The 1,050,677-nt window shown below is 46.1% G+C and overlaps 1 protein-coding gene and 1 long non-coding RNA gene across 2 annotated transcripts; both read right to left on the reverse strand.

Annotated features, from left to right (window-relative positions):
* Positions 1 to 324,011: 324,011 nt before the first annotated feature.
* LOC138503903 (mucin-5AC-like) lies at positions 324,012 to 812,827 on the reverse strand. The gene is made up of 61 exons (XM_069623989.1): positions 812,605 to 812,827; positions 810,632 to 810,949; positions 808,563 to 808,946; positions 803,128 to 803,355; positions 801,156 to 801,473; positions 799,087 to 799,470; positions 793,652 to 793,879; positions 791,679 to 791,996; positions 789,610 to 789,993; positions 784,175 to 784,402; positions 782,202 to 782,519; positions 780,133 to 780,516; positions 774,701 to 774,928; positions 772,728 to 773,045; positions 770,659 to 771,042; positions 765,224 to 765,451; positions 763,251 to 763,568; positions 761,182 to 761,565; positions 755,747 to 755,974; positions 753,774 to 754,091; positions 751,705 to 752,088; positions 746,270 to 746,497; positions 744,297 to 744,614; positions 742,228 to 742,611; positions 736,793 to 737,020; positions 734,820 to 735,137; positions 732,751 to 733,134; positions 727,316 to 727,543; positions 725,343 to 725,660; positions 723,274 to 723,657; positions 717,838 to 718,065; positions 715,865 to 716,182; positions 713,796 to 714,179; positions 708,361 to 708,588; positions 706,400 to 706,717; positions 704,331 to 704,714; positions 698,894 to 699,121; positions 696,933 to 697,250; positions 694,864 to 695,247; positions 689,428 to 689,655; positions 687,467 to 687,784; positions 685,398 to 685,781; positions 679,962 to 680,189; positions 678,001 to 678,318; positions 675,932 to 676,315; positions 670,496 to 670,723; positions 668,535 to 668,852; positions 666,466 to 666,849; positions 563,574 to 563,771; positions 524,398 to 524,528; positions 513,021 to 513,195; positions 483,737 to 483,768; positions 481,613 to 481,790; positions 469,806 to 469,910; positions 464,989 to 465,029; positions 443,027 to 443,155; positions 442,833 to 442,928; positions 442,600 to 442,731; positions 433,857 to 433,908; positions 368,572 to 368,680; positions 324,012 to 324,981 (listed from the first exon to the last, which is right to left on the reverse strand). Exons 1-61 carry the CDS (start codon positions 812,747 to 812,749, stop codon positions 324,813 to 324,815), a joined length of 16,344 nt encoding a protein of 5,447 aa, XP_069480090.1. The 5' UTR covers positions 812,750 to 812,827; the 3' UTR covers positions 324,012 to 324,812.
* Positions 812,828 to 922,714: 109,887 nt separating this feature from the next.
* LOC138503904 (uncharacterized) lies at positions 922,715 to 993,728 on the reverse strand. The gene is made up of 3 exons (XR_011279728.1): positions 993,575 to 993,728; positions 991,533 to 991,661; positions 922,715 to 922,853 (listed from the first exon to the last, which is right to left on the reverse strand). It is a non-coding gene; the product is annotated as an uncharacterized lncRNA (long non-coding RNA).
* Positions 993,729 to 1,050,677: the final 56,949 nt, after the last annotated feature.

Raw genomic sequence — 1,050,677 nt, forward strand, 5'->3', positions numbered from 1 at the left:
GGAATGACTGTTGTGCGATGTACACGGTCCATTTTACACAATAAAATGCATTTCTCCCATTTTAAGCAATGTACAGTTTCACTCCTCCTCTATGGGCCCCCACCCTCCTTGACCACATGATGTCAGCAGAGGGATCTGTGTTTATATCAACTTACCCCTTCAAGGGCTAATGGCCAAGCTAATGCATTTTTAATGGGACCTGTGACCTTGAGGTCACCAGTGTTGCAAAGCAGACCTGCCTTATCTGATCTTTCACCGCAATTGTGATATCAAAAGTATTTAAGATTGTATTTTTAGGGAAAGGCACTGAAGTTTGAAGCACTGATGTTTGAAGACAACCAGGCCTAAATCCCCAGGGCAACAAAGGGGCTCTGGAGTCCAGTTTCATATCTTGAAGAAATGGGCTGCAGCACAAGGCCTTTCAAGCTCACATACAATTACTTTAAACGACACATTTTCACAATGTTTGCACATTATTTCAGAATGGTATATCAGAACACCATTCCCAAGCTTAAAAGTTTGGCGAACATTTTGCTGAGTATATTTTTAGTCTGGATGAGGGAAAACAAAATGGCATGCATTTGTTTATTTTACAGTAAAAATGCTTTGTTTCACTGCAGCTGCTGAACACAATTCTGACATCCCATTGAGGGTTCCATGCACTGCTGTTTCATGGAAATATCTGTGCTGCTTTCCATGAATTTGTCAAACATTTCCATGTGACTTTCCTTTATGAAAAGTATTGCGCACATTTCAGCATTTTGAATTTTATTTAAGCCTCCTTTCTTTCCTTTTTAATTGTGTTTCATATGCCTTATGTTGGACATCATTTCTGCGCTGGCCTTTTATTTCTGGGCTTACTGGCATCAAGGGGCTATTTCACCCCACAAAGGGCAAATGGGTGTTTGCGCTTTTAACGTCAGCAGGATTAGCGTTTGTCCCATTGGCAGCTGCACAAGTGGCATCATGAAGAAACATGCCATCTACAGGCATTTTATCATTCTGCAACATACACAGAAGGGCGAGGAATAGGAGCAAAACCTGTTTGAGTATTCTCTATGTGGGTGATCTATATTGTACCGTAACTAAAAAAACATACATGAAACCAGTAGGGGCTGGTGAACCTTTATGGGTCTTCCACTTGATGTTACTTGTGTAGCTGCCAACAAGATACACAGTAGTCACACAGTAGTCATACTGGGTTTAGTAATTGGAACAGGAACATGGAGGGATCATTGTAGTGTAGCCTTGTGAGCTCGGGAGAGCAGTACACATTGCATTCCTCTCCATAGGACAACATTATATGATATATGTCATTTATAATGTGCCTGTACACACGTTTTTCTAGGTGTGACAAGACAAGGAAGGGTAGACTGAGGGGGGGAAAAAGAAAAGATCTTACAAGGCCTTGTGTCATTTAGATAATGCAAGTGCCATGGGGGTGGAAGAGGAGAAGTGCCAGGAGGGGACACGGGTGAGGGGGTGAGAAGTGCAGTGACAAGACATGGTAACTGCTGCTAGACACGGTAAATGCTACCAGGGTGGTGGCTCAAGTAAGTGCACAGAGGCAGAGGACTGTAGGGTTGTGGATACAGTGCCTAAGTGGGTTGGAGGCCCGGAGGCAGTGCAAGGGGGCTACTGGTGGTGCAGGAGCCTGGTGGCCTTGAGGTTCAATCAGTGGCCAGGTAACCAGTTAGCACAGCAGACAGGAGCATCAGCAGGGGAGAGAGAAAAAGCAGAAGCGAAAAGGAAGGTGTTAAGTTGCTTCCGGAACCTTCAATGGTCCTGCTCAAGTTTGAGAGAATCTGGGAGGATGTTCCAGAGGGAAGCCCCAGCCGAGGACAAAGATCTACCCCCCACTCTCTGCCTGGAGAAGCGGCTGACCCTCAGAGAGTTGGAGGTGGATGAGCGCAGGGCTCGAGAAGGAAGATACCTTGGAAGAGACAGTTAGATGTAGTGTGGTCTCCAGCCCCAGAAAGTCTTGTGGCAATACAGATGGTCTTAAACTTGATCCTTGCAGCCATCGGGAGCCAGCAGAGAGATTTCAGGACTGGAGAGATACCATCCGTGGGCTTGAGGCCAAGGACAAGTCTCTCAGTCCTTTTCTGGATAACTTGCAAAGGGAGAACAGTAGAGGCAGGCAGATTTAGAAAAAGGCTGTTGCAGTGGTTCTCCCTGGAGAGAACCAGTGCTCTGGAGATGGTGAGCTTCTAGGGGAAAGTGATAAAAGGAAGAATACCTCTCAGGCGGTGCAGCTGGTAGTGTGACTTCTTAGAGATGTCAGAGACGTGAGGAGAGGAGAGGGTGGAGTCGAATATGACACCAAGGTTCTTTGCCTCACAGGAAGGTGAGGGTGGAGGGCCCAGGGTGGGCGGCCAGAGTGCAAGAGGGAAAGTGGGAGCAGGGGTCCGAATGAGAAGGATCTCAGTCTTACTGGCATTAAGACAGAGATCGTTGGAGGCACACCATTCCTGAATCGCGGATAAACAGTTAGGAATGAGCAAGAGATCAGAGGAGTTTGAGGGGAGCCTGAAGGAGAACTGAGTGTCTTCCACATAACACTGAAAGTTAGAACAGAAAGTAAAGATGTGGTGGGCCAGAGGGTCCAAGTAATGGTTGAAGAGCCAGGGTGAGAGGTTATAACTCTGGTGACACCACATATAGAGAGAAAGGCGGGAGAGAGAAAGGACCCAAGATGGACCTGCAAGGGTCGTTTGGAGAGAAAGGAGGTCGTTGTGGGACAACCCGGGAATCACGGGCAAGGTCCAGTGATTCCCGGGTTGTCCCACAACGAATGATCGGGATGGTGTTGTTGACCACAATGGTTTGCTATTACCACTGAGTGGTAGCGTGATTCATTACAATTGAGATTTTTAACCTTAGTCAAACAGTACATTGTAAGGTCTTTTGTTTCATGAAGATGAAAAATATAGTACTTGGGGCAGAGGGAATCATAGTTATACAGCCATGTGGTCTTGGGCACACACTATATTCCGAGCCCTTGTGTTCCCTGGAGATAAAGCAATCATCACATGGCAGTCTCATTATCCCAGGCAAGAGTGTATTTGTACAGTGAAGCATGAGGATCTTGAGCAAACACTTCAGAGCCCTTGTGCCCCTTTTTGTTCCATGTGGCGAAAAGTAATTATATTTGAGTGATGGAAAATACAGAGCAGCCATCTGCCCTCGGGGAAACAGTGTATTCTACGGTCTTGTGTTTCATATGGAAAAAAAACAGCAAGCTCAGAAAGACATAATAAAGGCATTTAAAAACAAAATAATGGTGAAGCAATAGGGACAGCAACACCTGGAAGCAAGACACTAAACACGCACAGAACATGAGTAAAGCACACGGGAAAGAGAAGAAACAAGTTAGTACCAGGGAACCAAAAACAACATAAAAAAAGGCAAGAAAATAAGAGGTAGAAAAGGTATATCCTGGTTTTGCTTACTGCCTTCCCCATATCTGTTTTGATGTTATGCTATCGTGCTTTGACACCTGCGGTATTAAGCCCATAATTAATAAATACATAAATAAGAGTATCCAAAGCACTGCCAAACCTGAAAGAATTACTGCCATCAGCGGAAATGTCAAACAGCAGGACCATTCTTGAAAGTGTGGTTAGGCAGAGTAAGCAATTACTTTGAAAAAACTGATGTTGTGCGCTTGTGAAGGAAAAATAACTACTTACTGCACTATACTGACATGGAAGTGCATGCACCTATTATTATTATTATTATTATTATTATTATTATTATTATTATTATTATTATTATTATTATTATTGTATTTATTGACAAGGACCTAGCTTTGAGAAGCAACAGAGCGCTTTACAGAGGTAGACAACAATATAGATACATACCAGAGGGCTTTACAGAGGTATACAACGGTACAGATGCATAACGGAGTGCTTTTCAGAGGTAACAGAGGGGGTGTGGGGATACAGGGGGGCACAGAGGAGTGGTACAGCTGTACCGGGTGGTGGGGATGAGAGGGGCAGGAGGCGTCTCGCGAATCAGGTGGTGCAAGGGGTGTTGTGATCAACTTGGTGATGAGGCAGAGTGATTCCTTGAAAAGGTGGGTCTTGAATTCTTTTATGAATTGTGGGAGCGTGGGGACAAGTCTGATACTGACGGGGAGGAGTTTCCTTGGTCTTAGGGCGTAGGCAGAGAAGGGTTATTTTCTGATCCTTTCCTTTATCCACCGGCGGAATTCAAGTCTGCCTGTGTCCTGGCTTCTGGTGGTGTGCTGTCCGCCTGAGATGCTGAGTTTCTCTGCAAGATAGCTGGGTGACTTGAGGGTGACTGTTTTATAGATGATGCAGCAAGACTTGAAGGTGATTTGTGCGTGCAGTGGGAGTCAGTGAAGGTCGATGAGGGCCCGGGTGTCAAAAATGCACTATTTGGGGAGGAATCGGACTATGAAACACTCACCAAGGCACTAACAGACTTTTTAAAATCCCAAATAAATCTCTATTATGAACAATTCCAAATCACCAATACAAGACAAGGGGAGGAGAATATGGTTACCCCTTGCACTTAGCTGTACTGCATTAGATTGGTTAAATCAGTTTGTGTTAATGTGATCTTTATCGGATAAGGTGTTTCAGCACATGGTCGCTCAGTTACTTCTGAAAGCATTGTGCAAATGGAAGAACATGTTTATGGCCTACGGGTGTTTGGTGTATTGAGGAGCATTAAAGAGCTTAGTTGGGTGTATTACATTTTAGCCTAGTCACTGCTAATTTGATATGATGTCATTTGATTACGTTTATTTTCAATTTTGCCACCTAACTCTACTATGCGATTTCAAGCAAACAATTCTGGAACTTGTAGGATGGAGAGAGACCAGGACACGTGTGTCGGAGGCCAGATAGCACTAGCAGGAAGCAGGATCATGCATTTAATCGATATAGTTGTTATTTGTATTGTATTTTATTTGTGTGAAGGTTAGAAATATACCTCAGTCACACAAAAACAATACAGATTAAAATATAACCATCAGTTGGACAAGTCATTATTAGCAGTACATTATTAACAAAATGAAAAGATCAAAATGGTATCACCTAACATGGATTAATAGATCAAACCACATGCATCACAAGCAGTTCAAATACAATATTTACATTGAGTCACAAACATACCCTCATCATATATAGAAACCAGCTTTAATAGGATCTGTCCTCTAGTTTAAACCTGAGAGGTGCCAAAACCAGAGCAACTTTATTACCTGCTAAAATGCACCTCCAAAAACATCAGTACCAAGTGATGCAAGACTTGATACAAATTTACCAGAGTATTTGCCTCTTAACTCATAAAGAGGGGCGGCATTGTACACATAGCTGGAAAACAAGAGTCCCAGCAGGAGCAATCCGAGCAGTCAACCCACAATTTCATAAATGGGTAATAGATTCAATCAAAAATTAAAAAATTGGCTTCTCCAGTTGGTGTTCAGGAATTGAATTAACTATTGGGGTAACGTCCCCAAACATCTCTCCTCATTGACCATCTCTCTATAAGACTTATAAAGAAAACTGGTTCTCGCATGCTGTGAAGTCATCATGAAATAAAACACAGACAATAGATTTAGGGCTTGATTCACATTATAAAGGAATTCCATGAATCAGGCCCTTAGCACTTTAAGTCAATGTTTTATTTCTCTTCAATGTCAGGATGGAGTAAGGCCTAACTTGCCCTATGTTAAGGTGGGATTAAGGTGGGATTTACCTACCTAAAGAAAACTAAGGATAGTCTGTGTCAGTTAGTTTAACGTAAAAATCTGCCTGCGTCCAAAAAATATGCTTGCTCTCACAACTAACCATATATAATGTTTAGGGATTTCAGCATCAAAAGAAATAGTGGTCAAAACCAAGTTCTGAACTTCTTCGAGCTCGTTGGTTAAGTTCAGCTTCCCTTCCTCAAGTTCAGAACAATTCCAAAAAAGGACTCGGCTTCCCTTCCCCAAGAGTTCAACACAGTTCTAGGATCAAAACAATTCACCAAGCTCAGACATCCCCTCCCCAAGAGGTCAGCTCACAGTTCACAAGATTGTGTGGGTTTCCTTCCCCAAGAAGTCAGCTCTTCCATGTTTCAAAACAACATTCAGTTTATGTCACTTGACTTTCAAACTAATTACAACTCAACCCCTTAATCATTCTCAATAGTTCACAAAGATTCCCTTTTCTCTCTCTGTATTTCTTATACACAAGTACCCGTGTCAGAAAGCAAGTTACTTCACATTTGCTTTCCTTGGTTCTTTTCACATAGGGGTCACTCGGTCTAGGTGCAGTTGTCAGACCACACGGTCCACCCATTACAGGTCACGCAACCGATAACCCTTGGCACATTTGTTATACTTTTGTATTATTCTTCAGATATACCAATCATTCCTTGGTGTTCACCTTTTTACATCACCTTGCTTTCACTTTGCTCATAAATTTTTATCCCTTGCTTTGATGTTGTGCTGTATTCACATAAGTTCATCACATCTCTCAGTTAGTTCGGTATCCAACAATGCTTGCAGCATTCACAAAGAGTACTTATGATGCATTGCATCTTTCTCCGTCCGGCATTCACTAATGCTTGTAACACTCTCAGGAATACTTAGAACCTTTTTCAGCTTTATCCGGTATTCCGTAATGTTCATAGCAGTACATATGCCATTTGCAGCTTGTTCTGCATTCAACAACATTGGATTCCCTGTTCTATAGCAATTGTGATGATTCTTCGTTCATTTGCTATGCCACTATGCCTCTCTCCAGCCCTGGAGCATCCCGGCATGAGTGTTCCCTTATCTCACACTCACCGTTCTGTTATTGCTCCTCCTGGCCTCTCAAGTCAGCGTCTCTGTTTCTATCAGCTCCGCCTGTTCCTCACGTGAACTTCTGCAAGCAGCGCTCGCCATCCTTGGTTTCAGCTGTGTGGATCCCCGCTCTTCCCTAGCAGAGGCTACTAATTGCCTGCGGCGGTTGAGAGCTTTCAGTGTCTCACAGCTCCCACTGTGGACACTGGTGAAAGGGGACAGCAGGCTTCTTGACCCTTGCACGGCCTGCGTTGGCCCTGGCATCCTTTCTGCACTCCTGCTGAACCCAGCTTTGCTCCACCAGGTCCCCTTCAGCATGCTCTACCGCTGCACGCTGCATTCCTTCCTAGATGGCTCACCCAAGCATGTTTCTCTCCTGGGTGGTTCTCTCCCGGATGGTTCTCGCCCGGATGGTTTTACATTTTAAACATCTGGGACCTGTTAATTGGTTTCACGTGTAAGTCTGTCACTTTAGTTGCCTCACCATAATTAAGCCAATTAGCAGGACATGCCTGACTTTAACAAAAGTACTCCCCCACAGCACTCTTCCTCGTCTCAGAACAAAAGTGGTGTGAATGAATGGAAGTGTGCATTACTCCCTGTTGCTTCTTCCTCGTCCCAGTCTTAAATGGAAATCGCTGTGGGACAGTTTAGGTGGCAGAAAGGGCCAGATACTTATAATAGCCTATAAAGGCATAGGAACTATAGGGTTCCTTTTTACAGAGGAAAGGGGAATACCTTGCCTCACACAAAGACATCTTCTCCCCACTCCTCAAGTTACCTCCACCCAGGTGATTCTCCCTCACTTCTCCACCCTCAGGGTTGGGATCCAAGAGTGATTGCCTTTCCATGGGCCTGACAGGAGGACCATAGGGGAGTAGAAGTGAGGATGCCCTCAGATTCCTCACAATGAGAAGCCACCCATGTTCCACAACTTCCTTTTAACTAAAGGCTGATTGCTGGCTTAGACTGTGGAATAGCCCCCCACATTGTTCAGTAGGTATTACCACCAAAGAGTAAATTTATTTATAAGCTTTCATTGATTTCTTGATGGATTCATGCAGAAGATCCAGGTACAGGGATGATCTCTGAGGTTCTATGAATGTCATATCTGTAACAATTGCCATTTTACAAAAGCAAATCAAGGTAAAAGTCCCAAATCGGCCGGGAGAGTAATAACACTTCTTCATACTAGGCCTTCTAATTCATTTAAAATATATCATTCCCTGCAATATATGATCTCCAATCCATAAACTGTAGTAGATACCACCTTTTCCTTCTTGTATTTAATGGTCTGCATCAAGGAGAAGAGACCACATTATATGTTCATCTTCTGCAACTGTGCTGTGAAGAGAATAACTTTAGAGATCAGGTTGATATATTCCAATTGGTTGGTTGGAGATTTGTAGATAGAAAATACTAAGTAAATTAATTGATGTGCCACATGCACATTGTTTTTACAAATGTTCTAGCAGAAAGTTTAGATTTCCCAGAAATAACAGCAAGATCATTACCTGATGCATACTGCTGAAACTTTTCAATAGCTCATTGTAAACCGACATGAATGACATCTAATGGCACTCTACCATCAGGATAGGTCAGCCAATTCAACCTTAGCAGGCCTAACACAGAATAAAAGATTGAACTCTCGCAAGTATATCTTCGAGGTCTAAAAGATCCAAAACCTCAAAAGAGGTTAAATAGAGAGGGAGCAAGAACACATACATGCCTGAGCCCCTCTTATAGGTTTGAAATGTTGCCAAGAGGCTACCTCTACCATCTACATATCGGTGTAAGAGTTATGAAGTTATCACAAAGAAGGACACAGACAACCGATTCAAAATTTGAAACAGCATGTTTTATTAACTTAAATGTCAGGATGGAAAAATGCCTAACTTGCCCCATGCTAAGGAGGGATTTCCCAACCTATATAAAGTCTGAGTCAAGGGGTTCAATTTAGGAATCTGTCTTTGTCCAATCCCTATACTTGCCCTCACAACTATAGCTGTACAAAGTGTAAGGATGTCAGCAACCAAAAAGATAACATTCTTTAACACAAAGTTCTAAGCTTCTTCCAGCTCGCAGCTTCCTTTCTGCTTCCTTCCCCAAGTATAACACAGTTCCACACAAAGAAAGTCTCAAAATTCCCTTTCTTGGATTTATGATGCAATAGTCTTTTGCAGGTCTTGCAGCTTCTGTGCCCATGTCAGGACTCGGGATTCCTTTCCCCCAAGTTCCAAGTAACACAGTTCAAATAACCTTGAAATTAAAGGCTTCTGGTTAGGTGTCAGGGATCCCTTCCCCAAGTTCCAAGTAACACAGTATAAACAAAACAACCTTGAGTGAAAGGCTTCTGTTTAGGACTCAGGGCTCCATTCTCCAAGTTCCAAATCATATAGTTCAAATAAAAGAAAAACCAAAATAGCCTTGTCTCCACAGTTCAGCTATTGTTGTTTTCAAATATTTGTTCAGATGAATGGTAGTTTTCACATAGTTTGGAAATGGCACTGTAAATCAGGCTTCAGTATCCTTTGGTTGGTTGCCTGTTCTTTTAAAGTCATATCAGATTTAAACATACTGTGGTCTGTTTAGAATTATATTCATTTCTGCACTTCAATATATGATGGTTTGCCTGGATTTAAACTTTCCTTTCCCTTTTTGATTTCCAACAGTTTTAATTCTGTTTAGTAGCAAGGTTTGACTTCAGTTCGATATTCAATAATTAGCTCTTTTGCTTATTGCTAATCTTTCCTTGATCTGCAGTCTAATAGTTGATGGTTTCACTTTAACTGAAGATTTCAATTCTCAGAGACCTTCAATAAAGTGTTTCTTGCCATACGTGACCCCTGCAATACAAAATAGTTCCCCTTTATTTGATAATTGACAAATGAAATTATCAGTGTTGTTCGTTTCACTTTAACTGAAGAGTTGAATGCTCGGAGACATTCGAAAACATGTTTCTTGCCACACACGACCACTCAGTATTTCCCCTTTGTTTGATAATTAACAAATGAAATGATCAGAGACTTTCGGAAACGTGCTAACCCGATGCACGTGACCACTCCAATACAAATTATTCCAGAAATGCTTAGTACTCGCACACGCGCACTTGGTTTCTCAATCATCAGAAACTCACTGCTCGCTTTAGGAGTTTGTGCTGCAGTGCGGCTCAGCAAGCCTTCTTCCTTTAGTGTTGGGGCTCCAGTTCCTGCCCCTCACAGACTCATGGGTTGGTCCTCCACCACAGGAGAAAACACATGTTGAGTAGAAAGGAAAGTGACAGCCTTCTTGCATGGCTACCTTCACGCATTCCAGTCAATTCCAATGAGCCACAGCTCCAAAGCCACGCCGTAGGGTTCTTGGCCGCAAGCACCAGCCTACTGGTCTTTCTCCTGTCTCCCCCCCCCCCACTGTGCAGGGGTCCTTCTATACACCTGCAGCCCCTTAACAGGCTGAAAGTGTGGATGATTATTTAGTCGTGCCTGACCACAATTAAATGGACATGCCTGACCTTCCCTGCTCTTAGCAGGCATCTTTCTCGTCCCAGTAATAGAGTGGTGAAAGAGCATAGTCTTCATTGCTCTTAGTTGCCCCTTCTTTGTCCCAGTACTGTCAAGAGTCAATTGTAGGGGAACGAGAGGGGGTGGCTTGTAACAGCCCATGAAGGTTGGAGAAGGGTTGGGTTGATTGTCATTAGAGGAAGGGGGATATCATGTCTCACCCAAGGGCACCCCACTCGCAGTCCCCAAGGACCCTCCACCCAAGTGATCCTCCCTTGCTTCTCCACCTCCAGGATCGGGATCCAATAATGTTGGCCTTTCCCAGGCCCCCTGTGCAGAGGATCCAAGGGGTCTAGGAGTGAGAATCCCCTCAGGTATATCACAGAGTGCAGTGCAATTAGGATACTTAAAAGGACAGCAGGATGACCACATTTTTTGAACCTGTTCCACAGGTTTGATGTCAAATGCCGCTGACAGGTCAATGCAGGCAGCATAAACTAGGGAGCCATCCTTCATCATGGCCTAATCTTGAAATAATCTTAAAACTAGACAATTTAATGTGGGTTCTAAATTTGGACGAAGACCTGTTTAGAACTTCTTTAATCTTTGATGTTTGTTGGACAAGTCTCTAATTTACCTAGTAACAAGTTGGCAAAGATTTGATTACCTATGTCCAGTAATGCAATTGGACAGTAGTTTTTAGGATTCACCCTGACGCCTTTCTTAAACATTGGAAAATATAAGATACGCACCAGGACAGAGGTAAGGAGTTTAAATGAAGACTCTACCTAAATAGAATAACCAAAATACTGGCCCAAAGTTTCAGGGAATCTTTTAAGGCATAGTTTGAGAGTCTGTCAGATCACAAGTTCTAGATGATTGTGATTTGATGATAAGGTTCTCAAGCAGCAAGCAAGCAATCAAAAGCAGCGGACCTCAAAACTGAGAGTGGTGTAGAAAGCTCCCAATAGTGTATTATACACTTTGATTCAGGTATCCTATTAATTTTACATGATTTCTGTTTCACAGGCTCCATGTTTATAAGTTCCCAGAAATTGGTCAATTGATTCAGTGCTAATATCTTTAACATCCCTTCACTATCATTTTCACAGACTTTATAGCTTTTGAATCAATTTTCATAGATTTGTTTGATCTTTTTGTGGATGACTTCTTAGCCTCTTGGGGACTGCCAAGTCTCCTCAGGGTACCCATCAGTTGTTGCTTTTTTTCTTGAATCACAAAATCGAATGCATGATGAGTTTTTAAAGTTCCCTGTGCAACCTGCTTTGGGAAGTGAATGTAGTATGTCCCAAAACAAATCTAGAGAAATTAGCTGGAGAAAAGAAGTGAGTCTAATGATCTAAACATAAGAATTCATAAAATATGGATACATTTTTCTTGAAGTTGCTAATAACAAATGGCTCCCAACTAATCCAGTTCCTACTTGTGCTCACAATCAAATGTGTTGGACCCTTTCGTTTTCTTTAAGTAGGGCACATGTTAATATGTCAAAAGTGGCATGCAATAAATCATGATTATTCAGGGATGATTTGTTGACACCCAATTTTGAGAAACACAGGAACAATAGTAGATATACTAAGTCCACGACTCCAAGTTGGATTACTGGGTATATCGTCCTTAATATTCCCATTGAGTTTAAATAATGCCCAGGTGTACAGTAAATCAGCCCATACCACTCCCCACACGTAAGGCTTCCATTTTGTGGATAGGGGATGTATTGGGGTTCCCTCATGAAGATCTGGACAGAAGTGGTTAAAAACGCTCCCAATCAAAACATGACTAAATTCAACATCACCCAACCAGGAGTGCAATGCTTCACCAGTGGACAAGAGGAAATCGTTCCTCCTAATTTGAGCTGAATTACAATAAATATGAATGAATAATAAATGCTTTAAAATAGAGAACACCACCCCCCCAATATCATTGCTAATTGCTGTGAGTAGACCACAGAGGGTATACACCGGGATCCCCTTTGGGCCTGTTATAAGAAAACGGTATAACAATCAAGGAGTGGTGGCTCATCTTGGCACACCTCTTACCGCAGAGGTAGGTCAAAGTCCATAAATCTGGGGGAGAATAGATTATCATTAACTAATTGGAATGACCGTGTGAGTTTCAGGAGAAGAGATTTAAGTTGTGTATATACATATTTTTGTTATTGTTTCTCATAAAACATACACCAATAACATATCAAATGGACCCCCTCAGGAGGTACCAGCATATTTCAAGACATTGTTTTAGTAATCCTCAGACAGTTCTTCCACCGGCCTTGACATCAGGTATTGCAAATATGGACCCCACATATCAGGGGGTGGTGGGGTCGTTGGGGACGGGCCTTCTGCGGCCTAGTATTGTTTTACACTATATCCATGTCATGACAGTGTGCCAACCAATTTGCCACCAAAGTTCTCAATCCTTTTTACCACGCCATTGCTACCCTCCTACGAGCTAAAACCAAAAGTATCCCTGTTAACCTGTACACTGGTTTCGAGATATCCTTAGTGAGTCCCAGCAAAGCCAATATCTGGTCCATCCTCACTGATTCTTTAACTCTGAGAGGCACTATCAAATATTCCCCCCCAAAATTCTAGCATCTGAGGGCAGAATGAATGAAGGAAATCTGCAAGAGACGCTTTGCATTGTGAACATTCAAGTGTTGTCTCTAGGTAGTACTTTTGCACTCTGGCTGGGGTGTGATACAGTTTCTGAATAAAGTTGATGTGAATCAGTTTATATCTGGAATTCAGAGACACTTTCCTGGTTTGACAGATATAAGCTGGCCCCAGATACCAGAAACCAACCTTCCCTCTGAGCTACAATATCATCATGCAATAATGGCGAATGTAGGCGGTTGTGCTGGGAGAGATGTAAAATGCATCTTGAATACATTCCTCAGCCTATAGCACAGAAATATTTCCAGAGCAGTGGTGCCCATCTCTCTTTAAAGGCCTCTAAAGTCAGAAAGGATCCCTCAAAAAAGAAGTCCCAAAATGTTGCCCGCCAAAGCTTAACCACAGGGTCTATGAGAGTGTAAGAGGAAGGATGAGAAGGGGTAGAGGGATGGCGTCGGTGGACTGTAGAGAGAGTTGAGGTATGGTGGGTGGGGCAGCGGGAGTGGAAGTAGGATAGGTGGGGGGTAGAGTATATGGGGGTAGAGAGAGCAGCGGTTGGGTGGCTGGGCGGTAGTAGAGCGGATGAGGATAGTTTGGCTTGGTGGGGGTTGCTTTGGACTGTGGGGGTAGTGAGAGTGGGGGTACAGCAAGTGGGGAAAGGGTAAGTGGGTTGCTAGGGTGAGTAGGGCTGTAGAGAGTGGTGGTAGAGAGTCTGGTGGTAAGGTTGTGTTGATGGGTGGGGGAAAGCATGGGGTTATGGTGGATGGAGGTAGGGCAAATGGGGTATGGTAGGTGGGTGTGTGTAGAGAGTGTGGGTAGGGTTGGTGGTTGAAGAGTGGGGGTATGGTGGGTTGGGGTAGAGCGTGAGGATAGACAGGGGGTAGGGTGGGTGGGTAGAGAGAGTATGGGTGGGTTAGGGTAGAGAGAGTAGAGATTGGGTGGGTGAGGGTACAGAGGGAGGGAGTTGGCTGGGTGATGGTACTTGGTTGGGGGAAATACATGCAGAACAAAGCAGCCACTGAAGGACTCATCAAAAGTAGCCCAAACAAAACCCAACCAGCACACGTAATTGGTTTCGGGTGAATGCAGGTAGAGTGAGTAGGAGTGGGTTTGGTGGGGGTAGAGAGAGTGGATGTGGTGTGGAACAGGTGGATGTATGTGGGAAGGCAGCCTCAGGAGGACAAAACAACAGATCGTCTGTCAAAATAGCCCGAATATAGCCCAATTGTCCATGAACTAGCCCAGATTAGAACCAAAAGAAAATCAAAGCGCAGCTGGGAAATGGAAAGCTCTGCACCCAACTTGCTTCTTCAGAGCTGCTGATTGGAGCAAATATTTTATGTCAAGTCGGAGGCAAGCATTACACTTCAACTTCTTGTTCATTCCTGTCTCCAGCAGTTTCAACAAATTCCGTATCTTTCATGTTTAAACAAAAATGTTTTTTTTAAACTACAAGTCCATTCAAATCTAGTCCTTTCTGTAGCCCCTCTGATCCTTGTCCCATGCTCATAGTCCTTCCTGTTCCCTCCTTCCTCCTCTTCTATTCCTGCTCTTCAAGCAGATAAGTACGTTGACACTCTAGCTGCGATACATACAAAGATGCAAAGGCTTAACAGCATATAATTGTAATTAGCGCGCGGTGCATGTGTATATATTCGTAATGAGCGCTGAAGCATTATCAGAAAGCGCACATAAAGCCAAATAGTAAGGCAGAATCCATTCTTAAATACTTTTCACACAGCCAGAGGCAACGCAGCCGTGTGCCGTACAATCGGCATGCCCGGGGTCTACTCAGCCTATGTGCTCACAGAGCGAAGGCCCCCTCCATCGAGGAGGCAGAGCCAGGAGAGCCAATGGGCAAGCAGCATAGTCACAAGCCCTTCAACGCTCATTAGCCGAGCAAGGGACCGGGGCGGAGCCTTTTTTGCACTCTGCGCAAAATGAATAATCAGAGGAAAAACGCTCCCACACGCTGATACGCTCTATCAAACTCCCCGCTAAGTGGTAATCAGCTAACAAAGCACCAGAATAAGAGTCAGACACTCACAGGCAGGGAGAGGCCGCAAATAAAAGAAAAAAAAGCCATGGCCAAGCTGTACACGAGCACAGTAGGACCTCCTCCTCAAGGACATATCGCACTGCGAGATTACAGCCCAACAGCACAGAGCAATAGGTGCAGGCTACATTTAATCCCCACAGCGCAGAGTGGATGTGCCACATACACCTAGAACAAGGTAATTAATGCACAAGTACCCCAGGAACATGGCGGAATTCGAGTGGAGCGAGGAGGAACAGGCGGAAGACCTGGCCTACAGCTTCAGGGAGGTACTGGGGCAACTCGCTGGTGTAGGCAGACACACAGGGGGTCATACTCCTGAAAGACAGGCTGGCGACAATCAAAACATTTCTAAGCCTGACCAGAGGGCCCTCAGGGGTGTAACGAGACCCGAAAGAGGAAGGCCTCTTCTGACCCCCAGGGTCAACTGGAAGGGGTAGACTCAGAGGGCCCAGAGGCTGCCGACCCCATTCAAGAAACTCAAAGATGCATTCATTCGCAGGTCGGGAGTGCCAAGCCTCGCAACCCCTGCCCTACGAGAAGACAGTATGGGTAATGACGGACGAGACTCCGAGGGAGAGCAGCCAAAATAACGACGCACCTCACAGCCAGAAGGAGACGCAGAGGGAGACGATGATCCTCAGCCCCCTGCAAGGAAAAGACTGGGGAAGGAGAAGAACAATGAGGACACAGACGAAATATCAGTCATTTTTCGAATCCGAATACATTAAGTCCTCAGACTGGCAGCCGTCACCACGTGTGACCAAATATATGACCCAGAGACTGTGTAAGGCACTCGAGAAGGAAGCAAGGCAGCGTATGAGAGCAGAATGCCCCAAACCGGAATTACCCAGGAAGGTAGCAGAGGCGCCAGAGCTGGACCCCAAGATGCTAGCCTTTGTTTCGAAACCATCCAGGGACCCCAGGAAAGGTATAGACACGTCCTGGAGAAGTTGCCAGGAGAAAGTTCTCAACTTGGCAGGGCCACTGGCCAAAATCATGGACCTGGCTGAACGGTCTCGAGAAACAGGAGAAGAGGTAGACCCAGATATACTGGAGAACTGGGCCCAGAGGGCCGTTTGTCTAATATGCAACTCCAACTGCGCTATTTCCTCGGAGAGGTCTACTATTACAAAACGATCCAAAGCTAGGAGACCTAGCCCCATACAAGGCAGCGAAAGCTGCCCAAGGGCTCTTATTTGGCGAGACATTCGTCAAGGAAATGGGAACATTTGTAGGGACGTATACCTCACTAGAGAAAGCCCAAGCATCCATACAGAAAATATTCCCAGGCAGGGTTTTCGCCGGGACCGGACGCTACCTCAAACAAACAGAGCCCGCTACTGGGACAATAGACAACAAGATACCATCTTCCCCGTAAAAGGGCAATTCCCAAGAGGACATTGAGGCAGAGGACATGGAAGAGGACAGAACTTCCCCACAGGTGAGACAGACTGCATACCCACGAGTAGGGGGGTGTACGCAACATTTTTGGCTGAACTGGCAGGCGCTTTCCAACAATGCCTGGGTACTACAGACAGTCAAAGGACTGCAACTGAAATTTACGCAAGCTCCACGCCAAGTGTGAATTCACCCTCCGATACACATGGCCCAAACAGAGAGAATAAGCCTACACACCAAACTTCAGCGCCTAGCGCAGAAGGGAGCTATCGAGCTGTGCACGCCACCCCGTGCTTCATCAGCAAAATGTTCCTAGTTCACAAGAAAGAGAAAGTCAGGCAGCAGATAGCAGCAGCGATTAGCGAGAAAGGGATACGCATGATTATCTACTTAGACGAAATCCTGCTCATGGCAGACAACAGAGAGACGCCGCTTTATCAGACGGTGATGAACCTCCTCTCATCACTAGGCTTCCTAGTGAACATAGAAAAGTTGGACACAACCCCAACGAGGCGAATAGACTTCCTTGATATACACCAAGAAAGCCACTTTAGAATTACTAGCCAGGAAAGTGAGAGATAGCAAAAGGGAAATAAGGAACTGCCTAGATAAGAGAACGGTATCTCGGAGGACCATAGCGAGGATCGTAGGTCTACTAGCGGCATCTATGCAAGTGATATTTCTGGGGCCCCTGCATTATCGGGCCCTACAAAGGCTAAAGATAAAACACCTAGAGCAAGGGTTGAGATATCAGCAGACAGTACCCCTAGATGAAGAATCCAGAACATAGCTAGTATGGTGGCTACAGAATATGGATGCCTGGAATGGGAAAGCCATATTCGGGGACCGACCAGACATAATAATAATAGAGTCGTATGCCAGCAGAGCACGTTGGGGAGCCCGTTGCGGAGAACTGGAAACAGGAGGCAGATGGAGCAGGGAGGAACTTTGCCTTCATATAAACTGTTTAGAGCTGCTGGCAGGATCCTTCGCGATCAAGGTTTTCACGAAGGACAGAGTGAACTCATGCATCCTGCTGAAGATGGACAGCATCTCAGCAATCCGATACATCAACCACCTAGGTGGAACGAAATCCAAACTCCTAGCAGAGCTAGCCAAGGACTTCTGGCACTATAGCCTACAATCAGGAACCTCAGTAACACCAGAGTATCTCCCAGGATCCCTCAATGTAGTGGTAGACTGGAACTCCAGACATTTATCAGCAACTGGAAAGTAGATGTAGGAGTATTCCAGCAGATAGAGAGGCTATGGGGCCCCTTCCATACAGACCTATTTGTATCCAGGCTCAACGCACAGAAGACCAGATACTTCAGTTGGAGACTAGATCTGACTGCGAAAGGAGCAGATGCCTTCCTGCAAGACTGGAGGGGAGACTTACACTATGAGTTCCCCCCGTTCATAATGATGAGCAGAGCACTAGCGAAGGCTCACAGGGAGGCAGCGGGCCTGATCGTTGTGGCTACTATATGGAATTTACAAGTGTGGTTCCCGAAAATGATGGAGCTAATGGTAGACCATCTGAGAATACTACCAGCAGGAGAGCACTTGCTTGCGGACCCAGTGGGGTCATTTCATCCTCTGAGAGTGAGAGGGACTCTCCCACTGATGGCGTGCAAGATAGCAGGAGACGCTGGGCACTGCCAGGCATTTTGATGCAAGCTGCGCGACTCATCACGGAATCATGGGCCCTGTCCACCAGATGGAGCTACGATGCAGCTTGGAGTAGGTGGTCATTCCGTTTCTGCGCCTATAGTGGCAGTCCTGAACTTCCTAGCAGAACTGCTGCAGGGCTGGAAGGCATTTCGGACGATAGGAGTATATAGATCTGCCATATCAGCACTGCATCTGCCCGTCGACGGAATCCCCGTAGGAGAAAACTCTGCAGTAGTTAGACTCATTAAGGGCGTCCGCTTCAGGAAACCCCCTGAGCCGAGATACTTACACCTATGGACATAACACTAGTATTAAAACTACTCGCCAAGTGGCCAGGAAACAAGTATCTGTCCTTAAAACAGCTGTCACAGAGCTTGTGATGCTGCTATGTCTAGTATCATGCACGAGGGTAGCAGGCGTTAAAACATTAGACGTCCACAGAAAGACGTATGAACCCGAAGTGGTTACTTTCACATTAGCCAGGAGGACCTAGACATGTTCCACCTCAATATCTTATCCCTACCTTCACAAACATCCCAAATGGTGCATGGCAGCGTGCATAAGAGAATGCGAGAATAGGACAGCAGAAATGCAAGCAGCAGCTACCAAGCAATTACCAATAGCGTGTAGGAAACCACACAAAGCAGTCGTGCTGACTACCATTGCTAGATGGGTGCGCGAAGTGATGCAAATAGCAGGAATAGATATGCCCAAGTTTGGAGCACATTCATTAAGAGGAGCAATGGCCTCTAAAGCGTTAGCGCAGAGTGCGACGCTGCAAGACATTGTGCAAGCGGCCAATTGGGACAGCGATAATACCTTTAGAATGTTTTATTTCAAGCCTATCCAATCAATGGCAGCAACAGTAATGAGAAGCTTTGAACAAGCATAATGCTCACCTCGGTTCGTGACATAGAATGAAGATTACCCCTCCAAAAATCGCAGGTAGCCTTGATTCTATTAAAGACAAGGAGGCAAGCATTACTTTCCTGCCTGGGATACACCAGAGGGAAGGGGAAATGTTATCAAGTGTAATACATTTTACTCCCAATGTCAAATAGGGTAATTTATCTCCCTCCCTAATGCATTCTTTGTATCTTGATAGGAGATGACCAGAAGAACAATTGAGCCAGCATAGCAAGGGTACAGTTGGAGGAGAGCGACAGAGCTCACCAGTAAAGATCGGAGATAAAGGCAGAGCAGACCAGGAGGGAAGGTCGAGTCTCCGTAGTTCCACGAGTTGAAAGTTCAGTTACAGACCAGGGTGCAGTTCAGAGCACTGAAAGAAGAGGAGGAAGGAGGGAACTGGAAGGATTATGAGCAAGTGACAGGGCTTAGAGGGACTACAGAAAGGACTAGATTTGATGGGTTTAAACATGAAGGATGTTGAATTTGTTGAAATGGCTGGAGACAGGAATAAACAAGAAGTTGAAGCATAATGCTCGCCTCCTTGTCTTTAGTAGAATCAAGACTCCATGTGCTATTTGCAGGGGTAATCTTTACTGTTAGGGAACTTCTCATTAGGTAGATTAGCAGAGGAGTTTAGAAAAATGAATTTGAGCAATTTGGCACTTTCATACCATGGTATTGCCATTTTCTGTGCCAGCTAGATATTCTTACTTCACAGGAAGTATTAAGTCTCTATCTCTCTCTATCCAGTAACAATGGTTTTGGCAATTTTGTGGAAGTGCCTGCTGTAAGTGCCTGTTAAGCCTGCGGTCCGCTGTGCCTTGCTATCGGAGCCTCGTGGGGGCCGTGTCATTTTTGCCCACCTCAATTGGATTTTGTTTTGTCACGCCCCTTTTGATCACGAAGGCAGCTACTTAACATCCGGGACCCGCACCCTATTGCATTATTGATATTGGAGTTTTATTTGTAAACATAGTACAACATTAGAAATACTCCGCAATCTACCTGACAGACACACTGATACTCTTAAACAGACACGCCGTTAGCTGCTTGTGGAGTAAATAATGTCACGGAGACGCGCAAGCGTTGAGTATGTTTACTCTGGCTACAGGACCAGCTACCAGAAGCTCTAAATTACAAGGGGCGCGTTTGTATGATGATATCTTATCCGCGCCCCTTGTATTTACTCCAGTAAAAAACACTATGCATATGGCATTAAATATGCCTCTTCCACCTTCTCCCCCAGAGCCTAGTGATTTACTCTTACTGGACGCAGACAGAATGGCACATTCCTCAATGGTTTCGATCAGTTGACCTGCACACACCCAAAATGAGGAAGCCTCGAGTTCTTGTTCTTTTTGTTACACAACCTAATAAAAATCTCTTCTCAGTACCTGACTCATCCTTTTTGGACACACCCCCTGATTCTTTTTCAGCTGATCCTACACTTTTGGCATTATCCCAACATCACTAAGATCCCCCTAGTCAGATAGACGAGCCTCATCCTCTTCAGAGTACTGATTTGCCGGGAACCTTGCTATTAGTATTACAGGAACTGAAAGATCATTCTAAGTGCTTTATGGAAATGATAATTTTAATGGAGCGCTTGATAGCCTCATCGAGAACTGGGAATTCCACATTGGAATCTCTTCCTGTGCAATTGGCTGCTCAGTTGAGAGGTCCTAATGTGATGATAGAGAAGGGATTAGGCTCAAAATTTGTGGACTCTCTACCTGGTGTTAATATTCACATGCTTCAGAAATGTTGGTACCCCAACCACAAATCATGAATGTACAGGGTAAAAATAAAACTCCACAAAAAAACAAGAATAAGAGAAAAAAATTGAACTCTTCTCTACTTGCCTTCTGGAATAAAGCAGCCAAAAATACTTGGTCAACCTTTATTAGAGAGGACAAGGCGAAGGACCACCTTGCGGAAGTGGTAAAGGTCCCAGGAGAGTCGCTTAGTAGTGACACCGGAGGATATATAACACCTGAAAATACCTTCTCAGACGAGATGACCCATAAAAATGAATTAAAAGAAAAAACTCCTGGTCCTACAGTAAAGCCAGACTCCCGTCTGGCTTTTCCGGACTTGTTCCATCCAAGGAAAACTTGCCTATATCTTTAGGAGAGAAGGAGCTATGGCCTCTTCGACAAACCCAAAATAGCAAATCAACCAACGCCTCTAATGTTTTTCCCCGCCTCAGTATCTGTGTATCAATTGAAAGCCTCGGTGCTGGCCTCATCAACGGGGGCACCTTTTCTACTAAGTAGGACCTTACCACTTGTAAACCGCCTCCAAATTTGGATCCCGTATTAGATTCTTCCGTTGCCCCCCCCAGAGATAGTGGATCTTACTTCATATAAGGACCACGCACATATTTATCCGGCAGGAATAGCCGTCTTGGAGAAACGACTAAGCAATGACACTCAGTTGGAACTGCTTTTGCACTCAACAGTGGAGAAAGTTCTTAAGGCGGGTAGAGTAACAACAGAGATGAGCCAAGCTCTTGACCAGCACACCAAGATGCTGTGCTGAAGCGCGAAGGCGACGCCATCTAACAACAAAAAAACAGAGATGACGGGAGGAGCGCATCTTGTTATTTCTTCTCCTTCATCAAATTTGCCTGCACAAGAGCAAATAGTTTCGGACCCAAAGACCCATAATCCCTTTGTACCGCGAACAACTGACAATTTGGCAGAAGTAAGACACAGCTCTCCAAAAAGTTATTTGGAGACAGAATTAAGACATATTCAATGGAGAAAACCCTGTCATCTAGATTCCCCAAGCATTTTATTGTATCCCTTGTTTGATTGTGGTAATCAACCCTCTATGAATAGAGTAAGAGCTTCACAACTATTTAATGACATTGCCTCATTGGGAAACCTCACTTCAGCTGACATCAAGAGGATTGATTCTATTCACCCAATGTGTTATGATCATGTGAGGGTTGTATTTCACTCAAGACTGGTCTTTCAGAAAGTACTAGCTGAACTGGATATTAGGGGCTTTGATATTCTGATTTTTGGGGATGGATTACCACGACAAAACGAAAATAAACAAAGTGAACCCCCCCTCCTGCAGTCTTCCTTACCACAACCACAAAAAATTGAGTCAGAGAATCCTTTAGATCAGGAAACGAGCTGGTGATGGTTGGCCTTAACATGCCTGGATTCTATATCCCAATTACAATCGCTAAAATAACAATTTTAACCCAGATAATAGATTATCTATAGTATGCTGGAATTCACGCAGCCAGTCACATTTATCATGGTCACCTCAATTATGTCATAAATTGAGAAGTAGAAGCATATTTTGCATCCAAGAGACTTGGATGACGACCCCTACCCAGCTTGATGGCTTTAGATGTTGTAATTTGCTTGCCACGAAAAGTCTTAGAGGCCGACCATCTGGAGGCCTACTAACAGCTATCAAGCTGGGAGGAGGTTTGCATTTTATTGAATCCTTTTTATTTCCACCACTTGTGCTAGGGACTCTAATTGAATTAGATGGAAACAGTCACATCACTCACCTCTTGATATTGAACGTGTATTGGTCCCCGGGATCCAATTTGTATGAATTAACCACAAAAATTGATTCATTAATGTAGAATTGTTTGTCTAAGTTTTTAGGCCTACAGATATTGATTATGGGCGATCTTAATACTAAAATGAAGCTTGTAACAGAATATGTGGATGCTGCTCCTCCATTCTTGCCAAATGTGAACATGGACTTTATTGGGGGAGGCACTGCAGAATTATCTGTGGCTGTACATAAGAAAAGTGACTCTATGGTATGGAATACATTGTTTAACTCTTGGGGCTTATGATCTTTACACACTATTTTGGGGGCTCATATGAATTATAATACTTGGTCTTTAGGGAATAGGTCATCTGCCATTGACTATGTATTTATTTTGGATTATATTTTTAATTTAGTGGAATCTTTTGTTATAACCCCGATGGCATTGACTGATCATAAAATGTTGGAAGTTGATATTTTGATCACAAGATTAGTACCAACATCTCAGTTTACGTCTTCGGCGTTAAGCTTGAATCAGGCTAGAAATCGGATTATATGGCACCCTGGGAATATCCAGGCATGTAATAACCTGTTTCTGCATGATCATAGTACTTCCACCTAAGAAGAAAAGCAAGCAAGATTCACACCCGCTCAATTTAGTCTATGCGTAAAGACCCTCATAGACCACTCCGCTAGACAAGTTGCTAATAAGCAGATAAAGAAATCCCATATCCATCAATATGATATTATGGTGCGCACCGCCAAAACTCTATTGTATCGATCGTTAAGAAAAATGAGATTGTTGCCAATTTCAGAAAAATACAAAAAAGAGGGTGCAAAATATCTGAAACAACTGTATAAAAATTGGCTAAGAAGGCATACATTTTCAATGTACCAAGCTGACAATGAAAATATGTTGTCACTGAGGAATAATTCTTCATGTGAGTTTTGGCGCCTAATCAATGGCAGCGGCCCCTCCAATATAGATTCTATTCTGAATCCAATCACAGAACAAGTGTGGGCCGGGCATTTCAGCTCCTTCTATGCACCCAGAGCTCCTCCATTCCAAATAACAAATACCCTGTTATCCACTCAGTGGAATTGTAATTTCTCAATTTTACAAATTCGGGAAAAGATTAATCTGGCTAGTTCGTCCAGGGCCTCGGGCCCGAACGGCTTGTCAAATATTGCCCTGAAAAGTGATCCAGACACCTGGGCAAGAGCGCTGTCTCTCCTCTTTGAAAATATAGGTTTAACAAAGTGCATTCCTAACTCCTGGAATATGTCTTTTATCATTCCAATCTATAAAAAGGGCGATAGAACATTGTCATTAAATTATCGTCCAATCGCCCTATTAGATGCAGAGTTAAAAATGTTAGCTAGTTTTATCCTACAACAAATTGAAGAGTGGTCCGCAGCAAATGAGATAATCTCAAATCTGCAATTTGGTTTCAGGTGAGGAGTGGGGACAGTAGCATGAGGACTTATAATTTCTCTCCTCCAAGAAATGGGATGGAAACAAAGAGCTACACCAATATACCTCGCAAGTATGGACCTATCTTTAGCGTTCGACTTGGTCGACCGAGCGATATTATGGAGGAAAATAAATTCTTTAGGCATCCCCCAGGATATCCTCTTGATGCTGATCTATTTACATTAAGGATCAAAAATCCAATTACGTCTAAATAATGAAGGGCTTCTTTCCTTTCCAATTGTAAGCTTTAATGGATTAAGGCAAGGTTGCATCTTTGCTCCAGCCCTATACAATCTATATATGTCTGATATTAGCCCATGCTTACAGAAGGCGTCCTTTATCCAACCTATTTTAGAGGGGAAGAAATTGAATTGGTACTCTTATGCGAATGACTTCTTGTTGTTTGACAAGACTCCATTGGGCCTGCAGCATTTGTTGTCCACCTTTACAGACTTCATGGCCATAAATGGTTTGATAGTAAATGGGCAGAAATCTCATGTCATGCGTTTTTCCCGAAGGAAGAAGCAATCATCGGAACAATGGTTTTTAGACAAGACAAAACTGGCGATTAAGCATTCGATGATTTATCTTTGCTTCCTTGTGATAGACAAACCAAACAATGCCCAGACTCGAAATCACTATTTTATAAAAGCTAAACTAAGCGTTATCCAAATGTGAATAGTTGATCGCAAGTATGGTGCATTATCTTGCTTACCGTTACTGAGGTTTTATAAACAAAAAGCCATCCCGAAAATTTGTTACGGTTTTGAACTACAGTTTATAGCTGGTACTTGGGAATTGAACAAACTGGAAGCCGGCATACTGAGAAATATGTTGTCGTGTCTACCAAAATGCATCCCTTTAGCCGCATTGAAATACGAATTAGGTCTCCAAACGCTACAAAGCATTATTGAATGGAAATCCCTCTCCTTGTATCGAAATCTCATAAGAGAAGACATCAAAACCTTGTATTCTGATTTGGGCTATCATTTGAAACAAGACGCTACAAAGTCCATCTTTCTCAGTAAGCTAACTAATTTATGTAAACAGTTATTGATAAATGCGGGAGCAAGTGTTTCACCTTGTTACACAATACAAAAAAAATTAAACAAATCCTTCAGAACGTAGATTGGGCTAATACAATGCAAGAAGTCCAGATTATATTCCCATATGGTTTCTCATTATAAAAGCTTAGGCTCTCCGGAACCATATTTACTGGTTTTCAAAATAGAAGCTGGATAAACGCATTCATGAGGTTTCATTTTAATGTTTTATTGACGGGAGAAATCATGACAGTACGAGGACATTTTTTGGTAACTTCCATTGTATGTAGATTTGTAAGAAGGCAGGAGTGTGAGAAACATCGAGGCATCTCCTGATTGATTGTTCGTTTCTAATTTCGACTCAAGCACTTTATTTTGGTTGTTTTATCCTGGATTTAAATAGCGTGGACCTTGATCTATTATGGAAACGTATGCTCTATGATAAGAAGACATCTATGCATTTAGCGGTTGTTAGATTTTTAAAAATTGAATGTGGTCTAGTATAGCTTCTAATTTTTTATAGGCTATTCCCATTTTATTCTAAATGTTTTAGTTTTGACTGTTATTTTTGTTTTTAGAATATATAATTTCATTTCTTTGCTTGTTTCTTGGGAAATGTGTATGCAAAAGGTTTCTAGTGTCAAATTTTGTTGATTTAGCTGGGAAATATGTATGTAAATATTTTATCTGCTTTTGAAAGTTGTAAATCTGATATCTGTAAAATTTTGTAAAGGTTTTTTTCTCTTTCTGTTAAATAAACCCATAAACAAATAAATAAATAATTGTGTGCATTAACGAAATGTTCAGGTCCCTCTTCAAGGTGGAGACCCTCTGCTTCTCCCCCTGCCCCCATCTTTTTTAGATGGTTTACCCCAAGGCTTGACTCCACCTAAATTAACAGTTTGGGGAGGGGTCAAATGTTTTTTCTGAGACTACATTTGGAATAAACAAGGAGATGCAATGTTCAACAAAATTATGAGGTTGGCCTCCAATTTGTAGACCCTTGTTAAGTTCTTAGATGTTTGTGGATATTTCAGTTCGGGCGATGTGGGATGATATATATGGTATATGGCTGGTATGCTTTGACACACCAAGACCGGTAAAACAACAGTACATTGGGGAGGGAGAAAAAGGAAAGGGAGAGGGCGCAACTGCTATCTATTAAAGCTGGACTGATAAATGCCTGATCAATGGTAGCCCATGCAGTCGAAGTGGGGGAGCTAATATTAGAATATGACCTGGAACTCCTACTGGTGACGGAGACCTGGCTATCAGAGGGGGCCCACACTGTATTCCATAAAGTTGTTCCAGAGAACTATCTTATCCAACACATTGATCGGATGCATAAAAGAGGGGGCGCCATTGCTATTATATATAAGTCGACACCCTCCCCCTCCCACATGGAGGAGTTGGATTGGGGGGTTGGGTGCACAGATAGGAGAAGTCACTATTTCACTATCCCACTCAGGCTCTTGGGCTGTATATGGCACACAAACCTGGGTAGTGAAGCTCAGGTGGGGACTAAAGTTAAGGCAGTCTTCTATGCACTTCAGATGTTGAAGAATGTGCTTCCCTTTATTCCGACGGAAGACCATGCAGTAGTGATGGGAGCCATGCCCAACACCCACCTCGACTATTGCAACAGTTTGCTGACAGGAGTCCCAGCTAAACAGATTGCCAGACTGCAGAGAGCCCAAAATGCTGCAGTCAGACTAATTGGATTCTTGGTAAAAGGAATCATGTCCCTGCCTTACGAAGGTCCCTACACTGGCTCAAGGCAGAGAACAGAATAAAATTCAAAATAGCGTGTCTGATGTACAAGTGTCTGAATGGATTTACCACTGAATATTTGGTGGATAAGATCACCCGATATTGTCCACGTAGACATCTTCGCTCAAAAGACCAACTCCTGATCTGTGTACCGAAGTCCAATTTGGTCTTCAGGGGAGACAGAAGATGCAGAGTGTTTGGCCCGAAATTATGGAACCAACTTCCATTAGAAATCAGGTCTTGTAATTCTTTAATATTGTTCAGAAAGAGCCTGAAAACCTTTCTATTTAAGTAGTTGTTTGCTCACAGAATATATACTGAATTTACACTCTTAAATCGTATCTATTAGTTTACATCTGTGCCCATATATAGTTTACTCTGTTTGGTGCGCTTTAGAAATACTCAAAATCAAACATTTTGTCAATTTCATGGCACTTCTTATTTATGTTTCTGCTTGGAGAACACTTTAACAGATCAACAGTTGTTTTTGTGGATTTTATGTACATAAGGTAGGCTGGCACACAACAAGCAGTAGACTGACTAAATGAAATGCCTTTCTTTACAAAAGAGTATTTAAATCATTTGTGAAGCTGCATAAAAAGGTAACTGTTTATTTTCCTGCATTCATATTGGTTACCTGATCAGCAAATAAAAACCTATATATTCACCAGGCAGCCTCCATGCTCATGTCGGGGTCACCTGACGGGATACTGGTGCGGCGGACTCATGGGTGGGGGTTACCCCACCCGCTCCGGGTCACCGGTGATCCACACGTGGCCAGGGGCACCCGGCGCACCGCGGCCCCGGCTCTGGGGGCATCCAGGCCGGGGACGCATCGTTAGCCATGGTCACATAGCTGGGGGATCACCCAGGGATGGCGTTGCCCAGCAGGGCACCGTCCTCGTGCTGGGCCCCGTCCTTGGGCCCAGCACATACAGCGCAGCACCAGCATGGTGTTCAAAGGAACGACACTGGAGCCTGATGGTGGCAAGACTGACGAGCCGGAAGCGGCCCGTTCCTTTTATTATCTTGGTCACGTGGCTACTGCCACGTGGCCCATTACAACATCCTGGGAGCTACCATGCTCCCAGGAGGGGTACCATGCAACACCACTCCATTTTGTATAACAACAAAACAAAAACCCTACGCCACCACACGCTACTACTACTGTAACCACTCTACTAGTTTTTCACACCCTTTATTAACCTGGGTGAGTGGTTCTACCATCACACAACATTAAAGAAAGCTACGGGCACCACATTATATATACCACCAACAGGGTCATTACAATACAATCCGTCGCCCTCGGCTCGCATCTTCCTGGGGATGTCACCATCGAGGTCCTTCCTCCGCGAAGATGCTGGAGGCCAGGTTGAGCCCTCCCCCGTGTTTGCTTCCGACAGCCTCACCAGAGTCATACAAAGAGACCGGCAAAGCCGCACCTGGGACGGCCCAGGGGCCACATCGGCCAAGTCCATAGTCTAGGGGCTCCTGTGATGGCATCATGGCCCCCCAGTGGCAGACCCCTTATTGCACCTCCTTCGTGGGGCAGATAACAGGAACCAGTGGCAGGGTGCCCACGCAGCTGGGTGGGGAGGAGCACACCAACTCTGGCAAAATTTGCCATCCCTCCCCCCTTTTCCCCAGGGGCTGGGTACCTGTAGTCCTCCTGTGAGCCAGAGTATTTGTATTTCTATTTGTTTTATTTATAAAGCGCAGCCAGGCCCGGGGGCATATGGGCTCGTAATTTAGATCTGGTTACAGTTACATTTTAGTGCAGTAAACAAAGGTTACGTTACGGTTACAGATAGGTACATACTTAGTATTACAGATACATACATACATAGGGCCTCATTACACAGTAGGCGGTAAGGGTTAACGGTCACCGGTAATGGTACCGGTGACCGTTAACCCTTACCGCCTTACTACGAGGTCCCTTAGCGGGTTGGTACTTTAACGCCTGCTTTTAGCTAAGGGGCCTTGGTGCTAATTACAGCACCGCTAATTTGCGGTACCGTAATTAGCACCTTCCCCATTCCCATTATGCCCTATGGGGCAAAAATGGGAATGGGGAAGGGCAATGGTGGAAGGGGGAATTACCGCCCCGCCAACCTTCAAATAGGGCGGTAATTCCCCTTTCCACCAAGGCGGTGCCGGTATTTTACCGGCATGGACCAAAGTGCTAATAGCATCTTGGTCCACCGCCTATCGTGTAATGAGGCCCATAGTCTAAAATGAATACATTATTTACAATATGTACCGTCGGCAGTCAGTCGTTCTAGGATCTGGAAAGTTTAGGCTGTCATAGTGTCCATGTTTGTGAAGCCAGCGCTTCGTGTTGCGTTTGAATAGGTTAAATGAGGGTTCTGACCTAAGGAGCGAGGGCAGTGTGTTCCATAGTTTCGAAGCTTGTACGGGGAAGCTGGCTCCACCCGAGTTATGGAGTTTGAATCTCGGTATGGACATAGTGTTTGCTTGAGCTGCTCTAAGTGGTCTTGATGATGTATGAGGTGTAAGTTGGTTGGTGAGGTAGGCTGGTGCAAGGTTGGCCCTGGCTTTGTGTGTGAGGGCCAAAGTTTTGAGGCATATTCTATGCTCTACTGGGAGCCAGTGTAGATTGCGTCTAGTCTCAGAAATATGTGACTTTTTAGGGATGTTGAGGGCTGCCCTGATGGCATTATTTTGAATTCCTTGAAGTTTGTTGATATTTTTGTGGTTAGTGCCTAAGTAAAGGGCATTACAATAGTCTATTTTGGATAAGACTAATGCTCTAGCAAGAGTAATGCAATTGGGTGTGGAGATGAACGGCCTACATGCAGTGATCAATTTGCAGGTGTAAGCGGCTGATGATGCTACTGCATTAGTTTGTTTGGAGAAGGATAAGGTGGCATCAATGTAGATACCAAGGGTTTTAGTGTTGTTTGAGACGGGAATGAGATTACCATCTATAGTGAAAGATTTGAAAGCAGAGTTTAGATTTTTTTAGTTTGGAGTGAGTGCCAAGGATGATTAGCTCAGTTTTTTCGTCGTTGAGACAAAGTCCATGATGTGCCATCCATGCTTGTATTACTTAGTATATTTCATTGAGGGTTTTGCTGTCTGTTTCATAGTCACCCGAGATAGGAATGAGTATCTGGGTGTCGTCCGCATAATTGGTATACGTGACACCCAGATAGTCAAGGATATCGAAGAGGGGCTTTGTGAATACATTATAAAGCGTCGGGGACACACAAGAGCCTTGCGGGACTCCACAAGGTACTGGTGAGGGTTCAGCTGAATCAGTGGGAGAGAAGACCCTATGGTTCTGTTCACCAAGAAGGAACTGATCCAGGCAGTGGCTGCGTCTGAAAAGTGTGCTGCAGTTTTCAAGTGGTGACAGAGTGTTTGGTGGTTGACCAAGTCAAAAGCTGCTGACAGGTCAAGCAGTAAGAGGAGTGCAAGTTTACCATTGTCTTTTAGGATTTGGATCTGGGTAGTGAGATCTATTAATGCGGTTTCCGTGCCGTGTCTGGGTCGGAAGCCGGATTGCCTTAGTCCCAGGAGATTGTTCGATTCTAGATAGGCCTGTATTTGCAGATAGGCTGCTCTATCCAGTATATTTAATAGGAAAGGTACAGTTGTTATCGGCCTGTAGTTAGACGGACTGGCTGGGTCAAGAGTAGGTTTTTTGAGTAGAGGAATGACCCACGCGTCTTTTAGGTTATCAGGCACTACTCCGGATTTGAAAGAGGCATTGATAAGGTTGGTAATAAATGGTGCCAGATCGTGTGCTGCTGTTTTGATGATCGGGGCAGGGCAGGCATCACCTTGGCAGTTTGATGGTTTAAGTTTCCTAATGATGTTTTCTACTTCCCAAATTGAGAGGGGTGTGAAACTGAATGGCTTACAAGTTGACTTAAAGGTAGTTGATTTGTTAGGAAGTTGTTTGTAGTCCAGGTCAGCTAGTAGCAGGGATTTTTTCGCATTGATTTTGGATTGTAGGCGAGCTATTTTATCTAATAGGGCCTTCTGAATGTTACTGCACCATAGTGCGTCAGTAACACATTTGTCAATAGGGACAATAGGGGATTCTAATTCTTTTAGAATCTTGAAAAGTTCTTTTGTGTTGGATTCCGCTTGCGTAATCCTTTTGTTGTAGGTGTCTTTTTTAGCAAGAAGGATGGCTTCTTTGTAACTAGTGGATGCTAGGGTTAGCTCATTCTTATTGGTTAATGTAGGGCACTTTTTCCAGTGTGCCTCTGCAGTTCTCTTAATTTTGCGTAGTTCTCTTAGCTGCGGCGTGAACCATGTATTAAAGTGGCGCTGTGATTAAGATTTCTGCAATTTTAGGAGGGCGATGGTGTTCAGTGCTTTGAGAATTGCCTGATTGTAAATATCCACTAAGACTGTAGGGTCAGAGTCTGAGTCAATATTGTTCAGAAGGGGGCGTAATAACGGTAGGAGTTTGTCAGGTGTAATGTCTTTCTTATTTCTCGTGCTGGGAGCTGGGGCGATGATAGGAGCCGGGTGGTGTGTGTTGGCTTTGATGGAAAAGGTTATTTTATGATGATCCGACCAGATACAAGGATCATTGGATAAGAGATCAATAGAGCAATTGAGATGAGTGAGCCAGTCCAGTGTTCTACCTTTGATATGTGTAGGCTCATGAATAATGTGGGTGTGACCCAAGTCGGATGAAGTGTTGGCTAGATCATGGGCGTTAGTATTCTTAGGGTCGTTAAAACCAAGATTAAAATCCCCGAGTAGGATAGTTTGTGAATTAGGTTTAGTGTCAGTGGTTATGAGTGATACAATATCCTCTATAAAAGAAGAAATGGGACCTGGTGGTCGGTAGATAAGGTGCATTGTTGACGTATGGTTGGGTGATAGAGGTAGTTTGATGGACAGGGATTCAGCAGAGGGGATTTGAACATCCTGAATGACTCTACTGTCAAAGGTATTTCTGAATATGAGGGCGAGTCCACCTCCCTTCGTCTGATTGGTGTTTCTGTCGCATCTAATAATAGCATAATCGTTAGGTATAGCAAGGGCCAGAGATGGGCCAGAGGCAGCATTAAGCCAGGTTTCCGTGACTGCAAGGAGATTGAGCTTTTCATGAGTTATGAAGTCAGCGATGTCCAGAGCATGGACAGGGAGAGACCTAACATTCACCAAGGCTGCTTTGATGAGTGTGTCTTTTGCGGGTTTTTTGTGGTAGTATGGGTTGGTCATGCAAAAGGATAGGGGCTAGCTTGCTGTCTGAATCAGTGGCTAGATTGGCTAAGTTGTAGTCCATACGCAAATGTTTGTTGCTACTGTAGGTGTACGGTTGGTTTTTTTTAGTCCACAATCGGGCTCTTAATCTAGAATTTCTGGTTAAAATGCTAGGGTGGTGAGAGAATGGAGAGGTGGGTGGGGTGGTTCTGGAATTTAATCTAAGGTTTCTATTAGTAGCAGTACAAGGTTGGTTTGGTGTTGGTCTGGTAGCAAAGTGGCGTATCCAGAGTGCTGGATCATCCAGCCAAGGGTTTGCAGATGCCATGGTACTAGACCACGAAGTGAGGGTAATAGTAACCTTGCATGTGCTGGTATATGTGTCTTGGTTGGTATGTAGGTCGGGTTGACTGGTCCAGCGTCTAGCATAGATGTACAGTAGGTGGAGGAGAGTAGTTAGGCACCAATACATGGTGTAGGTAGCGTTGCTAGTAGGCAGGAGTTGAAAACTTCAAGTATGCAGTACTCTTGGAGCATGCTAAGAAACAGTACCGTGTTAACAGTAGTGGTCGCTGACGTTTGTCAAGGCTGCTTTAGTGATAGGGCTACAGCTTTAATTCCAGTTAGTCAATTGGCTAAGTGATAGAAGAGTCGTACCTCGGTTCAGGATGGAGACAATTAGCCAAGAATTTTACCTAGGGCAGCACCTAGTTGTAAGATGGGCAAGATGGGAATAATGAATGCCAAAGGCGGCGCATGTGCTCTAAGTGTAAGCCGATTTGGCTAAGTACAAAGGCTAGCATCAGGTGAAGGCAGTTGGCTAATATAGCTTCATCATATCATCACATAGTATAAGTCAGGCAAATTGGCAGGAAGCAAAGGCTAGCATCAGGGGAAAGCAATTGGCTAATATAGCTTCATCATATCATCACATAGTATAAGTCAGGCAAATTGGCAGGAGGCAATGGCAAGCCTAGAGGGGTTATATGCAGTGGGTGGTGGGTAGCAACTGATAAAAAACCCACAGAAGTAATTGCGTGCTAGGTTGGACACTAGGGGACAGGTTGCCTCCAAAACAGTCCTAGCAGACTCAATCAATTTGAGGATAGATAGCTTAAATCATGCAGTTACAGACAAATTAAGGCAGGTTATACAAGATGAATGCAGGCAGATGTATCTTAATTGTGGCGAGGCATCGGCCGCGTAATACGGAGAAAGACATGCGGTCAGTGATAAGTAATCTGACACCGGTCTACATAATATGCTGAACTCAGAGGCGGGTTGCAGGCCCTGGAACAAACATTAGAGGGGCACGTTTATACATAACACAGGCGTTGTTGCCGCGCGCGGCAGGAGGTTAAGGCAAGTTAAACTTAGGCTCGTAACTGCATTACTTTCGGATTGTACAGGTAATGATATCAGATGTAGAAAACAGTACAGCGTCGAGCTCTGGGTGAAACGTGGAGAGTGAATGAAATAAAAGGTGTTCAGCCAGCAGGTGCTCAGCTGTGTGTCCGGTGGTCACGGAGATGCAGACGTGTACGAGAATTGAATGATGGCACTGGCCTCGGTGTGCAGTAAGATAAGGGTGACTTTGTGCCCCTTTGTTTGCTTTCCCTCCTCTTCTTGGCCCAGGTGGAGTTGGGCCCGCCTTTGTGCTTTGCAGCTTGCGGGTGGGGGATGGGCAGGCAGCTCACCTCTTCATTTCGGCCACAGCCGCTTCATGTGCTCTTGGGAGGGGCACACATCTCCTCTCCATCGTGGGTCGCAACCCGCGTTGCTCATATTGCCTGGCCCACCGGGCAGGGGAGGGGCGGGCAGCTCGCCTCACTTCCTTCTTTTTTTTTTCTCTGCTGCGGTCCGGAACACCTCTCCTTCACCGCGGGCCCAGACGGTGATGGGCCCGCCTCCGGTTGGGGGCCGCCTCAGCTGTTGGGCATCCCCTGCACCACTTCTGTGCCGGCGCCACTCCTCTGTCGGGGCCGCCTCAGCTGTTCGGCAGCCCCTCATTTCAATCTTCCCCCTTCTGCGGCGGACGCCACCAGCATGTGTTACAGCCAGGTCGCGGGGGGAGGGGCAGCTCACCTCGCCATTGCGGCGGACACCGCGGGCACTCTCGCTCGTCACGGTGCAGGTGGGGGGGCGGCTTCCTTCCTCCTGTGGCCACCGCGGCACTTCTCTTTGAGCGGGGGCTGCTGACGCAGCTCTCACTCCTCCTCTCCCTCGTCGCGCCAGAGTCTGCGTCCATGGCGGGAAAAGGGGCGCAGCCACCCACACGGCTGATGCCGCGGACTTCTTCCGTCCCCCTCAGGGGACAGGCAGGCAGCTCGCCCACCATGTGTTCTTCGCGGGCCCAGCTGGAGTTGGGCCCTGCCTACCAACTTCGCTTCTTCTTGCGGACCCAGTTGGTGTTGGGCCCACCACGACATTTCTTCAATGCGGGCCCAGATGTAGATGGGCCCGCCACACCACGATGTCTTCAGGGCACGCGGGGCCCGTTCCTCATCGCCATTGTTAGAGGGGCTGCTCCGGACCACCGGGCAGCCCCCATGCTCATGTCAGGGTCACCCGACAGGACACTGGTGCGGTGATCACGCCGCAGACTCATGGGTGGTGGTCACCCCACCCGCTCTGGTCACCGGAGATCCACACGTGGCCAGGGGCATCCGGCGCACCCCGACCCCGGCTCTGGGGGCACCCAGGCCGGGGATGCATCGTTAGCCATGGTCACATGGCTGGGGGATCACCCAAGGACGTTGTTGGGCCCAGTACATACAGCGCAGCACCAGCATGGTGCTCAAAGGAACGACACTGGAGCCTGATGGTGGCAAGACTGATGAGCCGGAAGCGGCCCGTTCCTTTTATTATCTTGGTCACGTGGCTACTGCCACGTGGCCCATTACAACATCCTGGGAGCTACCATGCTCCCAGGAGGGGTACCATGCAACAGTGCCCCAGCCTCCTCTCCTCCTTCTTAGTTTTTCAGACGGCGCCTGGGGAGCTTCATTCTATCCCTCCCTGCTCACTCATATTTCCCTACACTACCCACTGCTCCTCTTTCCCTCCCTCTCCTTAACCTTTAGAGACCCTAATTCTCTCTCTGTCCCTCTTCCAAATGCAAAATACCAAAACCAATATGTGTTGATGTGACATCATGTAACACGCCCCTATATATCAGGTCTGTCTCCCAACCAACAATATCAGGGTACACTCATGTTGAATTAGTGAAAAATGCATACCAGCTCTGCTTTTAACAATGGTGACTCTACAGAGATCGCCTCAGTCACTCTCCAGTATGTGACCTCCATTGAAGTCTCAAATGCACAAGCCGTTTACCTATGGTGGCCAGTTGACTCCTTGTCACTCTGAAACCACATTCAGTACTGTCTGGGCTTTCCTTTCAAAAATCAGTTAGTCTCGGGTTCTTAGGCTTCACCAACATTAACAAAGACTACAACTCCCAGAATGCAACTGAGTTGATTAAAACACCATAATTGAGTTGCAGATGAAAAACGTAGTTTCAGGTGCCGCCTAAGCAGCCCATTTCACAAATCTAACAGTTGCAACAGAAAAAGGATTGTAAAAATAAAATATGTAGGTTCATTTTTCTGCGTTAAAAGAAAATCTCAAACTCTCCTACCTTCCCATCCACAAATGCACATGAATCTGCAGTTATCGAAAATGGGTTATACTAAGTCCAGTAGAATGGGAACTCTATTTTGAAAACCATGTACATTTATGTCGTAAATCTCAAGTGAACCTCAGTGCATGCTAAATGACTGTATATATAAATGAACCATACTTAATCAGTATACCAACTCGACATTGCCGAAGGTAATGTACTCTATTTCTTATGTCGTGTTTCAGAAGAGCGTCGTTCTCCGCTGTAAAGGATCTTTAGACCATGGAGAAAACTCTTCCTCTCATGTTTTTGACAGCACTGCAGTGCTGTGGTCTTGAAGAAAGTGGTCATTTTATGATACCACTGAAACGGGTAGGCCTAGATTGACCTTTATCTTGAAGCAATCGACCATCTGATTGGTCTATATGTTATTTAACTGCTGAAGAGTGTGCCTTTTAGAGAATATGTTAGTAGTGACTGTAATAGAATAGGAGTAGGGCAAGTCCCTCACCCGAGATAAGCGGCCCGCCAGCGCAACATAGGCAGAGTAACTACAACTGGGAACAGTTAGATTTGTTGGAGGGCAAGTTATGTTAGTGTTACATTACTGGTAACTTTGAAAAGTAAGCTAAAAGTACTTACCTGATGTTTTCTTGTGTGATAAAGTACTAGGGTGTGTCAGGTACGAAACCCTAACAGTCCAAAAAGTGGTTTGTGGCCCTATAAAATTTTACTCCAGACCAAATCCTGCCATTTTCAGTCTGAACAGCATCTCGTCTGCAAAGCACTCAAACAAACGATGCAAAGTTGGGAGCTACGATTGATTCGATTGTCCCCAGCCATGTCCTGGTTTCTACTGCTCTTTCGATGGTTTGGGGTAGGTTGGCACCATTGCAGGTTACGACTCCGTCGTTTATGGAGCATAAATGAGTGCATGGCACGGGCCAAGGTCATGTAAGGCAGCCCTTCTCGTTTTTGAGGTGCAAGGTTGCAACTTTTTAGACTGGGCCATTGTGCAGCTTTCCATTTCTATTTAGGGCCTAGATGCCAGAATGTCAACACTGACATTGGAGAGCTGTGGCAAAAGAGGGAGGCTTGTGTCTATTGACAGAGAGGAAGGACACAGCCTCATTGCAGGACACGTCACCTACTGGCAGCAGGAGCACACCGCAGGTTACTAATCCTGCAAATATTAAGGTGGGTGTGACGGGCACAGTCCCAGGAGAAACTGTAGTCACTCCAGGGGTCAAAGAACAAGGAGTAGCTCCCTAGAGATGGGCGCTGTCCCAAGATAAACTGAGAAGTATGTGCTAACAGACCTGCTTAAGAAAGAAAAATAAAGAGATGGAGGAATCCCAAGTATTTCTGCATCATAAGACGGCACAGACAAGCAGCATGAGTCCCTATTACTGAGATGAATACTCTGACGGCCCTCATGTAAGTGGCATCAGAATGAGCCAAGCCATCCAGAGAGTTATGAGTACCGAGGGAGGCCCGATGCGGGTGAACAGGGACATTATGGAAGACCTTGTGGCCTTCTCTCAGGGCATGGCAGAGTTAAGGAGAGAGGTGTGCAGGGAAAAAGGGAGAAGAAAGAAAACCTGCAGGTTACGTAGCGGCCAGAACCCCCGGGTTCGCCACACAGGAACCAGTGGCAAGAGAAAGGCAAGGTCATGGGCCAAATGTGGCCGTGATAGCTCAGCCGAATCCTCTGAGGTGAGCTGCATAAGCAGCGAGGATTCCAAGGACGGGAGCATGCAAGAGTCAGAAGACTCAATGTCGGGGGATACAGAAAGACCCAGAATCAAAAAGAGCAAGCCTATGGGCGAGGAGCCTCAGAAAGATAAATTTGACCTAGATGCTCCAATTCATCCGAGGTCTTCTGAATGGGAACCCCCAGACAATATTACAGCATACCTGAAGGAAAGACTGAGGGCACCACTGAACAAAGAGGCGAGAAACAAGATGAGGGCTGAATGTCCCATACCGAACTTGCCAGAAGGGGTGGATGAGACCTCACAGATTGATGACCGCATGGTGACCTTCATGGGAAGGTACGGTAAAGGGTGGTCAGTCATAATTTCGAAAAAATAATGTCGAATGACAAAAATGTCGAAAAAAAATGTCGAATTCCGTTTTTTTAATTATATATTTATTTTGGGGTCCGGGAGTAAAAAAAATGGGTAAAACAAAAAAAAACAAAAAAAGGGGGGGTTTCGAAAAAAATACGTATTGAAAAAAATGTCAACATTTTTTTTTTGACATTTTTTTCTCGAAAAAATGACTTTCGCCATTATTGTTTTCGAAATTATCACTATAAACCACGGTAAAGAAATGAAGAAAGTCATTGACCGCTGCTGGAGAATGTGCCGGGATAAGTTGCTCGATGTTGTAGGGCCAATCACGAAGATATAGCAGCTGGTGGAGGAAGCCAAACCGAGAAAGGAGCCTATCAACCCAGTAGTCATCGCAGGCTGGATTCAGAGGGCAATATGCCTTTTGGGTAATGCGAAAAGTTCCATCGCAATCGAAAGAAAGCGCTCGATCCTCATGAAGATCGACTCCAAGTTAGGAGAATTAGCCCCACCTAAAGCAGCAGCATCTGCCAAGGGAAAATTGTTTGGTGATACTTTCAAAGACATGGGGAAGTCTGCAAGCACATACGGCACATTGGATAAAGCGCAGGCTTCCCTAAAGAAGATCTTCAGAAGGAAACTTTTCGACAGGGCTGGCAGAGGCAAAGGCCGCTCAGCCAGCCTTTACTCCCACTACAGGTCTGCTGGCGATAGATCCTACTGGAGAAAACAAGACAATGGAAGAGCCAACCCTTTCTTCCCATCCAGGGGAAGGGGTAGAGGCAGGCACTGGAGAGGCAACGCCAAGCATCAGCAACAAAACCCCACAGGTAAGAGATCAATATTCACTTAAGTGCACACAAAACCCACTCATCCCGCCGGTAGGGGGAGAATATCAGGGCATATAGAAAAGGGGAGAGAGATATCCTCAGACTCCTGGGTTTTACAGACAGTAGGTTTCCTCTTAGACCTTTGGCATGTACCGGTGCAGGAATACCTGCCGAGGACGATCAAGCTCAACAAGGATGACAAATTATTGCTCGATGGCGAGATAGAGAGGTTACAGTTAAATAAAGCCATCAGACCGGTTGCCAGAGAACAAATAGGATTTGTAAGCAGAATTTTCTAATTGAAGGGCAAATACAAGGTCAGGCTGATGATCAACCTCAGATCACTGAATACATTTCTTGTATATGGACACTTCAAGATGGAGGGCATCCATCTACTGTGGGACATACTCCAGAATGGAGACTGGCTGGCTCAGATAGACCTCAGAGACGCATACCTGACGGTCCCCATACATCAGAATCAATGTCAATTCCTTCAATTCCTTTGGAGGGGTTGGTGATGGGCGTTTTTATGCATCCTGTTCGGCCTAGCTTCAGCGCTGTGGTGCTTAATGAAGCTGATGAAGCTTGTAGTAGGACACCTTAGGCAGCAAGGTGTCAGACTGATCATATACCTGGACGATATATGCATTATGTGCCAGGACAAGGAGTTGCTTTCAGAGCAGGTGAGGGGTACAACAGACCTGTTACAGCAACTGGGGTTTCTAGTGAATTGGGAGAAATCAGAGATGATCCCAGGCCAGTCTATGGAATTTCTAGGATTTATGGTAGACACTGTTCTGGGCACCCTCGGTTTACATCTAGAGAAAGTGAACTCCATCAGGAGAGAGAGATAAAGACCATGTTGTCGAAGGAGGACATATCGATAAGAGGTCTGGCCAGATTAGTAGGCTGTCTGTCATCTTCGATCCAGGCCATTTTCCCAGGCACCCTTCATTATCTGGTGTTACAACATCTAAAGATAAAACACATCAGGCAAGGCCTATCATACAACCAGAGAGTCCCCATTTCTCAAGAAGAGAGGCCGGAGCTAGAGTGGTGGTATCACCACATTGAAGCCTGGAATGGCAGGGCGATATTTGGCTTCTCCCTGGACCTGATTATAGAATTGGATGACAGTCGCTGTGGTGGTGGGCCCGATGCATGAATTGGACAAACGGGGGAGATAGTCAGAGGAAGAACTTGCCCTCCATATCAACTGCCTAGAACTGTTGGCAGGATCTTTCGCAATACAATGGTGGACACAAGAAAGTTTGAGGTGCTCCATCCTTCTCAAAATGGACAATATGTCCGTGGTCAGGTACATCAACCGGCTGGGCGGAACAAGATTCAAGATGCTGGAAGAATTGGCGAAAGATTTATGGCATTTATGCAGAGAGGAGTCAATGTAACAGCAGAACGTCTGCCAGGTGCACAGAACAAGATAGAGGACTGAAATTCGAAACACCTGAGGGACTCCAGCGATTGGCAACTGGAGCAATTAGTCCTTCGGGAGATCATGAGAAGGAGGCGCCCCTGTTAGACAGATTTATTTGCCTCGAGGCTGAACAGGAAATAGTCTTGACTCTACAGTTGGAGGCCAGATCCGGAAGCATCAGCGACAGATGCCTTTCTCTAGGTTTGGGGACCAACAACAGAATATGACTTTCTACCATTCGCCATGATACAGCGAACGCTGGCACAAGTCAGAAGACAGGGAGCGACACCTGATTGGAGAAGTCAAGCTTGGTTTCCAGATCTGTAGGAGATGTCGTACAAGTCACCAGTGTTGTTACCACAGAGGGAAGACATTCTGCTGGGCCCGACAGGGGACAAGCATCCTCTATTTCACGCAGGGAGTCTGATACTGGTAGTGTGGGTGATTTCGGGAGAGCCTGGTCCAATCTGGGGCTATCAGGAGAGGCTCGGGAATTCCTCAGTGAATCCTGGGTCCTTGAAACCAAGAAGGCTTACAGAGGTGCATGGCACAAGTGGTGTAATTAAGGATGTGCACCCCGTTCAAACAGGTATAGTTAATGTTTTGAACTTTCTAGTGAATCAAGCGGCTCAGAATAAGGCTTACAAAACGATTAATACTTATAGGTCAGCGATCTCAGCTGGACACAAATATGTTGAGGGTTGCGCGATAGGAGAACATCATCTGATATGTAGATTAATGAAAGGGATTAAGAGTTTGAGACCTCCAACTCCTAAATATCCCCGTCTTTGGGAGATGGGTATAGTTCTACGAATGTTTGAGTCATGGGCAGATAACGAAGAACTATCCAGAAAGACTTTTTGGGCGAAATTAACCACATTGCTATGTTTGATTTCCTGCAAGAGGGTCTCGAATTTCAAAGCTTTGAAAGTGGACAGGAAATCTTTCTCTCATATGGGGGTAACATTCTATATAGAAAAGAGGACTAAGACAGGAATCAAAACTGAGTATTCAGCATTTCCAGACAGACTGAAGTTATGTCCGATCTGATGCCTTAAGGTTTATGAAAGTGTGACAGCTCAGCATAGGCCAGCAGGTGAATCTCAATTATTGATAGCAGTAAAAAAAGACTTTCAGGGCAGTATCATCAGCTACATTAGCGAGATGGGTGAAATGGTGCATGAGCCAGGCAGGCATTGATGTGGGTCATTTCGGGGCACATTCCACTAAAGGGGCTATGGCATCCACAGCATTCAGAATGGGAGCTTGCTTAGAGGACATTCTGAAGGCAGCAAACTGGTCTAGTGAGTCGACTTTCAAAAATGTTTACTTTAGACCAGTGGATCAGGTAGCAAGGTTGGTGGTAAGTAAGATTTAAACGAGCATAATCCGAGCCTGTGGGTCTTGACATAGAATACAGATTTTCAATACATTCATAATATACAAGTCATGATTCTATTAAACACACAGAGGCGAAGGATTATCCCACCCTTGTAACAGCGAAGATAGTTTGATATGAATGATAATTAAATGTTGATTATTTTAAAAAAATGTATGTCAATTAGATATGTGAGTAAAGATTTTTGCATTGCCCACCCATTATAGGACAGTTGGTTTAGTGATACTGTTTATCTTTTGACAGGCTCAGATTCAAAAATCTTGGGGTTCCTAAGGAATGATGGAATGGCCTTGGGGAGTTCAAGCATTTTACCAGTTGTTGATCAGCATCAGAAAGAGGAAGAAGGAAGAAGGACAAGATAACAGGGTGTTTATACTGGATTGGAGGAATGTGATTGGACTGTTTTGACCACGTGAAGTGTTTAACCAATGAGACACACACTTCAAATTTGCTTGAGAAGTAAAGATTTGAGTTGAGCATAATCCTTTGGCTCTGTGTCTTTAATAGAATCATGACTTTCTATTACAAATGTATTGAAAATCTGTATTTTCCATACTAATGTGAAGGAAAATCATGATTCTATTAAAGGTACGGAGGCAAAGGATTATGCTCAACTAACTCTTTACTTCTCGAGCAGCAATACAACAAAACCAAGATTTTAAGTGAAAAACAAGAAAAAACAGCAACTTCCAAGAAAACAGCCTTTCAAAGTTTGAACTGGAATGCTCTTGAACTCTGTCACGTGATCTTTCCTCTGCCAATCCCGGTTCTGTCCACTCTTTAACCTCTCTTGCTTTCCTTGCTTCCTCCATTCTTTTGCTGCTTTAACATTCTGCATCCCAATCACTAAACGCCCAAGTTCGGTCTCTTGCATGACGCTACCCTTCATGATCCAGCCATCTTCCTCTCTGCTCGTGCAGAGGAGAAAAACAGTAATTTGACACCTTCAGGAATGTGTCTGTTGCTACTGTTTCCAGGTCCAGCCTCCATCTGTAAAAGCACAGAAGCTGTCTGTTCAGCCTTGATGTGAAGAGATCTGGCCAGCAAGGGCCTTGGCGTCTTATTAGTTTGTGAAGACTGCTGTGTCCAACTGCCACTTGCTGGAGTCTCTGAAATACCTCGAATTCCAGTCTGCCATTTGATTGGCCAGACCCAGGAGGTATTCCACTGTCACACTTATATTATGTTCTTCTTGAGGCAGAAATGCCAGAACTCCTTCGCTAGATTTGCTAACATTCTGGATCTTGTCCCACCAGCCAGTTGTAGCACCTAACCGCAGAGACATTGTCCATTTTGAGGAGGATGCAGCATTTTGCTGCTCTCTGCATACAGCAGCTCACATCAAAGGAAACTGCTCACAACTCCAGGCAGTTGATCTGTAAATTGAGCTCCTTCTTCGACCATCTTCCTCCAGTGGTCATCTCTCTGCATCGATCTCCCCAGCCTCTGTGACTTGCATCCTGCTCGATCACAAGGCCTGGGGGATCTGAAGATCGGTCTCCTATTCCATGAATTCATGTGTAAGAACCACAAAGTCAATTCTGTCTTTGCTTCCTGAGTGAGAGGAACTTACAGATCATATGAGAGGATACTCTTGAGATGCTGGATCGTGAGACTCTGCAGAGCTCGATAAAGTAGTGCTCCTGGTTAAATCGCCTTAATCAACAAAGCAAGCCGACCGACCAGCCTTGCTAATTCCCTCCACAAATCAAATCCCTTGCCTAGACTGTCCTGATTTCCTTCTTGATTGCATTCACCTTCTCTAGAGGGAGACTGAGAGTCGCTTGTGATGCATCTATGATGAAGCCCAGGAATTCCAGTGACTGGGAAGGAATAATCTACAATTGCTTCCAGATGACCAGGAATCCCAGCTCTTCTAGGAGTGTGGTCATTTCATTCACATCGCTGTGCAGCGCATGCCTGTCTTGGGACACTATGCAGATGTTGTCCAGATAAACTATGAGCTTAATCCCCTGATCGCGTAGTTTGCTCACCACTAGCCACTATCTTCAGTAGCTTGGTGAAACACCATGGTGCAGACACAAGGCCAAACAACAGCTAAGTGTACTCCCTTTGTTGTCCCTGCAAGAGGAACTGCTGAAAACAATGATCTGCTTCGAAGATTAGGACTGTCCGGTAAGCATCCCAGAAATTGATCCGAGCCAGCCAGTCTCCCTTCTGCAGGATAACTGCAGCAGGTGACTCCTATCCATATTATAGTGGTGATACTCTAGGAATGCGAGAGATGCCAGGACGTTGATGACTGGTCTCATTTGAGCATCATCTTCACTAGGAACATGTTGCTCATGAAGTTCTCTTGGTCGGTTGTAGTTCAGCGATTACTTCACCCAGTAAACGCCAGTTGTCCTGAGAAAATAAAATTGGATTCGGGGCCTGTGTTTGAACGGGGTCTTGATAAATCTCTAAAGGAATCTCTTGTACCGGTTGTAACACTCAGGCATCTCCGGTGGCAATCGCTGCACTTGCGATCATGCAGAGCCTTGTTGCTGTTGCTCTCACCCGAGGTGCCATTTTGCAGTCTGCCTCCATTTCTCCAGCCTCTGTCTCTGCCCCTTCCTGAGTAGGAAAGAAATGGTTGGGCTTACGCTGCTCTTGATCCCTCCAGTCGGCTCTGTTGGTGGCAGACTGTTAGGGAGAATTCTCCATAATGGCTAATTTCCCTTACCTACTGAGTCCCTCAGCAGCTTTGCTGGATTTCTAGGATTTCTTTTTTTCACCTGGTAAGAGTGTGAGCCTTTTTTTCCCACTCTTATATGTGTTTTGCTGTGTGTTCATAGACTGTGGAGCTTCACCTACTCCATAGGCATCATCCTTTTACTGTGTGTTACACAGCACATTCAGTGCAGTGACACAGGGTTGTCTTTTAGACTTCCCAACACAGACTCCATTTTCTGGGACGGACTGCTGTCTCCCAGAACATGTAAAGTTGCCTTTGACGTTATTAGTCTTTTTAAAATCCACAGACCCAGTACAACCTATCTTACACAGAGTACTGGAAAGGGTTAATACTTATCCCTTTTTGTCTGTTTCTCTTGGAGCATTGTTTCGCTCCCTTCATCAAGACTTGGCTGGTGGCAGTGGTAACTACCCTATTTTTCTCTCATCCAGTGTAATGATATGACTGTCAAAATACCTGTTAGTGTGCAGAGTGAAGTGCCTGGGAGAGTCCTGTTGGGTAATGACCTGAAAACTCTTGGAGTTGTGTCCAGCACCCCCGGGCCGCCCAGTAAAAGGAGACAGGAGCTCACTAGGCCTGCAAGGTAGAGGACCTTAAGAGGCTCTCCCAAGGAGTTGATAGAGGAAACTATCACTCCCACTTCACCGGAGTTACTTACTGCTATTTCTGGAAAGGAAAAGGCAAAGGGGAAACCCAAGCCCTCAGGGAAAAAGTCAGACAGTACCCCTGTGCTACCAACAAGGACATCCCCATGATTGGCCAAAGTCACACATGTGACTCCTCCACCTGCTGAGGCAGAGTGTGAGGTACAACTATATGTGGTTGAGCCAGTTTCTGAAGAGTCAGATCTGTAGGAAGGCACTGTTTTGGTTGGAGTTCTTGACCCTGTTGACCATCCTGAGCTGCAGCCTTTACTGGCAGAAGGTGGACCCAACACGGCAGACTTCAGCAGGCAGAGGACAAAGATAGTTTCCTAATCTCGAAGGTCTTCGACAACAGGCTGCTAACCAACTTGATGGGCAAGAAGTTGGAAAGCATAGGTTAAGCTGGGAAGATGGCCTCTTCTAGAGTGAACCCACTGAGTCTATCCCTCGGGACTGCAAAATAATTGTAGTTCCCCTTGCTAACAGACTCGAGTTTCCACAGTTAGCCCATGAGATACCTTTGGCAGGTCATTTTAGTTTCAAAAAGACCAAGGAAAGGCTCTCCTCATACGTCTACTGACCTAAGATGGGTTCAGAAGTTGACAAATTCTGTAGGAGCTGTCACAGTTGCCAAACCTCTGGCAAGAGTGGAGCCAAGAATATGGCACCCCTGGTGCCTCTCCCAGTGGTGGGAGTTCCTTTTGAGAGTGTGGGCATTGACATTGTTGGTACCCTTGACCCTCCCACATGGTCAAGGAACAGGTTTATCCTGGTTGTAGTAGACCATGCTACAAGATACTCAGAAGCCATACCTGTGAGGACTGTTACGGCTCAGGCTGTGGCTAAGGCTCTACTTGGTATTTTTACCAGGGTAGGTTTTCCTAAGGAAGTGATATCCGACATGGGATCCAATGTTATGTCCCACTACATGTAAGCCATGTGGAAAAACTGTGGTGTCACTTACAAGTTCTCTACAGCCTACCATCCACAGACAAATGGACTGGTGGAGAGGTTTAATCATATTATGAAGAGCATGATAGGTGCTTTAGAGGAACCCCTTAAAAGAAAGTGGGACCTTCTACTGCCATGCCTTCTCTTTGCTTATAGAGAAGTCCCTCAGGCGGAGTTGGTTACAGTCCCTTTGAGCATCTCTATGGCCATCCATCAGAGGTCCATTGGCCCTGATTAAGGAGGGGTTAGAGAGTTCTCCTTCCCCCAAGCCAGTCAGAGTGACTGACTATGTGATAGGTCTCCAGAGCAAGTACTCGTAAGTACCGGTTGGCCGCTTGCTCTGGACCTTTCTGTCTGCATTTGCTGCTCAATGAGGACTACACAAGCTACAACGTTCGTGATTTACAGCTTTTTCCCCAGCGTTTTTGAGTGACACTTTACAAAAAAGAAACGCCCACTGTGGGGATTGGTTGTTGGGTTTTTCCCAAGCTGCTTGGCTATATCAGCCTGTTTGCACGCGCATAGCGCGCGCGCACACGAGCAAGTACTCGTAAGCACCGCTAGGCCGCTTGCTCTGGACCTTTCTGTCAGCATTTGCTGCTCATTGAGGACTACACAAGCTACAACGTTCATGATTTACAGGTGATTGAACTTTGCAGCTGGAATTTATCAACGCTGCTGCTGCTTTCATTCAATCCTGACGACTGTTTTCTGTTTTCCCTAGCGTTTTCCCCATCGTTTTTGAGTGACACTTTACAAAAAAGAAACGCCCACTGTGGGGATTGGTTGTTGGGTTTTTCCAAATCTGCTTGGCTATATCAGCCTGTTTGCACGCGCACAGCGTGCGCGCACACAAGCAAGTACTCGTAAGTACCGCTTGGCCGCTTGCTCTGGACCTTTCTGTCTGCTTTTGCTGCTCATTGAGGACTACACAAGCTACAACGTTCGTGATTTACAGGTGATTGAACTTTGCAGCTGGATTTTATTAACGCTGCTGCTGCTTTCATTCAATCCTGAGGACTGTTTTCTGTTTTCCCCAGCGTTTTTGAGTGACACTTTACAAAAAAGAAACGTCCACTCTGGGGATTGGTTGTTGGGTTTTTCCCAAGCTGCTTGGCTATATCAGCCTGTTTGCACGCGCACAGCGCGCGCGCACACGAGAAAGTACCCATAAGTACCGCTTGGCCGCTTAGCCGCGCAGCCACGGTGCCGCGGTTAAGCTTACTTCTGTTTGCATCTGGAACATTGTAAGCTGACATCCACCATACCTTTCTGTTAAAGAAGACAGGTTGAGAACACATTTATTTATCCTGATTGCCTGTTTTTAGTTGCCCATTTAAATCGTTTGCCTTGCTCTTTACACAAAGTACACAGAAGTACTTTGCTGTGTTTTATATAGTTTTTTTTTGTTTTTTGCACTTATTCTGTTGGGCTATTCTTAGCAATGACTGCATTTACTTCATATAAGCTAACTACTAACATGCCCCCGAGAGGCCCGTTGTCGCTAGAAACCCAACTTGATCCTTTTGCACTCCCACTTTTACTTGATTCTGCTCTACTACCCCAAACATTTTTTACTGCCAATTCTATGACTCCACGATCTGCAAATCAGCAGACCAGATTCCCATTTGATCCACCAAAGCATAGACCTGGTACCTCACCTCAGCCTTCTGCTTCTATTTCATCATGTGAAGTACATACTCCATCTCCCTTAACTATCGGGAAACTGAATATATCTCAATGTACTCCCGTGAGAACTGTGAATACTCAACCAATATCTGATATGACGATGATGGAATCTACAAAAAACTGCCAAATTTTGCATAATTCAAAGTTGTCCATCTCACCAATTGCATTTCCATAATTGCTATCTGACTCTGCTGTACTATCAATCCACGCTAGTACACATAGGTCTGATCCCTCCTCTCGAGGGGCTGATCACACACCCAGTGTTATGTCGGCAACTTATGATTCGCCTTATGCAAATGACGTGCCCATGCTAAAATCCTTTGCAATGCCGACTCCTCGGGCGAGTCACCCCTATCCAACTGATACTGCGATGCAATCTATTTTAATGATTCCACCAGCACATTCAGCATTCAACACCGCAGTATTTAGCTTGTGCAAGCTCTTTGAATCATTGGATTCTAAAGTCACCCGTCAGGCCCTACAATTTGAAGACTTAATGAAATGGCTGTCCTCACAACAGCTATCAAAAATTTCTCAAAATCAAGATTGTCTTCAAGAATCTGTCATCATGATTTCTAACCACTTGGCCGACGATGCCCCAAATGGATCAAGTGTACAAATACCATCTCAAAATCCTCAGGTGGTCACTCCTGTTGTCTTGGCTGCTTGCCCTCTTCCGCCAATTCCGGGTATAACAGGACCGGTGATGTCTGACGTGGAGAAATCCACCGCCACCACCCCCATTTTGCCAACTCCAATTTTGACTAAAGAGGCTCCCTCTGGACCTAGAGAGATGCCAAATTTACAATCGAGTGCAAATGATGGGCAAAGCCACCTTCAACTGTTGAAAGCCAGAAACCCAAAGCTTACTAAGAACAAAAAAAAAAAATAAATCTGCTATTCCGATAAAAAAAAAAAAAAAACATGATTGGTACCAAGAATTCAAAAAGCATCCTCATTTCCTTTTTTAAAACCCTTGGTAAACCTGCAGTCTTACCAATATCAATTCAATCAAGCAGCACTGCCTCTGGTGAAATAGAGCAACTCAAAACAGCGGGAGTGACTGACCAGCCATTACTTGCCAGTTCCAACCCTAGTGCAAGCATAAGGTCTCCTGTGATTCTATCTCCTTTATCACAACTCGTCCGCGCTTTCAGTAAGACGCAAAAAATGTCCACCCAACATCCAAATTCAACCACCAGTGCCTTTGCTTGTAACAACTTGACGTCAGGCTTTGATAAACAAATTACAGCTACACCTGGGTCCAAGCAATTGCAAGTGCCATTAAAATCGACGAAGACTCCGTTGACTCAACCTAAATCAGTATCTTTCGCGCCTCTACCTCAATTGCCTTACCAAACAGACCCTTGTGTGCCTCAGACCATAACTGATGAATTTAGGAAAAGAGTGGACGATTATTTAGCCACTAATCTTGCCAAATCTTTTGCTCAAATTGTGGGTCAGTCTCATTGTTCGCCTAATGTTGCACAAGGTGCCCGTAATCTGCCTGACTCTACTTCACCTAACAAATTCCCTAATCCCAGGGATAAGCAGTTGCAAAAGAACGCTTGGCCACAAGATTGCCCTAATACTTCTCCTGCTCGGAAATGGTCTTCCGGTAAATTTGAAACTCGGCTCCCCTCACGACATTTACATCCACAACGTTCAAAGTTTCACATGTTGATTTTAAAATGCAGAGAGGGAGAGCACCCCGTGTATGACCTGAATCGGCAGAGTGTTCTGAATATATTTGGTGAATTAGAAGAGCTGTCAAACATCTCCACGTCTGACATAGATCAGATCGAATTTCTAGCTGATTCACCACTTTCGATGGTCAGACTCTGGATTCGATCTGGCGTGGTTTGGCACTCAATATGGCGCAATAAAATGCACCTATTTGACATGGACTTCTTGCTAGCTGAAGACCCGGAACATACCACACCAAAATCTAAATTACATACTACATGGCCTAAGATCTATCAAGGATCGCGTCAAGAAACCAGAGAGAATTATGTGTCTGAGTGCGCACAACAATAACTAAAATGCACTATTCAAGCTAAATAAGTATTGTTTCCTGGAATTCCAGAGGTCACAGCCATTTGTCGACTTCATTTAGAGACATGTGTGATTCTTACCACATCATAGCGTTGCAAGAGACGTGGTTAACTAAATCTCCACTCTGGGAAAACTATGAATTGTCCCTAATCCCGGCAATTCCGACAGGTGGTAGACCATCCTCAGGATTATTGGTTGCTGTAAATATTAAAGCTGGCTTCAATATTTTGCTATGGGCTTCTGTAGGACCACACATACAGCTAGTCAAGATTACTCATGGTGCATTAGTTTTAGCCGTGATTAATATTTATAGAAATGTGGTTAGCATGCCCGATGAAACCTTTTTTTCTGGTCTTAGAGACATTCTACAGCTTATCACATTGGACAACTCAATAACATATACCATTCTCCTGGGCGATCTAAATTTAGATTGCTGGAAGCTTGGCTCTCATAACCAAGCAGCGCAAAAGTGGATGGCATTGATGAGTGAGCGAAATTACCATATGGTAAATGGTTCTGTGGAGGGAGACGTGCCAGCGCACTATACATGGCATCGCGGCTCACTCATGAGCATAATTGATTACATCTTTGTGGATGTCAAACTATTCCAAAGAATTGAATCATTATCGATCAAAGATCACTCCGACAGTGATCATAGTCTGCTGTTCCTTTATATCAATCTAGCTATGACTTCAAAGACAAGCAATGCCTATTATAGTGGACGCATGGACGTCAATAACTCGCGCTCACGCCTTAGATGGAATGCAAACAAACTGAATGAGTTTGACCATTTGATTACTGCCAACCTTAATGCATTTGGTAGAAATGAGTATAGATATTTGCTAGGCTCCTTTGTCCAAACAGTCACAATTCCACACAATAAAATCATTAGACATCCGCATGCCTTTGATTCTACTATCAGAAAAAGAAGAGCAGAATACAGGTTGACCAAAAAACAAATTCTAATGTCTACATCGGCACTTAAATGGGTGGAATTGAAATCAGCCAAATGTAAATATAAGAACTGGCTGCGTGCCCGAAAATCATTTCTATTCCAGCAAGATAGCGAAGCCATGGCACTAGCAATGCGCAACAAAATTTCTTCTGGCATTTGGTACTTGTTAAATAATCATACTTGTCATCAGCAGGCAGATGCACAACTCAATGGAGCCTCGGAGCAAGCTTGGGTCAATCATTTCACAAGTCTTTATGCTGACCAAAAGTTTGCTGAATGTGTCTATGAACCAGTATCCACCTCATCCTGGCACATGGAAGTCTTGCATGAAACAATCTATAACATCATACAAAAGATCAGCTCATTGAGGGCAGAAGGTCCAGATGGGTTATCGAATCAAATGTTCAAAACACATCTGCAGATATGGGCTCATATATTGTCAACAATTTTTAAAGATATATTACACACACGTTCCATCCCGTTGTCTTGGAGGTGTTCTATAATAATTCCCATCTTTAAAAAGGGTGATCGATCTGTCCCGGCAAATTATCGACCTATAGCGTTGCTAGACGCCCCAGGCAAGATCTTTACTAGGCTTGTTCTTCGTGAATTCAATATCTGGACAAAGACCTGTCATCTTCGTGACACCAACCAAACGGGGTTTGTAGCTGGTATGGGAACAAACATTAATTTGCTGACCCTGAATGCTATAAAAGCTCAATGTCAGGAGACCAAACAACAGGTCTTTTTTGCTTTCATTGACCTTAATGCTGCTTTCGATTCGGTCAGCCGCCTCCTCCTGTTGAATAAACTAAGAAGAGACAACTGCCCGATCGCATTGCAAGATATTATCTATTCATTACATTATGCAACATCGGTTAGAATTCGAATCACCCTAGATGAACTATTGTCAAGGAAAATTCCTACATTTAGGGGTTTAAAGCAGGGGTGCTCGCTGACCGCTGCTGTCTTCAACTACTATATACATGATGTTAAAGAATCACTGTCAAAGGTAATTTCGGACTCACCCAAGTTGAGTAACCATCAAATTCAATCTCTCATGTATGCCGACGACTTGGTCCTAATTTCTAGGACTCAAGTCGGACTACAGCGCTTACTTGAAGTGTTTCAGGAGTATGTTAAACTGAACGAACTTTCGATCAATTCTATGAAAACCCAGATTGTACAATACTCCCCTAGACGCGCAAGAACATCGTCGTTCGTCTGGACCATTGGCTCTACCCCTATTGGGATAGTACATGATTATACCTACTTGGGCATGACCTTTGATGGGAATCTGAAAGCTCATGGTCAGCTGGAGCGGGTGGAGAACAAGTTAACATCGGCCACGTCCCAAGCACGCATTATTGTGCATAAATATGGTAAATTCTCTATTCTACCGGCTTGGCATTTTTGGACAAAATAAATCGTCCCAATATTACTTTATGGTCTTGAATCCTTGTCAACTGAATCCCCATTCAAATTTCAGCAATGGGAAGCTAAATTCTGGCATTCAGTGCTCCATCTGCCACAATGTACACCAATATCCTGGGTGAGATACGAGTTGGGGTTGCTTTCCCTTCAAGCGCATTACAGCTGGCGCCTGTGTTCATTATTCAGGAAATGTTTGCTATCCACAACTGACAATGTGCTGTTAAAAATTCTTTCAAACTATATCTTTTCAGCTAAACATGTGTTTGTGAATACCTGGTTGGACAAAGTCTATCATATTCTTGCAAAGGCAGACATAACAATTGATTTATTATTATCCAACCCTGATAAAGCAAAACTAAAGATTCAGCAGACTGATTGGATTAACACCTGTGAACTTTGTCTAACCTATAGTGATGGTGATATGACCCGCTTCCCTCCAAAAAAAGTGGGCGTGTTGCCTCCCTATTTAATACGATGTCCATCTCCCAAGTATCGTAATGGCATATTACGCCTTCGCTTTAACCTGTGGATAACGGGTGAATTAAAAGGAAGGCGCGGGCTTGCGCCGGCGGATAAAAATTCTTGTCGATTTTGCAGAATTGACTCAGTCCCCGAGACTCTTGTTCATCTAATCACAGAATGCCCAATGTTAAGACCTAAACGAGAACTCATATTCACCAGACATTGAGAATATGTGGGGAATTTATCCTATTCTGAATGCTGGGGGGTCCTACTGGGATGTAACAATATGGCAATTCAACTTGCTGCTATTAATTTTCTTGTTAGCTTGAACCTAGATGACAACAATTGACAATGTGTACATTACTCATGTAAGCAATGCCTCCATAGTATTAATAGTTTAATAGTTTGTTTGTTTGTTTGCTGTTGCTGTTGATTGGATGCTGCTTGTACATTTATTTATTCTATTTTATTTCATGTGTATAAATTCTATCTAAATTCTGATATTAATGTAACTATGAAGACATGTAATTTTTAAGTATCATTTTATGTATCCTGTATATGAAAAGTAATATGAATTTTTTTGTATCATTTTGAAAGGTTGATTAATTTCAGCCAAATCAAAAAAAAAAGATAGGTCTCCAGAGGGGAATGTCACACATGATGGCAGAAGCTAGTGATAACTTAAAAGCAGGTCAGGCTCTTGTCAAACATTGGCATGACCAGAAGGCCAGCATGGTTGAGTTTACTCAAGACCAGCTTGTATTAGCTATGGTGCCAACAAGGCAGAGGGCCTTGTAGGACAAATGAATAGGACCCTTCAAGGTTGTGGGCAAACTTGAAGAGATGAATTATTTGATGGACTTAGGCAGACCTAAGGAGGCTCCCAGAGTCTTTCACACCAACTGTTTGAAGGCAGATGTCTCGAGACCAAAAGTGGGAGCTTTGCTTCTAGCTTTAGCTCAAGAAGAGGAGGAGAGTGAACCTCTACCTGACCTCCTGAAAGGCCAACCTTTGGATGAGAAAATAGAAGGAGTCAAAATCCCTTCTCAACTGACATCTGAACAACAGGAGGAGTGCAAAGTTCTGTTAAATCAGTTTGTCTCCCTGTTTTCACTTTCAGCAGGCTTGACCCCTTGAGGCCAGCATGATATTCTCACTGGTAATTGTTTACCTGTGAAAAGTAGAGGTTACAGAATGTCAGAACATGTGAGATCCCACATCAAAGGGGAGGTCAACAAGATGCTTGATTTGGGGTTATAGAGCCCTCTACAAGTCCATGGTCTAGTCCAGTTGTTCTAGTACCAAAGGCAGGGTCCAAGGAGTTGAGATTCTGTGTGGACTATAGAGCTCTAAATGCAGTCACTAAGACTGATGACCATCCTTTTCCAAGGACAGGTGAACTGGTGGACAGACTTGGTTCAGCCAAGTATCTCAGTACATTTGACCTGACATCAGGCTATTGGCAAATAGCCCTGACAGACCATGCCAAGGAAAAAACTGCATTCTCAACCCCAGCGGGCCTCTACCAGTTCAAGCTTATGCCTTTTGGATTAAAGAATGCACCTGCTACATTCCAGAGGATGGTCAATCAGGTTCTGAATGGGATGGATTACTTCTGCATTGCATACTTGGATGACATTGCAGTGTTCAGCCCTATATGGAAAGAACATGTTGATCACTTGGGATATGTTTTGCAGGCTCTTGAGCAGGCCCATCTGACCATAAAGGCAAGCAAATGTCAAATTGGTCAGAGCATAGTGGTCTACTTTGGTCATGAGGTAGGAGGAGGTGTAATAAGGCCATTGCCTAGCAAAGTACAAGCTGTACAAAACAGGGCCACCCCTACTACTCAAACCCAAGTGAGAGCTTTCCTAGGTCTCACTGGGTACTACAGGAATTTCATAGAGAACCATGGGACCATAGCTTCTCCCTTGAATGTGATCTCTTCTCTAAAATTCCCTAAAAAGGTTAGATGGAATGAGGAGTGCACTCAAGCCTTTGAAAACCTGAAGAAAACCCTTTGTGAAGCTCCAGTCCTAAGAGCTCCTGATTATCACCAACCCTTTATTGTGCAGACAGATGCCTCCAATACAGGTATAGGTGCAGTCCTTAGTCAACTGGATAAGATGGTAGGGAGCACTCCATTTGCTTCATCAGTAGGAAACTGAAGGAACCAGAAACAAGGTGGGCAACCATAGAGCGTGAATGTTTTGCCATTGTGTGGTCGTTGAAGAAGTTTAGACCATACTTGTATGGATCTACTTTTGTGATTCAAACTGACCACCAACCCTTGAGATGGTTAATGCAAATGGAAGGGGAACCCCAAAACTTCTGAGATGCTCAATCTGCCTGCAAGGGTTTGATTTCACCATTGAGCACAGAGCAGGATGTCACCACCAAAATGCTGATGGTCTCTCTAGGATGTTTTTAACTGACTAGAGGTAGAGATTCATCCAGGAGTGGATTAAATCCTCCTGTCCCTTAATCTGGGGGGGATGAGGGGGCAGTGTTAGGAAGAACTCTCCAGAATGGCTAATTTCCCTTACGTACTGAGTCCCTCAGCAGCTTTGCTGGATTTCTAGGATTTATTATTTTTCACCTGGTAAGAGTGTGAACCTTTTTTCCCACTCGTACATGTGTTTTGCTGTGTGTGTTTAACATTTTCTGGGACATAGGCATCATCTTTTTATTGTGTGTTACTCAGCTCCTTCAGTGCAGTGACACAGGGTTGTCTTTTAGACTTCCCAACTCAGACTACATTTTCTGGGACTGACTACTGTCTCCCAGAACATGTAAAGTCGCCATTGACTTTATTAGTCTTTTTAAAATCCACAGACCCAGTACAAACTATCTTACAAAGAGTACTGGAAAGGGTTAATACTTATCCCTTTTTGTCTGATTCTCTTGGAGCATTGTTTCGCTCCCTTTTCATAAAGACTTGGCTGGTGGCAGTGGTAACTACCCTATTAGTTCTACCGCGGTTATTTTAAATAACCTTGGTATTGTTTTAGGCTATCTTAGTAGCCTCGAACTTAAACCCCCTAGACCATATATGTTTTTATACGGTTCCGGCTGGGTTTGTTTCTTTTTGAAAATGTCTTTCTCGTGTTTTACTCTGCGCACCAAACCAGGTTTGGTCCCTTTGTTGACCGTCCGTTTGCTGGCTTCTACGCAGAAGCTCTCCTTAGGCGCCTGAAAGTCTGGGTAGGCAGGATGTGAGGGAGGGGTTTTAGGACCCCTTCCATGGGCTCCCTTGGTAACCCAAGTCACACTCCTGTTTGATTGGCTAGGTGACTGTCCCGCCAGGACAGCCACCCAGCTGTGTGATTGACAGCCGGGCTGTGTGAATGGGGGAAAACTGCATAAAAAGCAGGTCTCTGGGTCTGAAAAGGCAGAGTCACCACTGGAACGAAAGAACAGACGAGGAGCTGACAGAAGAGGACCCCTACAACGACTGAACTACCCGGTGAAGCCCTGCTGCAGGTGCAAATCTTCAAACTCCAATGACAGAGAAGATCCACCAGGAACCTGCTTCCCATGAGCTGGTGGGACCAACCAGTTCGCCCAAACGGCAAGCCAGGAATCCCTCTTCTGGTTGAATTTGCTGTACAGAGCTACCGTGAGCCGGATAGCCAAGAAGGTCGGACCCTGCTTGGGTTTTAAGGAGCGCACCTTTTATTTGTTGCTTTGCTCTGCTGCTGGTTTCTTCCCTGGGCAGGGCAGGACCCTCCAGTCTTCCTACTTTAGGTCAGTCCGACAGTAACCGTGAGCCTGCAGGACCTGCCAGGAACGTCTGCCTCAGCTACAGCTTATACTCCATTTAAATGTACTGTGCAAATCCGGTTGTTCGTTTCGTCCAGCCGCGGTGATGGTGTGTGAAACCTTTTGCCAATCCGAGGGCTTGTCCTTCTCTACTCTTTAAACTAACTTTTCTACCGATCAACTTCGTCCGGAACTGTTGGCAAAGACTTAATAGTGAACTAGCCTGAACTGTGTGATCTTGAGCAAAAGACTTTTGTCCTACTGACTTTGGCCCTAAGCCTTTTTGATTTGAATCCATCACTGTAGTTCCTCTTTCTAGATTGCCCTGCTTACTTACCTGTTGGTGCTGCTCAATTTTAGTCTAACCTTGTCTTTCCCTCCCTTTTTAATTACTGGAGTGCCATTTTGCTCGCACTTCATTTTGAGCTTAACTTGTCCAGAATCTATTGGGAGTGGTGTGGTGTATTAAGAGTGTGATTTTTGAACTGCTTTACTTTAGTAAAATGTTTTACAACTGATGTGTAAATAAATGTATATTCTTTTACTCAGAACCTTGAGTCAGTGTTTGTTTGAATCATAGTAATTGCTGTCATTTGTGTAACTATTGATACTGCTCACTTGCTCTTGAAATAAATCTGGCTGCTCAGCCATCGCTACCAATCTACTGTGTAGTACAGGCTTGTCCCAAAGGTGAATGTGCACTGCCACTTTTAGTCTTAATTGTGTGTGGTGTTCCCAAAGGGTACAGCATTTAATTCTGCCTAACACAGACCTCTGGATTAAAGAGCAGCTGGCCGAGCAGCCCCTTCCTCTGCCAGCCATTTAAAAAATGTTATTGTCCTTAAGACTCTTTTAAGAGATGCATGCAATGTGCATTCCCCAGAAAATATATAGTCCGCTGAGTCCATCCTGCTTGGATTTTTGCACACCTTTCTTCTGCCATCTGCATGATTTTTTGTCAATGGCCCCACAACGTCCAGCATCCTATCTTGACATAACTTCCATGATCTGTCTGTCCCCTTGATGTCTCTACCATACCGCCCCATGAAACTTAACTTGTGGGCATCGATCTCGAGTGTCTCCACCAGTCTATCTTGTACTAGGAGTTAGGGGCATTCTGCTCCTGGCCTCTTTATCTAGAGGAGTGTACAGGCGCTTCTTTAAGTAGGTTGGCACTTGGTTTGGAGGCTCCCATCCCTCTGACCTGGGATGGATCAGCGCCTCTGGGTCAAAGTCATCTCATACTTCAGCTTGTTCATCCTTGCGCCGCCTCCTGCTATTCTGTGTTGCTTTCAGCATTGTGTTTGCACTTGTGGAGGACTCTTCCCGCTCGTCTCCACTACGCTCTGAAGACCTCATAAGGCCTCATCGAATTGCTCCTCCGAACTCGAGGAGGCTTGATGCCCACTTTTGCGGCTCGAGTGTAGCTTTCGTCCCACCTCATTCCATGACCTCGCTCTTTTTGCAAGCTCGGTGAGGTGAGCCCAGAGTTTATCAGCATTGCTCACCCTACATGCTTTCTTTCTTCTCCCCTATTCCACTGGAAGTGGACGCTTCTGGCTGCCCTGGAGCGTCTCCTCTTAGATCTCTCATGCCTTGGAAGAAAGCAAAACAATCCTCTACAATACTCCAGTTTTCTTATGACCAACCCTAAGTCTGTGAATACTGCTTTCTAGACCATGTGTCCCATGCAAGAATCGACTCTACCTTGTAGCTCCTGTTGCTTCTCCGACTTCCCGCTGGATTCACTCGCCTGTCTCCTACTCATGAATGTTGGTTGGGTGGAAGGTGTGTGTTCCTGCTGGTGCAGGTTGGTCGCAGATAGATTCCCTGGGGTCTGTCCGGAGTAGCCACAGGCTGACCTGGGTCCTGCACCCATCAATACTGCATTCTGAGTGGGTCGGGTGGGTTTGCTTTTGATTGGCAGGTCATTTGTAAATGGCATTCTGCCCAATCTGTCACTGCTTCTGCCACCTGGCTCAAGCGCAACTTTGTGCTATTTAAGTCTCCTGGTCGATGGTTGAGCTGCCTCACCCGGGGGTCGAGCTCAGAGGCGCCTGATGGCGTGGCTATTGGCGCGTGTATGCCAGCTCGGGTACCTGTCTGGCTGATTTTTGCAGTACCACGCAGCCCGAGGTGTGACTTCTCTGGGTTGGCTGTCGCTCCCTCTGTGGCCAGGGACGCTGGGGAAGTGTGCTGCGCTGATGCCGGAACTCAGTGAGTACCGTGCAAGTCTCTGCTGCCCACTGATGGAGCGGACAATGCTCCCCTTAATGTTTCGGTCCGCCTGAGTGGCGACCGCGCTTGTATTTACCTGATAGGAACTGTAGAATGGAAACATGTTCTTCTTCTGCCTAGCGTGCATACTTGCCGCCCTGCTAATACGCTTTAGCGTTTCTCTGCTGCGCTGTCACTAAATAATATTTATTAAGGTATGAAAGGCACTAATCTGTTACCCAAGCAGCAAACAAATTCGAGGATAGGAGGAGAGCAAAGGAGGTTAAAGGGTGGCTAGAACCAGAATTGGCAGAGGAAGGATCACGTGACAGAGTTCAAGAGCATTCAAGTTTTCTTGGAAGTTGTAGTTTTTTTATTGTTTTTCACTTTAAGTGGTGGTTTTGATGTATTGTTGCTCGAGAAGTAAAGAGATGAGATTAGCATAATCCGAGCCTCTGGGCTTGACATAGAATCTACCCATGGCCTGCCTACATAAAAATAGGTAGCCAGCTAGGCATATGGGCAAAAGTAGAAGCCTTGAAAATTCTTAAAAATTCCACTAGACCTGCAGGACGAGTTCCTTAGTTTACATACTAGAAATGTTGCCATGATGACAGGTGACAACATATTTACCAGTGCGTCTGTTAAATGGCACATGCCATCAAAAGCACACTTCATTTTGTGCATTGCTGCCACCCAAAGAAACCTTTATTTGCTGTGTACTGTTTGCAGTAAATGTCAAATAAAAGTTTGTAACATCCCCAGACCCACCAGCAAGGTCGAGTCACATGAAATTGGTACTCGGCCTTCATAAAATGTCCTCGCCAATGCGATTTGTTTACCAGAGTTTGATAGCCCTGGAGTGCCCTTCTACAGAAGGCATTCTTAATAATTGGGCTTGTGATAATGCCTGTTTATTTCTTCTGATGCTCATCCTCACTGCTCTTACTTAGAGTTCTTACAGGTTGGCAAGTAGTATGTGAAGGCTGTAAGGTGACTCAGCAACATACTCCCTATCAGGCCTCAGAATTTGCATTTGTCACTAGCTAGTTATTACGGACTTTTGGAGAGTAGCAGATTATGTGGTGAACGGGGAGGTTGAGTGATTTGTTATGCCTGGCAAGTAGCTTGCAACTTGAAATTTGTATTGGTTCATCCCATGGAGCCATACTGCTGAGCCCAAGCATACAATGCGAAATATCAAACTCACACAGAGAAATCATCCAAAACAGAGTGTCCACATGACACTGGAAAACAAGTATGTGTTTGTGTGCGTTAACCCTGGCCCCTCGGCAAATGACACCAGATGTGTAAGTATATTTTCAATCACAACATAGACTGTGCATAGTGAACTGGACAGCACACTCTTGGAAATGTAGGGCTACAGGATGATCATTTTTTGGAAGATCATGGTAAACTTGATTTGCATTTCACATCAAGTGGAAAGTGGGCTCTTAAGCCACCCATACTCATACCATTGCATTATGCCCCCAACCTTATTTTGACCAGTCAGTCCTCAATCACCAACCTAAGTGGTGTAAAGATTTGCATTGTCACACAAAGGAGCCACATCACGGACTGGAAGGAGCACTGTTAACGTCAGGCCAGGCGCATCCCCACCATTTCATTTAATTATGCGATTGGAGCTTTTTTAATTTGACTGGTCACTTGTTTTACAGCTGTATCGCCAAAGGGGTGCACGCCACCACTTTACAGCCACCCAGATCTTTGAGTTCTTTCGAGATGTTCATCGGGAGAATTCCCACACCACCTTCGACTGATGGTCCAGTTACTCATAATATACAGGGATGCCGACGTTGATCAGTCCAGGGCATATGGTTCTGAGACCCGCCCCCTGCAGACCTTTGCCATAGCTTTATTTATCTTTACACACTTTTTCTCTATTGCTTTACGGGATAGGTTCAAACCTTTAATCCTATAACTATGTTGGTCGGTTTACCCATTTTTTCGGTGCAGGCTACGCCTGCCGGCTTACATCACAACTTACATCAGGGGAAACTACACATCAGAGTAAAATATTCTCTTAGTATATTTCAAGACATATGGCAAACATATTGTATAGACATATGTGTAGTGCATGCTAAGAGAACATTAATAAACCCGTGAACCTGTTAGGGGGATAAAGTGGCCAGTGGCTACTTTGGGTGGGCTTGAAGGACCTGCTGCATGCCGGATGCCATGCCCTGACAATATGGACATCGCCATAGGCCATGGGCATTTGCTGATGGACCCGCTATGAGGGTTGACTAGCCACTGTGCCTGGCCACAGGCCAGGACCTGTGCCTACTTTTGGTTAGCTTGGCAGAGCATAGGACATGTCCAAAGACAACAGGCTATGGCAGTCATCAGTCTGCTCTATATGCCAGGAATTTCATTGATGATCTCTTAAGTGATGTCATCTGTGTTCTTATGGGCTGCACAATGGGGGCTCAGTTAAGGTGGCATAGCTTCCAACACTTGGAGGTTTTGATAGATCAATGTACCTGTCCCACTGTCTCCAGAGTAGTTGGTGTCACCAGGTGCCTCAATTTATAACACTGCAGCCACCAAGTCTAACCACCATGCTACTGTCCACATACCTCGTAGTCACTGATAATTCACTAACTCAAGTGACCCTGAGAATGGCTAATAAAAAGGTGCATCTGAATACCACCACTTCAAAAGCATCGCTGCACACACTTCCAGTAAGCTATGCAATTTCCCCTGTATCGTAGCTAAAATGTTCCCAATTTTCTGAACTGCTTTTTCGCTCCCAGCTCAGCCACTGTCTTTTTTCACCAGGAAGCCACTGGGAAGCAACTCTCAGTACCAAGCCTTGGCTATGAAAGTCACCTCTGCCATCCTTATAGCTACACAGGACATCCATTTTTCCTTGCTCTCATGCCAATAGTATAACATCCACCAATGTATCCTGTTTTAGCTTATGCGTTGATCCTAGATAATTCAAATCATACCGTTGCATAAAATGGATGCCAGCCTCTTGTTTAGCCTTTCTGGATTTTGAAATGAAGTCAACATTTACCTACCTGTCCCACATTTCGAAAGGTCTGGTGAGAATGGTGTAATTGTGTGTTCTGTCTCTGGCGCCAATCTCTGAAACCTTTTACACTAAAAACGAGATCCGCATTCTTGCATCCTGTACCAAATCTCACAGTGACATTGATGTTCTTGAGACAGTGTAAAATCAATACGTTTAACATTTGCACTACATTGTCACAAATGACAAGAAACACCAAGCTGTCAAGATGGCTCAAGGATGTTTATTGTGGAGTTGTGAGACCTAGGGCTGCGCCTCTCTCTCAACCTGGGGTGGGTTCGGAATCACGACCCAGACGTCCTGATCCCCAATTTCGTATCTACAGCCAGGTAACGCGTACTGGGTATATATTACTTCTCTAAGGATAGTCTCCCTAAATGCTGGCTCTATTACCTCCCTCAAGGACTTTCTACCTGTCCCTACTCTAACCAGGTGTTAATATTCTATAGGGAGCTGGGATAGAGCCTTGCACTTACTCAGTAGGGCAAAAGTCGGTTCTTTCATACCCACACTCAATTTACCCTCTCGGCTCTACTTACTCCTTACAGCCAGGATACGTGCACACTTGCAAAAAGGAAAGGACCAGAAAACGAGCCGTCTCTGCCTACGCCCCAAGACTATGCAACCTCCTCCCTGCCAGCATCAGACTTGCCCCTAAGCTCCTACAGAAAAGAACTCAAGACCCATCTCTTCAAGGAGTCTCTCCTTCTCAAAACCTAGGCCATCTCGTCGCCCCCCGCCACCTGACTTGCTAGATGTTGTCTACCCCTCTCCTGCCCCCTGTACAGCTCTACCCCTCCTGTGTGTCCATCTTTATCCTACGCCCTGTGGTACATCTGTTCTGTTAGTACCTCTGAAAAGCACTCCGTTATGCATCCGTACTGTTGTAAACCTCTGAAAAGCACTCCGTTGCTACTCAAAGCTAGTTCTGCGCTCAATAAATACCATGATAATAATAACACTCTCCTTATTGTCTCCTCCCCACCCCTCTTTTTCTCTCTCCTATGTGACGCACTCCTACTTCTCCTCGCCTCCACCCTTTGATTTTACCGCTAGTTCCCTTACTCCCCTCCTGCGCCATCCCTCCTCTACTGCTTCTTCTATCCTCCACACTACTACTCCACCCACTCTATTACTACTACTCCCTAGCTACTATTACACCTGCTACACTACTACTCCTCTCACTCCACTCACTTTCTACAACACCACTCTCCCTCCCTCATCCACTCACTAATCAGACACTCCATGCACTATTTTAAGAAAACTTAGTTCACTGCACAGACACACTAACACTGCTGTGGCCTTCCACTCACTAAACCAATACTTCACCTTCTGAAACTATAACCTCCACACTCTGCTGCTCCTCCCCTCCTCCTGCTGGTCTCCTCCACTTGCTGACCTCACCCAGGTAACCCACACTTCCTGCTTCCTGTCCCCTGCTGAAATCTCCCTCCTTCTGTTGGGACTGAGCATCTCTCCCTGACCAATCTTATTCCGTCTTTCCCCAGCTGGACGTGTATGTGTGACAGAAAATCCATTATAAGGGGCTAAGCCCTGCCCACTCTCACTGTGCAGGACTGCCACAGATTATCAATGACGGCCCGGGAGCCCAAGGGTTCCAGTTCATATTAGGGGGCTTGTCTTTGGCGTCCCTGTGGTAAGCCCATGGAGGTTTGGGGTCAGTGCCCCTTTTGATTAGTCTCTGCTGGTCAAAGGGGCTGGGGCATCAACTGCTACAGTCGAGCTGCTGGCTGGAGGGTTACAGTTTCTGCCAGGTGATTTGGTCTCCAAAAAACCAACGCAGTGATGGGGCTTTGACAGGTTGCTTGATTTCACAGGCTCTTGCTGGATAGATGCTCTGATGCAAGAAGAAACAGATTGGTATGCATTATCATCATATAGAGGCATTGATTTGACATAACAGTGAACTGCACTGGATCATGCAGGCACTAAGGGAAAGGGGACGGGGTGCCCCCCCCCCCAACTTGACAAGGCCACAGAGCTGGCCTTGTTACCATGTAGGCGCTATTCAGTACCTGCACGATGGACCAACTTGTCGGGACCAAAACACTTTTGGCCTCATTTGACGTTTGATGGAATTAGATGTGGTATCTTTGCCAAACTCGTTTTACCATTGCTGTCTCTCGTTTCAGTGGTACATTCGCCATATTACGAGTGGCGGAGAGGCAGTATTATTCAGCATTGTGGATTTTCCTTTGATGCTGCTGTGGGATGTAAGATTTACAGCCGTGGGAATTATGCCAATAGTCAATCCTCAATTTGTCTGGGGGAAAAACCTCAACCAAGTATAGTAGGTTGTGAAGTGACTTCAATTCAGCAATCCCACTAACTCAGTGCCTCGTCTGGGACGCCCAAGGGAAGTCCTTATTTATATATTTTTATGACAAGTTATACTCTGGATGATAAACCCTTATATACCGCCCCTCTCTTTGAATCCCCGTGACCTCACTGAGCCAAGAAGTAGGTTTGTTTTGTAATTTAAAAGGTTTATTGGAAAAATTAAACAATATATATATCATACTTTTATAATAAATTAATATTTGATAGCACCCTTATGAATATAATGTTGATCAACAATAGATAATCTGACACTAGCACACTTCTTTACAATCAATGAGGAGTTAGTATAGGAAGGATAAGGTAGCAGAAAATACTTTTATGGTTTCAAGGAAAAGCAATGAGGGAAAAATGCAGCACAGAAATAAACTTGATATGATTTCAACAAAAGATAATATGATCACTTTTTCTTTGACAATTCCCTCCCCCCCCATGCAGGATAAGGAGATGGAAGGGGAGCACACAATTCTCAGGAATACACAATGCAATACAAATTTCCAGTTCCACCCAGCGAGCTTAGAGGAAAACAGGTATGATTTTAAAGCAGGCAAGATCCTTTTAAATGTGGTGGCAGTGAAGTGAAAAATATGCTGAAAATGCTTTTAATTGCCTCTAGAGGTTAGGGTGAGTGAGAGATACTTTAAATCAGTTCAGGTCAGCCCTACCAATGATTCAGGGATGGTTATCAGGTTGAAAACGGGATTCAGTAATGGAAGCAAAAGACAGATTTACACGTGGTTGAAATGAAGCAAACTGTCAATTCGCGGCACTTTTTTCCGAGTGCGTCCATCGTCCATCGCGATTACGAAGGAACTATAAAGAGTAGCAAGTCGGTTTTAGGCTTAGAATCTTAGCTTTAAGATGAAAGTTAAACCACGTTCCTAGCACACGTGGTTCAAAAGATACGGACGATTCAATGGAGGTAGATTCTCAAAATAAAAGTAAAGCTCAGAATGACAGATGACCATTTTGCAGAATGGACACACGATTTCTTATGATGCAGTTCTAAATAGGTTAAAATAGTTTGAATTAGATTATTTTAAACTAAGAGATTGGTTTGCACAGTTCTGGCTGAGTACTCACACTATGAATTTGAAATGGGCCGTCAGGGTCTGGTCAGCAGGTTTGGACTGGACTCCGGCGGTATCTGGTACTGGTTCTCTGGTTCTGGATCTCTGGTTCTGGTCTGGTCTGGTCTGTGGTTCTGCTGGTCTGGATCAAGTGGATTCTGGATACAGCACTGCTTTCTGGGTCTGCTACCGGTTCTGGCAAAAGTTCTTGGCAAAGAATCCAACAGCTCGCCTGGCTGTAGAATAGTTTGGTTGGATTACTGGATTCTGAAGGCCTGCTGAGAAGAGTTCTCCGCTTGTGGGTTAGGCCTTTGCTTTAAGTTCTGTAGTCTGTCTGGAGTCTAAGTTCTAGATGCTCCTTCTAGACGTTGTATGGTCCGCAAAATGCTCCGCAAGAAAATGGAAAATGAATGTCTTGCCTGTCCAAGCAGTCTCTTTTTATGTGTTCTGCAAGTGGGTGTGCGCGTGGGCATAACTAAGCCTGCCCCTCACAACTTATCATGGGCCAAGTCCTCCTCTCTCCCTTGATTGGGGGAAGGAATGGAGTGTCATCAGGCATTGATTTTATGGCATACAGAAAGAACACTCCCCTTTGCATTTACTTAGAAAATGAATTTTTCATAACTAACAAGTTTCCCAGATACACACGTCGTTGAAATTACATACACATTTCACAGATTAATTTAAGATACACTCTCGCCCAACTCTGATCTTTCTAAGAGCTTGGATTAAGAAATGACAACATTTTGTGCTTTTTAGTGACTTTCGCCATATTGGTTTTTACTCAAAATTTACACAGACCTGCACCCCTTCCCTGAGCATATTACTGGAAATTACTATGTCTATATCCTAAACACAGTGTCTGCAATATTAATAAATAGCAGGGTTCGGTCCCAGAACACCGCACAAAGTGGAGTTTGGTCTCAGATCGTGAGGGCATTTTCCATATTAAGGACCCCCAAATTGTACATTCCTGTGAGCTTAATACAAGATTTTATGAGCAATTTAACTTAAACATATATTTGCTGCAATATGAATCCACAATCCAGTCTGGCCCGCCCCCGGAAGCTTGGTAAGTCAGAGATCACAGGCCTCTCTTTCTTGGCAGGGCAGCTGTTGCCAGCTACACCCTAATCTGCATTTCTATTCAATTGAAAGGGTCTATTGTGTTGGGTCCTGCAAGCTGCAGGGGAAACTCCTCCCTCTCAATCAACAGGGCCATGTGATATCCTGGGCTGTTGTGTGTGTCTCTGAGGTGTTAATGGTTCTCAGGAAAAGCAAGTCTTTTGAACTTTTAATTACATAAGACCCCCTTCTGTTCACTGCACAGTTCTGCAAGACAGCTCTCCTGTCAGGATTTATAGAGTGCCAGCGCCGGTCAGTGTCCAATGCCGGTACTGCACCTATTTTTGACAGCTGTCTTGAATTAATACATTTCAAAAAGAAAGGATTTTACTTGATAGTATATGATCCTTGCTTAACATTGTTTTGATGGGAATCCTTACAGTAGAGTGGTGATGTGGAACACCCCACAAGAAGGTTGAATCTTTAGAGTGGTCTTGTGAGCCATGATTTTAGCACATTTTTGACATCAAGAAAATGAATTCCCAACAGCTCTGGGTTGCTTTTGGCAATCAACATTGCCATTCCCAATGGTTTCAGGCCACTGTGTGTGTAGCCCAATTGCGGTTTTAGGCAGTGCCCTCCTGTGCTCACAAACATAGGTGGCAGCCTATTCTTTATGTTTTCCCTGTGCACTTTCTGGGGAGTTCTGGCCATCATGATGTTTTCAATGCCAGTGATGCACAGTTTTGTGGTAGGGCTCGGATGCATGGGTAAAAACATCCCACAAGGTAATGCTTCCAATGGTCCTCCAAACATGAAATACGGCATGTGAAATTGGTAGGTAACACCTTCCTATTATTTTCTATCATTACTACCATTTTAATGAAGCCATATTTCTTTGTTGGTCAATTGATCTCCCCAAATCATAACTGCTACTAGGATGGAGGACAGCTCAAGGAAAATTAGTGTTAGTAGCCAACTCACCTCCCTTCCAATTCTCTGAAAAAACCTTTGTTACCCAAGGATGGCAGCAATTCTATCTGACGCATCAATAAAGTGATCCAGTTGCCCACTCTGCATTCTAACATCTCTCTGCAGTGATATGCTGTTGAAATTTGGAAAGAATGGGCCCCATACTCTTAGGTTGTCGTTTACTACCTTCAGCAGTCTAGTGAAGTGATGCTTAAGTTTTAGTCCCAAAGTAGACATGGTAAACCTTTTTCAAAACAACCTGCCAAGTGGCGCTACTCTGGTGGCATAGTGAGTGGATCTCTGAGGGACTGCAATTGTTTTAGCGTTACCTCTTTGCTCTCATCGTAAACTCATACTGCCACCCTAAAAGCTGTTACCAGGGCCACCAGTATGCAGTATGTCTGTGGCACTGGGTTCATCTCTATTCCTAGAAAGGAAAGACAAGTGGTAGGTCCTTCAAGGTAATCATGTGCTACTGGTACAGCAAAATTCCCATTCGTTATTCTGAAAGTGTCTAATAGCTTGGTGCATGCATATCCCATGCTTGTCATACAATAATGTAATATAATACCACTTTGAGTCCACTTTCATGCTTGCAGAGCAATTCCACAAAGTGATATAGTGCTCAAGCACGTCTCAGGAAATTGGGCTACCCATCAGCATAGAGCAGACACAGTAGTAATCTCTGTTACTAGTACAACCCTGCAATGTGTAACTGTCTGGATAAACTGGCAACAGCCTTATGGTGACCTGATCTCTGCCTTTACCGGCAAGGGTGATACCTCTTTCTCCCTTAACATGAACACTTTGTCAAAAGAGGTGTAAGTCAAAGTGCATTCCTCCTTGTCTAGATAGTGATGTACAGAGTACCTTATGTGAATGGCATGTTATGTATCTTTCTGTATTTCCTAGTCTAATTTTTTGGCAATTAGCTCTAAAAGCTGAGATATTCAGATTTTGTAATGGTACTGCCTTTAATCATGTTCCTATAAAACAATGGAGAATTCCCTTGCTGAATTTAAATTCTTTCGCTATGAGGTTCCCTGGAGCTCTTTCTAAGGAATGACGAAACCTTGCTTGAGCATGTTCTGAAAAAAGTATTCTGAAAGCCCTGTTTGGATAGTGTTCGGATGTGCCAGTCAGTTCCCACATCTTTATGGGTTTCAGGTAGGGAAGGCGCGTACCGTCCTGCCTACTGCTTTGTATCCCAGCTGTGTATAACGTGTAACCATGTGGTGGTGCATTTTTTACTTATGGAGGAACCCTGAAGACAACACTCTGCTGTCAATTAAAATTACCTCTTTCAACCCAACCTTCTTCTCCGTCTGCAATTGTCTGCAGCTGAATTTAGCATGGTTCGCTGCAGTGCCTGCGCAGGTGGGCATATCAACAGGTTAACACACGGTACATCTACCCCAATCGAATCTCCAGCAGAACTGTTTCTTCCCTGCTCCATCTGATCTACTTGCCCCACCACTCGACGTGATGGCGATAAGGGAATTTTACGCCAGCCTGCCCCGTGACTTTAGAGTGTAATTGTTTTGCATCTTTGCCCAGCTGGTGCATGGGTTCTTGTCTGTGTGTTGCCTAAACTGTTAGTCATAGAATTAGCATGTGCCCTCTATGTGACTGTCATGCATGTTCTGAATTGAGGCTTGGCACAGGGTGATGCCCTCCATTATATAAAGGACCTTTTTTTCTGTTTTGTTTACACAATCCCTAAACCCATATGCACATGTTTTATTGTGCATGACACGCATCACGTGAAAGATGTTTTTAAGGGTTTTCCCATGTACTCATCAACTCTGTGTACCTCTTTGCCTCACCCTCGTTGCATGCAAGATAAACATTTGAAAATACTTCAAAGCCCCCACTTTATCTATTAAAATCCTACACACAGATTGGTTCATTGACATGGGCCCTCATTATGAGGTAGTGCGCGGACGGTGCAGAGTGTTGCAGAAGAGTGTTCTGTTTAAGGTGACTGTTGGTGTGCTCCTTGACACTCATAGTGGATACCTTGTTACTTGCAGCGTTTAGCAACAAACTCAACCTTACTGGAAAAAGACTTTCTTTCCTTCAAAACAACGTGAAGTCCCCTTTAATCACAGGAGGTGGAGCTTCTGATTCAAAAACTCTGCTCTCACGCGTACCACTTGCGTGGAGTGTTGCAGCAGAATGTTCTGTGTTCCGTTTTCAGTGGCGAGGTGGTGTGCGAAACAGGACTCTGCCGCCGTGAACCCCTATGTTGCAGGCCCATCAAGACCCGCATTCAATGACAAGGGGCAAGTACCTCAACGAAAACGCATGAAAAGTTATGTCACCTGACTGTTCTCGTTTTTGTCTCATCAACTATATTGTATACATTGGTGACTTTCTTTGTGATAGTCTTATGCACACTTGGAGAGCGGAACAATTCACTACACAGACAAACGAACTGCCAATGTATCAAAGTCTTGCCACAACATTCTATGTCAAGATGGAGGCGAGCATTATGCTTCACCTTCATTTATTTCCTCTCTCCAGCAGTTTCAACAAATTAACACTATTTCAACTTTCTATTTGAAATCAAACTTTTGGTACCAGCACCGTTCATACCGTCCCACCGAATTACGAGTTATGCGCACGGGTGCCTGACAGCCCGCCAGGTCAGGTGACATAAGTTTTCATGCGTTTTCGTTGAGGTACTCACCCCTTGTCATTGAATGCGGGTCTTGATGGGCCTGCAACATGGGGTTTCAAGGCGGTAAAGTCTGGTTTCGACAGACCACCTCACCACTGAACACGGAACACAGAACACTGCTGCAACACTCCACGCAAGTGCTACGCTTGAGGGCAGAGTTTTTTAATCAGAAGCTCCTCATGGGGCACAATGGGGGTGGGGAGCATTGATGCACCAGCAACGTTAATAACGGTGCTGGCGCAATTAAGAGTTATGCTCGCGGGTGCTGCACAGCCCTATGGGGCAGAATGTGGATCGGGAGCCCGGCAATACCACCACCCGCGAATGGGCAATTACTGGCCCATTCAACTCGTAATGGGCCGGTTATTGCCCAATCGTGGGTGGCGGTGCCGGTAGCGAGAATGGCAGGCTACTCCTATGCTCGTAATGAGGCCCATTGAGTGCAGGGTGACTGTGGGCTGTAACTCAACATGTGTTATAAACAGCAAGTTTACTAATCCCCTCTCTCGCCTGGCAGCTCACCAAAGAGAAACTGACAGCCTATCACTAACCAATAACTCGTCCTATTGGCTGCCTACAGTCTTGAAATGAGTAATGCAATTACAGTGCTCTATCAGTAAAATTGCAATAAATAAACATTGACACGTCTACAACCCTGCCTGTTGGATCCTATCAAATTACAGTGACTGCTCATGCAATCAAATCAAGAAGAAAGGAGAAGGTGACAGAAAGGATGGAGCAAAGTTGGAGAAGAAGGAACATCAGAGGTGTGAAGAAGGTAAAGAGGAAGCAAAGCAGACCAAGTCAGAAAGAGAAAAGCAGGAAGAGGTGAAACATTAGAGAAAAGGGACATGGAAGGAGGAGAGCAGCCAAGAAAAGGTAGAGAAAGGAGGAAGCAAAAATGAGTGGAGAGAGGGAGTGAAAGAGAAGAGGCAAACCAAGATCAGGAAGACAGATGAAGACATCAGGGAAGAAGTTAACTCGAAAAAGACAGCAAAAACTCTAAAATTCTTTGCAGCCTGGTCTAAAAGGACGTTTCTGATATATTCCTCACTTTCTTCAAACCAAGAATTGGCTGAATTAAATTTTGCTGCTGTTTTTAATGCAGAAATGATACATGGTGGGTTTGGGTTAGGTATTTATTTAGAAAGGCGTGCTGGTGGGGTAGGTGAGTGGGTGTGCAGGGCCTCTCACCACTTTTTGCAGTTACAGTTAAAAGAGCAAAAATTGTCAAGAGAATTGCCAAAATCTTATTGGGCAAAAAAGTAGAGGAATCTTCATAGATCCATTACTGTAAGTGCTGGAGGAGAAGCCATAATAATGCCCAGAGATAAAAACCAAAGAGCCAGACACAAGCCAGTCTAATTGATGAGTTTGCTTAGTCCAACCAGAAGGGGAAAGCTGATAGCATCCTGGGGTTCAACTAGCTGTATATTGCACAACATCTGACCACGCCAGAAGACCTAAAAGCATTAGGTAGCGGTAACTGGTAGGAGAGTAGAGGAGGATCAGCACATGACCCTGACAACCTTGGCCGAAACCAAGAGGGACACAGAGCCTAAAACAAAGTGCTTGGAACACTGGAGACTGAGCGACTTTTTTGCTCATCAAGGAAATTATCCTGAATTAAGGGTGAGTGGGAAGAAATGAATGAGGTCCACGGTTATGAGAAGATTCTGTAAGGAGACTCGAAATGCGGATTGTACTGTCACTAGCCCCATTCCATGAACTCAGTAAAAGCCAATCGCTACTTTGTGTTTCCAAAATAAAATGATAGTTAACGTTTAATGTCTCAAGTCATCTCTTGATTCCTTGGCTATGAAGTATGGTGTCAGAGTAAGATCAAAGGACTTGAGACAGTATGGTATAAGCCAGCATATGCAAACTGTAGTAGAGCACTAGATCATTGGGCAAAAAAGTCCCCTCATTGATATTTCTTGCCAAGGCTGAAAGGGATGGATCCTGACCTCTTCCATCCCAGGCCAGTGATGTCCTCAGCTGCTGCAGGGTGGGAGGATGCCTGCTCCTCCCGGAAGCAGCTGCACATCTTTGACCTCATCTTACCTTGCTGCTACTTTCTGTGAAGTTTTTTTCAGACTGCTCTTCCCTTCTCTGCTTCTCTCCTCAACAGCCTCCCGGACTCTGCTTTGCTGTACCTCATGCCATGCTTCCTCCTGCTGTAGCCAACATTCTCACCACGCACCACCATCAGAGAGACACAGGGGCCAGGGATAAACCTTTCAGTACACATGAAAAGCCCACTGTGAGTCATTCATGCCCACAGTACACATGGGAGCCACCGCTTAGATAATCACAGCACACAGAACAAACAGAGCACATGCCAGCGATTGACCCTACTGAACACACAAGAAGACAATTGCAGACTAATATATCCACAATACTCAGAGGGGATAGCTATTAAACTACCATGTCCCACTTTTAAACAGTAGGCATATACCCCCTGTTCACACCCATGAGGCATGCAGAGCACGGTGTCAACCAACAGAGAAATCATCAAAACGTCTTCACAAGGTCTTCTTTTAGCTACTTGATTTACATGCAGTATTCGTGTTCTTCACTGCAGTGCTGTAAGAAACAATCAGGTTTGGCTTGTTTATAGGTATTAGATAGACATTTGCCAGGCACCGCTATCATGTGCCAAGGTATGTGCACAATTTTCAAGCTGCTACGATTAATGGCCAGTTAGTACCATTATGGCAAATAGATTGCCTACATCGACACAAAAGCCAAAACTGCTGGCATTGCCAATGCTTGTTTAGTTTGTCTCACAGACAAGAACTTTGCAAATAGTTGTGGCCCCGCTCTACTGCTCGGGACCCTAAAAAAGTGATGAGCGGCAAGGGGTGGGTAGGACAGCAGGCAGAGCTGCTGCACCAATACATGTTGCCCACATAACAAAAAGGGAGCAGTGCAAAACATCTTGCAGAGTGGGGGCAGATTACCAGGTGTACCTGAAGCTGTGACCAAAGAGTGAGTGCACGGTCCATGCCGGTGCAACATAAATCATGAGCAATTAACATTTTATTGTAAACTGCTGTTCAATGCACAGGTTGAGCACACAAATAGTCCACCTTAATGCAATGCACCACTTCACCGAAAATGATACTGGCCACAGAGACGTTTTTATGGGAGGGCAAAAGGGGCCCTTGCCCAGGGCCCCCACCTTGGAGGGGGCCCCACAAGGCTAGCTGATCTGAAGAAGTAAGATTCCATTGTTCACCAGTCTTAAATAGTACACGTCAGGATATTTTATGGGGTGCTCTAAAACCATTGCTTTCTGTTTGGGCAAGTGCATTCTGCCTTGATCAATTCATCATGTATTGCTTTCTGTGTTCACTGTTGTGTACATAGTTTGTGTGTTCCTTATGGCCCAACTCTGTAGCATTATTTCCTTCCTGGGGGAATTATGTTGATCATGTGCAATAGACAATGGTGAAATGCATATTGATAAATTGAGTACCACAATGGTTCAGAAGTTAGCTCAGTGTATGTAGCACCTATTGCAGAGATATGTGTTCATATGCATAATTAGAATATCACATTCCAGCAAGGCTGGCTGAGCCTTTCCTATGTCTGAAGTTTATAAACCTGCCTGCATATGTACTTGGTTTTTCAGAACAACATCTGCTATTATCAGCAATGTACCTGTACCAGATAGGGGTTGCTATAAAAACTAACATATCATCCATATGGTGAAGGTCTAGAAATTGGTTTGTTCAGATTGGGTGTTGTAATTCTAGGCAATTGCCTCCAACGATGGCATAAACTATTAGTCCAAGAGGTGAATAAGTATCCAAATTCAAGACTATGGACCAACAGCGTTCATGTTTGTATCCTGGATTTGCCAGCAGACGATACAATGATCCTGGTCAAATCATCTAATATATCTTACATTACTGTGCTGTCTTCTGTGAGGTTTGCCTTCTTGCATGCTGCTGGTATCGTTTAGCCCATTACTTGATCTTTCTTCTTTTTTAGGCCATTTGGGTGGAAGGGTTGGTAGACAGAAGACAGCGGACCATATGTTGCAGGCCTCAGGCAAGCCTATTTTAAGGTCTGCTTGTTTGACACAAAAAACGGTTTGCTTTTTGGTAAAAGTCAAAGGTTTTTATGCACGTTTATAAATGAAAATGTCACCAGCCATTGTTTTGGAAGTATTTAAAGCTTTAAAATACAAAAGACAAATCCAGGTTAAGGGGCTGATTCATGGAAGAAATGTGCGCCGGATATCTCAGCGCAAGCTGGTGCAAGCGTGAAAAAGCAAGCGCACGTGTGCGATTCAAGGAAGGGCCTGCGCAAGTTTTCCACAGGATGTGCGACAAATCCGTGCATGGTGCACACGGGCGCACACGTCATTGCAACATCCCGAACACTGTGCGCGACGCGCAGAGGAAAACACACAACATCGCCGCACACACCAAAAAGGGGGAGGGACACGGGGCGTAACACGCAGAATGGGGAACAACGCGTGAAAGAGAAGGCGTAACTGGGGAAGTACTGCAGGGAAATACACGGAATGCCCACACGCACGCGACCAACACGTATTCATGGAATCGAATATGGGAAACCCGTGCCTGCCAAAAGACGCGCATAGGCGTCAGCACGTCTGCCACACGAAGGCAGGCGGAAGCGTCCCCGCGCACAGTACAAAAGTGCGCGCAAACAACAAACACGTATATCCAGCTACGATGAATGCCCCATTTGTCGCAGCACTGATCGTGGGACACCGCAGGAGGAGGAGAATAGCCAGGGCCCGCATTTTTTTTCCCCGGACTAGCCTTTTTGGGATGCCTGACGACCAGGTCTATGGCAGGTATAGGTTTCCACCCCGTATCATCCTAGACCTGGTCAGGGAGTGGAAAGATGACCCACCCTGTGCTCAAAATCATTGAGCCCCTTGGAGAAGGAGCTCAATGTCCTGCATTTTTTGGCCACTGGGTAATTTCAGCGGACAACTGTCATAGTGGGGGGAGGTCTCACAGGCCACGCAGTCACGCTGCCTACACCAGGTGTTGGTAATTATCACTGCACGCCCCTCAGTCCGCAGGCACATATACATGCCCAGATCACCCGCAGAAAGGCAGGCCGTGGTCCAGGACTTTTACAGGGTGGCACACTTTCCCAAAGTGCTCGGTGCCATAGATTCCACCCATGTGGCCCTACGTCCACCTAGGGCCACTGAGCACATCTATCAAAACCGCAAACACTGGCATTCCATCAATGTGCAGGTCGTATGCGATGCAAAGAGAATCATCACCTTTGTCTATGCAAACTACCCTGGCTCTACCCATGACAGTTTCATATACAGAATGTCCGCCCTGAGCCAGGCTCTGGAAGCTGGGCAGCATGGCGACACATGGCTCCTAGGTGAGTACAAATGCCTGTGCACATGCATGCATGTCACACACAGCCAAATACACAAACCACAATAATCACAACCATTATCACCTCCCCAGGGGACAGTGCCTACCCTCTGAGCAACCACATGATGATACCAATCTGGAATCCCACCACACCATGCCAGGTAAGATACAACGCTGCCCATATTGCAACCAGGGGCATAGTGGAGCGCACATTCGGAGTGCTCAAGTCACGCTTCCGCTCCCTTGACCCCTCTGGCGGCCAACTAATATATGCACCCCCAGTAGTGTGCAGGATCATTGTGGCAGCATGTGTTCTGCACAATGTTGCAACACGGCAGGACGTACCGGTGGACATGGTGGTGCCCCCACATCCCCAACCACAGGCACAGGTGCTGCCCATGGGAGGGGAAAGGGCACGTGGCGAGGCAGCACATACCAGGTGACAATCGATGATGACAAAGAGACAGTCAACTGTCACAACCTTACCACCCTAGGAATGTTGCCACAGAAGTGCCACATTGTGTGCATCCATAGCTACTGAAACATAACCAATCCTGTGTGACCAAAAGGAACACATGCAAGGTGTGTATCACCCCCCCTCCCGCAAAACAGGCCATCACAATCCCTGGTATGTCACCCAAACCCTCCCAACCCACATCACCCTTGCCTGCCACACCATGACATGGCATGCAATAGCAAAAGGCCAACACATGACCAATAAGATACGAAGTGACATGTCATAAGTGAAAACTGGTACGAGACAATGATGCCTGACATGGAATCAGATGAAATGACTGGCCAACAACCTTCCACACATACAAAGTCAGACACAAATGCTTTCCACCAGTCGTAGCATGAACACAACACTGAATCCCTGTTCACATGCACATTGGGCATGGCAAAATCCCTACTCCCAAACCCGTGTGCTGTGTGTGTCTCCTGTAACACACTGCGCAGCACACAGCACATTGATCAGCCATTGTGTTGCAGATACACCTTGAGCATCACATGAAAATGACAAATGAAATCAATAACCAAATGACGCATGTACAAGATACCCAAATGGTAATAGATCATGTGCTGCAGGGACACAGCGGGCCCGAGAATGCAATCTGTGTGCATCTGTGGCCATGGAAGGGTGGTTGTACGTGTGGTGGATCATTGCGCAACTGTGTGTGTCATTAGGGACATGCACTCATTATATGCATGTGAAATAAAGTGACCCTCAGTGTCCTGTACACATCACATGTGAACATTGGCCATGTGAACACCCCAGCATGTCAAACCACACCAATCCCCTGACACCTGAAAAGTAAAGACAACACAGGAACAGGCATTGTCCAGCACAACACATCATGCACATAGTACCCCACAATTACAATGTCAGAGTGCCCAAAACACTCTAGCCCAAGCCAACTGTCCAACAACAAAAGGCCCTCCCTCACATCACGTGACCTTCTAAACAACTGTGCCTGGGGTATGTACCCTTCTTCCTTCAAGTCTACCTGGCTACAGGATCACCCTACCCCTTGGTCTCCATGTTCCAGCTTGCGTGTAAATAGGGTCCAGCCCCCTCAGAGGCAACCTTGAATGGTAAAGAAAATACCAAATCGCAGAGAACTCCAAGGAGCCAAACCCACAAACCAGGGAAAAAGCCTGTAGGCACCAAAAAACCCAGGAAGAGTATCCAGTAGATGATTTGAAGTAGCAGGAAATGTCAAAGCACATGTACAAGCACAATGATAGAACAACCAAGGTAGCACAGTTGAACAATGGTCCTACAGGATGGGTACCATTTACGGTACATAACATACAATGAGGATGCAACAACTGATGGGTAGTGTCACAGCTCTGGTGTCCAGGCGCAGGAGTGGCACGAACCAACCACCCCCTCCGTGGTCTGGGCGCCTGCAAGGTCAAACTTACTGAGGCCTCTGAGACCCCGGCGGGGAAGGAGGGTCAGGGATATGTTGTTTGGACCGGCATTGGTATGCAGGATAACCGGAAAGAGGGGCAGGAGAGGGGAGTTGGATTGGCAAGGGAAATTAGTAAAAGTAGTAAAAACTACTATTCACAATAACACATACTCAATCTGAGAAAACATGTTCATCATGCACATTGTACCAAATGGGTCAAATGCAAGCCAAAGAGAGACTTATCTCTGGGGTGAGTGCTAGCCTCCTGCCTGCGCACTCTCAGGTCTGATAACAGGAGCAGTTCAATGCTGCAAAGAGAGCGTTAGTTACTAATCTGAATGTGTGTTAACAGCACACACTGTCACTCGCAGTAGCGGTCATCACCACGACTGGCGATTTCTTCCGCGTTGGAGTTTGAGAGGACGTAGAGGAGGATTACTTTAGTCCTTTTTCTGTGTTTTCGCTCCGCAGCTCCGAACGCGGGACGCGACGCTGCCGGGAGTATTTAAATCCCCGCCTCCCGGCAGGTCGTTGCGTTGCAACCCTCCTCTGTTGTTTACTTTTCGACTCTGGGTCCTTCGCTCTTCCTCTGCACCTCGCTTTGGAATTTTTCAGGGGATTTCCCTTTGGATACTTTACTCCGGGGTTCCGGCCTTTCAGAACACCATACTTGTTTCCTTTTCTTCTTCGCCGCCGTCCCTGGACGGCACTAGCTGTGCTTTTTCTCCGACGGGCTCTCGTGCTCTTTCTCTCTCTCTCTCTCTCTCTCTCTCTCTCTCTCTCTCTCTCTCTCTCTCTCTCTCTCTCTCTCTCACTATTTCTCCTGTTCCCTCACCTTGTCAGCGTGAGGGTTCCTTCCGTGCTCCTCCGCAGTGCCTTTCAGGAACATTATCGACCTCCACTGCAGCCTCCTCAGCCGCTGCCTTCTCCGCCTACGCTTCAGGCCTACAGCTATTGTTGGACTTGGACATTATTGCCCCCGTCAGTTGTTGGAGATCCTTCGCTTCCTTCTTTTCATCTGGGAACAACTGGCCTTCACCGACAAGTCTTGGCACCTCTTATCAGGGTTTTTTCCCCTTTGCGGGTTTTTCCCTGCATTTTCTGGATTGGTCCCAGAAGAAGGAGAGAGACTACCTGGCACATCGAGGACTGCAAGGAACCATTGACTCGGAAAGCTCAGGTGAGGAGAACGTGGGTACAGGGGAAACTCAGCCAAGAGTACTTGTCAAGTCACACACACACACAACACCATCCATGCCCCAAAGTAAGTGACTCCTCCACAAAGAAACACTCCTATCTGCTGCTTTGTACCCATACGTTAGCTTGGCCCCCTCATGGTTCATACACTGTCAATGCAGTAAGGCAGGCGCAGGTGGGCACGCAGGAAATGGAAAACCAATGCGTCAAGAATCACACATGATGCAATGGTCCCTGGGTGAGCTGCTACACGCGTATTGCGAGGTGCAACTTCAGTACAAGTTGTGTTCTGGCAGCTGCGTATTTCAATAGGTAGTGCAGGTGGCAATTTGCACATGCAAATGATATGCACTGGACACGAGTCTGTGCCTCGCAGGGTGTCTCTGTGCGCTTTATCAGTATCTGGCTAGGAACGCTACTGCCCTAATAGCTCTGCTTCAATGGAGCAGGGGGTACTCGAGGATATGTTCGATGGCCCCTGCGTGTGCCCCTGACAACTTGTAAAGCCACTTTGCATTTGGCCCTCAACGCATGTCAGCTGTACTGTGCGCTTCTCCAACAATGCCTGGAAAAGCTCCCCAGCACTGTTGCTACTTAGCATGCATGTGCAAGTGGCCTGGTGGAAGGTTGGCTGTGGTGTGGGCCCTTGTGCTGCTCACCTTGCCTGGAGCTCCTGGAAACACGTCTGCTTCTGTCGGACGTCTGAGCACAAGCCCTGTGCTTCTGCTTGCGCACACATGCACACGTCTGCACCACCGAACGTGGCCAGTCATCGTGTGTGTCATCATGCTGGTTGTCACTGGGCCCGGTTACAGACCTACATCCAAAATCCTGCCACCATCAATGTGACTTTGACAGGCCAAGGGTGCAGGCGTACTGTCTACAGCATGAAGAGCATCAAGCACATATACAGGCAAGAAAATAACATACATCACAATCCACATCAATTAATAGAGACATCAATCACATACTCACCCAAATTGATTGCAGACATGGGGTGGATAAAACGCTACAAATCCCCACTAGGGGTGTTAACACAAGTAGTACAGCAGCAGACAGGCCACAGTTATGATGAAAGTCCAAAGCCCTTGTGTAAATGTTTGTTACACCAAACCATCCTAGCAAGGCCATGTATAAGGGGAGCAGGAGTGGCCTATGTGAGTCAGGACCCCAAGCTGCAAACACATACACGAGACAAGCTTGAAGGGCCCAGCTGTTACAGACAGTGGATGCTTTCAAAAGCCACAAAGCACCACACCGTCACATGAATGCACAATAGACAAACTATATTAAAATATGTTAACTAATTAAACTAACAATGAACAACCTACAAAACCTAATTAAAATAACTATCAAATAGTCAATATTAACTAACTAAACTGAAATCAAAAATGCCCACATATGACCCGGGGGGCACCCAGGAGGGGGGAGTTACAGGGTGCATCTCAACACCCACATGCGATGATGTTGAGACAGAAAAATAACATCCATGGGCTCAACGCCTGCACAGCCTGACCTATGTGGGAGATATATTATCGTCCGAGTCTGGCTCATCCTGAAAAGGAGGACATGGCACAGGAGCCTGACCACGTCTAGCCGCAGCTTGCCTCTTGTCGGCAGCAAGTCTGCCGGATGGGTGAGCCTGGTTCTGTGAGGCAAATACACGTAGGTCTGCATGCAGAACCTCCCGTGATACGCATGCTTCCTCTTGCAAGGTAACACGTGTAACACAGAGTTCTTCCTGCAAGGCCTGGCTGGACAACTGATGCACCTCCCGGCAAGCACGTAGCTCAGTCGAGATGGTACGCTCAAGCTGCGCAAACCTCTCTTTTGCCCGCTCTCTCTGGGTCATCATGAGCACACCCAGAGTGGATCTAAGGGAAGCATACTCAACCTCCATGGCTTCCATGTGTGCCTCTGCATGAGCAGCAATTGCTCGACGCAAAGACACCACTTCAGCCTGGCGTGCCCTGTCTGAGGCCGCCATGCCCAGCCTGAGCGAGCGGGCCGTGGACCGTGCTGCCTGCTGCTGAAGAAGCACCTGCCTAGCAGCGGGGAGCATGGATTGGGCCACACGTTTCATGCTCACAGCGATGTTATCAAGTGCTTCCCCCTGGCGTTCTGAATCGGCAGTCATGTCTTGCTCCCACTCAGTATACCTCGGTGGCGCGCGGCCACCGCGTTGGTGGGCTTGACACCTGCGGGACCCAAGGACCGGCCGTCCTCTTAGGGTTGGCACCGCCCGCGGCTGTACGACTACATGCCCCCGTCGACGTGATGGCCCAGGCACATCAGCGACTGGTGTGGAGGGTGACCCTGTGTCCCGATCCACCACAGGCTGAGGTCCCACCACTGTCTGGCCACTCAGTGCAGGTGTCGCGGACAGAGGAGTGTCCAAATCAGAATCACTCACCCCTGACATATGGACCTGATGCACATCCAACTCGACATGGACGTCATAGTGGTCATCTGGGCTGGACTCATTGCCAGCCAAAGACAAGATGGTCTGTAGCACATGTGGGTTCTCGTGGTCTACCACCCCACAACCCCCACTTGTGCCGGGTTGCTGTTGTGATAACAACCCTGTGCCTGGTAGGACAACATCATCCTCTGGCTCCATTGCGTCATCATCTGAAAAGTGGAGAGAAAAAAACATTAGTACACATGTTAGAAGCACATAACACACACATACATACACATCACACAGACAGCCAATACATGAAGCAGACATGTCACACACAAAAGAGAACCTGCCATGCATGCCAGGTCAATTTGACATTGCATCAGTGAGTAGGCATGTTGAAGGGTGTTATATGGCCCAGAAGTAGGTCGATGCAGTGCAGAACATGTGTACGTTACTCACTATCTACATGTACAAGTACTTCATGATGTGTATCAAAAAACGTGAAGGCAGTGCAAGGGCAAGTTCAGGCATCACGTGCAATGTGCATGCAAAGGGTTGCATGGCTACAAGCAGACACCTCCGCCCCCCTTAGTGAAAATGCAGGGATGCCTTGCATGGTAGCAAAAGGGTGACCAGAGACCTGTGTATTGGCAGACAGTGTTGACTAGCATCAATTGCATCATCTGAGTCAAGTGACAACACAGCAGATGATGATGGGACAGTAAGCAGGACACATGATGAACCCTCAGTAGTACACCCATGTGTGCAGAAGCCACTACACCAGTTGGACACAGTCAGTGGGCCTGAAACAGGGGGATGACTGTGCCCCACTGTATTGCTCTCCCAAAGTGCACGGACAGTCATAAATCACCAGTACAATTACAGAGCAAATACTTTGAATGCAGGAAGACGCAATAACTTGCAACCACACACTCTTAGAAAATAATGAGCACTTATACGGCTATTTATTCAAAGCTTAGAAGCAACCAGTGATAACATAGAAATAAATCACAGAAGAAACAGAGAATTCAAAAGAAAATACATCACCGTGAGCGTAACTGGATTCCTCATCTCGCCAGAAGCGGCTGGAAGACCCCGATAACAGCCAGGCCGAGAGCACAACAGCCCACAGATATGTCAGACAGAAGCATCCCCCCTCCGGCTGAAGTCTCCCTGACCGCTCAGGGGTTCCGCAAATATGTACCCTTCAAAAAGGGGTGGCGATTTCTCGAACCTTCTGGCAACGCATTGATGAGCAGCCGTTGGTTGCCAGCTGGGTCAACCGACAGTACCCTCAAGGAGCAAAGTGCCTCCCTCCTCTAAAAACAAGCACCACGGAAAACAGTCCCATAGCTCATAACAACACATAACAAAGTTAGCTTTCCCAGCAGAAATGTCCTTGACTGCATACCAGGTTTGGAAAGGATGTTTTCTTCAGCATCGTGAATCTAGCTCTCAGCAAAATGAGTGCAGCTTTTCACTGCGGCATGAAGTAAATATCCATCATGGCTCCGAGCACTCCCAGAATGCACTGCGCATCAGCGCCATGTTTTAGATCAAGCATAACACCCACACAGACTGTGACACCCTAAACATTGTTGTGATTCAGGACTGAGCCAGAGAGAGGCATGGGATGGCTGAAGAAATGCCATGAAATGTAGCTCATCCAGGACAGGTACTACAATGATCATCCAGTCAAGGACACATAGGGGCATGCATGGAATGCACATGGATCATGTATGGGCACTCATGTCCCTGCAGAGCAGCTGCCATCTGCACAGTCCAAGTGAGACACCCTGCATGAAGGGCAGAGGATGTACCCCACTGCATGTGTCTGGCAGGTTGCCTGGTGGAAGTTAGCATGTACACAAGAGGCTTGAACAGGCCATTGCAGTATGCCAAAATGATGCACACCATTGCAATGTTTAAATTGGGGTGCAGGGGGTGGAGGGGCAAGGGGGCATGCCTACGTGGAGTACCCGCATGCAGGCAAAGGACACATGCACGTCAGTCATGCAATGACATAATCCCAGTGCGGAGAGGAAAGACACCCCTGGCTACATGCAGGAGGGCCAGTGAACTGGAACATGGACCGGAGGGGCATCTGGGTGACTAGCATGTGAGTAGGGTGCAAATGTCGTGATGAGACAGTCCCCGTCTGCTCTACATGTCTACCATCCTGCACAGCATGCACGCATCAGTGAAGCATTGCATGACTAGCACATGAGAACCATGTACACATAGCATGTAGTGGCAGTCAATCACAACACATCACACAGGCAAATCACACATGGGCTGGACATACATGCAACAACACTCACTAGACGGGGCATCAAAGTCCTGCATCTCTCCCACTCCTTCGACCGATTCTGCCGGTATGAACTCTGCAACAAGTGACTCGTGCGGAGTGAGGTCATCCTCCTCAGGTGGTGGCCCACTGCCAGTCACCAGAGTCGTGCTGTAATTGGAAGCACGCTTGGCCTTAGCGCTGCGTTTGAGGTCATCCCAACGCTTCTTGCACTCGGCAGCTGTGCGCACCTCATGGACGAATGCACTCACATTATCCGTAACATGCTTCCAGTGGGTATTCTGATGGGCAGCCGTAGTTTGACAATTCGGCCCCACTAGCATGTCACGGCTGTGTTCCCGCACGTAGTCCACAAGGGAGTCCAGTTCCTCCACACAGAAAGGCTTCTTCCTTGATGTGCAGGAGGCCAGGGCTGTGTCTGTGGTCCCAGCCTGTGTTGCAGGTGCAACCTTCCTCCTCTTGGGTGGTGGTGCGGACCCTGGCTGGTGAATGCCGCCCTGATCAGTATGGCCAGTGGCACCGGTGGATTGAACCATGGGAGTGGCAGGTAGAAGGACGACCGAAGGCCTGACTTGCGTCAGTGGCTGCTGGGTGCCCTGGAATGGACCCTGCTCAGCAACATTCGCTGTGCCAGGGGCATTGACCGCGACTGTCCTGATTGGTAGACTCACAACCGGGGTGTTGTTGGCTGCATCTGCCCCTGCACTTGCCAACACACTGCTGGTCTGGGCAGCAGATGCCATTACTGCCCCAGGGACACCTGCCTCGGTCAGGGCAGCCCTGCGTGCACCTATGGTGTTCCTCCTGACGTGCTGGAAATCAGCAATGGACTCTTCTAGTGCCAACGCAACCTGCGCTGGCAGACCCTGAGCCTGGGTGGTGGTGTCCACAGCTGCACCTGAAGCTACCACTACCCTTGGGCCCATGGCAGTCGATGAAACGGACTGCCGGGGGACATGGGTGCCAGTGCCAGATGCATGAACTGCATCTCCCGGTGCCGCACGGGGTGGTGGCATGACTGCACTAACACGTGGCACAAAATCGTCCCGAGCTGCCGCACCCCTGCTCTTCCCCCTCTGCAGCCACCCTAGACACCCTGGAGTCCCCATACTCCCTGGTCACCCCAGCCACGTCCCTGACCACGCCTGCCATGAGGAGTACGCCCAGCTGAGGCGGCCCTCACCTTTCGTGGCCTCCCAACCATGGCACAGATGGAGTAGTGTCGGCACAGATGGAGTAGTGCCAATGGGAGGTGTACACGGCAATTGTCCTGGGCAATTGGGATGAGGGTGGTGGGATACAAGATTTTAAAAGCACCCCTGCACCTGCACAGCTGTATGTGACCCCGGTGATGAAGTGACAGTTCACGCAATGCTCAGGCACCCCAAAACTGCAGTAAAACCATGCACGCAACCCCCGGTAGCCCACGTGTGTGTAATTAACCACCTGCAGTACGCGGTGGCACCCAGGGACACGAAAAAAACATACGCGTGGGACACGCAGGCTACTATGACCTCGAAAATGGGTACGCGATCCACTGGGGCACCCGTAGTGGAAAAATAGCATGCGCGCCTCACTGTCAGACTAGCGTGATATGAAAAACACACATAGCCAATACCCCCGCCAAAAGAAGAGATACGTCCTTGATCCGCTGTGAAGTTGTGATGGTGCGCGAAACAACACGAAGTAGCAACACACACCTCGGTCTCCATGAAAGACACGTACAGCGAACTGCTGGCCTCGCTCACCTTTAACCCGTGCTAAGGGAAACTCCTGCGCTCATCACGTCACTTACGCGCTTAGGCCCTTTCCTCGGATTACACTCATTAACACGCAGACGTGCTGTTTTTTCACGTGCTGAATCACTATGCACCCGTCACGAGGGAAATGCCAGTGCGTGTATTGTCACAGACGCGCTTACGTGCTAAGGGCCTTTCCTCGAATTACATGCTAACGTGCAGTTTTTTCATGTGCCAAATCACTCCGTATCAAGCTGGCCACGCGACAACACACGGAAGACCACACTCCTGCCCATAAGGCCATTTTCCTGCCCCACGGAGCCCCGAGCACGCTCCCACCGGCCATCTGCTGCTGCCCGCCTGCTGCCCACGTGCCCTGCTATTTGGTGCCTGCACGTCAGCCATCTGAAGGGGTCCAGTTGCTGAGTCCACCCATGCTGGAACCGAAGACTCCCGACTGGTATACCATCGCTCCACAGCCCAGCCCCAGGACCAAGTTGCCCACCCACACCTGCCTCGGGGGTCACCATGTTGGGGCAAACACCATCTAAGACCACTGGCGACCCTCAGCCAGAGAGGCAGAGGGCTAACAGCTTCAGCGATAAGGAAGTTGGTATCCTGGTGGAGCAAGTTCTGGGGCATTATGATGCCTTCTTCACACCATCGCACGCCGACAAGGAAGGACGGGAGAGGATCTGGGAGGACATAGTGGTTGCCATCTACGCGGAGTGGGTGGCAACCCGCGACATCAAACACGTCCGGAAGCGCTGGGAGGACTTCAGGTTCAGGACCCTCAGCAAGGCCCAGCGCCTCTTGAAGGCAGAGGATGCAGAGGGGTGCCGGGTCAGCCTGACCAACATCCAGATGAGGGTCCTGGAATGCATTAGCCCAGCGCTCCACATCCAGATCCTTTGGAGGCAGACCCGTCTGGAGTCGAGAAGTAAGTGGCCATGCATTGCTGTGTGAAACAGGGCATGTTGCAGTGTGCTGGTAGTCAGCTACTTGCCTGTATGTGTGACATAGGCCATGTATGGATGTGTGTGTGCAGGGACATCATGGTGCTGCATGTGAGACCAGTCATGCGTGAACCACATGGATGGTGCATGTGTTCCAATGCAACATTGGGAGCAGCATGCGGAATGCACACATGAATGCATGCCTGTCTCTGTTCTCGGACATGGATGGGGTGTGAGAGATGGGTGCTGCTGTCATGGACATGTATGGTGTTATGTCAATAGAGGCCCTTGTACATGGATGCTAATGTTGATTGCATGCACCGTGCCTGTTTATGCATGTGTGTTGCCTGCATTGACCCATGTGTTGTGGAGGGACAGGATGGAAGTGACGTTTGACAGTGCCACTCATGTGCTATTGTTTCCTGTCTAGGGGACTATTGTGAAGTACCCTGATGCTTGTGTTCTATGTCTCCCTCTACACAGCATCGAGTGAAGAAGAGGGCGGAGATGGCGCTGTGGAGCAAAGCGGCTGGGATGCCTCCACCGGCCGGCGACGCAAGGCCCAGCCACCCTCCCAGGAATTACCATCATCCGGGAGCGAGGGGACTGGTGACGCGTCTGCTACTACGGCTGCAGTGGAAGGGCCGGGTGAGCCCCCACAGGGGCTTACGATGGCAGAGGACGGTGCAGAGCCATCCAGGTTGGTGGTCTACACAGAGGAGGAGGAGGCCGCTACTGATCCGCACATGGGGCCTGGTGGGGGTGGTACCACTGGTACAAGTGGTGCAGTCCAGGGCCAGGAGGCAGCACAGGTCGCCGCGGAGGGGCCTGTGCATGTCACTGTCCCTGACCCTGTGACTGCACCACCATGCACCAGCAGGGATGCCCCGTCCCAGGCCCGTCCGCAGGTAGGGGGGAGGCCCATGTCATCTGGCACTCCACTACCTGCAGACGAGGAGACCCATGATCGTATGGGGTCCGTCCTGATTGGTGTCGCGTTGCGCACGTGTGTCATTCGTGATGACGTGCGTGCTTCCTTGGGTCACCCCGCACGCCATTACGAAGAGCTGCGTGCCAACGTGGCACAGTTGGGAGGGGCCATGGTCGGAGGGTTCCTACATGTGTCGGGCACTCTGGCGGCCTTCTCCTCCTCTGTGGAGACTATGCGCCGGTCGTTCTCCCTGCCGTCTTCCGGCTCAGATTCCACCAGGGCCCCCTGTGGACATGGCACGACCAAAGCAGCCAGCTTGGTGGAGATCACATCCCTGCCACAGTCGGGAGTCGGAGGTCCAGCAGGGGTGGACACCCCACGAACTGGAGACCAGCAGATGGAGGATGTGCCGGCATCATCGGGCAGGGCACATGGACTGCAGCAGCAGGCTCAAGGTGGGAGCAATGATGGCTTGGGGCCATCAACATCAGTGGGGCATGCATCGGCCAGAGGGCAGGAGGACCCTGGAATGGGAGTGTCTTCTGTGTGGCAGCGGTTGGGCCAGCAGATAGATGCAGAGCGGCTGCGGGTGCAAGAGGCACGGCTCACCATGGTCAGGGCAGAGTTCTCCATGCGCAGGGCATTGAGGCGGGCTGAGTGCCTTGAGGCAACTCGCAGGGAGTTGGAACAGGCCATGACTGCATCCCTGCGAGACCTCAGGCCAGGGCAGAGGCCCGCCTCCGGGACAGCGACATGGAGTTTGATGATGCCCTCGCCTGGGACATCACAGAGTGAGCCGTAGGACTTGCCCGCCGCCATTGTATATAGTTGGTTAGTGTTAGGTTTCCTTTCTGTTTTTATTTCTTTTGGGGGGCGCTTGGACAATGCCCCACCTTTTTGTATATAGTTGTTCATTAGGTAGGGTTTTTTGTAGGTTTCATTTCAATGGTTGGGCTCATGGACCCTGGATTTGTACTTTGTAAATAGTTCTACACTGGATTTCACTTCTTATTTTTTTATTTTTCCATTGTCTTGTTTTTTCACTTTGGATTTTTTTTGCCGGACTGACACTTTGGACACATGTGCTTTTGGATTGATTTGGATTCTGCTTTCACACATTTTTATTTTATATTTTGGACATACAGCTTTTTATTCATTATTTCCATTCTTGTGTGTTTCATTTCATTCCCTTGCTTTTGTGTTTAATACATTTTTATTTCCTACTTCAATGTGTGGTATTCTCTCTTTGGTTTCATGCATGTCACAATGTGTGTTTTCTCAGTCACATGCACCCATTGTGTGGGTGTGTCGGAAATGTGTTGATGTGCATACTTGCCTTTTGGGATGTATCATGTGATGGGGATTTCATTGTGGGGTGGATGTAATAACTGGTTGTGTGTTTGGACTGGGGTGGCATGGGGTGTGATTTGGGTGGCCATAAGGCCCATGATTGTGGATTGTCATGACGTGTTGGGGGGACATGAGTCGGGGCCTGCTTGCAGGTGCCAGTCACTGCTGGGTGGGTGGGGGAGCAGGGACATGAGTCAGGGCCTGCTGGCAGGTGCCTGTCACTGCTGGGTGGGTGGGGGTACAGGGACATGAGTCTGGGCCTGCTGGCAGGTGCCTGTCACTGCTGGGTGGGTGGGGGTGCAGGGACTTGAGTCAGGGCTTGCTGGCAGGTGCCTGTCACTGCTAAGAGTGGGTGCAGGGACATGAGTCAGGGCCTGCTGGCAGGTGCCTGTAACTGCTGGGTGGATTGGGTGCAGGGACATGAGTCGGGGCCTGCTGGCAGGTGTCTGTCACTGCTTATGGGCGAGTGGGTGGAGGGACATGAGTCAGGGCCTGCTGGCAGGTGCCTGTCACTGCTGGGTGGGTGGTTGGTTGGGGGGTTGGGACATGAGTTGGGGCCTGCTGGCAGGTGCCTGTCACTGCTGGGTGGGTGGGGGTGCAGGGGCATGAGTCTGGGCCTGCTGGCAGGTGCCTGTCACTGCTGGGTGGGTGGGGGTGCAGGGACATGAGTCGGGGCTTGCTGGCAGGTGCCTGTCACTGCTGGGTGGGTGAGTGAGTGGGTGGGGGACATGAGTCGGGGCCTGCTGGCAGGTGCCTGTCACTGCTGGGTGGGTGGGAGTGCAGGGGGTCATGTGTTGGTGCTCACTTGTGCATGGTGACATGTGGGCTGGCTGGGGGGCGTGGCCATGGTGGATGGGCTGCCTGCGGGGCATGGCCAGGGGTGCAGGGTAGTCCCCTGTGTTGAGGGCTGCCTGCAGGGCCTGGGAAGGGGGGAGAGGGAACACCTGGGAGGACACACTGCCAATACGCATTGGGGCACCCCAGGAATACACGTACCCCTCCCGCAGCAGCGAAAATGCGTCTAAAATGTCCCGCGCACCCCTCAGAATACACGTACCCCGCACGTCCAAGGCCTATTGCGTGTGATTCTTCCCTCACACCCCTCAGAATACACGTACCCCGCTCAGCCAGTGAAATCGCGTGCAAAACGTCCCACACACCCCTCAGAATACCCTGCTCGCACAAGGCCTTTTGCATGTGAAACTTCCAGCGCACCCCTTAGAATACACATACCCCGCTGGCACAAGGCCTATTGCGTGTGATACTTCACGCGCACCCGCGAAATACACATACAACGCTCGCACAAGGCCTATCGCGTGTAAAAATTCCCGCGCACCCCTCACAATACACATACCCCACTCGCCCAAGGCTTATTGCGTGTGATACTTCACGCGCACCCCGAAATACACATACCCCGCTCGCACAAGGCCTATCGCGTGTAAAACATCCCGCACACCCCTCAGAATACACGTACCCTGCTTGCACAAGGCCTATTGCGTGTGAAACTTCCCGCGCACCCCTCAAAATACACGTACTCCGCTCGCCCAAGGCATATTGCGTGTGATACCTCACGCGCCCCCGAAATACACATACCCCGCTCGCACAAGGCCTATCGCGTGTAAAACGTCCCGTGCACCCCTCAGAATACCCGTACCCCGCTCGGCCAAGGCCTATCGCTTGTGATTCTCCCTGCGCACCCCTCAGAATACACATACCCCACTCGCCCAGCGAAATAGCGTGTAAAACGTCACACGCACCCCTCAGAATACACGTACCCGGCTTGCACAAGGCCTATCGCATGTGAAACTTCACACGCACCCCCCAGAATACACGTACCCTGCTCGCCCAAGGCCTATCGCGTGTGATTCTCCCAGCGTACCCCTCAGAATACACATACCCCACTTGCACAGCAAAATTGCGTGTAAAACGTCCCACGCACCCCTCAGTATACACGTACCCCACTCGCACAAGGCCTATCGCGTGTGATTCTCCCCGTGCACCCCTCAGAATACACGTTCCCCGCTCGCCCAGCGAAATGGCATGTAAAACGTCCCGCACACCCCTCAGAATACACGTACCCCACTCGCACAAGGCCTATCGCATGTGATACTTCACACGCACCCCCGAAATACACGTACCCCGCTCGCACAAGGCCTATCACATGTAAAACATCCCGCGCACCCCTCAGAATACACGTTCCCTGCTCGCACAAAGCCTATCGCTTGTGAAAATTCCCACGCACCCTCCAAATGCACTGTACTGGCCCTGTGGAATGGTGCAGGGTTAGCACGGCTCTTTGCGCTGCATTGGGGATTTCAATGCCTTATCCTTGCGCAAGGGGCGTTCTTGGGGGCGTAACTGGCGCTGTGGGATGTTCTCTGCGCCAGCGCTCAAAATGGCTTTGATATTCCATGAATACGCGGTGCGCCAGAATGCTGTTTGGCCACATGGATGGTGCACGCTGGCACACACTACCTCTCTGCGCTGCACGCGTGCGCTGTCTCTGCGCTGAAATCTATGAATTACCCTGTAAATGTGTTAAATCACATTGATTTGTATGCTAGTTCTCATATACTTCCTTGATGATGGAGAGTGAAGCTAGAATCATTCCCATTTTGCATAACACCCTTCTATAATATTTTGATTAAAAATGGCCATGTTTGGTAATGTGATTTGTGTACATTCCAAGTCTGTTTTTTAGTTCATGGTAAGAACTCGAAAAGAAAGTGTTCAAATGCAGAAATTGCTGAGTTGGCACAAATCCCATCTTCACCCCTTAACCCATCTGTGATCCTGTGCATCTCATTTAATCTTGTATTTTGCCGAACCTCTCAATATTGCCAGTCCCCAAACCTTTCAAAATTGTCGGCCCTTCCGAGTGATTTCCTTCTCATGGTATGATCTTCATAAAAGCCTTATTCATGGTTTCACTGTGTAAATAGTGAGCATATTCATATCGCACACCACAGGCATTTGTTCCTTTGATATCTAATGGCAACACTATTTGAAAACCATATCCCACTTCTAATCTCAGTCTGTCTGGATAAAGACACCTTCCTGGTAGCTTTCAATCTGCCTCCACTATCCATGCTACGGTATGTGTAGCGTTCTCCTTCCTTCCAATTGGTGGTCTCTATCCATGCATGAGCACGTTTGCATTCTGTGAGGCAGCTAATGTGAGTTCTCTGTTTATTACATCTACATTCATGGATGTTATTGATAAAAATGTATCCTGTATGTACTAGAACAGTAACCCCTTTGTAGGCTGCTAATGTTGGTCTTCAAATGCTACTTGTTTATCATTCTGATTAGAGCAAGAATGAAGAGGGCAAGGGGACTTAATGGGAGTAAACATGCTTATTACACTGTGAGACAGCATATCAACCTACAGGTTGTGGGCGCGATGGGTAGGGTGTTGGGGGCGCAACCAGTATTCTTGATCCCTTCATTCCTTTGGTTTGGTGGAGGGGGGCCCCGACTATGTCTGTGCCCAAGATGACCCTGACTGGCCATTTGTGTATGTACGGATCCAGTGCACAAAGAGCACACGTTAATGCACCGCGCTTCTTCTCCAAACGCCTTTGCGAAATAAAAGTTACAACTACCTGTAAGAGTATCTCTCTCTTTTCATGTTTGACTTATTGGAGGCAAAAGACGAGTCACTCATTTATTGTCATGATCTCTGCTTCCAAAAGGGCAGGGTTTTCCCAACTCCCTTGGAAGCAGATCCATAACCCAGGTTCTGAGTGCCAACCAGTCCCAATTGGGACCTTTTGGACCCAGTCCTGGCGCCAGTGGCACCAGGCTCATAAATATGCCCAGTCCCAGCGCTGGAAGCGCCGGGCTCATAATGCTTGGGTGGACTTACCTGCAGCAGACCATGCTGCTTACTTGCCTGCCAGTTGAGCCTCTGATCCTCTTCTGTTTGGAACTACTTTTCCTGTTGGGTGGGGCAGGAGCCACTCCCTAGATTCAGAACACTGGAACTCTTCTGGAAAGCAGGAACTCTTTTCTTACCTAGGCGTGGCTGTGGAAGGAGACACCTAAGCACTACAGGAGGCTATTTAAACCACACCCGATGGATGAATCTTGCTTTGCGTTATTCTGCATCCTCTGCAGCAGAACGCTCATCGTGTCTTCTGCATCTGATCCTGGGCCTAAGGAAAAAGGCTTACCATCCTGAATCCAGTCTTCAGCAACACCTATAAAGACAAGAAAGAACAGGTTAGCATTACGGTCTTCAGTGACAGCTCTTCACTTACCTGGTCCATCGGCTGTCACCAACGCCTCGCGCTGCATTCCGGCATCTGAAAGACAAAGGCTTACCTACTCTTCGTGCGCTCCGGAGGTCTTCACACTGCATTCCGGCATCTGAAAGACAAAAGCTTACCAACTCTTTGCACGCTCCGGAGGCCTTCGGCGCTGCATCCCGCATCTGAAAGACAAAACAAGGTGCGTTTAAAGACATTGGGGAACTTTAATACTCACGTGCCATTACTCCTTTCCACATCTAACCCAGTGGGTATTCCGGCACCTTGCAGTCGCTCCGAACTTGTACCTGCAAAATAAAAAGACAGTTAGAGCGCATCGTGAATCAGGCAACAAGCGCTTACTTACGTGCTTCCAGGCGCTTCTATTCATCACACGGGCTCCATCTTCAACTCACTTCAGCCCGTCATCCGCCATCGCCGGAACCCTGCAAAACAAGAAACATCATTACTAAAGATTTTAAAGACATTAGAATTACTCGAAACTTACCGTTCGTGCAGTAAACGACGGACAGCAGTCCTCTGAAGTCAAGAGGCCTGCTCCCCTTATCCAGTGAAGAAACTGGTTACAGCACCCTGCCCCGAGGCAGATGGAGAGCACGGCGTTCACTTACCTAAGGTGAGAGCGTTAACCTTTGGGGTTCTACAGGAGAAGAGAAAGGGAAGAAGAGAGAGACATTCAATAACCCAGTTCCTTAATCCCATATTTTCTATCTGCAGACATCTTACCCTTCGAGTCAGACATATAGTGCACAGAGGTCCAGCCCAAAGAGCCAGCCGTGTGTTACACATCACCTTTGAAGATACGGTATACGCCCAGTCAAGACCGGCGCCTCTATGGGAATCAGGTGAGCGTTACAGAACGCAAAGCTTACCACAAAACTCCCGTCCAGGCGCTATGGAAACCTCGGATACCGACCAGCTAGCCCAGTTACTTGGGGAACTAAGGGCAGAAGTGCATGCAGCCCGTCAGGAAACGAACGCACTAAGAAGGGAACTGATTATTTCCAAGGAGCGAACAGATGATCTCGCTAGATAATTGCTACAGTCACAAGCCGGACAGACCCCGTTACCCGCATCTGGGGGAAATCTTCCTTCTACATCCTCTATGAATCCAGTGCAGATCAACCTACCTGGGAATGTACCTCTGGCTCCGCCCGAACGATTTTCTGGTGACCCAAAGAGGTTTGCAGTATTTATCAATAAGTGCCGGTTGCATTTCTTATGCCGGCCAGCAGCCTTTCCAACTGATCAAGCTAAAGTAGCTTTCGTGCTTTCGTACCTTAGTGGCAATGCGGCAGACTGGTCGATCCCTCTAGTAAATCAAGATGATCCGGTCCTCCATGATTTTCAAGCTTTTCAGCTCAGTATGGAAAAACTGTTCGCAAGACATTCACAGGGGCAGGCCTTGGACAATGAGCTTCTTTCGTTGCGACAAGGTAATCAAGACCTTTTGGCTTATATTGCGTCTTTCAACAGACTGATAGTGGAAACTCAATGGCCTGAGGACAAAAGGATTACGCTGTTTTATAGAGGTCTACGTGGAGAGCTCAAAGATGTGTTAGCCCAAGTAGTGAATCCCCCACAAGATTGTTCGGACTATATAGACTTAGTCGTTCAAATAGATCACAGACTGCAGAACAGGAAGGCCGATCGTTCCAAGTTTGATGCTCGAGTATTTTCCAAACCGCCAACTCCTTCCAAAGGAGTAGACTCCGGGGAACCCATGCAAATAGGGGGTCTGAAAGGTCCTCTAACACAAAAGGAGCGGGAAAGGAGAAAACAGTTGCAATTATGCCTCTATTGCGGAAACTCAGGGCACTTTCTTCGAGACTGTCCGGTGAAACCTGCCAAGAAGGCAGTAGGAGCTGCAGTTACCAAAGTTACAAACTCTGAGCAGGGAAACGACCTCGCCCGACAAGAATAGAGGTCCTCTTGCCGAGCGTGAAAACCAGTTCCGTGACCTCGCATTTCGTGATACCTATGGTCCTCATTAGCCCTGATAATCCGGATCGATTACATGCAATTGAAGCTTACGTCGACAGCGGTGCCATCGGCAATTATGTGGATCATGAAATGGTTTTGAGGATGAATCTAACTCTTTGTCCCAAGGCTGTAAAGGACGTCATTACTACGGTGGATGGTACGGAGATAGCCTCCGGGCCAGTAACGCATACCACTCAAGAGGTGACGCTAGTAAGTCAAGATGGACACCATGAGAAGATCGTGTTCGATGTGATCAAGGCCCCTCAGTTTCAGATTATTCTAGGAATACCTTGGTTAGAGAAACACAATCCTCTGATCGATTGGCGAGCAAGAACGGTCCAGTTTCCAGAATGTGTCGCTACTTGTCACCCTCCACCTGGTGTTGCACTGGCAGCAATTTCTTCAGAGACTCCCCAGTTACCTCCCGAATACCTAGAATACCAAGATGTTTTCCGGAAGGATCAGGCTAACTCTCTACCTCCTCATAGGTCTTATGACTGCCAGATAGACCTGATACCTGGATCTACTCCTCCTTGTAGTAGAATTTATGCCCTCACCGAGCCTGAGAACGTTCACCTTCGACAATACCTGGATCAATACCTGGCAAATGGGTTTATTCGTCCTTCCAAGTCCCCTGCTTCTTCAGCTTTGTTCTTCGTTCCAAAAAAGGAAGGAGACCTTAGAACTTGTATAGATTATCGCTCCCTGAACCATATCACCGTTAAGAATAGATATCCGTTACCTTTCATCCCTGAACTCCTGGACCAAGTCAGAAAAGCATGCATATATACAAAGCTGCATCTTAGAGGAGCTTACCACTTGGTACGAGTAAAAGAGGGCGATGAATGGAAGACGGCCTTCCGCACCAAGTATGGGCTATTTGAATATCAGGTCATGCCCTTCGGACTTTGCAATGCCCCGGCCGCCTTTCAATATTTTATGAACGATGTCCTCAGAGAGCTCATAGATGTGTGTGTTGTTGTTTACATTGATGACATCCTCGTTTATTCTTCATCGGAATCTGAACATCGGAAACACGTGAAAATGGTCCTCGAAAGATTGCGTCAACACAAACTTTTCGCTAAGTTGGAAAAATGTGTTTTCAACGTGACTGAAGTTGAATTCTTGGGATTCATATTATCACCTGGCGGAGTGCGTATGAATTCAAAGAAGGTCGATGCAGTTCTCAAATGGCCATCACCATCCTCCGTAAAAGGTGTGCAAAGCATGTTAGGCTTCACTAACTTTTACCGCAGGTTTATCCCCGAATTCTCTCGAATAGTCCAGCCCATCACTGCCTTGTTAAAGAAAAACAAACGTTTTGAATGGTCTACCGAGGCGGAACAAGCTTTCCAGGATTTGAAGACTAAATTTATCTCTGCACCAATCTTAAAACACCCTCGCCCCGAACTCCCCTACATCGTGGAAACTGATGCTTCAAGCCTTGCCATGGGGGCAGTTCTATCACAAAAGGACCCGGTAACCAATCAGTTGCATCCCGTGGCATTTTGGTCCCGCAAATTCTCGCCTCCTGAAATCAATTACACGATTACTGACAAGGAACTTCTGGCTATCAAGTCTGCCTTTAAGGCTTGGCGGCATTATCTGCTGGGGGCCCGACACACCGTTACTGTGATTACGGATCACCGAAACCTGCAATATTTGAAAACCGCAAAAGCCCAATCCTCTAGACAACTCCGTTGGGCATTATTCTTTGCCGAGTTTGACTTCATAATTACCTATCGACCTGGTACAAAGAACGGTAAAGCTGATGCCCTTTCTCGGATGGGAGTGGAAGAACACTTGATCAACCCTAAACCTGTACCAATCATTCCCGAACAAAGAATTCTGGGTGTAATCGCCACAGAATCCATAGAGGAAGTTAAGGATAAAGCCAGGCAACTTGTAACTCCAGCAGACATACAGAATTGGCATCTGCAGGGAAAGGACTTTGCAGTAAAGGACAACTTATTGTATTTCCAAGAACGATTATACCTACCCAGCACAGATTTACAGAAAAAAGTAATCTCTTGTTATCACGATTCTTTAATGGAAGGACATCCCGGTATGGCCAAGACCTCAGAAAAGATCAAGCGCTACTTCTGGTGGCCGTCTTGGAAAAAAGATATCAGAGACTTTATAATGTCCTGTGGAGTATGCACCCAAAACAAGAGTCAAAAGGAAAGACCAGCAGGCCTCTTACGCCCTATTGACATCCCACCTCGCCCTTGGCATACGCTTTCTATGGACTTCATCACCGATTTACCTCCATGCTCCGGATACAATACGATTCTAGTAATCGTGCACTTATTCTCCAAGATGGCGCATTTCATTCCGCTCAAAGGCTTGCCAACAGCAGCAACTCTGGCCCGAGAATTTCTCGAAAACATCGTCCGACTGCACGGTTTTCCTTCGGTTCTAATTTCGGATCGAGGTAGTCAATTTATTTCTCATTTTTGGCGAAGTTGCTGTCGGTCGGCTCAAATTGATGTGAGACTATCGACCAGTCACCACCCTCAGACCGACGGACAAACCGAGAGGACCAATCAAACTCTGGAACAGTATTTACGCTGCATGCTGCAACAAACTGAAAAAACTTGGAAAGACATCCTTTGGATAGCCGAATATGCCTACAATAACTCTGTCCATTTGGGAACTGGGAAAATCCCATTTTTTCTTTTGTACGGCAGTCACCCTCGAACCTCGGAGTTGGATCCCCTCCAAGATCTTGAAACACCAGCAGTAGACTACCTGCATTCTACAATCACCCAAGCCTTTAAGGAAGCTGTTTCTCACCTTCAAAGGGCTAAAGAACAATACAAGAAAGGAGCAGATCAACATCGGAAGGAAGCCCCTCAATATCAAGTAGGGGATCAAGTCTGGTTATCCACCAAATATCTACCTCTAAAAGGGCCACGCACATTCAACCCAAGATACCTTGGTCCCTATTCCATCACTACCATAGTAAACCCAGTAGCGGTCAAGTCGGACTTGCCCCCGCACATGAAGATACATCCGGTCTTCCACGTCTCTCTATTAAAACCCGTGCAACCTCAAACCCGACTAACTAAATCTCCAAAACCTATCCTAGTTGATGGAGAACTCGAGTTTGAAGTCAAAAGCATTCTGGACTCCAAGATCTCCAAATCTAAACTATTTTACCTAATTGACTGGAAAGGCTACGGCCCCCAAGAGAGATCCTGGGAACCTGCTGAATATGTCCACGCTCCTCGCCTAATCAAAAGATTTCACCGAACATTTCCTGACAAGCCAAAACCCCCGGAGAAGCCCGGTTTGGGAGGGGCCTTGAGGGGGGGTACTGTCAGGATCTCTGCTTCCAAAAGGGCAGGGTTTTCCCAACTCCCTTGGAAGCAGATCCATAACCCAGGTTCTGAGTGCCAACCAGTCCCAATTGGGACCTTTTGGACCCAGTCCTGGCGCCAGTGGCACCAGGCTCATAAATATGCCCAGTCCCAGCGCTGGAAGCGCCGGGCTCATAATGCTTGGGTGGACTTACCTGCAGCAGACCATGCTGCTTACTTGCCTGCCAGTTGAGCCTCTGATCCTCTTCTGTTTGGAACTACTTTTCCTGTTGGGTGGGGCAGGAGCCACTCCCTAGATTCAGAACACTGGAACTCTTCTGGAAAGCAGGAACTCTTTTCTTACCTAGGCGTGGCTGTGGAAGGAGACACCTAAGCACTACAGGAGGCTATTTAAACCACACCCGATGGATAATTCTTGCTTTGCATTATTCTGCATCCTCTGCAGCAGAACGCTCATGGTGTCTTCTGCATCTGATCCTGGGCCTAAGGAAAAAGGCTTACCATCCTGAATCCAGTCTTCAGCAACACCTATAAAGACAAGAAAGAACAGGTTAGCATTACGGTCTTCAGTGACAGCTCTTCACTTACCTGGTCCATCGGCTGTCACCAACGCCTCGCGCTGCATTCCGGCATCTGAAAGACAAAGGCTTACCTACTCTTCGTGCGCTCCGGAGGTCTTCACACTGCATTCCGGCATCTGAAAGACAAAAGCTTACCAACTCTTCGCACGCTCCGGAGGCCTTCGGCGCTGCATCCCGCATCTGAAAGACAAAACAAGGTGCGTTTAAAGACATTGGGGAACTTTAATACTCACGTGCCATTACTCCTTTCCACATCTAACCCAGTGGGTATTCCGGCACCCTGCAGCCGCTCCGAACTTGTACCTGCAAAATAAAAAGACAGTTAGAGCGCATCATGAAGCAGGCAACAAGCGCTTACTTACGTGCTTCCAGGCGCTTCTATTCATCACACGGGCTCCATTTTCAACTCACTTCAGCCCGTCATCCGCCATCGCCGGAACCCTGCAAAACAAGAAACATCATTACTAAAGACTTTAAAGACATTAGAATTACTCGAAACTTACCGTTCGTGCAGTAAACGACGGACAGCAGTCCTCTGAAGTCAAGAGGCCTGCTCCCCTTATCCAGTGAAGAAACTGGTTACAGCACCCTGCCCCGAGGCAGATGGAGAGCACAGCGTTCACTTACCTAAGGTGAGAGCGTTAACCTTTGGGGTTCTACAGGAGAAGAGAAAGGGAAGAAGAGAGAGACATTCAATAACCCAGTTCCTTAATCCCATATTTTCTATCTGCAGACATCTTACCCTTCGAGTCAGACATACAGTGCACAGAGGTCCACCCCAAAGAGCCAGCCGTGTGTTACACATCACCTTTGAAGATACGGTATACGCCCAGTCATGACCGGCGCCTCTACGGGAATCAGGTGAGCGTTACATTTATGGTCAACCAGTAGAATATTAAAAAAGCTCTTCAGGGCACGGGGATAGACTTGAAAGGTTTCACTCCATGAAGCAATTTGAACAGAAAGAACAAGAGCAAGAGCAGACAGTGCATTCCTCCTCGGCTCCTAGTGATGCCCGTCAATATCATTCTGGAACCAGGCCCCGGCCATGATAGAGCGCACAGTGGAAGCTATTTCAGCGAAAATGAATCCCATCGCTGAACCCCAATGCCTCCCCCACAGCATAAGAAACTAACCGAAGACACCATCAGTAATGATACCCGAAAATATGGTGGAAGAATGCTTATCTAGGCAGACTATGGCTGAGATAATTATGTGTCGATGTAAAAACCTGGATTTCACTGATAACAGAATGTTCTCAAAATCAAACACAAAGGTTTGCTAACTCAAGACCCACATAACATTTGGCTTGCAGTGCTCCCTCTGATTACTGAGGTCCTTACAAAGGAGTGGAATGAACCCGATGAACAAGTCTTACCCAGGCTTCTAAGAAAGCTGTAGCCATCACAGGGGTTTGCGGAGAACTGCCCACCAGCCTTAAAAACAGGCTCTGGTGATCATGCACTTTTGGGTGCACCGATTTTTTCTTCAGAAGACTATCTTCCATCTGATGCAGTAGACATTGGGCCTCATTAGGACCCTGGCGGTAAGTGAAAAACGATGGCGGTAAATGGTTACCGCCATCGTTTTCCGCCAGGTCCGATCATGACTCCTGACCGTAAACTACGATGCCAATAGCGGCATCGTAGTTAACGCTGCCGCTAACTGCGCTAAGGGTGCGCGCACGCGACCGGCCACACCGTACTTAGCGCCATGGCGGAAAGGTACGCAAATGCCGACCCAAGCGGACATGCACCTAACGCCATCACCGAGGCCGCTAAGTACCTTACCGCCATGGTGCAAATAACGCCATCGCGAACCAACCGTAAAGGGCCAATTCAAGTGAATGCAGCTGCCACAGGTGCACAGAAACAGCACAGGTGAAGGCAATACAGACTCAGGGGAGTACAAAAAGAGCACACCCCACCCCTACCCACACCCAGTCACACTCCACAATGATGGCAATATGACTAGCAATGTTGGGGCTGGAGGACCTGATAGCAATGCATGTGCTACTACAACAGCAACAACAACAACAACAGGCAGCACAGAGGAGACGCAGGAGGAGAAGGAGGGCAAGGCAGGCCCAGCAAGCCCCACCAGCACAGCCAGTGCCACCACGCAGGCAGCCCCCAATCCCACGCATCAGAGCCAATCCAAACAACCTCACTGCTGAGCAGATCCACACCCTGTACCGTTTGGACCGGGACACCATCACCGCCATCGTAGACATGACACACGACGACATCGTCAGCATGATAGAAAGTCCAACCGCCATCCCCCCCCTACTGAAGGTAGTGGCTGTACTCCACTTCCTTGCCACAGGCACCTACCAGCACACAGTGGGGCACCTGCATGGCATTTCACAACCATTATTCTCACGAACACTCATCCAAGTGCTCGATGCCCTCCTCAAGCACACAGACGACCACATCTCATTACCACGGACTGCCCAGGAGATTGCAAACACCAAAGTGGGTTTCCATGCACTAGCCAGCATACCCGGTTGCATTGGTGCCATCGACTGCACCCATGTGGAATTGGTGGTTCCACGTGCCATGGAGGTACCGTACCGCAACCGGAAACAGTTCCACTCTATCAACGTGCAAATGGTCTGTGACTCCAACAAGATCATCACACATTGTTGTGCCCGATTCCCCGGATCAACCCATGATTCAATGGTCCTGAGGAACTCCACAATACCACGCTACATGGAGCGACATGCAGGCCCATGATCCTGGCTACTCGGTGAGTGCAATGTCATGGAAGTGGGCATGGGAATGACGTACCAGTGCATACTCCACCTGGCAGAAAGGGGGGGGGGAGATGCATACTCCACCTGGCAGAAAGGGGGGGGGAGATGCATACTCCACCTGGCAGAAAGGGGGGGGGGGAAGATGCATACTCCACCTGGCTGTGAGTAACACAGAGAACGGATACAGAGGAAGGGCACCCACAATGCACAAAACCCCTCTGCATACATAGGGTGATGGCATGCAAAACAGGCCATGGCAGCAATGAGCATATACTGGTTGCATAGTGTGAATCAATTAGTGCATGTAGAAGTGAGCCAAGGTAACAGTTCCATGCCAGCCATGGTGGAACATCATGTTCCTGATCAGACAACATGACTGACACATACATTCTCGCCTACATACAGGTGATGCAGCCTATCCCCTGAAGAGGTGGCTCCTCACGCCAGTCCGGAACCCGCAGAACCAGCACGAGGAGGACTTCAACCGTGCACATACACGTACTCATGTGGTCATAGAGCAGACATTTGGCCTCCTGAAGGCACGGTTCCGAAGCCTCAGCAGGTCTGGTGGGGCACTCCTGTATGGCCATGAGAAGGTGGCAAAGATCGTCATGGCATGTGTCATGCTGCACAATATGTGCGTCAGACGGAATGTGCCCCTGCCCCCTGACGCAGAACTGCAACCACCTGACGATGAGGATGAGGAGGGTGCAGATGGGGCGCCACCACATGGAGGAGGCGATGCACAGGAGGGGCGTGCCATGCGCCAAAGTATCATCGACCACTGCTTCTAGCACACACGGCTGGTGTTAATGGCATGGAGACTGCACTTGGGGCACTGTGTGTCTCTGGGACATGCACGCTGTGGACTGTACACCAATAAAGCACACATACGCAATGAAAATGTCCACACATTTCTTTTTTTGAAACAAAAAAGTGTATTGGAACTATGAACTGTCGTGTCACACCCCCTCCCACCTCCCCCCTGCACACCCCAACACACCCCCTCCCACCTCCCACCTCCCCCCTGCACACCCCAACACACCCCCCCCCACCTCCCACCTCCCCCCTGCACACCCCAACACACCCCCTCCCACCTCCCACCTCCCCCCTGCACACCCCAACACACCCCCTCCCACCTCCCACCTCCCCCCTGCACACCCCAACACACCCCATGTAGCTGTCAACAGATGCCTGTGGCCGTGTCCACAGGCCGTCACAAGCCCCCTCTCCCGGCACCCGGGGCACCCCTGGCTGTGGAGCGCAGGTTGCGTCCAGAACGGCGCACGGGGCTGCTCTGCGCAGAACTGGCAGTGGAGGATGTCCCTGGCTGCCCATGTGCATGCAGCTCCTGTCGTGTGTGGGTGAGGTCAGTGACCGCACGACGCAAGCCCGCAAGTTCGGCACAGATGTCCCTGGACATGGCCTGCATGGCATCCCTCAGGGTGGCAGTGCTCCGCGCCACTTCCGCCCTTAGTGTCTCCGTGGCCTGTTCAATGCTGAACCTAGCCCCCGCACATTCCGCGGCATGCTCATCCAGCATTGCGGACAGTTGATGCTGCCGCTGAGTGATGTCCTCGAGGGACGGCTGGCCGTGCTGGCCCATGGCCAGTGCAGGTGGAGTGATGGAGGGGCTGGTCCCCTCCTGTGGAGTGTGGACAGGGCATGGGGTGGAAGGCCACTCCTCTGCCTCAGTGTGCCCCTGTGTGTCGCCCTCATGGGGGCTGGCGTCTGAGAAACAGGGGGAATGTAGTTGGTCAGTGGGGCTTCTGACCTCCTGCTCCATGTCCGAGTCAGAACATGCAGCTGTTGCAGCTGTCTCCCCGATGTTGCTGCTGGCCGCTGACCCCCTGCCTTCTGTGGCAGGCAATGTCGGTGGAGGTGGAGCAGCTGCTGCTGGCCTGCTGACAACAGGGGTGCTTGCCGGTGGGACCTCCGGTATGCCTGCAGTGGGACCTGATTGTCGTGGGGTCTGCCTCACTGCAGCTGAGGTTGAGGGTGCAGGGAGGTTGTCGTTGGACTTCGCTCTCTTCCGCGCAGGGGTGTCCTGGTCCTCTGGGTGTGATTCTGTGCCTGTGGTGGAGCAAAGGTGGGAGGGCGTTATTGATGGGTCTACGGACTTCTGAATGACAATGGTTGACATTATTTTGGCCAGTGGATGAGGCAGATTTCAGGCAGTGCCATGCAGGTTGTCTCCTTTTGGTGTGGTATGTGGATGCAGGTATGCGGGTGCCAGCAGTGTATGCAGGGTGGTGCTCGCATGTGGCTATGGGCAGTATTGATTTGTGTTGCATTTACACTCTAGGGCAACCTTGTGCTACACATGATTGGACTGCTGTGACTATGGCATGTCTTGTATGAGGCACCTACCTTCATCACCTGATGTCGGGGCTCCCCTTTCCATCCCTCCAACGCCTTCGATGGATTCCATGCCGATGGTGGTAGCACAGATCTCCTCCCACGGTTGGAGTTTCAGGGGGGATTCCGACCCTCCACCGGTTCCCTGGGCAAGGTTGCGGTTTGCCGAGATGACGGCTCTGACCCGTATGCGCAGGTCATCCCAGCGCTTCCGGCACTGCTGTGGGGTGCGGGGTACGGTCCCCACCGCGCTGACGCGCTCAGCCACCAGGGCCCAGATGGCCTTCTTCTTCCCGATTGCTGTCCTGGTCATTTCAGGGGAGAATACAACACCTGCGTTGTCCTGCAGGGTCTCCGCTAGCATGCAGAGTTCCTCCCGGCTGAATCGCTCCTGGCGCTGGCGGTCACATGCCTTTTTCACAGATTTTGGCATTTTCGGGTACTTGGATGGGTGGGTGTTTGGTTGGGACAGGTGTCAGGGTTGGGTCTGGTGTTGTTTGGTAGGATGGCGATGGATTGTGTTTTTAAAGATGGCCGACGGGCTGCTTCCCGTTCCGGCGCGATGACGCTATTTCCGGTTTGGCCTTTTACGGCCGCCGCTAATTACGGTGGCCGTAAATTACGGTGGTCGTAAATTACGGTGGTCGTAAATTACGGTGGTCGTAAATTACGGTGGCCGCTACTTACGCTGGCGGAAGGGCACCTTGCTCGCTTAGCGATGGCGGTAGGGGCCTTTTCCGCCATGGCGTTAATTGCATTACCGCCATGGCGTAATGCTCGTGCGCGATGGGTCGTGATGTGGCGCTCTTTACGCCATCGTCCCACGGCGTAAACGCTCATTACGCCATGGCGGTAATGACGGGCGATTACCGCCAGGGTCGTAATGAGGCCCATTGTGTTTGAGACATCCCTAAAGAGAAGCTACGCCTCCAGCTACTTTTCGACCAGGGCATCTGATTATGGCACATATATATTGTAGTCAGCAGAAGATCAGTCGCACTATTGAGAAAAAATCATCATGATTGAAAAACAAGTCCAGCTTTTACCCAACACTGCATGTGTCTCACACAGGCAAACAATCACAGTCCAAAATGACCCCCATAGGTGATCTCTACCAGCCTTTCACATTCATAGCACACACAAAGGATAGCTATCAACCACTCACATTCATATTACACCACAGTGACAGCTATCAATCACTGGCTATCAGGATTCACTTCTACATTACACACTGAACATCTATCAATAATTTGCAACAGTAGTAAAGTTAGGAGACAGGTGTCAGCCATGAACAGCACACGGTACACACAGTACAACACACATATTAGGCGATTATGACCAAAAAATGATCTTTAGTTTCATGAAGCAAAGTGATCAATTTTCTAGTCAAGCAAGCATGAAGAAAATATTAAATATAATATTTAAGTTCAAGTTAAATACTGACGTTAATGAAAATAATATTTGGAAAAAAGGGAAAAGGGGCTGTCATAAATTGTACTTAAGAATTGCGACTAATTGATAATTCTATATTCTTCTACTTTTCTTTTTTAAAAAGTATTATTATTATATTAAGTTAAATAAGCCTTGTTGTTATATAGTTCAATAAGCCTTAAAGGGGAAGTATGCTCAAAAATGGATCGCCCCAATCTTTCGGGCATATATTTTTAAGCATACTGTAATCCATCATAACATTTTTTTCCTATGCATCTTACCTTAGTTTTCCTCACTTTTACACATGCGAAAACAACGGGTTGAGCACGGCCATCTTGTGCTAATCTTATCCATTGAGTCATTACCCGAAGTTCAAGTACGCTCGCGGCAAAAACACAGATCGCCCGCCCCTGAAGCTGACATCACTAGTCCAAACGATATTATCCACCTATTTTCGTGATGTTCATGGCCAGCATAGCCAAACGTGCCTAGACATCACCCACGCCATAACGTTACTTAACGCACAACCAGGAAGATACACACACATCCTCTCACAGTGCGTAACGTTTCTTTCGTGTCCCAAATAGGATAGGAAAACATTATTTTCTAATAAAACTTCAATAGTCTGAAATGTAACAAATGCTTTTATTTATCATAGATCGCTCACAAGAGAATATTAAGTCCACCGAATGAAAAATATTTTTTTGGCATACAAGTCATAGCTAGCAAACATCGCATGCTTCGAATGTTGTTTATAACTTCCTCATGATATGCCGATTTCGATCAACGATCGATTAATCCCAGTACTCCAATTCTTGTGTGTCCTTATGTTACAGCAGCAAAACTTTCTCTTTCAGGAGAATATATGGATTCTTTGCACTTTCAAAGGCAACTTTTGCTTCAGCACGTTGTTACATCGTGAATACTGACAGGTTTCTCCTTATTGCTTGTACCACCAAAGTGCAGATTGGTCCCTGTCGGTCATCCCACGTAACGGTTATACAATAAGCACCATTTATGGTTATCTACCAATGTTGATTGAAAAATCCATCCAACGGTAGCTGGAAACTATGGCATAAGCAGAACATTACAATATATCCGTGTAAATAACAGAATAAAAATATATTTTAATAGCCATCCTGTAGTCGAATATAACAAGTTCATGTACAATTCAGAACCGGATGAAACCTAATCATAAACACAAACCACGCATAATGAACACACACATGACAACATGAAAGTTAGCGCTGTGAAGTAGGTATAGCTCCCAATGGGATGGAGATCTGGATGCAGAAAATAAGGACAAAGATAGTAAAGTTTTATGTTGAACCACACAGATCGCATTATAACGGAGCTGGTAAGATTAGTGATCGAAAACCAAGTGCCCACGGAAAATGTTCATCTCCTCCCCCTCCCCCTGATCCCTCACTTTATGTTGCTCAGGGATGCAACAGTGACAGCACACCATGATATTCCATGGGACAAAGCAGTTTTGATATCCATAACCATCATACAGGTTGTGGTTTCAGGTAGATGAATCATCGGCGCAATGTGCTCAAGCCAACAACCCATAACTAGGCCAGTGATCAATACAGCCAAAAAAGAAAAAAACTCTATTCACTCCTCTTTAAACTATACACAAATAGCTATCAATACCAGACAGATAAACAAACTGTGAGTTATGCACTCAGTTTTTTATAGTGCATTGTATAAATATAAATCAACATAACATAACATACTGTGTCCATTATTTTGGTCAAATCACATATTTGCACGTCGCTGAATTAGATATTATGCATGCAGCACACTGCCATTTTTAATCCCAAAAATATAATGTAAAGTTGAATTTACATAATTTTGGGATATTCCATTGTCTCATTGTCATGCTGAGTAACCACTCCGAAGGACAGATCGCCAAAATGGAAACTAACATTACGTATGTCCACTTGCAATATAGTAAATGTTATCATTTTTGCGGGTATTCCACACCTTGTGTCCTTCAAACAGTTTCTAACTTTTGCTCTAGGCCAAATAACAATAGCAGCCTGTTTTCAGTGATGGAAGACGGGTGGGTTTCGATTTTGTGAAAGAATGGCACCAAGATAAACTGACAAAACGCTGCTGCGTGCAAGTGGTTCAGAAAACCAAGGACATTTACAAACTATGTTTCGCGACAGGAATGTAAGAACAATTATGAAGGATAGGTGTTGCTGCTGCCTCTGTGGATATATCATCTCTGAAGGAAAATGTAATAGAAACTCCACCTCTGCTTAGTCCAGCACTGTTTCATGGCACAAAGCGCAGAATGTGTTGGTCAGTGTGACTGTATTTATTCCACCCTTCACCCTGGCAACATCCCACAAGCATTCCTGGTGCATTCCATAGTGATGTAGTAGTAGGTGTACCATATTATCGTACTTTTCACAAAGTAATTAATGAGAGACCTGACCTTCACTCCAATGAGGGATGAGCCTGGCTGACCCACGTGGGAATCTACTACAGCTGAGAAACTGTCCAATTGTTGCCTTGTATCCCCTATGGAGCAGGATAATGTATTCTGTCTTTCCAACTAACAGTGCGTGTACAGACCCTATATGTGATGTCATTATTGATGCTGTGGTCTCTCAAAAGACACCAATATTCATTCTGTAGTCCGAATGTTCTAGAGCAGCAGAGAGCTTTCCTGATATTTTTTGTATTCTGTACAATGAAACCTTGTTATCCTTGCAAGCTATTTCTTGGCTTCTTTCCCTAGAGGGTTGTATACATTCTGGTGTGAGCGTAATAGGGGACAGCCTTCAATTGCACAGCGCTTACTATAACTCATGCATGTCCATCCGTTATGCGAAAACAGTTACCACACACTATACTTTTTTAAATTTAATTTGTTTTAGTTGTATAGTACAACTTTTAAAATTTCAAATCATACACTTTTAAAATAAGATTCAGAATTTCTTAACATTTCATTACAATTTTTAAACATAGTTACAAGTTTAAATCCACGTTCTCTATCATAGGAATACATAGGATCATGAACTCATCATATGTGCTATGATCAAACCTCATAGTTAGCCACAATAATTAAAAGGTTCATTACATAGTAAAGACTTGATGTTCTATTACAAAAAGTTAAAGAGGCCACATAGATCAATCAATCTGTCTACAACTCACAACCCTAATTCAAACACATTAGTGTTCATATAGCTTTGACTTATGGTCTTTCCGCAATGATAACATTTATAGTTGCAATATTAAGGGAAATTTGGATTCCATTAAAAATCAACTTCCACATTTCATCTTGATTTAATAGTCTGTGTTGTTTAAAAAAGGTATTAAACACTGTTTTTTTTTAACTGTGACATTCTACAAATAAGTGCTTCAACGTTTGTCTTTTGTCTTGGTTCTTACAAAAGCGACAACTAGTAATGAGCTGTTTGTTTTTAGAGTATTTGTCTAATTGTACTCTTGTTGGCCATAGGTTAAATCTAATTTGCATTAAAGTTCTTGCATATTTCACATCCAGGAATTTGATTAAGTAAATTGGTACCATATTCATGGGTTTTATCACAAAATTACCAGTTTTAAAAATCACATAATTATTGCATTGCTCCCATGTATTCATCCAATTCGATCTTCATAGTTTCATTTTTACGTTATCTGGGAAGTTAACCAAAAGCTGTTTATCTATGTCGGCTTTTTTAAGTATCTCCATACAGTATGATACCCAACTCTTTAAGTGGCTTTTTTTCTCTTCTTCACAAGCTTTTTGTAATATAGGTATTAGAGATTGGCGGTTTCCATTAGATGTTATACATTTTCTTCATAGGTTCAGTATATGCCAAGCCACTATTGTTGCCAAGGATATTAGTTCTAGTTCGAATTTCACTACTGTAATTGGTATTTTCTTTGGAAGTTGGAGAACTTTTTTCACAAAAATGCCTTCTGGAGCATTCCAATTGGGATGACTCTCTGGGAATTTTGCTTGAGCCCCATTGGTGATAGCTCTGACCACTTTTTGTTTATAGAATTGTATCAAAACAGCTTGGGTGAACTTCCCAAATTTTGCCTGTATTATCTTCCTCTGGGAGGGTAATGTTCAAATTTTTGTTATTAAATTCTCCTTAAATGCTTGTGCAGTGTTAATATTCTGGCCTAAATTCTTAAATTCTTTCACTGCTGCAACTTCTTTGTTTTTTAGCGTCCATCGAAATGTATTGTTAGGTTGGTTATTCTTGTGGTGAAAAATCATAATATTAGATTTCTCTCTATTGATTAGAAGTCTGTTTGATTCCACAAATGCGTTTAAGGATTCTATCGTGAGTTTGAACTATTATAACCAGTTTGTCTGCATATCATAGCCATCCGACTGATTTATGTCCAATTTTTGGAGGGAAGGAGCGCACAGCGTTCATATAAATATTTATATTGTTAATAAAAAATGAAATAAAATTGACGCAAATATACAGCCTTGTATATTGCTTAGTCTGGACTGATTTGGAGAGCAAACCTTCCTGATTTAGGTATACTTCTAGGGTGGTGTACGAGTTAAATTGATGTATCCAAAATAAAATGTTATATGGACAACCATCTTCCCTCAGTTTCTTCCATAATTTAGTTCTTGAGACTGTTTCAAATGCCTGTTTAAAATCAATAAAAGCTAAAAACACAGATTGTTTAGTAGATTGTTGTTTTAAAATTGATATTAAAAGGAGAAAATGGAAGTGTCCACTCCTTTTACAAAGCCTGCTTAAGGCTTATCTAACATATTAGCCATGTTAAACCAGAGCTTAAAATCTCTCAATACTATCGTAGCGGATATTTTCCCTGGGACGTCTAAGAGCGCGATTGGTCCGTAATTAACTGGATTGTCTCTATTACCCTTTTTAAATATAGGGATTATTATTGATTTTTTCCATTAGACCGGGATCTTCTTACTCTTTATTACTCTATTGAATATTATTTCTCGAATTTCCCCCATTGGATTGGGTTTACCTTTATACCTGCGTTTGATAGGTCATCTGGCCCCAGGGCTCCTGACAAACTCAGTTCTTGTATGATCCTTTGAATATCAAGTTGATCAAAGGTGAGTTTATTTGATTTTAATACTAACCAATCCGGTCTTTTCAATTGTTCAGAGGCTTTCCAAAATAAGTTTTCAAAATGATTGATCTAGTGTTGTTCATTTACTATATTTAGTAATATCGTTCTTGATGCATTCTGATGAGTAACATTTATCAAACTCCATGTCCTTGCACTTGATTTGTTTGGTATTGCTTTCAGCATTTCTTCTCCATCTTTTTGTCTTTTGTTCATGAGATTGGACTTAATCACATTTTTATAATGGGTATATAAAGTGGCACTAGCTTTAGGGTGTTCATTTATTGATAAATGCTTGAGTTGGTTTTTTTCTCGTCTGAATTGGGTTTTTAGTGTATGAATCTCTGCATGGTATGTATACTTATGTTTGAATAAGGGTCGTCTAAATATTGATTCACTTTCTAATATGACCTTGAGTGTATTTGAATAGTCATGTTTTATCTCTAGGGAATATTCCTCATTATTTTGTTCCAACAATAATTTGAGGTACTCAATTTTCTTTTTCATCCACTTTTTCCAGCAGGATTAATGGCTATATTGTCTTTGTAGTGTTTTTGACACAGATTTATTTTAGTTTCCATATCTATTTTAAAGATGTTATGGTCGCTTTTTTAAGTTTTAATTATTGTAAATTCTGAGATGGTATGATGTGCACAAACAGATATAAAGGCGTAGTCTGTTACTGAATTTGATATACCTCTTTCCCAAGTTGGATTTGAGGGAATATCTTCTGATACCATTTCATTGAGCATAATGAGATTTCTCGCTTTCATTAATTTACACATTTTTTTAGCTCTCTCTAAGATTTTTAGTTTAGTGCTGAGTACACATTGTATTACGATCCCCCACTATTATTGTTATGTATCTTGGATCCAGTGCGGCTATTAGATTTAACATTTAACTAACCCAATCAATACATTTGTCAGCTCTAATTGTCAAAGCATTCCAGTAAATATTTAATAATGCAGATCTTTCACTCTCTCCTCTGTTGAAAAGGATAGGAATCAATTTTGTTAGCGGAATGGCCAGGTGCGGTGAAGCCCAGAGTTCTAAATAATAGCCTGATCCCATCTCCACAGCTGTTAAGAGTCCGACAGATAGTCAGCCTTTTGCTTTCTTTTTTTTTTATAACACATTTTATTGCATTTTGTGCGATAATACAAAAACATACAAAACGTAACCCTATAACTTTGCATACAAAAGGCAGAGTAGTACAATCTGATATGATCTGGTTATAAGCAGATGTGGAGACAGAGTTGAGAATTAGTCTCAGGTGCCATTGGCTGTTTGGGGTGTAGATTTGCGCATGTGTTTCCTCGATTGTATACGCGGCAGTTGTACCGCGTTTGATCTGTACAGCATACTCATCGTGCCCTTGCATGCTAAACATTGAAAACAGAAAAAAACGTCATCCTCAACTCCCCCCACCCCATAGTGCACCCCCAACTGAAGCATCTGTCGACCCAATATAAACATTCAACCAATTAAATCTTTAACTTTTGATTTGTTGCCTTGATCGGGGGGCGGCTGTTTGGTCGGCCGCCAGCCTAGATATGCCTTATGTTTCGGTTTCCATTATGGAGCGTGAGCTCTGTTGCGTTACTTGTGCAATGTTTCAGGCATCTTTACTGGCTGTTGTAGCTCCTTATGCGTTTTCTTGGTGCTGATTCTCAATTTGTTGTTGCTGTTGCAAATCCATGTCGGGTGGGTGCTCAGGATGTGGTCTATTGCGTTCTCCTCTCCCCCCCCTCCAGGGCCCCAGTCTCCATCTATGTGCCTCTCGGCCCAACTCCAAGCTTCCTAGGGATCTGTGAAATGCACCGATGTCCCCTTATGGTAAATCTTGAGCTGAGCCGGAAAGATTAGTCCGTATTTGACATCCAGTGAGTGGAGTCGCCTCTTGAGCGGATCGAATGACTGGCGTGCCTTTCGCACCTCCTTGGTATAGTCAGGGAAGAAGGTGATTTTTGATTCATTATACGTGATTGTCCCTTTCGATCTCGCCAGCTGCAGCACTGTATCCCTATCTCTAGAGTTAAGAAATCTTGCGATAACTGTGTGCGGCGGTGCTCCCGGGGTGACCCTTCCAGTTGGAATGCGATGAGCCCGTTCGATGGAGAAAAATTTCGAGAAGGATTGTGCGTCATATGTGTCCACAAGCCATTCCTCGAGGAATAGTTCCATACAATCCCATTCCGCCTTCTCAGGAAGGCCAAGTATGCAAAAATTGTTTCGCCTGGATCTGCCTTTGCTATCGTCCACTCTAGCCTCCAGGAGCTTGATGCGTGCCATCATGCCGGACACATTGCGGTTTATCCCTCGTAGGCTGTCTTCGGTTTCCGAAATTCGTGCCTCCGCCTCCCCAGAGCTTGAGGTCAGTTTTTGCAGGTCATGTCTTAGTAGGGACACGTCCGCGCCGATATTGTCCATCTTTTTTCCATTGAAGTTCTGGAGCTGGCAATGGCACTCATTATATCTCTGAGGGAGATATCCTCTTCCATGCAGTCTGACTCAGATATTTGCGACTTCTCTGGGGAGCGAGTCACTGGCGTGGTAGCGTATTGTTCAATTCTGCTCTGCGTAGAGGTCTTCCTGGGTTTATCCTTCCCCATTGCTGGGTATCTAGTCCGGCACCGGCCGGGGTTCGTCCCGGGAGGGGCGAGAGGGGACAGCGGCGGGGCAAGAGGCTGGCAGCACTGCTGGGCCAGGAGTGTTGTCGCCGAGACCAGGCGTTGCGTGGGCCGGACATGCAGGGAACTGCGCCACTTGTGATGTTGTTGGCCCAAGGGCACTTCGTGATCAGTGCGCCCACCAGTCGCTGGGACCCACCCGGGCCCGCTGTGTCATGGTTCCTTTCACTGGGTGGGGCAGGGTCAGGGCAAGGATGTTAGTCCGCGCTCCGGGGACAGGCCCGTGGGTTCTTCCAGTCCCACGCCCTTGCTCACTTCATAGATCTAGGGGGAACACCAGGGCTTCAGCAGGGCCGCTCCAACGAGCAAAGGGGGGGTCGACAGTGTCTTGAAACTCGAGCCCCGGCCCGTTGCCGCCCCCCTCTCCTTACCGTTGTTCTCCGGAACGGAGCCGCAGGTGTCAGCGATGCGGAGCGTCGTGCCGTTGCAGGCAGTGTATCAGGTAGCTACCCGATGAGCAGGCCTCGACGCGTCCCAGCGTGTGAAGGATGCCGCCAGGGGTGGGTAGGCGGCGCACAAATGTGTCCCCTCTGTCACAGAAGTCGGATCAGCGCCGTATCACCCCTCGCAGAGCAGAGCAGCCGGGACACAGTTGGTCATGCAATGTCGCCTCAGGGGCGGGAGCGCTGGTACCACAACACGTGCGCCCGTTGGCACAGGGGCCTGTCCCTCGTGTTCACAGGCACCAGGAGGATCGGTGTCTCACTGCCACAGGCGGTCCGCAGAGTCCGGGGCAGACTTGTTCACACTGTCCTCACTGTAGCTCGCCCTCCGCTGCCGCGTCTCGATCCCTCCGTCCACTGCTTACATCAGTCTCATGGCGGCCACAAAACTACAATTCTACAGGATCTTACAGCATCTCTGCTCCAGTTTTCGTCGGAGGACGATGCAGCATATAGTCACACTGCTGTAGGAGGAATTTTAGAGTGAAATGGTTGGAAATATTAAGAAAGATGAGGCAGTATTTTTAAATGATCATCCGTAATGGAGTTGGCTTTTTAAAATGATATATTTGTGTTTTCTGTTTAGATACACTGTCTTATAAAAATCATTCCTTGTGAAATACATGACATCAAACACCAGTTATCTTTTGGGTGTCCTGACGAAAGCCTTAGTTGGATGACTAGACGTCCATGCGACAACAAGCTTACGTATATCATCTTGCGGTTTGACGTATATAAGGCTGGAAACAGAGTCACTTCTGTTGACACTTTCCCCATGGGGGCTTTGTACGAAATTATAAACAAATGCCTGCTATTGGGAGTCACTTTGCTTTACTAACACCACCTAAATGAGCAATGGGCGTGATTTAACTTTGACAATTGCTATTATTTGAATGTTTTTGTATGCAGTGTTCAACTGATTGTCGTTGTATGTTGTGATATATTGTCTTTTTAAATAACTGGACTCTTTGGTGGTCCTTGCTTTTTAGCATACATCAAAATAATAAAGCTAAAAATATATTTTTGCAAAAATCTGCCTTTGCGCATATCTTGGGATATTTGTTGCTACACAAGATTTCAACCTAAAGGTGCCTCATCTCCACCTGCACTGCCTCCCTGTCAACCCCTGCACTGGGGGACTGTCTCAGTATCCTACAGCCCCCCCTTGACGTATAATACCCAGTTGCACTGTCCTAGCTATGAAATAATTTCCCGACCTAATATATAAAATGAATAATTTTAATAAAGATCTGATGGTGAGACTAATTTCATATTTTATGTTTGTCAAACAGGTACATCATCCATTATTGTCTGTGTCACGAGTACCAGACACCGGCGGATGGGTTTTTCAACCGCCAGTTGCTTCTCCGCGTGAACAACGTTACCACCCTGACCATTTTATGGGACGATCGCCAAGTACAAGTATGCCCTTACGCGGTACTAACGGCTAGATGCAACATACAGACCGTTGTGGTGGCCTAGTGCCTCGTTGTTGGAACAGCCATGCAATTATCAGTGCGACCGCTGAATATTCAAATCGCTGAATATTCTCAAAACATTTGATGTCAAATAAATGTACTTTGCCAAATGTACAATCTTGCCGTTTGCTTTTAAACCACAGTTTCATATTCCGAATTGTGGCGCTGTATTGTGAGATGATCTGAGACCCTGTGTACAGCAAAGGAACATTGTGTGCCTCAAAACGAACTTTTTGGAACGTGAGCAAATAAAAATGCAAATCGCTGAATATTCTCAAAACATTTGATGTCAAATAAATGTACTTTACCAAATTTACAATCTTGCGGTTTAATTTAAAAGTACAGTTTCATACTCCCAATTGTGGCGCGCTGTGTTGTGTGAGCTCATCTGTGTTGATTTCCTGGTTCTGTGTGGAGTCGCGTAGAAGACGCCTGGGCGCGTTTGCCTATGCAGCTCAGTCACGTCACGGATAGAGGCGGGGAATATGAATGTTTTGATCAAGTCTGTTTCAGGGGCGGGGGATTTGATTTAGTGCCGCAAAAGCAGGTGAGCCAGGGCGATGGGGGGAAATGATAGGATTATCAGAAAATGGCGGCTGATTTCGAGTGCGTTAATGGACGAAAAGTCGGGTAAGGTCCATAGGAAAGTTTTCTACGATCTACCGATTTATGCTTAAAAACACATGGCCGAACCATAGGAACAATAAAAAAAAAGTCCCGGAACTATCCTTTAATTTCAAATGTTATTGTGAGCAGATTTTGAAGATTGCTACAAATCATTTACATCTAGAAGTCAACCTTTCAACAAGTTCTGATTTTGGAGGGCAAGGCTCGTTTGCAATGTTTAGTGGCATTGTATGTGTCCTGGGAACAAAATCAGGATCCATTCCATGAGTATGCATAGCCAACACAGTCAATGTCAGATCTTTCACAAATTCAAAATCCATTTACTGATATATTGACTTGGCCACCCATTGTCTGCCTCATTTTGTAAAGGCCATGAGGTAACGAAGCATCCCGAATGTTCCTACAGTTTTCACATGTTCCTTCCTGACGTTCTCGTTGTGCGCAAGTACAGCTAGTCTTGCTCTGGCCTCCATATCGTCTATGCCTAAATGCAACCTTTTGGGCCTGTACTTTAGGCACATATTATGGAACACCTCAAAATCTCCAGAATGACAGAATTCAGGTCTCTTGAAAGCATTTTATCGTACACGATCTTCTCAAGTGCTTTGCCTGGAGCGGAAAATGGCACCAACCACTTCTTCTTGCGTTCCTGCTCCTTCGATTAAGATCTGCGTACGCATTCGTGGAAATGTTGGTTTTCTGTTGATGAGTGTACATTGGAACAATGGTGCATCAATGAACGCCATTTTTCAACTCGAAATTTTAAAGATCCATCACAAGTTTTGGCGCTCCACCAAAGATGGTTGTTGATAGACTGACACCACTTTAAAATATTTTCCAAACCCTTTTTTTTACCAGCATCTGTAATTTTTTTATTGATTTATTTGGCAACGTGCCATACATCAAATTGATACTGAATGTGTGGAAGCTGCTCTCGCATGGCCTTAACTATTGAAATGTGCATGTCAGTGGCTATCAGGTCTATTTGCATTCCCCTGGATTCCAGATGTTCGATGGATTTAATGAAACCATGTTTCTCCATGGTCACAGACGATGTACATTCAGACACCTGCACAATAACCGTACCCACAATTTGTTTACTTTCCATGTCTTGAAAGTGGTATGTAAGTACTTAGCGGAAAATCCTGGACTGTCACACTGTCCGTCGCCAGCTAGCCTGAAACGTTTGCCAGAGGATGTACTGCCCATTGACATCTGTTCGCCTTTCCAGGCATGACTAATAGCGGGGAATAAGAATTCCCTTTGATATTTGTAGTACTGAGTTTTTGCAAGGACTCAAGTCCCACAAATTGACAGAAACTGGAAATCTTACTGAAAGTCGATCTGCTGAAGAGTAAAGCTGCTGAACAAAGTAGATTTCCAGCAGGCACTTTGCCGAGCATCGGTTGAACAGACCATGAAAATGTATTATGGAGTTGGACACAGCTTGTCTGGATTTTCAGGTTGGTACCTTGTAATACATGAGACACGTTCACCAATGGCTCCTCGCATATCTTCCCTCGTAATGTATGATCACATTTCAGCATTTGTGCAATTTCTAGCAGGCAGCTGTCGAATACAATCTATTTTTGCTCCTTTAAAAGCCAATCACGAGAGTCTGTGTTTTTGTGACTCAATGGTGGTGGACAATTCCCCCAAACTAGACAAAGTGAAGTCGAAATCTTGAGCACATTCATCAGTCAATTGCGTTGAAGCTTCAGCCGCTGTTGAGTTCAGGCTGTTATGTTTCCACATGAATGGGAGAAACGGGTAACATTTAATGTTTGTTGGGTGGAACATTTTTAGAGGATGTAGATTGTGTCAAAGGCCATGCAAGCAGTTGCAATGCATCTTCATTCTCTTCAGTTTCATCTGGTAGAGGTTGCAAAAAGTTCAATCGTCCATGGTAACTTTGTATGGTTAGCAGGTGGGTAAGATTTCATTAATTTTCCGGTCATTAGACATAAGTAAGCATCATGAGTCTGAATACTGACTGGACCAGGCTGCGCCTCAAATACTAGTTGCTAAATTATGAAAACCATTTGGCAAGCAACATCTTTGGTTCAGTTGTTGTCTGAGTCTTTATACTCCTCTTCCTTCTGGGCCTTTAACAGATTTATAGAAAACACATGCTCAATGTATAGCGCACATACAGAAGGTACAATTTTCCAACTAAAAACATAATTATATGATTAAAACATCTGCTTAAAAACTTCTGTGAAACAAACTGGTTTACTCTTTAACGTTATTTTATTAATTTGCAACATCAAGCTGAAAAAAACAAGCAAATTTAATTTCCACTCAAACAAACATATGTACATATCTACAAACAGAACCAACTTGAGGAATTGAAATCATTACACCATTATAAAAATGTATTCCTAATGCAAGGTGATGCCCAATTGTATTTCATATTAGGTAATATATACCTGTGGTGCATGTGCCTCTTGTAACTCTACATCTTGAGTACATTCCTTGAATAGAATAATCATTTTTTAAAATGGACAATCGTACTGAAAATTACTATCAGTCAATGCACAGAGCACTTCCCACAAAGTACTATAAAATGAGTGTGAACCATATAATATAGGGTTTGTTGTTGCAACCCAAATAGAACATTTGAATGAACATACCCCCGAAAACAGTGCACGTGATGTGGTCATAATATGCATTTCAGATTTCACCTGAGAACCATTTGAGATGACACATGGACTTAATCTGAGATCACCCTGTAAAACATAGTGATTATATTGTTGCCTTCAAAAGTAGTTTGATTTGTAATGTTTCCTTTGTGATGTATTCTGCATTAGGGAGGAAGTGTAACATTAGAACCAAAATCAGAAAAGTTTGAAACAGTGCAAAGTTACATGCATTTCAGTCGTAAAGTATATCCTTTGTAAGATTTATTTTCATTCTAGCAAGTGAACTGTAAGTATGCATACCTCATACTCTGGACCTGTTGCAAAAGGAGGAAGTTCCAGCATCCCCTATAACACAGTAGTTTCAATACAGATGAAAAAAGCAAAATGAAACTGAAAAAACGAGGTGCAGACGTTGGTGCATACAGAGAGATACCCATACATGCCACTTTGTGTGAATAACCAATACTATACATAATAATGTTCAATATGTTGAAATTCCAAGCATAAGATATGCATGTAGTTCAATCACATAAAAAGGACTAGTACAATATAATTACTTGATAGGCGAGTGAGGTTGATGTTGACTCCGGAAAATTAATTGATGCAGAATCTTGCTCCTTCATTTTCAGCACATTGTCAGAAAATAGTACGATGCAAAAGGTAAATTAGTATTAGAAATGTTGCCACATCCAACACTCTAAAATATCACTTTGTACAAGTCGGTAGGGCTAACCATTGGGATACTCGAAGTGTCAGTGGTTTCGTCACTGCTGAGGGTCTGTGCTTCCATCAATGTGCTATACGTAAAGAAGGATATGTCAACCAACACATTTCGAAAACATTATGCAACTTTTAAATGTCACTGTTGAAATTTTTACTAAGGGACACATTTCACTGATTTTTTTGGAGGCTCCCAAAAGCGGGGTTAGATGAAATATACTAAGGTGAAACATTTGAAAATTCTGGTGAATCTGGTAACTATGGAAACTTGAGTAATACAAAATTGATGTAAATCAACACCGAAAGCTAAAAACCTTTCAAGAAGTTACCTTTTCAATACACTACTTTACATAAATCGAGAGATCATAGAGAATATTTATTTATGCAGTACACAATTCTACATACTAACAACCAAAACACATTCATCATCCACTATTCACCTGAACCACTGTGTGCCAAAATTGAGTTGGAATTGCGTTTGGAAGCAATTTACGAAAAATTCAGTGTCAATGTTTTTTTGTGTCCTTTGATTGTTCATACATATGTTATGTTATGTTGTGTTATGTTATGGGTGCTTATAAAGTGCCGTCAGCCCACAGGCATCAGGGCGCTGATAACAAACAACATGTACTGGTCACATTTGGAACTCCCAGTACGTCTCACCAGGTTTTTTATTTTCCTGAACATTAAAGTTACTTGAAGAGGCACGTCTTCAAGCGCTTCCTAAACGTTTGATCGTTCTTTTCAAGCCGCAAGTTAAGTGGTAGTTTGTTCCACTGTTGCGCTGCACAAACAGTAAAGGATCTGCCCATACCAGCCTTGAGCTTGTATCTTGTCACGTTTATCAATCCTTTATCCGCTGAGCGTAATTGTTTCAAGAGACTATGTCTTGTGAATTGTTTCTTGAAGTAAAGTGGGACATCTCCGAAGATGCACCTATGAATGATAGTCATTGACTTAAAATTCACTCTATCTTCAACTCTTAGCCAATGCAGTGATTTCCTTGCTTCTGTTATGTTCTCCCTGGATTTTAATTGCTTCACTAAACGTACCGCGTCATTTTCCCTGACTTTACCTCTTGCAATGTCTTTTTTTGTTGCTCCCAGCAACAATGCATTCCCATAATCAAGTCTGGACAGTAGGATTGCTCTGAAAATAGTTGCAGAGTTCTCCTCATTCAAATACGCTCTGATGACTCTCATGAGGCGTAGGTAGTATGAATTATTTTTATGTAAATAATGAACCTGTGCTTCTGAGCTCACCTGGGCATCTACCATCATCCCTAGTGTCTCGACCTTGCACGAGACTTGGATTTTGGCCTCTTTGATCGAGAATAATTTGTCCTCTCCTAGTTTGGCTCTGGCTGAGCTGGTTCCAATGTTCAGAAGCAGAAGCTCTGTCTTTGTATTGTTTAAGCACATCCAGTTTTGCTGCATCCAATGGTCTAGTATGTGGTATACTTCAGCTATTCTTCTCTTGTGTGATCTCCCTCTAGTTCTAATACGAGTTGTGTATTGTCGGCATAATTTGTGAAAAAGACGCCAACGTCCTCCAACAGATTGCAGAGTCTTCTCATATATATATTGAACAGCAACGGAGATAGGCTAGCACCCTGGGGTACACCAAAAAATAATTGAGATGGCCTCTGAAAACATTTTCCCCCCAGTGCACTCTGGCTTGATGCTCCAAAAGTAAGGATATGAGCCAGTTCAAGGGAAATGGGGGAACACTCAGCTGTTCTTTTTAGTGCTTTCACTAGGAGCTGGTGATCTACCAGCTCGAAAGCTGCGCTGAAGTTCAGCAACATCAACATCCCAGTTTTGCCTCTGTCGACTAACTCGAGCATATGGCTTTGCAGGTCTAACATGGCTGTCGGTAAAGTGTAGGCTGCTGAGGTGGAATCAATTGGCCCTCACATCGTCCAAGACAGCCTGGGCTCTACTTTCATTCTCGTCCACCGGAAAACCGTAATTTGTAATCCATCTTCTTATTAAATCAATATCCTTCAGGAATGTATGCAGGTCTGTGCCCTGAGTTTTGGCATGGCTCCCAGAAGGGCAACCAATGACGATACATGAAGGCATTCTTGAAAAGACTGTAAGATCTATATAAAAATAAAATATTACACATACTTAGGAATGTGAATGAAGCAATTATTACACAGCTTTGTCTGTAAAGTTTCTTTTAAATAAAGAAAGAAAACCTGTGTAACCTAGTCGAATGAACACTGCGATAACTTTCTTACTGAATTGATTGTTATACCGCAAAATCGTAATGTATTACTCGTCCATTGAATGAACTTCCAAGCATCAAAAGAAAACATGCTTGCAAACATGGACCACAAAACATTCCATTCTATTACAATGCTCAGTGATGCAATGTGCTAGTTACCAAGATAGAAATACCTCAAACATTCGATAATGGTGAAGTCTTTGAGATAAATGAACATTACAATACTGGGTACCTTAGGTAGAAATTGATAGAAACTTTCAGAGCAGCGATCAATGAACCTAGGAAGTAAATCAGTCACCTACCCTTGCTTGGACGAACAAATGAGACAATTCAGCAAGTAGGGGAACAAGTAGCTGTGGAACAGGTATCCGGGGGAACAGGTAGCTCGATGACGATATACCTTGTAGATCTCAGAGATGTTCTCCTGGTAAATGTCAACGTGTTTATAAAGTCTTGGAAAAATGGGTGTGTATGTGAATGTGTGACGTGTTCGTTGACCCCGCTCAGCCTCGATGCCAATGTTTCACATCTGCCAGACCCACCCACGTCTGCTCGTACAGTATTTAGGACAATATGGCCAAGGTTGAAACACAAATGCAAAATTCTTGTCTGGGTCGTTTTTTTTAATGAAAGTGGCGTACGTTTTTGGGCCCTGCGTGCCAATTTGATGAGTTATTTCAATATGCGGCTAGTAGTAGTGAACACTGTTGCTGAATATATAATTTTTTACATGCACAATTTGCATCACCTTTTCATTAAAATGCTCACCTTTGGGTAATATACATACGGTGTCCGAAATGGAATGAATAGCGATTTTGAACTGTATGGTGGCCGAAAAAATCCTATTGCCCAGCACGACCCTCTCTATAGGTGCCAACTGTCATTGATAGTAGGGAGGAGGATGGATGGGGACGAGGTGAGCGCAAAACACCCGGAACACTGCTCAACGGACAAAAAAATATGTTGATTGCAGGGACGGGGTCTTCAAGAGGGGAATCTAGAGAAACTGGGTCTGGTCTGGCCATGTGGACAATGGATATCAGGGACCTGGAAGGAAGCTGCCAGCAAGCGCAAGAGAGCTCACCTGACAAGATGTAGGCCCCCAACACATGGAACTTAGAGCCCACAATGGTGGGCAGTCAGTGAGCTAAGGAGGGCCAGTTCCTTACGATGCACACCGGTTGATTTGTGACAAAAACAGTTATCTTGTTTGGTTTATTATTGATATGTTTAATTGAAGCCACAGACTTTTATTGCCAACACAAAATCAAAGAGTCTGCATAATTTTGTATGATGCATAATGTATATTTTCAATGCTACACAGAGGCCAGCTATTCAACTGCTTTTGGCACCTTGTGTGTCCCCACCCACCCTGATGCCTTTCGTGAGCATGGTCTTAGGTGCAAACTGCCATTGAAACTTGGGAGGGAAGGGGATGGATGGACTTGAAGAGGGGAGTCTGGAGACACTGGGTCTGGGGTGGCCATGTGAACAATTGTCCCTGTGCGAAATAACCCTTTGAGGTGCACATGGTGTTTGTCAACTTGAGTGTTCCCACCCACCAGGTCCCCTTGGGAGTGCACGGTCATAGGTGTGAACTGCCATTGAAACTGGAGGGGGGATGAATGGGCATGAGGTGAGCACAAAAGTCCCAGAACACTGCTGAAGGGATACAAACTTATGTTGATTGCTGAAGCGGGGTCTTGGAGAGGGGAGTCTGCAGGCACCGGGTTTGTGTGAGGTTATGTGAACAATGGTCCCTGTGCAGAAGATCCCTTTGAAGTGTACATGGTGTTTGGCAACTTGAGAGTTGCCACCCACCCAGTACCGGAGGGGAACTTAGAGGGGGGATGGATGGGGGCGAGGTGAGCACAAAAGGGCATCAATCATTCTTTCACGACCCTCATAGCCGATTGAGCGTGTTCTTGACTCACTGAAAAATCCAAACAGCTATTTGTGTGTGCTCATTTGTATTTCATTTAAATTGGTGATGTTCATAGCACAAATAACTACAAATTGTGTACTTAAAGTTTCAGCACAGTTTGTGAAAATCCCCTGTACTGCCCGCTGTCGCTGGGGAATTTGGTGCGAGTGTTTCGAAAAATACAGGTGGGTACTAGCCGTTGAATGCGTAATCCAAGCCTCTCATGAAGCCACCATGTAAACAAATGGTAGGCCACCAGCCTGTACCACCTGTGAAAGAGAAAAATGCATATTTTATTTGAATGAACCCGATGAGTGTACCTCCTTACTTAAAATGCATCCTAAATTCTATGGCATAGTTGCCCTTAGAAAAGTAACTTTCTGGAAAAATGAACTTGGGCTTTGAAGTCTCCACAAATTACAAAACTGAACACACATTCAAGCCAGAACGGTTTGGGCCATAGAGAAATATTGTTTTTTTGTTGAAAGTGAAAGACACGGAAATGATGAACACTCTGATTTCCAAAAGTGAGAGAAAATATTCAATTTACAGACTAAATGCATTTGTCAGTGATCAATCAAAGTTACGACAATGTAGGAGAAAAACATGAAATGGTAGTCGTCTCAGTGGTCAAAATGACATCACATTGAGAATATACTTACTTGTTACTTGGATTGCGAGGGCAAACTGTTGCATGAAGTTCGTGCATAAGCACCATCATAATCCTCAACACAACACGGACACTGCCCTGAAGTCATGCAGCTCAGTAACACATAGCGGTGGTGTGTCTTCTTCGGCTATGTAGGCCAAGCATCCAGAGTTTTCTTTGCAGCAGCAGTTCTCCACCTCTATTGGCATGACCTTGCAACGATTGCAGGTATACCAGGTTGAAAGTTCTTCCATGCGACTAGGCTCAGGCTCAGGCTTCAGTGATTCATCTTCCCAACTATCATCCGAATCGCCATTGTTTCCGCATCTTTCTCTTTCCGTTAGTTCCTCCTCGAAATACTCAGGCTTTTACTGGTATGGCTGTATTGTTGCCATTATATGAGAAATATTTAAATAAAACTCAAGTAACCAAGTAACAAGTGAAATCAGTTCTAATAGTGTAAATACCAGTTTGTAGGGGCTTCGCACTAGGAAGATAGCTGAACAGCACGGAAACGAGTCACGGGCGAGTGAAACTAAATACAGTGAAACGATTGACAAAGCAACTCGATTGTTGTCTGATCAGAAAGGGTATGTTTATACTTGTTGAGGAAAGAGGCATCCTGGCATTTCCATGGAGACATGTCAATAGCCTGCTCACAGAGAACGTTGACACGAGATGTGCATTGGCGTTATGAAAAAAGCCGTACCCGTCTAATGATGTCAGCTTCATGGGGCAGGCAATCTGTATTCTTGCTGCTAGCGAACTTGAACTTAGGGTAATGCCTCAACGGATAAGATTAGCACAAGATGGCTGTGCCCAACCCGTTGTGTAAAAGTGAGGAAAACTAAGGTAAGATGCATAGTAAAAATGTTTATGATCGCTTACAGTATGCTTCAAAATACATGCTTGAACGATCGGGACAATAACATTTTTGAGCGAACTTCCCCTTTAAGAAAAACAACCAAAACTGCGCTATAGGAGCTTTTCTCCCACATTGTGGAATAGGCTATTTTTAAAAAGAAATACTGTTGCAAGCAGCTGAAAAAAAGACAATAAATAAAAACATAAATGGAAAATCTTTTTCTCTAATATAAAGGTTATTATGGGTGGCTCATATTTCTTAAGGTAATTATAAATTGATAAAAAAATATCATAATAGATTCTTTATATTGATATATATTTACATTGCGGCTTAATCAGTTGCCGGTATGGGCCATCACAGGACCAATTCTGCAACTCCTAGCTGAGGAAAGGTTTTGCAGAATGTGCAAGAACAAACAAAGTCTGGGGACTGGGAAGCATGTTTTGACGTCTTTCTCCACGATGGGTCATATTTATGTACCAAATGTAGGTGCCCTTGTACACAACTTGGACACCATTAAGGAAAGGGAATTCTGGTTGCGGTGCCTAAACACAAACTCTAGGTCTTCCCATATTGCCCTCTACAGAGTATGGATGGTAGTAAAAGTAAAATTACAGGTTGAATACGTATAAAGGACTATCACTACACCTGTTGTTATTGTTTTAATACATTTTATTTATGTAGTGAATGAAAATGATCAATATTTGTATTTACCAATTTCCGTGATTTTATATGGATTGTATTTTTTGTTTTGTGTATGTTATGACATCTAAATGAATTTATTTATATGCGTGTAATGTTTTAATTAACTGTAACACGTTCAAATAAAAAATATATATACATATATATTTATTCTGGCAATGGAAGAAAACCTCATCTGTACCTTCTGAGAACATCAATGCCCTGCTCATTCCATTCACCACACTTAACAGATACCACCAACACCCAGAAACCACTGAAACTTTGACTCGACAAACATAGGCCCTTCACATCTTATTATACACAGCAGCTCTTTGCCAGCAAGTGCGCCAACCACAAAGAAGAAGAATCCTGGACACAATCCCACCAACAAGAAGACCGTCCCGGGAGGATAGCTCAGCAGCAACGTGCTCGCCTTGGAAGCAAGACGACAGGAAGCAACACAGGTTCGATCCCCAGGTCCGCCCTTAGAAAACCTCTGGGTATTTAAGCGCGTTATAAATACACAGCTAAGACAAAAAAAAAACAATTACGCAACTAAACAACAAACAATTACTGTAACAGCGCCTCGATACCCACAGGCTTTGGGAGTGCTTTCAAAATGCTAAATAAAATAAAAAATAAAAAAGACGGCCTCACCTTGGGAACCCTCCACACCCAGGACCCTCACCACCACAGCCAAAGCAAACTACTGCATAAAAAATATCTTGGAAGCAACCAACAAAACCAGAGCAATCTCAACCCCCTGCCCTACAGTAACACAATCCACAGACAAATGCAATGCCACCAACAACTTCTTCAAGGACAAGAAAAGGCAACACATTGCTCGAAACACATAACAGACGTCTCAGCCTGAAAATATGAGGATGGCCGATTTTCAAGAGAATTACTCCAGAACACCTGAACTACTCTCATACAGCCCTCAAACTCACCAAACACCCACATCCCTCCATTGTGAAAGTCGTCACAGGCGAAGCACTCGCACCACTCCTCAAAGTCATCAGAACAAAGCACCTTGCCAGATGCACTGAACATACCCCTCCCCCTTCTAAAGAATCGTACACTCAACCCTGGCCAGCTATCACCCAATACACATTTACCTTTCTTCGTCAGAGCAATTGAGTATACCATCACCACCGAGATTCAGAAAAGAATCACTCTGCACAATCTCCTACAATAATACCAGTCCAGATTATGGTCACGATGCAGCCCATAAGCCCTACCATGGAAGTTATTGACAACAATCTACATATACTGGACAGATGAGACTTCTGCTTACTCATCCAACGTAATCACTCTGTGCCTTTAATACCATTGACAATGAAGCCCACCTCAACATCGTAGCCACTTTCACAGGCTACGGCTGAACAGTCCTGCAGTGGTTTGCATCCTATCTCTCCAATGCATACCATCTCATTCAGATGATCCCCCACAGATCACAGTGCTGCCCATAACCTCTTCATGAAACTCTGGGGGATCTCCTCACCAACATCAAGATGGCCTCCTACCCATCCAAGAAACCTCTGCTACCCCTGAGCCCTACCTTTTTACCTGCTATCTGTGTCCACAGCTCAATTGCTTCCAAGCTTGGTTTACACTTTATGAAATCCCATACTTTGGGATCTTCGTAAATGTAGATCTATTAAAAAAACAGTCTTCTTAATCAAGGCACGATCATTCGCACCCCCCTTGGGAAGCCATCAGACATTCTTACCAACATATGCACGCGCAAGTTAACCGCTGTTTTTAGCCAAACTACACCCCATGGAATCTCTGTTATTTATCACAGTCCTGAATACACACAGGGGCAACAATTGTCTAAGCCTCGCAGTACACACAGAGGATTCTTATCAGCCATTAACACCTGCTGTACACCGAGGAATAGCTCGTAGCCATTCATACTTACAATAAACACAGCTTTTATTCATCTCAACAAGCAAAGCCGAGTTATCAGCCATGCATCACTCACCTTAAACAGGGCACAGCTATCAACAACTTGCATCCAACTCACAACCCAAAAGGAACGACATGCTTGTTTACCCATTCACCCGCTGCTCTGCATAAGCTTCACTTTTCCACTGTGCCTCTTGCATTCCTTGCTTTTCTGCTCTGCCTGCACATGATTTTTAATTTGTTCCAGAGCATCAATTACTTTCTCTTGTTATTCCTTGAGTGTAATTTGTAGTGATTCATATTTTCTGTTTTCCTCTTACTCTAGGCCCTGATATGGAAGCCAAGACACAGAAGCATCTACCTTCAAAAAAAAATATCGTCTTCCTCTTCCTCGTTCAGGTTTTGGTTGGATTCTGTATCTCCAGCTATGTCCGTCTGTATGACGATTCCAGTTTCGTTCTGTGCCCCACTTCAGAAAGTACTGTTTGTGACAAAGCTAAAACCAAGCTGGTTATCCTCCTGTGGACATTTCCCTTCAGGAGAAAGATTCCCCTGGACCAGTGTCAGGAGTCCTATGGAATATCAGGCTGCTACTTGACAGCAAACCGGAATTTGTATGATCAAGCAGATGCAGTCATTTTCCATCACAGAGACGTCTGCAGAGATCACAAACAGCTTCCCCGGATTGCAAGGCCCCCAAATCAGCACTGGGTCTGGTTCAGTCTGGAGTCCCCAAGCCATAACCCCAACCTGCACCTCATGGACAACCTTATGAACTTCACAATGAGCTACAGACGCGACTCTGATATTTTTACCCCGTACGGCTGGATAGAGATGCTGAAAGAACCACAGAACCTCAGCATCCCAGTGAAGTCTAAGCTGGTCTCTTGGGTGGTCAGTGACTGGAATCCTTGGTCGAAGCGAGTGAAGTATTATCAAGAGCTGAAGAAGCACATACAGGTGGATGTCTTCGGTCGAGATCACATACCTCTGGATCGCAAAAAAACACTCTCCACCATCTCACACTACAAGTTCTACTTGGCCTTTGAGAACTCTCAGCACCTGGACTACATCACAGAGAAGCTTTGGAGAAATGCCTTGCTCTCCACTACAGTGCCCGTCGTTATGGGCACCACTCGCGAGAACTACGAACGTTTCCTGCCTGCTGAAGCCTTTATCCATGTGGAAGATTTTCCCAATGCACATGAGCTTGCAGCTTACTTAAAACATTTGAACTCTGATGATGAGAAGTACCAGAAGTATTTTGATTGGCGGAGGCGATTTCATATTGTAGGAAATGAAAGCTGGTCCAATCACTACTGCAAAGCCTGTCAGTACCTGAGGCAGAACCCAACCTACAGGACCATTCCCAGTGTAGCCAAATGGTTCAAGTGAGGGGAAAAGTGGTACAAATTGGCTGAGATACTGGAGCAGTTAGAAAACAAAGCCACACTCCTGGAGCATTGGAACCTTTAGACTGATCCATAAAAACATGCACAAGGAAACTCCAGTGACATCCCTCTACTTTCTCATCAGAGCCTATTGCTTCATCTGCTTTGTAGAGGAGATCCGGACTCTAAAAGGAGCAGAATCTGAATATATCTGCATCATCCTTTTAGGTATTCCAGAATAGGCACAAGTCCCGGTCAGAATGCCAAAGTGAAATATGGGAGGACTTTTTATGTATGCGAAGTGGAAGATTTGCTTGGTTAACCACAAAAATAGGTATCATCTTTATAAGTTATCCACAGAAAAAAGTATTGAAGCGGATGGAATATAATATGTGCCTGAAACATAGCATGTAATTTGCACAAGGAATCTTAAGGGGAAGACCATTCAAAAATTTTCACAATTCCCCTTTAAACTACCTTATCTGGTAAGGCCTGTGACTGGAGTGCTTGCAATCGTAGAAAATTCAAAACGACCTTTAAAGTGTCTGCTGAAAACAGCACCCCTCTTGTCAAGCACACTGGGCATAGGTAGCTCCTCCCACCTTCCCCAACAATCAGGTAGTAAATTCTCTCAATCCACATCAGTAGCAGAAAGGTACATAACCCTAGTTGTCCCTCTGCTCAGCCCGGACAGCACCTGATATTGTGTCTGGGTCACATCCAAGCCAACATCAGGGCAGTTGTGGGAGGGATTGGTCCCTGCCTGGACAAACATTGAAAGGGTTTTTCACCTCCCAGTACTTTGGGCAAGACAGCCACCAGTCATGTGGAGATCAAGCTAATGGGGTCAGGCTTTTCAGTGGGTGTTTCCCTTACACGCAGGCTTTCATGAATCTATTTTCAACTGATATGGCCTAATAACACCCACCAATCAACCGCTTGTGTTTAATTGAACTGCTCAATCTCATAGGCAAAAGATCAAACTGTGGGTCAGCAGAAGAGATGCCACTGCGCAGTGTTGTTCAAATGAGTTCTTATTATTCATTATGGTTCTAGAGAAAGCAATGACTGATGTTATGTTGGTTGTTTGTAACTTGTTCCCTATGAACTAAATCACTCTAAGTGTGGGCCCAGCAGAAAACTCTTAGAATAGAGGAGGAGCTTGAAACCAGAATCAAAATTAGAGGGAGAACCGATGTTTCAAGTTTGAGTAACAATATGGCAAAACAATTATCTATATGAAGTCTAGCTGCATAAAAGAAACCTGTTATAGGAGTCCAGTGAATACAAAGAGCATTCACAATTCGCAGTAGTGGTTTGGTCGAGGGTTGCTACATTTATCGATGCATACTCTGCACAACTACAAACTCATCATTGTTGCAGCAGTTATTATATGGCCACCTGTCTTCATGACACTCATGACCCCATGACCACGTTGGGTCCCCATGCATTATAACTGCAAAATTACCTCCAAGTAATCATGGTGTCAAAAAGAGAGGCCGCTAAGACGTGGAACCAGGATAGCTCAAAATGAACTCATATGAAGGTCCAGGGTTATGTAACCTTTGCTTCTCCAGATGTTTTGGGCTACAAATCACATCAGCCATAACAAGCGTAGTCAGTGGTAAGAGATCATGGGAGTCCCAGTAAAAAAATATCTGAAGATCTGCAGGTTGCAGACACCTTGCAATAAGATTGATCTGAAGGGCAAACTCCAGATATAGTTCCATGACCAGACAATAACGGGAGGTCGGGATTGGGCGGGAAACCCCAAATAATAGGAAATCATGCAACAACCAAATTTAGGTCGACCAAATTTACCACTCTCAAATTTATGTTGATGAAATAACATAGAACCAACAGAAAGGAACAGATTCCCTGAACTCTGGGAGTGGAAATTTGTCTGCAGCACTGCAGTGTTAACCGCCACCACCCATCCAACAATGGCACTAGACAGAAGAGGTTTAATTGTTCTGGACCAACCACGGTTCCCCTAGTCACAGCATCCCTAACAAACTGCAAGTTACCCTAAGTTGCTGGAAAAGGGCCAGTGAAGCACTAATGTCCTCCCCTTTAGAGAGTGGGCTGTCCCTGGGATAGTGAGTTGTGTTGTATGATGCATTAATGCCCCCAAACTAAGTGAACGTTTCCTCAATTTCAGCTAAAGAACAGCCATCTATGGTGCCACACTATTATTAAAAATACATATCCATGCATTTATACACACTTCACAAACAGAGGAATTGGGAACTATTTACAATGAAGCAAGGTGCCCTTAAGGAACTTTCCAATTGACAAGTTATTACATGGTTTACCTCCATAGTAATGGGGAAGGTTGCTCTTTTCGATATAAAATCGCTGCAAAATTCATGCTAATCCATCTATACATTTATGATAATCTGATCCCATTAGAGAAGCTTATGTTCATGAAAGAAAGGATACGGCTTATTACGGCCCCACTCTAACGTGGGGCACCATGAATATGTGGAAGAAAACCATGGTATTTTTTATATTAAGTTTACAGCGCTATTCGACTGGGTAGACTGTGAACTCCTGTGGCCTTTACCAACCAAGGAGAGGATTTGCACCCAGATTCTCTACTTAATTAAGACATTACACTCAGATATTTGGGCTCATTTGCCATGGGTCTGAGTGCACAAGTCTTCAAGTAAATTAATGTAGGCCAACAATGCCGTGTGAGGGTGAGGCGTGCACGAACCTGTACTGTTTAACCTTCTCCTGGCTGATTTGTTGGTCATATTCAATTGGGTGCCCAGCCTCCCATCAGCTCTTAATTATCGGGAATCAGGGTCTAACATTATGGAGAAAATATATTTTTGGGATTTGGCCCCCATTCATGCGCAGCAGAGGGTAAAGGTGCAGTACAATGGCAGCAAATACAGACAAAATCCGTATTTAGGTGTTTGGTCAGAAAAGATTTAAGTCTCTCTAGTTCCAGGAGAGTAATCAACTAACAAATGCAAACATTTGGTGATCCAGATAATTTATTTGTGGTGTTGTTAACTCATTTACAGTAGTCTTAACCTTAAGGATCTGTACAACTCATATGTGGTTGCAGCAAGTGAACACTGTTATTTTAGAAAAATATATGTTTATTAATTGATTTGAGAAAAACCATAGCTTCACAATAAAATAGAATTAAATACAAAAATGTTCCTATTATGGGACGACCAATGTACAACTAAAGGTATCTCTGTCTACAAAAAACACAAAGCTATCTTAAATATGCACCCTTGAACACCTTCATCAACATAAACTCACTGCTTGATGCCACAATTAATGAAGTGGTTGTGAAAATCGTAGGATCTCTAGAAAGGCTCTTTGGCATCTAAAGTTCCTAATTCTGTTATTTTAACATTCAATTTAATTCTGATTGTTCTGTCATCAAATGATTCCATTTGCTACAAATCAGAATTTAAGCAGTAGATTCTTTGTATTTATATTGAGACAAGTTTAACAATACTTGTTTTCTAATGTTCATTAGTACCCGGCATGGCATGGGGGGTGGTGGGTGTCAGCCTCCCAGCCAATGAGGAGGCTCAGGATGGGGGGATTACCAGACAATAATATTGCCGCCCGGAGCCTCCTCTGTGTTGGATGCCGCCATCTTCATGTTAAGTGCTCCCCTCCCTGCTTCCCCTTACCTTCTTTTCGATCCTTTTTGGGAGCAGATGCGCTAGGAACACTTCTGTTTCCAGGATGTCTGCTCCCATTATGTGGCACGCCACCCTGGAAAGGGAGAAGGGACTACACATAGTCCATTATCTCCTTTCCATGGTGGGCATTTTTTTGAAAAATCTTGTTTTTTCTTTTTACTATTTTCAATGGCCGCCATGAAAAGGGAGAACGGAGAGTTTGTCGAATGAAATAAAAATGCTTTTATTACCCCTGGTCTTACCCCGGGTACTAATGGCAATAAGCCCCTTGCAGGTCGAGGCATTACCGCTTCAGGTAATGCCCCGGGGCTTGCCTTAAGGCTCTCGCTTCACTCTGGTTTGTAACTATGGGCCCCCGGGGCATTACCTGAAGCAGTGATGCCTCCTCTGCTCAGGGCTTATTGCTTAAGTAGGCCACCTTTAGACAACTAAATAACATCATTGATTGGGGAACACTTACACTATTGATACTACATACAAATATTGTATGGGGGGTCTATCCTTTCTCAAATGCACTACCAATGTGGTTCTTCCTGGTTCTGAGATCCTGTTACCTATAGAAATGTCACAAAGCACGTTGACTAGCCAATGGCTAGTTCAGTTTAAACAAACGCATGAACTTGATTGAAAAGTCTCTGTCTGCTGAGTAGCAAAAAGATACGTGCCTCTTGGATTACTCTGACTTATTGTGTAACCCATCTAACACTTCCCATCGTATGCGAAATATCAGAAGCTCTGTGGCACGAAGAAGGTCACCTGGGGACACTAAAAAAAAGCAGATATTTACTTCGCTAATGTGTGGAATCTAGTTAAGACAACCACCTACATCAGCTTAAAGGCCTATGCACAGGTGGTGGTCTACTTTCGAATGCTACATGTTGTGTCTGTTTTGTGCACACGCTCAACGATTATTCACTACAATTCACCAAAGTCAGGCCGTATGTGTGATTACCACACTAGGAAGAACCTTTTGTGTCTTTGAAGATGGTTGTATACATTATTTCTGTGTATATATTATGCGCCTCCTCAATTTTACATAATCTGAGCAGACATATTCTTGGAACCTCAACGAAAGCTGTGCACTGTGGCGCCAGAAGTGGTGCAGCAATATTCCTTATGGTGGCCTCTTAATTGAATAAGGTTTTCTCACTTAAGTGAGAAGTGGTGCTACATTCCTATGTAGATAGCAGATGATGTCTGTGGTGGTATTTGATTAGTCAGACATGTAATGTGAAAGGAGAATGTTTGATACCTTTGAGGGTGAGTTGCTTTTTATGAAAGCTCTTGTATTTAACTCATTGCTGCAAAAAAGTTTAGCATAAGCACATTTAATGTATAAATGAATTGTAAAGCTGATACCTGGGAATAAGCGTACAAACTCTTTGAGGGTAATTTCATTGAATTTAGCACAGAAGTGGCGCACGTGGCTGGCACACAGAGGGAGCGTGCGCCAGTCTGCGCCAGCCGCGTGCACCAAAACCCATTTTGACGCACCGCGTATTCATGGATACTAACATCCATAACCAGCCGTGGCGCAGAGTGGCGCAGTGACCCTGCAGTAGCGCCAGTTATGCCCCCAACCCGGCCCCATGCACCAAAAACATTGCACAAATCCCGTACATGGCGCAAAGGCCAGTCGACCAGCATACAGCCCCCCAACCACGGAAACGCACTAAAAACGCCACACACCCCTCACGCGCCAGCGAAATCGCATGTAAAACGCCCTGTGCACCCCTCGGATTACGCGTACCCCGCTCGCGCCAGTGAAATCACATGAAAAACTCCCTGCACACCCCTCGGAATACGCGTACCGTACCCGTAGGCAGCCCATCACCCCTGGGCATGCCCTGCAGGCAGCCCATCAACCCTGGGCATGCCCCACAGGCAGCCCTTCAACCCTGGGCATGCCCCACAGGCAGGCCACATGTCACCATGCACCCCCCATTCACGGGCACCTGCCAGCAGGCCCTGACTCATATCCCCCACCCACCCATTGATGGGCACCTGCCAGCAGGCCCCGACTCATGTCCCCGTTGATAGCACCTGCCAACAGGCCCCAACTCATGTCCCCCCACCCACCCCCCATTGACAGGCACCTGCCAGCAGGCCCTGACTCATGTCCCCCACCCCCCCATTGATGGGCACCTGCCAGCAGGCCCCAACTCATGTCCCCGTTGATAGACACCTGCCAGCAGGCCCCGACTGATGCCCTCCCACCCGCTCCCCATTGACAGGCACCTGCCAGCAGGCCGCGACTCACGCCCCCCCACCCACCCCCCATTGACGGGCACCTGCCAGCAGGCCCCGACTCATGTACCCCCACCCATCCCCCATTGACAGACACCTGCCAGCAGGCCACGACTCATGCCCCCCCACCAACCCCCCATTGATGGGCACCTGCCAGCAGACCCCGACTCATGTCCCCCCACCCACCCCCCATTGACAGGCACCTGCCACCAGGCCCGACTCATAAACCCCCACCCCCCATTGACGGGCACCTGCCAGCAGGCCCCGACTAATGTCCCCCCACACCCCCCATTGACGGGCTCCTGCCAGCAGGCCCCGACTCATGTCCCCCCACACACCCCCCATTGACGGGCACCTGCCAGCAGGCCCCGACACATGGCCCACCAAACACCATGTCATAACAAAACAGACCCATGGCCCTAATGCCAGCCCAAATCCCCCCACCCCCCAGTACAAGTACTGCACCCACTCCCAAATTATCCATGCCATGAGAGTCTCAAAAGAACCAGCACGGCCATAAATACATGTACAACAGAGCCACACAGTGGCAACACATGACTGAGGCAATGCTCATAGAGACATGCACAAAACCAATAATGAAGATATATTAAATGTATTAAAAAACATGAAAAATTACATAATGAAAAACACATGCAAATGAAGAAATAATGAAAGCAATACCAAAAATAAAGTAAAATCCAATGAAAAACAAAAATCCACCACATAAAAACTGAAAAGTGGTCCATCGCCCAAGTCCATATAAAGTAAATAAAAAACAAAAGCACAAAAAACCATTGCTCCATGGGATGATGAAATAACAAAAGTATGTACAAGTCAGGCACTATATACACTGAAAGTCAGAAGGGTCCATGATCCCAAAACAAAAGGAAACCTACCAAAAATCCTATAAAATATACAACTATATACAAAATGTGGAGCAAAGTCTGTGAACTCCAAATAAAAATATAAACCAAATGAAACCTAAGCCTAAATAACTATATACGAAGGTGGCGGACTAGTCCAACGGCTCACTTTTTGATGTTCTGGACCAGGGCATCATCGGACTCCACGTCGATGTTCCGGAGGCGTGCCTCTTCCCTGGCCTCGAGGTCTCGCAGGGATGCAGCCATAGCCTCCTCCAACACCCTGCGAGTTGCCTCGAGGCACTCAGCCCACCTCAGTTCCCTGTGCACGGAGTTCTCCACCCTGACCATTGTGAGCCATGCCCTCTCTGCCCGCAGCCGCTCTGCACCTATTTCCTGGCCCAACCGCTGTCACACGGAAGACACTGCCAATCCTGGGTCCTCCTGCTCACCGGCCGATGCCTGCCTCGATGATGTTGATGGCCCAGAGGCCACATGACTCCTACGCCGAGCCTGCCACCGCCTTTCTGCTGCCTGCCGCCACCACCACGACTGCCTCTGAGTAGATGGCAAACCCGGGGCCATCGTGCAGGTGCCTTGCTTGAATGTGCCTGCACATCGTCCGTTGCCAGGGGTCCAGTTGCTGGGGTGCCCACCTGTGCTGGAGCTCCAACTCCCGACTGTGACAGGGATGGGATCTCCACCAACCTAGCTGCGTTGGTTGGGGCAGGTCCAAAGGGGGCCCTGGTGGCATCTGGGCTGGAAGACAGCACGGAGAACAACTGGCATATAGTGTGCACAGAGCAGGAGAGGACCGCAATACAGAGTGACACATGGAAGAAACCCCCGACCCCACTCAACTGCGCCATGTTGGCACATGTCTCTTCGCGATGACGTGCGTGATCCCCCAGGAAGCACGCACGTCATCACGAATTTCACGTGTGTGCAAAGCGACACCAATGAGGACAGACTCGATCCTGTCACAGGTCCCCACATCCGCAGGTAGAGGAGTGCCAGATGACGTGGACCTCCCCCCTACCTGTGGACGGTCCTGGCACGGGGCATCCCTGCTGGTGCATGGTGATGCAGTCACAGTGTCAGGGACAGTGACATGCACAGGCCCCTCTGCAGCGACCTGTACTGCCTCCTGCCCCTGGACTGCACCACTTGCACCAGTGGTACCACCCCCAGTAGGCCCCACGTGCAGCTTGGATGCGGCCTCCTCCTCCTCCATACACACCATCAACCTGAATGGCTCTGCACCATCTTCCGCTGTTGCAAGCACTTGTGTGGGCTCACCCGCCCCTTCCACTGCAGCTGTATTGGCGGACGCGGCACCAGTCCCCTTGCTCCGGGATGATGGAATTTCCTGGGAGGGTGACTGGGCCTTGTGTCGCCAGCCATTGGAGGCATCGCTGCCGCTTTCCTCCACAGCGCCGTCCCCGCCCTATTCTTCACTCACTGCTCGGTAAAGAGAGACATAAAACACAAGCATCAGGATACTGTACAATAGTCCGCTAGACACAAAGCAATAGCACATGAGTAGCACTGTCAAACGTCACTTCCATCATGTCCCTCCACAACACATGGGTCAGTGCAGACAACACACATGCAGAAACAGGCATGGCACATGCAAGAAACATTTGCATCCATGTCCAAGGCACTGTAGAAACATCCACTGGTGGGTTGAAACTCACATGCATCATGGGATATGCTGATCACATGCACACACATTATCGGAGGGTCTTGCATCTGGCCCCGTATACCCTCAGACACAGTGGATACAAGGATGACTAGGCTGCATCAGTGAATCAACACATCGTCACGGACATGTGTCATGCATCCATGGCGTTTACCAGTCACTCACACACTACTCAGACACACGGACATGTACACCATGCATGTCCATGACTGCAGCACCCATCTCTCACACCCCAAACATGTCCAAGTTCAGAGACAGGCATGCATACATGTGTGCATTCCACATGCTGCTCCGCATGATGCATTGTAACACATACACCATCCATGTGCTTCACACCTGACTGGACTCACATGCAGCACCATCATGTCCCTGCACACACACACATCCATACATGACCCATGTCACACATACAGCCAAGTAGCTAACTACCACCACACTACAAGATGCACTGTTTTACACGGCAATGAATGGGCACTTACCGCTCGACTCCAGACTGGCCTGCATCCTGCGGATCTGGTGGTGAAGCACTGGGCGAATGCGCTCCAGGACCCTCATCTGCTGGGTGGTAAGCTGGCCCCGGTGCCCCACTGCATCCGCTGCGTCTAAGAGGCGCCGGGACTTCTTGAGGTTTCTGGACGTGTAGTACTCCCAACGCTTCTGGACGTGTTTGATGTTGCGGTGTGCCACCCCCTCCACGTTGATGGCACCCACTATGTCCATCCAGATCCTACTCCGTCCTTCCTTGTCCGCACGTGATGGTGAGAAGAGGGCATCATAATGACCCAAGACTTGCTCCACCAGGATGCCAACTTCATTGGCAGTGAAGCTGGCGGCCTTCTGCCTCTCTGCTGGGGGTTTGCCACTGGTGCCGGATGGTGTTGGTTCGGACATGGCAACCCCCGAGGCAGGTGTGGGTGGGCAACGGAGTCCTGAGGCTGGGCTGTGGAGCGATGGAACACCAGTCGGGAGTCTTCTGTTCCAGCAGGGGTGGTCACAGCAACTGGACCCCTGCAGATGGCTGATGTGCAGGCACTAAATGGGGGGTGGGTGGGGGTGCCATGAGTCGTGGGGGCAGGTAAATGGCCTTCTGGGCAGGAGCGTGGTCTTCCATGTGTTGTCGCGTGGCCAGCTTGGTGCAGACTGAATAGGCACATGTAAACACAGCACGTCAGCGAGTAATTTGAGGAAAGTGCCTTAGCGTATAAGCACGTATGTGATGTAACACGCAAGGGCATTTTCCTTGGCACGGGTGTATAGTGATTCAGCACGTGAAAAAACAGCACGTCCGCATGTCAATGCGTGTAATTCGAGGAAAGGGCCTAAGCACGTAAGTGACGTGACATGCGCAGGCGTTACCCTCAGCAAGGGTTAAAGGTGAGCGGGGCCAGCAGTTCGCTGTATATGCTTTTTGTGGAGTCTGATGCGTGTGTTGCTACTTCTGGTTGTTTCGCGCACCATCACTACTTCACAGCGGATCAAGGATGTATCTCTTCTTTTGGCAGGGGTATTGGCTACGTGTGTTTTTCATTACCACGCTAGTCAGAAGGTGAGTCGCACATGCTTTTTTTCCCACTGCGGGTCCCCCTGTGTATCGCGTACCCGTTTTCAAGGTCATAGTACCCTGCCTGTCCCACGTGTACGTGTTCTTCATGTCCCTGAGTGCCAGTGCGTACTTCGGGAGGTTAATTCCACACACATGGGCTACCGGGGGTTGAGTGCACGGTTTTACTGCAGTTTTGGGGTGCCTGAGCGTTGCGTTACCCGTCACTTTATCACCGGGGTCACATACAGCCTTTCAGGCGCACAGGGGTTCTGTTAACATCTAGTACCCAACTCCCGTCACCCCAATTGCCCAGGACAATGGTCGTGTACATCTCCCAATGGCACCACTACATCTGTGCCATGGTTGGGAGGCCACGAAAGGTGAGGGGCGCCTCAGCTGAGAGTCCTCCATGTGACGGGCGTGGTCAGGGACATGGCCGGGGTGACCAGGGAGTAGGGGGACTCCGGGGTGTCCAGTGTGGCTGCAGAGGGGGAAGAGGCAGGGGTGCGCCACTTCAGCAGGATGTTCTGCCACGTGTTGGTGCAGTTATTCCACCACCCCCTGTGGTTCTGGGAGATGCAGCTCTTGCATTTGGAACTGGCCCCCATGTGACCCGGCAGTCCGTTTCATCGACTGCCACCGGCCCAAGGTTAGTGGTAGCTGCAGGTGCAGCTGTGGCCACCACCACCCAGGCTCAGGGTCTGCCAGCGCATGCTGCATTGGCACCTGAAGAGTCCGAGGATGATTTCCAGGTGTTCAGGAGGCACGTGGTAATTCCACGCAGGGCTGCTCTGACTGAGGCACATGTCCCTGGGGCAGTGTTGTCATCTGCTGCCCCGAGCAGCCAGGTGTTGGCAACTGCATTGGCAGATGCAGCCGACACCACTCCGGCTGTGAGTCTGCCAGACAAGACAGTCTCGGTCAATGACCTTGGCACAGCGGCTGTAGCTGCTCAGGGTCCAGTCAAGAGCACCCAGCAGCCACTGACACAAGTCAGGGCTTCCATTCTAGTTCCACCTGCCACTCCCTTGGTTCGATCCACCAGCGCCACTGCCCCTACTGATCAGGGCGGCATTTGCCAGTCAGGGTCCGGATCACTGCCTAAGAGGAGGAAGGTTGCACCTGCACAAGAGGCTGGGACCCCAGGCATGGCTCCGGCCTCTGGCACGTCGAGGAAGAAGCCTTTCTGCAAGCAGGAACTGGACTTCCTTGTGGGCTACGTGTCGGAACACAACCGTGGTATGCTAGTGGGCCCAAATTGTCACACTACGCCTGCCCAGCGTTCGGACCACTGGAAGCATGTTGCGGAGCGTGTTAGTTCATTCGGACACGAGTTGTGCACAGCTCAAGAGTGCAAAAACCGTTAGGATGACCTCCTACGCTGTGCTAAGCTAAAGCGTGCCTCCAATTATGCCATGACTCGGGCGACTGGCAGTGGCCCATCATCTCAGGAGGAAGAACTCACTCCACACGAGGTGATCGCTGCAGAGTTCATCCTGGCAGAATTTGTCGAAGGAGTGGGAGAAATGCTGGATTTTTACGCCCCATCCAGTGAATGTTTTTGCGTGTTTGTCCAGGCCACATGTGGTTTGCTTGTGCAGCATGTTGTGCTTGACTGCCAATACATGCTATGTGTACATGGTTCTCATGTGCGAGTTATACAATGCTTCACTAATGCGTGCCTGCTGTGCAGCATGCTGGACATGTAGTGCAGACAAGGACTGTCCTCATCACCACACTTGCACCCTACCGACATGCTAGTCACCCGGCTGCTCCTCCGGTCCATGTTCCAATACACTGGCCCGTCTGCATGTAGCCTGGGGTATCTTTCCACTCAGCACTTGGACTATGTCATTGCATGAATGACATGCATGTGTGTTCTGCCTGCATGTGGGTACTCCAGGTAGGCATGCTCCTTTTCCCCTCCACCCCCCTGTACCACTATTACACCATTGCATTGGTGGGTAACATGTTGGACTACTGCAATGGCCTGTTCAATGTTCCTGTGTACATGCACACTTCCCCCTGCCAACCTGCCAGACACATACTGTGAGGTACATCCTTTGTCCTTGATGCAGGGTGTCTCACTTGGACTGTGCAGATGGTAGATGTTCCACAGGGACATGAGTGTCCATTCATGCTCCATGTGCATTCCATGCATGCCCCTATGTGTCCTTTGCAGGATGATCATAGTAGTACGTGTTCAGGATGACATAAATTTGATGGCTTTTGATCATCCATTCTATGCCCACTCTGGCTCAGTCCTGCATCTCGCACATGTTTAGGGTGTCATGGTATGTGTGGGGCACAGGCCTCCCCCGGTTTCAGGCCCCCTGACTCTGTCCCACTGGTGTAGTGACTTCTGCACAAATGGGTGTACTACAAAGGGTTCATCATGTGTCCTGCTTACTGTCCCATTCTCATTTGCAACCCATTGCATGCACATAGCACATGATGCCTGACCTTGCCCTAACACTGCCTTAATGTTTATTGATTGACATCATAATGTACTTGTTGATGTAGATTGTCGGTTACGTACACATGTTCTTCACTGCACCAACCCACTTCTGAGCCATGTTACACCGTTCTACATGCTCACTGCTGCAATGTCAAAGTGACCTGGCATGTATGGTCAGATTGTCATCCCTTCACTGTCATGAAAGGCACGGACACAGGTGCATCCTGTGGCACATGTACTCAGTATAGGAACACTCTAGTGGTTGTTTATCAAAGTTGATTGGTCAGTCTGCGGCCTATACTAACTGGTATAGGCTGCAAATTGAGTATAGCCTGCCAATCGGGTTGTAATGACTGTGGAGCTCCCTGCATGTGTGTATGTGTACAATTTCACATACAGCAAAGCAAGCAGCCTTGTAGCTGCTTGCTTTGCTGTATAGGATGCTGTTCATAATCACCTTACGGGTGTATATGGACACCAGTGTTTTTGAACACTTTCACATGTACATATGCAAGCAGCTTCAACATTGTGTAGTGCAACATTGCGGCTACTCAATTATGTGTGTGTGATAGTATTCATTTACACATGTGTCCTCTGCAGCTTTTTTGTTGAATGACTCATATGTAGTTGATTAACATTAATGCTGCTGAGATTTCAGTATTGTGCCTGTTATGTTCAACTGGCACAATCCTGAAGGTGCGCTGTCATGCAGTATGTGTACGGCCAGGCCCACTAAGCTATTCTGGTGGGGCCTGGCCGTGATGATTTGACACACTGAATAATTGTTTAGGGCACAATCAATGCACAATGTGTTCAATCAGGCACTGAGGGGTGTCCTGGAGGCTTCATGGCTTCATGGCCGGCAGCTCGGACCATACTGGGCATTATGGTCCATCATGCCTGGCTGCAGGCCCTCGCTTTGCTCGGGACATTCACTATGTTTACATGGCTCATGACACCCGGTACAGGCCGAGCTGCAGATGGGTGTAGCTATATTGGTGATGAAGATTTAGTGATGCATGTGTACATGCATATTACGTGTGTCCGGTTGTGTTTGGATTCCCTAGTAGCTGTGGCCATTTGGGAGTTCAGACATGCTTATGGAATGTGCCATCTCTTTGTTGCCATCTGTCATTTCTGCCTGTGGCATGTGCCTGACAGAGGTGGTGTGTGAGATGGAGGTGATTTACTACATTCAGTACATGTGTAGGCTTTGTTAATTACACACATCCATTTCTGCATTTGGGAAGTGTTTGCATATCAATGCCACTGGATGCATGCCGGAATTGAATTTGTGTGTGACATGTCTGCTTCATGTGTTGGCTGTCGATGTGATGTCTATGTGTGTGTGGGTTATGTGCTCTGACATGTGTACTCATGTTTGTTTTTTCCACATTACAGATGATGACGCAATGGAGCCAGAGGATGGTGATGTCAGTCATGACACAGGGTTGCTATCACATCAGCAACCCGGCACAAGTCAGGGTCGTGGGGTGGTATGCCACGAGAACCCAATTGTGATCCAGACCATTGTGTCAAGGGCTGGCGATCAGTCTAGCTCGGATGATCACTCTGACAACGATGTTGAGTCGGATGCGCGTCATGTCCATTCGTCGACGGTGAGTGATTCTGATGTGGACAATCTTCAGTCCGCGACACCTGCACTGAGGGTTCAGACGGTGCTGGAACCTCTGCCTGTGGTAGATCGGGACGCACGGTCACACTCCACACCAGTTGCTCATGTGCCATGGGGCATCACGTCAATGGAGGGATGTATTCCTGCAGCCCGGGCGGTGCCAATCCAGCGAGGACCACGGCTCCTTGGGCCCCGCGGGGGACGAGTCTAGCAATGCAGTGGCCGTGCGCCACCGGGGTATACTGAGTGGGAGCAACCCATGTATGCCAATTCTGAACAACAGTGGGCAGCTATGATTAAGATCGCACAGAGCATGGAACGCATGGCCCAATCCATGCTCCCCCTGATAGGCAGGTGGATTGCCAGCAGCGGGCAGCACAGTCCACGGCCCGATCGCTCAGGCTGGGCATGGCGGCCTCAGACAGGGCGCGCCAGGCTGAAATGGTGTCTCTGCATCAAGCACTTGCTGCTCATGCAGAGGCACACAGGGAGGCCCTGAGGGATGACCATCAATCCCTCAGATCTACTCTGGGTGTGCTCAACATGTCCCAGAGGAAGCGGTCAGAGGAGAGGTTGGAGCAGCTTGAGAATACCATCTCGGCTGAGCTACATGCATGCCAGGAGGTGCTCCGGATGCCATGCAAGGCCATGCAGGAAGAACTCTGTGTTACACATGCTACCTTGCAAGAGGAAGCACGCATATCACGTGAGGTGCTGCATGCTGACCTACTTGTCATCGCCGCACAGGACCAGGCTTACCAGTCCCGCAGACTTGCTGCCGATGAGGGACAAGCTACGCATAGGCGTGGTCAGAGTACTGTGCCACGTCCACCTTCTGCTTTCCATCCAGAGGGTGACTCGGGCGACAACTTATCTCCCACACAGGTTGGGCCATGCAGGCGTTGAGCCCATTGAGTAATTTTATTTATCTCAACATCATCGCATGTGGGTGGTGAGGTGCACCCTGTACCTCCCCCCTGGGTCGTATGTGGCCATTTCTCTTTTTTTAGTTTAATTTGTTAATATAGTTTAAAATTGCTTGTCTATTGGGCATTCATGTGACGATGTGGTGCTTTGTGGCTTTTTAAGGCATCCACTGTCTGTTCTAGCTGGGCCCATTCAAGCTTGTCTCGTGTATGTGTTTGTGGCTTGGGGTCCTGACACATATGCCATTCCTGCTTCCCCTCTCCATGGGCTTGCAAGGATGGTTCGGTGTGACAACCATTTACACAAGGGCATTGGACTTTCATCATATCTGCGGCCTGTCTGCTGCTGTACTACTTGTGTTTACACCCCTAGTGGGGATTATGGATGTTTTCTCCACGGCATGTCTGCAATCAATTTTGGTCAGTACATTTTTTTTTAAATGTCCATTTATTGATGTTGATTGTGATGTATGTTCATTTCTTGCCTGTATACATGTTTGATGCACTTCATGCTGTAGACGGTAGCCTGCACCCTTTCGCTGTCAAAGTCACACTGATGGTGGGAGGGGGCCGGGTGTTGACAATGTCAAGTTGGTATGTGTTGAGTTCAGCCCCTAGGGATTGTGTCAAACGAGGATGCATTAGCAAGCGGCACAACTCACGTCCTGTCCTCATCTGAGATGTCCACCTATACTACTACTATGCTCTGTTCCGTTTGGACAGCACGTTGTATCTGTCTTCCCTCTTGGAATTTGATGCTGCCTGATGACGCAGTTTTCCTACTGTACTACAGCTCTTTTACTTATTTTTCACACTCTGGTGCCTTTGGTCCGTGTTTTTCTTCCTGCTACTGTCCTTTTTGCAGATCTGTCTGCCCGTCTCTCGGGCAGTTATTTCCACATACTCTTACACTGCCTCGGTTTGCCTCTGTACACTTCTGTTCAACAGCATCTCTGTCGCTCCTCCTGTCTTTCATCTATTACATCCATTCCTTCATGGTGACTTTTGGCTTTTAACAATGCTATTCAACTGCTGTGGCTCTTAACTTGCTGCTACCTGTTTCCAGCTATCTCACATTGACTGTGCCTTTCCAGACTTGTGCTGTCTCTGCCTTTCTTTGTTCACCCTATCAAGGATTGATTGGGTTTGAGCTCAACCATCCAGTTGTGCCAGCCTCCTTGGTTATTTTCTACTCAAGTTCCAGCTCTACCTGTCAGGGTACAGACCCTGGGGTTGTGTGGGAGGAGGTCAGATATAGGTCTCAGACATGGCCCAGTAACAAGCAGCATTAAGACACACACACAGAAAAGATTCCAGCCTTATGAAAGGCTTTTATGCCCTTTCTGCAGGAAAAGGAGACTCCAGACTACCTTTCCTAGCAGACACCGGGTCAATAACTACTAAAACCCTGGCTTTGTTGGGTGGGGCACACACGAAGCACGGGGCTTGTGCTTAGACATCCGACAGAAGCAGACGTGTTTCCAGGTGCTCCGAGCAAGGTGAGCAGCATGAGGAGCCACGTCCAAGCCAACCTTCCTCCAGGCCCCTCGCACATGCAAGCTAAGTAGCGCCAGCACTGGGGAGCTTAGCCAGGTGTTGGGGAAGACATGCACAGTACAGCAAAGCCACACTGAGGAGAAAATGGCAAGAAGCTTTCCAAGTTGTCAGGGGCACACGCAGGGGGCGTTGCCCATATCCTCGAGTCCCCCCTCCTCCAGAGAAGGTAACTTATTAGCGCAGTAGCGTTCCTAGCCACAAAATTATACAGCGCATCGGAGGGCACCCAGTGACGCACAAACTCGAGTGCAGTGCATATCATTGGCATGCAATTAGCCACGTGAGCTGCCTATAGAAAGCCACAGCTAGCAGACCGCAACTTGTACTGAAGTCGCCCCTTGCCACACGGGGCTAGCAGCACATCCAAGGACGTGTGTGATTCTTAACACATGGTCTTCCGTTTAACGCGGGCCACGTGCGGCTACCTTACCGCATTAACAGTGTATAAACCATCACGGGGCAGGCAAAACTATACGAACGAAGCAGCAGACAAGAGTGCTTGTTTGGGAGGAGTCACTAAGTTCGAGTCATAAATGGTGTTATGTGTGTGGGTAAAACACACACAGAATAGTAACTCATGCTCTCTTTGCAGCATTGAACTGCTCCTGTGACCGGACCTGAGAGTGCGCAGGCAGGAGGCCAGCACTCACCCCAGAGATAAGTCTCTCTTTTGCTTGCATTTGAGCCATTTTTTACAATGTGCATGAAGTACATGGTTTCTCTGATTGAGTATGTGTAATTGTCAGTAGTTGTGTTTTGTATTTCCCCTACTTTCCCTTGACCATCCACCTCCCCTCTCCTGACCCTCTTTCCGGTTATCCTAAATACCGATGCCTATCCAACCAACGGATCCCTAACCCTCTTTCCCCACCGGGGTCTCGAGGCCTGTGTAAGTTTTACCTCGCAGGCGCCCAGACTGCGGAGGGGGTGGTTGGTTCGTGCCACTCCTGCGCCTGGAGACCTGAGCTGTGACACTACCCATCAGTTGTTGCATCCTCATTGATTATTGTGTACTGAAATTGCTACCCATCCTGTTGAACCATTGTTCAACTGTGCTACCTTGGTAGTTATTCTATCATTCTGCTTGGACATGTGCTTGGCCATATTCAGCGACTTCTACTGGAGACTCTTCCAGGGTTTTTTGGTGGCTACAGGCTTTTTCCCTGGTTTGGGGGTTCGGCTCCTTGGAGTTCTCTGCGATTTGCTATTTTTACCAGTCAAGGTGGCCTCTGAGGGGGCTGGTCCCTATTTACATGAAAGGAAGAACATGGAAACCAAGGGGTAGGGGGAGCCTGAAGCCAGTTGGACTAGAAGGAAGAAGCCAATGGACCCCAGACACAGTTCTTCTGAAGGTCATGGTGATGAGTAAATGAGGGAGGGCCTTTTGTTGTCGGACAATACGCTTGGGCTACAGTGTTTGGGCACTCCCTGACATTCTCATTGTGGGGTACTATGTACATGATGTGTTCTGCTGGTCAATGGCTGTTCCTGTGTTGGGTTTACTTTTCAGGTGTCAGGGGATGTTGTGGTTTCACATACTGGGGTGTACACATGGCCAATGTTCACATGTGATGTGTACAGGACACTGAGGGTCACTTGATTTTACATGCATGTATTGAGTTCATGTCCCTACTGACACACACACTTACACAATGCTCCGCCACACATACAAACTCCCTTCCATGCCCACACGTGCACACAGATTGCTTTCTCTGACAAGCTGTGTCCCTGCAGCGCATGATCACTTACCATTTGGGGATCGTGTACATGCGTCACTGGGTTATTTTTGTTGCTTGTCCTTTTTATATGATGCTCAAGGTGTATCCCCAACACAATGGCTGCTCGCTGTGCTGTGTGCTGAGCGGTGTGTTGCAGGAGACACACACAGCACACGGGTTTGGGATTTGCGGCTTTGGATTGGCCAATGTGCATGCCAACAGGCATTCTGTCTTTTGTTGATGGTACCGCTGGTGGCATGCATTTGTGTATGACTTTGTATGTATTGCGGAGGTTGGTGTTCAGTCATTTCATCTGATTCCATGTCAGGTGTGATTGTCCCAGGCCTCTTTCCATTTATCATGTGTCACTTCGTATCTAATTGGCCATGTGTTGTGCTTTTGGTTTGCTCTTTTGCTGTTGCATGCCATGTCATGGTGTGGCCGACAAGGGTGATGTGGGTTGGGAGGGTTTGGGTGACATACCACTGATTGTCATGGCCTGTTTTGCACGGGGGTGGTGTGATATACACCTTGCATGTGTTCCTTTTTGGTCACACAGGATTGGTTATGTTTAAGTAGCTAGGGATGCACACAATGTAGCACTTCCATGGCAACATTCTCAGGGTGGTAAGGTTGTGACAGTTGACTGTCTCTTTGTCATCATCGATTGTCACCTGGTATGTGCCAGGCCTGTGTGCACTCCGCAGGGGTGGGAGTTTAGGTGAAAAATGTGGCCACAAGCTGGGTCCGGGCTGCCTCGCCACATGCCCATTTCCCCTCCCATGAGCAGCACCTGTGCCTGTGGTTGGGAATGTGGGGGCACCACCATGTCCACCGGTACGCCCCACCGTGTTGCAACATTGTCCAGGACACATGCTGCCACAATGATCCTGCACACTACTGGGGGTGCATATAGTAGCTGCCCGCCAGAGCGGTCAAGGGAGCGGAAGCGTGACTTGAGCACTCTGAACGTGCCTTCCACTATGCCCCTGGTTGCAATATGGGCAGCGCTGTACCTTACTTGGGGTGGTGTGGTGGGGTTCCATATTGGCGTCAACATGTGGTTGCTCAGAGGTTATGGCACGTGAGGATGGTTGTCATTAGTTGGGTGTGTGCATTTGTCTGTGTGTGACATGCATGCATGTGCACAGATATTTGTACTTACCAATGAGCCATGTGTCGCCATGCTTTCCAGCATCCAGGTCCCGGCTCAGGGCAGACATTCTGTATATGAAACTTTCATGGGTAGACCCAGGATAGTTTGCATAGACAGAGGTGATGATTCCATGGGCATCGCATACAACCTGTACATTGATGGAATGCCAGTGCTTGCGGTTTCGATAGATGTGCTCAGTGGCCCTAGGTGGACGTAGGGCCACCTGGGTGCAATCTATGGCACCAAGCACTTTCGGGAAGTGTGCCACCCTGTAAAAGTCCTGGACCATGGCCTGCCTTTCTGCAGGTGTTCTGGGCATGTATATGTGCCTGCGGGCTGAGGGGCGCGCAGTCATGATTGCCAACACCTGGTGTAAGCAGCGTGACTGCGTGGCCTGTGAGGCACTCTCAACTATGTCAGTTGTCCGCTGAAATGACCCAGTGGCCAAAAAATGCAGGACATTGAGCACCTTTTCCAAGGGACTCAGTGCTTGGGAGCACAAGGTGAGTGATGTGAGGTCATCCTCCCACGCAGTGAGCGGGTCTAGGATGATACGTGGTGGAAACCTATACCTGCCATAGACCTCGTCATCACGCATCCCAAAAAGGCTGGTCCTGGGCAAAACAACGCGGGCCTGGCTATTCTCCTCCTCCTGCGGTGTCCCACGATCAGTGCTGCGAGAAATGGGACATTCACCGTAGCTGTATATACGTGTTTGTTGTTTGCGCACACTTTTATACTGCGTGGGGACGCTTCCGCCTGCCTTCGTGTGGCGGACGTGTTTACGCCTGTGCGTGTCTTTTGGCATGCGCGGTTGTCCAGTATTCGATTCCATGAATACGTGTTGTTTGCGCGCATGTGGGCGTTTCCATGTATTTCCCAGCAGTACTTTCCCAGTTACCCCATCATTTTCACGCGTTGTTCCCCATTCCGCGTGTTCCGCCTCCTTTTTGGTGTGTGCGCTACATGTTTTGCGCTTTCACTGTGTGCGTCATGCAAGGCGTTCGGGGTGTAGCAATGACATGTGCGCCCGTCTGTGCCACCCACGGATTTGGCGCACATCCCGGGGAAAACACGCGCAGGGCTTTCCATGAATCGCACGCGTGCGCCTGCGCTTGCTTTTTCACATTTGCGCCAGCTTGCACCACAAATTTCGGCGTACATTTGTTCCATGAATCGGCCCCTTTTTCTCTTTTCTTTAAGGAATGCATGCCTTTTTAAAAACATTAAACACATCTTTTTAATGATGATGTGTATGTCTTGATTGCTATATTTTTAATTCTTTGCCCTGCAAATGATTCTAAATGAAAAAGTGGTTACAACTAGATTCAGCTTTGGCATATGGTGGTGTACTGTATAGTCATTTACCCGGAGGGCAAGCAAGCACCCTTCTACTTGTTAACTTCAAATTCTAACTTGCCAAAAAACACCACCACAAATGTTATGTTATGTTGATTTACACTACAGAGAATTTCTGAAGAAAGGGCAGGCTTACAAACATTAATTTGGGATGAAACCTCTTTTTCTGATTCATTTATAGGATGCATATATCTAAAGAGAACTGCCTGTAGCCCCAACACACGTTTCGCACCACTTATGGAGCTTTCTCTGAGCTTTTGGCCGCTCCCCGGACAGGATTACAAGCCGAACCAGTGCACCTCTTTTCATTCATATTGATCTATAACCGGCAAAAGCCTCTTTCTAACACTTGTCCTGACCCCATCTATGGACACAAGATAAGTTGTGTGAACAGGAGGCCCGGCCTCGAACACAAGAAAATAAAACTAGTCTTGGAACCTATGCTAGTGATACGGTGCTATAACCCCTCCAATTGTAAAACGAGATTATAAAGGAGAGGAAAAAGAGACACCAATGCTATCTGCAATTTGCACTGTCAAATGGCAGTGGAGATGCAAGCATTTGTAAGTCTAAAATGGTGGAGAGCTTGTTTTCTTTTGTCTATGCATGCTTAAATGCTTTTTGTGCAGGGGACAACCTCATCAATATCCCTGCATTCACTATGAAATGCATAGGAGCACGTAGACATCCACATGCTAGCGCCGCTTGCCAATTATATTGGCCCACTGCTTCAGGTAAGTTGTTGAAAAGCAGAACACTGATGCACAGAACTTGACAAGTTTGTTGGGTTTGTATGCTTTGAGAAGGCTCGGAAAATGTGCTACTAGTTCCCTCAAAAACATGCTTGGATTGTAGGGTATTTAAACATTTAGAAGCCATGGAAGCATTGAATTGCAATATGGCTCCATTACATCTGCTAGCTGTATTTTCCCACATCTCACTGACGATCTGGAGAATACAGTGCTGCACCTAAAGTTAGTAGTTTCTGTTAAAGATCTGATGATTCCGGAAGCTTATTATTCACTCTGCATGTCCTTTTATTCATGGAATGTGATTTGCACTCAGATGGAGTTGTGATTTGTCCCAGTTGGAGATCCTGTCCCTGTTGCACTGGGACTCTTGCACAATGGGAATCACTAAATGGATCCTTCAGCTCGCTATGCTGTCCGCCGGACAGCATAGCGAGCTGAAGGATCCATTTATCGACTCTCATTGTGGTAGAGTCCCAGTGCAACAGGAGCTGCAAAATGGATTAATTTCGGAAGCTCCGCGTTGGACCCCGGGAAGAGCTGCTTGAAAAGTTGAAGAGATAAAAATTAAGGCACCTTATGAGTAGTTTACCTAAATATAGCCGATGTGTTGTTGCATCAGCTCCTGTGGCCCTCAATCTTAACAGCCATAATAGTAATTTGGTGCAAGTATTATTTTCCCTTTTCTTACCCTTAAGAGCACAAAACTTTGTGTTGCCGATATTGCTAAACATGTTATACCTCCCAGGTGCACTGCAGTTACACAAGTGTGTGTGACCAAAAACCTTGGGGTCATCTTTCGACTCCTCTCTCTCCTTCACTCCCTCACATCTTGGACCTTACCAAAAAAGCCCATTTACAGATTTACCTCCTTAGAGGCATTTTACTTTCCTCACCTTTACCCAGATGCTCAATGCCACCAGAGCTCTGTTCCTCTCTAGGCTGAACTACTGCAACTGCCTCTTCTTCAATCCCCCCCTTTCCTCCATGCCCCCTTCAGCTAATCCAGAATTGGGCTGCAAGGCTTACCATTGGCCCCAAGCCCAGAGACCCCTCCAGCCCTAAAACCACTCCATTTGCCCCTGTGGCCGCAAGGATCAAATTTAAGACCCTCTGCATCACCCACAAGAATTTCTAGGGCCTGGGATCATGCTATCTTGAACTCTACCTCCCTAAATACATCCCTGCCAGAAACCTCCACTCCTGTAACTCCATATTTCTGCTTGTCCAACGATTCTCCAAGCAGAGAGTGGGGGGCAGGTCTCTCTCCTTGGCTGGTGCCTCTCTTTGGAACAGCCTCCCTGCCCCTCTCAGACTTGAGCCGGAGTTCTAGAAACCTCTAACAACTCTGCTTTTCTCTACCTCATTCCCTCTCCCCTCCCCTGCTAATCACTGCACTGCCTCTGAGACTGGCGTCCTTCATGAATCTCATGGGCTAAAAGCCTGCTTAGGCCAAGGGCACAGTGCTGTGCGACACAGGACTGCAGAAGATGCTGGCCGTTACATAGCCTGTGCGCTAAGTCCATACTTCGGATCCTTTAAAAGCTGAAGATGGGAAACTCTGTGGCAAAGCCTGCATAGACCAAGGGCGCAGTGTTGATCAATGCAGGTGTTTGACGACTAAGGGGTTGTTGCGCCGAGTGGGAGCATGATGCACAGTCATCAGCCAGCAGCAACCATGAGGTAAGAAAGTTGCGGGCAGGGGGAGCAGCCACTACTGCTCTCTACCAAACTGGTCAGCCTTACGCATACTTCTGCCTAACTTCCTGGTTTATCGTGCTTTGTCTCTGCGCATCCTTAGGCTACCCCTCTTGCGGTTAGCCATACTATGTGTTTTGGGAGTCTCTGCTGTGTCCTGAGTCTGCTTGACCTCCACACTGTCGACATTGTGCTTTCTAGGTCTTTTTCTACCCCTCTAGGTTCCTACTCTGCTACTGGTACTGCTGGTCACTATGTTACTGCTGTGTCCACTACGCTCTCTCCCACTTTCTAGGTTCCCACCTACTGCTGGTTCCACTGTGCCACTTGGTTAACCCCTCCCCCTTGTTCTTGGGCCTTGCTGTGTCCGCATGTTCCCCCTGTGCTGTGTGCCTGCCTGTGCCTCTCCTGTTGTGTTCCCTATTGTGTTAGTCCCCCTTTCTGTGCATCCTGCGCTGCGCAGCACTGTGCTGTGCTCCTCTCGCTTTCTCCCCTCTCTCTCACCTCCTGCTCTTTCCGCGTCGCACCCTCTATGGTGCTCTCAATCTCTCCCACCTTCTCTAACTGCCACTCTATCTCCTATCCTATCCCTCTCAAAAGTTCAAGAGGGATGTCCTGGTCTCCAACTCAGGCTTTCCTATTGCTGATACCCACATCACCGCTTCCTCCACACAGACTCTCACGGACATCCTTGTGGCATCAATGTCTATCTAAATGGTACTGTCATGGTCCAGGGCTTTCAGCCCAACCTTCTTCTTCTCGATAGGCATCTCCCATGTCTCATCAACCTTTTCCCTTCTATTGCTCCCACCTTCTCTCTGGTGCCTCGGCCACCTCCATTTGCCTCCTATGCCTTCTCTCTGGCCTCTGTTCCATCTAACCCCTCTCTGGCTTCTCTGCCACCTCCATCCTCTACCTCCTCTCTGGCCCCTACGCCACCTGCGCCCACTGCCTCTGCCCACTCTCGGGCCCCTCTGCCACTTCCACTGGGTGCTCCTCACACCTGTACCCCACCCAGGAAGTCTTTCAAATGTGGCAACCTGCTCCAAGTTGCTACTCTCAACTCTCGCTCCGCTGTCAAACACTTTTCTAATATCTGTCATTTCCTTGAAGACCTTGACCTGGATGTCCGCGCCCTCACTGAGACATGGTTCACGGCCAGCTCTGTCACACAAGTTTTGATACTCTACTACCTGAGGACTACAATATCCTCTCTGAGCCTAGAACCAATCGGCCTGGAGGCAAAGTGGCCCTGCTCTTTCCTGAGTGGTCCCCTACTTCAGTCCTATTCCTCCTTTGAATGTCTGGTCTGTAGGATCTATATGTCTCCTGGCTTCTCTCTGACTGTGGCCACCATCTACAGGCCACCTGGCCAGGTTGCGCTCTTCCTCTCAGAATGGGCTGACCTCTTCTCTCCTTGCCTCTACCTCTCAATTTCTCCTGGCCGGAGACCTCAACAGCCACCTGCCTCTAACCCCTCCTTTGGGCTTTTCTGTACCCTTTACGACTCTCCCTCCCTTTCCATTCTACCCTCTTGTTCCGACACACTCTGCTGGACACACCCTGAATGTTCTCATCTCCTCAGGCACCCCCATCTCCAAACCTCACACTACTCCTCTATCTTGGACTGACCACTTTCTGTTCTCCTCCCACCTGAAATTCCTTGTCCCCCAGCACTGCCACCTTCCTTCGCGGTCATTCGGCCCATAAAGCGAGTGTTCATGGGGGCCTTTGCTTCAATTTTCTATGCTCCTACTCATTTAGCTGACTCCCATTCTGACACAACCCTCTCCAACCTGCATCTTTCGATCTCCAATGCCTTGGACACCCTTGCCCCTGTCATGAGGATCCATCTGAAGCCTACCTCCAAGTGCAACTCTTGGTATGACTGACCTCGCCGCCCTAAAACGCAAATAGAGGGTAACTGAGAGGATGGGAGGGCTTTGGGTGCATCCTCTGACAAACTGGCCTGCCGTCTGCTCCAAAGATAATACAGACTCTCTGTGTTCTCCAAGAAGAGGATCCATATTCAAGCTTGCATCTCTGTGGCCTTTAACAACTCGGCCAAACTCTTTAAAATCTGCAAGGAGCTGACCAATCCTACTGCAGTCTCCACCTCTCCTTTTCCCTCCCTGTCCCTCTGTATTGCTCTGGCGTCTCATTTTACCACTAAAACCCAGAACTTCCAGTCCTTGCTTTCCTCTTCTTCTCTCTTCATCTACCTCTCTCAGGTCCCCTTTGGCTGCCTCTCCCTCCCTCCGATTACACCTGATGGCATTTCTAGACAAATCCAATCGATGGAAGTTTCATCCAAAAAGGTGCTCCCCTGCTCTTCCAAAACTATTAAGGACACCATTGACATCCTCGCTCCAGCCTTGGCTGATTTCTGCAATTACTCTTTCGCCACTGTATCTTTCCCTTCTCTCCTCAAGCACTCCCTTGTGCACCCTCTCCTAAAAAAGCCTTCTGCTGACCCTAGCTGTCCGGCAAACTATCGCCAGATTTCTATCACTCCTTTCCTGGGCAAACTCCTGGAAAAGGTAGCCATCTTCCAGCTTACACGCCAAACTGTATCTGTTGGTTGTCTCCATAAGTCTGGCTTCAGAGCAACCAGAGGCACGGAAACTGCTCTCCTGAACACCTGTGATGATCTGCTCTCTAATTATGACTCCAGCTCTCCTCCTTGACCTTTCCTCTGCTGTTGATACTGTCCAACTTGGGTCCTTTCTCCCCATCACCTTTATCTCCACATGTGGTGTCCCCCAGGGCTCTATCCTCACCCTGGTTCTTCAATGGCTGTCTGGCCCCTCTGGCCCACCTGATTTCCACCTTCACTACCAACTTTCAGTGTTATGCGGATGACACTCATCTCTCTTTCAACCATCCCCACGTCCTTTCCTTCCTCATTCATTCCAGACTGTCTATCACCGATTCAGAAATGGTGTGCCTCCAACAATCTCTGCCTCAATGCCAGTAAGACCGAACCTTCTCCATGTGACCCCTTGCTACCGATTTCCCTCTCTGACTCTGACCACCCTCCTTGGGCCCTCTACCCTTGCCGTCATGTGAGGCAAAAAACCTTGGTGTAAACTATGACTCCACTCTCTCCTTCTCAACTCACATCAAGGACCTTACCAAGAAGGCCCACTTCCAGCTGCACCTTCTCAGAGGTATTCTACCTTTTCTCACCTTCCCCCAGAAGCTCACTGTCTCCAGAGCTCTGGTTCTCTCCAGGCTGGACTACTGCAACAGCCTCTTTATCAATCTGCTTAACTCTACACTTCGCCCCATGCAACTAATTCAGAACAGGACTCTGAGACTTATCCTTGGCCTCAAGCTCAGAGACAAAATCCCTCCAGCCCTGAAATCTCTCCACGGGCACCCGGTGCCTGCAAGGATCAAGTGCAAGATCATCTGCATCATCCACAAGGCATTCTGTGGTTGGGTTCTGCACTATATCTAACTCTCTCTGCCTAAATAGCTTTCTTCTAGAGCCCTTAGTTCAACTAGCTCTAACTCTCTGAGGGTCAGACGCTTCTCCAAGTAGAGAGTGGTAGATCTCTCTCCTCTGCAGGTGTACAGCCTCCCTGCCCCTTTCAGTCTTGAGCCGGATCACCTGAAGTACAAGAAGTTGCTCAGGACCTTCCTTTTCTACTCTGCCTTCTGTCAGCTGCTTCCTTGCTAACCTACCTGTCTGCTCCCTGACTAGTTCTTGGTACCCTCAGAGCCTCACTGGGTACCAGGCTCCTCCGTGACCAGTCTTTCTTGCACTGCCTCCTGGCCTACCTCGCACTTAGGGGCTGTAACTGCACCTCCTACAGTTACCATGCCTCCATGCACTTCCCAGAGTCGTGCTGCCCTGGCTTCACTTTCCCCCTTCCCTTTCTCGTGCACTTCCCCCTCTCCCTTTCCCTGTGCACTTCTCGTTGTTGCGCTTGCACGATCACATTGACACAAGGCCTAGTACGATTTTTTGTCTTGTCTTCCCTCTGTCTCCCCCACCTGTCTTGTGGCTGCTTGAAACACTTGTGTGCAGACGTGTGATAAATACCACATCCTATCATACCAGGCTCTCTACCCAGTTGACACCAGCACCCCTTACCGCCCCCCTTAGCACTGCCCTGGTGGCTGTACATCCCAGTCCTGGGACTACTCAGCCCTTGCAACCCTTTGCCACTTCCATCCTGGGCTCCCACCGGCACTTACCCCTTTCCTTCTCCCCCTCCATTCCCCCGCCCTGCCTCCCTATCCCCCTCACTTTGCTTTGTGGCATCTTGAAGCACCATTAGTTGTATAGGCGCCTAGCAAATGCTCAATAAATTAATAAAAATAAATAAAGTCAAAACCCAAATCTTGTGCTACAGAAATCAATTATACAGGAAAGGCAGATGATTCATCTTAATGTATTCTGAATCCTTCCACACATATGAATTATAGGCAGCAGGCGCACCTTTAAGCTTCCCAAGTACTAACTTGGATTAACTAACAACATTGTGTTACTTACAAATGCCTTGTGTATTTACAATTTGCTTTGTAGGTGCCAAGGAATTATATTGTCAGGTCATTGTCTGGCCTTGTCCGGAGCCCCCTCTCCATGTCGCTGGTTCATCCACCCAAGATGCAAACTGTCCATGACCCGTCTCAGAGGGTTCTTGAAAATCTGTTTCTGCCATTTCACCGCTGAGCCCCAATAAGCTCTTCTCTTCTAATAGGATGTGAGAAACCAATGGGTGTCTCACTTGCTAGTCCCCAGGGCTCTCGCTCTCTCAGGTGGCCAGGGCACAGCCAACACCTTTGGATTCAGACCCTGGGGGTGGACCAGTGCGGGAGGATCACCTGTGTGGGGGATCTCCAGGTAGTGGGGGTGAGGCAACCGATGGTGAGACACAATATCACCACCATTCCCGTGCTCATATCCCATCCTATTTTTTAGGTTTCTCCAACATCCCAACTCCTCCCCCCACTCCCTTTCCACATAGGCACTGGGCTGAGGAAGAGGGCGACTGAGCTTAAAGAGGCTAACCCTTACATATCTCATTGGACATGTTCCGTTGATCTGGTCAGGCATTTCTTATGTTAAGAATTCTTGTAGAACGCACGTTCACCCTAAGGTATCATGGCGCTAGGATAGGTTGGACCAACACATTGTTCTAAAAGAGGAGAGTTTTTAAGAGGCAGCAAAATTGCAACTCGTTCTCCATGCTCCACAGAGCCATAGACAGATCATTCCAAAGAGTTACTGCTGCCACAGAGAATGCCCTGCCTCCAAACCTTGTTCGTCGAAATGTAGGAATTACCGAAGGTAAGCTGTTCCCTCTGAGGACAGCCATTGTTTTGTCTGCTGCAAACTAGCTGATTTTACTGTTCTTTTTACCTGACTGCTTTGTATTTCTAACTTGCATCAGAAGATACGTGTTTTACCTGAATTTTATTTATGCCATGTGTGAATGAAGAGACTTGAATGCCTGCTGCTCACTGTGTGACACTTTCGTTTTCGTTTTATTTTATTCCGGCATTCTGAAGGTAGGCTGACTGGGCTTGGACTACTCAGCAGTCCTCTTTCTTCGCCCATGAGCCCAGCCTCCCTGCCTCATTTCCATTCTGATCTGTGCACTTATGTGCAGGATCGTTCGCCCGCGCAGTGGGCGCGCCAAAGGCGCGCTTAAGGCAAGCCCGTTTGTGCCTGTCCGTGCCGGGAAGGGCCGGAAGGAAGGCCTTGCAAGGGGTTTTGTGCTTTCCTTAGCGCCTGCTGATACAGTCTGGCCAGCAGGCTGGAACCACTCGACGGCGAATTATGATCATACCCCTGCTATTGATGCTCCTCAGGGGAAGCCCACATTAGTTGCCCCCTCCTACTAAATACTAGATCCCTCCCAGCTCATACTGGTGAGATCTGGGATCTGCTTACTAGCAGGAAACCGGACCTGCTGTGCCTTACAGAAACATGGCTTACGCCGTGCTCAGCACCGGCCTTAGTGCAAGCAATTCCCCCTAACCATCTCATTATTCACCATGACCGCCCGCCACTTAAACGGGGGGCAGGGGTTGCCGTTATTTTCAATGAGAAATACACTGTGGTTAAATTACCATGTCCCCACACACTCAGTATGGAAGCACTCTTTATCCGTTGTTCTATCCCTCCTTCCAGGACTTTTCATTTCCTGCTCCTTTATCGCCCCCCGGGTCCATTAGGATCCTTTGTCAAAGGGCTGGCTGATCTCATAGCAAATTTGAACATGTGTTTTTCCAATCTTGTAATCCTGGGTGATTTCAACCTGCATTCTAATATGTCTAGTTCGGCTGAAATTACATCTCTCTCTGACAGTCTGTTAGATGTGCAACTGCATCAACTAGTCCATGCTCCTACCCACGTACGTGGTAATACCTTGGACTTAGTGTTTGCGAATGACTCGCTGTTATGTCCTGGTCCTATCGAGCCAGTGACATGGTCAGATCATTATCTAGTCTCATGTTCTTTTTTTCCTACCGGCTCCTCCTGTAAAGCTCGCCCTCCTAAGATGCCTTTGCGCTCCTGGCGCTCAGTTGACCTAAAGGCTCTTACTGATCAGATTGTCTCTAACTGTGCCCCCTTGAAGCAACTATCTTTATCCTCACTGTCCCACTCTTTAACCACCGTGGCCGACCTTTTCGCCCCACTGAAACTGATTCAAGGCCGTAGACTCCCCTCCCAACCCTGGTTTACTGACCAGCTCAAAACGGCTCGCCTCCAACTTAGACAACCTGAACGGAAATGACGTTCTGGTTATAACCCAGAGCTCAGAGATATATATAAACGCAATCTGTCCACATACCTGGCGAGCATTAAACTGGCAAAATCCTCCTTCTTTGCCCAGAAAATTGAACACGCTCTGTGCAAACCAAAAACTCTCTTTTCCATTGTGCATTTGTTATCCTCTTCGGAGACCCTGACCTCTATGGTTAAGCCCTCTCAGGAACTGTGCAATGACCTGGCCTCCTTTTTTACCACCAAAATTGATGCTATACGAGCAAACATTGCTAAATCTCTTGCGATATTGCCTCCTGAAACCCCCAGCTTTGTGCCCTCTACTGATACCTTGGCTAGTTGGTCCTCTTTCCCTCCATTCACCGAGGCAGAGGTCTTGACAGCCATTTTGAAAATTAAATCATCATCTCCCGAGGACTCCATCCCAGCCTCTATTATGAAGGTTATTGCTCCTGATATTCTGACTGAGATCACATTGGCAATAAACAACTCGTGTCAGTCGGGATTTGTTTCCCACAGAACTGAAATCTGCTAGGGTTATTGCCCGCCTTAAAAAGCCTTCTCTTGACCCCACTATCCCAGCTAATTTCCGCCCTATTTCTCTGCTTCCGTTTCTGTCCAAACTGCTGGAATCACTGGTCACACCACCACGCCACTTCTGTCCTCTTTTTTGGAATCTTCCAAAATATTTAATCATGTCCAGGTGGGTTTTAGGCCTGGGAGAGGTACGGAAAGTGTCCTGGTCTCGGTGCAGGACGACATGTCCAGACTTGTCGATGCTGGCGGAGTTGGGACCCTGATCCTGTTAGATCTCTCCGCCGCATTCGACACGGTAGACCACTCCATTCTTCTGTCTCGCCTCTCACAGATTGGGATATCCGGTACTGTTCTTGGCTGGTTTACTTTGTTTCTATCGGATCGCACTCAGGCCATCGCTATGCCACCGTTTCTCTCCCCTTCTTGCTTTCTCACTTGTGGTGTCCCTCAGGGATCCTCTCTATTGCCAATTCTGTTTAACATCTACATCTGGGCCCTGATTTGTCTCATCCGCTCCTATGGGTTAAACTGCTACTCATATGCAGATGATAGCCAAATCCTGATCCGTCTGGACCAGGATCAATCAGAGACCTCTGTATGCCTCCACGACTGCCTTAGGGCAGTCGGGATCTGGATGGACCAGAATTGGCTAAAGTTAAATGGTGATAAAACGGAGGTACTGTTGGTAGGCTGCCCCCCCAACCCCTCCCTGTGGACCCCTGCTTTCTGGCCCGCTGCCTTGGGCCTGCTACCCAACCCAGTTAGCAAAGTCAAGAATTTAGGAGTTATCCTCTCCGCTTCTTTGTCAATGTCTAACCAGGTTGCGGCCGTGTGCCAGTCCAATCACCACCAGATCAGAATCCTTAAGAGGGTCATGCCCTTGATACCGGTAGCCCTCCGCCCCCCTGTGGTAGCCGCGTTAGTCCTCACACGACTGGACTATTGCAATTGGCTCTATTTGTCTCAACCTATCGGCCTTATACATCACCTTAAGCGTATACAGAACCTGGCTGCTAGGCTGGCTACTGGCTCCCCTTATGGTGCCCACATTACACCAGTGCTTCGCCAACTGCATTGGCTCCCGGTGAACCAACGAATTCAGTTTAAATCACTGTGTAATGTTCACCGGGCTATTCACGGTCAGGGTGCTGAATTTTTGCAGCTTAAATTCATCCGATATTGTCCGGACCAGGACCTCTGCTCTGCTACTTATAACCTGCTTACTGTCCCTAGGTTTAACCGGGCAAGGCTCGGTGGTAGAGCCTTCTCTGTTACCGTGACCATACTTTGGAACAGCCTCCCTGAACCTCTTAGGGCCACTGTTAACCATCTTGGATTCAGAAGAGCGTTGAAAACCAACCTGTTCTAAGCCTGACCACTCCACTGGTCTTCTCCGACTGGGTAGCTTCCTTCCAGCGCCATGATGCCTTTGGGCGAACGCACTATTTACAAATGTTAATAACATAACATAACCACAAGATTGGCCATCCAAGATCGCAGCCAACATCCAGGAATGTAAGCTTGAAATGCGGCTTGCAAGTATTCAGTCCCTTGAAGATAGAAAACCTGATGGACAAGGCAGAGGGCTTTCAAATTAATCATTTTGGCCACTGGCAGCCAATGAAGGGAACAAAGGGCTGGGCCGATATAGGGGGAGCCCGTGGCCACTCTAGCAGCCACATTTTACAGCCTCTGCAGCCTCTGGATCAGACCCTTTGGCTGGGCTGGATTGTTAGGCGGAAACCTGTGCAGTTCCCTCTGGGACCACTGCAAAAAATTTAGGACTACAGGTGTTTGGCAGTAAACCCACTTGGTAGCAGTCTGTACCACACAGATTCACTTGGTAGCTGTGGCTGAGCAGTCAAACTTCCCTCAAGAAGAGTTAGGCAGTATGTGGAGTATACACAATAGGGCAATTTACACAGTAGAACAAGCAAACACGGAACAAGGCTTCGGTGTAAAGATATATAGTTATTTATTTATAAAAACACATCTATGAAAACACACTGGCACTAATACGGTAAACACTTCAAGCACAATTACTATAAGAAAAATCAATCCCCCTAACAATAGTTCGACAAGTCTAGGTTCAACGGCACCACTTATTTGCAGACAGAGGTGAATGCTTTAACCTAGATGGCACTCTAGTATACGTTAGGACGGGAGAGAAAAGGCAGGGTATGAAATCAACTCGGTACCAACACTTTTATGAACAAATGCAAGGCAAGTAAGGCAGGGTCTACTGTAGATCGCAAAGTTCAGAGGCCAGGCCCACTCGGAGAGAGGCAAGGGGATGTGTCCAAAAAAGTATCACAGTGGAAATGCAGTTCGAGTCTTTGTCGCAAATTGTTATAGAAAGATTGGACCAGTTCAGAACAGGGAGATGAGAAAGCTTGGAGGCTTCCCAATGGAGAGGCGAGGATTCAGACACCTCAGACTAATCGACACAAGGGAAGCCAGGCGGACACAGTACCTTGTTTGTTGAGAGACAGCTCCGGCGGGGGCAGTTGTTCCTGGTGGTGGATGCACGTCGGGTCTTTGCCAAGAGAAGAGATGATCTCGTCGTCGAAGGAAAGTTGAAGATCGTTGTACCACCAGGGAAGAGACCAGCCGCGGAGTGCTCCGTCACAAGGCACCACCTTTTGGTCGCGGTACAGGGGTAGTGTCTATACGGTTGCCAGGGTGCTCTGCACGGGCAATTCGACCACTACGTCATGGAACGAAGAAAAAGCAAAGGGGACTGGTTGTTCCCACCAGTCAGGGGAAGAGACTCTCCGGCGGGGAGATCTCCTCTGTCGTCAGGAAGTGGTGAGTCGGTTCAGCAGGGCTCCACCGGAAGTGTCTTCGTTGCAGGTCGGCTCAGCTTTACCCTCGTCGGATTCTTAGGTCCTGTGGCGACTTCTGAGGATCCAGCCCCAAAAGCCCTGCTTTTATGCAGAAAACCCCCATTCATTCAGCCTAGCTATCACTCAAAACACGCTAAGTGGTGAGCGGAGTGGCTCACCACTTGGGCCAATCACACCAGAGGGCGACTTGAGTTGGCAAGGCAACTCAGTCCAGGGCGCCTAAACCCCCTCCCACACCCCCTGTGGTACCCAGACAGAATGGCACTACTTTGGAGAGGCCCGCCAAAAGTGGAACAAAGGGCTCAACCTTTGGTTTAGGAGTCACAGAGACGGACACAGACGCCATTTTTAAAAACCGAGCTCTGGCAGAAAATAACAACCAATAGATTTATTTAAGATAAATAAACCTGTGGTATGTTAGAGATTAACGAGAAAAAGTATTAACCTCCAACAATGGGAAGAATCCCATAGGGTTATATTCGGGGTCGAATATAACAAGTAGTTTCCACTGCCACCAGCCAAAACTCGACGAGGGGGGATGGGACAGTGCCCCCTCGAATAACAGACCCAGGAGTAATCGAATTACCCCTACTAGTACGTCCACAATAGGATGGTGTGTACTAGTTCTGTTAGTAAATTTAGGTCTAGTAAAGCCAATGGTGACTTTGCATGCCCGGGGAGACAGTAGTCAGTCCCCGGGTATGGAGTCTATGATGGAGGTCCGCTAGGACGCCCCAGTGTTACGGCACGGAGGGTGCATTGTAACACACATAGAAAAACATATGAGACCCTATGGAGTAAAAGACCCCATAGCCCATAGACCACATTGACATTCCAAGGAATTACACACATACATGTCCAAGAGTGGGAGAAAACAAGTCTCAATCTTGGCAGGACGGAAACAAACAAACTCCAGAAATCCAGCAAAGCTGCTGGGGGACTCACTAGGTTAGGAAATTCAGCCTAAACAGAGAATTCTCCCTAACATGGATAGAGAGCATTTCAGTAGTAAATGAGGCTAGTAATCAGTGACGCCCCTATCTGAGGGGAGAGATTTGCCGGCAGAAAAGGGAGTATCCTCTGGTGTATCCTCAGGGAGTAGAAGCCCATTTTACAGACAGCACTCCCCTAGGTGGCCATTGACAGGGAGGAGGATAGATAAACCCCCAAGTTCTTAACTGAGGACACTGGAGTAGAATGGACCCCAAGAACAGATGGCCAGCATGACCCCAGGGAGTGACCTTAGAAGAACCCACCACCAGCACCTCCAATTCTTTCAGTATAGTACCCAGTTTACAGGATGTGTTTACTGCCATTGTAAGCCAGATGATTATTCAGGAAGAAACTTTTGCGGTTCCATGTGATAATTTCACTGCAAAAATAATACCATACAAAAATATCGCCATATTTTTGCGGCAAAATTCACAATGGACCCTGCGGGGGACACCCCCGCAACCCCTGCATCACTTTTTAATGTGCGGGGGACACCCCCACAACCCCTGCTCCCACATAATATTCCCAATTAAAATATCGCCTATGGCGAACCAAACTGCCATATTTACGGCGATATTTTTGTTGGGGATATTATTACCTGATACCACTTTTGCAGGACTATCACTGGGATCGAGTCTGACGGGACAGCAGATTTCAACAAGCTAATCTCCTTTGCAGCCCCAACCGTGGAGAATTCCGGGAAACATAACCAGGAGTGTTGGAGCTGCCTACTAGAGGTGCCGCAATCAGCTGCACTGCCATTTAAGGCTTTAAACTGTATGTGATCCTGAATGTCCATGACTTTGGTCATAGAGAAGTTAGCCAGCGAGACACACAAGGTTTGAGAAGGTGTTTCTTTGGGCACTATTTGAGCTGTGGATGAAAATGACTTTACTACAGCAAACAGCTCTTTAGATTTATTGAGAGTTGACATGACCCTATCTATCAACATGAACTACTGTTTCGCTGATTGAATAGAGGTGCGGTAGTAATTAATTAGCTTCTGAAAGATGTTTTTTTTCCAATAGGCCCTAGGAATGCCACCACTTACGTTCTGCCTGCCTGACCTTCAGGCGAGTAGCTTTCAATTCCACTGAGAACCATGGTGCGGAGGGATGCTTGTGGGACCGAAGAAGCTTGAGTGGAGCGGCTGACTCAGCAGTTTGATGTAAAATCTGAGCTAGTGACTAGAGATTAGGATTCGGTACTGCTAGATAGTCATTGGTTGATCCTAGCAATTAGTGCGTTATGGTCAGCTGCCGGCCAGTTACAACAATAAGTGACTGTTAGAGAAAGTTTGGGAGCAGAGCTGTTAGTCTGCAAAGTCAAAAAACAAGGTAATGATCCGACCAGATAACTGGGTTGATCACTTGATTAAAAACATCAGTTTCAGAAGAGAAAATGAGGTGCAGAACGCCTCCATGAAGATGAGTGGGCTCAGTTACCAGCCGAGTCAGTCCTAGATCTGCCATACGACTTGTAGAACTGAGCGTGACAAGGATCCTGGGTATGATTACATCTATTATTAAAGTCACCTAGGAATAATATGTTCGAAAAGTCTGATTAGAGGCCTGTAATAAGAAATGGGCTGAGAGGGTGATACATTATCAAAAAATGCATAGTGTACGAGGGTGACATTTTAAAATGCACCAAGAGAGCTTCCATTTTGATGGTGTGGTTGAAGGGATGTGCACAAGTGTTAGCTGCGATTTAAAAAATAATTTCGACTCCCTACCCCAGTGTGGGTGGCCTCCCTATCTAGATGGATAATATTGTACCCCAAAGGGAGAGCGGCGATGAGAGTGGAAACCAATGCCTCCGACAGCCAAGTCTCTGTAAGATAAAGTAGGTCGGGAGACTGATCCTCTAACAGATCGTAAATAGCGGCACAGTGTGCATTAAGGGAGCGCATATTCAGCAGCAGAAGATGCAGCGTGTTGTGCAGAGAAAAGGGACACAGGCCCTTTAAGAAAAGGAGAGGGACAGAGGGAAAGGGGGCAGGGCAAGGGGAAGGGAAAGCGGGAAAGTGAAGGGGTCGGCAGTTACTGTTTAATAAAGGAGTTGTAAAGATGCACACCCGTGTCGCTGCGTAATTTGTAGGCCGGAGGCCTCACAACAAGTGGCGACGAAGACAGACGGACCACGCACACGAAGAAGACTGCCAGGCAGAGAGAACACGAGGCAAGGAGGAGCCAACGCGCCTGAAGAAGGCATCCGGAGTAGCGGAAGGACCCGACGCCGAGGACTGAACGCGAGGTGTGGAGGAGCCTACGCACACGAAGAGAGCAGCCTGAGTTGCACAGGAGCCGAGGAGGAGCCCTGCAGCCCGTGGAGGAAAGGAAAGGAGACGCGCACCGCCGAAAGCGAGGAAGAGCCCAGCGGGTCGCTGAGCAGCGCCCTGGAGTTCGAGAGGTGCCTGGCGCACACGCAGGTACCGAACAGACCCCACAGGCCTAGGGGAGGGAGCAAAAGGCACAACAACGTATAACGAGCCACTTGAAAGCGAGGAACATTATGCTTATGCGAATGCTTGATGAGCCACTTGAAAGCGAGGAACTGCATGCACGTGTGAGTGCTTTAACGAGCCACTTGAAAGTGAGGAACGTCACGCACCACTTGAAAGCGAGGAACTATATGCACGTGCGAGTACTTTAACGAGCCACTTGAAAGCGAGGAACGTCACGCACGTGCGAGCGCTAGCAAGAGAAAGGCGCGACAGCGCGGAACGGCCCACCTGAGAGTGAGGGAAGTGAAACACACGCGAGCACCAGCAATAAGCCACTTGAAACCGAGGAGTCACTGGCACACGCCGGCGCCAGCCACACACCAAGGGACACCCGATTTCAGTGATCATGTCACAACCAGGGAGTGGTGGAAGCGCAGCAGTAGACACTACGGCACCTGCCACGCCTGGTGTGACTCCCACCAATCCAGTCTCCTTCCTACGCCGCCCAAACCCCTTTTCGCTAGAACCGCAAGAAAACCAAGGGCAAAGGTGGCAAGAATGGATGGACGAGTTTGAGGAATTCATGAGGGCAGTAGGAAACCAAGATGCCCCGAACAAACTAGACATGTTCACAAACTTAGTTGGGAAAGACATAAAAAGTGTCCTCAAGACCATCCCTGCAGCAGAAAGGAATACATACCAAAGACTCATTGAAGCCATCAACGGTCGATTGATAATAGTCCCGAACAGAGACTACGAGCGCTACATCTTTAATCAGTGCACCCAGCTACCCCAAGAAACAATCGGCCAATTCATATTGCGCCTACAAAGGAAAATAGCGTACTGTGATTTCGCCAACTTCAACGACGACGAGGCCATCCGTCTGAGAGTGATTTAGGGATGCCTGTCATCGATATTCCGCAAACATCTTCTGAAAAAACCACTCCCTCTGAAAGAAATAGCTGAACTCGCAGTATTTTACCAGTGTCTGTTACTGACTCTCAGGTAGCAAAGTGGCTGGGAAATATGGGTCCGGGGGACGCTAACTTTACGATGGTCTTCCTTGTTATCCTGTCCTTAGCCCGGACGGGCACAGATGGGCTTGGCTTTGGCGCGACTTCGGCACAGAGAGTTCATTGCTGCTCGCCTGACCGATGTGCTGTCGGCGGTCAATCCGGTAAGAAACACATATGGTATTACCTTAGCCAATCCATTGAAAGTCATGAAGACACTAAGGACAGACTCACTCTGCCTTTGTGGGTGAAATGAGAAAGAAAAGAAAAGGTCGGCACTCTACTGGGCTGAGCCTCGGAATGCCTTGAGGCCAGACTCCCTCCGCCACAGGGGGTCTGGCAAATACAAGGAAATACAAATTAGAATTAAATAAAAGAAATGAATACATTAAAATAATGAAATCTAAATTACAGTGGGCCTCATCACGAGTTTGGCGGTAACCCTTAAATCCGGCGGTCGCGCTATTACTGCCGGATTTAAGGGTCCGCCAAATCAGGGCTTCGGCGGATTTCTCCCCAGCTCTAAGCTGGGGAGAAATCCACCAAAAATGTGCGCCATTACCACCGGCGGGAAATCCACCTGCGGTAAGAGCGCGAAAATTCCCCATTGAGCCCAATGGGGAAAGGGGAATGGGCTCAGTGGGGAATAGGGAATTCCATTACCGCCAAACCTGTGATCTGGCACTAATAGCGCCGGGGGTTTGGCTGTAGGGCTAATACCGCCGGCGTTACCGCCCAACTCGTGATGAGGCCCAATGAGTGGAGGTGAGAGGCGCTCAGTCACATGCCAAAGCCTGGGTAGCAGCCAAGAGCCTAAAAGGAAATCAAAGCGTGCGACTAGTAAAAACAATTTCTAAAAGTCAGATATACAAACAAAAGATGCAGGGGCTCGATGTTGTACCATTAGTATCCAGCAAGGAACCAGCACTGGGGAGACTAAGCTCCCCAATGGCCAATCCGCTGAGATTTGACCTTAATCATATTCATCTGATACCCATTAGCTCCTCCCACACGGATGAAAAGTGGAACATAGAGACACACTCTGAGCAAGGCGAGACACGAGAAGGAGCTGCACAACACATCCCACTCAGCAATATTGATCCTTTATGTTATAACATTGGGCCTCATTACACGGAAGGCGGTAAGGGTTAACTGTCACCGGTAATGGTACCGGTGACCGTTAACCCTTACCGCCTTACTACGAGGTCCCTTTGCGGGTCCCGACATTAACGGCTGGTGTAGACCAGCCGTTAAAGTAGGGACCCGCAAAGGGACCAGGGTGCTAATTACGGTACCGCGATTTGCAGTACCGTAATTAGCACCTTCCCCATTCCCATTATGCCCTATGGGGCAAAAATGGGAATGGGGAAGGGCAATGGAGGAAGGGGAAATTACCGCCCCGCCAAGCTTGGAATAGGGCAGTAATTCCCCTTTCCTCCAAGGCGGTGCCGGTAATTTACCGGCATAGACCAAGGTGCCAATAGCACCTTGGTCCACCGGCTACCGTGTAATGAGGCCCATTCCCTTTTCTGTGCATACACATTCCCCTTTCCATACTTTTTATATAAGAGATAGGGCAGGCATTAGGTTTTGTTAGTATAGGCCATTTTGATTTGAGATAGACTGACTAAGACTGTATTTTTATATTATTTGATGGTAGAGCCCACTCTGATCATAGATATAGGGCAACGTAGGAGTTTCTCCAAACCCCAAGAATCAAATATAGGTTTTGAAACTTGTAACTTTTGTGTCAGTGTCAGGCTTGTGATACCATGTCTCCCATACATAGAACATCCGTACAAGTCTTGCGGCCACTGAACCATATACCTTGGAGCCTCCGCCGTCGGCTGACTTTCGGCCCGCTACAAAATAACTGCTACCTGCTGCATTGGTGTCTTTCTCTCCTTCTCCCTCTACGAGTACTCGTTATGTATCACTTCACTTTCATTTTAATTGCCAAAGTGCTGTATCTGCAAATGGCTGGCACAAATGTCTTACAAAGCCTTTCTACCATTGATTCTGCACCACTTGAAATGTGATTCCTACTATGCCCCTAACTTATAATTGGCCATTCGGCTGTATTGCCGTTCTTTGCCAAAAAGTGGAATCTAGACGTGTTTTCAAACCTGTTCATTGAGCATCTCTGCTGCAATGCTCCGTACCACAAAGTCAGGCTTTGCCAGACTGTATACTTTCACCTATTTTGTCATTATGATGTCTGCATGCCTGATGTAGCCCCCTGTAATATGAGGTGAGGCTTTGTCAGACTATATACTTGCACCTATTTTGTCATTATGATGTCTGCATGCCTGATGTAGCCCCCTGTAATATGAGGTGAGGCTTTGTCAGACTATATACTTGCACCTATTTTGTCATTATGATTTCTGCATGCCTGATGTAGCCCCCTGTAATATGAGGTGAGGCTTTGTCAGACTATATACTTGCACCTTATCTGTCCTTCTGACGTCTGCATGTCTAATGTAGAGCCCTGTGGGACAGGAGATTGTTATCAAGCGAGGGCAGGTGGGCGTCACCTAATTTACACACATTATTTATGGGTGGACCATAAAAAAATCAAGCAGTTAGAAAGTGCACAGGTGCTAAAGTGCCAATATTCATCACAAAAACAATCTTACACAATTGTTTAATATCAAGCCACACACATTCACACAAATCCAAACATACTCAACATCAAAATTCACATCAAAGGCTAAAAAGCAGTAACAACAAACAACAACAATGTGCAAATACAGCAATGTGCAAATATAACCCACATTAGGTTATGCATTTTGTGGAAAGCCAATACCAAGGGCTAAAAAGCAGTAACAACAAACTACAATAACGTGCAAATACAGCAATATGCAAATATAACCCACATGAGTTGTTGCATTTTGTGGAAAACCAATGCAATCCACATGTTGGGATCCAACCATGCGGTCCATTAATTAATCCCTCATGTTACGAGCCAGGAAATATGGTCAACAAGAGGAGGACTTCGATTCCGACTCAATAAGGAGAATAAGGACTCAAAGTCAAAATGCCAAAATATTACAAATGCTTTCCCATGCTAGTTTCGTCATTCCAATTACTGAATCCTAATATCCTAAAGTCTTCGTCAGGACCCGACAATATGATGACATTGGCCTATATACATCAACAGAAAAAACAAACATGTGTCACTGAAACCTATATATGGATTCCGACCTCAATCATCAAGAGTGTGAACTCACAGTGGGCTCAAGCACAAGTACAATATGGTCACCTCTGTGAATAAATCATGCAGGACGTGATCTAAATTCGATTGCTTCAATCAAGTTAATCAAACCACCAGGGCCAAAAATACAGCCTGGAAGACATAATAGATGTGCATAGTCTCAATGTAAAATTATCTATTAGCATGCACAAACCAACATTACTGTTGGGCAACACGCCAGCACCAGACATACCCTAAAATACTTGGGTCAATATAACTAGATGGTTGGGCTCCTTAAAAATGGACAGCCTCATGTTTTCAATGAAACTCCACAGTCTGTGAAATGGAAGTGGTCAACGGATGTACCCCCTGTAATATGAGGTGATGCTTTGCTAGACTGTATGCTTGCACCTATGTTGTCCTTTTGATGTCTGCATGCCTGAGGTAGCCCCTGTAACATGAGGTGATGCTTTGCCAGACGGTATACTTGCACCTATTCTGTTCCTATGGTGTCTGCATGCCTGATGTAGCCACCTGTAACTTGAGGTGAAGCTTTGCCAGACTATATATTTGCAACTATTTGGTCCGTATGGTGTAAGCATGCCTGATTTAGCCCCCTGTAACATATGCATGTCACAGTTTGCTTCCACCAACCTCAACTATGCTGTAATCCTAATGCGTTTTCTTGTACCTATGAAGTGTAACAAGCACTTACTGTAACTAGCGGCTAGATCCCTCAGGGCTTTGTGCACTGAAATAAATGCAAATAAATAAAGAAATGTAAAAAAATAAAATGGATCTATGACACTACATGGCATTTTACCAAATATACCCACGGGTCACATGGAGCCCTAACTCACCTTGCCAATTTGCCCTGGACCAGACTTGGTGTCTGCTGAGGAACTTGGTTAGTCGTGCCCTATACTTTGTGGATCGTTGGCATTTTGTCTCCCACCTACCTATTGACCCATTACTTCACTGTGAGGTGGTACCTATGGACCAGAGTTCCAGCCACTGCTAATAGCTGTCCCCGCTTGGAACATAGTACACATGCCCAGGAAGAAGTGCCAGCCTGCTCCAGGGCACCAAGCTTTTAACTCAAGTGAAAATGAGTGCTCCATAATGGTAATGCATGGTGCTTCATTGTAATGATTGGTAAAACCAGATGACCAGACATCCCTGGAAGTCCCTTTGAAGGCTCCTTTCAAATATTTTCCAGTTGGGTCTATGAAGAGGTCAAGATTCATTTGTGTACGAGGGACCTCAATTGATGTGCTGTCAGATCAGGTGCGGGGAACAGCTCTGGGAGTTCCACAAGCACACTTGGGATACTGCTCTTGAATGTTGCCTACAATAGCCGACCTATAGTGGCCTGCACTACATAGCCACATGTTCCATGAGTCCCAGCCTACTTTGAATGTGTATGCTCTAATGTGTCTCTGTCGATGCTCCTGGAGTCACCCATTCCACTTTGGGTTCGACACCTAGCCTTGGGCTTGTGGTAAAAGGGCAGATTCAGTGCTGCCAAGGAGAGCACACGTACTGGTTGCGTGACCGATCGGGAAGGGGCATTCGCGGGGCATCATTGACAGCTGCACAGTGCAACCTATGTGCTGTGTGCACACGTTCAGCTAAAGAAGCCCATGGGAAAGAGTAGGAATGGGGGCACCAAATGGGGCATGGGGCAAGTAGGGGATAGGGATCCGGGACAAGGGTAAGGGGTAGAAGTGGCAGTGTTGTACAATATGAACCAGAGAACAGATATTTTGGAGCATAGGCCTCAAGTAAATCATTTATCTCTTCACAGCCTCAGGCCATGTGTCTTGGGCAGACATTACTTTTTCGAGCGCTCAGCTACAGCAGTGTGCTGGAAAAATGTTGCAAGCTGGCCATTCCCAGGAGACCGTAGTAGCTGGCAAATTGGACTAGCCAATACTTTCAAGGTCAGCGAGCCAGGCACCTGGGCACTCGCTGGTAATTGTAGGGATTCAACAAATAAATGCAGACAAATAAAAGCAAAATGACGGTGGGACGAGCAGTTTCAAATCGGGCCTGGAAAGAGGGTTGTGGGGCAAGGGGGTGAGCCAGGAAGGGAACAATCATTAGGAGAGTTTCAGTTTTGCTAGGGTGCAACAGTGTTTTGTGTCCTTGCTGATGTCTGCGGGGCACCTCATTGGTTGGATGCCATGTGAATGTCTCCCCTTTGCCAAGCTCAGATTGTCTTGTGTGTCTCATGAGAACTGAACAATGGAAAGATAATAAAGTTCCAGCGGTAAGCACAATTGTGTTATGTTAATGAACGTCATTGTGGGGCTGTGGGTTCCATGTAATAATGTCCCCACAAAAATATTGCCATGCAAAAATATCGCCGAAAAATGGCAGTTTTTTGTGGGGACATTATTGCATGGAACATGTCATTGTTCTTTTTTTTTTTTTGGCTGCCCCTTGCCCCATATATATGGTCACCCATATAATATCGCCACAACCTTTTCCCAGCGATAATTTGTACGGCAACCATGTATATGGGGATAATATTACCTGATACCGGGCTATGTGGGAAGGTTTGTGACATCACAAGGGGTTGTGTTGGACAACGGGCATCAGGATGGCCTGCTCCAATCATGAGTAGTTACTGTATGCTTAGCTGTAGGGGACTGTTGTAGTTCCACAAATACGTTTTGTAGGATGATCTTATGACTGCTACAATTTGTGTTTATCCCAATTAAGTGAGGAATGTATACAAAGTTTACCTGCAGTAGGCGGCTTCTACAGCTTCTTCACTCAGTTTCATTCCACCATACTGTTTGAACTGTACTCTCCCAGCTGAGTCTGGGCCTATAATAAACTGCATTACTTCCTGCTTGGTGTACACTCTTTTTGGATTACTTTGGTGTTGCATTCATTACTTGCCTTGGAGGACCCCGATACGTTTGGAGGCCCCAGCGAGATCCTCCGTTCCCTCACCCAGACCAGTACAGAACAGTCTCACGTGCACAACCGAGGAGGCCCTGCATATGCTGAGTTCACGAAGGTCTGCCTGGTCATGAGCACCACCCGCGCTTAGGTGGAGGGGTGAGCCATTGGGAAGGCCTGGTGCCTGGAGGACTCAAGGATTTCTAGGGCATGTGAGTGTACCCTCGCATGAGCGTGCAATACTGTGGTTGCATCCCCATGGTGTGGGGAGCAATCTTTTATGGTGTTTAGGATGCATCCTACAGGGGGGAGGATGGTTGGCTGTAGTAGAATTACATGTTAGTTCTGCTCCTCCGATAGGGAGCGAGGTTGTGGCGGACGGGGCTGCGGAAGAGCAGAAGAGGTCGTAGAAGGTGGCAGACCCCATTAGATGAGAGTTGCCCATAGTGCAGGCGATTGTACAGTTGTGTCATTTTTGGGATGGGGTTTTTATGATTTGTTGATTTGCTGAAGGATAGTGCGCGATAGGATAGTATTTGTTGGGTATGTCTGTTGTTTTGATTTTTGGTGTTCTGTTGGTTTAGTAGTGATTGTAGTATTTAGTGGATCATGTGGAGTCGGCCAAGTTTGAAGAGTCGACCCCAGAGATAGCATGTACATATTTGCACTTGGCATAGTAGGAGTAGACACAGGCCCGGTGGAGGGGCATAGCCAGGCATTTGCACACCAACCTAGAGTATTTAGGAAACAGGTGGGCCTGTGGAGAGGGTCATTGTTGTACTAACACAGGTAGAGTGGGCGGGCCCGAGGAGAAGGCCGGTGAGCGTGACAGGTGTGAGTGGGTGGGCCTTTGGAGAGGGCCAGTGAATGTGGATAGGGTGTGAGCTGAAGGAATGGTAAGTATGGATGTGTGAGGAGAAGTTGGGGGCGTGAAAGAGGAGAGTGTGAAGTGGGGAGTTGGGGAAGGGGTGAAGGGCATAAGAGTAATTTGGACCATGGGAAAGGTTTAAAGTAAACAGAGGGGAGGGAACTCCAGATGATGGTATAGTAGGAGTGTATATGGGGTGGGAATCGCTTTTAAGACGGACAGGCCCCTGAACCATGTATATAATACGTTTCCCCAGTATCGTGATAAAATATTAAAATACCACTTTCAGTGGGTTCGGAACACTGCGGGACAGCATTTCAAAGAATGACCAGGGGAAGGAACGTTCGATAGCGGAATAATAGATATCTTCTCGTACTTGTTAGCAACATTTAAAGGATCAAGGATCAATAGTAGGCACAATATTCTAGGACTCTGGGAGCTTTATGAGGAGAAAAAGGAGGAGCCTGTGAAGGGGGATAGGCAAGACAGTGAAGCAACAAAACCACCTAGTGCCACAGGTGTATACCAAACCACAGTGGGTGTCTCCAAGCAGGGGGAATCAGAAAAGGGGAAAAAGAAGCATGAGGAGGGCGGTGCGAAGGAACAGAAGGAAAAGGGTGACCAAAAGTACTTGCCCAGCATAGAAAAGAAAATGTGACGACAGTTGGACGCTATGTTCAAGCAGGTCGAGAGGGTGATAGAAAAGGAGGTGCGGTGCAGGGGAAAACTGGGGGTAGATGTGGGTGGACATGAGGGAAGGTAAAGTCCAAATTGGACAAATAGAAGTCTGACGAGGGGTGGAAGTGCCGGGCATGTTTCACGAGGACTGTCTCAGATGGGGAGGAGGAGGAGAAGGTAGGAACGAGCACGGGGGACTGCTGTCACCGGGCTGCAAATAAGGAGAAGGGGGGCTGCTGCCACTGGGCTGCAGATAAGGAGAAGGAGAGGGGATAAAAAGAAAAGAAAAAGGGGCATAAGGGGGAAACTAGGCGAAACTGTTAGACAAGCCTCTGTAAGAGTAAAATGTAGATTGTAATGGCAAAGGTAGCGAGAAGTGGACTGGACCTAGGGCCCTGAACAACCCAAATGCCCCTGTTGCAGAAGGGAAGGGTAGACGCGCACTAGTGCTGTGGCAGACGATGAAGAGGACAATTATGATTTAAAGCTTTCCCTCCCTTACGGCTGAAGTGAGCAAGTGGAAAGTCGAAATGCAGACAGCAGGGGTCGCCCTGGTGGTCGGGGATATGAAGAGCTTGTTTGCAGTGATAATAGGGGAGCGAGGGGACAAAATATGAGAACAAGCGGGATACAACAGGGTAAAGCTGAGAACCAATATACACGATGGCGCAACCGTTAATAACTGCCGTGCCCATGTATGGAAGGTGCTAAGTGTGCACCTTGATACCTCAGATCTGGGGGACATATTGGCCCACAAGATGAAGCCAGACGAGGACCCAGCAGAATGTATACGACAGACACAGGAGCTTTTGATGCTAGAGACATGAAAATCCTGGGATGAATATATCCCCATTTTCTTTCCATATACTGGTACAGACCTACCCCCAGACATGCAGACCTCCTGAGATAAAATAGTGGGCCTAGAAGCAAAAGGGTGACCAGAGATACGATCGACTATCGTACACTATTGCAAATGGAAGCAAGAAAGGGAGAGGGAGTCCACAGATAACACCACAAAGGCAGAGAACACGCTAGTACAAAAGAAGCTAGTAAAGCTCTCCATGGATGAGGTAGTGCTCCCCCCAGGCTGCGTAGAAGTGGCTCTCACCCAACAGCGTTGGTTTCCAGTAGGAGGTGTGCCAAGCGCAAGGAGAGTACATACAGCCACAGTCACTCCCCCGTGGGGGGCCCAGCCACCTGGGTTTTACCCATAAGGGGCGATTTACCAGCCAGTGGGATACTACCAACAATGGAGGGGCTACTCGCAGAGGGGCCAAGGGTTTGGGTACTGAGGGGCTGGGTTCAGGTTTTTAGGGCCACGCTTCCTCTGTGACCAGCAAGGCCACCTCACACAAATGTGTCCCTTTAAGCAACAACTCTATTACAATCACGGGAGACCACAGCCAGGGGGCCAACGTGCAGAACAGCAGGCTCCACTACAGCAGGCCCCACCACAGTGCAGGCATTGCCCTTCAATCCACAGCCCCCGCTCCAGCAAGTGCAGACATTTGCCCAAGCAGGGCCGGTAGGGATTTCAGGGGTGCCCAAAAATGCATTGCACACACCTGCGCAAACACACCCACAAGGGGACTGAACATGGTACCCCTTTACACAGAAGTAACAATTCTGGGGGGAACCCGTTCCTGTTCTCTTAGATTTTGGAGTCTCCCAACAGGAATGCCCATAGTAAGTGTGTGTGTTTCCAGTCCTTGCAGCAACTGAAGACCCCGAAGAAGAACCCAAGGTAGCAGTGAAGACAGGACAGAAATATTTCTCCTTCTTGATAGATATGGGGGCCACCAAATCTTGCATAACCGAGGGTGGGATCCCACTGTCAAATAAAGTTATGGACACACAGGGCTTTTCTGAGGTTAGTGTCACAGTTCCAGATACACAGTATTTACCCTTAACAATAGGCACACAACACCTTGTAGCTTGTATCTTCTACTCAAAACATACTCCCATACACATATTTGGAAGGGACTTGTAAAGCAAGCTAAACGCAACCATTTCATTATCAGAAAAAGGTATGATGTGCTCAACTCCTGGCATGTACCCAGCAAGGGTAGCGGCCCTTATACAGGCCTAGTATGCACACAGCACATTACAAGGGCAACCCATACACCCCAAGGTGTTCCTATATGGGGTCCAAGTACTATTGGGATGGGTGCCACGGATAAAAGGAAAGACATTCCGACTATCCATAGAATTTCTGTTCAGGCCCTTGTAGCACAAGGAAATTGCCCCAGGTATGTGAATATTGTTGTAATTGGAGGAGGTCATAACACGAGAACATATGGTGGCACGCTGTGAGACAGTGAGGACCAAACTGAATGGCGTACAATACTCTGAATTGACCCCAAGATGGGGAAGATGAGGAGGAGGAGGGAGAAGTAGTGCTCCAACTCCACATCTCATGCCCAGTATGAGTGATAGAAAGGTTAGTGCTGCAACTGACACAGGTAGTGAAGAAACAGGCCAGCTACACTCGGGAAGATTTGAAGAAGGTTCCAGAAAGCTTTTTGGACCAAGGGGCCACATGATGTGGGGGTGCTCCAAAATTAAAAGAGTGGGCATTGCTGCCCCGGGTAAAACAATACGCTCTTTCCCACTAGACAGATGAGGGGATCTATGACCCACTCCTCACGTTATGGCAGCAGAGTATAGTGCAAACATATACATCCACATGCCATATACCGGATTAAAAAAGCAAAAGGAGGGGCCTGGAGATTTATGCAGGATCTCTGCCCCTGAAACAATATTGTGTAACATTCCAGTGAGTGCAAAATATGAGATAGTGATCGATCCCAAACATGATTTCTTTTCCATCCTATTACGTTACGACTCCAGATGTTCACATATCGCAAGTCCGATTTGAACACACAAGGTTACCACAGGGGTGCTGCGAGTCCCCCAGTATGTTCAACAGGGTGATCCAGATGGATCTAAACAATTTGCAAGTATCCAGCACAGTGATACAGTATGTGGATGACCTCCTGGTGTGCAGTGCACCAGAGGAAGAGTGAAGGATAGATTCCATCCTCCTGTTGACCCAACTAGCAGACAAAGGGTACAAGGTAGACAAGGAGAAGCTACAGCATTGTCAAACAGAGGTGGTGTATACAGGGTAGATAAATCTACAGAGGGACAAAGGATAACACCAGAAAGAGTGCAAGCAAAACACACGGCCCTGCCACCCCGCACGGTAAAAGAGGTGCAGAAGTTCTTGGGATTGTGTAATTACTGCAGGGCACGGGTGCTTGATTATTCTACCTTCACAAAACTCCATCTTTAAGCACTCAAAGAAGCCCAAAAAGTTAAGGGTCACATTAATTTGGCCTCAGAGATTAACAAAAAGGTCCTTGAACTCACAGAGGCACACAGTGTTGGCAACCCCCAACTTCAGAGAAAAGTTCTTCTTGTTTACTTGTTTTCACATTTTGCTGGCATGTTGATGACGGCTGTCCTCATCCAGATATAAACTCTGGGCACAAGCCTCTGGCATACTACAGCGGTCTGTTAGACCCAGTGATGCAGGGTCACTTCCCCTTTGACAAGCACTTGCGGCTGCAGTGTTTGCCATAGAACAATGGGGTGTCCCGTAATTTTATATGTAGAGAACTTGCTTTTTTCGATACTGCAGAAATCCAAATCCACATTAACCATTGAGAGGGCCTCGGGATATGAGGTGATGCTAACAAACCCAGCAATTGATGTTGTTAGATGTGATGTAGTGAAGTCCACAGCATTCATAGCACAACCAGCTGCGCCAGAGGAATATGTTCATGACTGTGCCTCGGACATGTAGAGAATCAAGGCGGACCCCCAGGTGAAGGAGGACGTGGTATAGTTGGGGGGTGTAAGGAACTCATGGTGGCAACAGTAAATACAGACACAAGTGATCACAGTTCAAGGGTGTTTATTAAACTGTATATGCAGGTTGGAAAAACGCCTAATCTAAATTTAAATCTAAGATGGGAGCAAGCTACGACCATCAAATAATAATAATAAGGCAGCCCTAGTGGCATCTTGTCAAATAAAAGGGCATATACTAAAAAGACTAATGCCAATCCTTACAACTAAATGCAAAAAGAGTGTACGGTAAGATTCACTAGAGAGAAAGAAGTGTTCACAAATGATAAGTCAGGATTTGGTAGCCGGGGGGCTCCCTTCCCCATGCTTTGAGCGCGGGACAAGGCGGGACTCTTGAGCACAGCACACTCTCTAGCTTTCCCAGCATGAGATAACAGTTACGTTTTCAGCTATCAGGACCTTTGGTGGTAAAGTCTCTTTTCGACAAAAAGTCTCTTGCCTCCGAGGACCTGATGTGTTCAAAATAACAAACAAAATGTTCCTTTCCAAATGTACGTTGGGCAATGACTTTTCACCACTGGGTCCTCCTCTTCTGGGCCCAGACCCATCACGAATATCAGCCTCCCTCGATCGAGTTCACTTTTGCTTTTTGTCAAAAGAATTTCACCTGTGGCATTCACAAGTCTTAGGGCCAAATTACGAGGTTGGAGGTAGCCATGGCGCTGTTAGCGCCATGGCTGCCTCCAAACTCGTTCCGACTCCGCCCTGGTGAATGGAGCAATTACCGGTCCATTCCAAGGTTGGCGGGACCGGTAATTCCCCATTCCCCAGGGCCATTCCCCATTCCCATTGGGAATGGGGAAGGTGCTAATAACGGTACAGCAAATTGCGGTACCGTTATTAGCTCTAGAGTTCCTTTGCGGGTCCCGTCCTTAATGCCTGAAAAAAACAGGCGTTAAGGAAGGACCCGCAAAGGGAACTCGTAGTAGGGCGGTAAGGGATTACTGGCACCGGTGCCCTTACCGGTGCCGGTAATCCCTTACCGCCCACCTCGTAATGAGGCCCTTAATGTCTTTTTAAACAGATCACTGTGGACATCCCTCTATTGGGTTCACTCTTGTCAGCACACTTTTCATTGGGAAGTCCCAATCTTCGCCCCGTTCTATCATCATGTTCACTCTTGCCAATCACGCAGTTCTTTCTCTTTTCTCACTATGTGGGCTTCATCTCCCTTAGCTTTCCAATTACGTGCAGGTCAAAGACTTACTTTCGACTGTACAGGGGGTTTTGCTAGACCCCTATATGACCACTTTGAACTTTTCCTTGCGGCTCTCCTAAAGCCTTCTGGTATTGGTAGTTTCAACAAACGTGGTATCAAATAGAGTCTCTCGAATGAGCACCCATGTGCTACCGGACACCTCTGCAGCTGGCTTTTCCTTAATGTGAACAGTTCTGTGAACTTCCCTTAATTTACCATTTGCGACTCTCGTTCAACACAGTTTGGTTTCTTATCGGTTCTTCCCTCAACTCACCGGCTGTGATAAACCACTTGGCTTTTCTTGTCTCTGTAGTCAAGGATGGTACCACGGTAGCAGGCGTCTCTCCCTGTCCTCATTATCAGTGTAAAAGGGCTTTGTGTACCGTTGATATCTGCTGCGAAGCCTACTGGTTATTGTTCGCAGTCTTACGATTCCTTTCACAGAGGCTTTGTGGGTCTGGGTTGGAAAGGGCAAGGTCACTTCTCACCTTGTCGCCCCTTCAGTTCTCGCTGGCTTTCTCCTCCTCTTGAATTGGCATACTGAGATAGCTGTCTCGTCGTACGGTTCCCCTTGCTCGTTGTGTGCTCTCATGCTCAACCTTTGAGTGCCTGTGGGGAAGGGAAAGGGCCGTCACATGTGTGTGGTTCTGGTCAATTGCCTGACTCTTCCTGACCCTTGTGTTGGGACATGTCAGGTAAACGGCTCTAGTGTTAGTCTGTTGTCTTTCGTGGTGTAAGAAAGTTTTGTGTCGGAAAAGGGCGGTAAAGTGTCTGAGTATCCTATGTGGTAGGCTGGGGAAAAGATGTTATAAGATGGAGGATACCGTGTATCACCCATCGGTGTCCCGCTTATAATCCCTGAAGACACCTCATCTAGGTGATCCTCCCTCACTGGTTCACCCCCAGGAACTGGATCCAATAGCGATGGCTGTGTCCTGGCCACCTGGATGACAGATCCCTGGGGACTAGTCAGGGAGACACCTTCAGGTTTCTCACAGGGCGACATGCTCTTTGTTGATGGGTCATTGGTGATAGATTCCAGCACAGGATGCAGACAGCTCATTATTCAGAAAAGGTGGCAGAATTATTGGCCCTAATAAGAGCATTAGACATGTCAGAAGGGCATGTGGCCAATATTTTCTCAGACTCAGTCTATGTCACCTCCACGGTACACAGGTTTGGCCAGATGGGAAAGGAGGGGGGTTCAAGAGGAGTGATTGTTCCCCGTTCCAGCATGCATGGTTGTTAATTGAGGTCTTGACACACCCAGTAGAGGTAGCAATAATAAGGTGCGCGGCCCACACAGGCGGCCTGAACTTTATTTCCCAAGGAAATGATATGGCCGACAGACAGGCAAAAGAAGTGGCAGAAGGCACAACTAAGTTATATCCAGTTACAAAAGAGAAAGTATCCATGATGGCGCTGGGATCCAACCACCCGAGAGCTCTGACACTACTGACCCCTTCATTGCACTGCACATTGTCCAAATAATTGAACTGCAGGGAGGGGTACCCCAGGAGGAAAATGACTTAATGTGGCATTAGAACAAACACAATGTCCGGCTGACGTGTCAAAGGAACATGCAGGCCTCAGAGCTAAATGAGAATTGGTTTGTGCCCAAACAGTATGAATTAGTGGCTGAATTCTCAGGCAATTGAATGACCTGCCAGAGGTTCTTGACAGGGCACACGTTGAAAACTGTTAGGGCAACACTACCGTGACCGCAGGAGCCCCTCCGACACTCGCATATTGACTATGTCGATATGCAACACAGGTGTTCCTCTTATAGGTACATGCTTGTAGCTTTTCCTTTTTCCCTTTGGCTTCAGGCCCTGCGCCCATAATGAGGCAAGATCAGCAGCTACAATTTTGGCAAGGGAGGTGTTCCCAAGGTGGGGAATTTGTGATGAATTGAAGTCAGACAATGGGCAACCACTTCAAGGAGGTTACTGCCCTCATGGGGATAAACCACTGCCTATGTTCAGTGTACCACCCATAAACCAACGGTTTAGTAGAATGTTTAAGTGACCTGCTTAAAGAATGTGTGGCTAAGCGAACAGTGACACTTGGCAAAAACTGGCTGCATTGCTTACCGCTTGTTTTTTTTGCATAGGCAACTCATCTGGCATGGTTCACCACGAAAAGTTTACTGGCAGGAGAATGCATGCATCTCTCACTCCTGCATGTACAATTGTGAATGCTAATGGCTCGGCCTAGATCCTCAGTGAATAATTCCATACTTAGTTGACAGAACTTACAACAGCTATTGAATATATATCTCACCCAAACTCAAGCTGGCCAGCCAGCGAAGCTACACTGCCAGACACTGTAGAGAGAGGGAATTTTCCACCAGCAGCACTGCCTCTCTAGCCAGGAGATAAAATCTTTGTTAAGAATTTCACTAGGAACTGGAAAGAATCTCACCTTATGGGCCTACCTATTATGGTCTACTGCACTCCCAAAGCTGTTAAGGTGTTAAACAGGAGGCCTGGATCCATCTTTCAAATGTCCACAGAGACAACAGTGCCAGCTCCCTTGGAGAAGAGGAGAGGAGCAAAACTTAATGGGGAGTACTGCACTGCTTTCATTGACTTTTATTTCTGCCGTTAGGTTTTACAGGATGCCTGTGGAGGAGGGTGATGATTTGCCTCACAGTAATATTGGTAATAATAGAAAGCAAATGAACAATGTGCTATGGTTTGTTATGGCTTTTTTTCTGGGTTCTTCTGTCTATTTCTTTTCTCTGGTTTATTTTACATAAAGAGTCAGACAGCACTATCAAAAATAATGAAAAACATTTGAGAAAAAAAAGCGTATTTAATGCAGAGATGTTTCACAATGGCGTTGGCGGCAGGTAAGACACCGCATCTGGTAATGTGTGGTACGAGGATATGCATGTGGGGCGAGATAGGGCTAATGACACTTGTTATGTGTGCTCTATCATCCCACACATCACAGGGACGTCCACACGTTTTCTGCCCCAGGAAGTGACAGTGGGAGAGGAAGGGTGCATAATGCAATTGTCATTGTGTAAAATGTGAGGTCTTTTTCAGGTGCAGACAGTGTCCGTTCACTGGATAGATGAATGGGAGAATGTGTATGCAGATACTTATATACAGCTAGGGAGAATGTCCAAAAGGGAGCCTACCCAGCACATAATACTAGAATACATACGAGAAGGTGGATGGAAAGGAGAGCAGTTATTCACCACTCACAACAGAGTACACTGCAGAAATGTGTAAGGGCATGATGCTTCATGCTGGCACACAAGGGCATTGATGATGATACAGGGATCTGTGTTGCATGATGGGAAATGGGAGGGGGAATGTTACAGTGTTGAGCAGGGCAGTGTGCAACAAATATGTACATGCTTTGACCTTGATAGGTGAGAGACATCAACTACTGATCCACATAAAGCCTCTTACAAAATGCTCCTTATGTTCAGGTCCATGGGGGTCAACATACCTGGGGGATGAACGCCAGCTGCACCAAGATGATAAGCATTCCAGCACTGCAGACTGGGACAACGGCAGTGATGGATCATTGGTGGGTGAGTGGGACCCATGTGTATGCCTGGCTGCCTCCTGTTTGGGCGGATTGTGCTCCCTTGACATGTTGCATAGCCCTGCCCTGGTAGTGCCCCGAGCAGACATGATGCCCTTCAACGAACACCTGGCGATAATAAAATGAAGGATGATGGGGAAAGAAGAGGCACAAGAAAGGTGGTTGCACACATTGAACAGGAGGAGGCGCAGCAGTAATTACTGATCAAGCGCATTGTCACAAATTCAATTATTTGCAAACACTTCTGTCTTTTTTGTGTCCCTCTTGCTCCCTGGGGTCCAAGCGGCCACTAATGCCAAGTGGCTCAAAGTGAGGTACTACAATTGGCGAACTTGACTGAGAAGGGACTTAATGCAGTGAGGGAAGAGCTTTGTGCAGTAAGACTGATGGCACTTCAAAATCATACGTATGGAATATGGTAACAACAATGGATGGTGGCATTTTTGCCACAAAATAGACAGCAGGTGCTGCACCATAATCCCAGCAAACAATACAGCCAATGGGACGTTGATCAAAGCAATAGAGGAAATTTGCACACTCCCTGAGACAATGACGAGAGAAACGCATGCAGTATCATTGGACAGTGTGTCAGACTCTTTGTTTGCATGGGTCTCCACGTGGTTGGCGAAACATTTTTAAAGTGCCTGTCCCAGTGCTCGTTCTGGTGCTCATCACCTTCTGTGCAGGCCAGCTTATATTGTGACACTGTAAAGAAAAAAAGGCAGGAAGAGCTGTATAATGTCCATGAATGTTGGTAGGGAAGAGGCTAAAGCACCGGGTAAACAATTGGGTGCCACAGAATATGTAGCAAAGGAGTGTAATACACAAGTAGTATTTACAGTGCTGCCTGCAAACGTGGATGTGTATGATGCTTTTTGGTTGGAATGCTCTGCTAATGGGCAGGAGTGTATGATAATAGACTCGTCACTGGGGTAATATGAGGAAGAAGGTGGGTGAACAGGGTCCCAAGGTTGTGCATCCCCAAAATGGTAAGTAAGGCAATAGTGGGCAAAATAGTGTTGATCAATATATTGATCGAAGGGGGAATGCAGTGAAGGTGCATATTTAGTGCTGCCAATGGGGGTGCACATACCAGTTGCGTGACTGATAGGGAAGGGGCATTTCTAGGTAGGGACATCATTGACAGCTGCACAGTGTTACTTATGTGCTGTGTGCGCAGGTGCAGCAAGAGAAGCTTGTGGGTAAAAGCAGGGTTGGAGGCTCCGAAAGGGGTATGGGGCAAAGGGGCAAGTGGGGGATTATGGATTTGGGGAAGGGGTCAGGGGTAGAAGTGGCAGTTTATTACAATATGAACCACAGAACATCAATTTTGGATCATAGGACACAGGTAAGTAAACCATGTGTCTCTTCACAGCCACGGGCCATGTGCTTGGGCAGACATTCATTTTTTGAGCACTCAGCTACAGAAGTGTGCAGGAGACATTTTGCAAGCTGGCTGTTCCCAGAAGACCGTAGTAGCTGGGAAATGGAACCAGCCGATACTTTCGAAGTCAGTGAGCCAGGCACCAAGGCGATTGCTGGGAAATGTAGGTATTCAACAAATAAATGCAGGTAAATAAAAGTACAATGACAGTGGGGTAAGCAGTTTCATATTGCCCCTTAACAGATAAGCTTGGGAAGTGGGTTGTGGGGTGATGGGGTGACCCCGGCACCATCAGCGCGATCAAGTCCCAAATGGAAAAAAAGGGATGCCCAGGTCACAGAGGTCGAGACCAGAGTTGGGACGGTTGAGGATGACATTGCAGCAATGAGGGTGGATATATCTTCACTTACTAGACAGGTGCAGTCCATCAGCAGGAAAAATGAGGACCGTGAGTCCCACTCTAGATGTAATAACCGACGCATCATAGGCGCTCCAGAGAACAATCTAGATGGCACTATGGAAGACTTCGTCAAGCACACTTTATTAACCCTGCCGAATGGTCCTAAACTTTTGCCGCAATTCGCCATTGAGCCAGCCCTCTGCTCTCTAGCTCCCAAACCCAAATGCAATAATTGCCAGAGTCCTCAATTATCGGGACAGAGAGGCTTTGTTAAGGGCGGCTAGGGCTAATAGAGAGCTAATGCTGGGCTCTAGCAGGATCCACCTTTAGCAGTCCAGAATGAGCGCAAATCTTTCCTGTCTGTAAAGAAGAGGCTTCACAACCTGCGGGTCAAACATGCTATTATGCACCCAGCCAAGCTCAGAGTCAAACATGCCGGGGAAGGTATACTTCTTCACAATACCGGAAGAGGCCGTGAGATTCCTAGAAGACCACTTCCCCAGGTGACTCTCATGCGTCAGGATTACTCAATTGCCCCATGCAACCGGTTTTAGGAGAGTTTGTTCTAGACTCCATTGTGTTTATACTGCTTGCACAATATACTTGTTAATACACTCTGCAACTAATTAGTTCTAAAACGATGTAATGCGCTATTCACCTGCATTAAATGTAACATTCTGTTGTGATGCAGGCTGGGCTGTTGCCAGCGCGCAGCCCCCCATGCAAAGCTGCAATGACTGTTGGGATGTTGGGTTTCAGGGGCTGGGGGGTATTCATCTCTCTGATTGGGAGAGGGATGGGGTGGAGGATGAAAGGGGGAGCTGAGGGGTGTAAAACAAAATGCGCTTGACATGGGGGTTAAGTTTGTGGAACGGCAGTATCCCTTTAAAGCTACATGTACGAGGTGCCTCTATGCGGCACTTAGCGTGCCTGATAATAGCCCGGCTCCCAGAATAGATGGAGGATAAAACTCTGGGCTTTATGAGCTGGAATGTGCAGGGATTGGGCAACCCAATGAAAATGCGCTGGCTCCAACTGTATGTCGAGCAACGTGGTCTCTCTTTCTGCTGGAGATGAACGCTCTGGCTAGGGGGTGTGACATGTTCGCAAAGTCCTGGGGCATGCACCGCTATTACACGACCTACTCCTCTCAAAGCTGTGGTGTCATGACTAATATTCATAAGGCTGTTCCATTTGTGCACAAGTCATAGCATATAGAACCGATGGGCCGGTATGTTTTAATACATGTGGCCAGGAATAAGTCATGCTAAATGTATACAGGCCAAATAACAATGAGCCAGAATTCTACTCCCAAGTCTCAGACTTGCTGATACTTTACCCCTGGTGCCCGTATTCTGGGGAGCGGGGATTCTAACATGATTATGGACACCACTCTAGCTAGATCTGGGTGTAGGGCCCAGCAGCTGTCCATGGCTGTTCCTCCGATAATTGAATGCCGGACCAGGCTCGGTATGGTGGGTTCCTGGAGACTGCTGCACACTTGGGCCCGGGCATACTGCTTTTATTCCACGGTGCACAACTCGCACTCACGTATAGACATGTGGTTGATATCCGATATTCTCACCCGCAACATCAGGGGGGCTGACATCCTGCTCAGGACCTTTTCAGACCACTCACCTGTCAAATTTACACTCACGTGGGGGGCAGCTGCTGGGGAGAGACGCCGGTGGAGGATCAAGCCACAGGCTCTGAGAGACCCGGTATTCACGGTGGAGTTGGAGAAATGAATTGAGGAATATTTTTAGATTAATACTGGCTCAGTTGATACGCACACTACCTTATGGGTTGCCTTTAAGGCATATTTTTATTTTATTTATTTTATTTGTTTATTTGTATCGCGCCGGGCACCCGCAGGCATAAGTGCGCCACATGAAGACATATCAGACAACTAGTAGACTAACATGGAGACGGGACAATATAAAGACAGTGACGCAGTTCTGGGAGTTATTTAAAGAGGAGGGTTTTCAGCTTTTTCCTGAAGCACAAAAGGTTGGTTTATAGTCTTAGCTGGACAGGCAGACTATTCCATTTGACAGCTGCGGATATGGGAAAGGCCTTGCCCTTTCCGTTGGATCTTTTGTGTGAGGCTCCTGTGATTTAGTGGCCTGGAACATATCTGGACATGCCAGCGATTCTATCAGATGACATACTGCCATCTTTATTTTTAATTGTATTTTTATAACTTGCTTAATAACTGAGAACCATGATTCGAGCCTCTGTTGCTCTGCGTGGTTTTGTTTCCAAGATCAGCATGTTGCCCCTGTGCTATCCTCCATTCTTACAGCAGCAGAAATAATCTTATGCAGTGAGCAGTCGCACAGGTAGTGCCCGAATATGCTAATTGCAGTCTCTTATGTCCAATTACTCTCATTTTATGGCATTTATAGTCCCACACACCAGGTACGGCCTTGAATGCCCAGGTACTCCCGCTGGATGCCAAGTGCAGCCTCAAATTCCCAAATGATCATATCATCAGTTTTTCATATAGAACTTCATGTCGGAATCTTACTACTTCTATAATAGCTGTTATTATTTCCATTTTAATAATATTCATTTTATTGTCTCGGGAGTATAGCTTAGGGGCAACGTGCTCGCCTTTGAAGCAAGACGACACGTAGCAACACAGGTTCGAGCCGTTATAAATAACCTATCATATCATATCATATCATACTGACCTCAGATGGATAAAGGGCTGAGTTAGCTCTATGGGAATCAAACTTTCAAAGTGAGGCTTGGCACATTTCAGAGTGGAGCGCTTAGCTCTTGAGCTATAAGCCTGGGCCATCATCGTATGCCAGGTAAAGCCCATATATCAAGATACATTCATAATTCGCAGGTTGCATCTTCATATGGCCAGGTGTGTTAGCATCATGTGACAAGTGAAGCCTCAAGAGCCCAATTAATGCCATCTGCTGCCCTGTAAATGACCTATAAATCGAGTATAGTTCTCATATGCAAAACAAGATCTCACTGTTCAAAGTACTGCCATCTTAACCCAGATATGGCCTCAGATAATCATAATGGCCATCCTATGGAAAGTACAGTTGTCTAGTCTTGAGTGTAGCCATGGTGGTACACCATGTGCAGCTTCAAATGCCCAAGTAAACCACCAGCCATCACTGCAACGACATGCTAGCTAGTGCCACTACACGCAAAGGGTCCCTCTCCGCACCAGGTGCAACGTTGTACCGCTGTTTTTGAAGCATTCTGCAAATCGACCATACAGGAGCAACCAAAAGACTGAGCTGTCGTCTTGCTAAACAGTATATTGTGGCCTCCACTGCCCATGTGAAAGATAGGTGGTCCAACTCAATATCCATGCATTAAGTCTCACTTGAAAATTACTTTTTAATTGCCCGCCTTTCTTCTCCATCTCATGTTTGTCGGAAAGTACTGCTTCCACTTGAACGCCTAAATCGTAAAGCTAAAACAGGCACAATTAAGAGATGTAATTCCTTTGCCTTGTGTTATGACATGGGCCGAGGGAAGGCTCTGCTTTCAAGAGGGATGTTGATGTGATTCAGTAGCAACCCAAAAATAAAGTATTACAGTCCAAAATAAAGGGAATGTGAATCTATGTACTTTAATTAAACCCAACATCTGCAAGAATAACTACAAAGAAAACACTCCCAGATGATTGCACCGCGATAGCTGGCAACACACGCAAAACGGTGCTGCACCCTCGGATGGAGAGACTTGGGGCCTCTTTACAAGTGAGGCGGAACGGGTTAACGGGACCCTCTAAAGGAGGCGGGCCCGTTAAACCCGTTCCACCTCATTACAAGCTCCACTCGCGGGACCCGGTAATTAACGTCCGGTCAAACCAGGCGTGCTTACTGGGTCCCGCGAGGGGAAGAGGGAGCAAACAACGGGCTGCTCGTAATCAGCCCGTTGTTTGCTCCCTCCCCCAGTGGGGGCTGAATGGGAATGGGGAAGGTCTGGGCCCGGGTTCCTGGAGGGAGGACTTTCTGGGTCCTCCAAACTCGGAATGGCCCGGTAATTCCCCATTCTGGGAACCCGGACCTGGACCCGATTTTGGCGGCAGCCATGCCGCCAATAGCAGCATGGCTACCGCCAAAATCGTAATGAGGACCTTGTTGGCTAACGCCAAAATCGTAATGAGGACCTTGTTGTTGGGACACTGCACCCCATACACGCTGATGTGTATAACGTGGGGCAAGGGCTTCGGCACACATAACTGCGATGCAGCCCGCAGGGCAGGAACTACGTCCATATCGGATTGCCCGAAACTCAGAGGGCTGGAACTGCGGGTCTGAGCTGCGCTACAAGAGGACGTTGTCTCCCCTCCGGGACATCAAACCGCGGCGTGGATACAATGTAGCAGGGCCACTGCTGCATTAAGAAACTGACACAAAATCTGCCTCGGCAGCTCACCCTAGGCGAAGTTTTGTTCCCCATGGAACATTGAAGTCAGATGGTGGCAGGACAGGAGCACCGGGACACAGGGTGCGTTATCTAAGCCTACTAAGGAAGCCAACAGGAACAAATAGATCGACTCATTTAAGTATACAACGGGCGGGTGCTAAGTCCGACTGGAGGTGCAGCCGAAAACCATTAGGATCACAACAAGAGGGCAGCAAAAAGGAGCTGAACCCCCGGGCTCTGCATACTATCTGTGGGCGCGGGAGCTGTGGGATATTGACTGCGGACGCCCGTACTGGGAAGTGGAACACCGCATGGGTGCCGCCACCCCGCTCCAATTAGAGAAAGTGCTGGGAGCCTGCCCTCAAGGTGACTACCCACAGCTGCAGGACCCCACAGTCACTGGTGACAGGAAAACGTGGTGTCCAAGCGGTGCACAAGCCCCATAAGGGAAAGGGACGTGCATAAACAATGTGACCCTCTGAGCTGAGGTGCCAGGTCACTGCACATTGTCACACTGGGGTGCACCCAGCAATGGATTTTTGCAGCTCGGCCTTCCAGGGTGGAAGACTCAGACACTGCGCCTGCGGGTGGGATGCTTTCTCCCAACATCAGCCTCGCATTGCCTGCAACCTTGTAAGGTGGTACCTCAGGAGGATGTGAGGTGGAATCTATAAACGTTGTTGAACAGACGACCCTAGTAGACATAAGCTGGCATAAACTATTGGCACAGTGGCAGTACGAAGTATTGCAGCATCAGTTCGAGACCACGCTCTACATGAGTAGGAAAACACAAAACACTTCAAAATCTCCCCGTACGGCTCCAATGTCAAGTAAATTGTCTATGCACAAATCCTCATAAAACATTCTTAACTATATAACAGATTTGGAGTATCGCAGGCTAGACCCGCGCTACCTGGAACTGAAGCATATGACGACACCGACATGACGTCCAAACAGGTCAAGACAAAAGGGAAGCAACCCACACTGGAAGAATTCGCAAGGACATCACAGCCAATGGAGGGAGCCAGAAGCAAGGAAAAGACCCCACAAATGGACACTACCCCAGCACGCAATGATCAACAGATCCTGGAGGCGATTGTAGACCTGAAATTAACGTGGGAAACTAAACTGGAGTCAGCCATGGTCGAACTCAAGGCAGCACTGGAACTCAAAGTTGGCGCAGTCCAGGAGGATGTGAATCTACTTAGACAAGACGTAAGAGCAATAGCAGAATGCACAGGCAAACTGGAGAAAGAAGTGAACCGAACACAGCTGCATGTGCGTCTCATGCATTGGAGATTCACATACTGAAGCAACACGTGAGCAACCTGGAAAATAGAGTGGAGGAAGCTGAAGGGTGCGCTCGGAGAAACAATATACGCATCGTGGGGCTTCCGGAAGGTGAAGAGGGACCTAGCCCAACAGACTACATTGAGATGATGTTGCTGCAAGAAATAGGGGGAGGGGTGCTCACCCAGGGGTTTGCAGTGGAGATGGCCCACAGAGCCCTGACAAGGAAGCCACCGCTGGGGGCCCCTCCAAGACCAATTATAGCCAAAATCCTGAACTACCGAGACAGGGAGAAAAGGCGGCACGATACAAAGGGCGTCCGTGGCCATTACGGCGTATCTAGACTACACACTGCTGGTGCAGGGACAGCGATTGAACTATGGAACAGTGAAGAAAAGATTGCGGAGGTGGGCTACAAATACATGTTGATGTACCCGGCGAAACTGAAAGTGTTTCACAAGAACAGAGCCCTGTTCTTTGAGACCCCTGAGGATGTGACAGAGTGGTTGGATGCCCAGAACTGCCCAATGGAAACAGACAACCAGAAGGAGGATGGAACAGATAAGAGAGACAGCGATCACAGTATCTGAGGTGCTGTATAAATTGTGACACTGGTACTTGATTATAAGATAGGGCAATGCTGGCTGGAATAGATAAGCTATGTGTCAAATAAGTAGATGTGACTAGCATGGCGCAATAGTGTAAAATTGCGGGAGGCGCGATGGACTCGCTCTTATACCCCTATAGATTAGTTAGGTTGCCGGTAGTGCGGCAACCTCCTGTTGTGTTCCTAGTATCTGCACTGCTGAGAACGGACTAGTTATGGGATAGCCTGAGATACAGGGATGGACCTGGGCAACAGTTGGGAACGGGAAGGGAGGGCGGTGGGTAGGGAGTTGGAGGGTGTGCAGTGATTTTAGTTAGGGAACGAGCCCATGTCCACGCGCCGCGGTGCAAGATGCAGAAGACAAAGGAGGGCAGTGGGATAAATAGATAAATAGCTACCTGAAGAGAAATAAGATCATGATGTACCCGAGAAGGCAGAAAATGGACATTGCTCTATTACAGGAAACCCATCTCACCAAAGAGAAACTAGAGGTGATAAAAAAGAAATGGAAGGGAACCACTGCGGGAGCAACATATTCGGCATATGCCAGAGGGGTAATTACCTGGGTAGCATCACATGTCCCCTTTCAGCTATTACAATCTGCGGTGGAGCCGGATGGGAGGCTAGTACAGATACGGGGCCTGAAAGAAAACAGAGAAGTATGTATCATTAATACGAACCAAGACACTGTGACCTACTTTAAGACCTTATATAGTAAAATAAGCCCATTCCTGGGGGTGTGGTCATATGGGGAGGCGATTTCAACTGCACTGAGAAATTAGATAAACCCACCCGGGCAGCCAAAACCTTAAAGACCATTGTTGAGAGACTTTAAACTAGAAGACATGTGGAGACTACAACACCCATATGATAGACATTACTCGCATTATTCAGCCCCACACAATTTGTACACATGGCTGGACTATCCGTTTGCCTCCCCGGAGATAATAGGAGAAGTAGTGCGGACGGAATATAGAGCAAGAGTCCTTTGAGACCACTCACCGCTAATCTTAACATGGCAGTACCAATCCCCCAGAGCTAGAATTCCAACATGGTGGCTGCGAGCCGAAGCACTAAAAGATACAGTGTTTAGAGAGGACCTGAGGGTAGATATAGTAGAATATTTTGAAAATAATACTGGGAGTGGAAAATCGGCCGGCACCTTATGGGAGGCGTTTAAAGTGATGGTAAGGGGATCAGCGATAGCAAAATCCAAAGGGCTGCACGAGGCATTCTGTAAGGGCTGCAGGAGACAGAGATGGAACTCGAGGTGGTCATGCGAAGAGGAGATAACACTTTGGAAGGGGCTGACACCATAAACAAACTACGGCAGGTATGTGAAGAGCACTGAGAGAGGCTATGTAACTTAAACTACAGGAAATTTGTGGAGAGACGACATGCTGGCGGGGACAAACCAGGAAGGTTGCTAGCATGGTTATATAAAAGCGAGACAACAAGACTGACGATTAGAGCAATACATGGGGAGAAAGGACAGATACTAGATATCCAAGAGGGAGTGAATGAAGGGTTCCTTGAGTTTTTACAAACAATTGTATGGAGATACGGAGGGGGGCGATTTAGATGAGATAGTGGAAACACTAGGGGACATTGGCCTGCCCAAATTAAACGCTGAAGAGAGAGAGAACTTAGACACCCCAGTCACACTGGAAGAACTAGAAGCAGGGATTGAGGCACTACCCACCTGCAAAGCCCCGGGGGTGGACGGACTCCCTAATGAGTTTATAAAACATATAAGACGGAAGTGCTGCCCCCGTTGTTGGCTATGCTAAATGAAGCCCTTGGAATAGGAATGTTGCCAGAATCCCTACGGGGGGCAATAATCGTCCCGTTCCTCAAACCAAATAAGCCAGGCATGGATCGCGGATCGTATAGACCGCTGTCTATGATGAACCAGGATAGCAAGATTCTCACAGCTGTGTTGGCGGGGAGATTGAGACAGATTATAATCAAACTTATTCATCCCGATCAGACTGGATATGTCCCACATAGAAGCATATCCGATAACCTTAGGAGACTTCACCGGGTCATGGAACAGACAGAAGGAGTGGGGCAAGAAGTTGCAATTGTTTCCTTAGATGCAGTGAATGCCTTTGACTCTGTTAAATGGCCGTGGCTAATAGCAGCCTTACAGGAATATGGAATATGGCCTGAGTATCTCAAATGGGTTAAACTACTGTACAATTCACCATTGGCCAGAGTTAAGACGGGAGCAGTAATCTCAGAGAGATGGCAACTTAGTATAGGTACCAGACAAGGGTGCCCCTGGTCCCCAATGCTATATATTCTTGCACTAGAACCCCTAGCTATATACCTAAGACAACAGTACGGAGAGGTGGGGATTTTCACTAAAGGAGGGCCACATCTAATATCAGTGTATGCAGATGATTTGTTGCTATATTTGAGATACCCGTAGGAAAACCTGCAATACATCCTAGAAGTAATTGAGCGATTTGCGTCGTTCTCGGGCATTGCAGTCAACCCTAAAAAGTCATGCATATTCCCCCTAGGGAGATATAAAGGGATTCCGCGAGAGCACCTACCCATTCTACAAATACCGTGAGAGACCGATCCCTTCAGATACCTGGGAATAGACATCTACCATGCTGTTGAGAATGAACACAAATATAATACAGAAAAGGCAGTAGCAAACATTGAGAACAGCATGAGATTCTGGGCTAAGCTCCCATTGTCTATGGTAGGGAGGGCGGCTTTGTTGAAAATGGTGGTATTGCCTAGGCTGATACACTTTTTCGGAAACATACCATATTTGATACCTAAGCAGTTCTTTGTCAAACTCCAGAGCATATGCAGAGGTTTCATCTGGCACAACACTCGGAGTATGGCCGGTCCGATAGCACAGCGAGTTGAGCGCATCGCTTTGACATCTATGCAGAGCCTGCTGACACAGGTTCGAATCCCGGCAGGGCCAAACTCAGCCTTTCATCCTTCCAAGATCGATAAATGAGCAACACACACTGTGGGTAATAATAAGCAGCGCTCAGGTACCTGAGGGTTTGTAGCACTATATAAATGCTAAATTATTAGTATTATTATTACTAAAATAGCCCTGTGGAAACTACAGAATACATATGATAAAGGTGGCATAAAACTTCCTAATTTTGAGATCTACCACTGGGCCAGCCAACTATAATATGTGGCCAGATGGCCATCTGAAGACTCAACAGCTGAGTCCAGACTGCTGAGGTCAGACTGTGCTCCATTTTTTCTGAAATAATGGATATGGCTGCCCAAAACTGAACTAAAGGGGTGCCCGAGAATGCTGGAACTGGGATGGCAAATGTGGCGGAAGGCTTGCCAGGCCATGGAAAGCCTGACCCTATGCTCCCCTCAGGCGCCGCTAGTAGCACTGACCAATGGGGATGTACAACTGAGGCAGATGATAGGCAGATATTGGGAACCGGTGGGTATTGCAACACTGGGAGATATATGGAAAGATGGGAACATACTGGAATTTAATGCACTGGTAGAAGATACAGGCCTACGGCTTGGGCAATATATCACATATACTAGACTGGTGCGACGGGTGAGAAAAACACGGTCTGAGATAGTGCTAGAAGACCAACCAAACACAGTTATAGATACAATATATGACATTGCAGAGGGAGGGCATGAGGTCTCCTGGATCTATGAACTGCTGATGACTAAGGTGGGTCAGGAAGTGTTCCAGCTAAAATGGGATTGGGAAGAGGAAGTGGGAGAAAGCATGAATGATGGGCAGTGGGAGAGGGCTCAAAGGTACCATAAAAAGGTGTCCAGAAATGCAAGGTACAACAAATCCAGCTATTTGTAACTCACAGAGGGTATATGACCCCCCAGAGGATAGCCCGAGAATGCAGGAATACAAACATGTCCCAAGTGTGGAGAAGTAAATGCCGGCATAAAACATATGTTCTGGGCGTGCCCAGAAATTGGGGAATTCTGGAAAGAAGTGGCCCACCACCTGGCAGGGAAAGGCATTACGTTAGTGGTGGAGTCGGTGTCGGCATGCTGTCATGGTGCTTGCCCCCAGACATCGGGAGCAGACCAGCCTGCCCAGGTACTGGCACCTATGGGGACCTTTAAGGCCCCAAAGGATTGCCTAAGGGCTTCCTGGACTCAGTCCTGGCACTGTTGGTGCCAGGCTCATACTACCCTCTCAAGCAAGGCAGTTTGCAGGGGAAGAGGAATCACGTGCAGCCCAGTCTGAGGTATGCTTTAGGGACTACTTTACCTGGGACTACATTGATAGGGTGTGGTTGGAGGGACTACTTCACCTTGAGACTACTTCTTGAGGCTATATAAACCACGCCCTCAGAACAGAACACGCTTTGTGTTATTCTGCACTCCTGCAGCGTAACGCTCACCTTGTCTGCTAGCTTCAGCCCGGTCTTCAGCCACGCCCGTCCAGGTCTTCACAAACTGCTGCCTGTAAGGAAGGAAAGGAAGAAAGAGGAGAAAACAGAACAAGGCTCTTACCTGACGCTCCATCTCGATCGCTCATGAGGTTCCGCACCGAACAGAAAAGGAAAAAAACAGGTTAGCGGCGCAGAGCAAAGGACCACGTTAAAGACATTGCATCATTGCGCAGCGCTAATACTCACCAGAGACTGCTCACTCTTGTGATCCATCAAAGCACCATCACGCGATCGCCGCTCCCGAGCTGCCGCACCTGCCAAACACAAAAGAAAGCACCAGGTTAGCTGCGCAGAGGGAAAAGGTCTCATTAAAGACATTTCAATCTTACGTAGCGCTAATACTCGCCTGAAGGCTGCACTCTCTTGCGGCCCCTCGAGACACCATCACGCGATTACCACTCCGGAAGGCACCACATCTGTAGAATAGAAAAGGAACTGCAGGTTAGTTGCTCAGAAGAACAATATTGTATGTTAAGACATTATCGCATTGAGCTAGTGTGGAAATTCACCTTGGAATTCTGCTCACCATTTTCAGAGAGGAGTCACTCTTCCTTAGATGCACCAAAGGGGAACCTGCAAAGAAAAAGGTACAGGAGTGAACTTTTGGCAACTTGAACTCTAAAGCAATCTATACCAAGGAGTATTGGCATAAAGACTTATGCCCTGAGTCATAGTTGTCTGGAACTCTTCAGTAATCTGCAGGATCAGTGTAGTAACTAGATCCTTCAACTGTTACGCACCCCTGCATACAGTCGCAGGATGGAGAGTCCGCCATTTATAACACTAAGGTGAGGCATAGTAGAGGGGTGCATAAGGAGATCACGGGAGGTGGAAGTCGATCCTCCTCCTTAACGCTAGTTAACATCTCATTTTAACATTTATGCAAATCTTCGTTCGTGACACGAGGGCAAAACAGAGAAGGCACATGGAGCCATTCATTACTCCGCTACGTGTGAAGTTGGTGGAGACAGTTACCGTCCAGCTTCGTTCGGTGTCTCTGTGGAGACCAGGTGAGCGTAACAGAACGAGAAGCCTTCACACAAACCTCTACCTGGGAGCCATGGAAACCTCAGAGACTGACCAATTAGCCCAGCTTTTGGGGGAACTCAGAGCAGAGGTCCATTCAGCTCGACAAGAAGGCAACACTCTAAGAAGAGAACTGATTGCGGCAAAAGAGCGTACCGATGACCTAGCCAGACAATTACTCCAATTCCAAGCTGGCCACATGCCGTTACCTGGAATGGGGACATCCGTCCCAACTCAGTCAAGTAACCCAGTACAGGTGGTCCTTCTGGGAGCTATACCTTAGGCTCCACCAGAACGCTTTGCGGGAGACCCTAAACGGTTCACGTTTTTTACGAACCCGTGCCGCCTACACTTCCTATGTAGGCCTGGAGCCTTTCCGAATGATCAATCAAAGGTGGCCTTTGTACTTTCATACCTCAGTGGCAGTGCTGCAGACTAGTCCATACCACCAGTTAATAAAGACAATCCCCTTCTCCGAGATTTCCAGGGGTTTCAGCAGAATATGAAGAAGCTGTTCGCCCGACATTCCCAAGGCCAAGCTTTAGATAACAAACTGCTTTCTCTTCGCCAAGGGAACCAGGATCTGTTGACATACATTGCAACATTCAATAGATTAGTGGTGGAAACCAGTTGGCCTGAAGACAAAAGAACTACGTTATTTCATCGTGGGTTGAGAGGCGAATTAAAATACGTCTTAGCTCAAGTGGTCAACACACCCCGAGACTGTGCAGAATAGTTTGACTTGGTGGTACAGCTGGTCCACAGACTACAGAACCAGAAGGCAGACCGAGCTAGATTGGAGAATCTGGTGTTTGTGCAACCGAGAGACAACACCTCCAAAACCACAGACACGTCCGTACCCATACAAATTGGAGGAGTACGGGGGCCACTATCTAAAACCGAGAGGGACAAGAGAAGGCAACAACAATTGTGTTTATATTGTGGAACAGCCAGCCATTTTCTTCGAGACTGTCCAGTGAAACCACCCAAGAAGACAGTCGGGGTCACTGATAAGGTCAGTGCCGAACCAGAGCCGGAAAACTACTCCACCTGACAAGAGTAGAGGTCCACTTGTCGAGCGAGAAGAAGGACTCCCAGATCTTGCACCTAGCCTTACCAATGATCCTCATTAGTCACCAGCAACCATCTTGTATGCATGCGGTCAGAGCTTACAATGACAGCAGACCCATAGGTAACTATATGGATCAAGAATTGGCTTCAAGGATGAGTCTTCCTCTTTGCAAAAAGGCAACAACTGATTTGGTCACCACTGTCAACAGAACAGAGATCTCTTCTGGTCCTGTAACACACTCGATGACAGAGATGACACTGTTGTGCAAAGACAGGCATCGTGAAACCATTGTGTTTGACTTAATCAAGGCTCCACAATTCCAAATAATTCTTGGAATGCCGTGGTTAGAAACGCACAATCCTTGCATAGACTGGCGTGATAAGAGGTTGACCTTCTCAAAATGTGCTCATACTTGCTATCCAGAAGAATCCCCGACCAAGAAAATTGCAACAGTCATGAGTCCGACAAATGTTCTACCCCAGGAATACCAGGATTTTCAGGATGTTTTCCAGAGGGACCAAGCCAATACTTTACCGCACCATACATAGTCCATATGATTGCCAGATCGACCTTATACCTGACATTCAGATTCCATGCAGTAGAATTTACACCCTCACGGAACCCGAGAATCTTCATCTAAAACAATACTTAGATCAATACCTGGCTAACGGCTTCATTTGCCCGTCCAAGTCCCCGGCGGCCTCGCCCTTATTCTTCGGCCCTAAAAAGGAAAGAGATCTAAGAACTTGTATCGACTACCGCGCATTAAACCAAGTAACTGTAAAAAACGGTATTCCCTGCCTCTAATCCCGGAACTGCTGGACCAAGTAAAGGATGCTCGAATTTACACTAAGTTGGATCTCGTCGGGGCGTACCATCTTGTACGAGTCAAAAAGGAGGACGAATGGAAAACCGCCTTCTGCACTAAGTATGTGCTATTCGAATATCAGGTGATGCCCTTTGGGCTTTGTAACGCTACAGCAGCGTTTCAATATTTTATGAACGATGTCCTTCGAGACCTAATTGATGTCTGTGTCTTCGTATTTATTGACGATATCCTGGTGTACTCATCTTCCGAGCAGGACCATGTGAAACATGTCCTCGCTGTACTTGAAAAACTTTGGCAACATAAGCTGTATGCCAAATTAGAAAAATATTTCTTCCACTTTACTGAGGTCGAGTTTCTTGGGTTTGTCCTTACTCCATGTGGTGTACGTATGGATTTGCGGAAGGTAGACGCCATCCTCAAGTGGCCCTCTCCAACTTCAATCAAAGGAGTTCTGTTACACTCACCTGGTATCCACAGGGACGCCACCCAGCCGGGTTACTCGCTGGTATGCTTCTCAGCTTTGCCCTGATGTGGTCTGCGGGGAAGGGTCTGCCTGAAAATACAGGAGGACTGTGTTCGAGACTGACCGGCTGGGGTAAGTATCCTCCCTCTACCCCCATATGATTTCAGTCCCTCTGGCGCCCTCTCCTCAACTTGTGGTAGAATTAGGCGTGCTCTCCGTCCTGCCTTCTTTGCAGGGGCGCGTTGTCTTTCATGGGCAAGTTACTTCAGTGACGCCGGCCCGTTTGATATTGTTCAGGTAGGTCTTATTGCTGTTCTTTAGTTTTGTTGCTATCCTGCATGCCTTTCTTTGTTTAAAATGTCTCTTTTTTCTCCCTTAGGTATGCAGAGCTTCAGCGCGGCGAACTGGCTTGGTTGAGCCCCATTGGTAAATGATGGCGCATTAAGAGCACTATGATGCGGTAAGTAAGCGCTATGCGCAGCGCTGCAAAGTCTTGTCTTTGCTCCCCTGTGTTTTCCTTCCTTGTAGGTCGCGGTGTTCTTCAGCGCGAGTGGAGTGTCCGGAGTGGTGCTAGCCGAGAGGCGACCAGCCAGGGAAGCCTTTTGAGCAGTTCGTAATTTGTAAATGTCTCTACTGCTTTCTTTAATGTTGCCTCTATCTTCCTCTTTCAGGTCGTTCTGTCCGAGAGGCGTGCAGATTCGAGGAAGCTGTTCTTAGTAGCTGCAAGTGTTTAAAGATGAAGACTGCAGGTAAGATGCTGCTGCTAAAGATGTTCCTTTTGTCTCCTTGCAGGTTCTGCTTCTCTGAGGTTCGAGGGAATAGCTGGACATGGTGAGCGTCACGTTGCAAGCTGCCAAGTAATGCGAAGAGTGCTTTCTTACTTGGGTGTGGTTTAAATAGCCCCAGCAAAATAGCCCAGGTAAAGTAGTCCCTAGGCTGCCACACCCAAAACACTAGACCGCATAGCTTGGTTCTGAGGAACCAAGCTATGTGGATGCCTCCATGTTGGCTGACAATACAATAAAGTAGTTCCCAAGCACATTGTTTTTCATGGTGTATGAGCCTGGCGCCATAGGCGCCAGGTCTGGCCCCATGAGGGCTTTTGAAGAGAATGCCAGGCTCTACAGGCCCGAGTCCTGACTCCACCTGGCCAATGGGTTTGCCAGAGGGGGTTTTGGCGAGGGTCGTGACAGCACACCCCCCGCCCCCAAGGCCCCTCCCATGGTGTTCCTTCTTTCTGGCCCAGGTTTGGTTGGGAAGTTCCGGTGGAATTTCCTGATTAGACGTGGTGCGTGGATATTCTCACTGGGTTCCCAGGATCTATCTTGTGGTCCAAATCCTTTCCAATCGACAAGATAATATAGCTTGGTCCTAGAGTATTTAGAGTCCAAGATATCTTTGACTTCGAATTCTGGTTCTCCGTCAACAAGTATGGGCTTAGGTGGTGTCCCAATCCGTGTGCCGGGTTGTATTGGTTTCAGGGGGGAAACATGTAATACCGGGTGGATGTGTAGATTAGGTGATAAATCCAGTTTGACGGTTGCTGGGTTGATAATTGCCTTAATGGTATAGGGTCCTAAGAATCTGGAATGAAAGGTCCGGGTTCCTTGATGGGTACGAATTTAGCGGCTAACCAAACTTTGTCTCCTACTTGATAATCAGGTGCCTTTTTCCGGTGTTGGTCGGCGAATCTCTTTTGTTTTTCTTTGGCATGAATAAGGTGTTCCTTTGCCCTTTTGAAAGCCTGAGTAATGGTTGTGTGGAGAGTCTTTACCGCTGGAATTTCCAAGCTGGCTGGAAGGTCTAGTTCAGAGGTACGTGGATGTCTGCCATAAAGGGTATAGAAGGACATTTGTCCCGTGCTTGAATGCAAAGAATTGTTACATGCATGTTCGGTTATCCAGAGTAGGTCTTTCCAATTCCTTTGTTTAAGGTGCAGCATGCACTGTAATTGTTGCTCGAGTGTCTGATTGGTTCTCTCGGTTTAGCCATCCGTTTGGGGATGGTGACTGGTAGATAGCCGAATGTCGATCTGTGCCATTGCACAACATTTTTTCCAGAAGTTTGAAACAAACTGGCTGCCTCGATCAGAGACCAGAACCGAAGAGAAGCCATGTAGCTTAACCACACCCTCCAGGAACACTTTTGCTAAAGTGGCTGCGTCTGGGAGGCCTTTGCGAGGAGTAAAATGGGCCATCTTCGAGAACAAGTCCACAACTACAAGGATGGTGTTGAAACCTTGGCTTGGAGGTAGTTCAGTGATGAAGTCAAGGGAAAGAGTGTGCCATGGGACTGGAGGAATGTCCAATGGTTGTAGGAGACCAAATGGTTTTTGTTTCTGTGATTTATTTTGTGTGCAGACACCGCAGGACTGAATTTACTGAATGATGTCCTTATGCCAGGTAGGCCACCAAAAGTTCTCTTTCACCTTAGCTAGGGTTTTGGCGATCCCAGGATGCCCTTCGATCAATGAATCGTGATAGTTTGAAATAATATGCTGTTGCAATTCCTTCTTGGGTACATATAGGCGATGCCTAAAAAAGGGTAGATGGTCCTTGATGGTATATTGTTCTCCTTGAGTTTGCCATGCGAGGTAGGCATCAGGATTCATTGTCCGTTGGATTTCTTTTCATAGTTCTGCTTGTGTTAAGGCTGTCATGATACCCAAGAGTTTGTATTCATGTATAATAGGTACTGGGTCTGGAGTTGTATATACTATTTCATCTATGCCCATGTGAGATAAGGCATCCGCCTTTACGTTTCTGACTCCTGGTCGAAATGTGATTACATAATCATATTCAGCGAAGAAAAGGGCCCTACGTAATTGGCGCGAGGACTGGGCCTTGGCTGTTTTGAGATATTGCAGGTTTACGTGGTCTGTGATGACTGTAATGGTGTGTCTGGCCCCCAGAAGGTAGTGCCTCCAGGCTTTAAAGGCGGATTTGATAGCCAGGAGTTCCTTGTCCGTAATGGCATAATTAATCTCTGGAGGTGAGAACTTTTTCTACCAGAAGGCCACAGGATGTAGCTGGCCGGTTTCCGGGTCTCTCTGTGAAAGGACAGCCCCCATTGCGAGACTGGACGCATCAGTTTCAACGACATAAGGGAGATCTGGGCGAGGATGTTGCAGGATTGGAGTGAAGGTAAACCTTCGTTTAAATTCCTGAAAGGCTTCTTCTGCTTCTTCGGTCCAAGCAAACTTTGTATTGTTTTTTCATAATAGTACTGTAATTGGGTGCTCAACCTGAGAGAAGTCTGGGATGAACCGGTGGTAGAAGTTTGCAAAGCCCAGCGTGCTTTGTACCCCTTTCAGAGACGTCGGTGAAGGCCATTTCAGAATGGCATCTACCTTGTGCACGTCCATTCTGATGCCTCCTAGAGTAAGGATAAAACCAAGAAATTCTGCTTCGGTGACGTGAAAAAAGCATTTTTCAAGCTTTGCAAGCAAGCAATATTGACGGGGCTTGGTGAGGACTGAACAAACGTGTCTGACACGATCTTGTTCTGAGGCTGAGTATACTAAAATGTCGTCTATGTAGACTAAGGCGCACACATCAATTAACTCCCTTAAGACGTCATTCATGAAATACTGGAATGCCGCAGGAGCGTTCCAAATTCCGAACAGCATGACTTGATATTCAAACAAGCCGTACTTAGTACGGAAGACGGTTTTCCATTCATCTCCTTTTCAGACTCGGACTAGGTGGTACGCTCCTCGAAGGTCCAATTTGGTATAAATCTGGGCATCTTTAACTTGGTCTAGCATCTCAGGGATAATTGGCAAGGGGTAGCGGTTCTTCATGGTGATCTGGTTCAATGCACGGTAGTCAATACAGATTCTCAAGTCTCCTTCCCTTTTTGGTACGAAGACCAAAGGACTGGCTGCGGGGGACTTCGAAGGATGGATAAATCCGTTTGCAAGGTACTGGTCTAAATAGGATTTCAAATGAAGGTTTTCTGGTTCTGTGAGAGCGTAGATCCTGCCGCAAGGGATTTGTGCACCAGGAACCAGGTCGATCTGACAGTCATATGCCCTGTGCGGCAGCAATGTATTGGCTTGGTCCTTTCGGAAAACATCCACGAAATCATGGTATTCACTTGGCAAGGTATTAGTTGCTCCCAGGGTTGATACTGTCGCTCCGGGAGTCATGGGGATACAGACGTCGGGTTCCTCCTCTTGGTAATTGCAGGCATGGGAGCAGTCACTGGGGAAGGTTCATTTTTCGTGCCCGCCAATCTGTCAAAGGGTTGTGAGCAACCAACCATGGCATGCCTAGTATTAGCCTGAACTGAGGTGCCTTGATGAGATCGAATGAAATAGACTCCCGATGTCCGTCCTGGCACAGCAAGGTTACCCTGGCTGTGCACTAGGTTTCTGTTCCAGAAGCGATTTATGACCCATCCACGGTGGTTACCTTGTCCATAGTTGGCTTAGAACACAAAGGAAGCCCCTTCTCTGCTGCCAGTTCTTGATCAATATAATGTCCAACTGCTCCGCTATCGATGTATGCTTCAACGGCATGCATTCTTGACGACTGTTGGTGGTTAATTAAGATCACTGGTATTGCAAAGTGTGAGGTCATCAACTCTTTCTTCTCACTCGACAAACTGACCTCTACGTTTGTCGTGCTTGGTAGTTTTCCGATTCCTTAGCTTCATCCTTCTCTGTGGCCCCGACTGTTCTTCTTGGTGGTTTTACTGGACAGTCCTTCAGGAAATATCCTGGTTTCCCACAATACAAACAAAGCTGTTGTTGTCTTCTTTTGTCCCGCTCTTGTTTTGTTAATGGAGGCCGTATCCCTCCAATCTGCATCGGTTCTACAGCATTTTCAGGTACACGGGGTGTGTTTTCCCTTGGTCGAACATACACGGTCCGAGGGTCCGACTTAGACCGGTCTGCCTTTCGGTCCTGCAACCGGTGGTATAGCTGCATGACCAGATTTATAAATTCTGCACAGTCTCTGGGTGGATCAACCACCTGGGCTAAGACGTCCTTTAATTCGCCTCATAAGCCTCGATGGAAAACGTGGTTCTTTTGTTTTCTGGCCACCTAGCTTCGGCAACCAGTCTGTTGAAGGTAGCATTGTACGTTAACAAGTCCTGATTCCCCTGTCGGAGGGACAAGAGTTCATTGTCTACTGCTTGTTCCTGGGTATGGCGAGCAAAACGTTTTTACATTTCTCTCTGGAACCCCCCAAAGTCATGTAATAGAGGATCGTCATGGGTTACCAACGGCACCGACTAATCTGCTGCACTACCCCTCAGGTATAATATGACAAAAGCTACCCGAGCTTGGTCGTTTGGAAATGCTCCAGGCCTACAAAGAAAATGAAGGCGGCACTAATTGATGAATGCCGCAAACTTCCGTGGGTCGCCTGAGAACCTTTCTGGTGGTGCCAGGGGCACTGTTCCAGGTAACGTGATCTGTACCTGAGTGGGTGGTATGGCAGGGTTTTGCATTGTTGGATTGCTTCCAGGTAGAGGCGTCTGTCCTGCCTGTGATTGCAAGTATTGCCTTCTAATCTCTTCAGTGCGTTCTTTGGTCACTATTAGGTCTCTCCGGAGGGCATTAGTCTCTTGTTGGGCAGAATGAACCTCAGCAAGAAGCTCTCCTAGTAATTGGGCCAATTGGTCCATTTCTGATGTCTCCATGGCGCCCAGGTGGATTTGTTATGGTAGGCTTTGCGTTCTGTTATGCTCACCTGGTATCCACAGGGACGCCACCCAGCCGGGTTACTCGCTGGTATGCTTCTCAGCTTTGCCCTGATGTGGTCTGCGGGGAAGGTTCTGCCTGAAAATACAGGAGGACTGTGTTCAAGACTGACCGACTGGGGTAAGTAGCCTCCCTCTACCCCCGTATGATTTCAGTCCCTCTGGCGCCCTCTCCTCACCTTGTGGTAGAATTAGGCGTGCTCTCCGTCCTGCCTTGTTTGCAGGGGCGCATTGTCTTTTACGGGCGAGTGTGGTCCAGTTACTTCACTGACACCGGCCCGTTTGATACTGTTCAGGTAGGTCTTATTGCTGTTCTTTAGTTTTGTTGCTATCCTGCATGCCTTTCTTTGTTTAAAATGTCTCTTTTTCTTCCTTAGGTATGCAGAGCTTCAGCGCGACGAACTGGCTTGGTTGAGCCCCACTGGTAAATGATGGCGCATTAAGAGCACTATGATGCAGTAAGTGAGCGCTATGCGCAGCGCTGCGAAGTCTTGCCTTTGCTCTCCTGTGTTTTCCTTCCTTGTAGGTCGCGGTGTTCTTCAGCGCGAGTGGAGTGTCCGAAGTGGTGCCAGCCGAGAGGCGACCAGCCAGGTAAGCCTTTTGAGCAGTTCGTAATTTGTAAATGTCTCTACTGCTTTCTTTAATGTTGCCTCTATCTTCCTCTTTCAGGTTGTTCTGTCCGGGAGGCGTGCAGATTCGAGGAAGCTGTTCTCAGTAGCTGCTAGTGTTTAAAGATTAAGACTGCAGGTAAGATGCTGCTGCTAAAGATGTTCCTTTTGTCTCCTTGCAGGTTCTGCTTCTCTGAGGTTCGAGGGAATATCTGGACACGGTGAGCGTCACGTTACAAGCTGCAAAGTAACGCGAAGCGTGTTATCTTGCTCGGGTGTGATTTAAATAGCCCCAACAAAATAGCCCAGGTAAAGTAGTCGCTAGGCTGCCACACCCAAAACACTAGACCGCATAGCTTGGTTCTTAGGAATTAAGCTATGTGGATGTCTCCATGTTGGCTGACAATACAATAAAGAAGTTCCCAAGCACATTGTTTTTCATGGTGTATGAGCCTGGCGCCATAGGCCCATGAGGGCTTTTGAAGTGAATGCCAGGCTCTAGAGGCCCGAGTCCTGACTCCACCTGGCCATTGGGTTTGCCAGAGGGGGTTTTGGGCGAGGGTCGTGACAGTTCAGAGCATGGTTGGATTTGCAAACTTCTATCGCAGATTCATCCCAGGTTTTTCACATTTGGTGCATCCCATCACACCCTTATTACGAAAGAACAAACTCTTTCAGTGATCTGATGAAGCGGAAAAGGCCTTCCAAGACCTAAAAAGAAAATTCACGTCAGCCCCAGTCCTAAAACATCCTCGCCCAGATCTCCCGTACGTGGTAGAAACTGATGCTTCCAGTTTGGCAATGGGGGCGGTCCTTTCTCAGAACTTCACCCAGTAGCCTTTTGGTCACGAAAATTCACAGCACCTGAATTGAATTATGCCGTAACCGACAAGGAGCTTCTAGCCAGCAAGGCATCAATCAAAGCTTGGCAACATTATCTCCAAGGATCCAGACACACCATTACTGTGATTACAGATCATCAAAACTTACAATACCTAAAGACGGCCAAGACCCAGTCTTCTCGTCAGCTCCGATGGACGTTATTTTTCACAGAATATGATTTTTTTGTGATTACTCGCCGACCTGCTTGCAGAAACGGCAAGGCAGATGCTTTGTCCCGCATAGGGATGGAAGATGCATACTCGAGTCCGGACCCAGTGCCCATAATCCCAGGGGGAAGAAATCTGGGAATCACTACTTTGCTGACCCTGCACGACATCCACAAGGAAATTTCGCATCTCCTCGACTCCAAGGCCTTACAGGATTGTTCGACTAAAAGCAGATATCAGTCGGTATGGAAATAACGGTGGCGTTAAACCCGCCGCCACTGTTGTTTCCATACCGGGTGTTGCGGAGTCCTGTAGGCATAGGTGTCATTCCCGCCAGGTCTGACCTGGCGGGTTTAACACCGCCCACCTGCAGCCGGACGTGGAAACACCGGCTCCATCACGTGATGGTGCCGGTATTTCCATGGTCCCCATTCCCATTGAGTTCTATGGGACTCATTGGGAATGGGAATTTACTGAATTCCGCCTCCGGAATTCCCGGGTCACTGGGGTTGTAATGCCCTGGTAATTACAGGAATCACAGAGGCGGAATGGTAGTACGAGTCCAGTGGTAAACGATCCGGAAAAACCGGCAGATTACCACCGGACTCGTAATGAGGCCCAATATATGTAATACATCCATGAACCTCTGAACTCGACCCACCTCAACATTTAGAAATGCCAGCCGTAAGCAGTATGCACACTACCATTACAAAAGCCTCCAAGAAGGCAACAGAACATTTAAAGCAAGCCAAGGAAAGTTACAAGAAATCTGCAGATCAACATAGGAGTGAAGCTCCAAAATACCAGATTGGGGATGAGGTTTGGCTAGCCTCAAGGCACATACCACTTAAAGGAACCCACACATTTAATCCCAGTTATTTGAGACCATACACCATTAAAGCCATCATTAATCCAGTGGTTGTAAAATTGGAGTCACCTCCGAACGTGCGAGTCCACCCCATATTTCACGTTTCTCTTTTGAAACCAGTACAACCTGGAACTCGGATAACAAAACCACCAAAACCAATCTTGGTAGATGGTGAACCCGAATTCGAGGTTAAAGAAAGTCTGGACTCAAAGTTTGTCAAATCAAAACTTTTCTATCTAGTTGACTGGAAAGACTATAGACCACAAGAAAGGTCGTGGGAGCCAAGTGACTACGTTCATGCACCACGTCTAGTAAACCGGTTCCACCAAAACCACCCAACCAAGCCTGGACCAGCGATACAAACCACCTTGGGAGGGGCATTGGGGGAGTGCTGTCACTGTGCTTGCCCCCAGACATCGGGAGCAGACCAGCCTGCCCCAGGTACTGGCACCTATGGGGACCTTTAAGGCCCCAAAGGATTGGCTAAGGGCTTCTTGGACTCAGTACTGGTGCCGTTGGCGCTAGGCTCATGCTGCCCAATCAAGTAAGGCAGTTTGCAGGGGAAGAGGAATCACGTGCAGCCCAGTCTGAGGCATGCTGGAGGGACTACTTTACCTGGGACTACTTTCATAGGGTGTGGTTGGAGCGACTACTTCACCTTGGGACTACTTCTTGAGGCTATATAAACCACGCCCTCAGAACAGAAAACGATTCACGTTATTCTGCACTCCTGCAGCGTAACGCTCACTGTGTCTGCTAGCTTCAGCCCAGTCTTCAGCCATGCCCGTCCAGGTCTTCACGAAACGCTGCCTGTAAGGAAGGAAAGGAAGCAAGAGGAGAAAACAGAACAAGGCTCTTACCTGACGCTCCATCTCGATCGCTCATGAGCCTCCGCATCTGCCAAACAGAAAAGGAAAACACCAGGTTAGCTGAGCAGAGCAAAGGACCATGTTAAAGACATTGCATCATTGCACAGTACTAATACTCACCAAAGGCTGCTCACTCTTGTGATCCATCGAAGCACCATCACATGATCGCCGCTCCGAGGCTGCTGCACCTACCAAACAGAAAAGAAAGCATCAGGTTAGCTGCACAAAGGGAAAAGGCCTCATTAAAGACATTTCAATCTTACGCAGAACTAATACTCGTCTGAAGGCTGCACTCTCTTGCGGTCCCTCAAGACATCATCACATGATCGCCACTCCGGAAGGCACCGCACCTGCAGAATAGAAAAGGAACCGCAGGTTAGTTGCTCAGAAGAACAATATTGTATGTTAAGACATTATCGCATCACGCTTGTGTGGAAACTCACCATGGAATTCTGCTCACCATTTTCGGAGAGGAGTCACTCTTCATTAGATGCACCAAAGGGGAACCTGCAAAGAAAAAGGCACAGGAGTGAACATTTGGCAACTTGAACTCTAAAGCAATCTATACCAAGCAGTATTGGCATAAAGATTTACCCACTGAGTCATAGTTGTCTGGAACTCTTCGGTAGTCTGCAGGATCAGTGAAGTGACTAGATCCTTCAACTGCTACGCACCCCTGCATACAGTCGCAGGATGGAGAGTCCATCATTCATAACACTAAGGTGAGAGATAGTAGAGGGGTGCATAAGGAGATCACGGGAGGTGGAAGTCGATCCTCCTGCTTACGGCTAGTTAACATCTCATTTCAACATTTTAGGCAAATCTTCTTTCATGACGGGAGGGCAAAACAGAGAGGGCACATGGAGCCATTCATCACTCCGCTACGTGTGACGCTGGTGGAGACAGTTACCGTACAGCTTCGTTCGGCGCCCCTGTGGAGACCAGGTAAGCATAACACATCCATGATGGGGGGCTTCCCTAGACCACACAAGCTAAAGCATGTGAGTAAACTCAAAGACCTGGCTTACATACTGGCTAAGCGCAGAATTGCCATCGGCTGGAAAGCATGTAATAGACCCAAGAAAGAGGTCTGGTGGAATGATCTTAAAAAGTGGGCAGAAACCGACACGGCAGTATGGACCGAGGCAGTTAATAGAGGAGGAGAGGAAGAGGCAGATACATTGACGGCCTGGAGGCACTTAGTGGCCACATTGTCGGGGTCTACCCAGGAAAGTCCCCGTGGAAATGATACCTCCCGAGACACGGAAGAGGGTACATCTCTAGAGGATATGGCAGACGGCAAAATGGAATAGGCTCATGTTGTTGTGGTGGGAGGGTAAAGGGGTCTTTGGAGGCTATGGTTTAAACATGACACGAGCTACGTAAAATGTATAACATATACCGCTAAGTTTGCTTTTATGTGATTGATTGATTGTTGTAAAAAGTTAATACAAATGGTTCCAAAAAAACTACATAGAAAACACTATAGAAAACCCACCCTGGTGTAAAAAACACAGAGAATGCAATAGATGGAAAAATGCAGCACTATGGGTAATAGGTAAATGTGTGCAGCCATGCTGTAATTGTTTACAGTGCCTGTCAAACTGTGAGGAATCAACTTCCTGGGTACCAGTGGTCCAGGGCTGAATATCGGTTTCTAAACCATTAATCAGTCAGACACCTCTAAAACACCAGAAGGGATCCGAACAGATTGGAATAACAAGCAAATTCTAAACAACCTTGCCCACTTTTGGTAACATGGACTGAATGGCAGGCTTATCTCAGAAAGCTTGTGGATCGTTGGTTAGTTGTAAAAAACAACGAAAAATACAATTAATACCAATTGTTAAAATAAGTGTGCAGTCAAGGTTGTATTAAAAATATCTAGTTTATTAATCACAACAGACAGTTTATGTCATGATCTCTGCTTCCAAAAGGTCAGGGTTTTCCCAACTCCCTTGGAAGCAGATCCATAACCCAGGTTCCGAGTGCCAACCAGTCCCAATTGGGACCTTTTGGACCCAGTCCTGGCGCCAGTGGCACCAGGCTCATAAATATGCCCAGTCCCAGCGCTGGAAGCGCCGGGCTCATAATGCTTGGGTGGACTTACCTGCAGCAGACCATGCTGCTTACTTGCCTGCCAGTTGAGCCCCTGATCCTCTTCTGTTTGGAACTACTTTTCCTGTTGGGTGGGGCTGGAGCCACTCCCTAGATTCAGAACACTGGAACTCTTCTGGAAGGCAGGAACTCTTTTTTTTACCAGGAACTCTTTTCTTACTTAGGCGTGGCTGTGGAAGGAGACACCTAAGCACTACAGGAGGCTATTTAAACCACACCCGGTGGATGAATCTTGCTTTGCGTTATTCTGCACCCTCTGCAGCAGAACGCTCATCGTGTCTTCTGCATCCGGTCCTGGGCCTAAGGAAAAAGGCTTACCATCCTGAATCCAGTCTTCAGCAACACCTATAAAGACAAGAAAGAACAGGTTAGCATTCCGGCATCTGAAAGGCAAAGGCTTACCATCCTGAATCCAGTCTTCAGCAACACCTATAAAGACAAGAAAGAACAGGTTAGCATTCCGGCATCTGAAAGACAAAAGTTTACCAACTCTTCGCACGCTCCGGAGGCCTTCGGCGCTGCATCCCGCATCTGAAAGACAAAACAAGGTGCGTTTAAAGACATTGGGGAACTTTAATACTCACGTGCCATTACTCCTTTCCACATCTAATCCAGTGGGTATTCCGGCACCCTGCAGCCGCTCCGAACTCGTACCTGCAAAATAAAAAGACAGTTAGAGCGCATAGTGAAGCAGGCAACAAGCGCTTACTTACGTGCTTCCAGGCGCTTCTATTCATCACACGAGCTCCATCTTCAACTCACTTCAGCCCGTCATCCGCCATCGCCGGAACCCTGCAAAACAAGAGACATCATTACTAAAGACTTTAAAGACATTTGAATGACTCGAAACTTACCGTTCGTGCAGTAAACGACGGACAGCAGTCCTCTGAAGTCAAGAGGCCTGCGCTACCTATCCAGTGAAGAAACTGGTTACAGCACCCTGCCCTGAGGCAGATGGAGAGCTCGGCATTCACTTACCTAAGACATCTTACTCTACACGTCAGGCATACAGTGCACAGAGGTCCAGCCCAAAGAGCCAACCGGGTGCTACACATCACCTTTGAAGATACGGTAGTCGCCCAGTCAAGACCGGGGCCTCTGCGAGAATCAGGTGAGCAGAGTAGTCAGTATGGTAAATAACCACAACAGTTTGCTAAGGTTTCTTGGCTTTAGCACAAAAGGAACAATGGGCCTCATTACGGGTCTGGTGGTAACGCTGCCAGTGCTACCAGCGGGCTGCCGCCAGACCCGTAGAAAATTATCAGCACCTGACTTCCCAGTGCCACCGGGCTATTACAAGTCAGACGACTGGGAACTTCTGGACAGCTAGGCAAGGGGTCTGGTCTCTGCACTCTCCTGGATAGGATTCTGGACAGCCAGCTGGATCTCAGGACTCTCTGGACAGCTAGGCAAGGGTCTGGTCTCTGCACTCTCTTGGATGGGATCAGCTAGGCAAGGTTCTGGTCTCTGAACTCTCTTGGATGGGATCAGCTGCCTCCTCTCCATCCACTTTCTCCTGTCTCCTCGGATTCTAGCACAGTCCCCATTTATATAGCCCAAATGACACAATTTATTTTACAATCCGGAGGAAGTATCCTATAATTACTCCTAACCTGGGATAGGACAGCCCACCTTTCTTCTCCCTTCCCCCTGGCATCATTGCTTCAAGGGGAGGGAGCACCATCTGTCTATTTGGCATTCATGACAGTTCTTTGTTCTCTTGGTCAACTTTTTAGCAAAACTGAGTAATGTATCATAACTCCCAACTTATACTACACACCACCATTAGAGATAGATAGGCATTTTCAGTGGGGCTTGGAGGATTAGACAAGCCGATCGCCATCTCTGTGCGAGGTAGCATGGCCCCTTGGCACCTTTTTGTCCTTTTCATGAAATGCATAATAGTTATCACTCTGCAAATGATTAATCATGTTCACAATGTACATCTTCATCTTTCCACCAATTGTCATATTTGTCCCATTTCAAAATCAGCCAGAACCGAATCTTGACTGGCCATATCAGTTCGCAAAGTGCTAGAAACATGCACGTAGTCTCTCAAAACCCACTTGGAAATCACATGGAAAAATATCATAAAACAAAATTATTTATTTTTTTGAGTGCTGGGGAAAATGGCTAAAATGCATAAATCCTTTAATGTAAATTTGGCGGATCTGTCACACATGGGAGTGCGCGCCGCAACCCCCACAGCCAAATGTCTCCCCCTGGCTCAGCTTGCAACAAAGGACTTTTACTTCACCCTTTGAAGTTTGGCACTTTGTCCTTTGGAGTGGGTGCAAAAGGAACTTGCACTTCTTGGTCAAGCACTAGCCACACTTGCTTTCTTTGTCTTTTAGGCCAGTGCTGCCTTCTAGTCTAGCAGAGGAGAGGATCATCATGCCCTCCGCCACATCACATGTCATTGTGGAATGGTTCACTTATTAATGCCACTTCCAGTGGGAGGCCAGGCTTTCAGTTGAGCCCAAAACTGGTTTTACTGGTATTCTCAGTCTCAAGGTGATTGAAGTCTTGTGGGGGAGAACATACAGTACATGTGTAACCAACCCCCCACCCACACTGACATTTCTGTGCAAGCAAAAGCTACTGTCTCACATTGGCTTTCAAACGTCATTTTACCTTATGTTCTTTCACACGTGGGCAGCTGGATTTCATTTAATGTTTGAAATGCAGCTCTGTAGGCCACATGATTTTCTTATAGTTTGACCTTTTGAATGGGTTTTCAATTGTCTGTTGATCCATGGACACAGAGACGTAAGCCCCCTGCACAGGGCTCTTTGATTTGACACGGGATGAAAAAGAAAAAAACAAGCTGTTTCTTTTTCCATTTGCAGTGTTTTGAGCGCTGCAGTTCACATGAAAGGGAAAACAAAAGCTGTGTCGGGTTGCAATGTAGACATCCTTGCCCCTCATGTGAATTAACAATAAGACAAGGCTGTTTTGGATGTAGCGCATACTTTCTGTTCTTCAGATGCAAGAAAAGCAAACACGGAGGCGTTCTGAATGCGGGTCATGACTTCTTATTATTCAGATGAAAGAAAAGTAAATGCAGAGCCGTACTTGGTGAAAGGTTCAACTTTTGATCATTCAAAATGGAATAATGCAATTTCAAAGCCATTCTTTGGGTTGCAGGGTTCAAATGCTTGCCACACATGTGCCAGGGATGCACAGCACAGTCCTTTTTCGTGGCAATGTTTAAATGCAGTTTTTAGGTGAAGGGGTTTCTGTTAGGGCCTTTAAATGCACCCCACAGATCCCCCCCTGCTCTTCCATGACTTTTTGTTGGGGAAGTGTAGGGCAGAGTGGGGTTTCCTTCGGCGGAATTCTCCATCCTCAGGGAGGGGCACTCAAGTATTTGGGTTGGAGGGTATGGTGCAGCACCCTCTTTCCTTCCTTCCTTCCCTTCCAGGTCCCCGGGGCATTCCTCTCCAGGCTGGAATGTAAGGATGTTCATTCTCTAATAGAAGATAGAAAAAAACAAGTTTTAGTATTTTTACTGACATTATTCCCAGAAGATTTACAACGATGGAACAACGACAACAACAACGTGCAATTTTCCTGACATCTTTTTCATTTTTACAATAACACCAAGTAAATTACTCCCTGTTATATAGATATACCTATGCATCTAAATACTTATGTCTGCTTTTTCCTCCTTTCTTTTCTTTCTTCAGATGGTTCCTCTGCTCTATTTTCATTTGGCTCATCAATTAGCCCCAAAGCATGTCTGGTGTGACAGCTTTTCAACTGATGTGGACCCATTTTTCTTCTGTCTGTTCTCCGTTGGGGATGCAGATCTTTTAGGCGACAGGTGAAATTTTGTCTGTAATTTCAAAGTAGCCGCACCAGGAGGGGAGGAATTTTCGCTCCTTGGTCTGGTTCCTCTGAAAATTGTACAAGTAAAACCTGTCTCCTACTTTATATTCTTTTCTAGTAGTCTTTAAATTGTAGTGGGTTTTCATCCCCTCTGTCGATTTCTCCAGATTGCACTGAGCGTACGCAAAAGCATGGTGAAGGTCTTTTCTCAGATTCTCAATATATTCGTGTTGTGGACGCATTAATCAGTGTCTGCTCTTGTGTTCTATAGAGCAGATGCAGTGTTTTGAGCGCTGCGATTCACATGAAAAGGAAAACAAAAGCCTTGTCGGGTTGCAATGTAGACATTCTTACCCCTCATGTGAATTAACAATAAGACAAGGCTGGATGCAGGTCATGACTTCTTATTATTCAGATGAAAGAAAAGTCAATGCAGAGCCGTTCTGAATGCAGGTCATGACTTCTTATTATTCAGATGAAATAAAAGTAAATGCAGAGCAGTTCTTGCCGAAAGGATCAACTTTTTTTTCAGAGCCATTTTATGGGTTGCAGTGTTCAAATTCTTGCCACAAATGTGCCAGGGAAGCAGAGCGCAGTCATTTTTTTGTGGCAATGTTTCAATGCAGTTTGTAGGTGAAGGGGTTTCTGTTAGGGCCTGTAAATGCACCCCACAGATACGGTGTGGTGACCACTGGGTAGGGTCGACGCATGACGCTTGAGTAGAAGGTTGGTGATGGCTCAAAGCTGTGATCCTGATGTTCTGATGTGGGGTAAGAGGAGACTGCAGTTCGAGGTTGAGTTGTTCGGTAGCAATTGTTTTGAGATGATGATCAACACTCCATCGTTTTGAGTCGGTTCCGGCGATGAGCTGTTGATTCGAGCTGAGCAGATCACTGGCTCTGCATCAAGCTGGTATGAAGGTGCAAGGAATGTGGTTTGAAGGTTCAGTGCAGTGCCAAGAGCTGCACCAGCAGGTTACTCTGGTTTGTGATAAGGCAAACACGGTTTGATGTGGCAAAACAGGGAGCTGATCTGGTGTCATGATGCCTACCCCCAGGGACCCAGACCAAGTCCAGCAACCCCGGAAGCAGGCATCAAGTTATAGTAGGCAAACCCAACAACCCCTGCTAGGGGCTATTTGGGTGCAGTCCTGGCGCCTATGGCGCCAGGCTCATATGGAAAGTCAGTCCTGGTGCCATAGGCGCCAGGCTCATAGATTAAAACTTACCTGATGCAGACCATGCTGCAAACTCACCTGATGCAGACCATGCTGCAAGAGCTCCAAGCCAAAGCAGGCTTGGAAGGGACTACTTTACCTAAGGGACTATTTTTTACTCGGGTGGGGCTGGGGAGGAATACTTACCTGGGACTACTTTGGAGGCTATTTAAGCCACTCCCGAAGAGCAGCACACGCTTCGCGTTATTCTGCATCCAGCAGCATGATGCTCACCGTGCCTGCAAGTCTGTATCCAGTCTTCTGCCATGCCCGCCTCGAGTCCGGAGCTCCTAGAAAAAGGGGAGAGAAGGAGAAAAGGTTAGAACAAGAGCAATACCTTTGATCCTTACCTGAATTCCCGATCCATCGCGCCTTCGAGCTGGAAGAAAGAAGTCATTTTATGCGCGTCGCCTCGCCTGCAGCAGCGCCGCGCTGAACTCACCGGCCTTCGCAGTATCTTCACATTCCATCGCATACTTCTGCATGCTCCTGCCGCACTCCGGCACCTCAGGGGAAGACAAGAACAGCAAGGTGAGCCAAGGGAATACACAGAGGCAATATTAGTTACCCCCTCATTTTGCCACCAGGGGTACTATTCCTATTCACGGGTCGGCGCAGCTTCCACTGCATTCTCGTCGAACCCCGGCCCCTAAGGGGAAACAAAAGGACAGTAAGGTGAAACAAAGGGACAAACAAGGGGAAACCTCCTCACCACAATAGACTTATCTGATTTTACCGCCGGAGGCATTAATCCCCGAGACTTCATACTTTCTCTCAGCGCCTGAATAAGGGAGAAAGCAACAGGTTACATATTGACATTATTTTATCGAACTGTGTTGGATAATACAAATCCTTACCTAAATATTACCGGTTGCCACAAGGAACTCTTCGCTAGGGTCAAGCTGCAACCTGCAAGGAATCGGACAAGAGTGAAAGTCAGACATTTGAACTCTTACGAACTACATACTTACGGCGTCTTGCCGGGAATCTCACAGTCAATATTGTTCTGGAACTCACCAATTCCTTCGAGCCAGTGAAGCAACTGGTTATCTACGCGCCCCTACGCTCAATTCAGGATGTAGAGCTCTTCTTTACAAACCATCAGGTGAGACTATAAGAGGGACACCAAAGGTGATCAGTGGGGAGAACAGCGGGAGTGAGGGGGGGTTAACGCTCAACTCCACGGGTGGTTAATTCCCTTTCTCCATTTGCAGAAGAAAATTCCTACGGGCCAAGCAAACGAAGCTGGGTGGGCCAGTCCAGTCCGTCATCTCGGCACTACGCATCACATTGGAGCGCAGCTGTCCAGTTCAGATCGACGCCCCTGTGGGAGCCAGGTGAGCGTAACAGAACGCGAAGCCTACCCACAAATTCCCACCCGGGCGTTATGGATACCTCAGAAACTGACCAATTGGCCCAATTATTAGGGGAACTGAGGGCTGAAGTGCATTCCGCCCGTCAAGAAACCAATGCCCTTAGGAGAGGACTGATTTTGTCAAAGGAGCGAACTGATGACCTTGCTAGGCAACTACTGCAAAGCCAGGCTGGACATGCTCCCCTACCAGGTCCCGGGGTGAATCCAGCTCCTGTGTTATCGAGTAACCCTGTGCAAATAAACCTACCAGGAAATATTCCATTAGCTCCGCCCGAACGCTTTGCCGGAGATCCCAAAAGGTTTGCCGTGTTTATGAACCAATGCCGCTTGCACTTTTTATGCAGACCTGGAGCCTTCCCAAACGATCAAGCCAAGGTAGCCTTCGTATTGTCATATCTCAGCGGCAGTGCAGCTGATTGGTCAATTCCACTAGTTACTCAGGATGACCCAATTCTTCGGGATTTTCAGGGCTTTCAAATGAGCATGGAAAGACTATTTGCCCGGCATTCCCAAGGACAGGCCCTGGATGACGAACTTTTGTCCCTACGACAAGGTAACCAGGACCTTCTATCCTACATTGCGACCGTTAATAGGTTGATAGTGGAAACTGGATGGCCTGAGGTAAAACGAATCACGTTATTTCATCGAGGGCTTTGAGGAGAACTCAAGGATGTCTTGGCTCAAGTCGTGAACCCACCTCAAGACTGCACTGAATATATAGACTTAGTGGTCCAGTTAGATCACAGACTTCAGAACAGAAAGGCTGATCGAGCCAAGTTTGAGAATCGGGTGTTGGTCAAGACCAACGCTAACCCCAAAGGAGCAGGTGCTTCAGAACCCATGCAAATCGGAGGGGTTAAAGGACCCTTAACCCAGAAGGAAAGAGAAAGGAGACGGCAAATGCAATTGTGTCTATATTGTGGAACTGCTGGGCATTTTCTATGGGATTGCCCTGTAAAACCACCCAAGAAGGTGGTAGGCGCTGCTGATAAAAGCCATATGGAGTCAGACTCGGGAAACGACCACGCCCGACAAGCGTAGAAGTCCGTTTGCCGAGCTTGAAGAAGGATACTCAGTCCTCGCTTTTCATCATACCAATGGTCCTCGTAGATCCAAGCTAGCCATCGCGTATGCACGCAGTAAGGGCATACATTCATAGCGGGGCCATAGGAAACTACGTGGACTACGAATTGGCTTCCAGGATGAATCTACCTCTCTGCCGAAAAACCACCTCAGATGTCATCACCACAGTCGATGGAAATGAAATTGCCTCTGGGCCTGTAACTCATTCCACCGCAGAGATGACACTATTGGGTCAGGATGGGCATCGAGAGACTATTGTGTTTGATCTAATCAAAGCCCCACAGTTCCAAATAATACTGGGGATACCTTGGTTGGAAACACATAATCCTTGTATTGATTGGCGAGAGAAGAGAATAACCTTCCCGGATTGTGCAGAAACCTGTTACCCAAAGAAAATTCTGAACGCAGGCCTGGCCCCAGTAACCACAGCAGTTGTGCAACTACCTCCAGAATACCAAGAATTCCAGGATGTCTTCCAAAAAGAACAGGCAAACACCTTACCACCTCACAGATCGTACGATTGCAAAATCGATCTCATACCCGGTGCGCAACCCCCTTGTAGCAGGATCTACACCCTTACCGAACCTGAGAACCTTCACCTATGACAATACTTAGACCAGTACCTTGCTAATGGCTTCATTCGCCCATCCAAGTCCCCTGCATCTTCAGCTTTGTTCTTCGTGCCCAAAAAGGAAGGTGACCTCAGAATGTGCATAGACTACCGCGCATTGAACCAGATAACTGTTAAGAACCGATACCCATTGCCTCTGATCCCTGAACTACTAGACCAAGTGAAGGACGCTTGCATATACACTAAGCTAGATCTCTGGGGGGCATACCATCTGGTATGTGTAAAAGAGGGCGATGAATGGAAGACTGCTTTTCGCACTAAGTATGGGTTATTTGAATATCAGGTGATGCCTTTCGGGTTATGCAATGCACCAGCAGCCTTCCAATACTTCATGAAAGATGTCCTTCGTGAACTCATTGACGTTTGTGTTGTTGTATATATCGATGATATTCTAGTATACTCCTCATCAGAATCTGACCATGTGAAGCATGTCTGAGCAGTCCTTGAGAAATTGCGCCAGCACAAACTATATGCAAAACTGGAAAAATGCGTTTTTCATGCACAGAAGTTGAATTCCTTGGGTTTATCCTGACCCCAAGAGGAGTCCGAATGGACTCACGAAAGGTGGACGCAATTCTTAAGTGGCCATCACCAAGTTCAGTTAAAGGAGTACAAAGCATGCTTGGCTTTGCCAATTTCTACCGCAGATTTATCCCGGATTTTTCACATGTTGTACATCCCATCACAGCACTCTTGCGAAAAAATAAACGCTTTATGTGGACTGAAGAAGCTGAAAATGCCTTCCAAGAGCTGAAAGCGAAATTCACGTCTGCACCTGTATTAAAGCACCCGTGCCCTGAACTTCCATACATAGTGGAAAATGATGCATCCAGTCTAGTCATGGGAGCTGTCCTGTCTGAAAAGGACCCTGAAACTGGCCAGCTTCACCCAGTAGCATTTTGGTCCAGAAAATTCTCGGCACCCGAGTTAAGCTATGCAGTTACCGACAAGGAATTATTAGCCATTAAATCCGCCTTCAAGGCTTGGCGGCACTATCTTCTCAGTGCCAGGCATACCATTACTGTGATCACCGATCACCAGAACTTACAGTATTTAAAGACAGCCAAGGCCCAATCGTCACGCCAACTCCGATGGGCATTGTTTTTTGCCGAGTTCGATTTTGTGATAACCTATCGACCAGGTTGTAAGAATGGTAAAGCAGACGCCTTATCCCGAATAGGGATGGCAGAGGCAGAAGGGAACCCAGAACCAGTACCTATAATTTCTGAACAAAGGATTCTTGGCATAACAACTCTACAGACACTAGAGGACATTCAGGTAAAGATCCAACAACTCCTTGATCCTACAGCCCTGCAGGACTGGGTAAAGAAAGGCCCGGAATACTCTGTCACCAATGACCTGCCTTATTACCAAGGGCGGCTATTTCTGCCACTTAAGGAACTACAAGAGCTAGTAATTTCCCGTTATCATGATGCCCTAATGGAGGGGCACCCAGGTATTGCAAAAACTAAAGCTAAGATTAAGAGACAATTCTGGTGGCCCACCTGGCGAAAGGATATTAAATCATGTGTGATGTCTTGTGGCATTTGCGCCCAAATCAAAAGTCAAAAGAAAAAAACAGCTGGATTCTTACAACCTTTAGACATTCCGCCTACACCATGGCATACCTTATCGTTAGACTTTATTACTGATCTACCCCCATGCAATGGATTTAACACCATTCTAGGTATTATGGATCTTTTTTCTAAGATGGCCCACTTTAATCCTTTAAAGGGATTACCTTCAGCTTCAATCCTGGCCAAAGAGTTCCTCGAAAACATTGTTCGCATACACAGATTTCCGTCCGTATTGGTCTCTGACCGGGGCAGTCAATTCATTTCACATTTTTGGAAAAAATGTTGTCAATTGGCGCAAATCGATGTGAGGTTATCGACCAGTCACCACCCCCGAACCAATGGTCAAACGGAGAGAACCAACCAGACTCTCGAACAATACCTGCGTTGTATGTTACATCAGACTTAGAGTAATTGGAAAGACATTCTTTGGATGGCCGAATATGCATACAATAATTCAGTAAATTCTGGAACTGTACAAAGCCCCTTTTATACCTTATATGGGCACCATCCTCGAACCTCAGACCTTGACTCACCCCAACACTTAGAAATGCCCGCAGTGGACCATCTGCACGCTACGATTAAACAAGCCTTTAAGGAAGCAACTGAACATTTAAAAAAGGCAAAAGAAAAATACAAGAAAGATGCTGATCGGCATAGAAGTGATACCCCACAATACCAGATAGGGGACCAAGTATGGTTAGCCACAAAACATATACCTCTAAAGGGAACATGGACCTTTAACCCCAGATATTTGGGACCTTACTCTATTAAGGCCATTATCAACCCAGTGGCTGTCAAGTTGGACTTACCTGCCAATATGCGAATTCACCCCGTCTTTCATGTGTCACTTTTGAAGCCAGTGCACCCAGGGACAAGACTAACCAAGCCACCAGACCCCATCCTTGTAGACGGGGAACCCGAATTTGAAGTTAAGAACATCCTGGACTCCAAGCTGATAAAGTCAAAACTTTTTATTTAATCGACTGGAAAGGTTACGGACCACAGGAAAGATCATGGGAACCTAGTGACCACGTTCATGCACCCCGATTGGTGCAAAAATTCCACCGAAATTTCCCAGACAAACCGAAACCACAGGGAAGAACGACTTTAGGAGGGGCCTTGGGGGGGAGCGGTGTCATGATGCCTACCCCCGGGGACCCAGACCAAGTCCAGCAACCCCGGAAGCAGGCATCAAGTTATACTAAGCAAACCTAACAACCCCTACTAGGGGCTATTTGGGTGCAGTCCTGGCGCCTATGGCGCCAGGCTCATATGGAGAGTCAGTCCTGGCGCCACAGGCACCAGGCTCATAGATTAAAACTTACCTGATGCAGACCATGCTCCAAACTCACCTGATGCAGACCATGCTGCAAGAGCTCCAAGCCAAAGGAGGCTTGGAAGGGACTACTTTACCTAAGGGACTATTTTTTACTTGGGTGGGGCATGGGAGGAATACTTACCTGGGACTACTTTGGAGGCTATTTAAACCACGCCCGAAGAGCAGCACACGCTTCGCGTTATTCTGCATCCAGCAGCGTAACGCTCACCGTGCCTGCAAGTCTGCATCCAGTCTTCTGCCACGCCTATCTCGAGTCCGGAGCTCCTAGAAATAGGGGAGAGAAGGAGAAAAGGTTAGAACAAGAGCAATACCTTTGATCCTTACCTGAATTCCTGATCCATCGCGCCTTCGATCTGGAAGAAAGAAGTAATTTTATGCGCGTCGCCTCGCCTGCAGCAGCGCCGTGCTGAACTCACCGGCATTCGCAGCATCTTCACATTCCACCGCATCCTTCTGCATGCTCCCGCCGCACTCCGGCACCTAAGGGGAAGACAAGAACAGCAAGGTAAGCCAAGGAAATACACAGAGGCAATATTAGTTACCCCCATAGACTTACCTGATTTTACCATCGGGGGTACTATTCCTCTTCACGGGTCGGCGCAGCTTCCACTGCATTCTCGCCGCACCCCGGCCCCTAAGGGGAAACAAAAGGACAGCAAGGTGAAACAAAGGGACAAACAAGGGGAAACCTCCTCACCACAATAGACTTACCTGATTTTACTGCTAGAGGCATTATTCCCCGAGACTTCATACTTTCTCTCAGCGCCTGAATAAGGGAGAAAGCAACAGGTTACATATTGACATTATTTTATCAAACTGTGTTCAATAATACAAATCCTTACCTGAATATTACCGGTTGCCACGAGGAACTCTTCGCTAGGGTCAAGCTGCAACCTGCAAGGAATCGGACAAGAGTGAAAGTCAGACATTTGAACTCTTATGAACTACATACTTACGGCGTCTTGCTGGGAATCTCAGAGTCAATATTGTTCTGGAACTTACCAATTCCTTCGAGCCAGTGAAGCAACTGGTTATCTACGCGCCCCTGCGCTCAATGCAGGATGGAGAGCTCATCTTTCCAAACCATCAGGTGAGACTATAAGAGGGGACACCAAAGGTGATCAGTGGGGAGAACACCGATAGTGGCGGGGTTAACGCTCAACTCCACGGGTGGTTAATTCCCTTTCTCCATTTGCAGAAGAACATTCCTACGGGCCAAGCAAACGAAGCTGGGTGGGCCAGTCCAGTCCGTCATCTTGGCACTACGCATCACATTGGTAGAGACCGCAGCTGTCCCGTTCAGATCAACGCCCCTGTGGGAGCCAGGTGAGTGTAACATCTAGACCTCTATTTGCTGTGAGACCCACTACAGGTGCTCTAGAACAGGATGAGTCCATTCAGGTCTGCTCTGCGAGCCTTAGGGGGGTTGGTGTAGATTGGCAGGTCCTGGTCCAAGAGTCAGCCCAATGGGCCCTAGGTGTGCGTAGGCAGCAGAAAATGCCTCTGCCTTCTACTGCTCCCTTTCCACCTCAGTTGCTGAGGGCTTTGAAATATCATCTCTCCAAAATGAGGTCCAAATAAATTCTTCCTCAGGTGTTTGTCCAAGAGGAGGAGTCAGAGACCCTTTCTTTTAAATGCAACAGCCCGCAGGTTTGGGACTGAAGCAAGCCTACTGTAGTTGTCCAGTCTCTGTCCTTGGAACAAGTGCACTTTGTCTTCTGACATCACAACCAAAGTGGCTTGTGTTAAAGGAAGGAGACGGGACAGGTAGGAAGTGAGGTAAATAGAGAAAACAAGATGGTGGAATATTCCTCCATCTGGTCTGAGATCCCCCTGTCTACGCAAACTCCACCCCCTTCCCTTGTCAATAGCATAGCAAAAAGGTTTGTATTGGTATGCAGAATCCTGGAGAGAATATAGTCCTTTAGTGGTGGGTGTGCCCTTTGATTCCTTTTTCCCAGGCAAGTTCCTGCTGGGAAGCGGACTCTGTGGCTCACTGGAGAGTGTAACTTGCCCTGACAAATGATGAAAGGGAGAGGCATAACCAACCAGTTCCCTGCCCTTTCACTCACTTGGAAGGGACCGGTTGTCTGATCAGAACACACAAAACCCTTCCACAGCTGAGCATGGAATCGCCTGCATCATTTTATTAACTAATTTATATATTTTTTAAAACAGAGCTTCTACACCCTTGCCGGATGTCATTTCCTCAAATTGATAGAAAGGGACAAGAAAAATCTGTGGAGAAGAAAACAGGATGCTTACACAGGTGCTCCCGCTAATCTTAGAAGGTTTTAATTCGTTGGTCAGTCCTTTTCAGTTTGTTAGACACTCATTATACAACATTTCGGTAATGGAACAGGCTTGTGAAAACATATTGCCTAGATCATCTGTAATACATGATTATTCTTAAAAAGATCCTGCATCTATTTTGGTTACAGGGACAGGAATGTTTTCAATGATTGGGACTGTCCAGGCCCTACTGCATTCCCAGCGTGATAACCCTGTGGACAATGGACACATTAATGAACACAGCTGATTACAAAAAGAGGGTATGCCTCCATTATGAAGTGGAAACATCTAAGGAAGATTGTGTGAAGATCCCATGAGAGACTATAGGGGAATTATTAAAGGAGATCTAGACATGAAATTACAGATTGAGCGGATTTCTACTAAAACAAGATATTTCATAGATGCCCAATTCCCAAGAATTCCATCCCTGTATGTAGTCCCAAAAATTCACAAAGACCTCAAGAAACCCCCAGAATGAGCAGCGATTTCTGGTAATTCATTATCTTCCTCCATGGGTGCAATATATGGACTACTGCTTATAATCAATTGTAGCTAATTCCGCTTCTTTCATTAAGGTCACCAGAGATGTTACTGTGAAAAAGAAAGAATTGTAAGATCTTTCCACTAAATACAAAAATATCAAAATGTGCTGTACACAGTTTGTACACGAGTATTCAACAAGACAAAGCAATACCAATCATATGACAAGTACTCCTTATTCGCACACGGGGGATGCGCTCTGCCAATCTGGTTGCTGAAAACTGAGGGGACAAAACAGAGTACACAGCCCACATTTATCCAGCCTCCCGAGGCCCTTTCCCAGGGAGCATTACGACAGTGCTGTAGAACCAAACTAACCCAAGTCTCAACAAACCACATCTTATATGCATGTTTGCAACAGTTAAAACACTCCCAGATACTTCATGATATGATATGATATGATATGGCATTTAAAACGCGCCTATACACAAGTTTTTCAAGGTACGACGAGGCAAGGGGCGGGGAAACAGAGGGAAGACAGACAGCGATCCTACTAGGCCAGGTGTAATTCAGATCGCGCAAGTGCATGTGTAGTGGGAAAGAGCGGGGGAGGGGTAGGGGACAGTGCAGTACATGTGATAACAGAATAAATAGCAATAAGTAAAATAAAGCCAGCAGGTGGCAAGTGCAAGGGTAAGTGCAGACATCAGGTGTCAAGTGCTGGTAGTGGGGCTGTAGGGATACAGAAAACAGTCCCCAAGTGTGGGGGTTACCAGGAAGGTAGTGCAGGTGTGCGACTGGCGGGGGAGGGGACCTGGGCCCGAGATCAGAGGGTGGCCAGGTAACCGGTGCAGTTTCAGTTTCAGACAGGAAGCCACAGAGGAGAGGGGGGGAAAAAGCAGAAGCAAAGAGAAAGGTTTTGAGGTGCTTCCGGAACTGGAGATGATTTTCCTCAAGTTTCAGGGAGGCAGGGAGGCTGTTCCAGAGGTAGGCCCCAACTGAAGAAAGAGATCTACCACCAACTCGTTGCTTGGAGAAGCGACTGACCCTGAGGGAGGCGGATGAGCGAAGAGCTCGAGAAGGAAAATATTTAGGAAGAGAGAGTTGAAGGTATTGAGGCCCCAAGCCCCCGAAGGCCTTGTGGACAATGCAGAGGGTTTTGAACTTAATCCTCACAGTCACTGGGAGCCAATTCTGAGATTTCAGTTCTGCAGAGATAAGATCCCTCCTACCCATGGTCAATACAATCCTTCCCCCACATGTGATTGGACAAAACCTCCTCAAAGAAATCCCATATTTCCCATATTCCTACACTCTTATTGGTAGACATTTATTTTTAACTACCATCTTCAGCTCATTTGTGGTGCACACCTCTCCTTAGGATTCATTTGTAGTAGGTCATGACATCAGCACATTGTTCAACATTTGTATGCAAACATAATTCATTACTAGCCATAATTGGCTTAAGCCCTTTTAACGTTAACTCTTTATTGCACATGGTTCACATAAATATTCGAAGAGATATGAAGAAGACTGGGTAAACCTGTTCTCTTTGAATTAGCGATAAACATATCATTCCGCAGGAACATTCTAATCTAAATACCTGCCACTTAATTGCACTCAGCATACTTGAAAATAAAATTGAAACCCCCGGGTTTCAATTACTTTAGTCTTGGGCATTGACTCACACACTTGTTTTACTGCTGGCCAAAAACAAATAGTGAAACTCCTCTGTCAAGCTTCCCTGCATTCAGGGGATTACATCTGCCATCTTTGATACTTATCACAACATAAATCCCATGGCCGTCTCCTTCAGCTGAGCTGACCGCAAAGGTTGAAGTTACTTTTTGACCCAACCTCTGGCGTCTGAAATCCTGCAGAATCAGTTTCTCAAAAGTCAAAGTTCGCTTAGCAAACAACCCTGACTGTCGTGTTCTAAATCATTTGTAAAGAGCCCACTACATGTAGATTTAAAAATTCCCAATGTATTTATATCAGTGTGCCTGCATGTTTAATAACTGTCACAGTGGGCTCCTAGAAATAGGGGAGAGAAGGAGAAAAGGTTAGAACAAGCGCAATACCTTTGATCCTTACCTGAATTCCCGATCCATCGCGCCTTCGATCTGGAAGAAAGAAGTTATTTTATGCGCGTCGCCTCGCCTGCAGCAGCGCCGTGCTGAACTCCCCGGCATTCGCAGCATCTTCACATTCCACCGCATCCTTCTGCATGCTCCCGCCGCACTCCAGAACCTAAGGGGAAGACAAGAACAGCAAGGTAAGCCAAGGGAATACACAGAGGCAATATTAGTTACCCCCATAGACTTACCTGATTTTGCCACCGGGGGTACTATTCCTCTTCACGGGTCGGCGCAGGGACAAGGGACCAGTCCTCTTCCTTGCATGCGCACTAAAACCCCTTCCCATCTCTCAGTTTCCACGTACTTCAGAGCACCCCATGTGTGAACTGTGTTTGTTTCATTTGGGGGTTTTAACAGTTTATATTTCTGCGCTCATCTGAGCTAATAAGTGTCAGTCCAAAACGAAGAATAACACTAAAAAGTAACATATACCATCCACAATTAACTACACTGGATATATACGAAATTGCAATATTCGTGCTCAGTTCACGGCACCCCCAGTGATCAATAAGGCGCATGCAACATAAACACCTCTTGCTCGTGGGGATATTCCCTTACCACCCCATCATTCCGCCCTATATCTAATACTTTAACAAATCATAATCATCTTCTTGGGAAATAACCCTACAACCATCTTTTACACAGGTCCCAATGTGGGCATACTCCTCTGCCGAACAAACCCAAATCATCCCCCCACCATATCCGCAATTTACCCACGGCTCCACACAATCATCCAACCAGCCAATTGGTGGAGGACACAAGACAACTTCAGTCTGAGTACCTATATGGGATGAAGTGGTAGTGGTCCTATCCCTAGACAGGGTCACAGAAATCATGGCAGTTGCCTTTGGTACCTGGGCAGACCAACATCATAAGAGCAATTGACAGGAATAGAAAAGAATACGAAAAAATAAAAATATAGGCAACAGCATCTTCACAGCGAGGCTCATCCAAGATGGTATCCAAGAAAAAGACTCAATCCACGAATCGTTGGTAACTACTGCCTATTTTTCTATGATCATTTTAGGCTTATGCAAGGCAGCGATAGTCTGGGTCAGTGTACCATTCTCAGTATCGGTGGGAGGCACAAATGTGCAGCAGGTACTCCCAATGTTTGCACACACTTCATCCTCCATTGCTGTTAGGAGGTCAGGTATGTACCAGATCTGCAAAGTCTTCCCGAATGGCACTGAACGCTGACTTGGATGTGTTGATGAATAGCAAAGGTTCATCACCTGGAGCCATTTGGCATTTGCCGCTGCTTGGATGCCAGGTGCCAGAATGGATGCAAAGAAACTCTCAGTGTAGCTGAACAGTCGAAATTGATTGGGAATGTCCATTAAAGTTTTAGATGATGCTGCTGAGAGTTAATTGGACCGTCTTATACTTTGCAATTGTTCTTGATTGTCACTAAACAAAGACATTGGCTTGTCCATAGAAGTTCATGAAGGGGGTGGAAGGGGTACATGAACAAAGGGAGCACAGATGCAGCTTTGGGCACTGGATGGGGAAGGGCCAGGTGGTCGTCAGGTATGATGATGGAAGCCCGCGGGTGAAAGGGCGCCAGTGTTTGCTACCACTTGGGTGCCCCTTGAGTCTGCTGATTGGAAGCCCTGCCCCCAACAGGACTTACACTGTGGGCTGAAACCCGTGAGGGTGGAAGCCCATGGGTGAAAGGGCACGGGTGTTTGCTCCCGCTTGGGTGTTTGTGCCCTGCCGGGGTAAATTGGAGTCCCAACTGGGGCAAGAGGACAGTGCAGCAGAGTGATCTTCATGAGGTGAGATCTATAGCCAGGAATTGACTCCCATGGCCTCTACTGGATTAGTGAGTATGATGGCTGACCTCTCTCGGGGTGCTGCCATGGATATAGCCGGAGACATGCAAGGAGAGGATCTCCCTTCCCCTTTTCCCCCTCTTCCTCTCCAAGTCTACCCTCCTGTCGAACCAACAAGGCCCCCCGGTTTCATCGGTGCATCAGAAACCAATTAAGGGAAGAAGAACGAGGGTGGGCTGTCAAACAAAGCACCGGGGGAAACGCAGGGAAGCTGAGTTCCCACCAAACTGCCAAAAGACACTGTTTGGGACTTGGAGGGGGTTCATCGGGAGCCTATATCTGAGTTGCTTAGCACCTACAGGCCCCAGTCAGGGCCCCTACCATGGGTCTACTCATGGACTTTATTTGAACCCACACCTTGCTCCTTGTCAGGCCAGCTCATTTCTAGACAAACTTGTGCCCGCTGTTAACTTGTTAACACCTTGGGGGAAGGGGGTCTTGACTGTGTGGATACTGCTGACCTTCTCAACACCTTGGGCAATGGCTGTGAAAGGATTTCCATGGGCATTGCAAAAAAGTTGTGTTCCGTCAGTTTCACCAACTCTGGTGCTGGCCCTCCCCTTACTCACTTCCTGGCCCAAACCCTGGCATCACTGGCACCACTGACTTGCAGACAACACTGGTTCTTCCTGAAGCCCATCCTCCTTTTTCTCTCACAGCCTCGGCTTTGGATCCAAGAGCCTTGGGCTCAGATGGATCGAGCGAAGGAAAGCAGTTCAGTCTTCCATCTAGTACCTGGAGCGAACCTACTCCAGATGTTCCCTTGTTTGTTTGTTTGTTTGTTCGTTTATTTAATTTCTTATGCGCACCAGACCCAGAGGTAACAGGGCACAGCAAAGGTTGTGCAAAGCTTACAAGGTTACATAGTAGCAAACGATAAAGATTGACACATGAAAATAAAACATATGCAGGTCTCAGAATATACAGGTAGTGGGTTTCAAACAAAAAAGGTTATTTACAACATAATGTGCAATATTGTACAATAGTTTACAATATAGGTAGGTGATGTGTGCTCATGTGCAATAGTTTCAGTTTAGTCTAGCCTCCAATCAGATTTAGGTGGGTGATAAGGTTTGTTCTGAACAGTGGGAAGGGTTGGTCAGCTCTCAACTTGTGTGGCAATGAGTTCCAAAGTTTAGCAGCCTTCACAGATAAGCTATTGCCGCCAATCTTGGAAGATTTGAATCTTGGGACCAGCAGGCAGTTTGTATTGGTAGCTCTAGTAGCCCTATCAGAGGTTCTTCTTAACAGTGTGTCGATTAGATAACTAGGGGCATCATTGTATAATGCTTTGTGTGTCAGGGAGTCGATTTTTAGTTGTATTTTGTTATGAGTGTATAGCCATTTATATTGGTGTCTAATTGCTGTCATGTGCACTCTTTTGTTAATGCCTAGTAGCGCTAAGAGTGTTGTTTTATAGTATTTGTAATTTTTGGATGCTAGCTTTGTTAGCACTACTGTATAGGGCATTACAGTAGTCTAATCTGGAGAGGATTAATACTCGAGCCAGTATAATGCAACTATCGTTGTAGAGGAAAGGCTTACCTGCTCTGAAATGCTTGCACGTATAGGCATGTAGTGGAACCCCGGAAAGTGGGAGGATAATCTGTGTATCATCTGCGTAATTCGTATAGGTGATACCCAGAAGGTCCAAATCATCGAACAATGGCTTGGTGAATATGTTGTAAAGAGTTGGAGATACACATGAGCCCTGAGGGACCCCGCATACGATAGGAGTAGGATCGGTCACAGCCGAAGTGGAGAAAACTCTGATAGTTCTGTCACTCAAAAATGATTCTATCCATTTGACGGCATCTGTGGAGAAGTGGGCTGCTGAGTCAAGATGCCTGCAGAGGATCTTATGGTCCACCAAATTGAAAGCAGCTGAGAGATCAAGTAGCAGCAGTAGTGCTGTCTTCCCTTTGTCTCTCAGCTCATCGATCTGTGTTTTCAAGTCTATCAATGCAGTTTCCGTCCCATGTAAAGGACGGAACCCTGATTGTCTCACCCCTAGGAGTTTGTGTAGCTCAAGATAGTTTTGGATCTGCGAGTAAGCAACTTTGTCCAAAATTTTAAGTAAAAATTGTACCGTTGTGATGGGACGGTAATTTGTTGCGATAAGTGGGTCTAATGTTTGCTTTTTCAGAAGTGGGACAACCCAGGATTGTTTGAGGTTGACTGGGACAGTGCCAGAAGCAAATGAGGCGTTGATCAACTTGGATATGAAAGGAGAGAGGTCTCTAGTGGCATCTCCTTTGCAATTGGAACGTTTAAGTGATAGGATGGTCTTTTCAACTTCTCGGATGGAAGTTTTAGTGAAACGGAACCTGTTGTTTTGGTCAATGGTTTTTTAGTTTAGCGTCTTTCTTATTTTTTATTTCGAGTTGTAGGGTATTTATTTTATTAGTTAGGGCTTGTTGGATCTCTGAAGTCTTGTTGTCTTGTTTTTGATACAGATGTCTGGTGTGGATATGAGGACCAACTCCTTCCTGGGGAGGGTGGCTAACGCTTCAATCCTCTGTCACTGTAGGTCTTTGCCTGGGTACCACACACATGAAGGACATAGTAGTCCCACGGTGTTCCTCACTGGAGTCCCAAAACTATCCCCGTATATAAGAGAACCAAGGGACCCCCTTTTGAAGAAATGTCTTAATTGGATGCAGGCTGTAGGGGATTGTGGGTTTTTGTCTAGAGGCTCTATGTTGGAGTGCACCAGACTGTCTAAATTCCCTGGCAAAACGGATATTGTTAAACTGTTTTTATGGGATGATCACATGGCAAGGGACGCAGTGGAAAAATGTAAACACCACAGGCATTTCCGGAGAAGTGGAATTATTGTCAGCTCTTCCCCCAATTCTGCCATTGTGTCTCCCTTGGGTGACGCCACTAGTAACAGACCCCTTTCAGGGGTGAATCTTACTCCCCCCGAGGCATTATGGGAGTTAAAAGAGGAATTGGGGATGGTGGTTTCTGATTTCTGGCTAAAGATCTGTCCGGTGGCACTCAAGGAGGGTGCCGCCTCTTTCATGGTTTTGTTTTTCTTTCTTTGTTGTGTTTGTTGTAATTATTATTATTGTTATTAGGATGTACTTTTATGGCCTCGTCGGCCGAATGAAGTTGTTTTGATGATGATGAGTTCTGGCGCATGAAGGGTAGAGAAGCTGCACACACCTTGCTAGGCTAGAGGGAGCTTCCATTAGGCATTTGGTTCACAGGTCCAGAAGTTGTCCAAAAGGGCAGCTGTACCTCTAGCCAGATCAAGGATACAAAGCGTGCAAATGCAGTTCCCAATGGGCACTGTGCCATCAGGTTTTTCAGACTCTTTGAGCCACGTCAGATGCTTCAAGTAATTTCTCCACACTGTCCCACATTCTTGATTTATTTTTATTTTGTATTTTTATTGTTTTGGTTTATTTAAACCTTTACAAAAAGTATTTCATATACTCATGAAAATTATGAAATTCACAATTATTTACAGAAGTGACTTAAAACAAAAAACGAATCACAAATCAGATTAAACTCTTTGAAAAGGAACAATATAAAAAACTCAGCTTATAGTACATTTAAAATGTAACATTTACACACAAGAATAAACAAATGTCATTAGAAACCTCTTCAAGTTGTGTCACAGACATTTATTAAGAAAGCACGCAGTCTAATTTTTAATACAGTTGAGTTACCATGTAGAATGTGTAACCATAATTGCTCTCTATACACTCGATTGACAGTATACAAAATTCGAAAAATAAAGTACTCTTTTGGGAAGCCGATTTGGACAGACAATCACTACATGCAATAACGTCTCTTCCTCACCAGTTCGATGACAAAAACAACAACATTTCCAACTAGCCAAACTTGGACATCTAATATTTACAATCTCCTGTGTTCTCATGACATTAAATCGAAAACGCATAATGCCGTTTCTGACAGATCTATTAGGGTATTTCCTTATATAGGATTCAGGTTCCTGATACCATTTCCAAAAAGAAACTGTTTGTACATAAAATTTGGTATTCAGAATCCCTGCATTATTTTCACACCAATCATAGGCTCTAATTATCTTCTTAACATTGTTTGGGTTCTGGATCAAAGTTTGTATAGATAATCTCAAAGTTTGCATAGCTTATTCAGCATCCCTTCTAAATTCTACAATGAAGACCTCATGACAGTTATCGTCTAGAATTGAATACAAAACATCCCTTTTAGATGTAATGAATTGGATTGAATTGATATTTTATTTATATCGCTCTCGTACACAAGTGTTTCAGAGCGCAACAAGGCAAGGAAGGAGAACAGGGGAGAACAAAACCAACGATCTTACTAGGCCCACCTAATGACTAGCCATGTCTATGCCGCACCACCAAAACCTAACCTTTCTAGAACTCTTTAAGCAAGCTCTGTCACAAAGTAACACCAAACGTGTTGCTGTATAGGGCCTGCCAGTGTTATATCTAAGCATTCTTTTGAGTGTTTAATTACTTTATTGCCTCTGAAATGAGCTCCTGGTGTAGTAAAATTCTCTTAATGTGTGTCTTCAGCCAGATTTTATAAGCAACATATATGTCAATGCCTCTGTGACTTGCACTGAAGTCCTGCTTTAAACAGGCAATCACAAAGCCAGCAGATTTGGCTTGCGTATAGGTATTAACAGACATTTGCCAGGCAATGCCATCATATGTCCAGTTACTGGCACCATTTTCCAGCTGTTCCCATTTTATGGCCAGTTGATCAAAAGCACAAGCTGTTGGCTTTGCCAATGCATGTTGGCTTTCATTTGTCTCCCTAACTGAATGTGTAAATGCCCAGATGTGGCTGTATTGCTTGCTACGGACAACAAATCAAGCTGCACCTCACTGAGCTGGTCTAACAAGGCCCTACCTGAAAATGATAAGGCTATGTTAACAAGTATTGACCAGTTTCAGATCTTCTTATGCATACTTACCAGTGGGGCTCCGATCTAAATAGAATTCATCTTTTTTTGGAGGCCAAGTCTACTCGGCCAGAATGTTTCATGATTCAAACTGTTAAGTACTGACTTGATAACCTCATTCTGTTTGAGTAACTTTACAGAGTTTGCATGCACACAGAATATGCCTTGCATGTTGTGGGATTTGTTTGGAAAGTATGATGTAAATCCTGGGTGCTGGGTGTTTAAACATGAACACCCATAAAATAACAAAAAAGAACAGCGTTTTCTCCACTTTTTATGAGCTGCAGGATTTTGTATGATTTTACAGGCAAAGTTGGAGAGCAGATCAAACTTACCAAGGTCCCCCTGCCAAATCCGATTGGTATTCCACCAGCATGTATTGTACGTTGGTGGAAAACTAATTGATTCCTATGGGATCTGCCTGACTTTTATACCTGGTGAAAGCGGGCAGAGACCAAAGGAATCCTTTGTGGTTGGCTTCCACAGTCGTTAATTGCGAAAGTGAGGAGCTAAACCAGAAGGCCGCAAACCTTTCATCCAGCACTGCCTGCCTCCTGATGCAGCCCTTACTGCCCTAACACTCCCTTGACTCTCAACTCAATTAAAATGTGCAGCAAAAATTCAACAAAAAATAACGTGTGCTTAAAATGTAATTGAGGAGGTTGTGGAATGGGTGGGTGAAGGGAGGATTGTATAAATGTGTATGTTATTGGAGGATATGTTGTGCTCGAAATATTGTTAAGATCAACAAGACCAGCTGTATTGATTGGACATGGTATGTTCTGTTCTTGAAATTAAAAGAAGTTTGAAAAAAATATCGTTTGTCGGAAACAAAATCTCCTATTCCTCGCTTCAGTATTCTGGGTGTTGGGGTCTATCGTTCACAACAATTTGGAGGGAGCACACGCATCTCCCCCGGGACCTGCTGGGAGTAGCCACAGTGCTCAGGAAGGTGTTGTTGGGCAGACACCATCTGAGATGGTACAAAGACTGGGGGACTCACTGCTTAGCCCTCTCAGAAGAGGAGGAGGAGGCATCACCCTCAATTTTCCAAAGCCAGGCCAGGAAAGGCATGCTGGGTGCTGGTTTGAATAGGTGGGAGGGGAGGTAAACGGGAACAGTGGTTGGGGCAGCTGAAGGAAGGTAACTGGACGGTGAAAGGTGAAGGAGGGTCAGATACAACAAAAGGGGGAGCAGATGGGATGGGAAGATAGGTAGATTGTTGTTGCAACACTATTTTCCTTGCTTGTCTTTTGCTATGTACAGTTTTTTATAGAGGGGTGCAAATGTATTTTGCAGATCTGGGGAGACATTCTTTGCTTGATCAGGGATCTGGGAAAGTGTCGGGTACTCCTAGACCCACACCCAATGGAATGTGGGCCCCCCTCCCTTATCACAACCCTGGCCCACCCAGATGAAAATTCTGAAGACAGAGATCTACCCCCAGCTTGTTACTTTGAAAAACGACTGATCCTGCAGGAGTTAGAAGTAGAGGAGCAAAGAGCTCGAGAGGGGAGGTATTTACGGAGGGATAGTTGAAGGTATTTTGGACCCATGCCCCAGAAAGCCTTGTGGACAATGCAGATCGGTTAAAATGTAATCCTTGCATCCACTGGGAGCCAATGAAGGGATTTCAGAGCTGGAGAGATACGATGCCAGGACTTGAGGCCAAGGACAAGTCACACAGTCCTGTTCTGGATTAGTTGTAAAGGGCGGAGTGTGGAAGCAGGTAGATTTAGAAAGAGGCTGTTACAGTAGTCCAACCTTGAGAGAACCAAAGCATGGGAGACAGTGAACTTCTGGGGGAAGGAGAGGAAAGGCAGAGTACCTCTGAGGAGGTGCAGTAGGAAGTTTGATTTTTTAGAGACATCAGAGATGTGGGCGGTGAAGGAAAGTGTGGAGTCAAAGATGACCCTGAGGTTCTTAGCCTCACAGGTAGGGCTAGAAGGAAGGCCAAGGGAGGCCGGCCAGAGAGTGAGGGGAAAGGATGGAGAAGGTGTACCGATGAGGAGGATCTCAGTCTTGTTGGCATTTAGACAAAGATCATTAGCGGCATACCAATCTTGAATGGCGGCTAGAGAGAAGGAGAGGAGGTGGGCGAGGGAAGCCTGAAAATTAGTTGAGTGTTGTCAGCATAGCACTGGAAATTTGAGCAGAAAATGGCAATGCAGTGGGCGAGAGTTGCCAGGTATTGGTTGAAAAGCAAGGGTAAGAGGTTAGAACCCTAGGGAACACCACAGGTAGAGAGGGTGATAGATGATAGGAAGGGCCCAAGTTGGACCTGGGAGGGTCGATCGGAGAGGAAAGAGGTCAGCCAGGCTAGACCCTGATGGTGATACCCAGGTTATCATAGAGATGGCTGAGCAGGGTTGTATGGTTGACCGTGTCGAAGGTAGAAGAGAGATCGAGTAGGATGAGGACAGAGGGAATGTTAGGGTCAAGGTTGGAGAGAAGGTCTTCACAGATGTTCAGGAGAGTAGTTTCTGTGCTCTGAAACCGGATTGATGGTCACAGAGAGAGCCAACAGAATCAGAATGAAGGTTAAGCTGAGAGATGGCTATCTTTTCCAGGAGTTTACCCAAAAAGGGAGTAATGGAAATTGGGCGATAGTTAGCTGGACAGGATGGATCGGCTGTGGGTTTCTTGAGGAGAGGATGCACAAGGGAGAGCTTTAGAGGGGAGGGGAAGGATCCACAGGCAAAGGAGAGGTTGCAAATATCTGCAAGGGCTTGAGCGAGGGTGTCAATGTGGTCCTTGATAGTTTCAGAGGAACAGGGATGAACCTGTTTTGATGAGGCTTTCATAGATCGGACTTGTTTAGCAACCTCATCAGGGGAAAAAAGAGGCAAGGATGAGAAAGAGGGTGGGGTAGCTGAAAGAGGGTCAGCAAGCAGAGACAGAGAGTGGAGAGGACGGGCAGGGGAGGGTGAATAGGATGTCCTGGGTTTTAGACATAAAGTGAGAGGCAAAAGCATTGCAAGGATCCTGGGAGGCAAGAGGAGGGGTAGAGACTGCAGCAGGGTTGGCCAGCTCCTTGCAGATTTTATAGAGTTCTGCTGAGTTGTTAGATGCCGCAGAGACACAGACTTGAATGTGGGCTCTCTTCAAGGAGCAGACAGAGAGTCGGTATTGCCTTTGGAGCAGGCGACAGGCCAGTTTGTCAGAGGATGAACAAGAAGCCATCCATTTCCGCTCTGCTGCCCTACACATACGTTTAAGTGTAGCTAGATCGGAGTCATACAAAGAATTGCACTTGGCTTTGGACTTCAAGCGGAACCTCATGACAGGGGCAAGAACATCAAGAGTAGCAGAAATAGAGGAGTAGAGCAGGGACAGGGCTGTGTCAGGGTGTGAGTCAGCCAGGGGTGGGGGGAGAGAGAAGGTGGCAGCAAACGCCTCAACTGACACATGCTTCATGGGCTGGATGTCCGAGAATGTAGGAGGAAATCTTGGGGTAGGCTTGGCTTGGGAAGAGTGGGAGAGATAAGAGGAGAGGAGGCAGTGATCGTTCCAGGAGAGAGGAGTGGACAGAGGAATAGAGACAGAAGGCCAGAGGAGCTCAAGATATCAAGTGTGTGACCTGCCAAGTGAGTCAGGCCAGAGGGCAGGATAGAGAGGGAGAGGGAATCGCAGAGGTCACGAAAGAGCACAGATGAGGAACAGGGAGAATCGAGATGGATGTTGAGGTCACCCAGGAGGAGGAGTTGAGTGGTTGAGGCCAGGAGGGAGGAGGAGAGGTCTGCCCACTTAGAGAGAAAAGAGGTGATTTGAACAGGGGTCGATAGAGAGTAGCAACAGTAAGAGAGTGGCTAGGAGAGACAGAGAGCCTACAGATACGGCAGCATTGGATAGAGGAGTAAGTCTAAGTGGGGATGATAGAGGCAGGAATCCACCCAGGAATGTTCAGGGCTATACCCCCTCTGGGCAGGATGGATCTGGGTGTGGAGAGGATCTTGTAACCATCAGGGAGGAGAGTGTCAAAGCTTGTGACAGAGCTGGCCGTGAACCATGTCTTCGTAAGACTGAGGACATCAAGGTCAAGTTCTTCCAAGAGGTGGCAGATGTCAGAGGATGCACCTGCGCAAGAGATACTCTTTTCCTTTGCATACAGCTTTTAAGGGACTGCAATCCTAATTCATAATGGATTAACTCCATGGGAACCCATTTAGGAATATAGAATAGCACACCCCTCCAAACAATACCCTCCACAACTTTTAGATAGTCTATTAGATCAAGTAGGAACAATTCCAAGCCATATAACAGGTTTGACATAACCTTCATACAGTAAAACTCTCTACAAGGTATCAAAGAGTATTTCCCATATTTCCATTCAATTAAACGCAGCTGCCTAGATCCTGCTTTAGCCTTTACCTTTAGACAGTTTTTAAAGAACATTTTGGAACTGGTACTCAAGATGGAATAACCCAAATAGTGAAGTACGTTCTGACTTTTTATCATTTTGCCTTCACATACCCACCCATATTTATAATGACTCTTAATCCCCTTACCAAGATGAAGGATGATGGTTTTCGAAGGATTGATGTTTAGTTTAAGTTCAGCATTAAAGGTTCCAAAAGCTTTTATCAAACACTGCAGCACAATTCTTGTAGAGTCCAACAGGAGAAAGTCATCCACGTAAGCTATCCATTTCAGACTCGTAGAGCCTAATTTGGGAGTTACCAGACCACTATGTTCTAGCGCTTTACCAGCTTCCGAAACATATAAATTAAACATTGTAGGCGCTAGCATGCACCCCTGTCTAAGTCTATTTTGCGTAACTATGTCCTTAGACATTAAACTCTCAGAGTTAAGCCTCACCCTCATCTTGGTATTGGAATACAAGTAAATAATTAGATCTAATAAGTCACTTGAAATTCTCAATACTAACAGCCTTTGCCACAGAATTGCAAGATCCACCATTTTGAATGCCATTGACAGATCCATGGAGGCAACATATACAGGTATGGCGTCCTTGGACCAGGCTTTCCTTTGTAGACATATTAAAAGAAGCCCACCACAGTCCGCACCCACATTTTCTATTTGCCTCCAATCCAGAATATTATTCTCTTTGATCCACACCTGCATGTGTTCTAAGACGATAGATGCAAAGATTCTAGAGTCAGCATCAGCCAAGGCTATGGGCCTATAGTTCATTGGGCATATGAAACTTCCTTTTTTGAAAATGGGAAGCAAATATGATAATTTCCTGGAGGGAGGCAGTGTCCTCGCCTAATGACATCAGTGAAAAGGTGGTTCAATATTCTCGACCAAAGAGGAACATTCTGTTTCAAAATAGCATTAGATAAATTGTTGGGACCTGGTGTTTTAGAGGTTTTGGAGTTAAAAATATGTCTTGAAATGTTTTCTACAGTAAAATCTAGAAACCATTCGTACGTAGTGTGCAATGATGAACAATTACCTATTTCCGATGCTTTGTATAGATTTTCAAAATATTCTACCCAATCCTTCTCCTTAATCAGGTTTATAGCCAATTGTACTTGAGTTACTTTGCTGCTATTCACCAAGAACCAAAAATGATGGGAGTTGGGACCTTTCAGTGAGGCTAACATATTTTAACTGTGACTTTGGTGCATAGTACACCAATGGTGTATCAACCAATTTATGTGTTACTGTCTTAAATGTTTAATCTTAGAGTAGAATAGCATTGTATCATCTCCCTGTCTTCGTAATATCCTTATGTCTTTACGCAACTGTGCTTTACGTTCCCGAACCAGCGAGTCAGGTGCATGTTTGTATTTCCGTTGATTCAATACTCTCAAAGTATGCACGTTTTTCAATTTGTTTATATTATGTCTCAAGTAACCTGGAAAATGTTCAAAAGTCTAAATAACTATTCTTTTTTTCATGCTAGTAGATTCATAGTCATGTAACATTAATCCTGTAAACATTTGAGTGTTTTGAGGAGTCCACTTAACTCTATTGCCTCTAACATTTATTTCTGTCCCCTCACAATAATCAGCCCAAGAATCCTTTCCAATTTGCAATTTTAGGCTCAAGATAAGCTAAGATGATCAGTACATAAAAATGAGCGCAGCTCAAATTCCTCCATACTCACAACCAATTGCTGAGAAATGAAAATGTAATCGATCACTGATGAAGACCCTCTCACCTGCAAAGTGGGTAAATTGTTAGCAATAAGCTCAAGGCCCCGGCTACTTACCAGAGTCAACCATAGCGCACCTCAAAGTAATCTATTCCCACTTTTGGAGATAGATTTACCAAAAGAGGCCAACGACTCATCAATACTAGTGGGTTCCTGATTGCAGTTAGCATTAACATCACCCGCTAATATGATTATCCCTCCTTGCTTAACATAGAGCCATTCATCAATTGCCCCATTCAAAGTCTCCAAGGTAGTTACCAGCTAACTATCTGAATAGACAAGTGGATTCCAATAAACATTTATTATCATCAGGTCCAATAGCCCCACAGGAAGATCAACACAATAGGTAGCAATCAAGAAATAATTTAGAATTGGCCACTCTAAAACCTTATGAATTATAGTTCCCTGTCTGTCTGCTATTATTAGTCCCCCCCTTCGGACGCCCCCTTAAACCACTGGACCAGGTCTCTTACAATAGTATAAGGTCAAACTGCGCTAGTTATTTTAGTAGCTTTTCGTTCATTACCAAATGCTAATTACCCCTGGAATTCCACGATATTAGTCATAGATTACCTGGCAAGCTAAAGAGGTTGACTTAACATTTTTAGTTAAGCAATGGATTCCTGAAGGGACAAAGCCAACCATCTCCAATCTTGGACTTCAGTTGTTTTAGACACCTGTCCCTCCAAAGCGCCTATCATAACCTCTTGGCCAGACCACTCCACTACAGCAGAGTACTGATTCCCCCGAACATTTTTATTGATGAAACAAAGGAGGTGAATGTGGGTGAATGTGGGTGATGTTAAAGCCTCGTTTCTGTAAAGATCCCACCTCCTTTAATAGCAGAGCATGAACCAGAGGGGTGGGCATGATTAATCTAGCATAATTATATTTATATTGATGAATAAAGTCAATCAATTTTATATCAGCAGATGACATTAAGCTTAATTCTGGTGTCAGAAAACAATGCAAGTATATAAGATATATTAAGAGAATAAGGCCTGCCCTCCTCAAATAAATAATTCATAGTAAGGCTGGGCTCATCTGGAAAAAGTGGAGTTCTTAAACAATTCCCTTTCTCAAAGGAACTATTTTTCACTTGTAGCTTATTGTTAACTCCAATAACTTCCCCAGATCTCTTCAAAGTTGACTCATTAAGATGATTAGTTTTTTTTTTTTTTGGCTAACACCTGGACCACAATATCTCATCTAGGGATCTTACTTGAGTCATGAGGTTGCCGGGGGTAGGCTTCCTGTTGAGTCCTACCTCCGTATTCAGTTATACTTTTTTGCCTTAGCATGCTGGCAATTAACTGTCTTCCAGAGTCTTCATCTATGCCCTTCAGTGACTGACGAGATCTCTCCGATATGGGGCTGACATTATCTTTTGAAGTATTGGACACTGCTATATTGGGTAGATGACAATCCCCTCTTCCCATTGATGTCAGGAAATCCTTGACTGGAGGGTAATTCGACTCAATCACACTAGGTTGAGATTCACATCTTTACCCCAATGAAAAAAGAAAAAGATTTGATTTACCATTAAGCGGATCATAAACACCAGAATGATCTGTGAGAGGAACACTGGGTAATTCTTTTCCAAGTGCCTATTGCCCAAGGGGAATTTCATCTGTGTCCTACCTCGAAGAGTTAGGCCCACCAGATGTTGGAGTTACCGTTCTCGAGGGGGCTGCATGATTTTTAAATGTCAAATATATAATTTACCCCATACTCAATAGATTTTAAACACAGATCTATCCTACCTGCATCCCTTTTATTCTTCAAAGCTTAGATAGTCTATTAGACCACTCTAGATATTCGCATTGTATAGCTCTGTTGGTTCGGGGTCTCTTAGACTGAGGTGTCCTTGGCTTTGGAACCTGTTGTTCACTGACACCTAGTTGCTCTGAATCTGAAATCACATGAACGTCCTCCTCCACTAGACTTTAATTTATTAAATTACGTAGCCCCTTATCCCTTAGGAACTTCCATGAAGATTTATTTATAATTGACTAAGCCAGAGCCAATTTTCATTTATTTTTTTTAGAGATTTTTACATTGAATTTATTAGAGTCAGAAGAGTTGGCAGGAGGAGGATCAAGATTGATTACCACTCCCATTTCATATAAGACATTATTCTCCCTGTTATCTGCAATATCCTCTACTACTTTTTCCACAGAAAGTGAAATACTTGGTTCTGTCTCCTTTATCCTATGACCTACAGCATTTTGAAAAATCCTATATAACTTATCTGGAAGAACACACTGCCATCAAAACTTCATTCAAGACTACAGTGTGTTTTCTCAATTTAGCCAAGATTTGATCATTCAGTATGCCAAACATGTTCGCCGAGTCAGCTGCGCCCTTCAATGGCAATGTGTTTTTCTCATTTCCACATAACGGTGAGCCATCCAATTGCCCATCGAGTGCGTCATGGTGTACGGATAGACCTAGCAGAGAAATTTCACCTGAAAGGAGATTGGAGGCGTATCCAAAAAGGAGCAATTTAATCTCTGTTCGCTCAATGGTTTCACACATTCATTCCCCAGTACAGTATTGTATGCATTACCGTCAGCCACTGTATCGTATCTTCACCAAAGAGTGATTGTGAAGATTTGTGTCCATCAACTGTGTGTATGTTAATTGGTATAATAGGATTCTTACATTCGCTTGAGCACAATTGAGCACATGTCCTGATCAGTTTCGGAGACAGCGGAAGCGGCATAGCTGCTGCTCAAAATATACTGACCCTATGCGTAATAGATGGAGAGGCAGCCACTGCCATAACTTCCTTTTTCAGAAATTATGTTTTTTTCTTCAGATTTGTAAACTACAACCAATACACACCCCAATAGCCCAGGTGAGATACAGCAATTTGAAATCTGATCTAATATACAATATCTATACGTTTGCAAAAGATTCCACAAATACAATGTTAGTATAATTAACGTTGAAGCAATAACTGCCCACCACGTGCCACGGCCCCATGGCGTGCAGGTGTGCGCTGCCAGTTGGGTAAATAGTGGGGAGGTCTAAAAGGGGGAGTGGCTTCATAACACAGTAACTTTCTTGTGCATCTATGAATAAAGGAGTAGAAGAGATGCACAGTAAATATAAATACTGTGAAATAGTAAGACTAGTGTCCAGTATTATTAATTAGTGCGTGTACATAAAGTATCATTTAGTTGGAAAAGTAGCGTTCTTCTGATGTCTCACAAGAGCAGCTTCTGGCAGCGTCTTCAGGCACAGCAGGAACTCTGTTGCACTCCGTGATTAATTCATGTCACCCCTTCTTCTGAGAACCTTCTTCTGAGGACCCCCTAGTTTTTCCACATCTGCAGCTTTTTACTCCTTGCTCTCATCAATTTTTAGAAAACAATAGTCCCTTCCAAAGTCGATTGGGCTCTTTGAACACATTGTGCGTTTCTCTGCTCTTTACCCTTGATAACTGAACACGTCTTCATTGATTGGTACAACTGATGCCGTAATTGACTGCCCTTTAAACTGTCCTTAGACACTGCACAGGGCTAAGTACACTAGACATAGCGCATCTGCTACCTCTACCTCACTCAGGATAAACACCCTAGGGATACCAGAAGCATGGGTGATGAGAGAGCAGATGTAGCAATATCCTACGGATCTCTCTCTCCCCACTTCCCTCATATGGCTATACTATATGTTATCTGCTGCGAAAACATGTGCATTTGTTGTGGGATCTAGTTCATCATCCCCATTATCCCAAAAATCACTAGTAACATTTTTTTTTCTCTTGAAATTATCTCTTTGAATTCCACAAAACTAGACACATGTAAACTTTCTGCATTTAGACTCGTTGCCATGTTCAGACATGATGACACAAAGACCACAAAAACCATGAAAACATGAATTTTTCACACAATTTACAAATGCAGACATTTCTTTTTCTACACAAAATCTTCAAGTTTTGGGTCTTTATTCACATCCCCATTTCCACTGGGCTAAACGGTGCGTCCTTAGGGTATACTTAACTTTGTGCCTGCTCCGGCTCCTGTGCCAGTGGAGGGCAGCCGAAATCCCTTTGAGTATCGCTGAGATGTATCCAATTCTTGTTACCCTCCATCTTCACAGCAGTCAGAGTTGCATAGATCATGCAGTGGACCATGGAAACACTGTTTGTTCCAACGATACATAAAGGTCCAAATATAGATGTGGTCCGCCGGGAGCAGCTGTGTCTTGCATTGATCATCGGTGGTCTTGCCGCTTTCTACCGTTGTCTGTTGGTGAGGTGACACAACCTCTGAAGATATAATATTAACACTTTTTGTTAAAACCTGAAGTTACTCCCTAAACTCCTCTTCTAGGACTGATGCGGTCTTGTGTGCATCTGATGCAGTGTGTGCAGGTGAGAGATGTGTGTGAAGCCTACGCCTGGCACAATTTAGTGAGGGCTTAAATAGTGGTCCTTCCCTGGCTGGTTTCTGAAATAAAACAATACCAGCAGAAGGCTATAGGGCCAGGAAATATTTTGTTCATTACATAACATGGCTAAACACGCATTAAGGACCCCATTGAGCCTCTCTCTAATCCGTTGGCCTGAAGATGGTAAACTGAGCATAACCTGTGCTGTACTCCCAAAAGTGAAGTGATTTCTGAGAAAAAGGAATTAATAAAGGGGGTTGTATTGTAGATTGTAGGACCTCACAAATTCCCCATCTTGGAAATGCCTCTCACACCAGTAATCTTGCTGCTGATTTAGCATCAGGATGCACGCATGGACCTACCTGAAGCCACTGGGAGATTGGGCAAGCAACAATAATCAAATATCTGACATCACTGCACCTCATGACCATGTCCACAAAGAAAATGTTAAACTCCTTGAGTGGATCAGAGTGCCTAGACAGGACCCCACTAACAGTCCTCATGGTATTTCCGTGATTGAATTCCTTGCACAACACACAGTTCCCTATGAATCTACAACCTGTTATTGTAGGTTAGTGATAAGCCAGTCCTCCTCGAACTGGGCTGCGATTTTTCACTGAGAAGTATGCAAAGGATAGTGTAGTTGCTTTAGAGCCAAGAGAAGAAGCTCTAAAGACATTATTACTTTTCCCGTCTCCACAGAAAATCGATGGGTGAAAGAACCCATCCTCTCTTTTTCCAGAGCTCCTGTTCTTCTCTTGGGGCTTTCTCTTGCATTTTTATGATCTGTATCACCGGGACTGCGGTGTATAGGACTGTTAACTATACCTGCTGGGACTTGTTTCCATTTTCTGTGAGTATGTAAAGGTAAATATGACGTTTCCTTCGCCGCCTTGTCTACGGCATCATTCCAGAGAGCTATTAGATTACTGCGGTTAGTATGTGCAGTGCATTTAACTAAAACTATTTCTGTTAGCAAAGTTAATGTTTTAATTAATCAGAATAGCAGCAAAGCAAGCTGGACAGGGCACCGATCAGTCCTCCTAAACACTCTTCTCTCCCACCTTGATAACACAGAGTGTACAGTGGAGGTGACATACGCGGAGTCAGAATAAATAGTCACTGCCTCACCTTTACTCATTTCCAGCATCTTTACAAGTGCCACTAGTTCTGAAGCTTGTGCAGATTATGGAGAAGGCAACTGTCTCTTCAGTCTGACCCGGTATTCCCCATCCACAAGGCCCATGACAACTACAGCTGTATGGCTCACACACCTCTCCTGGTTGATGATTGAAGACCCATCTATAAAAATCACCCCATCCTCCTCCAGGGCATGCTCTTTCACATTCACCTGCTCTTCCTCGTCTCCCTCATAAATGGCACAATCATGAAGAGTACACCCCGGCTGCACTAGATTGGCTACAAATGTTGCAGGATTTACTAGATGACACCGCACTGGATGAATCGATGCATTTGACAAAATAACCTCAAACCCTGAAACTCTCAGTCGTTATTGTGGACTGTGAGACACCTGAGGGTATTCTCACTCCTACTCCACCTGGATCCTCTTCTCATGTGGCCAGGGAAAGGCCATAGCTCTTGGATCCCGACCCTGTGGTGGAGAAGCGAGGGAGGACAACCTGGGTGGAGTGTCCATGGGATTGGGAGTGGGGTACCCATAGGCAAGACATGGTATCCCACTTTCCTTATTGACGACCAACCTAACCTTCCCAACCTTTATGGGCTTCTGCAAGATCTCATCCCACATTTGACAACTGACAGTACTGGGATGAGTAATGAACACTAACACTTACTTTCACCAATTTGGTACTGGGATGATGAAGATGCCTTCAGAGTGTTTTGAATGTCAGGCATGTCCCTTTAAATATGGTCAGGCAGGCCCAATCGGAAATCCACACCTGCAACCTGTCAAGTGTTGCAGGTGTATGAAGAGAGATCCAGAGATCAGCAAAGGGAGCAACAGGGAGGCCTGTGTGGGTGAGACCAGAGGACCCTTTCCGCAAGGAGACTGTCATGGCGGGATCTCAGGAGGAGCCAAGACACCAGCCTACATCCCAGAGAACCTGTGAAGGCCAAAGTGAGTTGGGCTATTGGGCTACCACAAGTGTGGGAGCCTCCGTGGCAGAGATTAAGCAGCTGGGGCTATGAGCAAGCAGGAGAGAGAGAGAACACTGTAAAAAAGCAGAGGGGAGGACACTGTATGCATTCACATAGAAGTAGTGAAGTTGCCGGCACATGCAGGAGTCCAACCGGCGTGTGAGCATGGCTCGCAGAGTTCAGAGCACATGCCTGAGAAGCAGCGAGGAAGCATTGGCAGCCGACAGAGCATAACACTGAAGACCGCTGAGTGTCGGGGAAAGCCACTCAAAGCTGGGGTGCTCCAGGCAGGCTGCACATAAATAACAAAACACTGTGTGAATGAAAGCTTCAAACCAAAATGCATATTGAATAATGAAATGAATGGAAATTTGAAATTAAGCATAACAAATGCATACTGAATAGCGAACTGAATGAAAACTTGAAATTAAGCATATAGCAGATGACAGCCAAAGGAAAAGTGTCCATGTGAAAGCAACTTACGGAAAAGAGGGCAAGTGTGAAAGAGTGCCATATAAAGGTGGGGCATGAACAACACCACCACAAAGTGACCTTTTATGCATGGATGCAGCGCAGCCAGGCCGAAGACTGGCAAGAGGTGTGTGACATGTTAAGTGTTAGGAAGAATATACCATTTATGTGTAATTTTCAGTCCATTTGTGAGCTCCCAAAGTGTTGCTGTTTAATGACAAACCTAACTTGACTTTTGCCAGTGGAGCACAGCCTTCTGCTGCACTCAGCTGAATTTGCGCTCACTTTGTTATGGGGAAACTGACATGCGCTTAAAGACAAGCAGTGCTGTGAGACTTTGTGTCCCTTATTCCTTTCCACTGTTGCAATTTATTTGCAACATTTTACCAGTGCACAAAGTACCTTACATTAGAGTGTGGGGGTCTTCCTTTCGTTTCCAAAGGCCCTAGACTCCCTCAAAGGATTTTTTGGTAGAAGTACAGATGTGCCTTGGACATGGATGGTGGCAGCTTATCTTTTTGCATATTTTTAACCCTTTCTTGCCATGCAAACCACGTTTACGTAGTTGGCACATGAAGGTGGCTTGGCGCCAAAATGGCCATGCCACAAGGTTCTTTGCCCTGTCCTTAGGCCATCTTGTCCCTTTGCCATCCTCAATTGGGCATGCATTCTCCTGCGAAACTCCAAGCTTTCGCAGGATTCTGCATGACCTGTGTGTTTTTCCCCTCCCGGATGTGGGCTGGACTGTCTAGTTCCAATACACATCCTGGGTTCCCGAGATTATGGTGAGCTGGGAATGACTGGGACCACCGTGGTCCGTGATTGGTCCATGTCTGGCATGCCAGTTAGTGAGCAGATCTCCCATTGGGCCTTCTTCATTTTGGCGAGAAGGAGATTCTGGATAAGAGAGGACTGCAAACACACATGCCAGGTCGATCTCTTGAGTTCTCCCTGAACCTAGGATAGGATCCAAGTGTCCTGAAACTAAGAATCAGAGTGGAGGAACCGCTGGTGACCCGCTGGAAGGTTTGGCACCCTGAGCCAGCTGTGGTCCCGCAGGATCCCTCTGCCTCTGTTTGAACTTAGAAGGTCTGCAAAGGTGTTTTTACCCATTTGAATAGTGGGAATAACTATTCACGGCACCTCCACCTTAACCTGAAAGCAAGCGTTCTCAGAAGTGTTCCTGGGCCAATCAGGGAACGGACCAGCTTTCACAGGACCTTTACTCTGGAACCACTGCTTTCTCTAGTTGACACTTGAGATTTTGGAGATCATAAGCACAGGATATATGGCACTCTACTGCTGAGTTTAGTATACCTAGGTGCCCTAAGTCTGAAATTAGGAGAGTACACCTGAACTCAAGTGCACACGGTCACTGTGTCATCCAGCCTTGGAGACGCACTTCGTGGGTGTGCTGCTGCTGTGACCCCTTTTGCCCTGAGACATGCTGCAGTGAAATCGAGTCGATCCCTTCACCAGGAGAGGAGAAATCCTCACTCTCCCAACACAGGCTCATCCCTGGAACTCAGCTGCTGAAAGCCACAAAGCTGCACAATTGCAGCATTTGAACCCACAACCGAAGTGGACTTGACTGCCGAAGTTTGGTCTGGAGTGTGCCTTGAGTCGGTTAGTTGTTGCAACCCTTACCGGTGGCCCCAGGCGCATCCATCCATTTTTACGCACAAGTGTCCCCTCAGGGCCACTCATGCTTTCTTCAGGTAGCCTGTGCTACTGTCCGACTCCCAATCCTTGGAACCTGTTCTGCCCTGTTGGGGAGAACCTCCTCTAATAGTGGGAACTTATTCTTTACTGCCTCACCCACCTTCCTGAGTCGCTACAGCCCCTGCAAGAGACCCCATTTTTGCTCTACCGCACGATCGTGTGCACCTGCATCTGAAAGTACTTTTGAACATAAGGCTCCACTCTTCATAGGGTTTGATAAGTGAAGGACTGCCTAAAGTATATTCACACTGTATGCCCCTTTTCTTTTAAGGTTGTGGACCCTAACTGTGTGACATTCATTTAGGCCATTGAAACTCTATATATGTTTTATAGTAGTGTGGTTTTGGGTTAAGTATTACTGTTGATCTTTGCTTTTGTTTGATTTAAAAGGCCTTTGAGTACATGTATATGTATTTTTGATATACACTTGACTCAAAGTCATTTGTAGTGTCCTTTGCTGTGTGTGCTCATTGTGGGCTTTCGATCACCATCATCCCGCCTGAGACCTAGTCTTGACCGCCGCCAATGCTGGCTTGTCCAGACAGTTACCCTGTTCCAAGAAACTAGACTGGCCTTCTGAACCTCTTCCCACCAGATCAGAGTTCAAAAATATATCTTAACATTATGGCAAAGATGAAAGGCTAACCAGGAGAAGCCAGAAAGGTGTAAAACATCACATAAAGCCAAGAGGCAGACAAGGCGATACTAAATGAATGTGAATCTGTACACAGGGGTAAGTACAGAAGGCCATGTGTGGGCTGAAGAGCAAAGGAATCCTGGTTGCGTGACCTGTAATGGGTGGGCCGTGTGGTCTGACAACTGTGCCTAGACCAGTGAGCCCTGAATTGTAAAAACCAAAGACATTGTGAAGCAAACTAAGAAGAAGCACTGTAAGTGAACTGGTGATGCAATCCACGAGGGGGGTCAGGAAGACCTCGAGTTGTGTTAAACTTTTTGAAAAGACTGAAACAAGTGCAAGTGGCTGAGTTACAGTCTTGGGGAAGGGAACCCTGAGACTTGAGGAATTGCAGGTGTTGTCTTGAGTACAAAGCCTCAAGACCCTTTTCTCTTATGCTGTCTTGCTTGGAACTATGGGAAGGGAAACTCGAGTATTTTGTGGAACTGCATTGCTTTACTGAACTTGGGGGAGGAGGGCTGAAAAGGAAGTTCAAATCTGGACGAAGATCATAACTTGATGTTGATCCCTATTTCTTTGATTACTGACATCCCTAAACATTGTTTCACTGTAGTTGTGAGGGCAAGGATAGGTTTTGGACACAGACAACATTCTAAGTTAAACTCTTGAACTCAGACTTTCCTTGATTTTATTCAGGTAGGGAATTCCCACCTTATCACAGGGCAAGATAGGCCTTCTACCATGCTGACATATACTTTAATACATCGGTTTGTTTTTAACTTTGAATCTGTTGTCTGTGTCATGCTTCGTGATGCCTTCACAGGACTAAGACTTCTCTAAAATTGCAAAAACGGAATGCTCCATGAATAATGTTACCGGGTGACCCATAGTAATGGTTTAAGACTTTTGAATCGCAAAAGCCACTGCTGCTATACCTTACTCACAAGGGAACTGTCCTGCATCACTCGGTCTAGGAGTCAGCTGTAGTATGCTAAAGGTCTGTGACCTAACAATGTCTGCTGTGTCAGGACTGCTGTCATCACCTGCACATTTGAATGTGAAAATAAATAAAAAGGCTTCTTGTCGTTCAGGATCGACAAGACCAGAGCATTGCTGATCGCAGCCTTGAGTTCCTGAAAGCAAGTCATAATTTCTTCAGACCATTCTATTGACGTGTCATGTTCTGTGCTTCCTTGAGTCCCTGCAGTAAGGGCCTCACGCAACTAGAGTAATCAGTGATCCATGATCCACAATAGTTACAGAGCCCCAAAAACTGCTGCATCTGTTTCACTGTGACTGGCTGAGAAGTATTCTAAACTGCGTTGGCTCTCTTCGGCATTACCTTTCTTCCTGCAGGTGATATTACTTGGCCCAAATATACTAGCTCCATCTGGTAGTACTGCAATTTTTCTTTGGCCACTTCTTCGCGAGCATGCTGAGGAGCGTTATTGAGTCTCCTTGACTCTGCTCATCTAACGTACTGAATTACAGTACTGGACACATGTACATTCCCCAAATCAATCTGTACCACCCTGCTAAAGACACTCCGAGATTTGCAGCACCCCTGGGGCAACCTTGTGTCCTGTAATCTCTGACCATGATACGTAAACAAAATGAGGTACTGAGAATCTTGGTGTAGGAGAACAGAGAAAAATGCATTTTTTAAATTGATCATAGTGAAGTGGCCAACCCAGTAGGGATGTTACAGGGAAAGGTGTCAGGATTCAGTACCACCGGAAATTCTGCCTCAACAAGGTGGTGCAAATCATAGACCATCCTCCAACTGGACCCCTTTGTTTTCTTCACAGGATAGATGGCAGTGTTACATGGGGACACAGAAGTTTGTATTATGCCCTGCTTCAACAACGCCATAATGGTCTCATAAATCCCTTCGTCCACCTCCCTAGACTTGGGTTACTGCTTAACATGTGGTAATATTGCACCAGGTTTCAATTTTATTTGGACTGCTCAAACACTCTTTAGCAGCCCACATCAGGAGGATTGCTGGTCCATAAATGGTCCGGCACCTTCCCCAAATCCTCCTTTCAATATGGCAGAGTGGTAGCAGAGTGAAGCAGTCCTGCAGTCACACCACAGTCTGTCTACAGTGCCTTTCATTTTGTGGGAGGAGAACCTTTTTGACCCAGAGACTTCCGAGGAGCGGAATGCGGAGTGGTAGCAGAGTGAAACAGTCCTGCAGTCATACCACAGTCTGCCTACGATGCCTTTCATTTTGTGGGAAGAGAACCTTTTCGACCCAGAGACTTCCGCGGAGCGGAACACGGAGTGGTAGCAGAGTGAAGCAGTCCTGCAGTCACACCACAGTCTGTCTACAGTGCCTTTCATTTTGTGGGAGGAGAACCCTTTTGACCCAGAGACTTCCGCAGAGCGAAACGCGGAGTGGTAGCAGAGTGAAGCAGTCCTGCAGTCATACCAGAGTCTGTCTACAGTGCCTTTCATTTTGTGGGAGGAGAACCTTTTTGACCCAGAGACTTCCGTGGAGTAGAACGCGTAGTGGTAGCAGAGTGAAGCACTCCTGCAGTCACACCACAGTCTGTCTACAGTGCCTTTCATTTTGTGGGAGGAGAACATTTTTGACCCAGAGACTTCCGCGGAGCGGAATGCGGAGTGGTAGCAGAGTGAAGCAGTCTGCAGTCACATCACAGTCTGTCTACAGTGCCTTTCATTTTGTGGGAGGAGAACCTTTTTGACGGAGAGACTTCCGCGGAGTAGAGCGCAGAGTGGTAGCAGAGTGAAGCAGTCCTGCAGTCACACCACAGTCTGTCTACAGTGCCTTTCATTTTGTGGGAGGAGAATCTTTTTGACCCAGAGACTTCCGCGGAGCGGCACGCGGATGGTAGCAGAGAGAAGCAGTCCTGCAGTCACACCACAGTCTGTCTACAGTGCCTTTCATTTTGTGGGAGGAGAACCTTTTTGACCCAGAGACTTCTGCAGAGCGGAATGCGGAGTGGTAGCAAAGTGAAGCAGTCCTGCAGTCACACCAGAGTCTGTCTACAGTGCCTTTCATTTTGTGGGAGGAGAACCTTTTTGACCCAGAGACTTCCGCGGAGCGGAATGCGGAGTGGTAGCAGAGTGAAGCAGTCCTGCAGTCACATCACAGTCTGTCTACAGTGCCTTTCATTTTGTGGGAGGAGAACCTTTTTGACGCAGAGACTTCCGTGGAGCAGAGCGCGGAGTGGTAGGAGAGTGAAACAGTCCTGCAGTCACACCACAGTCTGTCTACAGTGCCTTTCATTTTGTGGGAGGAGAACCTTTTTGACCCAGAGACTTCCGCGGAGCGGCACGCAGAGTGGTAGCAGAGAGAAGCAGTCCTGCAGTCATACCAGAGTCTGTCTACAGTGCCTTTCATTTTGTGGGAGGAGAACCTTTTTGACGGAGAGACTTCCGCGGAGCAGAGCGCGGAGTGGTAGCAGAGTGAAGCAGTCCTGCAGTCACACCACAGTCTGTCTACAGTGCCTTTCATTTTTTGGGAGGAGAATCTTTTTGACCCAGAGACTTCCGCGGAGCGGCACGCGGATGGTAGCAGAGAGAAGCAGTCCTGCAGTCACACCACAGTCTGCCTACAGTGCCTTTCATTTTGTGGGAGGAGAACCTTTTTGACCCAGAGACTTCCGCAGAGCGGAACGCAGAGTGGTAGCAGAGTTAAGCAGTCCTGCAATCACACCACAGTCTGTCTACAGTGCCTTTCATTTTGTGGGAGGAGAACCTTTTTGACCCAGAGACTTCCACGGAGTGGAACACGGAGTGATAGCAGAGTGAAGCAGTCCTGCAGTCACACCACAGTCTGTCTACAGTGCCTTTCATTTTGTGGGAGGAGAACCTTTTTGACCCAGAGACTTCCACAGAGCGGAATGCGGAGTGGTACCAGAGTGAAGCAGTCCTGCAGTCACACCAGAGTCTGTCTACAGTGCCTTTCATTTTGTGGTAGGAGAACCTTTTTGACCCAGAGACTTCTGCGGAGCGGAATGTGGAGTGGTAGCAGAGTGAAGCAGTCCTGTAGTCACATCACAGTCTGTCTACAGTGCCTTTCATTTTGTGGGAGGAGAACCTTTTTGACGCAGAGACTTCCGTGGAGCAGAGCGCGGAGTGGTAAGAGAGTGAAGCAGTCCTGCAGTCACATCACAGTCTGTCTACAGTGCCTTTCATTTTGTGGGAGGAGAACCTTTTTGACCCAGAGACTTCCGCGGAGCGGCACGCGGAGTGGTAGCAGAGAGAAGCAGTCCTGCAGTCCTCGGCAGCCGAGGTCAGCGAGGGTGCAAGGATCTGGCTAATTGAATACCTTGCACTGCCACGTCCACTCCCTTACTCTTCCACCTATCTCCGGGGGAAACATGCTACACGTAGTTCCCATCCCAGTAGAGGACACGGTACACCGGTGCCTCAGACGGACATAATGGAGACAAGCCCCTTAGCTGGTGGTACAACTGACACAGCTGAGACATTTGAACAAAGGCCCAAAATTAAAATCGGAGAACAAATCTAAAGACTTACTGGCTCCTGAAAGTGCCATTGCCCCGCAACTACTGCCTCCAACGCGGCCAGCCGCGAGTTTAGCCGCTGTGAGCGGAGCCCAACCATTCCGGGACTCAGAGCCTGAGCCTTCTCGCCCGGCCGACCACGATTCCCCCGCCCCCTTACCGTCTAGGCAAGTGCCCCACACACGAATCGGTCAGAGGACCGCTTGCTCAGGACCTGGGCATGGGGGGAGAGGGCTGGTCAGGAAGATTTTGCAGCGTCGACACCGGCGCCTGACTCGTGCAAGCCTGTTGCCAAGGAAGACGGCTGTCTCCTGCTGCCCCACCCATCTGCCGCGAGCAGTTTGCAAGTCGCAGTGAGCCTCACGTCTCTGCCTACACTCAACCGCCTAGACAGCAAGAGATGCAGAGCCACCCGGAAGAGTTGCAGGCAGCGGAACTCGTCATTTCGAGCCCAACAGTAACTGTGCATGCGTGTCAGGTACACGCGCAAAACGAGACACATGAATCATACGAAACACTTGAAACTATTCCGAGTGACACGAACATGTCTTTTACTACGGACAAACACCAACAGTCGGTGCCTCAGAAATCCAGAACACAAACACAGGCGGCATCAGATCAGTTCCCTCGGGAGCCAATGACGGGGCTAACAAATCCATCCACAACGCCTAAAATTGATCTTGTCTCGGAGCCTATGCAGGAGTGCATTTCAGAAGCTATGAAAACAAATAAGCCCATACAGCTCCCTAAAACAAAAAGAATCCCATACAAAAAAAGAGGAAGGGGCAGAATGCAAGTGCCCTCCACCCATGGAAATAAGGAAAACATAATCATCCAAAAAAATAATGGCAGTAAGGCAAAAGAGGACGCAGAAAAGGCCCACACTTCTGAAAACAAAACCAACAAAAAAAATGACGCCGGCAAAAACACCCTCCCGACTCATCTGCTTTCCAGTGCATTCCTGAACTTTTTCAGGACGCAAGGCAAACATAAGCTGTCTACTGACTTTGAACCCTCAGACGCTGAAATCTTAGAGGCTCTAGAAGATACCCTGCCACAGCCTAAACTCAGAAAAACAACAGCTTCAAGGGCCAAATACAGTGTCATCCAAGACGAGGAAACCTCGTCCCAACCAAAAAACAGACCGGCCAACAACATCATCTCAGGGTCTAATAGCCAGTCTAAGACCACCCTGACAGATAACATAAGACAAATGCCTGTCTCAGAGGTGCCGAAACAAGTACACGCGATATCGGAGGTATTTGACCTACTTCTTCAAAAAGAATATCCCCAGGGAAGAGAGTCGAGTGTGCAACCCTGGGCTAAAATCCGTCTTCCTAATCTAGGCCCATCACACACTTCTTCAGAACCTGCATGCGATCCAATGCCGTCTATATATGCAAAGACCGTCCGTGGAACTCTTCGCCTAGGTCTCTTAGGCCAGATGAAGATGGTCCCTTTCCAGATAGGAACCGCTATCTACTCCAACCCCACAGTATGCAGAGCGTGCGGCCACGCCATTAAAGAGCAGAAGGTTGAGTGAAATTCCATCTGACCCGCAAAAAGACTCACCAAATAACAGACGTGATATGACAACAGTCATGTCTGCAATAACGATAGCAATGGCTCCCTTCTGTAAACTCTACGAGAGCATCAGTGACACGGCTAAAGACAATACCTCAACGCGAGCACTAATTCAATCCAAGTTAACCTTTCTGGAAGGATTCATAACAGCTATAGATCGGAAATATGATATACTGCAAAGAAAATCGGATCTAAATGAAGCAGACGTCGAAGCAAAGACAAACAGACAAAAAGAGCATTCAGTTCCAGCATTTGTCCAGAAATCTACACAGACCCCTCAAACCACTTGCATGAGGGAATCACATCAATTTTCAATAAACAGTTCATAACTCCTGCAAGAACAAATCAAACTCAAGAAAAAACCAAGCCAATAGCACTGCAGACAAACTGTACTTCAAATGGCCTAGGCCCAGAGAAAAAAGCTTTAAAAATATCTGAGAAAGACCGGATAGAGAGCGAGATGCAAACTCGGATTCCCGCTGTGCCGGACCGCATTATTTTGACCAACAAACCAGGTACATCGGCGCAAGACATGCAAATAACAACTAATACAAGGTTGTCCTCCGTTGATCTAACACACTCCCCTAGATCTACGACAGACTCCTTAGAGACAAGTTCTATAATGAACTTAACCCAACACCTCGAACCGGAACTACTTGTGACGAACGTGTTGACCCACATAGAGACAAATGGAAACCTTAAAAACGGACAGAGGGGATTATGCGACGTGCAGACGATATCCAGCCTACCTCATCCCGATCACGAGCACGATCTTGAGCTGCCGAAACAAAAAACGGGCAATGAGTATAAGAAACAAATAAATGTTCTACCTCAAAATCCAGAACTAAATCCTCCGCCGTTGCAACAAGACTCATCAGGCACTGAACCGCAAAGTTTCACCTCGCCCAAGCGTCCACAAAAATCACAAAGACCTCCAGAAAAAACAGGCTCTTATGAGTTCAGCGAAAAAAAGAACCAGATATTCAAAATAGAGCAGACATCGTCAAAAGAGAAATACATGGTTTTAAACCGAAAAACGGTGTTGAGACTACTGGCACATACAACCGCCTTAAAAAACTTGAAGACTGAAGACTTCATACTCATTGAGCCCTATCATAGAGAGAACAAGGCAAAAGCCTATCTACATATTAAGGCAGCAGCAATACAAGACCTCACATACAAGGCAGGTCGAGAGCTTAAATTAGCTGGATTTCTACTATCAGAAATAAAAACTTCAGATACCCAGATAAAAAAAACGAAAGTGGAGGCAACAAAAACAAACAGAAGGAAATATTACTCCAAAACAGAAGACTACCACAAACTACGGAGAACAGAGCAGGAGATACATTTTGATGAGATTCCTGGAAAAAACCTGCCCAAGAATCCATCAGACGTGGCACCTTCAAATTACACCAAAGAGCGTAAAGAATATACCAGATCGAGACCGAACTACTACAGAGATGACACGCCTCGAAGGTATCAGACGACACAGAGCTACAGAGAAAACTCCCCCTAACAAATTAGAACTGACAGCTATAAAGAAGGCCGATGGGAACCCTCTGCCAGAATAACACAGGAGCCACCTACCAACGAAATCGAGGAAATGGCCAAGGGAGGTCCTTGGAAATGGCTAAAGGCTGCACTACTTCCAAGCCGCAACAAATAGCCATCAATAAGCACATAAAACAAATTCTACTTCCAAAAGACTCTGACTCTAGCCTCATGGAACACCAGAGGCCATGGCCACTTAACTGATCCCGAAAGCCAGGACTTAAGCACATTTGATATCCTCTGCCTGCAAGAGACGTGGCTGCTTGAGAAGCCGGCAATGGACGGCTTCGAAATGGTGATCTCTCCTGCAGTGAATGGTCTCTTAGGTTGACCATCAGCAGGTCTACTTATTGCAGTCCGGTTGGGTCTGGATTTGGAGATTGTCGAGAAGATAGCAGGATCGTATGGGATACTTGCGGTCCTCATCCACTGGAAACACTTCTCTAACTCCTCAAAAGCCTGGATGTCGACCAACATGGCCATCGTGACGATCTATTGGAATCCCCAAAATACAACTACTACAGACTTTTGCCAATCTGTGGCAGACATAATCAACTCCATCATAATCGATAGGAACACCACATCCATAATCATCTGCGGAGCCATGAACGCAAACTGCATAGACCCAAAAGATCAATCCGCTTCTGCCGCCATTGGGTCGCTCGTAGAAGAGGGAGGTCGAGCGTGGATGAATCTAATGACTTTGAGGGATTTCCATAATGCCACATGGATGAAAGATCAACAAACACAAATACCCACATGGGAAAGAGGAAATTCTAAAGCTACTCTGGACTATATATTTGTATCTAACGCCATGCTCCCAGAAATTCAACATTTCCAGGTGGTAAAAACAGACGCAAGTGACCACAACATGCTCTCCATGGCTTGGTCCTCGAACTCTTAGCAAACCATATGCTTTCCTGCCCAGGTTGAGGCGAACAACCAACAGACGAGGCTACGGCTAACTGCTGCCAATATCAGGAACTTAACGCGGCGATACATTGCAAAAGAAGCAACTACAGCAAACATCATGATCATAGAAAGACCGAACTACGTCCCCCTCTTGATCGAATACAAGACGAAGCAAAAAAAGGGAAATAACTCCATAACCACTACCAACCACTTCTACAACAAAACAGTAGCAGAGAAAAAAGGTGCACTAAGAAAACTAAAGCGCCAAGCAAAAACAAAGAACACCGAAGTGGCTTGGAAAACATGGACCAAAGAAACAAGAAACTATAAAATATGGCTACGGGTGTTTAAAGCAAATCTTTACCAAAACGATGCTGAAGAAATGTTAAGAACCCTGACGACCAAAAGATCTGGTGACTTCTGGGCCCTAAAAAACAGATCAAGTGGAAACTCAGTGACTCAAATGGTCAACTCGGTCCCCAAAACAGCATGGGTCAGGTTCTTTACTGACCTCTTCACAGCACCATATAGGGGTGAGAGTCCACCTGTCGAATCCAACCAGACACCTTGGATCGATCTCTCTGCAATGGGCCCTGATGGCCTCACCAACATCGATTTAAAGATCCACATAGACGAATGGACAGAGTTCATCAGTTTCCTCTTCAGTCATTGTCGGGAAGCCAGACTTATCCCTGCCTCATGGACAAAAGCAACTGTTGTCCCAATTTTCAAGAGGGGAAACAGGGAGGACCCGGCAAACTATCGCCCAATAGCCCTTCTGGATATTATAGGTAAACTTTTCGCCACACTTCTGCTACAGCACTTCCAAAAATGGGCAAAAACAGCCCCATGTGTGGACCATTTCCAGATGGGATTTAAAAAAAAACAGGAGCACCACAGTTAATATTCTGCTCCTAAACATAATTAAGCTAAAAATAAAACAAGGTGCTCCAACAGTCTATTCAGCCTTCATCGACCTGTCACAGGCGTTCGACAAAGCTGACAGAAACCTCCTGTGGTGTAAATTACAAGCTTGGAACTGTCCAGTGGAAGTCTTAGATCCGAAAAGGTCGCTACATACTCAAACATCTGTACGGGTTCGGCTAAATCAACAAGGCTTACTCTCAAAAGAAATACCAGTGGAACGAGGAGTTAAGCAGGGCTGTCCTTTGGCACTTGTCCTGTTTGTGGCTTTCTTAGGAGATTATAAAAAGTCAGAAGCCACCGTAAGTTCTTTCCCTCTGAAAATAGGAAACGTTGCGGTTTCACGGACACTCTATGCAGATGATATGATTTTACTTGATCAGACGCCGATAGGCCTCAAATGGCAGTTGGACAATCTTGGTGCGTACATGTCATCCAACAACCTGACCATAAACAACAATAAGACTAAGATCATGATCTTTACCAAACATCAACAAACTCGTAAAAAACGGCCGCAACTTGGCTCCTAAACAAAGTAAAAATCGAAGTTGTTCAGAACTTAAAATATCTTGGAGTCATCATTGACGGCTCAGTGAAAAAAAACCAAATGCAACAACACTTGTGGATCAAAACAAAAAACCTGGCATCGCAAATGAGGTTGATCGATAGAAAATACAGCAAATTTTCCCTTCTTCCTGTGATTAACTTCTATAAGGGCAAAGTAGTGCCGGCATTGACGTATGGACTGGAAGGAACAATCACCATGCCGGCCGAAATCTGGCTGAATTTGGAAGGCTATCTTAGGAGAGCAAAACTTGGCCTGCCAAATTCGGTAGCGATCTCAGCCCTAAGAAGAGAAATGGGACTATTGTCACTGGGAGCGTCGGTCAATCTGTCCTCAATGATGCTCTATAGGAAAAGCTTAATACAGGATTGTCTGCTTATCTACAAACTCTTTGACGATGAGGTGAAAGCGAACAGTTGCCAAGCACTAAAAAACTGGGCCAAATGTCAAAAAACCAAATTGGATTAACTGTCATGCACTCCAGAGGATTTTATAAATCCACAAAGAGTGACATACAAACTTAAAAACCAAGACTGGATCAACACATGAGAAAAAGCAGTTGTGAACAAACTCCTGAGGCATCTTCCGCCGACATTCAACAAACTGAAATGCCCCTTTGCCTACTGCATCAAGTTCCCAGATAAGAAACTTCAAAAAAATCTTTCTAGGAGCATGGCTAAACCTACTGCATACCAGGGAGATCCTAGCAATAAGATCACAATCTAACTACATGATATGCAGATTGTGTAAAAATCCAGGCAAACAGGAAAACTTCTTGAAGCAGCTTTTGCTAAGATTAATCTTCATGAAACCGCAACAATAAAATAAGGAGCAGCTTCACCACCGCCCCTCTACGAGGAAACCTACAGGAAAAACTCAAATAGCACTGACCTTCCATGACCATCCATGCGAGCTGGCATCACGACTCTTTTGTTCTCTTCTTCATCTTCTTGTAAAAGTCAAAAACTTTTCTTTTGACTATACACAAGTAATAAAATATATATATATATATATATATATATATATATATATATATATATATATATATATATATATATATATATATATATATATATATATATATATATATGGGGCTGTATTTTTAACTATGAGCATGGGCTGTGGTGCTTCCCTTTGCTCTATTGCTATCTGGCAAGGCACCCCAATTTCAAAGACCATCTCTCCTGTGTTTTTAGTGTCTTCGAACAATTGCTTGTACGACACGTACCTTAGTGATAAGGTCAGATCGATTCACAGAAACTGTGCGCCACTCTCCGTGTTCCTCATCTGTGCCTGAGAGAACCACCCTGTTCTTTTTTATCACTACAGCCTCTAAGAGAATCATAACAATGGTGCCTGGTGTTAATACCTGTGGCATATCAGGCCGAAATAAAAATTCAATCGGTACCCGCCAAGTCTTATTTCTGATCCCCGGGAACCAACTCAACAAAACCATCACCACATAAAGAAACAATTCCCAATGTACGGGAATCCCTCTAATGGCGCTGTTGCTACAATAGGCCTGAAAACATGCTGCTTCCCTTTTGGGATACAAACCTGAAGGCGAGCATACAAAACCTTCCTCTGTGAAAGCAATCGACATAAGTAGCTTATTTAGGCAGTCCCTTCCCAAAAGATTTGCAGGGGTGTCCGTACAATACAACAAAGGGGCCATTTTCAGTATCTACCGTATTATGAGGATCTTCAGTATAAGGAACTGACAGGACAGCCCGAGAGAATCCCAGTGTGTCCATCAATTTGCCTGACAAGGTCAACTTACCTTCCTTAATGCAAGATTTGCGGCCCCTGCGTCAACCATAAATGTGAATGTTCTGATACCTACCTGCACACTTATCCAGAGTTCCTTTTCCAGACTGCTGGTAACAGAAAGGACTGGACACATCTGAGACCCTTGTGGGCTGTCCTACTCCTGGTACTTATTAGCACAGCGGAGCACAAAAAAAGGACTCCCTCCCTCCCTGTCTGAGGCCCATGGGCATGTTGCGCTTGAAGAATTACAAATAAATAAGCAAATAAAAATGCTTGCTCCAGTGTAGTGTGTAACTGTTCCTTCAGGTAAAGGACTCTTCTCCCATGTCTGCACCAATGCTTGTGCTGCCATAGTCGGTGGGATCCGAAAGGTCTATGCAGTCCCAGTCACTGGGTTCTGCTCAGCTCATGCCTGCTGAGATTGCACAGAGCCCAGGGCACTTGGCAGGGTCGGGGACTGCATCTGATGAGCTCCCATGTTTAAATACTGTGGCCTGTCACAGCAATCATGTGACACGTGTCCCAACCTTCAACACGAACAACACTGAATTCCATAGAATCCTCCATAATCATTTCCCATTGGTCCAGTAAACGAAGGACCTATCCCTCTGAACCCACCTAATGACCCCCTTTTCCTGCAGAAATCCTACCCTTCCCCTCGGGAAACCCTCTCATTTGCCTTGGACTGGGAGCATACCCGTCCATCCACCCCTGCGTTATGCCCGATTCACCCTGTCATCCCAATTGCCCCTGCTGCTCTTCCATAGAGTTAGTAATTACTGTCCCTTCGAAAGGTCCCCCAACCCCTCATTTTCCTATGTCTATAACCCCATCCCAACCCCCTCCACACCCGTTTTTCTCCCTTACCCCACCTCATATATGTTTTTTTTAAAGTCAGTGTTTTTCAGTATTTTGGATTGGTTAAAAATATTTTTGATAATACATTTTGTCAAAAACATCACTAGATACCCATTCCAAACAAATCTTCCCCAATTTCTTCTGAACAAGCTTAGCCTTTGCTTTGTGTTCCTTGTCTATACTCTCCTTTTCTTTTTCTTGTCTCCTTGTACAATAGTGCACAATGTATGTTTGAATTTCCGGCCAACTCTTGGCCTCCATTCCTACCACTTTATCTAAATTGTGCTTCATTTCCTTGGAAATTCCATCTTTAGCATGTTGTAAACAATTGCTGCATTCTTGTCCAATGCTTCTCCCCTCTATGCCCTCCAAATCTCCTGAATTAACTGGATGTGTTCGGCAGGATCATCTTCAAATGCCATTGTTTAGGCTAGAATCGAAATTATATCAGGTGTATCGGATACATAATCTGCAAGGCCCCCTTACCTGTGCCCTGCAATTATTAAAGGTTGTGGTCATTTTGTATCCAACTGAACTCCCGGATACCTCAATCTCCTCCAAAGCTTGTCTGACCTCGCCCCCATTAGAGCTGTGAATAAGATCTTCATGTCCACTATGGCCAACATGACACCGGCAGTACCTTTCTCTAATGTAGAAATCCACTTCCCTGCCCCTTCAGTGAGGGAAGGGAGTGTCTTCATCAAGTTATTCTGGTCCATGTGTGAGCACAATACAAGATATGCCTTTCCCAGACCTTTCTTGAGCAATGGAAACTGTTTTACACCCGTTTTTACTGGGGCTTCCCCCATCTCTCCTTTACTACCTGCTACAGCCATGAGAGTATCCTGGCACATCCTATGACTCAATGGTGTCCTTTCTATCACTGCTACTGGAGCACGGGATCGGGCGACTACAACCGCCTTCAGGAGTCCGAGAGGGCAGGAGCCCTTCTCCCCCTGCTCCAAAGCATCCACCTTCCCCCACCCATGCGTGGACTCATCGGCAGCCTACAGGACCAGAGCCTGCACCCCTAGGTCAGTGGACCTACACCCCCACCGCATGGTGAGCACAACGCAAGCACCTCACCCACCCCCAGCTGCCTCCCACACTCGCCGTACCCGACGATCAGCTGTTCTCCGAGCCGTGCCTGGTCCCAAAATGGCCGGCGCAATGCGGCCTCAGATCGAGGCTCAAAGCAGTTGCTGAGCAACCTACTTACCCAGGACACATCCGCCGGCAGGCGGAAGGAAGCCGGCCAGTCGCAGAAGGCCAGAAGTAAAAGGCTGTGTTTGCCTTTGTCGACTCCATTCACCCGCCTTCAGGAGTCCGAGAGGGCAGGAGCCCTTCTCCCCCTGCTCCAAAGCATCCACCTTCCCCCACCCATGCGTGGACTCATCGGCAGCCTACAGGACCAGAGCCTGCACCCCTAGGTCAGTGGACCTATACCCCCACCGCATGGTGAGCACAACGCAAGCGCCTCACCCACCCCAGCTGCCTCCCACACTCGCCGTACCCGACGATCAGCTGTTCTCCGAGCCGTGCCTGGTCCCAAAATGGCCGGCGCAATGCGGCCTCAGATCGAGGCTCAAAGCAGTTGCTGAGCAACCTACTTACCCAGGACACATCCGCCGGCAGGCGGAAGGAAGCCGGCCAGTCGCAGAAGGCCAGTAGTAAAAGGCCTTGTTTGCCTTTGTTCGCCGCTTGGGCGCCGGGTCGCCATAGCACTCTAAAACACCGGAGGAACAGGAGCCTCGCCTCCACTGCAGGAGCAGTGTGAAGTCGCAGAGTGAATCAGGAGCTTCCCGCACATATTAAGGTAGGCCCCCTGGGCTTGCTAGTTCATATTTAAGTCTGCGCATTGTGGCCTCACTGCATTACATCTTTATCCTAATGTACCTACCATGTGTCGCATAACTGCTTCTCAGCTGATGCATCACTCTGAACTTAGATGCTACCCTGCTGCACCAAATGTTGGCCTACGATCGCTAATGATCTACATTTGATCTATGTGGTGCCCTATGGTCGCTAAAAAGACTATATCTGATTTATGTCGCACCTTATCCTAGGTTGTTCTGTCTTGTTTATGATTCGCCATGCCTTAGCAGTTCACTGTGGTACACTCAACTTGGCTGATCTCTACATTGTCTTGCCTATCTGCATTAACTACCTAACTTTGCACACCCCTCAGCCTGGTGTATATTGCTCTTCGCTTTAACTATTATGCCTGATATTTGAATCTAGCTGCACTGTATTTTACACTGCATTCACTGATATGCCTGATATTCAAATCTAGCTGCGCTGTATTGTGCACTGCATTCCCTGATATGCCTGACATTTGAATCTAGCTACGTTATATCCTGCATATTTGATTCTAGGGGCACTCAGACTGCTGTATACTGTGAAATGCCACCTAGTCTATCTACATCCTGCCACCTTAAAACTTATCAATGTCTGTTAGCCTCAGTTAGCCCGCCTATACCTAGCTATCTTGAAATACACTGAAATATCTCAATTTTGTACCTAGCCAGTCAGACGCTCCTAGCTTAACGGCACTAAGCATCCCTACATGTACCTGAATTCCAAACCGCACCTGGCTTGTTTGTCGTGTCCAGGCCGCTCACTTTTAACCAGTTAGCATGTACTCCCTAAATCTAGTGAAACAAACTATTGCTGCCAACCGTAGGATAGCTAAGCTACCCCGCCTCATCACCTCCTCCATCATATTAGTAGCATTATCACTTAGCCTAGCTACTAAAGTTAGCATACTGTCCCACAGCACCAGGCCACTCCCTACCCACCTCCCATACCACACCATGCCGATATCACAACAAATCATAGGACCTATAATGAACCAATATCAGGAAGATACTATCTTACAAATGCCTTGTAGTACCACAGACAGAAACCTTAAACTTCGCGCACGCCTACCTAAATTGCACGAATTACCAGCCAAGAAAATTGAACAACTTAATCTCCACAAAAAAAAACACCTACTGTCGAAGCCATTTATAGAATATACTAATAAAGATAGCAATCTCAAAAAACTCACACAAAACTGCTCCAAATCTATCACCACTGCGAGTTTCAGTACCACGAACCCCATACCTGAAAGTCACAAACATCAGCTCAAAGGTGCGCTCATTAACGCTAGGTCACTAGTAGCACATGCAACAGAGATTTCAGACATAATTCTCGCAGACAACCTCGATTTCCTGGCTATCTCAGAATCGTGGCTTCATGATGCAGCAGGCCCTGCCCTATCATTAGCAGTTCCAGACAATTATACCATCTTACGAGCAGACAGACACACCTCTCGAGGTGGGGGCCTAGCTTTCATAGCCAAGCTTAGTCTGGACATGAGAATTACCACAACCCCTATTTCGGAATCTTGCGAATGCCTTGGGGTCAAAATTGCCACCGCTAACTCCCAAACACTGAACCTCATCCTTATCTATAGACCTCCAGGTCCTACTGGAACCTTCGCTGAGGATCTATCTACAACCATATCCAACAACCTAAAAAGCACCTCCCAAACAATAGTGCTAGGCGATTTCAACCTAGGCTATAATGATGCTAAGGATATCCAGTCCACAGCTACAGCTTTGATCCTTGAAGAACTGGGTTTCTCCCAGAAAGTTTACCTTCCCACTCATGACAAAGGCCGCATCCTAGACTGGATAGTGGAACATAACTGTGGAGTAACCATCACAGAGACTGTACCCCAGATCTGGACTGACCACCATCTATTACTATTCACAGTAGCTACGAACTCGGCCACGACTCAGTCCCCACTTGCCCCTCCCATGCCTACGAGGAACAAAAAACTTATGACGGCGGAAAAATTGCTGCCCATCATACTACCACATCTGAACTCGCTCCCAGCGGACACGGATCCAAATGTGCTAGTCAAACAATTTAATGAAACTATCAACACAGCCCTTGACCACATAGCTCCGCTCAAGCTACGCAATAGTAAACCGATGAAACATCTCAACTCATGGTTCACTCCTCACCTAAAAAAGCTCAGGCTAAACAAAAGAAATCTTGAAACTACCTGGAGACTCTCTCCCTCAGCCGAAAACAAACTCAACCTAGCTAAGGCATCTTCCCAATATAAGAAAGACATCTTACTAGCCAAACAGGAAACGTACAACACCAGAATATCACAATCTAAATCTAGTGTCAGAGAATTGTTCAGCACCCTTAAAGAACTGGAAACTCCTATTGCCCCCCAAGAATACTGCACCAAGGATAAAAATTGGTGCTCCAGCATACAGTCGGCCCTCACCAACAAAGTAGCCAATCTACAAACTAAAATTGCCCTCAAAAAAGCTTCTCTTACACCTCATATCCCACAGACTATAGTTCCACCGTTAAAACCTAAACCTAAACAAGAATTACGTTTCTGCTTCGCTAAGGTATCGACCATTGAGGTAGAAAAAGTTATCTTGGGACTTAAACCATCCAACTGTAAAGGTGATCAATGCCCTGCCCAACTAATCAAGGATGCTGCGAGAGAATTATCGCCATTCATAACCAAACTCATCAACTCATCCTTTACCACAGGCACTGTACCGAATAACCTAAAGGAGTCCTGGGTACTGCCACTCCTAAAGAAGCAAACCCTTGACCCGGCCATTCCTACCAACTTCAGGCCTATCACGACCGTGCCCTTTCTTCTAAAAATCTTAGACAAAGTGGCATACATGCAAATACAAAACTTCCTTGAATCTAACCTTTTACTTGGAACACGACAATCCGGATTCCGCCCACAGCATGGGACTGAGACAGCCCTAATCGATCTCAAGGCCCAAATAGATCAATGTAGAGACAACGGCCAAGCAGCCCTTCTCCTACTGCTAGACCTCTCAGCGGCCTTTGATTTAGTCGACCATACAGTATTATGTAGCCACCTAGACTCCGCAGCCCACTTCTCCAAAGAGGCCATAATATGGATCAAGTCTTTCCTGAGTAACAGAACTATGAGAGTCTTTTCTCCCTCAGCCTCAGCAGACCCGATCCCCATAACATGTGGGGTACCTCAGGGATCCTGTGTGTCACCCACCCTCTACAATGTATTCACAAAGCCACTCTTTGACGAAATGGATCATCTGGGTATTGCCTACACTAATTACGCAGACGATACCCAGATCCTCCTCCCGCTTTCAGGTGACTATGTCAGGGATCTGGCCTTAGTGAATAAAGTCTACAGCATCATTCAGGCATGGATGGCCACACACGGCCTATGCCTGAACGATGACAAAACTGAACTCATTATCCTAGGCACCCCGACATACATAACCAAACTCAGCCCGGATTATGCCAATTTCATCATCGATGGGAACAACATAAAAGTAGCTAAGGAAGTGAAGACCCTAGGCTTTTACCTAGATGCCACCTTGAACTTTGCTAAACAAGTTAATTCCCTAGCCTCAGCTACCGCATACACATGCAAACTCATCAGAGCGAGCAAACAATTCCTTTCTACAGACAGCTGCATCACGCTTGCCAGAGCCCTCATACTTTCCAATTTGGATTATTGCAATGGACTATACATTGGGGCAAATAAACAGACTATTCATAAAATCCAGGTCCTCCAGAATAATGCCCTGAGAGCAGCTCTCAAGATTAGCAGAAAGGAGCATATATCCTCGGTAAGAAGACAACATAAATGGCTATCCACACAGGATAAAATTCAACTCAAAATTGCCTCCCTCACCCACAAGTGCCTCTACAACAAAGCACCACCATACCTTAAGGATAGGCTACACCCTAGAACCTCGACCAGACCCACAAGAACAGCAAATGCTAACTGCCTACAAGTCCCGCGATTTAAACTTGCGACTATAGGAGGACAGAGCTTCCCAGTCAAGGCAGCACAGCTGTGGAACTCACTACCCCTTGGCATCAGAGAACCCCAGCCCTTTGCGAAATTCAGGCAGAACTTGATCAATTGGCTGAGAGTAAATGACGCCTAACTAACTTCCCTGCCCTGACTGTATCCATTGGTAAACTAACTGAAGCTCCACCGGCACCCCTATTCCAGACTATCTAATTCAACTTCCTTCTGCACTGGAATGTCACTGGAATGATACCTGTATATTACTGCTGTATATATTATTGTATACTATATATTGTATGTATATTACTAATGTATATACTATTGTATACTCCCGATAGTATATCCACACCTGTAAAACTGTGTTGGCTCTGGACCTAGTTCCGGCCGTGTATATATATGCCTACTATATAATGTACATTGTATGATACCCTTACACTGTTATTACTTATTATGTACTTGTAACTAAGCTGAGCATATTCTTGTCCTGTGCGCCCTGATGCCCCAGGGTATGGCGCGCCCTATAAATAATAAACTAAACTAAACTAAACTAAACTTGCTCTTTCCACTTGATATCTGATTCCCATCCCTCTTTATCTCCTACTCTGGTTACCACATCCCCTGAGCCTTCTACAGCACGGAAGCATACTCAGCACTACCATAGGCTGCCATCTCGCATCCTCCCTCCTCAGCCCCTCTTCGTGTGACAGCGTCCCTATTCTCCATATCCACCTCAACTGCTCTTATTAAAAATTTGTCCAACCTAACAAGAACCTGCCCATGTCTCCACTTTCCTTCTTCTACATCCCTTACCTGTCTTCTCCCTTCCTACCGATCTTCATCTCTTTGCCACTGAAGCAGCACTGCTTCTTCCTCCGCTAGCCTTAATGCTTCCTTCATTTTACCTTTCTTGTGTCTCTACCACTCTTCACAGCCTATCCTCTTTCCTAGCAGGAACATGTCTAACCTCCTCTTTCGCTCTCATTTTCAATCCTTCATCGACTCTTCTGACGGCCGGCCTCACTCTTTCTCGCTACTCCACCCTTCATCTGTCTGCTAACCTAGAAGTCAGGGGAGTTATCCATTGTTGGAGTTACCTTTCCACTTTCCTCAAAATCCCAGTTCTTAGAAATCATAAGTGATCAAGGCATCACCAGTGTCTGTCCAGCAACCACCGGAGTGGCTGCTATAGAAAATGGAGGTTCGAACTCAGGGTCTGTGTACCCCTCTGTGGGTGATAAAGAATAGCACTCATATGGGGGTGGTGCAGAAAGAACTCCTGCACAGTCCTTTTTCGGCCCTCCCTCCACGATTTCAACATTATGGCCCATACCACCTTTTACATACATCCTCCATAATTCCAAGATATTTAACTGCTTCTCTAACTCTGATCCCTTGTGCTTTCAACTCAAAAAGGTATGCAGGTTCTCCAATATCCCTGTATCATAGGTTCGTTCCCTTGGCAGGCCACAAATTGATCATTTTGCCTTTACTTTTTTTTCCACAACCATTACCTATGGTACTTTAGAATGTTCACGTTATAGCCGGGCAACACCTGGCACAAAATGCCCAAAGAATCCCCTTTTTACCCCTACCTAATTTCTTATCCGTTCCCCACAATCAATCACGGTACTCGTCTATACCACAATTACCTCACTCAGCTACTTGCTTCAATTCTACTTCTCACGCTTGCACAAAAGACAGCATTTTATCAAAAACAGTCACTGGCCATATTCCGAGATATCCCCACCACTCGAGCATAGGAGGGGCGTAATCCTTTCCACTACAGTACTGCAGCTCTCGCTCTCTTGGCTGTTAGGAAAGATTTCATTTTTATATGTACTTTCCCTTCAGTTGTACACCCTCAAACTATTTGCTTCTTTTTAAACACCATAGACTGACTTTGCCAGAGAAGCACAGCCTTCAGCTGCACTCCTCTGGGCTTTCAGTCACTTTTAATGGGGAAACAGAAATGCCCAAAGACAGACAGAACTGGCAGACTTTGTTTCCCTTAGTCTTTTTCCAATGTTGCAACTTTTCTGCAACACGTAACAAGTGCACAATGTACCTTACAGTACAGTGAACTTGGGTCTCCTAGTCATTTCTAAAGACCATAGGTACTCTCGTAGGACTTTTTAGGAGATGTGCAGATGTGTCATGGACAGGGCTGGTGGCAGCTTACCTTTTCCTGTAAACGCGATTACTGCATTTGGCACAAATAGGTGGCCTGGCTCCAAAATGGCCATGCAACGATGTTCTTTGTCCTGTCCTTTGGCAATCTTGCCCCTTTGCCTTCCCCAGGTCGAGCTGACCTGGGTCAGTCCTTATTTGGTCATGCAGTTTCCCGCAAAACGCCAAGCTTTTGCGGGCTTCTGCATGCCTTGTGTATGGGCCTCCAGGATATGGGCTGGGGTGTCTGTCCCCAATACACATCCTGGGTGCAGGATATTCTGAAGTGCTGTGAATGCCTGGGACCACCATGGTCCATGATTGGTTCACGTGGAGTGTGTGTTTGTTAGCAGATCTCCCATTGGGTCCTCTTTGTTTTGGCATGAAGGGACTCTGGATAAGAGGAGGCCAAAAACACCCATACCATGTCGATCTCTGGAGTTCTCACTGAACGAAAGATAGGATCCAACTATCCTGAAACTAAGAAGCCGAGTCGAGGAACTGCTGGAAGGTTTGGCACCCTGAGCCTGCTGTCGTCCCGTGGGACCCCTCTGCATCTGGTCATCCTAAAAGGTCTGCAAAGATGCTTTGACCCATTAGAATAGTGGGACCAACTATTCTCAGCACCTTCAACAAGACCTGCAAGTAAGCCTTCTCGGAAGTGTCCCTGGGCCACCTACTGGACTGACCAGCTTACGCAGGACCTTTGCTCTGTCTCCACCACCGTTTTGAGGAGGCCCTCGAAACTTGGGATACTGCTAGCTCTGTGTCCCCAACACCCTCACACCGGATTTCAAACACTTGGCATTCCCAGGTCTGAAGTGAGACGAGTGTGCCAGGACCGGAGTAAACACGGTTACCGTGTTGCCCAGCCATGGCAACAATATTTGCAGGTACACTGCATTTGTGACCCTCTTGCCCCTGAAGCCTGCTGCAGTGATACTGGCCTGATCCGTCCATTAGGAGTGGAGAAATCGCCACTGTCCTGTTTGGGAATCATTGCTGGAACTGAAAGCCACAGAGACGTCCTTTTTGTCGCATTTGAACCTACAACCGCAGTGGACTCAACTGGCGAAGTTTGGTCTGGAGAGTGCCTGCGGCCAGTGAGCAAACCTAACCGGTGGCCCCTAGCACCTCCATCCATTTTTATGCATGAGTGGCCCTTGGGGGTCCCTCTCCTTTCTACTGCTAGTGGGAACTAGAAAACTATTCCCGAACCTTGGAACTGTCTCTGCCTTCAAGTGGAGGTCCTCCCGGAACAGTGGGAATGTATTCTTCATTGCCTCACCCACCTTCCGGGGCTGCTAGAGACCCCTGAAGAGACCCCGTTTTGCTCATTGGAACAACCGTGCCCGCTTGTATTGCATGCTTGGACTGCCTCTTAGTTAGGTGCGTGTTTGATGTTGAAGGGGACTAAACACTACCTGCACTGCCTGTTTCCTTCCCTTCTAGGTTGTGGACATATTTCGTGCTGTTAACCCTTTAGACCCCAATGCTCTTGTATATATCTTATATTGATAGTGTTGTGTTGGTTTAGTAGTATTGCTGTGATTATTTTACTATGTGTTGAGTTACAAAGGCCTTGAAATAAATGTGTTTATAGTTTTGATATATACACCTGTCTGGGAGTAATTTGTAAGTGTCCTTGCTCTGTGTGCTCATTGATGTTCTTCAGTCACCCTCACCACTCCTGAACCTAGTCTTGACCACCTGCCATAGCTACCTTGATTGGTCTGGCTTGTCGAGAGGTTACCCTGTTCCAAGAAACTAGGCTGGCCTTCTGAACCTCTGCCCACCAGGTCAGAGTTCAGAAATCCATCTTAACAAATTGGTGTACAGCGGTGGGACAGGACTGAAGGTATCCAGTGTTGCACGCTAGTGAAGGCATTTTGAGTTATTCCTACCCAGGACACATAGTGAAGTGTGTAGCATAACTGAAAAGGCCATAGACATATCTAACAGCATGGAAACAAGTACCTTGTTAACTTTAAATTCTTCTAAGTCTGAAACATTAAGAAAGATTTGTGCTGAGAGGAGTTTACCTGCTCACGGCACACAAATGGAAATGATTCAAAGAATCATGGAATGGCAAGAGTCACAACTTTGTGCCATTGCTCCTGTGGAAAGTACAGAAGGTGGTGAGGCTGCTCTCACTGGAAGAACTAACAAGTCTGTCGCTGCACTTATCCATGGGACCCATGAGGATTTAGATGATGTGATGGCCAATGTTTCCTCTGCCAGTGCTGATGCTGAGGCCATGCTTGAATTCAAGAAGCAAGAGCTGCTGTTTAGACAGAAGGAGATTGAATTTAACATGGCCAAGCTGAAGATAGAGCAGGAAGAAAAACAGAAAGATAGGGATCACCAGTTGAAAATGGCCAAACTTCAAGTTTCCAATGGATCTAAAGGTCCTGGGCATGGGTCAGGTCTTCCTCTCATCCAAGGTTTCCTAAAGATCTGCTCAGTGTGTATGATGAAAAGAATGACATTAAGGACTGGTTGAATACTTTTGATTATGCATGTGAAGTTCAACAGGTTGGCAATGCTGATAAAATTGCATGGTTACTTAGCAGACTGCCCCATTCTGGCTGCTGTGCCATTATGGAAATGTCAAAAGCTTAGAGTCCAGATTTTGCAATGTTGAAGCAAACTCTCATCTTAAAGTTTGGAAAGACTCCTGCACAATACTTGAAGATATTCAGAGAGTACAAAAAGAAATAAGGAGGTACTTGGGTGTCTTATGTAACTGAGTCCTTAAAAAACCTGACTGGCTGGGTTGAACTTTGAGGGTATGATATGTCTTTTCATGCTTGAACATATTTGTGCATCTTGTTCCCCTGAGCTTAAGCAGCATTTGGCAGATTCAAAGGAGATAGATCCCAAGAAGCTTGCCATAGCAGTAGATTTGTGGGTGTCACATAGAGTGTCCCATAAGGACAAAACTCATCTTGTTAAGCAGGAGGAGGGGAAAAAGCCAAAAGATAAGGAGGGTGGGGGATATGATAAAACGCAAAAAGAAAAATAAGGTTAAGTCACAAGAGAACTCACAGGGTAGTGGATGTTATCCTCCAAAACAGAACTCTGGGTACAGTAAGCCTCCCTATGTCAACAGACCCAGTGGATCTTATGTGGCTTGTGGAGCAAATGACTATGTGAAGGGGGATCCCAGATGTAAGGTCAAAACCTTGGGTGTCCACTCCACTAACCTGGCCTTCTCCTCCTATGAGGAAGAAGGGATTACAGGAGCATCCTTCTCCTCAGATTCCTTCCCCAGTGGGGTAGATTCTGAGGTAGTTTTAGTTTCTCTGGGTTCCAGGGAGCCTAATGTCTCAGAGGCTTATGCTAGGATTCCAGATAACACCAAGCACTACTTTAAAGACAGTGTGCTGATCAATGGAGTAGATACTCCAGCTCTTAGGGATAGTGGGTGTAGTCGAACTGTAGTGGATTCTACCTTGGTAGACCCAGAGGATGTTGCCAGAGCTCCTCTGATGCCCACTAAGTTGGCTCATGGACCACCTCTCCAATTCCCAGCAATACGTGTAAATCTTACTATAAACGGTACAGTGGTCAGGATTCCATTGAGCATTCAGATAGATGTCCCAGGGAAGGTTTTTCTGGGAAATGATCTCAGAGCTTTTGGGCTTGTGGGAGAAGCAGCCGAAAGACCCTGCACAAGGTCTGAAACAAGGGCAACACTGGCCAAGGCCGCTGCAGCACCCAAGCCAAAGGGGAACCCCAAGGCTAAAGAAGTCAGAAAAGACAAAAGAGGGAAAGAGAATATTCCCCTTAACTCACCTACCACTGAGGTGGAGGTAGTTGGTCAAGCACCAGAACCTGATGAGGTAGAGGTTTTGCCTGAAGTATTTGATCCAAATGACCATCCTGAACTAAAAGATGTATTAGTAGAAGGTGGTCCTGACAGAGAAGAATTCAGTAAAGGCCAACGTGAGTGCCCATCTCTAGAAGGCCTAAGGAGACAGGCCTGCTCCCAGCTTGAGGGTGAACCTCCTGGGAAGCACAGGATTTATTGGGAGGGTGGGCTCCTGTACAGTGAGCCTACAGAGTTTATGGAAGGAGACCATAGGAGGTTGGTGGTTCCCATGCTGTAAGACCCTTCCTCCTGCAGATGGTGCATGAAGTGCCCCTTGCTAGTCATCTTGGCATCAAGAGAACCAAGCAAAGGTTATCCGTGCTTTTTGACTGGCCCAAGATGGGGTTGCAAGTAGAATGTCACTGCAGGAGTTGTGCCACCTGCCAGTTATCTGGTAAGAGTGGCTCAACAATCCAAGCTCCATTGGTACCCCTCCAAGTTGTGGGGGTACCATTTGAGAGGGTAGGGATTGACATTGTTGGTCCCCTTGACCCCCAAACTTCCTCAAGCAATAGGTATATCCTGGTGCTGGACGACCATGCCACTAGATATCCTGAGGCCATCCCATTAAAAAGTGTGTCTGGCAAGTCAGTTGCAAACGCTTTACTTGGCATCTATACTAGGGTTGGCTTCCCGAAAAAAGTTGTGTCTGATAGGGGCAGCAACTTTATGTCAAAGTATATGCAGGCCATGTGGAAGGAATGTGGCGTCACCTAGACGTTTTCATCTGCATATCACCCACAAACCAATGGTCTAGTGGAAAGGTTTAGCAGGACCTTGAAAAGTATGATTGGGGCTCTGGAAGAACCCCAAAGAAGAAAATGGGATCTTCTGCTACCATGCTTAATGTTTGTCTACAGAGAGGTACCACAAGAGGGTGTTGGCTTCAGCCCCTTTGAACTTCTGTTTGGTTACCCTATAGAGGGACCCTTGGCCATAGTCAAGGAGGGATGGGAGATGCCCACTCCCACCATTCCTACCAACATAGTGGACTATGTGCTAGGGCTCAGAAAAAGCATGGCACTCCTGATGGGTCTGGCTAGTGAGAAGCTGAAGGCAGGGCAGGCACTGGTGAAACATTGGTATGACCAGAAGGCTTCCCTCATCACTTTCACATCTGGTAAGCCAGTCCTGATCATGAATCCTATAAGGCCTAGAGCTTTGCAGGACAAATGGTCAGGCCCTTACACAGTGGTGGAGTCACTGGGTGAGGTCAACTATTTAGTGGACCTCAGAAGGGCTGGACAGGCTCCAAAAGTGTTCCATGTGAATAGACTGAAGGCTTTCATCCCAAGAGTTGAAATTGCTGCACTGCTGCTGGCTTCAGATGTTGAGGAAGAGGAGTCAGAACCTCTCCCAACCTGTTCCAAAGCAGTCCTTCAGACAGCTCCTTTGAGGGTGTCCAAGTGGCCCCATACCTAACTTCTGATCAAAAAGCGGGGTAAAAAGTTTGCTTAGGCAGTTTTCCCCCTTGTTTTCACAGTCCCCTGGTTTGACACCTTTGTGCAAACATGATATTGGCACAGGAGACAGTGTACGTACCAAAGGTAGGGGATACAGGATGTCAGACAAAGTAAGGTATTACATTAAAACAGAGGTCAACAAAATGTTAGATCTTGGGGTGGTTGAACCCTCAAGAAGTCCTTTGTCCAGCCCCTGGTATTGGTTCCAAACACAGGCACTTCCGAGTTGAGGTTCTGTGTGGAGTACAGGGCTCTGAATGCTGTCACTAAGACAGATGCCCATCCCCTGCCTAGAACAGATGAGCTGGTGGATACTTTGGGTGCTTCCAAATACCTCAGCACATTTGACCTCACTGCAGGCTATTGGCAAATAGCTCTTGCAGAGCATGCAAAGGAGAAGACAGCTTTCTCAAAACCAGATGGTCTTTACCAGTTCAGGGTAATGACTTTTGGGTTGAAAAATGCACCTGCCACTTTTTTAGAGGCTTATGTGTTGAATAGGTTGGACAAATTCTATCTTGCATATCTGGATGATATAGCAGTTGTCAGTGCCTCCTGGGAAGACCATGTGAAACACCTTAGGATTGTGTTACAGGCTCTTCAGAAGGCCCACTTGACCATAAAGCCCAGTAAGTGCCAGATTGGACAAGGATCAGTGGTCTACCTTGGACATGAAGTAGGTGGAGGGATGATACAGCCTCTACCCATTAACATACAAGCAGTACAACACTGGCCTACCCCCACCACTCAGACCCAAGTGAGATCCTTTTTAGGACTCATTGGGTACTATAGAAATGTCATGGCAGACTATGGCACCATAGCTGCCCCTCTGACTGCTCTCACCACTCATAAGAAACCCAAGAAGGTAACTTGGTCTGAAGAGTGTGGGAAGGCCTTCAATGGCTTTAAAGACTTCTTGTGCCAGGCCCCTGTTCTCAGGGCCCCTGATTACTAAAGACCTTTTATTGTGCCGACAGATGCTTCTGACATTGGGATAGGAGCTGTACTATCACAAGTAGATGAGAGGGTAAAGAACACCCTATTGGCTTCATTAGTCGCCAGCTTAAGGACAGAGAGCTCAGATGGTCCACAGTAGAGAAAGAGTGTTTCTCTGTTGTGTGGGCCCTAAAGAAGCTAAGGCCCTACCTCTATGGGACCCACTTCACTGTGCAAACTTACCATAAGCTCTTAAAGTGGCTAATGAACATGAAGGGAGATAATCTAAAGTTGCTCAGGTGGTCCATAAGTCTGCAAGGCTTTGACTTTACCATTGAGCATAGGCCAGGTGTCCAACATAGCAATGCTGATAGCTTGTCCAGAATGTTTAACCAACCTGACTATTAGACTCATCCGGGGGTGGATTAATTCCCCCTGTCCTTAGACTGGGTGGGGCGAATGTTAGGAAAGATTTCATTTTTATATGTACTTTCCCTCCAGTTGTACACCCCTAAACATTGTTTTGCTGTTTTAACACCATAGACTGCCTTTGCCAGAGAAGCACAGCCTTCAGCTGCACTCCTCTGGGCTTTCGCTCACTTTTAATGGGGAAACTGACATGCCCTTAAGACAATCAGTACTGGGAGACTTTGTTTCTAAGTGCACAATGTACCTTACAGTACAGTGCACTTGGGTCTCCTAGTCATTTCTAAAGACCCTAGATACTCTCATATGACTTTTTAGGAGATGTGCAGATATGTCATGGACAGGGATGGTGGCAGCTTATCTTCTCATGTAATTTTAACCCTTTCCTGCCATTCAAACCGCGATTACCGCCTTTGGCACGAATAGGAGGCATGGGTCCAAAATGACCATGCCACGAGGTTCTTTGTCCTGTCCTTTGGCCATCTTGCCCCTTTGCCTTCCCCAGGTCGAGCCGACCTGGGTCAGTCCTTATTTGGTCAGGCAGTTTCCCACGGTACACATCCTGGGTGCCAGAGAGTCTGGAGTGCTGTGAATGCCGGGAACCACTCTGGTCCACGATTGGTCCATGTATGGAGTGTGTGTTTGTGAGCAGATCTCTCATTGGGTCCTCTTCGTTTTGGCATGAAGGAGACTCTGGATAAGAGGAGGCCAAAAACACCTATACCATGTCGATCTCTGGAGTTCTCACTGAACGAAGAATAGGATCCATGTATCCTGAAACTAAGAAGCCGAGTGGAGGAACCACTGGTGAACCACTGGAAGGTTTAGCACCCTGAGTGTGCTGTCGTCCTGTGAAATCCCTCTGCACCTGGTCATCCTAGAAGGTCTGTGAAGACACTTCGACGCATTAGAATAGTGGGATCAAAACCTGCAAGTAAGCCTTCTCGGAAGTGTCCCTGGGCCAACCAGTGGGCTGACCAGCTTACTCAGGGCCTCTGCTCGGTCTCCCCCGCAGTTTTGAGCAGGCCCTCGAAACTTGGTATACTGCTAGCTCTCTCTCCCCGGCACCCTCACACTAAAAACAGAACACTTGGCATTCCCAGTTCTGAAGTAAGATGAGTGCGCCAGGATCGGAGTAAATGTGGTTACCGTGTTGCACAGCCGCGTCAAGGATCTTTGCAGGTGTGCTGCATTGGTGACCCTCTTGCCCCTGAAGCCTGCTGCAGTGAAACTGGCCTGATCCATGTATCAGGAGCGGAGAAATTGTCACTGTCCCGTTTGGGAATCATCGCTGTATCTTCGGAACTGAAAGCCGCAGAGACGTCCTTTTTGTCACATTTGTACCTGCAGCCGCAGTGGACTTGACTGGCGAAGTTTTGGTCCAGAGTGCGCCTGGGCCGGTGAGTAACCCTAACCCTAATCAGTGGCCCCCAGCGCCTCCATCCATTTTTACGCCCTCGGGTCCCTCTCCTTTCCAATGCTAGTGCGAACCATTCCCGAACCTTGGAACAGCCTCTGCCTTGAAGTGGAGGTCCTCCCAGAATAGTGGGAATCTATTCTTCATCGCCTCACCCACTTTCCTGAGCTGCTAGAGACCCCTGAAGAGAACCCCTTTTGCCCATTGGAAGAACTGTGTGCGCTTGCATTGCATGTACTATTGAGTACAAGGCTTCTCTCTTCTTAGGGCTCTTAGGTGTGTGTTTGATGTTTAAAGATGTGAAGGCAGGAGCTCTGTTACCAGTCTTTAGTTTCTTCTCCTAATGTACGTTTTCATGACTTCATCAATCTTCAGGGAGGCTGATTTTCTTTGTTTTTTCAGACGAGTCTGCATTTCTGTTTCAGGTTTGACAAGTTAATTAGCTCTGAGGATTCTGGTACTTATATTTTTCGCACTTGATTTTGCTGGCAGGTGACTGGAAACAACTCCCTCCATAGCACAAATCTTCCCCTTGATGGGGGGAGGGGGAAAGACATGGTTGTGGATCTCCAACGTAAGGCATGATGGCTCTGCTGCGCTGCCTTGTGAGCCCGGGACTCCTAGAGCAATGTTTAAAGATGTGAAGGCAGGCGCTCTCTTACCAGTCTTTAGCTTCTCCTCCTAATGCACGTTTTCATGACTTCATCAATCTTCAGGGAGGCTGAGTTTCTTTGTTTTTTCAGGCGGGTCTGCATTTCTGTTTCAGGTGTGACAAGTTAATTAGCTCTGAGGATTCTGGTACTTGTATTTTTAGCACTTGATTTTGCTTGCAGGTGACTGTAAACGACTCCCTCCATAGCACAAATCCTCCCCTTGATGGGGGCAGGGGGAAAGCCATGGTTGTGGCTCTCCATTGTAAAGCATGATGGCCCTGCTGCACAGCCTTGTGAGCCCGGGACTCCTGGAACAATGTTTACAGATGTGAAGGCACCGGCTCTGTTACCAGTCTTTAGCTTCTCCTCCTAACGCATGTTTTCATGACTTCATCAATCTTCAGGGAGGCTGAGTTTCTTTGTTTTTTCAGGCGGGTCTGCATTTCTGTTTCAGGTGTGACAAGTTAATTAGCTCTGAGGATTCTGGTACTTGTATTGTTTGCACTTGATTTTGCTGGCAGGTGACTGGAAACAACTCCCTTCATAGCACGAATCTTCCCCTTGATGGGGGGAGGGGGAAAGCCATGGTTGTGGCTCTCCAATGTAAGGCATGATGGCCCTGCTGCACTGCCTTTTGAGCCCAGGACTCCTGGAACAATGTTTAAAGATGTGAAGGCAGGCGCTCTGTTACCAGTCTTTAGCTTCTCCTCCTAACAGACGTTTTCATGACTTCATCAATCTTCAGGGAGGCTGAGTTTCTTTGTTTTTTCAGGCGGGTCTGCATTTCTGTTTCAGGTGTGACAAGTTAATTATCTCTGAGGATTCTGGTACTTGTATTTTCGCACTTGATTTTGCTGGCAGGTGACTGTAAACAACTCCCTCCATAGCACAAATCTTCCCCTTGATGGGGGCAGGGGGAAAGCCATGGTTGTGGCTCTCCATTGTAAAGCATGATGGCCCTGCTGCACAGCCTTGTGAGCCCGGGACTCCTGGAACAATGTTTACAGATGTGAAGGCACCGGCTCTGTTACCAGTCTTTAGCTTCTCCTCCTAACGCACGTTTTCATGACTTCATCAATCTTCAGGGAGGCTGAGTTTCTTTGTTTTTTCAGGCGGGTCTGCATTTCTGTTTCAGGTGTGACAAGTTAATTAGCTCTGAGGATTCTGGTACTTGTATTGTTTGCACTTGATTTTGCTGGCAGGTGACTGGAAACAACTCCCTTCATAGCACGAATCTTCCCCTTGATGGGGGGAGGGGGAAAGCCATGGTTGTGGCTCTCCAATGTAAGGCATGATGGCCCTGCTGCACTGCCTTTTGAGCCCAGGACTCCTGGAACAATGTTTAAAGATGTGAAGGCAGGCGCTCTGTTACCAGTCTTTAGCTTCTCCTCCTAACAGACGTTTTCATGACTTCATCAATCTTCAGGGAGGCTGAGTTTCTTTGTTTTTTCAGGCGGGTCTGCATTTCTGTTTCAGGTGTGACAAGTTAATTAGCTCTGAGGATTCTGGTACTTGTATTTTCGCACTTGATTTTGCTGGCAAGTGACTGTAAACAACTCCCTCCATAGCACAAATCTTCCCCTTGATGGGGGCAGGGGGAAAGCCATGGTTGTGGCTCTCCATTGTAAAGCATGATGGCCCTGCTGCACAGCCTTGTGAGCCCGGGACTCCTGGAACAATGTTTACAGATGTGAAGGCACCGGCTCTGTTACCAGTCTTTAGCTTCTCCTCCTAACGCACGTTTTCATGACTTCATCAATCTTCAGGGAGACTGAGTTTCTTTGTTTTTTCAGGCGGGTCTGCATTTCTGTTTCAGGTGTGACACGTTAATTAGCTCTGAGGATTCTGGTACTTGTATTGTTTGCACTTGATTTTGCTGGCAGGTGACTGGAAACAACTCCCTTCATAGCACACGAATCTTCCCCTTGATGGGGGCAGGGGGAAAGCCATGGTTGTGGCTCTCCAATGTAAGGCATGATGGCCCTGCTGCACTGCCTTGTGAGCCCGGGACTCCTGAAACAATGTTTAAAGATGTGAAGGCAGGCGCTCTGTTACTAGTCTTTAGCTTCTCCTCCTAACGCACGTTTTCATGACTTCATCAATCTTCAGGGAGGCTGAGTTTATTTGTTTTTTCAGGCGGGTCTGCATTTCTGTTTCAGGTGTGACAAGTTAATTAGCTCTGAGGATTCTGGTACTTGTATTTTTCGCACTTGATTTTGCTGCCAGGTGACTGGAAACAACTCCCTCCATAGCACGAATCTTCCCCTTGATGGGGGGAGGGGGAAAGCCATGGTTGTGGCTCTCCAATGTAAGGCATGGTGGCCCTGCTGCACTGCCTTGTGAGCCCGGGACTCATGGAACAATGTTTAAAGATGTGAAGGCAGGCGCTCTGTTACCAGTCTTTAGCTTCTCCTCCTAACAGACGTTTTCATGACTTCATCAATCTTCAGGGAAGCTGAGTTTCTTTGTTTTTTCAGGCGGGTCTGCATTTCTGTTTCAGTTGTGACAAGTTAATTAGCTCTGAGGATTCTGGTACTTGTATTTTTCGCACTTGATTTTGCTGGCAGGTGACTGGAAACAACTCCCTCCATAGCACAAATCTTCCCCTTGATGGGGGAGGGGGAAAGCCATGGTTGTGGCTCTCCAATGTAAGGCATGATGGCCCTGCTGCACTGCCTTATGAGCCCGGGACTCATGGAACAATGTTGAAAGATGTGAAGGCAGGCGCTCTATTACGAGTCTTTAGCTTCTCCTCCTAACGCTCGTTTTCATGACTTCATCAATCTTCAGGGAGGCTGAGTTTCTTTGTTTTTTCAGGTGGGTCTGCATTTCTGTTTCAGGTGTGACAAATTAATTCGCTCTGAGGATTCTGGTACTTGTATTTTTCACACTTGATTTTGCTTGGAGGCGACTGGAAACAACTTGCTCCATAGCACAAATCTTCCCCTTGATGGGTGAGGGGGAAAGCCATGGTTGTGCCTCTCCAATGTAAGGCATGATGGCCCTGCTGTACTGCCTTGTGAGCCCGGGACTCCTGGAACAATGTTTAAAGATGTGAAGGCAGGCGCTCTATTACCAGTCTTTAGCTTCTCCTCCTAACACACGTTTTCATGACTTCATCAATCTTCAGGGAGGCTGAGTTTCTTTGTTTTTTTCAGGCGGGTCTGCATTTCTGTAAACGTGTGTTTGTGTTGAAGGTGACTAAAGACTACCTGCACTGCCTGTTTCCTTCCCTTGTAGGTTGTGTACATATTTTGTGCTGTTAACCCTTTAGACCCCAATGGTCTTGTATATATCTTGTATTGATAGGGTTGTGTTGGTTTAGTAGTATTGCTGTGATTATTTTACTATGTGATGAGTTACAAAGGCCTTGAAATAAATGTGTTTATATATTTGATATATACACACCTGTCTGGGAGTAATGTGTAAATGTCCTTGCTTGCTCTGTGTGCTCATTGAGGTTCTTCAGTCATGCTCACCTCTCCTGAGACCTAGTCTTGACCGCCTGCCATAGCTACCTTGATTGGTTTGGCTTGTCCAGAGGTTACCCTGTTCCATGAAACTAGGCTGGCCTTCTGAACCTCTGCCCACCAGGTCAGAGTTCAGAAATCCATCTTAACAATGGCCTTCTCTCGTACAAAACGATCTTTTACAGACTACAGGAATTTTCCCTTCACCATTTCGGCAAACCAAGAAAATTGAGGTGAGGGCTCTGCTCGCATGGCTAATATAAAAGAATGTGAAGGGTGTTTATCACAAAGGTATCTACAGTTGGACTTGCCATAAGATGCCACCCCACCTTCAGTGGAGGGCTCCAGCCAACCAGACAAGCAAACTGAAGGGTATCAGGACAAACCTCACACTGAGCGTGAAGGGTAGGATACTACTTTACACCTCTAAAGTAACAAACAAGGTAAAAAATATATACAAGGGACTTATAACGCAAGATAGTTCACTCACTGCTTCAAAGCTCTTCCAATCCCTGTAATCTCGACTAACTTCATTCCCCTAATTCTTCCCTTACCAACCCCTTTAAATCAAAAAAGAAACACCCCTCTTTCCCTCCATGCTTTACCTCTAAAAGTACACTCACGTGAAAACAAGGCACTCTGATGTGGTTCTCCTTCAAACCGTCCTGCACAGTTGGGCCACGGTACCATGGCTCTGAGGAACAGATGGACCTTTAACCAATATGGCATCCACAGACCTCTTTCACTCTGCATGGAAGACTGATCCCCGCAGTGTGGTGCCACAGCTGAGTGGTGACGACGGAAGACCCCAAACCTCTCAGAAAGCCTGGGCTCCTGCCTAGCTCACCAAATTTGTGGGGGTGGGCCCTTTAATCACTGTAACCCAAGCAGGCCCTCCACCTGAAGAACGAGTGCACGTTTTGTGCATAAAGCAAGGTTATAGTACAATTATCCGGGGAGCAGTTAGATGGTTCAATAGAACCAAACTAACCCAACTCTCAACAAACCACATCAGTTGACATCTTATATAATCATTTTTGCAATCTTTAAAACACTTCCAGATTCTTTATTACAATCCACCCCCACCTGTAATTGGACAAATACATATTCAAAGAAATCATCTATTTCTCCAATTCCTACACTCTCATTGGTAGCTGTTAACTTAACTACCATCTTCATCTCATATGTAGAACACCCCTCTTAGATGGATATGTTCGTGGTAGGTCATGTCATCAGCACATGGTTAAAAATTTGTATGCAAACAATTCATCATTAGCAATAACTGGCTGTCATGATTCCTGCCCCTCATGTCCCCAGCCCTCCAAGATGTCAGACTGGAGCCAGGCCACGATCACCTACATGGTCCTCAAGGGCCTCTCCATCCCTCCAAAGACCCACTTGGAGTCAGACTTGGCGCTTGTGGCACCAGACTCACTCACTCCCATAGGATAACATTGGGGATTGGACTTGTAGTGCATTGATGGGGACAAGATGGATGCCCCCACACATTTCAGTTCCCAGAACTGCATGTGCAGTCTAGTCTTTTGGGTGTGGTTCAGCCCAGAGACACTTGGGATACCCAGAGACTATTTAAGCCACGCCCAGGCTGAGAAACATGCTTTGTGTTTTCTACACCTGCAGCGTGACACTCACTGTATTCGGATCAGTCTCCAGTAGGCCTGCATCTTTTCTTCTGTGCTCAGCTCCTGCAAGAACAAGAACACTGTTAGGAGCAGCCTTACCTTGCGGCGTTTCTGCCCATCATTCATCGCTTCTTCTGTTCTGCGGGCATCTTCGGCGGAGTCATTCCCATCCCGGCACGCCGTTTCCTAAGGAAAAGGAAAAAGAACAGAAAAAAGGCATTAGTAATCATTCAGCAAATCTTTGCTTTTTTTTAAAGACTGTACGAGCTTCAAACCCTTACCTGAATCCCAGCCGCTCTGGGGGAACTCTGTCTCCGGAACTTCTCATCCATATGCAAGAGGGAAAAGACACTCCAGGTTAGCGTGGAAACATCTAGAGGCGCCGCATACCGCGCTTACTCACCGCATTTCTTCTTCATAACCGGCACCCACGCTGAAAACGTCACAGCACCTAAAAGACAAATACAAAAGGGTCACATCGCGCATCGCGCTCTCACTCACCTTCAGCACTACTCATCTCAGAAGCACGTCGCCATCCCCGGATGCCGGCCATCATCTAAGGAAGGAAAGGAACAAAGTTAGAGAACTGTTCAAAAGACTCATTATACTTACCTGTCGGACACTTGCCGGTGAAGTAACTAGGCAGCAATGAGCCCGAATCAATGAACGCGCCCCTGCGCTGAAAGCAGGATGGAGAGCACACTTTACAAGAAAACAAGGCCCAGTCTCCAGTCGAGTAGACTCCATGGAAGGGTTCGAGGTTGTAAGAGGTCAGAACAGGCTGAGTGACGTCCCCGTGGATACCAGGTGAGCGTTACACTGGCCTAAGCCTTTTCAACCTTAACTCCTCATTGCACATGGTTCACATAAATATGCAAGCGATATGAAGAAGTCTGGGTAAACATGTTCTCCTTGAATTAGCGATAACCATCTCATTCCCCAGGTCACTGGTTCATTGGAACATTTTAATCTAAATAACTGCTACTTCATTGCACTCAGCACATCTGAAAATACAATTGAAACTGCTGGGTTTCAATTACTTTAGCCTTGGGCACTCACTCAACCCTTATTTTGCTGCTGCCAAAAACAAGTAACAAAATCCCACTGTCAAGCTCCCCTGTATTCAGGAGATTACATCTGCCGTCTGCGATACTTATTAGACCATAAACCCCATGGCTGTCTCCTTGAGCTGAGCTGGCTGTGAAAGTTGAAGTTACTTATTTACCCGTCCTCTGGTCTCTGAAATCCTGCAGAATCAGTTTCTCAAAAGTCAAAGTTCACTTGGCAAACAGCCCTGACTGCCGTGTTCTAATCCATTTGTAAAAAGCACACTACATTTAGATTCACTAATTCCCTATGTATTTGTATCAGTGTGTATGCATTTTTGATAACTGTCACAGTGGGTTCTCTTTGACCAGTTCTCTTTCTTGCATGCGCATTTAAATCCTTGCCTGTCTTTCAGTTTCCACGTACTGCAGAGCACTACATGTGTGAATTGTTTGTTTCATTTGGTGGTTTTAACATTTTATCTTTCTGCACATGTGAGAGCTAATATGTATTGTTCTAAGCAAAGAAAAACACTAAAAAGTAACATATCTCATCTTCAATTAGCCACATTGAATACATATGAAGTGCAACATCGCACTCAGTTTGCTGCACCCCCAGTCATGAATATGGTGCGCACAACATAAAACCCCCTTGCTCATGGGGACCTTTCCTGACCATCCCAACACCCACCAGTGGCCACCACCATAGACACAGAGAAGGGACTCTGTCTTTTTTGTATTTACGATAGTAGTGGTAGTGGCCATCTTGTTTCCTTTTTTTTTTTAGCAGGCGATAGGCTCGCATTGTGTGCTGAGCCCATCTCCAGTCAAACATTTTATAAAAGCAAAACTATCTGGCGGCCGGACGAAACACTTAGTGAGAATACCAATCCCCCTGCATAGGGAGTGTACAGTGTGTATGTAGGCTGGTAATCCTGAATGTGTGGTCTTACTATATTACATTATTTTGGGATAGAAATAGTCTATATTTGAAAACACATTTTATCTGCAGAAAGGGGCATGGCAATGCCCTCATAAGCAGTTCATTGCATGTAGGAGAGCAATGAAAAACGAAAATAATATTTTACTGTCATTTCATAGATGGCATCTGCTTTAGATGACGAAGCAACAAATAAACACTGAATACGTTCATCTATAAATGGCATTGCCACAACCATCACATTCATTCTAACAACAAATGGACCAACAATACCTTTCTTTGGATGCAACTATTTCAGTAAACAGTTTTAATGTTTACCAGACGAGTACATTCCTTTCAGCTATCAGGTGTCATCCAAACTGACTAATTAGTAAAACATTCTGTTCCTAGATGCACAGAAGTAAGCACAAGACCTTTATAAGGGACACTAATAGAAACCTGTCCGTCAGTAAAAAACAAATATTTAACAAAGCTAGTGTTGACTCGACAAATATATATGGAAGGCTTTGGAAAAAGCTTGACTACATTTTGTCCGAACAAGAAATAAAAGAAAAAATCAGTGATGAAAATTGCGAAAATCACTTGCAATTTCCCAATCCAAGACTTTGCCAAAATAGTCACGTCACTCCGCAAATTCACAGAGATCCAACATTGAAAAATAAGGCCCACTAATGCTAAACAGATACTTGAGGCAGGCAATTGAACAATGAATAATAAGTACATTTCCTTCCAAAAGAACATCACAGGGAGATGGCAAAACTCCTATGAGAAGACTGAATACCGAGGGAGCAAGTACAGAAGGACTGAATGCGGATTAATGAAAAAGAAGCATAGGGAAGCATAGAGAAGCATAGAGATTGGATTCGGCTTACTCATCCTAACAAAATGAGCAGTTTGACGGTGAGAATTGGAGGCAGAAGAGCAAAACAATGACAATGTTTCTTGATTATCATTTACATAGGTTACTATGAAATATCTTTGTTATGGTAAATAGTGATTTTAATTACATAGAAATCTTGGGCATCATTACAGGTCCGACAGTAACCGTGCCAGTAAAACTGGCAGTTTGCTGCCGGACTTGCAATATTTTCCAGCGCCAGGATTTCCGGTAACTGCAGGAGATGCCAACCCTGCCGGTCCGGGCAGTCAGGCGCCGGGAAATTGGTATTCCCCATTCCCATTTGAGCCTCATAGGACTCAATGGGACACACGGAGGCACTGGCATTGTAAATAAAGGTGCCAGTGCCTCCGTTATGGTCTGCTTACCGTGGTCACCGTGCCCGGAACAGTGACTCCGGCAGGCAGACTCGTAGTATGCAGGTTCGGTAACAACGGTGCAGATAGGCTTACCGGCACTGTTGTTACCGGACCCGCACAATCGTAATGAGGTGTTTTCTGTGCTATTACAAATCATCTGTTCACCTGAAGAAAGAGAGACTGATAACTGTCAACACATGAAGCAGTAAAGGATAGAAACAATACGACAGATGTGCATTAAAATTGAAAAGGTGCAGTAACTTTTTTTATGGAAATAAAAATGATAAAATATGAACTTGTATCACAACCTTGTTCTGTGGTGTGTCGGTCATAAGAATTAAACAGCTAGAAAGCAAATTGTACTGCACTAGAGATAGCAAATATAGGGAATCAAGTGGAAGAAAAGGAAATGCACAATTCAAATAGTTACCTACGACTTGGGTTGGGTAGGAAAAGGATACCTAACAATTCAGTAGGGACCAGGATAAAGGCAGGATGGTTAGAGAACCTAGGAATGCATGGAAGTGTCACTTACACGTGGATTGGCTCTGTATTTCTCTTTCAGAAGGCCTAACAACATCAAGCTGATTTTGTTGGCTCTTCTCTTTGCAGCAGAATATTTGGTCTAGATATCTTGATGAGATGTATGACTCTGGGCTTAGAAGGCTGCTAGTTGTTGAAAGGGTCAGGAAGGGCAATGATGGGTTCAAATGTGCCTCGCTATCTCAAAACAGGCTCAAATTATACTTGGTGAAATGCTGAGCAATGCAGTGCCACAGGTAAAGAGGACATAAAAGGGTCACTGGGGATTCAGTAAATAACCCAAAAGAGCTGAAGCTCAATTCTGCACTTCCCACACCAGGCAGGCATTCAATGTCACCTCCAGGAGGACTATCCCTGTAGGGTAGTTGAGTATCCTGGTGAAAGTGTCCTTAATGCAATCATGCTTCTGATTTCTTCTAAATGTTTTCTCCTTGTTCATCGGAGACCATTGAGGCAAAGGATCAATCAAAATCTTCTCCCCTAAGGAAGAGAGCTTTGAACTGTCAAAATCTCCCATAGAAATCCAAAGAGGCATGAGCGCCCTCTTCATTCATGGTGAATTCCTAGCAGGTGATTGGTGCATTTTCAAGTGCTCTAATCGGATCCAATAGGAACCTTTAGGGAAGGGTCCCCCCTATTCTAAATCCCGTAGCTAGAAGCCACAATAAACAGGAATTCACATGTGAGCTGATCAAAGCTTGTAGATTCAAATTCTCACTTGAAGCAAAATAACAGGGTTTCTTGGGTATAGCCATGTCCCGGGCAAGCTGGTCAAAAAGAAGGCATCAACCCAGCACAACAGCTTCTACTAGCTGATGCAGTCAATGGGAGTGCATATATAACAGAGGGTGGACCAGTAGAACGGGATGACACCATTTACTAAAAAAATCTCCATTTTCATCAATATTCATATAATAACAGAAATTTCATGTATAGTAGTTCCTCTTCAACAATAAAAGCAATTTGGCATTTCATATACTGTGTCTTCATACTCTTTACACCGAACTTTCCATAGATAACAATCATAAATAAGTGACCCAGTCCTTAATATCAGGTGTCATATCAAGTCTGGTTTCTAATTTCCAGACAATTTAGATAGTCGTCAAGTGGGAGTGAGTCACTGGTTGGAAAAATTTGTTTTGATGATAACAATTTCTCTACACACCATAATACTCTTTTTTTGTGTTGATTTTTGTATACCTTAGTGGAGCATCCAGTTTGTAGGATGTTAGGATTCTGCCAACAAGTAGGAGTGATATTTGAAAAGTTCAATGCAGTTAACATGAGGTTTTGGAACTTAGAGGTAAAAGCCTGTTACTTGCTAGCTGAGGTACGGCTATGAAGACTTTGTTAGTAAATAACGCGTTCACCAACCCTAGCATTGGGCTCCCCCTTCCAGATAAGAAAAAAACCCAAGTGTCAGTGCCAATCATACAGTACCACACGGTCACTAAGGACTCAGGTTCCTCTGGCCTACACTCATCAACATCTTAGGCTTTGCGCTAGCCTCATCCTCTCTCCCACTAAAATGCCTCCCTCTCCTCTTTTCTGCAATGAGGCAATCTTAATGGCAGAGGTGTACTATCGAAAACCTCTTTACATTACATTACAAGACAGTGCAGTCCACTGCATAGAGGAAATCTGGCAGCACCAGTTCCAACACATTAGAACAGGAAGCAGCAAAGTAATGATAGCAGGTCGTTCCACTGTGGGAACAGCAAACAACCAGAGCAAATCTCATACTTGGAAGCATTTCCTATGAAAACAATCATAGTGCTGGCAGCTGTGCATGTATTTGTTTAGAGGCACGTAAACAAGAGTGTAGAGAGATTCAGAGACTTTTATAATCCCCACATGATTCTATAATAGAGACTTGACTTGTTCCATCCCTTGCAATGACATGATAGCCAGGTCACCTTGTGTTTTTCTTTGTATAATTTGACTCCTCCATAATTGAATACTGTTTCTGAAGTACTACAGGAAACTGGTACGTTTACAAGTATTTATTGTTGTGGCCCCCTGCATACGCGCAGAGCCTGCCAAGACTGGTCATCAACTGTCACTCCATCATTTATGGAATACTGAAGTGAAGACAAATGCCCATTCCATAAAGCAAACTCTCACTTGTTCAAAACCACACAACATCTTCCATTACACATGAAACCAGTCTAATGCAATCTTCAAAAAGTTTGACCATATTCAATTTTGCTACAAAAACTAAACAATATATATATTTTTAATTGTACACTACATAGGGCCTCATGACGAGTTTGGTAGTGTGGGAAAAGGTGGCAGCAAAGTTTTGGTTGCCTCCCACTTTGCCACAGCTGCAAAATCCAAGTTTGGCAGTGAAGTGGAGCAGAAACCTCCAGAATAATGCTAGGCGTCTTTCCCCCAACCTGCCAGCAAAATATGGAATGCCACAGGTGGGATCAGTGACTCTAGGAAGGGCAATCAGCATCGCCATTAACCCACTCGTGATCTAGCAGCAAATCCGCCAGACCGCGCGGCAGTAACAGTAGATGAGTTTGACAGTATTTCCAAGGCCCATAGTCTTTTAGCTTGTCGGGCATTTTTGTATTCCCAATTCATTATTTTATCACATTCTTACATCACTGATCATTACAACCCTCCAACATGTGTTTGTGATGCTGGAAATGCATTGGAGGGACAGGGCCTCCCTGTCCTTGTCTTGTAGTCCTTTTTCATTTGTGTTCTGTATTGTTTTCTGCAAAGGAGTCCATATGGGACTCCTGGCAGTGCAGCTCTTCCTGTTTTTGGTTTGGTGTACAGACCAATGGGATACCCTTATGGCACCCTTGGGTGGGGGTGCAACCCTGTGCCCCTAGTGTATGTTTTTGAGCACCTGTGTGTGGCCCACAGAGCAGGGAATGGGCTGGTGGCAGCTCCATGCTGAACTTGACAGGTGCTCTGAGTATTTTCCATTTTGGGATATCCAGGCCCTGCCATTGGAATCAGTTGATTCCTGATAGGAAACAAGATGGCCCCTGCGGCCTCTTGCTTTCTTTTGCCTGTTACCTTGTTTTCCCAAAGTCCTGGGAAGCCCTGACTCTGTCCCTTCCCCCTGACTGGCTGTTGGGTGGATGTTCCATATATGGTGTTGTTGTGAAGTCCAGGCCAGGCTGGCTGGAGCCTTCCCAGTGACTGTATGTTGTGGGTACACCCTGTGTGTGAGACCTGGGTGAATGGAGTGTGTGACCAATATGCACTTCTTGTTGTGGATGTCTGGTTTCTGGTGTTTGACACAATGACTGAGACAGCACTGCCCAAAACTGATATGAATGCAGTGTGTGGTGTTGAATGGCTGGGTACTTGTCCCAATACACATTCCTTGTTGTGAGTGTCTGAGAGGGAGGAGTATGGCCGGAATGCACTGTATGCCTGATTGGCTGACTGACTGCATGAATGCCCTTCTGTATGATTGGCAGCTGAGTGTGACCCAGCAGTGTGGACGAGAGACGGAAAAGTATATCTGGGGACCTCTCACCACTGGAAATTGTTCAGAAGCTGAGTTGACACTTCAAGAGTAACTGGAACTGCTTATCCTTGATGCCCAGCTGGAAGAAGAACTACTGCTGCAATCGCTTTGACCCAATCGAAAGCTGTGGAGTTCATCAAGGACTGATCCGATAGAGGACCTGGTTAGGCGCCCTCTTCCCATGCTCTGAGGGACCATCAAGCACCGCTAAGCTTCGCCGAAGATCCCTGGAAGTCCGACCCTCAAAAGGCTGCCGACTGGAGAGGAGAACAAAGTAAAGCACCCGGACATCAACGCTGTCGAAGTCCATTGCCATCGACCAGTGTTCGGAGTATCGCCGTAACCGCGGCAGGCCCGTCGGAGCTGTGTTGGCCAGAAGTGGGGAATGTTTGATGCCGGGCCGCCGACGACCGGAGCCACATGCTCCTTTACCTAAGACTTTTGATTCATGGATGCACTCGTCCGCACTGTCGCTTGTTTTATCCCGCCGGAGAAGGCCAGGCCGTCAACGTGCCGAGAAGCAACCGCCGGTGGGTTTCCCGCCAGCCGAAGACCACAGAGACTTCGATGACTCGACGCTCTTGTCGGGCTACAGTTCTTCAGAAAGTCTTTGCGGTCTAGAACTACCAAATGCCGAGGGGCTCCGCACACCTGATCCTCGCAGGACGTCGCCGACGAGCACCGCCTGGATCGACGCCGTGGTCTCGGCACCGTCAAACTTTTCATCGATGCTGTCAACGCCAAGTTCACCCTCGTCGACACCTCTCGACAATCCGTGGCTCCTGCTTTAAAGGGAGTCACTCAAGAAGGATCCATCGACACCACCTCGAAGAACTCTGCTCTACCAGGTACATTGGGGGGTAGAAACCTTCTAGAAGGAAACAAGACTTATAGAACAATATATGGATTGGGCTTGTAATATATCTTTAATTTACAGGTTGCCCAGGTGGGGGGATCTCCACACAGAATTGTGCCTAGTTGGTAGGGGTCAATATTCTGCCCATTGTTCTAACCAACTGCTTTCCTCCTATATCTATTGTTGGTTACTTTTATTCCTTGATCTGTGTGACATTTGACCAGAGTATAGTTGATGCACTTTAAGGAGATCTGATAATAATTGTGGTACCACTTTAGAACTGTATATACTTGCCATTGTAGATTTTCTGAGCACAAAGTGAGTTATTGTGATAGTGCACATAACCTTGAATATTAATTATATAAAGACTGTGTTTTAACTAATACAGTGTGTAGACATTCCTTTGTGGGGGTTTGGGGACTACACTGTACTTAAGAACCAGCCTGCAACACCTCCTGAGAAGCTAGGCCTTGATTGCTCGAGTACGTTACCATAGGGATATCAGAGTAGTGCCATGTGGAGCAATTCTTATGATCCAGCATCATTTTCATGGCCTGCCTAGCATCCATATTATAATCTTCTGCCTGTTGAACACACTCACAAATAACCTGAGTGAGTCTCAAAACGTAGTCTCTTGATGATACACTGGTGTACATTTACAATTCATGAGCATGTGCCCTTTTTCCATCAGCAACTGGGGTCACTTAGATTCCGAACCTACTGCGCCGGTCAAATTAACCCAATATAATCATAAGTATAACCCAGAGTCTGCTGCGGGCGATGGTGCAAAAATGTGTCCCTGTGGCCAACTGGACCCTGGGAATATTGGCTTTAAAAATATATGCTGTCACACTGTGTTGACTTCCAAAACAAAAATATTTAATCAAACATCACAATTACGGCCGCTGTGTCCATGTACAAAGTCTTTCAAACACAGAACCGACATGTGTTTCGACTCGCATGGTCTTCCTCCAGGCTCAGGTCGCCTATTAACTTACGCACACAGTTCCCTCCAAAATATAAATGACATCCTCTGTACAGTGCCTTACAGAAACCTTGCCACATTTGTATATAATAAACGGACAGTGCAGATATTTTGTAGTCCTTTAGCCTTTTGGTGTCTGATCTTCCAGTATACCTGGGCCTAGAGGAAGACCCTGTGGGTCTAAACAATTGTCAGCTGCGTGTTTCAAAGACTTCGTACATGGGCACAGTGCCTGTAATTGTTATGATTGCGATGTATTTCTCCATTTGCATTTTCCTACTTTCATATATCTTTTCTAGCATTAATTACCTGGTGGCTGAAATGCGATTTAATAAAATCAAAAAACATGTTGGTATCAAGCAAAGGTCGAACCATGGTGGGTACCGGATTCCAGAGCCCTCCCTTGCCCAACCTGGGCACACAACCTATGTGATATAGGCGAAGTGGAGGCAAGTGGTGTTGGCTATGGACTGTGCAGGCACTCTGCCCCTTTAATTTTCCAACGTGCTGTTTGGTGGTGAACAGGAAGTGTGAGGAGTTAAAATCCTGCCCCCTCTGTGAAGCGGAGCGAAGTGGAGGCAAGTGTTGTTAGCTGGTGTTCGCTGGGGAGCCTTTGGCTGACAGGTGAAGGTGAAGTTGCAGCAGTCTCTCCCAGGAAGGAAGGCTTGGGAGCTGTAAATGGCGCAACATTCAAAAGGTCTGAATGGAACAAGGACGTGACTTCAGGTAAGACTGCATGTCCTCCAGGACGGTCCTTATGACTGTTTGGCTGACACAAATAGGTAAAGCCTGATAGCGATTGAAAAGGAGAGTAAAAATAAAAAAGGGGTGGGTCAGAACAAAGCCTCTATAATCATGTCACAGAAATCGACTGCATGTCAGCATGTCCCCAAAGGAGAGGCCCCGCGCAACATAGCCGCGACTGGGGCCATAGTCCTGCAGGAAGATACACTGCTATCCCTCATGGACAAATCGCAATACGAGGCTGGCTTGAGGAGAGAGGGGCTTCAAGAGATAGTGAACTGCCCACGCTATCAGAAGTGAGAGGGGCCCCATCATGCTAAATACAAGAACAAGCCCAAATGATTCAAATAACTAAGGCCGCAACGGTGCAAAGAAGTACATGTGAACCACAATCTTGCTGCTCCCAAGTTGAGCAAGTGAAAAATCCCCCGGGGATCGTAGGGATGCAGAAAACTCAAAAACAACACCCTGTGCAAGTTGCATTGCATCAAACACATGATTTAAAGATTTCTGAAATAGTGGCTCAGTTGACAAGAGGTATGATTGATTGAACAGAAAAAATATCTTTCCACAAAAGAAAAAGTCTAGCCAGCATTTAAGGACCGATGGATTGCTTTGGACCTGGATATGTCAAAGGGGATATAAGTGGGGAGTATTACACACTATGTGATTCTATTGCCCAGGATGCTGAACGTAACTCAAATATCCGTCCTGGGGTTAACTTAGCCGGAAACCATGCCAATCCCCTATCAATGGGAGCAGGCATGGAACAAAGGTGTGAAGGGTATCTTGTGAGTGTTGAGGGGCAGATAACCACATCAGAAGACATAATAACAAGTAAAAGTAACGAGATGAACCTGTCCTCCTCAGACATGGATGACTCAATATTCATCAAGAGCGCACGGGACAGCTGCTCCTCCTCTACCTCATTGACGAGCTCACTTGACACTGCTTGCCAAAATCGGGGAAATCAGAAGAGGGCAAGGATTACAACTAGTGATGAAAAGACGCATATTTAAGAGATGATGATGGCGGCTCTCTCCATCTCACTTACTCCCATCACTGGATTATATGAATCTATCCACAATTCTCTCCAAGACCAGGTCATCCTAATAGCAATGGTTCAGACAAAAATCCCTAGCCTGGAAGGCTTTGTCACCAAGGTGGAGGACAGACTGAATAAAGAAGCTGAAACCTCTTTTCAATTGCAGAACCGCCTAGGCGATATGGCGAGGTGAGAATCCACTGACAAGTCCCTCTTGATGGAAGCAATCTGAGAAGATTGTAAATGGATGAGGCTGCAATGGAAACACGTGCAAGAAAAGAGCAGTGAGAAATACAGAATGTCTCCTACCAATGTATCCCTAAGTACTCCAATAAAATCTAGTAAGGAACCTGAAATCGTGGAAATCCAATCTACCAAAGAAATGCAAGGTCCAGGAAACGAAGCAAATTTGTTCTCAATTTTCAAACCAAGTAATACTCTTGAAGGAATGGGGGGAACTACTGGAAAGAAAAAAAAAGGGTATAAGGGAGAAAAAAACAAAAAATCAAACAGCAGTACAGAAGAGAAAATCAAATGGCTCAAGAGCTTTTTTAAGAAATCTAAGAACTCCACCCCCCTTAATATGAGACAATCCCCCAAGAACTAGTGATGTCTCCGGAGGCCATGGGAAGAGAACTAGTGATGTCTCCGGAGGCCATGGTAGCCAACGATTTTGAATCAGCATCAGTGGATCAGAGCATAATAAGAGAAAAAGAGGATGATGAGACTACCCCGAAATCATGTCTAAGTGACTCGATTGAAGTAATGGACAGGGAGGGAGAGGACGAGAAGTGGAACAATTGAAGTCGATTGGATTGGCTGGAAATTGAAAGACAAGAAACTCAAGACACCACAAAACCACAAAGATGATCCAATACAAACCCCTGGGACAAGGGAAATCAGTCTCGACCCACAAAAAAGGAACAACCTTTCAAAACACTGGAAGCCAAATGAATAGCGCTGGGAGGCACAAAGATGGACGATTCTGGCAAAAGAGCGAAAGGATATGAGAAAAGGGCGACAAGCAAAGGTTCCAGAAACTGGATCAGAGAAATAGGAAACAACTAAATAGTGAACAGGATCCCCCAAAGGAAAATCTTAAAATGTACCTGGAGAGAATTATATCAAGCCCAAATGCCCCAATTCTGAATCAGAGAAAAGTCATGAAGCTACTCCAATACATCCCAGAGCTTAGATGTATAACAACGAAAGACATCAAGGTGGTAGGGTTTGTTGTATAAAAGAAAATGAGCTGGGTTCTTGAACTCACAACTAATTAAGGCGGTATTGCTAGCCCAGAATACCAAACCTTTACCCCTGGGATATGAACTGAGTGACCATCAGGAAAGAATAAAATAAAGTTGGTAAGAAGCAACTAAAGATGGTGCTATTGATGCTCGCCCTAGGCACTTCCTAGTGAGTGGAAAAGAGAACACTGACGAAGCGGTAAATGGAAAGAGAAACAATCATTTTTTTCTAAAGAAAATCTTATGCCTCTAAAATTCACAAACGATAATCAGGTTCAACATCAGAAGAGCGGACTTGTGTCCCAAATGGAAAAACATGAAGGAGACAAACAAATGAAATGAAATTGGCTAGTTGGGGTGTTGGGGAAACCTAAGAACCAATATACTGGTACATTTCGGGAGGATCACAGACTCTGTATTGGATCAAGGAACACAAGAGGATTTAGGTCATTATTTGTTGAAAACTCTTGTGGATTGGGTTGATATGACATCTTATGTTTCCAACATAACATCACTCCCTCTTGTGATGTGTATTAAGTGCACCTAAATTCAGCCTGTAAAGGTATCTTGAGGAGACCTTTCTCAGGGCTATTAACACTGATAAGGGTGGATGTTGGCCTAACAATAATTGGTTATGAAAACGCTAGTCCATATGTGTAAATTCTAAAGATTCTAAAGATCAGTAGGGGAATTCAACCTTCAATAACCAAAATCCTACTAATAAATGTGTATTGGAGGGTGAAAATACCTAGAAAAGAGAAATTCATCATCTTAATAATGGGCTCTGTTGATGAAGCTGTGATCGAATGGGAAGACGCATGAATAATGGACTTGAAACAACTATTGAACCATGAAGGCTGGTCAATGAAAGTCTCAGAAATGCATGAAAAAGCATGTAGTTGGTGGGCAGACCATGTGCATGGGAAATAGGTCAGCGGAGATCATCGCTAGATTATTGCTTCGTCTCAAGAAACATAAGTGAAATGGTAGAAAGATTTGAAATAGTTAAACATTCAATGAGTGATCATGACCTATTAGCTATCACTATATTCGACACGACACCTGTGCGGTCTTTGAAGAAAATTAGTTCGGTAGAAGTCAATTGGGGTAAAAACAGGCTGAGGATTAAGCAACATTAGGTGAAGAAAATAGCCAAGCAATGCGAGTGCTCCATAGAAGAGAATGAGAACAATGTGGAATATATGTGTATCCTCAAAGAATATAGACAAATAATCTTCAAAGAATATAGACAAATAACTGACATAGGTGGGAAATAAAATTTTCTGCCAAAACATGCATATGATTGTATGTTAGTAAGAGCTAGAAGAGATTTGAGAAAGGATATAAAAGGGTCAAAAAGGGACAGTGGTCCAGGCATTAGTGAGGATATACGAGCATGGAAACAAAAATATCATAATTGGCTTTGTGGAAACTCCTGAATAATGGGGGTAATTTCAGGTCTGCGTATATGTCGGGCCACGTAACCGAAGAAAGCTGGGTATCCCACTACTCTACATTGCTCGCATGTTCTCTGAAGTACGAACAAATAGACCAGGTGAGGAGTGGAAAGAGTTGCCACTTTGCATTTGACGAGGAAGAGGCCCGACTCATGATAGGTAGACTCAGTTCTTCGAGAGCGGCAGGCATGATGGTTTATGTAACAGGTCCTTAAAGAGAATATAGAGGAATGGGGAGGATTGTTGGTGTCCTTGTTTACACAGATAATGAGGACCAAGCAGGTGCCTATAATGTGGAGGGAGGCTAACATAGTACCCATTTTCAAGAAGGGCAATCAGGCTGATTCTAAAAATTCTTACGCGATCGCATGCCTGGAGTCCGTGGGCAAACTATTTGTGACTGTGTTGTTGCAGGATCTCACCTCATGAGCAATCGAAAAAAGACCCAAGACAACCTGGGTTTTTGATGAGAGTGGGGACCCCATTGAATATTTTCACCATTAATATCCTAAAGCCACAGGCATTAGAGTCAAAAACCTGCATATATATGGCCTTCATGGACCTTGAGCAGGCCTTTGAGGGGTAAATAGAGAATTACTTTGGTCTAAATTGAAGAAATGGAAATGCCCCGCAGACCTAGTTGAGGCCATGAGGGCCTTATATACAAATACTTCGATTCAAATAAGATTAACCACAAAAGGGCAACTCTCAAGGAAAATAAACACATACCGTGGGCTGAAGCGGGTTTGCACTCTGGCACCCCTGCTTTTTATTCTGTACGTATCTGATCTGGGCTAATCCAAAAAGAAAGTTCAGGCTTCTTCACTCAAGATAAATGCAATCGAGACTCACTGGATATTGTACGCTGATGATCTGATTTTTCTGGATAAAACCCCAATTGGTCTTCAGAGGAGGATTGAGGCTTTTAATAACTATCCTAAAGAAAATTTTATGAAGATCAATGTGGGGAAATCTAAGATCCAAGTCATGTCGTCGGCATGCAAAAAACAAAGGGCTGGATTCATGTGGAGAGTTGGAGGTTATTGATACCATAACTTATCTGGGTGTAGTAATAAATAGGAACATGGATGATAACGCCCAATACATGTTGTTGCGGGTGAAAGTTAAAAAAGCTGGAAATACAAGGCACCACATTACATAGAAGATATGGTACATATTGCATGATATCCCTAATTACATTTTACTTCCAGAAAGTTGTTCAGATCCTGACCTACGGTGTGGAAGTAATGTTAACTCTACCTTAGAAAGTTTGGGGGTTATTGGAGGGTCTGTTCTGGTGTAGAATTCTCAGACTACCTAATGCTCTGCCAGTAGCACACATACAATATGAACTGAGGCTACAATCACTCTATGGAAAACCATGTAATTATTTAGGAAATGCATGATGGAGAACACTGCGATACCCTTCTCCATGTTCAAAAAACAAGATCACAATCAAGATCAGGCTTTGTTCGATGGAGACTTAAAAGTGTAATCGATTTCTGATGGGGATGGCTATTAATTTCGGAGAACTAATGTCAAACCCGATGTAAGTAAAAAAAAAGCACAAGATCTAGATTGGATTGAAACTGTAGAAAGTAGGGAAACAAAAAAATCGAGCCCTATTTTGAGTATTGAGCAAAAGGGCTTGAATCAACTGCCTACTTATCTGCAAAGATTTCCATCAACTCACTACAGAGAGCTCCTACTCCGATGCAGATTGAATATCTTGGCTACAAAAGAAGTGCAGCTGGCTAGGAAGCAAATTGAACTAATAAATTCTGATTGTAGGGACTGTGGAGCAGTCAGATGTGTGGAATTTCTGTTTCATCTAATAACCTTATGCAAATCCCTAGTAGAAATACGATCATCATTTTTGGAGAATCATTATAATCAAATTTGATCACTGTCGCCTCAAGTATGGTGGCAATGGGTTTTACTAAGGGAAAGAACGAGTTTGGTCGTAGCTGTGATAAAACAGGTGGAGTTTGTGTTGGAAGATAAAGAAAAATAGCCTGAGAAATGCTGACATTTCTTAAATTGAAAGACACTTTAATTGTTCTGATGTATGTATAATGGACAGATCTGATTTAAAGATAAGGGAAATTGTTATGATTAAGACATGAATTGTTTTAACTGAAATGATGAGTGAAAAAAGGTGTGTGAAGGAATTGATGATAATGTAAAAGGTTTTAATTTGGTGAAACCAATAAACATTTAAAAATAAATAACCTATGTGACATCACTCAGTTTAAGTGTGCAGAACCGTACATGACATCTCCCCTTAGCCCATGCCTACTTGAAAGCTGTCCCGGCATGCGAGTGACAACACTTGCACAAAGGACCAAAACTGTGACCCCCTAAGAGGAGAAGCAGCGTCCTTGGAAGCTGTCAAAGACGAGCCGTTAACCTTTCCTAAGTTACAGCACAAATTGCCCTGCTGCAAATGAAATCAACTGGGAGAGCAAATCTATTCCGATCTTGGAGGGGACTGGGGCGTGGGGGGCAGGTAAGCTGCAGCAGTGAAATCCTTGGGCTGCCTGCAGTTGCCGAAAATCGGTGACTCAGGGGCAGAGCTGCCCACCCTATGTCAGCAGCTCCTCAGGATCATGTGATACCTGCTGGGTATCCAGGGTCACCTTAAGGATTTTTGGGACCTGAGGCACAGGCACATTTTGGCTCCCATCGGAAACCGATGGAAATTGAAGAGTCTCTGGTAACCCGCTCCACCTGTTGTGATAACAACCATAGCTTGATATGCAGCAATAAAAATAAGCTTGGTGAATCCGTTCTAGCCCTCTTATCCCCATCATCCTCGCTGGAATCAGAATTTTATATAAACAGCATTTCATGGGCAGCATTGGCAGTACATGTCTAGGGTACTCGTGTTCTAGGTTAGGTACAGGAGGACACAGTTCAACAAAATCAACCATAAGGAAAGTATTGGGGCTCTAGAAGAGATGCAGGATACAGTAGCAGGTACATGTTCCCTAGGATAGACACAGACAACTGGGTGGCAACCTGGCAGAATTTGAATGGGAAAATATTAAAAATGCAAGCCGTTTTTGTCAAATAAGCCGATCGAAAGTAAGCTCTCCAGCGGCCTCTGACATTTGGTCGGCTCCCTCTTATCTAGGAAACCTTGAACACCAATGGCCTACATGAAAATAAAGAGCATGTAATGGGCTAGGCAATACAATTGGGATGTGAAATGGTTAACGTTTTGATGAAATACACCATTATACCGAGATCTGAGATGTTTTAACCAGGATCACAGTATAGTCCAGTGGCAAAGCAGGAACATGAGCATTTGGTTCCAAATCCTTGAGTTTGACTCCCTGACCCCCTCTCTGGACTCATGCTGTATGCTTTTCATTGGTGGTGGCTGCCCAGTTTTTACAAACCTTGCATGGAAGAACCGAGCTCTTGTCCCACACAACACGGATGCAATGTTAGCTTTTGAAAATAGCACTTTCTGTTGTTTTGTACTGTAATACATATTACTATCGTCAACATTTTTATTAACTTCAGAGAGAGGAACGATTCAGTGTGCTTTGCAAGAATCTGGAATTGGTATCTGACATATGACCACAGATCAACAAAGATGAACCAAGAGGAATCCTGAAGGTGCTGCATGCTCACCCTCTGGTCATCAAGTCCATAATCTTGTTAGCAAGTAATGATGAATCCGGGAGATATCGAATAAAAGCATAACATAAGCCAAATTCAAGGATTTAATACAATATTAAAGTGTATAGTGAGGAATACACTGTGACAGGGTGAGGGTCTTGACCCTGTCAAGGGGGCGGGAGAGTGGGGAGTGACCCTTTTCAGCTTAAAGCAGGAGGCTTTCTAAAATTAAACTCAAAACAAGCCCTAACCCAGGTATGCAAAGTGTGAGCTGTGGGGTCACCGGTCCCAAAGAATCCACCCCCTGTGACAATAATGACAACACTGATGCCACTCATACGCTCTCAACGCTCATGATACAGTCACATGCCACAGTTCTCTTTTTGTCGTTTTAGAACTACATCACCCACAATGCAACAGCGACCATCCAGGAAAACCCGGACCAGAAGAATACATCCCAAAGTCACAAAATGCAGCAATTACAGCATAATGTGAATTGGCCACACCATCAACGTGCTTCCAATACAACAGAGAAGCAGTCTACTCACCCTCCAAGCAGAAAAATCACTTTCAGCCACCAGCATGACAGAGAAACACCAAACTGCTTGTAAATCTTCTGGAAAAATGAGAGGGGCTTAGAAGAGTTGTTAAAGCCCACCAGCTATGTAGCCCTCCTCCTGGAGAAAAGGCAGGCACTGATGGCGCAGGAAATCAGCTCAGCACTTCAACCAATGGTGTGGGGGTGAGGGGGTGAGACAGTCCCTGCATACAGAGTGCCGGACTATAAAAGCAGACAGCAGCAAAGGAAGAGTGTGGGTTGTACGGGTGAGGTCACTGGTGGAGTTGGAGAAAGACGAAGAGACCAGGTGGAGGAAGGACAGCAGAGCAGAGTGTTGGAGAGGCAGATTTTGAAAAGGAGAGGTAGTTGCGAAAGAGTGATGTCAGTGGTGTTTAGTGTAGTGTTTTGCAGTGCAGGAAGTGGGGAGGGGAAGTTTAGGAGTTGGGAGTGAGAAGGAAAGACTGAACAGTGTGGGAGATAGTTAGTGTGAGAGGGAGTGAGTGTTAACAGAGAGTGAGGCTAGTAGGCAAGGTTTTGTAGTGGGGTCCAAGGGGAAATTTGTGTTAAGGAAATGGGAAAGGGCTGAGATTACTGAGAGTGGTAATTGTGAAGGGCGGTGTTTCTGGTATAATGGAAGGGTGTACAGGGCACCATAACCCTGGGTCTCTGGTGTAGGAAAGGGGTGTGCAGAGCACCATATCCCAAGGTTACCTGCATAGTAAAAGGGGTGAGCAGGGTACCATAACCCTGGGTTTCTGGTATAGCAAAGGGGTGTGCAGTTCACCATATCCCTGGGTTACTTGAATAGTGGAAGGGTGGGCACAACACCATATCCATGGGGTTGCTTGTACAGCAAAAGAGTGTACACGGCACCTTATGCCTGAGTTTCATGAGTAGTTGTGTTATGAGTAGAGCTGGAAGAGTCATAGCGTAGATAAGGTCAGGAGTTGTGGTTAAAAGAAAGTAGGCAGAGTTGAGTATGAGGGAGGGCGAAAAGATCAGGAGGCACGCCTACCCTACCCTCTAGTACTAAACATCGCTAATGAAGGCTTAGGTAGAAGATCCCTGAGGGAGTCACCCTGCAATTAGGGAAAACCACCTGTATTTTTGATCAGCTTGAGGCAGTAGGGTTTACCGAGCATAAGCATTAATATCCCAGATAAGGATGCCTGGTCCAGGCAGGAGGATTCCCACGTGGAGTTGAGAGAGAGGGATGCCTTTAGCGCCACTTCCCATACCCTTTCTCCAGTTGGTGCATCTTTCTGTGATTATTTCAATAAAACCCCTTTAAAATAGGATAAAGACTTTGGGCCTCATTATGGGTCCGGCGGTCACCCTGCCGGTGCTACCAGTGGGTTGCCACCAGACCCGTGAAAACTGACCGGCGTCTGACTTCCCGGTGCCGCTAATTCTGTTAATCCCCATTCCCATAGAGTGCTATGGGAGTGGGGAGACAGGAGCTCCGGCACCATTAGCAACGGTGCTGGTGCTCCCGTGACAAGTCTGACTACCGTGGCACAGCGGCTCCGGCAGGCAGACTTGTAGTTTGCCCGTATGGAAACAACAGTGTGGGTAGGCTTACCGGCACTGTTGTTTCTGGGCCGGAAAACTTGTAATGAGGCCCTTTGTGCTTTATTCAGCCATCTGTCACAAGGCTCGCACTTATTAATATGCCTTTCAACTTTGGTTAATTCATGTTGCCAATACATTCCTCAAAGAAATGTGAAAACACTGCATGAGTTGGGCTATTTGGGCCAAGAGGCTAGCTCAGTGGCAACGCGTTTGTCTTGGAAGCAAGACAAGGTATAACACAAGTTCGAATCCCTTGTCTCATGCTTAGAACTGGTCACCGGTATTACGCGTGCTATAAAAGAACAATCACAAATTAATTGTTATTATAGTGAATGGACGAACTGTGCGTGCTTCTCTGAATACATAATGCATCACAGGATTCCTCAGATTGGAGCCTTGGTTGTAACCAACTGGCAGGCAACAGGCACAGACCTGCAGCAGGACACTGTAAAAGATGTGCACTGACCTCTTTTAATATGGCAGCCAGTTGGTGCTTTCTCCCAGGATGCTCTCATAAAAACGTCTGTGCCAGTGTCTGAAAGGGAGAAGGAGCAGCCCTGTGAAGTTGCTCCAGAAACAGACCCTGCAAGGCTTCTACCGCCTGTTTCAGCTCTGGGGGAGGATTTTTGTTATAAAGTTGTGGTGTCTGGCTTCACAGCTCGTTTATGGTAGTGATGTACCAAACATTTTTTCCACAGGTGTAATCAGGGCCAGTCTTAGACCAGATTGCACCCCAGGCGGGAAGCATAGTTGGCAGCTCTCCACCCCCAAATGTTCGGATGGGTGCTAACTTCAGAGGCAGTCTGGGAGGGCCAACTTACTTGTCTGACTTCTTTACACATTCTAATCAGTCTCTTCTAGTGCAGTTTCAATGCTTCAATGTTACAATCAGTTAACTCTCAACTCTCTCCTTCACGTCTGAAACCACACATAAACCGCACACTTAAGCACTGCTGTGAGAATGGACAGTCTCTACCCTTCCAATCACTCCCCTGACATGCAAGTACTACACCACATCATGGTTTCAATTGCCTAAAAATGTATGCATACGAATGCATGTGCTAACAATGAAAAGTTTTACATTAGTAATTGACGGGCATTTGTCAACTGTGCAGCCACCAGCACCGTTTATTGTCTGTGTCCTGTTCTGTCTAAGGTACTATTCATCTTACCAAACATGATGAACGTAAGTGGGGTGATGGCTGGAGTCTGAAGTGTCTTACTAAGATAAGGGAGGGGGGGGTCATGGGGTTCGAAGTGTTTTGCTTAAGAGTCCAGGTGTCAGATCTGTGTCACTGATGCTGATCAGGGGTATTTGCCTAGGTCCTGCTTGATTCACTCCTCTTGGGTGTTTGGAGGAGGAGGGACAGGGATGAGAGTGCGATCTAACCGGTGCACGTGCCCTCCCAATCCCATCATTATCCCCACCAAGCCTCTCATATGTGTTATCTGGTGCTTCTGCAGCGCCTGAGTGTGCCTCGGTGTGTGACACAATCATGGGTGCAGCATTGTCTGTGTGCCCTGTGCAGTCTCTAAGCAAATACTAGCAGCACAGAGACGCCTGTCCAAGGGGCATCTTTGCGAACATTGCAGAGTACTCGGGAAGCAAAGACGACCCACAAAATATATAAGCTCATGTGAGCGATGTATCACTTCTGTGCACGGCACTTTTATCCTGCAGTCACTAATATTCTTGTTTATTGCATTGGTTCAGTGACAAGACAGATGGTGAAGAGGAAACGTAAATTATCTCCTTCTAAAAATAGGTTGTTGCTTTTCCGGTATGCAACCCCAACCTTACCTTGATGTATTTCAGTGTAATGCTAAACTCCAAACGTGTGCTCTTCTATACTGTTTAATTTGGTTGTACAGTATTAATATTAAACAGAAGCCATTTTAGGTTGATATTTTACACTCCTAATTTTGGAAAGAAAATACTTGATGTTTATAAATTGCTGTGCTTGTGCTACACCCAGAGCACAGAAAAGAAAGTGCTTTTCATGTCTGTGTTAAAGTGGCGACAATCATTTTAAAAGTAGGGTAGCTTGCATTGCTTTATTACGTGAGTAAATTGAACATTAAAGGCTGTTATTGTGGTACTGAAGGGGCTTTGCAGTGCTCCATTACAGTGACAAAGGAACACTATTGCATTCCTGAATTGCATTCATAATACATACAGCCTAAGCAATGCTTATATTACTGTGTTCCGTTCATACTGGTAATGGACGGGAACCATGAACATCACAATGAAGCTATTTCATGCGACTACGGAGGTTACAATGAGATTAAAATGAGTATGTGTACACGCACCGACCCACCATTAACATCTAAAATGAGGGCCTTTGCATTGCTGTGTAGGACAGCCTGGTCAAATCAAAATAGCGCAAAATTAAGAGGGGGGCTGAAGACTGATCTGCGCAGCCCAATGGTCTTTGCGACACTGCTCCCCACCCGCCTACACAGCACTGGCCTCACAGAGCCTGATGCTGAGCTCTAGCAATGCAAACACAGGCACATCATCTCTTTACATCCGGACTGTGTGTCCCTCGCTGGCAATCAAGTGCTGTCTGTATCATGGCAGGCCGATCACTCAGCCCCAACTCCAGCCCATGCACTGAGGAGGAGGCATGTGCGATTGCCCAGGGCTGGACCCGGGGACTGATAAGCAACAAATGTTGCTTTTAAGGCCTGACATCCAGGGCTTGCAGAGACCGATGAGGGGCTAGCTTTGAATGCACCACCACTGATTTGGAGAGTTTGATTTAATAGGTATCACTTTGTTTTTTTTCTACCGTATGTAAATTATTACAATAATTAAAATGATGTCAGTGGTGGTGTTGGAGTCGTGCTGGCACCCCCTAGGGACTGGCACCTCAGGCAGATGCCTGCACTGCCTGATGCAAAGACCGGCCCTGGGTAAAAGCAAGACATATTCGTACACCCACGTGGAGGGCTGCGGCTGCACAGTGGCCAACTGTCCCAATGAGTACCCAGAAGGATGAAATAACTACTAAATCGCACAGACAGAGGCACAGTATCAACTAGACATACCACAGGGTCAGCAAGCAGCTCACAAATGTGTAGTGAAAACTCAGAAGTGATTTGGCAATTGTTACATTTTATTAGATTGGAGAAAACTGACTTCAGCAAATTAATTTATAAAACGAATGCTAGTATCAACCATATTTTTTGAGAGTTTAAAAAACAGTGATGATTTGTCCTCACCTCATCAATATATCGGCATTTCTTTCATCATCCACTTACTTTTTTGTTGTGCGCTCCTGCCCCGGAATATCAGCGGTGTAAGGATTACGTTGTCCTGAAAACCCTACTCCCTGCTGGAGTTCTATGGACTATGTCCCTCCTTCCCCAGTGTGCCGGCTGGGCCTGGTGAAGTTCCTCCTCATACACTGTGCCACCACTGGGGGACTCCGCATTCTTCGTTAGGGCGGCTATTCCTTCCACATAAGTTAAGTGATTCACGCTGTGAATAATTTTTCCGGGGCCCAGGAAAGGGCAATAACCGTGTCCGCCAAAGTCGGCATGACCCGGTTATTGCCCTTTTCTGGGCTCCGGAAAAAAATAATTACCAGCGGCAGCTGTGCCCTTAATTCCCTTCTGACCTTCTGACCCAGTTCCTTCTCCACCTCACCAACCAAGAGCAAATCCCTAAACAGCAAGGCTGGATATCTCCATTTCCAGATGGACGGGGGACTCCTGGGGGCTGCCATTATCAGAGTGAGCGGGGCGTGATCGCCTAATGTAATCGCTCCAATCTCCAATGCTGTAACCTTCCCTAGCAGTGATTTCGAGAACCAGGCATAATCTATCCGGGAATGAGAGTGGTGTGCATGCGAGTAGATAGTAAACCCCTGCATTTGACCGTAAAGTTCCCGCCAAGTGTCCACTAGGGCCAAATCCCTCAGTTTCCCAACCAGATCCCCTGATGGGCTGCTCTGAGTCCCCCACGATACGGAGCTCCTGTCTATGGCAGGGTCCCATGCCATATTGAAGTCCCCCATTAGTGCTATGTTACCTACCGCAAAATTCCCCAGTCTCGTGAGGGATTTTTGAAGGAAGGCGTCTTGGGCCTGATTTGGGGCGTATAGAGTGGCCACCGTGATGATCTCGCCCGTGCCCTCCACCAACACGGCCAAATAACGTCCCTAACTATCCTTCTGCATGTCTCTAATAGAAAGACCTGACCCGTCCCAATTAAGACCCCCCCTTTCTTGCTGGGTTGCGTGGCCTGGAGAACCCCCGCGTGCAGCTCCGCAAGAGTTACCATTTTTGTATACATCTTGCACTCCTACCAAGGGCGCCATAGTTAGGCTCCTCACCCTGAACCCTGCATCTAAAACCTCTACCGCCCCCCTCCCCCCCTCACCCAATCCCCCTCCAGGCGGGAACGACTGGCCTCAGCCCCCCTCGTGATGTGCCACGAGAGCCGAACCCATTAACCAACCCGGATACTTCCAACGCAGGGAAACCCTTCACCATTCCAAGAGTCTCGGCCACCTCCCACCCCCAACCCGCCTCTCTCATCACTCAAACAAACAACCCATCCACCACTCGTGAACAGCTGTCAATAACGCCCTCCCCAGACTCCATTCACTAATTAGCTCCACCGAGGAAAGTCTCAATCTACTGACGGAGAACCACCCTGCTCCGCCAACCGGTCAGTGGGCCAGCCAGCTGTAGTCTTTGCACGGTCCAAATCTGTAGGCCTCTTGCAGCCTCTCCTACGCCTGGCTGTGGACCATTCCCAAGGCTTTCGAATAGCTGAAGGATCATCATTGCCCTCTAATGGGGGAGGGGCCTGCTCTTCTAGGCCCAACAATGACATCCCTTGGTCACAGGTCGTTATCTTATGATGGGAACCTTGTCACGTGAAAGACAAACCAAATGGGTGAGCCCATCTGTACCGGATATGCTGCGATCTTAAGAAGGACAAGACCGGACCCATCTGTCGCCTTTTAATTAGAGTGCTCCTCTCCAGGTCGTGATACAGTGAAATTTCTTGGCCATTGTAGGTGATACAGGTAGCCCGTCTCGCTCTTTCCATGATCTTCTCCTTCATTGCATAGCTATGAAAGGCAACCAAAACATCTCGCGATCTGGTTACCTGTTCAGCTTTGCGCGGTTCTACCCTGTGGACTCTGTTAAACTGCATTTCAGGGTCAGGATTGGCTTCCATCAAGTCGACAAATATAGCTTTCAAGACCGGGCCTAGCTGCTGGTCCTGGACATCTTCCGGCAAGGATTTTACACTAATGTTTGCCCGTCGAGATCTGTTCTCTAAATCCTCTGCCAATAATTCCAGATTTTGCATGGCCATAGCCAGAGACTCCAGCAAATTGTCCGCTTTTCTAGCGTCCTCCGAGAGTTCCTGTATGGCCCGCTCGTTAATGTCCACACGCTCCTCAATATTATTGACGTCTCTTTTAAGGTCTCATAGATTTTCAGCTAGGTCCTCGCGCAACTTGTCTATCAGCTGCTGGCCCGCAGCCGTAATTTTCTCCACCAGCTCTCCCATAAACTGCGAGAGCATAGCTTGAGTAATTGGTCTGTCTTGACCCTAATGGGAACCCGCGGAGGCGCTCCCCGAGGAGTCCTGGGTGGGCTGTGTGTCCTCGGCCGCATCTGCTTCTTTGGACCAGAATTTCGTGAGGGTGCCCTCCGATGCCTTTTTCAGGGTCTTCCCTTGGGGTGGACCGTCTCTATTCTTGTTTCATGACAAGGCCTCTAAGACCGACCGCCCCCCACCTCCAGATATCCACCTGAGAGCGCTACAACAACTCCCGGACAGCAGGTCAACGAGCGGCAGGAGCGGGCACACCACCAGCCGGGCAAAGTCTCAAGCAACTGCGCACCCACCAGGTAAGAACCAGTCAGCGCCCCCGCAGGCCAAGCCCAACAGAATCTCCCTGGCGGCGCCCGGCGCCCCGCTCCATTACCTGCCGCGTAAGTTTCTCTGTGGAGTTCAACTAGGGTAGCTGCTCCCCGCTCCAATCCCTGAGGGCCCCACACCAGCGCCACACAGGAAGCCCACTCTCATCAACGAGCACTGACCTTGTGCAACATCAGTCCACCTGCCACTTTCCTCGTTGCCAGTGATGTGCCTCCGTGAGGGGAGGCAGAAGAGTTCCACCCAGCCAGCCCCCTGCAGGGCAAAGCGGTCCACCCGCACCGCTCCGTGAGGGGAGGCAGAAGAGTTCCACCCAGCCAGCCCTCTGCAGGGCAAAGCGGTCCACCCGCACCGCCCCGAGGTCCTCCCGAGGGGGGGAGGGGCCGCTCCAGCCTCTCCTGGTCCAAAATGAAGGCCCCTGATTCGGGCCACGGGCCGCCTCTGCCCCCTCCAATGCCAGCTGACCAAATGGCTGCCGAGACGCGCCTGTCAGGCGGAGCTCCCGAGACCAGGGGAGAGGGTTGCCCACAGCCCGTCGGCGGCCACCCGCTGAGGCCCCCCCGCTCAGCGCATCGTGGGGGGGGGTGGAGGGGAGAACACCAACCACAGGTCGGGCGCCCTGCACCGCGGCCCGAACCGGCACCTCAACTGGATATACTCCAGAGCCAAGCCGCGTGAGCGCCTCCCGTCACTGGTGCGCCGTGTCACGTCGCTCTGGGGACGTCTGCAAACTCGGTGAACCGAGGTCTTCCTGGGTGCTCCAGCGACCAGTCCATACGCCGGGGAGGGCTGCTAATACTTTGGACGGGTCTAAGTCACAACGCAGGTCGGGAGCGCGGGGCAACACGCCCTGCTCTCTAGGCGGCCATCTTGGAATCCTCCCACTATCCTTTTTAAATATAGTTCTGGGAAACCTAGCAGTCACTAACACTAATTTGCATTCCTTGGCCAAACTATATGACTTGTTCATAGCACTTGCCCTGAAGCTTATCACCTCCAACTGGAAAGATTCCCATAACGTTTCTGTTAGGGGGTGGTGGAATAACATTTGTCACGTGCATAGAATTGAGTCATATATGGCCTCTTGTTTGGATAGCATTCCCAAATTCAATGCCAAATGGTTTTTTGTACTGTTATCTGGACTGTTTTAAGGCATCTTCGCATGGAACTTGAGTATAAGCTCTTGACCCTCCTTCTTCTGCTGGGAATCGCCTGATTGTTAATGCATGTTCATATGTTGTTATCAATGCTCTATTGCATACATTCTCTTAATATTATATTATTATATTGCGAATGACACCTCCCCCCTTCTTCCCTCTCCCCCCATTTACCCCTGTGTCTCGTATTAGTACGTTGTCAGTTCCCCTGTCTGTCTCCCTTGTTTGTCTCAGGCTTATGAACAAAAATTTGATTGCAGAATTCAATACTGTTGAACCTCCCTCATTAATGATCATTTCCATGTCCTGTTTATGCTATCGCTAGTTATTTATCCATACTTTCATGTTTCTAATGTTCAAATTGTTTTCAATGCTCTCTGTCATGAATTTCTGTAAAGGTATTATTGTGTTCTGTTCTTATGAGTTAAAACTCAATAAAGATTATTAAACTCAGTAAATACACTTTTCTCTGTGCAGTCAATTATTTGTTCATGTGCGTAAAGAAAAAAACACGTCACTGCAGCTTTTTGGTTCCAGCTTGTTCTAATACCGACCCTTCCGATGGTGCTATTTAGTAATACTTATCAGGGGAGTGGGTCCGATAATGTGAAAAGGCCCAGTAGGTTTCTCCACCTCTTGTAGAGAACCTCATGCAATGCCAAGGTTACATTTTTCAATCCAGATGAGGATGGCTCAATCTTTGACCCTTAATGACCTGGGTAAAAAACACACACACGTTGGTGCTCAGATTCCATTTACTGTGCGGAGAACCTTACGAAGGGCCATTATCTTAAATTCTTTAATGTGATACAGAATGAAAATAAATACAAACTTTACACATATAATTTTTTACATATTTCAAATTACAAAACATTATACTCAATACAAGAATATACATAAGCCTGCAAATAAAATCATGTATGCATATCAACATTAAAAACTATAACTGAAAAGAACCATTACATAGACTACGTAAATAGCTAATTTCCCTCTCCACTGAGGAACTCTGTGTATTCTCATGTGCTCCTCAATCTTGGGATAATTCCACCCCACCCTTTAGACCAAATTCCACTTGTTGCCAGATGTTATAGAGTGCAATGAATAAGTGCATGTTGCTGGTATTGGTGCAATAAATCCAAAAAGACATATCACGTATTGTTGCACAATCATGTACAAAGTCGCCCACATGGCGAAAAATTGTGTCTCTCAATGTCTGGCATTCCGTGAGAAGGTGTCTAGCTGTGTCAAGACAATCTGGGGATTTGCAGAGACGACATATATGCTTGTCCACAGGGATTTTCTCCCAAGCCCCTCTACTATACAAGGTAGGTAATTGCTCTAATCTAAACAGGATGATGAAGCATCTAAGTTTCCTGGAGGGGCAGAGAGATAAGTAAGCTTGAGGCTTCATGAAGTTATACAATCGATATTTAACAAAGTAATATGTCTCAAGATTACTTATGTGGGCGAAATTCTCTAGCCAGTCCCATCTGTCTACTTTTTTACCTAATGCATGTAAGGTTTCCTTTGTGACCATAGTCCCTCTATGTATCCATCCAATGTCAATGAAAAATGTAACCATGTCTTTATTGAGGGGTGAGGTAGAATATTTTTTGGTCACCTCCTGGTGGATCACGGATAGTAGGGGGTTGGTAGAGTCACTTATCATCTTAAGGTGAAAGCCAGCTCTTTTCCTCAGAACCATAGCTTTAAAGGAGGGAAGGCCCAGTTCTAGTCTAATCAGTGCCATCGGTACCCCCGGGGATAACCCCAAGATTCGTCTCCAGAACTTGCCCTCCAGCACTTGTAACCACCCTAGATCCATAGTATGTAGTGATTCGAGACCATATACAATCATGGGTGCAAACCCTTGAATATAAAGATGACGCGTCCCCCACAAGGTGAAACCGCCCTGCTTATTTGTAAATGAGGAAATAAGTGAGGTGACTTGCATTGCTCGTGTGATTCGCCCCTGTCTACAGAGTGAGTAATCGCCTAGGGGCTCAATGTCAACTCCTAAATAGCGGTAGGATGGAGCATAGGGTATGGAGTTTCCATGTACCATCAGATTCACACGTGATGCTCTTTTTCTCGTGAATCTTAATACTTTTGTCTTGTCCAGGTTGATCGTTAGGCCATTAATTCTGGCATAGTCCCATAGAGAAGTAGCAGAACGCCTTAATCCACCTATGGTATTATCAAAGACAACCAAATCGTCCGCATATGCCAATACTGTGCATGATACTTCCCCAACTTTAGGAGGGCAATTGTCAACCTCGGCCAGGGCTGCCGGGATGTCGTACACGTAAAGGTTGTAAATAAGGGGTGCTGTGACGCATCCCTGCTTTACCCCACTGTCTTGAGTCACATTGCGAGTTAAATTTCCTTCCTGATTTAACCTAAGGCACGCCGTAGTATTGTGATGGAGTAGTTTTAAATAATATAACAAGCCTGTCGGGCATCCCAATTTCTCTAGCTTGGTCCATAGTCTCCCTCAGAGAATGGAGTCAAATGCGGCCTTAAAGTCGATGTATAAAGCGTACAACGGGGGCTGCCCCTTGCTAAATGCCCGTGTACAAAGTATATCCATAACCAAAAGGTTATGTGAGGTGGAAAAATGCCGCCTAAACCCGCATTGAAATCTGCTGAGTATTTTGGAGTTGTCTACCCATTTCTGCAGCTCACTGAGTAACAGTGAGGCAAACAGTTTACCAGAGATATCTAACATGGATAAAAGCCTGTAATTATTAGGATCCAAATGGCTACCTTTTTTAAATACAGGAATAAGAATTACCCCCTGCTCTAATATTTTATTGAAAAATAAGGAAAACAAGTCGGCCCAGAATAGAGGATAGCTCTTAATCACTATATTGGCTAACCCGTTAGGTCCAGGGGATCTGGAGGACTTGAGGGCAACTATTTTGTTCAATAGTGCCTCTGCTGAGATGTCAAAAGGCAACTGAGAGGGAGCCTTCACCCGAAAGCTATTCAAGGTTTCTATACCTCCTGAGTTCCGGTCTAATAGGAACTTTTCCCATGCCTCCTTACTTATTGGGTTAATTAAGGGGCCGTTAGCCTTCTCTCTGTTCTCATTAAGGAGAGACCAAATGCCGCGAGAGTTTCTAGTGCAGATCGTTTGTACTAGCTTCTGATACCTGGCATTTTTTTCAGTGCTCTTAATGTTCTTGATGTCTGCTCTGTATCGATTTTTGATTTTCCTTAGTTTCTCACGGTATAAGGCTCCAGGTAAATTCATCGGTTTCAGACCTCGAATAGTCGCTCTTATACCTTTCTTAGCATCCCTAATTTCCCTGTTAAACTGGGGTATACACCCCCCTATCTTTAACATATGTCCCTTATTGGCCGTAGCATGCTGGCCTGAGAATCTAGATATCCAATCCTCAATCTCATTTATCGACATGTGTTCGAACTCATGGAAATCTAGGGCTGCAGTAGATTTAAGTGCTTCCATAGCGGAGATTATATTTCTCTCAGACCATACAATTCTGGATCCTGCACAGTTGGTTTGGATACTACCTATATTAGGAGGTACAGATGTAGGAATAGAGATGCATAGAGTGCACTGTAGCGACGCATGGTCGCTCCATTCGTTGTGCTTCACGGCCATGTCAACCACTCTTGTCTGCAGCTTGGGGCACATAAATATATAGTCTAACGTGCTAGTAGAGTCGCCATTAGACAAGGTGTGTTTCCCCGGCCGATCTCCCCTGGTACGGCCATTGATCATAGCCATGTCCCAAGCTCCAAACGATTGTAGCCAGCCTAGCCCTTCAGCTTCCCTCTTTCTGTGGGTCATTACACACCTAGTCCTAAGGTCAGGATTAGAGGATATGAGTGTTTCATCTGTCATATGGCAATTAAAATCGCCCATGACCACCACAGCCACATTTCCATCTCTCAGCCACCGGGAAGACAACAGGTCCTGAATCGCCTCCTGTAACGAATTACGAATCAGTTCTCCTGGGGGGTTATAAAGATTAATTACTAGGTACCTTCCCAAACCTCTTTCATCATGAAGTTCGACTTCTACTGCCAGGAGCTGCTCCTCAGCTTTACACTGTATCTTATGAGACATAATCGAATTCATTACCCCAGTTAGTAGCCCCCCATAGGGACGACCCTTACTGCCACATTTAGCCACCGCTTGATGTATAACAAAGCCGTCAAGTAATAGTAGGTCAAGAGACCATGTCTCTTGGAGACAGATACAGCTGTATTGTGACAGTAGGTCTACAGAACCCTCAGATCTCCGAAGGTGGGAAAAGCCTCTGCAGTTCTAGGAAAGTAATGATAAGCATCAATGGTTCTTTAGCATTTGCGGGATGGATTCTAGCAGTGATTTCAGGGCTTGCTGTATTTCAGCCAGAGCAGGGTTATCCCCCCCCCCAGCTTTAAGCACAGTATCAACCGGAACTGAAGGCATAATGTCTTCTGGTTCAGGCAATGGGCACTTCTCCATAGGGTCCACATCAATCTCGATGTCCACTGCCATCAGATCCTCTTTATAATTCCTGATTAAATGCGCCGTAGTCAGGAAGATACAATGTATGGCCGAGACATTGGGATTAGGGCACCCAAGTGGTTCAATGAAAAGAAAGTCCTCAGATTTTAAAACACGCAATTGAGGTATGTGATATAGTCTAGCGAGCAGCTCTGAGCGTGCTAACCAGGGATTTTTGCCGCTGGGTTATAAGTTCTTAATGAAGCAGGTGCGATTAGTAGTTGTATTATTCACTGCTCTCTTCTGATCCAGTGATGGAGACTCACCAGGTTCTTCTGACGCCTGTGTCTCGGGAACATACGGCTGTGTATATATGCTGGTTTCCTGGTCAGGCTCTTCGCACAGCACAGATGCTTCATTATCGTCCACTTCAGTTGCCTTCTCTTCAGAATCAACAGCCAATCTAACAGAGGGCCCTTTGCCCTAGCCGCCCATTGAGCTGCTCTCACCATTCTTTTCCTGGCCTTTTTAGACTGTGTCTCCGGTGCTAATTTAGGTCCTGATATAGGGGATTGGGCACCTGTTGCCACTGGCTTATTCTTCAGTGCCTTTTTTGCCAATCTGCGCTGTTTACGTGTTAGGGGGGACTGTGCTCCTGCTCCCGTTCATCCACCTCCTTAGGAGGTATCTCAATTATGCTGTTGCTATTGGGTGCATGTGGCCCCTCGCTCTCTTCCATCTCCACTTCCTGCTCGTTGATCTCATCTGCTGTAAGTAGTGCAGCTGATAGATTCATTTCGGCCTCTTCTCGAGGAAGGCCTTTAGAGCCTAATGCCATAGTAATAGAATTGGTGTTAGCCAGGATACGTCCCGACATCTGTAAAAGTATCTTGAGGGCAAATTGCAGGGCCGCCACCGACGATTGGAGCTCAGTTATCTTTGATGAGCTAGGGTGTAGATCGATGTTATCTTCCGTCACGTTGTCTGGATCGTCCTTCATCGTAGTCATTACTAAATTAGGAGAAGCAGACAATCGTCCGCTCCTTTTCAGAGCGTTATGTTCCCCTGTAACATTATTCATGCTACTATCTTTAGTAGGCGTTATGCCACTGTTTGGCCTCATAGGAGTTTGTGCCTGCATCCCTTTCTGTATAGGCAGACATAGATCTAGAAGGGAGTTGTTGTCTATATCATCGAAATTAGAGGTGTTTAAGGAGATGCCATCGTTATGTATCGGTGCTGTCATGTCCTCGTTTACTGTGGAGTTGATGGCAGGGGAGGGTTCACCGGAAAAAACTCAGTTATAGCCCCTTGCACCACCGGTAGGGCATTTTTGGCATTCTTTTTTAGTTTTACCCCCTTTCTTTGGGCACTCTTTGGATTCCTTAATGGGTGGGCACTTATTTTTGCGTAGATTGTATATCGAGTGGGGGGCTCTTCTGCCCCGCTGCATGTCTATGTTATAGCTCACTTCGCTTCCTAGACTAGTGATAGAGAGGGCTGATGTTTATGGTGAGATGATTCCCCTCGTTCCACGCTGGGAAGCAAAATTGATTTCCCGCCTTTTTCTGTGGACCCCCCTTGTCAGTCAACCAGGGGGCTATAAAACCCGTATCTCAGGCTGAGGCCCTCAGTCTCTGGGTGATATTGGCGGGTTCCCCTTCTTCCCGGGTACGGCTCTATCTTCCTTCCGAGGATACTCAGACCAGGGTATGGTATGCTTATTCTCAACTCCTCTGCACCACTTATAGATGCCTCACCGTCTCCTCTAGTCCCAGCCCCCCCTCCTGTCAAGGGGAGAGGTCAGTCAGGGTAGAGGGACTGACGTCTACACCCCCTCAGACTTATTTCTGGGGGGGTGCTGGAGGCGCTGCACCACCTCTTTCAGGAAGGCTCCTTTTAGTAAAGGGGTCAATCACCCGGAGCCACAACTGGCTTTATGTCAAATACCAGTAGGGCCGTGGGGACCGAACACCACTGGGAGCCTCAGGGGCCGCCGCGCGGTGTCATGCGGTATTTAGCACAATTCCGGAGCAGACCCGGAACTCGGAGCGGCGCGGCTAGGCTCTCACCTGTAATCTTGCCTGTGCTACTCCTCACAACCCGGGACTCTCCTTCCTCTTCTCCTTCTCCCGCACTTTCCCCCACATTGTTGTCCTCGCTGCCTCGCCCGCACACTCGAGCGAAACGGGATGCAGGATTCGAAGAAAGGACCCTCCTACACGTCCTACGCGTCGATTGTGTCAAGCCGTACCTCCGTGTCAAGCCGCACCTCCGACAATCGCACTTCCCTCAGAGGCCACCTCCGACACAGACACAGAATCTGATTTTATTGCTTTAATGACAGGTAGTTTATGACACCGCGGAGGGGTGGAGGGGAGAACACCAACCGCAGGTCGGGTGCGGGGGGCCGATGCGCTGAGCGGGGGGGGCCTCAGCGGGTGGCCGCCGACGGGCTGTGGGCAATTATTATCTTATTAGTATCCCATGATGCAGCTCTTTCAGGGAAAGTGGACTATCACTTTGGACCTTTCAATGATGGCTTTGGCCAGTCATTGACAGAGAAAGTATTATGCGAAGGAAGGCTGGCAGAGGGATGCCCAGGTCCCAGAAGAGACAGGAAAGCATGGTCCTTTGCCACTTGATTTGTATAGGTGTTTCTGATATTGCTCTCAAGACCAAAGGATGCGAGGACTAAGTTTTAATAAGAGGGTACAGGATGGGCAGAAGTCGATGGACCTCAAATACCCAGAGAGAACAGACTAAAGTTCTTTACATGAGATTTTTCTTTGGAATTCAGTTCTGGAAAGCATTTGGCCCAGAGGATTAGCTCAATGAAAAATAATGCTAAAAAGCTCAATACGTTCTATTGTGTGCATTTACTATTATTTCAGAATTTCATAAAGCACCAAGAATTTTGGTTTGTAGTCAGCCAGTGAAAGTTATAACAGTTGTCACGGGTCCATCTGTAAACAGGTGAACAAGTCCACCATTGGCAGTGTCATATTTAGGCGTTCTGATGCCGGAGGCTCAACGAAGTGCATGCTCCTCACCCTCTATTTACTGTGGCCCCCCTCTTCACCAGGCTCCGTCCTGTTCATCCAGTCACCCTTGCTTATCATAAAGACATAGAAGCATAAGTATTACAGCAGAGTGGAAAAAAACATTATATCCCCTTCACTTTTAAGATGTTTCTCACCATTGTGCTCTGCACATATTAACTTTTGAGTTTTGACTTTTTTTCAATTTTCATTAAATTGCTTCACTTCTCCCAGATTTTGAGGGAACATGAATTTGCATATCTGTCAACCATACTAGATTTGCAGGCACATTAATTGTTACAAATTAGCATGTGGGCGACTCCCATGTGAGTAGTAACACCAAACCAACCTTATTATTAATCTTTTCTAGGGTATATATTGCACATGGACTTCGGTTCTGGAAGCAAAAGGGTGCTTTACAAGTCATAGAGGGAAGCATATGGTGAGGGAAGCAGAGATTAAATGCAGTGGTAAGGTAAGAACAGGGTAGGGGAATGTGAGCCATTTGGTAACAACGGATCTACAATGAATCAGGGGGAAAAGCTCACTCACTCTCATCTTAGGTGCGGACTGGAGGCTTTGTGAACCTAGTAGTTAGGGAGCAGCCATTCCTTCAAGAGGAGGGTCTTGAGCTTCAGCTCATCGACTGGACATTCACGCATCTTTCGTAACTTCTTCACACAGAATCGTACACCATTTACTGCATACTTACCTCGTGCAACCCTACTCATTTTGTGGACGTTGCTGGTAACAAGACATCAAGTTTCAATCATTGTAGAAATGGTGGCAGAGAAATGGCTATGGCCAAAACAATTCTATGTTGGATTTGAGGGATCCGATATTGGCTTTAACATGATTTTGACACTAGTAAAATGCATGTCCTCTGCGATATACATGCCCACTAGCTTCCAGTGACACATTTTTTGTACTAATGACAGACTGTGTTTGAGATTCTCGAAGCAGACCTTAAGCTATTCAAGCATTTCTGCTTAACCTAGATTGACCAAAACCATTTGGAGGTCATGTTCATATGAGTAGTATTGGAGAAAATGGTGGTAAAAGTTCTTAACGTCACTTTTTCCAACACACCTCACTTTGGTGAATTTGTAAGGTACAGTTTAGGTGTTAGTGGACATGTCTACCTCCATTTTACGCTCATCCTTAAAAATTCTTATTGCCAGCATGCAATTTCATATATGCATTCCTATAGAATCCGCATGAAATGCCCACCTGGTGAAAACATGCAGATTCCACTGGTTAAGTTGTAAATGTCTTCTGGAATCATTTTTGCCTGAGAAAGTTACACTTTTCCACCAATGTAAAGGAAAACTAAAGAATAAAATCAGAAATGACCTTTATTTACTCCTCACACTAAGCTGAAAATTTGAAAATGGCATAGAGGTGCCCTTTTTGAACCGAGGCAGTCCCCTCTATGCAATTAATGTGAGAAATCAAAATATTCCACTTTGTGTGTATTGCCATCATTTGTGACACCACCAATGTGTTTGCCAATAGTCACCTCCTATAATTCTGTTTTATACACGCTGGACAAGCTCTGCGAGCAATGCTACACTTTAAGCAATGTTGCAGTTACGAAGAGTGTGTATAACATTTTCTTCACAGCATCGCAGTATTAATTAATGACACATTATGGTCAGTAAAGGTGAACAGATATAGCTTATTTGACCCCTACAATAAGGCCAAATTGACCGCTTTTCAGCCTTCAGGCAGGATTATCCCTAGACGGACACACATAAGCAGTACCGGAGTGCCCTTGAGGACCCCTTGGATGACCAGTTGCTTTATGAAAGACAGCCGAAGCCACTTGATGCATGAATATAACAAACACCAGAAAGCCAACTTTCGTACTTTGGTCCCATTTTCTCAACTGACACTAAATGTGGTTCAGGACGATGCTGTCTGTGTGCAGTGTGCATCAAATCACATTCACACAAATGAATGAACATCACATCCCAGAAAACTACAATAAGACGAATATTCAACCCAACATCATATGTACCTGTGATTAAGTTTATATCGTACTGTCCAAAGCAAGGCACATCCAGAGTATCAGAGTGCTGTAGGACATTCTGGAGTAGCAAGGAGGGTGAAGTTATGATCATGATGAAGAGTCTTCAACATCTGATGCAAGGTTGACCTTTTGTCAGTGTTCTCCAGCAACATACCTAGGCCATATTTTTCATTAGCATGTTGACTCTTTAGGACCAATACTCTCTTTGACAGTAAGCCTCGTGTTGGTATCTTAACAACCCACCATGTAGGTAGTGAGCTCCTCCTTATCAGGATATGCCCATTCAATACCATCCTCCCATATAAAAACGTTTAATGTTCATTCTTTGCCTCATAACACATCGCAATGCCCTAGACAAGCTCTCTTGATGCCCCCTCATTGACAGAATATGTGTATTTTCTCTAGTAAATACACAATTTACTTTGTTAAGGCTGAGAAGCGGGTCCAGTATATGTAAACAACTTAGAACAGGGTTTCTTTGCATAACTTGATGGATCTCAATTTCTGAAGTATAATCCGTCACATTAATCTATTTTTCCCATTTTCACATTGTGAGTGTGCCCTACACAATGACCAGCTACCTTCCACTCAATCAAATCTTCAGAAATATTCAAATGTCATACACAAACGTTCACAGTGACAGGCTCCCAGCCCCCAGACACCTCCGGATGCACTCACTGATGTAATGAGATGAAATACAGGAATGTATCTATTTTCTCATCGGTGGGTCATTTATTGGAGCAACATTTCTAATTTAATAATCCCCCAGTGTAACAATCCAACTCCACAATCTGGGACAAGAAACAGGCTGTTTGTTTTTATCAAAATATTTAGAAATTTAAAATAATAAATCGAGCAATACATGTTGGTCCCTCTAATAGCCTTAGGGAAGTCACCAACAATACGTATACAGCAAATGAATACAGGCAGATTGTCTACAGAAAGTAAAACACAACCTGCTTGTTGTTATCACACTAATGTTTGCGTTAGAATTCACACAAACATTCATACATAAAAAAGCAAATCTTGAATAACAGAGAAGGTGCAACAGACTGGAGAAAGTGACACTCTGAGTGTAGTTCCAGGGGTGGTACGTAAGGTAATAACAACAAAAAGAATTTCTTGTTGAAAGCAGGAACGATCGTGACCTAACCAGTCTCTAAGGTCCAAGTGGACCCAGGGGGCAATTCAGAGTTAACAGTACCTGGATTCAGTTCTTGGCGGGCTGGTGCAGTCAGACCTGGGGTTAAACGTGGATGCAAGCTGATCAGGCTCAGTTCCAGCACGTCGGATCATGGAGGCCCCTGCAGCAAGAGGGCGTTGAGTAGGGGAAAATGTGCGGTAGAAGAGCGGCTCTCAAAGATGCAGGCCGGGGCAATCCCAGGAACGCTTCCCGGTTGGTCAGGCTGAGTCGGGCTTTAGTCGCCAGGTGGGGTCGATGAGTGACGCTCCAGCAGTTTGAGTCAGTTGGCAATGCTTGTTGAAGTGGTGCTCTTGGGTATGTCCCAGGTACAGTGAACATGGTGCAACCAGTTTTGTGTGGAAGAACATCGAGCTTCGACTGATATGGTCCTTCAGTTGCTGTGAGGCCAACTCGGGGGCACTCAAGGATAGGAAGGTTTGATTGAGGGTCTGCTCTCCTAACTCAGTGTCTGGTGCTAAGTGGTAGGTCCTGATCCACAGCAGAAGTGACTCCTGGTGTGCTCTTGGAGCAATAGTGGACAGATCTTGCTTCTGTATTGGATGATTCCTTCTTCACCTTAGGCTGGGGGCTTTGGAGAGTCCAATTCTCCCAAAGGAAGTCCAGTGAGATCTTCTGAACACATCTGCGACTTTAAACGATCTGAGAGGAACTGAGCGATTCTGCTGAAGGGATGAGTCACACCTTTCTTTAAGGGAAAAAGTCCTCAGGTTGTTGGACTGAAGCTAGCCTGCCTTTGTGGTCCAGCGCCTGCACTTGGAGACAGTGGACTTTTCAACTCTGATGTCACACCCAAAAGTGCTTTGCTCCAGAGGAAGTGGAGGGGACAGTAAAGAGAGAGAATGACAGTGAGACTCAAAATGGCCAGAGCATGATGAGGCGGGAGTTACTGTCACGCTCACCTGATTCCCACGGAGGCGCAGGTCTGGCTTCGAGTGCTGATGCTTCTTCAATGGTGAAGCGCAGGACTCTGAAGATGGACAGGAAGGGCCCCTCTACTCTGGCTTTTCTGGCTCGCAGGAATATTCCCCTGTGCGTGAAAAGGGAGTATTACCTACTGACGGAATAATGCTCAAGCCTCCCACTCCCTTCCAACCCTCCACGATACCCTTCCACGATTCCCCGTGAAGTCTCACCTTAGGGTCTGGAAGGATGAGTTCTCCATCCTGCTTTTGATGCAAGGGCGCGTTGAAACCCAGTTACTTCACTAGATTGAGGTTTGATGGGAGTTCAAAATAAGCTTGACTATTCAGGTGAGGCGCTGTAAGAGTTCTGTTGCAAGTTCAAAAGTTCAAGCTTAATAATAATGTTCATTGTCTTATTGCAGCAAGCGCTAATGCTTATGTCTTTTTCCCCTTAGGGGCCGGGGTTCGGAATGCCGGAGATATGGCGCCGACCCGAAGTGAAACGTGCAGTTCCAGTAAATGACAGGTAAATTCTGGATGAGCGTTCAGGTAATGTCTTTGCATTCGCTCATTCAATGTCTTTGTCTTTTTTCCCCATAGGGGCCGGGGTCCGGAATGCCAGGAAGCGGCAGGACCCGAAATGAAATGGGAATGACCCAACAGGTAAGTCTTAGAAGGAAACTGAGCCTTTCCTATTCCCTTCCTTCTCTCACCTTGTTTTCTTGTCTTTTTCTCTCTAGGCTCTGGGAAGTGGGTGCGGATCCGGATGATCGCTGCTGAAGATGGTGGCGCCCAGGAAAGGTGAGTGAAATGCAGCGCTGCAGCGATCGAAGCGAAATGCTTTTAAAATGATGTCTTCCCTTTCAGGATCGTCGGTGTGATGTCTCCGTGATGCAGCTTTAGCAGGTAAGGTCTTCTTTATCTCCAATTCTCTCTTATCTCCCTTTGCAGGCGACCCAGGATGCTGACAGGCGTGGCTGAAGTCCAGATGCAGGAGCTGACACGGTGAGCGTCCAGCTGCGAGGAGCAGAACAACGCAAAGCGTGAGTTGCTGATCGGGCATGGTTTAAATAGCTTTGGAAGAAGTTCCAGGTATGTATCCTTCCACCGATCAGGTATGTATCCTTCCCCGACCACACCCAGGTGGAAAGTAGTCCCACAGGTAAAGTAGTTCCATTCAGGCCTCAAGAGGGCCTGGATGTAGCAGCATGGTCTGCCCCAGGTAAGTGCACATTAAAACACTTGAACACATGTCTAGCTTTATGAGCCTGGCGCCTAAGGCGCCAGGACAGGGGTCCAACATGAGCCTGGCGCCTAAGGCGCCAGGACTGTGTCCAAAGGGCCCCAGCTTGGGCCTGCTGGCACTTCCCTGGGGGGAATGATACCTGCCTCTGGGGTTGCTGGGTTGGACCTGGCTCCTTGGAGGTAGGCATCATGACAGTTACTGCTGGATAATGTGCACATTGTGAACCTTTTATATAAGCTGCTTTGAGCAATCCATGCATTTTATTACTTTTTGATCATTGTAAATTATGTTTGCTTCTTTCAATGTGCTATAATCTAAGTTGTGTATTTGTATTTTGTTTGTTTGATGGATTTTATTCAGAAATAAATGTATTAAGAGAGAGACATAATCCCACCCACTTCCCTTCTCAATGAGAACAAAAACCTTTAGAGATGCAGCACCGTGGTGTGAGGCTACTCCTTTTGAATGGGTGTGCTCTCTTGATGCCCGTGCCCGGGAAAGCGACCTGCGTTGTGGCTGTCTCGGGCAGAGGGTGTTACCTTACCTCACAAAGAGATCACAAAGGAGGCACAGCCCTCCAGGTTCTCTTCCTGCCATCTGGCGGCTACACCCCAGCTGACCAGAATACACATTACCTTCCACAGCAGAGCTGAATCACAGGAGCTGACATATGTGCACTATCAATTGGAATGTGGTGGTCATGATAATAAGTAGAACCATGAAATAAGTCTAAATGTAGGCATAGCTTTTATTTAGCATTTACCCTGCCACCAGCATGCATGACTTATGATCATCATCGTTTTGGGTAGAGGGTGTCATATCTTATGAAATGCCACCTGTGTGTAGCAGGGACTTGGCTGTCTGTGCTGCTGTCAAGTGGGCATCTTGTGACCTTCAAACCTGTTCTGTGCCATGAGTAGAGCAGATGCGGATCAGGCCACTGATGAGGAAGGACACAAGTGCACTATGCTTGTGATATGAAGCTGGCGTAAAAGGGGAATCTGGTTGACAGATTACACCTTTTTGAGATGGAATTACCCTCATCATTCTATTTATAATAAAAATCAAAATGTCAGATGGCAATTCCTCACACAAACAGTTTTTACTTTGTGTAGTCATGAGAAATGCATGTGCCAAGCACTGCAGCAGTGTAATAACTGACCATTGATGGTAGGAGCTGCAAAAACGGTGCGATAACCTCAGCATATAACAGTGCCTGGCAAATGTCTAATACTTATACAGAAGCCAAAACTTTACCAATACTTATTTTTATCAGGACGCCTGTGAAGGACATGCATAGTGCTTCTAAATTGAGTAGTTAAAGGCAGACCTGGTTAAGACATACGCATTACACCAGTAGCACCTTTACAGATCCAATTAAGTCATTAACTTTCTGAAGACATCTTTAAAAAGAAAACGCTGGCAGGCACTTCAAGCTCAAAGTTTGATTGTAAGGCTTGATAAGCCTGGCTCAAATAAATCCTAGGACAATGTTTTTTAGGTGAGGAGGGGCAGGAAGTGGGCAGGAATTGTCATTGACATTAACATATCCATGGGCAGTCAATGGGTGTGTACATTACCAACAACACCTACAAGCATTTTATCCCTCCTCATATGCATATTCTCCCTAGCTGGACTCTAATGCAATAGTTTCATCTTATAAGTGGTGTTTTTGTGCCACCTAACAGCCAAAACTAAAAAGGTAGGTTAACAAGATTGATGAGCTGGTATCAGGAGTAGATGACAGTATCAGAAACTCCATCCTTCCCTAGATGACTCACCGTGATGAAAGCTTAATCCACACTAAGGGCAACCCTGCTTGCAGATAATATATAAGAGAGTTGGCACACGTAGGATATGGGATCCAGATGCTGGATTGCAGCTTGTTATATACTAACTTTATGACAAGGAAACAGGAAATATGTGACAAATATCTGTTCTATGTTGATTGATTGAAAAGTGAGTTTTGTATTTGTATTTATTAAGTTTATATAGCGCTTTACGCCAAAGCGCTTTACAATATAACAACAAGAATACATATCATATATAAACCAGAAGCGTATTTGCAATCATTAGACAAGCCTTTAAAAAACAGAAAGTAGAACAATTTTCCTAGGATAAAGAATGATGAAGGAGGGTGGAGGAGAGAGAGGGAGATAAGGGAGAAGATGGAATAAGATGGAATTTCAAATGAGCAAGGGAAGTGTGAGAGGGGTGTAAGGGAGAAGTGAAAGGGAAGTGAAGAAGAAAATCAGTTTGGGGAAAGGAGAAGAGATTTTAATGAGGCACGGAAGGAGGAGTAGGAGGTAATGCAGCGCGTAGAGAGGGGTAGAGAGTGCCAGTGAAGGGGGACAAGGAGTTGAAAGCAGTAGAAACAAGGAGAGGCACAAGGGGAGGGAGGAACAGTAAGCAAGAAGAGATCAGCTGAACGGAGGGAGCGGGATGGAGTGTAGAAAGAGAGGAGAGAGGAAAGATAGGGGGGGAGCGAGATCATGAAGAGATTTAAAGACGAGACAGAGGAAGTGAAATTTAAGTTGTGAGTGAAAGGGAAGCCAGCCAAGGTAAGAGAGCGAAGAGGAAATTGAGTCGTGAGGGGCAAGAAGACAGAGGGTACGGATGGCAGAGTGAAAGAGGGATTTAAGGGGAGTGAGATGAGAGGCAGAGAGTCCAAAGAGGAGGGAAGAGCAATAGAAAAGTCGAGGGAAAATAAGGGAGGAAATTAAGAGTTTAGTTTCATGGATGGTGAGGGAGGAACGGATTTTACGAATGTTGAAGAGGTGGTAGAGACAGGCGCGAGAGGTAAGGGAAATATGGTGGGTAAAGGAGAGAGAGGAGTCGAGGTGGAGGCCTAGATTGCGAGTGTGGGCAGAAATGGGAAGATTAGAAGGGGGGAAGTAAATGAAATTCTGAACATATTTATGCAGCCTGTAACTTGAAATAGGCTTCATCGCACACAAAAACGAGGCCATCAATGGTGTCCAGGCTTTATTACTTTATTAATCAGCATATTTTGTTTAAAAGATAAACAACAGTGATAGAAAAAATAATTAAAAAATGTGTTCCTACAAGCACACCCCACATCATGATGCATAACAGTACAGCACATTATAACTACTGAATGGATTTCAAAAGTAAACACACTCACCACGACAAAGGATATGAAAGGGCAATTCAGATTCAGAATTTAATTTCCACCTGTGACAGCGTTGTGTACACATTCTGGGTAGGTAGTAACCCTTACACAGAACAGAGCTGTCTTGTTACTGTGAGGATATTACTGTGCTCACCCTCATTCTGTAAACGCCTAATCATGCACTCTGATAGCTGCTATTTTATGACGGCATCACCTAGCCCTGCAGTCCCTCAAAGCTTGCGCCTCCTTCTGGAGACAGAGCTTCTTTGTGATTTACAAACATTCGAATGTTATCTCACTAAGCCTCGCTTCCATAATCATTCGCTCTTCCCAAGCTTGCCATCTCCTTCACCCTCTGCCTGTCTGGCCACTGGTCCTCTTCATGTCACTTACTGTCTCAGTGGCCAGGTTCTACAGCATGGACTAGTTAACACAGGTGGACACCTTTCTTGAATGTGATACATCACTAGCAATGCCAGGATGTGAGAAAAAAAAAACTAGATTAATGGTAAAGCACAAGATGAAAGAAGCACATCTGATCTTATTTAATGCGTAATCATGGGGAACACATGTATACTCGTCATTTCTTATTTCATTCAGTTCCACCTCTGTTGCTCCAGATAAAGTGAATGGGAGCTGTCTGCAGTCTTCTTTACTCGGGCGCACAGGGGGTGCCAATGCAGCCACACTCCTCCACGCTGGTATAGGTGTAGTCGATGCTGGTGCCACCCGGGCAGGCCAGTTGCACTTTCTTCTGACTAGACGTCAGCTCCTGGCAGCAGGTGCATTTCTGCTCCATTTCCCCCTTCATGCTGGAGAACCTGTGCAGGCAGAGTAAACGAGAAGTTGCATTACAGTGGACCAGATTCAGGGTGAACAGACCAAACCTGCTCCATTAGAAATGAATTCCTGCTCCGATTACCTGAACTGTCCTGCACCCCCCCTCTACCGCTACTACTTCAAAACTACAGTGACAGTACAGACATGACCACATCTTTTTACTCTTTAATAGTCTTCAATGGGGAATTTCAAGTTACATATCTGACATGTCACCACTAAGAATTGTATTGTAAGCATTCAGCCAACATTTGTCAACTTTTTTCACTGCCTCCCGTACTGGATGGATATTTCAATGTGCAATACTACACAGGCAAAAGGTAAAAATGCGTGATAGACCTAAACAATTATATTAGGTGACTATCAAACATGTTAAATACGAAACATACGTATGAAGATCCAGATCAATGTGTATAAGGTGCTTAAAGGAAGGGTTGTAGAAGTAGGTCAGTAAGACTATGTTCAAGAATGTGATTGATTCTAACTAAACTCGCTCAACAGAACTCCAGAATTCTGTGAACTAACCTCATTCGTGGATTTCTTGCACGGTTTAAAGTGACTTTGCACTGCTGAAAAGTGACTTTGCACTGCCAAAACAAACCCTGATTCATGGAACTGTACCATGTGTATTTTTGCAGTGAAAAGCCAGTGCAAAGTTCATTTTGTACTGCAAAAATGACTGTGCACTGTCTTTGCACTGCAAACATACACTTTGCACAGTTCAATGAATTAGGGTTTGTGTCGGCAGTGCAAAGTCACTTTTCAGCAGTGCAAAGTCACTTGAATCCTGCAAGTAATTCCATGAATCAGTCCCTAAGGCTGCGATTCATGGAATTATTTATGTGTAAAACAGGGAATTGCGTGCCATTCTGCCCGCAAATCCCCATTCGTCAAACAGGTATTTGCGGGCAGAATGGCAGGCAAATAGCCGTTTTACACGCAAATAATTCCATGAATCAGTGTTATAGGGGCCCAGTGAAGCATAGCATTGAGTTAAACTGCAATGGGGAGCCAGTATAGCACAAATCAACCTATTGAAGATTGAGACATTTACCCAATGCATTCCGGTTTCACTCTCACAATGAGGCCCCCTATTCACTGGTGTTTGGTCTGAATGTCAGTGGAAGAACGCGGGCACTTGGAATGCTGGCAGGAGAATGCTCAAGCACAGCACTCCACTGGTGCAGAAACATTACGCGGCTTTCACCAACACAGGCAAGATATGGAGCGGTTTTTGAAGGAGCATGGCTAGCTCCCAATACATTTTTATTTATTTCTAGATTTATAAGACGCCGAAGCCCGTGGGCATCAGGGCGCCAACATGGAGACGGGAGACAGTGACACATGACACACAGAAAAAGGGGGAGTCAACAGTATCCTAGTGATTACTTAAAAAGGGCCGTTTTTAAAGCATGGCGTAACTTCAGGTTATTTCGTTTTAGTCTTAGAGCAGTTGGGAGTTTGTTCCAGATCATGGCCGCTCTAACAGGGAAGGATGTGCCCACACTGTTGGACCGTTTGTGGGTAATGTGGTTGATCTGGCCCTGACTTCATGAGCGCAGAGGTCTGCAAGGGACTTATGGATAGAATAGTATTTTCATATAGAGGCGGGCTGTGTCAAAGAGACAACGGTTTACCAGTGTGCTAGATTTGAAAGCAATCCGGTCTTCCACCTTCAGCCAGAGTAGATCCCTTATGCTGGCCGAGATGTGTTCTCCTCTCTCTGTTTTTAATAATGTGCATGGCAATGTTCTGGATTGTCTGACATTCAGTCAGGCAAGCAGTGTTTGCCCCTATTAGGAGCATGTTGACATAGTCCAGCCTTGAATGTATAGTGGCTCGGGCAATTGTGGCACAGTTTTCTTCACTGATCAGAGGTCTGATGTGTCTAAGCTGGCATAGATGACACTGACAATTTTGGTTTTTTTGATTGACATGGGTTTCGGTGCTCATTTAGGATTCCAAGGAGATGCCTAGAGTTTTTACTTTGCCTAGAACTGGGATGGTAATCTTCTTAATATCAAAGGTGGTGAAGTCTGTGCTCAGCTTGGTGCAAGCCTGCCAGGAACCGAAAATAAGGAGTTTGGTTTTACTGCCGTTAATGGCACATCCAATTCATGGTCATCTATATCTGAATGATGTTGTAAATACCTGAGATTTTACTAGAGTCCTTAGAGTAGTTGCTTGACCATATTGTTTTTAATATTGTTCCGGCTAGGTTTATTCGCCATTTCTTTTTGAAAATGTCTTTCTCGTGTTTTTCTCTGCGCTCCAAACCAGGTTTGGTTATTTTGTTCACCGTATTTTCACGGGCTTCTATGCTGAAGCCCTCCTTAGGCGCCTGTATGTCTGGGGGGGACAGGATGTAAGGGAGGGGTTTAGGACTCCCTGCACAGGGTCTCTTGGAGACCCATGTCGTACTCTGAACTGATTGGCTGTGGTGATTGTCCCGGCGGGACAGACACCCTGCTGTGTGATTGACAGCCAGGCTGTGTGAATGGGGGAAAACTGCATAAAAAGCAGGTCTCTGGGTCTGGAAAGGCAGAGACCCCATTGGAACGAAAGAACCAACGTGGAGCTGATGGAAGAGGACCCCTACCATGACTGACCCGCCCAGTGAAGCCCTGCTGCAGGTCCGAATCCTCGAACTCCAACGACAGAGAAGATCCTCCAGGAATCTTCTTCCCCTGAGCTGGTGGGACCAACCAGTTCGCCCAAACTGCAAGCCAGGACTCCCTCCTCTGGTCGAATTCACTGTACAGAGCTACAGTGGGCCGGATAGCCAGGAAGGTCGGACCCTGCTTGGGTTTTAAGGAGCGTACCTTTTATTTGTTGCTTTGCTCTGCTGCTGATTTCTTCCCTGGGAAGTGCAGGACCCTCCAGTCTTCCTACTTCATGTCAGTCCGACAGTCGCTTCAGGAACCGTGAGCCTGCAGGAACTACCAGGAACGTACGCCTCAGCTACAGCTTCTTCTCCATTGAAAGGTACTGTTCAAATCTGGTTGTTCGTTTCGTTCAGCCGCGAAGAAAGTGTGTGAAATCTTTCTCCAATCCAAGGGCTTGTCCTTCTCTACTCTTTAAACTAACTTTTCTGCCGACCGCCTTCGTCCAGAACTCTTGGCAAAGACTTAACCGCAAACTACATACCCTGAACTGTGTGATCTTGAGCAAAAGACTTTTGTCCTATTGACTTTGGCCCTAAGCCTATTTGATTTGATTGCATCACTGAAGTCCCTCTTTCTAGATTGCCTGCTTACTTACCTGTTGGTGCTGCTCAATTTCTGCCTAACTTTGACTTTCCCTCCCTTTTTAATTAACAGAGTGCCATTTTGCTCCCACTTCATTTTGTGAGCTTAACTTGTCTGGAAACTATTGGGAGTGGTGTGGTGTATTAAGAGTGTGATTTTTTAACTGCTTTACTAGTGAAATGTTATATAACTGATGTGTAAATAAATGTATATTCCTTTACTTAGAAACCTTGAGTCGGTGTTTGCCTGAATCATAGTAATTGCTATCCTTTGTGTAACTATTGATGCTGCTCACTTGCTCTTGAGATAAGTCTGGCTGCTCAGCCATTGCTAACACTTTTACTGTGTAGTACAGGCTTGTACCAAAGGTGAATTTGTGCTGCCACTTGTAGTCCTAATTGTGTGTGGTGTTCCCAAAGGGTACTGCATATAATTCTGCATAACAAGCGTCCCCCCCAATGGATTTTGGACATTTGGTTGGCATGGAAGAAGTGAATCCAATCGACTGCCCCCTTTGAGCAATTTCCTGCCTGTTCGAGAACTTGCAGTAACTTGTCATGGTCCAGCAAATCAAAAGCAGCAGACAGATCAAGCAACATCAGCACATCAGCTTTTCCTTCATCCATTATTGTCAACATATGGGTCTGCAGGTCGATAAGTGCTGCCCCCGTGCAATGGGCTTGCCTGAAACCTGGTTGTTTGTGCAGGATGTTTTTATCTTCCACGAAACGTTGAAGTTGCCCTGTTGCACACTTATCAAGGATTTTCAACAGAAAGTGCCAATTTGTAATTGGTCTAAGGTTACTTCGATCTTTCCGGTCCAAAACAGGTTTTTCTAGCAATGGAGCATCAATGGAGCAGTTTTTCTAGCATCACGATTTTAATAGATTCAGGGATGTAGCTGTCTCTAAAAGAGGTGCTGACCATGCGGGTAAAGAAGGGAACAAACAGTTCTTGGTGTTCCAATATGATCCTGGGAAGGAGGATGTTTTCGGCGCATGAGGTGGGTTGCATAGTAGTCAACAGGACTCTCATATCTGAGTTGGTAACTGGGGTAAATGCAAATCTCTCCTGTTCTGGTATCCAAATATGATTTGTTTGGAGCCCCATAAGGACACAGGAGAGGGGGGACTGTTCAGGGATTTCCAACTGTGGGTTACCCAACTATTTTATCACACCGAATAAACCACACAGGTTAACTAGTTGTACAAGTTCCGGAGAGCCAATGTGCGTTGTTTTTTCTCTCAATCTTGCTTTGATGCACTGTGTAGTGCTTAAAGGCACATGCTAGGTCGGGAGAAGCTAGGCATGTGTCAGCTGCTATTCAAACGAACACATTTTTAATAGGGTGTCTTTGTTTAGCAGGTGCAGGTTTAAAATACAATTTTTCATAAGGTTCCTCTGTTTTGATTTTTAGATACTGTATCCCAGTCAGTCTTTTTTAGAAAAGGGATACCCAAGAACAAGAACAGTCTTAAACTGTGAGGTAGTTAGTTTACACTAAATTAGAGTGTTCTAAAGCCGACCGGTTTCTGTGGAGTGTTGTAGATAAACCACATTCTTCAGGACTATATGGAAGGCGCCAGCCTGCTTGCCTTATTCACTTTATATGCAGCGTGGTCTGCAAAAATTGTTGCTCAACACCTGTGAGGATGACAGGAGGGGGTGGGGAGACAGGGGATACATTTCCCATTTAGCTTCTCTTATGGTAGTAAAACTGCATGTTGTGGTACCAAAAACATAGGGGATTTTTCTCTTAACCTCTCCATGTTAAGTGGTGTCTTGGTACTTTCTGGAATGGGTTGTCAGGTACACAATGGACGTGGCAGCCTGGAACCTAGGGACCAAGACAAACTGTATTGTCAAACGCATCAAGCACAAGATTAATACTATCCTACAGCAGAGCCCCGCTTTTACGCGAGTGCTTGCGCTGAAATAACATCCACAGACAGGATCGGCTGCGGTCGATCCTGTCTGATCTATTCAGTGTCGAGGCATGGGTGTGCGCTACTTTTACTCGACCCCGCTTGCGGGGGAGTGACAGAGCATGCGCCGGGTCCTGCAGAGGGCTTACCTTCTGCTCGCGTCTTGTTGCATCTGGCGGGCCATGCGTGAGTTCTCAACGCGGTGGCTCGCCAGATCGTGTGTTTATCTGTTGCTATGGCGCTAGAGGCGTCCCGTGGGGACAGTCAGGATGGCCACCCAGATGCAGAGTGAGAGCTGCCCATCTTTGAATGTCTGTTAGAGCCGAGAGATGAGTCTTATTTACTGGACAGTTGGCTAATTCAGTTCTCATGTCACATATTTAGTGCCGTGTACTGGGGGCACATATAGATACCTGGTTCCAGAAACAATTTCCGCGACATTTCAAAACAGCATTTCAGTAAGATTTCAGAAAAGATTACAATAAACATTTCAATAAACATTTTGGGGGGCATTTCAGACGACGTTTAGCATATGTTTGACCTGGAGGAGAAACTCTCCTGTGTTTTCTGGGAGAGGCGTTCAACGTAGGCATTGTGTGTGTGCACAGGTAGTGCACCATTGCTTCCAGAGTCATTTTTGTTTCTCTTGGGACATACAGATAGTAGTTCAACATGCATCGTTTTTGTTTGTGTTGTTTCTCAGGGACACATATATGGTGATTGTGCAGGATGCCTATCCAGTATTAACTGGACATTCCCTCTATTGCATGGAAGAGTTCCGCCTTCTTCTGGGTGAGCCAAAGGGGTCCTTGTATGTGGTGACATAGTTCTCAAAGGGTTGCCAAAGTTCGCCAGCTGGTAGGTTCGTTGAGGCCTATCCTTTCTGTTTGAGGTGAAATATCCATAGCTGTTCTCTTCTATAGAGGAGGTTCTGGATGTTGACTCCCCTTTTTGGTAGCCGATCCTTTCTGTGGATGGTATTTCAGCGCGAGCACTCGTGTAAAAGTGGGGCTATGCTCTAGGATAGTATTAAACTTGCAAACTGGTTATTAGTATGTTTAGAGTTATAAAGATGCTCAAAATCCTGTGCTTGATGCATTTGACAATACAGTTTGTCTTGGCCCCTAGGTTACAGGCTGCCACGTCCATTGTGTACCCGACAACCCATTCCAGAAAGTACCAAGACACCACTTAACATGGAGAGGGTAAGAGAAAAATCCCCTATGTTTTTGTTACCACAACATGCAATTTTACTACCATAAGCGAAGTTAAATGGGAAATGTATCCGCTGTTCTCCCCCCCTCTCCTGTCATCCTCACAGGTGTTGAGCAACAATTTTTGCAGACCACGCTGCATATAAAGTGAATAAGGCATGCAGGCTGGCGACTGCCATATAGCCCTGAAGAATGTGGTTTATCTACAACACCCCACAGAAACCAGTCGGCTTTAGAACACTCTAATCTAGTGTAAACTAACTACCTCACAGTTTAAGACTGTCTTGTTCTTGGATATCCCCTGCAAAAAAGACTGACTTGAAGCTCAAAAATGTCCCTACCACCCTCCAGTTTCACAAAATACTAAAAAGGTGACTCTTTCAGCAATACCTACCGGACAAATAAAAATCCCTCTCTCTCTCCACCAAGAGTACTGTGTTACTGTATAAAAATGTCAAGCCCAATTCAGGCATAATCCCATTGTAAAGTTCTCCGCTGCTCTTGAGCTAGGTACGCAATATAAGCCATAAAAGAAAATTAAATAAACTTGCTTGGCAATCTCCTTCTACGCAAAGGTTTACGCTAAGTATTTTCACTCCCTGTTCTCCACTGCTCACTTTGTATACCTTGCCCCATCAGAACAATCATCAAAAGAACACTGTTTTTCCTACCCTTTCCATTTATTAGGATGTCATTCTGGTATACTAGCATTACCATGGATACTTTCAAGAGCTGGAGCATTGCCCAGCGATTTTCTGCTGCAGCAGATACCAAATGGCTTTCTGTGGTAATGGAATAGTCCAAAGGTCCTAATAAATCATTTTATTAGTCTACTCTGTTCTAACAGCAGCCATTTTGCAACTACTGCCAATAAATCCAACACAGTGAGTGTGTCTGATCCTTCGATGGTATCCAGCAATTGCACAATCATTAGCATTGGAAAGGTTTCCACTACCATGCACTTACTAAGGTCTCTATGGTTTATAGATGTTGTATTTATTCTCACGGGCTGATAAAAACCGGACTGAGCTATTCACTTGACTATACTGGTTCAACTATTTGTTCTCCTAATAATCTCACTACTTCCTTGTCAACTTCTTCACGCAGAGCTAATGTTTGGGCCTATCCTTATGACAAACTTGTGTGATGTATTTCCTGAGCACAAGAGCCTGTTTTTTTTTTGCTTTTAAAGTGTTTTTTTGGGCTGCAATTGGTGCACATCTGATTGATGACTGGACACAATTATGAATTAGCAAAATGTCCAAGTTTCCCGCATTGTAAGAATCTCCTCTTCTCCAGTTTTGATGTAAACAAGTATTTCTTTCTGATCTCTCTTCCATATCCTGTATCTTCTTCTGGAGTAAACGTTTTGTCTTTTAAGTTCTGCATTGTTATTTTGATAGTAATGATTCTCCAGTTGTTTAAGCAATCTGTTTAACTAATGATGGTCTACCCTCCACCTGCAAGGTGCATTTGTATCTCTGCTTTCTCTGTCCTTCGCAGCCAGAGTGGGGAGCCAAAGTGCTTTCTTATTGGCTGTTTATAAATTGTGTGGTCAATGGCATTTAAATAATTGCCACAGTATTCTTTTTATTCCATTTATCAATGTATTTATTTATTGTTTTTATTGAGCATTTGTTAGACGCCTATAGAACCAAATGGTGTTTTCAGGTGCCACAAGGCAAAGTGGGGAGGGAATAGGGGAGTAAATAATAATGTCAAGAGAAAACAGTAAACATGCGTGGTTCTACTAGGCCTTGTGGCATTCGGGGAAGTGCTGGTGAGAGCCTGGGACGGAAGTTCTGGGGGGAGCCAGGGGAGGAGGCCGCTAGCTAAGGGCTAGGGTGGAGGAATCCCAAGGATGGGATGCACAGCCACCAGGTAGGGGGGCCACAAGGGCAGTGCTTGGGGGGAGAGAGGGTGCTGGTGTCCACTGGGCAGGGGCCTGGTACCTGTGAGATTCATGAAGGTCCAGGCTGCCAGTATCAGCATCAGTGGGGTGATTAGCAGGGAAGGGGCAAAGGGAAAGAGGTGGAGAAAAGCAGAGTTTTGAGAAATTTCCGGAAGTTAAGCAGGTCCGGCTCAAGTCTGAGAGGGGAAGGGAGACTGTTCCAAAGAGAGACACCAACCGAAGAGAGAGATCTGCCACCCACTCTCTTCTTGGAGAAACGTTTGACCAGCAGAGAGTTGGAGTTAGAGGGGCGGAGGGCTCTAGCAGGGAAGTATTTAGGGAGAGAAGGCTGACCATAGCGTGGTCCCAGGTCTCAGACAACCTTGTGGATGATGCAGAGAGTCTTGAATTTGATGCTCACAACCACCAGGAACCATTGGAGCTATTTTAGGGCTGTAGAGATGCAGTCCTTGGGCTCGAGGCCAAGGATAAGTTTTACAGCCCTATTCTGGATTAACTGAAGGGAGCGTAGCGAGGAGAGGGGGAGATTGAGGAAGAGGATGTTGCAGTAGTCCAGCCTAGATAGGACTAGAGCTCTGGAAACAATGGGCTTGTGGGGAAAGGTGAGGAAAGGGATAATGCCTCTAAGGAGGTGAAGCTGGAAGTGGGCCTTCTTAGCATGGCGCAAGATGTGAAGGGTGAAGGAGGGAGAGGAGTCAAAGACGACCCTAATATTTCTGGACTTATGGGATGGTGAAGGTAGAGAGCCCAAGGAAGGCGGACAGAGGGTAGGAGGGATACAGGGCAGAGGTGTCCCAATAAGAAAGATCTCCATCTTATTGGCTTAGGACATAGTTAATTATCCACACACCATGCCTGGATGGTGGAAAGACAATCAGGGATGAGAGAGGAGGAGGAAAAGGTAGTAGAAGGAAGTATGAAGGAAAGTTGTGTGTCATCAGCATAACACTGGAAATGAGGAGAGAAGGAAGAGATCTGGTGAGCAAGAGGGGCGATATAGATATTGAATAGCCATGGCGATAGGATAGAGCCCTGGGGAATGCCACATGTACAGAGTGAAGTGATGGAGTAGAAAGGGCTCAGCTGCAGCTGGGAGGGGCGGTTGGAGAGGAAAGAGGTTAGCTAACCCAGTGCCTGCTCTGTGATGCCGATGGTATCACAAAGCCATTTTATGAGGATGGAATGGTTGACCGTGTCAAAGGCAGAGGAGAGATCGAGGAGAATGAGAACAGCAGGAGTCAAGATTTGCGAGCATGGCATGTCTCCATGGGTGTTCAGGAGAGCAGTTTCCAAGCCTCTGGATGCCTGGAATACAGATTGATGGTCATGGAGGCATACAGCGATTTCAGTATGAAGAATCAGTTGGGGGAGGACAAAATTCTCCAAGAATTTACCCAAGAAGGGGGTAGTGGAGATAGGGCGATAGTTAACTGGGCGGGAGGGGTTAGCAGACGGCTTTTTTAGGAAGGGATGCACAAAAGAGTGGTTGAGGGATGGGGGAAGGATCCTGTGGTGAAGGAGTGGTTACAGAAATCAGCAAGATCTGGGGCAAGGAAGGAGATATTGTCCTTAATGGTTCTAGAGGAGCACGGGAGTACCTGTTTGGATGAAACCTTCATAGAGCAGACAACTTTAGAGACCTCATCAGGTGCTATGGGCAGGACTGAGGAGATTGTGGGGAGTGGAAGGAGGAGAGCCAAGGGAGGCAAGAGAGCAGGAGCTGGAGTGGAGGTGGGAGAGGTGGAGAGTGAGGACGGAATGTCCTGAGTTTTTGATGTGAAATGGGAGGCCAAAGCGGTGCAGAGAGTCTGGGAAGGAAGGGGAGAGGTGGAGACTGCAATTGGATTGGCGAGTTCCTTGCTGATTTTGAAAAAATCAGCCATGTTGTTAGTGGCTCCAGAGATGATGGCTTGGATGTTGGCCCTCTTCTTGGAGCGGATAGAGAAGGGAGTAGTTTCTTACCTGTAACTCCATTTCTCCAGCATTGGTATCTTTCATGGATTCACATGCTTAGAATATTCCCCGTCGTCAGACTGGGAACCCTCGGTACACATATATATAGTCATTTCCAATAGGAAAAACTTCTGCCCTATCCCCGTCTGCGTCCTCTACGGGGCCGCCCACGTACGCCCCGTTGGACGTGATGGTATATAAGCCCCGCCCCCGCGGGTCCCTTCAGATTTCGACCCCTCCAAGATAACGGGGGGAAAACTTGCTTACATACCAATCTTCCACATTGCAGTCCGGGGAGGCCGGAGGGCGCATGTGAATCCATGAAAGATACCAATGCTGGAGAAATGGAGTTACAGGTAAGAAACTACTCCCTTCTCCAGCATTGGATCTTTCATGGATTCACATGCTTAGAATAGATTGTAAAGCAGTAACATCAAGAAGGAGGTGAGAGTGCAATGTAACTTACATTCGTAGAGACACTCCCAAACACTACCGTTTACACCATGTATGTAAGCAACAACTTATTATACTGATACGAAACGGATTTCCGCCATACAATGCTATGTCATATGACTCAGTATGCACCCCTTGCGCACATATCTACCCAACCACTTATGTTTAGGTCAATAAACTATGCACATTCATGCATACACTCTGAAAAACCAGCTGAGGCCAAATAATAATAGGCAGCATTCTTCTTGAAACTTTGGCTTACCTCATTGAAAAAGGTGGCGAAGCACTGCCCTTCCCATTTGTACCTCATCCGCGTGCTGCTTTTCCAGGCAGTAGTGGCGCGTAAACGTGTGCGGAACAGACCATGCCGCCGCCTGGCAGATGTCCGTCAGCGGAATTCCTGCCCATAGAGCCACGGAGGAAGATGTCGATCTCGTGGAATGGGCTCTGGGACGATGTAGTAGAGGTCTCCCGGCCTTGGAATGACACAGGGTAATCGCCGAGGAGACCCAGCGAGCCAGACCTTGTTTGGAGATAGCCTTACCCCTAGCCGAGGGGCCGTAGGCGACGAATAGCTGTCTGGTGGCTCTGATATCTTGCGTTTTTTGCAGGTAAAATTTTAGCGCCCTTTTGACGTCCACAGTGTGAAGAGCCTTCTCCGCCGTCGACGAAGGAGATGCAAAGAAAGTAGGGAGTACCAGGGTCGAGTGCTTATGATAGACCGACGGTACTTTTGGGATGAACGAAGGGTTAGTTGATAAAATAACTTTGTCCTTAAAGAACCTCAGATATGGAGGGTCTATGACCAGTGCCTGCAGTTCCGACATTCTTCTAGCCGAAGTGATGGCAACTAGGAACGCGAGTTTCCAAGATAGAAATTGTAGAGATGAAGAGGACATTGGCTCAAAGGGAGGCTTCATTAAGGCAGCTAGAACCGTGTTCAGACTCCACGACGGTGGGAACCGTTTTTCCGGAGGGAAGGTTCTAAACAGACCCTTCATGAAATGCTTCACTAGCCTGTCACTGAATAGTGGAGGGGACTGTCTTCTTCTGGTAAATCTCGAAACAGCCGCCAGGTGTACTTTGATTGACGATGATGACAGTCCGCTCTCCGCAAGATGAAGAAGATACGGGAGGATTTGCTCCGGAGTTACTTCCAAAGGTTGTATATTTTGTTGTGTTTGACACCATATACAGAACCTTTTCCATTTGCTTACATATGATTTGTTAGTGGACGGGGCTCTGGCCGCCTGCAGAATCCTTCGGCAATCAGTCGAGACTTTTAGGTTCCCGAACTCCGAGAAGTCAGGAGCCATGCAGTTAAGTTCAGGCTGTCCGGATTGTGGTGCCAAACGGTCCCCTCGTCCCTGGACAGGAGGTTCGGTACTTTCCTGAATGGTATCGGCTGATCCAGCGACAGATGAAGGAGGTCTGAGAACCATGGTTGCCTCGGCCAGCGCGGGGCCACTAGGATGACCCGGCAATTGTACCTGTGGATCCCCTGGATCGTCCTCCGTATGAGGGGAAATGGAGGGAAGGCGTAGAGGAACTTGCCTGTCCACGGAAACGAGAACGCTTCCCCCAGGGAGCCTGTTTGGGGCCATCTGCTCGCGAACTGAGCACATTTTCGGTTTCTTTCCGTGGCGAAGAGATCGTTCGACGGGGTCCCCCATCTTTCGAAGATTTCCCCGAGTTGAGTGGAGTCCAGCTCCCACTCGTGTATTTGTGACATAGTCCTGCTCAGGGAATCCGCCTGTAAGTTCTTCGCTCCCGGTAGGTGGTATGCCACTAGGGAGATGTGGTGTTTTAAAGCCCAATGCCAGATCTTTTGAGCTTCCTTCGAGAGGGTCCTGGATCTGGTGCCACCCTGTTTTATCAGGTAGAACATAGCTGTCGTATTGTCCGTGAGCACTCTTACTTTTGACCCCTTGATGTGTGGGAGGAAAGATTTCAGGGCCCATCTCACCGCCCTTAGCTCCAGGACGTTGATATGTAGGCGAGATTCGGTCGACGACCACCTGCCTTGGGTTTGGTGACGTGACATGTGTGCTCCCCAGCCCGACAGAGAGGCGTCTGTAATGATGGTGTTCTGAAATTCGGGCTCCTGCAGGGGGACCCCTCTGTCCAGGTTGCGCGCCACTTTCCACCATCGGATGGCTTTGATAACTCGTTCGTCGTCGACTATTATCTTGTCCGACCAGCGGCCTGTGGCCTGCTTCCATCTGTCTGATAGGAACTCCTGTAGAGGTCTCATGAACAACCGGCAGTTCGCGACTAGGTGGATGCACGATGCCATGGAGCCGAGGAGAGCCGCATATTTTCTTACTGACAACCTTCTCTGTAAACGAAGTTGGCTTGTCAGGTGTTTGATCTTCAAAAACCTTTCCAGGGATGGTTTCACTAGTCCCGTGTGGGTGTCGAATTGAGCACCTAGGAACTTCAAGCTCTTCGAGGGCTTTAGTGAAGACTTTTCGTAGTTCACTGCAAATCCCAGACGCTGTAGCAGTCGCAAGGTGGTCAATAGGCTGTCGTTGGTCGACGCTGGGGAGGATCCCCTCACGAGCCAGTCGTCGAGGTACGGGTAAACGTGATGCCCATCCTTCCGCAGCCAGGCTGCTACGGGTGCTAGGCACTTTGTAAAGGTTCTTGGGGAGGACTTCAGGCCGAAAGGGAGCACAGTAAATTGGTAGTGTGTTTGGCCGACTAGGAACCTCAGGAACCTCCTGTGGTGAGTGCGCACCGGAATGTGAAAATACGCATCTTGGAGGTCCAGAGACGCCAGGAAATCGTTCTTTTGGATCGATCTGATTACCTCCTGTAGAGTAAGCATCTTGAACTTTTGACTCAGCAGGGTTTTGTTGAGGTCCCGTAGGTCGAGGATGGGGCGCCACTTCCCGTTTGGTTTCTTTACTACGAAGCAGCGTGAGTAAACCCCTAAGCCTCTCTGTGAAGCAGGGACTAACTCGATGGCGCCTTTTTTTAGCATGAGCGCAACCTCTCGACGCAAGACGCTTAGGTGTGGTTGAGACAGGCGTATCGGTGGACGTCTTGGAGGTCTGGATTTGAATCTTAGGGAATGTCCCAGTCTCACCGTGTCCAGAACCCACCGATCTGTCGTAATTGACTCCCATTCCTCGACGCAACTTGACACTCTCCCTCCTAGAACGTCGTTGTTGATCTTTTTGTTTTCCCGTCGACGACGAGTAAGTGGGACGTTTCTTAGAGGCCTGGAAATTTCTGCGTCGGGTCGAGGACTGTGAGGCGCGTCTATAGCCTTGGGACGGATATGAAGACCTCCCGAATGCTCTATCCCTGGATCCCGCAAATCGTGCGTTTCCCGTAGCTCCTCTAAAGGGGCGAAAGGAACGAAAGGGCTTACCGCTTTGGAGAGAGCCCAGCGAGCGCGCCGTCTCAGAGTCCTCCTTCATTCCTTTCAAGGCCTCATCCACCTTTTCGCCAAACAGGTGGTTACCTTCGAAAGGCATGTCGACGACCTTATATTGCACCTCGGGTCTAAAGTTGGTGCACTTGAGCCAGGCCTGGCGTCGTAGAACCACTCCGTTGTTAATTTGTTTGAACCCCGAGTCTGCCAGGTCCACCGCTATATTGATAGCATGGTTCGAGGCTTCTTCTCCTTCACGAACCAGGGACATAGCTGATTTTCTGTGTTCTTCTGGGAGGTGGTCCAAAATGGGTGCCAGTCTGTGCCACATCTCCCTGTCATACCTGGCCATGATTGCCAGGGAGTTCGCTGCTTTCACTGTTGACGCTCCCACTGACAGGATCTTCTTACCGAAAGCGTCTTGGCGTCTAGCTTCGGAGTCCGGCGGGGTAGAGCACTTATGCTGGGCCTTTGCCTTTCTCGTCGCCGCCGCCGATACCACCGAGTCAGGCGTGGGTTGCGCAGAGAGGCATTTTGGCGTCGAATCTGGAACTTTAAATTTTTTCTCTACGCGGCCTTTGACCGCAGGTTCCGAGAATGGATGCCGCATGGTTTGGACGCCCTCTTTCCATACGTGGTCCAGTATTGGTATCGAAAAAACGGAACGCCTGTTCTTGCCCATGTGGTCAAAGAGGAAGCAGTCCTTCTTTTCTTCTTGTTGGGTCAAACCGAACTCCTTGCAGGCCTTTTCCATCATGGAATGGAAGGCCCCTATGTCATCCGGTGGAGATGGGTGAATGGGACTTTTCGGAGGATCCACCTCCACATCCGAAACCCATGACGGGTCTCTCGACGGCGAGAGGGAGATATCAGAAGCTGACCCCTGTTCAGAGAGGGAGTCCGAGAGCTCACCTTCTTCCTGGACTGTTGGAGCAGTTGGGCCCACGACCGATCTAGTCGGGCGGTGTGAAGGTCCGGGCTCGTCGACGAGGGGAGTCGTCGGAACAGGTGGGAGCCTTTCGTCCAGGGACTTCAAGAGCGAGTGTAAGGAGGAAAGTACCTCCATGGAGAGAGTAGCCTGGGCGTTTGGAGGCTGGGTGAAAACTTGAGAGCAGGTTGCACCAGAAGGAAATCTGGGCCGTAGCCCCAGGTCTTCCGGGCTCACTATTCTGAAGCCGTCGTCTTCTTTGGAGGCGATCGAAACTGCCTGTTCTTGTAGCAGTGTGTCGGGTAGCCCCATGTCGAACGCTTCTGGCCTCCAGGCCTGGAACTCCGTCGACGAGGGAATCGTCGTCGACGATGAGCCCGTTTGAAAGGCGGGGGACTGTGACGGAGTGGGCACTTGGATCGTCGCCGTCGTCGTCGTCGACGGAGGGCCTGCAGGTGGCTTAGGCGGTCCCGCCTTCGCGGAGCTCTCCCTGCGTTTATCCGCCTCTCTACTCGTAGCTGATCTTTTCTGATCACTCGAGGAGGATTTTGGCCTGTCCTTATCTTTCTTCGACGAAGAAGAAGAGGAAGATGATTTCTTCGTCGATTCTTTCGATGAGGCCTTAGAGGAATGACTTCGAGGCACGTCCTTCTCCGTAGGTCGTGATTTTTTGGCCGGAGGTTCCGACGGATGTGAGCGTCGGGAGGCTTCTGATGTTTTCGCTGAGGCGATACTGCGCACCGATCCTACCTCCGACTGAGGGTACGCTCCAGCGCCGTCGTTCAGCCACGAGACCAGTCGCCGATTCCGGTCCTTCAGGGTTTTTTGGGAAAACCCCTTGCAGATATCACATTGGTCCGCCGAGTGGTGGGGGTGAAGGCAGTAGATGCAGTCAAGATGGCCATCCCCTTCATAAACCTTCTTTAGACCGCACGTGGCACACGGGCGGAAAAGAGGCTTACCCGACATTATTGCCGGACCAACTAACAAAAACTCGTAGGAGTTAGAAGCGGACCAAACAGACAAACTCGCAGGAGTTAGAAACAATCGAAAAGTATTTGAAGAAAATACACGAGGAGATCCCACTATCTTTGGAGACGGTTGAAATCTGAAGGGACCCGCGGGGGCGGGGCTTATATACCATCACGTCCAACGGGGCGTACGTGGGCGGCCCCGTAGAGGACGCAGACGGGGATAGGGCAGAAGTTTTTCCTATTGGAAATGACTATATATATGTGTACCGAGGGTTCCCAGTCTGACGACGGGGAATATTCTAAGCATGTGAATCCATGAAAGATCCAATGCTGGAGAAACTATATTGCCTTGGAGCAGGCGGCAGGTCAGTTTGTCAGAGGATGAGCCCGAGGTCTGTCAATTCCTTTCAGCAACTCTACACTTAAGTTTCAGAGATGCTAGATCAGAGTCATACCAGCTGTTGCACTTGGAGGCAGGTTTCAGGTGGATCCTCATGACAGGGGCAAGGATGTCAAGGGTGTTAGAGATGGAGAGGTGCAGATTACCAAGGACAGAGTCAGAGAGTCAGAATAAGAGGTGGGAGGGGGATAAAAAAGTGGAAACAAAACCAGCGACTGACACTCGCTTCATCGGTCGAATGACGCAAAGGAGGCTGGCAGTGCGGGGGTGGCTCAGATATAGGGCTGAGGTGCCCCAAGCCGGAGGAGAGGAGAGAGTGTTCAGACCAGGAGAGGGGGGTCGTGGCAAGGTTAGAGATAGGGATGTCTCCATATATGAAGGCATCCAGAGTGTGTCTGGCTGAGTGGGTCAGACCGGAAGGAAGAATAGTGAGAGAGAGGGAGTGACAGAGGTCACATGACTGTGAGGTGGCTGATTCAGGAGAGTTGAGGTAGATACTGAAGTCACGAGAAGTTGAGTTTGGAAGAAGAGGTCAAGAGGGAGGAGGCGTGGTTGGCCCATTCAGAGAGGGAGAGAGAAATAGGAGCAGGGGGCCTGTAGATGGTAAGGGGGGTGTGAGAGAGAGTTGGAGAGACCCTGAGCCTACAGCCAAGGCATTCAAATGAGGAGTAGGATTGAGTAGGTATGATATAAGCAGGGACCCACTCAGGACAAATCAGGGTCACTCCTGCTCTGGACCAGTTGGGCCTGGGCTTGTTTGTTTGTTTGTTTATTTATTTATAAAGCGCACCAGACCCGAAGGTATTAGGACGCAAAAAAGCAAAAGAGGGTTGTTAAGCTTAGGTTACATTGCTGTGAGTTACAGTACAATACAAGATAAAACAGTGCAGGCAGATATCAGGCAAGTAAGCAAATGGTATCAGGAGGCATCATACAAAAGATATATACTGTAGTAGTAGTGGTAGGAAGTCAGATATCATGTTCCTTAATCCATAGTATGAGGTTGGATCTAAAACGCGGATAAGACATGTCTTCCCGTAGAGAGGGTGGTAGTGAATTCCAATTTTGGGCTGATTTGACCGGGACGCTATTACCACCTGTCTTCATGCGTTTGAATCTGGGCACTCGAAGTAGGTTGGCAGTGGCTGTTCTGGAGGGGCGGTTGGTGGATTGTCGCAGGAATCTAGTGGTGTGGTACTGTGGAGCGGCCATATGTAAACATTTATGAGTCAGGGAAGCTGATTTGAGGAAGATGTTATCTTTAGTGGAGAGCCAGTTGTTAGATCTTCTGAGGTCAGATATGTGGGCTTTCTTAGGAATGTTAAGAGCTGCTCTTAAAGCATTATTTTGTAGGATCTGAATTTTGTTGGTGATATATTTGTTACACCCTACATATAGGGCATTACAATAGTCCAGTTTGGATAATACTAGGGCTCTTGCTAATCTGATGCAATTGTTGGGTGTAAGGAAAGGCCTGGCTGCTCTAATTAGCTTGCAGGTGTAAGCTGTAGCCAAGGCCATGGAGTTTACTTGTTTTTTGAAGGTTAGAGTGGAGTCTAGGTAGAAGCCAATAGTTTTAACTTCCTTGGCTACTGTAATGTTGTTGTTGTCTATGATGAAGTTAGAATAGGGAGGACCCAATTTATTGAAATTAGCCGTGGTGCCAACTATGAGGAGTTTCGTTTTGTCGTCATTCAGGCATAGTCCGTGGGAGGCCATCCATGCCTGGATGATGAGATACACTCTGTTCACGAAGGCCAAATTCTTGTTGTAATCTCCTGTCAACGGGATGAGGATCTGTGTATCATCCGCATAGTTAGTGTAGGTGATACCCAGGCCATCTAGATCATCGAAAAGGTGCTTTGTGAAAATGTTGTACAGAGTGGGCGAAACGCATGAGCCCGGAGGCACACCGCAGGTAATATGTATGGGGTCCGCAGCCACTGATGGTGCAAAGACCCGCATGGTTCTATTATCTAAGAAGATTGAATCCATCCTATGGCTTCTTGCGAGAAGTGGGAGGCAGAGTCCAGGTGGTGGCAGAGAGTCTTGTGATCAACCAAATCAAACGCTGCTGAGAGGTCGAACTGCAATAGTAGAGCAGTGTTACCGTTGTCTCATAAGGTGTCTATTTGTGCTTTAAGGTCAATCAGTGCAGTTTCCGTACCGTGTTGAGGTCTGAAACCTGACTGACGTACTCCTAGGAGGTGGTTACCTTCCAAATATTGTTGGAATTGGAGGTACGCTACCTTGTCAAGGATTTTAAGCAGGAACGGTACTGTTGTAATGGGACGGTAGTTAGTGGCAATGGATGGCTCGAGTGTTTGTTTTTTTAGGAGTGGGAGGACCCACGATTGTTTCAGATTGTTTGGAATGGTGCCGGTAGAGAATGAGACGTTTACAAGCTTAGTTATAAATGGGGAAAGGTTGCGAGTGGCATCCTTTAGAATTTGTGCTGGGCAACGGTCGCAGTTGCAGTTGGATGGTTTGAGAGTAAGGATGACCTTTTCAACTTCTAGAGTGGATACTTTCTTGAAGTTAAAGAGGGGTTTAGGCAGTACGGGAGGGGCGGAAAGTGAGGTCATTGGTGGCAAGGGGCAATGATGTTGTTAGAATTAGCGGCAAAGAGGAGGGATTCTTTTTTGTTGTTAATTTTAGTCTGAAGGGTAGTTATTTTATTAGCTAGGGCACTCTGAATGCTGATGCACCAGGTTTTATCTTTAAGGCAGGTGTCCGGGGCTTGAATGGGTGTTTCCATTTCTTTGAGGATTGTGAACAGTTCTTTAGTGTTGGAATTAGCTTGGGTAAAGCGCAGATTGTAAGATTCTTGTTTAGCAAGGATTATTTCTTTTTTGTACAAGGAAGCTAGTTTAGTGAGGTTGATTATATTGGTATCTGAGGGGTCTAGTCTCCAGGTTTGTTTGTATTTACGTTTCTCTAATCTAATAGCTTTTAAGTGGGGCGAGAACCATGTGTTAATATGTTTCTTCTGTTTGCCCTTTCTAATTTTCAGGGGTACTATGGTGTGTAGGGCGGAAAGCATTACTTTGTTGTATTCTTCGACTAAGGAATGTGGGTCTGTGGAGGCAGGCAGGGAGTTCAATGTGGGGAGGATCAGAGGAATGATTTTGTTAGCTGTCATGTTCTTTTTATTCCAAGTGGGAATAGCAGGGGCTAAGCTGATGGTATGATGCGGAGCTGTGGCTTCAAGGGAGACGAGATCAGGTGGTGGTCGGACCAGGGCAAGGGTGTTATGGCCGTGACAATGGTTTGGCAGTGGTGTTCTGCTATCCAGTCAAGGGTTCTGCCTTTAGTATGTGTTGTGCCTGTTACCTTTTCGGTAAATCCTAGTTCCTCGATGGAGTCATTGATCTGTGTGGCATTAGGGTCTATTGGGTCTTTGTAACCAAGATTAAGGTCTCCTAGGAGAAGGCTAGGTGAAGAGTTTTTAAGGTTATCCGAGGATTTCGTGATAGCAAGGAAGTCCATTTTTTCAGATGAGATTAGGTCAGAAATTTCTGTGGCATGTGCCACCAAAGATCGGGCATTAGTTAAGGCTCCTCGTATACCAGACAATGTGGTCGCAGTGGGTGGTGGCGTGGTGTTGTAAGGTGGTCTGCGATAAGTGGTGGGGTCTCGGAAGAGACAGCTGTTAAGCTGGAGTGGGTGCTGAGTGGGTGCTGAGTATTAGTGAGTTTATACGAGGAAGTATTGGTATTGGGCTGAGTGCTCCTAGGGTTTCTAGTGGGGTTGTTGGAGAAGGGGTGTAGGGATTTGGCTGGGGGTTCGTAGATTTTGGGTAGTCTGGCACGAAGTTTGAGTATTTTGTAGCCCTCATGAAGGAGAGTGTCAAGAGCAGTGACAGAGCTGGCATTGAACCACGTCTCGGTGAGGGCAAGGACATAAAGGTCAAAGTCTTCAAGAAGGAGACAGATGTCAGAGGAGTGTTTGACAGCAGAGCCAGCATTTACAGTAGCTGATTATCACCTTTGGCATGTTTCCAAGGTGGCGTACAGGGGTGTGGTACTCCCGTCAGTGGTGGTGGAGGGGTTAGAGAAGAGGAGGAAGGAGGGGTAGCAGGGGAAGGGAGGATGTTAATGAGAGAGGGCAGGCACCGATTAAGAAGGAAAAGAGTAGGTTGAGAACCCTGGGCCATGATAGTGCCAAATTGCAATGGATGGTTCTCCTGACGTCAATATGAATGGTTTCAGCAGATGCAGTTATACTTTGCATTCCTTAAACATTATTTAAGTTTAATGTACCTTGGTCATATGTGGCTAGATGCGTCTAAGTAGTAATTACATATGTGTGCAAATATATGCAGAAGACTTGGGGTTAAAAAACATTTGTTCTGTATTGTCTTATCACGTATCTAGAATCAAGTATTTAATCAATATTACCTAAATGGACTGGCATTACTGGATTGGAGCAAAGCTCTACTTTGTTTTATGGCTGGAGTGAAGCGTGCTGCTGAACCTACCTGTGACTACAATTACCAGCGCGGCAGAGGCGACTGCAGGGGAAGATCCTTTGAGCCTCTGTTTGGGCGGTATATAGCTGATGGAGATGCACTGAAGTGGTGCTCTTATTTATTTTGCGGCTGGAGTGAAGCGTGCTGCTGAACCTACCTGAGACAACAACTATCGGCGTGGCAGAGGCGACTGCCGGGGCACACCCTGTGAGCCTGGGTTTGGGTGGTATATAGCCCTTGTAGACATGCTGAAGCGATGCGACTGCAAAGCGTGTGTTGCACGCGATGCATGCAAAGCATGTCACCGTGGTGGCTGAAATGGAATTTGCAGCAGATGGCTCTGCCATCCTGAAGGCAGTGGAGCTCATAGAGGTTCCAATCTATGCCTACAATCTGAAGCACCCTAGATCTTGTCCCCAGAAAACTATACAAGCTGCAACAAATATAAGTGGTGGATGCTAATCCTCAATGAACACTACATTTTTTAGCAAGAAGGCTTGGTGGGCTCAGTGGGTGTTGTAACTGAATCTGATTTGGCAACTGAGTTATCAGCCTTGCTAGGCTGTTTGGGCTCCAAATATATTGAACAAGTCTGTACATCTCTCAGCTTGGGTGGAGTGGAAGTTAGCATGCCAGCGTGTGACTCAGTTGGGAGGATTGCAATAGTCAGGTCATCTAACTCACAAGAAAACACACACCTTGAACTGATTAATAAACGACTGGAGTGCTGAGTGGCAGTATCTTTGTCCCCCCGGATGCTCAGCTAGAGAATGAAAGAAGTGTATTGTCAAGTGATGGAAACGCACAATTGATTGTAATTGATCAAATAGACTTGCATAATTCGGCTGATGTTCTTGCAGGTTTTGCTCCCATCCCTCCAAGCACTGACTGTTACATTTTGGATTTGTCCTGAAATGCATTGGATGAGGGGGACCAATTTGGATTCCACTCAACAGAGCACTCACCACAGTGTTCTCAGTGCTCAAAGTAGATGCAGTGTTTCATCTGAGTCAATGTTCTGTATGTCAGAAAATTGAATATCCTGGTGTATAAATGTGGCAGTATTGATCTTAAGATAGAGGCTCAAGCCATGATGTTGAAAAAAGGGTGGGGACTATAGAAAACTCTTAAAGAGGTATCCACGGAAGGCGCTAGATATATCTTTCATTCCCCCATGTGGGCTGAAACACATAAATCTGGTTCTAAGGTGGGGGGAGATCTAGGAGTAAGAATGGCTCGCTAGGCCAATCTGTATCATCTAAGCTTTTGGCAGATCCTCCTAAGACTGATGCCAAGCAAAAAGGGTACAGAACATATCAAGCAGTTATGTATGGCAAACCTAATAGAGTGGTGAATAGGAAAGTATCCGAAATTATTCCTGTCGAACAGGGTCTAGATGAGGGTGAACCTTTCAATAATTGTGAAGCGGCTCAACCCAATCAAAGGGTTATTCAAAGTGCTAGGCGAAGGAAAAAAGGAAACAAAAAAATGCACTCATGATCAAAGCATTAACAAAGGGAACAAAGGAGACACAAAATGTAATCAAGGTTTATGGAAGGGGAATGCTGTAGATGTATGTGTTAGTATTGCTGATTGCCCTTTGGACAATACATCTGGAATGTCACATGTGGATGGTGGACCGACTCATGGTGATATCAGGTCTTTTCTTATAAGGAACAAGTTACTTACCTGTAACTGTTGTTCTCCAGCATGGGTCTGGCATGGATTCACATGCTCATGAATATTCCCCGTCGTCAGGCTGGGAATCCTCGGTAAAGAAAAAACCAGTATCAGTTTCGTTTCTGATCTGTCTTTCGTAGTAATAACCAATCACTGATCTCTGCGTCATACTGACCACAGCCAATGACTGCCCTCTACCTAAGCCCCGCCTCTGGCAGCCATCTTCAGATTTGGAAGCACGTGAAGTGGCAGTATGACCAAGTGAAGAGCCGCAGAGGGGTAGGCGGGAGGGTTCGCATGTGAATCCATGCCAGACCCATGCTGGAGAACAACAGTTACAGGTAAGTAACTTGTTCCTTCTCCAGCATGGGGTCTGGCATGGATTCACATGCTCATGAATAAAGAATACATAGCAGTACACACATGCACAACCACGGGAGGTGGCAAAGGCTCAATATTAAGCATCACATCAAACTCAACATTAAGCATCTTACCTCCTCACCAGGCTCACCTCAGGCGAACAGGTTGCGCAGCACTGCTTGGCCGACCCTGGACTCCTCCCTGGAATCCCGGTCGACGCAGTAGAATTTCGTGAAGGTGTGCGTCGACCTCCACGTAGCAGCCCTGCATATGTCCAGCAGGGGCACACCAGATAGGAACGCCGTGGTAGCTGCGATCGCTCTGGTGGAATGGGCTCTCGGACGGCCAGGCAGCGGTCGGTTTGCCAACCGGTGACAGTACATGATACAGCCGGAGAGCCATCTGGAAATGGAAGCCTTCGAGAGAGCCTTCCCCTGATTGACAGGTCCAAAGTTCACAAAGAGTTGTGACGTCTTCCGAAAACACTTTGTGCGGTCCACGTAGAACTTCAGCGCTCTAGCCACATCCAGCGAGTGCAAAGTCCTCTCAGCCGGCGACGAAGGCGACGGGAAGAACACAGGCAACACCAAGGGTTCGTTGAGATGGAAGTCCGACGGTACCTTGGGCATAAAGGAGGGGTGCGTCCTGAGCACTACCCTCGTGTCGTGAAAAGTCAAGTACGGGGCCTTGCAGGAAAGGGCCTGGATCTCTCCCACTCGTCGTGCGGAGGTGATGGCCACAAGAAACGCTGTTTTCCACGACAGAAATTTCAACGGAGCTGAGTGCAGAGGCTCGAACGGAGGTCCCATGAGCTTGGTCAGCACCACGTTGAGCTCCCACGCCGGGGCCGGAGCCTTCACCGGCGGGAACGATCTGAACAGTCCCTTCATGAACTCTTTCACCAGACGATGAGACCACAAGGACGTCCGCCCCGTGGTTCTGGTGTATCGGGAGATCGCAGCAAGATGGATCTTGATGGACGCGTGTGCCAGTCCAGCTTTGGCCAGCGTCAGCAGGTACGGCAGTACTTGGGGGGCCGTAATCCGTAGAGGGTTAATCTTCTGTGCGTGGCACCAGACAGAGAACCTCTTCCATTTGTGTCCATAGCATTTAAGAGTCGAGGACGCTCTGGCCTTTGCAAGAACCTCTCTGCAGTCGGCCGGTATGTCGTATCCTCCAAACTCTAGCGCTGCAGGAGCCAGGCCTGCAGGTTCAGCGATTTCGGGTCGTGGTGGAGGATGGCGCCTCCTTCTCTGGAGAGTAGATCCGCATCCACCGGCAGCTTGATTGGTGGGGACGCCGACAAGTCCAGAAGGTCCGGGAACCATATCTGCCTCGGCCACGCAGGTGCGACGAGGATCATCCTGCACCGTGACCTCTTGAGCTGGTTGACGAGCCGGATTAGCAGTGGCAAAGGAAGGAATGCATAGAGGAACCGGCCCTCCCAGGGGAACGAGAAAGCATCGCCCATGCTCCTCGCCTGGGGAAACCTGCTGGCGAACCTCCGGCACTTGGAGTTCGTCGACGTCGCGAACAGGTCGATCTGGGGTGTGCCCCACCGTCGGAAGAGGTGATCCACTAGATCCTGCCGTAGTTCCCACTCGTGGCACGAGCGCAGCTCCCTGCTGAGTGAGTCGGCGATGGTGTTTTTTATCCCTGCCAGATGAAACGGCACCAGAAATATCCTTTGGGCGATGGCCCAATGCCACAGGTCCTGCGCCTCCTTGGACAGTGCTGGGGACCTGGTTCCGCCCTGTTTCCTGATGTAAAACATGGTGGTGGTGTTGTCGGTGAAGATCCTCACCACCTTGCCCTTGAGGGACGGAAGGAAGGACCTGAGGGCCCAAAACACTGCACGGAGCTCCAGGACGTTGATATGTAGGGTTTTCTCCGTCGGGAGCCAAAGGCCTCTTGCGTGCAGATTTTCGGTGTGTGCTCCCCACCCTTCCAGTGAGGCATCCGTGGTCACTGTCTCCTGGTGGGCTGGGGTCTGGAAGTCCATGCCCGCCGTCAGATGCGCGCGGGTGCCCCACCACCGGATCGCTCGTCGGAAACTCTCGTCGAGTGTGATCCTTTCCTCGAAGCTGCCCGTCGTCTGGATCCAGCGCGCGTCCAGGAACTCCTGCAACGGGCGCATCCGGAGCCTGCACATGGGGATGAGGTAGATGCAGGAAGACATCATTCCGAGGAGGGACTTGATGGACCTCACCTTGGCCGCGTCGGCCACCAACATCCGCTGCACCTTGCCCAGGATGGTCTTAGTCCTCTCCTCCGACGGGGAGGCCAGAAAGGACACTGTGTTGAGCCTCGCTCCCAGAAACAAAGCGTCTTGCGCGGGTACCAGGTGGGATTTTGCGTAGTTCACGGAGAATCCCAGGTCCGTGAGAAGTTGGACGGTCCTTGCCGTGTGGACCACGGCGAGTTCCCTCGTCCTGGCTCGGATGAGCCAGTCGTCCAGGTAGGGGTAGACGTGGACCCCCTCGCGGCGCAGCTGCGCCGCCACCGGTGCGAGGCACTTGGTGAATACCCTGGGTGCCGACCGTAGTCCGAAGGGGAGGGCTTTGAACTGGTAATGACGCCCTTGGACCACAAACCTGAGGAATTTTCGGTGCCCCTTAGGATGGGAATATGGAAGTAGGCATCCTCCAAATCCAACGACGACAGGAAGTCTCCTTCCTCCAGCTGACCCAGGACGTGCTGGAGGGTGACCATCCGGAACTTCTGCGCCTTGATGAACTTGTTGAGACGTCGCAGGTCCAGGATGGGGCGCCATCCCCCCGTCGTCTTCTTCACGAGGAAGTATCTCGAGTAAACCCCGGAGCCCCGAAGCCTCTTTGGGACGAGTTCGATGGCGCCCTTCCTGAGCATCGCCTTCACCTCCATGAGAAGTTGAGGGACGTGAAGTTCTTTCCTGGCCACGGGGGGGACGCGCGGACACCTTCTTTGAAACTCGAGCGCGTGGCCCCGGGCCAAGGCGTCCAGCACCCAACGGTCGGTGGAGATGGACTCCCACACGCTGACGAAGCTCGCCATCTGGCCTCCCACCGGGGTGCTTCGGTGGGGGCCCGACCCCACGGCCGGTTCAATCCTGCTTCGACGAGGCTTTGCCGCCTTGACCTCCTTGGCGACGACGGCGGGGTCCGGTAGACTTGCCTCGTCCTCTGTAGGCCTCCTGAGACGACGAGCGGGCCGCTTGACGGTAGGTGGAGAAGCCGCCGCCGGAACCTTTGGAGGCGCCCCTGCCTCTGCTGCTCCGAAAGGGCGTCCGTCGTTGTTGCAGAACTCCAAGGGCCCGGGCCGTCTCAGTCTCCGCTTTAATGGCCTGAAGGGAATCGTCCACCGTTTTCCCAAACAGGTTGTTCCCATCGAAGGGCATGTCCAGGACTCTGGTCTGAACGTCTTGACGGAAGTCCGTAGCCTTGAGCCATCCACGCCGCCTAAGGCAAACGCCGTTTCCCAACTGGCGGAACCCAGTGTCGGCGATGTCCGTCGCAACGGTAATGGCGTGGTCCGAAGCCATCTCACCTTCCTGCAGGATCTCCAGGGCCTCTGCCCTCTTGTCATCCGGCAGGAAGTCCAGTAGTGGAGCCATTTTGTACCAGCGCTCCCTGTCGTAGCGGGCCACGATAGCCAAGGCGTTGGCCGCTTTAATCGTCGTCGCTGCAGACGAGATGACTCTGCGTCCCATAGCGTCCAATTTCTTTCCCTCGCCGTCCGGTGGGGAAGTCGATGTGGAGGCCGCACCCCCCCGCTTTCTTCCTGGCCGCCGCGGAGACGACGGAGTCCGGGGTAGGCTGCGCCCGGAGGCACAGGGGGGCCGTGTCCGGGACCCGGTACTTCTTCTCGTACCGGTCTCTTCTAGTTGGCGTCGTGGAAGGGTTCTTGAGGAGGGTGAGGCCCTCATCCCAAATGTCGTCCAATAGAGGCACTGCGAGGACCGTCTTCCTCTTGGCCTCGCGCCGTTGATAAAGGAATCCTTCCTTTTTCTTCTCCTCAGGGCAGAGTTGGAAAAGCTCGGATGCCCTGGCGATCATGGAGTGGAACGATCCAATCTCGTCGGGCGGAGAAGTCCTGGTGGGAGGTGGCGACGGCAGATCCTCGTCATATACCTCGTCGTCCGTACCCGTCGCTGCCGTGTCAGTCCCTGTATCATCCCCTCGGGTGGACGGGGAGGAGGGCTGGACGGGGCGCGACGGCTGAAAAGGAGGTGGAGGGTGGATCCTTCTTTTCTTGGTAGGGGGAACACCAGAAGGTCCCGGTTCTGGGTCCCCCGACGGGAGAGGTTCCTCCGTCGGCAACGGTAGTCTCGTCCTTATCTCTGAGCATAAGGACTGTATAGCCAACAAAATGGCCGCCGAGTTGTCTTGCGGCGCTGGCAGAGGGGAATCCGACGGGCGATCAGGGGCCCCGTCGGAACCCTTGACGATGTCGTCGTCACCTGCGTCAGGATCCATCCCGACGGGCCGGTCTTCTTCCACGCCAAGGCCGTGGCTTAAGACCTCGACCAGCTCCTCCTCCGAGGTTGAGGCCGACTCTACGACGACGCCCTGCCCCCCCTTTTTCTTCATCACGGGGGATTTCACGGGGGTCCTATCGATGGGCACGAAAGAGGACTCCCTCCGAGGTGGCAGGGAGACTCTGAGCCCCGAAGTCGCCCCCACTGGTGTAGCCTCCACAGGCTGAGCCAGGGCCGCCGCGACAGTTTCGATAGAGGGCTTGGCCGGATGGATTAAGGCCTTCACCACCTTAGGTGCGCTCACCGCCTTATCCTTGAGGGGGGGGACACTGCCTCGCTCCCCCTCCGCCTTCGAGCTCGACCGGGGCCTCTCCAGGAGCTTCGCCGGGTGCTCGGCCTTCCTCTTACCCGACCCAGAGCGTTGGCTCGTGGTTGATGGTACCGGGGAGGGTGCGCCCTGCCTGGAGACCGTAGAGCCCGACCGTTCGGCGCTCCCGGTGCCAGTGGACTCGCGGTGCTTGGCCTTATGTTGGACCCCCGTCGCCGGGGCGTCCTCAAAGGTCTTAGAAGACCGCTCGGATTTCTTCCTCTTCTTCTCGCCGGACGGGCTCTTCCCTTCTAGCCAGTTGGCGAGACGTTGATGGCGGTCCTTCATGGTCCGTTCCGACCTGTTGCCGCAAAACGCACAGTCCTTCTCCACGTGCGTCTTGTCCTCATGTAGGCAGTAAAGACAAAAAGAGTGTTCGTCCTCCTTGAAGACGTTCTGCAGCTGGCATCCAGGGCAGACCCTGAACAGCTTTCCGGGCGTCGAGCTTCCCTTCTCTTGGGCCATGACCGGGCCTGAGAAACTTCTGGAGTCCTCCAAAAGCGTAGCTCGACGAAATCTTCACCCTTGAGGGGCGCAGACGAATCCGACACGGGTCCCCGTTGATCGGATGGAGAGTCGGTGGAGCTTGAGGCTCTTTTGATCGAAAAAACAAAGTTTTTTGAGAAAAAACGTGAAAAAATAGCACTAACGCTCGAGAACAATAGCACGAGGATCCCAACACATGAACGTGCGGTAAAAATCTGAAGATGGCTGCCAGAGGCGGGGCTTAGATAGAGGGCAGTCATTGGCTGTGGTCAGTATGACGCAGAGATCAGTGATTGGTTATTACTACGAAAGACAGATCAGAAACGAAACTGATACTGTTTTTTTCTTTACCGAGGATTCCCAGCCTGACGACGGGGAATATTCATGAGCATGTGAATCCATGCCAGACCCCATGCTGGAGAAAGGATAGTTTAAAAAAAGGCCTAACAATTGATGGACGTTAAAAGAGCTGAACAGAAGACAAAAAACAATGGATGGGCAATGCCGTGATCCACAATGAAGTCGTGATAGACATTGGGGAATTTTTACTCCTGTTGAGGAAAGGGACACGATGGACCTTAAGAATGCTGTATCCCAGACCACCCCTAATAATGAAGATGATATAAGTAGTAGAGTGGGTCCGACTGGTCGGTGTGGCTGCTATTACCAGATCTAGTCATGTAACTTGGTCTGATGAACAGAGAGTGTTACAGCTGAAAGTAGCGTCCACTATGAATAGACATTCTCCATGAAATAGGACTGTGGTCTTAAGTATAGTAATTAGTGAGGTGCCACATAGAGTGATCACATCTGACAACATTTAAATAGTCAATCAATTAAATGATGTTTGTCAGCCAATGACCAAGGTTTGGTTTAACTCTGAGGAGACACTGAACTATGTTTTGTTACATGAGGTTGAGATCTTTAAAATAGGTTATTTATGCTCTGTGGGGCAACTACCCTGCAAGAAATTTAGTAGGCAGGAGCATAGAAATGTTAATGCGTATCGAGTTGAAAATTCGGGGGAGTTTGACAGGAGATGGGGGAAGATAAATCATGATTATGACTGGTTAGTCATAACCCACTTAATACCCAGAGATTTTGAAGCGTGGACCCGGGAATCGAACCTGTGTTGCTCCGTGTTGGCTTGCTTTCAAGGCGAGTGTGTGGCCCCTGAGCTATCAATGTCCAAAGTAATGAGCAACCCCCTTAGGGAAGGAGCACTAATGTAACCAAAACAGCCAATTCAGTAAGGAATACTGATGCATTAGCTATAGAGCTGTTAGGTACAACATTCATGTATCGCCAGTCATTTTTTTAATTGGTTTTTGGCTGAATTAATTTTTTGGAAAAAACCCATCAGAAAAAATAGGGCTGTGTCGGGGAAAGGGTCTATAATAGGTCGGGGGGGGGGTCAGGAAAAGTGTTAAATTATAGGGGTGGAACTGCCCCAAAAGGAAAAATAAATGTCAACTTTTTTTTCTGAAATTTTGTTTTTGGCAAAAAACCCATCGAAAAAATGACTGATGATAAATTAACATAGAACCAGCCATTAAACACTGAAGTGTTTTGGCAGTGGCTTCTCCAAAAAGCTTTCCAAGTACATTTCCATAAGGGACCCTGACAAAATGGCCATCTTGTGTTGTTGTAATACGAGTGGCTACTCTCATTATAGGGGAGCACATTTACCTATTTTGTATTCTGATGTTACAAGAAACTTGGACTGTTGGTTGTATGGAGTATGGAGTTTCATGGGAGATCTGCCTTACAGGCTCTTTTTTTTATTGGTTTATTCAACCTTTACAAGAAAAGATAAAAAAAAACTACAAAACAGCACACAGATCACTCCCTTACGAATTTCCCTTTCCTCACTCCCACCCTCCTCATAGGTAGGCTGCTTTGGGATCAGGACAGAACAAACAGTCTTCCTTTCGTCTCATACAGTACTAGGCTGTGACTCTGCTTCCAGCCGAGTTTTTAGGAATTGTAAGAAGTTTATTAGAGCAAACAGTACTGCTGTATTAAGTCCTTCAAAGCGAACTTGCCACCACTCTTCAGTGCTCCTTGTACGGTATTTGTTGATCACGGGAGCAAAGCAACGGCCCCTTTGTTGCTCCAGAGACCGGCAAGACATGGTCAGATGTTTCAGGGTTTCTTTGGCCTCATTACAAAATCGACAGTTAAAGTTGAAATTAGTCTGTTTAGACCTAGTTCCCATGCGATCTTTTGTCGGAAAGACATTTAGTCTGAAGCGCATGTATAAGGCCCTTGCATGCTGATTCGGAAGGCGCATTAGGTAATTAGCACGTTGGTCATATGCTTTAGCCTCACCTGGTACTTCAAGCATTGATGAAGAGCCTGCTCTTTGGTCACAGGTTTGAATCCAGTCCAATTTCCAAAGCTTCTTCTTAGCAGCCTCCGGATTGTCCAATAACAGAGAGAGGGTGATATCGTATACTTCGAGTAGAGCTTGAGACAGGCGATTCCAGTTCGCAAGAATGGTATTTGCGTTTTCCAAATCAGGCCTGTGTAAAATGCCGAATTTGGGTACCGGGTACGTCAACATTGTTTTACGATATAAACCTAGCAGATTCCAAGTGACTCTAGCGTGCATCGAAATCAACCCTAATTCATAACGTATACAGATAGTTGATGTACCCTTTGGTAATTTCAGCACCCGTGACCAGAAGATGTTTTCTAGTGTATTCCAAAGCTCATCCGAGGCTCCAAATGCATTTTCTCCTCCATATATCAGAATGGGAACCACTTTCTGTTGATAAAACATAATGATTGGTTTTAGAGAGAATTTCCCGTATCTGTTGCTGATCAAGGAAGCTTGGGATGCTAACTGATGACACTTGTTTTTGGCTGCTTCAATCCAAGGACCGTCGTTTCGGCTCACACTAATTCTCATGCCCAGGTATGTTGAATGTTTTGCGAGCTGAATTTTGTCCTTGGCAATGTACCAGGATTGTTTCTTGCCCCTGCCACAAGAACCTTGCAGTTTTTCTAAGATCAGAATTTCGCATTTTTGGTTGTTAATAGACAGTCCATTCGCTGTTATATATGCGTCTATTAGAGTCATTTTGCGTTGAAGCCCTATTGGTGTCTGATCTATCAATACAAGTTCGTCGGCGTATACCAGGTAGTCAATGGGTGCGCCGTGTATTTTTGGGGGAAACGTGTTTGCACTAGAGAAGACTTCTTGTATGTCTGATATGAACAGGTTAAAGATTGTAGCAGCCAAAGGGCATCCCTGTTTTATGCCTTTATGTGTTTTTATTTTGGCAGACAATGTGCCTGTCATATCAAGACGAATCTTAAACGAGGTTTCCATGTGCAGTTCACAAATTGCACTCACTAGGCTCGTAGGGCAGTCCCACTTGACTAGTTTCTTCCACAACAACTCTCTATTGACATTGTCAAATGCCTGCGAAAAATCTATCATTGCCAGGTACAGCTTGGTGTTTACTCTGATTGTTTCCATCTTTAATAAATTCAGTATAAGTAGATTCAGGCCACATCCAACCCCCTTCACAAACCCTGCTGTCTGTGGTCAATGTGATTGGAATCTTTGGCCCACTTCAGGAGTTTCGGTTGGAGCAGTGTTGCATATATTTTCCCCAAAACATCGAGAAGCGCTATGGGTCTGTAATTTTTCGGGTTCAAACAATCCCCCTTCTTGAATATTGGCACCACAACGGCACATTTCTAGGAACTCGGGGTTGCTTGATTCACGACAATCCGCTTGAATAAAGTGACACAAAACTCTGCCCACAAGTCCGGGTTACGCTTAATCGTATGGTTTGTTAAGCCGTCCGGACCCGGGGCTCTGGATTCTCGCGCACTTTTAATTACAAGTAGGATATCTGTTCTCTCAAACTCCAGGGCCCATTCTGTTGTGGTTGGTGGGTCACAAGTTGTTAGTGGATCTCCTTTACTAAATAGTGCTGAGTAGTACTCTACCCATGCTTCTTCGGTCACAGCGATGGCCTGGAAGGCATGTTGAGGCACTAAGTTGCTGTTTATCAGTTTCCAAAATTGAGCTGATTTTTGTCCCTCCATTTTCGATAGCATGTTCTCAGCGTCATTTTGCAACATGATTGCTGCATGGGAATTGAGCCAGTTCTTGTAATTTTGTTTAAGTATTCTTATCCCCTGTTTTGTGTTTTCATTCACGGGCCCCTTAATCTTTCTTATTTCTTGTCTCATAAGTCTTTTCCGTTGCAGGACGCACACATCGAATTTGTGTTTTAGTCTTAATTCACCTTGCTTTAGGTTGTGTTTACGTTCTGCAAAATTTGACAACAGATGTTGGTATTCAAGGCCTTCTGTGTTTCTCGTAAAATTGACTGTTATATCCACTACGTCAGTGTCGAGGAGGTTTAGTCGGATCCTACTAGACCCAGTACTGACGGCGTATGGCCAGCAAGCACTTGCGTGTTTGTTCTGTTTTTCAAGGGTGAGTTGCACCATTTCGTGGTCGCTCTGGGTCATTTCGAGTACGTCTAGGTGCAGCACTCTCTTGTGGATATTTTTGCTAACAAATATGTAGTCTAACACTTAGTTTTGGTTCAACCTTCTCCATGTGGGCTTAGCTGGCATATCACCCACAGTGTTCCCATTCAGCATATGCATTCCACGGGATTCCATTTCTGTGCACCATTGGGACGCTCTGGGCACAAGGTGTTTTTTCTCATTTGAGCATGTGATGTTTAGGTCTCCACATTAGATCAGATCCAGCGGCTGTGTCTTTTCAAGTAACTCGTCAATCACTGTTGTCACTGTGTCTGCGAACCCTTTTGCTTCAACTGCTTGATGGTTCCAATAAACATTGATGATACGTAGCTGCTCGCTGTTACAATTCACAGACTGTGAAACACTTATTGTAGTTAACTGGATGTAAGGCGACACATTGAGTGATTCAGTTATCCTGAACCCCGAGGCCTTTCTGACTGCCGTCAGTAAACCAGCCATTGGTCTTCCCTTAGTCTGACGTATCGCAGGATTGAATGCAATTTGAAACCCTTCAAGTAGCAGACTTTCACTTAGCCATGTCTCTTGTAGGCAAATAAGGTCCAGATTTTTTGCCCATGGGGTATTGAACAGATGGCTGAAGCCTCTGGTATTCCACGAGGCCAATCTGTAGGTACTTCTGGGCTCCACTTCCTGGCATTAGCTATTTGACACCTTATTTAGGTTAGCCGCAAGCCAAGACCAGTCGGACACACTGTGTGAAGAGTTAGGTGCTGGCGAGCCGACGGCCGTTGACATTGGTGGACTCCGGGCTCCCTTAATTGTGATCCTTATCGGTTCGTCCTTATATGGCAGCCCCGCACAATCCGCAGACAACGGAATCATCATCATTGTTGGAGCCTTTGTCATTGCGACAGCTGATCTTGGTTCAGGCTCTTGAGGTCGGTCACGATTGCTCTCAGGCTCTATTATAGAGTTATTATCTCTTTTCGTTGGAGGCAGCCACGTACTTTGATCCACCCTTATGATGTCAAACCCTAATGACATCAGCACAGGACAGGCATCAAGTAGGGCGTCAGCAATCAGTTTCGACTGCAGATGTAAAATTATAGCGTCGTTTTTCGTTTCATTGAAAAATTCTACAATTGTAAGGTCCTCGGAGGCGATTGCTCCTAGGCTTGGAATCAGGTGGCAGAGCCAAATTACGTTGTCGCGGTTTAGAATTAGGTCGTCCGAGGATACAATACGTTCTAGTAGGAGGCGATGTAAACCTTGCTGGAATTTTCACCGTGAAGTTTCCTCCTTTTTCTCGCCTATGCGTTGGCTTCTTCTATCGTGTTTTTGTCTGTTCTGGTGCCCGTTATGGTTCAAAGTAGATCCAGGCGTGTCGCTGTCCAAATTGTTGGCCCAAAGTGGGCCTGCTAGACCAGGCAGCACAGGCTCGTTATTCCCAGCCAGCAAATCCTTGCCGTTCAGTTTGAGATCGGGATTGACAGATCCTTGTGCTACACATAAGTTGTTAAACTTTGCTTCCACCAGTTTGTATTTGTCAGCCAAGGTTAAAAAGTGTGAGCACTGGTCCACCTTCCCAGAGGAACAAGCACACGGAGGATCAATCAGTTGGCAAACTCTTGTCGGATTTCTTTTGTCGTCACCTTGCTTTAGCCCTGCAGATGTTAGACATGCTGCAGGAGTGATTGGGTTCATGATAATATCAGGAACAATAGTGTTTGCCAGTTGTTGGTCGCACTGAGGATGCGCAGTAGAGGGCCTTGTGTCAACCTTGCATCTAGTCTGTGCCAGACACAGCTACTAACAGCACTTTGGCAAGGGCGTCTGGCCAGAAACAACCTTCTTAGCTATACCAGGGTCAGAGGGCTTCACAGAGTGAATCTCAGTATCCGGTAGATCCAATGCCGGCAGACAAGGCACTTGGGAGGAGGTTTCATTAGTGGCATTGGTAGGCAGTTCTTCATCATCATAGTTCGATATGTTCATCAGCGAGTCAGAGACGTCACTAATGCACAGTTCCAGGACTGTTGACGACTCCTTGGACACTTTCACTGTCTGCTTGCTTTCCAAGGGTTTACTTTTAGGTAGCAGACCATTAACTGTAACATTCACGGTTTTAAGAATGCGTAAACATTTTTGTGAATTGGTGGCTCTTCTGTTCGCTTTCCGTGCTGGTAAGTTTTTGGTTTTCTTACCGGGACCACTTAAGGCATGTTCGTCACTTTTATTTCTTTTGTGTGTATCAGTTGGGATCTTGAAGATGTCATATATGCTGGCCGACTGCTCGACAGGGTCCACCGTCGCTCTAGGTTGTTCCTTGAACACCGTCTCCTGGTGTAAACTGCTTGCAGATGTTGACGGTGTTTGAGGGTTTAGTAATACTAAGTTAGCCACGTCTTGGGCCTCTTTTACAGCTTTCTCAAACCCTCTTGCTACGGCGGAGCAAGGATCCCTGTCCGGGATATAAGCAGGCAGACTGTGTTCAGCACTGCCGGTTAGGTCCACCGACCTTACACTGCCAGTCAGGTCTAACGACCCTACCTGTTCCAAAATAACTGCTGGAGGGACCTGTGTGCCAATTGTGCTTTCCGTGAGTTCCACATTTTTCTAAGGCAATGCTACTGCGCATGCCGGATTGGTGGATAGATTACTGTGTTCTAATCTGGGACAAGAGCGAGAAGTATCTAGAACAGTGGCTGGAATACACCTCTGATACTTAGCAACAGCTGATGATCCATTCGGTGTTGTGTCTTTTTGTTAAATATATTCAAAGCTTCTTTTGCAACCTCAGCCAGCAGTTTTTTGTCAATGTTGGCGTTCCTTACGTTGTCTAACATAGCTGCAAAAGTTGCATCTGTCTTCTTGTTCGTCTCTTGCAGTATCACCTTGCAGTCAAAGGACTCCTGTTCAATTTTACACACGTTGATTGTCAAGGTGCGTACTGCCGAAGCCAAGTCTTTCATGTTGTCATTGAGTTGCTCGTACATTTTGAGGAACGGTGCAATGGATATACACATAGATGACATTATCAGAGCCGGTAGATCTTGCGAGTTTTGTATGTTTCCTATTGCCACCTGCTCAAACTCGGCACGGTGCGCACTTCTTTTTTTGCGAGTGACAAAGCGTCTGATCTTTGGGAATGGTCGTTCCATAAGAGAGGAGTCAGAGGACACCTGCTCCGAGACGTCCTCACTTGCTGACACAGGTATTGCACACCCGCTTTGTTCTATTTGCGACTCTTCCAGTGAGTTAGTTACGTTCAGTCGTTCGTTCTGGTAAGAGCTTTTCGCCTTTTTGTTTTGAGAGCATCTGAGACTGGGTGAGATGCTTTCATCCCTTCTTCGGCGTTTGACAAGGCAGCGGACTCAATGCGATTTCAGTTGCTCAGAGTTGGGCGAAGACGCTTTTTCAACGTGGGGCAGCCTAGTCAACAGATCTGTGGTTATTAGGCTGTCCGACGTTGTTCCTGTGTCACCTTTCGGCGTTCTTTGTTTGTTGATGCGTGTAAGATCAGCCAGCAGTTTATTCACAACCTCAAGTGAGTTTCTGCGGTCCATGCCGACTACACTGGCATTGGTCAAGGCAGGATCGGGCTCCCTTGATGTTGCGGTCCGAAGAGCGTCTGCTAGATTATATTGCTGCCTTACCACAAAGTCATCTGAGTGTTTAAAGACCACATCGTCGTTTTCACAATTCGAGCCACAATCAGAGACACAGTGGAACTCTGTAAGTGTAGCTTCGCCTACTGATCCTATTGTAGACACTGCACTAAAAAAGCGGCCGTGAATTAACTCTCCACTATAGGTGAATGTAGATTTAGGACTTTGTGACGGACAGTTGATACCGTGGCAACTCGCCACACAATGAGCCAGGCAAGCATTTCCAGACGCAATGATCATTTGGCTCCTGACACTCGCTGTCGCGGGAGGGTTGTCAGCGTCGGGTGAGTTGCTATCTGTCGAACCGTGACAGAAATCTGCCGTTGTCGTTATATTACTGGAGTCAGCCACAACCTCACCCACAGAACCCCCACCCCCCCCTGTAAGGTGCAAACGAGCCGGTATTCCTCCCATGAACGCATCATTATTTACAACCAGAGGGAGCATGGGGGGAAGCTCCCGAGCAGAGTGCGTATTTGTGGCATTTCCAGCACTGTTTCCATTGTTATTTCCAACTGTGCCTCCTGGGCAAACATTTGTACAACTGGCAGTAACTCCCGACATGAGGTTACATACTTTCGTGTCACTTACTTGAGGCTCATCTAGGAGTTCTGTGGTGGCCAAACACGGTACCGGCTCATTTGTAGGGACATAATCCAGGCCAGTAGATGTGTCGCAGTTTGCAAGGGTTGCGGTCGCTGGAGTTGCTAGTTTGGCTGGCAGCGCTGCTTCCAGACGCCGTTGAGCGCGTGTTTTAGAGGGGTAAGCAACTTTCATTGCCGCAAAGAACCGTACAGGCCCCTCGAGCTCCCTTGAACTTCCTTGGACTCCTTCGACTTTACACCGACTCCGCGCCCGCTCCGCGGGGGTATCGATTCTTCGTAGGCACGCAGGCACGCCGGTACGCCCACAATGCAAGGGACAGTGTAGACAAACTGCAGGGAAACAGCTCTCCGCACCAGTGACTCCTTCGACTCTACACCAACTCCATACAGGCTCTTGCTACCAAGGACCCTAAGTGAAGACCGAAGGGGGGTCTGCTGTGTTCAGTTCACCATCCATGGGTGATTATTACATTTTTATTATAGACGGCATCTGTGTTGGCAGTTATGATTTGAATGGGTTCAGTTGGCTCTAAGGAGATGATACTTGTGAACATATACGATCCACCCAGTAGCACGATTAATAAGCACACTGGTACTTTGATTAATACCCTGTTGACAGGAATTACAGAAGGCACTTCTGTGTTGATGGATGGTGATTTTAATGCTAAAATCCCTGAGAAGGTATGTTATTTTATCGAGGATAAGCTCTCATTACAACTAGATTTAACACTGTACAATGCCAAAGGAGTTGCGTGGGCAGAAGTGTTGTACCCAAATAGGCTATTGCTGTTGAATAATGGATATTGTCAGGGGTATAGACACAAAACCTTTACCAGGGTGAGTAGCATAAGCTCATTGACAATCTATTTTGTTTTTGTTAACCAGGCCACGCTTGGTATGATAAAGGACATGGCAGTGACATGTAGGGGAGAGAGTGATCATTTGTCCCTAGTGGTATATTGGAGATCTGCACTTGGAAGACAGAATAGGATTTGAATAATGACATATTTATCTCTAACAGTAAAAACTGCATGAGTTGCAACCAAAGAAGATTAGATTGGGCGCTACCTAAGCACTTCTTGATTTGATTGAAAGCTTTTTAACTTATAGTTGTAGAAATATGTCATAGTCTTTTAGGGCAAAGAAATTATACATCTCGGGAGGAAAGATATATTAATGTTGGGTGAAAAGACGGACGTTTAGATCTAGAGATATAGCAGTCACAAAGGCAGTTGCACCATGACATAGGTAGCTTAATTGAGGAGGCATCTAGTGATCAACTATCTGAAAAGATCTCTAAATTAAAAAAGAATTTTCAGAAATGGCTCAGGAATTTTCTGAATGAATTGGCGAATAACCGCTGGAAGCTTTTAGCTGATAAAGCATTAAATAATTATCATAAGGGAATGTGGGAGGTCATTAATGGTCATTCTAGTTGTGCTATGCCCTTGATTAGTACTGAGGAAGGGTAGTGGATTAAATATTTTGGTGATGGCTTGGGCAGTAAGTTGGAGGAATAAAAGATAATAATGTATGGCGAATTAGGCTATAGGTGTTGACTATATTGAGAAACTTGGAAGGAAATTGTAAAACTCTTGGACAGCTGGCCCTGGCGGGAGCTGCAATGTTCTGATCAAGCAGCATCCCTGTGTGTGCTACATAGTACTGCATAGTACTGCATAGTTTATTTGGTCAAATTAGTATGGAGGGGAATGTTCCAGCATCCTGGAAGGAAAGTAATATCCTACCGATTCACAAGAAAGGCTGTTGGAGCAACCTGGGGAACGACCGTCTTCTAGCAATGCTAGACATTCAGTTAAATTATTTGTGTAAGTCCTGTTGCAAGAATTAAGAGATCGGGCAGAATCTAATAACATCTTGCCTGCCAACCAAACTGAGTTTAGGACAAAGACAAGTACCACCCATAAAATACTGGTTTTGGTCACCCTCCTCCAACAAGCCTGGAAAATATTCTTGGGAATTGGCTCTGGAAAAAGCTGATGGTGTGGAATTTTCCATGGGGCTTATTAGATATGATAATCCAGTTATACTCTGAAATGAGAGCACAAATACAGGTAGATGGTCGGGGTAAGGTTGCAGACTGGATAGCAACGAATAGGGGAGTCAAACAAGGTTGCATCCTGGCATCCACATTATTTAATTTGTAGCTAGCAGATTTAAATGGTGTTTTATCTTCTGTCTCTGAGTGTCCCATCAAATATGGAGGTTTGAGAGTAAGTTGGTTGGGATACAGAGATGATCTTTTAATAATTGATTACACGCCACACAGCATAGAAATTCTGCTGGAGGCTCTTGGTAGATATGCTATGGAGAATGGCCTAGAAATTAATATTAATAAGACGAAGGTCATAGTTTTCAAAAGTGATAGGCAAAGGAAAATTAGATATAAAGGGAGCTTGGTGGAACAAGCACTGTGGATATGTGGGCACTCCAACAAGCTCCTATTATAAATAATTGTATTGGAAGACAAGGTGGATATTCACCACAGACTATCATAACATTTTACAAAAAAAAAACATCTGGCTGGTGATACTGTACGCCATAGAAATATGGGCTCACAAACATCTAAGGAGACTTGAGATTTTGGAAGGGAAAATTCTAAAATTATTATTTAGACTTCCAAAATCCCTTTCTTTGGGCTATTGTCATCTAGAATGTGATATCTTGGGTCTGGAATACTGGATCATATACAAAAAAGATATGTGTTGTGGGGAAATGATGGCATTGGAAGATAACATTATAACTAAACAATTGTTTAATTAGTTCATAGCTTTGCATGTTCCTTATATATCTGGATGAATGCCTGATGTCTATTGCCAGAAGGTGCAGTTACTCTACAACATTTGCAGCGTAGCATTAAGGAGTCAGTGAAAAAATATGCTGAGGAGGTTGAGATTGTGAATTTGGGTATTAAAGTCAATAGTGGTAACTATATTCAATATATGTTGATGTGTGAGAACTCTTCAAGCTATACAAAGGCATTTCCAATTTGTTATACACTCAAATATTATCTTAGAAGTCATTTCAATACTGTTGGGTCTTTGGAGATATTAGGGTCAAGATTGACCATTGCGCATAAATACCGTTGGTGTGGAATTTGTAAAGAGTTTGTATGGAATCCATTAAACATCTACTGCTAAAATGTATTAGTTCAGACACTATTTGTGGGAAAATGTGGAAAATGTATGATGGTTGTACCCTGCAAGGTCCAGAGATTTTATGGGATACCTTCATGGAAGGCAATGATCTTAACTCTATGTATATTATGGCAAAATTCTATGATCAAATTATGAACATTTTAGATTGCCTTGGAGAAGGCATTTTTTAATCGAATGTTGGTTATTTATTGTATTTTACTTTATGCTATTAATTATAAGCAATTGTAAGCGGCAAGGGACATGAAAGCAGAAAGTAATTGCGGTGGGGTGAGAGGGGATGAAAGGTGTGGAAAAGGGGGAGGAGGGAGAGGAATGGTAATGCAGGGCAGCACTTACATCATTACCTGGCAGGGAAAGATGGCAGTCTCCAGCACTGAGGAGGCTCGGAGCAGGGGCTTTACTGTGTGGTAAAGCCCCCGTTCTGTGCCTATTCATTGGCTGGGAGGTGAATACCACACCCCGCCGGTTGCTAATATATTATTTAGAACAGACTCCTTTATGGTCTTGTCACTTGCTTAGAATCTTCAGGTTTAACCCTAGACTGTTTCGTCGAATTCCTCTCTCTGTGCATAACTATTCTGAATCCTATGGGATGCAAGGGGTGGACTGGCCTATAGAGAACGCTGGAGATTTCCCGGTAGGCCTCTGCATCCTGGTCCTCTCTTGTTTGGTAACCTACTTTATTTCCAAATGTTCTCATAAGAAAAGGGTTGGGTCTGTTGAAAATATGTAATATGGGGCCACTGTGAAAATTATTTCCAAAAGCAAAAATAGGATCCAAACAAGAGTTATTGGCCACAACCCTGCACTGGAGCTGCATCTTGGCTGCCATCCACTCTCCTACTTTATGCTCTCAAAAGTTTCCTGGGAAGTCCTCCTCTCACATTTTTGGGGAAATATATTTGTGAGTCCTAATCTCTTACTTTCTAGTTCCAGTTCTGAAAGACTGAATGTGACAGAAACCATCACACACACAAAAAATGGATCAGCAAGTGCCAAAAACGATTTTTAAGGCAAAGCCTTGCAGAATCCCAAGGTGGACATGTATTTCATGACTACAGAGACTCAGGGATGTCATTTGTGGGTCGCTAAGGGTCGCAGATGCGACCCCTGAATCCTCCCTAGCTACCCCTGAGTAAAATAAAATATATGTGCATCATTTTTGCTGTGTTTTCTCTTTCTTTTTATGTTTCTTGATTTCTTTTTTGGTTTAGGTGTTTTTCGTTGGCATTTTTTTTTGTTTTATCCTTGGCCTGTCTGTATCATTTTTCACCGTATTTCATTGGTGTTTTTGTTTTTCTGTTTTAGACTTATTTCTGTCTAATGTTTGAGCTGTTGTAGCACGATTTTGTGGGATCTGAGCTCTTTATTGTTTTTTCTTATTATTATTATTTTTTGTAGTGTAGTCCTTTTGCCTTTCTAATCTTTGTGGTTCTAGCCCTTTTTCTACACTGTCATCCAGTTGCCCTCTTTGCTCTGTATATTTATATTAACAGATGCCATTTCCCCTTTATATTTGCTATCCAATTTTCCCCAGTCTATGGTAGAATCACGACTATTGGTATTGTTTATACTTTTCAGTATAAACAGATGGACTTTGCTATTTTACACATGTCCATTATGCTATTTTGACCTTGCAAGTTTGCACTATTTGCTGCTGCTATGTACTTTTCTAACGAGAGAGGTACTTTACATTTTTGCACATATAGATACATGTAGATGCATTTTTGCACATGTAGATACTGCCATTTTGGCCCGGCATATTTGCACATAACTGTGTTGCTATTTTTGCTTGCATTTGCACTTTACTTCATCTGTTATTTGTGTCAGATTGCCGTCCCTTGCATTTTTGCACATGTAGATATCGCCACCTTGGTCTTGCATATTTGCACATCATCATGCTGCTATAATTGTTTGCACTTGCACTTTATTTGCATCTGTCTTTGGTGCCAGAATACCCTATTACTGTCTAGTTATGATTCACATATTTAAGATGTTTTTATCCTAACATGGGGCTGGGATATGGCGCATTTATGTTTTAATTTACTGTCATTGATGGGTTTTTCCTAGTCTTTCAATTGTATGTGGAATACTCCACTCATTCAACTGTATGCGTATTATGACCTTTTTCTTTTACAACTGTAAATCATATTGGTGGAACTGTGGAACTGTGGGTTTGCCTGATTGGAATGTCCAGTTTCGACCATAGATGCATGGACCCCTTGTTACGACCTGTATTTAATGCACTATGCACCGCTTTGTCATTTGGCTTACATTGTTGGCCACTTGTGTCTCTATATTCCATCATGGCTGCCGCCTATTCGATCTCCCCAGGCACCTACCCAGTTCCACTGAAATAGCCAAAGGACTATATTTGCTAACTATGAATGTGCTCCGGTCCTTTGTTTCTTCACGTGACCAAGCGCTCAGTTGAGCGTGAAACGCATTGTGTGCGGGTCGTGCTTACGGGCGTCCTGCCTCTGTTATTGCTGCTGCCTTACCTAGATGCGTGAGGGATCTTGGGTACAGTGGACGTCACACTAGGGATAGTATTACTGGCACGCCCTGTGTCAACGCCCATTTTCGAGTTTCAAAAAACAAACTGTAATACTCCGCAGCTTCCACTAGATGTCGGCCTATGCACAGCATGTGATCTACGCAGATTCCACAAGCCTCAGAAATATATATATATATTAAAACTCACTGCAACCAGTAGCCAGTGGATATTTGTCAAGGTCCATTGGGCAAGGGAACATGGTAACATCTCATTTGGTGATGAAATGTATATCATGTTACAGTGATATTGTAACCATATTTTTCTTAGTGTACTCATGAAGAATGCTATGTGACACCACTGCCTGTTTTGTCAAGAGGTGAATGGTCATGTGCCATAACCTGCCGTGATGTCACTTGGGTTCGGGCTCAAACTACATCACTTCCTGTCATGTCATCAGAGGTCAAGGGTTGTGCAATGTCACATATGCTCCTGGCATTTTGGTGCAATGAGGTCCCTGCAGAAATTGTAATTTGATGTTGAAACAGGCAAGCTAATGGTATCCAATCCTTAAATACCTTATACAGGCTCTAGCCTGCCCACCCTCACCCTATAATCAAAAGTCTCAAGGGCTAGGGGCGAATCAAATGACATTTTGTGTCCAGGAAAGCTCAAATCAGCAGGAAGTGCCACCCTAACTCTGTGAGCATTAACAGAAGCCTGGTGCAGAAGCGGTCATCCAGGACATCAGAAACACATTCCTAATTGCAGCAAAATGTTCTTGTCAAAATACAGGTTTTTCTGCTATGTTGAGCATATTACAGGAAGAAGTGGATTAGCTAACATAAACATGTATTTGATTAATTTGAGAGGCTGTAGCCACAAAAGTAATGCAATGCTGCAGAAAGCAATCAGTGAGCCTTGAACAGCCATTACTCACAAGGATGAACTACCGCAGGCTCCCTCGCAGTAAGACATATCAACAGTGGTCCAGCAATCGCCGTGTCCAATTCGTGTAACTTTAGGTTGAGTCTTGCAGGGTGCATATTCTGCAAGAATACAGTCAAAGAACAGGATTAGACAGCATTAACAAAGATATAATGGCAGACAGATTTTAAATAGAGCAATTTTCCATCTAATTCAGTTACTTTTGTTTGTAAAATATCTGTTTTATCTTTAAATTAAATAAAATGGGCAGGTACATCTGATGACCAGCAAGACCTCGATGGTGTTCACAACACAATTTCACATGCCCTCCCGCCCCCCGTTGCTATTGCAAAATAGAGAAACTGCTTTGCATGTCTGTTAGAGGATGACAGAAGAAAACAGAAAGTTATATAAGGGGTGCATAAATAAACACAAGTGGCAGGAGGAGTAAGCGGTCAGCAAGGTGGAAAGATCATAGTAGGTGGAAAGGCTCGGTCTATGGAGGTATTACTTCTGGGAGGGGTGTCTCTGGATTTGAAGGCAAGCCGTGTAGCACGCTTGACAAATGTCTGGCTCTTGAGTGAATAAGGGCACAGTGAATGATTGTGGGAGGTGATAAGTCTAGTGACAATGCTCGTGTGAGCCTTAAATATATTAGGAACATTGTTTACTTGACCAGTGAGGAAGGAAGTGAATAGTGTATGCCTGATTGCAAGAGCAGCCTTGTTCTAACTATATAGCACCAAGTGGAAAATAACAGAATATTGTGGCCCCATGAGACTTCATCCAAGATGAATTTGAGACTACAGTAGGTCATAGAACCACGGGAAGCAGGTTACAGAAGCATCCATCTCACCTTAATGTAAGGGAGACTGTGTGCATCAATTGCAGGAAGCAACATGGAAGGCAAAGAACAGAACAAGTCAGGAGTATTCCCCACAGACAAAGGGAATAGAGTTCGTTGGAAGGGATTGGTGTTGGGGCAGAGAGCAGGAGAAATGCATGTAGGTGCTGGTAAAAGAGGGAATCATACTAGGGAATTGGAAACTTGGAAAATGAATGTCATGAAGGAATAGATGACTGACCACTGATGTCCAAGAGGAGGAACAGAGTCTTGGAGTGGGACTTCTGAAGGTACACAGGGATGAGTAATGACTCATTAGGCCTGGGAAAGCTGTGTCCAGTCTCCAAACATTGGCTTTTTGAGTAGGGAGCAGAACAGGCACCCAATGAGAGAAGATTGGAGGTGAGTTGCAGATCAGACAATGGCAAAAATGCATAGAGGATGATGCTGCCTTTTGAAAGGGGTGAGTACAATGATCTATGGTGGGATACGTGGGTTGATTTCCAGAGGTGGAGGATGATTGCTGTGTAAGAAACAATGGAAGTAATCAAAAAGAAAAAGAGACAGAGCTAAGCACAAATAATTGTAGTTCCATGGGTGTGTGGATGGGGGACAAAATAAGACACTCTGTACAGGACAAAAAGATAAAGATGAGTAGTAGTAGTAGTACTAGTATTAGTAGTGGTGGTATTGCGTCTTTGTATGGCACCTTTCACCATCAGTATGGTCCCAACACACTGTAGGTTGAACGCCCTCGGGGACGGAAGTCAGGGTATGGGAAGAAATGTGTGGAGGTGCTAGAATGGGTGTGTGCCAGTGCTTAAGGTATGAGGGGTGGTCAAGTCCCTGCTAGCCACTCATGTTGATCTGGCATGTGGATGGGTGGTGAAGTGGTCTATAGGGGGGTAAGTTAGAGATGGATAGAAGTTATATGTGCAGCTACATATCAAATTTATGTCGTAAACGGTAGCTGTTTACTTATGGCAGAGGTGTCTTCAAGTTGTGTATGATGGCAGATGCGTGCAGGTTTGGGACCATACCTTCAGCTAGTCTCCCTATGCATGTAGAGTAAGAGGTTAAATGTATGGTTTACATTCGAAGCAGAGACCCAGAATTAGTATGATGGCTAATTTCTAAATCAACTAACTATAATGTAGAGCTAAATTATATATGCTCCTACGACCAGTGTAAAGGTTACCATGAACGTTCTTCTAGATTCAATAACTGGCTATATTCTACCTTCTTCGAGATTCCAAGGTAAGCCAACATTCTTCAGTTCGCCTAGGTTCAGTATCCTTGTTAGATGGTACAATTAGCTTAGATTCCATAGAGGACTATTCTGTGTTCATCTAGTTCAGTGCAATGGATACATTCAGAGTTCACCCTGAATTAATATAGTGGCTGCATTCTGCAAGGATCTGGAATGAAGTGATGGGTACTTTACATGGGTAACTAGAATCAATACATTGGCTGTATTCTTCATTCACCTAGATTAGAGCCTGGCTGCATTCTGCAGTCTGAAAAGACCCGGGGAGAAGAAATGACTACCGTACACAGGTACCTAGAAGCACTTGATGTATTCTTCATCCACCTGGTTCGTGCCTGGCTGCACTCTGCAATCATATATTGTCAGTGCCTGGGTTGCACTATGACAATCAACTTTAAAGAACTCAGAGTACGTACCATAACAGTTGCCTTGCTGCATGCAACCACTGACAATGAGAGTTAGGGTGTTGTGTCTTACCTGGCTTTCGCTGTTGATTGGTATTGATGCCTGTATGGGGCCTTCCACAGGAGAAGGCGCGAGCTGTAGTTGGGAGTTAACCCTGATAACCTCCACCATTCCCTGCTGGTTGCCCGGTCAGGAGCATCCAGGTTGAGAAAACGAGTGCAGGTGTTCTCGGGTCACTTGAGTCGATTCAGGGAAGTCGGGTTGCAGGAGGGAAAAGCCAGGTTTGTAGGGCCTTTCTGAAGCCAATGTGGCCCTCTTGGAGGCAGAGGGCGAAAGGGAGGGAGTTTCAGATTGTGGGTGCTTGAACAGAGAAAGATTATCCTTCTAGTCTGGTGAAACTGAATGGGGGAACTACTAGGAGGTGTGCAGAGCCAGATCTGAGGATTCTGTTGGGTTGGTAGTGAGAGAGTTTGTTTTAGAGGAATTTAAGGACTTTCTTGTGGAGGGCACAGTGGGTGATGCGCATGGCTTTGAAAGTGACCCTCCAGCTGATTGAGAGCCAGTGGAGCACCCTGAGTGCAGGGGATATGTATTCTCTTGGGGAGAGGGCAAAGAGGAGAGTTTTGTATCCATTGGAGCTTTCTGAGCTGGGAGGCAGAGGCACCTATGTAGAGGGAGTAATCGTAATTTAGCTGAGAGAGGATGATGGCCCCAAGTACCATGTCACACAGTTTGATCAATATATTGGTTTCAATGGAAAATGAGTGCAGGCCAAGTGCAAGCTCTGAGGGACCTAAATGGCAAGAGGCAATTGCCAGAAGGGCCAGCCCGATTTACGAGTGAGTTCCGTTTTACTAGAACAAATGTGGACCTGTTTGATAACTGAGTAGTGTAGCTGGTAGTTTTGATCAATGTTATTGACACTATGTTCTTTAAAAATGCACCACTTTCAATGACTAGGGTGGATAGCTCTGGGGCAATGCGCTCAGCTTGGAAGCAAGATGACGCATTGCAGATCCCCAGTTCTGCGCTTGGAACCCCCAGGGTATTAAGCAATGTTATAAATATCCAATAACAATATAAAAAAAAAACACCTCAAGTAGTACTCTGTTTTTGTAAAAGCCAATAACTGTGAAGACCTCTCATTTTTATTACACACGTTTATATTTTGGCCCTGTCCAAACCTGACCAAGGGAAGGGGGCTTAGTAAAAAGGCCTTTGGGAAAGGTCTACTTCTGATGTTACAGTTAAATCAATTTAGGGTGATTAGTCAAAAACCAAAGATAAAATAAGCCTTCCCAGAAATCGAACCACCCACTAATACATTCAACGTTTCTATTTCTGGGAGGGCTTCAGTATCCATCTAATGCCCAAGGAAGGAAGGAGTGCTTAAAACCTAATATTGTGAATGGTACTGAAGTGTATGAAATAGAGGAATACATTAACTGGTCCCAGGGAGGATAGGTTGCCACTTATCTTCACTCTTAGCCAGATCAATGTACAGAAACGGACCTTTTTACTAATAGAATAGGTGGATTAGTTTGATGTCAGCAAAACATTTGAGACGAGGCTTTAAGGTTATGGATTTGCAGTATGCAGGACAGATTGCCTAGTTTCCTGCAGGTCAGGAGTCTGCAACCTTTGGCACTTCAAATGTTTTGGACCGCGTCTCATATCATCCCTTGCCATAATAGTCAATATCAAGGTATCATGGGAATTGTAGTCCAAAACATCTTGAGAGCCAAAGGTTCCAGACCCCTGCTGTAGGTACTTGAGATACTGTGATCTTTTTTCGAATGGGTGTTCAAAGAGAGTTCCAGTTTGAACAAAGTCCTTCACTACTAAAATAATATATGATGTGTGCTAACCATGTACATGAAAGGAGAATGCACATAACCTGTATGCACCTTTTAGGACATAACCCAGGTGTTTGGAGCTCCAATGCCACCACAATGTAAAGTATATACTCTTTCATAATTTGCATAATATGAATAGTGAAGAGAACTAAACTAAATAGAAAGTACAGGGGCGTCTTTTATGGGTCGCCAGGGGTCGCAACTTCGACCCCTGAGGTCGCCCTTGCTATCCCTGTGGTCTCCCTTGGTTACCCTTAAAAAAAGTTTTTTTAAAAGTATTTTTTTTTAAATGCAAGCTCCTGGGCTGTGGCCAGCGCCATGTGGATCTTTGCTTCTGGAGTGGCTGGTTTTCTTGTTCAGGCCTTTTTCAAAAAAATGAACAGGGTTTCCACAAGTCTAACACTTTCAGCAGTGACCCTAAATAAGAAAGAATAGAAATACCAAATAATGTGTCTTTCAGGAATTCTATACAATAATTGCGAAACTCATTATTTCAGGCACACTTCAGGGGGTGAGTCACTGATTTAGTCTGTTCTTAAACACCTCAACTCAGCCTTTCATCCTTCTGAGGTCGTTAAATGAGTACCAACACAGGTTGGGTGATATTGTATGCGTATTTTTTCTATATAAAGCACTTAAGCATAAGTGCTATATAATAACACATCAATATCATCTGGTTATGGACGTTTGCTTGCATTCACAGTAATTTGGTAATATGGGTCTATACACACTGATCTTAACAATGCATATGGTGATCCATTCTTGAAATGCATATCACATTATAGTGATATCAGAACCATATTTTTCGTAGTGTACTTAGGAACAATACTATGTGATGCCACTTCCTTCTTTGTCAAGGGGTGAAAGGTTGTCTTCAATCGCTTCCCGCGAGATCACTTCGTTGTGGGTTCAAATTACATCACTTCCTGTGATGTCATTAGAGGTCAAGGGTCGTGTGATATCACTTCCGCTACCCCAGACATTTTGGTGAAATGACGTCCTTGAGAAAGTATATGGAGACTGATAGATGATACATTGTCTAAGCTGGTATACGATTTCAGGTACAGTGATTATCAAAAAAATGGCATTGTGCAAAGTCCAAACTTTTAATGGTACTTTAGGTTTGTGTTTGAGAAAGTTGAACAACAACAGTGGATAGCCATACTGTGCAGCTGGTATCCATTTACGCCTAAAACAGATATCACATTTGCTAAGTAACATACCATATGGTTCCTAAGACCAGATAATGCATTTACAATGTTTTGTCAAACCCTGTGTATGGTGATCCGATTATTATACATTCAGCTACTTAACAAGTGGAAAACAACCAGTCTTTTCTACATCCATCCCTCTTGACTACAATATAATCTGCTAACAAATCCAAGCAGGATAAACCTTCACACTACATCATGGGTCATTAAACGTCCATGGTCTGCGACACACACATTACATTCTTTGTAAACCTCACTTAATTTTGTAGAGTCCAGCTTTTACTGTAACCATGCAATATCTATTACTCAATGGCTATTAAACACTGCTTCACAGTAATCAGATGACTTCATTCGCAAAGAGAAGTTATGAACAATCTGTCTTGCTTGCCCTCTTGTCAGTCAGGTAACTCAAGGTGATTGAGATTGTCATCAGCTGACAACCCGTTGTAAATGCTTCACTGCTCTAGAACCTCACTCACCCTGCTTATTGGTCAATCTGACCAAAGGTTGTTCATTTGTAAGCTGCCTAGCTAGGCCATTCCTTTCTACATTGTTAGTCTAAAAACCATACCATTTCAATACACACTCATATTAATGGACTCAGACAAACAGTAAAACATAGTTGATGTGATCCCTATTTATGTGTATTCATGGGACACAATATATGTATTATCAAATATCTGAAAAAATGCTTACTGGAGACAAGAAAGTGTATTCATTGTCCTATTGCCAGCATCTCAACTCAAGAAGCACTCAATTACTGCTGTGTCATACCACCAACATGTATCAGCCTCTTAACATATGCTGTGACCTTCTTCAGAGTTCTGTTATTGAGTTGGCATATCAAGCATGGTGAATCTACTCGTTCTTCAATGAGAGAGTACGCTACATCCACCTATAACTGATCTGCTGCCCTCTCACTGCTCTGGTGACTTTACTGCCTGGTGCTTGGCTCCATACCTTTAATTGTGCTGGATATTGGAGCGCCCACCCTATTGTCTGTCTCTCTATTTTCCATATCACTGCATACACAGTCAATGATGTAGAAAAGCTCCTCAGCATTCCTTTCATCTCATACTGGTAGCTGTGGTTGGACCCGAGGGGTAGGTGGAAGAATATAAGTATCTATCATAAAGGATGTATCCCTCTAAAAAAAAGATCAAATGTGTATGTACAGTAAAAGCTAGTTTTAAAGAAGGTCCATTCCCCTTGTCGGGTAGGATTAGGGTCAGCGACAGATGTACAGGAGCTATACAACTTGCTGGGGCTCTGAATATTCAAGGTTTGGTGTTGGGGTGTTTTAGGGGACACTAGGCAACTCTCAGCCCAACTGTGAGCCAGTCTACTTTAGTATACAAGACAGAAGCCATGAGATGGCTGATTTGCTAAGCGGGAGGTAGTCCTAATGCTCAGTTAATATTGTGAGCATTGGAGGGGTACATGGTCCTAGATCTTAAGTACTAGATGGTTGTCACATACCACGTCCCCAGTGATCAAGTCTGTTGCAGTCTCTATCTGAAAACCAGCTGATTAAAGTCAGATGTTGATCTCCATTGCAATGTGTGTATCAAAGAATTGAATGGGGCCATGGGGTCAGTCTTTTTAAGGTTTGTTTCGAAAAAAGCTGTCAGGTTCTTGGCTGTTTAGGACCAGGGGCTGCCTGCTCAAAGACCATGTGTCCCAACCAGTGGTTTTGGAGGCAGCTTCTGGTTACAGTGCCAGATTAAACCCTGTGGTGACCCCTAGACAGTCAAAATGCCCCCCACGCCCCAGCAAATTATTTCCTTATACATTTTAGATGTTCTGAACTGCTTTATTTTGATCCGTTGTCACAGGCCCCTTAAAAGGATTGGAGCCCATAGACCGGTGCCTACTTGGCCTTATGTGTAATCCGGCACTGGTTGGTTAGTTCTTCATATTAGGAGGCGACTAGAGCCCATAAATGAGATCTTCTGAAGCTGGGAACACCTGTCTGGCAGAGGTGCAGCTCTGGTTGCTAAAGGGTAAAAGGCACCTCTAATGCTAATGAAACAAGTAAAGAGCCTCGAGTTGAAGTTCAACACATTTTATGCAGCTGCAGTCTTCAGGTTCTGTCAGCTTTCAGTGCATCTCCAGGCTCTTGCCACACAGTAGTGAGAGTCAGCGATTTGGTGCAACACACAATGAAGTTTATGCAGTAGTTACCGCTCATGTCAATGCTGGTCCCAACAAGACAAAGGGTGTTAGCACTATCTTGGGGTCACTATAATAGCTGGAAGTGTGGTTCCTGCATATCACAGATGTAACACAAACATTAGGTTGGTCTTGTAAAAAAATTACAAGTTACTCACCGTAGTGACTAACATACTTTTAGTCCATAGTCCCTTTTCCTCCATACTGCATGGGGCGTCCCTCGTGAGGGACAGGAGACAGAACCTCTTTCACCAGAAGAAAAATCTTTTTCCCCTCTAAATTTAGAGATGCACGGAGGCGTGGCCCTGGGGGCATACGCTGCTCTGACTCCGCCCTCCGGCGCCACACTTCAGTCCCCATACACGCGTCAACAATAGAAATACCATTGCTTAATGACACCAGACTATTAGGGGGGAGGATGGTGGGATGTATGGAGGAAAGGGGACTATGGACTAAGAGTATGTTAGTCACTATGGTGAGTAACTTATAATTACTCTTACGTCCCGTCCCCATTCCTCCATACTGCATGGGCGCTTACAACTGAATGTAGTCCCAGAGTGGAGGGGAGACCCTCCTTAAGCAAACAGGTTCCAGAGAACCGCCTGTCCTAAAGCCCATCTGATCTGGAACCGGCATCCTAACAGTAATGCTTGCAGAAAGCCAAGGCAGGGGCCCATGTGACCGCCCTGCTTATGACCTGCCAGGGGACATGGCGATGAAAGGCGATGGCCGCTGCCTTGGCCCTGACCGCGTGGGCATGCATGTTTGCCAGAAGGGGTCTATGCTGGCCCTCGTACGCTTCCTTGATGGCCGAGACCATCCAGCGGGAGACGGAGGCTTTGAAGGCCTGATAGCCCGGCCTGGCGCCTCCAAAGGTGATGAATAAGGCATCTGACTTGCGGAAGCCCTTGGTCCTGTCCAGGTAGAATTTCGGGGCATGCCTGACATCCAGGCAGTGCAGAACTCTCTGAGGCTCGTCCTTCAGGTCCGCAAACAATGTAGGAAGGACAATCTCCTCGTTTTAAGTGAAAGGCTGATTGCACCTTAGGTAAAAATGCGGGACGGGTCCGCAGGACCACCTTGTCTTTGTGAAAGGTGTTGTACGGCTCGGAGGCAACTAGGGCCTGGATCTCGCTGACCCTGCGTGCCGATGTGAGGCTAACAGGGCCGTCTTGATGGTGACCAGCCTAATGTCCGCTGTCGCCGTAGGCTCAAAAGGCGAGGGCGCCCTAGACCAGATTCAATTCCCATATGGGGTCTGGCTTCCCGACGGGCGGGTAGAGCCTAGCGAGCCCGGCCAAATGCCTCCTGACGATCGGGTTGGAGGAGGAGAAGACCCCTTCCTCGAGTTCCTGTAGGCCCCAATGGCTGAGAGGTATGTGCAGCAGGTGTCCACCTGCACGCCAGTGTTAGCGACGTGTGCTGCGAATGACAGCATGTCGGCCAATGAGCAAGCCAGCAGGTCGATATCCTTGGAGTGAGCCCAGTAGCAGAACCTGGTCCATTTAGTCTTATACTTGGCTCTGGTAGCCTTGCTCCTAGCCCCTGTATGATTTCCAGGTTGGCTTGAGATAGGTTGAGGTGGCTGAGCGTCACCTGCTCAGGAACCACGCTGTGAGGGTCAACTTCTGGGGGCGGGGTGGATGACCCTGCCCCCCTGCTGTGTCAGAAGGTGTGCTGGGCTCGTCGGGAGGTGGATTGGCAAGACCGCTGAGAGGCTGAGCAGCTCCGAGAACCATGGCCTGATTGGCCACCGTGGAGCTATCAGAATGAGGTTGAGCTGGCGAGACTCCTTGAACTTGCAAAGTACTCTGTGAATCAGTGGAGTGGGTGGGAAGGCGTATGCTGACATGCCGTTCCATTGGATCCACAAGCCGTCAGCCAGGGAGCCTAGGCCCTTCACCTACAAGGAGACGAACTGGGGGAACTTCTTGTTGTGCCTCGAGGCAAAGAGATCCACCTGGGGGAGGCCCCAACAGTGGAAGATCTCCTGTGCAACAAGGTCGTTCAGCTGCCACTCGTAGTTCGTCCGCTCCCAACCTGCTGAGCCTGTCCCCTTCCAGGTTGAATTCCACCAGAAGGTGCACTGCCGTGAGGTAGATGTCGTTTTCCAAGGCCCATTCCCACATGCTGATCACCAGTCTGCCCAGGGAAGGGGACCTGGTCACCCCTTGCTTGTTGATGTCGAGTTGTCTGTCTGGATGAGGACCACTCTTCCCTTGATACGTGGGAGGAAGGCTCAGAGCGCTAACCAGATGGCGTTCATTTGCAGCCAATTGATGTGGTATTCTTGTTCTTGACGGGTCCACGTGCCGTGGACCGAGAGGTCCTCCAGGGTGGCTCCTCAGCCTTCTAGGGAGGAGTCTGTGGTAATCATCACCTGAGGGACGGGGGGGCCGTAAGGGCTTGGCCTTCAGCAGGTGCAGTCCCTGGACCACCCTGTTAGGTCCGGGTGGAGAGAGAAGGGGATCCTGATAATTTCAGCCTGAGAGCCCCTCTCCTGGTTCCAAGATGCTGCGAAGTGTAGCTAAATCCTCCTCATCATGAGTCTTCTGTATGGGACGGCCAACAGTACCGCTGCAAAAAGGCCCAGCATATGCTGGTACCACCAAGCTGAAGTAGAGCCCCGGCTGAGGAAGTGGGACGTGGCCCTCCTGATGGCTGCGATCTTGTCCTCCGAGGGGAAGACCCTCTCGGGGCGCGTGTCCCAGATGAGGCCCAGGAAGGTCAACGACTCTGTGTGGGTTGCAGTTGTGACTTCTTGAGATTGAGCGAAAAGGCCAGGTCGTGTAGTGTGTTCATCAGTGCATGGGAGGAGTGGTGAACTGCTTCCTGAGATGTACCCCTGATGTCGTCTAGGTAGGGGTATATATGGAGGCCCTGAGCCTGGAGGAGGGCTGCCACCGCATGCTTGAGTCTGGTAAAGTTGAGGCCGAAAGGGAGGACCTTGTACTGAGAATGGCAGCCCATGATCCTGAACCAGAGGAAAGACCAATGGGTTTGCCAGATCGGGACGTGCAGATAGGCGTCCTTCAGATCCAGGGAGCACATCCAGTCTCCCCTACATAATGTCTCTGCAATAGAAGCTGGCATCACCATCTTGAACCACTGGAGAGGTACGGAGAGGTTGATGGTGGAAAAGTCCAGTAAACTCTCAGGCCAGCCTGGTTCTTTTTCTGAATGGCGAAGATCCTGGAGTAGAAGCCCGATCCCCGCTCGGAGGCTGGGACTTCCTCCACGGCCTGGCTCAGCACAAGCGACGAATCTAAGCCAAAAGAGTTTATGTCCCAACTTGCGGAAGAGGGGAGAGGAGGGAGGAGAGGCACGAATAGGTAGACGGTACCACGAGGATACTACTGACAGGATCCAGGGGTCAGCGAAGTTCTGTCGCCAAAAGTGTGTGTAAAGAGCAAGCCTGTCCCCCACTGGTGACACGTGGACCCGAGTGGGTATGTCATGACTTCTTACCCTCAGAGGCAGAGGCGGAGGAGGGGGACTGGAAAAAAGCCCTTGCCCCACCCCCCTTTTTGATGCTTGTGCCGACTAGGGGTCAGCAAGCGTTCTGGCTGCCTAGACCTCCGTTCCTAGAAGCCTCGGAAGCCTCCAGATGAGCGACCATTATCCGAGCGTTGCGGAGACTGAAAGTACGCTTTGGGCATGGTCTTTGTCAGAATGGATAAAGAATTAGCCGTCTCAGAGCTATTCTTCTTCTTGTCCAGCTCTTCGTCTGTGCTGGAGTGGAAGAGGTCACTGCCCTCGAAGGGCAGGTCTAGAATACGTTCCTGGACATCCGGGTTGAACTTGGTTTCCCGGAGCCAGGCCATCCTTCTCATGTCCGTGGCAATACAGATGGCACGTCCGGAGGTATCGATGTGTGCCAGCGTGAACTCCATGATATCCTGAGCCACAAGCTTGGCCTCGGCTAGCCCCACCTTGAAACGTGATTAGCTATGGGTGGGGAGTTCCGGGAGGAAGTCAGCAATTTCCCGCCATAATCTCTGGTTAGCGGCTGCCAGCATGGCACCTGCGTTGGCCTTTCGCAGTTGCAAGGAAGCGTTGGAATACAGCTTCTTACTGTATGCCTCCAAGGTTTTCTCCTCCTTGCCTAACAGCTCCATCGAAGAAGAAGCCGAGGACAACTGAGGCTTGGAGTACAGTGATGTTGCAGTAATCACTGAGGAGTGTGGTTGAGGATAGGAGGAGAGTGTATCTCCCTCCATCTGCCTGTACTTGGCGTCCAGGCAGAGGTTGACTGGCTGGATAGAGTGTGGTTTGAGCCAACCCTTCTTGCGAGGGAGACATTTGTTTGTAGTGGAATTCCCGTTCTGGCAGAAGGGCGCGTCGTGAGGACTTCAGCGAGGACGCCCTCTGCCGGCTGTTCAACCTGGGACTGTGGGAGGCCCGGGTATTCCGCCAGGCCCGAGATACGTTTGTGGAAGGCCCTGGCAAATGATGGCGTGTCAGGATCCTCCTCCTCATCAGTATCCTGAGGGTCTGGGGGATCCTGTGGAGGAGGAGGAGGAGTATCAGGAGATGGAGGCTGGGGCACGGGGACCACCGCCGGAGGCTGAGGAAGAGACGGAGGCTGGTATGGAACCGCCTGTGGAGTAGGCTGAGGAGCCGGAGGAGGCAGCTTTGCCAGGGCCAGAGGCGTCGGCAGAGGTGTCTGTGGTGCCGCTAGCATAGCAGGAAGGACTTCCCTGACTGCATCCTTGATGATAATCCCCATATCTGGAGAATTCATGAGGCCGAGGAACCTCTCAAAGATCCGGTACTCGCTGGCTGAAGAGGAGGAGGAGGAGGGCACTGAAGAGGCAAATGAGGCCGCTGCTGACCCGGTACATACGGACGCAAGGGAAAACAGCCTTGCGCATAAGAAGGGTAGGCCATAGGCCACGTGCCTGGTTGATGCCAGTCCCACCTCGATACTCGTTCTTTGCCAAAGTCTTGCAGAGGCTTCGAACGGGTGTCCTTTTCTGGCCCGTTGGCCATTTTTGTTGAGCTACCTACCACATGGTTTCGACGTGTTGCTTGGCTCATTTATGCGAGCCTCTGCCAAGTCTCTTATGTGAGCATCGTGTGATTTGCCCCGCTCCTCGGGCCCCTGCCCGGTAGGTGTAACCACCTCAACCCGGGGGTCGTTAGAGCTGCGTTCAGGCACCCACTCGGACGTGCTGCCGGTAACAGGGCATTTCCCCTCGGCCATGATGCCGGTACAAGAGTGGAGCCTCTTGGGCATAAGCCCGATAGTAGAGCCTAGCAGCCCCTCAACTCTGACACCGGGAGGATCCGAGGACCCCTCAGCCCAAAGGCTGGTAGCTGTGACAGCCTCAGTGCACAAGTTGGTAAAAGGACCTGACCGGTCCCTCCCGCGTAGGAGAGTCCCTGGGAAGGAGTCTCCCTTGCAAGGTGCGGGGATGAAAATATAGGCCCTACCTCTGGTCCTCAGATGGAGACCGCTGAAAGAGCTCCCTCCACCTGGCTAGTCTGTTCTTCAGTGCTTTTGAGGACAGCGAGCCGCATGCCAAACAGGCTTCCCAACCATGGTCTGGGCCAAGGCAATGTAGGCAGAGGGCTTGGGGGTCTGAAGTTGGAAAAGGCCAGTTGCAGGATGGGCAACTGCTGAACCCTGTCGAAGTCGACATGTGCCGGGGAGTAGCTGTGGCATCTGAGGACCAAGTACCTGTTCAAAAAAGACAAAAGAAGAGATAGAGGAAGAATCCGCGGGTGGAATTACATGGCCGAAGACAAACCCAGGAGTGCTGGTGAATTCGGCCCATTCCAGTTGGCACGGAAAAGGGGACAGAGGTGTGGCGCCAGATGGTGGAGTCAGGGCAGCGCATGCTCCCAGGCCGCTCCTCCGCGCACCTCTAAATTTAGAGGGAAAGAAGATTTTTCTGGTGAAAAAGGTTCCGTCTGCTGTCCCTCACGAGGGACGCCGCATGCAGCATGGAGGAAAGCAGACTGGACGCAAGAGTATGCATGTTTCTAGCATGGATTCCTCATTTCCATTAATCGGGCAAGGAAGCGAACCATTAATTTGGGCACCCATTCAAATCATTATTATCAGATATGGGTCCCTTGAGCCCTATATTTCTGGGCAGACAGCACCAATACCATATATGAACAAACGCAATTCTCAAACATTCTTCCAGAGGAGCAATCATAAGGGCTCCTCACAGTGAGAGATGCATGCTTGCTTGCAGAGTACATGAGGTACCCTAAACATCAGGTACTCATAGCACATAAAGAGGCACATCAGTTTGCACACCTTAGATGAGCTTTAAATTTGGAGCACATCAAGGAAAAATTGCAAACCAGCAGGACAGAAGAAAAACATGTACAGGTCCGCTGCATCAGAGACGTGGCTTAGGACTTTCATTCTCATAACACACGTCTACAATATGTTATTGATGACTGACATAAGTGTGATGTCTGTTTTTGAAGCATATACCACACACAGTGCTTCTTTTAAGCAATAATATCCTAACCAACACATTTACAGTCATTTTATTAACAAATTGGCAGTATCACAAATGTATCCAAATGTTCAACTCTGGTAGAATGTTACACACATTTCTCGAAGAGTCCTCTCCTAAACATATTTTTAGAAGCAGACATATATGACGGCATGTTTAAAGCACTTATTGCAAAGAAAAGACAACAGATATGAAGGCGTATATGCAGAATATAATATAACTTAACTACATAGGTGATGATGATGAATTCAATGATACACAATCGTGAAACAATTGCTGTATTTGACCATTAAATAATAGTCATGTATGATTTCTTTAATGTAATGCTTGCAGCACTTTTGATAAGTTAATGCTACTGCTTCCAGTGGGGACGGCACATATTATGCAAGCTTCCTACTAGACTGTTCTTTCCCCGCTTCCTCTGAAGCCACATTGACTTTGACAGACAGACCAGGGTAGGAGGCGGAGGAAGGCAAACACATCACAACATGGTCTAGGGTGGAAGGTAGAGAGAGATTAAGGATTACCTTCGCATACTGTTTTTTGGAGGGTGAGGAGCATCACAGTCTCCTTTCCCTCAAGGCTTTGTTACATTAAGGCTATTCTAAGTGGTCACGACCAGTCTATGCCCACCAGCGGTCACCATCTTTGCCTAAAATCTAAAATCCTGCCCTAGTGAAAGGGAGGGTGCCAAACTGGCACCTTGCTTAGGTCAGCAGACCTGATGTCACCATGTCTTCCTGTGTGTGGTCACAAAGGGACTACGAGAGTCATGCGGCACACCGTGTGTAATTTTGCAGTTACAAAGGGTATCTCACTAATCCTAGCACATTGTTATTCTGCATCTTTACTGACAGTCCTAGAAAAGAGTAAAAGCTCAACGGGTGCCATCCTTCTACTGAGTGCCTTAAATCATTCATGGCCTTGTTGGGACAACTGAAGGCTACATTGTAGCTCTTCCACAGTAAGCAGCTTCACACTATTGCTCTCCACACCAATACCCATACGATGTATAACTTCCTGCACAAATACCTCTGCACAATTAATGGCTATTATTGCAAATATCTGCGAGGACAAACAGCTTAACTACTTTAGAACTATGTATGAGGAGACCCAACTGGCTTTTCTAACTAATAGTAGTGTGTCACTTGTGGATAGTACTGAAGTGGGTGGCCCACTCTCTTTCTCTCAGGAAGAGATTAGATTGGCTCTTGGTGCCAAAAGGGTGTTAGGGTGACATAAGTGGACACAATCCCTGTGCATTTATACAAGAGTTAAAGTGGGATATGGGTCCTCTTCTTTCAGAAATTATTTAACGCCATTAATGGCCGCTCAATAGTCCCTATGTCCTGGGTGTGGGCAAAAATAAAACTGATATATAAAAAAGGAGGCAATGATGAGCCTGCCAATTATCGTCTCATCTCACTATAAGATTCTGTGGGTAAAATCTATGCTAAGATGCTTTTAGATCGTTTGCTAATGTGGATTGAGGGGACCGAGGGCATTGATTATCGACAAGCAGGGTTTCAACAAGGGGTATCCCCCCATTGATCCGTGTTTTAGACTCTCATTGCTCATTAGCAAATATGTTACACAAAGAAAGATGAGCTTATACTTACTATTATTGACTTAAAATGTTCATTCAATGGTGTACCCAGATCTAAATTATGGGAGACATTATTGTATATAGGAGTGCAATCTTCTTTGCTAAAAAATATAATGCCCTCGATAGTGATAATAAAGCAGCTGCAAGATGGAGCTTGGCGGGCGATAAAACTACCCATTTTAAAGTGCAGAAGGTGGTGAAACAGGGCTCCATTTTGGCACTCACTCTTTTCTGTTTATTTATCAATTCAATCTTTGATGTAATTGATAAGGTGGGCACCAATGCTCCATCTCTTCGAAAGGACAAACTCCCATTATTATTATTTGCTGATGATGCAATTTTAGTTTCGCAGACTTCTATGGGTATGTGCAAGAAATCTGCACTCTTTCATGAATATTTCATTGGAAATAGACTGAAGATCAATAAGAAAGCCAAGGGTTGTTGAGGGTACTATAATAGAGCAGGTGACTATGAATGATTACTTTGGAGTGAGGTTGAAAAGCAAGTGTGGGTGGCTTAAAAAATGTGCTAAAGCCGAACACACTCTAGAGTTGTCAAAGCTGTTTTCGGCTATTCGAAAACCAATGCTAATAGGGCCATCTGACCTTCACTTGAGCTCTAAAAATATAAAGCCAAGACAGCCACCATTTATAGCTGAGATCTAGGGATATTTGAATATCCATAAATTAGGAATAACAAAAAACACCTTCTTGTGTCTGCCCAAAGGAACTCCTAATGTTCCCATTAAAATGGACATTCATTTTTATAGCATACAATGTGAAACAACCCTTAGGCCATTCTGCACTGGCTATGGGTCTGGTCATCATCAGCGCTAGCCAAATTGAGAGAGGCACTTCTCGGTGTCCTCTCCGAAGCTGTTGAAGCTCAATACAGTGGTGTCTGCATATTACATTGGCCTAGATTTTCAAAAAAAGGTGCACCTTAATGAGGTTTGCTATTGCAGACAAAATGCGCTTCTGCCATTGTGCATCTCATTGCATGTGTCTAATTCCCATAACATTGACTAAAAACACACTTTGCGCCAGACAGAGCAACTTAGTACACATAAAATGAACAAGAAAGGCACAGGTAATGGCTATTCTGATGCAATGGAACAACCACACCTTAGCCACTAGAGTCTTCCCCTCCCACCTGAAGCACTCCCTTGTTCACCCACTTCTTAAGAAACCCTCTGCTGACCCTTCCTGCCCGGCTAACTACCGTCCAATCTACATCACTCCTTTCCTTGGCAACTCCTGGAAAAGCTGCCCATCTCCCAGCTTAATCTTCACACTGAATCTGTTAGTTGTCTCCATGACCATCTTAAGAGCTGCCAGAAGCACGGAAACTGCTCTTCTGAACATCTGTGAAGACCTGCTCTCCAACTTTGATTCCGCCACCCCCTGGGTCCTCATCTTACTCGATCTCTCTTCTGCCTTTGACACGGTCAACCATCCCATCATGCTCAACCGTCTCAGTGATACCCTGGGTATCACCGGTCAGGCCCTGGCTTGGCTGACCTCCTTCCGCTCTGATCGACCCTCCCAGGTCCAACTTGGGTCCTTCCTCTCCTCTATCTCTATCTCTACCTGTGGTGTTCCCCAGGGGTCTAACCTCTCTCCCTGGCTGTTCAACCAATACCTGGCACTTGTTGCCCACCGCATTGCCTCTCTCTGGCCCAACTTTCAGTGCTATGCGGATGATACTCAACTCATTTTCAGGCTCCCTTCCGCCACCTGTTCTCCTTCTCTCATCTCTGACTGTCTGTCCGCCATCCAGGAGTGGTGTGCCGCCAATCATCTCAGCCGTAATGCCAGTCAGACTGAGATTCTCCTTATCGGCACACCTGCTCCCTCCTTTCCTGCACTCTCTAGCTGGCCTCTCTTGGCCCTCTTCCTGCTTCCACCTGTGAGGCTAAAAATATTGGGGTCATCTTCGACTAAACACTATCCTTCTCTCCTCACATCTCTGACGTCTCTAAAAAGTCACACTATCAGCTGCACCTCCTCAGAGGTATTCTTCCTTTCCTCTCCTTCCCCCAGAAGCTCACCTTCTCAAGAGCTCTGGTTCTTTCTGGGCTGGACCAATGCAACAGCCTCTTTCTAAATCTGCCTGCCTCTACTTTCCGCCCTCTGCAACTCATCCAAAACAGGACTGCAAGACTTGTCCTTGGCCTTAAGCCCAGGGACCGTATCTCTCCAGGACTGAAACCACTTCACTGTCTCCCAGTGGCTGCAAGGATTAAGTTCAAACCCCTCTGCATTGTCCACAAGGCCTTCTGGAAACCTGTGGGGACACCTGAAACCCAAGCCCAAAGGCTCAATAGGAAAAAAAAAACACCCTCCGTAACAATTAGACCGACTGGTGAATACCGGTCCCTAATGAGCCATGCAGCCACTGACCCCCAACTAATTGTGGACAGGTCAGTTACGAAGAATACCTAACAAACTAAACCTGGGGTAGAGCGCACAGACTGATACTACTCACCCAAAACAAGAAGTCATTGTAAACTTCATGGCTGACCACGAAGAAACCTTCTTCTGCAGAGAGAGCCAGCGGGCCATCCTTGCTGTGAAGACTGCATTCTGGGCAGAGCTCACAGCAAATATGAATGCTCTGGGTGTAGCCCTGAGCACCATGAAGGAGGTAAAGAAGTGCAGGTGGGCATGAACTGCCACACAGTCCAACTTCATAGACATGTACCCCCATACAAGTGAAATCCGTGGAGGACCATCTGATGGAAACACCCAGTATTCAGTGGAGGACTGGAGGAGATTTAGGTGGTGCACATTTTCAGAGGGTGCACATTTCAATAGGCCAGGAATCATAACTTAAAGGGTCTAAGGGAGACACTGGTGTGAGATAGCATTGAGAATTCATACAAACCAGAATGTTCAGGTAGTTTATGGACTAATTACTAACTTCTAACATGACTATATACTAATCTTAAACCGTGACCCATTAATACAATTAGTGTTTAGAATGCGACAGCTGAGTCCATAGCACTTTGTGTAAATCAGTGGTGCAAACCTAGGGTGCAAACTGGGATGTAATTGGGACTGCGGACACAGGCTCTGAAAGGCTGCTTAGGAAAAAAACTTAAGAATTAAAACTGCTCTTACAACGGAGACGTGAGGGTTAGAGAACTTGGAATGTGCAAAATTATGTTGCTCAATGTAGTCCTATTGTCCGTGTTCTAGGGTTCTATGTCATATTTCCACATTTTAAAAACCGAACACAAAAATGTGGAATTTGCTAAAGGCGCCTATCATTGCGGCCATACTGATTTGCATGTCGCCACACTACTGACGGATATGGCAGGGAGCAAGTATGTGTGCGACAATATAGGTTACCCCTGGCCTGCTTGTAGTTCCTGGCAGAAATAATTAAATGTAGAGTCCAGAGTCATCATTAGGCCTATCCACAGTACTTCAAATACTCCCATATTAGATGTTCTAAAGCCCAATGGTCAGTGGTGTTTGTGTGCAGACTTGAGAGAACTGAATAAAAGGGTACCTGTATCAAGGTGGCCACTTCCATTTATTGATCAAGCCCGTGCACAGGTTCAAAGGTCAAAGATATTTACCACTCTGGATCTTACAGCAGGGTATTGGTGTGTGCCACTTGCTGAATATATACAAAGTCTATTTGCCTTCTCCTTTAATCGATTGCAGGATGCATGGGTTTGTACCCCCTTCGGCTATATCAATAGTGGAAGTGAGTTTGGGATATTCCTTAGTAAAGCACTCTCAGAGGGGAACTGTGATTTATATGGATGATCTTCAAATCAAGCATGAATACTTTAAAAGTCACTTCAATGAAATTAGAAATGTGCTTGGTCAGTTACAAAGGCTGGGGCAAAAGTAGCTTTACAGAATCATAGTGGTGTAGAGCATGGATTAAATAAGCAAAAGAAAAAAGTTAGAAGCTGTTCAGAAATTAAAAGATCCCACCAATCTGAAAGGCCTAAAGAGTTTGTTAGGAATGACAAGTTACCACGGAAAATGTATTGAAGAGTATGCTGAAATCACAGAACCTTTGAGTAAATTATTGGAGCAAGGGATACCCTGGATATTGGGAAAGGAACAAAGTGAAGCGGCCACCAAATTAAAGGACTGACTGATGAAAGCCCCATGTTTAGCTTATCCAATAAAGAATCAAGGCTTCTTCATAGAGATACGATTCACAGATCAATTTATGTCAGCAGTCCTGTACCAAAAACACAATTTAAATAACAAAAGCACTGCATATGCCAGCAAAGCATTACCACAGGTAGAAACAAAATTTTGCGAATGTGAAAAAGCACTTTTGAACACTGTCTGGGCACTAAAACATTTCCACCCCATTATTCAGGAGGAGTGGGTGATTGTTGAAACAGGTTATCACCCTCTACAATTTTACAGAGCAAACCAATCAGATAAGGGAATTTGTCCCAGTCAAGAATCCCACCATGGGCATTGGCATTTCAGGAATTCCTGGTGGAAGTCAGATAGGGACAGAATAAAACGAGCCTCGTTGCTCAGAGGCTGACAGATTTACATGACTGTGCAGCTGCCTGTGCATCTGATGACACAGAGCTAGAAACAAATGTAACCAAATTTGAACAATCAGCACACAAGGCATTCAATGAAGAAACATGCTGGGATCTTCCAACTTTGTATGTGGATGGAGGTGCATACCATGTAGGAGGTGGTGCTGAAAAAGAATTGGTGGCAGGAATAGGGAATTTGTGGGTCAAGTGTAATGGCTTCCCAAGAGTAAGCATGAGATTGGGCCCAAAGCAGTCAAGTTGCAGAACTGGCTACCATGTATAAAGCAATATACACAGCATTAGAAAATAAATTCAAAGAAATAGTTTTAGTCACTGATTCCGATTACGCCTGAAATAGTTTTGTGGAATACTTACCCAGGTGGAAATTGAGAGGAATGGTCACTTATAACAAGAAACCACTCAAAAGTGGCAAAATTACCAAGCCATAGATAAACGTGTTTCAGAAAATTACATGATCATTCACTGGCAGAAAATACGAGGCCACCTGAAAACACAAGGAGAACACAAGGAAAGGAATGACAAGCCATGTCAGTTAGCCAAGATTGGAGCTCTGATGGGGGAGTTGTTTCCTATTGAGCACCTACTTGGTTAAATTCAAGAGGATGCAATCACACACTCGAAAACTCAGAGAATGGTTGATCAGCAGGTGGCACAGTGGAGTCTTCATACGTCTGAGTAGGACTTGGTCAAGGCACAAAAAGAAACCCCATTTTAGGCATATTATTTAACCATTTGCTAGATGCACAACAAAATCCTCTGAGGATGACTGGAAAGGGAAAGAAGAACTGATGGTGTTGCTAAAGAACAAAGAGAACATCTGACTACAGGATGGACTGATGATTGAGGAATTTGTGTTTTGTGGCAAGCTAGGAAACCTCACAAAATACCCAACAGGAGGCAGTCGCTGTCACGATGGATTCTGTAGCCGTGGAAGGAATTGGTGGAATTGACACAGATGCAACACTGCCAGGTGAGTCATAGAGAGATAATACAGACCTTTGTGTGCACTATACTCTGAGCCTTCTGGTTGAAAAGGCACAATCACACACAAAACAAGCAGTTGAGTTTTGGGGGGGACAGAACATTTTAGGTGCCATAGAAATTGTTGGAGGTGGTTATGGGCATGATCACAGGTGGTGGGTATTTTTGGCAGGTTGATTGATTATGTGCTGCAACACACCCCCTTCACTGAACAGTAGGCCAGAGGAGGAGTTAGCAGTGGCCCAGCGTGTTGAAGAGATACACTCATAGAACAAAACAAGCAGATTCATTGATTTAGTTGAACATTAATTAATCTGTGGATGCCAGAAAAAAAACTGGTGGAGGTGGTGATCACAGGAGGTGGGAAATTGTGGCAGGTTCAATGGCTGTGTGACACAACACACCACCTACTTCTGCTCACTGAGCAGTAAGCCGCAGGAGGAATTTCTGTTGGGCTAGCTTGTTAAATAGGTGCACTCACACACAGAAGAAGCAGATTCATTGATTTGGGGGAACAGTAGAGAACTTCTGGCGTCAGGAAAACTGTTCAAAGTGGTGACAGTAATCACCTGCAGTGGGCATACAGCCCTACCTACTTTTGAAAAACGGACTACCATTGTCTGTGATATTTGAGTCAAAAGCACCACCAATTAAGATTTCCTCAGAGCCAAAGGCCACGCAAGGAATGCTGCTGTGGACATTTTACACAGTTTGCTGCAGAGGATCAGAGTCTGGCATAAGTGAGGGTGTATCTCATGCTCTTTTGTTGCAGCAGACAAGCATACATATTCGGGTTCTGCAGAGGTGCCAGATGAAGAGACTATAACTGACTTTGTGGCAGACGGATCAGATGTTTTTATGGGGGTTTGGATTTGCAGCTTTCAGAAATAGGTCTGGAGTAGCAAAGCCATGCCCAATTGTCCATGCTCAAGGAGCAGGATGTTTCTCAGCCTAGCACACCCACTGCATCTCTCGCCCTTTCCACTTACTTGGCCTCTGATTTTGATGATGGCACCAGTGGTGGTGATGATGCGGGTGATTACGATGACCAGGAAGTTGTCTACACCTGCTCCACTCATAAGCGAACACTGGGAAAGATTTTAAGGCTATGATAATTGATATTGAGTCCAAACCCAGATGTGGCCCAGAGAGAAGATTGAGGAAACAAGCATAGTCTGAAAGGGCACCTACTGCCACCACAACCCCTGCATCAGTTCGGAGTGCAGAAATACCAACACAAAGTACTTGTTCTATTTACGCTCTTGTGTCAGCACTTTGGAGAGCCTGAGGTCGTAGTGGTGAACATCAATCAACAACATCCTCTACCAGACCATCACAGCAACCAGGGACGCGTCTTGCACCCTGCACCTTGCAGAGTGCCAAGTTTCAGCTTCTTCTGTCTCTACTTAACAGCCAATCACACCTACTCTGATTCCACAGCACATATAAATAGTGTGGAATATTACTGGGTCAACAGCAACATCTAGCCACCTGCACGGACCAATCTGTGCATGGTATCATTGCTCGGCATATTAAGCGACATCATGCAAAAGTGTGGGAGCAACATATTACACAGGTTTCACTCAGGAGCCAGAGGCTACTCAGCAGTATGCTGGCACTGCCCCACATCGTGATCCCAGAACTGGAAAGTGTGTTAGTCCTGCAGCAAAGTAGTATATCTGCCAGTGCAAACAGCAGCCCCCAAACACAATGCAGTGGTATGAGAACAATGTAAATTTGACAGCCCAGACTCAGCGAGTCAGTTGTAAGCAGTTAGACATATCATTCGAACTATGCATGAGTGCCCCTGCTAAATGCTAGATCAGTGGCAACGCTAGCAGTAAACCTTCTGCCAAATGCTTTTGTTTCAGGTTTCAGAGAGCTGAAGGAAAATGCTGATGCATGCTGGCAACTTCACAACCATAGTTACCTTTCATGCAAGGCTGTACTGTAGTTATAGTTATTGTGGTTATCAAGGTCCTGGAGAAGTCCAAAGGTGTGAAAGTCCACCTCACTAAGGATATGAGAACAAGTGGCAAAGCACTGATTACATGGCTGCAACGGTGCATTGGGCCACCTTCCCCTCAAGTGGTAAGCAAGGAAAGCCATCCGAGCATCGGCATGCTGTCCACCACCACAACACTTTGGAGCTCATTTTAATCAATCTCATAATTTGTCAGCATGGAGCCGCTAAATGTGAACATACACATAGCAGGCTCCACAACGCTAAATTTTGGTAATTTGCATGGCCGAGTGCAAATGTGCATAGGCAGCATTTTTAATTGTAAATGCTGCCTACCATGCTTGATTGGCAGGCACCATTTGCAATTGATCCCTATGGAGTCTGCCTGCTTTATGTTTGCGCATAAAGCCGTAGGGCTCTATACGGATGCCCATCATTTGTGCCATCATGAAAATGCTGGGGCATTTGTTTGGCGGAGATGAAGGGAGGCAGTGGAAATGCAAGTTAGATTCCGCCCCCCCCTCTCTGCCTTACAAATAAATTAGCCTCTTTGTGTATGTAAGGTCTGATGGTAGGAGCCACATGGGAGATTACTTTTGGGATGATGTAGAGCAGGTGGTAGCAGAGTGGCCCAATCACTGACAACTAGCATTGGGCTTAGTGACAGCAGAACATGGCTCTTGTATAATTGCTGCACTAAACTGGGTAACACAATGCATGTGCCATGCTTTGCACATTTTCTCTAACTTGTGGGGATATGGTTATTCAGTGATTGCACCCCTGTTCATGATATGCTTGCTATAAGACCTCCATGCCTGTAATACAGTGTCTGAAATGCTTTGAGTGCATCACAGGTGCAGCACAAACTCCCATACCACCAGCTAAAAATGTCTGTTCCAACCCACTGGAATTCAACATTTTGTATGCTTGACCGACTGTGTGAACAAATCAGTGGTGCGAGTGACTACAGTCACAGTCAAGCATTGGATGGGGCCTTCTTCATGCCAACTCAGTAGCTTCTCATGCACAATGACTGCCATTTGCTACACCCCTTTGAGGAAGCCAGACAGCATGCACGTCAAAGCTCTGTGTCACTTGGGGATCTACTTGCTCTAAATGAACCTATACAGAATAGCATAGAAACACAATAACATGGGTGAGTCAGACACTGTGTGGCTGGTGAGAGAAATGCTGCCAACCTTTCAGAAAGACCCATGCATAAAACACATGAAATAAAACACTGAGTATCTTTTGGCGTCATTTGTTGAACCACACCTTAAGTTTAGAGTGGCTGCATTTTAGACTGTAGGCAATAAGACAACACATGCATAAAACAGACTTAGAATGCACCCGAGAGCCATTTCCAATATCATTTGCTTTTAAAGCAGAGGCTTGAAGGGCAGGCATCAACATCAACAACTGAGCATCCCAAACAGCCAACACTACTAAGTCAATCTTCATCTGGTAGCACTTCTACACTGCAACTGTGTCAGGTTCAGTGACACGCCATGTCAGGTATGGAACTCTCACATATACACCCCTGAGGGACTCGCTTCCAGATTCTGATTCTTTAATGTGTTTGGGTGCGATAGTGGGCCTGGAGCCTGCTTGGCAAGGACACTGTCCCACTTCAGTATTATATCTCCAAGCAGGCTGTGTGGCCAGCAGCACTTGTCTGTCTGGCTGTTGACATTCGAAGCTGCTCCCAGCTAGTGTACAGTCAGAGCAGGTTTTAAGTGGAGTAGGCCCTCTGTAGCTCATATAGAAAAACTGATATTCATTACTGCAATGGCCATTTTATCCCAGTTGACTATGGCAAGACACTGCTGTTCTCGCAAGCCCAGCTAAAGAATTCTCAAAGTCAGTAGTAGACCATAGTTAAGTAACAGGATGACATTCTGTGTCCCACTGGACAGGGCAGCCTGAACAGGTTAATGAGGGTTGCGGGTGGCTACTGTGGTTGATAATACTAGCTCACGATCTGAAGCTTAAGCTGTATTGTGGTGGTGATAGATGGTGGTAGCTGGAGTAATGATAAAAACAATGCTGGTGACGCGCCAGTCCAGAGTGGGAAGTAACAAGTGTGCTGTATTTTGTGTGCCTACTTTGAGAGCATAAAACAGAAGTACAATTTACCATAGCTGTACCAATGATTCAATAGAGTCATTCATATAATGAATTTGTACATCTCTCCTGTTTCACAGGGGTGGGGGCAGAACCTGTGTTTTGTCATCAGTCCTGTCTCGCAGGGGTGAGTGCACATGTTCTTTTTTTACATCTCTTCTGTCTCATAGGAGTTGGGGAACAGATTTAATGTGTACATCTATACTATTTCACAGGAGTGGGGGCACAGCCTGAATGTCTAGGCTTCTCAGGGGTGGGAGCTGAGCCTGAATGTCTATATCTCTCCTGTTTCTTTGGGGTGGGGCACAGTCTGCATTTGTATGTCTCTCCTGACTTAAAGGGGTGGGGCACACCTGTGTTTTTACATTTCTCCTGTTTCATAAGTGTAGGGGCACACCTGTATTTTTACATTTCTCCTGTTTCACAGGGGTAGAGGCACAGCCTTCATTTTTCTGTTTCTCCTAATTCACAGGGATGTCTCTCCTGTTTTATAGGAATGAGGGTACAGTCTGAATCCGAATTTTTAGGTCTCTACTAACTTGCAGGGTTGAGGAGACACTCAATTTGTACATCTGTTCTGTCTTGCAGAGGTGAGGGTTCTGCCTGAATGTTTACATCTCTCCTGTCTCTCAGGCATGAGGGCACATATTCAATGTTTGCATTTCCTTCAGGAGGCATGAGCCCGAACAGACAGGTGTGCTGTGGGGACCTGCCACTGTGGGCATGACAGCCAACACAGTGCAACCGTCCTTTATTTTCATGGGGGGCTGTGCTACCTGCCTCTCTGCAGGGGTGTCCCCCCGCTACACTATTATTTTCTTTTTTTGCAGCGAATAACAGGAGCCAGCAAGGTGTCAGAAGACTGGCCCTGCCAGCTCTCCTTATTATGTCAGCAGCGTAGACATGTTGCTTGAGAGGAGAGGAGGCCTCTCCCTCCTAACACAAAATGTTCTGCCCGGATTCACGCTCTGCTGTCGAAACCCCATCAGGCAACTGAAAGTAATCCCATGCCAAGGGGATTTTGACAAAGGGAGGGGGATGTCTGCTGTCCCTCTCTGTAATTCTTGAGGGACTCCTGGGTCATCCATGTTCAATCCCTTGTCTTTTTGCACCCTTCAGGACCTTGCAGTAGAGGCTTTCCTCCTGACTCCAGTGGTACAGGCTTACCTAATCCAGAACCTTGCAGTAATGGCTGTGCCACCTGCTCAGACTCCACTACTGCCTCTGTGTAACCACCGTTCCCACTATTCCCACTAACAACTTCTGCAGCAGCAGCATCATCATCATCATTATCATCTGTTGGAGGAGGCAGATTGTCTGTGTGCCTCGTCCCGAGAATACTGATCTACTGTGCCTTTCCATCTTCAGATGCCAAGTGTAAGGATAGGAGATCCACATGCTCTGGATCTAGATCGCTGTACTAATACTGCACATACAGTACCAAATCAGATTCCTCTCTCTGCAACCCTGTCAATTCCCCATCAAACATAAAGAGATTAACCTAAACAAAATATAATACAAGTGTTTTTCTTATAATAAACAAAAATGTCTTTCAAATTGCCTTCAAAAGTAAGACGTGTAAAAACTCAAATAACAACTCAAAAGACAAGGATTCACTAACAAATAAAATAATGGCTTACCAAATATACTGCTTCAGTGACTGGTTCTCAAAATAAGAAAACTCAAATTAAGGCTTTCTTGCTAAAAGAACAAAAAGCTTTCAAATCAATAGTACCACACTTTTTTCCTAAAGAAAAAAGGAACACAGCCTATTCCACCAAAAAGGTCTCCCTGTATCTATGTCCTGGTTAAATGAGCCCTGACCCACCTTCCAGCAGGCAATCTCAACTCACAAAGGAAACAGGAAGTTGATCATTTCTTCGGTAGGCTTCCGAACACTTTTTCTGTCTAAGAACTCACCCAAATATGCACAGGATTAACCAAATCTGACATGGCTGTGACACTCTCGTCTGAATCCTTTTGCGATACCCAATCTGAGAAAATGTTTCACACATAACTCATCCGAGAAATTCCTAACATTTGACGAGAGCTTTGATATGAAAAGCCTTGGCTAAGAACCACAGAAATGAAATCAACATGATGCCTACTATTAATAACTTTAAATGGAATAACTGCTCAGATCATACCAAGTATTGTAGAGGGGGGGAACTCAACCAAATTATTTCACAACTACTGCACCAGTGGCATATGCACATGAATCTCAATCTTGTGATAAATGTGACAACTGTCCACCAATATCACTAAACACTTTCATCAGGGAACAAGAAGAGAAAGCTCATGACTCTTACCTGGAAGGCCCTCACCAGAAACCTAGCTCCTGTTCAGTAACATTAAACAACTGTGAACACTTGGTCCAGAAGGGCCAGGGCATAGTAGTTATACTAAGGGAGGGCCCAAGTCTGGCATGGGCCACTCTCATAAAAGCACCACCAGAGAGGATTGTCTCATGTAGTTCCTACCAATAAGCAGAGCTAAAAGGATGGAGATTGGGTTATAAAAGAAGAACAAGCCCAGATATTCAGCGGTCGTTTTTGCTCTTCCAGAATCATGAGAGCAAATGGCTGGGGCACTATGTTTGGCATGGGAACACCCTCTATTATACCAAAAACAGAGGGTGTTCCCATGCTATAGAGAGTACAAGCAAGTACACATTATACAGGTGTAACAACCTGGACAAGAGGTCAATTGGCAAGCTGTATAAGAAGAACATCCTCCTGGTTGGCACAAGGGCATTTGGAGCATGTAATAATCATGAATTGGCATTTAAAAAACCTACATTGTATCACAAATCTAATGAATACACAAGTCGTTTTTTTCTCAAGAGGATTGAGAGGATTGAACATATTAGATTTCTACTCTCGACTACCCAACAGCCTATGAAACTCAATTGATGGATGTATAATCTACGGATCATGTGCATGTGCAATGGGGCATTAACTCTTACACAATTTTTGTTTGTGGGCTATGGGGCAGCACCCTTGCCCCCAACACAGCAGCAGATCACTTAATTCACAAATACTTCAGCGCAGTAAAACAGAGCTCAACCTCACACTCTCTGACAACAAAAACGTAAAGTCTACAAACATTCAGAAATAATAATGTTAACGTAACAACATAATAAACTTTACCTTAGAATGAATAGGAATTAGAATTACAATCTAAGATAGTTCATACTCAATATTTTCAGCGAAGGTGATGATAGGAACACACTATTTCTTTGTGTTTTTGAACATAATAAACATTGTTAATAAATGTAAAAAGATATATTTAATCAAATTTCATATTAAACCTGAACTCATCTTGTTTTCTTTTGCAATATTTTGTTTTTGCTCTTAAATGATTTATGGTCACAGTAATGCAATGTGTTGTGTGAATATTTGTTTGTTTCTATGAACATGTTACACTGTTTTTATTTATGTACATGCTTAATGTGCAATGTATTTGTGTTTAAACTTAATTTAGAACACACATTAAATGTTTGCATTGTTTTTATACAGTGTAATGACTATACACATTGTGTATGTTATGTTATTACATATACTAACAATGATGACATGTACCATTTGTAAGTTATTATGTGTTTTTGTATACATTTTTAAAGTTATTTGTTAATTTATATTACTGTACATCGAAAGTATAACACTTGAATGCTTAGGTATATTATGTTCTGCAGATTTATTTTTTAACATATTCTGTGCATTCTTTAATTGCAATTTTGTGGAGGAATTATGCTTCTGTATATTATAATTTAAGTTTATTATTATGTAGTAATTTTGTATTTAACATATTTTATACTTTCTTTTACCATTTATTATAGTTGTACATTTACATTTAATGCACTATGGAATTGTTTGGCATTTTATACAATGACATGTTTTATATCTGAAATTGTTATAATTGTATTCTAATATTGCATGGTTTTTAAGTATGTGAGTGAGTGAAAGTTGCCATGATATTTGATTTAAATATTATATTTATTATTTGTATTGAATAATACAGTTTATTATGTTGCTACCTTAACGTTACTATTTTTGATGTTTGCAGACTTTGTTGGTTTAACCTTGACTTTTTCGTATTGGTATTTATTTTCCAAATAATGTAAAAAACATTTTACGGGTTACTTGATTATTGATTTTGAGTGTTTGTTGTGGTAGGAGCGTGTGTGGTTGGAGCGAGTGTGATAGCAGTGCGTGTGGTAGGAGCACGTGTCATAGAAGGGCGTATCATAGGAGGTTGTGTTGTAGCAGCAGGTGTCGTAGGAGTGCATGTCCTAGGAGAATGTGTCCTAGGTGCATGTGTCCTAGGAGCATAAGTCCTAGGTGCATGTGTCCTAGGTGCATTTGTCCTAGATGCATGTGAGAGCACATGTCGTATGTCCACATGTTACCTGTAGTAGGCGCATATGTATTAGGTGCCTGATATAGGAACACACTGTGTGTGTTGTGGGAGCACTTGTTATAGTATCGTAGACACATGTGTTGTAGGAGCATGTGTCACAGGAGAATGTATTGTAAGTGCACGTGCCCTAGGTGCATGTGAGAACACATTGCATGTCCACATGTCATATGTAGGCGCACGTGTAGTACAAGTATGTTTCAACACTGTGTCTCATAGGACAATATGTTGTAGGCGTGCATGTTGTAGGAGTATGTTGTGTAGGAGCATGTGTGTGTGTGTGTGCAGTAGGAGCACATCTAGTTACTGTACGCGGCATAGGAGCGCATGTTGTATGAGTGTGTCATAGGTGCATGTGTACTAGGTGCGTGTGTCATAGGAGTGTGTGTCATAGGTGCATGTGTCCTAGGTGCATGTGTCCTCGGTGTATTTGTCCTAGGTTCATGTGAGAGCACATGTCATATGCCCTCATGTTATCTGTAGTAAGTGTATATGTATTAGGTGCATGTGTGTTAGGAACGTATATCATAGGAGTGTGCGTTATAGGAACACTTGTTATATCAGATTGCATCATAAGCACATGGGTGGTAGCAGGATGTGTGATAGAAGTATGTGTTGTAAGTGCATGTGCCCTAGGTGCATGTGAGAGCAAAAATTGTATGTCCACATGTTATGTGTAGGTGCACGTGTAGTATGAGTATGTTGTCACAGTATTGTAGTACCATATGTTGTAGGATCGCATTAGCGCATTTTGTAGGACCATATTTTATAGGACAATGCGTGTGTAGGAGCACATGTAGTAGCTGTATGTGTCATAGGAGCACATGTAGGAGTGCATGCTGTAGGAGTGTGTGCTATAAAAATATGTCATAAGTGTATGGTAAATGTGTATTGTAAGAGTGTGCATCGCAAGAATATGTGTCATAAGAGTATGTGTCATAAAAGTCTGTGATTGGAACATGTGTTGCAAGGTAAGAGCATGTGTCATATATACAAATGTTATGTGTAGTATATGTGTGTGTAGTAGTGTCGTATAGGAGCATGTATTATAGGAGTGAGTGTTGTAGGAGCCTATGTTATAGCAGCATGTGTCATAGGAGCACATGCATGTCGTAGGAGTATGTGTCATTAGAGTGCGGGTCATAAAAGCATGCCATACGAGTGTGTGTCGTAAGAGTCTATTATACGCGTGTGTGTCATAAGAGTGTGTTATACGAGTGTGTGTCATAAGAGCATGTGTGGTAGGAGGATGTGTGGTAGGAGCATGTGTCATAGGTACATGTTGTGTAGGTGCGTGTGTCATAGGTGCATATGTCGTAAGTACATGTGTCATATGTCCACATGTTATATGCAGTAGGCACATGTGTAATAGGTACCAGTGTCAAAGGAACATGTGTGATAGGAGTGTGTGTTGTAGGAGTATTTGTTATAGCAGCACATGTTTTAAGAGCACATTTTATAGGAACACTTGTCATAGGAGTGTGTGCCATTACAGTGTGTAGTTCATGCTGTGTGTACGGTTCACATGAAAAGTGCCCATTTATTCCATCACCTTAAAACTCACATTAAAGTCAGCTGTGACTTGCCTTTAATGTGAGTTTTTAGGAGATGTTAATTGTGTAATGTACATATTTGTAAAACGCATACGCTCTATGGACAGTTCATATTGAAACTGTACATTTATTCCATCACCTTAACTCACATTAAAGTCAGCTGAGACTTGCCTTTAATCTGAGTTTTTAGGAGATGTTAATTGTGTAATTCATGTATTGTAAAACTCAAACGATATATGGACAGTTTGTATTGAAAGTGTCCATTTATTCCTTCACTTTAAAACTGCCATCAATGTCAGCTATGACATGCATTTGATGTGACATTTTAGGAGATGTTCATTTTGTAAAGTACCAACTGTGAAAGTCATACGCTCTGCGTACGTGATTGCAGCACATGTTGTAGGTGCCTCTGTGATAGAGAATGTGTTGTAAGAGTGTTATAGGACCATGTTTTGTAGAAGTGTGTATCGTAGAGTCTGTGTGATAAGAGTCTGTGTGGTAAGAGTGTATGTAGTAGGATCATGTGTGGTAGGATCATGTGTGGTAGCATCGTGTTTGGTAGGAGCATGTGTCGTAGGTGCGCCTGAGAGAATGTTCAGAATGTCCACATTTTATGTGCAGTAGGTGCCTGTGTCATAGGAGCATGTATAATAGGAGTGTGTGTTGTAAGAGTGTGCAGTGTGTTATAAGGGTGTCTGTGGTAGGAGCATGTGTTGTAGAAGCATGTGTCATACGAGGATGTGTCATAGGTGTATGTGCTAAGGGTGCATGTGTCATGGGTGCATGTGTCATTGACGCCAGCTCTGTGTATGAATTGTACATATACTCCAATAACTTAATAGTAACATCAAAGTGAACTCATACACCCTGTGCACATTTCATATTGAAAGTGTACATTTATTCCATCACCTGACCAAGTCAGATGAAACATTCCTTTAATGTGGGTGTTTAGGAGATGTTAATTGTGTAATGTACTTATTGCAAAACTCATACTCTGTGGACTTGTTATATTGTAAGTTTACATTTATTCCATCAACTTAAAACTCACATTAAAGTCAGATGAGACTGAAGGGGCACTTGTGAGCCCAACCAAGATGGCGGCTCCTCTGTGAGCTCTGTAGCGCCAGCATCACATCCTTGTATATCCTAACATTATCCTGACAGTGTTTCCCTGTGAAATGCAGGGCTCGCGGTACAGGAGAACTGCTAGTTGCTTGGTCAGAGTTGAGCTAACTGTGCAGCCACGATCACATAGCTGCGGCCTGGAGAGTCAACAATTTTTGTGGCGGCCAGCAAAAAGCACCCCTGGAGGAGCGATGCACTGTGAGGGGGGCCTGTGTGGGTGTGCAGAGATACACTTCGTAGATCAGCTGGGGCTGGAGGGCCAAGACGCGAATGAACAAGCGGTAAGTTGGAATGCCTCAGAGAACCGGACTCACCAAAATAGGTTGGCCTTGAAGGAGTCGGTGTGCATATGCAGTGCACCTGATCGACGCCTGGCTGTGCAGCCTTCAATCACGGGGAGCGGCAATGACTGTTGCACAGCTCCTAGTCTAGATGGCCACAACTCGATACAGAAATCCATGCGCCACGATGTGCAAGGGCCACTGCGCAGACAGACTCTCCACAAATTGCAGTAGTTGCGGGGTGCTGGACTGACACAACCCCTGGCCTGCAAAGATCTGTGGAACCCTGCCATATGCTGAAACAAACTCTGTTCATATCACCTGCAGTATAGAGGGAGAGACATAACATTTGTGAATCTCCTGGTCATTAGGGCTGGAACTTCCTTGTTCATACTATATACAGAACGTACTGGTCTTCTGGACTCATTGACATTGGTGGGGTGCTGTGTGAACCTGACCCCAGATGTCACCAAGATGGGGATGACCAATAAAAGCCAGAAGAAACTTCACCTTGAGTACACGCCTATGTCAAAGAAATCTGGAGATGGGATGGATGCGGCCTCGAACTCTGGGCCAGGAGATGCAAGTCATGGCGATGTGACTGGCCCTTCGATAGACATGAGGGAGATCTTATTGCAACTCAAGACAGGCATTGATAAACTTAACTCTAAGCTGGATGCATTGACAAGCAAGGTAGACCGCCTCCAGGCTGTATCCAGTGATAATGCTGCTCTCAAAATGGTTGCCAGGTGGTGACATTTCCTTAAAAATGCACCCTCCAGACAATCAAGCACTTTCCCCAAATATGTTAGGATTAGAGATAATAATGTATAACTATACCCCTTCTACAATATTTGGGGAAAGAATTTTAGGGGTCAGGAAATCTAAAGTCGCCTATCTGGTGACTTTTTCACATCACATGGAACCCTCCAGGTGAGACTGGATAAGCATGGAGCCTGGATAGGGGAGGCAGAGAACCGAATATCGACTCTGGAGGATACATCTGACATACGTCCTCAAAGATTAAAATGCTAGAGGAGTTTCTTAGGGCAGTGACAGCAAAAATGAAGATCTGGAGGGCATCTCTTGGAGGAATAATATAAGATTAGTCGGGGTACGAGAACTCCAGGTACAGGGAGTATGGAAGAATTCATGGAGAAAGTCGGTTGAGAAATTGTGGATCACCATCTGCTCTCAACCCGCTGCATAGTTGAGCGAGCGCACTGAAGGCCTACTACCAGACCTGTCCCAGGAGCCCTCCAAGGCCTATAATAGCAAGGATCCTGAACTAAACGTAATGCTCTTGTTATGTTGGGAGGGGCACGGATGTACCATGTGGCTTGGGATTGCCTGTGCGGGTGGGGGAGGAGAGGAGGGACTGGGATTGTCCTTATTGTATGTGTTTTATTGTAAAGAAGAGGGAACGAACAGGTGAAACTCTAACGGAATATACTTTATTTTTTGTAATGTTTCAGTTTGGAGGGGGGCTTGGAAATTTGGGGGAGAGGTAGGATCCGATATGGTTATGGCACTGTTGAAGAGCGGTGGAGGAGGATATAGCTTACTAAAATTGCATATATGCCAACAATGAGTGGAAAACTTGCCGTTCCCAATTGTTGTTTAAACTAGCTACCTGCAATATTAGAGGCAGTAATCACCCACACAAGGATAGACAGATTTAGTTGTATGTGGAGAGGCAAATATTACTAATGTCTCCCTCCAGGAAACACATCTGACACAGGCTAGTGCATCTAAATGTGCAGTTCAATGGGGATGCGACTGGTACTATTCAACCAGCTCCCCATATGCCCATGGGGTAGCAATACTAATCCACAAATCCCTGAGGTTCAGGTTCAGATTGAAGGCAGTTCTGAGAGATAACAGTGGGGGATTTCTCATGGTGAGAGGGTGGGATAAAATTGTTACTGCTCACTTTTCTTACCTGCTATGCCCCCAAATCGGATAAGAATGTTATAATTGGGTGTTGAATGCGATGGCGGAGGGGGAGGACTCCAGGATACTATGTGGTGGGGATTTTAACACTGTCCTTGACCCCGGCAGGGATAGAACTTTGGTGGGTCCCAGGGCAGAGTCGAGCTCAGCAGAAAAGATTAAACAGATATGTGAGGTACATGACTTGTGGATGTTTGGAGGCTGTGACACCCGGACTGCAATGATTATACTTTCACTCTTGGATTCATAGTACAGCATCCCGTATTGACCTTTTTCTGATATCTAAACTACTAGTAGCGCAAAATGGAGACTGTACAATATTACCCTGGATGTTATCCGATCATTCACCATTAGTGATAGAAGCTAATGTGATAGGCACGGAGCATGATCGGGGTGGCTGGAAATTTAAGCCGGAGTCCCATTTAGAAGACACATTTAGGCGTGACCTTAGGGATGGACGAATCCTGCAGTATTTGGTGAATGTTGAGTTATTGAGGCTGACTCCAGCACAACAGGAGCTGCTGGGCTGGTGTATTACGGTTGAGGAGATAGTGGGTGCAATGAAAGTATTGGCGGGCTCTATGAGCCCCGGGCCGGATGGTGTTACCATTGAATTCTATTTGTTTATTTATTTTATTTTTTGTAATTGCGCCTAATCGCCCGAAGGCCTCAAGGCGCACGAAAAAACGAACACAGACATGACAAACAATCAAAGCAGATAGAACAAGAATCAGGGGAAACAAGCAAAATCTATGAAGACGTGAAAAGAAAGGTTTTTTGTTTCTTTTTGAAATCCAGTAGTGAGATGGACTGCTTTAGATGCAGGGGAATTATGTTCCATAGCATGGGGGCCACAATATCAAACATGGTTTACCCAAATTTGGCCAAGTGAAATCTAGGTTGACTGAGCCTAGATTGTTCTAGTGACCTGAGCGGTCGTGCTGGTACATAACACTGAATACGCTCAGTGAGGTATCTAGGAGCTTCAGCATTCAGACACTTAAAAGTCAGTGTTAGGATTTTAAAGGCGATCGGTTGCTTAATAAGGCATACACTGGTATCTTGGCTTTGTATCTCTTAAAAGCCTACAAGGAAACAATAGACAATGGGGCTTTCCTTGTGATGACGAGAGAGGCCTTTGCTACCCTTATACTACAACCCAGGAAGCAACCGATTACTTTGGCTCCTATCGGCCAGTTTCACATATTAATGTAGACAATAAAATGTATGCTAAATTGCAAGCAACAAGGCTTCAGCCATGGATAAATGTTTAATATTTCTGGATCAATCAGGACTCATTCCCGGGTGAAGTACATCTTTTGGTCTACGTAAATTCTTTGGGCTGTTGAATCAGATTGAGCCGGATATACTGGCAGTTTCAGTCCTGCGCAATGCTGAAAAGGAGTCCAACTCCTTTTCAGAGTGGCCATTCAAGTTCTCTGTGTTTGATAAGGTTGGCATGGGGCACCATTTGTTTCTATGATAAAAGGACTTATATCATTTAACAACAGAAAGGACAAGTGTCAATGGCAAACTTTCAGTTGAGGGGTAGAGGCACGCAACAGGGTTGTCCTCTATCGCCAATGCTACTTGCCACGGCCATGGAGCTCCTAGCTGCTCTTTTACGAGAAGAACAAATACACAGGGGCATTCAGCTACACACGCACACAAGTTTATATTCTCTCTATATGCAGACGACATGATGTTATTTAACAAACACCCTCAAGAAAATCTAGCGATCACCATTCAGCGGGTGGATTGCTTTGGCAATATTTTGGGCTTTGTATTAACCACAGGAAGTCTGTGGTCTTCCCTCTCACCGATGCCACTCTGGCATTTCATGATGTGTATGGGTTTTGATGGGAGTGGGAACATACTAGGTATGTTGGGATAGAAATAGAGGGAGCTCCTGAACAGCATGTTTAGGGAAAATAAGGGAGGGTTGTTGACCATCTGAAGCAACAAGTACAGAGAGGGCAGGGTCTTCCAATCTCCCTACTTGGAAGAATTGCAACTAATTAAAATGGTGGTTCTCCCCAAATGTTTATATTTATTCTAGAATATTCACTTAATCTTACCTATGACCTTCTTCATTTGCCTTAACAGTATTTTGATGAGCCTGGTTTGGGTGGGGAAGCAGGTGAGAGTAAAATGGGAGGTGCTGATCGCATCCCTGAATATGGCTACCACTCCCAGAATTTGCAGCAATATTATCTCGCTGCACAAGCTCATTTTTGTTAGAATGGATTTCTAAACTCTATTCTGGTGGACAGATGGTTAGGAGGCCACTGTTATTATTGTGAACAGAGAGCAACTTCTGGGAGTTTAGCTAAACCAATCAATGTAGCATGAAGAGAGGGTAAGGCTAAATCTCAGGAGCGGTGAGTAGGGTCAGGGGTCCACAATGAATCCACAGAGGGAAACACCAAGGATTACACTTAGACAGTTAGTTATTTAAAAAAAAACACATTTATCAAAGGCCCATAAAACCTATCAACAATGACTAATGGCAAAGAATACTATCACACAATACTAAAATACTATGCAACATATATACAGTCACTGAAGTTGGTGAAGAATAATCCAATTATTCCCCCCCCCAATAACTGAAGGAAAGGGAAACAGTTAAAGAGTGCACCAAATGTCAACTGGATTTAAAATCTTAACTTTAGAAGAAGTCTACCCTAAGTTGTATGGGGCCTTGTGCCCAAAGTTCACAAGGTTTTGTACTGTTTTGTAAGTCAGTTTTGTAAATCAGTTTGTAATGCAGCTCAGTCGGGTGCAGCCCTCCTCTCAGCACACTACTTGATGGTGGAAATCAGTTTCTGGTGACAGTCATCATTGCAGGGTGACAGCAGAGGACACAGTTGTTGCGGTTGAAATCAGCTTTGTATCTTGGGTCTTTGGATGTTGGAACATCAAACCTTGGAAGAGACGACATCTGTAGGACAAGCTTGCAGTGCCCAAAGTTCCTAACCAAAATGCAAAACCCCGATGCTCCTATCATGGTAGCCCAATTTGTAGTTGGTCAGCCCACTGTATGGCCCACTGACTCTTCTAAAGACTTCATTTGACTTGGGCAATAGGAGACACTGAGGCCAGATTTTCCCACCGGTCCAAAAGGTCAAAGCACCGACGAAAGTCTTCTTGGATCAGCAGCTCGACAGGGCTTCATCGGGACTTCAGCAAGAGTTGGTCGCCAGCCTCGTCAGGGATCATCCACGGTTCTTCCTTTGATCTTCACAGCTGCACAGGATGCTTGGCTCCTTTTCTGATCTGCTGGAATGGCTGCAGGATATCTCTTCTTATCCCAAAGTCAGGTGAGCGATCAGACTCAGCCCGCCAATGGCAAGAAATAACCCACACATGCACACCAGCAGTGGCCCAATCAGGGAATGCTGTGAGTCTCATGCAAGCATGCACACCAGACATTCAGGCACCAGTATATGGATTGGGACCAGACAGTCCCCACACCTTTCGTCGGATCCCAACCCCAAGACCTGCAGTAGCCTGCAAAAAGCCATGCTTTTAGTAGGCATTGCATGAACATGAAAGGATTTTCCTGATCTGGCAGGTCATGAAATAGGGTGAAAGGCAAGATAGCCAAGGAACAAACAAAAAACCTTGTGGCACAACCATGTTTGGACACCAGCCACTGTTAGTAGCTACAAGCAGTAAGCATGGTAGGGCTAGCAAAAAGTAGAGTAAAACATAAGAAAACGTAACTGCTGCCACCAGTTTGTCCTTTAGCACATCTTAGGTAACCAACAAAATCCCCTTGAGTGTAGTCTATGATCATACAAACAAAAACAAAAACTGTGCACTGCACAATGGTAAAAGGCTACTCACAAAAGTAACCAAGTCAAAAGACTAAGGGAAGCATAGTTTCCTTTAACAAACAGCCTGAAGGAATAGTCAGTTTCAAAATAACATGTGAGAAAAAGCCCAGTGGAGTGAAGCTTGAAGGAACAGTGCGCTCAAAAATTGTATTGTCTTAAAAGATTCGCAATAATCAAGAAAAAATATTAAAGATCTTTTTAAAGCAAACTTCCTATGTAAGATTTCAAGCAGATAATGTTTAAACCCCTTTAACTTCAAGAACTAGGAGGCATCCATTTTGGGAAACTGCATTGTATTTATGATTATGGTGGCTTTCGCTTTGAGTCTCACAGGCTCCCCCAAGCCTAGGCAGCCTGGAGACTTAAAGCAAAGGCCACAGCAATTATAAATACAACATTGACGTATTTATGATTTCCGTGGTTTTCTAACCACGACAATGATAAATACAACATTGTTGTATTTATAAAAGCACTTCTCTGCTCTCCAAGAATAATGAGGCAAAAGCTGCTTTAATAGAATCTACCAGCAGGTGGCTTTTGCTTCATTATTGACGCGAGGGAAGATATTAACACAAGCACAGGAGGCTCATCCATTTCACAAAATGGATGCCTCCTAGTGCTTGAAATTAAAGGGGTTTAAACATTATTTGCTTGAAATTTTACAGAGGACGTTTCTTTAAAAAGATGTTTAATATATGTTTTTGATTATTGCCCATCTTTTAAGACAATACCATTTTTGAGCGCACTGTTCCTTTAAGGCTTCACTTCACTGAAATAAGCTCTGTGGACAGTTTGTATTGAAAGTGTATATTTATTCCATCACCTTAAAACTCACATTAAAGTCAGCTGAGAAATGCATTTAATGTGAGCTTTTAGGAGACGTTAATTGTGTAATGTAGATATTGTAAAACTCATGCGCTCTCTGGACAGTTTGTATTCAAAGTGCACATGTATTCCATTACCTTAATCCTGACATCAAAGTCAACTGAAACTTACCTTTGATGTGAGTTTTTTTTATATCAATTGTGTAATCTATGAACTGTTAATTGCGTAATATAATTACTGTAAATCTTATATGCTTTGTGTACAATTTGTATGAAACAGGCACATTCACTCTGCACATGCGTCATATACAGAAACATTTGCAATCCTTAATAACTCAAAAGTCTATTTTCAAAAAACAAAATTTCAGTGCAACAAGTCAAGCTAAAATCTAGGCACCTGCAAAAAATGAGTACAATTGAAGTGCCCAATTTTGAGATATTTAGGCCAAAAAATATTTGTTTCCCCTATGGGGAATCCCCCACGCTAAATGCTGTTCAATTCGTGATCAAGGTAAACATTTTCGAAACTATGAAGATCTCAATGAAGATATCTGAAAATGTCCTTGCACATGCAGCTGCCTCAAAATATCACGATCAAATATTTTCAGATATTTTCATGCCCTCATTCGAAACTTAAGAAAATTATTTTTCTGAAACGCAATGGAGAGTTCATTATAACTTTAACTATGCGCTGTGCTATCGCAAAGGCAGAATACGAACCTATTTTTTGCTAAATATGCATTCGAACTCAGAGGCTTTATAGGTTGTAATGTCACCTTAAATCCCATTTTGAATTGCCCCGCTGCTATGTTATCACACACTGCCATGATATACCAGCAAATGAATGCATCTGAACGTCTGGACATTTGTTGAACAAACCATTGAACCCGTAGAGGACGCTTTTCTTTTTCCACAAACTCCCACCAGTTGTATACCTGCATCGAATACTTGATCTAGATGTCATTTGTGATGGTGCGCCGGACCATAATCTGCCATGGCTTAATTCAAAGAAAAACATGCACACTGCAATCACAGTAGACCACAAATTAAAATATAGTGTGAAACATTTCTATGAAAATAAACATGTTGCAATATACATATGCGTTTTGTATTTCAGTAAAATACCATTTAATCCGATTTCTGGGCCTACGTCCCCATAATAATTGTACCTTTTTCCACTAAATGGAAGCACTGATCTTGCTATGCATGGATTGCTGTATTAAATTGAATGTTAAAAGCAAGGTCCGTCCTGCCATCTAGTGGCCATTTTCATGCGTGTTCATACTTCAATATGAGCTGAACTGAAATGGGGCATGATTTGTTTCCCTCAATAATTATTTACTGTAGGGACCATGCACTTTGAAAAGTAAACATTTTGAGTTAATGATTGAATTCCTGAAGTTACAGGGCAGAAGGATTAGGCTTTAGAAGGTCCAAAAGGACTACTTGATCAATTGTTGTCTTGTATTTCAATGAGTCAATATCAAATACAAGTCAATTGAAGTTCTGGGAAATGGATTAAAAGAAAACTTTCCAGTGAAATGTGATTGTATGGTTTGCTAAAGAAAAAAATAGCTGAGTTACATCTCTTGATTTAGAATCGCTAATTCCCATCAAAAAATATCCTGCTCTATTTTATGGTTCCAGACCCTAATATTTAGCAGCCCAATTAGTAAATATGCAAACTTTATATTTTATCAGGGGCTTTTTAATCTGTGTGATGCAAAGCTTAGTTCCTTGCAAGTGTTCTATTAAAAAAGTTCTTTGTCCTGCATGCAGATTTAAAAACGAATGTGCATATACACCTGCCTCTGTCCCTGCGTGCCTCCGCCTTCATCCCGTTCACCGTTATGTATTTTAACTTTGGGTAGGCCATGTCTTTGGGTTCACTGAAAAATAATTTAAGCTCTTATTTTGCCCCTTATCAGGCAACTGGTGCTCATCAAGTCCTTTTTATTTTTGTATGTGTAGTTTTAAGTTCCCATTATAAATTCAGGACTACGGGTATAAGAAGTTAGACCCCCACTGTGGCATTGTCTGCTGCATGATCTGAGGATCCTGAACACACCATCAAGTATCCATATGCATTCCTGACCAAACGCCCTTCCTGTAATGGTGCATCCGGTACTAATGTGAGCAAAGTGGAAGTGAGTTTCTCTTGCGCATGATGAATACTATCTAATAGAGCACGAGATATCTAATAACTCTGTACTGTAACATACACATGTATATATATATCACAAACAAAAACGTGGGTATTAGTCCTTTCAGTGCACACTTGTGGCGCGAGTTATGGTTGCATAGCTTACCATAACTGGGGAATATCGGGGGGTTTTCAGTTTTACCTGTAACCATAACATCCCTGCAACGTTTATCAATTGAACTGCTTAGCTTTTTACTAGTGCAACTTAACCATAACGTCCCTTTAACAATGTTTTTGTTAGTGAATTTCATAGGTTTTTAGTAGGGCACTGTAACCAGAACGTTGCTTTAGCATAGTCTTTTCTGTAAAGATAATAGCTGTTTGATACTGCAACGGAACCATAAGGTCCCGTTGACAACGGTTTGTTACTGATTCCTTGGCTGCCCTCATAATAAAGGTGTGGAAAGGACAAATTGTCAGGTGTATGTATCCATTTGCGCTACCCCTTCCTTTTCCGAATAGTGTTGGTGTATCTTAGCAATTACAGATGTACATGGTAAATGTTGGTGAGTGTTCGAGTAATTTCTCTTTTTGTGTTAACATTGCATGGTGAATCTGTGCTGCACAGTACTGGCCGAGATGACTACAGATGAGCAATATCGACATTTCCTAGGGAGACTGCACCTGTTCAGGGTATGTGCAATCACACTGCAAGTATCCGTAGGACTTCATTCGTGGCCGCATGTCCACATCTTCTAATGTACTGTTAAATAGTTGTGGAAGCGCACATGTATCCTTTCCACACCTATACCCATGCATAGGTCATCTACTGTGTGCTGGTAACACCACCCCTGTCACATCCGACATTGTAACACTGGCAAAAAGATACCTCTGAAACAATATGCTACATGTGATTCTAAAAATGTTGTATATGCGTTACGCTGTCCATGTGGCAAATACTATGTTGGTAAATCCACCAGGAAAGCAAAAGAAAGATGGACAGAACATAAGTCCAATATCCACACAAAAAATATCAAATCACCAGTATACAGACACTTCAGAGATCACCAGCACACAGTAGCACAAATGCGATTTGTAATATTGGAAACTATACATCCACTCCCCAGAGGCGGTAACTTAGAGAAATTACTATCCCAGAGAGAACTTTTTTGGATTCACTGCCTTGACTCCCTCTCTCCCCTGGGGATGAACGAAGACTACTATCTGGGCCCGTTTCTATAATGTACCCCTTGTTTTATTTTCCTTGATTAAGATGTGATGATGTCTTATTATTTGTTTTATTCTATTTATGTTGGATCATGCCGCTATAAAAGACTGTACGTCCCAAGGTGGGCAGGATATTTAAAGTACTATGTAGATCGCGACATTTAGGACTTACATTCCCATTAGAAACTTATGATTTTATTTCACTTCTTTGTTTTAACCACGCTTTCTATTTACCTTGCCTTTTTTTTGGCTCGGTTTACTATCTATATCTATTTTCGTTTCTGTTTACATCCATTGTTATCTATTCTTTCATAGTTATGAGTCCACAGCCTTACATTTACTCTTTATACTCCAGAGGACGTTTTCCTTCTTTGTTTACTAATTGACTGACTCCATCACGCTTCCACGCAGGTGGCATCATAACGATGACGGTGCTACCTTTACTATACACCCTTTCTGACGCCACTTCATAGCATCTTGTTTATCCTACTCTAACACTTACGCGTATGCTCACGTATGGCGTCAGCTCTATGACGCCGTGATTTTCTATCTTTGGACGCATGCGCATGCAATCGCTTGCTGCTGCGCATGCCCCCCATTACGCCTTCGGGTATAAATGAAAGGCTTACATGGGAACAACACATCGTCCAATGGCGAGATGTGCGCTTAAATGGCTCCTACATTACCTGGACTAAGGCGAATATTGTAAGTATTTGAGGATCCTTGTTTTGACTATTTGGCCAACTTAATGAGTAATAGTGATAGAACTCATACTCTTTTTCTATCTCTTTCTATCTTTGCTTACAGCTTTGTGCTGTTAGGAACCCTTCTTCGGATTTCCAGCGGGACACCATTTTGAATGTAAGTGCTGACTTACTTTCTTGCATTCTACTTTTATACCTAGGTTGAGCACTTTATTCTGATTATATTTATTTTTTGTTACCGATTAGGTATTTTTCCACTATCGGACGTAATGTCCTAATGAATCATTCACTTGATGAATATTGGCACCTTTAGTGCTTCATCTCAATCTAGACACCCACCCGTTGGGGTAAGTGATGTTCCCCCGTTTTTCTACTGACTGTACAGACCAAGACCATTTGACAGTATTCTCTCTAGACTCTTTTGGTTGGATTGAGTGTTATGATTTCTTTTAATGATTACAACCTCCTGTTGTTAGCACTGTGCTAAAATCACGTATTATTCTGTTGTAATGAAAACTATTAGGGGTATCTAAACATTTAGTAATTATCATATTTATCCTGAGGATGCACTTCAGTAGGGGAGACCTCCTCTGATTAGCAGAGGAGCTTAGTTCATCTCCTCTAAAAAATTCATTTGTAATGAAATACCTGTTTGATTATTGAAATGAAGTTAGAAATGATATACTGAGATGTGTTTTTTCTATCTTTACTTTTTAGAAATTAGAAGAATTGTTACATTGCCCCTGAAGAAGAGTTTGTAACTCGAAACGTGTTGGGCTTTTCATTTGTATAATAAAATACTATGTTTTGCTGAAAAATTGAAAAATTTGTTTCTCTTATAACAACCTTGCATATCAAATTGTTGCTTATGTTTGAAACTATATATGAATTAGTGACTACCCATTTGAATGTTTGGTCTGATGTTCAGACAGTAGATAATGTGCAGGGGATGGGAGTTCCTAACTGACTTGTTAGGAAAACCACTGTTTTGTTCTTATATATCCAACCTAGTTGCCAAGGTTGAGCCTTTGCCCCCCGCACCTCAAAAATCCCATATAACATCTCTAAATATCTTTAACATTACCTCTTGGGGTACTTACCGTAAAGACCCTTCAATATAGGTGTGCCTTGGTGTTTTTCTGCTCCTCTTAACACCACCCCTGTCGCCAGCCCTACAGATTCATATGGTAGGCTACAGCAGTTCAAGTACTCCTGCCGAATACATGGGTGGCTCTGCAAACCTACCAATGTGTGGCTAAAGCACACCTGACTGTATGATGCCCACTAGTAAACAAGGAACAGCAAACTGCAGTGTAACGTTCGTGTGGTAAATGTTGCATTAAGTTGATTGATGCGCTGCTTGCCTTTCCATGACCTGTGAAACAGACACATCGTGTCTGCACTGAGCAGTGTGACGGAAAGTGTCAAGAGGTCGCCTGTGGGTCGTACAGTTGAAGAAAACATGTAACTGCAGGGAGGACAGTTTGTAGTGAGTCTGATAAATGGCAAAGCTGGTGCGGCTTGGTCATGCACATACTAGTGCATGTAAAAGCAAGTAAGCAAACAGCAGAATGTGCAGAGTGCAAACAATGTTAGTGGTGGTTAGAAAAGTACTGTAGCTGCATGGGTTGCACAAAATAAATGGCTTCCTGCTCCACGTAATGAAGCTTTGTTTCGCGTTGTTGTAAATATTCTTGTATTCCAAAATGTATGCATCTCCATAAATGTAACTCCTAAGACTAATGGTGTAGCATGAAATGTTTGTACTGCATGTGCAAGTGAAATGAAAGCACAAGGGACCAGTGGGCAGTCTAACGCCCTTCCAACAATTACGTAGGGTAATTTCATGTACAGCATCTGCCACATCTGCTGTGGGCTACAAGAGGGGCACTCCCGTAAGGTTGCAGAGCACTAAAACATCCTTGCATACCATATGCTGTGCTACAGACCCTTACTCGGCAAAGGGCATTGTATTGTGCATGTACTGCAACGTGCTACTCTACAGAGGGAAGGTACTTGGAAGTGCGTGGGAAGGGTCCTTCCGGGAGCATGACAATGACTGGCACCTATGTAGGTGAGGGCCACCCAATAATTATGTCTCTCGGCACATCACCTATGGTATGCATGCAGGTGGTGCCCCTTCTGTACTGGGCCTTTCCTGCTGTTCCTTCTGTGGTGTGTGTCAGAAGACCATAATAAATGGAAATGAACTGGGAAAGAAAAAAGGTAAATAAAGAAAGCACCTTTTAGAGATGAACAATGGAATTGCCAATGAATGGATGCAGGGCGGGAGGCATGGCACTGTGCAAAACACTGTAGTTGAATCGGTTGGAAAAGGAGTCGCTGTTGAAAGAGGTTTCTTTACGTGTTGCGCAGCATTTTTAAGAGTGCCAGTGCGCAACACTTACTACAACATTTTTTCACTACTTTCAAGAAGAGCAATTTAGATGGGGTGTGCAGAAACCGAGATGGAAGGCATAGTAAGATGAGCGTTATAGCTGGGGAAAACACAAAGGTGCCAATACACTTCTGTGCACGCAATGTACCGTGCTTTCTCCATTTGCGTACCAAATAAAAAATGACGCTGTCACATCAGTGTCTGCATAATGCGACAGAAAGTTATCCAAGAGATCAGAAACAAACGCATGACCTGGGCAAGTGCCTCCTTCATCGCAAACAACACTGAAACTCATGTAACATGCTGTCCAATTTTCCCTCCACAATGAACAATAATAATATCAGCATGATTGCGTGTCACCAAAGTGTCACACAGACAAACCAAAATCAGTAACTTCATTGTAGGTACTCCATAGCACTAAACATCCACATGATAGATTACAAAATGAGCGGCCATTGCACAGTGTTTTCCATTCACTTTCAATCAATGTATTTCGAACTCCCCTAAAACCTGCACGCTGTGGCTCGTGAAACACACAGCCATAATCGCACCCTCTGCATTGCTTTCGACAAATACACTGTGTACCACAGTCTGTGCATGCACACCACAGCCAATAACCTTATTGACCAATCCCGTAGCCTCCACAGGCCCATTTCTATGGCCGTCATCTGCAAAAGGGGCCTACCTAACACGTGCCACCCTGCAATTATCGTGATATTTGCAGACTTTTCGTTCTGTGCGGGAGTGGGGGAATAACTTTCAACCAGGGCAGGGGATGTCGTTAGTTGGTGCGGGTCTTAAAGGAGCCTTTGTCTTTTTTTATTTTTTAAAGGTGCTTGCATGGAAACACCTTTTTTGCGGTTTTTATAATTAATTTAGTGTTGTCAACATCAGCACACATTCTTACAATAGGATCTTCACTGCAGCCTGTAGATTGTGAAACAAACTGTCATTGCCACTGTTCGACAAAGACATGCCATTTCCTTTGAAAAGGTTTATATATCGAGTACCAATGTTCTCATTCTCACAGGAGATTATCCCAGCAGCGATCAAGAGGTCACACATGCTTCTGTTGATGAGACCCCTTCCGACCTCTGGCTGGCGACAGGAATCATTGGAATACTTCCACACTCTTCTCGGGGGTAAACATGAGAAAAGCACCATGGCAGTGGGAAAAATGCACTGCGTTGATTTCATCAACTTCTTCAGTTGACTATACACACTGGAAAAAGGCATGGAACCCAAAAAGAATTCTCCAAAGTGCACAACCACAACATGTACAGTTGCCGAAGAGGCCATGCATCGACATTCTACAAGCATTCTGCCGAAACAGCACGCTTCGACACTGCACCACAAAGCGTCCACTCCCTCCAAACCGAATTTGCCAAAAAAGCCTTCTTGGAGGGCATACACGAACAGATCTTCCACAGATGCATCATCCACAATGAAAACTGTTCGTCTTGCCATGTTTGCCAGCCGCACTACTCAAACTAATGGAAGAAATGATTGACGCCCTTTCCTGTGACACACACCCTGCGCACCTGATTGGACAGTCCCCACAGTCCCATTTCCATTGGTCACCATGATGAGAAGCGCTGAATGTGGTACATGCCTTTCCACCAAGTACTGCGAGTACTGCGCCCTAGTGGAGCAGGAGGAGTCCTCCCTATTGGTGCTCTTGCCTGTGACGCACACCCTGAGCACCTGATTGGCAAAAGGCCATAGTCCCATTTCCATTGGCCAGCATGGTGAGAAGCGCAGAATGTGGCACATGCCTTTCCCCAAGTACCGCGAGGGCCGCGCCCCAGTGAAGCGGGAGGACTCCTTTTTTTGCTTTCCACTCCAGCCATGCATGCAAGGCGCTGGGTCCACCCCATAGAAAACACACCATAGTACAGGCTATGGGTAAATGCTCATGTCATGTGCACTGCACTCTCCATCTGAAATCAGCCTGCTAGCTTTCACCTTGGGCACATATTTGCATGCATGGCTTCATAACGTTGCATTGTGGGTGCTGAACAGAATGCAGGAGCCTGTGTACGTTAGCCATAGTTTACATGTGTGCTGCTGAGCACGGCTTTTCATGCTGCAATATCTTACAGCACTCCCAAAAGCAAGGCGATTATAAGGGCCAAACCATAGGAAATGCACATGATGGCATGAGGCTCCCTGTTGTTCAGGAGGGGCAATGATGTACACTGTATGCTAATGTTGGCATCCCAGCTCACTTCTGCTGCTGTACCAAGTCTACAATGTCCTCCACAACCATTGTGTAAAAGTCACCGATTTCAAATGTATGCAGACAACATCGTACATACTATGTTTAAATGATCATGCCATGAGCGCTGCACTCCCCATCTTCAATTGAGCCTGCCATAGTACAGGCTATGGTTAAATGCTCATGTCATGTGCACTGCACTCCCCATCTGCAATTCAGCCTGCCAGCTTTCACCTTGTCCACATATTTGTATGCATGGCTTCATAACGTTGCGTTGGGTTCACTAAACAGTTTGTAGGAGCCTGTGTACGTTAGCCATAGTTTACATGTGTGCTGCTGAGCACAGCCTTTCATGATGCAATATCTTACAGCACTCCCAAAAGCATGGGGATTATAAGTGCCAAACCATAGGAAATGCACAAGGTGGCATGTATCTCCCTATTGTTCAACAGGGGCAATGATGTACACCGTATGCTAATGTATGCATACAAGCTCACTTCTGCTGCAGTAGCAAGTCTACAATGTCCTCCACAACCATTGTGTAAAAGTCACCCACTTCAAATGCATGCAGACACATCGTACACACTATGTTTAAATGCTAATTCCATGTGCACTGCACTCTGCATCTTCAATTGAGCATGCCATAGTACAGGCTATGGTTAAATGCTCATGTCATGTGCATTGCACTCCCGAACTGCAATTCAGCCTGCCAGTTTTCACCCTGGGCACATATTTGCAGGCATGGCTTCATAACATTGCGTTGGGTGTGCTAAACAGTATGTAGGGGCTCGTGTACGTTAGCCAAAGTTTACACGTGTGCTGCTGAGTATGGCCTTTCAGGCTGCAATATCTTACAGCAATCCCAGAAGCAAGGGGATTATAAGAGCCACAACATAGGAAATGCACATGGTGGCATGTAGCTCCCTATTGTTCAACAGGGGCAATGATGTACACCGTATGCTAATGTACGCATCCAAGCTCACTTTTGCTGCTGTACCAAGTTTACAATGTCCTTCACAAACGTGTAAAAGTCACCAACTTCAAATGCATGCAGAGTGGCAACTGCATGGCTGCAATAGGTTGTGATGGCTGTTATAAAGGGTTAAGCTGTTGGGTGCAGGTGTGGTGAACGGTATGTAGGAGGCTGTGTGCATTGGCCATGTTTTACATGTGTGCTGCTGAGCACGTCCTTTCATGCTGGCATATCTTACATCACTTCCTAAAGCAAGGTTCTTCTAAGGGCCTAACCATAGCAAACGCAAATGGTGACATGTGGCTCCTTATTGTGCAACAGTGACAATGATGTGCACTGTATCCTAATGTACGCATAGCAGCTCACTTCTGCTCCTCTTCCAAGTCTACAATGTCCTCCACAACCACTGAGTACAAGTCACTAACCTGACAGGCATGCAGACTGACAAGTGCATGACTGAATTACATTGTGGTGGCTGGCATGAAGGCCTAGGCTGCTGGGTGCACGGCCAACGGCCTACAGACTTTGCACGGCCTATGGCCTACAGACTTCGGCCATGCACCCAACAGTATTGGTCTTGCCCACACCTATCACAACATAACAAAGCCAAGCAGGCCAACATGTAGGCATATGCCACAAATCAGAAAGGCAACATAGGCACCAGCACTTCTCCCCACCTGCGCACCCTAAAGCAGGAATACATGCCCACATGTTCCACTTACCGTAATGCACAAACATACCACAGGGTTTGACACTGCTACCCACTTCCATTCACAAACCATTGTAATAATGCCTACCAAACAACACAATCGCAACATTGGTCCTGCTCTCCACACTGTACTACGTGCACACAAGCAGTACTGCATAGAGCACTGCAACACTTATTAATCCGTGCAATGCACACTACGCAAGCACATGTTAGAACCAGTTGCACCGTACCCTCTTCCATATTTACACTATTGGTGCCACAGTACACGACTGGTCACTGCAGCATCTCCACCCATACACCGACAACTGTACGATGTTCTCACCACACCCATGCAACCAACAATGTGTGCAATGCAGCCAAACCACACACACAAAGCGACAATGTGGGACCGGCTTTCAACCAGTCGACATACCTTTTCAACCAGTGGACATAATGTTCTGTGCACGGGCTGCAACTAAAGGGGCTATGGACTTACCACACACATCACACCCTATCTGTAAATGTACATGTCTTGTGGAATGCACTTCTCTTCTGCAAATGTTCCTGCCACCACTCATCACAGAAAGACATTGCCGCTGCAGCTGGCATGCCATAATGAAGGCTGCCTGTAATGACCACACAAGATGGTTCCCTGTTGAGATAACCATGAATTGGCATAGTATGCATGGATACCGCTGGCACACCGCCCGTCTTCTTCTAATGAGATGTATCACTTGCAGCACTTCTCACTCCCCCACCCTTTCCATCCCTTCTTCCCAGCACCCGATGCTGTAAACAATGTTTTCCAGGCCTGTTTGACACCGCACTGCCCTCAGAAACAACATGCCAGCGTTATCAAAAACTATTCATGCACAACACGTCACCATACACTGCAGTGCAACCACATATTTCACCGCGCGGCGAACAGGGAAAAGGACGCCAGAGCGGAGGCAGATATTAGTACTTTTAGTGGCCACACAGTTACATACAAGAGGCCCAGCCATGAACAGAATGCATTAGGGGCTTCACACACACACCACAACACTCTCCTCCGATACACCATGGTGGCGTTTCCCAAAACCTTTGACGCGCAGCACGCTTCCCTCCAGCCAACCACTGGCTGAGTTCACTGTTCACTGACAGCACGGCGTACCACAGGCCAATGAGACTTTGGTCCGTGGAGCGAACAGGGAAATGGGTCTGCGGAGCGGACCCAGAGATCACTAATTTTTTGGCACGTACATTTCAGTGCTTTGCAACAAAAGTACTGGTTCGATTTCCACCAAACACACAAAAGCATGCTTTCTGAACCAAGTCCCCGTTCCTGCTGCACATTTGGTGCAAATCCGTCCAGCCGTTCAGGCTGTAGCCGTGCGCAAAGTTTTTCCCCATTCAGTCTACGGAAAACAAAAAGAAATTGGGTCCCCGCCTGTAAGTTTGCCCCCCATGCACGAATCCTCACCCAACTTCAGAGCCGAACATATACTTTTTTTGCAAAGTTTGGTGAGGATTCCTTCAGGGGGAGCCAAGTTACACGCCGCCGAAAAAGTGCTCTTCCCATGAGTTTGGCAACTTAACCATAACTAGACGGCCGCTACCACGGGCCGTGTAATATATCAAACTTAATTTGATTTCCTTACAAATAAGTGAACTTCAGTTATGCTACCAATGGTTATGCTTGAGCTCTCAAACGTAAGGTCTTCTTGAACCACAGTTGCACTACTTTATCTTGCACTAGGTGTCATTGAATTGAAAAAGGGACTAGTTCCCTTTTCGGATGACGGTGGCCATGGAAAACAGGTTTCAAAATGGCCAGACGGGAGGAGATTGGGGATTGGAGCGCAAGGCTCCGATCCCGCAGGTAAGTTGGGGTGAAAGGAGGGGAATAATGTGATTTGGGGGGGTATTGAGAGGGTACAAGGAGAGGCACCCTGTTGCCTCCCCAGGCACAGAAAAAAAATGATAAAAGTGCCACCAGCGGAAGGGCCTCAGGTGGCTGGAGCAGCAGGCAGGGATTGTGCATTCTCGCTCGCTGTTCCAGCCACCTGACTGGGTGGTTCACCCTCCGTGGGTGCGAATAATGGTTTGTTACACTTATGTATCACAATTTATGAAATGTTTCTTGCCCCAGGCCTGTGCTGTCAATATGGTTGGCATGATATGGTTCTGTACAACCTCACTGTTTTCTTATATATAGTAAATGGGCTAATTGCCATTGGTGTGTATAAGTACAGGAGCATCCAGGTTCACTGTCTCTGGGGCAGCACCCTGGTGTTCTGCTGTATGGAAAACAAAGTTTGGAGTGCTTTTAAGCAATGATCAGATCGACTACATTTGGTTTGGTAGATGCCACTGTGTCTCAGTGAAGCAACCATTCTTTCTGCATGAGCTTGTATTTTGATGATGACCCTGATATTCTCTAAGGAAGTGCACTCCTAGTCTGCTCCAGACCTACTGGAGGGTTTACAGTGTCAGCAAAATGTCCACATGCACAAAAACCATTACGGAGGGAGAGCATATTGAGGCAAAATCAGTGCACTTACCTAATGAGGCAGAAGTGATTTTAAATGTGTATACTTTGGAAATGTGACCTCCATCCTAAAACATTGCAGAGAGCCGTTCTTGGAAACAATATATGGAGCAGTGGTCGATGTTCAGTGTGGTAGTAGTAACACAAAATCAAATTGGTGGGAGCTGATTAGGACATTTGGGCAACATTGCTTTCAGTCATCACACTAGCACTTTCATTCGTGACTCATGATGACTGTTGGTGACATAAGTGCTTGCTTCTATAACTACTGCAGGCTGGTTAACCCAGTGAACATTAAAATCTAGTCAGGCAAAATAAGTATAAAATAAACAAATAATGACCGAGGACAATTTTTTATTTGTAGCTTTTTTAGGTCATATTTATTGTAGACATTCCAATAAGCATGGCATGATGTTCATATGGTTCCATGTGTTAATATCCCCGCAAAAATATTGCCATACAAAAATATCACCACATTTTTGCGGCAATATGAAGATATGGAACCTGCGGGGGACACCCCTGCATTATTTTTAAAGGAGCGGGGGGGACTCCTGAAACCCTGCTCCAAAAAACCCCCCAAAATAACCCCCACACTCAAAAATATCACCTATGGCCATTCCAGACGACCATATATACGGCGATATTTTTGGTGGGGATAATATGTAGTGATACCGTTCATATATGGTAAGTTGAAGACATATGCCCTATTTTAGGCTCCCATGTGCCATAACAAATATTTCACATTGCTGGCTGAATATGTTTCCTCTTGCTTTTAAATGTTAATGCTATGTGATTAGCTAGCAGGGTGATCCTCATGGTGAGGCCCATTTTAATTGTGAAAATATAGTGTGGTTGTTTCCTCTAAGGTTTTCCAAAATTACCGAAGCTCAAATGAATAGATTATGAATGAAAGTCATGTATGCTAATCAGCCGCACAATTACAAAGCAGAATGCACTTCAAAAAGTGGCGCTTGTGATTTCTACACAAGTGCGCCTGATGGCCCAACGGTGACAAAACTGAATCACTGACATCCATTAAAAGACCGATATATATATAGTTTCTTACGTGCGCTGTCTTTATGATACACCATCAACTGACAAGCAACATGGCTACCTGTCAGAGAACTTACATTCGTCACTGCAAATGTGCACGTGGCCAGCTGATGGCAGCATCCGTCATTTCCTCTAAACATGCAAGGGACTTCGAACATCAAATTAATATTGTACAGTTATCCAATGGCACCCCTGACTGCAGCTCAACAAAGATATGACTCGGTAAAATGGCTAGACCTAAAATTGAGCTGAGCTAAATGGGGCATATAATAGAAGTGAATCCCCTGGTAAACGAACATTGGCAGGTTGTATTCTCTGACATACCTGGGGCAATGAACTGGCTGGTACACAGTTGAATGTGAGGTAACTCTCTACATAAAGCAGCCAATCCCCAAAGGAAATTGCTGTACTATGTACGGAACCAAAGCTATGACCAATTACGCATTTACCTTCTTAATGAGAACGGGGAAAAATCTTGCAACCGCTTGCCTGCCTGAAGGACCCCTTGCCCAAGCTAACGCCCCTGAGAAGGATAGAGCTCCTATAGGTGACTTTGCATACTTCCATTGTGTACAAAGTGCACAGGAGAGCTTCATTTCAGAAGGATACTGTACTGCTCCCACCTTGCACTATAGCATTAACCCGGTCATTGATGTTGCTCTGCCTTTCCTATTCAGCATTCAAAACCGTTTTCTGACAAATAGACAAATCCAGACCTGTGATTCAGCCACGTGATGCTTTACAGTCCAGATTGCTTTTCTGCACCTAACTCTTGCTGTGTCTTGTCAAGCTCAACTGTGCCACCAGCCGACACTTCCCTTTCAAGCCTTTTGCTCGCCACATCAACACATCTGTAACAAATCTGCTCCGTTGAGAAGTGGTAAGAAGACCTGTTTGATTCTGGCAAATCTAAGAGACTAAGGTAGTGAATTTGTGGACTATGGGCAATGATGAGGTCACAAGAACAGAGACTTGTGGATGGGGTTTCGGAGGCACAGGTGTCCACTGACGGCAACCTTTGCCAAAATACTGGCCCTGGATGAAGTGCATGGTGCCGCGTGGTAGTCAAGTTCACAGACAAATGCACATGAAAAAAATGGTAGTCTTCCCCAAGTAGACTCCTATGTCAAAGGCCACTCCCAACCCACATACAGCTGACATATATCTCAGACTTACAAGACCAATTACCAACCCTGCTAGTGTATACAAACCCAGCCAGCCAGAGGGGAGGAGCGGGTTAGACGTAAATCAGGGAGTGAAAGGACTAAGTGCTAGAGAGGAGAGAGAGAGGTCAGAGCAGAGGAAGTGAGATGCAGAAGAATGGAGACGGGAACATATTTTATATAGAGAGTTCAGAGCCGTGTCAGGATAAGAAAGTGAAATTGAGGAGCAAAAGAAAGGTATAGATAAAGAGTAAGGAGAGGAAGATATGATATGATATGAGGAATAGATGCGAAGAGGAGGAGAGGGAGAGAAGGAGAGGGGAATAGAGAGAGAAGAATGATCACGAACAGGAGGTGGGAAAGGAAGGTCAGAGGAAGGCGAACAGTGTAACTTCTAAGGCTAGTGTAGTGGATGGATAGATGGTGGAGGTAGAGAGACTCCTAAAGAGATAAAAAAGGAACAAGGGTGAAAGAAAATCACCTGGTAATAGAGGAAGCAGAAAAAGAACATCAAGAGAGGGATATTGGCAGAGGAGAGTCTTCATTAAAAAAAAACAGAAGTAAAAAACACAGAAACTGTTCGTAAAGCAGGGAAGAGAAGGAAAGGGGTAACAGTGGAGAGGGACAGACAGAAGGGAGGAGGACAAACAACACAACATTCTGACAACCCTTGCACCAGCCAAGAAAGGCATTAAGTGTTCAGGACATTTTAAAAACAGAGATTTTAAATGATTGAACCACTGTAGCGGTAGACTTGAAATGTGGGAGAGGGAATGACTGAGGACTATGTTGCACAAGGAAATAAAGGGTCTTGTTGGGTTCCAGACAGATTGCTATACCTCCGTAACACTATCATTGTTGGTTCAGTTAATCCTAATCCCCGTTGTGACAAAATGTAAACAAAATGAAGATCCCGGCCTCAGCCTTTACAGTGACCACTTCCAAGGCATTCCTAGTTACCCTGATGCCCTCCACCTGGCTAGGTCATCTTTTTTCTATCTACACAAGACATTTTAAATATACCCTTTTTATTTTGTGTCTCCTTCACCTCCATTTCCCCCCTATTGTTCCTGTCCCTCCTGCTGTTCAGTTCCATGTGTACCCTCTCCCTACATAATACTAATTACGTTTGCCGTGAAGGGTATTCTCTAGTCATTGTATGTTTTTAATACAAATTGTTATTTTTAAACAGCTGTGCTTCGGCAATCCTTTTATTGGTATGCTTACCACGCAGTTGTTTCTAAGCTTCTGCTGAGATGAACCTTTCGGCTCAAATTACCAATAGAGAGAACGTTGGTATATGATTCAGTTTCGATTTGATCTTTATGACCGAGTCAACACTGAGTCGACTTGAAGAGCAAGTTCAGGCATAGCTCATGTCCTGTCTGTGTGAGTACACCTGCACACGTGTAGCATGAGGGAAAATAAACACACGGAGGCAAGCAACGTGTGCCTACTAGCTTTTAACTTCGCGGCAATTGCTAAACTCGAGGAAACGAGATTCGCACATGCGCCACGGTCCCGGACTCTGATTGGATGCAAGTGACAGTGACGGCATGGAGCCGGGCTCCATTAACCGTGTCCTTGCCAGACACAATAGCTCATAGAAGCCTTTGCTATCTCTTGTATGTCTTCAGACCATTAATGAATTTGGATAGAGAGCTTCATTTGATGGCCTATGAGAGAGCAGCAGCTTAAGGAAGAAGCTCCTGCCCTCCACCCTGGCAACCATCTGAGGCCTAACTTTCTGAACAATGTCAGCCAAAAAGAAGCCTGAAGCAATGGACAATCCTCTCTCCAAAAGCCAAAGCAGGTCAATGATGGTTCAGAGGAAGAAATTCCTAGCAGTGCCGACATTTTTAAGTTATTGAAGCAGGTGTGACATGACTGAAGTGAAGGCTACCCTGAATGACTTGTCTGGTAAAGCCAATGGCTTAGAAACTCGTAAGGTGGATGTTGAGAACAGGACAACTGGACTGGAATGAGAAGCCTCTGGTAGTTACAGGGCTTATCAGGAACTACAGGAGGACATGTCAAAGTTACAGATAACAAACATGAACTTGGAAATACATGCTAGGAGCAACAATGCTCGCCTGGTCGGCATCCCTGAGAAGTCAGAACAACTTCTATCTGCTTTGGTGATTGATGTGCTGCAAGGAAGATTGCCTGGTTGTAATATTCAGCTGAATGATTTGGACCTGGCTTTTAGGGCAGGCAGAATTAAGGAAGGGAAGCCCAGACAAATTATTGTGAAATTTGCACAGACATCTACTAAGGAAAAAGTGTTTTTCATGGCAAGACAGCGTGATTTGATATGGCAAGGAAAACCGTTTCACATTTACCCCGATTTCCCAAAAGATGTAGCACTTAAAAGAAGGGCGTTCTCAGAAGCCAAGCGTCTGGCTAGGGAGTGTGGTCTTAAAACTACCTTGATGAAGCCGGCAACTTTGAAGCTATTTCTTCCAGATGGTGTAAAGACAACTGATAACCCTGATCAAGCATGTGTTTGGCTTCGACACTTTTCATCTGAGAAAACCTCGCCTCAATAGGGCTATCATTGCTTATGCTTGCATGTTGTCTGGATTTGTGCTTACATTGCTTTATGATTTTGAATATCTTTTAACTGTGTTTATGATTCATATGTTATTTACTTTGTACTGTATTTTATTGTTTGTTAAATTGCTAGTTTTGCTTTTTTCAGTTTAACTGCCATGTATTTTCAGTGCGCATGCATTTGAAAGTTGTTTTCTTTCATTTCTTTCAACCTCCGTATGAGCAATATGGCGTTAGAGGAAGGTACCCATGGACGTGCCCTTGCGTGCGTGGGCGTCCCCTCTGTACGTATGCGTGTGGCTTTGTTTCTGTATTGTTTTGGCCCGATTATCGTTACCAGCATCGTCCGGAACTAAGGTTGATTTTGTGAGACAGACGGGGCGGTGGGAGGAGTTGTGAGTTTATGTGGGCTATGTGTTGATTGGTGGGTTGGTGCACATCATCCTATTGGATGGGGAAGCGCCTGCGTGGGTCCGCCCACGCATTCAGTAATTAAGAAGAAGAAGAAGAAGGAACTAAGGTTGGTTTGCTCCTTGTTGTGTGATGTGATACTGTTTTCTCTTATTAGCCTTATTGTGGATGGTGGCGCATGTGAGCAAATTTCTATGTGGCCTTATGGTTAAGGGACTTCTGGAACCTGCGGGTCGGTGTGAGACAGGACTTGTAGAAGTATAAATGCTAGGATGTCAAGTACCCAAGTTACAAGCTAAATGCACTTGTTTGCCCATGTGTAGTTTAATTCCACGTTGTTTTACCTCTCGAGTCAGCATGTGGTATGTTGCCTTGGGTAGAGGTATTGACCAAGTGTGTTTTTTCCACGTGCGAAGAAAAGCAGTAAGTAAGTGGGGCAACAACGGTCAGTGATGGGATAATGACACCAGTCTGGATCAGAAAGGCACTGTGGGAAAACGGCAGTCAAGAGGACAGGAAGGCTACAAGTGGGCAACAGCAGTCTGGAGGGCAGGAAGGCAATTGCGAACAAATGCACTAAGGGTGGCAACAGCAATTGGAAGCAGAGGGACCGTTTTCATTTCTGTTTTCAGGGCAATGTGGCCAAGCAGATACTGCGAGCTTATCATGGGAGCAGCAACATATATGGCTACGTTGTGACACCTGGGTGCAGTCAATTTGCTTAGTACAGAAGAAAAGAATGTGCTGATTACGTTACATTCCCCCTGGCTGCAAACTAGTACAGTTTCACTCAATCTATGCCAGGGAAACTAAACCCAAGAGGGCGGTAAGTCACTAAGGTGGCATTAAGGTGGCAATAGCAGTCAGGGGGCATAAAGGAATGGATCTATGTCTTTTAATTCCCTCTTATTGTTTATTCCAGCGGTGTCATGGTATAGTTGTGTGAGAGTCTGTGCCAATGTTGAATGGTGGAATGCTGCATGAATATGGCTGCTGTTTGACGGACCTAGTTTTCTGGGTTACACCCCAGGTGGTTACTGGTTTAACCTTGCATTGTGTATTTATATGCAGGATTATTGCTCGGTACTTCTGCCCAAGGAAACACGATATTGTGCCCAGTTGAGATCTGTGTTCATGAACTGCACTTAATGTCGGTGCGTAGCAGTGGATGAAGTGCATGGATGTGCTCGCTCATTTTCCAAGTTATTGGTACCTGCTAATTGAGGGAGGGTTTTTCTAATATAGATCCGTGTATGATTAGGGGGGTTTGTGTAGCTGTTGATTATACAGGGGATCTGAGTTGGCTGATTAGGAGAGCAGTCTTGGTATGAAATTGTGTTACTGCACGTAATTTACTGGAGGCTTGAGTAGTGTAGGATAAGCTTGTTTGTTTTGCAGGTCAAACAGTTCTACAACCCCCATCTATAATAAGTGTAGTCTGATGTATCACTGTCTACGTTGCACTGGTATTGGTTGTGCAAATTATTGCTGACTTGGCACTGGATGCCCAATGTTGCTGATGCTATATGTGGTCATTCCTGAATTGACGTCTCTGCGTGAGGTGCCTGTTTTTATACTGCTTTGGTGTCTTGGATTTGGGTCTCAATATCTCATGACGTGAAACTGAGCACAGGTCAACGCTGGTGGGGTGGCCGGTCCCTTCTTATTATGTGCAATTTGTGACATCTTGTTTTTCATCTTTAGTTGATTTTGGAGTTGCATTTGCTGTTCGCCTCTTTATGCTAGACTTAATTTAAGTGTATAGGTTGCTCTTGAATTTGGTTGGTTAGGGATATTGTTGTACTTTTTTAGCCATTTCATTGTGGCGGAAAATGGGAATTTTTGCGCTTCATTTGCCATTGAGGTTATGTATTTACAGGGTGGTGGGGGGAGGTTTGAGGTCTCTTGTAATTCTTATTATCCGAGAGTTACTTTGAGATTTTTCTTGAACGGTGCTGACTTGTTGTATGTGTATTTGTATTTTATTTATTTATATAGCGCAGCCAGGCCCAGGGGCAACCGGGCGCATATCTTGACAAGGTAATATAATAAAGTACTGGTTACATTTAAGGTGGAACGTTAGCACAGCATATACATACAATAAGGTTATACATGGTATACAATATAATGTACAAGAATATCTACATTTGCGGTAAAGCTGTACATAGTTTACAATGAGCTGTGCACAGTATCTACAATTAGCAGGAATGCAATTAGCAAGAGTACATACAGGCGAGGGCAGTTGAAGAGCCGAGAGAGAGTCCTGAAATAAGTTTGGTCATTTAGGCCACATTGGTAGCTAGCCATAATTTGTTTCTTTGTTTGAAGAGGGTAGGAGAATGTTCAGATCTCATAGGTAAATGAATCGAGTTCCATAGCTTGGAGGCAAGGACAGGGAAGCTGATTCCCCCAGCTTTCTGCAGTTTGTATCTGGGGATGGTCAGACAATGTGCTTGAGCCGATCTAAATAGTCGGGTAGGCGTGTAGTGGGAGAAGCAAGAGGAGAGATAGGTAGGGGCCTCATTGTTCAAACATTTGTGTGTAAGGGTAAGAGATTTCAGAGAAATTCTTCATGTCACTGATAGCCAGTGTAAGCTTCTACTAGTCTTGGAGATGTGTGAGGATCTAGGGATGTTGAGGGCAGCTCTGATTGCATTATTTTGCGTAACCTGTAGTTTGTTCAGGTTACGTTGTCTAGTTCCAAGGTATAAGGCATTACAGTAGTCTAGTTTGGACATAACCAATGTCCTGGCCAGGATAGTACAATTCTGTGTGGTGAGGAAGGGGCGACATGCTGTAATAAGCTCACATGTATAGGGAGATGCCGAGACAACTGCGTTAGTTTGTCTATTAAGTGATAGGGTGGAATCGAGGTAAATTCCTAATGTTTTGGTATCGGATGAGACTTCAATAGTGTTACCATCAATGATGAACGTTTTGAAGGCAGGGTCGAGTTTATTCAGTCGTTGTTGGGAGCCCAGGATGAGGAGCTCTGTCTTATCGTCGTTAAGACAGAGCTCATGCAGGGCCTTCCAGGCTTGGATGACTTGATAGATGTCATTCAAGGCTTTAGTGTCCACTAGATAGTCGCCTGTGATTGGGATGAGTATCTGGGTGTTGCTTTCTCTTTTCAGTGTGTCGTCTATTTGTGGCCTGTATCTAACTTTCCTGGTTACCTTTTGTCCTATAGGGGCATGGGTCACCGCCTTTTTCTCTTACTTTTCTTTTTGTTCTTTCTTTTATTCTCGTTTGCTTTACTGCTTTTGACTAACCGGAGCTCATATTTCAAAATATATAATATATATGTTAATATGAATGCTAAAATCGTGGATCATCTGAACATTGTTTCATGGAACGTCAATGGACTTAAGACTGTCACTAAGAGATCTGAAGTGTTGTCTTACTTGCGAGCAAATTCTTGTGATATTGCCCTCCTCCAAGAGACACACCTTACTGAACTTGAGTCCGAAAAACTGAGGCGAGGTTGGGTTGGTGAAAACATTTTTTCAACTTATACGTCCAGCAAAAGGGGTGTTTCTCTGCTGATTAAGAAAAATCTGCCAATATCTGTCCTCTCTAGCAAATCGGATGGAGAGGGGAGATTCATTTGCGTCTAGCTCAAAGTCCAGGAATCAAAATTGCTTATATGTAATGTGTATGCACCAAACCTGGATGAACCAGTTTTTTTGCATGAACTGGTGGCACTGCTTCAAAGCTATGATGTGGACTCAATTGTACTAGCTGGTGATTTCAACTTGGTGCTAGATCCTGCTTTAGATCGCTCAAATGGGGACCGCTCGAGGAATCCTAAAAAATGCAAGAAAGCCTTGGATGATTTAATAAAAGAGTTTAATCTGGCTGATATATGGCGAATGGAACATCCGTGTGAAAGGGATTATACATTTCATTCTCAGTGTCATGCCACATACTCCCGCATTGACTTTATTTTGACCTCAGGACGGGTGACTTCCAGTTGTTGTGATTCTAAAATTGGACTTATTGCGCTGTCAGACCATGCTCCTGTGTCTCTGCACCATTCTTTACAACACACTTTAATAAAGTCACCACGATGGAGGATGAACTCTAACATTCTTAAAAATGACCTTATCAGGGAAGAAATCAAGGATGAACTCGGACACTTTATCCGGATCAACAAAACTGATGATGTCAAAATATCCTCATTGTGGGAGGTGCTGAAGTGCTTTGCCCGTGGATTCTTGATTGATAGGACTGGTAAACAACGGCGAATGAGGGCTAAGGAAATCCAAAGACTCTCCACTGAGGCAAAAAGATTGGATACGTTGTTTGCATGTAGTAGGGATGAAAGTGTTAAAAATGATCTGAGGAGGGGCAAGTTTGAGCTAAATAAACTGATTTCAAGTCAAGTGGACCATGCCCTATTCAGACTGAAAATAAATTATTTTGAAAACGGTGAGAAGGCTGGAAAGTTGCTGGCATACAGACTGAAGGTAGCAGAAGGTGATCGTTTCATTTCAGCAATTGCAAACCAGAACGGCAGAATGGAAATTAAGCAGCGTGAGATAAACAATTTGTTTCGTGACTTTTATTCAAAGCTTTATGAATCAGACCTATGCTGTGATGAGACTGGTATTGCTAATTTTCTTGCCTCTTATGACATACCCCAACTCTCAAATGATCAATCAGCAAGTCTTGAAGAGGATTTTACAGTGGACGATATCAAATTGGCCATTTCAAAACTTACAGGGGGCAAGTCGCCGGGTATGGATGGCCTTCCTGGTGAGTTTTAGAAAATCCTACCGGAATCTGCCATACAACTATTATGTGATGTCTACAAGGAGGCCTTTGCCTCCGGTCTATTGCCTGGAACAATGAGGCATGCTTTAATAACTGTTCTTAAGAAAAAAGACAAGTGCCCCACAAGGTGTGAAAACTATCGGCCTATCAGCCTGATTAATTGTGATTGTAAGATACTTGCAAAAATGCTGGCAATGCGCATGGAACCAGTGATTACAACTCTAGTTCACAGAAACCAGGTTGGATTTGTTACTGGTAGGGCTGTGGCTGATAATATGCGCCGCCTACTGCTAACTATTGAAAATGGTCATGGACAGGGAGTTGCCACTGCTGCCATTTCTTTAGATGCTGAGAAGGCATTCGATAGAGTGGAGTGGGCCTTCTTGTTCTCTTGCCTGAAGAGGATGCGCTTTGGTGATAAATATCTGCAGTGGGTGCAGCTTCTGTACAGGTGCCCATCTGCTAGTGTGCTCACCAATAGTCTCATTTCTGATGTATTTATGCTCCACAGGGGGACGAGACAGGGTTGTCCTCTCTCCCCTTTGTTGTTTATCCTGTCTATGCAACCGCTGGCGATCTGTCTGAGAGCGGATGTGCACCTTAAGCCAATAATTGGCAGTGACCGTGAAAATTTGCTCTGGTTGTACGCTGATGATCTTTTGATTGCACTCCAGGATCCTGCTAATGGCATACCTCACTTGATGCATGACATTCAAGAATTCTCAGTTGTATCTGGCTACAAAATCAATTGGGGCAAATCTGAACTCCTACCACTTAATAGTCTGTGTTTACATTGTTCTTGTGCACATTTCCAAATCAGGTGGTGTAGTGATCGAATTAAGTATTTGGGCATCTGGATTGCTGCAGATGTGTCAAAGTTGCCAACGTTGAACTTTGGAATGCTCATTCAAACATTACAGTCTGACATTGGAAGGTGGGGACTTTTACATCTGTCCATGTGGGGGGAAAGTTAATTGAATAAAAATGAAACTAGCTCCTCGAGTGAACTATCTTCTTTCTATGTTGCCTATCAAGGTTCCTGGTCACATTTATAGAGCAGTTGACAAACTTAGGCAGAAGTTTATTTGGAATGATAAGCCACTGAGATTAGCTATATGGAAATTGCAACTGCCATTGTATAAGGGTGGGATGAATTTACCTAATTTCAGTGAATACCATCTTTCATTTTCAACTCGACATCTATGTCAGTTCCTTGTTCCGAAAGATGACTGTTCACAGTGTGTGAAGTGGGAGTGTGGTGCCGTATCCCAGTTGGAGCCCAGAGCTCTGCTGACTTCAAAGAAAAGCAAATTAAAGGGTTCAAATCCTTTGACCAGTTTTCTCCAGGAGTGCTGGTGTGACATATCTAGGCGCATGGAAGCAGAACCCTACCTGCATTTGGATGCCTCAATTTGGCTGAATCCAGCCCATAAAAGTCAAGGAAAGGTCCTTTTCTGGCCGAGTGGTTCTTGGTGGGAATAAAGTACCTCCGTGTCCTAATAGATGGGGGAAATTGGATTCCATACGCGCAGTTATGTCAAACTTGTGATATGGCTGGTTGTTCATTTTCTGAGTACAGAAAGCTGAAAGGCATTGTCAATACTTGCCTTAGGGATGTTGATTTGATGGAACCGAATGTGGCTTGGTCCATGTTGCAGTTGTATGGAAGTACTGCTCATCCCGCTGCTACGATGTAAGGTTTTTAAAAATCATTCAGAAAGGTAGACTCGAGGCGGCCAGTGATCTGGGCAGAGGAACTTGGAGAAGATATTGATGATGTCTGTTGGCAGCTCTGCTGTGAGAATACCCGATTGGTAAGTCTGGACTGGAGTCTCGGAGCATCGCAAACGAAACTGGTCTTTCGGTCTTACTGGACTCCAGTCAGGCTGTTTAAGAGACAACTCATGGATAATGAACTCTGTTGGAAGTGTAAGGGTGCCAGAGGCTCCCTCAGTCATCTGCTATGGTTTTGTCATAACACAAAAAAATTCTGGGGGAATGTCTGTGAGAGGTTGGGTCTAGTTTTGAGCTGTGTGATTCCCCTCTCAGCTACCTTTTTGATTCTAGGGGACGTGTCTGTGTTTGAAGATATCCCTTTTGGACAGACAGCTTGGATACTCTGTGCCAGTACATCGCTAAAAGGATGATATTGAGGTCATGGAAGTCGACCACCTCCTTTAACATTGATGAATAGGTGGATGAACCTTTGACTGTTTCAACTTATGAGAGGGCAATTTACAAGAATACTACTGATATTGAGACATTTTGAGATATTTGGAGTAGATTCCTGGAGGTCTATGGTTGAATTTTGCTTTCTATACACAATGGGATGTCTCTGTACCTAGTAAATATGCTTGCTGTGTTGATTATTACTGGTGATTTATGTTCACTGTTCCATTTAATTTGCATTGATGGTTCTGTTGGTTAACCAATTGCTTTCTTTCCTTTCTTCTTTCTCTTTCCTTTTGTCCTTTTGTCTTCCTCTGTTGTCTATTTCTTTCTTTTGCAAAATAAGTTTTATATGCACTGTTGATTGTTTGCCTAAGATATTGTATTCATTAGTGGCGTTTGTGTTTTGCAATGTTCGAATAAAAATGTAAACCTCATTCCATTGATCAGCATTGAAAAGACTGCAGTGCATGCTATCATCTGTACACCTTCTGTAGTTGTAAGATGGATGTGTGTTATACCTGAACCTTATTAAACATGTTATCTTTGCTGCTTTGCAATGCAGTTATCGTGCTTTCAATTCAAAAGTGCAAAGATCATTTGTGAATAACTATACCCCACAAAAAATAAAGGACTGTTGGGTTGGCCTGCTTCTTAATTCCACGATCAGTTGGGCCATTTTTATATATGGCACCTCAGACTCATGAGGGTTGTACTTGCTTCCAAATGTATATACATTGCTGCAGCAACATGCCGAAAAGAGAAAGAAATTGGGCTATCTCCTGGCATCAATTTTAAAATTACTTTTTAGGCTTTATTGCTGACAAAAAGATATACTTACGTGCACACACGGGTATCTTGCAGCACTCATCATATTGTATCTCGATCACGCCCTTCCATGTAGAAAAGGAGAAAAGAAGTGTCTCATTAGTGGCAAAAGAGGTGTTAGTGTTGACAGAATTGTGTCAATGCAGAGCATGGCGGAGATACATGCCACACATGTAACATGGCTGTGAGTACGGCACATGCACAGTAATATAAGGATGCTTTCAATCAAAGAGTGACCTCAAGAAATCTGCATGGATGCATTGAACGCCTTCACTAAGTGAATAAATATCACATGTGGGTCAATGGGAAAGGTCCTGCTGAACAGATCCAAGTAAACACATATTTGCAAATAGTTATATTGTTTCTCGCATAGCCTTGGCCACTGCCCATACGCATTGTTAAACACATGTGTTTATCTTTAAGTGAAACTCCTATGTACTGCTCTCCCTTCCTTTTCCTTGCCTCCTTAAACACTGCTGATGAGTGTGCTCCATGTGATGGCTGTCAGTACATAGCATAGCTCTTCAACATCTCTGTACCCTTTGTGCATGCTGCATTTACTGCCAATCAAATACTAATTGGACACAGACCCCTAGGTGATATGATATTGCGAAGAAGAGAGAAAGCCTTTGCTTCAATAAAGGCCCCATTCATCTTTTGGAACCCTAGTCCATATAATGCCCAGTAATCAGTCATAGGAGCAGGGTTTTCTTCATTAGCCTACACTCTTGGAATACACTTCATTGTGACCTTCAGAATTCGCCCGACAATCACATTTAAGGATACCACTTACAGTGTCACGATTAACATGCCAGAGTCACTCCTTAGGTTTTGCATGTACAAGGTCTCATTCTATTTCAGAGTCCCATTTGTGCCGACAATTACCACACTGACTGTAATATCAGGTTCAGGTTCACATTCTTGTACGACCACCTCCTTACCATTCCTTTGTGTTCTCCTCCTTTGTGCTGCAAACGATAATTTGCTGCACTTAATGATCTCTGGACCACTTTAAGGTCTTGAATTTCAAGCATGTTTTTCGTAAATTACACAATTATATTATTTTGTTGAAAGATATTGATTTACCACTCATTGTCAAGGATTCAGAGTCCTCTCACTTGAGTCAATCATTCTCATTCCTCATCTTGGAATTACTGTTTTCTTTTCCTGAACTCACTTACAATAAAGTGTTAGATAAAAGAAGCATGCCCACCATGTCTGAATGACCAAATGGTAGATATATTTTTATGAAGAATCATAAACGTCTTAAGCCCAGAATGTGTCCATGGAGGGCCAAAAGAATGACTGATTGAAGTATTTCTAACATGCAAACTGAGCTTAATTACAGCATCTAGGCACCGATGATACGGTAAGGATATGCTACAGAATTTAGACATGAACACAAGTTCCAGACACCATCAGACAAAATGTGTTAAAGAGGGACGTTTTCAGTGATTTACGAAACTGGATAAGGGTATCCTTCTTCCTCAGCTCCTAAGGAACACTGTTCTACAACCTGGGACCATATATTGCAAACCAGATTTGTCCCTGGAGACACAGTGGGATGGGGGATCACCAACAAATGTTTCCCGGCAGAGCATATCGTTCGGGCGGTTTATGTTGCGTCCATTTTTCAGCCAACTGTGACAGGTCCAGGTTGTTCAAGAATTTGTAGATCAGACATAGAACTATAAAATTGATTCCGTCTCCCACCGACAACCAGTGAAGGAAGCGAAGCAGAGCCGAAATGTGGTATGACTTTGGGACTTTGAAAATCAGTTTAAATGCCGTATTTTACACCTTTTGTAACCGGTTCAGGTATTTACAAGATATCTCAGCTAACAGACCATTACTGTAGTCCATCTGTGAAATAACCAATGCCCCCACAACAGTAGCTGCTTCTCACATCCTAGATTGCCTTGCTATATGCAGCTTAAATGTTTGACTTTCGATGAAAAATTCAAATGGGAACTCATGAAACATGGGGGAGGTAAGCACATATCATCCAGCAGAAGGTGTTTAGGCCTAAACAAGGCCACCTCTGTTTTACTGGGATTGAGTTGAAGCCAGTTGAGAGACATCCAATTTCAAACACCTTCCAAGCACTGCCCAACTTTGGGAAATAAGTCCCTAAAATGTGCCAGCTTACCAAAACTCAGAGTATCATGAGCATAAGATTGAAAGCCTACTTCGTGATTCCTAAGGATAACCATTAGATGTTTCATATACAAGTTAAACAGCAGGGCCAAAGAGATGAACCTGGGGTACACCACAACCCTGGAGAAGAGAGTCCAACAGATCCTCCCAGCTTAGTCTGCTGCTGGCATTCAGATGAAAAGGAACCAAACCATTTAATAGCATGGTCTGAGAACTTTCCAACTTTCCTTAAGCACTCTAGGATGACGTTGTGTTCTATGATATCAAATACCACAGACAGAGCTAACATCACTACCAGGCACATCTGAACCTCATCTGATATCCGAAGAAGTTCATCCCAGACCGCCATCAAAGCTGTTTCTGTACCAAATCCCAGCTGAAACCCAGATTGGTAGGGGACTTATAGGGCAAACATTGGAACATGATCCAAGAGCTGGAATGGAACAACTTTTTCCAGAAGTTTGGCCGGCCAAGGAAGTCCTGCCAGCGAGCGATAATTCTGTAAGTCGTTTGGATCCAGGTTGCGTTTTTTCAGCAATGGTGTTATGATAGAAATGTTAAGCTTAGATGGCAGTACGCATTAAAAAACAAAGTCATGAAAGGGGTGATGTGCTCTGCCAAACAAACATTGCACTGTGTATGCAGGTAGTTCAAATAATGACTCACTAGTAGGCTTAAGTGTCCTCATCAGGCTCAGAATCGAATCCTCTGAAACTATTTTAAAATCAAAGAGCTGCTTTGAATGCTGTTATGTATCACCTTCAGACTCAGTCGCATGTAGGTACGACGTCCTTTCATCGAGGTGTTAACCATCACTGGGATTTTTTTAATGGAAATTTGATCGAAAAAACTCATCGAATTTTAAGGGGGGTTAGAAATATATATAGATATGGGTTGTGGGTGTTTGGGATTTGGAATAAAATGAAAGGGTTGGGGGTTTGGAGGGGAAACCCCCAAAAATAGTTTTTTCAATAACATTTCCACTGAGTAAAACCCAGCGAGGGTTAACCCCAGGATCAAATGACATGAAACCAGCATATCAGGGTGATACAATGTTTTGATTTGAAGCATTCAGCCTATTTTGAGCAATCTTCCCTTGAATAGTTTTGATATTGTTCAAAAAGAACGAATTAAACATATTGGGCCTCATTACAAGTTTGGCGGTAGCCTTGCCGGTAAAACCAGCAGGCTGCCGCCAAACTTGCAAATGTTTCCGGTCCCTGGCAATGGGGAAATACAGAGCCATTACAACTCTGGGCGGACCCTGTATTTCCCCATTGCCAGGGGTGGAAACTTTTACTGCCCATCCCCATTTGAGTCCCATAGGGCTCAATGGGAATGGGGAGGCCGGATGCACCAGCACCATTCAGAATGGTGCCAGTGCGTCTGACAGGCTCTGCTTGCAGGTGCCGTTCTGCCCACCAGGTCCGACCTGGCCATTGAAAAGGCACCCGCAAGCAGAACTGGTAGTTTGCCAGTCCGGTAACTAAAGTACCGACAAGCTTACTGGTACCGTAGTTACTGCACTAGCAAACTTGTAATGAGGCCCATTAGCTTGATTAATTGAACATTCAGTAGATGAAGAAGTACTAATAGGATGAGCGAAATTCCCAATAACTGAGAATAGTTGTCTAGGTTGATTCTTGACTGCCTCAATCATTTCATTCAGAAAGTCTGATTTGGCTTTGACCATTTCTGCCTTGTATTCCTTCAAAGCCATTTAAGTAGTCAAGGCCAGTTCTGGAGTTCTGAGTTTCCTCTGTTTTCTTTCCATTTCCCTGTATTTTGTTCTTAATAGAGCTAAAGTGTGGGAATACTAGGGCTTAGATTGTTGCCTCATCATTTGCGGTGTAAAATTAAGAAAAAACCTATTTAGTGCAGGTGGCGTCCATAATTGAGACTCCTTGTGAGAAGAAATCAATACATTTCAGGGATGAGCTATGGATTCCAAGACCCCCAATAAGGCAGTGCCTGATATTTTCAACAGTTATTTCGGCTTGCAGCACACAACCATTTTGCCGGAAGTGGAAGTATGTTCCCTCTCCTAAATAAGATCAAAAGAGAACCACCTGGTAAAATAGTCTGACCATGAAACAGGCAAGGTGTTAATCATGGTAATTTCTCTGACATGGACAATGGCTATGTAAGTGACAGGAGGTCAGATTCAGTGGCTTCAGGCCATGGCTATTGAAAACTTCCCAGAACTACATAGAATCAGGGGCAGGTAGGTAATGGAGCCAAATGTTAAAATCACATATACAGTCCAGCTCATGATGCTTAATACCTGTAGAGGAGAGGAATATATCAGGGTTTCCTGAAAAAGATTTAGCTGGTCATGGGCGTCTGCATCCCAACTGTCTCTTGTATGAAAAAGACGGGAAAAGCCAGACTATCATGTGTCCAAAAGACATCCTGTGTGGAATGTGACCATCCGCACGGTGGGTGTGCGCTCGCCTGGGCTTTTTTGAAATTGAATGATCGTAGATCAACCTCAGGGAAATGTATGGAGCTAATCTGCACACATTTTCCTATGCTCGCCGCACAACATGCACATAGACCCTTGTATTCTGGGTGGACACAGCCTATAGGCGCTGTCCCTCTGTCATATTTTGTTGGAATATGACAGCCAAGAGTACATCAAGGCATCTCAGAGGAGGGCAGGCAAAATATTTCTCCTGACATGGCATGCCTAATTAACTAACAAGTCTCCATCGATTCACCCTGTTCTTTGTAAGTTGCTGGTGGCAGCTTCGCATACTAACCAGAGTTAATTCAAGCTGGCCCACGCAAGGCCTGGTCGCAGGACTAACAAAAGATAGGAAAACCCCAACAACCTTTGATATGCTCTGTGTCAACCTGACGCCCACTATCGCCTCTCAGTATCAAGGGCAGTGACCTGTCATGTCTGGGACTATGTGTTTCCAGTAGGCAACCTCCACAGGAGGACCCCATTCAGAAGGTACAAGTATGTGGATTGATGGTGACAGAAAGTCTGTTCTCACCACAGCTTCAAGGGAGATCTCCACTTCACACTTTAATCAGGAACAACAGAGAGCTCAATTAACCAGAGAGACACTTTGATCAACAACAGACAGGAAGATGGGTGGGACTTAGGATTACATGTTTTCACCCATTTACCTTTTATGTTGCAAAGTACTTTGATAATGACCTCAAACATGCAAGAGATTATTGGTATGGACCCTGGATTGGTTCATTAAGGTAGGCCTAGCCTACACCTACCAATGGGGCCCATTTGGCTTTAAAAGAGGGTTGAGCCCCTCTTTTGGCAGATCATCTGACCACTGTGCAAGGTCGTACAAGAACCCATTTGGACCCTGGCTGAAAGTACAGTCTGCCTTATAGCTTTCGCCAGTGAAGGAAGGTCAGGATTTCCAAAGATGGAAGCAAGATCCCTCCCTTAAACATCTCCCAGGGATTAGAAGGAGATACTGCATCGAGAGGACCCTTCATCAGCTCCAGAACCAGTACCCAGCCAGCACACAGCGTGCCCTGCTATGCTCAGCAAGCAAGCTGCCTAGATGGGAAGTCTCTGAACCAAACCAAGGCCGTTGCCTGTGACACTCTTCTCAGCTTTGGAAAGTCTGCCTTAAAGGACGACACAAGCCCAGTGTAGAAGCTAGGAGGAGGGCATGGACGAGTATCAACCGGCGTCCGCCTCAAAGGACATTTCCAAGCCAGTTCAGCCCCTCGAACTGCAACTGACTGCACCGCTGACTTTGTCACGCCAAAGTCGCTGACGTCATCTGCAATGCCTTGACCAGTGCTTCAGACTCGCCAATTAGCACTGAGACAACGATTCCCGACCCCCAAGCCGCAATGTAGGCCAGCCTGCAGCCATCCATACTGCCTTGCTTGCCGAACTGCCTGCTGCCTGATACCTGCAGCTGTCTCCCATCTTGAACTCTGTTGCAGGAGCTGCATAGTGCCCTGAAACTGACTAGACCCAGTCGAGCACCAAGAACTTCTACAAGCACAAGGTACATTGTGGTTCTTTCCTCCAGGTGTTTCTCCAACGGCCCCAAGTGACAGTTTATGACCCACTGCTCCCTTTGTGTTGAAATCCTTGAACTATTGTGATTAATTACGTTACCAACTACCCTCCTGTCAGTATCCAGAGAGCATCCCTTTTCCTTCTTATTATTGCCTGTCCTCTGCATTCCTTTACAGGGTGGGTTGTATTTTGGAGTGTTGTAGAACTGTCTGTTGTGATAATAAAAAAGTAGGTATTTTTATACATCCTTGACTGGACAGTCCCTTTTATCATTGGGTAATAATTGTATTTCTGCTGTGTTGCAACTAACCAACGATCCACGACCTTGCAGAGATAATCCTGCCATTCCGTCCACATTACCAAAATTGGACAAGGAGGTTTATAATTTATGTTTCCAATCTGTACGATCTCTTCTGGTGTACTAAAGGTGTGGAGCTGATTGATGGTTTAGAAACCAATAGTCATCCCTGGAGCATTGGTGCCCCATAAGTTGATTCGTCACACATCCCCCATTCAAATCCCTTCTCCAACGTTCACTGTGAACTAGATACATGAGAGAGCTACATTGAACTAGTCAAACCATACACCACATGACCTTTGACACACCCCATTGACCTAAAGAGGCGATTTGTTAGTCCTGCTACTGGTGTAGAGCTGGCGAGATTTCTGTTTGAATATTTACTTGTCTGCATCCTGACTGGACAGGCTGAACAGTGATGTCATTAGAAGTTGTGGTTTGAATGCTGCCTTCCAAATAATTGCTAGGAAAATGTATTTTTAATTGCCACCAATTCCCCCACTTTCACAGCACAGCAACCAACCAGGACACGAAGGCCTACGTGCCGGAACCCTGTTGTTCTGCACTCAAAGTTGTGATCATGAATGCAAAGCACGGAACATATCAGTGATTATGAGACCTCTTAAAAGTCCAACATAGTCTCTATCAGTGCCACCGCCTGAGGATGCAGACTCCTTTTGCATGGACTATGCATGAGTTCAGATGGCACGTTTCATGAAAGCTTAGGTTGACCTCGAAGCTGCAGCATTATGTTGGTGGTGATATGGTGGAAAGCCTTTTGGACCAGTAAGAAATTCTAATAATTTTCTGATAATAGCTGCACTAACCAACTTTCCTTGACCATAACTTGCTAGTCTAAAAATAATGCAAGTAAAGTGTTACTCATCACCTGGTTCTCCAAACTGCAAACAATGGCAGTCTGATATCCATAGTTCTGCCTTGATCAATAGTTAACGTGTGTCCATTACGCAATCAAGAAGGAATTTTAATAAAAAATACCTGTAATGCACTCCTGAACTTTGCTCTAGCAAATGTGGGACCTGTTTTCTGTTTTTTTTTTAAGAGATCTGTAGTCTTAGTTACAGGTGACACAAAAGCATATTACTGAGGCACGCTTGTCTTTGAATTATAATCACATTAAACATATCTGTGTTAGGACCTTGCGTATTGACGTGATGGTTTTTCCAGGTGCTCCAATGATTTTAGAGCTATTGGGCCTCATTACACGGAAGGCGGTAAGCCATGGCGCTATTAGCGCCATGGCTGCCGCCGGTACCTTACCGGGTCCGCCTTGGTGGATGGCGGAATTAGCGCCATATTCCAAGGTGTGTGGGGGCGCTAATTCCGCCATCCACCATTGCCCCTTCACCATTGCCAGTCAGCCCCATAGGGCTCCATGTTAATGGTGAAGGTTCTAATTACGGTACCGCAAATTGCGGTACCGTAATTAGCACCAAGGTCCCTTTGCGGGTCCCGTACTTAACGCCTGTAAAAACCAGGCGTTAAGGCAGGACCCGCAAAGGGACCTCGTAGTAAGGCGGTAAGGGTTTACCGGTACCGGTGCCCTTACCGGTACCGGTAAACCCTTACCGCCTTCCATGTAATGAGGCCCATTGTCTTGCAGTCTGCCTATCATGCAGGCAATATTTTTCGTGACGGTACAGACAAACTTCCATTTTGCAAACGTCAATGTTATACTGAGTAGAGAAAGGCAAATGGCCCACCCTATGTCGTGCACAAGAGAACACAATCATTTCCCATAATCCTTTGCGCGCCACAAATGCACTTTTTAGCCGACGGCCCATTAAGAAACATTGGGCAGTTCCACCGTGGATTCTCAATTTAGTATTCGTTTTGCATGGAACTCCAGAAGCGCAAGTATATTTGTTCCTCATTGAAAATATGCATTAGCAAATGTTCTTACTGTGTCCACTCTGGATGAAATCGCTGGATAAACGAGCGCAGAAAAAAGACCTCAGTAGCAATGCATATGATCAAGGGTGATATTGTTGATGTAAAACTTCTCCTTTCTCAAACGCAATGCCCAGTTTACCTGTTTTTACCGTTCACCCTACAGTACTTCTTGCTAAAACCCTTCATTAAGCCAGTCTACTTTGAGAGTTGTCCAGGAACATTACCATTGCTACAAAGACACACCCACTACTACTGTCAATCATATTCCTCTGTAAATACAGGAAGATGTCCAATTAAACATTGCTTTAAACACATGAACATCTAACATATTGTGTAGAATAGACATAACATTATATTCAGAGGTAGACAACGTACCGACTCACAGTCCTTAGGTATATGGGTGGGGCATGTTCTGTTTGTAACACACACGACAAATAAACCGTTAATATCCTTATCACAGGTGTAGTGAGTACATTTCAGGCCTTCTGGATGCCATTCTTCTTTGTGCTAAATTAGAGAGGAAACAATATTTGCAAGAGTTATAAAAGTATTGTCACTGTTGGAATTTCCTCACAGGTGTGTGGATGCTTCTGAGAATGAAGTCCTACCTGCAGAACTTGAGTGGTTTCACCAATCGTCACTGTACAAGCCACCTGCACACATTCACCGCAGCACCGGGCAGCCTTTCTCTGGTATTCGTAGCCCTGTAAAAGAGAAGGAAGGGTGAGGCTCTGGAAGAGGGTTCCATGAAAGCATATCCATTGATCCTAGGGTTGAAGAATGGAGAATGTGGTAAACTCACCAGTGGGCACTGCGTCTTGCAGATAATGGGCCTACAGTCCACCCGGTTTAGCTTGGTCTCGGGGTTCATTTCGTGGGTACAGTAACACTCTTGACAAGAGTCTGCAGGCATGTTAATGGGCCTTCCAGGCTATAGAAAGTAAAAGAAATCACATATTGCTGAAATCTGATATATATTTGCACTGTGCTGTAGAGGTACAAGGAAAGTGCTTCAGGTGTTTAAACTGTGTCAAAAGACACTAGGAACGCTTACGTGTGCTTGTGTTTTAAAGTCTGCAGGTTGTGAACACGTATCCATAAGGACTTCTTAACATGTGAAAAGTAATGTACTTCCTATGGTCAGAACAGCATGTACACGAGGGTGGGGGATACTCAGAGCACCTGTCAAAATAGAGCTGCCACCAGACCTTACCCTGCTCTGTGGGTCACACACGGGTGCCCAAAAACATACACTAGGGGTAGAGGGTTGCACCCCCACCCATGGGTGCCATAAGGGTATCCCAATGGTCTATGTTCACCACAACCAAAAAGAGGAAGAGCTGCACTGCCAGGAGTCCCACATGGACTCCTGTGCAGAAAACAACACAGAACACACATGATAAGGGAGTACAGGACAAGGACATGGAGGTCCTCTCCCTCCAATGCATTTCCAGCATCACACTGAGGATCATACAAATCTGTATGTTTGTGCTTCATGCCCTGACTTCCAAAATATCCACTCAACTCTTCACCTACAAACAGGGGCCCATTGTCATCAACGCACTGCAGGGAATACCCTCTCTCACAAACACCTTTTCCATGAATGTAATCACGTATCTGGTCGAGGTCTCCTTTACAATCTTCAATTCTCTCCACCATGAAAACAAGTCCACTATTACTACCAACAAATGTTTTACTTACGATCACACACTTATTGGCCTAAGGGCATCCATAGTCACTTATTCCCATGCACCTTTATGCAATTGTGAAATGATCAAAGGCGGCTCCATAGCACACAGCCCTTTCCAAACTCCTCGCATCATTCACATTCCTGCAACTTGTTTTCCACATATCTGTTCAAACCTGGCCACCAATAATCTGCTTGAAACACAACTTTAGTCCTCGTCATACCCATATGTCCTTCATGAGCAAGGTCAATTAACCTGTCTGGTAACCCACAGGGCGTCCCTAATCTCCCTAAATAACTTCCCACTCTCCACACTGAGCTACTTGCGAACCTCTCAAAAACATTTCTCCTCCTCTAAAAAGGTTGCCTCTCTTGGCCACCTACTCCCCACAAATGTGTCTACTTTTTCAATGGTAGCATCATTTTTGCATTCAACTTCCCACTCTCTCCTTCCATTGATGCTATTATGTGTGGCATACACTCGCTCCACCGATGCCTCTTCCTCATCCCCTATCATGGCACCAACTTGAAGCCTTGACAGATGATCAGAAAATACATTTTGCTTTCCTGTAATCGCCTCTACATCGAGGTTGTGACAGTGTAAGGGGGTCAACCACCCTGCTATTTTTCATGATATCCCCCCTTTATGCTCAAACAACGCCTTAAGCAGCCTATGATCTGTCCTCACTACCCATGTTTCACCACACACAAATGTGTGGTACCTCTCCACTGCTCAAAAGAACCCAAAAGCTTCCCTCTCAATACATTAGTATCTTTTTTCTGATCCCCTCAGCATTCCTGAAGCGTGTGCTTCCACACCTCCCTAACATCCTCCATTATTTGAGACAAAATCACTCAGTTCAATTACACTAGCATCTGTCGTGAGAATAGTCTTATCCTTGGTGTCAAACTTCCCTAAGGGTCTGGCAAGGTTAGCTTCTTCCTTGATCCTTCTGAACTCTTGCTCACATTTAGTACTTGACTTGAACTCACCTCAGTCTCTTAGTACCACCCTCATATTCTCAACTTTTTCCTAAACATTCTTGACAAACGTTTGATACAATTCCACCAGAAGACCAAGAAAAGACTGAAGCTCCATTTTGGACTCAGGCATCTTAATCGCCTTTATGGATTTCACCAACTCTGTTTTTGGTTTGACCCCCTCCTTTGAAATCCTCTGCCCAAGGTACTTCACTTCCTCCTTCCTAAATACACACTTTTCAAAAAATGGCATGCGTTTGAATTCAAAAACTCATTTGTGTGAAATGACTGCCATAAGATTTCTAGGCCTTTGGGTGAAATTCCATATGATGATAGGTTGGTGCCTGACTATGATTTGAAAATACTCGGCAGTCCCCCAACATACAGAGCATTTCCCCCATATTTGTCAGGTAATGGCGTTCCACCATAATACTTTTCTTCAGTTGCCTTAAGTCCACAAATAGCCTCACATCACCATTATGTTTATGGGTCACCAACAATAGTGAGACTCATTCTATGGCACCCACACATTCTATGATACCCTTCTTACACATCTTTCTCAACTTATCCATCACTAATTCCCTCAATATCATGGGAACGGGCCTCAATTTCACCACACTTGGCCTGGCATCATCAAACAAAATGATCATGTAAATCCTTCCGCTGAACTTTCCCACCTCATCCAAGAACACTTACGGTAATTACTATTGTACTGACAACTTCACCATTATCGTTGGCAGTAAGCACTTGCTCATGCTATTCGGACGAAGGCTGATCTTTAGCTTTTGGTGGTCTTCCCAGTCAAGAAGGGTAGCCCCTTTCTTTGACATATATCTTCCAAACTGCCTCCGTTCCTTTGAATTCAAGGGTTGCAGGGATATACCCTAAAACATTGATTTTTTACATATTGTATCCACCTGGAGCTATATCTGGGGGGAAACAAATTCTCAACACTCCCTTTTAGCACACCTTCCTATACACCTATGGAGATCAAAAACACCTTGGCCCCGGATTCAGCCATCATTTGAATTGGATTGCAGTTGACCAAAATGTCTGCCATGGGGCTATTCTCCTCAGTCTCACCTCCTTCCTCTCCTACACTTATGGGGCAAACATCTGCATCACTGGCATCCTCACTGTCATCAGATTCCGCCTCACCACTAGCGGTGTCATGCACTACATTGACACTCTTCCAAAACATTCCAAAATGCGTTTGCAATATTTAGCGAAGTGTCCCCACCTGTTACATGTTTGCACATCACTTTCCGCCCCAGGTAATTTGAAGCCCCCACTAAGTGCACCTTGCTTCCACACCTGAAACACGCTGTTTCCCCAACACAACCCATGTTTCCATCCTTTCCTCTATCATCTTTCATATAGTCAAATTTTTCCCTCTTTCATTCTCCTCTGCATTTGGCTTTGGTCACATTCTCTATCATCATCACCTTCTTCAAAATTGCTCTGTCTTGTGTATTTGCCTTTAAATATGCTTGGAACACGTCATGGAGTGTTCAACCCACTTTGCTGTAATGAGCACCTTGTCCAAACTCGAATTATTCTTCAGCCGCAGTTCCTCTCTTATTTTATCCTGGTAGCAACTTACTATAAGTTGGTCCCTTATGAGTTCATACAATTTTTCACCAAAGTTCCTTCACATGTTCACCCGCCTCCTGCTCTCTCATTGTGAAGTTGTACCTTTCTAGTGTAGTACATGTCTAGTGTTTGAAATGCATATCGAGGTTCCAAAGTGCATACTCCAAATCACTCAACTCTTGGCCTGCATCTCTACTGTCTTCTAATTCTGGTAGTGTTTCATATATCCTATGGCCCTCACAACCTAAGCAGTGCAAAAGTAAAGACACCTTCCTGTCCATCCCTATTCCAGTTCCACAAGTGGCCTTCTAATAAGGAAGCCCTTATTCCGCAGTCCCCACTTTACTTTTGGGGACCAGGTTCGGCCATGAACAGGACAGAGCCTGGCAAAATTTGCATCACTTTTCCTCTGAAACGGACCACTTCCCAGCAACCAGGTGTTGTTCTGCACTATGATTTGGTGCATGTTGCCTCAGCCTTTCCCTCAACATTGCTATGGTACTGTCTGTCCACCTGTAGACGTACAGTTCACAGCATATTGTTTGTTTGTTGCACGCCCTAAGCTAAGGTACACTCATCTCCAAAAGGTGCCCTTCGACCTGTACGTCTTTGTCTTCGTGCTCTGCACGCTGCAGATGATGTATACCAGCCTTCGCAGGGTGCTCTTTTCACCAGCCTCCATCAGAACAGAGTCAGTCCTCGCGTGACCTCTGCCTTACACCTCGCATACCTTTGTCTAATTTATTTTGCCACGCATGGCGTGGTCAGGTATATCACACCCCTCAATGTGGATAATACCACTTCTTCCATGATTGTCTTTACTTCGGGCATCTTGCCTGAGAGCACGCTTCAGGTGAGTCTTCAGACTAGGTCATTGCATGCAGGCAGTCTTGAACATGATGCATCTTGTAAGGGTAGCCTTTGCAATTACACAAGGCTGAGGATTATAATCCTGTAGTAAGGAGTGGTGCAGCCTTCTGGACTGCTTTCAGAGGGGCTAAGGTGGCATCTGGGACTCCTGGCAGGAAGATGTTGGGAAGGTCCAGGTGGGATATGGCAATGGTGGAGTTCTAGGTAGGAGACGTCCCAGGCTTGGACAACTGTTCTGACATGTAGGCAGGTATGACAGGCTTGTCTTTCTGTAGAAGCACAAGCTAGTACCACGCTGCTTGGGCCTCCCTGACAAGGTGTGTTTTGAAAGAGAGGTTACAGCTGACTGCAAAGCTGGGATATTTTACACTGGGTAAGAGTTGAAGCAATAATGCATCACCTTTATGTCAGTCAGCCAATTCTGGACGTGGGCATGCTTAGTGGAGTTTCCCAAGACCATAAATTCAGTCTTTTTATGGTTGAGGTTCAGTCCGGTACTTGCCAACCAGGTCGGAATGAGGGACAGACAGTGCTGAGTCGATGGTTGGATTATAATAATCATATAATAAAAGAATCTGTAATGGTTGCATAGTGTCAATACGAGGGGGATCAACATACATTGAGGTCAGGAATGTTTTATTTCAAGGTTTATTTTGGGACTCACTAGTAAAAAAAACAGTGTGTGGTACATTGGGCCCTGCAGGGAAACAAGTTGTGGACATTAGACTCAGACTTAGCTCTCTCCCAACACACCACCACTGTCTCCAAAACCTGCTTCTTACATCTACGGACTCTCAGGAGGTGTATTTTCCCTTACCTCACCTATCCCCACCGTTTTTTGGCCATCAATTCCATCATCCTGTCCTGCCTAGACTACGCAAACTGCCTCTACCTAGGCACCCCGGCGTGTCAACTAAGGAAACTAGAAGAATCCAAAATGCAGTAGCATGCCTGCTCCTTAACCTACCCGCCAGAGAACACATCAGCCCTACTTAAGAGTCCTCCATTGGCTGCTGATTGGTGAACACACCACTTTTCCGGAATTCCTCCGAGGCAAAATTGTTCCCTATCAACCCTCTAGGAATCTCAGATCTCCCACAGCATTTCACATAGTGATCCCACCTCACAACTCCTCCAGGCTGGGCAATTCCTCCTTCTCCGTCAAAGCACCAATCATCTGGAACTCCCTACCACTACACATTCGCAACACTGAAAACCACTTGAAATTCACAAAGGCCCTAAAATCCTGGCTTTTCCCAATATCCTCCTGAACCCTTGCTCCATGAAACTACACTGCCGAAACTAACATCCCTTCCACCAACTACAACAGAGTGGCCGGCAGCTTTTGACGTGACTGACTTGACATAACCCATGCACAACAACACTCCTACATGACAAATACACCAATGAAACCTGCAGCCTTTGTTGTGGCACACCCCAATAAACTCTCCCGAGTTCATCGCCCCTGATACCCTTGCACAAGAGAGACCACGAATACGGGATAAATAGATCAGGGAAGCCCGCAGCCCTCGCTGAGGCACACCGCAATAAACTCACCCACGCTCCCTGCATGCTCAGACCCTTGCACTAGAGAGACCATCCATACCATGACCACGCCATCTGCACTGGATAAGGATCGCTCCAGGCGAACAACTCTGAAGACTGCAGGCTTTCTCTCTTCCTAGCCACTCTCTTACAGTGGCCACTCTCTACCGGCCTCCTGGCTGATCACCTCATTTCTCTCTGAAAGGGCGTACCTCTCCTCCTCTCTCCTGTTCTCTACCGCTCATCTCTTCCATCTTGGTGACCTCAATATCCATCTAGACTCTCCTTGTTCCTCCTCTGTACTCTTCCATGATCTCTGTGATTCTGTCTCACTCTCTTTCCTACTCTCTAGCCCAACTCACTCTGCAGGGAACACACTTGATGTCTGGATCACCTCTGACCTCCCCCTCTCCATCCCTCTGACCACTCCTCTATCCTGGAGCGATCACTCCCTCCCTCCACCCATCACTCCCTCTCTTCCCCCCAGGCTAAGCCAACCCAACCACTGCCACCTACCTTCTTGGTGATCCGGTCTATGAAGCGTGTGTCAGTTGCGTCTTTCGCCGCCACTTTCTCCCCACCCCACCTTTGGAGACTCACATCCTAACACAGACCTGTCTATGCTCTACTCTTCCATTTCCGATACTCTCGATACTCTTGCCCCTGTCATGAGGATCCGTTTGAAGCCCAACATCAAGTGCAACTCTTGGTATGACTCTGACCTTTCTACACTTAAACGTAAGTGTAGAGTGACGGAGAGGAAATCGAGGGTTTCTTGTTCATCCTCTGAAAAACTGGCTTGTTGCCTGCTCCAAAGGCAATGCCGACTCTCATTCTGCACTAAGAAGAGAGCTCACATCCAAGCCTGTGTCTCTGCAGCATCTAACAACTCGGCTGAACTCTTTAAAATCTGAAAGGAGATGGCCAACCCTGATGCAGTCTCTAACTCTCCTGTCGCCTCCCAGGCCTTTTGCACGGCCCCTGCCGCACACTTCATCTCAAAAACCCATGACATCCTGTCCTATCTCTCATCCCCTCCATCTCTTCCCCCTCTCCTTCTGTGAACTCCTGCACTCCTACAGCCACCCCTGTACCCTCCTTCTCGTCCTTTCTTCTTTTCTCTACTGACAAAGTCGTTAGACAAGTCTGATCTATGAAAGTCTCATCAAAACAGGTTCCTCCTTGTTCTTCCAAAACCATCAAGGACCACATTGACACCCTCACTCCTGCCCTGGCTGATTTCTGCAACCACTTCTTTGCCTCAGGAGACTTCCCTTCCCCTGTGAAGCACTCCCTTGTGATCCTCTTATCAAGAAACCCACAGCTGACTTTTCTTGCCCTGCCAACTATCGCCCAATCTCCATCACTCCTCTTCTGGGCAAACTCCTGGAAAAGCGGGCCATCTCGCAGCTTAACCTTCACTCGGACTCTGTTGGTTGTCTCCATGACCATCGGTCTAGCTTTACAGTGGCCAGAAGCATGGAAACTGATCTACTGAGCATCCTTGAAGATCTGCTCTCCAACCTTGACTCTAACATCCCCTCTGTCCTTATCCTACTCGATCTCTCCTCTGCCTTCGACACGGTCAACCACACCATCCTCCTCAACCGTATCCGTGATAACCTGGCTATCACTGATCAGGCTCTGGCCTGGCTGACCTCTTTCCTCTCTGATCGACCCTCCCAGGTCCAACTTGGGTCCTTCCTTTCATCTATCTCTCTCTCTCTACTTGCAGTGTTCCCCAGGGGTCTAACCTCTCACCCTCGCTTTTCAACCAATACATGGCAACTCTCGCCCTCTGCATTGCCATATTCGGCTCCAATTTTCAGTGCTATGCTGATGACACTCAACTCATTTTCAGGCTTCCCTCAGCCATCTCTTCGCCTTCTCTCATCTTTGACTGCCTATCTGTCATTCGGGATTGTTGTGCCGTGAATGATCTCCACATGAATGCCAGCAAGACGGAGATCCTCCTCATCGGCAACACCTTCATCCTCCTTTCCTGTCACTCTCTGGCTGGCCTTCCTTGCCCCTCCTCCTACCCCCACCTTTGAGGCAAAGAACCTCAGGGTCATCTTTGACTCCACACTTTCTTTCTCTGCCCACATCTCTGATGTCTCAAACAACCTAACTTCCTACTGCACCTCCTCAGAGGTATTCTGCCTTTCCTCTCCTTCCCTCAGAAGCTCAGTCTCTCGAGCCCTGGTTCTTTCTAGGTCGGATTACTGCAAGAGCCTCTTTCTAAATCTACCTGCTTCTATTATCCGCCCTTTCCAAAACAAGACTGCAAGACTTGTCCTTGGCCTCAAGCCCTGAGATTGTATCTCTCCAGCCCTGAAATCTCTTCACTGGCTCAGAGTGGCTGCAAGGATACATTTCAAGACCCTCTGCATTGTCCACAAGGCCTTCTCGGGTCTGGGCCCAAAATATCTTCAGCTCTCCCTCTGTAAATACTTTCCCTCCCAAGCTCTTCGCTCCTCCACCTCTAACTCCCTCAGGGTCAGTTGTTTTTCAGAGAAATGAGCTAAGGTTAGATCTTTGTCTTCGGCTGGGGCCTCCCTCTGGAACAGCCCCCCTGCGGTGTCCAGACATTTGGTCGACTGAAAACTGGTCGAAAGACATTTGGTCGACGCAATTTCGCCGAAAACCAAATGGTCGAATTGTTTTTTAAATTATATATTTATTTTTCGGGTTTTCGTTTTTCAAAAAAATGTTTTTTTAGAAAAAAAAGGGGGTTGCCCCCCCCCAAAAAAAGGGGTGAAAATAAAAAAAAAAAAATTCGACCATTTGGTTTTCCACCAAATTGGTTCGACCATTTGTCTGGTCGACCAATTTTTTTCGACCAAATGTCTGGTAACCCCCCCCCGCCACTCTGAAACTTCTCTGGCTCCCGAAGCACCTCAAGACCTTCCTCTTTGCTTCTGCCTTCTCCTCTTCTCTCCCCTGCTGATCTGCTCTGTCTCGGCATCGTGCACCTGGTCACCCTCCAACTTTGGGCCCAGGTACTTGCTCACCCTGCGACCCACCCACGCTGCCTTCGGGCAAACTCTTGCACTGGGGTCTGTATCTGTAACTCTACAATCCCTCCTCCACTCCTGTCCCTGTTTTCTGAACTTACCAGACACCCCCTGTCTGTTGCCTCTAACCTAGCACTTGCCACTTGCTGGCTGTACCATCACTGTTTGTTGGCTTTTTTATTGATCTATTTATGTTTTATACATTTGTATTCCTTTTGCTCAGCACTTTCCACCTCTCCCCCATCCCTTGCATTTTCCCCTTTCCCCCTTCCCATACACGTACGCGTTCTCAATGTCACTGGACCTAGTAAGATAGTTTTTTGGTCTCCCTTGTTCCTCTCCCTTGACTTGTTGCGCTCTGAAACACTTGTGTATGAGCGCGATACAAATAAAATATCATAACATATCATATCACTACGGTACCTATAACCAGGAAGACTACGGTAAGTATACCTTACACAACATCTGTGGACACAGGTAACAGGCACGGCCAAGCACCCATGTACCGTAGAATGCATCTACGGCTATGCTTTCCGGTCTAGCAGCACATATAGCCGTCCACACTGAAACACCTGACTTACCTCAACACCTCTGCCACTAGCATACGGCAAACATCAACAAAAAAAAAATTCGGTACAGCTGGCCACACATCGGCTCTCTCAACATTAGCACTCTATCACAAACCACCAACAGCGCCAACCCACGTGCCTGGCCTCTCTTTGGGCTGCTTAGCCAAGCCTAGCCAGCCACCCAAGTCCTAGACTGGCAAAATGCATAGATGCATCTCCTAATCTAAAACTTTTAGAATTTTCCAGCATATTGACTACGGGCATTCCAACAAACAAAAAATAGCGCATTGAAGCCACACAAGTGGGGAAGGAGCGCTATATAAATAACCAAATACAATACAATACAATACCTAACTAACCCTAAGAAAATATTCCAATATCCTGCATACTCACCCTCAAACACCAAACAAAACACACATACCTGTACTGCAGCAGAAACCTAAAACCACCACAAAATACACACACATCACAGAAAACTAAACCAATTACACACAGATCATGCCACACACACTAATACAACAACCCTAACCAACTCAAAACAAACCCAGCACATAGTGACTGTTTTATTCTAACTGAAGCTACCAAAAGCATATCAAAGCTCTCTAGCGCTTTCCCTTTGTATCCCACAAACTAATCCTTCACACCCCTCCTTCCTTTTCAGATCAGCCAGACTGCCTGGAGACCATGAAAATGGCAGTGGTGCATGATATAAATCACCAAAACATAACATTAGTCCCCCTAATCTAAACAAGGGAAAAATGATAAGTTACTCACCGCAGTGACTAACGTACTCTTAGTCCATAGTCCCCTTTCCTCCATACTGTATGGGCGTCCCTTCACACCTTCTTCCCCTTTAAATTTAGAGGCATGCAGGGGTGCGGCCCAGGGAGCATGCGCTGCCCTGACTCTGCCTCCACACCTCAGTCCCCATTGACAGGTCGACAATAGATTTAACATTGCCCAATGACACCAGTATTATTATGTGTGAGTTTGGTGGGACGTATGGAGGAAAGTGGACTATGGACTAAGAGTACGTTAGTCACTACGGTGAGTAACTTATAATTACTCTTAAATCCCGCCCCCTTTCCTCCATAATGAATGGGCAATTACAACTGATTGTAGCCCCACGGTGGAGAGGAGGCCCTCCTTAAGCGAATAGGTTCCTGAGAACCGCCTGTCCGAAAGCCGCATCAGATCTAGAGCCAGCATCCAAACAGTAATCCTTGTAGAAAGCTGAGGGAGAGGCCCAAGTGGCCGCCCCGCTTATGACTTGCCAAGGGACATAGCGCTGGAATGCGATGGCCATTGCCTTGCCCTGACTACGTGGGCATGCATGTTGGCCGGGAGCGGCTTGTGCTGGCCCTCATGCGCTTCTTTGATGACAGAGACCATCCTAGCGGGATAGCCTGATAGCCTAGCCTCAAGCCGCCGAAAGTGACAAACAGGGCGTTCGACTTGCGGAAGCCCTTGGTCCTGTCCAAGTAGAATTTTAGGGCACGCCTGACATCCAGGCAGTGCAGCACTCTCTGTGCTTCGTCCTTGGGATCGGGAAAGAACGTAGGAAGGACTATTTCCTCGTACAAGTGAAATGCAGATGGAACCTTGGGCAGAAATGCCGGGTGCGTCCGCATGACTACCTTGTCCCTGTGAAAGGTGCTATATGGTTCAGAGGCGACCAGCGCCTGAATCTCGCTGACTCTGCCAGCCGAGGTAAGACCGACTAGTAAGGCCGTCTTGATGGTGACCAGCCCAATGTCCACGGACGCCATTGGCTCGAATGACTTGTGCGCCAAGGCGCCTAGGACTATATTATGGTCCCACACAGGGTGCGGTCTCTTGACAAGCGGGTAGAGCCTAGCAAGACCAGTCAGGTGTTTCTTGAAGATAGGGTTGGAGGAGGAAAAGATGCCTTCCTCCGAGTTCCTGTAAGCCCCAATGGCTTCAAGGTATGTACGGCAGGTGTCGACCTGTATGCCCGAATGAGTGAGGTGCGCCGAAAAGGAGAGCACGTCGTCCAAATTGCAGGCCAAGGGGTCAGTTCCCTTGGAGTCTGCCCAGTGGCAGAACCTGGTCAATTTGCTCTTGTACTGGGCCCTGGTGGCTTTGCTCCTCGCGCCCTGTATGATTTCCAGAGAGGCTAAGGTGCCAAAGCGTTACCTGCTTAGGTACCACGCTGTGAGGACTAGTTTCCCTGGCACGGGGTGGATGATCGTATCCCCCTGCTGTGCCAGAAGATGTGCTGGGCCCATTGGGATCTGTATCAGAGGCACTTCCGAGAGGCTGAGGAGCTCCGAAAACCATAGTCTGGCCGGCCACCATGGAGCAATTAGAATGATGAGGAGTCGGTGTGACTCCTTGATCTTGTAAAGTACCCTGTGAATCACTGGAGGTGAAATGCGTTGCCCAGAGAGCCGGGACCCTGATCCTGCCTGGATGCAAACTGAGGGCACTTCTTGTTGTGCCAGGTGACAAAGAGATCCACTTGGGGGAGACCCCACTTGTTGAAAATCTCCTGAATAACGAGGTTGTTTAGCTGCCACTAGTAATTGTCTGCTCACAGCCTGCTGAGCCTGTCCGCCTCCAGGTTGGATTCCCCCAGGAGGTAGACTGCCGAGAGGTACATTTTGTTTTCCAAGGCCCATTCCCACATGCTGATCGTCAGTCTGCACAGAGGAGGGGATCTGGTGCCTCCCTGCTTGTTGACGTAGTACATGCTGGTCAAGTTGTCTGTCTGAATGAGGAAACCCGTGCCCTTGAGAAGTGGTAGGAATGCTCTGAGCGCTAGCCAGATGGAGTTCAGCTCCAACCAATTGATGTGGTATTCCTGCTCCTGTCGAGTCCAGGTGCTGTGCACCGAACGATCGTCCAGGAAGGCTCCCCACCCCTCGAGCAAGGAGTCTGTGGTGATGGTGGCCTGCGAAGAGGGCGGCCGGAAGGGCTTGCCCGTCCGTAGGTTGCAGTCTATGGACCACCAAGTTAGGTCCGGGTGGAGAGATGGAGGAACGTGGATCATCGCTGATTGCGAGCCCCGCTCCTGACTCCATAAGGCTGCGAAGTGTAGCTGAATCCTTCTCATCCTTAGTCTTGTGTGCGGCACAGCTAACAGAACCACCGCTAGTAGACCCAGGAGATGTTGGTACCACCATGCCGAGGTCACCTCTCTGCTGCCCTCTTGATGGCCGAGATCTTGTCTTCCGACGGGAAAACCCTCGCGGAGCATGTGTCCCAAATGAGTCCCAGGAATGTCACAGTCTGCGTAGGGAGCGAGAAGCCAAGGTCATGCAGTGTGTTCATGGAGGGCATGGGAAGAGTGGTGAGTGCTGAACCGCTTCCGGAGATGTAGCCGTGACAAGCCAGTCGTCGAGGTATGGGTAAATGGGGAGGCCCTGCGCTCTGAGGAGGGCTACTACAACATTCATGAGTCTGGTAATGACCATGGGAGCCGAGTTGAGGCCAAACGGGAGGACTTTGTATTGGAAATGGTAGCCCATGATCCTGAACCGTAGCAAAGAATGATGGGGCTGCCAAATCGGGACGTGTAGGTACGCGTCCTTCAGGTCCAGGGAGCACATCCAGTCTCCCTTGTCCAATGTCTCTGCTATAAAAGCTGGCGGTACCATCTTGGGTAAGGAGAGGGGTAAGGAGAGTTTGAGGGTGGAAAGGTCCAGCACAACTCTCAGGCCCACCTGGTTCTTCTTCTGAATGGCTAAAATCCTGGAGTAGAAGCCAAAACCTTGCTGGGAGGCGGGAACTTCCTCCACTGCCTGGCTCTCTACGAGTGACCGGATCTCCGCCAAAAGAGTTGCTGTCCCAACCTGTGGGAGTGGAGGGGAGGAGGGAGGAGAGGCTGGATGGGAGGCGGTACCCCGTGGATACTACCGAGAGGATCCAGGGGTCCTCGATATTCGGGTGCCAGAATTGTGCATGGCGAGCAAACCTGCCCCTCACTGGAGACACATGGACCCGAAAGGGCGTGTCATGCCTTCTTTCCCACAGAGTCTGAGGTTGAGGAGGGGGACTGGAAAAAGCTCTTACCCCCCTTTTTTGTTATTTGCGCCAGTTCTGAGACGGCGAGCGGTCCGGCTGCCTGGATCTGCATTCCTGGAAGCCGCGCAACCCTCCATACGCACGATCCTTCTCTGAGCGCTGCTGAGATTGGGTGTACAATTTGGGCGTGGTCTTTGTAAGAATGGATAAAAACTTTGACGTTTGTGAGCTGTTCTTCTTTTTGTCCAGCACATCGTCCGTAGAGGAGTGGAAGAGGTCCCCCCCTCGAACGCTAGATCTAGAATGCGCTCCTGGACATCCGGTTTGAATTTCGTTGCCCGGAGCGAGGCTACTCTCCTCATGTCCCTGGCAATGCAGATGGCATGGCCTGAGGTATCGATACACACCAGTGCTTCCGCTAGCCCTGCCTTAAAGCGTGATTGGCATTGTGTGGGGAGTTCCGGGAGAAGTCCGCAATTTCCTGCCATAACCGTTGGTTGGCGGCAGCCAGCATGGCATCTGCGTTGGCCTGACACAGGTGCAAGGAGGCATTGCCGTACGCCTCCAAGATCTTCTCCTCCTTGCCTAGCAGCGCTGCAGAGGAGGAGGCTGACAACCACTGAGGTAAAGTGATGCCACAGCGATCATAGAGGAGTGTGGCTGAGGATGGGTCGAGAGCAAGAGTGTTTCCCCCTCCATCTGCCTGTACTTGGCGTCCAGGCGTCGGTTGACCGGTTGGACTGAGTGGGGCTTGAGCCAACCCTTCTTGGCCAGGGAGACTACACCAGTTTGCAGTGGAATCCCTGTGTTGGCAGAGGGGTGCCTTGTGAGGACTTCAGCTAGAACCCCCTCTGCCAGATGTTCGACTTGGGTTGGCGGAGGCCCAGGTACTCCTCCAGAACAGCAAGATGTTCATGGAAGGCCCTGGCTGAGGATAGAGTGTCCGGATCCTCCTCCTCATCCGTATCGTGCAGATCAGGAGGATCTTGTGGAGGAGGAGGGGTAGATGGCGCCACGCCAGAGGCTGGGGTACAGGGATCGCAGCCGGAGGCTGAGGAGGCGGCAGAGGTTGCCGTATTGGCTGTGGAGCCGGAGGAGGCGGCTACACTGCGGCCTGGGGGCCAGATGAAGGCATCTGTGATGCTTCTAGCATGGCGGGGAGGACTTCCCTGACTGCGTCCTTGATGATAACCCCCATCTGAGGAGACCTCATGAGGCTGAGAAACTTCTCGAAGAGCACCTCCTCGCAGGCCCAAGAGGTGGCAGGGGGTAACGACAGGGTAGCGGGGGTCTACTGGAGCCGCTGCATACCCTGCCCATATGGATGCATGGGAAAGTTGTTCTGCACAAATGAAGGACGGACTGTAGGCCACGTACCTGGTTGAGACCAGTCCCACCTTGACACTCATTCTTTGCCGAATTCGTGGAATGGTGTCGGACAGGTGCCCCTTTCTGGCGCAGTGGCCATTTTGTCGAGCTGCCTGCCATGTGCCTGTGACCGGCCTCTTGCATGCGAATCACAAGGTCTACACTGCTCCTCGGGTCTTGACCTGGTAGGTGTGGCACCCTCGACCTGGGGGTCGGTACAGCTGCGTTTAGGCGCCCCCTTGTACATATTGCCGGTATTAGGGCATAGCCCCTCGGACGTATTACCGGTTTTAGGGCATAGCCCCTCTGCCTTTGTGCCGGTAAAAGGGCGTAGCCCCTCGCGTGTAGACCCGGTACAAGAACCTTCTAGTCCCTCGACACTGCGTCCGGGAGGATCCGAGGACCCCTCAACCTGAAAGCCGGTAGCTGGAGCAGCCTCAGTGCACGTGCCGGTAGAAGGACCTGGCCGGTCCCTCCCGCGATGGAGAGTCCCTGGGAAGGAGTCTCCCTTGCGGGGTGCGCTGGAAAATATTGGCCCTACCTTGGGCCTGGTTCGATGCTTCACGAAGTTCTTGAGATCCTTTGGAGGTGACCTCTGGAAGAGCTCACTCCACCTGGCTAGTCTGTTCTTCAGTGCCTTCGACGACAGCGAGTCACACGCCGAACATGATTGCCAACCGTGGTCTGGGCCAAAACAACGTAGGCAGAGGGCATGGGGGTCTGAAGTTGGGAAGAGCCCATTGCAGGATGGACACCTGCTGAACCCTGTCAACATGCGCCAGGGAGGAGCGTGATGCCTGAGGACCGAGTACCTGAATGATAGAAAAGACAAAATAGACAAAGAGAAGAAGTATCTGCGTGTGGAATTACATGGCCGAAGCCTGGTGAATTCGGCATGTTCCCGTTGACGCAGAAAAGGGGACTGGGGTGTGGCGCTGGAGGGTGGAGTCAGGGCAGCGCATGCTCCCTGGGCCGTACCCTGCGCGCCTCTTAATTTATAGGGGATGAAGGTCTTTCTGATGAAAAAGGTTCTGTCTCCCGTCCCTTGGAAGGGACGCCCATACAGTATGGAGGAAAGTGGACAGGACGTAAGAGTACAATAAAGACATCATTGCTCTTCCATTAAGTGGCAGAAGTAACACACCAAAAGAAAGAACCTCTCACTGAATGTCAGCAAGAAAAGAATCAAATAAAGTTCTTCTTCTTGGGTTCCAACTTCCTCAGAAGGCCAGGCCACCCTGCCTCTCCTTTCAGAGTTTTCAGCCAATTACAGTCTGGGGATGAGTACCCTGGACTTCTTTTCAGATGTATTGTTATTAAGGTTTTCTACTTTTTCACTTTCTCAGTAGGACAACATCTAAGGGTCTCACACTTCCATTGTCCAGATCTGGATGACCAAAGAGAGGAGGCTGGGGGTCACCAAAACCTAGCCCCAAAGCCCCCACGCAGCTCCTGGTCTCTGGCCAGTTGCTGTGTTGGGGGAAGGAATGTCTAGCTTTGGTCTAGGTAAAATCTTACTGGCAAATGTAAGGGTGCAGAAGATGGAGAATGACACAAAGGTAGCATAGTGGTTGGCAAAGTCTTTAATTCTTCTTGAAAAAGAAAGTGAAAGGCCTATCTATCCCTATGTCTATGAGGGGTTTCCCTGTCTCAACTAAAGACTAAAAAGTATCTTTCAGAATGTCTGTTTAGCTTAAATGTCCACCGTCCTGTGTCAAAATCCCTAGTTATGTCCCTCACATGTATAACTACACTAGATAAGCCTAAACTGTTTGTGGTCCAGGAGAATGGCTCCCTGCTCTTGGATTTGTGATCACAGTTCACTTCAGGAATCCAATAATTCTCACCAGGGGGAATGACTCCCTTCGCCTGGTTAGCGTATTCTCAACACAGAAAAGTTCAAGCAATGTTCACCAGGGGGATTGACTCCCACCCCTGGTTGAATGTGTCCTCCAATAAACAAAACAAGTCCAACAACCCTTCTCGGGGTCATTGTTTTATCATGGGGAATGCCTTCCTTGCCGTGATTGAAAGGTTCTTTCTCAGCACAACAAAGTTGCAATTGGTTATTTATAACACGCTTAATACCCAGAGGTTTCTAAATGCGAACCCCGGGATCGAACCTGTGTTGCTCTCCATCAACTTGCTTCCAAGGTGAATACGTTGGCCTTGAGCTATCCTCCCAAGAGTTCAAACAATGTTCACCAGGGGGAATGACTCCCTTTGCCCGGTTGAAAGGTTATTTTAACACTTTGTAGTCAAAAGTCCAAGTGAATGACTCCCTTCCCCTATCTGGAAGCCTGTTTGTACTTCCTCCTAATGCTTCTCATTACAACATGTCAATCACACTAGACATACGGGGAATGGCTCCCTTCCCCTTGATACTCCAGTTTCTTCTCTTCTCAATACCATGTAAAGTTTCAACTGTCGTTGGTCCCAGACCCAGGTTCTTCTTCTTTGACTTGGTAGACTTGGTACATTAACCTGCCAAGTACTGGTACTGCCACGAGGAAGATTACTTGTATTTCTTTCTCTGGGTCCTCGACCCGGGTTTCTCTTCTTGGCTTCGGCCTACTTGGTTCACTATCCTGCCGAGTACTGCCACAAGGAAGATAAATCATATTATTAGCTTGGTTATTGGTTACTGCCGCTGGTTTCTCTTATGCCTTTTGGGTATGAGCCCTTGACCCTTCCCTTGTGGCCAGTGGAATTCCTCCAACCACTGACATTAAGAAGAGGAGCTTTCAGATTGGGCTGACACAATGAGAGCCAATCTGAGTGTCCCAAATATTAGGCCAAGGGAGAGTCTTTAATGCCTGCCTCCCTTCTACCTCCTAGTCCCCTCCAGGTCTCTCATTCCTCCCTTTATCTTCGTAGGGATGATGGTAGGTCACTGGGGCTTCCAGGGACAAGGGTTTGCCTTCATGCTGCTTCAGGCTTCTCTCAGCATCTGTGATGACCGTGTGGCTTCCCTTCTGTGCTCCTCCTTCTCTGGTCCCCAAGAGACTTCGAAACTCCTGAGCCTAGGAGTTTTCACAGATGCTGCCTGTCCCTGCTGGAGTCAACAGGTATCATTGTCCCTCTTTGTTTTTTATATAATATAGCCGGTTCCCAATCAGCTTGTTGTATAGGTCCTTCATCTCTGTTGTTGTTTTGTTCTCAATACTGGCGCTGGGCCACCTTGTACCCGTACCTGTGTGGCAAGTAATCTTCATGTTTCCTACTCTCTTTTTTGCCATAGTATTACATGTTACTTATAGTTATCCACTGGATACCACTACATACGTTTATTCTCTATAAAGTGGTTATTCAAGGAAAGAGAGGTTAGAGTGTGTGGGGGTGTAATGATGTTACAAGGGGTGGCCCCTAGATGGTCGTTCGCATCCCAAAAGGGATAGTCCCCATGAGACCCTCCCACATTATACCACCCCCATGGGGGACTATTGGGTAGCAGCCTCTCCTTGCTGGCCTCATGGGAAGGGGTTCCCCCGCAGGGAGAGGTGATGACATCTAGTGCTCCACTTCACACACCCAACTCCCCTTTCTGGCTAATCCCCCAATACCTCAAGAAAGGTGTTGTTCATTGAGGGCCCTCGTCTACTACACTATCTCTTCCACTTCTGCACTGTCCCTCCCTCTAGCCTCTGTATAACTCCTTATCACTGTGTCGCATGTTTGTTCTTCTTCCCATCCACCACACCAGTACACCAGGCATGAAGCTTAACTTGGGTGCCTCCCCTCTGTCCCTCAGAGGTTATAACCCATTTCACTCCATCCCTCCATCAATGCTTCTATCACCTCTTGTTCAGACTGTACCTAATTGAGCTAACACTCAACAGGCTCCTCCTGATATTTCACCTCACCCTGCTCTCTTTCCACCTCCTCCGGATGTCTTCTCTTTTCCACCTCCTGACACCTTTCTTGTTGTGTCCCTACCTGCCCTTGTGGTCTCTCACACTGTTTCACCACCTCTTCCTGGCACCCCTTCTCTTCATCCTCACGATTTTCTTTGTCTAACTGCCTATTCATGATGCCACCTCCAGATGACTGTCTAGCTGCCTCACCACCTCCTCCTCCTCCTAGTGTCTTTGTGACTTTCTCACTACCTCCCCCTTGTGGTATACCTTCTCTTCCACCTGTTGTCACACTGTCTCACCACCATGACCTGATATCTGTTTTCCTCCTGCTGAGTTATCACTGGCTGTCATTCCTACCTCCTTCTGATATCTCTCCACCTCCACCTGATGCTTCTGTTGCTGTCCCACTCCTTTCCCCTGACTCATCACCACCATATGACAACTATCCACTTCTCCCTCCTTTCCCTCTACCTCTAGCTTCACCTGCTATTTCACACCTCCTCTTCTCTCTCTTGCTCTCACCAAATGGCCACACTTTCTCTAGTTAAAGGCCCCCATCCCTTCTCCTCCAAGTCACTTCCTTTCCTCTGCTCCTCTCTTCTCTCTTCCAAATCACCACCCCTTCCTCTCCTGTTGGTTTCTCTGCACCAGGCTGCTCCTCTTACCATCTCTTATATCTACACCACTCTTTCTCTGCACCTTCTGGATTCCCAAACACTTATGCCAGCTTCCCTCAATGTTATAGGAGACTGCCTATGGGCACTCTGACCTCCCAGCTCTGGCCATTCTTAGATGTGTAGAATAATTGCGTAAGAACGTAGGGTTTGGTGGAATTTGCAGCTGCTCCTACGACCATGTTGTGGGCCCTTACTGTTGTGGTTCCAGAGGCCAATCTATATATGGGATCAGCACCATTTTGGAGTGGGTGTACACGTATGAACTCAGTCAACTATAGTGATTGCAACTGTGTGTTTCGTGAGATTCTTTAGTTCATGAGTAGATGCATCTGCAGACGATTTTCCTGGGGACTGGTGCCTAAGAATGAGTCTGCAATCTCCGGATCCCTTGAAAGGAAAGAGTCCATTGGTGGGGTCAAATGGAAATTGTCTGCCACACAACAAAGGCACTGTTGTATAGATAAGGGATAATCCCCACAACTCTCCCATGCGCCCATCACATAGCAGCTGACCGTACCCTGCCCCATGGTTACCTTATGCCTTATACTCTGAGCAAAGCATGGAACTTTGTCACTGTGGCTACCCAGTGTGAGTATGCAAGATTCATCAGTAATATCAATGTGCAAAGAAAACATCTGAACTAAATTGCATTGCTGCAGGCTTATATATGGATCACACACACAAACACACGTACGTATTAAGAATATGTGGGGACTGTGAGTTTACAAATCCTGTTTAAATCGGAAATGTTGCCTAACGTGTGGTGTCATTGTTGACAGTCATTACAGATTGTATTAGTAATGTAATTGGTTGTCATTTGTAATTTCATGTTGATGTCATGTATTGTGTCATTTGTTAAATCATGAGCATGACTCATGGAATCATATTTGAAAAGCGTCACGCCCCTTCAGGCAAAGGTTTTCCATTGTTTTATTATGAATAGAAACATGTGACATTATAAGTGTCATCAAAAATGACATCATAGATGGATTCACTAATTAAAGTTCACATGAAACCTCTAATGGCATGTACCTTGGGTGACAGTATATAGTCTAAAGCTATGACAATATGTACTGCATAGGTCTACCAAACAACACCTATTCTTTATCCTATCAACAAAGGTATCCTGCACCTAAAAATCTACATCAAGTTTAACTGACTACATCACCATCATAATAATAATGAATGTAAATATGTTCTATGTAAAGCGCTTTGGATACAAGTACTATATAAATAACAAACTCTTATTATTAATATTATTATCATTATACTGTCAAGAATTGGCTATTGCAATGGGATCTAGGTCAGTCTTTACAAAAATAATATGCATTGTTACAAAACAAAAAAGCCAGATATGTCAAAGCCCAAAACCCCAATGATTCATTCACCCAACCCTAAACTGGCTACTAAGGGAATTATTGATCTTATTCAAGGCATGGTGTGTTATTCACTGATGCTTAGGAAAAAGTGTCAATTAATATCTTAACTTAAATGACAACGTGGTCTCCCCAAAAAGCAAGTTCAGATTGTCAAAGCTAAATAACTTGGTCAGCTGTCCAGACTCTATGCTAGTTTACTGATCTTAATTTCAGTGATATCTCCCACTCATGTTCACTTATTGTTCTTTTCCAAGTCAGGAAAAGTAGGCTTTTAATTTTTAATGGATAACTAAATGCACCTCCTACTCCTGACAGTGGATCGACTCCTCCACTTGTCATCCCTCTTTTTCTAGCCTTGGATTGTTAACATGCTTTACTGACATTTGGCATGATAATAGACTGCAAATAAATAAGAGACAGAGCGTGGCTCACTCAGATATACCAAAAGTGACTTGTGCATTGAAGCCTCTTTAGTACAGGTATCGCCATACAGTATTTGTACTTTTCTGTGTGTGGACCTCTGCTCTCAAGAGATTCTGTTATCTACCCCAAATATTCATGAACATTCTGAACTGAGAAAACACGTTTTCAGAAGCTTTGGTGGCTATAATTACTGCTCTCCAAAATACCAACTTAAAATGGATGTTGGTTGCATGCTTATTTATTTATTTAACATTAATATGTATAGCACCAATACAGACTGATTAACTGAGATGACGTAAATATTCACAGGTATGTCTATTTCCCACCTGTACTTCACAACCTAACAGTTAACACGAGGCTAAATAGGAGGACCAACGGTGGAATAATCTGATCTATGTTGTTTTACTGAATCTGATTTTCATCCCATCCTGTTCTTGGCATTCACCCCTCTTTTCCCCCTCCACATTTCTTTATCGAGGCGTTCCATCATCCCCATGCCACAGCCTTTCACCAACCCTATTTGTACCTTACCCCTCCCGCAAGTTTCTATTTGTAGGCATTTCCACAAAATCGAAATTGGGGTATAGGTTGTTTGTCGAAGTAGCAGATTCGATTAACCAATATATTCTGGGTATACTCATTCTCTGGACTGAACGTGCATTTCCTCTGGTGTCATTTCAAAATATCCGAAAATGCTGACCTCCCACCAAACTTAGTGGCTAACATAAATAAGTATAATTAGCACTGAATAGCATAATTTCCTGTAAGGACTGTTTTGGGGGCATTTTCTTCAGATTAGCAGATGCATTACCTGATATATAGTTTCATTCACCAGGCAGACTGCCTCTGGTTCTGTGGAAAAGAACATTCAGAGTAGAATATGTTGAAATGACATTTCCAAAGGAGGTAAAACTGCAAATTAAAGGCATAGAAGAAAATACTAAACAAGAAAAGGTTATCTTTCAATTACAAGACATAGCACACTGAATTAGAAACATGCACCTGTTACTATGAATTAACCAACAATCCAAGCGACTCAGGAAGAAAGTCGCATAATATGAGAGGCATCATTTCATAGGTGTTGATTTAGTTTTACAAATAACTGATCCTCTCTGAGTTTAAACTGAGTTTTCACTATGCTCCACCAACCAAGCTCTAATACAATGGCAAAACCGATGCATGTATATGGCACATGTACATTAATATGACACATTACAATGAACTCAATTCAGATGAGTTTTGGATTTCAAAAAGGTAAAAGAAAATGTGTATCTGACAATACCAACTAACCATTATATGTTTGATCAGAACATAAACCCATAGATGAGGTTTGAACGCGAGGAGCGGAGGTGGACCTGCAACTCAGTCACCAGACATACAATCCCTAGAAGAACTCACGTGTAATTAGGAGGAAGAATGTACATCTGCAACATCATAGCCACCTGGGCACATGTATGGATTTGTGCAGTATCTAACTCCATGACCTTTTCATTGTGATTCTGGACAAACATTTCTTTTTAAAAATATGAATTAGACCATAATATAACCCAGAGGTTTTTGATTAACAGCTGTAATAAAGTTTCACAATTTACTCACATATTTTCGGTCAAAACAATGCCACACTCCTGTTATGCAAAAATTACAATTTCTTTATTTTCTCAGTCTTTTTCCTTCGTAATTTATGTTTTCATTTCACAAGTCATAATGGCAAACACATTTAGGGCCCCATTCATGGAATAGTGCTCTGAGATTCCGCAAAGCCCACGCACCAAGAATGACTCTACGCGAGCCTGCACGCAGACGTTTTTCTGCGCGCTCTGCGTATTCATGGAATTGCTTGCGCAAAGTAACCCTATATGCAAGTCGTGGCTGGAATGCCCCCGACATGCCCCCATGCAAAGAAAAAACTGCCCGAAAAAGCTACCTTTGGTGCTCCCTGGGCATGAATACATGCACCCTTTAAACAGTACGTGCTGTCCCCCTCAAGCAGGCTTGCATCTCGGCGACCCTGCATGGTGTCCCCCATAACTATTACTAGCACCCTAACAACATGCATACGATTTTTCAAAACGTGGGTAAAACTCCGAAAATCTGCATGTATGTCTCCATCAACCATTCCTGCACCCTGCTACACTGCATCGTGCACCCCTAATTTAGATCAGAACCCTGGATGCATGCAAGCACCCCTAAATCCGACACCCGATCTAAGCTATGCATGGTGAAACCCAGGCACACGTCTCTGTACACCTTCCTTCAGGTGGCTGATAGAATGTGGGCACTGTGGGTCCATTTCCATGCTGAGACATTGCGCGGTCGCATCCATGAATACGTATCATTCCACACAATAGTGGGCGTGTGATGGACTGCCTGCAGGCTGTCCCTCGTAATGCCCACATTTTCCCTTGTTCGTCCTCATTTTATGAGTTCCGCCCCCTTCCCTGCACTCTGCGCAAGACATGCCCATGCTCTGTGTGGTGTCTCGCACAAGGCACTCGGCAACTTGCAGAGACATGCCGAGCCTGCGCAAAGTCCCCGCAAAGTACGAAAAAGTCCTGCACAGTTGATTCCATGAATCGACAAACGTGATTTTGCACGCAGTTTGGTGCGCAAGGTCCCTATTTACCATGAAAATAATTCTATGAATGAGGCTCTTAACGTGCAAGAGAAGCTCGACATTCATGACGTTTTGGGAGTTGATCACTCACTGCGCTGTACTTTACAAGTTTTTCTAATGTTCAATGCAATTAGACAGGGGCCGGCAATACTGGCTGCAATTTCAGATGGAACCTGCAATACCCTTTGAGTTTAGAGCCGTGGCTTGTAATAACAGGCATATTTTCAGTAAGGGCATTGCTGCTGCATTTAAAGCCATAGCATGAAAACCATCTTCATTGCCAGAAGAGTAATCAGTCAACACAATATCGACTGTAGCATTGCATTTTTTACTGGCATTATGAGAAAAGCTAACATGATGAGTGTTCTCACATGATGTGTGGGGTATTTGTGCAGCTAGCAAGGAGATAATGTTTTTTATTGAAGTTTTTATTTACTGCCATTGAGGGAAAAGTCAGTATGAAGAGTGTTTTTAGGTGGCGGGGGAGCATTTGAGTGGCCAGCAATAACATGTTTTCTTCCTGTGGCATAGAATATTTACTGGCATTAAGGGCAAAGTCAATAGGAGAATGTTCTTACATGGGGATACTGGCATATATTGGCAGAGCCAGTAAGGACATGCTTTCTTATGGTATAATTATTGTGCATAATTTCACTGGTCAGGCACAGAAGTGGCTGTACATTTGGGTGCCGAGTGTCATTTGTCGTAAAAGAAAAACATACTTAAATCTTTCAACTAGTGCAGTGTGCCCTGTAGAAGCTTGATCTTATTGTGCATTGTGCAGGCGTGGAGATCCAAGCCAGCCCGGGAGTCTGTGCGGCTGTGCGTGCTTTGCTCAGGAGCTTTGGAGGGGCACATCCAGCATGGCCCCAAGGAGGAGGAACATTTTCTGTTATATCACTGGCTCTGCCTGTAGGTGGACTTAAGTTGATGATCGTATTAAACCCCATGGGAAAATTAGGCATGACAGTTGGATTTGGATTTGTGGGCGAATAATGGGGAATTGGTAAAGCAGAGTGTGATCTCTCAATAACACTCAGATGCTCTCATTGGGGACCCTTTGTTCTCTTGGATGGAAAACTTGATATATAAATTGGGAGGTGTTTTTAAAAAGAGAAAGGTATTTGTTAGTGTGTTGTTTGACCAAGTGAGTCAGATGAGGAGGAATAAATACTACTTTCGCATCTTTAACAAATGATAGAAACACCCGGTTTTATGGGCGTCACACAAAAACCTTGCCATCTTAAAATCTCCTTTGAGGTTTTAATTATAAGCACAATAATTGAAACTGTAATGCAGGGGTTAACCTCAATGGACACGTGTTCCAAAAAAGTGAAATTATGTCTTCCTAAATTAGTTTGTCCTGATATCTTCCGAAGACATGTTTACGAACAACAGCTGAGCTCTCTTTCAGGAGGTCTGGATATGCCATGACAATTTGTTTAATCTGAAAGCTGGTACAGCTGAACGTTAACTATAGAGACATTTGATCTATGTGGCAGAGGCTAGGACCATCTTGCATTTCGTGTTGCTGTACCCCTTTCACAAGAGTCTTAGACAAATAATATATTTCCCATAGTAAAATGGGGAATGGCTGATGACCAAAACCTGGCTTTTTCTTTGCTAATTAGTGATTTGCACCTCAAAGACACGTTATAGGAGGCAACAATCATTTGAGATGCATTGTTCTATCACTGGAATCCTTGCCCTTATAATCAGCTTTAAACGATTTGTTTGTATTTTATAAAAGTATCTGCGATAAACGGTCTTGGTAGCAGAAAGTGTATGGAAATAACTACATGCAAGGTTGGTAGAGCAGGGGACAGGCAGGTATATGTTGGACACACACATCAACATTTGTGCAAACTGAAGTGTTTTTGGAGTAAGAAGAGGGCTTTTATTTTGCCCCGTGACTAAGTTAAAATGATGGCTATTTTAAGAAGGTGAATTTAAACTAAACATTATCATAATTTTCTCCCATAACATCTCTTGCCTCCTTTCACAATTGTTGCTATAAAAGGATCTAAATGACGTGAATGATTTGGCCAGAACACTGTACGTCTTTCAAGGGCACCAGCCTTGTGGGAATCTCCTGATTTTAATCTAGGGCAGCTTGGAGTTGTTCAGAAAGGAAAAACATTTATAAATTACTTCCATGTCTTTTGAAAGTGAAAGCCAGAAAAGACTGAATGGTGTTATACATACTGTAGGCTATTAGGCATGTGCAGCTTGCTAGTTGAATATCACTTTATTACACAACATGGGCACACAGTAAGAGTATGCTCCAGCAAAACCACAGGACACAGTACATTTTTAGGTCCTAAGTGAAAACATAGTTTTTACTGGACCAAAAAAAAAGATATATTTAGAATGACTGCTCTGTGACTGCGCACAGGGTACTCACAGGCTGTCTGGTGAGTGTCTGTGTGTGTCCGTGTCGTGTTTTTTTGAGCGTATGTGTGCAGATTTGGTGTGTGTTGTGCTGGGAAGGGGGGTGGGGAAAGATGGGTATGAGGGGATGAAACCCACCCTAACATAAAATTCGGTGGGAGAGGGTGGAGGTTGGGAAGGGGTTATCTTGGGGTGCGGGCATGTCGTATTGCCCCATTTAAAAGCCAACACAAATACGGGCAAAACAAATCAGTCTTTTTTGTGTTCGGTCTTTTAAATGCGCTAATATTTTTAAGAATTAATTTCATGTTTCCAAAATATTTCAGAGTCGTTTGACTTGAAAATGTCCAAAAACACTACACACAATGCCTTAGTTGAAATACACATGGGCCCCCTTGTGCTATGCCTTGTGACAGTGGTTTGCTCAGTTCTCAGCAGTGCTTTTATTTCCCACCCAGGGCCACATATAATTATTTTCCAACACTGGGCAGGGGCCAGCATTGATTTCTCGGTTTGTGGATAGATAAGTAAATATAACGGCCAATTAGAGGGAAGAATGGCCGTGCACTGCCTCACATCAATTAATCAATGACTATGTTGTGGTATTCACTGATAAAACCTACCACATAAGAAGGTGGGGCAGCAGTCACCAGCAGGAAGGTTCATCACTAACTTGAATCCAGCCAGGCATGTCTCTGTGTTGTTCCTACACAGCCTGTAATCGCATCCTATAGAACAGTGAAAGAATACATAATTTAATAAAACACAGTGCATTGAGGATACTCCTTGGAATGCATGGAGGTATACATCTCAAAATAACATAACCATTTTGGTTACAGCTTTACACCTGCCCAACTACACCTAACCTTCACCCCTGAACTTTTCGAATACTTTGACTTTGAATCCCTGCACTTATGAAAAGGAGCACGGAGAATAAGCGCTACACAAACATACTTTTTCACACACAAAGACATTTCTTACTTTAAAAACAGTGCCTGCATTCCATAGAATTATATTTTTGAAAGAAAGTGAGCAACTGTATTGAACATAAGCGAGATGCCAGCATGAAAAGCAATATCTCAAGCTACAGAAGCAGGTCGGATAGGGGCCAGAACAACAGAAAGATGGATAACCTGTCTCAATAGACAGCTCTAGTATCTGCCCAAAATTGTACACATCTGCTTACTGTACACATACAAATCCATGCCTACTGAAGTGCTTGGAAGACTTTCTAATCAAAATTGAGATCTTGCAACCATTAAGACTGATGCAAATAAGAAAGTACATGCAGCAATCAATCCCAAACTGAACAGCATAAACATCATTGAAGCAGTATGTGAGAAAACGTTTTCTGTCCCTTTACATGCACTGTCTAGCTTATTGTTAACAATATTCCTCCGAAAAATAAACTGTTGCTACTTTTATAAGTGGAATGTCTAAACCCTTTTCCAAGAAGATGAACAAATAACAGAGATAGGCTGCCAGAGAAAAAGCAGTCTTTAAGGCAGAGAGGCTTCACCCTGTAATGGGGCAGATGAATATGCAAGTATCACCTACTGCCCCTCCTCAAGTACCAATTCCTGCCCCTACTCCTCACCATTACCGTACAGATGAGAAACGATACCAGCTGAGGCAGCCCTACCGCTCCATGAATCTAGGGGTGAGGGACAAGACAATCTAAGGCAGATTCTAAGAAACAATACTTTAAACAATAAATGTAAACGCTTCTGCCATAAAGAATTAGGTTGTGCAACACTGGTAGGGATTACAGTTAGATCGCAGAAAGCAAATGTAGTGTGCTGTATATAGCACAGAAGGGAGAAGGATTCCGGAATAGCAAGTGAGGAACTCACTACACTGATAGGGCAGATGGAACTATAGGCAGGTTAGATGCAGGATAAATGGGCAGGGAAACCAACGTATGGCAGATGCACAAGGGGAATGTAACATGAACAGACATGAATATAGGTATCTAATATGGAGGCGAGAAGCACAGAAATACAGCCATTTGCATAGGACAGAGGGCGCAGTAGGCCTTAAGAGTTAGCAAGGCCTCAGACAAGATGCTAAATCCATGAACACACACTTATTTAAGGAGCTTTGAAGATGCCCAGATAGTAATTCCTAGCAAGCACCAACGTCAGATGCATGGAAGGGAGCAGCGGATATGCAGAATGCAAGGACGAGATAACAATTCCCAGGATGAGAGGCAGTAGTCACTAAAGTTAATTAATTTACAATAATAGCACAAACAGCCATTGATGTCCAGATGCATGAGATCAGTATGCCAAAAGACTCTATAGCGGATAGATTAAGTGTGTCTCCAGTGGCCACAAACGAATACAACATGCATGTTAGAATTAGCTAAAAGCCCAGTAAATAGGAAGATATTAATTCTCCAACATGGTCCCCTAACACGTGATGAAGACATGAAGAACACCTGCTGAACTCCCCAGCACACAGACAGACACGAGATGGTACACAAGGCCAAATACAAATGAACAGATAAGCCACATGGCCTGAGAATGATGGGGAGTACTTTTAATTGGAATTAGTGTACACTGTGGACTTCTCTTTCTCCCCTACCTTATGTGTCTCTCATATTTTGACGTCTCATCAAGATATCCAAGGTTGGTGAGTAAGGTGCCAACCAACAGAAATCCCTCTTGCTACACCGCCCATGATGAATAACGCCAGATAATTAGTGGCCAATGTAATGATGTAGTGAAACTGTTACATATGAAGAGTCATCCGAGATTTATAAGCCAATGAGCAATTGTGGTCCATTTCACCAGAGCTTAAGAAGGCAGTTGTGATACCGCTTCTGAAAAAACCTTCATTAGATCCAACATTTCCTGCAAATTTTCGACCTATCTCTCTACTCCCATTCTGTAAGACATTAATGGAATATCTTGTATCCCCTTTGCTAATGTCTTTTCTCGAGTCCTCTTCATTTCTTAATCCGTTTCAGTCTGGTTTTCAACCAGGTCGTGGGACAGAGAGCGTTCTGGTCTCTGTCTACGATGACTTGTATCGGCTGGCCAATGACGGTTGAACAGGAGCCTTTATTCTATTAGACCTATCGGCCGAGTTCGATACAGTGGACCATCAGTTTCTAATGGATCATTTGGCTGTGGCCAGTCTGTCTGGTCAGGTTTTGGCTTGTTTTGCCTCTTTATTGGCTGACCACAGCCAAATATTGACACTCACCTCCTTTTTTTCAGTCGCTACGTGTTATCTCGGGTTTCCCAGGGATCGGCCTTGTCCCTAGCTCTTTTCAACATCTATATTCAGGCTCTTGTTTTGCTCATCCGCTCCTTTGGCTTCAGGTGTTATGCTGATGATACGCAGATCATCGTCTGGCTGGAATCTTCACAGCCGGATCTCGCATCTCAGTTTAGGAGTTGCCTGGCGGCCGTGAGTGAGTGCATGGGCAGCAATTGGCTGAAATTAAATGGGGACAAGACCGAGGTCCTGGTGGTATACCCACCCTGTGGTCCCCAAAGGGTGGCTACTGGGCCTGGTTTGACTTGGTCTCCAGCCTTTTGGCCTACCGAACTGGTCACATGCCCATCTCACTGTCAATGAATGCCCAGGTTAGGGCCATCTGCAAGGCTGGCTATTTCCAACTTTGCATTTTGCGCAGGGTGTTGCCGCTTCTTCCTGTCCGACATAGGCCTTTAGTTACAGCTACAGCCTCACTGGTATTAAGTCAGTTAGATTATTGTAACTCAAAATTACGCTGCACAAATTTGTACTGACACTCCCTATGGGGCCCATATCACACCCGTTCTTCGATCCTTGCACTGGCTCCCAGTTCTTCAGCATGTGCAGTTCAAATCTCTGGTGATAGTGCATCGGGCCTTTTACAGGTAAGGAGCAGAGTATCTCCAGGAAAGGTTTTGTCCTTATGTGCCCTCTCGCGAGCTACAGTCAAAGGGCTGTTGTATTCTTGTTGTTCCTCGCTGCAAGTTTGAGCGAGTTGGAGGCCGCTCTTTCTCGGTGGCCACTGCTAAATTGTGGAACTCTTTACCAGCTCCACTAAGATCTACGGACAATCACCTGATGTCCGTGGATTGTTAAAAATGTACCTATTTTAATTGTTTCCCCTAGTTTTCAGTTGATTCTTCGCTCCTCTGGTCCTTGCTAGCGCCAAGATGCTTTGGTGAGTGTGCGCTTTATAAAATAAATTAACATAACATAATGAGGAAATTAACAGTTATGTATTCTATACAAAGACTGATATGCAAATGGGTATTTCCCATCTGTGAAAGGTACAGTGAGCTAAAGTGTGGCTGCGGACTCAAGAGTGGGTACCTTCCCATAGCACAGGCCATTTATGCCGTGTTCGTTCTCATAGAGGGGCGCCCATGACTATTTTTTGATTGATTTTTTCAAGGGCCTTAGGTCTAGTCACCCTAAGTCTCCCAGGGTCATCCAGACATGGACCCCTTGCTCACTGTGCTCAGAGAGGCACAGCTCACCTCACTGATGATGCCCAACAAGGCTGAAACACGTGTATGGGGTTGCTGTTGGTACTCTTGTTCAGAAGGGAATTGCCATAGCATTTCGGTGGTGGACTGCCCATGTGGGCGGGACAAAGACTGATATGCAAATGCATATTTCCCATCTGTGAAAGGTGAAGTGAGCTAAAGTGTAGCTGAAGACTCTAGAGTGGGTACCTTCCCATAGAACAGGCCATTTATGCCACGTTTGTTCTCATAGAGGGGCACCCAGGACTATTTTTTTCAAGGGCCTTATGTCTAGTCACCCTAAGTCTCCCAGAGTCATCCAGACATGGACCCCGTGCTCACTGTGCTCAGAGAGGCAGTGCTCCTCCTCACTGATGATGCCCAACAAGGCAAAAACACGTGTATGGGGTTGCTGTTGGTACTCTTGTTCAGAAGGGAATTGCCATAGCATTTCGGTGCTGGACTGCCCAATGGGGCGGGGCAAAGACTGATATACAATTGGATATTTCCCATCTGTGAAAGGTACAGTGAGCTAAAGTGTGGCTGCAGACGCTAGAGTGGGTACTTTCCCATAGAACAGGCCATTTATGCCATGTTCGTTCTCAAAGAGGTGCGCCCATGACTATTTTTTGGTATTCTATATATATCTTAAGATATTAACCAATACTAACTGCTTATAAGGTTTGTAACTGATATCGTATTGTGGCGTCCTTGCTTACGTAAGTTTAGTACAAAATCCGCTCACATTCATCATAATGTTGAGAGCTGCTTGTATGCTCTCCCGGCCAAGATTCTGTGTTTGAATAAAGCTGTGTTTTACCGTGCACGCTGAATATTCCATTATTGAGTATTGTTTGTACTAGTGTGGTAAATTGGACCCATCTCAACATCCCAAATTCTATTTTGTGACTGACAATTGAGCCTTTGTTCATTTTACCACTCCATGGAGCAAGAATGTCTGATCCCTGACCAAATCATTTCAAGCTTTTCCCTCTGATAATAAAGTGCACTTTCAAAGTGAAAATATCTTTTCATTTGCAACTCCAGTGTTGTACTGCACAATGAGACCCTTAAAGATTTCTTTCTCCATTGTTTTGGACTCTCATTCTGGTGTGATTGCCTATTCCCAGAGCATCAGGCAGAGATCTTTCAACCAATTGGCCACCTGTGATGAAACGAAATCCAGGAAAGATGATCATTCTGTTTCCACAGTTTATCAGATTCTCAGTTTATCATTTTTTTGTAACAAATCAGCATCGTGGTAATCTCAGAACACCTAGCCTTCTCTTTATTTTGGTATATTGTGCTCCGGCCAGGAAAAAGCAGGCCATAATTTGCAGACCGAAAATATGAGATAGTGAAAGGAATATGTACCACATACAAGTGTAGGGAGAGTGCAGTTTGGGAAATAGATGTTTACTGATAGAATGAGTGCATGTCAAAGCCATCGTTGTTATGTAGGAACATAGTGAATGTCCTAGAAGTGTAAGGAGTCCCCTGGACTTTTTTTGAGGACAGAGTGGCCTATTCAAGACTCAACAGTGTGAAAAAGTGAATATTAGTTTGTAACAGATGTAACAAATAGCACGGTCAAACAAATTGATACAATTCACATCCTGGTGTGGGGGTGGCCTGCTGGCCAATGGCAATGGAGTAGAACTAAGCCTGCTCTGGGAACCTGGGCTGGTTCCGGGCCTCTCAGTCTTATCAATGGTTAAATAAATGCTGAATTTCTACCTCCCCTGCTCAGTGAGTACCATGTGCAGCAGAAGGGGCAGGCCCTCCGGTGAGGGGTTTGTGTAGATGAAGAGCTCATGTGGGTCAGAGTGAACTTGAATTCAGGGACCCTGCCCACGGTGGCTGAACCAAGGGAAGCAGTGATGAGTTTAATTGCAGAACTGAAAAAGAAGCTCCCGGCCAAATAAGGATGGGCTGAGGTACTGGAAACAGGCCACTTTGAGTGGAACAAATAGATTGACGTTGAGGTTGGCACAGTTGGAAGAAAACCGAAAAAACACAAATAAAGTGAAGGATAGCGAGAACAGATCCTGACATAATATTTATGTGTGTTTCATTCCAACTAGAGTCAAGGATGCAGACCTTGAGGCCTACATGAAGGAATCTCTTACGGACGTTCATTATTTGTTATGTTGTCCCTGAAATAACTCTGCCTAGTACTCAGAGATTTTACTCTTTGTTTCAGCATGAGGACAATCTATTGCCAGATGTGCTCATCAGGATTTGTTACTACAAACTGAAAAAAGAAGTCTGAAACAAAGTCTGGAAGATAGGATCATTTTCTTTTAGAGGAGCTACACTCTTCGTCTGCCAAGACATAAAAAAGTAACCTTCCTTAAAAGGAGCGTCCTGTCATAAATTGTGCCGTAGAAGGAATAACAGGTACGCAACTGCTGGGTTTTTCCATGCAAGCTGCTATTTGAATTTAAGGGGCAATTGAAGTTCTTATTTGTATGGAAGAAGCAGCCATCCTCCTGCGCGTTGAGGACTATCAATCCACAAATGAGACTGAGAACACTTGAGGAGAGAAACATTTGAAGCCAGTTTAGACGCAAAAGTAAGGGGGCATGAGGAACTTCAGATCATGCTCCATTTGAAGGTGCCATGGAGGGAAGGAAGGTGCAATTGGAGATAGATTCGGTCTGAAGAAATGGATCTGCCAATCTGTTGTTTGTTTTGTAGAGCATTGATAATGTTAAAATCACTGTGGAAGTAGAGGTCCACAGTATTGGTACCACTCTTACCTCTAACCTCATATTTCTTGCAGATTCAATATTTTTGTTTGTCTGAGCACAACTGCTCCTCCTGCTCATATTTTAAAGTTTGGATCCTGAAGGTTTTAATTGTGCATCCAGAAAGGCAATATTCAATTACCTGTTGTTGGAGAAAATGTGGTGACGATCGTTTTCTTTAAAGTGAAACTAACAACAACAGCATCTTTATGAAAGAGAAACCAGTCACAATATTATGCCTCTAGTTTGATGTCAGCTCTTGCTCACTGCTATGATGAAATGAACACCCATGCAAAAAATAAATGTAAGGTACAAATAACTGCATGCCACCTGAGAATATTTCTCAACAACAGAATAAAAGTGAATCCTACGGACTGCAACCATTGCTAAGACCATTTAATTGAATATGGAGAATGGCTGGTTGATGCTAATGACATGCAAAAGTTGGAATTGTGCCCCATGTAAAAGACAAGGACCAGGACTTTGGAGTGCAGCCACATCAAAAATAATTAAATAGGCTGCAGAACATGCATTGGAGAAAAGAACACAGAATGTAAATGTCTGGGATTTCATCACAGTGATTTCATGGGTGCAAAGCACAGAGCGAGGAAATTGCACTTATTTAAAAAGAAAGCCTGATCTGTCTTCAAAAACTGTATTTGCTATCTGTTTTGTTACCAACATTTTGTAAAAATGTAATGCAGAACCAAAGTCTCATTCAGTGTTTGCCCATGTTTCACTTGACATTGAATAAGGCTGTAATTTATTGAATTTGAAATAAGACTTACTCAACATTTTTCTAGATATAACTTGGAGTAACTGATATTTCACCTTCCTAAAGTCCAATTCTAGTTCAGGAATTCGGAATATAAAACATGAGGCTGTACAAGCTCTGATCTATCATGTTCACATAAAAGTCCTAAACACTGCCAAATGGCTGGCCTAAAAGTACAGCTTCAAAAAGACCTGTCAAATATATCAAACCTATGCACCTGATATAGTCCTTTAGAGGAAGTTAAGCAACACCTTATCTGATTGTGAATAAGCAAATTAAATCTTGCCTGGGCATATATTCATGTGAGGAAGGAGAATGTTCAGGGGATGTACAAACTATGTTGGCAGAATTCAGCATTTCATCATTTTACAAACTGAATAGGAAAACTAATGATCGGTGTTTATATAAACAACGTAATAAGTAAATATGTCTCTGCGAGGGAAGCTTTTAGAAACATGAGACAAATTGCAAATAAAAAATAAAAAAAATATGTGTGTCAGCACCTTGTACAAAATTCACCTGTCGAGTAAGGGAAAAATCTGGAGATAAATAGAACAATAATTGTCTCTGGAAATATTTAGAACACCATGACAATCTGTTTTTATAATTCTTCCTATTGACGTGAAGATGGAACTGATTTGTATGTCATCAATCTTGCACATTCACATCCAGAAGTATTTGACATAACAAAAATGCCTCTTCATAAGTTTAGGAGTGAGTTGGCCCCTCCCTTCTGTATCATGGGACTGGTAGAAGCCACAGCTCTGTCACAAGATATGGGTATGAACCAATGGTATAAAATAGCATGCACACAGAATTGAAGGATTACTATTGGGAGATTAAAGTTGAAGAATATTCGGGATACCACTGGAACTGAAGATGGATGGAGAGCGGAGCTGATACCATTTGGATGACTATCTTAGGCAAGTTGGAGACAGAAGCCCTTCCAGAGGAAGCAAGCTGGAGACAGAATTGTTTCCAGAGGGAGACTGATTGTCAGACATCCAGCCGTAAAGGACCTTGCTGAATGCAATAGCTCCAGAGTAAGGGTTCAAGCTCTTTTTCCCCAAAAGATAAAACGCATTTAAAAATCTATGGCGAAACCCCAATATTATACCAAATTGTCTATATAAACAGTCCACAGTAAATACAGGGAATAGAGGGCTGTAATCAAGCGGAATGCTAATTTGAAAAAACATTCAGGTGTACTTTTATCTATTTTGCCCTGGGTCTCCCATTTACATTGAGTACAAAGTGAGAAGTCATTTTCCTAAACCCCAATGCATTTTAGTATTGAGATGCAAAATTTAAAATACACAATTTATTGGTGGTTGCAACTTAAATGATGTGTGCTTTTAATTTATTTATTGGGTATTTATAATGGACTTATACAGCAAATGCTGTTTCAAGGGGTAACAAGACAATGGGGGGGAGACAAGGAAAACAAGAAAAACAAAAACAATCCTACTAGGCTTTGTGTCATTCAAATAATGCAAGTGCAGTAACAAGAAGTGTGGGGGAGAGGAGAAGGCGGAAGTGCCGGTAAGGGCAGAATGAGATAATGCTAAGGAGTGAAAGGAAGTGCAGGTCCGAGATGCGAGCATGCGAAAACTGGGGGTGGGGAAGGAGGGTACAAGGGCCCATGGGTTTGCCGAGTGCTAAAGGGAGGCCAGGTGGACAAGTGACAGGGGATGCAGAGTGCAGGGAAAAGGATGTCCAAGAGCTAAGTGCGAGGAACGAGCTGGATGGACTCCGGGGTTCAGGCCCAGCCAGGCTAGTACAGTGGCAGGGATCCTGGTAGGGAAAGTACAGGTTAGGGGGGATTGGGGAGACCAAGTGCAGGGTTAGACTGATCGAGGAGGGCCTTGTGCCCTGTATGAGTCAGAAGGAAACAGGCAACCAGTCAAAATTAGGCAGAGGGAGGCATTAGCAGGGGAGGGGAGAGGAAAGGAGGAAGAGAAAAGGAGGGTATTGTGAAGCTTCTCGAAGTTAAGGAGATCCGGCTCAAGTTTGAGAGGGGCAGGGAGACAATTCCAGAGGGATACACCAGTGGAAGAGAGAGATCTGCTCCCATCATCTGCTGGCCCCAGAAAGCCTTGTGGATGATGCAGAGGCTATTGAACTTGATCCTCACAGCAACCGGGAGCCAGTGGAGAGATTTTACGGCTGGAGAGATGCAGTCCCTGGGCTTAGGCCAAGGATAACTCCTGCAGTCCTACTCTGGATTAGTTGAAGGGGTGAAGAAAGGATTTAGGCAGATTGAGGAAGAGGCTGTTGCAATGGTCTGGCCTAGAGAGGAGCAATGATCTAGAGACATTGAGTTTCTAGGGGAAGGTGAGGAGAGGGTGCCTCTGAGGATGTGCAGCTGGAAGTGGGCCTTCTTGGCAAGGTCAGTGATTTGAGGAGTGAAGGAGAGAGAGGAGTCAAAGAGGACACCAAGGTTTTTGCCTCACAAGAAGGTGAGGAGGGTCCAAGGAGGGCAGCCAGAGAGTAGGAAGGAAGGAGGGAGCAGGGGTCCCAATAAGAAGGATCTCAGTCTTACTGGCATTAAGGCTGGGATTGTTAGCAGCACACCATTCCTGAATAGCAGTCAGACTGCTGGTAATGAGAAAAGAAGAAGAGGAGGCAGTGAAGGGAAGCTTTAAGGAGAGCTGTGTGTCATTCGCATAACACTGGAAGTAGGAGAGAAGGTGGAGATGAAATGGTCTAGAGGGGCAAGGTAGAAGTTGAAGAGCCACAGTGAGAGGATAGAGCCCTGAGGGATGCCACAGATGAAGAGTGTGATGGAGGAGAGAATAAGGCCCAGTTGGACTTGAGATGGTCGGTCAGAGAGGAAGGAGGTCAATCACTCCAGTGCCAGATCATTAATGCCAAGGGTATCACGGAGCCAGTTCATAAGGGTGGCATGATTGACTGTACCAAAGGGTGAGGAAAGATCAAGAAGGATGAGAACAGAGGGAGAGTTGCAATCAAGATTTGAAAGCAAGTCTTCGTGGGTGTTCAGGACTGGTGTGGGATTTCTGTGCCTCAGGCTGCTCTGAAGCCTGACTGGTGGTCGCAGAGACAACCAACAGATCCAGTGCGGGGGGGATCAGCTGCGAGATGACCAGCTTCTCCAAGAGGATTAGGAAAGTAATAACTAATCTCAGGAATCGTGCACTCTTCTCTGAACACATATCTGCAGGCTTCTCAGAATATGTATCTGAAGCTTTCTCTGAACATGTGTATGTAAATTTCAGTCTAGATATGTGTGCCACTTTCAATTTATTAATGTGTATGTGCATCTTTCAATCTATTTTTAGTTTTGTTGCCAAGTTTGGTCTGAAGATGTAATTTTCTGCAGTAAAATGTACAATGTTAAAGCAGCCTTTCCCTGTCACGTTACACCCAGGCCTGCCAGTACATTTCAGGCCATGTTATCTACCAAACAATTTCACTGCCATCAAGTTCGCCTCAACAATTCAATACTTCTGATAGTTATTGACAAACGTTTGATGTGAGAAGCACTCAGTGTTACTGCTCGGAGTGAATAGATGACAGCAGTAAGGCAAAGCACGTTTTTGGTAGATTGTAGACCAGTAAACACAGCTTCTCCTTCAGCTTTGAAAAAATACATTTTGTGAAACTATCAAAACTTGCTACCATACACGCTATCCAAAGTTGATAAGTAACTCCTAAACACAAGACTCATTCCACAACAGGGCATCTGGCTAATACCGCTCTCGGAAGAAACATTCAGTTCAACACTAATAGGCAACACTTCAACATGGACACTCATTCACGTTTTTGCAAAATCTTGATGTTTGGATTTTGATCGGAGATTGGATGCCAACATATGGCAAGCATTTTCGCTAAACCTTTAAAATATGGGCCCTAAACCTAACATAAAACACGTGTGGGCAGGGGCAATTTGCCACAGGAGCAAGTCACTTCCCATTTCTTTGGGACTATCTGACATACCTCCGTTTGCAGGCCTGCCCCAGCTTACATTGTCTGGCCTTTGCCACTCTTCCAGTCATGCCTATTATTCAAATGGAAAGTGTATGCTAATCGAGGTATACTCCCCCTTACATAAAGTAGCAGATCTATGTGGATGACATTTGTAGAATCGTGGTATAATTTGCAAACATCCACATTAACTGCACCTGGACAATTTTATTTTATGCATCAAGCTCAAGTTATTTGCACAGGTTCATTTTGTTGTCGTAAAGGTTTACTTGATTATTGTGAATCGCTTCCTAAATGTCGGTCATTGAGGGCATTCAGTCTACCTCCCTCGCCCATTCTCTTACTCCCACTTGTCTATTTCTTTAATTCAGCTTCTATTCACTTTCTCTTCATCATGCTCCTTTTATCTGGTTTCCCAAATTCTTCCCCTCACTGTCTCCAACAAAAGCATCCCTCATTCCCAATGGTGATTGGCGAGTACATACTGCAAGTTTTCCTTGTACAACACGGGTTATCAGGCATCGGGCTGTCAACCAACTCAAACCCTTCCTGATCGCAGGTTGGGGCTGTGGGCTCTTCACAGTCCACTGGGGCGCATGTCACTCTGATGGTTTCCATGTCACAATAGCACAGCTGGCAGTGGGATGTCCAGGTCTCTCCGGGCTACAACAACAGATCATAGAATATTATTCACGAGCAGTTCAAATCTATCAACCATTAATAACAAAAGATGGGAAATTATATGTGCTTAACAGAGCAACCTCTCAGTCTTATCCATGGAATAGACAAGCAAAGTAGAGGATCCAGTATCCCTTTTATTTGGTTGCACATGTTTTACCTCTTTCTTGCATAACTGGTATATCCCTATAGAAATATCGTGAACATGTGTAGAAAGCAAAATGTGACCCATGTACAACTCATTCCAACACTTAGAGTCCAGATTAGTTAGTGAGCATGACTTCATGGGGATTTAATGGAGAAAGCCACTAATGGGCCCCGTATTGATCAAATGAATTGCTCAGACATTTATGAATGTATATAACAATGACTTATTGTACCAATTGTTATTTCCGAACTGGAGCCAAAATCAATAAAAAATATAAAGAACATTTATACAAAAAGGGTAGTCTATCGTACAGTTTAACAATATCTGGTTTACTGAAATGCAAATAATTGCTTACACATGGTTCCCTGACATGCATGTGCTTTTGTGAAAATTAACAGGGGCGGGGCGAAGATCCGGAACAAATCAGCACACGCTTCAACACACCTGAGCATTTCCTGAAGTGTCTAACATTGCCTTCTCTCCAGATGTGAATACCTAGGGTTTCATTTTGATGCCCCATTACCACTTTGTAGAATATGGGCACTGAACCAGAGAGTTGCTACTTCTAAGTGCCCTGTGTTTTCAACAGAAGAGTGCAATCCTGCAATGTTGCTGTCATAGAACACATAGCACAGATGAGGTAACGGGGGTACAAATAGGTGTTGTGAGATACTTTTATCAAATGGACATTTGTGATACTTACAAATGTGTATATGTATGACATATGTTATGTAGTTATATATTTCATATTTCATATATCTAATCTCGGATCATTTTGCACAAATAGCTCTTTTACACATATATATATATATATATATATATATATATATATATATATATATATATATATATATATATATATATATATATATATATATTGAGAGAGATTTTCATTACACTTTCTAGGTCGTCCTGAAGGTTGATTGCTGGAAGATTACAAATTACTCTTATCCACAGACAATTGGTCTGGCCAACCTCTCAAGTCCATGATTTTCAGCGTGCCATGCCATAACAGCAGGGTGAGCTGCTAGATCATATATCCCTTATGCATGAGTCCATAAGCCACCCAGACATGTTTCTGCCTCATTGGGCATTATTATCATCGGGGTGTATCTTGGGCCTCTAGGCACTGCAGACTTTTGAAGTGGGACCCAGGCTAATTTGCAAAAGGTCTTTCTTTTTCTGTAATGGCACGGTAGGTTTAAAACCAGTGAATCGCAAGGTTACCCAGAGCACCTGCCAGGGGTTAAGACTAATTTGTAGCCTTCCAGCCATCAATCCTCAGTTTGCGTACTTCTTATACAGGACTAGCTGCTTAAAGGTCCTTTTCTACTGGGTGAAAATGTGGGCTGCATTCCTGGTAATGAGGCATTCTGATTACTAATTATTTGCATTGATTTGATCCTGCTGGCTCGAGATGACAGACATTGCATTTTCAGGGTCCATGCAACTGTTGATCCATTGCGATTAAAGTATTCATATATTTGGTTTTATGTTCATTTATCATCAGTCATTTTTTTAATGGGTTTTTGCCGAAAATAGTTTTTGAAAAAACCCATAAAAATGTTTGTTTTCTTTTTTGGTGTGTTTCCCTCCAAGCCCCCACATCTCCTATTAATTTAACTCTATTCCGGACACCCCCAACCCTTATATATCCTTCCCTAGATCACCCCTATGCTTTCCGATGGGTTTGTTGGGAAATAAAATGGGGGAAAATGAATACATTTTCGATAAATGAACGTTGTACCATGCATTTCTGGAGAAATTACCCTCTAATACTCACCATCCTGTCCTTTCCATCTGGTCCAGTGCAGACTGAAAGACATACAATTGCAGATGTTACAAGTCGTTTTTTGCTCCATCTCAATAGTTAACCTTTCAAGCTTGCGTTGTATACTGATATGCTTTGAAATGTTACACTTGTCACGCCCTTTGTGGCCTATAACCTCTCTTGTCCTTCATCACTGCTGCTTTGCGATAAGCGGATATTCTGAGTCTTCTACACGTACATCTCAATGGTACACCAAGAGAAGAATCAAAACACTGGCAAAAACAATTCTAATAACCCAAATTTCCAAATTCCCAATGTTAATGGGGGATCCAAAGTATGGCCGTTGCTTCTTCATCACAACTGATTATTTAGTTGAATTAATGTCCTGGAATATGTTATAGGTTTTGCGGAATGGTATTAAACTGTGGAGGAAGGAATAGTTCAGTACTTACCGTCCCATTATTCCATAACTGAGCTACACAAGGACCTTCCTCTAATGGTATATCACCAGGATGTTCGACAGCTCTGTAGTCTACCCACAAGGATGTACATGACTGAAGTTGCTATTTCTCTTGTGTCATTTACTATAAATGATCACTCTTACAGGGTCATGTCTCTAGCAGGTATATATGTATCGTCATGTTCAAGTTAAGATACATGGTATAATGTCTAATGTTCATCTTATTATAGTGGAATATATGTCAAATATTGCCAGCAAATATTTATAAGGGTGTTGTGAGCCAGTTGCCTGTAGAGTGGGTGTTTAGATGCGTTTAAAACATTTCATCAGACCGAAGGAAGCACACCGTTGTACTGTTTATTGAAGAAGAATTGGCAGGGTATTTATAAGCTCCTTCATTGACACTTCTTTTTTGAGTGGGCAGTCCAATCAGAGCACCTTCTGTTCTCTGTTTAAGTTTCCAGGTTTACCAGTACAATCTAAACTTCTAAAAATGCTCTAATTACATGTATTTTTAATTTAATGTTTAAAGCATTTATGTACAGTATTTACCAAAGCGCTGTAAAAACAGAAACAGCAAAATCACAAAGATATGATAATAACAAATTAACAATTTTACCCCAAAAAATAATGATTCAAGAAAAAGGGGTAAAAGAGACAAGGAAGTAGTCTTTAAGTAAAAAAAAATAACTAAAAAATAAAATAAAGTACCAGAGAAGTACACTTGTAGATGTAAAGAGTGACAGTGGCTTGGGGCAAATAAAGCAAAAGAACAGAAATTAGACTGGGCACAGTGGAGACGAACAATGGTAAAGAACAATTGAGAAGCAGAGTGAAGAGAGCTTGTGGAAGGGTATAAAGAGCTCAAAGAAGAAAGATAGGCAGGACTCAGAACATGAACACATTTGAACAAATTTGAACACAAAACTTGCAAAATTTAAAATAATGTGATAATGAATCCAAACCAGTGGAGAGAAACCAGGGAAGGTATTGATCAAAGTTGCAGTAAACAAAATAGGAGATGAATAGAAGATTAAATAGAAGATTAATAGAAGATTAAAACAATGGAGTGATGTAGCGCAAGAGCATATGATGAAAGACCAAGCAGGAGTGTGCAGCAATAGTCAAGTTGTGAAAAATGTAAGTAATGATAAGAAGATTAGGGGCCTGTAAAGTCTGAAATAGTCTAATTTTGGAGATGTTATAAAAAATGAATGGGGCCGCTATGTTGTACATGAGATATGGCGAAGAAAAGAAAGAGAAAGGACACCTATTAACCCGAAATTGTGAGCAGAATTTAAAGTGGAAGGTGAGAGGTAGGAAAGAAGGCTGATGAAGGGGGAGATGACAGAGAAGGAGAACAGGAAGGTATATGCAGAATTACAGTTAGGATGCAAGGAACGGGCAAGCATCAATGTTTCTGTGGAGTGGAACAAATCAGTGAAAGTGGGAAAGAAGAACATTTGAAAATTATTCACATAGAAATGACAAGACAACTTAAAAGAAGAAATAATCTAAGAGAAAGGTGGTGGGTAGAGAATAAGTAAAAGGCAAAGCCTAGAGCCTTGAGGTACCCATAGCAAAGAGGATAGGAGGAAGGATATTTCTCAGCCCAACATACTAACTACGTTCGGTCAGACAGGTAAAATGAAAACCAGTGAAGAACAGAACCAGAGAGCCCCAATGAGGAAAATCTAAACAAAAGAATAGAGTGATGCAGTATTTTGAAAGAAAAAGAGAGATCTAGTAACACCATGATTGCTTAGTGTGTTGGAATGAAAGAAGATTTGCACCAGGGGATGGGTGCTCAGCCAATCAGGTGGCTGGAAGAATTGGTCAAAATAAACTTTAACAGCCTGCTCTTTTCAGCCCACAGAGGCCCTTCCCTGGGGGGTGCCATCTCGAGCCTCTCCCTGTTGCACCTCCACAAAAGAAACCATACCCCTTCCACACACTCTTCCTACCTCCATACGTATGTGCTCTAGCAGAGCTTTGCTCTCCAGTCCTGGTGCTTCACCCACCTGCGACCGCTGCCATAGAAACGGAAAATGAACATAGTCCCCTTTCCGATTTGCAGCCCGGATGAACCACAGGGTGAGAATGACTATCACCCCCTTGTCGAGGGTTGGACATGGACGAACACAGCCCAGAGCCCACTCTGAGGCCCCTAGGCTCCGGCTGGCAGGCCGTTATCGGCCTTGTTTTCTGCCGACATGAAGATGATTGCCATAGTGTTGACTACATGTACAAAAGTAGTTTAATACTATAAACAAGGGCAAAAGCCTGACTGAACAGTGGGAAAAAGAGAATGTAGATCAAGATGCAAAGACAAATGCGAGTACACTACTGGTTGCAGAATTTCTGAAACAAAAGGTAAAAAGACAAACAGGGACTAAATCGAAGGACCTGAAGCATATTCCTAGATGGACAAAAAAGATGTAATGCCTAGATAGATTTACGAGGAGTTGAAGGAGTGCAAGTACATAGATGTGTGGTGGTGGCATGCTCTGCAGTGGACCACAAGATTCCCCTTCTCCTCTAATTTGTCAGTGAAGATTAGGACTACAGAAGAACAGAAAAGAGCAAAGATATCGGCAGAGTGTTTTGCCAGACTCCTAATATTTCCGGTACTTCAGTGCAGAAAGCATTGACGAAAACTGGAGTAAGAGATGGGAGAACAATCTGATACCTATGTGCATCAGAGTCATGAACACTAGAGATCATGAGTACTGAGGGAAGGGAGGGATTGATGCTGATGAGGTATTTAGGTGGTTGTGGCCGGCCAATTTCCTGTCATGGGATCACCCCTGGGATATGGGGAAGGCAGTCTCCTGCCTATGGTATTTGATATTTACACACCACTATGGCATCCTACCAGTCCTTAAATCTGCAGGATCTTCTTGTTGAGTGCCCTTGGCGCATCTCTGCCTTCAGGGCTTGCTGTCATTGTTCGCCCGGAACATCCTGAGTTCCAGCGAAGTGTGCCCCCTTTCGACCATTGTGTTCCATTGCCAAGGTTTGGGCAAACCGTCTTGTTTCCTTTACAGTCACCTCTTTTGGAAACAGATACTATCAACAGAGCCATCCAGCTCTTCTCTACGGGTGTCTCAGTGACCTGCAAGTTGCCACACAAATGGGGGTCCATGGGTTAAAAATAAAATAAAAGACTGTTAGGTTTGTTGGAAAGGGTGTCCCATGGTTACATCAACCTCCCTTTGGTGGATGCAAATTTGATATATTTATATGGAAGGGGGAGAAGGGAGAGAGGTGGAAGTAAGGTACTTGGGAGGAATGAGGAATCAATCATTCTTTACCTATGCACCAACACTTTGAACCCTACTAAGCAACATTTTCATGCACACTCCCACCGTCATACAATGGAGAAAATAAATAAGACCTTCCTCTTTGAAGAGAACCTTCTTCATACCTTGTAATATACCCCAATCCAGGATTGATTCAGACGACTATCCTTTCACAGCCCACTCCCCTGCTCCTACCACACAACCACTCTCAAAACAGTGACACATTACTCAGTAATTCAAACTGTTAACACTTCCCCTGCACCCTAATGTTATGCAGATAATAATTGCTATGTTGTAAGGAATGCACCCCTTCTTACCCATCTAATGTATACTTGTAACGCCTAGTAATAAACAGTGTTCTGTTCGTATACCAGGCCTGCATTCAACAATGTCCCCATTCCCAATTAAATCATCTGATCATTTTGAGCTAGGATACTAGACATATATTTTATATTATGCATAAACATCGAAAGAGTATCATATTCTGATAATCCAATTCTTAAAAATATGAATTCACTTACTTACAACACAAGCTCATTTGAACATGGGACAAGTCGACATTAGCATGAGAGGAAACCTTTGTAGTGCTTTTTAAAGACTGCAAATTAATTGACTTGAATATTTTGATAATGCCCAAAAAATGGTCTCTTATGTCAACAATCTGTAATGTAGAAACATATCAATGTATAGACAGCCAGCATCACCTTATGAGGCCATACCTGTAGGCCAAAACCTTGGACTAGCTAATCACTGGCTTACCCTTCTTCACTCGAATTCACTATCAACGTTGTTTTTAAAGTGAGTACTGCTTGCCCAGATGCAGGAATGTGCCACCCTTGGTCATGTTTTTAGTGTCTCTGCTTTCAAACCTTGAGAAAAATGATTGTTTGGGCCCTTAACCAACAATTATTTCCTTCCCCCATCCAAGGTCTCCCCCATGCAACACATTTTTACCACAGTGCTCTGAATTCTTTTGTTTTCATGGGGCACAATCAAACCAGCAAAAAACATAAATACAAAAAACATGCCAGCATATTCATTGTGCCTGTTGCCTGTGCATAGGTTTCCCAAAGGCATTGCCTGGTGTGCCCTCTAGGATTGTTTGCATTGCCCTGGGAATCGTGAAATGCTATACCCGGGCATATTGGTCACATAGCCTGTGACCACTATGTGTTTAGGGCACCTGGAGTATGGCAAGACCTTTGTGTGTGTTCACTTTGACCACAGCACTGTCCCAGCACAGAGATCACTGGGCATGCCCCAACTTGTACAGTTGGGCAAACTGTGACACTTCCAGCTGCCAGGGCACGCCATTTTCCAGGCACTTTGGTTCTGGATGTAGTGATTAGCGATTGACCATAGGCCATGCACAATGGCCGCACTGGATGTATTTGCTGTGCACACTGCACACCAAATGCAAACACCTTAGGTGCAGTATCCACTGGGTATGATGGCATATATCAATTATTTGGTCAGAAGATGAACTGCAAAAGCTTTAAGCATAGTTATGGTTATACCTCTGTAATAAAAAGACCATAATACCAGTAAGAAAGCGTTAGTTGTAGGGGCTTAATAGCTGCATGGAAAACATAAAAAACAGCAATTCACCAAGTTCTGGTTCTCAAAATAACAATTACCTGACCAACGCTGTGTACGGCTCATGATATCACACATAGAATTACATATAACATGAAGAAGAGGGAAATGAAAGAGGGTGGGAACAGAATGTTAGGCATTTTTTAACAGATTCAAGTTGACTAGGGATGGTCAGAACGATTGGGCGAACTGATAAAAAAACAACCAACACAACAATAGGACAACTTTTCCTTCAGGATTGCAACAACACACTCTATGGCTCAACAAAAAAGGTTTCTTGTTCAACAGAGAGTCTGTCAGATCCTCAATTTGAGTTCCCTTCCCGGGGAGTTACTGTCACTTTTCCTTCACTCACAGTCTGGAGTCTTAAGTGACCCTGTAGCTCTTACTCCCCGCCTCCTTCTTCAAAGTCACCACTTCCAAACTCCTCTCCTAACCTCTGGGTTCCTTTTTCCAGACAATTTTGTCATCCTCCATGTCCACATCCACCTCCTGATTCTGCTACCAGCATACTCCTGCAAAGCCTCTCTGCTACCTTCAAACACCCTACTGAACAGACGTGTTGCCTACATACATGCCTTTAGGCATGCCTAAGGACTGTCCTTGCGTAATTGTATTATTGTGCTCAGGTATATGTATCCTGCAGTGAGACTGGTTATATTTTACTACTCCACATATTTCCTGCTTTGATGATTATCCCACCCCCTCATGCTTACAAATGATGTCCAAGCCTTTTTTTTTGTACCAGTGGTGCAGCTCCATGCCCTATGGATCCACCTGGTCTCGCCCTACCACATATGTGGCGCAATAAATGGAGGTCTACCTAGTGAAGTAGCTCTCTTATGTTGTTTGAATACAGGATTCAGGACTTCTGTTGCAGGTTCTGTGTGCCCCAGAACCCAGTGCCCCTCGAATCACTCGCCCATTACTTGCATGATTGGGCATTTCTCTCCTACTCAGTCAGCCTGATATTCCCATATGAGATATCATGACAGATTATCAGAACCTCACTTGGGTTGTGGAGGGCCTGTATAGGTTCTATCCATACCAGGAGCTTCCCTTAAAGGGACAGTCGCATGTGTCTGGCTCCTTGTGTCCTACCACTGCCCAATGACTGGGGCATGGTTGGGCAAGCCAGGGACATCTCCCCACATCTTACCTAGGCCCAGTATAGCTTAGTGGGCAGCAGCACCCAGTTCCCATGCCTAACCCGACTCTTTACCCCAAGAATCCCAAGAGTTAGGGAGGGTCTTTTTCACAAGACACACAGTTTCTACAGGCATGACGAACAAAAGAGTAAAAACAGGAGCAGACATGACTGCTTGTATCAGGTTTTATTTGATTGTACCACTTTTTTTACTTCACAAAGTTGGGGGAGCCCTCACTTCACCCCTTAAATCCGCAACTCCTCCTCCCTCTATATAACAAAACCATGCTACAGTTTTGAGGTAAAAAAAGTGGTAAAAAAGTCACCAAAAAGAACATTTTGCAAAGTTGTATTCGGCAAAAGTGTGAAATACCATTTTGATTGGAGGTCCAACACAGAAGATGCTCCAAATCAACCATAATTCATGGAGTTGGCCAAACTATGGTTGCATTACGAACCATATAGAGCTAATTTCTGTAATTTGTGTTATGACCTGCTACCATATACCATATAGTCCCACTATGCAGTAAGTTTGCAACTCTATGACTAAGGCAAAATGGAGAAGATAATTTTGTAGTAGCAACATTATGGGGGTAATTCATAGAATTTAGCGCACAAGTTGCGCACGCGGTTGGCGTACAGAGTGCGTGTGGCGGCAGTCTGCGCCAGCCGCGTGCGCCAAAACCCATTTAAGCGTACAGGGTATTCATGGATACTTACATCCATAACCATCAGTGGCGCAGAGTGGCGCGGCGACCCTGCAGCAATGCCAATTACACCCCCAAACCTACCCCGTGCACCAAAAACATCGGCCAAATCCAGTACATGGTGCAAAGGCCAGTGGACCAGCATACAGCCACCCAACCACGAAAACGCGTTGAAAAATCCCTGCACACTCCTCGGAATACGTGGTCCCTGCTCACACCAGTGAAATCGCGTGTAAAACTCCCTGCGCACTCCTTTCGTGCCAGCGAAATCGTGTGTAAAACTCCCTGTGCACCCCTCCGAACATGTGTACCCCACTTGCGCTAGGCGTACCACGCTCCAGTGAAATTGTGTGTAAAACTCCCTGCGCACCCCTCGGAATACACGTACGACGCTCGGGCCAGCGAAATCGCGTATAAAACTCCCCGTGCACTCCTCCGAATACGCATAGCCCGCTTGCGCTAGCAAAATCGCGTGTAAAACTCCCCACGCACCCCTCGGAATACGTGTACCACGTTGCATCAGGCAAAATGCATGGAAAAAGTCCCCCATGTGGTGTGGGCTGCCTGCGGGGTATGCCCAGGGGTGATGTGCTGCCTGCGGGGCATGGGGAGGGTGGATGGGCTGCCTGCGGGGCTTGCCCAGGCGTGATGGGCTGCCTGCGGCTCATGGACTGTGGTGATGGGCTGCCTGCGGTCAATGGACTGGGGTGATGGGCTGCCTGCGGGGCATGCCCAGGGGTGATGGGCTGCCTGCGGCCCATGGACTGGGGTGATGGGCTGCCTGCGCATATTCCGGGGGTGCACATGGACTTTCACATGCGATTTCGCTAGCGCAAGCGGGGTACGTACATTCCGGGGTTGCACAGGGAGTTTTACACGTGATTTCGCTGGCACGAGCAGGGTACATGTATTCCTGGGGTTCGCAGGGAGTTTTACACGCAATTTCGCTTGCGTGAGTGGGGTACGTGTATTCCGGGGGGGGCGTGTGGACTTTTACATGCGATTTCGATAGCGCGAGCGGGGTACGTACATTCCAGGGGTGCGCAGGGAGTTTTACATGTGATTTTGCTAGCGCGAGCGAGATACGCATATTCCGAGGGGTGCGCGGGGAGTTTTACATGTGATTTCACTGTCACGAGTGGGGTACATGTATTCCGGGGGTGCGCAGGGAGTTTTACATGCGATTTCGCTAGCGTGAGCATGGTACGTGTATTCCGGGGGTGTGCAGGGAGTTTTACACGTAATTTCGCTGGCGCGAGCGGGGTATGCATATTCTCAGGGGTGCATGGGGAGTTTTACAAGCGATTTTGCTCGTGCGAGCTGGGTACGTGTATTCCGGGGAAGCGCGTGGACTTTTACATGCGATTTCGCTAGCGCGAGCGTGGTACGTGTATACCGGGGTGCACAGGGAGTTTTACATGCGATTTCGCTGGCGCAAGCGGGGTACGCGTATTCCGAGGGTTGCGCGGGGAGTTTCACACATGATTTGGCAGTGTGTGCCTTCCCGGGTGTGGCCCCCCCATTCCCCACAGGCAGCCCACACCACAGGGGACCCCCCCACACCTTTGGCCATGCCCCGCAGCCAGCCCATCACCCCAGTCCATAGGCCGCAGTCAGCCCATCACCTCAGTCCATGGCCCGCAGGCAGCCCATCACCCCATACCATGTCCCGCAGGCAGCCCATCACCCCATACCATGCCCCGCAGGCAGGCCACATGGCACCATGCACTTGGTAGCCCCAACACATGTACCCCCACCCCCTCACCCACCCCCATTGACGGACACCTGCCAGCAGGCCCCGACTCATGTCCCCTCTCCCCCCCATTGACGGGCACCTGCCAGCAGGCCCCGACTCATGTCCACCTAAAGCCCCCATTGACAGGCACCTGCCAGCAGGCCCCGACTGATGTCCCCCACTCCCCCATTGATGGGCACCTGCCAGCAGGCCCGGACTCATGTCCCCCAACCACCCCCCATTGACGGTCACCTGCCAGCAGGCCCCGACTCAAAACCAATGATAGTACACAACAATCATGAAGTTAAAATAAGTATATTAAAAAACATAATGAAATAACATCATGAAAATCAAACTTGCAAATTAATAAATAATGAAAGCTATTACCAAAAAAAAAGATAATCCAATGAAACACAAAAATTCTGCATGGAAAAAGAAAAGTGATCCACGCCAATGTCAAAATGAATTAAATAATCAAAAAAAAAGAAAACCATTGATCCATGGGAATTGTGAAAAGAAGAAAGTATGTACAAGTCTTGAACTATATACAATCCAAGTCCAAAGGGTCCATGATCCCAAAACAAAATGAAACCTATAAAAAAGTCCTATAAATAAAAAAATGATATACATGAAGTGGAGCAAAGTCCATGAACTCCAAAAAAAAAAATAAAAAACAAAGGAAACCTAAGCCTAAAGAACGATGTACAGAGGCCGCAAGCAAGTCCTATGGCTCACTTGTTGATGTTACGGGCCAGGGCATCATCGAACTCCACGTCGATGTTCCGGAGGTGGGCCTCTTCCCTGGCCTCGCAGGGATGCAGCCATGGCCTCCTCCAACTCCCTGCGAGTTGCCTCGAGGCACTCAGCCCGCCTCAATGCCCTGTGCATGGAGTTCTCCACCCTGACCATAGTGAGCTGTCCCTCCACCGCCCACCGCCACTCCGCATCTATCGACTGGCCCAACCGCTGCCACACAGAAGACACTCCCAATCCAGGGTCCTCCTGCCCTCCGGCCGATGCCTGCCCCTGTGATGTTGATGGCCCCGAGCCATCATCGCTCCCACCTTGAGCCTGCCGCTGCCATGCATGTGCCCTACCTTTCGATGCCTGCACGTCCTCCTCTTGCTGGGGTCCAGTTGTTTGGGTGGCCACCCCTGCTGGACCTCCGACTCCCGACTGTGGCAGGGATGTGACCTCCACCAGCCTGTCTGTTGGGTCAGGGGCAGCTCCACAGGGTGCCCAGGTGATACTCGGGCAGGAAGATGGCACGGAGGACATCTGGCGCATAGGGGGTTCAGTTGAGGCGGGGGTCCGTAGAAGATCCAGCACGGAGAAACCCAGCATCGGTGACCTGTACTAGTAGGCCGATACGGTCAATGAGGTATTCCAAATGACGTACATTCTCCTCACGAAAACTCTGCACAGCATCCCGAATACCACATTGACGCAACGCCACCCCAGCTACGACAGGCTCAATCCAGTCACAGATTGCCACATCCGCAGGGAGAGGAAGGCCAGTTGTTGTTCACGCATCCCCTCCCTGAAAACGGATCTGGACGAAGGCATCCCTGCTTGTGCGGGATGATGCAGTACACAGGATCGGGGACAGGATTACACACAGGCACCTCCGAGGTGGCCTCTGCTGTCTCCTGTCCTGCCCCTGGACTGCACCACAAGCACCAGTCTAATCCCCCCTCCAGGCCCCGTGCGTGGGCCTTCCATGGCCTCCTCCTCAACCGAAACCCCCACCAACCTGGATGACTCTGTGCCATCTTCCTCCATAGGCCCCTGTGTGGGCTCAGCTGCCCCTACTGCTGCCGAGGAGTCCACCTCCAACCTCTGCCTCTTGGACCTCCCCGCCGGCAGCTGCGGGTGTGGACGTGACACCAGACTCCTCACTCCCGGAAGAGATGACTAAGTGGGAGGAGAGCTGGGCCTTGCGTCTCTGGCTGGCGATGTGATCCCTGCCGCTGTGCTTCACAGCACCGTCTCTGCCCTCTTCATCAGTCGACGCTGCAGACAGGGAGATATAGAACACAGGCATCAGGGCACTGTACAATGGTCGGATACACACATGACAGTTGCACATGATTGGCAGTGTCAAACTTCAGAGATGGCATCACACTCCCCAACACTCATATCAATTGAACCCACACACATGCCCAAATTAACAGGAATCGTGCAGCAAGCAGCAGCATCCATACACACACAACAGCATGAACTTTCAAAGGTTGGCATGATGTCACAAGCAACATGGGGAGTGCCAAACACATGCACACACGCCAACAGACAGACGTGCATCTGTACATCTCCACCACCTGTCACGGTGCAATCATCGGCAACTATGTTACATCTGCCAATCAGGTTCCTGCATGTCTGTGTCACATGCATCCATGGCGTTTCACAGTCGCACACATGTCAAACACACGCACATGTATGACGTGCACGTACATGAAGGTGGAACCAGCATCCATGTGTCACACCCCAACCATGCCATAGTACATACACAGAAATACTAACATGTGTGCATCTCCACATGCAGTTGTGCATCATGCTTTGGAACACATACACCATTGATGTGCATCACACGTGACAGGACTCACATACAGCACAGTCATGTCCCTGCACATACACATCCATACATGGCCCTTTTCAGACATATGTCCAAGCTGCACACTCCTGGCACACCTCAACATGTACTGCGTCCAATAAGTACGCATGGACACTTACTGCTCGACTCCGAACCGGTCTCCCTCTCGAGGACCTGGCGGTGAAGCGCTGGGTTAATGCGTTCCAGGACCCTCATGTCGTTGGTGGTAAGGTGGACCCGGCGCCTCACTGCACCCGCTGCTTCCAAGAGGCGCATGGGCCTTCCTGAGGGTCCTGGACCTGAAGTTCTCCCAGCGCTTAAGGATGAGTTGTATGTCACGGGTTGCCACCCCCTCCGCATTGATGGCAACCACGATGTCCAGCCAGATCCTCTCCCTTCCATCCTTGTCGGTGCGTCTTCTTCCGTAGAGGGCATCATAATGCACCAGGACTTGCTCCACCAGGATGCCAACCTCTCTTGCTGTGAATCTGGCAGCCCTCTGCCTCTCTGGCTGGGGGTTGCCAGTGATGTCTGATGGTGTTTCCCCCGACATGGCAACCCCCGAGGCAGGTGTGGATGGGCAACTGGGTCCTGGTGCTGGGCTGTGGAGCGATGGAACTTCAGACGGGAGTCTTCTGTTCCAGCAGGGGTGGTCACAGCAACTGGACTCCTGCAGATGGTTGACGTGCAGCCACCAAATAGCAGGGCATGTGGCCAGCAGGCAGGCAGCAGCAGATGGCTGATGGGAGTCTGCTCAGGGCTCTGGGGGGCTGGAAAATGGCCTTCTGGGCAGGAGCGTTGCCAGCTTCATACGGATTGATTTGGCAGGTGAAAAAACAGCATGTCAGCGTGTAATTTGAGGAAAGGCCCTTAGCGCGTAAGCGCGTATGTGACGCGCATGCGTTTGCCTCAGAACGGGTGCATCCGCACGTGCAAAAAAATCACGTCCAGTTGTGAATGCGTGTAATTCGAGGAAAGGCCCCTAGTGCGCAAGCGCGTATGTGACGTAACACGCGCCGGCGTTTCCCTCAGCATGGGTGCATCTGCATGTGCAAAAAATCACGTCCGCATGTGAATGCTTGTAATTCGAGGAAAGGGCCTTAGCGTGTAAGTGACGTTAGGCGCGCAGGTGTTCCCTTCAGCACGGGTTAAAGGTCAGCGTGGGCCAGCAGACCATTACGTGCTGTTCACGGAGACCGAGGCGTGTGTTTACTCTGGAATCACACGCGATTACTTCACAGAGTCTGAAGTCCTTACCTCTTCTTTTAGTGGGGTGTTGCCTACACGCACAAGCGTGTGTGTTTTTGATTTTTTTTTACGCAAGGCAGACAGTGAGTCACGTACGCTATTTTTCCCACTGTGGTTCCCCCTGTGCATGCATACCGTTTTCGAGGTCATAGTAACCCGTGTATTCCATGTGTACGTGTTTTTTGTGTCCCTGGGTACCACACCGTACTGCTGTAGGTAAAATCCACGCACGTGGGCTACCAGGGTCGCATGCACATTTTTTCTTTATTTTCAATTTCTTTTTCTTATATTTTGTCAATTTTTCCTTTTTTTTCCCTTTTTTTTTTTTGGGTGCCTGAGCGTTGCGTGACCTGTCATTTTTCGCCAGGGGTCACAGACAGCCTTGCAGGAGCGCTGGGGTACCTAATCCATCCAGTACCCTGCCCCCTTCTAGCCAATTGCCCAGGACAATTGTTGAGTGAACCTCCCATAGCCTATTTTCCATCTGTGCCAGGGTTGGGAGGTCACCAAAGGCTAAGGGCGGCAAAGCTGGGCGTCCTCCCAGGGCTGGGCGTTGTCGGACACGTGGGCGCGGAGACCAGGGAGGATGGGGAGTCCAGGGTGGGTACAGGGGGGGAAGAGGCAGGGGTGCCCCTCTGGTGCAGGATGCCCAGCCACATGCTGGTACAGACATGCCGCGCCCCCTGTGGCTCCTGGTGATGCAGTTGTTGCATCACAACCTGGCGCCCATATCACCCAACAGCAATATACATCTGCTGTCACGGGCCCACCGGTGGTGGTAGCTGCAGGTGCAGTTGTGGGCTCTGCGTCAGGCAGCACATGTTGCGTTGCGCGACGAGGATTCCGAGGACGATTTCCATCTTGTCCGGAGGTTGGGGTCATGTGTGTCCACTGTAGCTGTGACTGTGGCACACGTATCTGGGACAGTTATAACATCTGCTGCCCCAAGCAGCCGGGTGGTGGTAACTGCATGTGCAGATGCAGCCAACACCACTCTGGCAGTGAGTCAGACCTTCCGTCCTCATACCAACACCCACTGCCTTGGTCCAGTCCACCAGCACCACTGCTCCCACTGATCAGGAACACTTTGCCCACTCAGGGCAGTACCACCAGTCAAAAGGATGAAGCGTGCTCCTGCACAAGAGGCTGGAACCCCAGACACAGCTCCGGCCTCCGGCACGTCAAGGAAGAAGCCTTTCTGCAAACAGGAACTGGACTTCCTTGTGGACTACGTGTCGGAACACCAAAACAATATGCTTGTGGGCCCACAGTGCCATACAACGCATCACCAGCGTTGGGTCCACTGGCAGCATGTTGCAGATGGTGTGACAGCCATGGGATTCCAGGTGCGCAAGGCTCAGGACTGCTGCAAGCGTTGGAATGACCTCCGACGCTGTGCAAAACAAAAGCGTGCCTCCAATTATTCCATGTCTCTTTTGACTGGTGGTGGGCCACCACCAGAGGAGGATGCACTCACTCAGCATGAGGCGATCGCTTCAGAGTTCATCCCAGAAGAACAAATCCATGGAGTGGGAGAGAGGATGGATTATTATGCATCATCTGGTGAGTATTGATGCGTGTGACTCAATGGCATGTGTGTTTGGCATGTGTGTCCGTCCCAGCTACAACTTGGCTCCTTCCTTTCTTCAATCTCCCTCTCTACCTGTGGTGTACAGCAGGGGTCTGACCTCTCGACCTGACTATACAAACAGCACCTGGCAGCTCTCACCTACTGCATTTTCATTTTCTGCTACCACTTCCAGTGCTTTACTTATGACAACTAACTCATTTCCAGGCTGCCCTTGGGCAACTCTTCTCCCTCCCTTCTTTCCAATAGCCTCATTGCCATTTGCAATTGGTGTACTGCAAACAATCTCTGTCTAAATGCCAGCAAGACTGTCATCCTCCTCATCGGTACACCTTCACCATCCGTTTCCCCTCACTCTCTGCCCTGGCCCTCCTCTTACCTCCACCTGCAAGGTCAACAACCTCAAGGTCAGCTTTGACAACACATTCCTTTGCCACACACATTTCTGAAGTATTAACTTCTTCACATCCTCAGGAGTACTGTGCCTTCCCTATCATTCAACTACATGCTCATATTCTCACAGGCTAGGTTTTACTCAAGGTTGGAGTACTGTGACAGGCTCTTCAAATATTCCACCTGCCTCCACAATCCACCCTCTACCACTAATCCAGTGCAGGACTGCAGGACTTGTCCATGGCCTCATGCCCTTGGATCCTACCTTTCCAGCTCTGTAATCCCTTCATTGCCTACCAGTTGATGCAAGGATGATACTTCAGACCCTCTGCATTGTGCACAATGGTTTCTATGGGACTGGGTGCGAAATAGCTGCAACAATCCCTTTGCAAAATCCTCCCCTCTTGAGTCCTTTGCTCCTCCACCTCACACTCCCTCCAGGTCAGTTGTTAATTAAATAGATTAGCTGGGGGCAGATCTGTGTGTATGGCTGGGTACTCCCTTTGGAACAGCCAACTGGGCATGTTGAAACTTGAGGAGAAACATCTCTGCTTCCGGTAGCAACTCTAGACCTTCCTATTTGCTTCTGCATTAGCCCCTCTTCTCCCCAGCTGAACAGTTTCCTCTGTCGACACTGTGCCCCTGCACACACTCTGTCCTTCGGGCCCAGGTACCTGCTCACCCTGCCTCTCTGCTGCACTGCCTCCATGCCTCCAATTGCAATGGGTCCTGTGCGTGTACCCATACAGTCCCCCATTTTCTTCTGCACTCATCAGATTTGCCCTAGCCAAATTATCTTGAACTTGCTAAATTGCTGGCTGCACTGCCACCATTCTATCATTGTACTACATTTTCCTTCTTTGGTCTCCTCTGTTTGGCACGTTCCCCTTCTCCCCCTTCCGGGGTCTTCAACCCTTTATCCCTTCTCCATGCATGTGTGTGTTCTCAATGTGACTGTGCTCAGTATGATAGTTGTTTTGAATTAATTTTCTCCCTTTTTCCACTCCCTTAGCTTGTTTACGCTCTGAGCCAGTGTTGTGCGAGTGCAATCTTGATGAGATGTCATATGTCATATACATCCTTTGCCCTTGGTGCATTGTGTCTCACTCTGACTGTGCTGATGGCAGTGGCTCCCCATGCACATGTGTGCACAATCATGTTACATGTGCATTCCATGTATGCCCCTAGGTGTCCTTGACCACCTGCTCATTGTAGTATGTGTCCAGGATGATCCAAGTGTCATCTCATTTGGACAGCCATGTCATGCTCACTGTAGGTCTGTGTGTCATCACGCACGACTTCAGGCTGTCCACATCTGTATCATGCACATGGCTCCCCCTGTTACAGGTCCGCTGCCTATTTTCAACTGGTGTTCTCTCATACATGCATGGGTGTACTATTGATGGTTCCTCATCTGTCCTCCATCATGTCCACTTCTCATCGGCTGTAGTGATATTTGTATGATGAAATGCAATAGATTCATGCCAACACTGTTTGCCAATGCACAGTTCTGTGGTGAACAATTTATTGCCATGCAGTGCCTCCGTGCTATTGCCCAGAGGGTGGGTGTTTCACGGAATCCATGCTACATGGTGCATGCCATTTGCACATGATGGCTGCAATTGCCCGTACTCTGCCGTCATGTTTGGAGATTGTCATCACTATGTACGTGTTGATGTTGGAATTTGAGGGGCTACACATGCACTGCACCACACACACCCACTCCTGTGCCAAGTTCAGCCCTTCAACTTGCAAACACAATGCTGCTGTGTGATGGTGACCTGACATGTATGTACCCATGTCCCCCCTTTCACTGTATATAAAGGCACTAGCGTAGGTGCCTCCCGTGACACATGTACTCTGCATAGTTGATGGTAGTTGAGTGCTGCACATGAACATGCATGTTACATGTATCATGGTGTGTTTGGTTTGATTACTAGCTACGGCTATTTGTGTCTTCCCACATGCTTATGCTAGGTGCCATCTCTTTGTTGCCATCTCTCATTTCTGCATTGGAGATGTGCCTGCTAGAGGTTGTGTGTGATGCAGGTGATGTGCAACATGCAATATATGTGTTTCCTTCACATTTTGCACACATCCTTTTTCGGCTTTTGGGATACCCTTGCATTGCAACACAACTGGATGCATGTTGGGGTTTGATTTGCCTGTGACATGGCTGTTTCATTATTTGGCTGTCAATGTTGTGAATTGTATGTGTGTGGTATGTGCTACTGACATGCGTGTCCTTCTTTATTTTCCTTATGTTGCAGTTGATGTTCGCACTGGCGGCAGAGGATGAAGATGTCATCCCAGACACGGTGGTCAGTTCACATGACCAACCAGGCACCGGTGGTGGTCGTGGGGTGGCATCCCACGAGAACCCACAGGTGCTCCAGGCCATCGTGTCCAGAGCTGACTCTGAGTCTTCTGATGTATCCTCTGATGTATCCTCTGACCACCATGTTGAGCCGGATCTGCATCATGATGTTTCATCGCCGGTAAGTGATCCTGTGTTGGATGATCTTCTGTCCATGACACCTGCAGTAGGGGGCCAGGCAGGGTTGGAATGTCCACCTGTGGTGGTTACGGGTGCATGGTCACACTCAACACCAGTTGGCTATGTCCCTGGGGCATCAGGTCGACAGAGGGATGCAGTCCTGCAGCCGCGGGTGGCACCAACCCATCAAGGACCACGGCTCCTTGGGCCCTGCATGTGTGGTGTCCGGCAACGCAGTGGCCGTGTACCACCGGGGTCAACTGAGTGGGAGGGTTCCATGATTGCCATAGCACAGCAACAGGGGGGAGCAGTTGAGATGATTGCTCAAGGTATGGAAAGTGTAGCCCATTCCATTCTCCCCTCTGTAAGGCAAATGGTGCTCCAGCAGCGGGCTACGCAGTCCACGTGCCGCTCACTCAGGCTGGGCATGGCGGCGTCTGACAGGGCGCGCCGGGCTGAAATGGTGGCTCTGCGTCAAGCACTTGATGCTCAAGCAGAGGCACACCGTGAGGCCCTGAGGGTGGAACACCAATCCCTCAGATCTACTCTGGCTGCACTCTGGATGGAGAGTAGGCGGGCAGAAGACAGGATGGTGCAGCTTGAAAGAACCATCTCAGCTGAACTCCTTGCAAGCCGGAAGTCACTCCGTTTGTCGTGTGAAGCCATGGAGGTAGAACTCTGTCTCACACATCAATCCTTGCAGGAGGAAGCACGTGTGACACGTGAGGTAATGAATGCTGACCTCAGTCTCATTGCCAGCCAAGTTCAGGCTTACCAGACCCGCATGCTTGCTGCCATTGAGGGGCAAGGCGCGGCTAGGCGTGGTGAGTCAACTGAGCCATGTCCACTTTCTGATTTCCATCCAGAGGGTGACGATGACAACCTATCTCCCACATAGGTCGGGCCATGCAGGCGCTGAGCCCAGTGATTTTTTTTATCTCAACATCTACACATGTGGGTGTTGAGGTGCACCTTGTACACCCCCCCCTTCCTGGGTGCCCCCGTAACCCCGGGTCATATATGGACATATTTTTCCCTGCAATTTTTTTTTTGTCCAGCAAAAATATTTTTTTTCATTCAAATTTTATATTTTCTGGTAAGTATGTTTTTTTTTCCTTCATTTTTTTTTAAAATGACTTTATTACTATTTTTTTATTACTTTATTTATTACTTTTTTTACACAAATTTCTATATTTTTTTATTTATTTTTTAATTAATCATTTTATTTTTTTATTTAAAATAATTTTTAGTTATTGCATTTTCTTTTGTCTATTGTGCATACATGTGACAGTGTGGTGCTTTGTGGCATTGGAAGGCATCCACTGTGTGTTCCAGCTGGGCCCATTCAGGCGTGTATGTGTTTTGCTTGGGGTCCTGACACATATGCTACTCCTGCTTCCCCTTTCCATGGGCTCGCAAGGATGGCTCGGTGTAACAGCATATCCTTTTTTAATTTTTTTATTGTTATTCTCATCAGTAAAACCTGACCTTTCAACAATTTTATACAAAATTTAAAATATCACATCAGCAAAAGAAAAAGTTACAAAATACATGTTTTTCTTTTTTTGTATTTACATGGACATTCAAAGTAAACTTAGTATCATTATTTGCAATTAAACACAGATAATAATAACCATAGTTGGTCAGGCATAATAACAGATGTTTTATTAAACAGATGTTTAAAATAAAATATTCGCACTGATGACAATTCAACACACTCCACTACCAGATGTTTCAATGTTTCTACCTCTTGGTTACAAAATCGACATATCTGATCATATATCTTCTTCCATCTATAATATTTCTCTTGTGGGCCATATATTTAATCTGAATTGCAAGAAATCTGCACAATGGTTTGGATTATGAGATTGCTTTAAATATTTTCCACATGGCCTTAAAGTTTAAGATCGAATGGATTCTGAATGAATTTCTGAGCGTTCATGCAGGAATTTCTTGTCTTGATCCAATTGGATCTCCACAATTTAAATGTGGCTCTATTTGGATTCTCAATTAGCAAGATCTCCGAAATATCTTCTCCCTTTAAAACATTTTTAGCATGATCATGCCAATTTTTTGCAAAGATATCTGCTAGCAATAAATGTCGGGATATAACTATAAGTAGCCCATTAGTGTTATCCTGCATGATACATTTTCTGTACAGTTGGCATACTTTCCATTTATATACTGCATAGAATGAAATTAGACCCATTTTGTGTCTAATAATCGGCATGGATTCTGAATTTGGTAACATAAGTGATTTTTTCCAGTAGGCATTTTCATATTTAGACCAGTAAGCAAAAGATTGACATTTTTTGGATTCTGACCCATATAAAATAGTGGGAATAAACTTTTGTTTATAGTATGTGATCAATGGGTCTATGGTGAATTTACAATATTTCGCTCGAATAGTTCGTACTTGTGATAGGGCAGTAAAATGTTTCAGTTGAAGATGATCTTCATATGGTTTATCAAACACATGATTATTTACACATATCCCTAGATAGACATATGAATTTACTACCTGGAGATCTCTCTTCTGCAACTGCTAATGACACGTTTTTTGTCCCTTTTTCACGCCAAATTGTATGATTTAAGTTTTCATGGTATTGATGCTGATGTAGTTTTTCTTAGCATAAGTATCTATAGTATTCAACATGGTGCGTAACCCTGCTGGTGTTTTGGATAAAAGCACCATGTCATCGGCATAAAGAAGCCAATTTATTGCTGTCCCATATAGTTTTGGTGGATCGATAATCAACCCCTTAAAACTAGACCCAATGTCTAGAAGGAAGAAATTAAACAGGGCAGAGGCTAGCAAACAGCCCTGTTTCAACCCTCGAGTGGTCTCTAGAGGGTCGGACAGTAGGCCATCATTACTCAGACGAATTTGAATTGAGGTGTTCAAATGTAATTCAAGGATCCATTTTAATATGCACCAAGGACATGCCAGATCCATCAGTTTCTTAAATAATTGTTCCCTAGGAACAAGGTCAAAAGCTGAACTAAAATCTACAAATGCAGCGTATATGGGTTGTTTACACTGTTTCCCTTGGTGGATGATAGCATTCAAGGTGATTAGGTTGATGGCTGCACCTAAACCAGGTACAAACCCTGTCTGAAAGGGATCTCTATAGCTCAATTTATTTAGCCATTTATTAAACGCGCCCAGAATCATACGAGAGAAGATTTTCCCCAGGCAGTCTAACAAAGCAATTGGTCTATAGGAAGCAGGGTTTGCCCAGTCTCCTTTCTTAAATATAGGGAGAATGATCGATGTCTTCCAGTTCAAGGGAATACGCCCTGTTACCATAATGTTCTTAAATATAAAATGTAATATATCGGTCCATAAGTCTATATTTTGTTTTAATATAGCGTTATAAAGCTCGTCTGGCCCAGTGGCTCTGGAGATGCTCAACTTTGATATGAAAAAATGTATATCATCCCGATCAAAGTTCACATTATGATCAGCAGCAATTCTATCCCAATCGAAAGAAATATTCAAGAACGGCGTAGCATATACATTACCAAAGAATGTTCTCCATTGTTGTTCACAAATAGAATTTATTTGCATCGCTGGTTGATTTTTGGTCAAGGTGTTATTTAGTAATGCCCATATACCCCCAGATGATTTCAGGATAATCTGTCTCATCATATCCTCTCCATCATATTGATATTGAGAGGCACCACGTCCTCTTAACCATATTTTGTATGTGCTTTTTAATTGTTTTATCTGCTCAAGGTTAGCTGCAAGAGTAGATCTGGGCACATTAGATAACATCCTTATATGTTTCCTTAGTTCACTCTTTTTACATTTGACCTCTAGGTCAAAGGCATGAAGGTGGCTTTGATAATTTCGTTTAGGGTTCACCCTCTGTGTAGAAAATAACTGCATAGCATGAACATAACATCCACTATCACAATCATTATCATCAGAGTATAAATCACATAGAACATTTTTATACCGACATAGTTTCAATTTAGACCATTTTACATGATTGTCAGTGTTATTGACCTGCAAATTAGACATGCTAGTTTTAAAAGTCTGTTTCTGTTTCTTTGTTGTAGTCCATTCACATGTGAGACAAAGTTGACTATGGTCACTCAAAATTGTTGGCTTAACAGAAAATGTTGATATTTTACTCAGAAGGTGATCGTTCACATAAATGTAGTCCAAAATTGCATGACTACCATCATTATGCCAGGTGGCCTTAGGGGGAACATCTTGTATTGAACCATTCACCATAATGAAATTTCGGTCAGCCATTATTGATGACCAACGATGTTCATCCAAAGTACATCCATATTTTTTTGTAGCCAATAGATGTAAATGTAGATGTTCCATTATGAAGGTGTTAATAGCTGTTCAAGAATCATGGATAGATGGTCAAAAAATGCTTTTGGAGAGAGATGTTTTTTTCCCCAATAAATATTAACAATGGCACTAAAACTTTGACCATACTGGATCTTGACATATCGAAAGCAGTGGGAGGGAGATCTATGCCAAATGACTTCCAAATTTGTATCCTTACGAAAAGGCCATCAACAAGCCAGCCATTGGACGTCCCTTCAGCGGCTCAATTGCAGGCACCACATAGATATTATATTCTCTCCTGGAACACTAGAATGTCATATTGGAGGAGCTCCTTACACTTATTATTGATGAAGTGTTTGTGTCCTCTTGTGTTCCAGGAGACTAGGCTGATGGTTTCAAACGTCTGGGATTGTTATGATCTCATATTACATGTTTGATTTGCCCACACATTTTGTGTGCTTCTAACCACTGACGACATGGAGGGTGTATTATCACCGTATATTCTCGCTTTTGGGCAATCAGAAATTATATGTTTCATATCATGGGTAGTCACATCTTGTGTCAGTATAAAACCCAAATTGTAGAATGCAGTTCGTGCTAACCACAAGGTATTTAAAACAGCCCTTGATTGGATAAACAAACGTGCTGCCGTTAGATCTGTATTATTAACAAATTCCACTAAGCTGATATCAGCTGATGTCAAATCTTCAAGTGCGGTGATTTCTGCACAAATATTCAAGAAGCTTGAAGGTCGTAGGTGGCAAACGGATACCCACGACATTTAATAAGTAGACGATGATGGTTTTTAAATTGGGCTTCCCCAATATGTCTGGATGCCATGTGACCAGATTCATTCTGTTGAGTTTTAGCCGGCCTGCTATTTGATATAAACCCTGGGCCCCCATGATTTGAAGGCTCTTAAGCTATCATTGTCTGGAGCATTCTTGGGCCTTTCAGTAATAGCTCGATAATAGGTATGTCATTGTAGGAGGCCTGTTTGGGTTGATCAGAATTGTTTGGCATCGTCTGATTGGGTCGCCCAATGGCCTGCTTAAGACCTTCATTTTCCCTGGTGTATTTTTCAAATGAAACCCGTATTTCATCACGCAGGTCTTATAACATACCATCAGAATTTCCTGACTCACTTCCATGTACCACTTACACTACAGGAATAACTACATTCGGTTTTGTTATTTGGATCTCACTGACAGGTGCTATGGTGGACTGCATGAGGGCATCATTTTCCTTGGTGTATTTTTCAAATGAGGCCCGTATTTCATCACGCAAGTCCTGTATCATGCCAACAGTATTTCTTGATTCATTTTCATACAAAGCTTTTGCTTTAGGAGAAACCACATTAGAACCTATTGCCTGCATCTTACTGGCAAAAGCTAAGTTTTGTGATTTCTCTACGATCTTTAATTGTATAGGGTTGACTACATTTGAGACATTTTCACTTCCACTTAGTGTGGCCTGGGAAGAAGATGCCACAATTGCAAGTAGATCATCAAGTGGTTAAATTGAGGTTCAATTTCCTTTTTTTCTTGGCAGAAATGACAAGCCTCACTGCTTTTTTAGCTTTAATCACAGTGTTCCCATTAGAAGTTATACTACGTTTTGTACAGTCTATATCTTGTTCAATGGCCCGTGAGGGCACCGAAGACTGAACTTTTAAGTTAGTAAACATCGGCGCAAAAGATAAACTTTCACCTTCGGAATAACTTCGGTCAGGATAGCAATGTCTGGCTCGAGACTTACTTGAGGAGTAGCTACTTTCGCAAATGTCAAATTTTTTACAGAGTTTTTTGACATCTCTACTATCACATGTGAATACTGTAGTGGACTTGTCTGGCTACATTGGCTTACAAAGTTGGATGTGCATTTACTAGGTATTAAGGTTTGTACCTGCTGCTCTTTAATACATAATGAACATAACATATATATTTCTTTGATCTGTTTTGTCATTTTATTATCCAGTGATTCATACAACTTTTCTAAAGACAGAAGTTCCATGTTCATTGCACTCAAGGTGTTATTTAGTGCCGGCGCCTCAGGAAAGGAGAACCTGTTATCATTATACGGCGCCTGGCTATCACGTATAAAAAAGGATGATTATTATCAGGTTCATTAAATCTCGTTCGTCCGGGCGTTGGAGCTACAAATGAGAGGTTTGAGATACTAGATGTTGACTTTTCAAACAAAACTGGAGATTTGTATAATTCTAGGTTCTCTTTCTCCAGTGATGGATTATTTTCAGATGATTGTTCACTCTCTTTGCAATCTAATATTTGTTTGTATGATTTATCATCAAAATGGATCAGATCACCTGAGTTAGAACAAATATACATCACCTCTGGTATGTCTGATTCATGATGACTAGATACATTCATAAAGGCTAATGTTTCTTCATAAATATCGCCCACAGTTGATAGTTTTTCATACTCAGCTCGCAACAGGTGCTGAGCTTGAACGGAGCACATAGGAATGTTTGTGGGTGATTTAATAATTTGGGCGGTAGTAGGTATGTTATCAGTAGTGGTTACTTGAGAGATACATATTTCACCCGTTTTACATGCTAGGGCAATGGTTGTATCCGCCACTTCTCTCCCTGCTTTCTCAAGTTGCACACTAGGAGGACATAGTTCTGAATCAATCACCGTTTCAACTGAGACAATATTAGCAGCCATTTGTATTTCAGTTGGTACATTAGTATTAACTGTTTGCAGCGCTACGTCAGAGGACGTACTACATGCCAATTGTACGTTTGCATCTCTTTGTATGGAGAAAGGCATCATGTTTTCCAATATCACTGTGTCCATTTTACTAAACGTGCGAATATCCACATTTAAAGAACTCGTACGCTTTCTGTCTTTGTTATCTTTAAGCTTTTTAACAAAATGGGCTTTTTTAGATTGTAGGGGCAGAAGATTAAAAATATCTGTCCCATTCTCTGGCATACCCATTTTTAATGATTTTATTTGTCTTGACATGACCAACACTAAAAACGTGGGCGGGATTCTGCACTAAGCAAAAACAAAGAACAGAAATGGACATTTAACACCTGTCCTTGGCATAAAGCTGGCTTCAAAGAAGTCCAAGTCCAAGTCTTGAGCCTACCAAAGTCAGCCAATTGCAGATGATTCAACGTAGAAACGTTGTCACGTGGCAGGGAAGGAGGCTCCGGGACACCAGATGCAAGAGAGAGATCCCGAGCAGCGAGACAGCCAAACACTTTTGCCAAGCACTTCGGCCACGCGCGCCATCACAGCATCACAGCATATCACACATGGGCATTGGGCTTCTGTCATATCTGTGGCCAGCCTGCCACCCTACTTGTGTGTACATCCCTAGTGGGTATTCCGGATGGTTTCTCCAATGCATGTCTTCACTTCACAGTGGTGAGTATTATGTTGACTGTGCATTTCATCATGTTGCTTATGATAGTTGTTATGTATTGACTGTCTATGTTCAGGCACTTCCTGATGTAAGTGGTACCATGCACCCTTTGGCTGTGTACAACACACTGATGGTGGGAGGGGTCCATGTGCTGACAATGTTGCATTGGGACACTTTCCCCACAGTGATTTTGAGAAGGCTACACGCTGAGTTACCCATGTCACCACGCATTTCAACAACCACCCATTCCTTGCTTGCAACACTTTGGCCATTTTGCAGCCCTGGCTGGTGTTCTGTTGTTTCATTTGAGGTATGACCGCATTGCTCTTGATTTCATTGTCATGGTTGTGTCCTGGACCTGCTTCCCCCTCCCATTGGTTGCACTTGGCCCTTGTGACAATCCGGCCAACCAGGATGCTGGAGCCTGCCACCACTGCCATAAGCCCACAATGGAGGCCCTGTCTAGCCCTGTCCACCAGCCTTCTGGGTCACTTGATTGCCCCCCTGTATCCCCTGCCAGTCTCCCTCTGTCTCCCCATCTTCATTATCACATCCCTACACTTCTGCACCGTCTGGTTTCCCTCTGCCCCCTGTGTGTGCTTTCTTTCCCCATCTCCCACTTTATGCATTTTTACCTTGGCCCCCTCCTCCATTATCTCCTCCCTCTCCACCACCATTTACCTTCCTCCTTGTCCTCTGTCTGTCATTTTCCACCACTACCCCAGTTGCCATCAGCCTTGGTGATACGTAGCCGCTTGTTCTTTGCAGACATTTGCCCTTCTGCCCCCGTCCATCCACCCCCTACCTTCACCTTTTTTAGTATCATTTTGCCACTTACTTTTATCATTAGTCCCCCACCACTGATTACAGGTCAGCTGTTCCCCCATTCCCTTCTGCGTTTCTTCTCCCCGTCCCCAGCACTATCTTCATTCTTTGTCGACCTACTACAGTTTGTCTCTTGTTTTGTGACTCTCCTCACCTCTTCCCTCACTCCCCTCCTTATGTGACTCCTGCACTGTAAATATTGCCGGCAGGCATAGCAATGTTGATGCTAGTTTTGTTTTCCAACATTCATTCCCTATACTCTCCCTTATTGTTCCAGGCACTTGTAATATCTACTTCGATTTGATAGTTCATTTTCACATTGAGGACTGTTTGAAGGACCAGTAGGAATGTACTGTTCTTCTCCCTTGTCACCTCCCTCATTGATGCGCTTTGATGAACTTTTTGTGTAGGTCGTATTATGATTTTCTATGATTCAGTGATGAGTCACTGTCTGCCATTGTCGATGTGGGGTACTCTGTACAAGATATGTTCTGCTGGTCAATGGCTGATGCAATGTTGTGCTTTGTTTTGAGGTGTCAGGGGATGGGTGTGGTTTAACACACAGGTGGGTCCTTGAGTGCAATGTTCACATGTGCTGTGTACAGGACACTGGGACTCACCTCATATCACATGCATGTATTTGATGCATGCCCCCACTGACAAATACAATTAGGCAACGTCCCCCCACCCCCAACTACATTGACACCATGCACACACGGGCCCCCAGATTGCCTTCTCAGACATTTGTTCCGACAATCCATGTTCACTTCCAAGTCATTGATCGTGTACATGCATGACAGGGTACTATTTGGTTGAATGCCCTTTTTTTAAATGATGCTCAAGGGGTTTCCCCAATGCAATGCACACTCACATTGCTGTCCAGTGAGCAGTGTTTGAAATGCCAATTTTCAATTGTACAATGTGCATGGCAACAGGTATTCTGACTTTTGTTGCTTGCACCACTGGTGGCATGCATTTGTGCCGCCGTTTTCAGGGTGTGAGGTTTCGGTCAGTCATTTCTTCAGATTCCATGACAGGTGTAATTGTCTGGTGCCTATTTACATTTCTCACGTGGCACTTCATGACTATTGTGCCATGTGTTGTGCATATGGTTTGATGTTTTGCCGTTGCATGCCATGGTATGGTGTGGCAGACGGGGTTCAAGGGTGTTTGGAGGGTTTGGGTGGCATACCAGTATTTTCATGCCCTGTTTACCGGGGGGGGAGCACCTTGCATGCATTCCCTTTGGTCACATGGGATTGGTTTGTTTAAGTAGCTAGGGATGCACACAATGTGGCACTTCCGTGGAGACATTCTCAGGGTGGTAAGGTAGTGACAGTTAACTGTCCCTTTCTCATCATGGATTGTGACCTGTATGTGCCAGGCCTGTGTGCACTCTGCAGGGGTTGGAGTTTAGGTGAAAAATGTGGCCACAAGGTGGGTACGGGCTGCCTCGCCACATGCCCTTTCCCCTCCAATGCGCAGCGGCCGTGCGTGTGGTTGGGGATGTGGGGGCACAACCATGTCCACCGGTACGCCATGCTGTGTTGCAACGTTGTGCAGGACACATGCTGCCAATATGATCCTGCACACTACTGGGTGTGCATATGGTAGCTGTCCACCAGAGTGGTCAAGGGAGCGGAAGCGTGACTTGAGCACTCCGAATGTGCACTCCACTATGGCCCTGGTTGCAATATGGGTGGGAACGGGCTGCCTCGCCACATGCCCTTTCCCCTCCAATGCGCAGCGGCCGTGCGTGTGGTTGGGGATGTGGGGGCACCACCATGTCCACCGGTATGCCATGCCGTGTTGCAACGTTGTGCAGGACACATGCTGCCAATATGATCCTGCACACTACTGCGGATGCATATTATAACTGTCCACTAGAGTGGTCAAGGGAGCGGAAGCGTGACTTGAGCACTCCGAATGTGCACTCCACTATGGCCCTGGTTGCAATAAGGGCTGCGTTGTATCTTACCTGGGGTGGTGTGGCGAGGTTCCGTATTGGCGTCTTCATGTAGGTGCTCAGAGGGTAGGCACTGTCCCCTGGTAAGGTGATAATAGTTGTCATTAGTTGGGCTTGTGTATTTGTCTGTGTGTGACATGCATGCATGTGCACAGTCATTTGTACTCACCTAGGAGCCATGTGTCACCATGCTTCCCAGCTTCCAGGGCCCGGCTCAGGGCAGACATTCTGAATATGAAACTATCATGGGTGGACCCAGGATAGTTTGCATAGACAAAGATGATGATTCGCTAGGCATCGCATACCACCTGCACGTTGATGGAATGCCAGTGCTTGCGGTTTTGATAAATGTGCTCAGTAGCCCTAGGTGGACGCAGAGCCACATGGGTGCATTCTATGACACTGAGCACTTAAGGGAAGTCCAGGACCATGGCCTGCCTTTCTGCAGGTGTTCCGGGCATGTATATGTGCCTGCGGACTGAGGGGCACGCATTGATGATTGCCAACACCTGGTGTAGGCAGCATGACTGTGCGGGCTGTGAGACACCCCCCACTATGGCAGTTGTCCGCAGAAATGACCCGGTGGCCAAAAAATGCAGTACACTGAGCACCTTCTCCAAGGGGCTCAATGCTTGGGAGCACAGGGTGGGTGATGTGAGCTCATCCTCCCACTCCCTGACCAGCTCTCGGATGATATGAGGTGGAAACCTATGCCTGCCATAGACTTGGTCATCAGGCATCCCAAAAAGGCTTGTGCTGGGCGAACAAATGTGGGGCCTGTCTATTCTCCTCCTCCTGCGGTGTCCCACAATCACTGCTGCGAGGAACGGGACATTCATCGTAGCTGTATATGCCTGTTTGTTGTTTGCGTGCACTTTTATGCTGCGCGGGACCACTTCTGCCTGCTTTCGTGTGGCGGACATAATTGTGCGTGTGTGTGTGTTGTGACGTGCGCGGGTGTTCCCTATTCGATTCCATGAATACGTGTAGTTCGCGTGCGTGTGGGCGTTCCCTGTACTTCCCCAATTACGCCCTTATTTTCACGCGTTGTTCCCCATTGGGGATGTGGGGGCACAACCATGTCCACCGGTACACCGGCGTGTTCCGCCCCCTTTTTGGTGTGTGCGCTAACGTGTGCTTTCGCTGTGCGCTTTACGCACAGCGTTTAGGATATTGCAGTGACGTGTGCGCCAAGCGCGGATTTGGCACACATCCCGGGAAAAACACACACAGGGCCTTCCATGAATCACACGTGTGCGATTCGCACGTGTGCACCAGCTTTTTCACACTTGCGCCAACTTGCGCCACAAATTTCGGCGCACATTTATTCCATTAATTACCCCCTAAATGGAAGCAGGCGTTTTACCTGACAGATCGTATGTGCTGCCTCTGTCTCTATATATTTCTAATGTCAGTCATGTTCAGAATGTCCGTGGTGGATTATAGTAGCATTACATTTCTCAGTACTTGCTTGTGAAATGATTTTGACAGACATCTTTGGCGATAAATGTTCCAATGCCTTGTGCATACTTACATTCACACTCATAATGGAAGCAGCAACCTCCTTCAGTGAAGACCTGCTTTGGCAATAAGCCACTTTCACAGGTGATGTTTTCCACAGGTGGGCATGACACTGTGTCAATTCTAATTGTGCTGTCTTCGAGGCAAGTGGCACTTGCACAGTTGTCTATTTGCCATATTTCATTCATCTAAAATCAAAAATAGATGGTTATGTTCACAAGGATGCATCAGTCGCAATGTTACCACAAACAGTTTCTTCATTAAATAGTGATCATCAAATATCTTCCATGACATATCAGTCTGCCTCATTCGAGAACAGAAGAAATACTGCTGCTGGTAATTTTCTACTACAACAGATAGTAATGGTAATGGCCATGGCATTCTGTATTGCTGCCTGTGGTATTATAGCGGGTGCTGAAAATACCACTGATGAAACTGCATTTGTGCAACACCACTAATAATACTGGTGGTAAACATTTACCACCACTAGTAAAATATCACGCTTAAACTAATTACATTTCCGAAGTACCGGTATGGCCTCTGTGGAAATAAAATGTTCCTGTGATGACATGAGTGGCATGTTGCAAAACATATTGCAATTAAATAGATATACATGTGTAATCAATTGTTAAGACCAGCTCAGAGCTAGTTCGCGTTTTGTTTCGGCAGTAAATACCACCTATTAAGACATCTGGTTGGGTTGATGTAATACAATATTCACAACTAGGAGTGGAGGGGGTAGAGAGTGGATTGCCCCCCTGGCTCTCCATGGTCTGCCCCCATGCCTACTGCAGAGCTACCGCTCACTGAGCACCAGCTTTGATATTTCAACAAGCTCTGTGAATGGTGCACCAATATGTGTAGTGCATCATGACAATCACAGGTGTGCTTGGCAACCAAGTTGGCTTTACTGCACACATTGCGAAGGCTCACCCCAGGTAAACAAGCTCTTCCATGTTGAGCCAGCCCTGTGCACCTGCACTTATCCAGTGGCATGCCCCTGACCCCTGAATTGAAGACAGAAGATGGGAATGCCTAAGGTAAGTGTGTGTGTGTTTTGGGATTGTGACATCAGTTTATGTATGCTTGCATGCCTGTTTGAATGTAATGCAGTGTGTGTGTGTCTGTGTGTGTGTGTGTGTGTGTGTGTGTGTGTGAGACTGGTTAAGTGAGTCTGTATGTATGCGTGTATGTATGTAGTATGTTCGGACCAGAGCATGTCTGCACCTGTCTTGACATGGGTGTGCATGTGTGTGTCAGTGTGGATCTGTTTGTATGGTTGGTCACTGTGAATCCCTTTCTGAAACTGCTGGCATAGACAGGTTGTGTCAGCAGCTTTATGCATGTGCTTTACAGTCACCATTTCTGGCATTGATAGGTTATAGCAGCAGCATCATGCACTGTAATATAAACAGGGGTTAAAGGTTAAAACAGTGAAATCTGTTCCCCTCTACCCCGTTCCCTTTCATCCCCCTGCATTCCCCACCAACACCATACAGAGCATAAACACCACCCCAATTCAAACCCCATAAATGGGACCTGCCTTTCCCCCACTCCACCTAAAAATGTGTTTTACAATAGTACTATCAAGATACCTCCTAGTGTCCATGGGGCAGCAGATTCCTGTATGTGATTTAAAGTGACCATTACTGACATAGATAGATAGTGTCAGAAGCCTCATGCAAGCAAACAACACTGACCAATACTGGAATAGATATGCTGTGGCAGCAGCTTCATGCACGCAATTTACACTGATCATTATTGGCATTAACAGGTTGTTGCAGCAGCTTCATGCATGTTATTTAAAGTGACCATTACTGGTACAGATAGGTTGTGACAGAAGTCTCATGCATGCGATTTACACTGACGATTATTGCCATATATTGCTTATGGCAGCAGCTTCATAAATGTGATTTACACTGACCATTATTGGCATAAATATGTTGTGGCAGCTGCCTCATGTAAACGATTTACACCAAACAATGCTGGTATAGGTTGGTTGTGAATACAAAAATTGTGCTGCAACGTGCAGCATTTCAGAGCATTATTTTTTTTAAAAGAGTTACAGGGGGACATCCCCCATGACTACCCTTAATTCCTTTGGTCACTCATGCTAATTTATGGAAATATTTAGGCCACTCAACTCAAAATAGTCACCAGGCATGACTGGCCAGAAATCATTAAATGTACTGGATATTGTTCATGTTTCCGTAGAGAAACAATTGTACACAGTATGGCTTTCTATCCCATGTTCTCAAAATTCTCAAGGGGGCGAAGGGGTGTCTCTGAACCACCCTTAATTATTTTGGGCGTCTTCGCTACGTTCTGTTACTTATGCTAATTTAAGGATGGATATGGGACCATCTACTAAAAACATTCACCACCCTGTGAGGCCTCCAGCAATCATTTAGAATTGTGGTGCACCTTCAGGAGCTAACTGCCGCCCCCCCTCCCAGCACCAAAAGCTGCCTCTTCCACTATTTACAACCATAGGTAATTTTACAGGTGACTGTACATCAGCAGTAAAAAGCTGGAATGGATTTTAAGTAAATAACAATAGTGTACCACCAGATGTGATTACAATTCAATACTGATTGTGGCAGTACCATGCTTTCTGGAATGTTTTCGAAAACCGCTACTTACATTTGCGAAACATTTAAAATATTTGTTACCATTCTCCTTAGGAGACCCCTTTTGCAGGTGTTTGCTAACCCTCCTGCCAACGCTCACTTCCCCATCGAAATGCAGGCACTCATAAACTGATCTGAGTAGTGAGAAGAAGTATCAGGTGTGAAGGGACAGCTCAAACTAATCAGGCTGACGGAAGAGTATGTAAGAAATCAGAAACCTGTAGAGGCCTTCAAAAAGGAATGAACCAATATGAAGCCCGGAAATTCTCCAGAGAGGGAAGCACACTGAAGAGTCAGGTGACTGCTAAAAGGAGAGAGGTGCAGTGAAGAAAATGACACAAAGACAGCCACTGTTGGAGAATAGGTGGGACCGAGGAGTAATGTATGGAAAGCAGGGCATTTTGAGAAGAATTGTAGACAATGCTGATGGAGGGAATCCTGCTGGATGGAGAAATTATAAGTTACTCACCGTTGTGACTAACATAAGTATTAGTCCATAATCCCCTTTCCTCCATACTGCATGGGTGTCCCTTGCGAGAGATGGGAGACAGACTTTTTCACCAGAAAAAACCTTCTTCCCCTTTAAATTTAGGGCTGCACAGGGTGCAGCCCTATGAGCATGCGCTGGCCAGACTCCGCCCTCCGGCGCCACACCTCAATCCCCATAGACGCGTCAACAATAGATTTACCATTGCCTAATGACACCAGTATTATTAGGGGGAGGATGGTGGGACCTATGGAGGAAAGGGGACTATGGACTAAGAGTATGTTAGTCACTACAGTGAGTAACTTATAATTACTCTTACGTCCCGTCCCCTTTCCTCCATACTACATGGGCGATTACAACTGAGTGTAGCCCCCAGGGTGGAGAGGAGACCCTACTTAAGCAAACAGGTTCCTGAGAACCACCTGTCCGAAAGCCACATCCGATCTCGAGCCGGCAGCCAAACAGTAATGCTTGCAGAAAGCCGAAGGAGTGGCCCATGTGGCCGCCCTGCTTATGGCCTGCCAAGGGACATGGCGCTGAAATGCGATTGCCGTTGCCTTGGCCCTGACTGCGTGGACATGCATGTTCACCGGAAGGGGGTTACATTGGCCCTCATATGCATCTTTGATGGCCGAGACCATCCAGCGAGATATGGAGGCCTTCGAGGCCTGATAACCTGGTCTTGCACCTCCAAAAGTGACAAATAGGGCACCTGACTTGTAGAAGCCCTTAGTCCCGTCCAGGTAGAATTTCAGGGCACGCCTGACATCTAGGCACTGCAGAACTCTCTGTGCCTCGTCCTTAGAATCGTCAAAAAACGTAGGAAGGACAATTTCCTCATTCAAATGGAAAGCAGATGGCACCTTAGGCAGAAATGCTTGACTCAAACGGTTTGTGCGCCAGGATGTTCAGGGCCCACATGGGGTGTGGCCTCTTGATGGGCAGGTAGAGCCTTGCAAGCCCAGCCAAATGCTTCTTGACAATTGGATAGGAGGAGAAGACCCCCCTCTGAGTTCCTGTAGACCTCTGAGTTCTGAGAGGTAAGTGCGGCAGGTGTCCACCTGCATGCCTGAATGGGTGAGGTACGCCGAGAAGGAGAGCATGTCGTCCAAGGTACATGCCAGGGGGCCGATTTCCTTGGATTCCGCCCAGTGGCAGAACCTGGTCCGTTCACTTTTATACTGGGCCCTGGTAGTCTTGCTCCCAGCACCCTGTATGATATCCAGATTAGCCTGGGATAGATTGAGGTGACTGAGCGTTACCTGCTCAAGAACCACACTGTGAGGGCCAGTTTCTGTGGCGCAGGGTGGATGACCCTGACCCCTGCTGTGCCAGAAGATGTGCTGGGCCCGTCAGGATTTGAATCTGAGGCATCACCGAGAGGCTAAGCAGCGCCGAGAACCATAGCCTGGACGGCCACCATGGAGCTATTAAAATGATGTTGAGCTGGCGAGACTCCTTTATCTTGCAAATCACTCTGTGAATCAGTGGAGTGGGCGGGAAGGCGTACGCTGTCATGCTGTTCAACTGATTCTGAAATGCGTCGCCCAGGGAGCCTGGCGAACTGAGGGCACTTCTTGTTGTACTAGGGGGCAAATAGATCTACCTGGGGAGGACCCCATCTGTGGAAGATCTCCTGAATAACGAGGTTGTTTAGCTGCCACTCGTAGTTGTCCGCTCCCAACCTGCTGAGCCTGTTCGCCTCTAGGTTGGATTCCCCGGAGGGTGGACTGCCATGAGGTAGATGTCGTTTTCCAGGGCCCATTCCCACATGCTGATCGCCAGTCTGCACAGCGGAGAGGATCTGGTCCCTCCCTGCTTGTTGACATAGCACATACTGGTCGAGTTGTCTGTCTGGATGAGGACAATCCTGCCCCTGAGATGTGAAAGGAAAGCTCTGAGCACTTGCCAGATGGCGTTCAGTTCCAACAAATTGATGTGGTACTCCTGGTCCTGTCGGGACAAGGTGCCGTGGACCGAGAGATCCTCCAGGGTGGATTCCCAGCCCTCGAGAGAGGAGTCCGTGGTGATCGTGACCTGCGGGGTAGGAGGCCGGAAGGGTTTGCCTGACCACAGGTTGAAGTCCCTGGACCACCATGTGAGTGACGGGTGGAGAGATGGAGGAATGTTGATTATCTCGGATTGAGAGCCCCGGTCCTGGTTCCACGATGCTGCAAAGTGCAGTTGTATCCTCATCCTGAGTCTCGTGTGGGGGACTGCCAATAGGACCGCAGCTAGGAGACCTAGGAGATGCTGGTACCACCAGGCCGAGGTCACTTCTCTGCCGAGGAAGTGGGACATGCCTTCTTGGAGCGTGTGTCCCAGATGAGGCCCCAGAAGGTCAGAGTCTACGTGGGTTGCAGCTGCGACTTCTTGAGACTGAGCGAAAAACCCATATTGTGCAGCATGTTCATCAGAGCAAGGGAGGAGTGGTGAACTGCTTCCGGAGATGTAGCCCTGACAAGCCAGTCGTCGAGGTACATGTAGATGTGGAGGCCCTGAGGAGGGCAGCCACCGTATTCATGAGTCTGGTAAAGACCCTGGGGGCCGAGTTGAGGCCGAAAGGAAGGACCTTGTACTTGTAATGGTAGCCCATGATCCTGAACTGGAGGAAAGAACGATTGGGTTGCCAAATCAGGACGTGTAGGTAAGTGTCCTTCAGATCCAGGGAGCACATCCAGTCTCCCTTGCACAATGTCTCTGCAATAAATGCTGACGTCACTATCTTGAATTTTTGTAGACGTAGGTAGAGGTTGAGGGTGGAAAGGTCCAGCAGAAATCTCAGGCCAGCCTGGTTCTTTTTCTGAATGGCAAAATTCCTGGAGTAAAAGCCCAAGCCTCGCTGGGAGACTGGGACTTCCTCCATGGCCTGACTCAGTAGGAACGACCGAATTTCCGCCAGAAGAGTTGCTGTCCCAACTTGAGGGAGTGGAGGGGAGGAGGGAGGAGAGGCAGGGATGGGTAGGCGGTACCCCGTGGAGACTACGGAGAGGATGCACAGGTCCGCGAAGTTCTGGTGCCACAAATGCATGTGGAGAGCAAGTCTGCCCCCGACTGGAGACACATGGACCTGGAGGAGCGTGTCATGCCTTCGTTCCCTCAGAGGCTGTTGCGGAGGAGGAGGACTGGAAAAAGCCATTACCGCCCCCCCTTTATGTTGCTTACGCCGATGAGGAGTCAGCGAGCGTTCCGGATGCCTGGACCTCCGTTCTTGGAAGCCGCAGAACCCTCTGTATGTACGCCCAAAATGGATAAAGACTTGGCCGTTTGTGAGCTGTTTTTCTTCTTGTCCAGCTCCTCGTCCGTGGTGGAGTGGAAGAGGTTGCTCTCCTCGAACGGCAGGTCTAATATGCTTTCCTGGACATCCGGATTGAACTTTGTTGCCCGCAGCCAGGCTGTCCTTCTCATGTGCGTGGCAATACAGATGGCACGGCCAGAGGTATCAATGTGGGCCATGGTGGATTCAATGATGTCCTGCGCCACCAACTTGGCCTCGGCCAGCCCCGCCTTCAAACGTGATTGGCTCTTCATGGGAAGTTCTGGGAGGAAGTCTGCAATTTCTCGCCATAATCTCTGGGTAGCGGCCGCCAGCATGGCATCGGCGTTGGCCTGACGAAGATGCACGGATGCATTGGAATACAGCTTCTTTCCATACGCCTCCAAGGTCTTCTCCTCCTTGCCTAGCAGTTCCGCAGATGAAGAGGTTGAGGACGACTGAGGTTTGGAGTATAGTGATGCCACAGCAATCACTGAGGAGTGTGGCTGAGAATGGGCCGATAGCAAGAGTGTATCCCCCTCCATCTGCCTGCACTTGGCGTCCAGGCATCAATTGACCAGCTGGACGGAGTGGGGCTTGAGCCAACTCTTCATGGTCAGGGAGGCTACATCGGTCTGCAGTGGAATTCCTGTTTTAGCAGAGGGGCGCCTTGTGAGGACTTCCACGATGACACCCTTTGCTGGTTGCTCCACCTCGGGCTGGGGCAGGCCCAGGTACTCCGCCAGTCCGGCCAGACGTTTGTGGAAGGCGTGGGCAGACGAGGGAGTCCTGTGGGTCTGGAGGATCTTGCACCGAAGGAGGTGTGCTGGGAGCCGGAAGCTGAGGTACGGGGACCAGAGCCGGAGGCTGCAGAGGGGGCTGGTATGGAATCACCTGAACAATGGGTTGGGGGGACGCTAGCATAGTGGGGAGGACTTCCCTGATGGCGTCCCTGAGGATACCCCACATCTGGGGCGGTTTTATAAACCAAAGGGACTTCATGAAGAAGCTGTACACAGACGCTGAAGAGGTGGTAGGCGATATTAAAGGAGTAGCGGGAGGCTGCTGGGGCAGCGCATACACTGCACCAATGAAGGGTAGGCTATAGGCCACGTACCTGGGTGATGCCAGTCCCACCTTGACACTCGTTCTTCGCCGAATTCATGGAATGGCGACGTACGGGTGCAGATGTCCGGCTCAGCGGCCATCTTGTCGAGCTGCCTGCCACATGTCTGCATCGTGTTGCTCGGCTCGCTGGGCCTAGCCTCCTCCAGGACTCTTGAGTGTGGATCATGAGGCCTACCCTGCTCCTCCAACATAGACCCGGTAGGTGTGGCACCCTCAGCCTGGGGGCCGGTAGAGCTGCATTTAGGCACCCCCCTCAGACGTATTGCTGGTATCAGGGCGTGGCCCCTCGGACATAATGCCGTTACAAGGGCGTAGCCCCTCGGGTGACGACCCGGTACAAGAACTTTCCGGTCCCTCAACACCTTCACCCTGCAGGCGAGTCCCTTGAAGGAGTCTCCTTGCGGGGTGCGATGGAAAACAAAGGCCCTACTCGAGACTGGATTGATGGTAGAGGAAGTCCTTCAGGTCCTCTGGAGGCGATTTCTGCAAGAGCTCACTCCACCTGACTAGTCTATTCTTCAGAGACCTCGATGACAGGGCTTTGCACGCTTTACAAGCTTGCCAACCGTGGTCTGGGCCAAGGCAACGTAGGCTTAGGGCATGGGGGTTTGAAGTTGGGAAGAGCCCGTCGCAGGATGGACACCTGCTGAACCCTGTGCCGGGGAGGAGCGTGACGCCTGAGGACTGAGTACCTGTATGATAAAAGACAAAAAAGATAGAAGAAGCTCAGCGCATGGAGTTACATGGCCGAAGCCAAACCCAGGAGCACTGGTGAATTTGTCCAGTTCCCATAGATGCGGAAAAGGGGCCTGGGGTGTGGCGCCAGAGATCGGAGTCAGGGCAGCGCATGCTCCCAGGGCCACACCCCTGCGCGCCTCTAAATTTAAAGGGGAAGGAGATTTTTCTGGTGAAAAAGGTTCTGTATCCCGTCCCTCGCAAGGGACGCCCATGCAATATGGAGGAAAGGAGACGGGACAATAGTGGAGACAATCAGGGAAGGTGACAATCTCCTAAAAGTAGTAGCAGAGAGGAGAAAGGCAGCGAGAGAAGGCATGTCAGAGAAAGAAGAGGCAGAAAGGAAAAACAAAGAGAGTGCTATGACTGTTGAGGGAGGAGCAAAAGTGAAAAGCTGTGTGAAAAGGAACTGTTGAGTGAAGTAAAGCAGAGTGGACAGAAATAGGGTAAGCAAGAATGTTTGCAGTGACAAAAAACAGGCCAGGCTAGGGAAATATGGGAATGTAGACATTCAGAGAAAGAAAAATATAGGCACAGCAAATGCAGACGAGTGAGAGAGAGCTAGGTGAATATGGCAGAGCGAAAGGTTTGAGGGAGAAGAAAGTCATGGGATATGAAAATGGATAGAGAGAGAAAATAGAAAGGGAGAACAAGCCTGAAATACAGAACAAAGAAATAGATTAGTGGATAACAAAGGTGAATATGACATGCATAGGGGGAGATCAACTGGCCACAAAGGTATGGGAGGGGGAAATGGAGAAAAGAGAGCAGAGAGATAGAGGGGAGAAAGAAGATTAAGCAGGAAACCCAGAGGAATGAAAACAAAAGGCAGAGAGGTGAAAAACAAGGACTGTATAAACAGTAACAAAATGATTATTGGAGAGAGGCAGAGGGGAAAAACAGGGCGAGCAGAAAAGGTATGAGATGAGAACTGATGCTGACAAGTAGTGGAAATCAGAAAGAAAAAGAAATGCAGGCATATCATTACATACCAAATATAACTCTGTAAAGACATAAGAGAAGAGAAAACAAGCTGGGCTGTAAATGTAGGAGAATGAAGAAAAAGGTGATCAGGTAGAAAAACAGGTAGATGGAAGAATGCTGAGAGGAGCTAGAGAATAGCTATTGAGGAAAAACAAGATGGCTGGGAAGGAAAGAAGTGTGGTGGAGGTAGACACAGGAAGGGGTTGTAGGATTGAGAAAACTGTACACGCAGAAGTAAATAGGGAGCAGAAAAGTTGCAGAAGGGAGGCTGAAGGGGAGAGAGAAGGGAAATCTCCAGCGGTGCAGGGTGTAATAGAAAAGCGACAGGCGAAAGCAATTGAAATTAGTGAGTAGAGAGAGAGCGAGAAAGAGAACTACACAAATATGAGTAATCCAAGGAGATCAGGAACTGTAGAGCAGAGAAGTAAAAGCAAGCCAACTAGGAAATGCTGAGACCCAGGAACAGATCTTTTGGGGACTCATTAAGAGATTGGTGGTGCACTTAAAAGTGTGATATGCAGTAAAAAAAATTACAATGTGGAGGAGATACCTCGAGTTCTTGTCTGGGACTATTTCACCCCCAATTAAGATCATACCTGGAAGTATTACCCACTGTAATTCCTCCAGAATCCGATGGAGTGCCATTGACTGACAAACTTGCAATGAGGAGCCTTGATTGTGGGAGAGGAAGTAATACATGTTTTTATCTATGAATGTGGGTGTCATTGTATTGTTTGGCAGTGTTAGTTGTTTGGTTTAGGTTTTGGGAGTCGATGACTTGCAAGACAAAATACAGAAGTAAACATGTACCATGTAAGACCTTCACAGGGGACGGGTCGAGTGCCTGTTAAACAGTTTAAGAGCACTCAGATCGAATTTATCATTTAAATACACTGCAACCTAAGGGGACCATGTCCTCCTGTCTGAAAAATGTAAAGACTTTATGTCTTCAGGCCCTCCCACCAACTGGCCCCCAAAGCGTTTGAGAGAAACATAGTACACACACGAGCATAACAAATCTAAGAAGGGTGGGACATACTTACTTGATCGGGTTGTGACCAAGGGAAGAACGACATGCACTTTAGGCAACAGTACCATTCAGTACATGTTACCAACACAAACCTAGGTGTGAGATAAAAAAAATGACACTCCTTGTTTTCATTGGTTTGATGCTCTGCATGCTTCCAAAATCTTCTCAAGTCTTGCTGTAGTGTTGTCACTCTAGAAGCTGCTTCATGGCACAGACTTTCCTTTTATATTAGAAAACTGCATTTGCCTAAGGTTAAATCATGTAAGGTAAGAATATTTTCTGGAGCATGACCTTGAAGCACAGATCAGTTTGTAACCTTGCAGCTGGGTGAAAATGCCTAGAGTACTTAGAGAGTAGCATAGCAGTCTACAACTGGTGTCTCGCCAATGTTCTAGACATTCTCCAACTCCCAGATCCCTCACTTTTTATTATGAAGGCTAGCGCTGATGGGAGTTGAGGTCTAGAACATCAAGATTTGCCAACCTCTGAGGTCAGAGCCTCTTATCCATTCCCCTCATCGCTGTACTCTTTGACGCAAGCATATGTGAATGTTGTGGATATCTCAGTTCTTTCCTGAAGGCATGTGCAAGGTATCCTGAAGCCGGGACACTCTGGTATTTTAAAGCCTGATCCTTTGCTCAGCTATTTGATGTCGTGGGTAGGTCAGGCACATTTCCGATGGTAATGACTTCTGTGGCTAGAATTGAGATATTGTGAGAGAGGCTGAGCTAGAAGACATTCTGAGGGATTTACAGCCTTGTCTCAGAAATGCATTTTAAAAAATGTCGAAGATAGCAAGTACTTACTCTTATTGTAGTCTCAGGAATTACATTATTTTTAGGGGGTGAGGGGTTGCATGCAAGTCAACAGAAAATGTGAAATCGAGGGCCTGATTTACAAATGTGTTTTATAATGGTGCCATCCCATTGATAAACGCTGTGAAAATCAGGCCCACAGTCTGTAACAAAGCACGTGAGCCTTGCTCCCCCTGACAAAAAATGGTCAGACCTTGCTGGAAATGCTGGCTTGGAAAGAGGGCATTGTGACAGATATGTGTACAATAATGGAATGGGTGTGAACGTGCAGCAGCCACGTGTCCCTTAAAGCATACATTGAATAACTCATAAATGTCTAGATTACCTCCCTTGGTGGATCCACGTGGCCACAGTGGTATGGGCATTCGGCCAGGTATCTCTGAATCCGACAGTCATTCCCGCAGATGGTGTAAACCCCACAGCCAACATCATCCGTCCAGTTGGACATGATCTCCTCTGCAACATATAAGTCACAATTAGGAAAGAGAGACAGCAACATTGTGCTGCAACTTAAGGAGAACGCACAGCAAATGAAAAGGCAATGTGGACAAGAGATTTTGGCTGGTCGGTCAATTGACTATCGACTTAGACGCCATTGCAATTAACACCATATTAGCTGGCGGTAGAGTCTCGGTCCCATTGGGGGGATTCAGAACTGCTCCTGAGGAACAGAAGTTTTTTTTTAAATTATGTTGGATGGTTTAGCTGCCACCCACTGAATAGAGTATATGCTGGAAAATAAACTATTAGACATAACGGCGATCTGCAACGCAAACAGGCAGTACATGCTCACATCATTGCTCTGTAGTTCTGGCATCTATTTATTTGAAGAGTCAGGCATGCGGATTGTGGAAGAGCAAGTCAACTTTTTATTTTTAAAATCACTATTCCTTCCAAATTGTCGAGCATTTTCAATAAAAAAATAACTATTTCCCCAGAATTAGCCACCTAGCCTTCTATTTTACGCTTAAAATGCTCCTGATAGTATATTCTTCTTTAAGATTGCAAGACCCCAAGCACCTTCCCGTCCTTACTACACCCAACCGTACATAAAATTCCTAATTTAATATAATTCATAGCTCTAGGGATCCCCAAACCCCTTCAAATGAACAAGCAAACACCTTTTGTGATCTTATTATTTTCCACTAAGACAACATAAATGGCAATTGTATTCACACTCAACTCTCCTTTGCCTTCGGATCATCCCCTTGCACTATTCAATATTCTGTCACACAATTTAAAAAGTGTAATATACTGGCTTTACTGAACTGTATTGAATTTATTTAAATTAGTTTTGGCTATTAGGTGGACTAAAGCACCGCCTATGCACTGAAACTATTACATTGGAGTGTAGCAAGGCGGGAGATGGGATATGAAGGGAGACAAAAAGCTTGGAGGTGATATTTGGTTATTTACTCCCCCATTGACTGCCCGTGACCATGCTATTCACTCTGGCTATTCCCATCCACTTAATCCTCATCAATCCCAAAACATATCCTCTTGGGATCTCGTTTAGCAAGCATTATCAAGCAGTAATGTCAAACTTAGTGCTTAAAGTGCCTCACAATATTATTTCAAAGGAGCCTTGTGAGAGTTGTTGGTTTAATTGGAACTGGAAATGTTCTACTGGTGTTATCACATTGTCTCAACCAACTGCGCCTTTTTCCACTTTATTTATACGCATTATGGTGTCCTTCACTGTAGTCCTGTGACAAGCATCAGCAGAGCTAACAGTTTTGGCTTCTGTAATGGTATTCAATGACATTTACCAGGCCCTGTTATTATGTGCCTAGTTACTCTTACCATATTGCAGATGCATTAATGGTCCGTTAGTCTTTTTATGGTAGTGCCTGTCAAATGCCTAGACAATGCCTATGCAAAAGCCAGAACTGTTCGCATTGCCATTGCTTGTTTTAAATAGTCTGTGTTCTCCAGATCCACATCCAGTAGCAAAAGTGTGTCTAAAAAGCTCATCTTTTCCAAGAACAGCAGAAGAACTGCAGAAAGTAATTCTTCACAGAGCCCGGCCGTGGTACATAAGATGCCAACACTCTTTCGAGACAACATCTTTGAGATGACATTGGCACCCTACCTGTAGCATAGAACCTCTAGGCCACCTCTGCCCCGTTCACGTCTGTCTCCCCGATCCTAGAATGCTCTCAGTCAGGCATGCATAAGCCTGTTGAGGTTGAAAGATGCAAGATAGGTGTTTCAGGCTGCTATTTGTATCAATCAATGTTTGCCTTTACTGGTTTGGCTTCATAACCTGATCTCTGTCTGCTTGGAGTTGAGGCTATTATTCTATGTACGGAGCCTGTCAGTTTTCGTGTTTTAACTATGCCTTCTAGGAAAACTCCTATGCTGCCAGAATATGTGGTCCTGGCCAAACACTCAATTTATAATGGCATGGTCAAAGAAGTAAAGCATTTGATTAGTATTCCTCAGAGGGAGTATACATACTCTGCTCAGTTGGAGAGAGCCATAAAGCGTGGCAGCTGGTGACATTTATTTTAATTGGAGGAGCATACACACTCCCATGAATATACCTGAGCGATTGCGAATACTGAGGGAACCTAAACCAACCAAAGGGAGGTTGTGTGGGTTCTCCCCAAGAGAACATGTTTTAAATAATGTGTTAAAATGGTGCATTTTGCACCATTCTGTGAAACGTTGTGCAAAAAGCCAAACAGGTTAAAGTTGGTTAGGAAGGCTATCACATGGAAAAAAATCCAATAGAAGTCAACCAACGAATGGTGGATAGGAGCATTTTCATGATGTTCTTGCTCACAATATATGGCACTATTACACCAATGTGAAGAAACATCTTCATGCCCTAACACGTCTTTGCTGGCTGCAATAATTTCCACGCAAGAACAGATTTATGCTTGCTTTGTTCAAAATGGCAGTAATTATACTGTCAGAAAATATGTCCATGCTGGCCCTGCCAATACAAGCCTGGCAGTATCCTCACATAAGAACATACTCCTGTTGACTTTGTCCACGCCACCAGTAAAGAAATGCAATGCTTCAGTTAGAAAACATTCGCATAATTACTGCACCAATGTAGTCCAGCATGGCCATGTATGCACCCTCAGCATGTTGGTTGTGCACACAACATTAGAAAATCATTCCATGGCATTTTTAAGTAAACATTTCATATATGCTTCATCAATGTAGCCGTTCCCCTGAGATATAATGTGGGAAACATCAAAGTCAAAGGCAGTATCGCCGGGAATACAGGGAAAGATGCTTAGAAGTGGTACTGTTTTTTCAAGTATGATACATTTGATTCAACTGTTATAATGATCTGTACCTACTGCGAAGACATGGATACTGCCTCAAAATAGAGCGTAAGGTGCTGGAGGAACATGTCATGTTATATAAATATACAATGCAATCAGCCATTTTCTTTTTTGGGAGAAAGCAATGGAAGCACGAGAACTGTCCCTGTTTTAGTGGAACATTGTCACATCCAATGGTCAGAGGAAGCCCGAGCGAGTGAGAAAGAATATTCAACAAACTATATAATGTAATCCGTGCTCCAAGAAATAAACTGAAGACATGAGAAGACTGAACTAAAAAATCATGCAATTTAACAAGCATGTTTGTTTACAGATATCATGTACTGACAAATCTACATGAGATTTCGAAAATAACATATTTTTTGCTTTCAACATAAAAACGTCTTCTAAATGATAAGTGGATAGCACCCTGAAATGTATTTCATTTAATTCATGGGAATGATGTTAAAAGACAAATGATACAAGTATAAAGGAAGAAAAGATAGAGCCATTAGTTCTATTAGTTTGAATAACAGTGCATTCTGTTTAGCTTGAAAATATCTTTGTTGAGAGCATGAGGATTACAAGTGCAAATGCACTTAGGCAAGTGCCTAGTGTGGTTTCTGACCCTTTACGGGTGTCATCCTGCATAAATGGCAGGACCAATGGATTTCCTCATCTCACTGTAGGGAGGAGCCTAAAGGTCCTGTGTAGATGACACCGAAGAGAGACGCAAGGCTGTGGTGTAATGCAGGGGAGGGAACTTCCCCCTTTGAGGTGAAGCCAAAAAGTAGCACCACGCACAGAGCATGGAGAGCAGAGGAAGCAGTGCAGCGCTGCTGCCATCCATAAGGCCAGGAGCCAGGAAGGCCCAGGTCTGCCAAAGAAAGATGAAACCCATTGAGCTGCAATAGCACGCAGTCATAATACAACAGGAAAGTCCATACATTTCATCCATTGGTAAACGAGATGGACCATTTTGGTCCTCTGTGTAACAGTCAGAGGTATACATAAAAGACTGTTGTCGACTAAGAGACATTTTTTCACTCAGCCATTAGATCCACAGAGTTTTAATTATGCTGGAATCAACATCCCATCTCACTATCATCCATGTGCCTAAATCAAAGGGTATTTTCTTCACATTGTTGATCATCTTTGGACTCCCTCGTACAAGAGGGGATCCAATCCATATATATAAAATGCTTAAGTGTCCGTACTCAGCTGATGCAATGTATCAGTGTTAGGTTGCCCTCTGCTGTCTAAATAGTAAAGTGCACCTCAAACATTCGGAATAATTTCAAGTTACGTCTTTCCACCCCCACTTCTGTTCACGTAGGGCACTGCGGTTCCAATGTCAATGAACAGTTATTTACCGGCTCAACGTTCCAGTCTCTAAAGTGCTAAATGCTGTACCACTATCGCAAACATTCAGAATAATTTCAGGTTACTTCTTTCCACCCCAACTTCTCTTCACACAGGTCAGGGCAATTCCAGTGTCAATAAACAGTTAATTACCGGCTCAATGTTTCAGTCCCTAAAGAGCGAAACGCTGTACGACGAATACCTCCTCATGAGCTAAAACAGTAGGTGCTGTAATCATGCTACGACACAATCTTATGGCATCACAGCAACTCTGCAATGGAACAAGGTTGACAATTACGCATCTACAAAGACACATCATGGAGGCCTGTGTAATCGATGGATTAAACTTAGATGATGTTCTCATACTGCACATACCTCTTGTTAGGGAGAATTCTCTGTTAAGGCTGAATTTCCTAACCTAGTGAGTCCCCCAGCAGCTTTGCTGGATTTCTGGAGTTTGTTTTTTTCTCTCCTGCCAAGAGTGAGACTCTTTTTCCCACTCTTGGACATGATTTATGGTGTTCCCTTGACTGTTAATGTGTTTTATGGGCTATGGGGTCCTTTACTCCATAGGGTCTCATGTGTTTTTACTATGTGTGTTATACAGCACCCTCTGTGCAGTGACACAGGGGTGTCATAGTGACACCCCACCATAGGCTCCATACCCTGGGACTGACTACTGTCTCCCAGGGCATGTAAAGTCACCATTGACTTTACTAGTCCCAAATTATGAACAGAAACCAGTACAAACCATCATATTGTGGACGTACTGGTCGGGGCAATTCGATTGCCCCGGGGTCTGTTAGTCGAGGGGGCATGTCTCGTCCCCGCTGATCGAGTTTTGGCTGGTGGCAGTGGATACTACTTTTTATATTCGACCGCAAATATATCCCTATGGGATTTTCCCATTGTTCGAGGCTACCAACTTTAATTATTTAATTCTCATAGCCTCGAACATACCGCTGGTTTATTTATTTAATATTAAATCGCCGGTTGGTATTTTTTGCCAGGACTCGATTCTAAAATGGCGTTTGTGTTCTCTTCTGTGACTCCAACCCAAGTCGAGCCCTTTGTTCCACTTTTGGCGGGCTTCTCCACAGAAGCCTCCAAAAGTGGTGCCACTCTGTCTGGGTACCACATGGGGTGTGGGAGGGGGTTTAGGCACCCTGGACTGAGTTACCTCAAGTCGCACTCTTGTGTGATTGGCCCAAGTGGTGAGCCGGCCGGTTCACCACTTAGCATGATTGATTGACAGCTACGCTGAGTGAATGGGGGTGTACTGCATAAAAGCAGGGCTTTTGGGGCTGGAACTTCAGAAGTCGCCACAGGACCTGAGAATCCGACGAGGGAGAAGCTGAGCCGACCTGCTACGATGACACCACCGGTGGAGCCCTGCGGAACCGACTCACCACTTCCTGACGACAGAGAAGATCTCCCTGCTGGAGAGTCTTCTTCCCCTGACTGGTGGGCACAACCAGTTTACCTTCTTTTTCTTGCATCATCGTCTTGTGGTCGAATTGCCCGTGCCAAGCACCCCGGCAACCGGATAGCCACTTACCACTGGACCGCGAACAAAACGACCGCTCCTTTTAACTGTGAACTCTGCGGCTGGTTTCTTCCCTGGCAGTGCGACGAGATCCTTTCTTCCCCCGGACGAAGCACCGACTTGCATCCGCTGCCAGGAACAACTGCCCCCGCTGGAGTATTCTCACCACTTTAAGGTACCGTGTCCGGCAGGCCTCCCTTTCTAAAGATTGCTACAAGGTAATAATAATCCCTTAACCTTCTGGACTGGGCTGGCCGTCTTGACCATCTAACTGGTCCCTTTCTTTTGGTCCAACTCTTTCTGAACCTTTTCGAGACTTTTGTGCACTTTTCAACCGTGTGACCTTGGACACATTTTGTTCTGATCCTCTTAAAGTGGATCCGGCTTTCTGAACTCTAACTTCACGGTTTGACTCTGCCTTCCTCTCTTGCTGTGTTCCTTTGAAAGTGTTGGGATCTGTTTCAATTTATGCTCTGCCTTTCTCCCCCTTTTTAACCGAATTATTAGAGTGCCATCTGCGTTAAGCGCTCACCGCTGTCTGAAAATAAGTGGGGCTTTACTTAATACTTGTCTAATATTCTTTTAAGGGAGTGTATATCTTTTAGTGACCGTGTTTTTGAACTGCTTACAATTAGTGCCTGTGTGTTTTACTAGATGTGATTTTAAATAAATAATTATATCTCTTTTACACCAAGCTCTGGTCAGTGTTTGCTTGTTCTACTGTGTTCTTTTGACCTATTGTGAATACTCTGTAAACTGCCTATCTCTTCTTGAGGGAAGTCTGACTTCTCAGCCACAGCTACCAAGTGAATCTGTGTGGTACGGACTGCTACCAAGTGGGTTTGCTGCCAAACACCTGTAGTCTTAAATCTTTTGCAGTGGTCCCAGAGGGAACTGCACAGGTTTCTGCCTAACACCTCTCATTCCATCTGATACAAGAATGCCTTTCAAATTCAAAAGAAATTTCTTATATGTTTAGCCTTTTCAATGACCATTAATAAGTCACAGGGACCTACGCCCCCTTCCTGGAAGCGACCACTGGTAATTCTTATATTTAAGAAGGGGGACAGAAGTGACCCTATGAATTACTGACCAATGTTGACCTTTAAGATATTTTAGAACGGCGTATGTTATGCCAGGAACGGCTAGGTTACAAGAAAGTTCTTTAGAAACAATCCACACATTTGCATAGAGGCTATAGCATAGAGTTGATTCCAATAGGACTGCGAGGTGGTGTTTGAGTTTGTTTAATGTATTTTCAGTCAAATGTATAAAGCTGGCACTGTGGTACTTCTCCTTTTAAGAAAAGTTCTCCAATGAGGACTACTCCATCCTTCCACCAGTCTACGAAAGGGTTCTTTCTAAGGAGTTCTCATAATAGGTTTGGTTATCTACATGTCTTTTGATCTCATAGGCACAATCAATGGTATTAACTATTCTCCCACCCGTACCACTATCATAATTTTTTCAATTCGTAAGAGCTCTCTTTTCTTTGTGTCACATATTTTGTCGAACTCTTATATGTTGCTCAAAGTTTCTTTAACTTCACACATAATGATATTTACAAAGGTCTTGATTTCAAGATAAAACACCTTTCTTGCTGAGAAAACTACAATGGATGTTAAAAAGTTGCACTGTTCAATTGTTCCAATGGTAAGAGGCAGCGATTATTTATCTCAATAGTCTGTAAACTGTTTTAAGCTAAATAAAACACCAAGTCTATACATGGCTATATGTGGTTGATTTGCGTGAACAAAAGACAAACCTTTGTTGAAAAGACTATTCTCACTATAATATATAAGATAGCAGTTGAGCTTACATGTGTAGATCTACATTAAATATTATAAATTGAGAATTCGATTGAACAAAATACCACAGGGGCCTATTGCTGTTTTGGGTTACTAGCTAAGTTTGAGAACCATATGCTAAATAATAGTCATGCTGTTGATATTAACTGATGGATCCTGAATTATATATGGGCAGGATGACTAAGTAACTATATTATTAGAGTCAATAACCAACGTGGTGTTATTAATGAATAGAACATGACAAGACTTTTGAAATTTGTGTATGGTTAATTTCAGGGATGCAACTTTAAATTAGAAACTTAAGTATGAATTACAGTTTGATGATGGCAGAACTGAACACCCTGATGAGTACTGGGCTAGATTAAAATATCTGAAATATGTGTCCATATGTTGGTGGACAGGAGACAACAAGGTCTGTATGGATAGTCTGATGAATATTACAATGAATTATTGTAGTGACTTGAATTTGAGAATTGTATCTTGGGGTGGGTTTTATGTCAGTAGATTATGATGAAAATATGTGGATGTTTACTCTGATCTTTGTATTATCTCTCTTTTTTATAAATGTACATTATGTTATGTCTTTTACACATTGTTATTCCATGAAATAATATTTGCTTTGTAAATATGATGTTTAATCTGTAAGTTACGGTTTTCCTTCACTCTGAATGGTTATGCATTTCAAATGTATGTGAAGTTGTTTAGAAAGTGCTGCAACATTCTAAAAAAGTGTTTTTATAAATGAGTTCCTGAGTTCCCCGCATTCTATACGCGGTGATAATAACGCGGTGACAATAAGAGCCAAATAATGGGTTGGGTGCATGGGTTGGATCCTGCCTAAAATATTATGTTCTCGACAAAAGTAAATCCCCTCTTTTACCCATTGTTTCAGATATTGAAATAACTATTCTTATTGGTGACCAATTTTAGTTCTTTCAGTGATTTCCACTTACTTCACCTCCTTCCAGGATTTGCCTTATACAAAAGTGTATTACATAAAGCAACATTGTTTCCTAGAATGACATCCATATTTCCCAATAAATATTAACGTTTGCCATGAGAAAAAAAGTATACCTTACTAACTACATCTTAGATTTCATTTCACATCCTGATGTTTCAGCTTCACTCCATAGGTGTGTCTTCTAAACTGGAGCAGAGAATCATACTAGTGCACGTGTTGGTATAGACATCAGTATCATCCCAAACTTTCCTTCAGATTATGTGCTACTTTTAGTTGAGTATTTCTAAAAAAGGTTCCTCGGCATTTGCTCTATAGAACTTCTAACTAGCAGCTGCCAATCTTTGCCACAGTTGGAAGAGGGGACACATTTTGATGGATAGACACACACCCGGTTATATAAAGGACTATCAATCAATACAATCAAACATTTGTATCTTTTTCAGGACCCCACTTAACCTTTCTTTTTTCGATTATGTACATCATTATCAATACTTATCATTGTTAAGATTGCATGATGCCTCAGGTGCTCCTGTTGTATACAGCATTCCTCATTCTGTGAGTGTTCTGAAAACTGTGTCCATGCTACTCCAGGAAATGACTGTTAGTGACCCAGAAGCAAGCCATCCTGTCATTGACACTGACAGATTGGTGCCTTTTTCAAACAAGTAATATGGTACAGACCTAGGAGTATTCTATCAAGTTCAATGCATATCAAATATCTTCCATTCTTCTCAGTTCATTGGCATAGGGGATTCTTCATGAAGCCATGTTGTCCCCTCTGTAATGCAGCTCTAGATACGTGAAGCGCTTCAGGAGTGGGACCAATTTAAGGTGGGAAGTAGCAAAAGCAAATCCTCCCTACAACAAGAGCTATTTATGAATTCAAGCCAGATGTCAGTGATCAAAGGACCATAGATGGAGCAATAAGCTATCTGGTGTTGCAAAAAAGCAGAGAAAGTTGTGTATTGGATGTTTCTTCTCACCGACAGCCTTAAGTACTAGTGACGTGCCATGTGAGAGTAAGGAAGTTATACCATTCGCCCTAGCTGGATCAGGCAATTCCAGGCAGCAGTACATGAAAGAGATGAACAATACAAAATGAAGGTACAAAGGGAACAAGCATCTTAGAATGGATTGCTACCCCTGTCTACCATAAAAAGGTCAAACACGAAAATGCAACTGCATGGGCCCCCTGATGACCAGCGATGCCATCGCTGTATTGCCATCAGCCCCTGATTCCAGGAGCCATCAAACTGGCATAGGCACACTTAACCACACCACATCTCCAAGTCAATCCTGACCTACCAGACTGCAATGTAGACAGCAATGCACACCCAACTCTACTAAATTCCTTTTAGATGTTAATTACAAATCAAGCAATTTACAACCTTATTGTGGTGTCTATTACATAACGTTACTGAGGATTTCATCCCTCATCACAATCATTTTTAATATTTACTAAGGGCGTCATTTTACAATGTGCAGAGGAGAACAAGGAGGCTTAATAGCAGGGCTCATTACATGTACGCCCCCATTTTCCACATTTTCGTGCTTACACACGGTGGAGAAGGGGCACGGAGGGGAGATAACCACTCTGCAGTGGTTTCCTTCTTGGTCTTGTGTGAGTGAGTGAGCACTTGGTTGTATGCCAGCATGAGATTTTCATGCAGGTGTAACACACATGCATTGTTGTGGCATCCGCCTTGATTTAGCAGGCAACACTCATTAACAAAACACAGATCAAAAGTGAGAAGTAGAGGTACTTTTGCAGGGTACATTACTCTTAACTTTTGCACTCTGCTTTGTGAATGTTTAAAATCCCACAACGGGGACCAAACAGCACATAAGTGCAAATGTTAATGGTCACGGACATACAATTTGTATTTAGTGTAAAATGAGCCCCTGTGTGCATATTTACTTGCTTCATGTGTTATAAATGATTTTTTTCTTTAATTATTTCAGTTCTATTTGAACTTACTTGGTGTGTTTTCTGCACTGAAGTTAGTTTTGTTCCTACTTGGATCAACTGTGCTAAATGTAACTTTGTCTGCTCCTAATTATCACAGCTAACAGCCTACACTTCCCACATCAGTTTCTTTGTTCTTTACAAGAACTTAAGGGGGCAACACAGTCACTGTGGGTGCTAGGCAACCAAGGGTGGCTTTGGGCATAGTCTTCCAACATATGTGGGGCTCATTACAAGTATGCCAGTATCCAGGCAGCAAATCCACCACGATACAGCCAAACTGAATTCCGATACCGGCACTTGGTCCGGCTGTATCACGGACGGATACGAGTGTCGGTCCCAGGTGTGAATCCGCATTCAATGGAGTCCCACATGGGGGATTTTTCCAGTATTAGTAGTACTGCTAATACCAGCGATGTTTGCGGTAAGGTGCCTGAATTACATCCAACTCTTAGCTGGCACGTTAATTCCACGCAGGCCAACTTATAATGAGCCCCATGTTATGTTTGAAGAATCGTGCATTTTCACTGGACTTGCATGGAAAAAAGTGCTACCTGCCTTTGTTGAATAAGTGATGTTCTGCAAAGTGCTAATGATTGTACGATTATGGCAATTGCGTAAACATTTGGGGGCCGATTCATGGAACAAACGTGCGCCGAAAATCTACGCGCAAGTAGGCGCAAGCAGGCGCAAGCGGAAAAAAACAGGCGCACGCGCACGCGCGCGATTCATGGAAGTCCCTGCGCGTGTTCACCGCGCGATGTGCGCCAAACCCGTGCATGGCGCACAAGTCACTGCAACATCGCGAAAGGCGTGCGCGACGGTGCGCGACGCGCACAGTGAAAGCGCACAACCTCAGCGCACACAGCAGAAAGTGGGCGGGACATGGGGCGTAACGCGCGGAATGGGGAACAACACGCGAAAATAAGGGCTTAACTGGGGATGCACTGCACGGAAGCAGAGGTAACGCCCACACGCACACGAACCACACGTATTCATGGAATGGAATAGGGCAAACCCACGCACAGCCAAAGCCGCGCACAAGCTGAAACACGTCCGCCACACGAAGGCAGGCGGTAGAGTCCCAGCGCATCAAAAAAGTGGCGCCGCGGGAAGTAAAATACGCGATTGAGCGGGGTACGTGTATTCCGGGGGTGCGCGGGAAGTTACACACGCGAATGAGCGGGCTACGTGTATTCCGGGGGTGCGCGGGAAGTGACACACGCGATTGAGCGGGGTACGTGTATTTCGGGGGTGTGCGGGAAGTTCCACACGCGATTTGGCCGGGTACGTGGATATCAGGGGTGCGCGGGAAGTTCCACACGCGATTTGGCCGGGTACGTGGATTTCGGGGGTGCGCGGGAAGTTCCACACGCGATTTGGCCGGGTACGTGTATTTCGGGGGTGCGCGGGAAGTTCCACACGCGATTTGGCCGGGTACGTGGATATCAGGGGTGCGCGGGAAGTTCCACACGCGATTTGGCCGGGTACGTGGATTTCATGGGTGCGCAGGAAGTTCCACACGCGATTGAGCGGGGTACGTGTATTTCGGGGGTGCGCGGGAAGTTCCACACGCGATTTGGCCGGGTACGTGGATTTCAGGGGTGCGCGGGAAGTTCCACACGCGATTTGGCCGGGTACGTGGATATCAGGGGTGCGCGGGAAGTTCCACACGCGATTTGGCCGGGTACGTGGATTTCAGGGGTGCGCGGGAAGTTCCACACGCGATTGAGCGGGGTACGTGTATTTCGGGGGTGCGCGGGAAGTTCCACACGCGATTTGGCCGGGTACGTGGATATCAGGGGTGCGCGGGAAGTTCCACACGCGATTGAGCGGGGTACGTGTATTTCGGGGGTGCGCGGGAAGTTCCACACGCGATTTGGCCGGGTACGTGGATATCAGGGTGCGCGGGAAGTTCCACACGCGATTTGGCCGGGTACGTGGATTTCAGGGGTGCGCGGGAAGTTCCACACGCGATTGAGCGGGGTACGTGTATTTCGGGGGTGCGCGGGAAGTTCCACACGCGATTTGGCCGGGTACGTGGATATCAGGGGTGCGCGGGAAGTTCCACACGCGATTTGGCCGGGTACGTGGATTTCGGGGGTGCGCGGGAAGTTCCACACGCGATTTGGCCGGGTACGTGTATTTCGGGGGTGCGCGGGAAGTTCCACACGCGATTTGGCCGGGTACGTGGATATCAGGGGTGCGCGGGAAGTTCCACACGCGATTTGGCCGGGTACGTGGATTTCATGGGTGCGCAGGAAGTTCCACACGCGATTGAGCGGGGTACGTGTATTTCGGGGGTGCGCGGGAAGTTCCACACGCGATTTGGCCGGGTACGTGGATTTCAGGGGTGCGCGGGAAGTTCCACACGCGATTTGGCCGGGTACGTGGATATCAGGGGTGCGCGGGAAGTTCCACACGCGATTTGGCCGGGTACGTGGATTTCAGGGGTGCGCGGGAAGTTCCACACGCGATTGAGCGGGGTACGTGTATTTCGGGGGTGCGCGGGAAGTTCCACACGCGATTTGGCCGGGTACGTGGATATCAGGGTGCGCGGGAAGTTCCACACGCGATTTGGCCGGGTACGTGGATTTCAGGGGTGCGCGGGAAGTTCCACACGCGATTGAGCGGGGTACGTGTATTTCGGGGGTGCGCGGGAAGTTCCACACGCGATTTGGCCGGGTACGTGGATATCAGGGGTGCGCGGGAAGTTCCACACGCGATTTGGCCGGGTACGTGGATTTCGGGGGTGCGCGGGAAGTTCCACACGCGATTTGGCCGGGTACGTGTATTTCGGGGGTGCGCGGGAAGTTCCACACGCGATTGAGCGGGGTACGTGTATTTCGGGGGTGCGCGGGAAGTGACACACGCGATTTGGCCGGGTACGTGGATATCAGGGGTGCGCGGGAAGTTCCACACGCGATTGAGCGGGGTACGTGTATTTCGGGGGTGCGCGGGGAGCAGCACACCCTCTACAGTGTACCCTCTACACCCTCCACGGCCCCTGCAGGTGGCTCACACCACAGGGGCCTACCCAGCACATGTCCTGCAGGCACCCCATCCACCATGGCCATGCCCACCAGCCAACCCACATATCAACTAGCACTACTGCCCACCAACGCATGTCCCCCTGCACCCCCAGCCACCAGGGGCAGCCTCCAGCAGGCCCCCACCCATGTCTCCCCCCACCCCCCACCCCCCAGCAGTGCAGGGGCAGCCTCAAACAGGCCCCCACTCATGTCCCCCTGCACCCCCACCCCCTAGCATCCAGGGGCACCCTCCACCAGGCCCCCACTCATGTCTCCCACCCCCCAGCACTGTGGGGCACCTGCCAGCAGGCCCCCACCCATGTCTCCCACCACCCCCACCCCCCCAGCATCCAGGGGCACCCTCCACCAGGCCCCCACTCATGTCTCCCCCCACCCCCACCCCCCAGCAGTGCAGGGGCAGCCTCAAACAGGCCCCCACTCATGTCTCCCACCACCCCCACCCCCCCAGCATCCAGGGGCACCCTCCACCAGGCCCCCACACATGTCTCCCAGCACACCCACCCCCCCAGCATCCAGGGGCACCCTCCACCAGGCCCCCACACATGTCTCCCAGCACACCCACCCCCCAGCATCCAGGGGCACCCTCCACCAGGCCCCCACTCATGTCTCCCACCACCCCCACCCCCCCAGCATCCAGGGGCACCCTCCACCAGGCCCCCACTCATGTCTCCCACCACCCCCACCCCCCCAGCATCCAGGGGCACCCTCCACCAGGCCCCCACACATGTCTCCCAGCACCCCCACCCCCTAGCATCCAGGGGCACCCTCCACCAGGCCCCCACTCATGTCTACCACCACCCCCACCCCCCAGCCACCAGGGGCACCCTCCACCAGGCCCCCACTCATGTCTCCCCCCACCCCCACCCCCCAGCAGTGCAGGGGCAGCCTCAAACAGGCCCCCACTCATGTCCCCCTGCACCCCCACCCCCTAGCATCCAGGGGCACCCTCCACCAGGCCCCCACTCATGTCTCCCACCCCCCAGCACTGTGGGGCACCTGCCAGCAGGCCCCCACCCATGTCTCCCACCACCCCCACCCCCCCAGCATCCAGGGGCACCCTCCACCTGGCACCCACTCATGTCTCCCATCACCCCCACTCCCCAGCAGTGCAGGGCACCCTCCACCAGGCCCCCACTCATGTCTCCCACCACCCCCACCCCCCCAGCATCCAGGGGCACCCTCCACCAGGCCCCCACACATGTCTCCCAGCACACCCACCCCCCCAGCATCCAGGGGCACCCTCCACCAGGCCCCCACACATGTCTCCCAGCACCCCCACCCCCTAGCATCCAGGGGCACCCTCCACCAGGCCCCCACTCATGTCTCCCACCACCCCCACCCCCTAGCATCCAGGGGCACCCTCCACCAGGCCCCCACTCATGTCTCCCACCACCCCCACCCCCCAGCCACCAGGGGCACCCTCCACCAGGCCCCCACTCATGTCTCCCCCCACCCCCACCCCCCAGCAGTGCAGGGGCAGCCTCAAACAGGCCCCCACTCATGTCCCCCTGCACCCCCACCCCCTAGCATCCAGGGGCACCCTCCACCAGGCCCCCACTCATGTCTCCCACCCCCCAGCACTGTGGGGCACCTGCCAGCAGGCCCCCACCCATGTCTCCCACCACCCCCACCCCCCCAGCATCCAGGGGCACCCTCCACCTGGCACCCACTCATGTCTCCCATCACCCCCACTCCCCAGCAGTGCAGGGCACCCTCCACCAGGCCCCCACTCATGTCTCCCACCACCCCCACCCCCCCAGCATCCAGGGGCACCCTCCACCAGGCCCCCACTCATGTCTCCCCCCACCCCCACCCCCCAGCAGTGCAGGGGCAGCCTCAAACAGGCCCCCACTCATGTCTCCCACCACCCCCACCCCCCCAGCATCCAGGGGCACCCTCCACCAGGCCCCCACACATGTCTCCCAGCACACCCACCCCCCCAGCATCCAGGGGCACCCTCCACCAGGCCCCCACACATGTCTCCCAGCACACCCACCCCCCAGCATCCAGGGGCACCCTCCACCAGGCCCCCACTCATGTCTCCCACCACCCCCACCCCCCCAGCATCCAGGGGCACCCTCCACCAGGCACCCACTCATGTCTCCCACCACCCCCACCCCCCCAGCATCCAGGGGCACCCTCCACCAGGCCCCCACACATGTCTCCCAGCACACCCACCCCCCCAGCATCCAGGGGCACCCTCCACCAGGCCCCCACACATGTCTCCCAGCACCCCCACCCCCTAGCATCCAGGGGCACCCTCCACCAGGCCCCCACTCATGTCTCCCACCACCCCCACCCCCTAGCATCCAGGGGCACCCTCCACCAGGCCCCCACTCATGTCTCCCACCACCCCCACCCCCCCAGCATCCAGGGGCACCCTCCACCAGGCCCCCACTCATGTCTCCCCCCACCCCCACCCCCCAGCAGTGCAGGGGCAGCCTCAAACAGGCCCCCACTCATGTCTCCCACCACCCCCACCCCCCCAGCATCCAGGGGCACCCTCCACCAGGCCCCCACACATGTCTCCCAGCACACCCACCCCCCCAGCATCCAGGGGCACCCTCCACCAGGCCCCCACACATGTCTCCCAGCACACCCACCCCCCAGCATCCAGGGGCACCCTCCACCAGGCCCCCACTCATGTCTCCCACCACCCCCACCCCCCCAGCATCCAGGGGCACCCTCCACCAGGCCCCCACTCATGTCTCCCACCACCCCCACCCCCCCAGCATCCAGGGGCACCCTCCACCAGGCCCCCACACATGTCTCCCAGCACCCCCACCCCCTAGCATCCAGGGGCACCCTCCACCAGGCCCCCACTCATGTCTCCCACCACCCCCACCCCCCCAGCATCCAGGGGCACCCTCCACCAGGCCCCCACACATGTCTCCCAGCACCCCCACCCCCTAGCATCCAGGGGCACCCTCCACCAGGCCCCCACTCATGTCTCCCACCACCCCCACCCCCCAGCCACCAGGGGCACCCTCCACCAGGCCCCCACTCATGTCTCCCCCCACCCCCACCCCCCAGCAGTGCAGGGGCAGCCTCAAACAGGCCCCCACTCATGTCCCCCTGCACCCCCACCCCCTAGCATCCAGGGGCACCCTCCACCAGGCCCCCACTCATGTCTCCCACCCCCCAGCACTGTGGGGCACCTGCCAGCAGGCCCCCACCCATGTCTCCCCCCACCCCCCCAGCATCCAGGGGCACCCTCCACCAGGCCCCCACACATGTCTCCCAGCACCCCCACCCCCTAGCATCCAGGGGCACCCTCCACCAGGCCCCCACTCATGTCTCCCACCACCCCCACCCCCCAGCCACCAGGGGCACCCTCCACCAGGCCCCCACTCATGTCTCCCCCCACCCCCACCCCCCAGCAGTGCAGGGGCAGCCTCAAACAGGCCCCCACTCATGTCCCCCTGCACCCCCACCCCCTAGCATCCAGGGGCACCCTCCACCAGGCCCCCACTCATGTCTCCCACCCCCCAGCACTGTGGGGCACCTGCCAGCAGGCCCCCACCCATGTCTCCCACCACCCCCACCCCCCCAGCATCCAGGGGCACCCTCCACCAGGCCCCCACTCATGTCTCCCCCCACCCCCACCCCCCAGCAGTGCAGGGGCAGCCTCAAACAGGCCCCCACTCATGTCCCCCTGCACCCCCACCCCCTAGCATCCAGGGGCACCCTCCACCAGGCCCCCACTCATGTCTCCCACCCCCCAGCACTGTGGGGCACCTGCCAGCAGGCCCCCACCCATGTCCAACTCATGTTCCCCACCCAACATGTCATCACAGTCCAGATCCCTGGTCTCTATGGTCAGCCCCCAAATGCAAAACACCCACCCGAGTATTGCATCCACCCACTCATATTCTGCAATTACATCACAGAACACCAATTGCAAGTTCCAAAACAAACACATGTCCCTCACATACACCCAATGGGTGTCAGTGAATCTCAAAACACATAACATGAAATGCATGAAAACAATGAGACACCACACATTGAAGTGCAACAAATAAATAATGTATTAAAGGAAAGATGAATAGAAACAAAAATGAAGAAACTGAAATGTGAATGGAAAAAAATGAAAAGAAGCATGTCCGTCCAAAAAAAAGAAAAAATCAAAGAATATAGAAATCCAAAGTAATGTACTACAAAGTCAATGTCCACCAAACAAAATCCAATGTGAAAATAAAACATAAGCCATTGATCCATGGATAATTCAAAAAAAAAAATATGTACAAGTCCACAACTATGTACAAAGCAAGAAGCCAGGGTCCATCATCCCAACAAAATAAAGGAAACCTAACTAACTACACTAACTAATAAAAAAAACTATATACAAAAATGTGGCCAATGTCCAAAAGGTCCAAATGAAATAAAAACAAAAATGAAACTTAACACTACCTACATAACTATGTACAAGGGCAGCGGGCTAGTTCCACGGCTCACTTCTGGATGTGCCGGGCCAGGGCATCATCGAACTCCTCCTCTATGTCCCGGAGGCGGTCCACCTCCATGGCCCCGAGGGTCCGCAGGGCCGTCGACGTGTCCACCTCCAAAGCCCTGCGGATTGCCTCGAGGCACTCGACCCGCCTCAGGGCCCTCTGCATGGAGTTCTCCGCCCTGACCATTGAGAGCCGTGCCTCTTCCGCCCGCTGCCGCTCCGCATCTATGGCGTGGCCCAACCGCTGCCACACGGAAGACACTTTTTGTCCTGGGTCCTCCTGCCCTCCGGCCGATGCCTGCCCCTCCGATGTCGAAGGCCCCGAGCCTTCATGGCTCCCACCATGGAGCTGCTGCTGCTGTGCCTCTGCCCCTGCACTGCCTCCTGCTGCCTGCACATCCTCCGCCGGCTGGGGTGCAGTCGTTGACGTGGCCACCCCTGCTGGACGTCCGACTCCCGACTGTGGCAGGGATGCCTCCTCCACCAGCCTGGCCGCACCGTCAGAGGCAGCTCCACAGGGCACCCAGGTGACTGATGGGTGGGAAGATGGCACAGAGGACGACTGGCGCGTAGGGGGTCCAGCTGAGGAGGGGGTCGTGGCAAGCCCCATCAGACGGAGGAATCCGGCCTGGGTGACCTGTCCCAGCAGGCTGACGTGGTCAACGAGCCATTCGAGATGACCTGCAGTCTCTTCATGAAAAGACTGCAGGTCGCCTCGCATGGCCCGTTGACGCAACGCCACTCCAGCCAGGACAGGCTCAACCCGGGCCTGGATAGCCACGTCCGCAGGCAGGGGAAGGCCAGTTGACGTCAGCTCATCCCCTGCCTGAAAACTGGTCTGGACATGGGCATCCCTGCTGGTGCAAGATGATGCAGGGACAGGATCAGAGACAGGATTGCACACAGGCACCTCCGCGGCGGCCTGTGCTGCCTCCTGTCCCTGGTCCTGCACTCCACCACTAGCACCAGTGGGATCCCCACCCCCAGACCCCGTCTCCGGTGCTTGCACGGCCTCCTCCTCCACCAAACCCCCCACCAACCTGGATGACTCTGTGCCATCTTCCCCCGTTGGGCCCTGTGGGGTCCCAGCTGCCCCTTCTGCTGCCGAGGAGTCCAACTGCAACCTCCGCCTCTTGGACCTCCCCCCGGCAGCTGCGGCCTGGGACGCGGCACCGGACTCCTCACTCCCCGACGAGATGACAACCTGGGAGGGGAGCCGGGCCTTGCGTCTCCGGCTGGCGGTCGGATCCCCGCCGCTGTGCTCCACAGCACCTTCTCCGCCCTCTTCATCAGTTGACGCTGCAGACAGGGAGAAACAAAACACAGGCATCAGGGCACTGTACAATGTACACATACACACATGACAGTTGTACATGAGTGGCATTGGCAAACCTCTGACATGTCATCACAATCCCCAACACACATGTCATTACAACTTGCACACACGAGCCATACCACAGCCATGTTGCAACTGCCAACACCATCCATACACATACAACAGCATCAGCAGGCAAAGGTGAGCCAGACATCACATGCAACACAGGAAGTGCACCACACATGTACACACACCACCACACTTGCATGCATGTGTACACCTCTGCTAAGTGTCGCAGTGTTCAGACGGGCATCCATGTCACATCTGCCAATCAGGCTTCCACATACCGCTGTCACATGCATCCATGTTGCATCACTGTTGCACCCTTGTCAAATACACACACATGCACATGTACACAGCGCTGATACAATCAGCTGAAAACAACATACATGCGTGACATCACGGACATGTCTACTCACATACACATTCATACAGACTTGTGTGCCCACACAACTGCATTTGGCATGCAAGCCCACACACACAGGCACCATCCATGTCTCACACATTACAGCCCTCGCATGTGTCAGCCCCACGGCCCTGTACACCCGCACCCATATTCGACCCCATACAAACAGATGTGCAACCTGCACACTACTGAACAATCACCACACGCACTGCTCACAATCAGGATGCATGTACACTCACCGCTCGACTCCAGACGGGTCTGCCTCTCAAGGACCTGGACGTGGAGCGCTGGGGATATGTGTTCCAGGACCCTCATCTGTTCTTCCGACAAGTGGCCCCGGCGCCCCTTGGCATCCGCTGCCTTCAAGAGGCGCCGGGCCTTGGTCAGGGTCCTGGACCTGAAGTCCTCCCAGCGCTTCTTGACATGTTGGAAGTCGCGGACTGCCACCCCCTCCGCGTTGATGGCAGTCACGATGTCAGTCCAGATCCGAGTCCGTCCTTCCTTGTCGGCGCGGCAACTTCCGAAGAGGGCATCATACTGGCCCAGGACTTGCTCCACCAGGACACCAACTTCGGTGGCACTGAAGCTGGTGCCCCTCTGCCTCTCTGGCCGGGGGTTGTCAGTGGTCACAGATGGAGTTGGCCCCGACATGACAACCCCAGAGGCAGGAGTGGGTGGGCAACTGGGTCCTGGGGCTGGGCTGTGGAGCGATGGAATCCCAGTCGGGAGTCTTTGGTTCCAGCAGGGGTGGTCACACCAACAGCACCCCTGGCTGATGTGCAGGCAGCAAATGGCAGGGCACGTGGGCAGCAGGCAGTCAGGCAGCAGCAGATGGCAGGTGGGAGCGTGCTCGGGGCTCTGGGGGGCAGTAGTTCGGCCTTCTGGGCAGGAGCGTGGTCTTCCGTGTGCTTACGCGTGGCCAGCTTGATACGGAGTGATTAGGCACGTGAAAATTCTGCACGTCAGCGTGTAATTCGAGGAAAGGCCCTTAGCGCGTAAGCGCGTCTGCACGCATACGCATTTTCATTGGACCAAAGGCCCTCAGCGCGTGAGCGCGTCTGTGACGTGACGTGCGAGGGAGTATCCCTCATTGCACGTGATGACAGTACACACGTGGATCCCAACCAATCGCGTGTGAAAGTTCACGGGACCCCGAAACACACGTACCCCGGCCAATCGCGTGTGGAACTTCCCGCGCACCCCGAAACACGTACCCCGGCCAATCGCGTGTGGAACTTCCCGCGCACCCCGAAACACGTACCCAGGCCAATCGCGTGTGGAAATACCCGCGCACCCCGAAACACACGTACCCAGGCCAATCGCGTGTGGAAATACCCGCGCACCCCGAAACACACGTACCCAGGCCAATCGCGTGTGGAACTTCCCGCGCACCCCGAAACACACGTACCCAGGCCAATCGCGTGTGGAACTTCCCGCGCACCCCGAAACACACGTACCTAGGCCAATCGCGTGTGGAACTACCCGCGCACCCCGAAACACACGTACCCAGGCCAATCGCGTGTACGCTCGCTCCCCTCCGATCACACGCGATGACACCAGAATACGGGAAACCAACGATTCCGCCCACACGGAGGCGTCCCGCGCACAGCATAAAAGTGCGCGCAAACAACAAACGCGTAAATACAGCGACGATGAATGCCCCATTTGTTGCTGCAGTGATTGTGGGACACCGCAGGAGGAGGAGAATAGCCAGGCCACGCATTTTTGCACCACGGACAGGCCTTTTTGGGATGCCTGACGACCAGGTCTACGGCAGGTATAGGTTTCCACCCCATATCATCCTAGACCTGGTCAGGGAGTGGGAAGATGACCTCACATCCCCCACCCTTTGCTCCCAAGCATTGAGCCCCTTGGAGAAGCTGCTCAATGTCTTGCATTTCTTGGCCACTGGGTCGTTTCAGCGGACCACTGCCATAGTGGGGGGGGTCTCACAGGCCACGCAGTCACGCTGCCTACACCAGGTACTGGCAATCATGACAGGGCGCCCCTCAGTCCGCAGGCACATATACATGCCCAGAACACCCGCAGAAAGGCAGGCCGTTGTCCTGGATTTTTTCAGGGTGGCACACTTCCCCAAAGTGCTCGGTGCCATAGATTGCACCCATGTGGCCCTACGTCCACCTAGGGCCACTGAGCACATATACCGAAACCGCAAGCACTGGCATTCCATCAATGTACAGGTGGTATGCGATGCAAAGGGAATCATCACCTCTGTGTATGCAAACTACCCTGGCTCCACCCATGACAGTTTCATATACAGAATGTCCGCCCTGAGCCGGGCCCTGGAAGCTGGGCAGCATGGCGACACATGGCTCCTAGGTGAGTACAAATGCCCTTGCACATGCATGCAAGTCACACACAGACAAATATACCAACCCCAATAATCTGAACAATTATCACCTCCCCAGGGGACAGTGCCTACCCTCTGAGCAACCACATGATGACGCCAATCCGGAACCCCACCACACCACCCCAGGTAAGATACAACGCTGCCCATATTGCAACCAGGGGCATAGTGGAGCGCACATTCGGAGTGCTCAAGTCACGTTTCCGCTCCCTTGACCGCTCTGGTGGGCAACTACTCTATGCACCAGCAGTTGTGTGCAGGATCATTGTGGCAGCATGTGTCCTGCACAATGTTGCAACACGGCAGGGCGTCCCGGTGGACATGGTGGTGCCCCCACATCCCCAACCACAGGCACAGGCGCTGGCCATGGGAGGGGACAGGGCACGTGGCGAGGTAGCCCGGACCCAGCTTGTGGCCACATTTTTCACCTAAACTCCCACCCCTGCGGAGTGCACACAGGCCTGGCACATACCAGGTGACAATCGATGATGACAAAGTGACAGTCAACTGTCACAACCCTACCACCCTGAGATAGTTGCCATGGAAGTGCCACATCGTCTGCATCCCTAGCTACTTAAACACAAGCTATCCTGTGCAACCAAAATGCACACATATGACATGTGACATGACATGAGCCATACACAAGTATTACAAGGCACAATGAGGCAGGGGGGGGGGAACAAGGGAACACAGAGAATGGTACTACTAGGCCAGGTGTCATTGTGATTGTGCAAGTGCAGGGGTAGGGGGAAGGGAAAAGTGCAAGGGTGGGGGGGAGTCCAGTACAGGGGAAGTAGGCCAAACAATTATACATAGGTCGCCTGGTGGCAACTGCTAAGGTAAGTGCAGACGAGTGCTGGGAAGGGAGGGCTGTAGGGATAGAGAGACAGTACTGCAGTGCAGGGGTTGCCAGGGTGGCAGTGCAAGTGGACAGTGGCTGGCCCAGGGACCGAGGTTGGTGAGAGTGGCCCAGTTGCAGCTCATGTGCAGTTCCAGTGAATAATTCTGCAAGGGAGAGGCAGAGAGTAAGCAGAAGCAAAGAGGAAGGTCTTGAAGTGCTTCCTGAACTGGAGATGGTTCCCCTCAAGTTCAAGTCAGGAAGTCTGTTTGAGGGGGAGGGCCCTGCTGCGGAGAGAAACCTACCCCCAGCTAGTTGCTCTGAGAAGCGGATGACCTGGACATGCAAGGTGTGCATCACACACACCTGCAAAACAGGCCATGGCCATCACTGTCATGACAGTCAAACCCTCCCAAACATCAACATGACATGGCAAGCAATACCCATACACCCACCCAGTAACGATAAGGTACACATTTCCATGTCCTAAATGTACAGTGGCATCGGACAATGATGCCTGACCCGGAATCCGATGAAATGACAGACCAACAAAATGTCCCACCAAAAATTAGTCGATTCCAAATGCATTACAACAGTCGTAGACGTAACATCACAATGAATGCCTGGCTATATGCACATGATGCATTGCAAAATGAACACCGCAGCTCATGTGTGCAATGTCCTACTCCTGCATCACACTGCTCAGCGCACAGCACAGTGAACAGCCATTGTGTGTGATGCACACCCTGAGCATCACATCTAAGTGACAGACTACATCAAACATCAAATTAGGCATGTACTCGAACCATAATCGGTCACAGAACATGTGCTGGCGGGACACAGTGGCCACCAGAAGGCAAACAGTGTACACGTGGATATGCAAGGGTGGGAGTACATGGAGTGCATCCGAGTGCAAGTGTGTGGTTCTGCAAGGACATGCACTCCACATATGCATGTGCACTCAAGTGACCATCAGTGTTCCCTACACATCACATGTGAACATCCACCATGTGTACACCCCAGCATGTCAAACCACTACTATCCCCTCGCACCTGAAAGGAAAACACAACACATGAACAGGCATTGATCAGCAGAACACAACATGTACATAGGACAACAACATTACAATGTCAGAGTTCCCATCACACTGCAGGGCAACGCAACTATCAACAACAACCCCCCCCCCTCGCAAATGACCATGACCCACTGAACAACTGCACCTGGGTCATGGAGCCTCCAACCCTCATTCCCACCTGGCCACAGGATCACCTTTACCCTTCGTGTCCATCTCCCACCTTGTGTGTAAAGAGATGCCTGAACCCTCAGAATCCACACTCATTTCCAAATTCACATAATCCAAGGCATGAAAAGGAACCCAAACACCCTCCAGTAGATGACTTGACATAGCAGTACGTCTCAAAGGCCAAGTACTACCACAATGATGCAACAACCAAGGTAGCACAGCAAAACAATGTCACGACTGGATGTGAGACATGTGTGGTACATGACATAGGATGATGCACCATGAATGGATGTGTACTGTCACAGATCCCCTGTACAGGCGCTGGAGTCTCATGAAACAACCACCCACACCATGTCCCGGGTGCCTGCAAGGTCAAACTCACACAGGCCCCTGAGATCCTGGTGGGGAAAGAGGTTCAGGGATATGCAGTCTGGACAGGTGTAGACACACTGGATGACTGGAATGCGTGGCAGGTGAGGGGAGCAGGAATGACACATGAAACCAGGGAATGCACGAAAATGTACAACCTGCATGAACACATGCACAATACAAACAAACTTGGACATCATTGTCATGGCCTTCTGTAGTCCAGGCTCAGGAGTGGTACGAACCAACCACCCCCTCTAGGGTTTTGGCGCCTGCAAGTTCGGGGCTTACACAGGCATCCGCAACCCCAGTGGGGAAAGAGGGTCAGGGAACATTGCTTGGATAGGCATGGGAAGCAGGAACACCGGGTAGAGGGTACAGGTTTCGAAATTGCATAGGATCAAGGGTGATTAGGGTAAAAAACATACCAAATAGGACCACACATACATCCATGCATCAGTACACTCCCCAGCAAGCCTATGCAGGGCAGTTTGTAAGAAAATACAACAAGACACTTAGCTCTGGTTTTGAGTGCTGGCCTCCTGCCTGCGCACTCTCAGGTCCAGTTACAGGAGCACTGCAATGCTGCAAAGAGAGACACAGTCAGCAACCAGTACATGCCAATTGCACAAAAACACTACACAAAACATGCCCCATAACAACATACACCTCTACAAACAGAAAATCTGTGCTCCATGCTTCGTACCCATATATAATATCAACCCTGTGACGGGTCATTCACAGTCAATGCAGTAAGTCAGCCGCTGGTGGGTGCGTGGCAAATGGAACACCAATGTGTCACAATGCACACAACATGCAATGTTCCCTGGGTAAGCAGACAGACCCATATGGCAAGCCATGACTACAGATCAAGTTGCGTACCACCATGACCAAAAGAAAGTTGCCAGTGCATTTATCATGAAGTACGTGGAATAGACATGCACTGCACCCGAGTATGTCCCTTGCTGTATGTCCCTGTGAGCTGCCCCTTTCCATGTCTTGGAAGGCTACATGGTTGATACAAGTGCCTCAATGAACCCTGGTGTACCGCAGGGTATGTGCCACTGCCCCCGCATGTGTCCCAGTCAACCCTACTATCAACAGCCATCAGTCCACAAACACATCTGAGCTGCATTCTGTGCTTCAACACCAATATTTGTCTAAGCTCACCCCCAGTGCTGTGACTAAGCCTGCACGTGCAACTCGCCTGGTGCAAGCTTTGCTGTCTCGTGGCCCCCCTGTGATGCTCACCTTGCCTGGAGTTGCTTGGAACATGTCAGCAGTTCTAGGATGTGGGTCTGCAATCACTGTGGCTCTGCTTGTGCACACATGTGCATGTGGGCACCAACAAACGGGTCAGGAATTAGGTCGTCCAATGGGCCATGTCTGCTGGCAAAGGTGCTCTGATGCCTCATCCCCCTGCAGAAAGTGCATGAAACACATGATTAATGCATCAAAGTGATCTGTGTGTGTCTCATCAGGCATCTCATTACTTGACCATGTCAGAGAGTCACATCACAAATCACACCATCAGTCCGTCTTTCACCTCCAAAGTGTGGAACACTGACTACAGCATGATTTGCAACAAGCACGTGTACAGGAAAGATATGAAACATAATACACAATGCATAGCAATCAATGTCCACATTAATCATGACACGCCCCATCTAGCAAAAGCTGAACAGTGGACAATTACACCTAAATCATCCCCACTAGGGGTGTCAACACAAGTCAAAAAGCACCAGACATGCCACAGATATGACAGTCCAAAGCCCTTGTGTAAAATTCTGTTACACCGAACCATCCTTGCGAGCCCATGGATAAGGGAGGCAGGAGTGGCATATGTGAGTCAAGGAACCCAAGCAGCAAACACATACACAAGACAACCATGAAGGGCCCAGCTGGAACAGACAGTGGATGCCTTCAAAAACCACAAGGCACCGCACTGTCACATGTAAGCACAATAGACTACAAATTTTAAACTAACTCAACTATTAACTAATTACACTAACTAAGGAAAACCTACATTACCTATTTAAACTAACTATCAAACAGAAACTTAACTAACTAAACTAAATGAAAAATCAAAAATGGCCACATACGACCCGGGGGGGAGGGGAGGCACCCAGGAGGGGGGAGGTACAGGGTGCTGCTCAACATCCACATGCGATGATGCTGAGCCAAAAAAAAATACCTCCATGGGCTCAACGCCTTCACAGCACGACCTATGTGGGAGATAGATGGTCGTCCGAGTCTGGCTCATCCTGGAAAGGAGGACATGGCACAGTAGCCTGGCCACGCCTAGCCGCAGCTTGCCCCTCGTCGGCAGCAAGTCTGCCGGACAGGTGAGCCTGGTTCTGTGTGGCGATGTTACATAGGTCTGCATGCAGGACCTCACGTGATACACGTGCTTCCTCTTGCAAGGTAGCACGTGTAACACGGAGTTCCTCCTGCAAGGCCTGGCTGGACAACCGCTGCACCTCCCGGCAAGCCTGTAGCTCAGCCGAGATGGTGCGCTCAAGCTGTGCAAACCTCTCCTCTGCCCGCTGCCTCTGGGACATCATAAGGACACCCAGAGTGGATCTGAGGGAGGCATACTCCTCCCTCAGGGCATCCATGTGCGCCTCTGCGTGAGCAGCAATTGCTTGACGCAGAGACGACATTTCAGCCTGGCGTGCCCTGTCTGAGGCCGCCATGCCCAGCCTGAGTGAGCGAGCCGTGGACCGTGCCGCCTGCTGCTGGAGTAGCACCTGCCGAGCAGGGGGGAGCACAGATCGGGCCACACGCTCCATGCTGTCAGCGATGTTCTCCATTGCTGCCCCCTGACGTTCTGAATTGGCAGTCATGTCTTGCTCCCACTCAGTATACAGCGGTTGCGCGCGGCGACCGCGTTGCCGGGCTTGACCCCTGCGGGACCCAAGGACCGGGGGTCCTCGCTGTGTTGGCACCGCCTGCGGCTGCACGACTACATGCCCCCGTCGACGTGATGTCCCAGGCACATCAGTGACTGGTGTGGAGGGTGACCCTGCGTCCCGATCCACCACGGGCGGAGGAACCAAGACTGTCTGATCCCTCAGTGCAGGGGTCGCAGACAGAGGAGTGTCCACATCAGAATCACTCACCCCTGACACATGGACTTGATGGTCATCCAACTCAACATGGACGTCAGAGTCGTCATCAAGGCTGGACTCATAGACAGCCAGAGACAGGATGGACTGCAGCACTTGGGGGTTTTCGTGGCCTACCACCCCACGACCCCCACTAGTGCCGGGTTGATGTGGTCTTACCAACCCTGTGTCTGGCATGACAACACCATCCTCTGCATCCATTGCGTCATCACCTGAAAAATAGAGAGGAAAGGGTCAGTACACATGTCAGAAGCACACAACACACACACACACACCGACAGCAAAGGCATCTGGCAGACATGTGACACACAACATATGACCATGCATGCATGCTGGGTCTACTTAGAATGGCTTCTGTGATCAGACCTGTTGAAAGGTGGCAGTTTGCATGGAAGTGGGTCTATGCAGTGCAGAAAATGTGTACGCCACTCACTACCTACATGTACAAGCACTCCATGGTGTGTGCCAGGAAATGTGAAGGCAGTGCAATGTCAAAATCAGACATCACGTGCATTGTGTATTCAATGTGTACCATGTCTAGAAGGCAAGCACCCCTCCACCCCAGTACCAAAGCAGGGATGCCTAGCATGGTATCAAAAGGCTGAGCATACACCTGTGTATTGACAAGCAGTGTTGACTGGCATCAACAGCTTAATGTGATTTCAATTACAACACTGCAAATGATGCTGGGACAGTGGGCAGGACACATGATGGAAGATCCGGAGGCCGGCCACGTGTGTAGAAGACACGACAGGAGTTGGACAGAGTCATTGGCCATTGAACAGGCTGAGGCCTGTGAGCCACACAGATTGTCAGAGCCTAAACATGTGTGCAACGCAGGACTGAGCCACAGTTGACATGGGGAGGCCGATAATATGGCAGGCAATGTATGTAACCAAGGACTCATATTACAGTGATCATCCAGTCAAGGACACATAGGGGCATGTGTGCAATGCACATGGAGCATTAATGGGCACTCATGTCCCTGCGGGACATCTGAGCCATGCACAGTACAAGTGGGATGCCCTGCATCGAGTACTAAGGCTGTACCACACGGCATATGTCTGGCAGTTTCTAAGCTGGAAGTTAGCATCTACACAGGACACATGAACATGAAACTACACATTGGCAAGAATGTAGCAGACCAGTGCAAAGGTGGAACTGGGGTGCAGAGTGGCGGTGGAGGGGCAAGGGGGCATGGCCACATGGAGTCCCGCATGCAGGCAGAGGAGACATGCATGACGGTGGCATTGCATTACTTACACATCAGAACCATGTACAGGTCACATGTAGCAGCAATCATGCACAACACATCCCACATGTGAAACACACACGTCCTCAACAACTACGCATCAACACTCACTGGACTGGGCATCAAAGTCCAGCATCTCTCCCACACCTTCGACCAATTCTGGTGGTATGAACTCCGCAACGAGAGCCTCATGCGGAGTGAGTTCTTCCTCCTCTGGTGCAGGCCCACCGCCAGTCACCAGAGTCAAGTTGTAATTTGAGGCACGCTTGGCCTTAGTGCTGCGCTTGATGTCATTCCAGCGCTTTTTGCACTCCTGCGCCGTGCGCACCTCATGGCCGAATGAACTGACATGTTCCGCCACATGCTTCCAGTGGGTGTCACGTTGGGCAGCCGTAGTCTGACTATTGGCACCCACTAGCATGTCACGGCTGTGTCCCCGCACGTAGTCCACGAGGAAGTCCAGTTCCTGCTTACAGAAAGGCTTCTTCCTCGACGTGCAGGAGGTCGTGGCTGTGTGTGGGGTCCCAGCCTGTGCTGCAGATGCAACCTTCCTCCTCTTGGACTGTGGCGCAGACCCTGGCTGGCTAATGCCGCCCTGACCAGTATGGCCAGTGGGTTGGGTGGATTGAGCCGAGGGAGTGGCAGGTGGAGGGATGACCAAAGGCCTGACTTGTGTCAGTGGCAGCTGGGTGCCCACTAATGGACCCTGCGCAGCAACATCAGCTGTGGCAGGGTCATTGACCGCAACGGTCCTGGTTGGCAGACTCACAACCGGGGTGCTGTTGGGTGCATCTGCCCCTGCACTTGCCAACACCCGGCTGTTCGGGGCAGCAGATGACATGACTGCCCCAGGGACACGTGTCTTGGTCTGAGCAGCCCGGCCTGCCCCAATGGTTTCCCCCCTGGCCTGTTGGAGATCTACCAAGGGCTCTTCAAGTGCCAACGCAGCCTGCGCTGGCAGACCCTGAGCCTGGGTGGCGGTGTCCACAACTGCACCTGCAGCTACCGCTACCCTTGGGCCCGTGGCAGTCGATGTAACGGACTGCCGGGTCATACGGGTGCCAGTGCCAGATGCAGGAGCTGCATCCCCCTGAACCACAGGGGGTGGTGGCATGGCTGCACCGACACATGGCACAACATTGTGCTCAAGTGGCGCACCCCTGCCTCTTCCCCCTCTGTGGCTGCCCTGGACACCCTGGAGTCCCCCTACTCCCTGGTCACCACGGCCACGTCCCCGACCACGCCCGCCACGAGGAGGACGCCCAGCTGAGGCGCCCCTCACCTTTGGTAGCCTCCCTACCATGGCACAGATGTTATAGTGCTGGCACAGATGGAGTGGTGCCAATGGGAGGTGTACAGCACAATTGACCTGGGCAATTGGGGTGAAGGGGGTGGGAAGCAAGATGTTAACAGCCCCCCTGCACCTGCAAGGCTGTATGTGACCCCGGTGATGTGTTGACGGGTCACGCAACGCTCAGGCACCCCAAAACTGCAGTAAAACCGTGCACGCAACCCTGCAGCCTACGTGCGTGGATTAAACCTCCCGCAGTACGCGGTGGCACCCAGTAACACGTATAACGCGTACGCGTGGGACACGCAGGCTACGATGACATCGAAAATGGGTGCGATACACAGGGGCACCCGCAGTGGGAAAAGGAGCGTTTGCGACTCACCGTCTGACTAGCGCGATGCAGAAAAACACGCGTAGCCAATACCCCCGCCAAAAGAAGAGATACGTCCTTGAGAGCTGTGAAGTAGATGGCGCGCGAAACAACTGGAAGCAGCAACACACGTCGGTCTCCACGATAGGCACGTACAGCGAACTGCTGGGCCCGCTCACCTTTAACCCGTGCTGAGGGAAAACGCACGCGCGCGTCAAGTCACATGCGGACGTGCACTTTTTCACGTTTGATTACGCGCATTACACGCGGACGTGCAGTTTTTCACGCGCGCACGCTTATGCATGGGCCCTTTCCTCCTATTACACGCGGACGTGCAGTTTTTCACGCGCGCTTACGCGCATTACACGCAGCGTGCAGATTTTTCACGTGCCTACTCACTCCGTATGAAGCTGGCCACGCGAAAACGCACGGAAGACCACGCTCCTGCCCAGAAGGACACTTCACTGGCCCCCAGTGCCCCAAGCAGCCTCCCACATGCCATCTGCTGCTGCCTGCCTGCCTGCCTGCTGCCACCGTGCCCTGCCATTTGGTGCCTGCACATCAGCCATCTGCAGGGGTCCAGTTGCTGTGTCCACCCCTGCTGGTACAGAAGAGTCCCGACTCAAATGACATCGCTCCACAGCCCAGCCCCAGGACCCAGTTGGTCACCCACTCCTGCCCCTGGGGTTGCCATGTGGAGCACAACCACATCTGACACCAGTTGCAACCCCCGGCCAGAGGGGCAGAGGGGCACCAGCTTCACTGCCACCGAAGTTGGTGTCCTGGTGGAGCAAGTCCTGGGGCAGTATGATGCCCTCTTCGGATCGTCCCGCGCCAAGAGGGAAGGACGGGAGAGGACGCGGAGGGGGTGGCAACCCGCACCATCCAGAAGGTCAAGAAGCGCTGGGAGGACTTGAGGTCAAGGACCCTCATGAAGGCCCGGCGCCTTGTGGAGGGGGGCCGGGGCCGCATGAGTTCCATCCAGTTGAGGGTCCTGGAACGCATACACCCAGCGCTCCACGCCCAGGTCCTTGAGAGGGAGACCCGTCTGGAGTTGAGCGGTAAGTGGCCAAGCATTGCTGTGTGAGACAGGGCATGTTGCAGTGTGCTGGTTGTCTGATACCTGCCTGTATGTGTGACATAGGCCATGTACGCATGTATGTGTGCAGGGACATCATGGTAATGCATGTGCGACCTGTAATGTGTGAACCGCATGGTTGTTGCATGTGTTTGAATGTGACATGGGGAGCCCTGTGCAGATTGCACACATGACAGCATGGAAGTCTCTGTTCCTGGACATGGGTGGGGGCCTGGTGGAGGCTGCCCCTGGTGGCTGGGGGGTGGTGGTGCTGGGAGACATGGGTGGGGGCCTGGTGGAGGCTGCCCCTGGTGGCTGGGGGGTGGGTGTGCTGGGAGACATGGGTGGGGGCCTGGTGGAGGCTGCCCCTGGTGGCTGGGGGGTGGGGGTGCTGGGAGACATGGGTGGGTGCCAGGTGGAGGCTGCCCCTGGTGGCTGGGGGGGTGGGGGTGCTGGGAGACATGAGTCGGACATGGGTGGGGGCCTGGTGGAGGCTGCCCCTGGTGGCTGGGGGGTGGGTGTGCTGGGAGACATGGGTGGGGGCCTGGTGGAGGCTGCCCCTGGTGGCTGGGGGGTGGGTGTGCTGGGAGACATGGGTGGGGGCCTGGTGGAGGGTGCCCCTGGTGGCTGGGGGGGTGGGGGTGGTGGGAGACATGAGTCGGACATGGGTGGGGGCCTGGTGGAGGCTGCCCCTGGTGGCTGGGGGGTGGGTGTGCTGGGAGACATGGGTGGGGGCCTGGTGGAGGCTGCCCCTGGTGGCTGGGGGGTGGGGGTGCTGGGAGACATGGGTGGGGGCCTGGTGGAGGCTGCCCCTGGTGGCTGGGGGGTGGTGGTGCTGGGAGACATGGGTGGGGGCCTGGTGGAGGATGCCCCTGGTGGCTGGGGGGTGGTGGTGCTGGGAGACATGGGTGGGGGCCTGGTGGAGGCTGCCCCTGGTGGCTGGGGGGTGGGTGTGCTGGGAGACATGGGTGGGGGCCTGGTGGAGGGTGCCCCTGGTGGCTGGGGGGTGGGGGTGGTGGGAGACATGAGTCGGACATGGGTGGGGGCCTGGTGGAGGCTGCCCCTGGTGGCTGGGGGGTGGGTGTGCTGGGAGACATGGGTGGGGGCCTGGTGGAGGCTGCCCCTGGTGGCTGGGGGGTGGGGGTGCTGGGAGACATGGGTGGGGGCCTGGTGGAGGCTGCCCCTGGTGGCTGGGGGGGTGGGGGTGCTGGGAGACATGAGTCGGACATGGGTGGGGGCCTGGTGGAGGCTGCCCCTGGTGGCTGGGGGGTGGGTGTGCTGGGAGACATGGGTGGGGGCCTGGTGGAGGCTGCCCCTGGTGGCTGGGGGGTGGGGGTGCTGGGAGACATGGGTGGGTGCCAGGTGGAGGGTGCCCCTGGATGCTAGGGGGTGGGGGTGCAGGGGGACATATGTGTGGGGGCCTGGTGGAGGCTGCCCCTGGTGGCTGGGGGGTGGGGGTGGTGGGAGACATGTGTGGGGGCCTGGTGGAGGCTGCCCCTGGTGGCTGGGGGATGGTGGTGCTGGGAGACATGGATGGGGGCCTGGTGGAGGATGCCCCTGGTGGCTGGGGGGTGGTGGTGCTGGGAGACATGGGTGGGGGCCTGGTGGAGGCTGCCCCTGGTGGCTGGGGGGTGGGGGTGCTGGGAGACATGGGTGGGGGCCTGGTGGAGGATGCCCCTGGTGGCTGGGGGGTGGTGGTGCTGGGAGACATGGGTGGGGGCCTGGTGGAGGCTGCCCCTGGTGGCTGGGGGGTGGGGGTGCTGGGAGACATGGGTGGGGGCCTGGTGGAGGCTGCCCCTGGTGGCTGGGGGGTGGTGGTGCTGGGAGACATGGGTGGGGGCCTGGTGGAGGATGCCCCTGGTGGCTGGGGGGGGGGGGGGTGCTGGGAGACATGGGTGGGGGCCTGGTGGAGGCTGCCCCTGGTGGCTGGGGGGTGGGGGTGCTGGGAGACATGGGTGGGGGCCTGGTGGAGGATGCCCCTGGTGGCTGGGGGGTGGTGGTGCTGGGAGACATGGGTGGGGGCCTGGTGGAGGCTGCCCCTGGTGGCTGGGGGGTGGGGGTGCTGGGAGACATGGGTGGGGGCCTGGTGGAGGATGCCCCTGGTGGCTGGGGGGTGGTGGTGCTGGGAGACATGGGTGGGGGCCTGGTGGAGGCTGCCCCTGGTGGCTGGGGGGTGGGGGTGCTGGGAGACATGGGTGGGGGCCTGGTGGAGGCTGCCCCTGGTGGCTGGGGGGGTGGGGGTGCTGGGAGACATGAGTCGGACATGGGTGGGGGCCTGGTGGAGGCTGCCCCTGGTGGCTGGGGGGTGGGTGTGCTGGGAGACATGGGTGGGGGCCTGGTGGAGGCTGCCCCTGGTGGCTGGGGGGTGGGGGTGCTGGGAGACATGAGTCGGACATGGGTGGGGGCCTGGTGGAGGCTGCCCCTGGTGGCTGGGGGGTGGGTGTGCTGGGAGACATGGGTGGGGGCCTGGTGGAGGCTGCCCCTGGTGGCTGGGGGGTGGGGGTGCTGGGAGACATGGGTGGGGGCCTGGTGGAGGCTGCCCCTGGTGGCTGGGGGGTGGTGGTGCTGGGAGACATGGGTGGGGGCCTGGTGGAGGATGCCCCTGGTGGCTGGGGGGTGGTGGTGCTGGGAGACATGGGTGGGGGCCTGGTGGAGGCTGCCCCTGGTGGCTGGGGGGTGGGTGTGCTGGGAGACATGGGTGGGGGCCTGGTGGAGGGTGCCCCTGGTGGCTGGGGGGGTGGGGGTGGTGGGAGACATGAGTCGGACATGGGTGGGGGCCTGGTGGAGGCTGCCCCTGGTGGCTGGGGGGTGGGTGTGCTGGGAGACATGGGTGGGGGCCTGGTGGAGGCTGCCCCTGGTGGCTGGGGGGTGGGGGTGCTGGGAGACATGAGTCGGACATGGGTGGGGGCCTGGTGGAGGCTGCCCCTGGTGGCTGGGGGGTGGGTGTGCTGGGAGACATGGGTGGGGGCCTGGTGGAGGCTGCCCCTGGTGGCTGGGGGGTGGGGGTGCTGGGAGACATGGGTGGGGGCCTGGTGGAGGCTGCCCCTGGTGGCTGGGGGGTGGTGGTGCTGGGAGACATGGGTGGGGGCCTGGTGGAGGATGCCCCTGGTGGCTGGGGGGTGGTGGTGCTGGGAGACATGGGTGGGGGCCTGGTGGAGGCTGCCCCTGGTGGCTGGGGGGTGGGTGTGCTGGGAGACATGGGTGGGGGCCTGGTGGAGGGTGCCCCTGGTGGCTGGGGGGGTGGGGGTGGTGGGAGACATGAGTCGGACATGGGTGGGGGCCTGGTGGAGGCTGCCCCTGGTGGCTGGGGGGTGGGTGTGCTGGGAGACATGGGTGGGGGCCTGGTGGAGGCTGCCCCTGGTGGCTGGGGGGTGGGGGTGCTGGGAGACATGGGTGGGGGCCTGGTGGAGGCTGCCCCTGGTGGCTGGGGGGTGGTGGTGCTGGGAGACATGGGTGGGGGCCTGGTGGAGGATGCCCCTGGTGGCTGGGGGGGGGGGGTGCTGGGAGACATGGGTGGGGGCCTGGTGGAGGCTGCCCCTGGTGGCTGGGGGGTGGGGGTGCTGGGAGACATGGGTGGGGGCCTGGTGGAGGATGCCCCTGGTGGCTGGGGGGTGGTGGTGCTGGGAGACATGGGTGGGGGCCTGGTGGAGGCTGCCCCTGGTGGCTGGGGGGTGGGGGTGCTGGGAGACATGGGTGGGGGCCTGGTGGAGGCTGCCCCTGGTGGCTGGGGGGGTGGGGGTGCTGGGAGACATGAGTCGGACATGGGTGGGGGCCTGGTGGAGGCTGCCCCTGGTGGCTGGGGGGTGGGTGTGCTGGGAGACATGGGTGGGGGCCTGGTGGAGGCTGCCCCTGGTGGCTGGGGGGTGGGGGTGCTGGGAGACATGAGTCGGACATGGGTGGGGGCCTGGTGGAGGCTGCCCCTGGTGGCTGGGGGGTGGGTGTGCTGGGGGAGATGGGTGGGGGCCTGGTGGAGGCTGCCCCTGGTGGCTGGGGGGTGGGGGTGCTGGGAGACATGGGTGGGGGCCTGGTGGAGGCTGCCCCTGGTGGCTGGGGGGTGGTGGTGCTGGGAGACATGGGTGGGGGCCTGGTGGAGGATGCCCCTGGTGGCTGGGGGGTGGTGGTGCTGGGAGACATGGGTGGGGGCCTGGTGGAGGCTGCCCCTGGTGGCTGGGGGGTGGGTGTGCTGGGAGACATGGGTGGGGGCCTGGTGGAGGGTGCCCCTGGTGGCTGGGGGGGTGGGGGTGGTGGGAGACATGAGTCGGACATGGGTGGGGGCCTGGTGGAGGCTGCCCCTGGTGGCTGGGGGGTGGGTGTGCTGGGAGACATGGGTGGGGGCCTGGTGGAGGCTGCCCCTGGTGGCTGGGGGGTGGGGGTGCTGGGAGACATGGGTGGGGGCCTGGTGGAGGCTGCCCCTGGTGGCTGGGGGTGCTGGGAGACATGGGTGGGGGCCTGGTGGAGGATGCCCCTGGTGGCTGGGGGGGGGGGTGCTGGGAGACATGGGTGGGGGCCTGGTGGAGGCTGCCCCTGGTGGCTGGGGGGTGGGGGTGCTGGGAGACATGGGTGGGGGCCTGGTGGAGGATGCCCCTGGTGGCTGGGGGGTGGTGGTGCTGGGAGACATGGGTGGGGGCCTGGTGGAGGCTGCCCCTGGTGGCTGGGGGGTGGGGGTGCTGGGAGACATGGGTGGGGGCCTGGTGGAGGCTGCCCCTGGTGGCTGGGGGGGTGGGGGTGCTGGGAGACATGAGTCGGACATGGGTGGGGGCCTGGTGGAGGCTGCCCCTGGTGGCTGGGGGGTGGGTGTGCTGGGAGACATGGGTGGGGGCCTGGTGGAGGCTGCCCCTGGTGGCTGGGGGGTGGGGGTGCTGGGAGACATGAGTCGGACATGGGTGGGGGCCTGGTGGAGGCTGCCCCTGGTGGCTGGGGGGTGGGTGTGCTGGGAGACATGGGTGGGGGCCTGGTGGAGGCTGCCCCTGGTGGCTGGGGGGTGGGGGTGCTGGGAGACATGGGTGGGGGCCTGGTGGAGGCTGCCCCTGGTGGCTGGGGGGTGGTGGTGCTGGGAGACATGGGTGGGGGCCTGGTGGAGGATGCCCCTGGTGGCTGGGGGGTGGTGGTGCTGGGAGACATGGGTGGGGGCCTGGTGGAGGCTGCCCCTGGTGGCTGGGGGGTGGGTGTGCTGGGAGACATGGGTGGGGGCCTGGTGGAGGGTGCCCCTGGTGGCTGGGGGGGTGGGGGTGGTGGGAGACATGAGTCGGACATGGGTGGGGGCCTGGTGGAGGCTGCCCCTGGTGGCTGGGGGGTGGGTGTGCTGGGAGACATGGGTGGGGGCCTGGTGGAGGCTGCCCCTGGTGGCTGGGGGGTGGGGGTGCTGGGAGACATGGGTGGGGGCCTGGTGGAGGCTGCCCCTGGTGGCTGGGGGGGTGGGGGTGCTGGGAGACATGAGTCGGACATGGGTGGGGGCCTGGTGGAGGCTGCCCCTGGTGGCTGGGGGGTGGGTGTGCTGGGAGACATGGGTGGGGGCCTGGTGGAGGCTGCCCCTGGTGGCTGGGGGATGGGGGTGCTGGGAGACATGGGTGGGGGCCTGGTGGAGGCTGCCCCTGGTGGCTGGGGGGTGGTGGTGCTGGGAGACATGGGTGGGGGCCTGGTGGAGGATGCCCCTGGTGGCTGGGGGGTGGTGGTGCTGGGAGACATGGGTGGGGGCCTGGTGGAGGCTGCCCCTGGTGGCTGGGGGGTGGGTGTGCTGGGAGACATGGGTGGGGGCCTGGTGGAGGGTGCCCCTGGTGGCTGGGGGGGTGGGGGTGGTGGGAGACATGAGTCAGACATGGGTGGGGGCCTGGTGGAGGCTGCCCCTGGTGGCTGGGGGGTGGTGGTGCTGTGAGATGTGTGGGGGCCTGGTGGAGGCTGGCCCTGGTGGCTGGGGGGTGGGGGTGCTGGGAGACATGAGTCGGACATGGGTGGGGGCCTGGTGGAGGCTGCCCCTGGTGGCTGGGGGGTGGGGGTGCTGGGAGACATGAGTCGGACATGGGTGGGGGCCTGGTGGAGGCTGCCCCTGGTGGCTGGTGACTGGGGGTGGTGGGAGACATGGGTGGGGGCCTGGTGGAGGCTGCCCCTGCACTGCTGGGGGGTGGGGGTGCAGGGGGACATGAGTGGGGGCCTGCTGGGGGGTGGGGGTGCAAGGGGACATGTGGCTTGGCTGGGGGGCATGCCCATGGTGGATGGGCTGCCTGCGGGACATGACCAGGGGTGCAGGGTAGTCCCCTGTGGTGTGGGCTGCCTGCAGAGGTCGTGGAGGGGGTAGAGGGGAGACCTGGGAGGACCCACACTGGCAATTCACCTCTTCAACTTCCCGCACACCTACGTAATACACTGCCCCACTCGCACAGGCCCAATCGCGTGTAGAATTTCTCGCGCACCCCTGAAATCCACGTACCCAGGCCAATCGCGTGTAGAATTTCTCGCGCACCCCTGAAATCCACGTAGCCAGGCCAATCGCGTGTAGAATTTCTCGCGCACCCCTGAAATCCACGTACCCAGGCCAATCGCGTGTAGATTTTCTCGCGCACCCCTGTAATACACGTACCCAGGCCAATCGCGTGTAGATTTTCTCGCGCACCCCTGTAATACACGTACCCAGGCTAATCGCGTGTAGAATTTCTCGCGCACCCCTGTAATACACGTACCCAGGCCAATCGCGTGTAGAATTTCTCGCGCACCCCTGAAATCCACGTACCCAGGCCAATCGCGTGTAGATTTTCTCGCGCACCCCTGAAATCCACGTACCCAGGCCAATCGCGTGTAGATTTTCTCGCGCACCCCTGTAATACACGTACCCAGGCTAATCGCGTGTAGAATTTCTCGCGCACCCCTGAAATCCACGTACCCAGGCCAATCGCGTGTAGATTTTCTCGCGCACCCCTGTAATACACGTACCCAGGCCTATCGCGTGTGGGGACTCCCGCACACCCCTGAAATACACGCTCCCCGCACTGCGTTTGCTGCTGCCCTTTGCGCTGGATTGGGGATTTTGATGGCTTTTTCCTGCGCAAGGGGCGTTCTTGGGGGCGTAACTGACGCTGCTGCAGGGTCGCTGCGCCACTCTGCGCCACGGCTGGTTGTGGATGTTGGAATCCATGAATACGCTGTGCGCCTGAATGTGTTTCGGCGCACGCGGCTGGCGCAGCCTACCGCACGCGCACACTGTGCGCCAGCCGCGTGCGCCACTTGTGCGCCGAATTCTATGAATTGGCCCCTTGGTATGGAGAATTATACTGAAGATCACTTCAGCAATACATAGTGGAACAAAGCAAGCATATGCACAGTGGTTATACTGCTTGCCATACTGTGCTGTCAAGCAAATGCACTTACCTGGATTGTATCGTATTCCTTCCATAATACAAGGGCAGGTAATATTCTCAGGTTTTGTTGGACTCCAGTATTGAGTTGTTCTGTGGCTTAATGTTGTATTCCCAATAGAGAGAGGTACAGTATACGTGATCCCTGAAATGTCCTTTGATGTTGGAGTGGAGGTGGCATACAAGGACACAGTAGTTGACTCCAAGTCTCCTGTAGTAGATATGAGGTAATTGTTTAAAGAATGTTAGATTGTTTAGAGGATGTTTTTTTTACAAGCCTATGCATATTCTTGTGACGATAGTAGAAACTGTTCATCATACTGTGTCGTTCTTTCAATAACACAAGATGCCTGTTGAAGTAATTTTACCATAGCCTTATAGACTGAGGGAGGAGTTGTTATCGCAGGTTAATGACCTGCCCCCAGGTTATGACTAGAGGCGAAGCCGAGGGCCATAAATTGGGGAAGGGTCACTATCCAAATCGATAATGACCCCTCCCGAGGTCTATAAGGCTAGTAGCACAAGTTGGTAGTAGCAATACATTTTTAAGAGTTATGAAGTGTTACTTTAAGAGTGAGTAAAGAAAATAGACAAATGAGTTAGTAAATTAAACATGGTTTTATTTTGTAGTATTTAAATAAAATAAGTTAAGAATTTTAATTGCAACTTGGTTGAACTGGAACAGGTTTAACATGAGCATGTACTAGGTGAAATGTAAAATCAAACAGTGTCTCAAGAAAGTAAAAGCCGTTTCCAATGTTTTAGCTTTCTCTTGCGTCTTTTAAATTTCATGTTGCAGTCAAAAAAAGGTCCTCCCAGATAAGAAGTGTCTAGTTAAAAATAACCTTGCCTGGAAATTGCATTGGTGTTTCCTGGTCTGCTTCCGAAGAAAGAATGTTCAGCATGCAGTCAATACCAGTAGTTATTGACTGTACTATAAAGATTCTGATTGGCTGAGAGGAGGACAATAATGAGCTCTATCTGCTAATAATAATTGACCGTTAAATGTAAAAGATGTCAGATATTACATTGTTCTATGTTTAATCTCATTGTTGAGGCCTCATTCTAGCTTTTTGTCTAATCTTAGTAAGGTTGCTTAGTGACATGCTAATCTACTGAATGGCCCTAACTATACAATTAAAGGTCTAGGGTTCACATGCTGGCGGCACCAACTCAGCCTTTCATATACTCCTGGTCAGTAACATAATTTCCCTTGAGGTGTCTACTAACAGACTCTGTTACTTAACTGTGTTGTGTGTGTTCATTGCATGCTAATATTTAATTGTATCACTAGTATCACTGTATCACTCGTTCCGGGAGGATAGCTCAGTGGCAACATGCTGGTCTTGGAAGCAAGATGACACAAAGCAACAAAGGTTCAATCCCTGGGTCCGCACTTAGAAACCTCTGGGTATTTAAGGGCATTATAAATATACAACTAAGACATACTCCTGTAACAGCGCCTCGATGCCCCCGGGCTGTGTGAGCACTTTAAAAATGCAAACAAATAAATAAAAATATTATTAATAATTATTTGATGGTAACTTAATGTGACCAGTTAAGCAGCGTGGGCAAACCCCCACAAAACTGATATCGTAGAACGAGCCAAATATCACTGTGGATTTTAGCATTACTGCAAGATGTTGCAGCACCCTCTAGCACCTCAAGATTATCCCCAACTCCCCATCAGAAATTTGCCCTGTAACAGTGCAGATATTTTATCCCTCTCTATCCGTCAGCAGAAATAGCTTACATTTCCATAGAATAAGGGTCTGCAACCTGCGACTCTCAATGACCCGTCACCATTTGACTTTTCTGGCGAGGGCTGATCGAAGTTGTAGTCCAAAATATTTCAAGAGCCAAACAGCAATAAAAGGGCAATGTGTTGTCCAGTTCATTTTGAACTCTTCACAGGTGGATACAACAACAGACTAACAGGGTAATTCATGGAATAAATGTGCACCGAAAAGGGGAGCGCAAGCGTGAAAATCCCAGCGCACGCGTGCCAAAGCCGTGCACGCAGCCGTTCATCGATTCATGGAATGTGCTGTGCTTGAAAAACCAGGGATGTGCGCCAAATCCGTGGGTGGCGCACGCGGGCGCACATGTCACTAAAGGGCAGGCGCGATTCGCACACAAGAAAAGGGGGCGCAACACGCGGAATGGGGAACAACGTGTGAAAATGTGGCGTAACGGGGGAAGAACAGGAGGTAAATGCTTGCAACGCCCACACGTGCGCTAACAACACGTATTCATGGAATTGAACAGGGGAAAGCCGTGTGCCAAAAAAGATGCACTAATCCGGAAACACGTACGCCAGCAGGGAGCAGGCATAAGCGGCCCCGCGCAGCATAAAAGTGCGCACAAACAACAAACAAGCTCATCCGCTACGATGAATATACCGTTCCTCGGAGCAGTGGCCGTGTGACACCGCAGGAGGAGGAGGATAGCCAGGCCCTGCATTTTTTTACCTAGGACCAGCCTTTTTGGGATGCCTGATGACCTGGTGTATGGGAGGTACAGGTTTCCACCACACATAATCCTAGAACTGGTCAGGGAGTGGGCGGATGTCCTCACCTCACCCACCCTGTGCTCTCAAGCACTGAGCCCTTTGGAAAAGGTGCTCAATGTACTGCACTTCTTGGCTACTGGGTCATTTCAGCGGACAAGTGGCATAGTTGGGGGTGTCTCACAGGCCACGCAGTCACGCTGCCTACACCAGGTGTTGGCCATCATGACTACACGGCCCTCAGTCGGCAGGCACATATATATGCCCAGAACACCTGCAGAAAGGCAGGCTGTCGTCCAGGACTTGTACGGGGTGGCACACCTCCCCAAAGTGCTAGATGTCATTGATTGCACCCATGTGGCTCTACGTCCTCCCAGGGCCACTAAGCACATCTATCGAAACCGCAAGCACTGGCATTCCATCAACGTGCAGGTTGTATATGATGCCAAAGGAATCATCACCTCAGTATATGCCAACTATCCAGGGTCCACCCATGATAGTTTCATATTCAGAATGTCACCCCTAAACCGGGACCTGGAAGCTGGGCGGCATGGCGACACATGGCTAATTGGTGAGTGTAAATGCCTCTGCACATGCATGCATTTCAGACACTGAGAAATGTGAAAACCCCACTAATGACAACCATTATCACCTCCCCAGGGGACAGTGCCTACCCTCTGAGCACCTACATGATGACGCCAATTTCGGAACCCCACCACACTCTGGTCGGCAGCTGCTATATGCGCCCCCAGAAGTGTGCAGGATCATAGTGGCTGTATGCGTCCTGCACAACATTGCAACCCGGCGGGGCCTGCCGGTGGACATGGTGGTGCCCCCACATCCCCAACCACATGCACGCCCGCTGCGCATGGGAGGTGAAAGGGCACGTGGTGAGGCAGCCCATACCCAGCTTGTGGCAAATTACTTCACCTAAAATTGCACCCCTGTGGAGTGCACACAGGCCTGGCACATACCAGCTGACAATCAATGATGATGACAAAAGGGACAGTCAACTGTCACAACCATACCAGCCTGAGATTGTTCACCTGGAAGTGCTACATGCTGTACATCCCTAGCTACTTAAAGATACCCACTGCTGTGTCAGAAAAAGCCACATATTCCTGCAGCATGAAGGACTACCCCCTTGCAAAATACCACATCAAAATAGTGGCATGTCCCCCAACCCCTCCCCATCTCAGCTACCCAACACACCATGGTATGGCATGCAATGTGAAAGCAACCAAATGAATGCACAACACATGACACAAGTGTCACAAAGTGCACTGTCCCAAATGGAAACAGGCCACAGACGATGTGCTCTCAGTAATGAATAAAAAACAACACACATGAACAAATATTTACCAGCAAGACAAAACATCAGTGCAGGATCAAAGAGTGGCAATATATGACAGTAAAAATTTAAAGTAGTGCAAGTGTCACAACCTGAGTAAGGCAGCACATCGACCCCTTCCAACTGCAGAGTGTTGCTGGTAGGCAAATGTGTCAGTGTACTGCATACAACATGAACTGCATCTGCAAAGGAGATGGGCTTGTAAAGACATGAAGAAGGTACAACCATCTATAAATCCACCATGAAGTGGAGAATTGAACAACAATACCCACTAGGGATGTATACACAGTTTTGACTACAGACTGCCCACACAACCTATGGGAGCCCAATGTCACTGTGTAAGTTACTGTCACTTGGTCACACCCTTTGCGAGCCCATGGAAAGGGGAAGCAGGAGGGGTGTGTGTGTCAGGAACCCAAGTTTCTAACCCAAAGACAGGACAAGCCTGCATGTGCCCAGCTGGAATACACACTGCATGCCTACGGGAGCCACACAAAGCAACACACTGTAAAATAAAAAATGGTAGGCCACCCAGGAGGGATGAGGTACAGGGTGCACCCCAACACCCTCATGTGTGGATGTGAGAAAAAAAACGAAAAAAAAAACTCCATGGGCTCATGGCCTGCACGGCTACGCTACAGTGGGAGAACTGCTGTCGCTGTCATCACCCTCTGGTGCTACATCAGAAGGTGGGCGTGATATGGGAGGCAGACCACGCAAAGCCCTGGCATGCTCCTCCATGGCAGCAAGCATGCGGGTGTGAAAGGTTTGGTTCTGCAGGATGATGGTACGGAGATCCCCATGCAGCACCTCACGGGTTGCACGCATTTCTGCCTGCATGGCCTCGCGTGATGCCCGGATCTCCTGATGGGTTGCCTGGAGCTCAGCTGAGAGTGTGCGTTTCAGCTGCTCCAGCCGCTGTTCTGACCATGTACTCCAGGACACTTCAAGTTCACACAGAGTATCTCTGAGGGAGCTGTGTTCTAACCTCAGGGTTTCCCTGTGGGCCTGTGACTCTGCAGATATGGCTGTGTGCAGAGTCTCCAGTCCAGCCCGTCGCTCCCTGTTGGAGGCCAACATGTCCTCCCTGTGTGAGTGGCAAATGACTCTGTTGCCTGCTGCTGGAGCTCCACCTGCCTTTCAGGGGTGAGAATGGAAGTGGCCACCCTATCCATGGCCTGAGCCATCATTTCACACAATGTCCCCTGTTGTGCTGCTATAGTGTTGGCGGGCACCACTCCTGTTTGGGGCAAGGTGTTGTGCACCTTGCTGTGCTGGCACTGCCTGAGGCTGCAGGACCGCATTCCTCTTTTGATCTGCTGGCCCAGGAACAGAAGCAAATATTGTGGAGTGTGACCCTGCATCCGTAACCGCCACATGCAGACTTTCCAACACTGAATGCCCCATAGAGGGGTCTACCCCCAATGCACTTGGGTTGGACAGAACAGCATCCCTGCCAGAAACACTCACCTGCGACGGGAGATATGTTTCAATGTCTGATTCAGCACCTGATTCATAGAGGTCTCCGGAGGTGTACCCAGAGACACCCTTGGACAGTATGGTCTGCATGATTAATGGGTTTTCACCCACCACCACCCCACGTCCTCCACTGGTGCCCAGGTTGTGGCTGTGAGTACTCCTGGCTCTGCGCCATCTCCTTCTCCTCAACAGCATCAAGTGCCTCATCACCTGCAAAAACATGAAAGAAAAGTAATGAAAACAGGCATGAGCACCATAGCACACACACATAGGCATGGCGAGACATACATCCAGTACATAAATGACACATGTCACACATGACAATAACTCTGGCATGCATGCACTGTCAATGAGTTGGAAGGGGAGGCAATAAGCAGACACTGAGGACTCCAAGATGGAAAACCAACACATGTGCTGCATGCTGGATAGCACTGGCATCACACATTAGCCCGTGAGTGGCATGGACAATCCACATACATGACACATGCCAGCACACAGATGGCACGTAGCATAGCCATGGCAAATTTGACAAAGACACCCAAATGGTAGCAAATCAGTACTGTCACCCATCCACGTGAGATGGACACCATGAAATAAAACATGCAAACAGTGTGAGAAAACACACATGTGCTACATACTGCAATAACGCCAGTGTTGACTGATGCAGTGATGGCAGGCACATGGATACATCAATGGTTGGTCACTTCGACATGACAGAAGACAATTGTCATGTTCAACATTCAAACAGGGCCCCAAAATGATTGTGTGCAGGCCATGTCTAGGTGCACATTACTCAATCAGCCTGATTGTTCAAATCATTCCCATATTAAGGTTCCCATAATAAGTTAAGAAATGTGGGCCATTGTGGGGTGTAATCTATGACTGAAGTATGTCACATTTGGGGAAGTACGGCACAAAAATGTGTGGTAAAAATGCTAATGATTTCATCAATCAGGCAGAATGAACAGGAAAACTGTATGAACAGTGTTGTGGCAAGATGACAGTTGAAGGGCAAGTGCAGTAATCAGGTGCAAATTGTCAACTGTGGTCAGAAGGGATACTGTGAAACCGAAACCCAAGTGCGGGGAATGGCTTGGAGGGACCACATGGGTGACCCATAGCAGTCATGACTACACAGCCTCACCTGGCACTCAATCAGAACACATCACCCAAGCAACATACACATGGATTGCACACACATGCATGGGCACTCACCGGACATTGCTTCAACATCTGGTAGGTCTCCCACGCGTTGGATCTGATCCGCTGTGATGAAGGCTCCAGCGATAGACTCATGTTCAGTGAGTTGTTCCTCCTCTGGTGGAGACCCACCGCCAGTCACCAGAGTAGAGGCATGATTGGAAGCAGGCTTGTTCTTTGCTCTGCGTTTGAGGTCATTCCACTGCTTGGAGCAATCATCAGCTGTGTGCCTCACAAATCCAAGGGAAGTAATGTGGTCCGCGATGGTCTGCGAGTGGGCCCTATGTTGAGCAGTCGTAGTCTTGCACCCTGCAGTCACCACCATTTCGCGGCCATGGGCCGACACGTAGCCCACAAGTGCGTCTAGTTCTGCATCATTGAAACTAGGCTTCCTTGACGTGCCATAGTGGGTAGCCGTGTCTGGGGTCCCAGCCTGTACCGCAAGAGCACCCTTCTTCCTCTTGGAAGGTGGTGTGGACCCTGACTGGCTTACGCCGCTCTGGTTGGTAGGGGCAGAAGAGCAGGTGGACTGGGCAATGGAAGTAGCCAAAGGCACGATGACCAAAGGTCTCACTGCAGGCATTGGCTGCTGGGTGATATTGGCAGGACCAACCTCAGTGTGATGGACTTGGACTAACACTGTCCTGGCCGGGAGACTCAGAGCTGGGGTGGATTGAGCTGCAGCTGCCCCTGCAGCCTCCTCACCCTGACTACTTGGGGCAGCAGATGACATTGCTGCCCCATATCCACGTGGCCTGGTGACAGCAACTTTCACCAACTTTCACACAGAAGTCAGCCTGGGAGTCATCCTCTGCCGGTTCGGTTGACAATATTGGGTGGGTTAACAAGGGCTGAGCTGGGATGGTGTCAGCTACATCTCCCCGACCCATTGGGGGGGGCATAGGTGTCCCTGATTGGTCCTCCACACACTGGCCTCTTGGGCCACCCTGCACATCCTGTCCACGTCCCCTACCACATCCACCTCTTTGAGGTCGGCCACCTTTTCATCCCTTACTGCTTGGTGCTTGGTCGCCTCCCAACCATGGCACTGATGTTTTTGTGCGAATGGGAGGTGCAGTAAACAATTGTCCTGGGCAATTGGGGTGAAAGGGGTAGGGTACTAGATGGAATACGTACCCTAGTGCTCTAGCAAGGCTGTCTGTGACCCCTGTGGGAAGACGACGGGTCACGCAACGCTCAGGCACCCCGAAAACAAAATTTAACGTGCACGCGACCCCTGGTAGACCACGTGTGTGGAATAAAGAACCTGCACTACGCTGTGGCACCCAGAAACACAAAAATAAGCGTATGCGTGGTACACGCAGGCTACAATGACCTCTGAATGGGTATGCGACACACGGGGGCAACCACAGTTGAAAAATCCATGCACGACTCACCTGCCTGGAAAAAGAACATGAAAAAGACATGCGTGTGCGCATAGGCAACACCCCCGCCAGAAGAAGAAGTGAACTCTGTCTGAGTATACAGGGAGTACGAACTGGAAACGTTGTGAAATAATCGCGTGTGAACTGACAAGAAGTACAAGAATCACCTGCTCGCTCTCCACAAAAAGCACGTACAAGAAAATGGAGTCCTACGCGTACCTTTTAACCCAGTCCACATGTGTAAAGTCACTTACGCGCGCACGCGTTAAGGGCCTTTCCTCCAACTACACGCAGTGACACCCGGACGTGCACTTTTAGCACGTGTAAAATGAGCATGCACCCGTGTAGAGGGAAACGCCCTTGCGCTTCACGTCACAGACGCACATACGCGCTAAGGGCCTTTCCTCAAATTACACGCTGACATGCAGTTTTTTCACGTGCCAAATCACTCCGTATCAAGCTTGCCATGCAACAACACACGGAAAACCACGCTCCTGCCCAGAAGGCCATTTTCCTGCCCCCCGGAGCACCGACCACACTCCCACCTGCCATGTGCTGCTGCCTGCCTGCCTGCCGGCCATGTGCCCTGCTATTTGGTGCCTGCACGTCAGCCATCTGCAGGGTTCCAGTTGCTGTGAACACCCCTGCTGGAACAGAAGACTCCCGACTGGTATTCAATCGCTCCACAGCCCAGCCTCAGGACCCAGTTGCCCACCCACACCTGCCTCCGGGGGTGCCATGTTGGACACAACACCATCTGGCACCACTGGCAACCACTAGCCAGAGAGATTGAGGGCTACCAGCTTCAGTGCCAATGAAGTTGGTATCCTGGTGGAGCGTAGGTGTACATGCGTACTGATTGGACGATGAGCATGTTGAGGTGTGCCAGGAGTGTGAAGGTTGCACATATGTCTTTGTAGGGCCATGTATGGATGTGCATGTAAAGGGACATGAGCCTGCCGCATGTGAATCCTGTCATGTGTGAGACACATCGATGGTGTATGTGTTGGAAAGCATGCTGGCCGAATGCATGTGTGGGTGCACACATTTTTTAATTTCTGTGTATGTACTGTGGCATGGTTGTGGTGTCACACATGGATGCTGGTTCCACCTGGATGTATCTGCACTATGTACATGTGCATGTGTGTGTATTTGACAAGTGTGCAACTGTGATACACCATGGATGCATGTGACACTGACATGTAGGAGGCTGATTGCCAGATGTGACATGGATGGCGATGTTATCTGTCATGACCCTCGCCCAAAACCCCCTCTGCAAACCCATTGTCCAGGTGGAGTCAGGACTTGGGCCTCTATAGCCTGGCATCCTCTTCAAAAGCCCTCATTGGGCCAGTCCTGGTGCCTATGGCGCCAGGTTCATACACCAAGAACAACAAGGTGCTTGGGAACTACTTTATTGTATTGTCAGCCAACATGGAGGCATCCACATAGCTTGGTTCCCTAAAAACCAAGCTATGCGGTCTAGTGTTTTGGGCGTGGCAGGCCTGGAACTACTTTCCCTGGTACTACTTTACCTGGGCTATATAAACCACACCCTGACTGCAGAACATGCTTCGTGTTACTTTTCAGCTTGCAACGTGACGCTCACTGTGTCCAGCTATTCCCTCGAACCTCGGAGAAGCAGAACCTGCAAGGAGACAAAAGGAACATCATTAGCAGCAGCATCTTACCTGCAGTCTTCATCTTTAAAAACTCGCAGATACTGAGAACAGCTTCTTCGAATCTGCACGCCTCCCCGACAGAACGACCTGAAAGAGGAAGATAGAGGCAACATTAAAGAAAGCTGTAGAGTCATTTACAAATTACGAACTGCTCAAAAGGCTTACCTGGCTGGTTGCCTCTTGGCTGGCACCACTCCGGACATTCCACTCGCGCTGAAGAACACCGCGACCTACAAGGAAGGAAAACACAGGTTAGCAAAGGCAAGACTTTACAGCGCTGCGCAAAGCGCTTACTTACCGCATCGTAGCGCTCTTAATGCGCCATCATTTACCAGTGGGGCTCAACCAAGCCAGTTCAACGCGCTGAAGCTCTGCATACCTAAGGGAGAAAAAATAGACATTTTAAACAAGAAAGGCATGCAGGATAGCAACAAAACTAAAGAACAGCAATAAGACCTACCTGAACAATATCAAACGGGCCGGCGTCAGTGAAGTAACTGGACCGCACTCGCCCATGAAAGTCAACGCACCCCTGCAAAGAAGGCAGGATGGAGAGCACGCCTAATTCTACCACAAGGTGAGGAGAGGGCGCCAGAGGGACTGAAAGCATACGGGGTGGAGGGAGGATACTTACCCCAGTCAGTCAGTCTTGAACACAGTCCTCCTGTATTTTCCGGCAGAACCTTTCCCGCAGACCACATGAGGGCAAAGCTGAGAAGCATACCAGCGAGTAAGCCGGCTGGGTGGCGTCCCTGTGGATACCAGGTGAGTGTACAGAACACAAAGCCTACCATAACAAACCCACCTGGGCACCATGGAGACATCAGAAATGGATTAATTGGCCCAATTACTAGGAGAGCTTCGTGCTGAGGTTCATTCTGCCCAACAAGAGACTAATGCCCTCCGGATTAGGCCTCCTAATAGTGACCAAAGAACGCACTGAAGAGATTAGCAGGCAATACTTGCAATCACAGGCAGGACAGACACCTCTACCTGGAAGCAATCCAAAGATGCAAAACCCTGCCATACCACCCACTCCGGTACAGATCACGTTACCTGGAACAGTGCTCCTGGCACCACCAGAAAGGTTCTCAGGCGACCCACGGAAGTATGCAGCATTCATCAATCAGTGCCGCCTTCATTTTCTTTGTAGGCCTGGAGCATTTCCAAACAACCAAGCACGGGTAGCTTTTGTCTTATCATACCTGAGTGGTAGTGCAGCAGATTGGTCGGTGCCGTTGGTAACCTATGACGATCCTCTATTACATGACTTTGGGGGGTTTCAGGGAGAAATGGAAAAACGTTTTGCTCGCCATACCCAGGAACAAGCAGTAGACAATGAACTCTTGTCCCTTCTACAGGGGACTCAGGACTTGTTAACGTACATTGCTACTTTCAAAAGACTGGTTGCTGAAGCTAGGTGGCCAGAAAACAAAAGAACCACGTTATTCCATCGAGGCTTACAAGGCGAATTAAAATACATCTTAGCCCAGGTGGTTGATCCACCCAGAGACTGTGCAGAATTCATAAATCTGGTTGTGCAGCTAGACCACCGGTTGCAGGACCGAAAGGCAGACCGGTCTAAGACGGACTCTCGGACTGTGTATGTTCGACCAAAGGAAAACACACCCCGTGTACCTGAAAATGCTGTAGAAACCATGCCGATTGGAAGGATACGGCCTCCATTAATAAAACAAGAGCAGGACAAAAGAAGATAACAACAGCTTTGTTTGTATTGTGGGAAACCAGGACATTTCCTGAAGGACTGTCCAGTAAAACCCCCAAGAAGAACAGTCAGGGCCACAGAGAAGGATGAAGCTAAGGAATCAGGAAACTAACAAGCTCGACAAACGTAGAGGTCAGTTTGTCAAGCGAGAAGAAAGAGTTGCTGACCTTGCACTTTGCAATACCAGTGATCTTAAATAACCACCAACAGTCGTCAAGAATGCATGCCATTGAAGCATACATCGATAGCGGAGCAGTTGGAAATTATATTGATCAAGAACTGGCAGCAGAGATGGGGCTTCCTTTGTGTTCTAAGCCAACTATGGACAAGGTAACCACCGTAGATGGGACAGTAATAGCTTCCGGACCAGTAACCCAGTGCACAGCCAGGGTAACCTTGCTGTGCCAGGACAGACATCAGGAGTCTATTTCATTCAATCTCATCAAGGCACCTCAGTTCAGGCTAATACTAGGGATGCCATGGCTGGTTGCTCACAACCCTTTGATAGACTGGCGGGCACGAAAATGTACCTTCCCCGGTGACTGCTCCCCTGCCTGCTATTGCCAAGAGGAGAAACCCGACGTCTGTATCCCCATGACTCCCGGAGCGACAGTATCAACCCTGGGAGCAACTAATACCTTGCCAAGTGAATACCATGATTTCCAGGATGTTTTCCGAAAGGACCAGGCCAATACATTGCCGCCGCACAGGCCCTATGACTGTCAGATCGACCTTGTTCCTGGTGCACAAATCCCTTGCAGCAGGATCTGCGCTCTCACAGAACCAGAAAACCTTCATTTGAAATCCTATTTAGACCAGTACTTTGCAAACGGATTTATCCGTCCTTCGAAGTCCCCCGCAGCCAGTCCTTTGTTCTTCGTACCGAAAAAGGAAGGAGACTTGAGAACCTGTATTGACTACGGCGCATTGAACCAGATCACCGTGAAGAACCGCTACCCCTTGCCACTTATCCCTGAGAAGCTAGACCAAGTTAAAGATGCCCAGATTTATACCAAATTGGACCTTCGAGGAGCGTACCACCTGGTCCGAGTCAGAAAAGGAGATGAATGGAAAACCGCCTTCCGTACTAAGTACGGCTTATTTGAATATCAAGTCATGCCCTTCGGGTTATGCAACGCTCCTGCGGCATTCCAATATTTCATGAATGACGTCTTAAGGGAGTTAATTGATGTGTGCGCCTTAGTGTACATAGACGACATCTTAGTATACTCTGTGGAGGGTTTTGACCCATGTGGAATCATTAGACGGGGTAAATATGGGGATTAAGCTGTCGCTGCCCATCATTTTACCCCAGAACAAAAATAAATCATTGGAGTGCGTAAAGATGGGGATGCGCTGTCGCCGCCCATCATTTCATCCCAGAATCCAGGAGAGCTGCGCAGTTGTGCGCACACCAAAATGGTTACCTAACTTGCCACCCACCAGTGTAAAGAAAGGTCTTTGTTAACAAAATCCACTGTTACTGATGTCAAAAAGTTGCTGAAATCGTGACTCATTGGACCACTTTAAAGATTCAACCCTTTTGTGGGGTTCCACATAACCATTTTACTGTAAGGAGCCCCATCAAAACAATGTTAAGCAAGGATTTACTACCATGTAAGAACCATTCCTGTTTAGAATGCATTAATCCAAGAAAATCCCAAAATTGCATGCAGTACCAACAAAATCCTCAAGGGGGCGCTGGCGGTCTAAACTCTGACAGGAGAACTGAGTGCAGTAGCTGACAAAGGGATTTGACTTAGCTGACTTCAAAGGCTGCATTTTAATTAAAAATTAGCCACATGCTGTTCCCAGAGGCCTGAAGCCTGGGAAACCCTCTCACCTCCAGAGCTTCACACCAGGAGTTAGAATCTCACATGACCTCTTGATTGATAGAAGGCAGACTGGCTGGGAGCTTCCCAGAGACCACACAATGGCCCCTTTCCTCTGAAAGGAATATGTTGATTTTGACTGTTTAATGTCAACAAAGCCCTGCCTGCCCAGAGGACTGACCCACCCAAGTCTTGGAGGCGGACTCCAACACTCTGAGAACTGAATTGAAAGAAAAATATATATTTTACAAAAACACTGATAACTCTTTGTAATCAAATGACAGAAATGTATAACTTTGAGAGCTTTAATTTAAAAAATGTACCTTTAATTCAAGCCCAAACTCCAATTTGTGTGATGTTCTGGGGCAAAACCCCATTGTTTATTAATATTACAGACTCCCTGTTTCAGCTAGACAAACGAAAATGCATTGGTATGTGGGTAGATATGTGAGGAACAGTTGTATAAAATTTAATGAAGATCCAATGTTGTTCAGCACATGAAAAAGTGCTAGAAGTTGCCATTTTTGAATGCAAGCTCCTAGAAACAGCAGATTTGGACAGAGACATGGCTAAATTCAGCCACACCATGTATATGTAATTTCAAGCAACTGTGTAACTGTGAAATATGTCTTTTATTATCAAATATAGAATGTGTGCAATCTGACAGAGGAGTGTCCTATCTGCAAGCCATAAAATGACATCCCTCTGACTCACAGTTCATTCCCCAATCAAATGATAAATGGAAGTTTGACCAATTAGAAGCTGAGAGAGAGGTAGGGTCAGTGATGCTAGAACACACCCACATTCTAAACACATAAAAGCAGACAGACAGGACAGATAGGGACCTTCCAAATCCATCTGCAGCGGGACGCTCTGCCGGAAAAATCCATACTTACCTCCATCAAACCTCCAGAGAGCCAAATTAGAGACTTCAATCTATCCAGAACTAAGAGACCAGAGAGAAAGCAGTGCTGTACCCAGAGAGACCCAGACCAGCAGAGAGAGCTGACCCAGATCACTGTGAAGTGCAGAGGCCAGACCAGACCAGACCAGAGTCCAGTCTAAAACCCTGACCAGATCCGTGATGAGGCCCATTTCACTCAAGAATATAGTGTGAGTACCTAGAAAACTGTGCAGAACCAATCTCTTAGTTAAAATAATATAATTCAATCCATTTTAACCTAAGTAGAACTGCAGCTTAGCAATTGTGTTATCCTGCCATCATTTTTAAAGCTGAAAAAGTGTGCGTTTAAAATTTAAAATCTGAAAAACGACCTTTATTCAATCGTTCATATCTCCGCAACCGTTTGTGCTAGAGACTTGCAATAACTTTTATCTGAAAGCTTAGAATCTTAGCTTTGAATCGCACCTAGAACCGCATTCCTACCCCTTATAGTTTTACCGCAATCGCGGAACACGCATCCGCGAATTTTGCCGCGATTTGCAAATTTCTTCACATGTAAAAACTGCTGCTGCTTGCCTTCCATTTGCCAGAAATTCGTTTAACCTGTTAACTATCCCAGCCTCATTGCTAGTGTGAGCCTGGACTAATATTAACTAGATACCACTCACCCTGAACCTCTGAAAGGGAATTAAAAAGCATTTCCAGCATATTTCTCATCCATTGCTAGCACATATCAAAGCATTTGGGCCTGTGTTTTCAAAACTCCTATCTGTTTTCTGTAAGCTTGGGGGGGATTGAACTGATTACATTGATTGCATTTCTGAGAACTGTGTGTTTTCCTTCCATTTCCTTGCCTTGCATCAAAGGGGGGGAGGGGATTGCCAGAGAAAAGTGATTACATTGTTTGGTTGAAATCATATTGAGTATTTTCTATACTGCATTTCATTCATTCAACCTTGCATTTCCTTGAACCCTATAAAGCATTTTCTACCACATTATACTTCTGTACCTATTTACCAGTGTGCTACCTTATCCATTTCATCTCAACTCCTTAGTAATTATAAAGAAGTGTGCTAGTGCCAGATTCTCCGTTGTTGATCTTTATCATATCAGATTAAGTGTGCTATTCAATTATTAATTTATTATAAAGTGTGATATATATATATTTTAAATTATCAAATAAACCTTTTAAACTTGCAAAACAGAACTACTTCTTGGCTCAGTGGGGTCAGGAGGATTCCAAGAGAGGAGTGTTATATAGGGGTAGTCATCCAGAACGCATGAACTGGACATAAAGATATATCAATAAGGGTTTTCATTCAGTATTATAGACTAGGCGTTGACTTAGCTGTAGTGTTGAATTGAATCCTCTTACAAATTGGGGGCTCGTCCGGGATGTTGGGTTAGATTTACCACTTGTGCAGCTTAATACAGTGTGCTAACTGACGGGATACATACATCCGGTCGGATCACCACGCTGCATTACGCTGTGAAGCATTCCTCAAAAGGGACACTCCAAGAAAAGTTCTGTTCTGCAAAAATAAAATACAAACTTCTGTAAGTCAGGACAGAGACCAATCTCTAGAATGACGACCTTGGTAGATATGAAAATAGCCAGAGAGCACTTCTTACATAAACTATTTGTGAGAGGTGAATGGGCTGAGCAGGGCCAGGATGCCTGGTTGCAGGCCATCACGCGACAGGTCACTGAAACAGGGTCAGACCTATGGAGAGATCAGGGTCCATTACATGTGGCCCTGAGTGAACTATATATGGCTCCTAAAGCCAAAGAGGAACACAATAAGATTGCCAGGATAGCAGCATACCTGTACCTATATATGGGAGACATGCAGGATAGATGTGCTGAAAGCCAAAATCTGGCAAATAGGCAACAGATGGTGTTAGAGAAGGTCCAATCTGACCTGGTCTCTTCTGAGCAGAGGCTGCAGAGGAGCCAGGAGTCAGAAAATGACAGCAGACAGTACATCACTAAAATAAAGGAGGATATGGATGTGCTGCAAAGGGAAAAGTCAGAACAGGATACCAGATTTCTGGCCTTGCAGAAGGAACACCAAGAAGGTTTGGACTCCCTACTGCAAAGCCAGAAAAAGCTGGAGCAACAACTGGACTTCAACAGGGTATGTGCTGAGCAGGTAGTCACCCTGCAAGGCCACCTAGAGAGAGTGAAGGCAGAGAGCAACAAACTAATTCTGAAAGACCTGGATACCCAGGCAGAGTTTGATCAGGAGCGCCAGAATGCTGGTGCCTTCCAAAGGCAAAGGGACGACCTGGCGGCACAGATGCAGGCTCTTAGTCAGGAAAGGGATACCTTAGGCCAGGAAGTCTGCCATTTAAAAAGAAAAATGGAAGAAAATCACCTGGCCCACCAGGGACTGGGTGACCTCCAAAAAGAACACCAGAACTTGTTAGAGCACACCAGGAGGGTGGAGGATGCTCTAGCAAGAAAGGAGCAGGCCAATAGGGACACAGCTCAGGAGGTAACCCTCCTGCAGCAAAGACTGGCCCAGTTCTCCAGGACCAACCAGGAAGCACAGAGGGAAAATGAGGCCCTCTGTCAACACAATGATAGGCTCCAACAACAGGTAGCGATGCAGGAGAGACTGATAGAGTCGAGTAAGGCCTTAACAGAGGAACTGAAAGCACAAATGCAGGCTCTTGCATTGCAACAGGGAGCAGGGGCGGATAGAGATGAGGTCCGCTGGGAAAGAGAGACTCCTGACCATAACCGCAGGAGCCCTAACACCAGGGGCCTTCATCTCCCCCAGTCCCTGGACTCTACCACCCCCATGTCCCCTGGCGCACATGAGCACAGGGCCGCAGGGATGGCAGATTACTATCCAGCTAAGAGTATGGGGCTCATAGGCCAGTACCACTCAGGAATGGAGGGGTGGGCATCCGGGTATGGGCACCCAAGTACAGTACAGTTCAATGGGGAACCCCAGGAGAGTAGGCCCATTAAGGGCATCCTGAAAACCTCTGCCCAGTTAGGTCAGTGGAGGGGGTACCCATCAAATCCTGGCAGCAAGGAGGAATCTGAAGACTCCTCTGAACTGCGCAGGACACAGGAGACCAGGTCCCCACATTCTGCCAGCCATTCCCAGGCTCGCAGAATCCGGGAAAACCTGGAAGAACAGACGGGAACCTCTGGGAGCAGTGCCTCTGAGTCCGAGGAAGAATGGACAAGGGTTACCCGAACCAAAAAGGCCAATAAGGCAAAAAGGGCCTTGCTTAAGGACCCCTTAAAGCAGATTAAGGCGATCAGGAGCGTCATCACGCCTTACCATAAGAACGCTAAGTATTCTGTTTGGGAGCACTTAGAGTTGTTTGAACAAATGATGGAGACTTTCCATTTGAAGGACAGCCAAAGCTGTATTCAATATGTAAAGTGGACCTTCTCCCCGGAATACTCCAGTTTCTTTGCGGGGCTGGAGGACCAAAATCATTTAAGATGGTCCACCTATAAGGCGGCCATCTTGAAACATTTTTCTGTTCACAGAAATCCTCAAGAGGCTCGCAAGGCAGCCTACAATTTGCAATGTGGGGAGGATCAGGCCCCACAAGAATTTGTGCAGGAGTTAAAGCGTGCTTTTGCACAGACCACAAGAAGGGTGCGCACGGATAGCAGAGAATTTATAAATACGTTTTTCCATGCCTTGCCCAAATACATCATGACCCAGCTCGTGAGGGATTTTCATGAGAAAAGATCCTTAGATTGGGTCATTGAACAGGCTACCCGGATCTATGAGGTGCAGAAACCGATAGATAGCAAAAGTAATGCCCAGAAAAACCCCAAAGCCAACAGCACCCCTGCTGCTGCCAAGGTGGCAGAGGTAAAGGTCACCCCCGTTTTGGATTTGGAGATGGGGGGGCCTAAAAACCTACCTGCACCTAATAATGCTAGGCCCAGGAGGTCCTCGGGTCAGTCACAGACCAGGAGCCAAGGAGGCAGCCCCACAAATGGGGTCCCTCGCTCTCCTGATTATGTAAGTCCCCGTTACAAGGGAAATCGACCCATCCTGGGTTATGTGTGGACTCCTCCAGCCCAAGGGGGGGGACCCAGCCAAGCACCTAACCCAGGGAACTTCCCTCCAAGCTTCCCACAGGAGGGCAGAAATTTACCAAACCCTGGGCAGAACTTTTTCCCCAGATATCCACCCGACTTTCAGCCCCAAAACCATCCATCCTTCTTTCCCCAATTCCCTGAGCCCAGACCACTGAATCCGGGAGAGGGGAGGCCAAGGGTGGAGGGGTACCCAAATCTTCCCAACCCAGGGTATTACCAGAGGAGGGACAGCTACCCTTCCCGGGATCAGCCCAGGGGAGAAAACAGGGCCCCGTATCAGCCTGAGCGGGTTTCCCAGTTAGAGCGCCAGGTTCAAAACATGGCGCGGGACCTGGGTCACATACTGAGGGCTCAGCAGAACCCTCAGATGGGCGTGCCGGCGCAGAACGCACCCAACTCTGGACCTGGTGCTCCAGAACAATGACGGGGGCAGCACCCCGATAACTCACCGGTTCCCAGGGAGGAGGCACAAAGGGAAGGGGGGTGTAAAGCCTTGGAGGAAGCTTCCTTCCTCACTTGTAAACAGCCCCTGGAAACCCAGGAACCGGAAACAAAATCTCTTGCCCCTGAAAGTCTGCCTCCTAAGGAGCAGAGGGGGGGTAGGAGAAACAAAAGACCCAAACAGACTCAGTTTGAGGAGGAGGTACAGATCTTCCAATTTGAGGGAGAGGGATCCTCAGAGGATCCTGGGAAAAGGATCTTCTCCTTCAGAGAGGGGGGAACTCCCCCCAAAGAAAAATGGGTCCCTAGGGATGCAAATCCAGACTGGGGAGATGTGGATACTGAGCTACCGCCGCCCACCATCTCATCCCAGAACCAACAGCAAGAAAATCCCCTGGTTCAAACCCATCCTGGGGACTGCCTCCAAAAAGGGGGGGGCAGCCCAGAACCGGAACCAGGGGAACCCACAATGGCTCTGATCTCCAGTTGCCAAATTTTTCTTTCAGATTCCCAAGGCTCTCCACAGAATTCTGCCCAAATTTCTTCTCTTGCAATGTCCAAAACCAGAAAATTTGCCCACCAGTTGTCCAAAAATGTACATTATCTGTGCCCCCTTGAGGAGAAGGAGGGAAGATATTATGCCCCGGTACAAGTACAGGGGCAGGGTACATTCTCGGCACTGGTGGACACGGGATCTCAAGCTACCCTTCTGTCCAGAAGGGCCTTTGACGAACTGAATGCAGGAAGGGGAGAGAATTACCAAATTCCTCTCACTTCTCTTCCTGGACAACTACAGAACTTTGACGGGAAGGAAATTCCCGTCGAGGGGACGGCAGATTTGGACATTAAAATTGGGCGACACAAGTTGAAACACCCGGTCATAGTTGTGACCCCAGAGGGCACCCCTTGTTTACTAGGAAATGACCTCCTGAGAAGGTTGTCACCCCTAATAGATTGCGTAAACAGGGTCCTCTGGACCCAGACTAGCCGACCAATAAAATTAAAACAGAGTGTCAACCATGTTAGTTTAAACGGCACCTGCCACATGGTTGAACAAAAATCTGACCAAGTAGAATTTCACTTCCAGAACAACCAGATTCCAGACGTGACAGTAATAGCAGTAGGACAACAGACTAGTGATGGGGGGTCCTCTCTATTTCTGAAAATCAACCTTCCTTCCAGTCTAAAGTGGTATTCCACGCTGGAAGGAAACACGCTGAAATTCTATACCAATCCACAATCTGAAACTCCCACTCCTATAGTCCAGAAAGATGTGAAATCAGCTCAGAGCCTGGCTGATATTCAGCAAATTGGAGAGCAGTTGTTCATCCCTGTTCAGTTAAATGATGGGAAGGACTCTGTTCTCGCTCGAGTGTGTGTGAACAACGGTAAGAGCTTCATCAGCGAAGCCATGTTTCGCCAACTCCCAAAAGATCCAGCCATTCCCACATTCAAACTGATAGACAAATGGGAAATGGACCTGGAAGCACCTAATTCCAAACATCTCCTGCCAAGCAGGTGTATGCTCAAAATCTCCATTGGCAACAAGAGCATAGTCCACAATTGTTGGGTCGTGCGAGACGTCCCTGCCGCCTTTTACTTAGGCAGTGACATTCTCAATCGCTTTGCCATTAGTTTGGACCTAATAAACTTCAAAGCCTGGTCCCGATTAGCGGATAATCCCATGGGCTTTGATGATCCAGAAAAAGCATTTAGGTCAGCTCAATTGCTACCTTATGCAGTTGAAATTCAGGTTAAAGAGGAAGTCACCATCCCAGAAAGGACCCGACAATTCTCCCTGGAAGTGAAAGTTAAAAGGGGACAAGAGTTGAAAAACCCTGATGCTTACATACATCTAAATGCTTCTTTCCAACAGCAAGGGTTGGGGGTAAACCCAACACCATTAGTCAACATAGAACATGACACCATTCCAATAGAGGTGGATAACAGCGACTTAAAGAGTATTACTCTAGCCGCAGGCACCATTATTGGAATGGCGGTTGATGACCGACATTTCTCCATTGATCTTAGAAATGAACTGTTAGGACCAATCCCCAAGGACTGTTTTGACAGTGACAGTGAGGACAATACAACACCAGACAGGATTTTCACCCGGCATGGGGGGAACTTCCTGGTGTACACTTCCTGCCCCTATGGTAAGGAAGATGTGACGTGTGACTTCAGGAGGGATGAGGTGATTTTCCAGGTACATGAGGGCTGCCTTTCCCACCTGAAGCCTCCGGTCCAAATCAGCACTCTGACCAGGGACTTCTCCACCCAGCTGGAGGAGGCCGCGGAAATAGCCAAACCAGAAGTCTTTCCAGGCTTCAGGCAGATGGTGGAAGAGAGAGTCAACCTAGCTGATGCCTGTGTGACTCTGGAGCAAAAGCAAAAGTTGAAACAAGTTTTCTTGGATTTACAAGATCTCTTTGCGGTAGACTCATATGACTGTGGTCGCACTGACATCCACACAACAACAATCCCCACGGACCCTGGCATGACTCCTGTGTTTGTGAAGCAATATCGCTTGCCTCTCGCATCAATGGAGTCCCTTACTGAAATAATTAAGAACCTTGAGTCCCGGGGAATAATCCGTCCAGTCCACAGCACCTTCAATAATCCGGTGCTGGGGATATTAAAGCCAAACGGCCAGTGGAGACTCTGCGCCGACCTTAGGGAGCTCAACAAACGGGTCCATACTTCCCGATGGCCTCTGCCCTACATTGACCAAGGGCTGGCCCAGATTCAGGGGTCACAGGTATTCACTGCAATAGACCTGACCAATGGATACTGGACCGTGCCTGTCAGTAGGGAGGACCAATACAAACTGGCTTTTACCTTTGGGGGCCAGCAGTACACATGGACCCGGACTCCCTTCGGATACCTCAACTCCGGCAATGAATTCAACATTTTCCTACATAAGGCCATGCCCGACCTGGGTGTGAGGGGTAACCTGGCTTATGTAGATGATGTCCTCATCAAAAGTTAATCTGTGGAGGAACACATAGCGGAGATCCGTTATGTTCTGACACAGTTGAGGGCCGCCGGAGCAAAACTTTCCTTTCAGAAAGCACAGTGGTGTAGAACCCGTGTTAATTTCTTGGGGCATGAGATTACTCCTCAGGGCCTCTGTCCCCAGGAAAAGAAAGTGGAAGCACTTCAGAAACTGAAAGACCCCACAACTCTGCGGGAACTAAGGAGCCTCCTTGGACTGACTAATTACAGCAGAAAGTTCATTGAGGGCTACGCAGAGATCACCAGACCCCTGATTCATCTCCTAAAGGGGGGGGTCAAGTGGGAATGGGGTCCAGAACAAGCCGAGGCAGTAAAACAACTCAAAAGAAGCCTCTCACAAGCGCCTTGCCTAGCTTACCCTGTCAGAAACAAGGAGTTCTTCCTGGAGACGGGGTTCTCTAATACGTGCTTGACGGCAGTATTATACCAAAAGCATGACAAGGTCAATAAAGTAATCTCCTATGCGAGCAAAACTTTATCCTCTGTGGAGGAAAAATTCAACGATTGTGAGAAGGCACTCCTGGCAACGGTGTGGGCATTGAAGAATTACCGCCCGTTTATCCAGGGGGAACACATCATAGTGGAGACTCCACACCAGCCTCTGCAATATCTCCAAAGTGACAGAATCCGGGCCGGAAATGTGAGTAATTCCCGAATTACTTCCTGGATTCTGTCAATGCAAGGCTTTCCTGTGGAGGTCAGATATGGCCAAAACAAGAAGAGTCCCCTCGCGCAAGGTCTGGCTGACTTGCATGATTGTGCCAGAGAAAACTGTCTCGAGGACGAAAGTCTAAAAATAAAGGACAACATGGAGGCATACCTTAATTCCCCACACAAAGTCTTTGAAGAGGACAAGTGTGAGGGAATGCCCACTGTGTATGTGGATGGATGCTCTTACCATGTTGACAACAACGGGGAGAAAGAACTAGTGGCCGGCGTAGGGAATGCATGGGTGAATGAGTCCCCAGAACCCTCCGCCGGATACAAAATTGGTCCCCGAAGTAGTCAGGTGGCAGAATTGATGGCTGTGCATCAAGCCATCCTCACTGCTGTCCAGCATCAACTCCACGAACTGGTCATAATCACAGATTCGGATTATGTACGGAACGGGTTCGTGGAGCACCTGGTTAATTGGAAAACCAGAGGCATGTTATGTGCTAACAATAAACCCTTGAAACATGGGAAGTTGATCCAAAACATTGATGATCTGGTCACCTCGAATGGGGACCAGACAAAACTGGAAATGACTTAGCTGATCAGCTGGCCAAAACCGGAGCCATCCAAGGGGATCTAATTGAGATTGAGTCCCTGTTGGGGGAAATCCAGGTCACTGCCATCACTAGGTCCCAGACAAATGCTCACAACGACCTTTCAATTGCACAATGGAGTAAGGAGACCCCTGATGCTGATTTGATTACTGCTCAGAAGGGGGATCCAATAATTGGTAAATTTTACCAGCACCTTGAGGACCCTGAGAACTTTCCCCTGACGGATACCGATTACATTGGGAAAGAGGACCTAAGAGTGTTGATGAAATGTCCAAAAATGTTCCGAATCCAAGACGGTTTGTTGGTAAGGAAATCCAAAGCTGGCCACGATCAGTGGGTGGTTCCTACCTCATTCCGAAGCCTGATGTTAAGTCACGCCCATGATGCGGCCACCGCCGGTCATAGGGGGTTTCACACAACACTGGAAATCTTAAGAGAGGTTGCATACTGGCCACACATGGGCCAGGACCTCAACCAATATTTGAAGGGTTGTCTTGTGTGTGCACAATTTCAGCCGACATCCCTCACACACCGGGCACCTTTACAAAAGCGGGGGATGACACTGCCATGGTCAGATTTACAAATCGACTTTGTAGGCCCTGTGATTCGCTCGGCTAGGGGGAATAAGTACATGTTGACTGTGACATGCTTGTTTACCAAGTGGGTGGAATGTCTCCCAGCCCCAAATTGCAAGGCAGAAACTGCAGCTGCCTTGATGATTAACCACATCTTTTCCCGTTTTGGTCTACCTCAAAGGATTGAGTCAGACAGAGGTAGCCACTTCACCAGTGAAGTAATGACAAAGATGTGGGAGATACTGGGGGTCAAGAGAAAGCTGCATATTGCTTATAGACCAGCTTCTTCTGGGGCAGTAGAGAGATATAACCGGACAATTGTGAGCATATTAAAGAAGTTTGTGGCAGATTCTGGGCCAAGTTGGGATATCCGATTACCTCTGGTCCTAATGGCTATCAGATCTACCCCTTCATCTGCAACCAAAATGTCACCATTTGAGTTGATGACTGGGCGCAAGATGGTGCTTCCTCAGCATTTGCTCTACAGGACCCAAGAGCAGACACTGATAAATGCCTCCACTACTCATGAGTATGTGGAGAATTTAAGGAAACACCTCCAACATGCTTTTGCTTATGCTCAGCGGAATCTAGAAAGATCAGCTGATAGCATGAAGACCCATTATGACCTGAAAACTTCCAGGAAGGAATATCAGGTGGGAGACCGGGTCTATCTATACAACTTCCAAAGGAACCAGGCCAAGCAGCGCAAATTTTTGCCTACATGGAAGGGACCCTTTGAGATCGTCGATAAGATCTCCCCTGTGGCCTACAAGATCCGCATCCCCAAAGGCGGTTCGGCAGAGGGGGAAGACAAGTGGGTCCACATAAACCAGTTGAAATGTTGCCATCCCAGGCACACTCTGCAACAACTGGAGGAATCCTCTGGAATCCTAGCGGGTACTGTCTCAGACTAATTCAGTTCCAATCATAAAACATACCACATCTAGTCTCTAAAATATTGTGATTTGCATGAAACTGTCTCTTAGTTATACTGTTTTTTATCAAAATAAGAATGTAATGTTTCGTTATGATGAAATGCATATGCCGCCCCACTATCTCAACAGTGGTGGAAAGACGTCTATGAGTAGGTATTGCCGCTCTTCCTTTGTCGTCTTAGGAGAAAGAAAACCTGGAGACGGGCCAAGGAGGACGATCCGGAGACCGGGAGCAGAGACGCAACGGGCCCGGGGTACCGCCCAATCTTCCCATCAGGACCGGCGAGGAGAACTGATCGATCTGACCGGATGGAGAGGAAGATGCGGAACTGTGCCATCTACAGAATTGGAAGAAGATAATGTGGACATACCAGCGCCAGGGTTCAAAACCTCCCTTGCAACCGACTCCCCCTCGACTCAAGTCAAAGCGCAGTCGGGCGGGGGGGTTTGTGGAGGGTTTTGACCCATGTGGAATCATTAGACGGGGTAAATATGGGGATTAAGCTGTCGCTGCCCATCATTTTACCCCAGAACAAAAATAAATCATTGGAGTGCGTAAAGATGGGGATGCGCTGTCGCCGCCCATCATTTCATCCCAGAATCCAGGAGAGCTGCGCAGTTGTGCGCACACCAAAATGGTTACCTAACTTGCCACCCACCAGTGTAAAGAAAGGTCTTTGTTAACAAAATCCACTGTTACTGATGTCAAAAAGTTGCTGAAATCGTGACTCATTGGACCACTTTAAAGATTCAACCCTTTTGTGGGGTTCCACATAACCATTTTACTGTAAGGAGCCCCATCAAAACAATGTTAAGCAAGGATTTACTACCATGTAAGAACCATTCCTGTTTAGAATGCATTAATCCAAGAAAATCCCAAAATTGCATGCAGTACCAACAAAATCCTCAAGGGGGCGCTGGCGGTCTAAACTCTGACAGGAGAACTGAGTGCAGTAGCTGACAAAGGGATTTGACTTAGCTGACTTCAAAGGCTGCATTTTAATTAAAAATTAGCCACATGCTGTTCCCAGAGGCCTGAAGCCTGGGAAACCCTCTCACCTCCAGAGCTTCACACCAGGAGTTAGAATCTCACATGACCTCTTGATTGATAGAAGGCAGACTGGCTGGGAGCTTCCCAGAGACCACACAATGGCCCCTTTCCTCTGAAAGGAATATGTTGATTTTGACTGTTTAATGTCAACAAAGCCCTGCCTGCCCAGAGGACTGACCCACCCAAGTCTTGGAGGCGGACTCCAACACTCTGAGAACTGAATTGAAAGAAAAATATATATTTTACAAAAACACTGATAACTCTTTGTAATCAAATGACAGAAATGTATAACTTTGAGAGCTTTAATTTAAAAAATGTACCTTTAATTCAAGCCCAAACTCCAATTTGTGTGATGTTCTGGGGCAAAACCCCATTGTTTATTAATATTACAGACTCCCTGTTTCAGCTAGACAAACGAAAATGCATTGGTATATGGGTAGATATGTGAGGAACAGTTGTATAAAATTTAATGAAGATCCAATGTTGTTCAGCACATGAAAAAGTGCTAGAAGTTGCCATTTTTGAATTCAAGCTCCTAGAAACAGCAGATTTGGACAGAGACATGGCTAAATTCAGCCACACCATGTATATGTAATTTCAAGCAACTGTGTAACTGTGAAATATGTCTTTTATTATCAAATATAGAATGTGTGCAATCTGACAGAGGAGTGTCCTATCTGCAAGCCATAAAATGACATCCCTCTGACTCACAGTTCATTCCCCAATCAAATGATAAATGGAAGTTTGACCAATTAGAAGCTGAGAGAGAGGTAGGGTCAGTGATGCTAGAACACACCCACATTCTAAACACATAAAAGCAGACAGACAGGACAGATAGGGACCTTCCAAATCCATCTGCAGCGGGACGCTCTGCCGGAAAAATCCATACTTACCTCCATCAAACCTCCAGAGAGCCAAATTAGAGACTTCAATCTATCCAGAACTAAGAGACCAGAGAGAAAGCAGTGCTGTACCCAGAGAGACCCAGACCAGCAGAGAGAGCTGACCCAGATCACTGTGAAGTGCAGAGGCCAGACCAGACCAGACCAGAGTCCAGTCTAAAACCCTGACCAGATCCGTGATGAGGCCCATTTCACTCAAGAATATAGTGTGAGTACCTAGAAAACTGTGCAGAACCAATCTCTTAGTTAAAATAATATAATTCAATCCATTTTAACCTAAGTAGAACTGCATCTTAGCAATTGTGTTATCCTGCCATCATTTTTAAAGCTGAAAAAGTGTGCGTTTAAAATTTCAAATCTGAAAAACGACCTTTATTCAATCGTTCATATCTCCGCAACCGTTTGTGCTAGAGACTTGCAATAACTTTTATTTGAAAGCTTAGAATCTTAGCTTTGAATCGCACCTAGAACCGCATTCCTACCCCTTATAGTTTTACCGCAATCGCGGAACACGCATCCGCGAATTTTGCCGCGATTTGCAAATTTCTTCACATGTAAAAACTGCTGCTGCTTGCCTTCCATTTGCCAGAAATTCGTTTAACCTGTTAACTATCCCGGCCTCATTGCTAGTGTGAGCCTGGACTAATATTAACTAGATACCACTCACCCTGAACCTCTGAAAGGGAATTAAAAAGCATTTCCAGCATATTTCTCATCCATTGCTAGCACATATCAAAGCATTTGGGCCTGTGTTTTCAAAACTCCTATCTGTTTTCTGTAAGCTTGGGGGGGATTGAACTGATTACATTGATTGCATTTCTGAGAACTGTGTGTTTTCCTTCCATTTCCTTGCCTTGCATCAAAGGGGGGGAGGGGATTGCCAGAGAAAAGTGATTACATTGTTTGGTTGCAATCATATTGAGTATTTTCTATACTGCATTTCATTCATTCAACCTTGCATTTCCTTGAACCCTATAAAGCATTTTCTACCACATTATACTTCTGTACCTATTTACCAGTGTGCTACCTTATCCATTTCATCTCAACTCCTTAGTAATTATAAAGAAGTGTGCTAGTGCCAGATTCTCCGTTGTTGATCTTTATCATATCAGATTAAGTGTGCTATTCAATTATTAATTTATTATAAAGTGTGATATATATATATATTTTAAATTATCAAATAAACCTTTTAAACTTGCAAAACAGAACTACTTCTTGGCTCAGTGGGGTCAGGAGGATTCCAAGAGAGGAGTGTTATATAGGGGTAGTCATCCAGAACGCATGAACTGGACATAAAGATATATCAATAAGGGTTTTCATTCAGTATTATAGACTAGGCGTTGACTTAGCTGTAGTGTTGAATTGAATCCTCTTACAACTCAGCCTCGGAACAAGATCATGTCAGGCACGTTCGTTCAGTCCTCACCACGCTCCGTCAGCATCGCTTGTTTGCAAAGCTTGAAAAATGCTTTTTTCACGTCACCGAAGTAGAATTTCTTGGTTTTATACTTACTCCAGGAGGCATCAGAATGGACGTGCACAAGGTAGATGCCATTCTGAAATGGCCTTCACCGACGTCTCTGAAAGGGGTACAAAGCATGCTGTGCTTTGCGAACTCTTACTGCCGGTTCATCCCAGACTTCTCTCAGGTTGTGCACCCAATCACAGTACTATTACGAAAAAAGAATTAAATGTTTGCTTGGACCGAAGAAGCAGAAGAAGCCTTTCAGGAACTTAAACAAACGTTTACCTCCGCTCCAATCCTGCGACATCCTCGTCCAGACCTCCCTTATGTCCTTGAAATTGATGCATCCAGTCTCGCAATGGGGGCTGTCCTTTCACAGAGAGACCGGAAACCGGGCAGCTACATCCTGTGGCCTTCTGGTCGAAAAAGTTCTCACCTCCAGAGATTATTTATGCCATCACGGACAAGGAACTCCTGGCTATCAAATCCGCCTTTAAAGCCTGGAGGCACTACGTTCTGGGGGCCAGGCACACCATTACAGTCCTCACAGGCCACCAAAACCTGGAATATCTCCAAACAGCCAAGGCCCAGTCCTCGCGCCAATTACAGTGGGCCCTTTTCTTCGTCGAATATGATTATGTAATCACATTTCGACCAGGAGTCAGAAACGGAAAGGCGGATGCCTTATCTCGCATGGGCATAGTTTAAATAGTATATACAACTCCAGACCCAGTACCTATTATACCTGAAAACAAACTCTTGGGTATCATGACAGCCTTAACACAAGCAGAACTACGAAAAGAAATACAATGGACAATGAATCCTGATGCCTACATCGCATGGCAAACTCAAGGAGAACAATATACCATCAAGGACCACCTACCCTTTTTTAGTGATCGCCTATATGTACCCAAGAAGGAATTACAACAGCATATTATTTCAAACTATCACAATTCACTGATCGAAGGGCATCCTGGGATCGCCAAAACCCTAGCTATGGTGAAAGAGAACTTTTGGTGGCCTACCTGGCGTAAAGACATCATTCAGTATATTCAGTCCTGCGGTGTCTGCGCACAAAATAAATCGCAGAAACAAAAACCGTCTGGTCTCCTACAATCATTGGACATTCCTCCAGTTCCATGGCAGACTCTTTCCCTTGACTTCATCACTGATCTACCTCCAAGCCAAGGGTTCAACACCATCCTTGTAGTTGTGGACTTATTCTCGAAGATGGCCCATTTTATTCCTCTCAAAGGCCTCCCAGACGCAGCCACTTTAGCAAAAGTGTTCCTGGAGGGCATGGTTAAGCTACATGGCTTCCCTTCGGTCTGGTCTCTGATCGAGGCAGCCAGTTTGTTTCAAACTTCTGGAAGAAATGCTGTGCAATGGCGCAGATTGACTTTCGGCTATCTACCAGTCACCATCCCCAAACGGACGGCCAAACCGAGAGAACCAATCAGACACTCGAGCAATATTTACGGTGCATGCTGCACCACGAACAAAGGAATTGAGAAGACCTACTATGGATAGCCGAATATGCATATAACAATTCTTTGCATTCATGCACGGGACAAACGCCCTTCTATACCCTTCATGGCAGACATATACGTACCTCTGAACTAGACCTTCCAGCTAGCTTGGAAATGCCAGAGGTAAAGACTCTACACACAACCATTACTCAGGCTTTCAAAAGGGCAAAGGAACACCTTATTCATGCCAAAGAAAAACAAAAGAGATTTGCCGACCAAAACCGGAAAAAGGCCCCTGATTATCAAGTAGGAGACAAAGTGTGGTTAGCCGCTAAATTCGTACCCATCAAAGGAGCCCGGACTTTTCATCCCAGATTCTTAGGACCCTATACCATTAAGGCAATTATCAACCCAGCAGCCGTGAAACTGGATTTACCACCTAATCTACACATCCACCCGGTATTCCATGTGTCCCTCCTGAAACCAATGCAACCCGGCACACGGATTGGGACACCACCTAAGCCCATACTTGTTGACGGAGAACCAGAATTCGAAGACTCTAAATACTCTAGGACCAAGCTATATTATCTCGTCGATTGGAAAGGATTTTGACGACAAGATAGATCCTGGGAGCCCAGTGAGAATATCCACGCACCACGTCTAATCAGGAAATTCCATCGGAACTTCCCAACCAAACCTGGGCCAGACAGAAGGAACACCATGGGAGGGGCCTTAGGGGGGAGTGCTGTCACGACACTCGCCCAAAACCCCCTCTGGCAAACCCACTGGCCAGGTGAAGTCAGGACTCAGGCCTCTAGAGCCTGGCATCCTCTTCAAAAGCCCTCATGGGGCCAGTCCTGGCGCCTATGGCGCCAGGCTCATACACCATGAACAACAATGTGCTTGGGAACTACTTTATTGTATTGTCAGCCAACATGGAGGCATCCACATAGCTTGGTTCCGCAAGAACCAAGCTATGCGGTCTAGTGTTTTGGGTGTGGCAGGCCTAGAACTATTTTCCCTGCTACTTTACCTCGGCTTTATAAACCACACCCTGACTGCAGAACATGCTTCGTGTTACTTTGCAGCATGCAACGTGACGCTCACCATGTCCAGCTATTCCCTTGAACCTCGGAGAAGCAGAACCTGCAAGGAGACAAAAGGAACATCATTAGCAGCAGCATCTTACCTGCAGTCTTTTTAAACACTCACAGCTACTGAGGACAGCTTCTTTGAATCTGCACGCCTCCCGGACAGAACGACCTGAAAGAGGAAGATAGAGGCAACATTAAAGAAAGCTGTAGAGACATTTACAAATTACGAACTGCTCAAAAGGCTTACCTGGCTGGTCGCCTCTCGGCTGGCACCACTCCGGACATTCCACTCGCTCTGAAGAACACCGCGACCTACAATGAAGGAAAACACAGGTTAGCAAAGGCAAGACTTCGCAGCGCTGCGCATAGCGCTTACTTACCGCATCATAGCGCTCTTAATACGCCATCATTTACCAGCGGGGCTCAACCAAGCCAGTTCGCCGCGCTGAAGCTCAGCATACCTAAGGGAGAAAAAAGAGACATTTTAAACAAGAAAGGCATGCAGGAGAGCAGCAAAACTAAAGAACAGCAATAAGACCTATCTGAACAATATGAAACGGGCTGGCGTCAGTGAAGTAACTGGACCGCACTCGCCCATGAAAGAGAACGCACCCCTGCAAAGAAGACAGGATGGAGAGCGCGCCTAATTCTACCACAAGGTGAGGTGCGTCCCTGTGGATACCAGGTGAGCGTAACATTATCACTGCGACAGGCGGTGGAGATGTACAGATGCATGTATGTCTGGTGGCGTGTGTGCATGTGTTCTGCACTCCCGTGTTGTATGTGACGTCGGGCAATCCTTCGGCTGCTCATGCTGTTGTTTGTGTATGGATGGTGCTACCTGGTGCAACATTCCTGTTGATTTGCTCATGTGTGTGAGTTGAAATGATATGTGTGTTGGGGAGTGTGATGCCATGTCTGAAGTTTGACACTTCCACTCATGTGCAACTATCATGTGTGTATCAGACCATTGTACAGTGCCCTGATGCCTGTGTTCTATATCTCCCTGTCTGCAGCGTCAACTGATGAAGATGGCGGAGACGGTGCTGTGGAGCAAAGCGGCAGGGATCTCACCGCCAGCCGGAGACGCAAGGCCCGGCTCCCCTCCCATGTTGTCATCTCGTCGCTGAGTGAGGAGTCTGGTGCCGCGTCCGTGGCCGCAGCTGCTGAGGGTGGGTCCAAGAGGCAGAGGTCGGAGGTGGACTCCAAGGCAGCAGAAGGGGCAGCTGAGACCCCACAGGGTCCGATGGAGGAAGATGGCATGGAGTCATCCAGGTTGGTGGGGGGTTTGGTTAAGGAAGAGGCCGTGGAAGGGACACACATGGGGTCTGCAGGGGGGGATTCCACTGGTGCTAGTGGTGCAGTCCAGGGGCAGAGACTTGTGCAGCACAGGCCGCCATGGAGGTGCCTGTGTGTAATCCTGTCCCCGATCCTGTGACTGCATCGTCTTGCACCAGCAGGTATGCGTTTGCCCAGACCTGTTTTCAGGGAGGGGATGAGCGCACAACAACTGGCCTTCCTCTCCCTGCGGACGTGGCAATCCGGGACCGGGTTGAGCCTATCCTGCCTGGGATGGTGTTGCGTCAACTCGGCATGCGAGATGACCTGCAGAGTTTTTGTGAAGACTCTGCACGTTATCTCAGATGCCTCTTTGACCGCGTCGACCTACTAGGACAGGTCACCAGTGCTGGATTCCTCAGTGTGCTGGACCTTGTACCAACCCCCTCCTCAACTGAACTCGCTATGTGCCAGTCGTCCTCCGTGCCATCTTACGGCCCAAGTATCACCTGGGTACCCTGTGGAGCTGCCTCTGACCCAGCGGCCAGGCTGGTGGAGGACACATCCCTGCCACAGTTGGGAGTCGGAGGTCCAGCAGGGGTGGGCACCCCAACAACTGCACCCCAGCAGGAGGAGGATGTGCAGGCATCAAGAGCCAGGGCACAGGCACGGCAGCAGCAGGCTCAAGGTGGGAGTGATGATGGCTCGGGCCATCAACATCCGAGGGGCAGGCATCGGCCTGAGGGCTGGAGGACCCTGGATTGGGAGTGTCTTCCATGTGGCAGCGTTTGGGCCAGCAAATAGATGCAGAGCAGCGGCGGGCGGAAGAGGCACTGCTCACTATGGTCTGGTCGGAGAACTCCATGCGCAGGGCGCTGAGGCGGGCTGAGTGCCTCGAGGCAATTCACAGGGAGTTGGAGGTGGACATTGCTTTATCCCTGCGAAACGTCAGGGCCATGGAGCAGGCCCGCCTCCAGGATGTGGAACGGGAGTTCGATGATGCCCTGGCCCGGGATATCAACAAGTGAGCCGTAGGACTTGCCCACCGCCATTGTATATAGTTAATTAGTGTTAGGTTTCCTTTTTGTTTTTATTTCATTTGGGGTGCTTGGACAATGCCCCACCTTTTTGTATATAGTTGTTCATTAGGTAGGGTTTTTTGTAGGTTTCCTTTCAATGGTTGGGCTCATGGGCCCTGGATTTGTACTTTGTATGTAGTTCCACAATGGATTTCACTTCATTTAAGTTTTTCTTACCATGGATCAATGGATTTGTCTTATTTTTTCACTTTGGATTTGGTTTGACGGACAGACACTTTGGACCCATGTGCTTTTGGATTGATTTGGATTCTGCTTTCACACATTTTTGTGAATATTTTGGACATGCAGCTTTTCTTTTTTATTTCCATTGTTGTGTGATTTCATTTCATTCCCTTGCTTTTGTGTTTAATACATTTTTATTTCATACTTCAATGTGTGGTATTCTCTCTTTGGTTTCATGCATGTCACAATGTGTGTTTTCTCATTCACTTGCACCCATTGTGTGTGTGTGACGGACATGTATTGATGTGCATGCTTGCCATTTGGGATGTATCATGTGATGGGGATTTCAATGTGGGGTGGATGTAATACTTGGTTGTGTGTTTGGACTGGGGTGGCGTGGGGTGGGATTTGGGTGGCCATAAGGCCCATGATTGTGGATCGTGATGACGTGTTGGGGGGACATGATTCGGGGCCTGCTGGCAGGTGCCTGTCACTGCTGGGTGGGTGGGGGCGCAGGGGGACATGAGTCGGGGCCTGCTGGCAGGTGCCTGTCATTGCTGGTTGGGTGAGTGGGTGGGGGGAAATGAGTCAGGGACTGCTTGCAGGTGCCTGTCACTGCTGGGTGGGTGGGAGTTTAGGGGGGCATGAGTCGGGCTTGCTGGCAGGTGCCCGTCAATGGTGGGTGGGTGGGGGACATGTGTGAAGTCTCCCAGGTGCATGGTGCCATGCAGCCTGCCCAGGGGCATGCCCAGGGGTGATAGGCTGCCTGCAGGGCATGGGGAGGGGGTAGGGACACACCAGGGAGGGACCACACTGCCAAATCGCGTGTGTAACTCCCTGCACACCGCTCAGAATACACGTACCCCTCTTGCGCTAGCAAAAATGCGTGTAAGACTTCCTGCGCACCCCCGAAATACAAGTACCCCGCTCGCACAAGGCCTATCGCGTGTGATACTTCCCGCGCACCCCCGAAATACATGTACCCCGCTCGCACAAGGCCTATCACGTCTGATACTTTCCGCGCACCCCCAAAATACACGTACCCCGCATGCACAAGGCCTGTCGCGTGATACTTCCCGCGCACCCCCAAAATACACGTACCCCGCTCACACAAGGCCTGTCGCGTGATACTTCCTGTGCACCCCCGAAATACACGTACCCTGCTCGCACAAGGTCTATCACGTCTGATGCTTCCCGCGCACCCCCGAAATACACGTACCCCGCTCGCACAAGGCCTATCGTGTTTGATACTTCTCGCGCACCCCCAAAATATTTGTACCCTGCTCGCCCAAGGCCTGTCGCATGTGGTACTTCCCACGCATCCCCAAAATACACTGTACCGGCCCTGTGAACTGGTGCAGGGTTATCATGGCCCTTTGCTGTGCATTGGAGATTTCAATGCCTTTTCCTTGCGCAAGGGGCATTCTTGGGGGCGTAACTGCCGCTACAGGATGTTCTCTGCACCAGCGCTCAAAATGGCTTTGAAATTCCATGAATACGCGGTGCGCCAGAATGCTGTTTAGCGCACACGGCTGGTGCACGCTGGCGCACGCTCCCTCTCTGCGCTGCTCGCATTCGCTGCCTCTGCGCTGAAATCTTTGAATTACACCGTCTGTGTTGTGGTTAGGTCTAAAACCTGCATGCAAAGGATTGTGTGTGAGCAGCTCTGTCACTTAGTTTTATACATACACTGAGTTTCCAAAAGACCACTAGCAAAATTATTATTTTGCCTAAATAGTGAAATAAATTCAATTAGTTTTTGTGTTGAGTATCGTTCGATATCTCAATTGTTTTATTACCTTTGTAGTTAAAGTAAACGGTCAGCCGCAAAAGAAGAAAAGAAAAAGTCTATGCCTTTTGTTTATTTCATGCTGACAAAAAAGCATAGATAATACTTAAATATAAATATAAAGACCTAAAAATAAAAAAAGGTTTTTTTTTAAAGTACAAGTGATTTAACAAAAAGTATAAAAGAAGAAATGTTGAAAAATAAGCAAAAACATTACATGATTAAATAGCAAAAGACAATAAAGCAACAAAGAAACAGTTTAGAATGTTGATTTGTACAAATTAAATTATTTGAAAGTATTCAGAGTCTTTCAGAGTCTTGATTATTAGATCAGGTTTGCCTATGTAGAAGACAACAATTAGTAGCTGGCTTGGAGGTCAAAAAAATTGCTGTATTTCAAGTTCATGAAAAAAAAAGAAAAAACTCAAATAGTTTTTCTTTGCTGTTGACCTCCGTTACGTTTCGGCGAGACCACCTGTGGGGCTTAAATTTCAAAAATACGCCTTCCTCGGGGCAGCTTATTTAAGGTGACAATCCCACATTAGTTGGTTTAGAAAGAACAGGAACAGTTTATCCAAGAACAGAGACCTGGCGTTGCTGGCATGTGTTGTCCAGCATTTTTAATAAACCTTATCCGTAGTTGTTAAAGAGAGGTCAATTCCTTAGCATAAATATTTGTTTGCTTCTCAAGATTGCATCTGTGTTTGGTCAGCCTGAAGCAATTCAATTGAAGTGCGGTATCGGTCGCTTTCTCAGGATTGCACCTGTGTTTATTCAGCCTGAAGAAATGCAATTGAAGCATGGTTTGAGTTGCTTCTGTGGCGTTGGTTGAGTATTGTAAGTCCGAATTAATTATGGGACAAATATGTGCTGGAAATAATTCCTTTGCATTAGTATTCACGGCAACATGTGTAGTGCAGCAATCAGTCAGATTACACCTTCGTTTCGACGAAGCGTCTGAGAAGTCTCACTGTCACTTAGTTTTGCCATAAATGTATAGTTAGAGATGACATGGAAATTGTAAGAGTTTGATGAGTCTAAAACATCTTTCTTGAAAAGTAGCTTGCAGAAGGGTTTCATGAACTTAGTTGCGACTTTACTGGAAGAGTAGGATGCATCAATTTATTTATTGTTATTTATTGGACATTTGTATGGCGCATATACAGCAGAAAGTGTTTCCAGGCGCCACAAGACAAAAAGAGGGGGGCAGGGAAGGATAAACAACAGGAAATACACCTACTAAGCCTTGTGACATTCGGATCGTAAAACTACAGTAAACAAAGTGCAGGGGGGAGAAGGACGCAGGGCTGAGGCAGGTAAGTGCTAGGGGAGCCCATGGAGGGCAAGTGCACAGGGAGACAGGAGAAAGGGTAAAAGTGTGAGGAATAGGGGTGGACCAGACTCAGTAGTCTGGTAAAGGAACTGTGACCGAAGGCAAGTGCTGGTAATGGGGTACTGCAGAAATCCTTTGGAAGACTACTGGGGAAGACTGGTAGGAGGAGGGCCTGCCCCTGCAGGACTCAGTGGGAACCAGTCAGTCAGTTGTAGCAGCACAGGGCATTAGCAGCAGGGGAGTGGGAGAGGGAAGGAGGAGAAGAGGACAGTCTTGAGGAGTTTCCAGAACTTATGGAGATCCGGCTCAAGTCGGAGAAGAGCAGGGAGGCCATTCCAGAGGAGGATCCTGCCGAGGAAAGAGATCTACCCCCACTCTCTGTTTGGAGAAACGTTTGACATGCAGAGAGTTAGAGCTAGAGGACAGATGGACTCTAGCAGTGGGGTATTTAGGGAGGGAATGTTGAATGTGGGCCAAGGTAACGGGTGGGGAAGAAGCGCGGTGTTGTTACACACCATGATTTCCGTTTTGATGGGGTTTAGGAGGAGGTAGTTTGTAGTCATCCAACTATCAATGTCAAGGAGACAGGCTCCAAGGCCGGGCTGAGAGTTGGAGTCTGAGTTGAGGAGTTTTAAAATTATTTGCGTGTCATCAGCTTAGTTATAGCACAGGCTATTGTGTCTGCAAATTATTCAAGGGAGTGGGGACATATAGAGGTTGAACAGGAGGGCTGATAGGCATGCTCCTTGTGGTACCTCTGTATTGACTGGCCGGGCGACAGAACAGAAGGTGGAGAGGAGGGTTATTTGTTTCCTGTTGTTGACGAAGGAGGCTATCCATTTGAGAGTGTTTCCACGGATTCCTAGGGAGTGTAGGCGGTCCAGTAGGATTGAGTGGTTAATTGTGTCGAAGGCAGCAGAGAGGTCTAGGAGGATTAGTGCAGTGAATCCTGCAGAGTCCGCTGTGATCTTAAGATCGTCACAGATTGAGGCCAGAGTGGTTTCGGTTCTGTGTCGTGGTCTGAGGCCTGATTGTGCAGGGTCGAGGAGGTTGTTGGATTCGACCAAGGCGTTTAATTGGGAGCATGCAGTTCGGTCGATGAGTTTAGCAAGGAAGCTGGTGTTTGAGATGGGGCGGTAGTTTTTGGGGTCGAGGGAAGGTTTTCTTTTTAGAAGAGGCTTGACAGGTGCAGTTTTGAGAGTGTCGGGGAAGATTCCCTAGCTGAGGGAGTCATTTAGTATGGTTCTTTCGTACTCTCCTGCGCAGGTGGATGAGAATATTTCTTTGAGAACTGAGGAGGGGCAGGGATCAAAGGGGGAGCCAGATGGTTTCCGAGCAGAGAGAAGGTCAAGAAATTAATCTCTCGAGATTGGTGTGAAAGAGTCGAAGGTGGGTGGAGTTGTTGCTGTGGCGGGCAGGAGGTGATTGATAGGGTAAATGGATTAGGTGGCAGCGGGAGGAGGGCCAGTTTGTTGTTGAGGGAGGTTGTTCTGACAAGAGCAGTGGTGTAGAAGTGGAGAGAGAGCGAGTCGCAGAGTGATTGAGATGGGGTGGATTGGGCTGAGTTACAGGTCGGTTTGACTAATTCAGAAATTATTTTCTGGAGTTCCTTGCTGGGGTTTCCACAGTTGAGAATTTGAGAGTTGTAGTGGGCTTTTGTAGCTTTTTGGATTTCAGCTTTGTACTGGCGATGGTGCAGGGCGAGGGTGGATCTACTCAGGTTGGTTTTACTTTTCCGCCATTTGCGTTTGAGGGATTTGTTCAGTTATTCGCAATTTTCAGTTCTGGTGTAAACCATCTGGGATTCAGACCACAGCGAGCAGAGGATTGGCAAGTGGGGGTGAGCGGGATTAGTGAACTATTGAGCCAGGAGTCAAAGGAGTCGATGGTTAAGGGTTCATTTCGTGGCATTGTTGAGGGAGGTCTTTGAAGCAGAGCTTCGGCTAGGTCAGGGAGGATCTTTAGTTTCTTCCAGCATTTGCAGTGCAGGGGGGCAGCTGGCACAAGGATGGTCGTGGAGGCAGGGGAGTTGATGGTGAAAGGGACAATGAAGTGATCAGACCAGATGACAATTACGGGGGGGTCAGATGTATCTGGTCGTGGGAGCTAAAGATGGCATCAAGGGTGTGTCCTTTAGTGTGAGATGGGCAGTTCATGTGGAGGCAGAGGTTAAGTGCAGTCCCAGACTCCAGAAAGCCTTGTGGATGATGCAGAGGGTCTTGAATGTGATTATTGCAGGCACTGGGAGTCAGTTGAGTGATTGTAGGGCTGGAGAGATGTGGTCCCTGTGCTTGAGGCCAATAATAAGTCTTGCAGTCCTATTCCGGATTAGATGGAGAGGGCGGAGAGAGGAAATAAGCAGAATGAGGAAGAAGCTGTTGCTTCTTGTCCAGCCTGGAGAGAACCAGCGCTCTGGAGACACTGAGTTTCTGGAGGAAGGTATGAAAAGGGGGAATGCCTCTGAGGAGGTAGAGCTGAAAGTGGGCCTTCTTGGCAAGGTCCACGATATGAGGTGAGAAGAAGAGAGACAAATCGAAGATGACTCCATGTCTCTTGCCTCACAAGAGAGTGAAGGGTGGGGGCCCAACGATGGTGGCAAGAGATTATGGCGGAAGGAAGAGGGAGGAGTTCCAATGAGAAGGATCTCGGTCTTACTGGCTTTAAGACAGAGATCATTAGCAGCACACCATGCCTGGATAGCAGTCAGACAATCGGGAATGAGAGAGAAAGTAGGGGTGGTTGAGGAGGGCAGGTCAAAGGAAAGCTGTGTGTCAACAGCAATACACTGGAAATGAGGAGAGAAGGTGGGGATCAAGTGGACAAGATGGGCAAGGTAAATGTTTAAAAGCCACAATGAGAGAACAAAGCCCTGAGGGATGCCACAGGTAGGGAGTAAGGTAGAGGAGAGAAAAGAGGCAATTTGAACCTGGGAGGGTCGAATCGAAAGGAAAGAGGTCAACCAAGCCAGTGCCCAGTCTGTAATACCCAGAGTATCATGGAGATGATTTAAGAGGGTGGCATCATTGACAGTGTAAAAGGTAGAGGACAGAAACAGGAGGATGAGAACAGAAGTAGAGCAGGAGTTGAGATTAGAGAACAAGTCATCACAGGTGTTCAGGAGAGCAGTCTCCAGGCCTCTGGCTGCTCTGAAGCCAGACTGGTGGTCATGGAGACAGCCAACATCTTTAGTGTGGTGGGTTAGTTGGGAGATGGCAACCTTCGCCAATAGTTTGCCCAAGAAGGGGGTAGTGTAGATAGGGTGGTAGTTAGCCGGGCAGGGAGGGGACGCAGATGGCTTTTTTAAGTGGGGATGCACAAGGGAGTGCTTGAGAGGTTGTGGGAAGGAGCCAGTGGCAAAGGAGTGGTTGCAGAAATTAATAGGTACTCACCGTAGTGACTAACGTACTCTTAGTCCATAGTTGCCTTTCCTCCATACTGCATGGGGATCCTCGCTAGGGACGGGAGACTGAACCTTTTTCAACAGAAAAACCTTCTTCCAGTTTAAATTTAGAGGCGCAGGGGGGCGCGGTCATGGGAACATGCGCTCCCCTGACTCCACCCACCGGCGCCACTCCTCAGTCCCCATTGACGCATCAACAATATTAACATTGCCTAATGTAATCGGTTTTATTAGGGCGGAGGATGGTGGGACATATGGAGGAAAGGGGACTATGGTCTAAGAGTACATTAGTCGCTACGGTGAGTAACTATTAATTACTCTAATGTCCTGTCCCCTTTCCTCCATACTCCATGGCGATTAGACCTGAGTGTTGCCCCAGGGCGTAGAGGTGACCTCTTTAAGAAAACAAGTTCCTTAGACTCGCCTGTCCGAAAGCCCAAGTCTGACTTAGAGCCAGCCTCCAAACAGTAGTGCTTACAAAAAGCCAAAGAGGAGGCCCAGGTGGCCGCCCGGCTGATGACCTGCCACGGTACTTGTCTCTGGAATGCGACCACCATGCCCTTGGCTCTGACAGCATGGGCGTGCATGTTCACTGGCAGTGGTTTATGCTGCCTCTCATAAGCCTCCTTGATGGCAGCAACCATCCATCTTGTGATAAAGGCCTTCGATGCCTGATAACCAGGCCTTGACCCACCGAATGTGATAAATAGAGCATCCGACTTACGGAAGCTCTGAGTCCTATCCAAATAGAATTTCAGAGTGCATCTGACATCCAGACAGTGTAAGACCCTTTGAGCATCGTCCTTTGGATCAGCAAAGAAGGTAGGTAACCCTTTCTCCTCACTTAGATGGAAAGAGAAGGGTACTTTAGGTAGAAATGCACAGTACGTTCTCAGGACCACCTTATCCCTGTGGAACGTGGTGTAAAGCCTGGATCTCGCTGACCCTACGTGCTGATGTAAGGCCAACTAACAGGGCTGTTTTAATGGTGACCAGTCTGATGTCCACAGATGCTATTATTGAAAAGGCTTATGCACCAGAGCGGCCAACACCACATTGAGGTCCCACACCAGGTGTGGTTTCCTTATGGGTGGGTAGTGCCTGGCAAGGCCCACCAGATGACGTTTAACCACCAGGTTGGAGGAGGAGAAGAGCTCCTCCTCCGAGTTCCTGTAGGCACCTATAGCTGCCAGATAGGTGCGGCACATGTTTATTTGCACCCCTGAGTGTGTGAGGTGTGCCGAGAAGGAAAGCATATCGTCCAATGTGCAAGAGAGGGGACAGATCTCCTTAGAGTCGGCCCAATGACAGAACCTGGTCCATTTACTCATGTACTGGCTTCTAGTAGCCTTGCTCCTGGCGCCCTGAACGATCTCTAGGTTAGCCTGGGATAGGCTCAGATGCTTCAGTGTGACCTGCTCAAGAACCATGCTCCGAGGGCTAACTTCTGTGGGGTGGGGTGGATGACCCTGACCCCCTGCTGCGTCAGAAGATGAGTCGGGCCCATCGGAAGGTGAATGGGTGGTCTGTCCAAGAGGCTGAGAAGTTCGGAGAACCACGGCCTCCCCGCCCACCACAAAGATATCTGAATGACGATGAGGTGACATTATTCCTTTATCTTGCGGATCACCCTGTGGACCAGGGGCGTGGGAGGGAAGGCATATGCTGTCATGCTGTTCCAATGTATCTGGAATGCGTCACCCAGGGAGCCGGGGCCCTGCCCCTGCCAGGATGCGAACTGCTGGCATTTTCTGCTGTCCCAGGAGGCAAAAAGATCCACTTGAGGATGCACCCATTTGCTGAAGACCTCCTGCAGCACCTGCCTGTTCAATTGCCACTCGTAATTGTCCGCTCCCAGTCTGCAGAGCCTGTCTGACTCCAAGTTGGACTCCCCCCGAAGGGGTACAGCCGTGAGGCAGATGTTGTTTTCCAGGGCCCATTCCGACATGCTGACCGCTAGACTGCACAGTGGAGGGGACCTGGTACCCCCCTGCTTGTTGACATGTCGATCTGGATAAGTACTGTCTTGCCCCCAATGAGTGGAAGGAAAGCTTTGAGAGTTTACCAGATGGCTTTCAGCTCCAGCCAGTTGATATGAGACTCCTGCTTCTGCCGGTCACAGACTCCATGGACGCTGTGGTTGTCCAGAGTGGCTCCCCAGCCTTCTGGGGAGGAGTCCATAGTGATGGTGACCTGTGGGGTTGGCTGTCGGAAGGCTTACCGTGCGCAGGTTTCTGTCCTTGGACCACCATGTGAGGTTCGAGTAGAGAATGGAGGAATGCTGACCAACTCTGCTTGGGAGCCCTTCTCCTGATTCCATGAGGCTGCGAAGTGCAGCTGTAATCTTCTCATCTTGAGTATCCTGTGGGGTCCGGCCAGTAGTACCGCTGCCAAGATACCCAATAAATTGTACTGCCCTGGTAAGGAAGTGAGTAGTGGCTCTTTTGATGACCATTATCTTGTCCTCCAAGGGAAAGAATCTCTCGGAGCTTGTGCCCCAGATGAGGCCCAGGAAGGTCAGGTTGCAGCTGAGACTTATTGAGGTTGATCGTAAATCCCCAGGTCGTGGAGTGTGTTCATAAGTTCATGTGTTCATAAGTGTGGAGGATGCATTGTGCACCGCCTCTGGAGATCTCACCCTGACGAGCCAGTCGTCCAGGTATGGGTAGACATAGTGGCCCTGGGCCCTGAGAAGGGCTGCCACCGCCTTCAGGAGTCTGGTAAATACCCTGGGGGCTGAGTTGAGGCAAAAGGGTACCTTGTACTGGAAATGGCAGCCCATGATGCTGAAGCCCAGGAAGAGATCCAGGGAGCACATCCAGTCTCCCCTGTCTAGTGTGTCTGCAATGAGAGCTGGTGTCACCATCTTGAATTTTGTTTGAAGAGGGAGGGAGAGGTTGAGGGTGGAGAGGTCCAGCACAACTCTAAGGCCAGCCTGGTTCTACTTTTGTATGGCGAAAATCCGGGAATAGAAGCCCAATCCTCTCTGGGAGGCTGGGACTTCTTCCACTGCCTGGCTCTCGACGAGCGACCGAAATTTCTGCCAACAGAGTTGCTGTCCCATTCCGTGGGAGTGGAGGAGAGGAGGGGGGAGAGGGAGGGACCGGTAGGCGGTACCCTGAGGAAACTACAGAGAGGACCCAGGGGTCTGAAAAGTTCTGGTGACAAAATTACACTTGGACCCGAAGGGACGCGTCATGCCTTCTTTCCCTCTGAGGCTGTTGCAGAGGAAGGGGACTAGAAAAAGCCCTTGCCTCCCCAACCACTTTTGTAGTTTGCACTGGTGCTGACTAGGAGACTGGTCAGGATGCCTCGACCTCCATTCCTCAAAGCCCCGGAACCCGCCAAACGCCTGCCCCATGTCGGAGTGTTGATGCGACTGGGTGTATGCCTCGGGGTGGCCTTCATTAAAATAGATAAAAAGAAGAACAGCTTGCTAACTGCGAAATCTTTATCTAATTCCTCATCAGTGGTGGAGTGAAAGAGGTCACTACCCTCGAATGGAGGGTCCAATATGCGCTCCTGGACATCAGGGTTAAACGGTATGCAGTGATAAAATCACTGCACAAATGTCGCCTATACAAAAAATTGCGGCAAAAATGCTGTGGTTTGAACCGTTAAAGGTGTACCCCATTATACCATTTAAGGGGAGCGGGGGTTGAGATGGTGTTCCCTGCTCTCCTTAAATGGTATAATGAGTCCAGGGGTTGCAGGGGTGTCCCCCGCATCCTTTACATGGATTGCTGCAGCAAAACCACTGCATTTTTGCCGCAATATTTTGAACCACAGCAATTTTTGCTGCGATGTTAACTCATGGAACCGGTCAAACTTAGTAGCACGAAGCCATGCAGTCCTTCTCATGTCCGTGGCGATGCATATGGCCTGGTCAGAGGTATCGATGTGGGCCACGGTGGACTCCATGATGTCCTGCGCTACCAACTTGGCTTCTCCTAGCCCCGCCTTGGCTCTGCACTGGATGTTCTGAAGGAAGTCAGCTATTTCTTGCCAAAGCCTTTGGTTATCGCCTGCCAACATGGCATCCGCGTTGCATTGACGCAGGTGCAGGGAGGTGTTGGAGTACAGTTTCTTTCCGTAAGCCTACATGATCTTCTCCTTCTTGCCTAGCAGCACCAAGGATGACTGAGGCTTAGAGTACAGTGACGCCACAGCGATCACTGAAGAGTGCGGTTGAGGGTGCATCGACAGCAAGAGTTTATCCCCCTCCATCTGCCTATACTTGGCGTTGAGGCGCTGATTGACAGGTTGAGCTGTATGTGGTTTGAGCCACCCCTTCTTGGCCAGGGCAACAACACCTTTCTGCATCGTGATCCCTGTTATGGTAGGGGGTTGTAGGGTGAGGACTTCTGCCAAGAACCCCTCCCCGGGAAGCTCGATCTCAGGTTGAGGAAGGCCCACACATTCCCCAAACCTGCAAGCCATTCGTGGAAGGCCTTGGCTGACAATGGCATGTCAGGGTCCTCCTCCTCGTCTGTGTCAACCAGAATGTCTTGCTGGCCCGGAGCGGTTGGAGGAGTGATGGGCGCCATGGGCTGCAGTGTGGAGACCAGAGCCGGAGGGTGTTGCTGAGGCTGGTGAGGAACCACCTGTACTGTGGGAGGTAGGGGAGATGGAATTGAAGGAGCCGGCAGCGGGAGCGGGGACTGCGCTGGTGCCTGTGGCACCTGAGCCATAGGAGGAATGACTATGGGCGCTGGTGGAGTGACCGGAGGGAGCAAGTCCCTGGCTGCATCCTGCAGGATGGCTCCCATCTGAGGGGTTCGCATCAGTGCCAGGAACCTTTTGAAGAACCTGTCTTCGGAGGCTTAAGTGGTGGCAGGAGATATTGACGGAGTGGCCAGAGACTGCTGGGGCCAGAGCGCACTCTGTCTCAGTTACAGAGGGACCCTGCATTGTGCTGCTGATGGATAAACTGTAGGCCACATACCTGGTTGACACCAGTCCCACCTTGAAACTCGTTCTCCCACCTGTTAAGTTCCTAGGAATGGCATCGGAAGAGCAGTCATGTTGTCTGGTGCGGCAGCCATTTTGTTGAGTTGTGTGCCACGTGCCAAAGCCGTGGTTTGTGGTCCCCTGGGCCCGGCCTCCTCCATCTCTCTTGGTGGTGGAGCATGAGACCTACCATGCACCTCAGACCGGGGCCTGGAAGGGGTATTGCCCTTGGCAGTTTCACCGGTAGTGCTGCGTGCAGCCGCCCCCTCAGACATTAGGCTGGTATTGCCTCTCAGGTGTACACCCGGTAAAAGAACCTTGCAATCCCTCAGCACAGCGTCGGTACGAGTGCTGGTGCGAGAACAAGAGAGGGGAGGAGCTTAGTCCCGGAGGACCAAGTCATTAAACACAACAAGAGGCTGAGGGAGTGATAATGCCCACTGCTAACCAGCCCTCATTAAGGTTATTCACCATTAGGTACAAAAATTAGGTTAGACAAGCTACTCATATTTTTTTCACAATTGGTGCCTTGGGAGAGACCAGAAATCTTCAGAACCTGTCAGTGCTTAAAATGCATTAAATGATGAAGCACAAGCTGATCTATCTTCAAAATAAACAATTGGTATTCACGTATAAAAAATATATAGCTAAACAGTGCCACAAGTGGTCACTGTAATAAAAAAACTACAGAATGGTTTTACACAAATAATAGGACAACACAAACTTGAGTCAATAGGAAAAGTGCAAAATTGTTACAGACAGTAGATTTCTAGCGCAAGGGTTGTAAATCAATTGGTCTAAAGTGTCAGTGGTGTCATGAAGTGTCATGTGCTGTGCAAATACGTAAACTGAATCTAACACTCCATTCAAACTCACTATCACTCATTCATCCACATACAAACAAATCACTCCAACATGTTTCTTTCCAAAACGTAAACAGTGCAAAATGTGCAAGGAAATTCGTCAGGGACTGTCAACAAAAAGTACCAAAAAGAACACTGCGCTAGACAATGTGAAAAACCTGCTGAACTAAACAGGGTATAGTCCTGTCAGTTCAAAAGACAATCTGAATTTGAAATCTGCACTCCTAGAAGTGCTAAAACCAAACACTTCAACAACCTAACAATGCTTAATATAGGGTTGATGAGGTATCCAGAACGTAGCTACTGGCAACGCCACAGATCATCCTATGTCGCTCTGGTCTCTGAGGATCAATTGTAGAGAGGGAGCACAGAAAAGTTCCAGCCTATGGTTCAAAATGTCCACCCATGATTGTGGTTGACAGTGGATGGACTGGAGCCGGAGCCGCCCTTAATGCGCTACTCTGATAGGCTTGCAAGGCTGTCTCATTCGCTTTCTTCTCTTGTGATTGCGGATAGATTGGCTGCCGCCTGTGATCGGGTGCGGTGTCAAAAGTGGTGAGTCGTCTCTCAACATAGAACTCCGTTGTAGAACGGCTGCTAGACAAAACCGTTCAAAGTAATGGTATGTATGGATCCGCCGCGAGCTGTGCGTAGTGCTGCACAAGTCAGATCTCGACGTGCCTGGGTCCGGAGGACCAAGTACCTGATTGACAAAAAGAAGACAAAAAGATAAAAGATGTATCTGGGGAAGAGCGCGTGGTATTACATGGCTGAAGTTAAACCCTGGAGCACTGTTGAAATTGGACCATCCCCGTTGATGCGAAAAAAGGGACTGGGGAGTGGTGCCAGTGGGCAGAGTCAGCGGAGCACACCTCAAAATTTAAAGGGGAAGAAGGTTTTTCTGGTGGAAAAGGCTCCGTCTCCCATTCCTAGCGAGGGACGCCCATGCAGTATGGAGGAAATGGAAATGGGATGGGACGTAAGATTACTCAGCCAAAGAGGGAGCGCAGGCGGCAATACTGTCCTTGATAGTTCTAGAGGAGCAGGGAAGCAGTTGTTGGGAGGAGACTTTCATAGAGCGAACAGTCTTGGTGACCACATCCGGTGCTATGGGTGAGGTAGAGGAGAGGAGGAGGGAGGGAGAGAGAGGGGTCAAGGGAGGCCTGAGAGCAGGAGGAGGAGGGAGTGAAAAGGCGAGCGAGGACAGGTTGTCCTGAGCATTTGTTGAGAAGTGGGAGGCGAAGGCCATGCCGAGGGACTGGGAAGGGAGAGGAGAAGTATAGACTGCAGCAGGATTGGCAAGCTCCTTATAGATTTTGAAAAGTTCAGCCGTGTTGTTGGTAGCCCCTGATATGTGGGCTTGCTATGGGCCTACTTCTTGGAGCAGCTGGAGAGTCTGTAATGCTTTTGGAACAGGTGGAAGGCCAGTTTGCCAGAGGATGTGGGAGGAGCCAGCCATTTCCTTTCCGCAACTCTGCACTTGCTTTTCAGCAAGGCTACGTCAGAATCATACCAAGTATTGCATTTGGAGGCAGGTTTCAAGCGGATACTCATGGCAAGGGCAAGGTTCTCAAGAGTGTTGGAGATGGAAAAGTGAAGGTTAGCAAGGGCTGAGTCAGAATGAGAGTCAAGAGCGGAAGTAGAGGGAGGGATGAAAGAGGCGGCAAAGGAAGCTACTGCCACTCGCATCATAGGTCGGATAATGGAGGAGGAAGCTGGAAGTGCAGGCAGAGGCTTAGCCGGGGAGCCCAGAGAGAGAGAGAGGTCCGCTGAGATGAACGCATTCAGAGTGGACCCAGCTAAGTGGGTTGGACTGGAGGGAAGAATGGTGAGGGAGAAGAAGTCCCAGAGGTTGTGGAAGATGAGGGCTGCATCAGGGGAATCAAGATGAATATTAAAGTCTCAGAGGAGGAGAAGCTTAGGGGTAGAGGTCAGGAAAGGGGTTCCGCAGACTTGGAGGGCCCAACACCCTCCCCAGGACAAACAGGGGACTAAGTCAACGGCAAGCACAAACTGCAGTTTATTACAAATAAAACCAACAGGGATCAGTACAAGAACACAGGAAGATTCATGCACAGCTTGAGGCTCCACGGCACGCAGGCTGGTTTTCTAGGACTACTGCATCATCAATCAGGATCTTCCCATAGAAATCTATCACCATAATTGATTGGCTACTGAGAGTCTCTACCACCTATAGTGGACCTTATATGTGTTATGCTACTGGCCCTTGCATGACAGGGGGCTGGCCTGTCCCATCCCCATGAAACTATCTGTTAAATTGTTGCAGAGTTGTGGGCTTGCCATTGGTCCTTGCCACTTACCATCCACCCTTGGAATACTGTTGGCTAGAGTTGATGCCCCCAGGCCTGGGACTCGAATGAGTTCTCAGTTCGCTGTGCACCATTTCAAGGTAATGTGAAATGTGTCAGTATTGTAACTTGTGTCACCACCTTTGCCTATGAGAATACGCTCCTGGTGTTGCAACACTTGTTGCCGTCTGCGTCTGATTTTGTGGGATCGACTCCCCTTTCCCACCATGAAAGGCTGTCCATTGTCTTCTTCGGCTGTACCACGTGTTTGGAGACCACAACATTGAGCTCTGCAGCTCCTAATTATGAGGATTTATTCAATTTCTCTGCAGCTGGTCCCTTTGTCATCTGGGGATTGGAATGTTTCTTCATATCTCTAACCTTGGTGCGGGCCAGTCTCACGCGTCTTGCTCTCTGTGCATCGTGAATCGGCTCAGCTTGTCTCCTGCTCAGTGGCTTGAGGCCTGCTGTAATTTTCCTAAACCTTAGAATGTAGTTTCTACATTTCCCATATTGTACTAAGTTCCCGATGGGTTAGAAATATGTGGTTTGATCAGGCTCCATATAAACTGTGCAAAGTCATATGTTGATTAAACACAATAAAAAAAATATATAAACTCTGGCATGTCCATGCGAATAGTAGCTTAAGCATCAGCAAGCTTGCTCAGGATCTCTTGTGCCTTGCGGTTCTGCGTTACTGCATTTGGCTAATGGCAAAATAATAAAAGCACTGACAGTATGTATGTATCTGTCCTCTAGCTATAGTACCGTGGGTTCATGTTCTTCATGTATATGAGTGTGTGTTTATCTGGTGCGGGGCAGACTGCACATGTGCTTCATGTCTAATGCTGCTGTGTCGTGGTGTCACTAATGACATCAGTACCATGGCTTCTGGGTGCTCAGTCAAGGCTGTCCATATAGGCTCCACTGTCCACGCTCACAGGCTCTTCTCCCACACATGGAAAGTTTTGCATTGTACTCAGTCTGTATGGCTGGCTGAGAGGATACCTTTGAGTGTATTTGTCAATCATTGGTGCAATCGGGATTTGTCCAAAATAAGATGGGTAGCTGCAATCGTTTCTGGCTTTTTGTCTCCTCATGAACTTCGAGGGGTGGAAGGGTGGTTTTGGGACGACTGGGACTCGCACTTCAGTCCCCCCTCTGGTCGACCTGTCCACCACATCATGATAAATCAATCCTTTAGCTCTTGGTTGCCATATTTTTGTAATTCCTCTGAGGTGTCCATAATAATTCACTTGATTGTCAAAGGTCCATTTCATGTATCTGCACACTCCTTCTGGGTTGCACCACACCCATTTCCCTTCATAGTACTTTGAATTGAACGGATTGTCCAATTTCATTGCCTCAAGTGGAAATGCTTGGCAGTTTGCTATTTTCTCTCTCAACTTGTCTCTTTCCTCCACAATTTCTTCCCTTGCTCCTTCGATGTTTACGTCCATCAGGACCTTCATCCCAATTATTTCTTTTGCTGTCTTTTGGCACTGAGTGAGCAAATCTTCACCACACACATTGTCACTCGTGCCAATATCAGTGCTCTCAATATCACCTTCAGTCCATCCGACAGCCATGACGGCATCCATGACCATTTGTTATCCAGATCTAGTTCTTTCCCATCCCCTTGGCTTCTTCTTCCATTTTGGCATGTATTTGGGATAGCTGAGTTACTGCTTCTGTCAGTGTACCGTTATCTTCGTTGTTGGCAGGAATGAATGTGCAACGAGAACTCCCAATGTTTGTGCAAACTCATCCATCCATTACTGTGAGTAAGTCCAGAACATACCTATTCTGGAGAACCTTACTGCTCGAGGCTCTTTTTTTATTGCATTGAACCCATTCACTGTGGTGTTTATTGTTACCAGTAGCTCCCAGCGGGTGATCTTCAGCCATTTCGCATTTGTGCATGTCTGTACAGATGGTATTATTGATGCAAATAATATCTACTTCCTGCTGAACAGTCTGTGTTCTGCTGGCACTTCAACTAGTTCCGTTTCTGATGTTTCTGCAAAGTAATTGCTTCCTCTCATTCTCGCTTTTGCTTGTTTGTTCCTCCTCCACAGACCTCCTCTTCCTTTCGTTGGTGTCCATCTTCGGGAACTCGTCGAGCTTCACATCCTTTTGTGGCACGACCAATGACAGCATATTGATGTGTACCAATGAGCAAATTCCCCTCCAGTTGGGTGGCAGATTCTCATACGCCTTTGATCTGCACACCCAGTATTGATCCATCAGTACTGCTGTGCCTGGCTTCATTACTGCATGATTCTCTATGCTTCAGCTTCCTACATTTTCAGCACTGTTGTACTGATAATAGAGTGCTGGGTGCTTCAGGGGTATTATTGGCATTGGTCCAGCTTCATTCTCCACCCAAGTGATCAATTTCACACTTGTATCCCACTCCTTCAGGCACTTTTTATTTTCTTCTTGTACCTTGCTCACTGGTGACTATGCTAGGGTGAGCACCTTTCTGCCACCACTCCATCCTTCGACCCATCCTCAGTGTACACTTGACCATACATGAGTATCTGTGGTCTTTCCTAGCACCCAGGTTTTCCTACTATCTCATTTACTCTTGTCCATGGACATGGCAGTTCCTTCAGTGTAATAGTCTTTGCCTCCCCCTTCTCGGGCCCATTAGTGATATATTGCATTGCTTCGTCTAGCTACCAATAACTGCTCATCATGTCTAATGTCTTTATGTAATTGCCTTCGTATGGAAACATTGCTCGAGATATCCACCTTAATGTTGCTGTCTTCCCTTGAAATCTTCAAATTGTAATCTTTGAAAGGTACTTCAGGCATTGAGCTCTTGCTACTGGTATTTCAGCTGCTATGAACGTTATGGAGACACTCATGGCTTAGGGGATTAGTGAGAAGGCATAGAAACTCTCCCCAGTTGTTTCCTTACCTACTTTTGTCATGTGTTTGTACCTCATGTTGTTAGGCACTCGAGCAGTGTTAGTGAGATACATGTTAACCTGTTTCATGTCTGTGTCAAAACTGCACTTACGTCTCCTTACCGTGCTTGCAGTGCTCTCCTGTCCACCTGACATGGTTGTTCCTCCTGATGGGGCTGGAGTAGTGTTAGTAGAGGATATCGCGGTAGCGCTAGCAACCAGCAAAATTCTCCAAAACATAAATGCAAATACCCCACTTGGAAAAAGGAGACACAACAATATAATCACATTCTTTTTTTAGTTCACCTATCTTTACCTGCACTGCTGATCCATGTGCAGCCTGAAGATATGGTTGACTGCCTGAAATGCGCAAAAGTGTGCATTATTTTGTTAGTGTTTCATTAGTTCGTCAAGCCCCGTGAACCAAGCAGTCGTTCATTGCGAAGATAAACACCTTCTCACACAGTAGAAGCCCTTACTGCTGGATCTATCCATGTGTCGAGTACAGGAGGGTCGCCTTGTTCGAGTTGTGGGTATGGTTGGGACAAATATTCTACAAAGGCGAGATAAGACTCTCTGTGTGATCGTGCTCGGAAACTACCGGGTCTTTTCACATTGTTGACAAATTGGTTCGAGAAAGTATCAGGGTGATAGTTAGCGGGTAACATGTACAATCATCAATTATTACAGTCGGCTTGCTCAACAAATGTATGTAGAGAATAAAATAACAAACAGACAGTATATCCTCAATCTAAATCAATCAACGGTTCGGTCCCTAACTATGGTGCCCGTGAGCGAGTAACCATTGGGCGTCCTCCACTGGTTAGTGTAAGTTCAGAATCGTTTGGTTGCTTTTCTTGCTGCTGATCGTTGGCCCTGTTGAACTCATTGCCAGGTGAAACCGCAGCTTGCTAGGGCTTGATGTCACAGAGGTGGTTGCAGACAGTTTTTCCTTCGAGTCTGACCACACGGTCTGCCACCTTCTCCACAGTGTGGCAACCTGTGAATCTTGGTGTGTCCCACTTTCGGATAAAATTACGTAGCAAGACTAAGTTCCAACCATTAACCTGTCTCTTAATCTCAGAGTCCTTTGGATCGTTGTCGCATTTGCTCTCACTATTGTCTTCTGGGCCCCCTCCCCCCGGTGTCACTGTATCTGGTGAGGGATAAAAGAGGCACTAGCAATCAAGGAAGTAATGTAATTGTACATTTCCTGACCTAACACATCTGCCCTACTCTCACAGTCTTTCAATGCTCTAGAGGGAGGAGCCAGTGGGAGTTGCATGCATCGTCCTGTCACCACCTCATGGGGCGTTAAATGGTGGTCGGACCCAGCCTTCTTGTGCAATGCAATGCAAACAATGCAAGGGGTAAGCAGTGTAACCAACATTTCTTTGTGCTCTGCTTTGTTTTAGCTATTGCCTCCTTCAGGAGGCCATTCAGGTGTTCACACACCCCATTTGCTTGTGGGTGGTACGAACAGGATAATTTATGTTTAATGCTAAGGAACGTGGTGATGTGCTTGAACATCTCATTGGCGAATTGAGGGCCGTTGTCAGACCGCAGGACCTCACACATTTCCCATCTTGGGAATACCTCCCAGACCAAAAATCATGCCGCTCTGAGAGCATCAGGATGTGAACAAGGGCCTGCCTCAATCCACGTTGAGAATGGGCACACAACCACTATCATGTAGCGGTACCCTTGACACACTTGAATCAAGTCAACGTAGTCGACATGTAAATGCTGAAATGGGCCAACTGGTCGAGGTATGGCTCCTCTCACAACTCTCAAGGTATGTCCTTCTGTATTTTGCTTGCATGTCAAACAGTTGCTTACAAATTCAGCCACATTAGGACAGAACCATGTTTCTCCAATATGGGCAGCAATTACCTCTTTTCCCGTGTGTGTTGGATAGTGTGTGTGGCAGTGCAGTACTCAATAATGCTAGTGGCATCACCACTTTCATGTGTTATGTTGCCATCATAGGGTCATACTGTACATCTCCTCCTAGTCCACAACACTTTCTCCTCCCGGGGTGCAGCTCCCTGCAACTCGATAATCAGTGTTTCTGGCAATGCATTGTACGATTCTTTCAGTACCAGGTTCCTTGCACAATCTTGAGCATTTGAGGCTGTCTCCATTTCTAGTAGCTCCCCAAAATATGCTGCACATTTTGCTTTGGAGTCTGCTGCATCATTTCCCCTTGAGATAGGCACTTCACGATTGCTATTTGTGCAGGGTACTGAATAACATCAATCAATTTGCCCAATAGAGGTGTGTGCTGTACTGGTGTCCCATCTGCCCTCATGATGCCTCTCCTCATCCATCGTGCTGGTCCTGAGTGTACTGTTGACATCTGGTAGGCGGAGTCAGAGTACAATGTCACTTCCTTTCCCTTGCTATGCTCCAATGCTAGTATTAAGGCCATTAACTCTGCTGCTTGTGCTGAACAATGTGATGGCAGGCGCGCACTCGCCACTACCTCACTTGTTCCATTTTCCCTTAACCTCATCACTGCAGTTCCGGCATGCCTGACCCCGTCTGTCTGGTCAATTGTTGAAGACCTGTCAATGTACAACACGTTTCCCCCCTCAAGTGCGTCCTCGTGTACCTTGCGAGTGTCACTGAATTCCTGTATGTTTTCTGCACAGTCATGTGCAGTCAGCTTCTTGTTAAATGATTGCTAGGGATATTCTCAGGGTTAACAGCTCTGCATCTCACTACCTTGATAGATGGGTTTGACAGTAACACTTCGTACCCTGATGCTCTGTGTGTTGTCAGTGTGCTCTTTCGCTTCTGCAGTATCGCAAAAAGGGCGTATAGAGTTGTATCACACCCCATGGTAATTGCTGCTGATTTCTCCACTGCAAATGCAGCAGCAGCCAAAGCCTGTTCGCACTGATAATGTCCTCTCATCACTGGGTCAAGCTTGCCACCGTAGTATGCTATTGGCTTGTGTCCCAAGCTTGACTTCTGCGTCAGTACTGCCTTCATCACTACTCTGTCAGTGTGTGAGAACAGAAATAATTCCTTTTTGTAGCCTGGAATCCCTAATACTGGAGCAGTGCATAGCATATGGCTTCCTTCAGCTCCTCGAATGCCTCATTCATCTCCGTCATACAGTTTATCGCCTTGTGTCCCTTCTGTACTTCTTTCAGATTGCCCAGTAAGAGCCTTGTGTATGTGATGTAGTCAAAAACACATGCTCTGCAGTAATTGCCCAATCCCAAGAACTGCTGCATTTCTCTCACTGTCGTGGGCTTGGCTCTCTTGCGTTTTGTCTCTGCCCTCTCTGTTGTGAAAGGTCGGCAATTTTGGGAGATCGTCTGTCCAATGTATAGCACCTTCTCGTGACAGCACTGTAGTTTGGCCTTGTCCACTTTATATCCCTTGACAGCTAACACTGCCAGCATGTGTACTGAGTCCCTCCTACACTCGTCCTCTGTCTTGATGCAAATCAAAATGTCATCTACAAACTTTAGGACTGTTCGCCCCATCTGTACATTGCATAAGTCCATCTGAATGGCCCTGTTGATTATGGATGGTGACTCACAGTACCCTTGAGGAAGTCTTGTTTGTTTTCACTTCCGGTGTCTATACCTAAAGGAAGTCAAGTTTGGGTGTAATGATACTGAGAAGAATGCATTTTTCAAGTCTCAGACATCATAGGGACTTGCGGTCCATAGGATGCTGGGCACCTTGGCCAGCCTCCTTGCAGAAGGAAGGTGGTGCTTCCAGCGTCATTGCCATCTTCTGTGGCACCTCTCTCTGTAATGTATTTTCAACCAGTATGTCAAACTCATCTCGAACGCTATCTCTGCTTCTGGACTTTTGTGCCTGAACAGCTCTTCGTCTGTCACTGTGGTTAACCTGCACCCTTCTGCCACTGCAATCATTACTCACCATGGTTGTCCTGTGGTGTCCATCCCATGCACTGCTATCTAATCATCTCCCAGAACCACTGCCTCAATTTCTATTGGCACTATTATTCCCTCTGCCTCGTCCAATGGCATCTCAGGCCTGAATCGATACTCATTTGGTACATGCCACATTTCCCCTGCAATTCCTGGGAGCCATGAAATAGCAATGTCAGTCCCATATTGGAACATTTCCTTGTCCACTGGCACCCACCCTACCTTCTACGATTCAAAATAGGTTTGAATGATCTCTCTTCCATTGAGCAATTTTATTCATGTCCCTTTGTCTGTGAATGAAATTGTCATGTTCAATCTACTAATAATGTCTCATCCCAGTATATTTACAGGTGTCTGTTGAGAGTAAAGTAAAGGGAGAGATATCATCTGTGAAAGGAACAACTTCCTGAGCCCCATAGAATGCTTGACTATTCATGGCATCGCCTGATAATCTAAATGCTCCTTCTCGAATGCAGGAGCTAGTCGCCTCTGTATCTACAAGAAAGGAAAAAGTCTTGTCACCTATCGCCACCCCCATGCGAGGTTCCTCCGCAGGGTTGGGTGTGATCGACAGGATGGAACACATCAAGTCCGCCTGTGGGCTGTCCTATTGAGGGTATAAGGACATCCCATTTCCCGAAAAGGGGGTTTTCACCACCATGATGACCCATCCTAGTTATCTAATGGGGACCGTTCCCAGGGAGTCTAAGTGTGACACTGTGCCATTGTTTTGCTGTGTGTTGTCCTATATATGCAGCAATTGCTGTGTGTCTCTTGAATCTGTGGTGAATCTGTGGTGCTTGTAAATACTATGGTATAAGTGCTTGCATCTGTGTTGTCTGTCATAGGCTGAGGTGCAAGCTGGTGCGGCACCTGCATCTGTCCTTACTGTGGCTGTGGTTGGTCCTCAGTATAATAGTCGCCCTGGTCACCCTGATATGTCTGCTGGTATTGTGCTCCCCAATTCTGCTGCATTCCCCTGCTTCTGCACATTCATGAAATGTGTCCTACCTGCCCACACGCCCAGCACTGTGGTGGTTCTCACCCGTGTTCTTGGAAAACCCCTGCGAAATACCTTGGGCCCTGCTGCACCTGCTGCCCATATCCCCAGAACCCTCCCAGAAAGCCCCCTTGGTTGTGATGTATTTGTGGTCGGTACCCGCGTCCTCTCGATGGCCCCATTCTTCCTCAAAACCCTTGCTGTGCTTTCCCGTGCACCATGAACTCTCCCCCCATGGGTGGTGGTGTGAACTGCTGCTGCTGCTGTGTTGCTTGTGTGCTCGCACTGGTTAATACTGCCCCTTCCATTGCATACGTTGATTGTTTTTTCTGTACTAGTTTAGCTACATCTACCTTTCTGTCCTCTGCCTTTTTGTTAAGCTTCTTTTGCCATAGCGTACAGTGGTGGATGATAGCGATCTGTATGTCTGGCCACGCCTTTGCTTCCATGCCAATTAACTTTCGGAGCTGTTTCTGTACTGGTTCTGACAATACCTTTACTAATATGTGGTCAAATACTGCTACTGTTTTATCCCTTGTTTCTCGAGTTTCAAGGTGCCAAAACTCTTGAATCGCCTGAACATAATGTAAGGGGTCTTCATCCTCACCCATTTTCAAGGACATGATTGCCCCAATGTCTGATGTGGGTGGGTATCGTGTCCTTAGCGCTCGCTATACGACAGCTCTGCAGTTTGCAAACTGCGAACCATTGTGCGCCGTTTTTTGGGTTGTCACTCCAGGGAACCCCAACTTCTTACATCATCAGCAGCGTCCCAGAGGATCGCCACTAACAGACCTTTTACGTCTCCCACTGCTAACCTCTGTCCGGCTATCATTCTCTCTATTCCATAAATCCATTTTCCAGCACCCGTGCTTAACGATGGTAGCCTACACCTCACGCTTTCCTTGTCAGTGTGTTTCCATGGAAGGGCATCTGTGTAAACCCTACCTCCCCATGTGTGTGCTTCTAGTCAACCTGACCTGTCTGTCCTTGCTTCTGATGCCTGTGTACCCGTCTATTGGTTCTGGTAGGGATAGTCGAATAGTGTCATCATGTTCCCAGTGTTCCACTTTCTCTTGAGCATACTATAGCTGTCTCCCCCTTCCTTCATGCTGGGAGGTCTCTAAGCCTATCTACATATGGTTCTATGTCATTGATGTTACATAAGTCGTCCATTAGCCATGGTGTCCGCTCATTCATGCTGCCGCCTCCTGCTACCCCTGTACCTAACCCACTCTCCCATGTCACCCTCTTGTCTGTTCCTGTGGTTTGGGGCCTACATAGCTCCACCCTCTCTTCCCCACTGTTCCGTCCTTCGTTGTCAGGCCCCAAGCCCATGTTACTACAAATGTTGTCTACAAAGTGCATTTGAAGTTGAATTTAGAAGTGTACCAATAGCGTCTAGGTGAAAGTTGGATTTAGAAGGGCACTTAGAAGTTGAATTTAGAAGTGTCCCAATTGCCCCCCAGTGAAAGTTGAACTTAGAAGTGTACCCAATAGCCTCCCTGTGAAAGTGTATTTAGAAGTGTACCCAATAGCCGCTCATTGAAAGTTGTATTAGCAGTGTGCCAATAGCCCCTCTGTGAATTTAGAAGTGTGCCCTATAACACCCCTGTGCAAAGTTGAAGCTAGAAGTGGGCCCAATAGCCCCTCTGCAAATTTAGAAGTGTGCCCTATAACACCCCTGTGCAAAGTTGAATTTAGAAGTGTGCTCAATAGACTCTATGTGAAAGTTGAATTTAGATGTGCATTTAGAAGCTGCATTTAGAAGTGTACCCATTAGCATCTCTGTGAAAGCTGAAGCTAGAAGTGTGCCCAATAGCCTCTCCGTGAAAGTTGAATTTAGAAGAGTGCTCAATAGACTCTATGTGAAAGTTGAATTTAGAAGTGCATTTAGAAGTTGAATTTAGAAGTGCGCCCAATAGCCTCTCTGTGAAAGTTGAATTTAAAAGTGTGCCCAATAGACTCTCTGTGAAAGTTGAATTTAGAAGTTGAATTTAAAAGTGTGCCCAATAGACTCTCCGTGAAAGTTGAATTTAGAAGTGCATTAGAAGTTGAATTTAGAAGTGCCCCAATTGCCCCTCAGTGAAAGTTGAACTTAGAAGTGTGCCCAATAGCCTCTCTGTGAAAGTTGTATTTAGAAGTGTACCTAATAGCCGCTCATTGAAAGTTGTATTTTGAAGTGTGCCCAATAGGCTCATTGAAAGTTGTATTTAGAAGTGTTCCCAATAACCTGTTTGTGAAAATCGAATTTAGAAGTGTGCCCAATGACCTCTCATGAAAAGTTGTATTTAGAAGTGTGCCCAATAGCCGCTCATGGAAAGTTGAATTTGAAGTGTGCCCAATAACCCCGCTGTGAATTTAGAAGTGTGCCCTGTAACACCTCTGTGCAAAGTTAAATTTAGAAGTGTGCCCAATAACTCTGCTGTGAATTTAGAAGTGTGCCCTGTAACACCTCTGTGCAAAGGTGAATTTAGAAGTGGGACCAACAGCCGCTCATTCAAAGTGTATTTAGAAATGTGCCCAATAGCCTCCTTGTGAAAATCGAATTTAGAAGTGTGCCCAATAGCCCCTCTGTGAATTTAGAAGTGAGCCCTGTAACACCTCTGTCCAAAGTTGAATTTAGAAGTGTGCCCAATAGCCCCTCTGTGAATTTAGAAGTGTGCCCTGTAACACCTCTGTGCAAAGTTGAATTTAGAAGTGTGCCCAATAGCATCCCTGTGAAAGTTGAATCTAGAAGTGTGCCCAATAGCCTCTCTGTGAAAGCTGAATCTAGAAGTGTGCTCAATAGACTCGATATGAAAGTTGAATTTAGAAGTGCATTAGAAGTTGAATTTAGAAGTGCCCCAATTGCCCCTCTGTGAAAGTTGAACTTAGAAGTGTGCCCAATAGCCTCTCTGTGAAAGTTGTATTTAGAAGTGTGCCCAATAGCCACTCTGTGAAAGTTGTATTTAGAAGTGTACCCAATAGCCGCTCTTTGAAAGTTGTATTTAGAAGTGTGCCCAACAGCCCCTCTGTGAATTTAGAAGTATGCCCTGTCACACCTCTGTGCAAAGTTGAATTTAGAAGTGTGCCTAATAGCCGCTCATTGAAAGTTGTATTTTGAAGTGTGCCCAATAAGCTCATTGAAAGTTGTATTTAGAAGTGTTCCCAATAGCCTGTTTGTGAAAATCGAATTTAGAAGTGTGCCCAATGACCTCTCATGAAAAGTTGTATTTAGAAGTGTGCCCAATAGCCGCTCATGGAAAGTTGAATTTGAAGTGTGCCCAATAACCCCGCTGTGAATTTAGAAGTGTGCCCTGTAACACCTCTGTGCAAAGTTAAATTTAGAAGTGTGCCCAATAACTCCGCTGTGAAAATCGAATTTAGAAGTGTGCCCAATAGCCCCTCTGTGAATTTAGAAGTGAGCCCTGGAACACCTCTGTGCAAAGTTGAATTTAGAAGTGTGCCCAATAGCATCCCTGTGAAAGTTGAATCTAGAAGTGTGCCCAATAGCCTCTCTGTGAAAGCTGAATCTAGAAGTGTGCTCAATAGACTCGATATGAAAGTTGAATTTAGAAGTGCATTAGAAGTTGAATTTAGAAGTGCCCCAATTGCCCCTCTGTGAAAGTTGAACTTAGAAGTGTGCCCAATAGCCTCTCTGTGAAAGTTGTATTTAGAAGTGTACCCAATAGCCGCTCTTTGAAAGTTGTATTTAGAAGTGTGCCCAACAGCCCCTCTGTGAATTTAGAAGTATGCCTTGTAACACCTCTGTGCAAAGTTGAATTTAGAAGTGTGCCTAATAGCCGCTCATTGAAAGTTGTATTTAGAAGTGTGCCCAATTCGCTCATTGAAAGTTGTATTTAGAAGTGTGCCCAATAGCCGCTCATGGAAAGTTGAATTTGAAGTGTGCCCAATAACCCCGCTGTGAATTTAGAAGTGTGCCCTGTAACACCTCTGTGCAAAGTTAAATTTAGAAGTGGGACCAACAGCCGCTCATTCAAAGTGTATTTAGAAATGTGCCCAATAGCCTCCTTGTGAAAATCGAATTTAGAAGTGTGCCCAATAGCCCCTCTGTGAATTTAGAAGTGAGCCCTGGAACACCTCTGTGCAAAGTTGAATTTAGAAGTGTGCCCAATAGCATCCCTGTGAAAGTTGAATCTAGAAGTGTGCCCAATAGCTTCTCTGTGAAAGCTGAATCTAGAAGTGTGCTCAATAGACTCGATATGAAAGTTGAATTTAGAAGTGCATTAGAAGTTGAATTTAGAAGTGCCGCAATTGCCCCTCTGTGAAAGTTGAATTTAGAAGTGTGCCCAATAGCCTCTCTGTGAAAGTTGTATTTAGAAGTGTACCCAATAGCCGCTCTTTGAAAGTTGTATTTAGAAGTGTGCCCAACAGCCCCTCTGTGAATTTAGAAGTATGCCTTGTAACACCTCTGTGCAAAGTTGAATTTAGAAGTGTGCCTAATAGCCGCTCATTGAAAGTTGTATTTAGAAGTGTGCCCAATTCGCTCATTGAAAGTTGTATTTAGAAGTGTGCCCAATAGCCGCTCATGGAAAGTTGAATTTGAAGTGTGCCCAATAACCCCGCTGTGAATTTAGAAGTGTGCCCTGTAACACCTCTGTGCAAAGTTAAATTTAGAAGTGTGCCCAATAACTCTGCTGTGAATTTAGAAGTGTGCCCTGTAACACCTCTGTGCAAAGTTGAATTTAGAAGTGGGACCAACAGCCGCTCATTGAAAGTGTATTTAGAAATGTGCCCAATAGCCTCCTTGTGAAAATCGAATTTAGAAGTGTGCCCAATAGCCCCTCTGCGAATTTAGAAGTGCGCCCTGTAACACCTCTGTCCAAAGTTGAATTTAGAAGTGTGCCCAATAGCCCCTCTGTGAATTTAGAAGTGTGCCCTGTAACACCTCTGTGCAAAGTTGAATTTAGAAGTGTGCCCATATAGCATCCCTGTGATAGTTGAATCTAGAAGTGTGCCCAATAGCCTCTCTGTGAAAGCTGAATCTAGAAGTGTAACCAATAGCCTCTCTGTGAAAGTTGTATTTAGAAGTGTGCCCAATAGACTCTCTGTGAAAGTTGAATTTAGAAGTGTATCCAATAGCTTCTGAGGGAAAGTTAAATGTCCGATAGCTTCTGAGGGAAAATTAAATGTAGAAGGGCGCCCAATAGCCTCTCTGCGGAAGTTGAATTTAGAAGTGTGCCCAATATCCTATTAGTCTAATATCGTGCCTGGTTGAATCGACTAATCTCCCTAATAACCTCTCTGTACAAAGTTGATTTTAGAATCATGCCTAATACCCTCCCTGTATAAAGTCGAATTGAGAGAAGTGTGCCTAATAGTCTAATATCCCCTCTACACAAAAATTGAACCTAGAGATAGACCTAATAACATCTCTATACAAAATTGAATCTAGAGGTAGACCTAATATCATCTTTGTGTACAGTTGAATTTAGAACTGCACCTAATAGTCTAATACCGCCTCTATACAAAACTGAATCTAGAGGTAGACCTAATACCATCTCTGTGTGCAGTTGAATTTAGAAGTGTACCTAATGGTACCTAATAGCTTAATATCATCTCTGTGTACAGTTGAATCTAGAAGTGTACCTACTAGAAGTGCACCTAATAGTCTAATATCATCTCTGTGCAAATTGAACTTGGAAGTGTGCCTAAATGCGTGTCCCCACTGAATTTAGAACTACAATTAGAAAGCCCTCCTAAACTCCACCTAAAAGCTCGTACCAAGCATGAGTACACCCACGCCACCAGAGTTTGTCGGAAACGACCACCGTGGACCACCCCCACTCCCCGATCTGCCTTCCCTCCCGTCCCCCCTGCCCAAATCATCCCACCCCCCTTCGCATTCCCTACCATTCCCCTCTTTAAACACCAAGCCAGAGGGGCACGATGGCGAGCCAACCACCCTAAAACCACTCCTCCCCCGAACCCCACCATCCGACCAGCCAATGTTAACCATGCCCGCTCCCCTCACTATCATAACAGGCACACCCTGCCCTGCAATCATCCATCCCCCGCCTTGCCCACAAACCCCCGTCACCTTCCCCCCGACCGCACCCTTTCCCCTCCCTAAAAACTGCACGCCTAGCCCTAGCAAGAACCGAAGCTGCATCCCTCTCCCCCTCTGACCCCCTACCCTCTTTCACACTCCAATCGCAACAAAAAAACTAAAGATGAAACGTACCTGGTCCCCCTCAATCTCTCAGCACTCTTCGCCTCCCCTGTCTCGACCCACCACCTCATTCCCGCAATCACCTCCTTCCGCCGTGGCTTCACCCTTTCTGAAACCCCACTATTCCCATCGAGCATCACCCACCCTACCCCTCTCCCTCCACTCTCTCCACCACCACCCCCTTCCACTCCAGCTCCAACACCAACCTCGCCTGCCGATGTGAACTGCATCCTATTTAATGCCCGATCCGTAGCAAAAAACAGACACTGCATCTTTGACCTCCTCGCCTCTGACAAACCAGACCTAGTTTTCATCACTGAAACTTGGTTCTCTGACTTCGCCCCAGTCGCTAATGAAGCCTTCCCCCCTGACTACTCCCTCATCCCACTGAACCGTCCCTCCAGAGGAGGGGGAGTAGCATTCGTCTTCAAGTCTCTCTTCCACGCCTCAATCATCGACAACCAACCTTCCATTCCTTCCTGCGAATCTCTCCTCGTTAAACTATCCCTCTCCCCATCGCTCTCACACAGCTTCCTAATAATCTACAGGCCCTCTGGCTATGATAGACAATTTGCAAACAACCTCTGCGACTCTATTGCCACCTTTCAACTAAACCATCCCACCCTCACACTTCTTGGAGACTTCAACATATGGCTCGATATCCCCACCAACCCTATGACACACTCTCTGGTTGACAGTTTATACGCAATTAACCTCCAACCCCACATATATGGCCCGACTCACTATAAAGGACACAATCTTGATGCCATCTTTAGCTCCAACACCCTGATTCATTTAAAGCCCCCCACCCCTATAATCTGGTCCGATCACTTCATTCTCTCGTTCGCCATTTGCTCACCCGACCCCCTTCCCGTACTCGTATCTGAACCTCCGAATCTACGCAAATGCTGGAAAAAACTAATAATCGCCCCATACCTAGCCGACGCACTCCTCCAGTCTCCACCACCTACCTGCCATCTCAACAAACAACTAACCCCTGATGCCTTTGACTCATGGCTCAATGCATCTCTGATGCGGCTCAAACCCCCTTGCAAACCATCAATCCGCCGTGGCCTCTTCTCCAGATGGTTCACTCCTGAGTTGAAGATCACTAAACAACTATATAAATACCTAGAACGCCAATGGCAGAAAGACAAAACCCAGGTGAGCAGGGCCACCTTGGCCCGACACCTTTATCAGTACAAGGCCGAAATCCGGAAAGCCAAAAAAGCCCACTACAACTCCCGAATCCTAAACTGCAAAAACCCAAGCAAAGAACTCCACAAAATCATCTCCGAATTTACCAATCCGGCTTGCACCACGACCGTCCCGACCCCCTCACAATCACTGTGCGACTCACTCTCCCTCCACTTTTACACCACGGCTCTCGAAAGAACAAATACTCTAACCACCAAACTGGCTCTCTAATATCCACCAGGCAATTCTCCGCCCGTACCGGCCAGCCCACCAGCTGCGCCCACTACGCAACCAACGTTCGAATCCTTTAGTCCAATATCACCAGAGCAATTTCTCAGACTTCTATCTGCCCGCAAACCATCTGGCTCGCCGCTGGACCCTTGCCCAGCCACAACCCTCAAAGAAATGTTCGCTTCCACCTGCACAGGAGAACACGCAAGATCCATCATAAATGCCTCCCTTTCCTCTGGTATCTTTCCAGACGCATTCAAAATGGTTCATGTCAAACCTCTAATTAAAAAACCTTCGCTCGACCCTCTCGAGCCCAAAAACTACTGCCCCATCTCAAACACCAGGTTCCTTGCCAAACTCATTGACCGAACCGCCTACTCCCAACTAAATGCCTTTGTGGAAGCCAACAATCTCCTAGACCCCGCCCAATCAGGTTTAGGAGCCCGTCACGGAACTGAAGGGAATAGTTTCTTACCTGTAACTCCATTTCTCCAGCATTGGTATCTTTCATGGATTCACATGCTTAGAATATTCCCCGTCGTCAGACTGGGACCCCTCATTACACATATATAGCCTTTTCCTATAGGAAAACTTCCGACACTTTTGTGTCCTATCTACGTCCTTTTAGGACCCGCCTACGCATGCTCCGCAGGCCGTCCCAGTATAAGAGGCCCGCCCCCGCGGTTCCCCTTCAGATTTCGGCCCCTCCAAAGTAGGAAGGGTTAAACTTATCCATCACATACATTGCAGTCCCGGGGAGGCTTGGCGGGCGCATGTGAATCCATGAAAGATACCAATGCTGGAGAAATGGAGTTACAGGTAAGAAACTATTCCCTTCTCCAGCATTGGATCTTTCATGGATTCACATGCTTAGAATAGATTGTATAGCAGTAACACTTGAGAGGGTGGTGAGAATGCAATGTAACGTACCCTCACCCTACTACTCAACACATATGCGCAGCAGTAATAAGTTTACTCATATAACCTTTCCCACCGAAAGTAAACTGTCATCAAAGGTAGAAAACACACTCTCCACAACGTGGAGCTTACCTTACTGAAACAGATGGCGCAGAACAGCTCTTCCTATCTGCGCCTCATCCGCATGCTGCCTGGCAAGGCAGTAGTGGCGGGTAAACGTGTGGGGCACTGACCATGCCGCAGCTTGGCATATGTCCGTCAGCGGAATTCCGGCCCATAACGCTGTTGAGGATGACATCGACCTTGTAGAAGGGGCTCTAGAATGTCTTTGCAGTGGCCTTCCGGCCTTAGAGTGACAAAAAGCAATCGTCGACGAGACCCATCTGGCCAATCCCTGTTTCGAGATTGCTTTACCTCTCGTCGACGGACCATATGCGACGAACAGTTGCCGAGTATCCGTGTTGTCTTGTGTGCATTGTAGGTAGAATTTCAGAGCCCTCTTAACGTCCAGGGTATGAAGAGTTTTTTCTGCTGCCGACGATGGAGTGGCGAAGAAAGTAGGCAGAACCACGGATGAGTGTTTGTGATATACCGTCGGAACCTTAGGGACGAACGTAGGGTTAGTCGCCAGGACTACCTTGTCCTTAAAGAATCTTAGGTAGGGCGGGTCCACGACCAGCGCTTGTAGTTCCGAGATACGTCTAGCTGATGTGATAGCTATCAGGAATGCCAACTTCCACAAAATGAATTTCATGTCGGACGTGGCCATAGGCTCGAAAGGCGGTTTCATCAAACCTGCCAACACTGTGTTGAGGCTCCACGCCGGGGGAAAACGTTTCACCTGGGGAAAAGCTCGAAATAAACCCCGCATGAAGTGTTTCACCAGTCTGTCACTGAATAGAGGAGGCGACTGCCTCTTCCTTGTGAACCTCGAGATGGCTGCCAGGTGTACCTTTATCGATGAGGGGGACAATCCCTTTTTTGCTAAGAGGAGCAGGTAAGGTAGAACTTGTTCCGGCGTCACCAACAATGGTTGTAGGTCCCGCTGTCTTCTACACCATTCACAGAATCTCCGCCACTTATAGGAGTAGGATTTGTTAGTGGAAGGGGCTCTAGCCGCCTGCAGAATTTCTTGGCACTCCTCTGAAATGTCTAAAGCCCCGAATTCCGAGAAGTCAGGAGCCAGGACATAAGGTTGAGACTGTCCGCGTCTGATGCCACACCGTGCCTCTGTCCCGGGATAGAAGGTACGGGACTTTCGGAAACGCTATGGGATGTTCCAGCGATAGATGGAGGAGGTCTGAGAACCACGGTTGCCTCGGCCAGTATGGCGTCACTAGAATCACCCGGCAATTGTATCTGCGTATCCACTGTATTGTTTTCCGTATGAGGGGAAACGGGGGAAAAGCATAGAGGAACATGTCCGTCCATGGGAAGGAGAACGCCTCCCCCACCGAACCCTCTTGGGGCCACCTGGTTGCAAATTTCTCGCATTTCTTGTTTTCTTTGGTCGCGAAGGCGTCCAGAGGGGGGTGGCCCCATTTCTCGAACACTTTCTTCAAGTGACCCGTGTCCATTTCCCACTCGTGTATCTGGGCCATGTTTCTGCTGAGGGAGTCGGCTTGGCAGTTCCTCACTCCTGGAAGGTGATGAGCCACGAGGGAGATTTCGTGCTTCGATGCCCAATGCCATGTTTTCTGGGCTTCTATGGAGAGAGTCCTTGATCGTGTCCCACCTTGTTTCCTCAGATAAAACATGGCTGTTGTATTGTCGGTCAGTATTCGCACTCGCGTCCTCTTGATGTGTGATAGGAACGCCTTCAAGGCCCATCGTACCGCTCTGAGTTCCAGTACGTTTATGTGTAGGAGTGACTCCGTTGGAGACCAGCGACCTTGCGTTTGGAGAGCACCCATGTGCGCTCCCCATCCGGTTAGGGACGCATCCGTAACTATGGTGCTCTGGAACTCCGGCTCCTGTAGGGGCACACCTTTGTTCAGATTGTGGGAACTCTGCCACCACTGAAGGGTCCGAAGTAGCTTGTCGTCGTCGACGGTTATCTTGTCCGACCACGATCCCTGAGCCTGTGTCCATCGGTCTGCGAGGAATTCTTGGACTGGCCTCATGAAAAGTCGACAGTTTCTCACCAGATGGATGCAAGATGCCATGGCCCCTAGGACCGAAACATACTTTCTCACTGAGATCCTGTCGAGAGAAGGTTTCACCAGCCCTAGCTGAGTCTCGAACTGTGCCCCCAAGAATACCAGCATTCTCGATGGCCGCAGAGAGGATTTCTCGAAGTTTATGGCGAATCCTAGCCATTGTAGAAGCTGCATGGTGGCTTGTAGACTTGTGGACTTGTGTTGGTCGACGCTGGGGAGGATCCCCTTACCAGCCAGTCGTCGAGGTATGGGTATACATGATGGCTTTGCTTCCTTAGCCAGGCAGCCACTGGAGCCAGGCATTTTGTGAACGTTCTGGGGGAGGTTTTGAGCCCAAAAGGAAGAACCGTGAAATGGTAGTGGGTTCGCCCTATTACAAAACATAGGAATTTCCTGCGTTTCCGACACATTGGAATATGGAAATACGCGTCCTGTAAATCCAGGGACGCCAGGAAATCTCCCTTTTGAACTGCGCGGATCACTTCCTGCAGAGTGAGCATCTTGAATTTCAGGCTCTTTAAGGACTTGTTGAGATCGCGTAAGTCTAGAATGGGACGCCATTTGCCGTTCGGCTTTTTTACGACAAAGTATCTTCAGTAGACTCCTTGGCCTCTCTGTGATGTTGGAACTAATTCTATCACTCCCTTCGCTAACATGAGTGTAACCTCTTGTTGCAGTGCCTTCATATGGGACTGAGCGGTGAACGCAGGTGGAATTTGCGGAGGGCTGTGTTTGAATTGAAGAGAGTGTCTGTGTCTTATAGTGTCTACCACCCATTGGTCCGTCGTTATCCTTTCCCATTCGTCGACATACGCTGAAACTCTTCCCCCCAGTACGGGTTGTGGAACGTCACTGCTGATCTTTAGTTTGCTTGTCTCTCGCCGACGATGGGTATGTTGGTCGTTTTCTGGAAGACTGGAAGTTTCGTCGACGGTTAGCCGATTGTGAGGCACGTCGGTACCCCTGGGAGGGGTAAGCCGATCTGGCAAAGGATCTGTCTCCAGAAGAGAATCTTGAATTTCCTGAAGCCCCTCTAAAGGGGCGAAAGGACTTGTAGCTCCTGCCACTCTGGAGGGCACCCAAAGAACGTGCCGTGTCCGAATCTTCTTTCATCCCTTTTAGGGCCTCGTCCACCTTCTCACCGAAGAGAAGGTCTCCCTCAAAGGCCATATCTAAGACCTTGTATTGTACCTCTGGCCTGAAGTAGGTACACTTCAGCCATGACTGTCGACGTAATACGACCCCATTATTGACTTGCTTGAAGCCAGACTCAGCAAGATCCACCGCGATGTTTATTGCGTGATTTGAGGCTTCCTCACCCTCTCGGACCAGTAGCATCGCCGCCTTCCTCTGTTCTTCTGGAAGATGATCAAGCAGCGGAGCCAGCCTGTGCCACATCTCCCTATCGTATCTGGCCACAATTGCCAGAGAGTTTGCGGCCTTTACTGTGGTCGCTCCCACGGAGAGCACTTTCTTGCCAAAGGCATCTTGGCGTCTCGTTTCATTCTCGGGTGGAGTCGTGCACTTGTGCTGTGCCTTTGCCTTCCTCGCTGCCGCCGCCGACACCACCCAGTCTGGTGTTGGTTGAGAGGATAAACACTTGGGTGTAGACTCTGGAGCCTTAAACTTTTTTTCTAGGCGTCCTTTCACTGCTGGTTCTGAGAATGGGTGTCTCATTGTCTGCAACCCCTCTTTCCATACATGGTCAAGTATCGGTATCGAGAACACCGACCTCCTTCTCTTGCCCATGTGGTCGAACAAAAAACAGTCCTTTTTCTGTTCTTCCTGGGACAGACCAAATTCTTTGCATGCCTTCTCCATCATCGAATGGAATGACGCAATGTCGCCCGGAGGGGATGGGTGAGCTGGGCTTCTGGGGTTTTCTAACTCCGCCTCTGACTCCCAGGTAGGATCCCTGTAGGGGGATAAAGAGACCTCTGACATGGCTCCCCTGTCCGACTCCAGATCTGGCAGCTCACCTTCCTCCTGTGCCAGTGTTGAGATTGGCGTGCGTGGGTGCGGCGGTTGACGGGACGGGCCCGGCTCGTCGACGGGTGACTGTGGCAGGCTGACCTGGGGAAGTCGCTGGTCCAACGACCGTAGCAAGGACTGAAGCGAGGACAGAATATCCAACGACAAAACCGATTGAGGATTGAGGAGAGGGGCAGATACCGGTGTAACGGATGCCCTCGTCGACGACTTGGCAGCCGCTCGTAGCCCTAGGTCTGCTGGGCCAGCCACTCTCTCGCTCTCGTCCTCCGAGGACAGCAACATAGCTTGCTCTTGTAGCAAAGCCTCTGGGGGGGTAGGGTCGAGGACTTCAGGCCTCCAGGCCTCCTGTAGGACCCCCGTCGACGAGGCTCTCGTCGACGCCATTGTCGACGGGACGAAGGATGCCCCTTGCGCTAGTGGCGGGAAGGCGGCCGGTGACTGGATCGCCGTCGACGACGCAGGCTTCGCAGGTGGTTTTGGCGGTCCCGCCTTCTCCACACTGTGCCCGCTTTTACTCGACTCTCGACTCGTGGTCGATCTGTGATGCTCGCCAGAGGAGGATTTCCTTTCCTTCTCATGCTTTTTTGATGAGGATGATTTCTTTGACGAGGAGTCTGTAGTGGAGTGAGTTCCAGACGACTCTTTTTCCGACGATCTAGATTTCTTCGCCGGTGGTTCCGACGAGGCCGCGCGGCGTGATATTTTCGCTGACTGTGTGGAGCCTACCTCCGAGGGGGGGTATGCACCCGCACCTTCATTCAGCCATGCCACCAGGCGTCGGTTCCGGTCTTTGAGGGTTTTTTGAGAAAACCCCTTGCATATGTTGCAGGCATCCGCCGAATGGTGAGGGTGGAGGCAATATATACAATCCATATGTTCGTCCCCCTCGTAAACCTTTTTCAAGCCGCACGTCGCGCATGGACGGAACAGCGCTTTTCCTGATACAGAGGACATATCGTACTCGAAATCCAATAAGGCAACCTAGTACAAAATAGTAAGACAACACAAGGAGATCCCACTACTTTGGAGACGGTTGAAATCTGAAGGGGAACCGCGGGGGCGGGCCGCTTATACTGGGACGGCCTGCGGAGCATGCGTAGGCGGGTCCTAAAAGGACGTAGATAGGACACAAAAGTGTCGGAAGTTTTCCTATAGGAAAAGGCTATATATGTGTACCGAGGGGTCCCAGTCTGACGACGGGGAATATTCTAAGCATGTGAATCCATGAAAGATCCAATGCTGGAGAAACCACCCTAACCTCAATCTGGGAGGACCTTAAAATGACGGCGGGTTGCGCCACACTAATCCTTCTCGACCTATCCGCCACCTTTGACACGATCAATCACTCAATCCTCCTTGACCGCCTCCTCTCCCTAGGAATTCGTGGAACCGCTCTTAAATGGATAGCTTCATTCCTCAAAGATAGGTACCAAATAACGATACTCTCCACCCATACCTCCCAAGCCCGACCAGTCGACACGGGAGACCCACAAGGAGCATGCCTATCTGCCCTCCTGTTCAATCTCTACTTGATCATCCTCCCACCAATAATTGGTTCACACAACATCCTGTGCTACAACTACGTCAACGACACTCAACTAATTCTAAAACTCCTGAACTCAAAAAACTCCCGACCTGACCTGGCCTCCTGCCTCCTTGACATAGAACTCTGGATGACCCAAAGCCACCTCCTGTTAAACCCCTCCAAAACGGAAATCATGGTATGTGGCAACTCTGAACTTCTTCCGCACCTACTACCATGGCCATCCGCCATGGGCAACTCATCAACCCCTTCTAAATCAGTGAAAAATCTTGGATGCACCCTTGACTCTGACCTAACACTCTTGCGCCAAGTCAACAACATCTCAAAGTCCTGCCACTACCACCTTAAAACCCTTAGGCGCATCTTTCCATATCTCTCCTTTCCCAACAGACTCTCCGCGGTCCAATCAATCGTTATATCAAGACTGGACTACGCAAACCCCCTATACCTCGGAGTCCACGCGTACCAACGAAATAAACTCCAAAGGGCACAAAACGCAGCAGCCAAATTGCTACTTGCGCTTGGCCCAAGAGACCACATCTCCCCAGCCCTTAAGACGCTGCACTGGCTTCCAGTAGCCCAAAGGGTGACTTTCAAAACCTTATGCATCTCCCATCGAGCACTGCATAAAACCGGACCTCAATATCTTCAAGACAAGCTAAAACCCTATAACCCCCCACGCACCCTAAGACCAAGCTCAGCCGGCCTCCTAGTCATACCGAAGACAAACTCAGTCAGGTTAGGCGGATCATCATTCTCAGCCTTGGCCTCCACGCTATGGAACTCACTCCCACCCCACATCCACCTAACTGAGGATTTAAAGTCTTTCCGCAAACTGCTGAAAACCTGGCTCTTCCCCTAAAACCAACCCGTGCCAAACTAACCCAAACAGACTAACAGCAACTCAATGACACCAATCCAACAAACTACCTGATGCGAGAAATTAACAGCTAATAACCCCTAATATAAACTAGAAGGACAAACAGAATTAAACGAATAAAGTAGATCAAAGCAGTGAAATGGTTAATAAGAGTAAATCATACGGAAACAGTAAAGATAGTTAAACTGCTGAAATGGACAGAATGCATGAGGAGTGAACGAAGTGAATGGCGTGGATGAAATAGTTCGAAGGGATGAAGCAGGTGGAACAGATGAATGTGCTGAGTGGAAGAATGCATGAGTGGAAGAACAGATAACTATATAGTTCGAATGAGTGTGGAAATCGAATGAATAAGTAGATCGGATGAGTGTATAGAATGGATGAACATGTTGAGCGGATGAGTGTGTAGAGTGACTGGGTGTGTAGAGCAGACGAGCGTGAAGCGCGGATGAGTGCGTAAATACAGAGAAGCGAGTAGAACGCAGGAGTGCGTAAAACAGATGAATGTGTAGAACGGATGAGCGTAAACCGGATGAGTGTGTAGAACAGATGAGTATGTGGAGCGGATGAGTATGTAGAGCATGTGACAGCTCCAGGTCGTATCTGCAGGTATCCGCAGGAGAAGCAAGTAGAGCGCATGAGTGTGGATAGCGGATGAATACGGAAGTGCGGAGAGTGTATAGATCGCTGGAGCAGAAGAATGTACAGACTGGGCGAATGTATAGAGCGGATGAGTGTATAGAACGGATTAGTGTATAGAGCGGATGAGTGTATAGAGCGGATGAGTGTATAGAGCAGATGAGCGTATAGAGAGGATGAGCGTAGAGGGGATGAGTACATAGAGGGGATGAGTGCGTAGAGGGGATGAGTGCGTAGAGGGGATGAGTGCGTAGAGGGGATGAGCGCGTAGAGGGGATGAGCGCATAAGCGGGATGAGTGCGTAAGGGGGATGAGTGTGCAGAGGGGATGAGTGCGTAGAGGGGATGAGTGCATAGAGGGGTTGAGTGCGTAGAGGGGATGAGTGCGTAGAGGGGTGAGTGCGTAGACAGGGTGAATGCATAGCACGTGTGAGGGCATAAAGCGGATGAGTGCCTGGAGCAAACGAGCACTGATTGCATCCAGTACTGATGAGTGCGTAGAATAGATGAGTACGTAGAAGTGCTGAACGCCTAGAGCATGGGGAAGACAGGAGTGCATGCGTGAGGCAGACAAGAGTCCATGCGTGGGGCAGACAAGAGTCCATGCGTGGGGCAGACAAGAGTCCATGCGTGGGGCAGACAAGAGTCCATGCGTGGGGCAGACAAGAGTGCATGCCTGGGGCAGACAAGAGTGCATACATGGGGCAGACAAGAGTACATGCGTGGAGCAGACAAGAACACATGCGTGGGGCAGACTGGAGTACGCAGGGCGGGCCGGAGCGCGCGGGGCGGACTGGACCACGCAGGGCGAGCTGGAATGCATGAGTGCGTGGAGCAGATTGGAGTGTATGGCGCAGACTGGGGTGCATGGAGTGGATAGGAGTGCATGGAACGGACTGGAGCGCATAGAATTGCGTGACGTATATAGTATGGTTTGGAATGCAGAGAACGTTTGAAAGAGCATATAACCCATCATATCACACCACCACGCTTACTCTCTCCTTTACATCACCACTCAACTAGAACACAGAGATACTATGACACCATTCGGTATAACTGTTCTCATACCAACATCCGCCGCTCACTCCACATCATTCTAAGAAAACACTGCTGGTTACACACCCCCCAGCCAGGCGTTCTCCTCAGGCCTAACGCAGCCACATCCGGTCTGGATAAATCCTGCCAGAACGAACACATACTCCTGATCTCTCAACCACCAAACCCACCGCTAAGAAGCAGCTATTACACGAATACTGCACGTGCTGTACACATACCCGGTGCTCACACGCACCTTTTGACTCCCTCTACTCTCTCTACTGATCTGAACTTCGGTTACCAAGGGCGTTCAACCTATCAGTGCCTTCAGACAATATCAATGGTACATAAGGCGCTATATAAATGCAAAATAACATAACATAACATAACAAAGCTCAGCCATCTGGTTGTCATGTCTGCGTTGGGTTTCATGTTAATGTCAATGTCCCGCATGTGGTATCTGCAGCCTCCCCCCCAGGCTCCTAGGTCTGCCCTCTCCTGTTCTGTTGTATTCCTGTCCTGTGAGGTCATGCTACCTGGCTCTGCTCATTTGCCCTCCTTGAGTCTATCATTTCCCCGATCCGCTGTCCATTGTGTCTTTAAAGCCCTTATCGCCCCTTCGTCTGCCTCCTTGCGTGCGCGTTCCCTGGCCAATCTGTCCACCTGCAACGTTCTCTGTTCTATTTCAAGCAGCTTGCGTTTCTCTTCCTCTGCTACTTCCCTCTGTCTCTCGATCTCTTCTACTTCTCTCATGTGCTCTAGCACCTCTCCCTTTCTATCCTCTTTTCTCTTTCGCTCTGTATCTGCTCCTTCTCTTCCTCTCTTCTCCTCCCCCTGTCCTCTCTCTCTAGTCTCTCTCTAGTCTCTCCTCTCTTCTCCTCCCCTATCCTCGCTCTATGGCCTTTCCTCTCTTTCTTTCTTCCATTCTATCCATTTCCTCCATTATCTCAGCCCAATCTGATGCTTCGCTGTTCTCCTTCAGACCGTTCATTGCCTTAGTTGACCCTCTTTCTCCCCATCTGTCTTCCCTTCCAGTCTCAGGAGGATCTGTCCCACTATCCACTCATTCATGGCTATGTTCCCTAGCACCTCCTTCACATCCTTCTGCACCTCGCTGCTCGTCTCCCATTCGCTTATTGGCTGCCCTGTGGGTCCCTGCCCCTCTTACTTAGTGTATGGTGGTGGTTTATATGTCGGGTTTGAATCCCCCTCTGCTGCTCTTAATTCCTGTAATGCTCTCACTTCTTGTAATGGGTACATCCCTTGCTCATCATCAGTGTGACTGGAGGCCACACTCGGAGAGACATGTGGGGGAGCGGAAGGCAGCGTTATGGACCTTGGCACCTCCTGCTGGCTCAGCATCCACTGATGCCTCGCTGCGTCCCCCTCTCCCTCCTGGAACATCATCCTTCCTGAAACACCAGCCAAACCTCAAATATTGCAATGTGGCTTGCAAGCTTCTTCCCCTTATAGGTATCCTGTATGTGTGTCAGTAGTAATGATTGTTGCACAACCTTGCAGAAACTTCCGCAAGGTGTCCATGGTTTAGTTAACTTCCCCTCTGTGCTTTTAGACAATTCTAAGCTATATTAACATACTTGATCTTTATAGAGTGGCAGTGTTTTGCACAGGTGCTGAAGGGGCATGTCTCCCCGCACTTCCCTTGGTACATTGTCTTTGCATTTATCTGACCTCAAATCGAGGCTAATCGTGATGTTATCAATTTGCTTACAAACCTCTCTGGCTCAACAGCCTGCCAGGCATGCTCCACACACTGCCCCTTTTCAAGTTGGCTGCCTCCTCAGGCACACCCACAATTAGTGCATGCATCTTCCATGCACTGCAGCTGGTTCACCTCGTCTGCCAATCCCAAGTTTCCAATGCAAGCTCCTCACTGTCGCGTTACTCTCTGTGTTCTATGCACAAACCTATGGGCGTAGTGCTGCAAATCGAATACCGTGCACACAATGCTCCAACCCGTTACTCTTAAATGCAAAAAACCCCAACACAACACCCCACAGCTGTATTCCCGCCTCCAGGCCAATTATAGCAGTATTCTTTTGTGATCTAACTGTACTCGCTGCGTCGCCTCACGTGCAAAACGTCTCACTCCAGGAAAATTAACCAGTCGACTCACCTTCCGCAATCTATAGGGATACTGTCATCTATGACCTGAGCTAAAACGTCCAACCCACAGGAAATCCACTATTTACATAACTTCTGTCACCTGTGTCCTTAAGTCAGTAGTCTAGGTTATTCACCAGAACTGTTACCTCTAAACTCAAATGTGCCCTACAGACAATGAATGACCTCTACCTCTGTTCCCGTCCCTACTAAGTTTGGCAGTGCTAGATAATACTTTGACAGTACTCGATGATACTAAACAATACACAATACTGAATACCCTCCCTCACACCTACATTTGCCGTGTGACTGGGTCAATACTTACATTCCATGGTCTGCTGGCACTGCTCGCCTGCCGTGACCTCCAAAGCTGCCACTTCCCCGTTCTGGTCTGCCTGGACTCCTCGCTGACGTTGGGACAGTATATTTTCCAAGCTGGCTCCTGATGGCCTTTTCACGGGTACGCAAGGAAAGTGGGTACCAGAAGCTTCATAACAGTCCCTAGCCACGATGTTACCCACTCAAAGAGTATATCAAACCAACTGCTAGGCTGTACTCCAGCCTTATTCTTCATGCTCTCGCCGAGCTTGTGCAATGCAGATATCACATGAGATAATGTTCCTTTGTCCACATCGACAGAAGGCATGAACATGCAACATGCGCTTCCGATTTATCAGCAAACACCACCGTCCATTGCTGTGAGCAGGTCGAGCACGTAACAGTTTTGCATGGTCATCAACCGTAGTGCTCTAAGCTCCACCTTGAAGATGTTGAACCCTTCTTCAGTGTCGTTGGCCAACTGCATTAGCTCCCAGCGGACAATATGGAGCCATATGGCGTTTGCTCGAGCCTGGATGCTTGGTATGAGAGATGCGAAAAATGTCTCTGCCGACGTGAACAGCTTAAACTTGTCGGCTACTTGTGCTTAAAGTTTGGAGGAGTCTGTGGAGATGTAATCCGATGCTCTCCTTTTTTGCGAGACACTCTGTCATGCAGATGATCTTCCGACAGCACGTCATACGTAGGGGGTTCTTCGGTTGTTGACTGGGGACATCTTGGCTGGCACCCTCTCCCCTTGGATATGACTCTCAGGAATTACCATCAGGGCCATCTGCAGAGTTGCCAGGGCACAAGTACCTCTCCATTAGGGTTGCTGTTCTCTTCTTCATGTCAGGGAGGATGAGTGTTTTGTTGCAATGTTTATTTTTGGCCATTGGCACCATTCCTTCTCCATGAAAGCAAAGATCATATTGTATTTCACGTTGGATCTGGATGGGTTTTTCCAACGCTGTCACCAATGTCAGTTTGGCAATTTGCTGGGACCAGATTGGAGTGCATGTTTTTTCGACCCATTGACATTTATCGTCAGACAGTCCTCGCAATGCTTCTGCTTTGTGTATCAAAGTTTCTTCTTGCCATCTATTTTCTGTAAACATTGTCCCTTTTATGACGAAAAACCTCTCCTTAGTGCAAAGTATTCCCTGAGGCTTGCTGTGGCAGGTTTTCTCATTTTTAAGCAGTTGCAAGGAGACAGTGTGTGCCTGGAAAGTGCTTCGAATTCTACACATTGCTAGATGAATAAGACACTGGGCATCAGCAATAGGCGTTTCTAGGGACATTAGGATTCTAGGTGTTCCCGACACGTGGGTTATCAAAGAGCATACGTAACAGCTCTCATTAGTCGTTTGCTTAACCATGGTGCTCATGTCTGCGTACCATTTATTAGATTTGTCTGGATTTCGGGGGTCTTCCACAGCGTCCAGACCAAGACCATAGTATGCATCATATCTTTTTACACCGCTCCCCTTTTCCACCTACTACTCCCCAATACTGGCTACTATCTTTGCGTTTTGTTCATAGCTGGACTGCCAATACTGTGTGGTGGGGTGAGCATGTGGGGTGAGAGTGCAAGTTTCAGAATGTATATGATTGCCACTTGAGGTAGGTTTGACGGTTGTCTGTACATTTATATATGGCAACATTAACAGATCAGGAGTTCAGCTGTCTACATTGTCTTCATTGAATTAATTTTCATTAACTATCCAGTATTGAACAACTGACACTTTAATAGTTATGTTTTTATGCAAGGTAGTGAGGCTCGTAGAAACATTATGGGCCCAGATGAGTTTAAACCCATCCCGAACTAGGTGTGCCCCTTCTTGTATCAGTTTAACCCCATACCCTCTTCTTTAATTTCATGCACAATAAAAGAAAATATCCAGTATAACCCGAGAAATAGCAATATTGTAGAAAACATGATGGCAGTGAGGTTTAAGCCACACTCATATGAGAATGCTCTAGTTGCACTAATGTTTCCCCTATTGCTACCTACAGGTGTGGCAGTGTCATTGAGGGCCCTCGTTTCTGCCATGTTTGTACCTACAGAGCGAGACATAATGGGCTAAGTGCACATTCATTTTTAACAAATTTTACTTTTTATATTTTACAAAAACAAAATAAAAAATCTTTACTGTGTGGGAGTGTTTGAGAAGCATGAGGCGAAGGGAGATATCATAGAAAGTACGAGTTACTGCAGTAAATGTTTAAGTAGAAAGGAAGAAAGAGAGATAGACATCATCATTTTATTTTTCAATACTTTCAAAGTTTCTCTGATATCTTGCATTTTTCAGTAAGTATTTACACTCTTTTCACATCTCTGTGTATCTATATTCACAATAATTCTTTGTTCATCTTTTCTTTTACCACCATATTTCCTTTATGGTACACCTGTATTCTGCTGTCCTTGCTCTTCCCCTTCTTGTATTATACCATTGACATCAAAGAGGTGTATCCAATATTTTAGGCCTTTAACCTTCACCGTAGACTGTGTGCATACACCACTTCATAAGGGCCATGAAATCTTGGAGCACTGAATCTCCTCATGAAACTCCTTATATACACCCACTCTCCAGACATTAACTGTGTCATAGGGCTATCAGCTGGTGCAGTAGTGGTCTGTTTTATTCTTTCATGTGAAGTGGGGGGCAACCTGTTTCGGTATTCTACGTACTGCCCGTGTAAGTTGCGTTAAATATTCCTTGAACTCTTCTCCTAACACAGTGGCTATCCTATGTGCATCGGATGCCATTCTTCTTGGGGATATTCGTGTTTGTGTTCTCCTTCCAATCACGATCTCGTGGGGGGACAAGCGGTGGTATTTACTTGGGTGTACACGCAATCGGAACAATGCTAGGGGCAGGCAGTACACCCAATTTTTCATGATGGTGTGACATAATTTTGACAATCTACTCTCAAGGAGGCCATTGATTTTTTCGACAACCCTGTTCGCTTGTGGATGGTAAACGGCCCATAGTTTATGTTTTATCCCTAAGAGGGATTTCACTTCTTTGAAAAGGTCATTTACAAAATGGGTTCCATTGTCAGATCTAATGACATCACAAATGCCCCATCGCAGAAAAACATCTCTCACCAAATCTTAGCTGCAAATTGTGCATCTGGGTGGGCACAACGACCCACTTCCACCCAGCTTGAAAAGGGGCAGACCACTACTATAAGGTATCTTCCTTCATTGCACCTCTCTCCCATGTCTGTATAATCAATTTGCAATTCACGGAAGGGTCCAACGGGGCGGGGAAGTGTCCCTCGCAGTGTTCGGAGTGTCATCCCAGAGTTGTATGTTTGACATTTCATGCACTCAATAGTCATTTTTGCTAAGTTTTCCTTTAACTGCGGCACAAACCAATTTCCTTGTATATCAGCCGCTATGCGTTGCTTTGCTGTGTGTGCTGGGAAGTGTAACTGTTGAAATGCGAGTTGTAGACGTTCTACGGGCATTACTACTTTTCCTGTGCTGTCTTGGCGCCATAGTAGGTCTGTTGCCGATTGGGTGCTCCCTGTCTTTGACCACAATACTTGTTCTTCATTTGGAGCCTTTTCTTGTAAATCTATCATGTGTAAAGTTGGCATCGAATTGTACTTTAATTCTTTTACTTCTTGCACACTCCCTTTTCGTATGTACTCGGCTATCTCAGGATTTTGAAAGTATGCTCTCTCTTTTGCGACGGCATCCGCTGGCGCGTTTTGCAGCGATATGACGTCACTGTTGTTCGTGTGTGCCTGGTATTTCACTAAGGCTACTATTGATGGTTCTGCTAGCGCCTCTATTAACTCTTTCAATAGTTCTGCATGCTGAACTGGGGACCTGTCTGCCCCCCTGATGTCAAGAACCCCACTCCTGTGCGAGTAGCTGGGGCATATACTGTTGCCAAACTGCCTAACAGACATAAATGCCTTTATTTCAGGGCCCTCCTGTGTCCAAGGTGCAGGCAAATGACTTGGGACCAGCCCTCCTGGCATAGAAGTCCACAAACACCAGAAAAGAAACAGAAGACTACATTTCCCAGAGGCCCCGCGCGACCGCGAGCCTCTGGGAAGCTTTGGGACCACGCCCGATCAATCGCGCATGCGCGCAGAACCCGCACGGATCCCCGCTTGCGCTACAGACTCTTCGCCGGAGAAGACGTGTCTCCGTGGGCTCCTGCAGGCTGCTGTCAGCGGGGCCATTCCCCGCCTGCGAACACTGCAGGCCCCGCTGCTTGCTTGAGATAAGTGCTTTCACTCATTGGTTGGGAACGAGGGCGTGTGGGGAATTTTGGTGCTACTAACCCGCTCCGACTCGGGGCCTTGAAACAACGCGGATTGGGCTCCGGCACCGGCACCATTAACCCTTGGTTGGCAGACTCGCATGCCGGACTCCAATATTGTAGTGAACCGAGGCACCCGGCATCGTCAACCCTTGCTTGGCAGAGCCGCATGCTGGATTCTATGTTGTAGCGAACCGGCACCATTAACCCTTGATTCTTAAGGTTGCACGCCGCATGCTATGTCTAACGCTGTTAAGCACCAAGCTCATAGGTGTCTCATTTCTTGTAGTGGCAGAACGCCGGCTACGTGGCCTCGTTAAGGAACATTGGAGTGATCGATCCATGACAGAATCCCGTACTTCTGAAGCTAAGTGCTTAAACCTTTTTGTGATCAAAATGCTCTTGTGTTAATGTTTTGGGGGCATTTACCTGTGTATCTGAATCTATGGGAGCTCTCTGAGTAATACGCTATGGTCAAATCTAAGAATCTATGTATGTATGAATGTATGAATGTGATATGGTATTGTCTAATGCATCCAAGCCTAGAGAAGTAATCTGGGTGTTGGAATTGGTAAGCACGAGGAAGTGCAAGGTGCATGAATCTGGCAGTATCTGAGAGTCCACGGATAGCCCAGGAGGGCTGAACCTTATTTTCCCTGAACTACCCCAACCCTATCCAAAACCTCTCCCTTTCCCTCAACCCGGTTTACCTAATACCCCCTACCCATCCAAACCAGCGGACCCTAACCCTCTTTCCCCGGCGGGTCGCGGATGCCTGAGTGTTGAATATCTCAGGCGCCAAGACCCAACGGGGAGGCAGGTGTACGTGCTACCTCCGCGCAAGACAACGTACCTGACACCTGAATCCTCTCCTTCCCCACCTTGACAACCCACTGTGCACTGTTGTGGTCATGTACACTGAATCTGTGTATACAGTCCCAGAGCACCCTTTTGCTGTGCATAATGCTTCAATTAATGCTACCGAGAAATGCATTGGTAATTGCTTTTGCACGATTGTCTCATATTCCCCATCTTCCAACCTCACTACTGCTGCACCCACATGTTTTTCTCCCGTTTCTGGACAAATGGATGCTGACCCATCCACAAAGTATACCTTCCCTTCCTCTTGGGTGCTCTCACTTGCTTTGGGAATGTTGTCTCTCTCCCCTTCATAAGTGGCACAATCATGTTCCAGCATTTCTTCTACTGTGCAAGGTTCTGTGATTCACTGTTTTGCAGCATACTATACGAATGTTGGGACTGGAGAGTATGATCTCATAGGCTGTGGCCCTTTGGGTTGTCAGTGTGGACTTAGACCTCTCCAGAATCACAAACAAAGAATGTTCTACAAATAATGTTACTGAGCATCCCATTACTTTTCTCTATTGCGAAAGCCACCGCTGTGAGAGCTTGAGAGCTTGTTCACATGCGAAGTGGCCCTGAATTACAGCGTCAAGTGTGCTGCTGTAGTAGGCCAGAGGTTTATACCCTAAGAATGTTTTTTGAGTCAATACAGCTGTCATGAGCGTCCCATAACAGTGTGAGAACAGGTAAAACTCCTGTTCATAGTCGGGGGTTGTTAGAACTGGGGCGGTGGAGATGAAATCTTTTAGTTCCTCAAAAGCTTTGTTCTTTTCTTGTGTCCATGTGAGCACTGAATTCTCCCTCTGTGCTTCTTTTACTGCCTGACACAGAGGTTGTGTGTATGCTGCATAGCCTAGTATCCTGGATCGGCAATAGTTACATATGCCGAGAAACTTCTGCATTTCCTTAACTGTGTGGCGCGCACTGCTGCTGCTCTATCGGGGAGTATTCGCTTACCATCTTTCTATATTAGTTGTCCCAAATACAGCACTTCTGCTAGGCACTACTGTAGTTTATTCCTGTCTACTTTGTACCCTTTTTCTGCCAACAAATGTAACAATGTGATCGAATCTGCCCTGCACTGTTCTTCACTTTTGCCACAAACTAGATCATCTACACATTGTACCACTGTGCTTTTGACATCAATGTTGCCCAAATCTTCATCTGATATTCTGTTAAAAATGCTGGGGCTTTCGCAATAACCTTGGGGCAGTCTGCAGTGTTCATATCTTTTCCCCCCCCTAGAGCGAAGGCTGCCAAATATTTTGAGCCTGGGTCCAGTGGTACTGAAAAAAATGAGTTTTTCAAATATACCACTGTGAAACAGGTGGCGTTTTTCGGGATGCTGCCGAGAATGAATGCGGGATTCGGGACAAGTGGGAACTCCTTGTGAATGACGTCATTAAGTGGTCTTGAATCCTGTATCATCCTCCAAGCCCCGCCCTTCACTTTTTTAATCGGGTAAATGGCTGTATTACTTAATGCCCTGTTGCAGTGATGTATATATTGTCTCCTTTATCCTTTCTTCTGCTTCTCTTGACAGGGGGTATTGTTTCACTTGTGGCAGCACCGCACCAGTCTTGAGTTTTAATTTAACGGGTGTCACCTCTTGCAAAAGCCATACATCAGGTGGATGTATGTTGTCCATAATTTGGCGGGCACCTGCTGCATATCTTCCTCAAAGAATGTGGGGGTGCACTGACAATGGCCATGTGGGGATTTGTCACTCGGCGGTGCTGCACCATTATGTCACAGGGTATACATATTTCCATTATCACTTCATCATTGTCATTGAATAGCTCCTCATCGGTCAGATCGAGCACTGCCCTCCACTCGCATCCATGCATATCCAATCCTATTACCGTGATACGCTAGGCTGACACTTGTACACATTGTAGGTCTAGGGACAGTATGGTCCCCCGTACCACTTCTGGGGCAACTATGGGGCGGAAGACAAAGTACAGGAACATGTCTGTGTCCGCTGGCACTCCCCGGACAGCTATTTCATTGGCTGCTGTATTAATCAATAACATTGCTCTGAGGGGCATATTCCCGGGGTCGAACACACTATGCCACTTTCGGTAAAAAAAATAGGCATATTGAGCTTGCTAAAAAGGTCCCTTACCAACAAGTTTATTGGTGAGTCTTCGTGATACAGTAGGGGTGCTCGCACTGTCCTCCCTTCCACTGTGATGTCCAAATCTTTAGTGTATGGAACCGTGTCCACAGCCCCAGAGAAACCCTGCGTCTCCAACTTCTGGTCCGAGAGCGGAAACCGGCCCTCAATTAGACACAATTTTTCCACCCCCGAATCCACCATGTCTATTTCCTATCTCAGCCCGTACCAGTGGTTCCTCGTCTGGACGTAGGGTAGTCGATAGGATTGGATATGCAAGTGCACTCTGTGGGCTGTCCTAGTCTAGATATATGTTTGTTCCCAGGAAAGAAAAAGCATTTTCCCCAACCATGGCTGTCCCCATGAAAGGTGCTGGTGCGCCGTTTGCATTAGTGACAAAAGGGTTACTGTGTATATTAACCGTTTGGTTCTGATGTGGTGACATTCCCTTGCGAAATGGCCCCACCTCCCGCATGTCCAATACGCTCCTTGTCCCCCTCCTCAGCGTCCCTGTCCTCCATAGCCCCATCTCTGTCCTTGGTACCCACCTCTTCCTCTTCCAGGTCTCCCTTGCCACTGGGGCGCGTCATACTGCTCCTCTCCAGCCCATTGTTCCTGTCTGTATGTCGCCAACGAGGCTGCCATTCTCGCTTGCAGCACCACCTGCCCCTCCTCCCCAGCTCCATGACGCTCAGTGGGGAGGGCAGCCGTTACTGCCACAACCTTAACTCATTTATTTTGCACAAGCTTTCCTTCGTCTGCTAATCGCTTTTGTGTAATTTTCATCTCCCTTTCTTTGATCCTCTTACAGTGGTGTACTATACTGTTCTGTATTTCTGGGCAACCCCTAGCTTCTATCCAACCAGTTTTACCAAGGCCTTCTCTACCTCCTTCGGGAAGCCTCTTTTGATAATAAAATAAAAGAGGGAGGTAGACTGGTCCCAAGCGGTGCCCATCTCCGCCCTCCACATATCCTGCACCCGGAGAATGTATGTCGTAGCATCTACATCCTCCCGCATTGTACATTGCATCACTGAGTGTACATCTGAGGTGTCAGGGAATGTTCTCCGCAGTGCATCCCATACCTGTGCTCTTACATTGTTAAATGAAGCCCCATCATGGTGATCACAATCTATCGTTACTCCTGGGAACCCCGCCTTTACCCATACTCTATTTGCCTGGTCACCTACTGCAGATCCTAGCAAACTTTTGACATCCCCTACTGCCAGTGGAACCCCTGCAGTGTTCTTTTCAAAAGCATTTATCCATTTACTCGTGCCCCCTGAGAGTGGGGGTAGCGCCTTTAATAGGTTGGCCTTATCCATCAGTGCCCACGGGACATAGTGTGGTCTCCCTGCTCCTTTGTGTATTAGGGGCATCTGTAAATTTGACTTTCCTTTTCCCTTATTTACTTTCATTCTTTTTTCTTTGCTAATGCCATTCTCCCCAGTCTGTTCCTTAATCTTCCCCCATGCCACCGGTCTTCTTCCTCTCCATCATCGCTTATTGCCCGTCATGGTAAGGGCACCACCCCATCTGCTATTGCCCTTTCTTCATACATATCGATATTGCTCCACCATTCCTCTTCCCTGTCTGATGGGATATCTCCTTGTCCTGTACTCACCTGCTCACTCTCTCGCCCTACTTTTATTACTTTGATAGGTTCTTATCGATGTGGAATAGGAAGTCCCCAGACTTCCATTCATCCTCAGCCACACACACAGATGTATTTGACGGCGGGGGCGGCGGTGTATGGCCACCCCGGCCAAAATTTGGGTGCTCTTAATCTGGATAGTTCTGCCTGGGTCGTAGTTATCTGTGATTCTAGATTTTGGGGGAGGCATCCTAAATGCACTGGGGTGGTGCGCATGTTGTCCCATACAGACTTTTGGGATAATACGGGGGAGGGGCGCGGCTGCCGGCGTAGTGGGTGCGTTTGGCTGGGGTAAGCATAGTGGATCAGAATACCACGTTGCAAGTTTTGTTAATAATGGGTACAACTTTTTGGGTTCTTCATTCTCACCTTTTTCGTCCCTTCCCTCCTTCTGTGTTACTGTACCTGTGTGCTGCACCTCTGTATCTTTGTTTTTGGCTACTGGGACCTCTTCGAACATCCTCCAGACGTCTAGCACCTCCCTTCTATTCTGCAACTGTTTGCCTTTGTATTTGATCGATAAGTGTGTGGCCACGAGATCTAATACTGTCTTATCAAATAAACCTCCATCTGGCTATATTTGGGGTGACCTGTCCCACTTGATCTGTCACCCATTGCTCGTGGTATTTTTTAATCTTTTCACTATACAAGGAAAGATGTTGACATATGTGCGAGAGGGGTGTATCTGCACCCATTATTTCTCTTCATTAGTGGAGTGTGTGCGCTTGTGTTTGGATGAACCACCACCATCAACTTCCACTAATCTTTAAATTTCATTTACCATACACAAAAATGTTTAGAATCGTGTTATCAAAGCTTTTGTCATCACCTTATTTAGTCAAATTACAAACCATTTCATAGCAATGATATATAATCAAAACACTCCATAGAACATTTAACACATTTAACATAATGCACTGACATACTTTTATTCACAATAAAAAAACATGGAACATGAACCCGCTCCCTTGTGCACCTACTACCCTTCGTTATTAACCCAGAGTCTTTCCCTACATTCACCCTTCACACTCACCCCTCCCTGGCCCTCTCTGGGCTGACCTCTAAAGAATACTGTCAAGAGTAAAGCAACGAAAGAATAACTAATGTTTTCAGAGTCTTCTCCATATATAAGACTCCCACTTAATCCTTTTTTTATCATTTTAAAGCCTGTACTGGTCGCGACAGTACTACGTGGCACCGCCTTCCACCCCCTTTTGGAGCTAGGTTCCTGTATCTCCTCTTACTCTGTCACCTTATATAAACTCCTAATGGCCATATGCAGAAATTATGTTACTCACCATAGTGACTAACATACTCTTAGTCCATAGACCCCTTTCCTCCATACTGTATGGGCGTCCCTTCCAAGGGACGGGAGACGGAACCTTTTTCACCAGAAAAAACCTTCTTCCCCCTTAAATTTAGTCGCTGCCCCGACTCCGCCCTCCAGAGCCACACCTCAGTCCCCATTGACGCGTCGACAATATATATAACATTGCCTAATGACACCAGTATAATTAGGGGGGAGGTTGATGGGATGTATGGAGGAAAGGGGACTATGGACTAAGACTACGTTAGTCACTACGGTGAGTAACTTATAATTACTCTTACGTCCCGTGCCCTTTCTTCCATACTGTATGGCGATTACAACTGATTGTAGCCCCAGGGTGGAGAGGAGACCCTCCTTAAGCAAATAGGCTCCGGAGAAACGCCTGTCCGAAAGCCACATCAGATCTGGAGCCGGCATCCAAACAGTAATGCTTGTAGAAAGCAAAGGGAGAGGCCCAAGTGGCCGCCCTGCTTATGACTTGCCAAGGGACATTGCACTGGAATACGATGGGCGTTTCCTTGGCCCTGACTGCATGGGCATGCATGTTGGCCGGGAGCGGCTTGTGCTGGCCCTCGTACGCTTCCTTGATGGCAGAGACCATCCAGCGGGATATGGAGACCTTAGATGCCTGATTGCCTGGCCTCGAGCCACTGAAAGTGACCAACAGAGTGTCCGACTTGCGGAAGCTCTTGGTCCTGTCCAAGTAGAAATTTAGGGCATGCCTGACATCCAGGCAATGCAGCACTCTCTGTGCTTCATCCTTGGGATCGGGAAAGAATGTAGGAAGGACTATTTCTTCATTCAAGTGAAATGCAGATGGAACCTTGGGCAGAAATGCCAGCTGCGTCCGCATGACCTGTCTGATGTTTCTTGACTATAGGGTTGGATGAGGAAAAGATGCCTTTCTCTGAGTTCCTGTAAGCCCCAATGGCTGCAAGGTATGTGCTGCAGGTGTCCACCTGTACGCCTGAATGAGCGAGGTTTGCCGAAAAGGAGAGCACGTCGTCCAAACTGCAGGCCAAGGGGTTGATTCCCTTGGAGTCTGCCCAGTGGCAGAATCTGGTCCATTTGCTTTTGTACTGAGCCCTGGTGGCCTTGCTCCTGGCGTCCTGTATGATCACCAGATATGCCTGTGATAGCCTACGGTGCCGAAGCGTTACCTGCTCAGGTATAACGCAGTGAGGGCTAGTTTCCCTGGAGCGGGGTGGATGATTATGCCCGTGCCAGAAGATGTGCTGGGCCTGTCGGAAGGTGTATGGGGGGCACCTCCGAGAGGCTGAGTAGTTCCGAAAACCATGGCCTGGCCAGCCACCATGGAGCTATCAGAATGATGAGGAGTCGGTGAGACTCCTTGATCTTACAAATTACCCTGTGGATCAGGGGGGTAGGCAGAAAGGCATAGGCTTTCATGCCGGTCGCCTGGAGGCAAAATGCGTCGGCTAGAGAGCCGGGGCCCTGACCCTGCCAGGATGCGATCTGGGGACACTTCTTGTTGTGCCAGGTGGCCAAGAGATCCACTTGGGGGAGACTCCACCTGTTGAAGATCTCCTGAATAACAAGGTCGGTTATCTGCCACTGGTAATTGTCCACTCCTAGCCTGCTAAGCCTGTCCGCCTCCAGGTTGGATTCCCCCGGGGGGGTGGACTGCCGAGAGGTACATTTCGTTTTCCAAGGCCCTTTCCCACATGCTGATCGCCAGTCTGCACAGAGGAGGGGATCTGGTACCTCCCTGCTTGTTGATGTAGTACATGCTGGTCGAGTTGTCTGTCTGGATGAGGACAACCTTGCCCTTGAGAAGTGGTAGTAATGCTCTCAGCGCTAGCCAGAAGGCGTTCAGCTCCAATCAATTGATGTGGTATTCCTGCTCCTGTCGAGTCCAGGTGCCATGGGCCAGGAGATCGTCTAGGGTGGCTCCCCATCCCTCGAGCGAGGAGTCTGTGGTGATGGTGGCCTGCAGAGAGGGCGGCCGAAAGGGCTTGTGCGTCCATAGGTTGCAGTCCATGGACCACTGAGTTAGGTCCGGGTGGAGAGATGGAGGAATTGCGAGCCCCGCTCCTGATTCCAGGAGGCCACGAAAGGCAGCTGAATCCTTATCATCCTTAGTCTCGTGTGAGGCACGGCTATCAGAACCGCCGCTAGTAGACCCAGGAGATGTTGGTACAACCAAGCCAAGGTCACCTCTCTGCTGAGGAAGTGGGCAGTGGCCCTCTTGATGGCCGAGATCTTGTCTTCCGACGGGAAAACTCTCTCGGAGCATGTGTCCCAAATGAGTCCCAGGAATGTCAGAGTCTGCGTAGGGAGCAGCTGTGACTTTGACGTTGAGCGAAAAGCCCAGGTCGTGCAGTGTGTTCATAAGGGCATGGGACGAGTAGTGTAGCCCTGACGAGCCAGTCGTCAAGGTATGGGAAGATGTGGAGGCCCTGCGCTCTGGGGAGGGCCGCTACATAGTTCATGAGCCTGGTAAATGCCCTGGGGGCCGAGTTGAGGCCAAACGGAAGGACTTTGTATTGGAAATGGTAGCCCATGATTCTGAACCGTAAGAAAGAACGATGGGGCTGCCAAATTAGGACTTGTAGGTACACGTCCTTCTTGTCCAGGGAGCACATCCAGTCTCCCTTGTACAATGTCTCCGCTATAAAAGCTGTCGTAACAGCTGTCATAACCATCTTGAATTTTTTGCAGGGGTAAGGAGAGGTTGAGGGTGGAAAGGTCCAGCACAACTCTCAGGCCCGCCTGGTTCTTCTTCTGAATGGCGAAAATCCTGGAGTAGAAGCCAAAGCCTCGCTAGGAGGCGGGAACTTCCTCCACTGCATGGCTCTCTACGAGCGACCGGATCGCCGCCAAAAGAGTTGCTGTCCCAACCTGTGGGAGTGGAGGGGATGAAGGGGGAGAGGCTGGCATAGGAAGGCGGTACCCGTGGATACTACAGAGAGGATCAGGGGGTCCGCGTATTTCTGGCGCCAGAATTGTGCATGGAGAGCAAGCCTGCCCCCCACCAGAGACACGTGGACCAGAAGGGGCCTGTCACGCCTTCTTTCCCTCAGAGGCTGAGGCAGAGGAGGGGGACTGGAAAAAGCCCTTACTCCCCCCCCTTTTTGTTGTTTGCACCAGTTCTGAGATGGCGATCGGTCCGGCTGCCTGGATCTGCGTTCCTGGAAGCCGCAGAACCCTCCATATGTACGACCCTTCTCCGAGCGCTGCTGAGATTGGGTGCACGATTTGGGCGTGGTCCTAGTAAGAATGGATAAAGACTTTGCCGTTTGTGAGCTGTTCTTGTTCTTGTTCTTGTCCAGCCATTCGTCTGTAGAGGAGTGGAAGAGGTCCCCCCTTCGAATGGTAGATCTAGAATACGCTCCTGGACATCCGGGTTGAACTTGGTTGCCCAGAGCCAGGCTGTTCTCCTCATGTCCGTGGCAATGCAGATGGCACGGCCAGAGGTATCGATATGCGCCACTGTGGATTCCATGAGGTCATGCACCATGAGCTTGGCTTCCGCTAGCCCCTCCTTATTGGCATTGGATGGGGAGTTCCGGGAGGAAGTCCGCAATTTCCCGCCATAACTATTGGTTGGCGGCCGCCAGCATGGCATCTGCGTTGGCCTTGACGCAGGTGCAAGGAGGCGTTGGAGTAGATTTTCTTGCTGTACGCCTCCAAGATCTTCTCCTTGCCTAGCAGCGCTGCAGAGGAGGAGGCTGAGGACGACTGAGGCTTGGAGTATAGTGATGCTGCAGCGATCACAGAGGAGTGTGGCTGAGGATGGGTCGAGAGCAAGAGTGTATCCCCCACCATCTGCCTGTACTTGGCGTCCAGGCGTCGGCTGACCGGCTGGACTAAGTGGGGCTTGAGCCAACCCTTCTTGGCCAGGGAGACTACATCGGTTTGCATTGGAATCCCCGTGTTTGCAGAAGGGCGTTTCGTGAGGACTTCAGCCAGAACCCCCTCTGCCGGCTGTTCGACCTCAGGTTGGGGGAGGCACATGTACTCTGCCAGGTCAGCAGGATGTTCATGGAAGGCCCTGGCTGAGGATGGCGTGTCCGGATCCTCCTCCTCGTCCGTATCCTGCGGATCTGGAGGATCTTGTGGAGGAGGAGGGGTAGATGGCGGCAGAGGCTGGGGTACAGGGACTGCAGCCAGAGGCTGAGGAGGCGGCGGAGGTTGCAGAGTTGGCTGTGGAGCCAGAGGAGGCGGCTGCACCGGGGGCCCGATGAAGGCGTCTGTGGTGCCTCTAGCATGGCGGGGAGGACTTCCCTGACTGCGTCTTTGATGATAACCCCCATCTGAGGGGACCTTGTGAGGCCGAGAAACTTCTCGAAGAGCACTTCCTCAATGGCTAAAGAGGTGGCAGGGGGTACCGACAGGGTAGCGGGTGCTGCTGGAGCCTCTGCGTACACAGTCTGTATGGACGCAAAGGAATGCTGCCCTGCGCAAATGAAGGGTAGACTGTAGGCCACGTACCTGGTTGAGGCCAGTCCACCTCGACACTCGTTCTTCGCCGAATTCGTGGAATGGCATCGGACGGGTGCCACTTTCTGGCGCGGTGGCCATTTTGTGGAGCTGGCTGCCACGTGCATGCCATGTGTTGCTGGGCCTGCCTGGTCCAAGACTCTTCCGTGTGGATTGCGAGGCGTACCCTGCTCCTCGGGCATCGGCCCGATAGGTGTGACACCCTCGGTCGGTAGAGCTGCGTTTAGGCACCCATTCGGACGTACTGCCGGTAACAGGGCGTGGCCCCTCAGACGTGTTGCCAGTAGGGCGTATCCCCTCGGCCATTGTGCCGGTAATAGGGCATAGCCCCTGTCATGATTCCTGCCCCTCATGTCCCCAGTCCTCCAAGATGTCAGGCTGGAGCCAGGCCACGATCATCTACATGGCCTTCAAGGGCCTCTCTATCCCTCCAAAGACCCACTTAGAGTCAAACTTGGCGCTTGTGGCACCAGACTCACTCACTCCCATAGGATAACATTGGGAATTGCACTTGTAGTGCATTGATGGGGACAAGATGGATGCCCCCACATATTTCGGTTCCCAGAACTGCATGTGCGGTCTAGTCTTTTGGGTGTGGTTCAGCCCAGAGGCACCTGGGATACCCAGAGACTATTTAAGCCACACTCAGGCTGAGAAACATGCTTTGCGTTTTCTGAACCTGCAGCATGACAATCACTGTGTTCGGATCGGTCTCCAGTAGGCCTGCATCTTTCTTTTGCACACAGCTCCTGCAAGAACAAGAACACCGTTAGGAACAGCCTTACCTTGCGGCGCTTCTGCCCATCAGTCATCGCTCCTTCTGTTCTGCGGGCATCTTCTGCGGTGTAATTCCCATCCCGGCACACTGCTTCCTAAGGAAAAGGGAAAAGAACAGAAAAAAGACATTAGTAAGCATTCTGCAAATCTTTGCTTATTTTTAAATACTGTACGAGCTTCAATCGCTTACCTGAATCCCAGCCGCACTGGGGGAACTCTGTCTCCGGAACTTCTCATCCATCTGCAAGAGGGAAAAGACACTCCAGGTTAGCGTGGAAACATCTAGAGGCGCTGCATACCACACTTACCCACTGCATTTGTTCTTCATAACCGGCATCCACGCTGAAAACGTCGCAGCACCTAAAAGACACAGAAAAAGAACACAGTTCAATGCAAATACGAAAGGGGGGCATCGCGCTCTCACTCACCTTCAGCGCTACTCATCTCAGCAGCACGCTGCCATCCCTGGACGCCGGCCATCATCTAAGGAAGGAAAGGAACGAAGTTAGAGAACTGTTCAAAAGACTCATTATACTTACCTGTCGGACTCTTGCCAGTGAAGTAACTAGGCAGCAACAAGCCTGCATCAATCAACACGCCCCTGCGCTGAAGGCAGGACGGAGAGCACACTATCCAATAAAACAAGGCCCAGTCTCCAGTCGAATAGCCTCCAGGGAAGGGTTCGAGGTCGTAAGAGGTCAGAACAGGCTGAGTGACCTCCCTCTGGATACAGGTGAGTGTTACAGCCCCTCGGGTGTAGCCCTGGTACAAGAACCCTTCGGTCCCTTGACACTGTGCCCGGGAGGATCTGAGGACCCCCTCGACCCGAAGGCTGGTAGCTGTAGCAGCCTCGGGGCACGTGCCGGTAGAAGGCCATGGCCGCCCCCCCGTGCAGAAAAGCCCCTGGGAAGGCGTCTCCTTTGCGGGGTGCCCTCAAAAATATTGGCTATACCTTGGGCTTGGTTCGATGCTTCATGAAGTTCTTAAGATCCTGTGCAGGCGACCTCTGGAAGAGCTCCCTCCACCTGGCTAGTCTGTTCTTCAGCACCTTCGAGGACAGCGAATCACACACCGAACATGATTGCCAACCGTGGTCTGAGCCAAGGCAACGTAGGCAGAGGGCATGAGGGCATGGGGGTCTGAAGTTGGGAAGAGCCCATTGCAGGATGGACACCTGCTGAACCCTGTGGAAGTCGACATGCGCCGGGGGGGGGGAGCGTGACGCCTGAGGACCGAGTACCTGAATAATATGTAAGACAAAAAAAAGACGAAGAAGTATCTGCACGTGGAATTACATGGCCGAAGTCAAACCCAGAAGCGCTGGTGAATTCGTCCCATTCCCGTCGACACAGAAAAGGGACTGGGGTGTGGCGCCAGAGGGCGGAGTCAGGGCAGCGCATGCTCCCTGGGCCACGCCCCCGTGCGCCTCTAAATTTAAAGAGGAAGATGTTTTTTTCTGGTGAAAAAGGTTCCATCTCCCGTCCCTTGGAAGGGACGCCTATAGAGTATGGAGGAAAGGGGACGGGACGTAAGAGTAAGAATAGAAAAAGAAGAACATCTCATATATTCCATAGCTCAATTATGCCCGCACCAAACCTACAAAGTTTCCCTTTGCTTCCTTAATCTGACTCCATTCCCGTTTCCCTTACCCTTCCTTTAGGTTTTCTCGCAATCGATACTCATCCACAATCAGGGTGCCGCTCCCCAATCAAGAGCCAAACCAGGCTCCGGCAAGCGGTATGGCTGGGTATTTACAAAGACGGGACCCGTGGAACCTTCTCAGAAGCGTACGTGTTTTTAAGGTTACCAGTTGCCATAGGTGGGCAGCCTTGTTGGGGGCGCTCCGGATCTCTCCGCTGTGGCCGGGGGACTTCTCGTATCAAATCACACTAACGAGTCACCAAATGAAAGTGGTAATTCCCCACAAATTACAATTAAACATTAGAATAAATCAACAGATGGACGCACACCAGTAGGAAATGAGACCAGGAGAAAGATTGTGAGTAAAGTCAAAGGTTTCTTTATGTAAAAGTAAAATGAGACATGTAGAGGACTCTGCTGCTCCGAGAGCGCTCTGCCAATGATACACATACATCAGATTATAACTGAACAAATGTTTATTGATGATGATTTCTATAGGTGGTACATGGTGACAGTTCTCTGGTTGAAGTCAAGAGTTCAGTATACAACATGTGGTAATAGTGCTGCTTGATTGGCTGGAGCTGAGATTGTTGCATCTTGTGGCATGAAGGTCAGCTGGGCTCATCTGGGGAGGGGTGAAGGGCAGGCTGTGTCCACACAGCCGGCCATCTAACTAATCTAAACTTCACAATGATTATTGACATGTAGTGATTAAGATACAACATAAACTTGTTCACAACTATGCGGGTTACCCTATAAATTTCAATAAGAAGCATATATTCCTGACCTGGCCCATAAAAGGGACAGGGGCTCGGTGGTCCAGGTGCCTTATCTGGATGCCATCCTAAGATTAATTTGCTTAACATTTAATGGTTAAAACGAGTGGACTGATAGGTGTTAGTACAGGGGAAATATATGAAGACTCCAGATTGGTTATATGGGGGGCAATCTAGGATGGCCCACGAGGTAGGGTTCCACCAACTGCTACATGAAAGGCACACAGAGGGGCAGAGGTTATACAGGCAGTAACTCTTGAGGGTGGGGGTCAGAAAGAATTGGACCATGTCCACAGAGATAAATGGGTTTCATAATTCAGGCCTCAGTTCGGTCACAAAAAGGGCAATGATCTCAGAGGAGGAGATGAAATACAATGTTGGGTTTGAAACAATTTGTGCCTAAGCTTCCGTGAGAACAGGACAGACGTGGCGCAGGCAGGGGAGAAGGTGGGGGGTGGCTGGGCTCACCGTGCACGCGCTGGGAGATGGGAGAGAAATCATTGTGCTGCCTCGTACAAAATGGACTTGTGAGCCATACACAATGGATTTGTGGGCTATATAAAGATGGAGTCTGGGGAGACACAAAATTAAGTCTGTTTTGTGTCATGCTATGGCCTCTGTGCTCTGCTTGTCAAGAGCTCGGATCAGGGAAGTCTTCAACAATTGAGTGAGCATAACTTTTATTTTGTGTAAGGAATGTAGGCGGGTCGAAAGGACCCGTCCTCCCTTACAGCGATCCCTGTTTTTCTCGAAATATGCAAGGGTGCTGCAGGTTCCGCGGCAGAGGATAATATGACATGATATGATATAGCATTTATAATACGCCTATACACAAGTGTTTCAAGGTGCGACAAGGCAAGGGAGGGGGAACAGAGGGAGGACAGAGACAGCGATCTTACTAGGCCAGGTGACATTGAGGTTGCACAAGTGCAGAGGAGGAGGGAGAGGGAAAAGTGCAAGGGGGAAGGGGAGGGGCAGTGCAGTACATAGGATAAACAGTAAATAAATAAAAAACAATACATAAAATAAATAAGAAGTGCAGCCAAGTGGTGGCAAGAGCAGGGTTAAGTGCAGACATCAGGTGTCAGGTGCTGGTAGGGGGCTGTAGGGATAAAGAAACAGCCCCTGAGTGCAGGGGGATACCAGGGGGCAGTACAGGTGTGCAACTGGCGGGGAGGGGGCCTGGGCCCAAGAACAGGGGGTTACACAAGTGACCAGTGCACAGATTTGTGCCAGGCTAACACAGCAAACCATCAGCTCTGCTACCAACTTGTTGGGTGGGACTCCCAGGTATGCCAGGCCGAAACTGGGGGTCCATGGACTCGGAGGGCTCAACACCCTCCCTAGGACAAATAGTGGACTCAGTCAACGGCAAGTAAAAACTGTGGTTTATTGAAAATAAAACAGGGATCAGCACATGAACACAGGAAGATTCATGCACAGCTCTAGGCTCCACGGTGCTCACGCCGGTTTTCAAGCACTATTGCATCATCACTCAGGTCCTTCCCATAAAAACCTATTGCCACAAGTGATTGGCTACTGAGAGTCTCTACCACCCATAATTCTACTGGCCCTCGCATGTTAGGTGGCTGGCCTGTCCCATCCCCACGGAACTATATATTACATTGCTGCAGAGTAGTGGGCTTTGCATTGGTCCTTGCCCCTTGCCATCCACCCCTGGAATACTAAACTGTGATTGGCTAGAGCTGATGCCCCTAGGCCTGGGACTCCAATGAGTTCTCAGCTCACTGTGCACCTTTTCAATGGGATGTAAATGACTATGTGTCAGTTTTGTAAATTGTGTGCACCACCTTTGCCTATGAGAATATGCTCCTGGTGTTGAAACACTTGTTGCCGTCTGCATCTGATTTTGCTGGGATCGGCTCCCCTTTCCCAACACAAAAGGCTGTCCATTATCTTCTTTGGCTGTACCATGTGTATGGAGACCCCAACATTGAGATCTGCAGTTCCTAATTATGAAGATTTATTCTGTTACTCTACAGATGGTCCCTTTGTCATCTGGGGATTGAAATGTGTTGTCGTATCTCGGACCTCAGCTGTGGGCCTGTCTCATGTGTCTTGCTCTCTGTGCAGCCTGAATCGACTCAGCTCATCTCCTGCTCAGTGGCTTGAGGTGTGCAGTAATTTTCATAAACCTTATAATGCAGTTTGTACATTGCCCATATTGTACTACGTTCCCTATTTGTTGGCTATACGTGGTTCGATCAGGCCTCATATATACTCCTGCATGTCCACTTGAACAGTAGCTTAAGCATCAGCAAGCTTGCTCAGGATCTCTTGTGCTTTGCAGTTCAGCGTTACTGTATTTGGCTAATGGCAAAATAATAAAAGCACTGTCAGTATGTATCTATCCTCTAACTATAGAACTGTGCGCTCATGTTCTTTATGTATACGAGTGTGTGTTGATGTGATGCAGGGCGGACTGCACATGTGCGTCATGTCTAACGCTGCTTTGTCGTGGTGTCACTAATGACATCAGTACCATGGCTTCTTGGTGCTCAGTCAAGGTTGTCCATATAGGCTCCCCTGTCCACGATCACAAGCTCTTCTTCCACACATAGAAAGATTTGCTTTGTATTCAGTCTGTATGGCTGGCTGAGAGGAAACCTTTCAGTGTATTTGTCAATCATTGGTGCACTCAGGATTTTTCCAAACTAAGATGGGTGGCTGCAAGCGTTTCTGGCCTTTCGTCTCGTCATGAACTTCAGGGGCAGAGGGTGGTCGGTCTTGGGACCCTCAGGACTCCCACTTAAAGAAGCTTAGAGATAGAGTTACAGAGAGAAGAGGTCAGGGCGGTCCACTGCGATATGAAGAGGGAGACAGGCCCAGTGGCCCTGTAGATGGTAGCAAGAGTGATCGATAGGGTAGGGGAGATGCAAATCTTGCAGACAAGACATTCAAAGGAGGAGTAGGATTGAATGTGTATGATAGAAGCAGGGATTCATTCAGGTAAGACAAGGGCCATGCTGCCTCATGGCCGGTTAGGCCTTGACTTGGAGAGGATCTCCTAGCCCTCAAGAAGAAATGTGTCAAAAGCAGTGACAGAGCTGGCATTGATCCGCGTCTTGCTGAGCGCCAGGACGTCAAGATCAAAGTCTTCAAGGAAGTGACAAATGTCAGAAGAGTGTTTGACAGCTGAGCGATAATTAAGGTTAGCTAAGTGGAGCTGGTTGCCCCCTTTAAATGTTTTTGGACGAGGGGTAAAGGTGTGAGGTACTATCACTGGAGGGGGTTAGAGTGGCGGGGGGTGGAATACAGAGGAGTGACAGGAGAAGGGAGGAAGGCGATGAGAGACAGAAGATGCCTGTCAAGAAGGAGGAGGTTGGACTGAAAGACTTTGCCATAATAGTGCCAGTCAGTTAGACATTGATAATGCGCCTGGATGATGTAAATTGTGTCAAGATCACTTCCCATCAAGGATAACAATGTCCAGGGCATGGAGAGAGAAAAAAAACTGCACAGTGCGTGAAAGAACTCATCAGGCGGCCTAGCAGCCAAGCAGGAACAGATGAATCAGGATCTTAAAACAAGATTCAAATGAGGGCAGCAGAGTTAAAAAATACCCAGATTAGAAAGTTCAAACATACATGAAGAATGCCGGAGCAGGGCAACACATTTTACATATACCCAGATATGGAATTTCAAGAAAGCAGGGAAATAAAAAGCCCTACAGCACGGGCAACCTGTATTAGCGGCGCATATGTTTGCATTTCAATCAGTCATGAAAAAGAAAGCAAATCGGCAGGGTAAAATATTTGAAAATGCCTAGGTTTGAGTTTCTAAAACAGTCCTGAGATGCAAGCAGTTCGGCATGGCAACAGATTTAAACAATGCCTAGATTTGAGTTTCAAGACAGTCATGAAAAAGCAAGCAGTTCAAAGGGACAACAGATTTAAAAATGCCTAGATTTGAGTTTCAAAAACAGTCATGATATAGTCGATGACCACGAAATATGCAGACGTTTACTGAAAAAGTTAGTAGGTCAAGGTTCTATCAGGAAACCTGATAAGGAGCTTTGAAATGCTACGTCATCGAAGTATCCTGCTGATAAGGTCTGACAAATTCGATTCTGCTCAGTAGGATTATGAGGATGTGTAGGGGTAAAACGGCCCACTCATCCCGCACACTTCTACAAACCAAAATCCAATGCAGACATAAAGGTAAAACATGGACAGGTAAGAGATATACCTCCTTCACCTTTTGTGGTTATGTGGGCAGAGGTAAGGAGTTGTTCTTAAGAGGCATGTGAAGGTGAATTAATAGTGACCCAAACAAAACAGTTACACAGTCCAAAATAAAGGGAATGTTCAAGGTTCTATAAAAAATATAAACACTTTTAAATACATATTATGAAATGTAACAAATAGAAAATATTGTACAAAAACCTGCCCCAAAGAAAGAGCAGAAAAGATGCAACAGGCTGAGAAAAGTAGCTCTCTGAAAGTAGTTCCAGGGGAGGTAGGTAAGTTACTAGCCACAAAAAGGAAACGTTGTTTTTGAAAACAGGTGTGATTGTGCCCTAACCAATCTCTGGGATCCAAGTTGACCGAAGGGGCAGTTCAGGGCTAACGGTGCCTGTATTTAGTTCTTGGTGGGTTGACATAGTCAGACGCAGTGTTGAACGTTGATGTGAGCGGATCAGGCTCAGTTTGGAGCTGCTGTTTTGTGTAGGCCCAAGCATCAAGCAAGCATCAAGTAGGGTTGAATGTGGTTGCTCTGCGCTGTAAAAGGCAGCTCTCAAAGATGCATTTCACATCGGTCCCACTGTCACTTAACGGTTGGGCCAGGCCGAGTCAGGCTTTAGCCACCAGGAGCGGTTGATGTGTGATGTTTTGGTGGTTCAAGTTGGTGGGTGACAGTCAGAATGGCGATCTTGAGTGTGTCAATGTGTAGGTTGATTAGGCAGCCCTTCAAGGGGTAGCTTGCTCGAGCTGTGGTTGTAACACCTGGTCGGAGTAAGCGCATGACTCACCAGTGATTTTAATTGGGTCCCAGCATTGAGCTGTCGATTTGGGTCTAGCAGGTCATGGGCTTAGCCAGGGCACGATGCAGCGTCAAGCTGCTCTGAAGTGCAAGCAAGTTTGAAGTGGTGCGGGAGCGAAGAAGCCAGTGCTTTATTTTTTTTTTATTTTTTTTTTTTACATTTGTATAGCGCTCTACAGCCCACGGGCATTGAGGCGCTTTTTCAAGAAGGTGAAGTAGGCAAGAATACGACTTTGGAACATGCGATTACTTAGTTACAACATAGGCGGTCAGTTGCAAGTACATTAAGCAGACATAGATTTCAGGTGAGTACCAAGCAAATGCTAGGCACGAACATTTCAGACAAACGGACTGCCTTTGCGGAACGCCAAGCGGAAGTTGATAGCCCTGATGTGGGTGGGGAGTGCGTTCCAGTGGTCAGCAGCGATAGCTGGGAAACTAGAGCCTCCAGCACACACTCTGCATGTTTTGGGCTTGGTAATCAGGTTGGTGTAGGCTAGCCTAGATGGCCTATTGGAGGTGGGCATGGAAATGCGCTGGAATAGGTAGGGGGGCGTTAGATCATGGAGACATTTGTGGGTAATGGAGAGGATTTTGAAGATAGCTCTCTGTTTAACGGGAAGCCAGTGCACCTGTCTCCTGAGGTCCGATATGTGATCCTTTCTCGGAAGACCAGTGGCGGCCCTAAGTGCATTGTTTTGGACAATCTGGGGTTTGGCAATGTTTTTGCTGGATGCGCCTCTGAGGAGAGCATTACAATAGTCCAGTCTTGAACCGATGGTGGCCCTGGCAATAGTAAGGCAGTTCTGCGTGGTTAGGAAGGGTCTTACTGCATTGAGCAGTTTAGAGTAGTAGGCCGATGAGGTTGCAATGGCGTTGACCTGCCTGTTCATGGTGAGGTTTGAGTCAAGGTAGACTCCGAGAGTTTTAACTTTGTGGGACACTTCGATGGGTATGTTATCGATGGTGAAGGAGCGATATTTCTTGTCAAGGTTACCCAGGATGGTTGGTGACCCAATGAGTAGGAGCTCGGTTTTGTCGCTGTTGAGGCACAGCCAATTTTCTGCCATCCAGGCTTGGATGTGCAGTAAATGGAGTTAAGGGTGATCCTGTCTGCCTCATAGTCACCTGTGAGAGGGATGAGTACCTGCGTGTCATCAGCGTAATTGGTGTATGAGATGCCCAAGGTGTCGAGAAGGTTGAAGAGGGGCCTCGTAAATAAGTTGTAGAGGGTGGGATCGATGCAGGACCCCCGGGGTACTCCACATTTAATGTTGCTGGGAGAGGCACATGACAAGTCGGAAAAGACTTTCATGGCCCGTTCCCGCAGAAACGAAGTGATCCACGCACACGCTTTAGGGGAGAAGTTGGCTGCAATGGAGAGGTGGTGGCAAAGTGTATTGTGATCGATAAGGTCGAATACGGCGGATAGGAGCAGAAGGAGCACAGGTTTCCCTGTGTCTCTGATATCGTCCAGTTGATTTTTCAGGTCGACTAAGGCCATTTCGGTCCCATGTCGTGGCCTGAAACCAGACTGCCGAAGGCCCAGAAGGCGGTGGTCCTCAAGGAATTTTTGGACTTGCAGGTAAGCTGCTTTGTCCAGAATTTTAGCAGGAAGGGGACCGTGGTAATAGGCCTGTAGTTACCTGGTACTGAGGGGTCAAGGGATGGTTTTTTAAGGAGTGGTCTAACCCAGGCCTCTTTGAGGTCAGACGGGACAAGGCCTGATTGGAAGGAGGCATTGATAAAGGCTGTCAGGAAAGGGGCGAGGGTGGTACCGCAGTCCTTAATGAGCTGAGCAGGACAGGCGTTTCCATTGCAGATGGATGGTTTAATAGTTTTTAGGAGGGAGATGACTTCGGATTTGGTGAAGTCCTTGAAGTTGAATACCATAGAGGAGTTAGTTGTAGTCTCCTTGTTCTGATGACTAATTTGGGAAGCAATCAGGAGGTTAGCGCTTTTTGGTGAGCTAGGATTTTCGTTTGCAGGGTATTGAGTTTGTTGAGCATGGCGGATTGGATGTCATTACACCATTTTTCATCCTTCAAGAGGGTGGGTGGCAGGGAAGATGGTGTTTCTAGCTCCCTAAAAATGTCAAAGTGTTGACCTCTCCCCTCTTGTTCCAGGTGCAGTGAACATGGAACGACCGAGTTGGTGCGGTTGAACAGGGAGCTTCAGCTTCAGTTGCTGTGAGGCCCCCAACTCAACTCAATGGCAGTATGATTCCGTTCAGGGTGTGCTCTCCCCGCTCCCGGAGATTCCGGTCCATAGTGATAGGTCCTGGTCTTTACTGCTTTCATTATGGACCTGAGTAGTGCACATTCCTCATTAAAACATTTGAATGCCCCCCTATGACTTGATTTTCGATAAGCATCTTCATATCTTTTTGGTCGCAGTAGCATTGTTTCCTCAAGGTTTTGCAGATCTTTGTGTTGATCTTTGTTTTTAGGCACAAGCCTTCTCTTTTCTTCTTAATCTCTCTGCTTCCCCACTTACTGCCTCCTTTCCCTCGAACCCAACCTCCTGCAGTCCAGTACGTGTTGTCTGAAGGTCAAGGAGCTACCGGGGTCTCAGAATCATGGAAGACAGTTTTGCTTGAGCATCAGCTTACCCTAGTAGAGGCTCTGTGTGAGTACAGGCCTCCCCTCAGTGAGTTTCAAAATTCGGCCATGGTCTGTTGATCTTTGTTTTAATTTGGCACAAGGCACGCTGCTCTATGCTTACCCTTTTCAATTCCCCCCTCTCTTCATCCTTTCCTCTTCCGCGTACCTGCCCCCCTCTAACCCAATTAGTGAGGATTGAGGATTAAATTACCTGGGAACAAAGGATTGAATTCCAACCGACAAGGAAGACCTCTTGATGATGACTTCCTCCTATGGACTTGTGGGCATAACCAGACTCAAGAATATCTGCATTTTGCACCAAGAGCTGTCACCTTCCTGGGCTGCAAACTCCCAATACCCTGGGACATGTGCCATTGAGCGGTACAAGGTCATGTGAAGTTTAGACTGAAACCTTGTGGGCATCCTTCTGGGCCTGCTGGTGATCCTATTCTGCTACTATAGGTCCCCTCAGCTGAGTAGTGGACCAAGAACTGAAGAGAAGTCTACCGGAAAACATCCATCACTGACCGAAAGCCTGTGAAGGGCTCCAGTGCACAAGCGACATGAATATCCATTGCTGGGCATCCCAGTGCTCATGTGCATCCAACTGTTCCCTCTTCAGCTGCCCAGGCCCAGGAATCTGAACCAGGGGACAACTGTCCCCTCACCTTGGGGACCAGCCTGCTGCCCCAAGTTTTTCATTGCAAAGGTACTGTCCTGTGCCTAGGTACTTACCTTGGTCTCGCTGCATGGATCTTGTGATCTTGAAGGCCTGCAGTTAAGCCGTTACTTGGTCCCCCCTCCAGGACACCCTGAATTCTATTAGGGTGAACCACCCATTGGTGACTAACATGATAAAATTACTAGTACTTACCTGTAAACCTCTTTCCTCGTCAGCCACATGTCACTGGACTCCCAGTGCCCCCTTGACTCTGCGACACTCACCTAGTATATGGATGGACTTTTAAAGATTGGTTAAGCAGGGGTTAACTGAAGAGTTCATCTAATGTGTGGTTATTAGGTATCAGTAGTTGCTCTCAGTATGGGTTGCGTTACATTTGATTTAAAGTGTGCTACTTTTTTATTCTGCTGTGATATTACTGTGTGAATAGTACTTAACTTACTTTTACAGCCTTAGTTTATATAAAATAAATACCCATGTTTATATAACATCTAGTGTGTCAGTGTTTCCTTGAAATAAGTGTATGCTCTAAGTACTGTGTGCCTCGCTACAGCACTTCTCCCTCCTTAGTCTAAGCCTGGATGCTCAACCATTGCTACCAAAACTTTGGGTGGTTCAGCCTTAAACTAAGATGTGTAAACCTGCCAACTGAGGTGGGATTTCCCAAATTCTGTCACAGACAGCAACTTGTATGGAACTCCTTAACACTTCTCTTCACCCCTCTTTCCTGTTCCTGTTGCTTTATTGTGATATAGTAGTGCATTGTTGTAACTTGGGCCCCTTTATCTGCATTCCTAGTAACCCATTGCACTTCTTGAAGCTACGTCTGTTCTTTCCAACATAAAATAATACATTTGGTAATTATTGTACTGTATGGTTTTATTTTGAGCACCATTATTATTATTTTTTTCTAGTATATACCTTCTTAGAAAGTGTGACACCTAACATTTGCCTACTGGAAAATCCAGACTACATGATTAATGCATATTCTCAACAGTGGGACTACCTGTAACAAAAGCGGACATTTTAATTATAAACTAGGGATGTGTTCAACTTATTAGGCCCAAGCTTCCTGAGTCCTTCGAATTAGATGTCACATATACTGATGGTAATTAATAATAAACACATTTCTTTAATATAAACTTGTTGGGATACTCCTTGCAGCTTCATAGTGTTTTAACTAAGAAATGTTATATCTACGCAACTCAATTGCATGGATTTTTATCAACCTACAAATTGAACGGGCTAAGACGTTAAAGCTGGCACTGAAAATAGAGACCTGTAAGTTGGACAAGATTATAGCAGCAGGCTATACATTCACTAAGTAATCTTTCCTAAGCATCAATTTCTAGAACATGTAACAAAGAAACCTGGTAACTTAGAAGCTAAACTGACAATCCTGAGAGCGTTTATATCCATCTTTACCCATCATTCTGTCCTCGCCACCTGCTCACATAGTCCTTTTTCATACACCCTCTGTGAAGCCCCATACAACCAGCAATGATGCAATGCACATTTATCTGCCCTTATTGTGTGCAAGCATGCAAGAAGGTAGGCAATTAACTGGTATCTCTTGTGGAGTGTGCAAGATTTAACAAAACTCTCAAAGAGAAATGCATGCCAGCAAGGCACAAATACTGCAAGTCATCACTGGTCCATGCTCAATTTATGGTGACGGGATCCAGCAGTATTGCAGTGGTGCATGTGCAGCAGTACTACCAATAATACATAGTGCATCAATGAAAATAACCCATTAGAATACTGTATGAAGTTTCCTGCTTCTCATTTCAACATGGATAAGGAAAGAATCTGACAGTCCCAAAATCGGCTATCAAAATGGATCTGCTTATGAAATATGGGTTTTAAGAATAGCAATATATTTGATATCACCATATTCACGTAGAGTATGGAGAACTGCATGAGTAATTCTTTTCAGAAATGACCCAGGATAGATTTCCACCAAAAATATGGAGTTGGCACAAACATTACGAATGCGGAATACTGATGGAATTATATGTCAGAAAAAAGGTCCTAGGTGGTCATGTTTAGAAAAGGAAATTCTGTGTAGGCTCACAAAGTAAGAGTCAAATTGAAGTAAAATATAAGAAAAACACTTACCACTTGATGATATGGAGGTAGAAGTAGTTGTCCTTGTTGAAGTTGATGGCTGCCATGTTTGACATGACGAAAAGTTGTACGTGTAGCAAGAAAACCTAACTTGATAGTTCCTGCATGGTGTTTTCTCATGATCATTTGTATAGCACTGAGGCCCGTTTGATTCATCACATGTCATTTTTGGGGCCATTTCATTCATCGGGGTATCAGGATTTTCCACAGGTCTGCACTCAACCTTCTTTGGAGTAGTACAATCTTGATTGCCTTCAGCAGTAATATATGGCATTCTCTCCATTTCTCCAGGCACATCTGTTTGATTTGGTGGCTCAAACCAATATGTGTAAAACTCTGTCTTTTGTGCAAGTATACAGTCTGCTGCAAGTGGCTCTGTTCGGAGTGAAAACAGAATGTATATCTATAACTTTAATGAAAAAAAGAACACTTACTGAATGAGGAGCTTTCAGAGATACAGGAATTAACGTGGAATCCAATTGGGTACAGTTGTATCATGCTTGCCCCCACTTTATTACAAGGCCTTTAATTCTGTCATGTGCTGTCCACTGGCACAATCTTGAGAACTTGACATTATATAGGCCAAGGGTGAGGTGGAGTGTTTCCATTTTGGTAACATTACAAATGCAATGCAGGCAACCTCAGGGCAAGTGTGATATACAATGTATAGAGTTAACTCATCCTACTATTTAACACATCAAATTCCTTGAATTTTTACACATGGCAACTGTGTCCAGTTTTATTAGGATTAAGTGTGACTAATTTGTGTCGAAGATCAATATTTAGATCTGAAACACAATATGCAAATGAACAAAACTCCTGTCAGTTTGGAGCAACAAGGAAATTGATACAAGTATATAAATCTCTAGTTTTTACATGTGTACATGTTTCTATTGGGGCTCATTTGTTTGGTATGCATAGATTTGTGACATGGCAAAAACACAAAAACTACACAAACTTGAAAGAGAATCACTCAACCTGGCAACTGCATGAATGTATTCATTTATATAAGTTCATAAAAGAACTATGAATTTTGGAGAAAATATAGCTGCAGACACACTATCACAGCCCTAAAGGAGTTAAACTTTGACCCATTTCCATTTTCCTCATGATATATTTGCTCACTATGTGATTATTTTACATTGCTATCAATTTCAATATTCCCCTTCCAAAACTCAAAAATAGTGTTTGCAAGAGTCACGTCTGCTCTCTTTTAATAAGTGAATACTTATATAGAAAATGTTAATATAGAGATGCCTGCCCATCACATATTGTGTTATAGTATTAGGCATGCTTAATTATGTAAAGAGCAGTAGGAATTAAGTTACCTTGTAATGAGTTTTTTTACCTCTGCACACAGCATTGAATTCAAACATGTTGAATGCATTTGTTTTCAAAAACCTTCTGCTCAAATAAACACATTTTAAATGATTGACTAGAATAAAATGTGCACTGTGTGTTGTGCGTATCAATTCAATATTAAGAAACATGAAAAACAAAGGTGTGTGAGGCATCTCACTTTCTAACTCATCCTGTTCTACACTTTCCTAAATCTCAAACCTGCAAGTTTCAGTACATGTCCATGTTTTGCATTCTATAGGTTGAATGATCTCTACTAGGATCTCCAGTCTTTTAATGCGTAGGGGAATTGTGCTTGGGATCCCCAGCTCCTTCCTATATCTTCTATAAGTTGCACAAGTCAAGATTTTCCTGTCTAGGATTACACTGCATGGCTATATTGAGCAATTCTACAGAGGTCGGAATCTACACAGTCAGGGTACAATGGCACAAGAAGAATAGATGATAGAGTCATCAGTCATGCCAGCAGATGGGTTTTCCTCTGGAGCAAGTAAACCTATGATTATAATGGTTCCTGGGGCGCTGACCCATTCAATCCCAAGGAGCTGGAAGTGAATCTAATCAATACTTGAAAACCAAGCCTAGATGATAGATCTTTGAGAAGCTTTGCACATTCTGTACTTCACCCACAGGAGCTTCCCTTATAAAGAACTAATACAATTATTAGCAATAGAAAATTTGAATTAAAAAAATGTCCTTACCTGTACATGGCTCATACGAGCAGCATAAATATCTAGCTTTATAGATGAAGCAGCCAGGTGGGTTCTGATCTTTATTGCTGCAGCGAAACCCAGAAGTGTTACACTGTATTGTCTGGCCAAGGTCTCCTACTGCTGCATAGGGGTACTTCTTCGCTTTGCATTCAACATCGATTGGAGTTTTGCAAACTGGAATTCCCTTTTTTCTCAGTTCATCAGATGTTTCATAATCTCCAGGATGTTCAGTGGGATTTGTTTTATCATACCACTCTGACCATTTACACACCTTGTGTACGTAGACACAGGGTGAGTGTGTTGAAACTGTTCAGTAAAAAGAGATAGTTTACTCAAAGTACTTTGATATATAGTACAAAATACCCTCAGGTATCTGCACTATTTAGGTATGAAAAACATTCCATCATATAATAGCTTGTTTAATTAATACTTGATATTTGAATATAAATCTTCACCCTGTAAGGTTATTGCACCTTGGGTTGATAACGGTTTGTGCTGAAACTTTAGAATCAAATCCATGACAGAGAAGTTCCTTCATGTGTTTAACATAAATAGGCCTTTCTGGATCAATAACACGTTATCTTTGGCGAGGTGCATACATAACTTGTGTGATGATGACATGTTTTATGCATTTCCCAATTAAGAACACTTTTTATGATGCTAAATCTAATTTTACAGCCATTCCTCTACTGTTTGAGATGCATTCACAAAGGCATTGTTGGTTCTCCTGTAGAATGTGAGCACATTCACCATTTAGTTCAAGGTGTGACAACGTGTTGGTTATAAAAAATGCACACTTTAAATATCAACTAGGGATGTACCCAACTTACCAGGCACAAGTCATACATATAAGACGTTCCATATAGCGATAGTAAGCTATTTAAACATATTGTAACATGGCACACGCTGTGATAGTTCTTACAGTTACATAGTGTTGTTACTAACAAAATGTATTACTGTACACGTCAATGGCATGCGTTTTAGCAAGCTCCATAGTGCAGGGATGGTAATGCTGTCTGTCAGACCTGGGAATTGTAGGTTAGCGATAGATCATAGCATCAGACAAAAAAAATCCACTAAAACAATCTTTTAGAACAATGAGTATCATAGTATTTAAAAAACTAATCAGGTTGCTTAGACAGCAAACTCAGAATCGTCAGATTGGTTATATCCATCAACTCCCATCCCACTCTCCTCTCCACCTACTTACATAACCCTTCTTTTTTCTAGGTCTCTGTGAAATGGCACAGATGGAATACACCTTTTTCTGCATTTATAATTTGCAAATATGAAAAGGGCTATTCAATGAGCTGGAATGTCTTGGGGTACTCATAGGATTTATCAACAGCCTAAAGGCCTGTCATGACCGGTCAATCCTTCATTTAGGGTCAAGGAATCTTAGATCATTGCAGGGGTGTTTTAGCAGCCATAGTGACAATAATATATTCCACATCAATGAACAGAACTCATTAGAATACTGTCTTTACTTTTCAAAAACACATCACTGTATGGATAAGAGCTAATCCCAGACAGCCCCAGAAAGTGTTTTCAAAATGAAACCATTTGTGAATTGTGAGTTTTAGGACAAGGGATACATTTGCTATAGACATGTACCTGTACAGCACAGAAAAATGAGAAAGAAGTGATCAAAGTGAAGATATTCAAATTCATATCTCAACAGAAACTTGTCATGTTCCATCAGAGATGGGAATAATCAGAAATGTCCATATACTGCTGCAAGAGTCATTATATTCAGAAAGTATTCAAGAGAGATTTACACAAAAATCTTGGATTTGACCCATACATTTTATTCTGCATGGGGCATAATGATAATGAAGGAATATTAAGTCCGAATCCGATCCTGGCTGGTCATGTTTTAGAAAAGGAAATTGTGGGTAGACTCAAGGGATGAGTGTCAAATCAAAGAAAAATAAAATGAAAATGCTTACCGCTTGATGATATGGCAATAGTGACAGGAGTGGTTACAGCCAAAGTACTTCTTGTACTTATGTAGCGAGGAGGACTGATTGTTGTGCTTGCAGCTGGGAGATTAGTAGTTGTTGTAAACTTTGTATTGGCAGGAGTACTTGACATTCTAGTAGAGGGAGCACTAGTTGTAGAGCTTGCAGAAGACTGAGTGCTTGTAGTTCTTGAGGATGCAGTGTGGACGGCAGGGGCTGAAGAAGAGAGAGATCAATAACACACATTACTTGCAGAGCTGTACATAATAGACTACTTTTTATCCAAATGTCAATTCAAAAATATTTTCATGTTGTCCGAGTCTGTCTTGCAACCATTCTATTGCTATTCGATAAGCTTGTGTTTTAAATGTCACAGAACGTTTTGTATTTATTTTCTAGCCACAATCCTATTAATGAGATGTTGCATATATTGACAGTAATTCAAAATATACGCTTTATATGTGCTTGCTGATGTAGTCAATTTAGTTTGACAGTCTTGTTGCTAACCAATTGTTTATCCAAATCAATGTAATGTGCTTTATCAACTGCCAAAGGGAAAGGGCTGAGACATTAAAGCTGGGTGTCGAACCTGAATCCTGCAAGCTTAGTTTAGTTTAGTTTGTTTATTTATAAAGCGCGTCCGAACCCTCAGGTAGCTGGGCGCATAATCATGTGCACAGCAGTTACATATCGTTACACGAACATCATAATACAACAGACAGAGCATACATTAGTCCAGGCTCTGAATGTTTACGTACAAGAGTAGAATATACCGAGAAGAGTATGTACAGAGAATAGGCACATAATAGTTACAGTGGCGAGTGAGGACCAGGTTACAGGTTGGTCCTGAATAGGCTGCAGATAGAGTAAACATTACTGCAGGTAGAGAGCGGCGGCTGGCCGGTCGTGTCGGTGAGAGTCTAGATGTTTAAGCTGATAGCCATGATTTTACCATGGCTCTGAATGGCCAGAACGCGGTTTCCGATCTAATTGTAGGAGGGAGGGTGTTCCAACATTGTGCTGCGAGCACTGGGAAACTGGAGCCTCCTGCTGTTTTTAGGTTATAGTTAGGGATCTTTAGTTGGTGCAGGTAAGGAGTTCTGGTGGGTCTAATGGGGCAGTGTCTAGAGAATTTGTCTGAGAGGTAACGTGGGGCAGTCCGTGACAAGCACTTGTGGGTGATGACCAGGGTTCTTAGCTTAATTCTGTCGCGGATCGGGAGCCAGTGGACTTCTTTGCTAACCGTGGATATGTGCGCCTTGCGCGGGAGGTTGAGGGCACATTTTAGTGCATTATTTTGCAGAATCTGGAGCCTTTTCAAGTTTTTTGTGGTAGTGCCTAAGTAGAGTGTGTTGCAATAGTCTAATTTAGACAATATCAGCACTCTAGATAGGGTGAGGCAACTAGAGGTGGAGAGAAAAGGCCTGCAGGCATTGATCAATTTATTGGTGTATGAGGTAGCTGAGATGGTAGAGTTTATTTGTTTCTTTAGTGACAAGGTACAGTCGAGGTATACACCTAGTGTTTTGACCTCTTTGGATACTTTTATGATGTTGCCATCAATGGTAAAGGATTGGTACCTTTGGTCCAGTTTGTTGAAGCAAGCCTGGGAGATAAAGATAAGCAATTCTGTCTTATCGTCGTTTAGGCAAAGACTGTGTGTAGCCATCCAGGCTTGGATTTCTAAGTAGATATCATTAAGCTTTGCAACATCTTCTTCATAGTTACCAGTGAGCGTGATAAGGACCTGGGTGTCGTCTGCATAATTAGTGTAGCTGACACCCAGATCGTCAAGACGGTCGAATAGGAGCTTCGTGAAGATGTTGTAAAGTGTGGGAGAAATGCAAGAACCTTGGGGCATTCCACATGTGATTGGGATAGGGTCCGCGGCCACAGTGGGGGCGAAGACTCTAGTCGACGTGTCAGACAGAAATGACTGGATCCACTTAGTGGCATTCTGAGAGAATGCAGCAGCCGAGGAGAGGTGTTGAGTGAGGATCTGGTGGTCAACCAGATCAAAGGCAGCAGAGAGATCCAACAAGAGCAAGATGGCCAGTTTGCCCTTGTCTTTGGCGTCATCCATTTGGATTTTTAGATCCAAGAGGGCAGTTTCAGTCCCGTGCCTTGGTCTAAAGCCGGATTGTCGCAGGCCTAGGAGGTTGTTGTCTTCCAAATGTTGTTGTATTTGGAGATAGGCTATCCTGTCCAAGATTTTGGGAAGAAATGGGACTGTGGTGATGGGCCTGTAGTTTGTGGGGATGTTGGGATCTAGGTTAGGTTTTTTGAGCAGGGGTAGGACCCATGCTTCTTTAAGGTTGTTGGGGACCACTGAGTTTTTGAAGGAGGAGTTGATCAGAGAGGTGATGAGAGGGGCTAACTCTTTAGCACCGTCTTTGATGACAGATGCGGGACAAATGTCACCTTTGCAGTTGGATGGTTTGAGACTGGCGATTATCTTGATTACTTCCTCTTCTGTGACTGGTGAGAAGTGGAAGGAGGGGCAATTAGGGGTGGTGTGGTTAATTTTGCTGCTGTGGTTCTGCTTGGAGGCAAGGCTAGCTTTTTTTGCTTCTATCTTGGTTTGTAGGAGGGCAATTTTCTTAGCGAGGGCGAGCTGGATATTGTTACACCAGGCCCTGTCTTAGATGCAGTCCTCTGTAGGAGGCAATGGTGATTCAAGTTCTCTTAGTATAGAGAAAAGTTCTTTAGTGCCAGATTCGGCATTCTGTATTCTCAAGTTATAGATCTCTTTTTTAGCATTTAAGATGGCGGATTTGTAGGTGGAGGCAGCTGAAGCGAATTTGTCATTAGTGGAGAGAGAAGGGGCTTTTCTCCAGCTAGTTTCTGCAGTTCTTTTAATATTGCGGAGAGCTTTTAATTCTGCTGAGAACCATTTGTTGGAGTAGGCAATAGGTTTGGCTTTTCGTTGGGTTGAGAGAAGCTATCTGGTTGAGGGCTAGTTCTAAGGTGTTGTTATATAAGTCTACTATGGCTGCTGGGTTGTTATTTTGCGTAGGTAGGTTAGCTTTACTGATAGGCGCGAGAAGAGGTTTGAGGTTCTCTATAGTGATGTTACGGTTATTTCTGGAGATTATTAGAGGTAACTTAGTGGGTCGTGTGGTAGATGGTGAGGATCTAGGTAAAGAGAAGGTAATAAGATGATGGTCGGTCCAAGCACAGGGAGTGATGTCAGTCAGTGAGAGGTTGCAATTGGCATCTGCAAGCCAATCCAAGGATCTTCCTTTTGTATGTGTAGGTTGATTAATGTGTTGGGTGAAGCCTAGATGAGTAATCATGTCATTAAGGGATGTGGCCCTGGTTGTCATTGGGATCATTGAGTCCCAAGTTGAAATCTCCCAAAATGAAGATTTGGGATTTCGGTTTCAAATTGGTAGAAAGTAGGAGAGAGATATCCTCTTCAAAGGTGGAGGGGGATCCTGGGGGTCTGTATATAATATGAAGCAGGATGGTTTGTGTGTCAGATAGTGGGAGTTTGACGGATAAAAGTTTGGCTGAAGGTAGGGTTGTGCTGGTTACTTCTCTGATGTTTAGGGTGGATTTCGCAATAATTGCTATTCCCCCTCCTATTCCATTTTTTCTGTCAGCTCGGATGATGTTGTAGTTGTCCGGAGTGGCTAGAGCTATTGTGGGACCGGCTGCTGGGTGGAGCCATGTCTCGGTGATAGCGATAAAGTCTAGGTGGTTAGTGGAGATAATGTCGGCGACAACAGTAGTGTGGGCTACCAATGAGCAAGCGTTGATGAGAGCTCCCTTGATAGAGGTCTGTGGAGGGTTGGCATTCGTATGTGGTGGCGAGTGAGGTATTGCTGGGTTGTGACTCGGTGGGAGGTCAGTGAGTGAGGTCGGCTGCTTGGGGTTCTTAGTCTGATTGGAGAGCATTCTGGTGAGTTTTGTATCAAGATTAGTGCGATAGCTGAGTCTATCGTTTCTAATCATGGTCGGTGGGGCTACGTTCATGAGTGTGGTAGTGGGTGCAACAAGGCTAGAACCTAGTCTTGTATTTCTAAGGGGTGTTAACACAATTCACAGCAGTATATCAGCCATTTGTTTCACACTGTATTCAGGGTAGATGTACAAAATACATTGGGTTGACAGATACATTTTGTTCTGAATGAGAAATACTGATGAAATAATATGCTGAAAATCAGGCCTTTGGTGTTCATGTGCAGAACAGGACATGTTGGGTAGCCTAAGAAAATGAGTGTCAAATGGAGGAAAAATAAAAATATAACATCTTAGATGTGGAAGTACTGACTACATGATTAATGCATATTCTCAACAGTGGGACTACCTGTAACAAAAGCGGACATTTTAATTATAAACTAGGGATGTGTTCAACTTATTAGGCCCAAGCTTCCTGAGTCCTTCGAATTAGATGTCACATATACTGATGGTAATTAATAATAAACACATTTCTTTAATATAAACTTGTTGGGATACTCCTTGCAGCTTCATAGTGTTTTAACTAAGAAATGTTATATCTACGCAACTCAATTGCATGGATTTTTATCGACCTACAAATTGAACGGGCTAAGACGTTAAAGCTGGCACTGAAATTTGAGACCTGTAAATTGGACAAGATTATAGCAGCAGGCTATACATTCACTAAGTAATCTTTCCTAAGCATCAATTTCTAGAACATGTAACAAAGAAACCTGGTAACTTAGAAGCTAAACTGACAATCCTGAGAGCGTTTATATCCATCTTTACCCATCATTCTGTCCTCGCCACCTGCTCACATAGTCCTTTTTCATGCAGCCTCTGTGAAGCCCCATACAACCAGCAATGATGCAATGCACATTTATCTGCCCTTATTGTGTGCAAGCATGCAAGAAGGTAGGCAATTAACTGGTATCTCTTGTGGAGTGTGCAAGATTTAACAAAACTCTCAAAGAGAAATGCATGCCAGCAAGACACAAATACTGCAAGTCATCACTGGTCCATGCTCAATTTATGGTGACGGGATCCAGCAGTATTGCAGTGGTGCATGTGCAGCAGTACTACCAATAATACATAGTGCATCAATGAAAATAACCCATTAGAATACTGTATGAAGTTTCCTGCTTCTCATTTCAACATGGATAAGGAAAGAATCTGACAGTCCCAAAATCGGCTATCAAAATGGATCTGCTTATGAAATATGGGTTTTAAGAATAGCAATATATTTGATATCACCATATTCACGTAGAGTATGGAGAACTGCATGAGTAATTCTTTTCAGAAATGACCCAGGATAGATTTCCACCAAAAATATGGAGTTGGCACAAACATTACGAATGCGGAATACTGATGGAATTATATGTCAGAAAAAAGGTCCTAGGTGGTCATGTTTAGAAAAGGAAATTCTGTGTAGGCTCACAAAGTAAGAGTCAAATTGAAGTAAAATATAAGAAAAACACTTACCACTTGATGATATGGAGGTAGAAGTAGTTGTCCTTGTTGAAGTTGATGGTTGCCATGTTTGACATGACGAAAAGTTGTACGTGTAGCAAGAAAACCTAACTTGATAGTTCCTGCATGGTGTTTTCTCATGATCATTTGTATAGCACTGAGGCCCGTTTGATTCATCACATGTCATTTTTGGGGCCATTTCATTCATCGGGGTATCAGGATTTTCCACAGGTCTGCACTCAACCTTCTTTGGAGTAGTACAATCTTGATTGCCTTCAGCAGTAATATATGGCATTCTCTCCATTTCTCCAGGCACATCTGTTTGATTTGGTGGCTCAAACCAATATGTGTAAAACTCTGTCTTTTGTGCAAGTATACAGTCTGCTGCAAGTGGCTCTGTTCGGAGTGAAAACAGAATGTATATCTATAACTTTAATGAAAAAAAGAACACTTACTGAATGAGGAGCTTTCAGAGATACAGGAATTAACGTGGAATCCAATTGGGTACAGTTGTATCATGCTTGCCCCCACTTTATTACAAGGCCTTTAATTCTGTCATGTGCTGTCCACTGGCACAATCTTGAGAACTTGACATTATATAGGCCAAGGGTGAGGTGGAGTGTTTCCATTTTGGTAACATTACAAATGCAATGCAGGCAACCTCAGGGCAAGTGTGATATACAATGTATAGAGTTAACTCATCCTACTATTTAACACATCAAATTCCTTGAATTTTTACACATGGCAACTGTGTCCAGTTTTATTAGGATTAAGTGTGACTAATTTGTGTCGAAGATCAATATTTAGATCTGAAACACAATATGCAAATGAACAAAACTCCTGTCAGTTTGGAGCAACAAGGAAATTGATACAAGTATATAAATCTCTAGTTTTTACATGTGTACATGTTTCTATTGGGGCTCAATTGTTTGGTATGCATAGATTTGTGACATGGCAAAAACACAAAAACTACACAAACTTGAAAGAGAATCACTCAACCTGGCAACTGCATGAATGTATTCATTTATATAAGTTCATAAAAGAACTATGAATTTTGGAGAAAATATAGCTGCAGACACACTATCACAGCCCTAAAGGAGTTAAACTTTGACCCATTTCCATTTTCCTCATGATATATTTGCTCACTATGTGATTATTTTACATTGCTATCAATTTCAATATTCCCCTTCCAAAACTCAAAAATAGTGTTTGCAAGAGTCACGTCTGCTCTCTTTTAATAAGTGAATACTTATATAGAAAATGTTAATATAGAGATGCCTGCCCATCACATATTGTGTTATAGTATTAGGCATGCTTAATTATGTAAAGAGCAGTAGGAATTAAGTTACCTTGTAATGAGTTTTTTTACCTCTGCACACAGCATTGAATTCTAACATGTTGAATGCATTTGTTTTCAAAAACCTTCTGCTCAAATAAACACATTTTAAATGATTGACTAGAATAAAATGTGCACTGTGTGTTGTGCGTATCAATTCAATATTAAGAAACATGAAAAACAAAGGTGTGTGAGGCATCTCACTTTCTAACTCATCCTGTTCTACACTTTCCTAAATCTCAAACCTGCAAGTTTCAGTACATGTCCATGTTTTGCATTCTATAGGTTGAATGATCTCTACTAGGATCTCCAGTCTTTTAATGCGTAGGGGAATTGTGCTTGGGATCCCCAGCTCCTTCCTATATCTTCTATAAGTTGCACAAGTCAAGATTTTCCTGTCTAGGATTACACTGCATGGCTATATTGAGCAATTCTACAGAGGTCGGAATCTACACAGTCAGGGTACAATGGCACAAGAAGAATAGATGATAGAGTCATCAGTCATGCCAGCAGATGGGTTTTCCTCTGGAGCAAGTAAACCTATGATTATAATGGTTCCTGGGGCGCTGACCCATTCAATCCCAAGGAGCTGGAAGTGAATCTAATCAATACTTGAAAGCCAAGCCTAGATGATAGATCTTTGAGAAGCTTTGCACATTCTGTACTTCACCCACAGGAGCTTCCCTTATAAAGAACTAATACAATTATTAGCAATAGAAAATTTGAATTAAAAAAATGTCCTTACCTGTACATGGCTCATACGAGCAGCATAAATATCTAGCTTTATAGATGAAGCAGCCAGGTGGGTTCTGATCTTTATTGCTGCAGCGAAACCCAGAAGTGTTACACTGTATTGTCTGGCCAAGGTCTCCTACTGCTGCATAGGGGTACTTCTTCGCTTTGCATTCAACATCGATTGGAGTTTTGCAAACTGGAATTCCCTTTTTTCTCAGTTCATCAGATGTTTCATAATCTCCAGGATGTTCAGTGGGATTTGTTTTATCATACCACTCTGACCATTTACACACCTTGTGTACGTAGACACAGGGTGAGTGTGTTGAAACTGTTCAGTAAAAAGAGATAGTTTACTCAAAGTACTTTGATATATAGTACAAAATACCCTCAGGTATCTGCACTATTTAGGTATGAAAAACATTCCATCATATAATAGCTTGTTTAATTAATACTTGATATTTGAATATAAATCTTCACCCTGTAAGGTTATTGCACCTTGGGTTGATAACGGTTTGTGCTGAAACTTTAGAATCAAATCCATGACAGAGAAGTTCCTTCATGTGTTTAACATAAATAGGCCTTTCTGGATCAATAACACGTTATCTTTGGCGAGGTGCATACATAACTTGTGTGATGATGACATGTTTTATGCATTTCCCAATTAAGAACACTTTTTATGATGCTAAATCTAATTTTACAGCCATTCCTCTACTGTTTGAGATGCATTCACAAAGGCATTGTTGGTTCTCCTGTAGAATGTGAGCACATTCACCATTTAGTTCAAGGTGTGACAACGTGTTGGTTATAAAAAATGCACACTTTAAATATCAACTAGGGATGTACCCAACTTACCAGGCACAAGTCATACATATAAGACGTTCCATATAGCGATAGTAAGCTATTTAAACATATTGTAACATGGCACACGCTGTGATAGTTCTTACAGTTACATAGTGTTGTTACTAACAAAATGTATTACTGTACACGTCAATGGCATGCGTTTTAGCAAGCTCCATAGTGCAGGGATGGTAATGCTGTCTGTCAGACCTGGGAATTGTAGGTTAGCGATAGATCATAGCATCAGACAAAAAAAATCCACTAAAACAATCTTTTAGAACAATGAGTATCATAGTATTTAAAAAACTAATCAGGTTGCTTAGACAGCAAACTCAGAATCGTCAGATTGGTTATATCCATCAACTCCCATCCCACTCTCCTCTCCACCTACTTACATAACCCTTCTTTTTTCTAGGTCTCTGTGAAATGGCACAGATGGAATACACCTTTTTCTGCATTTATAATTTGCAAATATGAAAAGGGCTATTCAATGAGCTGGAATGTCTTGGGGTACTCATAGGATTTATCAACAGCCTAAAGGCCTGTCATGACCGGTCAATCCTCCATTTAGGGTCAAGGAATCTTAGATCATTGCAGGGGTGTTTTAGCAGCCATAGTGACAATAATATATTCCACATCAATGAACAGAACTCATTAGAATACTGTCTTTACTTTTCAAAAACACATCACTGTATGGATAAGAGCTAATCCCAGACAGCCCCAGAAAGTGTTTTCAAAATGAAACCATTTGTGAATTGTGAGTTTTAGGACAAGGGATACATTTGCTATAGACATGTACCTGTACAGCACAGAAAAATGAGAAAGAAGTGATCAAAGTGAAGATATTCAAATTCATATCTCAACAGAAACTTGTCATGTTCCATCAGAGATGGGAATAATCAGAAATGTCCATATACTGCTGCAAGAGTCATTATATTCAGAAAGTATTCAAGAGAGATTTACACAAAAATCTTGGATTTGACCCATACATTTTATTCTGCATGGGGCATAATGATAATGAAGGAATATTAAGTCCGAATCCGATCCTGGCTGGTCATGTTTTAGAAAAGGAAATTGTGGGTAGACTCAAGGGATGAGTGTCAAATCAAAGAAAAATAAAATGAAAATGCTTACCGCTTGATGATATGGCAATAGTGACAGGAGTGGTTACAGCCAAAGTACTTCTTGTACTTATGTAGCGAGGAGGACTGATTGTTGTGCTTGCAGCTGGGAGATTAGTAGTTGTTGTAAACTTTGTATTGGCAGGAGTACTTGACATTCTAGTAGAGGGAGCACTAGTTGTAGAGCTTGCAGAAGACTGAGTGCTTGTAGTTCTTGAGGATGCAGTGTGGACGGCAGGGGCTGAAGAAGAGAGAGATCAATAACACACATTACTTGCAGAGCTGTACATAATAGACTACTTTTTATCCAAATGTCAATTCAAAAATATTTTCATGTTGTCCGAGTCTGTCTTGCAACCATTCTATTGCTATTCGATAAGCTTGTGTTTTAAATGTCACAGAACGTTTTGTATTTATTTTCTAGCCACAATCCTATTAATGAGATGTTGCATATATTGACAGTAATTCAAAATATACGCTTTATATGTGCTTGCTGATGTAGTCAATTTAGTTTGACAGTCTTGTTGCTAACCAATTGTTTATCCAAATCAATGTAATGTGCTTTATCAACTGCCAAAGGGAAAGGGCTGAGACATTAAAGCTGGGTGTCGAACCTGAATCCTGCAAGCTTAGTTTAGTTTAGTTTGTTTATTTATAAAGCGCGTCCGAACCCTCAGGTAGCTGGGCGCATAATCATGTGCACAGCAGTTACATATCGTTACACGAACATCATAATACAACAGACAGAGCATACATTAGTCCAGGCTCTGAATGTTTACGTACAAGAGTAGAATATACCGAGAAGAGTATGTACAGAGAATAGGCACATAATAGTTACAGTGGCGAGTGAGGACCAGGTTACAGGTTGGTCCTGAATAGGCTGCAGATAGAGTAAACATTACTGCAGGTAGAGAGCGGCGGCTGGCCGGTCGTGTCGGTGAGAGTCTAGATGTTTAAGCTGATAGCCATGATTTTACCATGGCTCTGAATGGCCAGAACGCGGTTTCCGATCTAATTGTAGGAGGGAGGGTGTTCCAACATTGTGCTGCGAGCACTGGGAAACTGGAGCCTCCTGCTGTTTTTAGGTTATAGTTAGGGATCTTTAGTTGGTGCAGGTAAGGAGTTCTGGTGGGTCTAATGGGGCAGTGTCTAGAGAATTTGTCTGAGAGGTAACGTGGGGCAGTCCGTGACAAGCACTTGTGGGTGATGACCAGGGTTCTTAGCTTAATTCTGTCGCGGATCGGGAGCCAGTGGACTTCTTTGCTAACCGTGGATATGTGCGCCTTGCGCGGGAGGTTGAGGGCACATTTTAGTGCATTATTTTGCAGAATCTGGAGCCTTTTCAAGTTTTTTGTGGTAGTGCCTAAGTAGAGTGTGTTGCAATAGTCTAATTTAGACAATATCAGCACTCTAGATAGGGTGAGGCAACTAGAGGTGGAGAGAAAAGGCCTGCAGGCATTGATCAATTTATTGGTGTATGAGGTAGCTGAGATGGTAGAGTTTATTTGTTTCTTTAGTGACAAGGTACAGTCGAGGTATACACCTAGTGTTTTGACCTCTTTGGATACTTTTATGATGTTGCCATCAATGGTAAAGGATTGGTACCTTTGGTCCAGTTTGTTGAAGCAAGCCTGGGAGATAAAGATAAGCAATTCTGTCTTATCGTCGTTTAGGCAAAGACTGTGTGTAGCCATCCAGGCTTGGATTTCTAAGTAGATATCATTAAGCTTTGCAACATCTTCTTCATAGTTACCAGTGAGCGTGATAAGAACCTGGGTGTCGTCTGCATAATTAGTGTAGCTGACACCCAGATCGTCAAGACGGTCGAATAGGAGCTTCGTGAAGATGTTGTAAAGTGTGGGAGAAATGCAAGAACCTTGGGGCATTCCACATGTGATTGGGATAGGGTCCGCGGCCACAGTGGGGGCGAAGACTCTAGTCGACGTGTCAGACAGAAATGACTGGATCCACTTAGTGGCATTCTGAGAGAATGCAGCAGCCGAGGAGAGGTGTTGAGTGAGGATCTGGTGGTCAACCAGATCAAAGGCAGCAGAGAGATCCAACAAGAGCAAGATGGCCAGTTTGCCCTTGTCTTTGGCGTCATCCATTTGGATTTTTAGATCCAAGAGGGCAGTTTCAGTCCCGTGCCTTGGTCTAAAGCCGGATTGTCGCAGGCCTAGGAGGTTGTTGTCTTCCAAATGTTGTTGTATTTGGAGATAGGCTATCCTGTCCAAGATTTTGGGAAGAAATGGGACTGTGGTGATGGGCCTGTAGTTTGTGGGGATGTTGGGATCTAGGTTAGGTTTTTTGAGCAGGGGTAGGACCCATGCTTCTTTAAGGTTGTTGGGGACCACTGAGTTTTTGAAGGAGGAGTTGATCAGAGAGGTGATGAGAGGGGCTAACTCTTTAGCACCGTCTTTGATGACAGATGCGGGACAAATGTCACCTTTGCAGTTGGATGGTTTGAGACTGGCGATTATCTTGATTACTTCCTCTTCTGTGACTGGTGAGAAGTGGAAGGAGGGGCAATTAGGGGTGGTGTGGTTAATTTTGCTGCTGTGGTTCTGCTTGGAGGCAAGGCTAGCTTTTTTTGCTTCTATCTTGGTTTGTAGGAGGGCAATTTTCTTAGCGAGGGCGAGCTGGATATTGTTACACCAGGCCCTGTCTTAGATGCAGTCCTCTGTAGGAGGCAATGGTGATTCAAGTTCTCTTAGTATAGAGAAAAGTTCTTTAGTGCCAGATTCGGCATTCTGTATTCTCAAGTTATAGATCTCTTTTTTAGCATTTAAGATGGCGGATTTGTAGGTGGAGGCAGCTGAAGCGAATTTGTCATTAGTGGAGAGAGAAGGGGCTTTTCTCCAGCTAGTTTCTGCAGTTCTTTTAATATTGCGGAGAGCTTTTAATTCTGCTGAGAACCATTTGTTGGAGTGGGCAATAGGTTTGGCTTTTCGTTGGGTTGAGAGAAGCTATCTGGTTGAGGGCTAGTTCTAAGGTGTTGTTATATAAGTCTACTATGGCTGCTGGGTTGTTATTTTGCGTAGGTAGGTTAGCTTTACTGATAGGCGCGAGAAGAGGTTTGAGGTTCTCTATAGTGATGTTACGGTTATTTCTGGAGATTATTAGAGGTAACTTAGTGGGTCGTGTGGTAGATGGTGAGGATCTAGGTAAAGAGAAGGTAATAAGATGATGGTCGGTCCAAGCACAGGGAGTGATGTCAGTCAGTGAGAGGTTGCAATTGGCATCTGCAAGCCAATCCAAGGATCTTCCTTTTGTATGTGTAGGTTGATTAATGTGTTGGGTGAAGCCTAGATGAGTAATCATGTCATTAAGGGATGTGGCCCTGGTTGTCATTGGGATCATTGAGTCCCAAGTTGAAATCTCCCAAAATGAAGATTTGGGATTTCGGTTTCAAATTGGTAGAAAGTAGGAGAGAGATATCCTCTTCAAAGGTGGAGGGGGATCCTGGGGGTCTGTATATAATATGAAGCAGGATGGTTTGTGTGTCAGATAGTGGGAGTTTGACGGATAAAAGTTTGGCTGAAGGTAGGGTTGTGCTGGTTACTTCTCTGATGTTTAGGGTGGATTTCGCAATAATTGCTATTCCCCCTCCTATTCCATTTTTTCTGTCAGCTCGGATGATGTTGTAGTTGTCCGGAGTGGCTAGAGCTATTGTGGGACCGGCTGCTGGGTGGAGCCATGTCTCGGTGATAGCGATAAAGTCTAGGTGGTTAGTGGAGATAATGTCGGCGACATCAGTAGTGTGGGCTACCAATGAGCAAGCGTTGATGAGAGCTCCCTTGATAGAGGTCTGTGGAGGGTTGGCATTCGTATGTGGTGGCGAGTGAGGTATTGCTGGGTTGTGACTCGGTGGGAGGTCAGTGAGTGAGGTCGGCTGCTTGGGGTTCTTAGTCTGATTGGAGAGCATTCTGGTGAGTTTTGTATCAAGATTAGTGCGATAGCTGAGTCTATCGTTTCTAATCATGGTCGGTGGGGCTACGTTCATGAGTGTGGTAGTGGGTGCAACAAGGCTAGAACCTAGTCTTGTATTTCTAAGGGGTGTTAACACAATTCACAGCAGTATATCAGCCATTTGTTTCTCACTGTATTCAGGGTAGATGTACAAAATACATTGGGTTGACAGATACATTTTGTTCTGAATGAGAAATACTGATGAAATAATATGCTGAAAATCAGGCCTTTGGTGTTCATGTGCAGAACAGGACATGTTGGGTAGCCTAAGAAAATGAGTGTCAAATGGAGGAAAAATAAAAATATAACATCTTAGATGTGGAAGTACTGACTACATGATTAATGCATATTCTCAACAGTGGGACTACCTGTAACAAAAGCGGACATTTTAATTATAAACTAGGGATGTGTTCAACTTATTAGGCCCAAGCTTCCTGAGTCCTTCGAATTAGATGTCACATATACTGATGGTAATTAATAATAAACACATTTCTTTAATATAAACTTGTTGGGATACTCCTTGCAGCTTCATAGTGTTTTAACTAAGAAATGTTATATCTACGCAACTCAATTGCATGGATTTTTATCGACCTACAAATTGAACGGGCTAAGACGTTAAAGCTGGCACTGAAATTTGAGACCTGTAAATTGGACAAGATTATAGCAGCAGGCTATACATTCACTAAGTAATCTTTCCTAAGCATCAATTTCTAGAACATGTAACAAAGAAACCTGGTAACTTAGAAGCTAAACTGACAATCCTGAGAGCGTTTATATCCATCTTTACCCATCATTCTGTCCTCGCCACCTGCTCACATAGTCCTTTTTCATGCAGCCTCTGTGAAGCCCCATACAACCAGCAATGATGCAATGCACATTTATCTGCCCTTATTGTGTGCAAGCATGCAAGAAGGTAGGCAATTAACTGGTATCTCTTGTGGAGTGTGCAAGATTTAACAAAACTCTCAAAGAGAAATGCATGCCAGCAAGACACAAATACTGCAAGTCATCACTGGTCCATGCTCAATTTATGGTGACGGGATCCAGCAGTATTGCAGTGGTGCATGTGCAGCAGTACTACCAATAATACATAGTGCATCAATGAAAATAACCCATTAGAATACTGTATGAAGTTTCCTGCTTCTCATTTCAACATGGATAAGGAAAGAATCTGACAGTCCCAAAATCGGCTATCAAAATGGATCTGCTTATGAAATATGGGTTTTAAGAATAGCAATATATTTGATATCACCATATTCACGTAGAGTATGGAGAACTGCATGAGTAATTCTTTTCAGAAATGACCCAGGATAGATTTCCACCAAAAATATGGAGTTGGCACAAACATTACGAATGCGGAATACTGATGGAATTATATGTCAGAAAAAAGGTCCTAGGTGGTCATGTTTAGAAAAGGAAATTCTGTGTAGGCTCACAAAGTAAGAGTCAAATTGAAGTAAAATATAAGAAAAACACTTACCACTTGATGATATGGAGGTAGAAGTAGTTGTCCTTGTTGAAGTTGATGGTTGCCATGTTTGACATGACGAAAAGTTGTACGTGTAGCAAGAAAACCTAACTTGATAGTTCCTGCATGGTGTTTTCTCATGATCATTTGTATAGCACTGAGGCCCGTTTGATTCATCACATGTCATTTTTGGGGCCATTTCATTCATCGGGGTATCAGGATTTTCCACAGGTCTGCACTCAACCTTCTTTGGAGTAGTACAATCTTGATTGCCTTCAGCAGTAATATATGGCATTCTCTCCATTTCTCCAGGCACATCTGTTTGATTTGGTGGCTCAAACCAATATGTGTAAAACTCTGTCTTTTGTGCAAGTATACAGTCTGCTGCAAGTGGCTCTGTTCGGAGTGAAAACAGAATGTATATCTATAACTTTAATGAAAAAAAGAACACTTACTGAATGAGGAGCTTTCAGAGATACAGGAATTAACGTGGAATCCAATTGGGTACAGTTGTATCATGCTTGCCCCCACTTTATTACAAGGCCTTTAATTCTGTCATGTGCTGTCCACTGGCACAATCTTGAGAACTTGACATTATATAGGCCAAGGGTGTGGTGGAGTGTTTCCATTTTGGTAACATTACAAATGCAATGCAGGCAACCTCAGGGCAAGTGTGATATACAATGTATAGAGTTAACTCATCCTACTATTTAACACATCAAATTCCTTGAATTTTTACACATGGCAACTGTGTCCAGTTTTATTAGGATTAAGTGTGACTAATTTGTGTCGAAGATCAATATTTAGATCTGAAACACAATATGCAAATGAACAAAACTCCTGTCAGTTTGGAGCAACAAGGAAATTGATACAAGTATATAAATCTCTAGTTTTTACATGTGTACATGTTTCTATTGGGGCTCAATTGTTTGGTATGCATAGATTTGTGACATGGCAAAAACACAAAAACTACACAAACTTGAAAGAGAATCACTCAACCTGGCAACTGCATGAATGTATTCATTTATATAAGTTCATAAAAGAACTATGAATTTTGGAGAAAATATAGCTGCAGACACACTATCACAGCCCTAAAGGAGTTAAACTTTGACCCATTTCCATTTTCCTCATGATATATTTGCTCACTATGTGATTATTTTACATTGCTATCAATTTCAATATTCCCCTTCCAAAACTCAAAAATAGTGTTTGCAAGAGTCACGTCTGCTCTCTTTTAATAAGTGAATACTTATATAGAAAATGTTAATATAGAGATGCCTGCCCATCACATATTGTGTTATAGTATTAGGCATGCTTAATTATGTAAAGAGCAGTAGGAATTAAGTTACCTTGTAATGAGTTTTTTTACCTCTGCACACAGCATTGAATTCTAACATGTTGAATGCATTTGTTTTCAAAAACCTTCTGCTCAAATAAACACATTTTAAATGATTGACTAGAATAAAATGTGCACTGTGTGTTGTGCGTATCAATTCAATATTAAGAAACATGAAAAACAAAGGTGTGTGAGGCATCTCACTTTCTAACTCATCCTGTTCTACACTTTCCTAAATCTCAAACCTGCAAGTTTCAGTACATGTCCATGTTTTGCATTCTATAGGTTGAATGATCTCTACTAGGATCTCCAGTCTTTTAATGCGTAGGGGAATTGTGCTTGGGATCCCCAGCTCCTTCCTATATCTTCTATAAGTTGCACAAGTCAAGATTTTCCTGTCTAGGATTACACTGCATGGCTATATTGAGCAATTCTACAGAGGTCGGAATCTACACAGTCAGGGTACAATGGCACAAGAAGAATAGATGATAGAGTCATCAGTCATGCCAGCAGATGGGTTTTCCTCTGGAGCAAGTAATCCTATGATTATAATGGTTCCTGGGGCGCTGACCCATTCAATCCCAAGGAGCTGGAAGTGAATCTAATCAATACTTGAAAACCAAGCCTAGATGATAGATCTTTGAGAAGCTTTGCACATTCTGTACTTCACCCACAGGAGCTTCCCTTATAAAGAACTAATACAATTATTAGCAATAGAAAATTTGAATTAAAAAAATGTCCTTACCTGTACATGGCTCATACGAGCAGCATAAATATCTAGCTTTATAGATGAAGCAGCCAGGTGGGTTCTGATCTTTATTGCTGCAGCGAAACCCAGAAGTGTTACACTGTATTGTCTGGCCAAGGTCTCCTACTGCTGCATAGGGGTACTTCTTCGCTTTGCATTCAACATCGATTGGAGTTTTGCAAACTGGAATTCCCTTTTTTCTCAGTTCATCAGATGTTTCATAATCTCCAGGATGTTCAGTGGGATTTGTTTTATCATACCACTCTGACCATTTACACACCTTGTGTACGTAGACACAGGGTGAGTGTGTTGAAACTGTTCAGTAAAAAGAGATAGTTTACTCAAAGTACTTTGATATATAGTACAAAATACCCTCAGGTATCTGCACTATTTAGGTATGAAAAACATTCCATCATATAATAGCTTGTTTAATTAATACTTGATATTTGAATATAAATCTTCACCCTGTAAGGTTATTGCACCTTGGGTTGATAACGGTTTGTGCTGAAACTTTAGAATCAAATCCATGACAGAGAAGTTCCTTCATGTGTTTAACATAAATAGGCCTTTCTGGATCAATAACACGTTATCTTTGGCGAGGTGCATACATAACTTGTGTGATGATGACATGTTTTATGCATTTCCCAATTAAGAACACTTTTTATGATGCTAAATCTAATTTTACAGCCATTCCTCTACTGTTTGAGATGCATTCACAAAGGCATTGTTGGTTCTCCTGTAGAATGTGAGCACATTCACCATTTAGTTCAAGGTGTGACAACGTGTTGGTTATAAAAAATGCACACTTTAAATATCAACTAGGGATGTACCCAACTTACCAGGCACAAGTCATACATATAAGACGTTCCATATAGCGATAGTAAGCTATTTAAACATATTGTAACATGGCACACGCTGTGATAGTTCTTACAGTTACATAGTGTTGTTACTAACAAAATGTATTACTGTACACGTCAATGGCATGCGTTTTAGCAAGCTCCATAGTGCAGGGATGGTAATGCTGTCTGTCAGACCTGGGAATTGTAGGTTAGCGATAGATCATAGCATCAGACAAAAAAAATCCACTAAAACAATCTTTTAGAACAATGAGTATCATAGTATTTAAAAAACTAATCAGGTTGCTTAGACAGCAAACTCAGAATCGTCAGATTGGTTATATCCATCAACTCCCATCCCACTCTCCTCTCCACCTACTTACATAACCCTTATTTTTTCTAGGTCTCTGTGAAATGGCACAGATGGAATACACCTTTTTCTGCATTTATAATTTGCAAATATGAAAAGGGCTATTCAATGAGCTGGAATGTCTTGGGGTACTCATAGGATTTATCAACAGCCTAAAGGCCTGTCATGACCGGTCAATCCTTCATTTAGGGTCAAGGAATCTTAGATCATTGCAGGGGTGTTTTAGCAGCCATAGTGACAATAATATATTCCACATCAATGAACAGAACTCATTAGAATACTGTCTTTACTTTTCAAAAACACATCACTGTATGGATAAGAGCTAATCCCAGACAGCCCCAGAAAGTGTTTTCAAAATGAAACCATTTGTGAATTGTGAGTTTTAGGACAAGGGATACATTTGCTATAGACATGTACCTGTACAGCACAGAAAAATGAGAAAGAAGTGATCAAAGTGAAGATATTCAAATTCATATCTCAACAGAAACTTGTCATGTTCCATCAGAGATGGGAATAATCAGAAATGTCCATATACTGCTGCAAGAGTCATTATATTCAGAAAGTATTCAAGAGAGATTTACACAAAAATCTTGGATTTGACCCATACATTTTATTCTGCATGGGGCATAATGATAATGAAGGAATATTAAGTCCGAATCCGATCCTGGCTGGTCATGTTTTAGAAAAGGAAATTGTGGGTAGACTCAAGGGATGAGTGTCAAATCAAAGAAAAATAAAATGAAAATGCTTACCGCTTGATGATATGGCAATAGTGACAGGAGTGGTTACAGCCAAAGTACTTCTTGTACTTATGTAGCGAGGAGGACTGATTGTTGTGCTTGCAGCTGGGAGATTAGTAGTTGTTGTAAACTTTGTATTGGCAGGAGTACTTGACATTCTAGTAGAGGGAGCACTAGTTGTAGAGCTTGCAGAAGACTGAGTGCTTGTAGTTCTTGAGGATGCAGTGTGGACGGCAGGGGCTGAAGAAGAGAGAGATCAATAACACACATTACTTGCAGAGCTGTACATAATAGACTACTTTTTATCCAAATGTCAATTCAAAAATATTTTCATGTTGTCCGAGTCTGTCTTGCAACCATTCTATTGCTATTCGATAAGCTTGTGTTTTAAATGTCACAGAACGTTTTGTATTTATTTTCTAGCCACAATCCTATTAATGAGATGTTGCATATATTGACAGTAATTCAAAATATACGCTTTATATGTGCTTGCTGATGTAGTCAATTTAGTTTGACAGTCTTGTTGCTAACCAATTGTTTATCCAAATCAATGTAATGTGCTTTATCAACTGCCAAAGGGAAAGGGCTGAGACATTAAAGCTGGGTGTCGAACCTGAATCCTGCAAGCTTAGTTTAGTTTAGTTTGTTTATTTATAAAGCGCGTCCGAACCCTCAGGTAGCTGGGCGCATAATCATGTGCACAGCAGTTACATATCGTTACACGAACATCATAATACAACAGACAGAGCATACATTAGTCCAGGCTCTGAATGTTTACGTACAAGAGTAGAATATACCGAGAAGAGTATGTACAGAGAATAGGCACATAATAGTTACAGTGGCGAGTGAGGACCAGGTTACAGGTTGGTCCTGAATAGGCTGCAGATAGAGTAAACATTACTGCAGGTAGAGAGCGGCGGCTGGCCGGTCGTGTCGGTGAGAGTCTAGATGTTTAAGCTGATAGCCATGATTTTACCATGGCTCTGAATGGCCAGAACGCGGTTTCCGATCTAATTGTAGGAGGGAGGGTGTTCCAACATTGTGCTGCGAGCACTGGGAAACTGGAGCCTCCTGCTGTTTTTAGGTTATAGTTAGGGATCTTTAGTTGGTGCAGGTAAGGAGTTCTGGTGGGTCTAATGGGGCAGTGTCTAGAGAATTTGTCTGAGAGGTAACGTGGGGCAGTCCGTGACAAGCACTTGTGGGTGATGACCAGGGTTCTTAGCTTAATTCTGTCGCGGATCGGGAGCCAGTGGACTTCTTTGCTAACCGTGGATATGTGCGCCTTGCGCGGGAGGTTGAGGGCACATTTTAGTGCATTATTTTGCAGAATCTGGAGCCTTTTCAAGTTTTTTGTGGTAGTGCCTAAGTAGAGTGTGTTGCAATAGTCTAATTTAGACAATATCAGCACTCTAGATAGGGTGAGGCAACTAGAGGTGGAGAGAAAAGGCCTGCAGGCATTGATCAATTTATTGGTGTATGAGGTAGCTGAGATGGTAGAGTTTATTTGTTTCTTTAGTGACAAGGTACAGTCGAGGTATACACCTAGTGTTTTGACCTCTTTGGATACTTTTATGATGTTGCCATCAATGGTAAAGGATTGGTACCTTTGGTCCAGTTTGTTGAAGCAAGCCTGGGAGATAAAGATAAGCAATTCTGTCTTATCGTCGTTTAGGCAAAGACTGTGTGTAGCCATCCAGGCTTGGATTTCTAAGTAGATATCATTAAGCTTTGCAACATCTTCTTCATAGTTACCAGTGAGCGTGATAAGGACCTGGGTGTCGTCTGCATAATTAGTGTAGCTGACACCCAGATCGTCAAGACGGTCGAATAGGAGCTTCGTGAAGATGTTGTAAAGTGTGGGAGAAATGCAAGAACCTTGGGGCATTCCACATGTGATTGGGATAGGGTCCGCGGCCACAGTGGGGGCGAAGACTCTAGTCGACGTGTCAGACAGAAATGACTGGATCCACTTAGTGGCATTCTGAGAGAATGCAGCAGCCGAGGAGAGGTGTTGAGTGAGGATCTGGTGGTCAACCAGATCAAAGGCAGCAGAGAGATCCAACAAGAGCAAGATGGCCAGTTTGCCCTTGTCTTTGGCGTCATCCATTTGGATTTTTAGATCCAAGAGGGCAGTTTCAGTCCCGTGCCTTGGTCTAAAGCCGGATTGTCGCAGGCCTAGGAGGTTGTTGTCTTCCAAATGTTGTTGTATTTGGAGATAGGCTATCCTGTCCAAGATTTTGGGAAGAAATGGGACTGTGGTGATGGGCCTGTAGTTTGTGGGGATGTTGGGATCTAGGTTAGGTTTTTTGAGCAGGGGTAGGACCCATGCTTCTTTAAGGTTGTTGGGGACCACTGAGTTTTTGAAGGAGGAGTTGATCAGAGAGGTGATGAGAGGGGCTAACTCTTTAGCACCGTCTTTGATGACAGATGCGGGACAAATGTCACCTTTGCAGTTGGATGGTTTGAGACTGGCGATTATCTTGATTACTTCCTCTTCTGTGACTGGTGAGAAGTGGAAGGAGGGGCAATTAGGGGTGGTGTGGTTAATTTTGCTGCTGTGGTTCTGCTTGGAGGCAAGGCTAGCTTTTTTTGCTTCTATCTTGGTTTGTAGGAGGGCAATTTTCTTAGCGAGGGCGAGCTGGATATTGTTACACCAGGCCCTGTCTTAGATGCAGTCCTCTGTAGGAGGCAATGGTGATTCAAGTTCTCTTAGTATAGAGAAAAGTTCTTTAGTGCCAGATTCGGCATTCTGTATTCTCAAGTTATAGATCTCTTTTTTAGCATTTAAGATGGCGGATTTGTAGGTGGAGGCAGCTGAAGCGAATTTGTCATTAGTGGAGAGAGAAGGGGCTTTTCTCCAGCTAGTTTCTGCAGTTCTTTTAATATTGCGGAGAGCTTTTAATTCTGCTGAGAACCATTTGTTGGAGTGGGCAATAGGTTTGGCTTTTCGTTGGGTTGAGAGAAGCTATCTGGTTGAGGGCTAGTTCTAAGGTGTTGTTATATAAGTCTACTATGGCTGCTGGGTTGTTATTTTGCGTAGGTAGGTTAGCTTTACTGATAGGCGCGAGAAGAGGTTTGAGGTTCTCTATAGTGATGTTACGGTTATTTCTGGAGATTATTAGAGGTAACTTAGTGGGTCGTGTGGTAGATGGTGAGGATCTAGGTAAAGAGAAGGTAATAAGATGATGGTCGGTCCAAGCACAGGGAGTGATGTCAGTCAGTGAGAGGTTGCAATTGGCATCTGCAAGCCAATCCAAGGATCTTCCTTTTGTATGTGTAGGTTGATTAATGTGTTGGGTGAAGCCTAGATGAGTAATCATGTCATTAAGGGATGTGGCCCTGGTTGTCATTGGGATCATTGAGTCCCAAGTTGAAATCTCCCAAAATGAAGATTTGGGATTTCGGTTTCAAATTGGTAGAAAGTAGGAGAGAGATATCCTCTTCAAAGGTGGAGGGGGATCCTGGGGGTCTGTATATAATATGAAGCAGGATGGTTTGTGTGTCAGATAGTGGGAGTTTGACGGATAAAAGTTTGGCTGAAGGTAGGGTTGTGCTGGTTACTTCTCTGATGTTTAGGGTGGATTTCGCAATAATTGCTATTCCCCCTCCTATTCCATTTTTTCTGTCAGCTCGGATGATGTTGTAGTTGTCCGGAGTGGCTAGAGCTATTGTGGGACCGGCTGCTGGGTGGAGCCATGTCTCGGTGATAGCGATAAAGTCTAGGTGGTTAGTGGAGATAATGTCGGCGACATCAGTAGTGTGGGCTACCAATGAGCAAGCGTTGATGAGAGCTCCCTTGATAGAGGTCTGTGGAGGGTTGGCATTCGTATGTGGTGGCGAGTGAGGTATTGCTGGGTTGTGACTCGGTGGGAGGTCAGTGAGTGAGGTCGGCTGCTTGGGGTTCTTAGTCTGATTGGAGAGCATTCTGGTGAGTTTTGTATCAAGATTAGTGCGATAGCTGAGTCTATCGTTTCTAATCATGGTCGGTGGGGCTACGTTCATGAGTGTGGTAGTGGGTGCAACAAGGCTAGAACCTAGTCTTGTATTTCTAAGGGGTGTTAACACAATTCACAGCAGTATATCAGCCATTTGTTTCTCACTGTATTCAGGGTAGATGTACAAAATACATTGGGTTGACAGATACATTTTGTTCTGAATGAGAAATACTGATGAAATAATATGCTGAAAATCAGGCCTTTGGTGTTCATGTGCAGAACAGGACATGTTGGGTAGCCTAAGAAAATGAGTGTCAAATGGAGGAAAAATAAAAATATAACATCTTAGATGTGGAAGTACTGACTACATGATTAATGCATATTCTCAACAGTGGGACTACCTGTAACAAAAGCGGACATTTTAATTATAAACTAGGGATGTGTTCAACTTATTAGGCCCAAGCTTCCTGAGTCCTTCGAATTAGATGTCACATATACTGATGGTAATTAATAATAAACACATTTCTTTAATATAAACTTGTTGGGATACTCCTTGCAGCTTCATAGTGTTTTAACTAAGAAATGTTATATCTACGCAACTCAATTGCATGGATTTTTATCGACCTACAAATTGAACGGGCTAAGACGTTAAAGCTGGCACTGAAATTTGAGACCTGTAAATTGGACAAGATTATAGCAGCAGGCTATACATTCACTAAGTAATCTTTCCTAAGCATCAATTTCTAGAACATGTAACAAAGAAACCTGGTAACTTAGAAGCTAAACTGACAATCCTGAGAGCGTTTATATCCATCTTTACCCATCATTCTGTCCTCGCCACCTGCTCACATAGTCCTTTTTCATGCAGCCTCTGTGAAGCCCCATACAACCAGCAATGATGCAATGCACATTTATCTGCCCTTATTGTGTGCAAGCATGCAAGAAGGTAGGCAATTAACTGGTATCTCTTGTGGAGTGTGCAAGATTTAACAAAACTCTCAAAGAGAAATGCATGCCAGCAAGACACAAATACTGCAAGTCATCACTGGTCCATGCTCAATTTATGGTGACGGGATCCAGCAGTATTGCAGTGGTGCATGTGCAGCAGTACTACCAATAATACATAGTGCATCAATGAAAATAACCCATTAGAATACTGTATGAAGTTTCCTGCTTCTCATTTCAACATGGATAAGGAAAGAATCTGACAGTCCCAAAATCGGCTATCAAAATGGATCTGCTTATGAAATATGGGTTTTAAGAATAGCAATATATTTGATATCACCATATTCACGTAGAGTATGGAGAACTGCATGAGTAATTCTTTTCAGAAATGACCCAGGATAGATTTCCACCAAAAATATGGAGTTGGCACAAACATTACGAATGCGGAATACTGATGGAATTATATGTCAGAAAAAAGGTCCTAGGTGGTCATGTTTAGAAAAGGAAATTCTGTGTAGGCTCACAAAGTAAGAGTCAAATTGAAGTAAAATATAAGAAAAACACTTACCACTTGATGATATGGAGGTAGAAGTAGTTGTCCTTGTTGAAGTTGATGGTTGCCATGTTTGACATGACGAAAAGTTGTACGTGTAGCAAGAAAACCTAACTTGATAGTTCCTGCATGGTGTTTTCTCATGATCATTTGTATAGCACTGAGGCCCGTTTGATTCATCACATGTCATTTTTGGGGCCATTTCATTCATCGGGGTATCAGGATTTTCCACAGGTCTGCACTCAACCTTCTTTGGAGTAGTACAATCTTGATTGCCTTCAGCAGTAATATATGGCATTCTCTCCATTTCTCCAGGCACATCTGTTTGATTTGGTGGCTCAAACCAATATGTGTAAAACTCTGTCTTTTGTGCAAGTATACAGTCTGCTGCAAGTGGCTCTGTTCGGAGTGAAAACAGAATGTATATCTATAACTTTAATGAAAAAAAGAACACTTACTGAATGAGGAGCTTTCAGAGATACAGGAATTAACGTGGAATCCAATTGGGTACAGTTGTATCATGCTTGCCCCCACTTTATTACAAGGCCTTTAATTCTGTCATGTGCTGTCCACTGGCACAATCTTGAGAACTTGACATTATATAGGCCAAGGGTGAGGTGGAGTGTTTCCATTTTGGTAACATTACAAATGCAATGCAGGCAACCTCAGGGCAAGTGTGATATACAATGTATAGAGTTAACTCATCCTACTATTTAACACATCAAATTCCTTGAATTTTTACACATGGCAACTGTGTCCAGTTTTATTAGGATTAAGTGTGACTAATTTGTGTCGAAGATCAATATTTAGATCTGAAACACAATATGCAAATGAACAAAACTCCTGTCAGTTTGGAGCAACAAGGAAATTGATACAAGTATATAAATCTCTAGTTTTTACATGTGTACATGTTTCTATTGGGGCTCAATTGTTTGGTATGCATAGATTTGTGACATGGCAAAAACACAAAAACTACACAAACTTGAAAGAGAATCACTCAACCTGGCAACTGCATGAATGTATTCATTTATATAAGTTCATAAAAGAACTATGAATTTTGGAGAAAATATAGCTGCAGACACACTATCACAGCCCTAAAGGAGTTAAACTTTGACCCATTTCCATTTTCCTCATGATATATTTGCTCACTATGTGATTATTTTACATTGCTATCAATTTCAATATTCCCCTTCCAAAACTCAAAAATAGTGTTTGCAAGAGTCACGTCTGCTCTCTTTTAATAAGTGAATACTTATATAGAAAATGTTAATATAGAGATGCCTGCCCATCACATATTGTGTTATAGTATTAGGCATGCTTAATTATGTAAAGAGCAGTAGGAATTAAGTTACCTTGTAATGAGTTTTTTTACCTCTGCACACAGCATTGAATTCTAACATGTTGAATGCATTTGTTTTCAAAAACCTTCTGCTCAAATAAACACATTTTAAATGATTGACTAGAATAAAATGTGCACTGTGTGTTGTGCGTATCAATTCAATATTAAGAAACATGAAAAACAAAGGTGTGTGAGGCATCTCACTTTCTAACTCATCCTGTTCTACACTTTCCTAAATCTCAAACCTGCAAGTTTCAGTACATGTCCATGTTTTGCATTCTATAGGTTGAATGATCTCTACTAGGATCTCCAGTCTTTTAATGCGTAGGGGAATTGTGCTTGGGATCCCCAGCTCCTTCCTATATCTTCTATAAGTTGCACAAGTCAAGATTTTCCTGTCTAGGATTACACTGCATGGCTATATTGAGCAATTCTACAGAGGTCGGAATCTACACAGTCAGGGTACAATGGCACAAGAAGAATAGATGATAGAGTCATCAGTCATGCCAGCAGATGGGTTTTCCTCTGGAGCAAGTAAACCTATGATTATAATGGTTCCTGGGGCGCTGACCCATTCAATCCCAAGGAGCTGGAAGTGAATCTAATCAATACTTGAAAGCCAAGCCTAGATGATAGATCTTTGAGAAGCTTTGCACATTCTGTACTTCACCCACAGGAGCTTCCCTTATAAAGAACTAATACAATTATTAGCAATAGAAAATTTGAATTAAAAAAATGTCCTTACCTGTACATGGCTCATACGAGCAGCATAAATATCTAGCTTTATAGATGAAGCAGCCAGGTGGGTTCTGATCTTTATTGCTGCAGCGAAACCCAGAAGTGTTACACTGTATTGTCTGGCCAAGGTCTCCTACTGCTGCATAGGGGTACTTCTTCGCTTTGCATTCAACATCGATTGGAGTTTTGCAAACTGGAATTCCCTTTTTTCTCAGTTCATCAGATGTTTCATAATCTCCAGGATGTTCAGTGGGATTTGTTTTATCATACCACTCTGACCATTTACACACCTTGTGTACGTAGACACAGGGTGAGTGTGTTGAAACTGTTCAGTAAAAAGAGATAGTTTACTCAAAGTACTTTGATATATAGTACAAAATACCCTCAGGTATCTGCACTATTTAGGTATGAAAAACATTCCATCATATAATAGCTTGTTTAATTAATACTTGATATTTGAATATAAATCTTCACCCTGTAAGGTTATTGCACCTTGGGTTGATAACGGTTTGTGCTGAAACTTTAGAATCAAATCCATGACAGAGAAGTTCCTTCATGTGTTTAACATAAATAGGCCTTTCTGGATCAATAACACGTTATCTTTGGCGAGGTGCATACATAACTTGTGTGATGATGACATGTTTTATGCATTTCCCAATTAAGAACACTTTTTATGATGCTAAATCTAATTTTACAGCCATTCCTCTACTGTTTGAGATGCATTCACAAAGGCATTGTTGGTTCTCCTGTAGAATGTGAGCACATTCACCATTTAGTTCAAGGTGTGACAACGTGTTGGTTATAAAAAATGCACACTTTAAATATCAACTAGGGATGTACCCAACTTACCAGGCACAAGTCATACATATAAGACGTTCCATATAGCGATAGTAAGCTATTTAAACATATTGTAACATGGCACACGCTGTGATAGTTCTTACAGTTACATAGTGTTGTTACTAACAAAATGTATTACTGTACACGTCAATGGCATGCGTTTTAGCAAGCTCCATAGTGCAGGGATGGTAATGCTGTCTGTCAGACCTGGGAATTGTAGGTTAGCGATAGATCATAGCATCAGACAAAAAAAATCCACTAAAACAATCTTTTAGAACAATGAGTATCATAGTATTTAAAAAACTAATCAGGTTGCTTAGACAGCAAACTCAGAATCGTCAGATTGGTTATATCCATCAACTCCCATCCCACTCTCCTCTCCACCTACTTACATAACCCTTCTTTTTTCTAGGTCTCTGTGAAATGGCACAGATGGAATACACCTTTTTCTGCATTTATAATTTGCAAATATGAAAAGGGCTATTCAATGAGCTGGAATGTCTTGGGGTACTCATAGGATTTATCAACAGCCTAAAGGCCTGTCATGACCGGTCAATCCTCCATTTAGGGTCAAGGAATCTTAGATCATTGCAGGGGTGTTTTAGCAGCCATAGTGACAATAATATATTCCACATCAATGAACAGAACTCATTAGAATACTGTCTTTACTTTTCAAAAACACATCACTGTATGGATAAGAGCTAATCCCAGACAGCCCCAGAAAGTGTTTTCAAAATGAAACCATTTGTGAATTGTGAGTTTTAGGACAAGGGATACATTTGCTATAGACATGTACCTGTACAGCACAGAAAAATGAGAAAGAAGTGATCAAAGTGAAGATATTCAAATTCATATCTCAACAGAAACTTGTCATGTTCCATCAGAGATGGGAATAATCAGAAATGTCCATATACTGCTGCAAGAGTCATTATATTCAGAAAGTATTCAAGAGAGATTTACACAAAAATCTTGGATTTGACCCATACATTTTATTCTGCATGGGGCATAATGATAATGAAGGAATATTAAGTCCGAATCCGATCCTGGCTGGTCATGTTTTAGAAAAGGAAATTGTGGGTAGACTCAAGGGATGAGTGTCAAATCAAAGAAAAATAAAATGAAAATGCTTACCGCTTGATGATATGGCAATAGTGACAGGAGTGGTTACAGCCAAAGTACTTCTTGTACTTATGTAGCGAGGAGGACTGATTGTTGTGCTTGCAGCTGGGAGATTAGTAGTTGTTGTAAACTTTGTATTGGCAGGAGTACTTGACATTCTAGTAGAGGGAGCACTAGTTGTAGAGCTTGCAGAAGACTGAGTGCTTGTAGTTCTTGAGGATGCAGTGTGGACGGCAGGGGCTGAAGAAGAGAGAGATCAATAACACACATTACTTGCAGAGCTGTACATAATAGACTACTTTTTATCCAAATGTCAATTCAAAAATATTTTCATGTTGTCCGAGTCTGTCTTGCAACCATTCTATTGCTATTCGATAAGCTTGTGTTTTAAATGTCACAGAACGTTTTGTATTTATTTTCTAGCCACAATCCTATTAATGAGATGTTGCATATATTGACAGTAATTCAAAATATACGCTTTATATGTGCTTGCTGATGTAGTCAATTTAGTTTGACAGTCTTGTTGCTAACCAATTGTTTATCCAAATCAATGTAATGTGCTTTATCAACTGCCAAAGGGAAAGGGCTGAGACATTAAAGCTGGGTGTCGAACCTGAATCCTGCAAGCTTAGTTTAGTTTAGTTTGTTTATTTATAAAGCGCGTCCGAACCCTCAGGTAGCTGGGCGCATAATCATGTGCACAGCAGTTACATATCGTTACACGAACATCATAATACAACAGACAGAGCATACATTAGTCCAGGCTCTGAATGTTTACGTACAAGAGTAGAATATACCGAGAAGAGTATGTACAGAGAATAGGCACATAATAGTTACAGTGGCGAGTGAGGACCAGGTTACAGGTTGGTCCTGAATAGGCTGCAGATAGAGTAAACATTACTGCAGGTAGAGAGCGGCGGCTGGCCGGTCGTGTCGGTGAGAGTCTAGATGTTTAAGCTGATAGCCATGATTTTACCATGGCTCTGAATGGCCAGAACGCGGTTTCCGATCTAATTGTAGGAGGGAGGGTGTTCCAACATTGTGCTGCGAGCACTGGGAAACTGGAGCCTCCTGCTGTTTTTAGGTTATAGTTAGGGATCTTTAGTTGGTGCAGGTAAGGAGTTCTGGTGGGTCTAATGGGGCAGTGTCTAGAGAATTTGTCTGAGAGGTAACGTGGGGCAGTCCGTGACAAGCACTTGTGGGTGATGACCAGGGTTCTTAGCTTAATTCTGTCGCGGATCGGGAGCCAGTGGACTTCTTTGCTAACCGTGGATATGTGCGCCTTGCGCGGGAGGTTGAGGGCACATTTTAGTGCATTATTTTGCAGAATCTGGAGCCTTTTCAAGTTTTTTGTGGTAGTGCCTAAGTAGAGTGTGTTGCAATAGTCTAATTTAGACAATATCAGCACTCTAGATAGGGTGAGGCAACTAGAGGTGGAGAGAAAAGGCCTGCAGGCATTGATCAATTTATTGGTGTATGAGGTAGCTGAGATGGTAGAGTTTATTTGTTTCTTTAGTGACAAGGTACAGTCGAGGTATACACCTAGTGTTTTGACCTCTTTGGATACTTTTATGATGTTGCCATCAATGGTAAAGGATTGGTACCTTTGGTCCAGTTTGTTGAAGCAAGCCTGGGAGATAAAGATAAGCAATTCTGTCTTATCGTCGTTTAGGCAAAGACTGTGTGTAGCCATCCAGGCTTGGATTTCTAAGTAGATATCATTAAGCTTTGCAACATCTTCTTCATAGTTACCAGTGAGCGTGATGAGGACCTGGGTGTCGTCTGCATAATTAGTGTAGCTGACACCCAGATCGTCAAGACGGTCGAATAGGAGCTTCGTGAAGATGTTGTAAAGTGTGGGAGAAATGCAAGAACCTTGGGGCACTCCACATGTGATTGGGATAGGGTCCGCGGCCAGAGTGGGGGCGAAGACTCTAGTCGACGTGTCAGACAGAAATGACTGGATCCACTTAGTGGCATTCTGAGAGAATGCAGCAGCCGAGGAGAGGTGTTGAGTGAGGATCTGGTGGTCAACCAGATCAAAGGCAGCAGAGAGATCCAACAAGAGCAAGATGGCCAGTTTGCCCTTGTCTTTGGCGTCATCCATTTGGATTTTTAGATCCAAGAGGGCAGTTTCAGTCCCGTGCCTTGGTCTAAAGCCGGATTGTCGCAGGCCTAGGAGGTTGTTGTCTTCCAAATGTTGTTGTATTTGGAGATAGGCTATCCTGTCCAAGATTTTGGGAAGAAATGGGACTGTGGTGATGGGCCTGTAGTTTGTGGGGATGTTGGGATCTAGGTTAGGTTTTTTGAGCAGGGGTAGGACCCATGCTTCTTTAAGGTTGTTGGGGACCACTGAGTTTTTGAAGGAGGAGTTGATCAGAGAGGTGATGAGAGGGGCTAACTCTTTAGCACCGTCTTTGATGACAGATGCGGGACAAATGTCACCTTTGCAGTTGGATGGTTTGAGACTGGCGATTATCTTGATTACTTCCTCTTCTGTGACTGGTGAGAAGTGGAAGGAGGGGCAATTAGGGGTGGTGTGGTTAATTTTGCTGCTGGGGTTCTGCTTGGAGGCAAGGCTAGCTTTTTTTGCTTCTATCTTGGTTTGTAGGAGGGCAATTTTCTTAGCGAGGGCGAGCTGGATATTGTTACACCAGGCCCTGTCTTAGATGCAGTCCTCTGTAGGAGGCAATGGTGATTCAAGTTCTCTTAGTATAGAGAAAAGTTCTTTAGTGCCAGATTCGGCATTTTGTATTCTCAAGTTATAGATCTCTTTTTTAGCATTTAAGATGGCGGATTTGTAGGTGGAGGCAGCTGAAGCGAATTTGTCATTAGTGGAGAGAGAAGGGGCTTTTCTCCAGCTAGTTTCTGCAGTTCTTTTAATATTGCGGAGAGCTTTTAATTCTGCTGAGAACCATTTGTTGGAGTGGGCAATAGGTTTGGCTTTTCGTTGGGTTGAGAGAAGCTATCTGGTTGAGGGCTAGTTCTAAGGTGTTGTTATATAAGTCTACTATGGCTGCTGGGTTGTTATTTTGCGTAGGTAGGTTAGCTTTACTGATAGGCGCGAGAAGAGGTTTGAGGTTCTCTATAGTGATGTTACGGTTATTTCTGGAGATTATTAGAGGTAACTTAGTGGGTCGTGTGGTAGATGGTGAGGATCTAGGTAAAGAGAAGGTAATAAGATGATGGTCGGTCCAAGCACAGGGAGTGATGTCAGTCAGTGAGAGGTTGCAATTGGCATCTGCAAGCCAATCCAAGGATCTTCCTTTTGTATGTGTAGGTTGATTAATGTGTTGGGTGAAGCCTAGATGAGTAATCATGTCATTAAGGGATGTGGCCCTGGTTGTCATTGGGATCATTGAGTCCCAAGTTGAAATCTCCCAAAATGAAGATTTGGGATTTCGGTTTCAAATTGGTAGAAAGTAGGAGAGAGATATCCTCTTCAAAGGTGGAGGGGGATCCTGGGGGTCTGTATATAATATGGAGCAGGATGGTTTGTGTGTCAGATAGTGGGAGTTTGACGGATAAAAGTTTGGCTGAAGGTAGGGTTGTGCTGGTTACTTCTCTGATGTTTAGGGTGGATTTCGCAATAATTGCTATTCCCCCTCCTATTCCATTTTTTCTGTCAGCTCGGATGATGTTGTAGTTGTCCGGAGTGGCTAGAGCTATTGTGGGACCGGCTGCTGGGTGGAGCCATGTCTCGGTGATAGCGATAAAGTCTAGGTGGTTAGTGGAGATAATGTCGGCGACATCAGTAGTGTGGGCTACCAATGAGCAAGCGTTGATGAGAGCTCCCTTGATAGAGGTCTGTGGAGGGTTGGCATTCGTATGTGGTGGCGAGTGAGGTATTGCTGGGTTGTGACTCGGTGAGAGGTCTGTGAGTGAGGTCGGCTGCTTGGGGTTCTTAGTCTGATTGGAGAGCATTCTGGTGAGTTTTGTATCAAGATTAGTGCGATAGCTGAGTCTATCGTTTCTAATCATGGTCGGTGGGGCTACGTTCATGAGTGTGGTAGTGGGTGCAACAAGGCTAGAACCTAGTCTTGTATTTCTAAGGGGTGTTAACACAATTCACAGCAGTATATCAGCCATTTGTTTCTCACTGTATTCAGGGTAGATGTACAAAATACATTGGGTTGACAGATACATTTTGTTCTGAATGAGAAATACTGATGAAATAATATGCTGAAAATCAGGCCTTTGGTGTTCATGTGCAGAACAGGACATGTTGGGTAGCCTAAGAAAATGAGTGTCAAATGGAGGAAAAATAAAAATATAACATCTTAGATGTGGAAGTACTGACTACATGATTAATGCATATTCTCAACAGTGGGACTACCTGTAACAAAAGCGGACATTTTAATTATAAACTAGGGATGTGTTCAACTTATTAGGCCCAAGCTTCCTGAGTCCTTCGAATTAGATGTCACATATACTGATGGTAATTAATAATAAACACATTTCTTTAATATAAACTTGTTGGGATACTCCTTGCAGCTTCATAGTGTTTTAACTAAGAAATGTTATATCTACGCAACTCAATTGCATGGATTTTTATCAACCTACAAATTGAACGGGCTAAGACGTTAAAGCTGGCACTGAAATTTGAGACCTGTAAATTGGACAAGATTATAGCAGCAGGCTATACATTCACTAAGTAATCTTTCCTAAGCATCAATTTCTAGAACATGTAACAAAGAAACCTGGTAACTTAGAAGCTAAACTGACAATCCTGAGAGCGTTTATAATCCATCTTTACCCATCATTCTGTCCTCGCCACCTGCTCACATAGTCCTTTTTCATGCAGCCTCTGTGAAGCCCCATACAACCAGCAATGATGCAATGCACATTTATCTGCCCTTATTGTGTGCAAGCATGCAAGAAGGTAGGCAATTAACTGGTATCTCTTGTGGAGTGTGCAAGATTTAACAAAACTCTCAAAGAGAAATGCATGCCAGCAAGACACAAATACTGCAAGTCATCACTGGTCCATGCTCAATTTATGGTGACGGGATCCAGCAGTATTGCAGTGGTGCATGTGCAGCAGTACTACCAATAATACATAGTGCATCAATGAAAATAACCCATTAGAATACTGTATGAAGTTTCCTGCTTCTCATTTCAACATGGATAAGGAAAGAATCTGACAGTCCCAAAATCGGCTATCAAAATGGATCTGCTTATGAAATATGGGTTTTAAGAATAGCAATATATTTGATATCACCATATTCACGTAGAGTATGGAGAACTGCATGAGTAATTCTTTTCAGAAATGACCCAGGATAGATTTCCACCAAAAATATGGAGTTGGCACAAACATTACGAATGCGGAATACTGATGGAATTATATGTCAGAAAAAAGGTCCTAGGTGGTCATGTTTAGAAAAGGAAATTCTGTGTAGGCTCACAAAGTAAGAGTCAAATTGAAGTAAAATATAAGAAAAACACTTACCACTTGATGATATGGAGGTAGAAGTAGTTGTCCTTGTTGAAGTTGATGGTTGCCATGTTTGACATGACGAAAAGTTGTACGTGTAGCAAGAAAACCTAACTTGATAGTTCCTGCATGGTGTTTTCTCATGATCATTTGTATAGCACTGAGGCCCGTTTGATTCATCACATGTCATTTTTGGGGCCATTTCATTCATCAGGGTATCAGGATTTTCCACAGGTCTGCACTCAACCTTCTTTGGAGTAGTACAATCTTGATTGCCTTCAGCAGTAATATATGGCATTCTCTCCATTTCTCCAGGCACATCTGTTTGATTTGGTGGCTCAAACCAATATGTGTAAAACTCTGTCTTTTGTGCAAGTATACAGTCTGCTGCAAGTGGCTCTGTTCGGAGTGAAAACAGAATGTATATCTATAACTTTAATGAAAAAAAGAACACTTACTGAATGAGGAGCTTTCAGAGATACAGGAATTAACGTGGAATCCAATTGGGTACAGTTGTATCATGCTTGCCCCCACTTTATTACAAGGCCTTTAATTCTGTCATGTGCTGTCCACTGGCACAATCTTGAGAACTTGACATTATATAGGCCAAGGGTGAGGTGGAGTGTTTCCATTTTGGTAACATTACAAATGCAATGCAGGCAACCTCAGGGCAAGTGTGATATACAATGTATAGAGTTAACTCATCCTACTATTTAACACATCAAATTCCTTGAATTTTTACACATGGCAACTGTGTCCAGTTTTATTAGGATTAAGTGTGACTAATTTGTGTCGAAGATCAATATTTAGATCTGAAACACAATATGCAAATGAACAAAACTCCTGTCAGTTTGGAGCAACAAGGAAATTGATACAAGTATATAAATCTCTAGTTTTTACATGTGTACATGTTTCTATTGGGGCTCAATTGTTTGGTATGCATAGATTTGTGACATGGCAAAAACACAAAAACTACACAAACTTGAAAGAGAATCACTCAACCTGGCAACTGCATGAATGTATTCATTTATATAAGTTCATAAAAGAACTATGAATTTTGGAGAAAATATAGCTGCAGACACACTATCACAGCCCTAAAGGAGTTAAACTTTGACCCATTTCCATTTTCCTCATGATATATTTGCTCACTATGTGATTATTTTACATTGCTATCAATTTCAATATTCCCCTTCCAAAACTCAAAAATAGTGTTTGCAAGAGTCACGTCTGCTCTCTTTTAATAAGTGAATACTTATATAGAAAATGTTAATATAGAGATGCCTGCCCATCACATATTGTGTTATAGTATTAGGCATGCTTAATTATGTAAAGAGCAGTAGGAATTAAGTTACCTTGTAATGAGTTTTTTTACCTCTGCACACAGCATTGAATTCTAACATGTTGAATGCATTTGTTTTCAAAAACCTTCTGCTCAAATAAACACATTTTAAATGATTGACTAGAATAAAATGTGCACTGTGTGTTGTGCGTATCAATTCAATATTAAGAAACATGAAAAACAAAGGTGTGTGAGGCATCTCACTTTCTAACTCATCCTGTTCTACACTTTCCTAAATCTCAAACCTGCAAGTTTCAGTACATGTCCATGTTTTGCATTCTATAGGTTGAATGATCTCTACTAGGATCTCCAGTCTTTTAATGCGTAGGGGAATTGTGCTTGGGATCCCCAGCTCCTTCCTATATCTTCTATAAGTTGCACAAGTCAAGATTTTCCTGTCTAGGATTACACTGCATGGCTATATTGAGCAATTCTACAGAGGTCGGAATCTACACAGTCAGGGTACAATGGCACAAGAAGAATAGATGATAGAGTCATCAGTCATGCCAGCAGATGGGTTTTCCTCTGGAGCAAGTAAACCTATGATTATAATGGTTCCTGGGGCGCTGACCCATTCAATCCCAAGGAGCTGGAAGTGAATCTAATCAATACTTGAAAGCCAAGCCTAGATGATAGATCTTTGAGAAGCTTTGCACATTCTGTACTTCACCCACAGGAGCTTCCCTTATAAAGAACTAATACAATTATTAGCAATAGAAAATTTGAATTAAAAAAATGTCCTTACCTGTACATGGCTCATACGAGCAGCATAAATATCTAGCTTTATAGATGAAGCAGCCAGGTGGGTTCTGATCTTTATTGCTGCAGCGAAACCCAGAAGTGTTACACTGTATTGTCTGGCCAAGGTCTCCTACTGCTGCATAGGGGTACTTCTTCGCTTTGCATTCAACATCGATTGGAGTTTTGCAAACTGGAATTCCCTTTTTTCTCAGTTCATCAGATGTTTCATAATCTCCAGGATGTTCAGTGGGATTTGTTTTATCATACCACTCTGACCATTTACACACCTTGTGTACGTAGACACAGGGTGAGTGTGTTGAAACTGTTCAGTAAAAAGAGATAGTTTACTCAAAGTACTTTGATATATAGTACAAAATACCCTCAGGTATCTGCACTATTTAGGTATGAAAAACATTCCATCATATAATAGCTTGTTTAATTAATCCTTGATATTTGAATATAAATCTTCACCCTGTAAGGTTATTGCACCTTGGGTTGATAACGGTTTGTGCTGAAACTTTAGAATCAAATCCATGACAGAGAAGTTCCTTCATGTGTTTAACATAAATAGGCCTTTCTGGATCAATAACACGTTATCTTTGGCGAGGTGCATACATAACTTGTGTGATGATGACATGTTTTATGCATTTCCCAATTAAGAACACTTTTTATGATGCTAAATCTAATTTTACAGCCATTCCTCTACTGTTTGAGATGCATTCACAAAGGCATTGTTGGTTCTCCTGTAGAATGTGAGCACATTCACCATTTAGTTCAAGGTGTGACAACGTGTTGGTTATAAAAAATGCACACTTTAAATATCAACTAGGGATGTACCCAACTTACCAGGCACAAGTCATACATATAAGACGTTCCATATAGCGATAGTAAGCTATTTAAACATATTGTAACATGGCACACGCTGTGATAGTTCTTACAGTTACATAGTGTTGTTACTAACAAAATGTATTACTGTACACGTCAATGGCATGCGTTTTAGCAAGCTCCATAGTGCAGGGATGGTAATGCTGTCTGTCAGACCTGGGAATTGTAGGTTAGCGATAGATCATAGCATCAGACAAAAAAAATCCACTAAAACAATCTTTTAGAACAATGAGTATCATAGTATTTAAAAAACTAATCAGGTTGCTTAGACAGCAAACTCAGAATCGTCAGATTGGTTATATCCATCAACTCCCATCCCACTCTCCTCTCCACCTACTTACATAACCCTTCTTTTTTCTAGGTCTCTGTGAAATGGCACAGATGGAATACACCTTTTTCTGCATTTATAATTTGCAAATATGAAAAGGGCTATTCAATGAGCTGGAATGTCTTGGGGTACTCATAGGATTTATCAACAGCCTAAAGGCCTGTCATGACCGGTCAATCCTCCATTTAGGGTCAAGGAATCTTAGATCATTGCAGGGGTGTTTTAGCAGCCATAGTGACAATAATATATTCCACATCAATGAACAGAACTCATTAGAATACTGTCTTTACTTTTCAAAAACACATCACTGTATGGATAAGAGCTAATCCCAGACAGCCCCAGAAAGTGTTTTCAAAATGAAACCATTTGTGAATTGTGAGTTTTAGGACAAGGGATACATTTGCTATAGACATGTACCTGTACAGCACAGAAAAATGAGAAAGAAGTGATCAAAGTGAAGATATTCAAATTCATATCTCAACAGAAACTTGTCATGTTCCATCAGAGATGGGAATAATCAGAAATGTCCATATACTGCTGCAAGAGTCATTATATTCAGAAAGTATTCAAGAGAGATTTACACAAAAATCTTGGATTTGACCCATACATTTTATTCTGCATGGGGCATAATGATAATGAAGGAATATTAAGTCCGAATCCGATCCTGGCTGGTCATGTTTTAGAAAAGGAAATTGTGGGTAGACTCAAGGGATGAGTGTCAAATCAAAGAAAAATAAAATGAAAATGCTTACCGCTTGATGATATGGCAATAGTGACAGGAGTGGTTACAGCCAAAGTACTTCTTGTACTTATGTAGCGAGGAGGACTGATTGTTGTGCTTGCAGCTGGGAGATTAGTAGTTGTTGTAAACTTTGTATTGGCAGGAGTACTTGACATTCTAGTAGAGGGAGCACTAGTTGTAGAGCTTGCAGAAGACTGAGTGCTTGTAGTTCTTGAGGATGCAGTGTGGACGGCAGGGGCTGAAGAAGAGAGAGATCAATAACACACATTACTTGCAGAGCTGTACATAATAGACTACTTTTTATCCAAATGTCAATTCAAAAATATTTTCATGTTGTCCGAGTCTGTCTTGCAACCATTCTATTGCTATTCGATAAGCTTGTGTTTTAAATGTCACAGAACGTTTTGTATTTATTTTCTAGCCACAATCCTATTAATGAGATGTTGCATATATTGACAGTAATTAAAAATATACGCTTTATATGTGCTTGCTGATGTAGTCAATTTAGTTTGACAGTCTTGTTGCTAACCAATTGTTTATCCAAATCAATGTAATGTGCTTTATCAACTGCCAAAGGGAAAGGGCTGAGACATTAAAGCTGGGTGTCGAACCTGAATCCTGCAAGCTTAGTTTAGTTTAGTTTGTTTATTTATAAAGCGCGTCCGAACCCTCAGGTAGCTGGGCGCATAATCATGTGCACAGCAGTTACATATCGTTACACGAACATCATAATACAACAGACAGAGCATACATTAGTCCAGGCTCTGAATGTTTACGTACAAGAGTAGAATATACCGAGAAGAGTATGTACAGAGAATAGGCACATAATAGTTACAGTGGCGAGTGAGGACCAGGTTACAGGTTGGTCCTGAATAGGCTGCAGATAGAGTAAACATTACTGCAGGTAGAGAGCGGCGGCTGGCCGGTCGTGTCGGTGAGAGTCTAGATGTTTAAGCTGATAGCCATGATTTTACCATGGCTCTGAATGGCCAGAACGCGGTTTCCGATCTAATTGTAGGAGGGAGGGTGTTCCAACATTGTGCTGCGAGCACTGGGAAACTGGAGCCTCCTGCTGTTTTTAGGTTATAGTTAGGGATCTTTAGTTGGTGCAGGTAAGGAGTTCTGGTGGGTCTAATGGGGCAGTGTCTAGAGAATTTGTCTGAGAGGTAACGTGGGGCAGTCCGTGACAAGCACTTGTGGGTGATGACCAGGGTTCTTAGCTTAATTCTGTCGCGGATCGGGAGCCAGTGGACTTCTTTGCTAACCGTGGATATGTGCGCCTTGCGCGGGAGGTTGAGGGCACATTTTAGTGCATTATTTTGCAGAATCTGGAGCCTTTTCAAGTTTTTTGTGGTAGTGCCTAAGTAGAGTGTGTTGCAATAGTCTAATTTAGACAATATCAGCACTCTAGATAGGGTGAGGCAACTAGAGGTGGAGAGAAAAGGCCTGCAGGCATTGATCAATTTATTGGTGTATGAGGTAGCTGAGATGGTAGAGTTTATTTGTTTCTTTAGTGACAAGGTACAGTCGAGGTATACACCTAGTGTTTTGACCTCTTTGGATACTTTTATGATGTTGCCATCAATGGTAAAGGATTGGTACCTTTGGTCCAGTTTGTTGAAGCAAGCCTGGGAGATAAAGATAAGCAATTCTGTCTTATCGTCGTTTAGGCAAAGACTGTGTGTAGCCATCCAGGCTTGGATTTCTAAGTAGATATCATTAAGCTTTGCAACATCTTCTTCATAGTTACCAGTGAGCGTGATGAGGACCTGGGTGTCGTCTGCATAATTAGTGTAGCTGACACCCAGATCGTCAAGACGGTTGAATAGGAGCTTCGTGAAGATGTTGTAAAGTGTGGGAGAAATGCAAGAACCTTGGGGCACTCCACATGTGATTGGGATAGGGTCCGCGGCCACAGTGGGGGCGAAGACTCTAGTCGACGTGTCAGACAGAAATGACTGGATCCACTTAGTGGCATTCTGAGAGAATGCAGCAGCCGAGGAGAGGTGTTGAGTGAGGATCTGGTGGTCAACCAGATCAAAGGCAGCAGAGAGATCCAACAAGAGCAAGATGGCCAGTTTGCCCTTGTCTTTGGCGTCATCCATTTGGATTTTTAGATCCAAGAGGGCAGTTTCAGTCCCGTGCCTTGGTCTAAAGCCGGATTGTCGCAGGCCTAGGAGGTTGTTGTCTTCCAAATGTTGTTGTATTTGGAGATAGGCTATCCTGTCCAAGATTTTGGGAAGAAATGGGACTGTGGTGATGGGCCTGTAGTTTGTGGGGATGTTGGGATCTAGGTTAGGTTTTTTGAGCAGGGGTAGGACCCATGCTTCTTTAAGGTTGTTGGGGACCACTGAGTTTTTGAAGGAGGAGTTGATCAGAGAGGTGATGAGAGGGGCTAACTCTTTAGCACCGTCTTTGATGACAGATGCGGGACAAATGTCACCTTTGCAGTTGGATGGTTTGAGACTGGCGATTATCTTGATTACTTCCTCTTCTGTGACTGGTGAGAAGTGGAAGGAGGGGCAATTAGGGGTGGTGTGGTTAATTTTGCTGCTGGGGTTCTGCTTGGAGGCAAGGCTAGCTTTTTTTGCTTCTATCTTGGTTTGTAGGAGGGCAATTTTCTTAGCGAGGGCGAGCTGGATATTGTTACACCAGGCCCTGTCTTAGATGCAGTCCTCTGTAGGAGGCAATGGTGATTCAAGTTCTCTTAGTATAGAGAAAAGTTCTTTAGTGCCAGATTCGGCATTTTGTATTCTCAAGTTATAGATCTCTTTTTTAGCATTTAAGATGGCGGATTTGTAGGTGGAGGCAGCTGAAGCGAATTTGTCATTAGTGGAGAGAGAAGGGGCTTTTCTCCAGCTAGTTTCTGCAGTTCTTTTAATATTGCGGAGAGCTTTTAATTCTGCTGAGAACCATTTGTTGGAGTGGGCAATAGGTTTGGCTTTTCGTTGGGTTGAGAGAAGCTATCTGGTTGAGGGCTAGTTCTAAGGTGTTGTTATATAAGTCTACTATGGCTGCTGGGTTGTTATTTTGCGTAGGTAGGTTAGCTTTACTGATAGGCGCGAGAAGAGGTTTGAGGTTCTCTATAGTGATGTTACGGTTATTTCTGGAGATTATTAGAGGTAACTTAGTGGGTCGTGTGGTAGATGGTGAGGATCTAGGTAAAGAGAAGGTAATAAGATGATGGTCGGTCCAAGCACAGGGAGTGATGTCAGTCAGTGAGAGGTTGCAATTGGCATCTGCAAGCCAATCCAAGGATCTTCCTTTTGTATGTGTAGGTTGATTAATGTGTTGGGTGAAGCCTAGATGAGTAATCATGTCATTAAGGGATGTGGCCTGGTTGTCATTGGGATCATTGAGTCCCAAGTTGAAATCTCCCAAAATGAAGATTTGGGATTTCGGTTTCAAATTGGTAGAAAGTAGGAGAGAGATATCCTCTTCAAAGGTGGAGGGGGATCCTGGGGGTCTGTATATAATATGGAGCAGGATGGTTTGTGTGTCAGATAGTGGGAGTTTGACGGATAAAAGTTTGGCTGAAGGTAGGGTTGTGCTGGTTACTTCTCTGATGTTTAGGGTGGATTTTGCAATAATTGCTATTCCCCCTCCTATTCCATTTTTTCTGTCAGCTCGGATGATGTTGTAGTTGTCCGGAGTGGCTAGAGCTATTGTGGGACCGGCTGCTGGGTGGAGCCATGTCTCGGTGATAGCGATAAAGTCTAGGTGGTTAGTGGAGATAATGTCGGCGACATCAGTAGTGTGGGCTACCAATGAGCAAGCGTTGATGAGAGCTCCCTTGATAGAGGTCTGTGGAGGGTTGGCATTCGTATGTGGTGGCGAGTGAGGTATTGCTGGGTTGTGACTCGGTGGGAGGTCAGTGAGTGAGGTCGGCTGCTTGGGGTTCTTAGTCTGATTGGAGAGCATTCTGGTGAGTTTTGTATCAAGATTAGTGCGATAGCTGAGTCTATCGTTTCTAATCATGGTCGGTGGGGCTACGTTCATGAGTGTGGTAGTGGGTGCAACAAGGCGAGAACCTAGTCTTGTATTTCTAAGGGGTGTTAACACAATTCACAGCAGTATATCAGCCATTTGTGTCTCACTGTATTCAGGGTAGATGTACAAAATACATTGGGTTGACAGATACATTTTGTTCTGAATGAGAAATACTGATGAAATAATATGCTGAAAATCAGGCCCTTGGTGTTCATGTGCAGAACAGGACATGTTGGGTAGCCTAAGAAAATGAGTGTCAAATGGAGGAAAAATAAAAATATAACATCTTAGATGTGGAAGTACTGACTACATGATTAATGCATATTCTCAACAGTGGGACTACCTGTAACAAAAGCGGACATTTTAATTATAAACTAGGGATGTGTTCAACTTATTAGGCCCAAGCTTCCTGAGTCCTTCGAATTAGATGTCACATATACTGATGGTAATTAATAATAAACACATTTCTTTAATATAAACTTGTTGGGATACTCCTTGCAGCTTCATAGTGTTTTAACTAAGAAATGTTATATCTACGCAACTCAATTGCATGGATTTTTATCAACCTACAAATTGAACGGGCTAAGACGTTAAAGCTGGCACTGAAATTTGAGACCTGTAAATTGGACAAGATTATAGCAGCAGGCTATACATTCACTAAGTAATCTTTCCTAAGCATCAATTTCTAGAACATGTAACAAAGAAACCTGGTAACTTAGAAGCTAAACTGACAATCCTGAGAGCGTTTATATCCATCTTTACCCATCATTCGGTCCTCGCCACCTGCTCACATAGTCCTTTTTCATGCAGCCTCTGTGAAGCCCCATACAACCAGCAATGATGCAATGCACATTTATCTGCCCTTATTGTGTGCAAGCATGCAAGAAGGTAGGCAATTAACTGGTATCTCTTGTGGAGTGTGCAAGATTTAACAAAACTCTCAAAGAGAAATGCATGCCAGCAAGACACAAATACTGCAAGTCATCACTGGTCCATGCTCAATTTATGGTGACGGGATCCAGCAGTATTGCAGTGGTGCATGTGCAGCAGTACTACCAATAATACATAGTGCATCAATGAAAATAACCCATTAGAATACTGTATGAAGTTTCCTGCTTCTCATTTCAACATGGATAAGGAAAGAATCTGACAGTCCCAAAATCGGCTATCAAAATGGATCTGCTTATGAAATATGGGTTTTAAGAATAGCAATATATTTGATATCACCATATTCACGTAGAGTATGGAGAACTGCATGAGTAATTCTTTTCAGAAATGACCCAGGATAGATTTCCACCAAAAATATGGAGTTGGCACAAACATTACGAATGCGGAATACTGATGGAATTATATGTCAGAAAAAAGGTCCTAGGTGGTCATGTTTAGAAAAGGAAATTCTGTGTAGGCTCACAAAGTAAGAGTCAAATTGAAGTAAAATATAAGAAAAACACTTACCACTTGATGATATGGAGGTAGAAGTAGTTGTCCTTGTTGAAGTTGATGGTTGCCATGTTTGACATGACGAAAAGTTGTACGTGTAGCAAGAAAACCTAACTTGATAGTTCCTGCATGGTGTTTTCTCATGATCATTTGTATAGCACTGAGGCCCGTTTGATTCATCACATGTCATTTTTGGGGCCATTTCATTCATCGGGGTATCAGGATTTTCCACAGGTCTGCACTCAACCTTCTTTGGAGTAGTACAATCTTGATTGCCTTCAGCAGTAATATATGGCATTCTCTCCATTTCTCCAGGCACATCTGTTTGATTTGGTGGCTCAAACCAATATGTGTAAAACTCTGTCTTTTGTGCAAGTATACAGTCTGCTGCAAGTGGCTCTGTTCGGAGTGAAAACAGAATGTATATCTATAACTTTAATGAAAAAAAGAACACTTACTGAATGAGGAGCTTTCAGAGATACAGGAATTAACGTGGAATCCAATTGGGTACAGTTGTATCATGCTTGCCCCCACTTTATTACAAGGCCTTTAATTCTGTCATGTGCTGTCCACTGGCACAATCTTGAGAACTTGACATTATATAGGCCAAGGGTGAGGTGGAGTGTTTCCATTTTGGTAACATTACAAATGCAATGCAGGCAACCTCAGGGCAAGTGTGATATACAATGTATAGAGTTAACTCATCCTACTATTTAACACATCAAATTCCTTGAATTTTTACACATGGCAACTGTGTCCAGTTTTATTAGGATTAAGTGTGACTAATTTGTGTCGAAGATCAATATTTAGATCTGAAACACAATATGCAAATGAACAAAACTCCTGTCAGTTTGGAGCAACAAGGAAATTGATACAAGTATATAAATCTCTAGTTTTTACATGTGTACATGTTTCTATTGGGGCTCAATTGTTTGGTATGCATAGATTTGTGACATGGCAAAAACACAAAAACTACACAAACTTGAAAGAGAATCACTCAACCTGGCAACTGCATGAATGTATTCATTTATATAAGTTCATAAAAGAACTATGAATTTTGGAGAAAATATAGCTGCAGACACACTATCACAGCCCTAAAGGAGTTAAACTTTGACCCATTTCCATTTTCCTCATGATATATTTGCTCACTATGTGATTATTTTACATTGCTATCAATTTCAATATTCCCCTTCCAAAACTCAAAAATAGTGTTTGCAAGAGTCACGTCTGCTCTCTTTTAATAAGTGAATACCTATATAGAAAATGTTAATATAGAGATGCCTGCCCATCACATATTGTGTTATAGTATTAGGCATGCTTAATTATGTAAAGAGCAGTAGGAATTAAGTTACCTTGTAATGAGTTTTTTTACCTCTGCACACAGCATTGAATTCTAACATGTTGAATGCATTTGTTTTCAAAAACCTTCTGCTCAAATAAACACATTTTAAATGATTGACTAGAATAAAATGTGCACTGTGTGTTGTGCGTATCAATTCAATATTAAGAAACATGAAAAACAAAGGTGTGTGAGGCATCTCACTTTCTAACTCATCCTGTTCTACACTTTCCTAAATCTCAAACCTGCAAGTTTCAGTACATGTCCATGTTTTGCATTCTATAGGTTGAATGATCTCTACTAGGATCTCCAGTCTTTTAATGCGTAGGGGAATTGTGCTTGGGATCCCCAGCTCCTTCCTATATCTTCTATAAGTTGCACAAGTCAAGATTTTCCTGTCTAGGATTACACTGCATGGCTATATTGAGCAATTCTACAGAGGTCGGAATCTACACAGTCAGGGTACAATGGCACAAGAAGAATAGATGATAGAGTCATCAGTCATGCCAGCAGATGGGTTTTCCTCTGGAGCAAGTAAACCTATGATTATAATGGTTCCTGGGGCGCTGACCCATTCAATCCCAAGGAGCTGGAAGTGAATCTAATCAATACTTGAAAGCCAAGCCTAGATGATAGATCTTTGAGAAGCTTTGCACATTCTGTACTTCACCCACAGGAGCTTCCCTTATAAAGAACTAATACAATTATTAGCAATAGAAAATTTGAATTAAAAAAATGTCCTTACCTGTACATGGCTCATACGAGCAGCATAAATATCTAGCTTTATAGATGAAGCAGCCAGGTGGGTTCTGATCTTTATTGCTGCAGCGAAACCCAGAAGTGTTACACTGTATTGTCTGGCCAAGGTCTCCTACTGCTGCATAGGGGTACTTCTTCGCTTTGCATTCAACATCGATTGGAGTTTTGCAAACTGGAATTCCCTTTTTTCTCAGTTCATCAGATGTTTCATAATCTCCAGGATGTTCAGTGGGATTTGTTTTATCATACCACTCTGACCATTTACACACCTTGTGTACGTAGACACAGGGTGAGTGTGTTGAAACTGTTCAGTAAAAAGAGATAGTTTACTCAAAGTACTTTGATATATAGTACAAAATACCCTCAGGTATCTGCAATATTTAGGTATGAAAAACATTCCATCATATAATAGCTTGTTTAATTAATACTTGATTTTTGAATATAAATCTTCACCCTGTAAGGTTATTGCACCTTGGGTTGATAACGGTTTGTGCTGAAACTTTAGAATCAAATCCATGACAGAGAAGTTCCTTCATGTGTTTAACATAAATAGGCCTTTCTGGATCAATAACACGTTATCTTTGGCGAGGTGCATACATAACTTGTGTGATGATGACATGTTTTATGCATTTCCCAATTAAGAACACTTTTTATGATGCTAAATCTAATTTTACAGCCATTCCTCTACTGTTTGAGATGCATTTGTGAGACTTCACAAAGGCATTGTTGGTTCTCCTGTAGAATGTGAGCACATTCACCATTTAGTTCAAGGTGTGACAACGTGTTGGTTATAAAAGATGCACACTTTAAATATCAACTAGGGATGTACCCAACTTACCAGGCACAAGTCATACATATAAGACGTTCCATATAGCGATAGTAAGCTATTTAAACATATTTTGTAACATGGCACACGCTGTGATAGTTCTTACAGTTACATAGTGTTGTTACTAACAAAATGTATTACTGTACACGTCAATGGCATGCGTTTTAGCAAGCTCCATAGTGCAGGGATGGTAATGCTGTCTGTCAGACCTGGGAATTGTAGGTTAGCGATAGATCATAGCATCAGACAAAAAAAATCCACTAAAACAATCTTTTAGAACAATGAGTATCATAGTATTTAAAAAACTAATCAGGTTGCTTAGACAGCAAACTCAGAATCGTCAGATTGGTTATATCCATCAACTCCCATCCCACTCTCCTCTCCACCTACTTACATAACCCTTATTTTTTCTAGGTCTCTGTGAAATGGCACAGATGGAATACACCTTTTTCTGCATTTATAATTTGCAAATATGAAAAGGGCTATTCAATGAGCTGGAATGTCTTGGGGTACTCATAGGATTTATCAACAGCCTAAAGGCCTGTCATGACCGGTCAATCCTCCATTTAGGGTCAAGGAATCTTAGATCATTGCAGGGGTGTTTTAGCAGCCATAGTGACAATAATATATTCCACATCAATGAACAGAACTCATTAGAATACTGTCTTTACTTTTCAAAAACACATCACTGTATGGATAAGAGCTAATCCCAGACAGCCCCAGAAAGTGTTTTCAAAATGAAACCATTTGTGAATTGTGAGTTTTAGGACAAGGGATACATTTGCTGTAGACATGTACCTGTACAGCACAGAAAAATGAGAAAGAAGTGATCAAAGTGAAGATATTCAAATTCATATCTCAACAGAAACTTGTCATGTTCCATCAGAGATGGGAATAATCAGAAATGTCCATATACTGCTGCAAGAGTCATTATATTCAGAAAGTATTCAAGAGAGATTTACACAAAAATCTTGGATTTGACCCATACATTTTATTCTGCATGGGGCATAATGATAATGAAGGAATATTAAGTCCAAATCCGATCCTGGCTGGTTATGTTTTAGAAAAGGAAATTGTGGGTAGACTCAAGGGATGAGTGTCAAATCAAAGAAAAATAAAATGAAAATGCTTACCGCTTGATGATATGGCAATAGTGACAGGAGTGGTTACAGCCAAAGTACTTCTTGTACTTATGTAGCGAGGAGGACTGATTGTTGTGCTTGCAGCTGGGAGATTAGTAGTTGTTGTAAACTTTGTATTGGCAGGAGTACTTGACATTCTAGTAGAGGGAGCACTAGTTGTAGAGCTTGCAGAAGACTGAGTGCTTGTAGTTCTTGAGGATGCAGTGTGGACGGCAGGGGCTGAAGAAGAGAGAGATCAATAACACACATTACTTGCAGAGCTGTACATAATAGACTACTTTTTATCCAAATGTCAATTCAAAAATATTTTCATGTTGTCCGAGTCTGTCTTGCAACCATTCTATTGCTATTCGATAAGCTTGTGTTTTAAATGTCACAGAACGTTTTGTATTTATTTTCTAGCCACAATCCTATTAATGAGATGTTGCATATATTGACAGTAATTCAAAATATACGCTTTATATGTGCTTGCTGATGTAGTCAATTTAGTTTGACAGTCTTGTTGCTAACCAATTGTTTATCCAAATCAATGTAATGTGCTTTATCAACTGCCAAAGGGAAAGGGCTGAGACATTAAAGCTGGGTGTCGAACCTGAATCCTGCAAGCTTAGTTTAGTTTAGTTTGTTTATTTATAAAGCGCGTCCGAACCCTCAGGTAGCTGGGCGCATAATCATGTGCACAGCAGTTACATATCGTTACACGAACATCATAATACAACAGACAGAGCATACATTAGTCCAGGCTCTGAATGTTTACGTACAAGAGTAGAATATACCGAGAAGAGTATGTACAGAGAATAGGCACATAATAGTTACAGTGGCGAGTGAGGACCAGGTTACAGGTTGGTCCTGAATAGGCTGCAGATAGAGTAAACATTACTGCAGGTAGAGAGCGGCGGCTGGCCGGTCGTGTCGGTGAGAGTCTAGATGTTTAAGCTGATAGCCATGATTTTACCATGGCTCTGAATGGCCAGAACGCGGTTTCCGATCTAATTGTAGGAGGGAGGGTGTTCCAACATTGTGCTGCGAGCACTGGGAAACTGGAGCCTCCTGCTGTTTTTAGGTTATAGTTAGGGATCTTTAGTTGGTGCAGGTAAGGAGTTCTGGTGGGTCTAATGGGGCAGTGTCTAGAGAATTTGTCTGAGAGGTAACGTGGGGCAGTCCGTGACAAGCACTTGTGGGTGATGACCAGGGTTCTTAGCTTAATTCTGTCGCGGATCGGGAGCCAGTGGACTTCTTTGCTAACCGTGGATATGTGCGCCTTGCGCGGGAGGTTGAGGGCACATTTTAGTGCATTATTTTGCAGAATCTGGAGCCTTTTCAAGTTTTTTGTGGTAGTGCCTAAGTAGAGTGTGTTGCAATAGTCTAATTTAGACAATATCAGCACTCTAGATAGGGTGAGGCAACTAGAGGTGGAGAGAAAAGGCCTGCAGGCATTGATCAATTTATTGGTGTATGAGGTAGCTGAGATGGTAGAGTTTATTTGTTTCTTTAGTGACAAGGTACAGTCGAGGTATACACCTAGTGTTTTGACCTCTTTGGATACTTTTATGATGTTGCCATCAATGGTAAAGGATTGGTACCTTTGGTCCAGTTTGTTGAAGCAAGCCTGGGAGATAAAGATAAGCAATTCTGTCTTATCGTCGTTTAGGCAAAGACTGTGTGTAGCCATCCAGGCTTGGATTTCTAAGTAGATATCATTAAGCTTTGCAACATCTTCTTCATAGTTACCAGTGAGCGTGATGAGGACCTGGGTGTCGTCTGCATAATTAGTGTAGCTGACACCCAGATCGTCAAGACGGTCGAATAGGAGCTTCGTGAAGATGTTGTAAAGTGTGGGAGAAATGCAAGAACCTTGGGGCACTCCACATGTGATTGGGATAGGGTCCGCGGCCAGAGTGGGGGCGAAGACTCTAGTCGACGTGTCAGACAGAAATGACTGGATCCACTTAGTGGCATTCTGAGAGAATGCAGCAGCCGAGGAGAGGTGTTGAGTGAGGATCTGGTGGTCAACCAGATCAAAGGCAGCAGAGAGATCCAACAAGAGCAAGATGGCCAGTTTGCCCTTGTCTTTGGCGTCATCCATTTGGATTTTTAGATCCAAGAGGGCAGTTTCAGTCCCGTGCCTTGGTCTAAAGCCGGATTGTCGCAGGCCTAGGAGGTTGTTGTCTTCCAAATGTTGTTGTATTTGGAGATAGGCTATCCTGTCCAAGATTTTGGGAAGAAATGGGACTGTGGTGATGGGCCTGTAGTTTGTGGGGATGTTGGGATCTAGGTTAGGTTTTTTGAGCAGGGGTAGGACCCATGCTTCTTTAAGGTTGTTGGGGACCACTGAGTTTTTGAAGGAGGAGTTGATCAGAGAGGTGATGAGAGGGGCTAACTCTTTAGCACCGTCTTTGATGACAGATGCGGGACAAATGTCACCTTTGCAGTTGGATGGTTTGAGACTGGCGATTATCTTGATTACTTCCTCTTCTGTGACTGGTGAGAAGTGGAAGGAGGGGCAATTAGGGGTGGTGTGGTTAATTTTGCTGCTGGGGTTCTGCTTGGAGGCAAGGCTAGCTTTTTTTGCTTCTATCTTGGTTTGTAGGAGGGCAATTTTCTTAGCGAGGGCGAGCTGGATATTGTTACACCAGGCCCTGTCTTAGATGCAGTCCTCTGTAGGAGGCAATGGTGATTCAAGTTCTCTTAGTATAGAGAAAAGTTCTTTAGTGCCAGATTCGGCATTTTGTATTCTCAAGTTATAGATCTCTTTTTTAGCATTTAAGATGGCGGATTTGTAGGTGGAGGCAGCTGAAGCGAATTTGTCATTAGTGGAGAGAGAAGGGGCTTTTCTCCAGCTAGTTTCTGCAGTTCTTTTAATATTGCGGAGAGCTTTTAATTCTGCTGAGAACCATTTGTTGGAGTGGGCAATAGGTTTGGCTTTTCGTTGGGTTGAGAGAAGCTATCTGGTTGAGGGCTAGTTCTAAGGTGTTGTTATATAAGTCTACTATGGCTGCTGGGTTGTTATTTTGCGTAGGTAGGTTAGCTTTACTGATAGGCGCGAGAAGAGGTTTGAGGTTCTCTATAGTGATGTTACGGTTATTTCTGGAGATTATTAGAGGTAACTTAGTGGGTCGTGTGGTAGATGGTGAGGATCTAGGTAAAGAGAAGGTAATAAGATGATGGTCGGTCCAAGCACAGGGAGTGATGTCAGTCAGTGAGAGGTTGCAATTGGCATCTGCAAGCCAATCCAAGGATCTTCCTTTTGTATGTGTAGGTTGATTAATGTGTTGGGTGAAGCCTAGATGAGTAATCATGTCATTAAGGGATGTGGCCTGGTTGTCATTGGGATCATTGAGTCCCAAGTTGAAATCTCCCAAAATGAAGATTTGGGATTTCGGTTTCAAATTGGTAGAAAGTAGGAGAGAGATATCCTCTTCAAAGGTGGAGGGGGATCCTGGGGGTCTGTATATAATATGGAGCAGGATGGTTTGTGTGTCAGATAGTGGGAGTTTGACGGATAAAAGTTTGGCTGAAGGTAGGGTTGTGCTGGTTACTTCTCTGATGTTTAGGGTGGATTTCGCAATAATTGCTATTCCCCCTCCTATTCCATTTTTTCTGTCAGCTCGGATGATGTTGTAGTTGTCCGGAGTGGCTAGAGCTATTGTGGGACCGGCTGCTGGGTGGAGCCATGTCTCGGTGATAGCGATAAAGTCTAGGTGGTTAGTGGAGATAATGTCGGCGACATCAGTAGTGTGGGCTACCAATGAGCAAGCGTTGATGAGAGCTCCCTTGATAGAGGTCTGTGGAGGGTTGGCATTCGTATGTGGTGGCGAGTGAGGTATTGCTGGGTTGTGACTTGGTGGGAGGTCAGTGAGTGAGGTCGGCTGCTTGGGGTTCTTAGTCTGATTGGAGAGCATTCTGGTGAGTTTTGTATCAAGATTAGTGCGATAGCTGAGTCTATCGTTTCTAATCATGGTCGGTGGGGCTACGTTCATGAGTGTGGTAGTGGGTGCAACAAGGCGAGAACCTAGTCTTGTATTTCTAAGGGGTGTTAACACAATTCACAGCAGTATATCAGCCATTTGTGTCTCACTGTATTCAGGGTAGATGTACAAAATACATTGGGTTGACAGATACATTTTGTTCTGAATGAGAAATACTGATGAAATAATATGCTGAAAATCAGGCCTTTGGTGTTCATGTGCAGAACAGGACATGTTGGGTAGCCTAAGAAAATGAGTGTCAAATGGAGGAAAAATAAAAATATAACATCTTAGATGTGGAAGTACTGACTACATGATTAATGCATATTCTCAACAGTGGGACTACCTGTAACAAAAGCGGACATTTTAATTATAAACTAGGGATGTGTTCAACTTATTAGGCCCAAGCTTCCTGAGTCCTTCGAATTAGATGTCACATATACTGATGGTAATTAATAATAAACACATTTCTTTAATATAAACTTGTTGGGATACTCCTTGCAGCTTCATAGTGTTTTAACTAAGAAATGTTATATCTACGCAACTCAATTGCATGGATTTTTATCAACCTACAAATTGAACGGGCTAAGACGTTAAAGCTGGCACTGAAATTTGAGACCTGTAAATTGGACAAGATTATAGCAGCAGGCTATACATTCACTAAGTAATCTTTCCTAAGCATCAATTTCTAGAACATGTAACAAAGAAACCTGGTAACTTAGAAGCTAAACTGACAATCCTGAGAGCGTTTATAATCCATCTTTACCCATCATTCTGTCCTCGCCACCTGCTCACATAGTCCTTTTTCATGCAGCCTCTGTGAAGCCCCATACAACCAGCAATGATGCAATGCACATTTATCTGCCCTTATTGTGTGCAAGCATGCAAGAAGGTAGGCAATTAACTGGTATCTCTTGTGGAGTGTGCAAGATTTAACAAAACTCTCAAAGAGAAATGCATGCCAGCAAGACACAAATACTGCAAGTCATCACTGGTCCATGCTCAATTTATGGTGACGGGATCCAGCAGTATTGCAGTGGTGCATGTGCAGCAGTACTACCAATAATACATAGTGCATCAATGAAAATAACCCATTAGAATACTGTATGAAGTTTCCTGCTTCTCATTTCAACATGGATAAGGAAAGAATCTGACAGTCCCAAAATCGGCTATCAAAATGGATCTGCTTATGAAATATGGGTTTTAAGAATAGCAATATATTTGATATCACCATATTCACGTAGAGTATGGAGAACTGCATGAGTAATTCTTTTCAGAAATGACCCAGGATAGATTTCCACCAAAAATATGGAGTTGGCACAAACATTACGAATGCGGAATACTGATGGAATTATATGTCAGAAAAAAGGTCCTAGGTGGTCATGTTTAGAAAAGGAAATTCTGTGTAGGCTCACAAAGTAAGAGTCAAATTGAAGTAAAATATAAGAAAAACACTTACCACTTGATGATATGGAGGTAGAAGTAGTTGTCCTTGTTGAAGTTGATGGTTGCCATGTTTGACATGACGAAAAGTTGTACGTGTAGCAAGAAAACCTAACTTGATAGTTCCTGCATGGTGTTTTCTCATGATCATTTGTATAGCACTGAGGCCCGTTTGATTCATCACATGTCATTTTTGGGGCCATTTCATTCATCGGGGTATCAGGATTTTCCACAGGTCTGCACTCAACCTTCTTTGGAGTAGTACAATCTTGATTGCCTTCAGCAGTAATATATGGCATTCTCTCCATTTCTCCAGGCACATCTGTTTGATTTGGTGGCTCAAACCAATATGTGTAAAACTCTGTCTTTTGTGCAAGTATACAGTCTGCTGCAAGTGGCTCTGTTCGGAGTGAAAACAGAATGTATATCTATAACTTTAATGAAAAAAAGAACACTTACTGAATGAGGAGCTTTCAGAGATACAGGAATTAACGTGGAATCCAATTGGGTACAGTTGTACCATGCTTGCCCCCACTTTATTACAAGGCCTTTAATTCTGTCATGTGCTGTCCACTGGCACAATCTTGAGAACTTGACATTATATAGGCCAAGGGTGAGGTGGAGTGTTTCCATTTTGGTAACATTACAAATGCAATGCAGGCAACCTCAGGGCAAGTGTGATATACAATGTATAGAGTTAACTCATCCTACTATTTAACACATCAAATTCCTTGAATTTTTACACATGGCAACTGTGTCCAGTTTTATTAGGATTAAGTGTGACTAATTTGTGTCGAAGATCAATATTTAGATCTGAAACACAATATGCAAATGAACAAAACTCCTGTCAGTTTGGAGCAACAAGGAAATTGATACAAGTATATAAATCTCTAGTTTTTACATGTGTACATGTTTCTATTGGGGCTCATTTGTTTGGTATGCATAGATTTGTGACATGGCAAAAACACAAAAACTACACAAACTTGAAAGAGAATCACTCAACCTGGCAACTGCATGAATGTATTCATTTATATAAGTTCATAAAAGAACTATGAATTTTGGAGAAAATATAGCTGCAGACACACTATCACAGCCCTAAAGGAGTTAAACTTTGACCCATTTCCATTTTCCTCATGATATATTTGCTCACTATGTGATTATTTTACATTGCTATCAATTTCAATATTCCCCTTCCAAAACTCAAAAATAGTGTTTGCAAGAGTCACGTCTGCTCTCTTTTAATAAGTGAATACTTATATAGAAAATGTTAATATAGAGATGCCTGCCCATCACATATTGTGTTATAGTATTAGGCATGCTTAATTATGTAAAGAGCAGTAGGAATTAAGTTACCTTGTAATGAGTTTTTTTACCTCTGCACACAGCATTGAATTCTAACATGTTGAATGCATTTGTTTTCAAAAACCTTCTGCTCAAATAAACACATTTTAAATGATTGACTAGAATAAAATGTGCACTGTGTGTTGTGCGTATCAATTCAATATTAAGAAACATGAAAAACAAAGGTGTGTGAGGCATCTCACTTTCTAACTCATCCTGTTCTACACTTTCCTAAATCTCAAACCTGCAAGTTTCAGTACATGTCCATGTTTTGCATTCTATAGGTTGAATGATCTCTACTAGGATCTCCAGTCTTTTAATGCGTAGGGGAATTGTGCTTGGGATCCCCAGCTCCTTCCTATATCTTCTATAAGTTGCACAAGTCAAGATTTTCCTGTCTAGGATTACACTGCATGGCTATATTGAGCAATTCTACAGAGGTCGGAATCTACACAGTCAGGGTACAATGGCACAAGAAGAATAGATGATAGAGTCATCAGTCATGCCAGCAGATGGGTTTTCCTCTGGAGCAAGTAAACCTATGATTATAATGGTTCCTGGGGCGCTGACCCATTCAATCCCAAGGAGCTGGAAGTGAATCTAATCAATACTTGAAAACCAAGCCTAGATGATAGATCTTTGAGAAGCTTTGCACATTCTGTACTTCACCCACAGGAGCTTCCCTTATAAAGAACTAATACAATTATTAGCAATAGAAAATTTGAATTAAAAAAATGTCCTTACCTGTACATGGCTCATACGAGCAGCATAAATATCTAGCTTTATAGATGAAGCAGCCAGGTGGGTTCTGATCTTTATTGCTGCAGCGAAACCCAGAAGTGTTACACTGTGTTGTCTGGCCAAGGTCTCCTACTGCTGCATAGGGGTACTTCTTCGCTTTGCATTCAACATCGATTGGAGTTTTGCAAACTGGAATTCCCTTTTTTCTCAGTTCATCAGATGTTTCATAATCTCCAGGATGTTCAGTGGGATTTGTTTTATCATACCACTCTGACCATTTACACACCTTGTGTACGTAGACACAGGGTGAGTGTGTTGAAACTGTTCAGTAAAAAGAGATAGTTTACTCAAAGTACTTTGATATATAGTACAAAATACCCTCAGGTATCTGCACTATTTAGGTATGAAAAACATTCCATCATATAATAGCTTGTTTAATTAATACTTGATATTTGAATATAAATCTTCACCCTGTAAGGTTATTGCACCTTGGGTTGATAACGGTTTGTGCTGAAACTTTAGAATCAAATCCATGACAGAGAAGTTCCTTCATGTGTTTAACATAAATAGGCCTTTCTGGATCAATAACACGTTATCTTTGGCGAGGTGCATACATAACTTGTGTGATGATGACATGTTTTATGCATTTCCCAATTAAGAACACTTTTTATGATGCTAAATCTAATTTTACAGCCATTCCTCTACTGTTTGAGATGCATTTGTGAGACTTCACAAAGGCATTGTTGGTTCTCCTGTAGAATGTGAGCACATTCACCATTTAGTTCAAGGTGTGACAACGTGTTGGTTATAAAAAATGCACACTTTAAATATCAACTAGGGATGTACCCAACTTACCAGGCACAAGTCATACATATAAGACGTTCCATATAGCGATAGTAAGCTATTTAAACATATTTTGTAACATGGCACACGCTGTGATAGTTCTTACAGTTACATAGTGTTGTTACTAACAAAATGTATTACTGTACACGTCAATGGCATGCGTTTTAGCAAGCTCCATAGTGCAGGGATGGTAATGCTGTCTGTCAGACCTGGGAATTGTAGGTTAGCGATAGATCATAGCATCAGACAAAAAAAATCCACTAAAACAATCTTTTAGAACAATGAGTATCATAGTATTTAAAAAACTAATCAGGTTGCTTAGACAGCAAACTCAGAATCGTCAGATTGGTTATATCCATCAACTCCCATCCCACTCTCCTCTCCACCTACTTACATAACCCTTATTTTTTCTAGGTCTCTGTGAAATGGCACAGATGGAATACACCTTTTTCTGCATTTATAATTTGCAAATATGAAAAGGGCTATTCAATGAGCTGGAATGTCTTGGGGTACTCATAGGATTTATCAACAGCCTAAAGGCCTGTCATGACCGGTCAATCCTCCATTTAGGGTCAAGGAATCTTAGATCATTGCAGGGGTGTTTTAGCAGCCATAGTGACAATAATATATTCCACATCAATGAACAGAACTCATTAGAATACTGTCTTTACTTTTCAAAAACACATCACTGTATGGATAAGAGCTAATCCCAGACAGCCCCAGAAAGTGTTTTCAAAATGAAACCATTTGTGAATTGTGAGTTTTAGGACAAGGGATACATTTGCTATAGACATGTACCTGTACAGCACAGAAAAATGAGAAAGAAGTGATCATGGTGAAGATATTCAAATTCATATCTCAACAGAAACTTGTCATGTTCCATCAGAGATGGGAATAATCAGAAATGTCCATATACTGCTGCAAGAGTCATTATATTCAGAAAGTATTCAAGAGAGATTTACACAAAAATCTTGGATTTGACCCATACATTTTATTCTGCATGGGGCATAATGATAATGAAGGAATATTAAGTCTGAATCCGATCCTGGCTGGTCATGTTTTAGAAAAGGAAATTGTGGGTAGACTCAAGGGATGAGTGTCAAATCAAAGAAAAATAAAATGAAAATGCTTACCGCTTGATGATATGGCAATAGTGACAGGAGTGGTTACAGCCAAAGTACTTCTTGTACTTATGTAGCGAGGAGGACTGATTGTTGTGCTTGCAGCTGGGAGATTAGTAGATGTTGTAAACTTTGTATTGGCAGGAGTACTTGACATTCTAGTAGAGGGAGCACTAGTTGTAGAGCTTGCAGAAGACTGAGTGCTTGTAGTTCTTGAGGATGCAGTGTGGACGGCAGGGGCTGAAGAAGAGAGAGATCAATAACACACATTACTTGCAGAGCTGTACATAATAGACTACTTTTTATCCAAATGTCAATTCAAAAATATTTTCATGTTGTCCGAGTCTGTCTTGCAACCATTCTATTGCTATTCGATAAGCTTGTGTTTTAAATGTCACAGAACGTTTTGTATTTATTTTCTAGCCACAATCCTATTAACGAGATGTTGCATATATTGACAGTAATTCAAAATATACGCTTTATATGTGCTTGCTGATGTAGTCAATTTAGTTTGACAGTCTTGTTGCTAACCAATTGTTTATCCAAATCAATGTAATGTGCTTTATCAACTGCCAAAGGGAAAGGGCTGAGACATTAAAGCTGGGTGTCGAACCTGAATCCTGCAAGCTTAGTTTAGTTTAGTTTGTTTATTTATAAAGCGCGTCCGAACCCTCAGGTAGCTGGGCGCATAATCATGTGCACAGCAGTTACATATTGTTACACGAACATCATAATACAACAGACAGAGCATACATTAGTCCAGGCTCTGAATGTTTACGTACAAGAGTAGAATATACCGAGAAGAGTATGTACAGAGAATAGGCACATAATAGTTACAGTGGCGAGTGAGGACCAGGTTACAGGTTGGTCCTGAATAGGCTGCAGATAGAGTAAACATTACTGCAGGTAGAGAGCGGCGGCTGGCCGGTCGTGTCGGTGAGAGTCTAGATGTTTAAGCTGATAGCCATGATTTTACCATGGCTCTGAATGGCCAGAACGCGGTTTCCGATCTAATTGTAGGAGGGAGGGTGTTCCAACATTGTGCTGCGAGCACTGGGAAACTGGAGCCTCCTGCTGTTTTTAGGTTATAGTTAGGGATCTTTAGTTGGTGCAGGTAAGGAGTTCTGGTGGGTCTAATGGGGCAGTGTCTAGAGAATTTGTCTGAGAGGTAACGTGGGGCAGTCCGTGACAAGCACTTGTGGGTGATGACCAGGGTTCTTAGCTTAATTCTGTCGCGGATCGGGAGCCAGTGGACTTCTTTGCTAACCGTGGATATGTGCGCCTTGCGCGGGAGGTTGAGGGCACATTTTAGTGCATTATTTTGCAGAATCTGGAGCCTTTTCAAGTTTTTTGTGGTAGTGCCTAAGTAGAGTGTGTTGCAATAGTCTAATTTAGACAATATCAGCACTCTAGATAGGGTGAGGCAACTAGAGGTGGAGAGAAAAGGCCTGCAGGCATTGATCAATTTATTGGTGTATGAGGTAGCTGAGATGGTAGAGTTTATTTGTTTCTTTAGTGACAAGGTACAGTCGAGGTATACACCTAGTGTTTTGACCTCTTTGGATACTTTTATGATGTTGCCATCAATGGTAAAGGATTGGTACCTTTGGTCCAGTTTGTTGAAGCAAGCCTGGGAGATAAAGATAAGCAATTCTGTCTTATCGTCGTTTAGGCAAAGACTGTGTGTAGCCATCCAGGCTTGGATTTCTAAGTAGATATCATTAAGCTTTGCAACATCTTCTTCATAGTTACCAGTGAGCGTGATGAGGACCTGGGTGTCGTCTGCATAATTAGTGTAGCTGACACCCAGATCGTCAAGACGGTCGAATAGGAGCTTCGTGAAGATGTTGTAAAGTGTGGGAGAAATGCAAGAACCTTGGGGCACTCCACATGTGATTGGGATAGGGTCCGCGGCCACAGTGGGGGCGAAGACTCTAGTCGACGTGTCAGACAGAAATGACTGGATCCACTTAGTGGCATTCTGAGAGAATGCAGCAGCCGAGGAGAGGTGTTGAGTGAGGATCTGGTGGTCAACCAGATCAAAGGCAGCAGAGAGATCCAACAAGAGCAAGATGGCCAGTTTGCCCTTGTCTTTGGCGTCATCCATTTGGATTTTTAGATCCAAGAGGGCAGTTTCAGTCCCGTGCCTTGGTCTAAAGCCGGATTGTCGCAGGCCTAGGAGGTTGTTGTCTTCCAAATGTTGTTGTATTTGGAGATAGGCTATCCTGTCCAAGATTTTGGGAAGAAATGGGACTGTGGTGATGGGCCTGTAGTTTGTGGGGATGTTGGGATCTAGGTTAGGTTTTTTGAGCAGGGGTAGGACCCATGCTTCTTTAAGGTTGTTGGGGACCACTGAGTTTTTGAAGGAGGAGTTGATCAGAGAGGTGATGAGAGGGGCTAACTCTTTAGCACCGTCTTTGATGACAGATGCGGGACAAATGTCACCTTTGCAGTTGGATGGTTTGAGACTGGCGATTATCTTGATTACTTCCTCTTCTGTGACTGGTGAGAAGTGGAAGGAGGGGCAATTAGGGGTGGTGTGGTTAATTTTGCTGCTGGGGTTCTGCTTGGAGGCAAGGCTAGCTTTTTTTGCTTCTATCTTGGTTTGTAGGAGGGCAATTTTCTTAGCGAGGGCGAGCTGGATATTGTTACACCAGGCCCTGTCTTAGATGCAGTCCTCTGTAGGAGGCAATGGTGATTCAAGTTCTCTTAGTATAGAGAAAAGTTCTTTAGTGCCAGATTCGGCATTTTGTATTCTCAAGTTATAGATCTCTTTTTTAGCATTTAAGATGGCGGATTTGTAGGTGGAGGCAGCTGAAGCGAATTTGTCATTAGTGGAGAGAGAAGGGGCTTTTCTCCAGCTAGTTTCTGCAGTTCTTTTAATATTGCGGAGAGCTTTTAATTCTGCTGAGAACCATTTCTTGGAGTGGGCAATAGGTTTGGCTTTTCGTTGGGTTGATAGAAGCTATCTGGTTGAGGGCTAGTTCTAAGGTGTTGTTATATAAGTCTACTATGGCTGCTGGGTTGTTATTTTGCGTAGGTAGGTTATCTTTACTGATAGGCGCGAGAAGAGGTTTGAGGTTCTCTATAGTGATGTTACGGTTATTTCTGGAGATTATTAGAGGTAACTTAGTGGGTCGTGTGGTAGATGGTGAGGATCTAGGTAAAGAGAAGGTAATAAGATGATGGTCGGTCCAAGCACAGGGAGTGATGTCAGTCAGTGAGAGGTTGCAATTGGCATCTGCAAGCCAATCCAAGGATCTTCCTTTTGTATGTGTAGGTTGATTAATGTGTTGGGTGAAGCCTAGATGAGTAATCATGTCATTAAGGGATGTGGCCTGGTTGTCATTGGGATCATTGAGTCCCAAGTTGAAATCTCCCAAAATGAAGATTTGGGATTTCGGTTTCAAATTGGTAGAAAGTAGGAGAGAGATATCCTCTTCAAAGGTGGAGGGGGATCCTGGGGGTCTGTATATAATATGGAGCAGGATGGTTTGTGTGTCAGATAGTGGGAGTTTGACGGATAAAAGTTTGGCTGAAGGTAGGGTTGTGCTGGTTACTTCTCTGATGTTTAGGGTGGATTTCGCAATAATTGCTATTCCCCCTCCTATTCCATTTTTTCTGTCAGCTCGGATGATGTTGTAGTTGTCCGGAGTGGCTAGAGCTATTGTGGGACCGGCTGCTGGGTGGAGCCATGTCTCGGTGATAGCGATAAAGTCTAGGTGGTTAGTGGAGATAATGTCGGCGACATCAGTAGTGTGGGCTACCAATGAGCAAGCGTTGATGAGAGCTCCCTTGATAGAGGTCTGTGGAGGGTTGGCATTCGTATGTGGTGGCGAGTGAGGTATTGCTGGGTTGTGACTCGGTGGGAGGTCAGTGAGTGAGGTCGGCTGCTTGGGGTTCTTAGTCTGATTGGAGAGCATTCTGGTGAGTTTTGTATCAAGATTAGTGCGATAGCTGAGTCTATCGTTTCTAATCATGGTCGGTGGGGCTACGTTCATGAGTGTGGTAGTGGGTGCAACAAGGCGAGAACCTAGTCTTGTATTTCTAAGGGGTGTTAACACAATTCACAGCAGTATATCAACCATTTGTGTCTCACTGTATTCAGGGTAGATGTACAAAATACATTGGGTTGACAGATACATTTTGTTCTGAATGAGAAATACTGATGAAATAATATGCTGAAAATCAGGCCCTTGGTGTTCATGTGCAGAACAGGACATGTTGGGTAGCCTAAGAAAATGAGTGTCAAATGGAGGAAAAATAAAAATATAACATCTTAGATGTGGAAGTACTGACTACATGATTAATGCATATTCTCAACAGTGGGACTACCTGTAACAAAAGCGGACATTTTAATTATAAACTAGGGATGTGTTCAACTTATTAGGCCCAAGCTTCCTGAGTCCTTCGAATTAGATGTCACATATACTGATGGTAATTAATAATAAACACATTTCTTTAATATAAACTTGTTGGGATACTCCTTGCAGCTTCATAGTGTTTTAACTAAGAAATGTTATATCTACGCAACTCAATTGCATGGATTTTTATCAACCTACAAATTGAACGGGCTAAGACGTTAAAGCTGGCACTGAAATTTGAGACCTGTAAATTGGACAAGATTATAGCAGCAGGCTATACATTCACTAAGTAATCTTTCCTAAGCATCAATTTCTAGAACATGTAACAAAGAAACCTGGTAACTTAGAAGCTAAACTGACAATCCTGAGAGCGTTTATATCCATCTTTACCCATCATTCTGTCCTCGCCACCTGCTCACATAGTCCTTTTTCATGCAGCCTCTGTGAAGCCCCATACAACCAGCAATGATGCAATGCACATTTATCTGCCCTTATTGTGTGCAAGCATGCAAGAAGGTAGGCAATTAACTGGTATCTCTTGTGGAGTGTGCAAGATTTAACAAAACTCTCAAAGAGAAATGCATGCCAGCAAGACACAAATACTGCAAGTCATCACTGGTCCATGCTCAATTTATGGTGACGGGATCCAGCAGTATTGCAGTGGTGCATGTGCAGCAGTACTACCAATAATACATAGTGCATCAATGAAAATAACCCATTAGAATACTGTATGAAGTTTCCTGCTTCTCATTTCAACATGGATAAGGAAAGAATCTGACAGTCCCAAAATCGGCTATCAAAATGGATCTGCTTATGAAATATGGGTTTTAAGAATAGCAATATATTTGATATCACCATATTCACGTAGAGTATGGAGAACTGCATGAGTAATTCTTTTCAGAAATGACCCAGGATAGATTTCCACCAAAAATATGGAGTTGGCACAAACATTACGAATGCGGAATACTGATGGAATTATATGTCAGAAAAAAGGTCCTAGGTGGTCATGTTTAGAAAAGGAAATTCTGTGTAGGCTCACAAAGTAAGAGTCAAATTGAAGTAAAATATAAGAAAAACACTTACCACTTGATGATATGGAGGTAGAAGTAGTTGTCCTTGTTGAAGTTGATGGTTGCCATGTTTGACATGACGAAAAGTTGTACGTGTAGCAAGAAAACCTAACTTGATAGTTCCTGCATGGTGTTTTCTCATGATCATTTGTATAGCACTGAGGCCCGTTTGATTCATCACATGTCATTTTTGGGGCCATTTCATTCATCGGGGTATCAGGATTTTCCACAGGTCTGCACTCAACCTTCTTTGGAGTAGTACAATCTTGATTGCCTTCAGCAGTAATATATGGCATTCTCTCCATTTCTCCAGGCACATCTGTTTGATTTGGTGGCTCAAACCAATATGTGTAAAACTCTGTCTTTTGTGCAAGTATACAGTCTGCTGCAAGTGGCTCTGTTCGGAGTGAAAACAGAATGTATATCTATAACTTTAATGAAAAAAAGAACACTTACTGAATGAGGAGCTTTCAGAGATACAGGAATTAACGTGGAATCCAATTGGGTACAGTTGTATCATGCTTGCCCCCACTTTATTACAAGGTCTTTAATTCTGTCATGTGCTGTCCACTGGCACAATCTTGAGAACTTGACATTATATAGGCCAAGGGTGAGGTGGAGTGTTTCCATTTTGGTAACATTACAAATGCAATGCAGGCAACCTCAGGGCAAGTGTGATATACAATGTATAGAGTTAACTCATCCTACTATTTAACACATCAAATTCCTTGAATTTTTACACATGGCAACTGTGTCCAGTTTTATTAGGATTAAGTGTGACTAATTTGTGTCGAAGATCAATATTTAGATCTGAAACACAATATGCAAATGAACAAAACTCCTGTCAGTTTGGAGCAACAAGGAAATTGATACAAGTATATAAATCTCTAGTTTTTACATGTGTACATGTTTCTATTGGGGCTCAATTGTTTGGTATGCATAGATTTGTGACATGGCAAAAACACAAAAACTACACAAACTTGAAAGAGAATCACTCAACCTGGCAACTGCATGAATGTATTCATTTATATAAGTTCATAAAAGAACTATGAATTTTGGAGAAAATATAGCTGCAGACACACTATCACAGCCCTAAAGGAGTTAAACTTTGACCCATTTCCATTTTCCTCATGATATATTTGCTCACTATGTGATTATTTTACATTGCTATCAATTTCAATATTCCCCTTCCAAAACTCAAAAATAGTGTTTGCAAGAGTCACGTCTGCTCTCTTTTAATAAGTGAATACTTATATAGAAAATGTTAATATAGAGATGCCTGCCCATCACATATTGTGTTATAGTATTAGGCATGCTTAATTATGTAAAGAGCAGTAGGAATTAAGTTACCTTGTAATGAGTTTTTTTACCTCTGCACACAGCATTGAATTCTAACATGTTGAATGCATTTGTTTTCAAAAACCTTCTGCTCAAATAAACACATTTTAAATGATTGACTAGAATAAAATGTGCACTGTGTGTTGTGCGTATCAATTCAATATTAAGAAACATGAAAAACAAAGGTGTGTGAGGCATCTCACTTTCTAACTCATCCTGTTCTACACTTTCCTAAATCTCAAACCTGCAAGTTTCAGTACATGTCCATGTTTTGCATTCTATAGGTTGAATGATCTCTACTAGGATCTCCAGTCTTTTAATGCGTAGGGGAATTGTGCTTGGGATCCCCAGCTCCTTCCTATATCTTCTATAAGTTGCACAAGTCAAGATTTTCCTGTCTAGGATTACACTGCATGGCTATATTGAGCAATTCTACAGAGGTCGGAATCTACACAGTCAGGGTACAATGGCATAAGAAGAATAGATGATAGAGTCATCAGTCATGCCAGCAGATGGGTTTTCCTCTGGAGCAAGTAAACCTATGATTATAATGGTTCCTGGGGCGCTGACCCATTCAATCCCAAGGAGCTGGAAGTGAATCTAATCAATACTTGAAAGCCAAGCCTAGATGATAGATCTTTGAGAAGCTTTGCACATTCTGTACTTCACCCACAGGAGCTTCCCTTATAAAGAACTAATACAATTATTAGCAATAGAAAATTTGAATTAAAAAAATGTCCTTACCTGTACATGGCTCATACGAGCAGCATAAATATCTAGCTTTATAGATGAAGCAGCCAGGTGGGTTCTGATCTTTATTGCTGCAGCGAAACCCAGAAGTGTTACACTGTATTGTCTGGCCAAGGTCTCCTACTGCTGCATAGGGGTACTTCTTCGCTTTGCATTCAACATCGATTGGAGTTTTGCAAACTGGAATTCCCTTTTTTCTCAGTTCATCAGATGTTTCATAATCTCCAGGATGTTCAGTGGGATTTGTTTTATCATACCACTCTGACCATTTACACACCTTGTGTACGTAGACACAGGGTGAGTGTGTTGAAACTGTTCAGTAAAAAGAGATAGTTTACTCAAAGTACTTTGATATATAGTACAAAATACCCTCAGGTATCTGCAATATTTAGGTATGAAAAACATTCCATCATATAATAGCTTGTTTAATTAATACTTGATTTTTGAATATAAATCTTCACCCTGTAAGGTTATTGCACCTTGGGTTGATAACGGTTTGTGCTGAAACTTTAGAATCAAATCCATGACAGAGAAGTTCCTTCATGTGTTTAACATAAATAGGCCTTTCTGGATCAATAACACGTTATCTTTGGCGAGGTGCATACATAACTTGTGTGATGATGACATGTTTTATGCATTTCCCAATTAAGAACACTTTTTATGATGCTAAATCTAATTTTACAGCCATTCCTCTACTGTTTGAGATGCATTTGTGAGACTTCACAAAGGCATTGTTGGTTCTCCTGTAGAATGTGAGCACATTCACCATTTAGTTCAAGGTGTGACAACGTGTTGGTTATAAAAAATGCACACTTTAAATATCAACTAGGGATGTACCCAACTTACCAGGCACAAGTCATACATATAAGACGTTCCATATAGCGATAGTAAGCTATTTAAACATATTTTGTAACATGGCACACGCTGTGATAGTTCTTACAGTTACATAGTGTTGTTACTAACAAAATGTATTACTGTACACGTCAATGGCATGCGTTTTAGCAAGCTCCATAGTGCAGGGATGGTAATGCTGTCTGTCAGACCTGGGAATTGTAGGTTAGCGATAGATCATAGCATCAGACAAAAAAAATCCACTAAAACAATCTTTTAGAACAATGAGTATCATAGTATTTAAAAAACTAATCAGGTTGCTTAGACAGCAAACTCAGAATCGTCAGATTGGTTATATCCATCAACTCCCATCCCACTCTCCTCTCCACCTACTTACATAACCCTTCTTTTTTCTAGGTCTCTGTGAAATGGCACAGATGGAATACACCTTTTTCTGCATTTATAATTTGCAAATATGAAAAGGGCTATTCAATGAGCTGGAATGTCTTGGGGTACTCATAGGATTTATCAACAGCCTAAAGGCCTGTCATGACCGGTCAATCCTCCATTTAGGGTCAAGGAATCTTAGATCATTGCAGGGGTGTTTTAGCAGCCATAGTGACAATAATATATTCCACATCAATGAACAGAACTCATTAGAATACTGTCTTTACTTTTCAAAAACACATCACTGTATGGATAAGAGCTAATCCCAGACAGCCCCAGAAAGTGTTTTCAAAATGAAACCATTTGTGAATTGTGAGTTTTAGGACAAGGGATACATTTGCTATAGACATGTACCTGTACAGCACAGAAAAATGAGAAAGAAGTGATCAAAGTGAAGATATTCAAATTCATATCTCAACAGAAACTTGTCATGTTCCATCAGAGATGGGAATAATCAGAAATGTCCATATACTGCTGCAAGAGTCATTATATTCAGAAAGTATTCAAGAGAGATTTACACAAAAATCTTGGATTTGACCCATACATTTTATTCTGCATGGGGCATAATGATAATGAAGGAATATTAAGTCCGAATCCGATCCTGGCTGGTCATGTTTTAGAAAAGGAAATTGTGGGTAGACTCAAGGGATGAGTGTCAAATCAAAGAAAAATAAAATGAAAATGCTTACCGCTTGATGATATGGCAATAGTGACAGGAGTGGTTACAGCCAAAGTACTTCTTGTACTTATGTAGCGAGGAGGACTGATTGTTGTGCTTGCAGCTGGGAGATTAGTAGTTGTTGTAAACTTTGTATTGGCAGGAGTACTTGACATTCTAGTAGAGGGAGCACTAGTTGTAGAGCTTGCAGAAGACTGAGTGCTTGTAGTTCTTGAGGATGCAGTGTGGACGGCAGGGGCTGAAGAAGAGAGAGATCAATAACACACATTACTTGCAGAGCTGTACATAATAGACTACTTTTTATCCAAATGTCAATTCAAAAATATTTTCATGTTGTCCGAGTCTGTCTTGCAACCATTCTATTGCTATTCGATAAGCTTGTGTTTTAAATGTCACAGAACGTTTTGTATTTATTTTCTAGCCACAATCCTATTAACGAGATGTTGCATATATTGACAGTAATTCAAAATATACGCTTTATATGTGCTTGCTGATGTAGTCAATTTAGTTTGACAGTCTTGTTGCTAACCAATTGTTTATCCAAATCAATGTAATGTGCTTTATCAACTGCCAAAGGGAAAGGGCTGAGACATTAAAGCTGGGTGTCGAACCTGAATCCTGCAAGCTTAGTTTAGTTTAGTTTGTTTATTTATAAAGCGCGTCCGAACCCTCAGGTAGCTGGGCGCATAATCATGTGCACAGCAGTTACATATTGTTACACGAACATCATAATACAACAGACAGAGCATACATTAGTCCAGGCTCTGAATGTTTACGTACAAGAGTAGAATATACCGAGAAGAGTATGTACAGAGAATAGGCACATAATAGTTACAGTGGCGAGTGAGGACCAGGTTACAGGTTGGTCCTGAATAGGCTGCAGATAGAGTAAACATTACTGCAGGTAGAGAGCGGCGGCTGGCCGGTCGTGTCGGTGAGAGTCTAGATGTTTAAGCTGATAGCCATGATTTTACCATGGCTCTGAATGGCCAGAACGCGGTTTCCGATCTAATTGTAGGAGGGAGGGTGTTCCAACATTGTGCTGCGAGCACTGGGAAACTGGAGCCTCCTGCTGTTTTTAGGTTATAGTTAGGGATCTTTAGTTGGTGCAGGTAAGGAGTTCTGGTGGGTCTAATGGGGCAGTGTCTAGAGAATTTGTCTGAGAGGTAACGTGGGGCAGTCCGTGACAAGCACTTGTGGGTGATGACCAGGGTTCTTAGCTTAATTCTGTCGCGGATCGGGAGCCAGTGGACTTCTTTGCTAACCGTGGATATGTGCGCCTTGCGCGGGAGGTTGAGGGCACATTTTAGTGCATTATTTTGCAGAATCTGGAGCCTTTTCAAGTTTTTTGTGGTAGTGCCTAAGTAGAGTGTGTTGCAATAGTCTAATTTAGACAATATCAGCACTCTAGATAGGGTGAGGCAACTAGAGGTGGAGAGAAAAGGCCTGCAGGCATTGATCAATTTATTGGTGTATGAGGTAGCTGAGATGGTAGAGTTTATTTGTTTCTTTAGTGACAAGGTACAGTCGAGGTATACACCTAGTGTTTTGACCTCTTTGGATACTTTTATGATGTTGCCATCAATGGTAAAGGATTGGTACCTTTGGTCCAGTTTGTTGAAGCAAGCCTGGGAGATAAAGATAAGCAATTCTGTCTTATCGTCGTTTAGGCAAAGACTGTGTGTAGCCATCCAGGCTTGGATTTCTAAGTAGATATCATTAAGCTTTGCAACATCTTCTTCATAGTTACCAGTGAGCGTGATGAGGACCTGGGTGTCGTCTGCATAATTAGTGTAGCTGACACCCAGATCGTCAAGACGGTCGAATAGGAGCTTCGTGAAGATGTTGTAAAGTGTGGGAGAAATGCAAGAACCTTGGGGCACTCCACATGTGATTGGGATAGGGTCCGCGGCCACAGTGGGGGCGAAGACTCTAGTCGACGTGTCAGACAGAAATGACTGGATCCACTTAGTGGCATTCTGAGAGAATGCAGCAGCCGAGGAGAGGTGTTGAGTGAGGATCTGGTGGTCAACCAGATCAAAGGCAGCAGAGAGATCCAACAAGAGCAAGATGGCCAGTTTGCCCTTGTCTTTGGCGTCATCCATTTGGATTTTTAGATCCAAGAGGGCAGTTTCAGTCCCGTGCCTTGGTCTAAAGCCGGATTGTCGCAGGCCTAGGAGGTTGTTGTCTTCCAAATGTTGTTGTATTTGGAGATAGGCTATCCTGTCCAAGATTTTGGGAAGAAATGGGACTGTGGTGATGGGCCTGTAGTTTGTGGGGATGTTGGGATCTAGGTTAGGTTTTTTGAGCAGGGGTAGGACCCATGCTTCTTTAAGGTTGTTGGGGACCACTGAGTTTTTGAAGGAGGAGTTGATCAGAGAGGTGATGAGAGGGGCTAACTCTTTAGCACCGTCTTTGATGACAGATGCGGGACAAATGTCACCTTTGCAGTTGGATGGTTTGAGACTGGCGATTATCTTGATTACTTCCTCTTCTGTGACTGGTGAGAAGTGGAAGGAGGGGCAATTAGGGGTGGTGTGGTTAATTTTGCTGCTGGGGTTCTGCTTGGAGGCAAGGCTAGCTTTTTTTGCTTCTATCTTGGTTTGTAGGAGGGCAATTTTCTTAGCGAGGGCGAGCTGGATATTGTTACACCAGGCCCTGTCTTAGATGCAGTCCTCTGTAGGAGGCAATGGTGATTCAAGTTCTCTTAGTATAGAGAAAAGTTCTTTAGTGCCAGATTCGGCATTTTGTATTCTCAAGTTATAGATCTCTTTTTTAGCATTTAAGATGGCGGATTTGTAGGTGGAGGCAGCTGAAGCGAATTTGTCATTAGTGGAGAGAGAAGGGGCTTTTCTCCAGCTAGTTTCTGCAGTTCTTTTAATATTGCGGAGAGCTTTTAATTCTGCTGAGAACCATTTGTTGGAGTGGGCAATAGGTTTGGCTTTTCGTTGGGTTGAGAGAAGCTATCTGGTTGAGGGCTAGTTCTAAGGTGTTGTTATATAAGTCTACTATGGCTGCTGGGTTGTTATTTTGCGTAGGTAGGTTAGCTTTACTGATAGGCGCGAGAAGAGGTTTGAGGTTCTCTATAGTGATGTTACGGTTATTTCTGGAGATTATTAGAGGTAACTTAGTGGGTCGTGTGGTAGATGGTGAGGATCTAGGTAAAGAGAAGGTAATAAGATGATGGTCGGTCCAAGCACAGGGAGTGATGTCAGTCAGTGAGAGGTTGCAATTGGCATCTGCAAGCCAATCCAAGGATCTTCCTTTTGTATGTGTAGGTTGATTAATGTGTTGGGTGAAGCCTAGATGAGTAATCATGTCATTAAGGGATGTGGCCTGGTTGTCATTGGGATCATTGAGTCCCAAGTTGAAATCTCCCAAAATGAAGATTTGGGATTTCGGTTTCAAATTGGTAGAAAGTAGGAGAGAGATATCCTCTTCAAAGGTGGAGGGGGATCCTGGGGGTCTGTATATAATATGGAGCAGGATGGTTTGTGTGTCAGATAGTGGGAGTTTGACGGATAAAAGTTTGGCTGAAGGTAGGGTTGTGCTGGTTACTTCTCTGATGTTTAGGGTGGATTTCGCAATAATTGCTATTCCCCCTCCTATTCCATTTTTTCTGTCAGCTCGGATGATGTTGTAGTTGTCCGGAGTGGCTAGAGCTATTGTGGGACCGGCTGCTGGGTGGAGCCATGTCTCGGTGATAGCGATAAAGTCTAGGTGGTTAGTGGAGATAATGTCGGCGACATCAGTAGTGTGGGCTACCAATGAGCAAGCGTTGATGAGAGCTCCCTTGATAGAGGTCTGTGGAGGGTTGGCATTCGTATGTGGTGGCGAGTGAGGTATTGCTGGGTTGTGACTTGGTGGGAGGTCAGTGAGTGAGGTCGGCTGCTTGGGGTTCTTAGTCTGATTGGAGAGCATTCTGGTGAGTTTTGTATCAAGATTAGTGCGATAGCTGAGTCTATCGTTTCTAATCATGGTCGGTGGGGCTACGTTCATGAGTGTGGTAGTGGGTGCAACAAGGCGAGAACCTAGTCTTGTATTTCTAAGGGGTGTTAACACAATTCACAGCAGTATATCAGCCATTTGTGTCTCACTGTATTCAGGGTAGATGTACAAAATACATTGGGTTGACAGATACATTTTGTTCTGAATGAGAAATACTGATGAAATAATATGCTGAAAATCAGGCCCTTGGTGTTCATGTGCAGAACAGGACATGTTGGGTAGCCTAAGAAAATGAGTGTCAAATGGAGGAAAAATAAAAATATAACATCTTAGATGTGGAAGTACTGACTACATGATTAATGCATATTCTCAACAGTGGGACTACCTGTAACAAAAGCGGACATTTTAATTATAAACTAGGGATGTGTTCAACTTATTAGGCCCAAGCTTCCTGAGTCCTTCGAATTAGATGTCACATATACTGATGGTAATTAATAATAAACACATTTCTTTAATATAAACTTGTTGGGATACTCCTTGCAGCTTCATAGTGTTTTAACTAAGAAATGTTATATCTACGCAACTCAATTGCATGGATTTTTATCAACCTACAAATTGAACGGGCTAAGACGTTAAAGCTGGCACTGAAATTTGAGACCTGTAAATTGGACAAGATTATAGCAGCAGGCTATACATTCACTAAGTAATCTTTCCTAAGCATCAATTTCTAGAACATGTAACAAAGAAACCTGGTAACTTAGAAGCTAAACTGACAATCCTGAGAGCGTTTATATCCATCTTTACCCATCATTCTGTCCTCGCCACCTGCTCACATAGTCCTTTTTCATGCAGCCTCTGTGAAGCCCCATACAACCAGCAATGATGCAATGCACATTTATCTGCCCTTATTGTGTGCAAGCATGCAAGAAGGTAGGCAATTAACTGGTATCTCTTGTGGAGTGTGCAAGATTTAACAAAACTCTCAAAGAGAAATGCATGCCAGCAAGACACAAATACTGCAAGTCATCACTGGTCCATGCTCAATTTATGGTGACGGGATCCAGCAGTATTGCAGTGGTGCATGTGCAGCAGTACTACCAATAATACATAGTGCATCAATGAAAATAACCCATTAGAATACTGTATGAAGTTTCCTGCTTCTCATTTCAACATGGATAAGGAAAGAATCTGACAGTCCCAAAATCGGCTATCAAAATGGATCTGCTTATGAAATATGGGTTTTAAGAATAGCAATATATTTGATATCACCATATTCACGTAGAGTATGGAGAACTGCATGAGTAATTCTTTTCAGAAATGACCCAGGATAGATTTCCACCAAAAATATGGAGTTGGCACAAACATTACGAATGCGGAATACTGATGGAATTATATGTCAGAAAAAAGGTCCTAGGTGGTCATGTTTAGAAAAGGAAATTCTGTGTAGGCTCACAAAGTAAGAGTCAAATTGAAGTAAAATATAAGAAAAACACTTACCACTTGATGATATGGAGGTAGAAGTAGTTGTCCTTGTTGAAGTTGATGGTTGCCATGTTTGACATGACGAAAAGTTGTACGTGTAGCAAGAAAACCTAACTTGATAGTTCCTGCATGGTGTTTTCTCATGATCATTTGTATAGCACTGAGGCCCGTTTGATTCATCACATGTCATTTTTGGGGCCATTTCATTCATCGGGGTATCAGGATTTTCCACAGGTCTGCACTCAACCTTCTTTGGAGTAGTACAATCTTGATTGCCTTCAGCAGTAATATATGGCATTCTCTCCATTTCTCCAGGCACATCTGTTTGATTTGGTGGCTCAAACCAATATGTGTAAAACTCTGTCTTTTGTGCAAGTATACAGTCTGCTGCAAGTGGCTCTGTTCGGAGTGAAAACAGAATGTATATCTATAACTTTAATGAAAAAAAGAACACTTACTGAATGAGGAGCTTTCAGAGATACAGGAATTAACGTGGAATCCAATTGGGTACAGTTGTATCATGCTTGCCCCCACTTTATTACAAGGCCTTTAATTCTGTCATGTGCTGTCCACTGGCACAATCTTGAGAACTTGACATTATATAGGCCAAGGGTGAGGTGGAGTGTTTCCATTTTGGTAACATTACAAATGCAATGCAGGCAACCTCAGGGCAAGTGTGATATACAATGTATAGAGTTAACTCATCCTACTATTTAACACATCAAATTCCTTGAATTTTTACACATGGCAACTGTGTCCAGTTTTATTAGGATTAAGTGTGACTAATTTGTGTCGAAGATCAATATTTAGATCTGAAACACAATATGCAAATGAACAAAACTCCTGTCAGTTTGGAGCAACAAGGAAATTGATACAAGTATATAAATCTCTAGTTTTTACATGTGTACATGTTTCTATTGGGGCTCATTTGTTTGGTATGCATAGATTTGTGACATGGCAAAAACACAAAAACTACACAAACTTGAAAGAGAATCACTCAACCTGGCAACTGCATGAATGTATTCATTTATATAAGTTCATAAAAGAACTATGAATTTTGGAGAAAATATAGCTGCAGACACACTATCACAGCCCTAAAGGAGTTAAACTTTGACCCATTTCCATTTTCCTCATGATATATTTGCTCACTATGTGATTATTTTACATTGCTATCAATTTCAATATTCCCCTTCCAAAACTCAAAAATAGTGTTTGCAAGAGTCACGTCTGCTCTCTTTTAATAAGTGAATACTTATATAGAAAATGTTAATATAGAGATGCCTGCCCATCACATATTGTGTTATAGTATTAGGCATGCTTAATTATGTAAAGAGCAGTAGGAATTAAGTTACCTTGTAATGAGTTTTTTTACCTCTGCACACAGCATTGAATTCTAACATGTTGAATGCATTTGTTTTCAAAAACCTTCTGCTCAAATAAACACATTTTAAATGATTGACTAGAATAAAATGTGCACTGTGTGTTGTGCGTATCAATTCAATATTAAGAAACATGAAAAACAAAGGTGTGTGAGGCATCTCACTTTCTAACTCATCCTGTTCTACACTTTCCTAAATCTCAAACCTGCAAGTTTCAGTACATGTCCATGTTTTGCATTCTATAGGTTGAATGATCTCTACTAGGATCTCCAGTCTTTTAATGCGTAGGGGAATTGTGCTTGGGATCCCCAGCTCCTTCCTATATCTTCTATAAGTTGCACAAGTCAAGATTTTCCTGTCTAGGATTACACTGCATGGCTATATTGAGCAATTCTACAGAGGTCGGAATCTACACAGTCAGGGTACAATGGCACAAGAAGAATAGATGATAGAGTCATCAGTCATGCCAGCAGATGGGTTTTCCTCTGGAGCAAGTACACCTATGATTATAATGGTTCCTGGGGCGCTGACCCATTCAATCCCAAGGAGCTGGAAGTGAATCTAATCAATACTTGAAAACCAAGCCTAGATGATAGATCTTTGAGAAGCTTTGCACATTCTGTACTTCACCCACAGGAGCTTCCCTTATAAAGAACTAATACAATTATTAGCAATAGAAAATTTGAATTAAAAAAATGTCCTTACCTGTACATGGCTCATACGAGCAGCATAAATATCTAGCTTTATAGATGAAGCAGCCAGGTGGGTTCTGATCTTTATTGCTGCAGCGAAACCCAGAAGTGTTACACTGTGTTGTCTGGCCAAGGTCTCCTACTGCTGCATAGGGGTACTTCTTCGCTTTGCATTCAACATCGATTGGAGTTTTGCAAACTGGAATTCCCTTTTTTCTCAGTTCATCAGATGTTTCATAATCTCCAGGATGTTCAGTGGGATTTGTTTTATCATACCACTCTGACCATTTACACACCTTGTGTACGTAGACACAGGGTGAGTGTGTTGAAACTGTTCAGTAAAAAGAGATAGTTTACTCAAAGTACTTTGATATATAGTACAAAATACCCTCAGGTATCTGCACTATTTAGGTATGAAAAACATTCCATCATATAATAGCTTGTTTAATTAATACTTGATATTTGAATATAAATCTTCACCCTGTAAGGTTATTGCACCTTGGGTTGATAACGGTTTGTGCTGAAACTTTAGAATCAAATCCATGACAGAGAAGTTCCTTCATGTGTTTAACATAAATAGGCCTTTCTGGATCAATAACACGTTATCTTTGGCGAGGTGCATACATAACTTGTGTGATGATGACATGTTTTATGCATTTCCCAATTAAGAACACTTTTTATGATGCTAAATCTAATTTTACAGCCATTCCTCTACTGTTTGAGATGCATTTGTGAGACTTCACAAAGGCATTGTTGGTTCTCCTGTAGAATGTGAGCACATTCACCATTTAGTTCAAGGTGTGACAACGTGTTGGTTATAAAAAATGCACACTTTAAATATCAACTAGGGATGTACCCAACTTACCAGGCACAAGTCATACATATAAGACGTTCCATATAGCGATAGTAAGCTATTTAAACATATTTTGTAACATGGCACACGCTGTGATAGTTCTTACAGTTACATAGTGTTGTTACTAACAAAATGTATTACTGTACACGTCAATGGCATGCGTTTTAGCAAGCTCCATAGTGCAGGGATGGTAATGCTGTCTGTCAGACCTGGGAATTGTAGGTTAGCGATAGATCATAGCATCAGACAAAAAAAATCCACTAAAACAATCTTTTAGAACAATGAGTATCATAGTATTTAAAAAACTAATCAGGTTGCTTAGACAGCAAACTCAGAATCGTCAGATTGGTTATATCCATCAACTCCCATCCCACTCTCCTCTCCACCTACTTACATAACCCTTATTTTTTCTAGGTCTCTGTGAAATGGCACAGATGGAATACACCTTTTTCTGCATTTATAATTTGCAAATATGAAAAGGGCTATTCAATGAGCTGGAATGTCTTGGGGTACTCATAGGATTTATCAACAGCCTAAAGGCCTGTCATGACCGGTCAATCCTCCATTTAGGGTCAAGGAATCTTAGATCATTGCAGGGGTGTTTTAGCAGCCATAGTGACAATAATATATTCCACATCAATGAACAGAACTCATTAGAATACTGTCTTTACTTTTCAAAAACACATCACTGTATGGATAAGAGCTAATCCCAGACAGCCCCAGAAAGTGTTTTCAAAATGAAACCATTTGTGAATTGTGAGTTTTAGGACAAGGGATACATTTGCTATAGACATGTACCTGTACAGCACAGAAAAATGAGAAAGAAGTGATCAAAGTGAAGATATTCAAATTCATATCTCAACAGAAACTTGTCATGTTCCATCAGAGATGGGAATAATCAGAAATGTCCATATACTGCTGCAAGAGTCATTATATTCAGAAAGTATTCAAGAGAGATTTACACAAAAATCTTGGATTTGACCCATACATTGTATTCTGCATGGGGCATAATGATAATGAAGGAATATTAAGTCTGAATCCGATCCTGGCTGGTCATGTTTTAGAAAAGGAAATTGTGGGTAGACTCAAGGGATGAGTGTCAAATCAAAGAAAAATAAAATGAAAATGCTTACCGCTTGATGATATGGCAATAGTGACAGGAGTGGTTACAGCCAAAGTACTTCTTGTACTTATGTAGCGAGGAGGACTGATTGTTGTGCTTGCAGCTGGGAGATTAGTAGTTGTTGTAAACTTTGTATTGGCAGGAGTACTTGACATTCTAGTAGAGGGAGCACTAGTTGTAGAGCTTGCAGAAGACTGAGTGCTTGTAGTTCTTGAGGATGCAGTGTGGACGGCAGGGGCTGAAGAAGAGAGAGATCAATAACACACATTACTTGCAGAGCTGTACATAATAGACTACTTTTTATCCAAATGTCAATTCAAAAATATTTTCATGTTGTCCGAGTCTGTCTTGCAACCATTCTATTGCTATTCGATAAGCTTGTGTTTTAAATGTCACAGAACGTTTTGTATTTATTTTCTAGCCACAATCCTATTAATGAGATGTTGCATATATTGACAGTAATTCAAAATATACGCTTTATATGTGCTTGCTGATGTAGTCAATTTAGTTTGACAGTCTTGTTGCTAACCAATTGTTTATCCAAATCAATGTAATGTGCTTTATCAACTGCCAAAGGGAAAGGGCTGAGACATTAAAGCTGGGTGTCGAACCTGAATCCTGCAAGCTTAGTTTAGTTTAGTTTGTTTATTTATAAAGCGCGTCCGAACCCTCAGGTAGCTGGGCGCATAATCATGTGCACAGCAGTTACATATCGTTACACGAACATCATAATACAACAGACAGAGCATACATTAGTCCAGGCTCTGAATGTTTACGTACAAGAGTAGAATATACCGAGAAGAGTATGTACAGAGAATAGGCACATAATAGTTACAGTGGCGAGTGAGGACCAGGTTACAGGTTGGTCCTGAATAGGCTGCAGATAGAGTAAACATTACTGCAGGTAGAGAGCGGCGGCTGGCCGGTCGTGTCGGTGAGAGTCTAGATGTTTAAGCTGATAGCCATGATTTTACCATGGCTCTGAATGGCCAGAACGCGGTTTCCGATCTAATTGTAGGAGGGAGGGTGTTCCAACATTGTGCTGCGAGCACTGGGAAACTGGAGCCTCCTGCTGTTTTTAGGTTATAGTTAGGGATCTTTAGTTGGTGCAGGTAAGGAGTTCTGGTGGGTCTAATGGGGCAGTGTCTAGAGAATTTGTCTGAGAGGTAACGTGGGGCAGTCCGTGACAAGCACTTGTGGGTGATGACCAGGGTTCTTAGCTTAATTCTGTCGCGGATCGGGAGCCAGTGGACTTCTTTGCTAACCGTGGATATGTGCGCCTTGCGCGGGAGGTTGAGGGCACATTTTAGTGCATTATTTTGCAGAATCTGGAGCCTTTTCAAGTTTTTTGTGGTAGTGCCTAAGTAGAGTGTGTTGCAATAGTCTAATTTAGACAATATCAGCACTCTAGATAGGGTGAGGCAACTAGAGGTGGAGAGAAAAGGCCTGCAGGCATTGATCAATTTATTGGTGTATGAGGTAGCTGAGATGGTAGAGTTTATTTGTTTCTTTAGTGACAAGGTACAGTCGAGGTATACACCTAGTGTTTTGACCTCTTTGGATACTTTTATGATGTTGCCATCAATGGTAAAGGATTGGTACCTTTGGTCCAGTTTGTTGAAGCAAGCCTGGGAGATAAAGATAAGCAATTCTGTCTTATCGTCGTTTAGGCAAAGACTGTGTGTAGCCATCCAGGCTTGGATTTCTAAGTAGATATCATTAAGCTTTGCAACATCTTCTTCATAGTTACCAGTGAGCGTGATGAGGACCTGGGTGTCGTCTGCATAATTAGTGTAGCTGACACCCAGATCGTCAAGACGGTCGAATAGGAGCTTCGTGAAGATGTTGTAAAGTGTGGGAGAAATGCAAGAACCTTGGGGCACTCCACATGTGATTGGGATAGGGTCCGCGGCCACAGTGGGGGCGAAGACTCTAGTCGACGTGTCAGACAGAAATGACTGGATCCACTTAGTGGCATTCTGAGAGAATGCAGCAGCCGAGGAGAGGTGTTGAGTGAGGATCTGGTGGTCAACCAGATCAAAGGCAGCAGAGAGATCCAACAAGAGCAAGATGGCCAGTTTGCCCTTGTCTTTGGCGTCATCCATTTGGATTTTTAGATCCAAGAGGGCAGTTTCAGTCCCGTGCCTTGGTCTAAAGCCGGATTGTCGCAGGCCTAGGAGGTTGTTGTCTTCCAAATGTTGTTGTATTTGGAGATAGGCTATCCTGTCCAAGATTTTGGGAAGAAATGGGACTGTGGTGATGGGCCTGTAGTTTGTGGGGATGTTGGGATCTAGGTTAGGTTTTTTGAGCAGGGGTAGGACCCATGCTTCTTTAAGGTTGTTGGGGACCACTGAGTTTTTGAAGGAGGAGTTGATCAGAGAGGTGATGAGAGGGGCTAACTCTTTAGCACCGTCTTTGATGACAGATGCGGGACAAATGTCACCTTTGCAGTTGGATGGTTTGAGACTGGCGATTATCTTGATTACTTCCTCTTCTGTGACTGGTGAGAAGTGGAAGGAGGGGCAATTAGGGGTGGTGTGGTTAATTTTGCTGCTGGGGTTCTGCTTGGAGGCAAGGCTAGCTTTTTTTGCTTCTATCTTGGTTTGTAGGAGGGCAATTTTCTTAGCGAGGGCGAGCTGGATATTGTTACACCAGGCCCTGTCTTAGATGCAGTCCTCTGTAGGAGGCAATGGTGATTCAAGGTCTCTTAGTATAGAGAAAAGTTCTTTAGTGCCAGATTCGGCATTTTGTATTCTCAAGTTATAGATCTCTTTTTTAGCATTTAAGATGGCGGATTTGTAGGTGGAGGCAGCTGAAGCGAATTTGTCATTAGTGGAGAGAGAAGGGGCTTTTCTCCAGCTAGTTTCTGCAGTTCTTTTAATATTGCGGAGAGCTTTTAATTCTGCTGAGAACCATTTCTTGGAGTGGGCAATAGGTTTGGCTTTTCGTTGGGTTGATAGAAGCTATCTGGTTGAGGGCTAGTTCTAAGGTGTTGTTATATAAGTCTACTATGGCTGCTGGGTTGTTATTTTGCGTAGGTAGGTTATCTTTACTGATAGGCGCGAGAAGAGGTTTGAGGTTCTCTATAGTGATGTTACGGTTATTTCTGGAGATTATTAGAGGTAACTTAGTGGGTCGTGTGGTAGATGGTGAGGATCTAGGTAAAGAGAAGGTAATAAGATGATGGTCGGTCCAAGCACAGGGAGTGATGTCAGTCAGTGAGAGGTTGCAATTGGCATCTGCAAGCCAATCCAAGGATCTTCCTTTTGTATGTGTAGGTTGATTAATGTGTTGGGTGAAGCCTAGATGAGTAATCATGTCATTAAGGGATGTGGCCTGGTTGTCATTGGGATCATTGAGTCCCAAGTTGAAATCTCCCAAAATGAAGATTTGGGATTTCGGTTTCAAATTGGTAGAAAGTAGGAGAGAGATATCCTCTTCAAAGGTGGAGGGGGATCCTGGGGGTCTGTATATAATATGGAGCAGGATGGTTTGTGTGTCAGATAGTGGGAGTTTGACGGATAAAAGTTTGGCTGAAGGTAGGGTTGTGCTGGTTACTTCTCTGATGTTTAGGGTGGATTTCGCAATAATTGCTATTCCCCCTCCTATTCCATTTTTTCTGTCGGCTCGGATGATGTTGTAGTTGTCCGGAGTGGCTAGAGCTATTGTGGGACCGGCTGCTGGGTGGAGCCATGTCTCGGTGATAGCGATAAAGTCTAGGTGGTTAGTGGAGATAATGTCGGCGACATCAGTAGTGTGGGCTACCAATGAGCAAGCGTTGATGAGAGCTCCCTTGATAGAGGTCTGTGGAGGGTTGGCATTCGTATGTGGTGGCGAGTGAGGTATTGCTGGGTTGTGACTCGGTGGGAGGTCAGTGAGTGAGGTCGGCTGCTTGGGGTTCTTAGTCTGATTGGAGAGCATTCTGGTGAGTTTTGTATCAAGATTAGTGCGATAGCTGAGTCTATCGTTTCTAATCATGGTCGGTGGGGCTACGTTCATGAGTGTGGTAGTGGGTGCAACAAGGCGAGAACCTAGTCTTGTATTTCTAAGGGGTGTTAACACAATTCACAGCAGTATATCAGCCATTTGTGTCTCACTGTATTCAGGGTAGATGTACAAAATACATTGGGTTGACAGATACATTTTGTTCTGAATGAGAAATACTGATGAAATAATATGCTGAAAATCAGGCCGTTGGTGTTCATGTGCAGAACAGGACATGTTGGGTAGCCTAAGAAAATGAGTGTCAAATGGAGGAAAAATAAAAATATAACATCTTAGATGTGGAAGTACTGACTACATGATTAATGCATATTCTCAACAGTGGGACTACCTGTAACAAAAGCGGACATTTTAATTATAAACTAGGGATGTGTTCAACTTATTAGGCCCAAGCTTCCTGAGTCCTTCGAATTAGATGTCACATATACTGATGGTAATTAATAATAAACACATTTCTTTAATATAAACTTGTTGGGATACTCCTTGCAGCTTCATAGTGTTTTAACTAAGAAATGTTATATCTACGCAACTCAATTGCATGGATTTTTATCAACCTACAAATTGAACGGGCTAAGACGTTAAAGCTGGCACTGAAATTTGAGACCTGTAAATTGGACAAGATTATAGCAGCAGGCTATACATTCACTAAGTAATCTTTCCTAAGCATCAATTTCTAGAACATGTAACAAAGAAACCTGGTAACTTAGAAGCTAAACTGACAATCCTGAGAGCGTTTATATCCATCTTTACCCATCATTCTGTCCTCGCCACCTGCTCACATAGTCCTTTTTCATGCAGCCTCTGTGAAGCCCCATACAACCAGCAATGATGCAATGCACATTTATCTGCCCTTATTGTGTGCAAGCATGCAAGAAGGTAGGCAATTAACTGGTATCTCTTGTGGAGTGTGCAAGATTTAACAAAACTCTCAAAGAGAAATGCATGCCAGCAAGACACAAATACTGCAAGTCATCACTGGTCCATGCTCAATTTATGGTGACGGGATCCAGCAGTATTGCAGTGGTGCATGTGCAGCAGTACTACCAATAATACATAGTGCATCAATGAAAATAACCCATTAGAATACTGTATGAAGTTTCCTGCTTCTCATTTCAACATGGATAAGGAAAGAATCTGACAGTCCCAAAATCGGCTATCAAAATGGATCTGCTTATGAAATATGGGTTTTAAGAATAGCAATATATTTGATATCACCATATTCACGTAGAGTATGGAGAACTGCATGAGTAATTCTTTTCAGAAATGACCCAGGATAGATTTCCACCAAAAATATGGAGTTGGCACAAACATTACGAATGCGGAATACTGATGGAATTATATGTCAGAAAAAAGGTCCTAGGTGGTCATGTTTAGAAAAGGAAATTCTGTGTAGGCTCACAAAGTAAGAGTCAAATTGAAGTAAAATATAAGAAAAACACTTACCACTTGATGATATGGAGGTAGAAGTAGTTGTCCTTGTTGAAGTTGATGGTTGCCATGTTTGACATGACGAAAAGTTGTACGTGTAGCAAGAAAACCTAACTTGATAGTTCCTGCATGGTGTTTTCTCATGATCATTTGTATAGCACTGAGGCCCGTTTGATTCATCACATGTCATTTTTGGGGCCATTTCATTCATCGGGGTATCAGGATTTTCCACAGGTCTGCACTCAACCTTCTTTGGAGTAGTACAATCTTGATTGCCTTCAGCAGTAATATATGGCATTCTCTCCATTTCTCCAGGCACATCTGTTTGATTTGGTGGCTCAAACCAATATGTGTAAAACTCTGTCTTTTGTGCAAGTATACAGTCTGCTGCAAGTGGCTCTGTTCGGAGTGAAAACAGAATGTATATCTATAACTTTAATGAAAAAAAGAACACTTACTGAATGAGGAGCTTTCAGAGATACAGGAATTAACGTGGAATCCAATTGGGTACAGTTGTATCATGCTTGCCCCCACTTTATTACAAGGCCTTTAATTCTGTCATGTGCTGTCCACTGGCACAATCTTGAGAACTTGACATTATATAGGCCAAGGGTGAGGTGGAGTGTTTCCATTTTGGTAACATTACAAATGCAATGCAGGCAACCTCAGGGCAAGTGTGATATACAATGTATAGAGTTAACTCATCCTACTATTTAACACATCAAATTCCTTGAATTTTTACACATGGCAACTGTGTCCAGTTTTATTAGGATTAAGTGTGACTAATTTGTGTCGAAGATCAATATTTAGATCTGAAACACAATATGCAAATGAACAAAACTCCTGTCAGTTTGGAGCAACAAGGAAATTGATACAAGTATATAAATCTCTAGTTTTTACATGTGTACATGTTTCTATTGGGGCTCAATTGTTTGGTATGCATAGATTTGTGACATGGCAAAAACACAAAAACTACACAAACTTGAAAGAGAATCACTCAACCTGGCAACTGCATGAATGTATTCATTTATATAAGTTCATAAAAGAACTATGAATTTTGGAGAAAATATAGCTGCAGACACACTATCACAGCCCTAAAGGAGTTAAACTTTGACCCATTTCCATTTTCCTCATGATATATTTGCTCACTATGTGATTATTTTACATTGCTATCAATTTCAATATTCCCCTTCCAAAACTCAAAAATAGTGTTTGCAAGAGTCACGTCTGCTCTCTTTTAATAAGTGAATACTTATATAGAAAATGTTAATATAGAGATGCCTGCCCATCACATATTGTGTTATAGTATTAGGCATGCTTAATTATGTAAAGAGCAGTAGGAATTAAGTTACCTTGTAATGAGTTTTTTTACCTCTGCACACAGCATTGAATTCTAACATGTTGAATGCATTTGTTTTCAAAAACCTTCTGCTCAAATAAACACATTTTAAATGATTGACTAGAATAAAATGTGCACTGTGTGTTGTGCGTATCAATTCAATATTAAGAAACATGAAAAACAAAGGTGTGTGAGGCATCTCACTTTCTAACTCATCCTGTTCTACACTTTCCTAAATCTCAAACCTGCAAGTTTCAGTACATGTCCATGTTTTGCATTCTATAGGTTGAATGATCTCTACTAGGATCTCCAGTCTTTTAATGCGTAGGGGAATTGTGCTTGGGATCCCCAGCTCCTTCCTATATCTTCTATAAGTTGCACAAGTTAAGATTTTCCTGTCTAGGATTACACTGCATGGCTATATTGAGCAATTCTACAGAGGTCGGAATCTTCACAGTCAGGGTACAATGGCACAAGAAGAATAGATGATAGAGTCATCAGTCATGCCAGCAGATGGGTTTTCCTCTGGAGCAAGTAAACCTATGATTATAATGGTTCCTGGGGCGCTGACCCATTCAATCCCAAGGAGCTGGAAGTGAATCTAATCAATACTTGAAAGCCAAGCCTAGATGATAGATCTTTGAGAAGCTTTGCACATTCTGTACTTCACCCACAGGAGCTTCCCTTATAAAGAACTAATACAATTATTAGCAATAGAAAATTTGAATTAAAAAAATGTCCTTACCTGTACATGGCTCATACGAGCAGCATAAATATCTAGCTTTATAGATGAAGCAGCCAGGTGGGTTCTGATCTTTATTGCTGCAGCGAAACCCAGAAGTGTTACACTGTATTGTCTGGCCAAGGTCTCCTACTGCTGCATAGGGGTACTTCTTCGCTTTGCATTCAACATCGATTGGAGTTTTGCAAACTGGAATTCCCTTTTTTCTCAGTTCATCAGATGTTTCATAATCTCCAGGATGTTCAGTGGGATTTGTTTTATCATACCACTCTGACCATTTACACACCTTGTGTACGTAGACACAGGGTGAGTGTGTTGAAACTGTTCAGTAAAAAGAGATAGTTTACTCAAAGTACTTTGATATATAGTACAAAATACCCTCAGGTATCTGCAATATTTAGGTATGAAAAACATTCCATCATATAATAGCTTGTTTAATTAATACTTGATTTTTGAATATAAATCTTCACCCTGTAAGGTTATTGCACCTTGGGTTGATAACGGTTTGTGCTGAAACTTTAGAATCAAATCCATGACAGAGAAGTTCCTTCATGTGTTTAACATAAATAGGCCTTTCTGGATCAATAACACGTTATCTTTGGCGAGGTGCATACATAACTTGTGTGATGATGACATGTTTTATGCATTTCCCAATTAAGAACACTTTTTATGATGCTAAATCTAATTTTACAGCCATTCCTCTACTGTTTGAGATGCATTTGTGAGACTTCACAAAGGCATTGTTGGTTCTCCTGTAGAATGTGAGCACATTCACCATTTAGTTCAAGGTGTGACAACGTGTTGGTTATAAAAAATGCACACTTTAAATATCAACTAGGGATGTACCCAACTTACCAGGCACAAGTCATACATATAAGACGTTCCATATAGCGATAGTAAGCTATTTAAACATATTTTGTAACATGGCACACGCTGTGATAGTTCTTACAGTTACATAGTGTTGTTACTAACAAAATGTATTACTGTACACGTCAATGGCATGCGTTTTAGCAAGCTCCATAGTGCAGGGATGGTAATGCTGTCTGTCAGACCTGGGAATTGTAGGTTAGCGATAGATCATAGCATCAGACAAAAAAAATCCACTAAAACAATCTTTTAGAACAATGAGTATCATAGTATTTAAAAAACTAATCAGGTTGCTTAGACAGCAAACTCAGAATCGTCAGATTGGTTATATCCATCAACTCCCATCCCACTCTCCTCTCCACCTACTTACATAACCCTTCTTTTTTCTAGGTCTCTGTGAAATGGCACAGATGGAATACACCTTTTTCTGCATTTATAATTTGCAAATATGAAAAGGGCTATTCAATGAGCTGGAATGTCTTGGGGTACTCATAGGATTTATCAACAGCCTAAAGGCCTGTCATGACCGGTCAATCCTCCATTTAGGGTCAAGGAATCTTAGATCATTGCAGGGGTGTTTTAGCAGCCATAGTGACAATAATATATTCCACATCAATGAACAGAACTCATTAGAATACTGTCTTTACTTTTCAAAAACACATCACTGTATGGATAAGAGCTAATCCCAGACAGCCCCAGAAAGTGTTTTCAAAATGAAACCATTTGTGAATTGTGAGTTTTAGGACAAGGGATACATTTGCTATAGACATGTACCTGTACAGCACAGAAAAATGAGAAAGAAGTGATCAAAGTGAAGATATTCAAATTCACATCTCAACAGAAACTTGTCATGTTCCATCAGAGATGGGAATAATCAGAAATGTCCATATACTGCTGCAAGAGTCATTATATTCAGAAAGTATTCAAGAGAGATTTACACAAAAATCTTGGATTTGACCCATACATTTTATTCTGCATGGGGCATAATGATAATGAAGGAATATTAAGTCCGAATCCGATCCTGGCTGGTCATGTTTTAGAAAAGGAAATTGTGGGTAGACTCAAGGGATGAGTGTCAAATCAAAGAAAAATAAAATGAAAATGCTTACCGCTTGATGATATGGCAATAGTGACAGGAGTGGTTACAGCCAAAGTACTTCTTGTACTTATGTAGCGAGGAGGACTGATTGTTGTGCTTGCAGCTGGGAGATTAGTAGTTGTTGTAAACTTTGTATTGGCAGGAGTACTTGACATTCTAGTAGAGGGAGCACTAGTTGTAGAGCTTGCAGAAGACTGAGTGCTTGTAGTTCTTGAGGATGCAGTGTGGACGGCAGGGGCTGAAGAAGAGAGAGATCAATAACACACATTACTTGCAGAGCTGTACATAATAGACTACTTTTTATCCAAATGTCAATTCAAAAATATTTTCATGTTGTCCGAGTCTGTCTTGCAACCATTCTATTGCTATTCGATAAGCTTGTGTTTTAAATGTCACAGAACGTTTTGTATTTATTTTCTAGCCACAATCCTATTAATGAGATGTTGCATATATTGACAGTAATTCAAAATATACGCTTTATATGTGCTTGCTGATGTAGTCAATTTAGTTTGACAGTCTTGTTGCTAACCAATTGTTTATCCAAATCAATGTAATGTGCTTTATAAACTGCCAAAGGGAAAGGGCTGAGACATTAAAGCTGGGTGTCGAACCTGAATCCTGCAAGCTTAGTTTAGTTTAGTTTGTTTATTTATAAAGCGCGTCCGAACCCTCAGGTAGCTGGGCGCATAATCATGTGCACAGCAGTTACATATCGTTACACGAACATCATAATACAACAGACAGAGCATACATTAGTCCAGGCTCTGAATGTTTACGTACAAGAGTAGAATATACCGAGAAGAGTATGTACAGAGAATAGGCACATAATAGTTACAGTGGCGAGTGAGGACCAGGTTACAGGTTGGTCCTGAATAGGCTGCAGATAGAGTAAACATTACTGCAGGTAGAGAGCGGCGGCTGGCCGGTCGTGTCGGTGAGAGTCTAGATGTTTAAGCTGATAGCCATGATTTTACCATGGCTCTGAATGGCCAGAACGCGGTTTCCGATCTAATTGTAGGAGGGAGGGTGTTCCAACATTGTGCTGCGAGCACTGGGAAACTGGAGCCTCCTGCTGTTTTTAGGTTATAGTTAGGGATCTTTAGTTGGTGCAGGTAAGGAGTTCTGGTGGGTCTAATGGGGCAGTGTCTAGAGAATTTGTCTGAGAGGTAACGTGGGGCAGTCCGTGACAAGCACTTGTGGGTGATGACCAGGGTTCTTAGCTTAATTCTGTCGCGGATCGGGAGCCAGTGGACTTCTTTGCTAACCGTGGATATGTGCGCCTTGCGCGGGAGGTTGAGGGCACATTTTAGTGCATTATTTTGCAGAATCTGGAGCCTTTTCAAGTTTTTTGTGGTAGTGCCTAAGTAGAGTGTGTTGCAATAGTCTAATTTAGACAATATCAGCACTCTAGATAGGGTGAGGCAACTAGAGGTGGAGAGAAAAGGCCTGCAGGCATTGATCAATTTATTGGTGTATGAGGTAGCTGAGATGGTAGAGTTTATTTGTTTCTTTAGTGACAAGGTACAGTCGAGGTATACACCTAGTGTTTTGACCTCTTTGGATACTTTTATGATGTTGCCATCAATGGTAAAGGATTGGTACCTTTGGTCCAGTTTGTTGAAGCAAGCCTGGGAGATAAAGATAAGCAATTCTGTCTTATCGTCGTTTAGGCAAAGACTGTGTGTAGCCATCCAGGCTTGGATTTCTAAGTAGATATCATTAAGCTTTGCAACATCTTCTTCATAGTTACCAGTGAGCGTGATGAGGACCTGGGTGTCGTCTGCATAATTAGTGTAGCTGACACCCAGATCGTCAAGACGGTCGAATAGGAGCTTCGTGAAGATGTTGTAAAGTGTGGGAGAAATGCAAGAACCTTGGGGCACTCCACATGTGATTGGGATAGGGTCCGCGGCCACAGTGGGGGCGAAGACTCTAGTCGACGTGTCAGACAGAAATGACTGGATCCACTTAGTGGCATTCTGAGAGAATGCAGCAGCCGAGGAGAGGTGTTGAGTGAGGATCTGGTGGTCAACCAAATCAAAGGCAGCAGAGAGATCCAACAAGAGCAAGATGGCCAGTTTGCCCTTGTCTTTGGCGTCATCCATTTGGATTTTTAGATCCAAGAGGGCAGTTTCAGTCCCGTGCCTTGGTCTAAAGCCGGATTGTCGCAGGCCTAGGAGGTTGTTGTCTTCCAAATGTTGTTGTATTTGGAGATAGGCTATCCTGTCCAAGATTTTGGGAAGAAATGGGACTGTGGTGATGGGCCTGTAGTTTGTGGGGATGTTGGGATCTAGGTTAGGTTTTTTGAGCAGGGGTAGGACCCATGCTTCTTTAAGGTTGTTGGGGACCACTGAGTTTTTGAAGGAGGAGTTGATCAGAGAGGTGATGAGAGGGGCTAACTCTTTAGCACCGTCTTTGATGACAGATGCGGGACAAATGTCACCTTTGCAGTTGGATGGTTTGAGACTGGCGATTATCTTGATTACTTCCTCTTCTGTGACTGGTGAGAAGTGGAAGGAGGGGCAATTAGGGGTGGTGTGGTTAATTTTGCTGCTGGGGTTCTGCTTGGAGGCAAGGCTAGCTTTTTTTGCTTCTATCTTGGTTTGTAGGAGGGCAATTTTCTTAGCGAGGGCGAGCTGGATATTGTTACACCAGGCCCTGTCTTAGATGCAGTCCTCTGTAGGAGGCAATGGTGATTCAAGTTCTCTTAGTATAGAGAAAAGTTCTTTAGTGCCAGATTCGGCATTTTGTATTCTCAAGTTATAGATCTCTTTTTTAGCATTTAAGATGGCGGATTTGTAGGTGGAGGCAGCTGAAGCGAATTTGTCATTAGTGGAGAGAGAAGGGGCTTTTCTCCAGCTAGTTTCTGCAGTTCTTTTAATATTGCGGAGAGCTTTTAATTCTGCTGAGAACCATTTGTTGGAGTGGGCAATAGGTTTGGCTTTTCGTTGGGTTGAGAGAAGCTATCTGGTTGAGGGCTAGTTCTAAGGTGTTGTTATATAAGTCTACTATGGCTGCTGGGTTGTTATTTTGCGTAGGTAGGTTAGCTTTACTGATAGGCGCGAGAAGAGGTTTGAGGTTCTCTATAGTGATGTTACGGTTATTTCTGGAGATTATTAGAGGTAACTTAGTGGGTCGTGTGGTAGATGGTGAGGATCTAGGTAAAGAGAAGGTAATAAGATGATGGTCGGTCCAAGCACAGGGAGTGATGTCAGTCAGTGAGAGGTTGCAATTGGCATCTGCAAGCCAATCCAAGGATCTTCCTTTTGTATGTGTAGGTTGATTAATGTGTTGGGTGAAGCCTAGATGAGTAATCATGTCATTAAGGGATGTGGCCTGGTTGTCATTGGGATCATTGAGTCCCAAGTTGAAATCTCCCAAAATGAAGATTTGGGATTTCGGTTTCAAATTGGTAGAAAGTAGGAGAGAGATATCCTCTTCAAAGGTGGAGGGGGATCCTGGGGGTCTGTATATAATATGGAGCAGGATGGTTTGTGTGTCAGATAGTGGGAGTTTGACGGATAAAAGTTTGGCTGAAGGTAGGGTTGTGCTGGTTACTTCTCTGATGTTTAGGGTGGATTTCGCAATAATTGCTATTCCCCCTCCTATTCCATTTTTTCTGTCAGCTCGGATGATGTTGTAGTTGTCCGGAGTGGCTAGAGCTATTGTGGGACCGGCTGCTGGGTGGAGCCATGTCTCGGTGATAGCGATAAAGTCTAGGTGGTTAGTGGAGATAATGTCGGCGACATCAGTAGTGTGGGCTACCAATGAGCAAGCGTTGATGAGAGCTCCCTTGATAGAGGTCTGTGGAGGGTTGGCATTCGTATGTGGTGGCGAGTGAGGTATTGCTGGGTTGTGACTTGGTGGGAGGTCAGTGAGTGAGGTCGGCTGCTTGGGGTTCTTAGTCTGATTGGAGAGCATTCTGGTGAGTTTTGTATCAAGATTAGTGCGATAGCTGAGTCTATCGTTTCTAATCATGGTCGGTGGGGCTACGTTCATGAGTGTGGTAGTGGGTGCAACAAGGCGAGAACCTAGTCTTGTATTTCTAAGGGGTGTTAACACAATTCACAGCAGTATATCAGCCATTTGTGTCTCACTGTATTCAGGGTAGATGTACAAAATACATTGGGTTGACAGATACATTTTGTTCTGAATGAGAAATACTGATGAAATAATATGCTGAAAATCAGGCCCTTGGTGTTCATGTGCAGAACAGGACATGTTGGGTAGCCTAAGAAAATGAGTGTCAAATGGAGGAAAAATAAAAATATAACATCTTAGATGTGGAAGTACTGACTACATGATTAATGCATATTCTCAACAGTGGGACTACCTGTAACAAAAGCGGACATTTTAATTATAAACTAGGGATGTGTTCAACTTATTAGGCCCAAGCTTCCTGAGTCCTTCGAATTAGATGTCACATATACTGATGGTAATTAATAATAAACACATTTCTTTAATATAAACTTGTTGGGATACTCCTTGCAGCTTCATAGTGTTTTAACTAAGAAATGTTATATCTACGCAACTCAATTGCATGGATTTTTATCAACCTACAAATTGAACGGGCTAAGACGTTAAAGCTGGCACTGAAATTTGAGACCTGTAAATTGGACAAGATTATAGCAGCAGGCTATACATTCACTAAGTAATCTTTCCTAAGCATCAATTTCTAGAACATGTAACAAAGAAACCTGGTAACTTAGAAGCTAAACTGACAATCCTGAGAGCGTTTATATCCATCTTTACCCATCATTCTGTCCTCGCCACCTGCTCACATAGTCCTTTTTCATGCAGCCTCTGTGAAGCCCCATACAACCAGCAATGATGCAATGCACATTTATCTGCCCTTATTGTGTGCAAGCATGCAAGAAGGTAGGCAATTAACTGGTATCTCTTGTGGAGTGTGCAAGATTTAACAAAACTCTCAAAGAGAAATGCATGCCAGCAAGACACAAATACTGCAAGTCATCACTGGTCCATGCTCAATTTATGGTGACGGGATCCAGCAGTATTGCAGTGGTGCATGTGCAGCAGTACTACCAATAATACATAGTGCATCAATGAAAATAACCCATTAGAATACTGTATGAAGTTTCCTGCTTCTCATTTCAACATGGATAAGGAAAGAATCTGACAGTCCCAAAATCGGCTATCAAAATGGATCTGCTTATGAAATATGGGTTTTAAGAATAGCAATATATTTGATATCACCATATTCACGTAGAGTATGGAGAACTGCATGAGTAATTCTTTTCAGAAATGACCCAGGATAGATTTCCACCAAAAATATGGAGTTGGCACAAACATTACGAATGCGGAATACTGATGGAATTATATGTCAGAAAAAAGGTCCTAGGTGGTCATGTTTAGAAAAGGAAATTCTGTGTAGGCTCACAAAGTAAGAGTCAAATTGAAGTAAAATATAAGAAAAACACTTACCACTTGATGATATGGAGGTAGAAGTAGTTGTCCTTGTTGAAGTTGATGGTTGCCATGTTTGACATGACGAAAAGTTGTACGTGTAGCAAGAAAACCTAACTTGATAGTTCCTGCATGGTGTTTTCTCATGATCATTTGTATAGCACTGAGGCCCGTTTGATTCATCACATGTCATTTTTGGGGCCATTTCATTCATCGGGGTATCAGGATTTTCCACAGGTCTGCACTCAACCTTCTTTGGAGTAGTACAATCTTGATTGCCTTCAGCAGTAATATATGGCATTCTCTCCATTTCTCCAGGCACATCTGTTTGATTTGGTGGCTCAAACCAATATGTGTAAAACTCTGTCTTTTGTGCAAGTATACAGTCTGCTGCAAGTGGCTCTGTTCGGAGTGAAAACAGAATGTATATCTATAACTTTAATGAAAAAAAGAACACTTACTGAATGAGGAGCTTTCAGAGATACAGGAATTAACGTGGAATCCAATTGGGTACAGTTGTATCATGCTTGCCCCCACTTTATTACAAGGCCTTTAATTCTGTCATGTGCTGTCCACTGGCACAATCTTGAGAACTTGACATTATATAGGCCAAGGGTGAGGTGGAGTGTTTCCATTTTGGTAACATTACAAATGCAATGCAGGCAACCTCAGGGCAAGTGTGATATACAATGTATAGAGTTAACTCATCCTACTATTTAACACATCAAATTCCTTGAATTTTTACACATGGCAACTGTGTCCAGTTTTATTAGGATTAAGTGTGACTAATTTGTGTCGAAGATCAATATTTAGATCTGAAACACAATATGCAAATGAACAAAACTCCTGTCAGTTTGGAGCAACAAGGAAATTGATACAAGTATATAAATCTCTAGTTTTTACATGTGTACATGTTTCTATTGGGGCTCATTTGTTTGGTATGCATAGATTTGTGACATGGCAAAAACACAAAAACTACACAAACTTGAAAGAGAATCACTCAACCTGGCAACTGCATGAATGTATTCATTTATATAAGTTCATAAAAGAACTATGAATTTTGGAGAAAATATAGCTGCAGACACACTATCACAGCCCTAAAGGAGTTAAACTTTGACCCATTTCCATTTTCCTCATGATATATTTGCTCACTATGTGATTATTTTACATTGCTATCAATTTCAATATTCCCCTTCCAAAACTCAAAAATAGTGTTTGCAAGAGTCACGTCTGCTCTCTTTTAATAAGTGAATACTTATATAGAAAATGTTAATATAGAGATGCCTGCCCATCACATATTGTGTTATAGTATTAGGCATGCTTAATTATGTAAAGAGCAGTAGGAATTAAGTTACCTTGTAATGAGTTTTTTTACCTCTGCACACAGCATTGAATTCTAACATGTTGAATGCATTTGTTTTCAAAAACCTTCTGCTCAAATAAACACATTTTAAATGATTGACTAGAATAAAATGTGCACTGTGTGTTGTGCGTATCAATTCAATATTAAGAAACATGAAAAACAAAGGTGTGTGAGGCATCTCACTTTCTAACTCATCCTGTTCTACACTTTCCTAAATCTCAAACCTGCAAGTTTCAGTACATGTCCATGTTTTGCATTCTATAGGTTGAATGATCTCTACTAGGATCTCCAGTCTTTTAATGCGTAGGGGAATTGTGCTTGGGATCCCCAGCTCCTTCCTATATCTTCTATAAGTTGCACAAGTCAAGATTTTCCTGTCTAGGATTACACTGCATGGCTATATTGAGCAATTCTACAGAGGTCGGAATCTACACAGTCAGGGTACAATGGCACAAGAAGAATAGATGATAGAGTCATCAGTCATGCCAGCAGATGGGTTTTCCTCTGGAGCAAGTAAACCTATGATTATAATGGTTCCTGGGGCGCTGACCCATTCAATCCCAAGGAGCTGGAAGTGAATCTAATCAATACTTGAAAACCAAGCCTAGATGATAGATCTTTGAGAAGCTTTGCACATTCTGTACTTCACCCACAGGAGCTTCCCTTATAAAGAACTAATACAATTATTAGCAATAGAAAATTTGAATTAAAAAAATGTCCTTACCTGTACATGGCTCATAAGAGCAGCATAAATATCTAGCTTTATAGATGAAGCAGCCAGGTGGGTTCTGATCTTTATTGCTGCAACGAAACCCAGAAGTGTTACACTGTATTGTCTGGCCAAGGTCTCCTACTGTTGCATAGGGGTACTTCTTCGCTTTGCATTCAACATCGATTGGAGTTTTGCAAACTGGAATTCCCTTTTTTCTCAGTTCATCAGATGTTTCATAATCTCCAGGATGTTCAGTGGGATTTGTTTTATCATACCACTCTGACCATTTACACACCTTGTGTACGTAGACACAGGGTGAGTGTGTTGAAACTGTTCAGTAAAAAGAGATAGTTTACTCAAAGTACTTTGATATATAGTACAAAATACCCTCAGGTATCTGCACTATTTAGGTATGAAAAACATTCCATCATATAATAGCTTGTTTAATTAATACTTGATATTTGAATATAAATCTTCACCCTGTAAGGTTATTGCACCTTGGGTTGATAACGGTTTGTGCTGAAACTTTAGAATCAAATCCATGACAGAGAAGTTCCTTCATGTGTTTAACATAAATAGGCCTTTCTGGATCAATAACACGTTATCTTTGGCGAGGTGCATACATAACTTGTGTGATGATGACATGTTTTATGCATTTCCCAATTAAGAACACTTTTTATGATGCTAAATCTAATTTTACAGCCATTCCTCTACTGTTTGAGATGCATTTGTGAGACTTCACAAAGGCATTGTTGGTTCTCCTGTAGAATGTGAGCACATTCACCATTTAGTTCAAGGTGTGACAACGTGTTGGTTATAAAAAATGCACACTTTAAATATCAACTAGGGATGTACCCAACTTACCAGGCACAAGTCATACATATAAGACGTTCCATATAGCGATAGTAAGCTATTTAAACATATTTTGTAACATGGCACACGCTGTGATAGTTCTTACAGTTACATAGTGTTGTTACTAACAAAATGTATTACTGTACACGTCAATGGCATGCGTTTTAGCAAGCTCCATAGTGCAGGGATGGTAATGCTGTCTGTCAGACCTGGGAATTGTAGGTTAGCGATAGATCATAGCATCAGACAAAAAAAATCCACTAAAACAATCTTTTAGAACAATGAGTATCATAGTATTTAAAAAACTAATCAGGTTGCTTAGACAGCAAACTCAGAATCGTCAGATTGGTTATATCCATCAACTCCCATCCCACTCTCCTCTCCACCTACTTACATAACCCTTCTTTTTTCTAGGTCTCTGTGAAATGGCACAGATGGAATACACCTTTTTCTGCATTTATAATTTGCAAATATGAAAAGGGCTATTCAATGAGCTGGAATGTCTTGGGGTACTCATAGGATTTATCAACAGCCTAAAGGCCTGTCATGACCGGTCAATCCTCCATTTAGGGTCAAGGAATCTTAGATCATTGCAGGGGTGTTTTAGCAGCCATAGTGACAATAATATATTCCACATCAATGAACAGAACTCATTAGAATACTGTCTTTACTTTTCAAAAACACATCACTGTATGGATAAGAGCTAATCCCAGACAGCCCCAGAAAGTGTTTTCAAAATGAAACCATTTGTGAATTGTGAGTTTTAGGACAAGGGATACATTTGCTATAGACATGTACCTGTACAGCACAGAAAAATGAGAAAGAAGTGATCAAAGTGAAGATATTCAAATTCACATCTCAACAGAAACTTGTCATGTTCCATCAGAGATGGGAATAATCAGAAATGTCCATATACTGCTGCAAGAGTCATTATATTCAGAAAGTATTCAAGAGAGATTTACACAAAAATCTTGGATTTGACCCATACATTTTATTCTGCATGGGGCATAATGATAATGAAGGAATATTAAGTCTGAATCCGATCCTGGCTGGTCATGTTTTAGAAAAGGAAATTGTGGGTAGACTCAAGGGATGAGTGTCAAATCAAAGAAAAATAAAATGAAAATGCTTACCGCTTGATGATATGGCAATAGTGACAGGAGTGGTTACAGCCAAAGTACTTCTTGTACTTATGTAGCGAGGAGGACTGATTGTTGTGCTTGCAGCTGGGAGATTAGTAGTTGTTGTAAACTTTGTATTGGCAGGAGTACTTGACATTCTAGTAGAGGGAGCACTAGTTGTAGAGCTTGCAGAAGACTGAGTGCTTGTAGTTCTTGAGGATGCAGTGTGGACGGCAGGGGCTGAAGAAGAGAGAGATCAATAACACACATTACTTGCAGAGCTGTACATAATAGACTACTTTTTATCCAAATGTCAATTCAAAAATATTTTCATGTTGTCCGAGTCTGTCTTGCAACCATTCTATTGCTATTCGATAAGCTTGTGTTTTAAATGTCACAGAACGTTTTGTATTTATTTTCTAGCCACAATCCTATTAATGAGATGTTGCATATATTGACAGTAATTCAAAATATACGCTTTATATGTGCTTGCTGATGTAGTCAATTTAGTTTGACAGTCTTGTTGCTAACCAATTGTTTATCCAAATCAATGTAATGTGCTTTATCAACTGCCAAAGGGAAAGGGCTGAGACATTAAAGCTGGGTGTCGAACCTGAATCCTGCAAGCTTAGTTTAGTTTAGTTTGTTTATTTATAAAGCGCGTCCGAACCCTCAGGTAGCTGGGCGCATAATCATGTGCACAGCAGTTACATATCGTTACACGAACATCATAATACAACAGACAGAGCATACATTAGTCCAGGCTCTGAATGTTTACGTACAAGAGTAGAATATACCGAGAAGAGTATGTACAGAGAATAGGCACATAATAGTTACAGTGGCGAGTGAGGACCAGGTTACAGGTTGGTCCTGAATAGGCTGCAGATAGAGTAAACATTACTGCAGGTAGAGAGCGGCGGCTGGCCGGTCGTGTCGGTGAGAGTCTAGATGTTTAAGCTGATAGCCATGATTTTACCATGGCTCTGAATGGCCAGAACGCGGTTTCCGATCTAATTGTAGGAGGGAGGGTGTTCCAACATTGTGCTGCGAGCACTGGGAAACTGGAGCCTCCTGCTGTTTTTAGGTTATAGTTAGGGATCTTTAGTTGGTGCAGGTAAGGAGTTCTGGTGGGTCTAATGGGGCAGTGTCTAGAGAATTTGTCTGAGAGGTAACGTGGGGCAGTCCGTGACAAGCACTTGTGGGTGATGACCAGGGTTCTTAGCTTAATTCTGTCGCGGATCGGGAGCCAGTGGACTTCTTTGCTAACCGTGGATATGTGCGCCTTGCGCGGGAGGTTGAGGGCACATTTTAGTGCATTATTTTGCAGAATCTGGAGCCTTTTCAAGTTTTTTGTGGTAGTGCCTAAGTAGAGTGTGTTGCAATAGTCTAATTTAGACAATATCAGCACTCTAGATAGGGTGAGGCAACTAGAGGTGGAGAGAAAAGGCCTGCAGGCATTGATCAATTTATTGGTGTATGAGGTAGCTGAGATGGTAGAGTTTATTTGTTTCTTTAGTGACAAGGTACAGTCGAGGTATACACCTAGTGTTTTGACCTCTTTGGATACTTTTATGATGTTGCCATCAATGGTAAAGGATTGGTACCTTTGGTCCAGTTTGTTGAAGCAAGCCTGGGAGATAAAGATAAGCAATTCTGTCTTATCGTCGTTTAGGCAAAGACTGTGTGTAGCCATCCAGGCTTGGATTTCTAAGTAGATATCATTAAGCTTTGCAACATCTTCTTCATAGTTACCAGTGAGCGTGATGAGGACCTGGGTGTCGTCTGCATAATTAGTGTAGCTGACACCCAGATCGTCAAGACGGTCGAATAGGAGCTTCGTGAAGATGTTGTAAAGTGTGGGAGAAATGCAAGAACCTTGGGGCACTCCACATGTGATTGGGATAGGGTCCGCGGCCACAGTGGGGGCGAAGACTCTAGTCGACGTGTCAGACAGAAATGACTGGATCCACTTAGTGGCATTCTGAGAGAATGCAGCAGCCGAGGAGAGGTGTTGAGTGAGGATCTGGTGGTCAACCAAATCAAAGGCAGCAGAGAGATCCAACAAGAGCAAGATGGCCAGTTTGCCCTTGTCTTTGGCGTCATCCATTTGGATTTTTAGATCCAAGAGGGCAGTTTCAGTCCCGTGCCTTGGTCTAAAGCCGGATTGTCGCAGGCCTAGGAGGTTGTTGTCTTCCAAATGTTGTTGTATTTGGAGATAGGCTATCCTGTCCAAGATTTTGGGAAGAAATGGGACTGTGGTGATGGGCCTGTAGTTTGTGGGGATGTTGGGATCTAGGTTAGGTTTTTTGAGCAGGGGTAGGACCCATGCTTCTTTAAGGTTGTTGGGGACCACTGAGTTTTTGAAGGAGGAGTTGATCAGAGAGGTGATGAGAGGGGCTAACTCTTTAGCACCGTCTTTGATGACAGATGCGGGACAAATGTCACCTTTGCAGTTGGATGGTTTGAGACTGGCGATTATCTTGATTACTTCCTCTTCTGTGACTGGTGAGAAGTGGAAGGAGGGGCAATTAGGGGTGGTGTGGTTAATTTTGCTGCTGGGGTTCTGCTTGGAGGCAAGGCTAGCTTTTTTTGCTTCTATCTTGGTTTGTAGGAGGGCAATTTTCTTAGCGAGGGCGAGCTGGATATTGTTACACCAGGCCCTGTCTTAGATGCAGTCCTCTGTAGGAGGCAATGGTGATTCAAGTTCTCTTAGTATAGAGAAAAGTTCTTTAGTGCCAGATTCGGCATTTTGTATTCTCAAGTTATAGATCTCTTTTTTAGCATTTAAGATGGCGGATTTGTAGGTGGAGGCAGCTGAAGCGAATTTGTCATTAGTGGAGAGAGAAGGGGCTTTTCTCCAGCTAGTTTCTGCAGTTCTTTTAATATTGCGGAGAGCTTTTAATTCTGCTGAGAACCATTTGTTGGAGTGGGCAATAGGTTTGGCTTTTCGTTGGGTTGAGAGAAGCTATCTGGTTGAGGGCTAGTTCTAAGGTGTTGTTATATAAGTCTACTATGGCTGCTGGGTTGTTATTTTGCGTAGGTAGGTTAGCTTTACTGATAGGCGCGAGAAGAGGTTTGAGGTTCTCTATAGTGATGTTACGGTTATTTCTGGAGATTATTAGAGGTAACTTAGTGGGTCGTGTGGTAGATGGTGAGGATCTAGGTAAAGAGAAGGTAATAAGATGATGGTCGGTCCAAGCACAGGGAGTGATGTCAGTCAGTGAGAGGTTGCAATTGGCATCTGCAAGCCAATCCAAGGATCTTCCTTTTGTATGTGTAGGTTGATTAATGTGTTGGGTGAAGCCTAGATGAGTAATCATGTCATTAAGGGATGTGGCCTGGTTGTCATTGGGATCATTGAGTCCCAAGTTGAAATCTCCCAAAATGAAGATTTGGGATTTCGGTTTCAAATTGGTAGAAAGTAGGAGAGAGATATCCTCTTCAAAGGTGGAGGGGGATCCTGGGGGTCTGTATATAATATGGAGCAGGATGGTTTGTGTGTCAGATAGTGGGAGTTTGACGGATAAAAGTTTGGCTGAAGGTAGGGTTGTGCTGGTTACTTCTCTGATGTTTAGGGTGGATTTCGCAATAATTGCTATTCCCCCTCCTATTCCATTTTTTCTGTCAGCTCGGATGATGTTGTAGTTGTCCGGAGTGGCTAGAGCTATTGTGGGACCGGCTGCTGGGTGGAGCCATGTCTCGGTGATAGCGATAAAGTCTAGGTGGTTAGTGGAGATAATGTCGGCGACATCAGTAGTGTGGGCTACCAATGAGCAAGCGTTGATGAGAGCTCCCTTGATAGAGGTCTGTGGAGGGTTGGCATTCGTATGTGGTGGCGAGTGAGGTATTGCTGGGTTGTGACTTGGTGGGAGGTCAGTGAGTGAGGTCGGCTGCTTGGGGTTCTTAGTCTGATTGGAGAGCATTCTGGTGAGTTTTGTATCAAGATTAGTGCGATAGCTGAGTCTATCGTTTCTAATCATGGTCGGTGGGGCTACGTTCATGAGTGTGGTAGTGGGTGCAACAAGGCGAGAACCTAGTCTTGTATTTCTAAGGGGTGTTAACACAATTCACAGCAGTATATCAGCCATTTGTGTCTCACTGTATTCAGGGTAGATGTACAAAATACATTGGGTTGACAGATACATTTTGTTCTGAATGAGAAATACTGATGAAATAATATGCTGAAAATCAGGCCCTTGGTGTTCATGTGCAGAACAGGACATGTTGGGTAGCCTAAGAAAATGAGTGTCAAATGGAGGAAAAATAAAAATATAACATCTTAGATGTGGAAGTACTGACTACATGATTAATGCATATTCTCAACAGTGGGACTACCTGTAACAAAAGCGGACATTTTAATTATAAACTAGGGATGTGTTCAACTTATTAGGCCCAAGCTTCCTGAGTCCTTCGAATTAGATGTCACATATACTGATGGTAATTAATAATAAACACATTTCTTTAATATAAACTTGTTGGGATACTCCTTGCAGCTTCATAGTGTTTTAACTAAGAAATGTTATATCTACGCAACTCAATTGCATGGATTTTTATCAACCTACAAATTGAACGGGCTAAGACGTTAAAGCTGGCACTGAAATTTGAGACCTGTAAATTGGACAAGATTATAGCAGCAGGCTATACATTCACTAAGTAATCTTTCCTAAGCATCAATTTCTAGAACATGTAACAAAGAAACCTGGTAACTTAGAAGCTAAACTGACAATCCTGAGAGCGTTTATATCCATCTTTACCCATCATTCTGTCCTCGCCACCTGCTCACATAGTCCTTTTTCATGCAGCCTCTGTGAAGCCCCATACAACCAGCAATGATGCAATGCACATTTATCTGCCCTTATTGTGTGCAAGCATGCAAGAAGGTAGGCAATTAACTGGTATCTCTTGTGGAGTGTGCAAGATTTAACAAAACTCTCAAAGAGAAATGCATGCCAGCAAGACACAAATACTGCAAGTCATCACTGGTCCATGCTCAATTTATGGTGACGGGATCCAGCAGTATTGCAGTGGTGCATGTGCAGCAGTACTACCAATAATACATAGTGCATCAATGAAAATAACCCATTAGAATACTGTATGAAGTTTCCTGCTTCTCATTTCAACATGGATAAGGAAAGAATCTGACAGTCCCAAAATCGGCTATCAAAATGGATCTGCTTATGAAATATGGGTTTTAAGAATAGCAATATATTTGATATCACCATATTCACGTAGAGTATGGAGAACTGCATGAGTAATTCTTTTCAGAAATGACCCAGGATAGATTTCCACCAAAAATATGGAGTTGGCACAAACATTACGAATGCGGAATACTGATGGAATTATATGTCAGAAAAAAGGTCCTAGGTGGTCATGTTTAGAAAAGGAAATTCTGTGTAGGCTCACAAAGTAAGAGTCAAATTGAAGTAAAATATAAGAAAAACACTTACCACTTGATGATATGGAGGTAGAAGTAGTTGTCCTTGTTGAAGTTGATGGTTGCCATGTTTGACATGACGAAAAGTTGTACGTGTAGCAAGAAAACCTAACTTGATAGTTCCTGCATGGTGTTTTCTCATGATCATTTGTATAGCACTGAGGCCCGTTTGATTCATCACATGTCATTTTTGGGGCCATTTCATTCATCGGGGTATCAGGATTTTCCACAGGTCTGCACTCAACCTTCTTTGGAGTAGTACAATCTTGATTGCCTTCAGCAGTAATATATGGCATTCTCTCCATTTCTCCAGGCACATCTGTTTGATTTGGTGGCTCAAACCAATATGTGTAAAACTCTGTCTTTTGTGCAAGTATACAGTCTGCTGCAAGTGGCTCTGTTCGGAGTGAAAACAGAATGTATATCTATAACTTTAATGAAAAAAAGAACACTTACTGAATGAGGAGCTTTCAGAGATACAGGAATTAACGTGGAATCCAATTGGGTACAGTTGTATCATGCTTGCCCCCACTTTATTACAAGGCCTTTAATTCTGTCATGTGCTGTCCACTGGCACAATCTTGAGAACTTGACATTATATAGGCCAAGGGTGAGGTGGAGTGTTTCCATTTTGGTAACATTACAAATGCAATGCAGGCAACCTCAGGGCAAGTGTGATATACAATGTATAGAGTTAACTCATCCTACTATTTAACACATCAAATTCCTTGAATTTTTACACATGGCAACTGTGTCCAGTTTTATTAGGATTAAGTGTGACTAATTTGTGTCGAAGATCAATATTTAGATCTGAAACACAATATGCAAATGAACAAAACTCCTGTCAGTTTGGAGCAACAAGGAAATTGATACAAGTATATAAATCTCTAGTTTTTACATGTGTACATGTTTCTATTGGGGCTCATTTGTTTGGTATGCATAGATTTGTGACATGGCAAAAACACAAAAACTACACAAACTTGAAAGAGAATCACTCAACCTGGCAACTGCATGAATGTATTCATTTATATAAGTTCATAAAAGAACTATGAATTTTGGAGAAAATATAGCTGCAGACACACTATCACAGCCCTAAAGGAGTTAAACTTTGACCCATTTCCATTTTCCTCATGATATATTTGCTCACTATGTGATTATTTTACATTGCTATCAATTTCAATATTCCCCTTCCAAAACTCAAAAATAGTGTTTGCAAGAGTCACGTCTGCTCTCTTTTAATAAGTGAATACTTATATAGAAAATGTTAATATAGAGATGCCTGCCCATCACATATTGTGTTATAGTATTAGGCATGCTTAATTATGTAAAGAGCAGTAGGAATTAAGTTACCTTGTAATGAGTTTTTTTACCTCTGCACACAGCATTGAATTCTAACATGTTGAATGCATTTGTTTTCAAAAACCTTCTGCTCAAATAAACACATTTTAAATGATTGACTAGAATAAAATGTGCACTGTGTGTTGTGCGTATCAATTCAATATTAAGAAACATGAAAAACAAAGGTGTGTGAGGCATCTCACTTTCTAACTCATCCTGTTCTACACTTTCCTAAATCTCAAACCTGCAAGTTTCAGTACATGTCCATGTTTTGCATTCTATAGGTTGAATGATCTCTACTAGGATCTCCAGTCTTTTAATGCGTAGGGGAATTGTGCTTGGGATCCCCAGCTCCTTCCTATATCTTCTATAAGTTGCACAAGTCAAGATTTTCCTGTCTAGGATTACACTGCATGGCTATATTGAGCAATTCTACAGAGGTCGGAATCTACACAGTCAGGGTACAATGGCACAAGAAGAATAGATGATAGAGTCATCAGTCATGCCAGCAGATGGGTTTTCCTCTGGAGCAAGTAAACCTATGATTATAATGGTTCCTGGGGCGCTGACCCATTCAATCCCAAGGAGCTGGAAGTGAATCTAATCAATACTTGAAAACCAAGCCTAGATGATAGATCTTTGAGAAGCTTTGCACATTCTGTACTTCACCCACAGGAGCTTCCCTTATAAAGAACTAATACAATTATTAGCAATAGAAAATTTGAATTAAAAAAATGTCCTTACCTGTACATGGCTCATAAGAGCAGCATAAATATCTAGCTTTATAGATGAAGCAGCCAGGTGGGTTCTGATCTTTATTGCTGCAACGAAACCCAGAAGTGTTACACTGTATTGTCTGGCCAAGGTCTCCTACTGTTGCATAGGGGTACTTCTTCGCTTTGCATTCAACATCGATTGGAGTTTTGCAAACTGGAATTCCCTTTTTTCTCAGTTCATCAGATGTTTCATAATCTCCAGGATGTTCAGTGGGATTTGTTTTATCATACCACTCTGACCATTTACACACCTTGTGTACGTAGACACAGGGTGAGTGTGTTGAAACTGTTCAGTAAAAAGAGATAGTTTACTCAAAGTACTTTGATATATAGTACAAAATACCCTCAGGTATCTGCACTATTTAGGTATGAAAAACATTCCATCATATAATAGCTTGTTTAATTAATACTTGATATTTGAATATAAATCTTCACCCTGTAAGGTTATTGCACCTTGGGTTGATAACGGTTTGTGCTGAAACTTTAGAATCAAATCCATGACAGAGAAGTTCCTTCATGTGTTTAACATAAATAGGCCTTTCTGGATCAATAACACGTTATCTTTGGCGAGGTGCATACATAACTTGTGTGATGATGACATGTTTTATGCATTTCCCAATTAAGAACACTTTTTATGATGCTAAATCTAATTTTACAGCCATTCCTCTACTGTTTGAGATGCATTTGTGAGACTTCACAAAGGCATTGTTGGTTCTCCTGTAGAATGTGAGCACATTCACCATTTAGTTCAAGGTGTGACAACGTGTTGGTTATAAAAAATGCACACTTTAAATATCAACTAGGGATGTACCCAACTTACCAGGCACAAGTCATACATATAAGACGTTCCATATAGCGATAGTAAGCTATTTAAACATATTTTGTAACATGGCACACGCTGTGATAGTTCTTACAGTTACATAGTGTTGTTACTAACAAAATGTATTACTGTACACGTCAATGGCATGCGTTTTAGCAAGCTCCATAGTGCAGGGATGGTAATGCTGTCTGTCAGACCTGGGAATTGTAGGTTAGCGATAGATCATAGCATCAGACAAAAAAAATCCACTAAAACAATCTTTTAGAACAATGAGTATCATAGTATTTAAAAAACTAATCAGGTTGCTTAGACAGCAAACTCAGAATCGTCAGATTGGTTATATCCATCAACTCCCATCCCACTCTCCTCTCCACCTACTTACATAACCCTTCTTTTTTCTAGGTCTCTGTGAAATGGCACAGATGGAATACACCTTTTTCTGCATTTATAATTTGCAAATATGAAAAGGGCTATTCAATGAGCTGGAATGTCTTGGGGTACTCATAGGATTTATCAACAGCCTAAAGGCCTGTCATGACCGGTCAATCCTCCATTTAGGGTCAAGGAATCTTAGATCATTGCAGGGGTGTTTTAGCAGCCATAGTGACAATAATATATTCCACATCAATGAACAGAACTCATTAGAATACTGTCTTTACTTTTCAAAAACACATCACTGTATGGATAAGAGCTAATCCCAGACAGCCCCAGAAAGTGTTTTCAAAATGAAACCATTTGTGAATTGTGAGTTTTAGGACAAGGGATACATTTGCTATAGACATGTACCTGTACAGCACAGAAAAATGAGAAAGAAGTGATCAAAGTGAAGATATTCAAATTCATATCTCAACAGAAACTTGTCATGTTCCATCAGAGATGGGAATAATCAGAAATGTCCATATACTGCTGCAAGAGTCATTATATTCAGAAAGTATTCAAGAGAGATTTACACAAAAATCTTGGATTTGACCCATACATTTTATTCTGCATGGGGCATAATGATAATGAAGGAATATTAAGTCCGAATCCGATCCTGGCTGGTCATGTTTTAGAAAAGGAAATTGTGGGTAGACTCAAGGGATGAGTGTCAAATCAAAGAAAAATAAAATGAAAATGCTTACCGCTTGATGATATGGCAATAGTGACAGGAGTGGTTACAGCCAAAGTACTTCTTGTACTTATGTAGCGAGGAGGACTGATTGTTGTGCTTGCAGCTGGGAGATTAGTAGTTGTTGTAAACTTTGTATTGGCAGGAGTACTTGACATTCTAGTAGAGGGAGCACTAGTTGTAGAGCTTGCAGAAGACTGAGTGCTTGTAGTTCTTGAGGATGCAGTGTGGACGGCAGGGGCTGAAGAAGAGAGAGATCAATAACACACATTACTTGCAGAGCTGTACATAATAGACTACTTTTTATCCAAATGTCAATTCAAAAATATTTTCATGTTGTCCGAGTCTGTCTTGCAACCATTCTATTGCTATTCGATAAGCTTGTGTTTTAAATGTCACAGAACGTTTTGTATTTATTTTCTAGCCACAATCCTATTAATGAGATGTTGCATATATTGACAGTAATTCAAAATATACGCTTTATATGTGCTTGCTGATGTAGTCAATTTAGTTTGACAGTCTTGTTGCTAACCAATTGTTTATCCAAATCAATGTAATGTGCTTTATCAACTGCCAAAGGGAAAGGGCTGAGACATTAAAGCTGGGTGTCGAACCTGAATCCTGCAAGCTTAGTTTAGTTTAGTTTGTTTATTTATAAAGCGCGTCCGAACCCTCAGGTAGCTGGGCGCATAATCATGTGCACAGCAGTTACATATCGTTACACGAACATCATAATACAACAGACAGAGCATACATTAGTCCAGGCTCTGAATGTTTACGTACAAGAGTAGAATATACCGAGAAGAGTATGTACAGAGAATAGGCACATAATAGTTACAGTGGCGAGTGAGGACCAGGTTACAGGTTGGTCCTGAATAGGCTGCAGATAGAGTAAACATTACTGCAGGTAGAGAGCGGCGGCTGGCCGGTCGTGTCGGTGAGAGTCTAGATGTTTAAGCTGATAGCCATGATTTTACCATGGCTCTGAATGGCCAGAACGCGGTTTCCGATCTAATTGTAGGAGGGAGGGTGTTCCAACATTGTGCTGCGAGCACTGGGAAACTGGAGCCTCCTGCTGTTTTTAGGTTATAGTTAGGGATCTTTAGTTGGTGCAGGTAAGGAGTTCTGGTGGGTCTAATGGGGCAGTGTCTAGAGAATTTGTCTGAGAGGTAACGTGGGGCAGTCCGTGACAAGCACTTGTGGGTGATGACCAGGGTTCTTAGCTTAATTCTGTCGCGGATCGGGAGCCAGTGGACTTCTTTGCTAACCGTGGATATGTGCGCCTTGCGCGGGAGGTTGAGGGCACATTTTAGTGCATTATTTTGCAGAATCTGGAGCCTTTTCAAGTTTTTTGTGGTAGTGCCTAAGTAGAGTGTGTTGCAATAGTCTAATTTAGACAATATCAGCACTCTAGATAGGGTGAGGCAACTAGAGGTGGAGAGAAAAGGCCTGCAGGCATTGATCAATTTATTGGTGTATGAGGTAGCTGAGATGGTAGAGTTTATTTGTTTCTTTAGTGACAAGGTACAGTCGAGGTATACACCTAGTGTTTTGACCTCTTTGGATACTTTTATGATGTTGCCATCAATGGTAAAGGATTGGTACCTTTGGTCCAGTTTGTTGAAGCAAGCCTGGGAGATAAAGATAAGCAATTCTGTCTTATCGTCGTTTAGGCAAAGACTGTGTGTAGCCATCCAGGCTTGGATTTCTAAGTAGATATCATTAAGCTTTGCAACATCTTCTTCATAGTTACCAGTGAGCGTGATGAGGACCTGGGTGTCGTCTGCATAATTAGTGTAGCTGACACCCAGATCGTCAAGACGGTCGAATAGGAGCTTCGTGAAGATGTTGTAAAGTGTGGGAGAAATGCAAGAACCTTGGGGCACTCCACATGTGATTGGGATAGGGTCCGCGGCCACAGTGGGGGCGAAGACTCTAGTCGACGTGTCAGACAGAAATGACTGGATCCACTTAGTGGCATTCTGAGAGAATGCAGCAGCCGAGGAGAGGTGTTGAGTGAGGATCTGGTGGTCAACCAAATCAAAGGCAGCAGAGAGATCCAACAAGAGCAAGATGGCCAGTTTGCCCTTGTCTTTGGCGTCATCCATTTGGATTTTTAGATCCAAGAGGGCAGTTTCAGTCCCGTGCCTTGGTCTAAAGCCGGATTGTCGCAGGCCTAGGAGGTTGTTGTCTTCCAAATGTTGTTGTATTTGGAGATAGGCTATCCTGTCCAAGATTTTGGGAAGAAATGGGACTGTGGTGATGGGCCTGTAGTTTGTGGGGATGTTGGGATCTAGGTTAGGTTTTTTGAGCAGGGGTAGGACCCATGCTTCTTTAAGGTTGTTGGGGACCACTGAGTTTTTGAAGGAGGAGTTGATCAGAGAGGTGATGAGAGGGGCTAACTCTTTAGCACCGTCTTTGATGACAGATGCGGGACAAATGTCACCTTTGCAGTTGGATGGTTTGAGACTGGCGATTATCTTGATTACTTCCTCTTCTGTGACTGGTGAGAAGTGGAAGGAGGGGCAATTAGGGGTGGTGTGGTTAATTTTGCTGCTGGGGTTCTGCTTGGAGGCAAGGCTAGCTTTTTTTGCTTCTATCTTGGTTTGTAGGAGGGCAATTTTCTTAGCGAGGGCGAGCTGGATATTGTTACACCAGGCCCTGTCTTAGATGCAGTCCTCTGTAGGAGGCAATGGTGATTCAAGTTCTCTTAGTATAGAGAAAAGTTCTTTAGTGCCAGATTCGGCATTTTGTATTCTCAAGTTATAGATCTCTTTTTTAGCATTTAAGATGGCGGATTTGTAGGTGGAGGCAGCTGAAGCGAATTTGTCATTAGTGGAGAGAGAAGGGGCTTTTCTCCAGCTAGTTTCTGCAGTTCTTTTAATATTGCGGAGAGCTTTTAATTCTGCTGAGAACCATTTGTTGGAGTGGGCAATAGGTTTGGCTTTTCGTTGGGTTGAGAGAAGCTATCTGGTTGAGGGCTAGTTCTAAGGTGTTGTTATATAAGTCTACTATGGCTGCTGGGTTGTTATTTTGCGTAGGTAGGTTAGCTTTACTGATAGGCGCGAGAAGAGGTTTGAGGTTCTCTATAGTGATGTTACGGTTATTTCTGGAGATTATTAGAGGTAACTTAGTGGGTCGTGTGGTAGATGGTGAGGATCTAGGTAAAGAGAAGGTAATAAGATGATGGTCGGTCCAAGCACAGGGAGTGATGTCAGTCAGTGAGAGGTTGCAATTGGCATCTGCAAGCCAATCCAAGGATCTTCCTTTTGTATGTGTAGGTTGATTAATGTGTTGGGTGAAGCCTAGATGAGTAATCATGTCATTAAGGGATGTGGCCTGGTTGTCATTGGGATCATTGAGTCCCAAGTTGAAATCTCCCAAAATGAAGATTTGGGATTTCGGTTTCAAATTGGTAGAAAGTAGGAGAGAGATATCCTCTTCAAAGGTGGAGGGGGATCCTGGGGGTCTGTATATAATATGGAGCAGGATGGTTTGTGTGTCAGATAGTGGGAGTTTGACGGATAAAAGTTTGGCTGAAGGTAGGGTTGTGCTGGTTACTTCTCTGATGTTTAGGGTGGATTTCGCAATAATTGCTATTCCCCCTCCTATTCCATTTTTTCTGTCAGCTCGGATGATGTTGTAGTTGTCCGGAGTGGCTAGAGCTATTGTGGGACCGGCTGCTGGGTGGAGCCATGTCTCGGTGATAGCGATAAAGTCTAGGTGGTTAGTGGAGATAATGTCGGCGACATCAGTAGTGTGGGCTACCAATGAGCAAGCGTTGATGAGAGCTCCCTTGATAGAGGTCTGTGGAGGGTTGGCATTCGTATGTGGTGGCGAGTGAGGTATTGCTGGGTTGTGACTTGGTGGGAGGTCAGTGAGTGAGGTCGGCTGCTTGGGGTTCTTAGTCTGATTGGAGAGCATTCTGGTGAGTTTTGTATCAAGATTAGTGCGATAGCTGAGTCTATCGTTTCTAATCATGGTCGGTGGGGCTACGTTCATGAGTGTGGTAGTGGGTGCAACAAGGCGAGAACCTAGTCTTGTATTTCTAAGGGGTGTTAACACAATTCACAGCAGTATATCAGCCATTTGTGTCTCACTGTATTCAGGGTAGATGTACAAAATACATTGGGTTGACAGATACATTTTGTTCTGAATGAGAAATACTGATGAAATAATATGCTGAAAATCAGGCCCTTGGTGTTCATGTGCAGAACAGGACATGTTGGGTAGCCTAAGAAAATGAGTGTCAAATGGAGGAAAAATAAAAATATAACATCTTAGATGTGGAAGTACTGACTACATGATTAATGCATATTCTCAACAGTGGGACTACCTGTAAAAGCGGACATTTTAATTATAAACTAGGGATGTGTTCAACTTATTAGGCCCAAGCTTCCTGAGTCCTTCGAATTAGATGTCACATATACTGATGGTAATTAATAATAAACACATTTCTTTAATATAAACTTGTTGGGATACTCCTTGCAGCTTCATAGTGTTTTAACTAAGAAATGTTATATCTACGCAACTCAATTGCATGGATTTTTATCAACCTACAAATTGAACGGGCTAAGACGTTAAAGCTGGCACTGAAATTTGAGACCTGTAAATTGGACAAGATTATAGCAGCAGGCTATACATTCACTAAGTAATCTTTCCTAAGCATCAATTTCTAGAACATGTAACAAAGAAACCTGGTAACTTAGAAGCTAAACTGACAATCCTGAGAGCGTTTATATCCATCTTTACCCATCATTCTGTCCTCGCCACCTGCTCACATAGTCCTTTTTCATGCAGCCTCTGTGAAGCCCCATACAACCAGCAATGATGCAATGCACATTTATCTGCCCTTATTGTGTGCAAGCATGCAAGAAGGTAGGCAATTAACTGGTATCTCTTGTGGAGTGTGCAAGATTTAACAAAACTCTCAAAGAGAAATGCATGCCAGCAAGACACAAATACTGCAAGTCATCACTGGTCCATGCTCAATTTATGGTGACGGGATCCAGCAGTATTGCAGTGGTGCATGTGCAGCAGTACTACCAATAATACATAGTGCATCAATGAAAATAACCCATTAGAATACTGTATGAAGTTTCCTGCTTCTCATTTCAACATGGATAAGGAAAGAATCTGACAGTCCCAAAATCGGCTATCAAAATGGATCTGCTTATGAAATATGGGTTTTAAGAATAGCAATATATTTGATATCACCATATTCACGTAGAGTATGGAGAACTGCATGAGTAATTCTTTTCAGAAATGACCCAGGATAGATTTCCACCAAAAATATGGAGTTGGCACAAACATTACGAATGCGGAATACTGATGGAATTATATGTCAGAAAAAAGGTCCTAGGTGGTCATGTTTAGAAAAGGAAATTCTGTGTAGGCTCACAAAGTAAGAGTCAAATTGAAGTAAAATATAAGAAAAACACTTACCACTTGATGATATGGAGGTAGAAGTAGTTGTCCTTGTTGAAGTTGATGGTTGCCATGTTTGACATGACGAAAAGTTGTACGTGTAGCAAGAAAACCTAACTTGATAGTTCCTGCATGGTGTTTTCTCATGATCATTTGTATAGCACTGAGGCCCGTTTGATTCATCACATGTCATTTTTGGGGCCATTTCATTCATCGGGGTATCAGGATTTTCCACAGGTCTGCACTCAACCTTCTTTGGAGTAGTACAATCTTGATTGCCTTCAGCAGTAATATATGGCATTCTCTCCATTTCTCCAGGCACATCTGTTTGATTTGGTGGCTCAAACCAATATGTGTAAAACTCTGTCTTTTGTGCAAGTATACAGTCTGCTGCAAGTGGCTCTGTTCGGAGTGAAAACAGAATGTATATCTATAACTTTAATGAAAAAAAGAACACTTACTGAATGAGGAGCTTTCAGAGATACAGGAATTAACGTGGAATCCAATTGGGTACAGTTGTATCATGCTTGCCCCCACTTTATTACAAGGCCTTTAATTCTGTCATGTGCTGTCCACTGGCACAATCTTGAGAACTTGACATTATATAGGCCAAGGGTGAGGTGGAGTGTTTCCATTTTGGTAACATTACAAATGCAATGCAGGCAACCTCAGGGCAAGTGTGATATACAATGTATAGAGTTAACTCATCCTACTATTTAACACATCAAATTCCTTGAATTTTTACACATGGCAACTGTGTCCAGTTTTATTAGGATTAAGTGTGACTAATTTGTGTCGAAGATCAATATTTAGATCTGAAACACAATATGCAAATGAACAAAACTCCTGTCAGTTTGGAGCAACAAGGAAATTGATACAAGTATATAAATCTCTAGTTTTTACATGTGTACATGTTTCTATTGGGGCTCATTTGTTTGGTATGCATAGATTTGTGACATGGCAAAAACACAAAAACTACACAAACTTGAAAGAGAATCACTCAACCTGGCAACTGCATGAATGTATTCATTTATATAAGTTCATAAAAGAACTATGAATTTTGGAGAAAATATAGCTGCAGACACACTATCACAGCCCTAAAGGAGTTAAACTTTGACCCATTTCCATTTTCCTCATGATATATTTGCTCACTATGTGATTATTTTACATTGCTATCAATTTCAATATTCCCCTTCCAAAACTCAAAAATAGTGTTTGCAAGAGTCACGTCTGCTCTCTTTTAATAAGTGAATACTTATATAGAAAATGTTAATATAGAGATGCCTGCCCATCACATATTGTGTTATAGTATTACGCATGCTTAATTATGTAAAGAGCAGTAGGAATTAAGTTACCTTGTAATGAGTTTTTTTACCTCTGCACACAGCATTGAATTCTAACATGTTGAATGCATTTGTTTTCAAAAACCTTCTGCTCAAATAAACACATTTTAAATGATTGACTAGAATAAAATGTGCACTGTGTGTTGTGCGTATCAATTCAATATTAAGAAACATGAAAAACAAAGGTGTGTGAGGCATCTCACTTTCTAACTCATCCTGTTCTACACTTTCCTAAATCTCAAACCTGCAAGTTTCAGTACATGTCCATGTTTTGCATTCTATAGGTTGAATGATCTCTACTAGGATCTCCAGTCTTTTAATGCGTAGGGGAATTGTGCTTGGGATCCCCAGCTCCTTCCTATATCTTCTATAAGTTGCACAAGTCAAGATTTTCCTGTCTAGGATTACACTGCATGGCTATATTGAGCAATTCTACAGAGGTCGGAATCTACACAGTCAGGGTACAATGGCACAAGAAGAATAGATGATAGAGTCATCAGTCATGCCAGCAGATGGGTTTTCCTCTGGAGCAAGTAAACCTATGATTATAATGGTTCCTGGGGCGCTGACCCATTCAATCCCAAGGAGCTGGAAGTGAATCTAATCAATACTTGAAAACCAAGCCTAGATGATAGATCTTTGAGAAGCTTTGCACATTCTGTACTTCACCCACAGGAGCTTCCCTTATAAAGAACTAATACAATTATTAGCAATAGAAAATTTGAATTAAAAAAATGTCCTTACCTGTACATGGCTCATAAGAGCAGCATAAATATCTAGCTTTATAGATGAAGCAGCCAGGTGGGTTCTGATCTTTATTGCTGCAACGAAACCCAGAAGTGTTACACTGTATTGTCTGGCCAAGGTCTCCTACTGTTGCATAGGGGTACTTCTTCGCTTTGCATTCAACATCGATTGGAGTTTTGCAAACTGGAATTCCCTTTTTTCTCAGTTCATCAGATGTTTCATAATCTCCAGGATGTTCAGTGGGATTTGTTTTATCATACCACTCTGACCATTTACACACCTTGTGTACGTAGACACAGGGTGAGTGTGTTGAAACTGTTCAGTAAAAAGAGATAGTTTACTCAAAGTACTTTGATATATAGTACAAAATACCCTCAGGTATCTGCACTATTTAGGTATGAAAAACATTCCATCATATAATAGCTTGTTTAATTAATACTTGATATTTGAATATAAATCTTCACCCTGTAAGGTTATTGCACCTTGGGTTGATAACGGTTTGTGCTGAAACTTTAGAATCAAATCCATGACAGAGAAGTTCCTTCATGTGTTTAACATAAATAGGCCTTTCTGGATCAATAACACGTTATCTTTGGCGAGGTGCATACATAACTTGTGTGATGATGACATGTTTTATGCATTTCCCAATTAAGAACACTTTTTATGATGCTAAATCTAATTTTACAGCCATTCCTCTACTGTTTGAGATGCATTTGTGAGACTTCACAAAGGCATTGTTGGTTCTCCTGTAGAATGTGAGCACATTCACCATTTAGTTCAAGGTGTGACAACGTGTTGGTTATAAAAAATGCACACTTTAAATATCAACTAGGGATGTACCCAACTTACCAGGCACAAGTCATACATATAAGACGTTCCATATAGCGATAGTAAGCTATTTAAACATATTTTGTAACATGGCACACGCTGTGATAGTTCTTACAGTTACATAGTGTTGTTACTAACAAAATGTATTACTGTACACGTCAATGGCATGCGTTTTAGCAAGCTCCATAGTGCAGGGATGGTAATGCTGTCTGTCAGACCTGGGAATTGTAGGTTAGCGATAGATCATAGCATCAGACAAAAAAAATCCACTAAAACAATCTTTTAGAACAATGAGTATCATAGTATTTAAAAAACTAATCAGGTTGCTTAGACAGCAAACTCAGAATCGTCAGATTGGTTATATCCATCAACTCCCATCCCACTCTCCTCTCCACCTACTTACATAACCCTTATTTTTTCTAGGTCTCTGTGAAATGGCACAGATGGAATACACCTTTTTCTGCATTTATAATTTGCAAATATGAAAAGGGCTATTCAATGAGCTGGAATGTCTTGGGGTACTCATAGGATTTATCAACAGCCTAAAGGCCTGTCATGACCGGTCAATCCTCCATTTAGGGTCAAGGAATCTTAGATCATTGCAGGGGTGTTTTAGCAGCCATAGTGACAATAATATATTCCACATCAATGAACAGAACTCATTAGAATACTGTCTTTACTTTTCAAAAACACACCACTGTATGGATAAGAGCTAATCCCAGACAGCCCCAGAAAGTGTTTTCAAAATGAAACCATTTGTGAATTGTGAGTTTTAGGACAAGGGATACATTTGCTATAGACATGTACCTGTACAGCACAGAAAAATGAGAAAGAAGTGATCAAAGTGAAGATATTCAAATTCACATCTCAACAGAAACTTGTCATGTTCCATCAGAGATGGGAATAATCAGAAATGTCCATATACTGCTGCAAGAGTCATTATATTCAGAAAGTATTCAAGAGAGATTTACACAAAAATCTTGGATTTGACCCATACATTTTATTCTGCATGGGGCATAATGATAATGAAGGAATATTAAGTCTGAATCCGATCCTGGCTGGTCATGTTTTAGAAAAGGAAATTGTGGGTAGACTCAAGGGATGAGTGTCAAATCAAAGAAAAATAAAATGAAAATGCTTACCGCTTGATGATATGGCAATAGTGACAGGAGTGGTTACAGCCAAAGTACTTCTTGTACTTATGTAGCGAGGAGGACTGATTGTTGTGCTTGCAGCTGGGAGATTAGTAGTTGTTGTAAACTTTGTATTGGCAGGAGTACTTGACATTCTAGTAGAGGGAGCACTAGTTGTAGAGCTTGCAGAAGACTGAGTGCTTGTAGTTCTTGAGGATGCAGTGTGGACGGCAGGGGCTGAAGAAGAGAGAGATCAATAACACACATTACTTGCAGAGCTGTACATAATAGACTACTTTTTATCCAAATGTCAATTCAAAAATATTTTCATGTTGTCCGAGTCTGTCTTGCAACCATTCTATTGCTATTCGATAAGCTTGTGTTTTAAATGTCACAGAACGTTTTGTATTTATTTTCTAGCCACAATCCTATTAATGAGATGTTGCATATATTGACAGTAATTCAAAATATACGCTTTATATGTGCTTGCTGATGTAGTCAATTTAGTTTGACAGTCTTGTTGCTAACCAATTGTTTATCCAAATCAATGTAATGTGCTTTATCAACTGCCAAAGGGAAAGGGCTGAGACATTAAAGCTGGGTGTCGAACCTGAATCCTGCAAGCTTAGTTTAGTTTAGTTTGTTTATTTATAAAGCGCGTCCGAACCCTCAGGTAGCTGGGCGCATAATCATGTGCACAGCAGTTACATATCGTTACACGAACATCATAATACAACAGACAGAGCATACATTAGTCCAGGCTCTGAATGTTTACGTACAAGAGTAGAATATACCGAGAAGAGTATGTACAGAGAATAGGCACATAATAGTTACAGTGGCGAGTGAGGACCAGGTTACAGGTTGGTCCTGAATAGGCTGCAGATAGAGTAAACATTACTGCAGGTAGAGAGCGGCGGCTGGCCGGTCGTGTCGGTGAGAGTCTAGATGTTTAAGCTGATAGCCATGATTTTACCATGGCTCTGAATGGCCAGAACGCGGTTTCCGATCTAATTGTAGGAGGGAGGGTGTTCCAACATTGTGCTGCGAGCACTGGGAAACTGGAGCCTCCTGCTGTTTTTAGGTTATAGTTAGGGATCTTTAGTTGGTGCAGGTAAGGAGTTCTGGTGGGTCTAATGGGGCAGTGTCTAGAGAATTTGTCTGAGAGGTAACGTGGGGCAGTCCGTGACAAGCACTTGTGGGTGATGACCAGGGTTCTTAGCTTAATTCTGTCGCGGATCGGGAGCCAGTGGACTTCTTTGCTAACCGTGGATATGTGCGCCTTGCGCGGGAGGTTGAGGGCACATTTTAGTGCATTATTTTGCAGAATCTGGAGCCTTTTCAAGTTTTTTGTGGTAGTGCCTAAGTAGAGTGTGTTGCAATAGTCTAATTTAGACAATATCAGCACTCTAGATAGGGTGAGGCAACTAGAGGTGGAGAGAAAAGGCCTGCAGGCATTGATCAATTTATTGGTGTATGAGGTAGCTGAGATGGTAGAGTTTATTTGTTTCTTTAGTGACAAGGTACAGTCGAGGTATACACCTAGTGTTTTGACCTCTTTGGATACTTTTATGATGTTGCCATCAATGGTAAAGGATTGGTACCTTTGGTCCAGTTTGTTGAAGCAAGCCTGGGAGATAAAGATAAGCAATTCTGTCTTATCGTCGTTTAGGCAAAGACTGTGTGTAGCCATCCAGGCTTGGATTTCTAAGTAGATATCATTAAGCTTTGCAACATCTTCTTCATAGTTACCAGTGAGCGTGATGAGGACCTGGGTGTCGTCTGCATAATTAGTGTAGCTGACACCCAGATCGTCAAGACGGTCGAATAGGAGCTTCGTGAAGATGTTGTAAAGTGTGGGAGAAATGCAAGAACCTTGGGGCACTCCACATGTGATTGGGATAGGGTCCGCGGCCACAGTGGGGGCGAAGACTCTAGTCGACGTGTCAGACAGAAATGACTGGATCCACTTAGTGGCATTCTGAGAGAATGCAGCAGCCGAGGAGAGGTGTTGAGTGAGGATCTGGTGGTCAACCAAATCAAAGGCAGCAGAGAGATCCAACAAGAGCAAGATGGCCAGTTTGCCCTTGTCTTTGGCGTCATCCATTTGGATTTTTAGATCCAAGAGGGCAGTTTCAGTCCCGTGCCTTGGTCTAAAGCCGGATTGTCGCAGGCCTAGGAGGTTGTTGTCTTCCAAATGTTGTTGTATTTGGAGATAGGCTATCCTGTCCAAGATTTTGGGAAGAAATGGGACTGTGGTGATGGGCCTGTAGTTTGTGGGGATGTTGGGATCTAGGTTAGGTTTTTTGAGCAGGGGTAGGACCCATGCTTCTTTAAGGTTGTTGGGGACCACTGAGTTTTTGAAGGAGGAGTTGATCAGAGAGGTGATGAGAGGGGCTAACTCTTTAGCACCGTCTTTGATGACAGATGCGGGACAAATGTCACCTTTGCAGTTGGATGGTTTGAGACTGGCGATTATCTTGATTACTTCCTCTTCTGTGACTGGTGAGAAGTGGAAGGAGGGGCAATTAGGGGTGGTGTGGTTAATTTTGCTGCTGGGGTTCTGCTTGGAGGCAAGGCTAGCTTTTTTTGCTTCTATCTTGGTTTGTAGGAGGGCAATTTTCTTAGCGAGGGCGAGCTGGATATTGTTACACCAGGCCCTGTCTTAGATGCAGTCCTCTGTAGGAGGCAATGGTGATTCAAGTTCTCTTAGTATAGAGAAAAGTTCTTTAGTGCCAGATTCGGCATTTTGTATTCTCAAGTTATAGATCTCTTTTTTAGCATTTAAGATGGCGGATTTGTAGGTGGAGGCAGCTGAAGCGAATTTGTCATTAGTGGAGAGAGAAGGGGCTTTTCTCCAGCTAGTTTCTGCAGTTCTTTTAATATTGCGGAGAGCTTTTAATTCTGCTGAGAACCATTTGTTGGAGTGGGCAATAGGTTTGGCTTTTCGTTGGGTTGAGAGAAGCTATCTGGTTGAGGGCTAGTTCTAAGGTGTTGTTATATAAGTCTACTATGGCTGCTGGGTTGTTATTTTGCGTAGGTAGGTTAGCTTTACTGATAGGCGCGAGAAGAGGTTTGAGGTTCTCTATAGTGATGTTACGGTTATTTCTGGAGATTATTAGAGGTAACTTAGTGGGTCGTGTGGTAGATGGTGAGGATCTAGGTAAAGAGAAGGTAATAAGATGATGGTCGGTCCAAGCACAGGGAGTGATGTCAGTCAGTGAGAGGTTGCAATTGGCATCTGCAAGCCAATCCAAGGATCTTCCTTTTGTATGTGTAGGTTGATTAATGTGTTGGGTGAAGCCTAGATGAGTAATCATGTCATTAAGGGATGTGGCCTGGTTGTCATTGGGATCATTGAGTCCCAAGTTGAAATCTCCCAAAATGAAGATTTGGGATTTCGGTTTCAAATTGGTAGAAAGTAGGAGAGAGATATCCTCTTCAAAGGTGGAGGGGGATCCTGGGGGTCTGTATATAATATGGAGCAGGATGGTTTGTGTGTCAGATAGTGGGAGTTTGACGGATAAAAGTTTGGCTGAAGGTAGGGTTGTGCTGGTTACTTCTCTGATGTTTAGGGTGGATTTCGCAATAATTGCTATTCCCCCTCCTATTCCATTTTTTCTGTCAGCTCGGATGATGTTGTAGTTGTCCGGAGTGGCTAGAGCTATTGTGGGACCGGCTGCTGGGTGGAGCCATGTCTCGGTGATAGCGATAAAGTCTAGGTGGTTAGTGGAGATAATGTCGGCGACATCAGTAGTGTGGGCTACCAATGAGCAAGCGTTGATGAGAGCTCCCTTGATAGAGGTCTGTGGAGGGTTGGCATTCGTATGTGGTGGCGAGTGAGGTATTGCTGGGTTGTGACTTGGTGGGAGGTCAGTGAGTGAGGTCGGCTGCTTGGGGTTCTTAGTCTGATTGGAGAGCATTCTGGTGAGTTTTGTATCAAGATTAGTGCGATAGCTGAGTCTATCGTTTCTAATCATGGTCGGTGGGGCTACGTTCATGAGTGTGGTAGTGGGTGCAACAAGGCGAGAACCTAGTCTTGTATTTCTAAGGGGTGTTAACACAATTCACAGCAGTATATCAGCCATTTGTGTCTCACTGTATTCAGGGTAGATGTACAAAATACATTGGGTTGACAGATACATTTTGTTCTGAATGAGAAATACTGATGAAATAATATGCTGAAAATCAGGCCCTTGGTGTTCATGTGCAGAACAGGACATGTTGGGTAGCCTAAGAAAATGAGTGTCAAATGGAGGAAAAATAAAAATATAACATCTTAGATGTGGAAGTACTGACTACATGATTAATGCATATTCTCAACAGTGGGACTACCTGTAACAAAAGCGGACATTTTAATTATAAACTAGGGATGTGTTCAACTTATTAGGCCCAAGCTTCCTGAGTCCTTCGAATTAGATGTCACATATACTGATGGTAATTAATAATAAACACATTTCTTTAATATAAACTTGTTGGGATACTCCTTGCAGCTTCATAGTGTTTTAACTAAGAAATGTTATATCTACGCAACTCAATTGCATGGATTTTTATCAACCTACAAATTGAACGGGCTAAGACGTTAAAGCTGGCACTGAAATTTGAGACCTGTAAATTGGACAAGATTATAGCAGCAGGCTATACATTCACTAAGTAATCTTTCCTAAGCATCAATTTCTAGAACATGTAACAAAGAAACCTGGTAACTTAGAAGCTAAACTGACAATCCTGAGAGCGTTTATATCCATCTTTACCCATCATTCTGTCCTCGCCACCTGCTCACATAGTCCTTTTTCATGCAGCCTCTGTGAAGCCCCATACAACCAGCAATGATGCAATGCACATTTATCTGCCCTTATTGTGTGCAAGCATGCAAGAAGGTAGGCAATTAACTGGTATCTCTTGTGGAGTGTGCAAGATTTAACAAAACTCTCAAAGAGAAATGCATGCCAGCAAGACACAAATACTGCAAGTCATCACTGGTCCATGCTCAATTTATGGTGACGGGATCCAGCAGTATTGCAGTGGTGCATGTGCAGCAGTACTACCAATAATACATAGTGCATCAATGAAAATAACCCATTAGAATACTGTATGAAGTTTCCTGCTTCTCATTTCAACATGGATAAGGAAAGAATCTGACAGTCCCAAAATCGGCTATCAAAATGGATCTGCTTATGAAATATGGGTTTTAAGAATAGCAATATATTTGATATCACCATATTCACGTAGAGTATGGAGAACTGCATGAGTAATTCTTTTCAGAAATGACCCAGGATAGATTTCCACCAAAAATATGGAGTTGGCACAAACATTACGAATGCGGAATACTGATGGAATTATATGTCAGAAAAAAGGTCCTAGGTGGTCATGTTTAGAAAAGGAAATTCTGTGTAGGCTCACAAAGTAAGAGTCAAATTGAAGTAAAATATAAGAAAAACACTTACCACTTGATGATATGGAGGTAGAAGTAGTTGTCCTTGTTGAAGTTGATGGTTGCCATGTTTGACATGACGAAAAGTTGTACGTGTAGCAAGAAAACCTAACTTGATAGTTCCTGCATGGTGTTTTCTCATGATCATTTGTATAGCACTGAGGCCCGTTTGATTCATCACATGTCATTTTTGGGGCCATTTCATTCATCAGGGTATCAGGATTTTCCACAGGTCTGCACTCAACCTTCTTTGGAGTAGTACAATCTTGATTGCCTTCAGCAGTAATATATGGCATTCTCTCCATTTCTCCAGGCACATCTGTTTGATTTGGTGGCTCAAACCAATATGTGTAAAACTCTGTCTTTTGTGCAAGTATACAGTCTGCTGCAAGTGGCTCTGTTCGGAGTGAAAACAGAATGTATATCTATAACTTTAATGAAAAAAAGAACACTTACTGAATGAGGAGCTTTCAGAGATACAGGAATTAACGTGGAATCCAATTGGGTACAGTTGTATCATGCTTGCCCCCACTTTATTACAAGGCCTTTAATTCTGTCATGTGCTGTCCACTGGCACAATCTTGAGAACTTGACATTATATAGGCCAAGGGTGAGGTGGAGTGTTTCCATTTTGGTAACATTACAAATGCAATGCAGGCAACCTCAGGGCAAGTGTGATATACAATGTATAGAGTTAACTCATCCTACTATTTAACACATCAAATTCCTTGAATTTTTACACATGGCAACTGTGTCCAGTTTTATTAGGATTAAGTGTGACTAATTTGTGTCGAAGATCAATATTTAGATCTGAAACACAATATGCAAATGAACAAAACTCCTGTCAGTTTGGAGCAACAAGGAAATTGATACAAGTATATAAATCTCTAGTTTTTACATGTGTACATGTTTCTATTGGGGCTCATTTGTTTGGTATGCATAGATTTGTGACATGGCAAAAACACAAAAACTACACAAACTTGAAAGAGAATCACTCAACCTGGCAACTGCATGAATGTATTCATTTATATAAGTTCATAAAAGAACTATGAATTTTGGAGAAAATATAGCTGCAGACACACTATCACAGCCCTAAAGGAGTTAAACTTTGACCCATTTCCATTTTCCTCATGATATATTTGCTCACTATGTGATTATTTTACATTGCTATCAATTTCAATATTCCCCTTCCAAAACTCAAAAATAGTGTTTGCAAGAGTCACGTCTGCTCTCTTTTAATAAGTGAATACTTATATAGAAAATGTTAATATAGAGATGCCTGCCCATCACATATTGTGTTATAGTATTAGGCATGCTTAATTATGTAAAGAGCAGTAGGAATTAAGTTACCTTGTAATGAGTTTTTTTACCTCTGCACACAGCATTGAATTCTAACATGTTGAATGCATTTGTTTTCAAAAACCTTCTGCTCAAATAAACACATTTTAAATGATTGACTAGAATAAAATGTGCACTGTGTGTTGTGCGTATCAATTCAATATTAAGAAACATGAAAAACAAAGGTGTGTGAGGCATCTCACTTTCTAACTCATCCTGTTCTACACTTTCCTAAATCTCAAACCTGCAAGTTTCAGTACATGTCCATGTTTTGCATTCTATAGGTTGAATGATCTCTACTAGGATCTCCAGTCTTTTAATGCGTAGGGGAATTGTGCTTGGGATCCCCAGCTCCTTCCTATATCTTCTATAAGTTGCACAAGTCAAGATTTTCCTGTCTAGGATTACACTGCATGGCTATATTGAGCAATTCTACAGAGGTCGGAATCTACACAGTCAGGGTACAATGGCACAAGAAGAATAGATGATAGAGTCATCAGTCATGCCAGCAGATGGGTTTTCCTCTGGAGCAAGTAAACCTATGATTATAATGGTTCCTGGGGCGCTGACCCATTCAATCCCAAGGAGCTGGAAGTGAATCTAATCAATACTTGAAAACCAAGCCTAGATGATAGATCTTTGAGAAGCTTTGCACATTCTGTACTTCACCCACAGGAGCTTCCCTTATAAAGAACTAATACAATTATTAGCAATAGAAAATTTGAATTAAAAAAATGTCCTTACCTGTACATGGCTCATAAGAGCAGCATAAATATCTAGCTTTATAGATGAAGCAGCCAGGTGGGTTCTGATCTTTATTGCTGCAACGAAACCCAGAAGTGTTACACTGTATTGTCTGGCCAAGGTCTCCTACTGTTGCATAGGGGTACTTCTTCGCTTTGCATTCAACATCGATTGGAGTTTTGCAAACTGGAATTCCCTTTTTTCTCAGTTCATCAGATGTTTCATAATCTCCAGGATGTTCAGTGGGATTTGTTTTATCATACCACTCTGACCATTTACACACCTTGTGTACGTAGACACAGGGTGAGTGTGTTGAAACTGTTCAGTAAAAAGAGATAGTTTACTCAAAGTACTTTGATATATAGTACAAAATACCCTCAGGTATCTGCACTATTTAGGTATGAAAAACATTCCATCATATAATAGCTTGTTTAATTAATACTTGATATTTGAATATAAATCTTCACCCTGTAAGGTTATTGCACCTTGGGTTGATAACGGTTTGTGCTGAAACTTTAGAATCAAATCCATGACAGAGAAGTTCCTTCATGTGTTTAACATAAATAGGCCTTTCTGGATCAATAACACGTTATCTTTGGCGAGGTGCATACATAACTTGTGTGATGATGACATGTTTTATGCATTTCCCAATTAAGAACACTTTTTATGATGCTAAATCTAATTTTACAGCCATTCCTCTACTGTTTGAGATGCATTTGTGAGACTTCACAAAGGCATTGTTGGTTCTCCTGTAGAATGTGAGCACATTCACCATTTAGTTCAAGGTGTGACAACGTGTTGGTTATAAAAAATGCACACTTTAAATATCAACTAGGGATGTACCCAACTTACCAGGCACAAGTCATACATATAAGACGTTCCATATAGCGATAGTAAGCTATTTAAACATATTTTGTAACATGGCACACGCTGTGATAGTTCTTACAGTTACATAGTGTTGTTACTAACAAAATGTATTACTGTACACGTCAATGGCATGCGTTTTAGCAAGCTCCATAGTGCAGGGATGGTAATGCTGTCTGTCAGACCTGGGAATTGTAGGTTAGCGATAGATCATAGCATCAGACAAAAAAAATCCACTAAAACAATCTTTTAGAACAATGAGTATCATAGTATTTAAAAAACTAATCAGGTTGCTTAGACAGCAAACTCAGAATCGTCAGATTGGTTATATCCATCAACTCCCATCCCACTCTCCTCTCCACCTACTTACATAACCCTTATTTTTTCTAGGTCTCTGTGAAATGGCACAGATGGAATACACCTTTTTCTGCATTTATAATTTGCAAATATGAAAAGGGCTATTCAATGAGCTGGAATGTCTTGGGGTACTCATAGGATTTATCAACAGCCTAAAGGCCTGTCATGACCGGTCAATCCTCCATTTAGGGTCAAGGAATCTTAGATCATTGCAGGGGTGTTTTAGCAGCCATAGTGACAATAATATATTCCACATCAATGAACAGAACTCATTAGAATACTGTCTTTACTTTTCAAAAACACATCACTGTATGGATAAGAGCTAATCCCAGACAGCCCCAGAAAGTGTTTTCAAAATGAAACCATTTGTGAATTGTGAGTTTTAGGACAAGGGATACATTTGCTATAGACATGTACCTGTACAGCACAGAAAAATGAGAAAGAAGTGATCAAAGTGAAGATATTCAAATTCACATCTCAACAGAAACTTGTCATGTTCCATCAGAGATGGGAATAATCAGAAATGTCCATATACTGCTGCAAGAGTCATTATATTCAGAAAGTATTCAAGAGAGATTTACACAAAAATCTTGGATTTGACCCATACATTTTATTCTGCATGGGGCATAATGATAATGAAGGAATATTAAGTCTGAATCCGATCCTGGCTGGTCATGTTTTAGAAAAGGAAATTGTGGGTAGACTCAAGGGATGAGTGTCAAATCAAAGAAAAATAAAATGAAAATGCTTACCGCTTGATGATATGGCAATAGTGACAGGAGTGGTTACAGCCAAAGTACTTCTTGTACTTATGTAGCGAGGAGGACTGATTGTTGTGCTTGCAGCTGGGAGATTAGTAGTTGTTGTAAACTTTGTATTGGCAGGAGTACTTGACATTCTAGTAGAGGGAGCACTAGTTGTAGAGCTTGCAGAAGACTGAGTGCTTGTAGTTCTTGAGGATGCAGTGTGGACGGCAGGGGCTGAAGAAGAGAGAGATCAATAACACACATTACTTGCAGAGCTGTACATAATAGACTACTTTTTATCCAAATGTCAATTCAAAAATATTTTCATGTTGTCCGAGTCTGTCTTGCAACCATTCTATTGCTATTCGATAAGCTTGTGTTTTAAATGTCACAGAACGTTTTGTATTTATTTTCTAGCCACAATCCTATTAATGAGATGTTGCATATATTGACAGTAATTCAAAATATACGCTTTATATGTGCTTGCTGATGTAGTCAATTTAGTTTGACAGTCTTGTTGCTAACCAATTGTTTATCCAAATCAATGTAATGTGCTTTATCAACTGCCAAAGGGAAAGGGCTGAGACATTAAAGCTGGGTGTCGAACCTGAATCCTGCAAGCTTAGTTTAGTTTAGTTTGTTTATTTATAAAGCGCGTCCGAACCCTCAGGTAGCTGGGCGCATAATCATGTGCACAGCAGTTACATATCGTTACACGAACATCATAATACAACAGACAGAGCATACATTAGTCCAGGCTCTGAATGTTTACGTACAAGAGTAGAATATACCGAGAAGAGTATGTACAGAGAATAGGCACATAATAGTTACAGTGGCGAGTGAGGACCAGGTTACAGGTTGGTCCTGAATAGGCTGCAGATAGAGTAAACATTACTGCAGGTAGAGAGCGGCGGCTGGCCGGTCGTGTCGGTGAGAGTCTAGATGTTTAAGCTGATAGCCATGATTTTACCATGGCTCTGAATGGCCAGAACGCGGTTTCCGATCTAATTGTAGGAGGGAGGGTGTTCCAACATTGTGCTGCGAGCACTGGGAAACTGGAGCCTCCTGCTGTTTTTAGGTTATAGTTAGGGATCTTTAGTTGGTGCAGGTAAGGAGTTCTGGTGGGTCTAATGGGGCAGTGTCTAGAGAATTTGTCTGAGAGGTAACGTGGGGCAGTCCGTGACAAGCACTTGTGGGTGATGACCAGGGTTCTTAGCTTAATTCTGTCGCGGATCGGGAGCCAGTGGACTTCTTTGCTAACCGTGGATATGTGCGCCTTGCGCGGGAGGTTGAGGGCACATTTTAGTGCATTATTTTGCAGAATCTGGAGCCTTTTCAAGTTTTTTGTGGTAGTGCCTAAGTAGAGTGTGTTGCAATAGTCTAATTTAGACAATATCAGCACTCTAGATAGGGTGAGGCAACTAGAGGTGGAGAGAAAAGGCCTGCAGGCATTGATCAATTTATTGGTGTATGAGGTAGCTGAGATGGTAGAGTTTATTTGTTTCTTTAGTGACAAGGTACAGTCGAGGTATACACCTAGTGTTTTGACCTCTTTGGATACTTTTATGATGTTGCCATCAATGGTAAAGGATTGGTACCTTTGGTCCAGTTTGTTGAAGCAAGCCTGGGAGATAAAGATAAGCAATTCTGTCTTATCGTCGTTTAGGCAAAGACTGTGTGTAGCCATCCAGGCTTGGATTTCTAAGTAGATATCATTAAGCTTTGCAACATCTTCTTCATAGTTACCAGTGAGCGTGATGAGGACCTGGGTGTCGTCTGCATAATTAGTGTAGCTGACACCCAGATCGTCAAGACGGTCGAATAGGAGCTTCGTGAAGATGTTGTAAAGTGTGGGAGAAATGCAAGAACCTTGGGGCACTCCACATGTGATTGGGATAGGGTCCGCGGCCACAGTGGGGGCGAAGACTCTAGTCGACGTGTCAGACAGAAATGACTGGATCCACTTAGTGGCATTCTGAGAGAATGCAGCAGCCGAGGAGAGGTGTTGAGTGAGGATCTGGTGGTCAACCAAATCAAAGGCAGCAGAGAGATCCAACAAGAGCAAGATGGCCAGTTTGCCCTTGTCTTTGGCGTCATCCATTTGGATTTTTAGATCCAAGAGGGCAGTTTCAGTCCCGTGCCTTGGTCTAAAGCCGGATTGTCGCAGGCCTAGGAGGTTGTTGTCTTCCAAATGTTGTTGTATTTGGAGATAGGCTATCCTGTCCAAGATTTTGGGAAGAAATGGGACTGTGGTGATGGGCCTGTAGTTTGTGGGGATGTTGGGATCTAGGTTAGGTTTTTTGAGCAGGGGTAGGACCCATGCTTCTTTAAGGTTGTTGGGGACCACTGAGTTTTTGAAGGAGGAGTTGATCAGAGAGGTGATGAGAGGGGCTAACTCTTTAGCACCGTCTTTGATGACAGATGCGGGACAAATGTCACCTTTGCAGTTGGATGGTTTGAGACTGGCGATTATCTTGATTACTTCCTCTTCTGTGACTGGTGAGAAGTGGAAGGAGGGGCAATTAGGGGTGGTGTGGTTAATTTTGCTGCTGGGGTTCTGCTTGGAGGCAAGGCTAGCTTTTTTTGCTTCTATCTTGGTTTGTAGGAGGGCAATTTTCTTAGCGAGGGCGAGCTGGATATTGTTACACCAGGCCCTGTCTTAGATGCAGTCCTCTGTAGGAGGCAATGGTGATTCAAGTTCTCTTAGTATAGAGAAAAGTTCTTTAGTGCCAGATTCGGCATTTTGTATTCTCAAGTTATAGATCTCTTTTTTAGCATTTAAGATGGCGGATTTGTAGGTGGAGGCAGCTGAAGCGAATTTGTCATTAGTGGAGAGAGAAGGGGCTTTTCTCCAGCTAGTTTCTGCAGTTCTTTTAATATTGCGGAGAGCTTTTAATTCTGCTGAGAACCATTTGTTGGAGTGGGCAATAGGTTTGGCTTTTCGTTGGGTTGAGAGAAGCTATCTGGTTGAGGGCTAGTTCTAAGGTGTTGTTATATAAGTCTACTATGGCTGCTGGGTTGTTATTTTGCGTAGGTAGGTTAGCTTTACTGATAGGCGCGAGAAGAGGTTTGAGGTTCTCTATAGTGATGTTACGGTTATTTCTGGAGATTATTAGAGGTAACTTAGTGGGTCGTGTGGTAGATGGTGAGGATCTAGGTAAAGAGAAGGTAATAAGATGATGGTCGGTCCAAGCACAGGGAGTGATGTCAGTCAGTGAGAGGTTGCAATTGGCATCTGCAAGCCAATCCAAGGATCTTCCTTTTGTATGTGTAGGTTGATTAATGTGTTGGGTGAAGCCTAGATGAGTAATCATGTCATTAAGGGATGTGGCCTGGTTGTCATTGGGATCATTGAGTCCCAAGTTGAAATCTCCCAAAATGAAGATTTGGGATTTCGGTTTCAAATTGGTAGAAAGTAGGAGAGAGATATCCTCTTCAAAGGTGGAGGGGGATCCTGGGGGTCTGTATATAATATGGAGCAGGATGGTTTGTGTGTCAGATAGTGGGAGTTTGACGGATAAAAGTTTGGCTGAAGGTAGGGTTGTGCTGGTTACTTCTCTGATGTTTAGGGTGGATTTCGCAATAATTGCTATTCCCCCTCCTATTCCATTTTTTCTGTCAGCTCGGATGATGTTGTAGTTGTCCGGAGTGGCTAGAGCTATTGTGGGACCGGCTGCTGGGTGGAGCCATGTCTCGGTGATAGCGATAAAGTCTAGGTGGTTAGTGGAGATAATGTCTGCGACATCAGTAGTGTGGGCTACCAATGAGCAAGCGTTGATGAGAGCTCCCTTGATAGAGGTCTGTGGAGGGTTGGCATTCGTATGTGGTGGCGAGTGAGGTATTGCTGGGTTGTGACTTGGTGGGAGGTCAGTGAGTGAGGTCGGCTGCTTGGGGTTCTTAGTCTGATTGGAGAGCATTCTGGTGAGTTTTGTATCAAGATTAGTGCGATAGCTGAGTCTATCGTTTCTAATCATGGTCGGTGGGGCTACGTTCATGAGTGTGGTAGTGGGTGCAACAAGGCGAGAACCTAGTCTTGTATTTCTAAGGGGTGTTAACACAATTCACAGCAGTATATCAGCCATTTGTGTCTCACTGTATTCAGGGTAGATGTACAAAATACATTGGGTTGACAGATACATTTTGTTCTGAATGAGAAATACTGATGAAATAATATGCTGAAAATCAGGCCCTTGGTGTTCATGTGCAGAACAGGACATGTTGGGTAGCCTAAGAAAATGAGTGTCAAATGGAGGAAAAATAAAAATATAACATCTTAGATGTGGAAGTACTGACTACATGATTAATGCATATTCTCAACAGTGGGACTACCTGTAACAAAAGCGGACATTTTAATTATAAACTAGGGATGTGTTCAACTTATTAGGCCCAAGCTTCCTGAGTCCTTCGAATTAGATGTCACATATACTGATGGTAATTAATAATAAACACATTTCTTTAATATAAACTTGTTGGGATACTCCTTGCAGCTTCATAGTGTTTTAACTAAGAAATGTTATATCTACGCAACTCAATTGCATGGATTTTTATCAACCTACAAATTGAACGGGCTAAGACGTTAAAGCTGGCACTGAAATTTGAGACCTGTAAATTGGACAAGATTATAGCAGCAGGCTATACATTCACTAAGTAATCTTTCCTAAGCATCAATTTCTAGAACATGTAACAAAGAAACCTGGTAACTTAGAAGCTAAACTGACAATCCTGAGAGCGTTTATATCCATCTTTACCCATCATTCTGTCCTCGCCACCTGCTCACATAGTCCTTTTTCATGCAGCCTCTGTGAAGCCCCATACAACCAGCAATGATGCAATGCACATTTATCTGCCCTTATTGTGTGCAAGCATGCAAGAAGGTAGGCAATTAACTGGTATCTCTTGTGGAGTGTGCAAGATTTAACAAAACTCTCAAAGAGAAATGCATGCCAGCAAGACACAAATACTGCAAGTCATCACTGGTCCATGCTCAATTTATGGTGACGGGATCCAGCAGTATTGCAGTGGTGCATGTGCAGCAGTACTACCAATAATACATAGTGCATCAATGAAAATAACCCATTAGAATACTGTATGAAGTTTCCTGCTTCTCATTTCAACATGGATAAGGAAAGAATCTGACAGTCCCAAAATCGGCTATCAAAATGGATCTGCTTATGAAATATGGGTTTTAAGAATAGCAATATATTTGATATCACCATATTCACGTAGAGTATGGAGAACTGCATGAGTAATTCTTTTCAGAAATGACCCAGGATAGATTTCCACCAAAAATATGGAGTTGGCACAAACATTACGAATGCGGAATACTGATGGAATTATATGTCAGAAAAAAGGTCCTAGGTGGTCATGTTTAGAAAAGGAAATTCTGTGTAGGCTCACAAAGTAAGAGTCAAATTGAAGTAAAATATAAGAAAAACACTTACCACTTGATGATATGGAGGTAGAAGTAGTTGTCCTTGTTGAAGTTGATGGTTGCCATGTTTGACATGACGAAAAGTTGTACGTGTAGCAAGAAAACCTAACTTGATAGTTCCTGCATGGTGTTTTCTCATGATCATTTGTATAGCACTGAGGCCCGTTTGATTCATCACATGTCATTTTTGGGGCCATTTCATTCATCGGGGTATCAGGATTTTCCACAGGTCTGCACTCAACCTTCTTTGGAGTAGTACAATCTTGATTGCCTTCAGCAGTAATATATGGCATTCTCTCCATTTCTCCAGGCACATCTGTTTGATTTGGTGGCTCAAACCAATATGTGTAAAACTCTGTCTTTTGTGCAAGTATACAGTCTGCTGCAAGTGGCTCTGTTCGGAGTGAAAACAGAATGTATATCTATAACTTTAATGAAAAAAAGAACACTTACTGAATGAGGAGCTTTCAGAGATACAGGAATTAACGTGGAATCCAATTGGGTACAGTTGTATCATGCTTGCCCCCACTTTATTACAAGGCCTTTAATTCTGTCATGTGCTGTCCACTGGCACAATCTTGAGAACTTGACATTATATAGGCCAAGGGTGAGGTGGAGTGTTTCCATTTTGGTAACATTACAAATGCAATGCAGGCAACCTCAGGGCAAGTGTGATATACAATGTATAGAGTTAACTCATCCTACTATTTAACACATCAAATTCCTTGAATTTTTACACATGGCAACTGTGTCCAGTTTTATTAGGATTAAGTGTGACTAATTTGTGTCGAAGATCAATATTTAGATCTGAAACACAATATGCAAATGAACAAAACTCCTGTCAGTTTGGAGCAACAAGGAAATTGATACAAGTATATAAATCTCTAGTTTTTACATGTGTACATGTTTCTATTGGGGCTCATTTGTTTGGTATGCATAGATTTGTGACATGGCAAAAACACAAAAACTACACAAACTTGAAAGAGAATCACTCAACCTGGCAACTGCATGAATGTATTCATTTATATAAGTTCATAAAAGAACTATGAATTTTGGAGAAAATATAGCTGCAGACACACTATCACAGCCCTAAAGGAGTTAAACTTTGACCCATTTCCATTTTCCTCATGATATATTTGCTCACTATGTGATTATTTTACATTGCTATCAATTTCAATATTCCCCTTCCAAAACTCAAAAATAGTGTTTGCAAGAGTCACGTCTGCTCTCTTTTAATAAGTGAATACTTATATAGAAAATGTTAATATAGAGATGCCTGCCCATCACATATTGTGTTATAGTATTAGGCATGCTTAATTATGTAAAGAGCAGTAGGAATTAAGTTACCTTGTAATGAGTTTTTTTACCTCTGCACACAGCATTGAATTCTAACATGTTGAATGCATTTGTTTTCAAAAACCTTCTGCTCAAATAAACACATTTTAAATGATTGACTAGAATAAAATGTGCACTGTGTGTTGTGCGTATCAATTCAATATTAAGAAACATGAAAAACAAAGGTGTGTGAGGCATCTCACTTTCTAACTCATCCTGTTCTACACTTTCCTAAATCTCAAACCTGCAAGTTTCAGTACATGTCCATGTTTTGCATTCTATAGGTTGAATGATCTCTACTAGGATCTCCAGTCTTTTAATGCGTAGGGGAATTGTGCTTGGGATCCCCAGCTCCTTCCTATATCTTCTATAAGTTGCACAAGTCAAGATTTTCCTGTCTAGGATTACACTGCATGGCTATATTGAGCAATTCTACAGAGGTCGGAATCTACACAGTCAGGGTACAATGGCACAAGAAGAATAGATGATAGAGTCATCAGTCATGCCAGCAGATGGGTTTTCCTCTGGAGCAAGTAAACCTATGATTATAATGGTTCCTGGGGCGCTGACCCATTCAATCCCAAGGAGCTGGAAGTGAATCTAATCAATACTTGAAAACCAAGCCTAGATGATAGATCTTTGAGAAGCTTTGCACATTCTGTACTTCACCCACAGGAGCTTCCCTTATAAAGAACTAATACAATTATTAGCAATAGAAAATTTGAATTAAAAAAATGTCCTTACCTGTACATGGCTCATAAGAGCAGCATAAATATCTAGCTTTATAGATGAAGCAGCCAGGTGGGTTCTGATCTTTATTGCTGCAACGAAACCCAGAAGTGTTACACTGTATTGTCTGGCCAAGGTCTCCTACTGTTGCATAGGGGTACTTCTTCGCTTTGCATTCAACATCGATTGGAGTTTTGCAAACTGGAATTCCCTTTTTTCTCAGTTCATCAGATGTTTCATAATCTCCAGGATGTTCAGTGGGAGTTGTTTTATCATACCACTCTGACCATTTACACACCTTGTGTACGTAGACACAGGGTGAGTGTGTTGAAACTGTTCAGTAAAAAGAGATAGTTTACTCAAAGTACTTTGATATATAGTACAAAATACCCTCAGGTATCTGCACTATTTAGGTATGAAAAACATTCCATCATATAATAGCTTGTTTAATTAATACTTGATATTTGAATATAAATCTTCACCCTGTAAGGTTATTGCACCTTGGGTTGATAACGGTTTGTGCTGAAACTTTAGAATCAAATCCATGACAGAGAAGTTCCTTCATGTGTTTAACATAAATAGGCCTTTCTGGATCAATAACACGTTATCTTTGGCGAGGTGCATACATAACTTGTGTGATGATGACATGTTTTATGCATTTCCCAATTAAGAACACTTTTTATGATGCTAAATCTAATTTTACAGCCATTCCTCTACTGTTTGAGATGCATTTGTGAGACTTCACAAAGGCATTGTTGGTTCTCCTGTAGAATGTGAGCACATTCACCATTTAGTTCAAGGTGTGACAACGTGTTGGTTATAAAAAATGCACACTTTAAATATCAACTAGGGATGTACCCAACTTACCAGGCACAAGTCATACATATAAGACGTTCCATATAGCGATAGTAAGCTATTTAAACATATTTTGTAACATGGCACACGCTGTGATAGTTCTTACAGTTACATAGTGTTGTTACTAACAAAATGTATTACTGTACACGTCAATGGCATGCGTTTTAGCAAGCTCCATAGTGCAGGGATGGTAATGCTGTCTGTCAGACCTGGGAATTTTAGGTTAGCGATAGATCATAGCATCAGACAAAAAAATCCACTAAAACAATCTTTTAGAACAATGAGTATCATAGTATTTAAAAAACTAATCAGGTTGCTTAGACAGCAAACTCAGAATCGTCAGATTGGTTATATCCATCAACTCCCATCCCACTCTCCTCTCCACCTACTTACATAACCCTTATTTTTTCTAGGTCTCTGTGAAATGGCACAGATGGAATACACCTTTTTCTGCATTTATAATTTGCAAATATGAAAAGGGCTATTCAATGAGCTGGAATGTCTTGGGGTACTCATAGGATTTATCAACAGCCTAAAGGCCTGTCATGACCGGTCAATCCTCCATTTAGGGTCAAGGAATCTTAGATCATTGCAGGGGTGTTTTAGCAGCCATAGTGACAATAATATATTCCACATCAATGAACAGAACTCATTAGAATACTGTCTTTACTTTTCAAAAACACATCACTGTATGGATAAGAGCTAATCCCAGACAGCCCCAGAAAGTGTTTTCAAAATGAAACCATTTGTGAATTGTGAGTTTTAGGACAAGGGATACATTTGCTATAGACATGTACCTGTACAGCACAGAAAAATGAGAAAGAAGTGATCAAAGTGAAGATATTCAAATTCACATCTCAACAGAAACTTGTCATGTTCCATCAGAGATGGGAATAATCAGAAATGTCCATATACTGCTGCAAGAGTCATTATATTCAGAAAGTATTCAAGAGAGATTTACACAAAAATCTTGGATTTGACCCATACATTTTATTCTGCATGGGGCATAATGATAATGAAGGAATATTAAGTCTGAATCCGATCCTGGCTGGTCATGTTTTAGAAAAGGAAATTGTGGGTAGACTCAAGGGATGAGTGTCAAATCAAAGAAAAATAAAATGAAAATGCTTACCGCTTGATGATATGGCAATAGTGACAGGAGTGGTTACAGCCAAAGTACTTCTTGTACTTATGTAGCGAGGAGGACTGATTGTTGTGCTTGCAGCTGGGAGATTAGTAGTTGTTGTAAACTTTGTATTGGCAGGAGTACTTGACATTCTAGTAGAGGGAGCACTAGTTGTAGAGCTTGCAGAAGACTGAGTGCTTGTAGTTCTTGAGGATGCAGTGTGGACGGCAGGGGCTGAAGAAGAGAGAGATCAATAACACACATTACTTGCAGAGCTGTACATAATAGACTACTTTTTATCCAAATGTCAATTCAAAAATATTTTCATGTTGTCCGAGTCTGTCTTGCAACCATTCTATTGCTATTCGATAAGCTTGTGTTTTAAATGTCACAGAACGTTTTGTATTTATTTTCTAGCCACAATCCTATTAATGAGATGTTGCATATATTGACAGTAATTCAAAATATACGCTTTATATGTGCTTGCTGATGTAGTCAATTTAGTTTGACAGTCTTGTTGCTAACCAATTGTTTATCCAAATCAATGTAATGTGCTTTATCAACTGCCAAAGGGAAAGGGCTGAGACATTAAAGCTGGGTGTCGAACCTGAATCCTGCAAGCTTAGTTTAGTTTAGTTTGTTTATTTATAAAGCGCGTCCGAACCCTCAGGTAGCTGGGCGCATAATCATGTGCACAGCAGTTACATATCGTTACACGAACATCATAATACAACAGACAGAGCATACATTAGTCCAGGCTCTGAATGTTTACGTACAAGAGTAGAATATACCGAGAAGAGTATGTACAGAGAATAGGCACATAATAGTTACAGTGGCGAGTGAGGACCAGGTTACAGGTTGGTCCTGAATAGGCTGCAGATAGAGTAAACATTACTGCAGGTAGAGAGCGGCGGCTGGCCGGTCGTGTCGGTGAGAGTCTAGATGTTTAAGCTGATAGCCATGATTTTACCATGGCTCTGAATGGCCAGAACGCGGTTTCCGATCTAATTGTAGGAGGGAGGGTGTTCCAACATTGTGCTGCGAGCACTGGGAAACTGGAGCCTCCTGCTGTTTTTAGGTTATAGTTAGGGATCTTTAGTTGGTGCAGGTAAGGAGTTCTGGTGGGTCTAATGGGGCAGTGTCTAGAGAATTTGTCTGAGAGGTAACGTGGGGCAGTCCGTGACAAGCACTTGTGGGTGATGACCAGGGTTCTTAGCTTAATTCTGTCGCGGATCGGGAGCCAGTGGACTTCTTTGCTAACCGTGGATATGTGCGCCTTGCGCGGGAGGTTGAGGGCACATTTTAGTGCATTATTTTGCAGAATCTGGAGCCTTTTCAAGTTTTTTGTGGTAGTGCCTAAGTAGAGTGTGTTGCAATAGTCTAATTTAGACAATATCAGCACTCTAGATAGGGTGAGGCAACTAGAGGTGGAGAGAAAAGGCCTGCAGGCATTGATCAATTTATTGGTGTATGAGGTAGCTGAGATGGTAGAGTTTATTTGTTTCTTTAGTGACAAGGTACAGTCGAGGTATACACCTAGTGTTTTGACCTCTTTGGATACTTTTATGATGTTGCCATCAATGGTAAAGGATTGGTACCTTTGGTCCAGTTTGTTGAAGCAAGCCTGGGAGATAAAGATAAGCAATTCTGTCTTATCGTCGTTTAGGCAAAGACTGTGTGTAGCCATCCAGGCTTGGATTTCTAAGTAGATATCATTAAGCTTTGCAACATCTTCTTCATAGTTACCAGTGAGCGTGATGAGGACCTGGGTGTCGTCTGCATAATTAGTGTAGCTGACACCCAGATCGTCAAGACGGTCGAATAGGAGCTTCGCGAAGATGTTGTAAAGTGTGGGAGAAATGCAAGAACCTTGGGGCACTCCACATGTGATTGGGATAGGGTCCGCGGCCACAGTGGGGGCGAAGACTCTAGTCGACGTGTCAGACAGAAATGACTGGATCCACTTAGTGGCATTCTGAGAGAATGCAGCAGCCGAGGAGAGGTGTTGAGTGAGGATCTGGTGGTCAACCAGATCAAAGGCAGCAGAGAGATCCAACAAGAGCAAGATGGCCAGTTTGCCCTTGTCTTTGGCGTCATCCATTTGGATTTTTAGATCCAAGAGGGCAGTTTCAGTCCCGTGCCTTGGTCTAAAGCCGGATTGTCGCAGGCCTAGGAGGTTGTTGTCTTCCAAATGTTGTTGTATTTGGAGATAGGCTATCCTGTCCAAGATTTTGGGAAGAAATGGGACTGTGGTGATGGGCCTGTAGTTTGTGGGGATGTTGGGATCTAGGTTAGGTTTTTTGAGCAGGGGTAGGACCCATGCTTCTTTAAGGTTGTTGGGGACCACTGAGTTTTTGAAGGAGGAGTTGATCAGAGAGGTGATGAGAGGGGCTAACTCTTTAGCACCGTCTTTGATGACAGATGCGGGACAAATGTCACCTTTGCAGTTGGATGGTTTGAGACTGGCGATTATCTTGATTACTTCCTCTTCTGTGACTGGTGAGAAGTGGAAGGAGGGGCAATTAGGGGTGGTGTGGTTAATTTTGCTGCTGGGGTTCTGCTTGGAGGCAAGGCTAGCTTTTTTTGCTTCTATCTTGGTTTGTAGGAGGGCAATTTTCTTAGCGAGGGCGAGCTGGATATTGTTACACCAGGCCCTGTCTTAGATGCAGTCCTCTGTAGGAGGCAATGGTGATTCAAGTTCTCTTAGTATAGAGAAAAGTTCTTTAGTGCCAGATTCGGCATTTTGTATTCTCAAGTTATAGATCTGTTTTTTAGCATTTAAGATGGCGGATTTGTAGGTGGAGGCAGCTGAAGCGAATTTGTCATTAGTGGAGAGAGAAGGGGCTTTTCTCCAGCTAGTTTCTGCAGTTCTTTTAATATTGCGGAGAGCTTTTAATTCTGCTGAGAACCATTTGTTGGAGTGGGCAATAGGTTTGGCTTTTCGTTGGGTTGAGAGAAGCTATCTGGTTGAGGGCTAGTTCTAAGGTGTTGTTATATAAGTCTACTATGGCTGCTGGGTTGTTATTTTGCGTAGGTAGGTTAGCTTTACTGATATGCGCGAGAAGAGGTTTGAGGTTCTCTATAGTGATGTTACGGTTATTTCTGGAGATTATTAGAGGTAACTTAGTGGGTCGTGTGGTAGATGGTGAGGATCTAGGTAAAGAGAAGGTAATAAGATGATGGTCGGTCCAAGCACAGGGAGTGATGTCAGTCAGTGAGAGGTTGCAATTGGCATCTGCAAGCCAATCCAAGGATCTTCCTTTTGTATGTGTAGGTTGATTAATGTGTTGGGTGAAGCCTAGATGAGTAATCATGTCATTAAGGGATGTGGCCTGGTTGTCATTGGGATCATTGAGTCCCAAGTTGAAATCTCCCAAAATGAAGATTTGGGATTTCGGTTTCAAATTGGTAGAAAGTAGGAGAGAGATATCCTCTTCAAAGGTGGAGGGGGATCCTGGGGGTCTGTATATAATATGGAGCAGGGTGGTTTGTGTGTCAGATAGTGGGAGTTTGACGGATAAAAGTTTGGCTGAAGGTAGGGTTGTGCTGGTTACTTCTCTGATGTTTAGGGTGGATTTCGCAATAATTGCTATTCCCCCTCCTATTCCATTTTTTCTGTCAGCTCGGATGATGTTGTAGTTGTCCGGAGTGGCTAGAGCTATTGTGGGACCGGCTGCTGGGTGGAGCCATGTCTCGGTGATAGCGATAAAGTCTAGGTGGTTAGTGGAGATAATGTCGGCGACATCAGTAGTGTGGGCTACCAATGAGCAGGCGTTGATGAGAGCTCCCTTGATAGAGGTCTGTGGAGGGTTGGCATTCGTATGTGGTGGCGAGTGAGGTATTGTTGGGTTGTGACTCGGTGGGAGGTCAGTGAGTGAGGTCGGCTGCTTGGGGTTCTTAGTCTGATTGGAGAGCATTCTGGTGAGTTTTGTATCAAGATTAGTGCGATAGCTGAGTCTATCGTTTCTAATCATGGTCGGTGGGGCTACGTTCATGAGTGTGGTAGTGGGTGCAACAAGGCGAGAACCTAGTCTTGTATTTCTAAGGGGTGTTAACACAATTCACAGCAGTATATCAGCCATTTGTGTCTCACTGTATTCAGGGTAGATGTACAAAATACATTGGGTTGACAGATACATTTTGTTCTGAATGAGAAATACTGATGAAATAATATGCTGAAAATCAGGCCCTTGGTGTTCATGTGCAGAACAGGACATGTTGGGTAGCCTAAGAAAATGAGTGTCAAATGGAGGAAAAATAAAAATACAACATCTTAGATGTGGAAGTACTGACTACATGATTAATGCATATTCTCAACAGTGGGACTACCTGTAACAAAAGCGGACATTTTAATTATAAACTAGGGATGTGTTCAACTTATTAGGCCCAAGCTTCCTGAGTCCTTCGAATTAGATGTCACATATACTGATGGTAATTAATAATAAACACATTTCTTTAATATAAACTTGTTGGGATACTCCTTGCAGCTTCATAGTGTTTTAACTAAGAAATGTTATATCTACGCAACTCAATTGCATGGATTTTTATCGACCTACAAATTGAACGGGCTAAGACGTTAAAGCTGGCACTGAAATTTGAGACCTGTAAATTGGACAAGATTATAGCAGCAGGCTATACATTCACTAAGTAATCTTTCCTAAGCATCAATTTCTAGAACATGTAACAAAGAAACCTGGTAACTTAGAAGCTAAACTGACAATCCTGAGAGCGTTTATATCCATCTTTACCCATCATTCTGTCCTCGCCACCTGCTCACATAGTCCTTTTTCATGCAGCCTCTGTGAAGCCCCATACAACCAGCAATGATGCAATGCACATTTATCTGCCCTTATTGTGTGCAAGCATGCAAGAAGGTAGGCAATTAACTGGTATCTCTTGTGGAGTGTGCAAGATTTAACAAAACTCTCAAAGAGAAATGCATGCCAGCAAGACACAAATACTGCAAGTCATCACTGGTCCATGCTCAATTTATGGTGACGGGATCCAGCAGTATTGCAGTGGTGCATGTGCAGCAGTACTACCAATAATACATAGTGCATCAATGAAAATAACCCATTAGAATACTGTATGAAGTTTCCTGCTTCTCATTTCAACATGGATAAGGAAAGAATCTGACAGTCCCAAAATCGGCTATCAAAATGGATCTGCTTATGAAATATGGGTTTTAAGAATAGCAATATATTTGATATCACCATATTCACGTAGAGTATGGAGAACTGCATGAGTAATTCTTTTCAGAAATGACCCAGGATAGATTTCCACCAAAAATATGGAGTTGGCACAAACATTACGAATGCGGAATACTGATGGAATTATATGTCAGAAAAAAGGTCCTAGGTGGTCATGTTTAGAAAAGGAAATTCTGTGTAGGCTCACAAAGTAAGAGTCAAATTGAAGTAAAATATAAGAAAAACACTTACCACTTGATGATATGGAGGTAGAAGTAGTTGTCCTTGTTGAAGTTGATGGTTGCCATGTTTGACATGACGAAAAGTTGTACGTGTAGCAAGAAAACCTAACTTGATAGTTCCTGCATGGTGTTTTCTCATGATCATTTGTATAGCACTGAGGCCCGTTTGATTCATCACATGTCATTTTTGGGGCCATTTCATTCATCGGGGTATCAGGATTTTCCACAGGTCTGCACTCAACCTTCTTTGGAGTAGTACAATCTTGATTGCCTTCAGCAGTAATATATGGCATTCTCTCCATTTCTCCAGGCACATCTGTTTGATTTGGTGGCTCAAACCAATATGTGTAAAACTCTGTCTTTTGTGCAAGTATACAGTCTGCTGCAAGTGGCTCTGTTCGGAGTGAAAACAGAATGTATATCTATAACTTTAATGAAAAAAAGAACACTTACTGAATGAGGAGCTTTCAGAGATACAGGAATTAACGTGGAATCCAATTGGGTACAGTTATATCATGCTTGCCCCCACTTTATTACAAGGCCTTTAATTCTGTCATGTGCTGTCCACTGGCACAATCTTGAGAACTTGACATTATATAGGCCAAGGGTGAGGTGGAGTGTTTCCATTTTGGTAACATTACAAATGCAATGCAGGCAACCTCAGGGCAAGTGTGATATACAATGTATAGAGTTAACTCATCCTACTATTTAACACATCAAATTCCTTGAATTTTTACACATGGCAACTGTGTCCAGTTTTATTAGGATTAAGTGTGACTAATTTGTGTCGAAGATCAATATTTAGATCTGAAACACAATATGCAAATGAACAAAACTCCTGTCAGTTTGGAGCAACAAGGAAATTGATACAAGTATATAAATCTCTAGTTTTTACATGTGTACATGTTTCTATTGGGGCTCATTTGTTTGGTATGCATAGATTTGTGACATGGCAAAAACACAAAAACTACACTAACTTGAAAGAGAATCACTCAACCTGGCAACTGCATGAATGTATTCATTTATATAAGTTCATAAAAGAACTATGAATTTTGGAGAAAATATAGCTGCAGACACACTATCACAGCCCTAAAGGAGTTAAACTTTGACCCATTTCCATTTTCCTCATGATATATTTGCTCACTATGTGATTATTTTACATTGCTATCAATTTCAATATTCCCCTTCCAAAACTCAAAAATAGTGTTTGCAAGAGTCACGTCTGCTCTCTTTTAATAAGTGAATACTTATATAGAAAATGTTAATATAGAGATGCCTGCCCATCATATATTGTGTTATAGTATTAGGCATGCTTAATTATGTAAAGAGCAGTAGGAATTAAGTTACCTTGTAATGAGTTTTTTTACCTCTGCACACAGCATTGAATTCTAACATGTTGAATGCATTTGTTTTCAAAAACCTTCTGCTCAAATAAACACATTTTAAATGATTGACTAGAATAAAATGTGCACTGTGTGTTGTGCGTATCAATTCAATATTAAGAAACATGAAAAACAAAGGTGTGTGAGGCATCTCACTTTCTAACTCATCCTGTTCTACACTTTCCTAAATCTCAAACCTGCAGGTTTCAGTACATGTCCATGTTTTGCATTCTATAGGTTGAATGATCTCTACTAGGATCTCCAGTCTTTTAATGCGTAGGGGAATTGTGCTTGGGATCCCCAGCTCCTTCCTATATCTTCTATAAGTTGCACAAGTCAAGATTTTCCTGTCTAGGATTACACTGCATGGCTATATTGAGCAATTCTACAGAGGTCGGAATCTACACAGTCAGGGTACAATGGCACAAGAAGAATAGATGATAGAGTCATCAGTCATGCCAGCAGATGGGTTTTCCTCTGGAGCAAGTAAACCTATGATTATAATGGTTCCTGGGGCGCTGACCCATTCAATCCCAAGGAGCTGGAAGTGAATCTAATCAATACTTGAAAACCAAGCCTAGATGATAGATCTTTGAGAAGCTTTGCACATTCTGTACTTCACCCACAGGAGCTTCCCTTATAAAGAACTAATACAATTATTAGCAATAGAAAATTTGAATTAAAAAAATGTCCTTACCTGTACATGGCTCATACGAGCAGCATAAATATCTAGCTTTATAGATGAAGCAGCCAGGTGGGTTCTGATCTTTATTGCTGCAGCGAAACCCAGAAGTGTTACACTGTATTGTCTGGCCAAGGTCTCCTACTGCTGCATAGGGGTACTTCTTCGCTTTGCATTCAACATCGATTGGAGTTTTGCAAACTGGAATTCCCTTTTTTCTCAGTTCATCAGATGTTTCATAATCTCCAGGATGTTCAGTGGGATTTGTTTTATCATACCACTCTGACCATTTACACACCTTGTGTACGTAGACACAGGGTGAGTGTGTTGAAACTGTTCAGTAAAAAGAGATAGTTTACTCAAAGTACTTTGATATATAGTACAAAATACCCTCAGGTATCTGCACTATTTAGGTATGAAAAACATTCCATCATATAATAGCTTGTTTAATTAATACTTGATATTTGAATATACATCTTCACCCTGTAAGGTTATTGCACCTTGGGTTGATAACGGTTTGTGCTGAAACTTTAGAATCAAATCCATGACAGAGAAGTTCCTTCATGTGTTTAACATAAATAGGCCTTTCTGGATCAATAACACGTTATCTTTGGCGAGGTGCATACATAACTTGTGTGATGATGACATGTTTTATGCATTTCCCAATTAAGAACACTTTTTATGATGCTAAATCTAATTTTACAGCCATTCCTCTACTGTTTGAGATGCATTTGTGAGACTTCACAAAGGCATTGTTGGTTCTCCTGTAGAATGTGAGCACATTCACCATTTAGTTCAAGGTGTGACAACGTGTTGGTTATAAAAGATGCACACTTTAAATATCAACTAGGGATGTACCCAACTTACCAGGCACAAGTCATACATATAAGACGTTCCATATAGCGATAGTAAGCTATTTAAACATATTTTGTAACATGGCACACGCTGTGATAGTTCTTACAGTTACATAGTGTTGTTACTAACAAAATGTATTACTGTACACGTCAATGGCATGCGTTTTAGCAAGCTCCATAGTGCAGGGATGGTAATGCTGTCTGTCAGACCTGGGAATTGTAGGTTAGCGATAGATCATAGCATCAGACAAAAAAAATCCACTAAAACAATCTTTTAGAACAATGAGTATCATAGTATTTAAAAAACTAATCAGGTTGCTTAGACAGCAAACTCAGAATCGTCAGATTGGTTATATCCATCAACTCCCATCCCACTCTCCTCTCCACCTACTTACATAACCCTTATTTTTTCTAGGTCTCTGTGAAATGGCACAGATGGAATACACCTTTTTCTGCATTTATAATTTGCAAATATGAAAAGGGCTATTCAATGAGCTGGAATGTCTTGGGGTACTCATAGGATTTATCAACAGCCTAAAGGCCTGTCATGACCGGTCAATCCTCCATTTAGGGTCAAGGAATCTTAGATCATTGCAGGGGTGTTTTAGCAGCCATAGTGACAATAATATATTCCACATCAATGAACAGAACTCATTAGAATACTGTCTTTACTTTTCAAAAACACATCACTGTATGGATAAGAGCTAATCCCAGACAGCCCCAGAAAGTGTTTTCAAAATGAAACCATTTGTGAATTGTGAGTTTTAGGACAAGGGATACATTTGCTGTAGACATGTACCTGTACAGCACAGAAAAATGAGAAAGAAGTGATCAAAGTGAAGATATTCAAATTCATATCTCAACAGAAACTTGTCATGTTCCATCAGAGATGGGAATAATCAGAAATGTCCATATACTGCTGCAAGAGTCATTATATTCAGAAAGTATTCAAGAGAGATTTACACAAAAATCTTGGATTTGACCCATACATTTTATTCTGCATGGGGCATAATGATAATGAAGGAATATTAAGTCCAAATCCGATCCTGGCTGGTTATGTTTTAGAAAAGGAAATTGTGGGTAGACTCAAGGGATGAGTGTCAAATCAAAGAAAAATAAAATGAAAATGCTTACCGCTTGATGATATGGCAATAGTGACAGGAGTGGTTACAGCCAAAGTACTTCTTGTACTTATGTAGCGAGGAGGACTGATTGTTGTGCTTGCAGCTGGGAGATTAGTAGTTGTTGTAAACTTTGTATTGGCAGGAGTACTTGACATTCTAGTAGAGGGAGCACTAGTTGTAGAGCTTGCAGAAGACTGAGTGCTTGTAGTTCTTGAGGATGCAGTGTGGACGGCAGGGGCTGAAGAAGAGAGAGATCAATAACACACATTACTTGCAGAGCTGTACATAATAGACTACTTTTTATCCAAATGTCAATTCAAAAATATTTTCATGTTGTCCGAGTCTGTCTTGCAACCATTCTATTGCTATTCGATAAGCTTGTGTTTTAAATGTCACAGAACGTTTTGTATTTATTTTCTAGCCACAATCCTATTAATGAGATGTTGCATATATTGACAGTAATTCAAAATATACGCTTTATATGTGCTTGCTGATGTAGTCAATTTAGTTTGACAGTCTTGTTGCTAACCAATTGTTTATCCAAATCAATGTAATGTGCTTTATCAACTGCCAAAGGGAAAGGGCTGAGACATTAAAGCTGGGTGTCGAACCTGAATCCTGCAAGCTTAGTTTAGTTTAGTTTGTTTATTTATAAAGCGCGTCCGAACCCTCAGGTAGCTGGGCGCATAATCATGTGCACAGCAGTTACATATCGTTACACGAACATCATAATACAACAGACAGAGCATACATTAGTCCAGGCTCTGAATGTTTACGTACAAGAGTAGAATATACCGAGAAGAGTATGTACAGAGAATAGGCACATAATAGTTACAGTGGCGAGTGAGGACCAGGTTACAGGTTGGTCCTGAATAGGCTGCAGATAGAGTAAACATTACTGCAGGTAGAGAGCGGCGGCTGGCCGGTCGTGTCGGTGAGAGTCTAGATGTTTAAGCTGATAGCCATGATTTTACCATGGCTCTGAATGGCCAGAACGCGGTTTCCGATCTAATTGTAGGAGGGAGGGTGTTCCAACATTGTGCTGCGAGCACTGGGAAACTGGAGCCTCCTGCTGTTTTTAGGTTATAGTTAGGGATCTTTAGTTGGTGCAGGTAAGGAGTTCTGGTGGGTCTAATGGGGCAGTGTCTAGAGAATTTGTCTGAGAGGTAACGTGGGGCAGTCCGTGACAAGCACTTGTGGGTGATGACCAGGGTTCTTAGCTTAATTCTGTCGCGGATCGGGAGCCAGTGGACTTCTTTGCTAACCGTGGATATGTGCGCCTTGCGCGGGAGGTTGAGGGCACATTTTAGTGCATTATTTTGCAGAATCTGGAGCCTTTTCAAGTTTTTTGTGGTAGTGCCTAAGTAGAGTGTGTTGCAATAGTCTAATTTAGACAATATCAGCACTCTAGATAGGGTGAGGCAACTAGAGGTGGAGAGAAAAGGCCTGCAGGCATTGATCAATTTATTGGTGTATGAGGTAGCTGAGATGGTAGAGTTTATTTGTTTCTTTAGTGACAAGGTACAGTCGAGGTATACACCTAGTGTTTTGACCTCTTTGGATACTTTTATGATGTTGCCATCAATGGTAAAGGATTGGTACCTTTGGTCCAGTTTGTTGAAGCAAGCCTGGGAGATAAAGATAAGCAATTCTGTCTTATCGTCGTTTAGGCAAAGACTGTGTGTAGCCATCCAGGCTTGGATTTCTAAGTAGATATCATTAAGCTTTGCAACATCTTCTTCATAGTTACCAGTGAGCGTGATGAGGACCTGGGTGTCGTCTGCATAATTAGTGTAGCTGACACCCAGATCGTCAAGACGGTCGAATAGGAGCTTCGTGAAGATGTTGTAAAGTGTGGGAGAAATGCAAGAACCTTGGGGCACTCCACATGTGATTGGGATAGGGTCCGCGGCCACAGTGGGGGCGAAGACTCTAGTCGACGTGTCAGACAGAAATGACTGGATCCACTTAGTGGCATTCTGAGAGAATGCAGCAGCCGAGGAGAGGTGTTGAGTGAGGATCTGGTGGTCAACCAGATCAAAGGCAGCAGAGAGATCCAACAAGAGCAAGATGGCCAGTTTGCCCTTGTCTTTGGCGTCATCCATTTGGATTTTTAGATCCAAGAGGGCAGTTTCAGTCCCGTGCCTTGGTCTAAAGCCGGATTGTCGCAGGCCTAGGAGGTTGTTGTCTTCCAAATGTTGTTGTATTTGGAGATAGGCTATCCTGTCCAAGATTTTGGGAAGAAATGGGACTGTGGTGATGGGCCTGTAGTTTGTGGGGATGTTGGGATCTAGGTTAGGTTTTTTGAGCAGGGGTAGGACCCATGCTTCTTTAAGGTTGTTGGGGACCACTGAGTTTTTGAAGGAGGAGTTGATCAGAGAGGTGATGAGAGGGGCTAACTCTTTAGCACCGTCTTTGATGACAGATGCGGGACAAATGTCACCTTTGCAGTTGGATGGTTTGAGACTGGCGATTATCTTGATTACTTCCTCTTCTGTGACTGGTGAGAAGTGGAAGGAGGGGCAATTAGGGGTGGTGTGGTTAATTTTGCTGCTGGGGTTCTGCTTGGAGGCAAGGCTAGCTTTTTTTGCTTCTATCTTGGTTTGTAGGAGGGCAATTTTCTTAGCGAGGGCGAGCTGGATATTGTTACACCAGGCCCTGTCTTAGATGCAGTCCTCTGTAGGAGGCAATGGTGATTCAAGTTCTCTTAGTATAGAGAAAAGTTCTTTAGTGCCAGATTCGGCATTTTGTATTCTCAAGTTATAGATCTCTTTTTTAGCATTTAAGATGGCGGATTTGTAGGTGGAGGCAGCTGAAGCGAATTTGTCATTAGTGGAGAGAGAAGGGGCTTTTCTCCAGCTAGTTTCTGCAGTTCTTTTAATATTGCGGAGAGCTTTTAATTCTGCTGAGAACCATTTGTTGGAGTGGGCAATAGGTTTGGCTTTTCGTTGGGTTGAGAGAAGCTATCTGGTTGAGGGCTAGTTCTAAGGTGTTGTTATATAAGTCTACTATGGCTGCTGGGTTGTTATTTTGCGTAGGTAGGTTAGCTTTACTGATAGGCGCGAGAAGAGGTTTGAGGTTCTCTATAGTGATGTTACGGTTATTTCTGGTGATTATTAGAGGTAACTTAGTGGGTCGTGTGGTAGATGGTGAGGATCTAGGTAAAGAGAAGGTAATAAGATGATGGTCGGTCCAAGCACAGGGAGTGATGTCAGTCAGTGAGAGGTTGCAATTGGCATCTGCAAGCCAATCCAAGGATCTTCCTTTTGTATGTGTAGGTTGATTAATGTGTTGGGTGAAGCCTAGATGAGTAATCATGTCATTAAGGGATGTGGCCTGGTTGTCATTGGGATCATTGAGTCCCAAGTTGAAATCTCCCAAAATGAAGATTTGGGATTTCGGTTTCAAATTGGTAGAAAGTAGGAGAGAGATATCCTCTTCAAAGGTGGAGGGGGATCCTGGGGGTCTGTCTATAATATGGAGCAGGATGGTTTGTGTGTCAGATAGTGGGAGTTTGACGGATAAAAGTTTGGCTGAAGGTAGGGTTGTGCTGGTTACTTCTCTGATGTTTAGGGTGGATTTCGCAATAATTGCTATTCCCCCTCCTATTCCATTTTTTCTGTCAGCTCGGATGATGTTGTAGTTGTCCGGAGTGGCTAGAGCTATTGTGGGACCGGCTGCTGGGTGGAGCCATGTCTCGGTGATAGCGATAAAGTCTAGGTGGTTAGTGGAGATAATGTCGGCGACATCAGTAGTGTGGGCTACCAATGAGCAAGCGTTGATGAGAGCTCCCTTGATAGAGGTCTGTGGAGGGTTGGCATTCGTATGTGGTGGCGAGTGAGGTATTGCTGGGTTGTGACTCGGTGGGAGGTCAGTGAGTGAGGTCGGCTTCTTGGGGTTCTTAGTCTGATTGGAGAGCATTCTGGTGAGTTTTGTATCAAGATTAGTGCGATAGCTGAGTCTATCGTTTCTAATCATGGTCGGTGGGGCTACGTTCATGAGTGTGGTAGTGGGTGCAACAAGGCGAGAACCTAGTCTTGTATTTCTAAGGGGTGTTAACACAATTCACAGCAGTATATCAGCCATTTGTGTCTCACTGTATTCAGGGTAGATGTACAAAATACATTGGGTTGACAGATACATTTTGTTCTGAATGAGAAATACTGATGAAATAATATGCTGAAAATCAGGCCCTTGGTGTTCATGTGCAGAACAGGACATGTTGGGTAGCCTAAGAAAATGAGTGTCAAATGGAGGAAAAATAAAAATATAACATCTTAGATGTGGAAGTACTGACACAAGTGGTTATACTCAAGAAGGTACATGTAGCACTTGTATAAGAAGGTTTGCTTGTTGTAGAGATTGTGACGGACAGTTCTGATTACCGATTTTGCAAAATACAGAGTACTTGTCGTTCTTGAAGATGGCGTACTAGTTATAGAAATTATTATTTGTTATGTTACAACGTTTTTGCCCTGAGCCTTATCACCACCGTAGTATCCTTAGAGCATCGAGGCTTGATTGGAAAAATGTGTATTGTGCCCCTTCCAGGGGTCTTCTGACTGAACGTGAATGGCAGAAGGGAAAGAATGTAGACTAAATGCAAGGGGGTAAACTGAAAGAACAGGAAGTGAGAAGACTGCTAGTCAGTTGAACACGAGAGGGAAGATGTTTGCAATAGCATTGGTATGTCATGCTCCAGTTAAGCATAGAATGTGGATCACAGATGCAGAAATGTGTGAGTAAATCACAGAGAAACAGTGAATTTACATAATGGCAAGTAAATACGTAAATATTATGAATGGTAATGCTCAGCTGTGTGATGCACTCCATGTTTGTTCAAGCAAATCCTCTTGAAGTGTGAAGCATGTTTGTTTTCAGGGTATGCATTTCACTTCTTCATCTAATCAAATACCAGCATAGTAATATTTGGCCTGCCCAGTCACCAGGCCATGAGCGGTGAAGTCCAGTACAGACTGCATGACAGGTGTAGGTGAACTGAAACATAAGGTGAAGGAGAGAGTAGGATGAATGTCCATCCTTCTGGACGTGCTGCAAGACTTGGCACTCTAATTGTATAACATGTTTCCAGGCTATTGTACCATTGTTAGGGTAAACATTTGGGTGAGTAAATGAAATTAGAAGTACCTGTTGGGAGGGGGGGGGGGGGAATCTTGATTGGTACCAAGATGGCCGTACTCTAATAGAGTTGCGCCTCGGTGCTGTATTCTATAGGAAATCCTGTGCTGACATGTAACGAAAAACATCACTATTTTATAACCTCCATTGATTTAAGAGTTGGTCTCTCCAGTGGTGGTAGTGGCAAAGCTGTTAAATAAACCAGGAAGCACCAGGGAACAACAAGAAAAAAGACAAGATGCATTGCTATGCCCAACAGACACCAAGGTTTAATAACACAACAGTACAGGAGGAGTCTGTGAAAGAGAGTGGTTTCATATGTATCCTAAATTTAGCTGATATAATGAAGGCTTTGAATGCTTTAAAATCCAGTGTGAATATGATTGGACAAAGGATTCTCCAAAAGGTGAAATTATCAACGTCTCAGCGGGACAAATTGGGAGGCAGAGTAACAGATGCTGAGATGTGAAAGACAACACAGCCAATCTAGAGAAGGATGTGGCATCCCTCAAGGCAGATGTGAAAAAATGACTAGCAAAGAATGACGATTTGTATGGTATTTTGGGGCAGAAAAATATGCATTCCGTTGGCAATCCTAGAGTATCCAACCAATATATTATATAGAGAGGGCACATATATCATCATATATCAGACCCATGCTGTGCATTCCTCTGCAGCCTATTATATTTGGCCTAATGAATTATAGAGAACAAGACCCCCATCTTGGCATCTGCAAAGGAAAAAGGCGAGCTGGGATTTGAGAGTGTTATCTTCGCGCTGTTTCCTAACTTCAATCCATCGATCCAGGATGCAGAAAGGTACATCTTGCAATTCAAGAACATTTCAGGCATACAGTATGCCATGATGTTCCTGGTAAAAAATAAGATCATGCAAGAGGGAAAGACATTCGTTTTTATGGATCCAATAGCAGTGGAAAATTTTCGGAAAAAGAGACCCGGTCCTCCAAGAATAAGTAAGCAGCATTAGGTGCAGTCCCAGGACGAGTTGAAGAATCTGCAATAAAAGTGAACTGGAACAAAGTCTCAAACGAGTGTTGAGCACCAACACTGGAGTGAAATGGTGGCACAGGAGCAGGAGTAATATTACCTGGTGGTTCAGCATAATAGCACCCTGCATGGGGATATTTGGTTTGTTCGGGGGTTATATGGATGTTCGGTTCCGGTGTTGGAGGTGGTGGGTCCTACGTTGAGGGTCTTTGTTTTTTAATTGGTCTTGTGATTCTAGATTTACTTGCACAACGACAGACACATTAACATGCTGTTCTGGGCATGACTTATGTGGATTTTGTAACCAAAGGCAGATATCTATATCTGGCCACAGATCTTTATGATCCATGTCAATATAATGATTTTAAAGGGGTGTTCAATGACTATCAGGTCATGGAATGTCAGGGGTATTAAAGATACCTAAACTACAGATAGAGTGTGTAATACTCTAGGAGAAATCATGTTGACATTATACTACTCCAGGAGACACATATGTATAAGGGGATGCTCTGAAATGAAGTGAACAAAGCATGTACTACTCATATTATGTGGGATCCAGAGTTGTGGTAACCTCCATTCATAGGGAAATGCGATTCGTAGTTGAAACATCTTAGCAGGATGATGAAGGGCACCTACTTTTGGTGTCACGGATGGAGGGAGGAAAATGAATTCTGATCATTTATATATATATATATATGCTCTCAATTTTGATGGCCCCGATTTCTTAATGCAGGCAGTGCAATCACTACAAATACCTCGACCATTTTATTATTTTGGTTGGGGATTTTAATATGGCCTTAAATTGTCATCAAGAAAGATCTACAAGTTCAGTTAGACCCCCCACATGTGCAATACTGGTGTGACATGATATAGAGGAGTAGTTGGCTTTATCAGATACATGGTGGCATTTACACCCAGAAACAAAAGAAGTTGCATTTTACTCTTCAGTACATGATGCTCATTCTAGAATTGACTATAAATGGGTTGCTTATTGCTAGGTCAAATCAAAAGCTGACTATTCCTGTGTAGTAATGTCATAGGAAATGCCAAACATTCTACTCCAATGATATAGAGGAAGATTTTAAAAAGATGTGACCCAGTATTAAAGCACGGAGCGGCGGACGATATAACAATGGAGCTCAATTTCATTAAGGGCGTAACGATAATGGAAGGAGTGAAAGCTTTGCTTTAAGCTTTTCCACCTTCCATTAATGTCACACCACATTTTATTTCCATTTGAATGGCAGAGAGGAGGGACAGAACACAACTTGCATTTTTTGCCACCTCCCTTCCTCTCTGACATACAAATGCCTCTGCATTTGCACCAGCATACATTTTCACTCCGGCGCTCATGATGGGGATCCCTATGGGGCCTGCCATCTTTATGACCAGCAGGTGGACTCCATAGGGATCCATTGAACACATGGCAGGCAGTGCTTAATTGTAATTGTAAATGATGCATGCCATGCGGGCATGGTAGGCAGCATTTACTCATTTGCACGATGGAGTGCAAGTGTGCAGGGCAAATGTCGGTGAACACATGTGTACGCCGGGTTTTGCTCTGAACATTTGCACTCTGCCATGCAAATGACCGAAATTTGGTTGCTTGGAGATGCCTACTTACATGTTGATATATAACAGCTCCATGCCATCAAATTACGCCCTGGAGCAAAAAAATGTTCAATGTACTTTGAGCAAATCGCTCAGTCTGTGCAATATGACAAAATCGTATGTAAAGACCTCAATGCTTTAATTGTTTTTTTAAATGTTTAACGTATTTAGTTCAAAATGATATTATACACAAATTAAAATCTATTCGTCGTTTAAACACAATTTGTACACAGCTATTCACTCAAATCAGCATATACATAGGCGCATTTCAAATCTATACATAAAAAATGCAAGGTAAACATAATAGTCAATCATAAAATCCTCACTTAACCATATAACACATTCATAAATGTTAAACAAATATATAGCTTCATCCACCTGTGCCATGTAATTCAGAGGAGCAATTCCGAATTTAAAGTTGGCAAACAGTTGTTTCCTTTACATCATTCCCTTTATACGGCATGCCAGGCAATTAAACCATCTATTATATTGGTACACACGTTTCTTGTGCCTTTACATGAGATTCTGCATACAGCCATATCATGTATAAAACCATATTCAGTGAAATAGAGGAACCACTAATGCATCTTTCCCAAAAATAGTCTGTACATAGCCAGCTGACGTCATGGATACCTGTCTGGTAATGAGATACATACTGGGCACTCATTACAGAACAGGCAGTAAGCACATGCCGATTAGTTTCTATACAATAAGCCATATTACATTACGCCACAAATCCTGTTTTCCCTTTTGTAAGGAAGCCTCCTTGTGCATTTGGGTTGCCAGAAATGTGTACTTTTATTAAGAAATACAGTACAGAAAAAAAACAGCACATCCTCCTCAGCCCCATCACTTGACCTCCTTGAACCCTTACAGCCCCTCTCAACACTTGTGTCACCTGTATAGGTTTGCTATATATCAATTCCCCTTACTTTCTCACCACTCCTTTCTTAATTCGTATCCAATCGCCCACTTCAACCTTCATACTCCTCCTCTCCAACTTCTCATTCGCCTTTTTCACCCAAATATCCTTCCTCTTATCCATTCTCTCTCTCACCTCTTTTAAAATACATCCTGATTCCCGTGCCCTTCCCAACCAGGGAGGCGACACGTTGGTGCTCGGGTTTCTCCCCCTCATCAGCTCAAAAGGACTCACCCCTGTGCAAGTATGTGGAGCTAAATGTAAAGCATACAACCTGTGTCTCACAGTGGTTTTCCTATTTTTCCCACAGGCTCCTGCCATCCGCACTGCTTCCATTATGCATTGATTGACCCTTTCAAGTGCCCCATTGGTTTGTGGTTGATATAATGCCGTCTTGTGATGCTTCACGCCACTCAATCTAAGGCACTCACGTAAGCATCCACCCAAAAATTGCCTCCCATCGTCAGTTAACACAGAGTCAGGTAATCCCTCTCTCTCAAAAATACATTGCAAGAATTCAACCACACACTGAGCCGAAATGTCATGTACAATGCCAAATTCCCTCCACCTAGAAAAAAAATCCACTAGAACTAGTATTAATCTTCCCTGACCACTCCCCATATCCACTGGACCTAATATGTCTAGTGCTAATTCACTCCACACTCTATTGGGGGTCCACACACTATCGGGGGTATCCAGTTCACCACCGGCTACAGCCTTGCCACCACATTCTTATCCGAAACATCACACTCAACACACTCACCAACCCTTCTCTCCACATCTCTATCAAACCATGGCCACCAATACTCTTCTCTCAAAATTCCTTTCGTCTTTGAAATCCCAATATGGCCCTCATGGTCAATATCCACCAACCTTCTTCTCAACACACGCGGAAACACCACTCAGTCACACCTATCCAGGATAACTCCCTTGACGCACAGCTCCGACCTTACTTCCCAAAACAACTTCTCCTCACGATTCAATAGTCTCTCCCTCACCCTCACAAATGTCTCCTCCTCCCACAACACGTTTAACCACTCCTCACGCATTATTACACCATTGTGGTTGACATACACTATGTCAGTAACCACCTCAGTAACCACCTCCTCTACCTGCTCCTCACCACTTCCATCCTCACACTACACCAATCTTGACACATGGCCCGCAAACACATTATCCTTCCCTGACATGACTTCCATGGTAAACTTATGACTTTGCATCCTAGCTACCCAGCATGCCACCCTTCTCAATACTTTCCTGAACCCTTCATTCTCAGATATTGCCCTAAGAGGTCTGTGGTCGGTCCTGATGGTAAATTCCGAAGCACACGCACAATTCCGGAATTTCTCCACTCCCCAATGGCATGCCAAAGCCTCTTTCTCTAACACCGAATAGTTCCTGTCGGTGCCCCTCAACATCCTCGAGGCACGTGTGACAATCACCTCCCGACCATTCTCCTCTATTGGCGCAAACACAGCCCCAATTCCAGAATCACTAGCATCCACATAAATGATGCTTCTCCTATGCCTGCTTAGAAAGTGTGACACCTAACATTTGCTACTGGAAAAGCAGGACTACATTATTAATGCCTAATCTCAACAGGGGGACTACCTGTAACAAAAGCAGACATTTTAATAATAACCATGGGATGTGTTCAACTTATTAGGCCCATGCTTCCTGAGTCCTTCGAATTAAATGTCCCATATACTGATAGTAATAAATAATAAACACATTGCTTTAATATAAACTTGTTGGGATACTCCTTGCACATTCATAGTGTTTTAACTAAAAATGTTCAGGGTAATTCATAGAATTCAGCGCACAGTGTGCGCATGCGACTTTCTGCGCCAGTCGCGTGCGCTAAAATCTACTTCCGCGCACAGCGTATTCATGGATTTTAGCATCCAAAACCAGCCATGGCGCAGAGTGGCGCAGCGACCTTGCAGCAGCGCCAGTTACGCCGCCAATCCCTCCCCGTGCGCCATGCACAGCTCACAAATCCCGTACATGGCGCACAGGCCCCGAACCACGAAAACGCCAGTAAAACTCCCCGTGTACCCCTCTGAATACATGTACACCCCGGCGCGGGGAGTTTCCCACGCGATTGGCCCTGTGCGAGCAGGGTACGTGTGTTACTGGGTGCGCGGGAACTTTCACACACGATTGACCCTGTGCGAGCGGGGTACGTGTATTACTGGGGTACGCGGGAACTTTCACACGTGATTGGCCCTGTGCGAGCGGGGTACGTGTATTACTGGGGTGCGCAGGAACTTTCACACGCGATTGGCCCTGTGCGAGCGGGGTACGTGTATTACTGGGGTGCGCGGGGAGTTTCCCACGCGACTGGCCCTGTGCGAGCGGGGTACGTGTATTCCTGGGGTGCGCGGGAATTTTCACACGCGATTGGCCCTTTGCGAGCGGGGTACATGTATTACTGGGGTCCGTGGGGAGTTTCCCAGGCAATTGGCCCTGTGCGAGCGGGGTACGTGTGTTACTGGGGTGCGCGGGAACTTTCACACGCGATTGGCCTTGTGCGAGCGGGGTACGTGTATTACTGGGGTGCGCGGGAACTTTCACACGCGAGTGGCCCTGTGCGAGTGGGGTACGTGTGTTACTGGGGTGCGCAGGAACTTTCACACGCGATTGGCCCTGTGCGAGCGGGGAACGTATGTTACTGGGGTGCGCCGGAACTTTCACACGCGATTGGCCCTGTGCGAGCGGGGTACGTGTGTTACTGGGGTGTGCGGGAACTTTCACACGCGATTGGCCCTGTGCGAGCGGGGTATGTGTATTACTGGGGTGGGCGGGAACTTTCACACGCGATTGGCCCTGTGCGAGCGGGCTATGTGTGTTACTGGGGTGTGCGGGAACTTTCACACCCGATTGGCCCTGTGCGAGTAGGGTACGTGTATTACTGGGGTGCGTGGGAACTTTCACACGCGATTGGCCCTGTGCGAGCGGGGTACGTGTGTTACTGGGGTGTGCGGGAACTTTCACATGCGATTGGCCCTGTGCGAGCGGGGTATGTGTATTACTGGGGTGGGCGGGAACTTTCACACGCGATTGGCCCTGTGCGAGCGGGCTATGTGTGTTACTGGGGTGTGCGGGAACTTTCACACCCGATTGGCCCTGTGCGAGTAGGGTACGTGTATTACTGGGGTGCGCGGGAACTTTCACACGCGATTGGCCCTGTGCGAGCGGGGTACGTGTGTTACTAGGATGCGCGGGAACTTTCACACGTGATTGGCCCTGTGCGAGCGGGGTATGCGTGTTACTGGGGTGCGCGGGAACTTTCACACGTGATTGGCCCTGTGCGAGCGGGGTACGTGTGTTACTGGGGTGCGCAGGAGGTTTCACACGCGAATTTGCTGTCAGAGCGGGTTACGTGTATCCAGTGTGGTGTGTGGGGAGTCCTACATGTGAATTGGCAGTGTGGGTCCTCCCAGGTGTCCCCTCTACCCCCTCCACGGCCCCTGCAGGCAGCCCACACCACAGGGGACTACCCTGCACCCCTGGACATGTCCCACAGGCAGCCCGTCCACCATGGCCATGCCCCCCAGCCAGGCCACGTGTCACTTTGCACTAGTGATCACCAACTCATGTCCCCCTGCACCCCCAACCCCCATCAGTGAGGGGCACCTGCCAGCAGACCCCCACACATGCCCCCCTGCACCCCACCCCCATCAGTGAGGCGCACCTGCCAGCAGGCCCCCACATGTGTCCCCCTGCACCCTCACCCCCATCAGTGAGGGGCACCTGCCAGCAGGCCCCCACTCATGTCCCCCTGCACCCCCACCCCCCATCAGTGAGGGGCACCTGCCAGCAGGCCTGCACTCATGTCCCACACATGTCCCCCTGCACCCCCACCCCCAACAGTGAGGGGCACCTGCCAGCAGGCCCCCACTCATGCCCCCCTACATGAAATAAAGAGGCACAATCATGGCCCACTTCTACACCAAAATACCACAGCACGCCACCCCATTTCTGAGATGCAATGATTTCCCAATCAAACCCACACTGACATGCCCATCTCAAGACACCAACCAAAAGTCAACTATGTACATCAACACATGTCCGTCACGCACACACACTCGTTGGCATTGATTGTGTAAACCCACATTTTCACATGCATTAACCCAATGAGCAAATCCCACACATGGAACTAAAATATGAAAATGTATTATGTACAAAAATAAATCAATAAAATGAAATCATAACAAAATAGCAAACATGAAATGAAAAGCATGTGCAAAAGAAGAGTAAATGAAAAGTATAACCAATACAAAGAAATCCAAAAGAAAAATAGTCCAAACTCTCCCTCAACGAACGCTAATCCAAAGGAAACGTAAAAAAAAATCCATTGATCCATGGTGAAATCAAAAGAAAAAGTTCAACATAATACACTGTCCAACTATGTACAATCCATTGTCCAAAAGAAAAATCCATTAATCCATGTACAAAATCAAAATCAATCCAACGTCCAACTATGTACAATCAAATTTCCAAGGGTCCATGAGCCCAACGAAACAAATGAAACCTATCTAATAACCTACCTAACAAAAAAACTATTTACAAAAGTGTGGGGCATAGTCCAAAAGCCCCAAAATAAAGAAAAAAAAGGAAACCTAACACTATAAACTATTTACAATGGCGACGGGCAAGTCCTGCGGCTCACTCAGTGATGTTTTCAGCCAGGGCATCATCGAACTCCATGCCTATTTGCTGGAGACGAGCCTCTGTCCTGGCCCCGAGGTCTCGCAGGGAGGCACTCTTGGCCTGTTCCAACTCCCTGCGAGTCGCCTCGAGGCACTCTGCCCGCCTCAACGCCCGACGCATGGAGAACTCCACCCTGACCATGGTGAGCCGCGCCTCTTCCGCCCGGCGCCGCTCCGCACCTATACGCTGGCCCAACCACAGCCACACGGAAGACACATCCATTCCAGGGTTCTCCTGCCCTCTGGCCGATGCTTGCCCCCCTGATGTTGATGGCCCCGAGCTATCATTGCTTCCACCTAGAGCCTGCTCCTGCTGCTGCTGCCCATGTGCCCTGTCCGATGATGCCTGCACATCTTCCATCAGCTGGTCTCCAGTTGTGGTGTCCACCCCTGCTGGACCGCCGACTCCCGACTGTGGCAGGGATGGGATCTCCACCAAGCTGGCTGTCTTGGTCAGGCCAGGTCCACAGGGGGCCCTGGTGGAATCTGGGCCAGCAGACGGCTGGCAGAACGCCTGGCGCATAGTCTCCACAGAGGAGGAGAGGTCTGCCAGAGTGCGCGTCACATGTAGGAACCCACCAACCAGGGCCCCTCCCAACAGTGCCACGTTGCGACGCTGCTGTTCGTGATGGCGTGCGTTGGCCGCCCAGGAAGAACGCACGTCATCACGAATGTCACACGTGCGCAACGCGACACCAATCAGGACGGAGCCCATACGTTCATTGGACCCCTTGTCCGCAGGTAGTGGAGAGGCAGATGACATGGCACTCTCCCCTACCTGCGGACGGGCCTGGGACGGGGCATCCCTGCTGGTGCATGGTGGTGCAGTCACAGGGTCAAGGACAGGGACATGCACAGGCCCCTCCACGGTGACCTGTGCTACCTCCTGAGCCTGGCCCTGGTCTGCACCACTTGCACCAGTGGTACTACCCCCACCAGGCCCCATGTGCGGCTCAGTAGCGGGCTCTTCCTCCTCTGTGGAGACCACCAACCTGGATGTCTCCGTACCGTCTTCCGCCATTGCAAGCCCCTGTGGGGGCTCACCCGGCCCTTCTGCCACAGCTGTAGTGGCAGACGCGGCACCAGCCCCCTCGCTCCCGGATGATGGCAAGTCCTGGGAGGGTGGCTGGGCCTTGCGTCGCCGCCCAGTGGAGGCATCCCCGCCGCTTGGCTCCACAGCGCCGTCTCCGCCCTCTTCTTCACTTGACACTGCATATAGGGAGACATAGAACACAAGCATCAGGGTATAGTACAATATTCGCCTAGACAGGAAGCAATAACACATGAGTGGCAGTGTCTAACGTCACTTCCATCCTGTCCCTCCACAACACATGGGTGAATGCACGCAACACACCAGCATAAACAGGCACGGCGCCTGCAATCAACATCAGCATCCATGTACAAGGGCCTCTATTAATCAAAATGTTGCCTTCAAACTCACATGCATCATGGCTCACACTGATCCCATGCACACACATCACCGGAGGGTCATGCATCATGCCTTGTACACCACAGACACATTGGATAGACACAGTGCATACAACGGTGACCGCACTGCATGAGTGAATGTACACATCATCACGGACATGTGTCATGAATCCATGGCGTATCAAAGTCACAGACACACTTCTCAGACACACACACATGTGCACCATACATGTACATGACAGCAGCACCCATCCCTCACACCCCCACCATGTGCAAGAACAGACACTGGCATGCTTTCATGTGTGCATTTGCCATACAGCTCCCCATGTTGCATTGGAACTCATGCACTCATAAATCAGACAAAACCTACCTGCCGATGTGTATTTGCTAAAGGAGCGTGACCTACCCACACCTGATCAATGTGATGTCTACATAGTATGCTGTATTATATTGTTGCTAAGAATTATCAAGCAACTATTGTCACACCACATGGATCAGCCAGTGGTGCCATTAGACCCTATATCTATAGTCATTAGACTCTAGGCTTGCTACCTTTAGAATAATGTGTATTGTGATTAGAATATTGTGTACTAGCCTATCCACTACTGTATACTAGCCCAACTTGCCCACACCAGGTATACTAACTACCTCGAGTTGCCCACCAGTACAAAGCTACCTAACATTAAGGTGGCCACCCACCAGATTCAAATAATCACTCCCAGATCTGCTAGACTCATGTTGTTACACATAATAATGGCCTGCAGCCTGACGCTACAGAATACTAATGTCTGCACATGCATTTCTTGCCCTAGTGTGAATTCTATATCCTAGTGAACCTTGCCTGCACTTGCATTTTTAGCCCTAGTGTGAATACTGTATCTTGGTGAACCCTGCATGCACATGCATTTTTAGCCCTAGTGTGAATACTGTATCTTGGTGAACCCTGCATGCACATGCATTTTTAGCCCTAGTGTGAATACTGTATCTTGGTGAACCCTGCCTGCACATGCATTCTTAGCCCTAGTGTGAATTCTGTATCTAGGTGAGCCCTGTCTGCACATGCATCTCTAGCCCTAGTGTGAATTCTGTATCTAGGTGAGCCCTGTCTGCACATGCATCTCTAGCCCTAGTGTGAATTCTGTATCTAGGTGAGCCCTGTTGGACATGCATCTTTAGCCCTAGTGTGAATTCTGTATGTAGGTGAGCCCTGTCTGCACATGCATCTTTAGCCCTAGTGTGAATTCTGTATCTAGGTGAGCCCTGTCTGCACAGGCATTCTAACGCTAGCGTGAATTCTATAAGAGGTGAACTGTGACCACATATGCATCTTGCATCCTTGAATTTAACTAGCATGCCTCCCCTGCTTATTAATTGCATTGCATGCTCCCTGTTCCTCTTAATCACCATCATACTGTCCAACATGCTGCCTCAACATCCAACTACCACGTGCGTGACCTTTCCTAATCCCAATTCATCCAACTGCTTACCGCCAATGAGAAATGAGTCACCCTTAGTGCCACCAGCTAGCATCCCCTGCCCCACTATAGACAGAAACACTAGACTCAGAGCTAGATTAGCCAAAATCCACGAGCCACTTGCCCGCTCCGTGCCTACCATAAAGAGACCTAGCACCACTCCCACCAACCCTAACAACTTCAAACTTAAATCATCTCTGAAACACCATACAAAACATCCACCGCACCCCACTAACCAGAGAAATACTAAACCCATACAGAAGTTGTCAGCCCCTACTACCACTACACCCTTAATGAGCCCCCAAATCAAGGGAGCTCTAATCAACGCTAGATCTTTAGTAGCTCACGCAACCGAAATTGCAGACTTAATTATTAATGAGGACCTAGACCTTTTGCTATTACAGAGACTTGGCTCCATCCGGCAGCAGGCCCCATGCTTATGTTAGCAGTCCCTGAGAATTACACTATCTTGAGACAAGACCGACCTAACGCTAGAGGAGGTGGTGTTGCCATCATTCATAAATGCAGCCTTCCTATAAGAGTAGCTACCACCATCAGTGTCCCGTCCTGCGAACTACTCTCAGCCAAAGTTCCCATCACCAATACTCAAACCCTTGACATCCATGTGATTTATCGCCCTCCAGGCCCACTAGGCACATTCGATGAGAATCTTAACACTATCCTATCTACTAACCTAAAAAACTCTACACAGGCGCTCACCTTGGGAGACTTCAATATGGGTTTCAACGACCCCGAAGACCAAGCCGCCATCACCACGCTGAACACCCTGCCTGAATTAGGATTTATTCAAAGAAGCCTACAACCTACCCATGACAAGGGAAGAATACTTGACTGGGTGGCTGACTATAATTGCTTAGCTAACATTACTGACATCTCACCTCTAGCCTGGACCGACCACCACCTGGCATCATTCCTACTGTCCACCACTAGACCCCCTCCTATGCAGTCCAGTAGGGCCCCACCCACTCTCACGAGAAACAAAAAGAGCATCACGGTGGAGAGACTTATCCCCAACCTACTCCCTACACTAAACTCACTCCCTGACAACCTGGATCCTGAGAGCCTAGTTGAGGAATATAATAAAATTATATCCACTTCCTTGGACTTAATCGCCCCTCTCAAACTCAGGCCAAGCAAGCCCAAAACACACTTGAAAAACTGGTATACACCATTCCTCAAAAGCCTAAGACAGAAAAAAAGAAATTGTGAAACTATCTGGAAAAGAGACCCATCAGCAGCCAACAAAATCAAATTCACCAAACTAGCGGCCATGTATAAAAAAGAAATCATCTTAGCCAAACGTACTTCCTTTGACTCCCGTATCTCCCAAGCCAGTTCAAATATGAAGGAATTATTCTCTATTCTGAAAGAAGTGGAAACCCCCATAGCACCACCAGACACCTGCATTAAAGATAAGAACTGGTGCACTGACATCCAAAATGCCTTAGCCAACAAAATCGCCACGTTACAAAATAAAATATCCTGCAAAAAAGCATCTCTGAATAACCCTGACATGTCCAAGCTACCAGAGAAGCAGACTACTAGTGAACATACCCGCTTCAACTTTACAAAAGTGACCATCCTTGAAGTTGAAAAAATCATCTTGTCACTGAAGCCCTCTAACTGCCAGGGAGACCTATGTCCAGCACAGCTTATAAAAGACGCTGCCCGTGACCTCTCCCCATTTATCACAAAGCTAATCAATGCCTCCTTCTCCACTGGGTCCATCCCAACCAACCTAAAACAATCCTGGGTTCTACCTTTACTAAAAAAAACTACCCTTGACCCAGCTACCCCCACGAATTACAGACCCATAACAACGGTACCGTTCCTCCTGAAAATCCTGGACAAGGTAGCCTATGTTCAAATACAGAAGCACTTGGAAGAACACCACTTGCTAGGAGCCAGACAATCAGGCTTCCGACCCCAACATGGGACTGAGACAGCTCTCATCGACCTTAAAACACAGATTGATTTGCTCAGAGACAATGGCCAAGCAGCATTACTCCTCCTCCTCGACCTCTCTGCAGCATTTGACCTGGTCGACCATTTGGTCCTCTGCACTCACCTACACACGGCTGCCCATTTCTCCCCCGAGGCCATTACATGGATTAGATCCTTCCTCGATGGCAGAACCATGAGGGTTTTCTCGCCTATAGATGCTGCAGACCCTATACCCATCACCTATGGCGTACCTCAGGGCTCCTGTGTCCCCCCTACACTGTATAACATATTTACCAAGCCCCTTTTCGATGATCTGGATCATCTCGGTATCACCTACACTAACTATGCAGATGATACTCAGATCCTCCTTCCGCTTTCTGGAGATTATGGAAAGGATTTGGCCTTGGTGAATAGGGTTTACATCATCATCCAGGCATGGATGGCCACCCACGGTCTATGCCTGAATGATGATAAAACTGAACTCATCACCTTGGGTACTACGGCCAGCCTAAAGAAATTGAGCCCAGCCTACTCATCCTTCATGATTGATGGTAACACCATTAGAGTGGGACACGAAGTTAAAACACTGGGCTTCTACCTGGACTCCAACTTCTCCTTCAATAGACAAGTGAACTCACTAGCCTCCTCCACAGCTTACACGTGCAAATTGATCCGCACAGCCAAACCTTTCCTATCCGTCACCAGTTGCCTGACCTTGGCCAGAGCCCTCATACTATCCCGCTTAGACTACTGTAACGCGCTTTATCTGGGATCCTCCAAAGCCATTACTAGCAAGCTTCAAACCCTCCAGAATAATGCACTCAGAGCGGCCCTGGGCATCTCCAGAAGAGACCACATCACAGCACACAGCCAGCAGAACAACTGGACCCCTATCAAAGACAAAATCTCCCTTAAAACTGCTTCACTTACCCACAAGTCCCTTAATAACGTGGCCCCCATCTACCTGATCGACAGATTTCACAGACTGACATCGCTCTAGACCGACAAGGTTAGCATACAGAGATTGCCTCTCCGTCCCTAATTACAAACGCTCTACCATAGGCGGTAACAGCTTCCCAGTGAAAGCGGCGAAACTGTGGAACTCCCTACCACCCACTCTTAGAATGGATTTACCTTACCAAAACTTCCGCTCCAAGATGATATCCTGGCTGAAGACAGCCGCTATCTAAACATACTGAGCCAGGACGCCTTTCCTTCCTTATCCAGACACACAATTGTTAACTGTATATATGTACTACTGTGTATATGCCATGTATGGGAATAGTTTCTTACCTGTAACTCCATTTCTCCAGCATTGGTATCTTTCATGGATTCTCATGCTTAGAATATTCCCCGTCGTCAGACTGGGATCCTCGGTACACATATATAGCCTTTTCCTATAGGAAAAACTTCGACACTTTTGTGTCCTATCTACGTCCTTTTAGGACCCGCCTACGCATGCTCCGTAGGCCGTCCCAGTATAAGAGGCCCGCCCCCGCGGCTCCCCTTCAGATTTCGGCCCCTCCAAAGTAGGAAGGGTTAAACTTATCAAGCAAATACATTGCATTCCGGGGAGGCTGGCCGGCGCATGTGAATCCATGAAAGATACCAATGCTGGAGAAATGGAGTTACAGGTAAGAAACTATTCCCTTCTCCAGCATTGGATCTTTCATGGATTCACATGCTTAGAATAGATTGTATAGCAGTAACACCTGACACGGCGGTGAGAATGTAATGTAATATACCCTCACCATAATACACAATGCATATGTACAGCAGGGATAAGTTTACTCATATAACCTTACCCACATAAAGTATACTGTCATCAAAAGGTAGAAACAGACCCTCCACAGCGTGGAGCTTACCTTACTGAAACAGATGGCGCAGGACAGCTCTTCCCATCTGCACTTCGTCCGCATGCTGCCTGGCAAGGCAGTAGTGGCGGGTAAACGTGTGGGGCACTGACCATTCCGCAGCCTGGCATATGTCCATTAGCGGAATTCCTGCCCATAATGCTGCTGAGGAGGAAAAAAGAGAGGAAGGCCAACGTATAGTAAAGACCATCAAAACGAGAGAAGCCAGATTAGTCTCCACTGACGCTGAAATAGCGGAATGCTTTGCAGACTTCTATGAAGGACTCTATGCGCCTCCCACCGATACACCGAATAGCTCCATACTAGACGACTTCAAACTACCCTTCCTCACCGTGGAACAGGCTGAGTCCCTGGACGGTAAAATGACGGAAGAGGAGATCTTGACAGCCATGACACAACTCCAGGCCGGCAAAACCCTAGGCCCCAATGGCTTCCCGGTTGATATTTGGAAACGTCTGAGCCATTTAGAATTACCTATGCACCTACTCAATCTGTTTGAAGACTCCTTATTGAAAGGCGTACTCCCGCCAGACCTCCGAAAAGCCACGATAATCGTGATCCCAAAAGAAAACAAACCTCCGGAAGAATGCGGCTCCTACAGGCCCATATCACTAATAAATACGGAAGCGAAAATACTGCCCAAGGTACTGGCGAACAGACTCCAAATGGTCATCACGGAGCTGATCCACCCGGACCAATGCAGCTTCATACCCCAGAGGTCAACCAGAATGAATATCCGAAGGCTGCATCTGGCCTTGGAAAGAGCGCCTACCCTGCAACAATCAGCGGCACTGCTGGCCATAGACTTCGAAAAGGCCTTTGATTCGGTGTACTGGGAGGCACTGTGGGCAATTATGAAGAAAATGAACTTTGGTGAACCATTTATAAAATGGGTCCAGCTTCTTTATAAGGATCCCCTGGCAGAGGTGAAGGTGAATGGTTGGCTCTCGCTTGTCTTCCTATTGGGAAAAGGCACCAGGCAGGGATGTCCCCTCTCGGCAATGCTGTTTGCCCTAATAATCGAGCCACTGGCAGTCATCCTACGAAACACAGACACATGGTCAGGCTTTCGATGGAACTTGGAATGGGAGGACAAGATATCCCTCTATGCAGATGATCTCCTGATATACTTAGGTGACCCGGCGATCTCAGGCCCCATAGTCACTGCTATCCTAAGAAACTACGGAACCTTTAACGGCCTCAGGGTGAACTGGCTCAAATCGGTGCTCTTCCCTGTGAAGGGTGTGAACTGTATACAACCACAAGGCTCCCCCTACCAGATTGAGCTTACACAATTCAGATATTTAGGCATCATCATCACCAACGCCCTTGACACTTATATACCCCAAAACCTATACCCAATAATGAGGAAATTCGAACAAGATGTGGCTCACTGGGAGGCACTACCACTGACAGTATTAGGCAGAGCAGCGCTCTTCAAGATGTTAACCCTACCCCGATTCCTATACATCCTTCAAAATGCCCCCCTTCATATCTCCGCCGAGGAATTCCGCAAAATAGATGGAACAACACGCAGGCTGCTGTGGGGAAGGAAACACCCGAGGATAGCCCTCAAAACCCTGCAACGCTCAGTCTGGGAAGGGGGGATAGGTCTCCCCAACATCCAAGTTTACTATTGGGCTGCCCAAATGGCAACAGTCAATGACATTCTACATGGCAATCCCAGACTCCCGCATATACGAGCAGAAATAAATGCCCGGCAAGATATGTCCCCTCTCGAAAGTCTTGATGGGAGACAATGTCGCCCTCCTGAGCGCTCGATAGTGGCACAGACAACACAAATATGGAAAGACTCTCACAAACATATTGGTTGGGATAAGAAAATCACCCCAGTCCAGCCTATTTGGAACAACGCCCATCTCACAGGTCTCAGTAGACTCCCGAAATGGCCCAGCTGGGCCGCAGGTCGATATACACACTCTACAACAAATATTTGTGAATAATCAGTTCATTCCATTTATCGAGTTCTCTACTCAATATGCCCTCCCAGTTACTGAATGCTATCACTACGGGCAGTTACACCATGCCCTCTCAACCCAAAGGGACCAATTGACAGACATGCCGGAATGCACGCCTATAGAGCGAAACATAGTTGTAGACAGGGTGGAAAACAAAATCACTTCCACCATGTATAATGCCATTTGCGCTTTTGCCACGACAGAACTATCGAACCTAAAGCTGAAATGGGAGGGAGATGTCGGCCCGATACTTCCTGAGGATTGGATTTCGGCCCTGATGCACCCCAGGGATGTAGCAATCTCGGCCAGAATCAGACTTATCCAACTAAAGATCCTCCACAGAATATACTACCCGCGCCTAACATTGTATAACTGGGGGAAAGCAACCAATCCCAAATGTCTGCGCTGTAGACAAGAAGATGGCACCTTCCACCACATCCTATGGCAGTGCATGCATATACAATACTTTTGGAGGAAATGTACCGAAAGACTATCGAGGGTCATAGGACGCCCGATACCTAATGACCCCAAACTATTCCTCTTGGGTATTGAAGAGGAAGGAGAACTATCCCGCTTCGAAAGACTACTGCTGTCAACATCCGCAGGGATTGCCAAACGTAACATTGCACAATTGTGGGGGTCTGAAATCTGTCCAAGCTATGACCAATGGTCCACGGACGTGGATGCGGTCAGTCTGATGGCACGTCGAATATACCAAGCGAGGGGCTGCCCTGGCAAAGCGGATAAAATATGGGGAAAATGGGAACAAATACTATGAGCAAGCGATGCTTGGGCGAATGAACGGCATTACGTAGCCTTGCCATCAAGCCAAGACTTTAATACAAAGAATTGCCTCGCCATCAACCGGTTGTGAAGCCGAACGATAATACAACTGGTTTTGTATATATGTGTCTATCCACAATAGATGTGCGTGTGCGCCCGGACGAATCTCAATTTCCATGCGCATTGCCCCCCCTTTTCATATGTATGCAATTTATGTTTTAGTGTTGTGTTCAATTTTGTTCTTTATTTTCTTTGTCTTGATTGGATATTGTTTGTTTTGTATGCATGTACAAAAACCCAATAAAACTTGTTATTAAAAAAAAAAAGAAGGGTTCAAAAAGTGAAGCAAAGAACTACAGGCCGATTGGATGTTATAGGGAAGCTATTCTGATCACTAATTCTGGATGAACTACAAGAATGGCAAAAAGAAGCAAAAACGGCAGATCCGTTCCAATCTGGATTTGAAAAGAACCTGGGAACATCTATCAATATCATGATGATAAGTATCTTTTTTTTTTTGATAACACATTTTATTGGTATTTAAAACAAATTAAACAAATAAACAAACAATACACGAAATAAACAAACAATACACGCATGGGAGATGGTCAATGACCGTCTCCCATCGATATACACATATATTGCAACTTGGGTCGAATTATCCCAACACGGGTACCACATTTCTTTCCCCTGTTTTGCAAGCACCGTGGGCATCAGGGGGGTGCTTTAACATGTCTCGGTGTCCATATGTCCAACAGTAGCCCTCATTGGGCGTCTTCCCATTTCTGCCACACTTTTTGTGCTTTAGCCGGGCATCCTCTGGCCGAGTATACCCTGTGCTCCATTGCAACACAAACATTGACATCTGTCCTCCACTGTTCATAACTCGGTGTCTGATCTGATCCCTATTTTTGGGCGATATTCCTTTTCATAATAGCAGTAGTGGTGAACAAGAACAGTTTTTCATATCTAGATAGATCAATTTCATCGTCCATTCCAAACAGTAATAACTTAGGGTCTCTAGGAATCGTTTTGCCCATGACTCTAGAGAGTTCCTCACAACAAGCCTCCCAGAATAGTTGGATGCATGTGCACTCTCACAGGATGTGGAAGAAGGTGCCTTCCTCTGTTTTGCATCACAGGCAGTTCGGATCATTTATCCTTCCCCATTTGTATAGGGTAACCCTGGGGTAGTATACTCTATGTAATATCTTGAGCTGAATCAGCCTGAGCCTTGAGGATATGGCTGTCTCCCTGGGGAACATTAGTGCCATAACCCATTCCTCCGGCAGTATAGCGCCCACGTCCGACTCCCATTTAGTCCGTAGCGACAGCAGATCTGCCGTGCCAAAGGAAGTTATGGCACTGTACAGAACTGATGTCACTTTGTGGGTGATTTTTTTGTGGGTGATTTTTTCTATGGGGGTGTAGTCCGGCAGAGAGGTCACTTCGGGGAGGATGTCGTGCAGTGCATGTTGGAGTTGAGTATAGTGATAGTGTTCAGTCTGGGGAAAGCTTTGTGCCAGCTCTGTGAATGGGACTATATTGTCTTCTCTTACAACATCACCCAAAGTGAGCAAACCATGCTGGGACCAGTTCGACCATCATGGGAGTTTGTATACACCGGGGAGGTTTCTGTTATTCCATAATGGCTGCGCTTGCGACAGTTTGTCGCCCCAGCCCACAAATTTATGTGCGTCTGTCCAGATTTGCGTTATGTGTGCACGCATGTTGAGAGTTTGTTCGGGCCCTTTTCTTATAGAGGTACTGCATGATGGGTTTCTCCGGAGTGTTGGCTTCTAATAATCTATTATGTGGCGCAGCTGTGTCCCTGTGTAGTTGGTCATTCACTTTCGTCAATTGGCTGGCCCAGTAGTACGTCTGCATTCGGGGCAGCCCTATTCCGCCCTCCCATACGGATCTTTGGAGCGTGGCGAGTGCTATGCGCGAGTGGCCATCATTCCATAACAATCTTCGAAGTGTTTGATCTATTTTTCTGAATATGTTCGGGGGGATGTATAGTGGGGCATTCTGTAATATATATAAGAGTCGGGGCAGGGCCATCATTTTGAAAAGCGCTGCTCTACCTAATTGTGTCAGAGGAAGGGATGACCAGTGTCGGGTGTCCTCCGCGAATCTTGTCATTACTGGGTACAGGTTTCTGGGAACATAATCGTTCAGATTGTTTGTTATTATTATACCTAGGTATTTGAATTGTTCCCTTACAACCTGGTAGGGGCATTGGGGCGGAATCGATTCATCCTCTTGCCTAAGTGGGAACAAAGTAGATTTAGCCCAGTTAACCCTTAGGCTGCTAAAAGAGCCATATTTCTGGAGTACGTTGGTCACTATATGGCAGGATCTGACCGGATCATGCAGGTATACCAGCAAATCATCTGCATATAAGGACACTTTGTCCTCCCAGACTTCCGACCATCGGAATCCCCTCCATGTTTCATTGGTTCGTAACAGTATCGCGAGCGGTTCGATCACTATCGCAAATATAGCTGACAGTGGGCATCCTTGTCTGGTCCCTTTACCAATTTCGAAGGGGTTTGATACGTGACCATTTACTTTTGTGACAGCTAGTGGAGATTTATACAATAATTTAACCCAACTCATGAATTGGGGCCCAAACCCCATTCTACGCATTATTTCCCAGACCGCCTCCCACCTGACTGAATCAAACACTTTTTCAAAGTCCACTGCCAGCAGGGCTAGTGGCCCCTGGATGGTGGTCGCATTTTCCATCGCGGTGAACAGTCGATGTATGTTCATCCGCGTGGATCTTTGCGGCATGAAACCACATTGATCTGGATGTATTAAGAAGGGTATGACTTGCTGGAGCCTGTTGGCTAGTGTTTTCGCTAGGATTTTGGTTTCAGTGTTAATGAGGGAAATAGGTCTATACGAACTGCATCTATCTGGGGGCTTGTCTGTTTTAGGTATTACCACTATGGTGGCCTGTCTCAGGTCTTGTGGGAGGGACCTTTCGCTGCGAGAGGTTTCATACATTCTCAGTAAGTGTGGTGTAATCAGGTTTGTGCCTATTTTCTTCCACACCTCAACGGGAAAACCGTTGGGTCCTGGGGTTTTCCCGGCTTGGAGATCCGCCATGGCTGCAGAGAGTTCATCCTCCGTCATGTCATTTTCTAGCAGGGTTTTTTGATCGGGTGTCAAAGAGGGGCGGGTAATATCTGATATGGCTGTGGTTTCAATGGGGGAGGTTGGTGCTTTATAAAGTTCCTTATAGTAAGCTACGAACCATTCCGCTATGTCCCGGTCCGCCGTTATTAGTGTGCCCTCCTGCGATCTAATCGCTCTGACATGTCAGAGCCCCTCATCTCGCTTCTCTAGCCATGCCAGCATTCTACTCGCTTTATCCCCGGTCTCGTATACTCTGGCACGCATCGCTGTGTGTGCCTGTTTGGCATTGTCCAGGGCGACATTCTGTAGCTGTTTTTGTGCTAGCTGTAACTCACGGTGAGTTTCTGTTAGGCCCTGGGATAGGTGAGCCATCTCTGCCCCTTGCACTCGCGCCTCGGCTGCCCATATTGATGTAATCTGTTTCCTTTTATGGGATATGAGTTCCCCCCTCAGTACTGGTTTATATGCCTCCCACAGTGTTACAGGGCTGTCCACGGAGGTTGTATTCAATTCAAAATACAATTCTGTGGCGTTTTGGGCGTGCTCAACTAAATCCGGAAAGCCCAGGTAATAATTATTTAGTCTCCAAGTGGGTGGGGGTACCGGTCTGTGGGTATTAAGCTCTAACAGGAGCGGGGAGTGATCTGATATGCCTCTGGGTAGAAGCTGCACATCAATTGCTTGATGTAGTTCGGATGCCGGGAGAAAGAAATAATCAAGTCTTGACAGCGAGGCATGTTCTCCGGAGAGAAAAGAGTATTCTCTTGTGCCGGGGTGTAGATGTCTCCATACATCCTTTAGACCCATTGCGTCAACAAATGTGGCCAACTTGGTATGTGTGGAGGGATTTCTCGAGCGGTTATGCGTGCGATCAAGCTCCAAATTCATGACTTCGTTAAAGTCTCCCCCCACCACCATCAAGTTTGAGGGATCTGCTGCTATTGTGGGCGTTATGTCATTAAGTAGTGCGGTAAGTAAGGTAGGTGGCGCGTATATGGCTAGCATGGATATGGACCGCTCCCAGAGGGTCCCTGTTACATGAACAAATCTACCCCCTGTGTCCTGTGTGACGGATAGCAGACTCAGTGGAAGTCGTTTGTGTATTAGAATCAATACGCCCCGGGCTCCCATGAGAGAAGCTGAGTGTATCGCAATTCGGTAGTTGGTTCGCTTAAAGAGGTTGCAGTTCGTGCCTGCCAAGTGCATTTCTGTCAGAAAAGCTACATCGGGTGCATATCGAGTCAGGTATTGTAGTACAAGGCGCCTCTTAATACTGCTGCCCAGCCCATTCACATTCCAGGTCATTAACTTAATGGATTTGGTCTTACTTTCATTGGTATATTCTGTCATGTTGGTTGGGAATTGGGGGTGCCGAGTAATGCTGCATGTGTGCCGGGATGGTGACCTCTTTCTGCCCGATGGGAGCCAGACCCTAGACCAAAGCGTGCAACAATCCTAATACAGTCAATTAAACAGGCCAAATTCTGTCACAAAACCAAACTCCCCTACCCCCTCCCCATACTCCACCCCAACTTGAAGTACCTGTCGCCCGAACATTAGTCCGAGTTTGACTAGGGTCTACTCAGACTGAACAATTAATATTAAACTAAAGAAGTTGGGGGGGGGGTGCGCGCTGTAACTTTACCCCAAGTGCGATGACGGTACGCTCCCGCTAGCGGCATTGTGGAAGGTGTGAACGCCTTACGAAAGTTACTGTGGCTTCACTCTGCACATTCCACGTTATAGTTCAGCATCTGCACATCGGATCCGGATCCTCGTCGGAGAATTAAGCAATGTCAGTCCCCCTATTCCGCGAGCCGGTTCGGTGAGGGTGGTTGGGCCGGGATCGGACGCTGGTCCGCTGGTGATCTAGGGTTTCTGCCCCTGTTGGCACGGGGAGTCGACCAATCCCCCTCAATGTGCTGTTCAGCCCATCCCCAGGCTTCCTTAGGATCACTAAAATGGACCGTTGTGCCGTTATGATAGATTTTTAGTTGGGCGGGAAAGAGCAGGCCGTATTTGACTCCTAAGACTTGAAGTTGTCTCTTAAGCTTTTCAAAAGATTGCCTCGCCCTCTGCACTTCCCTCGTGTAGTCAGGAAAGAAGTCTACTTTAGAGTTATTGTAGGTGATTGTGCCTTTGGTTCGTGCAAGGTGCAGCAGTGTGTCACGGTCCCGGAAGTTTAGCAGTTTTGCGATCACCGTTCGTGGGGGAGCGCCGGGCACGGGTTTGCCTGTGGGGATTCGGTGTGCCCTTTCTATAGAAAAGAATTTAGAGAAGGATTGCTGGTCGTACATATCCATCAGCCACTGCTCCAGGAAGAGCTCCATACAAGGGCCCTCGGCTTTCTCGGGAATGCCGAGGATTCGAATGTTGTTGCGCCTGGATCTGCCCTCTCCCTCTTCAACTCTGGCCTCCAGGATCTTAAATTTGGCAAAGACTCCTTGGATTTGTTGTTGCACAGTGTGTAGCCCGTCCTCCGTGTTGGAGATTCGCTGTTCCGCTTCTCCGGTTCGTGCTGAGAGCTTCTGCAGGTTGTGTTGGAGGAGGGATACCTCCAGGCTTATACTATCCATCTTCTGCTCCGTTGAGGAGCGGGAGTCCGCTATCGCTGCCATAATGTCTCTTAGGGAGAGCGTGGGCGCAGGGTCCACCTCTTCGGCGGGCAACTGTAGAAGCTCAGGGGGTTGTGATGGGGGGATCGTGTACTGGTCGATCCTGTTCTGCACAGTGGGCCTCCTGGTTTTGTCCTTCCCCATGCTTGCCGCTATGCCTCGCGGGCATGCTTTTATGTCCCAAGCCTTGTCCGGTCGCTCGAGGGGGTGACTTCCTAGGATTGTTGCCCAGTTCGGTATACAGTTAGTGACACTGTGATAGTGTTGGGAAGCCACCTCGTTCCGTGACAAAAGGGGGGGGGAATCCGACAGAGCAGTGCCCCCTTTATTGCAGGGTGCCGAACGGTGATAGTCCCTAGGTCGGAGCCCGGTGTCCACTTGAGTGAGGCAGGGAGGGTACTTGTGGAGGGTTTTGCCCGCAGCAATATGCCACGTACGACGGTGGGTCCCACAAACGTCCGCCACGTAGGTGGTAGTGGCAGTAGTTCAACTTGGAGGGAGTTGGCTGCGCAGCTGTGTCCCTGCTCGCCCCGGGTACAGTGATCACCCGGTCGTATTGAATTCTTGTGTGGGGATCAGGTGGTTGGTTCGCCTTGGAGAACGGTATGTCCACGGGTGGGCTGTGCCTCCTGTATCTCCAGCGCATGTGTGCCGGTAGCCGGGACCAAGTTGGGCGATCGTGCGAGTCTTTATTTGCAGCGAGCCTCAGAGCGGGGAAGCCCAGCACCGTGTGCGGCATCTACAGGATAGAGGGGCCGCTGGGGCGTGTTTCGTGCAGGGAACTCCAGCGCTGGCACTCACCGGTGGGGCGGACCTCTCCGCTCACGGGTCGCCGCGGCGGTGGTCGGCTGGATCTCTCCTGTCCCTTCTCCCAGTCCGCCGGTCCGGGGCACTGCTGGGCTCCGCCTCCACTCCTTTCCTCCACCGCTCCTTCGACGAAGGGCGCCCAGGTCCTCGCCACCGGCACGGATCGGCCGGGTGTCCACTCGCCTCTGGCACCGCGGCGTCCCTCGGTGGAATCAGGCTGTTGGTATCGGGGGCCGCTCCGCTTCACTGTTGGTTCGCGCCCATGGCTCCGGCGGCCATCTTGGGTGACTGATGCGTTGTTTCGGAGCTGCCTTCACACGCTCCTATTTCTGCTGCCTGGGTGCGTTACGAGCTGATTCTGGACACGAGTGTGCCTCAGGGCATCATACACCGGTAGGTGTATTTTGGGGGTCGGCGGATGTCGGCAAACAGGCGTTCGGATCAGGATGTTATCCGCGGCGACGGGAGCTTCTCAGGCGTACGTCTACCGCATCTCGCTGTTGGCCACTCCCCCCGATGATAAGTATCTTGAAGGCAAGAGCTTGGGAAGGCAAATTACCAACATTCATAGCTTCTATAGACCTAGTGCAAGCTTTTGATCGGGTAAATAGAAAAAGATTGTGGAAGAAATTAGAAAGAAAAAATGCCCCCCTTCCATAATAGCACCAATCAGAGCCCTACATAGTGAAACCACATTGAGAGTGAGGCTAAATGGGGCAGGCCTTCTGTCAAAAGCAATAAAGACAACAAGAGGGGTTAAGCAGGGCTGCCCATTGGGCCCAGCCTTGTACAAAGCCTATATGGCCGACATAGTGGATTCAGAAAATGACACCCGTTCTTTTCCTCCTAAAATAGGTGAATCCAAAGTTACAAGGCTGCTCTACACCGATGATATAATCTTGTTGGACTAAACAGCCATCGGTCTACAACGTCAATCAGACAGCCTGTCAGCCTACCTAAAACAAACGGTTTGGACATCAACACAAACAAAACGAAGATTATGATCATCGAAAAGCCAAAAATAACAACGAAAAAACATCATTGGTTCATAAATTCAGAGAAATTGGAAACAGTAGAAAGCTTTACATATCTTGGAGTAAAAATCTGCCACAGCAAAATTGAAATTTCCATGCAAGAACATCTTTTCGCAAAGACGAAAACCCTTGCAGCCCAAGCTCTGACTTTGGACAGAAAATATAGTAAGTGTTCGCTTCTTCCGGCGATAAACTTCTATAAAACAAAAGCCATGCCGGCGATAACATACGGAGCCAAAGCGATGCTACAACTTCCTGCCACACTGTGGGATAGCCTTGAGGGCCTATTTTGGCAAAAAAAGTACTGAAGCTGCCTAATTCGACACCTATAGCAGTAATCAGACGAGAGTTAAGTCTGTCATCAATGAAATATGTGATTGAAAGAAACAGTCTACTATTCTTGGGAAAAATACTGAGAATTCCTCGCCCACAAATTTTAGACATCATTCACAGAGAATTGGAAAGCGAAAAGACCCAGATGCTGACCGCCTGGTACAAAAAACAACTTGACCTGGCAGGAAAAATTGGGTGTTCAGAGTGGGACATCGAAAGAATCCCTGGAAAAATCAAAGATAGACTGAAAACTCAAGATTGGATCGATACATTGAATAAGACAAGTGAATATATATCCTCATCACATCTGACATTTAACACACAAAAAATAGACAAAATGAGAATTTACCTAAAGAAATTTCCGAATAAACACTTGCGATCGACCTTCTTAAGAGCACGTCTGAACGTCCTAAAGACAAATTAAGTTTTATTTCTCCGAAAACAAGCTGAAAACAACAAATGTCGTTACTGCTCAGACACACAAAATACCGAGACAGTGCGACATCTACTTCTTCTCTGCCCAGGAACAGATAAATTAAGAACAATCTATCTTTGGCCACACTGATTTAAACATCAGACGACAACTGACGAGGTTTGGTGGAACCAGATGATGAGCGGAGACTCCACATCGCTGACACTAGCGACAGCCAAATTCTTGCACGAATTGGATTTAGTCAGAAAGGCCGCAGATTAATATCTAAGTGAAGAGGGCAGAGTATCGTAAGGATGTATTTCTTAGTTATAAAAGGAAACAGGACAACAAAGGACAACAAGCACTACGTTTGTAAAAATTGTTAATCACGATTAAATACAAATAAAAAAAAAGAAAAGAAAAAAAATGTTTTTTTTCATATTGTTGTGTGGCATACAACTACTGACATTGGAAGTAACCGTGGTAATTTTTTATCTTACATTTAGCTTTTTCTAATTCATTGAGAACAAAATGTTGAGTGGTAAAACTGCATCATGCTAAACCTGAATAATGTACATTCTGGAAGTGAAACATGTGAACATTTGATTCTGCAATACTGTTGTCAGAAAAAAATTAAAAATAAGTTGAACAGCAAGTGTACATTTTGCCAGGTGGTGTGTGTGTTATGCACATTTGCATGATGCATGCATGTGTGTGTGTGTGCATGTATGTGTGCATGTGTGTTATGCACATGCATGTACATGTGTGATGCACATGTGGTTGCATGCATGTGTAAGTGTATGTCTGTGATGCATGAGTGTGTGTGTGCTTGAGTGTGTGATGCACATGTGTGTGTGAGTGTGTGTGCATGTGTGTGTATGCATGTGTGTGGTGCACATGTGTGTGTGCGTGTGTGCTTGAGTGTGCGTGTGTGTGTGTGTGTGTATGTATGTGTGTAAAGCACATATAATATACATGTTTGTAGAATTGGACAAGATATCACCTAAAGACTTAACAAACCTGGAATCTAAATGATGTTTGGGGTGTGGAATCTGTGGCTTTTTAAAAACATTTTGAAAACAAAACATGTTGAAATCAAGATTTGAGCCTGTTGAAAGGGTGTGAAAGTTTCTTTATCCTCATAGATAATCTGAAGAAACTGACATTGAAAGGTATGCACTTTGTAACAGGAATGCATTTTCCAATAACATGGAATCTGTCGTTACCAGTCTTCTCTCAAATAATCCAGAGGTCACATTGTCCATCAGTCCAATGGCTCTCTGTGCTATGCTTCTGATAATCACAGTACTTAATTCGTTTCCCAATTTGACTTGTTGAATAATGTCAAATATTTTGGCAGGGAGTCTCTCTAAACATTCAAGACAACAATCTATTATGTCATTTCCAAGTATTTTCTCACGTGTGTTCATGAAAGAAATACTCTTAAGGGTAGTGGATGTTGTTGCATCTAATGCTGATGTGGGCGTTCTGCTCAAAGCTTATTTTCAATGTACTTTTCTGTATCTTTTCTTAGACATCCATTCAAGAACATACAAATAAGTGGAACATATCTATTTCAGGATCAAAATTAACTTACAGTCATTGGCCTGGATCAGACCCTTCAAGCCCCTTCTTCAGACTCCCCACACAGAGTACACAATGCAGGAAAATGTCCTCAGACTTGGGGATAGTAAAGACGAGGCTCCTCTTTTGCACTTGCCTGTTTTTCCAAAACGTGAGAGAGAAACTCTCACCAGTAGCGGATGCTGTATAGATCCAACAGGGGCACAACTGGACTATGGATGGCATGTTGAAATGGATGTATACGTTTTGGCCGTGGCACAATTGGTCGCGGTCATATTGACTGTGGTCAATTTGGCCGGGAATGCAATTTTGCTGTGAACAAAAACGACCCTAGTTAACCCCCCAACCCACAACTTACCTTTTCACCGCCAGTGCACCTTCTTGACCTGCGGCAGCGGATCTGTAACCCCTACGCGGGTCAGATCCGACGATGCAGGGTCCGCATTTCTTTTTTTTGGTCCCCCGCCTCCAGACATCCGGAAGCGGGGCACACCGCCGCAGGAAATCACTACCAAACATGGGGAGCAGTGGACACCCCCGCAATCCTCGCTCCCCATGTTTGGTAGTGATGACCTTTCAAAACGGCCAGATGGTACTGGCCATATTCGGCCAGTTGTACCATACGTTCAATTTGAAACAACCATTTTGGGTAATACTGTTGAACTGAGGTAAACAACACATTGACAAGTGAAAACTTACCCAAGGAATAACACCATAGACATAAACAGAGTTCTTAACATTAACGTTTTTTTTCTTTTAAGCAAAGTCAAAATGGTATTTGCTTCTGCAGACACCAATAAGAATTGACCACCATTATAAACCAAGAAAGCAGTTATTCTGATTACAATAAACATATAAATGCCCTATAATGCATCACTGTTGCCTGGTACACACCGTTACAAGAAAACCAGACTCGACTAATCATTATTAAACCACCTGATCACATGTACCCCATTAGAAATGTTTTAAACCCTATGGCTTTCCATACAATTTATCTAGAATTGTGTGGTGTACAATGTAACATATCAAGTATTTATTTTTAAACATGGCTCGGGGGGGGGGGGGGGGGAAATCCCCTCCAAATCCTCCAGAGTCCTTTCAAACTGGTTCACTTCACTGCCTCGCTTTCACTTATTTGCAGGAAAATATTTCTATCCCACTGCTTAAAAAGTTCACTGGCCTCCAATATGTATTATTATGCTTTTGTTTGTATTTGTATTGTTTAATTATAAAGCGCTTGTACACAAAACCAGTGCTTTAAAGCGCTCCAAGACGGGAGGACAACATGGGATACAATAATTCATAAGGCCTTGGAAATTTCAGAATGATATACAGTAATAATACGCATGCTAGGCCTGATGACATTTCTGCTAATTCAAGTGTGTTAACATGTAGTCCGGGGGCAGGGCATAAGAAACTGACAATGATGCAAATGCCAGACCTGCAGTTAGGATATGAGGAATTGCGCCTGGTCCAGGAGGGCTGGGTTAGTGCAGAGGGTTGGCTCTTAGGGAAGTGCGTAGTGCTGCAAGTAGTGCGGGGGCCCATAGGCAAGTGCAGGGACTGGTGTGGGTGCCTGGGACCTGTAAGGTTCTGAGGTGAGCCAGGTGACCACTCAGCAAGCTGAGCAGAAGGAAGGGAATAGTTTCTTACCTGTAACTCCATTTCTCCAGCATTGGTATCTTTCATGGATTCACATGCTTAGAATATTCCCCGTCGTCAGACTGGGACCCTCGGTACACACATATATAGCCTTTTCCTATAGGAAAACGTCCGACACTTTTGTGTCCTATCTATGTCCTTTTAGGACCCACCTACGCATGCTCCGTAGGCCGTCCCAGTATAAGAGGCCCGCCCCCGCGGCTCCCCTTCAGATTTCGGCCCCTCCAAAGTAGGAAGGGTTAAACGTATCAAGCAAATACATTGCATTCCGGGGAGGTTGGCGGGCGCATGTGAATCCATGAAAGATACCAATGCTGGAGAAATGGAGTTAGAGGTAAGAAACTATTCCCTTCTCCAGCATTGGATCTTTCATGGATTCACATGCTTAGAATAGATTGTATAGCAGTAACACCTGAAACGGCGGTGAGAATGTAATGTAATATACCCTCACCATAATACACAATGCCTATGTACAGCAGGAATAAGTTTACTCATATAACCTTACCCACATAAAGTATACTGTCATCAAAAGATAGAAACAGACCCTCCACAGCGTGGAGCTTACCTTACTGAAACAGATGGCGCAGGACAGCTCTTCCCATCTGCACTTCGTCCGCATGCTGCCTGGCAAGGCAGTAGTGGCGGGTAAACGTGTGGGGCACTGACCATGCCGCAGCCTGGCATATGTCCATTAGCGGAATTCCTGCCCATAATGCTGCTGAGGAGGACGTTGATCTGGTAGAATGGGCTCTAGGATGCCCTTGCAGCGGCCTTCCGGCCTTGGAGTGGCAAAACGCAATCGTCGATGAGACCCATCGAGCCAATCCTTGTTTAGAGATTGCTTTTCCCCTCGTCGACAGACCATATGCGATGAACAGTTGTCGAGTAGACCTGAGTTCCTGTGTACGATGTAGGTAAAATTTCAGAGCCCTCTTAACGTCCAAGGTATGAAGAGCTTTCTCTGCTGCCGATGATGGGGTCGCGAAGAAAGTAGGGAGAACAATGGACGAGTGTTTGTGATACACTGTCAGAACTTTTGGGACGAACGTAGGATTAGTTGCCAGGACCACCTTGTCCTTAAAGAATCTTAAGTATGGCGGGTCTACGACCAGCGCTTGCAGTTCCGAGATTCTCCTAGCTGATGTGATAGCAATTAAGAATGCCAACTTCCACGATATGAATTTCATGTCCGACGTGGCCATAGGCTCAAAGGGCGGTTTCATTAACCCTGCCAACACTGTGTTGAGACTCCAAGTTGGAGGGAAACGTTTTACCGGGGGAAAAGTTCGAAAAAAAACCCTCATGAAGTGTTTCACAAGTCTGTCGCTGAATAGAGGAGACGACTGTCTCTTCCTCGTGAACCTCGAGATGGCCGCCAGGTGCACCTTTATCGATGTGAAGGATAAACCCCTCTCCGCCAAGAGAAGCAGGTAAGGTAGAACTTGTTCCGGGGTCACCGTCAACGGTTGTAGGCCTTGCTGTCCTCGACACCATTCACAGAACCTCCGCCACTTATAGGTGTAAGATTTGTTGGTAGAAGGGGCTCGAGCCGCCTGCAGAATTTTTTGACAATCCTCCGAAACGTCTAACTCACCGAACTCCGAAAAGTCAGGAGCCAGGCTGCAAGGTTGAGGCTGTCCGGGCCGTGTTGCCACACCGTGCCTTTGTCCCGGGATAATAGGTTCGGGACTCTCGGAAACGCTATTGGATGTTCCAGCGACAGGTGAAGCAGGTCGGAGAACCACGGTTGCCGCGGCCAGTACGGTGCCACTAGAATTACCCGGCAACTGTATCTGCGTATCCACTGTACTGTCCTCCGTATGAGTGGGAACGGAGGAAAAGCATAAAGGAACATGTCCGTCCATGGGAAGGAGAATGCCTCCCCCCTGGATCCCTCCTGAGGCCATCTGCTTGCGAATTACTCGCATTTCTTGTTGTCCTTGGTTGCGAAAGCGTCCAGAGGGGGGTGACCCCATTTCTCGAACACTTTCATCAGCTGAACTGTGTCCATTTCCCATTCGTGTATCTGGGCCATGCTTCTGCTGAGGGAATCTGCTTGTGAATTCCTCACTCCCGGGAGATGGTGAGCCATGATGGAAATCTCATGCTGTAATGCCCAATGCCATGTTTTCTGGGCCTCTATAGAAAGAGTTCTTGATCTCGTCCCTCCTTGTTTTCTCAAATAAAACATGGCCGTCGTATTGTCGGTCAGTACTCGTACTCGCGATCCCTTGATGTGTGGTAGGAATGCCTTCAAGGCCCATCGTACTGCTCTGAGCTCTAACACGTTTATGTGTAGGAGTGACTCCGTTGGAGACCAGCGACCTTGTGTTTGAAGAGTACCCATGTGAGCTCCCCATCCGGTTAGGGACGCATCTGTGACTATAGTTCTCTGAAACTCCGGTTCCTGTAGGGGTATACCGTTGTTCAGATTGTGGAAACTCTGCCACCACTGAAGGGCCGAAGCAGCTTGTCGTTGTCGATGGTTATCTTGTCTGACCACGATCCTTGGGCCTGCGTCCATCGGTCCGCAAGGAATTTCTGGACTGGCCTCATGAATAGGCGACAGTTTGCCACCAGATGGATGCAGGATGCCATGGCCCCTAGGACCGAAACGTATTTCCTCACTGAGAGCCTGGAGGTTTGTCGTAGTCGGCTCGCCAGCTGATTGAGTTTTGAGGTTCTGTCGAGAGAAGGCGACGCTAGAATATGGAAGTACGCGTCCTGTAAATACAGGGACGCTAGAAAATCCCCTTCTTGAACGGCGCGGATCACTTCCTGCAGTGTGAGCATTTTGAATTTTAGGCTCTTTAAAGACTTGTTGAGATCGCGTAAGTCTAAAATGGGACGCCATTTGCCGTTCGGCTTTTTTACGACGAAGTATCTTGAGTAGACTCCTTGACCTCTCTGTGATGTTGGAACTAATTCTATCACGCCCTTTGCTAACATGAGAGTTACCTCTTGTTGCAGAATCCTCAGATGGGAATGAGCGGTGAACGCAGGTGGAATGTGCGGAGGGCTGTGCTTGAATTGTAGAGAGTGCCCGTTCCTTATAGTGTCCAGCACCCATTGATCCGTCGTTATTCGTTCCCATTTGTCGAAATATGCTGACACTCTTCCCCCCAGAACGGTGTGTTGGCTGTCACTGCTGATCTTTATTTTGCTTGTCTCTCGACGACGACGGATAAGATGGTCTCTTCCTGGACGTCTGGAAGTTCCGGTGTCGGTTTGCCGTTTGGGAAGCACGCCTGTATCCCTGGGAGGGGTAAGCCAACCTGCCAAAGGATCTGTCTCCAGACGCAGAGAATCTGGAATTACCTGAAGCCCCTCTAAAGGGACGAAAAGACTTGTAGCTTCGGCCACTCTGGAGGGCACCCAAAGAACGTACCGTGTCCGAGTCCTCTTTCATTCCTTTTAGGGCCTCGTCTACCTTCTCTCCGAATAGAAGGTCTCCCTCAAAAGGCATGTCTAATACTTTGTATTGTACCTCTGGTCTGAAGTAGGTACACTTAAGCCATGACTGTCGCCGTAATATGACCCCATTATTGACTTGCTTGAAGCCTGACTCAGCGAGGTCCACCGCGATGTTTATTGCGTGATTGGAGGCTTCCTCACCCTCTCGGACAAGTAACATCGCTGCCTTCCTATGCTCTTCCGGAAGATGATCCAGCAACGGCGCTAGCCTGTGCCACATCTCTCTGTCGTATCTGGCTACAATAGCCAGAGAGTTTGCGGCCTTTACCGTGGTTGCTCCCACAGATATCACTTTTTTGCCAAAGGCATCCTGGCGTCTTGCTTCGTTTTCAGGCGGAGTCGTGCACTTGTGCTGGGCCTTCGCCTTCCTCGCCGCTGCCGCCGACACCACCGATTCTGGCGTTGGTTGGGAGGATAAACACTTGGGGGTAGACTCTGGAGCCTTAAACTTTTTCTCGAGGCGTCCTTTCACTGCCGGCTCCGAAAAGGGGTGACGCATTGTCTGCAATCCCTCCTTCCACACGTGGTCTAGTATTGGTATTGAGAACACAGACCTCCTTCTCTTACCCATCTGGTCGAACAAAAAACAGTCCTTTTTCTGTTCTTCCTGGGACAAACCGAATTCTTTACACACCTTCTCCATCATAGAATGGAATGATGCAATGTCGTCCGGAGGGGACGGGTGAGCTGGGCTTCTTGGGGTTTCTAACTCCACCTCTGACTCCCAGGTCGGATCCCTGGAGGGGGATGATGAGATATCCGACATGGCTCCCCTGTCAGACTCCGAATCTGGCAGCTCACCTTCCTCTTGTGGTGCCAGTGCTGAGATTGGCGTGCGTAAGTGCGTCGGTGGACGGGACGGGCCCGGCTAGTCGACGGGTGACTGTGGCAGGTTGGCCTGAGGTAGTCTCTGGTCCAACGACTGTACCAAAGACTGAAGCGTGGACAGAATTTCCAATGACAAAACAGATTGAGGATTGAGAAGAGGGGCAGATACCGGTATACCGGATCCCCTCGTCGACGACTTGTCAACCACTTGTAGCCCTAGGTCTGCCGGGCCAGCTATTCTCCCGCTCTCGTCCTCCCCCGAGGACAGCGACACAGCCTGCTCTTGCAGTAAAGTATCCGGGGGGATCGGATCAAAAACTTCCTGTAGAACCCCCGTTGACGAGGCCACCGTCGCAGTCGTTGTCGATGGGACGGTGGATACCACATGCGTCAGTGGCAGGCTGGAGGCCGATGACTGGACCGCCGTCGACGACGGTGACTTAGCAGGTGGTTTCGGCGGTCCCGCCTTTTCCACACTTGGCCTGCCTTTACTCGACTCTCGACTCGAAGTCGATCTATGGTGATCGCCCGAGGAGGATTTCGGCCTTTCCTTGTCATACTTTTTTGATGAAGATGACGAGTTTTTCGACGAGGACTCTCTAGCTGAATGGCTCCGAGATTACTCTTTTTCCGTCGTTCGAGATTTCTTTGCCGGTGGTTCCGACGAGGCAGCGCGGTGTGATGTTTTCGCCGATTGTGTGGAGCCTACCTCCGAAGGGGGGTATGCCCCCGCTCCATCATTCATCCATGCCACCAGCCGACGATTTCGGTCTTTGAGGGTCTTTTGAGAAAAACCTTTGCATATGTCGCAGTTATCAGCCGAATGATGAGGGTGGAGGCAGTATATACAATCCATATGTCCGTCCCCCTCGTAAACTTTTTTCAAGCCGCACGTCGCGCATGGACGGAACAGCGCTTTTCCTGACATGGAGGAAAATTTTCCTCGAACTCCAACTCCAGGTACAGAACCTTGTACAAAATAGTAAGACGACGCGAGGAGATCCCACTACTTTGGAGACGGATGAAATCTGAAGGGGAGCCGCGGGGGCGGGCCTCTTATACTGGGACGGCCTACGGAGCATGCGTAGGCGGGTCCTAAAAGGACGTAGATAGGACACAAAAGTGTCGGAAGTTTTCCTATAGGAAAAGGCTATATATGTGTACCGAGGGTCCCAGTCTGACGACGGGGAATATTCTAAGCATGTGAATCCATGAAAGATCCAATGCTGGAGAAGAGGTAGTAGGTAGAAAGCAGAGGTTAGCAGTGGAGCGGAAGAGAGAAGGCAGAGGAGAAGAGGAAGGTCTTGAAGAGTTTCCAGAATTTAAGGAGTTCCGGCTCGAGACAGAAAGAAGCAGGCAGACTATTCCAGAGGGTGGCCCCTGCGAGGATAAGGATCTACCCCCAAGTCGCTGTTTGGAAAAACAGCTCACTCTCAGAGAGTTGGAGGACGATGAGCAGAGTGCTCTAGAGGGAGTGTATTTGGGAAGAGTGTGTTGTAAGTAGTGTGGGCCCTGGCCCCAGAAAGCCTTGTGAACTATGCAGAGGGTCTTGTATTTGATCCTTACAGCCATGTGGAACAAGTGGAGGGATTTCAGTGCCGGAGAGATGCAGTCCCTCAGCTGGAGGCCAAGGATAAGTCTTGCGGATCTGTTATGGATGAGTTGTAAAGGTCTGAGTGTAGAAGTAGGGAGATTGAGAAAGAGACGGTTACAGTAGTCAAGTCTAGAGAAAACCAGAGCTCTGGAGACAATGGGCCTCATTACGAGGATTACCCGGTAATTGCTCTTTGGCGGGTGCCGGGCCCGGTACATCCCCATTCCCATTTGAGCCCCATAGGGCTCAATGAGAATGGGGAGGGTGGTAGCACCGGTACCGTCAATAACGGTACCGGTGCTAACATCATGTTCTGATCGTGGGTGCCGTTGCGGCCATTAAGTCAGACATGGTGGCTGCAAGGGCACCTGCGAGCAGAACTCCTAGTATGGTACAGTAGCAACAGTGCCGGTAGCGATACTGGCGCCATTGTTGCCTTACTGCCATACTTGTAATGAGGCCCAATGAGTCTCTGGGGGAAAGTGAGAAAAGGTAGGATACCTCGGAGGAGGTGCAGATGATACTGAGATTTGTTGGATATATCTGAGATGTGTGAGGAGAAGGACAGAGTGGAATCGAAGATGACCCCCAGGTTTTTTGCCTCACTAATGGGTGAGGGTGCTGGGCCAAGAGAGTCTGGCCAGAGTGAGAGTGGAAACACATGAGCAGGGGTCTCAATGAGGACAATCTCTGTTTTGCTGGCATTAAGGCAGAAATTGTTAGCTGCTTAATGTTCATAGATCCAGCGGTGTGGTCTGCAAGAGGTGGTTTTGAATCCAACCCGTCTAACTTTCCCAATAAGTCTGAGTCCCCTGAACGCTTTTCTCTTAAAGCATGAATTCTAAGATATCTATACATGCCACACTCTGAGACAATAGATCACTACATTGCCACTGGCCTTCGTAGCCTTCATAAAGGAGCATGCTGTTTTCAGGTACTGTTGAAATGAACCTTCCTGATACTGTACACCAAAAAACTAAGGAATGCATTTTCCTGGGCTACAATAAAGCTGATGTTCTGCATATGCATTAAAACACACTGATTTGAAGAAGATACATTGGCAGTTGTGCATGTGTAGGCATCTATTGCTAACATGATATGAATAATAGTCTAGATACATTCTCATCACTTCAGCTCCGGATTCATTCTTACCCACTGTATACCCCTTTTTCCTTAACATTTTCCTACATGTGCCCACTATGCCTGCAGTTTTCTTATTTCGGAGGTTGAGATAGCATATGCCTTGGCTACACAGGTATTCATTATTTTGATCTGTTTCCCTCATTGCTTTTGTGGCGGTGGCACCACTCAAATTCCATCATTCATCTCTGTGTATGCAGATTGATGTAACTTCCAATACTCCCGACCCTCCTCTTTGTCATCCCTTGATTTCTGAAATTGGTCTGATTCAGGGTGCGAACAAATAAAAACCATACTTTAAATTCTCAAATCAGAGGGGGGCCTGCACCCAGCAGGCTGTGTCTGCAGGGAGCACGCTCCAAATTCAAAATATGGTTCTTCCATACAGAAGATAATTGTCCCCAAAGATGGCAAAACATGTTTGCATTGACTAACAAGAGCATCCTTTAAACAATAGAATTTCTCATTTGATAATGAAGTGGGGGAAAGCTACTTGGCTCCCCTATCTGCGGGCCATGTGTGTTGATTTGTGCTCTCGTGGCCTCTGGACAATGGTTTAAGGAGCATCAAAATGATACTGCATGGAAAAATATTTATTGTAAAATCACCTTGCAAGGTCTGCACCATATATAATTTATCACTTTCCGTGATCACTTTCCATAAAAGGTTTTTCAGATATGGTGCGAACAGTGTGTGATCTGCAGATGTGGTAAAGCTTTTAAAAACTGAGATATTGAACTATGTCTAAAGTGTACTTTTTGGTTTGTCCCTTTACTTTTCATGTGTTGCAGTATCAAACATCAGATGCAATGTGACAATCTGGGAGCTGATGTTCTCATGTTGTGAAATGGCCCCAGCTCCATATACTTTGACATGAAGTCTGGGAGTTTGGAATCCATGGTAAAGGCTTTGAGATTCCCAATATTGCACTGATTACCATGTAGCCCCTTTGTGTGCTAATGGTTGAAGTAAACAATTATGCCCCACTTGTTCATGGTGACTTATGGGGATCAGGCTCTCATTCGGCAAGCACATCCTTGCTTGTGTTCAAATACTGTACGTGGAATCTAGTACAAGCGTTACTTAACTTAAATGTTTGCAAAATTAGCGGCGTGCGGCTTGCACAAAACTGTTCATTCCAATCAGATAATCTATAGATCCCTTCTATTAATTATTCTATATTTTCTGAGACGCCAGACAGACTGTTGCAAACATTCAACAACAGAGATTGCAAAAATCGTGTGGTCTCTTAGTATTCTTTACAGAAAATAAACCTCTGTGACTCTCTGTTAAGTCTCTTGTAATTCTTGATATTGAGGTCAATTAAAAGGCCGGTTATCGCAGCAGGTTGGTGCTTCCAACTGGACAAAATGAGCCTCATTACCAGTCTGGCGGTCTGAAAATAAGGGTGCCGGTAGACACGTACTGGCACCTATTCTGTCAGACTATGATAATGCCATTAGGGGCCATGGACCCCGGCAGGTTTGACCTGCCAGGAAATGTGGCCCCTACCGGCATTGTCTTCACTGAAGCACTGGCACTGTTGACAACAGTGCCGGTGCTTCAGTGTCTGCATTCCAATGAAGTCCTATGGGACTCCATGGGAATTTAGACTTACAGTTTCTGCCGCCTGACATCCCGGGCCGCCGCGACTTGTAATATCCCGGTGGCACCGGGATATCAGGCGGCGGAAATGGTGTTACGAGGTCAGCAGCGACCTTGTACTGTGGCCTAATGACTTAATTATTATTCATGATCACTCGCAAAATTTGTAATGCTAAAAGAACAGGCAGAAAATATATTATATTGTTTAATCGCCAAATGGCCTATGAAATAGGTGGGTCGGCGACAGTCTCATTTAAAAGTTGCTAATGTTATTTGAAATTTTGCGGCATAAATGAAGTTGGCCTTGGTAGCGTTATGCAATTGGACACCTTTTGAAGGTAGCGAAATTCATTTAGGCCTCCGCCAATTCAAAGCCTTTCAGATTCTAGGGCTCACTCTCTTAAAACATTTTAAATAGCAGTATATTAAAGCATCGCTTTCAGGAACGATAATGAGTTGTGGAAGGTAAATAATGGTCCAAAAGTTCCCTAATGTTTTGTGGAAGAATGTTGGCAAAAGAAGAAATGAGCACTTGTTTACTAAAAAAATAAAACTTCCTCTTGCTTTTGATGGAGTGTGCGGCTGCCTGCTCGGCTCAATATTTCTCCAGGGCTTACAAAAAGAGTTTGTATGTTTTTAATCGCAATGTGTAAGTTAAGACACTGAGTAGAAATGATGCCTTTTCTATTTTTGCAGTTTATGCTGGAAGCTCCTAAGACCCTTCCATACCTATCAACATCTCTTTTTCAGAATATATATTTTGACAGGTTCATGCCTAAGCGTGTTCACCCATAAATGCTGAACATAAAGACACAACCAGATTTGACATATAATAGATTTTTTTTTACATTTAAAATATCCATTTTTATTCAGATTTTATTCACATTAAAATAGTTTGGTTTATCAGATGCTGCACGACGATCCTTTCGGCTACAAATTCCGAAGTATCAGCAATCACTTCATAGACAGATTGTCTTTCACTGTGTCGATAAGCAAACATGCATAATAGAGAGATGACTAACAGAAATTCATGAAGCTCCCTGTCAAACAGCCACTGTCCTTTAACACATCGGAAACTCTGCTGCATGTTGGCTGCCTTCAGTCTCAATAAGGGTGCCGGCCACCGGCAACTTTAATTTGTTGCAACCCCCTTTGTGGTTCTTTTGCCGGCAGCTGTCCATTAGCACGTGGCTGCTGCTGGCGTATATGTTTGTGATACATAGAAGATTGTTACATTCACAACTGTATATTTCCTGCAGCATTTTCAGATAACACAACATCCTTGGACATATAGTACTTAGATGCACTTTACGTAAATCCAGCAATAATTGTTGTACACATCCATTGGCGGGTTTCACATTAAATTGATTGCTTTCCAGCAGGTGTTCATTTTTTATTTCCTGCAAATACATATGAAAACATCGACACTCTCAATCCTCATAGGTCCGTTTATGGGACACATGAGGACCGTTTATGGGACACATGCAGATTACTCTACCTTACTGTCTTTGATATACTTCATCTCCCCACTTGCATAACATCCATCAGAAACATGCGTCTAAGCGGCTTTATTTTCAAAAGGGGGTTATTTGCCACTTCTATAGTCCATAATGTTTTAGACACGCATTGTTCAGTCACTTTCCCAATTCTTATAATGTGTTGGCGGCTCTGTCAACCGGAGCTAATCAACATCACGTTTGGGGCTCAACACATAACATATTTTAAGTAGCAAATTATTTATGTAAGATATTTCCAAACATTTGTGACCATCCTATTGGGGGTCAGCAGTTGTATGTCCTCGGCACCATCTGTAAAAGTGTTGTATTAAACATGCCCTCCACCACAATGACTGTAAACCCCCAGGTAGCCCGAGGATCAGAGTGGGGAAGAGCCGTGTGTCCATATGAGCCTCCATTAGCGATAAACATTTCTTACACAGACTGTTATCGCGATCCCCTGGGTTTTCAATTAATTGTGAACAGCAAGCACAATGAATAATAACATTGGGGCTCATTACGAGTCCGGCGGTAAACACTTACCGGCGGCTGGCTTGCCAGTAACACCAGAGTATTATAACCCCGGCTGCCGGTAAGTCAGGTGCCGGTAACTATGCTGTTCCCCATTCCCATAGATTCCCATAGGACTCTATTGGAGTGGGGACCACTGAAACACTGGCACCGTTAATAACAGTGCCAGTGTTTCAGTGAAAGTCTGCCTACCATGTCCACTATGTCCGTCTGACTCCCATCTGTCGGGCACAGTGGCTCCGGCAGGCAGACTCGTAGTTTGCTGGTCCGGAAACAACTGTGCCAGTAAGTTTACCGGCACTGTTGTATCCGGACTGGCACACTTGGAATAAGGTCCCATTGGGCCTCATTACAAGTTTGGTGGTAGCCTTGCCAGTAAAACTGGCAGGCTGCTGCCAAACTTGCAATTTTTTCCAGCACCCGCAAATCGGCAATTACCGGGTTATTGCAGCCTTGCCGAACCTGGTAATTGACCTTTCGCGGGTGCCGTGATGAAATGCTCGCCATTCCCATTTCAGCCCCATAGGGCTCAATGGGAATGGAGAGCACGGTAGCACTAGCACCATTAGTAATGGTAGCGGTGCCACTGTCAAGTTCTGCTCGCAGAATGTCGGTACGGCCGCCAGGTCAGACCTGGCAGCCGTAATGGCACCTGCAAGCAGAACTCGTAGTTCCCGGACCAGCAAACTTGTAATGAAGCCCATTGTCTTTAATGCTATCAGTCTCCATTAGCGAAATACAGTCCTTACACAGGCTATTAGCACAATCACCCAGGTTGAACAGTAAACACATAAAATATGGATAGTGTGTGCTAAAGCATGGCGCTCCTCGTTCCCACAGACAGGGCCTTGTTTTCATAAAATCCCAGGGGATGGGGTCACTCTCCGGCATCTTAGTTGCATCCCTCTATAAAACCATAGATTCATAGTCATTGGGCCTCATTACGAGTTTGGAGGTAGCCATGGAGCTATTAACTCCATGGCTGCCTCCAAACCGGGCTCCTTTACCGGGTTCCTGCAATGGGGACTTACCGGGTCATTCCGACATAGGAGGACCCGTTAAGTCCTCCTTGCAGGAACCATTCCCCATTCCCATTTGAGCCCCCATAGGGCTCAATGGGAATGGGGGTGGAGGTAACAACGGGCTAATTATAAGTGTCCCGTTGTTACCTCCCTCTTCCCCTCGCGGGACCCGGGAAAGGCATCTGGTTTTACCAGACGTCTGATCCGGGTCCCGCGAAGGGATCCTCGTAATATGCGCTCTCGGAATGAAGGGGGCCAGTCCCGTACTGGCCCCCTTCATTCCGGGAGCACAAGGGTCGTAATGAGGCCCATTGTCTTCAGAGTTCACTTCGCCCTCAGATGGTCGACCCAGACACCAAGACCAGCGACTGCTCCAGAACCACATGGTCGTCATCCCAAAACGCTTCTGGGTTCATAGTCAGCCATCAGGTGCTGTAAATGTTCCATCCCATAATGCACCATATGACAATCATATCATCAGAATCGCTGGGGCTTCCAGTTTGTGTTTTCCCCTCATCGTAACTGTAGTGGTTCATAATTGGCATTTCCTGGATACTATGCCTGATAGCACCTGGAGAGCTGGAAGGCGCATGTGTTTCCCAAGGCCTAACACAAAAGCTATATGGTGGCGTTTTAAGCTCCTCACCCAGAGCCATCATAGGCTAAGAACAACCCCAGACCTATTTATAGTTTGATCATTTAATATTAAACATTCTTTCAATTCTTAAACAATATAAAATATGTATAACACATATTGGGGTCCTTACCAAATGTATTCCAACATTATATAAAATGTATATAAAGTTTATATAAAAATGATTGGGGGTTCAACAAAATGTATATAAAAAAATGTGGGAGGCTTATTATTTTGATATAAAATGTATATTAACGTTATAGCAAATTGATATCAAACGGATGTGGTGTGGGAACGGGGAGGGGCATAGATCGTAAATGGTGTGCAGGGCACCTGGCAAATTTAACATTGACAATTTTGGTACCCCCATGTACTACCCGTGTGAGTTTTTTATAGTTCATGGCAGCAGAACAAATAGATTGTGACTATGTATGGATGTAAATAGTTCGTCACTCCGTTTTTTTGTTACTGCTGCTTTTTCTTTATCGTTTTAGTGAAAATGTTCCCAGTGGCAACATTGTGGTTATCTGAACAATCAATCATTCCTCAGCTCAGAGTCATGAATGCAACATTTGTAGTGTGCCATTGTTTAATCAGAATCTAATTAGTTTCGCTACACAGAATATGGAGGAGACCATGGATGTCCTCTCAGAAATTCAATTTCGCCTACGCTTTGTTAGAAACTGTCATCCAATAGTTATCCCTGTTTTGGTGAAAGATAATTGGTTGATCAAATATAAAATATTTGGCAAATACAGTACTGAAAGATGGTAAAGGTTCAGCTCTGCTATTGCCCCAACTGGAAAATTGCCTCCAATCTTTATAGGAAAATGTAGTTATGGCCAGAAAAGAGGATTATTTCGTGAGTAAGAGGCTGAAGAAGGCTAAATTGAAAATAATGGGAGCCACCAAACCGATGAGAGAACTAGCAAGGAATGGATAATGGGGCTTGCACATGCAGAATAATTAAACTTTTGCGCAAGTGATTCCCAGTCTGCCCCTTGTGTGTTACAATGTACCTGAAATTGACAGTCTTCTATTTCAAATGGATGTTATATCTGATTAATTGAAACATAATTGTATTATGATCCAAATTCCTGGCTACTATGCCTGTGGCGCTTGTCAATTATGTTTCATTTTTTATTCTAGCCTTCCTAGAATACAGGGAACATGTCAGGGATGATATGGGGGAGGAGGGTGCCACTGTGTTTAGGAATACTATTTGTAGTTCCCATTTTTGTGATGTAAAAGTATATTTATATATTTTGCCCTATTCACTGTGGCTTAGCTGCCACGAACTTGTAAGTGGGGTCTATTCTAAATCCTACTAATATTTATATGCACCCAAGCTTATCATCACATGAATATGAAGATCACTTAAATGAAACCAGGAGTATGTCACAATTAACACTGGCATATAATGATTCATAAATATTCATGGGGAAGACTTTAATTCCAGGATCTCCCTCTCAAGTAATGATGTGGCCTTCCCAGCAATATATGATATTCCTTGCCCTACTCTTAAATGTAATTTCACTAATCAAAAAGGGGAGTGCTAGTGGAGTTGCATGCATGAACAATTGACTGACTGATAGTTCTGAAGATAAATCAACTGATTTATTACCTAGATCTCTTTGGGGTGGTTATTATGTGTTTGTAACTATTGAGATGCTCTCCTTCTTTATTCGTTTCTCAATAATTTCGCTCTCGGTAATCGACTACGCTCCCTTCGCACTGAAGTTCTCATGCAGGACAAGGAAGGAGGCTTCACTTTATCCCACTACAGAAACACTAGAGAATACTAGTACCGATGTGTATCTTGAACAGATGGGATCTTTCCTGATGGAGGGAATTAATAATTCCCTCTAAAATATAATGGGAGGTGAAGTAGAGCCTGAGTTATGCTTAAAGCAATATAACAATATAATTTGCTCTTTACGGCCAAAGTTGAAAAGATACATTCTCTTACCTCCAGCAAACAAGTTGTCAGAAAAACTCATGGGGTACAAAGGGTACTAAAAATGTATCGGTGGCACCTTCTCAGACATCATAAGGGAAACTGGGAAGCGTCTGAAATGAGATTTGTTAGGCACAAATAATAAAACGGTGAAATGGATTGAATCGTGAGATTGGGACCAAAATTGGGCAAAATTATAAGATGACGACCAGCGTAAATTCTGCATAGGTTTTTGGGGACATGGGTCAAGGGTTACTTGAACCAGTTAAGGCCCCCCGATCCGAGAAGGTAGCATTGTCACTTTCATTTTGCATGACTTTGCTGGTTTATTAGCGGCAGAGGGTAAGGTTCCATCATGTTTTGCTACAGGTTGGTATTTCTGAAGCCTGACCCGGCGATGACGCTACATTCCAGGGCTGTTCTCCTGCTATGATACAGGGGACACACCTCACCTCCCCAACCCTGCAGCCACCATTGGTCCACACTCAGAGAATGTGGAATATCCCTGCAGCTACCATCTCCCTATACCCCGCCCCTTTGTGAATGTTGGTGAAATCTCTGCACCCTCCACTTTCACTCCCCCGCTGCAACAGCCTCCAACCATCTCCTCCTTACCTGCACCCCCTAGATCCTGCCGCAACACCATTCCCACTTGGTGAACACGCATGCATGAAGAGTGCATGCGCTAATTTTGACAGGCTTTCGTTAAACAAAGGCAGCCTATGAGAAAACCTTTTGAGTGGAAAGCGTGTAGGTCAGATAGTAACCAACTTAGTCAATTTACTCTGGATGAGAATCATTTAATCTAGCTGGATGTCCCATGTGTGTTGGATGCAGTTTGTAATCTAAATCCCTCTCAAACCTCAGGCCCTGATGAACTTCAGCAGTGGTTCTAAACATCTTCCTTGCCTTATATGCTCCTTTATCATGCCAGATTTGTTTTGTGCACCTGCCACTCTAGCGAGAGCCCAGAGTCTGGGCACGGCTACATTCTAATTCCCATCCATAAGAAGGACGTCCCATCTGATTCAATGAACTACCAATTTATAATCCTATTGGACTTTTCAAGAATCAAGCAGTCGGGAGACTGCCCAAAAATTAGCTTCTTGGTCCTATATAGGGTTTATGAAAAATAATTCTACCTCTGAAAAATTGCATGGTGTTTCCTTATTTGGAAAATAGAGGATTTAATGTGAAACAAATACCACTTCATGTGTGATTCAATGTTTTCAACGTGTCTGAATAAATTAACAAAGGGAAGCTTTGGAAGAACCTGTTCATGGACTTTGTGAAGTTGATAAGTGCCTTGCATACGATAGCTTGAGCGCCGTTCCATATGGGTTTAACTGGGGAGTGTTTGATTTGATAGAGTTCTCCACAGGGCTGTTGTTTAGCATCTTATCTTGACATTTTCTATCTCGCTTGCCACAAAATGTATATGTTTCCCCCTCAAAAATGGGTTCTGTGCACGTCAGAGTCCTTGCTTGTGCTAACTCGCTTATCCTACTGGACTTAATGGCAGTTGGCCCCCAAAAGGCCTTTTCCATCATGAGTACTTATTGTAGGAAAAATGAACTAATCCCCAAACGAAAACAAAAATGCATGCCCAGGCCAGCAGTCTCAGTACTGTGAATAAAGCGAAGCCCAGACTGATGATCACCCACCAGGTTAGATTTTTCAAAAAATACTTGCAGCTGTAAGAAGGCAATCTTATACAAGATTTTTTAAATGAAGGGAACTTGAGATGTTTGTCTGTAATTCGAACGGACAGAGGAGCAAAGAGGGAATTCACTTTTCATTATGACAATCTGGTATAAATCTGTGTTAGGGGACAGAGCTCGCCTGGGCCAGTAGTCAATTTGAAGGAGCCAAGAACTTCAATACGGTCATTAGAAGTGACTGAATGGAATGAAAACTCAGAGCCTACATGACAACAGGAAGAACACCTGAAAAAAGACACAGAGGAGCCTATATCTGCAGCACAGATAGTATGAAATTCACTAAGAGTCCAACAAATATTAGCAATCTAGGCAAAAAACAACATTCTTAATACATTACGCCATAAGACAGAAGCCTCCAAGCTACCTATTCTACGAGTGGGTTGCGGCAGCTTGGATAATGTCCTGAATGCAATTTTGTATGGTTTCAGAAATCTGGGCATTTTAGTAATCTTTTTTCCACTATAATAGCATATTTATACACATGCAGCTTTTCGGTGTTGAGGAAACTCACTGTTGGAGCCATTAACTTTCTGCCTGTGAAGTCTTTCTTTTATTGTTACTAACGTGCCGTCTGGAAGAGCCTGTTTTTCCTACTTACACTCCAGTCTCTGCCGAGCGTGCAAAGTGCATGGAGTGTTTCGGTGTTGGGGAAACTTGCTGTTGGAGCCATTAACTTTTTCTGCCAGTGAAGTCTTTCTTTCAGTGCTACTAACGTGCCGACTGGAAGATCCTGTGTTCCCTACTTAAACTCCAGTCTCCGCGGAGCACGCTGAGTGCATAGACTCCTTCAGTGTTTGGGGTTCTCAGGTTGAAGTCAGTGAGGTTTTCCTGGCCTGCCGAGATTGCATTCGAGGACCGGATTGCGCACAGGTTGTAATATCCTCCCCACTCGCCCTTCCGGCACCCAGTTCATTTTGCCTCCTACGGAAAGCACCTCAAACGGAAAACGCTTGCCGACATGTGGTGTGTCTCCAGCCCCTTTCCTTGCAGTAAGTGCCTCCTATTGGCTCTTTCTGACCACTTGATTACTGGCTTACTCTCATTCCACATATGAAAACAAAAATCCACGAAGGGACGGCCTTCATAGCGGGTCGACCAATATGGGCGAGCGTGCTCACAGCCTGGCAACAAATCACGTCAGTTCCAACAAAGCGCCTTGCCCCAAGAAAGACAAGAAAGACAGCAAAGACAAAAGACAGGCACCCAACAAAGTGGGACGTCTCAATCCAAAATGTCCAGGTTTTTTGAGGCGCACCAGTCTCGCTTGAATCAAGGGTGAGCCAATCGTAATAATCTGAGAAAAGTACCCCCTTTTGCTCTCCCTCCATCGATAACAATAGCTCTCTTCATAATCACTGCCTCAACTTCAAGAGAAATTCTTTGGTCCCCCCATCAATAAGCTTCGACAACGTTACTGGCTCGAATCTTTCTGCCAGTCCTAATTTTGCAAAGCTGGTATCCGCATCTGAATCCTTTAGCAGTGGGAGCAACAGTGAAGAAGATGCCTTTACGTCTCCTCATAATGACTCTTTCGGCTCCAGCGAAAAACAGTTCAACCCCTCTTCTCAAACAAACACCATTTTCCCAAAACCTGATGCACTTTTGTCACTTTGTACAAACGTAGCAGCAAATATTCTGAGGTATCTAAGAACTCACCATCATCTAATATCGGCTTCTCTTCTGCCTGTCTTCTGGTGTGCAGTCAATTATTGATTTACCTGGTCCCTCACAGGTCACCGGCCCCTTGCAGGATTTCTTTTCTAATTTGAATACCAATCCCCTATTTTTTTCAATTCATTATCAACCAGATCACTTCCAGTTAACATTCTCATTGAGACAGATGAAGATGCTCTTGAGGCTTTATGCAACGAGATATCTATGATTAATAGTCCTGCTATTTCGTGCAAAAGTCGGTGCAGGAAGCCCCAATCAGTACGACAAACCTACCAACAAGATAAGTGTGTGATGTTTACTAACACTTTTGTTATGCAGCCTTTTGCCAGATGCACAGTATTGAACCCTCGACGAACTACCTTCACAAAAGTTCAAGGTGACGGATCTATCATACAAGTGGTACTGGAGCGCCCTTTGGATAACCTGCGGCACACCTGTACCCTCCTTTTCGGCACACCTGCACCTTCCTTTTCTGCACACATGCACAATCCTTTTCAGCACACCTGCACACTCCTTTTCTGTCACTCTCTGGCTGGCCTCCCTTGGCCCTCTTCCTGCTCCCACCTGTGAGGCTAAGAACCTCAGGGTCATCTTCCACTCAACACTCTTCTTTTCTCCTCACATCTCTGACGTCTCTAAGAAGTCAAACTACCAACTGCACCTCCTCCTCCTTCCCCCAGAAGATCACTGTGTCTAGAGTTCTGGTTCTCTCTAGGCTGGACTACTGCAACAGCCTCTTTCTAAATCTGCCTACTTCTACTCTCCGCCCTCTGCAACTCATCAAGAACATGAATGCAAAACTTGTCCTTGGCCTCAAGCCCAGGGATCGTATATCTCCAGCACTGAAATCTCTGCATTGGCTCCCAGTGGCTGCAAGGATTAAGTTCAAGACCCTCTGCATTGTCCTCAGGGCCTTCTGGAGCCTGGGTCTTCAATACCTCTAACTCGCTCTTCGTAAATACCTTCCTACTCAAGCTCTTCGCTCCTTCACCTTCAACTCCCTCAGGGTCAGTCGCTTCTCCAAGCAGCGAGTTGGGAATAGTTTCTTACCTGTAACTCCATTTCTCCAGCATTGGTATCTTTCATGGATTCACATGCTTAGAATATTCCCCGTCGTCAGACCGGGACCCCTCGGTACACATATATAGCCTTTTTCAAAGGAAAAACTTTCGACACTTTTGTGTCCTATCTACGTCCTTCTAGGACCCGCCTACGCATGCTCCGCAGGCCGTGCTAGTATAAGAGGCCCGCCCCCGTGGCTTCAGATTTCGGCCCCTCCAAAGTAGGAAGGGTTAAATTTATCACATACATTACATACGGGGAGGTTGGCGGGCGCATGTGAATCCATGAAAGATACCAATGCTGGAGAAATGGAGTTACAGGTAAGAAACTATTCCCTTCTCCAGCATTGGATCTTTCATGGATTCACATGCCTAGAATAGATTGTATAGCAGTAACGCTTGAGACGGCGGTGAGAATGTAATGTAACAATATATATCCTCACCCTACTACACAATGCATATCTCCCGTAGGGATAAGTTAAGTCATATAACATTGCCCACATAAAGTATATCGCCCTTAAGAGGGTAGATAACCGAATCTCCACAGGGAAGAGCTTACCTTACTGAAACAAATGGCGCAGGACAGCTCTTCCCATCTGCACCTCGTCTGCATGCTGCCTGGCAAGGCAGTAGTGGCGGGTAAACGTGTGGGGCACTGACCATGCCGCCGCTTGGCATATGTCCGTCAGCGGAATCCCAGCCCATAACGCTGTTGAGGAGGACATCGACCTTGTAGAATGAGCTCTAGGATGTCCTTGCAGTGGCCTTCCGGCCTTAGAGTGACAAAAAGCAATCGTCGACGAGACCCATTTAGCCAGTCCCTGTTTAGAGATTGCTTTTCCTCTCGTCGACGGACCATATGCGACGAACAGTTGCCGAGTAGCCCTGATGTCTTGTGTACGATGTAGGTAGAATTTCAGGGCCCTCTTAACGTCCAGGGTATGAAGAGTTTTTTCTGCTGTCGACGATGGAGTGGCGAAGAAAGTAGGCAGAACCACGGATGAGTGTTTGTGGTATACCGTCGGAACCTTCGGGACGAACATAGGGTTAGTTGCCAGGACTACCTTGTCCTTAAAGAATCTTAGGTAGGGCGGGTCCACGACCAGCGCTTGTAGTTCCGAGATACGTCTGGCTGATGTGATAGCTATCAGGAATGCCAACTTCCACAAAATGAATTTTATGTCGGACGTGGCCATAGGCTCGAAAGGCGGTTTCATCAAGCCTGCCAACACTGTGTTGAGGCTCCACGTCGGGGGAAAACGTTTCACCGGGGGAAAGGCTCGAAATAAACCCCGTATGAAGTGTTTTACCAGTCTGTCACTGAATAGAGGAGACGACTGCCTCTTCCTTGTGAACCTCGAGATGGCTGCCAGGTGTACCTTTATCGACGAGGGGGACAATCCCTTTTCTGCCAAGAGGAGCAGGTAAGGTAGAACTTGTTCCGGCATCACCAACAATGGTTGTAGGCCCCGTTGTCCTCTACACCATTCACAGAATCTCCGCCACTTATAGGAGTAAGATTTGTTAGTAGAAGGGGCTCTAGCCGCCTGTAGAATTTTTTGGCAATCCTCTGAAATGTCTAAGGTGCCGAACTCCGAGAAGTCAGGAGCCAGGACGTAAGGTTGAGACTGTCCGGGTCGTGATGCCACACCGTGCCTCTGTCCCGGGATAGAAGGTACGGGACTTTCGGAAACGCTATGGGATGTTCCAGCGATAGATGGAGGAGGTCTGAGAACCACGGTTGCCTCGGCCAGTATGGTGTCACTAGAATCACCCGGCAATTGTATCTGCGTATCCACTGTATTGTTTTCCGTATGAGGGGAAACGGGGGGAAAGCATAGAGGAACATGTCCGTCCATGGGAAGGAGAACGCCTCCCCCACCGATCCCTCTTGGGGCCATCTGCTTGCAAATTGCTCGCATTTCTTGTTGTCTTTGGTCGCGAAGGCGTCCAGAGGGGGGTGACCCCATTTCTCGAACACTTTCCTCAAGTGACCCGTGTCCACTTCCCACTCGTGTATCTCGGCCTTGCATCTGCTGAGGGAGTCGGCTTGGCCGTTCCTCACTCCTGGAAGGTGATGAGCCACGAGGGAAATTTCGTGTTTCGATGCCCAATGCCATGTTTTCTGGGCTTCTATGGAAAGAGTCCTCGATCGTGTCCCTCCTTGTTTCCTCAGATAAAACATGGCTGTTGTATTGTCGGTCAGTATTCGCACTCGCGAACTCTTGATGTGTGGTAGGAACGCCTTCAAAGCCCATCGTACCGCTCTGAGTTCCAGTACGTTTATGTGTAGGAGTGACTCCGTTGGAGACCAGCGACCTTGCGTTTGGAGAGCACCCATGTGCGCTCCCCATCCGGTTAGGGACGCATCCGTAACTATGGTGCTCTGAAACTCCGGCTCCTGTAGGGGCACACCGTTGCTCAGATTGTGGGAACTCTGCCACCACTGGAGGGTCCGACGTAGCTTGTCGTCGTCGACGGTTATCCTGTCCGACCACGATCCCTGAGCCTGTGTCCATCGGTCCGCGAGGAATTCTTGGACTGGCCTCATGAATAGTCGACAGTTTCTCACCAGATGGATGCAGGATGCCATGGCCCCCAGGACCGAAACATACTTTCTCACTGAGATCCTGGTGTTTCGCCGTAGCCGGGCCGCTTGTTGAATGAGTCTTGAGGTCCTGTCGAGGGAAGGTTTCACCAGCCCTATCTGAGTCTCGAACTGTACCCCCAAGACTACCAGCGTTCTCGATGGCCGCAGAGAGGATTTCTCGAAGTTTATGGCGAATCCTAGTCGTTGTAGAAGCTGCCTGGTGGCTTGCAGACTTGTGTTGGTCGACGCTGGGGAGGATCCCCTTACCAGCCAGTCGTCGAGGTATGGGTATACATGGTGGCTTTGCTTCCTTAGCCAGGCAGCCACTGGAGCCAGGCATTTTGTGAACGTTCTGGGGGAGGTCTTGAGCCCGAAAGGAAGAACCGTGAATTGGTAGTGAGTTCGCCCTATTACGAAACGTAGGAATTTCCTGTGTTTCCGACACATTGGAATATGGAAATACGCGTCCTGTAAATCCAGGGACGCCAGGAAATCTCCCTTTTGAACTGCGCGGATCACTTCCTGCAGAGTGAGCATCTTGAATTTTAGGCTCTTTAAGGACTTGTTGAGATCGCGTAAGTCTAGAATGGGACGCCATTTGCCGTTCGGCTTTTTTACGACTAAGTATCTTGAGTAGACTCCTTGACCTCTCTGTGATGTTGGAACTAATTCTATCACGCCCTTCGCTAACATGAGTGTAACCTCTTGTTGCAGTACCTTCATATGGGACTGAGCGGTGAACGCAGGTGGAATTTGCGGAGGGTTGTGTTTGAATTGCAGAGAGTGTCCGTTTCTTATGGTGTCTAACACCCATTGGTCCGTCGTTATCCTTTCCCATTCGTCGACATATGCTGAGACTCTTCCCCCCAGAACGGTGCGTGGTATGTCACTGCTGATCTTTATTTTGCTTGTCTCTCGACGACGATGGGTATGATGGTCGTTTTCTGGAAGACTGGAAGTTTCGTCGACGGTTAGCCGATTGTGAGGCACGTCGGTATCCCTGGGAGGGGTAAGCCGATCTGGCAAAGGATCTGTCTCCAGAAGAGAATCTTGAATTACCTGAAGCCCCTCTAAAGGGACGAAAAGACTTGTAACTTCTGCCACTCTGGAGGGCACCCAATGAACGTGCCGTGTCCGAATCTTCTTTCATCCCTTTTAGGGCCTCGTCCACCTTCTCGCCGAAAAGAAGGTCTCCCTCAAAGGGCATATCTAAGACCTTGTATTGCACCTCTGGCCTGAAGTAGGTACACTTAAGCCATGACTGTCGACGCAATACCACCCCATTGTTGACTTGCTTGAAGCCTGACTCAGCGAGATCCACCGCGATGTTTATTGCGTGATTTGAGGCTTCCTCACCCTCTCGGACCAGTAGCATCGCCACCTTTCTCTGTTCTTCTGGAAGATGATCAAGCAGCGGTGCTAATCTGTGCCACATCTCCCTATCGTATCTGGCCACAATTGCCAGAGAGTTTGCAGCCTTTACTGTGGTCGCTCCCACGGAGAGCACTTTCTTGTCAAAGGCATCTTGGCGTCTCGCCTCGTTCTCAGGAGGAGTCGTGCACTTGTGCTGTGCCTTTGCCTTCCTCGCTGCTGCCGCCGACACCACCGAGTCCGGTGTTGGTTGGGAGGATAAACACTTGGGGGTAGACTCTGGAGCCTTAAACTTTTTTTCTAGGCATCCTTTCACTGCTGGTTCTGAGAATGGGTGTCTCATTGTCTGCAACCCCTCTTTCCATACATGGTCCAGTATTGGTATCGAGAACACCGACCTCCTTCTCTTGCCCATGTGGTCGAACAAAAAACAATCCTTTTTCTGTTCTTCTTGGGACAGACCAAATTCTTTGCATGCCTTCTCCATCATAGAATGGAATGACGCAATGTCGTCCGGAGGGGACGGGTGAGCTGGGCTTCTGGGGTTTTCCAACTCCGCCTCTGACTCCAAGGTAGGATCCCTGGAGGGGGATAATGAGATATCCGACATGGCCCCCCTGTCGGACTCCGAATCTGGCAGCTCACCTTCCTCCTGTGCCAGTGTTGAGATTGGCGTGCGTGGGTGCGTCGGTTGACGGGACGGGTCCGGCTCGTCGACGAGTGACTGTGGCAGGCTTGCCTGGGGTAGTCGCTGGTCCAACGACTGCAACAAGGACTGAAGCGTGGACAGAATATCCAACGACAAAACCGATTGAGGATTGAGGAGAGGGGCAGATACCGGTGTAACGGAGGCCCTCGTCGACGACTTGTCAGCCGCTCGTAGCCCTAGGTCTGCTGGGCCAGCAACTCTCTCGTTCTCGTCCTCCGAGGACAGCAACATAGCTTGTTCTTGTAGCAAAGGCTCCGGGGGGGTCGGGTCAAAGACTTCAGGCCTCCAGGCCTCCTGTAGGATCCACGTCGACGAGGCCCTCGTCGACGCCATTGTCGACGGGACGGTGGATGCCCCCTGTGCAAGTGGTAGGGAGGCGGTCGATGACTGGACCGCCGTCGACGACGAAGACTTCGCAGGTGGTTTTGGCGGTCCCGCCTTCTCCACACTGTGCCCGCTTTTACTCGACTCTCGACTCGTGGTCGATCTGTGATGATCGCCAGAGGAGGATTTCCTTTCCTTCTCATGCTTTTTTGATGAGGATGATTTCTTTGCCGAGGAGTCTCTAATGGAGTGACTTCCAGACGACTCTTTTTCCGACGGTCTAGATTTCTTCGCCGGCGGTTCCGACGAGGCCGCTCGGCGCGATGTTTTCGCCGACTGTGTGGAGCCCACCTCCGAGGGGGGGTATGCCCCCGCTCCATCATTCAGCCATGCCACCAGGCGTCGGTTCCGGTCTTTGAGGGTTTTTTGAGAAAACCCCTTGCATATGTCGCAGGTATCCGCCGAATGGTGAGGGTGGAGGCAATATATGCAGTCCATATGTCCGTCCCCCTCGTAAACCTTTTTTAAGCCGCATGTCGCGCATGGACGGAACAGCGCTTTACCTGACACAGAGGACATTATTACTCGAAATCCAATGACGCAACCTAGTACAAAACAGTAGGACAACACGAGGAGATCCCACTACTTTGGAGACGGTTGAAATCTGAAGGGGAGCCGCGGGGGCGGGCCTCTTATACTAGCACGGCCTGCGGAGCATGCGTAGGCGGGTCCTAGAAGGACGTAGATAGGACACAAAAGTGTCGAAAGTTTTTCCTTTGAAAAAGGCTATATATGTGTACCGAGGGGTCCCGGTCTGACGACGGGGAATATTCTAAGCATGTGAATCCATGAAAGATCCAATGCTGGAGAAGGTGGTAGATCGCTTTCTTCAGCTGGGGCCTCCCTCTGGAACAGCCTCCCTGCCTCTCTGAAACTCAAGGAGAACCATTTCCGGTTCCGGAAGCACCCCAATGACCTTCCTCTTTGCTTCTGCCTTCTCTCTTCCTCTCCCCTGCTGATTTCCTGTCTGATACCGCACTGGTCACCTGACTACCCCCTGATTTTGGGCCCAGGTCCCAACCCGCCCAGTTGCACACCTGCACTGTCTTCTGGCAACCCTTACACTTGGGTCTGTATCTGTAACCCTACAGTCCCCTACCTGCCATTTTGGACACCTGCTGTCTGCACTTACCCTTGCACCTGCCACCTGCTGGCTACACTTCGTGTTACTGTTTAGATCCCCTGTACAGCACTGCCCTCTCCCCTTTTCCCTGGCACTTTTACCCTCCCTTTTCCCCCTGGTACTTTTCCCCTGCCCCCTACCCTGCACTTGCGTGATCTCAATGTCACTTGGCCTAGTAAGATCATTATCTCTGCCCTCCCTCTGTTCCCCCTTCCTTGCCTCGTCGCACCTTGAAACACTTGTGTATAGGAGCATTACAAATGCCATATCATATCATAAATGGGTAGGACCCAGCCATTCACTTTCTACAAAGAAGGCTTTGAGCTCGTCCCAGCCCACCTTAAATTCTAAAAAGCTGCATGCCAACCCGCCCATGCTAGTTAGGCCTCGTGCACAGTTTGCGTGACCTTTGTTGCTTCTTGTGCTCCACCTCGAACCCCGATCTTCTCATGCCAGGGTGCTACAGCTGTTCCTTCCTGTGTAGCTTCCTTAAATATTATTTCTTTTCCCTCAACTCTTTCAGTGCCCATGGCTCATTCCATCACCAGCTTTGGCCCTTTCCCAGAGTCCGAAGTACCCCTTCCTCTTGGTAAATGAATGAAGTTGGAAGAGCTTTAACCCAAAGTGGACAGCCCTTTTCTCAATTGTGCGCTACTGCCAGCCACGGGAAGCCATATCCATCTATTTCCAGCAATGACTTATCTGATACTGAGGCTTCCCAGAGTGGATAGCTCCACAAAGTGCATTTCGTCAGGAATATTAGCATTGTCGTGTACCTGTGGAAGAATATTTCAAACTTGGGATCCAAGCTCACGGTCTGCCGTTAGCAAACCGTTAGAGCTGCTGAACATGTTCATCCCTTTTTATCCATCCCAATGCACAACACTCATAATATCACGCCAGCTCATGCGAATGAAAGATCTAGTTTGCGAGCAGCCTTTGACCATGCTACTGACATACCTAAAGCTAATAGATAAATTATTTGCTGGGTCCCTGATTCCCTAGACCGGGATAACTACTGACAACACACCCAACTGGACTCTACCAAATTGACCTTTTGGAACACGTGAGGCTATCACTCATTCCTGGCACATCCCCAGGGCATTGCCCTTATTGCATTAAGCAGAATTTGTATTTTACAGGAAACCTGGACCGTCAGTTCTTGACACCATTTTACATTGCCCTGCCAGTCGAGTTATCAGTGGTCGCCCTGCAGGAGGCCTTGCAATTGGAGCTCAATCTATTTTTTATTTAAAACCTTTTTGTGATTACTTTATTTCCCCCTATATTTTGTCTGCTATTTTCTCTGATCCCCATTCTTCTTTGCTTCCTACGTTGATTATAAATGTGTATAGCCCTCCTGGAAGGTTAGCTACTAATGTAATACAGTGTTCCATTGACAACATCCTCCTTTATTGGTCTGAACTATGCAAGAATGGTAGTATTTATTTATTTATTTTTTGGACATTTGTATGGCCCCTATACACAAGAGTTTCCAGGCACCACAAGACAAGCTGGGGGTTGGGGAGACATGGGAAAGAAGTAGAACAACAAAAACGGTTATATTGGCCTTGTGACAATCCTACCGTGCAAGTGTAAGACATGGTAAGCTTAGGGGGGGGTAGAGGGAGAAGTGCAGTAGTGGGGTGCACAAAGGGAGAGGGTTTGGGAAAGTGCTAAGGGGCAAGGTGGCAAGTGCTAGGGGAAAGAGAGGGGTAATGGAGGGAGAGTGCAGTGGACAGGGAGGACCAGATTAGGGCTTGTCTGGAGAAGGGAGCCCAAGGGCAAGTGCTGGCAAGGGATTCTGGGGGGACTGGTAGAAGGGTTGGTCTGGCCTCAGTATGACCCTGAAGGGACCAGGCCCCAGTCACAGTGGCAGAGGAAGCATTAGCATGGGATGGGGAGAGGGAAGGAAGAGGAGAAAAGGAAAGCCTTGAGATGTTTTAGGAACTAAAGGAGATCCAGCTCAAGTCTGATGGGGGCCAGGAAGCCGTTTCAGAAGGAGGAACTGGCTGAGGAACGGGATCTACTTCCCACTCTCTGCTTGGAGAAACATTTGACCTGCAGAGAGATGGAGGCAGAGGACTGAAGGATTCTGGCAGGGAGGTATTTAGGGCAGTATGCAGAGAGGTTCCATGCCCCAGACAGGCTTGTGGATGATGCAAAGGATCTTGAATTTGATGCTTGCAGTCACCGGGAGCCGATGGAGGGATTTTAGGGCTGGAGAGATGCAGTCCATGGGTTTCAGGCCAAGGATAAGTCTTGCAGTAGCATTCTAGATTAGTTGAAGGGAGCAAAGGGAGGAGAAAGGCAGATTGAGGAAGAGGCTGTTGCAGTAGTCCAGCCTAGAGGGAACCAGGTTTCTGGAGATGTTGAGCTTCTGGGGGAAGGTGTGGAAAGGTGAAATGCCACTGAGGAGGTGGAACTAGAAGTTGGACTTCTTGGCAAGGTCTGGGATGTGTGGAGAGAAAGAGAGATAGGAGTCAAAAATAATCTCAAGGTGTTTTGCCTCACAAGTGGGAGAGGGGAGGGTACCCCAAGGAGGCTAGCCAGAGAGTAGGGAGTAAACACGGAGCAGGCGTTCCAATGAGAAAGATCTCTGTTTTACTGGTATTAAAGCAGAGATAATTGGCAGAGTACCATGCCTGAATAGCAGTCAGGCAGTCAGGTATGAGGGAGGAGGTAGAGGAATGCAGCTTGAAGGAGAGCTGCATAACACTGGAACGCCACAGGTGGAGAGTGAGCTGGAGGAGAGAAAAGGACCCATTTGCACTTGGGAGGTTCTGTTTGAAAGGAAGGTCAGCCATGCCAGTGCCCTGTCCATGATATGATATGCTATGCCTGTACACATGTGTTTCTAGGCGCAACAAGACAAGGGAGGGTATGGAGGAAGGACAAGACACAATCTTACTAGGCCTTGTGTCATTCAGATTGTGCAAGTGCAGTACTCTCTGCCTGGAGAAGCGTCTGACCCTCAAAGAGTTGGAGGCAGCAGAATGAAGGGATTGAGAAGGAAGATATTTAGGAAGAGATTGCTGAATGTAGTGTGGGCCAGGGCCCCAGAAAGCCTTGTGGACGATGCAGAGGGTCTTGAACTTGATCCTTGCAGCCACAGGGAGCCAGTGGAGAGATTTCAGGGCTGGAGAGATGAGGTCCCCGGGCTTGAGGCCAAGGATAAGTCTTGCAGTCATGTTCTGGATTAGTTGCAGAGAGAACCAGGGATCTGGAGACAATGAGCTTCTGGGAGAAAGTGAAAAAAGAAAGAGTACCTCTGAGGTGCAGCTGATAGTGGGCCTTCTTGGAAAGGTCTGTCATGTGAGGAGAGAAGGAGAGAATGGAGTCGAAGATGACACCAAGGTTTTTTCGCCTCTCATGAAGGCGAAGGAAGAGGGCCCATGGAGTGCAGCCAGAGTGAGAGAGGGAATGCTGGAGCAGGGGTCCCGATGAGGAGTATCTCTGTCTTACTAGCATATCATATCACGGACAGGGCACTGGCATGGCTGACCTTCCTTTCAAACAGAACTTCCCAAGTGCAAATGGGTCCTTTTCTCTCCTCCAGCTCACTCTCCACCTGTGGCGTCCCCCAGGGTGTCCCCCATGGTACTTACTGACATTAAGGCAGAGATCATAGGAGATACACCAATCCTGAAATGTGTATAGGCAGACAGTCTGGAATGTACGCGAGAGGGAAGGAGGCTGTAGGGCGCCTGAAGGAGAGCTACATGTCATCTGCATAATGGTGGGGATTAGGTAGACCAGAGGGACCACGTAGAGATTGAAGAGCCAGGGTGAGCGGTTAGAGCACTGGGTAACACTACATATGGAGAAACAGGTGGTGGAGAGAAAGGACCCAAGTTGGACCTGGGAAGGCCAGTCCACGAGGAGAAAGTTCAACCACTCCAGAGCCTGATCTGTGATGCCCAGGTTCTCCTGGAATCGGTTGATAAGAATGGTGTGATTGGCCATGTTGAAAACAGAGGAAAGGTCAAGGAGCATGAGGACAGAAGGGGTGTTGGAGTCGAGATTGGAGAGCACATCTTCACGGGTGTTCAGGAGAGCAGTTTCCATGCCTCTGGCTGCTCTGAAGCCAGGCTGGTGGTCACGGAGACAGCCAACAGTTTCAGTGTGGAGAGTAAGCTGGGAGATAGCTAGCTTTTCCAGATGTTTTCCCAGGAAAGAAGTGATAGAGATTGGGAGATAGTTAGCCGGACAGGTAGGATCAGCAGAAGGCTTTTTAAGGAGTGGGTGCACAAGGGAGTGGTTGAGGACAGGGGAAAGCACAAGTGGTGAAAAGGTGATTTCAGAAATTGCCAAAGGATGTAACAAGGGCGTCAGTGTGGGCCTTGATGGCTCTGGAGCTGCAGGGGAGCACCTGTTTGGAAGAAACTTTCATAGATCGGACTTATCTAGAAACATTGTCAGGTGTTATCCGAGAGAAAGAGGAGAAAGGAGGAAGAGAGAGTGAGGTGGTCGGAGGGGTGTCGAGAGCAGTAGAGGAAGAAGAGAGCAAGGCCAGGATGTCCTGAGTTTTTGCAGAGAAGTGAGGTGCCAGGGCTGTACAGAGGGCATGGGAGGGAACAGGAGAGGTAGAGACTGCAGAAGGATTGGCCAGCTCCTTGCAGACTCCAAAGAGTTTGGCCATGTTGTTAGAGGCCGCAGAGATGCAGGTTTGGAAGTGGACTCTCTTCTTGGACAGGACAGAGAGTCTGTGTTGCCTCTGGAGCAGGCGGCAGGCCAGTTTGTCAGAGGATGCACCCAAAGCCCTCCACTTCTTCTCAACCACCCTGGACTTGCGTTTCAGGGTGGCGAGGTCAGAGTCACACCAACAGTAGCACTTGGAGGTAGGCGTCAGACGGGTTCTCATGGCATGGGCAAGGATGTCCAGAGTGTTGGAAATGGCAAGATGTAGATTAGAGAGGGCTGTGTCAGGGTGTGAGTCAGCCGCGGGAGTAGGAGGAGCAGAGAAGGTGGATACAAAGACATCAACTGACACACGCTTCATGGGCTGAATGACCGAGTAGGTAGGTGGCAGTGCTGGAGTGGGCTTTGCCTGGGGGACAGAGAGTGTCAGATGAGAGGACAGAAGAAAGTGGTCAGTCCATGTGAGAGGGTTGGAGAGAGGGATGTCTGAGGAGATGGGGACATCCAAGGTGTGACCAGCAGTTTGTGTCGGACCAGAGAATAGAATGGAGATAGCGATGCCTAGGGTATCATGAAGATGCTTTATGAGGATGGAGTTGTTGACTTTGTCAAAGACAAAATAAATATCAAAGAGGATCAGAAGAGAGGTAGTGTTTAAGTCCAGGTAAGAGAGTAGGTCTTCACTGTTGTTCAGGAAAGCAGTTTCCATGCCTCTGGATGTCCTGAAACCGGACTGGTGGTCATGGAGGCAGCCAGCCGATACAGTGTGGCGAGTCAGTTGGGGGATGACCAGCTTCTCCATGAGTTTGCCCAAAAAAGGGTATAGAGATAGGGTCATAGTTAGTGAGGCAAGAATGATAAGCAGACAGCTTCTTTAGAAGAGGGTGAAGAAGAGAGTGCTTATGGGGTTGTGGGAAGAAGTCAGGGACAAAGGATTAGTTGCATAGGTCAGCCAAGGGAGATGTTTTCCTTGATGGTTCTGCAGGGAGACTTTGATAGCGCAGACAACTCTAGAGATCTCATCTGGTGCAATGGGGGAGAAGGAGGAGGGCGTGGGGGTTGAGAGAGGTGGGCCAGGGGGGGCAAGAGAAGGGGGGAGCAGTAAACAGAGGGGAGATGATGTCCAGAGTTTGGGAGGAGAAGTGGGAGGCCAGTGCAATGCAGAGGGCCTGGGAGGGAGGAGGCAAGTAGGAGACTTCAGTAGGATTGGCAAGTTCCTTGCAGATTTTAAAGAGCTCAGCAGTGTTATTGGTGGCTCCAGAGAGGCAAGCTTGTACATGAGCCCTTTTGTTGGAGCATATGGTGAGACGATATTGCCTCTGGAGTAGGTGACAGGCCAGTTTGTCAGAGGATAAGCTAGATGCCTGCCACTTCCGCTCTTATGGACTTGTGTTTCAAAGCTGCCAAGTCTGAGTCATACCAAGAGTTGCATACCGAGAGTTGCATTTGGAGGCAGGTTTCATGCGGATCCTCATGACGGGGGCAAGGATGTCCAGGGTGTTCAGAGATAGAGAGATGGAGGTTAGCTAGGACTAAGTCAGAAGGAGTGTCCAATGAAGGGGCAGAGGAGGAATGAAGGAAGAGGCAAATGCATCGACTGACACACGCTTCATTGGTCGAATGACGGAGGGGACTGGCAGTGTGGGCATAGGCATCATCAGGGGCCCGGAGAGGCCAAGGTGGGGAGAGAGTGGTCAGACCAGGAGAGAGTGGTAGTAAGAGGATTGGAGAGTGGGATGTCTGTTGAGATGAGAGCATCCAAGGTGTGTCTGTCAGAATGGGTTGGGCCAGAGGGAAGGATGGTGAGGGAAACAAAGGTTGCAAAAGAGTACAGTAGCCACATCCAGAGAGTCAAGATGGGCGTTAAAATCCCCAAGGAAGATAGATTTGGGGAGGAGGCAAGAAGAGAGGAGGAAAGTTCCACTAATTCTGAGAAGAAGAAGGAGATTGGTACAGGGGGCCTGTAGATGGTAGCAAGAGTAAGAGAGAAGGTAGGTGAGAGAGAAAGTCTGCAGACTAGGCTTTCAAAGGATGAGTAGGTTTGAGTGGGGATGATGGAGGCAGGAGCCCACTCTGGGAAGATCACAGCCTCTCCGCCACCAGGTCGGGAGGGCCTGGGATTGGACAGAATCTTGTAGCCCTCATGGAGAAGAGTGTCAAAAGCAGTGACAGAGCTGGCCTTGAACCATGTCTCAGTGAGAGCAAGGATGTCAAGGTCTTCAAGGAGGAGACAGGTGTATGAGGAGTGTTTGATAGCAGTGCGAGAGTTGAGGATAGCTAAGTGAAGCTGGTTGATCCCTTTAAATGATTTGCGGGGGGCTCAGGGGTGGGATGCCACCACTGGGATGGGGCATGTGGGTGGAGTGGTGGCAAGAGAGGAGGGAGTTGAAAGAGAAGGAAGACACCTGTCATGAGGAGGTTGGCCTGAGAGCCCTGGACCATTGTGATAGACGTCCATGGTGCATTTGGAAGATGAGAAGTGAGCCTAGAGCACTTCCCATCTGGTGCCACCAGTGATAGGTGAGGAAGAGAAAGGGGATCGGACAGAAACCATATGGGGAGTCCATAGGTCAGAGGAAGGAACAGCAAAGAGAATGTCAGTGATAGTCTGTCTGGAGGAAGCATTGATGTAGGTGTCTCAAATGGGTAGACCAGGGTTGGAACTCGGGAGTGCCTTTTCAAATGTCTTCTATCTAAACTTCATGAGAGAGGGAGGATAGGAGATGGAGAAGCAATTAGAATAGATAGAAGAGATGGAGAGATGGAGAGCACCATGGGGGAAGACACAAAAAAGGGGGGGGGGGGGGTATGGAGGATAACAGAGGAGAGGGTTAGAAACACTATGCAACAGTAAAGTCTCACCAGGTAGCCAAGCAGACAAAGCCAATGAGCACACTGGAAATGCCCGGATTCAATAATCATTAACAATTTTGAGTACCTAAATACGAATTTGCCAGAAAGCACTAAAACATGGAGGGTGCACAGTTCGTAAGCACACCTGGGAGTCTTTTACTTTTTCTTCAAAGCAGGGCATTAAGTGAACAGCAGAGAGCATACAGTAGAAATCACACCACACTGTATATCACAATTGATACAGAGATTGGAGGTTATAGTTAGGCAGGTGGGGAAAGGAGCAGGAAACAGCCAAAAGCAAACACTGTCCCAGGGAGGTGTGTGGTCCAGGCCAATGTGTTACATTGGGCTTACCAGAGCATTATCAGAGTGAGGTTTTGTTTGTGGACAGAGCGTGTAGTGGTCTCGGTCTGTGGATTGATTTATGGAAATATTGCCAAGAGGGAACAGGTCAGAGAGTAGCGGCAGGGAGAGGTGCTCCCTCTAGCGCTGAACAGGGCCAGACAGGGAAGCCCCTAGCCCTTAAGAAGAGGGCCTTTGAGAAAGGGCCAGGTACTGCGTGCCGTCTACCTTGATTGCTCTAGATGAAGGAGGCCAACCAATCAGGCACAGTCAAGGAGAAAACAAAATGGCGGCGGTCATTTTTAGAGGTGCACAATGCTCTCGATCTGCAAGGGGCATCCAGACCCATTAATGTTGTAAGGCTTCAAACAGATGCAGCACTAAGGATGCATTTGTATGGATCCAGGGCCCAAGTGATCAATGTACACATTTGTTGAGGCAAAACTAGCATTGTAGTTGCAGGCAACCTAACCGCCTTCTCACTGCTATCATTCATCCCACCTTCACTGAATGATTCCACTTACGACACGTTCTGGACAACCAATTCTTCATTAGCCGTGGGAGGTTACGGGTTTGGTCAATTTTTTCAACACATTTATGATATCTTTGAATTATAAATCCAGTAACACAAAGTCACTCTTCACAGGGACAAATGGGAAAAACTCCTCTTGTCTGGATTTTATTTTTGTGGACAGGAACTTTTGGTATCGTTGTGGCAGTTTGTCTACTACATTCACTTCTCTTAGTGCCTATGCCCTCTTATCTTGGACTTATAAACTCCCTCCCCACAGCATTTCCCACATTAATTTGCATATTACCATAAATACACAGGAGAATCGCATTATCGGGAGCAGTAAGGGGGATAGCTCAGGGGCAACGTGTTTGTTTTGGAAGCAGGACAATGCAGTGCAACACAGGTTTGAATCATGATCCCGTGCCTAGAAACCAATCTTCAGTATTAAGCGTGTCATAAAAGAGTAATTATAAATATAAAAAGTAATAACGTTTCGAAAATTAACAACTTTGTACGCACAAATTATGGCTGGGGAAGAATAATTGGAATCTCCCCTCTTTGATGCAACTCCTGAGAACGTTGCTGCACTTAATGCCCCGGGTAGCAGTAGACACTGTACACAAATACAACATATTTGACATAGCAATACAATAGGCCAAGAAGACTCACTGCAGGAAATGCACCTTCATCAATCAGAGCTTTCTTTACACACCGAATCAGAAAAAGAAACATATTATTCAAGCACACGCACAAAACAAGAACTGCCTCAGAAGCCATACATTTTCCATTGCAGGAGCCGATTGGAAATTCCTTTTTAGTCTTAATCGAAGCAATGACATGGCCAGAAATGTCCTTAATTGGCAGTTCTAGCTAGAATTAAATCTAATCAGCAAATCTGTGTGGACTTTGGCTATTTCTGAGATCTACTATGATTCTTCAATCCCCCTTATTAAGACCATCCCCTGCACTCCTTCTGCTACCTGTCTGGTTTTGAAAGTGATGACATCCTTCTTATAATCAAAACTCTTAAAAGCTCATGCACTCCTGGCCCTGATTCTTTGGCCAGTTTTGTGCTGAAGGAAAATACTCCCTTTTGAGCGTGTGTGTTGGAGAATCTTTTCCATAACATTCTAACCAGTGGCTTCATACCCACGGGTTGGCGGTAATCAATCTTAGTGCCTGTCTTTAAAAAGGGCAGCCACACTAAAACCCAATATGTATAGCCATACTTTTGAAAAAACTCTCTCGATGGGTCTCTGATAAGGGCTGCTTTCCCCTTTTCAAACTGGATTTCTCAAAGGGCACAACACCTTACACAACCTTAGTGCCCTTCAATTTGTTGTGGCGGCATGTAAGAATAAAGAAGAGTAAACTTTACCTCTGCTTTATAGAGTTCACGAAAGCACACTTTTTGGACGAAACTAAAGGGCTGGTTAATAAATGCTTCCCTATTATTTTTTATTTCTGCTCTGTGTTTTGATACTGTGATTGTGGTACGTGCCAATCGGGAGGGGGAATTTCGTGAGAAATCCTGATTAATATCAGTTTGAAACAGGGCTGCGTGTTAGCCACTTTACTCTACAACATATATGAGGCAATATGGGCCTTGCCATTGATGCCGTGCGTAACTCGCACCGCCCCCGTATTGGTGGCACCTCAGGCTAATGGCTTGGAAAGGCCGATGACACCGTCCTCTTGGACCAAACCACCATCAGACTGAAGCATTTGCTAGTTGCTCTGTCCTCTTACGCCACCAAAAACCATCTCATAGTTAATGTCGCAAAAACAAACATTCTGATCATTGGTGGTAAATTGAAAGTACAGTTGGCTGCTAAATAGCGTACATCTGGAAAAGGTGGATAGATATAGTTATCTAGGTACCCCCACTGGTTAATCTCCCATTGTCGATTTGATTTGACCCGAAATTCTAAAGAAATGGCTCTACCTTAAGAAAAGGTGGCTATAATGTTGAGGCTATAAAGCCTGATCTACCGGCAAAGTATTCTCCTGGGGATACTCTATGGCTTTGCAGTACTACCAGAATCTAAAGTGAACTGTGTAGGCAAGTTTGAAGGTAAGCTCTTGCTCTCAATCCTAGGAGTTCTTTGCTCCGTACCAGTACAGGCCCTTCGGAGCGAATTGGGGATCTCCTCTGCTCACTCCCAATGACTTCTACAATGTTGTAACCTTTTTCTCAACATCTTTACCTCCCCCGGACCAGAAACACTAACAGGCCAATTGGCAATACGACATTCTCAGGAGTGCACATCCTCTGCTCACTCCCAATGGCTTCTACAATGTTGTAGCCTTTTTCTCAACATCTTTACCTCCCCTCCGGACCAGAAACACTAACAGGCCAATTGGCAATGCAATATTCCCAGGAGTGCAGCAAAACTTTCTTGTCTGAATTACGATCCACTGCACTTAGTCACTGTAGCAACATTGACATTGAGTTGGAGGCTATGATACAACTCCCCAACTTTTTTAGTAATTTTAAAGAATAAAACTAGAGGTTTTGATATGATGTTGAACCCTTTAGCTAAAAAGAAATGATATGCTACATACAGTACACAGGGTTTTAAACATAATTCTCTTAGATCATATCTGACCAAATTATGCTCCTCACAAATTCGCTGATTCATTACATACTTATGTTTTGATATATTACCAGCACGAGAGCACACCAACAGATAGACACATTTACCCTGAGAGGAGCGAGCTTGACGTCTTTCTAATTTGACCACTGAAATGGCATGTCACCTTCTTACCAAATGCACCATATTGATGCCATATTATTTAAAGAGCTATGCCAATTATGTAACCAACATTAATTTAATTGAAACAGAGCAGTTTTGGAGCAGCGTCTATGGGGCAGAACCAATTGTAATATCGGTTGCCGCCTATCATGTCTGGAAACTTGCTTTTAACTTTTTGCCTTAACCTTATTAATCTTATTGGAGATTATGTGAGATTGTATGCATTTTACATTTTCTTCTTTTGGTATTGTTCTTATCTTGCATGGTTTTAATCTCATAACTAACTCCAGTGTTAATTTGCTATAAACGTAATCATCATGAATTTTAACTTATATTGCACTTGGTTTTTATGTAATATGATTTCTATATGTGCTAAAGGTTTGTATAAATATAACCAATGCACAATAAAAATAAAAACATTTAGACATATTACGAAGATATCTTAAATTAAAAAATGTGGATAGAGAGGTAATCCTTTTGCTGTTTCTGTTACATTGTGTTAACATTATTTGGTTTACAACCTTAATCAATAATATTGTACTTACAGTGGTGTTATGTTGATTGGAGGCCTTTGTGAAGCATAGTGTGTTCATAATAAAATACCAAGGAGGGTGTGTTTATAAATATGGCATTTATATGTGCATGTTCTGATTGAATATTACTATTTACATAGTAAATACACTTAGAAGAGAAATAAATTATAATGCTGTCAATACTGTCATTCAGGTGCATAAATAATGATGAGGTATTCATATAGCACTTTTGCCAAAGCGCATTACATAGAACATCAAAGCTAGTAATTACTTAAGGACCTCAGAAGGCTGAAAGGCTAAGTTGGCCTTTCCAGGATTCAAACTTGCCCATCACACAAATATCACAGCAGTGAGTGCTCAACCAAATGAGCTAGCTCACCGGAAAATGTGTTGGTACTTCAGGACATCATTAAGCTAATGCACTCTGGTGATGAGCAGTACCAAAATACCAACACACCTGAATATCGTCACTTAATGTATGCAATCAGAAACGTGGTTTATTTTAAGTAATCATACAATATAATAAGGAGCGGAGTGGACAGAGTGTTTCCAGTGTTTGGCAGTCTGTTTGCCATTCCCATTGTGAAGGAGGAGCCAGTTCTCAAAAACCCCGTCGCTCAACGAAGCGGAGTGGACAGAGTGTTTCCAGTGTTTGGCAGTCTGTTTGCCATTCCCATTGTGAAGGAGGAGCCAGTTCTCAAAAACCCCTCGCTCAACGAAGCGGAGCGGACAGAGTGTTTCCAGTGTTTGTCAGTATGTTTGCCATTCCCATTGTGAAGGAGGAGCCAGTTCTCAAAAACCCCTCGCTCAACGAAGCGGAGCGGAGCGGAGTGGACAGAGTGTTTCAAGTGTTTGGCAGTCTGTTTGCCATTCCCATTGTGAAGGAGGAGCCAGTTCTCAAAAACCCCTCGCTCAACGAAGCGGAGCGGAGCTGAGTGGACAGAGTGTTTCCAGTGTTTGGCAGTCTGTTTGCCATTCCCATTGTGAAGGAAGAGCCAGTTCTCAAAAACCCCTCGCTCAACGAAGCGGAGCGGAGTGGACAGAGTGTTTCCAGTGTTCCCGGGGGGTCCGGGGAGATCCGGGAGCACCCCGCTCTGTGGAAGTAAAGTGCAACTCAGCGACGCAAAGAACCAGCCCGGAGCCCCACAGAGCCCCTGCAGATTGATAGAACAATGCAGGGAGCAGGGGCGGGAGCGCTGGGCTATGACCAGCTGGAGGACGCCACAAAGCAACATCCAGGGAGCTCTGGTGGAACTGGCGGAGCCGCCGGACTCGCATCGAATCCTGCGGAGTAACAACAAGACTCTTTCCAAAGGAGAGCAGAGGTCGCCGGTGAAAAAAGGTAAGAATCCCGTGCACCCCGCATCAGACTTGAAAACTCTTAAAGAGTTGACGCCCACCGCCACCCAACTCCAGTCTTTAGGAGTTGGTAGTAGGGGGGAAGACACACCGCGCAATATGGATATGAACAAAGAGTACCTTGAAATTGCAACAGCGTCCTCACGGATATCTGCCACCCCCCGCAAAGCCCCATGGACATCAGCAAGGTGGCGAAGACAGCGCAGGACCAGAGCACTGCTTCGGCGGGTGGTTCTTTAGTCCTGACTACCGGAGGGTGGTCAGACTGGGACCCTGCCCTGGCCCTGTGCGCTAACACGCGAGGGGGGCGGACTGAGCTACCAAACATCTACAAGTCCCCAGAGAGGAATGTAGGGGACTCAGCACAGACACTGCCGATTGAAAGACCGGTTACTGTAACTAGACCCCTAATTCACAGTACTAAAGACATACAGATGGTGACAGATGGGAACAGAGATTTAAATGATAGCATCGGTGCACCTAGCCCCACACACACTGTAATGAGCTACACAAACAACCAGCCAATAAGGATAGAGGAGGGAAATGTGAGTTTGGAGATTAGAGCAGCGCTGATTGACTGCACAACCAAGGAATCGAATCCTGATACAGGAGACTGGGTCGATCTTGGGTCCCAGGACATACGAATATGATGGACCCAAAAAAGTGCAATAAATCTAATGACAACAAGCGCTACTATATTAAGCGCCAAAAGGGGGAAAAAAACAGCCGCAAGCGCATCCTTAAACCAAAACCACCAAGATAATAAAGTATCCATGCATCATCAGAAAAACCTCGGTACTACGGGGGGAAACAAAGTTAAACGTGCGCCAGTGGAAAAACAAGCGGCAGGGCCGGGAACGCACCAAAAACCCTGTATCCCAAATATCCTGTTTACCTTCTTCAAGACTAAACAGAAGAAACGCAAATTAGAAACAGAGGACGAAATCACTGATGCAGAAATTCTAGAAGTGATAGAGGGGTCTTTCCCTGCGACAAAAGGGAGGAAAATGGATACAGATATTACAGACAGTGAGAGCAAAATCGGAGATGGTGAAAGGAGATCAAGAGTAGCGGATCAGTCAGGGGTCAGCCCAAATAAAATGGAACAAAAGGAAGCAAATGTAGAGGAAACAAGTCAGGCAATTCAGTCTAGTCCAAAAGAAAAAATGTGCATAAATGAAACTGAACAAAAGAAAGCAAACATAGAAGAAAAAAAACAGGCAAATCAGTCTATTACGAAAGAAAAGGAGACGCAGACCAAAAAGATGACCACGGGAAAAGACCGGCCGACTGAACCGACAAGCCCAAATAAAGTTGTTAGGGAAGAAAACACAGCATCAGACACCCTTAAGAAGGTGGCTGACCTTTCAAAAGCCCCCTCGAAAATTAGCGAAAGCCATCTTATTCCTTATTCCGCAGTTGGGGCCTGAAGAAACCAAATCGGGGCCGAGTACTAATTTAAGAAGAAAATCAATCTCCACTGAGCCACTGATCCATGGCGCAGACACACTGCCAATGTCGAAAACAACGTTACAAAGCGGGCCCCAAAAATGGACTGAACAGGAACAGATGCGGGCCCTACTAAAAACCCGGAGCCCCCATGATTTAGTACCAGGCGAGATCCCAAGAAAAGAGCAGAGGGAGCTGCAAGTACTACCTGAAAGTCCAAAAAGAAATTTGAGACCGGAAATACAGGCCAGAAAGAAAACAAATAACGAGACATGGAGATATCAGGAAGGCGCTCTAGGCCCAAGTGCGCAAATGAGCGATCAATCCTGGACAAAAATCCACCACCAGCATACAGAAAGAGGAGCAAAACTAACCAGGCAAGCTAAAGAAGGAGGAACAACAGATCCAATTGCCTCTAAAACGCTATCAGACTGCTCTGAAGTATCTATCGTGACAGCTGGGACCTCGATATTGGACATTTCAGCTACCCAAACCGAAACTGGCCCGGGCAGGGAAAGTTTGAACACGCCTGCCAAACACAGAAGGCACAGTGAAATTATGATTGATTCTCAAAAATCATCCCCAAATAAAAAACCTGATATGACCACAATTATGGCGGCGCTTACGATCGCACTTGCACCATTTTGCAAATTATATGAAACAATCAGCGATACGGCAAAAGACAACACTACACTATTGTGCAAGATGCAATCTAAGCTAGAGTTTCTGGAGGGTTACATTACAGCCGCAGAGATCAAAAACAGCAAGCAGGAGTCAATTTGGGAGGAGAAATGGGCTAATCTAGAGATGGAAAGAAAAGAAGCACTAGCTGCAAAAAAAATTGCAAAAAAATGTATGGACAGAGCCTGTCAAACAACGGCGAAGTGGGATAAGAAAGAAATGGAACCAATCTTCAATAAGCAAAAATCAAAAAATGCGAATGATCTGTCAGAACTACAAACTCAGAATACGATTGGGGCTGCAAAAATAGCACCAGCAACGACAAATCAAAAGAAAAAAGTGGCTCTGTGTTTGACAAGTGAAACTATCACAGGTCAATCAAATAAAATAAAAATAGTGCCATCCGAATCCAAAAAGGAAGATGAAATAATCAACTTAACCCAAACCCCGAAACTCCATCTCACAAAATGGCGGCGGCGACAAAAAACTTGAAACCGACAGAAAAATCACTGAGAACGGTGAATGAATTCATGAGCGTAAGTGCGCTGATGGACTCATCATTACATCTCGAAGCAGATGTGCAGGGTGAAGAGTACACAAGTCCAGAGGGACCAGCAAAAGAAAGCAAATCTGTCCCTGAAAGTAGGAGGGAAACAAATAGCGACGAAGTCCTAGTCAGTTCAACGTCAAAACCTGTAAAGAGTAAAAAACAAACAGACAACGAGACTAGCTCTAGCCATGGATCATCCCCCTTGAATCAAAGATTACATCGGTGTTATGAAGAGAAACAAGTAAAAGGGGCGAGGGGGAGAGCAGAGAAATTGCACTTAAATACCACTCTGAAAAAAAAAATAAGAACCCAGACAACACCGAAAAAGAATCTAGAGTTTTCAAACTAGAACAAATATCTTGCAAAAGCAGATACATCGTGCTTAACAGGAAAACGGTATTGTACTTATTAAGTAAGGTACACTGCTTACAACATCTGAAGTCCGAAGACTTTCTACTAATAGAACCCTGCCACCGTGATCAAAAGGCGAAGTCCTATCTACACATTCAATCCAAGGCAGTAAAAGGAGCGCCGGAGGAAGCCTATAAGGATTTAGAACAAGCCGGATTTATCCTGACGGAAATAGGTATGTTAAAAACAGATCTAAAAGCGCAGTCCTCAAAGGAGAGAGAGAGCCTTAAATGGCACTATACATCCAGAACAAAAGAACTCTAGAATAGAAAAAGACATGCCCCCTCGGACCATATGGAACAAGAAAGCCGTCGGCAGTACGAGTGGGAAAAAAGGGGGATGAGAAACGAAAGATATAAACGAACAGAGCCCGAATATAGGGAAAAACGAAAAGAAGAACGATCCAGGTATGGGGATCAATCCCAGGAAAGAAGGGAACGACACAGAGCTGAAACTGTGGCTCAGTTGAAAATGACCAGGACGAGGAGTGAAAGGTTGGAAGAGGAGTGTAGAACGATAAAAGATCGAGAAATGAAAATGGTAGAGAGCCAAGAACTTAGACAACCAAAGGGACCATGGAATTGGTTGAAAAAAACGTTAAACCCTCAACAGGATAAATAGCAACCACCAGGAGGTGGGCCCAGAAGCACACCGCCTCCAACCTACTACCAAGCAACGATTCCTCTGGAATTGATCTCGATGGCCTCATGGAATACGAGAGGCCACAGACATTTGACGAACCTTGAAAACCAAGATCTGGGGGCTTTCAACATCCTATGTCTTCAAGAGCACTGGCTAACAGAAAAACCATCTTTAGACGGCTTTGAGATAGCCTTCTCTCCTGCCAGAAAAGGCCTGCTGGGCCGTCCGTCTGCTGGACTCCTGCTAGCAATAAAGGCGGGGTCAGTAATCTCCATCATAAAAACGATATCCGAGTCGTATGGCATACTGGCAGTTCCTACAACATGGACCCAAGTCGACGAAAGGGAAAAGGAATGTGAAAAAGAGAAATTAGCTTTGATAACAATATACTGGAACCCGGAAACATCTACAACATCAGATTTTTGTAATCAAATAGCAGGAACAATTGACGACATTATTCTTGAAGATCCACAAACGCACATAATAATCTGTGGAGATCTAAATGCTAACTGCAGCAATGAAAATGAAAATAGGGTGAAAAAGACAAAATCTTCAGGGGAACACAGAGGACAAGTATGGAAGAGGCTAATGAAATCGAGAAATCTCCACAATGTGGCCTCTCTGGAATATAAATACTCCCACATGGGAAAGGGGGAATTCTAGCGCAAACATTGATTATTTTTTCATCTCCAACAGTCTAGTGGCATGCATAGAAGACTACTCAGTGGCAAAAACTCAAGAGAGTGACCACAATTTGTTGGCTATAAAGTGGAAAGCACTACGATCTGTAAACAGCCACTACAACAACCAGATTGAGTCGAATAATCAACAAAACCGAGTATGTCTGACTGCGGCTAACATCGAGTCCATTATTAAAAAATACAAAACCAGCATCCACGAGCAAGGGGAAAATACCCAAAAGCCGGACTATCTTCCATTTCTACTCCAATACAGATCGAAGAAGTCAGCGAAAAGGCAAAAGGCAAAACAAAACAAACATATATTTGACAACCTGATCACTGAAAAAAAAGGTCCCTGAGAAAATTGAAAAGGAAAATAAAAAAGGATAATTCACCTACAGCATGGAACAAATGGAAAGAAGAAAACTTAAAATACAAAGCCTGGATCCGAGGTCACAGATACGTAAAGTATCAAAAAGATGCAGAGGACATGCTTCGCACGTTAAGCACCAAAAAAACTGGTGACTTCTGGGCACTTATCAAGAAACCAGATAAGAAGGTGGACAATCAGATCGTAAACGCAGTGAGTGAAAATGCGTGGGTACATTTTTTTGGAAATTTGTTTATGGCACCGGAACATCTCCCACTGGTGGTCGAAGGACCAGTTATAACACCTTGGATCGATATTTCATCGATAGACGACATAAAAAGTGCAATTCTCAACTTAAAGCATTCCAGAGCCCCTGGTCCAGATGGGCTATATAACATCGAGCTAAAACAAAATCCGGAAAAATTGGCTATCTTCATCAGCTCTATTTTCACTCAATGCAGACAGACAAAATCTATTCCGGCGTCTTGGGTCACTGCGGTGGTTGTGCCGATTTTCAAAAGAGGGAATAGAGAAGAGCCGGGTAATTACAGACCCATTGCCCTATTGGATATAATAGGTAACATTTTCGCAACTCTTCTCCTGCACCATTTCCAAATTTGGGCTAGAACCTCTCTGGCCTATGATTCTTTCCAAATGGGATTCCTAAAGAAAGGGAGCACGTCAGTCAACATCCTAATCCTCAATCTCATAAAAGCCAAGGTAAAGCAAGGGTCTCCTACGGTGTTCCTGGCGTTTGTAGACTTATCACAGGCCTTTGATAAAGTTGACAGGCGGATGCTGTGGAGCAAACTTAAAAAATGGAACTGCCCAATGGAAATATTAGACCCTGTGATGGCCCTGCACACCAACACGACATTATGAGTGCGTTTAAACAATCAAGGCCTTCTGTCTAAAGAGATAACAGCGGAGAGAGGAGTTAAACAGGGCTGCCCTCTGGCCCCGGCACTATTTATTGCCTTTTTGGGTGATATAAAAGACTCAGAAATACCAGCTAAAGCGTTCCCTCCCAAATTGGGTAAGGTAAATATATTGCGTCTTCTCTACGCAGACGATTTGATATTATTAGATCAAACCCAAATTGGTTTACAACGCCAACTTACAAGTCTGGCGCAATACATGGAGCGAAACAATCTGAAAATAAATAAAACAAAAACGAAAATAGTGATCTTGGGGAAAAGTGCCAAGATGACCCGTCCAGGGTACAAATGGGTGTTGGACAAATCTGAAATCGAAGTGGTCCATAGTTTCAAATATATAGGAGTTCAGATAGACCACTCAGCAAAAGAACCATCTATGCAGACCATCCTTTGGGGAAAAGCAAAAAATCTTGCTGTTCAAATGAAAGTCATCAACAGAAAATATGGCAAATTTTCATTAAGTCCGGTGATAGCATTCTACAAAGGGAAAATTGTCCCAACACTGACTTAAGGCATCGGGGCAACACTAAGCATGCCAAACGACATCTGGCGGAAGCTAGAGAGTTATGTCTGGAAGACGGTCCTAGGACTCCCAAACTCAGTTTCAATGGATCTCATCAGAAGAGAGCTGGGACTACTCTCTCTGGAAGCGACAGTGACCCAAAGCGCAATGCAACTCTTCAGGAATACTCTAATGGCAGATAGTCCACCCATATACAAGATCATAGCAGCAGAAATAACAAATCGCCACTTAATCATTCTCAACAAATGGACAGATAGGCTCAAAGAAAAGCTTTCTGAGATCGCATGCACAGAAGAAGACTTGAAAACAAATCCAGTAAGAGTGAAATCTAAACTCCAGTCTCAAGACTGGATAATGACCCTGGAGAAAGCGCATGCAAACAAACTGACAAGAGATCTTCCACCTAACTTTAACAGACTGAAGGAGCCGGTGGCATACTGCACGAAATTCCCAAACAAACATCTAAGGAAAATGTACATGAGAGCGCGATTCAATCTTCTTCCGACACGAGAAATCATGGCGATCCGGATGCAAACCAACGACAAAGCCTGTCGTCTCTGTAAGGAACTATCCAAATCAGAAACAATAAAGCATCTCTTACTGCACTGTTCAGAGTTGACAAACATAAGAGCCACATACCTACACAATCTTCGTACAAACCATTTAGAACTGCTTGAAGATGAAGACTCAACTTGGTGGAATAGGTTGATGTCAGGGGAGAAAACAAAGTGGAATATAGCGTCTGTAAAAATCTTGGAAAGCGCTTTTGAAATGATCACCTTACGACCCACTCTGGTGACCAATTCTGAAGACCAAAGTGTGAGGGAGTTACCCTAACAAGAGACTGGCAGTGATACAGCTCCCCTTGCGATCTCTCGCCGATTACTGTGTGAAGATAGCGCCTGTTGCTTCGGTATTTTCTATTATGTGGCTCTTTAGAGACGAGCAACAAGAGTTTTGTAAAAATTGCTAATGTAATTAAATACAAAGTCAAAAAAAAAAAAAAAATAATAAATAATGTTGTTAGAGTGGAAACCATAGACCCTCTGTTTTAATTAGCAGCGAGGGAGAGTGGTGTCCAAATGTGTTAGATGCAATTGGACATAGCGATAGTCTAGCAGTCAGAGTGAAAACCTCGGCTGAAAGCAGGGAGAAGGAGGGAGGAAGCGCAACCTGGCAACTGTCCCTTTACATAGTCAAGTATAAGCAGAGATATGTCATTAGGCAACTGATCATCAAAGGGTCTCACAATTAATCCTTAATTACGAAATAAATGCCTACTTCTCAGGGGCCTGCATGCTTCTTTCTGGGTAGCCTAAACTGAATATTACAATCGATTTGCATCTGGATGACAGCCAAGCCTTCCTGCAAAGGTTGGGTGAACAATCTCTCTTTACACAGTCTCCACTATCAATACACATTTTACCTGTGGTAATTGCCTTTGTGGTGGAAGTAGTGGTGGAAGCAGAAGTAAGGGACTCTAACACCTGGGTTGATTTTGTTGGGCAAGGATAGTTGCTCGTCTCTATGGTCCCATCGGCACCACATGTTACCCTGATGCAGGTGCCCATGCCGTCGTTCTTTTCAGAGATGAGTTCTTTGAATTTGTAGATATTTTCCATATATACACAGAGGCAAGCTGGAAAAAACAGATCATGAAAGAGGTTCCCATTAGTGAAAAGCAGCATCTTTAACTGATCTCCTGGAGATTTTAGTTAGGAAATGATGATATTTGTATTCATGGATTTTAATGGTAGGTTTGTGTTAATTTATTTATTTGAGCAGTTATAAAGCGTGTGTAGCCCAGAGGCATCTAGGCGCTATTTCTTAAGAGATTGGTTACAAATTTGTTACAGTTTTGCATATATGTTCACAGATATTCATTACGCATTCATACACAAGAAATTGGTTACATATTTACATATAAACATTATAATACATATAAATTCACAAAGATGCATTGCACAATCATAATTCTATACTCACTTCCAGACAGTTGGAGGCAGTTGGGGTATCTGTCAAGGGGCTGAATTCTATGTGGAACAGGTCTGTTGTGAAGGATTTAGCTTGAATAGAAGGGTTTTGAGGTTTTTTTCTAAATGACCAGAGGGATGTATCATTTCTTAGTTGTGTTGGGAGGGAGTTCCACCATCTAGCTGCTATTACTTGAAAGCTTGAGCCTCTCGCTTTCTGTCTTCTATATCTCGGTGTGACGATCAGGTTAGTGTATGCAGTCCCTGTGGATCTGTTAGATTGGGTTTTACTGATCAGGTTACTGAGATACGCAGGTGCCTATCACATTTTACATTTTTCTTTTGAGTGTTATATTGTATTATTCATATTAAAGTTCCAGTTTTAGCTTTGTTTTAAAAACATGCATAATTTATTGATTACGTTTATAAAGCTGACTCTTAGGTTTCAGGAGAAGAACATCAAAAACAACTTACTCTAGTGTGGCTCAGCCATTTGATTTTACACTTATGCAAAAAAAGGTGGCAGCAAAGAGCAAACATATCAGAGAAAAGAACGTCTTGGGTGAGTGGAATCAGTTTAATGTGTTATTTGAAGATGGGCTACAATGAAATGGTGTGCTGGCTTTTACAACTGCTGGTTACTATGTTAAAAACAATGGTAAAGTATATTGAAATATTTAAATATTTTCAGATGCTGATGAGCTAAAAAGTGCACCTTCTAAAGCGTGGAAACACGTTACCTGTACATTGTATGGGAGCGGGGGGGCGGAGGTTCACAATTGGCTGTGATGTACAGTGTTCTAAGTCTTCCTGCTGCTGTTTGTGGAGTCACATTTTCTGATATTTTTAACAGCCTACACCCATAACCCTGTTCCTCAGTACACTGGTGTGTTTGTGCCACAACTGTTGCCCTCCTAGATGGTGACACTCTTTGAGGGTTGTTCTCAGAAACATTACCCCACTGGGTCATGCTAACCCTGACACATTCCAAAGTCTATGACTATTTTTCTTTGCACATTTCAATGCTAGATTTGGTTGGTGGTACATCCACGCTGGTCCGGCAAAAGGGCATTGTCCATAAGTGCACTTGTCTTACTCCCTTTTCCCTCTTTCAAGTCTACGCCATCAGTTTAATGGTGTCATAGAGGTAAGGGAGACCGAGGCAGGGCCCCGTGCAGGGTGAGGAATAACATAGGCTGAATTGGGCAGTCTGGCCATGGTGGAAAAGCAATCTAATTCCTCTGTCAGTAATAATGGAGTCTTTCATGATGCAAAAGGGGGACTATCGTCTGTCCCTTTATGAAACCTTGAATCGAGAGAAATATCAGCCCCACACAAATTAGCCTCTCGATGAATAAAACAACCAGAACAAGGCATATTGTGTCCTAGGAGCTCTTTTATACAACAGGGTCTAATGAAACTGATGTAGGTACGGGACAGGAGCTTCAGACATCGACAACATCAACGGTGGCAGCTCATCCATAATCTGCGAAGGGCGCATACCTTCCATTAGCTTTGTCCAGACGTTTTGACACTGAGGTAGCGCTCCTGGGCTAGGTTAAACTGTCAAATAGGAACAGTTTACCTTTGACAGTTCAGTAGTAACTCAGTGTGCAGGCTCAATTAGCCATGCAATGTCAGGAGAGGGGTGCAGGGGTGATTCCCCGTCCTAAGTGATGAGGTCGTTTTAAAAAAAAAAATCAATTTTGAAAGACTGCTGGGTGACCTCACGGGGCGGCCTTCCTAAATTGAACTGTCACACCGCTGCCACACACAGGTTGCGCGCAGGGCCTGACAGGCACGCCAGGACCCGCAAGCAGCATTGAGGGAGAACGGGTAAGTGTATGTGTTGGTTGTTTCTGTATGTTTTTAGATTGGGGGAATCTTGGGTGGGGAGGGGGCAGCGGGAATTGAAGGGGGAGGGGTGAGGGATTGGTCTAAGAGATTTTCGTTTTTTGTAGACCACCTAAAATCGCAGAAATAAAATCGGTCTTTTTGTTAGGCGACCTACCACAATCGAAATAAATACATAGAACCGATTCCCAGCCATGCAGGGTCCATTGGGGATGCAGGCCGGGGTACTAAATACCTGAATGTGTAAGCGGGAGTTCTTGCACCTCCCCACACAACCAGGCGCCTAGGGATGGTGTGTTGCATGCACTCCAACTCTACTGCACATATGTAATAGCCAGGAAGCACTATATGCATCCTGTTGTAAGATGCACGGGAGTCGGAGGGCCATTACTGCAGAAGGTAGCACCAAGTTGAGAGGACAGGAATCTGGAGCGGCTTTACGTGTATGCAAGGGTTTGTGTTTGTAAGTGAGTGCATGAATGAGAGAGTATGTTTGGGAGTGTGCATGAATAGGAGAGGGTATGAATGTGGTATGGGTATGGAGCGCAGGTGAATGTGAGAGGGAATGAAGAATTAATGATGAATGCCATATGAATGTTAATGCACGTTTGTGAATGTGAGAGTAGATGAAGAATGAATGCCATATGATTGCTGATGCATATCTGTGAACGTGAGAGACTGAGTGGATGAAGAATGAATGCTGTATAAATGCTTTTGCGTGTGTTAATCATGTGAGAGTGAAGGAAGAGGGAATGATGCTGTGTTATTGCTGATGCTCGTACGCCCAGCTATGGGAGAAGGTCTCTGATTGATGGGGTGTAGGGGTAGGGGAACTGGAAGGGGGTGGACAGCAGCTCTAACTGTCCCATGGAATTTTTTCACTGCCCATCATGTTGATGCTCAGTTAAAAATGCCATACAGGAATGAAGGAAGCACAATCCGTGTGTTACTGGCCCACATTGGTGGGTGCAGTCTGGACATTTCTTTAATGTTATATGTCATTTCTTGCTGGGGATCAATGGTGAAGGCAGCCTGCAGAGTGTTCCTAAGTGGTAGTGTCCCACATTGGTGGGTCCAGTCTAGATATGTTTCTTTAATGTGCCATAACATGTTTTACTGGGCATCAAGGGTAAAGGTAGCATAATTAGTGTCCCTAAATATTACTGGCCCACATTGGTGGGTCCAGTCTGGACATGTTTCTTTACTGTACCATAGCATTTTTTACTGGACATCAAGAGTGAAGGCAGCATAATAAATGTTCCTATGTGGTACTGGCCCACGGTCGTGTATCTAGTCTGGACATATTTATTTACTGTAGGAAGGCATTTTGTACTGACAAAGCCAACAGGGGTAGGTTCGTATGTGGTAATACTGGCAAACTCAGTGTTGCTTTCATGGATATTTATGGGTTCAGCCAGCATGAAAATGTTTCTAATGCTAGCATATATTGTGGGCAAAGGCATCATGAAAAGGACTTGGACAATTTTCCTTGCAATGTTTTGGTGGCTTGTTGCATCTATTGGATTTTAAAATTGTACTCTACAAAATTAATTGCAGACTGTGGCTTTTTACCCACATTTTCCCAGGTTCATGTGTGCTGAAAATGTACATTTTTTACCGACCTCCTCTTGGTTTGAATCGGGCACCCTCACTATGCTCAGTCGCTCCACAGTTTAGGGGAAAGCATTTACGCCCATACAATTATACAATTAATCAGCTGGCCCTGGATGTCAAATTATGCTTTTCCACAGGAATACATGTTTCCATTTTTTTGTTGTACATAGTAAACCCAACTGCAACACCTTTAAATTGCCCTAGAAATGCAATATCTTATCCATCATATGTGCCAGACACTTCAGCATGACATTTGTGCAGGCCAATACTTTTGAATCAGAACTGTTTTTGGGATGGTTCCTCAGATCCCTAGAATTTGCTGCCTTGGAAAGTTCTAGTTTTTCAGCAAACCTTGCTCCAAAAGGTAAAAGTGGATTTAAGTAAAGCTTTCCAACAATTTCACTTCTCAAGAGAAAGTACCACACTTCAGGAAGCTGATGACCATCTGCCCTTTATCCATATGCTGTAACAGCTGTGATTTTAAATCCATTAAAGCCGTCTCCGTACTGTGTCCCTGTCTGAAGCATGATTGCCACTTGTTCAAAATATCGTGATCATTCAAGACACAGAAAGTTGTATGTAGGCCACATGGTCCAAATCCTCAACAACAAAGGTGTATTTGTGATTGGATGATTATTTAGGGCGGTCTCTGGACAGAGACCAGGCTTCTTAATCAGTGGAGTAATCCACACATTCCCTAAGTCATCAGGAACATGGTTCTGCGCGAATTATGTATTTACAAATTTACAGAGTGCGCCTATCAACTGTGGAGCGCATTCCTTAATTACCATGGCTGGGCATGGGTCACCCTTACAATTTGTTGGTTTCAAATTGGTGATGATTACAGCCAGTTCCGTTTCTGTAATGGGTTTAAAGTTAAACCGCAGTTTATGACTCTCTGATTGCTGGATGGAAGCATCTATCCGTGTATTTATTATCTGGTATGAAACAGGTATTTTTGTTAGCTTCAATATTCCCCTTAATTGTATCAATTTTTCCCATCAACACCTCTTGAATAGTACTACACCATGCATCATTCTTTTCAATAGTGTCTGTATTAACTTTGCAGTTTTTCCAACTCCTTTAATACTTTAAAAAAAGTTCTTTAGAACTTGACTGTGCCTTTGTAATCCTATCATCATAAACATTTCTTTTTGCTGCAATCCCGGCTTGTCTTAACTCTCTAGCTGCAATCCAAAAGCCCTGCTTCTCAGGTGTACTTTGTGTTAGTTTCCATGCATTGAAATATTTCTGTTTAGTAGCTTTCAGCTTTTGTAACTCTGCCCAGAACCACAGGTTATATTTCCTCTCAACCACTTGCTTAGTTTTCAAAGGGGCAAGAGAGTTGCTAGCTTCCAGCATCATCTGTCATCTCATCAGAGGTTGTGAGATTCATACTTTTTGGCGACAAGGATATTAGCCATTGTTCTAGTGCCTTGGATGTAACTTTTTTCAAATGTCTAGTCATTATAGATACCTTTCCTTCTGTTTTTAGTTTAATGGGTTTCTCAGTGATTACCAAACAATGTATAAAAATGTGATCCGACCAAGGGCATGGAAGGATACGTACGTCCTTTATTTTAGTATTATTTGTGGCTATCCAATCCAGGATATTTCCTTATTCATGGGTAGGCATAGACACACGTTTTCGAAACCCAGATTGTCTAGAGAATCTCCCAGCCTCTTGGCCATAGGGTCATTCTCATTGCCCAACCAAAGATTTAAGTTTCCAAGAACCATTGCCCTGGTGTTAGATTTCGGTAAGGGCAGTAGAATGCTGCTCAGCTGGTTCGCAAAGTCCGGCATGGGGGTGGGTGGTCTATACACTAATAACATAGTTATAGTGGTTTTAGCATTTGTCCTGATCTTATTATTTTTTATCTCAATTCCATCACTAATTAAGGGCTCTCCCTCCAAAACATCCAAGCTGGATTTAAATATAAATGCTACCCCTTCTCCTGTAGCTCTATACTGTTGTAACATACTATATCCTTCTGGAATGGCCAGTGTTAATGTAGGTTCAGCTGCTTCATGACTCCAGGTTTCTGTGACTGCCCATATATCAATATCCTAGCTGATATATGATGCCACTTCTATAGCATGCTTTAATTAGATCTAGTATTCAATAGTAACAGTTTGAGACACTCCACTGTACATCTCACACTAGTATCATAACCTCCAAACCCTTTTGCAAAATTGAATCCACCTACTGAGTCATGCTTCTTAATACACAGGCCTACTTGCTATGAGCAATCATATTGGTTAGGTGTTAAATTCTGATACTTTGCCATTCCATTATTATGCCGCGTAATATGCAATAAGTTTACAGTGGTATCTACATCCCTGTGGGCCTTAGAAGCAACCTCACAGGAATGATCAGAACCCTGGGGCACAGATGGTAGAAAAGTATTGTGAGTTCCAGGTGAGGTGGCGCAGTATCTATTCTGCTCCTTAAAATACTATCTCGCGCTGCAAACATGTTGCTGTTATTATCTAGCCTGGCCCTTGTGGCCTTAATTAAATCCAGAACCTCGGATATACCAATATTTTAGTGAAAACAGATCCATAAAAAGAGTATTAAAGAAGACGTACCTTCTGCGCGTTCACTGACTGCCAGAGACCGCTTGGGTTCCTGCGCCCGCGCTTTCACGCCTGATTTGCAAACTTAAGCAACGCAAGAGCTACCAAGTCATCTGGAGGTTGTAGTTAACAATATCCATTAGGGTTTCAAGCAGACAATTGCAGGTATAGAAGATTTAAGCTTGGTGCCGTAACTTAAAATTAAATATTAAAATATACAAGGAGATATAAAAGTGCAAAGTGCTAAATGCCGTCTCTCATCTATTGCTCAACCTCTACCACTGGAAAGCAGCATTGGGCCATATTTGCTCTTACAGAGTGACTGCACAATTCACCAGTCTCTGTGAGTCATGCTCTCTTTGACTGCCCTACCACCACCCATGCATGGCCATGTCATATGATTGTTCCCTAACAGGTATTTTGCCACTCAGCTCACTCATGCTCAGGCTGTGACATGCCTGGTCATTGTTTGTGAATCTTGCAACAACTATTGGTATGTTTGCTTCTGTCATGGGCACACCTTCTGTCACTGTGCTTTGATGCCTTGGCAATGTGCCATGGGCCTCATGCACATGTTTTTGCATTCACTTGTCATGTGTGTTTGGTGGGGGATGATTAAGTCCTGGAAGGGTGTGTGAGCAGATGCTCCACTCATTGATGGACCTCCGGTGATTCCAGTTGTTTTGATTTGCGTACTACATGCTGGTGTTGCAATTCATGGTGCTGTCAGACTATGGTCCTCATCACGAGTTTGGCGGTAGCCCTTAAATCCGGCGGTAGCGCTGTTACCGCCGGAATCAAGGGTCCGCCAAATCACGGCTTTGGCTGATTTCTCCCCAGCTCTAAACTGGGGGGAAATCCGCCGAGATTTTGCTGTTTTTCGGGCCATTTACCGCCGGCAGGAAATCCGCTGGCGGTATAGCACGAAATTTCCCAATTGCGCCCAATGGGGAATGGGGCATTCCCAAATAGGCTTAATGGGGAATGGGGATTTCCTGTTCCGCCAAACCCGTGATCCGGCGCTAAAAGCGCCGATGGGTTTGGCGGTAGGGCTAATAACGCCAGCACTATTAGCGCCGGCACTACCGCCCAACTCGAGATGAGGCCCTATGTAAGTTCAGGTGAGCAGCAGACATGCATTGCACTGGTAATGTGTCTGACTGTCAGGGTGCTGCCTGGGGGGGTTCCAGTCTGGAGGGGTCAGTGTGGGTGGTATCACAGGTGAGGGGGCCGGGGTGGTGACTAATCTGGAGGGGGCTGCCTGTGGGGGAGTGTCCAGTCTGGAGGGGGCTGCCTGTGGGGGGTGTCACAGGTGAGGAGGCATGAGGCGTAGTGTCCAGTCTGGACAGGGCTGCCTGTGGGGGTGCCCAGTCTGGAGGGAGCTGCCTGTGTGGGGTGTCACATGTGAGGGGCATCTGGGGGTGGTGTCCAGTCTGGAGGGTGCTGTCTGTGAGGGGTGTCCAGTCGGAGGGGGCTGCCCGTGTGGGGTGTCCAGTCTGGAGGGGGCTGCCTGTGGTGGGGTGTCACAGGTGAGGGGGTCTGGGGGTGGTGTCTAGTTTGGAGGGGGCTGCCTGTGGGGGGTGTCCATTCTGGAGGGGTCTGCCTGTGGGGGGGTGTCCAGTCTGGAGGGGGCTACCTGTGGGGGGTGTCCAGTCTGGAGTGGGCTGCATGGGGGGGTGTCCAGTCAGTGGGAGCTGCCTGTGGGGATTGTCACAGGTGAGGGGCTTGCGAGGTTGTGTCCAGTCTGGAGGGGGCTGCCAGTGGGTGGTGTCACAGGTGAGGGGGGCTGGGGGTGGTGTGCAGTCTGGAGGGGGCTGCCTGTGGGGGAGTGTCCAGTCTGGAGGGGGCTGCCTGTGTGGGTGTCACAGGTGAGGGGCCGTGGGGGCAGTGTGTGGGCTACAGTGGTTGATGTGCAGTAGGGGGGTATGTGGACAGGATGGGTGCCAAAGGTGTAGGGGGACTCACATTTTCACTTACGAGGGGGCGCGCCATTTCGCTGTGGTGCAGCCTTGGCTTGCGAGGGTGCGCATGCGTTTTCTCTGGGGTGTGGCCTGGGATTGGGAGGTGAGGTGTGCGACGATTTCACTGGGGTACGCGCTGGGCTTGCGAGGGAGGGCACACGTATTCTCTGGGGTGCGGCCTGGGATTGCAAGGTGAGGTGAGCGATTTCACTGGGGTACGGCATGGGCTTGTGAGGGAGGGCACGCTTTTTCTCTGCGGTGCAGCCTGTGATTCCGTGGTGAGCTGTGCAATTTTGGTCGGGTACAGGCTGGGCTTGTGAGGGAGGCATGTGTTTTCTCTGGGGTACGGCCTGGGATTGCGAGGAGAGGTGCACAATTCCGCTGCGGAGCGGCCTGGGTTTGCGAGGGAGGGCACATATTTTCTCTGGGGTGCGGAATGGGATTGCGAGTAAGGCACGTGATTTCGCTGGGGTACAGGCAGGGCTTGCGAGAGGGGGCACATGTTTAATCTGGGGTGCGGCCTGGCATTGTGAGTTGAGGCACGTGATTTTGCTAGGGTGAGGCATGGGCTTGCGAGGGACGGCATATGTTTTCTCTGGGGTCCGGCCTTGGATTGCGAAGTGAGGTGCCCGATTTTGCTGGGATGCAGACTAGGATTGCAAGGTGAGGTACGCGCTTTTGATGGGGTACTGGAGGCTGGGTTAGGGGTGATGCGGAGGATTGAGCCGTGTTAGTCCTTTGGCTTGCTTTTTGGGGTGTGTTAGGGCGTGTTGTGGGCATTCCTCACAAAGCTTGTTGTGACTTTCGCTACGGCTAGTAATGCGTCTTCAAATCCATGAATATGCATGGTGCGCAATATTTTTTCGGCGCTGTGGCTCACGCAGGTTCCTTCTTGCCTTGCGGCTCTTGTGCCACTTCTGCGCCAGGTTCCATGAATCGGGCCCTTAGTCTCCACCTCTGATGGAGGCCTTTGGAGAGTCAACACTCCCAAACAGAGGTCCAGTGAATTATTTCGTAGGGGTTTGTTCCAAAGACAATCAAAGACGACCCATTCTTTCAAAAGGCAAATGTCTACAGGCAATCCTACCAATCTTCCTTATTCTTAGATCCTCTCTGCTTCCTCCCAAATCATTCTTTTTTTTATCTAATTCAATTTTTATTGGCATCAACACGCAAACATGCCGAAATTACAGTATTACTAGATACCAACCAGATTTTAACTTTATCACCCCTCCCAATTTATTGTATGTACTCCCCCCCACCTAACCCCAAAAGTGTTCTGGCAATACTTGGGCAATCTCTCAGTCCCTCCGGGATCTCCGTTCCTGTCTCTATCATTGTAGCCTGAGGTTTGAGGGCCGGGCGGAGGCACCCAGATTTCCTCCAACTTTTGACTCATTCTGATTCATCTCCTTTCAGTTCATACTCTCCTGTGCGTATTAGCCTCCAACTGGGTTGGCTCCCTGCTCCAACAACATTCTTTCGGCTCACCACCCTCTCATCCCTCCTCTCCTGCCATTTGTAAGTGTTCTGGATTGTATTTTTTCAGGAATGGGGCCCATTCCATAGCCCTGGTAGGCGATCGATTGTGTATCAGTCTCGTTAGCTCCTCCATCCTATACAGGTCTAGTGCCTTAGCCGCCCACTCTTTTTTTACTTGGGAGGCTGTCCCTTTTTCATCCGCATGCCAGACATGCCCTCGCTGCCAGCAAGAGAGAGTGCGGCATATGCAGTAGTTTCTCCCAGTTCTCCACTGTTGTTTCAGTTACAAACATCACCAGTAGAGGGTCCATCCTCCTTTCCACCCCAACCGGGTCTCTTATCCACCCCAACACATCTTTCCAATATTGTTGCACCTTATCACAGTTCCACCACACATGCCAGTATGCTATGTGACCACATTTCCTCCAGCAGTGGGGGTCCGCCGCCGGGTACATTTTCCCCACCCTTGCTGAGTCCCATTGCCACCTGTATAGCAGCTTAAGCCCATGCAGCTTATATTGGCAGACGACTGATGTCTGGTATGCATTTAGGCAGAGTGTCTTCCATAGGTCTCGATCGATCTCCCTTCCCATGTGCCTTTCCCATCTTCCCTTGAGCGTTGATATATCATCCCCTCTAGCCTCCAGTAGTGCCTGGTACAGCCTTGAAATAAGACCCCTATTACCCTTCGCCGTGTCTAGAACTCGCTCCTAATTTGTGTCAATTTCCTCTGCAATTCCTCCCTCCATCTTCTTGACATTAGTGCCCCCTTAAGTATGTAAAGACAGATAATTTACTCATCCCCAGAGCAGCCTCCAAGTCTACTATTCCCAGAAATACATCTTTCTTGAGAACCTGCCCCACTCTTTCTAGGCCTGCTTCAAACCAGTCCTGGAAGCAGCTGTGGTCTGGTATGGCATCCTGTATGGGTGGCGCCCATATGTGGCTCAGTGGGGAGGGCCACGTTGTGACCCCTTCCATTTCTTTACTATCTTTCCATAACGTCAATAACGGGCCTAGAATTTTATGCGAGTAGATTCCTTTCGGCATTGCTTTCCTCAGCTCCCACAGCCATTCCCCCAGGGTGACCGGGTGAAATCTGTGATTTTTTATCCCTACCCACTGCTTATCCTTATCTTTACGCAGATGGGGGACCAGTGCCCTGAACTGGGCTGCTCTGTAGTACGTTCTCATTTCAGGTAGTCCCACCCCTCCCTTTTCCATCGGCTGAATCAATAGTTTATAAGCCACCCTTTGCTTTCCCCCTTGCCATTGAAACCTAAGTATTTTGTTCTTTACTTCCTCAAAGTGTATCGATGGTATGTCTATCCCATTTCTCCATTTCCCCTACTAGCCTGTGCAAAAGTGGGGGGAAGTTGCATTCGTAAATTCTTTCCAACCTCCACGGTATTCGCAACCCCCCAGGTCTGACCACCTCAGCAATTGATCTGGCATACCCTCACCTAGGGGAAAGAGAGTCAATTTATAAATATTTATTTTAAAGCCTGACACTTTCCCATATTCACCTATAACCCGAAGCGCTCTTTGGAGAGAGCCTTCCATGTCCGAGAGGTACATAATAATGTCATCTGCATACATGCTAATTTTGTGCATCTGCTGACCTACTGCTATTCCCTCTATCCCTTCATCGCCCCTTATCTTCTCACCCAAGGGCTCCATCGCCAGGGCAAACAGTAGGGGGGAAAGGGGGCAACCCTGCCTGGTACCTCTTGTCAGGTGGAACTTGTGCGATGTTACCCCGTTGACCATTACCCTGGCTGTCAGATTTGAATAAACCGCCCTAATTGCTCTGCACATCCTCTCTCCTACCTGTAGTTTCCGCAGCACCCCGAAGAGGAAGGGCCACTCCACTCTATCGAATGCCTTCTTGGCGTCTAAACTTAGGAGTGCTTGTTCCCCTTGGTTCTCGCCCACGTGTTCCATTAGATCAATGGTCTTCCTGATTGCATCCGGCCCCTGCCTTCCCGCTATGAACCCTACTTGGTCGGGATGTACTAGGTGCAGTAATTTCTCTCAAAATCTCGTCGCCAAGATGCGGGTTAAAATCTTTTCATCCACATTCAAGAGGGAGATTGAGCGGTATGAGGAGCCAAGGGATGGGTCCCAACCCTCCTTAGGGATAACAGAAATCAGGGCCTTGCTAAACGGTGCAGGGGCCTATACTTTCCACCAATCTCGTGCCCTGCTCCCTGTTGAGAAGGATATAATAAATTCCTATATAAGTTTTGTGTGGGGGAGAGTAGAACGTATATCCTTCTTCCCTTGGGTGCTTTTGCCGCCACACATCTACCAGTGCATACCGTTCCATTGTCCGTCCCAGTTCTTTTGCCGCCACACATCTACCAGTGCATACCGTTCCATTGTCCATCCAAGATGCCCCCATCTGTCCTCACCGTTTTCCACGCTTACCTCCCTAGACTTTTTGTCCCATGTTTCATTCGTCAAGGCATTGAAGTCTCCGCCAATAACATATAGGTCAGCCTCCCGCTCATGTATTTTGTCTAGTGCTTCCCTTATAAACCGCTCCTGTCCCTGATTAGGAGCATATATTGCAGCCAGTAGCACTCTTGCACCGTCCAGTGTTCCCATCACTATTAGCAGCTTGCCCTCCAGCAGACTAGTGGCTCTGCACTCTTGGATCCGACAGTGTTTGTGGAGGAGTATCCTTACCCCTCCCTTTTTTGCGGGTCCAGAGGCCCAGTATACCTTACTCCCCCTCCTCTTAGCTCCCGCTCGTCCCCCGGCACCAGTCTAGTTTCTGCCAGGAATAGGATGTCCAGGGAGGCCTTTCGAAACTCTCTAAGTACCAACAACCTTTTGGGCAGGGAATGTAACCCTTTTACATTTAGAGTGCCTACCACCAGGCCCTTCTTGACCACTTTATCCCACATAGCTGGTTCCATCTATTACTTCTGCCATCCTGTAACGAGGGATTGGGGTCGCTTCAGGCTTTCTTCTTTGCCTCACAGAGGGGCTCGCCCAAAAGTATGTGAATTTGCCCTTTTAGTGTCGGTTGTCCCCTTAAACATGTTAATGAAACATGTAACTCCTCTAAAAGTAAAACCCTCCAACGTGGAGGTGTGAACTATGAAGTGTGAGACGCCCCCTCTCTCAGCAGAGGCCACTTTAGAGAGGTTAGAAAAGCCTCCCTCCAACAGTAATTTCATGTTTACCTGAGCATCCCCCTCGGCATACTTGCTTATTGTGTGGCCTCTCGCATTCACTTTGCTTCCCTTTCAGTCCCCTTTCTTCTCTCGGGGCGCTGGATTTTTTCTTGGCGAAGGGCCATTAAGCCTCATAAATTTCGGCCCCGTCTGGACTCTCCTTCTCTGTGGCCTTGGCGCCGGTCGAATACGTGTTTCCCCTGAGGCCGTGTCCTGTGGGCCTTGTGGCCCCCTCACTTGATTTTACGTGTCTGATGTGAGATGTATCAGGGCTTGTTCCGCTTCCTCAATCGATGTCAACCTGTATTCAACTGCTTCTGCCTCAAATTCCAGAGAGAATGGGTAACTGTCATGATGCCTACCTCTAAGGAGCCAGGCCGGGCCCAGCAACCCCAGAGGCAGACATCATTTTCCCCAGGGAAGTCTCAGCGGGCCCAAGTCGGGGCCCTTTGGACTCAGTCCTGGCGCCTTAGGCGCCAGGCTCATAGCGGACCCCAGTCCTGGCGCCTTAGGCGCCAGGCTCATAGAAGAGGATATGTGTTTAAGTGCTTGGGTGCACACTTACCTGATGCAGACCTTGCTGCTTCATCCAGGCCCTCTTGAGGCCTGAATGGGACTACTTAACCTGTAGGACTACTTCACCACCCGGGTGTGGTCGGGGAAGGATACATACCTGATTGGTGGAAGGATACATACCAGGAACTTCTTCCAAGGCTATTTAAACCCCACCCGAACAGCCACACATGCTTCGCGTTGTTCTGCACCTAGCAGCTGGACGCTCACCGTGTCAGCTCCTGCATCCTGACTTCAGCCACGCCTGCCAGCACCCTGGAACACCTGCAAGGGGAGAAAGGAAGAGAATAGGAGAAGAAAAGCCCTTACCTGCTAAATCTGCATCCCGGAGTCATTTCTCCAACGGCCCTGAAAAGGAAGACATCATTTTAAAGGCATTTCGTTTCGATCGCTGCAGCACTGCATTTTACTCACCTTTGCAAGGCGCTTCCATTTTCAGCAGCGATCTTCTGGATTCAGCTACGCCCCGGCGCCTAGAGGAAAAAAGACAAGAACAAAGGTGAGAGGGAGAAAAGGAATAAGGAAAGCTCAGTTTCCTTTTAAGTCTTACCTGTTGGATTATTCCCACTGCATTTCGGGTCCTGCCGCTTCCTGGCATCTCCGGACCCCGGCCCCTATGGGGAAAAAAGACAAAGACATTAAATGAGCGAATGCAAAGACATTACCTGAGCGCTCATCCAGAACTGTTTCACTTCGGGTCGGCGCAATATCTCCGGCACTCCGAACCCCGGCCCCTAAGGGGAAAAAGACATAAGCATTAGCGCTTGCTGCAATTAGACAACGAACATTATTATTAAGCTTGAACTTTTGAACAGAACTTTTACAGCGCCTTACCTGAACAGTCAAGCTTACCTGAACTCCCATCAATCCTCAATCCAGTGAAGTAACTGGGTTTCAACGCGCCCCTGCATCAGAAGCAGGATGGAGAGCTCATCCTTCCAAACCCTAAGGTGAGGCTTCACGGGGAATCGTGGAGGAGGTATCGTGGAGGGTTGGAAGGGAGTGGGAGGCTTGAGCATTGTTCCACAGTTGGTAATACTCCCTTTTCACACACAGGAGGGTATCCAACGAGCCAGGGAAGCCAGAATAGAGGGGCCCTTCCTGTCCATCTTCAGAGTTCTGCGCCTTCGACGCAGCGCCTCCGTGGGAACCAGGTGAGCGTTACAGAACGCGAACCTTACCACAATTTCCCACCTGGGCGCTATGGAGACTTCCGAGACAGATCAGCTGGCCCATCTTTTAGGGGAATTACGGGCAGAAGTGCACTCAGCCTGCCAGGAGACTAATGCTCTCAGAAGGGAACTAATCCTATCCAAGGAAAGAACTGATGATCTGGCCAAAAGGTTATTGCAGGGCCAGGCAGAGCACACTCCTTTACCTGTTTCCGGAGATATTTCTACAACAATGGGTTCGAATAACCCGGTACAAATCAATCTACCTGGGCACATGCCTTTGGCCCCGCCGGAACGTTTTGCGGGGGATCCCAAGAAATATGCCGTTTTTATGAACCAATGCCGTTTACACTTTTTATGCAGGCCCGGGGCCTTCCCCAACGACCAGACCAAAGTAGCCTTTGTACTATCTTACCTCAGTGGCTGTGCTGCCGATTGGTCTATTCCATTGGTAAATCAGGATGATCCCATTCTCCGGGATTTCCAGGGCTTCCAGGCCAGCATGGAAAGATTGTGCGCTCGACACTCGCAGGGACAGGCCCTTGACAACGAACTGCTATCCTTACGACAAGGTAATCAGGATCTTTTGTCCTATATCGCCACCTTTAATAGACTAGTTGTGGAAACCGGATGGCCTGAAAATAAAAGGATCACATTGTTTCATCGAGGCCTGCGCGGAGAGCTTAAAGATGTTATAGCTCAGGTAGTAGATCCACCCCAGGCCTGCGCAGACTACATGGACTTAGTGGTTCAACTTGATCACAGACTTCAAAATAGAAAAGCAGATCGGCTCAAGTATGAAACCAGAGTACCTATCAAGACCCACGTTAACTCCAAGAGTACTGACGTTTCCGAACCTATGCAAATTAGCAGTGTTAAAGGACCATTAACGCAGAAGGAACGAGAGAGAAGGCGACAAATGCAACTTTGTCTGTATTGCGGAACTTCCGGTCACTTTCTTCAAAGTTGTCCAGTTAAACCACCCAAGAAGGTGGTTGGAGCCACTGATAACGAGTTATTGACACCTGGTTCGGGAAACGACCTAGCCCGACAAGCGTAGGGGTCCGCTTGCCGAGCTTGAAAACAAACTCTTTGACCTCGCATTTTGTCATGCCAATGGTGCTTGTGAACCCAAAACAGCCTCAGCAGTTGCATGCTATAAAAGCATACATAGACAGTGGAGCTATTGGAAATTACATAGACCGTGAATTGGCTTCCAGGATTAAGCTTCCTCTCCGCCCGAAAGTAACCCAAGATGTAATTACTACAGTTGATGGAACCGAAATAGCCTCAGGGCCTGTAACGCATTCCACAGTTGAAATCACTCTGGTGGGTCAGGACGGACATCGGGAAGCAATCGTGTTTGATGTGATCAAGGCCCCACAATTTCAAGTACTTCTTGGAATCCCTTGGTTAGAAACACATAATCCGAGAATAGGCTGGCGATCAAAGAAGATAACTTTTCCTGATTGTGAACCAACCTGTTACCCAAGGAATCCAGCTATGGGTCTAGCCTCTGTAACTTCCACCCCTGTACAGCTACCATCTGAATACCAAGAATTCCAAGACGTTTTTCAGAAAGAGCAGGCTAACACGTTACCTCCCCATCGGTCTTACGATTGCCAAATCGACTTGGTACCCAATGCACAACTACCTTGTAGTAGGATTTATGCTCTTACTGAACCTGAGAACCTGCATTTGCGCCAGTATTTGGATCAATACCTGGCCAATGGTTTCATTCGCCCATCAAAGTCACCAGTCTCTTCCGCTTTGTTCTTCGTACCTAAAAAGGAAGGAGACCTTAGGGCCTGTATTGACTACCGCGCCCTAAATCAGATAACGATTAAGAATCGTTACCCTTTGCCCCTGATACCTGAGCTTATCGACCAAGTAAAAGATGCTCGTGTGTACACCAAGCTAGATCTCCGAGGAGCTTACCACCTGGTACGTATAAAAGAGGGCGACAAGTGGAAGACTGCATTCCGCACCAAATTTGGGCTCTTCGAATATCAAGTAATGCCCTTCGGTTTGTGCAACGCACCTGCCGCCGTTCAGTACTTCATGAATGATGTTCTTCGGGAACTTATCGATGTTTGTGTCATCGTTTATATTGACGACATCCTGGTGTATTCCTCCTCAGAATCTGATCACAGAAACCATGTTAGGGCAGTTCTTGAGAAATTGCGCCAGCACAAATTATTTGCCACGCTCGAAAAATGCGTTTTTCATACCACAGAAGTGGAGTTTCTCGGATTCATCCTGACACCTCAAGGAATCCGAATGGACTTGCGGAAAGTGGACGCCATTCTCAAATGGCCATCTCCTAGCTCTGTGAAGGGAGTGCAAAGCATGCTTGGCTTTGCCAATTTCTATAGAAGGTTCATCCCGGAATTTTCTCGAACTGTTCAACCCATCACAGCTCTCCTAAAGAAAAACAAACGCTTTCAATGGACTCTTGAGGCTGAACAAGCCTTTCAGGACCTGAAAACCAAATTCACCTCTGCACCTGTATTGAAGCACCCGCGCCCAGATCTCCCTTACATCGTGGAAACCGATGCATCCAGTTCGGCCATGGGAGCTGTCCTGTCTCAAAGAGACCCAGAAACTAACCAACTACACCCTGTAGCCTTTTGGTCCAGAAAATTCTCTCCACCTGAACTCAATTACGCAATTACCGACAAAGAACTACTGGCTATTAAATCAGCTTTCAAGGCTTGGCGTCACTATCTTCTCGGTGCAAGACACACCATCACCGTAATTACGGACCACAGAAATTTGCAGTATTTAAAGACGGCCAAAGCTCAATCTTCGCGACAACTCCGATGGGCTTTATTCTTTGCGGAATTTGATTTTGTAATTACCTATCGCCCTGGCTGCAAGAATGGTAAGGCAGATGCCTTATCCCGGATAGGCATGGAATAACCCAATTCGAGTTTAGAACCTGTGCCAATCATACCGGAACAAAGAATTCTGGGCTTGACTTCATTGCAAACCATTGAGGACATACAAGCTCAAGTAAAACAGCTTTTTGACTCTTCTGCCTTACTGGAATGGAGTCAAAAGGGTCCTCACTACACCGTTAAGGATGATTTACCCTACTTCCAAGAGCGGTTATTTCTGCCAAGTAAAGAATTGCAGGAACTTGTCATTACCCGTCATCATGAATCATTAATGGAAGGACACCCCGGTATCGGGAAAACAGAAGAAAAGATCAAACGCCACTTCTGGTGGCCTTCTTGGAGAAAAGACATAAAGTCATTTGTGTTGTCTTGCGGAATCTGTGCCCAAAATAAGAGTCAAAAGAAAAGGCCAGCCGGCCTACTTCAACCTTTGGACATTCCACCAGCACCTTGGCACACCTTGTCAATGGACTTTATAACTGACCTGACTCCTTGTGGTGGTTACAACACGATTCTCGTAATAGTGGATCTATTCTCCAAAATGGCCCATTTTATCCCTTTAAAAGGATTGCCGTCAGCTTCCACCTTGGCCAAGGAATTTATGGAAAATATAGTGCGGTTACATGGTTTCCCTTCCATATTAGTCTCAGACCGTGGAAGTCAATTTATCTCCCACTTTTGGAAGAAATGTTGCCAACTAGCACAAATAGACGTGCGGTTATCCACCAGCCACCACCCCCAGACCGATGGACAAACCGAGAGAACCAATCAGACTCTCGAGCAATATCTGCGGTGCATGTTACACCAATCCGAGTTGAATTGGAAGGACATCCTTTGGATTGCAGAATATGCATACAACAATTCAGTGCATTCTGGAACCGGACAGACTCCTTTTTATACCCTGTATGGTCACCATCCTCGGACCTCTGACCTAGATCCACCTCTGACCCTGGAGATGCCTGCAGTAAATCACCTACATTCCACAATAACCCAAGCCTTCAAAGAAGCTACAACCCACTTACAGCAAGCCAAGAAAAAGTATAAAGAAAACGCTGATTTGCACCGAAGTAAAACTCCTCCTTACCAAGTAGGAGATCAGGTATGGCTAGCAACTAAACATCTACCCCTCAAGGGTCAGCGAACTTTTAATCCCAGATTCATTGGGCCTTACCCCATCAAAGCTATTATCAACCCAGTGGCCTTTAAACTCGATTTACCATCCAACATGCGGATTCATCCCGTTTTTCACGCATCTCTTCTAAAACCAGTACAACCTGGAACCAGACTGTCTGAGCCCCCAGGCCCTGTCCAAATTGATGGAGAATTAGAATTCGAAGTGAAAGACATTTTAGATTCCAAGATAGTTAAGTCGAAACTCTTCTATCTTGTTGATTGGAAAGGATATGGACCTCAGGAAAGATCTTGGGAACCCAGTAACTATGTTCACGCACCACGATTAATTCAAAGATTCCATCGAAGATTCCCGCACAAACCAAAACCCCCGGAGGAAAAGACCTTGGGAGGGGCCTTGAGGGGGGGTACTGTCATGATGCCTACCACTAAGGAGCCAGGCCGGGCCCAGCAACCCCAGAGGCAGACATCATTTTCCCCAGGGAAGTCTCAGCGGGCCCAAGTCGGGGCCCTTTGGACTCAGTCCTGGCGCCTTAGGCGCCAGGCTCATAGCGGACCCCAGTCCTGGCGCCTTAGGCGCCAGGCTCATAGAAGAGGATATGTGTTTAAGTGCTTGGCTGCACACTTACCTGATGCAGACCTTGCTGCTTCATCCAGGCCCTCTTGAGGCCTGAATGGGACTACTTAACCTGTAGGACTACTTCACCACCCGGGTGTGGTCGGGGAAGGATACATACCTGATTGGTGGAAGGATACATACCAGGAACTTCTTCCAAGGCTATTTAAACCCCACCCGAACAGCCACACATGCTTCGCGTTGTTCTGCACCTAGCAGCTGGACGCTCACCGTGTCAGCTCCTGCATCCTGACTTCAGCCACGCCTGCCAGCACCCTGGAACACCTGCAAGGGGAGAAAGGAAGAGAATAGGAGAAGAAAAGCCCTTACCTGCTAAATCTGCATCCCGGAGTCATTTCTCCAACGGCCCTGAAAAGGAAGACATCATTTTAAAGGCATTTCGTTTCGATCGCTGCAGCACTGCATTTTACTCACCTTTGCAAGGCGCTTCCATTTTCAGCAGCGATCTTCTGGATTCAGCTACGCCCCGGCACCTAGAGGAAAAAAGACAAGAACAAAGGTGAGAGGGAGAAAAGGAATAAGGAAAGCTCAGTTTCCTTTTAAGTCTTACCTGTTGGATTATTCCCACTGCATTTCGGGTCCTGCCGCTTCCTGGCATCTCCGGACCCCGGCCCCTATGGGGAAAAAAGACAAAGACATTAAATGAGCGAATGCAAAGACATTACCTGAGCGCTCATCCAGAACTGTTTCACTTCGGGTCGGCGCCATATCTCCGGCACTCCGAACCCCGGCCCCTAAGGGGAAAAAGACATAAGCATTAGCGCTTGCTGCAATTAGACAACGAACATTATTATTAAGCTTGAACTTTTGAACAGAACTTTTACAGCGCCTTACCTGAACAGTCAAGCTTACCTGAACTCCCATCAATCCTCAATCCAGTGAAGTAACTGGGTTTCAACGCGCCCCTGCATCAGAAGCAGGATGGAGAGCTCATCCTTCCAAACCCTAAGGTGAGGCTTCACGGGGAATCGTGGAGGAGGTATCGTGGAGGGTTGGAAGGGAGTGGGAGGCTTGAGCATTGTTCCACAGTTGGTAATACTCCCTTTTCACGCACAGGAGGGTATCCAACGAGCCAGGGAAGCCAGAATAGAGGGGCCCTTCCTGTCCATCTTCAGAGTTCTGCGCCTTCGACGCCGCGCCTCCGTGGGAACCAGGTGAGCGTTACAGTAACCCCATCTATAGCGGATCTCCCTCTCACGCAACCAGGTCGTAAGCGGCCTGCAGCCTCTTCTCCTCGCAAGTGTAAAATTGGAGAGGTCTTGGTACACATTGACTTTGGAGCCCTCAAATTCAATTTCCTGTTGCTGCTTAGCTATGTTCAGGACCTCTTGCCTGTCTCTGTAACTTAGGATCTTGACCACAACGGAGCGGGGGCCGTTCCCATAAGCGTTTCCACCCCTGTGGGCCCTTTCCAACTACACCAACCTGCACCCTTCTGCTGCGAAGAGCTGATGAATCAGCGCCTGTACATTTTCTTCAACTTGTCTCCTCATCTCTCTGTCCGACTCATTCAGGCCCAGTATTCTAACATTGTTTCTTCCCTCCCTATTTTCAAGGTCATCGATTTTTAGCCTCATTTCTTCTTCCAGAAGGTCCATCGCAGTCATTCTAGCGTCTAGACGCATCTTTACCATGTCGGCGTTGAGTTGATTATGTTCCAGTGCTTCTACCTTGCCTTCCACTACGGATACTCTGCCAGCCAAATCCGCTAGAGAAGCCTGAATATCTCCTCTCAGGGCTTTAATCCCTGTGAGGATGTGTCCTATATCCTCTTTGGTCGAGAATTGGGAGAGGTCTACTCCTGTTTCCATTGTGGTCGGCCTCTCTGCGTGCTTACCTTGCTGCTTTAAGTGCCGCTTTTGGCGCTGCCCCCTTTTCCCCTTCTCGTTTAGTGTGTCCTCTAGTCTTCTATTCTCTCTTTCCTTTGTGGTTACACTGCAAACTTCTTGGTTTCTGCTCCGTCCTGGGTTACCTCTCACTGGTACGGAGCTCCGGACAGTGCAATGTCACGGGGGCTATGGGCTTCCGCAGGGTAGCAGTGTTTTGCATGCTGTTTTACATCAGTCCTTGAGCCCCGTTTGGCGTTGTCCGTAATTACCCCCTCTGGGCTCGGAAATAGAGGGTTGAGGTTACCTGCTGGCCTCCTCACCGCCTCACAGCAGCGTGGGTTTGGTTTGTCTCTCCTACGCCTGGGCTCTAAATCCGTGCCCAGTCTCAGCTCCTCACCATGCCTTGCTCCAGCCACATTGTAGTCCCTGTTGTCCCCGGACTTGCAGCCTTGGGAAGGGCCGGGGCACAGCACGTATCCTCCTGTCCGTGTTGGTGTTAGCCTTCTTCTGCTCCCCCTCGTCTCTTCACCTGATCTCTCCCCTTTGTAATTACTTCACCCGCTCTGTTGCCTCGCCGCTCCCCAGCACACCCCTGCCAATGGGAGGGATGATTTACCCATTGCAGCTGTATGAGGCCTCACTCGTTGCTCCAATGCCACTGGGGGTTTGTGCGTCGTTTTCCGTGCACTTAGCCTATTATTTTGCTTACTTCTCGGGGTCGGGCGCGCCCAAGGGGGAAGTCAATGCCTACTTCCCTTATCCGAGTCTTCCACTTTTCTATGTGCCTCCGGTTATGGGCCACTGCTGCGCTCTTTCCCCACACCACATGGCCCAGGCTGCGAGCGGCACAATCTGGTATGCCACAGCCACAGTCCCCTCTGGCGTTCTGCCTTTGCTGCGTGAGCAGCGGGCTCCTTTCTTCCGGGCCCCTCTTCGGGCACGCTATCTGCCCAGTTATAGTACCGCGGCACAGCCCTAGGATCACTGGTTCCCTGGCGCGATCTCACGTATAAGACTCCTACGCCTTTCTTCTCCAGGCCCAGCTTACCCTCTCCCTTAGTCCTACGCACCGGGGTCTTTCCTCCTTGCCGTTGGTCCTCTCAGCTCCATGCGATCAGGGCGCGGGGGATGCATCTCTGATCGGCTGTCCGAGGGGGCCCCTCTGGCGTACCTCGTTCACCCCACCACAGAGGGCTCGCCCTGGAGCAGCACAGGTGGGAAGTCGCGTCCCAGCTAAGCACCATGACGTTCCCCAGAGTGGATGGTCCCCCCTCGGGCAGCTTCGCCGGCTCAACCGGGTGTTTCGGTGAGGACTCGCCGTTGGCAACTCCAGCTGGAATCCTCCTCTGGCAGCCTCGTTCAGCTCGTCGTGGGGTGTGTGCAGCTCGGATGGGGGAGTCTGTCACCACAGGAGGCTTTGCTTCACCTCGGCACGCCCCCAACAGAGGCGGCCAAGGTACTTCAGGCTTTCTTCACCGCCGAGCGCGGTCCTGTCACCGCCGGCACCTCTGGGGAAGGCCCCTTCTGCGTTTGTGTTAATTCCCATGGGCGGTTATTACTGCCTTTGCACCTACGTTAATTCTGGTTCAGGCGAGTGTCTCTGCTCACAGATCCTTCGGGTATGGATGCTCGATCTCCTCTCATAAGTGCTGGAGGGAGCGGGAGCTGCGTACTTAGGCAGCCATCTTGTCCCACGCCCCCTAGTGGTCTCCACCCCAACTCATTCTTTAATACTGTCCTCTTCTGTTGGCACAGCTTCGGTGTCACTCCCAGGCTCTAATGTTACTCTGCATTAGTGGGTGTGTCAGCCAATCTCAAAAGCCAGACTGAATTCAACGTTCCAAGCAACCTGAGAAATGGAGGCCCCCACTGGCCACCTTCCATCCCACTTCCCGTTCTCCGTTCCCTGTCACCTCCTAACCCTGCCCCGACATCCCCCATTCACCTGTTGCAGTGCCACGCTGCATCTCACCCCACTTCACCGATGACCGCCATGGAAATGGAAGAGGGGCTGTGCACACGAGGTCTGACTTCCAGTTCCATGGCGGCCATGTTAGATGAGAAATGGATGCCTTTGTATGCACCAACAGGTCGCGCACTCGTAGCAACCCATTGATTCATACAAATGTACTGCTGTTGACATCCCGAGGGTTAGACTCGGGTGCTAATTGGCCTGTGCTTTGCTTGGGCTTACAACTTGGGGCCCCCGTGTCATTAACACCCAGTGAAGCACCCAGAACAGGGCCTTATTGCTATATCCTATATCTAAGAATCTTTTCTCTTCTCCCTGGCATTCTCTGGCATTAGATTGTACTGCATCTTTGACAATCACCATACACTTGCGTCTACTCGTCTCCATTGTTATCATGCACTTTGGTCTCATTTCTTCCTTTACACTACTGATGTTATCACATCCTTCCATTCTACTCGTGATGTTAGCATCGTATTCTTCCCCTCTCTTGGTTTTACATCTCCTTCTCCTCCCTTGCTGTTACTACTTTCTTTCTCACCACATCTGATTTTACGAACTCCTATCTCTCCACTCCTGATGTTACAACTTCCATCTCCACTTCTGATGGTGTCACCTGCTTTCTCTCTAATCTTGTTCCCACCTTCTTTTCCACTGCTGACATTACTACCACCTTTCTCTCCACTTCCGTAGCCACCTCCTTTTCCACTCCTGATGCTATTACCTTCCTTTCTACTATTACCTCCTTCCACATCCCTTCAGCTCTCAACACTTCCTCCAGCTATTCTCTGCCAGCTCCTCTCCAGTCTCCTCCTCTCTTGTACCGTCCTGGTCTTCAACTGCCTTGCAGGCTCCAGGCTTCACTAACTCCAACCCTCCTGATCCCACAACCCACACTAAGCAGCTGAGGATAGCTGCATTTATACTTTGTTCTTTCCCTTGTGGAGGTCATTCACTGAAGCTCTTAAACTGGGTGAATTGTGTGCTGGGATTGTTGACCTTTTTTAGATGCATGGGAAGCTGTTCTGGGCAAAAAGGGTGGGACGAAGTCTATACATGACTTGTCTGTATGTGCATTCAGAGCTGGAAACACTCCAAGTAAGTTTCCTACATCCTGTCATTCATTTGTGATGCTGCAGGGTCTCAAAAATGGACACAATGTTTCCACAGTGGGTGATTTGCTCACCAGGGCACAATGGAGATATAAGCTTTCTTTCTGCATACGTTTTCAACTGTTTTGGAAGTCTCTGGCTCAAAAGGTGGTGTGTGTGTGTGGGACTGTGTAGTTCAACATGAGTCATACAAATAAGGTGGTGTTTGTGGGACTATGGAGTTCAACACAAGTCACGCAAATTCCTAAATGTGTGTTTATTGAAGTTCCAGGAGAGCAGGTAACTGTGCCTAGACCTAATCTGCCTTCATCTGGGACAATGAATCCTTAAAGGGAAAATCTTCATTTTCAGTGTTGTATGTTTGGGTCCGGCTTGGAAGACCTTTGTGTTCTCTCTCACCCTGACGGTGTGGGGGAGGGGCTTTCCACTACCCTGCAGGTTATACTCGGGGTTCTGGTTATGGACTGACCCCTTAACATTGTTCTGTCCGGATTACATAGTGGTGAGGCAAAGTGAGTGTCCTCTGCTAGGTGCTGAAGACCAAGGCAAGGTGGCCAGTGAATCCCACCCATAGCACCTCAGATCCCCAGATCCAACATCCACTGGCTCAGGGTAACACAGGCCCCCTGAGTCGTCATCTTGCTGGTTCCCAGACTCATGCAGGGAACCTCATCACACTCTACAAAACACATTTCATGATGCATGTGATCAAAGAAAATCATGAGGCGTATCATGCCAGTCATGTTCCATTTCCATTAAGGTTGAGCGCAAAGAAAATCATGTGCTCTGTCACAACAATATATGCTCCGCTGAGCCCTTTCAATGCCCCAAGTGTACCCAAAGGAAACCATATGACATGTCACAACAATACATGTTGCACTTCTATCCCCTTTTATGCTGGAAATAATGTGGCTGGCCGAACCAATGTAAGTCTTGATGCCTCTTTTATACTGTGAATGTCCAAGGAAATTGTGTAGCCTGCCACAACAATATATGATATGCTACAATGTTTCATGCTGTGAGTAGGCTCAACTAAAATCATGAACAACATACATATACACAAACCCCTCCCTCCCACACTATCATGGTGTAAGTGTGCTCAGAACTGGCAATTACTGCAACAATATATGCTGCACCGATACCCTTTAATTCTGCTTTTGTGTCCAAAGAGAATCAAGTGGCCTATCAAAGAAATATGTGCCCTGTTGTCCGCTTTCATGCTATGGTCTTGTTAAGATGAATTTCTAAAACTAGCCCTGTTGAACAGATTTTAATGGACCACCTCAGTTATGGTCAACAGGGAGCTCTGACCCAATCAAGATGCAATGGAGAGTGGTCAAGGCTTAATCTCAGGAGAGTGTGGGCATGGTCAGTGGCCCTCAATTACTCCACACAGGATAATCCACAATGATTCAGTTTAGAAAGTCAGATATAAAAATACAGCTATTTATTTAGGCCTTGAGAACAGAGAATTATCACACATTACTCTATGATACAAATATATACAATCACAATAATGTTCATTCACTATACATCATCAAATAACTTTCTATGTAAGAAAGGTAAGTGATGCAGATGCAGTTCAAATGATGAGAACCGGTCCCAAGTTCAATTCACCAAACATGAGAAGTCCAAAGATGTATGGGGCCTATTGCTCAAAAGTAACAGTTTCCAACTACTGCCTTCCCCCAATTGTAGCACAGGAGTTCAGGGGGCCTTTGCCTGGTAACCCCCCATATTGTTTTGTATTTTAAAACTCTGTGTAACAGGGGTTGCTAGGCCTTGCCCCAGCTGTCCCGTATGGAGCATTTATTTATATTACCTAGGAGGTTTCCAGGTCAAGGCCAGCAAACTCCTCTTCCCCGCCAACAAATGCAGTGGTCAACAGGTCTTGTCCTGGAAGCCGCCGTAGCTGCTTGTTTTTGTAAATGGGAACAGTGGGTCACCAGGGCAAGGCCGGGCAACCACCCGACCCCCAGCAGGAATGGCAGGGGTCACCGGGTCTTGCCCAGGCTGCCCCTGCAGCAGTGTTTTATTTTACGAGCGGGAGGGGCGCAAGGGCACGGCCCAGCAAACCCCTAAAAACAGGCGACGGGGAGTCAGAAGAGGGTTTACATTGAAATCACATCTGGAACATGCTGCAGCAGCCAATGAGGAAAGACCTTATTTGGCTGCTTCAGCTTGTCCCTGCTTTCTCTGATTAGCTATCACACTAAAACACAGAAAGAGATTGCTAATCATAGGAAATGGCCTGGACTTGGGCTTCGTGTAAGTAATCGGCTGAAGGCGAATAGCTGGTTTTCAGCCAAAATTCAGCTGAATACTTACTCAAAGCCGAAACTCTGTAAACTCTTAGTTCCAACCCAAGGTTTCTCTTTAGGAAGCCTATGGACTTGTGGTGGTGATTCAGAGTAGTTTCAAATTATTTAAAAGTTCTACAACAATTTACCAGACGATGGGTAAGTTATCCTCACTTTTGCAAACCCAAGACTAACCCAGGGCAGGATACTTGAACCAGGTTCAACGAATAAAGGCAAGTAGGTGGAATATTGGAGAAAAAGGAGCTTGTTCCCAATGTTATCCTATGGAGGACACGGTGGACAGGCATAGTTATACTTACTTGCTCCCCTGACTCCCATTTTACCAGTGATCACGTTGTGTCGACTGGGGGTCTCTGGGAGCACAATCTTCCGTCCTTTGTTGCAGTGAGAGGTGCCCGGGAGTTAAAGGTTTGAGTATTCTTCCGCTCTGTTGCAACTGCAATGTGCAATCCCTGTCGATGAAGAAATGCAGATTCCAGCAATGCAGATCTCCTCAGGACATTTCAATGGATGGAGAAAGGTCAGTTCCAGTGATTATCATTGTCTGCAGTCAACGACATGCGTCCTTCCAGTTGCCATCACAGAAGCTGCTCCAAGACAGGTTGCCTAGAAAATGGAAAACTGGATTTTGGGGAGAAGATCACGTTTGGCACAAGAGTCCAAGGCTTGTAGCAATGGCAAGGGTCTTCGAAGATCGGAAGAGGAGCAGGGCTTCACTGGGCCAGTCACTGGAGAGGTGGCTGGGCCACTGCAGAAATCGTGCTCGGGTCATCAAAGGGCTGCTTTTCTTTCAAGGATTCAATGTAGATCTGAAGAATTGCTGCAGGAGTCTTATCCAAATTCCAAGCAGGAAGCAACTGAAAGCCCACCAATGGTAATGATTTGCACCATTCATACAGCCAGTAGTTTTCCAATTAGGGACAACTACTGGTTTCACATCTGCCCCAGTAGCAAACCTTCTCGCACCAGTGATGTAGCCTGGGAGTACACAGACACAGCCCCCTTACTGGGCCACACCCACAAAGACTCATTAGCCTGCGAAAGCAGCAGCTTACCCGGGCAAGTGCATGACCTTCCAAGGACTTTTCTGTCCTCAAAAAGCAGGAAAAAGGCCAAACTACAATAGGGCCAAAAACAAGTGAAAATCTTATGGCCCAGCCATTTTAGTGCACTAGCCACGTTTAGTAACCATGTGTGCACAATAAAAAGAATGCAAAAAAGAGTCAAAGCATATCTGCTGCCACCAGCTTGTCTTTAGGCACATATAAACGTAACCAGAAATCCCATGTGTAAAAAGCAAAGGTGATACAAAAGTACCCCCAGTGGCGGTTGGTGAATTTTTCAACTGGTGGGGCATAAATGTATGTGCCTAATATCATCATTGCAACATACTTTACTTCGGCATTTAGCCATACAAAGTCTCCAAGGTACACAAAACAATACAATTTAAAATACAAGTACAGGTATAACGTGCAAATCCGTAGGAATAAAAATCCCATTACATGCCTTGTCCAATCTTGCAACAGCTTACATTATTCAATCAAAGTAGTAGTAATCTTTACACATAGAATCCCCTGGTAAGTTGTACCTGGAGCAGGGAGCCTTTGACTTAAATAGGGCTCTGCCACCAAGCCGGCTCGGGGTAGCCTTTCAAAGGTTGCTCTGTGCTGCCATGACAAATGTGCTTTATTCAAATTAAAATCTCCCTGCTCCTGTCCTGGAGCTCCCGGTGCCAGCACGAGTGTGGTGCATTTTTCATTTAAATACGGTAACCCTTAAATGGTTCCTGTGAGATGGCGTGGCTGCGGACCCCTATTAAGTGAAAAGTGTGTGCTCTAACACTGGAACGGGAAGCTTGTCACTTAAATAGGGCACCACCACTATGCCAATTCGGAGGAACCTTTTAAAGGCTACCCTGTGCTGCCATGTCATCAGACCTCTATTAAAGTGAAAAGCTTAGTCTCCAGCACCGAAGCGAGAAGCTTTTAGAATAAATAGGGTGCTGCCACAATTCCAGCTCGGGGAGCCTTTCAAAGGTTGTCCTGTGCTGGCATGGCATCAGTGCCCTGTTAAAATAAAAAAGCACAGCGGAAGCACGAGAGATGGGCACTTTTCATTTAAATAGGGTGCCTCCACCACGCCAACTTGGGAAGTCCTTGAAACGAGTTGGTGTGGCAGAGGCTCGCCGTGAGGTTGAGGCAAAAGTGAAAAGCTCGTCCCCCCGGGAACGTATGTTTTTATACATGAAAATAGTTTGCATAAAGATAATACAGACTATATAAAAAGAAATCAAAAAGATTGTACAAGCAGTTCTATATGATAATGAGTTTTGATGTTCAAAGTATTTTGTCATTTTTGTTTTTAGTATGAGAACATATTGCCACATCCTACCTTCAGCATCGTATTTGCATCCAATTCCTTCTACTGTACATGTGCTGAAAGAAAGATAACATACATTGTGTAAGTCAACAGATGTTAAGGCAGTGCTCTTGTTTTCGACTCAGTTCGTTTTTTAAGTTCTGTTCACTGAAATATTTTTCCCTTGATGAGTTTGTTAAACTTGGTTCTTTTTGACAGCTTGCCAAATACTAATTCAACTCCAATGACGTGAGGCCATTGCTGTCTGATAAATAAGGTACTGATTGAGTATATGGTAGCATCAGGCAACTTATTAGATTCTTCGAAAACCTCATCTCACTACACTGCAAATGTAGTTCAACCTAAACTTCCTAGCATTATATATGGTTCCCTTTGTTGCAATTATTTTATTATATTCATGATTCTGCTCATTATCTTCTTGTTTCCTTTTAAAAAACATCTGGTCTGGAATGATTATTAAATCATACAACTGTGTGCCTATTGTTGTTCAATTAGCCACTGCGCCTCCATATTACTATAAAAGAAAGCTGTGATTTTGACATACTACCAAAACTGGTTCCCTTAGAATCTATACGTTTTGTGTGTATGGACATTAAGGCTTGGTTTTGACAGAAGCAACACTAAGTCAACCCAGATGACATATGACATAGGCAGCATTTAAGGCCCTTGGATGCACTGCATCTCAATCTTTACACCACCAGATAGATTATTGTGAAGTAAAACCATGATGATTAAACACAATTCCTATCACTAAAGTGGCACATCCTAAATAAACCCTCTATTTATATACTTACCAAGTTTGGCAATGTTCCCGTGGCCAGAATGCCTCTCCAAGTTCATAGAAATTGTCTTCTACATCATAGCAGCCACACTTCGCCATGCACTTCATGTAAGCTTCATTGAAGAAGGGCTTGTCTGGTGGACATCTGGGATAACAGCCTAGGTTGAAGTGGAGAGGAGGGTCATTGAATCTTTCTTCATAAATTTGCAAGAATGCAGGTGTGTACAGAATTTAAAATATCACATACCTAGATCTAAAGGAACAGTGAACTGTTCAACAAGGGCTTACAGTAACAGGGTAACATTATATCAATACAATTAGCGAGACAGAATATAAAGGGTACACTTGGATGGACATGGCAAGAGTTGATACAGAAGGCTACAGATTAGGGGAGAACAAATCTTGAATTCTTTTTTTTCTCATCTTTGCTCCAATCAAAGCTATGTTCAGTCTATCAGCGATTCCATCCATTGCCACCTTCTGCTATGCGTGATGAAAACAAATGTGTTTCCTTAAAATCCCTTTCGAAGGCCCCAAAGGTGGTTCATCTTTAACCAACAATGTTTTTTGCATCTTATTCTTTGCCAGTGCCTATTGGTTTCAGAAAGCAACTGTGCAGTTAATTATTCTGGCTTTCTCTGAAATATTCCACATTTCTGAGCATAGTTATTTACCTTGAGCATATGATATGATATGATAGGTTATTTATAACTCACTTAATACCTTGAGGTTTCTAAGCGCGGACCTGGGAATCGAACCTGTGTTGCTCCGTGTCGTCTTGCTTCCAAGGCGAGCATGTTGCCCCTGAGCTATCCTCCCAATTTTAGTTGGATATACTCAGGGGGAACTGTTTTGGGGGTTGTCACAAAACATGTAAAGATCATACACAAGAGAGATATGGAATTCGCAAGAGGCCTTTACTAGCCGAATAAGGACTTACTAAAGCAACTCTCTCATGAGTCAACATTGTGCATAAAAGTAACTCAATTATGGTCAGGTTAGTCGTGCTAAAAATGTGTATCAGTGTCTCTCAGGAATGTTCAAGAAATGTCCACAGCAAAGGTTTTTTTTCAGTTTTTGTTAGGGCCAGGTCCTGAACCTCTGCATCAGTATTAACATTCAAGAACCAAATGTGGGGGGAGGGTGCCAAGTATCCCAAATAAATCAAAGAATTCCAAGAAAAATTTCTCTCACAATTTTGCCATTTCTGTCTGTAGGTAAAATGCCTCTTGTTTGTAGATTCCATAGTGATGCTCTTGTGTAGCTAGGAAATGGTGAGTACTCCTTCTGCTGGATTTCAAGTCTGCAGTGGAGCCCGAGGACAATTCAGCATTGCCTTGGAGCTGACCAGAAACCATGGCCAAGACCCATAGGTAGACAGGAGGCAACCATAAAGTTTTACAAGGTCATTGCTAGGACTCTTAGCATCTCGCTCTAGGTTCTGGTTATACAGCTTTCCAACAAAAGTACTCACTCATCTTCAATGTACCACAAGAAGATCGTACATGGGGGGCATTCTTTTGTTCATTCCTTTTCTCTGTCTTTATCCTGGTGCTTCTCTTTGATGCTTCTCATCAGGCTTGTTCCTCCACCAGACCCAAGCTCTCTGTTTCATCTTCTTTTAGCCTCCTTCTCCTCTTACTCGTCTATTCTCTGCTGTCTTTTTTCCTCCTTCCTCCTCCTCCCCTCACCTACCCATGGTGATTCGATGTATCACCAGTCTGGTTTGATTCTTCTCTTTATTTTCTCCTCACTGTTCACAACCTTTTGCATGCACTTCTACACTGAGAGCTGACTTCTTCACACCCTCCCCCCTTGTTCGTGTCACCACCTTCTCTTTAACTTTGCTCACCAGCTCCTTTTTAGACACACATGTTATCTGTGATAACTATGCAATCTGTCTCTTCCAACTTCCCGGGTCCATCTCTCACTAACCTCTTTGCCTCCCTCTCTTCTTCTTTCTGTGTCTTCCTTTGCCCAACCTTCTGGGTTTCTCTTTCTGGGTCTCTCACTCTCCCTATGGGTCTCTCCAAATCTGGGTCTTTCTTTGCCTCTTGGTGTCAGTCTCTCTCTCTCCCCAACCTCATGGTATCTTTTTCCCCATCTCCTGGGTTTCACACTCTTTCCAGCCTTGTGGGTTTCTCGCCCCTTCTTCCTGGGCCTCTCTCAAGCAAGCCTGTTGGATTGCTCTCTCCCTAAACTCTTAGGTCACTTTCTCCAGCCACCTGAGCCCTTCACACGCTCTCTCCAACCTCTTATGGCTCTCCCTCTCTTGCCAACCTCTTGGGTATTTCTAGCCCCATCCTCCTGAGCCTCTCTCTCTCTCATTCCCTCTTTCTCCTAAACCCTCTAGGCCTCTCGTTCTCTATCTCCCCATCCTGCTTGCTCTTTCTCACCCAAACATCCTAGGCTCTCTTTCCACTATAACCTGGATCTTTCTCCCGCCAGTCCTCTGGGGCTCTCCTCACCTTTGGGTACCTTCGTACCCCTGCCTCCTGGATCCTTCTCTTCCCTAGCCTCCCCAGTCTCTCCTCCAGCCTCTTGTCATCTCGTGTTCCTTCTGCACTCTTTACAAGCCATCTCCAAATTAACTCCTTCTCCCTAATTCCATAGCCTCCAGACACAGGGTATACCAAAATAGTGCCTTTACCATGCCTTCCAGCCTCTATCTGGCCTAAGGACTGCAGGTGTGTCACTCTATGCAATTGTATGGAGATGTGTTGATGGGTCTCGCCCCTGGGGATTGGTTGTATTTTTGATGTGGGATTCGAGGTTGATTAATCTCTCTCCATTGGTGGTGTCCACTGCTTGCCACACCATGTCCTGCCCTCAGGTAGGACTCCCTTAGCCTAACAATCCTTGGATATGTGTGTGTGTGTGTGTGTGTGTGTGTGTCCTGTATATTTCTAACTTTATGTCTGTCATTTTTTATCTCTGTTGTTCAACACTCTGTGTTCCACTGTAGCATGTGTTTTAAAACAGCAAATACAAGCTGCATATACATTGAAAACATAGGCAAAATTATTCACTCCAGACAGGCCTCACAGTATAAGGACAGACCCACTAGATTAGGATAGCCCACAATAGCATTAGTTCAGACCTGCGAGTTGTGCTATTATGCTGCAAAACAGCAGAAAACATTTGAAAACAAAGGGGCAGTTTCCCCTACCAAGATAATTCTCAACATCAGGACAAATCCCTAAGATCAGGACATCAGGACAGGCCTCAGGGATTCATAAAAGGGATTGTCTCCTAGGTGAGGAGGAACAGAGCCCACCAGCAGCATAGCACAATCATCCATCAAATGGAGTTTAAAGTACTCTTCTTACCAGTCTTACTTAATTTTAAAATCCTCACCAACCAGAATGTAGTTTGTTGTAAGACATTCTGCTTACAGTTAGGGAAATATGCAGAGCTATGATTGACCAGGTGCGCCTGCCATTTAGGAAGAAGGAACACAAACTATATCTGTTGGTATATAAGCCCATGTTCCTTTCCAACCTCCTATGCCACTCACACAGATGCCCTGCTCTTTTCATTGGCCGTGTCCTAGGCCCCCTTTCCACTGCTGGCCCGGCGGTCCACTCGTTCCCCTGAAACCTGCACCCCCATTCCCCTCTTCTTAGTACCACACAACATTACCCCACTTCTATGCCTGCTGTGGCCTCCCATTCCAACTCCTCATTCCATCTACTAGCTGCCCACCAATAAAACATACAAGGGATGGTCTCCCATTCATGTTTCCCTGGAATACTTTTATGTTTGCAGTGGTTTTAAAAGGAAATTGGCACATACAAGAAGCTTGAAGCTGTTTCCCCATGAAAAAATATAGGGACCTCTGCCCACAATGATAATAGTGTTAACTATCTTGGTCTGGGGCAGGCTTTAGTGGTACTGGGCTCCTGCCGAGGCACAGGCGGCCTGGAGGGTCATTACCAACAAAGCTCTCCCCAGACCAAAGTATCATAATGCTACCATAAGCTTTGTAAAAGGAAATGTTTTATCTGATTGTTACCAATGTTGCAAGCTACTCCTTTTTTGGAAGGGCTGTGCATCCAATGAGTCAAATTAACAACCCATTTGTCTGCATTTTACTTCTGTTGAACCATCATGCATGACTGGCTCCAATTCACAATCAGGATACAGGAATGAAAGGAGAGGCACAAAGTTCCCTTGGTAGCACTTCACCTGAGTATAAGCGCTGTATAAATAAACTATAAATAAATAAAATATTCTGCACTGAAGTTCCCTGATTAACTATTGGGGGTTGTGTGAAGGAGGAGGATTTTGCTGCACAAATGTCAGTGCGCAGAGAACTGTGCTTTCCCTGCTCACACTGCTCTCCATTTCCCCCAGAATGCTTCTCGATGTTCCCTGCCCCACTTTCTATCAGGGGAAAACCCTAGAACCATGGCCCCGCCCCACTTTTACCCTTCATTCACAGGCTTTATCTCCCCATTCCCACACACCGGCTTTTCTGCTCTGTTCCCGCTTTTTCTCCTTCGGAGATGCCCCCCCAAACTTCCCTCTTTCCCCATCTCACTCGCTTTCTGCCTCCCCTCCCACCTGTCTCTCAGTGCTTGGCTCAGCCCTGCAGGCCTCTCCTTCTGCAATGCCTGTTTTTAGTTTGGGCTATTAGGTGGCTCTGAAAGTGTTACCTTAAAAGCTGAAACTATTGTCATTAACATAAGAGTTTCAAATATGGGCTTGGAAATTGGGTCTGTAATGCTTTTCCAACAGGGATGACATTTGAGGAGGGATGCACAGTTGAAATCCCACCCTTTTCCTGTTCCTAGCCAACATAGTCCCTATGGCTACTCACACCCATTTGTGCCCATCTCAGAACTCTTTGATTTTCAGTGAGCTCTACCATGGAGGCAGTGAGCATGGATGACTGTCTCTAAAGAAGCGCTCTGGAAACAACCCAGCCATCTTTGAATGGTAAATATAATATACCATGCATCTTCCTATCCGATGGGACATAAAGGCCAAAACTGTTGGCTTTGCCAATGTGTCTAAGAGCATTTCACATGTCTTCATGAACAGTTCATATTCCCAAACATGTTTTGTTGCTATCATATCTCGTGCTCACAAATAGTTTGTATTCCAAAAAATGTTTCGTGGCTGTCATACTTTTCATCAAATTGTAAGAATGCATAATGTAAAGATTTTAAACCACGTGTACATGTGCCATGTACTAATGTTCTAATTACATATTTTCTCACACAGGGCAGCTCTACAGATTATACTTTAACGGGTAAACTGTGGATCAGGGCTAGGTATGCAAAATCTTCCTTTCTTTCTTTCTTTCTTTCTTTCTTTCTTTCTTTCTTTCTTTCTTTCTTTCTTTCTTTCTTTCTTTTCCCCCATACCTTTCTTTCTTTCTTTCTTTCTTTCTTTCTTTCTTTCTTTCTTTCTTTCTTTCTTTCTTTCTTTCTTTCTTTCTTTCTTTCTTTCTTTCTTTCCCATACCTTTACTTCTTCCCTTCCCTCCTTCTAACCCGTCACTCCTTCCTTCCTTGCCTCCTTCCTTCCACGTGTCCTTCGCACTAGTTTCACACTTTGTATCTTTCCTTCTCCCTTTCTTTCTTTGTTTCTTTCCTTCTCTCACACTTCCTTCCTTCACCCATCCCCCTCACTCCCTTCCTTGTTCTTTTTTTTCTTTCTTTATATCTATTTTACCTAAACATAGTCATCCAGACCCACCAATCTTTGGTTATGGCAGGCCTGTCATTCATGGCCATCTAAGTGAAGTCTTTGCTTCTGAGGTCAAATGTTAATGAAACCATAGCAAACACTTCACTTGTTCTTTCAGATGGTGGAGTACACTTCTGGGGTCTGCTTATATGAATGAATCTTCCATTTTGCAACTCTGCACCCCCTGCTAGTGTTTCTCCCTTATGCAAATGTGTGAATCGGGTTGGTTAAAGGACCAGAACTTTCAATAACGCCATCAAAATACTTGTTTCTCAAAACCAGTGCCCACAAGAGCCTGCATACAACACTCTTCTATGTACAGGGACCTCATGTTCAAGAATGTCATGTTACAGTAAATACAGCTCTGTGAAGCTTATTGGAGCCACGTTCATGCTGTATTAAATGCATATATTATGATTAATGATATATAATACCAATATTACTACTACTACTACTACTACTACTAATAATAATAATAATAATATAACTTCCGTTTTAAGTGTCCTTTCTTACAGTTTTATGCTCAACAGTCATACACATGGATCCTCTAACCCCACCAAACCATGTTCAGTTTGGGCTCTTAGGTTGTGCAGAAAGCAGCACCTTAAAAGCCAAAACTATTGTCATTAACATAAGAGCTTCAAATATGGGCTTTGAAAGTGGGTCTGTCATTATTTTCCCAATGGGGATGACATGTGATGAGGGATAAACAGTTGTAATCCCACCCATTCCCTGCCCCTAGCCAACGTAATCCCTATGGCTAATTCCACCCATTCCTGCCCATCTCAGCACTCTTTGATTTTGAGTGAGCTCTACCATAGAGGCAGCCATCTTGGATTACTGTATCTAAAGAAGCTCTCTGGAAACAAGCGGGCCATCTTTGAATGGTAAATATACCATGCATCTTCCTATCCGGTGTAACACAAAGGGCAAAACTGTTCGTTTTGCCATTGCCAATCCTTGTTTTACAGGATTTCACATGTCTTCATAAACAGTTAAAATTCCCAAACATTTTTTTTCCTATCATATTTCATGTTCACAAATAGTTTGTATTCCCAAAATGTTTTTGTGGCTATCATGTTTTGTGCTTAGAATTGGGCACATATGTTTAAATTCTGGATTGTATTTCACCGACATTCTTAGAATGAGGATATGAGATACATTTCATAATCAGTGTTTATGTATTAGCATTCAGAATGTTCTTCTGGCGGTGAGATGGGATAGCCAATTGGAAGCGCTGGCCCTTCTAACAGCCTCAGAGGGAACATGTGCGTGCTCGTTACGTGAACTTTGCCCCCTTTTGTCAGAGTGTTATGCGTGAGCCCCTGCCGTGCTGCTCTTGTTTTTTCTAGTTTTTATAGCTGCATGTGATTGGTCAAGAAGTATGCTCATCCCAGAGCTACCTGCCCAGAGAGAACAGGTATGGTGGGCTTGAGAGATGACAGCTGCCTGTGTACCTAGGGCTTTGGCAGTACTCAGGGAAGAGCAAGTGCCAAACGGTCTGAACAAGGCACCAATAGGTCTTCTTTCCACGTTGCTCACCCTGTGTTGCAGTCCGCTACTTAACATCAGCAGGGGTTGAGGTCACAGCTGGTGAAGCATCACAGAAGGGTCTGTAGCGAACCCTTGTCTGGACAAAAACAGAGGACTTAAGCAACTGTTCCTACCCATGCAGTAAAACTGGTTCGGCATCTTAGAAAATGTCTGTTTCTTGTTCACCCAATAAGGACTGGTCAGCAAACAACATCGTCATATCTTGGAAGCTTTAGCGAATTAATGCAGTCTGCTGTCCTTTCATGTTTGTGAAATATTATGTTTACTCACATTGGACTAATGTGCTATTTGTTTCTCCCGGGCATCTTACTGCACTATACGCAAATTAATTTAAAATTAACTTAAACGCAACATGTAAATAATCAGGTTTGCCGAAGTTAATACAGTACGTATAACCAGTCAGTTACCTTAACAGGTACATTAGTACTTTTCGGTTTGTTCACATAATCACTGACATACTATACATGATAGATAAGAACATGGTCCATTCACTTTAGGAGGTGTTTGTCAGGTTTTTCTTTTTATTCTGGGACTTCTAGTCCTGGATTTGTGATTATAAATCTAAGACTTATAAATGTCCCAGAATGCCAATAAAAACAGCATTGACAAAGCCAACAGTTGTGTCTTTTGTGTAGGCATGGGTTAGGAATTTGCTAGGCTTTGCCATAATGGTACTACCTGGCCATAAGATGGCAACAGCAAGCTAATGATGTGACTTCCTGGCCATATGATGGCAGTGCCTGGCAAATGCCCATCTAATAGCTATATGCAATCACAAAGCTTGTATGTGTTGTTTGGTTATTTGCCCACCCAATGACTGCGCATGGCCATATTAATCCCTATGGCCACCCAGTTCCTGTCCGTCTGTGCCCAAAACCCCTCCTCATGGGAATGCTTTGAACTCTCTGTAATCAAGCCATACCATCAAACTTTGCACTGAAAGTGCCTGCCTGTGAATGTTCAAAGCAGTCTTCTGAGAGTTTTTGTCTTAATGAAGCGGTCAAGGAACTACTGAAGTAATGAAAATGTCTTCGCCAGGTCTGCCTTCGGCGGTTTATAGGCACTGCGCAGGTCGTTCACCAAAGTCCTGTAAAAACAAGCACGGTATTTGCTAGGAACTGCTATTAGATTCCCAGGTACTCACACCATTTTGCTCCTGCTAGCATCAATGGCCAGTTAATATAAGTACGGCAGTGTCTGTCAAATGCCTTTGCCATGTCTAAACAAAAGCCCAAACTGTTGGCATTGTCAATGCTTGTTTGTCCATGCAATAGATTCCCTCCACAGTCCTTCTGCTGAAATGCCCCCTGGTGGCCCACTAGCGCCACTGTGCGATTCTACATCTCAGGCTCACACCTGACAGCTATAGGCACAGGCCAACAGCACACAGGTGAGTGGTGTGCTGGGTCAATCCTCTACTTAGTTGGGTGCTGGGTACACATGGCAGTGACATGCTTCAAAGGTCTGCTCAAAAGGTCCATCACCGCCAATGCTTTGCTTACATCTGCCCCTTTTCTAAGGGATGGTAATAATGTGGAACAATGATAAGAACACACAAACTTTGAGTTTTTCTATCAGGGTATGAGAAATGTAAGGAGAGGTATGTACAATGTATGCACAACGCCCTGTCTGCATTGCACCAGCGGTGGGAAACACCCACAGGGCCAGAGGCATGCCCAAGCTGGGGCGGAGAGGTACTTTCTGGGATGCATCTGGCATTCACAAAGCACTCACCAAGCTGTACGTTTTGTGTGTAGGAAGAAACTGCCAAAGCAAATCAATTTGAGAGTCCACCACCTCCGGAATGCAACCATTTATTTCCCTTCCGTGCACGCGTCACACCCATAAGTGTGAAAGAAACGCTTTGTAAATGAAAGTCAGTGTATTTCCAACATGTTTGGATTCAAATCTGTATTCACAAAAGGAATTACATGAGACAACAAACCGCAAATGAACAAGAGACGCCAAGGTGAGGGTTTCCGGTATATTCTTCATGCACGTGCAAAGTAAGGGACTCGAATGTCAGTTACTGACTGCAGAATGCAGGTATGGTCATTAATTATTTGTTACCCCATTAGCACATCACTCGAAGTAATTCAGGCCACACAGAAAGGACTTTGCTTCAAAGTAAAGGGGACATAAAACGGGAAGTGAAAATATAAGGCCGAATGATTAACTGTTGGATGGGCCACCATGCTGTACAGAGCATTTTCAATGAATTGTCCCCCCATAGCCTAGATTTATTAATTAGGCAAAACCAATAACATGTGAGTATTGTTAGAGAGGAGAATGAATAGCAGCTGAGACATGGTAGTGATCTTTCGCTAAGTAGCCACTAATTCACTAATTCAACATCCCTGGCCATGTCACAATATATTTGAATTCCAATACACTCTACACCAATGGCCATCAAATTATTATTATTATTATTAGAGTATTTATTGGGTGCCGACCTAGCTTCGTGAAGGAACAAAGCACTTTACAATCATAGGGGGGAGAACATGGTGACAGAAGCAGAGAAACACAGGAGTGGGGAGCAGGGGGAGGTTGAGCAATTAGTCAGCAGGGCATCTTCAAGCTACATGGGGAGCAGCAAAACCATTAATCCCTGGGTAGTTGGGGGTGGATCTTTATATATACTTGGTTTCCTTGATGCACAAGAAAGCATCAAAGGTTTGGTCCTGGTGGCTCACAAAAGCAAAAGTTAAAGAGTAAGGGCCTGATTCATGGAATAATCTGTACGTAAAATCAGGACTTTACATGCCATTCTGCGCACAAAACCCTGTTCGTCGATTCATGGAATCGACTGCGGGGACTTTTCTGGGACTTGCATGGACTTCGCGCAGGTCTGACACGCCTCTTCGAGTCGTCATGCGCCGTGTGCGAGACTGCTTGCATACTGTGTGTTGGGCCTACACAGAGTCCAGAATAGGGGGCGGAACATGCAAAATGATGAAGAACAAGGGAAAATGTGGGCATGCTAAGGGACGACCTGCCACAAGGAGATTGCACGCCCACAACTGTGCAGAAGAAATCATATTCAAGGATCTGACTGTACAACCTCACGTCAGGGAAATGACCACGCAAAGCTCTCAATCTACAGACATTTGCACATAGGAATCATGAGCAGAGGTAAGGTCTCATATTGGATTTAGGGGTGTGTGCACAGAGTCAGGACTCATATCAGACTTAGGGGTTTGCGTAAGCAATTTAGCGGGGTTCACAGTTTACAGGGGTTCGGAAGCAAATTTACCAGTAGATGACAACTTTTATTATAAATGGTACGCATGTTGTTGGGCTGCTGTGAACAGTTAAGGGGGACCCTGCGCAGTGTCACCGGAGTGTTGGCTTGGCTGCGGGGGAAGGCACGCAGGATTACCAGGGTGCATGAATATGCGCCCGAGGTCCGTGCATAGGTAGGTATTAGTGGCTACATTTGCTTTGTTTGGAGGCTTGTCAGGGGTGTTCCGGCCATGACTTGCGCATAGGCTTACTTAGCTGGGAAGATTCCATGAACACCGGGACAGCACACAGGTACCTCATGTGCGAGGGAGCACGCAAAGTCCTTCTTGCCGTGCAAACTTTGCAGGGTCTATGCGCTTTTTTCTATTAATCGGGCCCTAAGTATTTTACATCGTCAGTGGCTATATGTAACAGTAGCTTTTTAGTCTTGCAGAAAAGAGTATGGATTGAGGCAGCATGATGTTTCTGTGAGCGGGGTTGTGACTGAGATCCCAGAATGCCTCAGTATGTTTTCTTAATTGTTGCATTTATTTGCAACTTTATTCTTCAAGCACAGTAAACATTGCTAAATGCAGGATGTGAGGTTACATGAAGCTTCTAAGGAGGACCACTGACTTAAATGTGATAGCTGATATCTCAAATCCACTCATTGTCAAAGCAGTTGAACAAGTCACATTGCCCCCCTGCCTAGAATGCAAAAAGAGAGGTTCTATCTGAAATGTCAGATGAGCTCAGTGGATTGGCTAACTAACAGATATTGAGTATAAATTGTGTAGGATGTTGTGGTATGACTTTAGACCATACAGTGTCACAAAACCCCACAGAATGAAATAATAGCCATGACAATAACGGAACACACTTTGGGTGTCTCCTACACAAACTATGCGGACGACACCCAGATACTCATTCCTGTCATGGGCGATAACACCGCAGACACCAAAGCCGTGAATTATGTCTACCTGGTCATCCAAGCCTGGATCGCACATCACAAACTTTGCCTTAATGATGATAAGACCGAGCTCTTACTACTTGGATCAAGCTATCGTCTTAACAAATTAGATCAAACCTACAAGTCCTTCACCATTGACGGCAATTATATCAATGTCTCCAAAGATACTAAAACGTTAGGTGTCTACCTTGACTCCACGCTCTCACTGAACAGACAAACAAATGCAGTAAGGTCGGCATCACGACCCACAAATGCCTGAATAACATGGCCCCACCCTACCTCTCCTCCCGCCTTACACCCCACACCTCCGCTCGACCCACAAGATCAGCCCAAACTCACAGCCTCACCCTGCCCAGATTCAAACTCCAAAAAGCGGGTGGCGTGAGTTTGCCAGTCTTAGCTTCCAAACTCTGGAACACTCTGACTACTCCTTTCAGAGCTGAACCGTCGTTCCAAACCTTCAAGAACAACGCCAAAATTTGGCTATTCTCTCACGATCTATAAGGCTCCCCGCTCAGACCTGCCTGCCACTTGTTATATAAGTTATGGGTTATACACCTTCCTTTGTATTTGTATCTTAATCTGCCAATGTATTTCTTGCTGTACACTTTATTGTATATATTTGTGTGTGTAGATTTACTGTGTATGCACTGTTTACTGTACCTGCTTGCAAGATTATGCGCCCGGTTGCCCCTGGGTCTGGTTTGCGCTTTATAAATAAACAAAACTTCAAACTTCAAAACTTCACTTTCAAGACAGTTGTGAAATGTTAGTTTCTATGATTTGAAGACTCCATTTGTGTTTAGATACATTCCATGTACTTATTTAGTTTCTTCCTGTAGCGCGGAACACATTGGACCGCATAACCAGTATGGCGGTGCAGGAAAAAACAATGCTAATGCAGTGCTAAATTTAGATCCACTTCAATACTGCAGCACCATACTACAACTTTGGTGGTAAGGTGGTGGATTTTCCTCCAAAAACGACAAAATCGGCTGAAGTACCGCCAGCGGTAATTCCAACTGAAGTGGGAAAATGGAAAAACAGACTCCCCTCTTTCCCCTCTCGCGCCTGGCCTAAAGGTTCACGGCCCAAGCACCCGCCACGAGAAGAGTTTGCCCATCTACCAGACGACCAGATACCCTGGTACAGGAACATACGGATGTGTCCATCTGCTTGCCCAGCAGCCCGCCCTGCCCATGCCGATGCCTGCGGCATGGATCAACTGGACTAAAACTATACGTCGTTAGAGATGCCACGACGACCTAGCCAACGGATAGCACACCTGTGCCAACATACACACTGGACACTCCCGCACCAATCTACATGAAGAATATACTCAGTGCTATGACGTAGGCGACAGACATACTCACGGACGTGCATCTTTATTATTTTCCATATAGGCTTTCAGAAATGCAGAAACGCAAGACGCATCATGAACTCGCCTAAAGAGCTTGCTTACGCTTCTCCTATACTTGGGTGCCATAATGAGAATTATAACGAAGACACGATACTGGTCCTAATACAATATGAGACTATAACCTAAAGCGCCTGAGCACCAGACGGTTCCACCTATATACTAGGCCTGAGTAGGCCGCAAGCAAGAGCTCCCGTGGACGTTAACAGAACAAGAGTCAGGTTGCTGATCCTGCAGAATGAGCCTGGGGAAAGCAGACAGCCAAGGTCATAATGTTGCAAACCCACATTCCAAAAGCAGACCATCAAGGGCACGATGTTGCAACCTCGCACGCCGCGCACTAACATCAAAGTCGCACCTGCAATTAGACCAGGCACACTGTAGAAAAACAATATTAATTGTGCAGAATTCTGCCTCAAACACGGTCCCATCCCACGTGACCAAGCCGAACCTGACGAGATGCCAAGCCCAGGAGGAAGGAGGCGTCTGGATCCCTCGTTACAAGACACAGGCAGATACACTTGAAAGGATCAATGGACATCTGCAACGATGGGAGTAGTCGGCCGTCTAGCTCACGAATAAGTCTTCACATTGTCTGCATGTACCAATAGTGAAACATTGTTGCAAATTGCAGGTACACCGAGAGCTGGGAATAGCGATGGTCCCAGGCTGGGAAGCTCACGGGCGCACCAATCAGAACATGGGGCTCTTATCACTGACGCCATTAACATCAACCAACCATTAGGAGTCCTCATGTAACAATTCTCATGTATCTAATTGTAGGGACAACCCAGATATATCACCTGACTAGCCCTTAGCCACTCCTATTATTCTCTATACGTATGCTATACTAACCCTACCACTCGAGCAACCAATTAAGAGTGGCGATAGGTTTTTTGTTAATTTTCTAAAGGGACGCAGGTAGCACGTCATACTACAGTAAAAAGGGCCTGCGAGCCCCACGATTGTGTGTGTGTCAGGTCAGACGCGTATGATCCTTGACCCATCCCTGCCGTTTGTGTTTAATAAACAGCAGAGTCACATTGCTTCTTGTGTGTGTCTCATACTCTATCTCTTTTGGGATATACAGGAGGAGTTGGGGCCTCCCTGCCCGGAGGTCTGCGGACGGCCCGGCCGACCCCGGCAGAAATTCCCCCCGACACATCGTAATCCCCATCGGGTCTTTTGGACTGCGCAAAATGGGAACTTGCACCACCTTCCACCATTTGTTATTCCACAGTAAATTTGTGGGACGAAGAGCTGTTAACAGTAATTCCGTTTGGCAGTATTTTGGTGGATTTAACACCAAAATACTGCCAAACCTGAAATGAGACCCATTGTCTTTTGAACTCTGTGCTTCATTATACCAGACATTGTTATGCATCACTGGTACATTGTGGTAATAGATACCTAAGGCCACTAAATACTGTGCTCAGTGCCTTGAAGGTCAAAAAAACACAGACATTGGAGCCGAAAGCTTGGGATGATTAACTTGCAGCAAAGCATAATTGTCACCTTCTGCAGACGCAGGCCTCCAAGTCTTGATCACTTCTACCATCTTGCAGGAATACTTTGAGAGCATCTATAATCCTGTGCATGATATAGGTGCCAGTATTTTCCCATCAATTAAATCTCTAAAAGTGCAGTATAACCCAAATATTCCACTTTGGAGAATAGCACTAGTCGAAGCAACCAAAACTCGGAAAGTACTATGGTGCAAATCGAGACTTTGATAACCAGTCAACCTGTCAGTTATATGGGCATCACCCTGTGATGATTTAAGACTGTAGCTCCTCTGTGTTGGAATAATTGGCAAAGTCACAGTGGTTCATTTTACTGTGTAGTCTCATGACAAACGCATCCATGATTTCCCCTTTTGCCTGCTTCGTGGTGTGGAATAAATGCCTTTCGTAGTCCACATTGGGATGGGGCATATAATAGATGGCTAGGGACATCTTGAGGTCTTGAATCGTGTCAATAGAGTCAGCAGGGAACTTGTCTATGATGTCCCTTGTAGCTGGGCTCACTGCCAGCTTCAGTAGGCACTTTTGGCGTGCATCTTCCAACAGGCCAATAGCCCCTATGTATAGGTCAAAATCCCAGACCCACCTGGCCCATCTGGGTCTCATCTTGCTGGTGTCCATTACATCAAACACGTCTGGTAGTTGGACTGCCAGGGACTCCGATACCCTCTGATGGTATTGAGGCTGTGGGGTCATTGGGACCATTGCTGCAATGACTTAGTCTGACATTTAACTCTCATGTACAGCTCTTTGGTTGCACTCCCAGGTCAATTTGACGTGCCTTTGGTGCTTGAAATGTGCTCCTTATGGTGCGGCCACCTGAGACAGGCTTGAGATCCGCACCGGGGCTCCTCTCAGGCTCATCCTTGGTGACACACTTCCACGCTGGGCCAGATGACCTCTCTGGATCCATATCTGCTGTGTGGTGGCTGCCTCAGTGAGGCACGAGTACCGCTGATAACTGGGCCCCTCCCCTGGCCCTCCACCGACTTCTAGGCACTCACCGCCACAACCCTGGGCTTCGTGCACCTCCCCCGGGCCGAGCGGCATCCAACAGGCATCTCCTTCGACAAACCGGAGGCCTCCGACACTTTCCGCTGTGTGCGCAGGGGTTCCGCCTCTTCCCCTGTTCCACACACAAGCCATCCCTCATCACCAATGTAATGGTTCCACACAGCCTGCCGCTCCGGGACCACCGCAGTAAATAAGGAGCCGAGACGGAGGTCCACCTTCAATGTCTTTATTCTCCAACCTTCCACATACAACTGCCCTCCTTCCTGTCTCCACGTCACTTCCCTCCCCACTCCCAAGTCCTGCCCCAGGTCCTTTCATAGTACATTTCCAGACAGTACACCTGCTTACCATGTTTACATCTTGATCAAGTTACACATGGATAATATTGGACAGGTCAGGTTTGGGGTCTCTGACAAGCCCACTCATTCTTTCAGTTTAGCCCCTCTACTTTTTACTTGCATATTAATACATTGGATAGAGAACTGGCTGGAGTGTCTGCAGATGTAAAAAGATTGGACCGGTGTCATCTGCCTTCCTCAATGCATGCAGGCAACACTCTATTGATGGGATATAGGGACATTATAGTGAATGTTTAGAAATCTAACATGCGCCTGGAAAATAATGCAAACAGAACAAAGACAATATTGCAGCTGAAAAGGCACTCACTTGCTGTAAAATGTATAGCTACATGAGTATTCGATTTTTGCTAAATGCATCCTGGCCCACCCTAATGTGGGTGTCCTTAAATCTGACACATCTAGTAAAACCTATCCTGTAGATATTATTCTCAAAAATGTATAAACATGCAGCTGTTGCATCCAATGATGTAGAAATGTTGGAATATGCCAAACTAGATTTGTTAAAACACAGGGACAATCTGTTCCTCTGTTGCCTCTTCGGAGTGCCACACTCTGTATCGGTTAATAAATTTCACCTAGAGATAGCTACACCGTTGATATCTGATCAACTAGAAAATAAACATCTAGACATTTGAGCAGACCTTTAGCTTTGCCCTTGTGTCACAGGAAGCATTGTACAGTATTTCCTTTCCTATAATGTAAACTATGCAAAAAATAACCTCAACATTTACATTTGGAGAGTTGGTTTAGTGAGTCTGCATCAATGTAATTAAAAAGGCATGCTGCATTTGCAGGAAGGGCTCAAGTGAAGTGAATGAGGAGATCAAGAGATTGCCTTCGATAGGCGCAGAATCCTACAGGCATGCTTTAGGGTTAGAGTGTTTCCTGTGGCTGCTTATAAGGGGGTGTTGCACAGGGAAAGAAGAGGTAGACCTGCTCTGCCTTTTAACATTAACTCTTACAAAATAATTGTGCACATTATGCTCTCTGTCTATTGTTCTATGCTGCAAGGGCAAAGACCCTCGTCCCTTTACTACGAGCTTGGGGTTTTCAGAAATAGTTGCCCTGCTAGGTATTAGCTACTACTCTTATCAGGCAATGGGGCATTATTACAAATAAGGCAGTAAAGAGTTGGTAACTGTTACCGTCATTTTACTGGCATGTTACTGCATCACTGTATGAGTTACGGTGGTAAAGTGGACAGAATATCAAGCAAAAAACTGGAGATAACTCATCCACTTAACTGTCAAAAAAGAGTCGGAATTACAGAGGCAGTATTACACAGTAATTCTGACAAATTCCACATGCAGGCCTATGGTGACTAGCACCGCCATGCCCCCACTCGTGATCCTGTGATAATCCCAGAGGACTGAGTGGCAGAAAGGCCCATCTATTTTTATGGTAATTTAGCAGATTCACTGTCAAATTACTGGCAAATTTGAAATGAAACCCAATGACTTGTTTTTCTGTTGCTAATTTTCTAACTAAAGTTCTATACTGAAAAACAAAATATGATGGAGTTAATGTCTGTAAAATTTGAGATGTGTGTAACCTGTTATTTAGTATTTGTATCAATTTAGAGTCTCTATTTTAAACTTCAAAATAAAGCTGATAAGTATCGAAAGGTCTGACGTATAAAGTATGACTCTTAGATTGGGACCACATACTAGGAATGGGAGTCATTAGCAGTTATGTAACTGATGGGTTGTTATTGGTAGGTCATTGCCATTTGCTTGATGTGGGCCCCATTCCACTAATGTTTGATCATAGTGAAATTGCTCATCCATTTCCAGATATAGTCACTCTAAGTGCTTTAGGATCTGTCTTAAAGCTGAGCACAATTCAAATGAAACAGACACCGCCTGAGGAATCATTAAGCAAGTCTGTATTCAGGATGGTCAAAAGAATTCCCTCGCTCAATTCCTTTGTTTCCCTTCAATCAATTTAGGGTGGGGGGGATTTCATTCTTTTGACTCTGGCAGGTCCGGGGGTTTCTCGAAAGAGGATGTTTATAATACTTGGATCACAACATGGCATCTCCACAGTTTCAGGTAAAGCAAAGGTCTCTAGGTGCAAATTAAAGTCCTCCTATGTTGAAGCACAGTTTGTCAATACGAGACCTAGAAGTGCTTATACAATCATAGCCAGTCACAGTGTTAGCGGGTAGTGTAAGTGGTTCCACAGTTCTGTAGCGGTTTGAGTTTTCCTAGAGTGAGTGTCTTCTCATCCCGGTCACTTTGGTTCACATGTGACATCTCGGCCTATGTGTCCAGGCCTTAGTGCGCTTGCGCCCATGGCCTAGCCAAACTCGACTGGGCAGGCAGACTGTTTGAAAGCCAGGCCCCAGAGTTTCTAACAAGGCCTAAGCCACTTGAACTGGTTTGTGAGCTTGGTTAAATAATTCACTTCCTCTCCTTGCTACTAGGAGCAAACTCTGTTTTCAAACTCCTTCCTTATCTCTGCCTCATCGGCAAACTAGGACAATCTCATTTCTATGGAGATGTCCAATTCTTCTCCTCCGAACTCTCCTAGGTTCTTCTTTTCTCTGTTCTACCAGATCCTCAATACTACGACACATGGCTCCTCTCTCCCAGGCTTGTAGCGTGTTGTTTCTCCTTTCCTTCTTTTCTATGCCCTTATGGGCAATGTTTGTCTGCCACTCCTCTTCTGGAGTCCATCTAAACCCTGACCCTTCTCACTCTCTTTGCAACCTGTTGACTCTCTTCTTCGAAGTCTCCTCCTCTCCTTTAAACCATCCTTCCTTACCAGCACTTTCTCCTCCTTGAGGCTCTCCTCTCTAGGTTTTTAATACTCTTTACACTGGCCCTCCTTCTCTCATTCCACCTTCTTATGGTCGTCTTTTTCCTGAGCAGTCATTAATTCTTACTTCTCCACCGACTCTTCAATTGTTCCGTATATTCTCTAATCTTACCCCTTCCTTTGACATACTTTTCTCCTCTGAGGCTCCAAACGTCTGGGTGTCTTTCTGCCACAGCTCGCCAGCTTTTTCTCTACAGCTGATCTTCTCTGGGCTCTTTACTGACCTTCTCTCTCCAGCTTTGCTCTCTCCTCTCACCCAGCTCATCCTCCTCCTTCTTTGTCTTACACACCCTGGTAATGCATCACCACTGTTTCTAATTGTCCAAACCTGTTGAGACTTGAGTGTCGTGTAGGCAGTAGAGGCCTCCGTCCCCAAATGCCGCACAGGGAGAACTTAACGCAACTCTCTGTGCAGCCGTTGAGGTCACAGGCGAAGATGTTCGAATGTCCAAGTCCGGGAACGCGAACCTCTGGGACCCCACACTGCTGCAAGAAAATGCGGATTAAGTACCAAGCAAGAAACAGTACCACAGTATTAGAATAACTGGAAAGGTCTTACCAGTCAGGGTCAAGGAGGGGATGAGGAACCTAGTGGAGAGGTCCGGGACCCACGTGGACGGCAGTACCCCAAGAGGAGTAGGCTCAGTTGTTCGCCTGTCAGCAGGAGCTGTGGAGCTGTGGAACTGTGAGGCAAGGAGTTCAAAGAACCAGGGTGCAAAAGGGTGATCCAGGAGGCAGTCCAATAACAATCCGTGGTCGAGAGCCGTGTATCACTGTGCAAAGAAATCCGAAGGGGTAAATCCAAGAGGAGTCCAGTAAAGCAGGCCAGGTCGATTCCGTGAGTGATCCAAAGATGATTCCAAGTCCGTAGCGCCAAACAGAATGCAGAGCACAGCTGAGAAGCAACGAATACCCAGGTTTCCGGGTTTATGTACTCGCGCTTCTGGTCACGTGATGCGTGGCATGGTCACGTGATCGGGCAAGAGCATCACGTGACCTCACAGTCCCGCGATGCAGAAGCTCAGGGTTAGCCCTTCGCGATCCTATGCGCCAAGGCAATTGCCAATGTAGGAACGGCCGTAGTCTGACAGCCGTCCTATTACGGACCAGGCGCGGGTGTGCCCGCAAGACGTGTGTGAGTCCACGTGAGTCCCGGGGAAGGGGGGAAGTGAGAGAAGGGCGGGACTGGGGATGAGGGAGTGCCCTGGGGACCGCATGATGAGGGATCGTGACAGAACCCCCTCCCAAAGGCCCACGACCCCGTGGGCAGGAAGGGTGATCCCGGTGGAAGCGAGCCACCAACCGGGGAGCGTGGACATCAATAGCAGGAACCCAAGAGCGCTCCTCCGGACCATAACCGACCCAATCAACCAGGTATTGCAAGCGCCCCCTGCAGACCCGGGAGCCCAGAATGGAGGAAACCTCATACTCGTCTGGGGAAGCCAAGGACACCGGGGCAGCAGAGGCGCGCAAGCGGGACGGGGCCGGACACGGTTTGAGAAGGGAGACATGAAATACAGGGTGTACCCTCCAAGAACCCGGGAGAACCAGTCGGTATGTGACAGGGTTGATAACCCGGGAAACCACATAGGGACCCACAAAACGGGGCAACAACTTCCTACAACCCACTAGCCTCAAGTGACGAGTGGAAAGCCACACCCGGGAACCCACCGAGAAAGACGGAGCCAACAGCCGTTTCTTATCTGCCTGGACCTTCATGGAAGACTGAGCCTCACGGAGATGTAAAGCAGTCTGGTCGTGGATAGAGGACAAATCCCTAAGACAGGCGCTGGCGGCCGGATTGGTGGAGGCCGCAAGGTCAGGGATCGGTAATGTGCGGGGATGTTGGCCATAGAGAACATAGAAGGGGGAGAACCCAGTGGATGCGTGAACTGCATTGTTATAAGCGAATTCAGCGTGTCGGAGGGCACGCAACCAAGAGCACTGTTGTTGCAGGATCAGACAGCGGAGATATTGTTCCATTGTTTGATTAGTCCTTTCGGTCTGACCATCCGTCTCCGGGTGGTAGGCCGAAGAGAACCGGACATCGATACCCAACAACCTAGTTAGAGCGCGCCAGAAGCGAGAAGTGAATTGCGATCCCCGGTCTGATATAAGGACAGAGGGTAACCCAAAAAGACAAAAGACGGTATCAAAGAACAGGGTGGCCAGGATGGAAGCAGAGGGGATACCCTTGCAGGGGATGAAGCGTGCCATCTTTGAGAAGGAATCCACCACCACCCAAATAGTGTCGTAACCCTGTACCCGAGGGAGTTCCGTGACAAAGTCCATGGTTACCGTATGCCATGGTTTCGGGGGCACTGGTAAAGGGAGAAGCAGGCCTAACGGGCGACCCCTACGGGTTTTGCATTGTGTACAAATGGTGCATGTATTGACGTAACAATCCACGTCCCTCTTCATGCCCGGCCACCAACACCAACGCTTCAGGAGGGATAACGTACGGCGTTGGCCAGGATGACCATTCACAGGGGCATCGTGCGACCATTCCATTGCCATGTTGCGTGTGTCGGCAGTGGGCAAGAATAGGCGGTTCAGCACAAACGGCAGGCCATCCTGGAACACCGGATCCCACTCAGATAGCTGGTCGGGATGTAAGGACACCCACTTGCGTACTGCGTCCACTAAGGGTATCGAGGGAGTACATAGACAAACGACCTTAGTGTCGTCCAACATTGTGTTAGGGTATACGGGAAGAGAGACCCCCCCGGGAGAGCGGGACAGCGCATCGGCCTTGCCGTGCGCGGAACCAGCCCGATGCCGAATTTGGAAATCGAATGCTGCGAAGAAAAGGTGCCACCTCACCTGACGGCTGTTAAGGCACTTCAGGGAAGCCAAGTCCTGCAGGTTCTGGTGATCAGTAAACACCGTGACTCGATATTTGGCGCCCAAGAGATGGTGTCGCCACACGCGGAAAGCGTCCATAACCGCCAACAACTCCTTCTCGGTCACGGTGTAGTGTGACTCGGGGGTGGTAAACTTGCGGGAATGAAATGCAACAGGGTGCAGACGACCCGTGGCCTGACATGCTTGGGATAAGACAGCACCAAGAGCGAAGGAGGAGGCGTCAGCTTCCACGACAAAAGGGAGTTCAGAGTCGGGATGCTGAAGAACAGGGGCTGTGGTGAAAGCAGTCTTCAGTGAATCAAAGGCCTTCTGTTGTGTATCAGACCAAAGGAAGGGAACTCTAGGACTGGTTAATGCAGTGAGGGGAGACACGATAGAAGAAAACCCAGAGATGAATCTCCTGTAGAAATTCGCAAAACCCAAAAAGGACTGAAGGGCTTTCAGGTTCGCAGGAATAGGCCAGTCCAAAACCGCTTTAACCTTGGAGTGGTTCATGGACAACCCCCCGGGAGTGATACAGAACCCGAGGAAATCAACATTACCAACGTGGAACAGGCACTTTTCCGGTTTGGCATATAGTGAGTGTTTCTGTAAGCGTGTTAATACCTCACGAACGTGTCGCACATGCTCTTCCAGGGATTAAGAAAAAATTAAGATGTCATCGAGGTAAACCACGACGTAAACGTCTAAGATATCGCTCAGGATATCATTCATAAACCTCTGGAAGGTCGCCGGGGCATTACACAGCCCAAAGGGCATGACTGTATATTCGTATAGGCCGTACCGGGTACAGAAAGCGGTTTTCCATTCGTCCCCGGAACGGACGCGGACCAGGTTGTAGGCTCCGCGGAGGTCCAGTTTTGTAAAAATGGTAGCGTGTGTGAGTCGGTCCAGCAAGGGCGTGATGAGGGGAATAGGGTACCGATCTTTCCTCGTGATAGCATTCAGGCGTCTATAATCAACACATGGGCGTAGATCGCCTTCCTTTTTCGGCACAAAAAAGATAGGGCTGGCTGCAGGCGAGGTGGATGGTCGTATGTGCCCTAAGCTCAAGGACTTCCTAATGTACTCCTTGAGAGTCATTTCCTCGGATGGCGAGAGGGAATAGATCCGCCCCGTGGGAACCACTGTATCAGGGAGTAGTTCGATAGGGCAATCGTACGGGCGATGTGGAGGCAGTGTTTCAGAGGAGCCACGATCAAAGACAGCTGCGAAATCTTGATAGACCTGGGGAACGTCTAGTGCCACTAACCCAACTACGTGTTCTGATGGTGTCTCTTGCGGATCCTGTACTGTAAGATGAGCTATAGCCTGGGCGGGATTGTCGCTGTGTGCGTCTGTGGGAAGACAGAAATGCTGGCAGACCGCCGACTCAAAATGAACCAAACCCAATTTCCAATCAATGAGGGGATTATGTTCCTGAAGCCAAGGGATTCCCAGGATGAGCCCAAACTGTGGCGTGGTGATAAGGTCAAAACTAATGTTCTCCCTATGTCTGGATTGTATAGTTAGTAGCAAAGGGGCTGTTTGTTGTTTGACTGGGCCCGAAATCAAGGACGAGCCATCTACAGCCTGTACCGGTTCAGGCCTGGTCTTGGTCAAAAGGGGCAGGTTTAACAAACGGGCCAAGGAAATGTCGATAAAGTTTCCCGTGGCCCCAGAGTCAATTATCAGAGTAACAGGATGTGAAACGGACGCTGTGGGCTGTAGAGTGGCTTGTACATGAATGGGCCGGATACGCCCGAAAGAGGGTGTAGGGTTCGGGGTGTCTGTGGTATAGCTCGATCCCGTCCCCGGTACTATGATCGAGCTATCCGAAAACCCTGTGGCTTGTTTTTGGGACGACGTGGGCATTCCTTAACAAAATGACCTAGGGTGCCGCAGTAGTAGCAAGCGTTATCCGCCCTCCTGCGTTCCCTTTCCAAAGGAGATATCGGACTCCTGACCCCCCCGATCTGCATGGGTTCTTGGGAGGAGTCAGAAGAAGGAACTGTCATGGGAGAAGGGGAGGAGTGAGTGAAACCTGCTTCCGCTCTTCTTTCGGACCTACGTGCGTCCACCTGGAGTGACAAGTCAACCAGATCTTGGAACGCAGTGGGTAATGAGGGTACTACTGATAAGGCGTCCTTCATAGGGTTGCTGAGGCCCCTATAGAAGACGACTGCTTTCTTGCCCTCTGGCCAAGAGGTTTCAGCGGATAGCTGGTTAAAACGGGTTATGTATTCAATGAGAGAACCCCTACCCTGGCACAAATCCAGAAGTTCCAGGTCTCGAGATTGGGCCTTGTGTCTAGTATCAAAAACCCTGGACATCTCGGTGACGAGGAGATCGAAATCATATAAGGCCGGGTTATCGTTCTCCAATAAGGGGTTGGCCCATGCAGCGGCAATCCCAGCCAAATGGGAAAGGGTAAATGCCGCTTTCGTGGTGGAATCTGGAAAAGCCTGAGGCCGGCACAGGAAATGCAACTTGCATTGGTTTAGGAAGGTCCTAAATTTCTTGGGATCCCCGTGGTATCTCTCAGGGGCCGCCAATGGGAATGGAGTAGGTAGCATCATGGGAACGGGATTCTGGGGAACAATCGGAGGTGGAACAGGTCGAGAAACAGAGGGTGTGTCTCCGAATTCTACATCTGGGGGTAAAGGGTGTCTGGTACTTTGTATGTGGTCGAGACGTTGATGGATAGCCGTGTTGGCTGCCGCCATATCGGCTCGTAGCACTGTAATGGCTTGGACTATAGCAGACATGGGGTCTTCAGCGTTCCCCTCCATTGCCTACACGACTTTAGGCTTCTCAGTCTGTTGAGACTTGAGTGTCGTGTAGGCAGTAGAGGCCTCCGTCCCCAAATGCCGCACAGGGAGAACTTAACGCAACTCTCTGTGCAGCCGTTGAGGTCACAGGCGAAGATGTTCGAATGTCCAAGTCCGGGAACGCGAACCTCTGGGACCCCACACTGCTGCAAGAAAATGCGGATTAAGTACCAAGCAAGAAACAGTACCACAGTATTAGAATAACTGGAAAGGTCTTACCAGTCAGGGTCAAGGAGGGGATGAGGAACCTAGTGGAGAGGTCCGGGACCCACGTGGACGGCAGTACCCCAAGAGGAGTAGGCTCAGTTGTTCGCCTGTCAGCAGGAGCTGTGGAGCTGTGGAACTGTGAGGCAAGGAGTTCAAAGAACCAGGGTGCAAAAGGGTGATCCAGGAGGCAGTCCAATAACAATCCGTGGTCGAGAGCCGTGTATCACTGTGCAAAGAAATCCGAAGGGGTAAATCCAAGAGGAGTCCAGTAAAGCAGGCCAGGTCGATTCCGTGAGTGATCCAAAGATGATTCCAAGTCCGTAGCGCCAAACAGAATGCAGAGCACAGCTGAGAAGCAACGAATACCCAGGTTTCCGGGTTTATGTACTCGCGCTTCTGGTCACGTGATGCGTGGCATGGTCACGTGATCGGGCAAGAGCATCACGTGACCTCACAGTCCCGCGATGCAGAAGCTCAGGGTTAGCCCTTCGCGATCCTATGCGCCAAGGCAATTGCCAATGTAGGAACGGCCGTAGTCTGACAGCCGTCCTATTACGGACCAGGCGCGGGTGTGCCCGCAAGACGTGTGTGAGTCCACGTGAGTCCCGGGGAAGGGGGGAAGTGAGAGAAGGGCGGGACTGGGGATGAGGGAGTGCCCTGGGGACCGCATGATGAGGGATCGTGACAAAACCTTCACCAACACACAGCCCTTATATTGGGGCCCAACCCCACTTTTGTGGTACTTCTTTGCCTAACTATGTTTTGGTGAGTGGCCCTTTCTGTGTGAGAACATGCTTGAGTAATCAGAGAATGAGCCAGGAAACCAACTCATTGCCAAACACATGTGGTATCGCAGCCACCTGATTGAAGACACGTCACACAGATAAGTGTCAAGGAAATGCAGACTTTATTGTCCTGAGATAAATGGTCCAGAAAACACTGGTACCCCCACACCCTTCAGCTCGTCAGCCCACTTCCAACTGCAACAGCCAACCATTCCACCTGGAACTACCCCTCATCAACATTCCATGACACGCACACATTGACATAGTGTTGGCAGCGGGTCTGGCATCACCCAAAGGTCCAGACCCAACACCTAACCAGAATACCACACCTGGCTTCTAATTCTTAGATCATGCATGTGTGAAGAAGAGCGAGAACATTAGGGCTGTGCACTTCATGTAATTCACTCATCACTCACTTGTAAACTGCATTTAGAAATTGGGAAAGATTCATGTGGGTGCTGACATACACTAGTTTGTTTTGTTCCTTGCAACCTCTGAGCATTTCTTAACCCCACACTCCCCGAGTTCCTACAGCAAGTGTTCCCATTAAACTGCAAGAGATTTAAGAAAAGATTACAGTCTTGGGAAAAACATAGATTCAGGGTACAGTACAGCCAAGAAAGGGTTATTTTGCTTTTGAACTATTTACATTACAAGGGTCCCATAAAGGGTGTATCATGAAAGAGCTTCTTGTGGTGGGCAAGTTAGGGGATTCTCCCTTTACCTCACTGGAGCCCAACAGTGCATAGCAGATCAGAGAACTCAGCCCCATGCCATCATAACCCCTCACCCTAAGTGTCAGGCAGGGAACTTTGTCACAGGTCTTGGTTCTTAGTTTTAAAGGTGTGTTTATATTCTTTTGTTTGAATGATTTATGGCACAACAACCAGTTACCAACTGTTGTCAATGTAAATAGTAGAACACTGAGATCATCAACTGGTGAGGTCCTGACTTCCATATTTCACATGTTGTATGCATCTTTTCAAATGCAAAGTAGTGAAACACAAAAAGATACATAGAGCAGTGAGTGTTGTCGAATGCATGCTTCTTGAAGTGGAGGGAGATCAGGGTGGCTCTTGTCACACAAAAGGTAGAGGTGCACTGAATTAGTGAAGGCCTTTTTCAAGTCCCAGTAACAATATCTGCAATGAGATGAGCATCTGGGCATATGAAGGAAACAGCTGACCAACAGAGAATGCCTGATCAATTACTTTGCATTGCCCATACAGAAATCAAAACTGTTGGCTTTGTCAATGCATGTTGACATTTGCCATTGTCTGGTAACTGATTCTGAGGCTTCCCTACCAATTGAGGAGCCAGAGGTTAAGTCAGGGAGGTCTGTGTTTGTCAAGCAAAGAGAAGAATGCTTACAAATGGGGGGAGTGGCGACAGAGCCGGGTAAAGGGACGTGATTTGTGGACTCCTCCAGTTCTTTAATGATCCTGGGTAACAGCTGAGACCACAGAAAGCAGCGCCATGTAAAAATGCTTAGACAAGCGCATGACTATGTAAGGAAAAGAACGTGCACAATTCGGACTTCAGATAGAGCCTGCTACGTGAGATGAGAGGCTGACCGGCCCCCGCAGGGGGCGCTAGAGGGACAGCCTACATAGCGGGCTGTCCCCTCTGGCCACCCCCTTCCGGTTGCTGGGCATGCCTCTCCTCTTCCTGCCACCTCAGCGAGGTGGAAGAGGTGTCCCCGGGGACCTGGCTTCCGGTCAGATCTCCCCGGGGACACTTATAAGGGTGGGAGCGGCAGGCCATCAGTCTTTTGCCCTGCAGCTCCCGCCTAGTGTTAATCCCCACCCACCCACGCCTGATAGTAAAGTCTTGGGGCAAACAAGTTGAAGGTCGGTAAGATTTGGAGTGTAACCAAAAGCGCTGTCAGCCTGTGCCAGTGGCATATATGGGACAGTGTCCTACTGGTAGTAATCAGTGTTCTGGTAGTAACCAGAAGCGTTGTCAGCTTGTGCCAGTGGCATATATGGGACAGTGTCCTACTGGTAGTAACTGGGAGTTAATACGTGCAGACCGGTAGTAGAGTAGGATCAGGGTGAGGCTTTCGCATCATCAATAGGAGTGATAAGGTGAACAGAGTTAATTAGTGATAAGATAAGTTTAGTGTGTTGTATGAGTTGTTCCTAATTCTCTTCTCTTGTTACAGGCGGAGTATCGGGGCGGTCCTAGCCAATGAGGGACTTCACGCTGCAGCTGCAGCGGCTCGGGATTGGCCGGGCTCGAGCCGATCCCTCGACGGGCACTGACTCCCTTACTTAGGCCTTTAGGCCAACAATCTCCTGGTCAGTGCCCCTGAGTGTCCTGCTGGTAGTACCAGTGTAGCTGGAATAACCAGCAGTTTTTGTCAGTTTGGCCAGTGGCTAAAGAGGTGACATGGTTCACCCGTATCTGACTGTTTGGCCAGTGGCTAAAGAGGTGACATGGTTCATCCGTATCTGACTGTTTTTTGTGATGTGGCTGGGACCGTCCCAAGTTGTCTTGCTCCAAATAAACTGTGACCTTGTGTTTTCCAAAGAACTTTAAAAAAGTTGTCTGTGTTTCATTTCAATGTACTATTATTCTGACCTAAGGAGGTGGGGGTGTCCAATGGGGATCTCCCCGCTATGAGCTGGAGAAGAGAGAGGCGTCTGGCGGAGGTGGAAACAAAATGGCCCCCAGCCTGAACAAAAGACAGCCTTGGTAGGCTCCGGCAAGTGTGACAGGAAAAGCAGACACACACAGAAGCTGGAAGAGACCTTGCACTGCAGGGCACAGGAGAAGTGAGCAGGTGCCAGTGTGGAGCAGAGCCGCAACCCGGATAGAAGGGAGAAGTGTGAGTGCCCCTGCAGTGGCTGTAGCACATCCAAATGCACCAAAGCCGCAAGATAATAGTTATACATAACACTAATAAGAGAGATACAAGCAGATGCCGTCCGGCTGGTAGCGAGACGTGCACCCTCTGTTAACAACGTGTGAAGCAGCTGAGGCATAGTGAAAGCCCCGGGGCAGGAGGGTATCATGGCCGAGAGGATCCCTTTGGATCAACATTAGGCACTGTCGGCGCACCAGCACATCTAGTGGACACTAGATACATTGTAGCGGGACACGGACAGCGTTCTTTGCAACAAAAGGAGCAGGAACAAGGAGCCAGTTTCCCGCTGCAAGAAAGATGTAGGCACACAGTAACTCTATTGTGGTGGATACTTTGTGGCGGGGGCTAGAACTAAGGCAGAGCGTAGTCGAGGCTTCCATGGAAATAAGGTCTGCTACAGCAAGCAGGCAGCAGACCCAATACGCGGCAGAGACACGTAAGAGGAGCAGCACTGAGGGTGTAAGAATACAACCTTGCGGATGAGAGCTACACCCGGAGGACATCACTCGACAATGGAGGCACCAGCTGAGGCATGATCCTAACCGCAGCACGAGGACAATAGCCCCTGCGCACACAGGAAGGTGCCCAAACTGGGGGGGGGTGCTCTATGTTACAATGGGCAAGGTGGAAATGAGGAAAACTGGGGCCCAGTGGGCAGGTATTTCAATGGATGTCGAGTCATCCGGGCCCATGGAGCAAGAGCAGGCCTAACAAGATATAACCAAGACAGCGGTTATATTCCGATGCGCAGGTTGGTTAGACTGGCACAGGAGGAGACGATCAACAGGCAAGGATAACGTGACGGCTGGCAGTGAGGTGGTGGGGAAGATTGTCCCGGGAGGATAGCTCAGCGGCAGCGTGCGCGTCTTGGAAGCAAGACGACATGAAGCAACACAGGTTCGATCCCCGGGTCCGCGCTTAGAAACCTCTGGGTGTTTAAGCGCTTTATAAATACGTAACTAAGACAAAAAAACTATTCCTGTAACAGCGCCTCGATGCCTGCGGGCTGTGTGAGCGCTTTATAAATGTAATTAAAAAAAAAAAAAAATTGTTAGGGAGAATTCTCTGTTTAGGCTGAATTTCCTAACCTAGTGAGTCCCCCAGCAGCTTTGCTGGATTTTTTGGGGTTTATTATTTTTCTCCTGCCGAGAGTGAGACTCTTTTACCCTCACTCTTGGACATGATTTGAGTGTGTTTCTTTGACTCTAGATGTGTTTAATGGGCTATGGGGTCTTTTACTCCATAGGGCTTCATGTGATGTGTGTTACACAGCACCCTCAGTGCAGTAAAACAGGGGTGTCATAGTGACCCCCCAACGTAGACTCCATACCCTGGGATTGACTACTGTCTCCCAGGGCATGTAAAGTCACCATCGACTTTACTAGTCTCAAATTCTGAACAGAACCAGTACAAACCATCATATTGTGGACGTACTGGCCGGGGCAATTCTATTGCCCCGGGGTCTGTTAGTCGAGGGGATACGTCTCCATCCCCCCTGATCGAGTTTTGGCTGGTGGCAGTGGATACTACCTTTTATATTCAACCGCGACTATATCCCTATGGAATTTTCCCATTGTTCGAGGCTACTACCTTTAATTATTTAATTCCGATAGCCTCGAACATACTGCCGGTTTATTTATTTAATATTAATTTGCCAGTTGGTATTTTTTGCCAGAACTCGATTCTAAAATGGCGTTTGTGTTCTCTTCTGTGACTCCAACCCAAGTCGAGCCCTTTGTTCCACTTTTTGGCGGGCTTCTCTACAGAAGCCCTCCAAAGTGGTGCCACTCTGTCTGGGGTACTTAGGGTGGTGGTTCCACTCTGTACTGGGGTGGAGGGGGATTTAGGCACCCTGGACTGAGTTACCTAGGCAACTCAAGTCGCACTCCGTCCTGATGGGCCCAAGCGGTGAGCTGGCCGGCTCACCACTTAGCATGTTTGAGTGACAGCTAGGCTAGGTGAATGGGGGTTTTCTGCATAAAAGCAGGGCTTTGGGGACTGGAACTTCAGAAGTCGCCACAGGACCTAAAGAATCCGAGGAGTGAGAAGCAGAGCCGACCTGCAACGACGACACCACCGGTGGAGTCCTGCTGAACCGTCTCACCACTTTTCCCGACGACAGAGGAGATCTCCCGCCGGAGCGTCTTCTTCCCTTGACTGTTGGGGATAACCAGTTTCACCTTCTTTTCGCCTTCCTGAAGCATTTCGTGGCTGCCTTGCCTGTGCCAAGCACCTTGGCAACCGGGATACCACGTTTTTCTACTACCGCGAAACCAAGGGTAGTACCTTTAACCAGAAAACTCTGCGGCTGGTTTCTTCCCTGACAGTGCAACGACCTTCAGCTTTCCTCCACGTCGAGATCTTCTCTTCCCCTGGACGACGCCACGACTTGCACCCGCTGCCAGGAACAACTGCCCCCGCTGGAGGATCCTTTCCACCTAAGGTACCGTGCTCCGCCTGGCTTCCCTTGCAACCGACTGTACGGGGTAGATTTAGCCCCTGGCTTTCGAACCTGGGTTAGCCCGGGACACCCTGGCTAAACTTTTCTGAGCCTAACTAAATCCTTTTTGAACTCCCTGCAAGACTTCTAAGCCTATTGTAATTGTGTGATCTTGGGTGCATTTGTGCCCTGCTCTCTCCAAGAGTGGGCCCGGCCTATGGACTTTGGCTCACAAGTAACTTTTGACTTTCCTGCCTTGCTAAAGTGTTCCTAAAAATTAGTGTGGTGTATCTTCCTACATTCTGCCTTTTTCCCTCCCTTTTTTCATTAACTTATTGGAGTGCCATCTATAGTTAAGCGCTCACCTCTGTCTGGAAATAAGTGGTGTTAACTAAGACTTGTCTGATAAGGAATAAGGGATGTATATATATAAATAGTAACTGTGTTTTGAAGTGATTTACAATAATAGTGCTGGAGTTTTCAATAAGTGTGTTTTTAAATAAATAATTATATACCAAAGCTCTGGGCAGTGTTTGCTTGTGCTATTGTATCTGAGTGCCTTTTGTGTATATTTTGCATACTGCCTAACTCTTTTGAGGGAAGTCTGACTGCTCAGCCACAGCTACCAGGTAAATCTGGGTGGTACGGACTGCTACAAAGTGGGTTTACTGCTAATACCTGTAGTCCTAAATCTTTTGCAGTGTTCCCAAAGGGAACTGCACAGGTTTCTGCCTAACACTGGTGTACAGCGGTGGTATTTGTATTGAGTATACATTTTAGTGTGCTTTAGGATACCTTAGTGCAACTAACCACAAAGCTTAGCACTAAAAAAAGTTATTTCCTAACATGTCAACTATGGAAAGTTATATTCAAGAGTCCCTTGCTACAAAAACTGCTGATTGTTTAAGAGTTCTCTGTGAGCATAAGAATCTCCTGACTAAAGGCAAGAAAATGGAGCTAATAGAAAGGTTGTTAGCTAACCAAAGTCTGGATGATGGTTCAGAGGAACCTACCACTCCAGCAACTGTAGATTACAGTATTGAGATTGAGATTGATGAAAGTGTTAATAATCTTGAGGAAGAGTCAGAAGAGGAGGGTGAGGCTGCTGTGACTGTCCCCCCTAGGCCTCTGTCTGCCCTACCTACTGTACCTACTGGACCTTTGCCAGGTCCCACATTTAGTCCTCAATACTTCGAACTGGAGAAAATGAACCTAGAATTAGAGTATAAAAAACTTAGTGCTCAAACTGAAAAAGAACTAAGGCTAAGGGAAATGGAGCTCAAGCATGAGCTAGAAATGAAGAAATTATCTGTAGACAATGCTTCTCTCTCTGGCTCCTCTAGAAGTTCCAGTCCTAAAAGACCCCAGATGCCTAAGGAATTGGTTGGTATGTATGGGCCTACATTGGATGTGTTGGATTGGTTGTTTCTGTTTGAATATAATCATGGGCTCCAGAACATCACAGGAAATGACTTACTCACCTAGTTGTTCTCTAGGCTTCCCTCTGTTGCAACTGATGTGGTAATGGAAATGGGGGAGGAGGATAAGAAGGATTATGAATGTGTGAAACTAGTTTTAATAGCTAGTTTTGGGAAGACCCCTTCCCAGTATCTTAAGAGGTTTAGAACCCTCAAAAAGCATGATGGTACCCCTTGGGCTACCTGGGTGAGTGAAGGGTTGAAAAACGTAGAGGGATGGATTAAGGGTTACAAAGTGAACACTCATGAAGGTATGAGAAATCTGTTTATGTTGGAGTCAATTTATGATGCCTGCTCTCCTGAGCTCAGACAGCACTTGACTGATTTAAAGGAATTAGATTCCAGAAGGCTAGCTAAGGCTGCTGACTTGTGGGTTGCCAACAGGGCCACTCACAAGGATTCTAGGGTAACTCAGAAAAAGGATGAGGGGAAACAGGATAAAATGGACTCCAAAGAGAATTCTAATACTGCAAATTCCAAAGAGGGCCCCAAACAAAACCATAAGGGTAAGCCACAAGGGAAACCGAATCAGGCTAGTGTACCTTCTGGTCCCAGACCAGAAGGAGGCCAGAACAAGCCTCCATTCCAGCGAGCCTTTGGCTCATGCTATGTTTGTAAGGCTACTGACCATGTGAAAGGAGATCCCAGATAAGGGTAAAACTCCAGGGATCCAACTTGCCTCCTTAGACTTCGTTCAAGAAGAGGAAGTCCAAATGGCAAGTGGAAACTTTCTATTACTGGCTGATGAACCCACTGGAGTCTCAGCCAGTGTTTCTTTAGTCTCTCTGGGGTTGTGGGAACAACAGAAGTTAGATGTATATAATTCTATCCCAGATAATACTAAAGAGTATTATAAGGACAGTGTCCAGGTGAATGGTCAGGAGACTCCTGCCATTAGGGACACTGGGGCCAGCATAACTGTGGTTGATGAATCATTTTTCAAGGAAGAGGATGTTGCTAAAGCACCCAAATGCCTCACCTAGTTAGCTGGAGGGCCTGTGCAGATGTGTCCCCAGTTACCAGTTCTCATCCAGTGCAATGATATGACCGTACAGATACCTGTCAGTGTACAATGTGAGGTGCCAGGAAGGGTACTGTTGGGTAATGACTTGAAGGCTCTTGGAGTTGTGTCACATACCCCCAGACCTCCTAGTAAACGGTTACAGGAGTTAACCAAAACTGCAAGGGAGAAAACCTTGAGAGGTTCTTCTCAGGAGATGATGAAGAAAAATATCACTCCTCCTCCATTGGAGCATACTACTGCAGTCTCAACCAGATCAGGAGCCAAGGGGCAACCCAAGACTCCCAGGAACAAGCCAGCAGCAAGCAATCCAGTGCTTCCAACAAGGACTTCCCCTATTTTGTCCAAAGTTACACCAGTAACTCCACCTCCAGCTGAGGCTGAGAGGGAGGTACAACCCTGTGTGGTTGAACTAGACTCTGAAGAAGAGCTAGTCAGAGGCCAGGACCTTATTGGAGATTTGGATCCAGCTGACCATCCTGAGCTGCAGTCTTTACTGGCAGAAGGTGGACCCAGCAGATCAGCTTTCCGTAAGGGCCAAAGAGAATGTCCAACTCTGGACGGTCTCCGCCACCAGGCAGCTTCTCAGGCTGATGGGCAAGAGCCTGGGAAGTACAGGTTACACTGGGAAGATGGCCTCTTCTACAGTGAACCAACTGAGTCTGAACCTGGAGACTACAAGCGCCTTGTAGTACCTCAAGAGAACAGACAACAGTTCTTACAACTAGCCCATGAGATACCTTTGGCTGGTCACTTGAGTTTCAGGAAGACCAAGGAAAGGCTCTCTCTACTTTTATTGGCCAAAGATGGGGGCTGAAGTAGATAAGTATTGTAAGAGCTGCCATACCTGCCAGACTTCTGGTAAGGTTGGTTCCAAGAATGTGGCACCTTTAGTGCCTCTCCCAGTTGTGGGAGTCCCATTTGAGACGGTAGGGATTGACATTGTCAGTCCCCTTGATCCCCCATCCTCCTCAGGCAACAGGTTTATCCTTGTTGTAGTAGACCATGCTACTAGGTACCCTGAGGCAATTCCTATGAGGACTGTTACAGCTCCGGCAGTGGCTAAGGCCCTCCTTGGTATTTTTACCAGGGTTGGGTTTCCTAAGAAAGTAATCTCTGACAGGGGGTCGAATTGTATGTCCCACTACATGAAAGCCATGTGGAAAACCTGCGGAGTTACTTACAAGTTCTCAAAAGCATACCACCCTAAGACAAATGGGTTGGTAGAAAGGTTCAACAGAACCATGAAGAGCATGATAGGTGCTTTAGAGGAACCCCTTAAAAGAAAGTGGGATCTTCTACTGTCCTGCCTTCTCTTTGCTTATAGAGATGTCCCTCAGGAGGGAGCAGGTTATTCTCCCTTTGAGCTTCTTCATGACCATCCGGTCTGAGGTCCATTGGCCCTGATCAAGGAGGGGTTGGAAAGTGCTCCTTCCCCCAAGCCAGTCAGAGTGACTGACTATGTGATAGGTCTCCGAAGGAGAATGTCACACATGATGGCAGAAGCAAGTGACAACTTGAAGGCTGGACAAGCTCTGGTCAAGCATTGGCATGATCAGAAGGCTAACATGGTTGAGTTTACTCAAGACTAGCTAGTTCTTGTGATGCTTCCAACAAGGCAGAGGGCCTTGCAAGACAAATGGATGGGACCCTTCAAGGTTGTGGAAAAACTTGGAGAGGTCAACTATCTGGTGGATCTGGGCAAACCCAGGGAAGCTCCCAGAGTCTTCGAACCCACCGCCTCAAAGCCTATGTCTCTAGACCTGAAGTAGGAGCCTTGCTTCTAGCTTCATTGGAAGAGGAGGAGGAGAGTGAAGCTCTACCTGACCTCCTAAAAGGCTTACGTTTGGACGAAAAGGTTGAAGGAGTTAATCTCTCTTCAGATCTGACACCTGAGCAACAGGAGGAGTGCAAATCTATGTTAAATCAGTTTGCCCCTCTGTTCTCATTTTCACCAGGCTTGACCCCTTGGGGACAGCATGATATTCTCACTGGTGACTGTCTGCCAGTCAAAAGCAGAGGGTACAGAATGTCAGAACATGTCAGAACCCACATCAAAGGTGAGGTCAAGAAGATGCTTGATCTCGGGGTAATAGAGCCCTCTACTAGTCCATGGTCTAGCCCAGTTGTGTTAGTACCAAAGGCAGGATCCAAGGAATTGAGATTCTGTGTGGACTATAGAGCTCTTAATGCAGTCACAAAGACTGATGCCCACCCTTTGCCAAGGACAGATGAGTTGGTGGATAGACTTGGCGCAGCCAAGTACCTCAGCATCTTTGACCTTACGTCAGGCTATTGGCAAATAGCCCTGACAGACCATGCCAAGGAGAAAACTGCATTTTCTACCCCCATTGGCTTATACCAATTCAAGGTTATGCCTTTTGGGCTGAAAAATGCACCTGCTACATTCCAAAGGATGGTAAACCAAGTTCTAGCTTGGTTGGAGGACTTCTGCATAGCATACTTGGATGACATTGCAGTCTTCAGCCACTCCTGGGAGGAACATGTGAACCACCTGGGACATGTTTTGCAGGCTCTTGAACAGGCCGATCTGACCATCAAGGCAAGTAAATGCCAGATAGGACAGAGTAAAGTGGTCTACCTTGGGCATGAGGTAGGAGATGGAGAAATAAGGCCTTTGCTCAGCAAAATTGAATCTGTGCAAAATTGACAACACCTACTACTCAAACCCAGGTCAGAGCCTTCCTAGGCCTCACTGGGTATTACAGGAATTTCATTGAGAACTATGGGATCATAGCCTCTCCACTGAATGTAATCTCCTCTCCAAAATTCCCTAAGAAGGTCAAATGGAATGAGGAGTGCAATCAGGCATTTGAAAGCCTGAAGAAAGCTCTTTGCCAACCTCCAGTACTGAGAGCTCCTGACTACCTGCAAACTTTCATTGTACACACTGATGCTTCCAATGTAGGTATAGGTGCAGTCCTAAGCCAACTGGATGAGAAGGGTAGGGAGCACCCCATTTGCTTCATCAGCCGTAAGTTGAAGGATCCTGAGACAAGGTGGGCAACAATTGAAAGAGAATGTTTTGCTATTGTGTGGGCACTGAAGAAGTTTAGGCCAACATAGACTCCATACCCTGGGACTGACTACTGTCTCCCAGGGCATGTAAAGTCACCATCGACTTTACTAGTCTCAAATTCTGAACAGAACCAGTACAAACCATCATATTGTGGACGTACTGGCCGGGGCAATTCAATTGTCCCGGGGTCTGTTAGTCGAGGGGGCACGTCTCCGTCCCCCCTGATCGAGTTTTGGCTGGTGGCAGTGGATACTACTTTTTATATTCAACCGCGAATATATCCCTATGGGATTTTCCCATTGTTCGAGGCTACTACCTTTAATTATTTAATTCCGATAGCCACGAACATACCGCTGGTTTATTTATTTAATATTAATTCGCCGGTTGGTATTTTTTGCCAGAACTCGATTCTAAAATGGCGTTTGTGTTCTCTTCTGTGACTCCAACCCAAGTCGAGCCCTTTGTTCCACTTTTTGGCGGATTCTCCACAGAAGCCCTCCAAAGTGGTGCCACTCTGTCTGGGGTACTTAGGAGGGATGGAGGGGGATTTAGGTACCCTGGACTGAGTTGCCTAGGCAACTCAAGTCGCACTCCGTCCTGATGGGCCCAAGTGGTGAGCCAGCCAGCTCACCACTTAGCATGTTTGAGTGACAGCTAGGCTGAGTGAATGGGGGTTTTCTGCATAAAAGCAGGGCTTTGGGGACTGGAACTTCAGAAGTCGCCACAGGACCTAAAGAATCCAAGGATGGAGAAGCTGAGCCGACCTGCAACGACGACACCACCGGTGGAGCCCTGCTGAACCGTCTCACCACTTTTCCCGACGACAGAGGAGATCTCCCGCCGGAGAGTCTTCTTCCCTTAACTGGTGGGGATAACCAGTTTTACCTTCTTTTCACCTTCCTGAAGCATCTCGTGGCCGCCTTGCCTGTGTCAAGCACCCCGGCAACCGGGATACCACGTTTTTCTACTACCGCGAAACCAAGGGTAGTACCTTTAACCGGAAAACTCTGCGGCTGGTTTCTTCCCTGGCAGTGCAATGACTTTCAGCTTTCCTCCACGTCGAGATCTTCTCTTTCCCTGGACGATGCCGCGACTTGCACACACTGCCAGGAACAACTGCCCCCGCTGGAGGATCCTTTCCACCTAAGGTACCGTGTTTCGGCTGGCTTCCCTTGCAACCGACTGTACGGGGTAGATTTAGCCCCCGGCTTTCGAACCTGGGTTAGCCTGGGACACCCTGGCTAAACTTTTCTGAGCCTAACTAAATCCTTTTTGAACTCCCTGCAAGACTTCTAAGCTTATTGTAATTGTGTGATCTTGGGTGCATTTGTGCCCTGCTCTCTCCAAGAGTGGGCCCGGCCTATGGACTTTGGCTCACAAGTAACTTTTGACTTTCCTGCCTTGCTAAAGTGTTCCTAAAAATTAGTGCGGTGTTTCTTCCTACAATCTGCCTTTTTCCCTCCCTTTTTTCGTTAACTTATTGGAGTGCCATCTATAGTTAAGTGCTCACCTCTGTCTGGAAATAAGTGGTGGTAACTAAGACTTGTCTGATAAGGAATAACGGATGTATATATATAAATAGTAACTGTGTTTTGAAGTGATTTACAATAATAGTGCTAGAGTGTTTCAATAAGTGTGTTTTTAAATAAATAATTATATACCAAAGCTCTGGGCAGTGTTTGCTTGTGCTATTGTATCTGAGTGCCTATTGTATATACTTTACATACTGCCTAACTCTTCTTGAGGGAAGTCTGACTGCTCAGCCACAGCTACCAGGTAAATCTGGGTGGTACAGACTGCTACCAAGTGGGTTTACTGCTAACACCTGTAGTCCTAAATCTTTTGCAGTGTTCCCAAAGGGAACTGCACAGGTTTCTGCCTAACAAAGATATCGGAAGCAACAAGCCAGCAACGGGTAAGAACTGCACGCTTAGATCAGTTGCAAAGCCACAAGGGAGCACACAATATACATCACATAGCACATCGAGCTGCAGCAGCGCAGGGCCACAGTGGGTGTGTAGCAGTGGAAGTTGGAGAACACCTACAGGGTTCCTAGGACCGTACAACACAACGGCACCCGGATAATGAGGTAGGCGGGACAATGGGCGATTGTCTAGATGGAATGACGAAATCAACTCACGGAACCTAGAGGGGGTTCGTACACACTGGCTGCCTAAAGGAAGACAATGCCATGGAAGACCGCTGCAGGAGCAGGGCGCAAACAGAAAGTAAGAACACTGTAGACCAGGCGGACTCCATGATAGCCTGATCACATAAGTTTGCATGCACAAGTAACAGGCAACTAAACCAAAGGGCGGCTACCATACTGAACGTCCCATCTAGGAAGTAAGACTGCCAAAGGCCAGGTGACGACAGTGGGGACGCAGAGCAGCCCAACATAAGGCGAAGCAAGGCCTAGGAACCACATGCAAGAGAGCATGGAAATTCTCCAGGGCCGAAGGAGGGCGGTAAGGGCCCTGAGGAACACACATGACGTCAAGTGCTGCGGGAAGCACCGACAGAGGACCCGACCAATAAGAACGATATAACAGACGAGGAGCAGTACCATTTTGGTGTCGATAGAAGCAGGTGCCAAAGGGAGAGGGGACACAAAAATGGCGTCCAAGTCATATAAAGGCGAAGGGAAACATTCCTCCATTGACATATTTGCTATGCCACCACAATCAACCGACAGTGTGAAGAATACAGCACGGGACATGCAAGGCGTGGAGACTCCCGGAAGAGGAGACCAGCAGATATTGGAGGCCATAGCTGAGCTGAAAGCAGCCCTGGAATTTAAGATAGATGTGATCAGGATCGACGTGAACCTCTTGCAACAGGATGTCAGAGCACTGTCAGAACGTACAGGGGTGTTGGAAAAGGAGGTGCAGGCTAACAAGAGCAGCTGCAACAGGAACTCCCAAGAAGTCTCCATACTGCAGCAGCAAGTGAGAAATCTCGAAGGAAGGGCAGAGGAAGCGGAAGGATGCGCAAGAAGAAACAATGTAATAATTGTAGGGCTGCCCGAGGGGGAGAAAGGCTCAAACCTAAACTACAACGACAGGGAGCAGATCCTGGAACATTTCCTCAAAGGGGGAACAGTTTGCAGAGCATCAGCGACCATCACTGCATACCCTGACTATACTTTCCAGGTGCAAAAACAGAGGATGACCTACGTGGCAGTCAAAAGGAGGTTATGAGCAGCTAATCTCAATTACATGTTGCTGTACCCAGCGAGACAGAAGGTTCTATATAAAGACCAAGCTGTCTTCTTTGAGACGCTAGGAGAGGTGGACAAGTGGATGGAGACAGTAACTTGCAGACTGAGAAAGAAGGCCAGGTGGGAGGTTGCAAGTGAACTTATGTTGTTTAAATAGTACGCATCTTATCTGCATGGTAGCTAGTATGGAAGGATGCAATATCATAAAGTTGAAAAGTCACTGCTTTAGACATTACATGTGGCCAAATGCAGGAACTACTGGTGCCGCACTGACAAGAGCAGGAGTCACACCTTACCCCACGTAGTTAGTTAGGTAGGGTACTAGTAGTTCAGTATCCTCCTGCTGCACTCCGAACACCGGCATTAGTGCAGGGTTAGGAGTGAGATGCAGGGATGCCTGAGCTCTGAAATAGGAGTTGGGCAAACGTTGGGGATTGTTGGAGAGATGGGTGGGGAGGGAGTTAGGGTAGTTAAAGGGGAGTTGGCCTACAGATACACACAGGGGTCGCAGAGGGTCGGTGAGATTGTAAAAAGGAGAGCAAAAACAGCTGGAAGAAAAGAAATGGGGGCACTCAAGATAGCAACCCTGGAATGTTAGGGGCTTGAACAGATACATTAAGAGGAACCAGGTAATGGCATATTTGAAATGGCAGAAAATAGATATAGCCCTCCTGCAGGAGACCTATCTGACTAAAGATAGACAGGATACCCCAGTGCAGAAATTGGGAGGGTTGACCCGGGGAGCAACATACTCAGCATAGGTCAGAGGGGTCCTCATATGTGTATCACCAACAGTCCCTTTCAAGGTCCTTCAGACCTACAGAGATGCAGTTGGCAGGGTGAAGTTACTACGAGGGGTGGTGGAAAACAAGGAAATATGTGTTATTAACACGTACGTCCCAAATCAGGACTTGGCACCTAGTTTAGATCCTTATAGCCCAGGATAGGCTCATATAGGGATTGCGTGCTGATATGGGTAGGGGATTTTAATTGTACGCTGGCCACGGCACTGGATAGGACAGATGTTAAATTTGCTCATCCAGCCCCCTCTGCTAAAGCTTTGAAGACACTGTTGCATGCATTTAAGCTGCCCGATGTATGGCCAACGTGGCACCTGCAAGACAGAGTATACTCGCACTGCACCGCTTCCAATAACCTCTATACGAGACTGGATTATGTGCCTGTGGGCGAAGAAACTCTGGGGCAGGTGATAGGGGTGGAATACAAGGCAAGGGTACTCTCGGACCATGACCCACTGCTGGTCATGTGGCAGGCCCTTCCCCCGCAAGCTAGGATCCCAACATGGAGATTTAGGGTGGAGGCACTCAGGGATACTTGGTTTTGGGAACACCTCAGAGCAGAGGTGAAAGAATACTTTATGCATAATACCGGAGTGTTGAATCTGCAGGTAAACTGTGGGAAGCCTTTAAAGTGGTGGTGAGAGGAGCGGCTCTAGCAAAGTAGAAAGAGATACAGGATGTCATTTTACAGGATTTACAGAAAGAGGAAGGTAGACTGCAAGCCATAGCTCAGATGGGAAGTAGGTCTCCAGAAGAGGCGCAGCAGGTGGCTAGCCTACAACAAGAGTGCTGGGCACATTGGGACAGGTTAGGCAAGTTAAGTTATAGGAAGTATACGGAGAGACAACATGCAGAAGGAGACAAGCCGGGCGGTTTCTAGCATGGCTCTACAAGAGCGAGAGCAAGAGAGAGACAGTTAGAGCAATAGTGCGTACTGGCTGAGAGTTGCGGGAGACGTAGGAGGGGGTGAATAAATGTTTTTATTATTATTATAAGCAATTGTATGAAGAAGCCTCAGAGTGTGATATGGCAGAGATGCAAGAGGCATTGTTAGAGATCAATCTACCCAAACTAAACAAAGAGGAGAGAGAAAGGCTGGAGATCCCCATCAGGATAGAAGAATTAGAGTATGTGATAAAAGACATTCCTGACAGGTAAAGCCCAAGGCGCGGATGGGCTTCCCAGTGAATTTTACAAGGAATACAGGGCGGAAATACTGACTCCACTGCTGGCGATGCTGAAAGAGCCGCTGGACACGGGCATACTCCCGGATCCCTGAGAGAGTCGATTATCGTCCCCCCTGCTCAAACCAAACAAGCCAGACACAGACTGCGGATCGTATAGGCCCCTTTCATTACTGAACCAAGATGCGAAGATCCTTACTTCTGTCATGGCACATAGACTTAAACCGGTCATAGCCAAGCTTATACATTCGGACCAGACGGGATACTTCCAACATAGGAACATCACCAACAACTTGCAGAGATTATGCCACATAATAGACTGCACCCAAGGAGAAACACAGCAGGTTGCAGTGGCATCACTAGACGCAGTCAAGGCATTTGACTAGGTCAGATGGTCCTGGCTTTTAGCAGTGCTGGAAAGGTTTGGTATTGGGCCCACATATATTAAATGGGTATGATTGCTGTATACTGAACCGATGGCGAGGGTCAAAATGGGCACAATCATCTCAGAACAGTGGCAGCTACACAAGGGCATGAGACAGGGATGTCTCTGATGCTTTCATTTTAGCGTTGGAACCACTAGCGGTCTATTTACAGAAGGAATATGGAGGAGCCAGCATAGTCACTCCGGGAGGGGGGCACTTGATTTCATTGTATGCGGATGACATTCACCTGTACTTGCAGCACCCAGAGACAAACTTGCAATACATTCTTGATGTGAGGGAATGATATGCGGCCCTGCCAGGCATAACAATCAACCCACAGAAGTCTAGTTTGTTCCCGTTGAGGGGATATGTCGGGACGCCTGTGTGTGTAAGTTACCGGTGCTGCACATTAAATGGGTTACAGGTATGTTTAGGTACCTAGGGGTCGATATTTATCATGATCCCAAGACAGAGCATGCACAGAACACGGTGAGGGTGATGAACAGAATTGAAAACTCCATGTCTTTTTGGGTCAGATTGCCGTTGTCCATGATTGGGAGGGCGGCATTGTTGAAGATGGTGGTGTTGATGAGACTCCTTCACTATTTTGCAAATGTCCCGTATGCAATACCAAAAAGGTTCTTCACGAAATTGCATAGTATATGCAGGGGCTTCCTGTGGCATAACACACAGTGCAGTGTGGCATTATGGAAACAAACAGGGGGGAATAAAAGTGCCCAATTTTGAGGCATATTTCGTCGCTAGTCAGTTGCAATATGCAGCCAGATGGCTGTCCGATGAACAAACACCCCAATCACGGTTACTGCAGGCAGTGAGCTCTCTGTATTTCCAGAAGAAAGTGATATGGATCTCCGACCCTTGCGTAGCTTGCACGTCCACACTGTTGCGACTCGGGTGAGGGATGTGGCGCAGGGCCAGCCAATTGCTGGGGAACACTAGACTGTATTCCCCACAGATTCCACTGGTTGCACTTAAAGGGGTGGGTGAACAACTGAGATTAAATGTGAGGAAGTACTGGGAACCCAAGAGTGTGGCGACAGTGGGAGATGTGGTGTAAGAGGGGATGCCCAAGGAGTGTGTGAAATTTATGGAGGACAGTGGGGTGCACCGGAGGCAAAATCTCACATATTCCTGCTGCAGAATCTTAGACACAGATGGGCAGATACTGAAGAGCTCCTTCACTCAGACGAGACAATAGAGACATTTTATGATGCGTCAAAAGGAGGACACGAAGTCTCACGGATATTTGAGGTATTCATGGCAAGGGCCGGAAAGGAGTTGGGGCAGACGAGGCAGGACTGGGAGGTAGACTTACGAGAACCAATGTCAGATGCAATGTGGGATAGAGCTCTGAAGTATCACAAAAAGGTGTCCAGGAATGCACGGCTCCAACTGATACAATTATATGTTACTCACAGAGCATATTTGACCCTGCACAGAATAGCTAAGTTCAATCAGGCTACAACACAATCATGCCCGAAGTGCAGAGAGGTAAAAGCAGACCTGGTGCACATTCTCTAGGCCTACATAGAGTTTGGTAGATTCTGGGGAGAGGTGGCCCAAGTACTAGCAAAGGCGGAGATCACTTCCGAGATTGGTTCCCCCCTAGCATGCTTATTAGGGGGCTTCCCGAGGCCCAAAAGGGCTAGACATGTGAGCAAGCTTAAGGACCTGGTGGATATACTAGCGAAACAGAGGATAATGATGGGTTGGAAAGCAACCGCGATGCCAGTAGTACAGGTGTGATGGAGGGACCTGTCAAAATGGGCAAATGCAGAGACAGTGGTGTGAGAAGAAGCAGCAGGCCGAGCCACGGAACAGGAGGCGGGAGGCGTGGATGCATGGAGAGGGCTGATAGCGGATTTAGCCACTTCTGTAGAGGGTGCTAAAGACAAACAGACAACCCCTGAACATGGAGCTATTGACGCCAGTGAGGGGTAGTAAAAGAGAGGAGGAAGTAGACAGAACCAAGAGGTCCGAAGTAGGACTGGGCCGGCGTGGAGGAATTGGGGGAGAGGGAGGAACAGGCTATTTTGATTCAAAGTGTAATATGATGTATATGTTATTGCAAGTCTGTACGTTATTATGGTTATGGAAAATAATAAAAATTGTTTTTAAAAAAATTATGCTTACTTATGTTTAGGTTCAGCAAAACAGCTACAGAAAACACCAAATGGCTATATATAATGAATTGTGTATAAGGCACTTTCACCAATTTTCTGTACAATGTTACAGAACAATGGTAACAAGAAAGACAGAGGAAATAAAAGTAAAACAACATTATGCTACCATTTTTGTAGTTATGGCATGGATAAAAGATTACATTTCGGTGAGGAAAGAAAGGTTTGGGGAGAACATCGAAAGTATCCAAGATCATGATAAATATTAGGCACCGAATGTATGAAGGAAAGGAAAAGGGACTAAAAACAAGGGAGAGATGGAAAGCTAAATAGCAAGCGTAATGGTGACCGCGCAGCACCATTAGGCGAGGAAATGATAACAAGCGAAGAGTTATAGGAAGGCCAAAGAGCATTTACATTTCTTAAACACACGGCATAGATGGTAAAACTAAAGTCAGGACAGTAACGAAAGCCAGCAGAGAACAGCAAGGGAAGGAGAGGGATGGAAATAGTGGGTAAAGAAAAAAATAAGATTAATAGCTGAGTCAAAGATAAAGCAAAGTAGAGAAGGACCCTGGGAAGTGGAGGGGCACACCAATAAGTGAGGAACATTAGCAAGGTTGGAAAAAACAAGTGCAAGAACAAGAGTCCTCATAATGGAAAATGTGAGAAAAGGACAGTTTTTACAAATGTTGTAAAGTTAATAGAAGTACGTGAGGGCAAAGTAAGCAATGCGATTAGTGAATGAAAGTGAAGAATCAATAATGAAATAGAGATTAGTGAAAATAGAAGAAGAGAGAGACAATTAAGAAGTGACTAGAAAGCGAGGGAGGACAGTTTAGAAGGGAAGGGCCTAAATGAAGAAAAATCTGGTCTTGGACTGAATAAGATGGATGTGTATCCGAAGCATGATAGCAGAGAGGCCATCAATGATAGAAGCACAAAGTTCATCAGTGAAGGAAAGACAGAAAAGATAGATTCGGGAATTATCAACCTATAAATTGTATTTTAAACCGAATAATAGAACAATGAGGGGCAGCAAGAGGGTATGAAGAGATAATCATAGACCAACAACTAAACCTTTAGGTGCAGCAGCATTTATAGGGGGAGAGAAAGAGAAACCACAACCACTAGAGACAGAATAGGACTGATCAGAAAAATAGAAAGAACCCAAAGGACTAAAGCCAAATATTCCAAGAGACAAAGGAGAATAACAGAAGGTAGAGTGATTCATCCATGCATACATGTCTAATAATTGTTATATGGAAAGACATATAATTTGTGACAGGAATATAGCTTGTTCCTGTCCTTTGCTATTGTATTCTGTGAGGTACTGCCATCTGACAATGGCATGAAAGCACTGGATGTTTTGCTTTGTATCATTCAATAAAATGATGCAGGTAATTCCATCTCTGAAGGGGTAATATGCTGATCAGATTCCCCTTTCATAAGTCCATGCCAGAAGCATAGTGTGTTTTTCTTCTTAAATTGGGACTTGTGTGATATGCAATCCCAGAAAATCAGTACCAGTCAGTAATCCAACAGATTTATATGTTTATTCATATATTTTACATAGATGTATTTTTCATGTATTAATTTCATACATTTCCATTATGTTTTTCATGTATTAATTCCGTACATTCCCATTATGCACTTAGCATTTCATTGTGCACATCATTTCCATTATGCACTCGGCATTCCATTATGCACTTTTATCATATGCTTATTGTGCTGTTGTGATTTGGTAGTCATAAATCTTTTTTAAGCTGTTCTCTACATCAAGGCCCGGTTGCCTTGTGTTACTTCCAGGATCCGCAAGAAGCATAGTGTGTATCTGTGCCCTTCTGCATCAGTCTACTGATCTGCAGCGCCTGCTCTACCAGTAGCACAGAGCAGGATCAGAGGTCCCAGTTGCCCATTGGACAGTCGCAGTGACAGCCATGTATCTGCAGTGCAGGAGTTGAATTTAAGATTTGTCCCACTGTAGCAAACCTATGATGATCATAAGTATCCCATGATGGCAGCAGGGTAAACTCTAAACATAAGATGTGCCTTACTTAAGGTATGGTGCATGGCATTACTCATGATCATTGCAGCCACATCCAATTTGATATCACATATGTGCTAGCTCAGTTGTGGAAGGTGATGTGTATTCTGGCCAGACAGGTTGGTCCGGCCAAATCACAGGACAGGAACCCGAATGGCCAGGCCTCCTCTTTGATCTATTTGTGAGGGTGGGTAATGCCATCCACCAGAGAATGCCACTCTATAGGCAGCTGTGCTAGGCACAGGGATCAAAGGAGCAAACTCTTCAAAGGGAGCAGCAGAGCACCAGGGTGCTGCATTTCTAAAGGCCTTTGATCTTAGTGAGAAGGGTAGGGGTTCAGGCTAGTGTAGAAAGAGGAGCTCTGTACAGTGGGGGGAGATCTTCACTTGTCCTGTTTCTCTCTGCTTCCCTCTGTCCTTCCTGTGCCCTCCACTTGCCCTAGAGCAAAGCACTTTGGGTGTGATATTAAAAAGGCAAAACCCACTTCTTTCAAGTGCAGGGATTGGACCCCTAAAGCAGACTAGCTTTGGGACAATCGCCTACAAGTTTCTGACTTTGAAAAAAGGGGTCTGCCAACACTTCTTAAGATCATCTTTTGGACTCAAACCCAGGAACAAGATTTCATTGGACCGTTGTTAGGAAAGTTGACTTTCCAGAGCTCTCTTCCAGTGAGGTGAAAACTGAGCACCCAAGGCAGAGGCAAGCTCTGTTCCCTTCCAAACCCCAGGGCATATTGGGGTGAACCTGCTGCTGGAACAACACCTGGCACTACACAAACCACACTGCTGCCAGGACCTCAACTTGGTGATGGACATCTAAAGGTGTGCACAGGCCTCCCTTGCTGGAAGCCAGAGAACAAGGACTGAACTGGTACCTGAGACCCCAGGGTGGCCTCCCAGCACCCACAGAACCAAGACAGCTCAGAGCCCTGTACTACCTCACACCAAATCGATTGAATATTGTGAGCATGGTTTACCGCATTTCAAACTAGCAGGACCCACTGGAGCTGCCTTTAGCACTTACCAAGATTTTCAAACTGGAACTGTTTGTTCAAACTTGTTTTACGTCGCACCATGCTAGCTGAGTGCGTCGCTGCATCGAAAGACTATAAACTTGTTTGTTGCAATTTCCATCGCTGCTCGTTCAACTAGCATCTTCACTGTTGATCGTCATCACCAGTCGAACAGACCCTGGTGGATCTTTGAGCTCTGATCATCGGATGCTGCAACAAACCGCTCTAACCAAACCTGCACATCCAGTCAACAGTGTCTTTGCTATCTACTCAACCATTAAATTGATCCTCTTGGCCCTCATGATCTGCACTGCCTCCAGCACTTCACCATCGTATCCAGTCACCATCTTCTTCGAACTGACCAATGAACCGACTCTGGTGGCCCTCACAATCCACATCACCTTCAAACCTCAACAAGCTCTGTTCTACCCCTTCTCGGCACTGCTTCTCATCTAGGACACTGCCACTGATACACTTGAACAGCCTCAACCCACATGAACAGCACCAAATAGCCAAAAGAAGGTACTATTGACCCATAAAGGGCCCCTTGGCCCATTTAGGACCCTACAGACTTGTTAGGACACCTGTGCACCTTTTGTCCCCAAGAGATATAATTTTACAAAGAATATTGAATTTTTTTAAATTGCCTTTTCTCCACTGTATGCACGCCAGAGTGTTTCATTTTCTCCATACTTGTATATCCTCTGTCCTTTTCACAGAGGTGGGATTTTGTACCATTTTTCTATTTATTTTTCCTAGAATGGTCTGTTCAATTTAAATATATACCTTCATTAGACATTCCCTTTATTTTGAGCTGTGATACTTTGCTGTTTGGTCACCACTGAATCATGTTCACACCCCTCTAAAGAGCAGAGCCTTCTCTCTGTCCACATTACTACGAAACATGAAGGAGGTATATCTCTTGACTGTGCAGACAAACAAAGCAGATGCAGGACGCTAAAGGCCATAGCAGCTGGACCAGAATGAACAGAGTCGGTCTACAAATACACACAGAACAGATGTCTGAATGTGATCTGGTGTACCCAGCTCCCCCGCAGCATAGCAGGGCTATGTGGCCATGAAATATTCACACACAGAATAGGACAGGTCATGAACAATTCACAATTTGTAGGCTACTGGTGATTAATTAAAAAACTCATTCTCACATCAGAAGAATTATTCAATATATATTTGAAAGACAGTCACTTAAGGCACCCTGCACTAGCAAAATATTACAGCCCTTTAAGACAATTCCAGCAAACATACGGGGGATTGAAATATGTTGGGCAGCGGTCGAGGAATCTACATTGCATCTATGAAATAATACACTACAGATCCTAATCTTTTGAAGTTAGACTTAAGTGTATATATATGTATGTATACGTTTTTGGTGTTAGGTCCACACTTTTTTATCTATGAAATTCTCAAGGATTGACTCATCACAGGTGTCACTCATCACAATTGTTATTGTTGACGTATGTCTATAACAATGAATGTTTTGCAACAATGATGTATATTTACATGTATTTATTAAAATAATATTTCATCAAAACAATTGGGTAGCAGTCTAATACTTGCATGTCCCAAGGTACATATGTTTTTCTTAGGCCAATTTTTGAAATAAAGGGCAACTAATAGTAGAATCTTGGCAATAACTAGGGTCATTGTTCATGTTGTCCATATGCCTGTTTAACTTTCATGACTGATTTGTGTACCATAATTGTGGTAGAAGAAGGGAACCACTATGAAAGAACCCATCAGGGCTCCGCAAGATTGGGTACCTGTGCAGCGCCGCCTGTTCGCTGTCATGACCTTGGCGCGTGCCTCTGCTGTTCGGAGGCATTGCACCTGCATTGAGGCAGTTTCCCTGGACAGTTTGCATACCAGGCCCAGATGCAAGGCGTCTGAGGTGGAAAAGGGTGTGTAGTGGGAGCTGTTTTGATCCAGCTTCCTGGATAACACCGTTATTGCATGGTCTCGCAAGATGCCTGGCGGCCAACCTTTTGTGAGGCACATCAGAATCAGTCTGGGGCAGCCATCTTGGAATAGCTTCCGGATTGTTCGGTGAGCAGGTTAGGCCTGGCAAAGAAGACTAGTTTGTTATAGTTGGCCATTAAAGTCCTTTAAGTCCCTCACGTCACTGTAGATCTTCATATTTCAAGGTATTTTATAATTAGAAAACAATTGATTCTGATTTATCCGGCTCCCAGGACAGGCAGAACTGTCCCTCATCCGTGAGGAATATCGGAGGGATGGAGGTACACCATTACCTTTGGAACATTTTCATACTACTAAGGTAAAGCATCTATTATGAGCAACTTACCCCCGCAGTTCCTTGCACAGTCAAGAGAAACCCTGATAAAGTGGGACATATGGAAAGAGGATTTTCAGGATTATGTGCTAGACATTCATGGCTCGACCTACATTGTGGATAGAAAGCAGGTTCTGCTCATGAACAGTTTGATCTTCGAAGGTCAGAGAGTCCTAAAGAGCTTAGCTGAACTGACAGGGGCGGATGGGTTACTTAAGAAGGAGCTGCTGCTGGTGAATCGTTGAACCCTTATGAAATGATCCTGCGTAAACTGGATTTACATTACAAGAAGGAGACTAGTCCCGTTTTGGAGAGAAATTACTTTGGCATGCAGGAGTAGGCCAAAGGAGAACCCATGGAATATTTTGTCACTTGGATGCGGGAGTTGGCCTACCACTGCAACTTTGATAACTCCTATAATGAACATGTTAGAGACCAATTCATGTTCCATGTGAGAGAGCATAATATAAGGCAGGAAATATGGAGTAGGAGTGATATGATATGATATTTTATTTGTATCACGCTCGTACACAAGTATTTCAGAGCACGACAAGGCAAGGGAGGGGAACAGGGGAGAACAAAACAATGATCCTACTAGGCCCAGTGACATCGAGAATGTGCAAATGCATGGGAAAGGGAAAGGGGAAAAGTGCATGGAAGAGGGAGAGTGGAAAGTGCAGAGCAGAGGAGAACAGATAAATAATAATAAGTACAAATAAATAGATAATGGATCAATAAACAGGGGTAGTGCAGCCAGCAAGTGACAAGTTCTGTGTTTTAGGTAGCAGAACTGGGTAAGTCTGATAAGTGCATAAAGAGAAGAACATGGGGGGGTGATCTGAGTCTGGATGAGGTTCTGGACATTGTGAAAAAAGTTGAGCACATGATCAAGTGCATGAAAGATCTTGAGGGTAAGTGTGTAAGGTATGAGAGGGAGGAGTGTATGTTTGTCAGGGTACAGGGTAAAGGTGAACGGAAAACTCTGATGTTTCGGGTGCCTCATGGGAGCAAAGGAGCAGAAGAGGGATCAGAGGAAGGGGCGGCGACTAGCAAGGGACCTAGGGGAGAGAGCACAAAAGGTGTTTTAGGTGTGAGAGCACTTTTCACTTTGCTAATTCAGGGAAGTCCCCAGGTTTGAGTGCCAAATGCAGCAAGTGCGGAAATAGGCAGCATTTCATTAGGTGTTGTGGAAGTTCTTCCCTTGGAGGTGCCAATGAGATGTCTCAGTGTGAGGAGGTGTACAAAGGATGCAACCAGATAGCGGATGCAGGCTGTGTGATTTTTTCAGTTGCTCTGGTTGCTGTGAAGACTAGAAAAGGAAGGGAAACCCCATGCTGAGGTTTTAGTCGATGGGCATAAGGTGCCTAAATTGATAGATTCTGGTTTGGATTCCAAAATAGTTGATTGAGAGATGTGGGTAAATCGTTTAGGGGCAAAGGTAAGAAACTGAGTGAGCCCAAAGGGCAGGCAAATGCCTTTCGGGTCTGAAAATAGACATCATAGAAGAATTCAGGGCCACGCTTGAGTGTAAAGGTAAGGTTACTGTGGCTGATGTGTTTGTATCTAGAAGCGGAGAGTGCCTACATGGTTGGTAAGAGCAAAGTGAGATGGGGATCCTTTTGGACCTGAGTGTACCTGGTTTAGTGTTAGCTGTTAGCAAAGATTTGAGTCACAGAAAAGAGGAGGATTTTAAGGATGTTTTTGAGGAGAGGCTTGGCTGTCTAAACCGGTAAAAGCATTAAACCAGGCTTAAGTCAGTGGCCATGCCCATGGTGAGGAGGCTCAAGAATGTTCCTGTATGCCTAAGAGAGGCGGTGAGAACAGATCTTCATAAATGTGAGTATTAGGGTGTGATAGAGTGGGTGGAGACCTCAGAATGGGTGTTGCCAATAGTTGTGCAAAGTAAGGCAAGTTGGGAGATCAGGCTCTGTGAAGATCTAAAAGGGCTTCATTGGAATGTGGCGGTGGACAGGTTTGCCCTACCCCACATAGAGGAAATTATGAATCTCATGGGGGCTTGCATTTTCAGTATGCAGAGTTTGACATCTGCATATTTCCAGGTGAGTTTGCAGGCAACATCCAGGGAGTTGACCACTTTCATAATGCCCAAAAGGACGTTCTGGTTTTGGAGGATGCCTTTTAGTCTTGTTTCGGCTGCAGTTTTCCTTCCGAGAATAATGCATGCCCTCTTTAAGGAATATAGGGGAGTGTTTTACTTTCAAGATGACATCCTAGTTACTGGCACCACAGATGAAGAACATGACATGATATTGGGAAGGGTTTTTCAAAATCATCAGGGATGTGGGCTTGATGTCGAGAAGGGAAAAAGGTAAACTGAGGGAGGTGAACATAAATTATCTGGGACATACCCTAAGTAGGGATGTCTGGAACCAAAAGGGGATTAGATTCAGCCATTCAGAATGTGAGCAGACCCAAGGATAGGCAGGCTGTAATGTCCTTCCTGGGTTATGTTGAATATTATATTCCATATTTTGCAGACAGGTGCAAGGAGAATTTGAGGATTGTGTAAGCGGGGCATAGATTCTGAGTGGATGGAAGAGTGTCAACGAGAGGTTGACGAGTTAAGAAAACTATTGCCAAAAACGATATCAGGATGTAAAAAATAATTGGGTACTCCTATTTCTCATTGCAAGCCTCAAAATCCCCTAAATTGAAGAAGGGTACTTAGTGTAAACTGATTGTTTGGGTTTTTGTGCTGGGTCAGAAAAAGTGTCTTGACAAAATCAAATAAAGTGAAGTCCCTTATTGAAAAGCATACTCTCTACTTAAAGTGAGAAAGTAACTCATGATAGAAGAAAGCTTCTGCATTCTCTAAGGGTGAAGGAAGAAGGGTCCTACATATATAAAAAGTGTTTATTATTAAATGTTTGTTGTGCTACAATACTGTAAAGCATTGCCAAGTGCACAGGAATTTAAAATAAAAGAAATGCATTACTTACCGTAATAGCATTTCTGATGATTGTATCTGCTTGGATTCACATGCTGTGCATATGGTGCGACATCCAGTGATAACCGCAGAGTTTTGCATCTTGTCTTTCGGGGACCGAAAGGGGACGTCGGCATAGGCGTGTCTGTAACACTATCCCTATCGTGACGTGTAGTGTACCCAAAATCCCTCATGCGGCGAGGTCCCTCCGATTGTATTTCCTTGGCCATGAGGAAACCCAAGGCTATTGTGAGTGAGTACATGAAGAAGAGAGAGTAGTAAGACGTCTATGTTCCTTCCACCCCGAGCGGGGACGTAGGGAGGGCGCATGTGAATCTAAGCAGATATAATCATCAGAAATGCTATTACGTTAAATAATGCATGTGTTCTGATGCTTGGTAATCTGCTTAGAATCACATCCTGTGCATAGACTAGCGAGCAGTACCCGGAGTTGGAGGTGGGTTGTGAGAAGGAACAGTAGAGAAAAGATGTGTTGGTACTGCTTGTCCCACCTGAGAATCAGACCTAGAATGAGTGTCTAGGCAATAGTATTTTGTAAAGGTGTGTACAGAACTCCCGGTTGCCGCTTTGCAAATGGACTCTAGGGGAACATTTCCAATGAATGCTATGGACGCCCCAGTGCCCCGAGTAGAATGTGCTCTAGGCTTGAAGGGCAGTTCTCTCTTAGCAAGAATGTAACATAGTGTGATGCATTTGACAATCCACCTTGAGATAGCTAATTTAGAGACAGGATACCCTTCTCTACCAGTTGCCACTGAAACAAAAAATTGGTTTGTTTTCCTCAGTGGTTTCCTTCTTTCCAGATAGAACATGACTGCCCTGTGCACATCTAGTGTGTGTAGGCTCCTTTCGGCCATTCTAGTGGGATTCTGGAAAAAGGTAGGATTCAATTGATGGTTCACATGGAACTTCGAGATGAATTTAGGTGCGAATCTGGGATTCGTGCGCAGAACTACCTTATCCCCGTGGACTGTAACAAAGGGGTCTAGAACAGAAAGAGCCTGTAGTTCACTAACCCTTCTAAAGGAAGTGATAGCCACTAGGAAGGCCGTCTCATAAGTCAGGTCTTTTAGACTTGCTTTATGCATTGGCTCCAACGGAGAACCAATGAGCTTGGTCAAAACCACATTTAGATCCCATCCAGGAGCTGGGTGAGATATGAGAGGATAAATCCTTTTAACCCCTTCCATGAAGGCCTTAATCACAGGTATCTTCCACCACAACACCTTCTGTTGTGATGTGGTGTAGGCTGAAAGAGCAGCCAGATGAACCTTTAGGGAATTGAAGACCAACCCAGTGTATAAAAGATGGGTTAGGTACAGCACAATGTGTGTGGGTGAGCAATCAATGGGATTGGCGCCTTTGGAACTACACCAGATGACAAAACGTTTCCATTTGCTGGCATAGCAATAATGTGTGTTAGGATTTCTAGCTTCCCTAAGTATGTCCATGCACCTCTGAGGGAGCTGTAGGTGTCCGAACTCTATGACCTCAGGAGCCAAGCTGCTAAGTTCAGAGTTTGTAGGCATGGGTGTAGGGTCTCCCCCCTGTCCTGAGACAACATGTTGTATGGGCAGGGTAGTTTTACTGGTGGGGAGAGGGACATTTCCATTAGATGAGCGAACCAGGGTTGGCGGGCCCACATGGGGTCCACCATTATCATGGTAACTGGTTCCTGGTGCATCTTGTGCACTATCTTGTTGAGAAGGGGAGTCGGGGGAAAAGCATAGACAAATTTCCCTGACCATGTTATCCGGAGACTGTTCCCCTTGGAGCGGTTCTGGGGGTACCTGGAGGCGTAGTCTTGACATTAGGCGTTCTCCTGAGTTGCGAACAGGCCGATCTCTGGGAAGCCCCATTCTACGAAGACGTTAGACATGATGTCTTCGTACAGACGCCATTTGTATTCTACTGGCAGAGGAAAATCTCTGTTGAGCACGTCTGCCAGAAGATTGAGTTCCCCTGGAACATTTTGGGACAACAGAAACATCTTGTGTCTGATAGGGTGTGCAGTCATAAAATCGAATAAATAATGTCGAATTACAAAAAATTCAAAACAATGTCAAACAAAAAAAAGTCGAATGTTTTATTTTTTAATTTATATATTTTTTGGGTTCCGCATGTAAAAAAAAAAGGTAAAAAAAAAACCAAAAAAAAGGGGGGTGGGGGAGAACCCCCCATTTCGAATAAAAAACGTAATAAAAAAGAAATTTGACATTTTTTTTGACATTATTTTTTCAATTTTTTTGACTTTCGACATTATTGTATTCGATTTTATGACTACAAACCGTCTGAGAGCCCATATCCAAATGTTTTTGGGACAGCTTGGATAGCCCTGGAGAGTGAGTGCCCCCCTGTTTGTTCAGGTAATACATGGCTGTCGTGCTGTCTGTTAGAACCAGCACTGCCCTCCCTCGTAGATGCATCTGAATGGCCTTTAATGTCTTGACTGCCACTAATAGCTCCAGTAAATTTCTATGGTTGGACGCTACTTGTGGGGACCACACTCCATGTGCTGTGTGCTGAAGCAGGTGAGCCCCCCACCCGTGACAGATGCGTCTGTCGTGAGAGTGTCTTCCACTGCAGGGGTGGTGAAGGTTTTTCCCTTCAAGAGGTTTTCTCTTGACCACCACTGCAGAGAGAGAACGAGGGCTGGCGAGACAACTACCAGATCTTCCCATTGTCCGCTGGCCTGACACCACTGGCTGTTGAGCCACCCTTGCAGGGGACGCATGCGCAGCCGCACGTGGGGAACCAAGTATATGCATGACGCCATCATTCCTAGCAAACGCATGGCTTTGCGCACCGTCACCTCCCGACTGGCTACATATTGAGGATCCAAAAAAGCATGTTTTGAACCCTCTCGTTGGAGGGGAAGACAACACTGTCTTTCTTCCGGATTAGAAAATGTTTTATTTAACTGGGGACTAGACTGGATTTCTTCTCATTGATAGAGAACCTGAGACTGAACAGAAGGTCTACGGTCTTTTGGGTGTTCAAAAAACATGTGTCGTACGAGTCCACTTTTATGAGCCAGTCGTCGAGGTAAGGGTAAACCAGGACGGATAACCTGCGCAGGTGTGCTGCAGCTACTGCCAGGACCTTCGTAAACACCCTTGGCGCTGAGGCGATGCCGAAGGACAGCACCTTCAATTAGTAATGCCGGTCCTCAATCATGAACCTTAGATATTTCCTGTGCGCTGGCAACATTGAAATATGAAAGTATGCATCTTTCATGTCTAATGTTGCCATGTAGTCCCCCTGTTTCAACAGTGGGATCACCTCCTGTAGCGTTACCATGCAAAACTTTTGAGGTTTTATGAACTTGTTCGCTGGACGCAGGTCTACAACAGGGCACATGGTGAGGTCCTTTTTGAGTACAAGGAAGTACACTGAATAAATACCCTTGTTTACCTGAAGAATAGGGACGGCTTCTATGGCATCCTTTTCCAGCAGCGCTTCCACCTCTTGATTTAGGATCTCCAGGTGGACCGGTGAAAGGCACCCTGAGCGTGGTGGTCTGAATTGTGGAGGTCGGGCGAATTCCACGCAGTACCCATGGGTGACTGTCTTTATGACCCACTTGTCTGAAGTTATCACCTCCCATGCCGTGAGGAAAGATGTTATGCACCCCCCGACCGGGGTGACATGGGAGGGGACCTGGATCTGATGGTAATTTCTGACCGGAGGCTGTGGCTCCTCTAGGATTGGGGCCTCTACTTCTGGCTTTGCCGCGTCGCTGACCCCTTGGTGGGTAGTATGCAGGGCTTCCTGAAGTTTGTCCAGCATTAAAGTTTCCCGTGTCATAGTTGTTCTGACTTGCACGGGGATGCCCTCGAAATGACCGCCGTGAATTACTTCCTCTCTGGGGGGAAGGTCTTTCTGTAATTTGGTGCAGGGACTTAAGAGTCTCATGCTCTTTTTTGGCTGTTTCTAGGGCCTCGTCAACCATTTTTCCTAAGAGGTTAGCTTCTTCATTTGGTTTGTTGAGGAGAGAGGCCTGTGTTTCACAGGCTTAAACCCTGGGGTACGAAGCCATGCGTGCCTTTTAAGTAAGGTTCCTTGGGCCAGAGACCTGCCTGCTGTTTCAGCCGTGTCCAGAGTATTCTTTATTACATTCTGTTTCACTTGCCTGCCTTCGGTTACAATAGTGAGACGCTTGGACCTGATGGGCTCTGGGACCTCTTGGAGACCTTCCTGTACTAGGTTCCATTGAGCGTCAGCATGACTCGCCGGCAGCGTAGTGTTATTCACTATGCGCATGGTATGTGCGGCAGCCGAGGTAACCCATTTAGCTAGGGCATATAACGTCTTGGATTCTCTATCTGGAGGTGCCTCCCCTGTAGCAAGGGGTACTCTTGCCCGTTTCCGGGTGATAGTCACTACCAGGGTATCGGGGTGGCATGCCCTTTAATGTATTGAGGGTCCGAAGGAGATGGCCGAAATAACTTTTCTACTCTTGGGTTCACTGCCCGGGTTTGAGCTGGTGACACCAGAGAGGGAGCCAATCTTCTCTTAATAGAATTAAGGAGGGGGATGACCTGGCTAGAGGGTGGTTTCTCCTAAAGAATATCTTCTACAAAATCCTGCTCAGGCACTGTCTCTTGAGTAGAGATTTAAAAATGCTTAGCTGCCTTCTTTCACATGGTAATGAAGGCCATTTGGGTCTGTCCCCACTTGCCGGGTTTCTTCCCAATTGTCTGTGGCATCCGCCTGGTACTCATGGTAATTCTGTAGGAAGGAAGGTTCTTCATCCTCTCTGTAAATGTCCTGATAAGTATCCATCTGGATGATGTTTTCATGATGGACAGGGACAGAGAGTTGATCTTCTGTGAATGTGAAGCAGATTGAAGATTAGGTTCTCCACAATATCTTTTCGAGGAAGGACGTTCAGAAAGGAACAAGTTACTTACCTGTAACTGTTGTTCTCCAGCATGGGTCTGGCATGGATTCACATGCTCATGAATATTCCCTGCCGTCAGGCTGGGAATCCTCGGTAAAGAAAAAAATCAGTTTCAGTTTTGTTTATGAACTGTCTTTCTTAGTAGTAACCAATTACTGGTCTCTGGGTCATACTGCCCCCAGCCAATGACTGCCCTCTCCCTAAGCCCCTCCCCTGGCAACCATCCTCAGATTTGGTAGTACATAGAGTGGCAGTAGGACCAAGTGAAGAGCCGCAGAGGGGTAGGAGGGAGGGTTTGCATGTGAATCCATGCCAGACCCATGCTGGAGAACAACAGTTACAGGTAAGTAACTTGTTCCTTCTCCAACATGGGGTCTGGCATGGATTCACATGCTCTTGAATACAAGAATACATAGCAGTACACACATGCACAACATTAAGCATTTCATCAACTCAACATTAAGCATCTCTTACCTCCTCACCAGGCCCACCTTCAGGCGAACAGGTTGCGCAGCACTGCTTGGCCGACTCTGGACTCCTCCCTGGAATCCCGGTCGACGCAGTAGAATCTCGTGAAGGTGTGTGTCGACCTCCACGTAGCAGCCGTGCAGATGTCCAGCAGGGGCACACCAGATAGGAACGCCATGGTAGCAGCAATCGCTCTGGTCGAATGGGCTCTCGGACGGCTGTGCAACGGTCGGTTTGCCAACCGGTGACAGTGCATGATGCAGCCGGAGAGCCATCTGGAAATGGAAGCCTTCGAGAGGGCCTTCCCTTGGTTCACAGGTCCAAAGTTCACAAACAGCTGTGATGTCTTCCGAAAACTCTTCGTGCGGTCTACGTAGAACTTCAGCGCTCTAGCTACATCCAGCGAGTGCAAAGTCCTCTTGGCCAGCGACGAAGGCGACGGGAGGGAAACAGATAACACCAAGGACTCATTGAGATGGAAGTCCGACGGCACCTTGGGCATGAAGGAGGGGTGCGTCCTCAGCACCACCCTCATCTCGTGGAAAGTAAGGTATGGAGGTTTAAAGGAGAGGGCCTGGATCTCCCCCACTCGTCGTGTGGAGGTGATGGCCACAAGAAACGCTGTTTTCCACGACAGGAACTTCAACGGTGCAGAATGCTGAGGCTCGAATGGCGGCCCTATGAGCCTGGTCAGCACCACGTTGAGCTCCCACGCCGGGCCTGGAGCCTTCACCGGCGGGAACGATCGGAACAGTCCCTTCATGAACTCCTTCACCAGGCGATGGGACCACAGGGATGAGCGCCCCCCCGAAGTTCTGGTGTAGCGGGAAATAGCCGCCAGATGGATTTTGATGGAGGCATGGGCCAGCCCCGCCTTGGCAAACGACAATAAGTACAGCAGCACTTGAGGGGCCGTAATCTGCAGAGGGTTAATCTTCTGTGCGCTGCACCAGACAGAAAACCTCTTCCACTTATGTCCATAGCACTTGAGAGTTGAGGAGGCCCTGGCCTTTGCAAGCACCACTTTACAGTCCGCCGGGATATCGTACCCCGCAAACTCTAGTGCTGCAGGAGCCAGCCTTGCAAGTTCAGCGACCCTGGGTCGTGATGGAGGATGGCGCCTCCTTCTCTGGCGAGGAGATCTGCGTCCGTCGGCAGCTTGACTGGGGGGGACGCTGACAAGTCCAGAAGGTCCGGGAACCAGATCTGTCTCGGCCACGCAGGTGCGACGAGGATCATCCTGCACCGTGACCTCTTGAGTTGGTTGATGAGTCGCAGCAACAACAGCAACAGCGGGAACGCGTACAGGAACAGGCCGTCTCAGGGGAATGAGAAGGCATCACCCATGCTCCCCGGCTGGGGAAACCTGCTGGCAAACCTCCAGCACTTTGTGTTCGCCATCGTCGCGAATAGGTCGATCTGGAGACTGCCCCATTGTTGGATTAGCTGATCCACTTGATCCTGCCGCAGCTCCCACTCGTGGCACGAGCGCAGCTACCTGCTGAGCGAGTCTGCAATGGTGTGCTTTATTCCTGCCAGGTGGAAGGGTACCAGAAACATCCCCTGGGCGATGGCCCAGTGCCACAGATCCTGGGCCTCCTTGGATAGGGCTGGGGATCTGGTGCCTCCCTGCTTCCGGATGTAGAACATTGTGATGTCGGTGAAGATCCTCACCACTTTGCCCTTGAGGGACGGGAGGAACGATCTGAGAGCCCAGAACATGGCTCAAAGCTCCAGGATGTTGATATGTAGTGACCTCTCCTCCGGGAGCCAAAGGCCTCTTGCGTGGAGATCTCTGATGTGCGCTCCCCACCCCTTCAGGGAGGCATCTGTCGTCACTGTCTCCTGATGCGTTGGGGTCTGGAAGTCCAGAACCCGCTGCCGGATTGCTTGGCGGAAGTTCTCGTTGTGCGGGATCCTGTCTTCGAAGCTGCCCGCCGCTTGCATCCACCGGGCGTTGAGGAACTCTTGCGGTGGCTGCATCCGCAGTCTGCACAGGCGCACTAGGTAGATGCACGAGGACATCATGCTGAGAAGGGACTTGATGGACCTCACCCTGGCCACATCAATGGCCAACAGCCGCTGCACCTTGCCCATGATGGCCTTCGTCCTTTCCACCGACGGGGAGGCCAGTCGCGCTACTGTGTCGAGCTTGGCTCCCAGAAACAGTGCAACCTGCGACGGAACCAGGAAGGATTTGGTGAAGTTGATGGAGAAACCCAGATCCGGGAGCAGTTGGACAGTCTTCGCTGTGTGCCCGACGGCGAGTTCTCTTGTCTTTGCTCGGATGAGCCAAACGTCCAGGTAGGGGTAGACGTGGATCCCCTGCAGGCGCAGCCGCGCTGCCACTGGTGCTAGGCACTTGGTGAATACCCTGGGCGCCGACTTCAATCCGGAGGGAAGGGCCTTCAATTGGTAGTGCCGTAATTGGACTACGACTCTGAGAAACATTCGATGTCCTTTTAGAATGGGGATGTGAAAGTAGGCATCCTCCAAGTCCAGCGACGATAGAAAGTCACCCTCCTCCAGCTGCCCCAGCACGTGCTGTAAGGTGACCATCCGGAACTTCTGGGCCTTGATGTACTTGTTTAAACGTCGAAGGTCCAGGATGGGTCGCCAACCGCCGGTCTACTTTCTTACGAGGAAGTACCGTGAGTATACTCCGGAGCCCCGGAGCTTCTTTGGGACTTGCTTGATGGCTCCCTTCTTCAGCATCGCCCTTACTTACAGCAGCAGTTGAGGGATGTGGTTTTCCTTCCTGGCCACGGGTGGAATGCGGGGGTACTTCTTTAGAAACTCGAGAGTGTGCCCACAGGCCAGGGCATCCAGCACCCATCGGTCAGTTGAGATGGACTCCCAAGCGCTGACGAATTTCACCAGCCGGCCTCCCACCGGGGTGCTCAGGTGGGGGCCCGACACTACGGCTGGTTCAGTCCTGCTTGGCAGTGGCCTTGCCGCCTTGGCCTCCTAGGCGGCGATGACGAGATCCTCTTGACTTGCCGCATCCTCTGTAGGCCTCCTGCGACGAGGAGCGGGCCACCAAATCCTTTGGAGGCACCTTGCTTGCCTCCAGAGCTCCGAAAGGGCAGGCCGTTTGTTGCTGCAAAGCCCCCAAGGCACGTTATGGCATGAGCTGACGCCACCTCGTCTTCTTGCAAGATCTCCAGGGCCTCCACCCTCTTGTCGTCCGGGAGGAAGTCCAGCAGAGGAGCTATCTTATACCAAAGCTCCCTGTCGTAGCGGGCCACAATCGCTAGAACGTTGGCCGCCTTAATTGTCGTCACCGCCAACGAGTTGCCCCGTCGCCCCATGGCGTCCAGTTTCTTCCCCTCACCGTCCGGGGGGACGTTGACGTCGAAGCCGTAGCCCCTGCCGCTTTCTTCTTGGCCGCCGCCGAGATGACTGAATCCGGGGTCGACTGCGCCCTAAGGCAGAGGGGCGGAATCCGGGACCCGGTTCTTCTTCTCGTACCGGTCTCTCTTGGCAGGGGTCGTGGACGGGTTCTTCAGGAGCAACAGCCCCTTGTCCCAGATGTCGTCAAGTAACGGGACAGAGAGGACCGTCTTCCTTTTGGCCTCACGCCGTTGATAGAGGAAACCTTCTTCTTTTCTTCAGGGCAGAGCTCGAAGAGCTTGGATGCCCTAGCAATCATGGCGTGAAAGGAGCCAATTTCATCGGGCGGGGAGGCCTGGGGAGGTGGTGATGGAAGGCCCATCCCGTCGTCACCACCGTTGTCATCCGTCCCCGTCGTGGCTGTCTCTTTTCCCGTGTCATCCCTAGGATCAGGGGAAGGAGATGAAGTCTGCGAGGGCCGCCGAGGCTGGAAGGGCGGGGGTGGATGAACTCTCCTGTGCTTGTTTGTAGGGCTCCCCGACGGGCCACGTTCCTCTGGATCGTCCATTGGGGGTAAGGGCAACCTTGTCCTTATCTCCGTACATAAGGCCTGGATCGCCATCAAGATGGCTCCCGAGTTGTCCTGAGGCTCGAGTACCGGCCAAGACGGGCACGACGGTTGGGGAGTGGAATCCTCTGCCTCCACGGGAACCTCGTCAGCACCACCGTCGCTCTCTTCGTCCGCCTCGTTGGGATCGCTCCCGTGGGACCGGACCTCCTCGAACTTCTTGAGGATCTTCACGACTCCAGCCAGTTCCTCTTCAGAGGCTGAATCCGTGTCCGTGATGGCCACTGCCGCCCCCCCTCTTTTTCCACCGGGGTTCTCACGGGGGTCTTATCGCTGAAAAGAGGATTCCCTCTGCGGTGACAGGGAAACTCTGGGCCCCGAGGTCGCCTCCACTGGGGTAGCCTCCACAGGCTTCACCAGGGCCGCCATGACTCCCTCGATAGAGGCCTTAGCCAGGTGAATCAGGGCCTTTACGACTTTTGACGCGCTTGAGGCCTTCACCTTGGGGGGAGGGTCACTGCCTCGCTTCCCCTCGGCTGCTTCGCTGGGATCGACCAGGGCTTCTCCAGAAGCTTACCCGGGTTCTCTGACTTTCTCTTCCCCGAGCCAGAGCGTTGGCTCGTGGTTGATGGCGTTGGTAAAAGTGCGCCCTCCCTGGCCGCCGAGGAGCCCGACCGTTCGGCGCTCCCACTGCCCATGGACTAGCGGTGCTTAGCCTTCTGTTGGGCCCCCGTCGCCGGAGCGCCCTTAAAGGACTTAGAAGACCGCTCGGACCTCTTCTTCTTCTCACCTACCGCTGGGCTCTTCCCTTCCAGCCAGTTGGCATACCTAAGGGAGAAAAAAGAGACATTTTAAACAAAGAAAGGCATGCAGGATAGCAACAAAACTAAAGAACAGCAATAAGACCTACCTGAACAATATAAAACGGGCCGGCGTCAGTGAAGTAACTGGCCCATGAAAGACAACGCGCCCCTGCAAAGAAGGCAGGACGGAGAGCACGCCTAATTCTACCACAAGGTGAGGAGAGGGCGCCAGAGGGACTGAAATCATACGGGGGTGGAGGGAGGATACTTACCCAGTCGGTCAGTCTTGAACACAGTCCTCCTGTATTTTCAGGCAGAACCTTCCCCACAGACCACATCAGGGCAAAGCTGAGAAGCATACCAGCGAGTAACCCGGCTGGATGGCGTCCCTGTGGATACCAGGTGAGCGTAACATCGTCCTCTTTGAACACATTCTGCAATCCACATCCAGGGCAGTTCCTGAACATCCGGGCGTCAAGCTTCCTTTGTCCTGGGCCATGTCCACGGGGTAGGCCTTAAGGTCTTCTGGAATCCTCCAAGAAGCGTAACTTGACAAAATCTTCGCCCTTGAGGGGCGTAGAAAATTCTGAAATGGGTTCCCGTTGAGGTGGAGCTTGAGGCTCGATTGACTGAAAAAATGAGATTAAACTCTTTGAAAAATCGCAAAACGCAGTAAAAGCTTGAGAGCCATAGCAAGAGGACTCCCAACACTTGAACGTGCGGTAAAAATCTGAGGATGGCTGCCAGGGGAGGGGCTTAGGGAGAGGGCAGTCATTGGCTGGGGGCAGTCTGACCCAGAGACCAGTGATTGGTTACTACTAAGAAAGACAGTTCAGAAACAAAACTGAAACTGATTTTTTCTTTACTGAGGATTCCAAGCCTGATGACGGGGAATATTCATGAGCATGTGAATCCATGCCAAAGCCCATGCTGGAGAAAATAGATAATTTTTTCAAGACGGTCCATACACCCTTCAGATTTCTCTCTTGTCCATTAAGAGGACCCAGAAGGGCCTACGGGTGGAAAAGCATTGTCTTCCGCCCTTTAGCGCCGAAAATTGTCTCTCAGGGTGTTGGAAAGAGGCTCTTGACTGTCCTCATAGGTATCGTGAGAATCGAGGAACCATGGCATATCTAAAGATTTAGCCGCGTACTGCCCCAAAACAGGAATAAGCCAAACCGCCGAAGTAATTCTTGCGATACTGTGTTCGATTACTGCTGAATCGGCTTGAGCTAGTGGGTTTGAAGGTCTATCGGTAGACTTACCGCCTACCACCTACCGCTGTGTTAAGACTTTTCGCCTTGAGGCCTAGTCGTGATTTTTGAGCCTACCGAGGCCTTCGGGACCATCGGAGCATCGAATTTCCGCGCTTCGATGTGTAAACCTGATTTAGGAGTTGCGCCCTTGTTTGTTATGGAATGCCTAGTCGCAAGACGCTGCTGTGGATGTGGGGAAGGCTGTTGATCTGAACGATCAGAGGAATCCGCCGAAATTTTCGACGGCCCTGCTGGCACTTTCACCTTTTTCGGCGTACCCATCGAAATAGGTGTAGGGGTTGTGTGTTTAATGTGAAGTGCTTGTATGCCCCTGTGGCCGGGTGTTGTCCCTGAACTGAGACCAGAGTCAGGCCTTAAAGGGTCACGGACCTAGATGTGTCCGCCTCGAAGTCTATCACATCCGCAACGAATGTTTGGTCATCGGAGGTGCCCCCGTCACTTTCGACGGGTGCAGCGGTGGAGGAAGGGGGTTCTGCCCGCGACATACTGTAAGCGGCCACCCGCTTTACACAGCGCTCTTTAAGGGTCTTAGGCTGAAGGAGTTTGCAAGCCGCACACCGCTTCTCGTCGTGATCTAAAGGGAGACAGGAGTTGCACGTCCTGTGTTCGTCCTTCCAAGGGTATCTGACCCTACACTTAGGGCGGAACCTAAAATGAGTTCTTTCCATAGCAAAAGGGAAAGATGACCAGACCTAGAGGGTAAAGAGGGGGAAAGAGGAAAGACATAGCGGAAACATGGCCACCCCGACTCCACTTTCTCTACTGTAAAGGCCGGCCAGAAGTCCCGGCCACGTGGATACTTCAGCCGCCGGATCCTAGGTGCCGAAGTCCCCCGCAGTCTTCCTCGAAGTTGTTCTTGGCGTCGAAATGACTTAAGGGGGAATAACCGACAAGTCAGTTTAGGACAAACAATGTCTCTTATGTAAGACGTTCGCTATAGGGTGACCAGTTATCTGGGTGGAAAAAAACAATCTGAGGGACCTCAGCGCATGAGGGATTTTGGGTACACTACATGTCACGATAGGGATAATGTTACAGACACGCCTATGCCCACGTCCCCTTTCGGTCCACGAAAGACAAGATGCAAAACTCTGCGGTTACCACTGGATGTCAGACCATATGCACAACATGTGATTCTAAGCAGATTAACAAGCATCAGAACTTCTTTTACCATGGATTTTACCGTGGCAAAGTTCTACCCTCCAGCCTCAAGACCCTCCCTGCAGAAGCTCTCCTTCCTTACTTGGAGATCATCAACAGCACCCTGACTCCAGGCACATTCCCATCAACCCTTAAGACAGGACCAATCCTCCTCTACTATCTGGCCCTCCCTCTACTAAAGAAACCCACTCCAGATCCTGACAACCTGGATACTATCGCCTCTTCACTATTACTAAAGGGTGAAGGATCTACGTGGTTCTATATAAATCACAGACAGAGATAGATCGAAAATAAAAGGAATACTGGTGTGGCGCTTTTGATTGGGGAGGGAAAGAATTCCCTACATTGATTGTTGCTGTATAAATATCTCCAGCAGCACTCAGCATGATCTGGGCAGTGAGGAAGCTCTGAGTCTTCTTGTGGTCGAGAAAGTTCAAAGTTCTCACTGGCCACAAAACCCTGGTAGGAGTGTCCACGATGAAAGGGTTGGATGGTGTGTCCAGAGGAATCATGAAGTGGGTTGCGTCCATGCAGGGACATCATTTCACAATGGAGCATGTTCCTGGAAGGGAACATGTGGTAAAGGATTATCTATCAGGAGCAGAGGGCCCTGCTGTGGTGCAAGAAGAGTGGGGTGAAGCTGAGGCAGACAAAGACGTTTTTCTGGTGTCCGAAGGATCACTCAGTAGAGATGAGTGGGTAAGAGCACTAGTAGAAGACATCTCCCTTTCGGAGGTTATTAGGAGAGTGCAGGAAGGATGGATGGTGCAAACAGAAGATGTTGATAATTTGAGACAATTGTATACAGTCCTAGAGGAGTTGAGAGTGGAATGGGATTTCTTATGCAAAAGTGGGAAGGTTGTCCCCCCTGTGGGTTGGCATGTGAAGCTTTTGGAGTTGGCCCATGAGGGGCATTTGGGGATGACTAATCACAGGGGACAATTGAAGGGGATTACTGGTGGCCGAAGATGAATGTGCATGTAGAGGAAATGTATGTATGTTATGTGTAGGGAGGCAGACAATGCCTTGAGTAATCATGTTCAGCTTCTCAGGCCCATGTAGTTGCCTTCTATGCCATGGGAATATGTTGCTCTGGATGCTTTCGGTCCGCTAGTTGATTTGAGTGGAAGGAAGAAGTACATCCTGCTGTTGTTAGATCGCTACTCTTAATAGGTGGAGGTGAAAGTTGTGTGGAAAGCGGTATCACATGTGGTAGTGGATTTACTGGATACAGTCTTTCAGAGAGAGTGGTTGCCAGAGTACTTACTTTCTGACAATGGCGTCCAGTTTATCTCAAGACTGGTGGAGGTTTTCCTTTGAGGTTTTGGTGTGTCTCATCACAAAATGTCATTGTATCTCCCAGAGACCAATAGGGCAGTGGAACGTTTCAATCACACCTTCATGCATTTAGGTCAGATGGTAAAGTGCTGTGGTGAGAATTGGAAGGGGGAGTGCTCAGGAGGAGGTTCTTGTTCCATGTGTATTGAGGACGAGAAAACCCCAGATGTTTGTCTGCCCTCTGTGGCTGGGTAGAGCAAGTTTTGTGGAATGGGATGAGGAGCAGGCTGATGGTATGAGAAAAAGCTATCATATATGAAAAAGTGTCAAGATGAGTGAATTCAGAGTGGGCAATGAAATGCGTGTAAGAATAAGTAGGAATGTAAAAAAAGGGGAAACCTGTTTGTAAGGACATTTGAGGATGCAGTTGTGACAGATGATGGGAAGGTGTGGAATAAAGGCAAGTTGGTGAAGTGAGGATAGATTCGATTGGCACGTTTTAATTGCCTTTTTTGTTTTTTGGGTGGGGTTGTATATGTGTGTGTTTATGAGTGTGTGTGTGTGTGTGTGTGAAGGGGAGATGTGTTATATTGTAGTTCTTATTGTACTTCATTACTGTACTGTTTTAAATGTTTGCAACAGGAATTGACCAGGGAGTACTCATTCTCACTGATGGATTGTGGAGGGTGTTTGTGTTCTGGAGTGTGGTGAGGGTTCCAGCTGGAGATGGTTGGAGAAGGAAAGAAGGAAGCAGCAGAGGAATGGATGCTCTGGGTGGCCTTTTATACACCTAAGCTTGTGTCTTGCTACATTCAAATAAATACTCATGTTGGAGTTTTACATGTCCAATGGTGATCAGTCCTGGCCCCGCCATATAATACTATGTCAAAGAACTATTTCTCTCCAAAACTATGAACAATCCTTCATTGTAGTACTCATAGTTGTTTGACATGGCTTTCATTCTTAAATTCATTAACATTTAATATTCCAACATATGTGCAGGACCTCAGAATACGTTTAAAATAAGATAAAATTCCCTTTTAAAAATAATTGTGTTCAATTAATTCCTATATAGCTTACATTTTTATTTATTTTATTATGGGGACACAAAATTAAACTACAAGCATTGCTGCTTTCCATTATAAATTGAAAAGAAAGGAACAAAAAAGGATAGGGCCTCATTACATTATGGTAGTTGCGTTCCTGCCACTTTTCCCACACCACCAAATTATAATTTATGGTAAATTTATGGCGGCGATATTATTGTGCAGTAAATCCAAAGATTTCCAGAGGAAAGGTGGCTGAATCACCCCCAGCTTGTCCCTCTACTTTATCTCCAAAAATCAGCAGATTTACCATGCAGTAATTCCATCTGCAGTAAATCCACCAAAAATTTCCATGGAGCCTGCTGGACTCCAAAACTGTGGAATTTCCACCAGGTGCCGGTTACAGTAATTGAGTTTGGCAGTAATTTGGTGGATTTACCGCAGAATTACCTTCAAACCTGTAATGAGGGCCCATGTCATTTAAGAGTTATGAGCTCTAGAGCTGCTCACTGTAGTCCTTTGATAGTTAGGGTGAGCTAATTTGTATCACTACTCACCCTGTACTCTCCATCTTGCACCCTAGGTTCCTTCTCCCTCCCTACCATCTCTATCTCTTGCCCCCTGTGACTCTCCCTGCTTCAACTTCCCCGAAATTGTCTCTCTCAACTGGTACATCCCGAAGAAATCAAAATAATCCCACCTATCAAATGGTTCAAGACCATGCCATCATCTGGCCAGTTAAAGGTTGCCTCCTCCCACCCTTCGCAACAGTCCACCACTTGCCTCTCGTTGCACTCTTATGTTTTAGATGTAAAGTTGTAAGTATGTGAATATGTGTTGGACTACATGTTATGGCAATGGGCCTGTACAACGTCTGAGTGTTATGTAGATTCCCCAGTCCATGTTTCTGCTTTCTTTATCCCATTATCTGACACCCTCATCAACCAGTTACTCATTACCGTACATCCTCTATTGTAAAGGAACACTATCTAGGGAAAGCTTATGTCGCCCATATTGTTTTCAATGTATGCCACCTTTGATTGAAATGGCAGCCCCAACCTTCAACAAATATAAAAATAAATGCATTTTATGGGGTGTGGGGGGGCGCTACTTTCTTTAAAGAGAGTGTAAGGCGCATGAGTACATATAGCTGGAATTTCACCCTCCCTAACTAGCCATTGTAATGCCTGCTTTGAAATCTATTTTCTAAAAGGGATGCTGATGATCAGGTTTCTGCATAGGTCCAAGTGGGGGACCCATTAAGCAGCACTACATTGAAAAGCACGCTTAGGGGCGGTTCCCTCGCAATAGTCAAGACTTGCTTCAGGCTGTTAAAAAAAAGGCTTATTACTGAATAGGACTTTTTGCATAGGGATTGTAAGCCATCAATGGCTAGGTAATCAGTGCTGTTAAAACTCATGGTAACCATAAAGAAACATTTTTCTCTTGAGGATTCGAAATAGTATTGTCCTGAGGAGTGGTATTATAACAAGGTAATCTTGAATTTGACGTACAGGACATAGAACACCATGCACTGTAGTTTGGGGGTTAAACCAGTTGGAAAGGGTAGGGGAAAACCGTGTAGTTGGGACAGTCTTAAAAGCCAGATTGAACTGTGTGTTTTGTTTAACATATATACAACATAAGGCACATGGATACAAAGTAAATTCTCCAAAATCAAACGATTTGGCCAAATCCTGAAGGCAAGATTTTGAACTTCTCTTGAGGTTCCAATGTCTACTACCAAATCTACAAACCACGTCCTTTCCAAAAATATTTCTCCTTTGCTTACTCCTCCTTACCTTCCAATCCTGGCAGATCATGGCTGCAACTCCCGCTGGGGTTGCTACATGTCTTCATGCAGGGTGCTCCACAGGGCATGTAGTGCCACTCACATTCCCCCTCTGGGTTATAGTAATCACAGAACAGAGCTACAGGAAACAGGCACAGAATTAAGAATGCACTCAGAAATTACAGTGTAAAAAGGAATCTTTACAGAGTCGTGCCATTAAATATCTTGTGTGCATACAAGGCTGAGCACGGCCCAGTCAATAGGTGGATATATATTCAATGATATGCCTCCGTCTCTCGGATTGAAGAAGATAAACAATAGTTATAGTTGTTCATATTAAGACAGTGACCATATAAGTAAATGCTTACCTATCTCGATCACAATAATCATGTGATTTATTTAAATCATGTCTGAAGCTTATGTGGATGACAGTTCCGTAACTGTTCTCTTTACAGTATGCGAGTGGCCTGCAACATTTGGCTCTACAGATATTTTGTACATATGCCAGCAAACCTAGCAAGCATAGTCAATATTAAAGGATCATGGGAGTCGTAGTCCGAAACATCTGGATATCCAAATATTGCAGACCCCTGCTGTAAGCTGTGCAAGTTAAGACATGAGAAAATCACTGAAATCAGCCTGTGGAGTACACAAGGATCTTGTGCATGATTTGTATGGATTAAATGGAGCTGACATTCTTACGCTTACATTAAGCAATGTAATGTTTTAAATGTCCGGTTAGGCATAGCAAGCAATGATTCTGAGTACTGCCATGGAAAGGCATTCATGGATCCATAGGACCCAATTCAGGTGTTGGTAAAACTGAAGAACACCACATAATGTACGAAGGAAGATTGCTGGCGTGTGCGTGTGCTGTATGGAAGACAATGATCCACAAAACCCATAAGGCTTATGGGGAGAGGCTACATCTTGTTGTTCTTCAGCTTATAAGCATGCACCGATATAACTCAACAATGAATATTGGTGAAGGGTGTACAGACTTGCCCCGAATCACTGTGTAAGATAAATACATATTCCTGAGGTCGCAGAGGGCACAATGGACATTCACTGATGCATAGCTCGGGCAAGAGCTACCACAATGTTGCTACTGAAACCACTGTGTGGGTACACATGTGATTTAAGTCATAGTACTTGTGATCTAATGAAAGAGAGTATACAGTTAGGTTTTGCTATTTGTAATAGCTAGGTGTTTGAACGTTTTAACAAATATTGATAAACATTACTTGGGTGCCAGAAAATGTGTTAAGGTATTTACTGAGAAGATGCTCAGGGATGAAATGTTGTGTCTTTCACCTATTAACCCCCGATAATTTTCTGAAACAACAGCATAGAGGAGTACTAATCGTCACTCCCCCTGGAATGGGCCAGTATTGTTTGTTTCTGTCTGTCCGTTATTTCATGTTACAACACTAAGGGTGTTCCTTCCTTGCGGAATATCTATGTGGCACGCATTAGGAGGGCCCTTCCTCCAGTAGACTCCTTCACGGTTCTCAACCAGTACTCTGAGGGCTGGATATTGATAGGATCTTGCTGCTCTCTATCTCTCATTATAACCTTTAAAGACACATTTGTGCTAGTGATCAAAAACAATCACTCAAAAAAGGGCGCAATTCCCCAGTGTGCTTAACTGCCCCTTTTCCAAGCAACAGGCCCACAGTGACTGAATCATGGTGACTATGCCACGGATGCCTGAGCCCCATTTTTGCACAGATTTTTTTATGGAAAATAAATATTTTCAAAGCAAAGCAGCAAAGGGCCCAGTGTCATACAACAGGCACAGCTGCCTGTTATTCCCTATTCATGCCTCTACGTTTTGTATTCTTGAATGGCAGCACTGAACTGTGCAGTTGCAAATCACTCAGGGCACATATGCAGTGTCTCCAGCAAACTCACCAAAGCAGGGGCCTAAGATGGCTATATTCCAGCATTACATGTTTAACATAAACACATACTTGACCCAATAAAATGCCTCACTTTCTGTGTATTCAAATTACCTTAATGCATCCATCAGAAGTACAATGGAATACTCACGGCATGTTGAGGGACTCCTCCAGTGAACACAAACTCCAACCTCAGTGCAGGCTTGAGCATAGGCTGCAACCGCAGTGCAGAAGCATTCACAGTCACCACCGGTGTCACAGGCACAAGCGTCATTCACGCAGGCCTCGTAGTACAGCAAGGGACCAACCTGTGGGGGCAAGTGGACAGCAGATGTGAGTTGTGTTGCATCACATCACACTTTTAATTCTGGTATTTGGTATGACCATGACCCACACTGAAGTTTTCAAAGGGTTCGAAGAAAAAAACATCAATGCCTTCAGCTTAATTTGACTTTCATCATTTATTAAAAAGAAAAATGACTTTCATGAAGAGTTGTTAGGTAGAATTTCATTGTTGTGTAATATTCTCCCTACTTGCGAGTCCGCCAGCCCTTTTTGCTGGACTCTTGGATTTTTTATCCATTTTCATGAGTGAGTGGTACCCTTTTTGCATACTCACTCAATCTTTTACTCTACCTCTGGGAACCTTTTCCAACCCTTTTTGTTGTATCATTCTGGAGTCATGCTTTCTCCAGCACTTGTTAAGGCATCTGCAATTTATTATTGCAGCATACACCACTTTTTGTGCAGTGTTGCTGGGAGCACTTTGAGCTGCCCTTTTTATTTTCCTTGTGATACCTCTACTGTTTTCACGGATGGGGAATACTTTTTATCCTACCTATCTTTATTTTGTGGAATCAGCACACCCCATCTTATGTGGAGTGCTGAGGGGAAACCAGGTATCCTTTTTTCCAATCCTCCTGGAACTTTCTAGCTACAGTGACAAGTTCATCTGAGTGGCTTGTGGCAGTGGCTATTTTCTACCAGCTTTTCATGATTTTTACAAACAGGCTGCTATCACAGCTGTAGTAAGGGACACATGGGTCACCATTGACCTAAATTGGTGCCTGTCTTCTTTTATCGCCAACTGACTTGTCCTTTCTTGAGCCTATTACTGCCCTTCTGGGGTGCGGAAAGTCCTGCTGACTTTTTTGTCTTCCCTGGGCTCCCATTGGGAAGGCCGCCTGAGACCCTCAGTGTGTCTGGGAGGAGAGGAAGCTGGGAGAACACTGAATCTCTGCAGGTCTTTGTCTTCCAGTATGTCTGCTTCAATCCAGTTCTGACTGGGAGGCTGGCTGTTCCATTGGGACAACCATCACCCAACCAAAGTTTGAATGCAGCAGGACTGCTGATTGGCTGGGTTTCTGTATAAAATTGATGGTCCTGGATCAGAATAAGAGAGGCAACCCATGGAACAAAGAATCTAAATTAGAAGAAGAAGGATGTATCCAACCACCTCCAGCGAACGCCAGTGCTGCCAAGTAAACACTGCTGCTCCAACCTTCTCTTCTGATCAACGGGGAAGATCCAGACAGGACACCGTCCTCATCTGGACTGGTGGGCCTAACCCGTATCGAGACAAGCTGCATTTTGAGCCATCCCTTGAAGAGCTGCGACTGTAATGGGCTGCTATTCCCCAATGACCTGGGACATGGACCAATCTGCTGTGCATCGTCTCCTGAAGCAAGGTTTTGGCTGTTCGTGGGCATGCTGCTGAACCTACAGTGACACTTTCCTGCTCCAAGCCATCACCCCAAGTCAGGTACTGAGAAACAGAGAGAAACCTGCTGTGTGACAACCACCACTGAACCAAAGGCTGTGTCGAGTCCCAACAAGCCAGCATCGTGAAGCTCATCTATCTGCTTGGCATCCTATTGCAAGAAGCTGTGAATCTGCTCCCTCCAAAAGTTCTTTCTTCAGCCTCCAGGCCAAGAATCCTCCAAACAGGAATTTCTGTCGCCTCACCTGGGGACCCACCAGTGACATTGTCTTCTTTCTTCAAGAAAAGGTACTGTGCCACTCCCAGATACATACCTGGGTGCTTGCTAAATTGAATTCAGACTCATCCTGAGCTTTCTGATACACATTGGGGTGGACAACGCAACTGTGTTCTCCCAGGCCTAAGGACACTGGTCCTTTGGTCTGCGATCATTCAGAGGGTCTAGCTGACCTCCCTGAATCACCTTTTAACTATACATTTTACTCAACTGCAACACAGAATGACAACTTTGACAGTGTCTGCCTTTCTTTAGTCTTCCGCCCATGTGCCCTGTTCAACCAGTGTCCCCACTGACTTTAAGACTCTTATTCCCAGATAGGGCTGGACTTCATACAGTATAGGATTCTTCAAAGTACTTACCAGTATCTATTTTCCTTACCTTAAATGTTGGTTAGAAGAAGGGATTTGCTATTCTGACTTACCATACTCATCTAAAGTTTACCATTGCCTTGAGTAATGCTTAACTGTCTTACTGTATAAATGTAAATACGCTTACTTATTTGTGATTATATTGTGTTAGCTGCCTATGTATTTATAATAAAAACATATGTCTATAGCACTGCAATATGTAAGTGTACTCTTGACTATAGGTGTGCCTGGAGTTCTTTGTACTTACCTACAGCCCTTGTTCCTCCTAGACTAAGCCTGGCTGCTCTGCCATTGCTACAAAACCTTTTGGTAGTTCAAGCCAAATCTAAGAACTGAAACCCTGTACAACTAGAGTGAGTCTTCTCTAGTCCTACCATAAATGGACTTTTGTAAAAAAAAAATCCCTAACACGAGTCCACAGTTAAAACATAATCTAACTCAATCCAAAAAATAAATACAAATATGTATAATTCTAATATTTGCACACTACCTAATATGGTGTTATTAAACAAACGTACCTCATTTCACCTCCATACATCAAAACGTATATTTTGTACGCACTAATGTTATTTTTAGTTGACGTTGTGTAGCCACCTGTGGCCAAAAAATCCCTTTCGTTTGAGATTGCAGAAACATTTAATTATAAAGCAGGTCTTTGGATAGCTGTTTCCTTCTTGCTGAACATTCATCAATCATGTTTTTCCTGACCCTGACATGGCATAGTTAGCCAAAAAGTGATCAAATGAATCGTCAACCCCAAAAAGACCCCAAAATAAGCAAATAATTTGTGCCACTGTCACCTCCACTACGACCAGACGCTGGTTTAATTTGCGCTTCCCAGAACTTGCCAAATCACACATAAAATAAACTGCACCTGGCATCACAACTCTACTATGCCCCTCCATGTGAAGGACTAATACTAATATGATACAAGAACATTCTCAAAACTTCCATCAGGCCCCCTGCTCCCCAAACAGATCCAAACCAACCCAGCCATCAAGAAAAGCCTGCTTCTTTTGGAAAAGCTCTCAATAAGCTAGGCTATCCAATAGCAGGCCAAAAGGACCCATACACTTGCTAGTGCACGAGAGCGGCATACCTTTGAACAATTATCAGTTCCTTGCAGGCATGATAATTGTTCCACGAAAGGTGGGAAGTAACCCCACGCACTACGGAACACACTCTTGTAGGATAGGTCAGCTACTACGACTGCTGGGGTAGGGGCGAGTGAACATGGAATACAGTGCATCTCAGATGGTAGTCGGCTTGTTACAGGAGGTACAAAAGGCAGGGGTAGAGTTAACAGGAGTCACTCACTGATAGCTCTTTTCTCCCTCTCTGAAACCCATCAGAGAGGTGGAATAGAAGGTGGCTTGGGTATTTGGCCATTCATTCATAAAAGAACGCTGAAATGGGCAAGTTTCAAAGAGAAGAGGGGTAAAAGCAAATTTGCAAAATCTTAAATAACTTGGTTCGGTCAGCCAGGAATGAAGTGGACCGAAATTGAGGATAGGCTGAGGGAGCAGCGTGTAGAGGAAGGACCACCAGATGCATTAATAATCCATCTGGGGGGTAACAACTTGGTACATCCTGGGTAGGGGGCAACTACTTAATGGTATACAGGACTCTTTCTGGAGAATGAGCATGGAGCTGGGGGTCATGCAATACCCAGTGGTCTGAGAAAATACCCAGATTTCAATGGAGAGGTGCCAAATCACACAGTAAGCCAGAACGAGCAAGGAAGAAATGCAATATGACAATGGCTAAGTTCTGTAGGGGAGCAGGTTTTGCAACAATTAGATATGGCCTAATAAATATGGGGGTTCTAGGCTTATACAAGAACAATGGGGTACACCGGTTACAGGTGGTTCAGACCAGTTCCTCCTGAACTTGGAGGATGCACTGACTGAGTGGGGTTTTGTATTTTTTTAAAGGAATGTGTGTGGTGGGGGGCTGGGAATGGCGAAGGGGCATACACCCCTTCTTGCCGTGGCGGTCACACAGACAATCAAGCAGAATGAATCCTAATTGCTCAAGAAATGAGCATGAACAACTAGCCACTTTTTTAGCCTGACATGGCTGGGAGCAGGAACGTTGGGAAAGACTGGCACCCCCATTTATCAGTTTCCAGCCCCCGCATGCTCGCATTGGACCACCTCTTGGTCATTCTCTTTGTCCTGGTGACAACCGTGAGCTTGTGGCATTGGTACAACAGGTATTTCTAGCTTGAACACTGGTATGGATTGACCTGACACTGCCACGAACACTGAACTGTGAACTCTGTGAAACACACAGACCAGAGGAACTTCAAACTACAACCGTTGCCAGAAAAGCTGAACTGTGAACTTAGTTCAACCCCTGATCCTGGATTGGAAACACTTTTGAAGATTGCCATTCATCCTGCTTCAGAACTGTTGTGTGCAGTATACCTCAATTTTTAACATTTCCGATTGTTGGATACATTCACTTAACCCATGACCTATCTGCCAAGTTCCCTCTAGCCCCTAGTCCCTTTAACTGTGTAGATGTCTGCCTGGATCTCAAACTGGTCACCCATTCCCTAGCCCCCAACCCTTGTCATAATTGCCATTACCAGATGGATTTTACTGGTCTCTGAATTTCCCCACTCCAGACCAGGGCCCTCATTACGACCCAGGCGTTGGACCATGGTGCTAACAGCACCATGGTCCATGCCGGTAACTGACCAACTCCGCCATGGCGGAATGGGGAATTACCACCCCATTCCGAGGTTGGCGGGGCGGTAATTCCCCATGCCGCCATGGCCCTTCCCCATTCCCATTTTTGCCCCATAGGGCTCAATGGGACTGGGGAAGGCGCTAATTACGGCACCGTAAATTACGGTGCCGTAATTAGCTCCTAGGTCCCTTTGCGGGTTGGTTTTTTAACGCCTGCTAAAAGTAGGCGTTAAAGTGCCACCCGCAAAGGGACCTCGTAATCAGGCGTTAAGGGTTTAACGGCGCTGTTAACCCCTTAACGCCTGAGTTGTAATGAGGGCCCAGGTATTCAAGAGTCCCACTTCTCACCACCTCTCATCTTCGGATACTGGCCTTGTGTGTTATGTTAACAAAGGTACCCTATTCATGGGAACAAGTAAGTGTAAATATTACCTTGCAACCAATTCCGGTGTCGTCATCAATAATGTCAACTTTGCATTCGAACCGTTTTTCTTATGCTACTTATTCCAGGATTTACTTCATCTGTGGAGATAAAGCTTTCCCCTGGATGCCAATAAATTGGGATGGGAATTTTTACATGCGATATGTCCTGCCCGCACTTCGGCATACCAGCTATTTCCCCACACAGCCCCTCCAGAAAGGAAGCTCTGCAAGAGAAGAGTTCCTCACAGAACACCTTGGGAATCAAGGTAAACCCAGATCGCTTGACCACATCCTCACTGACACTGTTGTCCCCTGAGTAAGGACCCATACGAACTATGGGTCTGCAGAACCCATATGGCACTGGACACCCTCTTAGCCTCACAAGGAGGAGTTTGTACAATTGTGAAGAGTGAATGCTGTAACTTCTCCGACACTGTCTCTGACATCCATAGTACAGTAGATTGCCTGCACGTCAGCCCTAGGTCCATAACTTCAGTTCTTTGGTATTTATTATGCTGGGACCTCTGGGTGAAACCATTGGTCAAATCCTCCTAACAGTCCTGGTACTCATCCTGAGCCTATCCTAGGGGCATGTTTCAAGTACCTTTATTATTGTGCCTGTACCCAGTGCTCATAGGTTTACCCAGACCACTCAAATGTACTACTGTCAGACTACTGAAGAATTAAAATATTGTGATATCGCAGAATGTGATGTTTGTTCCCCCAAGGAAGTAATGGATGAGACTGGAGTAAAGGTCTCATAGGAGGGAATTGTGGTGGAAAAGCCTAGATTTCGAAAATGTTCATGAACTAATGCTCAGCGATTGCTAACTGCCATGTTGAACATGGGTCTATTGCCATTGGTGTGCAAGCCCTGCAGTTTAATGTGCATGTTCTAACCACAGTCCTTGCCTCTGACGTATTTCCCTTTTGCATAAAGACGTGTGTTTTAGGCTGCCGCTTTCTTAGGAAAGGTTGCTTTAGCAGACGGAAGTTGTCAAATAGTGAGCATGCCCTCTGCTCAGAGGCATTCGGAATAAGGGAAGAAACTTGCTCAGTCAGCTCTAAAATGTATCTCTGCTCACCTTCCACTTGAGCATGTCTTTCTGATCGCGAGAAAGGCAGCTCCTGCCTAAAATTGGTATGCCGAGATGCAGTTTTTGCACCTGAAACATTGTTTCTCTGTAATGTCATGCTATGCCTGAAACCACCCTCTCCGTTGAATGACATGGTTGTTTTGGGGAATTAAGCCCAGTGACCGGAGGGAGAGTGGATTGCTGCATGGAGTCTCGTTTGCCGTTGGGTTGCTGTTGTCCTGAGTATGCTGCTTTGTTGATTGCAATTAAAGATTGTTCACCAATCCACTAGAGTATTCTGTGGTTCATTATCCACAACAAGAGCAACATCTTTCAATTTAAAAACCTTGAAAACGTGGAAAGCATTAAGCGAGAAACAGGAATGAATCCTGGGGTATAGAACAGGAAGACGGGTTGTTAGAGGCAGTGGAAATCTTTATGCACATTTTTCCATCACAATTCATATTTATATGAATTTATATTTATATGACACCACCACTGACTGAAAGGGCATACCTGCACTCTATTGTTTTAGAAAGTGGGTTTCATTTCTTTATTAACATAAAGCTGTAAATGAAAAAAAACAAAGTTAGCTAATTTTGTGCAGCCTCCTCCATAAGAAATGCTGGGTATTCTACTGTTTACAATCCAGCAGCATGGCATCAATTGCTGCCTCAGTTTGTGCTCTCAATATACATAGAATGTTGGCCCTCTAGTTCTATGGTAGAATTCTGTGGTTCTAACCAAAAGCGAGCAATTGAGCAGGTGCTCTCTACCGTGATCCTCCATAAACGGTAGGCTTCACTCCATTGCTATCCTCACATCCCCACTGAATGTGTATCCCAAAATATAAATATGTGCTATGGAGTCTGGCTCATTTGTCTTTTGTACTGAACTGGCAAAATAAACACCCTAGATGCAGTGTCACCTCGATCAGAATGCAAGGTGCAACTATTCTGGTTATTAGCTACCTGCCAAAAAGCATACTGCACACCTGTGCCCTGCTGGATCAGTAGACTGATTTGCACACCTACTCTACCAGTGGCACAGCATAGGTTCAGATTGCACAGGTGCCCATCTGACAGCTGCAGTGATAACCAGGTGTTTGCAGTATAGAGGCTGCATTTAAGTTATGCACCTCATCCAAAAACTGCATAACTATGAAATTGTTGCTTTGTGAGGGGAGGTAACACTCTGCCTGGAGAGACAGCCACACCATCTGAAGCTGGCCCCGGAACAGGAATTAAAGGGCACGCCCATTCCCAAAAGGAGTTGCCGCACGCAAGGGTACAGCATGTCAAAGGGGCCTTTAATTCTATTAAGAAGGGGAGGGAGAAGGGATAGTGTAGACAGAGGGAGCTCTTTACAGCTGGAGGAATCCAATCACCTGTAGACTTTTTCCTTTAAAAGAAAGGACCTCCCACTACTTATCATATTCAAAGAGAAGAAGAGAGAAGAAACACCTGAGGAAGAATGCATTGGGCCTTAGTTATTAGATTTGAATTTTGAGAACCTTTTACAAGTGAGGTGAAGACTTAGGGCCTCATTACGAGTATGGAGGCAGCCATGCCCTTATTATGGGTTCCAATACCGGCTTCTGTGAATGAGGAATTACCGGGTCAGTCTGACCTTGGAGGACCCGGTAATTCCTCATGCACAAAACGGGCTCGTTATTAGCTCCTTGGTCCCCTCGCGGGACCCGGAAAGGACGTCTGGTTTCACCAGACGTCTGTTCCAGGTCCCGCCAGGGGACCTTGTAAACAGGCATTCCGTAATGAATGGTGCCGGTCCAGTACTGGCACCGTTCATTACGGGACCGCCAGGGTTGTAATGAGGCCCTTAGTGTCCAAGGCAAAGGTGAGCTCTGTTCCCTACCCACTCCCGGGGAACATTAGGAGTGACGTTTGCTGTTGTAACAAGACCTGCATATCAGCCAGCCCCACTTCTGGCCACGACCTCATCATAGTGAAGGATTCCTGATTATATGGGACAGCCTTGCTTGCTGGGAGCGCGCGAACAAGGATTAATGGGCCTCATTACGAGAATGGAGGTAGCCATGGAGCTATTAGCTCCATGGCTGCCTCCGTTCTGGGCTCCATTACCGGGTTCCTGCAATGGGGATTTACCGGGTTACTCCGACATAGGAGGACCCGGTAATTCCTCCTTGCAGGAACCCATCTCCATTTCCATTTGAGCCCCCATAGGGCTCAATGGGATTGGGGAGGGAGGTAATAACGGGCAGATTACATCTCGCCCATTATTGCCTCCCTCTTCCACTCGCGGGACCTGGAAAGCACGCCTGGGTTTCCCAGGCATGCGATCCGGGTCCCGCGATGGGAAGCTCGTAATAGGCGCTCCCGGAATGAAGGGGGCCGGCCCAGTACCGGCCATCTTCATTACGGGAGCGCCAGCCTTAAAATGAGGCCCAATGTGTCCCTGTGACTCCAGAGTGGGACGCTCAGTATCCTGGGAACCCAAGACAGCCAGGTCCCCTGGTTTTCATTGCATCAAACCAGTCTAACAGAGTTCACCTCATCTCGAAACCTGAAGGCCTGCTGGTGCTGCTTTTGGCACTCAATCAAATCTTCAAACCACTGTATTTGTAAGTTCGAACCAGTTTCATACCACACAGGGCCTCATCACGAGTTGGGTGGTATCCCAGTGCTAATTGTGCTGTGATACTTCCCAACGCCATTTGCGTTACCACAACTCAGTCTGGCGCAATTTACGCCGGATCCTGAGATGCGGGGGAACGGTAAGTCCCCATTTTCCTTTTGGTCTATTAGACCCAATGTGGTTGAGGTGGTGCTATTAGCGCCGGCACAAATAGTGCTGTGCTAATAGCACCGAAAATGGCCCTTAAATTGAGATGTTTACCTCCAGCAAAATGCTGGAGGTTAAACTCCCATTTTCTGCCAGACTCTTGATAGGACCAGCCCTTAAATGCAGTACTAATAGCGTTACCGCCGCATTTAAGGGATACCGTTCAACTCGTGAGGAGACCCATGTGTCTTTGCAGAGCCTTTTAAATGGTCCACTTGAATCCGCTACTCATCGCTTGGACCAACTTGAACCACTAGAGTGTCACTCATCAACTCAAACAAGTTGTTACAGAGGGACTCATCCCGGCCAGCTCGACCTCGAACTGCCACTTCGCCAAACCACATACCAAAGTAACAGGATCACTGTCTCAAACAGTTGATGACCCTGAACTCGAACTGCTGGAGCGTCACACATCGACTCTTCCTAGCGGTTACCACATGTCTTGAACTGATCCTGGTGATTGCCCTGACTTTCATTGCTGAACACACAAAAAAGTCCAGGTCTGTATAAATTACATTGCAAATTAAATGCTAAAACTTCGCTAGACTTACCCTCCACCCATCATTTACTATCACTCCTGAAATATCTTCCCCTAGAATGCGCTGGTGCACTGCTTATCTAGAGAGAGGAGATAGAAAAAGAGAGACTAGCCCGAAACTTTTATGAAGCAACATTTCTAGAAATAATGTATTGGCCATAATAGCAACTAATGCATGAATATTGTAAAATCTGGAAAAGCAAGCAGGAATGGGATCATGGAAGGAAGTCAACACAATCTACCAACTCATTGGTATTATCGCCTTCATTCCGCTACATGAGTTGTATCGCCTGGAGCAATGTAGAGGGGTGCACAATATTGAAAGCTCATATTGTATGATTAAGTCATCAGCTGAAACAGAGACTGCCACTTTACCCGCTATGAAAATGATGACATTACGAACGCTTTTAGCCAGATAGTGAGATGACCATTTGCCCAAAATGAAGGCAACACTACCAATGATGCCCGCCTGCTGCTTGGGCCAACACGATACGTTGCACCCAAAATTAGCTCGATCCATTTGCACTTCTGCTCAAAGCCTGGTTCAAAACGGTTGAATCAACAAGAAGATACTATTGACCTATAACTGCCTCCCTGCTCTATTTTGGGCCCCATACACTGGTCACTTGTGAACCTTTTTCATTCAAAGAAATATCCTTTTGAAAGAATGCTGGTTGTTGAATTGCCTTTCACACGTGTTTCATTACCCTGAGTGCTATATATTTCTTTTGCATATGATATGGTATTTGTAACGCGCCTATACACAAGTGTTTCAAGAACGCATATTGTGTGTTCTTTCCACATTGCTGAGTTTTGTATAGTGTATTCTATTTAGTTATTCCTGCAGATGCTGTGTTTAATTAAAATATATACATGTTTATGGAACCTTGATTGGACATTTTCTTTATTTTGGACCATTATACTTTGCTGTTTGGGTTTTTATTGAATCACAATCACACCCCTCTTGAGAATAGCGCATTCCCTCGGCCGACATTCCCAGAATAGGCGAAGGAGATATATCTCTTAACTATGGACCTCATTACACGGATGGCGGTAGGTATTTAACGTTATCGGTAATGGAATACCGGTAACGTTAAATGCCCATGCGGATTACGACCCGGCTCACCGCCATTAGCGGCACCGCTAATTACGGTGCCACTAATAGCGGTCAGTCCGCGTGCACGCGACCCGCCAACCCGTAAATAACGACAAGCCGCTAATAGCACACCACCACAAGGCTAGTGCACACGGTAATAGCGCCATGGTAAATACCCCAAAACCCCTTAGCGCATGGCGGCAATACCGCCATCGCGAACCACCCGTTAAAAGAACTAAGCAGTGTCAACACCTGCCACAAGTGGCCAAAATCAGCACAGGTGGAGGCAATGGAGAGTGTGGCTGCTCAAAAGAAGCACACCACACCCCTTCCCACACCCCTTCCCACACCAAGATGGTTCCAATACTGGCAGCATTACATGGCCTGGAGGACCTGATTGCAGCGCTGCTGCTACAACAACAGGCTGCACAGAGGAGAGGCAGGAGGAGGAGGAGGGCCAGACAGGCACAGCAAGCACCACCACGCCACCTAATCATACCACAGAGGCACCCACCAATTCCCCGGATCAGAGCCAGTCCATTTAACCTAACATCTGAGCAGATACACACCCTGTACCGTCTGGACCGGGACACCATCACCAGCATCGTGGACATGATACACAGCGACATTGTGAGCCTCATAGATATCCGAACTGCCATCCCCCCTCTACTCAAGATGGTGACAGTGCTCCACTTCCTGGCCACAGGAACCTACCAGCATACAGTGGGGCAGATGCATGGCATCTCCCAACCAGTATTCTCACGCATACTGAACCAGGTACTCGATGCCCTCCTGAAGCATGCACCCGAGCACATATCCGTGGCACGGACTGCCGAGGAGATTGCAAACACCAAAGTTGGCTTCTATTCACTGGCAGGCATCCCAAGTTGCATTGGGGCCATCGACTGTACACATGTGGAATTGGTCGTCCCACATCACAATGAAGTAGTCTACCGAAACAGGAAGCAATTCCACTCCATCAATGTCCAAATGGTATGTGACGCCAACAAGATAATCACACATTGCTGTGTCCGATTTCCAGGATCTACCCATGATTCCATGGTCCTGCGGAACTCAACTATCCCCAGCTACATGGAGCGACGAATGGGACAACGTTCGTGGCTACTTGGTGAGTTCCATGCCAAGTACATGGCAGTGTGATGGGGGGGGGTAGATAGATACTCCAACTGGGTGTGCATTGGGGGGGGTAGATAGATACTCCAACTGGGTGTGCATTGGGGGGGTAGATAGATACTCCAACTGGGTGTGCATTGGGGGGGTAGATAGATACTCCAACTGGGTGTGCATTGGGGGGGTGGATAGATACTCCAACTGGGTGTGCATTGGGGGGGTAGATAGATACTCCAACTGGGTGTGCATTGGGGGGGTAGATAGATACTCCAACTGGGTGTGCATTGGGAGGGGTAGATAGATACTTCAACTGGGTGTAGCCTGTAGTCCGTCGCCCAAATGCACATACAGATGTACGCTAATGGGCATCTGTGAGGGCAGCAACGTACTTGGGATGAACGGACATGCAAGTATATGCCACACGACACAGCTGACAACCCAAATCTGGTGACATCAAACATCAATCCTCATCCACATTGCACGACACTCCACGCCACGAAATACACAAATGTCATTCATGCCGCCAACATAGTCATGCAGCATTCCTATAGCACAACATCAACAATGCATTGTGCCCTTGGATGCATGCAAAGGTATACCCCCTAGCTATGGCAATGCACCACAAACCCATGGCACCACTGAAGTGTTGCCTCTCAGCATGGCAACAGCAATGTCGGAAGGACAGTACACCACCAGTGTGGTACCAAATGTGCCTGCCCACAGGGACACCAATGACCTGGCCTCACCCAGGACATGGCAGTCACTGTTGGAGGCATCAATGGGGCATGTCTACTTGCATGCTTGCGCTCACCTTTGCACAAAGCAGTCACACAGACCATATTCATTGATGCAGTTGAATGTGTACATGAATCACAATGATAGGCCAAAGTATGTGACATGAACAGGCCACACATGTGTCAAAAAGTAACAGGAACCCATTCCTCCCCCCATGTAGGTGATGTCGGCTATCCCCTGAAGAGGTGGCTCCTCACACCTGTACGGAACCCACAGAACAGGCACGAAGAAGAATACAATCATGCACATACCCGTACCCGCCTCGTCATCGAGCAGACTTTTGGACTTCTGAAGTCACGGTTTAGGTGCATTAGCAGGTCTGGTGGCGCCCTCCTGTATGGCCATGAGAAGGTTGCAAAGATCACCACGGCATGTGTCATGCTGCACAATATGTGTATGAGACGGAATGTGCCACTGGCCCCTGACGTTGAAATGGAGGCACCTGATGAGGATGATGACGGGGATGAGGATGGAGGTGAAGGGGATGCAGGTCATGCAAGAGGGGATGGCCAGGAGGGACGTGCTGTGAGACAGCATTTGATCAACCAAATATTCTGAGTAACATGTAGTCATACTGTCACCTGTATATGGCTGGTGATGCACTGGTGTCTGTTTGTTAGCTCACAATGGACTTTGGCATCAATAAATTGATCATACACAATGAAGGAGTCAAGGCCTGTGTTTTGCTCAAACAACAGTGTTTTAATGAACAGAAACAGAAAAATGTGCAAGTCCCCAACCATCCCGCCACCCTTACCCCCCCACAACTGTCCCATCACACCCTTCCCCCCACCCCCCACAACTGTCCCTCATGAGTCTCCAACAATGTATGTGTCCAGGCATGCACAGAGGTCAATGAACATTCACGCCCTATTGTTCATTGCCAGGGCCAGCATTTGGGGGCTGGCTGGAGGTGCGCCTGGTGGTGCATGTAGAGCGTCTGATTGGGCTTGTCTGCCGCGAACTGGTGGTCGAAGAGGTGGCAGACTGTCCTGGTGGAAATTGGCGCTCCATTGCATCTGCGATGCGTGTTAGCACCTCCCGGACGCGTATCAGCTCCCCACACAGCCTGTCTGTGCACAACTCCATTCCCTCCCTGGAGTGCCTGGATGTCTCCCCGAGGTCAGCCCTGAGACGGGCAACCTCCTCCACATGTTGACCTACGAGGTCTGTGAGAGCCTGCTGGCGCTGGATGACGCTGGCCAGGTCAAGGGCAGTGGCGGCCTGTGGTGGTGTGTCTGCTGCGCATCCTGATGCTGGCTGGTGTGCAGATGCCGCCTCTGGGGGGCTACTGAAGGCCTCCATGGACTTGTGAACAGTGACGTGCGAGCCAGGTGTGTGTAGGGGTGATTGCTCGGGGGTTACAGCAGGGCTTGGGGTGTGCATAGGCAGATCGAGATCTTCGGGCTCATCCACGTCGGACAATGGGGCAATGGCTGCCGCCTCCCCTGCCGAACTGGCAGCAGCTGAGGGTGGACCCTCGGTGGCGGTGATTTGGGGGGGGGGGGGGGAGTGGACCTCCAGAGGCGGGGCAGAAGGGTTTTGCATGGCACTGGCAGTGGCGCGCAGGAGTTGTTTTGGACGCTGCAATAGGGTCCTTGGCCTTTTTCCCCTTGATGTTGTGGGTGCGTCCTCGCTGGGCTGTGGCCTTTTCTCCTTTTGCACAGGGGGTGCCTGGGATCCTCCCTCGGTGTCTGTATGCGACCCTGTCGGGGACAAGAAGGGGGATGTCATTGGTTATGGTTGCATGTACTCAATGCAGGCTACATCATGAATTCATTTGGGGCCGTTTGAACTTCATTGTGGAAGAAGCAGGTGAGGTGTCATTTCAGTGCCTCATCCATGCAGTGTTGTGTGTGGCACTTGGCTCTGTTGATGTATGCATGTGTGTGTGTTGGGGTCTGGCGCTGACATGCGCAGGGTGGGATGCATGTGTGGATGCCGGGCCATCCATGCAGTGATCCAGGGCTGCCATTTGTGGGGACCTGTACATTCACATTGCATGCTTGCACCAGTGCACTTACCTCCATCAGAAGTGTCTGGCACGCCGTGCTACATCCTCCCGACTCCCTCAATACATTCTACCCCGATGAGGTTGGCGCATGTCTCCTCCCACTCCTTCAACTTGATTGGTGACCCTGATCCTCCAGCGGTGGCAGTCTTGTGGTTCTCGGCCAGGATCATCCTGACCCGGAGTCTCAGGTCGTCCCATCGTTTTCTGCACTCGCGTACAGTGTGCGTGCTGGTGCCTACAGCACTCACTTTTGTTGCCACTTCAGCCCAGATTGCTTTCTTCTTTAGGAGGGTCTCACGCCGCATGTCATTTGCGAAGACCACTTCTGCATTGTCCGCCAAGGTCTGAGTCAGCATCACTAACTCCTCAGTGGAGAACTTCTCCTTTCGCTGGCGGTCTGTGTTTTTTTTTAGCACCTTGGGCATGGTAACAGTGTAGCAATGGATCTCAGGCAGCAAGGTAACACGAACAGGTCCAGGGGGCAGAGGATGGCAATGGATTGTGTTTTTAAAGATGGCCGCCGTGCTCTTTCCCGTTCTTGTGCGATGATGCTATTTCCGGTTCCGGTATTTAACGGTCACCGCTATTAGCGGTGGCCGCTATTTGCACGATGCGTCAAGGCGGAGTTGCTATCTGCACTGTCGTGGAAGGCGGTAAGTGACTTTTGGGGGAGATTAGCGGCAAGGCTGGAGGGGCATTACCGGCATGGTGCAAAGCTCGTGTCCGCGTACTTGTAATGGTACGCTATTAGCGCCCTCCTACGAGGGCGGACACGTTAAAGGCGCCATGCCGGTAATTTGCGGATTTTACCGCACAATGTGTAATGAGGCCCATAGTCTTTTTTGTAAAAGTGTTAGGGCTGAGTAGGTGGTTTTACTACTACTCATCCTTGTACTCTTGCAGAGCAGAAGTCATTTTGTCACAATAACATTTAGGAGACGTACATTCACAAGAAAGGCACTTTGCTGGACAAGGAAGCAAACATAGCAAGAGTCATGAAGGAAACTCAATTGTGGAATTGTTTTTATCTCCAGTCATGCCAATTTTCGTAGAGGTAAAGACAGACGATAGTTTCTCAGTGACATAATGCCAGAACAAAGCAAATTCCTCAAAGCCACGAAATGGCAGCAAACAAGACTGACTAAAAGGACCTCATTCCACTTATGTGGTAGTGAAACACATTTATCCAATTATCGCACATGCCCGCTCAATACAGATAATGAACCATATGCAGATGCTGTAGCCAATTCACCCAGTATTCCACTAGATAATCAGGAAAACCACAGCAGTGATTTGAAAGGTTGACTCCAGCTATAGTTCTGACCATGAAGATAGCACACCATACAGCCAAAAGATGCCATGCCTAAGGTAAGGAACACAGCCCACTGCCTGGTCCAGGCAGATGGAAGCACAGAGACATTGATGGCCAGCTCAGGTTCGGACCTCACAAGCATCCCAGTAGACAGATACAAAAGCATGGTGGGTACAGATAAAATTAGAGTGATAAAGGTGAACTATGAACCAACAGCATACAGAAGCAGTCAATTTTCTAGGGTATGAGTCATACACCGCAAGGATCAATGTGTACTTTGCTGAACATGGTGCTGCAGTTCTGAATTGGTGCGAACAAGCCAAGCTGAGCATTGTTCTAAGCACAAACAGTGACAAACAAGTGCTACGCATAGATGGCCCTATGTGGCAGGGCACAGCAGACCAACACAAATATATCTTCTCTGGGAAAATGGACTGTGTGATCTGGTGGGTCGGAAGAAGGAGTCGGGCATAATGAGGTCATTATTCAATATTGTTAATGAAATTATAAATAAAAGGCCTAACTGTCCCTATTGCTAGATGGAATACCCTACCTATATAAAAGAACTTAAGGTGCGTGTCAGTTGTCAGGAAGTCCAAAGTAAATTTGTCCTCCATCCAAACTAACACTATCTGACCCTGCCACTATATATAACTAAATTAAACAGGCCAGGAGAATGTCTTATATTTTCCTGGTCTTCTCTCCTCTTCAGGCAGTCTCTTTATTCATAATCTCTGCGGTTCAGATATTTCTTAACATGGTCTCCATGGATAGTATTTGTCACGTCCCTAGGAGTTCCTGTTTTTCCCGGTGTCAACCCCCAAAGCCCCAGACCCCATACCTCCACTATGCCCCATCCGCAGGCTAGGATCCGGGACCCACCGCTGCCTTCTTCCCGTGTTCCAGGGCGGCAGCGCCAACGGCCAGCCCACCACCACGGACGCCCACTCCATTGGCGTATTCCGTGGCGGCTGCGGGATCGGCCTCGTTTCCTGCTTCCGCGTCACGCGGCCGACACCTCCCACTCACATGTAACAACAACGCGATCACGTGATGCGGGTTCGGACCACGTGACCGGAAGACAAACGTAGCGCTACTATTTAAACACTCGAATACGAGCGTTCAGTGCTTCACAGCTGTTCTCGTGACTACTGTTTGGCGCTACGTTCATCTTTGGCTCACTTGGAATTCGATCTTGGATTGTTTCACATACTGTTTTTTGGATTGCCCTGTGTTCTGGATCTTGGATATTGGAACTCTGGTTACGAATCACGGACTGCCTTTGGTCTTCCATTCTGATACTCGTCTTGGTTCTGTTTTTCTGGACTTCTTGGTGGACTCCACCAACAGGTGGGGCCCGGTGCCTTCAAGGTCTTCACCTACCTTCTTGGGAAGAACAACCTGCATCGAAGGCAAGACACTGGTGGGTCCTGGAACCCCTCACTAGGTTCAACTGAACAACATCTATCAGCCATTGGTAAAACCGTTCCTTTCTTGTCATTTGGTTTGTGATTATTGTTGTGGCTCGTTACTTAACCGGTGTTTATTTGCAGTGGCCCAGGGGTTCCCAGAAGTACGTGGCTCCGGAAGATCATCTCCCACCTGTGGCCTCAAAGGCTGTACAGGAAGTGACATTTGAAGTCTCCCTGTGTGGCACTTGTGGACGGAGGTATCCTCGTTCTACATGACAGTCAAGACATAACAGTGTCTGAGATCAGTTCTTGTAGTTCTACAAAGACACTATGGGTGTTCTTGCTTCCTGTGGTCCTATATCTATCGTGTTTTCTCTGGTGGTCATTCTTCACCCTCTTGTTATCCCTTGTAGACTCTTCAGTCTTTAATTTCAGACTTTCCAGAGTTGGGTTTATCTTGACCCATTTTTAGGCTTTCCTTCTAATGAATTCTCTGCCTTTGACACTCTCCTCTTTTATCCTGTTCAAAGAGTATCTTCCCTTCCCCCCCAGGGGATTTGTTTAAAGTCTCTGTTTGTTCCCTACCTGCATTGGGTAAACCCCCTTTGTACATTCTTTTCACTTCTCATGTTAACTGGTTTCTTTTTCAATACATCATCCTCAGGACTGGGACGAGTTTCTCTATTCTTATAATAACCCTCTTCCCAGGCTAGGTTATTTTTTACTTGTTTTCTCTGCTTTTTACAATTCCAATTATACAGTCTTATCTTTACTTATTTGTCGTTAGAACTGGGAAGAGTTTCTCTCTTCTCATAATAACCCTTTTCCCAAGCCAGGTTATTTGTTACTTGTTTTCTCTGCTTTTTACAATTCCAATGACACAGTCTTATCTTTACTTTTTCACCCTTAGAACTGGGAAGAGTGTTTTCAGATCGATAGCGGTGTCCCAGCAGCCTCTGAATTCCTCCCATTTCCCTCGGTACCTCTCTGTATGCAGGGGAAGGTGGCCAGGCGCGGATCTCCTCGGGTATGCTTTCTTGCTCTTCTCCGTCATCACCTTCTCATTTTCAGTTCCTTGTTTACTGGCATGGATGATCGGGAGCTATCAACGCTTCCCGCAACGGTGATCTTGGCCATTCTCAGTCTCGTTGAAAGTCACAGGCTCTGCGACTCACCTTTGTGCCACCTCCACAAGGTGTGATGATGTCGGGGGCTTCCCCTGCACACAAGGATCTCCTCCCTCATCTCACCTGACTCATCTCAGCTAAATATATGTTGCATGTTAAAGAAATATCTACCTTTTCTTTTCCACATGGGTTTCTCCTTGCATTGCCTTCAGCCAAATGAAAACATGTCACATTATTTGTTATAATAGGCAGTTCTATGTATGCAGCTATATTAGGTAGTTTAGGGAGTTTTTCACATGAACAGGATTAATTTACCCCACAGGGGGAGTCTCTCCCGGTGAGGTTTCACTTGCCTCAACCCCTAGGGAGGGTCCTGTGAAGCAGGTTCACCTCCCTAGCCTCACAGGGGGAGTCTCCTCATTGGGGAGAAGGGCTGAATACCTGCATTTGTCAGAAGAGCAGACGTCTGATTAAAGCAAATTGTGTAAGGACAAACGTCCACAGTTAACCTTCAAGAAATGCAGTAGAAAGTCCTGATGAGAAATCTCATACACATGGGATCCAGACCTTCAAAGAAGAGAAATGAAACACCTTACCTAACAACACACAGGTTGTATTTTGGTATTGTGGCCCTCAGAGTGGGAGATCCAGCTTGCAAGGCAAACCAACGCTGTCTATGGACAGTGTGGGCTTCATATAAGGCACAAGTTACTTACCTGTAACTGTTGTTCTCCAGCATGGGTCTGGCATGGATTCACATGCTCATGAATTTTCCCCGTCGTCAGGCTGGGAATTCTCGGTAAAGAAAAAATCAGTTTCAGTTTCGTTTCTGCACTGTCTTTCTACTAGTAACCAATCACTGGTCTCTGGGTCATACTGCCCCCAGCCAATGACTGCCCTCTACCTAAGTCCCTCCTCTGGCAGCCATCTTCAGATTTAGTAGCACATAAAGTGGCAGTAGGACCAAGGGAAGAGCCGCAGAGGGGGTGGAGGGAGGGTTTGCATGTGAATCCATGCCAGACCCATGCTGGAGAACAAAAGTTACAGGTAAGTAACTTGTTCCTTCTCCAGCATGGGGTCTGGCATGGATTCACATCCTCATGAATACAAGAATACATAGCAGTATAGCACATGCACAACCACAGGTGGTGGCAAGGCTCAACATTAATCATTTCAACAACTCAACATTAAGCATCTCTTACCTCCTCACCAGGCTCACCTTCAAGCAAACAGGTTGTGCAGCACTGCATGGCCAAATCTGGACTCCTCCCTGGAATGACAGTCGATGCAGTAGATTCTCGTGAAGGTGTGTGTCGACCTCCACGTAGCAGCCCTGCAGATGTCCAGCAGGGGCACACCAGACAGGAACGCCGTGGTAGCAGCGATTTCTCTGGTTGAGTGGGCTCCTGGACGGCCGGCCAACGGTAGGTTTGTCAACCAGTGACAGTGCATGATGCAGCCGGAGAGCCATCTGGAAATGGAAGCCTTCGAGAGGGCCTTCCCTTGGTTCACAAGTCCAAAGTTCACAAACAGCTGTGATGTCTTCCGAAGACTCTTCGTGTGGTCCACGTAGAACTTCCGAAGTCGATCAAGAATCCCAGATTCATGAGCAGGCGGACAGACTTCGCTATGTGATCGACGGTGAGTTCTCTTGACTTTGCTCGAAAGAGCCAATCGTCCAGGTAGGGGTATACGTGGTGCCAGTCACTTGGTGAAGACCCTCGGCGCTGACTTCAACCCGAAGGGGAGGGCCTTGAACTGGTAGTGTCGCTCTTGGACCACGAATCGGAGGAAATTTCGAAGTCCTTTGTGTATGGGGATGTGGAAGTAGGCATCCTCCAAGTCCAGCGACGACAGGAAGTCACCCCTCTCCAGCTGTCCCAGCACGTACTGAAGGGTGACCATCTGGAATTTCTTGGACTTGATGTATTTGTTGAGGCGGCAAAGGTCTAGGATGGGCCACCAGCCGCTGGTCTTCTTTCGGACGAGGAAGTACCGTGAATATACTCCAGACCCCCGGAGCATCTTCGGGACGTGTTCTATCACGCCGTTTTTTAGCATTGCTCGTACCTCCAGAAGCAGCTGTGGGCCGTGGTTTTCCTTCATGGCCACAGGTGGTAGAAAGGGGACACTGGGCCTCATTACGAGTTGGGCGCAAAGGCACTGGTAAGGACACCGGTGCCGGTAATCCCTGTGCGCCCTATTCCGAGTTCCCTTAGCGGGTCCCTTCCTTAACGCCTGGTTTTACCGCAATTTGTGGAACCGTTATTAGCGCCTTCCCCCTTCCCATTGAGCCCTATGGGGGCTCAAATGGGAATGGGGAATGGCTTTTTCAAGGGGGACTTACCAGTCACGCAAAGCTCGGAATAGACTGGTAAGTCCCCATTGAACGAGGGCGGACTCGGTACCGGCATTGGAGGTAGTCATGGCGCTAATAGCGCCATGACTACCTCCAACCTCGTAATGAAGCCCACTTTCTTTGGAACTCCCTGGGCCAGGGCATCTAGCACCCAATGGTTGGTGGAGATGGACTCCCACACGCTGATGAAATTCACCAGCCGGCCTCCCACTGGGGTGCTCGGGTGGGGGCCCGATGTCCTGGCCGGTTCAGTCTTGCTTCGCCGAGGCCTTGCCACCTTGGCCTCCTTGGCGACAGCGACAATGACCTCCGGCCTTACTGCGGCCGCTCTAGGCTTCCTGCGACAAGGAGCGGGCCACCTGGCGGTACAACGTGGAACTGTCGCTGAATCCTTCGGAGGTACCTTGAGACTTGCCTCCTGGGGTCCGAAAGGACGGCCGTCGTTGATGGAGAGAACCCAAGGCCCGAGCCGTCTCGGTGTCCGCCTTGATGGCCTGCAGTGACTCGTCCACTGCCTTGCCGAACAGGTTGTTCCCGTCGAAGGGCATGTCCAGTACCCTGGTCTGCACGTCCTGACGGAAATTGGTGGCCTTGAGCCAACCACGCCGGCAAAGGCAAACGCTGTTGCCCATCTGGCGAAAGCTGGTGTCGGCGATGTCCGTGGCCACCGTGATGGCGTGGTCCGAAGCCACCTTGCCTTCCTGCAGGATTTCAAGGGCTTCCGCCCTCTTGTCCTCTGGGAGGAAGTCCAGGAGGGTAGCGATCTTGAACCACAGCTCCCTGTCGTAGCGTGCCACAATCGCGAGGGCGTTGGTCGGTTTGATGGTCGTCGCTTTAGACGAGATGACCCGTTGCCCCATGGCGTCCAGCTTCTTCCCCTTGCCGTCCAGTGGGGAAGTGGAAGTTGATGCCATCGCCCCTGCAGATTTCTTCTTGGCCGCCGCGGAGACCACCGGATCTGGGGACGGCTGTGCCCTGAGGCACAAAGGGGCGTAGTCTGGGACCCAGTACTTCTTCTCGTACCGGTCCCTCTTCGCCGGAGCCGTGGACGGGTTCTTCAGCAGTGCCAGTCCTTCGTCCCAGATGTTGTTCTTGAAGACTTTCTGTAGTCCACAACCTGGGCAGTTCCTGAACAGTTTGGGTCCAGTAGGTGTTGAATCTCCTTTGTCCTGGGCCATATCCGAATTGGGGTAGGCCTCAAAGGTCTTCCGGAATCCTCCAAGAAGTGTAACTCGACAAAAATCCACCCTTGAGGGAGTAAAACATTCCAAAACGGGTCCCCGTTAATCGGAAGAAGAATCGGTGGAGCTTGAGGCGCGAATAGACCGAAAAAATAAGAGTAAACTCTTTGAAAAAATGCAATACGCAGTAAAAGCTCGAGAGCTAAAGCACGAGGACTCCCAACACTTGAAAGTGCAGTAAAAATCTGAAGATGGCTGCCAGAGGAGGGGCTTAGGTAGAGCTCAGTTATTGGCTGGGGACAGTATGACCCAGAGACCAGTGACTGGTTATTAGTAGAAAGGCAGTTCAGAAGCAAAACTGAAAATGATTTTTTCTTTACAGAGGATTCCCAGCCTGACAACGGGGAATTTTCATGAGCATGTGAATCCATGCCAGACCCCATGCCGGAGAAAATTCATTCTAACTAGACCAAAGAGATGTGAAATTTGCTCTGTTTTCTCTTACTGGAAATGGCATGGTTTCATCAGAAGAGTCTCACGCCCCTAAGAAAATGCAGGTATTTATGGGGCATCTCTTAATATATGGGAGAAAACCCCAGGGCTGTGTGACATCAGAGCTAGTATAAAAGCTGTCTAGAGAGAGTGGGTACAATCTGGACAGCTTTTTCCTCGATTGGGATGTACAGTTTGAGGGTTGAATGGATTCAGCACATGCGCAATGTCAATGCTAGATTTCAATTAGAGTGGAAAATGTTAAATGTGCAATTAGAGAAGGATGCTTGTGGGGTAAGAATATTTCTTATGCAGAAATTGTAGAAGCAGTTACTAGAATGAGAGCTTTGTCATAAGACAAGGAAGATGTTAATCCTGTGCAAGTGGGGTCAGTGGCCACTAAGTTGCCTACCCTTGAGAGAGAGAGAGAGAGAGAGAGACAGAGAGAGACAGAGAGAGAGAGAGAGGGGGGTCAGAGATCTTTGGTCTGCATGCTCTTGAGGGGCGAGAGGGGGGACCTCAGAGGGATTTGAAGACGATAGCATCTAACCTGAAGGGACTGTCAAAACTGAATGAGTTGTCATCAGTTGAAATCCCAATCAGGATGACTTCTGCAATGTGCAAAACGACGCTGGCACACTAGCTGATCTGCGAAAAGCAGTTGGCACTGAAAGCGCAGTTTGGAGGTTTTAAGGAGTTGGTAAACAGCAGGATTCAATGAATTGCAGATCAGTTCAGGAAAAGCATCCGAGGTGATATTTCCAAGATGTTAGGCCACTGGGTTATTTATCTATCTGGGAGTCTATGCCCATGTCCTGGGGTGCGCTTTCCCAAGAAAGGTAGTCGGAAGGGAACTACAGAAGTTTGGTTCTATGTAGAGAACACCGACATCAAATTGATTACTAAAATGGTGCACTGTAACAAGGGTTACTTATGACATGATTTATATATTTAAAATGGTTTATTTTCTTAAGCAGGTTGGTGGGAGGTTTTAAAGTGTTTTACCCTGCACTATATGTGATGAGTTGGTGAAGTCTGGTATGCCAGAGGTCTGGGGGGTTACTGCAAGCTTACCCGTTCAACTCCCAGGGCCCAACAACCCTTTCCCCAGAACAAACAGAGGACTCAACCAAGGGAAAATTAAACTGTTGTTTATTACAAAAACCGACAGGGGTCATACAGGACATTCATAAATCTCCAGAGTCACCACTCCCAAAGCTGTGTCAAACTTTAATGTTGCAGAGTATCATCACAACATGGGCCCTTCCCCTAAAAACCTATCCCACTTTCTGGTTTGGTGATTGGAGTGGAATACAGTATAGATTGCCCTATGGATCTTAGTTAATTAGCCCTCTCATGTTAGGTGGCTGGCCTGCCCCTTCAACACAAAGCGATCTATTGCATTGGTGCAGGGTCGCAGGATTACCATTGGCCCTTGCCCTCTGCCATTCACCCCTGGATTTCTGTCTCCTGATTGGAACTGGTTTCCCCAGGCCTGAGACCCAGCTCTGTTCTCAGTGCAACTCTTCAAGGTGATGAGAATGACTGGATTCCCAATGTACCTGTTAGCAGTACCACTTTCGCCGGTGAGAGCGTTCTCCACATTGCAACGTTAACTTTTTCATGTTTCACTTCATGTTTGTGGTGTTGAGAACTGTTTGTCTTCCCACCACGGTTGAATAACCATTGTCTAGCTTGGCCGCATCACGTCGTCAAGGACCTCAAAATCGAGCTCTTCTGGTCTGCAATTTATGAGGATTTATTCTGTTTTTTACAGATGGACCCTTATCGTTTTAGGTTTGGAATGTGCTGCTTGTCTCGGACCTTGGCTGTGAGCCCTGGCCTTCCTCTTCTGTGCATCCTGAGTCTGATTTCCTTCGTCTCTCGTCCTGTGACTTGTGGCCTTATGTGATCCTCGTTATACTCATACTATGATTTCAGCACACCTATATCGTGCTATGTTTCCTATAGGTTAGTCGTATTTTGTCCTGCCAGGTTCGTTATGTGGTCCTGTAGTTCCATAGGGTTAGTTGCCATAAGCATCTGCAAGCTTGCTCTGCATCTCTTTGTTGCCTTGCATTCAGCATTTCTGCACTTGGCTAATGCAAAAAATAATAAAAGCTTTCAACGGTATGTATATGTATCTGTCCTCTATCTACAGAACTTTTTAAGAATGTTCTTGGTGTTCTTCGTGCATACGAGTTGTTGGTTGTGTAACGTTGTGCCTGGTTGTGAGTGTACTTCATGACTAACTTGGCTATGTTGTGGTGTCACTAGTGACATCAGAACAGTGGTTTCTCAGCATTAGTGAACATCATCCATTGAGACATTTGGGTCCATGACCAATGTTCAGTTACCTGTATCCATAAAGACATTCACTGGATAAGGTTTGAATGGCTGCCTGAGAGAATATCTTTCTGCATACATGCCAGTCACTGGTCCTTCTCGGGCCTGGTTGAATAGTGAGTGACTTTGTGTGTTTTTGACTCTTTGGGCTGTCATGTTCATGGGGGCGAAGAGGGGCATTACAGGGATCCTCTCTTCAGGTGGCTTCTCCTTTGAGTTCAAACTAGCATCTTTGTGTGCCAGCATCTTTGCGGTGCCGGTAAAATACCGGCACCGCCTTGGCGGAAAGGGGATTTACCACCCCATTCCAAGGTTGGAGGGGCGGTGAATCCCCCTTCCACAATTGCCCTTCCCCATTCCCATTTCTGCCCCATAGAGCTCTATGGGAATGGGGAAGGCGCTAATTACGGCACCGCAATTTTGCGGTGCCGTAATTAGCTCCGAGGTCCCTTAGCGGGTTGGATTTTAACGCCTGCAAAAAGCAGGCGTTAAATCCCCCAACCCGCAAAGGGACCTCGTAGTAAGGCGGTAAGGATTTACCGGTACCAGTATTTTACCGGTACCAGTAAATCCCTACCGCCATCCGTGTAATGAGGCCCATAGTCTCCCATCTCCATTCTCCTTTGGCTGCATCTCAGGATCCAGCATGCACCTGCATGTTAGGCCTGGCAGTGGTGAGAGCTAGGGCTGGCAAGGTCGTAGGGAGTGTCAGAGTTTCCACTATGAGGCTCGCTCCTTGGGAATTTCTACATCTGAAGTCAAGGAGCTGCCTTTGCCTCCCTGCCTTGAGGGACTAATTTTCATACTCAACACCCTGTCCTCATCTACCTTCTTGACAAGTTGTAACAACCTCATGCCAAAAGGGACCTTTCCTGCACCCCCTACTCTATCCTACTGTTTCTTACCGATTTATAACTCCCTCACCCTCCACCATCTGATATTACATCCACCCAACCTCCTGTCACACAGCTGTGGCACAGGATGAGATTTCTTCTATATGCTTGATTCTTCTACCTTTTTCTGTCTTCTTTCACCTCTCCCTCCTTACTCCTGTGATTCATTCTTACCCTTTTCTCCTGCCTCCTCTTATCCCTAGTTTGGTGCTTCTATGGCACTTCCCTGACCTTTTAAGGCATGGCATGTCCTTTTCTTCAACCTCCTTCACTGAAATTTCTCACTATCCTCCCAGGACATCGCATCCTCCTACACCTCTCCCCATAACACACGCCTGCATTTCACACATCAAAGAGTCTCACCTACCTCTTCTTCACTGTGCCTGCCAATCCTTCTCCCATCCTCACCATTCATTTCAACCTCCCCCTCCACTCCTTTACTGGTCTTCCATCTTTAGACCGCACCACTCCATTCAGCCTCCTCTACCTCTCCTCTACTGGTCTTCTGACACTCATGCTCACCGCTCTTTTAACCCGCCTCACCTGATTTACTGTTTTTCTTCCCCACCTCCTCACCATCATTTTCAACATCCTATCCTTTACTGATTACCCTCCTTAACAATTCATTATTCTTCACCAGCTCCAACGCTCTCTCCTGCTCTCTGGCCACTTTTCTCCTGCTCTCTGGCCACTTTTCTCTAGCCACCTTTCTCCTGCTAAAGATCCTTCTGCTCTCAGCGCCAGCATCTTTTAACACTCCTTCTACACTCCCAAACAGTTGCAGCACCAAACCTACCTCTTGGAGCTGTGCTGGGAACTGGCTCTTATATAGGTCTTAAAATTAGTTTCCTAAACCTGATTGGCTAAAGGGTAAATGCTGATGTCATTTAGTTCTGAGTCATAGGAGGAAGTCCTCAAATAAGACAGGCACATCTTGCATGCCTGTCCAGAACGTTCACTTTGCTGGATAGGTGGCAACTCTATCTGCCTTTCTGCTGCAGGAAGGCTCATTCCTACATGCCATGACTTTTGGCTGAGTTCTGTACACTACAGGTGAGTGGGCGTGCTGATCATTCCCCCTGAGCGAGTGGAGTGGCTGAAAAGCCTCTTCTGCCAGTGATATGATATTAATGGTTCCCAGTTACTTCCACTGTTAAGAGTGGTTGCACTTCCTTCTGACCCTCTTAGTATTAACTGGTGGAGGGGCAAGGGCTTCCTATGTATGCCCGCTGTGGGGTTTAGAAAGTACTCCTGCGGGGTACTTTGATCTGCCCCATAGCTTTTCTGGCCCAAAATCAGCAAGTGGATCCTTCTAGTTCAATCAAGGATTTCCTTGATTAGGAAAAGGGGATCATGGGAGACATAGGGCCTCGTTATGTGGCCGGGGGTAGCCATGCCTGTAGTATCCATTTTTTTCCAGCACTCGCGAATGGGCAATTACCGGGTCATGCCGACTTTGGCGGACCCGGTAATTGTCCATTCGCGGGTGCCGGTAATAAGGGATTCCCCATCCCCATTCGGCCCCATGGGGCTGAATGGGAATGGGGAAGGTGGTAGCACCGGTACCGTTAATAATGGTACCAGTGCTACAGTCCTATTCTGCTCACGAGTGCCTATACGGCCACCTGGTCAGGCTCCAGAAGGACCAGTGACTGGCACGTATGCAGAAAGATATTCTCTCAGGCAGCCATTCAAACCTTATCCAGGGAATGTCTTTATGGATACAGGTAACTGAACATTGGTCATGGACCCAAATGTCTTGATGGATGTCGCTGACTAATGCTGAGAAACCACTATGCTGATGTCACTAGTGACACCACAACATAGCCACTTTAGTCATGAAGTACACTCGCAACCAGGCACAACGTTACACAACCAAACACTCGTATACACGAAGAACACCAAGAACATTCTTAAAAAGTTCTGTAGATAGAGGACAGATACATATACATACCGTTGAAAGCTTTTATTATTTTTTGCATTAGCTAAGTGCAGAAACGCTAAATGCAAGGCAACTAAGAGATGCAGAGCAAGCTTGCAAATACTTAGGGCAACTAACCCTATGGAACTACAGGACCACATAACGAACCTGGCAGGACAAAATACGACTAACCTATAGGAAACATAGCACGATATAGGTGTGCAGAAATCATAGTATGAATATAACGAGGATCACATAAGGCCACAAGTCACAAGACGAGAGATGAGGGAAAGCAGACTCAGGCTGCACAGAACAGGAAGGCCAGGGCTCACAGCCAAGGTCCGAGACAAGCAGCACATTCCAAACCTAAAACAACAAGGGTCCATCTGTAAAAAAACAGAATAAATCCTCATAAATTGCAGACCAGAAGAGCTCATGATGCGGCCAAGATAGACAATGGTTATTCAACCGCGGTGGGAAGACAAACAGTTCTCAGCACCACAGACATGAAGTGAAACATGAACAAGTTAACAACGTTGCAATGCGGAGAACTCTCTCATGGGCGAAAGTGGTACTGTTAACAGATACATTGGGAACACAGTCATTCTCATCACCTTGAAGAGGTGCACTGAGAAGAGAGCTGGGTCTCATACCTGGTGGCTGTATGGTAGCAATGGTGCCGGTAGCGCTACCTGCACAATTGTTGCCTTACCGCCATACTTGTAATGAGGCTCTTCCAGGCCTGTTGGAAAAGTCCCGGCAGCCTCGTTTAGGGGTGCATTTTTTGGTGTCCTTATTGACATTAGATACTGTAGGAGTAGCCGTAGGAGCTCAGTATTTTAGTGATGTGACTCTACATTTCAGCTCATCATTTTGGCATGCACATGTAGCTCGTCGCTTTAGCATGCATATGTTAGTGTGGGTTTGAACTGCGATAGGGGATCAGGGGAAGGCTCATTTCTAAACTCAAGAGTGTGGCTCTCAGACAGAAATAAAGGCACATGCGCATGCACAGAGCACATGATTAAAATTGAACATTGATGCAGCACGATATTTCAATGGACTGGTCTGCACTTAACCTAATACTAATTACTGGACCTGCGGTAGCGGGCCAATAGTTATGGTTAAGTTGCTAAACCCATAGGAAGAGCACTTTTTGGGCGGCTTCTAACTTTGCTCCGGTGGACGAATCCCAAAAACGGGTATGGCCCACTCTGAATTTTTTTTGCTAAGTTTAGTGAGGTTTCGTCAAGGGGGGGGCAAAGTTGTAAGGGGCTCCCAATTTTTTTTTGGTTCATAGACATAATGGGAAAAAACTTTGCTCACGCCTACAACCCAAACCGCTAGATGGATTTTCAATTTGCAGCAGGAGCGGCGGCGTGGTCCCTAAAGTGTGCTCTTGTTAATTTGGTGTAAACCCGTCCAGTTGTTTTTTTAAACGACCAACATGCAAGTAAAAATAATTTGTGATATTTGTGTCCTGTCCGCAGACCCATTTCCCTGTTCGGTCCGCGCCCACTGATTGGATGGTGAAATGCATGAAGTGTGTCAGATTTTTGGAAACACTTGCCATCTTGGATTCGTGGACAGCAGCCGGTGTCCACGGACAACACTGTAAAAACATATTAAAAAACACAACATTGCACTTGTCAAACTTATCAAATAATCTCTGGGGAGGTGAGGGGCGATGAGGGTGGGATGGGAAATGGCTGCAAGAAGCAAAAAAAAAAACGGGTGTTTTTTTCGCCACGAAAGTCCGCGAACAGTCCGGATGTTCAGTCCGGATGTTCGCGAACAGTCCTGTGAAGTTCGCGGACACCTCTGCATTACAAGGTTGGTGAAAAGCAGTTATTGGATGTCTTATAACTTTGGTGCCACTTAACTGCATTTATAGTATTGACCCAATTCTGAATGAGTCTGCAAAGTCTGGTGGGATTCTGTCAAGAGGGGGGCAAATTAGAGGAGGGGTCCCAAAATAATATGAAGGCTTATAAATGAGGTGCCATTTGACCAATCTACACTTAAGTTGGAGAACTGATAATAGATCTAGGTATAAATGCTTTTGCGAAGTTTGGTCAGATTTTGTAAAGAGGGGGCAACATAAGAGGGGAAACCCAAATGGGGTGCCATTTGACGAATCTACACAAAGGCGTGCAAAAACATTATAGATCTAGATATACATGTTTTTGTAATGTTTGGTGGGATTTTGTCAAGAGGTGGGATTTCGTGAAGAGGGGGCAAAATTAGAGGGAGGTCCCAAAATATTGTAACGGCTAATAAATGTGGTGCAATTTGATGAATCTACACAAAAGTTTGCAAAAAGATTTTAGATCTAGATATAAATGTTTTCATCAAGTCTGAATGGATTTTGTCAAGTGGGGGCTAGGTTATATGACTATATGACTATTGACTTTTGAAAAAATAAAACATAGGTGGATTTCAAGCAGACTTGTGCAAGGAGCATTGGCAAGGATCTCAGAGCATGGTTTTGCAAATGTGCCCGTGTTTTATTTTTGAACAAGTGTCATAATGTAGGTACAAAAAATAGTGATATACCTTTTTGGTGACTGAGGTATAGCCGGTAGCCATGGGCAGTGGCCAGATTGTCAGAGTCATAGAATAAGGTCATGATCCAGACAATCTGGCTACTGGCCATGTCCACGAGGGACAACACATGGGGCCTCATTACGACCCTGGCGGAACGGGTTAAACAGCGCCGTAAAAGGCTGCGGCGCCGTTCAACCCGTTCCGCCACATTACGAGGTCCCCTCGCGGGACACGTTAAGCACGCCTGGGAAAACCAGGCGTGCATACCGGGTCCCGCGAGGGAGCAAACAACGGGCCATCTCGTAATGGCCCGTTGTTTACTCCCTCTCCCATTCCCATTCAGCCCTATGGGGGCGGAAGTGGGAATGGGGATGAACCATGTCCGTGTCCTCGAGTGAGGAATTACCGGGCCATCCGAACTCGGAATGGTCCGGTAAGTCCTCATTCCGAGGACACGGACACGGATGCGGTTTTGCTGGCAGCCATGCCGCCAATAGCGGCATGGCTACCGGCATACCTCGTAATGAGGCCCATTGGGTTAAAGTGGCCATGTCCACCTGGGACTGGATTTGTGGTAAAGTTGTTCGAAATTGGGATAGGTTTGAAAGGGAAGAAAAATGTGCTCATAGTAATGTGGTCATAGGGTTCTCTCTTTGCCTTCTGCAGGCTGCCATGGAAAGTGAATAGGGCCCGCTATGGAACCCCACCTTCCCTTTCCACGGTGGCCATCTTTGAAAAGGATTTTCCGTAGGTGTCCCGGTGTAGGAAGAAAAAAACATTTTTAACACCACGAGTTCCCGCTTTGGGAACCTAGGGTCCTAAGGGCCTTCATCTCTCATTACAGGGGCTGGAATGGGGGGATAATGGTCCGGAGACCTCGTTATCCACCCTCGCTTCGCTTGTGCTGAAAACTTGGGCTTCTGGGCTGGTATCCACCGTTCCAGTCCGAGGAACGGGGGATGAACGCCACAATATTCCCATTAGCATAACACAAAATGCAAATGGAAATGTTGGAAAATCTTATTGAGTCTATGTACTTTACTGAGAAATTTAATTGATTGTTTATTTGTATAGCGCCTGTATACAATGGGCCTCATTACAAGGTTGGAGGTAGCCATGGTGCTATTAGGGGGCTCCAATACCGGGTTCCTTAAATGGGGAATTACCGGGTCATTCCAACATTGGCGCTTAAATGTAAAGTAGATGGAGTCTATATGTTTTTTTAGTTGTATTTTCTAACTGTGGTTCCTAAAGGAACATTTCTTTTGTTGTATTCGGATGTATTTTTTTTATTTGGCAGTAGAGCTTCGAACGAAAGGTGGGGAGGGAAATGAGGGTAGAGGCACCAAACACTAATATGCAGGACAGGTGGACAGGGGAAAACGTTGCACGTGTGTTATTTCTAAAGTAGGGGGCAGTGTTTCTCATGCTTCTTGATTACAGCTTCAAAAGCACTTCGAAAGTGCTTCCCTCTTCAGAATGTTTTGTTGTAGTATGTACAGAGGACTGTTGTCTTCGAAAAAATGGATCAAGAGCCTCTTTTGTTGCTTGCAAGGTAGCTGGTGGTACGTTATGGTTACAAGTAAAACCGAAAACCACCAGAAATTTGCCAATTATGGTAAGATAAGTAACCATAACTCGCGCGCCACCGTGCACTGCTAAGACTAACACCCAGGACATCAGAGATGACATCACAAATGCGTAATTCGTAAATTTGACAGGGAACAACCACTAGAATGGATAATAGAACAGGGGACCAAACTATATTAAGTGTTATTTGGTCAGAGAGAGGAAGGACCTAAGAATAAGGAGACAAAACCAAAGTCCAAAGAACCTGTGCCAGCAATCATGGAGGTAAAATCAGTAAAGGTGCTGCTTGAATCAGCCCAGACTCAGGCAAGAAACAACATGACACCTAGCCAAAGGGGCATGCATCCCAAACTCCTATGTTCCAATCCACTGATCCCAGCAGTAGGGATTGTTACATTAGCTCTAGATATTTAGGTAATTCTCCCACAGTGGGGTTTTGCCATGATACATCATGTCTAAATAACAATCAAACTCAGATATTTAATGGCCCATACCAAACACTAGGTGCTCAGAGTAGATTTTACCCTAATACAATGGTGTTTGGCCACCAAGAAAGACCAAGATATGTAGATTGATTCATTGAAAATGGAAACCAGCATAGGGGACAAATCCCACCGAATGAAAGAGAAACTATGAATTATGTCCCTCGCCAAAACAACCAATCGCCACCACCAGTCAACAATGGTCAAAGGATGGTCACTCCGCGTTCTCCACCTCCTGTGTCACATGAATTCAGAGGTAAGACAAGTAGAAACCAATCCCCTGAGAGGTACCAGAATAGGCCTAATTAGGGTGAATTTAACCATTACTTGCCCAGGCCACAAAGAGAAGAATTCCGAGACATGGACAGGTTTCAATGCTTAGTCACAATGTTGTCTCAACAGATAGGGAAGTTATGTGCAGTTCAAAAGCAACAACCAAGTGAAGGTGCAGAATGTCATAGGAGTGATATTGTGCATTCTGGCAATAAGTAACTATTTAATAATCCCTGCACCTGATGACACAGAGCTAGAAACAAGTTTGAATGAATTCGAGCAATCCTCACGCAAAGCATTCAATGAAGGAACAGGTAGGGATTTACCAACTGTGTATGTAGATGGATGGTCATAGCATGTAGAAAATGATACAGAAAAAGAGCTAGTAGCAGGGATAGGGAACACATGGTTTAAATGTGACAACATTCCAAGAGTAAGTATGAGGATAGATCCCAGAAGTAGTCAAGTGGCAGAATTGACCGCTATTTATAAGACATTTTCTACAGCAGTAGAAAATAAACTCAAAGAAATAGTTCTAGTAGCTGATTCTGATTATGTGCGAAATAGTTTTGAGTATTTACCTGGCTGGAAAGTGAAAGGTATGCTCACATAAAAGAAACCACTTAAACATGGCAAGATAATTCAAACCATAGACAAACTTGTGTCAGAAAATGATCTCATAATCCATTGGAGGAAAATGCTTGGTCATTTGAGAACGCCAGGTGAAGATAAAGAGGGAAATGATAAGGCAGATCAGTTAACCAAAATTGGAGCTGTAATGGGGGAGTTATTTCCTATTGAACACCTGCTTGGTGAAATACAGGTAGATGCGATAACACGTTCCAAGAATCCAAAAGCAGCTGAGCAGACTGTGGCACAATGGAGTTTTGATACTCCAGATCAGGACCTGATCAAAGTGCATAAGGAAGATCTTATTTTAGGCTGATTTTATAACTATTTGTTAGATGCAGAACAAAATCCTCGGACTGAAGAGGACTGCAAAGGGAAAGATGAATAGAGGGTGTTACTAAAAAACAAAAAGAAAATTAGAATACAAGACAGTCTGATGATTAGAGAATCTGTGACAGGCCAAATCCAATGGGTAGTACCTTTGTAATTTCAGGGATTTATGTTACGTCATGCCCACAACGCCATAACTGCAGGACACAGAGGTTCACAAAAGACTTTGGAAATTTTAAAAAATGATGCTTATTGGTCACACCTGTCCCAAGATGTTGAGCTCTTCACCAGAGGGTGTTTAGTGTGTGCACAGTTTCAACCTGCGTCACCTGCTCACAGAGCACCATTGATGAAAAGGGGTTTGACGCTCCCATGGTCTGATTTACAAAACAATTATGTTGGGCCGTAAAAAGATCTCCAAGTTGAAACAGGTAAATGCTGACAGTAACTTGCCTAATGTCCACATGGGTGGAGTGCATTCCAGCTCCAGACTGCAGTGCGCAAATGACGGGCACATGTTACGCTCACCTGACTCCCACGGAGGCGCTGACCTGGTTCGCGCTGCTGTGACCTCTTCTAAGGTGATGTGCAGGGTTCGGAAGACGGACTGGACCAGGCCCCCAAATCTGGCTTGTCTGGCTCGCAGAAGTATCCTTCTGTAGGCAAAAATAGGGGATTAACTGTCTGCGGGGTAATGCAATCGGCCTCCCACTTTCCCCTCTCACCCTCCTTGAAACCCTTCTGTGATTTCTCGTAGCGTCTCACCTTAGGGTCTGGAAGGACGAGCTCTCCATCCTGCTTCTGATGCAGGGGCGCGTTGGTATCCAGTTACTTCACTGGATTTTCGGATTGGTGAGAACCAAACTTGCTTGGCTTCCAGGTACGTTTTTTGATAAGAGGTTCCCCTTGTGTCCATGCATTAATGTACTAATGCTAGTGTCTTTTTCCCCATAGGGGCCGGGGTACGGAATGCCGGGGAACAGGCACCGACCCGAGATGAGAGGTGAAATCCTTGTAGAAATCAGGTAAGTCTTTAATTAGCGTTTTTTGGTAATGTCTTTTCATTCACTCATTAACGCTGATGCCTTTTTTTCCCCTTAGGGGCCGGGGTCCGGAAATGCCAGGATGCGGCGCGGACCCGAAATGAAGAGGGAATGAATCAACAGGTAAGTCTTAACATGGAGATTTAGCTTTCCTTATTCCCTTCTCTCTCTCACCTTTTGTTCTGGTGTTTTTCTCCCTAGGCGCTGGGGCGTGACTGTGAATCCGGATGATCGCTGCTGAACATGGAGGCGCCCTGTAAAGGTGAGTGGAATGCGGCGCTGCAGCGATCGACGCGATGAGCTTTTAAATTAAAGTCTTCCTTTTCAGGATTGTCGGCGAGATGTCTCCGGGATGCGGATTTAGCAGGTAAGGGCTTTTCCTTCTTCTGTTCTCTTCTTCTCTTCCTTTGCAGGTGATCCAGGATGCTGACAGGCGTGGCAGAAGTCAGGATGCAGGAGCAGACACGGTGAGCGTCCAGCTGCTAGATGCAGAACAACGCGAAGCACGTGTGGCTGTTCGGGTGGGGTTTAAATAGCCTTGGAAGAAGTTCCAGGTATGTATCCTTCCTCCAATCAGGTATGTATCCTTCCCCGACCACGCCCGGATGGTAAATTAGTCCCACAGGTAAAGTAGTTCCTTTCAGGCCTCAAGGAGGACGGGATCCTGCAGCATGGTCTGCATCAGGTAAGTGCACCCAAGCATTCCCATAATGAGCCTGGCGCCTATGGCGCAAGGACTGATGTCTTTTATGAGCCTGGCGCCATAGGCGCCAGGACACTGTCCAAAGGGCCCCTATATGGGGTTGCTGGGTCCTTCCTTGGGGACTGGATGTCCGCTTTCGGGGACGCCGGCCTTGAACCGGCTCCCCGGGAGCGGGCATCATGACAGCACATTACTTGTAATTCATATTTTTTTCAAGATTTGGTTTACCTCAAAGAATAGAGTCATACCGTGGAAGTCATTTCACTAGTGCATTGATGACAAAAATATGGCACATTTTGAGTGTGAAAAGAAAGCTGCACATTTCTTACCGTGCCTCCTTTTCAGGGGGAGTGGAACGGAGTAACAGATCGATAGTTGACATATTGAAAAGGTTTGTAGCTGAAGCAGGATCTAGCTGGGATGTGTGGCTTCCATTGGTGGCTGAGAGGAAATGGCATGCTTCTGGTACATCCTCTGACAAACTGGCCTGCCGCCTGCTCCAAAGGCAATACTGGCTCTCTGTCCGCACCAAGAAGAGAGCCCACATCCAAGCCTGCATCTCCCCAGCATCTAATGTCTTGGCCAAACTCTTTAAAATCTGCAAGGAGCTGGCCAATCCTGCTGCAGTCTCTACATCTTCTGTCCTCTTCCAGGCCCTCTGCATGGCCCTGGCTTCTCATTTCATCTCTAAAACTCAGGACATCCTGTCCTCTCTCCCTTCCTCTCCCCTCCTCCTTCTACTCCCTCTTCTTCCTCTGGCCCTTCTGCAGCCACCTCTCCTCCCTCCTTCTCTGCCTTTCCCCTGTTCTCCTCAGACGAGGTTTCTGGACAAGTCCTATATATGAAAGTCTCATCAAAAAAGGTTCACCCCTGTTCCTCCAAAACCATCAAGGACCACATTGACACCCTGGCTCCTGCTCTGGCTGATTTCTGCAACCACTCCTTCACCACTGGAGTCTTCCCCTCCCCCCCTGAAGCGCTCCCCTGTGCACCCTCTCCTTAAAAAACCCTCTGCCGACCCTTCCTGCCCGGCTGACTATCGTCCAATCTCCATCACTCCTTTCCTGGGCAAACTCCTGGAAAAGCTGGCCATCTACCAGCTTAATCTTCACACTGAATCTGTTGGTTGTCTCCATGAACATCAGTCTGGCTTCAGAGCTGCCAGAAGCACAGAAACTGCTCTCCTCAACATCCGTGAAGACCTGCTCTCCAACCTTGATTCTAACACCCCCTGTATCCTCATCTTACTCGTTCTCTCTTCTGCCTTTGACACGGTCAACCATGACATCCTGCTCAACCATCTACACAGTAACCTGGGTATCACCGATCAGGCCGAGGCTTAGCGCACCTTCTTCCTCTCCGATCCACCCTCCCAGGTCCAACTTGGGTCCTTCCTCTCCTCTATCTCTTTCTCTACCTGTGGTGTTCCCCAGGGGTCTTAACGTCTCTCCATGGCCGTTCAACCAGTACCTGGGACTTCTTACCCACTGCATTGCCGCTCTCTGCCCCAACTTTCAGTGCTATGCGGAGGACACTCAACTCATCTTCAGGCTCCCTTCCCCCACCTCTTCTCCTTCTCTCATCTCTGACTGTCTGTCCGCCATCCAGGAGTGGTGTGCCGCCAATGATCTCTGGCTTAATGCCAGTAAGACCAAGATTCTCCTCATTGGCACACCTGCTCCCTCCTTTCCTGTTACTCTCTGGCCAGCCTCTATCAGCCCTCTTCCTACTCCCACCTGTGAGGCTAAAAACCTTGGGGTCATCTTCGACTTCACACTCTCGTTTTCTCCTCACATCTCTGACGTCTCTAAAAAGTCACACTACAAGCTGCACCTCCACAGAGGTATTCTTCCTTTCCTCTTCTTCCCCCAGAAGCTCACTGTCTCCAGAGCTCTGCTTCTCTCTTGGCTGGACTACTGCAACAGCCTCTTTCTAAATCTGGCTGCCTCTACTCTCCACCCACTGCAACTCATCCAAAACAGGACTGCAAGACTTGTCCTTGGCCTCTGGCCCAGGGATCGTATCTCTCCAGGACTGAAATCTCTGCACTGGCTCCCAGTGGCAGAGAGGATTAAGTTCAAAACCCTCTGCATTGTCCACAAGCCCTTCTGGGGCCTGGGTCCTCAATACCTTCAACTCTCCCTTCCTAAATATCTTCCCTCTCGAGCTCTTCGCTCATCCACCTTCAGCTCCCTCAGGGTCATTTGCTTCTCCAAACAGGGAGTTGGTGGTAGATCTCTTTCTTCTGCTGAGTCCTCCCTCTGGAACAACCTCCCTGCATTTCTGAAACTTGAGGAGAAACATCTCTGGTTCCGAAAGCCCCTCAAGACCTCCCTCTTTGCTTCTGCTTTCTCTCCTCCTCTGCCCTGCTGATCTCCTGGCTGAATCTGAAACTGCACTGGTTACCTGGCTAACCTCTGATCTCTGGGCCAGGTCCCCTCCCTGCCAGTTGCACACCTGCACTGCCCGCCTGGCATCCCTTGCACTCAGGGACTGTTCTGTATCCCTGTAACCCGTACTAGCACTTGACACCTGATGCCTGCACTTACCCGTGCACTTGCCACCAGCTGCCCGCACTTTTATTTATTGCCCTTATTTATCTTCTGTTATCCTATGTACTGCACTGTCCCCTCCCCTTTCCCACCACACTTTTTCCCTTCCCCCCTCCCTTGCACTTGCGCTTTCTCAATGAAACCTGGCCTAGTAGGATTGCGGTCTCTGTCCTTCCTCTGTTTCCCATCCCTTGCCTCGTCGCGCCTTATAGGTGTGTTATAAATGTAATATCACATCATATTAATGGCTATTAGGTCGACACCCACTAAATCAACAAATCTCAGCTCTCGTAAAATATTTACAGGAAGAAAAATGGTTCTGCCACAACACTTACTTTAAAGAACAAATGAACAGGTGCTTGTAAATGCATCCACAATGCATGAATATGTGGAAGCATTGAGAAAGCACTTGCAACATACGTTTGCATTTGTGCAGCGACATTTGGAAAAGGCTGCTGATGGTGCAAAGACATATGAGAGGAAGGCATCTGTGAGAGTATGAAATAGGAGACCAGGTTTACAAATGTAACTTCGGGAAGGGGAAACATAAAAACTCTACATTTCTTGCAGCATGGCAAGGGACATATAGAAGTGTAGATAAGGGTTCACCTGTGGTCTAAGGAGGGTGACTTCACAGTGGAACTGTTTCCATGGTAATCAAATAAAACCTGTTCGCCTGAAACATGAAGTGAAAAGACTAGAGCGAATTGAAACTAACAGGGAATAAAAGAAAAAAAGAAAAATAGAATTGCCATAGCAAATGATTAGGTGTATATAGTGCTAATGCACAAAAGGAAAAAGGGGCTTTTATCTAAAAAATACCATGTGGTATTATGATTAGTTGATTATTTCGTACTTATTGAAAAAATGTCTTGGCTGCATGGCATGTTATTTCTATAATTTGTAATTGTATACATAATCAAATTTGATTTCAGATGCTCCAGTGAGAAAGGAAAGGGAAGATCTGTTCTACTGAAAAAGGCCATTGTGGAGCAGGAAATTCAAGAAGAGATGTATCTTCTTGCTCTCCAATAATGAAATCACATGGTTTTCAGTGGAATGATCTGGCCAAGGGGAAGGATTTCCCTTGATTGACAGGGAGATCTATTAAAAGGGGCTTGGAGAGGGAGTAGCAGGTCAGGCATCTTCGGGCACTGGGAGAGATGGTGGAACAGGGAGCTGGCTGGAGACGAAGCTGGCAGGCCGCCTGGTGTTGAGGCAGTTCTTATACGAGTGACCCTGGGTGAAGTCACGGGAAAGACTGATGAGGATTTCTATGCTAAACTGAAGTGAAACATTGCTTGACAATATTCTAGGTAAATATATAAGTTAAGTGAGGAGCTGCTGTGTTGAATGGGATCACTTAGTCAAGGCTAAGTAGAATATTTCACAGTAGGTGTTATTTTTTTCTAAATATGCATGTATCCCTGCATCTACACTTTGAAAGTTTTGCTGTTTTATTTCTTCCTAAGTGTATTTCTCTTGCCAAGTTCCTGTGCCAAGGTCAGTCGGCAAGACTTGGCACATACATGGTACTGGAAGCTAATGTAATGCATGCACACTGCTTAAATATCATGTGGGCATAAGTGCCACTCTGTGCAACTTGCATATTTCTATTTGTACGATAAAAACAGTTTTAAAAAATAACCTGTAGTTGTATGGCATTCGTGTTGCATTCAGTTGTTTCTCTTTGATATGCACGAAGAGACTGAAGTGTAATAAGAGATGTCTGGACATAAAGTAGCTATTTAGATAGAGAATCTGTTTGAATTTGGAGTGTTAAATTGCATGCTTTACAATTGTTGAAACTTAGCCAAAAGGGCATAGGGTGGTATCGAACATAAGATACCACGAGGAAGAATACATAATTTTTCCAGAGTGTACCATGTCCAGTAATCGATTTGTTGTTAGTGACCCTGGTAAACACAATTATTAGGCAATATTATGAAAATAGTCTCACCACGATAGAAGTACTCCAACGAGTTACCACATATACCACCATAATAAAATAAATACCACAATGCAACAGGTATAATCCCGAAATATATCCAATAATACCCATATGGGGATTATCTTCTTACCGGATACATAGGTGACATGCCAGAATACAATTTAGGTTTTTGCTTTCTGACCAAGAGGTATATTTAGGAGTTAAGGTGATTGAAATTTGGCCTTTCTAAACTGGGATGGGTGAATTGGCACGTTCCGTAAACAACCATTCCTGCCTCATTTAAATGGATAATAAACCCGATGGGGATGGACAACCTCATTATTCCCTATCTAGGTTACATTACTGCGTTTAGTTACACTTGAGAAGAACAACTATTCCACATGAAGCAATTGCGTCAAAACTTGCAAAGTGCTCATCAATCAAGGCTACCAAGAGCCAGATAGTGCAGGGAACTGTAACGTATTGGTGGTAAGAAGCACCCCATTAAGGCTAAAGGCCAAGGGGTATAGGATAATTTCCCTTCCTTTGAATGACTTGACATACAACTGTGGTATATGAGACCCTCTGCCTCTCAAAATGTATTTCAGAACTTCAACAATGGTGCATGCAGGGTACCAGTTCAAAAGGTCCCTGAGTCTGGCAGAGGTTCCTCATCCAGGCAGATGCTATCTGGTTTGGGATTCAAGAAGTTTTATCATAGATAAGATCTACAGGGGAAGTACAACCCAATTCCTTCATTAGCAGAAGGTTGGCAAAGAGTAAAACTGGGCGACCAGTGACAAAGACATATTTTCTGTTGTGTGGATTGTCTGCAAGTTGAGACCCCTAATATTTGAGACTGAATACACATTTCTGCCTAACCACAAATGTTATACATGTATATCATCTATGAAGGGGGAGAATCCTAAACTTTTGCATTGGGCTATATCTCAAAAGGGATTGAATACAGACAAGCATTAAAAGGTGTGATCAGAGTACTCCAAAATGGATGTCATTAGTAAGTATTGTTGTTTATGAGGCAGAGGTTTGAGGGGGATTTTTAGCAGGAGGTGTGTGGCAGAACGCCATCTGTGAAGGTGTCCACTCCAGAAATCTTTCAGATTTTCAGCACAAGGTGAAGACGAATCCTCTACAGGAAAGGGTTCTGTGATAAACAGGTACACTTTTGACATTTTCCCTTTGGTTACAAACTGGTTAAATGTGAGGTCACATCTAGGTCAGTGAGAGCGTAACATAATGAGTGACATTTATCTAGTGGATACATGTTATTTCTGCTGTGCACCAATCAGAGTTACACCAGAAGCTGAAGGAAGAAATAGCTGCATTTCAGATAAGGACGTTATAGACAGCTTCAAATGTGTACAGAAGAAACTGTGCAGCCGCTTCATATGTTATCTTCATTTAAGAGTGTGTTTGACACTATAGAGAAAGACTAATAACCTACATTGGGTATCAAGACGAAAGAAGCACTTACTGGGAATCCTTCCCCCTTCCGACGGTATACTATCTGCTTTAAGCCTATCACAGTAAAGCATTTGTGAAACCCAAGTGACACTTTCACACCTCAAAGTGGAGCTTTCAAAGTGGGGTGGCCTAGGTAAGGGAAGATAACTGCCGACATATCCCTTTGTTCCCAGTGAGACAGGGCCTGGGTGGAGTTCAAATAGCAAGGGATATTTGGCACAGGAACAATCCTTTCCATCATTGTGTACTATCTGTACTTGGTTAGCTTTGGCACACAAAAGAGGGAGGGCCTTTCTCTAGAGGAGTGTCCCCATTGGAACTTACCAGAAGGATTGGACACCACCAATCTCCCTGCTAGAATACAGTGAGCTGGGAATCCCCCATTGTGTTTGTCATTTTTTGGTAGTGTTGACAGTTCAAAGTCCTACTCTGTATGGGTAAAGACAGCGGATCCACGGAGGAAGCAAAATGCTACCTATGCCTTCCCATAAGGGGAATCTGCAGTAAGGACCTTGGAACCTGCAGCACAGAGTCCCATTGGGAGACAGCGTGTCAGCAGGGGTCTCAATGTTTAGCAGGAGAGCAAATTGTCAGATGTTTTTGCTGCATCTGAAGCGTTGGTAGTGGTTGATCTTTGTTTCCTGATCTGAGATCAGTGAGGCTTGACATTTGTACGCTCTTTCCTCTGGCTTCTACCAGGGTGCCACTTCAGATATTGGAACACAGTGTTACTGGAGTCAGCGATACTGTCACGACCTGTGGTCTGAGGCCTTTTGACCCCAAGACCCGTGAAAGGGGCTGTGAATGCTCTGCAGGCCACGTTGAGAAGCCTTAGTGGTGAATTGCGGTACAGTGAGACTCGTGCCGGATTACTAGCAGACATCACAGTCTGAGATCCTGTGAGTGAAGTTTATTGAACGCTGGTGGGAGTTGGGGGTTAGTTTCAGCCTTGCGGACATATTGTGGCCATTGTCATTTCCCTTTGCTACACCCTGCATTGTACTTAGAGCAACATCTCTGATGCCGCCCCAAATTGCAGCAGAAATCGTTGGCTGGTAACAACCTTCAAGAGACCTAAGTGGGTTATATATTGGAAGCCCACTTTTGTAACAACGTCTGTGAGCCGGTGCATAGGGCTTGATATTAGTAGTGATTTGGCTGAGTGTACTGTGAGTGCTGTATTGCTGTCTGGGTGCGGTTTGGATCTGCCAAAGAGATAACAGGAGGATTACCTAAGCTGTGACATTGGTCAGAGCTATAAGTTTTGTAATTTTATTGGAGGTACTGTATTGATTACAAGTGCGTACACCATGCCTGCAAGAACTATCAGCTCTGAGTTCTACATGCAATAGGCAAGTCAAACCTTTTAAAAGGGGGGAAATTGGTATCAGTTGGCAAATCTAAATCTTCTGGTGTGAGCATTCATGAAAATGGTGGAGAACCTTTAACACAGAAAGACAAAACTGGGAAAATCACATCTTTCGATCTAGAGAACAATAATACCTCTGTTGCAGGACTTGGTGCAAGTACTTTGTCAACCAGACCCATTACCATCCATAATTCTATATCTTTGCCTCCTCTCAATAATAACAATTCCTTATTGAATTTATGCTATTTAATAGAGCATAATTCACTAGGAAACTCCAATTCCAATGCTCCTGCTAATACCTCGGGATATGTAGTAACATAATTGGCTTTAATTTATAAAAGTCCCTGAATTTGGAGAAAATAGCTGAAAGTGCCTATGGTGATGAAATGGAAGAGGACTTATCATTATGTTCCCCTAACTCATTGGGGGAGTAATCAGAGCTATTAATAATCACCACAGCATTATTCATGGTGTGTTTCAACATGGCACGTGAGCAAAAGGAACTTTTTGTAAGTGGAATAGTTGATGTTACTTTAGTGTTTAATTGCACATTTTGAATGAAATCATCCTTACTACTCACAATGACCCCCAGGAAGGGGATATGGCTGAAGAATTGGTTCAGTCAAAAAATGTATTGCCAGTATTCACTGGCAATACATTTTTTGACTGAACCAATTCTCTATAGTGTCAAACACACTCTTAAATGAAGATAACATATGAAGCGGTTGCACAGTTTCTTCTGTACACATTTGAAGCTGTCTATAACGTCCTTATCTGAAATGCAGCTATTTCTTCCTTCAGCTTCTGGTGTAACTCTGATTGGTGCAAAGCAGAAATAACATGTATCCACTAGATAAATGTCACTCATTATGTTACGCTCTCACTGACCTAGATGTGACCTCACATTTAACAATTCACATTCGTGAAGCCTGGTACCACTGGACATTTGGCTGTTAACCTGACTGTAGAGTCGGAATGTGGACAGCCTCTTATGAGTGTTCTAGAGAACCCTGACGGTGGTCTCACACCTACTCCCCTCCATCGCTCTTGGATCCTGACCCTTGGGGGGGAGAATAGAGGGAGCATTACCTGGGTGGAGGGTCCTTGAGGATTGTGAGTGGGGTGCCCCTTTCCCTACCGACAACCACCCTCCCCCAACCTTTGTGGGCTGTAATAAGCCAGTTGCCCTCAATCTTCCACATGTAACACTTGACAGTATGGAGACAAAGAGGCAACTAAGATTGATGAAGACTACACCTTTACATTACTTTGGTACTGGGATGAAAGCAGATGCCTGCAAGAAACTTTGAGGGTCAGGCATGTCCCTTTAATAGTGGTCAGGCAGGGCCAATCAGATCTCCACACCTGCAGCCTGTCAAGGGGCTGCAGGTGTGTAAAGGGAGACCATCCCAGCAGGGCAGGGCGCAACAGGTGAAGCAACAGTAAGACCTGTGTGTGGAGGAGCAGCAGGAAACCCGTGTAAGGAGGCAGCCATGATTGTGCAGGAGAAAGGACCAGGCACCGGCAGAAGTCACAGAGGATTTGTGGGTGGGACCCAATATAAGCAGGCTCTGTATTCACCACAAGCCTGGGAGCCTCCAAACCTCAGCGAATCCAGGAGGATCTGCTAAGGAGCCCGGAATGGCGAGGGCACTGTCCGTGTCGGGAAACAAGCGTCAGAGGTGCCGGTGTTAAGAAGGGAACACATAGCGAAGAAGCAGAGCTCGCAGCGGTGAGTCTTCCCAGCTCAAGGACGCAAAAGGAAGTCACGGGAACCACGAGAGAATGCAGAGAAGGCAGGTGAGTTTTGGAGAGATGCTCCAGCACCTTGGTGCTCCTCAAGGATCACAAGTGAGTAACGGTCCATGAGAGTAAACAATTAAGAGCATATTGAATATATTATAAGTTACTCACTGTAGTGACTAACTTAGTTCCCTTTCCTCCATACTGCATGGGCGTCCCTTTCAAGGGACAGTAGACAGAACCTTTTTCACCAGAAAAAATCTTCTTCCCCCTCTAAATTTAGAGGCGTGCAGGGCTGCGGCCCTGGGAGCATGCGCTGCCCTGACTCCGCCCTCTCGCAACACACCTCAGTCCCCCTAGATGCGTCGACAATAGATTAACATTGCCAAATGACACCAGTTTTATTAGGGGGCAGGATGGTGGGACGTATGGAGGAAAGGGGACTAAGGACTAAGAGTACATTAGTCACTTGGTGAGTAACTTATAAGTACTCTTACGTCCTATCCCCTTTCCTACATACTGCATGGGTGATTACAACTGAGTGTAGCCCCAGGGTGGAGAGGAGACCCTCCTTAAGCAAATAAGTTTCTAAGAACTGCCTGTCCGAAAGCCGCGTCTGATCTATAGCCAGCATCCAAACAGTAGTTCTTGCAGAAAGCTGAAGGGGTGGCCCATGTGGCCGCCCTGCTTATGACTTGCCAGGGGATATGCAGCTGGAATGTGATGGCTGTTGCCTTGGCTCTGACCACGTGGGCATGCATGTTGGCCGGCAGTGGCTTATGCTGCCCCTCATAAGCTTCTTTGATGGCCGAGACCATGCAACGGGCTATGGAGGCCTTGGAGGCCTGATATACCGGTCTTGATCCGCTGAAGATGACGAAAAAGTGCGTCCGACTTGCAGAAGCCATTGGTCCTGTCCAAGTAGAGGTTCAGGGCACGCCTGACATCCAGGCAGTGCAGAACTCTCTGTGCCTCATCTTTGGGCTCAGCAAAAAATGAAGTAGGCATCACTATCTCTTCGTTCTGATGGAACGCGGAAGCTACCTTAGGTAGGAATGCTGGGTGTGTCCGCAGGACTACATTATCTCTGTGAAACGCAATATAGGGCTCTGAGGGGACTAGGGCCTGGATTTCACTTATCCTGCGAGCTGAGGTGAGGCTGACTATCAAGGCCGTCTTAATGGTGACCAGCCTGATGTCCGCGGATGCCATTGGCCCAACTGGTTTGTGCGCCAGGGCATGCACCACTATATTGAGGTCCCACACAGGGTGCGGCCTCTTTATGGGCGGGTAGAGCCTAGCAAGCCTTGTTACATGCTTCTTGACAATTGGTTGGAAGTGGAGAATACATCTTCCTCTGAGTTTCTGTAGGCCCCAATGGCTGCCAATTAAGTGCGGCAAGTGTCTACCTGCACGCCCGAGTGGGCAAGGTCAGCCGAGAAGGTGAGCACATCGTCCAATGTAGATGCAAGGGGGTCCTTAGAGTCTGCCCATTGGCAGAACCTGGACCACTTGCTCTTATACTGGGCCCTGGTAGTTGTGCTCCTGGCGCCCTGTATGATCTCCAAATTAGCCCAAGACAGGATGAGGTGTCCTAGCGTGACCTGCTCTGGAACCACGCTGTGAGGGCTAGTTTCTGTGGCAAGGGATGAATGACCCTGCCCCCCTGCTGCGCCAGAAAATGCGCTGGGCCCGTCGGATGGCGAATGGGAGGTCTCTCTGAGAGGCTGAGCATCTCCAAGAACCATGGTCTGGCTGGCCACCATGGAGCTATCAGAATGACGCTGAGCTGGCGAGACTCCTTGATCTTGCATATCACCCTGTGTATCAGTGGCGTGGGCAGGAAGGCGTATGCTGTCATGTCGTTCCACTGAATCTGAAAGGCGTCGCCGAGGTAGCCGGGGCCCTGCCCCTGCCAGGAGGCATACTGCTGGCACTTCCTGTTGTGCCAGGAGGCAAAGAGGTCCAACCGGGGGTATCCCCATCTGCTGAAGATCTCCTGCAGAGCGAGGTTGTTTAGCTGCCACTCGTAATTGTCTCCCAGGCTGCTGAGCATGTCTGCCTCCAGGTTGGATTCCCCCATAAGGTGGATGGCCCTGAGATAGATGTTCTTCTCCAGTGCCCATTCCCACATGCTGACTGGCAGTCTGCAAAGTGGAGGGGACCTGGTGCCTCCCAGCTTGTTGACATAGAACATGTTGGTCGAGTTGTCTGTCTTAATGAGGATGATCTTGCCCTCCATAATAGGAAGGAAGGCACTGAGTACTAGCCAGATAGCCTTCAGTTCGAGCCAATTGATGCGGTACTACTGCTCCTGCCAAGTCCAGGTGCCATGGACACAATGGTTGTCCAGGGTGGCCCCCATCCCTCGAGAGAGGAGTCCGTAGTGATGACCTGAGGGGTAGGTTGCCGGAAGGGTTTGCCCGTCTGCAGGCTGCAGTCCCTGGACCACCATGTGAGGTCCCGGTGAAGAGAAGGAGGAACGATGATCATCTCCGCCTGAGAGCCCCGTTCCTGGTTCCATGAAGCGCTTCATCCTGAGTCTCCTGTGGGGGATGCCCAATAGGACTGCTGCCATGAGACCCAGAAGGTGTTGGTACCATGTTACGCTCACCTGATATCCACAGGGATGCCACTCAGCCCTGGCTGGAAGATTAGCACTCTCGAACCCTCTCCCTTGATAGTGTGTTGGACGTGGATAGCGTCTGCAATATAGGAGAACTGTATATAAGGCTTAAATGTCTCTCTTGGATTGATTCCCACCTCCCTCAGCATCGAATTCCTCCCTTAAGTCTAGTCTCTCCTCACCTTAATATTAGGTATGGTGTGCTCTCCGTCCTGCGTCTCTGTGCAGGGGCGCGTTGGAGCTGTGGGCGTTCAGCGACCTAGTTGCTTCACTGGTGCGTTGCCCAGTGTCCAGGTCCAGGCCTGCTGTGACTCCGATTTGCTTGATGAGGTAGGTGCATCTATTTTACAGTCTTTTATCTTTCCTTTTTCCTCTTTTGCCTTTTTGTTGTTATTAATGTCTCTAGTTTCTTTCCCTCAGATGAGTTTGAGAGTTTTGGCGTTGCCGTGCTGTATAGGATGAGAATCCCAGCAAAGTAAGTGAATGCGCAGTGCGCAGCGCTTTCTTGCCTTTTCTTTTGCTAAACTGTGCCTGCGCCACTTCCCTTGCAGGTCGTTATGATGTTCCGGGCCAGTGTGATGTTCTGAGATCAAGGAGAGACTGCACCTAATAATGTCTCCCTTTGGGCCTCATTACACGGATGGCGGTGGACCAAGGTGCTATTAGCACCTTGGTCCATGCCGGTAAAATACTGGCACCGCCTTGGTGGAAAGGGGAATTACCGCCCTATTCCAAGGTTGGTGGGGCGGTAATTCCCCCTTCCCCCATTGCCCTTCCCCATTCCCATTTTTGCCCCATAGGGCATAATGGGAATGGGGAAGGTGCTAATTACGGCACTGCAAATTGCGGTACCGTAATTAGCTCCCTGGTCCCTTTGCGGGTTGGTTTTTAACGCCTGCAAAAAGACGGCGTTAAATTCCCCAACCCGCAAAGGGACCTCGTAGTAAGGCGGTAACGGTTTACCGGTACCGGTAAACCCTTACCGCCTACCGTGTAATGAGGCCCTTTGTCTTTTTCAGGTTGCTGCAGCGTTCTGAAGATGGATGCGGGGTGGTGGTGAAGAATCCCCGGAACGCGTGTATTCAGGTGAGGAGCTGGTGGTAGTTTGAAGATTGAAGATTCAAGACCAAAGCCAGGCTGCTACTTACAGGTAAGTGCTGAATAATGGTGTTCTTCTTCTTACAGATACAGGATTCAGCATGTGGCAGGATACAAGAAACACCGGAGATCAGAACTCGACACGGTGAGCGTTACGCTGCTAACTGCAGAATAACGCGAAGCATGTGCTGCTGTTTTGGTGTGGATAATATAGCCCAGGTAAAGTAGTTCCAGGAAAAGTTGTCCCAGGCCCGGCCGCACACGAAACACTAGACCGCATAACTCAGTTCTTTAGTACTGAGCTATGTGAGTGCCTCCATGTTAACTGAAGTCCCAATCCAAATGTTGTCCTTCACATAACAGCATGAGCCTGGCACCAAAGGCGCCAGGACTGGCTCCAAGAGAGTACCTGATGGTGTTTTGTGGCCCTTGAGGCCACAATGGAAGCCTGTAACATGGCCCCAGCCGAAAGGCTGGTTTGGCCATGATGACCAGGGGCATGAATCATGACATACCACAAGGCCGATGTCACTTCTCTGCTGAGGAAGTGCGCAGTGGCCCTCTTGATGGCCGTGATCTTGTCCTCCATGGGAAAAACTCTCTCGGTGCCTGTGTCCCAGATGAGGCCCAAGAATGTCAGAGTCTGCGTAGGCTGCAGCTGCCACTTCTTGAGATTGAGTGAAAATCCCAGTTCGTGAAGTGTGTTCATGAGGGCATGAGAGGTGTGGTGCATCGCTTCCGGAGATGAAGCCCTGATGAGCCAGTCGTCGAGGTACGGATAGATGTGGTGTCCCTGAGCCCTGAGGAGGGCTGCCAGTGTATTCATTATCCTGGTAAAGAACCTGGGGGCCGGGTTGAGGCCAAAGGGAAGCACCTTGTATTGGAAATGGTAGCCCATGATCCTGAATCATAGAAAAGAAAGATGAGGCTGCCAAATCGGAACGTGTATGTACGCGTCCTTCAGACCGAGGGAGCACATCCAGTCTCCCTTGCACAATGTTTCCGCTGTCAAAGCTGGCGTAACCATCTTGAATTTTTGTAGATGTAGGGAGAGGTTGAGGGTGGAAAGGTCCAGCACAACTCTCAGGCCAGCTTGGTTCTTTTTCTGAATGGCGAAAATCCTGGAGTTAAAGCCCAAGCTTCGCTGGGAGGCTGGGACTTCCTCCACTGCCTGGCTCTCGACGAGCGACCGGATCCCCGCCAAAAGAGTTGCTGTCCCAACCTGTGGGAGTGGAGGGGAAGAGAGAGGAGAGGCTGGGATGGGTAGGCGGTACCCCGTGCATACTACAGAGAGGATCCAGGGGTCCGCAAAATTCTGGGACAAGAACAGTGCAGGGAGAGCAAGCCTGACCCCCACTGGAGACACGTGGACCTGGAGGGGCGTGTCATGCCTTCTTTCCCTCTGAGGCTGTTGCGGAGGAGGGGGATTGGAAACAGCCCTTACCCCCCTCCCTTTTTGTTGTTTGCACCGATGTTGAGTCAGCGAATGGTCAGGCTGCTTGGACCTCCGCTCTTGGAAGCCGTGGAACCCTCCGTATTTTCGCCCCTTGTCCAAGCGCTGCTGTGACTGGGTGTACGTTTTGGGCGTGGTCTTTATAAGAATGGATAAAGACTCACCCGTTTGAGAGCTATTTTTCTTTTTGTCCAGCTCCTCGTCCGTGGTGAAATGGAAGAGTGTTACGCTCACCTGGCTCCCACAGAGGCGTTGATCTGGACTGGACTGCTGCGGTCTCCACCAATGTGACGCGTAGGGCCGAGATGAAGGACTGGACTGGCCCACCTAGTTTCGTTTGCTTGGACCGTAGGAATATTCTTCTGCAAATTGAGAAAGGGAATTAACCACCCGTGGAGTTGAGCGTAAATCCCCCCACCCCGCTGTTCTCCCCACTGATCACCTTGGATGTCCCCTCTCATAGTCTCACCTGATGATTTGAAAAGATGAGCTCTCCATCCTGCATTGAGCGCATGGGCGCGTAGATAACCAGTTGCTTCACTGACTCGAAGGAATTGGTGAGTTCCAGGACAATATTTACTCTGATATTCCCGACAAGAGGCCGTAAGTATGTAGTTCGTAAGAGTTCAAATGCCTGACTTTCACTCTTGTCCGATTCCTTGCAGGTTGCAGCTTGACCCTACTGAAGAGTTCCTTGTGGCAACCGGTAATGTTCTGGTAAGGATTTGTATTATCCATCACAGTTCGATAAAATAATGGCCATATGTAACCTGTTGCTTTCTCCCTTATTCAGGCGCTGAGAGAAAGTATGAAGTCTCGGGGAATAATGCCTCCGGAGGTAAAATCAGGTAAGTCTTTTGTGGTGAGGTGGGTTCCCCTTGTCAGTCCCTTGTTTCACCTTGCTGTCCTTTTGTTTCCCCTTAGGGGCCGGGGTTCGGCTAGGATGCAGTAGAAGCTGCACCGACCCGTGAAGAACAATAGTACCCCTGGTGGTAAAATCAGGTAAGTCTATGGGGGGTATTCCTCTGTGTATTCCCTTGGCTCACCTTGCTGTTCTTGTCATCTCCTTAGGTGCCGGAGTGCGGCGGGAACATGCAGGAGGATGCGGTGAAATGTGAAGATGCTGCGAAGGCCGGTGAGTTCAGCGTGGCGCTACAGCAGGCGAGGCGACGCGCATAAAATAACTTCTTTCTTCCAGCTTGAAGGCGCGATGGATCGGGAATTCACGTAAGGATCAAAGGTATTGCTCTTGTTCTAACCTTTTCTCCTTCTTTCTCCCTTTTTCTAGGAGCTCCAAACTCGAGGTGGGCCTGGCAGAAGACTGGATGCAGACTTGCAGGCACGTTGAGCGTTACGCTGCTGGATGCAGAATAACGCAAAGCGTGTGCTGCTCTTCGGGCGAAGCCTCAACAGTAGTCCCAGGTAAGTATCCCTCCCCAGCCCTGCATGAGTAAAAAAATAGTCCCTAGGTAAAATAGTCCCTTCCAAGCCTTGTTTGGTTTGGAGCTCTTGCAGCATGGTCTGCATCAGGTAAGTTTGTAGCATGGTCTGCATCAGGTAAGTTTTAATCTATGAGCCTGGCGCCTATGGCGCCAGGACTGACTCTCCATATGAGCCTGGCGCCATAGGCACCAGGACTGCACCCTAATAGCCCCTAGCGGGGGTTGTTGGGCTTGCTTGGGGTAACTTGATGCCTGCTTCCGGGGTTGCTGGACTTGGTCTCAGTCCCCGGGGGTAGGCATCATGACAAAGAGGTCACCCCCTTCGAATGGAAGGTCTAATATGCATTCCTGGACATCTGGGTTGAATTTCGTAGCATGGAGCCAGGCTGTTCTTCTCATGTCTGTGGCAATGCAGATGGCCCAGCCAGAGATGTCAATGTGGGCCACAGTGGACTCCTTGATGTTTTGTGCCACTATCTTGCCAGTCCCGCCTTGAAACATGATTGGCTCTGAGCCCGGAAGCTCTGGGAGCAAAGCCTTTGGTTAACGGCTGCCAGCATGGCATCCGCGTTGACTTGACGAAGATGCGGGGACACGTTGGAATACAGCTTCTTCCTGTACGCCTCCAAGATCTTCTCATCCTTGCCTAGCAGCGCAGCAGAGGAAGAGGAAGAGGACGACTGTGGCTTGGAGTATAGTGATGCCGCAGCAATCAAAGAAGAGTGGGCTGTGGGTGGGCCGATAGCAAGAGTGTATCCCCCTCCATCTGTCTGTACTTGGCATCCAGGCGTTGTTTGACTGGCTGGTCCAAGTGGGGCTTGAGCCAGCCCTTCTTGGCCAATGCAACAACGTCCTTCTGCATTGGGAACCCTGTTCTTGCTGCAGGACTTAGTGTGAGGACTTCGGTGAGGGCCCCCTCTGATGGTTGCTCAACCTCGGGTTGAGGAAGGCCCAAGTGCTCTGCCAGCCCTGCAAGACTTTTGTGGAAGGCTTTGGTCCGGTACCGGTGGAGGGGTACTGGGAGCCAAAGGCTGGGGTGTGGAGACCGGAGCCAGAGACTGCAACGGAGGCTGGTACAGAACTACCTGCATAATCGCTTGGGGGGCCAGAACAGGCGGCGGAGGCTGAAAAGGGGTTAGGGGTGCTGTACTGGGGCCTGCAGCATGTCCCTGATGGAGTCCCTCAGGATGACCCCCATTTCAGATTTCATGAGCCTGAGGAACCTTTCAAAGAATCTATCCTCACAGGCCAGAGGGGTGGTAGGCGATACTGACGGGGTAGCGGGAGGCTGCTGGAGCCGTTGCGTATCCTACCAATATGGATGCAGCAGAAACCTGCCTTGTGCAAAGCAAGGGTAGGCTGTAGGCCACGTACCTGGTTGACACAAGTCCCACCTTGACACGTGTGCCTTCACCTGCTCCCTGTCTTGGTGAGGAATCGGGCGGATGTCAGAAATGTCTGGCACGGTGGCCATTTTGTCAAGCTGCCTTCACATGCCTGCGTTGTGTTGCTTGGCTCACTGGGCGCAGCCCCGTCCAGGACCCTTGAGTGTGGATCATGAGGCCTACCCTGTTCCTCAGGTCGAGGCCTGGTAGTCGTTTCGCCCTTAGCGGATCTGCCGGTAGAACTGCGTAAAGGCCCCCCTCAGACAAGATGCCAGTACTAGTGCATGGCCCCCCCGGGTAACGACCCGGTAAAAGAACATTCTAGTCCCTCAACACTGTCACTGGGAGGATCAACTGACCCCTCAGCCTGCCGGCCAGTAGCTGATATAGCGTTGGTACTAGTGCTGGTATGAGGACCTGAGCGTGACCCCAGGGGGACCCCGGCGCCTCTAAATTTAAAGGGAAAGAAGGTTTTTTCTGGTGAAAAAGGTTCCAGCTCCCGTCCCTTGGAACGGACGACCATGCAGTATAGAGGACAGGGGATGGGACTTAAGAGTACAAACTAAATGGAAATTCAATGCATGTTGAATACCAAACAAAATAGAAACTGAGCATTGAAGTAAAACCACTGCATACTGAATACCAAATTAAATTGCAAAGTCACATTAAAGCAAACAAGTATACATGGAATATTGCACTTAATTAAGCAACATAAGAGACCATTGAACTCTGAGCGGAAAGTGAACTTTAAATATATGTGGCACAACAAATTAACCCAAACCTTGAAGTCCAATATATTAAAGGCTGAAGGAAGCCAAACAGTGAACTTTAATAAGTGAATGCAGTGTGGCAAGGCTACAATTTGGCAAGTGGTGTGTGATACATGGTGGCAGAGCCACAAGGCGACCAAGGAGAAGCCAGATGAGTACAAGAATACACCCCAAGCTAATATTCCAATAAAAGTAAACAAGTGACAGTGACTTGGTGCACAGGAACAAGTGTCAAGTAACCTGTGTACAGGTTAAGGAGCCCAGCGGCCCTAGTTGCGCATCCTGTGATGGGTCAACCGTGTGGTCTGACAACTGCGCCTAGACCAAGGAGCCCTGAATAGTGAAAGCTAAGGACACCGTAAAATAAGCCCAACAAAACGACTGCAAAGCAGCTGGTAAGGCAAGCCAGAATGAGGGTCAGGTTGAGCTGGTGTTTTGTTAAAGACTTCTGAAAAGACAAGTGTAAGTAAGGCATTGAAGTCTTGGGGAAAGCAATCCTGAGACCTAAAGGCCTACACTTGTCTTGGGACCCCTTTGTTTTGGATTGTGTTATTTGATGCTTGGGGAAGGGACTTCTGAACTAAATTGCCTTGAACTGGAGAAAAGTACACTTTGAGACATTTACATGGAACTTTCTTATGCTTGGGTAAGCGGAGATGACTGAAAGCTGTCAGCAGGAAGAAGCTCAGCACTTTGAGTTAAACACTATTTATTTTGACTTTGTCATCCCTACCTACACATTGGTTAATTGTAGTTATGAAGGCAAGTATATGTTTTGGACACAGACTGCCTTTTAAGATGAATGATTTGTTCAGACTTTCCTTAGTTTCATTCAGGTAGGGAAATCCCACCTTAGCATAGGGCAAGTTGGGCCCTCAACCTTCCTGACATTTAAGTCAATAAATATCTTTTCGTTTGAACTTGAAGTCTGTTGTCCGTGTCATACTTCATGAATCCCTCACAGTGTCCATTTTGAAGACTCCAAACAAGTATCTTCTTGTAATAATAAAGGAAATAAAAAGCGGGTGAAAAGACGACAGAGAAAAAAGCTCTGCAAATAGCTAAAGCTCCATTAAATCGAAGCCTCTCTGGTAATGATGGCGAGCTGAGATCTAACGCTGGCTTTTTAGCAGCCACTTCATCAAATATAGCTTGTGTCACCCTGATTAATGGCTTCAACGTAGTGCCTACACTAAGTAAAAGCAGGATGGCGTCCAATGACAGGGCAGAATCTGGACCACTAGAAACATGGCTCCAGAGGCCCAAACGGCAACTGAGTGTTATGTCGACATCTAGCAATTCAGCCTCTGAGTCCTTTCTCTCTGAAAATTGAAAATATACCGGATGGGGAAATGGAGCCAGTCAACAGGGAGGATATGGATGTTGGGAAGCAAAACTGACTCAGTGGACTGGTGGACCAAGTAGAAAGAACAAAGAAGTGGTTAAATACATATAGGGTTAAGGTGATGAAATGCAATGAATTATATCCTATGAATGACAGCCTATATTTGAACAGGCAAATCATTATGAAACTACTCCACTGTATTCTGCAACTGTCTGGCATCTCTGGTAGCTATATCCTCCTGATTAAGCTTCTTCCACCTATATGAAGCCACTAATTGGTCACTAGTCCATTTTATATATCCATTAATTGTTGAACATATTTTAAGTTACACAACAGACTTTCTTATAATGGGCCTCAAATTGACAGTTGAGGTGGATAATATCTTAAATCATGAGGCGGACTCTGCCTGGAGTAAGGAGGAATTGATGAATCTGAAAATCACTCAGAGGACCGGGACATTCAATAGTTATCCTCTAAGCTAGAGCATTTTAAATTGGCTGATAGTAACACTAATTGTGCATGGCTTCCAGCTGCTCTGTGTGTGAAAGGAGATTGAACTTGTGTCAAAAAGGGGGATACTATACCTATTTCTAAGACTTCTGTGGAACTGATTTCAGGGAATGCTCTTTCTAATTAAGCAAGAGGGGTTTGATATTTAGAACAATGCAGATCTGTTTGTATTACAGGCGACAAGGATCACTAACCAACTATGTATGGATGGTTGTACCATTTTACAGAGGTTGGCAGTGTGAAAACAACTCAGTAGACCCTTTGGTGGAACATTAATTGGAGCAAGATCTAATATACTGCTCACTGAATATATGCCCCATCTTGTCGATTCCAATGACATGGGATCTATTCTCCTCAAACAACGTTTCTGTTGACATTTTTGATAGTAAATATCTATGTCCCCCCTGGTGGTCGGAGTGTTGCATCTGTTGGAACAAGTAGTTTGAATGTTAGCCATGCAAGAATTTTAGCAGGACCACTAACGCCTATAGAAAGTGTATGCCAGTTTACAAATGATGATGGTGTTGCAGCCAGTGTGTGTGGCATAGCACTGATGTGAGACACTGATGAGTATCATACAAACCAAAGAAAGGTGTGAGCATAGCATAGCTTGAATTGATTTAATAGAATAGTGTAGCATTGCATGACAGTGTAGTGTACTATGGCAGGGACTAACCATTAATGTTATTAACCTACCTCACATACTTACCTCACTAACTTTAACCAAACTAATCTAATTAGTGATTAGAGTGAGGTTAGCGTAGGCCATATGCCAACAGTGCAAAATATAGGTGCAGACTGTGGATGATGGCTTAGAAAATAAAATGCACAAATTGCAAACCGGTCCACAGTGTCGATGTGATGCTCAGAGTGCGACGGAATTGCACAATTCAGTTTGTAAAAACATATCATTGTCTGAGCAGGAAGCGCAGGATGGGATTGATATTTTTTTACTGCTCATTTGACAGTTTTAACCTCCAAGTACCACGCCCTTGTAAGCAGTGTAAGTAATCATGTAGCTTTATTTATTTATTTAGATATTTATAAAGCACACATAGCCCAGGTGCATTTAGGCGCTGGTTTACATTCAAATGATTACGATCATAAGTGGTATGTTGGTTTGCATAAGGTAGTGGTTACAGACATAAGTGGTACATACATAGTGGTGCATACATCTGCATTTCTGGTCTTTGCAAAGATTACAGATGCAAAGTGCTTGTAGAGATGTGCAGTTTCAATTACTTTTGTAGATCTTGAGAGACGAGCCAGGTTTTGAGGTCCTTGCGAAAGGACCAGAAGGAGGCATCAGATCTTAGAGCTAGCGGCAAGGTATTCAAGTGTTTGGCAGCGATCACAGGGCAGCTGCTGCCCCCGCCTTCTGGCGCCTGTATCATGGGAATGGCAAGTAGGTATGAGGAGACAGCCCGCGTAGGTCTGGTGGATTGGGCCTTTGACATTTTTCTGGACACGTAGGCCGGGGTAGTGTTTGAGAGACATTTACGGGTCAGAGACAATGGGCCTCATTACGACCCTGGAGGTAACCATGGTGCTATTAGCGCCACGGTTGCCTCCAAAACCTTACCGATTCCGCCATGGTGAATGGAGCAATTATCGCCCCATTGCAAGGTTGGCGGGGCGGTAATTCCCCATTCACCATGGCCCTTCTCCATTCCCATTTTAGCCTAAATAGGGCTCAATGCGAATGGGGAAGGCGGTAATAACGGTACCGCAAATTGCGGTACCGTTATTACCTCTAAAGTCCCTTTGCGGGTCCCGTCCTTAACGGATGGTTTTACCAGGGAGGACCCGCAAAGGGACCTCGGAATAGGGCGGTAAGGGATTACCGGCACCGGTGCCCTTACCGGTACTGGTAATCCCTTAGCGCCCGGGTTGTAATGAAGCCCAATGTTTTGAACATGATCTGTTCTTGTACCTGGAGCGAGAG

The sequence above is a fragment of the Ambystoma mexicanum genome, chromosome 11 (genome assembly GCF_040938575.1).
Source record: "Ambystoma mexicanum isolate Mex_15411 chromosome 11, UKY_AmexF1_1, whole genome shotgun sequence".
In the NCBI taxonomy this organism is placed as follows: Eukaryota; Metazoa; Chordata; class Amphibia; order Caudata; family Ambystomatidae; genus Ambystoma; species Ambystoma mexicanum.

Excerpts from the sequence above, each read along its gene's own strand:
- LOC138503903 (XM_069623989.1), bottom strand. The coding sequence starts at position 812,749 with ATGTCAAGTACTCCTGCCAATACAAAGTTTACAACAACTACTAATCTC. Across the intron at positions 727,544-732,750 it reads TACCTCCATATCATCAAGTG|CCCCTGCCGTCCACACTGCA; the intron begins GTAAGTGTTTTT and ends TCTCTTCTTCAG. Across the intron at positions 324,982-368,571 it reads GCCTGCGGTAGTTCATCCTT|GTTCTCCAGCATGAAGGGGG; the intron begins GTGAGTAATGGC and ends CTGCCTGCACAG.